The sequence below is a fragment of the Camelus dromedarius genome, chromosome 4, assembly GCF_036321535.1.
Source record: "Camelus dromedarius isolate mCamDro1 chromosome 4, mCamDro1.pat, whole genome shotgun sequence".
Lineage (NCBI taxonomy): Eukaryota > Metazoa > Chordata > Mammalia > Artiodactyla > Camelidae > Camelus > Camelus dromedarius.
This window is the reverse complement of record NC_087439.1, coordinates 35,329,586-36,443,106: the sequence shown is the minus strand read 5'-3', so window position 1 is coordinate 36,443,106 and position 1,113,521 is coordinate 35,329,586. Positions and strand designations below refer to the sequence as shown.

General features: G+C 39.5%; 7 protein-coding genes, 3 long non-coding RNA genes and 2 other non-coding genes across 34 annotated transcripts; 8 read left to right on the top strand and 4 right to left on the bottom strand.

The window, feature by feature from the left end:
• Positions 1 to 23,630: 23,630 nt before the first annotated feature.
• On the top strand, positions 23,631 to 23,818 carry LOC116153188 (U2 spliceosomal RNA). The gene has a single exon (XR_004136980.1). It is a non-coding gene; the product is annotated as a U2 spliceosomal RNA (small nuclear RNA).
• Positions 23,819 to 77,960: 54,142 nt separating this feature from the next.
• Positions 77,961 to 98,551, bottom strand: DAPL1 (death associated protein like 1). Its single transcript, XM_010985595.3, has 4 exons — positions 98,430 to 98,551; positions 89,701 to 89,788; positions 86,002 to 86,062; positions 77,961 to 78,246 (listed from the first exon to the last, which is right to left on the bottom strand). Exons 1-4 carry the CDS (start codon positions 98,485 to 98,487, stop codon positions 78,139 to 78,141), a joined length of 315 nt encoding a protein of 104 aa, XP_010983897.2. The 5' UTR covers positions 98,488 to 98,551; the 3' UTR covers positions 77,961 to 78,138.
• Positions 98,552 to 122,083: 23,532 nt separating this feature from the next.
• LOC116153022 (uncharacterized) lies at positions 122,084 to 129,077 on the top strand. The gene is made up of 3 exons (XR_004136684.2): positions 122,084 to 122,311; positions 123,040 to 123,156; positions 128,603 to 129,077. It is a non-coding gene; the product is annotated as an uncharacterized LOC116153022 (long non-coding RNA).
• A 53,885-nt stretch (positions 129,078 to 182,962) lies between these two features.
• LOC135321211 (uncharacterized) lies at positions 182,963 to 187,908 on the top strand. The gene is made up of 3 exons (XR_010380776.1): positions 182,963 to 183,058; positions 185,545 to 185,679; positions 187,852 to 187,908. It is a non-coding gene; the product is annotated as an uncharacterized LOC135321211 (long non-coding RNA).
• A 4,218-nt stretch (positions 187,909 to 192,126) lies between these two features.
• Positions 192,127 to 402,276, bottom strand: PKP4 (plakophilin 4). Of its 14 annotated transcripts, none has more exons than XM_064484801.1 (22): positions 402,155 to 402,276; positions 337,017 to 337,153; positions 290,788 to 290,900; positions 265,618 to 265,652; positions 247,525 to 247,656; positions 247,224 to 247,414; positions 243,900 to 244,452; positions 238,683 to 238,871; positions 236,821 to 237,044; positions 231,057 to 231,185; positions 229,749 to 229,962; positions 214,583 to 214,766; positions 211,745 to 211,862; positions 210,084 to 210,275; positions 209,710 to 209,883; positions 206,752 to 206,902; positions 203,399 to 203,594; positions 199,507 to 199,591; positions 199,268 to 199,385; positions 196,629 to 196,757; positions 194,874 to 194,947; positions 192,127 to 193,130 (listed from the first exon to the last, which is right to left on the bottom strand). In XM_064484801.1, exons 2-22 carry the CDS (start codon positions 337,146 to 337,148, stop codon positions 192,882 to 192,884), a joined length of 3,582 nt encoding a protein of 1,193 aa, XP_064340871.1. In that variant the 5' UTR covers positions 337,149 to 337,153; positions 402,155 to 402,276; the 3' UTR covers positions 192,127 to 192,881. The 14 variants fall into 14 exon arrangements, with proteins under 14 accessions (XP_064340871.1, XP_064340872.1, XP_064340873.1 ...); XM_064484802.1 differs by lacking the exon at positions 402,155 to 402,276 and adding an exon at positions 401,032 to 401,157; XM_064484803.1 differs by lacking the exon at positions 402,155 to 402,276 and adding an exon at positions 400,863 to 400,952.
• Positions 402,277 to 402,283: 7 nt separating this feature from the next.
• Positions 402,284 to 716,370, top strand: CCDC148 (coiled-coil domain containing 148). The gene is made up of 19 exons (XM_064484812.1): positions 402,284 to 402,681; positions 402,794 to 402,957; positions 454,844 to 454,906; positions 455,879 to 456,000; positions 462,295 to 462,398; positions 467,419 to 467,501; positions 470,276 to 470,427; positions 471,805 to 471,900; positions 471,982 to 472,163; positions 493,941 to 494,079; positions 496,281 to 496,487; positions 538,348 to 538,488; positions 559,105 to 559,223; positions 592,408 to 592,522; positions 594,589 to 594,729; positions 624,684 to 624,793; positions 702,427 to 702,627; positions 709,166 to 715,290; positions 715,384 to 716,370. The coding sequence occupies exons 2-17, from the start codon at positions 402,933 to 402,935 to the stop codon at positions 702,518 to 702,520; spliced, it is 1,893 nt and encodes a 630-aa protein (XP_064340882.1). The 5' UTR covers positions 402,284 to 402,681; positions 402,794 to 402,932; the 3' UTR covers positions 702,521 to 702,627; positions 709,166 to 715,290; positions 715,384 to 716,370.
• On the top strand, positions 420,286 to 421,351 carry LOC105093703 (thioredoxin-like). Its single transcript, XM_064485409.1, has one exon. It carries the CDS (start codon positions 420,502 to 420,504, stop codon positions 420,817 to 420,819), a length of 318 nt encoding a protein of 105 aa, XP_064341479.1. The 5' UTR covers positions 420,286 to 420,501; the 3' UTR covers positions 420,820 to 421,351.
• Positions 629,190 to 660,841, bottom strand: UPP2 (uridine phosphorylase 2). Of its 3 annotated transcripts, XR_837582.3 has the most exons (8): positions 660,509 to 660,841; positions 654,985 to 655,102; positions 648,940 to 649,098; positions 646,078 to 646,192; positions 642,158 to 642,367; positions 639,858 to 640,004; positions 630,762 to 630,888; positions 630,376 to 630,438 (listed from the first exon to the last, which is right to left on the bottom strand). XR_837582.3 is itself a non-coding variant. In XM_010985601.3 (7 exons), the coding sequence occupies exons 1-7, from the start codon at positions 660,568 to 660,570 to the stop codon at positions 630,287 to 630,289; spliced, it is 963 nt and encodes a 320-aa protein (XP_010983903.1). In that variant the 5' UTR covers positions 660,571 to 660,837; the 3' UTR covers positions 629,190 to 630,286. The 3 variants fall into 3 exon arrangements, 2 of the variants coding, with proteins under 2 accessions (XP_010983903.1, XP_031307327.1); XM_010985601.3 differs by lacking the exon at positions 630,762 to 630,888 and having other exon boundaries at positions 629,190 to 630,438; positions 660,509 to 660,837; XM_031451467.2 differs by lacking the exons at positions 630,762 to 630,888; positions 654,985 to 655,102; positions 660,509 to 660,841 and adding an exon at positions 652,547 to 652,654 and having other exon boundaries at positions 629,190 to 630,438.
• A 33,356-nt stretch (positions 716,371 to 749,726) lies between the features above and the next one.
• LOC116153219 (U6 spliceosomal RNA) lies at positions 749,727 to 749,833 on the top strand. Its single transcript, XR_004137002.1, has one exon. It is a non-coding gene; the product is annotated as a U6 spliceosomal RNA (small nuclear RNA).
• A 60,513-nt stretch (positions 749,834 to 810,346) lies between these two features.
• On the top strand, positions 810,347 to 928,178 carry ACVR1 (activin A receptor type 1). 4 transcript variants are annotated; one of them, XM_064484797.1, is made up of 11 exons: positions 810,347 to 810,425; positions 860,749 to 860,931; positions 878,517 to 878,590; positions 896,417 to 896,680; positions 898,877 to 899,088; positions 902,582 to 902,681; positions 906,288 to 906,434; positions 912,326 to 912,601; positions 915,655 to 915,852; positions 926,095 to 926,225; positions 926,958 to 928,178. In XM_064484797.1, the coding sequence occupies exons 3-11, from the start codon at positions 878,524 to 878,526 to the stop codon at positions 927,090 to 927,092; spliced, it is 1,530 nt and encodes a 509-aa protein (XP_064340867.1). In that variant the 5' UTR covers positions 810,347 to 810,425; positions 860,749 to 860,931; positions 878,517 to 878,523; the 3' UTR covers positions 927,093 to 928,178. The 4 variants fall into 4 exon arrangements, with proteins under 4 accessions (XP_064340867.1, XP_064340865.1, XP_064340866.1 ...); XM_064484795.1 differs by having other exon boundaries at positions 860,749 to 861,046; XM_064484796.1 differs by lacking the exon at positions 810,347 to 810,425 and adding an exon at positions 860,301 to 860,379 and having other exon boundaries at positions 860,749 to 861,046.
• On the bottom strand, positions 908,367 to 1,030,049 carry LOC135321132 (uncharacterized). 4 transcript variants are annotated; one of them, XR_010380585.1, is made up of 4 exons: positions 1,029,962 to 1,030,049; positions 1,026,233 to 1,026,328; positions 1,010,442 to 1,010,495; positions 908,367 to 909,040 (listed from the first exon to the last, which is right to left on the bottom strand). It is a non-coding gene; the product is annotated as an uncharacterized LOC135321132 (long non-coding RNA). The 4 variants fall into 4 exon arrangements; XR_010380584.1 differs by lacking the exon at positions 908,367 to 909,040 and adding an exon at positions 920,932 to 923,140; XR_010380586.1 differs by lacking the exon at positions 908,367 to 909,040 and adding an exon at positions 988,145 to 988,596.
• A 52-nt stretch (positions 1,030,050 to 1,030,101) lies between these two features.
• On the top strand, positions 1,030,102 to 1,091,002 carry ACVR1C (activin A receptor type 1C). Of its 2 annotated transcripts, XM_031451442.2 has the most exons (9): positions 1,030,102 to 1,030,401; positions 1,053,900 to 1,054,130; positions 1,069,629 to 1,069,868; positions 1,074,387 to 1,074,617; positions 1,077,211 to 1,077,378; positions 1,078,718 to 1,078,874; positions 1,080,398 to 1,080,522; positions 1,082,653 to 1,082,783; positions 1,089,227 to 1,091,002. In XM_031451442.2, exons 1-9 carry the CDS (start codon positions 1,030,341 to 1,030,343, stop codon positions 1,089,350 to 1,089,352), a joined length of 1,470 nt encoding a protein of 489 aa, XP_031307302.2. In that variant the 5' UTR covers positions 1,030,102 to 1,030,340; the 3' UTR covers positions 1,089,353 to 1,091,002. The 2 variants fall into 2 exon arrangements, with proteins under 2 accessions (XP_031307302.2, XP_064340864.1); XM_064484794.1 differs by lacking the exons at positions 1,030,102 to 1,030,401; positions 1,053,900 to 1,054,130 and adding an exon at positions 1,055,032 to 1,055,116.
• The last annotated feature ends 22,519 nt before the right edge of the window (positions 1,091,003 to 1,113,521 follow it).

Below are 1,113,521 nucleotides of genomic sequence, written 5' to 3'. Positions count from 1 at the left end.
AAGTTTTGGTGGATGCTTTAGGGTGACTTGTGTGGCTTTCTTGAATTTTCTCTGCCTCGCTTAACTACACACAAACACTCACTTTTCTGGGGCAAGAATGAGCTAAGGCGGATGGAAGGTGTAAGGGGCACCTCGCCTGCTGTGTCTTTTTCTTTCCCAAACGCGAATTAGGGACGCTTAGGGACCAAAGATTGCCCTGGGAGCCCCCGGGGCCCAGTCTCAGTAGCCTCCTCCGACCTCTCTGGGCTGGCCCTGGGTTGCCTGTGCTCCATCCACGGAGGGCCAACATCGTGCCTGTATCCGAGGGAGGAGCGGGGTATGGAGGTAGGAGAAACACAAGGCTGCTATTATTGTTTCGGTCGGTAGCGGTAAATTAAATTCCCGAATTCCAAAATGTCTGTTATTTCCCAGCAGAGCGAAAGCCGGGGTAGGGCCTACAGATTTGGGAGTCCTGGGTTCCCTGGCAGGCAGTTCAGGCCGGGGAGCTCAGCCCACTCCATACTCGAAGCCCGTTAGACCAGCCTTGGTCACAGAGGGGGTCAATTAGGACTGTTGCTGCCTTGTGTGGCCCGCGGGAATCGTGGACGGGTCACCCCAATGGTGTGTCTGGAGCAGGGAATACAGAAGTTGCTATAAATGGATTTATTGGCAACCCCTAACCTTGCTGTGTGGCAAACTCGCCTTTAAAGACAACTGTGTTTTAAACAAGTTTCCCCATAAAAACTTCAACCTCACACAGAACTTCCCAATATAAAGATACCCAGCAAGAGGAGAGTCCATATTTAAAGTTCCTGTGAAAAGGGACAGGAAGTAAAATGCCACACAATCTCATTACATAAATAAAAGATGACTGAAATTTACTGGATTTTTCACCCACGGTTTCAAAGGCCTGATTATTACTGTGCTGATATTTGAGCAGTAAACATATCAGCGGCCTTGAAGTCTTCCTAAAACAAAGCAGGATATGAATATTTAAAATAAAATATAAACTTACTAAACGAGGAAAGCTATTGATTTATTTCTTCATTCTGAAATGTCTCATTGCTGAATAATATGGTAATCTGTTTTATTTAATTTCTCTTGGAATGAAATGTATGAAAGTTACCAGTCTTTTCAATAACAGATGAAAAAGCAGGACAGCAAGCTTAATAATAAAAGAATGACACAAACAACAGAAAGAAAAAAAAAAAAAAACTTCAGGCTAGTCTAACTAACCTAAAATATTAAGATACAAAAGAAACAATCCTAGGGAAATAGACTGGTACAATCCCCTGCCCCAGGCTTCTTTATAATGGGTGAAATGTGTAATGGATGAAGTTTACAATTTGTATCACTTTCTTCTTGTCTTTGGCTCTTCTAAGTTGTGTCCTCCAGGTTTTTGATGAAATTCCTCAGTTACATGGGGCTTTGAAGACAATGAAATTCACTTTTTCCCTTCTATCCTCAAAGCTCCCCAAGTAGCAAGTAGAAAATCAGATAAAGTAAATATGGTAATTACCAGCATCATCTTTAAATTATTTTTAGTCGAAAATTTTTTGTCTTTATACCTTCGTAAGTCACAGTCACTAAAGAAGTAACTTCATCACTGCCTATTTAGGAGTGTTTAACATTCTGAACAGGCATACAGCTAGCAATCTGAAATCTGTACACAGAAGGGCCCTGTCTCCCCTTCTTCCTATACTGTTTATATAATCCAAGCTACATATGTTATTATGCACAGTCTGATCTCCAGCTTTAAACAGCTAACATTACATACAGTATGTCATGCTAAGAACATCAAAGCTATCTTAAGCTGTGAGTAAAAATGGTACATTTTATAGAGGATAAGGCCAAAAATACAGAGTAATAAAAATTCATGGGTGGGGGAAAAAAGGGAGCTCCATTAAGATCAAGTCTACAAGAAAAAATTTTGAACATTTCCTAAGCATCTAAATATGTGAAGTATTAGTGGAGCGTAGATTCAAAAAATGAATTTTAATGCTTTTTAAAAATCTTCTCCTTTCAAACAAATAAAGATGATTTTGGTTAGTTGTTAGGGAAGGGCTTGTTTGCATTTTTAGGGAAAGGGGAGAGCAAGAGTCACCTCTGGCTCTTCATAGGGTATTTCTGCTTATCCCATTCAGTTTCAAAAGCTCACTCATTACATCTCTGTTGAATCCAGCCAAAAAGAGAGAGAGAGAGAGAAATATAGATCACATGAATATTGTATATTGAACACGTTCACCAAACATACATACAGCATACTGGATTCCATTTTTAAATTTTCTCTCAGTTTGCCAGGAGTGTAGCTTTTCTCAGCAGAGTGGGAAAAAAAAAAAAACAGCAAATAATAAACTGGTTATTTTACCTTACAATTTACTGCCCAGGGCAATAGGCTGAGGAAGGCATGAGAAAAGAATGTGCCTTGTGAGTGTTAGTATGCTTTTTCCCCTGGCTCAGATTCTTAAGTACTTCTATTTTAAAGCAAGCCTAAGTTAGGATCATAGCCAGTGTTTATTATTGTATGTGTAGTATGGAATACATAGTGAGAAATGAAATGTTTAAAGCAGCGTAGTAATTAAATGCAAAAACTGAGACAGGACTGAAAAAAAAAATTAAGGCAAGGTAGGCAAACCAGACTCAAAAGAATTCAGCCCACAAACACTTTTTGCCTGCTTCGGAGTGTTGTTTTTTGTTTGTTTGTTTTTAATATTTATAGAATTCATTCTCCTTTGATCCATTCATTCTTCCTTTTCCTTTTAACATTTTGAGGAGGAAACAAAACTTTAAAGACCTGGGGAGTAATGAAATAAGTTGGGTTATTGTTAGGAATCAGTTGGGAAAAGCAATGAAATGACATACCCTGACACAGTGCCTGCATGTGTCATAACCCAGGGCCCCACACAGAGACAGCGCACAGTCAGATGTGGGCTAATGGCAGACATCCATCCAGGGAAATCAGAAGCCATAGTTGTACACAGTCAGCCAAGCAGTGAAATTAAAAGAGTCACCTAATGGGACATATAAACGCCTCCAAGGGTCTACACATGGCTTGCCAATATTGTAGAAACTCATCCAGTAGGGGCGAGGCAGTGAATTATTTAAACTGATAACGAATCCACTAAGGGAAGAAGGTAGGGAGATAGATTCAAGGGTTCACATTTCCTTATTAGAATACAGGAGTAACTAAAATCCTGGGAGAAACTGGTTTAAGATAGCATGCCATCTGACTAACATTTTAAATATAGATTTAGTCCAATCTTCTGATGGGGAAATGGCCTATAGGGGGAAATAGAAACTTCCTGTGTTCAGGAAGGGTGAGGTAATGCAATCAGGCAATAATCCCTCCAGTAAATGTTGTTGAGTCTGGTTAAGACAGATTAAAAAGAAATGAGAAATGTGCTGTTAACTTTGAGTAAAACAAATGCATTTTAATATTCCCCACCTCCGGAGGAGTGCTTTCCTTTTTTTAAAAAGAATGGACATTACAGTCATAATATCTAGACTCCAGTTCTGACTCTGGCAGTTACTGTTGGTGATTCCTGGCAATTCATTTCATTTCATTTTTTTTTTTTTCTTTTTTGCACCTTGGGTCCCTCATCTATAAAGTAAGGATGGTGGCAACAGAATTTCTGCCTCACGGGGTTGTTGAAAAGATTAAATGAAATCAGGCGGAAAGCAGAAATAAATCAGAAAATGCTCTACCAAAGCTAATTTTTATATAACATATAATGAGCAATATTTTTCCCTCCCCACTACCTGGGACCATGTTGGTTGGAATAACAACCTAAAGGCTAGATCAGAGCAGTCCAGAGTGCCCACATGTGCCCAGTGTGCAAGGAGGGGTGCCTTAAGGAGGATTTAGTAGTAGGTAAAAATGCCAATCAAACTCTCAGGGGCTCATCTAGAGGTAAATTGGCAGTTCCTGTCTCAAACAGTAGCACTCAGGAGACATTTACAGAGTTGTATTTTTTGGAGCCATTTACATTTTTCTTCTATGCTAGTGTTAAAAAGGAACAATTGTAGTCTATATACCATAAAGGTGGACCTCACTTTATGCAAATCAATATATAGAAATTCTTAATTACACAATATACTGATTAAAAGGAAATTTTTCCTTTTAAAAAATTCTTGCTGAGATTATTTGCAAGTGCCACTACCATCTTGTTTATGTTATTAATTACTAACCATCCTGTCAATTCTGTGAAATAGTACTGATACACTAATGAGATTATGAGCTTGAACCCCTTTAAGTATTTTTTGTGACACCAAGCACTAGTCAAACCTCCTTTGCAGTTGCATATTTATTTGAAGAAATATAAATCGGGGAATAGCACCTACCACAAGATTTGGTTTCAAGGGTGGAGAGCAGGGGGCATAAATATGGACAGTGTACCTAAAATGGAAACCTTGGTTTGGTTCAAAAATCAGTTTGTTGTTTCCCCTTTGATGATCAGGCAGCCTAGTCCAGAAACAGATGAGGTACACTGATACTATTGATGATGGTGGTAATCAATTTCCTAGAACTGAGAGAGGTTTCTCTGCTAAAGGACAATGCAGAATGGACAGAGACAACTTCCAAGCCAAAATGTGCATAAACCAGGACTCCTCCATTTAGAAAAACTATTTTTTAAACTAGTCTTGGTATTTTAATACAATAATTAGAAGTTCTGTCTAAAAACCTGCAGAGTGTGTGTGTCGGGTCTCAATGTTTCCATGGCTTTAACAGGAATCATCTCTGCCTGAGAGAAAATAGGGCATGATGCAATTATCACCGGGCTTCATTAGAGAAGTCACCCCTCACCTAGAGCATTTGCTCTGCAAACCAGCTACTTAGTAAAGACTGATTTGACTACCTAGTGAGCTGTAGCTAAAGCCCTGTTACCTCTCAGTGAATTCAAAGCTCTTTTAGCTTTTACAGCTCATCTATTGCTTCTCACTCTTCAAGGTTTTCTGTGCCTTTGAAAAGACCACCTGAAGGGAAAGAGATTACTGATACAATTACAATAGAAACAGGTTAAAACAAGACGTCAGGAACCCAAAATAAGTCAGCGATCACTGAGGGTTAAAATTAGATGATGCCCTGGTAGGCGCTTTGTGTTCTTTCTAATTCCCCACACCCTCAGCCTACCCCCAGAAGCCAACCAGAATGCTAGAGTTCTAAATCTTGTTGACAAAGAATTGGTACCTGCAATTAAAATAAAAACTGTCCTAATATTTATCTGGGAGGCTATATTTAATTTATTCAAAATCAGGTGGCATGCAGCGAAACTGGATCACTCGTACATTGCTGGTGGAAATATAAAATGGTACAGCCACCTGGAAAACGATTGGGCAGTTTCTTTAAAACAAACAAACAAACAACAACAACAAAAAAAACCCTAAATATGCAACTACCATATGACCCAGCAATTGCCCCCCTGTACATTTATCCCAGAGAAATGAAGACTTGTGTTCACATGAAAACCTATACATAAATGTTCATAGTAGCTTTATTCATAATAGCCAGAAAGTAGAAACAACCCCGACATCCTTCAACAGATGGATAGTCAAATAAACTGGTACATCCATGACATGGGCTACTTTGCCATAAAATGGAGTGAACTCCTGGTGCATATGACCTGGATGAATCTCCAGGGAATTATGCTAAATGAAAAAAGATAATCCTTAAAGGTTATGTACTGTATGATCCATTTACATAACATTCTTGAATGACAGAATTACAGAAATGGAGGACCGATTACTGGCTGCCAGGAGTCAGCATTGATGCGAAGGGGAGTGAGGGCAGAATGGCTATAAAAGAACAACAAAAGAGATCCTGGTAGTGATGGAAATGTACTGTTTCTTGTCTACATTGATGTCAATATCCTTGTGGTAACATAGTTTTGCAAGATTACTGTTTGGGATAAACTGGGTGAAGGGGACAGGAGAGCTCTATAATAGTTCTTACATCTGTTGTCAACAGTGATCTCAAACAAAAAGCTTTATTTTAAAAAATCAGATGGCAAGAAACTACTCAGGAAGATGAAAACCAGGAAATAGAAAAAATTGCCATTAAACAACCGGGCCTGTGTACCATCACTAAAAGTGACAAGTGTATCAAAAGCAAAGACTGTTCCCATGTGTTGATTAAAACCTAACATCCAGAGGCCCTTGAGAAGAGCGATCTGTACAATAAATAATGCTAATAACCAATTGGCAGAGTGACTTAACAGCTGTCATAGTGAGTCTGGCAGCTTTTTCCACTAGAACCTGAGCTCTGTAAGGACAAGGAACATGTTGCGTGATTGAGTGACTATAGGTTGTGCATTTTAGTCCTAGTTATCTATTGCTGTGTATTAAACCACCCCAAACTCGGTGTCTTTACATAATAGCGATCTTGGGTTTGACTGGGCTCAGCTAGGCAGTTCTCACTCAGGATCTGTTGGGCAGTTGCAGTTAGAATGTGGCTCTGGTGGGGTCTGGCGCCTGGACTAGGAAGACCCAGAAGGGCTGGGGCTCCTTAGGCATCTCCCATCTGTCTCCACGTGGTTTCTCCACACAGTGGCCCCAGCACAGCCCTTACATGGCAGCTGAGAGCTCCCAGAGCGAGTTCCCAAGAGCAACTGTGGCAGGTGCGTGGCCTTTACTAACCGAGACCCCGAAGTCCCACAGCACCTTTATTGCTCCTGTTGGAAGTCGCCAGGGCGTAATAAAAAGGCCTGGTGCTTCAGAGACAAGCAGACCTGCATTCATAGCCCAGTTCTCCCTTCTTAGTTCTGAGCCCTTGGCAAAGTGATTTAACCTCTTTGCAACCCAAGGTGAAACTGTTATCTTAATAACTGGCATCAGAGTTACCCTTTAGATGGTATTTACTGGGAAAACATTTCTTGGGTCAGGAGGTGAGACCTTTGCTCCTGAGTAGAAGTTAAGTGGCCAGGCATCACAGTCAAGGGCCAGATAGCTCCAAGTGTGACAAGGAGTGGAATTTGTGTTTGCTTCTGAGGAGAGGAGGTAAGAAGAGACTGCAAGACAGCAAAAGGTACAAGGCAATGTGAATGAATAAGCCCCCCTTCCCTGCCACTGCTCTGAGAAGTTCCCTACAAGGGAATGGCTAAAGGACATTATAACAATGAGAGGGTGCCTCTTACTAAAATGAAAATTGTTTATGGTAATGCATTGCTTCCGTGCATCCTTCTATGCCTTCTCCCTCCCTCCGCAGCTGACATAGGAATTACACTTTGATGACAATGATTGTAACTACTTTTCAGTTTAATGGTACATAGAATGATACTCAATAAATAGTAACAGATATTAGAGTTATTGGTCAAAAAATTCAGAATTCACATGTATTAATAAAAATAACTAATTAATTATTCTTGATATACCAGTTAAGGCCATCAGAGAAAGCTCAGCTTAAGAAAGGGCTTAACCAATAAGAGTGTATTATTGGCTCACTTAAGTGGCAAGGCCACAGGAAGAGTAAGCTTCAAAACAGGATGACCCAGCAACTCAACAAGGTCATCAGAGATTGATTTTCTTCCCACCCCCGGCTCAGCTACGTACCATGTGAGCTTCATCCTTCATCTTAAAGCTGATTCCCCTTGACTATGGAGCGTGGCTGCCAATGGACTGCGTGTTTCCCTGTTGGCATCTAGTAGAAGAGAACACACATTCCTGTCCCAACACTATGAGCAAGAATCCTGAAAATCACCCTTATTGGACCATCTGAGGTCCAATGTCCACTCTTAAGTCAATGACAGTGGACAGGACCGGGAACGTGCTGACTGGCCGGGGTCAGTTATGGCCTGTCTCTGGTGTCAGAAGCAGGGGTGGTTAGTTTGCCTTGAAGCATGTGGGCAACACCAGGAAAGGATAAGTTCCCAAAAGAATACCAGATTAGGGAGAAGCAAACCAACAAATATCCACCACAATTGGCAAATATTACAGACAAAAACTCTTCAAATTGTGAACTAAAGGGGGGGGGGGAATAATCAAGGAGAACTTTGGTCATTAAAAAACAAGTTTTATGGGCTTTTTTCCACCACAGTTAAAAAAAAAGGCCAGGTTGGGAGTCAAGATACAATAAAAAGCAGAATAAAGGGAAGAGAACAGAAATAATAGATGGAATGAAAATGATAAAATAAAGATTAGAAAGAAAAAACATAGGCAAAGATAAATTAATTGTAAGAGTTTTGGGTCGGGAAGAAGCTAATAGGTTTTTTTTTTCCTTGAACGTGAGTGACACAGAGGCCTAATTACAAGGTTTATTAGAATTATTAGCAAAATGGAACAAAAAAGAACAGAACAAGAACAACGTGTAACAAATCTCACCTAAAAAAGATGGGGACAAATACTAAATAAGAGATGGCTACAAGTAAAGAAGGATCTGAAACCTAATTATCTAAGGGCAATATTTATGTGAACTTTTCCCCTTTTAACTTACAAATTCTTTGAATACTACAAATGGAATAAAGAAAAAAAGAGTTATCAATAAATATTGAAATTGTATAATATTTGTATTAGCTTCCTATAGCTGCTGCCACAAATTACCACAACCTTGCTGGCTTAAAACAACAGAAATTAATTTTCCCATAGTTCTGGGGGCCAGAAGTTTAAAGTCAAGGTGTCAGCAGGATCGTGTGCTCTGCTCCCTCTGAAGGCTCTGGGGGAGAATCCAGTACTTACCTCTCCCTGCGCTGATGGCTCCAAGCATTTCTGGGCTGTAACTGCATCACTTCAGAGTCTGCCTTCATCTTCACATGGCCTTCTCCTCTGTGTCTGTGTCTTCTTCTTTTCTATCTCAGATCTCTCTCTGCCTTTCTCTTCTAAGGATGTTTGTCATTGGATTTAGGTCCCCTACCTAGATAATCCAGGATGATCTAATCCCAATATCCTTAATTGAATCACAGCCACAGAAACTCTTTTTCCAAATCAGGTGACATTCACAAGTTCCAAGTATTTGTACATAGACATCTCTTTTTGAGGGGCACCACTCAACTCACTACAACCCTTGTTAAAGCAGAAAAATAAGCTAACCAAATTGAATCAAGATCCTAGACTTAAATTTACAAATCAGTTGTATTTGCTAATGAAACGTTTAGTTTTAGTTTTTTCTGTTTCATACAAGTAATTTATTGTATTAAGATATATGTAACATATATGTATGCACATATATGTACTCACCTAGAAACTTTTATCATTATTCTTAAAGACATGAAGAGCAATTAGGTTGATGACAAACAGATGAAATCCATTTCCACCAGTAATTTTTTAAAGTGCAAAATAAGACTTTGGGGAGCCAGCATACACACACTACCTTAATCAAATATATATTAGAATTATAAAATCCAGCTTACAAGGGTCTAGTCAGGAGCTTGGTGTCTCAAAGAGAGAGCATTTCATATAGGAAGCTATATTGCTGGGAGAGCTGAAAGGTCAAAAAGGGAAAGGTAGGTAACCCTGAGGTTAGTAGGACAGAAGGACAGAAAGCAGGTGGGACAACAAAAAGGAGGAGGCAGCACTCTAACAGCACAAGACTGCACCTCTTACTGTGTTACTGGGAGAGCCAAACGGGATGCTGGAAACACCAGGGAGAGGGTATCCAGAGATGGAGTCACTTCTTCGGACACTGCCAGAAACAGAAAGAGAACTATGACTTCTCCCCTTTTCCTCTAATGCCTTTTAATTCTCTGCCGGCACCTTCTACTGGCAGCACTCAACAGGAAGCCAGCTAGAAACACAGCTAGAAACAAAGCCTGGGAAATGCACTTTCCAGGCTTCTAGTCCCAGCATTTCACAGCAGATTACAGGAGGGTTGATATGGCGCTAAGAGACAACAGGTAAATAGCCAGCACATCCAGTGATTTGGAAAAGCAGGTGCATTTCTCCATTGCTGATAACACTGTGAGTCAAAGCACAGTTAGAGATAAGAAACTTCATACTCATTGACTAAATAGTGCCATTTAGGAGAACATAATTGAAAGAAATAACCTAAAGATAAAAAAGAAATTAAAAATTTGTACAAAGATGTTGGAAGTGGCATCATTTTGTAACAGCAAAACCATGAGAACACCCCATATACTCAATAATAGATGATTAAGAAAACCATGGTAGATGGATGTAATAAAATACTCTAAACCTTACAAAAATGTATTTCATATAAGTATGAAAATGTTCACAGGAAATAAATGTAAGTGAAAAAGTAGAACCTAGGATTGTATGTGTACTATAATAATCACAGTTGTGTAAAAACGTACACAAGTATGTTAACAAAGATCAGGGGAGACTTGAAATAATGAAACTAGTTTAGAGTTTAATGTTTTTTAGGCTTCTTTTCTTCTATAAAGTTGCTTAAATTCTTAATTAAAAGAGAAAAGTAAATGGGTCTTTAATTGCATTTTTTGATTGCAAACCATCTGAAAGTTACATCTTTCATGTTAATCTGCTTTGAAGAAAAAAACCAACACACACACACACACACACACAAGCACAAAATACAACCTGGCTAACCATTCCCACCATAGCACTTTTTACAACTCTGGCATTAATCACTGCCATGGCCCAAGGCCAGTGTCCAATTGGTCTAGAGATTTTATTTTACAACCTGAGAACACTGGCTGGCTCCCAGTGCCTCTGCTCTCCTGCCCTGAGCTGAGCCTTTCTTCTCGTTGCTATACTTCATGTATTTTACTATAGGCCAGGAGCTGTTAAAGTTAACGTAATGAATAAAGATAACAGGGTGAGTACAAAAAAAAAAAAAAAAAACCTCACATCATGCTAATGACTATTTGGATTTTTGCAAATATTTATTGCTTCAAAATGATGTGTTCTTTCCCAAGCCTAAAGTGCCTTATACTGGTGCCTAAAACAAAAATCCCTAAACCCAGAGGGCAGAAAGGCCACACCTTTCATTCACCCCGCCCCCCAACTCATGCTGCTTCCCAGAACCTCGATGTGCCAAGTTTTCTGGACTCATGAACTCTGCCTCATTAACAAGCTCCTCCAGATGCTTGTGACAGCTGCCTCAAGACTATTTGGAGTCTGAGAGTATGTGGTTACAGCAGGGAAAGTATGACAGCATAACTGCCTCCCATAGGGACCTGCTGGCAGATTGCCCAAGAGACCTTGGCCATGCCCTGGGTTGGCCCTCTGTGTGATTGATTAAGCGGTTAGATAACCTCCAGGAGAACCATGCTCCACACTTGATCTGCTTGCCATTTTTGCCTTTTGTGATTACTTGGGCATCATCTTCCAGAGGGTGTCTGGTTTCCTCTTCCAGTTTCTCCCCCTACCATCTGTGTGACCCTAGGTAAGTTATTTTAGCCCTCTATGCCTCAGTTTCCTAATAGATACAATGGGGAAATGACAGGAAATAACAGTAGTCACTTCACAGATTTGTTGCAAAGATCTGGGATAATGCCCTAAAGGCCCTATGGAGGATATTACTAATTATCTACCCAAGATCCATTCTCCTTTTCTTTTTTATTAACAGAAACACAATTTTGTTTGAAGTGGCAATGTGCCTGGCTAAAATACTCACTCCACAGACTCTTTTATAGCTATGGTGACCATCTGATTCTGTTCTATAGGGAGAGGCTTCCAAGAAAGTGACAATGTCTCATTAAAAAAAAAAAAAAAAAAGGCCAGCTGGCATGCGTATTTTGCTATTTGCCCTTCCTTTTTCATTCTGTATAGAATGGAAATACCTGCAGGAAAGGCAGCCATCTTGTAACTAAGAGAACAAAAGCTACATGCTAAGGATGGTGGATCAGGAAGCCACGGGGAACCTGGGTCCTTGATGACTTTCTCAAGCAGCTATACCAGGAGTGGACTACCTACCTCCTAACTTCTTGTTAAGTGGGAAAAATGAACTCCATTTGGCTAAGCTACTGAGGTTGGGTTTCTGTTATATGCACCTGAATGCAATCCTGATCTAAGCACTCAGCATCCTGCCTGCCCAATAAAGGTTGGTTTTTATTTTTCTACAAAGCATCATGATTATAAGTCAGCTGTCATTGCAATGAGCACTAAGAGAGATTCACAATTATTGTTTTGGAATTCAGTTATGGTAAATAGTGCATAAAGCTTTCCATTATCAACTAGGACTGGTAAACATTCTCATTATTCAGAGACACTAGCTGTAATAACGTTTGTTACAATAGAATTTGACATTGTATTGTAGTTTTTTCTAATTACTACTAGATTATATTCAATTGGTCCTCTAAGGAGATGATTTTATTGATAAATCTAGAAAACTTATGAGGGGGAAGGGAATAGGACATTTAAGTATTTTGATGAATGTTTATTTTGTTTGGTGGAAAGAAATGTTTATTTTCAAGAGATGCTTTATTTTTATTTATTAATATATTAGATTAATTTCTTTGGAACGCAAGGACATTTTAATACTTCCTAAGTAAGACTGGTAGTGAGGGCAGAGAGAAAAGAATGTTGTTGATTCATCCAAGAGTAAATCTGAAATTTACTAAAAACTCAAAGAGATTTCTCAAAACTTTCCCAAGGGTCAGTATATAACACCATAAATAGCTTGTCCTCAAATCTCTGCTTCCTCAAGATTCTCTACTTGGACTGAAATATGGATTCACCACCCCCAACACCAGAAAATCTATTTCTAACTTCCATCTGGAAGTATAACCTCACCATATCGACCAGGGTGAAATCAGAGAACCAGTCAGACATCTCCTCAATCCAGTAATCAAATTGTGTCCCTCTTTTCTCCATTTTTATACTTGGTTGTTCAAGTAGAGGAAACCAACAGGAAAGGTTGGATTATGCTGCAGTAACAATACTAAAATTTTAGTGGCTGAAGATATCAAAATGTGTTTCTTGTTCATTCTCTTCAGCCTTCACCGGTCAGCAGGGACACTGTCCTCATTATGGTCATTGAACCCAAGCTGAGAGCAGCCACTATCTTGAATGTTTCCAGTCACCATGTCAAAGGAGGACACCTTGCACTGGCAGTTTCAAATATTATGTTGCTTTTGCTTGCAACTCATTAGCTAGAACCAGTCCCACGGCCCCACACAACCAATAGTGGGCCACGAAGTGCAAGCCTACCGTGTACTAGGAAGGGGAGCACCACAAAGAGCTGGCGAATTGCACTGACATTAGAGAACTAGCATCACTGAGCACCTGTTATATACCAGCTGCGTGTCATAGCACTGATGTTATCTAATGCTCATAACAAATTTTGATATTAACTTTAATCTCCAGGTGAAAAATCTGAGGCTTAGACAGGTCAAGTAACTTGTCCAAGAGTCCTGTCTCATATGTGGATTTGATTTAAGTTTCATTTGATTCCAAAATCTGTGCTTTTTCCATTATTTTCCCAAGCCTCCTAGTACATGTTCAGCTGCTCACAGCCTCACAAACTTGGGGCAGCAGGTAGAATAGAAGGATTGGGAAAGGAGAGAAGAGCTTATTGTTAAGAAATACTTCTCTCCACAAAGCCAGATGGTCCATATTTCTGGGGCGTCATTAGTGACATGAGAGGACAAACCAAACTAAACTAACCAAGGATCTGAAACTGAACCCCACCGGAACAGAAATTAAAAAATGATAAAACGAGATTGCGGAAAAGGAGATACTCAGGATGCCAAGTGAGTTGGATAGACAGTGCCATCAAATTAAGAGGCAGCGTTACGCTATTTCTGTTTCTCTAAAGCCTTCAAGTGATCCCTTCAGAATGCCTCCTATTACCCATGGCGATGCCCCGTTGCTATAAAGAGCTCTCTTGGCTTTTCCATAATTCTCACCCTTAATCCTCAAAGATTATTTGTAATTTTGGGAAGTTCATTAAAAGCATCATGTATATATTTTATGCTATTGCTCTGAATATACAAATTCTGAAAGGGATTCACATTTTGATTAGAAATACATACTCAAGCACTTTGGTGAGACAGATTCTATTCAGAAATCTCCGGTAGAGCCCGGTTGTGTACCATTGACCTGCTTTTATGAGAGATGTGGTTTTCAGCAAGGAGAGGATGGTCCTTTAAGCTTTTAAAATAGTTTTCTCACTGTCTCATTTCTACTACATAGCTAACAGTGACACCGTAAGTACTCAACGAAAGTTGAAGATGTGGATATAACATAGTTAATTTTGATTTCTCTAAGTACACTCTAAAAAGAAATTCTAAACTTGAAAGAATATAATTCTTTCTTTGTGAAGACTGTACCAAAAAATGCTTGTGATACAACACTACACATGAAAAGCGGTCCTTTCACTTCTGCGACGCGGTTGGTTCTAGAGCTGCTGGGCAGCCAGTTCTGACCAGCTTCCATATTACCAGCCTGGAGGTGCTGGGTGGGTCAATGCCCCACCTCCTCTCTGATTAGGTCTATTTTAGCAATAGACTTGTGTCTGAGTTATAGGTTACAGATGATTCTCACCCCAACCTCCGCCACTTCTAATGTTTCTTTAGTATTACTTTTATAACACTTTTATGACAAAATATTTTTTAAACTTGGAAAGAACATTTACAATCAGAGTTCAAACACTGCAGATTATACACTCCAATATTACTATTTTCTTTAATGGAAATCACTGTGAAGATAGAGTATCAAAGACTCAGATAGTACTCTTAAAATAATCAGTAAGGCATGGAAGTCAAAACTCAATTTTAAGAGGAATGTCCTAGAGTTGAGGGTCAACCCCTCCTTATAACAGCCAAAATTTAAGTCACCTGAATAAACAGAGAGACGAGAAGGAAAGGGCAACTGAACTCTGCAACCTCTCATATTTAAAAGAAGAAACAGAAGAGGTAATTCCAATTGACCCCTTGTGTTTTATGGGGTTTGCATCTCTGGGAGGGTTAAGATGACAGCCCATTCTAAACACACGTCCATTTACATTAGCAGCCTTTTCTATGGGTGACTTAAGTGCATATTTGAAACATTCCAACAGAGAAACAAAAAAGACATCAAAGGACCAAATAAATCCACACAAACATGGGAATTTGAGAGCCAGTTTATTTGGACTTTATCTCACTCTTATTTGCCCACCATAATCCAAATGAGACCATAAAACAGTACCCAAAAGGCCTGCTTCCATAGTCAAAACAGTATAGATCTGGACTTTTTTGGGGAATGTTACAGTGGATGCTTTGGCTGTGTTAGCAAAGGAGCCTAAGGGAGGATGTTGGGACAATTATTTTACTAACATATTTTAAATGAGTCAAATTGGTGTCAGGTTCTGTCTGAACGCTAATTAAGCCTGGATACTACAAATGAATAAGAACAGGTTGAGAGTAGTTTTTATACTACTTGGGTGGTTAGCCGAAATGGCCGTCACTGGAATGGGCCTGAACACCCCAACTCGGGTTGATGATGTAATTTAAGTTGAACAATTACTTTAGCTTTTCAGACAGATGGTCTAGGTCTAGCTAGATTCCTTTGTCTTAGCCTGACATTCTCTTTTTAATGCCTTTTCCCCTTCTTCTCTTACATTCCTTCCTCCCTTGATGGTATCATTGCATATGGAAAATTACAGATGTTTAGTTTACGTAACAGGCAAGATTAATATTTACTTTTTAAAAAAAGCTGGTACGTGGATAAAATCCCATATAACAGCACATACAATACTTACATAAAGAACTCTCGGGCCCATACCTTTTGTAAGCACTAAGGAATGTTTTTAAATGGAGAGGAAGAAATGATGGGAATAGTTGCTACAGGACGCAGACATCAGTCCCCTGGTGCCATTAGCTCAAGAGGAATTAAATGTAACTATGAACAGGAGAAGTCATTAAGTCAGTGGTATTTTTTCAGGAAGTTCTTACTTTGCAACCTGGCTAGACTGATTTTGATTTTCTGAGTTTGCACAAGGAGTGCAGAGATAAATAATTGGGTAGAAGAGAGGAAATGATGTGAACAAAAGACAAATAGTGACACTCTTCTGGGTACAACCCAGAGACTGTAGAGGTGATGAGGGAGAAGCAGATGTTAAAAACTTAACTTCTTTAACTGGTGTCTTAACTAGTGGCGTTACCATTCATCAAAACTGCAAATACAAGTACTCGTTCTTCAAGGAAAAAAATCAGAAAGGGGTTCTTTGTCCTTTGTTAACACAAACATAAATATTTGTACAACAGAGAGAAATGTTCTTCTGTGATTTTCTCCTTTGCAAGTCAGGGATGACTGGCTAATATTTAATCAGAAAAACATAATGATCAATGACTGGCAATGTCTTATGTTTTCTGTCACTGGGAGCAGATATTTTATGTTTCTGGCCTGTTTCTCTATATATGCAATCACCACTATCAGTCACTGAGTTTCTTACATGTTTTTTGAAATATGCATTATTCTTTCTAGGTCTAGCAAGTGACTGGCTTTTCCTTAAAGGTTGCCCTTTTCAACTTAATTTTTTTTGTTGTTTAAAAATCATAAGTGCTAATTATAAAAATGTAAAAAATGAAGAGTTAAATTTTTAAAGTGTTCTCTGCTACCCTTCTCTTCATACTCATTTTTGCTGCCTGTTGCTGCATAAAAAATTATCCCTAAAATGTAATGGTCTAAAACAATAAACATAGCTTATCTCACACAGCTTCTTCGGGGCAGAATCCAGAGTGGCTTAGCCGGGTGTTTCTGGGTTCAGAGTCTCTCACAAGTCACAGTCACGGTGCCAGCAGGGACCGCAGTCATCTGAAGGCTTGCCTGGGGCTGAGAGATCCACTGACAAGGCAGGACCCACTCACTCCTGACTAGTTAGTGCTGGTTGTTGGCAGAGGGCCTCAGTTCTTTACCACATGTAGCTCACCACAGGACTGCTGGGTATTTTCACGAGGTGGGAGTGCCCAGGGTGAGTGATCCAAAAGACAGAGCAAGGAGGAGGCTGAAAGTCATGTATGACCCAATCCCAGGAATCACACACAGACACACACTAAATCCAGCGCACACTCAAGAGGAGGGAAATTGGGCCTCACCTTTTGGAGAGAGGAGTACTGAAGTACTTATAGACGTTCTTTAAAACCACCATAGTGCTCTTATTCTTTACAGGGTAATCACCATTAATATATTGATCATAACTTTCTAGACCTTTTTCTATGCACAACAAATACACATATGAGGTACATGTGAGAGTATATCTATTACATACACGTTTTACATATATTTATAGTTGTTTTATGAAACTCTTAGAAAAATGCTATAAATATTATTTTGCAAAATTTTATTCTTTAAATCATGTATTAAGACAGGGGAGGGTATAGTTCAGTGGTCTAGCATGTGTTTAGCATGTATGAGGTCCTGGGTTGAATCCCCAATACCTCTTAATAAATCAGTCAATCAATCAATCAGCCTATTACCTCCCCCTCTGCCTAAAAAATGTTACAAAATAATGTATTAAGGACATCATTTCTCCTTACAACACATGGATCATTCTTTTTTAGCTACACAGCATTTCATTAGATACTTAAAATTTATTTAATCATTTCCCCAAAGATGTACATTTGGGTTGTCTACAGTTTTTTGTTACTATGAATAATGTTGCAGTATATATCCTGGTACATAAAACTTTGCCTGCTTATTTAAGTATTTCTGTATGATTCATTCTTATAAGTGGAATTGCTGTATCACAGCATTTCTGCTTCTACCATTTTGATAGGTCCTATCAAATTACCCTTCAAAAGTGCAATATTTGTTTAGTCATTGTATTAGGCTAGACTAAGCTGCAGTACTAGTTAAAAATGTCATATGGCTCAAAGACAGTAAGTATATTTCTCTCTTTTGTATTAATTCAAAGCAAAGTTCCCTGTGAGTAGCAGTGGGGCTGGGGGAACGGCAGATACATTTAAACATAGACACAGCTCATATCCACATAGTTCTTCAGGCATCCAGGATTGTAGTGTCTCCACCATCTTTATGATATTTCAAGATGACTCTGGTTGTCACCATCAATGTTCTAAGCAATTGAGAAGTGGGGAAGAGGATGAGATGAGCTTGGAGAATTTTACTGGCCAGCCCTGGAAGTGGCATTCATTGCTTCCACTCACATTTCACTGCAAAGGATGCTGGGAAATGTAGTGAAGTTGGGCAAATATATGCCCACCTAAATATATCTGCCACAGAGCTTTTAAAACACATAAAATTGATATGCCATGGATATCAAGCAACCAAAACAGATGCTAACTGTAAACAGCCAGAAGAACCAAGCAGTATATATCAGCTAAGTATTAACCCTGCTATACTGTAATGAAAAATTTACAATTAAAATCCAAATTATATTTTTTATAAACTCAAAAGTGGATTTTATTTTCTGAATTAAGTTGTTTTTAGCTTATCCAAAAGAGAAAATTTTGAAAAAGCAGGATAACGAGGATGTTCTTGCTAGCTACTAATTTCAGTACAGTAATTAAAACAATATAGTTGATTGGTATGAATCAATGAGACTCATTCTCATAAAGATATAAATTCTGCTAAACTCTCAAATGCATTCATCATCATTTTTCCTGGAGACCACCCTCTGCAAGCTGCCATTATCCTGTTTCAATGGGGGACATGTGAGAGTATATCTATTACATACATGTGTAATGCTCTCTTGGCTTCCTAAGCTGCCTGGGAGTCCCTTTTCAGCTTTCCTGTTTTCTTTGTTTTATGCTGCCTTTTTTCTTGGTTTACTCATTCATTTTGCTGGAGCCCAACTTTGAATGACTTCCTAGAAAGGGCACCTAAAAGGTAAATCTTTGGAGGCTTTCAATGACTAGAGATATTTATATTCTTTTAAGCTTGACTAACAGTTTAGCTGGCTGTTAATTATAAATATTTGTTTCCTCAAAATTGTCTTCTGACATCCAATGTTGCTGTTAAAAAGTCTAGTGTCATTCTCCTACCTATTCCTCTGTGTGTCATTTGTTTTTCCTTTCTTGAAGCTTTTTTAAAATTGAAGTATAGTTGATTTACAGTGTTGTGTTAGTTTCTGGTGTACAGCAAGTTATATATGTGTGTGTGTGTATATATATGTGCTTTTTGAAGCTTTTTTGTCTCATCCCTTTCTCTCTGGTGTTCTGGGATTATGTGACCCCAGATTATGTGGGATTGTGTGGGATCATGTGTTTCATACTTTTTGTTTGTTTGCTTGTCTCATCTGTGTCACTGAGCACTCAGTGGGACCTTACCCTCTGATAATTTATATCATCTAGTTGTGGGGATTTTTCTTCAATTTTTTTTTTATAATTTCCTCCATTCTATTCTTTTTTTTTTTTTTCTGTTCACTTTCCCCCCTTTATCTCTCTATTCTGTTAATCAGGATATAGACTTCTGGCAGGCGAAAATCCTACCACTGAACCACCAATGCAACCCAGGATATAGACTTCTGGATTGATTTTCTAACTTTCTTTTTTTCTCTCTCTGCTACTTTTCCATCAATACTTGGGGGAAAAAAAGGCTTTTCTCTTGTCATTAGACAAGATATAATATTCATTTCCTGGAGTCTTCCTTGATCATTGTCCTCATAACCCGGCCATCTTTTGAAACTTTAAAAAAAAGGCGGGTAGGAGAATGAAACTACAGAGGCTAGACTAAGCCCACTCAGCAGCAGGAGTGCTGCTCCCCTATTATTATGGGAACTTAGTCCCCTGAAATCTTTGCTTCCAGTGCTCCTGCCAATGCCATTTAAATAACTCACCTTCTATTTGTATCAAACAAGCCTATGTTTTCTGTGCGCAGTTACCTTACTTTTACTCATACTCTGTTTATTGATGATTCCTGTGTTATGGTATCTGTGCAAAACTTTCTCATCTCTGGTGTCTTGTAGCTTTTTCTGTTATAACAACAGCTAATTTGTATTTCTCATGAAATGTTTCTGAGATAATCTAATTAGCTACCTAATCACCATCATTCCTGTTTGGGCAGATCTGTTTTTCCAGGCCATCCCATATATCTCAGCCCGTTAGCTTGGCTGCCCTTGAGTCAAGTAACCATTTCTGAAAATCAGCTGTGGGCTCGGGGTGAGGAATGGGGGAAATACCATCAAACCCTGTCTGAGGAACCACCCAGGGCTACTTTTCTACCATGAGGCTATTGATACGGCAAATATTCAGAGATATGACGAGCCCTTTACAGCGATTTTCCCATAGACACTCAAAACTTAGAGTCTCACTCAATGACCAACTTGAAAAGTGGAAATAATTTGATATCTTCCACCTATTCCATAGGATTGTTATGAAAATGAAAGAAAATATTGTAAGTTACAAAGCACTACATGCTGTGAAACAACTAGCAAAACCCCTGGCTTATAACAGACGCTCCATCGACAGTGGTGTAACAGGATGCTGCAAAGTGCCCAGTACCAAAATGGGCGATTCAGCCCAGTGCTGAGAACTACAGCACGAAGCACCACTCGTCCTTAGTCCAGGGCACTGCTGGGCACTGGGGCTGCCAGCCGGGCGTGCTGACAGTGCCTGTCAGAAGAGCAAGCAAGTCTGCTGTCATTCCTGCCTGGAAGGCCTGAGAACAAGAAGTGGGGGACTTTTGGTGGCAGGATGCAGAGTTCCTAAGAAGAGACTGTTCCCTCTTCTCGCCAACCTGGGAAGAGGATCAAAGGTGCTTCCTCTTCCTGAAGCACAGGGAGGGAAGCTTCATGTATGTGTGTGTGTGTGTGTGTGTGTGTGTGCATGTAACCACATCCATTCCTGCTCACTGAGTCAGGGACATGTGAGAGTGTCTCTAGTGTGAAGCTGCCAGTGCTGGAACTAGCAGAGATCCTGCTGACACCCCGTATGGAGAAAGGGGTGGGAGAGGGATGATGGAGCTGAGAAAGAACAGATGGTCTTCTTTTAAAAAAAGTTTCCCCTGAAGCTAAAATTTTTAATTAAGAAGGCTATTATTTTTCCTTCTTAAAAACCCCTTTTTATGGTAAAATATAGCACACAGACAGAAAAAAATTAAATGTGTAGCTTAATGAGTTATCAAGGCAATGTATGTGTAACTATCACTAAGGTCAATAAAAAACACATTGTTAGCACCCCAGCAGTCTCCACCTGTGTCTTTTTAAAATCAGAAAACCCCACTCCCCCAAAAGATAACCATGACTTGACTTTTATAACAATTACACTCTTTCTCTTTTTAAAAGAAAAAACTTTTTTTCAACTAAGCATGCATCCCAAAGCACTATACTTCAATATCACTTGTTTGGGGAATTTATACAAAGGGAATCATACAGCATGAATATACATCATTTTGTCTATCCACGCTACTGTTGATGGACATTTGGTTTGTTTCCAGTTCAGGGCTATCACTAACATGCTGCTATAGCCATTCTTGTACATGATTCCTGGTGTGTGTGTGTACATCTCTCTGGGATGTATACCTAGGAGTGGAATTGTTGGGTGATAGAGTATGTGAATTCTCAAATTGACTATGGAATGTTTTCCATGTGGATTTCCAATGTACATTCTTACCAGCAGTTTAGGAGAATTCTCCATGTTCCACATCTACAATGATAATTCTTCATTTTTTAAAAAGTATTTGTTTTGGCAGGGGGTGGTAATTAGATTGATTTATTTACTTATTTTTAGAGGAGGCACTGGGGATTGAACCCAGGATCTTATGCATGCTAAGCATGCACCCTACCACTTGAGCTATATCCTCCTCCGATAATTCTTCATCCTGAGACAATGTCCGTCTGTATGAAAAAGCCCTTTTTAAAAAAATGATAAAAATGATAATGGTAGAATTAACAGATTACTCTTTTTTTAGTGACTTTACATGGCAAAATGAAGATCTAGTTGTTCTATTTAGGCCTTGTTTTTCCCCTTAAAATTCTATTGGACCATGACATCCCAAATGCTAGAAACCATTGTCTCACATAACATGATATAGATTATCCCTACTTGCTGTTTTAACATCAAAAACCACTTGATACGTGTAATAGCCAACCTCCAAGATGGCTCCCAGAAACCAACTCTCTTGGTATTGATACCTTTGTGTAGACTTTGCACAATGAATAATGGCTGATTTCGTGACCAATGGAAGTGTCAGTGTATGAATTCACAAGCTAGGTCATAAAAGACATTGCTGCTTCATTGTTGGTATTTTGGATCAATTACTCTGGGGAAGTCAGCCACCATGCTGTGAGGATGCTGAAGCAGCCCTGTGAACAGGCTCACACTGAAAAGACCATTTACCAAGACCAACTTGCTAACCAATGAGTGAGCCACCTTGAACAAACTTCAGCCTCAGTCAAGCCTTCAGATGATTTTAGTCCTTTAGACTGAATTTTCCAGCTAGACCTCAGAAAACATAGGGACAGGCAATTCCCCAGTGCCCTGTCTGAATTCCTGATGCACAGAAACCGTGAGATAACTAACACATGATTATTGTTGGTTTAAGCCACCAAATTTGGGGAGAATTTGTTACACAACAAGAGATAATTAACACATATGACCACCAAGAAAGTGTCCTTGCCAAAAATTTGAACCTGCATCTGATAATGCCTCTGTATTTAATGACAAGTTTAGAAGAAGTAGAAGTGACAAAGGAACATGTTAAATAGTGCACCACAGAGTTGCAATTAGCAAAATCCAGAATATAGGAAATTCTACAGCACACATGACCCAATTTCTTCAGCCAGTAAATTAGAAAAAAAAAAAAAAAAGATGAGAAGGGGAACCTATAAATCAAAAGGGATTTTCAAGGTATGGTCGATTGTATTACTCCCAGTATTTGCTGCCTTCTCCTGTGGGAGAATTATACATCTCTTTTCCCTTCTGACATCAGCTTTGGCCATGTGATTTTCTTTGACCAGTGAAATGTGATCAGATGTGATGGTTGCTACTTCTGAGCAGAAGTTTTAAAAGTCATTGTGTTTCAATCATTCCTCATTTCCATCTGCCAGGAAGTGGGTGTATCCCAAATAGGGACTGTTTCTTCAGCCCATGGCCAAGAATGAAGAGGATGCAGAGATGACTCACAATGGAAATTCACCTGAGCAGGAAATAAACCCAATTTGTCGTTAAACCATTGGGATTTTGGAGTTGGTTGCTACCACAGTATAACCTAATGTAATCTGATTCATGCAAGATACATTTCAATCAAATAGAAAACCTTGTTAGGATTCCAATTTATGAAAAAATTCTGGAAATTTGAATATGGACTAGATATTTAATGATAATTAAGCACTGCTATTTAGTTTTTAGGTGGGTTTATGGTACTGCAGTTATGTTTAAAACAACAAAGAGTTCTTTTATTTTAGACACATGGTCCGGGGGAAGGGAAGGTAGGTAGGAATGTAGATTGGTCATGAGTTGATCACTGCTGAGCTGGGGGGTGAGTACATGCCAGGTTTTCACTCTTCTTTCTACTTTTGTTAATGTTTGGAAATGTCCATAATAAAAAGTTTTTAAAAAGTAGTCTATTGAGTCCCAGAGTTTTCCCCTAACTCCCAAGGGGTTACAGAAAATATGGGAGCTGAGAGGATGGAGCTGATCAATTAAGGTTAGTGAGTAAGGACATAAGGGAGGTGTTTGGATTGGGTCTCAGGAATAAGACATCAGAGCTAATTTTCAGTAAGAAAGATGTTTCTTCAGGAGCATTATATCAGGTTAGAGCGATATCAGGGTAAGACCTAGAGCACTGGGGATGGGTGTGGACTTCTGGAGCTATTGGCTTCCACCTCAAGTGTAAAAGGGGACGGGTGTGGCTTAAGCAGAACTGTTATCTCTTCTCTATTAGCTCAAATCAAACGTAGTATCTGTCTTACAAAGTAAAGCACCTGATGTATTTTTTTATCTGTGTTCTGGGAATTAAATTAATGTTTGGAATTAGGAGATGGATTGGGTGCTTACTCTATCCGCTCCACGCCTCAACTTGGAATTGCACTACTTCCAGGAATAGTACACTCCTTCTGAGTTAATGACAGATTGTTTTCTATTGTTCCCCTTTTCTCCTACAAAGTGTTCTAATTCACTCTTTTTTTTTTTCCCCTCTAATTCACTCTTAATGAGGCTCCAGACTGCATTTCCACTGTTTGTACTGCAAGGATAGGATTTCCTGTAAGTGGAGTAGACAAAGTAGCTGAGCTTGAGCCATCCTGCCAGAATTTTGGACAAGAGGACCCCTTGGGCTGAGGGAGAGAAGAGGCTGAGCCTAAGATAGGCCCTGTGTCAGGAGACTGTGTGCTAGGGACATGTGACTCAGGGAGGGCCAACCTGGGCAGCTATAGAGGAGGAAGAAAATCTGTTGGTATTGGAGAGGCAGCAGCAACCTCGGTGGGAGCACCCACCCTGTCCAAAGGAGCCAAGTAAGGAGATCTCATTCCATCCTCCAAACCTAGGGTGGTCCCGTGTGGGAAAGAGAAGACGCAGGTGTGAGAGCAGACACATCTCCCACCCCCACTTCCACTAGATTGACACTGAAGTTTTGTATTGTTTTGTTTTTGATATTTAAGTTTAAAAATGAACAGGGCTGAGCACAGAGATGAGGCTGGGAAGTTGTGGAATTATAGAGATATCACTGAGTTAAGGCAGTTCACCGACCAGAGTAAAGAAAGGATTCTACCAGAGGAGGCTGGGTGCAGGTAAACAGCTTCATGTTTACACCCCAATGAATTGCTACACCTTAATAATCACAGGGTTCCTTCATTTCCCCTAACAACACAACAAAAAACAAAACCACAAAAGGTTCAGGCTTTTAGTGATACACCATCCACTTCAAACTAGACAAAGCTTGTCTTCCACAATTGCCCTTCTTAAACTTTCCTTCCTTCTGCCTTCTCTCCCTTACCCTGCAGAAAATCTGTGCCCTCCTGCTGCTCTCTGTGCAATTAACTAGAGCCGAATGTATGCACCATCAAGAACACTAAAAGTAAGTATCTGTATTTTCTTTTAATATTTTGCTTACTGTGACCAAATTTAAGTTCAATTTCAAAAGCAAGTGGGTGAGGTGTGGCCTAAATAAACATGTCAGTGAACTCTGTCCTATCATTTTTGGCTGCGTGGCTTTTGTACCGTAAACCAAAGTTTTCTACAGACAGCAAAGGTTGAAAAGATCTTCCGTGGTAATACACTGATATTTAAGTTCTGAAATTCTACTTGCTTCATCAAAAGTCTACCCACTGAAAACTGTTTCCCACTGATAATCCTGGAATTAAGGTCTAGTTAGTGCCTGAGTCGCACATAGGATCACTTCCAACCCACCCGCACAGCTGAAAACTCATTTTTCACCGATTATAAAATCCAGAGCTGTCAAAGTTCCTTGCAAAGAGAGTATTTTATCAGCTGATGTTATTTTAATTATTCATTTTTAATGAGGAATCTATGAATATCTTCACAAATCAAAATCAACAGGTAGACTGTCACCTAAAAAAAGGTTACTGTCTAAGGGTTTCACTGGCATTAGGCAATTATTGTCATAATTGAAATACTTCAGCTTAACAAGGTATATGTGTGTGCTTTAAAAGGTAGTTTTAATATTTGCCCTAACAGTCATTAATGAACACATTGAAGTGCTCTAATGGGGAATACACACTCTAGGGGGTGGTCTGTCAGCACTGAAGGGACCTAATCAGGACCTTGGACTTGGAAACAGTGGCTCCTGCAGCTCCTTCAACTATTTCAGTTTAGTCTGTATCTGCACTAGAGGATATATTCTTTAGCATAAGAGATGTTAGAAATAACCTAATAATGTATTAGTGAAGTGTAAGGTTATAGAGGTATGTGTACTACTTGGGCATCTTACCCTTAAATGAATGGGGCATGAATTTGAGCCCAGAATGATGTGCCGGGCCTGGGTGTTTTAGTCCTGTGCTTGCCACTTAGTGCAGAATTCTGTCACCTGATCGGACGAGAAGTGTGGCTGGATCCTGCTCTAGGACACTGTGGCATCTGGTCCAAGTGAACTTTTCATGAAGGGTTTTGATCGGGAGTCGCGAGCTCAGGGAACACACATGCCTGCCTCGTGTGCATGTCAGCTAATCTGTGTCCACCCGTGGAATTCGGTTGGAAACTGACTTTCATGAACTTTCAGCACCCAGTAGCCCTGTGCAGGGCGAGAAGTCTAAGGATACAAACTGGCAGAGGTCCCACCAAAATGCTAACAAACATGCACCACCAAACTGGCTGAAGCCAATGAACAACATTTGGTCCACAAGTAGTTCTCGTGAGATGTAGTTAATGAAAAAAAAAAAAAAAAAAAGAGGGTCAAATTGGGGGAAAAATATATGTACAATGACAAAAATTTGGGGAAGATTCATAGAAGTGTAGTTTTGTCTACATAACAATAATAACAAAAATTATATAGGGTTTACTATGTGTCTGGCATTGTTCTAAACTCTATGTATCTGAATATATATATTCATTTACTACTTACCACAACTCTATGAAGAGATACTATTATATTATTAACCCCATTTCACTGGTGAGGAATCTGGGGCACAAAGTGTGACTTGCCCTAGATCATAAGACCAAGTAAGTGGGGAAGCAGTGATTTGAACCTAGGCAGTCTGACTCCAGAATCCAGGCTCTTACTGTTTTAGACACATTTCCTTTCTGAAAAACAGCTGTCGGTATATGACCAGAAGCCACAGGAGTTTATAGAAATTAAAGAAAACTGGACTTGCTCTAAGAGCCCGGGGAAAACTAAGAATTCGGAGGTTTTCCTTGGCTTGGGAAAAGGCCCTTCCCAACGAGAGATTCTTCTGTCAGGCATCATTTTGGCAGTAGGGCTTCTGTGATGAATTAAAAATAAAGAACTGTCTCTTGGTTGATGATGTATATAACAGTTTTCCTAGATGCAGCAAAGCTGCCGAGTATTAGGAGACTTTGACGAGAAAGGCAGGCAGCAGACAAGCTGCTTCTCTTTCCCGTATCTGGCTCTGTTCCCTTTCTATCTCCCTATATCATCCTATACTAGAACAACCACTCACACGAGTGAGGTTACTCATCTAAATCATAGCAAAACATTCCTTTGTGAAGCCCTATTTTTCTCTGTTCCTTGCAGTCCCTCAGCTAGGGCAAGAGTTGGGATAATCTGATGACTAGCACAGTCATTTGGTGAACTCCTTACCTGTAGCTATAAATCTGATCTTACATCTTGCTTATGCAAGTTCCTTTCTGGGCATGGTTCTTAGAGAGACCAGAAACCTCCCCACCCACAGTCAGCATCCTCTGGCTGTCCTTGGCTGATTTACTCATTCTAATTCCAGCAACATAATTTTACCCACATATTGTATAAGCAAGTGTTTAGAGGTCCACTAGGGTCTTCTTCCATTTCCCTGTCACTGAGGGAACATGGTGTGCATCTCCCACAGTCCTCCTTTTCTCAGCCTAGCTCTGCACTTACTCAGGATGCTGGTAAACCACTCATTCAACCACATCACACAGAACTATAGGAGACTAAGCATAGTAGACTAACAAAATGGTTGAGTGGGCAGCCAGACTCTCAAACTTTTCAAGGTTCTAGGATTTTTAGTGTTCTCATAACTGTTACTTACTTGGTGCGCTGTTAATTCTTTTTAAAAAATCTCCAATACTTGCATATACCAAATTGCTTTTATGTAAAGATATAATAATTAATTGATGTATTCATTCAACCTGAATTGAGTACGCAGTGCTGGAAACTCTAGAGGAATAAGACATGGACCCTGCTGATGTGCTGGAGTTGTTTTGGTTGCTGGTGATAGGAATCCAACTTAAACTAGCTTAAACGAAGAGAAAATTTACTGACTCGGGTAATTGAAAATTCAGGCATGGCTGAATCAAGGGAGCTCAAATGATTTCATCAGAACTCCCTTTTCTCCATTCATCTCTGCTCATTTTTGCCTTTCTTTGTGTGCTGGCCTCATTTTCTCTTACTAAAGATGGCTTCCTCCAGTATGACCTGAACACAGGGCCTTCAGAAGCTCCAGCTAAGATCATTCTTAGAGCTCATAATAGCAAAACAGAGACCCCTTCTCCCCCAGAATCCATATATCAAAAATCAAGGAAGATTCTGATTATCTCCAGTTGATCACATGCCCATTTAACAGACCACTCTGGCCGGATGAATGTAATATTCAAATTGGCCAGGCTTAGGTTACATGCTTCCCCCTCAGATGTGGACAGTTCAATCCAGTTGGAAAACTTGAAATGTATTTCCCACATAGAGCAAAGGGTGATGGATAGAGAAAAAGAATAGATACTCTCTGTGGTAGTCAGCCTCAAAGACAACCCCAAATGAGCCTCACTTCCTGGTATTTAAATCCTTGCATGATTTTCTATACTGTATCATGGCTGTCCTCTGTGACAAACAGAATCCTACAGAAGTGATGGTGTGTGATCTTCAAGGCTAGGTCATTAAAGACATTATAGCCTTTATCTTGCTCTCTCTTAGAAGGAGCCAGCCACCATGTTGTGAGCATGCCCAAGCAGCCCTATGCAGAGCCACCTGAAGAGTAACTGAGGCCCTCTACCCAAGCTGTTACCAGCTTGCTAGCCACTGAAATGTGCCATCAGAGAAGTGGCTTTTCCAGCCCCCAAACAAGCCTTCAGATCACTACAGCCCTGGCCTACACCTTGACTGCGACTCAAACCTGAACTAGCTAGCTAAGCTTCTTTTGAATTCCCAAACTGCAGACATTATGAGATGGGTGAGATAATAAATGTTTATTGCTGTTTTAAGCCATTAAGCTTTGAGGAGTTTTCTTACACAAGAATAGGTAACTAATACATCCACTATACTTGCTCCCAAGTAGCTCATTGCCCAGCTTAAAGACATAGACATTTAAATTACTAACTGGGATTTGTGAGCAGGAAAGGAGAGAGGAGATGGACGAGAAGCCTCTGTGAAGTTTTACAGAGGAGGCCACCTTTGAGCTGGGCTTCAAGGATGAATGTGAGGAGGAACGGAAATCCAGGCCAAGGTAACAGCACAAACAAAGGCCCTGAGACTCGAAAGTGGGAAATGCCAACAGAATAATGTGGTTATAGGTAAGGCTATGGTTCATCAGAATCACAAGAAGGGCTTAAAAAATATACAGATACTCAGACCCCACCCCTAGAGAATCTGAGCTTACGAAACACTGGTTAGGGTTTCCAAAGTTGTTTTTGGTCTTCAGTTGGTGGGTAAGCTGGTTGTTGCAGAAGGGTGAGTCTGCAACAGTGTTTCTCAGTAGGATCTCTGGACCACTTGCTAGAGAAAGCAGGAAACGTAGGCTCTTGGGCCCAAACCAACCCTAATGAAGCAGAATATATGTGAGGGGTTAGAGTAGGGTCCAGGGATCTGCACTTTAACAAGCACTTTAGGAAAGTTTTGTGTATTAGTGTGCAAGTTTAAAAGATGAGTGAATTATGGAAGACCCAGGAAAGAACTGTTTTGTGGAAATGAGAGTTTCGAGAAAGAGGCTGTAAATTCCAAGCTGGACATACATTCATGCCATAATGATGTAAAAATATACTTAAGTGAAAAAACTAGCAGGAAATATACCAAAGTGGCCTTGATTGTACCATGGTGGTGACATTGTAGATGATGGGTTTTTGTTTTTGTTTCTTTGTAGTTCAGGTACACTACTTATATAATTGAAACAATGATTTTCAGAAAGTTTAAGAAGCTGTGTTAATGCTGTGGAGAAGTCAAACTGGACAAGGGTTGAAAAGAGGTCATTGGCCTTGGCAAGTGGGAGGCCACTGGAGACCTTTGGCTGAGGGGGTGGAAGCCAGATTACAATGGTTGGATTCAGTGGATGGGGAGGAAGTGGAGGGAGCCAGTATAGACCACTAGTTCAAGAAGTTTGGCAGCAAAGGCAAAATTTAAAATAAAATTGTTCTTTTTGAAAAATTGATTATAAAAGTAATACTTGCTTATTATTATATAAAATTGGGTAATACAGAATATTAAGAACAAAATAATGGTCCCATAATCTCACCACCCAATGCCAAGCCATGCTGAGTTTGGTATATTTTGGAATGATCATTTCTCCTTCACAACAGTGCTTTGAGGTAGAGGGAATGGTCAAAATCACCCACACTCTTCTCAGTTGAGGAGACCAAAGCTTGGAGAGTGACTTCCCTGGGGCGCTGAGTCCGTAATAAACTGTTCGGTTCCCACAGCACTTTGGCTTGCATTCCCTGTTGCTCTGCCCCACCCCGCGGCAGAGCCGGCCGCACAGTCCTTTCCTCGTGCCCTATGGGGTCCTGAGCAGATATTTCAGCTCCAGTGCCTCTACAAGTTCTTAAATCGCCCGTTTATGGATCTCTATGCTTAAATCACCCATTCGGCCTGTCCTCGTTGACAGTAGGACCTGGGTCTTATTCCTCACGATATTCCCAAATCCTAGCCCAGCGCTTGACACAGAATCCCTGCACAACACACGTTTCTAGAATGATAAGTAATGCTTGGTATAGTAATTGAGGCAGTTTTCATGCCCAGTATTTCCTGCTTCTCTGTATTATCTCCCCATGCTGGCAGCAGTCAGGGTGTTTTATGCACAGACTGCCTGAGGGTGAGACTAACACAGTAGAACCAGGGTCAAATTCTTGGCTTTTGACTTGCAAACACTCAGGTGGGGTATAAACAACAGTTTTGGAAGGCTGGCTGAAAAGCTGTGTTATCTACTCCCCAACTAAATATGGTCTAACTGGGAGGAGAAAGGAAAGTTGAGGAAAAGGAAACAAGTGAGATATGGGTAAGTGGTCCTGAGAGAGGGGCCCCAGCGCTACCTCCCACCCTGCTGAACCTCACTCCAGAATAGTTTGTGGAGTCAGTAAAACACCAGAATTGGTGGCACAGTAGGGAAGAAATGGCCACATGGAAAATGTAGACCAGCACCCTGTCCAGCAGAAATATAATTTGAGCTACACATGTAATTTTCCATGTTCTAGTAAGTAGCCATGTTAAACAAGGTAAAAAGAAACTGATGAAATTAATTTTAATAAAATATTTTATTTAGCCTAATATATTCAAATGTCATCATTTCAACTTGTAATGGATAGGGAAATTATTAATGAGACATTTTGCCCTTTTCTATACAAAGGTTTTGAAATCTAGTATGTATTTTATGGTCCCAGCACACCTGTTTGGAGTAGCCATATTTCAAGGAAGTGCTCAGCAGCCACCAATGGCTGGAGGCTACATCAGATAGCACAGGTCTAGACAATCAGACCAAAAATGGCCCCATGGAATGCCTAATCCCACAGCTGAAAATTGGAGCCGTTAAATGTTTCTTGTGTGCTCAAGACTACCAAAGACAAGGACCAAAGAGCCAGGTGACCTAAGGAGATCCTGTTTCCGGCTGAGGGGACACTGACCTAGCACTGATCTGTATTGGCTGAGTAGACAGAGGACCACGTAGCTGCTTCAGGGGACGCAAGGGAGAGATGGCAGTCCAGGCACACAAGACCCACTCCCCGACACGTGTCCACACTCTGTAAACCCCCAGGAGCTTGGATGCCACCCTGGGGAAAGATGAAATCCCAAGCTGATCATAATTAAGTTTCCACCATTTAGTAGAACAGGGCAGAGTTCAAAGTAGAAATTCTGCATAAGGAAAGAAAGTGACACTTATTTAGTGGACTGAGATTCAAACTCACTGCAAAAAGAGTGATGAACATGCTAGAATTGAGGCTATTATAAGCCCCGTCTGCTGCTTTCTCATAGGCTGCCTGAAGGTGATTTAAAAGAGGATGGTGGCTTTTCAACATGTCAATATCAGGGGAAAGGAGGGAGGTATAGCATTCTTCTACCTAAAATACACTCAACAGACAAAACAACCAAATGTAATACAGTAAATGGAAGTGTTGTACTGATTGGTTCCTGATTGGAGCAAACAAACCATAAAAGAGATTTAGAGGAAATATGAGAAATTTGTGTCTTGATTGGGTTATATTAGAGGATTGCTAATTTGGATGATATTGTGGTTATGTGAGAAAATGTTTCTATCTCAGAGATGAATATAAAAAAATTAAGGGTAAAATGTAAGGTTACTTGTAGACTGATGTTCATAGCAGCCTTATTCATAGTAGACAAAAAGTGAGAACAACCTAAGTGGGCATCAACCGATGAATGAATAAATAATACAGTGCGATATTATTCAGACATCAAATATTGACTCATGCCACAACATGGATGAACCTTAAAAATATTATGCCAGATGAAAGAAACCAGTCACAAAAGGCCACATATTGTAGGATTCTACTTACATAAACGTCTAGACCAGGCAAATGTATAATAGAGACAGAAAGTAGGTTAGTGGTTGCTGGGGAGGTGAAGGGAAGTGGGGTTAACAGCTTAAGGATTCAAGATTTCCTCTTGGGGTGATGAAAATGTTTTAATGATTGTGACGATGGATTGCACTTATCTGTGAATATACTAAAATTACTTGTGCACTTTAAATAGGTGAATTGTATGGTCTGTGACTTATCCCTCAAGAAAGCTGTACTTAAAAAAGAAGAAAAAAGGGAAAAAGTCATGCTCTCTAATTTTGTTTAAAACAATTAAGAGAAAAAAGGAGCAAATATGGCAAAGTTAACATTGTTGAGCCTAAGTGCTACATCTATGACAGTTGTTATATATTCTATCTCTTTTATATATTTGAAATTGTTTTAAAATAAAAAAAAATGGAGAGTGGTAGTTCTAGTTGAACATCCATGCCCTTAGGCATAAATTGGAGATGGCATTTTCCTAATTGCAAAATAAAATGGAGGAAGAGCATATTGTCCCCTCTTTGGGGACCTCCTGCAGGGTAGTAAATATTATTTCATTTCCTTGGCTATTGATAAGCTCTCTGGGGAGCACTCAGGTGATAACTGGAGAACTGAGTGATGGGGGCCACTGATGGAAATGACCCCTTACACTTCCAGACCATCACATAGCTGAATGCAGGACAGAATCATGGAAAAGAAATGCAAAAAAAGGAGATGGAGTGAGGGAGGGGCATTACAGTGGCATCTAACTGTAAGGTTTCATGTATAAAAATAAAATCCCAGAAAATAGATTATGAACAAATAACTATTTGCTCTATAAAAACGTAAGATTAAATTTTTTTCAGTCGGTAAATATATGCAAATACACATGATAATCAACGCCAATAGTTGTATAGCACTATGTTCAGTGTTCTGCTTTCCATATAATTAATTCATTTAATCCTTACTATAATCCTTATTTTACAACTGAGACCACTGAAGGTCGAAAACCCACGCAACCACTAAAGGACAGACCAAAGCTTCCAGGGTCATGCTCTTAACTGCTACACTTGACCGCCCCCCTCATAAGACACAAAAGGGCTGCTTTCCTCCCCAGAGGCCACCACAGTTACCAGCTTCCTGGAGATCCTTCCAGAAGATAGATAATTCAAGGAAACTTTTCTTTTGCAGGCTCATTCAAGCCCATTTTTCAATCAGCAGTTTGGAGAATGCCTTTGGATGCTCCTTTCCATCCACGGGGTTAGTTCTGACCCATAAACTCTGAAGTCCCTGAGGCGCCCGCAGAGAGGCACAGCCTGTTACTTTGCCACCTGTAAGCCACAGACCCACAAACAAGGGGCCTCTGATTTACTAGGCTTCTCCCCGCTGGTCCACGCAGCCGTTAATCTCCTGCCCTGGGGCAGAGTTTGACAGCTCCCAAAGGTCCCCATGAAGTACTCTTTTCAAAGTGAAATTCTCAATCAAATAAACTTGAAACAGAGTTGGTCAGGATCCAGGTACAGACCACCCCCCCCCACCAAGCCCCCAGGCAGTCGTTGGCTACACTCCACTTCCTGGGTTTTTTGAGTCCTCTGATGCAGGCTACATTTTCCCTATAATAAAACTGTGATTTAAAACCTTCATTCTTCCTGTTTTAAAACTGTGCCAGGGCATAATCATTCTTTCCTCACCAAAGAGCACACAAAACATCAACCAAGACTCTGCAGCCACCCCCACAGTAGATCGTCAGGGAAACATTTTATCAAATCCATCGATCTGCTTTTGGAAAAATTCCTTACTTTTATCCAATAAGAATTCTTCTGTCACTCCTCCTTTGTTTCCTCATTTAAAATTTTATTTTGATTCCTTCCAAGCATTCAGTTTTCCCTTTGACATTCTGATTATTCCTTTTCTTAGATTAGTGGCCCCAGGCTCTCCTCACCACTACCAGGGACCTCAGCTGGTGATAATAAAAAGGAAAGCGTTTTCTTCTTTTTCTGTAAACTCGAACTAAAAATGGTGATTTCTTGTGGGGCAGTGGCAATGGAGCATTTTTGTGAGGGAAGAAGGTGTAGAGTAGATAGCTAACATCTCCATGGTTTATATTAACAATATTATTAGAACTCTCCCCACATGAAAAAATGCTGAATATCAGTAATTATCAGAGAAATGCAAATCAAAACTACGATGAGGTATCACCTCACACCAGCCAGAATGGCCATCATTCAAAAGTCCACAAATGACAAATGCTGGAGAGGCTATGGAGAAAAGGGAACCCTCTACACTGCTGGTGGGAATACAGTTTGCTGCAGCCACTGTGGAGAACAGTATGGAGATTCCTCAAAAGACTAGGAATAGACTTACCACATGACCCAGTCATCCCACTCCTGGGCATAAATCCAGAGGAACCCTACTTCAAAAAGACACCTGCATCCCAGTGTTCATAGTAGCACTATTTACAATAGCCAAGACATGGAAACAGACTAAATGTCCATCAACAGATGACTGGATAAAGAAGATGTGGTATATTTATACAATGGAATACTATTCAGCCATAAAAAGACAACATAATGCCATTTGCAGCAACATGGATGTCCCTGGAGGATGTCATTCTAAGTGAAGTAATCCAGAAAGAGAAAGAAAAATACCATATGAGATCACTCATATGTGGAATCTTAAAAAAAAAGAAAAAAGAAAAAAAAAGAACATAAATACAAAACAGAAACAGATGCATAGACATAGAATACAAACTTGTGGTTGCCAAGGGGGTGGGAAGGGACAGACTGGGAGTCTGAAATTTGTAGATACTGACAGGCATATGCAGAATAGATAAACAAGATTATACTGTATAGCACAGGGAAATATATACAAGATCTTGTGGTAGCTCACAGCGAAAAAAATGCGACAATGAATACATGTATGTTCCTGTATGACTAAAAAATTGTGCTCTACACTGGAAATTGACACAACATTGTAAAATGAGTATAACTCGATAAAAAACGAAGTCTCCTCTGCTGGGCACCTCATCCTCCGTGTTCATTTTTTCTCTGCAGTGAAAGTTGAAAAGCCCGCATATGATGTGGCAGGCAGGTTCCCTTCCCACTGCTGCAGCGGTTGGAGAGGTAAATGTTAGCTTGGAGTCTCCGCAGCCTGGGTCCTTGGGTGACAACGATTAAAAGAGCCCCCTTGCTGCAGTGAATAGTGAGAAATCCACTTTTGCTAGGTTAAGCCACTGAGGTTTGGGAGCTATTTGTTACAACCTAGCCCCTCCAGACTGATAAAATTTGAAACAACCATAAACAAGTAAGGAGGAGCATTGTGGATCTTTGCCTCAGCCCGTGAGTACAAAAGCTGAAGTCTGTCTTTCCAACTGATTAGGCAATCTCAGATAAGTAACAATTCAATTGATTCATTTAGCAAATATTAATTAAGGACCTACTCTGTTCAAAGCATTATTAATAAGGGTAACAAAAACTTTATTTGATTATCAGGACTATTTATTTCAAAGACACTAAAATCCCAGATAATTCAAAACAGCCAGAATGACTTAGTATCTAAAATGCTGTGCTTAGTACTTTTATGACAATTTCCCATTGCCTCTGAGCATTTTCCAGCTATAAAATTGTTAAAGGGTAGATTTCCAAAAAACGTAAAATCCTGACTCTTATGCAGATATAAAATGAACAAATGTTAAAGATTTTACTTAACTCATTATTCAGTGAGCAAACTGGAAATCCACTATAATCGTTTCAAAGGAGAAGTCAAAAGAAACACAATTTTATATGGAATAAAGAAATGTTGAAATAAATTTACAAAGGGACACAAATCTGGCATTCCTCACTAGGATGGGTTTTTTTTTTAGGCATGTGGGGTCAATTTAAGCAACCACACCACAATTCCATCACAGAACTTATTTGTATGACACTGGATAAAACTTATAGTGCATTGCTGTCAAATATCTACAAATTCAGAATTATAAAATAGCTCGAAGTCAGTGAAAAGCTAGAAATCAGATAAAGGGTGTACTCTAAATGATACGGTTTTCCATTAGAGACATCCAGTCATCTCTTTTGTTTATGCTAAATTTCCTTACAAAGCGAAGTCTCAGCTAGACTCAGTGCTAGAAAACGTGCAAAGGCCTTTTTACACACCTTATCATTAGATGGCTACTATCATCACTGTTCTACAGATAGGATAACTGAGGCCTAATTTGCCCAATATCTCAAAATTTAAATGGAAGTCTGATTCAAAAGCTTTCAAGAGTTTTCCAAAAATATTTAAGATCCTGACAAAATTTTAAAATAATTAGCATATAGTAAAATTGACATTTTCTTGGTATACAGTTCTATGAGTTTTAACATATGTGTAGATTAACATCACCACAACCACAATCAGGATATGGAACTGTCCCATCACCCCCCAAAACTCCCTGTGCTACTCCTCTGGGGTCACATTCTTCCCCTTCTCTGGGAAACAGCTGATCTCCGTTGTTATTCTTTTGTCTTTTTCAGAATATCAAATAAATGGAATCACACAGTATATAAAATTTTAAAGACTTTTTGGAGGAAATAGTATATAGAGATTCCAGTACCCTTCACCCAGTTACCCCAATGCTGACATCTCACATAACGACAGTGTAATAACAAAACCAGGAGACTGACCTTGGTACAGGCCACAGCCCTCATCCCACGTTCATCAATTTTACATGCCCTCATTTGTAGGTGCCTGTACATTTCCACACAATTTTATTACATATGTAGTTTTATGTAACCATCACCACAGTCAAGATACAGAATTATTCCATCACTGCAAAAGCCCTTGTGTCAGCCTGTTATAGTCACATCTTGGAAAGCTTTCCTTATGTGTTCACCCTCCTTAAAACAAAAAACAAAAAACAAAACCCTACTTTAAGGTAATGAAACAGAATTAATTCAGTCCTTCTTTGGAACTGTAACATTTGTTTTTTACTGACACAGTTATATTTAGAAAGTTCCAAAAAATTCACTTTTTTTTGCTATTCTTTTTTTCATTTCAAAATTATTTACTGAAAGATAATTCTGGCACATAGGAAGAATGTGTTAAAAAGTGCTCCATCCCAGGTGTCTGTGCTGTGTAAGTCACGATTTGGAAACCAGAATCTTGGACTTTCCCAGGCGTCAAGGTGAAAATACTAGCCCATCACTTACAGTGAGTTTAAACTCTTTTTTAGTTGTTGAGCCAAAGGCAGAACCTTAATCATCAACCCACTTAAGTAGTTTTTTAAAAACAAATTTCCTCATAAAAAGTACAACATGTTAAACTGCTCAAAAAAATGTCATGTTTTGGTAGTAAATAGATGAAATATGGAAATAGAATAAGTCAAACTTATTTTATTAATTAAAAAAAAACTTTTTTTAGGGGAAAAGTAATGTTCAAACCTATAAAATCTCAATGCTTCCTCTGGGCCCTTTTTTCCCCAGTCATTTTTTGTTTTAAGGTAAGAATAGCTACAGATACTTCATCTCCAAGTTTTTTCTATTTGCTTATAAATTAAAATAAACTTTATTCTTAAAGAATATTGCTGCTTTGGAATTACCAGGAATACTATTTCACCACATTGATTTGTGGGAGACTCTGCTTTCTTATGGACCTCATCCATATTCTTCTTCGTATGTTGTTTCTGTCACTGGTTCATATTTATTATAAACAGAAGGATGGTTCCCATCCTTTGCTCAAGTTATTCCTCTTGCATCCTCTGGTGGGTTTAACCCCTAGCTGTGATGGAATTTTTCTCCTAGAGCCTGGACAGAGACATTCCACTCAGTACTGATGACATATCTTATTTTGCAGACCCCGAGCTGGAATAATAAAGAAACTAAACACTAATGAGAGGGGGTGGGCACGGGATGATTTTCTTTCCAAAGTTAATCTTTTAATTTTTTGGACTCTTCTTATATGTAGTCTCTTTCCTATATAATTGGAATTATAAGCTGATGTGTGGGTAATTTTCACTGCTGATGTAATTAATTCATTACTATGATTGGATAAATATATTGTCTGTTGTTCTTGGTGAACGGCTTTGCCCTGAGGTCCATGGATATAGCTATTAATGAGCAAAGTTAAGACACTAATGTACCTTCTTCATATAAGAGAATTAGTTTCCATTTGCCCCTCCGGACTGACTCTCTACTCTTCCCCACCTAGAGGTCCCCGATTTAGCAAACAAAAATACAAGACGAAGAGTGAGGTCAGGTGTTTCCCCCATCTCCTCCCTTTCCAGTTTCGGAAGGCTGGCTGTATCCCTCTGCCAAGCCACAGCTCCTATGGGTGGCCTCTCTTTCAGCTAGAGTTACTCTCTGGGCCCAGGAACTGCTTTCTTTCCTTGATCCCCAGGTGGTGATGGCGCTCTTTGCTGCAAGCCTCAGAACACTCACCGTGCATTTCTGGTTTCCCTTAACCCTGATATGCCACTGAAAGCGGTCCCTTCATTCAATTCTCCTCCCTTCCCCATTTGAAAGTCCCATCTGTTTCCTGTCAGGACTCTGATTGACACAAAGTTGTTCCAACTAGTGGAGACATGTTTTGTAAAAATATAAATTGTAAACTGGACCATGGAGTTATTGATTTACACAGCTTTATGTCTAGAGGCTTACATAGCTTCAGGGGTGCTTCAGCTTAATTACCGCACATCTTTAACTGAAGGTGAATCCTAATACCTCAGATTGTGGAGGCAATGGAGATGGCTCTTCCCATTCACTGTTACACATAACTCAACAGTGAAGATTTCTACATATATAGCATTGTCCTTTTGATCCCTCCCTTACATATATATGATTATTTGATATTTATGTAATTCTAGTCACTTAATTCACTTGACTTTTAAGAAGATATATATATGTGTATATGTGTATATGTATGTCTCTGTGTGTGTACAAAGTTTATAGAAGAGAGTGGTTAAATGGTTAAATAAATGATAAATTTATCCTATTAAATATTATATAGTCATTAAAAAGAATGAGATAGGCCTATAGGTACTAATATGGAAATAGCTCCAAAACATTTTGTTAAATGACAAAACTAAAACCAGAACAACAACAAAAAAGTAGAATCAAATAATCTATGTGTGTGTTATCATCAAGAATAGACTTGATGTGTAATAGGGTATGTGTATCAGACCACAGACAGGGACTGCCTTAGGAGAACGGAGGGCTTGGGAGAACGGTGCTTTCGCATTTTGCTCTCTATACTTAGGTATTGTAAGGATTCTTGTGTATCTATTACAATATGTGTTTTGTGTTCAACTATGCTTTCTCCTAAAATCTCACCAAAATGATAGTAGAGACATAAAGAGACAGTACAAGGCAAATAGACCAGAGACAGCAATAGAGGATTAGAGACATCAACAAAATTTTGGAAGGTTAAAAGTGGAGGGTAAGTGGTAACTGAATGATCAGAATAGTAAAACTGAAGCTTATGTTTCTGCAGAGGTGGTTGCCAATGAGAAGCAAACCGATTCATGGCCCAGAACACCTGAGAGCCTCAGAAATTAGAGATACCATGTACTCACAGGAAGGGTAAGATGTGAGATAAACAGGAAAATTAGTTACGAGTCTGTATGAAAAGCAATTAGACCCTTGAACTTCTACCTCACCCCATGACGTCCAGTGATTACATCCTCAACCTCAGCAGGAAATGGGAGTTTTGATCCATGGAGAGATTATGCCAAGAGACTCTGGACTCAGGGATGATGACAGGTGCAGCTGAGGGAGGGATGAGGCACCAGACAGAAACAGTGAGACTGAGTGAAAGGCTGCATGCTGCATGGCGACACCCCAGGCCTTCTCCTTTCCTCAGCTCCCAGAACACTGACAGGAAAGCTTATACCCCTCAGTCAGCACACTGGATAATCTTCTTTGGAGAAGTTCCAAGAAAAAAGACCTATTGACTTTTAGGGTTGTCCCGTAAAATGTCCAAGTTCCACTTGATTACCCTACAGTGAAACTCACCCATTCAACAAGCCCCATTCAAGTTCTTAGAGCTTCCAATCAGCCTTTTAGCACCTCACTTTTAATATGAACTAGCAGACTTTTGAAGAAAGCCTCTGACATGAAAAACTAGGAACAAAACAACAGAAAAAAAGGAACTCAGAAGAATCAAAGACAGTGAAAGAACCAAAGAAAAGTTCAAGCAAATGACTAACATCCTCTGAAAGAAAAGTGATGATATTACATCCTTAAAATAAAAATAGTATGATAAGACAATGGAATCATTAAAGAACAACAACAACAACAAAGCGTTAGAAGTTAAAAATATGTTGATTTAAGTAAAAAATTCAAAAGAAGGGTTAAAAGATAAATTTGAAAAATCTCTCAAAAGTAGAACAAAAAAGCTAGAAAAGGAAAGAAAAGCAAGGTGGGGCAGTTTAAAAGGTTCAATATCTGATTAATAAGGATTTCAGAGAGAAAATAAAAGAAAGAAGCAAAAATTGTCAGCTAGTGTATTAGTCTGGGTTCTCCAGAGAAACAGAACCAATGGTGTATATATTTACATTTATATAAATTAAACATATTTATTATAAGGAATTGACTCTCTTGATTATGGAGGCCAACAAGTCCCCAGATCTGCTGTCAGCAAGCTGGAGACCCAGGAGAGCCAATGGTATAATTCTAGTCCAAGCCTGAGTCCAAAGATTCTTCCATATGATGTCCCATATGGAAGAGTCAGGCAGAGAAAAGTGAATTCTCTCTTACTCAGCCTTTTTTCTTCTATTCAGGGTTTCAATGAATTGAATGAGGCCTACCCACATTGGAGGGCAATTTGCTTTACTCAGTCTACTGATTCAAATGTTAATCTCATCTAGAAATACTCACAGGCACACCCAGAATAATGTTTAACCAGCTATCTGGGCATCCTGTGGCCCAGTCAAGCTGACACATAAAATTAACCATCACAGACACGATACAGGAACATATCCCAGAATAAAGGATTAACGAGTCCCAATGAGAATGAGAAATGAAAAGGATCCATGCCGAGGCGCGTCACTGTAAAATCCTCCATCATTAGGGATAAAAAGAATCCACAATCTTCCAGAAAGAAAAAAAAGAAAGGTCACAGGGAAATAGAATGGCACTGGACTCTCAACAACACCAGCAGCTAAAAGCTAATGTCTTCAAAATTCTGAGAAAAAAATTCCAACCTGATTCTCCACTCAAACTACCCAATATGAGGATAGCAAAAAAGGGTTTTTTCAAGCCAGCAAATCTCAAAACCTTTGTTTTCTTTGGATCTTTCAAGAAGCTTCTGGAGCATGTGTGCTACCAAAGCAGAAAATAAATCAAAAAAGAAGATCTGAGTGGGAAAACAGGGATTCCAACAAAGCAGAGTGGCACGTTCAATTTCCACAGTGATGATGAAGAAATGTCAGACACTGACAAAATTTAGCAGTTCTAGACGTGAACCAATCCAGACAGAAATAAAAGGATGGAAGGATCCAGTAGAGATGTCTCCATTAAAAAAAAAAAAGAAAGAACTATTAGAATACTTGAGGAGCTTGACTACGTTACTGGGAAGAGAACTGGAGCAGTATAAGAAAAGTCTTCTCTCCCTCTCTCTATATATACCTACACACACACACACACACACACACACACACACACACACACACACACACAGCAAAACTAAACAAATAACAAAGCTGTATTTAACTCCACGAAAAACAAAAAATGCGTAAGAAAAGAAATGTAAATAAAATGTTGCTTACGGATGAGCAAGGTTTGCATTATAATTATGTTATAAAACCTGAATATTCATTTAGTACAAACTTACAATTAAAATACATAGAGAGGGAGAAGTTCGTGTGTGTGCATGTGTAGGAGTGGTAAAAGGATAGTAAGTTCTTATCTTTCATAGCAGGAAGTGAGTAGATAATGTCTAAAATTGTTTAATCAATATATAGTAGTGTAAAATTATTAGGAAAAATAAGGAGTTAAATATAAGAGGAGAGACAGCTAAGTGAATTCGATATTGCCTCTGCCTTTGGGGAATCTACTTCCGGGACTGAGTGCTGTTTTGTTGTTGTTGCTGCTGTTATTGTTTGATTTAAAATTCTGTAAGTATTAGTTGACCTTTGAAACCGCATCTGGGTGTTTTTTGATTGCCGAAAATATTTTTATGACCGAAAGATATAAGGTGATATAAAACATTTCTGTTAAAGGTTTTCTTAATCTCTCTGGAATAGGGTAGGTCTAGACAAACAAGATATTTTGATACTAATTACCTACTAGTTATGAATCACTATTTTCCCTTAATTCAAATGGCTAAATGCATTAAGGGCATATACTTATAAATTATATTATTTAGAAAGTGTTTCTAACAAAATAAAACATTTTCTATCATAGTGGGGGAAAAGTATTTTCCTTCTACCCTTCTGGGTTCTTGGTTGCAGGTCTGCAAGAAATGATGGATTAACAAGATAAAAGCATTCAAATGCATTTTAAGTGACACAAGAGCCTTCATAAGGAAATGAAGACCCCAGGAAATGGTTAAACCTGAACATTTTTATACTAGGTTTGATGAAGAATGGAAAGTTTCAGAAGAAACATGATAGGACAGAAGGGTATGAGCTGAGAGGACTAAACTGAAGGCAACTTTGGGAGGAGACCTGTTTGTTGTGATTCCTCTCAGTGTCCTGCCTTTTCTCTGGGTACACAGAAAGCAATTCTCACCTGAGGGGCTGGGACCTGCTTCCAGGAGAAGGGAAGATCAGAGCATCCTTTCCACATCTGCCACTTCTCACACTCCTTCAGCTTAAAACATTCAATACGCCAAGATGCCACATTTGGGGGCAGCATGTCCTTAACCCTGTCACTATCATACATTAAATGTATTAATTCTTTGTGAAGTATTGTTGCTAAGAATCTTTACATAGAATCAGATAATTCTCAGATAATTCCGTGATTTTATTTTATTCTATTTACATAAATTTTCAATCACATTCTCTTGATAACCATCAAAGGGAACAACCCTAGATTAATACTTTAAAAGTTAATAAATTATTTAGACATATCCTTTTGAGGTATTTGGGTATATCTTCTCATATAATTTCCTCCTCCTAATCAGGGTAAAGGTATTAATACCCAGTGTGTATATCTTGGCTTGAATTTCTTTAAATTCTCTTCGTATAAGCAATGTTTTTAAAGTAAACATGTAGTTCTATAGAAAACAATCTAGAGAAATATATAATGAAAAGCTAAGTGGATATCTGGAAAGCAGAATTGGGGAGGACTTTCTAAAATGTTTTACAGCCTCTGTGTGTTACTTTTATAATCAGAAAATACTTGTGTCTATGTATGCATATGTGTGTGTGTGTGTATGCGTGAGATAAAATGAGAGGTTGTACATGGTAGGTTTGGACTCTATTATTGCGATTCTTTATGGTGTTCACTTTCATCACAAAGGGCTTTCACCAGCACAAACCTGAAAGGATATCCTGTTGAACGTCACATGACATTGTAAGATCTGGTTGAGCTATTTTGACCAAATGACTTTGAACTGAGGTGACCAAAGGCAACTGCCTGGCTCTAGACTGTTAGATCCAAACTAGGGTGAGCACGTGTGGCGTGGCCAGGAACGTCCCAGCTAGGCTAATGGACAATCACTGGTCAGTCCAAAATCAGTCACAGAAAAAACATGTGCAAGCATCAGAAAGGAACTTTACAGACACAAGAACTAATACAAATAAATTACAATGATTTTTTATCAATTAATAAATGGAATACATTTCAGCTATTTTTTTTTCTCTTCTTTCCTTGTTAGGCCATTTTATGTTGGCCAGAAAATACAAGCAACAGTGTTTTATCTTTTTGCTGTTGCCCATCTGGAGTGGGGAGTATCTTCATTCAAGGAACCCTTCTTGAGAAGGCCTTGACTGGATTAGTTCTTTGTTTTTTATTTTCTAGGATAAACAGTGTAAAGCTTCTCAGTCTCATAGTCTCCAGTTTTTACATCATTATTCTAGCCCTTAGCCTGTGTGTATAGACTCTGTCGAGGTTCTGCAGGTGACTGATGGTAGAATTAGGGACGGAACTGTTTGATGGTCTTCGCCCTATGCCTGCCTCAAACGGGATACTCTACAGAGTGAACGTTTGTATCCCTGCAGTTTGTACGTTGAAATCTAATCCCCCATGTGATGGTATTTGGAAGTGAGACCTCTGGGAGGTGAGGTGATTGGGCCATGAGGGTGGAGCCCCCATGAATGGAATTAGCGCCCTTATAAAAGAGGCCCCAGAGAGCTCCCTGACCCCTTCCACGTTCACAGCAAGAGGACAGCCGTCCACATACAAGGAAGCAGACCCTCACAAGACATCCAGTCCTCCAGTGCCTTGATCTTGGACTTCCTAGACTTCAGAACTGTGAGAAATAAATTGTTGTTTAAGCCAGCCAATGGACAGTATTTTTGTTATAGCAGCCTGAACAGTGTAAGACATAGAGGAAGTTAAAACAGCTTTGGAGTCCCCTTTGACAACTGTAGGTCTCTCTTGACCCACATCCTGTGCATTAGCTAATCTTCCCAATTCCCACTCCAAAATACGTCTCTGATGGGCCTGCTTCTCTCCATCTTCACCATCACCACCCTGGTCCCAGGTATCAGGAGAGGTGACTGATGGAACCACTGCCACAGCTGCAAACTGGCTTTTACTCTTGCTCCCCCGAGTCTTTTCACCACATGGCAACACAGAATGACCTTTCCAAAGCAGAAACTTGACCATGTCGCCCTCCTACTTATTATTATAATTTTTAACAAAAGTCAGGTTTGTTAAGGTATAATTTACATACAGTAAAATGCACCCCTTTAAGGTATATAATTCTAGAAATTAACAAACACACACTGTTGTGTTAACTTCCACCAAAATCAAGAAATAGAACGATTCTATTCTCCTTAAGTTTCCCTGAAACTCCTTCGTAGGCAAACCTTCTTCCACCGACAGCCCCTGGCCACTGATCTGTTTTCTGTCTCTATGGCAGGACCTTTTTCACAGTGTCACATAAATGGAACTGCACAATATGTAGCCTTTTGATTCTGGTTTCCTTCACTTAACAGAATGCATTTGAAATTTATTCACGTTGCTCAATGTGTCAGTAGTCCACTCCTTTTTACTGCTAAGTGGTATTCCAGCAACATAACTATCTCTCCACCAGTTGGTAGACATTTGTGTTGTTTCCAGTTTTGGGTGACTATGATTAAAGCTATTACAAACATTTGTGTACAAGTGTGTTGGATTCTGGGGGGCTGCAGGGGGATACAAGTATCTAATTCTCTTGGCTAACGTAGGAGTGGGATTGCTGGATAACAACGGTAAATGTTTATTAAACACTATAAGAAACTGATGCTCCATTTTCCAAAGTGGCCGTACCATTTTAAGTTCCCACCAGCCATACATGAATTCCAGCTGCTTGCTCCACATTCCTTTCAGCACTTGGTATCATTGGGTTTTTTAATTTGAGCCATTCTGGCTTTTTCTTTTTTTTTTTTTAATTATGGTTCACCTTTATTCTGATAACGTGGCTGTTCAGCATCTCACCCCAAACTGCTGGTAAGGGGATTACCAAAGTTCCAACCTAATGGCCCTGCATCTAAACATTTGTCCCCCTTGCTTTGTGCATCTGTCACAATTGAAGGTCAGCCTCTCATCAACCTCTTCTGGATTCACAAAATCAATTCTGGCTTTAATTTGCATTTCTCTAATGACTAATTAGCATCTTTTTATGTGCTCAGTTACTATCCATATCTTTTCCTTGGTGAAGTGTCCAAATTTGTTGCCCATTTAAAAAAAATTGGGTTGTTTTATTATTGAGTTGTATTATTATCACTTTAAATAAAAATTTATGGATAGATAATACACTCACATAGTTGAAAAACCAAAAATCATTTAAAAAGTCATTCCCCAGGAGGAGCCCACCTCTGTGCACATTTGCCCGACTGTGCAACCTCAGTTGGAGAACTCTTCCATTAATTTATCTTTTCTTCCAGAGTTCCTTTCTGTAACTACAAATACATATTCCTGTGTCCTCTCCCTCCTTACACTAGAAATAATATAACATGCACACTGTTCAGCACCAATGTATCCTGGAGAGCATTCCCCGACAGCACTTTTCACAGTCACGTGGTTCTGCGGTGGGGTGGAGGGGCCACTTATTTAACCAGTTCCCTGTTGATGGGCACTGAGTTGTTTTCAACTATTTCTATATAAATAACACCACAATTGATAACCCTGCACACTGGCCCTTTGATATGTGTGCAGTAATTTTGGTGGGATGTATTCCAGAAGTGATTTTCAGATTTCTGTTTCTTAAAGCCTGGACCCGTAACTCCTATGTAAGCTCCCTCTGTTCATTTCAACTAAACTCAAGGGGCTTGTGTAAACCCTACTTACAAAAAAGAGAACTGGTGTGTGTGTGTGTGAGGTGCTGTGTGTGGGTGTTGTGTGTGTGGTGCTGTGTGTGATATAGGTGTTGTGCATGGTGCTGTTTGTGGGGATGGTGGAGTGTATGTAGGGTGTGTGTAGGAGTGGGGTGGGCATGGGGAGACTCCAACTCGGGAGCCCCCGGTGATTCAGGCTCTCCCTGCCAGGAGCGGTGCAGCACCAGAGTCCTCTCCTGACTGTGACCTCACCCGCTTTCTGTTTTCTTCCTGCTTATTTATAGCAGACATTGCATGCTTCTATCTGTGCCTTTTGCTTCTGATCTCTGACTAAAGACTTTTTCTGATCTGTGTTTCAGCCTCACCAGCGATGTATGGAGTTGGCTCTGGTAAGTTTTCCTTTTGATCATCGTTCACTCTCAGTTAATTTGCTCAAGTGAAGAGCAAAGCCTCCAGAGGAGATTGGCGAGGAGAAGAATCACATTTAGTTTTATCAAATGAAGTGTTTCTGAATCTGATCACTCACTTCTCACTCACGGGGAAACTTAGGAAGTAGTAGTAACCTCTTTGATATTTAACAATCTCATTGATGGTCTCAGTTATTTATGCCTTAAAGGGCCACACTGACTTTAAATACTGATTATTCATTTAAACCCTAGTCATAGGCTAAAAACAGAAGTTGAATGCAAAGCACAACCACTAACCAGGCTGCCTTCTGGTTCGTCCTAAATTTAACTCACATTTACCTTTACTATGAAAGAGACCTGCTAATTTTGGCTTTCTTATGGGTACACAGGTATTGCGGTAACTTGATTAGAAAGAGGCAACGGTGAAATGCTGGAGAGAGTGTGGAGAAAAGGGAACCCTCCTACACTATTGGTAGGAATGTAAATTGGTGCAGCCACTGTGGAGAACAGAACGGAGGTTCCTTAAAAAAACTAAGAACAGATTTACTATATAATCCAGCAATCCCACTCCTGGGCATATATCCAGAGGAAATTCTAATTTGAAAATACACATGCACCCCACTGTTCATAGTAGCACTATTTGCAATAGCCAAGACATGGAAACAACCTAAATGTCCATTGACAGATGACTGGATAAAGAAGTTGTGGTATATTTATACAATGGAATACTACTCAGCCACAAAAAGAATAAAATAATGCCATTTGCAGCAACATGGATGGACCTGGAGATTATCACACTAAGTGAAGTTAAGTCAGATTGAGAAAGACTATTATCATATGATATCACTTACATGTGGAATCTAAAAAGATGATACAAACGAACTTACAAAACAGAAACAGACTCACAGACGTGGAAAACAAACTTAAGGTTACTGCAGGGAGGATGGGAAGAGCCAGGGAGGGATAAATTGGGAGTTTGAGATTAGCAGATACTAACTACTATATACAAAATAGATGAACAACAAAATCCTACTGTTTAGCACAAGAACTACATTCAGTATCTTGCAATAATCTATAATGAAAAAGAATATGAAAACCAATGTATATATGTATAACTGAATCACTATGCTATACACCAGAAACTAATACAAGGTTCTAAATCAGCTAAACTACAAAAAAAAAAAAAAGAGGCAACTGTGAAAGTGATGTCAGAGAGCTTTGCTCGGGTATGTGCCACTAGTTCACCTCTCCTGCACAGCTATTTTCAGAACAAAATGCTGCAGAGACCACAATATTTTTCTTTCCACGTTGTTTATTTCAAGAGACATGGGAACCATCACGAAGAAGATTCATAGGCTTAAAATGTAAACCTTGCAGGGCTGCTTTGTTTGAGTTAATGAAGATGTGATTTTGGCATCTCTTCTTCCCCGATCTCACCTCTGCCCCAAGAAAACGGCAGGCCCCGAAATTTATGGGGATTCTGACCTGAAGGGCCAGGAAGTGCGGGGGACTGGGGAAGGTGGGTAGAAAGGAGATTGGCTCCCAGCGGGGCACATTTCCCAGAACAGAAAACAGTACTCCCTGTAGCTCTGGTTTCCGCAGCACTTGTTTTTAAACTCACAGAGATTTGGTACTCTTCTTAAAACTGCCGCAGGAACGTGGGGGACACTAGCCATCATTTAAGCGGCTTCCCTTCCTTCCCAAGTCTGAGGGCTGATAACCTGTCATTTTATTTGGGGGGAAAAAAATCTTGAAGCAATCAGAAAAATCCCTTGTCCTAACATTGGGAACATAAACTGCACATGCCTAGCCCAAACAAAGTTTTAGGGGATGATCAGTTTTAAGTGGAAATTTACTGTGAAAAATTTTATTTCAAAAAATGTAGGCAGTTCTGTTAGGCTCACAGGGACAGGGTTAAAGGCTGAAAGAAGCCTTAGAGTAACTCATGAACATTCCAGATTAAAAAATATTTTTTAAATGGTCTCATTGAGAAAATTTTCAAATGAGAGTCACACTTGAATGAATGAATGCTGTATCAAATTATCTGGAGACAAAGAAGAGAAACTATTCTACCAGAACAAATGCAGCCTGCTTTGTCTGGAGGACAAATCATTCTTGCAGCCCGTTTGGAAATGTCACTTTTAAGTCAATGAGAGTTGTGTTCAAATAAGAGGGGGATGCAAGACCCTATTATATTCACTAGGATGTAATGTTTTGCCTCTGAATGGTTTCCACAGTGCATGAAAATTCTTGTTTTTTATGGAGGGTGGTGTCTATCTTTTTAATGTCTGAAACTGTTTTCAGGTTTTACAAAGTGCTTCAGTTTTTGTATTGAAAGGGCAGACATGATCACACTGGAACACCAGTTGTCCAGCTACAGAAGTTCTGACTTTGGGGGCAAGTCTTTTGAACTTTTAACTTGATGAAAACAGATTCTTTGGTTTGTGTGGGGAAGTTGTCCTCTGGAAGTGATCCAGAGCTTAGAGTAGTTCTACCCAGCCATTTTCTTCGTCTTTCCAAGATATCACCACTGGAGCTCTGTCTGCAGCAGGGTTGATTTGAGCAGTGATGGCGTCCAGTTAAAGAGGAAGTTCAGAGCTGAGACTGAGCAAAACTAACAGGGAAGTCAATTCACTGCCAAAAACTGACCAGATTGGCTGGCAACTTCGGGATTTGTTAGGCTGGCCAAAGCAGTTTGGCCGTCTTGGTTCATTTTGACAACCTATAAATCCTCCAGTAACATTGGTAAGCTCATGAAATTAGTTCATTTTTGTTGCCAATATTAATAACATTTCTTTCTTTTTTTTTTTTTTTTTTTTGATTACTAAAAGAGACTATATGCTAAGCAACAGTCCAACACCATCAAACTGTTTTGGCAGACAAAACACTTAAAATGACTGATGATGTTTCCGTATTTTTCTGAAGTATGATTTCTTAAATGACAAATTTTTCCGTGGAAATAGGATGTAAGCTGGGCTGCCAATGCCAAGCCATCCCTGTTCAATGACGAGTATGAACCCCGGCAGATACCAGTGTAGGGAGAAAGCAGACACTCACTTTGATCTGTAAGAGTCTGTCTGGAAATACACAAGGGATGACACCTTGGGCACAGTCTTAGAGCAGAAACTCAAAGTTTTTGGATGATCCAAATAAAATGTCTCCTTTCAAAAAGAAAGCAAGTTTGAAAGGGACAAACACTGTACATATTATTGACAAAGATCAAATTCTCCACTTAATTGCACAAATTTCCATTTAGTTTTCTGGGAGAGGCAGAGCTTCAGAACAGGATGAGTAGTCCACGGTCAGGAGCCTGTCCAGCCTCAGCAAGAATCAGGAAGTGTATTCCATGTTGCTATTTCTCAAGTTCGCACAAATACCAGGGCCAAGTCTTTCATTACAAGTCTAAAAATAATACTGTTAGTAATCACAAAAGAATACTGACAGTAAGCACATATTACATTTTACTAAGTGCCAGGCTCTGTCCTAAGTGCTGATGTACATTTAGTCTTCAAGCAATTATCTTGGGGTTGGTATAGTTAGTCAAACATTTAGCAGATGAGGACACTGAGTCTAAGAAAAATCATTTGCCCAAGTTATTTGTTTAGCTTGGTAGATCCAGTATTTGAGTGCAGACAGCATCCCTGCAGAGCCTGAGTGCTTAACCTCTGAGAAAGCTAACACTAACGGAGTCGGCTCACTGTGTGCTAGGCAGGCACTGTTCTAATTGCGTTATTACCATCATTTTACAGATAAGGAAATCAAGAGGAAAAAACTTCCCCAAGGTCACCCTGTCATTAAGGGTGGAGGTCAAATTTAAATCCAGTCACTCTGACCCTAGACTCTGAGCACTTAATATCTAAGGTTGTCTAACTGGTTAGAATTTGCATATTCCTTATGGAAGTTAGTAAAAGTACTTTCATTTCGAATTGTTAAAAAATAGACCTGATTAACAGATACACACCATTATATATAAAACAGATAAACAACAAGGACCTACTGTATAGCACAGGGAACTATATTTCATTTCTTGTAATAACATAGGATGGAAAAGAACTGAAAAGAAAATACACACATGCATGTATATGTATAACTTAATTACTTTGCTGTACACCTGATACTAACATTGTAAATCAGCTACACTTCAATAAAAAATAAAATTTGTTTTAAAAAGGGACCTGAATTGTTTTGCCTAAATTGGTCATTCTAATGGAATAGCTGTTTGTCACTGCTTAGGTAGTCTGGGGACTACTCTGCAGCCAAATGGATGGTTGGACCTTTTGCTGGTTTATACTACCCTCTGGTGGTTGGTAGAAAATTTGGATGATAACGGATATTCGATGACAAAGAATAGAATAAAGAGGACTCCTTTGAAACATAAACGTAAACCATTAACCTGGATTAATAGTATTTGTACTTTTATTATCTTTTGACTGAGAAAAATACATAAAGACAAAAAGCTACTATGAATTTAGTACCTCTTTTATGTGGATATATTTTTATTAATGTCAAGAGTATACACATACATTGCAAACAAGATGATATGTATTTATACGTGTGTTTCCAATGTATATGTATGTATACATTCACATATTTATATTATACATATATGTGTTTGTGATTTATTTATAAGCCTTAGCTATAGACAATGCTTTGGGTACGGCGATGGATTTGAAAGCCCTCACAACAGACATCGAGCTCTTTGGCTGTAATTCCAACACTCAGGCCTAAATCAATCACAGGCAAGGGGGACTGAACACAAAATCTGATTAAATTAATCAGTATATTCTCCTGAATTGGGCATAGGGTCCCCTTCCCTGGTGTTCTGTTTATGAGAAGTCCTGCTACAGGAGTACATCACAGTCTTACTTAAGTCTCACTTGTCTCCCCGTCTCCATCCCTGGCTGACCGTAGGAGTTGGTGGCCTACGGATGGGAGGGCAATGGAAACAACCTTTCTCTTGCAGGTGTAAGAGGTGCATTGTCTAAAGGGAATTTAAAAACAACAATAAAACCTACCCAAAAGGCCTGTTTTTTATTATCACCATCAGCTGTCAATTCTAAACAATGCCAATGATAAAACAATTCCCCCTGAAAAACTTTTCTCTAGTCTCAATTCTAAAAACTACTTTGGTTTCTGTTCAGTTTTAATAACACATGTATCTTTCCAATTACACACAGTATTGTTACGTATCCTTTCATAAACACTGTGTTCTGTATTACGGAAGTTACTGTGGAGAACTTCCAGTCACACAGTTGGCCTATGACACATGCAGACTCAGATACAAGCATTTTTTTTCAGGAGTAAGTTCATGATAAAATTGGAATCACTAGACCTCAGTTTGGGCACAGTTGAACCACACATTCCTGAGTCTAAACCGTAGATTTGAAATAATCAATGATAACACAGTGATTATAAAGACAAATAGAATTCAAGTAACTTTAATTCTGTATTCCCTGTAGCCATACAAACATATTTGCCAACAGCCAGGATCAACCTAGAACAATGTACGGTGAAATGCTAAGCTTTAGAATTGGTCACTGAATATGGGCACATAGAAGTAGTAGGGAACACCATTCACTCTGCAAAAACAAAGCTTAAGGAAAACGGACATTTTGAAGAATATCAGGAGAAACAGAAGAAGATGCTGGTCTTTCACTGCCAGAAGTAACTAAAAAGACAATGTTTGAAGAGAAAGACACAAATATCATATGATATCACTTATATGTGAAATCTAAAAAATGATACAAATGAACTTATTTACAAAACAGAAACAGATTCACAGACATAGAGAACAAACTCACGGTTACCAAAGGGGAAGGGAGGGGGAGAGATAAATTAGGAGTTTGGGATTAGCAGATACAAACTACTATACATAAAACAGACAAATGCTGGAGAGGCTGTGGAGAAAAGGGAACCCTCCTACACTGCTGGTGGGAATGCAGTTTGGTACAGCCACTGTGGAGAACAGTATGAAGATTCCTCAAAAGACTAGGAATAGACTTACCATATGACCCAGGAATCCCACTCCTGGGCTTATATCCAGAAGGAACCCTACTTCAGGATGACACCTGCACCCCAATGTTCATAGCAGCACTATTTACAATAGCCAAGACATGGAAACAGCCTAAATGTCCATCAACAGGTGACTCGATAAAGAAAACGTGGTATATTTATACAATGGAATACTACTCAGCCATAAAAACCTACAACATAACGCTATTTGCAGCAACATGGATGCTCCTGGAGAATGTCATTCTAAGTGAAGTTAGCCAGAAAGAGAAAGAAAAATACCATATGAGATCGCTCATATTTGGAATCTAAAAAAAAAAAAAAAAAACAAAAAAACAAAGCATACAGAACAGAAATAGACTCATAGACATAGAATACAGACTTGTGGTTGCCAAGGGGGTGGGGGGTGGGAAGAGATAGATTGGGATTTCAAAATTGTAGGATAAACAAGATTATACTGTATAGCACAGGGAAATATATACAAGATCTTACAGTAGCTCACAGAGAAAGGAATGTGACAATGAATATATATATGTTCATGTATAACTGAAAAATTGTGCTCTACACTGGAATTTGACACACTGTAAAATGATTATAAATCAATAAAAAATGTTAAAAAAAAAAACCCAGAAAAACAACAAGGTCCTACTCTATACTACAGGGGAACTATATTCAATATCATGTAATAACCTATAATGAAAAAGAATATATATATATACGTATAACTGAATCACTATGCCGTACACCAGAAACTAATGTTGTAAACCCAACATTGTAAACCAATTATACTTCAGTAATACCAAAAAAAAGGACAATGTTTGAATGCTTCAATCATTTTCACCAAGAACTGGACCCTCGTTCTATAGTAAACGATCAAATACAATCAATGTTTACTATCATTCAGCTACTTTCTGTGACTTTTGCAAAAGAAAAATTGGGGAAATTTAAATCAAATATAGTAGAAATTTATGATGAATTTTTTGGTGAAGACATTTTAGGGGATTTGAGGTGGGGCGGAATGTTTGAAAACTGCTACTATTCATCCTGAGGAAACAAAGACATAAACAACATCGCGATCTCTGGGATTTATTGTGAAATAAGATTATGATAAATCTCTGCGAATCTCAGCCTCATGGCTAAGTTTTTCCCCTAACTCTGTATATGTATTGCCTCATTTGAAAGAAGACTTTCAAAATTAAAATAATTAAAAGTGTTCTTTGTTAGATATGGGTGGAGACAGTTCTGCTGTCTATTAAACATGTGAGAAGGTTGATTTTGACAATCATTGACAAATTTGCAGAAGTGAAGGCTCAAAAATAGAAACTGGTGCTGTTCATTTCTGCAACACACCAAATGTAGGTATAAGTTTTAGTTTCCTTTTCAAAAATCCATTACATGGGGGGTTTCTGTGTGTCCTATAATAGTTATTTTGGTTTTCATTAAAATTCTTGCTTATATGGATGATTGCTGATGCCCAGTGGAGGTCACTGCCTTGACAAAGTCTTAGTAGTGTCTCCAAAGAGGGAGACCAGACGTGGGATGTTTATAAGGTGTCTGGGGTCTGGTTTAAGGTGGGTCTTTCAATGTCAGGCTTGATTGAGGTTGGATGAAGTTCGTGATATAATAATTTAGTATTCGTTAATACAGTCAGGCGAGTATTTTGAAGTGAGTCTTCAAACAGTAAACCATCATTTGCTAAGCACAGCTGTATTCACTATTATTTTGAGAAGCAGCTAAGCAGCATTTCACCTACTGTTACGGACTGAGTATGTCCTCCCAAAATTCGTGTTAAAGTCCTAATCCCCAGTGTGATGGGATTTGGAGCTGGGGCTTTTGGGAAGTAATTAGGTTTAAATGAGGTCATGAGAGTAGAGCCCCCGTAATGGGATTCGTGTGCTTGTAAGAAGAGGAAAAGAAGTTACCTTTGTGCAAATAAGAAAAGGACACCTTTTCCTCAGATACCTTGCTGCCAGCTGCCAGGAAGTTACTTTAATGCAGGTACAAGTCCACAAGGATCTCAGCATGAAGGGCGCCCCCTTAGAATTGTGCAGCGTGCTACCTGCATAGTCCATCAAAGAACTGCTGACAGAAAGCTTTGCAAACTGCAAGAGCCCGGCCTCTCCACTGCTGAGAGGCTCTGCAAACAGTCCACAGTGTGCGTGGTGGCTTTTTTAAACTTCAGGAGATGGGAAAAATACAAGGAACTTTTGATGTGGACAGATTGGACTACACAGGATACAGCAGCTGCCAGTCCACATGAACAAGCCGATAATAAGGCTCCCAAGAGGCCCCGCTGGCAACGCAGGAGGCAGCCGTGAGTCAGAAGTGGTGGGCGGCGAGGTGCCAGGAAGGGAAGGCGCCATCAGAGTTGGCCTCATTCACAGATAAACACAGGGACAGACATTCTGTGGGACACTGAAAAGGCCCTCTGCACAGAAATAATGTTGCTGTTAGTTGGGAATGCCTAGAATTCCAATTACTTTCTTTATGCCTGACAGATTGTTGGAACTACGGATAACCTTAGGCATCACCTGGCTCACACCTCCCATTTCTCAGGTGCTGCCTAGAATGGTACAGGATTCGCCCACAGCAGCGCACTAATGGTGCTTGGCCATGCTCTCTCTCTGGGCATCTGGAGGAGGAGAGAGTTCTCAAAGAGGGTGGGAGGGAAGGCATCAGAAAAGAGCAGGTGGAAGGTTCCAGAGACATGCATGTCCCACTTCACAGCCATCTTAATTTCCCTTTTCTTATAACCCCTAAGCAAGGGTGAATGGGGAGGGAAAAGGGGGAGGCACAAGAGTATTGATAATATTGAGATGCCTCTTAAAGCCTAAGAAGAAACTATAAGTTCAGACTCTGAATTAGACTTTTTACAATTTATTTATTAAATATACCAAACATCAACTTATGACGAGGATTCTGTACTTGGGGACCTTACAGTCTAACGGGGGCAAGAGATATGTAAACAGATAAATTATAATAAAACCTGAAATACATGTTATTAGATGTAGGAATCCAGTGCTGGGGGAACTCTGAAGAGGCAACAACTGTCTTACCACAGAGGCCTTTGGGAAAGCTTTCCAGAGGAAGAAATATTAGAGTGGGTCTTGAAGGGTGAATAGGAGTTTGATAGGCAGGAAGAACGTGAGAGCAGGTCCTAGGAATTCTGGGTGGAAGAAATAGCCTGTGTCCTGGGGCAGAGGCTAGAGAGTGGCTGCAGGTGTAAAAACTTTAGGAGTGACAGGAAGGTCAGGAGACAGGAGCACTCTGTGACTAGTGGAGAATGGACCAAGCTGAGAGGTTGGCAGTCTATCCTGCAGCCTGCAGAATCAACAGACTGCAGAGCAGAGCTGAAGAGAAGGCTGGCTTCAGTGGAGGACGAGAGGCAGCAGGAGAGAGTGGAGGTGGCTGGTGCAGTACGCAGGCTGTGCTAGCCAGTGAATTTGCCAGGACAAGCCAGGCAGGGCAGCAGAGTGCGCTCAGCCCCACCCCACTGCAGCCATCTGTTCCTTCATACACAGGCTGTGCCTCCTCCCACTCCTGAGGCAACAGAACTTCTGCCAATGACATTTGAAACAGTGGGGAAGGCTCAGGAAAAGGGGGGCTTGTGGTGACTGTCCCCACCCCAACTCCCACCTTGGGTGGGATCTGCACGTGCATGAGATGTGATGTCTATGGCTCTCACATGCGGCACAGGATTCAAGCAGTAAGTATGTAAACCGGGAATGTCTCTTTATTCCTTCCAGGGAAACCAACAGCCTCTAATTCCTAGAAAAGCAGGATAGAGCAGGCATTTGGGTGCAAAGCAGAGAAGACTGCCAGTGGAAGAGAAATGCTTCAATCTGGACGTGGCTGGATGGATAAATACCAGGAGAACATACTGGGACCAGCCTTAAGGTTGTCGCCAACTGCTGTAGGAACAGGCAGATGGTCAGGGAGTTGGCCAAATCCCAGTGGCCGAGATGACCTACTGGGCCCTCAGTCTTTGGGCTTACTAGCCAGGGACACTTTCTAGCTGACGTTGGGGAAGAGTCCCTTGTTTGGTAGCCCCCAGCTCAGCATAGTGCTGGGGCTGGTAAATGACTGCTAAGTGGAATTAAACTCAAGTGATTAACTTAATGAGATTCTTTACTTATAACTGTATATCTCAATAGAGCCCCATGGCTTGTAGTGACATTTCTTACAGAGCTATACATTATTAATATTGGGAGAGGAAGTAGCAAAAGGGTGTCAGGGTTGGAACCAAGAGCCGAGGCTGGGAGCAGAGGGAGAGCTGTGCTGAGCAGGGTCTGGAAACTTTTCTGGAAGCCTGGGAAAGGTGTCTACCCTTTGGTTGCCTAACAGAAAATTAAGCGTCCCACGGGAGAGGCAGTGCGGCGGTGATAGGGTAATTGAGGCACATGTACACCTGGATGGACGTTTCTCAATATTTTAAATAATTATTTTGGCCAGGCTGGTGCACCTGGTTTCTGAGGGCAAGAGGTGAGGGGCAGGAGAAGACCAGGGCAGGTGCCTCAGAAGGACTTGCCAGGGTGTGTTCATGACCTCACAGATGCTGTAGGGTCTGGGCTAGAGAGAAGAGGGGCTCATGACGATAAGCATTTTCAGGCTCTTCACACTTACTCTTTTAATTCTCACAACAATTCCATGGGGTCAATACATTTATTATCCCTATTTTTGAAGTGAGGAAATCGAGAAGTACACTGGATCATAAACTTAACAGAATGAACACAATGAATAAAATACAGAAAGCATCCTACTGTCTCATAGGAATCTAAGAAACAGTAGACACGCCATCACCACCTGCTCTCATAGCCCAAGGTCTCCAACAGCTATGACTCACACCAAAACTATGCTTTGTGATTGATGGATCTGAAGGTAGGAGAGTAAAATAGATGAGGTGAGAAATTGCTTTAAAATTTTAGAAGTCAATCAGGAAGAACTGAAAAACAGAGTTCTCTGTCCCTGTGTTAACTAACGCTAAGACCAAGCAGAAATAAGTTAGTTGCTTGTTCCAAGAAACTCTTACGCTTGGAAGATAAGAGTATGAACCCACTAAGTATCTTCCCAATCAAGAATAACAGCTGCTCAGAAAGACACCCCTCAAGACCCTGGCCTCACTGAACCCATGAATGCAAAGCTCTTGTGTCATAAACTCTGCCTAATTCCAACCAGTTTCTCACCCTGCAAGAGCTGCCTGAAAAATTACTCAGTTCAGGTCCTAACAGCCTAAAAATATCCTGCTATACAAGATGATGTTTATCAACAGGTTTTTCTGGTGGTCTTTGGGATGTCAACAGTTGACAGTAAGCATGTATTTAACTATATGTTGTGGTAATGTTGTGACCTCGTCAGTAAGCTGACCAAGTCTTAGAGCAGACTTATGGGTGTAAAACACATGCAATTGGATCCTTCCTGTGGCAGTGATATGTGCTCCAAAACTACAACCAGGGACTTATAAACTGGGGGGCCAGGGACATTGCATGTGATAGAAAGTGGCCATTACAATGACTGGCTCAGGGACCTCCAAGTACCCACCACCCACAGCCCATTGAGTTCATGCCTTCCCACCCAAGTTGCCATGAATTGTGTCATGAGACCCTTCCAACCTAGCCATACAAATTGGACTAGAAATAAGGTTTTGACAAATAAAAACATTATGTTAAAAAAGTATCTCCATTCCCACATTCATAACAGCCTTATTTACAATGGCCAGGACACGGGAACAACCTAAGTGTCCATCAACAGATAAATGGATAAAGAATTCATGGTATATACACAATGGAATATTATTCAGCTGTAAAAAAAAAAAAAAAAAAAAAAAGGAAGGAAATCCCATTTGCAACAATGGAATATTATTCAGCTGTAAAAGAGAAGGAAATGCCATTTGCAACAACATGGATGAAACTTAAGAGCATTATACTAAGTGAAACAGGTCAGACAGAGAAAAACAAACAGTGTATGATCTCACTTATATGTGGAATCTAAAAAAACTGAATTTGTACAAATGGAGAGTAGAATGGTGTTTACTAGGGGCTAGCGTCAGAGGAATTGTGGAGATTTTGTTTAAGGGTAAAAACATGTACATGTAGAGTTAAAGAAACAAGACAAAAAACAATAAAGCCCCCAAAACTCATAGAAAAGGAGGTCAGATTTGTGGTTACCAGAGGTATGGGATGGGGAGTTGGATAAATGTCCTCAAAAGGTATAAACTTCCAGTTACAAGATAAAAAAATAATGGGGATGTAATGTACAGCATGGTGACTGTAGTTAACACTGCTGTGTGGTATATTTGAAAGTTGTTACGAGAGTAAATCTGAGTTCTTATCACACGGAAAAATACAACTTTCCTTTCTTTCTTCCTTCCTTCCTTCCTTCCTTCCTTCCTTCCTTCCTTCCTTCCTTCCTTCCTTCCTTCCTTGCTCTTGCTTGTTTGCTTTCTTTTGTATCTATGTGAGATGCTGGATGTGAAGTAAACTGACTGTGGTAATCATTCCATAATATACATAAGTCAAGTCATTGTGCTGTACACCTTAAACTTACACAATGCTGTATGTCAATTATATCTCAATAAAACTGGAAAAAGAAAAGAAATAGAGTTCTGACAAAAGCAACTCTGTATGTTATACATAAGGAGAGCGGAGGTTTCTGAGGTGGCCGGATATGAGAAATCACACCAACTAGATAGAATGCTAACTGACTCACCCAATCATTCTGCGGGTAAGAGAGGGGAGTAGGAAATATTAGAAGCCAAGAGAAGTAAAGATAGAGGAAGCAACAGAAACAGTTGGAGACTTGAGAGAAAATCTGAGTCACGAGAGTGCAGTCACCAGGGAAGTCCAGTCCAGTTCAGTTTGGATGGACCATAACGTGCTGGAGTCTTGGAGCTGCTGGTGCATCCTGGACAGCTGCAAAGCATGTTCCAGTACTGCTGCTGATGACATGATTTGTTGGAATAACAATAAAATAATAAGTAACATTCATTTATTTTTTTACTGGTGTAAAATTTTTTATTAAAGTATATTTGATTTGCGATGTTGTGTTAGTTTCAAGTGTACAGCATAGTGATTCAGCCATACATATACATATTCCTTTTCATATTCTTTTTCATTATAGGTTACTACAAGACATTGAACATGGTTCCCTGTGCTATACCATAGGACCTTGTTGTTTATTTTATATATAGTAGTTTGTATCTGCTAATTGCAAGATCTCTCCCCTGACCCTCTTTCCCCTTTGGTAACCATAAGTTTGTTTTCTCTGTCTGTGAGTCTGTTTCTATTCTGCAAATAAGTTCACTTGCCTCATTTTTTCAGATTCCACATATAAGTGATATCATGTGATATCTGTCTTTCTCTGTCTGACTTATTTCACTTAGTATGATAATCTCTAGGTCCATCCCAATTTAACACAGTACTATCCACAGATCTTAAATGTTCAGTTCCATGAATTTGGAAAACTGTTTACAGCCATGTCACCACCAATCAAAACTTGACAGAACATCTCACGACCCCGGAAAGTTCTCTTGTGTCCCTTTACGGTCAGCTCCTCTTGCACAACAGCACCATGGTCTCAAGTGCCTGCTCTTGCACTTCATACACAATGTCCTTTTTGTGTCCAGCTCCTTTCACTCATTCAGAGAGTCATCCATGTGGCTGCAAGTATCAGGAGTTGGCTTCTTTTCATGGCTAAGTAGAAATCCACCGGAGCAATGTGCTAAAGTTTATCTTTTCTCCTGCTGATGAGCATTTGGATTGTTCCCAGTTTGAGGCTATTAAGAATAAGGCTGCTACAAATATTCATACTCAGATCTTTTGGGGGATATATGTTTTAATTTTCTTGGGGAAATACCAAGGAATATAATTTTTGGGTCAGAGGATTCATGCATACTTACATTTATGAGAAACTGCGAGTCTGTTTCCCAAAATGATTGTACAGTTTGACACTCCTACCAGCCATATGCAAGATCCCTAGTTACTCTGTATCACTGTCAACATTTACTGTCATCAGTCTTTTTGATTTTTAATCCTACTGGTAGAAATGGTATCTCACTAAACTTAAATATGCATTTCTCTGAGGATTATGATGCTGAGTACATTTTCATGTGGTAATATCCACTTGTACATCTTCTTTTGTGAAGTGTCTGTCCAAGCTTTTTGCCCATTGAAAAAAATTTGGGTGATTCATCTATTTTTGATTTGTAGCAATTCTTTATATAATATCCTGGATATGATTACTTTTCCAGATAAATCTGCTGTATGTATTTTTCCAGTCTGTAGCTTACATATTTATTTTCTTTTTCTTGTTGTTTTGTTTTTTCCTACATAATTATTTATTTATTTATTTTTTATTATTATAGTTCAACACCTATTTACTTTCTTAATGGTCTTTTTTTTTTTTAATTTTTGATGAAAGAGCTCACATTGTTTTGAGTACCAGCCACAGTATTAAGTGCTTCATTGGCACTGTTTTATTTATTCTCAAAATTTTGTAAGTTAGATATTAATCTTCCCATTTTACAGATGACACAGGGGAGGGAGGTTAAATAATTTCCACATGGCTCAGGAATAAAAGAGCCGGTATTTGTATTAGTCAGCTGACTTCAGAGCCAGAGGTTCTAGCTACAAACCAGCCTTTGGGTCTTCACTCCTCTGTGTTAATCACAAACCATCATCATTACAGAGAACAGAGAAGTACTTAGGGGAAGGGAAGGGACGGGAGGGAGGGCAAAACGGGTAAAGGGGTCAACTGTGTGGTGATGGATGAAAACAATTTTTACTGGTGAGCACGTTGTAGGGTGTACAGAAGTAGAAATATGGTACATATCAAACTTACACAATAAAAAAGTAAAATAAATGATAAAGTTATGAAGCAAAATCTAAAATAGGAGAATGCAAAACAACATTGGAAGTTGGGAGCCTCAAAAGCTTGTAGAACTGACCTGGTTGTAATATAATATGGGGAGGGGGTTTAGGTCCAAGAGAATAATCAATAAAGAGATTATTATGAGTTCAGAAAAACCCCTCAAACCAAAAACCTATCACTGAAGGCAGGACATCTGAGCCTTTTCTCCTGACTCAGGCTGTAGTGAACTCTGTCCCTGGACAGTGCAGACCTGCTTCTGTAAACCCACAACCTGCTTTAACCACTTTGATGCTAGAAAGCTATGGATGAGTTCTTACCATGATCCTTTGGTGTTTTATTCCACCATCCATAGTTCTAAAGGCAAGAAGTTCATTATGCTCATACTGACTAGCTTTAGAATTACTGGCACCATAAAACTGCTTAGAAGTGAGGTTATAGAGTTCAGAGAAAAGAGGTTTCCTTCTGGGGTACCATTCAGATTTGAGACTTGCCTTGTCCTCTTCTTAAATGCCCCCCCCCATTATTTACATATACTAACCACCTCATCCTCCTCGGTGAAGTCCTGCCCACAGTGCTAGCTGGATTCTCCCATGCTGGGTGCTACTGTGCGCATAGACACATCATCCCTGCTAAATATTTATGCTCTGATCTCTTAAGAATCTCCTGTGTCCAGTAAAACATCAGCGTCTGAACTTGCATTACACAGATCTTTGCCACAACTCAATGATTTATAAAGGCTTGATCATAGTAATACTTGAGCATGCATAATGGCAACAAGGAAAACCACGCATTATGAAGTCCCACACTGAGCAGAAGAGTCAGCAAGAGTTCTACAACTGCAGGGAACAAGGGGCTCAGGAAAGCCTGAGTACTCAGGGCAGAACAGAACTCCGCAACAAAGGGAGGGAACGGGGCTTTCCCACAATGATAGGTAGAGAGAAAGCATGCGTAGAAGGCCCTGCCCAGCAGGAGGTCTGCAAAGGAAGGGTCCCCTTGGGCTGAGGAAGCTGTTTAATGTACAGTTGACAAAGGGCAGAGGAGGTCCTGGAAATGTTTACAGGGTGCTCCAGAATGTAACCGTCTATCACCGGTCCCCCGAGCTTTGTGCTCTGGGGTCCTAATGAGCAGTGTAGAAATGGGATTGTGTTTGTCTCACTTGAAATGATTCAGTGTTTGTCTTGGCTTGATTGGTCTCAAAGTAATCATTTTACAAAGATGTGAGATGCCTTGCACTGCTATTTCCTCAGATTCATGTTCCTTTCCATTCACTCTTAAATGCCAAAATCGGAAACCATAAAAGTCTACTCCTTTTGGCCATCTGGCTTTCTGCTGGCATTGGAATCCAATAAAACAGACAGACAAAATCACCCTGAGACCTTTTTTTATTCCTGGTATAGGGTGAATATCAAGGCATTTAGTGGGTAACTGATGACTTCTTAGTTCAAGAGGGCAGATTAAACATAAAGGTACTGGCTGTGTGACTTTGGGTAACGTACTTAATCTTTCTGAGCCTTTGTTTCTTGGGGACAATAATAATACCTATCTTATATTTTCACTATGGACATTAAATGAAATGATAAATGTGTAAAGAAAACCCACCTAGCATACAATAGTGCTTACTAAATAAATGTTAGTTCCCCTTCCTTTTCTGTCTGGGCTTCACTTATTTCACCTGTGAAATTGGCTTGCCTGGTCCTTGCCTCCTAAGGATCAAAGGGAACACCTACAACCAGACGCTTTGTGAGCTGTGACGTGCTACACGCAATAGCTGTTATTGGGAAATATGAAACAAGTCATTATCTTTTCATCATATTTGAAGCCATCACTCCCCTGTGTTCCAGATATTCCTTAAAGTTAAAAAATAAAAATAGAGAGAAAGAACAAGAATGAGAAGCTACCTATGGGTCCCCAAACCTCCATTTTGAAGGGACCAAAATATAAGGCATCAGGACTAAGAGCTTTAAGATTCAGTAGAAAAGAGAAGGACAGCATTTTAATGAGAGGGGAGAAAAGCTTCTTAAACACTCTTTCAGACAGAGGGCATTCTGACTATTGTGTTCGAAATTCAGCTTGAAAAGGTACTGGATCATAAAAATGAATTGTATGTACAATGTTGTAGAAACTCAGAGAACCAGAGTTTCTCTAGTCATTGAAGAATCAGCTCTAAATGATTTGTTTTGAAATAATTCTCTTAATTCCTTATCACAATAGGATTCTAAAACAAAGTGTCAACTAGGTATCTAGATGCTATAGAGGTGACATTTCAACTGGCGGCCCCATCACCCATCACCACTTGCAGAGTGGAGAAGCAGTTTCTTGACTCATGACCCTTTACCCAGAGGGAGGTGAGCCCTTGTCGGGGCAGGGCACTGCCAGGGCAGGGATGGAGGGGAAATGGCCTTGAGAATGGAATGTATTCCATAGTTCCTGAGAGTTCCCAATGATGGAATCTCTGAAAAACCCAAAATAGTCCCCCAAAAGAAAAGTCAGTTGTGATCAAGCCATCAGCAAGAAACTTGGAAGCTTCTCAGCCCTCTTTTCCATGATCTCTCCCCACTCAAGTTAGCAAGCTGGGGCCCTGACAGGGGACAAGGGAGAAGTCGACCACAACCCCCTCCCCTATAACAGATTTCCTCCAGCAGCAGCCCTCAGTCCATCAGAATTCTAATTTTTTTGTATTGCTCAAGCATCCTAATTACTGAATTGAGGCTGTGTGTGACCTAAAGGGACCATAAAACAATTGCTCCCTGAGGCCCTGCTGAGTTTGCGGGCAATGCCGCCCTCCCTGGGGACCATGAGGAAATGTGTGGGAGTGTGTTGACTGTCGCAGTGTGAGGGAGAGGGTGCTACTGGCATTTAGATGGCAAGGGCCTGGAATGCTAAATATTCCAAAATTTGTCCTGCTTGAAATGATAACAGTGCCGGCATGGAGACACTTGTGGAGGCAGGATCACCCTTTCCCTGAACAAATCTTTAAGAGATAGAGGGAGGCAAAAATACAAGTAGATTTTTATTGAATCATAATTCATCCTCATTGCTCTTATCTGTTTCATTTGGGTTGAAATGATTTTGTGGGTTCTCTGCACTGACTGGAGAGCTCTTCTCCATGGCTGTTCAACTATGTCCTGGTCGCTCAGATGAATTAGAGCAGAAGCAGATTCTGGAGTGGGAGAGAGACCTAGCAGAAGGTGCACTGGACTGTGGGTGTTAGGTAGGTAGATAAGTGGGAGCACTGGGCAGACAAGGTGGAGGATGGTCCGGAAGATGGCGTTATGCCCGCCTTCAGCATTAAGAGGCTTTACTTCCTCTAAACAATTGCCAGCAAGAAACTGGTTAGAACCCAACAGATGCAACTGCACGGTAGCGACAAGGACCTAACTGTACATGAACCAATGCCTGTTGTAATATAATTAGCATTGGGGTTTAGCCTCCCCTCCACCACACCGTGGGCTTTTCAGTGTGCATCATGGGTAAGGACATGCACAAACTGGGATGAGCATGACTAAGCACTCCAGGGGCAAAAGGCATCAATCAATCAAGAGACTATCTCTAAGCAAAGGTATAAGAGAAGGGGCAAAGACCATTGCTTTCCGCACTTGGATCAGCCCACCTTCTATTCTTGGAGGTGTACTTCCCTTTGCTAAATAAAACCTTTAAAATCTCTCACTACACAATGCTTCCACCTCCCATCTGAGTTCTTCTCTTTCAGGTGAGATAAGAACTGGGATCTTTTCCCTTCCCCTTCTGGGGTAACATGGGGTGTTCCAGAGCTCTGGCCCAAGTTCAACCTGCTGTGGTGACTGGAGACCAGGCTCAGTTCCAGGTCTGAGGGCACATGGACCGCCCCAGTGTGGAAGGCTGAACAATGTCCTCGTCCTAATCCCTGAAACCTGTGAGCATGCTACTTCACAAAGCAAAGGGGACTTTGCTGGTGCAATTCATTTAAGATTTCAAGATGCAAAGGTTAACCTGGATCACTTGGGTGGTCCCAGTGTATTCACAAGAGTTCTCATAAGAGGTAGGCAAGAAGACCAAAGTCTGAAAAAGGAGATCTGACGACAGAAGCAGAAGTTGGAGGGCTATGTTTTGAAGATAGAGGGAGGCAGGTGGCTTCTAGAAGCTGGAAAAGGCAAGAAAATGGATTCTCCTCCAGAGTCTCCAGAAAGGAATTCATTAGTTTAACGCATGAGACTGAATTGAATATCTGATCACCAAGACTTGAGAGTCAATCTGTGTTTTTTCAAAGACACTATGTTTGTGGTAATTTGTTACGGCATCAATAGGAAAATAATGCACCTGGTTTAAAGCGTAACAGAAACCTCCCTATTCAGGAGGCCCTAGTAGTTCTCAGAATTCTTCCTCAAGAGTCTCCACACACATCACATCCCTGTCTACCGGTTTTAAAAGATTCCAAGAAGATAGGAAAGCAAGTCTGGCAATATCTCCCTTCAGATCCTACGAGCAATTTGTGGTCATAAGCACGTTGTTGTATTATCTATCTGGACAAGAGTTCACATTAAATAAAAAGTATTTTTTTTAATTGAAGTACAGTTCACTTATAATGTGTTAGTTTCTGGTGAACAGCAAAGTGATTCAGTTTCATATATATATATATATATATATATATATATATATGTATACACATATATATCTTTCATATTCTTTTTCATTATAAATTATTCCAAGATATTGAATGAAGTTCCCTGTGCTATACAGTGGGAAATTATTTATTTTATATATAGTAGTTTGTATCTGCTAATCCCAAACTCCTAATTTATCCCTCCCCCAATCCCTTTCCCCTTTGACACCTTTAGTTTGTTTTGTCTTTGACTCGCTTTCTGTTTTGTTAGTAAGTTCACCTGTGTCATTTTTTTAGATACCACATATCAGTGATATACAATATTTGGTCTTCTCTGTTTGACTTACTTCACTTAGTATGATAAACTCTAGGTCCATCCATGTTGCTGCATTATTTCATTCTTTAAAGAAGGGCTTTTGTATTGGATAGCACATTGTTTTTTCTAACTATCCCCTTTCTATCCATGTGGATAACTGAGCATTTAATCTATCGCATCAAGGATATCAAACTGCTTGCTTTCACCTTCAGGACTCCCTGCACCCTACAAATTTCTAGGTTAGATCCAGCGCAGCCTCAGATCTTACAGAAGTCTTGATTAGCAAAGTAAAAATTAGAGAAAATGAAATGAACATTGTTGGGAAGACAAAAAGAATCCCCTTTACTCGGCAGACCCAAGCATTTAAAATGGCAGTAATTGAGTCACCATCTCACACATTTCTGATGATGTGTGCAGAAAGGCATTCCATCACAACCAAGTGGACCTTCCCCTCTTTCTCAGACCAGAGATAAATATTTAGCTACAAACTTCAGATAGAATAAAGCCAGACTTTTCATGTATTTGACAAGAAAGCTTAGTATCAGATACTTAAATCATCAAGGAGAAGAGACAGCCTAATGTGTTATAAAACTAAGGATTAACTAGGAGTCAACAAGTTTTCTTGTAGTCTATTTTCTAGTCATCTCAGCAAGAAAAATGTTAATTCACTCAGAGTTGCATATCAACGGCACTGAGTCTGGATTCTCTGAAAAGGTCTGGTTTCTCTCAGGGATACTTAGTCTGGCACAGGGAAAATGAAAGCAAGTTAAAAAAAATCATTCCTGGGTAGTAATTTTTCTCTAGAGACTTAAGGGGAAAAAAAAAGAGGCATTTCTGTTGAATAAGAAGCTCTCTCTGCAACCTCATTTTGAATGTCAAGTAAAAATGCACAGAACAATCTCCCCTGGCAGCTTGGGTTCAACTTTAACTGCATAAAAGCAAAATTTTCAGAAAATAACATATTTCCTTTTGTCAGCTGAAAAATTGGGAAGGAGTTTATGTACGTGTTTCATAGGAAACATAGTAAGTAGTAGTTAAAGAGTTAATCTTGCACACAGATCCTAATTTTGCTAAAATCTGACAAACGTGAGTGACAATCAATGTTATTAGTTAATGTGTAATTCTACGAGTATTCTGTGTAAACTATTACTCAATATAATTTGCCTTTGGGGCTGCATTAGGTGAAGGTCCATTTATGGTAACATGTGGGTCACAGGTTGTACTCAGCGAACTGACTGCATCTGACCACCGCTCAGCTTTGGGATGTTCTCTGGCTTTCACTGAGATTGGCACCTGACTCATGGTCCTCTTCTCCACCCTACGATCCTTTTTATCCCGGTGACCTCTGCAGTAACCTTGTTCCCTTCTCCAGCTGCACTTAGCCACCTCACCCCATGGCCACAGCCCAGAGCCTGCCCTCAAGTGGGCTCCGACCACACCTTTCCTTAGTCTCCCTCCCAGCATGCCAGCTCTCTGACCTGGAGCCCTTGGAGACCCTGAGTCCTTGAACCCTTTATTTTCTTCTTGTCAGCACCTTTTGTTCCTCAGCTTATCCAAATAGGATTGTACAGCTACTCGTCTGAAAATCAGGACCAGATTAGATGTCCTAGGTGCTGAAAAAATTATGGTGCCCTTGTCCTAGATGCAATTCAACAAGTACAAAGTAATCCAGTTTCTGATTTGTTTCTCATGGTGACTAATTTTGTTTGTTTCTTTGTTTTGGAGAGGAGGTAGGGAGGAAGTGGTGGGAGAATATAATACTCTTAAAACTTTTTTTTTTCATTTTTGTGCACCCCTACAGAGCTGATACCTCAGGTATGGATTTGGTCTGTTCATTGGGTAATTGGAGTCATTCTTTTACAAATACCCTCATCTCCACTGTACACTTTTCCTCCAGTGTCCGGCCAGGTAAAATGCAACATGAGTTCAATTGTGCTCTGACTTCAGTGTGCCTGAGAATCCCAGAAATGCTTGTTCTTATGGCTTGTTACAAATGAGGTGGGGTCACAGCCCACCTCAGCTCCCACTGGCCATGTGGCCCTCCCTGATGTCTGCTGGGAGTTGGACAGTCCGCCCCAAAGCCCTCAGCTACAGGGTAGTTTCATCCCTCACCATGGTGACCCTTTGCTTGCAGGCCAGCCCTCTCAGCTCACCTTCTCCATCTCCTCTGAGGCCTATGGGAAATTCTGGTACCATCCAGGCCTCCTGAGGGTCAGAGAGGTTTGTCAAAGGAGAGGTTAACTTGGTCCTTGTTTCTGTCTAGATTCAACCCACTGAGGTTGCTACTCAAATACAGCTGGTAATTGCTGGCAAGGGGCTTGAAAGAGGCTGTCTCCTCCCAGGGGTTCAAGAGGGAAACAGGTTATAAGTGCTCCCCCTTCCCCTCCAGACCCACTTGAAGGATTTAGGAGTCACTTTTCTGTGTAATACTATTCCTCTTGTCTCCGATTGCTCCTGCCAACCAAGTGGTCAAACTCTTACCTTGAGGGAATACTGCTCCTGTATCTTGCAGTATACTGTGGGCTCTCAGAGAGCCAGCCTCCTGTTATAGATTTTTCAGAGGAAGTTTTACAAAAGGGGAAAGGGGTGGGAAGGAGAGATAAATTAGGAGTTTGGGATTAACATACACAAACTATTATATATAAAATAGATAAACAACAAGGACCTACTGTTCAGCACAGGGAACTATATTCAATATCTTATAATAACCTATAATGGAAGAGAATATGAAAAAGTATATATATATATACATGTATATATAAGTATGTGTATATCTATCTATCTATCTATCTATCTATCTATCTATCTAACTGAATCACTTTACTGTACACCTGAAACTCACACACCATTGTAAATCAACTATACTTTAATTTAAAAACAGAAGTTTTTAGAATACAGAAAGCTCTTTTCACTCTCAAGAACATGACTCTTGGCAATAAAAGCTTGAATTTCAAAACTATTGTTCCTGTTATGTATTTTTTAAAAGGTCTGTTTTGAATATCACACTGAGAAATGCCTTTTTTGGCTGTTGTTCTGAACCGTATTTCACCTTCCCCTGAAACAAGCTGAGTTAAAAGATGCTGTGCTATAAAAAACATAGGGGAACAAAAAATACATCCACACACACATAAATATCCCATAGCCATGGGCTGGCAGGTTTTGTTTGGCTGGGACAGCATTTGAAGCAACACTGAACTAGTTGCCAATACTTTCAGTTGGATGATTTCATCTAAGACGGAAAATATAGGAAAGTATCACATCGAAGTCACAGAGCTGGAGAATCCAATAACAGAACTAAAAAATATCCTGAAGGGGTTCAAAAACAGACTAGATGAAGCAGAAGAAAGGATCAGTGAACTTGAGGACAAGGCAGTGGAATTCACTCAATCAGAGCAGCAAATAGGGTAAAACATTGTTTTAAAGTGAAGATAGCCCAGGGGATTTATTGGACAACATCCAATGGACTAACATCCACACTACAGGGCTCCCAGAAGAAGAAGAGAGAAAGGGGCAGAAAGTTTATTTGATGAAATAATGGCTGAAAAACTCCCTATCCTTCCCTGGGGAAGGAAACAGACATTCAGATCAAAGAAGCTCAGAGAGTTCCAAATAAGAAGAACCCAAAGAGACCTACACCAAGACACATTATCATTAAAATGTGAAAAGTTAAAGACAAGGAAAGAGCCTTAAAAGAATGAAGAGAAAAATAACTTGTATGTAAAAGGGAACTCCTATAAAACTATTAGCAGATTTTTCAGCAGAAATATAGGCCAGGGGAGTGGCACTATATATTCAAAGTGCTGGAAGAGAAAACCTTCTGATCAAGAATACTCTACCCAGCAAAGTTATCATTCAGAATTGAAGGAGAGAGAAAGTTTCAGACAAGCAAAAGCTAAAGGAATTCATCACCACTATAGCAGCCTTACAAGAAATGTTAAGAAAACGTCTTTAAGGCAAAAGAAAGGGCACTAATTAGTAACGAGAAAGCATACAAAAGAGTACATTTCACTGGAAAGGTAAATATATAGTAAACGTAGTAGATCAATCACTTATCAAGCTAGTATAGGGATTAAAAGACAGAAGTAGTAAAAATAACTTTGATTATAATAGTTAGTTAAGGGATACAGAGGATAAAAACATGTAGACTGTGACATCAAAAACATAAAATGTGATGATGGGGAGAATAAAAATGTTGAGCTTGAGAATGGAATCAAACTTAAGTTATCAGCTTGAAATAGACTGTTACAGGTAAAAGCTGTTATAAGCAAGCCTCATGGTAATCACAAAGCAAAAAACTTCTCCCCTATTTCTTCTCACACATGCCCTTCCTGAGCTCCACCATGACAAAGGGACGTCATGCCAAAACTAATAGTCCTCTGTGGATGGAAATATGCATTTTTCTTTTAAAAAGGGTGGCTTGGGGGCCTATTACTGTGTATATGACACCTTGATGAAAATCTTTATGTTTATATATATTATATATATCTTTGTTCACTTGTCCTGATTTCTGTAGAGTAAATTTCTAGAAGTGGAGTTGCTAGATCAAAAAGTATGTCTCTTTTTTTTATGACTTTGATCCATCCTGCCAAGTTATCTTCCAGGAGGTGAGGACTAACCGCAATCTCACTAACAGTGGACAGAGTGTGGTGTCCTACTCTTAGCAACCACCCCACCCCTGGAGTAAGAGTCCTGGAGGAGACATCAGGTCTAATGGGCTCAAACCCTGTCTCTGCAACATCCTTGCTTCTCTCTTTAGTAAGGATATAATCTCATAAATATTTCCTCTTCTTTCCAAGGGGAATGATAATAGTAATACCCTTCTTGCAGGGCTGTTGTGGAAGTGAGATACTCTATGTGATGCCTGCCACCTGTTACTGCTTCTAGCTCTGGTCCAAGTCCCAAGAATAGCTTCTCAGCCGCCCTGCCCCAGCAGTGAGGGCAGCGAGCCTGGCTGGGGATGGGGCCTCAGCTTTGGGTGGTGAGGGAGCTAGAATATAAAAACAGCGCTGACCCTTATTAACTTCTTTATGTGTTTTATGACACGTGACTGATGTTTCAAAACGAATTTTTCTTTTCCTTTTTTTGGGTAACAGCTTTTTTGAGACAATTTATGTATCATACAATTCACTTAAGAGTACAGTTCAATGGTTTTTGTTTTCAGAGCTGTGTGACCATAAATACAATTATAGAACATCTTCATTACTCCAAAAAGAGATCCCATACACTTAAGATCCTACCCCCAACCCTCTCCACACTCCAGCACCCCTAGCCCTAGGCAGCCCCTAATCTACTTTCTGTTTCCATAGATTTGCCTATTCCAGACACTTCTTCATATAAATGGAATTATACAATACGTGGTCCTTTGCAACTGGCTTCTTTCACTTAGTATAGTGTTTTCAAGATTCACCCAATTTAGCAGTACTTCAGTTGCCAAATAATATTCCAGTACGTGGATACACTGCATCTTGTTTACTCTTTATAAGTGGATGGGCATTTGGGTTGTTTCCAATTTTTTTTTACTATTTTAAGCCGGTTGGAACTAAGTGGCACGTTGGTTGGACACGGGAGTGCTTCCTGGCTTCAGAATCCAGCTCACTTAGAACCACTTGACCCCATGATGTCCACTATCAGAATGCCCGTTTCCTCATCAGCCCACAGCCAAGCGCATCACTCAATCTTTCCTTGCACTTGATATGTTTGGTTGAACCCTTCCATTATCTCTAGGATCTCTCTTGGCGCCTTGTTCTGCCCATTTTAATCTTGTGGCAATCCTGTCTCTTCTCATAGATGTTAGCTTTCGAAGGGAGTGTTTTGTTCTTCTGTGACCTGTTCCTGCTCTCTCATCGTCTCCATCCTGTTTCATCTGTTCTTTGATTTCACTATTTCTGCCCCAGTGTTTTCATCTTGGTTTTATCTGTCCGTGCTCTCCCTTAAATGCTTTTGTGACAATACCTATTTTATTCTTGAAAGCCTTTGGCTATATTTCTTTGGAGAGCTCTCTTTGTGTCATTTTTAAAAAATGTTTCATTTTTAGGAGAGCTTTAAAGGGGAGCACGACTTCGGTTCTTCCCTTCCTGCCCAATTCCCTGTGTTTTAAGAAATTCATTTCAATCTCTATGATCGCATGAGCAGAAGTGATAAACCCTTTCACTTTACATTTTATGACCTCTGGCATTTTTGCTTATGATACTCTCAATCCTAATATATTGAAACGGCTAGCCAGCATGAACAGCTAAGTAAATATCCCTCTCTCCGATCTAATGATTTTTAAACTTGAATAACTGATGGGCCCTTTTTTGGAAAAAAGGCAAAAAAATTCTTCTGGACCCACAGTGTTGGCCTAAATTATTTTATTCATAATAAATTGCTGTTTTAATATGGATGTGGTTCTGGCTAATATGGGCAGTTTCCCAACCCTGGCAAGCCTAGGAAGACTCAATTCTCTCACATTATTTTTTCTTTTCAAACTATACTGAAACTTTTGTTCACGAGGAGCATTTCTGTGTTGAGGCTTCCTTTTTTCTTTCCTCACAGGTCTCTGATAATTATAGTAGTGGTATGATTGACCCCAGTCATGCTGGGGTTGAAAACACTGGTGCAAGCATGGGTCTGATGTCTTGTCTCACATTTGCCCATAAAGTGGGCCTACTGGTCATCCAAACATGCTTTTGCAATTATTTAGATTGATTTGGAAAGCCTTTGTGGAAAACATTCACCTCTCTGTGTCTACATTTTACAGGCAGATGACAAACACTTCATTCAAGGGGTCCCCTTTTGTTTATCCACTGCCCCCAGCCTCATGCGTTTTGCAGCACACAAGAGAGGCGTCCTGTGCACGTTTTCCTTTTTTTAAGCTTTTATTCTTTCTTTTGAGGGTTCAGATCTAATCTGGTTCACTTCCACAATCTTTTCAAACTTTTAAACAAAAATCTGGAAATCTGAACTTTGGTGGCTCTTCTCCCATCGAGGAACGTGATTTGTCCCAAAGCAGTCCTTTCTTACACACATATTTCTCTTTGAATTCAGCTTCATTTCTTAACTTCAAGTTATATTCAGATACTCTCTTTTTAGAGATTTCTAAGCTTCAGCTCCAGCCTGTATTCTTATGGGGTGATGGAGACGGCTCTAGATTTGAGACTACGAGATTCCCAGAGAAGTTCCACCACATAACAAGCTACAAAACCTTGGGGAGTCACTCAACTTCTCTGAGGCTATTTTTTCTCATCTGTAACATGGGATGACAGCTACCATTTCTCACGATCCTGGTGAATTATTTCATGAAATACTGTGTGGAGAATCATTTAGTTAAAGCTCTACCTGCCTTAATTGTTTGTGTGTGTGTGTGTTTTCTTTCAGCCCTTCAATGCTTCCTTTACAAGTTCTCCCCTTTTTCCATTGACTCTTCATTTTTCTTGGCTCAGGTTCTCTGTCACTTTGCTTTTTCTAATTAACTAATTAATTGATTGATCGATCATTCATCCATCCTATTGTATTTGGATGAAAATGTTGACCTCCTGAGAGTTGGTGTCAGGCTTGCCAGACTCAGGGAGACTATTTTGGGATAAGGTGACTCCCTGAGGATGTGGTTTTCCAGGAGTCAAGAGAACTAGAGAAACTGTTGATTTGGAATGGAATAGAAATTAGGGGGAGGAGGAGGAGAGGAGAAAAGTGGAAAGCATCCAGCAAGATGGTGTGAGGATATGAGACTGCCAAGGGTGCAGTGAGCAATGAAAACAATGGTGGGGGAGGGGGGAGTGGGAATTGGGTGGGGGAAGGGATATCTAATACTCTATTGGAGGTTGTGTGGTTCCTGTGATGTAAACTCCCTGTCAAGTCTTCGGTAAATCTTGTCACCCTCTGGAGTAGGCATTTGAGAAAATCATGGACAAGGGCCAGGTCCCATGCCCAGAGCAGGGTGGTGGGATACAGGCAACAGCAAGTAATGAACAAATTCATTGGAAATCAGAGGTGACCATGGCAATGTAACCCCCTAGAGACTCAGAGATTCTGTGGGGAGGGCTTTGAACATCCAGTGGGGGCAGGATGGATGTTGAGCTAATCTTATCTCTTTGAAGGGAGTGGCGGCTCCAGCTGACATCTAGACATTCATTTTAAAGCACAATATGAACCAGTGCCACATATTGGACTTGGGTTCCATCTAAAGAAAGCCTCTCACATAGGCGGGATCTGATAAATGCTGAATAAATCCATTTTAGTTTTTACTGCCATTAACTTACCCTCCTTTATTCCTATCTTACCCCCTTTCTTCCTCTGAGTGACCTCAGAACCAGCTATTTTTAAGTGTTCTCTATATCCTTTCCTTCAACAAGGACTAACGTCCCTAGTGTTTTCATCCTGTACCTCTTGTTACCCCTTTTTCTTTCTTTCCACCTGAAAGTCGTCTTCATTTTCTACTTCCCCTCCAGCCAGAAGTTCTACTTCTCATTGCTTTCTCAAATTTCACAGAAGTCTTTTCTGTGGCTGTACTGCCTCAGCTCTGTGTGTGTGTGTATGCATGTGCGCACACATGCGTGTGTGGTTTTTGGTTTTGTTTTATTTTTGGTTTCTGGCTCTTGTATTGATTTAGCAGTGCCAGTCTCCTTTTTATGGTGAAAGATTCTTGGATGGTTTACATAAATACTTCCTTTTGCTCTATTCAATTTAGAAGAAAGAGAGACAGAGACAGAGTGCATGCACATGCGCATGCGTGCACACACACACACGAGCACTTATCTCTTGGTGAAAACATACCAAGAGACATACCAAGAAAACATATGTGAACATTTAAGGTTTGGGATTTGTTCTACAGTAATCCAGAAAAAGCGAGGGAAGGTGGAGCAGATGTGGGGGGAGGGAGGGCTGGTATTAGAGGTAAAACAAGATTGGCACATTGTTGAAGCACTGTGACGGGTACCTGAGGGTTCAGTATAATAATATTCACTCAACTATTTTTATGTTTGAATATTTCCATAATAAAAGTTCAATATTTATTAAAGATCTGCATGTGAGTCGTTGATTATTGATCTCCACAGCCAACACAGTTTTGTTGTTTTTTGTTTTAAACTGTACACGACCTCATCCCCTGCATGTCCCTCACCCCTCACCGAGCCATTTCTAAACTTTCCATATGGCTTTTTCAGCACGTGGATTTCCTGGTGGGCAGGACTAGTGTCTTACTCATCTTGGTCATGCCCAGCACAGAGCCTGCTGAACCTGAGCTCCAGTGTCTGTCAGTAAGCCCCCAGCCCTGCACCGACCGACGCGCCATCCCCCGTCGTCGTGGCGTTCCCTGGGCCCGTGACCACATCACAGGGACTGCGGGGGGCACCGCGCACCCCAGGGCCGCAATCCCCCCGGAAGGAGACGGAGCGGCCCTGGGCTTTCCACACTTGCGGCCCTATCGCCACAGATTGCTCTTCTCCGCCTTGTCCTCTTTCTTCTCCAAGATATTTCCATTCATTCCAAGACAGTCTCCGAGATAATCCCAATTTCCTTTCAGATCTGGAGTTCACATCAGACTTCTTAGTTCCTCGGATCTGGTGATTCCAGGGGCCGCAACTGTGGGCGTAAGTCCTCACGCCCACTCTCCCTTTGAGTGGCCTCTCTTCCCCTGCAATAGTCCCCCTGTCTCTAGACAGAGAGAATGGTGCCCCTTCTCTTCACCCTTCCTTCGGGTGGTTGGCCCTCGTGTCACCCTCAGAAAAGGCTGATGTGCCACCATCTTTGCTTCCCGAGTGTCCGATCATTCCCCACCCCCCACCCCCCCCAGTTTCCTCCCTGCTGTCATCTAGCCCAGATCTTCTTGAATTTCCTACTCTAGGTTCAGCTTGCTCCATCTCTTATAGCTCTCTCCTGCTACTGTAGTTCTGGTAGCTTCTAGAATAATCATCCTGGTACCACCTTGCTCTCAAAACCCTTTAAATGGCTTTTGACAAATCTCAGTGTCCACTTTGTCTTCTTCCCAGTACACCACTGGGAGGGCTCAGCTGAAGGGCTCAGATGTTCTTATGCCTGTATGAGAAGGATCAGAAAGGTTAAGTGGCTTTTGCAAGGTTTACCACCTAGTTAGGCTCAGGAGTAGAACCCCAGTCTCCTAATCTCAGTCCAGTGTTACATCCAGCACCCCGCCATCTGGATTCTCACACTTTGCTACTGTCCCCTGGGGAGATGGTGACTGACCTTGAACTTCTGTGCATTTATATGCCTTGCAACACTTCTCTTTCTGGAGTATTTCTGACAATAGTCCCAGAGGACTGAGAACTGAGCTAAGCTGATATGGGGTGATTAGGACTGTCTTACTGATTCATGCTGGCACTGACTGGAAGCTTGATATTGTCTCGAACAGTTCTCTTAATCCTGAAAAAGAGCCAAACAATGCAGGGCAGAAGGTGGATGCATCGTCATGACCGTGGGGCCTTAGCCAGGTGCCTTTGGATTTTCAGGAATCAGAGACAGTCCTGGCACCAGGTCATACTCCAAGGGTTGTCCACTTGTAAAGTGATGAACTGGAGTGCTGACTACTTCCTTGGGCAAAGAGCGATGCTGACTGTTGGGTAGCATTATTAATTAGAGATACAGAATGGTGGAACTATGAGTGGCAGCTAACTTCTGTGGAAAAAAATGTGGTGGTCCCCTAGTGACAGCTGAAGATGCCCTTGGCTACTCACATGAGTATATGTAGAGTGTGTGTGTGTGTGTGTGTGTGTGTGTGTGTGTGTGTTGGAAGGTAGGGAAGCTAGAGCAGGTTTAGCTACAAAACTTTCCCTCTCAGCTCCACCTCCAGTTAAAACCAACGTGTACACCCCAACCACAATGTCCTGTAGCATTAGGACCCACTCAGTTCTAGAGCATGAACTCTGTGGGAGGCCCTGAGCAAACCTCCCACTGTAACTAGAATCCTACCTTCTGACCTTGATTGCTTTGCAAAAGAGAATATGTCTATAGTAAATCCAATATTTTCATTTTTTCCTGACCAAACCTTCAAAACAAACTATATATTTATGTGGGAAACTGTAAAACACATTTCACCTCATGTGAAAACTCGAGCATCTTAAGACAAACACACCCAGAAGAACCATTCCTCATGTCTGCATAGGATGGTGGCCTTTGAAAACCTCAGTGTACTCCTTTTAACCTTTGTCTCCAGGGAGAGCTTGCTGTGGGTGGGGCAACTCAGGTCAGCATCCAGGAGAAAAGAGCTTATCCAGGAAGGTGGAGTGGAGTAGTCCCATGTTCTAGGTTCTCCACTTACCTAACAAAATTACACACATCAGCATCAATGTGAGCCTGACCAGGACCAAAATGAGGCCCCCAAATGCACTGGATTTACAACTTTGGATGCTTTATTACCTAAAGTCAAAAGAAAAGATACAAAAGCTGTTTTATTTATCAAGCAAGTTCACTAGGCCTATGGAATGTTTTGCTCCTTTTTTGCTAAGCTCTCAGATATTTGAGGCAGTTGGCTAGACGGCTGTGTTTTACGTTCCAGCTTAACATTTTCAAGGCTGTTGAATAATGTAGATCCTTTTCAGTGGAGTGACCTTCTGCAGAGCAGGTCTGGGTTTTTGATGTGCCATGTGCACTATTGCTGGAAATTTATGGCTGAGCTAAAGGTGAGAAGGAAAGAAAAAAATAAGCTTATTGGATCTTTTGGGTCATAAAGTATTAAAGTAGTAGAAAGCAATACAGTTGGTCAGGGGGAATTTCACAATTTTGTTTTCTTCTTTGACAGTATCTCTTTTTTCCATGCCACTTCCACCTCTGGACCCAAGGGTGTATGTGTTAACCCGAGTTTTCCTGCAGAGCATGTTTCTAACTTTTAAAATTATAAAATAGATTATATGTGATAATATATGTGAAAAATAAATGTGCATTTATATATGTTTTGAAGTGACATTTTAAAGGCAAAAATGGTTAACTGTACCCTCATCAGTCCTCTAATGTTAGCAGTTGTTCTCCCACTACTATGCATACGTGGAACAATACATGCTAAGAAGGAACGGGGACTCTGGAGAAGGTCCGGGGTGAGGAGGGGGAACCTCTCAGATGTCAAAAGATCCAAAGTAAAGAACCTCTGAAAGAAGTTAGAAAGAGTTAGGGTTATTTTTTAGGTTGAAGCATGTGAAATTGCTATTTTTGTAGGTAAAAAATGGTCTAATAGTGGCCATTTTTAATGGTTCAGTCTCAACAGCCTGGTAAAGAGAAGGCTGAGGATGACTTGTTAGCTTCAGGTAACAAAAGTTCTCACTAGCCATCTCTGCAGAAGACATCTATGAGGAAATAAGCTTAAGTAGATTTAAAATAACACAGATTTTGACAATAAGAGGAATTTCATATGGAACCAAGAGACCTTATGGAATTTACATTAAGGGCAGCTAAAGAAAGGCTGCCCAATGCCCTGAGTCTTTCAGATGGTTTTCCTAGGAGGAGAATTTGGACCCAGTGGTCTTTTGGGTCCATTCCAGTTCTGGGTTTTTAAGCCCATGGATTCAACATAAATGTATCTAAGGACATCTTTCTTGGCCAGCAAGGAGGGGATGCTTCAGCTCACTAGGAATTTAATTTATCACTGTTGAACTTAGATGCCCTTGCCCTGACACTCAAATCAAATAAAAGGGGAGATAAACTGTTCATGACCCCCAACATCACACTGTTTATGGTTTGTTTGGGCTCTTCTAAGCCAGGGAAAATATATGTGCCTTACATCTCTTCTCAAATGTCCCTGACCTCTAGGCACACAGCATTTTCTTTCATGTGAAACTTGACTCCAGAAAGTTCTTTCTTCTTGGTCTTAAAAAATTAAACATGCTCGAAGAACATACATTGATGTGTTAACGATTATCTCTAAGGAGTAGAAATATGAGCAATTCCTGGTCTTTTTCTTTACTTTGCTTTTGTTTTTCTAAAGGTTTTCTTTTACAGTGAGAAGGTGTAAAAGTTATATAATAATTAAACGCAAGGATGGTCTAAGCTGGTATTCTAGTAGAAAGGAAGAAACATAATTGAGGTATTGGTCATAAATGTTGCTTTAGAATCTAAAAAAAAAGAGCTAGTGATTTTTTTTGTCAGATCAATTATCATACCACATAACATGTGTTTTATAGTGTGGTCAGGGCAAAGTGTTTTGTTTTGCTTTTCTTTTAACATTAGAACCAGGAAGAATCTTAAGAGGTCACTGATTTCAGAAGTTTTCTTCCAGACCAGGTGTCTTTAGTGTCAACTAAAACACATGGATTATTTCAGGTTAGCTCTAAATCACATTCCAGAGATTACAGGTAGGAAGAACAACCTGGCAAGTTACTTAAAGTCAAATGTAAGGTAAAGGGGGTGGTGGTGAGAAAGGAAACAAACAAGTAATTCTTATGTAACAGAAATCTGGGCAATTAGCCAAGGTAGGATGGGGCAAGATGACAAGTTGAGACAGAGAGAGAGAAAGCCACAATGTTGACTGCTGTTCTTAAGAAGTCAGAGTGACGATGGGTGGAGGTGGGAAAGGAAAGGGGAGAGGAAAACTGTGAGGACATACATTGCTTAATTTGGCATTAACTCATTATTTGGTCATTTCCAAAGTTATCTCCACAATTCAGGGGCTACATTTTTCTTTTTAGTCATTTAAAAATTATAGTAAAATACATACAAAATTTACCATTTCAACCATTTTTAAGGATATAGTGGCATGAAGTACACCTACATTGTTGCACAGTCATCACTACCCTTCATCTCCAGAAACTTCTCATCATACCAAAATGAAGTTCTGTGCCCATTAAAGAATAACTCCTTGTTCCCTCCTCCCCCAGCCTCTGATAACTGCCATTCTACTTTATGTCCCCATGAATTTGACTACTCCAGGTACCTTATCATTGTGGAATCACGCAATATTTGTCCTTTTGTGTCTGGCCTATTTCATTCACCATAATATCTTTAAGGTTTATGCATGTTGTAGTATGTGTCAGAATTTCCTTCCTTTTTAAGGTTGAATAATATACCATTTTATATACAGAGTGAGAGACCGCATTTTGCATATCCATTCGTATGTTGATGGACACTTGGGTGGTGTCCGCCTTTTAACTGTTGTGAACAATGCTGCTATGACCACTGTTGCACAGAAATTGTTCAAGTCTCTACTTTCAGTAGTTTTGGGTATATATATGCAGAAGTTAAACTGTTACAACGAATGGTAATTCTATATATTTATTTTTTGAGGAACTACCATATTATTTTTCATAGTGGCTGCACCATTTTACATTCCCAGCAATAGTGCACAAGGGGTTCCAGTGGAACTAAAGGATTTAACTGAGGTTCTAAAAGGTCTGCTCAACTGCTTTTCAAGAGGGGAATGCCACAGATCAGAAAGAATGGGAGACTGTCCCTGGGAGTTGTTGGCCATCTGTGAACTGGTCCGGGAAAGTTTAGGGGGAAAAAAGAAAATCAGCAGGATTGAGAAAAAAGTGGAAATAATTCTAGCAAGGATAATAGCCTTAGAGAAACTGTCCATGATTATTACATTACAAGTGTACAGACTTTGGAGTGTCAAGGCTTCAAAGCAACTCATGAAAATACAACAAGAGAGCCAAGTTCTCTTTTTCATATACCCCACACCTTCAGTCAGGAGCATCCTAATGTAGAAGGACTTGGGGGCTGTGAGCAGAGAGTCTATAAAGGGTCTACCTTCAGAATCGATGAAACTATGAATAAAATAGTCAACCCTTAAATACCCTAATTTTTTTTTTGTAGATTTTGTATCATTGGAGACAGGAGTATTTTATTTTTAAGTCTGAACTAGAAATAAATAGGAACAGCTTTCCAGAGTCCAGCTTGCAACCAGGTGTGCTTTAGTCTGGCATTTTAACTTTGGGGACACTTTGCAGTTTTCATTATTCGTCTGTAAAATGACAGGGTTTGTAGAATGAAAGGTGTTTGTCTGACTCATTAGGAAAAGAATCTAGGGTAACCCCACAAAAAAAGAATTAGAGGCCAGCATATGTGTAAGGATTTTGCCTTGCTGTGGTTCCATCCCGAAAGGGGCAAAATATTGAACCTGAAAAGCAGATCAATAGAAACTTCCACATTGAGAATTTACCATCACCTTAGGTAGCTGTGACTTCAGAACCAACATTTTTAGTTTCAGAGAAAAAGTCAAAGAAGTATGATAAAAGTCTTTATGATTAGAGCTATGAAAGAAATTCTAGATGCAAGAAAATCAGCGGCAGGTTTTGTTTTAGTGCCTGAAGTTAGGTGGTGTTAGCAGACGGATAGCTCTTCCATTCATCTTCCAACTTGAATGCTGGCACTTAGATTTCCACACCCCTTTAAGCAAAGTGCTTAAAAACAAAACATTCAGCTTGAGTCAATGAAATTCACGGCTACTCCTACGGTGATGTTAATTTACAGAACAAGAGAAACCTTTTTAGATTTGCAGATGCTTTTGCTGGTTTCCTCTCCCCCAGGATCCAATTTCATTCACATCTCACTAACTTTGGCCATGGGGACACAGCTGGCAGCTTGAAAAGTGGCCCCAACCTAACTAGGCTTGAACACTCCACCCCACTCCACACCATAACCCAACCCCGTTACTAATGTTTGAACTATGCTTTTATGTTCAGAGACACTTACCAACTATTGCCAAATTTAACATCTGTAACTATCCACAGTGTTACGGAAATGACAGGCCAGTCAAGAAACAAGCACCACTCGGAGGGTTGGAGTACTCAGATGTATTACGCCAGCGGGCTCAGAGGGGCTTCTGCTCCGAAGCTCTGAGCACCTCCAAGATGTGCACATGAGGTTTTATAGGGTAAAGTACAAGCTTGGGGTATTCGGCCAATAGGCATGGAACAGCTTTAGCAGCATTATCATCACAAAGGTGGAGGCAGGGAGTCAGCAAACCAACATTCCAAAGCCAGATATGTACCTTTGAAAACCCAGCTGGCTAGCAAAAAACATGAACAGCAAACCAACACTAATTAACCTAGATTTACAAGTTAGTCTAGCAGAACTCAGATCAGTATTCCAATACTTAGATTTGTGAGTTATCTTGTTAGCCCAGCCCAGCCTCTCCTTCACATTCCTAGACTTGCGAGTTATCTTGTTAGACCAGCCCGGTTTTTCCTTCACAAGAGAATTAATATATTTGGCAGCATCATTCTTTCTCACTGCCTGCTATAAAAAAAAAAAAAAAAAACAAGTAAATGAGCAATCAGAAATCTCAGAGGAGCTACGTGACTTCTAAAAGGTCAAACAACCTCTAAGGAGTAGGTGGAACTCAGTCTAAGACCAGGTTTCCCAGATTTTTAGCTGAGAGAGCTTTGGGTTACATAACTCCTCTCTGCAGGAATAAACACATGCGGCCCATCACTGGGCAACAAGAATTCTCATTATTTGGGGCTGGAAGAGGAGGGTAGGGTAGGAGAAAGGGAGTCAGGAGCGAGGTCTGTGTGGGGAGGAGTGAGAGAGAGTGGGAGGGAAAATTTTAGGCTGCTTGCCACTTAGAGTTGTACAATCCCAACCTTTGGGGAATTGTTTTTCAATCTCCCAAATCTTAAACCCCAGGTTGGTTTTAAAGTAGGGAAACCAGACATAAATAGCAAATAGATAGAAATTTCTTGCCATGGTTCAATGGTTGATGAGGCCTTCTGACTAGGGCTGTCCTCTCTCTGTTTCTAAGTTCTTAAATTGGCATGAGAATTAACATGTGTTCTAGGAACTAGACATAATTCTAGCTGAGGGCATGAATGAATATTAATAAATGCAGAGGCTATGACCCTCATTTCTGCTACTGTATTTCTTTTAGCCAATCGTATATTGTTAGATCTTCATGACAATATATATTGTTGGGAGAATCATTTGTAATGCAGGTGAATGTTTATCAGCACATATGTATATCTCTATTTATATACATTAAAATTTTTTTGTATGAGGCTATATAGTTATCCTTTTTTTTTTCATTAAAAAATTAAGGTATAATCTATCTAGAGTAAAACATATGCCCTCTTTAGTGTTCAGTTCTATGGGTTTTCACACATGTGTGGTTTGTGGCCCCCCACCAGAATCAAGATAGAGAACTGTTCTTTCACCCCTCAAATTTCCCTCCTGTCACTTTGTGGTCACCTCCTCCTCCCAACCTGTGGCAACCACTGATCACAGCGGATCTATTTTTTAAAAGGCATTGGTCTTTCCACCCCAGGTTGACCTTTATTATGAAATCCTATTACACTTCAGGTAGAATTATAGATTCAGGGAGGATTTTTCTTAGCTGTAAGGAAACATGTGGATCCCACCAACTTCCATACTCAAGATAGTCACTTATGGTAACCTTGGGAATTGATTTTATTGCTGGCCACTTATCCTTTGCCTGGATTCCAAGAGATGCCCCTAGGATATCTCCCTGGGAATAGATGATAATGCTTACTGAAGGCTAATGTGGTCCGGTTCTGTGCTGAGTCCTTTGCACATGTTATATAACTTCACTTAATTTTCACAACATCTCTGTGAAGTGGATACTATAGTCACATTCCCATTTCCAGATGATGAAACAGAAGTACAGAAAAGTGAAGAGACCTGCCCAAGGACACACAGCTAGCAAATGACAGAGCCAGCATAGGACCCAAGCCCCCAACCTCTGATGCCGAAACCTGTTTGAGCCAGTTGTCTCTGCGGTCTTACCAACAGCCGTACACCAGTGGGCATTGAGCTAAGTGTTAAAGGGCTTTAAAACAGATATAATTGCTGTTAAAAATATTTGTAACAGCACATCAGCTCCATGTTTTCTAAATACAACTTATTATTGTTATTGTTATTTGATTCTTCTTTTTATCTTTGAAACCCAGAAGTGATATTTTTAACTGAAAGGGAAAGAACCCTTTTTGTCATAGACATATGCACATATGTCTATAAAATCAACACCGACTCTGGCACCATACCTAATGTACATAGTCAACCTTTACTGACCACTCTCTTTAAACATTTTAGTTCAGGTTAACACGTATTCTACAGGAATGTGTCTACCCCATTTAGTTCTACTTACAACCTTGCCCCCGAGGAAGGGGCATTTAGTGGAGGACCAAGAGAATGCGAGAAGCAGGAGGGAGCAGCCGGTGTTGCCCTGGCAGGTCATCATCCATCCCTGCCCTCCGTCTAAACCCAGAAGTCAAAGAGTCACATGCTGTCACCTCAAATCTATCTGATGAGAGAACAGAGCCCCCACAAGAGAAGGCTCTGTAGCTATTGTCTGTGGTCAACATCTCGCCTGGTTCTACCTGCCTTCTGGACTTCAGACATACCTTCTCATTTGGCTGCCGTAAAACCAACGCTACTAATCAGATCAGAGAGCTCAGACAGGTCACTCTGTGTTGGGCACTGTTCCAAGAGCGCCCTGTTTGAGAACCTTATTTGTTCCACACAACAATCATCTGAAGTACATACTCTTCCTTATCTTTATTTTACAAATGATGAATCTGAGGCACAAGCTAACTAACTTGCTCCAGGTCTTAGAGAAAGTGAGTGGAGACGCCAGTGCCAAATAGGGGTCCCAGAAGTCTAGCTGCAACACTTCTACTCTAATCTTTTTCAGACCTCTGATTTTGGCAATAACAGCAAGTCTTCCTTCTACCAAGGATGCCCAGTAACTGTCCCTTCAGTAAATGTGGGGGCAGCAGAAAGAGTGGTTCTTCAATGCCTGAATTCAACGTATCTGCCATCTAGAAGCAGAATAAGGACTCTCACTCAGCTCACTCAATTACATTGAAAAACAAACTACTGAATCCAAAACTAAACAATTGTGTATGCAGGAAGAACTTTCTGAGTTTCTTGAGCTACTTCAAAAGAATTCAAGATATAGAAATAAAAATAGCAACGGTCAACTACCTTTATAAATAGACTATTAGATAAAGCCAGCCAGTGCCCAGCCTTCCTCCAGCCCTAAACTGGGCAAACCTCCACCACCCATCCTGGCCTCAAATCAAACATTTCTTTGTGGGAATGCAGTGGTGGGGAGTGAGGTCAAAAAGTGCTGAATTCCCAATACACAGGCTGTCTTTCTTATAACAACATGCCAACATTCCCAAGAACTATTTGGGATGGCAAAGCAAAGTTCTGCCAATTTGGCATCATGATTCTTGCTTTATTTTCTGCCTTACTTTTTGGAAATGATTTGTTAGACATCAGGAATTTGGGAGAATCAGCTTTTCTCATTAAAACCACTTCATGTTCCTTGAACTGAGAGTAGATTCTTTTGCAAGGAGATCAAACCTCTGAGTTAGAAAAAACCTCAGTGGTCATCAGCTCAGTCACCCATGCAGTCGAATCCACTGAGCAAATACTGGCTGGGAGCATCAGTCACGTGACGTGCCTCACCCACAGCTCACCTTTTCCAGCGTGTCACTCAGGGCATCCATCGTCTGTATTTTGGCGACATTTGCAATGGCACTGTGAAGATGAAAAGAGACTTCATATAGAAACAGAAACTTTCCCACGAAAGAGACTAAATGATTTGTACAGAGTGTTTTCTAATTGGCCTTTAAGCTTTCACTCTGCTTGGCTACTCCTAGAAAACAAAAACAAACAAATAAAAATCTTGTTCTGTGTGCCCATGTGCTAGGCCAAACATAATTAATATTTTAAAACTTTTCATCGAAGTACAGTATCCATGTAGAAAAGTACACATATTACCAACATTAAGGTTGGTGAATATTCACAAACTTGTAACACTAGTTAAACTAGTTGCCCCCAAGGATAATTACTAACCTGTTATAGCTCCATACATTAGTTCTGACTTTATTTATACTTCATAAAATGCACTATCCAGTGTATACTTTCTTGTGCCTGGTTTCTTGTCTCAGGCCAAGTTATTTTGTAGGAGAGTTTCCATCAGGGCTGAGTCTACAGAGCAGTTTCTTGAAGGGAACTCTGCACTTGGCAGATTTTTTTTCTGGACGGTTTGTGTTGGTGAGCAGAAGTTATCAGGAAATGGACATAGATTGATGATGCTTAGAAATTTACTTTCTATGATATCTTTTTCAAAAGCTATTCTCCTAGAAGATATAAGGAGAGTTGTGTGTCCATGAAATCGAGGCAGTGATATCCACATAGACACAAAGCCAACGTAAAGAGCAGAGGTGGATTTATCAGGGCCTCTCACTGCACAGTCTCCTTCCAAGGCCCTGGGAGGGGCCATAGCCATTTCATATTTGTGATTTTTTTTTATTATTTTTCCTTAAAATAGCCCCATAATTCTATAAGCTTCAGGTCCCACATTTCTGTATCTGTCCCAGGTAAATAGGGCAGGAGTGAACTATTTCTTGCTATTTAAGGTCTGTAACAGTCCAACTCCCATCTTCAATAACTTTTAATTAGAAAACAATTGAATTTTTAAAGAGGATTCCAACTGCCAGTTTATGACTTTCCAGGCAACTCCTCTCCCCGCACTGTTCACCTGATATTAGAGTTAATAGTAAGTCCCAGTGGTAGAGGTGCAGGGAAATGAATGACTTGTCCCCTGGGGACCAAAGAGGAGGTCATTTCCAGCTATGAGTCTTTAGTTCCTGAGCCCTTGGTCCAGGGTTGTTAACTGGTGTCACAATAAACAGGCCTTATGCCGAGTCAGACTTTAGCAGTGAGATAACCAGCTGGCAATTCAGCGAAAGCCTGGTGTCACTTAGGGGTGCTTTCTCTACTCTAGGAACTGTCCTAGCCGCTGGGTCAGGAGAGATACATGTCACCCCTACCCTTGAGGACTTAAGAGCTTTGCTTTCAACATGTGATGATTATTTTCTGATTCAGAAGAAACAAAAACTTCACACCAAAGGGGCAAATTTTTTAAAATTGAGGTGTGATTGACTTATTACATTAGTTTCAGGTGTACAGCGTGATGACTTGATATTTGTATATATTGCAAAACGATCACAATAAGTCCAGTTAACATCCCTCACCGTACACAGTTACAAACCTTTTTTCTTGTAATGAGAAGTTCCAAAATTTATTCTCTTAGCAACTTACAAATATACAACACAGTATTATTAACTACCATCACCATGCTGTACATTACATCCCCAGGACTTACTTATTTTGTAACTGGAAGTCTGTATCTCTTGATCCTTTTCATCCATTTTATACCCCAGCCCCAAACCCCTCAGCCCAGCTTTGGCAGCCACCAATCGGCTCTGAGTCTATGAGCTCGAGTTGTTGTTGTTGTCGTTGTCCTGTTTTTTCTTTTTTAGATTCTACATGTAAGAGGGGTCATATAGTATCTGTCTTCCTCCGTCTGACTTATTTCACTTAGCATAATGCCCTCAGGTTCCATGCATGTTGTCACAAATGGCAGCATTTCCTTCTTTTTATGGCTGAACAATACTCCTCTGTGTGTGTGTGTGTGTATCACATTGTTTTATTCATTCATCTGTCGATGAACAATTGGGTTGCTTCTGTTATCTCGGCTACTACAATGATACTGCAGTGAAAGTGGAGATGCATATATCTTTTCAAGTTAGTATTTTCATTTTCTTTAGTTAAATACTCAGGAGTGGAACTGCTGAACCATATGGTAGTTCCATTTTTAATTTTTTGAAGAAACTCCATACTGTTTTCCACAGTGGCTGCACCAATTTATATTTGAAACCAACAGTGCACAAGGGTTCTCTTTTCTCTACATACTTGCCAGCATTTGTTATTTCTTAACTTTTTGATAATAGCCATTCTGAGAGGTGTACAGTGATATTTCATATAGTTTTGATTTGCATCTCCCTGATGATTAATAATGTTGAGCATCTTTTCATGTACCTGTTGGCCATCTGTATGTCCTACGTCTTCTTTGGAAAAATGTCTATTTAGATCTTCTGCCTCTTTTTAAATTGGCTTCTTTGCTTTTTTGCTACTGAATTGTATGAACTCTTTACATATAATGGTCAGAGTATTTCATTTCATTTATTTTATTTTACTTTTTTTTTTCAGGGAAGGTAGTTAGGTTTATTTATTTATTTTGATGGACGCACTGGGGATTGAACCCAGGATCTCATGCATGCTAGGTAGGCACTCTACCACTGAGCTATACCCTCCCCCAACATATTTCATTTTAAAGTAGAAAAATCCTCAAAAAATTTCCATCCCAGAAATCAGGATGAAAACTTTAAAAGTAATCTAAAAAGTAATTTTGTATGAAAAAAACAAAACAAAATATCAGAGAAATTCCACAGCCTGTTCTGTCCACATTTTCTTTCTGAGACTGTTACCATTTTAACTCACGGACATGCCTGCACATCCTCCAATTCACTCCTTTTGATCATTCATCAACTCATCTATGGAAACCATCCTGAAATTAATAGTCTCTGAAGTGCCCCTCATTACATCACTTGGAGGAGGCTCTTTCCCATGTTTATTTCTTTTTGAATGCACTGTTTCCCTTCCCAAGGCATAGAGTGGCATGGCCATTTGTGCGAGGGATCCAGCTCACAGCTCTCTGCTTAGCTCTGAGAGCAGCGCAATATATCAAGGTCATGGTGAAGGAGCTGGTTGAAAACAACCTCGGTATCTAGATGCCTTCCGGCTATGCCAAATATAGTGGCCATTATTTTCTAAATAATTAAGTGATGAATGTAAAAGAAACAAACAAAAAAGCATTTATTTTTAATTCAGGAGATTTGCTTCAGCAGAAAGTATGTTTTAAAAACAGGGCCAGCGTAGGGACAGTACTTTAAAGGCTAATGTGCAAGTTATAAGATACAGGGATGTGAGTCAGGTTCAGGGACATTCAGGACCGTGCTTTTTAAGTAGGAGGCAGCTGGGCTGGCTGCAGAGAGGAGGAGGATGGGCAGAGAGAGCCCTCCAGACTATAGTTTCCTTTCCCCTAAGGGTGCCTCTCACCTGCTGGCCACCACCCCCCTCCCCACCTCCCCTCCTCCATCATCATCCATCTTGTCCCCTCATCACTGCACCCTAACCATGCTGCTTCTGACTCTGGTTAGCAAATGCCTAGGGAGCCTTGGTTTGTCCTAGATACAGCAAAGCCTCTGATTCCTGGAAGTAGAGGCACTTGAAACTCCTCGAGAGGAAGAAGGCAAGCAATCCCTTACCTGGTTTTCTCTAATCCTGTTTTTTTGGTGTGTCTCTCCAAGATGCCAATTTCTTGTTTTTTGGAAATTCGCTTTCCTCCAGCTTTTACTGTAAACAAATAAGCATCAACAGGGAGTCATGGTTAGAGCAGCAAGAAGTTTGCTTTGTTATTCAAGGTATGAAGTTAGATTGGAAGAATTTCAGAACTTATTTTTTTGAAGAGCTAAACTTTTATCTATCTAAAACAACACAGTAAAAAGTTACCCTGCACTAGCATAATAGAAGAAAAAATATTTCAGGCAAACAAGGTGGGATGGAGAGAAGGACTGTGGTTTGCTTGTTTGTGTTCAGAGATGGGGAACTGAGGTTAAAAAAGCAAGGGAGTTTACACCTTTGATTTGGGGAGGAGATAACAACATATACCCTTAGGCATTTCACTGAAAAACATTTTTTCTTATTATCAAACCAATTACATTCTTCATGATAGCAACTGACAATTACAATATGACCCTCCTGTTTTCCCACAAGATTAAAGTTTGTGCAAGGCTTGCATTTTTTTATTTTCCCAACCAGAGCTTTCAAAAACTAGATTGGAGAATGAGCCAAAAGTCAGGGCATGCAGTGATAACAGGCATTTAATTCAGAAGAGATGCTCTGATCCCACCAGATACCCACCTTCCATCCCAGACCCCAAACCTCCGATGTTGGAGGAGCTCAGATGTCCTAATAAGTAATTAAATTGCATTAATAATCCTGCCATTCAAGAGATCAATTAGTGTTAATTAGGCTACAGATGACCTAACAGCAATTCAAGTGTTTAACAATGTCAGATGAAATCAACTTTTGAAAAGGAACAACCCATTTCAGAGTGCAAGTCAAAGCAAATACTCTTTTCTATTCCCAGGAAATTTGCACATCTGAAATCTGACAAACTCAAATGAGAAAAAGCTAAATGAACACTGGTTTGTCTGAACCTGTTAATTCTTTTTCTGGAAATATCAGATTGGCAATTTTCTAAAACTAGTTCCAATAAAGTGAAAAATAGGAAAACTTACTCTATTTCTCAATGCCCTTGTGAATTGTCTTCATCATTTTTTTTAAATTATGATTTAATTAATTTTTGATTACATAATAGTACATGCATAAAACACACAGTTCAAAAGGCATGAAAAGGTCCGCAGTCTCTCTTCTACCATTGTTTTTAAGCCTCCAGTTCATCTCCCTAGATACCACTAATGTTATGTTTCCTCTATATTTATCCACAGATACTCTATACATATATCTATGTATTATTACTATTATTATTTTAAATGGCAGCATAAGATGCACATTGTTCTACACCTTGTTTATATTTTTCATTCAGCCATGTATTTTGGAGTAATTTCTCAATGTATACAGAGAGAATACCTTTCTTTTTAACATCTACTTTAAAATCTCATTCTATGAACATTGTGTTTACTTAACCAATTCCCAAATGTTGGACATTTTAGACATTTCTATTCCATTACTATCACAAACAATGCTGCAATGAATATCTTTTTACATACATGATTTTGTATAAGCAGAAATACATCCATGGGATAAATTCCTAGTAGTGATCTTGTTTATTCTTAAGAGTACGTGCATTTGGAATTTTGTTAAATCTTGCCAACCTGAACTTCAGAGGTGGCACCGGTTTACAATCTTACCAGCTATAGTGACAGTGATTGTTTCCTTATCGCAGCAATGCGAGCTAAAGAAGGTTTTGGTTTTGTCAGACAATAAGTAAAAAAAAAAAAGGTAATTTCCATTTCTTACATTTTATTAAAAGTCGAGCCTGTTTCTGTGTTTCAGAAGCCAGTTGTATTTTCTTTTTATAAACTGTTCAAATTTTTGGCCCATTTTTCCTGTTGGACTTCTGTTCTCTCTTGTCTGTTTATACACTATTGCAACCCTACTGTAATGATTGTAGCATTACAATATATTTTAATTTCAATAGTCCTAGCTACATTTTCTGTGCAGAATTTTACTAACTGTTCTTACATATTTATTGTTCCACATGAACTTTAGAATTAGTTTGTCAATTCCTTCCAAAAAATCCTGTTGGTAGTTTTTTAAAGGTCTTGCTCTAGATTTACAGATTTTCTTTTTAAAAGGGAAAATTCATGTCTGTATATTCCTGGTGGCTCTCTATTCAAGAACATGGTATGCTTTTCCATTGTTTACATCTTCTTTTGGATCCCTCAGTAACTTGTTCATGTAACTCTTACACATTTATTATTAGGTTTATTCCCTAAGCACTTTATCTTTGTTGTTGCTGTTGAACTAGGATCTGTTCTTCCATTATAGCTCTAATAGACAGATGGTTGTTCTTATATAAATGTTATTAATTTTTATAACCAGATCTTAATTGAATTCTCTTATTTATAATATTTTTGTTGATTCTCTTAGGTTTTCCAGGTTAAAAAAAAAAGATACAATCTGCAAATAATTGTAATGTTACTTCCTCAGTGGTGATAGTGGACATCTTTGTCATCCTCATTTTTAAGGGATTGCTTTTAGTGTTTTTCCATAAAGTATGATGTATACTTAATTGGATGTATACACACATATTTATTTTCCATATATATATTCGTATATATTTCTTTCATCATGTTAAGGAAATATCCTTCCATTACTATTTCATTGGGTTTAAAAAATTACAAATACATGCTGAATTTTATCAAATCAATTTTAGCATTTGTATATATGATCATATGATTTTTCTCTTTAATGTGGTTAATTATATTAATAGATGTAAAAGGCTTAAAGATGTATTAATGGATATTTTACTATCAAACCATTCTTGTATTCATAGGATAAACTCTACTTGGTCATTTTGAATCACCAAGTTGTTTTTTTTTTTTATTGATTATAAAGGCATCTCACTAGAATTTTGTAAGATTAGATGCAGTCCAGGAAAAAAATGCTATTTTTCATACATAGGCTGTTTTAAACTCCCACATACACACACACACACACGGAAAAAAGGCATACAAAATAATCAGCAACAGAAGTGAAATGGTGTGGAAATATCTTCTGAACAGCCATGGAATACAGAAGTGAAACAAACCAAGGGATGGCTTTTTCTGGAAGGCTGCTTGAGGAGGGGGTGCCTCTGTTATAGGTGGGGGTGGTATTCAGAGCACTGTTAATCTTCTACCAAGAGGAATCAAGTCACAGTATCTCTGGACCGAGCTGGGGCCTCCAGGACCCTCCAGCAGCGTCTTTTGTCCTCCCCATGACAGAGCTTTTAGAACACGGAGTGCTGTGAGTGTTGTCTTGTTAGCGCTCCTTCCGTTGTCTCTGGTGCTATTGTTTTTACACATTTTTTTCCATGAAGTATTATCGCCTACTGTGGAAGCAAGCTTGTTAGAGTTAAAACAAGCAATAGTTAAAAACGAGAAGGACTTTGGGATGTTGAGTTCTGTGCTACTCATTTGAAAGGTCATGGACCATCTAGAGAATGTCCAGAGGAGGATGACCAGAGTGGAGAGGGAACCTTGTCACACTAGGAACTGGAGAATCTGGAAAGATCACTTCTGAGGAAGCAAAGACTCAAGGGAACGTGTGGGGCCACCTTCAAGAACCTGAGGGGCCATCATATGGAGGAGGAATGGTTTCCTGGTGAGGAAATGTTATGCAGGGTCAGAGAATTCTACCCCTCCTAAGCTCTGTGACCTTGGGCAAGATACTTAAACTCTTCTGAGGCTCAGTTTCTGCATCCTTCAAAAGGGAATAATGCTAAAAAGTTTCTTCTGTATAGCACAGGGAACTATGTTCAATATCTTGTAATAATCTTTAATGAAAAAGAAATGAAAACAAAGATGTGCATGTATATGCATGACTGGGACATTGTGCTGTACACCAGAAACTGACACATTATAATTGATTGTACTTCAATTAAAAATGTTAAAAAAATTTTTTAATTAAAAAAAAAGAAAATCTAAATGGATCTCAGGATAAGAAAGAACTTTGCAACACTCTGTCCAATCTAAATAAGTAAAGAGATATATCATGTTAAAAAAGGGAATAATACTGATTGTTTATGTTGTTCTTGAGAACAGAGGTGATGTAATCACCTGGTACATGGTAGGCACTTAATAATTAGTAGTTATTATTATTTATATTTCTGTTTTTCCAGAGGAGAGAATGAAAACCAAAGAATGAGAGTTCCAGAAAGGCAGAGTGTGGCTACATATAACTGTGTTACTCAAAGTGAAGTAGGTTGCCCAGTACAATAATATGTCCTTGGCCCCTCTGGTATTAAAGAAAAGAAGTCTATCTGCCATGAATATTTCAGAGGGGTTTTGGGGAATTTGGTAGAAGTTGACCTAGATGATTTTTATTATAAAGTCTTTGCTGTGATTCTGACTCTTTCCATCTACCTACTAAAGAAAATCCATCACTTCCCTCCTTTTCGAAAGAATATAGGGCACTTAGAGAAACAAATGCCAGGAGAAATTTTAACAGAATGCAAACATGGGAGTTCTTCATTCTTAAGAATAATAAAACAGAGACATCTGACAGGGAATTAAAAATCCTCCCATAAGATTCATACTTCCATCCAGGAGACCTTGAATCCACCCAGGGCTGTGGGCTCTGAGTGATTTAGGAAGCATAAGGAAACCATACCTCAGATTTTCAGAGCATAGTTCTTGTACCAAACTTGTTCTGGGAGTTAATCTCACTTGGTCAGCCATGTACAGTAGAAAGAATCAGAAGAGACTCTCCCCATACTACAGATGGATACACTGAGACAGAGATTAAGGCTCTCACTACACCGGGGTGATTGAACCAGATGGAACCAGTTTGTGGGAGGGTCATCTTCAAAGCTCTCTGGGTATACTGGTCACACTTATCTCCCTGGATCTAGACAACCCATTGTAAATAAACATTTGCAACCCAACACAATCGGATTCTTGCCCATTTTGCTTACACCAGACAGTCTGACTCATGGGATCTTTTCGGTTTCACAGTAACTAAATTAGTTCATTTAAATTTGTAATCATTTACATAATTCCATGTTTGAGACTATACTGCCTTTGACACTCTGTAGTAGGATCAACTGGAATTGGGCAAAGTACAAAATGAGCTGATTTATCTTTTTAACAGGACTTTGAATACAGATGCACATGGTAAGATTTTAGGTCCTTTCAATAAGCAAAATGAAATAGAAATTTTAAAAAATGTAAGAGAGAGGTGCTCTTTTAGATAATTTCATTAAAAAAACCTTAGTTGATGTGGTGAAAATGAAACTTTGCTTTCCTATGGCTGAGTAAGTGTTTCTAACTTTTCAAAAGTAGACCCTTGAGTTTAGAACACTGGATAGTAATTTTCCAGTTAAGATTTTCCAGGCATTTTGCACAGTGTTTGCTAGAGAGGAGTCAAGATAAAGAAAGACAAAGCCTGTAAGAACAACGGAGCGTCTTTCCTTCACTCATCAGTGGAAGATGTATGTGAAAAAGCTGAACTCCACAAAGTTTTGTGCAAACTCTGCCTGTGACTTCCAACTTCCATTTAAAGATTTTAATTAAAAGGTTAGCATGTTTGCAAAACACTTCCTTTGCATTTGCAGTTGATTTTGGGGGTACAAATTCTAAGCAGCCAGTCAAGACCCAAAAGACCCTCATCAGGAAAAACTAGGTTTTGTTTTGTTTTTAATAGAGGTACGGGAACTCCCAGGACCCAAGCCTCCGGCATGCTAAGCATGCTCTCTACTACCTGCCACCCCCACCTCCCCCCGGAAACATTTGTGAAGCAAGGAGAGAGGGCTTGGCAGGGGCACACTTCATTGTCAAATCTCTGCCCTACTGCTCACCAGCTATGTGGCATTGGGTAGGTCCATCAACCTTGCTGACTTTCAGTTTGCTCCTCTGTGAAACAAGGACGATGGTATATCATCAGTCTGCAGGGCTGTTGCCGTGTCTAGAAGGCTCTGTGCAGTGCCAGGCACACAGGGATGGGTGAAGAGCAGCCATTTTTGCAGTCATCAAATTTCTGCCCCTGTGATGTGTGGGGTAGTGGGTCTCGCAACCTCTCTTTTGGACCTCACTGATCGACTCCCATAAGGTGACATGAGCGGACTGGAGTTGAGAGAATTAAGCCTTTGGTGTTTGCTTTTTAACAAATGATACTGGTCCTTCTGCAACTATGGTTCCCGCCTTCATCACCATTTTCAGCATTAGTTCCACACTTAGGGATACACTCCCCCAGCTTCCCTCTCTTTAATGAGCCAGAAAACTGATTCTCTCTGGGGGTTCACTGGTGACCCCTCCAATGGCTCTGATTCATTTGCCTTGAACTAAATTAAAAAGTGCAATGAATATGGGAAATACTCACAAACCACTGCTCTTTCTGGTTCATAGTGTATGTGCTTAGCTTCCTTGGATTCCCTTCTAGTCACACGTTTTTGGTCGTTGATATAATGGAGCTCTTATAAAACTGAGAGCAAAGCAAATCAAAACTGCAGAAAACCCAAAGCTAAGCTTCCTAGAGCCCAGGCCTCCTCATGTTTAATGTAGTCCTGTTTCGCAGCATAAATTTATAACCACAGCTCACAGAGGTGCAATATATTATATAATATACATGAAAGATAAACCACTAAGCACTCCACCCATAGGTGGGAAAGAGTTACAGCCGGCTGACTTTTGAGTGGTTTCATTTTTAACTATGATGGGGCAGGCACATGGATCTACCGCAATTTCCTTCTGTTCTGACAACCGCAGGTACTGCCTCCTGCAACCCTCAAACATCCAGAGGTCTTGCAGTTGGGGAGAATAACTTCTTCTGACAGCTATGTGTTTTACGAGGCCTGCATTTTACAGGGATTAACATTCATGTGCTGGGTACCTTACATAGGCTATCTCCTTTCACAGTCATAACAACCTTACAATGTCGATGTTATTTATTGCCCCCTGTTTCATAAATGAGAAAACTGAGACTGGGAGACATGGGAGGGAAGCAGGGTTTAAATCTAGGTCTGTCTGATTCCAAAGGCCATGTCAGAACTTTCCCATCACATCATGTCTGCGTCCCATGTTCAGGGATCTGTCTATCGCCTGTAAAAATCAGGTGAAATTTAATGGAATTCTGGCCCTGAATTCTTTTTGTTCCATAAATAAAATTTGGTACTGTAGCAATCTGGTTTAGACTTAAAATATGTATCAAGGCAAGTTGAAGGATGAGGCTTCTTTGTTCCCTTATTCTCTGTGGGGAGGAAAAAGTCTGCCTTCATCTCCATTCTAATTATCCCAAACCTCTTATCTGTAGTGTCACAGTTCATAATAATTAATTGTCATGCCAGAGGCATTGTGACATGCCTGATGGAGTCCTGGTGTGCTGTGTACACAGAGTAATTAGCAATCATTAGTGGTGGGGACAGAAAGTTCCTGGTGGTTTCATTCAAACTTTCATTTGGTTAAGTTTATCTCTGTGTATAAATGTCATTTAGCAAATCAGGTGTTAGTGGAACTATTTAATGAGGGATTGGGGTGGAAGTGGCGGGAAGAGAACAGTGTTTTGTTTTGTCTTTATGTATAAACTTCTCTTCTAATAATTTGCATCGATGGTTCTTGATCATTAGTTAGCATCATTAACTTTATATATGGAGAACATTAAATATTACTAAATCCAGTTACAAATATAAAATGTCAGGAGCCTGCCACAGGAGATCAGGGCACCGTGCTGAGAACTGGAAACTCAGAATTAGTAGTAAAAATTCTGACTCTTTTCAGCTGGGCTGCCCACCAGAAAGCTACTGAAACTTTTGTCAGTTTCTGATGCTTTGTGAAGCTTACACCTGCCCATCACCCTCTGCAGCAAAGATGACTGAAATAACCTCAGCTTAGAGGAGCCAGAGAATTATACCAATAAATAAATTTTGATAATGGAGAAAGGCAAGAACAAAGCAGTCAAGCTTTTGAGATCTTTCTTAAAGAAAGAAGAAAGGCAGTTGAAAGAACATAAAACCGGCTAAAAATAGGCCTGCATGCCTCAGCCAATCTATATGAACATATGGTTAAGTACAATAAAACTAATTTCCATATTCCAGAAAGTTGATATAAATAGCATACGTTAAAAAAGAAAGAAAGAACTGTGGATGCTTTGCAAAGTACCTTGATAGCTACATTTTCTAGTCAGCCCCTCCCATGCTTGAATCCTTACTGGAAAGTGCTCCTCAGCCCTCAGCTTGGGGACAGGCAAAAGACATCACTGATAACACTGACCAACCCCAGTGCCTGAGGAGGGAGGGAGAAACTGGGTTGCTCTCCGTGTGGAGCTGGTTTGCCTGGGTACGAAGTCAGACGATGTACAGGCATTTTGGAGAGACTGAGTCTGAAAGCTGGAACCTCTAGGGAGGAATGTTTCCATGGCAATAAATCACCTTCCAGGTGAGGATGTGTCCCTGCTAACCTACAGCCAGGGAGGGAGGGTCCAAGCTCCTCACCTACTCTTCCCCACAAGCACGGAATCTCCGTACTCCCAGGTATAATTACGTTTTAATTCAACCGGAGCCTGACAAATTTCCGGGTGGTTTTTATACACAAGCGTAAAAGGATCAGAGATAAAGGAGGAAAGCAGGTTGCATGAAGTTAAAGTAACAATTAGAGGAGAGAGCCTCTGCTCTGCTGGGCGCCTCTGTCGAAGGAGTCAATGGAAGGAGGGGCGGCGGCAGCAGCAGCAGTGCGGCCTTGCTGTGCGCAGGACGGAGGGCAGGTGGGCAGCCTACCTGCGGGAGGATGCCCCCCTTTCAGTGCGGAGAGCGGGGCTTGCGCTCCATTTGCCATAGCGCGGGCCAGTGCGAGTGCGCGCCGGTGCTCGGGAGGCTGAGTGCCAGCTGCCGCTGCCCCATCGCACGGGCTTTATGGCTTCACACGGCCTGGGGGCGGGGCCCCTTCAGGGCTTTGCTGAGCAGCAGCAGGGCTTGTCATCGAGCTTTTCTGGGAACCTACATCTCCTTGGCAAGTTTTCTCTTAAAAGAAAACTTCTTATTCCCTTCATCTGGTAAGTCAAGGTAGACGGCTAAGGGAACTCTTTCACAGGAGGAAGGGGAAAGGATTAAGCTCAGTGGGATTCTTTTTCTCTCCAACCATTTACCCGTCAAGTATGTATGGTGCACCTTCAATGTGACAGGCTCTTTGTCATTTACAGGCATGACAATGAAGGCAAGATAAGATCTTTGCTTCAAGACATCAGTAATCTTTCTGAAGAGACAATTATGAAACAAAGTGTTATGCCTTTATTTCAGTCTTTGCAACTGTAAATATTTATACTAAGAAAATAATTGGGGATGTGTACAGAGATTTCTGCAAAGGATGGCAACTGTATATTTCTCTCTCTCTTTTTTTAAGTATGAATTGAAATAAAAATAAACATCCCCAAATAGAGAGGGATAGTTAAAGATAATTCTGAGAATACTATGAAAATATTACAAATTGTGTTTTGAAATAACACTTAATGATGTGGAAAATACTCATGATAAGATAGTGAAAAAGTAAGCTGTAAACCAACAGATGCCTATTTTGTTAAACAGAAAAGGTGCAAATTTATGCTTAGGTATTACTGTGTCTCCATTGCTGATCAAAGGTCAGCATATGGCAGGTACTCAGAATGTCTCTTTGTTCTTCAATACAATTAGAAAGTTCTGCATTGTTTAGAAAATGAAGACCAGCCCCCAGTTGGGAGAAAATATTGGTAGAACACATTTCTGACAAGTACTGGCATCTAGAATGTATAAAGAATCCTTACAACTCAGTAATAAGAAAACAAACAACCCAATTTAAAAAACTAAAAATGGGAAAAAGATTCAAACAGAAACTCCATAAATAGAGATATTGACAACAAATAAGTACATAAAAAGATACTCAACATCATTAACTATTAGGGAAATGCAAGTTAAAAACTTGAGATACACCACGTATGTATTAGACTTAAATAAAAAAAAGAAAAAAGGAAACTACAACATGCTGGTGAGGATTTGGAGCAACTGGAACTCTCATACATGGCTGGTGAAAATGCAAATTAGTAAAGCCACTCTGGACGTCAGTTTGGTGTTTCTTATAAAATTAAGCACATACTTACTACATGACTAACAATCCAATTCCTAGGAATTTTCCCAAGAGAAATGAAAACATATACACAAAAAAACCCATGTGCCAATGTTCATAACAGCTCTATTCTATGACTATTGTATCATTGCCCTAAGTTAGAACAACCCCAAAGTCCATCAGCTGTAGAATGGATAAACAGACAGCAGGTTACTCATATAATAGAACACTACTCAGCAATGAAAAGGAGTGAGCACATATTTGCAACAGCATGGGTGAATTGCAAAAGCATTATGCCGAATGAAAGAAATGAGACTAAAAAAGCCACTTACTATACAACTCTGTTTATATGACATCCTTGAAAAGTCAAAATTATAGAACAGAAATCAGACCAGTGACTGCCAGAGGAGGGGTTGGGGAGAGAAGTTTGACCATAAAGAAGCTGGAGAGGACTTTGAAGGTTGATAGAAATGTTCTATATCTTGACGGTAGTGGTGATTACATCATACATCATATGCATATCACATAAAAATGGTGAGTTTTACTGTAATTATAACTTAGTAAATAAAAATATCTATTTGTTAAAGAAATGAATGAAAATATTCCAGAATGTTGAGTGATTGTCTGTAGGTGAGAGTATTACCTGTTGATTTTTATTATCTTTTCTCAGCTTTTCTGTATTACTTTTTTAAACCAATAAAAGCCAATAATTTTTTTAGGAGGGGAGAGAAAATTGTGCTATAGTGTTGTGACCAAGGTAGGTACATGCTATGAGAACGAAGAGAAGGGGCCACCTGTATCATTGGCTAATATTTTGTGAGTGGTCTTTTCTGCAGTGCCCTGGACTGTGATCTGGGTTTCAGAGGTCACACAACCCCATCCTTGCTTTCAGAGAATCTCCCTGTCTCATGAGGGCTGTAGAAGATGAGATGAGAAGGTTAAGAGGATTCCTTCTATGATTGACAAAGTCTCTGGCAGCAAACTTCAATAGAAATACTTGTATCTGTTCTGACCAAAATGGTAGTCACAGGCACATGGGACTTGAGCACTTGAAATGTGGCTGGTGCAACTCAGGAACTGAATTTTGAATCTGAATTAACATTAAAGAATTTTAATTGATTGAAATATAAATAGCTACATGTGGCTTGTGGCTACCATTTAGAACGGCACAGGTCTGTAGCATAAAAAACCTAGACGTGAGATTGTTGCCCAGATCTCCTGGATTACCTCTGTATCCACAAGTTGCAGAAGGCAAGGGGGACATCGAAGGGCAACCGCTCCTTAGGAGAGTCTGTCCCAAGAACCGCCTAGCTGACTGGGCTAGAATATAATGCATGCCCAAGTGAGGAAGACTTCTGAGCAAATGCTGCCTTATTTTACCAGGAAGTCATAGTGAATAGGTTTCCTTTTCCCCACATTCACGTGCAAAGCCTTCAGTAGTGGTTGTATGTTGTGAACCTCCCTGGGGGAGTTAGTAGGCAACATTTTCAAAGCTGTTTTCATTATGAAACCTTTGTTCTTATGGCTCTGAATAAAACCCCTTAGAGTCTGTGCTCTTGAAATCCAAGTAGGAAAACTCTGATCTGTGGTGATGGGAGTTGAGGGTGTTCAGGAAGCGATGGTGAAAGAGAAATAACCAATGGAACATGAAAAATTACTTAAGACTCCACAGGGCATCTTCTTTAGCCTCCTCCCAACCCTACACATTTAACATGAGCCTCGTAGTAGAACAGGTGCCATGCTGACTTTTGTTTTTCCTTTTACCCCAACATGGAAAATATCTCTAAGTTAGTAACAGGACTATAAATGGGAATCTATAACAGAGCAGCAAGACCTACAACAAGACAACCTGTTTTACTGTAGAAGCATCAAGAGAGGAGGAGGAGAAGGAAAAATGAGGCCACTGCGTTTTTCCTTCTGGGAGGCCTCTTCCAGTATGTTCCTCCCCACGCTGTCATCACCTGCTTCCACAGGAACAAGAGGCCCGGAGTTCCAATTCTGACTCCCTTGGTGGGCGCGCACCTCTCGGGGTGGAGAGGTTTTCCCTGCTGTCTTCTATTACTCACTCAAAGCCAGGCCTGTTTTGCAAGCTGTGAGGTGAGTGGACCCCAGATTATTTACTTTGGGGCTATCCTAGAGCCTCCATCAGGATCAAAGTCTCATCCAAGGAAAGCAATATGTTATTACCCTTTAAATGGGCTTATAAGCCTCATTTTAAGAGAGACTTTTGTCTCGTTAACTGCAGGGAGAGTATAGTTCTCGCTAGGACCAAAGTACTGGGGAATGAGCTTAGTAATGCTAAAAGCCTAGTAAAATAGCTTCTCACGACATTGAGGTGGCCAGAGAGCTTTTTGTCTTTAAAATGAAAGGACAATGTAACATTAAAGACATTAATAACATTTTCAAATTATATGACTCTTTCATCATAGTACTTTCTTCTTTTAATGTGTGTGTGGGGAGCCATCATTACCTTCTTCATGCACCTGCAGGTGTGCAGTCTGTGTCTCATTTTTATACTTTACCTTTTCTCTTTTAATGTTAGTTACATCCTGCATTGAATCCCCAGTTCTGAAAGTGTGAGAATGCGATGTCAGGAGTGACGGGCCAGAAAGCTAACCAGGGGGCAGTGACTTTCACGTGGTGGTATGGTTTCAAGGGCAGCTCCCTTCCAGGGGCCCTGTCCTCTGTTTTGCAAGGTGTCTGAGATGCCAGTGCCCACCTGGGCTCACCAGCTTCCTTTGTCTGTCTTTAAGAAGTAGCAGGCCTTCCTCCCCCCTCTCTCTCCAAAACACTGGGCTTTTCCTTTTCTCTGGGGACATTTTTAATCCCTGGTGTTCTTCAGCAGCCAACTTGTGCTGGCGCCTCTCTCCATTTGCAGGACCCAAAACAAAGGCTCCGTTAATAATCCTGAGCTGTACGTAGGGATCTTTCTTCTGAGTTGTCACCCAGACACACACCTCTGCAGCCTGAGGATTTCCCCAGCAACCAAAACAAGTCTGGATGCTGGGTGCAGGATGGCAGAGAGACACAGTCTGGCTGTTAGTCAACCTTGCTAGTAAGGTAAACAGTGAAAGGGACACTTCCTCTTGCCTTGGACCTTGAAGTTTTGGTGCGGGGTGTTAGAGCAGAGAGGCAGGCAGTCTTCACTAGAAGATAATCAGTCACTTGTTCACAGAAGTTCACTTGAGATGGTAAGTGAAAACACCCATCTCTGCAACCCCTGATCTTTCCCAACTCCAAAAAGGTGAAAATGCAGTAAGCCCATCTGATAGGTGGGGAAAGGCCATGCAAGGAGAAAAGGAGAGGCAGCTGAGTTGTTAAACACGACACAGTGGCAGAGAAATGATTGGCAGCTGCTATTGATCTATTGTCGGCCTGGTCATTACTGTTGTCCTGGTGCTGGACACGACCAGCACGCCTCTGAAAAGTCCTGCTGGGAATCTGTTCCACACACTGACAAGAAAACAGCCCGAGAGCAGTATTACTCTCCCGGCAGCAGGTGCTGAGATGAGGTTATACGTCACAGGGATGAGTGGCCCTTCCACGTGTTAGAAAGCTCCAGGGACCAAAGATCCTGAGAGAAGTTCTAACCATGGCCAGACAGGCCGTGGGAAGGAGATACCTTGAAGGGTGGCCAGCCACCGGGCTTCTGTGGACCAGTGTTTGACTGTATCTGCTCTGCAGATGGCTTCCCTCTCCTCCTGCCTGAGGCCCTCCCTGCCTTTCCTGTCAGAGGGAAAAACCATAGCTGGAAATTCATAGACATCCATTGTAATTTTTTTCTTTAATCTGGATCAGTTTTAGTGCTTTGTTTTCTCTTTCAGTATTTCTCATTCAGTATTTTCTCTGCTGTTTCCCCATTAAATGTGTTCTAGGTGAGATGTGGGGTATGGGGGTGACTCTACAGAGAAAACGTACACTTGGTCCTTTGGCTTAAAGGGCTAAGACACACTTGCCTGTGGGGGTCTTCTCTTGGTGCCACATTGGGTAGGGAGTGGGTTTCTGAGCCTGGGGATCCCTTCACATGAATTCTGAGACCCTGCAGTCATGTGAGGACCCCCTTTGCTCTGTAAGTCCCATTCCACCATTAGGACAACCCACCAAGTATTTATTGTGTCTCTTTGCCGACAAAGCCCTGTCTTGGGTCTCCTACAAATTAGTCACCTAACTTAACATCTCCAAAGTCTTTTACATTTTACTTACTGAACAAATAACACATTCCTATAATTCAAAGCTCAAAAAATACAAAAGGGTATATAGTGAATCTATATGCTTTTCTGTCCCTGATCCCTGCCTCCCTTCTCCAACTTCCAGGTCTCTCTGTGGGCAACCAAGGTTATCAGTTTTCCTAAGATATTTCATACATTTAGAAGAAATTCATATATAATAGCTTTTAATACCACATATTGTTAATACATACATACATTATTGGGTACCTAACATTTTTCACTTACAGTATATCTTGAAGATAATTTCCTAATTAGACATAAAAGCTTTGTTATTATTTAGTGATTTTATAGCCTTCTACTTTTTGGATGGATCAGAATTTATTTTACTAGTACCTTGCTGCTGAAGATTTGTTTCTGTCCATATACTATGCCAAATAATATTACAGTGAATAATCTTGCACAAATGCACCCTTGCCTGTGTGTGCCAGTTTACCCGCAAGATAAATTCCTAGAAGTAGATTGCTGTATCAAAGGATACGTGCACTTGTAATACTGATATTGTCAAATTGCCCTCCATAAAGTTGGAGGGCGTTTTCCACCAGAAATACATGAGTGACTTCTCCCGCCACATCTTGCCAATATGCCAACTTTTGACCTTTATGAAGCTGAGGGGTGAAAAATAATATTTTATTTTATCTTTAATCATTAGCATGAGTGAGCTTGAACATCTTTTAATGTTTAAGACTGATTGGTGTTTTCTTTGTTGTGAATTGTTGATTCATAAATTATGCTGTGTCTTCTATTGGTTTGTTGGTATTTTGGTCATTTTTGTTATTGCTTTTTAGAAGTTTTTAGATGCTGTTGTCAGTATGACAAGCAACACTTTGATAATTTTCTTGTATAAATTAGAAAATACATGTAGATTATTAACATACATGTCAAAAGTCTCCTCTAGAGAAATTTTTTTTAATTTTTAAATATTCATTAAACAAACCCTTTTTCAAACATATATTTTCAAACATATGCAGAAGAAGCAAGAACAGCACAACAAAGGACCATGCTCCCGTTACCCAGCTTCAGCAATTATCCACACGGCCAATCTTGTCTGAACTGTAACCACCTCCCAGCTGCACCCTGCCCACCCCTCAACTCCCCAGCCCCTTGGACTACTTAGATACAAAATCTCTGGTGTTATATAATTTCACCATAATGATTCTGTTGTTTTAAAATATGACTATTATGTCACGCAAGCAAAATTAATAGTCATTCTTTAAAATCGTCAGATATTTGGTCAGTATTCACGTTTGCCTGATTGTCTCGTAAGTTTTTTGATACACATGGTTTGCTCACCCTGGAATCCAAACCACTGCACAGATTGCATTTGGTTGATGTGTGTCTGTTAAGTCTTTTTTAAATCTTGATTTTTTTTTTTCCTTTTTCTTATCTATTGAAGAATCTGGTCTGTAGCCCTGCAGGACTTGCCACACTCTGAGTTTTGTTGGCTTTGTCATATTGCTGTTTTCCTGCTGACTGTTATTTCCTGCAAACTGGTGTTTAGCTCTAGAGGCTTGATCCGATTCAGGTTTGATTTATTATTTTTTTTGGCAAGTATACTTCATGGGGGTTATTGTGCACGTCCTGCTGAATCATGTCAAGAGGCACATTGTTGTCCCTCTTTGTGTGATGCTGAGGTTGGCCCGTCAGTTTAGCTGACATTCTGCTTTTAAAGAACGTTATTAGACACTGAAAACAAAACTTGTCTCTCCATAGAAAATGAAGTGCCAAAGGAGAAACCTACATCTTCATCTGGGGAGGAGAGAATACATGATTTGGGGAGCAGACTTTCATGTTTAACACTGTGAAAGGCTCAGAACAAAACTGTTCTTTTGGTTCAAGTTCCCATTGGTCCTAAATTCCGATATTTGTGGGACGTATAGGCTGGCTTGCAGTGTTGAAATATGTTTGAGTTCCAGTCATTTTTCTACCTTCTTTTCTTTCTCATTTGACTTGGAATAAAAATGTCTTCATCTTACTTATTATGTCTAACTTTTAAGGATGCTTCTGCCAGCTGCCTCTAAAATGTTAGTGAAAGTTTAGGGGCCTTGGAAAATGTCTTTCCAGGAGCTCTCGATGGCAGAAGTCTCCGCTGTGGTCACAGTGCTGTTGGGTTTCTAAGTGCCTGCTGCTCACTCTGTCTTCCCCGCCCCTGAGCTTTCACTTCCCTCTCTCTCTACAGCCCCCTGCTGCGGTTGACCCCCAGCCTCCCGTGACCTCAGTCTGTGAGATACTCCTGCAATCATCCCACTCTCCCCATTCATAATGCTTTGTGGAGTTGATGAATGAAATTTCATAGTATCCTGGATTTGAACCAAAATATAGGTCCTCAGGAAGTACTTGTTTAAAGGCAATCAGGTTTCTTTGCTTTGTGCTACTTTTTAAAAAAAATTATTTTATTTTATTTATTTTTTATTTTTATTTAACTATAGTCAGTTTACAATGTTGTGTCAATTTCTGGTGTACAGCACAATACTTCAGTCATATAGGAACATGCATATGTTCATGTTCATATTCTTTTTCACCATAAGTTACTATAAGCTATTGAATATAGTTCCCTGTGCTATATGGTATAAACTTGTTGTATATCTATTTCATGTATATTAGTTAGTATCTGGAAATCTAGAACTCCCAATTTATCCCTTCCTACTCCCTCCCATCCCAGTAACCATAAGTTCGTTTTCTATGTCTATGAGTCTGTTTCTGTTTTATAAATAAGTCTGTCTGTCTTTTTTTAAAATTCCAGGTAAAGGGGTATCATATGGTATTTTTCTTTCTCTTTCTGGCTTATTTCACTTATAATGACCTTCTCCAGGTCCATCCATGTTTCTGCAAATGGTATTATTTTATTATTTTTTATGGCTGAGTAGTATTCCATTGTATAAATATACCACAGCTTCTTTATCCAGTCATCTGTCAATGGATATTTAAGTTGTTTCCATGTCTTGGCTATTGTAAATAGCGCTGCTATGAACATTGGTGTCTTTTTGAATTAAGATTTCCTCTGGATATATGCCCAGCAGTGGGATTCAGACAACACTACAGAGCTACAGTAATCAAAACAGCATGGTATTGGTACAAAAACAGACAAATGGATCAATGTAATGGAATAGAGAGCCCAGAAATAAACCCACAAATTTTTGGTCAATTAATCTTTGACAAAGGAGGCAAGAACATACAATGGAGTAAAGACAATCTCTTCAGCAAACGGTGCTGGGAAAACTGGACAGCTGCATGTAAATCAGTGAAGTTAGAACACTCCCTCACACCACATACACAAAAAAAGTCAAAATGGCTTAAAGACTTAAATATAAGACGAGACACTATAAACCTCCTAGAAGAAACCATAGGCAAAACTTATCCATCATATATCTCAGCAATGTTCTCCTAGGGCAGTCAACCCAAGCAATAGAAATAAAAGCAGAAATAAACAAATGGGACCTAATTAAACATATAAGCTTTTGCACAGCAAAGGAAACCATAAGAACAAAAAGACAACCTACAGAATGGGAGAAAATATTTGCAAAAGATGAGATAGACAGGGGCTTAATCTCCAGAATATATAAACAACTCATACAACTTAGCAAGAAAAAAACAAACAACCCAATCCAAAAATGGGCAGAAGACCTAAACAAGCGATTCTCTAATGATGACACACAAATGGCCAATAGACACATGAAAAAATGCTCAGTATCACTAATTATCAGAGAAATGCAAATCAAAACTACAATGAGGTACCACCTCACGCCAGTCAGAATGGCCATCATTCAAAAGTCCACAAACAATAAATGCTGGAGAGGCTGTGGAGAAAAGGGACCCCTCCTACACTGTTGGTGAGAATGTAGTTTGGTGCAGCTGTTATGAAAAACAGTATGGAGATTCCTCAAAAAACTAAAAATAGACTGTGCTACTTTTAAAACTGCATTTCGTCAAAGACAATTAGGCCATGTGGTTTCTCAATGGAAAATGACTTTTCCCAAGCCATTCTACAATATCTGCAACTTTTTTTTTTAAGTAAAGCTGATTTACAATGTTTCAAGTGTACAGCAAAGTGATTCAGTTATATGTATACACACACACACACATATTCTTTTTCAGATTCCTTTCCATTATAGGCTGTTATAAGATGTTGAATACAGTTCCCTGTGCTATACAGTAGGTCTTTGTTGTTTATCTATTTTATATAAAGTAGCATATATCTATTAATCCTAAATTCCCAATCATCTCTCCCCACCCTTTCCCCTTTGGTAGCTATAAGTTTGTTTTATATGTTTGTTAGTCTACTTCTGTTTTGTAAATAAGTTCATTTGTATCTTTTTTTTCAGATATTATGTTTCTAAATGCTCACAGGCTTTGGTGAAAGGAGTATCAACTTCATGGTTATCTTAGATAAGAGATAATTCTCTATCATTCAAATAAAGAAATAGAAACACAACAGTGAATAATCTTATTTTCTGAATGGTTTTATAGTTCTCTCAAACCTATTAGCTAATCCCATTTGAACCATAAAAAATGACTTTCCTAAACATATCTTATGGTAATCCTGTTATAAAACATGATAGAATGATGAAATTACAAGCAAAGTCTTTTTGAAAGATTTCCACAGATGCCCCTACATTGGGCCTTCCCTTCCCTATGGGTATGAGAGCAGCTGCAATAATCCATCTTCAGTAAGGATGTGTGCTGTGTGGGTCGGGGTGTGGGCAGGCTAGGAAAGGAGGCACATGTGCTCTGTTCTCTCTTACACTGTGCAGTGGGTGTATGTGCTGATTGATGTGCTTTAGAAGTTGAAAAATAAATGAAAATTTGAAGACACTGACAGGCCTTATAGAATTTGATTTCAACTGTTGCTGAAGACAAATTGTGAGAAAATACCCACTTTCTGAAAAATCATCTTCTCTTTAAGAGCTTTGGCTGGTGATTAAAACAATAAAACACATATGTACATACTAAACTTTTTATATTATATCATTAATAAGTTTAGTGAATTATATCAGCTAAAAATCTGATTTCTGAATAAAATATCTTTTCAAGGCAGATAACGACAAAAACAGTTCCTTTTTTCTTACATGACCACAATGAAACAGAGATTTTAAGAAAAGTTTCTTAGTTTGCTTTGCTTTGCTTGGATTATATACGATTTGAAATCCTGTATCTGAGTGTAGTTGTGAGAAATACAAAGTCATGGATTTTAAGATGCAGAACAGTTAGGACAAGAATCTTGACTTTGGATTCTGGGTCTCTTCAGCCCCTGGATGTATTTTAACACAGGCTAACTAGCAACATCAGCATTTTTATCTTTGCATGCGCATGCACTTGGAAGAGGGTGGGACAGGGATTAGGAGAATGGAGTCTGTTTGTTATGCAGATCTCCCGGCATGTGGTTGGCACAAAACAAATGCATGTTATTGATGCTCAACATATAGTAGTTCCTCCTTATCTGCAGTTTCACTTTCTGTGGTTTTAGTTACATGTAGTCAACCGTGGTCTGGAAATATTAAATAGAAAATTCCAGAAATAAACAGTTCATAGACTGGCATGATGAAATCTCACCCATCCCTCTCGGTTCCACCCAGGATCTCCAGCCACTGATGGGGTCAGGGCTTGCTGATACAGGATCACTGGAAGCAGATGATCCTCCTTCTGATGGATGGTCAGAAGGTCTTTAGTAGCCCAACACTACGTCACATCATCCACATCATCCCCGTCATTCACCTACTTCATCTCATCACACAGGCGGGTTATCATCTCGCATCATCACAAGAAGGGTGAGTACAGTGCAATAAGATATTTGAGAGAGAGAAACCGCATTCACATAACTTATTTTACAGTATATTGCTATAATTGTTCTATTTTATTATTGTTGTTAATCTCTTACTGTGCCCAATTTATCAATTAAACTTTATCATAAGTATGTACATATAGGAAAAAACATGGTATACATAGGGTTCAGTAATGTCTGTGGTTTCAGGCATCCACTGGAGGTCGTGGAAAGTCTCCCTGTGGATAAGGGGCATCTGCTATACCAGGAAGCACAATGGTGAGAGGTGTTTTGATCTTAATTGTGTGGTCCCAGTAACAGTCAGTAGGGAAGCTGGCTGCTCCAACTTCCAGAATTCCACTTCAGAAAGGGAGGGCCACCAGTCCAGGTCACCGAAGAATCTTACTGATGTACTTGGGAGACAATACAATAAACAGTTGTGATAAATAGTAACTTTTAGGGTGCTCCTCTGCAAGCACTGTGTATTCCATGGAAACAGAAATGACAAGAAGAGAATCTTAAGCCTGTGAACTGTGAAAAGGTCAGAAACAGCCAAGGTGGCAGGTGAAGAATGGAAATGTCAAGAATTGGGCAGAAGAAATGAATTTATTTACGAAACAGAAACAGACTCACAGATACAGAAAACAAACTGATGGTTACTGGGGGGATAGGTAGGGGGTGGAGGGATAAATTGGGAGTTTGGGATTTGCAGATGCTAACTACCATATATAAAATAAATAAACAACAAGGGCCTACTGTAGAGCACAGGGGACTATCATTCAATACCTTGTAGTAGCCTACAATGAAAAAGAACATGAAGAGGAGTATGTATGTAACTGAATCACTGTGCTGTACACCAGAAATTAACACAACATTGTAAACCGACTATACTTCAATAAAACATAAATGTTGACTCTCAAAAAAATTGGGCACAAGAGAGGGAAGAAAGTAAAAACAAAGACACAAAGAACACCTTGTAAAAAGCGGCAGTTGTGTGTTGGAGTCAGGAGGAGGAGGGGAGCTGGTTTCAAGAGCAAAGCCATGAAGATCACTGGGCCCTACTTACATGCCAGCATTCTGTGTTTTTAATGAGATCAGTTTATGGATAATAGTATGGGACAGACTAAGAAGGTGCAGGGCCTGTAGTGACGAGCTTCCCAGGAACAGATCGACAGACAGGAGTGACCAGACAGATGTACAGAGGGACAGGAAAATAAAGCCAAATGGGTAAAAGGCCCACAGCATCCTGTGTTGTTAACCCAGCAGGAAATGCTTCAGAAAAGCAGGACTAGGGCTGGACGCCACTCAGTTTGGCAGTGGAGATATCAGTAAGGTCTGTACGTGTGTGCTTCCCAAGCAGGGCATCTTCATGCTTTGTGTTGGGGCATAGAAAACAGAGCCCTTAGGTCTCAAAAAAGTATTTCTTTTAAAAATAAGCCTACTGAAAACAAATTTTATTAAATATTTATTCATAATCCAAATGCATTCTGGTTTCTTTCGGAGCACGCCAGATTCTGCTACATTTGGAGAGAAAACCAACTCCATTCTAAGCACCCTATTCATGGTTCTCTCTCTCATGGACTCCAGCTTCTGAGACATTTCATCAGTCAGACAGCATCTGATAAGCAAGTCACGTTCCTGCTTTATCAAATGTGTGGGCATTTTTTTATGGGCATTTCCTCACTGCCGCTGAAATTCCAGCAAACGGTGTCTGCGTAAGCCTGGGAGGCAGAGTTGCAGTCTGGCCCTCTGACTGCCCCCAGATAACTCAGGGTCTATTGGGGAAGTTCTACTAAAATTGAATTTGAGCATTTTTAGATGGGACAAGTGCTCTCTAGTCTGCCGAAGGCTACACCATTCCCCATGGTGTTGCTCCTGCTTCATGCATTTGGATGGGTGGTCCAGCTCTTGAAAGCCCCTGCTGGAAGAGTGTGTAATTTGCCTTCACTGAAAATAGCTCTGAACCCTGACTCCTCATCTTTACAGTCCCTAAGCAGCCTGGAGATCCCAGAATGGGATCCATAATTGTTCCTACAAGCTAATCTGAGTGACCATGGCCTGAGGGTACCTTAATCACCAGCTACCTCTTAGAAGAATGAGTTGATTTATCAACTTTTTCATACCTTGCTTAACCTCTTTGCAAATGCTCACTCAGGCAATATAGAAGAAACTCTGTTATCACAGATCTTTTGTTCTCTGTTGGCTTATTTGTTTCTTTTCATCTTTCTTTGATCTTTAGAGGGCAGTAGAGAGGAGCACCAGTGTTACACAGAAAGGAAATCAAAATAACCTTTTAAAACATACAGTAATATCCTCCCCTGCTAGCACCTCGGGTTAACAAAAAGAAAAAGGAAATTTGATCTGAATCTTAGAGAAAATAGTATGCTTTAAACTCTGCCTAAAAAGAGTCACACCTATATGATACTGTGGTTACCATTGTACAATTAATGAAAACTTGTTTTTTTAAAAAAAGTGAAAGCCTGAGTTGTAATCTTCTTTGCTTTTCTTTGTATAACGGAACTTGTTTTTTAATTACTCTGGTATCAAAACATACACTGCAGCTTATTGGCTGAAATTCTGCCTGGATTCAAGATGAGGCAGAAGAATATACTTTCATATTAAGTATTCATCACAAGGAGAGGAAAGAAAATAGCAGGTAGTAAGAATGTGGAAGGAGAATCACAGACTCTCAGGGCAGGAAGAGCCCTGGAAGTCAAGTAGTGTCAAGTAGCTTAACCAACTCATTTAACTTTATTTTGGATTACAGTGTCATTTCTGCAATACCCCCAAATTTCTATTCCACAAGTTCATACAAGATTGAAAATATCATGTATTTTTTTTTTTAAATGTGACTAAGAGTTCCAAGCCTCAACTGAAAGAAAAGCTCACTCTCTTTTGACCTTAACTCTGTAGATCTGAGCATGATAATTTAGGAGCAGGATAGCACGTGGGCTTTGACATCTGAAGAACTTGGATTTGAACATTGTATTCCCCACTTAACAGCTGTAGGAGTTGGGAAATAGTTCGCTAGTCTCTCACATTTCTGTACATTGTTACAGCTTTTGTATCAGATAATCTTTTCAAAGTCATTTGTATAGTGAACAGTCTTAGAAGATATAGAAGTGCCCTCTGGGGCACTGGACAGATTTGTTTGCTATCCAAGATAATAAAAATAATGTCACGTTTGGGGGCAAAATTTGGGCAAGTTTATTAGCAACTTCCTTATAAAAGTGGGGGTCTCCTAAGTTTGGGGTTCCTCAGCTGTGTGGTCACCACATCTGGGCTGCTCCCCAGTCCCTTTGTAAGACTCAGAGGACAATGGGAACTAGAGTGACCAAGTGCCCTGATTTGCCCAGGACTTTCGGTGCTCAGACTGAAACAGTCCTGGGGAAAGTGGGATGGCTGGCCACTTGAACTAGGAAATCCACACGTATAGGAAGCTTATGTTGTCCACCACGCCAGGAAAGTAAAGTCCTTTGTCTCCGACTCGGTAGTTTCGTGTCTTTCCACCAGCATGCATGAAAAGGGGGCAGGCTAAGTCATTAGCTGGCAAGTAGGGTAAAATCTCAAAATCTTTCATGGTTCTTGACAGTGAGATGTTTGGAAAGTATTTCCCTATGCCTCAGTTTTCTTTCCTCTCCTCTTAAAATGGAGAGAAAAACTTCTGCTTCAAAGAGTTATGAGGATAAAGGAAACAGTACAGGTGGATCCTAAGCACCACCCCCAGGACGTAATAGACCCCCCGAGAGAGAGTGACAGTTGCCACTTTACTACTGCAATTCCTATTACAGCAAATGATTCGAGCGCAATCATTTCACTGGTTAGGTTGTGTGGTTTGCATGTGTGTATCTTTCAGTGTCTTCATACAATAGAACACAGCAGATTAAAAAATGCTCAATTAAGTATTCTTGATCATTTTTATCACTAAGATTAGACTGATTCATGGTTGAGTTTAGTTACTGATTAAAGTGTTCCCCAACTGGATAAACTTATATAATTATTACATTTTTTATAAAGCTCTATTTAATCTGGTAAAATTGTATCTAATGGTATCTAATAAATGACCTTTGACTCCCTCAAAGATCTCCTCAAAGATAACAAAATTAAAGTTCCAGGTAGCACTTTCAGAGATTATTTGCTTGGCATCACACGGAAGCATCTCACTGCTGTCATATGATGTGAAGTAAATGCCACATACATACATGTTAATCTCAGCTGCTCTGGCAAACAAAGCCGAAAAACAGCTTTCCTATCATTATTTGTATTCCCAAAGATTTTTATAGATATGTTTTGTTGTGAATATGTGATATACTTATGGTCCTATCTTCTAAAAGTTGGAGCTAGTTTTTTTTTTTTATTATTGAAATATAGTCCTTTTACAATGTTATGTTAATTTCTGGTGTACAGCATGGTGATTCATTTATACACATATATTTATATTCCTTTTCCTATTCTTTTTCATTATAGTCTATTACAAGATATTGAATATAGTTTCCTGTGCTATAAAGCAGGACATTGTTGTTCATCTATTTTATATATAGTAGTTAGTATCTGCAAATCCCAAACTCCCAATATATCCCCCTTTCCCCTAAGTAACCATAAGTTTGTTTTCTATGAGACAGTTTTCTTTAGAAGAAAAAAGGTTCCCAGGCCTTCTCTGAATTGAAGGACTCTGGATAACAAACATCTGGGCAGTCTTTCGCTCATTTGGAGATGTGGAAAATGTTCATATTTTGTGTGGCAGAGGAATGTGACATCCCTTTTATGGGTTGCAAGGAAAGCAGATTTAAACTGAATGTGGTTATGAAATGGTTTGAGACCGTCTAGGAAAATGGACCCATTTGGGACAGTATGATTTGACCTCAGGGAGGTAGTTACTCATGTGTGAGTGAGACAAGAACGGCGAACAGAAAGGAAACCCAGCGCCTCTGCCTCCCTCAGATGTGGTCAAGAGTGCGTGGAGTTCATGCATTATTCTATTTTTGTTCCGAAACACTGACTTGCCTTTTCCTTGAAGGCTCAGTTCAGTTCCAGGTGTTTTGCAAATGTAACGTGAGACTCAGTAAATTGCCTCCTAGGCCATCAGACTTTATCCTTTCTCAACTGGCAACTGCTTTAGTATTTCCCTTGGATCAAACCTGTGATTTATGGTTTGATGTTTATCTGTGGGAAATAGAAAACACTCAGAAATGTGGCCTAAAGGAGCCAATTACATTTTTGGTGTGATGTAATCATCCTGACGAGGCGTATCCGTCTCTGGCCAGAGCTGAAAATCCCCCAGTAACCTTCAGTGTCCTCTTGGTTTCTGTGCGTATTAAGGAAAATAGACCGACCAATAATGAATAATTCACACACTTTTATTTTGTATCTTTTTGTTTATTTTTATGGAAGTGAAATCAACATATCATTAACACGTTTTTATTTTTGAAGAACTGTTTGTTCCTGTTTTCCTTCAGCCCAGTTGCTTTGACTCTGGTCAGGAACTTCTTTCTTCATCCCCAAATGGCTCAAGCCTCTTGGCTTCAAATTTGCTTTTCTGACCTCACAGCCTTATCTTTATTCTGCAGACTTGAGGCTCGACCCTTCTGTCTGTGCAGTCCCTGTGCTACTGGCGAGACATCTGCTGGACGTTCTCCCCAGGGGCCCCCAGTGCAGCCCTGACTCCGACCAGGCTTGCGTTGCCCCCTCCATCTTCCTCCAGAGTCGGCCTTCCTCCCTCCCCTGTAGTTTGCAATTCCACATCCCATCCTGAGTCTCATTTTGGCCTCAGCTCCATGGTTTTCACACCCCTGGGAGACAATTGGGTGAGTGGTGGGCTCAGATGAATCCAGACCTCTTGGTCCAGGCCACACTCGGAGGCTTTGCTTTCTTACTGTTGGTTTCTATATGGTTCCTAGTCTTGCTATAACAAGGTGCCACACACTTGATGGCTTAAACAACAGAGATTTATCATGTCACAATGCCCGTGGCCAGAAGTCCAAAGTCAAGATGTCAGAAGGGCCATGCTCTGCCTCTCTGAAGGTAAGAGCGGATGACCTGCTCTGGGCCTCTCTCCTAGATGTGGTAGCCTCGGACGTTCGTGGCATGTAGATGACCTTCTCTTCCAGTGTCTTCACGTTGGTTTCCCTCTAGGTGTCTGTCTCTGTGTCCAAATTTCCCCCGTTTAATAAGGATACAGTCACATTGGACAGAGGCCCACCCCAATGACTTTATGTTTACTTGATTTTTGGTAAAGACTCTATTTTCAAATAAGGTCACATTCACAGGTACTGGGGGTTAGAATGTCTACATCTTTTGCAGGATGAGACATAACTCAACCCATTATAGTTCTATTGCCTTTATACCTCCACACTCTGCTTTTAGTGCAAGATCAGAAGGACCCATCAAGAAACTGACCCGAACCTGAGGCTCTGGGATGACCCTCACCGAGTCCCACCAGGACCTCCCCTGCACCAGGCACCCTGGTGTGCCTTCTTTTGCCTCATTGCACAGCCATGTTCCCCAAGGTTTCAACCCCCCAAAAGGAGCTGCCTTTTTCTAACTTGCACAAGTTGCTCTACAAGCTAGCCGAAGTCCCATGAGGTCAGCTTCTGACTTATTCATGGACATTATCTATTCTGAACATAGATTTTATTTTTTTCCAATTCATTCTGTACTCATTCACAAATAAACTATGTTGTCTGTTTTGATCTTAAAAATAGGCTTAGCCTTTCTTTTAGCAGAAATAGCCTCACTGTCATCATTTTTATGATCAGCCCCAAATCGATTTTCTGTAAAATTTCAAGGTTCAGAGGAAGGAAACATAACAAACCTACACCACGTCTCAGATGAATTAGGATCCAGATAGGTGACTGAGCTGGGCTTCCTGCCTTCCTGTCCTTTCTGGTTTCACGAGCACCTCAGAGGCTCAGCATATGAAAATCTGGAAGCAACAGTGATTACCCTATTTTCTCACAGCATCCAGTTGTAAAATCCAAGTTGAGACCTGGACTCGCTTATTATTTGCAAAATTTCAAATAGAGTTCACTAGTGATTTGTAATTAAAACAGAAAATTCTGTCTACCACAGTGAGAACGTCCTCTCCCAAGAGCATGACTGAGTGCTGAACACATCTGAATCACCTTCAGATCTCGTCACTGTCCATTAGTCTCGTTGGACGACAGCAGCCAGGCTGAGCTCTCTAATGTGGAGGTTGGCAAGCACGGACAGTATTTCGGTTGCTGGCTGGGGATGGGAATGCCAGCTTCGGAGACACCAGCCTGCACAGCATCTGCCTCTCCGTTTAGTGCCGACTCTGTGCTCTGTCTTCCCATAGATTCGTCTGCCTGGGTGTCTTTGCCAGACCGGGAGGGTTAATGTGACTGGGCCTAGAGAGCGTTTCCCTGCCCGTGACCTCTCCAAAGAGCTCAAAGGCACAGGACTCTGAGACAACGACCTGCTGATGTAGCAAGGTCAGTGGCTCTCGTGTAAATCCCAGGTTGGGCATTGTCCTGAGGAGCTGGACAGTATCTGTAAAAAATTGCTCATTATGAGCCATAAAAAAGCCAAGGTATTGCAGAGCCTACTGTGGGGATAGGTTTAGGGGTAGATGAATGATTTTTTTTTTTGTCAGTATGTACTGCCTTTCTCCATAAAGTCTGAGCATGTCCCTCTAATAATTCTAGATTAAACAGAGGATTTTTACATGACCCTTTTCTTCTCTATCTATAGTGATGGTCTATAGCTTTACAGAACAGCCTGTTTCGTGCTCACTCACTTATATGTTCATACAAACATCGGAATAGAATATTCCCAGATAGTAAAATCAGAGACCCAGGGGCTCCAACGTAGATGAGACTCCACAGGAGCAAAGCCAAAGTGAATATTCAAGAGGTATGTGCACATGACCTAAAGGAGGGGTCACCTGGAGCTCCACTGGGTGACCATCCTGCCATCTGAAGACACAGGGCGTGGAGAGCCCTCTCAGGGCAGTGCCGTCTGCAGCAAGGTCACGTCCTAGGGCTTGCAGTGAGGCTAGCTGGCGGCGAGAGGATGCATCATGGTGCTCAAGGGCAGAGCAGCAGCTTCCCCTGCCAGACCACTTATGCTCTGGGATTTTGGATCTTGCTCCAAATGCCGGGCCTCTAAGCATGGCTCTCCAGCTTTTCTGGCAATGTTGGATGAGCCACCCCATAGCTAACAACCCTAACTGATTTGGGCACTCTGGTAAGGAAGCCAGAACATGATGGTTGGACCACAGAGCCCACATTCGTAAGCCCTCCAGGCACCCCCTCCGCTGCAGGCAGTCACTGCACTAGGCTCCAGGCTGTAGGTGCCTCCCCCAGGGTGACCATATGGAGTATTGTCCCAAACAGGACATTTTTGAAAATGAAAAGGGCTTCTATTTATAATTATGCCAGGACTGTCCTCGGCAAATGAAATGGTCTTCCTACCCATGTGCCCTGCTGAGGGATTATGCCTTTTGCTTATGCTACAGAGGTAAATCAATCTGCTGGGAAGTACGTCTAGTTTAAGGCCCAGAGCTAAGGGTCAGACTCAGAAAAACCTTGGTCCTATTTTGCATTTCTCAAGATAAAGTCAGTAATTCCCATTCTGCTAGATGTCCATTTAGTTTCCTTTCAAGCAAATACTGAAACCTAAGAGGAAGTACACTTCTAGAAGGACGATGCCTACCTGGCTTCCAGTGCCTGTGCGAAACGGCTCACCATGAACAGCAACTTTAAGAAAAAACAAAGCAAAAGGGAAAGGACTGCATTCTTTTCAATGAGACTATGCAATTGACAAACCATAAAATAAATTGGTAATTGAGGATATACCCAGATAAGATTAGTGGTTCCATGGAAATCCATAGGGCAGAAGCACATAAGAGGCGTTTTATTCTCTTAGCTGCTGTTAGATTTCCCCTTGAGAAGGGCATTATATTTGTTCGTTAGAAATACGCATGATAAGCTTGAGAGAAAAGGTGAGGCCCCAAGGGGCAAAGTCAGGTGACAAGAGGGAGTGGATAAACTGCCTTCCAAAGAGGGTTTCTGTCAACTGACAGGTCTTTGTTTGGTTAAGCACCTTGGAGAGTGTGAGTCTGCAGAGACAGGCTCTGCAAAAATGAGCTCAAAGCTGGAGCAGAGCTCAAATGCTCTAGAGAGAAAAAGGAGTAGGGAGCAGGGAAGGAGAATCAAGGAGGGAGAAGCCAGAGGGGTGGCAGCCGTACGTACGGGGAAACCCTGGAGAGAAAACCGCTCCAGTGCTCCTGGAGACGAGAAGTACCTCACGTGCTGCTTGGCTTGACCGCTCTCTGTGACCCACAAAGCTTCAGTACAGGCCAGGAACACCAAGTCAGCGTGCTCGGAGTCGTGGGGTTCCCGGGATACTCAGTGAAGAGTCTGCCTTCTGCCGCCACATTGACATGGGATCAAGATGTAGTTAGTACCCTTGGATGAAGGGAGGGCTGACCAGTGGGTGTTCTTTTCTGATAAAAATGTGTTTATTTCACATCTTAGCTGAGAGGCAGGAGATATGAGGAGTGAGGACGACCGTGACGCTGAGAGAATGAAGTTGATGACACGAGGAACAACAGAAGGGAAGGTTACAAGGGTGAGAATTCTAGAGAGGCTTTCAGGAGGGAGCTCTGTCGAGAGTCTAGCTCAAGTGCAGACACCGAGTGACAGAGGATGGCAAGGAAGGGGACAGGTAAAGCAGATACCCTGCATCACTGAAGACTGGTGGAGCTCACACCACGACGCCCAGAGAAACATGGTCAAGGGGCCCAGCTGAGCAAACAACCCGGGATGCCCGGGGGGACATCCCAGCGATGCTGGATATTCTCGACTGCCCTGCTGAGCTTTGGTGAAGCCACTTCCCTCCATGTGTTTTTATTTTTCTTTCTCCAGTTATGTCAAGCAGATTAACTGGGTGGACTTACAAAGTGGAAAAAGGCAGCTTGTGACTTGTCTTCTACTCCTGCTTCTTCCTCTAGATTAAAGAGGATTTTTTCCCCCAACTTCTCAACTTCAAGAGCAAAGTATCCTAACATTTTTGAGAATAAAGATTTTTTTTAACGTTTTTCTAAACAACATAAAAACCACAGCTTCCAATTCCCTTTTCCTCTGTGCACTAGTGTGAACTCGCAGGTAAAACTGGGGCCTAAAGATTTGCAGAAAGCTGATGCTCACCCTACTTAACACTATCTTTGAAATCCACAAAGGACAATTTAAAACTTGAACCTTCTTAGTGCCTTTAAGAAGGCCAGGTCTTTGTTTTAGATCACAAGAAAGAGGATGCACATAGACTACCACCTTAGATGATCCGTGTTAATTTCTGCTGAGAATTAGTAATAGATACTGAGTTTAGCCTCATTCACCTTTCTACAGAAATGAGTGTGGAGGCAACTCAACTCTGTGAAATCTCTTTGGCTGATTGATTGCTTCTAACATGGTGAAGTGAGGGACTCAGTCAGGGTTTCATCAGGGAAGCAGAACTAGGTGTATTAGGGAGGAAGGGATTCATCACACAAGCGTGGGAGATGCTGGAGAAGGGCGGGCATGGTAGGAGGAGCTGGGGGATCAGAGAAAGTCATGAATCTGCCCCTCAAGGATGGGTATGGTGAGCCATGAGGAACTTGCAGGGGAATCTCTCTGGGAAACCAGATACTCCAGTTGCCAGAGTAGGACCACGAAGGGGACCCAGTGAAAAGTGTGATTTCTACATGACTTGCTTCTGAAAGTCTGCAGCCAAGCTTCTGTTGAGGGGCATGGGGGCTGTTGGTCAGTAGTGCCTACAGTTGGGAAGAGCTGGACCCAGAGCAGGAGAGAGTGAGGAAAACTTGCCTGCACCTCTGTGTCCGTCACCAGCGGAGAACAACAGCTACTGCTCTCCTCCCGCCTTCCAAACCTTACACAGATTCCTCTTTTGGCCAATTCTATCTCTGAACCACAAGGGGATGCTGGAAAAAGCAGTTCTAGCTAAACCAACTTCACACAGTACACATCCCCGCAGTAAAAAAGTGGAAATTACAGTTTGTACGTCTCAAGAAAAGTTCTTGAAATTCTAATATTAAATTATAACGAGTTCCCAGTCCACTCATTCATATATTTACAAGTACAAAAAAAAAAAAAACCCACAAAGTTATGGAAAATTAACCAGTTATAAAACATCACATTTATGGTTGCAACAGCTCTAAATTTTGTCCTTAAAATTCCCACCATAGAGACAGTTTTGGTTTCCAGTAGCTACAGAGGAAGAATGTCTAGGAGAAATACTGAATGCTTTCCTGGATTTGATGGAGTATCAAGAACAGAGGGCTGTAGTCTGTGGACCACAAAGTATCCCAGGCCATTTAAAAAGGTGATTTATTCCAGCAACAATCCCACGTAATAGTTTCACACTTGGTGCTTATTAATACTCATTACAGAGTATTTCCCTTAGCTCCATTAAGCTTTAATCTCAGCTGTTTTCTGGCACATTAACAATATGGCAGCCCACCAAAGGCGGGCTGGTCACAGACTTAATGTTATGCACAAAATAATTTGGCCAATGAATTGGATGGACTAGAAAACTGGAGCAGGATCCCATTCTACTCAGAAGATTCCAAGGGGCTGTGGCATCTCAAAGTGTGACGGCCTTGTCCTCTTTGCAGAATGGATGGCTCAGAGAAGTGTTAGGCTGAGAGCCTCCAAAGAAGAGGCCTCTCCAGTCTTGGAACTGACATAGGATAGGAGGCCATGCTTGTGCCTTGGCACTCCCCCTCTGCTCCCTCCCAGGCAGAGGCTAGCTTGGGAGGCATCGAGAGGCAGCACCCCTTTTTCCACAGGCTTCCCTTAGCTCTGTTCAGGGCTGTCCAGGGCCAAACTGTGGAGAAGGCCACCCCATCTCTGGCGCCTCTCCTTCCACTTGTTTGCCTTCCCCTGATGCTAGGTCGTCCAAGGCCACTCAGCGTTGTTTGCTCCACAGGCCAGCCTTGATTGGTCAATGCTTTATGCTTCAGACTTTCCATTTTCTCTGCCCCCATAAAAATATACCCTCCAGTGTCCCTCTGAGACCTCTCAGCTAATATCACAATACTGCTAATAGGTCCAGAAAGAATCAACAAGAGTCTCTTTAATGGTAGCAATTAGGTGTGTCAGGCTTCTAGATTTCCCTGCAAGTTCCAAGTTAGGTGATCTGACAGAAAGATAATTTGGGCAAGCCTTTGGCAATTTCCACTGGCCACCTACTCCACCCACACGGAGGGTAAATCACAGATGTAAATGCCTGTTTGGTTAATTATTAATGTGATTAATGGTTACTGATTGCTCAAACTCAAGGTCATAAATGCTTTGCATCTATTTTGCTAAATGTCTTGCTAAATAGATGCTTGTTGGCTGAAATAGTCTTTGGCTAGAATTTGTCCAAAGATTTTTCTCTCTCTTAAATTACATGGACAGGTGGGACACCAATATTCCAGTAAAGACTGAGCAGTAATTCCAGAGGAAGAGGAGGAACTATGGACGGGTGTATGGAGGGCAGAATTGAGAGCAAGGACATCTGAGGCTCTAGCCCAGGTTTGTCAGCACACCTGAGATGGTGGCAAGATTTGGAAAAGGAGGTGAGTCACTGTTGGAGTCTATCATAGAAAAGGGTGGGAAAGTCCCAAGTCTAGTCATGCCAAACAAAACAATTGGCTGAGACCAGCTCAGTCAGTGTCTAATGGTTCAGACCATTCATAGGAGCTAATCCTTTTCTAGAGGGTCTTGGATTTCTCCAGCTCCTTTCACAGGTCCTGCCAGGTTGTCAGTCCTATACTGTGTAGGTCCTGCCTGCTCACATGGTACAAAGCATAGGACACTTTGCCTGCTGTATCTGCTGCCTGTAGGGTATAACTGGTGACTGGCACGTGCCACTTCGTACTAAATTCTGCCTTTCTCACTGAACTATCTATTGAGGGCCGGGACGCAGTTTTGGTACTCTAGGGTCAGCTCCAGATGCCACACACAATTGAAAGCTAAAATGGTGGCCACTGATGGTGTTCGGCTAATTGCCTGGACCACAGAGAGCAGGAGAACAAGGAGCAGACTTGGAGTGGATCTCGGTTTTCTTGATTGGTCACCTCTAACTCTGGGCCACACTCAATCTCTCTGGGCCTCAGTTTCTGCATTTATAACTTGGAGGCTTGATGATCCTGCCTGCCTCCTATGGTTCTTGGCAAGATCAAATCAGATTATGCTCATAAAAGTACATGGCCAACTCCAAAACACTATACAAATGAGGTGCATATATGCATATTTGTAACTATATGAAAATTTTTCATTTTAACTTTTCTTTACCAAAATATAGTTACAGTAAGTACTTATTTGAAAAGAACTTTCTGATAAGTCTGCTTGGGGAAGAAGTTGAAATTCCAAAGACTTCAGTATTTTAGAGAACGGAGTGAAAACACATACTCTACCTAAGGTAAGTCGTGTTTTGTTTGCTTGTCTTGTTTTGCACAGGGAGGGAGAAAACAGAGTGAAGAGGCGAGAGATGAAACAAAAAGATGAGAAATTACCATCTCTAGGTTCTATTTCTAAGTCCATTTGGGCTAGACTCCTTCCACTAAGAACTCTTAAAAACAAAACATGAGCAGTAAATTCTGCCCTCTGAAGCTCACCGTCACCCTTGGAACGCTGTCTGCCAGGACAGGGAAACAGGCCTTCTACTTGCTCTGTACAGAGCATGTTAGCATGCTTGAGGAGTTTTACATGACGGTAATAGTGAGTGTTGTTAAAACAAGAAGTCAGGATGGGCCTGTGAGGTTAAAATGAGGAGGGACGAGGTCAGTCAAAGATGGCCCGGCCGGAGCCAGCCAAGCAGAGGCTGCCGTGGGTACTGGCTGTGGTTCAGGGAGACCAGGGGAGGTGCCAGCTGCCACGAGACAAGGAGCGTAAGGCTCAAGATGGAAAATCATGAACCAGGTGATACCATCAGGGAAACTTAACAACTGATGTCATAGCCAGAAAAATTAGCCAAGTTCTGGAAGTAGAAACAGATGTACTTGAACATGGATCAGTGTGCCTTGAACTTACTGCTGCTCTTTGTGGCCTAAGAACAGTCTTAAAAATTACTGTAAAAAACTATTATTATTTTATTATAATTATTGACAATTTAAAATTTATCATTTTAGCCATCTTCAAGTATATAGTCTATTTGCATTAAGTATACCCGTATTGTCGTGCAACTGTCATCACCATCCATCTCCAGAACTTGTTCATCTTCTCAGACTAAAACCTGATATCCATTAAACACAAACTCCCCACTCCCTCCTTGCCCCAGGCCCTGGCCACCACACCCTCAACTTCTGCCAGTATGAACTTGACTACTTTAGCTATCTCATATAAATGGAATCATGCAATATTTATCTTTTTGTGACTGGTTTGTTTCACTTAGCGTAATGTCCTCAAGGCTCATTCATGTTGTAGTATGTGTCAGAATTTCCTTTCTTCTTCAGCTGATTAACATCCCATCGTATGCACGTAACACACTTTGTTTATCCAATCAACAACTTGGATTGTTCCTGCGTTTTGGTTATTCTGACTAATGCTGCCACAAACATGGGTATACAAATATCTGCTGGATTTCCACTTTCACTTCTTCTGGGTATAAATTCAGAAGTGGAATTACTGGACCATAATTGGTAACTGTATGTTTAATTTTTTGAGGAATCACCTACCGTTTTTCACAGTGGGTGCACCATTTTCTATTCCAACAATGCACATGGTTTCCATTATCTCCACATCCTCATAACAGTCTTTTAAATGTGGCATGGGTTAGAACAGCTGCCAGGTTACCCACGGCAGTGATCTCATTTTTGATGGTGCATGTATCCTACAAAGATTTTCTGTAATTTTACCTTTGGGTGCAGGTGATTTGAATTGTGGTCACTGCACTGCAGCAGTTGATCTTGTTTCTTGGTGGTCTGCTCTCTCCTTTCTTGGTTATACCTCTGAATGGTGGCTTTGTGGCCAGATATAACTCAGTCCTGTTCCCAGAGAAAGGAGTGGAATTCCTACTGGATGAGAATCTCTAAGCTCTCTTTAGAAGGGTGTTATTTTCACTTCACTCCAGACTGTGTTTGCAGCAGACCTTGGGTCCAGGCAACATAAACTACTCATAAAGCCCTTCTGTTACCTGAACCTGGCATAGGAATTTGCTGGTTTTAAGGAAATATGTACACAAAGATAGAACAGTTTAAAAAAGAGAGAGAGAGTGGAGAATGAGGACACTGTAGGTTGCAGTGGTGGGAGCAGTCGGGCCAGCCCTTTGATGGGTGGAGGTGATGATGAGGCGAGGGGGCAAAGAGGAAGCCTCTCAGGCTCCCTTCCTAACAGTCCCCCCCGCCCCACCGCCTTGGGCAGGTGGGGTTCTTGCAGCAGAGCTGTTGTCGCAGGATGTAAAGGAATTACCTTTCCTGTTTGGGCTGCCTATCACTGATGTTGACATTTTCAATTTCCTAATATTTAAAGAGCATCCAAAATTAATAGAGAGGACAGGCATACCTCGGTTTACTGTACTTCACAGATACTGCACTTTTTCACAAATGGCAGGTTTGTGGCAACCCTGCACTGAGCAAGTCTATAGGCGCCATTTTCCCAACAATTGCTCACTTCCTGTCTCTGTGTCACATTTTGGTAATTCTTGCAATATTTCAAACTTTTCAATATTATTATATTTGTCATGGTGATCTATGATCTGTGATCTTTGATATTACTATTGTAACTGTTTTTTGTTCTGTACATTTAAATTAAGGTATGTACATTGTTTTTTGACATAACCTTATTGCACACTTAATAGACTACAGAGTAGCAGAAGTTAACTTTTACATGTACTGAGAAACCAAAAAACTCATGTGACTCGCTTTATTGCTGTGGTCTGGAACCAAACCCGCAGTATCTCCAAAGAATGCCTGTTCATTGTTTTCCATTAAAACAATGGATTTTTATGTTTTTATGATTTTTATGTTTAATTTTTCTTAATTTCTTAATTCCCCAAATGAGAATTAAAAAAAAAAAATCTCTGCCTTTATGAAGTATTTCCTGAGCTAGTTATTCCTGATTCTTCCTGGTTTCTTCTGACTTTTCTAAGGAGGCTCTCAGGATTTATGCTCCCAGGAGCCTTTCCCCAGGCTGGCAGGAAGGGTACCTCAACTAGTCAGGAATCCAGCTCTTGCCAAGGGAAAGGAGTCAGCCCAGAACATGCACCCACCTGCCTTCAAGTCAGGGACAAGCCAGCTTTAGACTTGATCACTGACCTGGTTATGAACTTCATGTTAGCTTAGGTTGGGGATGATAAACTTGGGTTAGTCTGGGCAGAGAGTGTCAAATTCCCCATGAACCTGCTGTAAGTAATCCAGTGCCTGGTCTTGTTTCACAAGTGTCCGTGCAGCCAGTGACCCCCATGTTTACCACTGTGGTAACTCCCTTCTCCTACACATGCTCCCTAGACAAGTTCTTACCTGACCTGGGAGAGATGAAGGGAGACTGGCAGGCAGGGATTTTAGGGACAGGAAGCTGCCTTCTCGTTCAGCCAGTCATCAGAAACCTGTCCTGACTTGGTTAAGACCATCTACATGAAACCATGATATTCAGTGATGCATGCTCACACACACGCCTTGGAAATCTATTAAACATTGGGCTGTCCTTCTAGAATTGATTTTTTTTTTGTGGGGAGGGGTAATTAGGTTCATTCATTTATTTATTTTTGATGGAGATACTGGGGATTGAACCCAAGACCTCCTGCATGCTAGGCACAGACCCTACCACTGAGCTATACCCTCCCCCTCTTCTAGAATTGATTTAAATGTTCAATGCTTCTCGAAAAAAGTTTTACTTGAAAATTAATTTTTTTGAAAACAGCAAACTATATGGAGGCTAAAAAGGCAGAGCTCTGAATTCCCCCTTCCTCATCCTAGCTTCCAGGGTTGGCTGTACATCCTCTCAGGCGTATTCTAGACACACACACACACACACACACACACACACACAAACTTCGGTCATACTATAGTACAGTGATACAACCTACTTTATAGCAGAGATATCTTTCCATGTCAATTCATTTTTTTTTAAAGGAAAAGATACAACAATAAGAAAAGTAATCTTTCAGATAGGTTCATATTCCAACCTGGTTCTGAAGCTCAGCTGAACCAGAGGGCTTGGCTGAGAATCCCTGGTACAACCAGCCCTGGGCTGTTGGCTCTCACCGTGCCTGCCCCCTGCGCTCAGGTGTGTGTCCACCACAAGGACCGGGCATCCGGTCAAGCACCCATGGAGGTGCAGGGAGGGGCTCCGGGAGAGGGAGAGTGAGTGTGTGGCCAGTTTGGCAGGAAAATGGGAAGATGCAAAGGCGTCTGGGCTCCGTGGTCATCCAAGGATTGGCATGAGGACTTCAAACATTGTCTGGTTCCGCGGATTCTGGTGCTGTTTCTCATGCGTGGTCCAACATCGGCTGCTGCCAGAATCTCCAGAAGCTTACGGTTGGTTGGTTTGTGGCCCAGACATGCTGAGGGAGTCAGATTTCTGGAGTCTTCAGTTTTATGGGGGTGTGGGGCCTAGGGGAGCTTTGTTGTTCATGAGTATGACACATTCCTTTGGAGAATCACAATTTGAACAACTTCTGGCATTCCAGAGGCTAATTCCCTCGACTAGCACCTCTCTTGATGCACTCTCGTGATGATAACTTCCAGGCCCTCTCATCTTTTGCCCTGTCCTCTTTCTTGAGCTCCTGGTCTGTTAAGCCAACTTCCTTCCAGAAAATTCACTCTGCATTCCCAGGCCCCCATCTAATATGTTCAAAGCAAGGCCAATATTTTTACCTGAAAACCTCTGTCTAGTTCTTAATTCCCACTGGTCTGGTCACCCAAGGGAGAAACCACTTTAATCATTCTTAATTCCTTCCTTTTTTCCTAATTGTTTGATAAGTCCTATTGATTCTAACTCAAAAATGTCTTTCAAAATTGCTCCCTTTTTCCCTAGTCCCACTGCTTCTGCCTCCACTGAGTCTGTCATTGTCTCTGTTTCAATAAATATTAACTGCTACCATGTACCAGAACCGTTTCTGCCATCCAGGGGTTCATGGTTTAATGATCCTATTTAACCTACAGAGGGATGTTTCTAAATTACAAATCTGCTCATAGCTCTTCTCTGCTCAACGATCCACACTGGCTCTGTGTTGCCTCGAGATGAGATCCGATTCTATGGCTGCACAAGGTCTTTTCACAACGTCCTTGAACCCATCTCTACGGTCTCACCTCTCACCATCCCCTCAACCAGGGGACCCACAGGTGTTTCACAGATCCTTGTTTTTACACATGCTCATTTCTCATTCTCCATTTCAAACGCTTGGGACATCCTCACTTTTTGAGGTTCTGCTCAAATGTTAACTCCTTTGTCAAGCCTTCCTCTGTTCTTGGGTCTCTTGCACAGTTTCTCCCTCTGTCTTCTGCATTCACCTGCAGTTTTTCTCAGAGCTCCATGACAGAACCTAGCACTTTTAGTGCATGATTTCCTCCCATCTTTGAATCTCTATCAGTCTGGATTCCAGACTGTCAGCAACTTGAAGGCAGAGGCTATGCCTTCTTCACCTTGGTATCCCTGGCTCTCCACTTGATGCCTGGTGCACATGAAATATGTAGACACTAGATTGGACTCTGGACTCAATATTGCCTTATGGCAAACAGGGTTTGTGAGGGGAACTATGCTAATATACCTAAATGTATTGGGTGCAGAAACCCATCTCTACCAAGTTCAAGCACAAGTTGGCTTATAGAATTGGTAACTCCAATGGTACAGCTGGTTGGGGTGGGGTGGGGTGCCCAAACAATGCTGTCAGGGGTCTCTCACCATCTCATCTCCCATTTTCTTTGCAGGTTGGCCTCATTTTTTCCCTGCTGATGCAAGGAGGCTCTAAGCCTATTTCCTTACAGCTTATGATCCAAAGGAAAGAGACCTTCTCTATCTTGGCATCCACATATCAGATCTCAAGGGAGGCTGCTTGGACCTGTTTGGTCATATGCATATGAGTCGACCAGTCATAGTGGACAGACAGACGAGGTACCAGGACTGGCCAGCCCTGGGCCCTGTGTCCACCCCTGTGGACAGGCAGCTGATGGAGCTCCATGAATGACCAGCACTGTGGGAACCACAGGGGAGGTGCTAGTTCTCGAGCAGGAAAAGGAGCGCTGGGCAGATAAAATCATCAGATGTCCACTCCAGTTGCATGTTTTTGGCATAAAAAGCCATTTCAACTAATTTGTTTGTTAGCTCTCAGTATAGCTGAGGTTCATGAGTGCTACAATTTTTTTGTATCAAAAGCAGCATACAGTTTTAAGCCAATGCTTCTCAAACTGCAATTTGCTCATGAATGAACCTGTTAAATGCAGGTTCTCATTCAGCCAGTCTGGGGTGGGATGTGGGATTCTTCATGTCTTACAAGATTATACTAGTCTCCTCGGGCTGCCATAAAAACCGCAGATTGGGTGACTTAAACTACAGAAATTAGTTTTCTCACAGTTCTGGAGACTGGAAGTCCAAGATCAAGTCTGGCTTCTGGAGAAGACTCTCTTCCCGGCTTGCAGATGGCTCCTTCTTGCTGTGTCCTCACATGGCCTTTCCTCTGTGCATGAGCGGACAGAGTGAGACCTCTCCTGTCTCTTCCTCTTTTTATAAGGACACCAGTGCTGTTGGATTAGAGGCCCGCCCTCATGACCTTATTTAACCTTAATTACCTCCTTAAAGGCTCTATCTCCAAATATAGTTACATTGGGGATTAGGGCTTTAATATATGAATTTGATGTGTGTGGGGGGTATGACTCAGTCCATAACAAAACTTAGAGCTGAGTCTGGGTCCTGCAGCATCAGCACCACCTGCCTGGCCAGCAGTGCTACAGTTGGTCAGAGAAGGGCCTAGAACTGCACGGCAGCAAGAACCCACGGGTTGGAGAAGCTGCACTCCGAGCATCTGGAAGGACCAGACGCTGTGGTTGGTTCTCTCAAGATCCTCTGGATCCAAAGACCCCTCCTCTACTTGGAGGCCAAATTGAAGAGTGATGACATTTAGGCAGAGAGTACAGACGGATGGGAGGGGAGAAGAGGGTGGAGGTAGCCTGGGGCTGCACTGAGGATGCAGCTGCAGGGATGGGGGGACAGGAACCAGGACAGAGAGTAAGTCATGCATTTAATAGCCATTCCTTCCAAGTGCCCATGAGGTCCCTACAAGGGAAGGAGGGTCTTTAAAACAGGGGGCAGGCTTGCATTTTGGTTGTTGTGATAGAATGAGAGGCACGCTGCACTGAGCTGGGTTTCTCCCTCTTCCATCCTTTGTCTGATAAGAGCAATTTCTGGGGAGTTTTTTCTATACATGTTCTACCCCTAACCACACACACACACACACACACACACACACACACAAGTTGCTTGAGCAGAGATGTCATTACTAAACCCTGCTCAGTTGGTGGTACACAAACCTCCCTGAGCAGAACTTGCTTGACCAGTTCTACAGAGAGAAAAATGCAGACACCACTACACTCCCAGCCACCCAAGCAGGCAGGAAGCCCAAGTACCTAGATGTGTCCCTCCCGCTGACCATGCCCTTTGAAATCTCCCCCTCTCCAGTGCCCTCCCTCCTTCAACTCATCACCTCTCCCTTGCCTGCCGTCCAGCCTGGACGGGAACAGGCCCAGGCCAAGCCAGCCATGCACAATACTTCAGTTCTTTTTCTTACACACCAGTGATAGTGTGAGGGAGGAGCTGCTGCCCCATAACCTCCCTTCCAGGTTGTAACACAGGTGTTTTTAAGCTGGGGTCTGAGAAATGCATCTTCATTTTTGTTAGCCTCTAATGAAATTCAGCCTTTCCTCTAGCCATGAATAGAGGCAAAAACCACCACAATGTTTGCAACTCCTGTGACTTTGCAGCAGGAGAAATCATGGACTTTTTTGTATCACGTTATAGACATTGTGGATAGCTCAGAATGTCATTTATCCTTATCGCTACAGCATAAGTATTAGGACCGTCACTGGATTAGGTTATTGCACAATTTCTGTTAATGAAGAGGCACAGTAAAGGTTAAGGACCTCTGCTTTGGACTGTGACTTAAAGGTCCGAGAAGGTTCCCCAGCAAAGATGGCTGCAGCCCTGCCCTGTGGGTTCCGAGTCTGGGGCGTCAATCACTCACGTGTTCCAGCGGTGGCTTGAGACAGACCTAGAGTGGGTAGTTTCTGAGAAGAATCTTGTCTGGGCCTCAGGTGAGGCCTGGTCTGCTCTGCGTAGTGCTGGGGTGCCCCCTTCCCCTCTCCCCGAGTTGGGCCATCTCCAACCCTCCCTCAGTCTTTTGTCTAAGCATTGGGAAAGGCCTGTGACAGGACAGAAACTGAATGAAAATACGTCTGTGAACTATCTGCCGTCTAATTCTCTACTCCTGGGTAGATCCCTCTCCAAGCCTACCTCCCCCGTGGGCCCCCACCCAGCACAGGGGACCGTGTCAGCTGCCCAGACACACTGTGTGTGTCCTCTGTTCTGTCCTGCTTATCTCTTACACATGAGGCTCTGACTCAGATGCCCTCCTCCCAGCCATCTGTCAAGATCCGGCTGTCCTCCTGTGCCCAGTCACTTCTTGGCTCAAGATTTACTTTAAAAACAAATGATTAAGGTGAAGTTCATATCACACAAAACAAATCATTACAGAGTGAACAATTTCACGGCATCGAGTACATTTACAATGTCATGCAACCACCATCCCTATCTAGTTCCAAAACATTGCCGGCATTCCAAAATAAAACTTCTACTCATTAACACTCTCATTCAGCACTCTTCCAGCCCCTGGCAACCTCCAGTCTGCATTCAGTCTCTATGGATTTGCACATCCTGGATATTTCCTGTGAATGGAATCACACAGTATGTGACCTTTTGTGTCTGGCTTCCTTCACTTAGCATAATGTTTTCCAGGCCCACCTAGGTTGTTGTGTGTATCAGCACTTCAGTCCTTTTTGTGGCTAAATAATATTTCACCATATGGATGTACTGGAATTTGTTCATCTTTTCATCTGTCGAGGGACACCTGGGCTGTTTGCACGATTGTGGATACTGCCGCTATGTGGATACCACTGCTACGAACGTGCACACACAAGGATCTGTTTGAGTAGTGATTTCCAGTTCTTTTGGTTATAGATCTCAGAGTGGATTTACTGGGTCATATGGTAATTCTATGTCTAACTTCTCGAGGAACCGCCAAACTGTGTTCCCCGACAGCTGAACCATTTTATATTCGAACCAGCAATGCACAAGCGTTCCAACTTCTCCACATCCTCATTAACACTTGCTATTTGAAGCTTTACGTTTTTTGCAGAGGGAATATTTTTTCTATTTACTCTGTGATTATTAAGCACAGCACAGCTTAGTCCTTTTAGACAAATTTGCCAGTCAAGCAGAGAAAATGGGTAAGGCAGTCATTCTGGTGAGTGAAGTGTCTGATTTAATTAACTCAACTAATTAGAAAGAATTTAATACCATCTTTCCAGTTATTTCACTTACTACAACTTATGTTGAAGCTTTACTTTCTAAACCCTTCAGTAACTCCTTCCCTCTTATGCCCACCCAAGACTCTCCATAGTCATACCTGACCCAGGCCCGCAGCACTGCCCTTATCACACTATCTGGCAATTCTACACTGTAATTCTGTGTTCATGTGTCTCACTCCATTGTTAGACTTGGCAGGCTGGGGTTGCTTGTGGACAGAAATGCCCTTGTGCCTGCAGAGAAGTGCTGGCCCATCAGGTGAGCAGTAGGTGTCCATTGCCTGAATGTGTGACTGGAGGGCTCAAGGGCTCCTCCCTGTGGTGAATAAGGACATAAGACTACATATTTTCTCACCTGCCCTGGTCTGAACACTTGACTGACTTTATTGACTTCAAAGGAAAGTCTTCAAACAAAACAAATGAGACACCAGATGGGCAAGCATGCTGAGCTCTTTGGAGAAGAGAGGCTGTGTAAATCCACGTCTTTCTTTTATTGGAGAAACAAAGTAAATGACTCCAAATTGTCTTCACTGTATCGTGCCTGTCCAAGTCAGTCCGGAGGACGGAAATAGCGCTTGGAGGCAGCTGAATGAATCATCAGCAATGAATGTGAGGCTTCCGGGGAAACTGTGACTTGGCTAGTGATGAGGTGAGTGTGTGCCCCTGCACGACTAGCACTTTTTTCTTGTCCTCTCTTGCTGTAAAATTGGAAGAGCTTTAGAATTCCTCCGCCTGCCCACGTCGGAGCACTTGCCCACTTTCCATTTATCAAAAGGTGTCAAAAGGGGCTAGGCCCTCGGAAGGCAAAGAGAAGTACGATCTCATTCTGTTCTCAACGTGTCTGTGTGTAAGACGATGCATGTTAAGAAGCCACATACCTGGATTATTTGGGAGGAAAGAATTCTTGATGGAAAGGAATAAACTTTGTTTCCAGGCACACATGAACGATATGGGCAAAGGCAGTTATAGTTGCTATATTTTGGTTTTATTTGGTCAGTTGGGTCCCATCCTTAGACGAAGAGATAAGTATTTTTCAGGTGTGTTGGCAGTTTTAGGGCTGTTATAACTCTGATTTTTCTAGTACCAACAGAAAGGCAGTAGATTAGGTCAGAGAGAAGGATTTGACTACTGAGCTTTTCTCAGTTGAAGCTACTTCACCATAAAACATCAACACAACAATAAAAATGGGCTTTCTGTACGGGACGAGCAATGTAGGATAGGAAAGGAATGCGGGGTTTGCAGTGAAAGACTTGGATTTGAGTCCTAGATCTGCTGCTCATTTGTCATATTCTAACAGACAAGTCTCTGGACCTGGGGTGCTCACCCAGGTCTATCTTCCCTGACATCTCTCCCCCCAGTTTGGGGAAATTTAAATAACTAAATCTGAAGGCATTCCAGCAGCTTATTACATTGTTCTATGATCACAGGCCCTGTTTCTGAACCCTAATTCACATGCTTCCTTTCTGAGTTGGAATGGACAACCATCAAGGTATCTTGTTGTTAATATAATGCAAATTTTGGCATTCAGGACGGAGTTGTTGTTAAGTTGGGTAGCTGTCTCTGAAAACCCAAGCCTGAACATCTACTTTAACCAAGTTTAGGCTACTGCACAACTTTACCAGCTAAGGTTTTTCTCCCCCACAGAAAGCTGCTTAAACTCAGATAATTACAGTCCAGTTCCTTCCCACCGTACTGTGAGCTCATGGGGCTCACTCCCCTGCTTCTCAAGGCCACACCCCTCCTGTGCCCATGTGCTATTTTCACTTGTGCGCTGACTCCACTGCAGCGCTCAGCTCCCCTTCTGAGATGCCCCAAAGGACCCCCTGACTCATTAGTGGGCCGTAGAGACTAATTTGAAGGCTGGGTGGGGTCGTGGTGGGGCTGGCACTGGGACAGCTCACACATGGAGGAGCAGGCACCCTTCCCTCACCGGGCTCTTCCACTTTTTCATTCATCCTTTCCATCTTTCGCTTCTTCATCTGCAATAAACAGAACCGAACAGATCCCACCACCACCACCCGAGTCTAGCCAGAATGATTCTCTCCGCGCAAGAGTCAGCTTATCAAATGTTTTCCCACCCAAAACAGCCTTCCCTTCCCAGGAGGAATTCTGGCAAGTAGATTTCCTCCAGCTCTGCACCCTTGTTTCAGGAACACATCCAAGCCTTAGGGGCTCAGTGCTGGGAGGCCAATGCCAGGGCAACGTCAGTGAAACCTGCCAGATTTGTGGACGGCTTAGACGTCTGTTTTAACGCCCATAACCCGTACTCTGCATTTTAAATAAAACTCCAAGGCAAGCGGCTTTCCACCATTAAAGTTGATCATTAAAGTGTTCTGATGCATTCTGTCTTTTTCTCTCCCGCCACTCCCTGCTGATTTCCTGCAGAAAAGACCATCTGGCTGGGACTTCCTCCAGATGACCACTAGAGGGCACATGACTGTCGGTTCACAAGGCCCTCCTGACAGCCAATTCCTGGGGCTTTGCTGCAGAAAGGACAGTTTTTGTTTGTTTGTTTGCTTTTCCCTCAGAAACTTGAGGAAAGCACTTGACATTCCCCGGATGCAGCTAAGGCATTTTCTATGACATTCATCTGTGAAATGTTGGCTGCGAGAGGCAGACATTCTGGTGGGTGGAGGGAAAGACTGCATTCTCTGTTCCTTCACTTCTTCCCACCTCGGGACAAAAGGGCTGCAGAAAGCTGAACAAATGAGTGTTGTTTTTTCTAAGATTACTAGTAGAATATACTTGTAGGCTATCTGTGTCTATGCAGGCCTTGTGGAATAGTGAAAACAGTGTGTTTTGGAATTAGATATATATGGGGTTCATTTCCCATAGCCAGGCTTCCTGCCAAGCTGGCAGACTAGCGTGGGCTGCTGGCAACCCTGGAGAAAGTCCAGTATCAACTTGATGGGAGGTAGGAGAGGAGTTGGGGAGACCAAGTGACGTGGATTTGCCCTTGGGTAGGGTCCCTTGGGCACTCCCTTTCCGAGGAGGGGTGATACACACTACTCTGGAGGGGAACACAGAGGTAGTAATGGGATGGAGAAGTTAATTGGGGTAAATAAACCTGAGTATGGGTCAAAAGTCAGAAGTGACCCAGATGAGATCAAAATTGGATTGCTTAATCTCTAAACTAGCAGGCAAAAATTCAGATGTAAATGGAAATGAAAGAAGAAGGGGAAAAGAGGAAATTAAAAAAAACAAAAAAACAAAACACCCTGTGCTATCAATGAGAACTCTCAGCTCACATGCTGAACTGAGTCCTCATAAAACAGTAATTAAATGTTTCCCAGCTCCAGCTCTTACCAACTCTGTGACCTTGGACAGGAGTTACAATTTCTCTGAGCTTTAGTTTCCTCATCTCTAATATGCATAAAACTACCATAGTTACAAGTTTACCGCAAAGATTAAATAACATAGTTTGCATAAGAGTCCTCTCCTACGCGGCTCTTGGTAGCTGGGGAACTTTCTAGTTCTCTCCTCTCTTCTCCCCCTTTAATGTGTTTAGTGTATAAACACTTACTCATTCAAGAATATTTACTGAGTACCTGTATCAGGTTGCTTTCAGCTGTAAGTGATGGAAAACCTCACCTAAATGGTGGTAAAGAGTAAGGAAAAGGTATTACCTCATTACAAGAAGTCCAGAGACAGGGCAGTTCTAGGCAGGGTTACTGCAGAGTCAGCAAAATTATCAGGGACTTGATTCCTTCCACATTTTGGCACTGCCGTCCTCAGCATGCGAGCATCTGTCCTGGGGCCTCTTACCGTGGCTGCAGGACGGCTGCCCGTCTGCTCACCTGGGGGCAGGCATGGGCTCTTTCCTCTCACACGACACTTTTAGGATTCTCCTGGAACTATTTCCCAGAAATTGCCCCAGCAGACCACCCCTCAGGGCTCAGGGACCAGAAGTGGGTCGCTCGGCCCATCCCTAAATCAGTTCCTGGTGAGACGAATGGGTTTCTGTGATTGGAACAGACCAGTCATCACTCACCCTAAGAGGTCCCTTAGTCTTCCCGAGTCATTGATACCAGAACAAGATCAATTAGTAAAGACAAATGTTAGGCAACCAGGAGTATTTTCTGGGCACTGTCGCTGGTGGTGTGCACACAGTAGTTTTTAAGACAGATGCCATATTCCTGTGGAGCTGGTAGGGGAGGCTACAGACAAGTAAACTGACATTAATAATATAGTGTGTAGGTGCTATGCAGGAAGAACTTTATGAGAATCCATAATTGGTGGTCAGGGAAGACTTCCTGGAGGAGTTATTCTTGGAGAGTTAAAGTAGGATTTTTCCAGATAATTAGGGTTAGGAGTAGAATGAGAGCTTACATGAAAGCCCTGGGAGCCAGAGTGATCATGACATATTCAGATAACTGAAAGAAGTTCACCATGGGAAGGAAGACTGGCATAGAGGAGGCGGGGTGGTTAGCACGGGGCTCCATCAGGTAGACCACGGGAACCATGTGGGGAAGTTGAAATTCTATTCCAACAGCAATGGATCAGGTACATTTACAGCAATGAGCTTTAAAATGTAGGTGTGAAATCAATACAGTGGTTCATAACCAGCACATAAAAATAAAATAATAATGGTGAATTCTTAAGCAGCAATTAATACAGTCAGTCACAGCACTGTTCTGAGAGTATTATGCATTCACTGTGAACCCACTGATCCTCAGATCTTGGTACCACTGTTATCTCCATTCTGCAGGTGAGGAAACTGAAGTACTTGCCTCAGGTCTGTTACGGGATGATCTGCGACCCCCTCAAAACAGATACGCTGGCGTGCTAACCCTCACTACCTCAGACTGTGTCCTTATTTGGTGACAGGGTAGTTGCAGATGTCCTTAGGTAAGATGAGGTCACACTGGAGCAGGACAGGCCGCTAATCCAGCATGACCGGGGTCCTTGTAAGAAGGCAGCCACGTGAAGACAGAGACGTGGGGAGATCACCGTGTGAAGGTGGAGCGGGGCAAGAACAATGCACCTCCAAGCCAAGGACACCAAGGGTTCTGCCTGTCCCCAAAGCGAGGGGAGGGGGCATGAACATACTCTCCCTCACAGCTCTCAGAAGCAGCCTAACCTGCCAACACCCAGACTTTGGACTTCTAGCGTCCAGAGCTATAATGGAATATATTTCTGTTGTTCCAAGCCGCCCATTTGTGGTGCTTTGTTAACACAGCTAGTAAGTGAGGAACTGAGATCCAAAGCCAGAGTCTGGCTCCACAGTCCTACCGTCAACTGACGTGCCCTCCTCACCAGGAAGGAGAGCACAGGGGAAGGAGAAGAGGGGAGGGCTTTCGTTGTATGTGTGTGTGTGTACACACGTATATGCGTGCTGGGTCATAACGTAAGATGCCTTACACTGAAGTTTGAAAGCCACTGACTTAAAGGGGTTTGAACAGAGTGATAAGATTAGTTTGCATTTTAGAAAGAACAAAGACATGTCAAGATTTCAGAACTAGAAGTCAAGTAGGATAAACTCATCTTTACGGAAGAATTCAAAGGTCTCATCCCTTGGCAGGATGGGGTGGTAAGGTTTCTACACTGAGCAGATGGTGGTGGGCAGGGGTATCACCTAAGGTTGTGCCGGTCAAGGAAGGCCTGCTGTAAGCTAAGTACATGGTGCCCTGTGGCATTGTGCAGTGTACAGCCCGTGCGGCCGGCCTTGGTGTTCCTAGGACTGGATCAGAGATGTTCATTAAGGAAGAAATACAGGTAGACTGGGGAGCAGCGGTACCAATCACTCTTCCCAAGCATGTTCTTCAAAAAATGGTACCTTTGCAACAGATCCTTAAAGCTAACATGATAATATTCTATGTATAAAATCCATACTGAACAGGAGACAAAGGCAGCAAGACTGTGGGACCCAGGCATGAGAATACAGGCTCCTCCGGGTGGTTAGCTCCCCCACCAGAACGTAACTCTACAAGGATGAGGACTTCATCTATGATGCTCACTGCTGATCCCCAGTGCCTAGAATAAACACTCAGCAGGTGCTTAACAAACACTGCTGAATGAATATTAAAGGCAATACAGTGAGGAATATGCACAGAAGTGAATCACAGGGTGGTCATTTGTAATGTCCTTGCTGCCCCACCACCCCCTCCCCCCCGGTCACGCATCTCCTCTCTTGTCCCTTCCACCTCCACGACTCTACAATTCCACGTCTATGCCTCCTTCCCGTTACGCAACCAGAGGAAAAGGATGCTGGTGGCAGGTGGAATGGCTTCTGCTGAATCACGTCTCCTCTGACAACGAGCCCAACACGGTAACAGCTGCAGGGGCACCTGTGACATTTGTGGATGCCCGGAGCCCTGGTCCACAGCAAGGGATTATAGCAGCGCGCGCAAATCCTTGTCTGCTAAGACCGCGGTGCTGGCTCAGTGACTGACAGAATTAAACACGGTCTCAACTGATGGGAAGTCCAAGGGGGATTTATGGCCCAATACAAAGAGATGTAAATTTTGCTCTTATTCAGACCCCTCCTATGCTACCATCGATTTTGTTTCTCTCGAGGTGTTAGGATTAATTTAGTTTTCTGCATTAGGAGGTAGACTCAGTCGCAGGCAGCCCCCGGCCTAGCCAGGTTCCAAGTGGCCAGACGTCCTCGTTGCTTGGTGTGCTCTCTGGTGGGGGTTTGTGGCTCATGATGTGTCATGACATTCCAGTTGTCACCTGAGCTTTGTTCTGGGGAGACTGTCCCTGCATCCCTCTGATGCAGGGGACCATTTATGGCGACCGATTCTCCCAGCGTGCCCGAGACTTTCCCCAGGCACCAAAAGTCCTGTGTGTGAGGACACCTCTCAGACCTGGGTGCACTAGGATGGGTGGTTACCAGAGTTATGTCACTCTGAGAACGGAACAAGGGGCTTGGGCCCGCTTGTTGGCACAAGAGTTTAAGGGCTTGCCAAAATTAGGTCTTCCCCCTCCGGCAAGACCACATTTTATTCTTATTTCAACAAAATGGAAACACAAGACACCTAAAGAGAAATAGCCTCAGTGGTTTTACCCTTGACCCCGACCCCCTAGTCCAGCGGGTGTAAAGGGGGACCCAGACCACCTGCACTGGAGCCCGACCTGGGCACTTCCCAACTACAAGTTACTCAGCCACTCAACCACTCGGTGCCTCCGACTCCACCTCTCTTAAGATGACGATAAAAAAGGATGTCTTACGCAGTCATGCTCAGGATTAGAAGAGAAAACCTATGCAACACTCTTCCACCTGTAGCTAACTGGACAACGATTACCACCCTCCTCCCACTTTTTTAACCTTTTATATTAAATATAATATCAGTACAGAAAGTAGCATAAAACAAGTGTACAGCTTCATAAATGAGTACACAGTGAAAACTCTGCTAAGAAGGAGGAGCACTGTGCCAGCCGTCCCAGGCGTCCGCTCCATTGCTCTGTCCCACCCTACCCCGCCTTCCCCTGCCGAGAGTGTCCTAATGTTTATTGTATCACGAAACAACCCATTTTGGGGTTTGTTTATTTTCTTCAGGGCAAAAAAAGTGGCACTGTGGCACTATCCAATCACAACTCCCTTGTTTCATTTAGAATTCAGAAGGGCCAGGGTCTCTTCTTTTTATGGGGTGGGGGGGGGAGATAAAGCAGTGTGATTTCTAAAGGGTTTAAATAGGAATTTGCAAAGATTACCTTCTTTTTTGTGACTACGCATCCTATTGCCTAGAAGGGGCATGGAGATCTCAGTGTAAGTTGCTTAAAGGAAATAGACAATAGTCACAGTCCATTAAAATCCCATCTGCTTCCCATAAAATGGAAAAGTCATTACTGGCCGAGTCAGGGGGTCTTGGGCTCATGTCGAGGAAGCGATAGCCCCCCAGTTCTCCCCTTACAACCTTGCTTCTTGTAAAGGGCAGAGCCACCCCCTTATTTTTCTACCAGGTCAATGCTTTTTACACTAAACCATGCTTCTCCCCAAACGGTCATTAGTAGAAAACATTCCTAATACTATTTTGAATGATGCTGAAAAGAATGCAGGGCCAGATGTGGGTACGGTATTAACTGCTAGATTTAGAAAGGGAGAGGCTGTGCGGGTGTGGAAAAGGTCACTGGGACTTAGGACTTGACTCAGACAGGGAGGGAACATGCTTCCCTGGGGCATAGGGTGTGGAGGGAAACAGGGCTTCAGGGAGGAAATTATTCATTGATGGGCAGGCAGTTAAAAATTCAGACCAGGAAGCACAGTTTGAAATATGACTTGGTGTGTCTGTTAGGATTTCAAGTCACAGAACCGAAAGCCCAAATAACAATGGTTTAAATACAACGAAGGCTAATTTATCTCTGGTGGTGTGGAGTCGACAATGGATGTGTTGGTTCCAGGATCGGCAGGGACTTCTACCTTCCTGCTTTGTCATCCTTAGCAAGGGGAGGTCCATCCTCAAGGACACCTCATGGCCCAAGATGGCTGCTGAAACTCTAGCCATCACCTCCAAGTTTTAGGCAGGAGGAATCAGGAAGAGGTCCACAGGGTGCGTTTCAGCATGGTAGCCTTTTAAACAGCCTTCCCAGAAGTAACACCCAACAACTTCTGCTTACATGTCATGGAACAGGCTGGAAGGGAAGCTGGGAAATATGAAATAAAGGAAGATAGGGAGCATGATTAGGCAGGTGGGGCAACTAGCCATCTTGTCTGTAGGCGACGAGGCAGTAAATCCTCATGGTTCATTAAGCACAGAGCCTCCAAGGTCACTTGGCTTAACATCAGGCTCTATCACCTACTAGCTGTGATCAACAACAAGACACCTGACACTCCTAAGACACGGTTTCCTCATCTATAAAATGATGATGGTAATAAGATCTCTCCCAAAGGGTTGCTGTGAGAGTCAGGTGAAAACGCTGATGGAGAATGCTCAGGACAGCACTCGGCATCCTGAAAGCCCTCCAGAATGGCAGCAATAGTAACTATGATGCTGATTTAAGAGGCTGGGAAAGCAAATTCCAACAACTTTTATGCTTATCCACGCTGAAAGTTAAACCCCATTCAAATGAGTATGTCGTCCAAAAAGCATGCTTGAGGGGCTTCCCAGCCTGTGTTGAGGGCTCCTTTTAGGGGCGATCTCCATCGGACGAGATGATTTGAGGTGTCCTTGCATTCCTGCATGAGAGGGTTTGGCCAGTTTGAGGGACTCTCTGTGAACCTGAGGGGATGTGGGCTCTTCCTGAGGAAGCCCTTGCCAGCTGCTCTCCTCGGGGCTTCAGACCATCTTGCTTAGATCTTTAGCTGCCTTTACCTCTCTGCAGAGCTCTTTGGTTCCATTTTGTGGTGATCCTTGTCTCTCCCTGGACCAAGGGACCCACCTCTTTAGTCCGGACTTCCCAAGCTACATCCTGAGGAACATTCATTTCAAACACTTTTCCATGATAAAATATGTGTGAGACACATGATACACTAACCCCCATTTGGGAAGTCACAATACACACTAACACATTAGAGGCTCTAGAAGTCCTGCCAAGAAATGGTAATTTTTTGAGCTTTTTTTTTTTTTAAATTAAAGTATAGTCAGTTTACAGTGTTGTGTCAATTTCTGGTGTACAGCATAATGTTTCAGTCATACATGTACATACATATGTTCCTTTTCATATTCTCTTTCATTATAGATTACTATGAGGTATTGAACATAGTTCCCTCTGCTATACAGTATAAATTTGTTGTTTATCTATTTTATATACAGTACTTAGTATCTGCAAATCTTGAACTCCCAGTTTATGCCTTCCCACCTACTTTCCCCCCTGGTAACCATAAGTTTGTTTTCTATGCCTGTGAGTCTGTTTCTGTTTTGTAAATAAGTTTTTTTTTTTTTAGGTTCCACATATAAGTGATATCATATGGTATTTTTCTTTCTCTTTCTGACTTACTTCACTTAGACTGATGATCCCTAGGTCCATCCATGTTGCTGCAAATGGCATTGTTTTGTTCTTTTTTATGGCTGAGTAGTATTCCATTATATAAATATACAACTTCTTTCTCCAGTCATCTGTCGATGGACATTTAGGTTGTTTCCATGTCTTGGCTATTGTATACAGTGCTGCTATGAACATTGGGGTGCAGGTGTCTTTTTGAATTAGAGTTTCCTCTGGATATATGCCCAGGAGTGGGATTGCTGGACCATATGGTAAGTCTATTTTTAGTCTTTTGAGGACTCTGCATACTGTTTTCCATAATGACTGCACCAAACTACATTCCCACCAGCAGTGTAGGAGGGTTCCCTTTTCTCCACACCCTCTCCAGCATGAAATGGTATTATTTAACTCAACATTTTCTGTTGAGCATAGGAGCCATTTCAAATTTGCTATAATTCCCAGTCAAATATGCTTTTTTCTGAGGTCTCGTTTCCTGGTTCCTGGGGGAACCTCCTGTTGAGTCCCTCTTTTCAGCCAAGGAGCTCTCTCAGGGCGGAAGCCCATGGGCAAGTCTGAGATGACCATCATTAATCGATGCCAGTAAATGATGCATCCTTTTCTGGTGCCACTTATAAACTCTCCTTACCTCCTTCTGCTCTCTGGGATAAAAAATGAGATCACGCCAGTGAAGAGTGCTTTATAAGCCATTTAAATGCTGTGTGAATGTTAGTTGTTACTATTAACAATGACTCAATCCAGTGCTCCAATCCCCTGCTCCCTGGGAATTTCTGAAATACAGTTTCTTCACATAGAAAGAGTTGAAGCCGACACACATGGTCCTGGCCACTTCTACCAGAGGGTCCACTCTGTTAGTGCAATAAGATGACTGTAAGGTATGCGATCGGCTCTCCATGGAATGAGGAGGAAAGAAGTGGAGACCCTGGCCCCTCACCCTGAATCCTCAGGTCCTCCCCAGACACACAAACCCCAAAACCACTCCACCCACACATCCAAACCCTCAGAGCTGCCTCTTCCCATCTCCCCCAAACTTCCAGGGTTGGATCCTCCAGTTACCCATGGGCCTGGCAGCCCCTCGCGTCAGATTTCACAGGGACTGCCTTCTCAGGATGCCTGTAAAACCCGGCCAGGAAATGCCAGCCAAGACCTGATTCCCCTAAGCCCCGAAACAATAGACCCTTCCTTGTTTGTTTTGAGAGACCGGAGCTGTGGCTCCTCCTTTCCTCAATACCACAGCAGTTTTCAGAGGCACGCCCAGCCAGAGCGCATAACCAGGCTTGGCGGTGGCTCAAGGGTAAGGTTTAAGTTCATTCTGCTGACTTCTTTCCTATCTCGACTCCAGAGAAAACAGAAATGAAAGCCAGGTCTCTAGAGCCCAAGTACAACAGCCACAACTAAAAATATTTGACTAAGCCAGACACAGAATGACAAAAATGCCATGATTCCACTCACATAAGCTATCTAGCCTAGACAAATTCATAGAGACAGAAAGTAGAATAGAGGGGACCTGGGGCTAGCGGAGGGAGGGGGAGTCATTGTGCAGCGAACGTGGAGTTTTTTTGGTTGGGAATGACAAAAAAGCTCCGGAGACGGAAGTGGTGATCACTGGACAGCATTGTGCATATGTTTAACGCCAACGAATTGTACACTTGAAAGTGGTTAAAATGGTCTATGTTCTGTCATGCATATTTTGCCACAATAAAACAGCAATGACCCCAATAAAATATTTGGTATCAGTTCCCCGAACGTGGTGTCCATCCCTGGGCGCAGCTCGTGATCCGTGCTGTGCGGCACAGCCGTGGTCCCAGGAGGGGGATGTGGGGTGCCGGCTGGATCTTCAGTCCTGGGGGACTGAGTCCCACGCAGAGGGACCCAGCCAGAGTGCGGCTCAGATGGCCGCCAGCACTGAGATGGCTTGTGTAGGTCTGGGGCGTAAGCAGGAAGGATCTTTTCATCTTTCTTGAACATCTTTCTGAAGTCTCAAGACAGCCTGAAAAGTTCTTTCCTTCTGACAGAGGCCAGAAAGTCCTGGGAAGACGGCCAGGCCTCCCTTAGGCCGAGGGCTCCGTGAGAGGAGAGTCTGGGGTCACAGAGAGGCAACACTGAGGAGGCAGAAGCGAAATCGAGTTTACTCAGCAAAGACAGGTTTTCTGAGGTCTTTTGTTTGACACAGAAAAATGAGAAAGGGAAAAGAGAGGACAGGTTGGTGGCTGGAACTGGCTGAATTTAAGGCAGCGGCCTCTAGGTGGCGCACACACCGCAATAAATATCCTGAGAAGATGCGATTTCATCTGCAAATTGAGCTTCAGGGATCAGTTCAGAAGTGGGGGACTTTCTTTTTTTTTTTTTTTTTTTAAATAAAGAAGCTACTCCCCACTCCAGCAGAAAAACAACCCCCAAATCTAAATGCCTCTGGATCCAATTTAAAGATGGCATCATCTTGATGACCGGGGGTAAGGCACTGCATCTACTTGAGAATCACAGACCAAGAGCTGTGGCCTCTCCCTCGAGGAGAGCTAGGTAATGTGCGCCCCCGGAAACGCTCAGCTCGAGAAGAAAGGGCCCCGTTCACCAGGCTATTGTTACTCCCGAGAGAGTGTCAGCGGCAGAGTTTCAGGTACACAATGGTAGAAGGGGTGATTCAGCGGTCAAGCAAGAATGTATTCAGTCTGCTCAGCTCCTGCAGTAGGTTTTCTCCCCTCCCCTTTTCAAGCCTGTATCATCTCAGCAAGTGCCCAAGTGAGCAGGAGACCAGGACAAAGGCCATCAACTTGGAAGGCAGGCCAGGTGCCAGGAAGATCAGGAGGGGGCAGCTCCTCTCACCGTCCAGGGCCATTCTTATTTACACGATTAACAGGGCCGCATGCAAACCCAGCCAGGAAGAGACTTGATCATGACCCAGATAATCAAGCAAGCCACTGCTGCAGAGAATGGAGCAAGCAGCACATCACTCTCATGCCCAGGTTAATTTCACTTTCTGCACTCTGTCACACAGCTGTGGGGGGGCAGGCCTATTCATGATTCAGTGCCAAGTGGCATCACTTAAGTCTATCGGTCAAACGCACTGATGGAGGGCCCTCCGAGGGCTTGACTGAAGGCTGGGGTGAGATAGAGAGGAAGCAGAAACTCTGCCTCAGCGTTTAGGAAGCTAGAGTCTAGAGCTGCATTACCCATTACGGTAGCCACTAGCCACATGTGACTCTTTATATTAAAAATGCAAAGTAACTAAAATTGAAAGTTCAACTCCTAAGTTGTACTAGCCACATTTCAAGTGGCCAGTGGGTAAAGTATTGGACAGCACCAAAACCATTTCATCATTGCAGAAAGTTCTGTTAAACAACACTGTGGCGTTTGGGGCGCCTATGGGAACAGTGTGAGACCACTTACAAAGACGGCAATTACTAAGAGCAAATTAATGGGAGGAAAGGATGGCTCAGCCACATTGTGTCTTTCAGCCAGGAAAAGTACTCCAGAGTTTAGAAGCATCCTGAGGATGGTCCTAACTCTAAATACACTAAATGTTTGTGTTTGAGGGGTGGTGGGTGGTGGACTAATGTTGGGATAGAATTTCAAGCAATCTAGAAGCATGTTCTCTAACCTGTAGCCTCCAGATGTGAGGGAGTCATTTCTGCTTCACTCCATCCTCACTCCATTCTTCCCCACCTTCCACCTGGAGAAACTTCTACTGAGATTCACTCTGTGCCAGGGGTGGGGCTGAGTACTTTCACACACCTCCGTCAGTTCTTACATCTTCTGTGAAATGGTTAACATAACACTGCCTACCTAAGCATGGACACCCGTCCCTCTCTCCCAGCCCTTGGCGTTCCCAGGAGGTGGGCCCCACTCCCAGCATTAGCACTACAAGTGGGCCTGCATGATCCAAGAGGAATCATTTGCCATTGATAGGCTGAGGAACTCAGCTCTCTGCCAATCAGGGTATGACACCCTCCTCACCACAGCAATTAATTAAGAAATGGCACGTGACTTCTTTGGGCCAACAGGAAACAAGAGGACGTTAGCTAAGGGCTTCTGGGAAATCAATTTACTTTCTCCTGAGAGTTGCTGGAGGAGAGAGTCTTTTTCTCCTGAACCTGTGTGGGCAGGAAAGGCCGGGAACTTCTGCAGCCGTTTCTCTATTGCTGACCTGTGGTGGGGCAGAGAGCCCAGACACAGAGAGAGGGAGCAGGCTCCGCCGGCACCCGCTGCGGCTCCTCTGGTCCTCAGGGATGTCAGGCTCTCAGCCCCTCATTGTCTGAGCATTAAGAGTTAGACTTTCTGTGACTTGTGGCCCAAGAACCTCAACTGATAATCCCATTCTGCAGAAAATGAAACTTGGGCTAACAAACCTTAATAACTTGCCTGGTCACCTAGTTAGTAAAAGAGAGCCAGGGCACAAATACAGATATTCTTGATGCCAAAACAAAACACATGCTCTCTTGTTTTTATCATACCGTTTCTTCCTTACGTGAACTATGTCTATATTTCAAAGGGTCTTGGGGAGAAACCGACAAGATTACCAAGCAATGACATCTTTAAGGCCATAAGAAAAATATTTTTCCTTGGATATTACCTGAGCATGCTCTGATTGTCTGGGTTTTTGTAGGCACATGAAAACCAAATGCCGACTCTAAAAGCTCACTGGCAGCTGCACTTTGTGGTTCGTTCTATTTATTGCTCTTTCCAAAGGCCCTTAGGAATCACTTTGGGATTCTGGGGGTTTTGTTTTGTTTTGTTTTGTTTTTTTAAGAATGGGTGGGAAGCTTCTAGACAGAACCGCTGACGTTTATGCCTTTCACACCAGCTGAATAAAATTAAGTACACTGACTCCTCCCGAGAACACAGCAAAGTGAGTTCCGAGGAGCCAGGCCTCACTTCACCCTTTGCTTTTATTTACCGAGCGAGTACATGGGAGCTTGGTGGTGAGCCCTTGACTCTACAACCGTCAGTGTTGGGAAGCTGTAGTCATTGCCCCAGAGACATTTTTCAGTCTTTCTGGATTTATTCAACACTCTAGGGAAGAGGGGTTCTAACTCCTTTCTCTGTCTTCCTGTTACTCTTATGATGTTTCTTGGCTCCCTCCTCCAATGGTGCACTTGACCCTGCCATTTAATGAAGGTCATTCTCCCCACAAATATCACATTAAACGTATAGAGAACTGATCAGCTGAGAGAGTTCCCAGCAGAAAGGTCACAGCTGAAAAGCATCATTTTCCTCTGCTTCCCCTGGCAACAGCGCTGGAAGAGGGGCCTCAGGGGACACAGAAGGTGCTCACTGGTAAAGACGCGCTGTACCACGTGGGACAAGCCCACCTGCTGTTGCACTGAACAGAAGCACTGACTTAAACGACGCAGCCATCAAGAACTTTTGTCTGTGCTCTGGCAGAAGGAGCAGTTCACATTGAGAGCCAACAACCTGAAAAAATTGCTTCTTTTGATGGTTGAGCCTAATGACCGAGTTGTTTTGTTTGTAAGGTTGTTTTGACATGTAAGATTCCAATGAGTTTTTCTCTCTCATCCCTACTCTCCTTGAATTTGCTGTTCTGGAAACATTTACTGATCATGAAAGAACCACGTGGGTTTTATTTTCTCCAAATAGAAGACCAGGGGCTACCAGCCATATCCTAAGTGTGTGACAAGCCACTGGGATGGTTCTGAACAGGATGAATTGCCCCCAAAGACTTGAGGTGGGTTCTTGGTCCTCCTGTTTGCTCTCTTGGCACTTCCTTGTTCTCCAGCTTCGCGCATCTGGCACATCTTTACTTTCAGCCAAGGTCCTACTTTCATCACAAGCCCTGCCTGGCAGCATCTGGGCCAGTGGGGGATAGACCTCATCCTAAAGTTGTGCAAAGAAGAGATGGCTTGATCCCTAGAAGGGGTCTGGTAGAGAGTGCTTGCTGTGTGGTCCCTTGGAGGTGGGGCATGAGCGAGGTCCCTTGGATGAACTGGGGCACCTGGACGGGATGAGAGCAGCGGGGGGCGGAGAGGGAGAAAATGAGGGGATGTGTCTGCGTGTACATACACTGCAGTGAGACAGACCTGGGTTTAAAACCTGGCTCTGACACTCAAGGCACACGTGGGATTTGGTCCAGATCCTGAAACTCTCAGCAGCTTAGTTTACTCATCCTTCACAAAGTTGTTGTTTAGGATGATCTGAAAGAATGCCAAAGTAGATAAGGGGTTGCCCGGGGCTGGGGGAGACAGGAATCCAGAGCGATTGCTAAAGGGCATGGGGTGATGCACAGAGCATGGCTTTTTGAGTTGCACAACCTCGTGAATCTACTAAAACCCATGCAATTATACACTTTAAAAAAAGGTTGAAATTCATGGCATGTGGATTATATCTTGATTTTAAAAAGTGGAAAAGAAGAAAACACTTAGCACAATGTCCTGTCCAGAATTCCACTGTCAGTGAACGGTAGTGAAAGTTGTGTTATTATTCCAATTCCCATAGTAACGGAGAGAATAAGTCCACTCTTAGTGCACTAAGTCCAAGAGCAGGCATTTTCCTGGAGAGTCCATTTAATTAGAAGACTTATGGGTGAAAGTTATAATTTAGCTTGTGATTAATTCAAATATTTTTATATTGAACAAATAAATATAGACTAGAATGCAACATCTGCAAGAAGTAGGAAGACCTATAACTTTAAATAAATTCCTAGCTTGAGAAGAACCCTGAACTACACGTTTACACTTGTCTGCCATTAGGCTTCCTTCTTTGAACAATTTGGGTGGAACCTGCAAGGGCAGATCCTCCCCAGGGGGGATTTTCCATTAACTGCTGAGAATCTGAGACTCCAGGGATACTTGGCCCCGAGCATTGTGACATCTGTCCCCAAGAGTCTCACAGGGACTTCTTGGACCATGCACTCTGGTGAGGCTGCACTGCTCTCTGAAGCTACTGCAGCCCTCTTCTTCCTCACCTCAGGACTCTGAAGACTGAACAGAGGACTTGAGTAAGAAGACTGACAAACCCCAAAGGCCTCCCAGCTTTGGGCAACACCAACTCAGGGATCCAGGAGATGGGTGTTTGCAACAACAAAGTTCATCTGAAGCATTGGGTTCCTCCACCCCCAATCACAGATAAAAGGTGCACAGGGTACAGGATGGGGTCTGCTGGCCACGGAGACCTCCAGGCTTGTGTGCCTTTTCGTGACCGCTGAACTAGTGCGACTGGATTGTTGTTTCTCATTTCTCTTTACAAACACCCTAAGGGCCTGCCCCACATCCCAGGAAGAGAGTCCACCCTGCAAATACACCCCCCGTGGCCTCACTGTCTCCCACTATAAAGCAACTGCGATGTGAATGGGGGAGAGAATCTGAGAGAGAAATTGTATAGAATCTAAAATGAAGCGATTCCAACAAGTGATGCTTTAAATAACGATAAATAATAAGGAGCAGATTATGAGTCTGGTTCCAAACCATGATAATTATGCACCATTTCTACCTGAGAAGAACCTCATGACTCTGGGGTTGAGGTTGAGCCATGTCTCCCTTCCAGAATGACTAAAATGCAACTGTGATTATTGGGGGAGATTTAGGTGGTGACCTGCCTGTTTCCTCAAGCACTGAGTGGTCATCTGAGATGTTGTCTGTCTTTGTGGTTCTGCTCATCAGCCAGAAACCAACAGTGCCAGCATTCACTGGAGAACAGGATTTAGAATAAGGCGGCCTCACTGGACTTTATCTCAGAGGATACAGTCACTGCCATTCTAAAGTTCCTGGATGAGGTGGGGGCCCAGGTCCAGAACATGGCCCCAAGAATGGAGCTCCAAGATGGGGCCTGCTACCCTGGTGTGGGGCGTGAGTGTGTGTGGGGGCGTGTGTTTGTGGTGGTGCATGTGAGAGAGGAGAGAGAAAACGCTCAGCTGGTTGCACGTTCACTCACTGTATAAGTTGTATTGAGACTGGGAGCCTTTCCTTTGAGCCTCCATCTGGCACTGGGCCTCACAAATGTTGCCCTCCACCTTTTTCTCCTCTTCTTCTTCCTCAATAAATGCCAGGTGTCTGCCTCAGAGGACCAGTCTCACGCAGAGTAGCAGTTAAAGCCCCAGAGTGACAGGGACTACAGCTCTGTGAGCCCAGGACAGGGCTCTTCCTGGGAGTTCTGTCCCCGAGTTCTGGATTCCTTGTTCCCTTGGTCAAATCCACCTGTTTCCATCTCAGGTCCTTCTTGCCCTGGTTCTCACTGAATTCCTATTCTCCCACATCCACAGTGCAGCACCCACGGGCCAGGCAGCTTTCTTACCAGCCTCCCCGTCTCTGCATGCTCTCCGCCGCCCTGCACCTTCTGCTCCACCCACAGAGACATTCAGCATCTCCCGCTCGCCCACGCCCTGTGTAGGTAGGAACAGGGACTCCTCACAGTGCTTTCAGCTGATTTCCCTCTTCAGGGTCTGCAGGGGAGGGAGCTCCCAGGCAGACACACAGGAGGAGAGGGCAGGTGGCCTTTCTTTCCCTCGCATATGCCCGTGCTTGTGAATTACCCAGAGACAATGCCCGCTAGGGTTGTATGAGGCCAGCGTTCTGTGCTTCTATTCTGTGCCTCCAAAGCCTGGCACAGAGAGGGGCCCCCCTTCAGGCACCCACCTGAGGTGAGTGGGTCTCCTAGGACCACTCAGCTGCCTAGGATGGGATGTGGAGCTGGCTCTTTTGGAGCTTGTTCTGGTTTGTTTCTCCTTACCAATACTGGAACTTGTGTCTGGGGAAAGCAGAAGCTTGAGGTACCCCAGCCCTTCAGCTGTCCACGGTGGGTGGCTGGCTCTGCCTCACCAGCCACACCTGTCAGGAATGCTCTGATGGTGTGTGTATGTCACCCGTCACATAGATATGAGTCATGAAAACCTTGACCCCAAGTGCCCAGACTACACCAGTGCTAACCACCCTGCTGGGCAGAAGGTGCCTCTGTCACCACCTCTCTCTAATCAGATGGGTCCCTGAACATGGACCTGACAGAATTACAGACTCACTTTGTGCCCCATCCTCAGAGCCAAGCTATGGAGAACTCTGGAGGCAGAACACTGCATCCTTCCCAGCTCCTCCCCCCACTTGCCATGTGACCTCAGACAGGTTACTCAACCTTTCTGTGCCTCAGTTATCTATCAGGTAGGGTAATTTTAGTACCTACCTGATAAAGCTATAATGGGGATTAGTCAGTTAACAACAGGATGTGTTTAGAACAGTACTTAGAAAGTGCCAGCTGTTATCACTGACAGTAGAAACCGCATTGTGGCTGCACACTTCCCGGTCCAGCTGCGGAGACAGCCTACCACACACTGCCTTCTAGGGCAGAGATTACTGCTGCTTGCTTGGAGCCAGCTGACCGGGGTGAAATGTAATCCTTGCCACCAACAAATGCATGACTTGCTTCCTGCTGAACTATGGCCAGGCTCTCCCCAGGGATATCCATCCTGCCCCTGTCTCTGTCGGGATTGAGTGTGGCAACTCTTTAGGAGGGTGGAGCCCCACTGGCTTGGGGCGGCTCCCACTTGCCAGCCTCCCACTGAGGTCCTGGCTGGGATGAGCCGAGCACTGGGTGTGTGTAGACTGTCTCCACTGCCTGCCATGGGTTGCCCCATAGACACTGGCAGCTGTCTTTGTTCCCCCAGTAGTAAGAACTTGGCTGTCCTAGGGACAAATCAGGAGGAGATTCCTGTCAATGTCAGTGAAGGAGAGAATGAAGGCAGCGGAGAAAGTGCTGGTCACTGGCTCTATTCGGCTCTGCAGCACGTGACACCTGATCTTCAGCTGAAACCCACGAGCTGATGGTCTGCTATCGGAGGGGGCCGTCTTCCCTGTCAGCTGAGATCACCTCTCCAGGTTCCTTGGATCTTCAGAACTTTCCTTTCTGTCAACAGAATTCAAGGCTTTGGGAGAAGAGGTGTGGAGAAACGTGTGTATCGGTCCTGTCCCAGACTGTTGACCACAGATGTCCGCAGGCAGAGCCCAGGTCCCCCTCCCTGATTCTGACGCACCTCCCTGCTGGAAGACCATGAATTTATGGGAATCATCCAACCCTTAGGGGTCTGGAGCCAGATGGCCATTTAGTACAGCCCTAGTGGGTTCTGTCCAAAGACAGACAAAACCGGGCATTTTTCTGTCCAGACTAGTTTTCTGGGAACTGCCTGAGGAAGTCAAAATTGCTTTCCCCTCTTTACTCACTGAATTGGACTCCATACTGGGTAGTTTCCCAGCCCCTCTCCTGTAGGGCCGTATGTTGAGATGGGGGCCACCCCTCAGATGCGGGATCTTCGAGTGTCCAGCCTGAGGTATGTCCTGGTCGGAGTGGCAGAGAAGACTGATGCGGGGGAGAAACCCACCAGCCTGGCTGGGAGGCAGAGTGGGAGCCACAGAAGATCCTTATTCCAGACCCAGGAGAGGCTCCTGGTGGGCTATTGTGCATGCTGCCACGGATGGATGGTGACAGCTCCCAGGGATGAATGAGACCCCCAGGGAGTGCCTGTGGGTGTTGCAGGGGAGCCCAGGACACCACCTCCAGCGCAAAGCTCACTCAACACTGCGTGGCAGCCTGGGGCGGACGTGGGAAGTGTGGCCGAGATGTTTCCCTGCAGGCTCCTTCCTGAGCAGCCCCTGGGCTGTCGGCGGGAAGGTGCTAGAAAGACCTCAGGCCTAGGAGGTGGGCTCGAGATTGACACAGTGTGAGCCCAGCTCTGAGAAATGAAGCTCACCCTAGGGCAGGTGGCCAGGCCCGTGGGAAAAGCCCAGCAAAAGCATCCTCAGCGGCTCTCACAGGAGAGGAGCCGGTGGGGGCCAAAGGCCACTGTTTGCTACTCTAAAACATAAGAACTTCCTATCTCACACCGTTGGAGGGGCCGACGGACAACGAGGATTTAACAGCTGTGAAGGGCCATGTCACTTCGCCAGCCCAATCACAGATGCGCGCGTGGCTAATCCAGGCTCTGTCGGCTGGACGTCTGTTGGTGTCTAATGCCGAAGCACAGCTGTGGTCATCATCTGACTAGTCTCCTCTAGTCTTGCTGCAGATATTTGTAATAGTTGCAAAAGCAGGTGGGGTGCTTTGAAGAAAAGCCAGGGATAAACAGAAAGAACACAAACAGCAGGTGGCTCTGCCTTGAGGCCAAGCCGACCCCACCCCGCCAGGTGCTGGGTTAGCACAGCCGCCGTCAGTCCCAGAGAAGGGCCCTAGGAGGCTGTGCGGAGGACACCAGCATGACACAGCGGTCAGAAGACCTGAAACTGAGCCCTAATCTGACCTTGTGACCTTGCCTAGGTCACTCAACATTTTTTCTTCCCCTGAGCCTTGCTTTGACGTCTGGGGGATGTGGGAGAAGCAGAGCTACTTTGCTTATGAAATGCACCGGCTCATGTTGGTTGAAAAGCATGTAGAAAGTTCCAGCTTCAGGCGTCACTTCATTCAGGGCCCTAAGGATGCCACCAGGTTTTGCCCCTTGGTCTTGTTTCCCCTGTGTTGGCCCTGGTTCCGGATCCATCTGGCAGCTCTGGCCTCAGCCTCACATCATTACCACCCTTAGGGCAGCAAAGGAGAATATGTCCCTGCAGTTTGTCGTCCTGGCAAAGTCTGGGGGTTCACTCTACCTAGACCCAGTTAAGTCACATGCCCACCCTGAATCAAGCAGCGTGGCCAGGACACTGAATGCGTGGATTGACCTCACTGCTCACTCACTCACTCACCTAGTGTTTACTGCACAGCAACTATGTGCCAGTCACTATTGTATATTCTGGGGACATAATAGGGACAAGACAGATCAGACCCCCACCCTTTTGGGACTTACCAGTAGGGAGAAAACAAACAAGGACATTGTATAAAATGACACAAAATTAGGAAATGACAAGAGCTATTAAGAAAAAACAAACAAAGATGAGGAAGGAGAGAGTGATGTGAGGTGGGGTGGAGTGCTGTTTTAAGTGAGATGGTCAGGGAAGGCCTCTCTTAGGAGGTGGCATTTGAGTAGAGATTCCAATGAAATGAGAATAGAGGCTGCGTGAACATCTAGGAATAGAATGTTCTGGGTGGAGGGAGCAAGTGCAAATGCTTTGAGGCAGAGCAAGCCAGGCTTACGAAGGAAGCGTCACACAGGCCAGGGTGGCCAGAGCAGCGTGGACCGAGCAGGGAGCGATGGGAGAGGAGGTGGGGAAGGGGCAGAGCCACGAGATGTGGGCCTTGCAGGCCAAGGGAAGGAGATGGACTTTTATTCTGACTGTGGTAAAGAGATTTCTATTTCAAAGGAAAGAGACATGACATGAGTTAGGTTTGAAAAAGCTCTCCAAGTACAAATGGCCAACAGGCACACGAAAAGTTGCTCAACATTACTAAGTCAGGGAGATATACATCAAATCCACAGTGGGCTATCACCTCACACCTGTTAGAATGGCTTTCATCAGAAACAAGAGATAACAAATGTTGGCGAGGATGTGGAGAAAAGGGAACACTTTATACACTCTTGGTGGGAATGCAAACTGGTGCAGCCATTATGGAAAACAGTATGGCATTTCCTTAAAAAATTACAAGTTGAACTAACATATGATTCAGCAATCCCACTCCCGGGTATGTATCTGAGGGCACTGAAATCAGTATCCAGAAGGGGAAGCTGTCCTCCCTTGTTCACTGCAGCATGATTCATAGTAGCCAAGCTATGGAAACAACATGTCCACCAATGGATGCATGGATAAAGAAAATGTAGTGTATATACACAATGGAATATTATTCAACTAAGAAAAAGAAGGAAGTCCTGCCATATGCAACAAGATGGACGGAACTTGAAGGCTTTATGCTCAATGAAATAAGTCAGACAGAAAAAGACAAAAAAAAAATGTGATTTCACTTACTTATATGTGAAACCTAAATAAAACTGAACTTATAAAACCAGAGAGTAAGTAGAATGATGGTTACCAGAAACTGGGGGTGGAAAAATTGGGGAGATGTTGTATAAGGGTATAAACTTACAGCTAGTAGATAAATAAGTTCTGGAGATTGAATATACAACCTAGTGATTATAGTCAACAATACTGTATGATTATAGTCAACAATACTGTATTATAAACTTCAAAGCTGTTATGAGAGTAAATCTTAACTGTTTTCAACACAAAAAGGAAATGATAAATAGGTGACATGATAAAGTATTAGTAAGGCTACTGTAATAATCATAGTGCAAGATATCAATGTATCAAACCAACATGTACAACTTAACTTACATGATGCTATACATCAATTATATCTCAGTAAAGAATATTTTTAAAAATAAAAGACACATATAAAACAGGTAACAGCAACAACCAAAGCTTTCCTTGCTCCTGTGCAGGGGGTCTGGGGCGAAACCGGCACAGACAACAGTGGCTGGGACAAGGGGGTGGTGGCAGAGCTGGTGAGAAGTGAGAGACACAGGATATCTTTTAGTTTATGGGTTCCATCCCTGGAAGAACCTGGTGACCTTCCCAAATGGAAATTAGGGGCTGTTGCCAGAAGTAGTGGTGACAGATGCCGGTGGATGGAAAGCAAGAACTTTCCATCATTCCCACCATTTGCAGTTTCATGCAGCTTTTCCTCTGCAGCTATATGTTCACCATCATTAGCTTTTTCTGGATTGGAGACTGTATCTGCAATTTCATTTCCTTCCTCCAAGGTCAAGGGACTCACTGCAAAGGATTTTTAGAGATGATGTGGTCCAACCCCAGTCTATCTACAGATGAGGATCCTAAGTCTCTGAAAAACTCTGGGATTGTACAAGCCTCCCCTCCCCCAATCAGAGCTGGAACAAGCCCTCAGCTCTCCTGATTCCCAGGGCTGGCTTCATTCACAGAACAAAGGCTTAATTTGGGGTGCTGCCAAGGACTGGTGGGGTTGATGGGAGAGTTTAACCCTCCCACAGTCTTCATCAGCATCCTTCAAATAAGCAGTGTGCTCAGTAAGCAGGGGCCCTGCCCTTGACCACAATGCCACCCCAAAGGCCCCCCATACAGAAATCCTGGAGCCACTCCTATGCTCAGTCACCAGCTTTTCATCAGCAACTCTAATGAGAGTCAAGCGTCCAGGCCATAAAAGGCAGGCACACAGATGGGAAACACCAGGGTAGCACCTTATTTTTATTATTTTGGGGGGGGGGAGGAACTGTATTTGAAGTACAGGCTTTTTCTCTTGCTGGGAGAGCTGCCAATAGACAGGTCATTTCTTCTGAGCCAGAGGGAGAGACGTTGGCCTCTGAGGCAGAGCCACAGTTCTGCAGTCTATAAAGCAAGATGCACGGCAGCTTTGCAGGGTGGAACAGCTCCAGAGGGAGGACCGCCTGAAATCCTCCCTGAGATGCTCAGAGCTGTGGGCCAGTCTCCCTGTGGGAGAGGGAGCCTGGGGACAACTCGCTTTGCCCTCGGGACCCAGCACAGTGCCTGACACTCAGGGGAAGTCGATATATGCTGGTGAGGGCAGGGCCAGAGGGGCAGCGCCCCCAAGATAGGCACATCTACTGGGCAGTATCCTGTCTCCTCGGGGACCGGGGGGCACCAGATGTCACCAGAGTGGAGACAGGTGGAGCCATCTGTGGTTCTCACCAAGAACATTGCCGTGGAGAGCCCCACCCCCACCCACCCTAGTCTCTCTGTGTGGTTTTAATTTTCTTCTAAGAAAAATAATCCAGCTTCTCTTTAATCAGCAACCACGATGGTTCGGGGAAGATGTCACAGAGCTAATGGGAGCAGTTACTGGGTTTAATCATGAGAATGGCTGGGATGTCCTCTCTGAGGGCAGGGAAGAAAGTCTTCGATGGCTTTCTGTCCTCACCCTGAGGCCGCCCTCATTTCGGTGGGGAATCAGCTGGCCACGCAGGCTGCTGGCTGTGGGTCTGTGCAGTGCAGGGGGATGCATGCGGAGGCAAATACTCAGCAGTGCAGGGAGTCTCTATGGAACCTCTTCCAAGATGATACAGGCAAGGAGAGAAGGATATTGGCCAGTTTTTGGACACCTTAAAACAAATAATTTCTAGTATCTCCTCTTGTATCACTGAGAAACCCCACGGGCACCACAGTGAAGTCTCACTCTAAAAAAGTGTTAAGCTGTTGGTGGGATTGTAAATTGGTGCAGCCACTATAGAGACAGTATGGAGGTTCCTTAAGAAACTAAAAATAGACTTAACATATGATCCAGCAATCCCACTCCTGGGCATATATCCGAAGAAAACTATAATTTGAAAAGACACATGCACCCCAATGTTCATAGCAGCACTATTTACAATAGCTAAGACATGGAAGCAACCTAAATGTCCATCAACAGATGACTGGATAAAGAAGACATAGGGTGCGTGCGTGCGTGCGTGCGTGCGTGTGTATACATACATATACACAATGGAATTCTACTCAGCCATAAAAAAGAATGAAGTAATGCCATTTGCAGCAACATGGATGGGCCCAGAGATCATCATACTAAGTGAAGTAAGTCAGACAGAGAAAGACAAAGATCATATGATGTCATTTATATGTGGAATCTAAAAACATTGATACAAATCTTATTTACAAACCAAAAATAGACTTATGGACATAGAAAACAAACTATGGTTACCAAAGGGGAAAGGGCAGGGGAGGGATAAATTAGGAGTTTGGGATTAACAGGTACACATTACTATAAATAAAATAAATAAAAAACTAGGATCTATTGTAAAACAAGGACCTACTGTATAGCACAGGGAACTATATTCAATTTCTCATAATAACATATAATGGAAAAGAATCTCAAAAAATACATGTATATATATGTGTAACTGAATTTCTTTGCTGGACACCTGAAAGTTACATTGTAAATCATTTATATTTCAATTAAATTTTTTAAAAATAAATAAAATAAAAAGGTGTTAAGTTCACGAAAGGCTTTTTGGAGAGCTGACTGAAATGTCTAGAGGTAACGGCACTCCATATCCAGAGCACAAAGGCCATCACTCCTGATGGAAGGCAGCTGCAATCATTTCGGTCTCACGTATGCAACATAAAAGTGCCCTTCCCTGGTGACCACTCCCATCAGAGGTACCTCTGCAGCCTTCCCCTCACAGGTCATTTTAATTACAGGCACGAATGCCCACTGGGGTGGGGGTGCAAACTGGGAGCCTTGGCTTTCAATAAAGTCCAAACTGCTTTGAAATCCAGATACAGCCAACCCTCAATTATCCACACTGAGGAAAGGGAGCGTGGATAATCCTGAACAGCAGATGATTAAAAATCATTTCTTTTGGCTTTTGGGAGGTACCATATGCTATTTGCAACAGAGCAGCACAATTTCCTCTCGAGCTGTGTTTTGCTTAGATGAACATTGCATTGAGCTTGCATTTCTCCTCATGCGCCAGCTGACAGCAGAGGGGGTATGACACAGGAGTCTGTGCAGAAGCGAGCTGCGTGGCAGGGGAAGCCAGCGCCAAGGGGAGAGGGGTATGGCCCATGGTACTGATGGAAAAGCAAAGGCTAGGGGTCTGCTCTCTCAATTTGAAATGAGACTAGAATGGAGGAGGAGGAGGAGGAGGAGGGAAAAAGAAAAGGAAATAATCATATTAAAAAAACTCTAAATGGAGAGACCAGATGCCTCTCCAGGAGCATCGCCTTATTCCCATCAAGCTTTGCAAGCTTGCACTTTGTGATTCTGTGACACAAACCATCTCCTTTGAACATATGGTCCACTGTCCATCTCTGGAAAAGGACTAGGGCTTTCTGCCTCCTTGCCTTTGCTTATCTGTGCCACTTGCCTGAAATGCCCTCTTCCTCTGCTCTCCAAACTTCATTCCCCTTTCAAGATCCAGCGTGTTTCCCACCTCTCCATAATGCCTTTTCCAGTCATATCCATTGGAAGCAACCTCCTCTTCCCTCCCTTCCACCCCACATCTGAATGCCCATGACACAGTCTTCTCTCTCTTAACCTATTTGGAGTGTAAGATCCGTGAGGATGGGGAGAAACACTGTCAGACCACGTGGTGCTCCCTGTAACACCTGGCAGTGTTTGGTAGATGGTAGGTGCCCCCACTTGGAGGTGGACAGACTGAATCCTGCAGCAAGGTATGAAGACACTAAACAAGTGGTTCTCAAATTTAGGCTGAGTTAGGCTCTCCCTGGGGGACCTGGTGAAAGAGCCCCCCAGGACCTGCTCCCAAAGATGCTGCTTCAGTGAGGGGGTGTAGTGTGTGCAGGGAATAGATTCAGGCATTTACTACAAGGTTCAGGTGATTTTGACCACCGAGAAGTCAGTTGTCAAACACATGTATCACCAACGCTCACACACTCAACTTCCATCCTCATGCTCCATTCACATAGGTGAAGCCAAAAGGTTGAAAAACACAGACGCTGAGAAACACTCGGGTTATTACTGTTATCTTTCATACTTCGTAAGGCTGATTGCAGCATTTTTTTAAGTAGGAAAAAAAAACTGTAGATATTAAAACAGAGACTTGCAACAGATTCTCCATGTTTCCTTGAGCTGAAGCTGCACTTTTTTGGCATCTTTGACATCAGAGTACAGCTTCCAATCAGCTCTGGAGGCCAGCGCTCACCGTCCATGCATTAACTTGGTCCTAGCTATTTACTCCACCATCACAACTATGAATTACATCCATTGCTGGTGCTACACGTGTTGAGTTTCACTGCCATTTAAGTAATTTCAAGGAGATTATAGTATAATTTGGTATTGAAATGAAAAATTGTTGTGTACACAGAAGGGCATGAAAACAGAGCAGCAGGGCAGAAATTTGATATTTGCAAAACAAGTACTTACTGGTGGAATAACCGTACTTCCTCATTTTCCCACAAAGAAGCAACTGAATGAACCAATTGCTTTATAGCTTTGCTACTCAAACTGTGGTACTGGGACCAGACGTGTTGGCCTCACCCAGTGATGTGTGAAAACTGCAGAATCTCAGACCTAGCTCAGACCTACTTTCTATCAGCTTTTGACAAGGTCCGCAGCTGACTTGTATGAACAAGAGAGTCTGAGAAGCACAGCGTTATAGCACGTAAGAAGGGAAGATATCCACAGGTAGATAAAGCTGAGTTATGGTTAGTTACTGAGATAGGCCCAGAAAGGCTGCTCATCACATGCTAGGCGAAAAAGCTTGCAAAGAGTTGTCAGTGGCTTAAGAAGAAGGTGTGGGAGGTAATGACAGCACGTATTACCAATTCACTTGAAAGCCCAGAGGACATTACAGGGTGGAAAAACACGTGTGTCAATGACTGAAAAGTGATTCAGGAGAATTAGACTGAACGTGAACAAGTTCTGCAGAACACCTAAGCAACTTTGCCACTGTTTTTTTCCTTAGATGTGCATGAGTGACAAACAGTAACAACAGATGTTTAACCTAAAATGGCTTTCAATAAGGAAATAAAATTGTATAAGGAAAGAAAGCACTGTGTCATAGCGTAATTAGGAACATTCTTTTTCCCTTCATAATACATAAAATGACGATGTATCTTACAACTAAAGGCATCTCGGATTTAATGAAACGTGAGAGTCCCACACACTTTACCACAATTGCCTTTTCTTTCAGAGTTTAAATTTCAGCAATCATTATTTCACTCTGATGATTCCCAACATCAAGTTTTGAGTTTGTTAACTCTGTGTTTTTTCTTTTTTTACACTTTTTAGGTCCGCCAACTCCACACTTTAAATCTCCTACTGAGAACAATGGAGTTTGCTCCAGCCGCTGTACTTTAGCATTCAGACAGTTACAGAATGGGGAAGCTATCAGGTGAGAGATGGAAATGAAGCAGGAAGACATGGATACAAACTGACTCCAACAGCTATTGTATCTCCTGTTCCTATTTCAAACATTGGCAAACACAAAACATCTTAAAAACCTATTAGCGGCTTTCACAATGTTATTGCATTTAATCCTGAGAAACCTGTCAAACAGGTTTTATCATCATCTTTTTCACAAGTGAAGAGAGCGAGGTCACAGAAATGAAATAACTCACCCAAGAAGAACGGGGGATCGTCAGCGATGGGGCCAGAATTCGAAAGAGACGTGACTGCAGCTCCACCGAACCAGCGTCTCTGGGAGCACAGCTCTGCCACGAGCACCGCAGCACGCAGCCTGGGGCAGACTGCGTGAAACCGCTCCTCAGCGTCGGTGAATACGATTCACACAGTCCCCTGTGCACTTGAAGGCCTTCAGCCGAGTTGCTGTCCTGACACGGCCTCTTGCTGAACGACCCAGAGTTCCGTGCCTTTAATATGGTACCAGCCTCCCCACCTGTTGACCACATGAAGGCCTCTGAAACTACAGAATTTCTTGCCACGTAAAATGCCCCCATTTCTTGCAGAGTTTCTCAGAGCTCCCCCCAGCCACCATCACTTTTTTTCCCAAAACATTAGAGTTAAGCTCACTTCACTTGGCTCTCATTTGAAAGCATCCTGTGTGGCTGGCCTCATGCCTGACCCAGGAGGCTCCTTGCTAGCTTTTGGCCCCTCCTCATAGCCTCGCCACAGTAACTTTCTCCTGGAGATTTACTCTTTTCCAGTTAACTCAAAATGCCGCTCTGAAGTGATCCCCTTACTTCTCGATAATGACTACATTGGTGGGTCTCCATCTTTGCTGATATTAGAATCACCTGTGAGCATTAAAAAAAAAAACTCTCCAGAGCTCAGGCCACACCTCCTGCCAATTAAACCGGAATCTCAGGAGGTGGGATCCAGGGTCAGTGTTGCATTGTGCAGGTGATCCCAATATGCAACCACATTTGTGACATGGTAAATCATGTCACTTATCTCCTCCAGCGTCCGCTAGCTGGGTTGTTGCTACCCTTTCCAATTAAGTGCTTCACTTTATTTAAAAGCCCTTTAATCATCTTCCCTCACCTACATAGCAACTTTTCAAAAATAACTTGTTTTTATTATTAAAAAAACACACATTTGTTTACAATCTTTAGCTTTGCAAATACAGCCACTCAAGGAGAAGGAAACACAAATCACCAGTAATCTCACTGCTGCTGACCTGGTCATGAAGATACCGCCAGTATCTTTTCTTTGCACATATTTTGTGTGTATTTTATTGTACATATGGTTTTTATAGCCTTCTTTTCTCATCTGAGTATCTTTTCTCTTGGACTTCCCAACCTCTTACCTTTTCCTCCTCTGCCCTGGCCTCCGTTGCTTCAATAACTCAATCTTTCCAGGCCTTCTGCTGTGAATTCTGAAGCCTCCTTTTATCCTAATGGGTGATTCAGTTCAGAAGCACTAAACATGCTCCTTCTGGAGTTTCTGCCGTTCCAAACGGCTCTACCATCTGGACGCCCAACTGCTCAAGCCAGACGTACCTGAGGTCATCGTTGGACACTCGGACACTTCACACTTCATTTCAAACCAATTATCAAAGCACATCCATTGTACCTTTTAATGTTTTTTGAATCCACATACATCTCTCCCTCCCAAGGCTGTCACTTCTTTCCACTGAGGCCACTGTCTTCTCCTAATGGGTCTTCTTATCCCTTGCTTCTCTCTAGTCCACTCCCCACACCATCTGGGTGGTTTCCTAAAGTCAGTCTCATTACCTTTAGGGTAGAGTTCACCATCCTCATTCAGACTTTCCAAACATCTGTGTCCAGCCCCTTCTTATGTCATGCCTTCTCCGTCCTCCTCCCAGAACCCAACACACACCTGGTCCACAGTGCTTCAGAAACCCTCAACTGTTTCCCTCTTTATTCTGCTTAAAACATGCTTCTCATTCCTTTTTCTGACAGATGCCTACTCATCTTGCAGGCCTCAGCTGGTTCCTCGCTCCCCAACATAAGTCTCCTGACTCCCGGAAGCTGGATTAGATGCCCTCTTTGTGCTCCTCTAACATGCTGTACCTCCTCGCTCAAAGCACACCTCACACTGCAGGCGGTCACCTCTGCTTGTCTGTATTCCTGTCAGCAGCCTTAAGTGAGTAGGCCATGGGGCCCAGGCCAAAGTTCACAATTGCTTACACCTCGTAAGACGTAAGTGTACGCATGCGCTGGTAGTGTGAGACGCATGCGCTGGTAGTGTGAGACGCATGCGCCAGTTCTGTAAACCTTATGAACAAAGAAAGTAAAGGTACGCATGCGCTAGCAGCATTATGTAAGCAGTATGAACAAAGAAATGAACAATGCGCATGTATGGGCAGAACAGGTAAAAGCAGGACAAGTGCGCCACGTGGGCGTGGCCCTCTTGTTGAACTAGAAGAAAGTGCTGAGCTCCGCTGCTGCCGCCACCCCCGCCGCACACCACCCGCTTGTACCGCGATAAAGTGTTGCTTCGTAGCCTGCTGGCTGCTCGCGCATTTTTTTCCAGCTGGGCAGCTTACTTCGAATCCCTCCTCAGCCCCCCTAGGCTGACAGTTACCCTCCTAACTGGAACAAGGGGCCGCATCTGTTTTGCTCACCATTATAAACCCAGCGTCTACTGACAAATACTTACACCGTTTGCTGAGTGAAAAACGAATGACTGAATCTCTTCATAACATTGTACCATCAGTCTTCTAGCACAGAGCGGGTCTTTGCTGGATGAGATCTCAGTTGCTACTTAAGAGTATTAGCAGGGGCAGGGTGACGTTCTCCCCTGTGCTGTAAGGGGACCCTGTGCGGAGGCTCTTTCCTTTGACCAGCCTCCATCTTTCCTTCATAGCCTTTTTTACCTAATTTTTCTCCTTCTCCTGGCTTACTCCTGCTTCGCAACCTTCACGTCAAATTAGGCAAGCTGAATTTTTTATGAACTTCGTTTTATTTTTCACTGTGGAAGTTCCTCATTAATAAGAGACACCATGGCAATCCAAAGCTCCGTGGCTTTTCAAATAGAATCATGTTTGTGAATGTCTGATGTTAGCTTGCTGTGGATACCGACATCACCAGCGTTTTAGTGGTGGAGGGAAAAAAGGAGCTAGTAAAAGCCAGAGACAGTCTCAGGGATTTGGGTTCTTTCCTCAAAATTTGACTCTTTAGCACCTCTGAACTGGCTACCTGATGCCATCTGGGGTTAGACGAAGTTTTAGAGGCTTAGGTGTATGTCATTTGGGGGCCTTTTTAAAGAAAGGAACGCAAATTATACATAGACTACTTATAAGCCTTGAAAAGTGCTTGTGCACGTAGGGGAGGAGTCCTGAAAAATCATCCTTCATTAGGTAAATCTGTTCTTCGTCTTCTATCTTAATGTCTGTAATTGGAGACATTGAGGTCCAGAGTACCTGCTCCACCTGCGAGTTGGCTGAGGCTGGATGGCGGACCCACTCCTCCCCCTGCTACTCGTCGTGGAACTAGACGGACTTTAAAAATTAGCTAAAGCCCTAGTGCCCTATCTTGTTCACACAGGCCAAGCGAGAAGGGTAAAAACATTGATAGATAAGAAATAAAAATATATTTTTTCCAACAACTTTAGGCTCTGCTTGAACAATGAGCTGCTTGGTCTGGTGGGAAGAGCCCTCCCTGGGCCCGGCGTCGGGAGGGTCCGCTCTGTGGGGTCTTGCTCATACTATGAAGCACCTACAAAAATCGACCTGCTTGCGCTGGTTTTGAAGCTGACTGTGAATTTGATGGAGTTGATAGTTCAGACAGCTGTCCAGTTTGTAAGAGCAGGTGGCAAGAGCTGCCGGACACCTTCATCACCTCGCCGATCGCTGCAGCCCTGGTAGGGAAGAGGGCTGCTTCTCTGCCCCACCTCCAGGCCTTGAAGCCAACCCAAGGCGTCGTACCTGGATCCCCTCTGTCTGCCCCACTTTCTTGAAGACACCTTGATCAGTCTGTGCCTGTTTATGACTGGGTTTTGCCTCCCAGCCCTCTCTGTGCATCACCCTGCTCACCCGGGCCCCTGAGTCAGTCCCGTAAACTCCCACTCATCTGGGACACAGGCTTAGATCCTGGTTTGGGGAGAGTTCTGGTAAGACTCCAGTTTCCAACCCTGTCATCCACGTTGTCATCCTGCCAACGGGAATGATGTCCTGGGGGGGGTGTCACACAATTTACACCTCCGGTCCCAGCTGTGTGCCTTGGAGGACGTCCTTGCTCCAGGTTCCTCCTTTGTAAAATGAAGTGCTGGACTTCATATCCTTCAAGGCCCTCTGCAGCTCCACAGTCTGCAAATGTTAAGTGAAGCTGTAATAAAAACAAAGGAGGGGGAGGGCATAGCTCCATGGTAGAGTGTGTGCTTAGCATGCAGGAGGTCCTGGGTTTAATCCTGAGTACCTCCATTAAAAAAATAAACAGATAAACCTAGTTACCTCCTCCCAAAAAGGAAATTTAAAAGAAATTGTTAAGATATTTTTAAAAAGGAAACAAAAAAATAAAAGACAAGGAATCTGCTCACATGTCAGGAAGGCTCTGCTTTAGGTCACTGATGTCACACGCAGGCCATGTGGGTCTTGCTGCTAGGCCTGCAGCGCTTCTCACTTTTAAGTTAAAGGAGGAGGTTTAAGGCATCAGATTTTGATCGGCGAGAGCCCTGGAGCCAGGGCATTGGCTGTGACGGACCAGACTGTGCTTGGCGGGCAACCAGCAGGGCGCTGAGTGAGCTCCGAGGGGGTAGATCTGAGGGACTGGGGCAGAGGCCAGTTATGGGCATTCGGGGCAGGAACCAGAGACAGCAGGTCGGAGCAGGTAGGTCCGGAACGGAGGGCAGGAGGTTCATTTGGGAAAAACTCACCAAGGCCTTAGGCCGAGCCTGGGGCCTTTTCATCAAGCACCAGCCCCTCTCCTAAGATGGGGAGGACGGGGTTCACAGACAATGGTGCTCAGTAATGAGCAGACTCCCTCCTTCCTGAACGAGTGTGAGGTGTGCCCAGAGCGAGGCCCGTGGGAATCACTCCCCTCCCCACCAGGCTGTGGGCGCTCAGCGGGGCCCCTGTGACTTCCCTGGGGCCCACCCCACCCTGGCTAGGTGACCTCCAGAAGCAACGTGACCTCCAGAAGCAACGTGAGTCAGGCTGTTGTGGGGCCAGCTGTGTTTGCTAAAACTCTTTAAGACAGCTTGGACAATCACAGGCCTGTCCTGCCACTGCTCCCGGCTCTGAGGGGGCTCTTGTGTGGGCAAAAGCCCCAGGAGACCTGAGCAGGGGGTGGGGTCAGCCCTGCTTTTCCAGCCTGGCTGCCGGCCCTGCGGTTGCAGCTAGCACTGGGAGAGAGGCTGGGCCCGCTGAGGGCCCCGAGCGAGCTGGACGAACAGTCCCTGATGCCATGGAGACCCGGGAGGGGGTGGTGGGGGTGGTGACCAGCAAGGGATTATCTCGAGGCTTCCCTGCCCTTCCTTTGCTGAGGGTTAGTAATGGGCTCGCTGGGGAGGCAGAGAAGAAGGGACCAGAAAGGTCCAGCTGCTGCGAGCCCGGGCGCTCCTCTGTGCAGAAACCCCCCTTCCCGCCCAGCCTGCCTTGGGCCCTCCTGCCGGGCGGGGGAGGGAGGAGCCTGGGCAGGGGCAGGCCTAGCTCTCTGTACCTGGGCTGGGCTGGGAATATTAATATCGGTTATCTGGGCATTTTCCCTTGTAACCAGAGCCAAACACCACGCTGAGCTTTACGCTTATGTTTGTAACAATGCACCCCGTGAGGTAGACACTTGCTGCAGCAGTCCCCCCCCGGTGGGGGACAGAGATGGGGGAGCGGGTGCAGACAGGTGTATTCAAGGCCCCATGGCCAGTAAGGACAGGGGCAGGATGTGAACCCAGGTCTGTCCAGCTGGAACTGGAGCCCTTCAGCTTGACGGGACACAGATCTGCTGTGTAACTATAAGCAAATCACTTTAGCTCTCTGAGCTGCAGGTGCCTCATCTGTGAAAGGGGCCTGACGGACCCCTCTCCTAGGGCTGAAGTAGGGATTTAATGAGATTATGGAGAGAGCCTGGCTCGATTCCTGGCATACAGCAGGAGCTCAACTTGGCTCTTTGTTCCTCCTATAGATGTCAGGTGTTCTTAGTGGGGTCTAAGGTGGGCACAAGGGAGGTTGTGGTCGCTTTCTGCTTCCCTTTTGGCTCCAGAGCACGTGACACTGGGAGTGCCTGAGTACCACCAGGTCAGCCACGGAGCATCTGTGAGGCTGGGCAGCGACTTGGCTCCTGGCTGCATCCCGGCCACCCCTTCCCTGACAGGTGGACCCATCTTGAGCTGGTTCCTCCCACTGGGTTGGGACGGCATCCCTGACACCAGAAAACTACAGAGTGGTGCCCTCGCCTGACCACGATGTTCATCGTTCCCCTGGACCTGCCTCCCTGTGGCCAAAATCCCAGCTCTGTACCCCTTCTTCTCCTCCCATCCTGGCCACATTCCTTGGAACACTGACAGACCGTGCGGCAGGCTGAAGAAGCCCCCCACAGATACCCATGTCTGGAACCTGTGGCAAAAGAAGGACTTTATAGGTGTGATTAAGTTAAGGATCTGAAGACGGGGAGATTATCTGGGCTCTAAATACAATCAAAGAGTCCTTCTAAGAGAGGGGCCGAGGGAGATTTCACACAGGGAAAGCGGAGAAGAGGGCAATACGAAGGTAGAGGCAGAGACTGCAGTGATGCGGCCACAGGCCAAGGGTGCCAGCAGCCTCAGAAGCTGGAAGAATCGAGGGCTACATCCTCCCCAGAGCTTTCGGAGAGGGCGTGGCCCGTGATGCTGATTTTCAACTTCTAGCCTCCAGGTTTATGAAAGGATAAACATCTAGGTTTTGTTTTTTTTAGCTTCTTAAAATTCTGCTAAAATATCCATAACATAAGATTTATTAATTTTAACTACTTTTAAGTGTATAGTTCCGTGCCATTAAGTACATTCACTTTGTTGTGCAACCATCACCACCATCCAGCTCCAGACCTTTTTGTCACCTCTCAAACAGAAACTCCATACCAGTTAAAAATTCCTCCTTCCCCTTCCCACCAACCCTAGCAAATAATCTATTTTCTGCCTCTATGAATATACCTCGTGTAAGTGGGACCATGCAACTTTCATCCTTTTGTGCCTGGCTTATTTCACTTAGTATAATGTCTCTGAGTTTCATCCATTGTCATAGCACGTATCAGAATTTCCTTCCCTTTTAAGGCTGAATAATATTCCAATGTATGTATACACATTTTGTTTCCCCATTTATCCATCAATGGACACTGGCTTGTTCTCACCTTTTGACTACTGTGAATAACACTGCAAATTAATGTTGTGGTAACTTGTCACAGCAGTCATAGGAAACTCAACACAGTGGGTAATGTGATCCTTGGCACCCCCACTTTCCTCTCCATAGGTCAAACAGAAAAGCAGTGTTTCTAAAGGTGTGATTGACTGATTGCCTGTTTCAGAATCACATGAGGGAGAGGTGGAGGTGAGATGCTTTTAAAGATTCAGCTTCCTAGGTTTCACCTCAGATCTTCAGAATCAGACTCTGACCAGATGGGACTAAGGAAGCTATGTTTTTAACCTGTGCACTGAAAGATTTTCATATACACTAAAGTTTGAGAACTTCTAGCTCAATGAGTTACTTCTTCCAAATAAAAAATTGAGTATGTGTGTCTTCTGGATATAATTCCTTAACCTGGAGGAATGAGCTTTCTGGTGGAGGCATCAGGCATGGAGGTGAGACAGCTCTCTGAGCTTTCAAGTTATGTGGCAGATAGAGTGGACCGATGGCAGAAGGCACCTGCTCTTTTAGAAGTTAACACAGCTCAACTGGAAGGAAGTCTGAGAGGAAGAATTGTTCTTACACAGAAGTGTACTTTTTTTGGGGAAAACAATTATAAGAACCTCCCAAGTGCTGAGAAAGGAGGTCCATGGGCCTGAGGTGGATGGGTAAAGATGAGACAAAATAACCTAAACAGCTCTTGGAAATCAAGAACCATTAAAGTTTTGTTGGCATGGAGGAGGAGATGAGAGGCTAGAAGACCAGGCCAGCAGAGAGGACACAGTGGTCTAGAAAGCACTCCGAGGAGAGCACGGAGCACAGTGATTTGGCATAAGCCAGCAGCACATGGAAGAGGGAGCTAGAGAGAAAGCCCCGCTGGTAAGTAGAAGCAATCAAAATTAGGAACAGCGATGTCTACCTGACAGTGAATTTACTTTCTACTTTGTGCTGTAATTACCCTTTTTGGCCACAAAACCTTCAGCAAAATTTGCTTATTTTGAGGCTATAGACAAAGAACTTCACAGAAAGGATGAAAGGGTTTTGCACCATTCCAGGACATCTTAAGAAGGGAGAGAGGCGGGCACTGCAGGAACTGGGATGACAGCGAGGAAGTAGGTAGCAGGAAGGAATGACAAGATGAATGTGGGCTCCTGGAAATTCACAGATACACTGGGGGATGACAGGCCTCCTGCAGTAGGCAGAGTGAGGACTTTCCTAATTCATTTTATTTGGTGTTGGTGAGAGTCTCTCTGATAGAAGCTGTGTGTGTGTGTGTGTGTGTGTGTGTGTGTGTGTGTGTAAAACAAAGGTTCATCAAATTGTTGAAAGGCTAATAAAAGATGTTCAAGAGGTGGAAATGAATGAAAAACCACAAACTTCTCTTTTCAGTATTTTTCCTTCTTTCTCCTAAGCCAAATGCTCAAGTATGTGGAATTTAAATAATTGTTTTTAAGTCAAATCAATTTTGGAACAGAGAGAGTTAGAGGTTTATAGACTCCTTTCGTTGTCAGCGGTTGCTGATTAATGATGCTAGAGTCTGTAATTATACTGCTGTCAGGAGGCCGAGTGTCCTCGATAAATCCGGGCTCATCTGCCTTCCCAAGACACCGGGAGAGGAGGTTCTTGATTTATCCCCCAATTGGCACATATTCTCTTTACTGTACCTTAGAGAACGCTTGACTATTTAATGGTTTGAGAGGTCAATTTTCATCTTACTTGTACTGAGCAACCTAGAATTTAAGTGTCCTTGCCTATGACTGTGAGGACTTAAATTTGACTTTTTTACTTACTGCTTTTTTGGTTCATTTTTCTCTCCCTAACTAATCTCATTCATTCAAAAAATTGGGTGTGGTAAATTGCAAACATGGCAATAACACCTCACTCCTCTCTGAATCCTGCCTTTTAAAAGGTGACTTTGCCACTCCTCCCATTAAGAGATGGAGTGATGGAATCTACTGTGCTTTCCTTTGAACCTGGCCTGGCCTTGTGACTTGCTTTGGCCAACAGAATGTGGTGGAAGTGATGATGGAAGTTTCCAGTCTGGTCCCCAAGAGGCCTTTCATTCTTCCACTCTGAGGGTTCTGCCAGCTGTCCAGTGAACAGGCCCAGGCTCAGTTTCTGTTTGATGAGAGACCATGGCTATCACCCTCCCCCATCCTCAGGGCAGAGACCACATGACCTGCAGCTGAGCCCAGCCCAGACATGAAGAACCACCCAGCTGAGCCTGGCTTAATCATGAGCTAAATGATTGTTTTAATTTTGGTTTGCTATGCAGCATTATTATGGCCACAGATAACCAATACCCTGGGTACTTACTATACCCCACCACTGCTCTGGAGTCTGGAGCTACAGGGAGTGAGAAATACAGAGACAGCTAAGCCATTGTTCTTACCCTGGAGGAGCTCAGTCTACTAAGGCACACAGGCTGACAAACTTATAATAGGAAGTGACAAGTGGATTAATTTTTATTGAGTATCACCTACGTGCCAGGCATAATGCTAAGCATTTTATCTACATTATCATCTCACTTAGTCTTTACTGCAAGCCTATGAGGCTGGCACTACTATTAGCCCATTTTAGAGATGAGGAATATTGAGACCTACAGATGTTAAGTCCTTACTCCAAAGCCCATGATTTTCCTGTCAGCCCCTAATGTTCCTCTATAATCTGAATAAGCCTTAAAGAATCAGAGGAAGGGGCTGCTGGCACTCAGAGCAGGAAAGCCTCAGTGGGGCCTGGCTGATGGGGCAGACAGGGAGCCTGGGGTCACAGGTCACTGAATCCGTCCAGGGGTAAGCTGCTGTGTTATGAATTGGAGAAGCCAGACAGCATGCATTTGGGCAGGGGGCCTGCTGGAAATGTCTTCAACTCATTTTTGGGTGGAGGCTGAAGAAGGCAGGATATAAGTCAGGGGAGGCAAGGGTATATGTGGACTTGATGGATTTTGTTTGTTCTCTGTGTCAGGAAGCATTTCTGCATTTCTCTGGGGCAGAGTATTCAGTGCCAGACAATGCCTGATTGGGAATTTCTGCATGGAATGGATTTTAAAAAACTCGTCACTAACCCTAACCCTAACCCTCTGTTGCTTTTTCCGGCAATGCCATTTTCAGATGCTTGTTTTTAAATGGATTGTCCAGCTTTCCTCTGAGGACTCATTTGGCTGAAGGGATTGCATCCTGTGACGTTGCGTGTGAGGCGTGCCGGTCCCGTGCAGCTCCTTACCTACTCTCTGCTCTCACCAGCATTTCCTTCTCTCTAAAATATCCACACAGAGGGGCATGGAACAGACACAATGTGGGTCCTGGCCTTTGCCTGGGCTGACTTTAGACTGTGAGCTCCTTGCAGGTAGCACCCAGGTCTGCTAAATTTACTGTTCCCTTATTACAGGTGGGGTCCTGCTGCAGGCAACTAGCCGGCAGGTACTGAGTGCTGTGCAGGAGGCACTGTTGGACTTAGACGTGTTAATTCACAGTAACAGGCAGACTCTTATCGTCCTAGTGGTACAGATCAGGATCAGGACAAAAGCAGGAGAGGACAGCTCAAGGCCCAAGGCTGGGAAGGAGCAGGGAATGGATTTGCACCAAGCCATGTGGTTCCAGAGCCCGGGGTCTTAAACTCTCTGCTTTCATTGTGTAGAAATGAAATTCCAGGGGCAATAACCTGGGGCCAGTAGGGCTGGGGAGGTGGGTGGGGTCTTTCGCTTTTTCTATTACACAGTTCTATCATTGGTTGAGGTGAATATGTAATAAAAATGCATGTCTGGGGAAATAAAATAAAATACCCCAGAATATTTTTTTAAATCATAGAATGTTATTGCTGAAAATGACCTTAGAGATGATCTACCCAAGGAGGAACTGTCCTGCAGGCGAGGTGGTGATAACAGGATCTAGGGGAGAACCCACGCCGTCCTGACTGTCCTTGCATCATGCTCCACCTGCGGGTGCAGGCGTGGTCTGAGGTGGGCTTGCGGCTCCTTCAGCTGACTCTCTACATTCCTCACGCAGCAGAATATGCTCCAGGTCCATCCATGGTGTGGTCAATGGCAGCATTTCTTTCTTTCTCATGACTGAATAATAGTCCATAACCACATCTTCTTCATCCATTTATCCTTTGGTGGACCCTTAGGTTGTTTCCAGATCTTGGCTATTGTGAATAATGCTGCAATGAACATGGGAGCGTAGATAGTTCTTCGGTACCGTTTTCATTTCCTTCAGATGTACATCCAGAAGTGGAGCTGATGGATCACATGGTAGTTCTATTTTTAACTTTTTGAGGAATCTCCATACTATTTTCCATAGTGGCTGCACCAATTTACATTCCCACCAACACTGTGTAAGGGTTCCCTTTTCTCCATATCCTCGCCAATAACTGTTATTTTGTCTTCTTGATAAGAGTCATTCTAACAGGTGTAAATCAGACAGAGAAAGACAAATACTCTATAATACTACTTATATGTGGAATCTAAAAAAAGCCAAACTCATAAAAACAGAGAGTAAAACAGTGGTTACCAGGGGCTGGGGGTGGGGAAACAGGAGACACGTTTAAGCGTACAACTTGCAATTAGTGGATTAAGTCCTGGAGATCTAATGTGCAATATACTGACAACAATATCATATTATAATAATCAAACCTGCTAAGAGACTAGGTCTTAATTATTCTCACCACAACAGAGAAGTGATGATGTGATACGACAGAGGTGCTAACTATTGCTACCATGGCAATCACATTACAGTGTACAAATGTATCCCACATCAACAGCGTTGTACACCTTAAATGTACACAACATTACATGTCAAATCTACTTCAAAAAAAGAAAAACAAATAAAGCACATCCTTCCCTCTTCCTCAGCATCTCTGAGGCTGCCTCAAGTGCACAGGGCTCTCATGCTGGCCCCAAGCTGCCCACACTGATTTATCTGGGCCCCTCGTGGGCCTATTGTTTGGACATGCTTCGTGTTTTTCTGACCTCCCTCCCAATCAAATCTGCCTTGTTTCCATGTCTGATTTCCTTGAGTCTATCTGGTCAAGCTGGAGAAACTAATCTAAGCGAATGAGTAAACGTCTGGCACTACTTTTCCCCTTACAGGTCATAGCTGGATTTTAACAGCAGTCACTAATGACTTCAAGGACTCCTGTAACCATTGCAGCAGCCTGGTCAGTGGGGGAACTCTTTAAGAATTTCATGCCTCAGTTAATGTTCTTCGTAGCAAGAAGCATTGTTAAGTAGGAAGGAAGAACTAATTGTAGGCAACGCTGAATTCCATTCTCTGGCGATGTTGACCACAAAATCCCTTGTCCTCTCTCATCTCTTCCCCACTAAAGAACTGCCCTCTTCTCTGACCATTTGCAGAGGAAAGGGGAGCTATGACATCACCAGGGAGGAAGGTAAATATTGAGGCTCTCAGACAGGAGCTCTTTTCTGGGACATTTAGTTTTTACAGCATCACCCAGCATCTCATTTTATTCAGTGATTTTTCCCTCATGCTGAACGTCCTTCAAAAGAGGAGAGTGGTCATTTCCTCCTCCTGATTCCCTGAAGGCAACGTGGCAGACAAATCACTATTGTGTTGTTCTGGGAGCAGGGGGCATGCCACTTGGATGTTATGCTTGCTGGGAACATTTCTTCTTAGGAAATCTGCTTTCGGAAGTCCCAGCCACTTCCCCTCTTGAGTCGCATGGTGGGCTGTGGTGGCTGGAGAGGAAATGGGGGTCAGGGAGCGCTTTGGAGCCTCATCCTGCATTTAGGATTCTAGCTTCCCCTCACCTCCCCGGAGGTTTTGTTCTGGAAAACAGCACTTGTTTTCCATGGAACAAAGGTTTCTGGAAAGCAGGAAGACCATCCTGGCAGAGGCCTGTGTGGAGCAGGGCGCAGGCAGTGAAGTTCTAGAAGCCTCATAGGTGTGCATCTGCTGGGGAGGCCCGAGGGGGCCCAGCACAGGATCCCGGGGGGCAGGCCCGGGACGTCAGACCCTACACGTGTCTGGCAGGACAGGGCCCTAGTCAGGAATTGCAGGGACTCACTAATTACGAACAGCCTTTGTGGCCCAAAGGCTACAGATCAGACCTGGCTCTTCTAGGAACACACATTTTTTTGGATGTCTGTTCATCATTTGCAAAATGGAACTAGTAATACTTTCCCCTCTTACCTTGTAGAGGTAGTGTACAGATAAAAATAAATCAGCAACTAAAAGAAGGTAAAAGCACAGGTTACCAGAGTTGGGAAAATACAAAAGATTACTCTGTTCCCTCCACTCCTCTACTGTGCATGTTCCATCAAGACAGAATGTCCACCCTCCAGAAGAACTGGGAGGGCAGTTCACACAGAGAGATGCCAGCCGCCTCCCTTGTAGAGCCTGGGTCCTGATGGAACTCCCTGGATTATGTGTGTGGCTCAGTATTTCCAAAGTGGACACTATTACAGGATATGGTCAGATATTCCAGAAAACATGTTTCAGGCTCAAATTAATCTGGAAGACACTGGATTAAAAAAATTAGGACATTCTTTACTGCAGGTCTTCTCAGAACCTTTAATTTACTAATTACATTGAGAATCCCAAAAGGAGGGACACAATATACAGCCTTTCCTAGGTATTTCTGATCTCAGAGAAGTATTTTTCTCATGGCACAACTATTAATGTGTCTCATTAATCCAGGGCGGTACATGTCAATGTTCATTCTTATGCCTTTGGCTATACAAAATATCTATAGTTTTTAATGATGTTAACGAGACAAGATTATGCTGTTCTTGATATCAACCTCATTAAAAAAGAAATCCACTGCTAAAAACCATTCTCTCAGAGTTCTGCTTCTGGGAAGGTGGAGCAGACATACTTTTCCCTATTCCTCCTGCTAATCACCACTGGAAACCATGAGCATTTGCATATAGCACAAACATAAGAAGACTTTAACAGGTGGAGAAAAGAAGGCAGCCTGACTAGGGAACGTGGGAACTGAGGAATGACACAGGAATGAGTTCTCTGGGTTTTCTTCTTGCCTCATCTATCAAAATTTAGAGCTAAAGAAGCTGGAAACAGAAACACAGACCAAAACAGAACAAAACAATCTCCTACAAAAGCCTGTTCTCTTGCCAAAGGGCCAGGAAAGGAGTCTTCTAATAAGAGAGAAGACTTTTAGACAATAACAAGTCCACTCCAGCCAGACACCACAGGAAATACTGTGGCCCCTGCCTCCTCTTTACTTGCAAAGGCCAAGTAGGGAGTCCACACTTGTATCCCTGCTGGCTGGTAATGATGCACCTCCTCCCCTGCAGTGTTACTGGAAACCACACAGGGAGCCTAGATTTCCACCACCACCCAAGAACAATGGCTCACCACCTCCTCCCCCAGCCCTGGCTGGGGTGGTATCCCAGAGACCTACTGGAGTGTCAGGATGTTCAGCCTTGCCCAGTGATAACAAGACCATCTCCACAATGGTGTTAGTGGAGACCATGGTGGGAGCCAGAACTCCCACCCAGCAGTAACAAGGGGCCACCTCATTCCTGTGTGTCAATGGAGGCTGAATGGAGAACCAAGAATTGCACCTCCATATGGCAATAATGAGGCAGCACAACTCCCGCTTCCCTTGCTTGAGCAATGTCAAAGAAAGGCAGCTAAAACAGAAAATAATATGAACATATCCACATTTCAGTTGGAAAACAGTCATCATACCAAAACCCAAGAATATCTCAAATGGAATTCAAAGACAGTTGATCAACACTGAAAAGATAAAGATGTTGGAATTATCTGATGTGATTTTAAAGTAGTTATGATAAAAATGCTTCAGTAAGCCATTATGAGGATACATGAAACAAGTAAAAAAGTAGAAAGCCTCAGCAAAGAAACAGAAAGTATCAGAACACCATAGTCCATATGAAGAAGAACCAAATGGAATTTCAAAGCTGAAAAACACAATAACCAAATTAAAAACCTGGATAGATGGGCCAAACAGCAGAACAGAGGGGACAAAGGAAAGAATCAGTGAGCTAGAAGACTGAACAATCGAGATTACCCTGTCTGACCAACAGAGAGAAAATAGACTGAAACAGACAGAACTACAGACACCTGTGGGACTATAACAAAAGATCTAACATTTGTATCATTGGTGTTCCGAAAAGAAAAAGAAGAAAGGAAAGAAAAGTATTTGAAGAAACAATCACTGACAAATTCCAAAATTTAACAATAGATGTAAAACTATGGATTCTAGAAGCTGAGTAAAATCCGAATAGGATAAACTTAAATCTACATCAAGACACATAATAACTAAATTTCTAGGGTGAGGCTACAGCTCAGTGGTAGAGTGCATCCTTAGCATGCACAAGGTCATGGGTTTGATCCCCAGTACCTCCATTAAATAAAAAAAGATAATAAATAAACCTAATTACCTCTCCTCCCTAAAATTAAAAAAAAATGATTTTTTTAAAAATTATAAGAACTAAAGACATAAAAAATCTTGAAAGCAACCAGAAAAAAACAACACCTGTACCTATAAGGAAAAACTAGTTTGACTGACAGTGGATTTCTCATCAGAAACCGTGGGGGCCAGAGGGAATCAGCGTAATTTTAAAGTGCTTAAAGAAAAGAACAGTCAGCATCCTATAGGCAATGAAAATATTCTTCAGAAATGAAGAGGAAGTCAAGATATTCTGAGACGGAGAACTAACAGAATTTGTTACAAGCAGAACTATCCTAAAAGAATAGCTAAAGGAATTTCTCTAAACAGAAGGAAAATGAAAAAAAGAAGGAACTTTCGAATATCAGAAAGGAAGAAAGAATATGGTAAACAAAAACATGGGTAATGATAGTAGACTTTACTTCTCTTAAATTTTCTAAATTATGTTTGATGGTTGGAGCAGAACTTACAACACTGCCTGATGTGGTTCTAAATGTATGTAGAGGAAATACTTAAGGTAGTTAGAAATAGAGGAGGGTAAAGGATATAAAGGGAGCTAAGTTTTCTGTATTTCACTCAAATTGACAAGATGATACCACCAGTAGACTGTAATACATTATGTACTACATAATATAATTATATGATATATTACATAATATAATACCTAGAGCAACCACCAGAAAGCTATGTAAAGAGATACACTAAAAAAATTATAGATAAATCCAAATGGAATTCTACCTGAGTAACCCAATAGGAGGTAGAAAAAATTAAAATTAAAATTAAAAGCAGAGAGAACAAATATAAAACAAAGATAAAATGGCAGACTTAAGCCTTAACATGTTAATAATTACTTTAACTGTAAATTGTCTAAAAAACACAAATTAAAAGACAGGGGTTGGCAGACTGGGTCAAAAAACATGACCCAACTCTATGCTGTCTATAAGAAATTCACTTTGAATAAGACATAGGCAAGTTAAAAGTAAAAGGACAGAACTGATTCACACCCCTTAGTATGGCTATTATTTAAAAAATAAAACAGAAAATAACAAGCATTGGGGAGGATGCAAGAAAATTGGAACTCTTGTCCATTGCTGATAGGAATGCAAAATGGTGCAGTCACATGGAAAACAGTATGGTGGTTCCTCAAAAAATTTAACACAGACTTACTATATGATACATTTCTGGGTATATACTTAAAAGTGGAGATATAAAGAGATATTTGTATATCCATGTTTATAGCAGCATTATTCACAATAACCAAATGATGGAAGCAACCCAAGTGTTCATCAATGCATGAATGGGTAAACAAAATGTAGTATATACAGACAATACAATATTATTTAGCCTTAAAAAGTAAGTAAATTCTGACACTTGTTAAGAAATGGATGAACTGTGGAGACATCATGCTAATGAAATAAGTCAGTCACAAAAAATATGTACTGTATGATTCCACTTATATGAGATACCCAGAGTAGTCAAATTTATAGAGGCAAAAAGTAGATTGGTGGTTTCCATGGGGGCTGGTGGGGGAGGGAAATGGGGAACTATGGTTTAATGGGTATGGAGTTTCAGTTCTGGAACATGAAAAAGTTCTGGATATGGGTAGTACAACAGTGTGAATGCCCTTAATGCCACTGAACTGTACATTTAAAGATGGTTAAACAGTAAAAAAAAAAAAAAAAAAAGTAAAGGATATATCTTGCAAACATTAACCAAAGGAAAGCAAGAGTGGCTATACTAATATTAGATAAACCAGATGTCAGAGCAAAGAAAAATACCAAAGACAAAAAAGGACATTATATCACGGTAAACCAAGAAAACAATTTAGCAGTGCTCAGTGTGTGTGCATCCAACAAGAGAGCTGCAAAATACATGATGCAAAACCAAACAGAAGAGGAAGGAGAAACAGGCAAATCCACAATTACAGTTGGAGACCTTAACTCCCCTCTCTCAACACTTGATATAAACAACATCCCTGCCGTAAGAGTCTGGTTCTGATACTTGCTCCATCTCTTCAAACTGTATTTTTTGCCTTGTAGCATACCTTGTAACTTTTGGTTGAAAGCTAGACATGACGTTCTGGGTAAAAGGAATTGGGGTGAATGGTGAGTGTTGCAGTGGTAAGGTGCAGAGGGAGAGCGGGTGTTCTACAGCCCTGCGTTAGGTCTCAGACTTGCAGTTTGCACTCCTGGGCTGTGACCTTCCCAAGTGCTTCTTGGGTTTTTTCCCACTTTAGGTGGAACAGGAAGTTGAGGGGAGTGGAATTGAAACTGTATCTGCCTCCCCCGAGGCTGGTTAGTTTCTAGTGAAGCTCAACAGGAAAGGTCTGGTAAAATCGTTTCTCTTGAGGGGAGGCCTTGTTACGAAGAACAAAATGCTCTGGTGTTCTTTCAAAATGATTGTCATTCTCTTCCTCCTGCTGGAAGCATGAGGGGATCTTCCTCCCATCTTCCCTGTGAGAACCTGGTAGGGCTCTGGAGGCAGAACTCACAAAAGTGTGCCCTCCGCCCACCCAAGACCGGGGCTCCGTAGAGTTTTTAGCTCTCAGAGCTGAGACTGGTGAATTTTTGAGCCTCCATGCGTTTGTTAATTACACTTTAGCTTTTCCTACCCCAGCACTTGTTCCCACAGAGGTTTCTGCTCTGATAAATTGTGATTCTCTGTATCTGCCTCTTTGTTTCTCCAACTTTTGGGGCAGTGGTTTTCTCTGTGACCTCAGTTCTCTGGTGAATCTAAGAAAAGGTGTTGCTTCTCAGCTTTTTATTTGTTGTTAGAACAGAGTGGCGACTTCCAAACTCCTTTCCTGGTGGACCAAAAACTGGAAGTCTAAAAGGTTGTGTAAAATAAATTAATATAAAGTTGTTTCTTCAACTCTCCACAAGTTACATGGTAAACAAGTTACTTTTATTTTCATTTTGGACATAATTTCTCAGGGGACATGAGGAGAAAACCCTAGGGCCTAGACTCGGAAGACCGGACCCCATCCCTTACAAGGTCTCTCATTGTCAAGAATATTTGCTGGGAGCTTAAAAGAAAAACATCCACACAAAAGAGCTAAATGAACATTAGTTTTGCCATCCTGGGGCAAAACATCCCCAGGGATGTTTTGATTCAATTAATCCTTCCTGAGATGCCGTGCCCTTTTCAACAGTGCTCTAATTTAGTTTTCTCAACACAAACTTCCAGAAAATTTAATTTGCCTGAAGAATGTGTAGGTACCCACTCCAGACATTCTGTGCTCCGAGGAAGACAGCGTACAGACTAGGAGCAAGAGCCACAGATTCAGAGGGGACTGGCTCCCAGGTCAGGCTCACTGGCTGTGGCTTTGAACTCCCCCCCCCCCCCGGCTCCACTGGACAAGTCTAACACAAGCTCACCCAGATGCAAGGGAAGGGGACTGCTACGGCTGAATGTTCGCGTCCCTCCAGAGTCGCATGTTGAAACCGAATCCCCGACACGTTGGTATTTGGAGATGAGGCCTTTAGGAGGCTGATTAGGTTATGGGGACGGAGCTCTCACTTTGTTAGCACCCTTAACAAAGAGACCCAGAGAACTCCCTGACCCCTTCTCCCACGTGAGGACACAGCAAAAAGATGGCCATCTATGAACCAGGAAGGGGCCCCTCATCAGTCACTGAACCTGCTGGTGTCTTGTTCTTGGACTTCCCAGCCAGGACTGTGGGAAATAGATTTCTTTTACTTATTAGCCGCCCAGCGTAAGTATTTTGTTATAGCAGCCTGAACTGATCAAGACAGGGAACTTTCAATGGGAGGAGTGCCAAAGGATTTGTGGCCAAGCTTTAAAACTGCCACCACAACCACGGACTCCATACAGTCCCTGTGGAGTTCATTTCCTGTGCTAGTCTGTTGGGGGAAAAAGCAAGACTTTGAGCAGAAGGAATACACAGAAGGGGATGGACCTACCTTTTTGGTGTCTAAAATTGGTAAGTTGATCATAGCTACGTCACTAATGATTTTGCCAAAATGAAGACAAGAAAGTATTTTGTGAAAAAATATTTCTAATAATGAATTATGTTTGTATTTATTATTTATTCAAATACTACCAGCCCCCAGATATGTATAATAATTACATTCAGTCATATTTGACATCTTGCAAACTTTCAGTCATATAAAAACCGTACCTTTGGGTGTGCTTTAAAATTTTTGCTGTTATGAAGAAATACTTGTTGGGATCAATATATGAAACATTTTGTATAACAGTATTAACTGACTTATATTTAAAAAATATCTGTGTATCTGTGTGGTATATATTCCCTGTGCTCTGCAAATGTTAAGGGTGAGCCTACACTTTTGTGCCTCTAATCATGTTAGAACATGTAAAATCATGGCTAGCAATTATGGAGTAATTATTGTGGGCCAGATACTGTGCTAAGTGCTCACTTGCACTATCTCAGCAAGTCCTATAATAACCCACTATACAGACGGTAAAACTGAGACTCAAATGACCCTTGTGCTTTGCTCGAGTCACCCTGCTAATGAGTGGGTGAGCTGGGACTATGTCCTATCCACCCAATTGCAAAACCAGAACTTCTAACTTGAGCTTCATAAACACAGGTTCGTGCAGAGGGAACAGGGGTACAGCTACTGCCGTGGTGTTCAGTGGGCTCTCAGAGTTGCATTTCCTCTCCTTTTGGCCCAAGGCAGAAAAATTGTTAATTGTGTCTGATCGTTCACCTGCGGGCTCTACAGAACAAGGACATACCTAGGTCCTACTCATCTAGACCCATCTCTCACTCAGTCTTGGGGGCTGACCCAAGGGAGGGGCTCCGGCAAGCAGGCAGCACGTGGCCTTGATGCTCAGATCTACCAAAGCAGGTGTCTTTCCCTCTGTTCTCTTCTGTGTCTGGGCTTCAAATTTCCCAGGGCCGAGATGAAACACTGTTTCATCCTCCTCCCATGTGTGAAGAAGAATAAAACACACATCTTTATAAAAGATAGCTGACTTATATCACAGACCCACTCAAAGCCTGCAGGAGAATAGCGCTTGGATTATAGATAGCGCTTAAACCCATCCTTGCAGGAATTTGGTGGCTTACAAATGAAGGCAATATCTGTGTTTGGACAATGGCTACCTTGGGGACCTTATGGTGTTAATGAAATTCTATACATCAAAGCCCTTTAAAAACCTCTGAGTCCAGAACATGCAAAATGACCCCTCCTCTACTGGGCTCCAGTAACCATGATGAAAAGTGGTGGGCAGGGGAGAGGAAGAAGCATCAGCCAGCCCAGAGCACCAGGGCCCACTGAGAAGTGGACACCTTGGTCATGGATGTGCTCATCTCAGGAGCCAGGGAGATGCATCCATCCCCCAACCCCTCTCCTGTATATGCAGAGGGAGAACGAACTGGGCTGATCATCTGAAGCAGTAGTTCTCCAAGTGTGGTCTAGGGACCCCGGGGTCCTAGAGACGCTTTCAGGGGGTCCACAAGGTCAAAACGATTACTGGCAAAGTACTATTATGTCTTTTCCCCTTTCTACTCTTATTCTCTCACCAGCATACAGTGGCATGTTATGAAGACCACACAACGTGTGATGTCGGAACAGACCGAAGGTAGAGGCAGGTATGAAATTACATCTGTCTTCCATTAAGCCAGATATTTAAGAAATTTGTAAAAATGTAAACAATGCCATTCTTCTTACTGATTTTTTTTTGTTCTGGAAAATGATAGTTATTGTTCCTAAAATGTGTAACTTATGTTAGCATGTATTGGGTTTATTTTTTAATGAAATATTAAAATATTTTAAACATTTCTAAATTTTAATTTCTAATATCATCAACATCAGTAGCTATAACCAACATACACAAAAGTTCTCTAGGATTCTCAATGTTTTTTAAGGCCATAAAGGGATCTTGAGACCAATAAGTTTGAGAACCACTGACATTATTGAGGGTAAAGAACACCCCTACGTGACTTAGCATCAGCGCCTCTGGGCCATGCTTTAGCCTACTCTCTAGCTCCACAGAATAAATAAATGGGTTCAGATTTTAATTAGGCTATCTTGAATTTAAGGTGATCTTACAGTCTATGAAGATCTAGTTTAATTATAAAAGTATAGACTGTGTAAGGAAAAAAGAACCTTCACCTATGACGAAGGAAAAATAGCTTTTATCTACTCTTATATTGCACGGAGGGTGTTTCACTGAACACTGTTTCTAGAAAAGGTGCCCATTCCCCAAAAGAAAAGGTTCTTGGGTCAAATAAACTTGAGATATACTGGACTTCTGAATCCAGTATTTATTTCTAGTCGTTTCAGAGCCTTCAAAATGAACATTAAAGGTATTGTGAATTTCCACCAGGGAGATAAGACACTCCATTTTCTGGACTTACCTGACCATAAAACTCTTCTTAGGGACAACTTGTGGAACTAATCTTCCAAGAACATGGGAAACTCTTTTACTCAGCAAAAGGATGAAGTGGTCTCCTGAGTGCGGAGAGCTGCTTAGTATCCTGAAATCCACTTGCTTGCTCCAGCGAGGAGGTGAGGGCTGGCTGCACGCTCACTCCAGGTGTGCAGGTGTGGGTTTGCTTGGGGGTGGCGACGGCTGGGAAGCATTCACCCCATCCGGTTGGATAGAGAGGTGACTGGAAGCCCAGGGCAGGCCCAGGGCGGGGGCTGGGGGGAGAAGCAGAAAAGGAGGCCTTCTAGAGCTAGTGGGGAACACCGGGTACTGAAGATGTCGCAGAGGGGGGCAGTGACACAGTGAGAGATGGGAAGAGAGGGCAGGTCTGAGCTGCCTTATCCTCCCAGTCACACGACGGAAGCTGGAATGGAGTTTACGCCTGGCCCACAAAGGGTGAGAGAGCTCCCGCCCCTCGTTCCCGGCTCTCCCGGCAGAGGGGCGGTCGCTAATCCCATAGGTGAGAGCCTAGTGTTCATTTTGGGAGGTGACTCCGGCGGCAGACAGTCGGCCATCATCACTTGGGGTGAGTTTCTTAACCTCTCTCCTCCTGGGCTTCCTCGTCTGTAAAATGGGGCCTTTCCCTACAATCTCCTAGTGAGAGAATGCACGAGAGGGATTTTGCGCAGTGCCTGAGACACAGCGTGAAACACCGCAGCGCTACCACTTCGTGCAGCCCCTGTCAGCCCGCGGCGCGGGCACCTGGCTAGGGGACGGGCCCCCGCACCCCGGCCCGGCCCCAGGTGTTTTGCTCCCACGCCCGCACGCCCTCCATCCTGCTTCTCTGGCCTGCCGGCCTCTGACTGGGGTGGGTAGGTAAGCTCAGACCTGCACTGTGGACTTGACTGTCTTAAATTCCACGTGGGGATGCGAGGGAAGAGGTGGGGCATCCAGCTTCAGCCCCAGGTTCGCGCCATGTTTTTGAAAACAGTCTCTTCAAGAGGGCAGCTGTGTTCCCGGGGTTTGGGGCGGTTGCCCGAATTAGCCAGGCGGGCTCCCGCTCTTGGGGCACGGTATCTGTACCCCAGGCACTGAAGACAAAACCTCTTATCTTTTCCCAGAGAGGGGTTCCTGGTTTCCATCCGGAGAATCAGTTAGGCCTCTGTGCGCTGAGGAGGCAGCCCTCTGGCTGGCGGCGCCAGACGCACGCCCCTCCCGCCTGACGGAGGGACCGCGGCGGGGCTCGCACAGGTGTCCGCGCTTTCACACACGTGCCAGCGTTCTCAACTGGGACGTGGATTTAGGACTTAGAGCCTGAGCCAGAGCAAAAGCAGGTTTCTCTAGTTAGCTGGGTGAGCGGAACTCACCCAACCAGGACTCGGGGCGTCCCCGAGCTCAGAGCTGCCAGGAGATTCCTTTGCGCTTACCTTGGATTTTCCTGGGCTCCTCAGGAGGTCCCTCCCCTGCCCTTGAAGAGGAGTGATGAGGAAACAGTGAGTGAAGAACGGAGACATAAAAAGGTTTCCTTCAGCATTTTCTAGAATGTCCAGAGTTCCCGTTTAAGATTTGCAGGGCTGCGAGTCAGCTGACATTGGGGAATGGTCTTCCTCCACAAAAGCTAGGGCAGAGGGTAGGGCCTTTCCCTGGCTGTGAGGCCGCAGCCCCTTCCCCAGGCTGCACTGCCGCGACCCCTGCCCCTCCTCCTTCCTGCCCAGACCTCAGACTGTCCAGCTGAGTTGCTCCTCTTGGCAGCGAGCTGGCGGAGCTGGGAAGGTGCTCTCTTGCGTTCATTTGATTCCATTAAGTCTTTTGCTGCAGATCTGCCGAAACTCAGAGTATAGTTTGTGAACAGGCCACTTTATGGTTTTCTATAGTTGTAAAAACTTCCAAGTTTGATTTGAGCCAATATGGCGTTTTCCTAGCTCTGCTAAGGCAAACGTCAGAGCTAGTTGGCATTATCTGAGTCTAATTTGGTTCAGAAGCTAGTAGGAAGCTGGAGAGGGATCCCTGGCTGGATCCCTGGAGAGGGCTTACTTGGCATAAATGTGGATTATGTGAAGGCTGGGGGTAACTGCTCTTCTGCTTCCTTGGGGAGACCAGGCTGGGCTCCTGGGGGCTCTAGAGCCTAACAGATCCAGGTTACTGAGGGATGTGACCTTGAGCCACTTACTCTCTGTTTCTGAGCACAATTTTCTCTTCTGCACGTTGTTTTAGGATTGTTATGAAGATGAAATGGGATAATGTGGGTAGAGCACTTAGACAGTCCTTGACACCCAGTATCCTAGTAAACACTCAGCAAAGAGTTATTAGGAGGTTTATTCATTATCCAAACTAGTTGAGAGGAACTCTTTGTTGCTTCTTTCTGCCTTTTGCACTTGACCTTCTTCCTGTCCTTGGGTTCAGCAGGTTTTCTCCTTCGCCCCATGCCGTTCTCATTTATTTCTTGATGCCTTTGCTTAGAGTTAACCTGAAGTTAATTAACCCAAAGATGAGTCCCTCTTACTCTGCAAGCTTTACCTTGACAGCCGAACTCAGGCTTGATGGCTGCTGTCTGCTCTGATGGGCTTGGGGGGCTGCAAGCTCTTGGGATGATGGCAGCCTCATCAGTTTTCTGCGTTTCATGCAGTGCCAAGGACATTGTCGGGGATGCTCCACAGACGCGCGGTGAATTGAGTGGGTAGCTGAGGGAGGCTGCTGCTGCTATGACTCCACCAGACTTGCCAGTCAGGAGCACACAGACCTCCAGGGAGCTGCTCACAAGGTCAGGCATTGGGCATGCAATGGCTATCATTACTTTTGTTTGTTTTCAGCTGTAGAAACTTTGCTAAAATAATCTTATGCGGCCATGTGATGTAGAAAGCTGCTGTTGGTGGGCTATTTCTGATGCAGTGGGGACAGGAGCCCAGACTCCCTCTCCTTGACTCCTGAGGCTCTTCTAAGGACTCCTATGGCTCTGCCCCTCAGAGATAGGAAGCCACCAGAGGGTGGGGTTTCTGACTATAGATTATTGATGGTAACTGACTTCCCATGTTTAACATCTAAACTACGAGATGGGGCAGTAAACAGAAACTGACCTTGTTTCTAGAACCACCTGAGCTTGAGAAATTTTATTCAGCTTTGTTTATCTTCCATGTCGAGGCACGAATGGGTACTGTGGCTTCTACCCAAGCACAGAATTAATACAACGTGGGTCTCTGGCTTGGTGCTTACATTCATAGGAACCCAAGTAATGGAAGTGGTGGGATCACCTCGTAGCATCATCTGGGCAGAGACTTACAGAGCTTTCCCCTTTTCCATTCCCTCATTTTCCTTTCTAACAGAACCCCCTACATGAGTGGAGGTGGCAATGAGTCCAGGTAAAACTGCTCTTCCAATGAGATGTATTGGTGGATTCTAGAAGTCTCTTTTTAGGAGGCTGACTTAATTGGCTGGTTCCATACTTCCGACTCCTCTCTCCTTGTTGATGAATGAGGATGTGATGGCGGAGTTCCTGCAGCCACCTGGGAAGCCATGAGGATAAGGGCTGTGGCCAGAGATTAGGATGGAGCCTGGGTGCCTGAGAACATTGTAGAACCACTGTGCTAGCATTGATCTGCCTTTCTTTGCTAGTTTCAGTATGTGAGGGAGGAAAAAATCCAAGACCTGCTGTAACTCATCTTGTTAAAGCCACAACTTTGGGGACTTTGTTATTATCATCCAAATAAAATTCCTCAGTGATGATATGTCACTACCACAACCCAGTGATGTGGCCTCAGAGGATAATATTAGCGGTTCCAGGTGGTGTTGGGCCAGCTTTTCTCTAATTAAGGTGTTATATAGTGACAGGCTCGATGATTTTCAGTATCACTGCACCTTTCCTGATAGCTTTTCTCCACAGAAGTGTTAATGATCAAAGAAGTGATTAGAAAGTAGGATGCATGCAGTAGAAGTGAAAAAACCAGCACCTAATTATTTGCAAACTGAATAAACACACCATGATCTTTTGACCACAGCTCTGAGACAAAAAGGAGACTTGTGGTCACTGAGGCCAACCATGATTGCAGGGGTGTTGGTGGATGTGTAAATATTTTAATCATTCAGCTCTAGAATGTGCTTCCTGGTTTGTTTTCACAAAATATTTTGTAAAAGCCTGACATGCATTCCTCACAGCACAACCATTCTATAATGGCCAGACCCCCTCCTGTTACAGTCATGCCCAACCTGGAGCCCATCTGGATTGAATCCTTTTCTCTAGGCGCCCAGGAGGCTGGGCACACCTCACTGCACTCATTCTCCCACCTGAAAAGAAAAGAGAGGGATTGGGATGGGATGGCCGCTGACTGCAGAACCCTGAAGAGAGGCCCTGGAAGGGCACCATCCTCCCTGAAGTCATTTTATTAGCTTAGTACTCAGTGGGTGGCAGCTCGGCAAGGCACTGGAGCCAAACACATGACAGGTCATCACCAGCAAATCAGGGCACACTTCAGGGGTGTTGCTTTTTGGGAAGTACATGAACAGTTCTAGGAGATTTCTGAAGGAAGAATTGGAGATTTTCCCACTGATCGTAGAATGACACCTTTGACTCAGAACAAGTTGTGTTTAATTTCTTTTGCAAGACGGTGCATTGGCCAGCTCTGGGAACCCTGGGGTGTGCATGGAGGGTGAAATAGCCCATCATGTCATGAAGTCTTTATCAAAGTTCCCCCAACCGTTGGATGGGGCTTAATGATGAAAGAGCTAGTTGTGGCTCACGCAGACGATTATGACAGCACCAAATGCTTCTTAGTGATTTCCAGTTAGAATTCGGCAACATCAGTGGGCACAAATAGCCACTTAGGGGACATGCCAGCTGCTTTCAGTGAAGCTGCTGACATAAAAATAGGGAAAAACACTAAAACAGATACAATTCAAGTCATAATTTGGTTGCTAATAATTTCCTTTTTTGTGTCTGTAGCCTTGAAGGATTGCCCTGAATAAGTGCATTCATAAAGACCACGAGCCAAGCCACCACACAGATGCCGAACGGCAAACTGTTATCATAAGGGTGAGTAAGGCTGCAGTCAAAAGTCAGGCTCTTCTAACGCGAGGCAGAATTGACAAGCACCAGCTGAGAAGTGTCTCTGTGCGGGTGGCGGCCTGTGGCTGCACCTGGTCTCCGAGGCCCGGTCCAGCCCCTGGCACAGGTCAGCAGAGGGCAGCTCTCTGTCAGGGTGGAGGCCCCCCATGGAATCCCAAACACGCTCTGCATCCTTTGTTCTCCTTCGTCTCCCTCACCGGTTGCACATTAATTAAGACGGCTTCCTCTCCTGCAAGGATTTCCTTGACCTCCAACAAAGATTCCCTTTGAATTCAGTCCACTCTGCATTTGTAGAGGTAAAGAAATCCCATTAGCTGCTCTGCCTCTGATTTCACTGACCTATTTGCTTTTCTGCGAACACCTCTCTGGTGCGTTGCTGAAAGGGCTCCTCTCCCACACTCCTTCCCCGCGGCTTGGGTAGCATCGAGGTGGGTGAGGTGGTTTATTTACACATCTCTTTGGATCATTAGATAAAAGGGACGACACGCTTTTCTCTCTTGGCAACATGTTTAAACATGAGCCTGAGTTTTACTTCTCAGGCTCATTTCTTGTCAACACACACACATAAATCTGTCCAGTCACAGCTCATTCAAAAGGACTCGCCCATATAGTGCTTTTCAAATATAAATTTTATAGGATTCTGTTTAACTTTGGTAAGCCGTCAGCTTCTAAGTAGACTGGTGTATCTAACTACAAAAATTTCTGTGCTCAAATCTTTTGTGTGAGAAACACTTTCTAAGTGGATGTTTTAAAAGGTTTGAAATATGTAAGTTGGATTTTTCTCAACTTGGGAGACTAGTAATGGTAACTTTGATTCTAGGTCATAAAACCAAGTCTCAGACAGTGTCATCACTCATTTCTTTAGTGACTTCTGAAGTAAGTGTTCTTTTTTTATTGGAGTAGATTTTGTATGTTATGAAATGTATAGATCTTATGTCTAGATTTTGATGAGTTTTGATAAATGCACACACCTGTGTAAGAGCCACCCCAGTCAAGATGTAGAGCATTTCCATCATCTCCTAAAGTCCTCTAGTCTATACTGGTACCTACTGGGCAATGGTGGTTCTGTTTTCTATCACCATAGATGATTTTTGCCTGCTCTTAGAACTATCCAGTATGCACTCTTTTGTGTCTGTTTCTTTTTGAGTATGTTTTTGAGATTCACCCATGTTATTATGAGTACCTGTGGGCTCATTCTTTTTTATTGCTGACTAATATTCCACCACACGAGTGTACTCCAATTTGTTTATCTATTCACCTATTGGAAATTTGGGTTGTTTCCAGTTTTTGGCTATTATAAATAATGCTATTATAAACAATTAAAAGAAAAAACCCTAAGTGAACAGCAATGGCCAAGTTTACAAATATTTTTTCTTTATAATCTGGTTTGATCATGGAAATAAAACCACCATCAGTGGATTTAGATACATGTTCCTCCAAAGGTATGGCTGAGGCCCCAAAGTGAGAGGGTCACCCAGTGGCAGATTTTGTTTTAATGGGCCTTGTGTTCATAGATGTGGTTCACAAGGTTTTTTTAAGGGGAGTTCTCAGCCCAGCCAAAATCATCATACACATCAGAATGATCAGGACCCTCATTTCCAAAAATGAAGTTCATATAACACCAGTGGTGGCAGACAGTAAATTTTGATGGTACATGGATACTTGTATGTTTAATAGTTAAATGTTCATTTTTATGGTTGCCTTTTATTTACAGCAAGTAATGATGGTTTTTTCTTTGTGATAAAGTTTCAGGAAAAGAATAGTTCAGTTGGAACTCGGATTACTGAATTTTAGAAACACTGGCATTGTAGTAAAGGTGGACTGTGATGCTAACTAACCTTGCCCTGGCCACTCACTGTGTCATCTTTTGCAAGTTCCTCTCCAGGTTTGCTTCAGGGTCTGTAAAATGGGCTATTAGTATAGATTTCGTACGTTTGCTGTTAGAGTTAAATGGTAATGTCTGTGATACTAGTAGTGCGTAGTGAGTGCTGGGTAAAGTGATCTAGTGGCGTTTCACTGCAAGAATCAGCAGTCGTGTGGACAACCAAGCACTGGCCAGGGACTGATGACCTGAAGAGTTAAGTGAGGTCATCATTTCTGACACTCATGAAACACCCCCGGGCTTTTATAAGTTAAAAAAAAAAAAAGTATGCATGGGCAAAAGATACATCCTCTGGCAAGAAGAAAAATCTCACTTCTGACATTCTAAGTTTAAGATCTCAATTTTAACACACCAAATCTCTATCACTCTCTTCCAGAAACTCCACATCCTAAATTCCAACCACATTTTCAGGTCACAGGGCAGGAAGGCAGTGAGATGAATGGTGTGCGGGCCAGGTGGCCTCTCACCTTGACTGCACATTGTAGTCTCAAGAACCCTGATGCCTGGACCCTACCTCCTGGGGTTCTGATTGGTCAGGGCAAGGCCCTCCTCGTTGTGAAAGCTGCCCAGGGGGTTCTGATGTGCGGTCAGGGTGAAGACACTGTGCGAGCTCACCAACATTGCCTCATTTCAGCCTTGACTCACCAGGAGGGGTGGAAAGATGCCAACCTCTGAGTGGAACCACAGCCCTCTTCACGAGGGCTGAATTCTGCATGTTACTTGGTGACACTTTGGGGCAGCAACAAAAAGGCAACTTTGTTTTAGCAGAGCTTTTTATTCCTATATCTTGGAGGGGTTATGGGCTCAGCTTTTTGCTCCGTGATGCAGTTCTGCGTCTTCCAGTCTCCATCTGCTGGTTCTTTCCTCCAGTCACAAGGAAGGAACCTTAGCGGGCATCTGATCTTCTGCCCAGTCCTCATTCACAGGCTTCTTTCTGGCCCCATCATGAGGTCTGGCTGGAGGCCCAAATGAGTTCTTTGCAACCCAAACTTGGATCCGTTCTTGAAATACTGCCTGTCATATGGGGGACCTGGGTCTACTAAGTTACCCCAAAGGCTAATGAGGTCACTAAAAGCAACAGCCACGGTCAGTTAGCTCAGGCCAGCTGCAGATTCCCTTGTATCCTGACTCCCCGGGGTCAGGCCCTTAACCCAGAGGCACAAAAATCAGATTCAGGGAAGTCAGTGATTCGAAACTCAGATGGATACCAGATATCTCCAAAGTCCTGATTCCAGTCCCTTGGGGGAAATCTGGCAGCCTCTGCCATCTAAAGAGAGCTGTTTCCAGGGCAGGTGAGGCCGGGGGCAGCTGGGCAAGCCTGATGGTGGGAGCTGGCTCATTTCAGAAAGCCTGCACATCAGACAGGCTCCCCACTGGCAGACTTAAGGAATCTTACTATACTTGCATTTCCATTTCACTTTGGAGCCTAACCTTGGGCTGTGGTCCATTCAGCAAGGGAAGGCTCTCTTCTCTTGGGCCTCTGTCCGTAAACTCACAAACATGAACGCACACGTTTTATCTAGGATTTGTGTCACATTTGCTGGACATGCTAAGTCAGCACCTCTGGGCTGGACTTGCCATACGCGTTGTCTTCCATATATGATCCAGGGTAGAAACTACCAAGACTTGGGAAGGCCTCAGACTTGGCCTCCTGGGGCTGGTGGTGCTTCTCCATATCTCCAAGGATAGAGAAAGACTTAGAAGTAACGCATCTTGGTGTTATCAGGACCCCTACCTACCAGGTATGCTGGGGCTTCCCCACCTTGTCTCTAAGCTAGGAATTACTGTGTCTCGTGGAATTATGCAGCAAAATAATTATTTAGAATTTGGTCTGGTTTATTACATTGGTACCAGCCAGTAAGTGCCCAGCAACTGTTCTTAGGTAGTTACTGAGTTCTTAAAATGATGCCAAAAGTAATTTAGGTAGGGCCAGGCTGCCAGATGTCATTTCCCTTTGATGAAGGGAAAATGTACAGCAGTCTGAAAAACCAAAAGCAAAAACAACAACAACAAAACACTGCAAAATGGCAATGGGCATTAAATTCAAAACAGATCCCAAGAAATAAAAATACTAAGCTAGGTAAAGAGGACGAAAGTCCACAGCTTCATTCTTCGGTATAATCCATCTCACAAAATGTATTAACTATAAAACTAGGAAAAGTCCAAAACAGTTGGATATATTAAAGCTGTCTCCAACATGTAATTGGATTTGCATTTATTCAATCTGCTTTTCTGTATCACACACAGAAAATAAAGCACAGGGAACAAACTTCCAAGGATGAAATCTCCACATTTATTTTTCTTCCATGTGCATAGAAAATGGCAGTGAAGTGTCCTATGAAAGAGGCAGGGAATGGACATGGCGCTGCTATTCCAGACTGGACTTTGTGCTTCAAAGGTATGCTGTTCATTTGGAAACAAAGCATGTTGTAGTTTGTCTTTAACTGCTGAGAGTTCCTTGGGTTTCCCATTTGTTTTTTAAGCTGTCAGTTTCTTAATTCTCTTTTCAAATGACACACTGCATTACAAATGATGGCACTTAACCAATGTGGCATTTCCATATTTACACCAACAAAAGAAATTTACAAGACATAATAGCATACAATCTTGACATTTAGTAATAGCAATAAAACAGGAAGGGCATCCATTTTATTTTATTTTTCTGTACAAACTATCAGAACGTAACTTTATTCACATTAAAAAAATCATCTTTAATTTGATTTGACCTACACATCCCCCATCTCATTTCACCCATTTCTCAAACCTCTCATCACATCGCCCACACCTTCACCGGACTACAGAATCTACAAGTAATTAGATCTAACACCTAAGTAGAGCTTAGAAAGTCCTCTCTCCCAAAGGTTGCCTTACTTCCCTGATAATTCCTCAAAAAAGAAAAAAAAATATGCTCTTCACTCATTCCTTCTGTGTCACTTCCACATTTCATCAGCAAATCAGCAAGACAGACTTCTCATCTCGATCCAAACAAGGTTAGAAAGAAAGAGTTCCACGGAGCATCTTGATGCTACACCCACGAGTCTGGGGACCCGGGGTACTGTTCTGCTCTGTAAGAAGGTCGTTTAGTGGCATAAAAGTCTACGTAATTTGTAGTTGATTTCAGTCCATACTGTGTGGAATAATCAGTAGAAGCTGGAAAGTGAACTCGGTCATCAAAATAAGGATCTTCATAGCTATGAGGAGACTGCAAATACAATCTGTATGCATCAAAGTTCTTTCTGTTGGAGTCATCTTGACTATAGTACAGCTGTTGATGCTGTTGACAAAATGAAAGAGCAAATAAATCAAGGCAATTTTTGGAAATACATGTTTAGGGAAAAGTAAGGTGGGCTTCCTTGCTTTGTATTTTTAAAGCAATATTCAGTACTTGTTAATTTATGGTTCAAAGTTGTTTCTGGTGCACACTGTATGTCTACTAGTTGACTGTGAGGATGTTAAGCTACGTTTACAGGTGGGCTGGCAGAGTTTGCTCAAGTCCTGTCCTAGGGCCGCTACAAGTGAGCCCTTCGGGAGAGCTTAAGACAGCCCCTGGCTACCTCCCTCCTCACTATGGGCCCAGTTCTGTGCTCTGCTGTGGAGGCCTGAGTGTGCCCAATGAAAAGATGGCTTTGAGTTTCGCTTTGACACAAGGGACCCATGAGCACATCATGAATTTAGTTAAAGGCTGGATTTTGGGCTTTGGATAGTTGTATAATTGCAGAACTATTTTTTAAAAAATATTTACCTCAGGGACGAAGATTGAGTCCATCCCTCAATTTTAAAAGAAATATGTAGTTTGGTGAACCGTTACCCTCTGGAAACTCTGCTATGCTTTGAAAGGAACAGCAATCTCCAGGCAGGGGAGTAGTGAAATTAGAAAAGACACACAAGCAAATACAATTCTAAAGGAAAAGACCCCTCCCCAACTGGGGCTAATAATCAAATCCATCGGTGAGGAAGCAAGGTGAAACACACGTGGGCACACACACCCAGCCCCATTTCCTTTTGTCTTATCTCTGACTTCATGTTAATTTCTTCACAGCTTTGGAACAAAACTGTAATGGTTCTAATGTCTTTCCTCTTGATCATCCCCAAGCCCCCCACTTCCTAAGATGGAACACAGGTATTAATACCATATTCTGGAACTAAATGCATTCTAACATTATAAGGATTTCAGAGCTAGATTTGTTAAGCTAGAGTTGATTCTGAGGCTATTTCTCCTGACTCAAAAATTATAGTCGAGATTAGGAATAACTTGAGTTTCCTTTTCTTCCGTCTACAGAGAAAAGATGATGAGATGGAAGGAGGTCTAAGAGCATCCGAATCTGCAGGCAGATTGCAGGCTTGTTTGGGAAACCCCTGGTGCTCATGTGTTACTAGAAGGTAGGAGGAGTGATCAGATGACCCAGGTGGACATGGCATTAGGAAGGACAGAAATGAATTTTAGGCACCCCATAAAAGCAGAGATTGAATATTACAATCACTCATCTGTGCTCTGATGGAGAGTGGGGTTCAACCCTGCAGGGCTGAGTCTGATGTGACCTCTGAGCCTAAGAGATCTGGCTGTGGACTCGGGTTTTCCAACCACAGTGGCTTGGATGAGAGGGAGCCATGAAGATGGAGAAAGGTGTATGTAAAAAAGAGAACAGTAAGATGAGAGAATGAAGTGTGCTTACCAACCTTTCCCCACCCAGAGGATGGAAGAGATTTTAGAGATTAACAGGAAAAAAAAAAAAAAAGGGTGAGAAAAGGAAATCGTTGGGCAAAGAAAAGGAGTTAGACTTCTCAGCTGGTTCCTGTCAGTGGCATGGTGGTACCAATACAGATAGTCCAGGACTTGAGGCTACTGTGGAAGTGATTGGCTTATACCCCAGATGAGCTTCCGAGGAGCGAGACCCCCAGGGAAAGCTCCTCGGCCCCTGCCGTGTCGGCCCAGCTCTGGTAAGTCAACCGGCGCGGACCCCTTACTGTGTTGATCCCTGCTAATCGGCCTTCTGTAAAAATGATATTGCAAATTCACCTGGAGCCGTCTATTTTGTTCTCTTGCTGGTGAGGAATAGGAACTGATGTAAATTGGTGAAGGTTTGCTGGAGCCTGTAAGAAAATATTTTATGAAATTAAAACTAGCGCTCATTACTCCGGTCCGTTAGGTTGTGCGGACTCCCTGCACTGGGCTGGTGCCACCCCTGCACAGACCGGGACAGTCGGCAGCCTGGGTTCCCTGGATCCAGCCCGCTTGCTGCTGAGCCGCTTGCTGTTAGGGGCTAATGAATACGGCAGACAGGCTTTGTGTGTTTCACCAAAAAGCCACGCCAGTGCAGAGCTCACCCCAAAAGGGTTTCTTCTCCACCACTGGTCACTGTGGGGAGCTGTTCCTGCTTGTGAAGACTTCCCTGGCTGGTTCCTTGCTCCCTGAGCCGAGGAACATGACTTTTCCACCAGGGCTCTGAGGACGAGCCCTGGGTCAAATGGGGGAAGGGAAACACAGCAGAACAAGCTCCATGCCTTGACAGCAGCTTTGATTCAAAGTCCCAGGTCCTGGAAGGAGCAGGCTGGCCACATGGAGGCACGTTCTTGTGTCTGCCATGTTTAAGTATGTTTTAAAACAAAAAGAACCTGGTAATCAGACAGCTGTTTTCAAGAGTCCACAGTGGACTCCCGATGATGTCACTGATTAACCTTCTAGTATTATTAAGGCTAGCAAAGATTTTTATTTTTGTTTAATGAGGAAAATGAAACATATTTGAGGCAAATTAGTTTATTGAAGCAAGCAAAGAAGATACAGAAGGGCGCGCATGCTAAGGAGGCGATCTTTAAAATAAAGCAGGCTGCTGCAAACCTGAAGCAACAATGCACTTCAGTTTGTATGTGCATTTCCTCTGCAAAGAGCTTGTGTCTCAAATGTAGCGTCTGCAATTTTCTGAGCTATTAATTGCCATAGTAACAACAGTCGATTAGTAAACAGTCTTGTGAAATCACAATTTCAAAGACAACAGCACAACTGAGACTGCTCCCCCAGCAGTTGTTAAATTGCCACCAGCTTTTATTTTTTCTTTTTAATAAATAGGTTTTGTGAGAAAGGACTCCCACTTTTTGGTAGCTCACACTGCCTTATTTGAGACCTCTAGAGTAGTTATAATCTGCAAGATAGTTGAGAATGGAGACAATATGAAATCTTGGTAACCCTTCAGGTTGGCATTCTTTGAATAAATTATATGCATACTTTCTGAATAGGACATAAAAATATTAATACTATGCAACATCATTTTTGTTATTAAAAAATAATCACTCTGAAGAGAATCACATCATATATGCTGTTATTCATTCAAACTCTCTTTCACGAAAATGTAAATGAAATTGATCTCCATCCACAGGTTTGAATTTAAGAGATGAGCCAGTCCAGGAGATGTGGCCCTGCCCAGGGTCACAGAGCTCAGGGTTCGGGAGCCCTGGAACACACAGGGGGAGACCGCTCGAGTGGGGAGAGGGCAGGACAAAGGGCCTGCGCTGCGGGGTGGCTGGAAATGATTTCTCATTTGGATGCAGTGCTCTTTTTATGTGTGGTCACCAGACCACCACCTTATCTTGTTTTGCTTAAAACAAGCGGAAAAGGCAACAACTGCCCCTGAAGCAGGAGGTGAAGAGACTGGACCATGGTTTGCTGCTGGGGGATCGTCTCAATGCAGGCACAGGTTACCTCCCGGGCCACCGGCCGAGTGCCTGGGGACACACGGCTTTTCGAGATACTCTATCACACACCCGACTGGCGTCTTACCAGGGTACAGGCCTCTATGTGTGGCATCCCCTTGGCTACTGTAATACTGCATAGGTGGCTGGGTCCTATCGTATTCAGAGCGAGGGTCTCTGATTCCTAACAGTGCTGGTGAGGAAGAGGTGCTGCCGACTGAAGGGAGAGGTGGGAGGAGGAGGGAGAGAAAAAGAGAAGAGAGAAATCAGACTGTCAGTGTCTCTAGAAAGTCCTCTTTGGAAAAACAAAGGTCAGTAATTTGAAGAGCATGCGGCTGGCACTCACGTCAGCTCTCAGAGGTGCTCTGAGTGGAAGGGCAGCCAGCCTGGGTCCCTGGAAGGCGACCTGCAGGCCGCCCACTGGAAGGACAGTGCCGTCACCTCCCAAGCTTGCTGGACTGCGGGGCGGGGACCGTGCAGTTTCCCCACGGAGACAGTGGGGCTCAGTGACCTGCCCGCTAAGAGCTCTGAACCCGAGCGAGTGATGGGAGCGTCCCAGTCATGCAAGAGTTGTATTTGCTACTTTATGAGCTCAGTTCAGTTGCCCGTAACACACCCATCTATTATCCTTTATGTATAGCTCTTCAGTAAATAGATGTTTTATGGCATATTTTGATTTCTGAAGATTTCAAAAATATCTGCATCTCTAAATGTGTTTGAATAAGAACACCCAGCCCATAAAATTTACAGTTCCTTCTATGGTGATCAGCTGTCAGGGAAATTACATAAACTCAGTAAGCCTGGCTCATAAGGAAGCTCATGGTGCTGGGAAGCCCCACCTCACAAAGGCCCAGCTCTTGTATCCCAGCTGGAGCCCAACGTTTAATAACAACTTATCTACCCATGGGTCTCCTGGTGGACATTTCTGCACAGAAGGAAAGCACTGCACATCTTTTTCTGATTAAAAAACTCATCTTGCCTGCACTGAAGTTAATTAGAAGTAAGAGTGGTCACTTATTCACTGGATCCACTTGAACGCAGCAGCCCCCAGCCCCTGCCACCAGTGGTTCTGCATGCACGGATGCTTTCAGGGAAAGACTGACATCGAAATATTTTCCCTAGAAAGTCACTTCCCTGTCACAGGGTGAGCATGCAAGGGCAGGCTCTATGTGCTTCTTATCCTGTTTACTTTCTAGAAGGCAGCAGGACAGAGCACGTCCCCTCCTGCCTCCCACAATTACATCAGCAAGGCAGGCGGTGTGCCCATTAAGTGGACACCACACTAGTGCCAAGGGATGGATGATCAACCCTATAATAACTGGAGAAGCAAGTGTGAATTATGTCCTGCCTTTGACGGGAATCCAGAGAGGGACCTAGGAACTTGGACGGCTCATCAGCACTGTCCAGTGTGTACATTTAAGAGGTCCTCAAAACAAGTTCATTGCTTGTAGTAACTATGTCCTAATTTGCCTGAAATTATTCTTTTGCTTGTACACATGCCCTCTGTGAAGCAGCTAAATCTCCTGCTTCCCCAGCACCCCTCTTCCTGAGTCCCCACAGATGGCTGTGCCTTTTTATCAAATAAGACGGGCTCAGGCCACCCCCGGGAGTACAGCAAGAATGTGTCAAAAACCAAGCAGAGGTCTCTCTGAAGAAAACAACTCGTAATTTAAAAACTCAGATATAAATATACACTGTATTCAGTAGGCATAGATAATTTTTTAAAATTCCTGGTATGAGCAAAGCTATCCACTTATGTGGTAGAACCACCAGTCATATGTTAGTCTTTTTGGCCACATTTGTCCACATGAGAAGTAAGACTGCCAGGAGGAGCAGAGTTGAATACAACAGATAATATTTATAATGTCAGAATTGGAAATGTAAAGCTAAATTAAAAAAAAAAGAAATTTATTGCTTTTCCTGTTTCATTTAATTAAGAATTAAATTTACAGGACTGACTTGACTTAGTAGTCTGTCCTCATATACAAAAAAAATTTAGTTTGTCTCAAAATATTCCTTCTACCAAATTAACCACCACCAATAAAAGTAGGTAATGTGGGTGCCAAGACTCCCAACTTACAAATCAAAGGGAATTCCTGTAAACCCACCTGGAGGGCCTGTTCCCATGAGCAGTGTATGCTGGGGGCCTGGGATGGAGGTTTAACTGGGGAGGAGGAAGGCACAGGTGGAAATCACGGCTCTCCCAGGCTGTGGGTCTTAAGCTCATGTCTAAAGGACTGTTTCTAAGAGTTTCCACCAAGAAAACTGAAAAATCATTTTGGAAGAGATGTCAAGCTTATGGCCAGCAGGCAGACAGGGGCAGCCAGGTTCAGGCACAACCTAGTGGCTCTCAAAGCGTGATCCTCCACTCTCCTGCATCTGCACCACCGGGCCAGCTTATTAAATGCACATTCCCAGGCCCCTCTGCAAACCCAGGGAAGCAGAATCTTGGGGGAATGGATACCACTGAGGACCATGGAATGCTTTTATGCACTGTGGTTGGTGTAAACATGGCATAAACTTTTAAAACGGAAGGAGGAAAGTGGGTGTGCTGTTTATAACGGCATGTAATTCCCAAAGAAGGCTTTCTACTTGAAGAGCAAATTCTCCTTCCCTCAGTGTTTGGAGGTGACAGGCTTCATCAGCATATGTTCATTCTTCTCTGGATGGGAAACAACATTCTGTCACACACGTGCTCTCGCCAAGAAGGGGAGGGTACCCACTGACCTGACTGAATGACGGGTGACATCTGTTGGTTGGTGGTAGACAAGGAAGGATGTGATTTGAATCGGTCTCGTTCTAACGTTGACACAGGTGTAATAAAATGGTTCTGATTCCACCCATCCTGTTAAGTTAAGAGAAAAAGAAACCTCTCAAAATGAATAACGACATTTCATTATAATAAATGATTACGAACGTGTGCTCCGATGAATGCTGATTATGCTGGAGCTATTCTTGCAAGTTACCTTTTTATAGATGCTCCGGAGGTCCCGATATTGCCATAATGTATTCAAGACCTGGGCTGCTGCCTTCACCACTTTCAGAGATGATCTGGGGAGAGAGCAAGGATGTTTATGAATGTGGGCCGCACAGCCTCCGGCTCCACCTCAAGAGACTGGCAGCAAGCCAACGGCCGAGAGACCATCTCCCCAGGGACCAGGGAGCAAGGAGGCACTGCCGGAAACCACCGTCGAGGAACCAGGTGTACCTGGGAGTTGATCAAGTTTGGGATGAGCTGGTGGCTTTTAACCATGACCGCCCATCCTGAGTGTCGAGCACCCTCCCAGGTTAACCTAAGTACCACCCCCATTATTAGGCCTTCGTATAAAACACCTTCGTTTTACTTCTCGTCAATTATACCTCTTTGCAAACAAATGTGCCTGTGTGCTCTAGTGTTTAATCCGGAAACCATGGCCAGTTGTTACTTCCCTTCTCTGAAGACATTCTGCCGAACGCCGGCTCGTGCTCTGAGTGCTGCTGTTCACTGGCCACTCGGGAGCTGCTCCTCTAAATCAGGGGCCCCACTGTTAAGTGAAGAGGGACTGCAGCTCCCCCTCAGCCAAGGCCTTCAGATTGCCAAGTGAGGGTGCATCAGAGCCCCAGGGGTAACCGCGCACCTCTGCCCTCAGAATTCTTTTTGACACTGAAAATTTGACTTCACATGTGTATTACAGGATCTCAAATCTGATTGCTTCTCCTTATCTTCCCAACTAAACTCTCCTGAAGGGAGGAAGAAGAGAGGTGAGCAGTCTGGAAGGCTTTCTCCGCCTGTAACGACAGAATTTGGGCTGTGATGATTCTGGGGGCTTCTGCAAGGGTAGGGTGCAGGCCAGTGTGAGGGCTTCACCGGCTCTGTTCCTGGAGGTGGAGCTCTGGGCACCTCTGCCTCCACCCCCGCCCCAGACTCACTCTTCTCGGTGACCCTGCCGAGTCAAGGGCAGAACCAGGTCAAACCAACCCACTGAAAGCCCTTTCCAATTTTGTATTACCAAAATGGACTACAGAGCAAGGAGATATACCTCCAAGAAGAGAAGAACACAGGGAATTTCAGCACTTGTGATAGCCCCGCAGGGTCTTCACACCTCATAGCTGGGCCGACGCTGCTGCTGGCTTTCCGTCCTTGAGGACTGGGCAGCTGGGAGGGAGGTGGGAAAGGCAGACCCCAGGCCTGGCCCCAGCGGCTACCCTGCCACACCTGACAAAGCAGGGACGTGCCAGGTCGGCACCGCGACGCCAACAGCAAGGCTAGACATTTTTAGAGATGAATTGTATGAGCAGACACCTGACTCCTGAGAAAGCAAGGCAGTTTCTCTGCTCCCGCTTTGCAGCACAACTCCTGGAAGGAGTAATAAATTTTTGTCTCTACTTCTCTCATCCTAGCTTCTCTTAAAACCTCCATATTGTTCAACTGGACATGTCTCTGTCCTGGTCCTACTGACTGAGCAGCAGGGGACATGTGCCCACCCCTGAAACGCCTCCTGAGTGGGGCGTCCGGGGCAGCCCGTGCGGCGGCTCTCCTGAGTGCTCTGCCTGCCCTTTCGTGGGCTCACCTGCTGGCTCCTTGTCTCCTTGACCTCGAACTATGACACCAGCCCTCGAGCCTCTCTTCCTCTCTACGTTTCTTGTTGCTCTCATCCCATCTCCCTCTTCTAAATGTGCCATTTATACCCTCGGACTCCCAAATGGATATCCAGCCTGGACCTCTATCCTGAACTTGACTTCTGACCAGACACTCCACGTGGACGTCATAGAGACATCTCAAGTGTATCACGTCCAGAACAAACTTCTGGTCTTCCCTGAACACCTGCTCCGCTGCAGGCTCCCCCATGTCTCGGGGTACGTCCACCCCGTGGCGGTCCTCCTCGACATCTTCCTCCTCTCATGCTGCTCAGCGGCTCCTTCAGCAAATTCCATCGACTCTGCCTTTCAACATGTCAGAATTGACTACTCCTTCACCACCTCAACTCCTGCCAACATTAGTCTCCACTAGGAGCTGGGGGAGGACAGTTTGTTAAGTCATTCTGATTCCTTTCAGGAAGTCAGATCGTGTCTCTCCTCTGCTGCACATGCTCCAACAGCATCCAGTTTTCCTTAGAGTGAAAGTCCTTACATTGACCCATGGGGTCCGGACTCTTCTCCTTTCTTCCCCCTTGACTTGCTCTGTTCCAGCCTTGCTGGCTTCCTGCTGCTTCTCTCTGGCGCGCACAGCTCCATCTCAGGGCCCTCCCACATGCTGTTCCCTCTGCCCCAAATGCTCTCCCCGCCCTCCTCCAGGTCTGTGCTCAAAAGGCACCATGTCCTCGAGGCCTTCCCTGACCAACCTGTCTGAAATGGTGAAGCCCCCTCCTTATCCAGGCATGCCCTATCACCATCCCTGCTTTTATTATCTGCCCCCACTCAGCACCATCCCACAGGCTAAGAAGTGTGCTTCTTACTCTGCCGGTCCCTCGTCTACTCTGCCCATGGGACATAAGCTACCCGAGGGCAGGTGTGACCTGCTCACTGCTGTAGCACGTGGCATATGGGTAGCAGACAGATACTTGGTGAATGAATCATAAGGAAAGTTCTTGTATGTTCAGAACATGTTTGATCCAGGACTTCTGAATCTCTTGTTTTGAAAGAAAGACTGGGTAGTAATTTAAAAAATATATATATACAAAGGTTTTGGCACTGGTTCAGCATTTCTCCAGCCTCTTATGCCTCTCACAAATAAAGGTTATCACAAAATTTTAGGAGCACTAAAAGTGACTTCAGTTACTCCTAGGGGAGAGGGGAGGGGAACAGGAGGGGCAGTTAGTGGAATGAGACCTTAGCCCTATCTGTAATGTTTCATTTCCTTTGAAATAAAAAATCGAGTGTGTGTGTGCACTTATTACTAATGAGATAAAAAGGTACATAAGTACTGAAAGGAGACATGGATAATGTTGGTAGCTGTGGTTTCTCAGAGGTGAGAATATGCTTTGTTCCGTTATTCTTATATTTTAGAAATTCCTTCAAAAGTATACAAAGTGTGTTCTAGTGATGCTCAGCCAATTAATATTTACTAGTATGGGCCAGGCTTTGTTCTAGAGACCAAGGATGCATCAGTAAACAAAAATAAAGTGCCCGCTCCTGGGGGCATCAGATGCCTGAGGGTGCCTTAAACCACCTGGGGAAGCCGGCGGCGCTGGGCCAGAGGAGGGGTAGGGAGAGCAGGACGGGCCACCTCACCACCATTGGGAAGCGACAAGCAGCTTGACACTTCCCTCCTCCTTGAAGGAGTCTCTGCTCTGATGCGAAGGCAAATTTACTCACTGCTCTAGATCCACAACAAGAAACCTTCTGTTTTTGCTACCAATCCTCTAAATCCTGCATCACTTGGGTGTCACCCAGAAGAGACATGAAAAGCCCAGGGCACATCCTTAGGCCACATGGCAGGCTCGCTGCACGCGGTGGTCTCCGTACTTTCCGGGCACCTATGGAGGATTCAGTCCCACAACTGAGGCTTCAAGATGTTCTGGTGGAACAGGCCCTGAGCCTGGAGTGGGGCCGAAGGGCAAGAGAGACAGTGCCTCTGGTCACGGCAAGTCTGGTTCATCCAGGGGTCAGCACGACCCAGTGTGGCTTTGGGGACAGGAAAGACAGTGGGGGTGAGGGGAGCTCCAAGAAAATAAAGCCCAGAAAAAGGGCCATGTGGCCGCAAATGCCTCTCCCAGTAAAACAGGTTTTAACTGCTGGAAACTGCTTTGCTTATTGGCACATAAGAAATGCGGAAAGAAACCCTTCCCCACAGCAAATGCATCCCTGACATGAAGGCCCCTGTCAGGACGATCCCAGGAGCAAGGGCCTAGTGCCAGCGTCTCCTTAGAGCGGACTTGCCTGTCTCCTCTGCCCTTGGTTATGTTCACCAGCTTCTCGATGCCCCCCGAGTCAGCCAGGGCCTTGGCGTTCTCCATGTTCTTGCTGGTGACCTCGTGCAGTGCGCAGCAGATGGCCGCCACGGTCTCGTCGGACAGCACACTGGGGCCTGCACCACCTGGGAGTCGGTTGACCAGGTCCCGCATGGCGTATTTACCTGCCCAAGGCAAGAGAGGTCATTCCGCTTTCGGGAGGGACCGGTTTGTGTGACTGCTGTCACTGAAGGCCTGTGCCTGGGCTGTCTCTCAAAAACATAGCCTCCAGTGAAGAAAAAAATTCATGCAAAGATGAAAACGACCAACGTTTTGAACTGTCAGGAAGGTTAACGTGGCTGCACTGCCACTCGGAGACATGACTGGTTTCTAAACCATACTGCAAGTTGCTGACAGAAAATGTAAATCAGCACAGAACTGGGTACACCGATCAAGTTGCTTCCGTTCAACTGTTTTCATTAACAGTGAGAATAAAGGAATGATGATAGCAAATTTTAGTCTCCACTGAATTCCTATGCATCACAATGACCTCAACTTCCTCTTAAAGCTTTTAAAAACTTTTCTTTGAATAAGTTTTAAAGCTGGACCAAGTAAGGCTGCCAAACAACACTTTTCATGAGATCTTTCTAGATCGCAACATGTGAACTGGCCACAGTTACACATTTTTTATCAAGTTGAAGGTTTGTATCAGTTGGTCTGACATCAGTAACAATGTGTTCATTTCTTGTAAAGACACAAGTAAAGTTTTGGTATTAGAACTGGGGCATGCTCTCTCCCGGGGGGAATGCAACAGCAAAGCCCTCTACAGGATGAGCCTGCGGAAGCCCTGCTCCTGAAGCATCTCTTTCCAGACCCGCAACTTCTCTTACTCCTTCCAAAGAGAGATGATCTCTAGCGTTTTCAATTTCAATTACTAACTGACAAACCGAAATAACTGCACCACAAAGAAATTAACTAAAGCTCAAGTAAATATCTTCTTTTGTTTCCCTATGCTAATAATTGAGTGGATTCTAAATGGGTTTTTTATTGAAGACTTATTTACATACAAGGGTAAGCAGTAAGAGACAGGGCCTGACTACATGCTGCATAATTTACAGCACATCAAAGGAAGATGCTGGCTTACTCACAGAGAATGTTGTTATGAAGAATGGAAAACAGTGATGACACTGTAAGCCAGGAGATAAATGTGGTTTTTAAGAACAGAAGACGATGTAGCACTGGTGATTCTGAATACTCATGAATGACCAAAAGGTCCATGACATGTAATCTGTCATTTTGCTAAGGCGCAATTTTCAACTGCTCTCCAGAGGCGTGGGATAAGGCAGCTTGCTCTGCCTGTGAGTGACCCTAGGGGTTCCCTCAGAGCCTGCAGCTCAGACAGCTGGGTTGGTCTGACTCTGCTGAATATGCAGTAACTTTTGTGAAGTGACAACACCTTGTTTCTTTGTGAAAAATGACTCTGGGGAGAAGAGTCCATCACTGGTGATGGATGTGGGGAGAGAGTGGAGGGGTCAGATGTTCTTAGGAACAGAAGTGCTGGGTGAATTAGACCAAATATCGAATGCTGGAGGGGCTCAGATCTCATAGGAAGGAAGAGAACAAGAAACAGTGACTCATGAAACAGCTCAAGAGTGCCCTGGCTGGGTAAAATAATGCTCATCAGTGGAGAGAGAAAACATTCATCAAAATTTAAAAGGGGGTTAGGATGTTCACAGAATATCCGGAGATGCACTGAGAGAAGGCCAGGCCTCTGAATACACATTTGTTCTTCCCAAAGGCCTTGGCACTCATGGAGTTGGCTGCGCCCTCTGCACTCCTGTGTATCCCCTCATTTGTGGGAGGTACAGGCCAGAAGATGGGTGTGGCCAACCCTTTATTTTTTAGCATTAAGATCTCTAAACTGTACGGGCTTCTTATAAGAAATACAAACAGTATACATTAACAGAAATAACTTTAAAAATATCTCTTCAGGGACCTAAAGAATTTCTCTCAAGGAAATTAGGGACTGAGAGATATAGCACATCTGTTGGAATCAGGCATGAGCTGGACCATGAGCAGGGCTTGGGAGAAGCTCCTTTCCTCTCCGTGGGGTACCATTTGACTCAGAGGAATGGTGTGTTTAGAGCAGGCTAAGCTAGGCAATAATTTAAAATAGCACTTCTGCAAGGCACTGGGTGAGGGGCTTCTGTGGAGGTGGCCACAGTGAGTCCCCACAGCCACTCTCTAAGGCAAACAGTACTGCCCTTGGTCTTTCTCTCTTTTCCTCTCTCCATCTCTGTCTCACTAGCTCTCATGGCAGGTGGATTTTAATATGCGCTCAATACATATTCACTAATCCACATAAGAGCTTGTCAAGTCCCCCTCCCTGTCCCCTGACCTGTCATCAGCTGTGGGCCTGGAGTAGAGCTGGGCAGTGTAGGAGGAGCTGCCCCTCACCCTGCCATCGCATTTTCACAGCAAGCCCATGATGAGGCGAACAGGCGTGGTCAGCTCCCTTTCCGAGACGGGGCCCAGGAAGAGTCTCCAGTTTAGATGAAGGAATGCAGCCAAGTGGGCTCAATACAAGACACGCCGGGTTACACAGCCAGTGAGCAGCAGATCCAGGGTTTAACCTCAGGTCTACTGGAGGGTCTCTAACCTGTTCTCTACCCCACACTCTGCTTGGGGTGCGGCCATGCCCCGGAGGCAAGCAAGCTGAGCTGCCTAGGGTGCAAACTTGGGAGAGGCTCTCATCCTCGAATTCATGTGAGTGCCAACCCGACACTGGGATGGACCCGAGGGTGCACGCCTCCTAGAATTCTGCACCCTGGGTACCTTGCTTGCCTTGTCCTCATCCTGATCTGCCCCAGGGCTCAGTCAGGCCTTGGGACAGCAGCTCTGTTTTAGAACAAGCATTTATACAGATCTGAGAGGGAAAAGCTACAAAACACTCATGTGATTTCTTTTTTAAAATTTAGAACATGGCAGTTTTGGTGAATAAAGCAAATGTAAGTATCAAAAATCAGAAAAGGGAGAATTAGGCCTTTTTCTGTTCAAGAAATGAATCTCTCTTGGGAAACAGAGACACCAAATCAATCATGTAATGTTGTAATGTGTGACTGAAACTGCTAGCTCTTCTGAAAAGTTACCTTCCTGATCAGTGATTACTGAGCCTGCCTCGTGCTGAAAAGGAATGGTCAGAAAGGATAGACAAGGGGGTACTAAGTATGCCAAGAAACCAGGGACAAGGACTCAGTGGCTAATCATTTTCAATGCCATGTTTTTTACAAACCAAAAGAAGAGTTTTATAAACACTGTGGTGTCCCTATAGTTTGGACATACCTATGAGCTCCTTGTTGCGAACATCTAAGGCCATATTCCTCAAGGCAGTTGCCACGGAAGAAACAACTCTATCATTGTCCATTCTCAGAAGTTCCACGAGGATGGGGAGGCCCTTCTCTTTGCGGACAGCTGCTCGGATGTATGCTGCAAACTAGGAAGCAAAACGAGGTAATAATATAAAACAGAGTTCAACTCTCAGCTGTTACCACTGCCTAAAAAAGATGTTTCCCAAAGAAGCAACTAATAGATTAAATGGTTTCTTTCCAATTGGAGATTAAATCTGTGATGCTGGTAACGAGAAAACCATAGTTTGGGAGAATGCTAAGCCACGATGACTGATTTAAAAAGAAATCCTAAAGCCTGAAAACCTCAAACCACCATCTGGCAGATATTTTTGTGCAGAAAAGAGAAGGCAGTGATTACTTTCTACTTCGATACATAAACATGATTAAGGACGGGGATGGCGTGTGTCTTCTCAGCAGTTGGCCCCATGCCAGGTCCAGAGGCTATAAATAGGATCGCAGAGATGGTAACTGATCAGGGCACATTAAGGGAGAACCTATCTCCATCAAGTCATATTCCCCCTGCATTCTCTGCAACAACATTTAGAGTAACCTTTCAAGCAAATTGCCTGGAAAAAATCCCTTGCCTCAGAAGAAAAGGAATTATCCAGAAACGTCAAGCATCATAATTCATACACACTGGGGAAAAAGTTCAGTGTATTTGTGTGCAAGATGCTTTCTCATTCAAGATTAGTTAGCTGCTGCTGCTGCTGCTTTTTTAATCTGCAGTCAGGAACTTCTTTTGTGATTACGAGGCAAGTCTGTCCAGTGAGTCAGTCTGTGCACTGCACCCACTGGAAATGAACACTAAGTCATCCGGAAACAAACAAACAAACAAAAGTAACATTTGAAAATGGGTCTTTAATCTTGTTTTGAGCTTCCATTGACATTTTTACCAATGCAAACTATCTTTCAAAATTGAGGATAATTGAAAAATGTTGCTCATAAACCATCTAATACGTGGCCATGAGGACGAAGATCTGCCAGCCCTTGGTATTATTCTAAACATTAAAACATGTGATGGATCACTCAGTTTCTCTAATACCAACAGAGATTATTTTAATAACACAAAATAAAAGGAAAAGATGCATTTCAAAGATCCCATTAGTTTTCTTTATATGAAATGAATACTCCTCTTTTCCAAATCAAAAGAAATCTGCAGGGGGAAAGAGAACACATGATTTGCTATCAGGGAAAGCACCTGGGTAGCCTGGCAGCTTCTCCCTCTGAAACCTGCAAGGACAGAAGCAACCCGTCTTACTGGGAGACCAACTAGCTCAGCCTAGCGCAGCTCCGAGCGCCTCCCTTCCACTTCTGGAGACCTGCGGCCGCACCGCTCCTGAAGTAGCTTCTGACTACATAACATCTGTGGCCATGATTATCGTGTTTTCTTAATGAGGGGCCGACAGTCTCAGTTACTATTTTAGATACTTTTGAAATCATTTCCATATAATGTTTACATTTTAAATGACCTTGCCATTTAACTTTTATTCACTCAGTGATCCCAGAAAATAAAATTCTACAACTCCAATCACATCTATTTTAATTACTGTGTTCTCTATTATCATCAAATGATTCTCAGGTCATAAGAAGCTAGAGATCACCAACATAAGTACCTATGAATACTTATGTGCTGGGTGCTGTTCTAGGCCCTCCAGACTTACTGTCTCATATAATCCTCACAACCACCTGATGAGGTAGGTATTATTTCCATTTTATAGATAATGAAACTAAGGACAGAGAACTCAGACCTCCAGCTAGCAAGTGGGGTGGGGTGGGCAGGATTCAAAGTCAAGGGGTCTGGCTCCTGAGCCAGTACTTAGATGCTAAGCTACTAGCCCTTTAATCAAGAAGAACAAAACCAAAATAATCATGGTGGCTTAGCGCTAGGCCACAGTTATCTGTGTGTATTCACTGGAGCAGCTGGCTGCGTGGAATGAACCCTTCCTAGGCCTAGCGATGCTTTTCACTCTCATGGAAAAAACGGTGGCCAGAAGACTGTCATTTTGGGAGGTGGTGGTGGTGGTAGAAGTAACCCAAAACAAGCATTGTAATAACCCTACTAAAATACACTTGTCAGGAAATTTCTAGAGGTTGAAAATGTTTCAGAGATAGTCTGGGAAGTTGCCAGATGACATTTAAAAAGTTTTGTGATCTTGCTTATAGTGGTAACAGGAGGAAATCTTCAGTTTTCATGAAGAAGTCTCACACATATCAGAGGATGTGGAAACTTTGCCACATGTACGGATGTATGGTCTGCAAATGTCTGAGGGAGGACTGGTGGCCCAACCTCAGCTCTAATTCAGGCCCTTGGCATCTGTCGCCTGGCTCCCCCAAAGAATTCCTGCCTCAACTTTCCTCTTCCTCAAATTCACCTCCCATGCTTCTGCCAAAGGGATCCAGCAAGGTCCACGTCAGCCTGACTATGTCGCTGGTCTGCTTAAACCCTTTCAGTGGCCCCTCTGGTAGTCTGCAGGTTGGGTTCCAGCTCCTGAAGCTCGGTGGTCAGGCCTGGTCATGATGCTCCAGCAATAGGCACTCCTCGTCCTTGTCCTGCCCCTGAGGTCCCAACAATCAGCCTGTAATCTCTGCCCACAATGTCCTCCCCATAAGGCCTTTCTCTTGGCCTTTTATCAGGGTTGCCTCCTCTACACCCCCGACCCCACCACACACATATCCAGTAGAGTCTACACTGTACTGACTCGGGTCTGTCTGTTTTTCTCACGGGGAAGGGCTATGTCAAATTCATCTCTGGATCTCCAGAGCTGACTGCTGTCTCCCCACTTTTTTCCTCCCACCCTTAACCCAACTCTAAACAAACGTGTCCCTTTCCATTCTCATTGCTGATCTGACCGCACAGGTGGAAAGAAGAGGGGACGAGTGGAAGCCATCCTACCTTCCAGTTTCCAGCAGAGAGGTTCTGGAGAGATCCGGCAGAGCCTTCCAAGGTGGCTGGGTTGGAACTTTCTGCTAGAAGAGTCAGATATGGTTTTACCACTGACGGATGCCACAGCATCTCAACCCCCTTGGGGGACTTTGACAGTCCTGGGATGGGACCAACTCCGTCCCACTGAAAGACAAAGAGCACACATTAGTGGAAGCAAAGTGAACACAGAACCCAACACTTGACAACAAGTGTTTCTGCTGGACTCAACTAAAGCTATGTAGAAAACCTGCATCATGAGAAAAAAATTTTATTCTGGCCACGTATGTGACTTCCTTACTCCCAGAAAAATGAAACTTTAGTTTCATGTCAAATAAAATGCTAACTTGATCCTCTTGTGGTGTTTTCTTTTTCTTCTTCTTCTTTTTCCCCCAGCAGCTTGGCTCCGAGTCTTTGCTGGGAGACTCTTTTCCTAGTAAGTCATCTAGTTCATTCAGCCCCAGCAGCCGGGCCTGAGGCACCTCCAGCTCCAGCCGATAGGACAGGTTCCTCAGGGTGCACACGCAGTTCTCCACGGTCTGAAACCCAACACGGCGCACGATTAGCACCATCAGAGCACATTAGCGCAAAGTGCTTCTGGACCGAGCCCCAGTGATACTAAATAAACTGGAATATGAAAGAACTGCTTTTCACATAGGGGAACCCAAAACAACCTAGAGTCAGAGTTGTGATTCCAGGTGTTTTTAATGGGATACCCAACTGACAGTGCAGAGCCATCCTCATTGCATCTGAGGATCTGATTTCCTGCTGAAATGTGTGAGGCTCTGGAAGAGAAAATGCCAAGTATTTTCGCTTCTGGGCTGCTGCCGTGGCAGACATGCACCCAAATTTCCAGAACCTCACTCCTTCTCACCACTGGAAATCATTCCTAATCATGACAGCACCTGTGACCAACCCCTCCCTGGGCACAGCAACCCCTGCCCCTACCCAAGTGTCATCTCTGTCTCCTTCCACTCCCAACTCTCCCCTCTCCCTGTGGAAGGTTCCATGGTCTCTTCTCTGTTGAAATCTTGTCTTCTGTATATGGTCATTTGCTCCTTAAAGTCTGAATCACACCTCTAATTGGGAGGCTGTCACCCCAACTAAGAGTGTCTAAAATCAAGTTCAGTTTTGCCCAGCAAGCTCCCCTTCCAACTTCTGATTACTCTTCTCAATTTCATCTGCAGATCTTTTGGGTCAATGAAGCTCAAATAAAAACTTCGCTGTCACTTTGAATTTCTCCTCCACCTCCTCCCAAGCCTAGCACTCTTCACTCTTGTCCCTCACAGACTGGTATTATTTATGACCTCAGGCCTACTTATGGCCTCTCTTTGTCCAGCCCATCCTGAACGAGTGCCCAGCCTGCCGTGGCGCTCCTAATACTTTGAGTCTCTCCTCTGTTTATACCACCTTCTCTAGCCCTTGTTGCTGGGGCAGAGCCTGGATAGCATCATAGCTGAAAAACGATGAGCAGAATGCCTTGTGTGAGCACGGGGATGGAGGAAATAGGAGGGGAGAAGAGCGCATGCTGGGAACAGACTGACCAGCAGGGCAACAGATGGAGGGGGTGAAAGGCCGAAACCTAGGATGCAGAAAGGGGCATCCAAAGCTGGTGCCGAGGCAAGAAGGGCAGAGACGCTGGAAGATTCCAGTGCCTCAACCAGGAACTTTCATTCAGCAGACACTCAGATACAGGTGGATCTGATCCTGGCAGCAGGGGATAGAGAATCGGAGGCGGCAGCAGTGGGGCAATCACCTTGACAATGAGCCCAGGAGAAACACAGAGAAGGTCTGGACCCTGCTAGGTCATTTACCACATGGAGCCACTGAGGTTTCATTGTTCTAAGGTTCTTTTCTTAAGTCCTCATGTCCCTGTTAACTTGTAATTTTTAGAGACACTCTGCCTTTAAGCTGGACTATAGCCTACTGAGGAGGAGAGGGTCAAGAATTGCAGAAAGAGTCAATGGCATGCAGATAGCGGTGCTCCCATGGCGGGGCGGGCCCTCACCTTGCTGTCATAATCGGACGTGTTCACGCACGTGTGGATCACGTACAAGAGCGAGTCCACCAGCCCCTCACAGGATCGCATTTGCTTCCGCGCCTCCTCCCCCGCAGAGCTGAGGTTCCTACACAGGCAGACACATGTGGGCTCATTAGCACGGAGTCTTAGCTTAATAATCTAAGAGGACAGACTGCAGCCACGTAGCCTGCGTTTTAGTATCGTGAGAGCTCACAACAACAGCCAGCTCCCCATTAGCCACACACATAGAAGGGAGCAGGGAGCTTCAACTTTGTATCCCTCCCCTTGCCCGCCTCTGCCATTTCAAATGACAGGCTACCTTCAAACCTCCGAAGATAATTATTTTTGGGGCTTATCCTCAGTTTCCTTGTATGTAAAAAAGGGGGAGGGGTAACAGTAACTATCTCATGGAGTTCCTGGGAAGGAGAGAGGAGTTGCTACGTATGAAGCAATTAGAAAAGTGCTCCCCATGTAAAAGCCATGGCTGTTAGTTTTAGGCGTGCTTTATTTTACCTCCCTCGTTAGGCCATAAGGTGTCTACAGTCCCCTGCACATATTAAAATGTTTTGCATGTAGTCAGTGATCATAAATGCTTCTTGAATTAACAGTGGAAACACACCATTTCTTGTAGAAACATTTCAAGTTAAATAGGAGCATTTGCTTATGCTATCATTTTTCTCATCTTTTAAATTATAAAAGCACTCTGAAAATTGTTTTAGGTCTCATCCATGTTGAAATTTGTGATATCAAGTCACCTTCGTGAATCAATACCAAACTATAAGAATCTATTTTATGTCCCATTAACAAGGGTTCTAGGCTAACACTGAGATTCTGCAAACAGACTAGATAAAGGGGATCTGGAATGACTTTTCTTTTCACCTCGCTTTTCTTGGGCCAGAGAGATACTATCACTCATGGTCCCTCTACTGTTCTCTGGAGTGACCTCTTAGCAGCTCTTAAGAGCTGCCCTCTTCTGTTCCTCTGCGAGCTCCTGGGACCCTGCACCCCTCTGGTTTTCCACCCAAGATTTTCTGCCAAGATCTGCTGCCTTCCCTTCTCAGCCTCTTCAGCCTGTGGGTCCCTCTTGAGTGCCCCAGAGCCTCTGCACTACCTGTTTTCTTGGCCTAAAACCTGCGTTCCCTCACCTCCCCCATCTACCCTCAAATGAGCAGCTCTTTGTGATATTTCAGACCTAGGCTTAAACTTTACCTTCTATGAGACGCCACCTGGACATCAAAGTAACCACCTAATGACTCTTATGTCACCCTATTTTTTTTAGTGGCTACTTGTTATTTTCCTGTTTGTTTATCTGTCTTTCTCAAGAAAAAATTGGTTCTATCAGGGAAGGGACCTAGTCTATTTTGTTCATCACTGAATTTACACTGAAGGCATTCACCAAATGCTAAGAGCCCTGAACCACTGGGGGAGCCCGAGCGTATGTCCTGCCCCTGGCCCTTCCTTAAAGCCTGGCAGAACAGTTAAGTGATCACTGTCTCTCCTGACGGGGAAAGGATAAGATGCTGCCTCACCAGTCATCAGTAGAGGCCATGCGACCCCCGCTGTGATGCAGGCATCTGAGTCAGGGAGCCTGCCTGTTTTCCAGGAGCCTGACTCTTGTCACCCCTGCCCCACTGTAGCAGAGGAGGATGACAGTCACCTGTCACAACAGTGGAAGGCTTCAATGCAGAAGCCCAGTCCCCTCTTCTCCTCCTCTCTCGAGCTCCCTGTTGTAGAGATGATCAGACATCTTAGTGTAAATGGTAAATAGCGCTCACTGTGTATTAAACACTACCTGAAGAACTTTATACAAGCTGATTCTTCACAACTCTGAGATGGTATTATTACCCCCATTCTAAAGATGAGGAAACTGAGGTTCAGAGTGGGACAGGAAGCCAGGTTGTCTGATGCCAGAACCCACTCTCCTTATCACCAGGCCACTTTGGCCCAAGGCTTCTGTTTCAAGTTCTCAGGGCATTTGTAAGCCTAGGAACCTGGGTGGAAATTGAGCTGATGAGAGTTAATGGCAAATAATGAGCAATACTGTGTACATTTAAAAGAGGCTTTATGGATTTTAAATGCCAAAGATAAGGACTGAAAATAGTATTTGGGCTCACTTTCATTTACTTATAAAACTCAAACCCAATGATTATTTAAAACCATATCTTTCTGCACCCTTTTAAAAGCAAAAAAATGTTTCAACCATCACATTTTAAAAACCTGAAGTATAATTAACAGACATTATATTAGTTTCAGGTGTACAACACAACGATTTGACGTTTGGACACATCTGTGGAATAATCACCACAGTAAGTCTAGCTACCATCTGTCACCATACAGAATTACCAAGTATTTTTTTCCCCTTTGTGATGAGAGCTTTAAAGGTTTACTTTCTTAGCCTCTTTCAACTTTACAACACAGTATTATTGACTACAGTCACCATGCTGTACATTTATCCCCATGACTTACTTATTTACTAATACATTTTGAATTTAAATAAAAACCAGGCTGCAGACACATTAGCAATCAGAATGTGGTAGCCAGAAAAATGTTGTTAAAGTGGAAAACACTGGAATTTTGGCAGTAATTTCAGTCTAAAAGGGTTTTTTGACTAATCTACAGAAGAGACATTTATAAGATAATGTCTTTCAAGCCACTAGTTCATGCTCATAATGTTTTCCTCACAGGATAACAAAGCCTAGTGGCCTAAATTTTGAAATAAACTTGGAAACTTAGATAGATGAAATGAAATAAATCATCCTCAAATCAACTTGCCTGTGACATATATTTAATCACAGACTTAAGCGGAAAAAGAAATAAAAAATTTACCTCAGGCAACCTGTTGTATTACGCAGAACAAGTGAAGTCTGAAATTTAATTTTATGATCATCATCAAAAGAAGAGTTATTCCATCCAGAATGTGGAACAATCACAGTGTTTGTTAAAGTTGAGAGAGCATCTCGGATGATTGTCATCTTTACGGCATCACAGGAGGATAAATTCCAAAGAACTCCTAAAAAACGAGATTTTAAAAATAAAATCATCAATTTGAAATCCTGCAGTTTTAGTAATGAAAGAAACACATTAGCTTTATTTGCTGCAAACTTAGCTTGTTCCAAACCTAATGTATGGCCTGAATTTACAACCAGACTGGGATGGACCACTAATAAATGTTGAGTGAATACATGTGAGTTTCTGGCAGCGTATTACCAAGTCGTCCTTAAGTTTTAGAGCCTATGTATCTATCAGGTGAGATGACTGTGGTCTTGCAAAGCAAATTAGTTACTCTGTGGGGGGGGGGGCACAATCCAATCGAGGATAAATATGATGCATTTGTGATGGTTGTAAAAATGTGGTTCGTTGTATCATCCCCTATATTCAGTGTTCTGTGTGACAAACAATTTCTTGAATTTAGTACTTGGAAAAAACTCTTTCTCCAAAGACTGACATTTTCTCATCACACTTCCTCTTCTTACTTTTGCTACTGGGAAGCTCAGGCTTAAATATTACACTTGCAGTAACTTTACTGGCACAGACTGTGGTTACATTTGCTTCATCTCCCTTACTGGTAAGGTCTAAACAGTTCTATTTCCATGTTAAGAGTTTTATTAGCATGTGCAAGTTACTACCATTCCTTTTTGGATGTAGGCAAGACTAACAATGAATGAAAAGCTACCCATATTGTAATTCACATCAAGACTGCTAGGACAACAGACCTTAAATGTAGCTTATTAGACTGCTATTTGAGTTCTCAGCAGACTAGAGGGTCTTCATGTCTGTGTCAACTATAAGAGGAGTAAATTATTGTTATAGCACACACATTTTCTAACAATTACTCTTTAAGAAATTAGAGCAAATTCAAGATTATACTTAATCCAATGTCATTTTCACGTCAATGCATTTTCCTAAGTATAGGGGAGTGGGTGGAGGGGACACGGTGCAGCTGGCTGACTCTGCACTGAAGCCCCCAGAGCCCTACACTCCTGATGTATCCTTGGTGAGCTGTTCAGTCAGTACAGTGTTTTTAGAATTATCAACACACAAAAACGCTTGAGGCCCTGTGGAAGGGAGGGAGTTGGCGAAATCAGCCCATGTCCATGGAAGCCTGTCAGGCTAGTGAACACGATTAATCAAGAGTGTTGGGCCAGAGACAAGACTGAAAACTGCTGCTCAGTGTGCGGTGACCCAGGAGCCAGCCTGGAAACTGTCTGCACAGCCTTCTCAGGGCCTGGAGAAATCGTAGGGCCCCTCACAAGGGAGGGAGGCAGGAGAGAGCTGACAGGAGCTTTATTTCTTTTTGGAGTAAGGAGGGATAGAAGCAAAAGGCTGAAACTGATGATGGCAAAACAATACTCTGAGGGTAAACCCGGAGGCCTGGCCCCGCCCCGCACACACTGTGGAGAATGGCTGGAGGCAGATGCCTGGGCTCATCCTGGGAAACTTCCGGGTCCCGGCTCTGCGGGAGCGGTGTTAGCTCCTCTTCTTCACTTGGCTTTGATTTCTCAGCCTCACTGATTGGGTTTCCCTTGTTCCCCAAGGACTTTCACCCTTTCTCTGCTCCTCCTCTGTGGGTGGGACAGTCCACCACGACCACAGCCTTTCGGGACCTCAGCCTCCACGGTGACCCATTTAGTTAGGCCTGGACTCCAGGGGGACTTGGCAGTTTACAGTCAGGAGAAGGAAAGACCCTGCTTTGCCTCTGCCAGCTTGTTCTGTCCACCAGGACAGACTTCTGCTCCCATAATCATCTTGTGGCCACAGCAGCCGGGTCCTGGGGAAAGGGCAGCACACCTGAAGGTGCTGACGACATGAACTTAGACACCACGGGTGGAAAGACTGCTCTGTGGATTCGGATGAAACTGGCTACGTCTACATGAATGGTTTCAAACCAGGCTCCCTGGATTCTGGGGGTCTCACTGGGCTCTCAGGGGCAGCTGTGTGAGAGGCGGGGAGAGAACAGGGGGTTGGCCTCCAGAGCCCTCCCCGGTTCACCTAGAGTGGTTCTGTTCCCAATACTGGGCTTCACTGTGAGTTTGTTTGAAAAAAAAAAAGGGGGGGGGGGCTTGTGTCTAAAAGACATTTAAAAAGTCCTGTTTTAGGGGGAAAGTATCAGAGGACTGATGACCACGGAAGGGACCTGGGAGATAAGGGTGAAATACGAGTCTCTGGAGGTCGGTTCTGACCCAAATGACGGGAGCGGGGAGAGGGGAGAGAGGACGGAAGGGGGAGCGGGTTGAGGCACAGAAGGTGGGGTGCTAGCGGCTGCTGTGAACAGGGCTTTACCATTTCCTGCTAACGAGGCCAACCACGCTCCACCCAGGGCTCGGAAGGGGCCTGAGCCAGCCACGGGGGCAGCCCACAGGGGCCAGTGGTGGGGACGGGCCATTTCCTAACCTCCCCAGCTGACAATTTTATAACGTACGATTCCTAAGGGCACTGGAACAAATTTCTGTGAAAGTCTTTCAAATTCCTCACTCCACAAAATTTAGCACATGGGAGAGTGCTGCATTTTCTAATAAGCTATGTTCTACTTCACAGAATAAGTGCATTCCAGAAAAGTTAATTTAAGGCAAGGTTTATGGAAAGCAAAGCCTATCATATTGGAGGCGACAGGTATAAAATTAGATACATCTCCACAGAAAACCCAAGTGTTGAGTCACAAACTTCAGGTGAAAACATGACTAAGAAGCGGGGTGCTTCTTCAGCACGTTGGGTCTTGGAGCTGATGCCTAGAAGTTCTCTGATCACTGGCAGAAAAGCTTGTTTTTCATGGTTCCTGCTTTCACTCCTGGCTACTTGTAAGACCTACTTCTGACAAGAGGATATTTTCCAAATTTGCGGGTTCACGTGATTTTCTGCACTGGAACTAGAATTTTGTCTGGCTCTTTCTTTTCCTTACCAGGCATTTAGAATGATCAGTGGAGTCATATAGCATTCTATAGTTTACTATTAGCCATGACATCTACACAGGATTGGACAGCATAAATGTTCCTAAATCAGCATAAACAATAGTAACATGACACTTCCTGTGGTTTTACTCTGTGCCAGGCACTGTGTACTTTACACATACCTAAGAGTCAAGATGCACAAAATGAATTAACTTCCTATTTAATTATTTTGTAGGACTGAAATTCTACATGTTGATGAGTATTTATTTTTCTAAATTTAATTTTGTAGGCAAGTATGAGTAACAGATTATCTATCACCCATTTATTTACATGTCTGATTACACATATGCAGGGCACATAATAGGTGCTCAGAAATATGTTGATGGATACAATTTAATAGCCTGTACTTGCTTTTAGATTTCCCTTTTATTTCTTGCCTGTCAGATTTAGCTGCTAAGTATTCACTCCCTTTTACACTTTTTCTTAAAACCGAGAGTCTTTACAGTCTGTAACTACGGGGAGAGGGTCAGAACAATGCTCTGGATCTTTAAGGGAATTCACCAGCATAGTTTTGCCTGCTTTTCACACGAAGACCAAAACAGATGGTTGCTGAAATCACCACCCTAGCTATGGAGAATCACGTTGCTGCCCCATGTCCCAGAACCAGAAGTAGAGTTATACCCCAATGCCCAAGTCCCCATCCCTCAAACTGCTAAATAGAAAGGACCAGGGTTGCCCCATTATAAAATATGAATTTAAAAATGCGTAGTCCTGCAGTAGACTGTAGACAGGCAGACTGGAGTATCTTCTGGTCAACTCAGATGACTTATTGATCATAAAACTAGCCTGCTATAGAAATTAAGGCTTTCTTTTTCTGCAACTTCAAAAAATGTTCAAAATTATTCTTGGTGAGAGAAAAGGAAAGATTCTATTTTTGCAAAGCTTATGGCATTTCAAGGGATCCACACAAAGACACCTCTCTAATCCCACGCTAAGAGTTATATTATCTCTCCAATCCCAGGTTTTATCATGTAACACGAAGGCCTACAACATTTGGTGTGGATTTAACTACCTATTCCAAATATCAAAGCAAGTCTCAAGACACTGGTTTTTCTTCCCATGTTCTATTTCAAACATAAAGGTTATGGAAAGTTAAAACAACTGGTTCTGATCAACCAATAAAGGATGAAGAAGGTTCAATTAAATTTAAAAGCCCCAGCTATGGAATGATTAATTTGGTTTTTCTACTCAAAGTAAAAAGCACCATTCTGGAGACCAACTAATAATACCTGTGTGCACCTGCTTCACTAAAGCAGTAATAAAACAATGTTCTCTCCACTTAGACTGTCTAGGGCTTCATTTAATGGGTCAGGAAGAATGTTCTTAGAGCAGTAAGTAATGAATAGAAAATAGACCAACTCCCACGTGTAGCAAGACTGATGAGAAATAGAGAGCTGAAGGATTAGCATTCTCCATCAACATGATCAACCTCCGTGATAGCCTAATGCAAAATTTGCTTCAAAAATACTCAGCAGCACTCTCCACCGTCTCTTGGTTCCCAAAGAGAAAGTTAAAAATAAACTATAATTCGGTTTAGGAAGCTTGAGGTTTTTCTTTAATTTAAAGCAATTAGCTATTTGTTGTGAGAACTAAGAATATATACACACAAACTAATTTAGAATATATTAGGGAATTTCATGCACACTATTGTAGAAAACACTGCTTATTCTCTACCACAGGAAAAAGTACACATAATTATGAGCAACCGATAGGCACAATGAAATACTGCCATAAGGGATGAAAGTTCATTTTCCCCACAAAGAATGAATGAAGTAATTAAAATACCATTTCACATAAATCCTAGGCTGCAGAATTTTCAAAGTGCTCACATTTAAAACTAGCTTTATAGCTATTCTAACAGCCAAATGATAATTTGATAGTTAAATTAGAGACTGATTTTACTTGATTAATTAAAATAATAGCACCATTTGAAAAATGTATTTCTTAAAGGACACTAAAAACCAACCAGACAATATTTGGAAAACGCTATTTCTCTTGTAGCATACATTACAGCCTATGCAATTGTTTTTCTTTCTGATATGAAAGAAATCTGAACTCACTAATTTTTATATAATGTTCAATGTATACTGTTTCCTAATTATCAAAAAAAAAAACACACAAAATAAAAAAACTCAACAACATAAATGTTCATGAACACTGCAAAAAAGGGAAAAAAAAACCCAACAGCCCCCAAAGTATTTTAGTTCTTCTTCAAATATCACCAATGGACATGCCCCTGCATTTTATTTCATGAGTTGGCCTCCTGCTCAGTGTCTGTTCTTGACGTTCTTGTTTCAGTCGTGCTCTTTTGTGAGATGTCCTCGAGGCACCCAAGCCTTCACGGTGTGAAGAGCATTAAATGGGAGGCGACGAGGTCTTGGCCCCACCGTCCCTGGCACAGAACAAGCATCCTGACAAGCCACTGTCATGCTTCAGCTCTCTGGGGGTCAGATCACCGCCTGGTATATATGTTCATCCCCTCCCAGCTCTTTTGCATCTTTGGGCTCCTTGCAACAGGCTGGTGTCCTGTATACCCACCCTGCAAGCATTCTTGAAAAATGGGGGTAGAAATATTGGACTAAAAATGAAAATATAAAACATCAAGGTGGCAGATTGCATACGAGGGTCCAAGTGTGTGTGTGCATCTCGTAAACCTGCAGTCTGTGGATAACAAGGCAGGAATGTGGGCCTCTGAACCCAGGGCGCCTGCCTGCTCCTTGCACAGGCCTCCAGAGCGGTTCCTGAGAAGGTCTCTGGCTGAAACACTCGGGAGCGAGTGAAAACGCATCTCTATTTCTTCTCTCTCCAGCTGCCCCCAAACTCTCCCCTAACCCAGCAGGGTTTTTACAAACCTCTGTGACTTTCTGTTGGGCAGAGAGCAATGACAAGATGCAATGGCTACTATACCCCTTTACAATATGGCCACCTTCATCTCTGCCCACTGTGGCCATTAAAGCTCTGTATCTCATGCTTTTTAGATATGTTACTTACAGCCAAGCACAGCCTAAGCCTGCACTGTCCGATATAGTAACCACCAACTGCATGTGGCTCCTGAGCACCTGAAATGCAGCTGGTCCAAACTGAGATATGCTGTAAGTGTAAAATACACACTGGATTACAAAGACCTGCTATGAAGAAAGTGAATGTAAAACATCTCACTAATAGTTTTCATATTGCTTACAAGTTGAAGTGATATTTTAGAACTACTGGCTTAAACAAACTACACTATTGAAATAGCCACCAATTTTTTTTTTCCTTTTTAATGTGGCTCCTAGGAAGTTTAGAATGACCCATGTACTGCATTTACACTTCCACTAGAAAGTGCTGGTAGAGACACTTGTTCATCTCACGCCACGAACTCCACAAAAACTCGGAGCAGCAGGCAGGTACTGTGCTGATCACTGGGGAGTTGGCACCCGGCGAGGGGATCTGCCTGGGGTCACAGAGCCGGGAGGAAGCAAGTTGATCTGACTCCAAAGCCCATACTCACTCCCGATACCATGCTGCCTCTCTAAGGATGTTTTTCTGAGCAGGGGAACCTCTGCCTCAGTGTAGAACTGGGGACCACAGCATTTGAGCTGGAAGGGAAGGGGCAGAGGCCAGGGAGAAGCGGGCAGGGGCAGGGGGCGCCCTCCCGGCTGGAAGGAGCAGGAGAAGAGGAAGCTTGAGGCTGCGGTGGGTCCAGAAGGGGAGGCAGGGACAGGGGCTGCAGGTCTGGACTGGTGGGTGGGAAGGTGTGGAATGCAGGAGGGACAGGAGTAATCCCAGGGATGCCGAAGAGGCTGACGGACCAGGAGAGGGGCACAGCCTATGTCCCAAGACGGCAGTTTAAGGAGCATGTGATGAGGACCTGAAGGAGTGTGGAGGGGATGCGAAGGCAAAGAGGAAAGAAGAGTGCCTGTGATGAGAATATGGAGCCTGATGCAAGCTGACGGGGACGTCAAAGATGAGCCAACAGCTTGGCCCATGTGAGAATATGGTGCCCTTAACAGATATGAGGAAATCATTGAAGAAGGGGTTGCATGCGAAAAAAGTAGCATGAGAAGAAGTGGCTATCATTTGTGGCTTTAGGTAAGTGACTCAAACTTTCCACCAGGACTGGAATGCTCTGAATAAATTATGAAACTGAAAAGAAATTGAAACAAAGAGAAAGCAATTATTGTGAGAGTGGGACAAAAGTACTGTCTTCAATTATAGGAATGCCTTTCTCTGGATAAGCTCCGAGGAAAACAAGCCATGGTGGTGTATAATCATTCCCAGGGTTCCCAAGACCCTACCATCTCATGCAGTCCTGGTCCTGGCCTACCGGCGCCCCTCCGGGCTTTCTTCTCTCTGCACCCCCGCCCCAGGCTAGGCTCTGCTACCCGCTGGCTGGCTGGCAGGGCTGGCCTCCTGAGTGGTGGGCAGCTGCCCCGAGGGCTGGGTCCCACAGGGAGGCCTGGTGGGCGTGCCTTGTTCACCTGCACAGCTGACGCATACTCCATGCCAGGCATGGGAACGCCAGCTCAGGCCCAGCTGTGGTCACTGTGCCCATGACCTCTGGTTTCCGCAGCAGCTGTGAATGAGGGCTCAGCTGATCTGCGGGAAGGAGGCTGCCCAGGAGGGGGCTGTGTGGGACTGAAGACCCGTGCTAGCTGCAGACGCTGCCCACGGTGGGGGCCCAGCCTACATATTCAATTTGAAGGGGGCTGCTCCTTCTGTTTAACCTTTTCCCCAGCCGAAGCACACAGATAGACCTTTAGAGTCTTTAAAGAACACAAGGGTTAGTCTGTGTTTCTGTGACTTTTCAGGTACAAAGGTGGATCACAGCATCTTTGAAAAGATCTATCAGTTTCTAAAGATCCACATTTGCATTTCACCATGTTCTTTCTTATCTAGGTAATTTCCCAACTTCATGGGTAGGTCTGGGGGAATTAATGACATCATGTAGGCATACAGTCCTACATTCCCTGGAAAGGTATTTCCACCAAAAATAAATCAGCTTACAGTTAAGAATGCTGACTGAGAACTGTCCAGAAGGGACGTAAAGGACGATTCTCTCTGTGAAGGCGAGGTTACAAATGTGAGCAGGTCACATGAGGGGACATCCTCCTGAGGGAACCACTCTGATGCAGAGGTGGCAGCGCGGGCAGTGGTCCGGCCATCCTGGCTGTTCATCAGGCCACTTCGGTCTCTGGGTCATTTACACTATCACAGAGATTTCCCTGGGAAACATCCTTGAAGCTGTAGGTTCCACAGCTGACTTTTGTGTGTTCCAGGCACGTGCTTCTTCATTTGTAACTGCATTAAAGCTCCCCCCGGCTGTCTGGGCCCAGCAGAAGCAGCTTAGAGACAGAAATGCCTCCAGCCCTAAGCCCCGGACATCAGACAGACTCAGAAACTGCAAAGTCCCTGAGGAACCTGGGCGAGGTCTCTTGGGCATCTTTTTTAAGAATTAAGTCATCTTTCTCACACTGACGTGCCCTGAGGGAGTGTTACTGTGGGGCCTGTCCTGTGCTGAGGAACCCCATCCTGCCCAGTCTGGGCACCTGAATTCTACAGGGAACTCGAAGTGCTCCCCATTCTACCACCTCATCTTGCTCAGCATTCAGAGGCCTGCACACAGAATAGGAAGTCACATTCCCCTGAAAAGGTCAAATCTTTTCACCCTCTGACTATAAATCTTGAAATATTCACAAGACTAAAATCACATTTCACGTGTAGTTTGCGGTTGCTGTGCTAATGACCAAGTTCAACAGTACTTTTCTATACTCCTAGGTGAAATTCTGGGAGTAAAGGAGATACTGTGGCAATTTTTTTCTTTTCCCTTTTTAGTGGTAATTTGAAAGAATAAGGGAAATGACAGGTGAAAACGGGCATTTGCACCCCCAGATCTCAGGGCTGCCTTGCACTTCTTGGTGGCCTGGAGCCGGGCCAGCATGAGCAGGGGCAAGGAAGGGAGGGCTGCAGCCTGCATGTCAGGAACCCAGCCTCGGGACTCAATCTCTCTGCACCCCAGTTTCTCATCTTGTAATATGGGGGGCAGAATAGAAGATTCTTTAAGGGCCTTTTCCAGCTCCAAGTTGTATGACTCTGAATTAAGTAGTTGTCTCATTTATCAAAAACTATTTTTGTCTTATTACCAATAAAACCTTTGTCATTTTATTTCTCATGACTAATTTTTACGGTTGGCGATGTTCAGTAAGTAAGAGTGCACGTTTCTGTTGCTATTATTTTACAAAGTGGGCCAGTGGTAAGGCTCCTACTGACTTGGGCTGGGAATTGGGAGGAGGTGTTGCTGGATTTCTGAAAACTACCCAGGCGGCTCCTGACAGCTCTGCGGGCCCACAAAAAGCAGGACAGAAAATAGTAGGCCAACTCCTCTCTGGACCAGAGAATAAATGACTGTTCTGAAGGCACAGTAATTAGGCCAAGGGGACATGTTTAGTAATTATTTCATCCTGTTGCGGCACGTAACAGTCCAAAAGGCTGAATGCGTGCCTGTTAAGCTCTGGCTCTTTACAGGACGTCCTGCTGTTTGCTAAACTTTCGCCTGGCCCATCTACCCTTCATTGGTGCACGACTATCATGTTCTTACTAATTTACTGTCTAATTAGAAATATGGAGCTAATGATCAGGAAGGCAATATGCCTAATTTCATGTCCTTCATAGTGTCTGGAAGCCATCACGGGCATCCAAAAATTTTAAAATAAACAATGTGGAAATATTTTACTTAGCCATATGGATGAATAATCACTTGCTAAACTGGAAGGAATGTGAATATAGCAGTCATTTAAACAAAGTCCATTATTATTCAAAGGCTACTTTCTGGTATTTAACACCAGTGTTAATGGGGGCAACAGAAGTGTGATAAATTTTGGGACATCTGGTACATTAAAAGGCATGCCTCTAGATTCGATGTGATATCTTCAATTTCTACAGTTTAAAAAAATGATGCTTTCAGGATGCTCAATAACTTGAAACTCATATATTGTAGCTTAGAAACACTATTTAATTATCTTGAACAAATGAGTTCAACATATCTTTTCTAGTGACAAGATGTTCCCGCTTTCCATCCATAGTTTGTGGTCTAGCAGACATTCGTTTTATAACCCAACTGGGGAACAACCATACTTCTTGCAGCTTTCAGGTTTCAGCACAATAAAGGCAGAAAGTATCTTGATAATAAAAAACCTCACCCAAGCACCTATACATATCAGCAATTACTGGAAGAAAAGCTCATTAGGTTTCAACCTGGAAAGTGTTCAACACAATGAAGAAAACACAAGAATCATGTTACACATTAGAGAACTATTTTAATTAACAATGACAGGCATACTGTCTTGGGAAAATATACTTGGCCAAAAGTATTTTTTCTTTTTTTCCCCCTGCAAATAAAGATGTGGCCAAAAATGCAGGCGCTGGGCAGTTATTACATTTAATGCATTTAAAGGCATCTTTTTAAAAGAATAGCTAAAATTTCTTCATTTAAGTACATTAAAAATGCCAAACTGAAACAAAGGAGACTAGAAGAAAAGGCTTTGGATTAATAACTAGGTTGAATTACTTAATATTAAGAACAACAGAATACCTAGTTTCAAGGGAAGTGTAACTTCTTCAAATAATACATTATTTTGAACACAACAGTTCATCATGCTCTAACGTTTCATGATCCTAAGCTGACTACAATTTACACAGAAGAACTCTTAGGCCAAACCTACCAAGGCCAAGCACCCTCAAGGTTGGCCAGGGCCGTAGTATTTTGTGGAGATGCTGGTAGAGCAATAAAATTTGGAAGGATAATGTTCTGTTTTTCAAAGGGGGTCTTCTAGGAGATGGGCAGCTGATAGGAAATGCTGGGTGACGTGGTCACCCAGCTCCCTGCTGCCCACGTGTGGAGCAGACATGGTTTGCTGAAAATGGTTCAGACTGGGACACACTTTACTGGTAAGATGTCTGGGAGGCTGGATTTAGGACTAATGGGGCTACCCCTAGGCAAAATGCGTTCCTGAGGGCCTATCTTCTTGCCTTCTGGATAACCCTGCTGCTCAGTCTTAACCCCATGAAGTAATGGGCTCCCCATCCCTGTGGATTCAAGCACATGGTGGGTGGGGTGGCTACTTGTGTGTGAAAGCTGTACAAGGGCTTCATAAATTGGATGGCTGATTGGGCAAAATGAATTCTGAGGTCCCCTCCAACCTTGTGATTCTACGATTTAAAGACAGCTTCTGAGTATTTGGTTTAAGTAACAATTAATGAAAGAACTCAGGGATTTCTTGATGTTGTCATTCTTTAAAACATATCAAGGGATTAGTTGCTCTTAAAATATTACTGGTATCAGTTAAAGCTGGTACCACTAAATTCTGGAATTCAGAAATGTGAATAATTTTTCATGTCTCCATAAATCTTAACCTATAAATATATGTATACATGTAATACACACCCCACCACCCCCGCCCCAAGCAACTCTGCTAGATTTGTATCATGACTTGGTAATTTCATATCAGGTAGGTAATGTTTATATACAAATCAAACTTGGGCTGACATTTAGCATTTTGAAACTGGAAACTCAATTCTGAAGTATTCTAGTCTAATTCCTTTATATATTTTTACAACTCCCATTCCAAAGCAAAGACTGGTTTTGGAGAGAGCATTTCATAAGCAATCAGTCCACATATCAGTGTAAATCGTTAGAGGTAAAAATACAGAGTTATAAAGCAGTTCTTAATATTCCCTACCCTGTAAGTATGGCCCACAAAATACTTCAAAAAAAGTCTAAAAGGTACTGGCAGCTGTTTCCAAAAAAGAAATATCAGAGTTTGTTGCTAGTTTTACACTGGAAGTGATACAATTAGGGGAGTAGCTTTTTCAATTAGGAAAACTCACATCCGCCTTTCAAGGTCAAGGTCCATGTCTTAAAACATCTTGTGCTCTCAGCAACTTAGTACTGTACCCACACAGAAAGGATGAAATATGGAGTAAAGCATCTAAATCAGCTCTCACATCCAGAGTATGCACCTGGTAAATAAGTGCATGAAAGCCCTTAGTATCAAGTCTGGCTCTACTTCTAATTAATTTGATTTATTCTAAAATGAAAAAGAAATCACCGAACTTTCATGTACTTTACTTCTTGTTTATTACTAAATCACACAAATTCCTTGAGCTCAATTCAGGAAAGGCACTGTAACAGTTTCTCCCAAGGATAAAACCTCAGAAACAAAAATCCAGCTAAGACTTACTCCTCCTTTGAGAAATTATGACAGAAGAAGCAAAAAAAGCTCACGGTAAGGATGTACGAAACAAGTCGTGATAGATCTGCCTAGTTAAACGAGAACCAAGTCTGAGGAGAGGCTGTGCTTCCAAGGTCAGGTTGTCCCTGGATTGCCGCAGACCCCTCGGGGAGCTGGCACACATCACTCTGCAGCCTTGCTGGCTGCACGGGTGTGTTACTGGGAGAAAACACTCCAATGTTACACAGGAAGTTCAAAGTGATGGGAAAGAAACATCAAGCGAGGGAAGAATGCGCTCATAGACTGTCTTCTCTGTGCCTCCCTAACAGGGAGCTTAAGACAAATGTTGGGGTGTAATCACAGGGATTGTGTTAACTTCCAGATCGGATATGTTTATAATCTTTTTTCCTTAATTCTATTTAGCTTTTTCTAATTTCATTTTATACACACACACAGAATACTTACGTATGTAAATGTAAATCATTTATTTTTTGGTGTGAGAGGGTCTGATGTCTTAAAAGCATTTTAGAAAGAGGGAGTACATACTAAGAAATCAATATGTAATTTAGATGTGTTAAAGCATTAATATTCAAACTACACTGGGGCAGACAATCCATTCTGGAGTTTAAGATTATACATAAAGTGTATTTACTTTTAGTATGTAAATTTCATACCTTATTTGAAGTATGGTGTACTTATTTCGAACATGAATACCTTATAAGAAAGCTGATTCCCCTTAAGGGAGGGTATAGCTCAAGTAGTAGAGTGCATGCTTAGCATGCACAAGGTCCTGGGTTCAATTCTCAGTACCTCCTCTAAAAACAAACCTAATTGCCTCCGCCGCTACCAAAATAAAATAAATACAACAATAAATAAATAAAATATTAAAAAAAAAAGAAAGCTGATTCCCCTTAATTAAATATTAGATTTGAGATGGTCTGCTACATTCCCAACTGTCACTGAATTACAGCTGACAGAACCACAGCTCTGATTTCACACTGGAAGCCAGTGGAGAACGGGATTAATTTTCACAAAATTGTTGTTAAAATTTTTAAAAATTAAGTATCTCAAGCATGAAAAATAGCATAGCAAATATAAAACAAACACCCAGGTGTCCACCACCCCTAGCTTTGCTAAATACAGTTGACCTTTGAGCAATAGGGGTTTGAAATGCACAGGCCCACTTACACACGGATTGTTTTCCATAGTAAATACACAGAACTGCACCCCTGGTGGTTGGCTGAACCCATGGATGTGGAACCAGGATACAGAGGAACTACCTAGACGGAGGGCTGGCACCCCCAACCCCCATGTTGTTCAAGGGTCAACTATATTAACATGCTGTCTTACTTGTTTCAGATTTATCTTTCTTTTTTAAAGAAACAGAGCTGAATTATAACCACCAATCCCCCTTTCTCCATCTGTACCTTGAAAAGGTAACCACCACCCTGAATCTGTCTTTTAGCATACCAGTGAAAAATTTTACCTTTATTGCATGTGCCTGTATCAAAAAATAAACTACGGCCTCAACCTGAATATTTAAAACTTACACCACAGTACCACACTGGGCTTATCATTCTCCAAATGTTTCTAGAGATTTATCTGTTGCTACAGATAACTCTAATGCACCTGTTTTAACCCTTACATGTGGCTTCACTGTGCAGACATACTGTCATTTATTTAACTGTTTTCCTAATGAACACTTGGTATTTCCCCCTAATTATAAAAAGGTCATTAATTCACCCTCCTGCAGAATAGTTCTTTCATCTTGACCTCAAGAAAAAGCATCATTTGGTTCCTCTGGGAATCTCACTCCCCACACTGAACCATCATGCTCTGGCTGTGAAATATTTCTCCCACAGCTCCCTCTTCTCCACTGCCCACCCTTCTTTCTACCGCTGGTAGAGTTCAAGCTGCTATCTCTAGACTCCTGACCTCCTTGTAGGCCTCCCAGTTGCCAGGCTCCTCTATTTCAAGTCAATCCCTGACCCGCTGCCTGCTGGAAGGGTGCATTTAAAAGACCAAACCGGCCATGCCATGTCCTGTAGCCACTCCCACTGCGCGTGGGGCACAACCCTCACACGAGTTCCCCAAACCAGGCCTGCGTTTCTATGTGGTCTTGTCTCCTTTAGCATCCTCCTCCTGCCGGTAGCTCCCACCCCGTATCCCATGCTGTCTCTGAGCCTCTGCGTGTGACTGCAAACGTTTCCCCTGTCTACCAGCTAATGCCTCATCCTTTAGGACAGCTTTGGTTTCACACTGATAGGGAACTTCCCTGCCCATCCGCCATGCTCCCAATGCAACATCTACTGAGTCCTGGCGCCTGCACTTTTCACTGACATTCACTGAACCACTTGTGTTCCTTCAGAGTCAAAGTGCTACTTGAGGGCAGGGACTGAGTTCTTTCATCTCTACGCCTCCAGTACCTAGAAAAGCATCTGAGTTACTAACAGGTATTCAGACTCTGGCTGAACAGAGGGGAAGGTAGCCAATCCACTACGTACAGTTTGTTTTCATAATGAAGGGGATCCAGTCTGTTTAAAACAAAGAATATGTAATAAAAAATGACATATTCAGCCGTCTGTGAACAAGACATCTGTTAGCTGATACTTACGCATTAGCAGATACAGTAAATGACACTAGTAGAGATGACTCTGCAGCACTACAAGACCTGAGTCATCAGATTAACTCACATGCAGCCTGTGTCAGTTGTGAGCGCTGTATCATCACTTCTTAGCTAGAACCTCCAAGTCCTTCATAACACCACTGTACAAGGGCAGAGTCTAGATAGATGGTTTTCAACATTTCCTTTGAGACAAGATCACATTTTTTACCCACCTGTGACCAGCTCCCTTACTTCTGCATCAACAGATTTTCTCAACAGTCGCAACAAGGCAGGTATCCCACCAACATTCTTCATTGCTATTTTATTTTCATCTGTAGACTTGCCAAAAACAAGGTTTCGGAGGGCACCACAAGCATTCTTCTGAACTTCTAAAACTCTGTGGTCCAAAAGGTCGACCAGATGCTTGATTCCCCCTAACCTGCACACCTAGAATAAAAAATTAGGGACCAGGACTAAGTGACACGTGATGAATCAAATCAGTGATCAAACAAATGTCTGTGAGGGAAAGATGATGGAAAACAGACAACTCCAGGTCATTTCAAAAGGTTACTTTTTATTCTAAATAACACATTTTATAAATTTTTAAGGACATGCTCCAAGATGAATCTCTTATCATGGGTTCATGGCTTAAAGAAGGGAAGGGAGATCGAGATGGATTAAAGGTCACGTGCAGGGAGCACGGCCATACTCCAACCCTCTGAGCGCACGCAGGGGTTATGCTGTCACCTCTGAGGGAAACCAACAAACACACAACAAAGCTGTATGCGGGGTCAAAGACAACACAGGAAGGTATTTTTACTGGAGCCATTTGGTTTTCAGAATTGTTTCTCCAGGCTACTCTCCCTCAATCTTCTTCTATGTGTCACTTTATTAGCACATTATGAGAATATTTCTGTGCTTTATTTCCTGCATCCACCTTTAGGTCTATAACTGTGTGTTGTTCTGAATATTAAAGTGATGAAAACCCCTAATGTTCTATGTGACACTGCAGAGGGAAAAAAGCCTAAAGTGTTAAATCAGTGACTGTGTTTCTACAAATGCCAAGAAACCTTAAAATCTGAAATAGAATATTCATACATGTTCAGTATTAGTAACAGTTATAAATCCTCTGTAACTTTACTTGTCTGTTGGCACCGATTTTGACCAGTATCTCATAAAATACATGTGTGTACACTAGTACACACAGTAATTTTTATGTAATAGAGTTTTAGAAAATACTTTAAAAATGCAAGTTAAGTTGATCTTGTTTTATGTTTTGTAATAAGCTAATGAAAGGACAAAAGATTTGAAAATGCTAAACGCACTCTAAGAAATATACTCCTCCTAGTTTTCCCTGAGAAATGCGGAAATGAATAAGTTCTTAACTAAAAAGAATAAAAGAGTAACTAGTATCAAAATACCCCTTTAAAGGGGTCTCTAGATTGCATCTGGTCATTTCTTAAGCACGCAGCGGCTAAAGGGAAAGGCACCGCTCTATCCCCACCCAGCCGACGCCGGCATCCCGGCCGCTGGTCCTGTACCTCCATCTTCACTTTGTTGTCGCCAAAGCACAGGTGCTGCAGGTAGGCTGCCGCGTTTGCCTGAACCGACGGGAACTGGTGCTGCAGCATGTGAATGACTTCAGGGAGCTCGGGATCACGCCAGGCAAACTCCCTGCATGAGGAAAACATGGCTTCATAAAGGAAGATTCCCGTTTTACCAATATACAGAATGAAACATTTGTCAGAAAAAAAAAAACCTCAGCTGAGGCCACAATTGGATGGTACAAAAATCCTACAATATACATACATACATAAATAATTTTTTTCTGCTGATGAATATATGCAGAGGCTCAGATGCTTAGGATCTTAAAGAAATCAGGGTACATAGAATGATTCAGGGGAACAAAGGAGGTTCTTAATGTGAGTAACTTTTCCATTCTTGTTTTCCTCCTCCTGATTCTAATTTTACGCCTTTCTACCTATGTAGAGCCTGCAGGTGCAGGGCTCACGTGAATTTCAGCTGGGGGAGATGGCAGGCCCGAGCAGGGAGGAAGAAAGGCTACTGGAAATGTGTGCCTGACAATTTTTAAGTAACTGAATATATATGGTTGCTCTTGATAAAAGAAACATAAAAATATATTATAAAAACTTTTTTTCAGTAATTCTATATCCAGAGAAAACCATTGCTGACATTTCCTGCTGGTCTTTTTTTCCTACACATGCAAGCAGATGTCAGATGTGCATTTGCATGTACAGAATTTTTTTTCAAAGATTTACATTATGAAATAGTACGTAATATATGAGCACCTATTCTGTGCCAGGCACTATTCTAGGTACTTTATGCCTATTAATTCATTTATTCTTATAGCTTACAGATGTGGACGTTGAAGCAGAAAGGCTAAGCAACTTGCCTAAAGTCACCCAGCTAGTCAACAGTAGATCAAGCATTTGCCTTCAGTCTGTGCTGCCACTCCCTATGCTACCCCATTTCACGTACAGTAAGTGTATAATCGTGCTACTAAATACATTTACATACTGTTATACTACCTTTTTTTAAGGTAACTTCACATTGTCAGAATTTTCTGATGTCATTTGACTGGCTCACTATTTGGAATCCTTATTAAATGTGAATTTATGCTTATGTTAGGTAAAGATCAGCTTCTTACAAATGGTTCCCAAAGCAACACATCTGCAGACTGTGGTAACAGGATAAAGTAAACCGTTAGTCAAAAATGAATTAATCCTGAATAAACCTTTTGCAAAAATCTTTGAATGACCCAGTGATACTTCTGTTGCCCAGTTTTCAAAGGTCCAGGGTTCCTCCTGGTCTGGGAAGGCTCCACGTAATCACTGGGTCGTCTACTACAAAGGCGAAGGCCTCTCCATACCTGAACACACACATTCAGATCACCACTAGTGCATTCTTACTCTGCTACAGGTGCCCCAGCAGGTGCCAGAGATAAAAACATGGAAAAAGACATGATTTTATGTACAGGGTCTTGTATGTCAAACTAAAAAAGTTTAGTTTTCATATCAATAACAGAGTTATTACTTACTGAGTTTATCTGTGTCAGGTGTTATGCCAAGACCTTTTTAGGTATTAACCTCATTTACCTGACTGCTGTCCCATGAGGTAGGCACTATCAGATAACATTAGATATCCACAGAAAGGAACCGAGGGCTAGTAACTAAGCAGTGGAGGTTAGTGGTCTATGTTTTCTCCACACACAAGGAACAGAAAGCTGATGGAGGTTTTAAAGCTGGAGAGTGAGAGAAAGCAACACGGTTACATTTCCGTGTAGGGAGATAACGGCTGGTGGCAAGGAGACTAGCCACTATCCTTAGATGTGGTCAAAATAAAATAGAACCATCCTTGATATTTCTCTTTCTCTTATCCTTCTCATCCAATCCATCAGCAAGCTCTGTTGACTATCTCTAAAATATTTAATACAAACCAAATCCATCCCTCTCTCCATTACGCCTCCTACACTTTCTCTCTGCTTCAAATATCACCCTCTCCCCTGTCTGCTCTGCATGGCAGCCAGATGATCTACTGAAAACTGAAGTCAAGTGAGATAGCAATTTCTGGCTTGGGGGACAGACTGGGTGATAATGTCATTAATGGGCATTGAGAAAACCACAAATGCCAAGAAAGGCGGGATAATGGAGCAGAAAAAGCACAGCATTTAGAGTTAGACTGCCTATGGTTAAGTTCCAAGTCCTTCAACTGCCATGTGATTCTGAAAACCAGTTGGTTATTTAGACCTTCAGGTTCCCCAACTGTAAAATAGGAATAAAAAAACTGTCATTTCTAACTTCCTCTTAGGCTGGCTCTGATGATTAAATTGTGATGATGTACATTACAGTGTTTTACATGCTTTGAATTACGATCAGATGTTTTAATATTCATCATCCCTGAAAAGTGAACTATACTAAGTAGGTGCATTCTCTGTAATAAGTGTAGATTTCCTTTTATGCACTGAAACCATGTTAACTACTTCTGATGAAAATCTGTCTAAAGCCTATTATATAAATCTACGATACAATCAACAGACTGCAAGGAGTATGATTTTATCTTTCCCTGATGACCCAATCATCACAAATACATATTTTTGTCATTTTTAAATGGCATTGGGATGGTCAAGATTTCCTGGCATCCTTGAGTGCCACTGGAGCCAGACAGCACGAAGGGGAGGCTCCAGCTGGAGATGGGCAGTTGGGCTTGGCTGGCATAACTCCAACCTTGATATTCAGCAAAAATTTATCCTGGAAAGACTGCTATCAATTCATGGGCTGGCCAAGTGGCATCAATGCCTGCCAAGATTTACTTCATCAAAACCTAAGCCCAGACTTCTGTTTTGAACCATAACACAGTAACTGGTACTGGACTTTGCCTTCCCACCATAAACAACCATTAAACTGGACTAAATGTATGAGGAAACAGTTTTCAGGCTCCAGACAATAAGTAACACAAAAATGTAATCCTTGAAGGGCAGGGCAGGGGGCATCACCCTGGGAACCTCATATTCACTTGGCTTTCTGCCTCAGTGCACTTTTTGGATCACAGCACAAGAAGCTGAGTCCAAATGGGCATAATGGTCTTAGTGAACTGAGGGGTAAAGACTGGACTTGGAGATGCCAAAGAGGTCAAAATTTGCAGAGCAGGATCCTGGAGAGGAGAGAGTTACGTAGAGGAGATTCTACCAGTACAAGGATCACTCACAAGTCCTGAGCTGAGCCCTGGGCTGTACATATGCAGGCACATGTAAGTCTGGGGAAAAGTGGCTGCTGCTGGAACGAGAGCTGAACATACACGAGGTGACACTGGATTTGCAGCCCAGTCACAGTGCAGACCTCACTGATAACCTCAGCATTTAGTGTCCACAAAGGCCATGTTTAGGAGTAAGAACCATGCCACAGAGTAAGGGCCATGTGTGAGTGAAATAAATGGGAAACAGATCTGTCCTAACAAAGAACAAAACCAACTGTGACAGGATCAAAAACACTTGTCAGTAATTTTGTTATTTGCCACATCCTGAATTTTATATCCAGCCAAACTATCCTTTAAAACTGAGTAAGATAAAAACATAGATAAATTAAAGCTGAGAGAATGTATTGCCAGCAGACATGCAACACAAGAAAGGCGAAAGAAAGTTCCTCAGGCTGAAGGGAAATGAATAGGGATAGAAACTAGAATTAATAGGAAGACATGAAGAGAATTATAAATAAGTATGTAGGTGAATATATAGACTATCTTTTTAACATAGCTTAATTTTGTTAAAAGACAACTGATTACAGTAAAAATAACAACACTGAATTATGGGTTTTGTAATCTATGTAGAAGTAAAATATTTGACAACATAAAGTCAAGGGGATGGTAAATGGAATTATTCTGTTCAATGTCAGAGCCGAAGCCCTGCTCAAAAAGAACACTGTGGATGCTGTCATTCTTTCAGACACTGCCACTTTTCATAGGAAGTACCTTGCTACTTGCTTCAGATGAATTATTTGTACTATTAATAAATTCTGCTTCCAAACCAAACAACTGTTAAAAAAAAACTCATACATTTCTTTTTATGTAGAAAACATCAATAACTTCTTCAGTCTTACAAGGATTTTCAGGCTAACTATAACACATAATTAATGATAAAGTAGGTTTAGATGTGAATAAAAATACTAAAATTGCTATTTTAAAACTAAAAATTAAGTAATTGTTACGAGCTTTTTATTTTGGCTTGAATATTCAAACTTTAAATTCACTTGGATTCCAGTTTCAACTAGAATAAATGCACCTGTTATTATAAGATAATCATTTATTCATCTTACAAAATGCATTATCAGTAAAGTTTTACATAATCAAAGCTGGCACTAACAATGTTATGCATTAGACTATGAAATTATCATACTATGAATAACTGAAGGATATTATCAGACATGAAATCCTTGTTTACTGTGAACAAGCTTCTGTGAGAGTGCAAAACTAAAGTCTCCAGGAATGCATATTAAATGCAAAGCTCTAATCGCGCTTCACTGCTTTTCTGGGTAGCTGTTCTTTTCTCTTCAGGATCAGTCTAGGTATGGTCTAAATTACCTACAATTCAAAACCCTTTTGAGAATTTCTGTATCTATAGGGACGCCCTAGGATTTTGTTATTTTGAGAATTTAAAAAAGCGGAATCATGTAAAAATACTTCTGATTTGGAGGTGCTATTAGAGAAATTATTTTTAAAAATCCTGAAAATGACAGAAGGGTAGCAAATAGGAATAGCAGAACCAAAAGTACATATAAACTGTAAAGAATTTAAGGCAAAAGAGTGAAGAAGTGGAGTGGTTTTAGCGGGGCACTGGACTTCGTAATCCACTCAAAAGTACCTTATTTTGTTTTAATAACCAAAGCCTCACTCATGCTTTTAAATCACATTCATTAGAGTAAGATGGTAGGTTGCTAAAAATGAATTGATAATAATAACAATTTTTCAGTGAAACTACTATTTGCGGGCGATGAGTGAATGAAATCTTGCTAATATATGCCTTAAAATAATTCTCAAGCTGCTTAAAATTTAACAATTTCATTCTTTCAGAAGCTGAAATTCTCTTAGTTTCTAAATTTATTTATTTCCTGAGTATTTCAAATGGCTTTCATTAAAGATGAGGCTAGTTTTTCCAAATCAATCAATTACTAAATGACTCATACTTGTCTTAATAAAATATGTTTTCTACAGGGCCAAATAAAATTAAAAGGAGAAATGTCTATTAATTGCCAAATATTTTTGGCTTATGAGACATGAGAATTGCTTGTGAACTATTTTCCCCTAAATGGCAGAAAGCTTTTCAAAGGACCTAGTTAATAAAAGCCCAACACAGCATTGACCAATATGATCAAAAACGTACATGGCATTAGTCTTTCCCAGTTTAAAACAACCATATGCATTTTCTGAAGCCATCATCTAAGAAGTCAGCCAGGATGAAGGAACAGGTATAAAATGAGCCTTTACAATCCTCTGTGTAGTTCAGACTAAGAGGCCGTCCCAGGTAGTTGCCTTGGTGAAGCATTTCAACGATGGATGCAGACACTCACACAGACCTGCATGTTCTCTAACTTTATTACTAAAGCCTGGAAAGAAGGAACCTATCTTTAAAATGAAATTAATCTCAGTGACCCACCGTGCTGGAAGACAACTGGAAATATGAGAAGTAAGGAGTTATCGGTATTGTAATACACACAGTGACTTGGACAAAGGTTGGAATGAAGGAAATGGTTGGCCCGGAGCTACGGCAGCACTCTGGAGACTTGTCGGCAGTACTTGCCTGGGGTCCTTCTGAATGCTGTCTATCGACGGGGATCTCGTGGTGCCATCGTCCGCCGGCGCTGCGGGCTGAAGCCTGTTGTAACTGCACTCCTGCACTCGGTACTGTATTGGCCTGTAGGGCTCCGCGTAGGTAGCTGTTGTGTTCAGAGCATAATTATTTCTTTGGTATGTAAGGGTACTTCGTTGGCTGGACGTCCTTTGCAGATTTCCAACACCTACTAGAAAGTCAACATTTTAAAAAAGATTAGAAGGTTCTCTGCCAGGTGATAACTTTCCAAAGTCAAAATATTTTCTATTTTAAGGATTATAGTTTTTAACAATGATACAAGTTGCTTACTTTTAGGTCCTACCAATCTAGCTCCTTAGTGACAGAATGGGTGCTGAAGTTTTTAACATACACAAATAATATTTATGTCAATTTTATTAGCAGGAAAAAACAAGAATGAAACAATAAATCTGCTAACATAGTAGTACAAGTAAGATCAACAACAAAACTGCAAGCAAAATATAGGAAATAATTAAACTAATCTTAGAAATAAATCGCAAAACTTCGTAATTTCATTTTAGCAACAACCAAAGAGATATTTATTCAAGTTTATACAAATTTATTCAAATGTGTAGATAACTGAAACCATCAAACTTTAGACAGTGTATATAGGTTACTTATTTTGATATACTTTTATTTATAAACCTATGGATTTTGATAACACTGGAAGATACATATCACAAGAAAGAAGACAGATATCAAATTCTTCTATAGCCACTCCCTAAAATTACTGTATAAAGGTACAGGTACACTGTATTTAACATTTCTTTCTGAACTATTGCAGGAGGTATTTTTCCAATGATTGTATACATATTCTTCCTGCAATTAAAATATTTTAACATTACTTCTTAATCCTATTAAAGAAATTCTTCAGTTTACAGAGCATAACAGGTGAAATATTTCTTCACTAACATCCATTAAAAATTGGTACATTCTATTAGGAAAAAAAAATACCTCAGTGGACAGAATTGTCAGTTTTTGGCAAGAAGCAATTCAAACTCAGCCTGCTCCCTTGTGGTATTCTGTGAGGTATGTCTCCTAGAGCTGTGCTACTTTAGGGGGTTATCACTGCTACCAGGAGTTCATTTATGGGCATGTTAATAAGCCTGTACTACCTCTTTTGCATCTGTTTTCTTTTTAAAGAGAGAGCACCTTGAGACTCCGTGCGCCAGACCTGCAGCACAGTCTGGCAGGTCCTGTGGCCACAGGCTACAGCTTCCGGGAGTGACAAGTACAAGGGAGAGACGCACTAGCTCCCGATGTTTATAAATGCCATCGCTGCGTTCTGTCCCAGACTGAGTCCATCACAAGGAATATTTATTTCGTACTCTATCACTTGAGTATTCAGAGGAAATCCACTATCTAAAAAAGAGTAATACCAAATACACCTGGGCTACACATGTGCTAAATCAAAGATAAGCCAAACAGCTCACGCAGGGATTTTTCCCTAAATTCATGTCCTAGGCAACAAAAATTATAAGGAAATATTCCAAAAGAGGCCTTCCTTTCTATATCTGATATGCGTCTAACCCAAGGAGTCAGATCTATAGCTCTACAAACTTACTAGTCAATTAAAGTATCATCACTATGTTCACTGATTAGACTGAACCAAGGTAAAGATATGTCGCCTATAATCAGGCACTAAATGAACTTCTGTTTTACTGCGTATTGATCTGCTTTCATATAGCTGCTTATCTGACAATCAAATGGGCAATATAAGCTCATTTTAAAAAGAAACCCAATCTCAATAAAATCCTCCTACTCTTGGGCCTGTGAAATTGGGAAACCAGCTAACAGCGCTGACGCCCACCTGAGCCTGCGTGGTACAGCGCTGTCTGTGATCCTTGGAGCTCCACGGTTCCGTGGTTTGGGCTGCGGTACACTGGGCTGTAATAGGTCCTCCCCTCATATATAGGAGTGATGTGCAAGTCGGGAGACACAGCTGAACGAAGGTCTTGTCCAAGCTGGCTGTGCTGACTAGCATAGGAACTCCGTAAGCCTAGAGGCAGGAAAATTACATCGTTAAGGAATTGCGGAAACTGTGGTGAGTTTAAAGGAATAACTCCTAATCAACAGGACCAGATCTGAGTCTAAACACCAAACCTCGTGAGTTATACAAGAGAAGGATGCCAGATATGAACAGGATGCTATATACATTCTAAAAATAAGACTTTCTCTTGGCAGCAAAATATAAGTAAATTAAAAAAAAAACACAAGAAATTATTAAACAATTCGATACTCTGAAATTCATTCCCAACTATAAGCTTTTTTATGATTGGGCCCCAAAAGAGAATGCCATCATGTCCCCTGCCTCTTAAAATCCCAGCACCTAACACAACACCTACATACCAGTGCCTAGAAAGCCTGATGTTCAAGAACTGCTCTGAACTTTGTCTCAATTAACTCATTCATGATTTTTACTGGATTTTATGCTACAAAATTTAAAATATTATTAGTGAACCAGTAAGATTTATGAAGTATTATTTTATTATTTGTTACCACAACTAAAACAAAACAGTTGTTTTCAAAGGAACACACATACCAGATTCTTGTTTACCTTCTTTCTAGCGTGAAGGAAAAGTACAAAGTTAGTGTATTAATATCAAATCATTTCAAATACTCTTTCATTCTAATTGTTAATAAATAATGCAGACTGCAAACCCAAAAGTTTTATTTTCTTTAAAAAAGTGAATCAGCATATTCTATATTGTGATGCTCAGAATTTGTGATTTGTCATCATTAGTAAGTAAATTTTGTCAATATCAGCTAAGGTTACACTCCAAATATGAGCAAGAAGAAGCACAAACTGAAGTTAGTCAGCATGTATCTGCTTTTAAAAACACTGCAAATAATCAACACAGTAAATAAAATTACAAAAAGATACACTCATTCACATCCTGTTAGTTCAGTTAATCATATCACAACTAAAAGCAAATGGGCCTGAATGCAAGTGGTAATTACATGTCGCTTAGTGAGCAGTAGCAAGAAAGTTAATACATAAAGCTTCTAAAATGAATGATTACTACCCACCCTGGACAGCAATGTGACATAGAGAGAAATTAAGTGAACAAATGTGGGCTTCAGCTACTGGCTTCCTATTTCCTAAAATGAAGACCACAGGTTTAAACAACTTTTTAATTGGGAGATTATTCAGCCAAATCTTCCCATTTCAAAATCGAGGAAACAGAGCCCTAAAGGAAATGTGATTCATCCCTCTCAGAGAGCTACTTCTTGGTAAGGCTGAGAGGAAACCCTCTGTGTGCTCTATCACTGAACACCCAACCCTGGACAAAGCTATTTCTCAAGGACCAATGAGACGTGGTAGGAGAAACCTTGAACTGGACAGAGCCCTCCACAAATACAAGGTTAAAGAGGGAGGTTAGCTCTCCAGGGGTCCAGGGAAGCCCATGTAACTCTAAAGACAATATTATGATTGCTATTGTAAGTTATCATTTGAAGATTTCAGCTTTTGATTTACTGGCAGATTTTTCATTTTTAGCATCGTATAAACTCCATTTCTTTACAGAGCCCATGACTATCCTGAACAAAAGTGTAGGCATTGTTTTTAACGGTGACATAAAGTGGGTGGATAAAAGCACCTCATCCCTGGTAATCTTCTCAGTATGAGGTGTCATTTTAACATTCAGCAGAGCCACAGACACTTGGTTCACTGTAAGACTCTGAAGATCACTCACACTTGGGCAGAGGCAAGCAGAACCCTGGATGCTCCTGAAGTTGGATGATCCCCCGAGGCCTCGTGCCCCGCCCTGTGCCCCTCGTCCCCACCCCACCTCCACTTGTGAAATGGGACCAAAGCCTTCTGTCCCATTCAGAATGTGAGATTCTTATTGTGCAAGGATCTGGCTGGAGTCTTCACTGGAATGCATTTTAATATGAAAACTTTCATGAACACTTACTATAATTTCACAAGAAAGGTTAACAAAATGAGCTTTACACCACTCAGAACTATAAAAAGTATCCAGTAAACAATTCACTGGTGATAGAATTAAGTGAGATAAAATTGCTGTATGTGACAGACTATAATGGGAAATAAAAAACTTAAGAATTATAGTGAGATGTAGCAATTTCTTGATATTAAAAATCCTTCTGAATAACGTAACAATGACTGTTACTATTTTTGTTTACCTACTCATGCATTAAAACAAAAACACACAGTCCTATAGATTAATATTTTAAAAATTACACAGCCCCTATAGATTAAGTTAAATGATTATTTGTAGAAAAGCTACTGTAAGCTAGTATTTTTTAAGCTGGAAGACAAGTGATATATGTTCTGTAATTGTTATCTGAAATAATCTTTCCAGAAGTATTTCCACAGATTTTTGATAACCTTACCTCCCTCCAAATAAATGGAAAACTCTGGTGTTCACAGTATTATTTATCCAACCACCAGTTTCTATTTGCAATCCCACAAATACATACTAGTTTACCTATTACAATGATATATTCCTTGTGATTTAAAACCTTTGTATTTTAAGATACTGAAATAAACATATATTTACCTTCCAAATATGAACTCTTTTTATTCTCCAAACTTTTCCTGATGTGCTATGGCTATACTCAAATGAGTATTTTAGGGCAGACATATCTTTTCTTTGGAAGGAAGTAATTCATACATATATTTTATCATCATTTAAATTATGGTCACCAAATAGCCAAGCATCTGAATCCACTAAAAACTACTGCTTTAGGCTTATCAATTAGCAGGTTATTATTCCTTTGAAATCAAGAACCACAGCAAACAAAATGACAAGCACATCACTTTCTGAAATAAGAATAAAAGAAAGGAATTCACAAATTAGGATCCACATTCAGAATAATTGGGCAGGTAGAGAGCTGATGGGAAACAAAGCTTCCCTAGAACATTTTTAAGAAATTCTTTTCTTCTTTTGAAGATTGCCGTTTTCTAGGGGGAAAAAATCCATAATATGCTAGGGGTAATTTTTTTCTCCCCGAAACATAAAAGTCTAACTGGCACCTGCATTGTCAGAGAGGCAGACTTTTTAAAATCAAAGGAGATGAGCCATCAGGGTTAATAAACATGGAGACAGTTCTGTATGTGCTTACTCTTTCCTGGGTTTCCTCTTTACACCACTGCAGGCGTAGATTTCTGCGTCGCTGGTGTACGCATATATGGGGATGCAGGTCGCAGGAACAGAAATTCTCAGAACTACTTATCTTTTAAGGTTTCCTCTGGAGGCAGAATGTCATAAATAATTCCTACCTCACTTTGCTGCATCCTTTCAGAGGCATGCCAGAAAACATCTAAGCTAGGGATACCCCTCTGATGGCTGAATGAGAAAGAGGTGGTTTCTCCACAAGGAAGTTTCTTGAGCTCAAAATCAAGTTCAGTACTAATTCTTAGTGCAAAAATATTCAATTAGAAAATCTCAGAAAGGCTTTTACCTTTCCCAGAAGCCATAAGGAAAGGATATTAATTTTACTACACAAAAACCTTAAAAGACTTCTGTAAATAAGAAATAGCAAAATCAAAGTCAAAGACAAAGTATTAAATGAGAAAAATCCTGGAGAAATGTATTACAAGGGGTTAATTTATTTCAAGTATAAAAAACTTTTACAAATTATAAAAACAGACAAAAGAACTTGCAGTTTGCAGAAAAGCAATAAATCGGCTGATAAACATATGAAATCATCAACCTCAGCCATAACTCAACAGAGGCTACTTACAACAATGAGGTATATAGCCTTTTAACTGCCATACTGGTGAAGATGAAGACACTTTGACAATATGCAGCGCCAGTGAAGGTGTAGGGAACAGGCACGCTCAAACTATGGGTGGCAAATGTAAATCTCTAAAGTCTTCCTGGGGGCAATTTGACAGTTTCTTTATGAAAAAATATGCCTATATTTTGATTCAGCAATTCAACTTCAAGAAATAGATCCCACAGTTTTCTTAGTATCTATGTGTAAATGTGCAGGGAGAATAATACATGTTGCATCCCTGTCTCTAATAGCTAAAAATAAGAAACTATTAAAAATGAGAAATGGACTAAGTGTCCATTAACAGAAGTGATTAAACAAACTATAATACATCTATAAAATGGGGTCCTGGGCATCTCTTGAGAGAATGAAGTGGAACTCTCAGACATGTTAAAAAAAAAAGAACAAGGAATATAGAAGATCTATATAACAGAATCCCCTCAGCATAAAAGAGAAAACACAATGTGTGCACATTTGTATGTAACATATGTACTTATATATAATCAAACATTCTGGAAGACACAAACTGGTGAGTGGGACGGGGGGAGAGGAGGTTGAGACTTTCACTTCTCATTTTATATTTTCCTGCATAGTTTTAATGTTTTACCATCATGCATGTTACATTTAAAATATAATTTAAAACACGAATGAATTTCATTTTAAAAGAAAGAAGTTAAAGATGAATTTCATTTTAATCAAAACAATACTACTTCTATATATCATGTGGGAAAACCACCATGGAAAATGCCCGAAGGAAATGGCTGTACCACCAGAGACCTTACTGGTGCAATCTGAAGGTAGTTCACAACAACTTTGTGCATTTCATATCGGGATGCTAAAAAGGCAGTAGGTGAGGAAATGCATATTCTAGTCTGTATTATTAAGGAATTACTTTTAAAATTTTGAAATATTGTGATACCACCTTTTAACATAGCTTACGGGTTTGGGTATGGGTAGTCCTAGCTAACGAAAAATATTTCATTACAAAAAACCTCCACAAACCGTTTAGAATTCCAACCAATTCTTCTAAAATGCAAAACAGAACCTTTTATACCGTAATATCGTGAGGAACAGGGGAAATGTATTCATTACAAAAGAGGTCTGATGATTTCAATGTATGTAATTTGATGCATTAAAAATTATAGAGCCTGAAAGACAAGTCAGCCTGAAGTCTCTAGTATAAATTTTCAGATAAATTTTTCCACCTTACATGCTCTGTTTCAGCAACGGCTGCACGGAAGATTTCCCCGCTGGGCTTTGTGTAGTGCTGTCGCCTTGTACTCACCTGTCAAGCTGTCTGGTCGAGGTGGAACCATCCTCTCATAAATTTCATACTGCTGCTGTCCGAATTGCTCCATGTCGTGAACAGTCCTTTGCAGTGAAGGTCCCAGATGCTGTGGTACGGCGGTCATCCCTGAGCGTTTGGGGGATGATGACCCCACCTGGCCTTGGGATGGGGAAGCTACTCGAGTCTGTGCATCCGTCAGGGTCAGTGGGGACCCCACTCTGGTGGTGGTTTGGTACTGAGGGGTTGGTCCATTGGGATTGGAGGTCTGCCGGGAGGTGACTGACCCAATCCGACGTACAGCTGATGGGGAGGCGGGTCTCTGTGCAGAGTACGGAGAGGCTGCCCGCTGAGCAGGTAATGTGGTGGAGGAGTATGCACTGGGGTTCAGTGGTCGGGAGTCGGTCACTGACGGAGAGCCAAATCCACCACCCAGAGAAGTTCTCAGTGACCCCCTTGAAGGAGACACGCCTGTGCTGATAACATAAGAAGGAGACTGTGCTCTAGATGGAACTGAACTAACTCTTCTCATGGCCCGATTGGCTACTGATGGCTGATGAAAGGGGGAGAAAAGAGAACGGGTTTATCCAGGGTTTTGTGTCCATTGTCATTACAGAAATAAAACGCACATAGCTCACTACAGAATGTGAATTCACTACTTATTCAGGCATCTAAGTTTCTTTTCCTTTTTATGCTTTCGAGCTGGATCTTAATTTTTCCTTATTCTGTTTTTCTTGTTCTACCTTTTTTTTCATGGTTTAATCTCCACCTTTCCCCTTCAGAATACTAACATCAACCAGTAAAGAGAGATCTAAAGCCATTCAATATTCCCTTTTCTTTTATCTTTACATTTTCTTTACCCTCTGCCTATGCATTTTTTCACCACACAGAAGATGTTATATTACAAGTGTGAAGGGTCACTGGAGCAGTGTACTTTTGTATCCTGTGAGTCAAAGTTTGGTCAAGGTAACGCATTTACGTAAAACCAAAAAAAATTTTTTTTCCAATACGTTAATGTAAATATAACTAGAGCAGTATCTATAATTGCCTTTATGGGCTGGCCCCATTAACAAATGGAATGCATTTTTTCAAAGTGGAATAAGTGAAAGTCTGGATAGGGCCTGGGGTCCAATGCAACACTCTCTTCTGTGGATTTAGTCTCAAGGGACAGCGTGATTGCACAGGTGCTTGAGTCAAATCTCTCTCTGCTTTTAGCTCAACTGTGGCTGTTGAGTGATTTCAGCCACTTCTTTCTACCTCCTTTGATTTATAAGTTCTTGTCTTTAGCTGGTGGATTTAATGAGATGCAAACAGAGGTACCCTCAAATCTGTTCCAGCAGAAGGAATGCTCAAAATCTCTGCTGGGTTCCTGGCCTAGCCAGCCGGACGAGAGCAGACAGGGAAATGAAGAGCATCGCTGCCATGGCTGGTTCTTCTATGAACCTGCAGACTCCTGCAAACAGAGTCTCCAACCCCTTCCTTGCTGCAGTACGATAATGAAGAAGAATGGTGGCTGGGCTGGGCCTCCAGCCTGAGGGAACAGGAGTGGGAAACACACGCCAGGGCCCTGGGTTACAAGCCCAGAAACAGGCTGCTCTATATCTCCTTAGTGACTCCCAGGGAAGAGTTGTCACCAAGCCCTTTCACTTTTTGTTGGGGCAATAAAGGAAGAAACAGGGATGATTTAAGGACTCTGTATAATCTCAGATGTCCTAAGAGGAAGCACGCTTTGTCTCCAGGTGTCATAAGCAACTGGCTGCCTGAAACACCTGCTCTGAGATCACTCGAATGCTCAAACTCAACAATTTTGGGAAGGTAACAGCTGTGGAGAGAAGATCTGAGGAGGGAAGGGGATTGTAAATAAACAACAAGGCACGAAAGAGGGGGTTTAAAAATTAGTAGACAGAGAATTAAAATCTATGCTTGAGGTTTAACAGCACTAAAGATAATTTTTAAAATCCCATGTATAAGCCGTTTACTTTTAAAATGGGATGACACTTGGCCCAGATACCTAGAAATTGTGTTGCCTAGACTACACACAAATTCAGTTTTAAAGACCCCCTTGCAATCTTCAGCTCCAGGAACAAAACGTACTGTAAGTTTAAAAAAAAAATTAAATAAAAAGGTAACACGACCATTTTTAGGGGAAAAACAGACCGTTCTGTAGCTAAGTATTATTCAGAAGTGTGACTTTAGACCTGCTGACACAGAAATTCACCTAAGCAGATAACCTATAAATATTTAGTCTGAAGCTGCCCAAACTCTCCCATCAGAGCATCCCTCACAGCAGAGGAGTAAACGTCTATCACCCGAGCAATGGAGGTGCCACTGGAAGTAGTTTGCTTCGGCAACAAGACTTCCTGTCTCAGCTTAAAAATTTATGCACCATATTTGTGTGAGTTTTACAGAAATATTTCTTAATACTTAAAAGTTTCCCTTAAATTGCTGAGCCAAGTCGTATTGTGTTTCTCCTTTGGCACCGGGAACCCTGGCCCGCTGCAAGAGTACCTTCAGGGCTTCCTGCGTTGCATTATGAGAAGTTTAGTCTTTGCCTAACTTCTTTGATCATCTTGCCATTATTCAGTTCCAGAGAAATCATGGGGAACTTGGAAGACAGCTATCCTCATTGGTTACTGCCACTCGGGACTCCTATTACTTCTAGCACATGCTGAAGGACTGATGTGAATAAAGCGGCGATGAGTGGCGAACTAAGGAGTTTTTATGAATACATATGCATCATCATTACTATTGTTGACTATCAAGTAAGAACACCCTAACTTAACACAACAGGTACGCTTCTATACATAGCTTTCTATAGGCAGGAATATCTCTATCCTAACAAAGGGAAGAAATGTGTTTTCAGAGAACAATTCCAGTGATGAAGGCAAAAGCTTTGGTTAGAATGGGCCAGTCCCATTTTTTGCAGGTATGGGAACTGCCTGCCCTCGAGGACTCTTTATAGCACGTTTTTAGCTCTAGTATTTTTAGGAACTCATAACCCCTCAGGGACTAGAACATTCCACCCAGTTCTCTCATACTTTCCCTGGACTACTCTCCTCATGCCAAACTTGCTGCTTTCAAAAAAATTAGTCTCCTATGCCTAGGATTAATCAGAATTCATTAATAGGAACTAATACATTTTCAGTTTCATGCCTAAAAATTCCTTATCACCATGGACTCATAGTGTAAAGCGATTTTGCTACTTTATCCATTCTATAACTTCAAAATGGTCGGTATTGGCTTTACTTTTAAGCAGGAATACTTATAACAGGTATTCAATTAGGGGGGCATGTCTTTAAGAGGATCTGGTTGTGTTTGGCTTACCTGAACCAGTGTTTGCCCTTCAGCTCTTGAATTCCTCACCAGCTGGCTATTAGTTGATCCTATGAAGGAATGCTGCGCTCTATTATCTGCCTTACTCAAGTTCTGGCTGTTGTGGAAACTCCCTGCTTCCTGGTATCCACTGTCGGAATAAGAATTCATTTGTGTTGAACTTCTTGAGTTACCCAATGATCCTGCAGGAATGAAACCAGCAGGAAATATCTTCATTTTATATTTCTGATGCTCATTTTCAAAAAGGAAATATGAAAAGCAAATCTAATACTTAAAAGATAACACAACAGACCCTCACTTTCATGGAGAGATGTTTGTTCTGGTGAATAGAGGGCCCCTTGTTCTGGCTCTGTCCTGATGAGATAGTTGTTTGGATGGACAGCGTCAGAAACTCTAGGTTTGTTTACAGCAGTATTTGGCACATCTGCAAGAAGATAAGTTTAATCAGCTAAACTGAGCGACATTACATAAAAACTTGCTAAAAAAGGTTCAGGTATTTGTCAGTAATATCTTATAATCTTAATACAAGACTGCAAACTCAAGACTTCACACAAGTTAAAATACAAGCCTATTTTCACCTTAGACTGCACAATCATTATGACCCTTTTCTAAATGAAAGTGTTCCATATACTCAGTTTATTAATATATTTTGCTGAATTTCAGGAATGTTGTTCACTCTGATTATCAGCTACAAATTAACTTATACACTATATTAAATCAAAATCTGAAAACCAACCTTGTTTTCTCTTGGAAAACTCACCTCTCAGACTCTGAGAATGGTGGTTGTTTTTTAAAAAGATCCTCCACATCTCAAACTTCTGAAATGAAAACCTGCATGATGTTCACATTATTAAGTCTGTGATGAAACCTCTAAAGGCAGGGCTAGCTTTTGATGTCATATTTCATATCATCTAAAGTCAACGCAACTCTAGACAGAGTTGTTAACAATGGAAACTCTCATTTCTTACCCAATTTCTTATTTTATACTTTTGGTCTTCTTCCAAATGAATACAGACAAATCTAACCACATTACTGTTTTCTCCAGCCAAATCTCTCTCTCCCATTATCTTGTTTCATTTTCAACTATACCATTTTGCCATCCTGAACTTAAAAAACAAAACAATTTATCTTCTTCTCTATTCCAACTTCTGTTTTTCATGCTGTGAATTTAGGTGGTGTAGATTATATTGCCTTTTCCAAACTCCATTCAGATATGTTCTCTTTTCTCTACTATCTTCAAAATACATTTGCCCATGTTCTGATTATCCTCATGACAAGTTCTTCTTTCCCAAATTTAACCCTCATGCTGCCAACAAACATTTTTCCAGGAATGCCACTTCACTCCCACCTTAGAAATTTAAAACGAGTCTGCTTCACATTCTGAGTTGTGTACACAATCCTAATAATTTCAATTATTTCGTCTTAATTTGCCTTTCTTTTCCGACTTTCTTCCTTTAACTATTTATTAAGGTCCTACTATACACTAGGCTCTAAGAATGCTGCTATGAGAAAAGATATGGTGTTTCCCTTCGTGTGTGTGTGTGTATGTGTGTGTGCATGCACATGCGCGCCTTTGTGTTACTGTCCACGGGGAAGGAGCTTAAGAAAAAATTTCCTAAAGGAAGTGATATCTAAGCAGTATTCACTTATCACAGGAGGCCAGCCTATCCTTTCTTTACAGCCCTTATCACCATCTCGTTTCATGAGAATATAAGCTCAGTGTGGGCAGGGATTTTTGTCTGCTTTGCTTCCTGTTGTATCCTCAAAGCTTAGCATAGGTGTAGAGCACTCAGTAGGTACTCAGTAAATATTTGTTGAACGAATTCCCAGTAAGAACAGCAGCTTCTCTTTATTGAGTGCTGATTCAAGCCTGGCACTGTGCTGTGGCTTTACTTTATTGCATTCAACAGGGTCTGTCCCTGGAAAGCAAAGTAAAACTCTTTAGGCATTGCTGATCAAGCTAGTATGGAGAGTGAATATGAGGTTTATGGGAGAACTGGGAATGCCACATTCTAAACCTTTAACTTGATGTCAGATTCAATCCAAGGTTTTGTTTCCTTGCCTCCAGAAAGATTTGCTGACATTCTTAATATAGGTTGTTAATAAACCTGTCTCCAGATTTATCATTTGACAGTATACTTCTAGGTCGCAGAGTTCTGTGAGCTCTGAATTCTAAAGTTTGGAATTTCAATACAGATTATAGATTGTATATGGTTTCTCCGGTACACACTGACACATGATCTAAGTATCGGCTAATAATACTGGAGAGTGACTTGCTTCAGTTTTAAGTCTTCTGTCTTTCCAGAGTTCTAAACATTTGTATTCAGCAATTTGTGAAGGAGTTTTATTAGGGACTAGGTAAAAGACACAGTTTGCTAGGTTATAAGAGTTTACAGGGAACGGGAATGCCTTGAAGAAGCTAAACAAGAGATGACCGGAAATCAGTTATGCAGCACTCCATCTTTATTTCATCCAGGAATGGAACACTGGAAAAAAATCATGTATGAAATGGCAACAAGCTATAGATATGGAATTATCACTATGGTAGCCTCAAGACTGCTCATACAGGGAAAAAGGTGCCATTTTAAAAAAGAAGATGTTTAGACAGTTCTTAGCTTCAGCTTTAGTACACGATAAAACCTAGGATACCAATACATCAAAGCTTTTGGCTTGGAAACACTAGGTGGCATGCAGTATTAGAATCTGAAAAATTATCACCATGGAAACCAAAACCATTAGCGTTCCATGTATGTCTCTCTTTTAACCATTAGGAGATACTATTTAAATAAGAAAAGAGAAACAGGCACCCTAAAAACCTCTACTTCAGCAATTTTACCCAATGGAACATTTTCTCACTAACCAGGTGACAGGCACTTGTGCTCATTTAAACTCTTTTTAAGAGAAGCTATTTAAAGTGAATAATCTTGGTAGAATCAAGATGGCAGAGTAGAGAAAGATCCTGAGCTCACCTCCTACACACAACTACAACTATGTATACAACAACTATGAGAATGACCTGAAGACTGGCAGAACAGAATTTATACAACTGAGGACATAAAGAAGAGACTGTGCTGAGATGGGTAGAAGGGAATGCGGTCTAGTCAGAACACACACCCTGAGTGCAGCAACTTACAAGTGGGAGAGATATTATAAACATGGAGGTCTCTGCTGAGAAGTGAGGGATCCAAGTCCCACATCTGGCTCCCCAGCCCAGGGCACCTGCACCAGGAAATGAGCCCCCATGACATCTGGCTTTGAAAAACAGTGATGCTTAAGTCTGGGAAAGCCAGAGGGCTGTGGGAAACTGAGAATCTGCCCATAAAGGGCTCACACACACTCACTTGCTCTAAGTCCCAGGGCCAAAGCAGCTTGAAAAGCATCAAGGTCATATGAGAAGGAGATTCACTAATTTGGGTGTGTGTGCCAGATGGCAGAGATCTGCTGGAACTCTCTCTGGGAACAGAAGCACTGGAAGATGCCAGTATTTTTTCTTTTTACTTTCCTTCCCTTACACTGGCAGGTGCCATTCCTGTCACTCTTTATTCAATCTAACATACACCATGCATTCTGCCCCAAGTGTTCCTGAGGACCTGCCCTGCTCAACCCACCCAGATCAGCTGGCCCCTTAAAAGTGGTCCTTACTCTGCCCCACCCAATGGTGGCCCCAGCTAATACTGGCACCCCTCCAAAGTGGCTACCACTCCAGGGAGCTAGTCCAGCATACCAGTGTGCCTGCAAAATCTTGCAGCCAGTCGAGCTGGGGCACAGCCCCACACAGAATGTCCATAGCAACTGTGGTCCAAACACAACAAGAGGGCACATGCAACTCACATAGGGGATACCCCTGGAGATCCTGGCTCTTGTGACCAGGAGAAATTGTGCCACTGGGTCTCACAGGAGACCTTCTATATAAGACCACCATTTCAGCATGAGGAGAAAAAGCTGATATACCTAACTCAGAGAAAAAAACAGAGACAACCAGACAAAAAGAAGAGAAAAAGGAATAGCTTCCAAATGAAAAAACAAGACAAAACCTCTGAAAAAGAAATAAACAAAATGGAGATAAGCAATTTACTAGATAGAGTTCAAAATAATGATCATAAAGATGCTTACCAAACTAGAAGAATGGATGAGCTAAGTGAGAACTTCAAAAAAGACAGAAAAAATATAAAAAAGAACCAATCAGACCTGAAGAATACAATAACTAAAGTTTAAAAAAAAATGCCCTAGAGGAAATCAACAGCAGATCAAAGAAAAGGTCAGTGATCTGGAACACAGGGTGGTGAAAAATCACCCAATAAGAACAACAAAAAAAAATTTTTAAAATGAGGATAATTTAAAGGATCTATACGACAACATCAAGTATACTAACATTCACATTACAGGGTTGCAGAAAGAGAAGAGAGAGAGAAAAGGAAAGAAATATACTTGAAGAAATAATGGCTGAAACTTTCCTAACCTGGGTAAGGGAAACAGATATCCAGGTACAGGAAGCATAAAGTCCCAAATGACAAGAACTCAAAGAGATCCACACCAAGACATATTATAATTAAATGGCAAAAGTTAAAGATAAAGAGAGAAAAAAAAAAGTCACATACACGGGAACCCACATAAGGCAATTATTAGCTAATTTTTCAGCAGAAATTTTACAGGCCAGAAAGGATTGGCATGATATATTCAAAGTTCTGAAAGGAAAAACTTACAACCATGAATATTCTACCTGGCAAGATTATCATTCAGAATTGAGAGATCAAAAGAGTTTCCCAAAAAAGAAAAGCCAAAGGAGTTCATCACACTAAACTGGCCTTATAAAACATGTTAAAGGGATTTTTTAAATGGAAAAGAAATGCTATAATTAGAATCAAGAAAATAATGACAGAAAAAAAATCTCACTTTAAAGAAAAACATAGTAAAGCTAATGGATAAATAACCTATAAAGCTAGTATGAAGGTTAAAGAACAAAAGTAGTAAAATCATTTATATCTAAAACAATTAGTTAAGTGACACACAAGATAAAAGATATAAAGTACGACCTCAAAAACATAAAAAGTTCTGGGAGGAGAGTAAAAACCCTTATCTTTTAGAATGTGCTTGAACTTAAGTGATCATCAACTTAAAATATATAGCTATATTCACCAGTTGTTATATACAAAACTCATGGGGACCACAAACCAAAAACCTTTAACAGATACACAAAAAATAAAGTCATCAAATCACAAGGGAGGAGAAAAAGAGAAGAAGAAAGGAACAGAGAAGAACTACAAAACAACCAGAAAACAACTAAAAAAATGACCATAAGTACGTACCTATCAATAATTACTTTAAATGCAAATGGACAAGATACTCCAATCAAAAGACACAGGGTAGCTGAATGGATTAAAAAAACAAGACCCATATATATGTTGCCTATAATAGACTTGCTTCGGATTCAAAGACACACAATTGAAGGCATGGGGAAATATATTTTATGCAAACAGAAATGAAAGAAAGTGGGGTAGCAATACATTTATCAGGCAAAATAGACTTTAAAATAAAGACTGTAACAAAAGACAAAGAAGGGCATTACAGAGTGATAAAGGGATTAATCCAACTAGAAGATATAGCACTTGAACACCTATGTACCCAGCAAAAGAGCACCTAAACACATAAAGGGAGATACTGATGGCAATACTATAATAGAGAACTTTAACATCTCACTTACATCAATGGGCAGATCAAACAGACAGAATATCAGTAAGGGAACATTGGCTTTAAACAACATGTTAGACCAGATAGACTTAATGGATATGTACAGAACATTCCACCCAAATATAGCAGAACACACATTCTTTTCTACAGCACATAGAATATTCTCCAGGATGAATCACAAGACTCAATAAATTTATGAAGACTGAAATTGTATCAAGCATCTTTTTGACCACAATAGTATGAAACTAGAAATCAATATAAGAAGAAAACTGGAAAAAAACACAAATACCTGGGGGCTAAACAACATGCATTTAAACAACCAATAGGTCTATGAAGAAATCAAAGAGGAAGTAAAAAAAATACTTTGAGACAAATCAAAGTGGAAACACAATATTCCAAAGTCTATGAAACTAGGCAAAATCAGTTCTAAGAGGGAATTTTATAGTGATACAGAACTACCTCAGGAAACAAAAACCCCATGCTTATATGGTCAACTAACTTACTACAAAGGAGCCAAGAATATGCAGTGGGGAAAAGGCAGTCACTTCAATAAATGGTGTCAGGAAAACTGGACAACTACATGCAAAGGAATGCAACATATACAAAAATAATGTGTACTGTTAATGATATTGTAAACTGGTGCAGCCACTACTGAAAACAGTATGGAGGTTCCTCAAAATATTAAAAATAGAAGTAATCATATGATCCAGCCATTCCACTTCTGGATATCTACCTGAAGGAAACAAAGATATTAATTTGAAAAAATATATGCATCCATATGTTTGCTGCACCATTATTTACAATAGCTAAGATAGGGAAGAAATCTAAGTGTCCACCACTGGATGAATGGATAAAGATGTGATATTCCATTGTGTGAATATTACTCAGCCAAAAAAAAAAGAGCAAAATCTTGCCATCTGCCACAACACAGATAGACCTAGAGGGTATTATGCTAAGTGAATAAATTACAGAAAGACAAATACCATGATTTCACTTATATGTGGAATCTAACAAACAAAACACAACAGAAACATACTCACAGGCAGAGGAAAAACAAATAGTTAAGGATGGGGGAATTTTTGGTGACACTGGTAAAGGGGCTTAAGAGATTCAAACTTTCTGTTATAAAATAAGTAAGTCATGGGAATGTAATGTGCAGCATAGAGAATATAATCAACAATGCTGTAATAACTCTGTACAGTGACATATGGTTATTAGATTTATCATGGTTAATTTGTAAGGCATATGAATGTTGAATCACACCCTCCAAACTAATGTAATATTGTATATCAACTATACAGTATTATATTGTACATTGTGGAGTCCAATAATAATGTATATCTGCAAAGATAAAGATACTGAAATCTCTTCTGATCATCCAAAGGAAATGAGATTGTTTTCAAAACAGTTTGACTACTTTTTTATTGTTTCTTTGAAAACTTGTAATTCACAAATTATACACACACATAAATTTATATACATATAGCCACTGTATGTCAGATAAGCAAAAGGGTCATTTCCTAATTAATGAATAAAGTATTCCTTATTGTAGTATGGTATGTCACAATTATTAATGATACGTTATTTATGCAATCTTTCTTTTAAAAACATCTGCTATGTGGAACAGAAAAAGATACTAGTCTAATTTACCAGAGAAACTCACAGAGATTTACTGGGTGGGGTTAATCATTTCATGATCAATGCTGTAAACTACAGTTAAATAGTTGGCATGTTGTGATTTAGCACAAGCAGAACATGAAAATGAGACACATTTTATGAGTAAAAATGGCAAACAGAATGTGAATGCTACCTCCTTAATCTGTGTATTGAAGAACATGTGTTACCTTTTCTAAAAAAAATCACAAACATGTTTTCTGGGACAGCAGAAATATACTATGGGACATTTTCAAACATCAAATTAGCATCTTCCAAAAAAGTGAATGTCTGAAAATAAAGAACCTGAACAAACTTCAAGGTATAATGAAATAATCTCCATCTGTGTTTAAGACAGGGATATTATTGAAAACATGGTCCTTCTTGCCTGTTATATTTCATCTGAGTGCCTGAATAGTATTTTTGAAAAAAGATGATTAATTAGAAAAAGTAGAAGGTTACAGCTAAGAAAAATATTAGTGGGTAAGGGACAATAATGTTGTAGGGCTATGAAAATGTTGTATTATCCATCCCATTAAGCTCATAGTAAAAGATGAAATACAAAGTGAATTGTTTTATCTTTTTTGCGATGTACCCTCTGAAATACATACCAAGTATGCACAAACATATGCTCAGTAAAAAGTCTAAGGTTTCTCTAAGGAAACTGAAATTATTAAAATGCCTCTGCTTTGGTAATCTATGTGTCTGTTATATGAAATGACAGTGGTCTGCACTGTGTGTAAAATCACCATGGAAACAGGAATAGAGATCAGTAAGGAAATTTTTAGTACATACAGTCCTGTAACTAGTCTTTTACAATCCAGCATGCTATAACCTTACACTAGAGTCTCCTTGTCTGGAGTTGCTACAGTGTTTAGGGGTCTGCTCCTGCATAAAAAGCAGTATAGTGTGGATTTTGGCAGGACTCTTGGGATGGTAACAGTCTGCCATGTTAAGGCAGATGATACTCCCTTTGACAGTTAAGGGAATTGAGTATGTCACATTTTTTCCAACTCCGACCTATGAGTTGAGACAATACTCTGAAAAATATGAGTATAAAATTTTGTCTTACAAGGACTCAGCTTCCTGTCTGGCCATGGGACTCTCACCTCCTGTAGGACCATAGGCTCGGGGGGCAGTCTACTTGGCATAGAGCCCCTGCAGAAATATTCCAGTGCCTTCAATGGCTAAGAAGTAAAGCTCTCAGCCTAATTCTGGAAGGGGACCTGGAAAACAGTCCCCAGAAGATCTGTCCTCTTCAGTAACTTCTCTGACGTACGAGACTCATTTCTATGGCAGGTAACCTTATTATTGGAGGCAATGAGATCATTGGGAAATCCTGTTTCAGGGTGAAAATGTGAACAGGGTGATGAAAGTATGGAGCATAAAAACACTCTTTAATCCACAGAAGACGTAGATGGATATTGACTGATACTTTAAGACTATCACAGATACTTGGAGTTTGTTGACTCAACTGAAAACTACTACATACCTATAATATCCTTTAAAAGTTGGGTTTTAATGAGAGTAAAGACTTAGGGAGAATGGGCAGAAGACCATGTTTCTTGAAACTTTTTCAAGTCTGGTTTTCTTGAGTACATCTAGGTTCTTGGATCTTATGCACACTTATACCATCTTTAAAAAATTATTAAGATAGTGGCTCTTAACTTTTACTCATCCAGAAAACATTGTGTGAAAAGCCTTGGAAAACAGAAACCCTTATTATTGAAGTACCTTCTAGTTCACTTTAAACCTTGCTCTAAACATCAATAGTCTGCCTTGAAATCCACTGCAACAGCTCATCTACCTGAATTTAATTTCACAATCTAAGCAAACTTCGTACCTGTATCAACTGCTATAAAGTGCTTTATTTGATTTCTACAATAACAATCTGAAAAGTATGTTAGGCTTGTATGTCACAGAGAGACCCCCTGGTCATAAATATTTTCAAATTTCTGAATTCTGGTCAGGGAATCAAAATGACTAGAAATACTTTATAGAAAAAAAATAGGAATTTTCACAGACATATTAAAATGAGTGTTGATTAAGTATTTTTAGTCTGGGTACTAATTAATATATAGGTGTTACACCTACCATAAAAAATTATACTCCATTATACCTATAAAGGAAAACTAGAAAAACAAGAAGTTTAGAAATATAAAGATGAAAAGAAATGGATCACACACATAAGTGTCCAACTTTAATAGGTGGCGGTCATAAAAGGCCATGGGGTGCTCACCTCCTAAAGAGTAAAGCAGAAAAAAGAATAAGGGATTTGCTGTGATGTAAAAAGTCTGAGGTCTACAGAAAATAAGTGTTCAAAAATCACTCAAATATTTTTTCAAAGACAAACTTCATTCCTTCTAGGGAAAAAAACGTTACCAAAGATAGAAATGAAAATACTTGATAGTGGGAGATATAAGACAGATTCTTGTAAAAAAAAAACCAAAAAAAAATCTTCTTTTAAAAAAATCCATACGTATTCCCTATCAAAAGAAATAAATGGGTCTTGTGAAACTAGGTTTTCCCGTATGTTTCTACTGGATTATCATTTTTGGTAAAGATTATCAAGATAAAGCTAAATGCAGGCTACCTTTGGCATAAAAATGAAATGTGGAGATTTATTTATAAATTGTAGCCTTTTTAATGTTCCCCAAAGTAACCATTGTAAACTGGGAAAGCTGGCTCTGTGTGGTGAGGTGGTGGTAGTGGAAAAAGAAGAGCATTCTGACTTGACAATTTCTGTTTTATTTTAGCTAGTTAATAGGATATTTCTTTGCATATCACTAAAAGCAGGAGATTTAAAATACTTATTTGACATGTTTGAATTAAGCATAAAATGTTAAAGGCTAAAGCAGGATATCTGATTTTTACACAAAGTACTAACTTACAATTTTAAGCTTTTGGGGGATGTGTTCATATATCGTGAATAACTGGCTTGGGAACATTCAGGTACACGTTGGCAAAAGCAGAATGCTAACATTCTTATTTGGTGGCTGCCACCCATGGACACACAGAGTGATAATGTGGGGTTCTCAGCTGATGCCCAGCATGTTACAGGTAATTTTGCTTAGTAAGAATTCATCTAACCAAATTCCATCTACGTGGAAACTCAAGTGAAATAATACCCACTGGCCGGGGAGCGCACACCATCATCTCTTGTTGGTTTCATTCCTGTTAGGATGAACCCTCATAGTGTGGTCAACAGTTTGCTGGCTTCTATGCATCAGGTCCCTCTGATGTACAATTTTAACCTCAATACTTTGAGTCCTTTGTTTAAAGAAGTGGTATGTAATTTTTAAAAATTAAGCTTTTTCAAACATACATAAAAACAGAAAAGCATAATTGACCACCCCAGATCTAATCATTACAACTGTATGCCACACTTCTAACACTCCATTTATCTTTTTCCTTTCTTCTGTTACAGTATTCTAAAACAGACCCCTCACATCGGATCATCAGAACTCTAAATACTTCCCTATGTAGCTCTATAAAATAAGGACTTCACAACACTACCATTATCCCATAATGCCATACAATGAGTTCATATTAAAAATTTTCCTGATGTCTCAAGAAATGTCTTTCTTCAGTGGCTTGTACTCGTCAGTCTGAAATAAGGTTCACCAATTGCATTTAACTGCGATGGTTACCTAAGTCCTTTAAATCTCAAAAAGATAGCCCATTTCCCCATTTTCATCTTCCTGGCTCACTGCTGGAACCACAGCAATAAACTCAAGAGGATGCGCCACATTCTGAATTTGTTTGATGGGTGTCTCGTAGTGGCATTTACATATCCTCTGGCCTCAATTTTGCTTATAAGGAGAAATTTAGAGCTAAAAGCTTTCAGGTCAAACTTCTGTAGTTATGCTGAATACTTTACGCATGGTGCTGTGTACTTCACATCATGTCACATCATAGCTTTTACATTTGCTCAGATCAATCAGCCAATTCCTGTGGTGTGGCAGGCTGATCTATTTTCAAGTTCACTATCTTCCTTTCTACTAATGTAATGATTCTCAACCTTGGTTGCACACTGCAACCCCCTGGGGTGGAAGTGGGTGGGTATGGGACTCAGTCAGCAGAATTGTCTAAAACACTCCCAAGGTGACTCTACTGTGAGGCTAAGATTAAGAACAGAGGTTATTTTTCATACACTGACAATCTTTGCTTGAATCAATGATTTCATTAGGAGCTGCAAACTGGTGGTTTTTCTAATTTTACTGTTCTTTCTACATTGATCAGTAGGAACTCTTTGGCATATTTTAGAAATCTTTAGATAGCTAGGAATGACTAGGGTTATTTGGCTATTCTGAAATAAAATCTGTACAGGACAGGGAGGATAAACTTTAATTCTTCTCTTTAATTACTAGTAATTAAACTGATTTAATTATGAGTAAGGCAGTAGTTCACACACTGCAGAGTGGAATCACCTAGGGGTCTTTAAAGATTATTGATTTCTGGTTTGTGCCCCAGACTTTTGGATTTAACTGTATGTGGGGGAGGCCTGGGAATAAAATTTTAACAGCTCCACAGGCAATTTTAATGTGCAGCAAAGTTTGGGAACCTCTGGAGTGAGGTGTTGAAGTGAGGCACCCAAATTGCCTCCAGTGGTGATAAAGAGTTTGGTTTTTGCTTATTTTGGCAGTGGTCATTGCATTTTTGTTGACAAAAAAATGTATCTGATCATTTTGAGGCAGATAAGAAGAAAGAAAGCAAAGCTGACAGGAAACATGACAATTTTATTAAATTCCAAGATCAGGCTGATCTCCAGTTTCCATAAGAATTAAATAATATAATGGTCAGTGGTATGCTGAAGTCGTCATGCAATATTCCCATTTAATGAATATTTAATAATTATTTTTTAAATAACTTTATTAATCTGTCCATAAAGCTTACGATACAGGGAAATTAGAAACAATTTTTTAAAAGCCTAATAACTTCTTAAAGTTTTAAACATTCATGAAGATTTATACTTCACATGTCACTATCCACTGTTAACACAGGAAGCACAGACAAGCATAACAGTTGGTACAGGTAGGGATACATACTATTGGGACCCTGAGAGTTGGCATGAAGATTATCTTAAACTATAGATACTGGAGATTCAGCAGATACAGAAAGAACTCCTTCTGGAGCTTCCCTTATTTCATGAAAAGCAGAAACTTCTGGGAGTGAGGCTGCCATGGATCCCTTCTGGGGGAGTTTTATGGAATGAAGGGGAGAAAAAAAAAAACAACATTTGTTTACCCACTCACACCTGGGTAAACAAATGTCATCACAAACTCTCGGCTCCTGTTTGCTCCCCAGAAACCCATGTGTTCTTCCTACAGAAGCCTGTCTGCCTGCCTCCTCTCCTCTATTTAGGTACATAATCCCCAACCTTAGCCATCTGGGGAGCTACTCCTTTGGTGAGCTCCAGATGTATATGAATAATTGTTTTTTTCCTCCTATTAATCTGTCTATTGTCAGTTAAATTCCAGTGACATAATCTAAGAGGATAGAGGAAAAGTCTTCCCATGTCCCACATGCTTTTGCTAAACATTTTTGGTGGGCAATCTGACACTAATGCCAAAATAAAAATGTACACACTTTTGCCCAGGCAGTCTCCTGTAAAAAATGTAATTGACAGAGACACTCAGACAGATGTGTAGAGAAAATTTTTACCATTGTTTGTTAAAGTGCAAAACTGAAAAAAAAAAAAGTTCACTAATAAGGGACTGGTTACTGAATTTTCTAAACAACAGACAGCCACTGAAAAGGAGGCAGATCTTTGTATATTGATACAGAAACACGTGCATGGTTTTACTATATTGTTAAGGAAAAAAACTAAGTCATAGAACAATGTATAATATATCCTCATTGTATTAAATACAAAACAAAACAAATGCAAATGTGTGTGGATATTTTACACACATACACACACAATCTCACACACTAATTTACCAGTTTGGTGCATCTTATTTCAGATTTTCTTCTACATTGTTGTGTATGGGGGAGCAGCAGGGACCATGGCCATGGTATGGGGAGATGTGGAAATGAAGAAAAATTTTACCTTTCACTTCAAATTCTTCTAGACAATTTTTTCTTTTAAATAAGCATGTCTTACTTTTGTAATAAAATCTTAAAAGTGTAATAAAACATTAAAAAGTTAAGCGAACTTTTATAGAGGTGATCACGAAGCTATGTTGCTAAAGGCCCAAAAAGGCTGATTTTAATAGAAATTTGTACTCCTCCAGGTATTCAGAAGAATAGAAATAAAATTCTGTCATTTGTAGGGTTTACAGCCATAATAAATCATAACATTCAAAATTCTCAGTAAAATAATAGTCCTTTATACATGATTGCTAATCTAGCATCCTATTTATGAATATGTATAATATAACTTCCTATTGTATCTCCTTTATAAATTCAGTACATTTCTACTGAGGCATAAAGTTTTCCCATTTAAGTTTGCGTCTTATCTCATGATGTGCTGATGCTTTTTTGTGTTGTAAATTACTTGCTCCAGACGGAGAAAAAAAGAAAGATAAATTGACTTAGGGCTAGTCTCTCGTTTATCTTTTATCCTCAGTATTTGTGTTTATTTGTTTTTAAAACCCATCCCAGTGGAAGAAACTCGTGCTCATACATTTTAGAAACAAAACTTAAATATATAAAGAAAATTTAAAACTTAACTTTTATAAAGCCTTAAGTTTAGTAGTATGTTAATAACTCACATCCGTGTATACCACACAGTGATGAGTGGCATGGAGAGCACGTTAAAATTATGGCATATCACACATTCTACTATAAATACATGTGGCACTGCTAAATTAAATAATCTGATCAGCTTAAAGTTTCTACTTTTCCACCATCTTTTTCCTTTCCTTTCACCTTTGTTGTCAAACATCAAATATTTGAATTGCATGGACTCATTAATATTTTCTCTCCTACTTATTGTGAAAGACTCACCCAAGTCTGCTAATCCCTTAGTGCCTTCTGGGTCAACCAGAAATTTTATGCTCCTATGTCTTTTGCTAACTTGTTCTTTACTAGCGACTCCAATCCTTTGGCCTCTTCAGTTTGATCAGGAGTAGTAACTCCCAATCACCTACTCAACATACATTAATATCTATTCCTGCAACTGTTTCTTGAGTACTTTCTTCAGATCAAAGTGAGCCTGATTCTCTGATCTGGTGGGAAAAGACACAGCACTCCAGCTCTGTAGAAGGTTCCTGGTCCTAATCTGTAGGAAAGAGGAGGGGAGGAATGGAGTCTCTCACTGATGCCACTCCCCCACCTCATGTTACACAGAAGCACTAAAACTGGCAACCATCTAGACTGGTAATTCTTCCCCCCAAACAGAAAAACTGAAATTGTGATTTGTGGCAAAATTCACTTGACAGGATGTGGCTGGAGGATTTAAGTAACAAGCCATGATCACTTTGACAAAAGGACTCAATTTATGGCTTCAACAGCTTCATCCTCGTGGGTAGCGTACACTGTGTATGGTTATTATTATTATTATTTAGGACTGAACTGGTGTGCTTTTTCTTGAAAGAGAAAGTTCAAGATTTTTTTCTTTAAAAGATATCCTCCATAATATGGTCCATCTTGAAGAAGTATAATTACATGTACATACATTTGCATTCTCACTTTCCTCAGGTCTTTACTTATTATTCTAATATATATTTTCTGTGATTCTGGAGTTTACTTTTCGATTTTATCATATGTATTCTTAAAAGCTACCTCAAATTTTGGTGAAACATAAGAGATTGTACAACTCCATATACTGGTAAGAGATATGAAGACGTGAACCATGGAAAAATGGCAGGCTAACAACAGAGGAAACAGAAAAAAACACTAAGACAACATTCTCCCTTCACTCCTTTTTAGCAGAATATACATAAAAACACACACAAAACCCAAGGTCATGGGAAATGCAAGGCTAAGGAAAACACAATGCCCAAACAGAAAATGATAAATTCCCCTCTTCATAAAAGACAAGAGGATGTGCACTTGTGTTTTTAGAGAGTAGGTATGTAATGATGGTAAGCTAGAAAATACAGAATAATGAAGAGAGAAGGCAACAAAAGGGCAAGATAATAACAGAGCATAAATGCTTCCAAACAACTTTATTATATCCAAGGAAGCTTCTCCTTAAGACACTTTCCCAATCAGCCGAGGAAGATAAAAATGTTCTCAAGAATGGATGGTTCTTCCCCATGCTTTGGGAAGTTACCTCTTTGAGTGTCCAAGGCTTTGGCTTTTTCTTTCCAATAGCCTATGATCCCGGGTACAAGTTAAAAATCAACCAACCAACCAATCAAAAAACAAGGAAGCTGATTCTCCCAAACTGAATCATAAACAGAAATCTTCTCCTCATAGGGCATCGAGCTCTTTCTTAGAAAGTAACTCTGCAGTAAGTTAGCTATTTAAAAACAAATTCAGCAGTTGGTCTCAATTTCTGGCATTTCAACAGAATATAACATCCTGAAAACACCTGAGTAGGCAGGGATCTCTCCCAGGTAGAGATCAAACCACTGCCTTGCTAACAAGCCCTATTGCTGAAAAGCTTTTCAAGTCAAATTTGTAATACAAAATAAGGAGGGGGAGAGTAGAGAAAGTGTCTTCAAGTAAATGTTAAAGAAGAATGAGGAACAATAACAGACCTTCAATTCTAAACCCTTTCATGTAATCTTTCTTTTTAAAGGAAACCAAGACAATCGAATAAAGTTGTTTTTTTTTTTTTTTCGGTCAAGACCTAGCCTAGGACAAAATAGACCAAAGACCTTTTCAATATTTTTTATATTTAATCCACCCCTACCTCATTCTGGGTAGGACCACTAAATTCTAAAAACAAGATTATTTTCAAATTATATCCGCTATCTCTGCATGCAAAGTGGTAAAGAGAAGACAAAGTTAAACTTTATAGTAGAAGTAGAAGCAAAACTGTCATTTTATCCTGTTTACTTACAATCAGACTTCTAAAGGGCATCTGTAACTGCTTAGAAAAAGGAACAGGAAACAAACCAGATTTGTCTCTTTCATTCCTACGATCAAACTTCAATTTTCTACCCTTATCATTATAGCTCATTGCCATGGTTACAACTTAAATGCCTTAAGTATGGCTGAAAAGTAGGGAAATTTAAGAAAACACACAAGAAACATTAATATAGTTAAAATAATAGAAAGTGGAGTAACTATTACTTGTATTTGCTGTGTTTGAAGATTAGTATACTTTCCCCTCCCTGCAAAAGGCAGGTAAATGTAACACCTCCCAGGTTCGAGTATGAATTTGGGCAAGAGTACTCTCTGACCAAAGTGAGGGGCGAAATATAGTTATTAGGTGTGAATTATGAATGTAGCCGTGGTGAGGACAGATGAATACTGGAGTTGTATTTCCCTAAGACTAAAGTATTTGAGGCACTATTTTGGAATATATATAAAAATATGAGTATACAGTGTTCATACATTAAATGAAATACATGAATATAATATTTTATCTATAATATTTTATTTATCTATCTATATTTTATGCATTAGTAAGTCATGAAGACGGCAGTCAAATGACTAAAGTTGAATAAATGCACTGGGGGGCGGGGGAGGTAGAAGGGACACCAAGAGCCCAGATACTCATTCCCTGTGATGTGTCTTCATCATTTAAGTTCGTTCTCTCTAGGTATAAATAGATACCATCATACAATGTGCCTGCCTGGCTTTTGGCAGTAAAAACCCACAACTTCTAGTGGCTCCCCATGACCTGCAGGAGAGCTCAAAGTCCCTGGTATTTACAGATCTCTTTAATTTGACCCAGTGTGGCTGTCTAAACTTCGCACATCTTATCTCTTCCCAAACCAGTTTTAAATGTTCCCACAAGACATTTCTGTCATCTCCTCTGCTGCCCAATGACAACACCCTTGCTACCTGTCAAGCCCCAGGCTACAGGCTCATCTTCTCTGCAAAACTATCTCAGAAGTGGATTGTCCATTTATAACAATGTTTCCCACACAATACTTACTTGGCAGTTAACCACATATTCCTTCATGGCATGTCTTTCCTTGTATTAAACTGCTGCTTGTAAGTCTTATTGTTAAGCAGCTTTTCACATGCCTCTGCCTAATCTATGGTTTGAGTAAAATACTACAGTTCTTGGGAACAGCTTCTTTATAAAATAGCAGAGGGCCTCGTTTGCACTATGAGTAACACCAGGTACCTGGTAACATCTTGGTACCGGTTCAGGTAAACTCAGATGCCAGGCATTTGGTGATTTGAGTTTTACTCCATTCAAGCCTTATTTAAAAATTGCCAAAGTATTTCAATTTCAAGGCCTATTCCAGCACTTATACATTGCTGGCACTGTCCTTTACGGGACAGTGAGGGGCACGGGAGGTGAGGGGCACGTGTATGTCGTGTCCATCACTGTCTGGCCAGCAACGTGGACAGTACTTGGTCTATGATGTGGCTGCTCAGCGAACTTTAATGAATGAGGACTAAGTATGAAGACATCAAATATCCGTAAAAATGGCAGGCACTGTCTTTAATGTAATTCATCCTTTAAAGGAGGTGAATTTAGGGTAAAAAGATAAATTGCATGAGAAACTTCCAGACTGTATTAGAAGATACCAGATAATCCACACTTGGATACATAAAGAAAATGAACACTTCAGGCAACTCTTGAGTGTGAGAAACACTGTGAAACGAAAGACCTTGACTTACACAACTGATTAGCCAACTTGCCCAGATTATATAAAAACCTTTGTGAGGGCATCCCTGTGCTTCTTAACAATAAAAAAAAATTCAGATATTGAGGTAATAATAAAAATGTTAACGTCCAATGCTTTAACTTCTCTACAGCTGATGTATACAAATCTACTCAAGTACTTAAAGAAAAATCAAGTGTATTAAGAAGTACTACTTCAAAGCAAAGTATCTCGATATTGTCACTATTAAAGGTTTTGCCTGGCTGGTTTCACCACGAGGTAGTGAATTAAGAAAGCAGGCTTTTTTTTTTTGGTCTGTGCAAAACATAAGAAAGATTTTTTATATGATTCAAAACTCGTACCTGTTGATCTCCAAGGAAATGACTTCTCAGTTGAGCTAGAGAAAAAGAAGGAAAAAAAGGTAACATTTACATCCTTTGTCATAAAACTTAACTGTGGATCTGTTTTGCATATAAACATTTAATTTTCATATTTAATTATATTAAAGTATAAAAACCACAAATGAAATTTAAAACTACTGTTCTAAGTTAATTTTTAGATAGTATTTAAGCTTCCACATCAATCTGGGACAAAACTGTATTACTACTTGGAAATTAATGCAAGTTATAAAGTGACATATGATTCTCGTTGGCTAAGATAAATAGAACACACAACTAACTGTGACATGGTGCTTTATGTGGGAAAATTAATATGAAAACTACATACAGATGAAAACAACATATTTATTATACATTGTACAACATATACACTGAAAAGAACCTAAAAGGCTGTCAAGAAGTTCATTCAATTTACTCATCTTCAAAAGAAGCCGTAGACGCTATAATACACACGTACATTAACGGGTTTAGTTTGAATAGGATGTTACCTTATCAAATTCAAATATCATAAGACTTTATATCAAAGTATAAGGTTTTACAAGCCAGGAGAAAATTTTAACTACATATTTTTCTTCATTTACAGAGTACTAATTAAATAAATTTGTGCATAAAAACATACCTGTACCTTCCTGCTCCCCCTCAAAAAATACAAGAAATACAAGATAGCATCATGCTGAGGGGACAGTGTGGTAGACACAGGAACAAGAGGCTGGATTATTAAGTATTTGTTAAATACTAGAGTAAGTACCTCACATGTATTATCTCCTTTATATTATTCGCAACAACCTTATGACAGATGTATCATTATCGTCTTTATTGTACAGATTAAAAAACTGGCCAAAGCCTTTTATGCTAGTAACTGGAAGAGCTGGGATTCAAACCTAGGATGGTTTGATTTCAAAGCCAGGGCTTCTCCCCACTGTGCTATATGGTAGAACAGCTTGTGATCCCATTTTTGCACCAAGTACACACACTTATACACATATACACATACACACATACAATATCCCCAGGAAGAAGTGGAGAAAAACAAAAACCAAAGTGCTACCAGCTATTTCTGTGGAGTACAACTAATAGGATTTTTTTTCTTTTCAAACATCTGTACTTGTTTTTTTGTTTTTTTTTTTTGGAAATCAAAACAAACCACATATTGAACATATTGAAGTATTTTGGGAGTGTTTATTCAATTTAAGGAAAAGGTATGTGACTTTGGGCTTAGAAACACTGTAAATTAAAGAAAGGAACAATCCTCTCAGTGCTGTAGTTGTCAGATTTTAACTTCTTGTTAACCCATTGATATTTTCCAAGTCAGTGAGTGGTTAATTAAATTCTGACTGCTTAAAAACTCCAGATTCAGTAGGAGCTCCCAAACTTTCAATTTTGTCTGTGATTTGCCTCTTTGTCACCAGAGGCACATCAGTTCACATTCCGGGACCTTGAAGGGGCTTGAGCTGCAAGCAGGGGGCAGGCTCCCGTGAATGGAGTCAATCAGTTAATGCTCATCCTCAGCACCCAGTGAGGTGATGTTCTTTACCTGATGTACCCCCAACTGGTTTCAAAATGACTGACTGAGGGGGGAGGAAAAAGATGAAAATTTGGTCAAATATCAACAAGGGCGCCTTTGTCTTGCTCCTGAAGGTATGCAGTCACATTCTTGTGACTTCAAAAGGGGTCCCCTGGACTGAATTTCTGTTTCTCTTGAATATGTTTTTATTATTTAGTTCTATTACCTCAGTTAATTTTCTAAGCACCGAGGGATTACCCAACTGTGTTCCTATCAACATGTTCATATTTTTGGTCAATATTAAAATACATGGTAAACCAAACTGCCAACCAGAAATATTTAATATACCTCAGGTTTGTTGGGAAGGATAAAGTCTATTATCTTCTGAGTTTGAAATTTACATAAACCTTAATGAAATACCGTTACAAGATTATTTACTCTTGAAATTATAGATCACAGAATACAATTCATGTTAAGTGCTCAAACTGAGTGAGGGCTGCAGCTGTTGTGTCCAACTCTCTAGGTCAAGTGCCCAACATATAGCTTGGCACACAGAGGATGCTTAATATATCTTGTTGTAACACAAATTGTGAAAAAGCAACACTGAGTTCTTTACTGTTCTGAAGATCAGCTGTATGTTAATTATTACTTACTACTTTGTTCAAACAGGTCAAATCATTCTCCGCCCACTCTAGGTAGGAAATTCCAGTAGCCTCATTGTATAACAATCAGGCAAACAGCATTTTGGCTATTGAAAAGACCTTCAGTCATCACAACACAATAAGGCATTCCTAGTTGAAAGCAAAGGGAAGCCTCAGTTAAAATTATTTTTCCCTACTCTATTGCAGGCGAACAATAAAAATCACTGGGAAAACAAGTTAATACTGAGCACTAAAAAGAAGCAACAAATTCCATGGTATATTTTAAAGACTATATATTCAGCCCAATTACCTTCACACTAATCCCACAATTCTGTGTAATAACTGGTCATTATATGTTATTCAGAACAGGTCTATTTCCTTTTGAACCACTTACTTTATATGATTCTCAAACTGTTCACCACTCTGGGATTCAGGGAGCAGACAGTAAATACATGCAGTTTGGAAAAGCTGTTTTAAGTCACTGAATGTTTTAAGTCACTTTTATTGGAACAATAAAATGAGAGGCAGCTCTACGTTAGACACGGGCATATTCCGTCTTCCCTCTCTCCCTCCAACCCTCTACTCCTAGAAAACACTGCCCCAACTTTCACTGAATGTCTACAACGTGTCCACAGGTCCTGTGCCCACGACTGGCTCCATCCCATCCACTTTCATGTCCCACCCAAAGATGCTTCCACTGGAATATGAAACATTTAAAAATACAAGAATGGAAAATCATCCATAACTCTGTTTCAGTGGGAAGATGCACTCACAATTTCCAATAACTTAATTATCAACAACCTTCTAGAATGAAATCCATTCATCAATTTGGGACTGTCTGATTAGACAGTGAACAATTAAAAGCAAGTTCACTAGCAAATTAATAAATCAAGGCAATTCATTTTAATGTGAAAGATATTAGTTTTGTTTTAAGGAAGATATCAGGCCTTCATCATAATAGTACATCAAAAATGCAGTAAAATCATTGTAAAATTCTATTCACTTAAGAAATTACATTCTTTTTCATGCACAGACGTAAATGGAGGCAAAAATATCTTTGTTGAATAGTTATGACTGTCTTTGAAACCCCCCCTTATTTTGATATTTTCCCATATTATGAGTGAGAAAACTAGCCAGTTCACACTCCTCTGCAGCCAGGGAGCCGGCCAGTGACCAAGGGTCTACCAGAAGGCAGATGAGGGGTGACAGTGGCATAGAGGGGGACATTTGTGGGAGACCCGGCAGTGGCAGCCGGCACTGTTCCTGGAGACCCCTACTCAGAATGTGGCTCTCTGACCTTCCTAGAGATTTTGCAAGTTGATACCAAAAAGCTTCTGATAAGTTCCTTTTCTACTTACACAAGTCAGAGAGGATTCTGTTTGTAGTTAAAGTCCTGACTGATGTTTTATGACCGAAAACAAATAAAAACAGGCCTTCTGAAAAAAGCTAAAACCTCACTCCTTAACTCTTTCTTGGGGGGAAGGTGGGATTAGGTTTATTTATTTATTTGTAATTGCACTTATTTATTTATTTATTTATTTATTTGAGGTACTGGGGACCACTAAGCTATATGCTCCCCACCCTCACTCCTTAACTCTTGACCCGTATTTCCAAGTGCATACTGGATAGAACACATTTTGTACTCAACACGCTGAAACTCTTTTTTTCCCCAAATGACCTCCCATTTAATCTTTACCACTGAGTCACTCAATTTGAAGAACATGGAGATATTTTATTGTCTACCCCACCGCCCCCCACACTAGTGTGTAAGCTCCATGAGGGCAGGAAAGTCTGTCTTATTCACAGAGACACCCCCAGAAACCACACAGTATCTGGCATGTGGCAGTCACTCAAAACACACCTTCTGGATTCATCCTGATGACCAAGGACATAGCTCAGGCCTTCGTCTTCTCAGCGTCTTCTGGCTGAATTAATCCTTCAGTCCCTCTCCTAACTTGTCTGCCTGGCTTTGAATTCTCATCCCTTCAGGCTCCCTCCCAGGCTGCTGTTACAGTGATGCTTCAAACACTCAGAGCTGAAAATCATTCTCCTGATGCTAACGCACAACAGATCCACACAGAGTAAGTTTCCAGCACCTTCAGTAGTAAGGCACAGGTTCAAACATCTCAGTATGGCACAGAAGGCCCTCCACCACCTGGCTCCTCCTGGCTCACCCTTTCCCACACAAACCTACATTCAAGGCACTTCTAATTACTCGCAGTTTCCTCACATACCAGGCTGTTTCACGCTTCCAGTGCTATTTTGAGGGGAGAACGTGTAGGAACACAGTATGGAAACTCAGAATTACACAAATCCCAGAAAGGTCTATGTGGCACCATGTTAACAATACAGATGGTATATATCCATGAAATGGAACACTCTAACAGTGTTTACCTTCACTTTCTGTCACTTAATAATAGGAGTATCTTTCAAAAATAGTCTACTTAATCAAGTCAGTACTCAAACTCCTCCTGATTCTACTGTGTCTGATGTGCTCCAGTCTGCTTTAGCGGACGGCAGGAGGGAAACAGCAGGCGAGGCGCAGTGGAGAATCTGATGGAGCTACGTGGTAACTTCACCATGTCATTTCCCTTACCTTCTCCTGGTCTAGATGGGGTTCTTTCTATCACTAGTAAGTCCAGGTTACTGTCATTATTCCACTTTGTTTTATTTTTAATAAAATCACTGTGTTAAGAAATTCTATACACACATATATGTACACACATACACACACGTGTATATAGATATAGAAACCTTAATAGTTAAAACAATTAAGCATGGTCAATAGCAAACTGAATTTCACTTAGTATTAATGGACAGGTATCACTGGAACAAAGTATTCTAGAAACTTTTATTTATGAATAGAGCATGAACACTTACCACTGTCTAGACTACACACCCTGTACAGTGTTCTCTCTGATGAACATCAATCATCCTTCAAGAATTAGCTTGATGAAAGTTGATCACTTCTTCCTTTCTGTCAAGAATGAATCCAATAATCTATCTCGATTTTTGTTTTTCATATGACTGTAACTACAGTTATTTGTTTACCTGTTTCCACTACCAGACTATAGCCTTCTTGGGGGTAAAGGCAGCATCTCAATTCTATCTGCGTCCAACCAGCACTGAGCAGGATGCTAAGTAAATGATAGCTGAACTTAACTGTGGGTTGTTCTTTATTAAGGCTAATCCTACGTTATTTTATAAACTGTTTCAATCATTCTATGAAGGAGTCAGATTCCCCACCTTGTTTTTAGCTCTTTGAACATTTTATAGAAAAGATGTTTATTGTACATATTACATGACTCCATTCAAAAAATATGTGTTGATCAACCACTGAGTGCCAGACAGTGTTAGAGGCTGGCATATAATGGGGAGAAGAGGCAAAGTGCTCACAGTTGTCTTGCAATTACTCATTACACTGTGTGAACCCCCCCCCCATTGGATCACGTGTCCTTCCATGGCAAGAAGATGTCAAGAAACTTTTGAAAGTTTGATCTGAAAGCCAGAAGCCTGTAAGAGAGTACTCGCTCTGCTGGATCCAGCAGTGTTGTGACTGAAGAAGCATTCAAGACTCTCTAGCAACCCAAAACAGCTGTTTTCCAAAACAAAACACAAGACCAAGCTCTCCTACTCTCCTATTAAATTGGTATTGGGACAACCCAGGTGGAATTTGGAACCGCAGCCTCTGGGGGAAGAAGTACACAGCAATATGAAATGTATTGTTATATTCTAGAGTTTGCTTCAACTCCTACAGCTCAAAAATTGTGAAGTGCTAGGAATCAGCCAGTTGAGAGACCATCAACATCACAGTCATACACGTGCAAGTACACCTGACATATCATGTCTCCCCTTTGTATGATGACAGTCTCTTCCAGTGGTTGTTTAAACCACTCCAATTTAGTAGCATTACATAATCTATGTATTTTCACTGTTACAGCATAGTGTTTCATAATTTGTTAAATGATTCTTAGGTGATCTTCCTTTCCTGAACAGAAGTAATTAACAGATGAATTCTCATTGATTATATGTGCATTAGTCTTATTAATATTTTTAAAGATGCATTGGTACTTTGCTGGTCTGACTTTTTACTCTTGATCTTCTCATTAGTTTTGCTATTTTGAGCTCTGATCATAAGTTCTGAGTTACACACAAAAGTTCTGGTATTTCTTCTGCACATGTTAACTCTTGAATTCAAGAACAACCACATGCTTATAGATGAAATCTCAGTAACTTAAAGAAATAGCAAACTACATTTTCCCCCTTCTCTACAAATTCATTACTGTCTTATTTTCAATTTGTGGTTGCCTCAGTTTAAAAATTACCTTTCAACATCTCCATCTGTTATTGGTGGGCTTTATTATTCTACTAATTGAAGTTATTCCATTAGCAAAGGTGTAGGTATTCTGGACTCTAAATCCATTGGGAGAAAACTTCTGACAACTCTTTTGTTAAAATTTCCTTTGTAACCCATTGCTCTAATATTGATAAATCAGCTTTTAAAATTGATTACAAGGTCCATCTCTTAGTTAAAAAAGAAAAAGGAACATTGGTTTGTTTGGGTTTTTATTTTGAGGCAATTAAGTCATATCGAAATTACCTAACACCTTGTTATCCTCTAGGTATTACAAATTGCTTTTTAATGAACTGCTTCAGAATCTTCTTCCGTATGAAAGCTGGGCTCCACAGCTGCCAGTCACTCTAGATTCCCTCTTATGCACCTAGGATTTTCTCCACCAGGAATCTGGCAAAATAATTAATGATTCTCAAGTTTTAGTCTCTTTTTGGAGTGCTACCAGATAAATTAAAATAAAAATTCCCTTAGCTGACTAGTCCATTCTACCTAACACTTAAATTTCTACATCTTCATTAATTATAATTAAATCTTCAATTATGATACAGCAATAACATTATACAAATCAAATAAGACTTAAAGTATGGTATCTAGTATTGCTATGACGTCCCTTTTAATTAGTACACTGAGCACTTTGTTCAGTTTCTCTTAATGCGTTTGTAAAATATTCCATTAGTTTTTTGTGAGTTCTCAGCTAGGGAAAGTTCATTCTGGGCCTTACTGTTCTTGAGTGCTCTTGAATTTATGCTTGAGAAGGCCATTTTTTGAAGATAAAACCTGTGGAAGCTGCAGATCTTAAAACATTCACCATGTAAGCAGGTCAAATTTCCCCTCAACCTGATCTCAACAAGACTGCCCTTGAGCTCATTTTATACTCATCATCAGCATGGTGAGAAGTGGGGTCTAGCAGCCTGAGATGGAATCGAGGGCTCTCTAATGCCATAAACCATTTTCTGATGTTTCAGGAACTCAGACCACCTTCTAGTAGGTAACTGTTAGGTTAAAACTAGTTTTGTTTTTCCTGTGTTTGAGAAACAAGGACCTGATCTCTCACTTTCAGTTAGATAAGAATTTAGAGGGGGAGAGTGGTAGAGCACATGCTTACCATGCACAAGGTCCTGGGTTCAGTCCCCTCTACCTCCTCTAAAAAAAGTAAATAAATAAATAAACCTAACTACCTCCCCCTCAACAACAACAAAACCCTAAAAAAAAAAAAAAGATAAGAATTAACCAGGAAATAAATCCTTTACATTAAAGAGAGATCCGACCTCTGTCTTACTGCCAGAACTAGGGCAATTAGACAAAAATTAGACAATACATCACGATTATTCTTCCCAGGCCAAGTATGGATAGCTATTTTCCCACGCAGCTATTTCAGTAAGGCAGAGACAAGAAGGCAAACATGTAGAACAGACAGTGAAGGTAACTGCTTTGCCCGGCTGGGGCAGAGGAGAGCAGCTGGACGGCAGACAGCTATCCCCACCCACCACATTAGCATCCCTAAGGGGCTCTGAGAACGCCAGTCTGAAAAAGCACTAGCCTACAGACTATAAGGATATCTTGGCAGTAACACTCAGAAAGCAATCCTTTGTAGTACTCAGCTACATTTTGGGGAGCCTCTCCCAAATCTACTTATTGTCTATTCACAATTAATCTCAACAAAACCAAAACCAAAAGCTCTTCATTCAAATTCGCAATTTTTCAAGACTGAGGCTCCCTTCTGTGTTCTCTTTATCATGCTAGCAGACCACAGAACATTTTCTATTGGATGGAGATTGATTTCCTTCCTACCAAAGGGCCACTGGATATCAGCAGTCAGGAAAAGTGAAACCACGACAACATGCTCATAATTGTAGTTTACTATTCTTTCTGTGTGTTATGGTTTTAAATTGCCCCTGAAATTGGTATATGCGTATAATCAGAACTAAGCAAGGCACAACAAATGAGACAGGGCAAAGGATCTCTTCTTACAATTATTTATATGATTTGACGGTGATACTGAGATTAGGGGAAAGAGAGGGCACTTGAGTTAAAAGTGATGTCCTTAACGTAGGATGCAGCTGCTCCTGACCCATCAGCAACGGGACATGAGCCCGAATCCCCTTCCACTTGTGGGGTAGATTTGTGCCGATCCACCTGTGCCTATGGGGCAAACACCTGGGTGACCAACAGAAGGAGCAGGCATGAGGGCTGCAGGAAGGCAGGTCTGCTGCTCCATGGAACACGGGAACTTACAGTCTGACCCACATATCTCCTCTCAGCAACACTTTACGTGAAAAAACTGGCCATGCTCTCAGAATGTGCCTTTACAATTTCAGTCTTTAAAATGTCTACCTGAGCACGGTGGGGGCCATTTTTGGTCTCATTACCGACTCTATTTGGTTCTTATCCTTGCTTCCTCAATTCTTCATTCCAGTTTTCCCTCATGCTACTTTACCATATTTTTGGACCCTTTTAACATCTGCTTAAAATGAATTCCAGGAAAAGGTAAGATAAAAAGACATAATATTACAACCAGTCTCTTCAAGAGAAAATTATGGCTTTCTGCACAGCAAAAACATTAAAGGCACAGGGCATACCAAATTAGCCCTTTAAACAACTCCAGCAACTTTCACAGGGACTAGAGGTGAACACATTTCAGAAGATGTTAAATATTCCTTGACAAAAGCATTTTGTGTAAGTGCTCTGCATCTATGAATAAAAGATCCAGAGGACCACAGGGGAAGGGGAAGATCAAAAAGAATGTAGTACTAGACAAAAAGGAGACAAACAGTTCCCTCTGGTGTTTCCATAAATTATACAAGAAGCATGACTTCTGTTTAAGACCACTCCACAACAGGTGTTCCAACCAGTAAAAGCAGAAATCAGAAGAGAAGGTTTTCTAACATTTCAGCTGACATTTGAAAGAGTGAAAGCAACTGAGATGAAAATAGTAAAATGGCTAAAAACACCGAACTCTCTTTCCTAAGTATTCTGCTATAACGAAGGATCCTATTTAGGCAAAGAGTCAAGCTTTGAAATGGATGGGCTACTATGAATTATTTGTGTTGATGGTCTACAAAATGCTACTGTTTCTCTCCTTTCTGTTCTCTCAAATTCCTTCAGAGGCAAGGAAACAGAAAGGGGGAAAATTTTTTTTAATTTAAAGTGAGAAAAGAAAGAGCATTCACAAATACATTCTTTTGAGAAATGTATAAAACAAATCGAATCTTACATTTTTAAGGAAAGCTGGCACTGGTAAGGAGCAGAGCAAGGGCCTGTTTTTCTACTTGTGCTACGTGAGACTGAGCACAGAGTTAACGTGGGACTAGGCCGTAAACATGTGCAGAGATACACTGGCTAGAATCCCAAACCTTTAAAATCTGTCATTACACATAGCTTTGTTTATGATATATACAATTTCATTCTGAATATGTAGAATTTAAAATGCTTTAAAAAGCCTATATAAAAATTTACCTAAAAGGAATTTTAAGGTGTTATAAAACTAAATGTTAAATTAAACTTGTACCACCCTGATTATTTATCCTGTTTAGGCACTCAAAAGCAGATGATTTATTCACATACCATTCTCTGATACTCATGCAAAGACACTATCAAATTTGGTGTGTGTCTAAAGAATGATACTCACTTTCTGCCCACTGATGACCTAGAAGAAAACTGCATTTTAAAATTTTTATAAATAATTAACTTTCTTTATTTCTAAGGAAACTTTTTTTTTTCATTATGAGTGTAAAAAGGAAGAACATGATATACTTCTTAAACTTCTGCTTTGCTTTGGAAAAAATTATGCTTCTCACTGGAACAGCATTGTCAGCTCTCGATTCGTGGACAAGCACCATAAACAGCTGTTTCAGTGCTGAAGGAGGAATGGATTCACATACGTGGGACAGAGTACTGACCCAGCATCATCAATAACTGCCCAGGAAGAAGAATGGACACAAAAGGACACAGCCAACATCTGGCAGAGCATATGCTGGGCTTCTAGGTAGTAAGACTTACAGGACCCAGCAAAGCAGTTCTAGAACACTCCAAATCTCCCCTGAAAGCTCTCTCGGATCCCTAATTTGTCCCACAACCCCCTACTTAACCTCTTCTCTCTTATCCCTCACACATAAGTGTACACGGTTTCCAAACTACTGAATAGGGGAATAAAACAGAAAACCGCCTGTTAGAATGAATGAGAATGAAAGACAATGATGACACCGGAAAACAGAGTCTCTTAGGACAGCATTCTTGGTACCTAATGGGTGACCCATAAGCACTGCTCAGTATGGAGCAGGCCCTCCACGGCACACAGACAAGGGAAATGGCTGGACCAGCCTGTGTTAAATTCCTTGTTTCAATATCCAGCACTCTCCTTTTAAGAAATATGAATGAAAAGAGGAATGATGGTTCACATCATGACAGATGAAGTGGCTGACCTGCTTTATCTTTCTTTCCCCTTTGCTCCCTATCCCATTAATTGCCACAATGAGCCAACATTATTGATAGAAAAGGCAGTATGAAGTATACGGCACATATTGTGTAGATTCATAGTCTAATTTAACTTACATACTCTTCATTTAAACTAATGAAGAAAACATCCATCACTAAAATTTTAAGAATTATGACTATCCTAAAAATGAAGCAATTAAGTTTTAACCATAATTTCAGTCAGAAAATTAAGAGCCCAATCACTTAACATTTAAACTTTTTGCTATGCAACATTTAAAACACACATGCTTACATACATATAAAACAAAATAGTGTAACGAACCCCATATGTTTTCATTACCAGCTCCAACAATAAAAAAAAAGGGAACATGTGGTGGTCACACTTATTTCATCTATAAATTTGCCCACTATTTTCTCTGCATTACTAGATAATTTTGAAGCAAGTCTCAGATATCTTATCACTTCAGTAATAAATACTTTAGATGTCTCTCTAAAATACATACTTTTAAAAGCCCATAACCACAATAACATTATCACACCTAAAAAAATTACCAGTAAAATTCTACAGATCAACAAATATCCAGCCAGCACTCAAAGTTCCTGTCTGAATTTTTTAAAATAATTATTTGAATCAAGACCAAAACAAGGTCTACACATTGCATTTGGTTGCTGTGTCTTTAAAAAATTCTTTTTATGCCTAGTTTTGCCCTCCCTTATTTTTTTTTTTCCTGTTTGAAATGATTTCACTTGCCCTGCAGAATTCTCAACAGACTAGATCTAACTAACAGATGAGCACAATGTCATTTAACATGTTCCTCTGTCTCTGATCTCCTATGAACTGGTACTTTTAGCTAGATGGTTGAGCAATTTAGGGGCAAGAATCTGTCATAGGTGATGGTTTGCAATTCCCATTGCATCACATCCGAAAGCTGTAATTTCTGTCTTCTGTAGAACATAAGATGGATCAGTGAGTTCAGGTGCTGTCAGCATGATCCATTCACTGTAAAGTTTCCCATCATCTTTTCAGCTAATAATTTGCGCAGCCACTGATGATCATTGATCTAGGTACATTATTTTGTCAGTGGTTGCAAGAAAACCCCCAAAATCCAAAAACTCAGCCAAGATTTTAACTTCTAAACTTGTTCTTAATGTACTATTCTGGTCAATAGTACAGTTTCTACCTCTGTATTTATGTTCATAAAGAATACAATATTACTATTTGCAAATAGTCTTTACTGAAAAGTATTTTGCTAATATTGCTCAGGAAATAGATATAAATTTGTAGTTTGTACTTCCTAAGCCCCAGTTCTTATATGATGGTTGATAATTTTACCTGAATTTTCTCTATGGCTCAAAGAGCCTTGCTACTGATAATGTAACTAAAGTTGGGGGTAGAACAGCCTTTAACTGACTTATTTTGAAGCAGAAACAACAGATCATAGGATCCTAGAATAACTGGCTGATATTTGTTCTTTTCCAATTAAAAAAAAAAGGCTAAAGGCTAGAAGAAATGAACACATATACCCTGAAGACATTGCTCCCTGGCTTATAAGCAGTCCAATAATGCAAACCGAATAAACTATTTGACAGTGGTTAGAATGTATAATTGTTTAATACAAGATTTTTAGCTGTGAAAATCTGTAGCCTACAGGCTTTTTCCCTCTTCAGTTTTAGCGTGTTTTACCCCCTATTTAATTGTGGAGTAAGACAACAGCAGAGCAGAAAAAAATCTATGTAAAAAACAGATTAGATTGATTTGTTATTAAACAGATTGTGAAGCCTCAGGGAGGAGAGCTATAATAACAATTCAGTCACCACAAAGTCTGGCAAACTTGTCAGTTGTGTTTCCTCCACTTGGCAGACATGCCATGTTCATTTTTATGGCAAGCTGATTAACTGCTGAAAATGCACTAATGGACAATTTTCACTTTTAGGTAGATAATCACATTTCCAATTTCCTTTTCTATACATCATTGGCTTAGAGCTGTATACAGCAGCAGGTCTCTGAAGGGCTGAGGAAACATCTCATCACCCACATCTTTCACTGTGTCCTTAACCTGCCAAATGGTAATGAGAATGTGAACTTAACACCAACTTTCCTTTATTTCATCATAATGATTAAAGTCATTAGATGAAGGAATGGTAAATCGCCCCTACCCCAAATAATGAACTGCAGAAAGTACATCAATGGCAAAGTTTTTCAAGACTGTTTTCTAGAATCTTTGAATTAATATCTACATGACTTCTTGTAATGTCTCTGATCAACCAAGAATAGAGATAGCTGTCACTCCAAAGTTTCCATTAAGGAGAGACAAAATAGTGGTAGTGGAGTAGGGCTGGGGGGTAAGGGTTTTATAGTTGCCTTTATATAGCAAGCAGTTTCTACATAGACTGTGTCTATCTGCGGTGGTAGCGTGGAGGTAAATGGAGTGCCTAAGTCTTTCCAGATCAATTTCCAGACACCCCAGTGGAAAAACCAATAGAACAACACTATCCTTTGGAGAAAATATCTTAATGTTAAATTCATGTGTACTGTAATAATGAAAACCAAAGCAAAGTAAAACACAAAACAAACCAAAAAGGAAAACCTACTGAATAGTAAGTAGATAATGGGTACCAGAGCACTGATCAGCATAAGTGTGTATTATGTAATAGGTGCTCAATAGCTATTGTTTTCTCCTGTCTAAGAGAGTTACAAAGTATTTTTACCTAAGGATATGAGAGTCAAAGACCTCCCTTGATAGAGCCAGGACAGACAATGTAATCTGATCAATACAGCACTCTTCAAAAATTAAAAATAATAAAATATAGACATATATTTTATGCTGATATTTGGGTGCTTCATCATAGTTACACACTAGCAAGGTCCCTTCTACTAAATTGGAAATTCCAGGCTTTTGTATCTTTGTATTTCTACAAGATAGCAAAGGCAGAAATATTTACTGAGTGAATTTAGAGAAGACATCATAAACATCTGCAGAAAAAAATAAATGCAGAGTTACTAAAGGAAATGTGGAAAGAGAAAGAGAAAGGAATGTCAGCATCATTTGTTTGGTCAGATTAGGAGAATTTGGGGACCACTATCATATATCATGTAAGAGGTTGTTTCTCCTACATATCTGTCATAATACTAAAGATTTTCATTCTAAAAATAGATTAACAGAGTGTACTTTTGTGTTGTGATGTACTAAGGCCTGTACTGTTTTAAGATATATATCCCAGAGTTATTTCAGCACAATAAAACTAATGACAGAACCAAAAAGAGTAAGCCAAATTACCCATTAGAAAAATGGGCAAAGGATATGAATAAAAGAGGAAATGCAAGTGGATCATTAGGCTATGAAAAGCTACTCAATCTCACTAGTCATCAAGAAAATATAAAGTAAAATGAGATAACGTTAGACTGGTAAAATTCAAAGAGCCTGCCTAATATTAAGTGTTGGTCAAGAAAGAGAGAATGAGAGCCAGAGAGAGACAAAAAACCTGGAGCTTTTCCACACACTGCTTAGAGTGTGCAATTGTTGAGGTACCTGAGAAAGTAATTCAGCAAGATCTAGAAAAACTGAAAATGTGCATTCATTATGCCCCAAATATTCTACTTCTAATGATGCCTTTTCTAGAATCTTACTCATGTAAACCAGGAGATAAGTCCCAAGATGGTCACTACTGCTTTAATTAAAATATTTAAAAGTGGAACTTAAATGTTCTTCAATAGGGGAATGGACAGTTTACTTTTCTATGGCATAAATATATAACAGCAGTTAAAAAGCTAAACTAGATCTACATATATCAATATGAATAGAGCTCAAACATTGAGCAGAGGAATCAAGATGCATATTGACACATGGATTATACCACTTGTGTATGTTAAAAAAGCAACACAAAACATGGGCCACGGGTATATGTGATGTATACATATTATATAAAAGTATACAAAGTAAGACTATATACTACCTAATACCTACTAGGAAGGGAGAATGGGGCAAAGAGGTCTTGAATTATATGTTTAACATATTTTTTATATAAAAAAGTCAAAATAATGAATTATCAACACTTTTCAATTCTGAGATGTAAGTACCTGAATTTTTCTCATATTATTCTCTGTACTTTTTAGTATTTTTGGCATTTCTCAAGACAAAGACTAAAAAACACAAAATAATTGTAATAGGAAAATATAGGATGGGGGGAGAGTATAGCTCAGTAATATAATACACGCTTAGCATGCACGAGGTCCTGGGTTCAATCCTCAGGACCCCCATGAAAAAATAATAATAAAGAAATAAGTTAAAAATAAATAAATAAACCTAATTACCCTCCCCCCAAAAGAAAAAAAAAAAAAAAAAAAGAAAATACAGAGTTAAAGCAGTTATTAATTTCTATAAAGCAGTAAAGGTAAATTTTCCTAAAACTATCATGAAATAAACTATATGGCCTATTTAAATTATAATTTATCAATATATACACATGGTTAAAAAAAAACCTAATGACTAAGAGCAGGGGCTAGTAATATAATCCTTGTATTGATTTAGTAATTCATCACTGTTAAATATTTTAGGAATAGTAATTATAGGATGTGAACTATGAAAAATGAAAGAAAATGAAATAATATTATTTAAATTAAAACAGTTCTTTAAAAGTTAATTAAATAATGGCATGGTACATATATTTTAGATGCATGGGCTTCTGAATTTTTAAAACTATTTTCCTCTTCATTAGTTAGGAAAATTAATACAGTGGGCTGCCTCTATATTTAACCAAATATATTAAAATAGTCTTAATCTGAAACTTTGATTAAGTATGAACTTGATCTCTTTTTATTGTTCTTCCTAACCATATCACCAACTTAACATTTTAAAATGCTCAGTTAAAGAAATAGTTAATTCATTTTGAAATATTTATTCACTATGATTAAAACATTTTGTTTGCATAATGTTCTAGGTCTAGTATTTATGAAAACTACTTGGCCTCTTCTTAGGTTAAAATAATTTAGCTTACTGGGATACTGGTTGAATTACCTTGGGCTCACGCCCTACAGAAGGCTTAGTTTATGTAAGTTTAATTCAAAAGTGTAGAGACAGTTGCTACTTGGAATTGTATGTCCCAGATGAAACTGGCTTATGACTGGAATGGCAATGAGAAGTAACAATTAAAATGCCTTTTGGAAGAACTGTGCTTGAGTAAACTGCTCCAGAAAGTGACTTGTGTAGAGCTGCAGGTCAGCCACAGACTCATTTGTATCTTTCAGATGTGTTACTCCTTACTGTGTTAACACAGGAGAGTTGTATCATAAAAATTCAGTGTTACTAAACTTGCTCAGAAGTGCACCCATTTATTAAATATTTGCTGTAGAGATCCCAAAGAGGGTTTCTGATAATCACATTCAAATATCAAATAGTTTATTCTTCATTTAGTCTGAATTTCAAATGAACTCAAGACAGCTTTTGTTTGTTTGACTACTAAGAGTCACTAGTGACCAAATACAACACTAAGAAAGGAAATTTGCTGAACTATATTCTGATGAACATCAGAGGGCTCCCAAATAGCTTACCTACTATGCACTTAAAACTAATTCAACTAGCTCAGCAATATACAAGGACTTGCCGTAACAGAAAGCAAAGGAGACAAAAAAGAAAGCAAGCCCTTGTAAGGAATATGAGGAAGAACAGAGAGGCTAAGGGGAATCTTTACAACTCCCAGTGCCTCTCCATACCTCTAAACTAAGAATGCCTGAAACAGAACCCTTGGGATTTTCCCTTCTTAAAACCTGAGACACAGTAGCACGATTCTCAATTGCCAAAAAGTGGAAACAACCCAAATGTCCATCAAGTGATAAAGGAATAAGCAAAATGTGGTATATCCATACAATGGAATATTATTTGGATATAAAAAGGGATGAAGTACTGATACATGCTATATAACATGGATGAACCTTGAAATTATCATGCTAAGTGAAAGAAGCCAGTCACAAAAGGCTACACACTGTATGATGCCATGTACAGGAAATGTCCAGAAGGGGCAAATCCACAGAGACAGAAAATAGATTAGTGGTTTTGGGGGGCTGGAGGGAGGGAAGAATGGGGAAGGAGTGCTAATGGATTGAAGGCTTCTTTTTGGGGTGGTGAAAATATTCTAAAATGAGAGTGGTGATGACTGTACAGCTCTATGAATATACTGAAAAATCCTGAATCATACCCTTTAAAAGTATGAATTTTATGGTGTGTAAACTTTATCTCAGTAAAACTATTATTTAAAAACCTCAGGTTTTGGCTGGTGAGAACACTGAAGGTCAAAGGGACAGAACTTTATCAAGCATCTTCCTGAAGTGGTACATTAAATAAGCAATAAGATGTCAAGTCACAAACATTCCATCTTTTCAAAGACTTCATTTTTAAAGGATGTACCATTTGAGGAAGTGTATTTCACAATGACTTAAAAATATGTGCTGAAGAAAAGACCTGACCCATGAAAATGCCTTTTTTGCTACTGTCAGCCCTAAGCCATTTTCAGAGTTTTTAATAGTATCAATGGGAGCCTGATGGGTACTACCAGATGATCCTATAAAGCAAAAGCAAAAAAAAAAAAAAAAAAAAAAAAAAAAGCCTGAATGGTAGTGGGGAATCAAATCTTTTCATTAAAAAATAACAATTCTTTTCTTAAATGGAGATAAGAAGACTATTTGTCAAGATGGTATGGCCTTTTTGAAACCATAAAGAATTCTATTTTAGCAGAATTTCAAACTAACTGAAAACAAAGAGATAATCTCAGGAAGAGTGTGAAGTCATTTAATTTCAATATTGCCACCCATTCCCTGCCCCCACATTCAGTGGATACATATGGACAGGGTATTTCTCAGGGTCTAGAGTAACTTCCTAACACCCATGGCAATCCTTTAAAGGACAGACAATGTGAAGGGGCCAACTGCTTCCAACTGGCATAAACAAATTTTAAAACAATGTGCAAAAAATCAAAACAAAAAATTTAAACTATACTTTAATTCCAAAACTTGCCACCGGTGTTTTTCTACAATTATTAAAAGGTCCACCTTTTAGGTACCTCTTTTTGACTTCAATATAAATGAAAATTTAGTGCTTCATCTTAAGGAGCAGACGAGCCACGTTATTTACAAGATAAAATATGTAGACCCACTTTATGTGTCCCAAGGAAATACTTTCTCTTTACCAACCACTGTTTATCTAGAAGTAAATGAGAAGTGAAGTTTCTGTTTCTGGGCAATGGTCAGACTCTAAGCCTGCTATCAGAAACAGTTTTAAACTTCTGTACTATAAAATTTCAGAGATAATTTCTTGAATTCTGAGATGATCAAATTTATATTTACTGACTCTTCAATTTGAAGTATATTTTCTTCTCCTTCCACAGTTTTGTTACCCAACAAGCTGAACCACTGGTGTAATTTGTCTGCTCGGATGAAACACACAGCACAGGCCATACCCTGTACACTTGACAGCCGAGCTGGCCTTGTAGTAAGTAGTTCCCCTGGCCAAGGCCTCCACTCACAGAGTGCAGGTTGCCACTGGCGGCCTGTACTGATTCCCAGCCACTACTAAATTAACATCCCTTGGGTGCAGCTCCAAGCTACTTATCTCCCTGAGAATTCCTCAGGCAGGTGAGAGCCATTAGAAGTTAGAACAAGCATATCAAAGTGGGAATTTAGGAATAAGATAAAAAGTTAGCTGGAGGGAATTATCTCAAACTTAAATTTAAAAAAATCTTTTTTGAAGATCATGAAATGCAGCAAACTTTTAAAAGTGGTTGTCTCTTTCTGGGGGCTAATGGAAACGTTCTATATGTCAATCATGATGGTGGTTAGGTAACTAAATGTCCAAATGCCAGAAATCATAAAACTGTATGCCACAAAGGGTGAATTTTACTGTTAAGTAAATTATACTTCAATAAACCGGACCTAAAAATAAAGTGGTTATCTCTGAATGGTAGAACTATGGATTTTTCTCTTTATACTTTCTTGAACTTTACAAATTGTCTAAATGAGCATTCTGTAGCTCCACAGTTAAAAAACAAGTTAGAATGCTGCTTTGGCCACCCCTGTCCCCTTCCATGCCCTTGGGAGTATAGATGGGCAGGGGTGGTCCCAGGGTGAGGGTAAGTCCCCTCGCTGTAGCCCCATCCAGAGAAATATAAAGTAGACTAGGGTGAAAACAATACCCCACTGATGATACTACAAAGAGAAAAAGAATAAATTCTATATTCATCAAAATTTGGACTTGAAGGTTGTTGCTTAGCCCAAGGGAATGAAGAGATTTAAAGGGCATTATTGTCCTGTGAGGTGCCTGTGCTATGAGATTCTCCTGGGATGTGCTGTACCTACGTCAGTGTCCCCTGAGGACCATTTCTGTTGCTAAGGCATGCGCACTGGCACAGTGACCTGCAACACAGGACCTGTCACATCTCAGTACCCACTGCCACCCATGCTCTAAAGGCTCTGTGGACAGAAACAGTCATCATGGTATGCTGCTTGCCTGGAAAACTGAAATTGATCCATCTATACATATGCTAAATATTATCCTCCAGCCAAACTGGAGAGACAGAGTGGGCCTCCGGGGGAATTTTAGCTAAGCTGTTTTTCCATCCATTTATGTTTCATTCAGTAATCAAAGAAAGCACACTATGAGCCTGATTTTGTAAGTTAGAGAGAGACTACTGGGACACTGTTTGCCTCATCTTGCAGTGGTCTCTCAATGACAGCTCACAAGAGAAACCACTCAAGTCTCAGCCCCAGGAACAGTGAATCCTCCTGAGCAACCTGGTTTGTTTTCGTCTTCTAGACACTGAATCATGTAATTCATTACTGTTTCTTTCTTTAGCATGGGTACTAGGACACTCAGAGCCAGAGTGGCTCCCTACTCGCAGGTAATGCATGGAATATTAATAACATACATTTTGTAAACTATTTAAACCTTGGCTCCATCTTATTTTTCTAGTCTTCCCTTTGCCCTAATTCCCTCACTCCACTGTTGGTTTCTGTATTTTCTAAAGATGTTTCAAATACATTTGGAGAGGTAAAATAGTACATAGATAACTACAGTGTACTCTGTAAAATGCAGAAAGGTTGTAACTTTTCAGTAAACTGACTCCACAGCCTATTTTCTATGAGATGAAATATTAAATGCAGAGAAACTATAGTATACTCAAAAAATGCAAAAGTCAGTATCTTCTCTATTGACTGATCCCATAGCCTATTTTAAATAAGGTAAAAATTAAATATATATAACCATACTGTACTCAGTATAAATGCAGAAAAGAAATAATTTACTAATTATTTCCACAGTGTACCTTTAATCAGGTCAAGTACTAAAACATAACTATTAAATGCACAGATAACTATAGCATACTTGGTACAAAGGCAGAAAGTCTGTGAATTTGCTATTAACTCATCCCACAGCTCATCTTCAGGATTTCTCAAAGTTGGAGTGATTATTTTTGGTCTAATATATCATTTTTGGATACAAGCACCATCAATTCCAGATTAAGGATCATTATATATTTATATTGCTTATGCTATTACTTGTGTTAGTAATGCTTTTCTGCAGTCAATAAAACAAACGAACAATCATATTACACATGGGTTTTTATTACATCTTGTTTAGAAGAGTACGGCTTCCAAAGGGTCATTAATAGAAAGCCTAGCAATCATTTTAATCACTAAGATTTTTAAAGCTCTCAGGAAGGCACACTGTAAGGGAACTGCCAATGGTAATTGTGCAGCTCACTTTTTAGGACACTTCCTAAATAACTACATGCAGAAGCCCAGTTTTTCTACTATAAAATGGGAACACCTCATGGCACGGGTTAAAAAAAATCCATCTTTGGTACTCCAAGTGTGAGGAAACCGAATTTTAGAGCCATTTGGGAGAGGGCTCTACAGTATACTATTTAGCACAATATTAGAATCACGTATTAAACAGGACCTCATGCCACTGCCTCCTCCTTATTCACAGGGTGAAGCCAACATGGCAAAAACTTCGGACAACTGAAAAAGTAAATCAAAGCATTCATTATCGCTTGAGATTATATTTGGACTGGGAAAAATAAGAAAATCTTGCCGATCACCTTACCAACTCTGACACAGAATCTAAATCAAGCAATATGGAAGATAACTCGTTTTCAAATCCCCTATCCTGCTGACTAAACTCACTTCCACATAAGAAGGACCTGAATCAAAAGGAAGCTTCCTGGCAGTAAGTAGTGACCATACTTTTCATTTCCTTTGAGCTAATCAGACATGGCTGACAGGAAAGAGGGCTTGAGTCTGGGAGCTATTTTCTCTTTTTCTCTATTTTTAGATTTTGGTTCCAAGACTGATGGTGGAGACTGACAGACACTAGGGGGATCTCTAAAGTGACAGAATAAAAACCTATGCTCCTTTCACTAACACCATTTTCTAATGGGCTCCTGGCAGTGTGCAAACCTCGTGGTCACAGAACAGAGTAAATGTGTCAACAGTCTTTTTAAGGTTCACTGAAAATCACACTGAAAGGTGTGAAGAAGGCAGATACGAGAGAGGGCGAATAGAAACCCGGAGATAAAAGTAGATCACCTAATGGTAAAGCATCCTTATTTGAGAAACTCAGATCACACGGGGCTTAATTATGTTTCAATACTCACTCAATGAACACTGTGCCAGGGCTGTGGGGGTGGGTGAGCCTTACCACCTCAAAGGAGGGACAGAGGGACAATCATGAAAGTTCAGAAGAAGAGAGATGACTTTCCTGGAGAAATCTGGGAAAGGCTGTAAGAAAGGATTAGCACTTAGAGGTATGAAGAATACATGAGAATCCATAAATTTGTTTTCAGTGTTTGTGAGAAAGGGTGGAGGGCGGTATAAATTGGGAGTCTGGGACTAGCAGATACAAACTACTATTTACAGAACAGATAAACAAGGTCCTACTATATAGCACAGGGAACTAATTTCAATAATTTGTAACAACCTAGACTGAAAAAGAATATGAAAAATATAGATATATGTATAACTGAATCACTATGCTGTACAACAGAAACTAACACAACATTGTAAATCAATCATAATCCAACTTTTAAAAAGTAAAAATTAAAGTAAGATAAAGAATACATAAGAACCTAACGTGAGACGAGAGGAGGGCAACAAAAGTGGATCAATTACCATTCCAACTGGAGTTCACCGAATAGACACATCCTTACTCCAGTTATGGCTCCATTCCATACTAGACTCCTGTCCTGCTGCCTGGCCTCTCTTCACTCTGACCCACATCCTACACTATCAGGACTGCCTCCAACAACAAGTTTCAACGGATCTCCTTTATAGACCTAATGAGGGTGAAGCTTAGCATTCCCTAGTTCCCCACAATCCAATACCAGCTTTCCCTTTCCAATTTCATAAGCCTCTAGGTTCTTTTAGGACACATCCGAGACACTACAAGCCTCTTGGGGCTCTAGTACAGCCACAGTGGGGATCACACATGCCCCTGCAAACACTTTCCTTCCTTCTTGGGTCAGCCTGGCTCCCATTTCTACAGGACCCACTCATTCACCGGATGCTCACTGACTGAGCCCCAGTGCACGTCGGGCACCAAGCCAGGCACTGAGATCCAGACACAAAACCCTAAATCACTGATAGTAAGTATTACTCACAATATGTATTTTACTAGCAGATTTTTAACAAAGTTATAGAGTTAGCTAATTCAGACTATATAACCATAAAATTATTCAACATATTAAAACTTAAAAGTATAGAAAAATAAGCTAACAGTCATGCATGTTATCAATAACCCCCTCACTTAACAGATGTTAACATTTTTTGTCATGTTTGCTCCAAATGGTAATCTTAAATAAAATGTTACAGATTTGGCCAAAGCCTAATTCCTGATAGCTTCCTCCTCCCCTTCCTTTCTAGAAGTACCACTATCTTAAATTGACGTCATTCCAAAACAGTTTTTATACTTTTATTAGACATGTACTGAATCATAAATAATTTCACACACTGTTTAAATTCAGTATTGTGTATATTTTGAAATGTTCATAATGATAACCACCTATCTATCCTTTTGTAACATAGTTTTCACTTGTCTATTTTGCAAAGGTGTCCATGTTGACACATGTAGTTATTTAACTGCTCTTGAGTTTACTTATCCACAGTTCATTTCCCATTTCTATACTGATTCTAGTTTTTTACTTTTGTAAATAATGGTACAATAAGCATCTTTGTACCTCTCTTCCTGTGCACACCTGTCAGACTTTCTCCAATGACATCAAGTTCTTAAAGTTTTAAATTCTACTCTCCTGCTTGCTGATTCTCACTCATCGTTGAGTTTTTTCAACTTGAGTTTTTTATTATCTGATTGTGAGTTCATCTTTGGTGATGTTAGTTTCTCAGCTGGGGATTCCTGAATAATGCACAGTTACATTTGGGCTCCAGACCCACACGTGGTGCACACAGAGGGTTGTCCTTTGAGGGTCATGGCTTAACGCGGTGTTCCTAAGTCCAAGTGTACCACCATGAACACATAAAGCCTCATACTTTGGTCCCTGCAGGTGTATTAAACCTAAGACTAGTGCTTTTTGGGGCTTCGACTGGGTCAGGGCCTCCAGCCCTGGCAGCTCAAATGCTTCTGGCTCCAGCTTTCGGTTCTCTATCTCTAGTATCTAGGGATTTTCCTTTCTCCTTTGCCATTTCCTCCAAGTACTGACTTGAATTATTGATATATCAAGTACTTCTAGGAGTTTATTAAGAAAAGTTTTATGTTAGTTTAGTTGGCTAAACTGCCAGAATGAAAGAAAGTCCTAACTGAAATCTTTAAACCTTGATTTAATTTTTCTAATAATACAAAATTATATTTGAAAAAAATCTTTTGGTCCATACTTTTTGGAAATATACAATACTGCATTAAGTTTGTGAATTGCTTTTTATGGTGCTAAAGATATCAATAACCTTTAAAAAATACTGAATAAAAGTAAACTAAATTTTTGTTTTGACAATTTTAACATCCTTGATAATTATATAATTGAGTAGCACAAAGCTAGAGTTAGAAATTTTTGATTTATAATTTTACAGATTGCTTATAATTTCTCTTCCTATAAAAAAAACCTGCCTGGATATTTTTTAAATGATCACATAATTTGATATCTGTGTTTAAAATGTTTCTTGATCTTATTTGTATGTTTTATGCCTTACTAAACATACAAAACTAAAATATGCACAACTGTTAAGAGTCAGAGATAAAAAAAATTCATGAGAATACAACTTATCTGTCTCCTATTTTAAATGCATAGCAACCAGCTGGGAAAGAGAAACTACAGAAAGCATTCTATTCACCAAGAAGGACTTTTTGGCTACAAGTAACAGAAGATACTGAGAAGCAGAACAATTATGATGTTAGGAACAAAGGAGAGACAAGTTAACTATGGGCACATACCTACTCAGGAGTAAACAAACCAGGCTTAAAAGTGCAAGCAACAGAAGTATTTTATGGTAGGCTTCACCAGAATATGTAAATACTAAGAAAGGAGCCTCCAGATTGGATAAGCAGTGATTTCACCATTTGGAGCTTGTGGCAATAATTTATGTAGTAATGATGTTTTAAAACAGCATAAGAGGCTATTTAAATATAAAACAATCCTTGTGATTAAATGTGTGTTTTCAGTAATATACTAGCTTTGTATTTACTACATTTGACTGTACAATTATCTCACATAGTATTTTGTATAGTACTTTTACAGAGCTCTGGAAACACCCAAGGTAAATTGAAGGTATTTTTAGAAGCTGGCTAAATGTTTTCACATAGAAATATCTCTTAGTTAAAAAAAAAAAAAAAAATATATATATATACACACATATACCAGGTTTTCAAAGCCAATCAGCTTTACCAAATAACTAGCAATAACTAGCAATTAATTGTGAAAAACATCCATTAACCATGTCTACATGTAAGAAATCAAATCTCTAAAGGCAGTATAGGAGCTTTTGCTAGAGAAGCTTACCAGTGCCATCCATACAGAACGTTTCTGGCACAGGATTGAAGGTTAATATCACAAGAGGTTTCTCAAAATTAGAATAAATTGACATTTTTGTCAAATTCAGGAAGGCAGGTTAACAGTGACAACACTAAAAGGATCATTCACTGCATCTAGGACAACTTAATATGGCCTGTGACTGCAAGACCTGTAAGAAGATCGAGCCATTGGCCCTGTACCTGGTGCTGGCGATGCTGGGTGATTCTGCTCCAAGCCTACATCTTTCTAGCTGACTGGCCACAATCTGCCTTTCCACCTCCAGTTCTCGGGTGAGTCGCTGAAACTGAAGCTCCTGTGAGTCAAGGAAATAAAAGGCATATAAGGCACCAAGTTTGCTCAGGCAGATGCATAATTCATGTACGTCACAGGAAACACAGGAACATACCCATAACACAACGTTATAGTGTGGCCTTATGAAATTGGGGTTTTGGGTAGAATTGCGGGCCAAAACAACCTACTAATTTGTAGCTTTTACAAACTCAGAGGCACTAGAATATGTGCCTTTGTTTGGAGCTGGAAACATGTAGATCTTTATTTGGCCTTTTTTGGGGGGTGGGGTTCGAATTGAACCTTCAAACGGTACTTTTGCTAGTGACGTAGTAAATGTAAGGTTTGCAGAGTCCTTACTTGCTGTGCCTGCATTAGAGGCACACCAGCCAATACAAGCTCTTCACCTTCAGCAGCTGATTTTTAAATCCCTCATGCTGTGCATTAGCACAGCATTAAAAACAACTGCCACAACAAGACTCACTTGGCCGTGTTTGATACAGAGCCTTTTAATTGTTATGAAAAAAAAGCACAATCCCACAGAAAAAGTCTTGCTATATTTATCTACAATACAAATTTTTTCTACTGTCACAAATGCATTCATGTGTCACTGTATGAAGGGAAAGGAGAAAAAAATAATGAAAAAGTCTGAGCCATAAAACAGAATTTAAAATTGTATTAAAAAGCTAGAAAGACTGTCTAAGGAAATTATATTCTTCATTCTATGATGCACTATGAAGGCAAAGAAGTTTTATTCTAGGAGATGTTTTAACATTATTTGTACTTATCTCGTTGATACCTTGACAGGATTTTAACAGGAAGTATGCGATGCTACAAAATATCTACAAATCAAATCAAGTATACTCTGAAGGTGCTAAGCCACAAGTGACATCCCCAGTAACACCCCCAGCTCCCTGGTGCCGTAGGAACTCCTCACAAGTCTACTCAGAGGAAATGCTGAACTGTAAGCAGTTTAACTGGACAATGGCTGCGAGTTCAAAATACCCAGCAGATGAACCCTATGCCTAGAAACTACCCTTAGAAAAGTTTTCAGAAATAAAACGACCTTAGTTTTGTTTATAATTATAATATTATTGACAATATATTTATGACAATGTCTATTTGCTTGCCATGGAAAAATAAAAACAATTCAAAAGTGTACTAACTCCCTGTGGAATCAGGCAAATGTGCAATTACTTGACAGCACTGGCTGTGCAAATTCTACAAACTATTTTCAGAATAATTCTTAAGAAATAGTCCCTGAAGTCCTTACTGCTTCCTGATATTGAGAGTCCTTTTCTAGAGAGCCCAACTGGAGTGAGTGTAGAGGGCAGGGCCTGAATCAAAAACAGCTGGCTCAATAACACTGCACAACAGGACCACAATCTGTGAGTGGGATGTTGCCTACCTCTGCTTAACAATTCCTAGGCTTTTAATAAATGTTCAACAACAAAAGATGAGATCAGTTATAACTGTGCAACACTTGGTAACAGGGTAAGATAATTATTTTAAGGACAAATAGTATGGTTACTTCACATTTAGTCTTTCTTTGCCCTTAAACAGTATCATATTTTTTGTGATACAGTTCTATTCTTTCCATTATTTTGCTCAATTGTTTTCCCAGAAGAATGGCTGCTTGTATCAAGCTAGCCCAGGAAAGGATCTGTGAGTCTCAAAATATTCCCCAAGCCATCAAGTTACTTTTCTCAGTTCAGTGGCTATTAGGGATTGAGGGCTCAAGTGTTTTCTTCATTTTGGGATGGCCAAAATTTACCAGTGTAGGATTAAGGCACATTTCAAGTTAGAACATGAAAAAAATTTCCAATAATAGAAAAAAAATTCTATTTTAGTGGATTTTTATCATGCTTATAGCTGCCTATGGCCTTTTGAGCATCCTTACAAAGAAATGGGGGATTTCCTGCTTGAAGGCAGAAGCCAATATTTACTGTCCCACAATTTCTTCCCTCAGAAGAAGAGACAGGTGACTGGCTCCACCAAGAAGATGCTCGACAGTGACTCAGATGCTGAATCCAAGACGCGGACATCAGAAAACATGAAGCTCGTTTTCTCTCTTTCTTCTCCCTTTCTTCTACTCCCCTACAGTAGGATTCAAGGTCAAGTTTCTAACATGGAAAGGACCTGCACACAAATGATGTTTATGCTTGGTGGCAGTGGCAGTGGCAGTGGCAGTGTTTTCTTTACTTGATCTGACACAGTTCCTGGAAGCCTGGTCTCGAGTCTTGTTCTCCAGTTCTTGCAACAATTGTGGGAATTCACCTATAATCACTTAATAAACACTTTTCTTCTTTCATCATGATCCATCTGTTTCTTGCAACTAGAAACGTTGACCAAAACGTGTAGAAACCGTTTATGGTTGTTAAGTTGCTAGAAGAGCCTATGTACCCACGATGCAGCTACATTTTCTTAGAAGTTGGACTATTCCTTCCACATTCATGTGGACGAGTAAAGGCCACACTGTATCCCTCCTGGCTGTGGAGCCCATAATACTGAACATCACCGGCTGCTTTTATCAAACCATTCTACCCTTTGTTCGCCCACACTTTCCACAAGTAGGACATCATCAAAGCCCTCAAAGCAGACGGTCAGGAAGCTAATTTGTAATGGTTACATAATACCTGTGAATATTTACAAGTAACATATATGTATGCTTTGTTGTAAAATTATGAATATTACATCTACAGAATATAATTTGAACTCCCACATGTGACTGGCACCAAGATGGATGAGTAAGATATAAAGATTTAACAATTCTGTCTCTACTGTTTTCTTCGATGTGGAAGATAGCATTACACAGTCATATAAAAACACATGTAATGATTTCCAAAATCACACTCATTAAGATGATTATGCTGAGATACCACCTATAAATTTTACATTTCAATATTTTATCCTCTAAACATAGAGTGTGAAGGCTGATTCTTACATAGGTATCTAAAACTGGACATCTAAATTATAGGGGAGTCCTTTGAGAAGAACAAGGAAATCATGCTAAAACTGCCCATGATTTGGTAGCTGACAATTTCCTCCTAAATTCTGTCCAACAAGACCATAAAGAAACTTAGAAAGCCAAAGCTACTAACACGCCATAGAAATGGAGTCAGTTTGGGGGGACAGTATGCTCAATGGTAGAGCACGTGCTTAGCATGCACGAGATTCTGGGTTCAATCCCCAGCACCTCCATTAAAAAAAAAATCTAATTATCCACCTAAATAAAAACTAAATTAAAAAAAAATGGAGTCAGTTCACATGTGTTTGGAAGCTTTTCTTTATATTGACCTCATCTCTCTCAGGTAAGTATACTGATAAATACTCTCTGAAAGTCAAGGTAACAGAAGAACACAAAGATTCACTTTCATGAACTTGGATGGCAACCAGAGCTGCATGGTCTGAGACGGCCCAAAGAAGGACTTGCCGCCCCAGTAGTCAGTGCCTTCAGGGGCGCTCCAGTGGCAGAGAAGCTCCTTGCCCAAGGGCATGCCCTTCTGGGTGTACTGCATCCAGCTACCGATTGAGAGGTGCCCAGATTTGCTCCAGAGCTTCCCGTGGGCTTGATTGGCCTACATGGTATTCAGACTTCTCCCCTGCCCAGGCCTGCCTCTCCCTACCCTCTCCTCCACACATGCTGGTCTGTAATAAACACCCTGAATGCAAGACTCTCCTTCCATGAGAACTCACCCTTAGACAGTACTGGTTTTTTGGCTTCCTTTTATATGACAGAATTCTTTTCTCACTCCCATATCGTGAGATTCTTTAAATGTACAGAAAAAGTACAGATAGTAACATAATGAGTTTTGCTGAACCCCACCCAGCTCGAGCAAATCTTACTATTTTGCTACATTTGCTTCAGGTTTTTTGAGAGAGAGAACACAGATACAATGAATCCCGTGGTTCTCTTTCCTGGGTTCTATTCTTCTCTCTTCCTCCCTCCCCAGATGAAACCATTACCCTGAATTTGGTGTTTAATACTCACATGAATATTTTATATTACTACTACTCCATATATACAGATTCATACATAATATATATATTGCTTTGCATATTCATACAATTTATATTAACAGTATACTATACCCAGTCTTCTGCAGATTGCTTTTATTGTAATATGATTTTGAGATTTAGCAATACCAGGACACATAGATCTAGTTCATTTCCATTGCTCAATAGTATGCTATTGTATGACTCCAGCACAATATATCTGTATATTCTCATCATGATGAGCCCTTGAGTTGTTTACAATTTTGTGCAATTATAAGAATGCCGCAAAATAAGCAGCCTGTATAAATCACTTTGTGCACATGTGCCAGACCTCTCCAATAGAGATGGAGAAGTGGAACTATTGGATTGAAGGCTATGCTCATCGTCAACTTGGTAACGGTTCTCAAACTACTTTCCAAAGTAGTTGTACCAATTTATAGTCCAGTCAGTAGCGCACGTGAGTTTCAGTTTCTGTATATTTTCACTGATATTGACTTGCATTTTGGTGCTTAAATTTCTTCCTTCCCTCCTTCCTTCTCCCTTTCCTCCTTCCTTCTTTCCTTCCTGTAATCAGATAGGCATGGGATGCTATCTTGCATTCATTTTATTTTGTATTTCCCTGCTAACCAGTATCTTTTTATGTTTATTGGCCATTTAGGTTTTTAATCTCATAGATATGATAAACTCTCAGGGGCAGACGCTTCCCCTAGGGCTACTAGCACCCAACCCTGTCCTCTTCTGTGGGACAGGTTTCCCAATATCCTTACACTAATGTTGTAGCTTTGCAACCTTTGAGGTTTAGGCAAGGGATCTCGCAGAGAGTCCTCGCCTTGGGCAGCCCTCAGAGGGCATGCAGCATGTGCTGGCAGACGGCCCCTCTGCGTCCCCTAGGCCTGACACGTACCTTCAAGGTGGAAGCCAGCTTTACTGCTTGCTTAGCTTAGGAGACTCTCTTGTTGGTTTTTGTTTCTGTGAATACTTTCTTGCCAGCTCAGCCTTGGTTCTAAAAAAACGACTTAAATACTTTATTCAGCATATTTAATTTCTTTCAGAGGAAAGACTGGTTAGGGTATTGAATATGCCAGCAATGGGGCATCTCCCCAGCTTTTTCATATTTTCTCTTAATTTCTCTGAGCTACATTCAGGGAGAGTTTCTCAGTATTTCCTTCGGTTCACTATTTCTCTGTTTGCCTCCTTAAGGGTTTACCTCATCTATTTTACTTTTCTCCAATGACAGTATTTTCTGAGACTTCTAGTTGGTCCTTTTTCACATCCATCTGTTCCTGCTGCTCATCTGGAGTGAAACCTCTTATTTCTCCCTTCCTATTTAGGTTTACCTTTACCTCAACTCCAGGTACCTCAGCCCTAAATGAGGCTTTAAATTGGTGACTCAGTGTTCCTTTCAAACAGAAATAATACTACATACACATCAAGTCACGAGGTGCCTGTCTCCTGCCGCTGGCTTCCAGAAGCCCTGGGAAGCTTTAAGCAGGAAGAGCACCACTCCAGACCCCGGCTTCAAGGACTCTGGGGTAGCACTGAAAACAGGGTAGACTTCACTTCACCCTCTTGTGGCCTAGTCTCTCTCACCCTCATTAAATCCTCACTGACGGCCAGCAGTGACCTATCTCCTGACCCTTTCCAACTGTGCCCAATTAAAGCCTCATTCTGGTTTCCAAATTCTCAGAATATTCTCCATCTCTGGGTTACTAAGACGACTCTCCACCTACAGGCTTTAATTGTAATGTAGTTCTTTCCTGAAAATACTGCTTTTTCTGACTGCACTCTGGTAAGGACTATGCATTCTGCACACAACACACCTGGGATGCCACAGAGCAGGGAGCTGGCCTTCTCCTGGCTCCTCAGAACCTCTACTTATGAGTGGGAAGTTGTGTACAATATTTTTCATTCTTCTCCTGTCAGTACAATCTGTAATCATACTGCCTCCTACGTCTTTGACATTAATAAGCCGTGTTCTTTTTTTCCTAATTGGTAGAGACCATTACTCTTCCAAACACGTGCAAAAGCTCCTTGTGCTTTGGGGCTCATGCCAGCCAACCATAGGTGCCCACCTGTATCACTAGCATCTGTTTACTCCAAGTTGTTCTAACTGATTCACTAACTCAGGAGTGGCTACAAGAGTCACCACCGCCATGATGGTAGCCATTAAGAAAGAGCAGTAGGCATTCCTATCAGGCCATCAGCAATGACACACTCAGCCTCCTGTCCCCACATTCTCACTAATTCTCAGTTCCCTTCCAGACGTGGTGGAGGCAGTGTTCCTTCTGGTCTAAGGTCAGCCCCTCCACGCTGTCTTGTCTCTTCCAGGATCTTGCTTCTCTTTCTTGAATTGTCAGCTTCTGCTCAGTTTAATGCTCAAATCTTTCTCATCAGGATCTCAGGACTTCTTGATCTCAGTACTCCTCAATCTCTGTTTTCTTCCCTAGTTGACCTATACTACCTTCTATTAAATATTTATCTTTAAATTGACTCCTTTTTAAGATAGTGTCTTCCCAGTATTAAAATCATTGAAATCCTGGCTTCTAAGGCTTCTGTATAATTTTCTTACTATAAATTGAAATACATAGTTTTTAAAGACGTTCTTCTGTGTACTACAAGTCAATTTACATCAGCAGTACATGACACCAGGCGTCAGCATACCTTTCCCTGCCTATTCATCTCAGCAGGAAAGTTCTGAGTACTGGTTATACCGAAGGAAATAAACTGACATGGTCATTATTTGATGCAATCAGCACTTAACTAAGGAAGCATTCTTACTTCAATCATTGTTGCTTAACAATCTTCCAATAAATAATTCACATTTCAAATTTAGTATGGTGAAAGAGTTTCATATCACTAAAAGATCAAATATCACTGAATGATAATGTCAGATTTTTAAGGTTCAGAAGATTTGACAGCATATGTCCTATCTAAGGACGTACTACAGCATTTTTTTTCTCTTTCCCATGTTTAAAAGATGAATAAATTATGGCCATGATCATATCTTTGAAGCTCTTAAATCAGGCCTAGGGAACTATTTTAAAAATGAATATTTAAGAGCTAATAAGAAATCCACAAAACATCTCAAATACCATTCCTTAATTTAGGCTGATACCAAAACCAAAGCAGTCATATTTTCAAAGCAACCTTGAAAATTCTCAACCTTAAAATAACCACCCAATAGTGCAGAGGTGATCAAATGTCCTGATCGTCTACCACAGTTTACTCAATAACTGACAAGTCATTATTAAGTCTCCTTGGTAGTTGATAAAAATCAAGCACAATTAATTATGGAAATGCTAAGCATATGATGTCTATCCCCTTTGTAATGACTAGATCCCTTTGTTAAAAACAAACACTGCCTTTCTCAACCAAACCACATTCTGAGAACATCAGTGTCCCCACTGTCCCCCACGTCTGCCCTTAAAGGAAAGGGTTCAAATCTTCAAGTCAGTTTGAAAAATGCTGCCCAGACAATTCCAAGTCTTGGGGGTTCACAGTGACACTAGCATATTAAAAGTTCTGAGCTGTCTACCAGTAGGAAATTGGCTCACTTTGCATAACCTAGCAATTCTTTGACTTCTTGAAACCACACACACTTTTCCTTTTCCAAGAAGTAACTATTAACATCTCAAGAAATAATATTGTCTTGCAGAACACAACTTAGGCAACACTGAAAAATTCAGCTCATTCTTACTGTATTTAGGGATGCTTGAACTAAGAGGTACTATCCTGTATTGCAAATTAAAAATATCTTACACTGGGAAACAAAATTTTAATTCCTTTTAACCAGGATGAATATTTACAAAGGGAAGGTCACCACAAAGGGTTAACCCTCAAATGGAAACTCCTGACTTCATGCCACTCTGAAGACAGGAAGGGGACACATCATTAGGATGCTTCTGCTGGATTAGTTGCCCCTCACTGCTTCTTATGTTTAGATTGTCTTTAAGATAAAAGAAAAATACAAGACACAACCACCAATCTGATTTTTTGTTATACTAGCTAACATTCTAACAGGAGATGAGATGATCAACATTCAGATCTTTGGTGTTTTATCCTACTATCAAACCACACAGGAATATACCAAGTTCTAGCTTTGATATCTATCCTCCAGTTTTAATGAAGCAGAAAGAAAATAGCAGAGCTTACCAGATGCTCTAAATTTATATTCTGAAGCCCAAGTTCTTATCTGTAACTCTGTCACCAAAGCTCCTTTATGAGGACATCAAAATAAAGGAAGAGAGGTTTACATTAAAGCGCACTAATGAGTTTTGCTTAGAGGCTAAGAAGACTAAGGCATTGAGGTAAAAGCCCTTCCCATGGCACCACTGACGGCTTCATAAAGCCTTATCTACTCAACAGTAACTCATTGCCGTGGCTCTTTAATCTCTCCCCCGGTGATCTCTGACCACTGCACGGGTCTATGTACACCAGTGATGTCCAAATCCACCATCTTGAGTCAGACTCAAACTGATGTTTTCAATGGTGATGAGCTAACAGCTCTTCCTGCAGGATGAGCCAAGCCCACACCCACCTCTCCGGCCTCCTGTGTTTTCTATTTCTCCACTGCAGTGGTTCTCACAGTACCGGCCCTGAGCCAGCAGGATCAGCATCACCTGGAAACTTCTCTGAATCAGGAGTCGGGTCCAGCCACTTGTGCTTGAACAGGTCCTCCAGGAGAGTCTCATGCATACAAAAGTTCCAGAAGCACAGACTTAATGGAACCACCATTCCTCTTTTACTCAGGCTCAAACTCCAGGTGTTTTAACCTTTCCACCATTTCCTCCCTTTCTCTTACTTAATTCCCCAGTCCTCATATATTAAATGGCTTCCCGAATCCTGTCACTCAACCTACCACTGTTGAATCCATTTCCTCCCTCGCCATTCCTGCCAGTGCTACCTGTGGATGACTGCAGTAACCCCACGCTGTCTTCTCCACACCATGGTGGTGAGGGGCCTTGCCTCTGCTTTTCACGTTTCTTCCAGATAAATCTGTTGAGGGCATAATACTACTCATCAATAATCTCTATCCTTTACTGCATGTTTACTGGGTTCCTGGCTCACTGCTAACTGCTTGATATGCTTTACTTTGTTAACTCCCTAGTCAGCCTGCAAGGTATCAAGGTTTACCCTCATTCGTAGAGGGCTGATTTCCCTGAATTCATTCAAAACTAGGATTTGAAATCACAACAGTCAGACTCCTAACTCCATGGTATTGACACTGTGTACCACGCCCTTTCCATCCAACCTGTAATACAACTTATAAACAGCCAACTGCAGTCTGCCCCCCAAGTACCTTTTTTCGGTCTCCTGCCACTCCTCTTCATGACCCTGGATAGAACAATTCAGGATTTCCTACACACACCACTCAAAGCATCTTCTCACACTGCTCCATCCACCTGAAATACAACCCTCCTGTGGGCCTACAGTCCTCTACCGAGCCCTTGGGTCAAGTACTTGGCCATCACACCTGCTTGATTTACTAGGCTGAATTCTTCTTATAGGAAAGAGAAGTCTGTATTTCATCCATCAAGCTCCCTGCAAAATCTAAACAAGAAAACCCTGCTAATTCATTCAGGGTGAATTTTACGTGGCCCATTTTACTTAGTATGTTATAATTGATTACATACATTCTTAAATTTATTGATTATTGAGTATTTTTATATAAAGACAGGTATAATATATTATGGCTGATCCTTTATGAAACTCTTAGAGCACTTCAAACATAATAATAATCATATCCTTATAATGTAGATAAAAGAAATTAGAAAAACCAGTGGTACAGAAGAGTTTTCTACTTTTATTTAAAGTCACAGAGAGATATCAAGGCAGGGCTAGAATAAGAACCTAGGTTTCCCCAAATTTTGTTCTTTTAACAAGTTAGCTCTATCAGGAATTTCATATTCATGGTGGCAGGGATAAATAAGTTTTTTTTTTAAAGAAAAATAATACTGTGCATAATTTCAGTGGCAGAGTGGCTTCATGCTGTTAACATGACTTACTCCAAGCCACTGCATCCCCTCCCCTCAACTGCGTATACCTGTTTCCATCTGCCAAGTTCCCTGCTCTCTCAGGCACTGTAACCCGCCTCTCAGAAAATCAGGAGTTCCCCAGCCTTGGTATGCTGTTCTTGAAAACCTGTCCACCAGTCCACTGACACTTTAAATTATTAAACTAGAAATGTCTTCTTTTATTTTCATTTACCTTCTTCTCTCCTAAGCATTGAATATGTGTGTGTATGAATAAGTGTGTGTAAATGAAAATAATGCTAGTTAAGTCTTCTATTAGTTGACGTTTTACTAATTTATGTTTACTAGTAGTCAAATAAATATTCAGTAAAAGAGCCACAACATGAAAAATGGATTCTGGGAGCCAGGGCTAGTTATAGTTGTCAGCGACAAGTCTTGCTGTCATTTTCCAACAAAGCAGGTATTTGGTAAAATTAATGTCAAAAACACAAGGTGGTTTTCCTTAAAATGTAATGTCTTAAATACCTGATTAGGCATTACTTTAAAATTCATTAAGATATTACGAAAAATAATAATGAGTTAACATTAACAATTTATCTGGTTTTAGTGTACATAAATATTTCAAAATTAGCAAGAGCACTGATGTGTATCACCTAATGTTAGATGCTTATTTGAGAGCTAATTGACTGCACAAATGATAATAATGCATATAGATCATTATTTGCTAAAACGGAAAAGTGAGAGAAATAAATGACCAATCTCCCATTTCCTCTAAGTGGACTAGTTACTGCAAACACAGCAAAGAATATGAAAATGATAAGAGAAACAAAACAAGGCTAAATTTAATCTCCCTTTCTTCAGTAGGTCTAATAAATAGCACTAGGGAATAAGAGGCTAATTTTTTAAATGATTAATTTAAGGTTTGGTTAGCAACTTAATGAAATGTAATGGGGAAAGAAAACAAATACTGTCTAGTGCAGGTAGATCTTTTATGATTATACTTTACAAATTACTAGGCTTCCTTCTACAGTTGTTCTTTCTGCTTTGCAGCTATTTTAAGGCTAAAGTGTGTGTGTGTCAGGGGGAAGTTACTGGTATAAGAATATATATTTATTAGTTGCGCTCTAGTCAATTAAATGGCTCCTTGGGAAGGCTTGTTACTTGGTTCAAGAGGTATAAGAGGTATTCAACTGTTTTGTTTTTTTAACTTTTTAATTTTACATTCTATCTATATGGCTTCACTAACATCATTTGTTTCTAAACCTCTGGAAACCGTCCTGGGAATCTTGAGAAATAAGGTTAAGGAAAAGCAATGTATTATTGATAACCATAGGACGTATCTAACGTAGAAGAAACATTAAAGTCTTAGGACAGAAATGGGGCACGTCAATGCGCCTGCATTCAGACTCATGCCCACCCCACTCTTCAAGTCCACAAGTCCTTCCATACTCAGTGTCCCTGTTTTTCTCTGATTCTCTTGCTTTCTCCCCTAACATCCAACTCCTTCTACTGTTTATGTATATAGAAAAGCAATTTAAATTTACTCTCTGTTACTCTTATTTAATAGCTGTATTTTTCCTACTTAGCTAAAAAAAAAAAAAGAAAAAAGCATACAAGTTAAATAATGCTGTTTTACTAGTGTTAGGTCTATGTGGCTCTCAGCAGAAAACAAAGAAAAAGAAAAAGAGAAAAAGTTCTTAGAAAAAAGTACCAGATTTCATTATGTTATTTTCATTGTTCAGACTAAATTACTTGTCTGAAAGAATCTTTAAATTATCATATTTTGGATTCTTTTTCTCTTGCACACAACATATACTCATGAAATAATACATCTGCCCCCTGATGTTTGGAACAGGTATAATTTGTTATTGAAAGTCCTCTTATTAATACTAAGTACCACCAAATGAATGCCAACTGTGGGCCAAGCACTCTGCATATTTTTTTCTCTAATCCTTACAAAAGTACAGGCACTAGTGAGTTAAGCAATCACAGGGTGGGAAAGGCAAAATAAATGACTTGCTCAAGGTCACATAATTCATAAGCGAAGAGCTGGGAAAGGAATTCTAAATTCTCGCTCTTTCCGTTATAGGAAGCTGCAAAAATTAAGGTTGTCTCATTTTCTATTCCTGAAGGTTATATTTAGAACTGTAATTGACTTTACTGCTTCAAAACATTTTCTCAAATCAAATAAAGCCCTGGAATGTAATAAGAATTAAAGAGCCAGATGCTAGTAAATATGGGAACTTACTAATTATGACAAAGGTAGAATTTCATTCAATGGGAAACTGCTGGTATAATTAGAGAAAACAGAGCTAGATGACTACCTCAACCACACACACACACACACACACACACACACACACACACGTTCTATAAAAAATGTAGGGGGTGGAAAAACCACTGTATGAAAAGATGACCTAGGAATGTTTATAACCTTGGGCTGACAGAGACCTCCTTGAAGAAGATTAAAAAAATACCCAACATCATAAGGGATAAAATAAGCATATTTGACTACATAAAAATATAACTTCATAACCCAAAAGATCATGCAAACAAAGTCAAATGCCAAAAGAGAGAAATGAATATTTGTAACAAAACTTAACGTAACGGAAATTTTAAATCTCATACAAACAAATTTACAGAAACATAGTAAAAATAGGCAGAGTATCAACAAGCAATTCATCTAAGATGAAATGTAAATGCTAATTATAATAACAGAAAAAATGTTCAGTTTCATTCATAAGGAGAAAGAAAACCAAATAACAAGATGGTCAGTTTTCATCATACTGGCAAACATTTCCAAAGCATCCCATCCAGGGCTGGGGGGAGGGGAACACATGAGGAGAAGGACACATCCACATATTATTCACATTAGTGTGATTTGCTATTATAATCTGGTAACATCTATTAAAATTGAAAATGCATATTCCTCATGACTGTGCAATTCCACTTTTGGACATCTACTCTGCAGAAATAAAAGCACCCGCATGCATAAAATATTAATTGCAGCATTGTTACGAACACTTTGAACCTCTGTCTACATGCCAATATTTTAACAGACTATGGAATCTCCACATTACATGTAATAACTACTATGCACGTGGTTATTAAAAAGAATGAGCTGAACCTTTATCTATTGCCTCAGAAGGACTGTTATATGCAATTAAGTGAAAAAAGGCAGTTGAAGAGCTGAGTAAAATACAAAAAGATAATAAAGTAAAAAAACCTCTATATGGGTTGGTTTGAGCATGGAGAAAACTGTGACAGGAAGGCAGCAGATCAGTAAGACTGGTTACCCAGAAGACGGTGGGAATGAGAAAAGGATCAAATTATTGCTTAAATTTTTATATTATCTCTTTATATTGTTTCACTTGTTACAACTAGCATACGACTTAATTAAAGTCTAACTAAAAAAACTAAGAAGCAAGAAAAGAATAAAAGGTCTAATTAAAAAAAAAAGTATTGTTTAAATACTATCAGGACAGAACCTGCTCAGGAACCAATCCAATCCCTGGAAAATGGCATTTTGTTTGAGAGGAGAATAGACGTTTTTGGCTTTTGAAGTTATTAAAGTACTCTAAAGGGGTTCAATAATACTCTACCGACCTTCAAACAATGAGCAGCAACACTTAGATTTACAAGTTCCAGGCACTGGTAAGGTGCAGAGAAAAGGCGCTACGGGAATGTAAACTGGTGCCAACTCTTGGGAGGGGAATGTAATAAAACAAAACAAAAACAAAAACAAAAAACGTATATATATACCTACCTATTGCCCCATCAGTTCTAATGCTGAGACTCTGGATACACTTGGAAAAGTACCCCACGCTAACCAATCAAATAAAACTGGAAACAACCTAACATCCATCAATATTACATCTATAAGTGAGGACTGCATGCAATTGCCCGAAAGGGTTGAAGTAATTTGGACTGTAGACAGATGTCCTGGATTGTATTTTTACTAATAAGCTCTTGGTATTGTACAAGGTTATACCACTTAGTTAATGATTTACTTCTTTCATCTTTTGATCATATTCTGTTCTCAATAGCTCTCCTGTGTCATTTTTTGTTCTCCCCTCTTAATCCTCATATAAAGAGGATCCAATTTTACACGTCAAATCACAGGAAGAAAGCAGTGGCTGAAGTACCACTCGTGACAAATGACTAAGGGAAGAGTGGTTACTTCTTGCTACTATCACATGCTCTGCTTTCTACTTACTGAGTTTCAAAACAAGTAATTTCAGCAGATTTAGTGACCCTCACAAAGTTAAAATGTGAGATTTCTTTATATAGTCAGCTTGATGACATCAAAATATCAATGCTGATGAACAGTACTGGGATGGTGGATAAATATATTAAGGTGTTGTTTATTATTCAGACACTGATTTAATGTAATCCAAAATCTGTATTCAATATTTCTCACCATCTTACTCTATTAAGAAATTCCTTAACTAGGCATTATGTTGTAACATTGAAACTAACATATGTCAATTATATATCAATTTAAAAAATTAGGGCGAGGGTATGGCTCAGTGGTAGAGTGTGTGCTTAGCACATGTGAGGTCCTGGGTTCAATCCCCAGTCCCTCCATTAAAAATAAATAAACTTAATTCCCTACTAAAAAATTCCTTCTTTGTGTCTATTTTATGAAAATATCCAAAAACAGCCTTTTCCTCATTTTTATAAGATATTCAGGCCAGTCAGTTTTACACCAACAACTCATACCTCCAGTTAACAGACATAAAAAGATCAAGCTAAATTCTGTGACTGTCTTCTCTCCTTCTAGACGCAGGAAGTTAACATGGTGAGAGGATGCCACCCTTAAGCCAAATGCTTTGGTGCAGATGGTCCTCAGAACATCAGGTTCAGTTGGTGTTCCTGTCCAGGCCTGAGGCACTGGTAAGCGGAGGCTAGTACACTAGTCAATACCTGCCTTAGAGTGGCACCAGTCTTAGCATCTGGGACCTTGCCTGCCTGCCTGAGTGTGCAAGCCAGGATGAGGAGACTGGTCCCTTTGGGAAGGAAGGATGACAGAGGTTGCCACAGGAGACTTTCTGAGCCCATCAGCAGAGTGAATGAAAGGCCGGTGGAAGGGACCACCACACGGCAGGCTATGGGCTCTCTCCCACTCTCCTTGAAACTCAACCTAAAATGCCATTTACACTACACATCTGGGAGACCTATCTTTTAAAATAAGCTAATGGATTTCTAATTAAAATAAAGCATTTAAACATTACTGTGTAACGAATGTTAAGAATATCAAATGGTAGGTAAAAACACATAATTTAGCAAACCATCATTTTCTTGGCAGCACACACTAAGTTGGTTTGAACAGTACAGTGTTTTAGAGCAGCACATGTGCAGCTGGATCTAATTTAAGAATGACGACACTTTCACTGTAGTGGCTGCTGGGCTGATAACCCTAGCCTGGCAGCCTTGCAATCTAGGACAGTGTGCACAATGGCTGGGCTGTCTGCGGGCTCACTACCCCATCTCATCCATATGAGCACACTGTTTTATGACCAAATACATCCAATTTAACCATTCTCTTATATTTCCCTCCATGTTGTTAAAAGACTGTATCTAGCACAGATTCACTAAAGGAATTATAATACTAGTATTACTAGCTATTTACTAAGTGCTTACTATGAGCCAGACATTGTACTGAGGCTATTATAAATGGTGAGTACAATCAACACCCAGTGAATGACTTCCATGTGCTAAGCATCTCTTAGTTAATTGTTGTAAACACCCCATGAGGTACGTTATCATTATTCTCATTGAGATGTAGGTCGTAAGTGTCTAAGGTCACCCACTTGGCAAGCGGCAGAGTGGGGACATGAAGCTAAGAGGTGTCACTCTGGAGTTGGCGCTATCACTGTCTCTCAGCCTCACACCATGACCTACAGAGTGTAGCGATGAAACTGATTTCCAGGTGAAGAGAGGAAGATAATCATCTCTTAAAAACAATACAAGCCCAAGGAATCCATCAGAAGTCTCACTGCCTGGCTTGTTCTTTTCCTCTGATGTGTTCATCTCCTTCAATTTAATAACTGTGACTTGTAAGTCTTTCTTTGGCAGTATCTGAACAAGATGGCACTATTAAATAGTACGCTGATGGTCTCAAGTTCCAGGGAAGCAGCCTGGATGAAGAGAATCAAGTTTGCAGCTTTTTTAGAGATGCGCTTCTCCATGGTTTCCTATCCGATAAACAGGGCCTTCTGTCAGGTCCAGCTCACTTTACAGAGAGAGAAATGCCTTTGGTGGATCTTAAAACTCTTGGGACCACACATACGAACTCGTAAAGGCAAGCAGGAAAAGAAGAGCCCTACTGCTCTAACTGGATTTCTCCATTCTGAATTTTCTATGAGGATTTCTGTTTTTAAGCTCATTATTGTCAATATATCTGATTGAGAAAAATGCTAAACAAGTCCCAGGTGAGACTGCACCATAGCAACAGGCGTGCCATGAATTCTCTGGGGAGCAGAATTTCACAGAAGTATTTGATTGCCTATTCACACCCTTGATTACAACACAACGAGCTGTTAAACTAAACTGTATGCCATCAGTATACTGAATAATTTTAAAAATCCCTCTGTGAAGATATTTTTCACACACACGTTCAACATTGAGATGTGTTTAATTGTATGTAGCCCATTTCACTTTGATTTTGAAAACAAGATGGATTTTTAAACTATTTCAGAACTTGCCAATGTCACAAACTACTAATGTGACAAAAAAAGGCATTACCTTTTTTCACAGGTAAATATTGATTCCTTATTCTGATTCATAAATATTTGTTTAATTCTCCATTGTGATAATGACAGAATAAATGTACTGCCCTTAGAATTTGATCAGGAGTATTAAAGTACTATGTACCTTGAGCTAAATAAACAGTGGCCAAAGTAACTACAGAAACCCCCCCCTGAGGTTCAAACCTTCTCAGATTCGTGGTAGATTATATTTGGACGTGGCCTACTGATCAGCTGGGGTAGTATATTAATAACAAAAAACAGGCTACAGAGGAAAAAAAGTAGTTTATGTCTGAGGATTATCACAAAATGTCAATCATCCTACGGATTATGTCATAACCAAAAGTAGACCAGGTGAGAATACAGATGGCATGAGCAAAACCCAATCCATTCATCAGAAAATCAACGCAAAGCAAATCCATATTATTACCATCCATCTTCATGTTCAAATACAATACATTTAACCAACTTTCCCTCCATTTTGGCTGTAAATGATGCTGGAGACAGAGTGAAACATTTGGAAATATTCAAATCAAAGGACAGAGGAATGTTCACAAAGAGTTATTTTTATGCAACCGATTCTGTTATTTATGCTACTAGAAACACCCAACGGTGTGGATCTAATCCAAATTATTTACATTTGGTTTTGTGATGCATGGTACGAAGCTTCTGTAGCAGACTGGCCTTTCTAATTACGTTTTGCTCTATTATCAAAATCAGTTTACATGTCCTTAATATATACCTGCTGCAAGGGAAAGGCAGTGTTCCTGGAGCCTGCTGGGCAGGAGGACAGATGGCTCACATTTACAAATACACAAGACAGTATCCAGAGAAGAAAGAATTGACAGAACAATCTCAAACCTTAAATTACTTTCTAAGCACTTAAAGTTTACATAAGATCAGTAAAAGACACCTTGTTTACTTCCTTTTATTTTTGCTGATGTTGTATTTGGCCATCTTCTTAGAAGGCTGGGATGTTCCTTGAACTACCTAGAGCACAATTAGAAATTATCATTTCACTAAATAAACATGTACTTATATTTAATTGACTAGGCATGGTTTTGAGACAAATTCCTTAAAATCTATTCATACAATTAGAATATCCAGGACTATTTATTTCAAGCAAGCAAATAGAAAATAATCCTAATACAACAGAAATATGAAATGCTGAAAGCACTGTGTAACAGACACCTGTTGCTTTTGCCACCTAGCATCTTTTTACCTTTCTTCTAGATGTGCTATCCTGATTTTTCTGGTGGGGGGATCTCCCTTCCCTATTCTCGGACCATGTGAGTTAGTCTATCAAAAGTAGGGTTGCTGAAGATATAGAGAGAGTGGCAAGAACAACAAACAGGAGCTTTTAATAAAGATGAGGAATTATTTGGGGGCCAGTAAGAAGGAAGTGAGCTAAAGGACAGGGTTTTTTGGTCTAAGAATAGTGTTTAAGGGAAAGGTCACTTCAGATGAGGAAGCCCCAGACTGCTCTGCCAGAGACTGAATGGGCTGTCCGGTGGACACTGAAGTCACCCAGAGACTCCTGGTGGAAGAGCTGGACAAGTGGCCGTGAACTGGGGGCTGAGTGACCAGACAGCTGTCAAATGACAACAAAGAGGAGGAGGAGGAGGGGGTGGTACAGCCAGGCATGAGGGTCTCAAAGGAGCAGGGAGGAGTGCAGGGAGTACATATGTAAATGCCTGGGCAGCAAGGAGAATAAAGACTGTTTCCTGAGCTTAAGAAACCCAGTGGTGAAGAAAATAACCAGATGTCCCTAGAGTGAGTTTCACAGACTGTGGGGTCCCCTTGGGGGACAACCAGATTACTATTAAGGAAAGAAGTGGGGGAAGAAAGACATAAGAAGGTTGAAGATGTGGGATCAGTGGCTGCCCACAGAGCAGGAGTTCCAGAGGACGTGGGAGAAGAGTTCAGCATGGAGCACAGGGAGAATGAGGGTTAGACTGGACAAGGGGATAAACAGAGGATGGGAAAGGGACATTGGCAGCTAACAGGAAAACCAGACAGGCATGGACTTCTGGTGATGAACTAAGACAATGCAAGGTGTAAGACTGAGTGCTTAGGTCTCCAGAAGTAAGATAAAAACTTGTGGGTTGTCAGGGAGAAGGAGAGCCAGCTGAGCACAGGTGCTGGTGCAGTGGACCTTAGGTCTCAGCGGCGGGTCAGCAGTCCCCAGTCCCTTGGGGTGCCAGGTCTCATGCTCAGTGTGCAGGCAGTCACAGCCGGGCAGTTAGCGGGGGCTTGATCCACAGTGTGAGGAAGCAATGCCTACAAACTGCTGGACTCTGGAGCCAAAAGGAAACTCTATGCTTAATATTCCTGTATGGCAGCACTTTGCTTGGGAATCTCTTCAGCTAAATACCAAACTCATTGCTTACATGCTTCCCACACAACTGTGGGAGACAATTCAGTTTTCTCCCACTATGTAACAAGGATCAATTTTTCTCTAGTTTCCAGCTACATATTCCTCATTTCCTCTGAGCTCTCACTGGAAAAGCACCTTCCATGTCCATATTTTTACCAAGAGTCAGTTTATGGCAATCTAGGCATTCATTCCAGAGGCTGAAAGGAAGAATCTGTTCTTTGCCTCTTACGGCTTCTGGCGGTTGCTGGCATACCTAGGCTGGTGGCCACATCACTGCTGTTTCCATCTCCACCTTCACACTGCATTCTCCTCTGTGCATGTGTCACATCTCCCTCTGCCTCTCTCTTGCATGAAGGTCTGTGAAAGCATTCAGAGCTGACCTGAATAATCCAGGATAATCTCCTCCACTGAAGGCCCTTAATTTAATTACATCCATAAAGATTTCTTTTCCAAAGTAACACAGGCGAAGGTTTTAGGACCCTTTATCTTTGGAGAGGGGCGCATTACTCTACCCACCACGATCACAGTACAGAAGCACAGCATATGAATTTACTGCAAGTCTATTATGCCTACAAAAAAGTGTTGAAATTGAATTTGGCTCTTTCAAAGTGGCCATTTGTTACTTAATATTGCAATAAAAAGCTGCAAAATTACTTTCCTAGAGCTATTATGCTAATATGAAATACTTATTCTGATTTCTTCATTTACAGATAAGTGTAATTAACTTTGCAAACATAATTTAAAAGTGAGGTTGATAGTACAGCTAAATAGAGTAAGCACTGGTAAATTAGCAAATATAAATAGTTGCAAAGATTAAAAAAATTTTTCTGCAGAAAATCAAAAGGTTTTAGGAACAGATATGCCTATATTTTAAGAAACTACTCTTTAGGAAAATACTTTTTTCCCTTAGGAGCCAGGGTAAATAAGTGGCTGACATCTCTCTTTTAAAACTTAGTTACATTCAGTTTACACTTTCACTCTTTGTGATAAAGAAGGACCAAAGGTCATAAAATATCGGATGAGAGAATCCTGGCTGAGATGGTTTTAGAAGAGCAGCAGGCAAGCTAAGTGCCTGCCAATTTGATCAATTACGCTGGGAGTGGCTTCACAGCCAAGAAACTGGCTCACCCACTTGCATTTGCTGCTACAGTAAAGGGAAGCTGTAGAGAAGCACTAGTAGTGCTAAACAAATTAATGCATTTTCCGTAACCTAGAGGCAAACACTTTGGGGTTCTCTGTCTACAGCTGTAATGGCCAAATAAAAACTGTGTCCTTGTTAATAGCTTTAATTGCTTTGGTAAAGTTAACCCAAAGACCACAGGCCTGGTGGGAATTTTAACACTAAGAAAGGAAATTGTTCTTTTCCATTTAAGCCTAGCAGGCAAACCAGAGTTACATTAGAGAAATGATCATTAATACTTAATAGTGAAAAGAAAAAGTAATGACAACTAGGTAATTGTATTTGCAAAACGTTATTCTAAAAACAGTGAGTCATGTAAGTCACTTTGAATATATCGTTGTATTTTTGATATTAAAAAACATAAATAAGCAGCCTAACCTATTTTCTGTTATTCACATCTGTGAAAGGCTAGACTGCCTAGCCTGTGAATTCTTGGTAGGGTGCCCCATTTGTTTTCCAGAAGTATGTAAGTTTTCTCTTAAAGTATTCATTTTGCAAACCTAAACTAACAAAGTAACGATAAATGTTGAATACTTAAAACATAAATACCCAGTCCTGCATAAACTTAAAAACCCACAGCTATAGAATTTTAGTGATGAGAGCAGTTTTGAAGACTGTTTTTCATGAGAACATAGAGGGCCAGGGATTCTCCATTGGGACTGAGAAGCAGATGGACTCCACAAACCTGTCAAACTGGAAAAGAATTACATTAAAGCTACTGCCCTAGCAAACAGGGCAGCCAAAGAGGAGGACTGGGGATCACCACAAAAGGGAGTCACAGCCTCAGTGGCAAAGTGCTTGCTGTGTCATAATGTGTCTGTCCAAAGATTCACTGTCACCTTCACAAGACCCCAAGTAGCCAAAAAATCTTGAGAAAGATGAACAGAGCTGGAGGAATCATGTTCCCTGACTTCAGGCTATACTACAAAGCTACAGTAATCAAAACAGTATGGTACTGGCACAAAAAACAGGAACACAGATCAACCAAACAGGAGAGAAAGTCCAGAAATGAACCCATACACTTATGGTCAATTAATCTACAACAAAGGAGGCAGGAATACACAGTGTAGAAGACAGTCTCCTCAGTAAGTGATGCTGGGAAAATTGGACAGCTATGTGTAAAAGTGAAATTAGAGCATTTTCTAACACCATATAAAAAATAAACTCAAAATGGATTAAAGACCTAAATGTAAGACTGGATACTATAAACTCCTACAGGAAAACACAGGCAGAACACTCTATGATGTAAACTGCAGCAACATTTTTGGGGATCCATTTCCTAGAGTAATGGAAATAAAAGCACCTTTTGAAAAATCTTTTACAGAACATATTCTGGGAGTGATAGAAATGTTCTATACCTTGACCATGATAACATGACTGTATTCATTTGTCAAAACTCATAGAACTACTCACAAGGGTATCTTTTATTGTATGCAAATTACACCTCAATAAACTTGCTTTAAAAACATTAACACATTGCCGTATTTTCTTTATGTTAAGTTATGACATTTTCACCTACAGGTGCCTTTATCATAATAATGACAATTCTGCTATAGATTCACTCACTAATCCATCTTGATGCACATTACAAATAGACTTCCTGTTTCAGGAAAACATTTCTCCACATCAATAGATTGTCCAATTTAACTTCTCATTGGCAGTAGAATATATTTTGTTTCCTGAGAGATCTATAAATGTGACTTTGTTTGGAGCAGAGCCACAGAAAGGGCCAGTGGACAGTGAGGTTTTAAACCTCCACATGTCCTGACCCTTCTGGTGTTTTCTCCTCTAAGATGTTGCCATTTTGCTCTGAGGTAGAATGACATTCACATTAGGTTGAATCATTTTAGAACCCTTTTAAAAACCACAACCATACACATTAGGCATAACTGTAAATATTTTACACAATTTAGATGTTTTTATTTCTATAAGCCCATACAACTTTTAAGCAATAATTGAAAAAAAAAAGATTTATCAAAGAAAGCTACTACATCTTCAATAAAATCACTGTAATTAAATCAAAAACTTTTTTAATTTTAAATTTTGTTGATAAATGCAAAATACATGCATTGGAATATTAACAATCCTTTCCAAACTAGTCAACATGAAAGATTAAAATTTTGGGCTCAGAAGTTAAATCAATCTCTGCCTTCTCCCTCTGCTTATTAATAAATTATAAATGAGAAAAAAGTTGCCTGTTTTCAATTCCAAATTTGTCTATTTAAAACGAACTTTAATAGGAGGATAAAACATGTTCTCTACTCATAAAAAGGTAAGAGGTGTTTGAGCTTGTCTCTGGTGATGTGTCAGCATCTCATGTGGAGGGGAACCTTCACTCTTCTAGGAACAGTGAGCTTACAAACGGCAACTTCAGAATCACACTGAGCACTAGACCACTGAAAGCACTGACGTCTGCAGAGTAAATTCATCAAGGAGATGGATCAAGTGTTGGTGGTGAACAATATACCCCAAGAGACATGGAGGTCTCACAGCGATACATGGGTAGTTGCCAAGTAGCCATAACAAATCCTATGTAGGTCTATATGAGTATCTTTGAAGGATCTGTGTTCTTTCATAGACCCATCTGGGAAGCAAAAAAGCCATAATTTAAATTTAAATTTCAAAAATTTAAAACAGATATTTATACAGAGTCAAACAGCTAGACAAATGACCCAGCGAGGTAAGATCAAATGTATCAGTACATTGTAAAGGTACAGACATATACCAGTCAAAAAGTGCTGATATATTATGGTATATAGAATAATAAGAAAGGCAACCAAAGCTTTTGCTCCATCTTGGAAATCATGGTCCAGAGACACTGGTTAGGATATTTTATGCACGGAGAGGAGCAGAGGGAAGGAAATTTTATGTAAAATTTAGCTTATTCAAACTCATGGCTGCATGTTAAACTGGGGGGGGGGGGGGGGAGAAAGTGGGAAAAGGCAAATAATGATTTGTTCCATTACTGTTAGTTTTAAATTAGATCACTTGATTTAGATGGTCTGTACCAGATTTTTCCACTGTAAAGATACTTTTTTTTTCCTTTTGTAATTAATAATATCTTGTGGGGAGAAACCTTGAACTATGTAAGTGGATTATGTAAATATCCTATTCCTCATCATCCTTACCCACTAAGTTTTAGCAGCAATTGGTGATTCTTGCCCAAAACAATTATTACTATCGTGACTGCTAAATATGGGGTTTTCCTCTGCTATTTCTATTTTAGGGTTAAGTTTTCACAAGTAGACATACTGGATGACTCCGCGGAAGGCAGTCCACTCCCTACAGCCCAAGAAATCCTCATCTGTTGTCACTACCTGCAAGTAAGGCTGACCAATCCCATAAGACTCTCTACTGTAAGGAAGTGGTCCCATTGGCCAGAATAACCAGGTCTGGTATGTATCGATGAAGCACTAGCTAATTGAGAACATTCCACAAATGGGGGTCAACTTTCTTCTCTCTCCAAGGACGTGTCCATGTCCAGTTACAGGGACACAATGTAATTAAAAACACAAAGATGCATCTCCTGGATTCATGGCATCTTTTGATCCAAACAAGCCCATAAAACCAAATGCTTCACACTACGGCAAGGATGAGTCAATGAGTTATCAGGGTTAAAATAAACAGGGATGAAACATGGATGGACTGCAGAGAGGTGACTGCACCTAACTACTTGTAGCCCTAGCAGTTCCCAAAGGGTGCAGAAAGAAGTCAAAATCTGGGGACAATGGAGTGCATATTCAACCAAATCACTTCTCCCTTACAGGAATGTAACTGCAAAGCCACTAAGAATTTTCCCCCAAACTCTGAAATATATTGCAATAAAATCTTTAAAGGATTAAAAAGCAGAATACATTGACTCAGGTTTATTTTTGAGACGTGAAATAAAACATGATCCTTCCCTGTAAAAGTACCCTCTCGTAATACTGGAAACTTAACATTTAGGGAGTTTACAACCTAAAGCAATTTCTTCAGAGTTCACACAGAGAAGCCAGATAGAAATATTAAATTTTTCCACAGGGTTAAAGTTTGATTTATCCACCAATTCTGTTTCTTCTTAAGTAAATATGAATATAACTGTTTCAATCTTAAAATACTCCTGAAGCATAAGATGTTATTTCCATAATCCTGGTCTTCAAATAGATGAGTCAGGCTTGATTTTATTAAAACTACCAACATAGGCTCCTTACGTTATTTCAATAAAATTATTTCCTATATAAAATACTCCACCAACAGTTAATCGTCTGAATCCCTGTCTGCCATCCGAAAGACGTTATCTGTAATTTCAGCCGTGGTGGATTACATGATACACATTCCTCTCCCATAGAAAAATAAACGTTAGGATGAACAAATCTAAAACAAACTTTCATATATGACAGCTTCACCCAGCCTCAGCAGACTTGAACTCTGGCCTGTGAGCCTCGCTGGCTAAGCTCCAGGTAGCTTCCTTCTCCTACTCTCAGCCTATTACCTCACCTTGCTTCTATCCTTCACTCAAGGCATTTGCTCAAAAATATTGGGCGTCTAGTACCTAGCTAAATACTGGAGATAAAAAGGTCGCTACCACAGAGCCTGTGCTCTGCTGAAGCTCACAGTCTAGTTTAAGCCAAGCTGCATTAGGATTTGCAAAAACAAATAATGTTTTTATTATAAAGTCAGATATAACTTACATACCATAAAACAAACACATTTTAAAGACGCAGAGTTTGATGGGTTTTTACTAAACACACACAATGAACCACAACTCCAATCAGGTTTAGGGTATGTGTTACCCCCCCCCCCCCCCAAAACTGCCTTGCCTTCTTTTTCAGTACTGCCTCTCCCCTCACTCCTTGGCAACCATGGGTTTGCTTTGTGTTGTTATACGTGAATTTTGCCTTTTCTAAAATTTTATGTAAACAGAATAGTGTAGTGTGTACTCCTTGGTGTCTGACTTCTTTAATTCATCATAGTTTTGAGATGCATCCCCACTGTTGTGTGTACTAGTGGTTTCTTTTTTTGTGTTGAGTAGTATGAACATAATACAATTTGTTTACTCCTCTACCTACTGATAGAAAATTGCCTTTAATTTAGGAGTACTATAAATAATGGTGCTATAAATATCCATATACAAGTTTTTGTGCAGATGTATTTATTTCATTAATTCCTGGGTTATACCCAGGAGAAATGTTGGATCATAAGGTTAAGCATCTGATTAACTTTATAAGAAATTGCCAAGCTGTTTTCTAACATGTTTGTATCCATCTTACCCTGGAACAGGCAAAAAAAAAAAAAAAAAAAAAAAAAAGTAAAAACCATCTTAGGTCAGAGGTCATATAAAAATAGGTGATGACAGACCAAATTTGGCTGTAGTTTGCTGACTCCTGCTCTAGAGTTTTCTACATATAAAATCATGTCCTCTGTGTAAAAGGATAGTTTTAATTTTCCAATTTTTGTGGCCTTTATTTCTTTTTCTTGACTTACTGCAAAATCTTAGAGGCAATTTAGTCTTTCAACAATAAACATAATATTAGCTTTAGGTTTTTCATAAATGCCCTTTATCTGAGTATGCCAAGACACTCCATCATGAATGGGCATTGAATTTTTATCAAATGCTTTTTCTTTATCCACTGAGATAATAACAAGAGTATTTTCTTTTTTCTATTACTATGGTGAATTACATTGCTTAATTTTCAAATGCTAAGCCAACTTTGCATTCTTGGGGTAAACCATACTTGGTCATGGGGAGTTAACTTTTTATATATTGTTGAGTTGAACTTGGTAATATTTTGTAAAAGATTCTTGTATTTATATTTATGAGGGATAATGGTTTATAGTTTTCTTATCTTGTAATGTCTCTGCTGGCTTTGGTATAAGTGTAATGTTACATGTACTACTTAAAATTTAGATGTATTTCAGGCTCTTCTTTATTAGTATGCTTTTGTCTTTATAATATGCAAAAGAATACAAATTTGCATTTCACAAGTAGTTTTCTTGATAAAATTCTTGAAACATACTTGCCATGTATATTACTACCCTGATTTAATACTTAACATTTTAAAAATGAGTTCAAAAACCATTATGGAAAACAGTATGGAGATTCCCTAAAAAACTAAAAAATAGATTTACCATATGATCCTGCAATCCCAAATCTGGGTATATATCCAGAGGGAACTTCTAATTCAAAAAGATACATGCACCCCAATGTTACAGCAGCACTATTTACAACAGCCAAGACATGGAAACAACCTAATTGTCTATCAACAGATGACTAGATAAAGAAGTTGTGGTATATTTATACAATGGAATACTACTCAGCCACAAAAGTAATAAAATAATGCCATTTGCAGCAACATGGGTGAACCTGAAGATTGTCATTCTAAGTGAAGTAAGCCAGAAAGATAAAGAAAAATACCATATGATATCACTTACATGCAGAATCTAAAAAAAGGACACGAATGAACTTATTTACAAAACAGAAACAGACTCACAGACATAAACAAACTTATGGTTACCAGAGGGGAAAGGGGATAGGAAGGGATAAATTGGGAGTTCAAGATTTGCAGATCCTAGCTACTATATATAGAATAAACAACAGGGTTATACTGTATAGCACAGGGAACTATACTCACAGGGAATTATACTCAATATCTTGTAGTAACCCATAATGAGAAAGAACATGAAAGGGAATATATGTATGTATATGTATGACTGAAATATGCTGTACACCGGAAATTTATGCAACATTGTAAACTGACTATACTTGAATTAAAAAAAATGAGTTCAAAGTTCAAGCCAGATTGGTCAGACCCTAACTCTCTGAACAGCCACGCTATACCATCTCTGGTTACCATGTTAGTAGAAAAGTTGGAATGCTAAGAAGTCAAGTGCATTTTCTACAATCACCCACCATTCAGTGACAGAATAAACATTAAAAAAAAAAAAAAGGCTTTGACTTCCTGTTGCCTTGTGCTGTGTGATTCCAATTCATCTCTTACCTTTTGCCACCTGAACTTTGACATTTCAGGCACTTGTGCATATGCACCAGGCCTATTTTTCTCTCAAGCCATAAATCATACCTCACTTTTTCATTCATAATCTGTGCCTCAATGTTTCCATTTTTTTGTTTGTTTTGTTTTTTGTTGCTGTTTTTTTAATGCTTATCTTCTATCCATCAAGCTGAACTGCCTGAGAGGGAATCTTTTTCTCAAAAGTGAAATTAGGTTGAACTTGACACCTCACTTGGGCTGCTTACATTTTTTTGGCTCATGCCCTATGTTGCTATTCTCCCAACGGAAGTTTCAATTTTTTCCCCCTGTATACCAAGGTCAACTGAACTCCCAAACATCTTGTGACTACTTAGAAAAGGAACATTCAGAAAGCATCAGGTTTTAAATACCCAGTGCCTTTTGTTTCTGCTATCTAACCATCCTTACGTAAGCATCTTCTGTTTGCAGGTTTCTTTGAATGCAGTAATAGATGGTTTTCATCATCTTTCAAGGAAAGCGAAACAAAAATCTGAAGAAAAATGATGTCTGAACAAAACCCCCAGAAAACTATATGAAAAAATAAATTGGGGAAAGAACTTCACCAAGTTCTTTGGACAAAGGAATCTAAAGATTGATACTTGCAATCTTTTTCTTATTCATTTAATATTACTTAGAGCATGTCACATAGAATTCTCTACTTAAACAAAATTGAGTTTGAATAAATCACAGAATAGTGACACAAATTCAATATACATTTAAAAAATAATCTGACAGTCTACTGCCAAGGGTTTGATGGGTAGTATCCAAATATCAAAAGGTATTCCATGTATAAATGACTGAAGAGATACCACTTTAATCTAAATTTACAGTTTATCTTTTTTAAAGATTAAAACCAGCAAGAATAATCCAGTATCTACCTCAATCAAAAATATGCTTCTGATTTTGAAAAACTCTCAAAGGTATTGCATAGCAACCTTTTTTGACTGATCATGAGAGAAACCACATGCAGGAGAACTTGAGTCCTGGGAATTACATGGCGAAAGCAATCATAATTCTTTGTACTTAGGTAGAGCTCTTACCTTCAAAGAATTTGTATAAACGTTAAACTGATAAATCATACAATGCATTTGTGAGAATTTATCAACAGTTTACAGACAGGAAAAACTACTGTGCCAGGTTTGAAGCAAGTGTGACACCCACTAGGTGGTAAACATACAGAGATCTACGTACCTATGTATCTACTAATCAATCTATTGATTGATCTAAATTAATAGCTATAATTGTTGTTCTTGGATATGACGATGAATAACAACTTGAAGTAAGTTTAAATAAGTGTGATGATGAACTGAATGCAGGTATTAGGAAAATCCTAACTTCTGCACTTGCTTAAACTCCATTATAGTGGTATTTGTAACAAAGTACAAGTAAAAAGCATTACGTTTAGGAGATTTTATTAATGCTCTGCTATGAATAACACCAAGGGCACTTGCCCTCCAGCAGTTGACAACTTAAAAAACAGACTTATCCATACCTCAGACTTTCAAAACTCTTCTCCATCTCCCTTTCTTTGAACAAACAGGAGGCACTACTGCTGGTGGGCTTGGAGAGCAAAAAGGACAAAACTGAGCAAGCAGGAAGAGGAAACAGCTGTTAAAGCTGGAGTTGAGAGAAAGAGGAGAGAGAGAGAGAGAGAGAGCGTGCGCGCCAACCCAAGTGCCCAGTGAGGAAGCCATGCCCCCCAAAGGGAGAAGCAAAGGAAGCCTTCCTCCTGAGGTAACCAAGCAAACCAGAAGTCGTGCTCAACTGTCTGGTGCCCAGTAACTCCCAACGAAATGTGGAAGCCAGGCCTGCTCTCTGCCATGCTCTAGAGTCAAGACTACGGGTGTTGGGTCTCTGGGTGCCCAATGGCACTGTGCATTCATTGCAGAGGGTGGGCCTGTGAACGAGAGACCTTTGAGGGTCTCAGGAAACTTGGGGTGAGGAGGATGGGGTGAGGAGTGAAGTTTCATTTATTGAGCTCAGCTTCCTTAAATACCACTTCACCATGGCTACTCCCCATTTGCACCTGCAGGTAAAGAGGGCTCTCTCCTGACAGTCAGGTGCCATCCTAAAGTCCGGACAGGCAATGAATGTGAACTTATCCAGCAGTCAGTTATATGCAGATAACAGGTATGTACATGCAGAGATGCATGAGCCACAATCAGATGCCTTCTGGTGGCACGTTCCATTCAGACCACAGTCAATAATCACTGCAAAAGGAATCACCAAACAAAACAAATTCTTCATTATTGTCACTGTCCCCTGTATGCAGCTTATATACCAATGTAATGCAAGGAACACAATATAATCAGGACCTTTCCAGATAAGCTAGGAGGCGAGGTGAGGGAGTGAGGGGGATGGGGATGTGGACGAAGATAATATTTATGGCAGGGAGAATGAAAAACAGATTTCTAATCTGAAAACATTTGAGGCCCAAATCACCCTAATCCTATTCTTAGTGCACAAGGCTACTTAGTAATAATTCCTAAATGGATATAACTTTATCCTTATTTTGCTGATTATAAGAATATCATAACAATGACTTATAACAATTTTTACAAAGGAGAGGATTTCTAAGTGCTTTTTACTCTCACGAATCTCGCAATGCCTTTATGTGATAGGGAGTCAACCAATTACTTTTATTCCCATCACCCAAAAGACGGACTGAGGCTTTAGAATACCATGCCATGTGGCTGGCTTAGGGCCACACAACTAGGAAGTGGTCCTGCTTCAACTAAGCGTGGCTCCAGAAGCCTGGCAGGAGCATAGGCTCCACCACTGATGGCAGGAGGGGTTGGGGAGTGTGTGCTGGGGTAAGATTCCTGCTAATTGTTTATGAATTGTGGGAACCACAAAGAGCAACTTAACCCGTTTACACATCAGTCCCCTCACTTCAAATAAGCTAATCTGCATAATTACTAACTTACAAGGCGATGGAGAATTTAATCAGGTACACACACTGCCATCACCTGCACAGGGCCTGGCCCCAGTGCTCAGTAAACACTATTTATTATCCTACCAACAAAATTCTACCTGGCCTCCCTGATGAGGATAACTAGATGGGTAGCATCAGTCTAATCCCTCAGTGCTGCTCTCCCCAGCTGTAACCTTTCAGTGCATTTCTTTCTAAAATTGGCTACATGGATTCTTTGTACTATGTAATAATTTTCCCTTTCTCTGTCATCTTTGAGTAAAGAGCTGTTTCACAGGATTAAAATTTCTGGATATCCAAAGCTGATCCTTCAAACGCCAATTTACTTTCTGCTTTCTCCTGGCCTGTTAAATATACGGAACACACACACTTGTCTAAAAGGTGATAATAATAATTTCACTACAAACTATGCACAACCACAACCAAACGGAGGCATCGCTAATTCCTGGGGCTGGCCTTTCAAGTTGTTCTGTCTCCTTCCCTGACAGAAATGTCACCTGGCGCTGTCACAGTTTCTTCTAATTCTGATCTCCATGTTTTCTCTTTCCAGCCCTCTGGTTCCTCTCCTCACCTTGTCCCCCAACTCCTTAGCTATATTCACACATCTAAAACATATCCTACAAAAAATGCAAAGATAACCAAATTATGTGCTGCAAACTAGAGGCAACAGGGTGAGGGTGAGGACCTAAAGACATTTTTATGGTAAATTTTAGAATGTTTCAAAGGGCTGAAGTTGCCAGTGGCCTGACCTCCAAATAAATGCATGTGTGTACATGTGTGTGGGTGCACGTGCTGGATGTGAACATAGTGGGTGTTTGCGGGTAGTTGTGTAGTTGCTATTACCAAAATATTTTAAGTAAGTTATTTTGCAGTATTTTAATCTAAGCATACAGATAAAATAGGAAATTTTAAAAATTTAAATACAATTTAGTCAATAAATATTTGAATACTGTACTTCTCACATGCTGGGCATTATTCTAGATACTGGGAGTAAAAAGTCAAAAAATGATAGATGACTTTCCTATCTTACAGATCAAAATTTTTGAATTAGAAAACATCTTTTGTTTTCCTAAAATGGAGTGTTTTAGTTGAGATTACATTTTAAAATTTACTCATTTCCAATTATGCACTGTAAAGGAAAGTTTTCAGGTAATAGGGGGAAAATCTGTGTTCAACATGCTGACAGATGATATTATTCAAATACATTTACATTTAAGGTCCTGGGGGAGTATAATTTTTCCACATGCAGGAAGGCAGAAGTAAAGAAATGAAACATTTAGGATCTCACAGCAACATTACTCATACTAGGCACATGCAGCAACTTCCATTACTATTTTACAGGATGGCAATAGCATGAAAAGTTCAGTATCAGAATTTTTTTTTTAATTTAAGCAATATTATTAGGATTTCAAAAATTGGCATAGTTAGGGTTAAAGGGGAAACTGAGAAGCATTTAAAAACAGAAACTTTCTGAGAACACAAGGAAATCAAATTTTTCTACCCTCCAAAGCACCTCTTCAGTACACATGTTAAACAGAGAATATGGCATCAGTTAGTGTAACGACTCTGATTCTGGTCCTTTCTGGACCATGGACCATCCAGCATGGCTCAGCCTGGCCTCATCAACAGGAGGTGCAGTGACGCAGGGAGAACAGAGGGCAGAGGAGCAGCAAGGGCCCGGCGTCAGCACGCCCACATCCTCCCCGGTAGACTGTGGCCAAAACTGCTGCTTGTTGGTAATCATTTTAGCTGAACTCAAGGCTGCCCAGCTGGCGCCCGCATTCTGAACTTTTGGGGCAGCTTGCCATGGCCAAATGACCAGTCTGATGCCTGTGAGGAACAAGCCCCCTCAGAGAAGGCCCTCCAAAAGGACTGTGTCTATTCCCCTGGTTCTTTTACCCCTACCTGCTGGCAGGACCTACTGAGAGCTGGGAGCTGCCTCAGACCCAGGGACGGCAACCATGCAGCAAAGCTCTGGACCACTACTCTCTGGAATTTTTCGGGAGAAAGGAATATATTTCTATCTTTTTTAAGCCTTGATACTCTCATGTCTCGTCGTTATAGCAGCTAAACCTGAGCTGAATTAACACGTTTATGGCAGAGCTGACTGTTTTAGTGCCGAGTTGCCTCAACTACTATTCTGAAGCTTAGCAAGTATATTCTGAACACCTCTACTGGGCTGTAAGCATCTTTGTTGGATTATACATTTGGAGGGTGGGGATCATGTCTTCTCTTTCTCTGAAACTGTCTAATACAGGGCTGACTGAAGGAGGAGAGGGGCAAGAAAATGAAATAAGTTTAAGCTATAGGCTTTAGGGTCCGATGGTCCTCTGGAATTGAATCCTTTGCCAATCCCTGGATTCTCACCAGATGTGTCAATTTGAGAAAGTTCAGTCATCCAACAACTATCAGTTGCGTGTCTAGTATGCAGCAGCCCCCTGCATCCTGGTTCTAGGAACCAGGGCTTTTGCTGTGAATGACAGGATCTACATTCTGGTAGACTTAAGCTTCACAAATTCACTAACCCTCAGCTGCTTCATCTGTAAAATGGGGACAATGATAGCAACAGATTCCTAGAACTGTTGTGAGGGTTACATGAGGTGACATGTACAAAGTGCTCAGTTAGTCTCATGCACAGTGGCGCTCAATAAATGTTAACGATAAGCAAGGACTGTCAATAATTTGTGCTTGGGATATAGATACTCACTAACTGCCACAGCATCAGAGCACTGTTTCCTACCACCTAGTAGGAAAAACAAGTCAGGGATTGCTATTTCCAGAGTCTGGTACTCATTTCACTTGTAATGTATTTTTTCTCATCTATGCCATCTGTTTGCTAGGATTGTAGACACGTCTTACAGATAAATAAGGGCTTACTGAACACAAAATCTTGCATAGTACTTGGGGCCTAAGATTTAAAATTGAAAGTATTAAAACTTTAAAGAAATAATTCCTTTTCATAAATTTATTTTAAGGAAATGAGTAGATTCTTTGCAATATGATGATTTGGAAATCTCCTTTAAGGGGTTGGGGTTCACAACAGAGCACTCCCCACCCCTCAGGGATGGCTGCAGGACCGGAAGGACACCAGGTGGCTTCAGTGTCTCATCCTGCACCGGGAGTCAGAACCTGCTGCGTCCACCAGCCACGGTGCATATTCTTAAAACAGTTCATGGCTTCCAGCAGAGAGCTCTTTCAGAATAATCATACTACGTTATTTTAGACTGTGGAATGTTCAAACTCATTTCAGGTAAGGAAGAGACTTAAGGCAGGTTTTAACAAGAAAAAGGGGGTGGGGATGGGATTTTCTCAACTTACCAAACAAAACTGAAAGATTGGGAATTAAAGATTTCTGGTAGATGAAGATGAAAAATAAACTTTGCACTCTGCAGGAAATACAGAGCAACAGAAAAAACAACACTCCACACCGGGTGGGTAGTTTCATTTTGCTGTAGCAATTTCAGGGGCAATTAGATCTGAATGACAGCTTTATCACTAAAAATCCCAGAGACAGAGAAAACTTCAATATTCATGTAACAGCTGAGATAGCTCTGCTTCTAAATAGGGGCCCGACCACCTATTAAATAGCAAGTACTTTATCAGCATTTTAAATATATAATCTATACTTACACACTGGGCTTTATTTTAATTTTACAGAGGAGTTAGGCTACGAGAGGTTAAGGGGCTTGCCCAACAGCATAAAGTTATCTGCGGGGACCTGGATTTGAATCCATTCAATTTGACATCAATGTCTGCATTCATCATACCAAGAAACTACAAAATTCTTTACAAGAGTATTGTGAAACTGTAAGAGTTCACCGATGAGTCAGGATTATCAGATTACTACTACTGATAATAACAAGGCTAACACTAAAAATATTCGCTGTGGTACAGTGATGTCCTCAGGACAAATGGAGGCCCCCAGGGCCCTGTGAGATTCTTCAGGAGGGTCTCAGGGGCTGGGGGTTGGGCGTGACAGAGTCCTGACGGGCTGATCATGGTTCCCCTGCCCAGAGCCCCTCCAGAGAGTCCAGCTGAAGGGAAGGGAGAGAGCTGAGCTTCTTTGGCTCAGCTTTCCTTGTTGGTAGCCTCCCCAGCCTGGCGTTCAGGTGGCCATCTGACATTTTTCTGAGCTGTCCAGGTGCCTACCCTTCCAACTTGCCAGTACTTATCTGCTATGGGAATCAAAACCTGTACTGGGGAACACGGTGTTCTCAAGATGTTTAAAAACCTATTTAGGACAGTCAAAATGCTAGCTAAAAAGGCCAAAGACCAGCAGATCTTGTGTTTTGCAATATTTTGTGGCCAATCTACTCTATTTTGTTGTGCATTTCTAGTCTGCCTGGGGACTTTGAAGCTGGCATGTTATTTTCCAGGTACAAGAATTGTATTGGAAATGGCTCCATATTTTTTGCATGGTTCTAGTCATAAAATAAGACAATCGTAATTACCACATTTACCTTCTTCTGTGTAGGAATATATCATAAGGGAACATTTAGAGTCTACCGATGTGAGCTCTGCCAGTTCAAATAAATCAGTCAGAGTGATTACAATTGGGTTTGGAGTGAATCCAGGTTATGGAAGGCAAGAACAGATTAGACGTATGTGCCATCACAGCAGTGACAAACTCTCAAGTTCTTCATAAAAGCACCAGGATTTCTTCAGGCTTAGACATGACTCACTAAGGCTACATTTTCAGTGAAATATGAAATATTGCTGGAAGCATTTAAAAGCTAGAAAATACAATAATGTCAGTACAGATGCCTTGCTCCTCACCCCCAAATGAGTGACATCATTTTGAGAAGTAGTCAGCCTGCTGTCACTAGCTGTGGGACTAGAGAGGCTGATGTCTGCACAGGTAGAGGAAGCCAAAGTGCGTGGTCCTGGTCAAAATGCGAGGACCACCATTTCACTATAGAAACAAACATCCATTTTTGAACAAATCTCTTATGACTACCACTTTTGGGCAAAATTGATTTTTCTATAGGAAAAAGGAAAAGATGATCAGGTATAAACAATCATACACATGTCATGAGGAAAATTTACTTTTGATTAACTTTGTATACCGCCCCTCAACTGTGTTCTTGGGGAGGGGATTTCTGACTTCCTCCCTCACCTCTCCTAGGTAGTTAATGTGAGTTTGATGTGCACCTGTATGTTTGTGTTTTGTTCCCTCCCTATTTTCCATCAACACACAAACATTTTCAACAAGTACTGAGAGCTGATTAGTACCAGACATTATTCTAAGCTCTGGAATACAGTGGAAAGTGTCCTTGGAGTTTATATCCTGGAGTGTGGCATTACAAAAAAAAAAAAAATGTGTATTTTGTATACTTCTCTGCATCTTCCTTTTCTTATTTAACGATACTTTGTAGAAATTCCCTCCAAGGCAACTGACAAAGATATATCTGAGGAATCTCTGAATGAGATTTCTGAATATATTGTAAAGATACCTTCAAAGAGCTGGGTCTGCAGGATTGCTTTAAGGTGCCATGACACAACCCCTAACTCCATGGGTCCAGACAGGCACAGCCTCCTCAGATCAGCTTCAACAGCAGGATGCCATAAGGGCCCTCTTGCATATAACCTCTACCTGGTCCCCTGGCTGGAGCCCCTTCCCTGGGCCAAGTCTTAGCCTGGGCCTTTGCCTTTGAGCATTCTTCAGTTTGGATGCAGGTCCCTCCTAAGAGCCCTGTGCTAGAATGAGCTATTTCCACAACCTTTCTACATATCATCTCAAGGATAACAACTGCAGTGAATGTTTGAGGACTTACTATTTTGGTAAGATTGGAACCATTATCCTCATTTTACAAATGAGGACAGAGAAGCGTCCATCTGAAGTAACCTGATCAAAGCCGCAGGCACAGCCAGGGGTAGAAGCGGGGCTAAGCCTGCTCTGAACCACTGTGTCGCGATACCCTCTGGGTCTGAAGACTGCCGTCACAGTCCCGCTAAATTTTCCATTTCAACCATGATTCATCTGACAAGTTTTCCACATCCTGCAACCTATACAAACTTACTTCTTTTCTTTCTTTCTCTGTCAAAATCAGTCTATGGTAACTTCTTACCTTTTTGAAAACCTTACCCCTCAGTCATACTATTTAATGGCTTTAGAAATTTTAAATTATATTTAAGTATTGCTTCAGCTCTAGCTATTCTAAAATCTTTCTCAAGAACAACCGTAATGCTTATGTTAGATTTATTCTCTATGGCCTCCATGTCTAGTGACATCTATCATATCCTTTTTGTTCTTTCTTCCATATTCCAAGATAAGTTCTCTAATAATCTTACCATCACCAAGGATTCAATTTTCCTCTGTATCCATTTTGGTCTTTATTGACTCCACTCTAAATTTCAATTTTCAGTTTGAGTCTTTAGAGTGTAACTGCCTGGATGTGAATCCCAGATTCCCTGCTGACTGACTGTGTAAGCTTGGGCAAGCCACTCAACTTTCTTGAGTTTTAGTTTTTCCATCTGTAAATAGGGATAATAATAGTATCTATCTGCATAATTCAAGGTTTTTAGTTACAAGCAACACAAACCATTCTGGCTAAGGATTGAAAACAACTTCCTGAAACAATTTACTTGTACAGCTCAAGACTATATATTTTCCCATCAAGTCTATTAAGGTGGGAAAATGCATGGAACAAAGAAATTTGGCTCAGATATTCAGTGGCCAAAAAACAGACATTTTTGCAACAGTAACTCATAAAGTTGTGGTAAGTAATATAGGAGATCTTCCATGTAAAGCACTTAGCACAGTGCCTGGCACATAGTAAATAATTAGTCTCCTAATGTATTTCTATTCCACAGAGTTCATCGAGTCTTCTATCTTACTGACAATGATAAAATCTTAAAAACTTTTTTCATTTGTTTCCTGTAGTAGTGGTGGTGGTGGTAGAGAAAGAAGGGATAGCAGGTCGCTTGTATCAAAAAGCCAGCAGGCCCAATAAAGCAATTAGGGTCTTTGCCCTCACAATGGCAGACCTGGCATAGATGACCTACTGATGGTTCTCAGTCCTGTTCTATTGGCCTTAGAGTAGAACTCCTCTCCAACCTCTGACAATACAGTGATTGTCTTCATAGTTTTTAATGGGAAATCAAAAGAAGTTTTATCAAGGGTTAAGAAATTTAGCGGGTAAGTGTAATAGCTCAGTAGAAGAGCATGTGCTTAGCATTTACAAGGCCCTGGGTTCAATCCCCAGTACCTCCATTAAAAATAATAATAATTATTTAAAAAAAAGAGTTGAGAAATTTAAAAAAGAAATTCAACCAAATGAAAGTTTTGTATCAATAAAATGTTTTCCCCATCCTGTAGTGCAGATCAAATTAACTAAGTGAAATAGCATTTTGTTTAAAATCCATAGCTATACAAATATAGGTTTCCTATTTTTACCTACAGACCATCAAATCTCCTATCAATACGCTTAGAAGAATGCTAACAGCAGCAATTACTAAGATACATTTTTCCACAAAATCATTTAATAAGAATTCACTCTTTCATTATACTTTGCTAAATAAAAGAAAAATGAAGATCTTGTTCTTGTTAACTGTTTACATTGTAGGAAAAAAAATTCACCTTATTAAGAAACACATGAGAAATTGATGCAATGGGAAAACTCCAGTAAGCCTTCCTTCCAACAACTGTCACTTTAAAGCAAGAAACATATGAGGAAGCTAAGGTTATGAATGAAAAAAGGAGATGCCAATTTATTCCACATTGAGGTAAGACAGGTTTACTTTCTTATTAATAAAACAATTTATGAAAATACTTTGCAAAGGAGAGAAGTGATGGTTTATGTCAACTTTGGATAGAAGAGAATTTCTAAAGGAATAATAGAATGCAGAAATGCTAAATAGAGAGGAAATGGTAAGAACTGATTCCTTCAAAATAGCTTGTTAGAAACCCATATGCAGTGGCTAAGGACTTTTATCTTGATTTAGTCTTTAGGAATGATTTTAGGAAAAGTTATAAATCAGATATAAGTTTGTTAGGGTAGATGATACAACATGATGAATACTCTTCTGATGTTATGCTGCTTTATAGGAATTTTCATGTGTAAAAGTCTACAAAATACAAATTTAATAATCTATACATTTGAAATGCCAAGAACTCTAATTTTTAAAGGAAAATTAATTTTCTTTCAAGAGCCAAGAAATTTCAACTCTAAGAAAACTATTTGCCAATTTATGACAGCCATTTTCATGTCTGAAAAGTAATTTATATAGAATTTAATTTTATAACATGCATTTATCGTCATGTTTCAGTAATGTATTCTTTCAATTTGCCTGCAGAGTGTTTCTATTATTTTCAACCCCTATATTACTAAGGTTTCAGTGCATAAAAACTCTTAAGATTGTATGAGCTAAGACATACATGTCTTTGAACTACGTGAAAAGAACTTTACATTTTAAATGATTTTTCTTAGGAATGCTTAACATGAAATAATCAAAGCCCACATTACTTTGCTGAGGTACAAGCAGATCTGATCACTCTGGAAACAATACATGCATCAAATAAAAACACATGGAGCGAGACCGTATGGACCTCTTTTTGCAAAAGTAACAAAAACGACAATTGAGAAATTGAGAACATAAACATGAAAACAGACTATTTGGCTATAGCTATGGAGTAACTTTAGAGTTACACCTGAGGGCACAAGTATGTTTCTAAACTGTTTTTCTCTTCAAAAGTGATTCTAAAGAAGAAAAACAATCACGCAGCGCAGAGAATTCAATGCTAAATGATCCTGTCCCCCATTTAATCGCACCAACTCAGCAGTCACTCATTTTACATTTAATCGCATGAAGTGTGCATGTACAGGGGGAAAATTATTCTTTATGTTCATAATTTAACTCTGAACAGGAATTGTGAACTGAGCTATTCAACTGAAAAGGAAATTATCATTTCAAATATGTAAAGTCAGGGTTGACTTTAAGTGTTAATAAAAGGGAAAATGTTCTGTTACTTTCAAATGTAAGCCAAAGGTAAAGAGAATTCAATGGGAAAAATTAAAGTTAATAATGCCCAAGTTAACAAATTACATAAAACTGACAATACATATCTATAGCCTGCTTAACTAAAAAATGGGGCAAAAGTACATATTCTTGGATTTTTGTGGTTCCAATTAATGAATATTCAGTATGTGCCAATGACCACACATAAAAATACACAACATGGTATGTGACTCTGCATTCTTCTGAGGGGAGAAACTGTATGAAACAGCCCATTTTTATAAATCTCCTTACCACCCCTCCCTACTCTTTGTTGGACAGCCTTTGCCCACAGGAGGCTTTCAATCAGTATTTTTTTATTTAGTTAAAAGCAAGTATAAGCTGACTATACAGAGGGATAGTGAGCACTTTTACATTTTTAAGTTCATTAACTCAATAAACATTTAGGGGGCACCTACTATATAGTCCATGTCTGCAGGTGTGATCCAACTGTGTGTAATGAGCCAGACAAAATCTGTTCAAATTCCTGGAATTTAAGAGCTCTTCAAAAAAAAAAAAAAACAAAATAAAACAAAACAAAACAAAACAAAACAAAACAAAACCAAAACAAAACCACCTACAGTGTCAATACATCTAAAAAGATGTCTTCAATGGAATCAAATAGAACAAAAACTCAGTTATTCAAAATGTATGCCTGGGACAAGTAAAATTGAGGAACTTTACTCACAGGTCCAGCTAATCGTTCATCAGACTATTGTAAAATGTGGGCAGATGTAAAAAATGTATATGCTTGTTGTTAGCTAACTTGGCAATCCAAGGGCAAGTTTTTTGTACACTCAAATACTGAACAAACCTGTTGGTTGTACTCTTCTGTACTGTGTAACTACAGAGATACTTCAAGTGGGGAATATCCTACAGCATTAACACAAGGAAGAGAAATGTTAAATTTTGACCATGTCACATGAAACTTAAGAGGACTGATCTCCTGAGAATGAAGTATCAGGGTTCAAGAATTCTTGAATCCAGGCCAAATAGTATCACAAGAGCTCTACCGCTTGACCTCATTTTGAACCTTATTTCCCATAATATTAATGAGGTAGAGCTGTAAAATTTGATGATCCCACAGAAGTCACCAAGAAGAGATCCAGTCTTACCTTGTGTTTGATGACACAGTTCAGGCACAGAAGACTTCCCTGCACACTACACAATAATTACAATTGCCAGGATAGTTCAGTTACCAACAGGAAAAATTACTGAGTTACTAAGAGGAAAGCTGTGAAGTTTTGGGTATTGTACTTACAGCATAGTACTTTGAACTAAGCTACATACTATGCTTGTTTACAGCTGAAGTAAAAATTCCATCTTCTGCATGTGGCTGAGGTGTGTCAGAGAGAACTATTTCATTGTAAATAAACTTAGGGGCTAAAGAAAAGGAAGTTGCAAAGGCAGGTGTACAACAACTGAGTTGTTTCAGTTTCAGAGAAATAAAGTAAATAATTGTGCTGGAATCTGTTCAGTTCTGGGCATTCTGCCATACAGGAAAGGGTGTGTAATTACTGAAGCTAATAGATCCATGTAAAACTGAAGTATATCAATAGGCCACCACTGGGCTCCAAATTTTCCTATTTTATCTTCAAAAATTAAGGATCCCTAGTGACTTTCATTTCACTCCGTGATATTTAAATATCACTTAAATTAACATGGACACACTGAAAGCAGAATTATAATTTTCACAAAGTCAGAAAATATTACCTTGAAAGGTGGTATTCTCTTTGAAAGCCTCACAAGTAAAGAACATTGCAATTTTCACTCATCAAAGATAACAAGTGCACACAGTACCTAATTTAGGACTTCACTAGAGTTTAGAGGAGTACACATAAAATTAGCATGTTTTTACCAAATCTATTCTTGCTTATCATTTCATGCTATCTGGAGTGCCCTCAACCTTAAATGTGGATTCCAAACTTCTTAAATCATAAAGCAAAAATAAGAGAGTGTGGTTTGTGGGAGAACAGTGGAGGTTAGAGCACTTAGGGAGTAAGGCCAAGTTCAAATAGCGATCTCAATTATTCAAGAAATTTCATGACAGAAGATGAAAGAGTATAATAAATATTACATATGTGTTTTTACAGAATGCAAATCAACTTGCACCTTATGTAGTGCTATGAAATATACTTGTTAACCCTACCCAGGATTAGCCACACGGTCTTTTAAAGAATGTTTAAAGGATGACATTCTATCAATATAAAAACTACATCACTACTTTGTAATGGCCTATAATGAAAAAGAATATGAAAAGGAATATGTATGTGTGTATGTGTGTGTGTGTATGTGTATATATGTACATATGAATCACTATGCTATACATCAGAAACTCACACAACAGTGTAAATCAACTATACTTCAATTAAAAAAAAAAAAAGAAAAGAAAAGAGACTACAATACTCTCCAAACTGATAATAATAGCCAGCTCGTGGCCCTGGGCTCACTGATTCCTTGTGCCTGTGAAGCTAGCATGCTGACCCATCTAAGTTGCAGGAGGTGGCAGCAAATTTCTGGATGAGTCAACGTCTTATCAAATTCCAGTTTCTCTATATCCAAAGGCATGCTGTTCATTTTAAGGATGAATCAATCACTTTAGTCTTAAGTTTTCACAGAAGAAGGAAAGGCTCTTTGAGGGCACCGTATTTGGCCATATTTCTTTAACTCACTATGTGAAAGATATCAAACTAGGCACTAGATCATTCTCAAGTTTGCCTGAAAACTATCAGGATACAAAAAACATTGCTTCCAACGTCTGTATTCATCTTGACTGCTAGGTTCTCAATAGGAGTTGAGTTGAACAGCAGAAGCTGCCAAATGATGATCCTGATTACATCCAACAGCCAACTGGTGGCTTAAGTTCAACTGATACTTCCTATGATTTCAGACTCGAGTCCAAGGATCGCATTACTTTGTTATTCCCACGGACTGACGTTTTATTGCTCTTACAGCATGATCCTTAACTGAAAAACATTTCTTCTTTGGTTACCTGGTACATATGATACTGGTGGATATTTTGTGATATTACCAAAATAACCACATCCTTTCATTTCCTATACTTAATTTTCAGCTAAGTTGGACAGATGGAAGATGACATTTATAACACCTGTATCATTATTTGACCACCCACATGAAATGAAATTTTGGTTTGCTCCATGCAGAGATCAGATTTAATTCCTAGATCAGTATGAGTAGGGTGCAATTCAAATCGTCTTAAAAGACAAGAACATACAGCAGGGAACTAGTTTTCTAGGTGCCGTCTGTGAGATTCTCTTGCTTAGCGATGTTTCTGTAAATGTGATGACATATTCCATTATCCTCACAAAACAGTCAGTTGGTGACAAAGCAATCTGATAGCCAGCATTATTTATCCACTCTCTCCTTGAACAATCAGTCACTGCAGCTCTAAAACATTCAAGGGGCCAGGGGAGGCGTGGCCTGTAACACGTGTGTGAAACAACACATACACCATGGCTCTATCCTTAGGTAGCTTTTATTAGACGATCCAAGGGCACATATGTGGAGTCAGAGCAGTGGTATAAAGGGCTAAAGAAGGTCAGGAGAGAGATCTGTCTTCAGTCTGGGGTGAACTTGGCTTCATGAAAGAGGTAGCCTTTAAACAGAAGTAGATTCCTTCTTTCTATCTGCAAAAGAGTAAGAACTTTTTCTCTAACTGCACACGCATACATCTACATGACTGACATCAACGTGAAAGGTCATCACTTCGTAAGAGAGAGAGAATATGAATTTAATTATTTTGTCAAGAAATAAGGAACAGCTCAGACGCTAAGGATCCTTGGGAAAGAGTGGCCCAGAAGAGGAAGATTTCATTGTTTCTATGACACCCTAAATCCAATTTCAGATATTAATAGACTAGTGATTTGTTAACAAGACCACTACCAGTCGCTTGTCAGTTTCTTGCCTACTACTTACCATGAATTGCCCACAGGGAGTTCGTGTGAGGTATTTCAGTGGCTTGGATATAATTCACAAGAAGAACCCAGGCTCTTCCTCTCAAAATTCAGGTGCATGTTAAAAGATATTGCTTTCAGTCCTTTGATCCTTAGATCAAGTACCCTGACATTATGTTTGGCACTGCACTACATCAGCATGTTAATAAAACTTATTTTCACATCCTTAGTTTCTTATAATATATACATAGAGCTGTTCTAATTGGTGAGACAAGTATGGAGTTTTAAAAGTTTAACACCATGCAGAAGTAAAATAATGTCCCAGTATAAATATGGCTCACTATCCAGAAAGTTTTTTTGTCTTCAGATCAGCGTCCTGAAAGAAGTCTCACTGAATCCCTATATATACGTATTTAAAAGCAGGATCACCAACTCCTTTTAAGTAGGGCATTTTCTTCTTATGCAGAGACGATGATGATAATAGTAACATTAGCCTTTACTATGAACACTTACTAAGTGCCAGGCAGTGTTGTAAAATTTTTACATAGGCTATTTAATGTCTTCAATAACTATTATTATCCTCATTTTACAGATGAGAGACTGAGGCACAGAGAGGTTAATAATCTTCCCAAGATCACACAGTAAGTAGTGGAGGCAGGATGGGAACCCAGCCATTTCCCCAGTTGCACTGACGGGGGTCTTCACCCTAATGAAACACCATTCCTGAGACACAGCTGTCACCATACAAGGTCTGTTCTTTGAGATCAGCAGAGCTGATCCCATCACTCCATGTCTACGAAAGTGAGGTGTGTTTTTTCCCTATAATTTCACATCCCGTCCAGGAATACGGCTCTTTTGATACAAAACATGATCAAGGACATAATCTAAAATTAACTCTTCCATTTGAATTTAACATGACTAAGAATGCCACATACTGACTAGTATCTTAAAATCAAATATATAAGGTAAACAGTAGCCAACCTTCTTTTTCTTATTTAACTTTTCGGTGCTGTCTAATTTGGCAGACAAAAAAAAAAGCAAGTGACATATTTCAGAAAAAAGTCTATGAAACTCTTACTTCAACTACAGAGAAATTAGAGTGTCTTGCCTGGTGCCACAAAATCCTATGGGAACCAGAGTTAGCTATTTAAAATCAGGCAAGCATCTTGGAACAAGAGATAGATATGGTGTCTTGGGTTGAGTGATGGAAATACTGAGTACTGAGCATTGACAATCTTAAAAGAAATTAAGAATGAAACTGTAAAAGTATATTAATGGACTCAAATTCTTAGAACAGCAATAAGAGCAAAGAAGAGAGCATATCTTCCCACTAACTAAATACTCTGGGAGATATGTAAGAATTTTAATAAATAGCAAATAATCTGTATTTTTCTTTTTTTGGCTACCTTGAGAAACTAGACCCCTTTTGCTATCCCCTATAAAATACCCATTCAGAATAGTATTCATTTGCAAATGGTAAAATTTTGAAGTCATCTGAGGCCATCAAGGAATTAAGAGTGCTAAAATCATGACAGGTTTCCAATTTTCTTCAACATGCAGAGTTATCTGGTTTCAAGATATAAACACAAAGTTCCTGTCGTTATGTTTACTGAATACAGTTTCTGGTCTTCAGTCAGTTCTGAGCATTTTGATGAATTTACTGCCATGTTTCACCAAAACGCAGTGTACACTAAGAGCCCCAAATAAATCAGAGCCTTCTCATTTTACAGCTCCTTGGGACAAATCTTAACAACTATGAAGTGTTAAAAGAAAAAAGTTCTTTTTTCCCTCTCAGAGATGATAGAAGCTTGGATAATCCATAGTTTGGTGGAAATGAAAACAGTACTGACTAGAATTTCCTTGTATCTTCTCAAATTCTTAGTTTGTGAAATGTTTAAAAACTTCACATATCAGTGAGGAATGAAAAATATTTTGATATCTTGCTACTAGAATAAGTTGTGAAATCCTTGTTTCTAATGGCAGACCCATCTCCTCATTCTACAGCAGGCTTTTAGACACATATCTAGCTTTAAGTTACCCTAGCTTTAAGTTACAGCAAACAGTAAAATAATGAAGTATTAAACATTCCTTTACTCTTTGTCATCATTAGTCGCTTGAACTGCTGAATCTGATTTTTGAAAGAATATTCCAGCCTATATACAACATCTAAGTTTGTATCTCTCAAAGAAAAACAAATAAACAAAACCAGTGATTTAATCATAAGATTTAAAAAGGAAATTTTAGTATTAGATTATCTCCAACAAAATAACCCTCACAGAGGGCGTATCCTTTTTTGGTTTGTTTGTTTTGCTAGGGAGAGGGCAGAGTGTCCCTGGAGCTTTAAATTTACATTCACCTTATTAAGCTTTTAAATCTTAAGCAATTAAATTCAGGAATTCCAATTTCTCTACACACACCAGACAAAAATCTAATTTAGAAGGCTACTTGGGTTTGAAGGATAAATAGTATTAAGTGCCTTTAAAAAATCAACATAAACATGACATTTAACCAAACTAGCACAATTTGACATGTTTTAGAACATTAGCTCACGGAATGAGTATACTTTAATTCAGACAAACACAACAAATATAGCCTTTGATCCAAAACTCACAGAGACAACCCTACGTAATACCTGTGCTAAAATGTTCAACAGATCTAAGGATATCACAGGCCTCGAGCTGCCAGAGCCCTGACAGAAAAGTCAGCAATGTGCGGTACGTCTGATGAAGCTTTGCGTGCATGCACACACTGTGTGAGGAGGGCGAGACAGAGACACCAATCACCATCGATATTGTCCTTACTTGCAGACGCACAAGTATCCTGCATGTTCCGATTCTGACTGGCACCTGGAGCGGCTCTACCTGCCAGTCATCCCAATGTACTCAGGGATGTAAACACCTTATAATTAGAAAACGTGAAGGCGTCAAGGACGTTAGACAAATTTAAAACACATCCAAAGATTAATTTTTAAAGGCATTGAAGAAATCATGAATTGCAAATTCTAAAATAAGAGGCTGTACCTGCTCCTTCACGGAAGCTAGAATAGTGGTGGCGGTGGTCTCGGGTTCCATGCCGGGGCCAGTGGAGGCAGCGTCCTGGCGGGTCTGTGGTTGCCCCTCCTCCACCAGTGAGGCCTGCTCAGGAGCTGGCATTCCTCCTACAATCAAGCAGGCAAAGGGTTAACACTGTCTCCTAAGACCCTGAGCAGCAACAGGGCGGGCTGAGCGTTTGCAGATGGTTCCACCAGGAACTACCACAGACTTCCACACCGATGATGATCGATGAGCACAACTCCATACAGCTCTGCAATTCCTAATAGGCAGTATCTAGGGCCAAAAGTGCAGCTAGGGCTACCATGTACTAAGAAACAGCAATAAAACCATAATGATAATAATAAATACTAAGAAAATGTTCAAACAACATCACAGGAAAAAATGACATGACAAAGGGTTGGGGAGGAGGACTCAATGAAAAATATGCTGAAGACAATAAAGCTGTTAAGATGCTTATAAAATCGCTGAATTTTCTGAACAGCTAACCATTATGTTAATATGATTATCTTATCATGAACAAAATAATAATAAACACTCTAGACTGCTGTAAGGGTCAGTTTTCAAAGAAGTATACAAACAAGAAGACATCTACGAATGTGCTAATGCTTTAGATTACAGAAGAGGCTTATGCAATAGGAAAAAAGGGAGTTTAAAACTCATGGAAGACTTGAAAACAAGCAAAATTCTGCTGTATGTAAAAGAAGTGCAAGGCACTCACAACGAGCAACAAGGCTATCTTTGGTGGAGCGTTATAGCTAGCTTGGTTTCCTAGGAGGAATCTGATTATGCAAAGACGACAGTGGCTATGGAGACTGTGTTGAAAGGGAATTTACTTTTCCGGACCACAGCTTATGACAGAAGAATGGGTTCTTGGCATGAGATGAGGTGCCTCTCCTAAGATAACACTTACTGAGAGTGGTGTGTTTGCCGGGAAACTTACTGATTTGATGTGGACTTTTTACAAATTTGAAAAAGATTGGGGAAAGATGCTCACCTGAAATGTAAACATTTTAAAAACTTGTTTACCTGTCAGTCTTTCTGCCTGTCACCTCGAGAGCACAGTGTATCACATCATGAGACTGGCCCAGTGCCTGGCATACATAAGATATTCAATTAATGTTTGCCAAAGAATACATGAAGGAAGAACTGATTGTCTTTTTCATGTCTCATTACAGTTATTAGGCAAACCTCACCAAGTGCTATGATATCCTAAGACCATATTTGTTCAATCCATTACTCTGTATACTTGTATATGGGCATTCAAGGCCATAAATGACATTCCTCAGTTTTCTCCTAAAAATTAGTCTACTGCTGTATTCTGATTTCTTATCAATTTACACAATGTTCAGTTCTGTAGTATGATTTGGGGATTTTTTTCGCCCATTCCCTCAAATGTCAATATCACCTTGCTGTTTATTTCCAAACTCATAATCTGAAAGACAAGAAAAGATGAACATTATCACCTGAGCCTCCATCTCATTCCTTACTCTCCTGACTTCCACGTTAGTGAGGATTGGTTGGGTGCTAGGTTGCTTTATTCTTGCTATATTAATAGGCAGAAATGGACAATAGGACTGATGAGTTTATGCATTCTCCCCTAGTGGGACCTTCCATGAGGAGTCCTGGTGTTGGCTCTAGCAGCTAATTTCTCTGTTGCCCATCTGTGGTGCCCAAGGTGAGGATGCCCCCCCAACTGCCAGGAAGAGGGTCTCTTCAAGTATGCATGGGAGAAGGAGCTTCATATTTGCAATAAGTGGGCCCAGGATCAAAATCTAAGTGCCCCGGAACATGCCCTTTGCTGAACCACCCTTTCCTCACGAAATGACTTACTAATTCTTCATACAGCACAATGGAATGATTTTATGGTAACCTTTATTTTTTAGTATGTATGTTATGTTAAGATATAAAATAATATACTTAAAATATCATATCATCAACTGGATAAAATTAAGCATTTCTATATTTACCCGGTGCCCATTATGGACAAGAGATAAAGTCTGCGAAGAAAAAGAAGCCACACATAAAGATACTAGTTTAGCATTTAAGCCAAGTAAAGATATGAAAATATTCTATGCCATTGAAAAACTACACACCTTAAAATAAGCAGATGGTTGCAAAGAACAAAAATGTTACTATGCAACAGTGAAACAAAAATAAGAATGCCAAGAAACAAAAATTCTAAATATCAAGAGTATAATATGAAATAACCAATGTGTAAGAAAAAGAGAAGCAAAATGTCAGCGAACAAAGAGAATTTGAGAAAAGGAGAAATTGAAACGTCACTGGGGAAGTAATTATTAATTCTGTACTATAAACAGGAGAAGCCTTACTGTTTAAAGAAAGATATTGAATTATATTACTGTAATTATCTTACATCACCGTGAGTGCGCCACACTTAATTTCATAATATTTATTTTTTGATGACTGTCCAGATTTATGATATCAGACAGGCACTTTCTGAATACTACTTTGCCCACGTCATATGCCGGGGTGATAAAGGGGACACAGGTATAAAGCAAGGTCACTGACCATCAGTGGCTCATCATCTAGCTGAGTCAGCAAAATACAGATGAGATCAAGGCACAATAGCAAGACACAAATGATGGAATAACAACATGAAAATCAATAGGAGGAGGTTGGTGGAGAGTTCATAAATTTGTACAAGAAACTACTACTCAGCAGGAAAGGAGACTTTCATAGGCAGATATGTTTTTATTCCCAGATTCCACAAAAACTAGGAGACATTGCAGACGACTACTAACACCCACAGGATGGAGAACGATGACCATGGTACCCAGACATAACTGAGGGTGAGACACCTCTATGCCTCATCCTAGGAACAGCCCCCAAATACCATCACCAACATGGGACAGAGGAGGGACGCCATAATACTGACAAGTTATAAACCTCTTATTCTGTTGGATTTATTGTAGCTCGCATAACAATGTGAGGAGTTGGAAGGAATCAAACTAAGACTAAAGTCACAGAATATTATTACTTCTTCCCATCAGCAAAGAGAAAAAGCAATGAGTACTTATATAGCAAAGAGACTGAGAAATTAGGCTCTATGCATCCCTCGATGACCTCAACTTGCCCGATTTGGGCAATCCCATTTTAGGGACCTGAGGAAACTTACAAATAAGTTGCTGAACCATTTTGGCTCTTTGGAGAATCACAGAGAATGGAAGAGGTGCCAGAAAACTGGAAGCAGGAAAATGCCATGGCTGTTTTTGGAAAGGAGAAAGTAGACTCTCTTCACGTTACAAACTAGAGAGCTAGACATAGATCCTGGGTGAGATTCTTACAAGGATTTTATCCAAGAGATGATGTGTGAGAACCGAAAAGGAGCACGCCAAAGAAAAGTCACGTTAAGCTGGTCTAATTTCTCTTTGGCACTGTACCCATGGAAACGCAGTGTGTCTAGACTCCAGTGAGGCAGGTATGATGTCAGAAGTCCCCCGATAGTATCATCAGCAGAGAAATGGGGCGGGCCAAGGGCAACGGCTGACTTTCACAATCTGTAAATAGCTGAACAAAATACATCAACCTACAGAGGTTTCTAATGTAACGTCAGAGAGCTCGGATCTTGGCCCAGCCCTAACCAAAAACTTTAGCCATAAGGTACATCATAACATACAAGGTAGGCTCAAATTCTTCAATGACTAAGAATTCTGAACTTACAGGTGACAAAATTCAAATACAAAAACCACTGCTACACTGCAGTAATGAGTTGCCTCTGATGAGAGAAAAACACCAGGGATAAATAAACGTAGGGTCTTGTGTTTAGGCTAGCTCCGCAGCACCCGGGGGGAAGACTTAGGCACTTGAGGTTCAAGAGCAGAGTGAGTGAACTATGAAGGAGACGAGGCTGCGGTAAAGCCACGGTGATGCTGTGCTGCACTGATATCAGTATTTAAGGTGTTAGGAAGGGGGCAAGTGAGCATACGTCTCTCCTTCAGGCGCCCTGGGACATGTCCACTTGTGGTTACGGGGGGCACACTGACAGGAATGGACACAAGTATATCTATTCAAGAGAGGATGATGGGTTGGTAAAGGGCTTCGGTCATTATTTCCAGGCACAGGAACAAGAATGAAATGAATGACAGCTCCGGCTCCTTATGAGCTCAGCGCTCAGTCGAGAACACAGGAGGAACAGTTAATGGAACAGGAAGAGAGTCTGACCTGAAGATGAGAAGGACCATGCAGACAAGCACATGTCTGTAAATCTGTTCAGGACTGCCATGCACAAGCAATGCTAGACTTTTTGGTCCCAAGAGGTAGGCCAAAAACTAATGATTTTGTAACAAACTTATATTAAGCTAAATTATTACTGTCTTTATACTCTGAATCAAATTTCACTGATAGTTACATTTATAATATATTTTATTTATACTTAATGTATTATAAAATTAAAAGTTGGACCCCTGAGGGCAAGCTCAGGAAGGTCTTTCCTTTTGGAGTGAACAGTCGTATGTCCAAAATTTCAAGAATTGATTACTTCTAAAGGTGGTACATTTCCCATCACAAGAGATCCTGAACCACAGTTCAGATGACCAAGGAGCAGGGGTGGTATAGAAAGGGTCTTTGCATGTGTTAGAAACGGGAAACAAAGTTCCCTGAATCTTGAGGCTGACACTAAGATAGGACAGCTTCTATATTCTGAATTGATGTGAATGTTCCTCAGGAGTTTTCAGAATGCTGTTCACCACATCACACCTCTCTATAAAAAGGTACCTGCAGGCCAGGAAGCTGTGCTTGCCCTGAGGAGGGGATGGTACTGGGAATCTCAGTGCTGACAATTTTTGTTTGGCTATTCAAACAGCTCAGAGATGCATTTGTGACTAACTCTTACAAGTGTGTTCTCATCTTATCCCAACCTTTCCTTACTAAATTTCCTCTTTGCCCAGGTCTCTATTTTTATCACTCTACTGGACTGCATTTTTTTGAGTCTTGTAAAACACTTCTTGGAGAGCTGACTATGAACTGCTATGTGTTTTCACTATTAACTTTATTGAAGACAAGAAGCTTTTACATGAAAGTGTTAGGGTAATACTGTGTGTGTGTGTGTGTGTGTGTGTGTGTGTGTGTGTGTGTGTGTGTCTGTGTGTCTGTGTGTGTGTCTGTGTGTGTGTCTGTGTGTCTGTGTGTATCTTAGAGTAAACTCTCACGAATTAACAGGAAATTTTTTTGCTCAAGGATGCAAGCCATATACATTCCAGTGTGATCACTGAAGGCTTTCATTGCAAGCTATGGATGTAATCATACAGGCACTAGGACTCAAAAACTACAATCCCTTTTACCACCTCTGACACTGACCCACAAAATCACCGCTGCTAAATCTCTGAGCTAGAAGATCAACTAGATATTGGATTTCCCTCTATTTATGCATTTCTACTCTCCTTACTGATAGTTTTTGGTCCAAGTATAATAAGTATACTTTGTTTCATCTTATCCAGTGAAATAAACTGGACATTGTGTATTTATTCTCTGCTCTCTTGCATTAGTAATCTGGAGTCTAACACACATCTCATGAATTCATTTTTAACACTCAGAAAATGTTACGATGACTGTTAACAACCATTTCAAAATTGATAAGATAAAATAATGTCTAAAAATGAATTAAGAAAAATAATAAAGGACAGAAAATAAGCACAAATACTTAAATTTGACTCAAAGCAATACATTAATAATATAGAATAATAAAAGTTTGTTAAACAAGCATTAGATGAACAAAATATTTTAACAGTAAAATTTTAAAAAAATTGAGTATCCTACATAGCAAAGACAAGTTTCATTGCTTTACTTATAATGAAACTGGAACAGATATTACAGAAGAAAAGAATGGAGTACTAGGAATTAGGAATATGCCTCAAAAGTAAAACACCTTCAGTACCATATGGAGTCTATTCTAGAATTCTAAAAAGGAATACTAGATACTTTTCACAGTTATAGTTTTAAAATATCCTGGAAATAAGGAGCACCACAAAAATCTGCAACTGTTTAGGAACCTTAGAGATAGCTACATACTAAAGTCTAATCAGATAGTTCATCAAAAAAAAAAATTAAAATTTCTTGGCAAGAATTTATTTAGAAGAGAGCTATATGCCAAACAGCACAGTAATTCAAGAGAATGAATTATGTACAGCAGATAATTATTCTGACTTATAGATTTATTATTAGAATCAAAAGATCAATGCAAGATAGTCTGATATAAAAATAAGCCAAAAGTATGAATAGGTCATTCAGAAAAAAGGAAATTTAGATGGCCGACAGTGAGTTGCTCAACCTCTTCAGTAATTAGAAAAATGCAAATCTATACTACAATGAAATATCAACGCACAACCACCGAAATGGCAAAACATTTACTAATATCAAATTTTGGCAAAGATGTGGAACAATGGTGAAAAAATATCACAGGCTGCTGATGAGTAAGTAAACGGGAACCATCATCTTGGAATACATTTTGGCATTTATCTAGTTGAGCTGCTGATACATATATTACACAGTCCATTAATTCCATTCCTGATTATATAGAGACACTCCTGCACATCAACACCTGGAGAGACATGTAAGTATGGTCATGGCAGCGCTCTTTGGAAAAGCCAAGTACTGAAAATAACCCAGATGACAATTAACAATGGGATGAATGAATACATTGCGTACAGTCATGCAATACATTTCACTGATAGCAATAAAACAAATGAATGACAGCTCTATACAAGAGCGACTCACACAAGCATAATGCTGAATAAAAGAAGCAAGTCACAAATAAATACAAACAGTTGAATTCCACTTATGTAAAGTTTAAAAGTAGGCAAGATAAAACTGTTTATGAGGGATACATGTGTAGGTACCAAGGAAATGGTTATCACCAAAGTCAGAGGAATGGTTACCACTGTGGGGAAAGAGGCTGTGATCTCAGAGGGACACATGAAGAACTTTTGGGGTGCTGGCCTGGCATGGGCAGTAATTGATGGGTGTGTATGCTTTTTAATGTTTTCTAATTATATATTTTATTAACTATCCCAGTTATTTTTTCATGAAAAAGGAAAAATACTAATACAGTAGAATAAACATATGCTTAATCCTTACTAGATGTGATCTACAAATAGAATAACTTGAGTATAAGTAGAATAAGACAGTGTTTAACAGCTTAAATATTAAAGATTATCTATTTTTCAGAGAACTGAACTACTTCTATTTATGAAACTGTACTAAGTATAATTTTATGGTTCACAAATGTCTGGAATTCATTTCAATAAAAGGGGCTCACATTATAAAATAGAATGCCCTCAACCCTGTATACTATTCAATAATACTTTCTGAAAATGAAACACACAGTTAATATATAGCACCACTCACACCTCGAGGTGGCCACTCACACTGTGTTCTGTGTGAACAGTGCTCCCTGGAGTCAGGTGGAGGGCTGACATGGTCCCTATAACAGGTTTGCAGGTAACCCCTATAAACTGCTAACAAAAACAAAAAATCTATGTTGGATAAACACAGGCTGCACTTTGGTAATTATCAACCTTTCCAAAAAAACATTTCTTAAAGAGAGTCAAAAAGGGAATCTCTTTTGGAAAACACTACAGGTTCAGTTTTTTTTAGGATTTGGGATCCTTTATGGCATGTAGATGTCTGGCATGTTAAAGAGTGTAAAAAGGATGGGGATAACAGGATGAGAATGAAATTATCCCTGAGCTGGAGATGACTGGATCAAGAGGCAAGATGAGCACACATTTCCATTCTTTCCCAACTCACAACGTTATGAAATAATGGAAAAGGCATTTTCTCTTTTCTAAGATAAGAAAATTAGCCAGCCTAGAAATTTTAAAGATGCCATCAGTGTGCCAAAATATCAGAAAAAATAATGGCTGCAGATCTATGGCAAAATAACCAGAAGAAACTAAAACACAAAAGAAAACAAAGTCTGTTGAGGGGGGAAAAAAAAGTCTGCTGAGAGGCTGGAGCAGTTGGTGAGGGAGCTGTAGGTTCAGAGTGAGTAGAGTCCAGAATGTTAGGCTTAGGTTGGCCCAGATCAGATAATCAAGGGGAGAGAGACGATGCATCCAGGTAGTCAGCCCCTGCCCTGAACATGCTGAAGCAGCAGCCAAAGCATGAGGGATCAGATAGAGAGCAGGGCTTCAGTCAGCACTGGTGCCCAGAAGGGACCAAATTCCCAAAGTAAAAAAAAAAAAAAAAAAAAAAAAAAGGTAAAGTGGAATAGGTCGAACCAGCACCCTTGGTGTTTAAACTAAAAACTGCATGAAAGGGAAACAGCCAGAGACTTTATACTAAAAGAAGTAAGAAATGAAAATTTCTCAGAGCTGAAAACGAATACTTAAAATGGGCCAATAAGTGAATAAATGAATGAAGCAAACTACATCTAGACCCAATCCACTGACATGTCTTAGTTCCAGGGATAAAGGAAAGATTGTAAACGCTATCATGGAGGAAAAATAAACTGCTTACAAAGGAAGGAGAATCAGTTTGGCATGAGATCTCCTACCAACTACAGTGGATACAGCAATAACTCCTAAGTACTGACCAAAAATTATTATTCAAATATGAAGTCAAAATAGAGGCATGTTAGGACACACCAGGACTCAAGAGAATCTGGTTTCAATAATCTTTAAAGGAAGTCCTGCAACCAAATAACAAATACGATCAAGGAATGGTTAGTACACAAGAAACAGTGCTAAGCAAATAACTCGAAATTGAAGATTAAGTCTAAATAAACTTCACATGATATCAACAGGAGAGGTGTGAGGAGCTGAAGAAAGTAAAACTGTACGAATGTTCTATTTAACTCTGTGGGAAAAAGTGCACATGCAGCAACTCCAGGGGACTGCACCTTTGCTCTTTTCTCAGGAAGAGGTGGGCCCACTGAATGTGGAAGGTGGCTGAAGTGATCTTGTACAATATCTGAGGCTAAACCTTAAAAGGCGTTGCAGCTTTTTGGGAACCTTGAGATCACTATGCTGTGACAGAGCTCGGGATTGAAAGATGCCTTGGGAGACCTAGGCCCAGCGATCCCACCACTCCAGCCAAGACCCTGGAATGTGTAAGACAGGCCTCTAAGAAAGTCTGACCAAGTTGCCAGCTGACTGCAGTCACCTGAGCGAACCCAGGCAAGACCAGCAGAATCTCATTATCAAGCCTAGAACTGTGAGAAATTTTTAAATGGCTGTTTGAGCCACTGAGATTTAGGATGACTTGGTAGATGATGATGAATGAGTAATACTAACTGATACAATCACCAAGACAAGAAATGAGGAAAAAGAAAAAAAATTTTAACTTACATAATTTTTAAGTATCCTAAGACTGAAAAATTAAAATTTACATGCAGAATTATCTTCTAAAGATACAATTTACTTAATGTATTACTGATCTTCCACTTACAATGTACCACACTATAAACCAGGTATAATTGAAAGTATAAAGATGAATAAGACCCTGACCTCCAATCCAATTTATAGTCTAAAAGGAAAGAAAAGATAAATAAACAACTACGATAAAATGCAGCTCGAGATATCGAGGCAGTAAGAGCTCAAATACAGAAGGCAGGTGCTCAAGGAAGGGTTTCACTGGGCAGGGGTACATGGAGACACTGTACCAGGTACAGCAGAAGGATCCAGCTGGGGAAAAGCCCATCTATAATGTATTAATTAATTTTGTTAAGCTTTTATATTTAAAATTTTGCTTTAGGTTCATTAGATTTCTCAAAAATCTCCCTAGACTTTTGTTTTATATCATTTGCACCTAAGGGTATGGTAAGCCATATCAAATCTCAAGCCGTTTAAATAAAAGATTTGTTTTTATCATTAGTTTTCATATCAAATGTTAGTGTTAACGATTAAAGACTAATAAAGCCACTAGCATAGCACATATGGGGATTTAGAAATAAGGTAATTTATAAGTGAATTACCAGAGGCAATAAAAACAAAGTAAGATTGTTTAATTAAGGACTGGGGCATTTAATAATATTTACAAGGTCTGTTAAAACTAAGAAGTATACAATCTAGTAACAACCTGGTATCTCATACAGTGGTTGTCTTTTTAGTCCAAGATACTGATTTTTCTTTTTATGTGGACTAGATAAATGATCTTTCAGTGCCTTGGGATTTACACAGGCGGTCTAGCTGATAACCTACAAGTTCTGTATTAGACTTTTTAAAAGACTTCTATATAAATTATAAATTCATTTGTAACTTGAAAGATTCGATTTAAAATTTAAAATTCTCAAAGCATGCTCCATGGACTACTTTTAACATGTGAAAAACAATGTTTCTCTAGTTAATTCTGCCGAGCATGCTTCCTCTTGAAGACTCCTAAAAATCGTGCTATTTGAAGTGAGCCCTGTGGACCAGTTACACTGGCAACACTTTAGAACTTACAGGAAATGCAGAATTTCAAGCCCCACCCCAGACCTACTGAATCAATCATCATGTGAATAAGATCACCAGCGTTTTGTATATATCTTTAAGGTTGAGAAGCAGTGGTACAGAACATTTAAAGACTTTGAGAAATCTTAAAGTAAATGAACCTGTTTAATCTTACCTAATTCAGTATCTGACACTTATCTGATCCTCAATTTTTCTTTTTTTTTTTGAGGGGGGTGGGAGAAGGTAATAAGGTTTATTTATTTGTTTTAATGGAGGTACTGGGGATTGAACCTAGGACCTCATGCATGCCAAGCAGGCATTCTACCCCTGAGCTATCCTTCCCCCACTGATTCTCAATCTGAGGGCTACCTGTTAACATTCTGAGGAAAATGCTTTGGGAAATCCTACAATAAAATAATTACTATTAATGAGCAAATGTAACTAAAAGAGATATTGTTCTATCTTTTACAGTTAAAATTTGCTTTTCCAATGACATCAGCCTATTAAAAGAAAAACATTAATTAAGTACTTTTAAGAAAATGGTACAGAAAAATTTAAGCTCTTTTCAGTAAAGATTCCTGCCAACAAAATTAAGCACAAAATTGTGTTTTGGCTGTAAGCTGGGTACCAATTTCTTGGAAAACTTCACTTCTAAATGAAGTAATAAATGATTTTCCAGAAAAAGAACCCAGTCTGCTCCAGGCCAGGTGTGAGTTTTAATTATACTTTTCATGCTTGTCTCTTGAACATTCATGTGGAAATAGGCCATGTGTATGGTACATACTGGTACTTTGGTTGGGAAGACCAACTTCCCATCTGGGATATATAACAATCTGCCTAAAACATGTTCTGTTTAGGACAGATGTTAATCTATAAGGTGCTTTACTGAAAGCACAGGTGAAAAAGGAAATCATCAAAAACACTGATTTCACAGATGCTTAAAGTCACTTTTAACAATATCGATTTAAGCAATAATGCATCTAATGATTTCCAATTTCTTAAGTAGCTCTTTAGAGTAAAATGGAAAATTCTAGATTTAAAAAGGCATTAAAACTGAAAGTATGATAGATTAACAACTGCAATAACAAGCCTTTCGTTTTGTCCCTGTCTTCAGCAAGTTAAAATCAGAGAAATTGTGGTTATCTTTCAGTCTTTTTTAATCAGTTCAGATTCTGTACGCTTAATCCCGTATTTTGCTTTCAAGAAGACAAACACATTTTCACACTCAACATCTCCAAACAGCTTTTTGAAGAAAGCACATGAAAAAATCACAAAGCTTCTAGCATTTTGCTGAGCACAGATGGAGCATGCAGTGGACTATACTGAATTTCCTACTCACTGTTCTGCATCCCCCGAGCATACACTCTAGATCCAGTGAGAGCAGGGACTGTTTTCAGCTGAATCAGCACTGTAGTCTCAGCACCAAAAAAAAAGGGCCTAAAACCTAGTAGTGTGCAACAGAGTTTGTTCAGGGAAGGAATGAAACAAAGTGAGGGAAAGAATGACAATATATCAGCATTTTCATCAAAAAAACCATTTACATGCCAAGCAGCGTTAGATTTCAGAACCATCAAGATGCTGAAGGAGTTCACAGTCTAACAGGAAAGAAAGGAATAAAAACAGTGTGATAAATGCAACAGTGAAGATCATAAAACATGCCACAGTAGGAGGGATGTCAGGGAAGATGAGAGTTACTACAAAGACAGAGCTATAAAACATCACCATGTGTTGTGTTCAGAAAACGCCAACAGTCTAAAATTAGGTGGGGAGGAGGAGGAGAAGAAAGAGAGAGAGAGAACTCTGGAGATGAGAAGGTGAAGGAACCGTGAAGGCAGAAAAAGCATGGATTGTCTACCAGGCCTTACCGTTGCCTAATATGATGGTGAGAGTTGAGGCAGAGTGCAACTGAATCAGGTACCCCCAGCCGGTGAAGGTGGTTGTGTGACCTGGAGTTAGAAAACAGGGCTAAGGAAGAGGAGGAGAAGGTAAAAACTAAACGGTATCAGCTTAGAGTAGCCTTTGACAGGATGCTAGGTTCACCACTGCAACAGTTACCCAGATGCCAAAAGGGAGAAGCCTGTTGGGCAACCATGGACATTTCAGCGATTATGAATTAATGACCTAATAAATGAGTGCTCTGGTTTATAGACGAGCCCCAGCTCCTAGAATTGCAGAACTGAGGACAGGCTCAGGACTACAGGGACTTCAAAGCTCTTTGACGGGGTTTGGGGGAGACCTGGTCTCTACCCAAGACAACCACAGAGTTATTCACTTAACTTCAGAAATCTAAGAAGAGGTTAACACAGAACCCACAGAAATGAAAAGGTTAATCGCCATGAGTAACATGTCTATTAGTCACTCTAGAACATGATGAAAACAGCTCGTACTTACAGAGATGCCTGGGAAGGTTCTCCGTGTCCCCATCCACAGTCTCTACCACGGCTACACACCTGCCGTGCACGTGCGTGGTGCCACCACCATACACACGGCAACTAAACTCGATTCTTTCAACGTTCACTGGTTTATATCAACTTCTGCAGAACAATGCCTTAATTCTAGGCTATTATTTATGTCTAAAATCTGTTTTTAAAATTTTGCTTTCTAAAACCAGTGCATTTTATCATCTTAAGTGCAAACAATTTCAGAACCAAGAACCAGGAAAACGTGGTTCAGTATTCCACAGGTGACATACAGAAAGCACTTAGGCAATTATCCCTATTTCATACACTTTAAAATAAAGCCCATCCTCATCAAAATTCAAAGTATTTGTGTATTTCTAGTCTGGTCACCCCAGAAGCACAAATGCATACAAAAGTACAGAACTGTCTTCCAATTTGCAACAAGAAACCTGAAAAACTTCTCTCCAGACAAGGTATTATTATAACATTAAAAAAAAATTTAAGATATAATTCATGCCATACTATTTCTATTGACTTTAATACTACCCATTTTTATGACTAAATATGCTTGACTTGGGATTTCTTTATTAAACACCCAATGGGACTGATTCAGAGTAGGTATAGATTATGACTAGCTTGTGTTTACATATGTTATTTCATGTGTAAAATTTAAATGGCATGTCACAGAGGAAAGGTAAATGTTTTCTATAGGAAAGCTCGAACAAAACTAAAATTGGAAAACAGAAATGTTTCACCCTGAAAACATCTTCCTAACTGGTCTCAGTGTGTCCATCTGTCTATCTATACATATCTTCCTCTCTCAAATAAAACGTATCACTGCTTTCCAGAAGGAAATTCAGGTAACACAGTTAACCAAGCAAATGTTATTCATCAAATAAACAGATTAAATTTTTCTAAGTTACAGCAAAATCTCCTCTTCCAAATGGTAGAACATTTATTTGTTTTGAAGTACCTGGAAGTTTTAGCATTCAAATTTGTATGTCTCAAATTAACCAAAAAGCACACTTTTGATCAACGTTATACAACATGTATGGAAAATAAAAATCGTTAGTTTAAAGGATTTGAGAAAAGGCTCCATGAAGACTGGTATCACAGTTGTGGACTCTAACTGGGATTTCTAGACCTTTGTCCCCTCTCCTCTACATTTCTTTCCTTCCTCCATTCACTCAGGCTCATGGAAGTCTTCCTTGACCACTTTGGGAACAACAGGAGTTGAGCAGTCCTTTGAAGGATGAAGAATGGAGACATGGAAGCAGATAGAGCCACACAGATCACTCCAGAAACCAGAGGCAACAGTCAGGGGGAAATATGGAAGAAGCCCCTCTGTATCTGCTTGTCCCCAAACTGTGGGCATCCCTGTAAGCAGGAGTTCCCTCTCAACACAGCCTCTCTGAATGGTGCTGTTTCCATGCCTTCGATCTGCTGCTTGAGGCAGTATGAGTGGAATCAGCCCCTCCTCTCCCTCCCAGAGCTCCAGCCCTGTGCTTTCTGCTGCTCCCTGAGCGTAGCCACGACACCTCCTGTCATTTAAACTCCATGAGCAAGTGTAGAACCGGGCTCACTGCCTTCGCTTCACCAAGCCATTTCTTCCTGCTACACACATACTTTGTACGTGCCTGGAAATGTCTTTTTTTATTTTTTATTTTTGGATGACTCACCTCTCTGCTCCAACTAATCTAGTTAAAGTCTTACCCAGTACACAGTGCTCATTTCCACCCACTTGTATCTGCTCTATAAATGTTCCCTCATCTATTTAGACTTAAGTTTATTGAAACCAGGACTCTTGTCTTAGATGTCTGTGTTTTCTTTGGTGCCTAACACATGTGCTGAGGCAGTGCACACAGTGCCTGCTGAAAGAATAGATTTTGCTTTGTGAGGAGCTGAAAACAAAAACTGGCACTCTCCTGCTGCACTTACTGAAAAATGTTTAATATATTAGATGGCTCATAGTCAAAGAACTACTGAATAAACAGCTTCTCTAAAGAAGTCTTTTGTTCAGTAGTTGGCACTAAAAATGTCAGAAAGAGTCAGATTTCATTTTCAATTTTACTAGTTAAATAACTCATTTCTTTTAAGGTGAGGATTCTGACTTTCTTGAAGGAAGAACTTAGGAAAATAACCACAAGTCAAGGAAGCTACATTCCATTAGCAGGAGATAACAAAACCAATGTCACGATGTGGTCATGCTGGTATTTTGAAATCCTCCGTTACAGATCTACTGTATAATTAAAATGTACTTTTAATGAGGCTCTATAAATTAGAGCTATGAATCCCATAGTAATCTAGAAAGCTGTTATCAAAGTCTTGGTTATGTTTCAATATATTGAAACACCAACCTGTTCTGATTAAATGGGCAGGAAAATAAAAGGACTAGATGGATTATTCCATACTTTAAAGACACATTTTTATTGCTGCTAATAAAAATATAGATCTGTGTCTTGATTTAATGAACAGATCAAAAGCAGCATTTAGTGATTATGTTTACATCTCTCAAAATTTTTTCACTTTTAATTTTTAGCTTAATACGTCATTATTAACAGTATAAAGATAACCTCAGTCTATCAAAATGAATTGATTACAAATTCATGTATCTATCAGAATCTAAATTAATGTGACATAATCAGATCTCAAAAAATAAGCATGAAATTTTGAGTTTAAAATATTGTGCCCTGCATGCATTTTCATGTCATTTTAATTTTGGGGGGGAGGGAAGACTTGTTTTTATTAATTTTTATTAATCTGCCTTTATAAATTCACTGATAGGCTGACAGAGGTATGTTCAAGTCTCCTAGATACTGCAGAAAACCTACCTAATGCCCTCTGAAAGGTGGAACATTTACCAATAAAGTATGACATTACAGACTCTAAATAAGTAATGACTGATAAATATTTAGAACCCTGGCAGTACAAAGAGAACACATGTCAGACAACTTTCCACAGCCACCCCAGAATCTCTCTACAATTAAGGTAATAATGTGAATATAAAAATTTGATACCCATTCCAGCCCACTAAAGTTATAAAGGCTGTGTCGTAAGTACCATCTGTCCACATAGAAGTACATACCCTCAGAACTCATAAGAATGACAGCAACATACAGAATTTTGAACATTAGAGGCACCATGATAAATAAGACATTTAATTTAATGTTTTGGTGAAGGTAATGCAAACTGGCACTTTGATGGGATAGAAAAAGGCACTGAACAGGCAATCTGCTCATTTTATAGTTCAACAATTCTCTCATCTTTCTGAGTTACTTCCCTACTACTCTGAGAGCAGCTGGAGCTCTCAGTATCAATTTTCTACCTATATATCATTTATAAACTATTATAAAACACATGCAAGAATTGTCAGTGGGAATGAGGACTTGCCTAGGACACAAAGTGGTTTCTTACTTTCCCTCATTGGCATCTTCCTTTCTATTTTCAATGTCTTATATGGAATGTCTAAAGGATAAGATGCTCTTTGGGTGGGGAAAATTGGACACACCTATCAAAGGAGAAAGGGAGCAGCTACTCTGTGGCAGAGCCACAACAAGCAGAGGTAGAAGAAGTCTACTCCTGGGGATGGGTCCAGGAACATTTCATTGTGGACAAAAGCTCACCACGGAGGGCACTAGGTTCACATTACGCTGCATTCAACTGGCAACAAAGGTTTAGAGAGTTCTTCCTAGTGGCAGTCTACATTCAAGAAATTCTAAGGACCCCAACCCCAGACATCACTTTCTCAACAATGGCTTAACAGAATGTATTTCCACTACTCTTCTGCTATCTGTGAGAGAGACAAAAGAAGTCTGAGCAAGACATCAACGTTAACTTCAATAATCTGATGATCACAAAAGAACTGAAAAATACTGAACTAACCAAGAAGCCAAAAGTCTGTCCCCTGTCAAGACCAGCAACTCAACCCCCCAAGAAAGTAGCATTTTTCAAATGGAGCAGGTGAAGCAAGGGATGGAGCTGGGGAAGCGTCAGATGAAACACATTCGAGAGTTTGTTAGCTGGGATAGTCTCATGTTGCCATAACCAAGTCCCGGTTTCAAAGCACTCTCTTGATCTTCACCACGGAGATACCTAAACCAGCTGGCTTTCAATTTACGTTCGACTAACAGCTGCCATGAGCAGCTCCTGAAATTACATCACAACAAAGCCACTCCAGTAACAGTATAAACTCATCCTCCTGCCTTTACAATGATCAGTCACAGAGAAACACTGAGAAACACACGGGTCTCTCTCTAGACTTGAACTCATGCATTCCGACTCAGCATGGGATATCAGTCACTTATGGATCAATGTATCTGCACCACTGCAAAATATACAGATCGTGCTAAGTGTATAGAATACAGAACATCCCACGTCATGGACATGCCACCTTGGCCTTCAAAGCAACAGGAAGAACGAAACAGTCTATGGCTGGATGGAACAGGCTTTAGGCTAACCAGGGGAATCGCTCAGCTGTTTCCCACCCCTGACTTTCCAGAATTCCATACTGTTATCCATGAGAGACAAAGCAGTAGCAGCATCTCACAAGACTATGTCCTCCAAACATGAGTGCAGTCACGAAGGATGACCATAAACTAAATACGGCACTTTTAGAAGGCACTTAGCAGTTCTCTTATTAACCTAACCACTTTGGATTTATCTTTGCTAGTCAGAAATAAAATATTTTAACCAGCAGTTGACTGCTTCATCCCTCCTAAAAGTACACATGGTGAAATTACAGCTATAGGAACGTCCTGGCAACATTGCACATAAGCATTTTAGTCAGAGGAAATAGGGGAAAGTTCTACTCTAACTGTTTCCAATTTTCTTCAGCGTTTTAGAATATTCTAATTCATAAAGTTTCACCAAAAGATTAAAAATAAATAGACATAAGTAAAAATTCTGAAGAGAAAATTGTGTCAATTCTTAATCAGATTTCAAAAGTAATCACAAAACAAACAGTATTAAACACAGTAAAAACTCTTTATTGCTAAAGATGCTCTTGTACCAAGTACATTGCAAGGCAAGAAGCTCTTCTGTCATAAACGTCTAAGGTCACCAACACAAATCTCAACATTTTTGTGGCTAAATGATGTGGTAGCAAAATATACTTGAGGACTAATAAAAACAGTAGTTTCACAGAACTTGAGAAACAAGATGGGCCTTGATGATTATCTAGTTGAGTGGTTTTCCAAATTCCTTGTTTTAACCTTTTTTTCTAAATAAATTTGAGAGCAATACCAATACTTGAAAAAGAAAGAAAGAAAAAGAAAAGCAGGAGCTACTCCTCCAGGACCTTCTTCCTCTCCTGGACCACAAACAGCCAGAAGTTCCCTGAGGAAAATCACTTAACATAAAGGCTCAGGGCCGGGACACAACTTGCCCACAGTCTTGCTAATGGGTTTGCAAGGCAGCTTCCTTCAACTGCAGTGTGCAACCAAAGCAATACAATGCCAGAAGAAACACATGCCTGTTAGCATTCAACGCAAAAGTCCTTTCTTCATAATATACAACCTTTTTAAAATTCAACTCTCACAGTATAGCTTTGAGGAGAAAAGCTCAGGCTTGCTGTTTCCAAATGTTGTAATGTTTCATTATGAGGCCAGCTCTAACTCACAGGTGAAGGCTGTGCCCCCTGAGTACTGCAGAGGTAGGCCACAACCACGTTTCAGGGCCCCTGCCCGGCACGTGCACTGCAGGAACGGCGACACTGCCTCTTCCTCCAACTGGCCCTGGACTTGCTGGTCCAGGCCCTGACATTCCCCCCTTCTAGCTCTTTGTCCCTAACCTCACACCACTGAGTTACCTCATCTGAGACCTTCATGACCTTGAGCCTGACCTCACCACTCACCACCACCCTCTCCCAGGCATTCCAGGGCCCTCACTCCTTTCCCCTCACCTACCCAGCTTTTTTCATCTTAACACTTCTACCCACCTGATCTCATTCCCTCCTTGTCTCAAATCTAAGCTACATGAGTACAGACTTTGTTCACTAGTTTATCAACAGCAACAGCTGGCAGCAGGCAGCAGAGTGCAGAGGAAGAACCTGGGCCTCAGCGAAGCCTGGGTCATGACTCAAGTTCAATTTTCTGATTCCTGATTCATCCTAAGCTCCAGGAGTTCCTAAGGTGTCTGGCTTTCCTAGCAGATCTACGTGGTGGGGAGTGATATCTTAAGGCTCTGATGATCACTTCTAGGCTAACCACTAAAAATACGATTTTGGTGCCCTGAGCTCAGTTTCAATTCTCACGTTTCCTGGCCATCAACAGGGTGTCCTTGCAGACACTCAAAGACTCTGCACACGCCCACCGCTGAGTTCATCACCTTCCTAAGGCTGTCGCGTTTACAGAGTACCTTTCTTATATCCTCATGAAGTAAGCAGGAGCTGTACAGAAATGTCTCATAAGCTGGAGTCCATGAGATGATGGCATCAGAACCAGAACAGGATGGAAATTTCTCTTACTTTCCACCTGAAGACACCAGTAAGCTCCCCTGTCCGTTTTCCTGTATGGAAGCAGCATCTCTGTCAACCCTTGATATGAGCAGGTAGTTTGGCAGTCTACAGTGACTCAATCTGTCATAATCGACAGGAGAGTCATTAAAAACTAAGCTGAAACATCACTGAAATTGCACTGAAGTAATGTACTGGAAAATATAACATTATATGGATATTTAATGTATTCAACATTTTGGGAACTATCATAATAAACTTGGTTAGAATGTGATGATAAAGAATTGGAAATATGTAAGAGGCATGGAAAAATAATATCTAACTTGCCATATACTTACATTCCAGGTTAAGAAAATTTTTGAAAATATATATTTAGAAGATCAAAAGACCGGCCTGAATAATGAACCCAAATCATCACAAAGGAGCTTCTTTAAGAAGTTAATATTACCTATTCAAGTAAATAATTATTACTAACGAGTAAGAGAAAAGTGAAGGCTTGATTTTATGTTAAACTTGTTTCCCACTCTTGACAGTAGAATTTTGAGTGAGATAACCATCCCTCAGGAATACAAGCATGAGAATCAAAGATGGCAAAAACAGCGAAGTGACAAACCAGACAACTTTCAGTTATTCAAAGCTGGATCAGCCCAGTTTTCAAAGAGTAAGTCCAGGATGTTGGGGGAAGACAAACTGCTATGTTCATTTGCTCATTTCAACATTTATGGGACGTCCCCTTTATAGAAACCTGGCTCTGGACATGTGCTTTATAGAAACCTATCTATATTGAGGTCCTAACACTGATGCAAAGTTAACAGTATAAAAGTCATTGCAATGCTCCATTCACCGATTATTAACGAAAATTGGCAAACGTACATTTGGTCATTTACCAAGTAATACCAGCCACACTGTCAGTACTATATACATTTAAATCAAAATAAGGAAAATGCAATATCCTGAGAACAGCAAGAAAGGGCATATGGCTAAAAAGTAACTTAACTGTAACTCTGGGAGCCATAAAAACTCTAGTAAATTGTTCTTACCTTTCCTATGTTCTCCTGTTCCTCAAACTCATTATATTTGGAAATCCCAGTAGATGATTACTTACTAGAATTCCTACCCAGTGGTTGTGAAAGTGTGGTCCAGTAGGACCAGCAACACCACAGACCTGCTGAATCAGAGACTCTGGGAGTAGGGTACAGCAGTCTGTTCTCGACAAGCCCTCTGGATACACACTAAAGACTGAGAATCTCCAAAGCGACAGAATGAAACTGAGGGCATTCATGACTGTACACACAAAGATGAAGACAGAATTTGGGTTTATACTTACAGAAAAGTTTATAATAAAAATGTTAAAGATCACAATTTCTTAACTATAGGAATAATCCTGTACCTCTAGAATGTCAATAGTTAACTCAAAAATATTTCATTTATTGGGCTTGAAATGAAAAATCGTTCTGGGTAAAGGAATGGCATGGACTTTGCTCAGCTGCTAAAATTTCCAATTAAAAAATAGGAGGTGTTTAAAATATTTGGAATGTACCAAATTTCAAAGATATGTAAGATCTTAATTTTCCAAAGCATAATTTTAAAAATTAGAGGTGTATCCCTACTAAGAAAATATGATTTGATAAAATATTAAGTTTTATACAAGAATATAAATTCATTTTACAAAATTATGCTTCCCTTTATAAAACTACTTATGGGATTTCATTTTAATCACCAAGTTCCCTTAGTCGGCCAGTGAAATAGCTGTTTATAAGTTATCAAAATATTTTTGAACCCTCGGAGAGGGAGGAAATTAGAGGTAACAGGAGAATCAAGAGAATTTATGCTGCAGTCTTTCTTAATCAGCTACCAATTAAATTAAATATGAAACAAAGATAAAGCAGCACTGAAATTCCTTCCGACATATCTTCTACGTGAGTTGACATGCATCTATGAACTATCAGAAGCGCAGCAAGCACAGCTAACAATTTGGATATTGCTTCTATCATCTGACAAATGTCACTTATAGGAGCTCTTCCAATTCCTTCACATGTGTTACAGCTCAAAGTTTTAATTAGGCTAAAGAATTCCTACGAGGGAGGTTCTAACTGGATTTATGCAAAACAGATGTGGAAAGCAAAGCTAAGAGAGGTACAGGATGGGTCTCATGTCTTTAGCACATCTTACCAAGAATTCCCATAGCATTCTTAAATATATAAATAGAAGACACAGAGCCGAAAGTCTCAAGGATTTGTGCCAAAAGTTTATTTTAAAACAGAGGGAGCTTACTATTCTTTGCTTTATGAATGTCTAACTTTTATTCTTACCAAAACCGTCTCTAACACACTATGGAGGCTATAGCACATGTAAACAAACATTCTGTATCACAGGCAGCACCTATTAGCGTGTGAGCTAATTTTGCGAACTACCTTTTGTCTCCAACTGCACCAGGTTCATTTGGGTATTTCTCTAAAGAGTAGCAGTGCCTTGGAGATGCTTTCTGTTTGACAGGGGACTAGCTAGGCCAAGGGACCAGAGAGAAGTCCGGGGGTGGCAGGAGTTCTGCTAGAAACAACTGATACACAGGGAAGGTGAGGGATGATGAGAAGACACTTCAACTGCAGACCAGGTGGGACCAGGAGACAGGCGAGATGTCAGGGAAAGAGCAGCAGCAAGAATGAAGGTGAGGCAGAATTTTTTTTTTTATACAGAATTTTAAAGCTCAAAGGGACTTCAGAGATGACTGAAACTAAGGTTTCCAGCCCAGGGCACTGGTTTGAGAATGAGAGATCTAGCTTCTCTGAAAGCTTTTTCTGGGAGCCCCACAATAGGAAAGGAAGATAACAATCTCAGAAGAGACTAGAACCAGAGTTCTTATGGACCCTCAGCTACAAAGGCAGGAATCTGGGTTCTAATGGACCTGGAAGTCACTAATGTGTCCAGTACCTTATTTCCAGGAACTATCATCATGATATCTGCTAAGTTTACATCAACAGCCAACCTGGATTATTCCAGTTCCTAAAATATGCCTGCTCTTATGTACTCACTAAGGTCTTGAGGTTTCAGGATCATAGTCTTAAATCCATGTGGATAGTCATGAATGAAGTGAAGCAAAGTCAGATAATGGCTTCCCCTTTATTTTACTTCGCTGAGTGCTTCCAGCCCTCAGAAAACTGGAGTGAGACCGTAAGCATGATCCAACGTGCTTTACAAACATTTCCAGTAGCTGCCGAAGGCCAACGACCATGCTTCTGAAGTGCAGATCTGGGAAAGCCCCTGAGTGATGAGACATGACCGTGTAGTCTTAAAGATACCATGGACTGAAAAGTACAAGGGAAGATCAAGGTCACAACCTGCTTTGGGCAAGAAAACCTTCCCTAAGTAAACAACTGGGTGGTGACACTGTGCATGTGCTGAGAAGATAGTACGAAAATGAATCAAAACCAACACACTTTAGAGAGACTGAAATAATAATCATGCGCCTTTCACAGAGCTATGAAACTTGGTTCTGCTCTCACTGAAGTGTTTAAATCTGCCTTTTCAACAAAACACTTAACATCAGATGGTAAGACTGGAGTGGCAGAGTCCTGGAGCACAGCCAGTTCACGGGAACTGAAGCCATGCTCACTCCAGTTTAGCTCAGTTGGCTAGGCATGTGCTGTGGATAGATGTCGGCAGGGTGTGCAGGCAGCTGCTACCGAAGAACCTCAAGCAGGGAGGCTGTGTAGAGCACGGAGGGAGAAATCTGTGAAGATGTACTAAACCATAGCTTTGAGTAATGTGGCATCTGTGGAACGCTGAGAAGCAGAAGCACATAAAACAACCTGGCACGTAGCAATTAGAAATAAAATGGTTCCTTCAGGCGACATCAGTGGATACCCAAAAGGGCCAAAAAGGCAGAGTTGAAAGGCAACAATAAACATTAGGAATTCTGTTGTGGTTCTTTTTGTTATATTTTATTAAGTGAGAGGTTATCATTGGTAATGATAGCCTTTTTGGTAACACATCTCAGAAGTCAAACAGCCCAATTGAGGCCAGGGCCCAGGAGGCAGCAGAGTAGGGAAGCCTGCCCCAGGGAGAGCCACGGAGCCAGGGCCCTCCTTAGGAAGTTCTGAAGATGCTTGTTGTCCCTGCGCTCAATCTAAAACCCACCTGCGCCCAGGTTGAGCACTCATGGTCAATGTTCCTCGGTTTCTGAAGTCCCAGACAAAGTGAGAACTCTACAAGATGGCTCCTAGTTAAAAGCAGCCTTGTTGGGAGCTATCCCAACAGTTCAGGTAGGAGGAAAAATGAAGTGGGCATTGAGCTTAAAAGATAGGTTTGAGAAATATTACAGAAGTAAGTCAATCAAACATGTAAGTCAGTAAGACTTGGTAACTGACTGAACATGAGGGCAGAGGAAGGAAAGAAGTCAAAGACGAGCTATGGTTTGATGTCTGGTACCATTCATGAAACTTGGGAAAAGGAGAGGAAGAGCCAAGGATAGGAGCTCAGTTTGGACATATGGGGTTTGCAGACCTGGTGGGTCACTCTGATGGGGAAGACGAGCAGAAAAACAGCAAGGACCTAATCTGGAACCACAGCTTCATCAGCTACCAGAGGCTTTTGCTCAGTCCAGGTTCAAGCCCTAAAGTGGGCAACCCGACAAGAGCAGCTCCACAGTTCAGAGGGACCCTGGGCCAACAACACAGGAGAGCGGGCTCTATCTCACACCTGCCGTCACGGGCCCAGGGTTGAAGTTAAGCCTTGACTCTGATTCGGAGGTACCTCCGTGGAAAAAATAAAGGCCATTACCATCTGCAGGCTTATATTTTTCTCATAGCATTGCCATTGAGTTAAATAAGGACTGCACTTTCTGTTGCTCAGGGAGACAAAATATCTATAAAAAGGGAAGGCTTTTGTGTCTTTTCTTTATAGAACTCAAGTTTCAATAAGGATAAGTTATCTTTACTTTTTGCTATTACGCATGTTTACCAAAGAACAAAAACATACTTGTAAGGCAAAAACGAAAATTCCTGCATGCTTAATAATAGACTTTGGTGTAATCAACAAGGTTGTCATTACTGGCAGTTATCGGGATGATTGCTTTCTCTACGGAAGCCACTGAGCTGACTGGGGCCTTCGCACTTGCCACTGTGCTTGGGTGTGTGCGCTCCACTGTGATCTGCTGTTCCAGTGGAAAGAGAAATGATGGGAGTGCTAAAAATAGAGCAATTAGGAAACAAACATGCAAGATTAGTCTGCCCTGATTATCCATGAATCTAAAATATCCTAAAGTACCTTACAGACTGTCCATAAAGGTGCCAACAGCTTACTACTGAAGGTGATTTTCATGACTGCTTTCTCTAGTGTTAGTACAATAATCAGAGCTTTCTGACATTTCTGGGGGAGTCCCATCTCACTTTCTGATACATGTTACTGCATAATAATAAAATCAGAAATTGCAAATTCAAGTCTAGGGAGGTGAGACTTCGATCAATTCGTGTGTCCTGCTCTCTAAGCCCTGACTCCCTACACTTCTTTGTTCTCCAATATCCCTCATTTTATTCAAGTGTTAGACAAATCTATAGACAAGGGCATTTTTAAATTGGTGCAAGTATTACCAAGTTTTTTTTCCCAGAAATAATTGACCTCATTTTTAAGCAAGTGGATGAAGAAGTACTAAGACAACGGCAAGATTTAGAACGTGCTGTCATTGAGCCAGGCCACCCAGCTTTCAAACTGCAGTAGTGTCAGTGGTGCTCTGCTCAGCCACCACACAACCACAAATTTTTCTCCAAGCCAGTGGACGTGTGGCCAATTTACCTTTAGGATTATCAGAAAGCTGGCCTCTGCTATTCTGACTTAAATGCAGACAGATGCTAAATGTTACCCAGCCAAATCTCGGTGGTAGTACAGTTTCTCTAGAGCTGGAGACACAGTGGGTCACAAGGAGTAAGGACAAGCTGGGAAACTGAGTGCGGTGTGTGACTGGCACGCTTCACTGACAGCGGGTTCGGGCTGGGGCAGGGGCTCAGCAGAAAGGCTGCGGGTTCAGGTGGGGGCCCCACTGGAACACTGCCCACTGGGGTTGGCAGTTGTGCCCAAGGAGGAGATGTTCACATCTACAGTGCTGGTGCAAAAGGGGTCCATTTTTTAAATTAAATAAGAGCCCAATGGGTCATTTGGTCTTATGCATCTAGCCACCTTAGTAAACAGCTCAAATATGCAGGGAATCCAAAGTAATTGCTATTTTGGACCCCTGGGGGCACCGTGACGGCAGCCTTTTTCATGTGGGGTGTTTTACTGTTCTTACTGCGCAAGCTTCCACACTTATTTTGGATTCAGGAGTACTGAAAGCTTGGGTGAGGCAGGGAACTCTGCTCTCTTCTGTGGCCACAGGCTATGATGTCACTGTCACCAGCAGTGCCGGAGAAAGCCACGCCTGGTCAGGAGAAGCACAGAATCCCCCAAAATCTCCCAACGTCAAAGGAAAAAACCACTCACAACCTTCCCACTGATGTTACAGAAGCAACAGCACTGTCTGAACAAAAGGAGCAGGAATGCATAGAGGAGCAGAGCAGAGAGGAGGAATTCTGGAACAACCTCAGGCTGTGTGCCCTCCCAACTTCCGTCCATGGCTCAACACTGCAGAATCCCCAGATATTAGAAGAAACATCCTAGGGAAGATGGCTACATACCAACATCAGCACAATAAACTAGATTCCCAGTGATTTTTACTACTAAAGTGATGCTGAAAGAAGCCCAAGAAACAAAATTGCTTTTCACAACACAATTAACATTTCTGAACACTACGTGAAACTAACAATACGCTAGAGTTCTGAGACAAAGTACCAATGTACAGAGTCCATCATGAGAATGTCGACGACAGTAAAAGTGTTTTTGTATCTGGATAGGTTTTTTCTGTCCATTTCAAATCATCTTCATATCCACATTCACTTAAGATGTGCAGAACTGTACAGTTTAGCATCCCCTCCCCCTTTGCTGCCCATCCTCCAATTGCCTCAAGGCAGTCGTCTATTCATCATTTATATTTTTCATTTACTTAGGAGCTAAGACTTGTTTTTTCCACCCTCCCATAATCCTTTCCTCATCCTCTTTCTGCCACACTCTGTACTGAAGTTTATAATACTTCCCAAATATCAGATAAAACTTTTGAGTTCTATCCCACATTTCTGTTTTGTTGATTTGTTTTGTTTTTTTGGTTTTTGATGATACACTGAGTAGGCAACATTTACTGGGATTTTAAACACTGACAGTATTTGAAATAAGGTCTGGCCTCTACCTCATCATTGAAAAGTTGATGCAATCATCTACTGAATACTTCTTATGAGTCAGTGCTGAGCACTTTACAAACATTATATCACTTAATCTTCAAGGCAAAATTGAGTTACACATTATCCCTGTTTCACTGTTGAGAATACAGAAGCCAGTGAAGTTAAATAACTTGCGTAAGGTCACACAGCAAACAGGTGACAGCCTGGATTCAAGCCCAGGTCTACCTGACTCCTAAGCTCTTAACCACCACCCAGTAAGTTTCCACGAAAAAATGGTAGACCATTTTCTACAGCCACACTTTATAAAGAACTGAAAGATGATTTTTTTTTAAAGATAACTTCTCAACCAGTATTTATTTTCTCCACGTGATTTATATCCAGCTCTGGGCAAACAAAAGCAAAGGAACGAAAGAGTAGGAAAAGAGGCAAAAGGGAAGAGAATTCAGAGCTATAAACTAGGCCATAAGCCAAAAAGAAAGGGCTCTCAAAAATGTATAAACGCAAATGTAACCCAGAATAGCAAAAGTTAGCATATCACTATAATCATTAAAAAAAAATGTTTAAACTGCTATCCACTTACCAAAAGGTCAAAAATACGTACATACACCTCTTTTTTTAACATGAGTACCTTTATTGGCTACATAGAAGTATATTGTATGAAATATTAGCTTAATGTTTAGACATTAAGTGATTTTTAATACACTAAACAACTCAGCAGGAAACAGTCTTTGTCCACTTGAGTGATTATCTTATAGTACATTAGAAGTCATGGACCAACCAGAAACTAACACAACACTGTAAATCAAAAAAATAGTTGTGAACCAAATCTACCTTCTGGATTTTTTACAGCTGTTGATGCCTAGGGCCAACTTCCTCTCTAGAAGAGTTGTGGCACTGTGAGCTGGTCTCACTGGCCTTCATCTGTACGAGGCTCTCTTTTTTTCCAGTCTTTGTCAGAAAACGAAAAAGTGGCTCCATGTTGTTTCAATAGTTTCATTACTAAAAAGGCAGAACTTAAAAAAAAACAGAATGGCCATTGAATTAAAAAAAAAATCTAGAGGTAGGAATTATCCTGACTTCATTGATAAGGAAATAGAGGAAATAAGTTCAAAGTAGTTGAAGTATTTGCTCAAATTTACAGGACAAGCAAATAGCAAAACTAAAACTTTAAATTGGTTTTAAAATATCATAACTCTTATGAATTAAAAGAAATATTAAATGCATTTTTAGTACCTCAGAAGTCTTTGCAGTTTGTTTAGAAATTTTCATATTAAAAATCTAAATAAAAATAATAATGAAAGTAATTTACGATCATATTTTAAAGTGTTTATACTATCTGTGATTACCTCATTCAAATATTTTATTCCAAAATAAATCATTCTTAATGTTAACTTAAGACATATCAGGTTCATAATTTGCTCATCTACTTTTAAATAACTAAGGTATTTTTAAGTTACTTATTCACACTATTGCAAGTAACTTCCTAGTTCACAGCATATCTTGGGCACAGTTGATATTTCAACTGAACTTCAGGTAAGACTGCATAAAGGTCATTTTTTTTTTTTTTTGCTACTATGAAGTCTTTTTTTGTTTTGTTTTAAACAGAACTCATTTCCCACTCCACAATCTAAAAAAACAATTTTAGTGCTGCAGTGACATGATTTTCAGAATGCACATAAAGAGAACATATAACCTCTTGTCCCAGAGTGCTGAAAACAGAGCAAAATGCCACAGTAATGTAACAGATGACTATCTGGAGTTGTATAATGAGAAATATGCTAAGTGCAGACAGCTTTTCCCTCTTCATCAGTGAAACATCTGAAGTTCCTAAATTTTAAAAAGAAAATGATCCAATTTTTATACTGGTAAGAGTCTGCCTACTTCCTGAAGTTGGAAAATGTCAGTCTTGTTTTAAATGGATCCTGCACCCCTGGATTCCATTCCCTTCTTCCCAAAAGACCAAAAAAAAAAAAAAAAAAAAAAAAAAGTTAGCAGTGCAATCAACAATCACACAGGAGAGTAAAAGATTGAGAGAAGGGATCTACATAGGGCTGGAGAGGAAAGAGAGGAAACCAATGGTCAGACCTAGATCAATATTCCTAAGACAGAGTGTCAACAAATGAGCAGGCACACACAGACTAGGATGCCAAGCTCATCCTGCTCAGTCAGCAGCAAGTGCGTGACACCAGCAGGGACTAGAGACTCTCTGAGACCTTCTCAAATGCCCAAATTTGCTAGCATCACTGTATCATTGAATTTATCTCCTGACATGCCAGAGGCATCAGGGATTCCTTCAGTCTCTTGATGAGGGTTAGTCAGGAGCAATGACATTACGAAGCAGCCCTAGAGAGCAACCAGCCCCATCTAGAGCAAGAAGGCAGAGGGCTGGTCCCGGGAGGGCGAGTCATAAGAAAACAACAAAATGCTATTATCTGCTAGATTGACCATTACATGGAAAATGGTACTAAGAGGCTGAAAGAGGGTGTGGGAAGATTCAGCCATAGATCAAAACAAAATTAGGAAATGGGAAAATGAGGTAAGTATTTCCACTGGAGGATAAATACAAAAAGAAAGACAAAAGACTACTTGGCTCATTGGTGAATGATATTTACATAGTCAAAATAATGCAAACAATTAATAGTAATTTCATTTTTAAAGACTGTGAAAATCCATACTAGGAAAATGGAAAGAAAGGAAAGAGATTCAAGGCAAAAATTTTCACTTACAAAATAATAAGAAGTAAATATATAATGTCTAATATTGATGACTTAAGAAATATTACAACCATGTTACTGAGAAATAAAGAGATAAATATCAGAAAAAACAGCTAACATAATTAAAACTGTATGCCTCTGGGGGAAAAATGAGACAAGGGTACAACTGTAATTTATTACATGCCTTTTAGTATTATTTGACTTCATATGCATATTAATTTAAAAGAATTTTTAAAAGCTGAAACTAACCAATACTGAAATAGTTTGGAAAAGATGTTATGACTGGGAAGGGAGGAAATGAAGGCTATGTGTAAAGACTGCATATGTAGCACGATCTCATTTTTCATAAAAAATCAAAACATCCAAAATGCTGTTTCTAAGTGATGATACTTTGGACAGTCTATCTTTTTTTTTTTATTATTCCACATTTTCTACCATGAACACATATAACACTTTTATAAGAAAGAAAAATGGTAACTTAAAGAAAGCATGAAGAAAGTGTCCGTTGGAAATGAAACCTAAGAAACAGAAGTCAGATAAAAGGAGACAGAAAAAGACAGTATCTTAACAGTCAAGGAGGAAAAGAAATTTCACTAAGGAGTCAGTGGACCAAATGCTGCTGGGAAGACATCAAGAGTATGTTCCCCAGCAGAGCAAGCGTGGTGTGGGGAGGAAAAGCAGGGCTGGGGGAGCTGAGCAGGGACAGCGGAAGAGGAGGCAGCATCACTGTAGCATCACTGTATCGGGTACTGGACTGAAAGGCAGCAGGGAGCGCAGGCCAGCTCTCAGGAGGTGAAGGTTTCTGGCTGTTGTTAACATCTGGGGAGAAAGATGTTTAAGGAGAAGAAAGCCAGAGGAGAGGAAGTGATTGAAGATTAGAAATGAGATGATTTCCCGGGTGAAAATAAAAAAGGCAGTTTTACTTTGAGTAAATTCATTTTTTTGACTTCTAATTTTTACAAACCTTGGTTACAAAAGAATAAATACTTGACTATATTCTGTCATTTGGCACAATGAAAACAAAGTACCCATGAGGACTCTGGTCGAATGAATATTATGGATTTTGACAAACCTTGAATCCTAATATAAACAGGGAAGAACTTTATACTATCACTAACATGTAAGTCAAAAGTTACCATTATTTCCAAGAATACTTAACCACTTTAATTAAATTATTCTATAATGCTAATCAAGTTGCTTAACAGAGCTGGCATGCTGGATATTTTCAAAATAAATAGAGTTTTTCATTATAGTTGAACTTTAAATCAAAGGTAGGCTTTTTAAATCTCACATAGCAAGTACTTGGGGAAAAAAGCAAGACGCTGGACAATACGTTTGATATGACCCATTTTTTATTTTTTAAGGCATTGTAAGACTTAGTATTTCTAACATTGGTTGCCTATTAGAATCACTTAGGGAGCTATTAAAAATCCCAGTACCTAGGTCTCAGCCCTCAGTGATTCTGGTTTACCTGGTCCAGAACATGGCCTGGGCATTGGGATTTCTGACATCCCTCTCCAAGCCTCTACTCAAATAATTATATGTACAATAAGGAGGAAAAAAATAGTATGAAAGGGTTGGAGTTTAAAATTTTTCATTTCCTATTTTGCACATTTCTACTGTTTGACTTTTGAAGCAATGAGAAGGCACTACCTATGCCATTTAAACAGAAGTACTTCTATTAAAAAATTAGTAAAAGGACTACCTCTTTCTAGGCTTTAAAATGATTTACGTTGGAAAAATACCTTTTCAATTATGTCACAATGCTCACTTTTCTGTCGGGGGTGTTTTTAGACAACATCAAATTCTGTGCACCTGGAATACCAAGGTGAGTAAGGTGCACACTGCAGGCACATCTAACAGGAGGAAAGGTGTGAGACAGACCTTGAGGGGCTTCACATGCCTCTGGATGCTCCAGCATCACCCTGTAGGCAACTTAGGCCACTTGAAGACTTTGAATCAGGGCAGTATGACACCAAGGGAACTCCAGATGGAAGAAAGCCAGACTGTGAAAAGTAAAACTATTAAAATTAAAAGAAGAAAACATTGGAAAAACATCTTTAAAACCTAGGGACAGGGAAGGACTTAAACACCTACAAGCCATAAGGCAAAAACAAAACAAAACAAACTTTCTGAAAGCATATTTTAAGGGTGTCTTTTCCAAGGATAAAGTTTATAGGCAGATGAGAGATCAGAAGATTTTTTGCAACGCCCAATAAAGGCATTTATCCAGAACATGAGAGTATGAGAATGCCCCTCAAATCAACATAAGATGGGAATCCCAACAGAAAGATGGGCAAAAGCTGTATGCAAAAAATTTACAGAAGAGGAAACTCTCTCCAAAAACAGTAACAAGCAGATGAAGAAATGGTGAAGTTCACATGTAGTCAGAGAAATACAAGGTAAGATATTTTATACCTGACACCCTGGCAAAAATTAGAAAGCTGTACCAGCTAAGTGTTGGTGGGGTGTTGGGGCTACATAGGTGGATGTAGCCATTCTAGAAACCACCGTGTATCACATATGCAAATTGAATGCACTCACAGTCTATGACCCAACAACTGTAGTCCTAGATGTAGTTCCCAAAAAACTGTCACACAAATTCCAAGGGACATGCAGCCCACTTTGTGATGGTGGGGAGGTAGAAGCAATCTGGACCCACATCACAGGACTGGAGAGGCAAAATTGGATGAACGTGCATCATAAAAACTCAGCTGTAGTCAGTATCAACAAGCTAATATTCACATGGGACCAGGGACAGATCTTTAAACTGCTGAGTGAAAATATTAACTGATGGAGAATACTACCATTTATGTAACAATTTACATAATACAAAATATACATTACACGAATGTACATACAAACAAAGAAACACACTAACCACATTAGAATAGTGCCCATGGTAATGGGCGAGGGTATATGAAGGGGATGGTGACAAGGAATTAATAAATAAACACGGGCCTGACCCAGACCAATGATGAAAAAGTGCCACCAACCGAGATGGACAAACAACTCAACCCTAACTGAAGTCCAACTAGAAACTTTCTACAAAATAAAGATTAGCAATGTGAACAAAGTAGGGAGAAAAAACAGAAGTGAGAACAGCAGTTTTGTCAGTCTTCTAGAGTGTTCACTGCTGAAAACCTCCTCAAGACAGTTTAGACGGATGTTTAAAGCTGTGCCCTGCACCGCCTTCTAAAGGAGCACTGCTATCTGCACTTCCTCCTCCAGAAAAGGACCTCCTTACTCCAACTTGCTACTTCCCACTTCCAAACTTCATCCATGACGAATCAGCTATTATCACCATTTAAACCGAAAAGCAATTTTTAAAAACAGCTATTATAAGTGGAAATTTGTTATAGGATTTTTTGAAAGTACACAAAAATTCATAGACTTCACTTATGTATGTTTTAACCCCCTCAAAAACTTCTAGTAAACATTTTTCGTTGCAGATATCACATTTGCTTTCCCTCCAAAGAGTTTTTTTAATTGATTAGGTAACTAGATCTGTTATCACAGAGGTACCAGAGGCCTAGCAGGAAAAACAGGTGGACAGCTGATTCCCTAGGTCCCCTTGCACTGGTGTGTGCACAGTGCACCAGCCAATCTGGAGGCACAATAACTGCTCATAAGCTAAATTCACACATTTTGGCTACAAATATCCCAGTTCCACTCTCCACAAACCCTAAGTGGGTGCCATCTTGTATGCGTGATTTGCGCACCCTTAAGCTGACAGAAAATATTTTAAGTAAACCCAAATGTTTGATCTAGTATTTCTAATGCATCTATTTAAAAACACAATTTGAGACTTCTCCTAATTGTTAATCCTTAATAAAGACCAACAGTTGAAGAAAAACGATTCCCACTATTAGGTACTTTCTCAAAGGAGGCGGGAGTGGGGTGCGGGAGAGCTGTGACAGTGATTTAGAGCTCCTCTGCGTGCAAGCCAAACCTGAGGAACCCAGGCGCCCCTCACCTTAATGTCCTCCTACTTCATCTTGTTAATGTTCTGCTGGACATAATTATATTTTTACAATATATATGTTTGTCTTATTTGACAAACACAGCCTTAAAAATTATTTCCACTGATTCCCAATGGCAAGAAAATTTTGTCAACCAAATGGGCTTAAATGCAGTGAGTAGAATTTAGTTTCTGATACTCTGACACTGAAAAGAAAGGGTTAATAAGTCTTGAAGACCTGAGTGGGAAGGGGCTGGGAAAAGAGAACTCATGGCAAAAAACCATCTGCCTGCATCCAGCTAAGGCAGGAGGCCACAGGGTCAGCAGAACCCCCATCAGTATTCTGAGTGCCATTATTAGATACCAGGAACATTTCAGAGCACAGAAGATGGTTTCAGGCCAACTCCACAGGAGGAACAAAACACATGCAGTGTAGAGAAAGGGACACATATCGTTTTCCCCTAGCAAGTAACGTTTGGACCTTTTTGATTTGTCAGGAACACAAACTCAAAAAGATTAAGATAGTGTGGGACCACATTAAAACTACCTTTATAACTATAAAAAGTATAAGTCTAGGAAGCTACTGTAAATAGTAACTCAGAAAAGAGAAGCCCAGATAAGCTAACATCCAGTGAAATAATATCAGAAGATTTAAGATGGTACTGCAATTTCATACCTACAGCATGAGGTTCCTGAAGGAAAAACTTAACTTCACTCTACCTGGATGGGATTTTTTTGTTTTTGTTGTAAATTAAACATCCTTATCAAAAAGCAAAACATTAGATTCCTGGATGTAGAGAGTGTGAACTGAAGAGATTTATCAAAATCCTCAAGTCCAACCCCAGCCATTGCAGAGAGGAGAAAATAAGGGCTCAGAGAGATACATAATGCCTTCTCCAAAGCCACACACACAGTCAACAGGAGACAAGCTATCTTTTGAAGGATAGTGCCTGGCTTACCTGTTCCTGTTTCCACATCCCTTCTGAACAGCTCTTTTTAAACAGCACAGGCCTCATCCTTTCCCCTAGAAGCAGATTCTAAGTTTTTTCACCACAAAGCTATCAAGAGTCACAATACTGTTAATACTGCTATTCTTAGAAGTGACATTCCACCATCTTAAGGAATATTTTATTAATTAGAAGCAAACAGTGAATTCAGACCATGTTTGAGGGAAAGGACTGGCACAAAAGGTATGAATTCCAGGAAGGAGGGACCACTGGAGGGTCTCTGAAAAGCTGTCTACCATATTCCACCATATATGGGAAACCTGGATACCTGGATGTGAGACAGTGAGCATCAGAGTCAAGACAGGGTCAGGGATGATCCCTTCTCTGTGAAGTCTTCCTCATATTATTCAGAAGTGGTGGAACAATATAAGTGGTGCAGATAACAAAAATTAAGGAAAGAGCACGTGGTACATACTCGAATTTAGCAAGGCACCATCTCTGGAAAAGCATCGGTTGTCAGAATAAGACTAAATGAAGAGCCATCTCTGAAGGAGATGAAGGAAGTGCTGAGGAGGTAAAGGAAGTCTAGTAGGGCTGAAGAGGAGGATGTCCAGAGCACTAGTAAGTTCAACAAGCATGTGTTAAATTAAGCTTTTAGACATTTTGCAAGTTTATACTCTATCTGTATCTTATACCTCTCCCTCAAAAATATTTTTATAATCTGGTTTCACGAGCACGTGAAATCTGACTTGTAATGATGCTTGTAGAAATCTGCTACTATACACAGACAACAGTTAGGAATGACTTAGTAGGTGGCAGGCATAAATTTGTGGGAATAGAGGGTAGAAACTGAAAAAAAGTGGAGGGCCTACCTAGATCTCATCCTGTGGAATGAATTCAGAAGTGAATAACTCCCTAACTGAAGAAACAAATCAACCTTTTCATTTATGATTTAGGCACGTCTCAGGAGTTTTCTACTTAATTTATTTCACACGTTACATTTCATCACTACATTTACAAGACACAAACATCTGCCAAATCTTTGTTTTCCACTCATTCATTCAACAACACTGAGTCCCTGTGAGCCAAGATTGTGCCTGGCAGTGGGTCGGTCATACAATGCCCTTACCTGGCAATCAAAATGCATACAGAAAAGAAGTGCAGAACAGTATTTGCAGAAACTATTCTAATGTTCAAGTTCTTTCAGCACAAGCCTATCAAACTTTAACTTGAATAATTATATAAACATAATACCTGCACAAACCAAAACTCTAAATCCATGGGTACCTTGTACATAGGACATTGCCCACATTAACTCAGAAGTAGCACGATCAAACAGAGGCCCTTTCTTTTCACATCAGAAAATTAGGGTTTGAATTTCGATTTTACTACTTACTAGTTGCAGGATCCTAGGCAAGTCACAGATTTTTTTTAGTCTTTCCTGGTGAGTAAAACATACGCAATGATAAAGAGTGTATACTTTGAAAGATTATGGTGAAGACAACTAGTAAAAGAGAAAATATACAGACCCACTGTATGCTTTATACAAATGCAATTTTTAAAAAGGCCCTGTGCAGGTTTAAAATGTCCTATTTATGGCCTGAAGGCACCACTATGTCACTTGCAATTGTTTTTAATGTTTACACAAAGCTGCCAGGCTAATGCTGGAACCACCACTACTGGCTGAATCACTGTGTGATATAAGTTCTGGCCAATTCTCTGTGCTCTCTGTCCCACCCCTGTTTACAGTTACACCGAATATAAGAATGTTGCTGTAACATTTCCTAAGGAATGTATCATAGGGCTGGAAACAGGTATATGACTATGGAGTTACATACAAGTTATATGGAAGATATTTTTGTGTTTAAAATATTACCACCATTCTGACAATAAACCATTCTTTGCATGCAGAGCTATGACTGAAATGATCAGTGTCCAAATAGCCTTACTCAACCTACAAAGATTGTCAATGCACTCACACATTGTCTATGATCCAGCCTCGAGTTTTTCACACTCAGGAGGGACCATCTAAAGCAAAACAGAATGACTTTCAATCACCGTTATTCCATACTTCAGGACGATGGTATGCTGTCAGTGATACAAACGGTACATCTTTTCAAGTATCTTTCTAGATTGCTTCCCAAATTCAGTTTGCCATGCAGCAGATACTAATTCATTATGCTTTATTCTCTGCCTTATGGTTTAGCCGAGAAAGGCTGGATTTGGAATATGGCCCACTTTGTTCTAAACCCCATCCTTTACCTGACCCCCCCGCCCCCGGTAACTCTCAGTGAGCTGAACCACTGCTCGAAAAGCTGGGCAAGGCCTGTAGGTCCTATGGATCTCAGTCATTCAAACCTTTTTGCTTTAAGTCTTCAGTTTCACCTAAAACTCAGCTCTACATGGCCACTAAACTACTAGCTTTCAAAAAAACTCCATTAGGACAATAGAAAATGTTCAGTCACATTCTGTTAAAATTTCTTGATTTCACCATAATTTATTACTTTAATAAAAACCACAAGGGAAAAAACATTCTACTTTTTATGACACAATTAATAATGTCTCCATACTTCACACAACTTAATATAATAAAATTTTCTTATATCTAACATATTTAAATAGGAAGAAACTAGCTTAATTATAGCCCATGACAAAAGTAAAAATTTAGAAACTGAGCTGCCAAGTATCTCCAAAATAACTTTACTATGACTACAAATTAGAAGCCAAAAAATACAATTATTCTTATCAAATTCCATTTTTGTAATGCTTTTAGTTTAAATTCCACCATTAATGATTACAGATTTAATTAGATATAAAAACAATTCAATGTGGCTCAAATCAGTATTTTCCTTTTGTAACAAAATATAAATGCTGTTTAAAAGTTTTAAATAAATCAACAAGCTACTAACCTTAATCAGACTACATATGCTAATGTATTTTAATTATTGACATTATGGATGGGTATTACTGAAAATAAGCAAATTAATACCTATTCTCACACTCTGATCAAAACAAAACTACAAAAACAAATTTTTGGCCATTATAAAGTTACACATTTTTTTGCATTAGAATCCAACATGCTTTATAGAAATTTCAGTATCATTCCTTTATTTTATAGAAGATAATGAATTAAAGGATTAAATATTTTCGCTTATAAAAGATCCTGGTCTCACGTCCAACCTTAGTGATGGGTCACATCAAATCACTTTCATTTATTCCCTCAACAAATATATACTGACCACCAAGCACACATCAGATGCTTGGAATGAGCTCTAAAAAGAAAACGGTCAAGGGGGAAAGGACACATATCTCCTTCATAGAACCCAAACAGCAGAGCAAGTTGTTCTGAGCATGGGGTCTAGGATTAAACGTCCTGGACTGAAACCCCATCTCTGTCACTTCTTAGCTGTGTATTCCTAGATGACATAGTTCACTGCTAAGTATTTCTATGTTCTCTTCTGTAAAGTAGAGCTAATAATTAATACCTAGCTTTTTGGGTTGCTGTGAGAATTAAATGAACTAATTCACATAAAATGCATAGAATAGTTCCTTCCATGTAGTAAGCACTGAATAAACAATGACTATTATTTTAAGAGAAGCTAGAAATCTGGACTTCTGTACAGGCCAGGGTGCCAGTTTAGAACTTCTGCTTAGAGAAGAAGGCACGTCACACAAGGCCTTGCAGATCATGGTCAGGCTTTGAGTCTATCTCAGAATAATGGCAGGTCATGTAAGTACGGAAGCAACTAATTAAATGGCACTTTTTTTTTTTTCTCTTTTTAAAGATCTGGCACTTGAGGACAACTGAACAAAGTAATTCTAGGCCAGCACCACCCAATCAAACTTCCAGTGACAATGGAAATGTTGTACATTTGTGCTGTCCTGTGTGTGGCCAACGAGGACTTAAAATGTGGCAAGTGTGACTGAAGAACTGAGTTTTTAATTTTAATTAATTTAAATTTAAACTTACACAGCTAAATGTGGCTCATAGATAGATAGACAATTAAGGCATGACAGACCCTAGTTAACAAATCTACAAACTTGATCAATCTTACTCTAAGTAGAATAGAATAAAACATCATATTTTTAAACATTTTCTAATATTTATTTTTTTCACCTGCAAACTATAGCAAAATATGATCAGCTTTATTATGCAGACAGGTACCCCTCTACATTTTTAAAGAATTTAGGCATGTATAAAGAGAAGAGGTCTTTAGAAGGGAAAAATTCAAGAATGAATAAAAGCTTCCAATTCTAATAATAATGTTTTAAAATCTGACACTAAAGCTATAAACCAATTTGACGCCACTTCAATAATACAAGTGAGTGGGTAATGTTCATTTGTATAATCAAATGTTTTTAATGTGTTATGTGGTAGTCAATTCTCCACATGTATTTTCCTCAGACATCATCATTCATTCCTACAAAATTTTCTTTTCCCCAGAAGTAATCATAATACTTGTAATAAAAGCATTTGAAATAAGCCAATCAAAAAATGGGCAAGGACATGCATAGATGTTTTTCCAAAGATATACAAATTACCAATAAGCACATGAAAATATGCTCAGATGTCTTTAATCATTAGGGAAATGTAAATCAAAACTATAATGAGCTATCACTCTATACCCATCAGGAAAGCCTAAATTAAAGACAGACAATACCAGGAGTCTATGAGACTATAGAGCATCACACCCTCACCCACTGCTGGTGGGAAAGTAAAACACTACAGCGGCTTTAGACACAGTTTGGAAGTTTCTCAAAAAACTAAACATAGAGTTATCGTACGACTCAGCAATTCCACTCTTAGGTCTTACCCAGAACTGAAAACTTTAGTTTACATAAAAACACACATGAATGTTCAAAGCAGCATTTTCTTGATAGCCAAAAAATAAAAACAACCCAAATGTCCATCAGCTGATGAACAGATAAGCAAAAAAAGGTCTGTCCAAACAACAAAATATTATTCAGTCATAAAAAGGAATGAAATACTGATTTGTGCTACAATTTGGGTGAATCTTAAAAACACTATGCTACGTAAAAGATGCCTGATACAGAAGTATACATATTGTGTGATTCTATGTATATGAAATGTTCAGAATAGGCAAATCCATAGAGAGAGTAAAGTAGTGGTTCCCAGGGGCTGGGGGAAAAGGAAATGGGGAATGACTGCTTAACAGGTATGGGGTTTATTTGGAGGGTGATGAAAATGTTTTGGAATTAGATGTGATGGTGATTGCCTAACTCTGTAAATGTACTAAAATCCACTGAATTGGTGTGTAAACTATATATCAATTTTTAAAAGCACTTCATTATTTGGTTTTAAAATTATGTTAATTTCCTGTTTATATAATTGTTCTTTAAATATCTTGGGTGTGTTTTGTTCTTTCTCTAATTCAACATCCATTTATGACAAAAACTCACCAGAAGGTGGGCAGGGAGGGAACACACCTCAAGATAATAAAGGCCATATATGACAAACCCACAGCTAACATACTCAATGGTGAAAAGCTGAAAGCATTTCCTCTAACATCAAGAACAAGACAAAGATGCCCACTCTCACCACTTCTACTCAATATAGTTTTGGAAGTCCTAGCCACAGTGATCAGGGAAGAAAAAGAAATAAAAAGAATCCAAATTGGAAAAAAAGAAGAAAAACTGTCACTATTTACAGATGACATGATACTGTACATAGAAAATCCAAAAGACACTACTAGAAAAATGCTAGAGCTCATCATTAACTCGGTAAAGTTGCAGGATGCAAACTTAATACACAGAAATCTGTTGCATTTCCATACACTAACAAGGAAATATCAGAGAAAGAAATTAAGGAAACAATCCTACATACCATCACACCAACAATAATAAAATACTTAGAAATAAACCTACCTCAGGAGACAAAAGAAAAATATACTTGGAAAACTGTAAGACACTGATGAAAGAAACTGAAGACAACACAAACACATGGACAGATATACTATGTTATTGAATTGGAAGAATCAATATTGTTAAAATGGCCATACTACCCAAGGCAATATACAGATTCAATGCAATCCCTATCAAATTACCAATGGCATTTTTCACAGAACTGGTACAAAATTTGTTAAAACTTGTAGGGAAACACAAAAGACCCCAAATAACCAAAACAATGCAGGGGGCGGGGGTGGACAGAGCTGGAAGAATCATGCTCCCTGACTTCAGACTATACTACAAAGCTACAGTAATCAAAACAGTATGGTACAGGCACAAAAAAACAGACACATGGATGAATGGAACAGGACAGAAAGCCCAGAAATAAACCCACACACTTGTGGTCAATTAATCTAGGACAAAGGAGGTAAGAATACATGATGGAGAAAAGACAGTCTCTTCAATAAGTGATGCTAGGAAAACTGGACAGCTACATATAAAAGAATGAAATTAAAACATTCTCTAACACCATATACAAAAATAAACCCAAAATGGATTAAAAACTTAAATGTAAGGCTGGATACTATAAAATTCCTCAAGGAAAACATAGGCAGAGTACTCTTTGACATAAATTGTAGCAATATTTTCTGGATCTGTCTCCTACAATAATGGAAATAAAACCAAATATAAACAAATGGCACCTAATTAAACTTAGAAGCTTTTGCACAGCAAAGAAAACCATAAACAAAATGAAAAGACAACCTACAGAATAGGAGATACATTTGCAAACAATATGACCAACAAGGGATTAATTTCCAAAATGTACGAACAGCTCATGCAATTTAATATCAAAAAACAAACAACCCAATCAAAAAATAGGCAGAAGTGGGGGAGGGGTATAGCTCAGTGGTAACGCACATGCTTAGCATGCACAAGGTACTGGTTTCAATCCGCAGTACCTCCATTAAAAAAAAAAATCACTAATTATTCAAGAAATAAAAATCAAAACTACAATGAAGTACTGCCTCACACCAGTCATAATGGCCATCATCAAGAAACTCTACAAATAATAAATGCTGGAGAGGGTGTAGAGAAAAAGGAACCCTCCCACACTGTTGGTGGGAATGCAAATTGGTGTAGCCACTATGAAGAACAGTACAGAGTTTCCTCAAAAAACTAAAATTAGATTTATCATATGATCCAGCAATCCCACTCCTGGGCATATATCCTGAGAAGACCCTAATTAAAAAGATACACGCACCCTCAATGTTCATAGCAGCACTATTTACAATAGTCAAGACATGGAAGCAACCTAAATGTCCATTGACAGATGAATGGATAAAGAAAATGTGGTATATAAATACAACAGAATACTGTATTCCATTTTCAGCCATACAAATAATGAAATAATGTCACTAGAAGCCATGGACATAGAGATTATCATATGAAGTGAAGTCAGAGAAAGATAAATATCATATGATATTACTTATATGTGGGATTTAAAAATATTATACAAATGAACTGATTTACAAACCAGAAACAGGCTCACAGACATAGAAACAATTAAACAATAGAAACAGAATTCTCCTGTATCTCTAGATTCTTTTCTACTCAGAAGTCAGCGTCAGCTCAGAGGTTTAACTGATTTCTGGTGAATGAAGGAGAATTCTGCATTTGGCTGTCCCCATGAAGCAACAGCAGTTTCTGAGCTAAAGTTTAAGACTGGGTTCCTCTTCTCTTTCTGACATCCTCCTGAGATGACAAAGAGATCTGAGAGAAGAAGATTTAAGCAACATGGGCAGCCCTAGCTGTTGCTTAGAGCCAAAGCAAAACTGAGTAGCAAAGTTATAGGCAAACCTTGGATTTAAATATTAAGTCATGTAAACATGAAAAATGAGCTGAAATTTCTCTCCCTGAAAATACAAACAGAAACTGGGGTAGAATAAGGCAAGTAAGAAAGCAACTCAAGTATCCACCAACAGATGAGTGGATAAAGGTGCAGTGTGTATGTATGTGTATACGTACGTACGTATGTATGTACACACTATGGAATATTACTCAGGCATAAAAAAGAAATTCCATCATTTGTGACAACATGTATGGACCTAGAGGGTATTATGCTTAGTGAAATAAGATACAGAAGACAATTTTTTTCCCTTAATATGGTTGCTACTAGTTTAGTACTTTCCTAAAGTGATAGATATATCAGGATTCTCATTTTAAGTACAAAAATGTCAAACTACCTATGGAAGCTTAAATAGGAATATATCAAGGAAAGATAAAATTTAAAATTTATGCTGCATTTAAAAGTTGGTTAATATTTAACATCTACATTGTCTGAGAGCTAAAAAGGCTGAAAAAAATAATAATGCTGCTTAAGTAACTCCCATTAACAGAAAAAAACAAGAAAAACCTGGAGAATGCTAATGTAGCAGCCCAGCCTAGAAAAGAAACAGGAACGAATCCCCTTCCTTCAAAGTACTTCAGGGGTGGAATTTACAAACTCATAAGTGCAGTGGGCTGCGGGGGTGTGTGGGGGGGGAATGACAGGAAATCATACAACCATAACAAAGATTTTCAGTATAAAAGCCCACATTTATATAAATTTACATATGTAGTAAAATAAACACATAAGAAAAAGGATAAACACCAACTTCAGAAACCTTAAGCAAATGTGGCAAAACAAGGTTTCTTAAGTTTGAAGGATAGTTTCATGGGTGTGCATTACATTATTCTCTGTACGTTTCTACCTTTAAAATAGTCCATAAAAACCCTAAACAAAGTTTCATCATCATTAGTGATCACCAGCTTCTATTTACCCCAAAAGTTCAGATTATGTTTTTTTATTGAGGTATAATTGACATACAACATTATATTAGTTTCAGGCGTGAGGCAGTATTTGTACTTACTGAGATATGACCACCACAAGAAGTCTAATTAACATCCATCACCACACATGGTTAAAATTTTTTCTTGTGATAAGAACTTTTAGAAGTTCTACACTTTCAGCAACTTTCAAATATGCAGTATGGCATTAACTACAGTTACCATGCTGTACACTACATGCTCATGACTCATTTCTCTTATAACTAGAAATTTGGCCTTCTTGACACCCTTTGCCATTATACTTCAGATTATGTTTTTGGACAACTACCAAAATATTATGTAGCTAATTAATATTTTGTTTGTACTTCACCATGTTGATCCTGGTTTAAGCCATTACTAATAAGCTAGGTGATTCAATCAAACATATTTATAAAGCTATTTAATAGAAAAATGACATACTGCCAAGGTGGACAGTAGGCAGATGAAAATGCTTGCTGACGAGTCCATCTATCTTGATTAGCACTTAGTACAACACTTCTAAATTGTGCATCTTCCAGCACAAAGAACTAAAAAGCCACATATACTGTCAGCATAGTCCAAAGTGTTTATTAAACTTTGAAAATCAAAATCATAGCAAGTCATCTACTTGTGCGCATCTCATCTTACAATATTCTAACTCACTGAATGGGAGAAACAAAACATACAACATAATGGGATTACTTTTAAGGCACAGAAATTTACTGAATGCTTCCTTAAGTAAAAAAGAAAATAATAAATAACCTAAGTAACAATTATGTCTTTATGATATGAGACAATGCTAAAATTCCTCTTTATTTAACAACCTCACATCTTGTAGCTAACATGAGGTTAAACTTCAAACCACACCCTTTCAAAAACAAAACTGCATATTTAAGATCTCTAACCTTTGCCAGTCTATTTTAGAATACGAAAAATGTTTTTAGCCTGAACCAGAAATTTCTCCCTAGAATACAAGAGCTGAGAATATAAACTTTGTCCTTGGCTTATCAGTTACATATATACGACGTATTATTATAGTTATCAATGCATTTGTTTGCAAACCTCAGAAGCCACTCCCTACAGCTTACCCGGCATGGGGCTTTAGCCATTTGTTTCTCAAGTGAAATGTTTTATACACACAGCAAGCCATCTTATTATCCATTATCTGTCACTATTCTTTTTGTTTAGTATTTTGGTTTTCCTTTTTAAAAATGTCTAATACATCAGACACGAAAAAGGGAGCTTAATATATTTGTAGAATTTAAAAATCAATATTACAATAAAATGAATATTTATATCCCTACCACTCACAATTAAAAATAAAATATTACTAGCACCTCATAAATCTTCTGTGTGCCCTTTGGTAGAATTTCGCAAGTTTTTGTGCTTTGCATAACAGAATTATATTTTTAGCCATCTTTAAAATCAGGGAATTGTTACCAGAAAATTGAACTTCAGCCTAATCCCAGTTGATCAATGTGGTAGAATTCAAGGAAACCTTGCTGTAAGACTGATACTTCACTTCTCTTTACAGGGTTTGTCCCTTGTCGCTTGGCTTCCAGAGAAATGAGGCCATAATTAATATTTCAGGTGACACAGGAGCTGATACTTCTGCTGCAGTGAAGTAGTTCATTCACTTTGGCAAGGTTTTCTTCCAATTCCTTATTTATAAAAAGCACACCTCCAGCTGAGCTGGCCTAGATCATTTCCTCTTTTTAAATATTTTTGCAGGGGAGGGAGGGGATTATAAAGTCCTGAATTCTCATCTAAATTAGCTAATGGGAAACATGATACCCTGCCCAGGATGCTGACATGCAATCCTACTGGACCTGCAGTTCTGAGAAAGTTTCCTTAGCCTTGAAACAGTTGGGCCACCATCTACTGCTGTCGGCAAGTTTTCTTCCTGTCCTCGGTGCACACAATGGAGGTAAACTGTGGATGAAGAGCTTACAGAATACACTGAGCTCCCGGATGTCTTCCCCATCAGGCACAGCAACGTGCACGCAGACACTGAAGGGTCTGAAGCAGTTTCTGGCTAAACCAAGAGGTCAGGTTCAGACTCCAGACATAAGATTTGGTGGCCATTGCCAGTGTTCTCATATCAGAGATACCTAATCAGCACTTAACGATTTCTGTTCATTACTGATGATGGTTTTACTGCTTTACTTTGATGAAATGACTAAAGGATACCAACTGGTTCCTATCCTGGATTTGTTTCTAGTCACCAACAAATTCAGGAGAGGAACAAGTCTGGTACTGATGAAGGAAAGGCTTTATGTATTGAACAAATTACAGCAAAAAGTGCCTCACAGCTACACAAATTTGGATAATGTGAATTCACACACAAAAAATTCAAAACATACTCACAGTCAAACTCTGGAGCTGGTGGCTGGCGAACTTTGTAGGCAGACTTGGTTTGGTGATGTCACTAACCTTGCAGTGATTCACCTCCGCCTTCCACAGGACTGCATTTTTTGTATCCCACTAACACTATCACGGCAGGGTGTGACTGTGCCTCTAAAGAGATTATTTTCAAACTGACCAGCTAGGTAGCATGAATAGGCCTTCTCCACCCCTTCCAAGTTTCCTAGATTTAAATTAAAGGACCATAGGACATGATACTTGAAGCAAGAAACAAACTGGACTATATCAATAGAAGACCAATCCTGATGCAAATTTCTTTAGTGTGTCACCCATGGCCACTGCACCAATTTCTTTCAGGGCCTAAGATTTTGTTCAATAGTATCCTTGGTTTAGCTTCTCATATTTACTTGTCAACATCACAACGCACCACTAGACCAAAGCTTCAAGTACCGAGGCCAGCTATTTAACATGAAACAGAAAGATTTTCCTGGGCTAGGCCATTTCATCAAGATACTAAATCCAAGAATAGATAGCGGGGGCCATTGGAATGTCTTGGTGACACAGTGAGAATGAGTGATTCAGGGATCAATGATTTGACTCATCTCACATTGAACATTTGAGTCATTCAGGAAAAGTGTGTACCTTGTATTTACTTTTTAGAAAAAGGTACATTTTGAATGTGCAGAAGTTTGATTCCATTTTTTGGAAAACACTTGAATGTCAAATCTGGGGCTATATCTGGATTCCATAGCGTGTGTGTGTGTGTGTGTGTGTGTTAGCACTTCCTCAAATTTAAAACCATAAAGCAGCAACTACTATACAAAGATTAAAAAGAACTCATACAACCTAAAACCTAAATTCAAACACAAAATCTGTGAAATGACAGAAAAAGATGTTATCTCTCAGTGAGATCAACATATACTTTACGATCTGGCTGATAATTTGGGAATATGAACATGGTATCTACTTTAAGCCTCAGCCTATAACTTAGGTCTCACTGTTTTTCAGCTTCAAGACTTAAATCTACCTTGGAGACTGGATGACAAAAATGATATCAGTAACAGACTCTAAAGTTGCTGCACACCTGTCACTCTTTCCTGCCACCCAGCCAGAAGTCAAGTCTCCCACGTAACTCCTCCACAGTGACCTAAGTCAAGGTGACCACTGGAGCAACAAACTGACTACCTTAAAGTGAAGCAGAGGTGAACGCTGCAGAGAACAATCTGGCATCCATCAAAGGAGGGACCCACTGGGATCCGGAAGGCCCAGCCTGCAAAGAATATTTCCACGAAGGATGAGCAGGCTGCAGATACACACAGACACAACCATGGAGGAAACACTACACCTCCTGAGCCAGGCATGCACATGGGCCTGGGAGATCACCTCTCCAGACCTCAGGTTCTCACCTGTAAAAGGAAGGGGCTACATTTAGTGATTCTATAAACATAAACTTCATCAGCAGTGTTATCCTCGAATAAGTGTGATCATGATATCTGTGGCTTAGCCTTAACATAGTCATACATTTAAAAAGAAAATTGACTATTTACAACAAAATACTAACAGCAGTTCACCTCTGGACACAGGTAAATATAGGTAGGTTTCTTCTTTTGTGGTTTTCTGCATTTAAAGATTTTTCTATAACAGTATGTATCACATTCATAACTGGGAAAAAAAACTATTTTAAAAGTGAATTTTCCTATATTTAAAACAGCGGTTCTCTAACCCAAAACTAATGCTATTTTAACTCAAACCCTCAGATGAGCTCCCAATTCAAAATGAGGGAAGGCATGGTATAATGTGACACCACAGTACATTTTTGCTGTGCATGTGGATGATAATCAGTAACATAAAGTTAAACCTGAAGTCCTATCTTTAAAATCCAGTTAGTGAGATATGACCTCATGTGTATCTACAATGCCCCAGTGATTTCCTGATCACATCTAAAAAGACTCAGTTAAAAAGTCCTCTGAAAGGGAAAGAACTGCTCTAAAGTCTTAAGCTAAAAGAGGGGAAAGGAGGTGTTTCTTTCCCTTTATTGGAATTATCTTCTTTGGAGGGGAGAAGCAAAGAACTGTTTGAAAAATCTGTTGAAAGCTATAAATCTTCTCAAACAAAAAACAAAAAACAAACCAAAAAAGACCCAACTGCATACACTCAAATCTCCCTGATTTTGTAGGCTGTTCCTAATGCATAGAACAACTTCAAATGTCTCAATATTTATGTGAATTTTAACTGTTTTGAGTTGCAATTTCCCAGAAGCAGACCCAAGACAAGGACTGGAGTGTAAGTAACTGACCCAGGAGGTAGACACTAAGGTCGGCCAGGGAAGGAAGTGAACAGCGGTGCATTAGTGAGTATGTCACTGCTCTGAGCAAAAGGACCTCCTGCCGCTGGGGGCCTGAGGAGCTTGCAGAGGACAGGCCTCAGGGATGCCTCAACTAAGGGGCCAAGAAGCTGGGCTACTGGTCTAGCTCCTATGAGTTAAAGGCTGGGGGCTGTTCCTAAGGGTGATTACCTCCTGGAACTTCTGACCTGACCCAACTGGTGGCAGAGAAAGCCTTCAGGCTGAAACTCCCAGGGGCCTGCAGTAGGACGCTGTTGGGTCAGAAGACAATGAGCTGACAGAGTGCCACAGGATGCGGGCAAGGCGCAAACAGAATACGCTGCTGCCACATTAAGTATCGTAAGAAAGCGCCCTCACTCAGATCAAAATGCCAACTACAATGCCTACAAGCACTGAGCACTTGCTCTGTGCCAGGCAGTTTCATGACTTCCAATGTATAGTCTAGTGGGGTGACAGCACATAGACAGGTTATTGAAAAATAAAAAAGCGCTAATAAAAAGATTTTAAAAGTTCTTGACTTTTGAAGTGGAAAGATTAGCGTCTTCAAAGCAGCTGTAAATGCATATAACATTTCTTTCCAGGACAAAGGAAGAAAGAGCAGAGATCTCACCCTGATGACAGCCACAATAACACCACACAATCTGCCAACTCACAATTTTTTTCAACTCATCAGAGAGCCGAAACCTCTGTATAACCAAATGACCTGAAATTAAGAAAAGAGAGGCACCTCCAAGGATGGGCTTGCTTACCTGGGGCAATTATGCTGAATGCTGGTAAGAAGAAATGAGCTAGAGTTTTTAGCAAATTGGTAAAGGCTGAATGTGGACAAGCAAGAGAATGAAGAACCCTGCAGGGCCACAGACAGGAGGTGAACCCACAATCAGGTTTTTCTACATGGACACCCCACCACCACCACCAGGTGCCACCATTAAAGACTGGCCAGAGGTGGAGATTGCCTCCCACGAGGTGCAGGCCTTGGGGAAGGGAACAGCAGCTGCTCTGGGAAAGGCAGGAAATCCCACCTGGATCTCTCCTGTCTCCACTATAGAACAAAAGCTTTAAAGCCTGCTGAGGGCACGGCAAAAACCCCTGTCTTCCTTAGGACACTGGTGAAAGCCCCCTGTAGCTGGAAATCTGTCAGTATAATGAAGTCGCTATTTTCTGAGCAGTCTAACTTAAAAGTAGCATCCTTGTCATAAACACAGCTTCAAGCCCCTGGTCCCACCTCCAGCCAGGCCACCTTCTCAACAAACACTATGGAGTCACCCAGCGTAGAGACTCTTTCAGGGCCTTGGAGGTGAAGGAGAGAAAATCTTCGCCCAAGTGGGGACTTTGGTGGAAGGAAAGTTTTAAAGATGAAGACGCGAACATGATTATGGACGGAGTGAGGAAAGTCAAATTACAGGATTAATAATGATCAGGGAGTAAGGAGGCTGGGTTATAAGTCACTTAGCATGAATTTTCTTCTGAATGTTACATCAATGTAGTTGCTTAGACATGCAAGTTTAATTTTTGTTTGAAATAAGGGGGAAAATCCTACATGAATAGATTCCTGGATTAAATTTAGTATCAGATTTAATTTTTACAGTCAAGAACAATTAAATTGTCTGCTCGAATTTTCTGGATCATGAGAGCTATTCACAGTGAAATGTCTAACATTTTGCTCATTGTCAAAAAAAAAAAAAAAAAGCATTCAAGTGCTGACACGAAAAACTGTGCTTTATTTTAAATTGTGCACATCACTGCAGTAACAGAAGCCCGTCACACATATGAGAAGACACAACCGAAAGTAAGATTCATCTCTTCTAGGTGATTTGACATAAGCAGTAGTTTCCAACCTAAATATCAGTGAATACCTGTTTTAATATTTCTCCAATCTTATTCACAGTTACAAAATCAGGATAATTCCCTTCTTCTATTAACTGCCATTTATTGAAGTAAGCATTATTTCGAAGAAAAGCAGCTCTAGTCATTGAAAAGTAATTCCATTTTATTATTGCATTAAACTTAACAAAGGCATTTAAACATTTCTGATTATTGAAAAATTAAACATGCTTAAGTTACTCAGTCTCATTCTACAGATAGCCCAGGCTTCAACAGGGTGAAGATGTATTCTTCCCCAGCTCTTTCTCTGCTCCAGAAAGCTTTAAGAAGCTCAGCACACAACTGAAAATTAAAGTGAATCCAAAAAGGGTGAATGAAAAAGTGTCTTCAGACCGACTACCAGTTCTAATGTATCTACAGCAAAGTGAGGCAGAGGCAGAGAAGGGGCCTGCACACTGGGTACAGACTGAACTTCCCCTATGAGGAGGGTCAACCACCAGCTTCTCAAGCAGTGAAAAATAAGACCATAGGACACAGCAGAGATTTGTAGCATGTTAAATATTAAAAATAAGAAATGTTAAGCTATCTCCATTTAAAGTAACTCAAATTGTATGTCAGGATTTTTTTTTTTTTTTGCTCTGAAGCTAGTTTACGGAAATTTAAAAATCAGATGAAATCTCTGTGTCATAGACTGGCATTAAAAGAAAAACTAAGGGGAGGGAGGGGACTGTGCTTTGGTTTTCCTGGGATTACAAAGAAAAGTGACACTCTCTATACATACTCAGTGAATTCTATTTTGCACATGGTTTAACTTACTTTGCACACCCACGCCTCTATGTGTTTCAAGTGATTTTTTAAATTAATTTTCAAAGTAAAATGACAAACCAAAGGTTTTCAAAGCAATCATTTTCCTTCTGTTATCCCAGAATCATGGAAAAGCGTTAATACAAGCTTTCTGAGGACAAGCACTCTGCCTTTTACTCCTCTGCCTCCCCTACAGGCCTGAGCAGGTAGACGGAACACGGGAGAGGAAAAGGCTCTGGTGAACATGAGGCTGCTACACCCACGAAGGCAACTGAGCCTTTCTGCAGTCAGGTAAGATACTTCTGGGATCTCTGAGGCTCAACTGCTACTATAACATCACTTCCAAGAGGGAATGTCCTGAGTGTTGGCCATGACAAAGGGAGTAGGCCTTCTCCGCATCATTTCCACAGCCCTTCCCACACCTGGCGCTGGGCATCCATAATAAATGGTATGGGCCACAATTCCCTGAATTCCATTGAAAATTTCAAAAGATAAGCCCAACAGAATTTTTTTTAAACTTGGTATTCTAAGTGAAGAAAAAAGTAAGATCACACATTCACGTGCATCAAACACTTTCCATACTTCAGTAATTAAATATTAACAAAGTACTAAATAACTATTATGTTTCAGTGTGAAGAAGTGAACCACAGATTGAACTTACAGTTTAATACCCTTTAAGAGTAACTGACTCTTACTCCTGAGACTCTCTTACACTTTGCTTGCTAGTGAAATGAAGGTAGCATATCAACTATTTTTACAGTTATTATGAATACTAATAGAAGTGCTTTGGAAATTGTAAACTATTTAATTTTGTTTTGTTACTCTAAAAGCATTTACAATTTTATTATTTTACTTATAACTGGTCCCAGCTACTCTCTATGCCAGATCCAAAAGAACTTCCTACAATGACAAAAATGTTCTGTATCTGCCTATTACTATAGCCACTTGCCCCATGTGGCTATTCAGTACTTAAAATGTAACCAGTGAGGATAAGAAACTGAATTTTTAATTTAAAAATATAAATAGCCATGTGGTCAGTGGCTACCAGATTGGACATCACAATTCTGCAGTTTCAGAAACATATAATCTTTTCATTGTTAAAATAAAAATTTCAAGATATACAATTTTCTTTGTTTTCTCAGCCTCAGGGTTCACTCTTTTCAACATGGGACAGTATTACATAAAAATAAAAGACAATACTTAAAGAATCAAAACCTCACTTATTACAGCTTACTTGGCAAAGGGGGTCTTTAAAACCAAACCATCAAAACTTCATTTTGATGTAGCTTATTTTAAAACTGAGGTCTCCAAAATACCTGAACATATACCAAAGACTGGCACAAACTAGGTGCTTCGCAAATAACTACTAATGAAAGACGCAAGAGGCTGTCTTTTCGTACATATCTCAGTATACCTAAATTAGAGCCTTACCCTGCCTGACAACACTACCAACAGAGACGACCTCTACTTGAAATGTGTCACCTGGCAGATAGCAAAGGTACATACAAGGACTCTTCCTCAAGATCTACAATCAACTTGGAGGAAAGAGACAAGAGAAAAGTTAACCAGTAGACATTAACAGCCCAACACAACAACAGAAAGACCACCACGGGAAGGTTATCATTAAAAGGCAGAGAACAAGTAAAGACATTTGGAGAAGGAGAGATGACTGTCAGCCAGTGTTCCTGGAGGATCACACACACGAGGAGGGACGTGAACTAGGTCTTGGAGGACTGTGAAGAGTTAAACAGAGAGCGCAGGGAGGTAGGCAACAGTGAGTAGAAACTGGTTTTTCTGATGTGGAAGGTTCAGGAAGGAGAGTAATTAGGGTCGCTTGTGAAGGGCCTTCAATGGTAGGCAGGCTGGAGTCTGAAGCCATCCTGCAGGGTAAATAATCGGGAGTCATCGAGGGTTAGAGGGGAGAGGGACGACTGTGGTTATAAACCAAGTATTTCATTATTCATTCACCCAAAGCAGGCATCTGGTGCTTAATGCATGTCAGGCACATCGCTAGATGAGAGTTACAGTGATAGCTGTGACGCAGTTCTCACCTGGACAGCACTCACAACTTAGCCAGAAACATAGACACAGAAACAATTCAAACACAGTGTGACATATATTTGTGGCAGAGTTACATGCAAAGTGCTAAGAAGCAGAGGTGGGAAGGTTTACATCCAGAGAGAAGGGCAAAGAAGGCTTCACCATGGAAGGGTTGTTAAGTCAGACTTTGAAGAAAAAACCCCACAGGATTGCCAGGCAGAGAAGGGAATACTAGTGCACAGAAAAGCCTTGAGGAATATACAATCTGTTGGGAAGATCACATTTCTGTGAAACTAAAGGGTGCTGATTATATCATTCAAATATAGAGAAAGGATCAAATCCTTAAAAACACAGCACTGAAGAAGAATGTTACCGTATAAGCTACGTTTTGGAATAATTATAGTCATCACTTGTCTTCTCAGCTATGATTTCAGAAGACTGTGAATGCTAAAAGCATCGATAAAAATCTTAGAATAAATATAAGCAATACAGGAAAAAGTAAAAAACTAGTTAAATGACCTGATGCCATTTTAACTATGAAAAGAAACATCTGACATTCAAGGTAGAAAGGGTATTATTAAAAATAAATCAAATTATCAATCGTGATAATTTTATGTAGACCAGATACAATTCCACCATTTTTCTCTGGCTTAAATTGCATGGAACAATCATGCAAAAAGCAGGGGGAAAATTGAGGATGGAGGATGAGAAAATTGTGCTTTGGAAAATGTCTTCTCTTCTAGGAAAGAAAGAAGACTCCTTGCCTTTAAAAGTTTCAGGTATGCTTGTTGGCTTCCACCTGACAACTGGATCGATTCCAATGGCATACAAGGATACTGTCTTTATTTTACATCCCCAGTTTGCCTGTTAGCATGGTACCCAATAAACATTTTTTTTTGCAAGAATATTACCTACAATTGTTTACATCATACAGAGGTGAAATTCTGAAAGAACAAATATTAAAAATCACATTTTAAAACACAGTATTGTTACTGGAAATTAAATACATCTGCTGTCTAAAACAAAACAGAACAGAAAAAAACAAACCCTGAACTCAAGCTACAAAGCAACTTAATGAATTCCATTTAAAATCAATGATGGGCTTAAAATTCAAAACAGCATCATTTACAACTGCTAAGGATATAGAAGCAACCTAAGTGTCTATCAACAGATGAATGGATAAAGAAGCTATGGTGTGCGTGTATATGTAATATGTGTGTATATATATGGAATACTACTCAGCCATAAAAGAAAAGAATGAGATTTTGCTATCTGTAGCAATGTGAATGGAGGGCATTATGCTAAGTGAAATGAGTCAGACAGAGAGAGACAAAAACTATATGGTATCACTTATATGTGGAAACTAAAAAACACAACTAGTGAATGTAACATAAAAGCAGCAGACTCACAGATATAGAACAAACTAGTTCTCCAGAGCCAGTGGGAAGGGGCGATATAGGGCTGGGGACAAAGAGGGACAAAGTAATTATTATGTATAAAATAAGCTACAATGATATATTATGTAACACAAGGAATATTGACAATATTTTGTAATAACTAAATGGAGTATAACCTTTAAAAATTGGGAATCACTATATTGTTTACTTGTAATGTATATAATATTGTCCATTTGCTATACTTAAATAAAAAAATAAAATCAATGATAAAGCTTTGTGAAAAACAAGATAAACTCATAGGAGGCAGTATTTGTAAAACACTTGGTAATAAAAGATACAAGACTTGATTTTACAGGCAAGTTTTTGTAGTTTACCAAAGCTATATACCTAACTTTTAAATTACTGAGGTCATATGTATTTCACTGTATAATATAGAAAGGGAGCTTTAAAAATTATAATTTAACCAAGTAATTAATTGCATTCCTGGACATTTCCCCCAGACAAATGTAAACTTATGATAACACAAAAACATGTACACAGATATTTCTAGTAGCTTTGTAAATTGAAAATAATTCAGATATCCTTCAAAGTGCGAATGGCTAAACAAACTATGGTATGTCTTTATTATGAAATACTACTCAGCAATAAAACAGATGAGGACACTGATACATGTAACAACCTGCATGAATTGCTAAAAAATTACACGAATAGAAGCAACAAAAAACTCCAAAGTTACACACTGTATTACATTTATATAAATTCTTAAAATGACAAAATTATAGAATTTATAGAACTGGATATAATTCTTTAATATATAATATATAGAAAGAGGACAACTAGTGGTTGCTAGAGATTAAGGAGGGGTGAGATAGAAGAGAAGTGGGGGGGGGTGACTGTAAAAGGGCAACACGAGGGACCCTTGGAGTGACGGAAATACTCTGTATCGTGATCACATCAATGTCAATATCCAGGTGGTGATACTGTACTATAGTTCTGCAAGATGTTACCATTGTGGGGAAATGGGTAAAGGGTACACAGGATTGTGTATTATTTCTTACAACTGCATGTGACTTTATAATTACCTCATAATTAAAAATTTAATTGTTTATTCACTCCAATGTTCATAGCAGCACTATAGACACTATACACAATAGCCAAGACTTGGAAGCAACCTAAATGTCCATCGACAGATGACTGCATAAAAAAGTCATGGTATATTTATACAATGGAATACTACTCAGCCATAAAAAAGAATAAAAGAATGCCATTTGCAGCAACATGGATTGACCTGGAGATGTCATTCTAAGTGAAGTAAGCCAGAAAGAGAAAGAAAAATACTGTACGCTATCACTCATATGTGGAATCTAAAAAAAGAAAAAAGAGGACACTAATGAACTCATCTAGAAAACAGAAACATACTTGCAGACATAGTAAACAATTTTATGGCTACCAGGGGAAAAGGGATAAATTTGGGAGTTTGAGATTTGCAAATGCTAATGACTATATATAAAAAATAGATAAAAAACCAATTTCTTCTGTATAGCACAGGAAACTATATTCAGTATCTTATAATAACCTTTAATGAAAAAGAATATGAAAATGAATATATGTGTATATATATGAATGACTGCGACATTATGCTGTATATCAGAAATTAACACGTAACTGACTATACTTCAATTAAAATTTTAACTGTTTAAAATTATAATTTATTTAAATTTTATCACAGTGATTACTTGAGGTTGGGGGATGAACCACCAAAATGTTTAAGAGTATTTCTAATAACACTGTTAAAACCAAATTAAAGGTCTGCTGCACACATTAGGTCAAAACAAGGTGTGAAACTTTGTTTTATGACTTTTAATGTTTATGTAATTTTATAGTGCTAATTATACTTGTATTATTTTAGTAACTTTTTCCTTTAAAAAACTTCATGTGCTTAAAATTGCATCTACTTTTTACCCCAATTTATTAGCTGAATATACCAAAGATACTACTAATTCACAAAAGGCAAGGACACAAAGTTTGCTCAGTGTCATACTGCTAAAGCCTGGTTAAGCTGGTCTTGGTGCTTCATAGCTACATATTAATAGTTTCAGAAACAGTACCCTATGTAAACTCATCTTACCATAGTTATAATCCAGGCAATAATGAATATGAATCAATCTCTTTAAAAATTTCTAATTCATGCTTTTAATAAGGAATTTGATATAAAGAATTATTTATCTAGCAAGTTGTATTACAAAGGTAGTAAGGCAGAATGCAGTTTTTCCATTGAAACATGCATGATAAGTAGTTTTGAGGGTCTAAGATCAAACAGTTTAAAAGTAGTTTACAAAATGAGAGAGGGCTGGCATTAGGTAGAGAGAAGTTTATCCAAGAGTAGCAGGTGAAAGTATTCCAAGATTGGAATTAGAAACCCATTCATTCAACTAAGGTACTAGAAAGACTAAGAGGTCAAGATTAAGACATGCAAAAAGACAAGGTCTCTGCTGTCAAGTAGCTCAGGGAAGTAGGAGGACCATGGGAACACGGAACTGATATACTCCAATTACATCTTAGGATGGTGGATTTATGGATTAATGCTGCTTCTATGGAATATTGTATTTAGACATCTGATCAAGTGACTCAGAAACAATATTTTGGAAGACTGACACCTGCCAACGTACTGGCCAAAGATTTCAGACTGACACATATTTTTCATCTGTGGACAGTCTGAGTTAGACTTTAACAGTTGAGTTGCTTATCACAGATCTCAAAATAATAGCAGTTCTTGTGAAAGTCCAATTTGGCTGATTCCTTTTCTGGTGGTTTTTTAAAAAGTGACTTTACTGCTTATTCAGTCATTGACAAATTGACAATAAGCGGAAAATTCCCATTAGTGCATCAGTCTGAGATTCAAGGTAAGATTCAATGAGACCATTTATTCTAGCAGATGTCACAAGAGATTTTCAAAACATCCTTCTGTTTATTCATAACAACAAATGGGAATATTTTCAATAATAGATAATAAGCTTGGACCTATAAAGGGACACAAATTTCACAAAGAATAAAGAAAAACACAATAAACCAAAGTACTGCTATGTGAAAATGAAAATAAGAAGGTACTCAAAATGGCAGGTCTTAAGGCATAAATTATGGTTCTTGATAAATAATGCATTTTCATTGTGATCAATTATTCCACATGGGCTATGAGATAAAGTATTTCAAGAAACATAAACATAATAATCAAGTTTATGATTAAAATCTTTTCTGAAATCACTATCTCATTATTGGTGGAGAACACTGTTTTGGATGCAGGCTTTTTCCAAAGCAAGCCAGACAGTGGTTAATGTGGCTGTCTATCCAGATTCTAGTAATGAATCACATAACACACAGCCAGAAAGTAGGTTTAGCTAAAACCTAGCTAATACAAAATCATTTTGCAGCTCATCCTTTACACTTACAGAACAATTTAGTATGTTTCTTTATATACCAAAGTTTTCTAGGACAGTTTTTTCCAGTTCATGTGTCTTATCTTTCCCAACTCGATTGTAAAATTAATCACAGGTTCCTCAAAGATGAAGACTCTGAATATTGAACCGAACACAGACTATTAAACTCCCTAGGGAAAAAGCACTTTTTGGCCATGAGGCCTAGCACAGAGTATGATACAGAGCAGGGGACAAATGAACGTTGACTAAATGCAAACAACATGAATCATGTATCTTTTTAAATAAGAGGGATCTAAAGCAGAACACAAGTCTTCACTAACAGTAGGACTCCAGCAAATATCTGAAGCACTACTTGTATTCAGTCCCCTCACCTGGACCCCTGGTGGTACTTGGGAGTAAGAAGTTACCTCTCACTAGATCAGCCCTTGTTTCCCATTCAATCCAGGGTGCAGGTGTCAGACAATATGATGCACTTCACTGCAAAGTGGTTAATATTGGTGTCCATTTTATATGAGTGTTTATAATTCTCTTGAAGGTATAGAAACTTAAGAGCCTGTTCCAAGTATTTACTCTGATCATGACACCAAGAATTCAATCAATACTGCATACATTAGTTGTATAACTGATTCTCCTTTTTGAAAATAATGTACCTTTTGAATTAGCATAGGGACACAGCCGGTCTCAATTATTTTAAAACTACTGTATATGGAAGTATACACATGTAAGTTCTATAAGGATTTTTCCCCTTTTGTGGAAGAGAGCAAGGAGAAAATCTCTTCACTGGATTTTTTTAATTGTTTTTTTTTTAAAGCACAGATCCAAGAGCACTAATCTAAGTAAAATATCATCCTGCTGAAAAACACCATGACTTCTGAACACTGATAGGCTGTCTATATGCAAAAATTTACAGTTAAATAAAAGTACCTGTATTCTATAACAAGATACGGATCAGTGAGATTCTATGAACATAGAGTGTTTATGGAAATTAGTTTCCAGAAGAATAACTCTGTCTCAATTGTTTAATTTCTTTGAGGACAGATCAAACCTTTGAGGACAAATCAAACCAAAGCAAACGGTATGCGGGTCTTTCTCATTTTAACAAGACTAGTCTCATCTAACCACATCCTAAATTAAATTCTCCTTCAATTTCTATCCAACTACTGGAAAATTTAGTTTCAACAAAATTTAGTTTCAACAAGGCACATTTAAGCCTCAAATGTGCACAGCAGACTGACTGTTAACAAATGAGTCCAAGAAGGTAGCCACTAACTCAGCCAATATGGGGCCAAATATTTGGCTGCAACAGCCATGTTTTTAGGAGCTGAGCATTTCAGGTGTACAACTTCAATTTTCTCCCCTTACCCCAGAGGGTAAATTGTAATAAGTTCTTAAGGAGAGGCCAGTACATTCTTGCTAAGGAAAAAAAATATAACAGGATGAGAACACTTGCTGTGCTAAGAGTTGTGAAATATAAGTACTAGAAGGACTCTAGAGAGCATCTAGCCCAACCCCTTCATTTTGTAAGATGAGAAAACCAGAGCCCAGAGGAGTTAAGGGACTTGCTCATGGGACACACACCTGCTTAGCTGAACGGTCAGGTCTAGGACTACAGACTCTATATCTATTAAACCACTGTCTGTTGGTTTACATCAAGTATCTTCTGAACTTTTATTCTAGTCTTGCTTTGGCAGTGTCCTGCCAATTTCAAGTGTGAATTTCAGACAGAAAAGGCAGCCTAAAGAGTTCATTTACAAGGTGCATTTTAGTTCATAAGTGACTAACACTAACACTTCCTTTGTGTATTGACTAGCAAAGACACAGCCGCTTAGAATGACAAATACAATGGCTGTATACATATTTAAAAGGTATGTTTTACATTTTGCAAGTGTCTCTACTTTGGCTCCTGTAATATAATACTATTAGTCTTTATCTTTTAAACATAACAGTTCATTAAGATGTGTTTACCCAAACCTCCTATACATGTTGGTCAGTGTTGTTTACATGCTCTAAGTATCGCCTGCCTAAGGAAGGTCTAACTTCCCTATTTTGAAAAGGCCCGTAGTTGATTTATTCTGCTGGATTATCTTCTTTAAAGGCAACCTCTTACAAACTATCAAGGTCACAGCAATTTTTCATCAGTAGTTCATTTCTTCCCTGAAATATCCTACTTAGATTCATAATCATACTGACTAGGATCACAGAAAACAAACCAAAAATTTGCCTGGCATATAGAAGATACTACAGAAAGCATCATTAAGTACCACAATGTAAGAATAAAAATGACTTAAATGTATTAAGTGCTGGCCCTAAGCCAGGCCCCATTGTAAGTGCTTTACATGTAGTAATTCATTTAGTCTTCACAACAACCATACAAAATGAACACTTTTGTCATTCTCTTTTACAGATGAGCACAATGACATCCAGAGAGATTATATAATTTACCAAGTTACATGCCTAGTGAATAGAAGAGCCAGAACTGAACCATGACACTCTGGCTGATAACTATGACACATCACTGCCTTGTAATGACACTTCTCATGGGCTTCACTCAGTATGAACGTGAAATCCCAAAGACTTTCCCTGGCCTAAACTACCACGGTTCACCTTGAACTGGGGTGAGAATAGGCAGAGATCTTAAACACACTGCATGCTTTATTCCCCTCCTCCAACTTCCCAAAATTATACTGTTAAAGAAAACAAACAAACAAAAACACCTAAGATGAACATGAGGGAGATTCAAAAGTCTCAAAAGAGAAACTTAACTTCCTTGTTGCTATGATTTGGGGTAGGAGGGAAAACGGGCCTGACTATATACACAAATGCTTATGAAACTTTCTTATTCCTTAAACAAACAAACAACTACCCCCCCCCAAAAAAACCAGAAGGACTCTCAGAACTTTGGGAACCTTGGGCGAAAATACATCTTAGATCAATGCAATCCAAACCCTGCAACTTTAAAAGGAAGAAGCTGTAACCCAAATACCAAATGGTCTGTCAAGGTCATAAGGTTTAATGGCAGATCTCCTAATTTCTAGTTTAGGGTGCTTTTTACCTCCTTCTCATGTTTTCAATTTAAGAGACAGCTTATAGAGGACCAGAATTTCAGACACCACCTATCCAGTGTTTTAAAAGTTTATTTGTAAATGGGTTGTGGGTGTCCATGAAAAACTGTATGCTAAGAGCTGGCCAGGCCCCCAAAGTCTGCACAGTACCCTGAGAGCCCCTCTTCAACCTCACATTTACCTAACTTTCATATACAACATCATTTTTATGATGAAACCTCACATCCACTCTAAATTCAATCTGGAACACTAGGCACCAACTTCTATATTCTAGGCAAATAGCCCCTCAAAAGGGGCTTTCTCTGCCTCTCCAAGTCGACAGACACAGCAGTGGTGGTGGTGGTGTGTGCTGCGGGTTGGGGTGAGGAAAGGGGAAGAAATTCAGATTAAGGAAGAGTAGAATAAATGCTGTTGGATATCTGGAACTCACCAAATTCATATTTAATATTACATTAACCGTAAAGTTAAACATGCCTTGGCTGATGAAGAAAAAGGGCCATTGGTTCCCCTGGCCCCCTCCCTCCCCACCCTTTATTTGTGGGTTCTGGACTTTGTGAGGGCCATATGATATAATATCTGCCCACAGGGACTAGCATCTAACCAATCAGCAGGCATCACCCAGTTCATAAAAAATGTTTCACAATGACATGACAAAATAATTCAAACTTTCATATTTTAATTTATATATTTTATAGTATTAAAAATTTATTATCCAATCTCCAATGACATTTTATCACCTGCAATGAATCACTATATATGAGTCATAATAAACTGTAATATTATCAAGACTATGAATAATGAAATCAGCGATGCAGCCAACGTTTATCGGTACCTCAAAGAAAAGTAAATTTAAATTACAAAAGGAAAAAAACAACTTAGACCAATGACAAATGGAATATCTATAGCATTCTAAGTTGAATTAAAGTTCACCATCATGTAACATACCCAAGTTAATTATGGTAACATAGCCTCCAAATGGTGAAGATAATTCCATTGAATTACTGAAGTGACAATGGGAGCAACTTTTGAATGCTGTACAACTTCTCAAGTGAAACCAGCAAGCATACGAATTACTGCTGTTTGTGACTTAGGGTCTTGATCCCCTTACCCTAAAAGAAGCCTGTTATTTTTTATTGCAGGGCATCAAACTGACTTGCTGACTGTTATCATCACTTGCTGGCAGTATAAAAGCTTTATATCCAGGTATACTTAAAGTTTTACTTTGTCTACCTCTGTCTCTCTGTTTGCAGCTATTTGTAGTTATAATCCGGGCATGAAACAGTTACTTAACTTTCCTAACTTACCCAGTCCTTTGGTGTTATGAATCAGATTCCTCTTCCCCCTTCAGTGCAGGAAAGGCACTATAAAACCATTTAACACATTGAGGAATTATCTCCCAGTACACTGAAGGTGTGAAGGCAGCTTCCCCAAGTGACATACAATGCCATGAATGTTTAAGCTCTAGAATAACCTCCACTTCATCTTCCAGTTAAAAACGAAGGAATAATGTCCATTTCAGAATTAAGCAAATTAGGGACATACCTCTTGATTGAAATAGAAAAAACCATTAGATTACACAGCATTCTCAAAATACTTTCATATTTCAAAGCAGTAATTTGAGGCATTGGACTTAACAAATGATCAGCATCATCCAGGGTATGAAAATTCTCTATTTAAATCAACCCCTGTCAACAGCAAAGAAATAACTCAGTCTGAAAACTGGCAATAATTGGACTTTTTAAAATTAAGTGAATTTAAAAGTTTTAAATTAATTACTTTCCCATTTCGTATAGAAAAGAAAACTGCAATTCTGACTTAACATAGACAATCCAAATACTCAAGGTCATACAATTGCTAAAGTTTTTATTAAACTGAGTTTGGTAGTAGTTTCTTTAAATTCAAATTATATCAGAACTACTCACAGAATCAGTTTTGGTTTATTCGGTTTGTAAATGCAGCAAGATCCTTTTTTTCCTTCTTCCCCTCTTGGATGAATGCCAGCTGCTCCTACTTTCTGCTTACCTTCTCTTATGCTTTCCATCACTACCCTGCTCCTCTATCTCCCTCCAAAAGCAGTATAGGTAAGAATTAAGATAAATGGACACTCGCCATCCAATTTAGAATCTTCCATATAACATAGTAAGACATGAAATGCAGCACCTCCTTATATAATAACGGAGGTTGGGGGAGGGAATGTACTTTAGTCAAAACAGTTTATTTTATTGTGAACAATCACTAGTTTTAAAACTTCCTCTCTTCAAATATCTATAACAAACAGAGTATTTTTCCAACTGAAAGCCAACTTTTACTTGAAGCACAAAAAACTGCACAGCCAGTCACACACACACACACATATATACATTCTCTATATACTTGAATGGGTTATCTCAATTTCTAATGTAGCAAACTAAATGTGCTTTTACTTTCTAATCTTCACATCAAATCAAATAAGCACGTGTTAAATTCTGCTGTGAGAATAGTGTTACATAATGTTTCCTGTTGGCATCTCCAAACACTTCCCAATATCTAACACAGTGTTACTAACTCTAATTTAGAGCTAAAATCTCTAAATTGGAAGGTCTACTTATTATGAACATGAAAAAGAATGCAGCAGCAAAAGATACAACCTTTCCCAGCACAAAGTTTTTCCCTTTTCTATTTTTCCTTTCCTTCGAGTCCTTAACTAAGTAAAAGGCTCTCATTTTATACTTTTCAATGCCCTTGATCCCTACCCAGTAAGTGTTGAAAGACAGCTGGACAATCAACTTATTATCTTTCTGAATCTGATACAAAATATCCAAGTACGGAGAGGCTTATAGTAAATTCAACCTCCAAAGCAAATTGTTTCAAATAAATGTACACACAGTATGCTTTTCCACAACCAGAAACACATATTTTGGATATCAGTTGTTCTCATTTTCACATTACCATTTCCACTGTTTCACAGACAACAGAAATGAAGATACTTTCTATAGTAATACATTGCATTCAAAAGAAGCAGTCTTCTGCTTCACCTTTTAAAATAAGAGAATCTAAGGCCCAATTCTAGAAAAGAACCTTCTGTCAAAAATTTGCTTTCCTGCGTTAAGGAAAATAAAATTTGACCAAAAATGTATACTAATCATTTTTTATTTTATACATAATTACCATTCTTTAAAAGTTGTAGGGCTATATTTTTATTTCCTAGTCAAACTCAGTAACAACAACAACAACAAAAGAACCGGGACCTCAACTAATAAATTACATCGTGAAATATAAATGATCTTGTAGTACCCATGTAACTTCCAATGGTAACTGACACGCCCCGAATTTAACTGTACCAGACAGTTCTATCTGTCCCATCGCTGACCAAACACTGCTTCTCTGTTTCTATTCATTATGTATTATAAGAGGTCTAAACACAGCCCAGTATGCGAGAAAAAAAAATTACAATTCTTACGACAGCAAAGTGATGCATTCAAGTTCTCTCTTGCAGTATATCCCCGTATATGAGCATTAACAGGCATTTTTTTTTTTTTTGATAGAGCTAAAATACGCTGGTTGCAAGCTCATTACTCTAAGAACCTTCGGCACCCTTTCTTGCAGGTTTTCAGAAAACCATAGTAAAAACCAGGCACCATTCAAACCTCGCGAACCAAACTTGCCAAGAACCTTGTGCAATGATCAATAACCTTGGCTACACCGCCATCGGTCCGAAATTCACGGTCCTGGAGACCAATGCAGCAAAATCCCAGACGAAAGGCTAGCTGAAACCCGACAGAACTGCCGCGCTTCCCCTCCGCCGCCCTCTCTGCCGCATGGAGAAATGCAAAGGGAGGAGACGAGTGGAGCTAGGCTCACCAGCTCCGAAGATGCTCCGGTGACCTCTGGCAGCGCGGCGAGAGCTGGGCCGGGAAGGCGCTAGTTCTGCCGCGGCGGGCCGTGTGGACTATGCCCCTGGTGCATTCCTCGCATTCCTGCACAATCTGTCGCCAGCCGAGGAGCCCGCGGTGCGCGTCCCCCGCGGACACACACACCTGCTTATTGCTGCGCCCCGCGAGGCCACGGCCGCGGCGGCGCCTCCACTGCCCGCGCTCTCTGTCGCACTCAGCCAACACGCAGCCAAATCTCGGCCCAGCCGCTCACCCCCTCGCTTCCCGGGTAGGGGGAAAAGGAGAGAGTCCTGGGCAGCCCCCAGCGGTGGGCAGGGACACCCAATTCGCCTGGGGAGTGCCGCAGCTCCTCTTCAACTCCTGGCAGGGAGAGAAGGAAGCGGCAGCGCAAGAGGGCGGCCAGGGAAGCTTGGGGCTGGAGAGCCAGTGGGGTGGAGCGTGAGGATACGCCGCGAGGAGAGGGGCGCACTGGACAGAGGAGGATGGGCACGACCGGCACCAAGCGCGGGACTCAGAGGGCAAACGCAAGACAGTATAGACAGAAGGAACGTGGGAGGAAGGGGAGGGGGACAAGATGCAGGAGTTGGGGCTGGAGGGACGGACGGACGGACAGCCCCGAGGGCTGGGGAAGGCGGGCGCCAAGTGGTGTTGGGGGCGCGAGGCTGCGTGCCAAGGCGGGCAGGAGCAGGGAAGCCTCCGAGCAGACCTCCAGGAGGGCTCGGAGTGGCGCCTAAGTTTGGGGCTTGGGGCCCTGGATCCGAAAAGGCCAACGTGGGGAGGGGTCGTGCGCGGCATGAAGGGGAGACTTGGGGAGAGTAATCGTCGGGAAAAGCAAATGGAGGGTGAAACTTGTGCGCCTGCCGGGGGGGAGGGGAGCAGGCAGGCGAGTGCGGGCAGGAACACGAGGCGGGGCAGGAAAGCCGAGGCGGCCGCGAGGCGGTGGGGACCGGGTAACGGGAGAGAGGCGCCTGTCCCCCACCCCTCACCCCCGCCCCCCTCACAGGCATGTCCCGGCTCCGGCACGACGGGGTGACGGCCCGGGGTCTCGAGGGCAGGAGTCTCCGCGCCCTCCCGCTAGCCCGCATACTTACTTTCCAGGTTAGGCAGCGGCCGTCGTCGCTCCGGGGATCAGGAACATAGGCGCCGAGGGGTCGCCGCTGCGACACTCGAAAAAATTAAAAAAGTGCCGCGGCCGAGCAGCTGCCCGCCCCTCCCTCCCCCACCCGCCCCCTACCCCGAAGCGGCTCTCCCACCACCCCCGGCGGCGGCGGTGGCCAACTTGCCCCTCTACCCCTTGCCCATGGTGCCGCCTCCGCGGCCAGCGTCAACGCGGACTCAGCCCCGGAGCCCCCTCTACTGCCCAGAGGCCGCCGCCGCCGCCCGCCCAGCCGCCAGCCCTCCTGCCCAGTCAGCCCCGGGCTCCCGGGAACGTCAGCACGCCGCCGTCTCCGGACCTGCTCCCTGCCAACCCCATTGGTCGAAAGGAGAAGGCTGGCCCTCCCCATTGGCCCGGCCCTCATATTGAACGGACCAATGGGAACTGAGGTTTCAGGTCGCCATAGAGACCGATGCTGTTAAGCGGGAGAGGGCCTGAAGAAGGTGGGGAATGAGGTAGAAGGTATCTCTGGCTTTGGGAGCGGGAGGAGTGGGGGAAAGAACAACTAGGGGATTCCCGAGGGCTGGCTCTGAAATCTGAGGCAGCTTTTGCTCTGCCTTCCTGTCAACCCCAGCTATGCATGATAGGGTTTGTTCCTCGCGTCAAAGGCAGAACAGCTGAGCCCTTATACGAATCCTTGAGAGCCTGGGAGTGGGCGTTTCACTTTTCCTGCGACTGAGGAGTCCCTGAGCCTCTGCCCTTTGACCTCTGACATGTGTGCAGCTTCTGCTTCTTCAGGTGAGTTTACACCCATCCCTTAAATCATTGCTTCTTTCTGACGTCAGTGATCCATATGAATTCTGCTTGTTCTTCTCAACCACTCCCCCTTCCCTGAGGCGAATTTTGCCTCAAAAATTTGAGTCTAAAGACTTAAAGGAGTTAAAGGAGACTCAAAGACGATTTCCTTCGGATGATATTTTAGTGGGGAAACAGGTTAACGTATTGTTTGATGATGTCATCGAGTCAATACATGAGATAACGTGTTTCCTGCTTCCCAAAGCAAACCTCTAGTCTCTCCATTGAGGGATTTATTAAACAGCCATCTGTGTGTGCATTCTGCGCTGTGATTTTGACAGGTGCATGTTCTTTCCCCTAAGAGTTTACAAGGTGGGGAAGACACAGGTGATAGAGCTGATCCTTCATGTCTTCTGGGACTTAAGAAGAGAGTAAGGAAATAGATTACAGTTGAAGGATTTTGTTTTCTGGATATTTTCTAGTTTATCTCTAAGTCTGATAAAGAAATGAACTGAGGCATGGAATCAATACACGCAGAAATCTTGAGCTTTAATTACAAGTGCTTTGCTTTAATTTAAAGTCACTTTGTGCTAGTTTGTCAGTACCAATTTTGTGTAAATAACTTTCGTATTTAGATACTAGCTATTAAAGCAGGACTTAATGAAAATATTCAGCTTTTAAACCTTATATTGCTCTTATGATATAGCCACTGATACTCTTTGTTCCTTCTTTTTGGTGATTTTGCCATCTTTATACTAATCCCTTTAGTAGGAAGACTATTTTTATGTTACTGCCCTTCAAGTTGGAGGAACCATATTGTGTGAAAAAGTTAATAGGATTTTGGAAATTAGAAGTATTTTTTTGAGAAAAACAAGTTAATGCATGTGCAAGCTACATATGTCTAACTACTATGTCCTGAATTTTGAGTTGGATAATATTTGCTATTGATTTTTACCTTACTGTAATTGAAAATTACAAAAATAAGTAAGAATTGTTAATATGGTATCTTGATTAGAAAAACATCTCTACAATTTGTGGTAACTTTTGAACTTAGTTGATAATTCTATGCAGGGTTGGACTGTGGAACAAAACGGCTGAACAAATGAGTGTTCCCCTAAATACTTCCATAACTGGGGAGAAATCAGCAGGGGCCCTGGAGTGCTGTTTCATGCCTTGCCATCATGGAAGTTAGCTCATCATGCTTTCAATTTCTGCCCTCTTCCTCTCCTTTGTGTTTGTTTATAGGAGAACAGAAAAGGTAAAATGCAAATTTTTGTAAATAAGACTCATTTTTAATGTACTAACAAAATACCAATGACAGTTTAAAAAAAATTTTGTAACAATAATAAATGGAAGATGTGCCCAATGGAAAGTAAAACATTGATACTTCTTTTTTCTTTTCTTAGGCTAGCATGGTAAGAACAAGAACTAATTGATTTTTTTTTTTTTTACCCAGGAATCTTTTCTTTTTGCATTTTTCTCAGATCACGATTGAGGAGTATTTTAACATTGTGTATTTCATGTTTGTAATGATTAAAATGTTACTAAGATCCACTAAGAATAATGTCCTTTAAAATGTCATTCAATATTATTATTATTATTATTTATTATTATTATTATTATTATTATTATTATTATTATTATTATTATTATTATTGTAATTCCTATATTCCGTTGAAACGTTTCTTTTGAACTTGCTCCTGCACAACTCTAAGCGTTGCTGGATAAAGAAATCACTTTGTTCCACTAGAAGTTTATGCTGTCCAGGCTTGGCTAGGTCTTCACTGATTCTCTAAATTCCTTTCTTCCTCAGGAGGGTAATTATCCAGGACACTTATCCAAGGACACTATTGATGGCACTTCTCCCAAATCTGTCCTGTTTCTGCTCTCTTCCAGCCTTCACTGTACTTGGTCTTCTTCCTATTTTGCAAATGATCTTGCCTACCAGACTGAGGCATCCACCATAAGGCTTCTCAACTTAACTTTCCTAAACCTCAGTCTCACTTTTCACACTTCATCACTTCCTTCAGTCCTGGCTGAGAAGGGTGCCAGCCTTCTGTTCTAAGCTCACACTCCACTTGTGCTCCTAAACACTGGCCATCCTCCCACTCCAGAATTTTCCTCCTTTGATTATAATTGCTCTTTTAGATCATGTGTTACATCCTTTCCTCCAAATTTTTTTTCCTACATCTTACAAATATCTGACCTTTGGCAAAAACCACCTTCCTTCTATTCTAACTCCATCTCCATCTATTGGCTTTTCTTTTCACCAAGAGACAATATGAAGGGAATTTCTTGAGGTTTCTATTTTTTCACCTCCAATGTTCTGGCCCTTAAATACAAATGAAATGAATCTGAGGCTCTCTCTCCTCAAAATTCTAACTCATTTTGCCAATAAAATTCTCCTCTACCAAAGTGCCCTTTACTCATAAATTTCAATGCCTCCATTCCAGATTTCCTGAGGAGGGTAGAAACCATTGTCTCCCACCTTGAGGGTCCATAGAAATGCAAATGACTTACTTGAGAAAAGGAAGCATTTAACCTGTTAACCATACCACCTTGGTGGGTGTAACTCCTGGGAAAAAGAGGAAGAAGGGCCTCTGCTTCAGCTGACTGTGGGTCCTAGGACAAGGATAGAAAATTTGTTGAACGCCATCCTCCAGCACAAAACTAAACTGCAGAAATCCAAGGGACCTTTTAAATGACCAACTCAGAAATAAGTCAACCTGAACCTTTCATGATTATGAAAACTTTGTAACTTTCCAATGTTTGTCATTTTCATCTTAGTCCACAATGACTAACAGTTAATTCCTCATAAAGAATAGCAGAGATAGCAAGGAAAAGGGAGAAGCAGGAACACTGTCTCTTTTGCCATTCTTGAATGCCCATGCAGAAAGCAGGCGCAGTGAAGATAAGAATTTCACAAAGCACACTAACTGATAGTGTGTGGAGGCCAGAGGAGGTGGGGAAGGCGTTGTTTTTGTTTGTTTGTTTGTTTGTGTGTCTGTTTTAAAGGAATGTTAAGACAGAGGCAGGTGGCAAATGAGGGAAAGACAGCAATGGAATAAATTTGTCCTGAGAGAGCATGCTAGGGATTAATAATAGTTCTACTCAGGATTGCTGAATTGGCTGTATCCCATCTCCAGCCCATTCTCTGAATATGCAAATCCTCCCCTGTCTTTAGAGGCAAAGCCAAATAGTTACCTGTAAAGCCTTTTCTGAAAATTTCCTGATCCTTCCTCTGAAGAGGATGATTTCTGCTTTAGCGTATTATTGTGGACTTAACACTTTCCACCCCTGTGGCATAGCTATTTGTGTCTGAGCCTTCTCTCCTAGAGGATCAGGTACATGTCATGGTCCTGACTGTAGCCTCCATAGTGCCTTGGACTACTCAAGGGCCTTACACACTAAGAACAGCCAACATTTATTAATCCTTCTTTTAGTCTTTGGAAGAATTTGACTTCTAACAATGAAAAATTGGAATCAGTAATGTTGGGAGATAATTGGAAAAAGATGGGACTAGAGGCTCAGTGTGGAAAGTGAGGTAATGTATGGCAGAGCAGAGGAGAGGTTTCTGCCAGGTAGCCTCCTAAGAGAAAGGCCTCAGATCTCCTCTCCAGCAGGACCCATCTCTGCTCCTCGGAGAGAGGGAACGTGGGTGAGAACTGGCTGCATGTGCTTTGGCATGAAGTTATCAATTCAGAGGTAACGCCGTACAATTCAGTATATTGGGGAAAGCATTTGAAACTCAGTTTTGTCAAGCAGTTTAAGTATGGGTTGCCTACATTTTTTCCGTCTGAAGCATCCAGGTTGCTCTTTCTTTTGGAACACGGTAGAATCATGCAGATTTATCCATTTCATAAAATCAGAAAGGCATCAAACATCTGGTAGGTACATGTTTCTAAGTATTTGTATCCACAGCCCTTGAAGTAAGCAGTCCTGCATGCCTCATGACCTTGCATCTGGCCATGGAATCAGCCCTGGTGGGGACCTGATTCAAAAGTAGTCAATCCATTGGCTGACTGTTGACCCATAATCTGTGATACTGCCAATCAGATTTTTTCCCCTGGAAATTTGGAATTGAGAGAACAAGTGAGCCAGAGAGAACACTGCCTTGGTCCTCATGTTTTCTGGGTTCTTATTCTACCCATGATGACAGAATATCCTTCATTTTTTATTGTTCCATGAGATTTTTTTAATTAAATATATTTGACATATAATATTGTGTTAATTTAAGGTATACAATGTGTTACTCTGATACATTTATGTATTGTAATACATTTGCCATTGCAGCAATAGTTATCACATTACATAATTATAGTACAATATTGCTGTCTCTTTTAATTATGCTGTATGTTAGAGCTCTATGGCTTATTTGCCACCTGTTGCAAATTTATAGCCTTAAACAACATCAGTCATATTTCTCTACCCCTCCCTTTGTAACCACCATTTGACCCTGATTTTCACGTTTGACCTTTTTAGATCCCACGTATAAGTGACATCGTATAGTACTCGTCTTTCTTTCTCTGACTTATCTCACTTAGCAAAATTTGTTTAAGGTCCATCTGTGATATTACAAATGGCAGGCTATCTACCTTTCTCATGGTTGAATAATATCTCATTGTATGTATATACAACATCTTTTTTATCCATTCATCTGCTGATGGACTTTCAGGTTATTTCCAGATCTTGGTTATTGGGAATAATGCTTCAGCAAACATGGGAGTGCAGATATCCCTCTCTTCAAGAGCTCCATTACAGGGGGAGGGTATAGCTCAAGTGGTAGAGCACACACTTAGCATGCATACGGTTCTGGGTTCAATCCCCAGTACCTCCTCCGAAAAATAAATAAATAAACTTAATTACCTACCCCCAAAAAGTTTTTTTAAAAATGATCCATTACTTGTATTCACTCTAACCCATCCTTTCCCTGGTTTGCCTTTAGGGAGTCTTTGTTCCTTACAATCAAAAGGTTACACTAAAATAGTATGCAATTATTTCCAATAAAACAAAACATATATTATGACCATTTTATTGGTCTATGAAGAGCAACAGTCTAAAAATTTCTAAAGAACAAAGACAGAAAATGAATGATCTGTCTACTTCGAAATATTGCCAGCCTAGTTTGAGTAAAGGAACTTTATTTACTACGATGTCTATTACTACCCACTCCCCAACCTCAAAGCCTTATACTCCCAACGAGTCATTTTACCACACCATTGGTATAGGAAGAAAATACTCAAATTTATATTTATTTTATACATTTATTTATACTACTTTCAAGAAACATTTATACTAATTTTTTAGGAACCAGGCTAAATAATAAAAATGTGATAGGAAAATTTATCAGAGACATCAGTAGCCCCATTACTCAGGAGAAACAAGTTCTGAAGTTTAAGTTCTAGTAATTATTGTTTTAATGAAACATCTCAGAAGGAAAACCAGACTCCATCCAAAATTGTTAGTGTTTTATGTAAAATCCCTAGTGTTCAACAAAAAATTGAAATATGCACAAAAAAAAAAAAAAAAAAAACCGGAAAAGTGTGACCCAAATTCAGGAAAATATGCAGCCAGTAGACATGCTGAGTGGGCCCACTTGTTGAATGTAGTCGACAGCTAATCCAAAATAGCTCCTATAAATATGCTTAGAAACTTAAAGAAAAAATGACTCAACAAATGGGGACTCTCAATAGAGAAACAGACATTGTGAAAAAAGAACCAAATGGAAATTTTAGAGCATCAAAAAATATCCAATCTGAAAAACAGAAATTTTAAAAGATTGAGAAAAAAAAAAATGAACTGAGCCTCAGAAACTTATGTGACAGCTGTGAGTAAAAGAAGAAAAGGAAGGATAGAAGGATATATAAAAAATATTTGAAGAAGCAATGGCCTAAAACTTCCCAAATTTTGTAAAAATTTTAATCTACAGTCCAAGAAACATATTAAATCCCTAGTAAACATAAGGAGAGCCATGCTAGGTACTAATCATAGATTGCTGAAAGATAAAGAAAAGAAAGTTTTAAATGTGCAGTATACTGAATATATGTATTTACATGCAATATAGTGTGTATATGCAGTCAAACTGTAATAATTCTACGTAATAAAACTGAAAAAGGAGAAAAAAAGAAAAAGTTTTGAAGCAAAAAGAAAATAACAACTCATCACATACAAGGGAACCACAATAAAATTAATAGCTGACTTCTCATCAGAAACAAGGGAAACCAGAGGGCAAGGGAAAGACGTATTCAAGATTCTGAAAGAAAAAAAAACCTATAAATCAAGATTTCTTTATCTAGTAAAACTCTCTGTCAAAAATGAATGTGGCAGTCCTCATAAATGAACCTATATTGGAAGCATGCTACTTACTGACAGAACCCATATGGCCACCACCATTGAATGAAGCCCAAAGCAAGAGAAGGCTGTCAGACAGATGCAGGGACCTGGCAAGTCAGCAATCTCTACTTGAAAAGCAGTTCTTGACTCAGTGCCAACCCTAGAACATCAAACGATCATCACACTGAAATGCTGTTTAAAATATTAGATTTGAAGTTCTCCTAAATTAAATTCTGGGGAAATAATGACCTCAATATTTTTCTTAACTCCAGAGCTCTTTGCTTCACAGAGGTGGCAATAAGCTGATCAGAGCAGCAGGGGAGAAAAAAATAAGAGCAAGAGCTCTCCCCCTATCCTGTTCTCTGACCGTGGCAGCCAGTCTTTTCCATCTCGGGCCACTGTTTCCTTTACACAGTAAGTCAGCTAACTGTCATCACAGGGCTTCTACAGTTGGTTACAGCTTCTGGGCATCCCTGGAATTGACCTGGGGGAGCAAGTCAATAGCACCTGCTAGTCTATCATCTTGTCAGGGACCAGAAGTCAAGAACTGTCGTATTTTTTTCTGTAGCTTAATAAATTTTTTAAGTAAGAAAAAAATAAAGATGAAAATGGATGCAAAAAAGCAGTTAACAAGATCCAACACCCATTCGTAATAAAAATGCTTAAAAACTAGCAGTAAAAGGAAGCTTCCTCAATGTGATAAAGTACATCTATGAAAAATCTACAGCTAACGTCCTATTTATGGTAAAAGGTTGAATGATTTCCCCCTGAGATTTAGAATAAAATGATGCCCACTCTCATCTCTTCTGTTCAACATTTTACTGGAGGTTTTAGCCATTGTAATAGGAAAGAAAAATGATTTAAAATCATGTAAATTGGAAAGGAAAAGTTAAAGCTGTCTTTATTCATAGATGACATGATCCTATACATGAAAATCCTAAAGAATATACCAAAAAAAAGTAATACTAGAAGTGATTATTTAGCAAAGTCATAATATGTAAGACAAAAACAAATTTAATATTTTATGCTAAGAACTAGCAAATTGAAAATGAAAATGAGAATGAACTTAAAACAATTCCCTTTAAGATAACATGAAAAAGAATATAATACTTAGGAATAAATTTTTAAAAAGAAATATAAGACCTCTGATTATAGATTCAATGTGATCCCTATTAAAATCCCAGCTAACACTTTTTGCAGAAATTACAAACCAGTCTTAAAATGAACAAACATAGGAAAAAGAACATCAAATTAGACATTCACGTGCAAAATAATGAACTTATACTCTTACTTCATACCATATGTAAAAATAACTAAATATACATCATAGACCTAAGAACTAAAATTATAAAACTTCTATAAAAATTGTTAGTTCTTTAAGAACTAAAATTATAAGACTTCTCGAAGAAAACTTAGTGCAAAATCTCTGTGACCCTGCTTTAGGCAAGAATTTCTTAGATATGACACTGCATCATGGTCCATAAAAGAAATTAATAAAATGGACTTCATAAAAAATAGTTTTGTTCTTCAAGAGACATCAATAAGAAAATGAAAAGTCAAGCCCCAGTCTAGGAAAAAATATTTGTAAAGCATAATCTGGTAAAGGACTTACGTCTAGAATATATAAAGAACTTCTAAACAGCAAAAATAAGAAAGCAAACAAATACATTTTAAAACTGGGTGAAATATTTGAATAGCTACTTCACCAAAAAGTTATATAAATGGTTAATTATCAAATGAAAAGATGCTCAACACCATTAATCATTAGGGAAACTCACATTAAAACCACAATATGATACCACTACTCAACTACTGGAAAAAGTATAAGGCAAAAGATTGACATTACCAAGTGATGATGACAAGGATGTGTATAAACTGTACCTGTCATAAATTGCTGGTTGGTATAACCACTTTGGAAAACTGTTTGACCATTTCTTAAAAATATAAATATAAACTTACTATATGACCCGGAAATTATAATTCTAGAACTCTACTCAAAAGAGATAAAAAGTCCAAAGATTTTTATATGAATTATTAAAGTATCATTTGTAATAGGAAAAAAACTGAAATAATCCAAATGTCTATCAACTAGTGATTAGATAAAATGCTGCACAATGGAATACTACTTAACAGTAAAAATAATGAACTACTGATATATGTTACAACATGGATAAACCTCTGACATATTATGCTAAGAGGATAAAAGCTGGCCACAAAAAGCCATTATGTTGTATGATACTATCTACATGAAACTTCAAAAAAAGGGGGAAAAAAATAGAGACAGAAAGCAGATCAGTGATTACCTTGGGCTGGGCTGCGATGGGAAGACTGAATGCAAGTGGTTATGACAAAACTTTTCCAGGTGATGGAAATGTTCTAGAACTACAAGGTGGTGATGATTGCACAATTATACATTTAATAAAAATAATTGCATTTTACATTTATAATGGATGTATTTTTATTAAATGTCAACTAGATCTCAATAAAGCTATTAAAAATACAAACTTTTTAAAATGGCATAAGTACATCACTTTTAAAGTCTCATATATGAACACTTAGTAAATTTGGAAACATTTTTTAAGATGATTGAAAATCTTCCAAATGGCATTTTGGTGAATTTAGATCTCATTTGTTAAACATTAAAGGAGGGAAAAAAAAAAGCTTTGCAAGGAAAGCTGATTGATACCAGAGAAGTCAGAAAATTACTAGAGAAAAATACTAAGTTACAACCTTTGTACAATAAGTGGATAAAGCTGAAATTTGAGTATCATAATTGAGTACATGAGGCCAATTTTGCACTCCTTCCATATCTCTTTGTGGTGTCTATTTAACTATTATAGTCCTTGAAGCCAAGTATGGGAATTAACTGACAGACATTGAGCCCACTATGATCAGCTATGAAACCACCATTTTCAAGTAATGCAACATTTTCTATCACATAACTCTCAGTAAAATTTACTAAAATTATCAATACTATACCTTATTTGTATTTATGGATTTCTCTATATTTGTGTTTTACAATTTACAACATTTTAGTACAACTTTATACTTGAAGAATCTATAACAATTTTACAAGTATGTGCTAAAAAATGCTTAGTTACAAAAGAAATGCTTAGTAATAGTGGTGTGTGATAGAGAATGTTTGGAGACTTCAGCTTTAATAGAATATCTTTAAAGTATACATTTTTTCCCTTCCTATTTCCCTTCCCTTCCTGTTTTGTTTTTTGTTGTTGTTGTTGGTTTTTTTTGGTTTTGGATTTTTTGTTTGTTTGTTTTTCTTTTCTGTCTCCCCCCCAGTAGTAGAAATAAGTTTTTGGAAGGCTGTGTTCTCATCTAAATTTTTTTTTTCCTTTGGTCTGGAAGATCACTTAGATCATTTGTCTCCAATAAATCTCATTTAAGTGTCCAACTTCATCAGAGATGCTAATCATTATTGTGATCTGACTTGAGAGAGGTCAGTGAGGTCTTCAGCAGTATTGAGATGAGTATTCTCTTGATACATCCAAGTGGTGTGACAGTGAGACATAAATAACAGCACAATGGGAAGAAAGCAAAGGAAATTGCTGTAGATAATTTGAGAAAAGAAAAAAATTCCACCCACACAGAATTAATACATTTGTATGCTCAAGAGAAAACCTGATTTCAAAATCCTAGGTTTGCAGTGATTTATTGGCCTTGGAAATGTTACTTATTTTTCCACTGCCTCTGCCCCACATCTATGAAAATGAGGCTTAATATACTTCTCCATTCTCACAAACAGTAATAACTAACTTTTAAACTTAAAAAATATAAAATGTGTGGACTTCTGAACTTTTAGTATGAGTATGCTATTATACCTACGTCTGACCATAAACACAAGGGTCTTTGGCATCTGAGAGTTTATCTCAGAAAAAGCCTCCTCATTTCTACTTTACATCAACTTTCCTTTGTGCATCCTTCCTTCTGTTTGTTAACATTAACACTTGTTAACATTTCTTTATTAACTAAAATAGTCTAAAATACCATAGATAGCATAATCATTAGCATTTTATGAACTTGCTATATATTTCTTTTTTTTTCTTTTCTTTGTGGAGGGGGAGGTAATTAGCTTTATTTATTTGATTTTTTTTTTAATGGAGGTACTAGGTATTGAACCCAGGACCTCATGCATGCCAAGCATGCACTGTGTCACTGAGCTATACCCTGTCCCCCAAATCTCTTTTTTGACGTAACTATAAACAATTTTCTTATAGGCTTATGTTTGGTGGTATATCCTAATTTCATTGGTCAAATCTTAAATTTAATATTTTAATCCACTGTTTATTTCAATTATCAGTTTTCTAAAATTATAGAATTTTAGAGCTGGAAAGAACCTTAGAAATTACAAGCTAGCATTAAAACTGGCTGTATAACTCCTAGCCTAAGATTCCTCTGAATTCCAACCATAACAGTCTCTAATAAAGAAGAAATTAATACGATTTAGACTTTTTACTGTGTTTACTATATACTATTTGTCTGTGACTAATTTTCCAAAACAAAAATAATGTCAATTTTAAAATGTTTATAGGGAAAGACGATTAGAGAAAAAAAATGTGCATTTATACCAAGAGTTCTTTCTTGCATTTATAAATGACTACTTTATCTGTACTATTCCCTTATAATATTATTTGACTATTGAGAAGATAACTTAAGGGATTTTGTATTTAATCTCTAATATGTATACACTGTAATTATTTTTATGTTCTTGAAATTGAGTCAAAACCTACTGACAACCACTTTTGTGTTTTAAAAGCTGACAAGTTGTGTTTGATATAGTTGGTGGAAGAGCACTGAGCTCAAAGTCAGGAGATCTGGTTGGGTTCTAGCCTTGCCTGTGCAACCTGCTTCTTTAAGGCTTGGACAAAGCATTTAATCTCTCTGGCCCTGTGTTTACTGATCTGTAAAATGTATTAGTCAGACTAATATCTTTTCCGGGCTTATGTTAATTCATGTATAAAAAGACATACTGTATGATCTCATTCTAAATCATGGCTGTGTTTTCTTTTGAAATAAATTTACTGAAAATGTTTATCACTTTGCTGTAGCCCTTAGGTCTATTTCCACCACCCTCTTTTTCTTTTTTTCCATGAACTATTTTTGAATAGACTTCTTTTTCCTTGTTCAGATCCATCTCTTCCCTTAACTCCCACTTCTATCTTGCTTTCCTTTCTTTCCATCTGAGACCTTACTCTTACCTTAACAAGGGAGCCTTTTACTAAACAAAGCATTTATCGTTCGTGGACTTTTCAATGATGGCCATTCTGACCGGTGTGAAGTGATGCCTCATTGTAGTTTTGATTTGCAGCTGATAAGGAGAGATATTGAGCATCTTTTCATGTGTCTATTGGCCATCTGTATGTCTTCATTGGAGAAATGAGTGTTTAGGTCTTCTGCTCAGTTTTTGATTGGGTTGTTGAGCACACGAAGCTATATTCAATCATTTATAATAATCTATAATGAAAAACAAAATGAACAAGAATGTATATAAATGAATCATTTTGCTGTACACCAGAAACCAACACAACATTGTAAGTTAACTATACTTCAATTTAAAAAAGCATGACAGAGGTCCACTTGTCTGAGTGCAGAGGAGCACCACCACCCGGGAGTGGTCTCCATTCACTGAGAGGGAGCAGAACAGAGAGGTTAGGTCCATGGGCTCTGGAGCCAGACTGCCTGGATCTGCGTCTGGTCTCTGCCACTCAGCAGCTGTATGACGTTCGACCTCAGTTTCCAACTCTGCAATATAGGAACAATGGTGTTACTGAGCATTATTTTGAGGATTTAACGAATCAAAACAGATAAAGCTCTCAGGGTAGTGCCTGGCTAGGAGAAATTGCTCAATAAATGTTGGTGATTATTGCGTCCCACTACACAGACCCTCATAAAATGGTAATGATGTCAGCATAGGGTGCAAGAGGAAAGGGTAAATCTGAGGCAGGGGAAGAGCCCCGGGTGAGTGGAATGGTGTGTCCTTATAGTTCTTGGCCTTTTGCAACGACTCTGTATTCTCTGCTTCCATCCTCCTGGAATGTAAATGTTGGACAACAGCATGATGAAAAGGAGGACTGGCATGATTTGTGGGGGAGTACCTCTCATTTAATTTGCAGGAATGGCTACCTATGGCAAGTAAATTATCTGTTTGAAATGTGATTTTTTTGTTTTCTCCCATAATTCAGAACAGGCATGCCATAATTATTGTACTCTTCAGACATCAAAGAAAAAAGCCCAGGAATTGTCCTTTGGGTACACCTATTTATTGTAATACTGTATTTGAGAAATAGCACTGGAAAAAACTGTTCTTAGCAAAGAGTGTTAATTGATGAAAACATTTCTTTGCTAACAGTCTAAGGGAAGCAATCTGTGCTTAGCTCTTTCAAACCACAAAATAGATTTAGCCATTCATTGAATAAAAGCTAATTATTTATTTTTGATACTACCTTTAACAAGTCTTTGTTTTTGATAATGGGTTTTTTTTTTCTATTCTTCATCAAAGCAGGTTTTTAATATATAACAACTCTTTTAATAAGGAAAAGGCAGCCAAATCTAACAAGGTTCTAATTTCTGTGCAAAGCATATTTTACACCTCAGTATTTAACCCTATGATTTTTTTAAAGGGGGAGGGCGTGCTAATTTAGGTTGATTTAGGAGTCTCATTATACCGAATGTTCTATAGAGCAAGCATAACAAATGTCACATAAACACTAAAAGCACAAGAAAAGATTTTGACTGTTAAGAAGCCAAAATTCTATAGTGTTTAGAAAATTATAATATTGTAAATACCTGGTGAATGTAGGAGATATTGAATCTGGATAAATCAATGAATATTTTACTCTTCCTCACACTCTTCTAGGATGAAAAGAAAATACAATATTAAACAATATTGACAAACGGTTTCTTACTACATGTACTTTTGCAGATCATAAATAGTGTGTTTGAAGCTCAAAAAGAAATGTATCAACAAAAGAGGGAATAAAAATTCCCAATCCATAGGATGTTACATAGCAAATAATTTGCTTTTTAATAAAACATCTTCTGCATATTTTATTTCAATTACTAACGTAAGAGAAAAAGTCACATATTGCATGATTATGTAAGAAATTGATATATAACTCAATAACAAAGAAACAATGGTCCAATTAAAAAATGGGCAGATGAATGGAATCGACATTTTTCCAAAGAAGACATACATATGGCCAACAGGTACATGAAAAGATGCTCAACATCACTAATCATGAGGAAAATGCAAATCAAAACCACAATGAGCCATCATCTCACACCTGTTAGGAAGGCTATGATCAGTATTCTGCTTCTAGAGTCCACCCTTATAAGCTTCATATTCACGAGAGACTTAGAATTGAATTTCTAATTTCCAAATTATCCAGTTTCCTGATAAGTGTTTATCTTTTTTCCTATTTACTATTTTCTCTATCTTTTAATATTGAACATTAGGATGGAAATGAGCTGTTATTTTAAAAGCAACGTCATTGAATTATAACTTACATAAAACGTATACCTATTTTAAGAGAATAGTTTGATGAGTATTGACAGATCAATCACCCATGTAAGCATGAACAGAATCATTTCCATCACTTCAGAAATTTCCCTCACTGCCCCTTTCCAGGCAACTCTTGATCTGCTTTTTGTCATTTTAGATTTATTTCACATGAATGAAATCATACAACATGTAGTCTTTTGTGTCTGACTACTTTCATTCAGTAGAGTGGAGATTCAGACATATTGTGTGTATCATTTGTTCACTTTTACTGTTGAATAGTATTCTATTATATGTATATACTATAATTTGTGTATTCATCTATCTGTTGATAGACATTTGAATTATTTCAGTTTTTGGTTATTTTGAGTAAGCTGCTATGAACATTTGTATAGAAGTCTTTGTAGAAGCATGTTTTGTTTCTCTTGAAGTTGCTGGGGCCCTTTGATAGTTTCACGTTTAGCTATTTAAGAAAATGCCAGTTTTCCAAAGTAGCTATACCATTTTCCACTTCCAACAGCAATGTATCAAGTTCCAGTTGCTCCACATTCCTGTCAATACTTGGTATTGTCAATACAGTTGACGATTGAACAGCACAGGTTTTAAAAGGAACCACCTGTACATGGATTTTTTTCAACAGTATGTACTACAGTACTATACTATCTACAGTTGGATAAATCTGCAGATGGGAAAACTTGCAGGGCCAGCTCTAAGTTACACGTGAATTTTCAACCACACGGAGGGTTGGTGCCCCTAACTCCTGTGTTGTTCAAGGTTCAACTGTATTTTAATTTTTGCCATTCTAATGTGTATGTGGTGGTATTTTAGTATGGTTTAAATTAGAATTTCCCTGGTAACTAAAGATGTTAAACATTTTTTCATGTGCTTATTGGATATGTGTATATCTTTTGTAAAGCATCTGTTCAAATAATTTGCCTTTTTAAATTGGGTTGTTTTCTCACTATTGACATCTAACTTCTTTATGTATTCTGGATATAAGTTCTTTGTCAGATGAATGTATCACATATTTTCTCCTAGTGTTTTGTTTACATTTAAGTTTCTGAAAGTGTCTTTTGAAGAGCAAAAGTTTTCATTTTGATAAAGTTCACTGTGTCAATTTTTTTTTAGAATTTGTGTTTTACTGTCTTATCTGAGAAATCTTTACATACTCCAGATTGACGAAGATTTTTCTCCAGTGTTTTCTTCTAGAAGGTTTATAATTTTACTTGTCATGTTAATTTTTATGTATGGTATGAGATAAGTTTTGACATTTGTTTATTTACAATAGGTAACTAGCATCGTTTCTTAAAAAGACCAGCCTTTCCTCATTGAATTGTCGGCGTGTATTTGTGAATATCAGCATACAGTTGTCAAAATCAACCTAACATAAAAACACAGTGACTGAAGTATTGTGCTGTATGCCAGCAATTGAGACAACATTGTAAGCTGACTATACTTCAATTAAAAAAGTAAAAAAAAATCACTTCACATCCATGAGAATAGCTATTATTAAAAACACAACAAAACAAAGCAAAAAACAAACACATCAGAAAGTAGCAAGTGTTGACAAGGATGTGGAGAAGTTGGAATCCTTATGCACTACTGGTGGGAATATAAAATAGTGCAGGTGCTGTGGAAAACAGTATGTCACTTTCTCAAAAAATTAAATATAGAATTACCATATATATGATCCAGCAATTCTGTTTCTGGGTATATGCCCCAAAGAGTTGAAAACAGAGAGCCAAACATATTTGTACACCTATTTTCACAGAAGCATTATTTATAATAGCCAAAGGTAGGAGCAACCCGAGTGTTCATTGATAAATGAATAAACAAAATGTGGTATATACACACAGTGGAATATTATTCAGCCTTGAAAAGGAGGGAAATGCTGATAAATATTACAACATGGATTAAGTTTAAAGACATGCTAAGTGAAATGTATCAGTCACAAAAGAACAAATTCCACTTATATAAGGTACCTAGAATAGTTAAATTTAAAGAAATGGGAAGTAGAATGGTGTTTTCTAAAGGCTGGGAGCAGAGGACAATGAGGAGTTAGTGTTTAATGGGTACAGTGTTACAGTTTGGGAAGATGGAAAAGTTATGAAGATGGATAGTGGTGATAGTTGTGCCACAATGTGAATCTACTTAATGCCACTGAACTATACACCTAAGCATGGCTAAAATGGTAAATTTTATGTTATGTATATTTAACTACAGTTTAAACAATTGACCATATTTGTGCATTCTATTTCTAGACTCTGTTCTGTTTCTTTGATTATATGTCTATCCTTACATAATACTATATTGTCTTGATAACTACACCTTTTATAGTAAGTCTTGAAATGAGATAGTGTAAGTTCTTTAACTCTGTTATTCTTTTTCAAAAGTATTTTGGGACACAACATTGTAAACTGACTATACTTCAATTAAAGAGAAAAAAGAAAACGCTGATGAGAAAAAAAAGTATTTTGGCTATTATAAGCCTTTTGCCTTTCTGGATAAATTTTAAAACCAGCTTGTCAATTTTTGTTAAAAAAAAAATTGGGAAGTTGATTGGATATTTTGTAGTTTTTAATGTAGAGATCTTGAATGTATATTGTTATGATCCCTAAGGATTTCATAGTTTTCATGCTATTGTAAATGAGGTATTTCTTATTTCTTTTTCCAAATGTTCATTGCCAGCGGGTAGAAATACAATAGAATATTATGTATTGTCCTGGTATCCTGTGACTCTGCTAAACTCTCATATTATTTTCAGTAACTTTAAAAAAATTTTTAGAGATCCGTTAGTATTTTTTATGGGCACACACAGTTTGCTGTCTTTGAATAAATACAGTGTTAGTTCTCCTTTCCAAACGCTGCATTTTATTTTTCTCTCCTTATTTATACGTGTGAAGATACCAGAACAATGCTGATTTGGAATTGTCAAAGCTGAGTAGTTGCCACAGAGGCCCTGTGGTCTGCAAACCATATTTACTCCCTGGCCTTTTAAGGAACATATTTGCTACTCCTGTTCTATTCATTAATTTCTTCTCTTATTTTTAAATTTTTTCTATACTTGCTCCAGGTTTAATTTGCTCTTTTGTTTTCTAGCTTGTTAAAGTAAAAGTTTATACAGTTGATTTTATTTATATGGTTATATAGTTGACTCCTCTCTTTTTTTCTGTTTCCTGAATATGAGAAGTTCATGCTATCGCTTTTCCTGTGAAAGCACTGCTTGAACTGTATCCCACAAATTGTGATGTATTTTCATTTTCATTTCATTCATTTCATTTCAGTTCAAAATATTTCCTAATTTCCTTTGTGATTTCTACTTTGACCCATGGGTCACCTAAAAGTATCTTGTTTGTGTTAACAACCCCAAAATTTATCAACAGTTGAATATATAAACAGATAGATGTATATACGTACGATGGAGTTCCACCTAGTGAAACGAAGAAGGAATTATTGATAAACACATCTACATAGATGAAAACCAATATAACTATCCTGAATGAAAGAGATACATTCTAAACAATACATGCCATATGATTGTATTTACATAAATCGCTAGAAAAATGCAAACTAATCTATGTTGACAGAAAGGAGATCAGAAGTGCAGAGACAGAAGGGAGTGATGAAAAAGTACATGAGAGAGAGCTCTGTGAAGCGCCTCAGATCCGCTTCTGTCGTTTCGTCAGACCCCAGCAGCCAAAATGGTGAAGCAGGTCAAGAGCAAGTATGCTTTTCAGGAATCCTTGAACAGTGCAGGAGATAAACTGGTAGTAGTCGACTTCTCAACTACATGGTGTGGGCTTTGCAAAATGATCAAGCCTTTCTTTCATTCTCTCTCTGAAAACTATTCCACAGTGGTGTTCCTTAAAGTAGATGTCTATGACTATCAGGACGTTACTTCAGAGTGTGAAGTCAAATGCATGCCAGCCTTCCAGTTTTTTAAAAAGGGGCAAAAGGTGGATGAATTTTCTGGAGCTAATAAGGAAAAACATGAAGCCACCATTAATGAATTAATCTGATCATGTTTTCTGAAGACATGACCAGCCATTGGCTATTTAAAACTTGTAGTTTTTTAAAAATTATTATTTACAAAAAGGAAAGATCAAGTATGAAAACTATATACCTGACTGCCATCTGATAAGTGACAATAAAATATTAACTGTACCCTTAAAAAAAAAGTACATGAGAAAAGTTTTAGGGGTCATGTTTATGTTCAGTGTTTTGATTGTGTGCAGTGATGGTTTCATGAATATTTACATAAGTCAAAACTAACATGTATTACTAATCCTATGTTACAGATTAAAAATTGAGGCCCACAGAAATTACATGAATTACCCAAAGCCATAGTTAGTAAGTACCAGAGCCAGGATTTATGAAGTTCCAGAAACTTTACCCTTTCTACTACAATCCTGATTCTACCATGGAAAACTGAGAGTTCACTTCAAATCTGTCTGTTCCTTGGACTTTATGGCATCAAATTAAGTGAAGGGAAAAAATGGTTTCTTTAAATGTCTATGACTCATTCTTAATGTAACCTTTCTACAGTAATTAAATTTTCTTAGAGCTATTTCATGACTTTATTATTAGGCCTTGTGACTTTCAATTCTTTGAGAATCAATAGAATTATTTTGATACTTGCTTGTTTCCAAATATTAAAAGCTAAATGATTTAAGCCTTTTTGCTCAATGAGTTAGAACATGATCTTGGTATTGATCACCATACAATTCTATTGACCTTCCCCAGAAAAACCCAGCCCAAAGCTAAAACTAATGCTGCTTGTAGCTTACATTTGGGTTATTATGTTCTTTAATTGTGAAAAACAATACAAGTTTATAGTCTGGTTCTATGGAACCCTGAAAAAAATTGAATAGGAAAAATTTTTATAGCTCCTTTCACTCGTCTAAAAGTTAAGATGTTATGTTTTCTCATAGGGTACATCTATTCATTTGCTAACTCCTTTTTTCACGTCACAAGCATTTATTAAATGCTTCCTCCATGCCAGGCATCATTCTAGGGAGACAGTGATACACAAGACAGATGAAATGTTTGCCCCATAGAGATTCTATTCTAGTGGGGAGGAATGGACAACCAAACAATGAAACAGTAATAACTGCTGATGAGAAGATATACAGGATATCCTGATAGAGGGTTGGGGAATGTTGGAGGGGGTAGTAATTTGGACAGAATGAACATTAGGTCTTTCGGTGGAGGTGATGTCTCAGCCAGGACCTGAACTATGAGAAGGAGCCAGCCATTTGAAAAGCTCTAAGAACTACTTTCCAGACAGATGCAACAGAGCTAGAGGCAGGAATGACCTTGGGAGGTACCAGGAACAGAAAGAAGATGTTGCTAGAACATAGTGTGTATGTCCAGAAAAGGAGGCAAGGGTCAGATCTTGAGGATTTTAAATATACTTAAAGTTATGATCAGTTTCCTCTGAAAAAACATTAGTGATATTACTATATTTGCTTTAGAAATAGCTTTATTTCCCTAGCACCACAGAGAGAAACATATATTATCATGAAATTTTAAGAATTTAAAAGTTCCTTGAAAATTACCTAGTTCAACCCCTTCATTTTACAGATAAGGGAATTTTAGCTCAGAAAAGTTGAGTGACTTGTAGGAGGTAACTCAGCAAGCTTGGACAAGGGTTGGATTTGAGCTCAGGTTTCAGTATTGCATGGTCTAATGCTCTTTCCAGAAAACAGTTTTTAAGAAAACATTAAAAATTTTTTTAAATTTATGGCATTTCTATGGCTCTCCTATTTTCCATTAGATTTTTTAAGAAAAATAAGTAACTATGATTCATTGTTACCAATAATATATACCAGTGTTTAGATGTAGTTAATTGATTTAGATTTGGATTATACATGTTTTTTAAATCATTGACCAAATTCTTATAACTATTAAAGCAGAATTATAAAGATGTTGGCTTAGTATCTTTCATTTCACTTTCATTGTACCATCTGCTTAGGTTCTTAACCTGGTGTTCTTATATCCTAAGGGATCCGCAAATGGACTTTGAGGTTCTGCCAACCCTCTGAAAGGTGCACAGCATTGTACATACTTGTGAATATCTTTTTGGGTCAAGAAACAGACATCCAGACAGGATTAGATAAGCTCAATTTATGGAGAAATCCCCGTGGAAAATAAAAGAGAGGGAGCAGGAATAAACAGCAATGAGCCCACAATGCAAGACTGACATCTGTGAAGGGAGAAAGGGAAAGAAGGATTGGGTAGAAAGTCTCAGAATGCAGAGCAGTTCCAAGAAAGGCTCAGCCCGGCTGGTGGGGAGTCCCCAGGACAAGTTGCTCATTGGAAGCATTCTGTGTCGGGCAGAAAAGCACTGGCACTAGTATCCCTGCTATGCTCAGTTACCGGTTCGAAGCAGCCCCAGGGGAAGTGAGGTTTTGCTGTGAACACTGGCCTAGATCCAAGGGTGCAGTAGCTGGGGCTGTCCATCAACTCTGCTCCTAGCAGGAGTTCTCTGGATGGCGATTAGAGAAGGGTACTTCCAGGGCCATCACACCATACTTGTGTGCATTCCTTTGGGGAAAGTTTCTGTGGCTTTTGTCATATTTGCAACAGCTTTGAGTCCCCCTCAAAGTTCAGAACCACTGACTGTTCTAATGCCTGAGTGGTTAAATTGTAGCCCTCAGAAACCAAAGTCTTTCACTAACAAATTCATTACCGAAAGGTAATAAAAGGACTTATTCACCAAACCATTGAAAATTGTGGCATTGTTTCCATTATTTCTTCATAAGTGGTAGAAACATTCATTTTTTTTTTATATTTACATTTACCACAGTGAAAGCAAGTAGTGTCAGAATACTGATGGCAGAGTAACCTGATCGGGTGTTCACACACTTATTTTTCTTAGGGGAAGCACTGAAGGTTCAGAGCGCAGATGATGGAGACAGAATTCCTGGGTTCTTACTTTGATTCTACCACTGATTGGCTGCTTGAGCACCCATTAATTTCCCTGTCTGTACCTCAGATTCCTCATCTCTAACATGGACAGAATAATAGTACCTGCCTCCTGGGGTGGATTCAGTGAGATGGTCTCCAGAAAGCTCCTCACATAGTGCCTGGCACACGCTGTCCCTGCGGTGGCAGACTCTTGGGCTCTGATCACTGCAGCCATCGAAAATGTGAACTTAGAACGTGAATGAATGGATGTAGCTCTGATCCTTCAAGCTGCAGGACCCTTGGAAGAGTCAGCTATTTTCACACATTTGAAAATTATTCAGTGAAAAAGCAGTGTCTCTGGGTTGGTAGTATTTGAGGCGATAATTTTTTTCTTTATGCTTATTTGTATTTTTCATTAAAAAAATGTTTTTACATTACATTTTGATTTTATGTTCAATTCTTAGACACATCTGCTTTTTAAAGCAAGTTAGAGCTATAAAGGTGATTTTGCATGGAAGTAAATTATTCTACAGTATATTGTTATTACTGCTATTGTTGCACAAAGGTTTTAAAGTTTTCAGAGTTGCTCTATAGAGCTTGACCGCTCTTGATAAACCACTTTCTGTTTGGGTGATGCTGCCTTTCTTCCTCTAACAACTTCCTTAATTTCTTTCAGCCTATTTTTTCCCTGTAATTCTTTAATTCCCTATTTCCTTAGTATACCTACTTTTAATTATTCCTGGTATTCCTGGTCCTATCAATCATTTTTAGTAAAGCAGATATGAGAAACTTTTCAAATGAACATTTAAAAAGTTAAATAAGCATTCACAAATTATTTAGTCCAGTGGTTGGCAAACTGTAGCCTAAGAACCAAATCTGACTGTGTAAATAAAGTTATATTGTAACCATGCTTTTTACATTAAATATTGTCTGTGGTGACTTTCATGCTACACAGTGGAATTGAATAGTTATAACAGAGACTGTATGATTCACAAAACAGAATATTTATTATCTGACTTCTTATAGAAAGTTTGACAACCCTTGATTTAATTTACCCCAAATTTTTAAAATCAGGGGAAAATATTTTTAAAAATTTAAAACAGGATGGCTTCTTAAGGGGAGGAATTGTGCCTTACTCATTGCTTACTTTATCCTTAGAAGCTAGCCTAGAGCCAGGCTTATAGTAGATACTAAACAAATATTTGTGGGATTGAATTGATTACATTAATTAAAAAATTAAATACTTAAAATTAAAAAGAAATTTCCTCCCAGTATGTTTTTATTAAAGTTGATGCTGTGGAGTAAGCTAGCTGGGCTAGCCCATTAGAATGACCATTCTAAATAATCTCCCTGGGGTGATTTTTAATACATTAGAAAATCATTCCTTTTGTGAAAAAGCTATTAGTTTAATGGAATCATGTGTCTGAGAGAGAATACTTGACCCCCCTGCTGCTGCTTTTAACATATTGCTTTTTATGCTAAGATTCCTTGAATAATTTCTTAATACTTTAGGCATAATAATTCATCAGATTCCTAGACTCACATGCGTGAAGCTCTCCAAATATTTTCAGTAGGTGTATTGTACCTGGTTTGAAAAAATTGTTTGAATAGAAAAATCTTTGTACCTACCTGGCTACAGATGTATTACAAAATTAATTTTAATACTTGTTGCATTGCTATAAAGGCCAAAATGTTTTTAAAGTATAGTTTATTAATCATTTCTTTGTATTCAAAATTTTGCAAGAAACGGACTCTAATTTTAAGAGATGATACTTTCTTAAAAATTAGGGCATGGGTTTCTGGCTTTCCTTTTGTTAGTCCATTCATTTTTTGTGTGATGAACAAGGGTATTAATTAATAGCAACTTGGGGAAATTTTTCATAAAATGCTTCCTACTGGTAAGACTCATCAGTGACACTTGTTTCTAGGGGCAAAGGGTGAATAGGTGGACCACAGAGGTTTTAGTGGGCAGTGAAACTACTCTGTTTGATACTATAATGATAGATACATGTCATTATACATTTGTCCAGACCCGTAGAATGTACAACACCAAGAGTGAATCTTAATATAAACTATGGACTTTGGGTGATAATCATCAATGTGGTTTTAGTAATAGTAACGAAGGGACCACTCTGGTGGGGGATGTTAATAATGGCTATCTATGCATGTGTGGTGCAGGGCGGGTATATGGGGGATCTTTGTGCTTTTCTCTTAAGTTTGCTCTGAACCTAACACTAACACTGCTCTAAAAAAAAAAAAAATCTTAAACAAAAAGTAGTAAAAAAATTTCTCATTCGGTATTTGTGGAGTGGGAGCCAGGACTCTTTCTTTTTAGAATATCAGCATCCCAAGTGATTCACATCATCAGAGAAGCATTTAGGAAATGCTACTTTAAAGAATAGCTTCACATTTTCTGGATCGTGTATGAAGCGATTTAAGTGGTCTGGAAAAACTTACCTGATCCCATAATATACTCCCAGCAATGATGAGATCATTTTAATATTTACACATAGAATTTAATATTTGCACTTAAAAAGGCTAAATATTAGATGACTTTTATCAATTACTTACAGTGAGTTTCTTTTGATATTTCAGTCACTGACTCTTCTTCAATTTTTAAGCTTATCTGGGTCAAAGATTCCCCCTGAGAAGTTGATGAAATCTGTGTAATTTCTCACCAGGAAGGTTAACACAAAAATTTTTTGCATATAATTACAAGTTTTCTACTAACCCTGACATATGATAATGGACTCCAACCATGGGCCAGTTTGAGAAACATTCTTCAGTTGGAGCCCCTTTTATTTTTAATTTGGCTCTATATGTAGATGTCATTATCCTTAATTTTTTTTTCTATCAGATGCTATACAACCAAAAGTTTAATAACTGTGTCAGTATCCTGACTCTATGTATCTCTCTTTCCAGTTGAATAGGACATATATTGTCATTGTACTTTTTTTGCTTAATATATCTTAAAAAAAAAAAAAGAAAACACGTGTATTTTGATACAACTATGGATGTGGGGGATGCTATTTATGAAAAGAGCAGAAAGTTGACAGTTTGTTGGTGGAATAACAGAGGGACCATGGCCTTGAGCCTGGATGACTCCTGACAGAGATGTAATGAAAGAAAGAAGATGCCTCAGGAAGGAGCCAAGGGAACCGGAGCTGGTGATAAGAAACAGGGGGCAGCCTGGAGTCAGAGGGGTGAATACAGATGAAGCTTCCTTGATTCCTCCCATGTTTTAGAAATGGGAATTCAGGGAAGGATGCAAACAGCTTGGGTGGCAGATGGCTTCAAAGAGAACTGTTTCAAGCCAAATTTGAGCATTGTATCAAAAACTCGGGCAGAAAGAATCTTGTTTACTTCAAGGTCTTAGGGATGAGTTCGGGGGATGGGAAGAGTTGAATGAGAAATATCCAGTGAGGAAGAGAGGGAAGAGAGAAATGAGACAGAGAAGAAAACAGAGACAGAAGAGAGAGAAATTCAGGAAAGAAAGCACACTTGTGGTAATCTAGACCAAACTGGGCTCATTGGTAACACTGGAAACGTTATCTGCCTACCCAACTGTAATGTCGAGAGTGTTGTCCTTTAAAATGATTTCCTGAGAGTGTATATTGTACTGTTTCCTGCCTCACTGTGAGGGGAAGAATATCAGAGAATGCAGAAGGGCCAGTCTCTTACCTGTAGGCCAAACGTGACTCAGGGTTCACACTAGCCCCCCGGACACTGTGTGAATTAGAAACAGACAGATGCAACCCCACACCACGGCATGTGGCTTAGCAAGCAGAGCACAGTTGAGATTTCAGCCCCATCTCTCTCCACTGCCAGACCTCCTTGTGCAGTGAACTCCCTGCCTAACCCTATGTGTTAGCTCCATTGCGAAGAATTCAATTTCTGCTTAGGCTCCATCCAGGGTAGTAGAGAGGTTAGGGAGAGCCTTTGGATCTGTGTAAAGATTTTGAAGGTCTCTTACAAGCCAGAGCTTCTAAATTATTGTAACTTTTTTTTTTTTTTGTAGGATTCAAACTATCCAAGTAGATGTGAATCTGGGCAGCAAGGTCACAGAGCAGGCAGGTTTCAGGGAGACGGAGATTGAGATGATGGAGGAAGGAGTGCTGGTCCAGCAGCCACATCACAGAGACCCATCCTGGCAGTCAGCAAGGAGGCAGATGTTTCAGCCAGATTGTTCTCACATCCATAAGCTAGCTATAATTTTCATGTTTTCACAAATAATCACAGAAATAGTTTTAGAAGTCACCATATTCATACATATATTACCATTTTTTGGTAAATTCTTATTATTCTTTTCTATGTTTCTTGATGAAAATACAAGAAAACAAACAGGCATTTTTGGCTTTTGCCCTTTCTTTCAGAAAAAAGGAAAAAATTTAAAATTCTATCCATAAGCTCCCCCCCTTAATTGAAGTATAGTCAGTTTACAATGTTGTGTCAATGTCTGGTGTACAGCATAATGTTTCAGTCATACGTATACATATATATATATTCGTTTTCATATTCTTTTTCATTATAGGTTACTGTAAGATATTGCATAGAGTTCCCAGTGCTATACAGTATAAACTCACTGTTCATCTATTTTATGTTCAGTATGTAGTATCTGCAACTCTTGAACACCCAATTTATCCCTTCCTATCCCCTTGCCTGCCTGGTAACTGTAAGTTTGTTTACTATGTCTGTGAGTCTGTTTTGTAAATAAGTTCATTTGTGTCCCTTTTTTTTGTTTTTAGATTACAGATATAAGTGAAATCATATGGTATTTTTATTTCTATTTGTGGCTCACTTCATTTAGAATGATGATCTCAGGTCCATCCATGTTGCTGTAATTGTTTTTATTTTATTATTTTATTTGGCATTATTTTATTTTTTATGGATGAGTATTATTCCATTGTGGGTATATATGTATACCACAACTTATCAAGTCATCTGTCAATGGACATTTAGGTTTTTTCCATGTCTTGGCTATTGTAAATAGTGCTGCTATGATCATTGGGGTACATATATCTTTTCTAATTAGAGTTCCCTCCAGATATATTCCCCAAAATGCCCTTTTAATCTTACTACTGATTCATTTGTCAGTTAGTAACTTACCTTATCTTTGCAAAGAGGATTGATGAAATTATCTATATACACATTCACAAGATCTCCATAGAGTTATCAAAGTTAACAAGATGATTTTAAATAAGTGTTCATTGATTGCATGTTTACAATTTTCAGGATTGGTTAATTTGCTGGAGACACAATGCTTGAGTTATGGATGTCAGAGAGGAAGGCTGATCCCCTTTAGTGACTGGAATATTCTGACGCACTGTCCCGGTTACTGCCTTCCTGGTTTGATGATTTAGATAACTACTGTGCTATTTCTTACATAATTTTAAAATTAGTTGAATTTCTAGCTAAAAGCTATACTGAAAACACCACATGGGAAAGTGTATATATATCTAAGAAATGGTTAAGGATGTTTTATGATAAATGTAGATTTTTAAAACTCTTAATTTCAAGGTCTTGTGTAAAGTGATGCAAATGAGCTTGACATGTTTAAATTTAGAATGCTGAAACAATTTTGACGTTAACAGTTGTTTCTGGTGTGATCATATCAACTAATTGATTTCAAAACTAGAAATTTTCAATTAACTTGAGCTCTTCCTCATTGCTAATATTTCCATTCAAGGGTAGCTTGGCATCCTTGTTTGCTAATACGATTTGTATTTCATTTTGCTTATCACTAAAACCTTGTTCTTGGTCCCCAGTGTATTATGCTTCACAGACAATGATTAGATTGACCTTCCATCCCTGCCACCATATTGCTAATAGAACTCCCTTTCAACCTCAAAAGTGCCTTTGATTGGATAAGAAATTATGTGGTCACTCTTACTAGAGTATAAGTTCTTGTCTCCTGAAGGAAAGAATTCAAGGCATGGTAAAGTGAAAGCAAGTTTATTCAGGGAGATACACACTCCATAGACAGAGGGCGGTCCATCTCACTCAGAAGGGAGAACCACCACGAGGTGGGGGAATGGTTAGTTTTTATGAGCTCGGTAATTTCATATGCTAACAAGTGGGAAGATTATTCCAACTGTGTTAGGGAAGGGGCAAGGACTTCCAGGAATTGGGTCACTGACCACTTTTTGTCCTTTATGGTCTGCCTTGGAACTGTCGTGGCACCAGTGGGTGTGCCATGAGGCTCAAGGTCTACTGGAAGTGAAATCTGTCATCTTGGGCCTAGTTGCATCATTCTTTTAATGGTTGTGCCCTGCCCCCTTCCCTCCTGTCTCAACTGTAACTATGAGATTTCTTGATGATAATATTGACTAACTTTTGGGGGTATCTGCTCTATACTGGGCACTGTACTAAACTCTTTACATATAATTTCATTTATAACTGCATACAGCCTAACTTCTCTTAGGCGACTAGCATTATAATATTTATATTACAAAAGAGACTGGAAGCTTAGAGGTTAAGTAATTTACCCATGCTCATGCAACTAGTAACTGAGGAACTAAGACTTGAATTCAGGTCTGTTGGATCCACACAGGGACTGTTTGTTACTAAGACTGTGTTACTAGAACCTGTTTGTGGCCACCAGTGCCCAGGGTAGCTTGGCAGCAGCTCGGGGAGCTGGGTACCACTGAGTTTCTTTTGATTGCCTTTAATTTATTCAGTCCATTCCTCTGATAAATAAATAAATCATTTATTTATTTTGGTTTTGTTTTTTTACATAAATGCCAAAGCAAAAAAATGATTTTTTTTCTTGAGACAGGACCAATAATCCTGATGTTGTCATATTACAATGGCTTTATAAATTTTTTGCTAGATGCCATTTTAATTGTTTAGTGTGACGGGTTCATTAGGGACAGCGGTTCATTGTTTCAGTTTGGAAAAGCTGCTCTGTGCCAGGTTTGTGAACAGCTTTATTGTTTAGTCCACATAAAGGTCAGTAGCTCTAAAAATACACACTTTAATGGATGATATAAGAGATACTTTATATGTTTTGCAGGGGCTTTCCCCAATGGTTGAAATGAGTACCTTTGTGCCTTCTGGAGAAAAGGTGTGCGTATGTCTATATGTGCGTACGTGTGTGTGTCTGTGCATGCACACTTGTTTGAGAGCCCAGTCTTACAGACTTACACACTAGATTCTTAAATCTCTATCTTATGAAATACCAACATCCCCTGTGAATCTTTTATATGTCATTGGGTTTGATAGGCATTTTGTCTGTATAACTTCAAAACACAGACTCTCGGTCAGATAAAAAGGAAAAAGATTTGTGGTGGGTTTTGTTTGATTAAAAAAATTGAATCAAAAAAATTGAATCAATTGATTCAGTTTACTCTGGCAGCCTTCCAAGTAACTTCAGCTTCTGTATCTTCAAACCTATCTCAGTTTTTTCCTGGCCAAAGAGACTATTTCTTTCCTTTTGTTTCTTTTCTTAGCTTAATGAGGTGTTAAGATTTATTCATTTCAAAACAGACCATTTTAAAAATGAAGAAGCTACATTGTTTAGTTCATTGGACTGTGAGCCTTATAGATATGTTCTATTCTCAGCTCTGGAAAAATGTCTGAAAGCAGAATCACAGAACTGAAAAAAAAATTCCTCTAGTTTGAGATAGTCCATTTTACTTTCTAATCAGTGTTGAAAGCTTAGTATTAACTGGAAAGTTCTTGGCAAAGTCTTACTATCTAAACAGGCAAGTTCCAAATCCTGGCAGAGAATATTCCTTTGAGTTACATTTTTCTACAACTTTTCACAGTCTCTTCTTGACTATAATCCTTCATTCTACTAGAATAATACAAGATTAAACTATCCATTGGGAGGATGAAGACATTTTGGATGAAGTTACTATAAGTCCCCGATGGAAATGTTACCACATCATAATCCCCGACTCTAGTGGTCCGAGGGTTAAGGTAGTGATGGGGAAATTGGGTTACTCTGGTCTGTAGGTGGGACTATTGGGGACACCATGCTTGACACCCCAAGGAAACTAATTTCTTTAGCTATACTGTTCCAGGATTTGACATATATTTTCCTTGATCTTTTTCTTCTGTGTTCAACCAAGGCTTATCTGCATTAAAAACAAGAAACAAACAAGGACCTCCTGTATAGCACAGGGAACTATGTTCAATTTCTTGTAATAACATATAATGGAAAAGATTCTGAAAAGAAAAAAATACATGTATGTCTGTATAACTGAATTGCTTTGCTGTATACCTGAAACTAACATTGTAAATCAACTATACTTTAATAAAAAATAAAATTAAAAAATAAAATTGCTTAAATTAAAAAAAAAAAACCAAGAAACAAACAATAAAAAAGAACTTCCTGAAACCAAGCAGGAAAATTATAAAGGGAAAAAACAAACTTGGAAACCACATGGTGAATAAAATGGTTTCTGAAGACGGTGCAGTGAGTAGTGCAAAGTAATGGGTTTCAAAAGAATTAAGCTCTAGCAATCTTCACCATTTACTGGGTTTGTGCCTCTAAGCAATTGATTTAATCTCTTCTCTATTCATCTGTAAAATAGGAGAATTTCACTTAGTAGAGCTAGTCTGGGATCAAATGATAAACAGGAAAATACTTTGTAAAAGATGGATGTTAGTTGTTGTGTTGGTGATGAACCTTCTGCCTTGGGGCTGCTGAGTGCATTCGGTGCACAACCCGGCTGTGTTCCTCCACTTTGTGGGAGCCCGAAGGAGAAATCACTTCAGACCGAGTGCCGTCACACTTGGTGGAATTCTCCCTGTCTGCGTGATCTCCCTTCCCTTCTGGTCTTGTCTTGGGTTTTCTAGCGGAGGTCGGGGCTTGTCTACTCTGACCGCAGTTTGTACTCCATTTCCTCCATCCTGCCCGCATTCCCGCCCTCTCCCTACTTGTTCTGCCAGCACCTCATTCCCAGAGAGAAAGGCTTGTCTTCCCTGCATGACTATTAACTTGTTGGATATCTCCTTTGTCCCTCTGAAGTTTTCTAGCTTCAAGTCTTTAGAGAGCCTGTCTTCTCCCCACTGTGGTTCTTTCGGCTGGGTCGGTTTATCTAAAACATGTTTCCTGCTGGGATTTTGAGACAGAGTCCTGCCTTCTACACCTGGATTTGAGTGTGGGTCTGGCTTACCAGTGGTCTTGCTGCCTTTGAGATTGGAAACTTTCACTTCATCCTGCAGCCGATCTCACTGGGCTCCTGTGCAGCCGCAGATAGAAACTGCTCTTTCCCACTATTAAAAAGCTCCGAGTTCCCTAGGGCTTTTCAAATGAATTTCCATTTCCTGCTTGAGAAAGCAGAAATGAGAATGAAGGAAGCCCATAAATGTTTTTATCCTTCTCCACTACATAACAGTAGTAAGTAATGGTGCTGGTACTACTCAGAGTAGTGGTAGTGACAGTTGCAGCAGCAGCAGCAATCACTGCCATCATCCTCCTCCCCTTCGTTGTAGTGGTTAACGTTTACTGCCCCTGGCTGGGTATGATGAAAAGTTCTTTATGTGCATTACATCATTCAGACCTCACCACAACCCTGGGAGATGAATCAGTTACTATTTCTCTGGTAGGATTGAAGAAACTGAGACTCTGAGAGGTGAAGTACTTTGCCTGAGGTCCCCAAACTAGTAATCTGGAGAATCAGTATTCAAACCCAAATTATCTGATTTCAGAACTGAAACATACTGCTGTATATTGTGAAATGTATTAATTTGCCCTTGTGGCAGAGGTCACTGACTCAAATGACCATGGGAGCCAGGCTGGAAATGAAAAGTAGTAGAGAGAGCCCTGAGGTAGCAAGTCGACAACAATGCAAGCTGGTTGCTGAACGGTAAGTGATGGTCTTCCCCAGTGTTGGGGGACTTTAGGGCACGGTGAGGACTGTGGCCTCCTGGAGATCTTATGTTCTCCCCCACAAAAGCTAGCTGTGGCTTACTCCTGCAGTTGCTCTCGTGAGGGAATACACTTCTTTAAAAGATTATGGAAATAGGGATTTGATGTCATATTTCTAATTATAAATGCTGACTAACTCCAATTAGAAAAAATAAATTAAGCACTGTGAAGGGTAAAGTAATTCTGTCTGGGTACCAAATTTTGCCTGGTTTCGAACCTCTCTCAGGAAAACATTTTACAGCATTCTAACCATTCCAGTAACGACACCGTGGGAGAGGTGTATTGGTCCCCATCAGCCAGTAGTAGAACCATCCTTCACCACTCCATTAACTGTTGCTTAACAGAAGACTGCAGAAATCTGAAAGAAACAATACCTCCTATTCTTGAGTACCTATTGTGTGTCATGCACTTCATATATGCTATTGTATTCATTTAAATTCCCGTAGTGACCCTGCTTAATGGGTGAGGAAAGCCATTTGAGAGGCTGAATGACAAAAACAGCAACAGGGCAGGGAGGGTATAGCTCAAGTGCTGGAGCACACACTTAGCATGCACTGGGTTCAATCCCCAGTACCTCCTCTAAATAAATAAACTTAATTACCTCCCCCCCAAAAATAAATAAAAAAAAAATTTAAAAACCCACCAAAACATCTGGTCAAAGGCACTCCTCTGGTAAGGGGCAGGGCTGAATTCACAGGTGCATTATTCCAACGCCCATGGTCTTCCTCCTCCAGTCTCCTGCCTTTATACAGTGTAATATTGCAATGAGATTAGCATTATGCTAGAACTCTCGTAGGCGGGGACAGGCTTTCCACGTTTTTGTGATTTTCAGTTTCAATGGGGGATAGTTCCTCTAATCAAAATGATCTTCAGACACTAGCAGAAATTCTCCCATTTCACTTTATCACCCAGACTGAAATTCTAGCCTTTTGAGTTGCTTTTGCTTTAACAAACATACTCCTGGAAAGGTCCCTGCTTAAGCAATCTTTTCTTCATTCGCACATTAACCTGAAGTGAATCAGATTACATCTTTCCAACAACTAGCTGAGATCATGGGAATTTCCCTAGGGCGGCAAGGAAGAAGGGGCCATTTGGAAGTATGGGCCACCATCAGGCCACCCCCCAGGTCACAGGCAGCTTTCTGGTTGTCTCAGAAGCAGGACAGTAGATACACAAGTCTGTCAGCCACTTCTACTTTTTGGCTAGAGCTATCCCCTCAAATAGGCAAGGCTATATTATTGCTTGGTGCTTTGTATCCTATTATATTTATAATACAAGAATGCAGCATTTGTGCTTTGAATAGATTTTGAACATCTTATATACTTCTAAGATAAAAATAAAATCTTTTAAAAAATTAATTTTTTTGTTGTTCAGAATTAAGGAACAGACCCAATGAATAATGAAAGAAAGCTGAAGAAATCACCACAAAAAGGCTGTTTCCAAGGGATAGGATTATGATGGACTTTTTATGTATTGTTGAATTTTTTATAATGAGATAACACATTGTAGAAGGAGAACAAACAACAGAGTTTTGTTATTGAAGCAGAATGAATGAAAAAATTCTTAGCTGTCAGGGTCTGGTAAGAATACAGTGGGCAAGTTTTACTGCTTTTGTGAGGTAAAATCTAGAATTGCCTCAAGCAGAGAGGCCCTACTGAGGGCATAGGGCACATGAAAGGGAGCAGTGGAGGGGGTGAAGTCCTCTTTGGTCTTTCTCTCCCACTTCTGAAGCCCAAGAGTGTGGGCTTCCCTCAGATCTCTTTTTTTGCCTTCTGCAAGTGAGAGTGAGAAGAGGTTGGAAGAATTCAGGGAGATTCCATGCTAAGAGTTCCCTGGCATCTCCTAAGCCTTAGCACTGATTCTTATTTATTAAACAACTTTGCCCCAAACATCCCCTTAATGTTTAGTGCACCAGCCCTTGTAGAATTTGCTCAGGCTTCCTTGCAACGTGAATCCTCTTTCTCTCAACTTTTTGGCAATCCCAGAATAGTTCTACTTTCTTCCCGTTTTCTTTCATTTTGGAAAGCAGTTATGAACAGTTTTTATTCTTTCATTGTGGGTCAGATGCAACTCGAGGTCCTTGACTCAGTTCCCTAATTATTTGTCAGTGGTAATGTTGTGCTGCCTTAAGTATAGTATATTGTCTTTCTGCAAAAGTTTGGATTTTCCAGGAGTAGAGGAGTAGTATTTTTTCCAGCTTTATCAAGGCATAATTAACAAATAAAATTGTAAGATATTTAAGGTGTACAGTGTAATGATTTGGTATAAGAGGGGTAGTGTTTGAATGTATGCATATATTAATGTAGAGTAGCCAAGCTTCATTTTTGGCAGATAAACTCAAAACCAGTGGCCAGTGATTGTAAGTGGGATAAGGTTCAATGACATGGACTCAGCTCTTTGAACCTACACTTTTCTTACGGGTCCATCTCCAGAGTCCCTTAGAAGTATTGAAGAGTAAGAGGTTACAAATAACAGAATATCAGAGGCTAGGAATTTAGAAAGATCTTTGGCCATTAAGCAAAATGGTCATTGTATTCTTTAAAATCTGATTTGGGATGTAATTATTCCATTCGTCTAAGCCACAGATATCTGGTACTAGGAAAGACTTTTATGGGTAACTGCTCCATTCTCTGTGATATTCTTAGCATTAAGAGCCATTTATTTAGCTCCCAAGAAAGCTGCTCTACAGCAGTGTCTTTTAATATGACATGCTCCTCAATGATTTCTCTTTAAAAATCTATCCACCTCTGTGATCTGCTCTCCCGTCAGCTCATCTCTTTAATTTTGGCTTTCCTTTTCTAAATTGAAGCCATCACTGCTCTTGGCACCAGCAGATTTCTGCCAGTCTCCTTCTCATCTATTATTTCTCTGTCTGTATCTAAGGCTGCCCACTTGGCCCCCTAAACTTCCACCACCCTGAATGGCTTGCTCGTGCTACTCCAAACACGTTCTGCTTCTGTGCCCCACTAGCTTAAATAGCTGCGTCTTCTAAAACCTTCTCTTCCCCTACACGTAATGAAATCAGCCTACTGTAAGCCTCGCCTTGCACATCACCTGCCCGCCCTTTCTCCACCTCTGCCTCCCACCTCTAGAGAAACGAGGCTGTGTGCCCTCTGTGCTCTGATACCTCTAATGTCAGGCTCTTTGTCTTACTCTGCAGACTAGTGTTTTTCTAAATGGAGCACAGGTCAATCCTATACAGGAAGGTACAGGAAGGCAGTGTTAGATATTCTACTTCAAATCTAAGGAAATAAAGTAAGTGGTTCTAATCTTTAATGCATGGCACTTCCTTCACTCAGTCCCCCATTGTACCAAGTTTGCTCTCATTCATTTGTCATACTCAGCACATTATGAAACCTTATAATTACTTTTTTTCTAGTTTTAAGAGGATCGACTGATTACATTAACTTTTTTCTTAACCAAAGCTAACCTTCATAAAATGGACAAGTGCCTTAAATGTGTTTCTGCAAACATCCCTGGATTCTAGATGAGATTTGTAATTTAGGCACAATGAATGATGAGAAAAAGCCAGAAGTGACTCCTCCATCCCTCTGTGAGGGCTTACTCAGCAGCGGGACAGCACAGGGTTGTGTGCAGTAATACCTGGAGATCCCGCCATCAGACCCACTGTAGGTAAAGACAATAGCAATAGCAAACTGATTGCATTTTACAGAAGATTTAAAATAATTAAGATCATTTAAAGTATAGATTTACATCAACTCTTGCTACCTAGGAACATTATCCTAAGGGTTTATTTTGCCCTGAGGTATGAGATGAAAGGAATACAAGAATAGAAGTCTATAATGATTATAATAAGTTGCAAATAGTAAATATCCATTACTGACAGAACACACTAAAACACTTACTAGAAGTATGTAATACAACAGTTTAGAGACCACTTCCGTGAGTTTAGACACGATATGCTTAGCGCTTTTGGAGGATGGAGACTGTGTCATCTTCATCTTTGCAGTTCCAGCACCTAGTACAGTGACTGGAATGTAGTATGTGCTCAGTAAATACTGAGTGAGTGGATAAATCAATGGAAGAACCACTGTAGAAAAGTGAATGCTCTGCAGAGAAATGGAAGTAATTTTTTTTTTTTCTGTTTTAAGCTGGTACCCGATGCAACCCAAAACTAGGGGTGATGAACCAAAATGAAAGAATCATCTTGACTCAGATGCAGGAAGTGGATTTATGTCTGATTACATGATGATCCTGCATTGTGAATCTGTCTGGTGAGGTCATTGCTTCCTGTCTGATGGAGAGAGTTCAGGGAAGAACTGGGGATCCACCTCCCTATGATTTCACCCTAAAACTGCATCCCCCGGCTCAGATCCTCACCCAGCTCTTGTCCTCTCACACCTTCCATAGTGCCTCTGTTACTGTGGAAACTTTGTGGAACCTTGAAATGCTCACCTGAATCCCTAGTGTGGTCACAGCCCCAGTGGTATTTCTGGTAAATGCTTACAGGTGTACTTCCATAACCCTGCAAGCCCAGGCCGCCTCCTTTGGCGTAGCAGCGAAAGTCTTACAAATCATGTCATGCTACTGCAGCTACAGGTCTCACTTTTGGATTCCGTTGTTTTACTGTCTAAGGATTGGTTATCCTTGGAAGGTCTGGCTTCCTAATAGAGGGATCCTTTAATCATTTCTATTCATAAATAATTACATTAAACGCTAAGGAAAGGCATATGGGCTAACAATTACCTTTCAGAAGTAAAAGAAAGACATCATTTGCCCCAATATTTTAAAGGAGCCAAACAAGATCAATAACTAGTAGTATAAAACAAAGCCTCATTACTTTGGTAGCAAATGCTTAATTCATCCATGTCATCTTGATTAAATGTTCTCTAAGATTTTATGGTAGGTATAAGCTGACCTAGTATCTCTTAGGACTCGTGATTTAGGCATTTCACAAATGATATTGATTGTTTAATTAAATGTTCATGATAAATATAGAATGTTCATTTTAAGCACTAACATTTTTCATTGCGTTATTATGAAAGAGTAGCAGCCATCAATAACAAGGAGAGGTGGCCTTCTGTCGTCACTGCCCGTGAGCACAGCAGGCCATTGGACAGCATGCGCCATGAAGACAGGGAGCATGTCTCTTATATCCACTGTTGTAGCCCTGTGTCTAGTGCCGTGCCTAGCACATGATAAGAGTCTGATGTGTCAAGTGAATGAATGAAGTAGGTGTAAATTCATCTCTGACCCCAGCACACATCTGCTCATAAAGACAAGTCTCAAATAATAGCTATTAGTTAGGGTAGTAGCTTTCAGTCTCTCATCTGGGGAACCTTGGTGCTTTGTGGAGATGCTCAGGGGCTCTGCAAACAGTAAGTGACTTCCTGCCAAATCTTTACGTTGCTTGAATGTATTTGTTCAGGATTCATAGTTACAATGCAATCTAGCTTAAGTAAAATTAAAAATTATAGGCTCAGGAATACCAACTAAGGTGGGACAAATGAAGCTGAGGGAAAGGCAGGATTCAGCCTTGGCCTCAGAAAAATTCACACCCTCCATCTCTCAGCACGCTGGCTTCATGCATGCTCACCGCAGACCAGTTTCTTTTAGTGGGAAACATGGTTTGTGACAGCTGTTAAGCTTTATATCTTAGAACTTTAGTCACTGGGTAAAGACTGACTGCAAGCTTCCTTTGGCCTTCAGTTTAAAATCTTGGAGAAGGAATTTTGTTTATGAAAGAATTTGGCTATTGAAAAGATTTTGAACATTTTTTTTACTCTAAGTAATTAATTTGCAATTCCACTCCTCTCTTCTTACACTCCTGCTTTTAGCCTCATTTGCTTTTCTTCAGCTTCATTTCCCTCATTCTGAACTTGGGTCTCCCTGCCCAGTCTTTCCCCATTAATAACTCTCCTCCAGGCACATCTGGCCCTTAGATTCCCTGTTCCGTGTGCTTGATATGCCTTTTGGTTCTTCTCTCCTCTTGTCTTGAGTGAAAACTCCCTGCCCAGGGAGTCAGTCCCCTTCCAACCTTCTGTCTGGGAGGAATTAAGGCATGTAATGTGTGAATTTCAAAATGACATAAACCATAGCTGTATTAAATCTTTCTGGTGCTTTTAAAACGTTTTTCACTTAAGGACAAAAGGCAGTTATTTTATGTCTACTATAGTCCCAAGCAGCGTGTAAATAGGATAGAAGTTCTTAAAATAACTTTTTAAAAAAAATAAAATGGGACACCTTAAATCATCAGACAACTAGAATTTTCTCTGAAATAAGTGCTAAGAAATGACCTTGGTTAGTAACAAGGTACATACATATGAAAGCATGATCAATGTAGTCTTTCTGCTCTCTTTCTGAATAGTCAATTAAGGCTCCTTCTCTACCAACAGGACCTTAACCCGGGTCATGTTTGACAATGACATTATTTCTCTATGACCAAAGGAGGTGCCAGCCCATTTTTAGAGCAGAACATTTCATCTTCCCTATTCTACTTAAACTTATGTGCTGAATTCAGAAAATGTGAGAAACTTGTCTTGGAAACTTGTTAAATCTTGAGAAAATAATTACCAATTGAGTCAGAGGGCAGGATGGATCTAAACAGGTAAAGTGGTGGTCCTACAGAGCATTCTTCATTTAGCTGTATGGTGAAATTATTTAAAAATGAAGAAAAAGGAAGTTTTACTTTAATTAGTTTATGAAGATGTGGATAAGAGCTTTTGAAAGAGTACTGATCTAGCCCTTAGGGGAATGTGGGTTGAAAACTGGAGTTGATCTAGGATCTACTCAGTTAACTTTATCATAATCTTCTCATGATCTGCAGTTGATGAACATGAATTCCATCATGAATAAACTTTCTTTTCTTCCAGGTTATTCTTTTTGCTGTTGTTGTTGTTCTAGGTTATTCTTATTTAGAATAATTGAAAGAAAGCATGCCTATTTAAGCTAAAATCAAATTCAGTAAAAGACTGTTTAGTCTTTCTTTATACTACCTCAAGTTGTAGAGAGAATGAAAATATATTATTGTGTTATAAGGAGTTATTCTCACTCTGGAGACTGCTAACACATGCTAGGAGATTTGTAAGTTCTCTATGAGAATTTACATTTTATGTTTTTATTTCAAACACAATTTTAAGGAAGAATATAAACATATCCTCTTAAATCCATTCATATAATTTTGGTACCTAGTTTTGTGTTCATGGATTTATGATGACATTAGTGCCAAGTGATCACCTAAGTGACAGAGTCTACATTTTAATATATTGTTTCTCAAATCAGGGTCTAAGAATCACAGTCTATGGACACAATTTCTGGCATCTGTGAGAAACTGGTCATAACATTAATAACTAATATTTCCTGATGATATTTTTGATGTTAGATCCTCTTCTAAGAAATCTTTGTAAATTATCTCCTCATGACTCTAAGAAGTACCATTATTATCTTCATTTTACAAATGGGAAGATTGAGGCACAAAGACGTTAAGGAACTTAGCAAAGGCCTCAAAGCTGAGTTTGGAACCTAACATTCCAGCCCCAGGGCTCGCGAGCTTGAGTGGTATGATATTTTTCTTCCCTGGTTGGCATACTGGGTACTGTTCCCTTCCTTTATCACTGGTTACCCATATTTATGATCATTAAAAAGTAATCAATTTCAAATTTAATGGACATAGATATCAATTTCTTAGACTAAAAAGGTTTCAGGAAATATTGACTGGTCCCTATTTTAAGAGTATGTCTACTTATAGATGAAATTAACTTATGTATCAAATATTTTGAGAGTCTTCAACAGAAAACAGTTAAATCATGATAGCAATAAAATAGAGAATTTCTGTTGAGGTGCATTATCTGTTTAGGAGGAAGACAATGTATCTTCTACCCAGTTTTCTCTTCTTTCTCTTTCCTTCTTGAACAATCAGTCCTAAAGCCATTAGATGGGGCAGAACAGGGCTGCTCTTTCCACTGGAAGGGAGAGGGAAACATGGTGGCCCAGAGCCTGGTACTGGAACCCAAAAAGAAAGGAGAGGATTCATTTGGGAGGGTTGACTTGCACTAGAGTCAGAGACCAACCAGGGTAAGACCTGCACCCACATGGAGGAGCAGCCTGAGATGGGTGTCAGAACTCAAATGAAATGGTGGGGGAGGCACCTATGACTGGGAGTGACCCAGCACAGTGTGCCAGAGCCCAACCAGGATGAGGAGAGTGTGAATATACATGGAGGGACAGCCTGATATGAGGTTTTGAAACTCAGCTGGAGGGGGAGGCGTGTCTATGCAGTGGCACAGAGGGCAGCATGGGGAAGGAGTCTGGGAAGGATAGGAGAGAAAGTCCTTGAAGAAGAAATGGATAGTTGGTGACTTTGGGGGCCTAGGCATTCACTTTTCTCAAGAATTGTGTCAGGGAATAGCAAGAGAAAGAAGAAATTATCCTTGGTTTTTGAATCTATGGAAAAGTGCTATTCCAAAAACTATAGAATGTCTCTCCCTGAGTTGAAAGAACAGTGAGAAGAATTGTTTCAACCTGAACCTGTGGTGATGTCTGGATCTTCCGGTTAAAAGCACATCGGTTAATTTGAAAGTTGAAGTCTGAAAGGCTGAAATGAAAATAGCTTAGGAGAAAAAAATCAATCTGCTCTGTAATCACATAGCTTGTAGCTAATTTGCCTTCATGTATAGGAAAGCAGGCATGTGCACTGCTGTAGGTCTTAAGTTAGGCTAATTATTAAGATCTATTGGGACACTTTTGAAATTTTTTTGTATATATATAATCTCACTGGTATCATAAAAAGGGTAAAACCAATTGCTTCAAAACCTATTTTTACTACTTCCTAAGTGTACATCCTTAACCTATTTTTACCACTTCCTAAATGTGCATCCTTGTACAAGTCATTTAACCCGTCTGAACTTCAGTTCTCCCACCTGTAAAAGGGACAAATAGTAGCTATTTTAAAGTGCACTATAGGTGCTCTCAATGATTGTTAACGTCTGTCATCCCCCTTCTCAATTAATACATATATTTTACCCTGGGATACCTCTCATTATAGCTAAAACCAACCGAAAACCATAGTCTAAAATCTTAAGTGAAAGTGTAATTTAAGCAGTTTAGCATAAAGCGGGGCTACGCGTTAGAGATGAAAGGCCAGGCCACACTTTCTGCACTTGCAGGAAGGCCTTGGGGAAGACGGCAGCACAGAGCGCCAGGGGAGAGGACGCAGAGCCTTCCTCTGCAGGACGCCCTTGTTTTGGCAAACGGCACGACTAGACAAGTGGTGTCAGGGAGTGCTTTCTCCCCTTTCACGTGACCCTCATACTCTGGGGAGGATGCCGGGGCTCCCCTAGGGAGTTGCCAGAAGCCTTGTTTAACTAACAGCAATGTGAGAAGGCTAAGATCTATCTTGCCATGCCAAACTTAACTGTTACCCAGCTCAGGAGACAAAGAGAAAAGTAGGAGTCCATTTGGTGTTTGGATGAAAACTGGGTAAGGCTACACAGGCAATTTGGTAACCTGTAATTCTTTCACTTGTAACATGAATATGCCTCCTTATATTTTTATGTTTATTTATTATTTTTGTTTTTAAGACTACATAGTATTCCATTGAATAGCTATGCCATATTATTTAATCAAACCCTTAAAAGGAGATTTTGGTTTCTTTTTACATATTTATTATTGTAAACATACTATAATTAATGCCTTCTTTCATATATCTTTGGGTATGCCTCTGACTGTGTCCTTAGGATGAATTCCTAGAAGTGTGAATACTAAGCTTTCGATACACGTTGCCAAACCAATCTCCAGAAGCTTTTATAAATTTGTATTTCTTTGATGGTACATGGAAGTGTCATTTCACTACACTCTCATCATTCCTGTGTCATTGCTATTTTTTAAATTTCTGTGAATTTGCCAGATGAGCAATAATCATAATAGCTAATGCATGTATAGTGTTTATAATGTGCCAGGCACGGTTCTAGCACTTTACGTATGCATAGGCAGAATTCTAAAATGGCCCATGAGAAGCCCTGCTCCCCAGCAAAAGCACCTTATGTAGTTCCCAAGTGTATGTCAGGAGATAGTGCTTCTGTGACTGTGTTATTTTATATGGCAGGAGGAATTCTGCAGAGGTAATTAAAGTCCCAGATCAGTTGATCTTATAATTGGGAGAATATCTAGTGGGCCTGATCTTCCCACATAAGATCTTCAAATTTGAGTTGAGAGGTCAGAGACAGAGGAAGTCAAAGAGACTCAAAGCACGGGAGGGATTTAACATGAGAGTGATTATCTCTGGTGGTCTTGAAAATGGAGGGCATCCCATGGCAAGGAATGCAAGCGTTAAGTTGCTGAGAGTGGCCCCTGGCTGACAACAAGTCAAGGAATGGGGACCTCAGTCCTATAGCTGCAAGCATATGAATTCAGCCAATGATAAGAATGATCTTGCAAGCAGATTTTCCCCCAAAGCCTCTTTAGAAAAATTCAGCATGGTTGATGTGTTGATTTCAGGCTTGTCATGCCCTGAGCAAAGAATCCAGCCATGCCATGCAGACTTCTGACCTACAGAACTGTGAGCTAAAAGATAGGAATGGTTGGTTTTTTTGTTTTCTTTAAGTAGGACACAAAAGCCAGCTTGAAGAGGTTTCTACTGCCAAAGTGAGGATAATTGGAGTATCAAAATAAATAATTATAATAGCAGATTGTAACCCACTGAATAAAATGAATCTCCACAGATAGTATAAACAAATACATATACACATGAATTAATTGTTTAATGAGGAATGAGCTATCTACAGCATTTCGAAGCAACTGTCCGCAAAATACTTACAAATTACAAGTGGGGGAAAAAAGTAACTCTAAGGGAGAAACTTGGCAGATGCTTCCTTAATTAAGTGTTCAGAGTGAACATCATCAGTAATGGACAGATGGAAATCAAGTGATAGGATGCAGTGAGTAGAACACGAATCACTTCTGTGATATTCCTGCCAAAGTTGCAAAACCTGAGTCTAATCATGAAGAAAATGAGACAAACCCAGGTAGAGGGACATTGGACAAAATAACTGGCCTGTAATCTTCAAAAGTGTCACAATCATGAAAACCAAGAAAAGACTGAGAAAATGTTCCAGACAGAAGGACCACAATTTATTTATTCACCCCCTGGTAGACATTCAGGCAGCTTCTAGTTTGGGGCTACCAGGAATGGTGCTGCTATGAACATTCTCATAGGTATCTCCTGGTGAATAAATCCGTGTGCATTTCTGTCGGATATATGTAGGAGTAGATTGTCTGTGTCATATAACTGAACTGCTGGTAAGTTTTCTAAAGCAGTTGTACCAATTTACTCTCCTACTAGCTGTGTATGAATGCTCTGGTTGCTCCATCTTCTTACCAATATTTGGTATTTTCTGTCTTTTTCATTTTAGCCACCCTAGTGTGTTTATAGAGATACTGCATTTTGGTTTTAAAGGATTTTCCTGATGAATAAAGTTGAGCCTTTTTAGAATGTATGTTGGCCTTTTAGTTATCGTTTTTGTGTGTGTGGAGTGTCTATTCAGGTCTTCTGCCCCGTTTTCTATTGTGTTGTCTGTCTCTGACTTATTAATTTCTATGTGTTTTAAAATAGATGTATATCCTGAATACCAATCTTTGTTGAATGTATGTATTGCAGATATATTTTCCTACTTTTGGGGTTGCCTTTTAACTCCCTGAGTGGAGTCTTTGGATGAGCAGAAGTTCTTAATTTTAGTATTTCCCAACTTAATACGTTTTCCACTTATGATTAGCTATTTTTGCTGAATTGTTTAAGAAATCTTTGCCAATTCCAAGGTCACAAGTATGTTCTCCTATGTGTTCTGTTAAAAGCCTCATTTTTTATCTTTCGCATTTAGATCTTTAATACATCTGGAGTTGATTTTTGTGACTGTTGGGAGGCGGTCAAGATTCATTTTTTCCATATGGACATCCAATTGACCCAGGACCATTTATTGAAGACTGTATTTTTGCACACTGCACAGCAGTGTGACTCACCTCTGTCATAAATCAGCTGACCATAATGTGTGGATCTGTTTCTTGACTCTATATTGTTCATTGCCTTGTTTATCCATTCTTGCTCCAATAACATGCTGTCTTAATTACTACAACTTCATAGTGGATCTTATTATACCATGCTGTAAATCCTCCAGCTCTGTCCAGCTTTGTTCTCTTCTTCAAGATTCCTTGGCTATTCTTTGTCCTTTGCATTTCTATACACATTAATAAATCAGCTTGCCAATTTTCATATACACACAAAAAAATCTAGGATTGCAACTGAGAGTGTATAAATCAATTTCGAGGAGTTGACATCCTTACAGTATTACATCTTTTCCACCATTTAAATAATTCGCTGAGAATCCTATGGTTTGTAAGTGGTAGCATTGGAAGTCAGTCTACTGTAGCCTTACTCCAAAGCCCAACACTGCTCTGGAGTTAAGGTACACCTTAGTTTTGAGGATGTGCAGTTTTGATTTCAATTGTATTTTAAACGAACCAATTTTGTTGGTCTAATATAGTGTTCTCTTTAGTACTACCTTTTTAAAACCTCCCATTGCATGGGTATCTTATGTATCTCGTGTTTTTGATGACCACTGATAAATAGTAGTCAACTATTTCATATATTATTGACCATTATATTTTGAAACAATGTATTTTGATAGTACTGTTAGAGCCAAGTGGAAAATCCTATACAGCATAATTCTTACTGTTTGTCCTTGTGTTACACCATCAGCTTGTTTCTCTCACCACCTCCCGCCACTGACCCCCCAGAACTCTTCCTTCCCTCTTTCTCTAAGGGAAAGAAACTTAAAAAAGAATTTTTTTTTTTTTGCCTCCCCAGCTTTCGTAGGATATTCTTGAGATTTTTCCGTATAAGGAATTTCCAGTTATTGTTCAGAGAATAGGATCCCTGTGGAAAGAGAACATGAACTAAGGGATAGTAGAGAATTTCCCTTTCCTTTTCTGTGTGAAGGACTGGGTTGAAACAGAAATTGACACAGGAAAAGGCTGTTTGACATCTCTCTCTACACCCTCCCCATCCAGCCCCTCTCCCCACATCAGAAACTCCTCCCTCTTTTCCAGAGCAGAGCTGCTCAGCCTGTTAGTTCTGTGTCTTGTCAATGGAAATCTCACCCAGACATGCCTTAGGGCCCACCTTTGATGGTTCAGAATTGCCTGCCCTGCTGCCTCTGCAGTAAGGCTTGTAGCCACTTCAGTGCAGCTGATCTAAACTGTGAGTTTGTGGCCTTTCTGGGAGGGAGGATGTCTTTTTCTTGGACCCAAATCTGAAGGAAGTGGAAAGAGGAAGTAAGAAGTAAATAAACACAATCTTCTTTTTTATCTCTTTTGTTCTGTCAGATTTTCTTTGTCCTCACTCTTTCTATCCTTTCCTCTAAACTTTATCTTAACTCCTTTAATCCTTTAATGCTTTGTTTCTTCACAGCTTAGCCTAGAGATCTTTAACTGGCAATAACACAAAAATGAATGAATATTTCTTACCCTGTATTACTTCATTTATTCAAAGTGTATTAGTGCTACCACATTCCAGGCGCCGTCATTTAACAGTTTTATAGTCTTTGTGGTTAAAGAGTGGTGGATTGCTATTTTTCTTTAAAATTTTTTAAAGTGCTTTTGTGTAGCATTTAAAAGAAAATTTCTCACATAATTCATCCTTTGTGCAAAAACGATTTATTTTGGAGTGTTGAAAACCCACAGACACATTTGTCTGTTTTACTTTTTGATAGTGGAATTAAGTTTTCAAGGACTTTTTTCTTTCCCCCTCCAGAACCACCTACACATCTTTTTACCTAGTCTCACTCAGCTATGTTGAAACTGCAAAAGAAACTCTACTGGGGATTTAAAATAGGAAGTTTTGCTAACTGTAATTTTCCCATGCTACCATTGAAGAGCAACGGCAGCAATAGTTTTTAGTATTTTATCCTGTGCTTGTATTGATGGGTGCTTTTCTAGAAGGATTTTTATACTGTACCCGCTGTGGATGACTTGTCTGCTTTTCTCATACCATGTCTAGAGAGACGTCATCCACAGCAGGTACAGCAGATTCTTGATATCAACAGTGTCCCAGGCTCCCTTTGGCTTTGCTTTCTGCAATAGTTAGTGTGTATCTTTCATCGTGATACTCACTACACAGTCATAGATGGCCGCCCCATACCTCGTTTCACATCCACATTCCAGGCAGGAATAAAGGAGGAAGGACAGGGGAGAAGGGGCAGTGCCCATAGGAAAAAGCAGATCTTGTCCTCAAATTCCCAGCAGACTTGGGCTTGTATCTCATTGACTAGAACTTCGTCACATGGTCACTTGGGTAGCCTCAGGGGTATCAAGGAAAGCCAGTGCTTTAACCCTGAACAAAATTGGGTTCTATTAGGAAGGAAAACAGGGAGAGTGGATATTGGCACCTAGCTGTGTCTGCCACACTTCTAAATGTCAGACAATAGCATTTCCTCAGCAGTAATAGTGAAAAGCCACCTCAAAATTCCATTTAGTTGTTGGAATTTTGTAACCTGTAACCTGGCTTGTGAGCTTGATGTTGGCACTTTTCTCTTAATGAACAAGCTTAGGATCAGAAGAAAGAGCAATGCATTTGTGATCATTAATCAAGAGAAAGAGTGCTGTGTTTCACCTTGTTAAAGAAGATGTCAAAAGAAATTTCTTATACAAGGCACAACAAATTTGTGTAACAATTATTGAATTATATCCAAAACTACAGATAATGTTAACTGGATATTTCAGGCTGGGTGCCACTGGGTTGTTGCAAGTTGGTAGGGTCGAGGTGCTCCAGGACTTGTCCAAGTGTGGCAGGCTCAGAGGTGAGTGTGATCTGGTGGCCAGGCTGTGGGGTTCTCACCAACAGAACCCACAGGATAATCACTTAGAAACTTGAATATAATCACATTAATTCTATAATAGGTAATATAATTATTTAGGGAGTAAGACCTTTTGGGGTAATATTTATTACTCTTAATTATTACTCTTAACATACACATGTGTATGTTCTTTTTGTGAAAAAACAAAAAAACAAAAAAAACACACAAACCAAGATTTCATTACGGATGGAACTAAAGTCCCCTTTAAAACTAACTGATAGCTACAGTATCCTCTTTAGTTTGGTCTGTTTTTATAACCTGTAGATTTTTCCCTTTGGAAAGAGAAAGAGAGCTGGCAGGGCGGTTGTACAGCATTCTTTTGTGTCTGAGCTTGTTTATGTAGTGGTATCATATGGTATGTATCATAGTGCAACTTGCTTTTTTCACTTAATATATGTTGGAGGTAAGAAAGACCAGATAATGTGTGTCTACTATGCAAAGAATGTCCTTCTTACCCTCAAGCTCTTGGATACCAAAATGGCAGAGACATCCTTTGATTACTAGTAAATAGAGACATTGCCCAGGTTTCTGCGTGTTGGGGATGGGGGTTGTATGCTGTGACTGGCAGCTGAATAGCTGGTCAAGGGGCACCTGCAACTGTAGTTAACATGAATTTGCAGTCAGTGCTGAGATTCACTGGGATAACATGGGAGTTTTTCTTTTTCCTTACTTCTTGATGTATACCTCAATCCACTGCCCATTTTGGTTTGGAGTTTGTTCTTTATAATAATTTATCTCATACAGGTGAGCCTAGATTTTTTTAAAAATTGGAGAAGAGGAGGTGAAAACTATGTGTTTGCCTCAAACACCAAGCTTTAGGGACAGGACTATGATCTGAAAATAAAATCACTTGATGCTTTTTCAGCAAATATATATTGAGTGTCTAATATGTCAGCACTATTTTAGGCACTTTGGAGAAACTGAGATGATCAGCCAAAGGCCTTGCTTTCATACATCCTAGTTGTAGAATTGAGCAATAAGTAAATAAACTAATAAATACATAGTGCCTTATAGTGAGAAGTGCTATGAAGGAAAAGAATTCGAATGAGAGGATAAAGAGTGATTGAGGGGGGAAGGGGCTACTTCAGATGAAGTAGAAACTGAGTAAATCTATATCCCTTAGTCTGTGATAGATGTTCAGTAACCATTGGACAAATGAATAACTGCATCAGAAGGGATATACACAAAGTACAATAGCAACACAAGAGAGGAAAAAAATCGTCACCTGGATTAGGTGAGGCTCCTGTGGGATGCTTAAAATGAGACTGAAAAATAGGTAGGCATTGGCCAGAAGAAGCCAGGGCTGGGAAGGCATCCCCCACACAGGTAACAGCATGTGCAAAGGCAGGGAAGTGTGAAAAAGCATTGTCAGTTTCCCACTGCTAAATAACCAATTGCAAATAAAAAATTCATGGCTTAAATAACACAGATTTATTGTCTTACAATTCCAGAGGTTGGATGTCCCTAATAGGTCTCATTGGGTTGAAATCAAGTTTTCAACAGGGCTGCATACCTTCTAGAGGCTCTATGGGAGAATTTATTTCCTTGCCTTTTCCAGCTTCTAGAGATAGCCTGCATTCCTTGGGTCGTGGTCCCAGCCCTCCCCTTTCAAAGCCAGCAGGGTAGCATCTTCAAATCTTTCTTCTCTCTGACCTCTGCTTCTGTCCTCACATCTCCTTCTCTATGACTCTTCTGCCTTCCTCTTAAAAGGAAGATTTGTGGTTACATCAGGCCCACCTGGGTAATCCCAAGTACTTTCCACAGATAAAATCAGCTGATTAGCTGCAACCTTAATTCTCCCTCACCATATAATGTATTCAAAGGTTTTGTGGATTGGGATGTGGCAATCTTCGGGGAGCCATTGTTCTGCCCTCCACACATATTGTGTGGTCAGGGATTTGCAAGTGGTTTGGGAATGCAGAGTAGTGTGCTTATGGTATAATGGGGAAAGAATGGGCTAAATAGGCAAGAGCTGTAAAAGGTCCTTGTCAACTATGCAGAGTTTGAACCTTGTCCTGGAAAGCAATAGGAAACCATTTGTTAGATCAGAAATACGTAGGATTCTGAGACATCACTCATCCTGGGTCTAGGAAAACAAATAAAAGGGTATTGTGAAAATCTGTACAAATGATTTGCAGGGGTGAATTATATGATACCTGTCTATGAATGAAGAGTTTAGCAGTAAAAGGGGCCAGGAGGAAGCAGAGAAGCCTCTAACTTCAACTCCAGGTGTGTAGGATGAGAAAGTGGGTTCCCAAATTGTGTCAGAAGAAAGCTGATAAAGTCTTCAGTTTCAGCAGGTCCAAAATGGCAACTCAAGTAAGCAGGACAAGTGGTGAGTCTTTTCCTAGCAGAGGATCACTTTTATCTCTTATGGGTTCCACATTTGGAAGAACATTGGGGACAGAATAGTATTTCTTTATAAATAATTACTAAATTTCCCCAGTTGTTTTGCCAAAACTTGGAATTGCCAGTCACAGCTTCTGGTCAGATTTCTGAGACTATCATTGTGAGCTGTGTGAATTCATCTAATCCCCACCCCACCACCTCAGTGTCTGGAAATTCCACCCCACACCCCCTACTTTTTTTTTTTTTAAACTATGTACTGCTTTAAACTAGGTATATATGCATTTTCTTCTGGGCTTTTAAAATGATTGAAATAGATTTGAGGACATAGCGGGAGTAAGGGCGTGAGAGGCTCCACTGAATTCACCTCCACTCTCTGTGGAATTCTCAAGTCCCCAGAAACTTCTAGGTCCCTTGCCTTGGTTAATTCTTTTCTTTCTGCTTGAGTCTGCTCCCCAGACTGAAATGCATATGGGATTAGTAGATTTGTATTTGAATCCTTTTCAATAGTGAGATTGATTTAAACTGTCCTTTTTGAGCTATTATGGATTTTTATAAATAGCAAAATTCATAAAGGTGGACTGTGTAGAATTTGCTTCATTAAAAAATTTATAAGAATTACGAAAACGGCAGGGATTTTAAAGATTTTGTTTTGCAATAAAAGGGCAGAATATTTTTGGAATTTTCTTTTTCGGATTCTTGTACTGGTTAAATAATATATATTAATAATGATAATAACATATATATCATATACATATGTGTCATTTAGCAACCACTAAAGATACACGTATATATAAACATGGGCACACAAAATGATATAGAAAGAGAAGTTATTAAATGAAAAGCAGCTTGTAGAACTGTACATATATCATGATTGCATTTGCATAAAAATTGGATATGCACTTGTATGTGCATAAAAAATCTTCAGAAGAATATAAAATAAAACATTAAAAATGACTACCAGGGCTAAATCCAAGTGGAGTATTAGGGCCAAGTAGCCTGGAAATTCTGATTTTTACCTCATAGTTGTCTATACATTTTGATATTATTTAACCAGTACTTTCATAATTGAAAAAAATAGTTTAATATATTTATTCCCCAGAGAGAATTAAAAAATGACCTTGTAAATATTTTAATGCTAGCTTTTCCAACTTTTATAAAATTCTACAAATGTACTTAGTATATCCTGTCTTTTAATAAGAAAAGAGTAGTAAGAAATGTTAATTCAATGTTAGAGTGGAAAATTTTACTCCTGTGTACAAGTTCACATTTTAAAGGATCCTTGGTGTGATGAAATTCAGTTTCTTTTTTAACTGGTAGAATATGAAAACTGTGGTAGCATTTATCCCAATATATAGTGAAATAACTATTGCCCCTGCTTAGTATTTTTTTAATATGTTTTCCTTTTTCTTATAAAAAAACAAAAATTTAGAAAATATGCTCAAGTAACAAAAAGAAATCAAAATCAAATATAATCCTCCTACCCTCAAATTGCCACTATTAAATATTTGGTACACAGAATTGTTTCTCTCTCTATTCAAGCTCTGTTTCCTTTACCAAATTGTTGTACTCTTTTAGAAAATGAATCCTACAAACTTCTTGTACAGTTTATGCTTATATATTTTGTTTATGTTTATTTTGTTTTGGTTGCTCTGTTGAATGAGAACTTACCCCATTATGTTAGAATTGATTATGAGATGTTTATTATGTAACTGAGCACTTTATGTAGCTGTTTTTATTAGCTCTAATAGTTTATCTTTTGGTTCCATTTATTTTTCCAGAACAATAATTTTCCCCTATGCTAACAACAGTGCATAAAGTTTCAAAATGGAAGTAAATGTGCCATTGTACTTAGAATTTGAAAGAGAATACGGCAGGTTGGAAAAATACTGTGTAAGTGGGACATTGGGCATAGTGGTTTAACTAATGCTTAAAATGTCATGAGATCTTTCATTTGAAAAAAGCTATAATTTGATGCTACATCCAAGATATTTCTTCAGATTCAGTATTGTTCTCACACTGTGTGGTCTAGCAGAATCCTCATCGTCTTTTAAAATCTACCCTCATGAGGTAATTGGCTAATCTATACATCTACACAGTTAAGCAATTTAGAATTAACAAACTATTAATATGTTGTGCAATTTTAAGCCTAAGTAAACTGACATTTTCTGTTTTTATTTATTTATTTTTTTAATTTTTTGGAGGGAGGTAATTAGGTTTATTTACTTATTATTATTGTTTTTTAATGGGGATTGAACCCAGGAACTCGGGCATGCTAAGCGCGCACTCTACCACTGAGCTATACCCTCCTCCCCAACATTTTCTTCTTTGGTGTATTAAAAGAGATTTTCTTAGGAAGGAGAAGAATACAAACTTTTAACACTGTAAAAAGATTGCCTTGTTACATAAATGATCTCTTTGCTGTTTTTTCTCATCTCTAGAGAAGTCTTGATTGTTTACCTACCCCAAAGAGACTAGTTGAGGTTATGAATTTTTTAAAGTTTAGATTCTCTATCACATATGTTAAAATTAACTTTATATTTAAATGTTTTTTCAGCCTTATTCACCTGAAAAGGCTTCTGGGAACCTAAGGTTTCCAGTCTCTGGAGGGATCAGGTAGAGAGAAAAGATAAATGTTTCAACTCTATTTATGAAGGTATAGTTTACCAAACTACTATAAGTCATAGTTAGCTTGAGGGAAAGGGTTTCCTTATGTCTGGAACATACAAATTAAAAACCCAGTAATATTTCAGACAAAAAAACTAAAAAAAATTATAACCATGTTCCATGTTCCATCTTCTGAGTCCTAATAGGTGACAAATCCTTGATCTTAATCTTCCGTTAATAGCTTCATGAAGTCGTCAGGATTTCCATTTTACTTCTTTAATTTCCTACCCAGTTCAGTGGTATGATCTAAAATTTATGACACCTGTACTTGTCAAAAAGTCCTTTCTATGAGTCTTGAAGATGAAGCATTTTTTGCAAAAGCATTGGATCAAAACAATAACTGTCTATAAATGACAAAAGATTTAAAAAGTCATGGTTAGGGGGTGGAGGGATAAATTGGGAGTTCAGGATTTACAGCTACTAACTACTGTATATAAGATAGATTAAATAATACGGTCTAACTATATAGCACAGGGAACTATACTCAATTCCTTGTAATAGCCTATAATGAAGAAGAATATGAAAAGGAATGTATAACTGAATCACTGTGCTGTACACTAGAAATTAACACAACATTGTAAACTGACTATACTTCAATTTAAAAGAAAAGGGATAATTAAAAATCTGATTACAATGCAATTGACAAACTTGGTTATTGCTATGGCATACATTTTAAGATAATTACTACAATTGTAACTGATAACATTTTTGCAGGATATATTCAACTTTTAGAAATTTCATATAATTTCTAGAACATTTATATTAATAACATTTCCCATACAATATAACCTAGGAAGATTTATTACCACTCATTTGACAATGCTTCCCATATCATTTAACATACTGAATAGGTGTAATTAGTTTAATACTTCTGTCTCTGAGATATCTCAGGAGCCTTTAGAAAACCTCAAAGTTAGCTAGCAGTCAAACAGACTTCAATTAGAATTTGAAATCTTTGGGAAATTTGTCAAAAATATCAAAAATGTTTTAAAACACTTGGTCAAATAGGATCAGAGGTCACTATGGAACAAAACTTATACACTTAACCAAAGTGACAATAAAAGATTTCAAAAGAAAATACAGAAAGTTATAATATATTACTTAAAAAGTAAAAAAAAAACCTTTATAATTGGTTATCACAAGAAAGGAGGACCAAGAGGTAAGAGATGGAAGAAGAGACCAAGACCAGGAAAAGCACAAAGGGAAAAAACTAACAGAAGGAGGCTTCTACGAGCAAGGAGAAACACATTTTAATAAAATACAAAGAGTTATGGCACCTAGACCTGGGCTTTATTTTAAAAACCACTACAATGAACATATCTTTAAAACAGTTTTAAGGATAACATTATGAAATTTTAGCTGTCTTTGTTTCTTTGATAGATACGGAAAACATGAATAAAACAGACCGACCCTTCATGACAATTCAGAGGAATGACAGCTCAGGTATTTTTCTACTTCTAAGCCTGTTTTATGATTTATAGTGGATTATGCATGATATAAAATTGAAATGTTGATTTTCAAAGTTTTAATAATAGAAGGTTCATCTTTTGGTCACATTGAAGATTTCTCCAGTTCCCTTACAATGGTCAGGACAATCATTCTTTCCTTCATTGCGCTCGTCCTAAAATTGTTTGGAACCTTCTTATAGTCATGTGACCCATGATATACTTACTAAATCTCAATTGCTTTACAGGGCACAGGTTAATTTTTCATGGAGGCAAAAGTACATTTTTTGCTTGTTGCACTTGGGTTATTGTATTTCATGCTTCTTGGCTTTATAGTATCCTCTATTTTATTTTGTCAAAATAGTTAATATCATGTTACTTTATCAAAATAGTTCCTATCAAGTTAATATCATGTTAAGGACATTTTATATATTTGGATGGAGAATGCCTGCCCAAACATTTTATATCATTTTAATGTTATTTGGCCTATTAAATTTTTTAGCTTTAAGTCTCAACCTTTTAAAAAATTTATTTGAAAACTATTTCAGTTTTTCTAAGTTAAAAATGTAGCTATGATTTTAAAAATTCTATTTATTTCTCTTGATTTATAATAGTGTGATACTTAAATATTCACATTTGATGACTAACACTTTTTAAATAAAAAGAATGGTCACACTTTGTATCTTGATAATATATTTTCTAAAATTCTCAATATACTAACTTAAAATAGAAGTATTTCCTTTCATGCCCTTTTAGAAGTAATTTTTGCAAGAATATAGTGATAATATTTTTTAAATTTCCAGAGATAGAGGTTCAAATATACTATGAATGTCATAATATGTTACTTCTCATATTTGTTTAAAAATCTTTAAAAATAAGACAGGCAGTCAGTATGTTGCCATAACTCTATTTTGACTTTCAATAACACAATACTGTTTCTTCATCATTTTCTGTTTTTAATGAAAAACAGATAATCTGGTATTCCATATGAAAAATGGAATAAGAAGCATCAAGTATAAACCAGTAGATTATCAACAATTGTATGCATTAACTGAAGCAAAAAAATTAGCTTCTGCCTCTACAGAGCTAAAGGTTAGTAGCTCTGTGTGTGTGTGTGTGTGTGTGTGTGTGTGTGTGTGTTTTCTGGGAAATTTTATGAGAAAATCACTTATATAATTATCATAATAAAACTATTTTCATATTTCTGACTTCTATGCTGATCCATTGTATATACACGATCTATACATGCATAGACATATAACAAATATTTATTATGTGCCTTGAAGATACAATGGTGAGCAAACTATAGCACTTACTCTCATGGGGTGTACTGTTTGCAGGAGATGGGGAGGGAAGTCAGTGTTTATCAAATAAGCCCTGAAATACAATTATATTAAGTATAAGCTCCAATTTAAAAATAGTGTCTCATGTACAGTAACAGGACTTGATCCTAATTGGGTGGGAAGCTTTTTCTGACAAAGTGACATTAGAATTGGGATCCCAAGGCCAATAATAATTAGCCAAACAAAAACAGGAGTGATGAGTACTCTAAATAGAAAAAGATGTATACCTTATCCCGTCCTGATTTTTGCATATTTAGATTTTTTCCAATCTTGTAATATTGGAAATCATGCTTCCATAAATATGTTTATGCATAGACACCTTTTGCAAATAAATTCTCATGATTGGGATGTCTGGGCTAAAAAATATAAATGTTTTTTAGATCTTTCTTAAAGTATCATTGTGATAAAAATATCACCACAAACATTTTGTCTACACCCTTTCCAGCACTGGAATATGTACAGTTGACTCTTGAACAATGTTGGGGGTTAGAGTGCAGACCATCTGCTGGAAGAAAATCTGTGTATAACTTACAGTCAGCCCTCCTAATTGGCCCTTTGAACCCGAGGTTCCTCCATACCTGCGGTTCTGCAACCTCAGATTCAACCAACTGTGGATCATGCAGTACCGCAGTATTTAGTGAAAAAAAAAATGCATGTATTAAGTGGACCCATGCAGTTCAAACCCGTGTGTTCAGGAGTCCACTGTGTGTATATATTCATATATGTATATTGCTAATATTGTCTCTCTCTATGTATCTTTTTGTTCAGCTGTCTGTCTTTCTGTCCATCCATCTATTCATCTATCCAAATGCATATTTTGGATGAGTATGGAATCACTGAATGTTAAAATCAGTATTTGGTCAAAGTGAATTTCTCTTTGATGATAGAATTGCTATCAAAGAATAAACATTTAAGATTTTAAATTATTAATGTGGTTTTTAAAGTTTGACATTAAATGCAGGAATGATAATTTCTCAGCACTGTCAGCTACTATATTGCTTCTCTGGTCACTGTGTGATACATTTGTGAGGTTAAACAGATGATCATTCTCAACTGACATTTTAAATAACATCAATAACCTTTTTGTTCATGGAGTATAATTCATGAAGAAGCTTTTTCATTGTATATTTTCTGGAAATAACTTGGTACCTGGGATTCATAGCATGGCAAATCTCAAAAAATGTCTAGCGTTCAACTACTGAAAGTGGTTTACAGTCTATAGCAATCATTTTGACAAGCTTTTTGCTTCCGTTTTTAGTCTCCATTGGTTCATAATAATAAAGGATTGTACTTTTAAAGCATTTTTGTAGTATCTGTTGTTTTGAATTTCAGTCAGTGAGAACGAAACGTGTCCTGGATACCTCATCATTTTCTTTCAATGTCTTTTCTTTATACAATTTTCATTTTTTACTGTATCTGGATTAAGGAAGATGTTTTGGGAATGTTGCTTTCATGAATTTTGGAGGCTTCCTTTCTCATTTAATTTATTTATATTTTATTTATTTATTTATTTTTAATGGAGGTGCTGGGGATTGAACCCAGGACTTTGTGCATGCTAGGCATGCACTATACCACTGAGCTACACCCTCCCCTCATTTAATTTAAAGATAGTAAGTTGACATTTCACTTTTAAATTATTCTTGTAAGATATGAACAATTCTCAAATAGGACTTTTTCTTGAAAGACTCATGGCTTAAATGGGATTAGATAGCTGAAAATTAAATATTCTTATAGTTCATTTTGTTTAATATTAGGAATTCTAATATATCAAACAGCCTATACCAACTAGAATTATGATAATTTTGTCTCTATTATCCTTTCTTATATTACTGTTTACCTTTTTATAAAATATGTGCTGGCTAAAAATAGTATTTTAGTCTTCTTAATGCTATATAGTTAACACATTCTCTCAATATTTGTATGAATTATCAATCAATTCCCTATTTATTTTACTAACTAAATGTGCTCATTTTTTGCACATGAAATTAACAGCTTTAACAGTCATTGTTAATTATTATAGCATATATTGTGGCAATATTAAATGTAAACATAGCTAAGCTGAATGATAGAATGTTAACATTTAAAGCACATAAGAAGATTTTTGCTTCAAATTATATCTAGAATACTTAGCTCTATTTGAAAAGAAATTCACAAGTATTTTTAATAAACAATACATTCAGAAGACTTGTCTGATTTTTATTACTGGTATTGTTATACTAATTAAATGTGATGGTCACCTGTGTAATTGCTGTGTTATTGATCATGCACAAGTTCTGGGATGTCAGATAAGATAACTGATGTGAGCATTGAATGATCTAGTCCTTCAGAGGCTAAGATTGAACCTGAAGCCAGATAGTAGATTCGAACTGAAAACTGAGACCAATTTTTGGTACATTATATGTTAACTGTTCATTACCAATTAAAGTATAAAAGAGATCTTTACAATTATTTTTATTTGAATTTCTTTACTTAGCAAGAATGATTATTTCTTCTTGTCCAACTCAAGTATTCCATGTACTAATTCTTTTTTTTAAATGTTATATTATGGAAAATTGCAAGAATATGCAAAATTAGAGTGATGGTATCATTAATCTCCATGTAACATTATCCAGTTTTAACCATGAACAGCTCTTGGCCATTGTTTCCTCTGTACTCCCACCTACAATTTCCTTCTGCACCAGATTATTTGGAAGCAAATCTCAGACATCATAATATTCACCATAAATATTTCAGCATGTATCTCTAAAACACTAGGGCTACAAAACCCCGAACCCTATAATGCCATTACTATCAAAATGTTAATAATTTCTTAATAATCAGTCATTGTTAAATTTCTCTGATTGTCTCCAAAGTGTTTCTTACAATTTATTCAAATTGGTATCTAAATAATATTCATATACTACAATTGATTTTTATTTTTTAGGTTTCCTCCTCCATCCTCTTATATTCTTATAATTTGTTTTTTGAATTGTAGTATTTGTCCTTTACAGTTTCTTACAGTTTGGATTTTGCTGATGACATCCTGGTGATGTCATTTAACATGTTTTTCTGTTTCTTGTATTTCCAGTAAATTGGTAGTTATATCCAGAGACTTGATAAGATTCAAGTTCAATTTATTTTGGCAAGAACACTTATTGAAGGAATTCGTGTGCTTGTCTTTTTCTAGTACAAATAGTGCTGCAGTGAATAGCTTTGTTCATTTATCTTTTTATACTTTTGCCAATATAGTTTTCAGATAGATTTCATTTTGCTTATTTGTTTTGTTTTGTTTTGTTTTGGTGGAGGGGAGGTAATTAGGTATTTATTTATTCCTAATGGAGGTACCAGGGATTAAACCCACGACTTCATGCATGCTAAGCACACACTCTACCACTGAGCTATACCCTCTCACTAGATAGATTTCTATAAGTAAGTTTGCTAGGTTGGGGGGGTGTTGCATCATTTTGTATTTCCACTAACAACATAAAAAAAGAGCGTATTTCCCTATAGCCTTACACAGTGTCTTGTTAAACATTTGAGTTTTTACCAACCTGATAGATGAGGAATTGCATCTTAGTGTAATTAAAAAAAACCTTTATGTTGACAGTTCTTTACTGAGGTATAACTTACACATAGTAAAGCACATAAATCTTAAGTGTACATCTCAATAATTTTGACATGTGTACATGTAACCAACACTTAAATTGTCTATTAATTGTTGTTGTTTATATCTAAAGATGGATTATCTGGTCCAAAAGGCTTTCATGGCATTTCAAGGCACCTCATAATAAATCATCATAATAAACTTCATAGGAAACCTCCAGTTTCTGATTCTTCTATGAATGTATTATTTTTGTTATTTTTAATTCATCAGTATTCTGCATAAATGGTCATCCACCTTAAATACTGATTTCAAATGTCTATTGTTAAGCAAAATGAACTGGAATCACCTAGAAATCACTCTATTGATAAAGATACAACTTTAAATCTTCTTGTTCTTTTAAGATTATTTTTCTTTATTTTTGGCCTGAGGGTAGAAGGAGGGTCAACGAGGGAATTTACAAAAAATCACTATGTTCTGCAAAATATAGGAAGTATCTAGTGAGAAACAGTAGTTTTATTTTGACTTTCGTTGTCTACTTAATTGGTCTTTCCCTGGGCCCAAAGGCAGAAGCATTGATTTTCTTTTTTTAAGCTATAAAAATGTGTCTACATCTTTCACCAATATGTTTTAATTTTTTTGTACAATATAAACCAAATATATCAAAAAAATCTAATTTTAAAAGTTGTGCCTGCTGCAACAAACTTCAGAGACTGTCAATGGCAAATAGGATGAGTTTTGTGCATTCTTAAAGCAAACACTAGAGTGTCTTTTTTTAGAAACACTTTGTATGTACTTTTTTTTTTAGTGAAACATAGATTGCTGAATGTTTTCCTGCAGTGTCCTGTTCTGATTTAAATGTACTTTTCTCCTAAATTTCATAATTGAAGCACTCTTAAGCAAAGATTTGACTTTGACTTTGTGCTTTTTTAAAGTAATGTTTAGGTTATTTTGTTTTCTTACACCTCTAATTCTGAATCAGTAACCAGCACAGCAGAAAGATAAACTCAAGGTTAAAGTAATCAGTGAATGACAGCTAGAAATAGCATGCATTGTAAAGAGTCTTTTTAGGACTTCTGAAGTTTTTACATCTTCGGTATTGATCTGTTAAAGCTTTCAGGGTACTAAGTATTCTAGTAGCAGAGAAAATATAAAATATGCGTATTTCATCAAGTTTCTGATTTGGGTTTAGCACTTTTATAGATGTTTAAAAGTATGAATGTGTAATACACAAGTTCAGCATACACATGAGTGTCCGTCAGAGTCTAACCAGGAGACAGACGCCACTTAGGGATTTAGAGCAGAAGGGTCTTTAATACAGGAAATAGTTATACAGATGATGGAGCTGAGAAGCCAGAGGACTATGGACCAATACAGGAATTATAATAGCAGGGAGTCATTGCTATGCCTGGGTAAGAGGGACATTTAGGAGGAGCAAGGGTGTAGCACATCCCATAGGCTGAGGTTACCTAGGGATAGTTGGAACCATAGTAGAATTGTCAAGAAATGGAGCGATAGAGAGGATGCAGACACTGGTGGAGACCTCTCTGACAGTAGAGAAGGTGGGAGGAGTACTCTTTTGGCTTCTTCCCTCCTTCCCCTCCATCTCCCACTACCAGTGTCTCCGTCTGGCTGAACCCAGCTGGAAGCTGGTTGATAGGGGTGTCTGAGAAATACAGGCTAGTCTCCCATGTGGAGCAGATCAGGGAGCTGACCAAGATTGGATCTTATGGCAAACAGACCTAGGCCTGACACAGCTTATCAGTAAACCCCGAAAATATGAATTATGTACTATATTTTTTAAAAGTCATAAAATTGAGAGAAAATTTAAATTTAGTTGTAAATTTGGGTTTCAGAGTTACTTGATTTTTGCACTATTTCTTTGCTTAGTACCTTCATATAAATATTTGCCTAAAATAAAAAAAATTCATTTACAGAGTCGTGGAGTTGAAAGATTAAAATTGTACGCACTGTTTAAGGTCACATTTCTAGCAGGTGCTGAAGTGGGACTAAAGCCAGGCTTCCTAATAACTTATCTAATGACCTTTCCCCACCCTGTGCTGAAGGATCACATAAAACCAACCTGAACACCAAGGTTCTGTGTGATTCTGATGTTTGTGAGCTTGATGATCGTCACCAAGTCTTTTAACCTCTCTTAACTTCAGGGTCCTCATAAAATGGAAATAATGATGCCTGGCAGGGAAGATGCATAAAAAGGCAAGAAAATATGTGGAACACTCTTGCAAAATTTTCTGGGGCTGGATGAATTAAGGTGTTATTTATTGTATGTATGGAAAATAGAATTACTTCACCTTTCCCTAGAAAGGTGTTAGTGTTAAAACATGCAGTAATAGGGTGGAAAAAAATAGGTTTTTAACTTAGAAAATACAGACTAAACATTTCTATTGAGAAAAATACATGTAAAAACATTGAAATTGCTCCTTTTCATTCCCCTAAATCTAGATCAGAAAAGCAGTGCAGACTTCAAAGATATCTAAAGAACAAACACTAATAAAGCAACACAAGCAAGTGTGGTGGCAGGAACACCAAAGACTAAATGAAGTCAGGTAAGAAGTGATGGAAATCTCAGTAAGAACACGTACAAGTTTCACTTATCTAAGTAGATATTCTGTAACTTTCCCTGTGAATTAAGCCATGATAATCAAAATTTAAAGTTACAGTTGAATGCCAGTCAAATTAAAATCCTTTCATTTCCTCAATTTAATCTGGAATCCAGTGAATATATTAACATGGCTTTTCCCTTCCTTAGGGAAAAGAAGAGATAATCTTCTCTATCTGTGAATCACTCACTCTTCTACCCTCCCATTCATACTTGTATTTGTTTATATTGTACTTAGCACATTGGATTATGGTGTTTTATCTGTATATTTGTCTTCCCTATGAAGTGATAAACTTCTCAGGGGCAAGCACCCCATCATATTCATCTTTATGTAGGATACATGGAAATAGGTAGGTGCTTTCAGCAAACGAATGAACAAATGAACGAAGGGACTCAAGTTGAAGGATTTCTAGATGCAGCTGTATCATGACTAACTTGTTCAACTTGGATTTTTGACTTTTTCTGTTGTTTCCATCAGTCACTTCAAGATGAATTAAGACAGGAATAATGATTCTACACTTGATTTCAACTGTAATCTTTGAGATATAAATTTCTTTTCAAAGGTCGAGACAGAAAGAGAAGGCAGATATGTTTCCTTGAGGCAAATATATTACTTTAATGATGGTGGTATTTATAGAGTACTCTTTTTGAAATGTACATTTGTAAGCTGTATTTTATATAAACTAGACAGTTTTTTGGTCTCATTCCAAATTAAATTTCTAAATACCATTAACCTTACTTTTGGCATTGGTGCTTTTCATATTGATAGGAGTTTCCTGTTCTGGCAAGGGACGCCTACTTGTGATGTAAAAGGCCAATGATTGGAAATGGTTTTACATCATTGTATAACTTAAAGAAAAAATAAAATTTTAGACTTTGTCATTCCTACTGCTGTTATAAAAACAAATCAGGCCCATCTTCTCCCTCAAAATGTCACATTTTACAGAGAGAATGTTGAAAAAATCTTTTTGAAAATTTGTGTAACTTGAAACATGAGAAAAAGGAAAGCCATTAGGAAGTTTTAATTAACTTGCTCACTGATGCAGCTTAAATGTAAAGACACTGGGGGAAGTTTTTTATCTTGCCTGTTGCACACATCTCTTACCATGTGTATAAGCTGTTCTTGGGCTAGATAGAAGAGGCACATACATATCATTATAGAAAGTAGTTCTTTTGGCTGACCTGGAATGGCACAAAGACGATGGAAGTAAGGGACATTCAAGTAGGAAGAACCTTCATGTCTTGAAACCTGTACGGCTGAAAATTGGGCAAAAAAAGGATTCCAAGATAATTTTCTGTGTTATTCTAGAATGTAGGCTAATTCCAACGTGTGTTCAGTAAAGTAAAAACTATTCATGATAGGAAAGTTCGAGAAATGGCTAGATTTTTGAAGAATTTAGGGACCACCATAAAATCAGTTTAAGCTCTATCAGTGTCTCTCAACCTTTAAAATCTACATTCCCTTTTAATAAAAGAATAAAAGTAAAATATTCCATAAGAGACTTCATTTGAGAATCTCAGGTCCCAGAAGGTAAGGGCCCACAGTGACATCTGACTTTTGCTAGGCAATTTACTATATGCTGGGGAATATGTTACGTACTTTACATGCTTAATTTCATTTAATCCTTACAACAACCCTACAGGGTAGGTTTCATCATTAGCCCCATTTTACACATGAGAATTTTGAGGTTCAGATGATTAAATTTATTTGCATATGGTAAATAAGCTAGTTTATGTGGCGGTGGTATTGAATCACTTGCCTTTACCTCCTGTGCTCTTTGACCTCGGAGCCGAGCAGTTTCTTTTTTTTTTTCCACAGAGTTCCATTCACATTACCTGAGATCTACTTGGTCTAGCCCGCTAGGAAAAAAAAAAAAATTTGTCAAACTTCAATTCTTGGAAATCTATACTAAGAAGACTAGACAATTGACATCAAAATATAAAATTACATTTTATATTTAAATTTATAGAATTTAATATTTAAATTTATAAAATTATATTTACTATTAATATACTTGCACAAACTACACCCCTTGAAGACCTTGATATACTTTCCCAGGAACACTTGCTCCCTTGTTTCAGAATAATTGTTTTCGAGGTTAAGGAGGAAGTTATTTATATTGGCCATGTGGTAAAGAATTACAATTACTATTTTAATAAGAACCTTTGAATAATAAAGTATGAGTTGTCTATTTGTAAGCCTTACGACTTTTACTATAGTTTCTGTTAGAAATATATGTGATCTCTTGCTCACAATTTTAGTTCTAAAGCATTATTTTGAAAGTATCACCTTCACAGAGAGGATATCATGGGGTTTTACCAACAACAATTAAATGTTGTCTGAAAAGTTGTCTTTAAAGATGAATTTGAGACCAGTATTCATACTGTGTGACTCAGGCCACCTGAGAATTCCCTCTAAGTTCATTTCTTAGCCAACAGTTGTGAGATTTCCTTCTCTGCCCTCTGTGGTGCATAGCTTGGGATACACTTTCAAGAGAGATGTGGATCCAAATTCCGGGGAGGGGGTGGGTTGTAGGGAGAAGCAGATCAGATCAAATAGCTGAAGCTGCGTCTGAGTTACCAAGCTGTCTGATCTGCTGAGTTCCTTCCTTGTTGGAAGGATGGTTTGGACTTAAGCCAGCTCCAGTGCCCTAATTTTCTGCAGATCTGGCTGTTAGTTCCACTGAAGAAACTTTAACATCCTCTCTTGTTCTTCCTTTCATGATCCATGGCCCTTTGCGTATTGTTTCTATAAATGGATTCTGACATTCCATTCTCCAGCACCCCATGTTTCACCTGTTCTTCCAAAATCGGTAACAAAGTGGTTACCCTAGAGATCACAGGAAGCTCTGGGTAATTTTTGATTTTCTGAGGAGACTGATTCTACTACACCTAGAACTTTGGCAGCATCCTGGAAGGATGAGGACCTGTCCTGGAAATAGACTCCTGAGAGCTCAAAATGGTCCTCACCAGGCTGGTTTACCTTGTAGGTGATTGCATTGCAACTGGGCATATCTAGGAAGTAGATTAATATGTCATCTAGGCAAACGATCACACAAAAACTCAGGAGGGTTTTTGTAGTACTGTCATATTCGGTGGTACCAGAGGACAGGCTAAATAGCATTAGGAGGGACTTAAATTGGCAGATTTGGACTTGGAAATTTGGCTTACCTGTGGCCCTTCTTCAGATGTGGAGCAGCTGTATGTGCTGCAGAGTTCCAACTTGGTGAACACCTGGAACCAAGTCTAGCGTGTCAGTGGTGAACAGGCAGAGTTCTCTTCCCCAAAGTTATCAACTTAATGCTCTTGAGTCCACCGAGTTTTTATCTATATTACCTAAATTATATCCTAAAAAAATCCGGAAATATTCTTCAAGATACTCCATGGAGAATAATGAATTTCATGGTCCTATAAATTAGGAAAATACTTTAAATTTCATCTCCTTGTTGGAGAACCTCAATGCACTTTGGCATAATCAAGTTTCTGAGAAATCTTGCTCTATGGAAACGTGTCTGATTTTGTTTAAGTCACCATTTTCCACTTTTTCCTAGTATCTTATTGACATTTCTGTTTTGTAGAAAACAACTTGGGAAATGTTAGCCTGCATTTACAGGCTAGTCCCAGAGTCTTGTAGTACTTGCTTCTGGATTTTGTTAGGCAATTAGGACAATTAGAGAAAGGGGCTGGTCTTGTCTGATGGCTCAGGTTGTTAACCTAGGAAGCCAGGATGGAACTTACTAGAATTATCACCTGCACAGTAGCAGGTTGATCTCCTATATGAACAAAACCACTTCTCCTGTTGGAGGAAATATAAGGGGGCTGAGCTAGATGGTTTGTAAGTGCTATGTTTTTGTTTAGAATAGCCCATTATGAAATAGCTTCTGGATTTACTCGACTATTATGCACCCGTTCTCCATGTAACAGTTTCAAATGTGATCCTAAAAATACTTCTGACAAAAACTATATGCTAGAAAAATTGACAGTGAAGTGTCATCTACTACAGCACCCCTCCTTTATACATAACAAAACCCTGTCCCATGGATGTAAATTGTCCTAGAAGATGATGGCACATATATAAAATAGAATATTCTGCAGCCACTGAAATAAATAATTATGAAAATTATTTAGAACTATCTTAAAATATTATTTACAAAGACCCAATATAAGATGGTAAATATGCCATAATTACAACTATTTAAAATATTCACGCATGTAGACAAGGGCTAGAAACATGCAGAAATGAAAATAATCATTGTGTTAAAGTGTGGTAATTGTTGCTATTTTCTTATTTTATACCATTTTTAACATTGTATTTTAACAATTATAATATCAAAACTCTTTCATGACTTCATTAACTCTGCCATAAATCAGGGATAGACTACAATATTTTTAGATGTCCATTGAGCGTTGGTTATAGTTTTACTCAAAAATGACTATATTTAAATGATATAGGAAAGGATTATTGAGATTTATCACTTTTTTGGTGTATACAAATATATGCTTTTACTCCCATTTTCCTGGTTCAGGACCTCATTGTATCTGAACTTTATAAATAGCCTCCTTATCGGTCCAGGTTTGCCTATCCCCTCCTCTTCATCTTCCATCTTTGTTGGTCACCCCTCCTTCCAGCCCATCCTCTATCCTGCTGCCCTAGAAATCTTTCTGAAATGGTCAGCTTAATTAAAGCCCTCAGTGGCTTCCCAAAGCTATGAGCTCACTCCACCTGATACGATGTGATAATGTACCACACTATTGCCTTGCACAGACTATTACTTTTCCTGGAGTATTCACCCAAGCTTCTGTCTCAGTGTCCTGCATGCACCTAATCCATGTTAGGAATTTAGTATATGATCTGAATTAATGAACAGGTGAAAAAATATTTAATTGAGTGTTTCTACTGCTAGTTATTTTTTAAACCTATATATATGTTTATGATGTAGAAGAACTGATTGAGATGTCTATTTCAGATGTAAAATGGAATGTGAAATAAAATCCTTTCTCAATGAAGAGAACATTGGAAATGAATGTCTTTCTGACCTTTTGAATTTTGGTAAGTTTTTTTTTAATCCTATATTTAAAGGCGAGTTTCATTTTGAAGCTAAAAGTAGGCCACTTGGGACCATGCCAAAATGTCAAAATAGAGAGACTCAGAGCTCACCCTCTCCCACAAATACACCAAGAATTACATCTACAAACCCAATGAATCGCACAGAACACCTACTGAACTCTGGCAGAGTGCCTCTTGCTTTGAAATACAGGAGGATTCTCACAAAATCCGCTAAGAGAAAAAAAGAAAAAATTAAAAATCAGTGTGGGATGGGTCCTGCAGGGAGGGAGCGGCAAAGAAAGAAAGGCACCCTCATGCTGGGACGTCCTCTCCAGCTGGGAGATCAGTGGGGACAGAAGCAGAGCTTCTGAGGCTCAGAGGAGAAAGTGGCAGCCACTTGGCAGACAGAACGGAAACTGGCACAGAAGGTCTCTGCGATCCCCAGCCCTAGACGCGAGCTGTCAGGGACGAGCCAGGGCTGGCTCCTGGAGATCTGTCATGAGCCCAGGGAGAGGGCTGGGGCCCACTGCACAGAGGCAGCCTCAGGGGACTAGAGGGCGGTATGAGCTCTGGCTGGGCATGTGTGTGGAACAGAACTGCCTGGGACCCCCATAAAAAAACCTCCACTGCTGGTGTGCGTGGTGGGGGGAGGGGGTGCAACGCAGCCGCGCCGCAGCCCCGCCACAGCCGCTTTCTCTGTTTGGTACCATCCTTGGTGTGTTCTCGCGAGAAGAGAGGTGCGGGTCAGTCAGAGCTGCGGTGGAGCTAAAAGCTGAATCCATACCCAGCGGCCCTGCAGCTTCACAGGCTGGACTGAGAGGGTGAATTTACTCTCTCTGGCCCTTTGTGGACCTGTGCCCCTGGGAGGAACAGGCAGTGAGCGGAGTTCTGGCGCACAGCCGGGGTGAGTAAAGGTTTTTACAGCAGGCCAGTGTACCTTGCCTTACGTAGAGGCGGGGCTGGGGTCTGCGCCGACACTGTGGCACACCACGGACTCAGGTGTGTGACTGCACGCTCGCCACAGCTGGCCCTAGCACCCAACATTGGCAGGTATGTGCTGGTGGTTCCTGGGGCCCAGAACCTGGGGGACACCAGAGCGGGTGGCCAACATTCCCACAGCTCAGGCGGGGACAACAGCAGTGTCAGCAGAGTACTGTGTAAGCCCACATAACAAGTGACAGACAATACCACAGAGGGCACCTCCCAGTGGACATCTCCTGCAGAGGTATGCTTAGCGATTCTTCTCAGCTAAAGCTCTCCAACCCTGCCTACCACACACCAAAGCTCAGAAGTGGGTCTAGAAGCCTCTATTCCAGCAACGGGGGAGCAGACCTGGCCCCTGTCAAGGCTGTGACAACCACAGAACAAAAAAAGAGGTCCCACTCCACAACAACAATTAGGGCAGGCTCTGATCATCACACCAACCACACCCTCAGTCAAAGGGATAACAGCCAAGACACAGGGCCAAAGTTAAAGATAAAGAAATGATTCTAAAGACAGTAAGAGAAAAACAAAGAGTTAGTTACAAGGGACCCCCCCAGCTGATTTCTCTACACAAACACTGCTAGCCAGAAGGAAGTGGCAAGATATTTTCAGTCCTGAATTAGAAAAAGCTTTAGCCTATGGTACTCTTATCTGGCAAGACTATCCTTTAGAGTAGGAGAGGTAAAGAATTTCACAGACAACCAAGAACTAAAAGAATCAAGCAATACTAAACCTATCCTAAAAGAAATATTGAAAGATCTACTCTAAATAGAAAAGAAGCAGGAAACTATTAACACAAGAAAACCATAACTGGAAATGCGATAACTACAATGAGTTGCAAGAGAATAAACATGAAGATGTTTAAAAAAAAAAAAAGGACATCAAAATCATAAAAGGTAGGAGATGGGAGCAAGAAAATACAGATTTTTTGGTCGCTCTCTTCTTTTTTTTCTTTTTCCTTCATTCTTTTTGGGATGTGTTTGAGCCTACATGACTACCAGTCTAAAGCAAACAGATATAGTAAGGGGTTGATACACCTGAAAAATAGGGTAACCACAAATCAAAAACATGCAATAAAGTCACAAAAATCAAAAGAAGCCAAGCTAATACAAAGGAAAATGATCAAACCAGAAAAATACCATAGATATCACTTATATGGAATCAAAAAAAAAAGAGACAAATGAACTTGTTTACAAAACAGAAACAGACTCACAGACAAAGAAAACAAACTTAAGGTTATCAGGGGAGTAAAGGGGGTGGGCAGGGATAAATTGGGAGTTCAAGATTTGTAGATACTAACTACTGTATATAAAATAGGTAAATAACAAGTTCATACTGTATAGCACAGGGAACTATATTCAATATCTTGTGGTAACTTATGGTGGAAAAGAGTATGAAAATGAATAAATGTATGTTCATGTATGACTGAAGCATTATGCAGTACATCAGAAATTGAAACAAATTGTAAACTGACTATTCTTCAGTAAAAATATATATTAAGAGAAAAAAAAAAGTGGGTCACTCATTTCATGGTGGTTTGTGTGTGTGTGTGTGTGTGTGTTAATGAAGTTTATTCGTCTTTAGAGGAGTCCTGGGGATTGAACCCAGGTCCTTGTGTATGCTAAGCATGCACTCTACCATTTGACCTATACCCTCCCACTTCATGTTTTTTTAATATTAACTGCTGTTTGTCTTTTTTCTAAAGGAATCCCAAAATAAATCTGCATCCCGATGACCTGTTCTTGAAGAAGCTTAATAATGTGTTGCTTTGATTTAATTTTGTTTCACCATAGAACGAGAGTTAGCAGAACAATGGTGCATATATCTTGAAAATGTGATACATCCTATTCAGCAATTGAGAGAAGATCTAAAATACAGACTGCATCCCATTTCACAGTGTTCACACTCACAGAGTGAGTTTAACTCTGTGAAAGTACTAGAAGAGGTCAGTGTATTACCTTTACTTTGTATTTTGGGGGATAGTGGAGATAATTAGGTATTTATTTATTTATCTGGAGGTACTGGGGGTTGAACCCAGGACCTTGTGCATGCTAAGCATGCACTCTACCACTTAGCTATATCCTCACCCCCTTACCTTTACTTTTAATAATGTAATATTTTATTTTTATCCCCATTGGAACAATTTGAGATAAGAAACACATATGTCTGTTGTGCTCTAGACTGGAATTTGAAACAACAGTGTAAAATAATTATAAATCAATAAAAAATGTTAAAAAAAAAAAAGAAAAAAAGAAACACATATGTCTGGTGTATTGAAATAGAAGATACAGCAAATTCTGTCTACTTGGTATCTGAAACATATCCCTGAATCTGCAAGCATGCTCACTTCTCACCTGGAATGTTACAGTGACCTTATAACTTGTCTCTCTGCTTTCATTCTTGCCCCTCCATCCACCAGTGTATTTTGAGATCCAGCCTTAGGGGAGGGGGATCAGGTCATCTCCCTGGTAAATCTCTGGGCTCCTGCTCACCCACAATTCCTCCCTGTACATCCAGCCCCCTCTCTACCTCTTCAGTCTCATCCCCTAACTGACACTCTCCTTTTCCTACTCAACCTTGTCTCACTGCTGCTGGCCTTCTTCCAGTTCCTCATATAAACCCGACTCCTTCCTGTCTCAAGGCTTTTGCACTGGCTGTCCCACTGATGGCTCTTTTTATCATTCAGGTCTTAGCTTAAATGTCCTCTTTTCTGAGAGGCCTGTCCTGATCAGCCACATGAGAGAAGCCACAGTCACTCGCCATTACCTCCCCCAGTTTTTACATCACTTACCTCCTCTGGATACTTTCTTACTTTTAAAATTAGTTTATTGACTACCTCCCTCAACTAGAGCATAAGCTTCGTTATCATAGTTTCACTAGGTGTAGAGTTTTAGGTGATTTTTCTTACTCTATTTTTTCAGTTATTCTGTAGTGTTGTCATATTGCTTTCACGAATAATTAAAAATCCTTGCACAGCTGGGGATTAGAGGCAAGGATGCAAAGAAAGGAGGGGGTGATTGAAGTACAGGCAATCTGATAAGCTCTCTGTCTGATCACAGACAAAATCCAAATGTGGGTGCAGAGTGGCTATGACTGAGCCCATTCTTGGGTTATGTGTCTGGAAGCCCCTTTAAGGCTCCTTTGATGATAACTGCCTGGTTAAGGCATCTCTTGAACCCTCTTTCATAGGTCCTCAAAGGGGCTTTCCCTTATCTAATTTGTCATCACTTATTGGCTTTTGTGAAAAATTCCTGTGACATTAAATATAAATATTGGCTAAATCAGAATAATTTGCATACTACTTGTTCTAAATGTCCTCTAGGTTGACTCCGTGAAGAAACAATTAAAAGCTGTCTTTGAAAGACTCAGTCTAGAGCAACAGAAAATAGAAAATAATCTTTCAGAATGGAGTGTGCAAGTAAGTGTGATACAGATAGTAATTTATCAGTTTGTCATTTACAGTAAATAGAACAATCATATATATATATATTTTTTTCAGATACTAGATCATTCTTCAGAAGAAGGAATTAACCTACTTAGTGAACTGCCCATGGAATTTGAAACTTTGGAGTGTCCATACTCAGATTTGAAATCTTCAATCCTTAATGAGTTCTGTAGCTTCACAGAGAAATATCAAAAGAAACTTCAAGATTTTGATCTGCAGTTAGAAGACGTATACAGGTAAGATAAAGCTACTAGAATTATATAGATTTTTGCCACCACATTTTAATTTTTGTTAGGGGTCACTATAATTCTGACTTACCGTTTTTATAGGTACTATGTCATTGGAATACAATCTATCAATAAATGTTTAGATTGACTATTTATTGAATGGAGAGGGGTTTTTTTTCCTCCGAAGTAGTTACCCTGAAATAATGTTTTTAAAGGTTTTTATAAGGTTGAAACTTGATAAAAATACTCCTTATTTATCTCTTTACTGCACAAGTAAGAAATAGTTTTCAAACATGAATTTTTGATAACTATGAATTTTCACTTCAAGATTGATGCTCCTCTCCAGTGGGAATTCACAAATCAGTGCTAATAATTGATTACAATGGAAATTGTACCCATGGAATTATGTTACTTATAATCTACTGTGATTTTGTCCTATACTGAACACAAAGTATGTTGTATAAATTCTTTCTAGAACGTGCACTTTTAAAAAATTGAAGTCTAGTTGATTTACAATATTGCATTAGTTTCAGTTGTACAGCAACGCAACAAAGTGATTCAGTTGTATATTATATATATATATATATATGTATTTCAGATTATATTTTGTTACAGGGTATTATAAGATATTGAATATCATTGTTCCCTGTGCTATATAGTAAATCCTTATTGTTTATTTTATGTACAGCAGTTTGTATCTGTTAATCTCACACTCCTAATTTATCCCTCCCCCTTTCTCTTTCCCCTTTTGTAACCATAAGTTTGTTTTCTATGTGTGTGAGTCTGTCTCTTTTTCATGTATAGATTCATTTGTATTAGCTTTTAGATTCCACTTATCAGTGATACTATGTAATATTTGCCTTTTTCTCCCTGACTTACTTCACTTAGTATGATATTCTCTGAGTCCATCCATGTTGCTGCAAATAGCAGTAAGAAAAATGTACTTTTGATTGAATCCTGAGAATAACAGTCTTCTTCTGAATGAGAACTATAGTGTTAAGTGATTTAGAATTTAGTTTTGGCAGGGTCATATTCTCTAGTGTAAATTCTATATTAAAATTTATTTAATGAACAAACCCAAAGATGCCACCCTGGGTCAGATCAACTGGCTACTTCATGTAGTCTTCTATATATGAAGTTTCTGGGGAACATTTTCTAGGAAAACATGCCTTTTACTCTATTATATTGACTTTAAGGTTTTTCCTAAAGAATGTATATTTAAAAGACAGGAAAACTATTGAAGGGACACATTTATAGTAAATTAGAAGTTAAAGGCTCTTCCTTTGAAGTCAGAGAAGATAAATGTGATGAGTATTAGTATGTCTTATATTTCTTAATGAATTGCTTGTGAATGAAGCTCCTCTATGTGAAATTACTAGTGTTAAGAAATGAATAACAAGGAAAATCTTAAATCCTACCAAGTGTAATTCTTTTCTTTGGTAGCTTCTTGAGCTGAACTCTTCAGTGACAGCTTCTACTTGTCTCAGCACACTTGGAAAGGCAATCTCGGGTAAAGTCTGCGACTTTCCTGACCTAAGCTGCTTTCTTACTGCTCTGTGGGAATGGTCATGTGTTCCTCCTGGGCAGACACGTTTTTGGTCTCCTAAGAGCCTCCTCCTTCTCTGCCTCTCTGTCTTCCTTTCTTTCTATCTTATAATAAAGTGGAGAAAAACATTAATATATCATTTATAGTTGACTGTTGAATTAATTACACTTTAATTGAAACTCAGTCACAGTGAAATATTAACCATGCACTTAGTTTGTTTCTAACTGTAAAATAAACATCCTCTCTCCCTCCCCATCCCAACCTTGTTAAAGAAATTTTAAAATTCTTCAAGCAAGAAAGAGAGGGTTTTTGTTTGTTTTGTTTTGTTTTGTTTTTTTAGTAATTAGACTGATTGTGGCTGTGAGGAAAATAAATCTGACTCTGTCCTATTAAAGCAAGTTGGCTGCCCCGTGACCTCTCCTCCCAGATGGTATCTTGTTCTCTAGGAAAGCTAGCTGAGACTGTGGTGTTTCTAGGCTAACAGCTCCTTAACGTGGAGGAGTTTGCCTTAGCAGCCTATGGTGGCTCCCTTCAAGTCGGATCTATTCTTTAGAGCCAGTTATCTTGTCTTTATTTTAATCTAAACTCTGTTTCTGCTCCTCCTTTGTGCAACCCTGTGCCACTCAGAAGAAGTTGAGAGTCATAGCTCCATTGCCATTACTGAAGATTAAATAGTGAATAAGAGGAATACACATCACATACTAAGATTTCTGCAGAGAGAAGAAATACTGAAGAAAAAAATAGCTTAGAAAGCCTTGATGGAGGAAGTAAAATTCACTACGGAGTTTGAGGAATGGGTAGGATTAGATAAGGCAGGAAGGTGGTAATGAGGACATTCTAAGAAGGGATATTAAATGACTAGGCTGTAAACCCCTTGAAGTCAAAGTAATTTATTAGCATTATTTGTATCCTTAGCACCTAGCACATCCTGGCACATAGCAGCTTCTAAATAAATGATTGTGCAAATTGAGTTGAATTAAAGGTGAAAACAATGAAGGTGAGAGTGGTGAGGCTTGTTATGGGAGAGGTAGGAGTCTACTTCGGAGAAATATAGTTTCATAAATTCTAGTTTAATAGTCTGCTGGCCATGTATAATTATCCAGAGTAAATTTTATGTAGTTAATGATATGTTTCACTTGATGAATATTTATTGGGTAATCCTTAATATACAGTGGTCTCTGCTAAGCTCCTTGGTAGAGGGTTCAACAGACAGGCTAGACTAGAATATGACCTTGCCTTTGAGAAAGCTTCAAATATTGCGGGGAAGCAACATATACGTGTGTACCCTGACCAAATGAAAATTACATGCAAACAACCGCTGAAGAGACTATTTTATAAACATGCTGGCAGGGAATGATGAAGCATCGATAAAATTGAATGAGATTTCAGAAGCAGTTTTATTGAAGAGGAAGAGAGTAAATGGGCTATTTTGAATAAATACACTGCTATTAAATAATATAACAATGCATAAATAGAATAGTAAATACACTGTTCCAATGAGCACAATGAATTGTATGTTCAATTGTAATATTAATTGGACTCTCGTTTGCCAATGTCTGCCTTTATTTTGATTTCTGTTTTTGATTCTAGTTATTTGGCCTTGTGAGAATTCACATAGGTTATGTACCTGTATGTGCACCCCTGCACAAGTGAGCAGGTGCCCACTGCTAAACCATAAGAAGGATGAACAATCTGGGACATTTTAATTTTATTTTTTCAATTGTTTTAATGGAGGTACTGAGGATTGAACCCAGGACCTCGTGCATGCTAAGCATGCACTCTACCATTGAGCTATTACCCTCCCCCTGACATTTTTAAATTATAAGAAATTTTCACTGGGCTAAAGGCAGTGGACACCATAGTTAATCCCAGTATTATTTTAATTCCCCCTATTTTGTAGCAGCTTGCCAGTTTAGGTTGGAATGACTGCATCCCCAGATCCAAAGTTACGCCTGGTTGGGAGCATTCACCAGTCAGCAACCTCATTCCCCCAGGCTACAGCAACTAGCTTAGGGTGGTCCAGATCAGAGTAAAGCTCAGAACTTTTGTCAGATCCTTGTGAGGGGTAGTGCCTTTTCTCCCCTGTGGATCTATCAAGAACGTCCATAGCTGTGCGAATGGGCCGCTGGCAGCTAACTTGTGAATGAAGGAAACAGTGCACAAGGAAAGGACAGAGCCCAGATAATCATGGGGAAACTGAGCTGGGAACCCTGTTTGACTGCATGGGAAGCCAACCTCACTGCTAGATTTTCAAGGGCAATTAGTCCATATTAATGCCTTAAACCAGTGTGAGTATAAAATTCCTAATTTTATACAGTAGTTGATTTGATTTCAAAATATCCATGACTCACGAAATTAATCTGTCAATCTAATACAGTCACAATTGAAGAATTATTAAACATTATTCCAAAAATCCATTAGGGTGATTAAGCTTGTAAAGTCACCCAAAGTTTCAAAATGAAGAATAATTGGGGTTAGGGGAGTGGTGAAACTTACACAGCCAAATATAAGCATATATTTTAATATTAAAATACGTTAGAAAGTTTTATATATCTCTGTAATATGTAGCAGATCAGTGGAATAAAATAGAAATACAGAAAACAGAAAATATCTGTAAGAATTTAATTTATTATAAAGGTAAAAATTTTTAACTGAGGGGAAGATTGGATTATATTTATATGATAGCATTAAAAACAGGCAATTAGAAAATAAGGTCAGATCTCTTTCTTATTCCATGTGACTCAGTAAACCCCAGGCACATTAAAATGTGAAGAAGAAAAAAATCATGAAAGAATTAGACTAAAAATAAAAACAAGTATTAAGTAATCTTGAAGATGGCTTTTTAAAACATGTTACCTGCAGTGAAAATCATAAAGAAAAAATTTAAATAAATTCAGTGACATAAACATTTAAAAAAATCTAACAGGGTATTTTTCTCAGGTGAGTTTTAAATCTTTAAAGAATCAATATGGACTTCCAGTCTTTGGTTCAGCATATAAGGAGCTTAGAATTTGTCACTTTGCTCTAACAAGGAGTAGAAAGTTGAACAAACTGGAAAATCAACAACTGTCCTTAACTACATCAGAGAGGTAATGTCACAGGGCAAACCACTGCCCCCAAAATTGGAGACGTAGGTGATACAGAGAATCACAAATTGCCTGAGAAGAAACCCATCAGCAGAAACCTTCACAGGAATCAAGGTTGGGGTAGGGAAACCTAAACAGTAACTGACAAATTGCTGGAAGCTGTGTGCTGACAACTCTGAAAGTTAAAAACTCTAGGGGGCCTGAGTCATGTGGGTCCCATGACTTTTGTTTTACCTCAAGGAGTTCTACCAGGTTCTCACAGTGAATATCTGAGAAAAATCCTCTCTTGCCTCTGGCCAGGGAAGAGGAAAGTGAACTATTTTGAAATACTCCAGAGCTTTATGTTCTCAACAAAGGCTGCCCTCAGGGAAACTATTTTATCAGAGCCTAAACTGCTAGCTTTATCAGACCCTAACCTATCTGGGGGCAGGAAAATCCCCAAGTCCAACAGCTCTAGCTTTCCATGTGAGAGAAGGGAACTACCCTCCTCCAGCCCTCTCCAGCCATCCTGTCCCACCAAAGAGAGGGAAAATCCTGAGGATTGGTGAAGTTCACAGTCCAGGGACACAGGCTCCCTAAAAGCCCGAGATCTAATCATAGGACTATAGAAGGCTTCTCCTCTCCCCACATCTTACCACTGTATTACTAAAGGCCTATTTACCATAGTTCCTTTTACCCAGTACATCATGTGTGCCTTTAAACGACTACAGAAAATTACAAAGCATACTGAAAGGCAAAAAGTACTATTTGATGAGACTAAGCAAGCATCAAAACCAGTGTCAGATATGGCAGGAATGTTGGAATTATCAGACCAGGAATTTTTAAAAAACTATGATTATTAATATGCTAAGGGATTTGTAGGAAAAATTAGACATGCAAGGACAAAGGAATAATGTAAGCAGAGAGATGCAAATTCTAAGAAATAATCAAAGAAATGCTGGTGATCAAACACACTATGGCAGAAATGAAGAATACCTTATTTGGCATTGGACTCATTAGTTTACAGAACATGGCTGAGGAAAGAATCTCTCAGCCTGTGCATACGGCAATGGAATTTTCCAAAACTGAAAAGCAAGGAGAAAAAAGACTGAAAAAAAATGTCCAAGAACTGTGAGACAGCTACTAAAGGTATAAGATATATGTGTAGTGGGAATACAAGAAGGAGAAGAAAGAAGAGAACAGAAGAAATACTTTAAGTATCAGAGACTGAGAATTTCCCCAAATTACTATCAGCACCAAACCACAAATCCAGGAAGTTCAGAGAACAGGAAGCAAGACAAACACCAAACAAAAATAAAAACAAAAACAAAACCCTACATCTAAGCAAATCATATTCAGTTTTCAGCAACTGTACTCCTTGATAATTACCCAAAGTAATTGAAAACTTTTGTCCACACAAAAACCTGCACGTGGATTTTATAGCAGCTTTATCAATTATTGCCAATACTTGGAAGCAACCAAGATGCCCTTCAGCGGGTAAATGGATAAAACAAACCATGGTACATTCAGACAATGGAATATTACTCAACACCAAAAAGAAATGAGCTATTAAGTGATGAAAAGACATGGAGAAAACTTAAATGCATATTACTAAGCAAAAGAATCTGAAAAGGCTACATTCTGTATGATTCCAACTCTATGACATTCCAGAAAAGGCAAAACTATGGAGACAGCGAGAAAATTAGTTGTTGCCACAAGTTAGGGAGAGGGAGGTATGGATAGGCAGAGCACAGAAGGTTTTTAGAGCAGAGAAACCATCTGTAAAATATTACAGTGGTGGATACATACTATACTTTTATCAAAACCTATAGGATGTACAAAGCCAGGAATAAATCACAATGGGAACTATAGACTTTGCATGATAATCACATGTCGATTTAGGTTTATTGATTGCAACAAATACACCACTCTGGTCCAGGATGTTGACAGTGGAGAAATTTTACATGTGTGGGGACGGGGGTGTATGGGAACTCTGTACTTTCTGTTCAAATCTGTTGTATATCTAAAACTACTCTAAACAATAAAGTTGGTTAATTTTAAAAATAAATAAAGAAGAATAAATAATTCCATTGCTATTTAACTGTTCCAGAGCATAGAAGAAGAAAAACTTCTAAGTTATGTTTATGAAGCAGACATAACATTGGTAGAAAACTTGATAACTATTGCACAGAAAATTATTGCCCAGTGTCATTTATATCTATTGACACAAAAATATGAAATAAAATATTTTAGTGAATCTCCAGTGTTGATATTCATATACATTGAAATAATGAATCTAAGGAGATCCAATGCAGCTTATGTTTATGGACACTAAAATGCCACTAAAGGTTTTAGCATCTATTCTTAATGTAAAAATGTTAAAATTAATAGATGAATACTTTTTACCATTATAAAATATGTAAACCTTTCAAAATTTAATGGGGAAACAATAGAAGGAAACACCTTTGTAAGTGATGAGTATCTGCAATTACCTCCATTAATTAATGTTATCCTGTAAATACTAGGCAACAAAATGAGATGAGAAATATATTAGAGTTATAAGACGTAGAAGGAAAGGGGAGGGAAATAGCTCAGTGGTAGAGCGTATTAGCATGCACAAGGTCCAGGGTTCAATCCCCAGTACCGCCATTAAAGAATAAACAAACAAACAAACCATATATTAAAAAAACATAGAACAAAGTAGGTAAAATTATCTTATTTTTGGATAATGGGATTTTATTTGGAAAATCCAAGGCATTCACCAGAAAAATCTATACAAGTAATAAGATAATTTAGTAAGATGGCTGGATATAAAATTATAAATACAACCAAACATGTTTTTATATATGCAAACAATGGCTATCTAGAAGATATAACCAATGAGGAAACATAGTTTGCAACAGCAACAATAAATATAGAATATCTCAGAGCTCATTTAGCAAGAAATGTGAAAGATCTATACTGTAGGAAGAAAACTTTAAAACATTACTTGAGAACATAAAACTTGAACCAGCCGTATCTTGATTTTAGAATAGAAGTTTCAACAATTCTAGATATTTACCTCTAGTCTATAAATTTAATCTGATTCCAATAAAATTATTTACAAGATTAAAAAAATACTAATCTGAATTTTAGTTTTACATGGGAAAAAAAATAAGCAAAAATAGCCCAGAAAGCCTGGAGGTGGGGAAACCAATCATGAAGGAGGACTCTTGCTATCTTATATTAAATATTTTGTAAATGATATCATGTTGTCATAAGAGATTAGTCAATGGATGTGATTTAGGTTCTAACAATCAAGAATGTTTGCATAATACGATTTGGATTTGGAATTAAGGGAGATAGAGACAGGGAGTGGGGCGCTCATTAAGCTCCTGTGGATCTTGGTCTGCAGTTGCAGCTTCCTGAGGTGGTAGGTGGGGCTTTTCCTAAGCACAACAGAGGCACTGTGATTTTCTGGGTGTTGGAAATTGCTCCTCCAGCCCTTCCAATTATAATGTAAATCAGTTACTATCTAGCCACCATACATTCTTTATGCTGAAAGAATTTAAGGGGTGTCTGCCATGTGCAACTAAACCTAACAGATGTACAGGTGTAAGAAGACAGGTGTTTCATATTCTGCTGAAAGGGAGTCTAAATTAATGTTAACTTTTCTGCAGAGAGAAGTTTGGTAGGATTTATCAAATCTCAAAGCACATATACACCTTGTCCCAATAGTTTCCATATCTTAATAAGGTATACAAATACCGTTAACCTTTGAACAATACGAGTTTGAACTGAGAGGGTCCACTTACACATTTTTTTTTCCAATAGTAAATGCTATAGTAACTATGATCCATGGTTGGTTGAATCTGCAGACACAGAACCTCAGATACAGAAGAGCCAAGTACTAGAAGGACCAACTATAAGTTATAATCAGATTTTTGATTGCAGGGAAATTTCAGTGCCCCCAACCCTCCCCTCCTCACACCACCCTGCCATATTGTTAAAGGATCAACTATATACTTGAATATATAGTAATTTATTTTTAGTTACTCATTGTAGTAGCTAAAGGTTGATGAAAGAATCTCAATATCAATAGGGACTAGTTTTATACATTATTGTGCAACCATACAATGTATTATTTTCCAGATTTTAAAAAAATGTAAATACTTAACATTCATTGACACAGAACACTCTCCAAGGGTAGGGGTTAGGGTGTGATATAAGGTTAAGCAAATCTTGTACACAATGAACAGTAAACATTGTGTAAAAGAGGAAAACTTAAATGTGTACTTGCTCATACACATACACACATGCATATATATGCTTAATTACATCTCAGAAATATGCAAAAATTGATAACATTTGTTGCCTTTGGGGAGGGAAGCTAGATGCCTGGGGGGGGTGAGTGTGAGGGAGAATTTTTATCATAACCCCCCTTTTATTATAGCTTTTGAATTTTAAAACCTGCAAATATATAACCTAGTCTAAAAACAAAGAATGTTTCTAAGGAAAAAAATAATAATAAGGTTAAAAATTAAATGACAAATGGGAAGTATTGGCAAATACCAGGCACAGGAAATTAAAATCTCTAATATATAAAGACACTGCAAATTAATAGATTGGTGAACAGCAAGAAGAGAAAAGTGACCAAAAGAGGTGAAGAAGTGATTTGTCATTTATATTTTCAACAAATATTTTTTGAGCAATTACTGGCATAAAATAGACGAAACTCCCTGTACTCATGAAGCAACTTGGAGACACACAACAAACTATAAACACAATATGTAAGTAAATTACACAGAATAGTGTATTAGAAGGTGATAAGTGCTATGAAGAAAATAGAGATTAGAGTGGAAGGGAAGTTGCTGGGGTTGTGGGGGTGTGGGCAGATGGCAATTTTGAAGAGAATTTTGGGTGTAGTCCTGGTTGAGAGAGTGACATTGTTATCAGAAAAGGGAAATAAGAATAACCTGGGTTCCTAGTCACCTAAAAAAAAAGAATTTTTGACAAGAGACAGAAAACGTGTTATAAGGAAGATTTTTATTAGTGAAGTAAAAAAGATAGTGGAAGTACGCTCTGAGAATTGGGAGCAGGCCAATCCAAGAGAGGAAAAATGGTGCTGCTCCTTTGTTTTTCCTGTTTTTATATCCTGGTTTTGTGATTGATTGATTGACCACTCAGGTTCCCTGCGCTCTGGCATGCCCATCCCCTTTTGGGCAGGTTCATTGGGTCAAGTTATACCACGGCCCTCTCCCATGCTCAGCTGCAGCGCTTTGATTTTAACTGGCTTCTTTTACTGGCCTTATTTAGAGAAAGTAAAAATTTCTGGGGTCCCTTTTCCTGAATGCAGACACTCTGCCATTTTCTGGGTTGTTCCTTTCCCCTTCCCCTACCCCTGCCCAGTGCTCATTTCTATCTAAACTGCCTAACAACATTGAAGGAAAGTCATGAAGCGGGTGAGAGGACTAACCGTGCAGAAATTTGAGATCTAAGTGTGCTAGCCAGTGTTTACTGCATGGGCATATTTCTGGCAAGTGGCTGGCATGGCAGGAACAGAGTGATAGATGGGGAGAGGAGTCGAAGTCGTGGTCAAAGAAGTGAGGGTGAGGGTGGGTCATTTAGAGCCTGGTAGCCATTTTTAAAACTTCTGATTTAATTCCAAGTGAAACAGGAAACTACTGGAAGCAGAAGTGTGAGAGAAGTGTGCAGAGTAAGAAGACCTAACGTACATTTTAGCAGGATCACTTAAGCAGTTGTTGTGCTTAAGATGGAGGAAAGGCGGGGCAAGAAAAGATTGAGCCCTTAGGAAGTTATTGGAATAATCCAGGTGGAAGATAATGGTGGCCTGGATCAGGAGGTGGAGGTGTGTGAACTAGTCAGCTTTTGGACACATTTTAAAGGGAGAACCAATAGCATCTGCTGACAGATTTCATATGATGTGTGAAAAAAAGAGCAAGAAAAGAAGAGTCCAAAGTTTTGAGGCTGAGCAACTGGAAGGATGAAGTTACCATCAACTGAGATGGGGAAGATTGTAAGCAAAGCAAGTCTGGCTGTGGGGAAAATCAGGTGTTTGGGTTTAGACCGGTTGAGTTTGATACTATAAGACGTCCAAGTAGAGATTTTGTGAAGACAGTCAGTTCTGTGAGTTTGGAGTTTGGGAGAGAGATCTGAGTTGCAGATACATGTTTGTGAGTCATCATCACGAAACTGGATGTGATCACCAAAATAGTGTGTGAAGGGACAAAGGAGAAGGTACAGACTGATTCCTTGGATCTGCTGGCCTTACAGTGTCAGCAAGAAGAGGGGTAATAACAAAGAACACTGAGAAAAGTTCTGTGAGATATGACAAGGAAACCAAGAGAGTGCTATCCTGGAAGGCAAGGGAAGAGGGAGTGGTCAGCACTGCGAGCTGAGGAGGGGCGATTCACTGAATAGATGCTGCTAAGTCAAATAAAATAGGATGGATAGTTGACTGCTGTCTCTACATGGAGGTCATCGGTGACCATTTTCATGGAAGTAGTAAGAGCAAATGCCTGGCTGGGTTGGATTTGTGTGGATGGGAGGAAAGCGTTGAAGGCAAGTGAGCATAGATAACTATTTTGAGAAGTTCTTTTGCAAAGGTTAGCAAGGAAGTAGGGCCAGACTTTTGTATTGTTGCTTTGTCTTTTGTTTTGCCTAAAATGGGACAAACATTATTAAGTTTGAGGCTGATGAGAATGATCCAGTCAGTAATGGGATTTAGCACACAAGTAGAGGAATAAGCACAGATGGTTCATCTACTGCAGTCACAGGTGGGGATGCAGAGTGCATGGTGCCAATGCGGGAGGCGAGCTGATGTCATGGTGGCCGTCTGTGGAACTCTGGGTGGTAATTCTGAATACAAATGACAGAGATTTATGAAAACCTTGCTATTCATCAGAGCAATGAAAAATTTAAAGATACTTACATTTTTACCTATAAAATGATAAAAACACAAAAGAAATTTATCAAAGTGGGAGAAATGGGCGTTTTTATACATAATTAGCATATAAACTCCTTTGGAAGGCACTCTGGCAATATGTCATGAAATATCTTTATAAATGTAAATAATCTTTGTCACTTTAGAAATAATCTTAAAGGAAATAATCATAGAAATGACATAAATAGTTGGCTTCAAAGGTTCTCAATATTGTTTTTCTTTCTTTAGTGATAGCAACATCTTCAAAATGAGTAAACAGCCAACAGAGGATTCGTCTGATCAATTATGATATATCCACACAGTGGAATACCACACTGTCATTAATAATTAATGAACTTTTAATGACACAGGTAGTTGCAATCAGTTGCTATGCAAATAAAAATCAGGCCACAAAATAGTTTGCATAACATGGATTCTCTTTTTTTTTTTCCCTCTGAAAATATTACACCCATTTAGCTACAGAAAAGAAGACTGGAAGGTTATATACCCAAATAAACAATAATTATCCCCAGTTGGTAACATTATAAATAATGTTGGCATATATATGGCACTGTTTCTATTTTATAAAGCAAAAAAATACAGATTTAAAAAAATCTAAGTTCAAGGGGGAAAAGGAGCCCATTGATATTTATTGACACCTATTAGGTGACATGACAAGTACATTTCATCTGAATCCTCAATATACCCCATTTTAAAAGCTCTGTTTTACAGATTTATTTGACAGCTGTTGCTATAGGTAAGCAATTTCCCCAGTTTCTGAACTACTAGACAACTGAGCAGGAATGAGTTTCTTGTGCTACCTGAATAGAAAGGTTTTCCCTCACACCACACCACTTCAAGCATGTCTATGTACCAGGATGTTGGTAAACTGAGTTGACTACTTACTATAGCAGTGCTGTTGAAAAACAGTGTGATGCGAGCCGCAGGTGTGAGCCACATATATAATTTAAAATTTTTAATTAGCCATATTAAAATATTTTAAAAGATAAAATGCCATAGTGTATTTTAACTTAATAGTTCCAAAATATTATTTCAACATATAATCAATATTTAAAATGTATTAATGAGATATATTACATTCTGCCTGTCACACTACAGCACACCTGAATTGGGACTGACCACATTTCAAGTGCTGAGTAGTCACATGTGGCCAGTGGCTACTATCTTGGACAACAAAACTTTGAAAGATACTGGTTTTTACTAAAACATATGTTTTTAAAAAGTTGACTGCAGTTGAACCTGTTTATTCAGCACATTTTTGATGCTATTTAGATTCTCTTTGGACTGTATTTCATTAGTAACATGAAGACAAGTTTAATTGCTTGTTTTAGACTCATGAGATGGTGGCTTTAATTTCCTAACATTTGGATGAATTAATCATATAGATGAGACATAATTGTCTGATCTGAAGCCAATATGTGACAAAAGCTCTACAGTGATAACAAGTGATTTCTACTTCATTGTCGGATAAGTATATTAAATTTTATAATGTTGATTCATAATTTATCATTCTACTATTTTATGAGTTACAGATCTGAACTGAAATCCACGATGAATTTAACAGCTTTGTCCCTCTGTGTATACATTGCCAAGGCCCAATAGTTTTATATTTTTTCAACTGAATTATTTTGATTTACCCTAATTATTAGTAACTTACAAGATGTCTAGATATTATCCTTATATTTTTTCTTTTATTTTTTTCTCATAATACAGAAACAATGACATTTATTAGAGAAAGTTTTTTATAAATTAAGGCAAGCAAAGAGAAAAACAAAGTTTGTCTAAGTTTACAGTACCTAGAGATATCCTTTGGTAACATTTTGTGTATTTGTGTTTATAAAAATGAAAAAATACTCTACACATATCTGTTGTTTTTCCTGTTTATGAGTCAGATCCAATATTATTTATTTTTTCAATACATGTATACTAACCTATGTTTTAGGTCACTGTATTAAATATTCTTTTATAGCTTATTGTTTATTATGTGCATGATACTACAAAGTATGATTGTAATTCGACTACACAAATTCAACCCATTTCCTGGCTTGGGACAATTATTTATTACATATTTTGATATTTGTTGTAAAAAACTTTGGAACAAATAACTTTGTCACTGTGTTTTGAGTAATCCCATGATTACTCCTTTAAGAGAAACTCCTAGAAATGAAATTCCTGAGTCAAAAGGCTTGAAAAATTTAAGGCTTCTGAGGATATTGCCTTATTCCCTTCCAGAAAAGTAGAAACAATTTATATTTTCACCAACGGACTTTATATCATTTGGTTCATCTTTTGGACTTGTTGATAAGGGCATTGGCTATTGCTGTGTTGTGTATCACCAGGGTCTTGTTCATATTCTCTTTCTCTCTCTTTTTCAATATTGATCTACATAGCATATCTCTATCACAGTCCTTATGTGAGTTTTGCCAACAGAATTGGCAAAAAGGTAAAAAAGATAAAAAATGAAATAGATAAACACCAGAATCAGAAGCCCGCATTCAAGACACAGAGCGTGGCCTCACATGATTTTCTTTAAAAAAGTAGTTGAACAAACCTGTACTTACATGTGTGACTGTGGCTTGATTAACACGAGATAGAAGAAAGAGAAGGGGGCATAAGAAACAGCTGACATTTGCTTACCTAATGAAGTCATAACAAGTTAAAACGTCGACGCCTTAATTACCAGGTGGCATTTTTTCTCTGAGAATGTAGTCTCAGAACTTTCAGGAACTTTTAGTGCCTGGGCATGTCCAGTCTCGGGTTCTACATTTCTTGTCTGGGCTGGTTGTGTGTCAAGGGTGGTTAATAAGGGGAGACGTGCTCAGAAATAGGAGCATAATTATTTGAAAACTGACGTGTTTGCTTAGTCACATGGGTTACATGACCCACTCAAGCAACATCCTGGGTCACTGCAACTCCCATTTTCTCTTGGCATAGTCCCACATGGATTGTCCAACCTTACCTTGGAATTTATATTTCTTGTGGGGAGGTAATAATTGCAGACTGTGATTTTATTTGTTTGTCATGTGCATTTCATAGCTTTCTCTTTAAATACATCCTTTAAAATACTTAATTACTTTAAGATCTTGAATGAAAAGCTACATTTGGTGATTGTTCAACCTACTTGGGGTTTGTTGTGAGAATAATGTATATTTTAAATTCTCTTGGCTATGGTGGAATGCATTTTATCAAGAGAAAAAAATAGGTCCAATTTCTGCAGGATATCCCCAAAATCCATCTTAGATTTTGCTTTTGCTTAATTAATAATTCTGTCTGTATATTTACTTACATGTTATGTTTGTTTAAATGTATTTATGAAAAGTATATTTAAGAATAGTGGCTATAAATTTCTAATTCAGCAGTCGCATTGTTAGTATCACTGCAGCCCCCATCTGCCTTCTTGATATAATTGTTTCAACTAAAAACTACACAGTGTAACAGTGCACGAGGTTTCATTTTTTAATACTTCAGGAGACTGAAAAATCAGGATTTTACAGGATGGAGTGAGAGTCATTTACAAGAGGTTTGTTCTTTGCTGGGTGTGAAATCAAATTAAGCTTGAGTGAATCAGATTGGAGAAAGTGGAAACATAGCAGCTTGACAGATTTGAGTACAGGACAATTGATACATGTTATTTTTTAACCTTGATAATACCTATAGAACTTGTTATTAAAATAATAAAATGTGTCGCTATAAGCAGAGACAAGATTAAAATTTCTATGGACAGGATTGTCAAATTTTGACACGGGAGAAATTATAACGCCTATTTTGTAGATCAGATCAATCGTTAATAACAAGTTTTCCCTACTCTTTATATGTTGAAGTCTGACTGTGGGTAAATAGAATCCTTTGAGGAAACCTATCATTACAACTGAGACTGTGGGGAACCAGTAATGTAAGAAATAATAATCACCACACTCACAGGTTTATGTTTATTTGCCACACTAGTGCCTCTAAAAGAACATAAAATTAAACATTATTAATGTCTAAAAAAATTAACAGACTGAGAGGGAACCATCACTCTTCTATTTTCAGTCTTAACAATTTCTTAATCATTACTGGTAGTTGGTTTGAGTTGATAAGTGATTTTACGTGACAATTAAAATTTCAGAAGTCCTCATGACGGTTAATTAAATTTTTCCTCATCTCATCTCAAAGAAGTAGCCCAGTTCTACTCTTCTTGCTTTTGAACCTGGAAAATTGAGTCACAGTATCTATATAAAATAACTCCATTCACTTCAACTTTATTGCACTTAAAAATGTTCTTGTACCCCTAAAGTGAAGAATACAATTGTAATGTGGAGGCAGATTTTGGCTCAATCGAAGGATTTTTTAATTTTAATTAGAGCAAATAATGTGTTTGCAGATTATATTGTCTTAACTGATTTTGTTCTTTTGAGTTTGAGCTATTTTTGTTTAGTTTTGGATTTTGCTCTTACAAACAGTCTTTGGTGTTTTCCCAGTCAGCTGAGTTTTACTATAGATGCTGGTCTCTGGCCACATTATGTTTCTATCTTTTTAATCTCTACATCCTTCATAGTCCTTTCCTTCCAAAGCAATATCAGGATGCTACATTCAAAAATGTTATTTTTCTCCCCTTCAGTGAGCTATCAAATAGGATATCTTTGGACAAAAGTAAGAGAATACCCACCTCCGGTCAAAGTAACATAAGTAATAAGGTGATTTCTTATTTCACACAAAGTGCAAGTCCAAGAGAGAAGTCCAAGTACAGTGAGGTCTACTTTTCTGCATTCTCTTGCCCTGCCTTCCTGCAGGGTGGATGACGTCTGCCAGACAACTGCAGCAGTTCCACACCTCAGCACTCAGAAGCAGAAAGGGACCTCGTCTTCTTTGACTTGTTTAGAGCTAGGAAACCTTTGCCCCAGATGTCTCACATTTCATTGGGCGGAATTGGGTCTTTTGTCCATGACTCTATCAAACACTGGCCAGAGGAATGGGAGACTTGAGAATGGATGTTTGTGAATGGCTTAAGATCAATCAGGATTCACCCCTGGGGCTGGAATGGGGCTCACCTTCCCTGAAGTGGGGGGCCTTTGGAGGGAAGTAGATCTGATATAAAATCAGGATTCTGATGAGCAGGAGCAAGAGTACGGGAAATGTCTGCTACAATTGCCTTTTCCTTAAATTTCTTATGATGAATATAATTCTTTAAAACCTAGCATTTGGGATGACTGAGCCATTATATTTTACTTTTAACAGGCTGGTTTATCTTGATCACATTATCTCAAAACTTCCACTAGGAATTGTATTGCCTCTTAAAATAGTAGCATATGTTGGTAGGGACGAAGGACAGTTTAGATGTATTGCCACCATCCTAGCTACTCCACTGTCAGAAAATATACATTCTAAGTAAAAAATTGAGCTTTCTATGCAAACTACTTTAAAAATACCTAAATAAAAACTATACTTGCTATGAACATAGCAATTGCAGCTTCCAAATAAATGACAGCCTCCTCTTCTGATCAGATCCCATCCCTAAACTCTCTTGTAAGAAATTCTGGAGTCATCACTTACAGAACTCTGCCGTATTTTCACTTTCCTGTCACCCCTTAGAAGGGGGCTTTGGATGCTGGTGCAAGTTCTGACTTTGACGTATGGGCCCCTAGTTGTTGTTGTTAATTCTTCACTTCAGTGGATTTTGACCATACTCCTGGGAGCCCACTTTATCCTGGCTGTCAGCTCCCACCTAGTAGCCAGACTGAGCAGAGCCAGGGGAGTCTGGAGGTGAGGACTGCACAGTGGGAATGCATCTCCCAGAAAGACAATGCACATACCCAGACAAGATCTAAGGAGCAGATTCGGTTGGTCAGATATGAGTCTGAGGCCAGGGAACCCTCTGTAAACCAGGCTGAAAATCAAAGATAGATTTATATTTGGATGATAGGCTTGGGGTGGGGTGATGGGTAGCCAGCCGAGAAGACAGTTTCAGGAAACAGGCTAATTAGATTCAGTGTTTGGAAGAGTCTGATTTAAAAAGACAGCTTTGAAAAGTGATATCAAGTTGTATTTTCTAGAGGGTCAGACTTACTGCAGCCAAACAAGCAGATTGTGTCAGAGCATCTTTTATCCACGTTAATCCACTGGTGGCTCACTGCAGTCCTGTTTCTCAGTGGAGGAAAACTATGTGTCCCCCTGACACTTACACTTGAAGAGATAAGAGTTTCTCTTTGGGGCAGATTCACTGTGGACAGTCAAGGCAGTCATCAGATGCTGATAGTGGCATCAGCTAGCTTCCAGAGGCACTAATTACCACTTTGCTGGAAAGCCCCTTTCACTCTGAGAAAGTATAAAACGACTTTCAGCCAGGTTGACTACACAGTGTTTAGTTTCATAGACTTGTTTCAGCTGTTAAAGGACCTGTTACTCTAAATGTCTTATTTGCCACCGTTGGTTGCCCACCCCCTCCCTCTCCAGTGTATTTTGATGTCATGGAACCAGAATCCTAGAGAAGTGATTTAAACTATGGTGAAAATCGGTAGCTAAATTAATTGTGAGTCAGTTTCAGATTTTTGTAATGAGTCAAACAGGTAGAATTAGGGAGACAGTTGGCCTTGGTCTGGATGAATTCTCACAGCCTTGTCAGCCTCCTTTTCTGAATTACATGTTTTGCTTCATATCCTGGGAAATCATGATGAAATGATATTGGTGGACTTCAGTATTTGGCAGTAGGAGATGGTGGGTGAGGACTGAGTGGTAAATAGCTCCCACTCCTGTAGGCTAAAATTTCTTTCTCTCGTGTCCAATAAACCCAGAAACTGTAAAATCTTATTATATTATAAAGATGTTCTATTATAAAGATGAAAATTATGAAACATTTTAAACTAGGCATTTTGGATGGGCCAAAAAAACCCCAGAAATTGCAGAGACCTACCAAAGATCTTTTGTCTAAAGATATTTTTAAAAATGCAAAAGTTTAGGATAATTTTAAAGTCTTTAAATTTTTAAAAAAATTACAGTCACTTTTCAAATTCAGAAAGTAGATGCGTAATCAGGTTATTTTTCAACATCTCTGTAATTTAGCTCGTTCTATCATCATAAACACCAGCAAAGCAGTTAAACAAGAACTTTGGAAGGTAAAAGCTAACCTTAGTTATTTTCTATAATTATGCTATTCTATATAGGTTTTTTTTTTTACTATGAAAAAAGGTGAAAGTTTGACTAGAAAAGATAAATATTCAAATTTGAATTTAAAAATTCAGATATATTAAAGTTGATTTTATTTTAGATGCTAAATAGGAGATGGCTACTTCGTTATTGTGAAGAGGCTATCACGTATGAATAGTCCTCTCAGATCCATCCAGATCCATCCAGACCCACCCAGAAGGCTCGGTGTGTGTAGTGGTGGGTGTTTTCTCCCTCACAAACAGCACCCTGATGGAGGTGTCTGACTCTGCCACTACGATGGCCAATGTGAATGTTTGCTTCAGAATTTAAGCCGGAGGCTCTGGAAACTGCTATAAATACTCTAAAAATAATAATATTGTGAGTATTTATATATATATCATTTCTTATAAGTATGTTTTTCATTTTTATCCTACGTATACTAGAAAAATACCTTACAATTTGGGTAATTGTGGTAATTGGAAAAAGCTGTTGAGATGCGAGGTTTCTAAAATCAGTAAGAGCAAAGTGGATGTGATCATTGTTCATGGCACACTTGGCTTGAAATATCTAGTTTTAATGTTATATTATCATTTCATATGTTTAAGTGGTTTTAATGTTGTCACTAAAATGTGACCGAATTAATACATTCATGCAAAGTATAAACATGCACTGAGTGCCACAAATTCTCCTGCTGCTATATTTATTTATAGCAATGTACACTACTTAATGTGTGCATTTATTTAAAAAGCATTTTTGTAAATATTTGCAACTTGCATTTCTCTTTGAGGATAGCCACAATCTTATACTACAATTCAGTATGAGAGATCATCAAAGCAATTAACTTAGAAGTACTTCACCATTTACCAAAGGATTTAAACTATTTCTGAAAATTATGAGTAAAATGGCTCATAGATTGTCTCAGGTCAGGTTCTGTAAAAGCAAATCTGAGGCAAGGATCGCAAGAACAAGTGATTTATTGGACAGTGCTCTCAGGAGAAGGATGATGAGAGAAACAGGATGGAGGAGGGGAAATGTCTGTGCAGAAGACCTCAATAGAAACAGACTACAGTTTGCTCTCCCAGTGAAAGGCTGGAGCACAAATGGCATCAGAGCTGGTTTCATCTTGAGGCAGGTGGGCTGGCCTTCTGTACCCCCATGTCAGCCAATCATTGGCTGGTGTTGGCTCTCAAAAGTGGGTGGGAAAGTAGCCTCCTGCATGAGGCAGGTCCCATTTGGCCCAGGACAATTCTCTGGAGGAGGGAAGTGTATCTCTGTATTATCATCCTCTCGATGACGGCAATTCTAGCTTATCAATGTGATCTAGCACGGCACCAACAGCATCCTTTAGATGACAATTTAAAGGAATAGAGAACTTATTGGACCTAGATTCTGTCACTTCCTCCTCCCCAGCACATAACACTCCAACACATTTGTATTTGTAATCAAATAAAGATGGAAATTCAAACCATATTCAAGTCCCTTTGATTACAGAATGTTTAAAAGCATTACTGAGGACATGGACTTTGGGTCTATTTTTTTTTTTTGCGGGGGGGGAGGGTTGCTTGCTGTGTAGTAACAGAGAATTTCTGTAGCTAACTCTGTTGTTAAAATGCATTTATGTTATCATGAATGAACAAGTTCCTTGAGGGAAGGACCTGAGATCCTGTCCATGAAGACTTGAGGGTGTTTTAAAATCCAAGTACACTCAGGCAAGCCTTTCTCTAGGCTTAAGAGTCCTATTTGAAATGCTTTATTTTCAGAAGCCTTTGGCTGTCTCTACATACATAACTGATTTAGACAGAACCCAAACACGCGGTGTGTTCAATGAATGAACTCATCTCAAATTCTTTCTCTGCGCTCGATCATTATGTCACATGGAAGAACTGTAGAGTTTGCTTCTTCCTGATGGAACACTTCCAGCCCACTTTTTCTTCCTATTATAGAGCTGTTGAATCAGGTTATCTTCTTTGAAAAAGAATTTTTTTTCTTTCTTGCTCCTTATCAGAATAATGAGATACTTTACAGAAACGGTAACTTGGATGATGACAGTACAAGTCCCATTAGTATCATTGGTTTACAGAGGTTTTTATTATTTTAAATTGTCAAGTACTTTTCAAGGGCATAGAAGACTTTGTAAAAAAATTCTTTAAATTACAGAATTAACTTTACACAAGACCATTGACATCGCAGAAATAAACAATAGCAAGTCTCCATTTTAGACCAAAGAAATATTTGTTGCTAATAATATCCCCTCTGATTGCATCTGTATCTGATTATCCCAACAGGAATAATAATATGCAAATAAACTTAGAATAATAAAGAGACATTAATTCAGCCTAGCGTTCAAGCTGACATTGCAACTTTTTCACTCTGTATAGGGCTTTGCTAGTAGTTTGTACAGAACACAAACCAGGCCAGTGCCTAGGAGTGTTCTGAACTAAAAAGGCATTTTGGAGCATGGTGGACATGTTATTGGGAAGGATCCTATTTACAAATGACTCCGTTAGTGATCTGAAATTGAATGTCATTGGTTATCTTTCTACTACTACTATCTAGGCTTATCCCCACAAATCAAGAAGTTTAGAGGGGAAAGTAAAAGATAATTTTAGACACTTTAAAAGTCAAACCTTAAATCAGTGCCTTCCTCAGGCCGTCATTTCTTTTGTGTACTTGTTCATTTTACTATCTGCATTTGTATTTTTCTCCTGTCCAGAAATAGGAACTTTGTTGAATTAGCAAAATTCCTTTTTAATATGTATGCTTAATAATTTATTTCCCAATCTCTGTTTATTTCATTCATTGGTCATGATTTTTAAAATGTTGTTAGAGGCAAGACAGAATAAATATTTTAAAAATATGTTTCGTTGTCAAACTTCAAATTATGCCTAGAGCTCATGGCAAGACCAAATAAAGGACTGAAAAAACCCACTGTGTTAGAATTTAGAAACTCTTCTATAGCAGACATTTAATTTGGATAATGTATTCTTTTTTAAAAAAAAAAAGACTTCATTTTATGTAATCATTATCACTGCTAACAGCTTAAACAGTTTGAAGTCCCTCAAACTCCATGATTGCTTCACAGTATGTTATGACATTTTTGTCATTTCTAGAAACTTCCAGTTAAGTGATGAAGACCACTGGATTTTCCAAGCTGTTTTGGATCAGTATCCTGGGGATCTCTGTGGCAGAAGGACTCTGTATCTGGACATGTTACAAAGATATTTTCCTCGCAAATCGAGGCATGATTTAGTGAGTGCTGGACCCTATATACTAACATGTTAAATTGTTTTAGTGGTTGATAATTATTAAGTGATACACACACACATATGCACACACACTTTAAATGGTGCTCTAAAATTATCTTTTTCCTGCACTCTAGAAAATAATAAGTCTGAAAAATGAAAGTCTGCCATTTTTCAAGTCTATATGGTGCATAATAAGGTGTGACAGAGACCCCTTTAGCAACATTTACTCTTCTGTAGTTTACTTGCCTCAGAGAGCTTCAGCATGGCCCCCTGGGTTGCTCTGCTAGTGTTTGACCTCCAGGTGTCTGTATATTCACCTACCCACTTCAGATGTTCTGCCATCTCTGGGTCTTGCCTGTAAGTGTGGTACCTGATCCACCATTCACATAGCCTGCAACACCTTAGCCCTTCTAGTCATGGGGAAGCCAACACTTGCCTTAGGAGCTGGTGCTTACCTATACCATCTCCTCCACAATTCCACTTGGTCCCCCTAGATGGGCTTGAAACACAAGCGCTCCAAATTCAGAACTCGGAGTCAAGGCTGAAATTTCCCTGAGCAGGGCCTGGGAAATGATGGTTTCATTCTTTAATGGACAAGACCACAAAGACAGGGAAACAAAAGTTACTATGTCACCAGTGAATTTCACAGTAACTCACTTTAAAATGTATATATAAATAAATATGCAGAGACTCTTGACTTTTAAAAGAGCCATGCTATAAAATATTATCACACACTCTTCATGTTTGTAATTGCTTTAAATCAAGCAAGTGACAATACTGACATGTGTATAGAACTTATGTCAGTCATGTGTGAACTCCTGTAACACACGTAACAGTGGATGATAGAAGGATGATATCCTTATTCTTCGGATAAAGAAACTGATGCGAAGGTCACAAAGCTAGTATGACCAGTCTCTCCTGTCCTCTCCCTCCCACCCCACCACCCAACAGTTATTTGTTTTAATTCTGACCTTTATTTCATAGCAAATGCCTGTTATGTAAAAAACATGTTATATAAAAACTCATTCTAGATTATACAAGTCTTGATTTATTAAATTAAATCTTAAAAAAAATTCCTATTGATTCTATTTGCTTCTGTGACCAGCTGTCATTTTTAACTATACAGATCTTTGTATTTACCTCCTATTAATGTGATAAAGATTTTTACATTTACTTCTTGCTTTGGGTTGATTGACATCATTTCTGCATGGCATATACTTCCTTTCTTAATGTTTGACAGGTTTGAAGCATATTCTTGGCTTTGGGGAATAAAGCTAAGAAGTTTAGAGATTTTAGTATCTGGTATTTGGTTTAAGTGAAGCCATAGCCTGTTTCATTATGCAGTTAATTAACCATACCTAGATTATCATTTTAGGTAGGACCAATCTTATTCTGCTTGCTAGCTTCTTTTCTCATACCACTTAGGGGTTAAATAATGTGTCAAATTCAGAGATGAGGCCTATACTGGCAAAATAAAGAATTATTTAGGTCACTGACTCTCAATTTCAGGAGACACACCTTTATATAAAAAGTATTTCAGGATTACTGACAGAGATTTTTCAAACTTCTCAGGCTCTCTCCCTTTCTGTTCTTTTCCTCAAGACTCTGAGATCTCCTGGGGTTGGGATTGATTGCCAGCAGTTACTGTTGGTACCTGTGTTAGAATGTCATCCCCTCAGGAGTGAGGGATGGGAAGGGTTAATGTCATTGCAGTAGTTACTTCAAGTTAGATGTCCTGACATCTGATTGTTTCAGTAATCAAGGGCAAATGGAGTTTTCAGGATTATTGTAGCAATTTTTAATGTTCATTAGCACGTCTAATTGAAGAACTTGAAGTCATTGTTAATATGCCAAATCCGATTTAGAAATGGAACATTTTTGAAATTATATGTGAGGGAGATAATGTTTTCTGCTCATAGAATCATTGCCATACAGAGGCAGAAGTTGTTTTAGGGCTGCCTGGCCTGACTCCATCCTATATAAGGACTTAAACATGTTAAATGACTAGTCCTCAGTCACCAGTTAGCCTGGGGCTCAGAACCCTGGGACTGGTACCTGGTCCTGATGGCTGCATTTGCTATTACGATGTTTGTCCCCCATTTTACAAAATCATTGGTTATAATTCATTTTATTCATTTTGGTAACAATGACATAAATCATAGGCTCACTGTCATAGTAAGTTTTTACCAACTGTTGTCTTTTCAGGTCGAACATGAGAAATATTGTGACCAGTATCGCTTTGCCAAGGAGCAGCGAAGGATCCTGATAGCAAGTTGGAATAAGAATAGGAGAGACTTTATACAGAAGGCTGTGCTGACACTCGCCGAGGCCTGTGCAGCTCATGAAATGGAAAGCACGATGGCTAAGGACAGGAAAAAGCAACAGGAAGTGTGTGCTGATCTGAAAGCCAAGGTGAGACGCTTTGCAGAATGCATTTCAGTATTTGCCTGGGTATTCTTTTAAGAGTCCACTCTTCCCTTTCGTTCAATTCCAACCTAAAGTCTCATTTCTCTAAAAAGCCTATTTTGAATAAAATTGTTAGTTTGAACCATACGAAGTTGTAATTGTTTAGGTCAAAAATTGTGAACAATCAACAATTTCATATGGTTCAACCTGAAGTAACTATAGCAGGAAGTTAATTATTGACATTTTGATTGAGGGTACCCAATACCAACCACAAATGCTGAACACCAGAGTGAGGTGCTGGATGAAGGTGCAGAGTATGATTATAAAGTAAATGTCTGATGCTGGTTCAGACCCATGGACCTCTCATTCACATTAAAGATGAATAAAAGGGGGTCAAGTTCACAAATGAACTTATTTACAAAACCGAAGCAGACTCAGACACAGAAAATAAACTTACGGTTACCGGGGGGAAAGGGGAGGGTGGGAGTTCAGGATTTGCAGATACTAACTACTATATATAAAATAGATAAACTACAAAGACCTACTGCATAGCATGGGGAGCTATATTTGATATCTTGTAAAAGCCTATAATGAAAAAGAATATGAAAAGGATATATATATATATATATATATATATGTATAACTGAATCCCTATGCTATACAGCAGAAATTAACACAGCATTGTAAACTGACTATACTTCAATTTTTAAAATTTTTTTTAAATTTTAAAAGGGTCAAGTTATGAAGAAGAGAGAGGATTTGTGAAGAAGTACATTGGGGAGAGCTTGATGGATTATGTGTGAGCCCTTAACAGAGTGAGAGGGGGAGCAGGTGGGATTTTCTTCCTCAGAGGCTCAGCAAGGGGCTCCCTGTCGTTGGAGGCTTGATGACTGGTGTCTGACGCTCACAGGGAAATACTGAGGGACTGACTGCCTCAGTGGCAGAACTGAAAATAAGAGTGGCTGCTGCATTGGGAGTAACTGCATCCCCCAGACAAGTCACGGGTGCCTGAGTCCTGAGGTCCCACGTGGGTCTGGCCTCCCTGGGAGTGTTGGCCAGGCCATCAAAAAAATTGTATCAAGGTACAGCATACATACTGTAAAGTGCACAAATCTTGATTTATTGATAAATAACATGGTAGAAGGATGATGGTGCAATGAGAAATTTTATTCTCTTGATGGAAAAAAATAACCTGGTGGATGTCGCATTATAGCAATTAATAGTATGTAAAAACAAATGTCTCTTTTCCTGTAGTGAAAAATGCCTACAGGAAAAATGTCTGCTCTGCATTTTTTTTACACAAAAAGATATTTCTTTTGACACTGCATGAGTTAGGGACCCAAAAGCAATAGAACCCACATCAAACCTGATCTACCACAGGCTACAGAACTAATGCATGTTTCTTCTCCATCTGTGGCTGATAAGAAACACTCAGGGGTCAGGGGCCATGATAAGTCCTTATATACTCCAGTCTGTTTATACTTACTTTGCTCATGTGATCATTAACCCTTGAGCTACGCTATAGGTGATACTTTCTTTTTATTGTATTACATTGAGGTAAACATATATGCAGTAGAGTGCATAGAACATAAGTGTGCTATTGAATAAAGTTTTACAAATGTATGCCACCCCATAGAAATACCACTGAGATCAAGATACAGAACATCTCAGAACGCTCCCTCATGCCTCTTCTTAGTACATACCAGCCCCACCCATAACCACTAATCTGAATTCATCACCATAGATTAGTTTTGCTTCTTCATGAATTTCTATGAATTGAACCATACAGTATATACTTCTTTGTACTTCTTTCACTCATCATATCTGTGAGTTTCACCCTTGTTGCGTGTTGCAATTATTTGTTCTTCTTGAAGCTGGGTAGTATTTCATTATATATATACACACCACAGTTTATTTATATGTTCTCCTGTTGATAGAAATTTGAGCTGCTTCCAGGCTTTTGCTGTTATGATAATGGTGCTATGAAAATTCTTGAACATGTCTTATAATGGACTTATGCACTTGTATGTATTGGATAAATACTTGGGTGTGGTATTGCTGGATCATAAGGCTCATGTGTGTTTTGCTGTAGTAAAAACTGCCAAATAGTTTTCCAAAGAGGTTATACAAATTTGCAACCAGTGTCAGTTACTTCACATCCTCACCAACACTGGTATTGCCAATCTTTGATTTCAGCTGATCTGGTGGATGTGTATAGGCACCTCACTATGATTTTCACTTGCGTTTAAAATCAAGCTGTTGAGCAGCTTTTCTTACGTGTATTGGGCATTTGAATATCCTCTCTTGTGAAATGTTCACTTATGTCTTTTGCCCATTTTTCTATTCCATTGTCTGCTTTTTTCCTTATTCATTTGTATGTTCTTTATATATTCTATATAGAAGTTGTACTTTTCCCCTAGTCTGTAACTTGTCTCTTCACTCTCTTAATGTTGTTTTTTGATGAACAAAACTTCTTAATTTTAATGCAATTCTGTTTTTTTTTTAATTTTTAAATGTCTTGGAGATATAAGTTATATACAGTGAAATCACCTTTTTTAGTGTACAGTTCTGTGAGTTTTGACAAATGCCTGACATGTAACCACCACCACAATCAGGATATAGAACTGGTCTGTCACCTTTAACAATCCTTCAGGCCTCTTTGTGGTAAACACCTCACCCACCTTCAGCCTTTGGCAAGTGCTGATCTCTGTCCCTATGTTTTGCCTGTTCTAGAATGCCATTTAAATGTAACCATGTCATATGTGCTCTTTAGAGTCTGGCTTTTTTCACGTATCATAATGCCTTTGAGACCTAGCTGTGTTGTTGTATAGGTCAATGGTTTTTTCTTTTTATTGCTGAGTAGTATTCCATGATATGGATTTATCACAGTCCATCCATTCACCAGTTTTGGCATTTAGTGTGACTTTGCTTCTGGCAGGATAGGCTTGAGGCTTTCTCTGGGAGCCTGTGCCCCAGAGAGAAACTTGCCACTCTCACTCCTTTCCCTGCATGAGTTTTTACTAGCCACTTGCTAGCCTGGCAGGGGAAGAGGCATTCTGCCTTCCTGGGGCAGCCTCAGGCTTAGGCAGGACTTATGTCCCTGGGTCTTGAGGCTAGAACCTACCCAGTGACTGTGCCCTCCTCCCCATGGCAGACAAACTCCAAACTCTCAGGTCCTGATGGTTCTTGTGAGGGAGAGAACTCTCTGCTCTTACCCCAGGAGAGGAGGATTTCTTTGCTCCCTTTCCCCAGCGGTAAAGGGTCTACGCTTAGTTCTGGTGGATTTGCTGCTCTGCATCCCTCCCTGCCCACAGTGGCTTTTGTTCTGTAGGGCTTTGTTCCTCTCCCCTAGACTTGCACAACCATAGGAGGCTTCCTCTGCTTGCTTACCCTGACCTCAATCTTTCTTAGGAGCATTCAGTGAGATTTGTGGAGAAAAGCGAATTCCCCTTGCATCTGTGGCTTCCAGGAGTTCTACACATAAGCTCACACTCTCCTGCAGCGGCAAATTGTTAAAATGTAACTATCACATCATCACAAAGTTTTACCTGCAACCTTCTTTCCCCTTCTATAATGGTCTGATCTTTCCCAGGGGCTCTGCCTCTGGTAAGCCAGTTCTCACGTTGCCTCTCTTCTTAGAGGCATCGACCTTTCTTTAAATCTCAGGCTAGTTTATTGCCCTGTGACCTCTGCTCTAGGATGGGTTCAAGAAAAGTTTTGATGTTGCAGGCTATTCAGTTTTTCTCTTGTGGTTAATGGGAAAGCGACCTTCTTTCCAGCTTTCCAGAAGGTCCTAATGAAATACTATCTATCAATCTTTTATGTGCCGTATTTAAGAAATCATTGGCTAGTGGCATGGGGTCATTTTCAAAATCATCCTGCCTAAGGATTTTTGCCCAACAGGGCTCCTGCCAGAGGTTTGGGCTCCACCCAAAACAGTGGGGTGGAACAGCAATAAATGGGAAACTGAAAGGTGGAAGAGAAGTAGCTAAAGGAAAATGCGTATGGTCCATATCAGGGGACTTTTCCTAGGAGCAGTCCAGAGAACAAAACTGATAAGAAGCCAAGAATTGGCATTAAGCACCTGCCAGGTTTACTAGGGTGTCAGTCAGCAGTCTAATGGGAACCCTGCTGTCGTCCCCTTTACTTCTCCCCACCTTTTCCCTTCCACTCCTGGACTCTGATGGTGTAGGCATCTAGGGGATGAAGGAAATGTCATCTTTTGAATAAAGAGGGAAGAGTTGATTAATCTCTTGGAACTGGACAATTTAATTTTGAATCAGGACTGTATTTTTCGACTTAAAGTGACTCTGGCACAGACACAGAAAACAAACTAATGGTTATCGGGGGGAAGTGGGTGGGAAGGGATAAATTGGGAGTTAGAGATTTGCAGATACTAACTACTGTATATAAAATAGATAAACAACAGGTTTCTTCTGTGTAGCACAGGGAACTATATTCAATATCTTGTAGTAAGCTGTAATGAAAAGGAATATATGTATGTTTGTATATGTATGCCTGAAATATTATGCTGTATACCAGAAACTGACACATTGTAAACTGACTATACTTCAATTAAAAAAAAAACACCAAAAAACAATAACAAAAATAAAATGACTATGGGACATTCACCCAAGAGTAAGCCATGGGTTCTGCTTAGTTTTCATCTAGTGACAGGAGAAACATCTGAATAGAGGACAGAAATAATGCTGTGTTTTGATTATTTCCCACACATCATGCTGCCCAATATCTCAGGCATACTCTGCAGAGTGAATTTAACATCTCAGGCATTCGAATAGATGCTTTGTAGCCATTTTCTGATACTACCCTTAGTGACAAATCTCAGTTAAGATGGGCAGGGGGTGCAGTAGAGCACCCACCCATGAAATCAGGGTCTGGGTTCAGTGGAGGCAATGTAATATGGCATCTCCTTAGAGACCCATGGTCACAAGATGGTGAACAGCTATCTCTGAACGTCTGGAGATGAAACCTCCAAAGAGCAAATGTACACAGAGAGTGGAGAAATTGGAACATAAAATGAATTATGGTAAAATGGATTCTGTTTCCTACTGAGACAGTGTTATCATTGGAGTCTGTGTTCCCAATCAAGAACTGAGGCTCAATAAATTAGCCAGGACCGAAAATAAATAGCTAGGATCAAAAATATAAAAGAAAAGGAGTAACCCTATTGATTGTGTAGTAATTAAAAATATTAAATTATGCTCATGTTTTTTTTTTTTTCAAACCTGGAAGGAAACTTGGAGATTTTATCCCTATTCTTCATTTTACAAATCGGAAAGCTGTAGCCCTGAAAGATTGACCTGCCTAGGGTTCATGCCAGCTCGTTTGACTCGAAATTCAATATTATCTCAGCCTGACACAGCTTTGCCTACAAGGATCTTACAAAATAACAGAAGATATTTATTATACTATGGGCCCCAATGTGCTATAAAATAGACCCACAGAATGTGAAAAATATTACTTCATTGTATCATAAATTTGACCTTTCTAGAACCAACATGCTAGCTATAATAAACATTAGTTAAACATTTAACCATAATTTTGTTCTGTCTTGGAATTTAAAAGGGCTTTGGGGGGATGATTTAGATGATTTGTGCCTTGAAGGATAGAGTTAAAGGAATTTTGAAATAATGAATTCTCTTTCTCTCTGTCTGTTTTATTTTATTTTTCTATCAGTAATGGTTGCCGTAGCAAGTAGAGGCTCTTAGGCATCTCACAAGAGGGGCAAGAGGCACACAGGAAAGCAGAGTTCTCATTCTCCTGCTCCAACTAAACCTGCTCTTTGGTCCCCTAAATTTTCCTAGACTAGGAGCCCCTCCCCAGCATCCAGCCTAGACCACTCTGTTAGCTGTGCACTTGATTCCTTAACATCCTTACCTATCTACGGAATGGCTGGGAACCTCATTCTCAGATCTGTCTCACGGTAGACTTTCTCTGTGTCCTTCCTGGGTAGCCAAGTGCTGCTAAGGAAACGACATCTTCATCTGGACTCACAATGAAATGTCCACGTGAGACTCCTCAGTCTTGTCCTTAGTTCACTCATTCTCTCTATTCCTCTTATCAGTGTTTCAAGGGGTCACCAGTCCTCACAAGACTCTTCCCTAACACCAGAAACCCTCCCCACCAAACTCCCAGGAGACAACCCACTTCTTTCTTCATCAAAAAAATGAAGTTTTGGAGGTGTGACATGGACCTCTAATTCCTGCCTCCCTCACCCTGTGTCTTTCTGACTCCTGCTAGTCCCTTGCTTTCCTGCAGATGCAGGATGTGATATCTCCTACATGTTTATATCCAGTCCTTCCCTTTAATGTTTGGGACTCTGACCCATCGAACCACTTTAGAAACTGGGTTCTACTGATTATCCCCTTTCCTTATTTTTTCTCTCTCTTACTCTTTGGAGTATTCCTCTCAGTCATCCTCTAGCTCCTGAGAAGTCCCTATTCTCTACCCTTTCATTTGAAGTCATCCTTTTGAAAGACTAATCTAGATTATTTTTCCTCCAGGACTTCTGACCTCTTCATTTCACTAAAATCCTCTCTTCTTTCCAAGATGAGCAGTAACCTCCATATTAACTTGTCCAGTCACCACTCTTCCCTCCTGATACTACCGAACCTCTCTGCCTCTTTCCTCACTGTTGACTACTCACTGTGGACATTCTTCACCCTTCAGCTTCTAAAAAATTATTCACTTTGTCATATCTTACAGCAATTCTCAGTCTGCCTGTGAATTTGTCATTGTCAGCCCCTCCTACTCCCCTGGGGTCCTCCAGGTTTCTGTCCTTGCTCTTTGCTCTTCTCTCCCTCTAGTTCACTGACTCCCAATCCCTCTTATGATTTTCCCTACCTTTAGATGCTAGTTACCCTCAAATCTTTTTTCCCATCTCTGAACAGCTCTCTTCTGAGCCTCATTTATCCAGCTGTATACTGGTTATACCAACATAGAAGCCTACAGATGCCTCAAACTCAGTGTCCAAAGTAGAAATCTGTTTTCCCCTAGTAAATTTGTACTTCTTTCTTGAAATTTATCTTAGCTTCCTCTTTTTCCACCCTCAAGTGGCCTACCAGCTTGGGAAAATTTTCTCTCAACTATTTCCCCCTTCCTTTCTATCACGGGACCCTGGCCATTGTTCCTGAAGCACTGCAGCAGCCTTCTAATGGCTTTGCTTTACACCCTGAATTTCTCTGTTTCCCCTAAACTGCAGGGGAGTTACTCCACCCTCTGATGACAACTCCTCAGTGGCACCCCTTTGCTTACAATAATGGCAAACTTCCTAGCCTGATTTTCCAGGTCCTCAGTAACACACACCCCAGCTCCCTTCCCAGCCTCTTTTCCTAACACACTCCACCTCCCACTTTATGATCTAAAAATACCAAACTCCTTGTAATCCGCTCTCCAGCTTCCTCTGCTGCTGCATTGTGCGAGGTTTTGTTTCCTTGCCCTGTGCCTTTGCCCCTGCCGTTGCTGGCGTTGTCTGGAAGGCCTCTCCTACCTTCCTTTGTCTGGTTAAGTCTCACTCATCTTCAAGATTCAGCCCAAGTATCTGCTGCAGGAAGACTTCCTTGAGTCTCTGGCTAGGTTCAATCCACACTTGGTTCTCTCTAGTCCGTTATAAATAACGCTGACATGCCAGTGACTCTAGAACACTGAAAAAAACTATGTCCCCTCCACGACTGCAAGCAGCAACCCCATCTTATTCGTCTTGGTATAACATACACCTGCTCCTTCTGTAATCCCCTTTCTCCACAGATTTTAGCCTCCTTTGCTGTTGGAGAACAGATTTAGGTTTCACAAATCAGATAGTATATGGTACTTTAATTCAAAATAGAGTTTTTTGAGTTTCAATTCCAGTGATAATGAATAACTGATATCATGGTAAACAACTATAAAAACTAAACAAAATATTATTTTAAAAAATGTTTTCAGCCATTGGAAAACCAGTGCATGGATAAGATGCTTGAAATAAGATAAGCTTTGAAAGTGAGCCCTCTATTCAGTCTGGATTTCTTCCTGACGTCGTGTTTTAATATAAAATGGAGAGAGATGTAACCTCAGCAGAAAATTACAGTCTTGACAGGTGAAGAAATCAGATATTGGATTTTGGGTTGCAAAGGCACCTAAGATTTGGGGGATAAGGTACCAGAGATGAAGGAACAGCAGATGAAGAGCCTCTAAAACACATATAAGGATATCTCATGAGTCCTTTGCCAGCTTATAAGCTCTGAATGCACAGAAGGAGACATCAGAAGGCCAAGAGAGAACAACTGCTGGAAGACTGAGAACTTAATAGAGATTTTGGAAGCCACACAGTTTTTGGGAGGTGTAGGTATTGGAATCCTAGCCCAGCCAATGTGGGGAAATCTTGGTGAACACTATGGACAGTTAAAACTCCCAAGAGGTCATGCCTTAGGGGTGTGGGCTGCACTCGAGGATTATGGACAAAACTGAAACAGACTTACCCTAAACAAAAGTAAAAATAAAACTTCAACACAATCCAGGAGATTTTCTGGCAATTTAACTACCTTCCAGACTAAAGACCCAACACCATTTAGAGAAAAAAAATTTAACCTAGAGCCTGTACAATAGATCCGTCACAACATTCAGCCCAAAATAAAAATTACCAAACAGTCAAAGAAACAGGAAAAGGTGACTGATAGATAATAAAGAAATAAAACAGCATCAAAAATGATCTAGATATTGTAGTTAAAAGATAAAAACTATAAAATAATTATGATTAATACATGAAAGAAAGTGGTAGAAAAGATGGACAAAATGTATGCAAATATGGAACAGCAAATTAGAATATAAAAATGAATCAAGTGGGCATTCTAGAAATGCAAGATATAATACCTGAAATTAAGAGCCCATTGGATGTGCCTTAAGAGCATACCAGACATATCAGAAGGCAGAATTAATGAACTTAAAGATAGAGCAATAAAAAATATTCAAACTGAAGCATCTAAAGAGAAAAATATTAATGTGAAAAGCAGACTAGAGAAGAGACCATAAAAGACATGAAACATAATAAAAAGGTTTAATGGACATATAATTAAAGTCCCAGAAAGAGGAGAGAGAAAATGAGATAGAGGTAACATTGAAGAAATAACAGACAAGAGCTTACCAAATTTGATGAATGACGTCAATCTATATTTTCAAGAAATTCAGCAAACTCTTAAGATGGATAAATACAAAGAAAATTATTCCGAGGCACATCATAATCAAACTACTGGAATGAAAAATAAGGAGAAGCAGTTATGTGAAGAGACAGATGTGGCAAGGGGATCCCCCTCGCTGGTGTGATTACAAGCAAAGACAGTGTGTTCTGGGGTCAGTGGTGATGGCAGCAACTTCCCAGTTGTGCCAGAGCCAGTGTGACCTTTACCAGACCAGGTCTGTGATGTGTGGTTCTGGATGTTATTCCTGGAAACTTAGTCTAGTGCTTGCTTCTCAGACCCTTCTGAAGACTTGGAGAACTTTCTAAAGCCCTGTAATTAATACTTTCCTTCTTGAAAGAGAAAGAAAAATACCATATGATATCACTTATATGTGGAATCTAAGGGGAAAAAGGGACACAAATGAACTTATATACAAAACAGAGACAGACTCACAGACATAGGAAACAAACTTATAGTTACCGGGGGGGAAAGGGGAGGCAGTGGGGATAGTTTGAGATTTGTAGATACTAGTTACTATATATAAAATAGACAATAAGCACCTACTGTATAGCACAGGGAACTATATTCAATATCTTGTCATAGCCTATAATGAAAAAGAATATGAAAAGGAATATATCTATGTATAACTGAATCACTATGCTGTACACCAGAAATTAACACAACGTTGTATATCAGCTATATTTCAATTAAAAAAAATGCTTTCCTTCTTTAACTAGGGTAGATTCTGCCATGCACAACTAATAACTCTGATGCAGATGATGTCTGGATTCTGTTATGCTTTTCTAACTTGCCCGCGTGCAGACTGCAGGTTAAGATGAGCAGGACTCAGAACCAGTGATGACCCACCACTTACCTGATTCAAGCTGTGATTGTTGCTATAGGTACACAGGACTTCCCGTTACAAGATCAGCTCAAAGGGAGAGGTGACCACAAAACCTTACCCATCAGTCACATGGCCTGTGGGACTAGACGGAGCGGAAAGGATGCTTTTACCACATAGTAACAATCTTTCAATGTCCATAGTGTCATTTATTTCTGTTTATATTTCTGGCATCATCTCAGGGGAGTTTTCCTTGGTAATGAGAGACATTGCAGGTTTCTTCTTAGGAATTCACAGTCCACACATTATCTGCTTCCTTGATCAAAAAAGAAAAAAAAGCAATGTAATTGAAAAAATTTGTATGTTTAGTTTACCAAGGCAGGGATTCAGTAGTTTATGCCAATTTAGGACATCTGTCCGTGAATGTCTTGATGTGGTCAACTGTGCCGTGCACCATCCACACACTCAGAGTTACCAATGAATCTCATGCAGTACTGGATGGGCCCAGGGGCCCTACAGTCTCTGCAGCTGGAGACGTTCACAGAGACGTTCTCTGTGGTTAACCGTGGGTGTAATATCTGCAGAATCAAGAGAGCTTTGAGGAATCATAGGCATTGGTACTAGAGTGATGTTTGGTCACAGAGGCAGGTGGCATTCCTCTGTACAGCTATATGATGCTGCCTGTGGCTCTCGGCAGGTAGCTAATTGAAATTGCACAGGGCTTGGGGACCTGATGAATTTACATTAGTTCCAAGTAATATATTCAAAGTAGCCCCACTCTTCAAATGTCTTAGTTGGGGTCTATTTTATAAAGTCTAAAAAAGACTGCACTTCTTGATGTTCTTTACAATAAGAGCCTGTATTTCAGTGGCAAGTCATAACAATATCTCACAAGATGTTTTGCAAATGAGAATACTTCGTGTAAGATGTGTTGTATGGGATGTTCGTATTTTATGGTGAATTTGTGCAGGAAATGATAATTTCAAGGACTGGGTAATTTAAGAGAGGAAGCCACAACTTGGAGTTAGGAAGCTAGTATTTTTAAAAATTCTTATCAAAAATAAATACATAGCTACAAAAAACAAAAGTGTGTGTCTTGATTAACAGAATAGGGAATCCAGAAATAGACCCACACACTGATGGTCAGTTGATTTTCAATAAAGATACAAAGTCAATTTTGTGGAGAAAGGGTAGTTTTATGAACAAATGGTATGAGAACCATTGAATATCCAGATGCAAAAATAAATGAGCCTCGATACATACCTTATGACCTATACAAAAATTAACTCAAAATGGATCATTGACCTAAATGTAAACTGAACACTATGAAAAACAGGGAAAGACAACGTAGGAGAAAATCTCTATGACTTAGGGTTGGGCAAAAAATTCTTAAACACGACACCAAAAGCACTACCCCTAAAAGAGAAAAAAAGTGGCAATTTTGACTTTCTCAAAATTAAGAACTTCTGCTTATTGAAAGACAGCGTGAAGACAATTAATGATAAGTAAACAAATAACCTAATAAAAAAGGAGTAAAATATTTGAAAAGTCCCCAAAGAAGTTATATGGCAAATAAAACAGGAAAAGATGCTCAATATCATTAGTCATCAGTGAAATGCAAATTAAAACTACAATAGGATAGAAGTAGATACCTATTAGAAAGTCTAAAAAAAAAAATCTGACCATGCCAAATATTGACAAAGATGTGGAACAACTTGAATTGTCACACACTGCTGGTGGGAATGGGAGAATGACACAGTCACTTTGTAAAACATTGCAGTTTCTTATACTAATAAACACACACTTTCCACATGATACAGCAATGCGACTTCTGGATGTTTACTCATTTAAAATGAAAATACGTGTGCACACAGAAAACTGTAAGTCAACCTGTATAGCAGCTTTATTTGTAATTGCTAAACCTGAAAACAAGCCAAATGCCCTCAACTGGGGAAGAGATAAACAAACTATGATACTTGTATACAGTGGATGATTACTTAGCAAAAAAAGTAATGAACTATTGATACATGCCATAGCATGGACATATCTCAAAGGTATTATCCTAAGTGGAAAATGGCAGGCACAAAAAAGGCTGCATACTATATTTCATTCATAGGATCCTCTTGCAAAGACAAAACTGTAGGAAGTGGAGGAACTTCCCCAGGCAGCAGGAAGAAGGGAATGAGAAGGTTATGGGACTGCCCTGTAGGAATCACACCATCTGGTCCACTTGACTTCCCGTGAACTAATACTTAGTCTTAGCTGCCGTACCTGAATGATGGAGTATATTTTAGGTAGTTGATGTCCAGCCAAGATTAAGCGGTCGTTACTACAAAAGAAGAAGAGAATGAATGAGGGGCACAATTAGCCTACTGTGACTGTGAGTTACCAGCAAGGGATTTGGGGGTAGCTATTTCCCTAAGACCCCATCTCTGCTCCAGACAGTCCCACAGAGGGTCTCTATGGCCTCTTTCCTACAAGAACAAACCCAGGGTCCTTCATGCTGCACAGCTCTCCAGGAGGGCTGAGTCTATGGTGTGCTTTAGGGGAGACTCGGGGAAGAAAGGATTTGGTTAAGTGGTGACTGTAGCCCGTAGCCTCTCCTAGTCCCCACCGGTGCCGTCTGCTCTTCCTTCTCTTCGTTCCTCTTCTACCTGCACTCGCTCTTTGATGACCAAATATTTGTGGAATAAACAAATGAAATTTTGCTTTGAAACTCATAGGTTAAAATGTGTCAAATGACTGTTTTTGTATGTCAGAAACGGCTATCAGCACTTTCCTATGGCACAACTGAGTCTACAGATAAGGGTAAGGTGTATTGGCCCCTCTTACATTATAAATATCATTATATTAACAGTGTGACTTTCTCTAGAGAGCTGATTTTTACATATAATGCAGTTGGTAAGTGTGTCGTTCCCCCCACCCCACATTTCTCTCCCTGTACTTACCTCCCATATTACACTTACTACAACTGATGTACATGTTTGTTTATATGTCTATTTCCAGGCTCTAAACATATGAAGAGGAGGGTCCATTTTTATTCATTTGTATCATAATGCTTACCACCAGTTAAAATCCATAATAGATGCTCAATAAGCACCAGTATTAACTTCGTATGCCCTTGAATAGGTTGTATTTGTATGAGATTTATTTTATTAAAACAAAGTGTTATGGAAAGAATCTTGGTTACCCATCTATGTTGTCTGGTAGTTTACCTGTGTTTCAAATTGTTCACATCTGGCTTTGATGTTCCTCATGGTTTAAAAAAATTTGCGTTTTAAAATCAGCTCATGGTGTTAACTCATCTAAGTCTGTTTAAGGCCAGCCCCGTAGTTTTCATCACAACGGAGCTTATTCTGGTTTCTATATATACTTTTCTCCCACTGGAAGCTCAGAGGGCAGCCCTGCTTTTGTAGTTGGCCCTCTCACCCCGGCTTTGTTTGACTGGGGAAGCTTTATACAGTGAATGAGAGGATAATTGGGTAGAAAAACTCTAGTCCTGATTCATTGCTCTTACGCAGACAGCTCAGGAGATCTTTTGTCAAAAGAATTTCAAGGGTAGAATTCACAGGTCACAAATGGGCGGATCAGGTCATCTTTTTGATGTGTCGTGTATTTTCACAGAATTTTCTGGGTGATAATGGGGAAATTAAATATGTTAATTATTGAAGGAAATCTCTCTTTCCATATGTATGGTATTTGAGTGCATTTCTACATAGTGGAGCATTTAGTACTCTGAGCACAACGACCGCTTCGTACTTGTTACCAGGCTGATTCTAACACAGTAAATTCCCAATAGTGTTTTTTCACTGCAGACCACTTGAGAAAATCCCCATTTTGTAAATGTCTAAAATAAGATGTATTGAATTTCTCCTATATTGTCTCATTATAATGAATGTTACATTTGGTATGGTGGTTTGCTGGAAGTTCTTTATTGTGGATGAGAGAGGCAGACTAGTGAAGGGATAAAGCTGAACAAAAAATGAGAAAAATGATCTGTTAGTGCCCGAGGCATTTATAATAAAGAGAATCAAATTTCTGGGCATGAAAGGACCATAAGAGACATGTTAAAAGTGATTCTTCTGGGCTCTGTGCCTATTTTTTACTTGCATCAAAGATGGAATTTGTAAAAGACATATGTTGAATGCCTGAGTGTTTGCAAGTGACGTAAGGGTTTGCGTGTTACTGATTTACTTAGTGATTGTTATAAAAATTATTTTTCTCTGTATGTAGCATAACTCATTCATTTACTCAGTCACCAAATCTTTTTTGAGCACAGTGCCAAGCACTGTGATAGGCACCAGGCATACAGAGATGAATGAGATACCCTCAAGGATCCCAGGTCCCAATAGAAGAGACAGGCATACAAATACATAGTTGTTATGGAGTGTGGTGAGTGCCACAGAGGAGGTGTGTGTGAAACTTATCGGAGCACAGAGGAGGGTACACAGCCTACAGGAGGAGGCAGCAGTAATAAGCACTGGGAGAGGCAACCATTTGGACTAAATCCTAAAGGATGGCATTTGTTAGCTTGGTCAAGTGAGAAGTGGGAACACACTCCAGACATGGGATAGATGAGCTCGTTTCCCACAGATCAGAAACAACCTGTCAGGGCACAAAAGCATTTTGGTGTTTCCTCTTCACACATTGTGGACAGGGAGTAATGAGAGGAGGGCTAAACGACAGGAAGGTGTGTGCTGGATCTAGCAGGGCCTTGAGTGCAGTGTCAAGGAGCTGGTGTGTGATGAGGGGTCATCGAAGGATTTTAATAGGAGACTGACGTGTAAGATCAGTCTGATAGCTGTAAAATTTCCTGCTCAGATGATTTGTCCTTTTTTCCCCCTAGTTGGTTGTCTGCCTTTTTCTTATCAATTTGTACTCATTCATTAAATATTTTGCGTATAAGCTCATTGTGGGTTATGAGTTTCAGGTACGCTTTCTCATTCTGTATCTTTTATTTTCACTTTCTTTGTAGTACCTTTCCATTAAGAAAAGTTTAAAATTTTTCAATAATGAATTTATCAGTTAGCGCTTTTGTATTTTGGGTAATAAATCTTTCCTTTCCACTGAAATCAGAAATATATTTTCCTTTTAACTTTCTAAAGCCTTTATTGTTTTTGCCTCTGATACTTAGGTCTGTGATCCACCTGGAATTTTTTTTTTTAATGTCATGAAACAAAGTTCCAATTTTATTTTTTATCCTATAAATAAGTGTTGATTCATGATAGGGTATTTCCTCCTACCTTGTTCTTCTTCATAAATGTCTTAGTAATTCTTGGACCTTTGCATTGCCATAGACATTTAAAAAAAGTTTACCACCATCTAAAAACAATCCTGTTGAGGGTTGTTTAAGATTGTAATGAATATATAGATAAATCTGGCAATAATGGAGAGCATTACAAAATAAGGAACATGGTGTGTGTTTTAATTTACTTAGGTCTTCCTTAATTTTAATTTCTCTCCTAAAGTTATATAGTTTCTTTGCAGAGATCCTATACATTCTTTTACTAAATGACTGCCAGGTACTTGGTGTTTTTGATGCTATTGAAAATAGTATCTTTAAAAATATTATATCTAATGCTTATTACTAGAACATCAGAATATAATTTATATTAACTATGAACAACTAGAGCATTTTAATATTAATACATAAAGTGTTATTCTAATAATTTATCTCTATATTATGTTCTGTTGTCTATGCGTCAAATATTACTATTTATAAATGGCAGTTTTGCTTCTTCTTTTCCATTGCTTATACCTTGTATTTATTTTTCTTGCCTTACTGCACTGGTTAGAATCTCCAATACACTATTGAATAGAGGTGTTGATAAGGGCCATTTTTGTCTTGTTCCTGATCTCAAAGAGAAAGATTTAAGACTAAGGAAGTTCTCTATTCCTAGTTTGCTAAAGGGTAGTATGTATTTATGTGTATGTAAATATAGTATTATTATTATTATTATTATTAAATGCTTTTTCTGTTTCTGAGTTTACCTTCTTTTCTATATATCCCCTCTATTTTGTATTCTGTATTTTATTCTGGATGGTTTCTTCTAACTTGTCTTTTGGGTTATAAATTGTTTTTTTAGCTATTACTAATCTGCAATTAAACCCACCACTGAATTCTTAATTTTGTTTATTCTGATTTTCAGTTCTAGAATTTCTATTTGCTTCTTTTTCAAAATTTGGAATGTCAATATTCATAGTTTGTAGATGTTCATAGTTAAATTCATAGAGCTTAAAATTTTAAGCTCAGCTTTTTATCTCTATAAACATAGGAAGCATAGTTGTTTTACAGTCTGTTTCTGATGATTTTTGCAGAATTTCAAATGCCTTTTGATTTTACTGGTTCTTACTCAGACAGGCTCCCACTGGTGCAGGCCTTCAAAACCCATGTTTTCTCTATGATCTTTCCAAAGCACTGCTCTTCCTCCCCCAGCTGGATATTTGCTAGGTCTTGAATTTAAAATGCTGATAGAAATAATTTGATGCCTGGGTGATATTATTCCCATCTAGAAAACATGCTCCATCCTTCTGGCATATATGTGAAAGCATTAAAACCCCAGGATCGAGGCTTGAAGATTTTTTGAGTCACTCAAATTATCCAGGATCCCAGCCCTGAGCAGAGGCTGTTTCACTCAGATCTCTGCTCTTGGTGAATGCTAGGCTCCACTCTGTTCCTCCAGCCCTAAAAATCTATAGCTGCTTCTAGTCCCATGCCCCTAGAGCACAAGCAGGCTCCCACTAGTACAGCCCTTCAGAATCCATGTTTCCTCCATTATCTTTTCAAAGCATGTTCTTCCTCCCCCATTGGCTAATGCCCCCCAAATGCTCACCTCCCAGTTTTTCAAAAAAGAATGGGTGATTTTGAGTAGCTTTCCAAATTCCCCAAAGGAAATCCTCACTTGATCCATTAATTTTTTTCAATCTTTAAGAAGGTTTCCTAACTCTTTAAGAAGTTACTATCATTATTAAAAAAAATTTTTTTTTGGCTAGTTATTCTTTTTGTTGTACATCCAAAAGTTTAGTCTGAAGTACCTAGTCTGTTGATTCTTTTTTTTTATAGTCAGTCAAATAACTTTAATAAGTTTTTAAAAAGTGAGTCAACTTAAAGAAAAATACTAATATCCACAGATTATCTGTGAATCTGATTATGAGGGGACACTTTAGTAACTGAGGTTTGTCAAACACTGGTGTGGTGGATAGGGCCAGAGGTACTAGGCAGATTGTTATGGTTTATGTCTCATCTAGATCGGTTATGAGCTCATTAACTTTGAACAAGTTACTCAACCCTTCTGAGCCTCTGTTTCCTCATTTACAAAACAGAGGAAATAAAAGACCTAACTCACTGTGCTCTAGTGAGTATGAATGAGGCCACGTGTGTAAATCACGTGGCACAGTCCCTGGCATTTAATGAACATTTCCATAAACATTAGTTATCATTTTCCTTACTTGTTAGAGAGAAGAATAGTAATGATATATGTAGGTCACTCATTATTCTCCTTGATTATGACAAATTGTCAGCCTAATTTGGAGCATTTCTTAGTAGGTATGAAGTGTTAAGTATCAAGAATGTTGATCCTTACCTCAAAGAAATGTAGGCCACTTTAGAGTAGCTCCTCAAATCCTCCAAAGGGCTTTTTGCATGAAATAAGCAGCAAACCCTGCTGTGAACAGTCGTTCAGGTTGTGTACTATCTAACTTTAATTTCTGCAGATGGCACCACTCCCCCAAGGTGTATTCTGCATCCACCATGCACAACCACATGCAGTAGCCCTGGGAATATTCTTCAATAAAAATGATCAAAAATAATGAATATTCTTCAATAATGATATATTCTTAACACATTTGCAATATTAACTTGAAAACCACAATCTGTTGTAATTACTCCAAATTTTATTTCTTAAGAGAACTTCTTGAATTCCAGTTTCTGCCCTGGCACTACCTGTGCGGACTTGGACAAATTACTTAATATTCCCCAGGCCTCAATTTCTTTGTCTGTAAAAGTGTTAAACTAAATTATCTCCCTCTAAAATTCTACTATTCACTTGTAAGATGCAATTTTAGTATCTCTGTAGTGAATTTGCATCGTTAGTGAATTTCTGGTATTAGCTGGACAGCTTGGAATCTGTGTTTATAGTCTGATAAGGAACATGAGGCATCCTACTTTTTCCATTTGTCATATTAACAAAGCATGCATATTCCAGAAAACAATGTGTGACATTTATAATAATAGGGCTTAGTCTGACCTAAGAGGCCTGTTCAAGGTCGGTTCCAACACCATGACTATCTGTGTATAACTGACCATGTTGGATACCTTCTTAGTTCACAGTATTTCATATGGCTGAGAGACGTACTTATGAGTGATCATGGAAATGCCGTTTTGTGTGTCTGGATGGGGTTCCAGCTCACCTAGCGTAAAATGTTATGCTCAGTCTTAAAGTTAACTCAATGGCAGAATGAGGCAGTTTTGAATGCAAACTTAGTAAACTTCTAGTGTCCCACCCTGGCCTGATAAGACTCTTGTTAGAGTAGTAAGTCTGATAGATAATTTATAACTAAATATCACCATTTTATACCTTTTAGTTAACTAAATCAATTTACTTTTTTTTTTTTTTAAAGAGAAATTAGACATTTATTTCTAAAAAAAAAAAAAGGTGGGGGGAGCCTGTCAGGAAATCTATAGGTATAATGGTAATTCTTTGATTTTGAATTGAATAGATGCTCGGGTCATAAACCTCTTCGGGTACTGACAAGTACTGCTCATGATACACATGGATGATTCTGTCTGAAACTTCCACTGCCAGCAAAATGCTCACCATAAGATGTGTCTTTCCAGAGTTGTCATGACTACTTACACTTTTCTAAAGCAATAATCATTTCTCCAGAGATTTTTTTTCAATTTAAAATTTCCCCATCAAGACTCTTTTACAGAATACTTTGAATAAATATAACCAATTGTAACTCTGACTTCCAGCTGTCACCAAAGGTCTCCAAAGAATATACTTTGATTATAAAACGAGATTGACAGGGGTTTGAGAAAAGAGACTTCAAAAGTCAAAGAATTATTAGGCCCCTTTGTCACATAAATTCCCTAGTATGAAGCCGTAGAGAAGTGTTAATATCAGAAAGTTCTTTCTTTTTTGAGAAAGGAAAAACCTAATTACTACCTAGAAGTGAGTGGTGTGACTCCCACTTGTGCATACAGATGCTCAGAATGGAAACGTATTATATCGTCTAAATCAAAACAATGCAACAATCACAATTTAGTTATTGTCCTTAACTTTCAAAATATTTTGACATATATTTTTCTGTCACCAAAGTTATCTTATGAGAGAGGACAAATTACTGTCTCTATGCCACAGATAAGGATGTTGAGTCACAGACAATTGGCCTGCCAGAAGTGATGTATTTGGCATTTGATTTAGGATGAGAGTTCATTCTGCAATTTTATTAGCCATGCCATTTCCTACAGATTACAGGATCGTTTGCAGGGACGTAGGAATAAATGGGAAAATGCTGCTCAGAGAAAAGCAATAAAACATTTCTTGCTCTTTCTTCTTTCCATGTTCAGTTCCTTCCAACACCCATGCCAAGGCAAAGAGAATTGGCTTTGTTTGTTCCCAGCTGTGCATGCTTTTGGGGGCCACCTACCTACTAATTTACATAATTCCTCTAAGTCCATTTGACTTTGTTGACTTGCCCCTTTCTTCTTGAAATCCTCTCATCCTTGCTTTTCAGAATCCTCTCTGCCCAGTATTTCTTCTGGTCTGTGACCACTCCTGACACTCACCTGGACTACAGCCACATCAGTTCCTCCGACAGCAGCCGTGTAACCCTAAATCTGTATTCCAAACAGACACCAGAATAATCTACCTGAAACAAAGCCTCTGACCCTGTTACTCCTCTGCTTAAAATCAATATTTCGATATCTCGTAGTAGCTTACGGTGACAAAGAATGTGAAAACAAATATATGTATGTTCATATATGACTGAAGCATTATGCTGTACACCAGAAATTGACACAACATTGTAAACTGACTATACTTCAATAGAAAAAAGTAAAAAGAAAATCCATGAATGGGTTCCCATGACTTTTAGCACTAGTTGTCGTTGTCCTCAGACCAAAGTCCCCTATTTGTAACAAATATTCTACAGTATCTCATTTACTCTCCCAAAATGAAATCCATAGAAACTACAATCAACCCACATGTGCCTTGAAAATAAAGTCAATGTAATACTGTAAGAATAATATAAAAAGGAAGTAAAATAAAATAATATGTATTTCAGTGTGCCCACATTTGGGTGTGGCACCACCAAAGACACAGTGATCAGACACTTGCATGTAGGTGTAGAATCACAGTGACCGTGATGAGAGCAGATGCAAGTGGATACATCTGTGTGCATTCACAACTCAGATCCATTAACAGTGTTGCTGTCAGTGATGTCATTTTCTAAAATGGCAAAGTTTAGGACACAGTTTATAATATTATCTTCTCATACTCCGTATAAACATGCATCACTTGGAGATCTCCTTAATCTGCACATTCTGGGGTAGAATCTGAGATTATACTTTCCTTCTAATGAGCTCCCAGGTGATGCCTTTGCTTCTGGTCCATGGATTCCATGTTGAATGGTCAGATCCTAGACTTCATTTGTAGCGAGAGGCTAGTGACATCTAGGGATATTCCAGTAAAATCTTAACATCTCATGTAAGACTGCATAAATTCTAGCATGGGGTCTTCTGTAACTGCTGTCCTGGAACATGACTATGGAGGCCAGCGACCTTAGGCTTGGAGCCCATAGCAAGGTCCAGGGAGCTGCAGAAAAGACACTATTTTCTTCTCTGAGAAAGAGTCAGTGGCTGAGGTTGAAATCTCTCCAGTAGACCTGTAATATTTTTCAGGAGGTACAGTGGAGCAATGTAGATCCTGCCGAACCTAAATTGTTCCTCAAATTTTGTGCCATGTATCTATTCAGGTATTCAGGTGCCTGAGACAAATGAGAGATAATGATGGAGGGATGGTACTGCATCTGAGTCCTTTGAAACAGGCAGTGACGAGCATGACTCACTTTTATGAGGAACCCAGAATCACTAAGGACTGGAGGGAATGCAGGACTGCTTAGCACCTCTAGAGTTTGGTAGCTTTGCAAGCACCAGTGACGACATTCAAGCAGGGTCCCTGTAAGAGCTGCAGACTTAGTGGATACAAAGTAAAGGTACAAGCTCCTCCCCTCTTGTCTAAGAAAGATATAAATACCCATCAGACATGTGGTTGTTAGTATACCCTCTGTTAATCCCTAGAACACTCACGGGCTACAGTGGGACTGAGGAGGCAGTCACAAATGCTAATGTGACTTCATTTGTAGTTGCAGGTTAAAGAGATATGAGGACATTGGGGATCTCCTGTTATTTATTACGATAATCATCAAATGTCTTCTTCACTGTTGTTCTCTCTAGATGATGCCTGTTGTCAACATAATGTACACTTTTTTACTCATCTTCATCTGCTTTTCGTTTGGCATCTTCTATGTCAGATCTGTATGACCCTTACCAACATTTTCTTCCCGATCTTTGTAAAATGCTCCTCTAGGAGTTCACTGATCTAGAATCGTAGCTTATGGTGCAGAAACCAAATCTTCTTAATGCATTGTTTGGAGCCAGCTACTTCCTTCTCACATTCTGCAGCCTCTTCCAAAGTCATAACCTTTAATTAGAAGAAAAATTAATCTATCTTTTGTGTCTCCAGGGCTTCAGATAATGAGACAAGTTTTTAAGGTCCAAAAGATACACTCTGGATTTTATTGTTTCATTCTGTCCCAGTGAATGAGAGGAAATACGTGTGTGGAGGGAAGGGGGATGTTGGTATGCTTGATTCTAGGCAAGCTGTCCTTGAACCTTGACTGGATACTCCAGCAAGATTAATTTCCACATCAGACTTGCATTCAGCTGCCCCATCCTCTGCAGTAAGCGCCACACATCCATTCCGGCACAAGCACTGCACGTCCTACTCTCTGGGGTGGGGCTTCTACAGCCTCATCAGAAGGTTTGAGTCCACCTGCCCGGGGAGAGTTTCATGCCTGATGTACGGTTAAGGCATTATAGTTTCCCTTTTCTCTTGTCTATGACAAAGATAAGAATTGCTGAAGAATTGGCAGTAGTTGTGCTCTTTTTCTTTTTGACTTTTGTTTAAAGGTACTTTATTTCATTCATCCAAGAACTATACTTCACCTTCCATAAACCAGAGGTGTAGAGAGCAATTACCAAAGCCTTCTCCTCCATCAGGGAGACCAACTTGCATTGAGGACCCATTTGCATTTGTCTCTACCTCTAGCATGTGCTCTTCTTGTCCCTGTGATTGTTCCAAGATCATTCCTAAGTCTGAAGTGGAGCTACAGCTCTTTGTGCTGTAGAAATTCCCCTTATTAATCTTATGAAAACCTTTTGGAATGCTATTTTTTTTTTAAATGGAGGTACTGAGGATTGAATCCATGACCTCATGCATGCTAAGCATGTGCTCTAGCACTGAGCTATGCCCCCCGCCCCCGGAATGCCATATTTAAGCTTGTCAGGTAATGTTCATGTCTTCTCAGAGCTCACTTACAATTGATCCCAATATTAAACAGCTGAGCATCAGCCTAGCCTTTTGAACTTGGATAGGAGGAGAGGAAATAGAGAAGAAAAATCAAATAAAACAAATAATGAATTAATATAACTTAATTTACTATAGGGAGGCAAAGAGGATGTAAGATGTTGAAGATTTCCAACATGAAGTGTTTAGGGGAACAGAGAAATGAGAAGAGCAATTTACATTCATGACAAAATCACTATGTTTGGTTTTAAGGCATGTTCTTTAAATAATAGTTTTACCCCTAAATGGAAATAGTCAGCAGACAACATTTTATCTGTTTTCAGTATAATAAAATGGATGTATTGCAAGCTACTCAAATGCTGATGAATTACCATCTGAGAGATTTAGAAGAGTACACAGAAAACCCTCAGAATAGCTTATTAACTTTAAAAATCTGCATCATTAATTCCAGTAGTTGGTAAAAGGGAAGGTGGTGATGATTATGCTGAAACAGGATAGATCTGTTTCACAAAGGCAGTATGTTGTAAATGTTTACAGTGCTTGATTATTGTAAATACTAAGCAATTATTTGTATAATTTTCTCTTGAACATTTTTGTCTGAAGTCACATCCAATGTGAACTGCTCATTTTTCCCAGGAGCTTTTTCTCTACCATTCATCTATGAAGCCTATAAACTGTGAATAAAACCCAGGGTTATCCTCTAGGAGTTCACATAAGTGGCTTCTGTTTACCATCATGTCAGCTTTTACCTTTTATGAAAATACTAAGGATGCTTCGACAGTAAGAAAAGAAACCCCACACAAAGAGTCCCCGAAGATATCATCAAAACATACATGTAATGTATACATGCCAGAATGATCTATGCTAAAAAGAGTCAAGTTAGACTTGCATTGTCATCAAGAAAATTGAGACATCTATCCTTCTGAATAGACTAGCTTTCTCCTGCTTGCTGACAAAAGCTACTTTTGCATGGACAACTGAAAAAGTGGTATCCGTTGCCAAATGAGATAATAATAATATAAACCTTTTCAAGATCCCAAGTTTGCCTACAAATTATTCTCTCTATGGACATTTCCTAGAGGTAAGTTTTATCGGACCCAGTTGAGTGTAGCTTTAGTAGCCAGAGTTGTCAGGATCAAGGACTCTGTTCCTCATATAAAATAATGTAGCCCTTTCCTTTGTTATTTGCTTCTGTCCTAAATGACACAAGAGTCACTGTCACTCATGTCCTCTCTCCTGACCTGGTGTGAGCCCTTGTACAGAGTTGACACCCCCTTTCCATAGAAGACTACACCTAGGCAAGCCACCCCCGTTGTTTTTCATATTACTCACATGAGGCTCTGTGACAAGATGTGCAAGTAAAATAAGGTAATACAAATTTACAAATTACTTTCGTGGGGAATAAAATTTAAATATTAATGTTTAGCAAGTTGACATTAATATTTTATAATTTTCAATAAATCTTAAAATACTATCTTAATATATCTCCTTAAGGTTCTAATTGAAGACATGTATTTAAGTATTAAAGGTCCAACAGCTTAGTCATATAACTTTGCAATCTTCTATCTTGTGCTTGCAGACATGCCTAAATATAGCAGTCATCAAAGAGGGAAGAAGATGTGTTGTGTCCCTACAGCGAGTATCAGCATAGATTCTGCTTTGTTCTGTTATTTACCTCCCCTTTGAGCTGAGATACTTCCCAAAGGTGACTTAGCCTGGATACCACCTAAAGTAGGGCCCAAGACAAGGGCTTTGGAAAGTGACTTCAAGGAAGAAAAGTAGGGGCTTTGAAAGAGTCAAACAAGGAAGAAGGGAATAATACCCACCCCCAGGATATATTATTTTGCTGATCACTGCTGTGGGCAACATAATGTTTGGTCTGTGTTCATTCCCTCTGGGGATCCCATGAGCAGCCATAGAGAAAATGCCTTAGAACTATTCTCCCAAAGGATGGAACTATTCTTCCAAGGGAAGGAGTATGTATTCACCAGCTTCAATCCACCATTGGTCAAGAGTTGCCCATTAGGGTGTAAACATTTTTTGTATTTCTAGGTTTACACATGTATCAGAAATGAGAAGGTTTTGGTTTTTTTTAACAAATACTTCACATGTTGGGTGGGGACAGAGAAGCCATGGGACAGAAAGTGATAGATACATGGTGAAAATGAGGTGAGGTTGAGTTGCTTTCAGGTCCTACCTGTGAGCAGCTGGTTGCCACAACAACAGCTGCGGTCAGAAGATTGGCCAGGGGGACATAAGGTGGGACACAGAGATGTCTGGTCCACCAACTACTAAGGAAGGGTGAAGGAAAAGTGATTTAGAAGAGGTCAGGCAAACTGAAACCACAATGATATACTGCTACACTTTGTCAGAATGGCTTCAGTCACTCCTATTCTCTGTAAAAACTAACTAAACAAAAATCTTACAATATCAAATTCTGGTGAGAATGTGAAACAACAGGAAATGCTGATGGAAATGCAGAATGGAACAGCCATTTTGGAAAAACAGTTTGACAATTTCTTATAAAGTTAAACTTACACTTAACCATATGACTCACCAATCCTACTGGCTACGTATCCAAGTGAAATGAAAGCTTACGTTGACACAAAAACCTGCAGCAAGTGTTTATAAACAGACTAATTGTAATCACCAAAAACTGGAAACAACCCAAATGTCCTACAGCTAGTGAGTGGATAAACCATCTGTGGTGCATCCATACAACAGAATATTTCTAACAACGCAAGAGTCAGCTTCTGTACAGGCAACAACGTGGATGCTTCTCAGGTGTGTTACACTAAGTGAAAGAAGCCAAACTCAAAGACTGCATGTGGTATAATCCCTTTTATATAAAATTGTGGAAAAAGGAAAACTATAGGGTTGAGAGACAGTAATCAGGGCTGAAGCCACGGCATAACACATCAAGGACTGACCAGCCTAGAAGAGGCAGGTTACGAGCACTTTTCAGTTGAAGCTGAAGTTGTTATCTTAATGTGAAAGCAAAGTTAAATTCCTTCAGACATCAATGAAGATCTCTGTCTGTTTTCCTCTTGTTAATACTTTGCTATAAACTGGGGGAAATGGTGCAGTCACTTACCTCCAATTCAGTTCTAATACTATTATGTGTAGACTAATAGGCTATGGGCTGAGAATAGAAGTGAAAAGCTGAAGTAAGTCTTTGCCCTGAAAGAGGTCCATTGTCTGATAGGGGAGGCAACTTTAAAATAAATAATTTCAATTCAGTGAGATTAATGCTATAAGAAGTATATGTCCTAGATATGGTGGTTACACCAAAGATAATTGTCTTAATTATTGTGGCTGGATCCGGGAAGGCTTTACAGAGAAAGAGATGCTTGAGTCTTAACTGGAGAAGTGAGTAACAATTTTCTACTAAAACAAGAAGCGGGTAGGGAAGCAGGGTGTTCCAGAAATAGGAAAGACTGTTCAAAGCCATGGGGACCTAAAACGGCAGACATGTTTGAAAAACTGCAAGTAGTTTGCCAAAGGTACAGGGAATATGGTTTGGTACAGAGAGGGCAAATAAAGACTATTCTTTGACAGATGATGCGGACCTTGTAGGCATGAGTTGGAATTTTATCTGGTAGATGAGAAGTTGAAAACTGATGGCCTATATATGAAATTAGGGCATCATATTTTTTTTAAGAATGTGAATGTATTTTCAATGTTAAAATTTTGGAAAATGTGCATACATATCCAGACTTCCAGCATCTCTTGAAAAACTGGAATATCTGGTGACTCAGAGCCTACATTTCTGTATGACAACAGCTGGCTAGGGTCAAAAGCAACTGCCTCCCTTAGGTGCCTTGAGGTGGAGTGTGTGCCTGTCCACCTGGGTCCACGCCCAGCCACCACCTGGGTGTCTTACTCTCCTCACTTTTGCTACTTGCCTGCCCCCAGCAGACATTTGAACTTATGCCAGTGGGGAGCCACTGAAAGGCTTGAGGCCATGGAGTAATAGGATCAGACTGTTCATTATAAAAGGATAAGTCAGGCATAATATAAAGGATGGATTGACATGGGGTAAATCTGAAAGTGGGGAGTCCAAGGTCTACTGCTTCTCAAGGCCTAGGAAAAGGATGATGAAAGTTTAACTTAACTTAGTAGCTTTAGAGCCAGAGGTGATAGAAAGGAGTCTAGACATCTTAAGGAGAATTTTGTGACAGAATGTGAAAGGTAATGGAGAGAAAGGAGCCTAGAGTGGCTCTTGGCTTGGTGAGCTGGGGGATATATGATGTCATCAACCTAGACAGGGAGTACAGGTTCTGAGGGAAAGATGCTGATTCTGTCTTTGAATGTGTTGCTTTTATGTGGCTGTGGGTTCCTCACTAGGCGGTTGAAAATACGAATCTGGAGCCATCGATTTGGGAGCTGTGAGCACATTCATGGTACTGGGGGCCCAATAGGCTGAGTAAAAGGAAAAGAACCAAAAAGGAAACCCTGGGAACACTGGAAGGTACAAACAGGAGGTGAATCCAGCTAGCCGATGAAGATGTACAATGGGTGTTGTTAATTCTGACATGTCACCAACTCTTAAATATGATTTTATTCAATTATAAATTAGAGATACTTTCTTACTAATTTCACAGACTATGTCTCAATTTACATGCTAACAACAGTATTATTCAAGGACTAGAGCCTCTCCCTATGTGATCCATGAAATATATATGACAGAGGAACCACACATATGAGAAACCTGGAATGCCGTAACTCATCTGACTCCTGTGAAAAGACAAAATAGTTTTAAATGTAAGAAATCCCCAAGGCATTCACACATAATGATGTGTAGAATCATTGGTCAGTTACGTTAGCTCTGTTGTGACAGATAGGGTCTTTTTCCTAGCTAGGAGTAATTATCCTTAAGCAGGAAACTTGGAGTAGAACATAGACTTAAAAGATCAAATTCAAATTTCTAAATTTCCTAGCATAAGTGGCAATTAGATTCACACCATCATGCTTTATATCTTCTACTTAATATGTTTTTATGGATTAGGACAGAGTTGTCTCCTTGGCTGAATAGTATAGAACTTTATGTAGGGGGTCATAGCTATTCCTTTGAGAACCATATGCAGAGTACGTGCTTAGAAGATCGGGGAAGTTGGAGGAATGTATAAATGAGCTTCAGCAGAGTTGTCATTTAGAAGCAAAACCAGTTAAATCTTGAACATAAAGCAAATGAATTCAAAATAATGCACACTGTTCTACTGTTCATCTGCTCAGAACATTCATTTCAGAGATCTACCAAGACTTTATGGAAAAGAGTAAGATTCTCCATCTCCACAAACATAATTGTAATACCAGCATCCTGCCTCTTTCTTAGTATCTATTTGGAAAAAGTTCAAGATAATGGGATTTGTCATCTTGTGAATGCTCAGGGGATTGATGTGTGTGACCTCCACTAGCATTTTGGGGGGTAATCTGGGTGAGGTCCCTTTGCATGGATGTAATGGCCCCTTAATTTTTCATTTTACCTTTTCCCTTCCCCTCCTCCCTTTTTTCCTATTGCTTTCTTTTTCCCCCTAAGAAGATACTGCCTGTTCTCTTTTCTGATATGTTCCGACTGTTCTTTCTGCAGGAAGGCATTCAGGCAATACGTATATAGCAACATGTACCATATCTAGTTTGAAATATTTATTGCTGAATAACATCTTAAGTGAAGGGAGTTATGCTGGTGATAATGGAAATCACTTTCTTTTATGATTTTTTCCAGTTAATCTTGTGATCTCTGCTTGAATTCTCTTCTTGGCCCCCCTATATAGGTAAGATGTAATGAGTTTGTGTGAAGAGATAAAAAGTACTGCCAAGTTCTTTAAGTTATCTGTTGTTGATTCTGTACTCTATCTGGAAAGAACTGAGTTGATGGGAAGAAAAATATTCTCATTGAAGGCTTCCTGTTTGGGTCCTAGGAGTTAGGAAATCCATAGACTGTAATCACTTTTTATCACACTCAATAATCACTTTCCTTAATTTTTGTTCTCAGCAGTTGTCTCCATTTCATAGCTCCAAAATTGCCTTATTCTCATAAAAAGAAAAAACTGTTCCAGTGGTTACTGATCTATGAACACTTCTCTTGAAGTTCTGTTCATTAAAATAATAACTCTAAGGGAAAAATACCAGAACTTTGAGATGTCTGGTTATGCTAGAGTAAATTTGTAAACTTAAGAATAGTTTACTAATACTTATTTGCATTATGTAATGTACATCTCCCACTTTCTCCCTTTAGACATCTTACCATTGTAATTACAGGAAAAGATTCTAGATAACTCATTCTCTTCTCTGTAATCTATTTCACTTGCATTAATTAGACAAATGCCTTGTTAGGCAAATGTGCTAGATATTTTATTTGTATTTTATTTTTAACCACAGCCCAAGATAAGAATGCTCAGAACTGCAGAATCAAAAGTGAAGTAATTTCTGGGGTTGGTGGCTTTATAGAAAATCTCTGATACTGAAATTAAACTTAGGGCTCAGCAGAAAGTGTCTCAGCTTTCTTAAAGGATGTTCATGAGATCAAAGGTGTTTTTTTTTTAATAAGATTTGATTTAATGTATTTATTTGGGGGGGGTAATTAGGTTTATTTATTTTTAGAGGAGGTACTGGGGATTGAACCCAGGACCTTATGCATGCTAAGCATGCACTCTACCTCTGGAGCTATACCCTCTCCCCTAGATCATAGGTATCTTTAATAAAGACCTTTATAGAGTACTTTCTTTGAATTCAGCATTGTAGTAGATTTTATGGATTATAAAAATTGTGTAAACCTTGACTTTAGAATATAAGAAGTATATAATCTAGTTGGGAAGTGGGATATGCGTGGAAATGGCTAATAACAAAACCATTTTTTCCTTTAAAAAAATTGAGGTATAATCGACATGTAATTTTGTATTAGTTTTAGCTATACAACATAATGATTTGAAATATGTGTATATTGTGTGAAATGATTACCACAGTAAGTTTAGTTAACTTTTATCACCACACATAATTACTATTTTTTCTCTTGTGATGAGAACTTTTAAGATTTACTCTCTTGCAACTTTCAGATATACAACAGAGTACTGTTAACTATAGTCACTATGCTGTGCACTACATCCCTGGGACTTATTTATCTTATACCTAGAAGTTTGGACCTTTTGACCCCCTTTACCCATTTTGATCACCCAGCACCCCTCTGTCTCTGGCAACCAATCTATTCTCTGTATCTAAGAGTTCATGTTTTTGGTTTGTTTTTGTTTTAGATTCTCCATATAAGAGATCATACAGTATTTGTCCTTGTCTGACTTATTTCACAGAGTATAATTTCCTCAAGGTCTACCCATGTTGTTGCAAATGGTAGGATTTCCTTCTTTTTATGGCTGAATAATATTCTATTATGTGTGTCCTTTTTGGTTATATATATATATATAACAATCACATTTTCTTTATCCATTCAGCTGTTGATGGATACTTAGGTTGTTTCCATGTCTTGGCTATTATAAATAATTGTGCGATGAAATTGGGGGTGCAGATGTCTTTTCAAGATAGTGATTTCATTTCCTTTGGATAAATACCCTGCAGTGAAATCGCTGGAGCATATGGTAGTTCTATTTTTTCTTTTTAGGAGCCTCCGTACTGTTTTCCATAGTGGCTGTACCAATACACATTCCCACCAACAGTGCACAAGAGCTCCCTTTTCTCCATGTCCTTGCCAACACTTGTCAATTCTTGTCTTTTTGATGATAATCATTCTAACAGGTGTAAGGTGACATCTCATCATAGTTTAGATTTGCATTTTTCTGATGATTAGTGATATTAAGCACCTTTTTATGTACCTGTTGGCCATTTGTATGTCTTCTTTGGAAAAATGTTTATTCAGATCCTCTGCCCTTTTAAAATTAGGTTGTTTTTTCTATTGAGCTGTATGAATTCTTTATATATTTTGGATATTAACCCCTTATCAGATCTATAATTTGCAAATATTTTCTTCCGCTTAGTAGGTTGCCTTTTTATTTCATTGATAGTTTCCTTTGCTGTGCAGAAGCTTTTTAGTTTATTGTAGTTCTGCTTATTTATTTTTGCTTTTGTTGCCTTTGCTTTGGGGTCAAATCCAAAAAATCATCACCAGGACTGATGTCTAAGACCTTACATGCTATGTTTTCTTCCAGGAATTTTATGAGTTCATAAATAAAATCTTTTTATAAAGATAATAAAGTGCTAAATATGTTTAACACACACTTAACATTTACTGTGTGTCAGGCACTGAGATAATTTCTATGGGAGATAAAAAGGTGAATAAGTCAGTACCTTCTGTCCACTGGGGGAAGACAGCTATATGCATATATAAACCTAATTTTTTTCAAGACCCTCATTCACAGGGTATGTACTCTAGAGTCTTAATGTTTCCTGAACTCTTCTGTTCTCTTACAGTCTAACTCCTCCTCCTTTCTTATGAACAGTTTAAAGCTGAGTTCAGGACCTACTAGCTATGTGAAACTTTAATGACTTTAGCCTATCTTGTTGATAAAAGGCCAAAGAGGCAGAGACGGAGAGGGGAGAGATGGAAGGAAGTACGATGTGTGTGTAAGGATTGGGCAGTTTAAAGTTTCCTGTTGAAATTATGGAATCTCAGGAGTGACATGCTAAATGGTAGTCTTCTGTACCCAAGGTTTAGAGACTAAACAGGTATATAGTTGCTAATCTGGGTTTTAGATACTTGTTCATCCACCCAAGAAATAGTCATTGAATGCCTGCTTTGGGTGAGGCCCTGTTCCAGGTGTGGGGTTAGAACAGTGAGTGAGGCCAAGTCCCTGCTATCATGGAGTTTAAAGTCTAGTGAGAAACTCTGATAAGAAAATAAATCAGTTGATCAAAAATATACATTTTTTTGTTTTATTGAGAAATAATTAACATACATCACTGTATAAGTTTAAGGTGTACAGCATGATGGTTTGATTTATACATATTGGAAATGATTACCACAAAATAGGTTTAGTTAACCTCCATCATTTCATATAGATACAATAAAAAGAAAAAAATTTTCCCTCTGATGAGAACTGTTAGGGTAATAATATAATTTAATATAGTGATAAGTGAAATGAAAATAAAGCAAGGTAGGTTAAAGAGTGACTGGATAGCATCTATTTTAGACACTGTCCATGGATGCAGGCCAGAGGTGGGATTGACAAATGGTGAAAGAATTCATTAGGAAGGGTCCCTGCATGACCTTGAAGGACAGATGAAAAGGAGTGAGGGCTTCCCAGGCAAAGTCCTAGGACAGAGATAAGCATGAATGTAGAGCAGTGGGGAGGACAGGAAGAGGCGGAGGAGGAAGATGAAGGGCTGGTCTGTTTGCTCTGGAGAATAATAGGAAATTCATATGTGTGAAAAAGTTCATATGTGTGGAGTAAAGTTCACATATGCCTTAAAAGATTAAGTCTTCCTTTGAACAAGGTGATGTCCAGATAAGTAAATAGCTATAAAAGCCACTTGAAATGGTGGCCATGCAAAGCCATTATTATTAGAATCATCTGCAGGAGAGCAAAAATACGTGAAAACTAATCCAATAGACAGATATCTACCAAATGGGTTGAATCAAAGTGACACTGGAGTCAAGAAAGTCAACTGGAAAGCAATCGCAGCAATCCAGGAATGTAGTAAACGTTTGTGTAGCACTTATGCTTTCTTATCTCATTTATTCACCCATTCAAACATATTAATTGAGCATCTGTAAGTGTCAGGTGGTGTGTAAGGCACTGAAGATACAGTGGTGAGCCAATTAGATATGGTCCCTGTCCCTATGGAGATCACTGTCTAGTGGGGAAACAGACACTGGTCATGTAATCACAAGACTGAATGTCTAATTTCAAACTATGATAAGTACCTTGAACACAAAGTAAACAATGTTATGGGAGCATGCAACTGGGGTGGGGTTTACCTCATATAAGGCTTTCCTGACAGACACTAGAGCTGAAATTTGGAACTGAGTAAGTATTGATTGGAAGAGTGTATGAGGGAGGCAGAAAGGAGGGGAGGAGAATTCCAAGCAAAGGAAATAGCATGGACAACATCCATGTGGCTTGAGGAAATGTGGCTTGTTTAGGGATCTGTAAGATAGCCAGGGCTCCTGGAGCACAGAGGGTGAGTCTGTGATTGGCACGGGGTTATGAGTTGGTGCTGCAGACAGAGGCAGGGCTGAGTCCTGGAGGTGCTGTTGTCCATGGTTGGGAGTTTAGACTTCACCCCAAGAGTGGTGGAAGTAGGATGGGGATGTGGGTAGTCTACAGGACATGGCAATGGGTTAAATATGGAGTGTCAGGGAGAGGCAGTGTCCAGATGAGTCCTGAGTTTCTGGTTTGTGCACATTGATGGTATTTGCACAGCAATCCTGTAAGATATGCGACATTGTTACCCATTTTACATTAATCCTAAGTTATAGGCGGTTAAACAGTGTACCCCAGGGAATACCTTGAGTACATCTCAGAGGTAGGACTCAAGCTCTGGTTTCTGATTTCAAAACCTGGGTTCTCTCATCATGGTTCTGTGTTGATTGCAGGAGGAATATGGATTGTGGCTTAATGACAGCAGCACAATAGCTTTGGTCTTTATATCACAAAGCCATAGAATCTCAGCATTGGGAGCTATTACAGAGAACTTCCTGCTGTGGTTTTCAAGCTTCTTTCACTGTGACCTACAGTGAGACATGTATTTTATATTTTATATCACAAATGAATACACACACACACACACACACACACACACACACATGCATACACACACAGAAAACAAAATTTCTTGAAACAGCATTATTGTAATGACATGAGATGTACTCTGATATTTTCTGTTGTTTTCGTCCATAAAAAATGCTAGTTCCCATCCAAAAAATTTATTTCATTATCCACTAATGAGTGTAACCCTTTGTTTGAAAAACTGGTTAAGTCCTCTTCATTTTTCAAAGAGGATTGGAGGCCCAGAAATGGGAAATGAGTTCCCTAGATCTCATAGCCAGCAGGCAAGTGATTTCCTGGCTGTTAGCCCCATTTTCTGACTATTATACAATTTGGCTTTGTCAACTTCATAAATAAAATAGACTGATAGGTTTATAAATTTTGTCCTTTAGGAAAAAAAAATCTGTTGATAGTTTTCTGCTTATTAACATTTAGTTTGTTTCTTCCTCTACAAATCTTGTTTTACACTAAGGTGAAGACCCAATTAGATGAAACTTTGCAAGATTTTATTCAAAAAGACATGAAACAGTCAAGATAATAGTGCATAATCATTGATATTCTGAAAAAGACTAATAAAAAAAGTCCAGAAAATGGAAAGCACTTATCAAAGAGAGGTGATTAAAAAAATGCACTTAGGAAGTCACCCAAGAAACCAAAGGACAATTGTGAAACCAAGAGGAAAAAACAAATCTTTCTGCTAAGCAAAAATGCCAAGGAGAGAATAGAAGGCTTTAATAACGTATGCAAAATCACAGGTACTGTATTTCATGAGTGAGGTTTAAACATAAATGGAACACATAAGATAAAAAAAAAAAGCTTAGTTAGGTAATACTGAAAAATGGTGGGACATTTGGAAAGAATTTAATGGAACTATCAGGCTGTTAAAGATTTAATAAAATGGAAATTTGAAGTTTACTCAGCTGAACTGAATTTAGGAGCTGATAGGAACATTTAAGGAGAAGACAGAAAGGGATTTGCTTGACACCTTTTTGCACACATCCTCTAACATTGCTAGAAATATGAGTTTGTTGTTGAAATCCTGATGAGATTTTCTAGATATTTTCCCTGTCAGGCAAGCAGAGGTGGAGTTTAGGAATCCTGGAAATAGTTTGGACGGGGAAAGCAATGATCACGAGTCCTGATGGAGGAGTCGGAAAATGGTAGCATGTGTGTCTGGTGAGGGTACCTTTCTTTTTAAGGACCAATCCAGTGGGGAGATGGGGAAACGTTGTAGATCTAACTTCCAAGCATAGCTTCAGAGCTTTATCTCTGCATTTACCAACAAGTAGTTCTTGAAGCCTACTCACACCATGCTAGGCAGTGGAGAGAGCCTATGAATAAGACAAATTTTGTTCCTGCCCCTAAGAAGTTTATAGCCAAGTACAGGCAAATCCAAAAGGTTCGATGTCAATGCGTGCTGTAATAGAAGAGAGAGACACGGTACTCGGAAAGCAGGGAATAGGCACTCAACCTGGACATGGTGAATTAGGGGAGGCTTCCTGGAGCAAAGGATGTCTAAGCTTAGGCTTGTGTAAGATAAGCAGAAGTCAGCCAGGTGAAGTGTGTTTAATGCCTTTACAGAGCATAAGCCTGGTGCACAACAAGCCTTCATAAATGCATTTTTAATGTTTTATTATTGTTAGTTACAGGCACTGGTCAGATGGTACTTTTTCTATATGAAACAACACACATGATATAATGTTTCTGTAAATATGGCTGATGGAATTCACAGTTAATGTTTAATTGCCTATTAGTATTTAACAGGCCTATAAAATCCTGATGCTCCTCATTGCAATTCATTTTGCTCACAGAAGACAATTGCAGAGCATGCCGTGTTGCAGTCTCTCTATCTAAGGAAAATATAAAATAGATCAGAGTATTAGAACTTATAGGGTATCATTTACAATTAGTAATGAAATTGACAGTAATAAAATCGATTACTTAAGCTAAAAAAAAACCTTAAAGAAACTATAGAAGTCACTTGATCCAGTCGTACACTTTAACATGTGAGAAAACTAGGTTAGCCATTGCTCTAAGTAACAATGTAGTGGAAGAGATAAGACAAAAAAGCTGGTGTTCTGACCAAGTTCAATATTCATTCCCTTTATACTGCATTACTACTTACAATTATTTTCAAACCTCTCAACTTTGATGTAAAATTGTTACCTTGATCTTAATTTCCATTATTGCCTTTGAAGTTTTCATGGGTTTCATTTTTTGGTTTTCTAGTGCTTTATTCACTCTGATAATATGTATTTTTTTAATTTCACTTGAACCATTTTACTTTTACATTAAGAGCAAAGAGCAATGGTTACATGCAATGCTAGTAACCATTTTCAGTATAAATCCTTAATTTATTATTTGCAACAGATGAACATATTTTAAACTTCATTTGTTCTCTGTTAGGTTAAGATTTCATTCAAAGACAGTACCTTTGGCAGGAATATTAAACAAAGTATTAACTAAAGAACTGGAAAAATGTCCTGTAGTTAATAATCTGAATAATGTTTTCCTTATAATGCACTCCTGACAGCCACTCTAGTAATGTTCTTTCATGGTTATTATTGTTACACAGTTATGTTCACATGCTCTGTTTAAAGCTACATAATTACCAAACCTTTTAAAATAAAGCCACTAAAATGTTCTTCTGGGCTATTCTTCCTTTTGCTCACTGTTCACTCAGAAGTCTTCTGTACTCTAGCCTATTGTGCTAATACTGATTTCTCTGCCCACCTGCCAGCTTTCTTGTTCTTGGGCATCTTGAAAATATCATAATCGTTTGTCATTCTCTCCACATGGGAGTCATCCACATCCTTTGGCTGCCACTGTGGGAATCCACTGGATACAGACTTTTTCAATGGCCCTCTTTTCCCAGCAGTCTTTGACGCGTCCATTGTGCATTCCAAAAAGTGCCGGGACCTTCCTGCCTGGATACTGATTGCTGCGGAGCCTGTGTCTTTTTGTCAAGATCTCACAAGTCTAGCTACTTAGATTATAATGCTGGCTTCGGCAACCTTCTCTCCTTCACTTTTCACCTTTTTTGAGGTATAGATACAATTACAGATGATATTGTGACATTGATTCCAGGCAATCTTCTAAAGTTTCCTGACCATTTTCATGATTCCAATATGAAGTGGAAGCAACATAGTTTCTAAAGGCTGATGCTGACTTGCTCAAGAATATTTTTTGTCCTAGCATTTCTCATATATGTGTGTGTGTGTGTGTGTGTGTGTGTATAGTTTAGCATCTATTACCCATTGGCTTTTGGTTGCCGAACTTAGATTTGTTTCATGATTTATGGTGTGTGTGCCCTGTTTAAAAACATATAACAATCTTATCTTTTCTGGAGAACAGGAGAAACATCATTTAGACTTGGAAATGACTAGGACAGTAAACTGGGTAAATTGGTGAATAAACTGGGTTAGCCTAGTTTTATTGGTCTGGTTATTTTCTTGCTATCCTTGCCTTTGAAAACAGAAAATCTTCTCCCATTATAGATCTTTGCTCATATATGGCTTCTTTAAATCATATGACATCAGATTTGCAAAGGTCATTCAATGATAATTCCCATAAATTAGTCTTAAATCGAAAGATGAGAAGAGTAACTCCAAACCCCAAACTTCTTTCTATTGTAACTTTGAGAAATGGTGCTCCAAAAGGCTGAATGTATACTATTTTTCTTTTTATTAGTTCAGTGCGTCTCAAGTCTCATTGTCTGAGAATCTTGAGACTACAATATTTTATTATATAAGTCTTTTTGGATGTACACTATATTTTATGGTTTATTTTTATGTTTTTACAGAATTTTTGGTGTGGAAAAATTTGAACATATACAACAGTCTATCATCACTCAGCTTCAACAATTATCAATGCGTTAGTCAAATTTGTTTCTTCTATACCCTTGCCTGCTTCCCCATGCCCATTGCACATGCCCAGTAGCAAATCCAAACATCATATCTTTCCATATATATTTCAGTCGGTACCTCTAAAAGTAAAAGGACTCTTAAAAAAGCATAACCATACTGTGATCATAGCTAAAGACTTTAACAGTATTTCTTTAATAGCATCAACTAACTAATCAATATTGAAATATCTCTAATTGTTTCATGATTTTTAAAATATTTGGCTTATTCAAATCAAAAACCAAATATTGCTACATACTGCATTTGGCTGATGTTTCTTGAGTCTCTTTTAATGCATATGTCTCCTTTCTTCTTTTTTCCTTGTAATAGGTTAGATCCTTGAAAGTTTTTCGGATTTGTCTTGCTGATGGTATTCCTATAGAGTTCTTGGAATATGTTTCTCCATTGACTGAATTTTCTGTAACCTGACAGACAGGTCTAGAGATTTCATCAATTCTTTTTTATTTTTTGGCAAACATAGCTCATGGGAATGATGTATACTTACATCAAGAGGTCAAAATGTCTGCTTGTTTTCTACAGATATTGTTTCTCAATGTTTAAGATTATTCAGTGTTTTCAACTGTTGCCAGCCTGATCTATCCATTATAACATTTCCTATCAGCTGTTAAATGAAGTTTTTAGTAGCAACTGATGACCATGAACAAGGACTCATTATATCATTAGGTGTTGCAAAATGGTATACTCTAATGCTATCTTTTTGTTTTCATTTATTATGTTTCATTAAAAATATTTATTTTGGTAAATTAAATGGGAGCTTTTAATTAAGTACCTATGATGTGCTAGCACAGTGCTAGACAGTACAAGGGGAAGATAAAATACATATATTATCATGGACTCTGCTTTAAATAAAAACTTTATGCTCAAAATGACTAGAAAGCAGTTATGATATGATAAGTGAAATAAGAAAAGGGAGATGAATGTGGGTTGGAGAATGTTTCATGGAAGATGTGGGACATGTGCTGGGCCAAGAAGCATTTTATGAAATAGGGGGAAATTGAGGGGATTTCAGTTGGGGGAATAGTTTGGATCATACATGAGGCTAAGAACAAGAATGGTCAAGAAAAGTCACAAGAGAAAAACCTACCTAGAGATTACACACTAGGTAGGTTAAAGTGGGGCATTGGTTGGATGTGAGAAAGCTAAATTTTTAGGTCCTATTCAGAGCACTTGACATCACCCCATGAGTGTTCTAGAATTGTTCTAACTACATTTGGCACATAGACTTTGGGTGGTCTAGGGAATTACAGCAAAGTGGCCTAGGGAAATTCAGTAGTCTAGAAATTGATTTGTCCTAAGTAAAAGCTCATCTGAGCTTGAGAAATATAAGATTGTCCAAGTCAGAGGTAAAATTTAAAGAATTAGTCATATTGACTGACCCCTATCAAATTGCTCAGGATATTTTTCACAGAACTACAACAAATGATCGTAAAATTTATATGAAATCGCAAAAGACCAAGAATTGCCAAAGCAGTACTGAAGAAAAAGAATGAAACTGGTGGAAAAACCCTCCCAGACTTCAGACAATACTACAGAGCTACAGTAATCAAAACAGCATGGTATTGGCACAAAAACAAACATATGGATTAATGGAACAGAATAGAGAGCCCAGAAATAAATCCACTCACCTATGGTCAGTTAAATTTTGACAAAGGAGGCAAGAATATACAATGGAGAAAAGACAATCTCTTTGACAAGCGGTATTGGGAAAACTGGACAGTTGTGTGTAAATCAATGAAGTTAGAACACTCCCTCACACCATACACAAAAATAAACTCAAAATGACATAAAGACTTAAACATAAAACAAGACACCTTAAGCCTCCTGGAAGAGAACATAGGCAAAACATTCTATGATATAAATGGTAGCAGTGTTCTCCTAAGGCAGTCTACCCAGGCAATAGAAATAAAAGCGAAAATAAACAAATGGGACCCAGTTAAACTTACAAGCTTTTACATAGCAAAAGAAACTATAAATAAAATGAAAAGACAGTCTACAGAATGGAGAAAATGTTTGCAAATGATGTAACTGACAAGAGCTTGATTTCCAGAACAGCTCCTACAACTCAATAACAAAAAAAAAACCCAGTCCAAAAATGGGCAGAAGACCTAAACAAACATTTCTCCAATGAAGACATACAGATGGCCAATAGGCCCATGAAAACATGCTCAATATTGCTAATTATCAGAGAAACACAAAGCAAAACTACAATAGGTGTCACCTCACACCAATAAGAATGGCCGTGATTAAAAAGTTCACATACGATAAATCCTTGTATGGCACAGGGAGCTATGTTCAATACCTTATAATAGCCTATAATAAAAAAGAATATGAAAAGGAATCTATATATATATGTATATATATAACTGAATCACTATGCTGTACACCAGAAATCAACACAACATTGTAAACCAGATATACTTCAATAAAAAAAGAATTAGTCATATTGATAGATGTACATAGTCAAAAAAATGTAAACTACAGAGATACTTGTAGTTTCTTAGACCAAACCAGGATGCTTGAAAGAAGAGGCAGATATACAGGGCTTGATGTGAGGCTGTGGCATAGTTAAAGATGCTGAGTTTAATTTTGGAAATGTGTTTTGAGTGCACATGCATACAGCAAAACCTTGAAGCATTTGTTAGGATGGGGTTGCAGACAGAAATACCGAGCTGATACTGTACATTTTAGAGACAGACCAACAGAAGTGATAGGCTAACTCATACGAGAGGACGAGCGCATCAAATAATGAACAGAGAGAGGAGAGGTTGAAGAGAAAGGATAACAGTTGGGTTAGGGGTATAGGGTGGGCACAGGAAGCTGGAGGAAGAGAGTAGTATCCGCAGGTGGAGAAGCGGGAGAGAACGGTGTATGGCCTAGGAAGGAAAGAGTTTTAAACGTGAAGAGATGGTCGACAGGGTTAAGAACTAACGTGAGGTTAAGGAAAGGGGGACTGAGAACTATCTTTTGGGTAGTCAGGAGGGCGATCACTGGCAACACTTGATAGGACACGATTTTGATATAGTGTATTATAGATGGAAGATGGGTTACAGGAAGGAACAGTTTGGAAACTGAAGATTGGGACAGAAGGCACAGATGATCTTATTCTAGGAATGGAATTCCAAAGAAGAAGGTAAATATGGCCAAGACAAGGAGCAGATGGGGAAGCCTAATTATGTTTGAAAACCGAGAGTCTGAATTTCCTTGGTTATTTTGATAAATATTTTAGAAAACAAAGTTTAAATAATAAAAGTGCAAAAAGAACTTAACTAATCAATTCATCATATTTTAAGGATATTTTAAATATTCAGTTTTCATTTTATACAGTACTATAATGAGTCAAGCTTATATCAAATATATAAGACAATGAGGCATCAAACTGAGAATGCTAGTTTCGTCCTTTTCTAAAAAGAATTCTTCATATCCCTCCGTCTCTCTCCTCTGTGCTTTGTTAGCTACATGTCTACATGGAACATATAAAGATATGTTTTTATTTTGTTAGTTTCATTGGTTTAACTGCTTACAAAGATAATGCATATTTATTGTAAAAATATCAATCGGCACAAAAATTCTTAAAAATAAATTTTTTATATCCCGTGAAATGATACTATTCAGAGATAAACAATGTTATTGTTTCAGTAAGCCTCCTTCTAAATTGCTTTCTATGTGCAGTACACAGATGATATTTTATATTAATGAGATCATACTATAAATGTGGTTTTACACCTGCTATTTTGCATCTAATAATACAGTGTGAACATTTTCTGTGTTGGTGAATATGGAAATATAGATCCTTTTTGATGACAGTCATTGTATGAAGGTACCATAATTAATTTAAGTCATCTCCTGCTGCCAAACGTTTAGACTCTTCCAATTTTTTTCTGTTTAAGCAGCATGGCAGTGAAGATTCCCTTGGGTACATTTTTGTGCACTTGTCCAGTTGATTATCTTCTTTGAATAACTTCCCCAAAGTGGGGTTGTGGGTCAAATATTATGCATATTTCATAGTGTTATACATATTTACTTATTGCCCAGTGTCCTCTAGACTGCTGTACCAATTATACTTCTACCAGTAATACCTCTCAGTACTCAGAAAGTTCTTTTAAATGTCTTTAATTTTTTTTTTTATCTTCATTCAGGCTCGTTTTATAAAATCAGGATGAACTATATCAGAGGTTCTTAAACCCCTGATTTTAGGAACTTAGGATCATTGGGAAAAATTTGAAAACTGTTGACCAGAAACTGGAACTGTTGTTCCAGAAAAACACGCCTGTGCAAAAACACAAAAACTTTTACACAGTATTTGTGAGAATTCACAGATCCTTTGAAATCAGTTCACAGTCCCTTTAGGATTTCACTCGAGGAATCCAAGTGAAGAATCTCTGAATAAGGTGATTCTCAAGTTTTTTTTTTCTTTCAACACTTTTTCCTTTTCAGTGCTTTTCTCCTAACACAGATACATCTGTTGCACACATCACAAACATATCACACAGTCATGTGCACGCAGAATTTTAATGTGTACATGGAAAATCTTTGACATCTGCTTGATACAGAACCTATTCTCATTGTGATCTGTGAAATCACTTGAGTGTGTACATTCACTGGAATGAATTTCTATTTATTTCAGGTTCTTCAATGGCGAGCCCATCAGGAAGAGGTAGCAAGACTGGAAATGGAAATTTCTGTCAGAAGAAGAGAAAAGGAAGAAGAGAAAGAGAAACTGTGGAAGAAGAAGGAATTGTTACAAAGAGAAGAGAAGAAAAAAAAGGTATAAAATCTGCAGTTGCTGTAAATGTGTGAATGGATGCTTAATTGCCTGAGTGAGCTTTGACTGATCTTCGTGTTTGGCATGGAATTCTCATAGGCAGTTGTTGGAAAGATTCAAAAGGTGCTGGTGGAGTCTTGCTTCCGTTTATTTGAGCTTCAAAAGATTTTTGGACATGGAGGAAAATCCACTTTATTGACCTGCACAAGCACAAGTACTTGTGATTAGGAGAGATGCTGTAGATAAGGACAAGACAGGGTTTGTGACTGTTGTTAAGCCTTGTACTAAGTAGGAGCATGGCAAAACCAGAGGTACTGGGGTAGCATTTTGATTGACTGCTGTGCAGCAAATGACTATCAAAAGATGTCCTTATAGGGAAAATACATTATATCAGGGTCAGTGCAATTCATGGAATACCAAAAGGCCCTTTACAGAATTTACTTCTTGGTTTATTATTTGTTAGATTGTTTGATTTTTTTCATACTGATAAAAATTCCTCTTTCTACGTTTGAATGAACATTTGTTTCTCAGTCTTCAAAATATTAATCGGAACACTTCTTAACAGCTTTAAAATGGTTGCTGGCAACCTGTGGAAGAGGGGGTTTTTAAAATATACATAGGACATTTATTTAGATATTTTGTTTCTTCGCACCACAAAAATGATAGAATTTACAGTAAAAAATATTTTTCTTTAAGGTTTTTTTGACTTCTGGGGAAATAATACACCAAAGGCAATTCATGATCAATTCCATCATATAATGAAAGGAACTTCCATTAACCTTTACAGCTGTATTGACTTGATCTGCATGATATAAAAAATGTTTTCTTTTTGAGCTGCTTAAACTCCTAAGAATGACTGACTAATTCATAGTCCTCGATGAATACGTTTTTGCTTTTGTGAACACAATTGATACTTTAAGCTATGACCAACCATATAGCTATGAGCCAGTTTTTCTGCATGTTATTATACTTCAGTTGTCATTGTCTTTGCTTACTTTGTGTGTTTATGTCAGCAAGTTGGTATAGAGTCAGCATGTGCGAAAAAACAACACATACCCAAGTTATACGATTTTTAAGCTGTAAAGAAGATGTAATTTATGGTTTAACTTCTAAGTAAGTTGGGTGGTTTCATCAAGTCCCCATCAAGAGAGACACATAGAAATATCAATCATGTTTCAAATGACGCATGTGAACGATATATCTCTATGGGAAAATTTGCCAATTATTTTCTGTTGTGAAGTGGAAAACATGTATTTAGGGTTTTGTCATCTACCTGGGCCCCTTTCATAGTACTTCCTCTCTTCTAATTAGTACGACCATGAAAAACAAAGCAATGTATTTTTAAGCACTTGTATGCATGTGGTATTTAAAGTGCCATCTGAAGAGATTTAGATACAGTTCTGCTTTCTGGGAACTTACAAAGACAGCGAAAATATGCATACGTTTCAAGTACTGAGAACTGAAGTAAGTGCATTTAATTGTTAAATTTGAGTTGGAGAATTGGCCTGGTTATACAGGAAAGGATAGAGAGACATTGCTAGCTGTTTTCTCTGCAATCTGTAAGATTTCTGGAAATGGGAGAAAGGCATCTTGAAAGATGAGAGACCTTCATGACTTGCAGATAAGCTGTTGACATTTGGCTTGACCTGATACCAAAACAACAACAACAAAACAAACAGTAATAGAAGGAATAATAAAGCTCTAAGCCAAATTCATGGTCAACCTCCTGCAGTTGTATGGGATCAAGGCATATGTTTTACTTTATTTATTTTCTTTTAAAAAATAATTCTTACATTTGGAAAAAAAATTTTAAGTACAGGGATTGATAATAACCACATCAGTACTCATCACCTAGCATTGAAACGTAACATTTTACATTCTGTTTCAGATTCATTTTATTTTATAGATAAAGTTGAAGTCGTCTTTGGAGGACTTTCTCAGTACAATTTCCCTTCTTACCGCCCCAAAGGCAATCTCAAGCATAAATTTTATTGCTATCTTTCAGGCCATCTATTGCTTTTTTAACATATTTAAATACATATTTTATGTCTTTTATTTTTTTCATGAATATTATCACACGGTATCATTCTGTAGCATCTAGTTCTTCATTTAGCCTTACTTTTTGAGACATAGCCATGTTCATGCACAGAGACCTAGTTTACTCCTTTTAATGTCTACATAGTGTTCCACTGTGGAACTAGGCTACCATTTATCCCATCTGTTAGTGGTTGACATTTAAGTTTCTTAAATTTTGTTCTTGAAACTGTGCTGCAGCAGCCACCTTGTACATATTGACTGGGGCATGAACGCACAGCGTTCTCTAGGGTGTGCCTGGGATGGGAACCACTCAGTTGTAGGATTTGTATGTTTCCAACTTTATAGGATTTTTTTGACTTTAAAAGATATTAAAACTATTCTATTTGACTTTTGCCCATCTAATAAATGAGAACGGTCTCTCAGTGTTTTAAATTAGATTCTCCTGGTCACTTGTGAGATTGAAAATCTCATGTTTATTGGACAGTTTTCTTCATCTCTGAATTGCTTATTCATGTTTCCTGTGTCCATTTGTCTATGCCTTCTTTATTTAATCTCTAGATGTTCTTCATAAGCTCTGGATATTATTTTTTTGTTGTTGATCAGGAAGGAAGTTTATTTCATTTTATTTTTAAAATTTTATTCATTTTGGCAGGGAGAAGGTAATTAGGTATGTAAGTATGCATGTATTTAAAGGACTGCGGATTGAACCCAGGACTTCTTATATGCTAAGCACTCACTCTATCACTGAGCTACACTCTCCCCCACTGGATACTATTTCTTTTTGTCAGTTATGTGAGTTGCAGATGTTTTCTTTCATTGGTCATTTGCCTTTACATTTTGCCTGTAGTGTCTGTAGTTTTGTGGAAATTTTTGTGAATTCTGCTTTTCTTTATGAACTATGACCTGGTAGTAAGAACATCTCCACAGAGAGCTTTTATGTTTGCCTCTGGTCAGGGGCCTATGCATGTTACTGGCCTGCAACTAGTTTGTATATTAACTTGGAGACTTGGGACCCATGCTGTGAGCTTGGAGTGGGTGCTGACTCAGCACTCATACCCAGCACCTGGGTTCTGCACTTGAACTTGTCCTCCTCTGGTCCCAAGCAGAAAATTGACACCATGTCACTCCCTGGGGGGGTGGTCATGATGTATCTAGTTCCCATTTGGGGTATGGACAAGCCCTACATAATGTCTTACTCTTTGTAGGTAGCTTTGTTCCTGCTTCTCTGTGCACAGGTCCCACAGCTAATGTTAAAGGTCCGGCCACCAGCCCCTCAGGCCTTATCTCAGGTCCACTTCTCCCCAGGAGCCACTTGGCCTTGGCTCCCCCTCACTACTCTGATTTTGAGTCCATCTTTATTTTCAGCACTGGGGCAGTGTGTGTGTGTAGTTGTTGTTGGGATAGCTTGTCCAAAATTTAAAGTGGGAAAGGAAATTTCTATGTCAACTCAGACATACTGACCAAAGTTCTGACTACCTTTATATATGCTAACCACAAATCTAGATTCTCTGTATTTTCTATGTTGGAGATGAATTTTAGTTCTTCAGCGTTTAATAGAAGCTTAACCCCCAACAGGCAACCTCCCCTGACTTGAGACTGGTTGCTGTGTTAACTGGTGTTCTGTTTCTCTCCATTTGCTGTTTCACTTGCCTGACTCTCTTCTCATAAGAGAGCAGCAACAGAGATAGAGAAACTATGCCATGTGTAAACCTTGCCGCCCAGGATTTCTGAACAAGAGATCAGCTTTATCCTAATTCTTCTTCCCAGGAATTTATTTTTTAGGAAATAATATTGGCTTTTTGCTGGAGTGACCTTTTAATTTGTATCCAGTGTCAAAGTTTATTCTGGCATCCTGGCCAGCTCCCTGCAAATATAAATTTATTAGCTCACTTTTTCCTTCTGTGCTTTAAAACTCTAGTTGAATATAATATTCAGTTTTCATAGTTTTATCTCAAGACTCAAGGAAAGTTTTGATTCATAAGCTGTTAGGTGATAATGGTAATATTTAAGAAGCATCTCTCCTCTTTTGAAAGTGTCATGATAAAATCAAGAAATGGTGCCTTTCCATAAACTCTCCCTAGGAGCTATTGTAAGAAAGACAATTACTGTGCCAGATGAACCTCAAAATGCCTGATAAGTAATATTGGTCCCAGAACCACCCTTTCACTAGATGTGGCTCTTCGGATGGCCTGAATAGCAAACAAATTGCTCTGCATCACAGCATTTTAGCAGGTTTTGTTTGCTGCATGATGTCTAGCATTCTGTGGGCTCCAAGGGAAGGGTGGTTTCAGCCTCTCTCCCAAAATGGAGATTTTAAGCGAGGATCTCATAGAAAGGAGACATATCTGTTCCTTGATTTAGCATGTCACAGTTATCTCCCAATTTTCCCCAATTCTGAATCCAGCATTGAAGCCACTTCATATTATACAAATGAGAGGTGGGGGACATTATCAGAAGTCAGGATAACTCCATTGGCCGTGTGACCTTCAGCCTTACCTCAGAGATGTTTCTGGGGAGGAATTAATCATTTTGTGATGTCTTAGCCTCAAAGGACATCACACCAGTAAATACCAATAGACTCAGGCTTCAGTAGAACCTTGGCACTTGGGTGCTTCCCCTTGTCCTCAGATGACCTGGCAAATACTCAGAATTATATTCATCCAACAGATAACCATGGAAGAGGGGAACGAGTCTAAAACAAAAGAGGGTAGTCTCTCATAAACAGAATGCAGGCTAGAGGGCTGGAACAGTGCTGCTTCTCAGAAGAAACAAAAAGCTCTCTGCTTTCCCAATTCAGATCAAAACCTTTCTCTCAGTGTGGCAACTTATGGGTTATCAGGGTAATTTATCGTGATATTATGAAATCTCTTCTCCAATATTTCTTAGTCTAGTAATATACTGATCTTAAGAGCCAAGAGTGAAAAAAAAGTAAACACAGAATACTAATTTTAAAAGAATTCCCAGACTTTAAACTCTGCTTCTTCAGGACTGTTGGGACTCAAAGGGGCCAGTGAATAACACCTGTGATAGAGAGGCTTCTATGATGGACCCTGAGATTTCCTGCCCTCCTGGGATACGTACCCCATATACTCACCAGGACTATAAATACCAAACTAGGTTGTATGGCATGCACACACCCTTAGAAAGGGAGATTACTTGAATGGGCTTGACATAAGCACGTGAGCCCTGTAAAAGCAGAGAGTTTTCTCTGGCTGGTCACAGGAGGGTAGGCAGAGATTAGAAGCATGAAAGGTACGTGACTCATATAATTTTTGGCTTGGAGATTGAAGAGGTCACATGGCAGGGAATGTGGGTAGCCCCTAGGAGATAAGAATGGCTCTGGCTGACAGCCAGAAGGGGAAAAGGACCCTATAACCTATAGTCCTGTAACTGTAAGGAACTGAATTTTGCCAATAAAAGGAATGAGCTTGGAAGCAACTTTTTTCTATAGCTTCCAGATGAGAATTCAGTTTTGTCAACAAATTGATTTCAGCCTCATAATGTCATGAGCAGAGAGGCCAGCCATGCCTTGCCGGACTTCTGACTTATAAGATGCTGAGCTAGTAAGTGAGTATTTTTTTAAACTGCTAAATTTGTGGTAATTTGTGACACAGCAAGTTTAAAAAAAACTAATACAAATTTTGGTATCTGGAAGTGAAATACTGCTATAACTAATACGTAAAAATATGGAAGTGTCTTTGGAATTGGGAAGTAGGAGAAGCTGGAAGAATTTTGAGGAGCATCATAGAAAAAAGACTAGAATGGCTTGAACAGACCGTTAATACAAGTATGGAGGTTTAAGGTGTGGCTGTTGAGGGCTCAGAAAGAAGCAATGGGCATATTGGTGGAAACTGGAGAAAGGAGGATCACTGTTATGTGATGGCAGAAAGCCTCAGGCAGTTCTGTCCTGCAGTTAGATGGGAAACATTCCTAAGTAAAAAACTTTGTATGTCATGAACTGAGAAGACTTCCAAGGTTTTGAAGATGCCACCTGGGTTTGGTTTGGTTTGGTTTGCTACTTATAGCAAAAAGGAGAGAGGGAAATTGAGGAAAGAACTGTTACACAGAAAGGAACCAGGACTTGATGCTTTGGGAAACTCTGAACCTATCATATGGCAAAAGACTCTAGAGTTAAGAGGTTATTAATGACAGCATGGCATAGAGAAAAGGCTGAGAGTATGAAAAGATCAAAAGGTCAGAGTATCCATTCGTATAATGGACCCTTCCATGAGATAAGGGGTGTTTCTGATAGATATTCTCAAAGTAGAGGGCCTCTGGGAAGTTTAAGGGCAATTTCTCTCAGCCACATCAACAGGAGACCGAGAGAGAAGGACTTATTTCAAAAGGACCTGTGCATATTGCTTTTGTCTAATGGAGTGAATCCCATAAAATCCACAAAGACCATTTGGTTCTTGAGAAAATTTTGTCAGAAACACTGCCAGATTAGACTGAAATGGACAGAGGGGGAATAAATTGAAAGAAGGCTAATACCTCCCCCATCTCTCCCCCGCCAAAAAATTCTGTCAACAGGAAGCAGGCTGATAACACTACTCGGCACCTGGTACGCCTACTACCCCGACCATGGAATCAGAGCACCCAGGTGGGCTCAGGAAGAGCTCTGTTCACTCCCCACCACCTCACACATAGAATGATTGTGTCAGCTCCTAGTAAGGGAGCGGTATTAACAGTAAGATTGTGTATAATCCCAAAGGGCTCACTGAAGTTCCAAATAAGCTGACCAGTCATTCATTTTTTCACTTATTCAATAAGTATGTATCAAGTGCCTTTAATGTGACACATACAATGCCCTGTCCCTTCCTGTGATTTTAAGAGGTCACCTCTCTCAAACAGAAATTGCCCTTTTCTAGTATATTTTTAAAGGGATGTATTTAATCCCTGCTCTGCCCCAAATATATAATTCTTGGTTAAGTTACTAGAAGCTCTTACTGAGAGGGGACATTATAGCTCAGTGGTAGAGTGCCTGTTTAGCATGCACAAGGTCCTGGGTTCAATCTCCAGTACCTCCATTAATAATAAAGAAATAAACCTAATTACACCCCTGAAATAAAAAAAAAAATAGATGCTCTTACTAACAATACAGAAGCATTTCTTTTAACTTCAAACTTTAGGTAGAATAAAAGTGTTAATAGAGAAAAACTGAAAATATAAAATGGAATGAATATGGAGTTTGTAATTAGTTAAATTAAGCCTGACTGTAGACAGTAGTAAGTTAAATATGTATGCACATATACATAGAACATACAAATGTGTATATTTGTGTACATACACATGTACAATTATGGGGTGACTTGCCTGCCCATCTCAGTGGGTATTGATGGTGGTCTAAGCTTGAGGTGGTGGGTAGTACCTTTGCCCTTATATGTGCCTAGACCTTCTCTTCTCTTATTTCCTGGTCCTATATCATCCAGCCATCGTTTGCGCATCTATCCTCACACTAGCCCATGCTGGTCTGATTGCTTCCCAGTGTGAATGCTCTTGTGCCAATAAAAATTATTAGTTTGCCATAATTGGTCAAAGTTCAGGCCTTAGAGTATAAACTTTCTGCCCTGACTGACTCCAGTAGGGTTCATCAACTCTCTATTAATTTTTTCCTTTTGTTTAGGCCTTTAATTGCTCTTGTATGCGTTTGTGCCCCATAGGAACTGCAGGATATGGAACTGTCCTCTGCAATTTCCTTTAAATGCTTGTGACTGATTGCCTTTCATTTCCAGTGAATGCTCTGCTGTTACAGAGGGAGGGTGATATAGATCTTGGGGATTTAGGTAGTGGGGAGAAGAACCTTTAAAATCAGATCACTGCCTGGAAAGCATCTCCTGGTAGAGACACTTCCTGGTCCAGCTCCTCTGTTTCTTCCAGGTCCTTTTCCCTCATGCTGCTCCTTCTCAACCTTGAGGTGCAGTAAATGTGGTGGTGGGGGGAGGGAGGGAGGGAGGCGGAAGGAGGGAGAGAGAAATTGATTGATCTAACTGGATCCCACTTAGACTAAAATGACTTCAGATATAAATATTGTCAGTTTATGTAATATATCACTGGGGACCAACTGAATTGTGAACACAAACAGAAAGCACTGTAGCAGTGCTCAGTAATGCAGTGACATTCAGATGATCTAAAATTGGTTGATAGTGCTTTTTTATATTTTTATAGAATGGAGAACATGGAATATAAAAACTCATAGGTTCTTTGGACCCTAAAAACATGTCTTGAACCTCTGAACACGAGTTTGACCTCTGCTCTAACATCTGCCCACTCACAACTCTCACTACAAACATCTTTGCAAAGGAACCACCTGCCACTAGAGCTGAAGTAGTCCTGTCTGGCTGAGGACCAATCCGCTGAACAACTTCCCACCCTCAGTTTTGTGGTTCTTTCATTTACTAATTCCTAGAAATGTGATCTGGCAAAGTTAGACTGGGTGTTTTTCTTTTGATTGGTCTTTTTGTTTGGGAATCTGATGAAACACCCCCAAAAGTTGGAGCTATGAAACCTAGTAGCTAAATTAATGATCAGGATATTCAGGTGGTCAAAAGGAGAAGATACTTAATGTGTATTTTATGTAGAAATGACTCCAGAATAAACTGAAGGTTCAGACTTTTATATTCGGAATACTTAATACCAATCCTCTAGTTTTGAATGAGTAAAGAAATGAATGTGGTATGGGAGAAAAGAAAAGAAATCAAGGATCATATAATTTAAAAATATCCATAATGTTCCTTATTTTGTTATTAAAATTTAAAAGTGAACATTAACATAGCTTATTAACTGATTACGACCTTCTAATGTGAGTCTAAACGTAGTCTGCACTCGGTGTGTGAGTCAGTAGGTGACAGAGCAGTAGGTTGGTAGTCTAAGAAGCTCACTCTTCTGGTTTCCACTGTCCTTTAAAAGTGAAAATTTCCACTAGAACTTCTTTTTTTAAAAGTGGCAAAACTGATGATGGAATCTTCCTACTCTTTGTCAGGATCCAGTTTTAAGAAAAAGTCAGATGGAGAAAATAAAAACACCCTGGATGATCAAGAGCCAGATGTATTTGTTTTTCTGTAAAAGATTTCCCAGCAGGCAGTTTTAAAAGAAAAGTCTTAAAAATTAACTCCAGGTGTCAATTTTTGGCTGTATTTTCTGGCGAGGTCTTGATTATTATTCATGGCGATTTGATTTAATTAACAGAACCCATACAATGCTTGCTATGTGCAAGGCACTGCTCTATGTTCATTTAATCTTCTTAATAACCCTAAGGGGTGGGTACTAATATGATCTTCATTTTATAAATGAAGTAACAGAGACACATAGAGAGAACATAATTTCCCCAAAGTCATATAGCCATTAAGAGGTGCAGTTCAGATTTGAACCTGGGAGGTCTAACTCCATCATCCATGATTTTAAACACTGTGCTGTACTGTCCATCACTGGGCTTGCTGTTTGCTGTTAATTTTGTGATTAATTGATTCTGAGAAACCTCCGTTTCGAACTATTTGCTTTAGGGTCTTTGTCAGGGCTTTGGTCCTGTCCTAGTTTACTCAGCGCTATTAAACAGATAGGTCACTGATCACTTAAAATCTCTTTAATAGTCTGCTTACTAGGAGTATTTCTTTTCTGTTCTACATGTGCACACAGTCTGTCTTCTTCTAAATCTTCTCTTAGGATTTCTCTCCTTGGGTTAATGAACCATTACGGCTTTACAAGAAACTAGACCAATATAGTTTGATTACTGTCGAAGTTTCAAGTACAGACATGCGTTATGAACAGATTAACACACACACACACACACACACACACACACACACACACACACACACACACACACACACACACACACACAATGGCTTCATTGCTTCCTTGGTGGTGTTCTTTTGCTAAGTTGACTGAAGAAAATATTCATGATTTTGATGTGATTTTTTTTTAACCTATTGACATCTTAAGTCACAGGAAGAGAATTTCCAGTCTCCCAATTCCCCATCTACCAACCTGTCAGAGTCTGTACCCCTTCCCCACCTTCCCTCCTTTTACGGTGCTCCTATCTAGGCCAGCCCCTTCATTTAAACATAGAATCTTATTTCCTCTCTCCTACTCAATCTCACTCCCACCACCGTTTCCCCCTTTTCTTCTAGACCTTTCCTATTAACCTACAAATATACCATTATGACTTATATTTTTAAAAATACTCTCCCTTGACCTCACACCACCCACCTTAAGAAAATCTCACCATTCTGTAGCCTATATACACTGTTTCCATGTCTTTCCACCCATTGTCTTGAGCCATTTTGTCCCTCAACTCTAGCAAAACTGTGCTTTTTTCAAGGTCATCAGTGATCTCCATGTTGCTAATTCCAGGGGTCAGATCTCAGTCCTCACTTTATTTGAACTATTAAGATGGAAGTGATTGCTGCCTCCTGTTTGGAAAACTTGTTATTTGGCTTCTAGGAAGACGTTCTCTTTGTTCTTTTATCTCACTGGTTTCTCCTCAGTAAGCTTGGACAGATCCTCCTCATCATTCTTCCTTCTAAGTTGTGAAGTGCCCTGGGGCCTCAGTGCTCTAAGTATGTGTACTTTCTAGGCCATCTCAACCGATCCAATATACTTTTATGCCATTTATATGCTGACTAAAATTACCAATTAATGTCTCTGGTCAGATTTCTCTCTTGAACTCCAAACTCACACATCCCAGTGCCTCAAATCTAATATACCCCAAATGTAATCTTGTTATCCCCTCCAGACCTCTTTCCTCCATATTCCTTTCCTCCACAAATGGAAATCTGTTCTTCCAGTGCTTGATCTAAAAAGCCTTGGTATTATCTTTGACACCTATTTTTCCCTCCTCACACCCTATATCCCCACCTTTACCTATTGTCATAAGTAGAAGGCTATACCTTTCAAATTAGAGCTATTATATTAACCTCTTATTCTCCTAATTAATTTCTCTGCCTCCTCCTTTTCCATGCCCACTCTCCCCTTCCAGTCTGTTTTCCACACAGTAGTCAGAGTGATGCTTTTAAAAGTCACATCAGATTATGTCATTCCCTGCATCACACTCAATATCTGTTGGATCTCATATCCTACCACTTTCCCCCTCACTCACCTTGCTCCAAACAACCCTAGCACATGTCCCCTTAGCCTTTCACACTGGCTGTTCCCTCTGCCTGGAAGGTTCCTCTCCCAGATGGCTGCATAACTCCCTTTCTCACTTCATTCAGGGTCCCACTCAGATGTCGTCTTATCAGAGAAAACATCCATCCTCAGTGACCAGACTTCAAATATCATCCTCCTTTCCTGTCACTGTCCATTTACTCTACTTAATTTTTTTCTTAGCATTTATCATTCCTCTGACATCTATTCATTTATTTATTGACTGTCTTCTCTTTCTCTTCTAGAATGTAAGCCCCACAAAAAGGGGGCATTTGTCCATTTTCTTCATTACCTGCAGTGCCTGATATAAGGCATTTGATAAATATTAGTTGAATGAATGAATTTAGTGAACAAGCAAAATACAACTGTACTTTGATTTTGAGATATAGAGGGAAATATGCCAAACAAGGAAGCCCTAACAAGGTGGGTGACCTTGGGTAAGATATGTAGGCTCTGGGGGATTTTGCCTCCTCAATTGTAAAATGAGGTGTTTGAATTAAATGATTGCTTAAGTCACCTCAGCTCTAGGAAGTCATGATTGAATGACTCTGAGGTTTGATTACTTTTCACTTTTCACTCTCCCTGACACTTCAGGCTTTGAAATACAACCTCCTCAGGATATATACTCCCTTCTTAATGAATAGTGAAAAGAGAGAAATTAAACAAGATTACAGACAAATTCATTTTAGCAATATCAACATATGACATGATCATTATGTAATATTTCAATGCCCCTACTGAAAATAGACCTTCCTCCTAAAGAAGACATCACAGTTATTTTTAAATCCACCTGGCATTTCAATTAAGAGGGAGATAACGAATGTGTTTACCCCAGAATACTTTCTTGGCTCATCATGTTCTAAGGACGTAAGACTGCATCACAGCAGAAAATAGCTATTGCCAATTCGAGTAGGCAGCTCTGCTATGGAAGAAAAAAAAACTCTCACATAAGTGACCAAAGCAAACATCACCTAAAAGATTCATGTTATTTATTTACACTATAGACATCACTTACTTCAGAACAGCTTCTAATAAAGGCACTAATGTTACTGAGCTAGATATCTACCCGTTGGGTCATATCTACTGTCCATCCTGCTCTGTGAACAGGGAGTTGTCCTGTATAAAGCTCCTTTGTCCTCTGGCTTCTGATTGGGTTCAGTCAAAGTGGAAGACTAGAGATGAGGATGACAGAGGACAGAGAGGTTGGGAGAGCTGTTCCCCAGGTCCCAGCCCTGCAGAGTTGTGTTGCCTGGCTGTGTCCTCCACCAAAGGTCCCAGCTCCTGACAGGTGGCCCTCCCCACACAGCCTTCTCTGGCTCTGGTCTCGGGGGGTGAAGCAGCCCAGCTACTGCCTGTTCCCTCGTGATTGTCGGCATTCCAACCTTCTTTGTCATTGTCCCCTTGTTACATTCTTCTGGATTTATCCTAATTCTGAGTGTGCCATCTGTTTCCTATTAGGAATCATTAAAATAGAAAATTAGTAAGAGAATAAGAGACAAAAAATTAAGAGGATGGGAATACAGTTATGTCAGCAAACTGGGACTAAAAAGGGGTGCTGTAATTGAACATGGTTAAAGTTAAAAGGAAGCATTTAGCTCTTATTTGCTAATAATAGACAATATCCAGCACATCAGGAGCTGGTGGGGGGAGGGAGGCAAACCACCCAGGGGAAAGGATTTTCCGTAGAAGTTTTACTGAGTCTAAATCAACCCTCATAGGATATTGCATTACTGCAAAATTAAGTCATAGTTCTCTGAAATTCTTCTATAGAAAGTGAATGTGATGCTTCATGCAAGGTGATAAAAAATGAAAATGTTATACACAAGGATATACAGTATTTTTGTTATCTGACTTGATATGGGAAAAGGATTGAAAAACTTCCAGAATGAATAATAATATTTGTGTCCCTTAGATATTTCTTCTAAATTTTGACTTTTTTTTGGCCAGACTTTTAAAATAAATACTTTTGTAATTATAAAGTATTTTATGTCCATTGTAGATAGTTTAGAAAGTACAAAACAAGCACACAAAATACAATAAAAATCACCCTAAACCACTAACAAAAGATTAATAACAATGGCCTTATATTCTTTTTTCTGTATACACAAGTATTTTAATTTAACTAGACTCATACTACATATATTATTTTTTCCGTCTATCAATATATCTTTTATATTTTCCTATCACATAATTTTTAGTGTTTGCATGGTATCTCATGTGAAATATTGCATTTAACTGATTTCTTATTTGGGGGTGTTATATTACTTTCCATTTTTTTACCTTTTTAAGGTTGTAATGAACATCCCTATACCTAAATCTTTGCATAGGTGCCTGCTTATTAATTCTTAAACTTTATTTCTTAATTTCTTAAGGCTTTTGCTAGTTATTTTCTTATTTATTCTTCAGAAAGAGTCTGACAATTTACCTTGTTGCCAGCGGTGGGTGTGCTTGTTTATCAGACTGGAGAGTTGTGGCAAAAATGTTCAAGTTTAGAACACTGATAAGCAGCTGAAATACAAATAGTCTAAATTGTGGACTGAAAGGAGATCCATTAAATTCAAATAACCAGGCAGGATGGTGGGAAAACTTGCTTTCTATTTTAAAAACCAAAGAGCTAGCTTTGGATTTTTTACCCACGTAGAGAGTTTTTCCATCTTTGCCTAAAGAATGACCTGCAAAGTAATTATTCTGGAGCCAAATTTTTATTCAGAAGCTTCAGCAAGTCCTGGATTAAAGTCCACAGATATCTCTATTCCATAATGTATAGAAGACATTACATTGGCTGAAAGATTTTGAGGATGGAAGTGACCAAGTGTCCATCTTTACACAAAAAACCTTTAATCTGGCTTCTGTGGACAGTTTATTTTAGGGAAGTACCATGTCACCGTGCTCTGTTGGGATTACATGTACCTCCATACTCCATGTGACTAAATGAGTGGGTCCACTGATTGCCTGTGGTCTGTCATTATTGTCGATTTGGATGCTTATTCATTGTGTTGGATTTATATGAGTTGATATAAGAAAAGTACTATGTGTAATGTTGCTTTTCCATATTGTTTTCCACTGGATTAGTTTAGCGAGTATGTATTTTGTACCTCTCATCTGCAAGGTGAAATATGCTAGACACAAATAAATGCTACAGCATAAGGCCTATTACTTGCCTTTCAGTTCAAACAAATGTGTGAAAATTTATCTGGCAAAATATAGATGATTGTCAAATTGATTGCATAGGAAGAAGAGTCATACCTCAATTGGTGATTTTATGTGCTACAGGCTCATCTAAATGAAACAAGTGGGGAAAATTTAAAGTGAAAAAAAACTTTTTAAATAAAGAGATCTTGTTATATTTTCATATGTAGCAATATTACTTTTTTGTGGGGGTGGATATTCCCGGCCAAAGTAGAAAAGATGTAAGATGCAAGGAATTCACTAAATAAATTAGAATCTAGAAAATGGAATAAAAATTGCTCTATCTAAGTGGTTTATGAGGAATCAAACTGGATATTTTGAACTCCATAGTTCATATAATTTGTTTATCTGGTTAAGAATTATGACTTCTTCCTGAATGAGTCATTAAAGCTTTAGGAAAAATGACTGAGGAGCAAGGTACAGAAGTCTGTTTGTTCAGAGATTCAACATCACATAGATTGCTTGAAATCAGAGACCAAACTATCTTCCTACTATAATATTTTAGCCCTAACTTTCTGGTTTCTATGTGTAAACAAGAAATTATTATTTCATGTTGGACTGAAGGAGTGAAAAAATATAATTTAATGGTTGTGTAATAGTAGTCCAAGTTTTAAAAAATTAATCTCTGTTGTACTTGAATATCATAAGCATCATGTTTACTAATGGAGCTTTTACTAGGAAACAAATTGTTTGCAAGATTACAAAAGTAAGGTGGGATATAAAAACGATCTTACACCCTCTGAAAAGATAGCATAGCATTACTTTGGCCCATAAATCTTATAGAGAATAGTTTTTTCAGTTTGTTTATACTTTTACTAGCTTAACTTTACAAAAATGAACAAAATGTGGGACTATGAATGAGGACTATTCAGTACATATGAGCAATAACAAGAGGAGATGGGGGACAATGAGGGCCCGTTTTATTTTTCAGAAAAGCAAGACTTTTCTAGAAACCTCATCTGGAAGTCAAGAGACAGGGTTTAAATTCAACTCTTATCACGTGTGCTTTGTTTCCCCTGTCATTAGAATGTTATAAGGATCCCTCAAAAAAAGGAGTCTAAAAGCAGTGTGTTTAAAATCTGTGTCTCAACAGATGTCCCAAAGGTCTAGTTAAATACCCTTAAACTTAACTTTAGTTTTAGGCTTGCCAAGCCAATATTTCATGACACACACTTCCTGCTCTTATTAATTGATGGAGAGTGAATGGAACTGTCCTTAGGGAAGTGTTTAGTTCAGACTTTACCATTCTGCAAATAAAACTGCTGGCCTGGTTCCCATCCACAACTTTGTTATTCTTGGACCAGAGACCAAAAGATACTTCCACTCACCCAATTTTGTGCTAGGAATACAAAATAGTGCCTTAGAAGGTACACTATGTCTGGAGGAGAGGGAGAAGGAGGAAGGCTGAGAAAGCAATGCTAAAATTGGGTCTTAAATGATGGACAGGAGGGCTTTAGCAGGCAACAAGGCAGGGCAGAGCATGCCAGACAGAAATGCCCAAATGTATCAGTAACAATCCAGTGGCAGACCTTCCTGCAGATGAACCAAGGAGTACAAGGCAGAACAAAGAAGAGAGGGTAATAAGCCTGAATTAAGGACCCCTGGTGTACCAAAGATGGAGTTAACATTTTTCCTAGAGGGTTCAGGGGAATATTCAAGGAGATGCCATTTGTTCTGGTCTTAATGGTAGAGTAAAATCAACAGGTGGAGGAGGAAAATGCAGTTAGGCTAATTGAGAAAACTGCAAAAGGCAGATAAACATGAAAGTGCACGACCACCTTCTCTATTTGACTTATGTTTTCACTCTACAGATCTCCTCCGGTCCTGTGGCATCAAAGACCATTTTAAGTGAATAGCTTCTTAATTTAGACCTCCAGCCCTGAATTCTTCATTGAGCCACCCATCTGTACCTCCAGATGTTTACTTGGAATCTCTACTTAAATGTCTTACAGTCATTTCAACTCTTTAATATTCAACACTGAACTCCTGTCTTTTCCAAACCAGTTATGCTTTGAATTTTCCATCTCAGTTGTTAGTCGCATCATCCCACCAGTCGCTCTAGTGAAAACCTAGGAATTACCCTTGACTTCTTTTTCCTTCAATCTCCATATCTAATCCTTGACTGAGCACTCTGACTCCGCTTGAAAGCACATCTCAGATCTGAATACTTTACTTAATTTCCTGAATCCAGGTGATCATTTTTACCTTATTCTATTTGGTCTCCCTGTTTCTCCTTTGCTCCTGTACCATCCATTATTCACTCAGTAGCCTGAGCTGTATTTTTAAAATGTAAGTCACATCATATCACTCCTTGCTTTAAACTCATCAGTACCTTTTCCTCGTTCTAGAACTAAATCCTTGCGTAATCATCTAGCCCCCATCTAGCTTGCCAAACACACCTCCAGGCCTAACTCACACCACCTGCTCCAGCTGCACTGGCCTGGCCCCAACTCTGAACACGTGCAAGGTCTTCCCCACTCAGTGCTATTGCACCTGAAGCTCACAGACCCCGCAGTCGTCTCCCTCATCTCTTCTCATGGTTGTCTCACTCGCATGTTTCAAAGTGTAATTCACATGTCATTTAAAAATATGCCATCTAATAGTTCTACCTCAATTTTTCTAAATCATCACCATACTTATTTCCTTCGTAGAATTTCACAGGTAATCTGTTCTTTTACTTCCTTGTTTATCATCTCTCTCCCTCTCTCTTTCTAGAAACCCCCAGCTCCATGAGGTAGAGACCTTATTTCTCATTAAGCACCATATCCAAGCACATAGCAGAATATCTGGCTTAAAGCAGATGCTTCATAAATATTTGTTGAACAAATGAATGCCAAAGTCAGTAGTGTCTTAAGACTATAGATAAGGGTGGATAGAATCAAATACACAGAGACATCACATAAAATAAGGGTTGGAAAGGATGACTTGATTTGATCATTTGGAAGTCACTGGTGAGAGTAGTGAATTGGAGTTGGGGCAGAGGTAGGGGTGCCATGGGTGAGGAGTAAAATAGGAAATTGGAGAACAGTAAGTTTTCTTGACTGAAAGGGAACACTGATGGGTGTGGTACTACAGTCTTGGGGGTCTAAAGAAAGTTCTTAAAAATTTTTCTTGATGACTGAGATTTGTGTAGATTTTCATGTGAGGAGAAGGAAGCAGCAAAGACCAAGAGGTTGAAAGGACAGGGGAAAGAAGGGTAGAAGATGGAGTAAGATTATGGAGATGGAATTGGGGAATAGGATCTGGAGCCCAGGTGAGGGATAAGTCTTGGACAGCATGAAGGACACCTCTTCCTCTGACAAGCAGGACATCAAGGAAGGTATCTTTTAGGGGCTCCATTTCCTCTGCTAAAATGAAGAGATAGAGACAAATGTGGAGCTTAACATAGTGAACAGGTTTAGGAATACCACCGTGAGCAATGGAGAGGCACCGACCAAGAATTCATAAAAGGAAAGCTGATTGTCAATAAAGATTCAGCTGAAACCATCAGTTTGGTACCAGCTTCTACAGTCGTATAATTCTTTCATCAATTACATGTTTATTAGATGTATTCTATGTTCTAGACACCTTAGTTGCTGTTGGAAGTGCCGAGATAAATAAATCAGTTTCTACAGTCTAGTGGGAGAGAGGAACTAGTATACTAATTAGCAAAGCCTTGTGGTGAAGGCTACACTAGATGAATAAAATTATGTGACCAGAACACAGAGGATGATGGGGAAGGGACCGTAGGTTCTGGTCATAAGCTCGATGGCTATAATTGAAGCTTTCAGAGCTGGAGCCGTTCTCCGTGATAGTAGAATCCTGGGGGTGGAGGTGGAGGTGGTTCATTGGAATGGAGGGAGTCATGGAACTGGGAGGTTAGCAGGTTGTGGGGCTTCAGACTGAAGTCACCTAGGAAGGTGGAAGTTGTTCTGGACAGGTCTTGTGTGGCTGTGACTCACATATTTGAATTCTTTTTTTTAAAATTGAAGTATAGTCAGTTTACAATGTTGTGTCAATTTCTGGTGTACAGCATAGTGTTTCAGTCATAACCATATATTCGTTTTCATATTCTTTTTCATTATAGGTTATTACAAGATATTGAATATAGTTCCCTGTGCTATACAGAAACTGTTGTTTATCTGTTTTATATATAGTAGTATCTTCAAATCTCAAACTCCCAGTTTATCCTTTCCCACCCCCTTACCCCCATATCTGAATTCTTGATGACTATTTGAGAGTGACCTGGAAGTCCACACATGCCAGTGATAAGGACAGGCAGAGGGTGATATAGGCTAGATGATGTAAACATCAAAGGAAGAAGGCATTATACATGAGAGGGATCGCATCATGGTCTTAAAGTAGCCATTAACAAGGAGGAAGATGTCCAAACCATTCCCCAGCCTCTTGGCACATGGGGCATCAGAAGAAAAGCATCCTTCACTAAGGAGAATTTCAGTCAAAACAATGGGGAGAGAGAGAGAGAGAGAGAGAGGGAGAGAGAGAGAGAGAGATTGATTTTTATGCTACAGCAATGGCCAAGGATATCAGAATCAAAATGGAAATAATTGGTCCTGAGATGCCAAAAAGCCTCAGGGATGACATACTTCTAGGGCCAGCACAGAACACTGCACCAAATGGTGTCAGTGATCTGATGATACCAGCAACCTGGGGTTGGTCTGTTTGTAATCAAGGGATTGTTGGCAAAAAGACCACTGACTTCCCTCCAAGGTCAAGGTCAGTGCTGGGAGTGAGCAACGTTACTGGTCTTTCGGAATCCAGAGAAAAATGCTCTTTCATCCAATACCTGTTCTTTCTCAAACTTTAGTTTTGAAGTAGCTTTATTTTCTCGGATTATGAAAGAAATGTATATTCATTGCAAAAAGCAAAGTAACACAGAGAAGTATAAAGAATAAAATAAAGATCACTTACTAACTAACCCAGAGGGAGATGATGCAATGACTGTTAACATTTCTGTACCTGGCACTAATAGAATGCCCTGGCATTTATCAGTCAGGACTCTGAACTATCAGTTAGTGTTTCCTCTTTTCCCTCTCTTACCATCTCTCTCACTTTCCATCTTTGGGCTGCTACCTTTCTGGTTCCATCTCTATTCTCTCTAAATGTAGGTCTCAGTCGTCTCTGGAGTGGAATCACACCCGTGGATCATCCAGTTATTTACTCAGCGTTGAATGGATGTCACTACTGTGGCTGTTGGTGTGGCAGGCCCCACGGCAGGGTTGCTGTGGCTGTGGCCCTGGTGCTTGGGATGCCTCTCTTGGTTCCCCCAGTGGGCAGAGACCATATTGCTGGGCAAGTTTGGAAACCACTTAGCTTTTCTTATTCATTTCTCAAAAGGGAAAATGCCACCTTGGGGTGAGGCTAACCCATCCTCTGCTGCAGCCCCTCTGCTGGTGGTCACTCACCACCATTCACCACTGAGGTACTGTTTTTTACCAGCAAGATCTAGTTCTTGACCCAGACACAACATGGCGGATCACAGTAGTTGAATGGTCCTCTGTCAATTATACATGAATTTCAGCTGCCTCATCATGAAGTGAACCCTGAATAATGGTTTCAGCCCCCTGAAAATAGCTTATGTGTGCTTCAGATTTTCTCATTCTGTCTCCATTCCAAGAGAAGGGAAGGAAAACATGCCTAGTGAGAATAATGCTTTCACCTTTTCAAGCTTGATAAATTTGTCCTTCATTTTACCACATAAGTCAGAACTACTATTTATCACAACTCTGCTAATTTTTTCTTTTCCTCCTTCCTCCCACCTATCTCCTGCCACTTCCCCAGATGCATAAAGATTTCAACATCCTGCTGTCCATTAGCATGAATAAACCCATGCTTTTAAAGTAAAAATAGGTTTAATGCTATATTTGTTAAAGACTACATTACCATAAGAGGATAAAAATATTTTTGAGTAACAGGTAGATCATATACTTTAGAGACAATCACATGCTTTTATTGTGGTTCCCTGAAAGTCGATTATTTTAGCCATAGATGAAAACCTTAGGTCTCAGCACAAGTTATATTTCCACTTCAGAAACTGTTAAACCATGCAGTTTCTCAGGACATGTACTTTCGTGTTTTGCTTTATTTTTTCTCTTGCCGATATATTGTAAGCGGATCTAAGAGACAAAAAAGATGGAAGTGCCATTCAAATTGAATCTTTGCTATATGAACCAATGGATAATGTCATAACTTGGTTCCTTGCTTTTGCATATCTATTGTTAATTTAAATTTTATGTAACATTTATACAATAGATAAGAAAATACTGGGCTGAGAAAGAACAGAAATGGCAAGAAATGGAAATGAGAGATCTTCGGCGTCTGGAAGAACTGAAGAAATTAATGGCAGAACAGTCAGTAAAAGACAGAGAAAGGTAAAAGAAAAAATTGAAATTGTGTGGTAATGAAGGTCTTCTGTAATGTGTTAGGTGAATGGAGTTTTCTGTAATGTATTAGGACAAACAATATCTATACTTAATATGTCCTTATAATATTTATATTCACTAATGGATAAACTGATATTTGTAGTGTATTTCAGACTCTCATATTCATACAGGAATCTCTGGTTTTCCATTTTGTTCCTTAGACAGCTTCCTAGTTAGAACCCTCACAGAGGATTTCATAGTATTTGATTGCTCACTGTGTGCATGAAATAATATTGGCTGCTGCTGTGACTCAGTATTTTGACCCAGAAGGAGGAAACCATTATTCAGATAAGATGGGAGACCCATTTATTATGACTGAGGCTGAGGAAGACAATACCCAATAATACTGTGCGATATGGTATTCATTCTAGTATACTTCAGATCGACTCAATATTGGAAAAACCCTGAGTTCCCTAGCACAATGTAATTTTAATGGTGGAAAGGGCATCTGAGATCAGCTTACCAGGTTTCTCCATTTTATGAATGCATGCACCAAAAAATTAAAGTTATTTTTCCCAAGGTTATTGTACCAATTAGGGTTAGTGAGGAGACAGAGACAACATAGTAATTTGAATAGGGAAAGTTTAAGATAAAGAATATTAATTCTAACCAAAAAATTATGTCATATAAAGGGGTAGAGAGAACTTTAAAGAACAGGGCTGGCTGAAGGAGGATTCTCGTGGAAGACACAAATTTGGAAGTGGGGTCCCCTTCTCCATGGTTGGGATTCAGATCTCCCTGTAGAAGGTGTGGTTGTGGCCTGCTCCAAGGTGGGGAAGTTCCTGGATGGGCTCAGCCAGGACTTGTGTGCACTCACTGGACAAGCAGGAAACGCCCTACGTGGGTGCAGGAGGCCAAAGCTACAAGTCAGCCATTGCGATGCTCATGCTTGCAAGACTCAGTGGAAATCTGACCATGGGATTACCTCTGGAATTTGATGGGAAGCTAACCATGTGGTGCCAGTGAACTCCATGGGCACAAGCACCACTGGGTGTCCTCCACACATGCTACTGGTGGCCATGAAGCAGGAGTAAGAAGGAGTAAACACTGGAACTAGGAAGGAAAGCCCCTTATGTCTTCAGCATCTCTCCAGCACCCTTTTCTGACATGGCTAATCACTGTGCCGGCTGCAAAGCAGAAATAGTTACAGGGTCCATCTCTATTTTCAAAGAGCAGACAGTGAAGGATGGATTTGGAGCTTAGAGTCAATAAATTGGTAACTGGCATAGTTATCTAGTTTAGCTAGCTCCTGAGTAGATTTTCCACAGAAGATAAATTAAAAATAGATCTTTTATTTCATAACATAAATCACAATAAGTTTTCTTTACAGTTAGCCAATGTAAAAAAATTGCCTGGAATTCTTTGTACTTTCTGCTCAGTTTCGCTGTGAACCTAAAACTTCTCTGAAAAATGAAGTCTTCTAAACTAATCAAAATCTCATTTTTGACTTTTACATAACTTAGGGTGACATAACCATTTTATACAGCAAGATTCACTTATATCTAGGAAGCTTCTTTTGTGACCCATGGGAGTTATTTCAAACTCCAGTCACCAAGCCTGCAGAGTGAATCTGGGGTCCACACAGATGCCAAGCAATTCCCAAGGATTTTCTGGATGAAATTCACATGATTTTCCAGGTATCTCAGGACTTAAAATTGAGTTTAATCTGCTATGAAGAAAAAATATAGCAAAGGTATGGCTCAAGGCTAAAAGGTGAAACAACCAATGAGAAACCAGTTAAACAAGCACAGACCAAGATATAAGAGGATACCAGAAGGCAGGCCAGGCCACAGGTCAGGGACAGAAACCCATGTGCAGCTAAAAACTAAAGGCAAGGCACAGGTTGGGGTCAAAAGGCTAGTTGGACAGTCTGAAACTATGCTGGGGAAACAAAAGAGAGCCTCAGGAATTAAAGGGGGTGGAAAAAAGGAACAGATGTGAAGTCTAAGCATGTAGGAGACATGCTTCTAATAAAATCTCCCCTCATAGTCAGGGAGTTTCTTTGATTACAGAGCCATTTCAGCCTTTTGCTTCTTGTCCCAGTAGTTAGCAAGATTAGCTGACTCAGAACTCCAGATGAAAAGAGGAAAAGGAAAATCAGATTGGCCTGCATTACATAACAGGGAGAAAAGGCATATTATAACACAGTGAAAAGTGTACTAAGGACTAGGAACCAGGAGACCAGGGCTTCAGCATGAAATCTTCTTTCAGTAAGTGTATGTCATTGATTTACCTCTCCGAGGCTCTGTTTTGTCCTTTGTGAAACTGAACTGGATAACTTCTGCGGGCTAAGTGAACTATCAACTTTTAAGGGTCTATGATCTGCATATTTGACTCATGTGAAAGGTTGTAGATTCAGATAATTATGAATCCATCCAATCCTTGCATGCCAGTGGGACATCAGTGAGGAAGGCCATTAAAATATCCAGATAATATATCAGAAAATAATTCTTAGAAGATTTTGGATGATATTATAGATAAAAGCAAAGTCCTCATTTTGTGATTTAGAGAGACGGAATTCAACATGTAACAAATGCTGGTAGCTTTTGCTTCTGACAAGAACCAGAAGTGATGTTCTTTTGTAACCATCCTGACACAAAAATGTGGTTGATTGGTTAAAAGCTTTTTCTCTACTACTGAAATACAATTCACAAATCTCATGTTTATTTTAACTGTAGGTGCATTTTTCTCATATCAGAATAAGAAGGCTTGAAGCAATTTCCAACTCTGTTAAAAACACACATCCACATAGCCTTGGAGGTTTGAAAACTTCTGTTGTTTATTTCCTTTTTCTATTTTTTAATTCTAAGATTAAGTTTCTTGAAAACCATACTCATAAATTAGCACATATATTAAGTTGAGCAATAAGAAAATTCCATTTTCCTGGGTCAAAAATGGTTAAGTATTGGCAATTTCATACAGTTCAACTTAAAAAAGAGATACAGCAATTCATTTCATGTATTAATTATATTTCCCCTCTCAATCTATTACAAGCTGTATTTTGTCCTCATCACTTTTTTTTAATTGAAGTACAGTCAGTTACAGTGTGTCAACCTCTGGTGTACAGCACAATGTCCTAGTCATGCATATACATAACATATATTTGTTTTCATATTCTTTTTCATTATAGATTACAACAAGATATTGAATATAGTTCCTTGTGCTATATAGAAATTTATTTTTTATCTATTTTATATATGGTAGTTAGTATTTGCAAATCTTGAACTCCCAATTTATTCTCACCCCATTTCCCGCTAGTAACCATAAGTTTCTTTGCTATGTCTATGAGTCTGTTTCTGTTTTGTAGGTAAGTTCATTTGTGTCTTCTTTCTTCTTCTTCTTCTTCTTTTTTTTTTTTAAGATTTCACATATGAGTGATATCATATGGTATTTTTCTTTCTCTTTCTGGCTTACTTCACTTAGAATGACAATCTCCAGATCCATCCATGTTACTGAAAATGGCATTATTTTATTCTTTTTTATGGCTGAGTAGTATTCCATTGTAAAATATATCACAACTTCTTTATCCAGTCATCTGTTGATGGATTTTTAGGCTGCTTCCATATCTTGGCTATTGTAGATAGTGTTGCTGTGAACATTTGGGTGCATGTATCTTTTTGAATTTGAGCCCCCTCTGGATATATGCCCAGGAGTGGGATTGCTGGATCATATGGTAAGTCTATTTTTAGTTTTTTGAGGAATCTTTGTACTGTTTCCCATAATTTATTGAGTATCTTTTATGTTAGATACATACAGGGAGGAGTGGAAAGTAAGGACTTGTAATGGTCATAGCTCATTTTTTTTTTTTTTGGTCTTTTTAAATGTCATTGCTTTCTATTACCACTGAAAGTTGCAGAGTAAACAAACAGAAATTAGATCACCCTTCCATGCATGGGGGCCTTTTTCCCACCGTGTCGTTAGGACATTTTGCAAATCCTTATTCAAATGTTCAGTGCCTAACTTTTCTGAAGTTCAGTTGTCTTGCAGCTAACACATACTCCCCTTCTGTATTTGCCAATTATTGTTTCTACAAGGATGGATATAATTGTGGGCTTTCACTTATAGTCATTGCTATTTCTTCTAATTTAACAAATAGCCTGCCTTTTCCATTTACCTCCTTTGTAATAATTTTAATGTATTAAAATGTTTTAAACTATATCCTCTAGGAAGTGACTTTACAGATTTCTAAAAGCAGATGAACGTGGCTAAGCCATTCTTCTGCATATAATTTTATAACTAGAAAACTGAAGCTGGGCACAGCCAACAAGTGGAAGGTATGGGCTCTGAGCACTTCCTTTGCCAATGCTAATGGAACACTAGAGCAGGATTTCCATTCTTGGCTGCCATAGAATCACCTGGGAAGCATTCGAAAGTCCTTATGTCCAGATCAAGCCCTAGACCAATATATCAGAATCTCTGGCAATGAGATTTCTGCCCCAGCAGTTTTTGAAAATCCTCAGGGATTCAGAAGTGCAGCAGCATTTGAGAACCAGTGTCCTAGAGTTCCTTCCATACTTTCTCAAGTATGGGCCTTGAGTCATCTGTTGGGTTCTTGAGAAGATTCCACTTTTTGTTGATGTGCTCCTGATTTCTCTTTTCCCAGCGCTACACCCTCACTGAAATAGTTCAGGGAAGTCATGTAGGTGAAACTATATTCACGGAGTAGTTGATTGATTCTAGGCATCCTCTGCAAGCAAAAATCTTGCATGTTTCTCTCCAAGCAGGAGAGTGTGTGTGTGTGTGTGTGTGTGTGTGTGTGTGTGTGTGTTTGCTCACAAACATGTTTAACAGCAACAAACCCTAGTTTTTAGTTATTGTTTCCAAAAGAAGAGAGTTTTCCTATGTCATAAAACAAATACCTGAAGTTTAAGATGGCGGTGACTGTTTGGAAGGAAGAAACTAGAGCCAGCTGCCTTCCTAACACTAGATTGGCTTTCTTAATCTAGTGTGTGTTTTGGGGTCTTGCCAACAGTGGGGAATTGACAGTTATTGCATTTTCAGAGTCTTAAAACCAGCTGTTTCTCTCTATTTTCCATGTCTTGTCTTAATAATATGCAAAACTCAGCATGTTGTATTAGAAGACATTAAGGGCATTTAAAGTGGGTCTAGAGTCTAATCTGAGATTCCTAAAGAATATGTTTAGTAAAGTGACTTCAACAGAAATTTTACAAACATTTGTTGTTTTTGCTTCTCAACACAAGATTCCCCTAAATTAATGTAATGCTCTTGTTCATTAAATCTCTGTCAACCCAATCCCCATTCCAAGTGGTTGTGCCAAATGATGTCAACCAATGAGCACCGTGAGACAGCAAGCAAATATAGTTCTTAGTAAGACTGTCTATTTTGTGTTTTAAATGATGCTATAAGTTTCACAAATTAGAGTTAATTTAAAAGACTGAAAGAGACCCCATTGATAGCCAACATGCTATCTTCCAACCTATAGAGGTAATTTTGTCTAAAGAAAAATAGTAACATGTAGAACCTGTTCATCGGTTTAGCATAACTGACTATGACATGTGTGTCTGTATTTTCATATACTGGGGCATTGATGCACAGATTATTTGCACATAATTGTAGCAGTCCTTGAATGGATCTTAGCTGAGCAAGCATGATTGAGAGAGACTAAGAAATTTATGGATAAAGCAATGTAGAGTCATTTTAATGTGAAAATGAACAAGGAAACCTGTGCCAGTGGGCAGACGGAGCACCAGCTAGACAGGGATGGCACAGCTGGGGTCATTCTAGAGGTCTTGGATAGTGATTCATCTCCCGAGTTACACGAGTCCAGCTTCAGATCTGTGGCCCTTTCCAGACCACAGGCAACTGGAGAGTGCCTTTTGTATAGTATTTGGGGCTGCTTTTACTTAAATGTTTACAACTTTGGTTTTAAAAATCTTTGCTCATTAAAAAGCTACTGGATTTCTACTAGATGCCAAGTTGGTCTGTCTGTTGCATATAGTTGTTTAGGACATAAAATGAAATGTCAGCAGGTATGTTTGGTAGAGAACAGACAATATTCTGAAACCCTTTATGATGCATTTTTATGCAAAATGAGCATGACTGCACCCTTCAGTGCCCACTGTGATTTTTTTTCTTTCATATGTATGTGTCAGTGAAATGCTCGCAGATGCTGTAACTCCAAACAGAACAGCTAGGTGCTACGGTATTTTCAAGATTAAGTTATCTCATACTCTCTTCCCCAGGAATACAGACTTTTATCTCAGTCCACAGATATTTGAAAGCTTCTCTTCGGGCATTGAGTTGTTTTGAAACTGCATTACCTTTCTCCCATTCAACATTTACACTAATACAGAGAGGTAGATGGTTTACTGTCCCTCTTCTGCAGCACAGGGACCCTGTGTCCTCCAGTGCCCCACATAGTATTTGGGAATGAAGTGGAGCACCACTCTGTCTGGTATTGATGTCTTTTTCACCAACCCCTTTGCTAGGGAGCTTTATTCAGTACTTTCAGGTAATGAAATATCTTTTAGGCATAAACTTTAAAGAAGATTTTATAAAGCTGCAGGGCTGGGTAGATAGAAATTTAGCAGCTATGGATGGAAGTGATAGAAATATAAAGCCACAGATTGAAAGAAATGTAGTGGCAGCTTTCACAAAATGCTGCCATCATGGTGGATACAATATAGCTTCAAGCACTTGGTGTTTACCCTTTGGAACTACGCCTACAAAAAAATATATGTGTACACACACACAGAGCTATCAGGTGATATTAAACTAATTGTTTTGTTAGTGAAAGGAGCATGTTTACAATCTGGGTTTTCTTACTTTATATATTTTAATATGAGTTTTATAGAGTCATAATTTTAGAGCTGGGAGGAATCTTGGAAAGCATCTAGCCTAGCCCCCCGGTATTAACTAGAGTTCTAGTTTGCAAACAACAGAGATCATTTCTTGTCAAATTCTGTGGTAAAAAGAGTTTATTGAAAGATATTTGGGTAGCCTACAGCTCATTGTCATCAGATGTCTTAAAGTCAAAAATCCAATTGATACCAACTCTCATCTATAAAATGAAGATTTAAAAAATAATACCTGGTTGTTGAGAGGAATAAAGGAGTTAAAACATAGAAGCACTTAACTTCAGTGCCTATTACATTGCACCTGCTTAACAGATCATAGTTATCCTAATAATGACGAGGGTCCAATTGCAAGCCAAGAGCTGTTTCTTTAGAGAAAAAGCATAACTTGCAAGAAAGCATGTGTGCGCTGCCAAATCCTGAGGGTCTCTACTAGAGGAAAACTTATAAATGTTTCTGGCAGGCTGTTAAGAACATCCTGGCCATCCATAATACACCAGTGCACCAGTGAATCCCCAGTGTCATAGGGCCAAGTAGCATTGCTGTCTTCACTGTGGCTTAGACTAGCTGGATAGTTTCTTTTGTTCTGGCCCCTGTTCAAAACTGCGAGCTTTTCAAGTCACCCACTAACCTGACTGGAGAAGCATTCCCAAAGGCCGATTTTGCTGCCTTCAAAATCCAAAGAGTATCGCCTGGCATTGTGATTTTTTTCCATTGGAAGTGTACCATGTGTCTTTCACTTTGAACATGGAGTAAGAGGATCTGTGTTGAAATCCCTACCTTACCACTTCCTGTGTCTGTGACCTTAGGCAGGTTACTTACCTCTCAGAACACTCCCACGTGGCTGTTAGCATAATGAATGGAAATAACATCTAAAAAGCCTCATATTAAAATACACACTCGGTATTGCAGTTCCTCGCCATATCCTCCTCCTTATCAGTAATGTTTAGCCAGCTGTCTCCTGGCTTTGCACACGGATGTTTCTCTGGCACTTCTAATTCCCCATGCCCCAGATGGAGCTATTCATCACCCCGCCCACCTGTTCTTCCTCCTGTGTTTCCATTTCGTAAATGACTCACGCCACTCACCCCACTGCCCAATCAGAAGCCCAGGTGACTCCTCCCTCTCTCACTCCCCACCCCCACCGCCAAGGGCTTAGTAAGTTTCATGAATTCACCTTTTACATATGGATCCCCCTTGCTATCCTGGGCAGTCTACTACTACCTCACACCTGAGTTAAGGCTACAGCTTCTCACTGCTTCAGTCTCACCTGCTTTGCAAATACATCCAGTCAGGCCATTCTGGTACTGAAGAGCCTTCGGTGGTTGACTTTCACACTTCTGATCAAGTTCAGATGCTTTAATGTTGCTTGTGAGACAAGCCATGTCAGACTCTGCTTCATCTCTTATCTCCCACCTGACGCTTGCCGTTCCCACTCCTCTGCAGACTGTTACACTCTGTCAATTCCTGCGGGCTCAGGGCTTTTGTCACCTCCATTGGCTCTTCAGACTGTTTCTTTTACCCAGAATATTCTTGTGGCTAACTCCTTCTTCTTATTCTCTGTCTCTGCTCAGATGTGACTTCCTCAGAGAGATCTTCTCTGATTCTTAGACAGGCTTAGGTCTTGATAAATCTTCTCATGGTGCCTGTTGCAGTGAACTACTACAAACCACCCTATAACTGATTGGCATGAAACAACAACAATATAATTATTATATGTGTGGATCCATTGGCTCAGGAATTTGGACAGGACCCAGAGAGGATGGCTGGTCTCTGTTCCATGATGTCTCTAGTCTCAGCTGGGAAGAATTGAATGGATGAGTGTGACTTGAATGACTGGGGCTGGAATAATCTGGTGACTTCTTTCAGACTTCTAGTTCTGGGATATCTAGAAAGCTAGGAGTAGCTGGGAACTGTCAACTGGAGCTCTGCATATTTTCTCCATGAGACTTGACTTCTTCAAAGCACAGTGGGCTCAGGGGAGCTGGACTTCCTGCACAGTACCTCCAGGCTCCCGAAGCTCATCTCCCATCAAACAAGGCAGAAGGCTTATGACCTTTCATGACCCAGTCCTGGAAATCTCAAAGACCCATCAAGGGAATTTAGGGACCCAAACTCCTCCCAAAATAGGAGGAGTATTAATGGATTTGTAATCATGTTTATAGACCATCACTGTGCCCTATATCTGCACAATCTCAACATCTTTTTTTTTTTGTAATTACTTGTTACATTTTTCATCTTTTCTGGAAAATTATTGATTTTATGAGAGTGAAATCTGTATCTCTTCACCAAGGTAGCCTCATATTTGGCACATTGAGGGTAACTTCATCTCAATAAATATTCATTTAAGTGAAAGAATGAATATAACTAGAATAAACAAATACTATGCAAATAAGGGGGATTTGATTCATTGCAGGAGAATGAGCCACACTTGTCCTTGTTATAATTAAACTAGAAAAATAAGGAATGGCTTCATTCTTTTGGTTATTTATGTTTGTCTTTTTTTCCCCTAAACAAAGAATGCCATCTCAAAATTGTCAAGCCTAAGGTATTAAAGGTCCTAAGTCAAAAGTAATCTAGTTCAATGATTTTAATTTTAAAATCTCTTCTAATACCTCTCCACCAAGTGGTCATATATCTTAGTCATGTTTGTATCTCCTGATATTAAACTTGCTATATTCCAGGGCAGTCTATTTCGTCTTTGGACAGATATTGGGATTTTTTTTTCTTTTCCTCTATTTCTTTATTTTTAGTCATAAACTCAGATCTGTCCTACCAGCTTCCACACATTCATCCTCCTTCTAGTGCTTGAGACCATGTGGAACAAGTCTGAACCTTCTTTCCCTTGACAATCATTTGAACATTAAAGATAGTTATGTTTGTCTCTTCCCACATATTCATTCCCATCCCTGTAAGTCCTTCCTTTTATAAGCTGTTTTTCGAAGGGGTATGCTTTCCACTCATTGTCATTTATGGTAGAGGAAGGCTTAGGGGAAAACCCTCACTGGTCAAAGGAGCCCACCAGCATGGTTCACCACACATCACGGTTCAGGGTCACTATGGAAGGGTCATAATAATAAAAGGATATAAATTATTGTAAACAAAGGTTATTACTTAAGAAGTTATTTGTATCAGTATCTAATATACATTTGTTTAAATAAGACAAGTTCATATCTGGAAGCAAACTAGTTTGATTACACAGAGGTATTAGCATGACATGGATCTGTCAAGACAAAGGCCCCAGAGTACAAAGACAGTGGGGTGGCTTCACTTGCAAAAGAAGCAAGTGAGACTCTCTCTCTAGGTCCTGGGCTGATAGTTCAAGGTTCTAGTTATGATTACTTACATTATGACTCCTCCCAACTACACTGATGACAAATTTGAAACAAGCCTTCCTATTTAGAACAGTTCTTGGACTTAGTTAGTCTTAAGATCTGGGCGGAGACTCCAATGGCTGGCTTCGTGGCTTAAGAGCATTGATGTGCTTTTGACCTGTCACATCATCTAAAGGAGCCCCTTTCCTTCACGAAAGCCGAGGAGGGTGGCTAAAAGGCAGCGGACACAAAGGTACAATTGTAAGTTTCCCCCTTTTCCCTCTGAATTGAGCCATATCTAGCCTTATGTCTACGTTTTGCATCGCCTACAAGCTAAGAAGTTTGTTTGTTTGTTTGTTTTACATGTTTAAGTGGTTGAAAAAAAAAGAAAGAAGACATCATGTTGTGTGGAAACCACATGAAATTTAAATTTCTGTGTCCATAAACAAAGTTTTACTGGAACACACCACGTCCAGTCATTTGTCTATGGCTGCTTTTGTGTGCCACAGTGACACCTAAGTTTTAACACAAACAGAAACTCTATGGCCCACAATGACATGGTGACAGTGACAATATGACATATACATTGACCATATGACCTGTAGACCTAAAATATTTATCTGGCCCTTTACAGAAAATGTTTGCTAACCCCAGGTCTAATGGGATGGTGAAGGGGGGGGGCATTAATGCCGTTGCTTAAAAAAGCAAAATATTCATATATACTTGATTTCCACCCTTAACCAGCCTCTAGATAGACCAAACTAGAATGAAAGAAAGCTAAGAAAACTTGACAGTCTCTCCTCTCATTGCATTCTTTTTTGTCTATTCCCTTTCACAGTAAAGCACATAGAGCTCTGGGTATGGTCTGACCCTCCTCCAAGAGCAGAGCAGAATTAAAAGCTTCTTCCCCAAGATATACACATTAATTAATTTTGCCCAAGGTGGCAGAATATTGGTGCATGTGTAAATGATTCATTTTTTAAAATCCATTTAGAACTAATAATCATCTTTCTCTTTTTTCTCCACTTTTTTCTTTAACTTTTAATTTCAATAAAATTCTAAGCTTAAAGAGTTGCAGGAATGGTACAAAAATTTCTACCTAGATGTATGGATTTTTAGTATTTTGCTTTCTCATTTGTAATCTCTCTCTCTCTCTAAACACACATACACACACACACACACACACACACACACACCCACTGTGTTTTACCATATTATTTAAAAGAAGGTTGCAGACATCATGACACCTCACCACTAGATACTCTAGTGTGAATTTGGTAAGAACAAAGACAATTATAATAACTAAGAAAATGAACAATAATTCCATTATATCATCTAGCATCCAGTCCATATTCAACTTTTCCTAATTGTCATAAGAATTTTTATAGCCTCCCCAACTGAGGTAATTATAGTCACATGAAGAAAAAAAATTATTTCAAGTGATTTTTGAAAATAATACTCTGTACATCCTTATTTGGATGTATTCTAAGTGAAAAAGAATAGAAATCCTAAACTTCACTCAGTGGGTCTAAGATTAGTGGTAATATTGGTATTGTGACCTTGAAATATTTTACCTTTTTTTTGTGGTAGGATAAAACATATAAATGAACATTATAGTGTTAACAGGACTAGGACTCAGTGTATGAAAAAGATTAAATAACATTTTTAAGACACTATAATATTAAATGTAAAATGACAATATCAATAAGAACTTGTGATTTTTTTCTTTTTTAAATAAACCTTTCTCCCTCTGGAAAAGGTCACTGAAAGTGCCACTAGAAACAATGACACTTTAGTAGCAATGAGCATACCTACTACCATTTAAATGTGTAGTGCCCCTTCCTTCTGTCATCCCACTAGACCTGGTATGAGTAAACTTTTCCTGTAAAGGGCCAGATAATAAAAATTCAGGCCTATAGGTCATTCATTCTGTGTACTAAATCATACAGTCTAGTATCTAAATCAATTTAGATATTGATTCCTAGATACTATTTTCACCTAAAGGAACCAGGGCTAACTGAAAAAAAGAAAATGGCTGATTTGAAATTATAAGGTGAGTTTAGGCTGTTTTATTGTGTCAGCTGATAAATGTTGACAAAATAATAGATTTAGAAAGTGACCTTTTTCAATCCCTAATGTAATGATTATTTCAGGCAAAGATCATCAACGGACAGTAAAACCTTTAGATGGAAGATTTTTGAGTAATAGATTTACATAAAGCCAAAATATCACTCCATGAATTACTTACTAAATGAAAAGAGGGGGAAAAAATTTACCTTTGCAATGAGGCAATCTGGCCATCACCAACTTAACCAAATGAACTAACTTAGCATCACTAGTAGCTGGGTAGCCTGATGATGTGCCTCGTGAGATGATGAATAGGAAATATGTCACCTTTGTGCCAAAAGTATTTTGCCTCAATCTAACCAGTTTTCTAGCCTAAGAATTGACAAATATTTTTTAGAAAGAGATAGATTGTAATTATTTTAGGTTTTGTGGGCCATATGGTCTCTGTCACAGCTACTCGACCCTGTTCTTATATAAAGCAGAAAGCAGCCATAAACAATATACGAACAATTGGTTGTGTGCCAATAAAACTTTATTTAAAAAACAAGCCAAGGGTGGGCTTTAGCCTGTGAGTTGTAGTTCGTCGACCCCTGTTTGAGACCTAACTTATGGGAAATTCAGGGGGAAGAAGAATAAAAAGAAATAATTAGATACCAAGAGGAAATAATGAAACAAATCCAAAAAGAGAGACATTCTACAAAACAACTTCTTTAAGTGCTTCAAAAAAGTCAGTGTCCTGGGAAAAAAAGTGATGGGACTGTTCAGACTAAAATAAACTGTGAGACATGAAAACCAGTTTCAATGTGTGAACCTGGATAAAGGCCATCTTTTTCCTACATGGTACCACTAACCCCTGTCTCCCCACCCCTGTCTTGTGCAGCTAATTTTTTGGACCAAAGTGTAGAATCTTTTCATTTTCCTTCTCCCTCCATCAGAGTGATTTATAGCCACTAGTAGAATGACTAGTTTGAGAGTGTCTCAACCTTCTCGGGCTGCTTTTCAAAGCCTTGTGACAGAAAAATCAATTCTAGTTTTCTTTGAGCTTTTGATTAAAATCATTAAGAAAGCAAATTTATGAAGAGAGGGAGAGACAGAGAAGAAATGTTTATACTTTAAATGCCAGTCTTTAATTGTCTTCAGTCACAAGCTGGAGGTTGTATCATTTGACCCTTTTCTTCTCAAATGACAAAAAAAAAATGTACTTGTTCTGAATAACAACCTAAGCAGATAACTATATTTTTACTAATAATTATAATAAAATGATAGTCCTTACTCACCTGCAATTTTCCTATGACAGAAAGAACTTAGAGTTAAAAATCTTGATTTATTTCAGAAAATATCATCTAGAAGCATCTAAGATCTAGTCTAGAAAATAATTTAAAATAACATATAAACGGAAAACTTGTCTTAATATCAACATATTTCTTTATTTAAACCATTTACAAGAGAGTTATTTTCTAAGCTTAAGGTATCATATACCTTACAGCAAACTAATAAAGCTAAGTAGGATCTCTTCTAGACCAAGATATTTTTAAAAATTCATACCTTGCTACATGAGCCTCTTCTATTCTCCCCATAAAGCCTACACACAACTTTAGAGCAGACTTCTTTACATTTGAGTAATCTTTACAAGTCTGATAGTCCCTGCCTGTATTTTTCCACTCTAGTTTTGGTTTCCTCCCTTAAGAAGTCATCTTTGTGAGGACAAAGCTGTTTCAAAATCAAGATTTGTTTGATTTCCCTCATCACGATGAAAGTTTCTCCTGCTTCTGTTCCTTGGGGGAGGAGATGTTCTTGAACTTTACAGTGGCTTTTTAGTTCTGCTGAACAGAGGGCTAAACTTTGTGCTCCCAGTAACACAGAGAATCAAACAAGATAAATTTAAACTCAGTTCACCATTTCTGCTGCTTCCATCCTACAAATCACACTTACAGGATGATAGTTCTGAATGGTTCTTTCCAACCTGTAAAAAAGATCTTGAGGCCACTACATGTATTGCTTGAAGATATCAGCCAAAAAGTCCGATGAAATCCCAGGCACCACTAGGAAAGAATGCAGAAGCATGAACTGGCATGTGTATAAGATCATCATAAATTTGCATTTGAGGGACTGCATGATGCCTAGTGGGATTCAGACAACAATAACTATAATGGCCATGAAGTTGTGCCATTCTTGTAGAGGCCAGAGTTGATGGACTGAACCTCTAGTGTATGAACACAGTGGGGGTATTATTTTAAACCCATTGAACTACTTATTTTATAAATTTAACCATTATTATTGAATGCCTACCATCTTGGCATAGAGGGGTGAACAAAAAAGACACAGTCCCTGTTTTCAAGGACCTGACAGTCTAATGGGGAACTCGGATATTCTTTGTGAGGGCCAGCACCCATAGATGGGAACGTCTGGGAGCAGCACCTAAACCAGGCAGAGGGTGAAAGGCAGAGTCAGGAAGTGGTGGAAAGAAAACATCCCAGAAATAAGAAGTGTTACTGCCACATCTCCATGGCAATTTTCAGGAACTGAAAATGATTTAGAACCATTGAAGCATGAAATTTGCAGCAGGTTGGGGAAAGTTTGTGGGGAAAGGATAAGTAGAGGCCAATCTAAGACCTTGGAAAACTTAAATCTGGTAGGATCTGAGTCACGTAAATTCTGTTTTACTCACTTGATTAATTATAAATAATTGTATTAAACAATTAATGAATACATTTGGTGGTTTATACCCTTTCTGTTTCCAAAAGGATTTTAATGCATGCATAAAGATTTTAAAAATTCCAGGATACTAGAAGAACCTCATTTAGAAACTATATCTGCCATGAGAGTGGTAGTGAAAACTAGGAAAGTAATTACCTTATGAGGTTGCACATATTAATACATAAATTAGTTCAAAATGGAATTAGACACACAAATGGACTTAGTGGATTATTAAGGGAAGTTTTTGATTTGAGCCCCTCACTTGCCTTCCCACAAAAGGACCTCATTGACATGATCAGAAACTGAGTTTCAGACATAATGTTTCTTTGGTCTGGTTCGGTATTGCATGTCTTAGGTACTTATGTCCTTGTCCTTTAATTATACATCCCTATCTATTTGGGTTAGCCTTAGTAAATATGATCTTCAGTTAAGCTTAGAACTCTGAAAAATATTTAGAAAGCTAAAGCCTGTATCTACCTGGGGGGAAAATCCAGACATCCCATCTTCCATTGAGTTCATTTCTGGGTGACTTTTTAGTAATAAGACTCTACCTTCAATTTAAGCTTCCGTGGGATCATTGATTAAAATGGCTGATTAAAAACAACCTTAGGTGAAAGCAACCTTAAGATAATTTTCTCTTACTGAATTCTTGTAAAGTTCTCTCTATAAAGCACTGTAAGTTGAATCCTTCTTGACTTACCCTGAGTGGAAACAGAGAACAATGACTCCTCTGTATGAAATTCCCAATCACTCTCTAATATCACTTTCAGTTTCCCATTAGCCTTATCATCGCCATATAAGGAGTCTTACTTTCCTTGGATTTTTCCTGAGTCAGTTTCCTGATCCTTTAATAATGTTTGCTGACCTCCTAAATTCCCTCTTAAGAATCCAAGTATTGATTTTAAGACATTAAATGATCTCCCTTCCTAGTGTTTTAGTAGATACAAAGCTGGGCTTAAATTGTAGTTATTTTAAGTTAAAATTAGCCAGTCAGAAGGAACAATACGGCTGTTACATAGTGTATACAGATATGCACAAGCAAACGCTGATGCAGACACACGTGTGCAGGGGAAGATCTAAGAGACAATGCAGGTAAAAGAGCAGGGATTTTAAGCAGGAAAATTTTTAGATATAAAATCTCTGTAGAATTTCTGACTTCATCTTAGGAGAGCCAATAAGTAAAGTAACAACTCAGACTGCACATTATTCAGATCAGTTATCTGGCAGAGGTTCTGCTTCCAAAGACCTTGACTTGGGAGACGTTAGACCACATTGAAAGGAAAGCAGATTGGAGGAAATAGTCAAGCTGGGAAATGTCAAGTAACTATATTGTACTTTTGTGTTTTTCCATCTTAATACTAACTGAGTTCAGAGCAATGAAGTACTGGTAAATATTTAACAACTGGCTGGGGGTGGGAGGAGAAGATGGGAGTAAGCCCTGATTTGTTGCATTTGTTGATTTCTAGGGTGTAGATCCTCCCCCCATGGCTTATTTCAAACGACCAACTTGATGTCACTGGACAGAATTGGGAAGAATTACGCCATTGCACACCATTTTATATTATTTCTACCATACAGATACAATAGATGTAAATAACCTCACGAGCCTAGATAATAGCAATTAAAAAATGATGAGTTTTGAGCATTTGTTATCTTTGTTTTTAAATATAGTCTATTTCGCCTTCAGTTTATGTAATGTAATGTTTATTAACAGTTATGTTCAACAACTAGTTTGCAAAGGTCCTAAAAGTGTAGTGTTTGGCTCCCTCCAGCTGGTCTGAGGCAGCTCTGGCACTTGACTAGGGTTCTTAAGCACTCCAGCAGAGGGGGGACATCATACGGCTAAGTCCCATGAAAAGATCATTGTGAGTCCCTACCAGCTGCTATGGAATCTCCTGTGAGCAGACCCGCTGTGCCCTATGAGCTGTTCTGCCTGCGCTGTGAACGCTCCCAAAATTCAGAAGTGAGGTCCTAGCCTCATGCATCCACCAGACACTCTACACTTGTTCTGGATAGGTTGCTGAGTTTGAAGAAAAGTGTCCAGAAACGTTGATGTCTTGAGTAGAAGACTGAGGAGCTAGGTGTGGAGGTAGTGTTTCTATCTGATCATCCTGTTAATACTGGCAGCTTTGGAAGCAAAGTCAAATACAGAGAATTCTGAGGATGTGCTGTCCATAATCTTTTAAAAATGATTTCCTGGGTGGCCTATGATCATAAAAAGAGGCTCTGAGCTAGGCATATGGGGCCCTCCAAAGTAAAACATCAAGTGAGCAGTGGGCAAAGCATTTGAAAGTGTGACAAGCCCAGGCAAAAACAGGAAGGCATACAGCAGCATCCAAGAGACTGATCACTGAACAGTTTTCTACCTTCTTGGTGCTGGGTTTTCTATAGTTTCTGTGCAACAGGCACCAGTCCCAGCAAAGCAGGATTGCCAAGCTTTAAAGAGCAAAAATACCACCTGGTGGGTATATGAAAATATAATCCCCAGAACCCTACCACCAGCCATCCTAGGTCAGGTCCATGAAGCTGCATTTAAAAAATAAGCACCATTGACGATTCCCATACAGTTGGTTTACCAGCCACTTTCTGAGAAATGCAGCAGCATGATTAATCCAGGGACCCTGCTGGCGAGACAGGTCTGGAAACATACTCTTACACAGGCCCAGAGGTTCTGCATTCCCACCTGGTGAGCAAATGCTGACTCCTGTGAGAGGCAAGGTCACAGCCCAGCTGTGACAGTTTGCTGCAGGTGCTTAGGGACATCTCCTTTTACCTGGGTGTGTATCCTCTTTGATTTTTAATGTTGCAGTTTTACCATGGGTTTAATATTATAGGTCATTTCAAATCTTGTTTGGAAACAGGTAGGGTATACATCCTAATTAAATTAAAAAATTCTAATACCCTCTCTCATATAATCAGGAGAAGTGGAGGAAGTGAGTAATGAATTCTGTTTAAATAAGAGTTGAATAATAAGATTTTTTTGGTACTGAATCTGTCTTGCTAATATATGTGAGAGTACCTTGAAAACTATAAAGCTTTATGCAAAAAGATGATTTTTAAAACTCTCAACACTTTATACATACCAAAGAAGTAGGTATATTTATCAATTGTATTCCTGTAAAGTCTTCATATACTCAAATGTTCTTATATTTATAACATTTTATTAATTGAAGGGAGGAAAGTCCAAAAGTTTCTATCAAATACACCTGGAGAGAAGAATGTATCACTTAGTCAAAATATTGTGGCTCTTTATAGTTTGTAGCTCTTCCAAATCCCACAAACAGAGAGAGGATTAATCAGTACTATCTGAATGTGTGTGGGCTTGAAAGCTCTAAATGTTTCTAAAAAAGCAAAGCTTTTTGATGCCTTTTTTTTTTTTTTTTTTTTTTTTAATACCGGGAGCTTTTGGTGCAAGTTAATCCTTACGATCTGTCAGAGTATTGCTCCACAAGCCATACCTTCCCAGGCTTCCATGGAAAGGACATAACTGATTTTATGCTGGACCAGGCTCAGATAGGGTCTTCCTGTGGCCCATGTGTGGTAACTGGCCTATTTGCAAAAAAGCTTGTCTCCATGTACAGTTATGCCAAGTTCTGCATATGAATGCTTTTATGCACAGAAATGGAACAGACCAAGCAAGACTTTCTGCCTGAAGAATATGTATAAGAGAGAAATGTTGGCTGTGCCTGGCTAAGGTGATAAAATTATTTTCAAAATCAAGGATCCAGGCAGAAGATAGATTTATCAATGTGACAGTCTTCAGGGAAACCAGAGACATGATCTCAGAAAGATGTATATTCAGAAGGAGGCCTCAGGGAATATTCTTGTCTCTTGAAATAATGGGGAATCTGGCAGAAAGGAGTTGTGACATCTGGGAGAGGACAATAAAGATTAAAATTTAGAGTCACTTGGAGAGAAAAATGTGAGTTGCCTTACATATATGTGACAAGGTTGGCTGTATCTCTTAGACATTAGAATTGTGTAGACATTCAGCTAATAGCTTTTAGAGGACCTAAAATAGACTTCTTTTTGCTTTCCAGGCCATTAGATGGCCCAGTAGCTTGGATTAGAGCAAATAATCTACCATCGAGGAGCAAGATTCACGCCCCTTTTGTCATTTTAACGTGGGCTAAGTGGATTTTCCTGCGGTGTACTGTTTGGGCATCAGGATCAGTCCCCATGGGAGAGCCCACTCTGCCTATTTTCTGGGCTCAATTATTGTGAAGTTCTTGTGACAGGAGAACACTCTTCTTCCTAAGGAGCCTCTCATGTAGTAACTTTACTCTGTATGCAAAATGTGAATATGAGACACAACCACTTCTCAGTGTCCTTGTTAGCTGTGTCCAGTTGGGCCAACACTTGGCCATTGTAATGTTTATCAAAATAAAATTTCATAGAAGTTAATTATCTCACTTAAGAAACTTCCTTAGGAAACTACCCTACTTCTCTTCAGCCTGTCCACCCTTTCCCCACATTTGGCATTTAATTGTAATTCTGATATATTGTTAAATTGTACAAATTGTGCATCTTTTGTCTGTTTATTATACTATGGCCCATGACCTCCTCTAGGAATTTCTCCATTTCCTTTGAAAGCCTTCCAAAGAGAAGTCCCATGGAATATGGGTGTGGACATCTTTAATTCAACTTAGGAAAGGAAGACAGGGCTTTTGGAGATTTATTTCCGCCCATACCTAAATAATGCTTTTGAGAAAATATAGGTCTCCTTTAAAAAGAAGGCTGAGGGTCAGGGACCTCAGGGTATTATTTGTAAACTTATCTGAATCTCCTTCCAGTTTGTTTGATCTTTTCCAATAAAGTCAGTTCCCTATCAATTTAGTCAGTAATACTATTTTCAACTTTTATGTGCTCAGGCTCTGGAGAAAACCACACATCTCTCTCTTGACCTCAAGTAACATCCTTTTGAGAACATGAGCTTTTGCCTCTCGCCTGAAGACACTGCCCCAATGGGCAACAGAGCTCACTGAGGCACACTGGGGACAGCTGCCTACCCCGAGATCCAAACACCAGTGTGCACTTGGTGGGACACTAGGGTGCACCGCTTTGAGGAGGTGTCTGTCTCTAAAGGGAAATGGAACAAAGATTCTAGAGCTCACTCCCAAAGGCTGGATTCTGAAAGGAGATTGCTAGGGAGGCAAGGCTGGGCAGGAAGTCACTGGAGAAGCTAGGTGAAACTTGAAAGAGGAAACTCCAACTGCAGTGGGAGTAAGTCAGCATTTAAAGGAGTGAAGGAAATGAGGCACTAGAAAAGTCACATCCCAAACTAAATATATTTTACCATTTGTGTTTGTTTGTTTTTTTTTTTAAGTATACTTAAAATGCCTAACCTCAAAGTTCTGGTAAAGAAAATACTTTATAATGTTTGTATGGGGAGGGGGTGCAAATTAGAAGAGTTACTTTGAAAAAGAAGCAAAGAGAAAGGAAACAAAATCCCCAAAGGTATTTATGAAAGTAACCTTTCTGCCACAGTGATTTTTTTTTTTTTTAACCTCAAAAGTTAAGAGGCTGTTTGTGAAGCCTCTTTGCTGATCTTTTCCTAGGCTGAAGGAAAATCAGGGTTTACTTCATTGCTGTGGGCGGCTGAATCATTATAAAATCTTTGGTTTTTTTGATGTTTGCTGTCTACAGAAGTTCTGAGACCTGGGAAGGAAGAAAGAGAGTGTAAGGGGGATTTTCAGACAGTATTAGAGACGACAAGCTTTATTCATCTTATTTACATAAATCGTTTGTTTGAGGGAGAGGACTGGGTTTCTTTTGTTGTCTCAGTGCTATCCCATCACAACTCCTGAAGAAGAGAAAGCAGTTCCGTCCTCATGATACAGGTGTCTGTCCCTGGATAAATGAGGACCAATTAAAATCAGAAGTTAAAAAGAGATAAAGCCAGACTGAATATGATTTGTTAACCCAGTGGCATATTTTATTAGCATGGTTTTTCAAAGTTCTAATGAAAGAAGCAATACTTCTTTCAGTATTTGTGATTCTGAGACACTCATTGAAATTAGGGTTGTCAGAAATTATATATACCTTCTAAGAATTCTTCAGAGGGGAAAAATAAAAGCTCCAATGAAACTAATCACTCATGCCTGTCATTTTCTTGCATTTAAATCATGTCTTTTTCTTTACAAACCGAAGTGGAGAGAATTTAAAGACAGCTTCTAATATTGTGAGGTAAACCCTCAACACGAGCTCCCTTCTTATACAACGGATAAAATGATTATGTAGCATCTTAAAGATTTTTAAAATGTGATAAATATTGTGATGTTAAACTTTACCATAAGCCATTTGTGAGTTCAAGAGTCACCGTGCAAATTACCCAGTTAGTGTCAAATAACAGATGCCTTTTCCTAGTGAACTCATACAATGGCAAGCAGCAAGCTCCTATAAATATTCAGAAATCCAGTTATAGCCTCTGCCCTTGTACTTGATGAGAGGTGTTTCCAGTTGCTCTGGGCTTTTCCTATGTTTTTCAGAATATAATTTTAAACATTCATATCTGGGGCACTTAATATAAATACATTGAATTAATAAACATAAGGAGGCAGTTAGGCAAATAAATGCTGATCTGCCTGGATTGCCTTTTAAATTTCAATTCATTCTTTCCTGTGCTGCCCCTTCAAAATCACAGTTTGCTCCATGGATGTCACTTTGAGTTTGCCTTTTAGCATCAATGGTTCCTGATTGTCCAAAGGAACTGGACACCTGATTTGTTCTCCAGTGACTGGACTTCTCTTTCACCCCTCAAATAATTAAATATCTTACAAAGGAATAGCCACTGACTAATTAGAGAGGCTTAATAGAGAAGTGTATATTCAATTTATTCTTAACTTTTAATTTTGTCAACTCCTATGTCCTGTTATTTACCTACAACTTAGGAAATTCAATTGAGTGCTTTCCATACCTTATAAAATTCATTCATCTTTCACTATGTCTTTCATGTATTGGTGCATGCCTTCTGTTTTAGGCATTATGCTAGTTCTTGGGGATATAAAGGCAGTTAAGACATAGCCAATGTAGCCAGGAGATGCAGTCTAACAGAAGCAACACGTGAAAACAAATAACTATAATACAAATCAATAAGCGTATATGTGTTTATGGCCATTAGTTTGTTTACTTGAATGTCCCTGCTTGTTCATGGAAAGGCAAGTAACATTTCCCAGACTGGGTTCTATTGTAGAAGGTTTCTAACATCAGACAATTTTGGAAAATAAGCAAACTAAATCCTCCTTCTGGAGATTTGTCATGCATACCATATCATAATAAATATTTTGAGAGATCCTACTGTAAAGAAATCTATTTCACTTTGTTTCTCTTAGTTTTCTGCCAACCTACTAGAACATTCAACACATTTTTCACAGCACATGTGTTAACATCCTGTGGGATATTAACATTCCATGGGCCATGAATTTGGGAAATGAACTGATTACCACCTGAAACAGCTCTGATGTGCTCTCCTGTTATAGAGAGTAAAAAGATAAGTATTCCCTTATAAATAGAAGATATGTTTATTAGTCAGGATTCCTGAGAAGCAACTGAGAGAAACCTAAGTCAAACTAGCTTAGGCAAAAAAGGTAATGAATTGACTCACATGCACAGGAAGCCAGGAGTGGGTCTTGCCTCAGCTACTCCAATGGCATCTTCAGGTTCTGCTCACTCTCTTTCTACTTATTCACTCTGTACCTGTTTATGCATTGACATGGACTTCCTCACGTGCCTGGGCTGGGGGAGGCAGAAGGAAAAGGAGGCATAGCTACAGGCAGCTCCAGGGTTAAGCATATCATTCAAGCTTAGTGACCTCAGAGAGAAGAGAAGGCTTTTCTTCTTCAATATTCATATACAAATCCCCAGGGAAAGATTCTGATTGGCTCAGCTGAATTCATGTGCTCACTGAAGGCCAATCACATGGTCATATTTGTAATGTCCTACTATTACCCTTATCTGGTCACATGTAAACCACTAATATCAGGAAATGTGGAGGGATTCTCTGATTAAAGGCTTCAATAGACCTCCATGGAATGAGGAGAGCAGTGTGAAGGGGATTGATGTTACTAGGTTGATGCTAGATGGTAAAAAAAAAAAAAAAAAAAAAAAAAAAAGATATCTACCACAATGTGGTTTAATTTTTAAAATCTAGATTTGCCTATAATAGGTGGTATACAATAGGCCCTATACAATTACTATCAGAAAGCAGGAATAAAAAAATATCAACTCTTCTACTATCAAAGTCATTATTTTTGGAAGATATCTCCCAATTTATAAAGTGGTTTATAGCTAATAATCCCGAATGTGCCACCAGTCAATTGTTTAAACACATAAGAGAGTTTCTTGGCTCCAAGAAGTTGTGTTGCTCAAAGTTAGACATTCTGTGATTTTTAAGTAGCTGAGTGACTAACTATACTGTAAATATTTAAGGCTAAAATTGCTGCAGCCATGTTATAAGGTATTAAACATTGGGAACTTAATTCTCTGCCTTTGGATTAGAAGGGACCCAAAATAATTGACTAGGCAGAATCTTGGCCCTGTCCATGGTACCTATGGTACCATGGTGGCTCATTTCTAAGAGGTTGTGGGGAGGAATTCCAGACTTCTACTTAGGTGTGTATCATTAGGTTTGTTCTTAAGTTTTGATGAAAGGATGTCAACATTATACCAAGTTCAGATGCCCATTAAAGCAGAAGCTCTGCATTTAACTATCACTGTAATACAGTTACATTTGAAGGATTTATTTGAAGCCAATCCTGAAATTACACAGATGAAAAATAAAAGATCAAAGGACTTGGGGCTTTGAAGGAGGTGGAGGCTGCAGCTATTCATGCTTTGATTGTAGCTGAAATCATATTTCCCAGACAATATTTTTAAGTTGTGGAAAGAGGGTTCATGTTGGAACCAGTAAAAGACAAGGAAGAAAATCAATAAGAGACAGAACGTGCACTTCATGAAGGAGGTGGTCATTGGTACCAGGCATCGTAGAAAGGTCAAGTCAGTGGAGCTCTAAGAGAAGGCTCTGAGTTTACAGTCTGGGGTGGAAAGGTCAGAGGTCAGACTGCATGGAGTTTGTACTAAATAAGAAGCAAAGAACTGGAGGCAGGAAGTATAGCTTTTTCATTTAAGAAAGTTTGCAGTGATGGGGAAATGAGGGTGGTAGCTGAAAAGAGAGAGTTGAGAGATACAGGTTTTACCCATTTGAAGAATTTTGTATGCAGAGGAAAAAGAACTGTGGAGGGGAGAGAGAGAGACTGAAGAAGTAGGAAAGGAAGAGACTCACTTCTGGAGCAAGATCCTAGAGACAACTAGGTTTATGAGATTAAGAGCCCAGGTTTAGGGAGCGAAGGATGAATAAAGATGAGTCCTGACAACTGCAAGTGGGCAAGGTATGGTGGGGAAAGTGAATGCTTATGGCCCTTTTATTTTCAGTAAAGTAGGAGGTGAGGTTCTCTCCTAAGAGGGAGAGTTTTAAGCAGCTGGAGTAAATAAAATCATTCTGGAGGAGTGTTAAATGTCCAGATAAGGTTCAAACCTCACAAATATGTAATAAATTCAATAAAGAGTTAGGGCTGGAAATCGGTAGAGCAGATGTGGAAAGAAAAGAAGACAATAAAAAGATCCTAGTGATAATGCCTTTGAAGAGATAAGCCCATGGATCCAAAGCTGGAGAGAGAATGAAGTAAAATCTGATTGTGTCTCATAGCCTGGGAGAAAAGGAAGAGGTAGATAGTGAAGTTCATGAGGGAAGACCTGGCCCAGTGCCTGGCATATAGTTCACAGTTAATAAATATCATTGAAAAAATGGAGAGCCTGATAAGCTAAGGTAGTAGCAGGCTGAGTAAGGTTAAATGAGTGAGAACATCAAAAGGGTAGGAGACTGGAAGGCAATCCATTCCTAGAGTCACACAATGTGCAACCTTAATCCGAATATGTGGTGATCCTAGAGACTGGAGTCAGAACAGAATCCCTCCTTTTAAAAATTTAGCAGGAAAATAGTGTCCCCAAACCAGGTTCATTTTGCCTGAGAGGCATCAAGCCAAAACTCTGAGAAGCCTGAGGTTTGCAGCAAAGAGAGAGTTTATTAGCAAAGCAGGAGACAGGAGAACAAATCTCAGACCTGCCTCCCCAAAGGCAAGGGGCTTCCAGTACTTGTAGGATAAAGAATAAAGCAGCGGGGCAGTCTGAGGAATGGGGAGTGTGGGGGGAAAGGGGAAAGTTAATTGGAAAAAGGTGCAGTAAGCATGGTTCTGCTCAGGCATAATAAAACTACTGCACGTTAAAAAATGGAGCTGCTTAGCATAATCTGAGGATCTGGAGTGTGGAGCCCTCTGAAATCAAAAGGTCGCTTAGCAGACACTCAAGCATGCCCAGTTGGAGGGCCTGTGGTCCTGTCAAGTTACAACCAGCTCAGCTCGAATTAGATACAGTTCCTGGAAAACAACTAGGGCAAACATCTTACTCTTTGGGATACGTGCAGCTTGGAGAATGGGCAAGTCTTAAAATGACCTTTTGGTGAAGGCAGGTGAAATGGATTTGACTAATTATGCATGATTTCAAAAGTTCTAGGTAATGCCAAGCTCCAAGTTTGGTCTAAGGAGTGGGCTGTTGAAGTGGAGGAGAGGTGAATGCTGTTGGGGGTTAAGGGACTGTAAGGGAGGAGTATTGAATAATCCTCAGTAAATGTCAGGCAGTGACCTGGGCAGTCAGTATTTGATCCCAAGAACCCTATTAGAAAGAGGATGGGGTAAGCCCAAGTCAATAGGTAAAACTTTTCTGAAATTGTTGGAAAGTCACGAAAATGCTAGCTTTCTTCCTCCACTATTGTAAAGGGTAGCAATGGAAGGAGTGTCACCTGAGAAGCTCTGGTTTTCAATTAAGGAAAACATTTGAAAGAAGCAACCAAGAGACAGTGAGATGGCCTTGTATGCGCCAATGGAGGGAATTTTTTTTTAAATCACTAACTTTGTTTAGATCTGCTAGTGCATAGTGATTAAAAAGAAAAAAAAAAAGACAGGCTTTTATTATTGTTTTAAACTCCCCATAGACAATGCATCTTTTATTTCCTGTACCCTACTTGAAATGCTTTTGGAAAGGACTATTCTAGGAAAATTTTGAGACTATGTGAGAATATAAAAGGATTACTGAAAACTAGATGGAAAGGGGTAGGAACAGTTCAAGAAGTAGAGGATAAATGTGGCAGAAATGTCTTTCTGCACTAACTTGGGAAAAGGGCTAAAATGATATCTGCAATGTTCTTTCTCTCAAAACCCTCTCCTCACATCTTGTCCTGTATTTAACTCTGGATTCCCTGGTTTAAGTCCTTTTTTCACAGCTGTTTATATCTCTGCATTTCTAACTCAAGTGAACTCAGATGGCCAGATTGGAACTGATTACAACCAACAGGAAAACGTTTATCACTCTCATTTATGGGTTTTCATTCCAGTATGAAAAATATTTACCCACCCTGGAGCTGCAAGAACTCTTCCCAAGAGAAGTAGCTCACAGGTCTCTTTTAAGGCTGAAATGCTTTTAAGTTGTTTCTTCCCTTTTTGATTTTACTGAATAGACCCTTTAAATATCACCAGGAGCCTGAGATTTTCAACTGTCACCAGGATACACCAGTGTTTTGTCCATTGGGAGGAAAGAAGGAGGTTCAGTAACAGCCATTGTTGCAAATGCCCATCACTAATAGTAACCCAAGCCTGGAGGACCATTGTCACTGAGGGAAACTGTCATCCATGTGTGTTAGGGCCATGGGGGTGGGGTGGGGTTGCAAGATTCTACTCTTGAATGTTGTAGCACTAAAGCAAGAGCTTCTAGTCTGGATCAGTCCTGAGGCATTGTGATATCTGGCACATGCAACCAGAAAGAAGAAGCTCTGTCTAGTAGTAATTTGTACCTGGTTTTGTCTGGGTAACAGGAGTCAGGCAGAGTCCCTCTAATCTAAATATTTATCTTTGCTGTAGTTCTCAAAGTGTGGTCCCCAGACCAGCAGAATCAGCGTCACCTGGAAGCTTCTTAGAAATGCAGATTTTCAGGTGTCACTTCACTACTGAATCAGGAGCCCTCTGGGTGACCCTGATGTTGGTGCAAATTAGGGACCCCCAGGTCCAGGCAGTGCTGTTGTCAGCCTGGGCTGCACATTAGAATCATCTGGAAAACTTTAACAAAACACCAGTGCTTGAGCTCCAACACTAAATTCTGATGTAATGAGTGTGGTGCAGGACCCTGGCATCAGAAGTTTTCATAAGCTCCATTGAGCCTAATGACAGTCACAGTTAAAACCCATCACTCTAAAGCAATATAAGAAGGAGCTGTGTAATTTAGCACTTTGTGATAAATTCAAAAATAATTTATTAAAACCATTTTATATATTTTACTAGGATGTTAATTTAGGCATGCTTATGTAGAACAAACCACAAATGATGTAAGATTTAAGAGGTGGAGGGACTCTTTTTTTTGTCTAGTTTTTATTTTTCACTACTGTATCCTGAGCATCTGGGACAGGGCTTGGCACATGGTAGGTGCCCAAAGAGCTATATGTTGACTAATTTAATTAATCCTTAAAGATAGAGTTCCAATAGGAGCTTGCCTTTACACCTTGTAGAGGAACCAGTAAGCATTCTGAGCAAGAAGAATGGTCTCTGTTTGGGGCTGGCGTGGGTTCATCTCCTTCTGGTTCCGCGAGTTCTCTGTGAATCCTCTTTGTTTTTGTCCCATGCTGATCTGTAGCAGGATGTCACTGCCTTGTATCAAGATTCACATTGCATTTGCAGAAACTGGTCTCTGCTTATGCCCTTAGCCAGAACCCGACTGCGTAGAGTCTTGCCGCCCATACTGTTAGGCGGGCGATGCCCCCGATGTGAGCACCGGTTATGTTGTCTCCCTTCTCCTCCCTGGGCTGGCCCCTCCATCTGCTCCCCCCCAGCCCTCCACCTTTGGACAGGCACTGCCACCGGCCTGCCTGTGTTTGGGTCTGCATACTCTCCCCTGTTGGAGTCCCCTGGTGCTAAGGAGGGGTGCTCTGTGCTCTGTGCTCAGTGGGAAGAACAACTTTCTGAGTGAGGTGTAGGCCCAAGCTGGATTTCCCAGTTGGCAAAAACAGGTTCACCACAATGCTGCCACTGAAACCCCTCTGGCAATAATACGTCCAGCATGTGCCTGTTTAAAGATTTCTTGTTCAATGGTGAGTGAGCCACATCACTTAAAAATGAAGTAGCAAATTTGTTTAAAAACTGCCTTTCATTCAGTCGGGCCAATTACTTTCTGGAAACATATTTGGTGTGAGTTCCAGGCTGGTTAGAGTAACCTAATTAAGATATGTGGTTAATGCTGTTTTATTTACTGCTGAAGCTTTAAAAAAGACAAAGAAAAAAAAAAAAAAAAAAAAAAAGGAGAACCTGCCACGATCAGCAATTACTTAGAAGTCTTTTTTCCCCTCTTGGTTGCTGTAGCTTCTTTTTGGACTGAAGTTACCCGTGTCTCCAGATAGGAAGGAGGTCAAGATTTTGTACTTATTGTTTTGCCCAGTTCTTACTGAAGTTTCACCAAAGCAAACGGAGGCTGTTACTAAAGTTCGTGGTGTTTCCAAACCATCTGCATTTGTATACTCATCTCTTAGAGTGCAGTACACACATGAAAAGTCTTCAACATGATACATAAATTCTCCATTTCTATGTGACAGCTTCTCGTCCCTTCATCTACACTCAGGCCCGGAGGCTTAAACAAAATCCTTTTCAGATTATTGTTAATGCTGCGCCTGATTCTGCAGCAGCTGTTGCTTTTGAACAATATGATGCTTCTCCCCAAACAGGAATCCAAAAGGCCTCCTCCGCAGCGCCCTCAGCCTTTGTAGACTCAGGGAGCATGAAGCAGACTGAGAGATGAAGCTAGGATTCCTGTTTGGGAATTCAGTGCACAGCTTAAAGACTGTTGAGTTTTGCCACTTCCTGACATTGACTTTCATAGCAACAGTTTAATTTGGAGAAAATCTGCTCCCTCAAATGGCTAAAGGTATTTATGTGGAAAATTTTCCAAATGATTGACTTTACTGGGTTGCTATTTTCTTTCCCTATGAATATGTGAGTATCTGGCTTTCTCCCAGGGGCTTTTCTGCATCACTTCTCTTTAGGCAAAGACATTTTTCTATCCAGACTGGGAAAAGAAAGAGGCATCAAGAGTTTCCCCCTTGAAAGTAAATTATTATTTGAGCTTAAACTAGAGCATCTCTAAGTGTGAGGACTTTGATTGTATCCGTGTCCCTAAATTTTCCACGGCAAATCTTCACGGTAGTCAAAGCTGTACTGATCATCACTTTGGAGCCAATGCAACTGTGATCAGCTCTGCACTGCCTCCAGCACTACCCTGCTTCTCTCCTCCCCATGGGGACCAGTCTTACTGAAGAGCTTGTCTCTACTCCCTTTTTATTTCCTTATCTCCTGCCAATCCTTCAGCTGCCTGTCTACTGCCAAGATCACCAGTGGCTCCCTGTTACTTAATCCAATGATTATCTTGGATTATAACTCATCTTCTGTAACCTGTAACATTGCTGATCCCACTTTCCTTAGCTGCTTTGGCACCATTTCTCCTCATTCTCCTTGATAGTTTCCTCCTCTTCTATCCTTTTCTTAGAAGTTGCTTCCTTGGGTTGCAGCAAAGTGGATAAATTAAACTGATAATTCCCCCTTCCTTTCTTTTAAATACATCAAGAAATATATATGTCTAGAATTGAAACACTATGAGAGCAGGAGCTTTTTGTTTGTTTTTTTATTGAAAAATAGTTGATTTACAATGTTGTGTTAGTTTCTGGTGTACAGCATAGTGATTTAGTTATATATATATATATTATATATATAATATATATATATATATCCTTTTCATATTCTTTTTCATTATAGGTTATTATAAGATATTAAGTGTAGTTCCCTGTGCTATACAGTAGAACCTTGTTGTTTATCTATTTTATACACAGTAGTTAGCATCTGCAAATCCCAAACTCCCAATGTATCCCTTCCCTCCTTTTCCCCCTGGTAACCATAAGTTTGTTTTCTATGTGAATCTGTTTCTGTTTTTTAAACAAATTCATTTGTCTCATTTTTTTAGATTCCACATTTAAGTGATATCATATGATATTTGCTGTCTTTTGGACTTACTTCACTTAGTATGATAATCTCTATGTCCATCCATGTTGCTGCAAATGACGAGAGCAGGTTTTTTTAATCAGTGCAATCACCCAACCTGTAACAGCCGGTGGCACAGAGTGGGTACTCAGTAGTCAATGAATGAATGGTAAAAAATTATAAATACTAAAATATATAAAGAAAAAAGTTGTTTCCTTGGGAATCAACCCTAGGCCTACCTCTCTTCTTACTCTACAGTCTCTTTCTGATTGATGCCATCTGTCCCATGGTCTTAATCCCATGCCATTGATAAAGACCTACATCCACTTCTCCAGCCCAGATCTTATGACAGCAGGTCTATGTCTAAACTGAACTTAATTCCTTCTTTTCCCTCTGTCTCTCTAAGATCCCAGTTTTAGTGAGGGACACCACTGTTCACCATGCAAAACAGAAACCTTAACTTCTCTCTTCCCCTCTCTCATAAAATAAAGTAACAATTCCTATTTATTCTATTTTCTACAAAAATAAACCCATGTCTTCTTCTTAACTCCTACCAGTACTCTTCCTGCTGCCTTGGTTCAGGAAACCATCAACTTGCCTCTGGAGAATTCTCTCTGGCCTTGCAAGCCATCCTCCTCCATATTACAGGAGAGAGTTTTCTGATCGCATTTCCCTGATCAAAGCACTCATGCTTGCAAAGCCCTCACAATCTCACCTCTCCTGCCTCTCCAGCCTCAGTTCTTGGCACTCCTCACCTTACATTTTTCATTTTTGGTCATTTCAAACATTTTTCAGTTCCTCAGAAATATTATGTCCTCTCACTTATGGGCTTTCATATGCTTTTTTTTTTTTTTTTCTGCCTGGAACATTCTTTCTATTCTCTTCCCCTCTGGTGAATTCCTGCTCATTTTTTTAGGTCTGCAATTTAGAGCACTTCCTGTTGGATGCTCCCCTGAATGTCCCAAAGGTGCCTGTCCCATGGCCTCTGTCCTACTGTCCCATCAGAGCAAGAGCCACCTTGTGTCTTAATTCCTAGGTCTCTGTATCCACATTAGATTGTCAATTCTATGAGGGCAGGAGCATGTCTCCCTGTTGAAATCTATCTCCAGTGATTGATGCAGGGCACAAATTTTTGTTGAATGAATGAGCCTCAAAGTAAAGTGTGAGCCAGCCTTCTTTAGCACACAGGTTCAGATGCCTCATTTGCAATCTTGTCCTCACTAGGCAAGCTCCTCTAAGTAAAACAACTACTACTTTTCCACAAAGTAACCAAAACTCTGTTGCAGACAAAGCAACCTATGCATCCCAAAGGAAGAGAAACTTTTCAGAGGTTCTGAGAATTAACATGTGGTAATTATCAAATCCCAAGGTGTCTTTTAACTGTACCTTCACAGTAGCTCACTTAGTTTGTCCTCAGTGCTTAAATTGAGTAGAACCTCACTAGGGAGGTTGTGTCATGCCTTAGTGAAAATGGAGGGAATGAGAAATAAAGCTTTCCATGCATGATAGGGAGGCATTGAAGAAAGGGAGCAGTCTGGACTCAGATTCTTTAATCTGTATATCTGACTGTACTGAGTCCTGAAATAGAGGGTGATGGGGAGAATGCCCAACAGCCATCAAAGGAGCTTAGGAGCTCCCATCCAGACCCCACTCTGTGTTCTGTACTCTGCAAGGATCTACTGCCCGCTTCCCTCCTCTCCTCTCCCAGTGTGGCTGCTGCTTTAATGCCAGCCTCAGGAGCAACCTGGTTTTAAAGAGTTTTCCTCCCCAGGAGCAAATCACTGAGGGAACCAGGTGACAACCAGGCTCAGCCTCCCAGCATTTTCCTGGGCATCTCCTTCTCTGTTATTGGTCACCCACTTGCTCTGTTCCAGCCCCTCTGAACCCTTCCCTGCTCAGGGCTGTGACTAGGTGGGGCAAAATTGAAGAAGTCACCCACTCTCAGATGCCAACCCTGATCTCAGGCTCTGCCACTCTCTGGGTGTGAGAACTTGGACAAGTCACGTCACCTGTCTATGCCTCCAGTTCTTTATCTTTAAAATGGGCTCAATAATAGTGCCCCGATGTAGGGTTGTTGTGAAATCTAAGTGAGCTACAACAGGTAAAGCCCTTAGCACAAGACTTGGTGCACAGTGAACACCTCAGCAAATGTCAAGATCCAGAACAAGAAGGTCTAGTGAAGGGACACCCATGGAAAATACAGGTGGGCACACTAAGGGCAAAGCACATTTGTGACCAATGCCATAGAGGAAGTTAAATCTACACTGCCAGTGATTGAAGGCCTCCTACTCCCTCAAGAACCCAAGTGCCCACTTTTTTGAGAAGACAAATCTTATCTCTACAATTCAATAGAAGAATACCTTGGGCAAAAGGAAGTTTAGGAAGGCTGCCCCAAAAAAGGCAGCAGAGGAGGGCGAAATGAACTTGGAAGTATTAAAAAGGTATTTAAATATACCCTGTTCTAATATCTGCTGATTTTAAGGAGGATGGAAACCGAATGCTAAGGGAAAGTCATGTTTTTGCTGCCATCTACAGTCAAAGTGCAATTTTCAAAGTTATCTAACAAGCACACATGTCCACCCAGAAAGGGCATTCTTGACAAAATGAGTGACAATATAGATGAACTTTGTTTTACGTTCTAGTAATTGAGATACTTTGGGAGTACTGTTATAGTATTTTATTTACTAGTCTTTCTAAAATTATGTGTATTTCATCAGTAACATAGCCTTTTAACATCTCAAATTGTGTGAAAACATATCAGAAGACTGCTGTAATAGCTCCAGCGGGACTGTCATCTGTTGGGTTGGATCAGCTGCAGCTGTGGCAGCTGACAGTCTGAGTGTTAATACGATGATTTCAATGAAGAAAGAGAAGATTGGATTTTACCCCAGGTTTTCTGCCCCATGACAGGCAGTTCTCTGACTGTTGTTAGAATTATTGTAAACTGTACTTTATGCACGTGTCCTTTATTGTTTTGCTATGAGAAATCAACCAAAAGCAAGTAAGAACAAAATGACTATGATGCAATTTCTGGGATGCCTTCTGCCCCTACACTCTTAACCGTACAATATCCAGCATTGTCATGATGTGTTCCCCATTTCCCTGTGCATTATTTTTAAAGGGTTAAATACAGACAAGAATTATTGGAAAAGCGTTTGATGGAGAAAAAAGAAGTGGCCCTTCAAGAAGCACTTGAAGAAGAGAGAGAGAGGCGGCTAGCAGCCCTTAGGAAACAGGTGTTTTTAATTTGGAAATTTTCATGGGTGGTTTAAAAGAATGTTCCTAAGTGCTCTTAATAACATTATTACTAGGGCTTAGTTCATGACATCTGCTATATAAAATGTAACTTTTCCAAATTGGGACACTGACCTTCATTCCTGGGAGCAATCAGATTTATGCTGAACCATTTCCAGTTTCTTAGTATATTAAAGGAACTTTATCAGCGCCTTTTAAAAAGCTCTCCCAAGATTTAAATGCATCCATATTATTTCTAGTTTATAAGCTAAATAGTATCCATTTACAGCAGTGAAACTCTGCTTCTAGCCAAAAGATATTACTCTCCTCAAAAAACTGTGCTGAGGCTTGAGCAAGATAATCCTCTACAGGGTAGAAACCTCTGCTTGGATGTATCCAGGTTAAAACTCACTTTTTAACAATACTGTTTTTGTGGAGAAATAAGAGCCTCCCATTGTTTTGGCTCATAAAAGGCAAAAGTTTTGATAGACGTAGACGGCAAGAGCAGGAATTTAGGAACTTGGGAAATGGGATAAAAGAGTTTTACTTGGTAATTTTTCAGAGTTTTTAACCTGAAAGTGATTAGCTCCACTCATAAGCTGTACTCTGACACCATTTCCCAGCTGATGGGAAATGACTGTCTGGTTTCCCATCCATGTTGGTGGAGGCAGCGTTGGACCTGGGATAAGAACTTGGCCTCTGGTGTTTTTCAAACCTGGTATCACCCAGTTCACTACTTACTGGCAGAGGAAACTTAGGTCTTTTACTTTATCCCTCTAAGTGTCCTCCTCTGAAAAACGGGAATAATAATAATAGTACCAGCCTCATAGGTTTGTAGTGATGTGAATTCACATTTTTTGAGTATTTACTATGTATAAAACCCTCTTCTAAATGCTCTTAGGTTTTACCCCCATTTAATCTCTACCACAACCCTATGATGTAGATATTATTAATATTCTTATTTTATAGAAGAGGAAACCAAGGAAGCCCAGAGGTTTTCCAAAGTCACATAACTAGTAAATGTCAAACTGTATTCAAACCAAGGATGTCTAGTTAAATGAGATAGCAAAGAGGAAGTGTAAATGCATTCAACTATTATATCATCTTTAATCAAATAAAATAGATTATAGAAATAAATTCAGAGCATAGGAATGTAAGTCCTGGTCATCTTAGGTTCAACAAAATTTAAATTATTCAATCATTAGCAAATAATAATATGGCATCCTGGGGACAAAACTTAATGTCACTATTACTAAACACATTCTTGTCCAAAATGTGATTTTGATTACTGCAGAGCCCATATGACTGGGATTCTTTCCATCTCTGAGCCCTTTGAAAGAGGAAATATTTGTGCCTGTGATCTGTAATCAGGGTTTAGAACTATAGTATAAGACATTTTGGCTAGGAGACCTATAATAAAGCAGTTCAACCCCCAGACATGCCATTATAATTTCTAAATGGTATTAAAAGTGCCATTTTCTTAATGCTAATTCTTGATTTTAGGAATTAACAGGCAGGTGTTATTAATAGTGCACATAATTTACAAAATTAGTGGCTTCTTTCCATTAGGATGAGGGTTTGAATGATTTCAATTATCCTAAAGGACAAGGGCATTTGGGTTAAAATGACTCTGCAGTTTTTCAGTAAAAGAGAGAACAATGGTTTATAACAGTCCCTGGAAATCTAGCTGCCTGCTGCAGTGGAAACTCACGCATCGTGCTCACTAATGCCAACACACCCGACTTTACCATAAATGATATGCTTTAGATTCAGCTCAATCAGATTAAACTTTCTAGAAAGCTTCATGGGGTTGTTACTGTGGCCATAGATTGCTACTGGCTAAAAATTAATGTGTTTTACTTTTGGTTACTATCAAGGTGGTTGAATATGTGGGTTTTCTATACAAAATTTCCCTTGATTTTGCAGCAGAAAGAAAAGTAATCATAGCTATAATTATGAAATTTTTAATAAAATTTCTTAACTTTAATGGACATTAAGCATTAATAATGTTGCCCAGAAGTATTTAGCTTGTTTCTTGTTCCAAGTAACCATGCTTGCTTTCTCATAGGTTACTATTGTCGCTCAATTTGATCCTGTTAGAATGATGTCAGATACAATGGCATCAAAAGCAAGGATGGGTATTGGAATTGAAGAAGAATTTATTCTTCAAAAGCCACTCTTCACATTGAATACATACAATGAACAGCAGGTAATTACGGAAATTAGCACTATTGATGCAAAAGCCATGATGATGATAAGAACTGTAGAAGTGTGTGTTTTGGGTTACAAATTATTTTCAGTATTTACATTTAAATACCATGCATATTAGTGTAATTTTTATTTCTAAGTGATAGTGCATAATTATTGAACAATTCTTAATATTCTAAAATAGTTGATAACGTGACTATAGAACAAAACAGTTTATCTGAGAATGTTATGAATCTGTCACTGAAAATTATTTTAATCCAAAGAAATTTATAAAATTTTACTTTGAAGTTGTGTTAATATTGCATTTTGTTGTATAAATATTAATTATATTCAGAATTTATTTAAGTGAGTAACCTAAATCCTATTAAAGAAACAACTGATGGTGCTGATAAGACAAAGCAGAGGGAAGCTTTTTGAAAGCCCAGTGAACAGAAGATAATATATCAGAACTAATGATAAAATAAAACATTTTCTGTGGCAAAAGGTAATAAGAGGTTATTTATATCTAGGACCTCCTGAATCATTTTAGTCTGTTTCTATAACTGAGAAGAGATTTTTAAAAGATTTTTTAGATGGATGGATTGAAGACAGGGGGCAAGGACAAACGAATGAATAGTTATCACTGAAATTAAAGGAGAAAGTACTTAACTTTACAAATCTAAGAAAAGCTAAATGGTTACTTAATTACTTAAAAAGCAGGAAAATCCATCCATTCACCCGCTGACAAATTTATCATAAATTTATCGAGTGTCCCTCTACCATGTGCTTCATACTTTGCTAGGGGATAAAAAGATGAACAATTCACATATTAACTGGACAGATATTTATGGGACATATACTGTATCTGGCACTGTGGCAGGTGCCAGGGCTGCATCCTGAACAAGATAAACTTGTCCTGTGTGGAGGAAGTGAGCAGGGGAGTTGGTTTGGGAGGGAAAGCAGCCCGCATGAGAATAACAGTGAGGTCACCTTCCTAATGGAGAGCGAAGGGCTGCAGCAGCAGGAGGAAGGGAGTGAACGGGCAACCCTGAATGCCAAGTCAGAGAAAGTGAGAAGGGGAAACTAAGCTCCACCTTAGCTGAGGATTTTTGGCAGCAGTAACAGAGTTCATTCCAGATGATTTAAGTTAAAAATGAACAACAGCGAAAACAGATTGGGGGGCGGTATGGGCGCAGGGAGAGGGATTAATTAGAAGAGGCACGGGTATCTCCACAAGCCAAAGCAGGGAGGGCAGCTGGGTATGCAAAGAATTGAAGTCGGAAGCTGGGAAGCTTTCAGGTACCTGGGCTGAGGAAACAAGGGTTTCACCAAGCAGAAGAGAGTGGAAAGAGGTCCTTACTGATGTGTCTTCAGTGTAAGGTACAGGGCAAGGGTGGGTCCTGGGAGCTGAGACTGGAAACATAGGTTCCCTTCAGACTGTGAAAAATATAGTAGAGCTTACTTGCTAAGACATTTGACCTTTATCCTGTGAGCAGAGGTGAGACTTTGAAGCAGGTGAATGGTATAATCAGGTTTATGTTACAGTGGCGTGTCTCGAATGAAAAACTGGTGGGGGTGGGGCTGGGGGGTGAGGGACAGGGGTAGAGGGTGGGGTCAGATCCTTTTAAGATGGTAGAGCCCTCCTAGAAGTGGTTTGGCGTGGCTGCCTCTGGCTGAGAGCAAGACGGCATAATGAAAGGAGAGCGTGATTCTAAACTAGGCAGCCAGTGATGCTAAGAGCCTGAATTTTGGATTCAAATCCACATCCACTATTCACTGGCAGTGTGAACTTGTGTAAGCTATTAACACCTTCCTGTCTTGTTTACTTCACCTGTAAAACAATAATTTGCAAGGTTTCTGTGAGGATTAGGATAATAAATGTCTGTTGCCTAGAATATTGTGTGGCACCTAGTAGTAATTCAGTAAATTATAGTCATTAGGTGGGGCTGCTGTTAACCTTACAAGAATACAGAAATAAAAACAGACTTAGGGAGAGAGAATGTGTTTTGTTCGTGTCAGGTTTAGGGTGAAGATGTCTAACACACTCTTACAGGAAACTGAGGGGCTTCCTCTGGGGACAAGAATTGGGGAAAAGGAGGTCAACAGGTGAGGGAGATCTTCATTTCACCTGATATGTGTTGAAAAAATAGAATTATGAAAACATTTCAAAACTCACCATTCTGGAGCTGGGGAAAAAGGTAAATCCTGGAGTTCATTAGGGCATCAGCACACAGGTGGCACGTGGATCCTTGGGTATGGATGAGAGTGAGCAGGGAGACTCCTGGAGCAGAGGGGGAGAAACCTAGGTCTAAGGCTCCAATATTTGCTTTTCAGATACAAATATCTCTATTATTCTTGACATCCTTGTCCCTGGTCCCTGTATCTGATCAGTTGCCAAGTTCCATCGATCCTTCCCTTCATAGTGTTTTGGACAGTTATCTCCTGCTTGCTACCAGCCAATTTTAGGTACTTATTACTTCATGTCTAGACAGTTGCAGTAGACTGTGAGCACTCTGTCTCCATCTCTTCTTTTTCTGCCCCCTTAGTTTATCCTGAACTTACAATCAGATGCATCTTCTTGTGCAACAACAATGGTTATGTTAGTTCCAAGCTGAAAACAGAAACACAACCTTAGTAGCTCCCTGGACTCCTTGGCATAGCCTTCAAGCCTTTAAAATTCCAGCCCCAGTCTTTGAAGTGCCCTTTTTCAGTGTTCCCCAATGGTACCAGGTACTCTACTCAAACTACCCTGATTCCAAACCGACCAATTTCATCTCTAAGTTTGCAAAATGTGCCTTCCTTTCTGGCTTGATCTCTCTTCCTCTCCCTACCCCTGGCATTATAGAAGAATAAGCTGGACATTACAGTTAGCTCAAGTGGTCCTCCTTACCTGAGACCATCCTAGTCTCGTCGGCACCAGGAGATGTACCTCCGTGTTCTGCTACTCTTGGAGCATCTGTCACATCTTACCACGGACTGTAGTTATCTGTGTACATTCTTATCATCTCTGTTAGTTTACCAGCTCCTTGAAGGAGGGGCTGCTTTCAACAGCTCACTGTCCCATCCTCTAGAGGGACTTCAGTTTCCTGCAAAATGCTTCATTAGCTGAAATCCATATGTGGTACCTTCTTATCATTGCAGACAGTGTTTGTTGACATTAATATTCATAGAAGGAGGAATAAGATCCAATCAGCTATAAATGAAAACAAATTGAACTACTCATATGTCTATTCCCACTTAGGATCAGATTGATGGAACCATTTTCTAGTTCTGCTTTGAAATAGAAATCCAGCCTTGGAAGACAAGTTCTATTGATTTTGTTTCTCAAATAGTGGCCATGTGTTTGAACTTCATTTACATATTGCCAAACGATAGAGAAATTAAAATGTCTGTTTTAAAGACGCATGTACAAGTTGTGGTTTAGGTTTAATCAATGATTGTTTACGTTTTATAACCCCAGCTATTAATAAATAACAAATCAATGATAGTACTGAAGTTGCTTCTTTTATCTCATCTTTTAATAATTTTAATGTGTTTTATTTTGACTAATCTAGTATACAATATTCTATATATCTTGTATTGGAAACCACTGATATACTAGAAACTGATAATGTCAAAAAAGGTTTGGATATTTTCAGTAAAAATAACCAGGATATAGTCACTGTAAATACACAATTTATTGTCACCTAGTTATCTGTCCAGCAAAAGCAAATTATACAGTTTGGGATAATACAGGACTAAGTGATAAAATTTACTTCAGTGAATTGCTATTTATTTAAACTGTGTTTTATTTCTACAGATAATTTCTGACCCTAGACTTCGTTTTGAGTTAGCACTTCGAGAAGCTGGACTTCATAAAACATTTTATGCCAAAGCGATATTACCAAAAATCAGTCCTCAAAAACCTCCAAGAAAGGATATGAAGTCTACTGTATTTAAAATCTAGAGTTCATCCCCAAATTGTATTACACATAAAGAAGATTTTTCTTTAAATACATTTATATGGGTAACAATAATTACTACCTTCTGAAATTTTAAAATATCAGACATAGAAGTCATAGCATCTATTAAAACAACTTTGTCTTTTATGATTTTTAGAATTTTATGCATTATTTCCAATACCTTTGTTTTTTTATTCAAGTATAGTCAGTTTACAATGATTTGTCAATTTCTGGTGTACAGCATAATGGTTCAGTCATACATATACATACATATTTTTGTTTTCATATTTTTCATTATAGGTTACTAGAAGATATTGAATATAGTTCCTGTGCTATACAGTATAAACTTGTTTATCTATTTTATATGTAGTAGTTACTATCTGCAAATATTGAACTACCATTTTATCCCTTCCCCCACTTCCCCCACTGGTAACCATAGTTTGTTTTCTATGTCTGTGAGTCTGTTTCTGTTTTGTTAATTAGTTCATTTGTCTTTTTTTTTTAAGATTCCACATGTAAGTGATATCATATGGTATTTTTCTTTCTCTTTCTGCCTTACTTCACTTAGAATGACGATCTCCAGTAAACTGTTACGTTTAATAGTACTAAATTCTCCAAAGACTATGGCACTTAATGATGACACGTATGGTACATATATTATCATTTAGTAAGTTGCATTTTCCCATAAAAAGAGTTCAAAATAACTATTTGCAAGAATTACAGTTTATGTTGCTGCTACCTACTAATGTTCATTTCTTCTTGTTATTTCAGAATGTGACTTTTTAATTATGGAAGTTTCATTATCATTAATACTGCTATTATTTCTTGATTATAAGAAGAGACTCAACCTTTCTCTAAATTTAGAAACCAATTTGGTATACCATGTTTACTGCAAACCAATCATGCAAACAATTTCATTTTGCAAATTAGCCTGTAAGAATAAATTAGAAATTAGAAGTAGCATTTCAAGCATAGGAATATCTCTTCTGGCTTGGAAAAATGTATTTGTATGGGTTTTTGGAAGGAATGTTTTAAAATGTGGAATGCTATTGAAATTTCCACGTTATCTACTAAGTATCTAGATGATTTTATAGAAAAGAAGTGTTTCAAATAAAACTTAAGCATAAATTTTTTACTGTTTCTAAACAATCACACAAATACAAGTATTCAAACATATTTTTTTTTTACTATTTCCAAACACACAAATACCAGTAGCTGCTGACACACAGCAGGAGGTAGTGCCACCATTTTGAGAACCGTAGAGTAGGTACTTGTGGTTGTGATGAAAATACTAGTTGAGACCTGGGCAGCAGCCTAGATGTTGGCTATGCCCAAACTTATTAATTTTATTTGTTTTTAAAAATAGTGTTAGTAATAGTTACCAATCATTAAACACAAACTGTGTGCTCAGCACCATATATGTACTTTACATGCAATGTCTTGTTTGACCATTGTAACAACCTTATGAGGTTGTCACCCCCATTTTACAGATAAGAAAATAGATTCAGAAAAGTGAAATATATCCTTGGTCAGTTGTTTTTCAAACTGTGGGTCATTAAATCAATCTAGTGAGTCCTGACCAGTGTTTTTTTAGATGACACAAAATAAAAGCAATCTGAAATCCAGAAGGCTAATAAACATATGAAAAGATGGAAATGCCAATTAAAACCCCCAATAAAATACCAATGTGTGCCCACCGTTTGGTAATAATACCCCCCCAAATCTGACAATATCAAGAAACAATGACACAGAACAGCAGGAAGTTTCCATTGGTGACAGAATGTAAACTGCACATTTGGACTTACCTGGTAAGGTTGAGGCTATTCATACACCTTGATCCAGCTGTTCTACTCCTGGTTACATGCCCTTGAGAAGCCCCTTCATATGTGTATAAGGAGACGTAGACTGGCATTCCCAAATGAAAACAAGCCAAATGCTCATCAACAGTAGAATGGATATCAGCATTATGGTATATATTCATAATATGAAATTGCACATAGCAATGAAAATGAAAAAAAATGAACAGGGACATAATATTTAGTGAAAAGAGCCAGATGTAGAAGTATACACACTGGGTTGTGTTTAATTTATCTAAAGTACAAAAACAGGCCAAACTAACCTATATTGTTTAGGGATACATACGTAGGTGGTGAAACAATTGGGGAAAACAAGAATATGCTGAACACTGAAATCAAGGTAATGATCACCTCTCAGGGGTAGGGAGATAGATGGAGGTGGGAAATTCCAAGTTACTGGAAATATTTTTGCTTAACTAGGATAGTGATTGTATGATTCTAATTATTCTTTAAAGTGTACACAAGTGTTTTATATATTATATGTCAATGCTATAAATTCCCAGCAAACTGAACAAAGAACGTTAAGAAAGCAAATTATTAAAAGTTTAATTTCTTAGTATATGAATACATCAGAAATAAGTCAGAGACTGGCTAAAAAGTTTAATATCTCTAATTTACAGGAATTTCTGAGATAGCAGGCACAGTCACTGTCTGGGAGTCATATTTACCCTGGCACAGAATAGGTATCTTCCCCCCGCAACCCTTGTGCTCTGCTTTACTTAGGCTCTTGCCAATCCAGTTTGTCAAGTGGCATTAAAAAGGAGGAAAAAAAGTACTTACCCAATAGGAATAAGCACTGTGGCATGAAATTTGATTTCACTTATCCATGTCTGTGTATATAGTTGTTTACAACAAAAAATATATTTCTTAATGGGTAATGATCCAAAAAAAAAAAAAATTGGAAACCACTACCTTGAATCCCATGGTTAATAAATGGTATAGCCTGATTCAACTCCACATCTTTGAGGGTGATGGGATTGCTTCAAAATAAACGGAAAGAAAGTAATCCATCTGGTAGGAGGTCCCTCACATCCGCACCACCAAATCTACAGATAAACTCAAGTCTGCATTTAACCTTTTGCTTCCTCTAGCAGAGGGCGCAACTCTCTTTCAAACACCAATCCTTGCGATTTGGATTTCATTCCCTTGTGGTTCCACAACAATTTCTCTTATTGGCTATGCTCTTTCTCTCCCATATCCTCAAGTTCTCCCTTAGCATACACATATGCTGGAATAAATCGCACTTTAAAAGTCAATCTCCGTTAACCCCGTGTTTTCTTCTAGCTACCAGGCTATTTCTCTGCTCCTCTTCTTAGGTAAACTTCTTGGAAGAGTTGCTGGTAGATATTTGGTGTCTTCTCGCTTTCTAGCTACTGTCACTCATTCTGTGTTAGCTTTGCCTCACCCTCCACTGACACTGTTTTTAGCAAGGTCACCCGTGAACTCCATGTCGACAAATTTGATGACCATTTTCAGTCTTCATCTTACTGACTTCAAGGCAGCATTTAACTCTGTTGACAACTACCCTACCTTGAACATGTTCTCCCCATGGCTTCTGTGACACCCATCTGCTTTACCTCCTACTCCTTTAGTCATTCTTCATTCTTTTTGCTGATTCCTCCATCTCCAGTGATCTCTGTGTTGGAGAGCTCCAGGATTAGACCTTTTAGCTGTCTTCTCTTCATTATTGAATCACGCAAGGGAAGATCCTTAAATACTATATTTTAGTTTCAGCTTTTAAATTATATCTGAATGTCTTTTAATCTATAGGCCTCCCTCTCCATCCTTGTTTTTTCTCTTGAAATGTATTCGTTTGAATAAATAAGTGTAAATTGTTGTCGAATCTCCTATGTTGGATTTTTTTACTGTGTCCTCCTTGTGCAGTGTAATGTGTTCCTCTGTCCTCTGTTCTTTGCGTGTGCTATAAATTGGTAATTGAATTTAGAGGCTATATCAGATTCAGATTCAGGTTTTTTTTTTCCCCAAGACCCCTTAATTGTGGTTTTATGTTCTTTTATCAGGAGATATATATATATTATATATATATAAAATCTGTTTGAGCCTTTTTTTCCTGAAGTATATTTGATTTGCAATGTTGTGTTATTTTATGTGTTTTTTTAAATTGAAGTATAATTGAGTCTTTTTTTTGGAAATTTTAGCTGCCACTAATTTTCAATGCTTAGATTCACCAATTATAGATTACATGATAGAAATGCTATAATTCAATCTCTCCTTCCTTTATTAATTGGAAACCTTATATAAAGAAAAAATTTCCTCTTCTGATATTTGGTAGTATGAAAAAAGTAAGCTAAGTGATTGAGTCCTTTTTTTCCATATCACTTTTCAAAATAATGAGTTGGCTTTCCAACATCATCCAAGGTGATAATTTTTGTTGCATCTGTATGAAGTCATGGATTTAAAGTTATTTGATGTTTCAGTCTGTTGAAGTATTATCCTTATGGCTGCTCAGATGATCCCCTCCTTACCCAGTGGAAGTCTTTTCAGTTTGGCTCATGGATTCTTTAAAGACAACCTAATAGACTTGATAAATTCCTTACTATTCCAGTTATTTATTGCTTTTTAACAAAATTTAGTGGTTCAAAACTACAATTTTTTTTTACTGGCTCTCATGGTTTTGTGGGTTGACTGGGCCTGTATGGTTCTTGGTTGGAGTTTGTTAATTTTACATTGCTGTTGTAATAAATTATCACAAATCTAGTGGCTTAAACAATACAAATTTATTATCTTATTGTTCTGAAGGTCAGAAGTCTGACTTGGGTCTCACTGGGCTAAAATCAAGATGTCAACAGAGCTGCATTCCCATCTGGAGACTCTAGTGAAATATCTGTTTCTTGGCCTTTTCCAACTTTTAGAGGCTGCTCACATTCCTTGGCAACAATGTTAGAATTAGAATATGATGTCAATAATTCAGTAACTTCATTATCTCACATTTTACACACAACAGTCTTAGAATAAAAATACCAACTTGATAAAAACAAATAATAAAAATGTTTATGCAATTTCTATTCTTTTTCCTTTTGTTATAGTTGTCCTATATGTATATTGTCAAAGATTATACAAATATTATATTCTCTCCCTTTTAGCCCTAATTTAATCTTCGTTCTATAAATAAACATATATTTACTGATTGCCACCAGTCTTTCAGTTTTTCTTGTCATTTAGGTTGTCTGTTTTCTAGAATACTCTTTAGGAATTATTCATGGAAATAATAATTTCTGAATTCTTGAATGTTGATAAATTTGTCAGATGTCTTTGTAGATGGAAGTCAGTTTTGCCTGGATATGAAATATCTTATTTAAAATAATACAATTTGCGGCAGCATGGATGGACCTGGAGATCGTCATTCTAAGTGAAATAAGCCAGAAAGAGAATGAGGTATCACCAAATGTGTAATCTAAAAAAACAAAAAATCAAAAAAGCACAAACTTATTCACAAAACAGAAACAGACTCACAGACATAGAAAACAAACTTACGGTTAACAGGAGCGAAAAGGATGTGACAGGATAAATTGGGAGTTCGAGATTTACAGATATTAACTACTATATATAAAATAGATAAACAAGTTTCTTCTGTACAGCTCAGGGAACTATATTCAGTAGCTTGTAGTAACTTATACTGAAAAAGATTATGAAAACCAATATATATATGTGTATATGTATGACTGAAACATCATGCTGTACACCAGAAATTGATAGAACATTGTAAACTGACTATACTTCAATAACAATTAAAAAGAAGAGAAATACCTTATTTGCATATTCTTTCCTTAGCATAAAATGTCAAAAGGCTATTTAAAATGCTGGTTATAATCTGATTTTAATTTCCCTGATGATCACTTGATCCTTTGCCTGATTACACCAAGGAAATTTTTTTCTTATTATACAGTAGTTGTACTGGACTTTATCTTGATGTTGGCCATTCTGGATCAGTATAACCATTGTACTATTCCCTTTCACAATATAAATTTGATATCATTTTAGGATGTTTTTTAAATTATAATTTTTAGTATTTGTTATGCTCCCTTTTTATTTTTGCCCCCAGGAACTCCTGTTCTGCTGTTATACTGTATTGAATCTGCTTTGTTCATAGTCTTTATCACTTTCTCTTGAATCCTCTTGATCTCTTTATTTTTCTTAGGTTTTTAAAAAACTTTTTATTTGAAAATAATTTCAGACATTCACGTTATTATGTGACCATAACCCCTATCCGTCTTCCTAACCATTTCATTACCACAAAATAAAATTCTTTAAACAAAAACTCTTCCCTCCCCCAGCCACTAGTAACCACTATTCACTTTCTGTTTCTATGAGTTTGCCTATTTTAGGTACTTCATATAAGTCAAATTATGTAGTATTTGTTCTTTTGTGAATGGTTTATTTCACTTACCATCATGCTCTCAAGGTTTATCCATGTTGTTGCATGTGTCAAAATTTCATTCTTTTTTAAGGCTGAATAATATTCCACTGTTTGTATATACCACTTTTTAAAACCACATTTTGTTCATGTCTCAGTGAACATGCAGTTTGTTTCCACCTTTTGGCTATCATGAATAAGGCTGCTGTGAATATTGGTGTACAAATATCTGTTCATGCTCCTGCTTTCAGTTCTTTTGAATATATACCCAAAAGTGGGAACCACTGGATGATATGGTAATTCTGTATTTAATTTTTTGAGGAACAAACTGTTTTGTACACAGCAGCTATACCTTTTTACATTCCCAACAGCAGTGCACAAGGGTTCCAAATTCTCCATGTCCTCTCCAGCTCTATATGCTTGTTATTTTTTTTTAATTGAAGTATGGTTGATTTACAGTGTTAATTTCAAGTGTACAGCAAAATGATTCATATATGTGTGTGTGTATATACATATATATATATATTCTTTTTCAGGTTCTTTTCCACTATAGATTATTACAAGATATTGAATATAGTTCCCTATGGTATACAGTAGGTCCTTGTTGTTTATCTATTTTATATATAGTAGTGTATATCTTTTAATCCCAAACTCCTAATTTATCCCTCTCTCCTCTTTCACTTGTGGTAACTGTAAGTTCATTTTCCATGTCTGTGAGTCTATTTCTGCTTTTTAAGTAAGTTCATTTGTATCACTTTTTAGATTCCACATATAAGTGATACCATATTATATTTGCCTCTGTCTGTCTGACTTACTTCACTTAGTATGATCATCTCTAGGTCCATCCATGTTGCTGCAAATGGCATTATTTTATTCTTTTTATGGCTGAGTAATACTCCATATACATATATACACACACCACATCTTCTTTATCCATTCTTCTGTCAGTGGACATTTAGGTAGCTTTCAGATCTTGGCTATTGTAAATAGTGCTGTGAACATTGGGTTGCATATATCTTTTCAACTTAAGAGTTTTTGTCTTTTCCAGATATGCCCAGGAGTGGGATTGCTAGATCATATGGTAATTCTACTTTTAGTTTTTAAGGAACCTCCATGCTGTTTTCCATACTGGCTGTACCAATTTACATTCCCAGCAATAGTGCAGGAGGGTTCCCCTTTCTCCACACCCTCTCCAGTATTTATTATTTGTAGACTTTTTGATGATTGCCATTCTGCCTAGTGTGAAGTGATACCTCATTGTAGTTTTGATTTGCATTTCTCTAATGATTAGTGTTATTTTTTAGCAGCCATCCTAATGGATATGAATTGATATCTTGTGGTTTTGATTCATGTTTACCTAATGATTAGTGATGTTGAGAATCTTTGTGCTTATTGACCATTTGTAGATCTTTGGAGAAATGCCCATTCAAATCCTTTGGCCTTTTTTGAATTATTCCCTGTAGTTAACCTCATTCTGAAATGTTTTTCTTTTGCTTATAATTTTTCCTGAGGCTGTATCATCTAATTTTGAGTTTTCCTAATTCTGATTAATGTTCTTTCATATTTTGTACCATTTTCATATTTTGTTAACTTTTAGGTTATAATTTTACTTTTAGGTTATAATTTTCTCTCTGGTGTTCATTTATCTGTAGGGATGTTATTCTGCTTCTTTATCTCTTTTTTTCATGTTAATGTTAAGATCTGATTTTTTCTTTACTCATTTATACTTGAACTTTTCTTAACTTTCAGAAGTGGTTGTGACTTAAGATATTTCTTCTAACTTCACAGTGAGAGTTTTTTCTCTTGTTGTATTTGCACAATGTTCAAAAAATTTGGCAGCTTATTTTCTGGAGATATGTCTTCCTCTACTTTTATCTGGACCTGCTATTTCCTTTGATTCTGTTGTTCCTGTGCTGCTTACTTTGTATTCTCTTTGCTGAAGTTTCATTATTGTGGGGTTTTGTCCTAGAAGTAAGTTTTGACTTATAGTCTAGGAATTCATGGGGCCCAGATTTTTGAGTTCCTTCAGACTTTACTATAAACGCCTATACTCATTTATTATTAAAGAGTGCAAAACTCCTCTCAGTTTTAGCTGAAGTTCTCAGTGAATATTTCTTGGCTCTTTTAGGGTTCTTAGGTCCATCTGATACTCCTTGATTTCCTCTGTCCTGCAAAGAAGGTACATTCAGGTCTTGTAACTGTCAGTGATTACTCCTTACCCATTCATATTTTTCAGTGGCAATATCTTGTCACCTACTATTGAAGATTATCTCCATGGTTTTGGGCTTTATGTCCTGTTTATCTTTGTTTCTTTTTACAGGCTAATTTGAAAAGATTAAAAAACTCTGCCACTTCTGCTGTCATCTTCCCAGTGTCCCTCAAACTAAACTCTTAATCCTACTTGCCTTTCTTACACTAAACATCTTCCTCCCTCAAGCCCACCCTATCAAAGTTATGGTACCACCATCCATCATATTATGCAAATCTAAAATCTGATTGTCACTCATGATACCATGCTCCCCTCTCTCACTTGTAATACCTAATCTGTCAAGAGCTGTTGCCTTTCTAGCTGTTGCCTAGCTCCAACACTGGACCCATACTGCCAATGGAGGATATTTGCCATGATTTGTGGCTTCCTAGTCACACCATTCTTACAGTTGGGCAATATCTCACATTATGCATCAATCTCCCAGAGTAGAAGGTAGGTTCTCAATTTCTCCAGCCTCTCATGCTATATTATTTGGCAATAAAATGCACCCATTTGCAACTTCATTCATAAGAGCGCTATGGGAGAAAGCAAGAATCCATTTCCTGTCAAGGGTAGTAGTGGAGGCTTTCAGCTGGAGGTATAATGGCTGCATAGCTTTTATTTACTTATTTAAATTACAGGCATACCTCATTTCACTGTGCTTTGCTTTATTGCACTTCACAGGTATTGCATTTTTTTTTTAACAAATTGAAAGTTTGCAGCAACACTGCGTCAAGCAAGTCTGTTATTTAGCACTATATGTGCAATATTTGCTCACTTTGTGTCTTTGTCACATTTCTATAATACAATGTTTCAAATTTTTTATTATTATATTTGTTATGGAGATCTGTGATCAGTGATCTTTGATGTTACTATTGTAATTATTTTGAAGCACCACTAGCCTTACCCTTATAAGACAGCAAACTTGATAAGCGTTATGTGTGTTCTGACTGCTCCACCAACCAGTCATTCCCTATCTCTCTTCCTCTTCTTGGGCCTCCCTATTCCCCATGACACAATATTGAATTAGGCCAGTTAATAACCCTACAGTGGTTTCTAAGTGTTCAAGTGAAGGGAAGACTTACATGTCTCCCACTTTAAATCATAAGCTAGAAATGATCAAGCTTAGTGAGGAAGACATGTCAAAAGCTGAGAAAGGTCAAAAGCTGATCTCTTATGCCAAGTAGTTAGCCAAGTTGTGAATGCAAAGGAAAAGTTCTTGAAGGAAATTAAAAGTGCTACTCCTAGCTCGGCCGGTTAGCTCAGTGGGTTAGAGTGTGGTGCTAAAAATGCTACTCCAGTGAACATACACGTTATAAAGCAAAACAGCCTTATTGCTGATATAGAGCAAGTTTTGGTGGTCTGGATAGAAGATCAAAACTGTCACAACATTCCGTTAAGCCGAAGCCTAATCCAGAGCCAGGCCCTAGCTTTCTTCAATTCTGTTAAGGCTGAGAGAGGTGAGGAAGCCACAGAAGGAAAGTTTGAAGCTAGCAAAGGTTGGTTCATGAGGTTTAAGGAAAGAGGCTGTCTCCATAAATGCAAGGTGAGGCAGCCAGTGCTGATGTAGAAGCTGTGGCAAGTTTTCCAGGAGGCCTAGCTAATTAATAAAGGTGGTGGTATCAAACCAGGTCCATTTGCCAGATGTACTGCAAGTCAAAGGCTGAGATGCTGAGGTTTACGGCAGAGAATTTATTCACAAGGCAGCCAAGTGAGTTCGGAGAGCAAGGCTCAGATCTGCTGGGGGAATTGGAGTATTTATGGGATAAGCAGGGTGGTCTCAGGCATGGGGAAAGGTGAATGGAGGTAGGGAAGACAGTGAGGTAATCGGTGTTCTGTGCAGGCACGTCTGGGTTACGTTTCTGCATGATCAAAATGGAGGCACTTAGCATGACCTGAGGGTGGAGTTTTCCAGCTTTCTGATGTCAAAAGACCATTTATGGGACACCTGTCCAGGTCCTGTTTTAGGGTCAGTGGTCCCATCCAGCCCCCAGCCAGCTCTCACTGGGCAGGGGCTGACTCCAAGTTCCTGTAAAACAACTGGGCTGGTGAAGTCAGAATGGTATGCAATTTAAGAAAAGGACAAAGGAAAAAAAAAACAAAACTAAAGTGAACTTAATCATTGAGGATAGTTTCAAGCAAAGGGGTTTTAACAAACTGTTCCTTTATCTGTTATTCTTTAAGACAATTTCTATTAGTTATTAGCTTCTGTTAACTCTATGGGGCACAGTTTTAGTGGCTCCACTAAAGAGATTTTCAGTGTAGGCGAAATAGCCTTCTGTTGGAAGAAGATGCCATCTAGGACTTTCATAGCTATAGAGGAAAAAGTAATGCCTAGCTTCCAAGGACAGGCTGACTCTCTTGTTAGGGACTAATGCAGCTGATGACTTTAAGTTGAAGCCAGTGCTCACTTACCATTTTGAATATTCTTGGATCCTAAGAGTTATGTTCAATCTACTCTGCTGTGCTCTATGTATGGAACAACAAAGCCTGGATGACAGCACATCTGTTTACAACACGCTTTTCTGAATACTTGAGCCCACTGTTGAGATCTACTGCTCAGAAAAAAAATGATTCCTTTCAAAATATTACCCCTCATTGATAATGCATCTGGTCACCCAAGGGCTCTGATGGAGATGTACAAGAAGATTCATGTTGTTTTCATGCCTGCAAACACAATATCCATTCTGCAACTCATGGATCAAGGAGTAATTTCACCTTTCAAGTCTTATTATTTAAGAAATACATTTGGTAAGGCTGTAACTGCCATAGCTAGTGATTCCTCTGATGGATCCAGGCAAAGTAAATTGAAAATCTTCTGGAAAAGATTCACCATTCTAGATGCCATGAAGGACATTTGTGATTCATGGAGGAGGTAGAAATAACCAACTTTAGCAGGAGTTTGGAAGAAGTTGATCTCCGCCCTCATAAATGACTTTTAGGGGTTTAAAACTCAGTGAAAATGTAACTATAGATGTGGTAGAGATAGCAAGAAGACAGGAATTGAAAGTGGAGCCTGAAGATGTATCTGAGTTGCTTCTTAGGGATGAGCAAAGAAAGTGGTTTCTTGAGATGGAAACTACTGTTGGTGAAGATGCTCTGAAGACAGTTGAAATAACCACAAAGGATCTAGAATATTACATAAACTTAGTTGGTAAAGAGGTAGCATATTTTGGGAGGACCGACTCCAATGTTGAAAGAAGTTCTGTATGTAAACTGGCATCAAACAGCATTGCATGCTACAGACAAATTCTTTGTGAAAGGAAGAGTCAGTAGATGCAGCAAACTTCATTGTCTTATTTTAAGAAATTGCCACAGCCACCCCAATCTTCAGCAACCACCCTGATCAGTCAACAGCCATCAACTTTGAGGCAAGACCCTCCACCAGCAGAAAGATTATGACTCACTGAAGGCCCAGATGATGGTTAGCCTTTTTTTTTTTTAAGCAAGAAAGTATTTTACAATTAAGGTATGAACATTTTTTTAGACATAATGCTATTGCACACTTAAATAGACTACAGTATAGTACAAACATAACTTGTATATGCATTGGGAAACCAAAAAATTTGTGCAACTCGCTTTATTTCCATATTTGTTTTCTTGTGGTGGTCTGGAACCAAATGCACAATATCTCCAAGGTCTGCCTGTGTGTATTATTTTTTTCCAGCTAGTTCTGCCAGCCAGCATGTCTTCATCATCCCCTCCTCTGCCTTCTTTTTCTTCCTTTTAAAATTAAGGTATAATAGATATATAACATTATATTAGTTTCAGGTGTACAACATAATGTTTTAATATTTGTATGCATTGTGAAATGAGCACCACAATAATTCTGGGTAACATGCATTACCATACTGCATAGCTTCTAGCATCCAGCACTCCGGGTAGGTGATGTGAGCAAAGCTTCATGGGACTAGCAGAGCTGCAGCGGGTCCTCAGGGAAGCAGTGTCCTGGTGACGGTTGAGCCTTTTCCCTCATTGGATAGCCTCAAACACTGCTGTTTTGACCCTCCCAGAAATTCTAGGAACTACCTAACACCCTTTAATAGATCGCTTTCCTTCTTAAACTAGGAAAGTGGGTTTTGTTGTTTGCTGCTATGGATACAGTGATACACGGTTCTTTTTTTCAATTCCTCTAATGCACCAACCACAGTCTCACGCCCTCTGTAGGTAATCCCTCCATCTCTGTAGTCTGTCCTCTCGAGTATCATTTCCTCTGTCTCCAAAAAGTAGGAAGAAGAGAACATTTCAGGTTTGTTTGTTTTTTTTTTTAACATCACCCTAATTGCTGAGTACTGTTTTTCATAACAATGATTTCCACTCTATGGAAGGAAGAACTGAAAATTATTTTCTCTCTTCTCAGAGTTCAGCCCACATATCCAAAGTTCTATGTAGTATTTTTATTTTTTAAAAGCATGAAGAGGGTGGAGATTCCTACATCTGACATATTTTTGGTTATTTTTAATGGGAACTGTATTTTCTTGGGTTTTATTTTGTCCCCACTTAAACAACTCCACCATCTCCTTAGATGTGCTAGATTTTAAATCCAGGACACTGAGGTGAAGTATGAAGTCATTTTATTTCTTTATTTTATTTTTTTGGTAGGGGAGGTAATTAGGTTTATTTACTTATTTATTCTTGGAGGAGGTGCTGGAGATTGAACCCAGAACCTCATGCATGCTAAGCATGCACTCTACCACTTGAGATATACCCTCCCCCCAAAGTATGAAGTCATTTTGAAGGTAAAAGACATTTTTAAGGAAACCTGGGAAAATGGCATACCTTTTAAGACCAAGACTTTGCCTGGAGAAATTAGGAGGAGAATCTAAGATACAGATTTTTAAGATCTCAGTCAAATCCCAGAAATGAGGAAGTTTGATCTAAGAAGAAAAGAAGATCTGAGAATTCTACTGTTTCTGACATCTGTTCAATTCAGAAAAATGGTTGTATGTTGGCTGATCATTTGAGGATGAACACTTGACAGATTACTGCCGAGTGCTAGATGGGTCCTGAGTGGGAAAGGTTTCAGGAACTTAGACGTTGAACATTTAGAAACACTGGATATTTCACTTTGAGACTCACTGTGGGACTGGATTGTAACAACAGAATGCACAAGCTGCATGACCTTATGGAATCAAGTCTCAGCCCTTAGGGAGGAATGTGGCATCAAATCTGTCCTGTTATCATATTTTTCAAAAGGAGGGGACAGAAAAAAACTTATTTACAGAACAGAGACTGACTCACAGGCATAGAAAACAAACTTATGGTTTTCAGAGGGGAAAGGCGGGGGAGGGTTAAATTAGGAGCTTGAGATTTGTAGATACTAACTACTATATATAAAATAGATAAACAAGTTTATACTGTATAGCACAGGGAACTATATTCAATATCTTGTAATGACCTACAATGAAAAAGAATATGAAAAGGAATATATATGCATAAATGAATCACTACGCTGTACACCAGAAATTAACATAACATTGTGAATCAACTATACTTCAGTTAAAAAAAAAATCTATAGAAAGATGTTTTCCAACCTCTACAGTAATTCCTCTTTTTATACTAACAAGTGCCTGTGGTTCTTTTCTTTCCTGCCTTCCATAGTATTTGAGTCTAACTCTGTTTTCCTGCCTAACCTGATTCAGGTTCATTTATTTAAATTATTTAAATATGTGTTTCTGATGTCACTATAGGCCTTACTAATATTACCAAATATCTTTTTTTGTCCCTCAGAGAATTTGTTATGTGGAAATGTAAGTATGGGGAAAGAGTAGTTGCGTTATTTTCCTTCTATTTTGCACATTTGCCCAGACATGTCAGTATTACTTAACACCACATATGCTTAAAATCCCTAATATTTATAAACAATTTCAAAAACAATTTGCTTACATTTCTTTAGACATTTTATAAATATTGTGTTAATCTGAAATACTTACCTTTGCATTATATTTAAAACAAATGCTGCAAGAAAAAAAGTCATGTTACTATTGAAATATTATAAGCTATCTTAGTTTGGGAGGATTATTAAAGATAATTTTTTTAACTTACTAAAATGAAATAAAGCTTTACTTGGCAGTGAAGATAAGTGACTTCTAAAGGAAATCCAGCACAATGCAATAGGAATTTCTGTCCACATGGATTATTAGGGCCCTGCTATTTGGAAAGAAAAGATCCAGATAATGTGGAGAGAATATTTTCCCAACCATGTTTCATATCAATATAACAGAGTTACTTAAAATTGACTTAAAAAAGCAGTGGAAGCCTCAAAGCATCTTTATTTTTATGCTTCTAGACAATTTGCTTTTTTCCCCTACTTTCTCATTCCCAATCTATAGCTTAATTCAGTTTACCAAATACTGAAATTATGGCATAGGATAAAACAAAGGCTCTGCAACCATTAAAAAGAATGAGGATGTGGTGACGGCTGCACAGCCCTATGAATATTCCAAAAGCCACAGAGTTATACACCTTAAATAGGTGACTTATATGGTGTGTGGATTATACCTCAGTAAAACTGTTACCAAAAAAAGAAAAAGCAAGGAGAGTTACTTGGACTAATATGAAAAGAGAACAAAGATACACCATATAGGTGAGGGATGGGGATCAACAATGGAAAAATAGATATAGAATGATCTCACTTATGTAAAAATAATAATGCTCATTTCTGGAAGGAAATAAAAGAAACTGTCAGCAACTGTTGCTTTTGAGTAATTGGAATAGAAAATTTTGGTGGAGTGGTGACCAGGAGAGTTTTGCTTTTCCCTTTATGCCCTTTTATACTGTTTTAATGTTTGCTGTGAGCCTGTATTACTTTTATAATAATGATTTTTAAAGCTGAGTGTTTTATAGGGTGCTGTGTATTAGATGAAGGGGAGTCTAAGCGTTCTGGAACTGCATAAACCATGCGCTGTGATGAGCAACCCCCTAGCAGGGCTGCAAGGTGAATAAGGGTCAGCCAGTAAATGTTCTTTGACTCATTAAATGGGGTTGATTGATGGATGGCTGGGTGAACTGTATGAACTTTGCCTTTAATTGGGATACTCAACCAAGAAATAGTTATCTATAGCTTCTCTGGGTAAAGATAAATATACATGGTAGAAAAAGTTTAAAATAAATCCCTTCTCTTCCTAAAGCATGCTCAGAATTTGAGGAGATAGAATATCTCACATATTTAAGGAAAAATATGAGTAAAAGGCAGTAGAGGTGAGAGAACTACAGGGCAAGACACTTCTTGTCCCACATGCTTCCCTAATGGTTTGTGATCCAGCTCCTCAGCTTCTTGGGACATTGGAACAACTCATGTCTTCTCCATTCCTTCTTTATCATCTTTTTCCACCTTATGCATTGAGACAAAGAAGTAGGAAGTAAAAGGAACAGAAAGAATCGACCAGTTTGGATGAGTCCAAAGGTTTATGTCAAGGAAGAGGGGGAGTTTTGAAGTAGACTTATTATTGTGTGGCATTTAAGTTTAAACTTGAAATTGGGACACCATTACAGAGGACTTCTGTGGTCCACCGTGGCCAAGACGGCCCTCAGAAAACCTCTGCGGAGAAATGGGAAATCTCCTAGCCCTCTACACAGGTGTAGATAAAGGGAACTGCAAAACTTGTGATGCAGGCAGAGAAAGAAAGACTGTAGAATATTATGCAGCAAGAACATGGGGACCCAGAACTCAAACATTAGGCATGGATGATTATTTTAAGTGATGTAGCTTGAGTGGCTTTACAAAGTAGCAGAAGTTGATCATGCTACCCATCTAGCAGGAAAGAAAATAAGTTTTTGTGAGCCCTTTTGTTCAGCAGATTTTTCATCCCTGCAGGCTTCTGACCATTGTCGCCTCCTTGGTCTGTTCCTATAATGAAAGAAATTATACAGCATTCAGATGTTTCCTTTGTGCTGTTGGTATACCTTTAGAGGCTCAATAGAGCTAGAAAGCGGTACCTGTTGGTATCTGTGAGTTTCCCTTCTGTCATCCTCCAACCTAACCCTATCCTTCTCAGACACAGTCCTATGGACCCTTGAATAACAGCCTAAGGTGTTTGAACATTATCATGTTGACAGTATTAATAGTTCAAGCTTTGTTGGGTACCAAAACAAAGACAGTGTTTTTGGAAGGTTAATATGAGGGCAGGATATAAGTTGGATAGAAGCAAGGAGAAGACTGGGTTGGGGGAACCATTTATGATTGGTTAGACTAAATCAGGTTTGGGGTGATGTAAAGTGAGGATCAGTGGAGTCTCTGATTCTTATCACTGCAGGAGAAAACTGAATTCTAAGTTTGTTTATTCTGAGCTCTGGAGGATGAGAAGCTCTGTGGAAAGAGCTGCTATGTCCTAGAGCACTGAAACACCAGATGCAGGAGAGAAGGAGTCATCTGGAACATTCCACTATAGTCAGGCCGCCACATGACTCCAGCTCCAGCCACCACATGACTACAACCACATGAGAGACCCTCAGTGAGACAAGCAGAAAGACTACCCATATGATCCCAGTCAACCAATGAAATTATGAGAAACTGTAATGCATTATTGCTTTAAGGTGGTTTGTTGTGAGAAGCAGATATCTGAATCAAAACCCTCGAATGACAGATCCTTGACTACATCCAGTCCTTTGCCTGAACTTCCAGTAGGAACATCCAGCATTTATTGAGCACTAACTACACACCAGACACTGTTCTAGGCGCTTTGCATGTATGAAATAATTCAATCTGCAGCAACAACCCTGTGAGGTGTGCACTTTTGTTAGCTGTATTGTGTAACTGGGGAACCAAGGCACAGGGAAGTGACTTGCCTTGCCCAGTATTACACAGCTCATAAGAACCTAGTTTTAAAGCCAGATAACCTGGCTTCTGAGCCCTGAACTCTACTGTCTCCTTGTCTTAGGATTTGCCAGTCTGGTCATCCTTCTTTTGTCACAAATATCTAGAACTATGCTGGGAATCTATAGGAAGTGATAGGACAAAGCCACCAGTCAGGCATGAGGACTCACTCTAGATTTTTACCTGGGTGTGAGCTCAAATGTATCATAATGGTGTGATTTGAGAAGGCCCCCTAGCTATCCCCAATATCTGGAATAGACGCTAAGTTCCTATCAATAGTTGAAGCACTTACAATAATGTGAATCCTCAGGAGGGTTATTCCCTTAAGCCATTGTTTCCAAGGTCTAGTCCATAGAACTTTCCCCAGATCTGTTCATGCACCAAATACCAGGAGTCCCAGATAGTGAATCTGAAAATAAAGCCTCACTTCTTTTTATATATAAATGGCTTTGTCATAACCACCATTCAGTATTTTTACCTGTTTCTCTTCCACACGTGTTTTTGGAAATGCCTACGTGTTACACAAAAGTGTCCTGGTTGAAGCTTTCATCACAGGCAGCCCCGTGGCTCCATCTGCAGCCCCACTGCCCAGCAGATCATCTTTAGCCATCTCATATCTGGCCTCACATAGGCAGTTGCTGTCCTCCCTCCCAGCTTTGCTCCAAGCATGAAAACAGAATTTCCTTACTTTCACATGCTAGTAGCCTGTGGCAATCCACAGGATTTATTGAAGTCTTAGAGACTGAAGGGGGATTATAACCAGAGAAATATAGAACTAATACACTCGATGTGATCATAGGCCAGCACTTCTCCAGGAGGTCTCCCACCAGCCACCAATTCTCCCTGGCATCACCTGCCATGATGTGGTTGTGGCTGGCCAGCCTGCATCCAGGAGAGAAGCCATGTGCCTTCTCCAGCTGGAGGCGAGGCTCCAACAATCTCAGTTCCCAAGGGGTGAAACTATTCTCCTTTAGAGTCTTCCCAGGACTATTGATGGGGGGAAGGAAAAGGGGTGTCAGGGAGGTGGTCCAGGGGAAAATGAAAAATCCATCCCCTCCCAATGGGGTTGGCTTGCCCCAAGTTCTCACCAAGTACCCATGAGAAGCTAGCAATCAGTACCTTCTTCAAGGAATTATTCATTATTGAACAACACTGTGCTGGGTACATCAAGAATTCACAGCACCAAACCCAGCCTATTGTTTTTTCAGTCTCTTCTCCAGCATGAAGTGAACACTGGTCCAATCCCATACCTTCTGGTCATGGTTCAGTCACTGCCCCAAATCTCCTATAATCTTACCTAGGCAAGGACAGAGCTCTCAGAAACAAGGACAGTGTTCCTTGTTATGGTAATCTAAATATAGATTTAGAAAAAAATTACTTCTTAGTGTTATCATTCTGCTAAAAAACAAACCAAAACACATTGCTAAATGAAGCACTTAATATTTCAATTTGAAGCATCTACATTTAGGTGTTTCTACTGCATTCAGGTCTTCCAAAAAGAATAGTGGTATGTGTGTGTGTGTGTGTATATAAAACATATATATATATGTTTTAACCCTGCATGCTGTAATATTGTGCATTAAAAGTAACAGAATGCAAGCAAGCAAGAAAGCAAGCAAGCAAGCAAGCTGGGGACAGATGACTCCAAACATGCAACTTTGTAACCAGAAGAGTAACGTCAATGATAAATGTTACCTGGGGAGTTAACTGGGGCCACACAGGTGTCAACCATAGTGAGTGAAATAATGAACAGAAACAAGAGAAGAAAGGCTGCTAACACCTCATTTAGAGTATAGCTGGAGGGTGCTGAGAGATGCCCTTGGAAGTGGACCTCTGAGCTGGCAGGCTGCTTTTAGGTGGGCATGAGTCCAGGCAGTGGCCACTAAACTCAGTAATCCCAGTAGCAGTGGCAGGCTGCCAGCTAGCTTTCCTCATCTGAGCCCTTTGCAGAGAGTCAGATTTTCCCTCAACCCATTATTTTTCATAGAGTAATGTAGTTTCAAGTATCCTATTTTGAGGGAGTTTCCATTTCACCTCATTCACTGTATACAGAGCAAAGGCCTTTGGATTTCTATGCCTCACTCCATGTTACCTCACCCTGGGCCCCTGGAACAGGGGTCAGTGAACTTTTTCTGTAAAGAGCTAGATATAAATATTTTCACGTTTGCCAGTCATGCAACAGAGATGTTGAAATTACTCAGTTGTGCTGTTGTAATGCCAAAGGAGCCAGAGACAGTATGTAAACACTGGGCTTGGCTGGGTTCCAGCAGAACTTTAGGAAAACAGGAGAGGCGGGCTTGGCTTCCAGGCCATAGTTTGCTGACCCCTGACTCAGGGCGGCTCCACTTTCTGTGTTTGTGTTTATCTCCTTCTGTGATATGGGCTTCCTCTTTGCTTTTCCTCTCTCTTAAGGATTTCCCCTAATTTCTTATGGGCTTAATAAGACATTTTACAGTGTCTCTGGGTGATTTTTCCAGATCTGGGTGTTTGGGGTGACAGTTCTCCATCCTATTAGAAATCTAAGTCTGGTATGCCTTTTTCTATCTCTTCAATGTCAATCTTCAGTATCGTGTTTTAGAAGTTCTCCCATTAATAGGATATAGTTGGATTTTGTTTTACTTTTCAGGCTGATAATCTCTGCCTGTTAACTGAGGAGTCAAGTCAGTTTACAATCACTGTGGTTACTGGTACATTTAGATCTATTTCTGTCACCTGGTATTCTATTCCTTATTTATCATGCTATTTCTAATCTTTTTTGTTCTGTCTCTTTCTTTATTATACAACTTTGATCAAGTTTTCCTTTATTTTGTCATTTCCCCCCTAATTGATAATTCAGCATTCGACTCCCATTCTTTGGATGGTAGCCCTTATATTTTAATACTTGCGAGTAACTTAACAAAGTCTAATGTCATTCCAAGCTCTACTCTCCTCCCAGTGATTGTGGGCCCGCAGGACCCTTCCACAGATCACACTTCAGTTTTCCATTTTAATTTTCTCTAGTACTGGTTTTTAATCCCCCAAATGGATTTTTCAGTGTTTACCAACTTCATTACTCAGCATTGTTTCTTGCCTCCTACACATTCTTCTGAGTTCATTTTCTTCTACCTGAAGCACATCTTTCAATTTGTTGTTCTTGCAGCAAATATCTAAATGTAGGGGACTCTCTCCATCTTTGTTGTTAAAAAAAGTTTTTATTTTGTCCTCATTCCTGAATGATATTCTACCTGGGTGTAAAATTTAGGTTGACACTGTTTTTCCTCAGGACTCTAAATATATAATCTTCTCAATAATCTAGAGTCTTCTAGATTCTACGGCTGCTATTGGGGTATGTGTCATCAGTCAAGCTGTTATTTGCAGAGAACCCCTCTCTTTCCTTTTATTGCTTATTTTGAATATTTACCCTTCATTTTCTTAGGTAATTTCACTATGATATTCCCATGTATGGTTTACCTTTATTTATATCGTGCTTCTTGAATATTTATATCTTTTACCAATTCTGGGTATTTCTTAGTATTATGTTTTTGAATACTGTCTCTTAATTGTTCTGTCTATTCTCTCCTTCTGAAACTTCTTTTAGCAATATGTTGGGTCTCATTTTATTCTCTATGCTTCTTACTCTTGCTTCTATACTTTTATTTCTTTTTCTTCCTGTGCTGTATTCTCACTTTTTTTTTTTTGGTTCTCTTTTAAAGGTCACTAAATCGTTCTTCAACTATGCCTAATCTACTATTTAACTCATCCACTGAATTTTCTTTATAATTTCAATTTTTTTCATTTTTGTAATTTTCAAATTTTGAAATATTTGAGATTCTAAATTTTATTTGGATATAAAAGGGTCTTGGTTCACTGTAGTGGTTAAGATCCTATACTCTGATGCTATAGACTGAAAGTTTGTGTTTCCCCCCTAATTCATGTGTTGAAACCCTAAACACTGTCTGATGCCTCCAATGTGATGGTCTTAGGAGATGGGGCTTCTGGGAGGTGATTAGGTCATGAAGGTAGAGCCCAACTGAATGAGACTAGAGCCCTTGTAAGAGAGACCCCAAGGATCCCTTACCCCCTTGTCCAAGTGAGATCACAGTAGGAAGACAGCCATCTATGAACCAGGAAATGGCTTCTCACCAGACACCAAATATGCCAGCAGTGAACTTGATCTTTCCAGCCTCCAGAACTGTAGAATAAGTTTCTGTTGTTTATAAGCTACCCAGCTTATGCTATCTTTGTTTCATATATAGCAGCTCAAATGACTGAGACATTTGGGTAAAGATTGTTTTTGTGCAAACTTCACCTCTGTCACTTATTAGATGTGTGGCCTGGAGCAAGTCAGTTAACCTCTCTGTGTGCCAGTTTTCTCATCTATAAAATGGGAAAATAATAATACCTCATAATACAATCTAACAGTGTTGTGAGGATTAAATGTATTAATATTTGCAAAGCATTTAGAAAAGTGCCTAGCAGGTGGTCAGTGCTGCACTATTATTATTATCATCATCAATGTCATTCATAGCAGCCTTGTCTTTTTCCATTTCTCATTCCTGTGTTTTAATTACTTCTGTTATAACTTTAATAATTTAAAATAATAATTTTCTTTGATAGTCACTTTCTAAGTCCCAGTCTGGTAACTCAAGTTCTTGAATTTAATCCTCCTGTATTTTGTGACCATTGACTGTGCCTTACACAAAATTGTGACTTGCTTATTCTGTGATTTTTTATGGTGAGCTCATATTAAATGAGGCTGAATATTTTGTGAGAATCCCTCTCCACCCAGGTGTGTCTGTGTTTCCACACATAGTTTTGCATTTATATATACCAGGAGTGACAAGGGCATCTCTGTTCCACAACCTAATTTTCTGTTTATATTTCGAACTGGGGTTTCCAGGGATTCAGTATAAATTTCAACTGCAAGCCTGAGTAAGGATCAAGCATGGAGTTTGGACTTTTCAGGAAATTACATGTTTTTCCCTGCTGGTTGCCTAAATAGAGACAGACAAGATTCACTAGGGTCTCCTGGGTGGGTGGTCAGATTGTTTTTTCTGTTGGGTCTTAGTCCCAACCCCTCACCCAAAATGTGTCTACATGAACTTTAAGTCCAAGCCTCCAGGTTATCAAGTATCTGCTCAGGTCACTACTCTGGCTTTAAATTTCTTCCTTTTTAGTACCATGTTTTATGTGTGTGTGGTTTTTTCACCCCCAGATATTTTTTTATTGACATATAGTCAGTTTCCAATGTTGTGTCAATTTCTGGTATGATGTTTCAGTCATACATATACATACATATCCTTTTCATGTTCTTTTTCATTATATGTTACTACAAGATATTGAATATAGTTCCCTGTGCTATACAGTAGAAACTTGTTGTTTATTAGTGTGTTTTTATTCTCTTCCAGAAATGTTTTATGCAGCTTTGTCGCTATTTCCAGTGCTTTGGGATATATATGTTAGCTCTCCATCTCATGGAGACTTCTTTCTTCTCACAACAGTATTTCACAACTATCTTCCTTCCTTATTTGTCTCCCTTCCTTCTCAATATTTCCTTTTTCTTCTTATCTTTCCCCCACTTCATACCAGTTTCTTTCCTTCCCTAGTAGCATGTTTCAATCCTAGAGAGTCTCATATGTGCCATGACAACCTGAAAAGGTAAACAGCCTTATTAATTGGTCTTCTACTGTCATCAAGATGCCAGAGCATTTCTATGTAGGACAATGAATGTTGGGTTTAAAATTTTCATCTTAAAATCACAAAATTTGATCCTATAAGAATATTTCCTGATCCTGCTCTTCTTCTCTCTACTGAGGACTTTAGATTTCATCACTTTTTCTAATAGCTATTGATGTGTTAGTCATATTTTCTTGCTGCCTTCCTGACTCTGATAAACTGCTTTGAAAAATAACCTTGACTGGTGACACTGTCTTGAGGAAGAGTGCTCGGACTGACTGATGCAAAGATTCAGGCTTCCTTGGCAGATATATTCCTATATTGAGGATGAGAACATTAGGCAAAATCATCTCTCCACTGGTAACCATCACCAGACCCAGCTCCTTGCTCTGACTCCTCATTCGTCAAGCAAGCTTCTTAGAGCCACGTGACTTCTCCAGTAGACCAGAGAAGCCCTGTAGATTGCCAGTCAGCGGGCATGATTCCACCAGACCATATAGCATGAACTTTGTTTCTAAAAATTAGTAAATTAGAATTTGGTGTTATAATCACAATACAGACTTCAATGAGGCTTTTTTTTTTCACTGTAGTAAAATATACTCACCACAATTACCATTTTAACCTTTTACAAGTGTACAAATCAGCAGCATTAAGTACATTCACATTATTGTGCAATCATCACCACATTCCATCTCCAGACCTTTTTCACCACCCCAAACTGAAATTCTGTACCCATTAAACAGTAACTCCTTTTGCCTCTTTCCCTCAGCCCCTGGTTACCAGTATTCTACCTTCTTTCTCTTTGAATTTGACTGTTCTTGGTACAATCATTGTCCTTATGTGTCTGCCTTTTTTCACCTAGCATAATGTCCTCAGGGTTCATTCATGTTGTAGCATGTGCCAGCATTTCACAGAGCCTTTATTTTTTAATGTATTGAATTTTATACACATAGCCTTTGGGGGAAGTTAATTTTTTATTAGCCACAAAGCCGTAAGGAGTTTTATCTAAATAGATGCTGAGATCACCACTGACATCACTCACTCATCAGTCTTTTAAACGCCATTCTCTCCTACAGCTATTGCTCTGGCTCCGTCAGCTTTGAACTTTCTTTAGCCATTTTAGCAAAAGAGAGAATTTGGAAACACATCATCTTCTCAGGAGAAGGGAATTTTTATTCTGAAATATGTAAGCTGTTTAACTTATTAGGTGAAAATTTGAAGGCACTGACCTTCAGAAGTAGGGGAGCTGACTAGTCGAACAAGAAAATAATGTCTTTGGCAGCCCCATCTTATCTTTACTCCATCTCTGCCCTCCCCCAAATGTGGGGCTATTTTGAGAGGAGCCAGTCAAGTCTTGCTTTTTGTGCAAGCTTCAGGTGCAGCTTCTTGTCACTGGTAATTATCTCAGCCTCCCTCCTCCTCCTTACACTCATCCCTAACAGACTTCGGATCAATCCTGCTCTATGCGTTTCAGCTCCTTCCCTTTGCCTAGGAATAAGGTCCCATCTCCTCACTCTGACTTATAGGACCCCATGTAATAGAGCCCCAAATTGCCTTTCCAATCCAGGCAAGCAGGATTCTTCACTATTCTTATATATGTCCTGTATTTTCCTCCTTTGTCTTATTTCATGCTTTTTTCTTTGATGGCCACACCCTCCTGAGAGTCTTTCTCAAAATTATGGCCCTTTAAAAAAAAGCTCATCCTGAATAGCCACCATTTTTTCAGCTCTACATGATCATTACCCCAGTAACTCCTTAAAACACATTTATTCCCACATCTCTTTTCAAGTCTGTCAGATTATCTTTGAATTGTAGTGATCCACAGTTTGTCTTAGTGCTTCCAACTTAGTAGGCTGTAAATTGTTTAAAGGAGGTAACTGTCCTGCTCTCCCTCAACACCTCGCGCTGTGACTTGCACAAAGTAGATCCTCTGTAAATACATCTGTTCTATCATTTGCATGTTTACGTAGACCAGGTCCATGGCATTGCAACATTAAATCAGTCGTGGAACCAGCTCTAGCGCAGGTGAGACCTCTGGAGTCCAAGGGGAAGAAAGGAGAAGATGGGGCCAGGGAGGGTAGGAGACAGACCTGGGTGGTGGACTGGTGTCCACTGTTGGTTATTTACCCAGAGTAAGTGGAACATGGGTAACACTTTGCCGCATCATTGGTTTTTGTTGGTTACAGTGTTGGGAGGAAATGCAAAGGGCCTTAAATGCAGATGAAAAAATAAAGTGATATGAAAGTGAAAAGAAGAATCTAGATTTTTAAAGATCTGTACTTCCTTTTCCAACAGAGGAAGGGGCAAAATCAGATTACTCAGATGATTTCTGTAACTCTGGAATGTCCTCAGTGCTTCACAATGATAACGATTATGCTATTGTAGAGGGTAACAGATTTTCTGAGAAATTTTAGAAATTTAGGAAAAAATAGACACAATCTTAAGTTACTACCTTTTGGAGGATAATTTTTTCTAATCCTGTACAGACTATATGACATTGATTTCTAGACTAGTTGCCTGATGATTTTTTAAACTATGTTATACTTTTAAAAATAATGTTGAAATCATATTTAAGGTTTCTGGGGGAAGTGGTTTAATGGTGGGCTTTTGTTCTCAAGTGAAAATTGCTACACTCAGTTTTTAGAAAAACAAATGTTAAGTTGATTCTAGATTGAGTGACACCTGTTTGGGAGGAGTGAAAAAGCACCTCAGAAATTGAGAAAACCCTTGAGGAGTGAATAATGAAGCAGGTTGCAAATTATAAGTATTTTCAGTTATTCATCTTAGAAGACTTGGATGGTAGAGCCACTGGCTATTATTTTAGGATTCTTAAAAGATAGAGAAAGTTCAGGAGGATTGAGAAAGAAAAGTTTACATAGTTTATTTTTCAAAAGGGACAAAGAGAGACCCTAGTCATCAAGGATTCTTGGACTTAAGCGCTAATCCTGAGATGAAGATTGTAGCTTGGATCCTCACAAAAGACTCCTTGTGGTGTAGATATCTAGAGGCACACAGGATCCTGGAGAGAATAGTGTGATTTTATGAAGCTCAGTGTGTCAGACAATTTTAATTTCCTTCCCTGACAGGATGACGGAACATGTAGCTTGGAGGCAAGGAATAGAGGCCATTTATCTGTCTCTTACTCAAGCTTTCAGTCCTCTCATACGTGGGATGCCCAGCAGCCAGCTAGGAAAATGTAAGTCGAACACTGTGTTTCCCAAGCTCCCAGCCCTGGAGAGCTTCAGGAGAATTTTCAATACAAGCATACATTCTTGAATAGAGGGTTTTTTTTTTTTTTTAAAGTATTCTACCAGTTAAGAAGAAAAATACTAACTTGTTTTGCAGTAAAAAAAAAAAAAATTGTAATTGAAAGATCTGCTTATAGAATGACTTTAGTTTCTTAGGTTTTTCCAAATGGTTTTGAGTCCCCAGATGTATTTTGGAGGCTGTATTCATGGGTCCCAGCAGGAACCAGGTGGCACAATTAAACTGGGGAACTGAGAGAATTTACTGAAAGGACCATTTACAAAGGGATGGGCAGAATTTAAGGAACAACAAAGGATGGTGTAGCTGGAATAAATGTTACCAGCCCTCATGTGAGGGATCCAGAGGGGAGCAGTAACCACAGCCTAGAGAGGACAGTGGTGTGACTAGGGCCACCCAGAGGAGCGGTGGCCTGTGATAGGGGACACAGGTCTCCTGTCATGACTCAGCGGGTCCATTGATTGTATCAATGGTCTCCCAAATGAATCCCAAATGTTAAGAGCTATGTTTTTAAACGAAGGAAATAAAATTCAAACTCACTTGTTACATTTCTGAAGTTGATAGTTTGTAGTCCTTGTTAAGTACCTATAGGGTGCAAAGCACTAAATAACATTCTATAACTAGGTAAGAATAAGCCAGAAGTTATCGGGTGCATTTTGGACCAGAGACTCAGTTTTACTAAGCAGTTGTTGTGTGTCAATTGTCTGGTGTGTTTGGGGCTGAAACATGGAGCAGAAGAGCTGATCATGGCTGTTCATGAGCCCACATAGCAAATTACACTGACACATGGTTGTCAAACAAGGTTGGTCAAGGGATGATATTTTGACAAAATTAACTTGACAGGCAGTCAGCTATGCATTTGCTTTAATTGATTGATTGATTGTGCCTTTGTTTTGGGGGGGGTTCTTTTATATGTATTATCTACACTATACACACACACACACACACACACACACACACACGCATATATAATTCATATATATGACATATGTTTTAGTTAGCTGTGGATGTCGTAACAAAATACCAGACTGGGTGGGTTAGACAATAGAAATTTATTTTCTTACAGTTCTGGAAACTAAAAGTCCCAGATCAAGAGTCCAGCTGATTCTGTATCTGTTGAGGGCTCTCTTCCTGGCTTGCAGATGGCCACCTTCTCACTATGTCCTCACATGGCCTTTTCTCAGTACATGTGTACATAGAGAGAAAGAGGGTGAGTTCTCTGGTGTCTCTTCTGATAAGGACACTATTTCTATCAGATCAGGGCCCCATCCTATGACTTCATTTAACCTAATTCCTTATAGGCCCCCATCTCTAAATATAACCACACTGAGGGTTAGCATTTCAACATATGAATTTGGTGGGAGAGGGGAGTGGAATGACACAAAAATTTAATCCATAACAATATATATAAATACAAAAATGAATTGTATATATTTATATAAATATATAAAAATAAAATATGTATAATTAATTCACTTTTACTATGTGTCAGATACTATGCAAGTTGCTGGGGATCTAAAATTATTAAGGTATTGTTCCTTTTTTGGTGAGAATGCTAAAAATCTACTCTTTAAGGAAATCAAGTATACAATACAATATTATTAGCTATAGTAACCATACTGTATATCAGTTCCTCAAAACTTATTCATCTTATAACTAGAAATTTGTACCCTTTGACCACGTAGAGCAACATCTCCCCATCTCCTGTCCCCAGCCCTTGGTAACCATTTTACTGTTTCTATGTGTTTGGCTCTTTTTGATTCCACATATAATTAATGTTATACAGTATTTGTTTTATCCTGTCTGGCTTATTTTACTTGGCACAATGCCCTCCAGTTTCATCCATATTGTCACAAATGGCAGGATTCCCTTCCTTTTTATGGCTAAATAATATTCCATTATGTATATAGAACACATTTTCTTTATCCATTCATCCATCAACAGATACTTATGTTGTTTCCATATCTTGGCAATTGATGATGGATGTGTTATTTACTTGATGTAGTAGTCATTTCACAATGTCTGGGTTGTAAAATCATCACACTGTACACTTCAAAAAATATATACAATTTTATTTGTCAATTATACCTCAATTGGAAAAAAAAAAAAAAAGGATACTGTTCTTGACATCAAGGAGTGAGAGTCAACTAGAAAATCTTGACCTTTATATAACTGTTCCAATGGAGATATCATCAAAAGACTTCCAGAAATTTGGCTGGAGGGGTGCCTGCCAGATTCACAGACTGTTCATTCTTTTAAATCATGGCTTTTGACCCAGGCTGAAAATCACTAGGGGAAATTTTTAAAATAGGGCTACCCAGTCCCACTCCCAGAGTTGATCATTTAACTGGTCTGAGATGAGGCCCCAAACAGTGTTTCTGAAGGCCTCCCTGGTGATGCTGACATGCATCAGTCTTGAGAGTGACATAGAGCAAATGCACTGACACACCCCCTCGCCCGCCCCACCTCCCGCACTCACACTGCACTACACCGTGGCCTCGTAGAACCAGGACTAGTTGTTCTTCTTCTGGTCATTAGTTCACATTTTATCTTGGAGATGCTGTAAATGTTTTCTCTTTATGAAGCAACTGCTAGGCAGCCTGGAGCCAATTTAGGGCCTGTTGTCTCCCAGTGAGTGGGCTGTAGCGGATGCATAATGGTGTTAGCTTCAGACTTTGTGCCAACGACACCCCTTCCCTTCCTTTTTCCTTTTTCTTTCCCACTTAGGTCTAATTTATACTATCGTGATGTGCTTTTATTTATCCTTGTAAGCTGCCTCTGATTCTTTGGGGGAAGAAGGAGGGATATGGATTTATAATGAATGAATGTACAAAGGAAAAAATATTAAAAATGCACATAAACACTGGTACATAGAAATAATCGGATGAGTTTTTGCAAGCCTATTTATTTCTTGAATGGAGTTCTAGGAGAGCAAGGCTGAATGAGTGGGGATGGTGGGGTGAGAGGTGAGGTGAAGAGCTTGTTCCCTGATGTGCGGCAAGCAGAGGTGAGTAGTGGCTGAATGCCTGCAGTGGGCAACTCTCCATGGCAGTCGAAGGGGAGAAAGGAGACACGAGGCTCCAAAGACCAGCTGGGCAGCCATTACCCAAGTTCATGAAAAAGGATGAGTGTTCTCAATGCAGCATATGCATGAGGACACATTGATATCTTCCTAGTGCAACTCTAGTTCTAAAGGAACTAAGTATGATGCACTGAGGGGGGATTGAACTTGGAGACCTTCCTGAAGGAAGTGAATCTGGATTTGGGTTTTGACAGAGGGGAAAGCCCCATGCTCTAGGAGGAAACAAGAAGTTCTAGACATCACTGCAACGCTATACTGATGGTACAGGGGACTTTCCACCCGACAAAATGAGATGTGGGAGGGACGGCCAAGGAGAGCTGAGCTGACAAAGGACTGAATAAAGAAAGGATGAGTCTTGCAAAGACTAGAGGCATTTTAGTGAGAGTTTATAGGGGAAACATATGAAAGGATTCATTCTTCCTTCATTTATCAAACACTTATTGAGCACCTAGAATGAGGCAGACACTGTTTGGGTGCTTGGGGTTCAGCAATAAATAAAATAAATGCAGTCTTTGTCCTCATGAACCTGATAGTCTAAGCACATTAATTAAAATAAAGACCCAAGCCATGCCATAATTGCAAGCTGTGATGAGTACTTTTAAGAGGCTGTAGAGGGCGCTGTGGAAGGCTGTGGCAGAGGCTGGGAGGACTCTGGTTTGAGGACCAGGAAGGCTTTCCATTTGTGGACAGGTTGGAGAAATCAGTTAACAGGACTTGGCAACTGGATGTGGGAATGAAGGAGACAGAATCATCAAAGAGGTTTCCCAGTTTCTGGCTTGTGCGGCTGATACCATTTACTGAGACAGGAAATACTCATGCAGAAAACATGCATACACAAGTGCATATGCCCCACCCCCCACAGCCTTAGACAGGAGCTGAGAGGAGGATTAACTGTGATTATTTAGTTGTTCTCCCAATCATAATCTCCTCTTCTCTCAATAAAGAAGATTTTCCAGGAGTAGATAGATGAAAGTTCAAATTGAAGGCTTATGAAGAACACTCTGAAGTACTTTCCACTTGGTCTAAAAAAATATGAAACAGTGAAAACCCCACTAATGACTGCAGTGTTATTCTACCTTACTTTGAGTTCTGATTCTGGTATTTGACGGTCAATTATTGGGATATCTTTAAAAATTGCACATCAAGCACACCCATTGCCATAAAAAGTCCCAAAACTGACTTACCTCTTAGGGGATTGTTTATTGTCATTGATTACAGGGAGGCAAAAAAAAAAAAAAAAACTCTATCATGGTTAGAATTAAACTTTATTTGAGCCACAACAAAAAAAATATTTGTACACAACATTACATACCATTCAAGATTGGTAAGCCATCCTCCACTCATCCCCCATCCATGCTTCCCAACTCCTAAGTGTATCAGCTTTCAAAAAACCTCCTCCAGGTGGCATCCACTCATATAGAGCGTAGGGTACCCCCTAAGTCACACCATGCCTCCCAGAGGGTTGACCTGAACAGGGGTACAGGCAAGGTGCAGACAAGATCCAAATTCACCCAAAGGACGACTTGAACTTCTTGAACTCAAGTCTAAATTCAGCTGATATTAACTCCTCAGCCTATGAGGTTAATGTTAAAATGAAATTTTAAAATTCAGCTTCTTCAAACACATTTCCGTAAAAAAAAAAAAGGTTGCTAGAAGGTGATTTAATCATTTGTGATTTCTGGAGAAAAACGAAAATCTTTCTTTGCATTTCCAAAGGTTTTCATTTGAAAAATCAATGTGTGATATAGAGTTTTTATATTTTATGATAAAAATCACAAACATGGGCAAACCTAAGCTGCTAATCCTGTTCGATGGTGCACTGAAATCTTGCAAGGGGAAAAAAAAGTATGGTCATATTTCCCCAAGGGTAGCTTTTTCATGTAGACCTATATTACACTGACACTTTTTTCTGTAAATATTTTGAATGTGCATGATCAATTTCTGTCACTTGTCCAGCACCTAGAAGTGCCTGACAACATTCTAACATGAATTTCTGGACTGGTTTCAGAAACAGAGTGATGGGTAACTATCTACAAGTGGCTGATCTATTTTGATGTGAGCTTAATTAATGCTGCATATGAAACTCCAAATGTCACAATACAGGAGTTTTACAATTTTAATTATTAGACTGACTTAGTTAACTTGTTCTAAAATGAAATTTGAATCTGAGTTATTAAATTCTTTTACAAGAAAATCCATTTTTTAAGAGAAAGAGTTTTATTAAATCATTCAATTATGATTTTAGCATGTGGATGAGAACTATATTAAAATGCCACAAATTATATAAGACTTCAACATTACGACTGGAACTATAGACTTGTAGGGAAGGACTGGGTTGCCCAGCTATGATGTCTGGTCACGAAGCCCGAGCCGCTGTTTGATGAATTTGGAGATGAGGCGCTGAGGCCGTTTCTGGTACTCCACCAGAACATCATGGGGAAAGTTGATTTGGTCACATTCAAGTCTGTCAAGAAGTGTCACGCAGACCACAGCAGCTAGAAGAGTAAATAACACCATTATTGAACAAATGAGTCTATCTCATGTATGGAAGCATTAGCTGAACACCCCCATGTCCCTAACACACATAATTTGTATTGTTTTCCCTGTCATGTAGATGCGACCCACTGAACCCCTTAGCCTTCCATATGAATTATAATTCATATTTCTGTGGACTCTCACCAGACACTTTATCTAACTGAAATAATTTTCAAAACTCTCCCTTCTCCTTTTCCTTACAATTGGCTAGATCAAGTCTCGGGAAAGCTTTGTGTTCAAGGTAACAATAAAGAGAGATCTTCACCACCCAAAATGCACAAACCTCCAGCTTTCTATTCCATTTCCAATTCTTAGAGAAGGCTTTTCTCACTTGGGGATATAACTGGAGAGCTAGGCATTTTTCCTCAGATGACATTTTACTCCTTTGATGCAACGTTTGAGTTTGCCTGCTGGAGAGTGAAGTAAATAGAGAAGAGATATGAACTCTAATCCCAAGAAATAACAATAAAGGAGAGTACTGATCCTTATGAAATTTGAGGAAAAACCAAAGTGAAATGCTAAAACTTATAAGAATCAACTCCAGGAAGGAGCAAATTTATTAGCATTTAGTTTCTAAAGAATGAGAATAAAACCTCATGATAGTTAGAAAACGAGGGGAAAAGAACAAACATCTTTCTCTTAAAAAAAATGAAACTCTCATTTTTGAGAAAGCATCATAAAGGCAGCATCTCTGGATTGTTCCAACAGATCTAGAGAGAAACACTGAGTCCCCTACAAATGCTTTCTTGTCAGTTTCTCATGCAATCTTTGATTTCTACGAATGTGGCTACACATACTGAAATCAGTGTCAACCACTTTGAATGGATAGCAGTATAATAATATATATCTTCATCTGCACCATTTTAAAAAGGATTCAGTGTATCTGGGATTAGATATGGCTACATATACAAGCTTTGAGGTCATGAAGATAAAGTTGGGTATGAGTATATATGTTTCTTTGACTTCTCCACAATTTTAGTCTTCTTTATAAGCTCTAGATTTGAGAAGGTGAGATGGACTGTAATTATAATCGATGCTATCTCTTTTGTTTGGTTTAGCTCTTGCCATGTGCTGGGTACTTAAGATACCATTTAGACCTTGTAGCTGTTCCATGAGCTGGCTATTATTTTTATCCCTTTTTGACAGATGATGAAATGAGAGACTAGGGAGGTCAAACAAATGGCCCAGGAGGACATAGCTAGTAAACAGCCAATCAATTCCTCGCTTCCTAAACTGCTGAGAAGAGTTGTGTACCTCCCATCCCTCCTCCTCCCCAGAGCTGGAATGTGGTGAACCATTAGGGAGACCTCCCCTGACCTAGCAGTCAGATGGACCCTCCTGTCCAGTGAAGTGAAAAGCAATGAAAATATCCAACCTGAGCTAAGTCAAATATTCCACAGCCTAGGACCCTATTTATTCAAAACCCATTCGGTCGTAAAGCAACTTGGCTGAACAGGTAAACAGGCAAAGGGAAGGGCCAGAAACTTCCCCAGCTTTTTCAAGTTAATAATCAGCAAGTCTGCGAAGGCCGACATGGGCTGGTGGTAGCAGGGAAAAGATGAAAGTCCTTCTCTAATCCTCCACTTGGCAGAAGGATGAAAAGAAATTCATGCTCGGTACATGTCACGGAGAGGGAGCTGACTTAACTAAGCGTCTTCTCTGGTGTTTTTAAGAGTAACACCAAAGAGTGACAGGAACAGGGCATGGCAATCTCAGTGGTGTTTTCTTGATGCTGGAGGACCCATTAACAAGCAGCATATAATAATCTTGTCGCCTAAAATGACTATTTCCACAAGCAATTAAAAGGGACTAATTACCCAAAACAATTTGTCAAAACTAAGCCTGACAGCTTTACCACCATAATCCTCAAATTGGGCAGGGAGGGTTGCTCCTGTGAAGGGACATTTAGTGACCTAGCTGTCACCAAGGCAGTTGCCAGCTCACTGACCACAGGCTGCAATGTGATGGGAACAGACCAGTATGAACATGGACCTCAGTGCACCCTCAGCCGCACCAGGAACTCCCAGGGTTCTCAACTCTTTGGGATCTTTTTTTTTTTCGGTCCCTTTGCAAATCTGATGAAAGTTGCAACTGGAACCTCTTTTCACACAAAATAATTTTATATTATTTCAAGGGGTTTGGGGCCCCTGAAGCCCACCTTGATTAAAATATGTGAAAACCAGCAAAGCAAGAAGTCATTTTTTAAAAACTTGTCTTTATGAAATTAATAAATGAATTCCTTACCACTGATGTCTGATTTCCCAAATACCCTGACTGATATTCTTGGTGAAAGAATGACTGTGCATACTACTGAATAAGTATCAATGCAACACTGCATTTGATCCCAGCACTAGCCATCCTGGTATGTGGTTAGCCCTTAGGGTTTGCTTGCTAAAGTGGCGTGCCTATCTGCTCACAACTTTTAAAATAGAAAGCTCTGCATTTTGTTGTTGTTGTTGCTGTTGTTCCTCTGAACAGAGACCCTGAACCTTGTGCATCCGTGACAGGCTGTGGAGAAGCAGCAGCAGAGTATGGGCCTCAAGTCAGACATCACTGGGCTCAAATTCCAGTTCAGCTACTTCTTATTAAGTGTGAGAACCTGGGAAAGTTATTTAACCTCTCTGAGCCTCAGTATCACTGATGAGCTACCATGAGGGTGAAGAGCTACAATTGGTTGCCTTTTGCCTTCGGGTAATAATATTTCAAAACCCCAATTTTCCCCCATTTTTGAGTTAAGAAATGTTCTAGCTCCAGACTGAATATAATCTTTAGACCTTGTTCTAATATCTTTTTCACTTTATCGGTGATCACCCTGCAGTTCCCGGAGCCCAGCAGCCTCCATTGCTGGGACCAGCAGGAGAATATAAAATGGAATTAAAGCCAGGATTCTGCTCTCTTTCATTGAACTGTAATAAAGTAATTTTATGAAGACTGAATATATCCCCAAAGTTCCCAGTATCTGTCAAAGGAAATAACACTGAATTCTTCCTTTACACAAAGAAAAACCATGTGAGTGCTGCCAACAACTAAAGACAAAGAAGATTTAAGTGAACCTAATCTTGGATAAATATTAGGTTTTATGTATTGCCATGCAAGCAAGTGGGCATCAAAACACAGCTAGACTGAAACAAAAGGAAGCCGGCACTGTCTTTTAAAGATGGATAAAAACTGAACAAACTTATCACGAGTTCACAGTGCAAAAGGATTATCATCTTTAATCAGAATGTTAGGGATTTAATTAAAGTAGATTTTGCTTAAGAGAGGGACGTATGTATGCATATTATAAAACCATAGATGAATGCATTTACACAGCATTGTACACTGGGTTTATATTGTTCTGAAGGTTCAGCCTTTGTGAAGGCCACTACTTCCCTCACCTGAATCTTTGTTAAAGCAACAGTGGATTCCCACTATTCTCTTTCAGGATAATGAGCTCAGGATAACAACAGTGAGTGGTTGTCCGTGGCCCCATTTCACGCAGTCTGTCCACCTATCAAATATCAGGAGCTCCACAGGCTGCAGATTTAGCAGAAGTATAGTATGAACCTTATAGCAAAGGGAGGCTTAACCTTACAGCTTTGCTTCCTATTGGGACAATTACTAGGCACTCCAAAGTCCTTTAGACCATTCCCAGCCATAAATGTAGCTGGGGAATGAAGGAACCAGTTGAACTTGTTATAGCTATCTTCCATGGTCATAAGGGTGGCGTGGTCATTCTGCTCACTCATCTGTTCATTCATTTAGCAAATATTTATTGAATGTCATATTGCAGATATTATTCTAAGTGCTAGAGATATAGCAAGAAAATGATTTTTTTAAAAAGGTCCCTGTTCTCACGCTACTTATATTATAATGAAAAGAGATGCTGAATACATACTTTCATGCATTAATATATGTAAAATAATATATGAGTTAAGATACAAAGAAACGAAGTTTGGTCTGGTATAATGGTAAATATGATGCAGAGCAATGAAGTAGAATGAGTGAGTGAGTCAGTGAGTGAATGAATGTGCGTGAGTTTAGTTTAGGTTGGCAGGCAAAACTTCTCTGATGAAGCGAGATCATATATGAATCACAAAGACAAGAAGTGGTAGTCCATGTGGACCCCAAACCTCCTTGCCCAGGTGCGTGTAGAAAGATCTGTTTCTGCACCAGTTCAAACTCAGTGAGTGACTCCTCTGAGTCAGGACACTGAGTCGCTAGAAGACCCTTGTTTAATAAATAAAACATTGTTCTTTATAAGCTGAAACCATCAGCCATCATCACCTTAGTATGAGGACAGGTGGGTTATCTAGTCATCTGGTAGTACCAAAGGGACATAAAAAGCCATTAGAGAAGGCTGTCTGGAGAGGCTGGGTGGAGGGTCATACTGACCATGGAAGTAGGATAGAGGGGGAGGGGCAACAGGCTTGGGATCCTGGAGCTTTTGGTGTCAGGCAAAACATATTTTCAAGTGTTGCTTACTATTGATATATGACCTCCCTAATGTCCTCTATGTTAAGACAGCTGCTTGTGAAGCCTCTCTCAGCCTTCCCCCAAGCAAGCTTTTCTAGCTCATACAAAGCTTTTCCAAGCTTCACTGCTGTCAGGGAAGGATGTGATGAAGTGGGGATGAAAGATGGGAACATGGTAGCATCATATGCATGGGATTTTTGTCTGTGTCCTTGGTGGTTGATCTTCCTGTACCAGAAATTGACCTTTGAAAACAGTGGTGTCTGAAGGACATAAAGAGTCCCTTTCCTCACCAAGGAATTCAGACAGAAATACTCCCAAGAACTAGAGTTACAGACACAACCTTTAGCATAAGTGTTGGCAGCCTGGAGGGGATCTGTTCAACACAAAGGCTGCAACAGTGGCCTGGAAAAGAGCTACTGGCAGACTGAGATCAACTCCCAGCAGCTTCAGCAACAGGAGAAAAGGAAAATGCAGCAGGAAGCAAGAAGTACAGCAGGCTAGAGAGGAGAGAGTCCAGGAGGGTACCCACAGGTGGCAGAGAGAGCAAGGGCACAAGGGTTTGCAGCAAGGACAAAAAAAAAAAAAAATCCCTCCTAACAAGATAACTTCTGTGAGGGTTTGACAACATCCTCAAAGGGAGAAATACTCAGGTCCAGGGTTCACAAGCCTAGAGAACCCTTTCTGGCTGCCTCTTAAGAAAGAACTGATGGTCATCCCCAGACATACATCAGGGCAGCAGTTCGTGACTTGGTGTTTTATGTTTGACTAAACTGGTTACCAAATTCTACTCCGTTTGCATATCACGGGGAGCCATGAATCAGGTGACCACTGGATGTTTCCATAAGAAAGAAATGTAAGGAGACATTTCCTGGAGCAGAAATATCTGAATCCAGGTGTTCCTGCAGATCATGTGCAGGGTGGGCTGCCGCTCAGGCAAGGTCAAGCTGCCCCTAGCTGAGGCTCCAGCTTTCATTAGCTTGTGACAAGAAAAGCAGATGCTATCATTCCCCTGAAAGGGGGTGTTAATGATGACCTTCTAAAGATGACAAGGATGTATTTGCATCCTTCACCCATACGTTACGAGTGTTTACATGTCCATGCATTCCGAGAGATGGGAGTAGTTAAGAATAGTGGTTCTGCAATGAATCTCTTCTTATGGCCGAGAACTTCTTTCTAAAATGTGCTTTTAGCAATGTTACCGCGTTCATTTTGTCTCTAGTTTTGTATGTTAAAATTGATTGACAATAAAGACAAACATTGGAATTAAAATTGCACTTGCAATCAAATAAGCACTATCGTGCTGTAATTCTTTACTTCTTTGGTGCCAGGACACTGACTCTGCAGGCATAGTGCATTGCACTGGCCACTCCTTAGTTTCTGCTAGGTCCCCCCTGCCACCCCCAGCTTTTTCGCCTGTTTCTACCTCATTCGCTTTGTCATCGGATTCGTGGCTTGGCTTTAAATGCCATCTATATGCTGTCAATTGATGATTTTACTTCCCCAGTCCAAACTTGTCACCTAAACTCCAGGTTCAGAAATCCATCTGCTCACTTGGCCTCCATCTGATGTCTGCTACTCCCAAATCCTCACCCACTTTTCTCTATTCCAATCCCGGTAACTCCATCCTTTCAGCTGTTCAGGCCAAAAACCTGGGAGTCGTTCTTCACTCTTGCCTTTCTCTCCAAATTCACATCAAACTGTCAACAAATCTTGTTGGATTTGCCTTCAGAAGGTATCTAGATTGTGACTACTGCTTGCTTCCTCCGCTGTTGTTGCACTGGTCTATCCTCTCTCCCTAGACTGCTGCACCAGCCCTCTTCCTTCTCTCCCTGCTCCTGCCCTTGACCCCAGTAGGCTCTCTTCCCAGAGCAGCAGCCAGTGTTCTCCTGTTCAAACACAAGCCAGATCTCCTTACTTCTCTATCCAATAGCTTCTCATTTTGCTCTGATTGAAAGTCACAGTTCTCAGAGTGACCACATCATCTGCACTTCCTCCCTCTGCTCCCCTCTCCACTGCTGTCACTCCCCTCCAGCCACCCTGGTCTCCTTGTTTCTCCAGCACACTCCATATGCTCCTTCCTGGTGGCCTTAGATTTGCATTCCCCAGACTGCTTTTGCTCGAATACCCACACGGCATTTTCCTAAATGGCACCCTCTCTGTGCATCCTTCCCAGACCAGGCTGTTTTAATTTATGGTTTTCCTCCCTATCTTGGGTGTCCCTGTGCCCTTTCCCTGCCTTATTTTTCTTTAATTGAAGTACAGTCAGTTTACAATGTGTCAATTTCTGGTGTCCAGCATAATGTTTCAGTCATACATACACATACATATACTTGTTTCCATGCTCCTTTTCCTTATTGGTTACTACAAGATATTGTACATAGTCCCCTGGGCTATACAGAAGCAACTTGTTGTTTATCTGTTCCTGCCTTATTTTTCACCACTGCACTCCTCAGCATCTAAGTACCATAGTACCATGATATTATAGATTACTCTTTGCAGTTTTCTGTCTCTTCTCTAGGCTCCATAAGGGTGGAGACTCTGTGACATTTACTGCTGTATCCCTAGTGCCTGGGCACTCAGGCCACTACCTGATGCACAGAAAAAAATCCTTTCCTTAGGAAGATAATGATTGAGACAAATCTTATCAACCAAAGATCTGATTTGAAAACCTGGCTTCTTAGTATTGTACCAGGCACTCAGTAGGCATTCTATAAAACATGTTTGAAGAGATGATATATTTTATGAACTTTTTCCTGAAAAAAGATAACTGCTATGTGAAATGCAAAACTATGAATTCTGGGAACAGTTGCTCCAACATTTTCTGGGACATCATTATTGATATTTGGAGACTGCTTCCCACTCAAAAACATTATATTAGATGGTGCTGTCTTGCTTTAGATTGAAGGTTTCATAGTCAATAATGAATAATTAATTTTGCAGCTTTATAATCTTACATCAATAAAGAATAATTAATTTTGCAGCTTTATACTCTTACATCAATAAAACTTACAGTTTTTTTTAGTTCTAGAGGATGACTATGAAAATAATTTAAAATCACAGAGAATAGTTATACCAATAAGCCCTTGTGAAAATTATGTTTTACTTCAATAGGTTTTCTCAGTTCTGGCTAAAAGGTTAGTGGTTCTACTGTAATAGTTTCACTGAAAATAAAAATACATATCACACTCATATCTGGTTTATTAATACCATTCTCCACCCAAAGGAACCAGAGCTTCTTGGAGAAATGGCTGGTCCCAGATCTGAGGCAAAGTGTAAGGGATGCCTGAGAATCCTGTTGTGCCTAAAAGCAAGACAATTCTCAAGAGCTAAGAGGATTATGTCAAAAGGATAAAAGAGTGTGCTAGAAAGGGGTCTTCCTGGCCAAATTTGGGATAACTTAAGTATCAAGAAGAATAATAACAGAAACCGTGTATAACACACTGCTTTGAACAATATCCACAAAACAATAATGACTCCCTGACACCAAAAAGAAAAAGAGAGAGAGAGAAAGAGAAAGAGAGAGAGGCTCCCCTTAAAGAAGAATTGCAGCTAATAAATGATGGAACTAGAAAATCATCATTTTGCAGCCCATGCTAAAATCCCTAGGAAAAGACAGTAGGGTTACAGGATATTCACTCACACGATGCCAAGTTATCATCCCAGAGTTTACTGGTTACTTACAAAGAGAAAACTTTAACATTTCAATGGAGAGAGACAGCAGTGACCACTTGAACCAAGTGATCCAATTCAAAATTACTAGTAGTGGGATATCGTCACATTACCTCTCCCTGATTGGGGCAATGGAAAGTTTACATTGCTGTAAAGTGTTCTTGCCACATAGCTGAGTCTGGTCAAGCCGTCAGACTTCACCTCCACTTCATAGGAAATACGCGGTGTGGATGCACAAGGGAAACCCTGTGATGATGCGTACAGACAAATCTAGAACATGGGATGTTCTACAAGATCACAGTCCAGACTCTTCAAAACATCCATTGTCCCCAGAAAAAAAGAAAATTAGGGAGACTGTTCTAGATGTAAAAGTCCAAAGATATAACCAAGCAATATGATGTGTGAAGTTAATTCAATATTGCATGAGAAAAAAATCTTTAAAGATATTTTTAGGAAAATTCGAAAATTTAAATATGGAATGGATGTTGAGTGATGTTATGAAACCAATGTTACTTTCCTTAGCTTTCTCTTTCGGTTTCATAATGGTATTGCAGTCATTAGGAGAATGTCTTTATTCTTAGGAAATGATGCTGAAGTACAAGAGTTAAGTGGTGTGACATTTGCATTTCATTCACAATGATTCAGGGGAAAAAAGCAAACAGGTGTGTGTGTGCACATATTTATGCATACACATAATACATACACATACATATGCGTGTATATATGTATTTAGAGAGTATGCATAGATATGGCAAAATATTAAAATTTGTTGAATCTTGGTAAAGGGTTCCATAAGTATTTATTATACTATTCTTTCAATTTTTCTGTATTATTGATTTTTTTTCAAAATAAAAAGTTGGAAACAGCAAAAATGCATGTAAACTAACTTTAAAAAAACACTCCACTAATGTTTTGTCCTTTGCTGGACTACTGTAGGAATATTTTGTGTCAATAAATTCAATTGTGCTAGAAAACAGCAGCCACTAGCAGGGTGAAGAAAGCAGAACTTGCTGTCAGGTCTTGGCTACATAGCCCACTAGCCAGTGACCTTGGGCAACTCACTTTTGACCCCTGAGGCTTGGTTTCCTCGTTTGCATAATGGGAATAATGTTCCGTATGCTCACAAGATATTATGAGATAATCATGCACTCAACCCCAAGTAATATACAGCTGGATTCCTTTTTCTTCTCCTGCAGAGTGAAAATAACTTCATGAGAGAGGGGAATTTGACCTTAGACATTCATGAACATCTTACCTTTTAGACCACAAAGTCTACACATGGCCGCAAACACTGTAGATTCCATTTCGATATTCCTGACGCCGGCATTGTATGCTCTCTTCAAGTAATCTAACCCCTTTTCTCTGGAAAAGGAGCACAGCGCTCCATCTAGTCGACCTTGGCCTGAAAAAAGAATGGAAACTGTTTAGCGACGTGATGTCCTACCATGGTGGCAGTGGTATCACCAAGGGGCTTGCTGTCAGCCCAAGTGCTCTGTGGCTGACTCTAACTGGTGGGCCTGCACCTCAATAGCATAAACCCAGCCAACTGAATCGTCCTATCAGATGACCTGGAGCAAGGCTGTTCTCACATTAAGAGGAGTCTCTATGGCACTGAGCACCCCAGCTCTGGGGCACGTGACCACTGAGTGGCCACAGCAGCCAACACTATGCCCAGGGACAGCATGATCCAGAGAGACACTGTGACATCTGCCCTTTGAGGAAAATCTCAGGTTTCTCCTATGGGTGGATGGCCCAGGGACAGATGCTAGGGAAGGAGAAAAAGGCTTGAAGCCCTAGTGACGATCATGAGCTATTTGGGGATGGGGATGGTGGTTGGATGTTGCAACCCCACCTGCCCATCAGGACCGATGGTAGGCAAATACAGACAGTTGATTCACCCACCTTCTTCTCTGCCACACACCTTTTAGGCTGCATGCCACCCTTTTGTGGTCACTTTTCCCCTTCCAGGCTGTTCTCAGTGTTCACTTATCACTTAATTCCACCCATACCAATTAGTTGGGCCAGAAGGAGGTGGAGAAAAGATGCTGATGCTGTCACTCCTCCTCCACCCAACATGTGCTGGGAACAGACTTCACCATGCCCCACTCCCAAGGGCAGCCGACTTGAAGCTGGGAGGCCAGTAAACTCTGTCACCACCCATTATCTTAACAGTCCCCTTTGCCTCCCTTTCCTCTCTCTTTCATGCAACTTCCATCCTCCCTGTCTGCTTCTCCTGGGTCCTCCTTAGAACTGCCGGCTAACACCACTAATGCAGTGTTATTTAAGCCGCTTCAAATCAGATGTCCCAGAAGCCAAGCAGGTAACGTCCCTGAGGTCCGCCTGGTTGGCAGGGAGCAGCCTCGCCTCCTCTTCAGTGAATATAGCCCCAGATGTAGGCCGAGGCTTGCCAGGGCCGCCATGCATAAATTACCTTATTTTTTTTTATGTTACGTAATTTCAATAAGCCCAAAGTATGGATTTTCACATGAAATCTCCAGAAATGATAAATGTTGGCAAAATAAATTCATGTATTTAAAAATACTGTGCAGCCCAAAGAAAACATTGACTCCAACAGGCCACCATTTGCATTTGCCATAGCTTAAAGCCATTGGTAACCCTCCTGACAGAGGGGCCAGTGGCCTGTGACAGGGTCTCAACACGACCAGACCCAAAGTGCCTCCCACTTTACAACATGTATGTGGGGACAACACCTCATCTAACCTGAAGGAACATTCATCAGTAATACAATCTATCTCCACACGTAACTGTTTAGGATTCAATGTAATACCTTAAGTTTGATCCAAAGGGAAAAGAAAAGAAAAATAATTTTAAGTGTAATAATATGTAGCTTGATGAACACGCTCAAACACAACTACACAAAGTTTCTAGTATGCCCTCCAAGGATAGGCACCAAGACTGGTTAGCGTCTTTCTTGTGAAACGAGCAGGGTCTATCCAGGAGGGTTTTTCCTGCTGGCCCCTCACACCCTGTAGCAAGAGCTGTTACTTGGCAGTTACCTTCAGTTTGTTCCTAAACTTGATTTGGGGAGCCTTTACTCATAAAGATAAAGGAGAGATAAAAGAACTGCTCTGAGACTACCCCATCCCTTTGGGATTTCCTCCCCTTAAGATTTCTCCCTGTTTCCTGGCTCCCACTCTTTCCTGAGTACAGATCCCTGCCTAGGTACAGATGAATGTACCTCAAAGTGGCAGAAACACAGAATCAACACAGCCCCCTTCTCCTAGAGTCACCAATTTAAATTAAAGGCATAAACAGAGATAAGATTTTGCTAACATCACTAATTGCATTCGAGTATCCAATTTGTTCTTGGAGGATTAAACCCACTCTCGAAATAAATTCATTATGTATGTGTCGCTGCGTCTTATTACATCCTAACATTCCTGTGCTTTAGGAAGTTGAAAAGGCTGTTTCAGTTCCTTTTTTTAATCCCCGACTATTCTCTAAAGTGGAGTTTTTAATATAAATTATGGGTTTGAATAACACAGAGTTGCTAGCAATTTTTGGTTGCTTTCACAATTTATAAAATCTTCTCACCTTCATAAAAATCATAGGTACACATCGTATGTCCAGTGAGGGTTGGGAAGTCAGAAATGTCTTTGCTACAGTTGAGTAGTTCCTCAGCCAATTCTTTGTCAAGTTCGGTACTTCTGGTGACGATGTTGTCCAAGATTATCTGTTCAAACTGGGGCTTAAAGAAGGAGTCTACGGCCTCATCTGTTATTACAACAGACCCAGGTGCAATCCCTGCCGTGTGGGAACAGATAAGTGGTTACGGAAGAATGTCACCTAGGGTTTACTTTCGACACATAGTTTGTAATCTCTTCTGCCAACATTAATTAATGCTGGTTGCTAACGATTCTCGCCATTTTCATCATTTAAATGATTTTCTTTTCCAAATGCAATTAAATGGTAACATTCAGAACAGGCATTTACATTTGCTGTCTTTCCAGATTCACATTTACAATGTGATGGTGCTTAGATTTCAAGGCAAACATGACTCTTGGACATGCAAATTAGTACCGGCCTTCGGGCTCAAATTTGAATAAATTAGGTCTGGAATAAACTAAATGAGCCTGCCAGCAAGTAGCTTTCATAAAGTGATGTGACTACTTGATATTTAATCTTCTCTGCAACTCCTTGATTACTATTATTTCTTTGCATCTCTGTCCCCCCCTCTTCTTTCTGATTCTTGTCACATCTATTCCCTCCCTCCTTCTCTGACCCCTTGTAAATTAGTTCTCATGGCTGACTTTCCTTTGCTACAAAGACTGGCTTGCTCCTGGGACTCTGGAACTCAAGTCTCAGGGATTCGAGAAACCGTTTTCTGCCAAGTCTTACTCCCTTGGCTTGGCATGCTCTCTCCTCCCCCCACCCCCACCGCCCCTACACACACTTTCATCCGACTAACACCAGCTCATTCCTTAGGTGTCAGCTTGAGTCACTTCCTTCAAAAGGTCTTAATCCACAGAGGGGAAAGGAATTAAAAGGCAATGCAGATAGATTACATCAAATTTCCGCAGGCCCAGCTTTTGACCTAGTTTTTGACCCATTCTGATTTCTGTTTAGAGCCTGGATGAGAGGATATTGATAGTGCCCTAGACTGTCTCTGTCCTAACATTCATCGCACTTTCTGTAATTACTCATTTGTTTGTCTATTGCCCTGATAAAACATAAGCTCTGTAAAGGCAAGAGCAGTGTCTGTCCACAATTGTCTCCCCAGGTCTAGCATTATGTCTGTCACATTATAGGTACTCAATAAAAATTTGTTGAATGAGTTAATGCCTCCATAGAGATGCAGTAGACGGAGATCTGCATGGGCCAAATCCACCCATCTTTGTAAATGGAGTTTTATTGGAACACAGCCACATTCATTCATTTGCATATTTTCTATGATTGCTTCCACATTCTAATGGCGAAGTTGAGAAGCTGCAACAGAAACCATATGACCTGTAAAGCCTAAAATATTTACTGTCTGGCCCTGCACAGAAAATGTTTATCAACTCCTGCCATATCCTTCTGGGTTCTTAATAAATTCTAACATTGCTCAACATGGGGTTCATTTAGAAGATCCAGCTAGAGACCCAAGGTGGGCTCTGATGATAGAGCCTTTGCAGGTCAGATACTTTTAAAATAAGTCAAATAGGTGGCTTCTTGAATTATTTACAAGACATTAGAAATAGGAAAATGACTGAGAATGAAGTTGAAAATGTGGGCATCAAAATGAAGTCATTCACATGCCATCCTAATATTTGGATGTATTAGAACATTTATATCCTGGTTAAAGTCTTTCAAAGGCCAAAATACTATTTAATCGAGTATTTTATCATCATCAAGTTTTGTTGGCTCATCTAAGGAGTAGTAGGATCAGCAAAAACAAAAAGAAAAACTCAAGCTATATCTCAAGATATATATATCTTTCATATTCTTTTTCATTATAGTCTATTACAAGATATTGAATATAGTTCCCTGTGCTGTACAGTAGGACCTTGCTGTTTATCTATTTCATATATAGTAGTGTGTATCTGCAAATCCTGAACTCCCAATTTATCCCTCCCCCCACCCCCTTCCCCCTCTGGTAACCATAAGTTTGTTTTCTGTGTCTGTGAATCTGTTTGTTTTGCAAATAAGTTCATTTGTCTCATTTTTTAGATTCCACATGACTTCTCTCTTGTTATGTATGAACTGTCCTCATTTCTTTCCCAGTCTAATTGCACTTTTGCACTAATTCCTATCCCCTCTTGCCTATTTAGGAACATAATTCCAGCAGTCTTCCTCTCGTCCCTACATCAATAGTTTTTCCTTTCTATTAGGTAATTCCAAATGACTTTTCGAAAGTGATACAACATCTCTTATTGTGAAAACACCTTCTCTTGACTCATATTCTTCTCTAGCTACTGCCTTGTTTCTTTGCTCCCCATAATAGAAAACTTACTGAAAAATTGCAGATCAGTATTTCTTAAAACAAGCAAACACATCTTGTCGATAAGCTGAGAGTTTTTAATGAGAACAGAACTTCAAAATGGAGGTATCCCCAATAGCACAGCGCTTTAGTTTCCCACAGTTCATAGACCCTCACTGCGATACATGGGCTGTGTGTATCCTGTTGCCCTGAAACAAAACCATGACCGTGAGCTGGACGCTCAGCAGTCTTGCCCATGCTGGGCACTTGTTAATATCAAGGGGCAGCCACAGCAGTCAGGATGGTACATGGCATGGGCTATGCAGACAGATCCTTGTAACCCACCCCCCAAGAATTATAAGCAATCCTAATAACAATGTTATCCACTGCATCCTCAGACTCGTCGCTCCCTACTATTGCTTGTTTGGGATAACATTGGATAAACAACAGTTCAGAAGGATGCTTGATGTAACAATGATTTCTAACACTTCCCTTCTCTTTCTGGGTGGACGTCCATAGATGTCCTTCTTTAATCCACCTGGGAGGGCCTTGGCTGGAAGTTATTCCTGTACTGCAGCTGTGGAAAGGGCGTGATCATTTTGAACATCTTTGTTTCTAGTGAAGCACGACTCAGCCACCTGAGGCTCTGTAATATTGGACAAGCCGCTTCTCTAGTTCTTTGCTTGAGGATTTCTGAGGTCCTGTCTTGCTCCAAAAATGTGTAATTCTAAGGCCAAAATCTCAATGTTATTTACAGTTCCCATTTGGTCCTGTCATTCTGCCAACCAAACCTTTCCAGTTACAATGCCCATGCTCTGAACCTGCATTTGGTGACGTAGTAAAATCAACCCCTCACAAGACCTGCTCCTGAAGAAAGGTTGAAAAAGGAAGAGATCTCCTCAGAACCTTACCACAGCCCGGGGGGGAGGCCTAAACAAGGCTTCTGAACAGCTGCCTGACCAGCCAAGAAAAAATGGGGGAGGGGGGCTCTGAGAGAACCTTAGGGAGCATCACCTGTCTCTTCCCTAAAAGCCCAGCCTGATCTCTCCTGGTGTATTGATGAGGAAAATATCCCGCCAGAAAAAGGCTGTCACTGACATGAGCTAAAAGCAATGTTTTCCTAAAGCTATTAAAGTCTGCTTACTTAGCTGACAAACAAGGCAAATCTTAGTGATTTTTTTTAACTTGAAAGCACTTCTTTCTGTCACTTATAAAATTCATAAGCTTCAAAATTTATTCTAACCCTCGAAGTTTATTCTTATCCTCAAAACTTATTTCCTAGCAATTCTTCCCCTTAAGAACACCTAAGTCCATCTGGGCCAGAGACAGGGGCATCGCTCACTCCAGGTTTCCATGCAGGAAAAAAAGAGAAATGTGTCTTTACATTTCTTTCATTTTCTTTAAGTTTAAATTTCTAAATTTCCTCAAGCCCAGCCTCCTGACACTTTTAGTCCATCTGGGTTTCTGCTGGGCTCTGAGTATGTTGCTGTGTTTTGGCAATTGCCCTGTATGGGACACGCATTTGGATTTAACAGTGTAAATCAGTACATCTCACCTATTCCCCCCGATGTACCAATTCTGATAATGGTAACGTCACAGCACCGGGCATGGTACAGTAGTTTAATGAGTTCATGAAGCATAATAGAAATGGAGGGGATGCCCATGCCATGCTGTGAAGAGAAAAGAGAAAGTCATTATACATCTCGCAGACTGATAACACACACAGGACATATTTTCTTCCTTCATTACAAGTTAACAGCCCTCAGATAAATTTACATAATCATTATGACTTTGCCAAAGCTGAGGAAAATGTAAGTCAGCTCTAACTGACGCCTACATGACATGCTGATAGATGGGTCCATCTGTGACGATCAGAGAGAGGTGCCTCCCTGCCAGTTAAACTGAGTTCAGCCCTCCTCACCAAGAGCAGAAGGTGGGGACGGCGGGGCATACTGGTGTGTCGGGGCAGCGCCATTTCTCCTCTCCCTACTGGGCTCTTCACAGTGAGCCTTTGAAAAAGAGCTTTTGCAGGATTGACTCGATTTCGAGGAACTAGAGATTTGGCTGCCATGTATTTAGTCCTTTTCCACCATACTAAATGAAAGAGTGAACCCATTTCATTGCTCCTAGGTAGCTTTGATTGTTTCCTGGTACTTCTGTGTGAGCTTTGAAAGGTACAAGGGTAGAGATGTGGGTTAAATCTCTACCTACCAATCTGGAGCATATACTGAATGTGTAGGTGAGGTTAAGTTGATGGAAATCATGACCATAAGACTGGTTTTCCTCAACATTTGGAAGAGTAGAATCAATGTCACAGAAGACGAGTCAACACAGGTTAGGGGACTTAGCTACTCCTGTTGGTTACAATATGTTCTAAACATGCTCTAGAAAGATTCTCCATGCTGGAATTTGTAGTGGCTGGAGCTAAGTTTAGAATTGATGTCTATTTCATTCCTAACACCAGAGAGTCAAATGTGTTCTTCAGTATTCTACTCTTGGCCACAAAGACTTTGTGTGCAGAAAAGCACCAGGGGCAACATGGAAGATTAGGTAATGGCTGCCACTAATTCTCTCATTAACAAATCTGGAAAAGCCTTGCAGCCATAACTATAATGTTTACACCTGAGCTTCCTTCCACTCACCATCAAGAATGTTAAACTATGGAAACTCTGAACCTCTGGGTTCCCCATTTTCGGTTCCCCTGGAACACGTCCTGACTTCCAAATGCATTCTAAGTCTCCTGAAGGCATGAATCAAACCTATAATAATTGTATGTCCAAGATTAACAAGTCTGGGCTCTGCCACTAATGAGTAAACTCTCTAAGTCTCATCTCCTCAACTGTAAATTAAGAGAATGAACCATTATGTGATCTATTAGGTTCCTTCTAAATCAGATATTTGATAGGTTTATGATTATCATTTATTATGCAGCCTGGTGATAAAATGACAAATGGGCTTTGTGTTTCTGCTAGACTCTCTCTCTCTCTCTCTCACACACACACACACACACACACACACACACACTCACACACACACACACTCACACACACACGCATCTCAGCAGCTGCTGGAGAGGAAGGATTTTTAAAGAAGAGGTCTCAATTGGAAACCCTCTTTCTGCCGAGTGAGGCTCATTTCTCACTGGCTGACCCCTCTGGACATGATGCTTATTTTAGTTCTTTCTCCCCTGGCAGGACAGCAGGATCAGTCTACTGCAGTTTTTATATCTTACTCTGAAGTTTTACTACTTGTTTATGATAGTTTCACATTTTCACAAATTTTACGTTTTTGCCTTTATCCAGTTACTGTGCAAAAAAAAAAAAAAGGACAAAGAGCTGTAGTCTCAAAGTCAAGCAAAAGTTAGTAAGACAAAATTCACAAAGAGCAGAGGATATTCAGTTTCTTTCTCAAGTAGATATGCTCTTATTGCTGAATGAGCAAATATATAAATGAATGGATTTTCTCATTTGAGTCCAAAGCCAGTTTCAGGTATTCTAGCCCAGAGAGGACATCAACCTAGCTGTCCCATTGGTGTTGCACAGTCTTCCCTTCTTCATTCAGGCTTTCAGCCACCATCATCCATCCTTCCATCTCCAGGTACTATAGAGCAATTGAGGGAGAGCAGCTATTCCCTGGCGCAGTTGTCACAGACAATTCAACTCCTTAGAATTGTCACACCTCTACAGTGGATTCTTCCCTTGTCACCTGGCATGCTCAGCTGCACCCCTTATGGGGCTGCCATGTCCAGGTGCGTGACAGACTTAGAGCTATTGTTTCAGAATACAGCCCTGTGGCAGAGAGACCAACTTAGAAGGTAAGCTGGGTGCACACGGATCTACACTCTCCTAAGTGTATGCAATCCTGAGTCCAAGAGAGAAAGGGTCTCTGCGTTCCCTAAAATTACAAATCATTCCACTTTCATATTGTCTCAGGACACTGTGTGTCCAGAGCTATTAACATATTCTAAATACAGGAGAGCAATTCGCAAGAGCTCTGTGTAAGTGCATTAGCAGCTTTTCAGAGAGCTTACAATGTTGAATGGCACCACCTTGGCAATCCTGAAAATTGGCCCCTGTGTACTAAAATCCCAACATTCCCAAAGCTGGATAAAGGATAGAGGAGAAAAAATTGCTGATGGCTTATTAATCAGTTACCAACTGAAGACAAGTGTGCTTTGAGGCTTTTTTCTCTAACTTGCATAGCTAAGAGGTAACTAATAAACTAAACCAAAGTAGCACTGAATGCTATTTTCTGCCCCTAGGACTTTTTCCAACAATGAATGTCACACCTGGACACTGAATTTAATTGTGTGAAAATGCATAGCAGGAGGGGAAAAAAATATCCCTCCTGTATTTGGAAATTTCCACTTTCTTCTAACTTGTGATGACTACCTGACACGCAGCCACTGAGCACTTACACTGATGGAGAGCACGGGACCAATTTTGTACATGCAATATCTGTCTGTCCCGGCACAGATGTCCTTCATGTCCTCTTCAGCATCCTCCAGTCTGAGCTCCTTATGCATGAACAGGGCAAATGCTTTCATTCTGTTGGGGCTCCCGCCAATGCAGACAAACTGTTAATAAAAATAAACAATTACCTGCCTTAGTACCTGAAATTAAAAGGCAAGGGTCACCTTTCAACTTTAATGGTTTTATTTTATTTTTCAGTAATAAACTTAAGAGTATATGTAGATATTATGGGTTATGTTCAGGAGTTCACTAATTTGCATCATTAACCTGTAAATAAGGCAACCAGAAACAAAGTTTGAGGTACTTAGTAAAGAAAAAGATAATCACAAAATCAAAGTAAGTTGATTTTGTTTGAGTGGGTGTTTCCTGGTGTTTTTGTTTATAGTGAATATCAACCAGCATTTTCAGTTGATACCGGTAGCACGTTGTTGGGCTTTAAGCTTCACATGTAAATACCAAGAACATAGAAAGTAAGTAACACGAGAACAAAAGGAGAACTACAAATTTAGAGATATGTTTTCTGATTCCATATTCCCAATCATACATTTTTATTGTAAAACATACTATGTTACCCTAAGGTTTTAAAGAAATCACATCAAGACTTTCTAACTTCTCATTCAGAAGAAATTCTCATGAAACAAGCCTTATCATTGTAGACTGGAATTCTCATTACGATATTTCATCAGTTCCAATGATTTGGTTTTATTTTTGCCTTATTCACATTTTAACATCGCTGCAATTACAATACGCGTCACGGTCAAGGGTGTCAAAGCTAATAAAGTATGGTGTAAAATATAGTGATAAAATTGTCTGGTAGCTGTTTGTGCAAGTGCCTATTAGGGGTACATCAGCACCAGGGATGGGAGAGGAGGATGCCGGAGAGAGGATGGGAGTGGCCTAAGAGCAGCATGCATGAGAGCCCACCTGGCAGGAACCAGGGCTCAGCAGCGGGGAGGAGGAGTGGCAGCAGATGTCAGAGACCCGAGGAGGCACAGACCACAGAAGCGTGCCAGGTGCAGAGTCATTCTGCAATCCAAGCTGAGCAGTGAGGTGCCCAGAGTCTAAAGATCCAAATCAGAGAGCTAAGGCAACACAGTGCTTAAAGGAGTGCCTTTTGAAGCTAGGTTAAACCTGGCTTTGCACCCCAACCCCATCTCTGATTAAGATGTTCCAGATCATATAGCACTTTCCTGGCCCTACTTTTGAGCTTGCTTATTGTCTCTGTATTTGTGGAATTTAGTATACATGAAGCTAATTCAAAGCTAGTAAGGAAAAGGCAGCTGGTGGTGCCTGACTGATGTGAGCAGTGTTAGGCAGAGCATCAGAAGGACTGCCGGTGAGGTCCCTCACAGGAATAAAGAGCATCTGCCCACAGAAGTACCTATCTGAGGTTGTAGAGTCAGTGCCTGGTTCACATGCGATTTACTGCGAATATTGGGTGGTCTCATGACATGATGCATTCTGTTTCCATTTAGCAATAATTGCTGTGCCACCCTCACTCCCAGTTATGGGATGTAATTATCCTTTTATCCAGACCTCTGATTCTCTTCTACCCTCATTATTGTCTTTTCTGTGCCCTCTTATGAGTTTCTCTGTCGGGGCTAGAGTTGGTAATGAACGGCAATGAAAGTTAGCCATCAGGGCTGAATAACAAAGAGTTATCTTTAGACCATGGTCTAAGGTGAGTTTTTAAATTATTATTGATTATTTGGGAAACCTTCCCCTCTGTTGGTATAGATAGGTAAGACTTGGCTCAAGATCTAAGTATAAGGAGGTCGTTTTTATTGTTGTTTCCTTTTTGCAAAATACAGTAGTTTGAAAATAACCTCATTTGTGTGGTGCCAGTAAATGTAAATTACAACTATTCAGATTGACCATAAAACCAAAACAGATGTTGGAATAGCTTGCGGTTGGAATCCTTCTTTGAACTGTAGATATTGCTGTAATCAACTGGAATTTCTGAATGTTTCTGGAGACATAAAGATGATAAGTATGGACAGAAGCATTTTTGTTCTCAAAGCCCTACTTCTAAATCAGACTTAACTAAATATCACCTCTAGACACAGTTTTCAGTCTGGCTGCTTTAATGAAAAGTAAAATATGGCTGAAGACCACCAGCCAACACTGGCCTTAAGTGACAACTTCTGTGATTTATGTCCCCCCCCCAAATTATCAGTTGTCCTGGTTTTATCAAAGATAGGAATGTATTGGGAAGGAGCCTTTGAAGCATTACAAAAATATGTTAAGGACCTTCCTAATGACTGCCAGGATGAACTCACGTTCAGATATGCCTAGCGTCTTGAAAGACTCAGCTTCGCCACATTGTATTAATCTGGTCCTACTGCAGAATAGGTATTTTGTATGTCAACAAAGGAGTGTAGAGACTTTTAAAATGTATATGACAGAGTGTTATAAGATAATGCTTTCCCATGTTACTTGAAATTTCTAGGGAGAGATTAGAGGGTACTAGTTAGTGATTTTATAAAAGACATACTTGGAGATTGAGTTTGAATAGATAAACTTTAAAGACCCTCCACTATATTTTTCAACTGATTTCAATTTTGTTCAACCATTTTTGTGGAATAGCATAACAGATACACTTAAATTTATATAGATTATATCCTTCTAACTTTTGGAGAACCAAAAATATCCTTTCTCCTGTGAACTGATAGAGATTTTTTAAAAAATTATTTCACCTGAAAATATGTTGTATTATTTATCTTTCATTGACATAAATTGCTATTATTTAAATAAAATAGGACTAGTTAACAGTGACAGTTAGTACTAATAGGACTAATTAAGTAAAATATGAAACATAAAATAATATTTTTATGTGTTCCCCTCTGATACAGCAATTAACTTTTTTAAACAGTTGAACATTTAAATTTTGTAGGCTATATTATTCTGTATTCTTAAGATATAAAAATATAAGAATTTTAAAAGGAAAATGTAAATTCAATAGGATTAACTAAACAAACATTGCTATATTTTTTTCAACAACAGAAAATGAATATGACATTCAAGTCAATATGACAAAAGACATTCATTAGCTGTTCACCAAAGCTCTTTCCCCTTCTTTCTGGGCACACTATGAAGTGCAACTTCCCAGCCTCCTTTGCAGTTAGATGAGACCATATGCCTGAGTTCCAACTACTGGAATATCAGCAGAAGTAAAGAGTGTCACTTCCAGTCCGTGCCCAGAGAACTCTCCCACTGGTGACGCTGCAGACTGTCTTCTGTCTGTCTGCAGACTGTCTTCTGTCTGTCTGCTGAATGGGTGTTGACACCCAAGGAGACTTTGACTCTGTCTTGAAGGTGACAGAGCAACACGATGAAAGGAGCCAGAGTCTCTCATCACCAGTGGGAGGAAAGCCACCCATTGACCAGGGACACCCTCTTTGTACTCAGTGTGAATGAGAAACAAACTTACATTGTGTTAAGCCACTGATATTTTGAAGCAGCAGCTAACAAAACTTTTAAAAATATAGTAGGTAAGGAAATGAAGGAAACAGGAATGATTATCAGACTCTTTAAGATTTAAAATGTACACACCCAAAGTTCTCCTTTCCTTTGAAGATTGGCTATGAGTAATGATTATCATCTTCGTGAAGACAAGGTTGTTTTCAGGTACTGATGGATTATGTCCTCTCTTCTTAGCTAAAACTGCTGCCCTGGGATTTAAGGGGGTCAAGAAATTGAACCTAGCATGTTCTTACTCACAGATAAGAATGGGACTGGAAGAGGGCAGGTTTCTGAGAAGAGCATCTGTAAATATAAGTCAGACTTTACCTGTTGCCTTTAAAGAAAGGTTAAACAGCCATCGTTTGGAACTATGTCACCTGCTCCCCAATCTACACATAGACACACACACACACACGCACGCACGCACGCACTTTTGCCTCCTATCAAAATGACCCAGTCAATAGAGTTGCTCTCTAGTAGAATAAAATGGGTTCTAAACCAGGGCGTATATTTTTCACCCAGAAGAGAACCTACAAAAAGGGTCCACAACCAGGTGGGTTGTGAGCTTATAAGGTTGGATAGTGGTTTTGACAGATAGAGTATAAATGCTGATAAAAATCAAGTCAGGTAGAGGACAGACTAATACCTAGATGTGTAGATAATAGATCACCTTCTGTCTCAAAAACACAAGTCTTTTAGTTACTAATTAGAAATTACGATGGGTCTTTAAATTAATCAGAGTTATTTTTATGTAAGTATTCTGGGAAAATCATTGTGAGGCATGAACCTCAAACCTAACGTTTGAATTCAGATGAAGTCTGGTTAATGAGTACCAAAGACAGCCTTGATCAATTACTCTTGGAGCAGGAACATCAGAATCAGCAGGAGGGAGAGAGGTTACATTGAGAAGATGAAGCAGAAGATGGAGGGAGGCCAAGAAAAGCTGACTGGAGGGGAATAGGGAAATCCGTGGGTCAGATCAGATCAGCCCACGTCTTCACACCTCATTCCCTAGGGGAGATGGCGGGGGGAGGAAGCAATTTAGCACCTACTGTTGATGAACGTCATAGATTTATTTCTTCTCTCCTCCCTCTCTTTCTCTTTTCCTTGCTTCTCCTCCTCCTTCCTCTAGCTGACATCCTCCTCTTCTTCCTCCCCTTTCTTCAATGTCCCCTGACAATTGATGGACTACTCTCAGTTATGGTTACTCTAAGAGTCCACCTAGTGCAGTGGGACTTTCTCAAGTCCCTGGAAATTGTACTTGGAAGAATTTGATCCAAGTCCTAGCTCAGCCACTATATGGTATATCCTGTTAACCACCTTTGACCACTCTGAAATCAATTTTGTTGTTTTATGGAGGAAATGACTATCTGTTAAATCCACTAAAAGAGAGAATGTGAAGATTTGAGACAGTGGATGTGCGAATTTTATTTTTGTTCTTGCAATTGCTAAAGGAGTGGATAAAATCAAATGAAAACTACATAGTTCTCTACTGGTGGGATTGTAAATAGGTGTAGGCCATTTGGAAAACAATATTTTTTAAAGTTCATTTCCCTTGACCATTTCCATACATTATCTTAAGCAAATAGACTTAAATGTGAAAAAAATGTAGGTACAAAAATATCCACCTGAGTGCTGTTTATAACAGAAAATACTTCAACATTAAAGTCAGTAGTAGACTACATAGTGTATGGCAGAGACCAATGTCAAATTCTTGGCATCCAAAAATTATGTGTTTCAAAGAGAATATAATGTGGAGAAATGTTAATGACATAAAGTTACATGAAAAACACAGTGGGTAAAGTTATGTGACTACAACTATTTTAAAATCTATTTATTAAAAAGCATTGAAAGAAAAGAAAACAGGCTGATGGTTTCTGTGTCTAGATGGTAGGGTTTTTTTAGATGTGTTTTTAAAAATCATTGTTCTTTTTTTTATTTTTCCAATTTCAAATAATGAACATAAGCTACTTTTATAATTAACATATATATTTAAGATAAAATAAATAATACAAAAGTATAATTTTCCTAGCAGCATTCCATAAACAATGTTCTCATATTTCATATGAAATAACAAAAATCTTAATACTATGACATATTGGATAATGGTTATTTTTAAGAAATAGAATACGATAGTATTGTTAGTTTTACTGAGTAATTTCATAAAATGAGAATTAGTGAGTTTCTTCTAGAAATGTAGATGTTAAACAGTGAACTGAATCAGAATGAATTCTGAACACCCAGCAGTATTGCCAGTAAAATTGTATTTATCTCTAGGGACCAGAGGAGTCCAATACCATGACTGAATTAGATTTAGTTTGGGAAACTTTATATGTTGTTGAGGTGGAAATGATTATTCATCATGTACACATTCTTAATTGTTTCAGAGAATCGAGTGTGGCTTTGGTTCCTATTGGGACCTCCGACATTTCTCTAGCTAAATGTGTAAAGTTTATGTTACGAAGATAAGGAGAAATATCACCAGAAGAAACAATTGTTTTTCCTAAACAGGAAAGAAATACTTTTACCTTTACATCTCCAAACATTGCTGGTAGGTTGTGTGTTTTTGTTCCTAAATCCAAGTGATAGAGAACATCTTCATCCATAGAATCCAGGTAAGGATTTTCAACATGAACAAAACATTTTCTGAAAAAAATAATACAAAAATGGTGTAAAGGAATTTGAAGAGCTAGTACACAAAAGGGAAATATTAGTCTACGCTTATAAGAAGTGGCTTTTGCTATACCAAATATTGGACACAAACCTTCACTTAGGATTAATTGATTTGTAAGGAAGCAATGTGGTATAATAATGATAATAATGGTTAATATTCGCTGTGCATTTACTGTGTGCCAGCCATAGCATTAAGCATGAAAATTCCACAATGTCATGAAGGCAGCATATAATAAATACATTACCTCATTTAATCCCGTAACATTCTATTGGGTAAGTAATACTAATAATTCAATATACAAATGAAGAAGCCAAGGCTTATAGAAGTTGAGAAACGTGTGCAAGATTATACAACCAGTAGATTACAGAACAGTCATTTCTATCCATTTCTGTCCAGCCCTGATGGTCACTTTCTTTGCATGAGAGTCTGTGTAACATAAGCCACCGACCTCTGGAACTGACTGCCCTGATTCCACTACCAGTTCAATTACATATATACTAATTGTGCAACCTTGGGTGAATTATTGTATCTTTGTTCTTTACTTTCCTCATCTGTAAAATTGGTACAGTGAAAATAATAGCTACTTTACAAGATTGCCCTGAGGCCTGAATGAGCTAATGTGTGTAGCATTCCCGATGTACACTCAGCATAGAATAACTCGCTCTCCTTATTACACCTCCCAACATGGAGGACCTGACAGGTACTAGCTTTAGTGGGGCTGACATGAGAAAGTAGGGTGTGGCAAAGAAAGCGGTGCATTCATCAGAGTCCCAGTCTTTTCCCACCGGGGCACATTGCTGGACCATATTCCCAGCTCCCCCTGCAGTAAGATGAGGCCATATAACTGAGTTCTGGCCAATGGAATGTGGCTGGGAGTGATGCGTCTACTTCTAGGCCTGGCTCCTAAAAAATAATAGTATCTCCTCAAATAAATTTTTCCCTCTCTCTGTCTGAATGGCTATGCAGAGCAGACACCCTCGTTTACTCCATCAGCCTGTTTTGGATTGAGCGAGAAGCCACTGACATTTTAAACAGCATGAGCCTACCTGACCAATAAGAAGTTCTTTGTCAACATACTTAGAAATGATCTTTTTTCATTAGAAGATAAGAAATAAATGAAGCAGGATGATGGGGTGGAGGCAGAGAGCTGAGTACGAACCTGGAGAGACTGAATGACAGTATAATAGGTAAAAAGAAAGAATAAATGGGCACAGAGTTCTGGAGAAATAGGATTTAGAGCTTATAAAAAAATGAGATGCTCAAGAGAAAGCATGAAGGAGAAGAAGTGAGACTGAAGAGCTTGGAGAAAGGGGAAGTGGTGCAGTGAAATTCTTAATGTCAGTAAGCATGTGAAACCATAAGAATATAAAATTATTGTAATAAGGAAAGTAAGACTTAAAAACAGAAGCTAAGATAAGAAGGAGGACACTTCAGTGTAGAGACTCAGTGTTCCAGCAGCCTTCTTCCACCAGATGCCCGGAAGAGAAAGTGTAGATTTACTAAGAAGCCAATGGAAAGACAAACTTACCAAAAAGAAAAGACTACAGCTAGAAAGCCTTAAAGCCATTTTTTTTTAATTGAAGTTTAGGTGATTTACAATGTTGTGTTACTTTCTGGTGTACAGCATAGTGATTCCGTTATACATATATATTCTTTTTCATAATCTTTATCATTATAGGTTATTATAAGATGTTGAATATAGTTCCCTGTGCTAAACAGTAGGACCTTGTTTATCTATTTTATATACAATAGTTAGTATCTGCAAATCCCAGACTCCTAATTTACCCCTCCCTCCCCATTTTACCCACTGGTTACCATAAGTTTGTTTCTATGTCTGTGAGTCTGTTTCTGTTTTCTAAATAAGTTAATTTGTGCCATATTTTAGATTCTACATATAAGTGATACTTGTCTTTCTCTGCCTGACTTACTTCACTTTGTATGATAATCTCTATGTCCATCCATGCTGCTGCAAATGGCATTATTTCACTTTTTTTATGGCTGAGTTTTCTCTCTCTCTATATATATATATATATACACACACACATATAAATATATATACACATATATACACATATAAATAAATATATATGTGTGTGTGTATGTGTATATATACATATATATTTATATATATATATATATATATACACCACAGCTTCTAAAACCATTCTTTTAAAATTTATTTTATTACTTTTTAGGGGGAGGTAATTAGTTTTATTTATTTATTTATTTATTTATTTATTTACTTTTAATGGAGGTACTGGAGATTGAACCTTGGACCTCATGCATACTGAGCATGCACTGTGCCACTGAGCTGTACCCTCCCCACTAAAGCCATTCTTGATGTCAGCCCATCACATCATTACCCAGGGCAGTTCTGTGGCCACCTGTTCACTCCCACTCATCTCAGGTGTGACATCCCAGCACAGCCTGGGCATACCATCCAGTCTAGCGACGCCGTGGCTGCCAGGCCTCCTGCCGCTTTCCCCACTGCATGAGCGCTGCATCCTGCACCAGTGGCCTTTGGCTCCCGTGGCGATCCTTCCATATACCCTGCTGAGGAAATATTTCTCACTGCTGTCTCTTCATCTCTGCACACTTCTTTGTCTCCTCAACTTTCCACGGGGTGGTATGTATGCCCGTGTCTGAGTGTAGGTGGGCATGTCATCTCTGAGTCCCATAGAAGCTCTCAATTCTATAGGCCAGTGCGTCTCAAAGTTTAACAAGCATGAGAATCACTGGACATTTCAAGGGCTCCTCTTCCAGAAATTCTGACTCAACAGGTTAGGGGTGTGTGTGTGTGTCAGAATTTGCTTTTCTAGAAAGCTTTTCATTGGTGCTGCTGTTGCTGGCTCAAGGATCGCATTCTTTTGTTTTGTTTTTTTTTAAGGATCACATTCTTAACATCTTAACAGAAAACTTGCATCTTTCTATACCTCCAGTTATACTCAGCCTGACTGTGCACTAATATCACCAGGGAACTGTGCGGAAAACAACGGTGCTCAGGCCCCAATTAATTTAGACTTAGAAATTCTTTTGTAAATCTTCCCGGATGATCTGATGTGCAAAGTTAAGAACCCCAGCTTTAGGCCTTTGTTCCTGAAGCATCCTTCCCCTTTCCCTCCATTTTCCCCCTATTATAATCCTACTCGTTCTTCAAGGTCAAATTCAAATATCACCTCCTGGGTGAAGGCTTTTCCAAGCATCTTTCCTCTCTGGTCAGTACGATTTCCACCCTGCACTGTGCTCCTAAAACATTTATTTAACATTTCACATGTGAATTTTCTGTCTCCCCAGGAAGATGATGAATTCCCTCGTGCAGGCTGTCACATATATCCTTCTTAGTCCCTAAATCTTAACAGATTCTATTTGTTGAATTAAATTTAACTGTTCAGGAAGTAGAACAGAAATATTATTAATTTCAAAAACATTTAGGGTAACAAATTCTTAATTAGTTAGTGGATCATAGCTAGTTTCAAAAATAAAGCACTCCGTGACGTTAGTATACTTTCTACTTCAGAGGAAGCCTGGAAGCCTCAAATCCTCAAAGCATTGGACAAAAAGACATCTCCTTTCTTCTCTTGGTGAAGGGCAAGAGGACGTTACCCACTATCTCTTGCTACACAAATTGTAGTCAGTGACCCAGCAGCAGCTGCAGCTTTACCTGGACAGCTTGTTAGAAATGCGAAATCTCAGGCCCTACCCTAGACCTACTGAATTAAAGTCTGCATTTTAACTAATTCTTATTTAATCCCTATGCACTTTAAATTTAAGAAACACTGCCATCCACTTTCTGTTCCAACTTGTATTACACTTTCTGTCTTACTCTCCCCAAACTGCTTTCACTATCTGGAGATTTCCCTTCTGATTCCCAACTGAATCCATGAATCATTATTCTATAAAAGAGTGTCATTCATCTACTCAAGTGAGTCAGACTCTATATATCAGAATCACCTGGGGTGCTCTAAAAAGTACCACTACCTGGGCCCAACTCCTAGAAATTCTAATTCAGTTGGTCAAGGAGATCTGTGGGCCTTTGTATTTGTAAAATCATCAATCTACTCCACCTCTCCTATCTTCAAGAAGGAATTCTCAAACTAGCATAACCATTAATTATATTCTCTTGCATTAATTATAATATTCCTCTTAATTCATTCTTTAGTTTTCCTTGATGTCTATCCCAATGTCTAATGATCCCTTGGTCAAAACATAGGGGCAAGAGGATGTCTGTAGAAGATTTTTATTCCATTGGGCTCACCAAGAAGCACTCCATCAGTGACCAAAGGAAAGACCAATTTGGGATATCATGCCAAATTCAACCCAGTGTGAATCAGATAATTGCAATACTTCAGCCTTTCCAAAACATATAATTTCTATTAAATAGACTTGCATTTACTGTTTTCTACCTTGTTTTGCATTTTTGCCCCTAAAACATGAGCCAAAAATAGGGTTGAGAATAAAGTCTTTTAGCAAAACTTGACAAGCTACATAGCATGGTCAGTATTAAAATAACAGTAACCAAAGTAACATGCTGGCTGAGAAGTCTTTCCATTTTACCATTACCTTCACCTTCATAATGTTTCCTTTTCTCTCTCCTTGGCTTCCCTGAAGAAATGAACACAGTAGTAAGCTACCTCTTTTTGGGATGGGTAAGTGGAGCATTTTCTGAAATGCTGACCTGATGGAGGCTCTAAGCCAGACATTTCACACAACTCGCAGAAAACCAGAGGGAACTTGGAAAAATTCTTTAAGCCTCATGAAGATTAATGCTCTATTATGTTCTGTGAACCTGGGGCAAGAATTGGAGCTAAATTTGCAGATAGCTTCAGCAGATTTATGTCTACCCCTGAGATGAATAACCTACACGGTACTTTAGAAGTGAATTCTATGTAAAGTCCATCACAAAGCATATGAAATCACTTTGTAATATGCTGCAACACAGTTAAATCTCTCTTAGACACTGGGAGGGCCCTTTAATTATTTCTCAGATACAGCCCATGGTCTTGGAATTAAAGGCTGAGCTCCAGGCTGAATTCTAGGTTGAACTGTGAATCTGTTCATTCATGCAGATTGATTAAACTTTTACCTATTTTTAGTGACTTCCTTTGTGACACTTTTTTCCCTTTTACTGAGATATAATTGACATATCGCCCTACTTTCTTAGATGAGCCAACCCCTCCCAAGAACTAAGGAATGAAAATACCATTGAGAAGAAAATTTGCATTGTTTTTATTTTGTTTTGCATTCTGAGCTGTGTTCCAAGTATATCATCTTTAAACTTAAGAAACACATAACTGTAGAGGTCCGTCTTCTGAACATTTAATATAAAATCCAAAGAACCTCCATGTCATCAAAGCCAATGAAAAATCAAAATTACTCACCCAACATATGTATTCCTGTCAGATCTCATGGGTGTACTGGAAGCAGGGAAAATTGAAGCCATACTTTGTTTTATGAGGATAGTCACTCTTAAGTTGATGTCAGGAAAGAAAAAACACTGTGATATGGTATTAAATCATAGATCAAATCATAGTCGAATGACAAGGCTGAATGATAATCTCTCTTAAAACTTAAGTTTTCTTCCGAAGTTGCTGAAGGAACTTTCCCCTTAGCATTCTAAACTCTCTTATCAATTCAAAAATATTCTCCCTGACATGGCCTTTTATACTGCAGCTCAGCTGTCAGAGCAACACTTCCCCAAGAAGATAGGTTCCCTTGAAGGTGTGGCATCCTACCTCTTTAATAGGATAGGTTGTTTGGCTTGTTAACTTTTGACCAGGGCACCCTTTCCTTACATCTGGCCTTGGTCCCAGCATGGGTCTGGGGTAGCACACAGACTTATTTACTTTGAGACAACTCTATGTGGTTGCAAGTCCTCTATTGATTTCCATAACAAATCTACCAGGTGGTCTCAAAGTGTGTCCAGTACATGTGAAAACTTTCAGTTCCGAAATATTTCATTTTCTCACCTCATCCTACCTGTCACCAACTTGTTTTCATTCTTTGTGATCACAAGTGAGAAAAAAACACGTCAGGACCTCAGAACACCCCTTCATCTGAACTTTGACCATCAAATTCACACAGAAAGTCTGATAATTAAACAAAACTTGTTTCCTGGGGCCTCTTTATTTGGCTAAACCCAAGGCTGCCTGCAAAATCCAATGAAGCAGCTGTCAGAGATCAACCTAGGTAGAATAACAAAATACATACTAGTACTTTCAGAAAACAGGGTCTCTGTTAAGAAATCCAGGAATTTACTATGTTTGCTGTTGCTTCTCACTTCGCACTTCTAGGAACAGAAAAATCTAAAAGACTTTAGAGGAACTTCACCCTGTTTCTCTTTTGCCCCAGCTCCAAAGGCAATCAACCAAAGTTCTATGCTGGTGAGAGCATCAAGAATATTAGCCTCATGGCTTTCAGGGAAATCAGAGCATTAAATGTCCATAAATGCCCAAACAGCAGCAGATAAAGGCATTTCATAACATGCATGAATTTCTTTGTAAGAATGTGCATAACAGTGAAGAATCAAATGCCCATGTCTTAATTGGGGTCTCCATGGTGGAAGAGACTCGTCTTCCTGGTGACAGTCATTGTGGACAAACCCCTTGAAATCTATGCCAGCTTCCTTCAGTTCATCTTGATCAGCTAGCAAAGATTATAGATCAAGAAGGAAAGAGAATAAATATGGAACCCAGGTAGCAGCCTAAATCTTGCCATTGCTACCAACAAATGGACATTTGTCACCTTGCCCTAGGTATCCAAAAATCTCCAAGGAAACTGAACTTGGGAAAGGCAATGACGACTTTGAGACAGAATAAGACTGAACATGTGTGTGTTGCTTGTAACTTGGGACAGTAGCTCCTGTTTATAGTTTATCACAAGACATGTGTCTCTTACCTAAAAGTGACCCACCTTTGAGCCACCTCAAAGTGGGCCACCTGCTGCTCCTTCCCAACAACTGCTGACAGTTCTGAGATTCATTATGCCCGCTTACCACTGCTGGGACCTTCACACTTTTATTTGGCATTCCATGCTGTGTCTCTCTATTTATTGTTAGGGTATAATGAAGAGGACCACCCAATGCCAATCTGGCATTGACCTGTAGCTCTGACAGGTGACAGTGTTAGCTAATTAGATCAGTGTTAGACAATTATTTCCTCCAGTGAATTAATTAGACTAATTGACATGTTGCTTTCCAGTGCAAATTCTGTCAGCAATAATCTTGATCTCTAGAAGTGCCAGGGAGTGCCAGCAAAGATTTGTGGACCCGGTATGACAAAGCCCAGGATGTTATGAAAGGTGGTCATTGACAGGGTGGAATGCAGAGTAGTCTTGTAGAATCTATGAAAGCAGAGGACTAATTCATGTCTTCTGGGAAGTCTTAGATTATTTTCCCTAGTTTTCAGTCTTTTTAAGACTCAGTCCTACTCTTAATGAGAGGTAGTTCCTCAATCATTGTTTTTTTCATTGATTGTATTGCAAAAGGCCAGTCACTTGAACAAGAAGAGGAAAAGTTTTCATTTTAGAAAGCACTCACAAAGCAAACTCGTGCCATTGCTGGGTGTTTTGTAGTCAAAGGCCGAGTGCCAGGAAGAGCCTATGACTCAGCACTGCTTTGAGATCAGCGGGGTTGCAGCAGCTCCACCAAATCCATGCCCTGCAGTGTCTGGCCTGAGACAAAACATTTCACTTCCTAACGTCTTCCTCCACAGTGCCAGCATTTTCATACTCTTGCGCTCATAAAAAAATTTCTCTCTGCCTTAATTTTGCCCCTGAACCTCTAATATTGGAAAAAAAGAAATCAGAGTCCCAGTGCGTAACTGGGTGGCATTTGGGTCTCTCTCCTGTTGATACTCTTTCTCCCAAATCTGTGATAATTACTCATGTAGACTTAGGACCATACCCACCCCCTACAACAGTGGTCCCATCACACTGGGGAGAGGGGCATAACTAGGGATTTGGGGCTCCCATAATCGTGCTGTAAGGACCTTGCATCTGCCCAGTGCCTGGCTCTGTGTCAAATGCTGAGAACACAAAGAGGATGAGATAGGTGATGTCTTCCCTAAAGGAATTTCACTATAGTGGGGAAGAGAGATGGGTGGTAAAGAACATGGCAGGAGCTATGAAAACTCAAAGAAGAGGCCCCGGACCGAGGCTGGGAGTTGCAGGGCCTTCTGGGAGGATATGATACCTGGGTTGACTCTTGAAGAAAGATGTAGTCAGTTCTCCAAAATATTGCTGAGGGTGGAAGCGGGGTGAACGTGAGAAGACTGTGCTCCCTACCCAGGGAACGACGTGTAAAATGCACAGAGGTGACCAAAAAAAGCATCACATTGAGAGAACCTCTATGTGGTTTAACTTGTATGTATTTGCACCAGGTCATCTCAGACAGGGCCTTGGTGGCTTTCAGTTTTTTAGATTCTGGTATTTTGAAAAATAAAGAAAGATCAAACAGGCTTATACAAATTGGAATGCACTTTAAACATTGACATTTTATGAACTGGCATCTTAACTCTTTTAATAAACAATAGTCAAGTTGTGTTAGTCACAAGACATTGTAGGGCCTATTAAAACATTGCTTAATACATCACACACTGTAAGTTTAATGGAACCCAGTTCAAAGGTAACTAACATTCTTCCCTTTCTTCCAGTGCAATCAGCAAGTTACGGGTATATGTGTGTAAAGTCTAATTTGAGATCAAATGGCCTCCAGGCCCACTGGACTAGGCCTGCCTCCCAGAGGCCGTGCTGTTCCTTCCTCCCAGACCAAGCCCTTCTGCCCTGGCCCAGAGCCTCTGCTCTTAGGGGGCCTCTACATGAGGTACCCACTATAGGTCATATCAGTTTACCTGAGGTACAGCAATCACCTCTGCCCAAGAAACAATCTCGCGCACATGCACGTACACACACACACACACACACACACACACACACCGCGGCACCAACCTCATAGCCTGGGAGATAGGGATGACAACACACAGCAAAGTTCCCGCATCCACTCCCTTCTGTTTCCCCTCTTTCTGCACAGGTCTCTCAGGATGGGAATAGGGTAACAGAGAGTCCCTTCCTCCTGCCGTGCCAGATCCTCCGCTCCACCATTTGGCCCATAGCACCATCGATGGCTTGAAAGAGCTCAAAAATGTCTTGTTATCCATTCTGATGCTAAGCAGTTTATTTTTTCTTTTATTCATTCAGCAAATATTTACTGAACATACACTCTGCTCTGGGAAGTCTAGGAAGTGCTAGAGTTGCAGCTGTGACTAGGACCGTTCTTGCTTCTCTGATTTCGTCCCTAAAAATATTGACATTCCATGAACAGAGAAGGTGCAACTTATCATCCGTCTCATACTAACCTTCTATAGGTTGAAACACGTGTATTAAGTGAATCTTCATCATTCTACTCTTATGCCTAACAACTAAAACTTACTGAATCTTTGGATCTTTCCTTTAGTGTTTATTTTCCAATACATAGATTGTAGTTGCTTCAGATCTTTTTTGGAAGGGAGGTATTAAAAAATACACAACTGTTCCCTTTAGAGTGTAGATGTGTTGCAGCTTAACATTTTTACACATATGTGCAAAGATAATGTACCTTATTTTCCACTATCCATCTAATCTTTCTCATGGTGCCCATTGGCCTGGAAGTTGGGGCAGAGGGTGGTGACTTTAAACTTGCCAGTCAACAGCATCTTCATGACTTTGGTTTAAATCTTCTCATTTAGACGACCTGTTCTCCTTCAGACGTATGCTCAGTCTCTCTTACTTCCTGCCTCTGCCCACTGCTTCTATCTGAAATGATATCTACTGGATGGAGTGGGTGGGAGGGACTGACTTGATTTCTTGGCAGTGGGAAAGAGGAGGGCTCCTGGATTGGTGTGCTCAGTTCCTTGTCCTTTGGCAGTGGCAAGTGAGGCATTGTCCGCCTTGTCCTTGTGAGGAAACTGTGGCTACCTGGGTTGGTCTGTAAGTCCCTGAATGGGGCCCCTGAGATGCAGCTAGTTCCATCTGGTGCTAATGGAACATCATGTACCCATCTCTGAAGCCTGTTGCCTCTACTCTTTGTCCCCAGCCTCAAAGACCCCTCCCCTTGTGGCCTTGCTGTTCAGTCTCCCCGCCTCTGACAGCTCACCAGCATCTGAGAACCTCTGGATCCCTTGTGAGAGCACTCAGGAACTTTCAGGAGCCCCTGTGTGCCAGACCTAGGCTTTGGGGAGCCACTGATGTGGTCTCTGGCTGTCTCTCCTGATTCCTTTCTCTCCATCTTTGCTGTATTAATTGCCCCACCCAGCATTGGATTCGGGCCCATACTGAGTATGGAATTTCTCCTAGAGACTTGCAACCTCCCCTGGGTTAGCTGCATTGAAGGATGCGGGCCTTGGGTTTCAATGTTCTCAGGCTGACCTGTGTCTAGTTGGATATTTATATAGCACTCTCTCCCTTCAATTTTATCCCCAAGGAGGTGGATGGTGACCAGGGACCCTTGTCTGACCTTCTTGCCCTACTCTCTTGCCCTCTCATTCTCATAACTAGAAGGCGAGGCCTTCTTTGTACCTCTCCTCCCTGTCTGATGTGAAATACCCTTATACTCTGAATTCTCCCTGACTTCTAGCAATCTCCGTGTTCAAATTCCGCAGACCTAGCTTTTGGTATGTTACTAGAAACATAAACATTTAAAAAATATTTTTCTTTTTTCCACATTGCCTGACTAGGAACTCAAAATTCCTAATCAAAGCATCAGAATTTCCTACTCCGATTCCCATCCCCCAGCAGGTAGGTGGGAACATCGACTGTGAAAATAGCCGTGCACCCAGAACGGAGAAGAGAGCTCAGCAGTCTGTTTCACAAGGACTAGCTCCACTACAATTAGAAGAAGTAAGAATCGACCTCCTAGCACAAACGCCAGCAGCACCACAGTGTTTGTGTTTCTCTTTTTTAGACCACTTCTCCCTCCACAGTTTTGTTAGAACACTATACTCGGTCTGCGTGAGACTCTTCCAGACAGGACCACGTGGAGGGGCAGCAGATGAAGCCTTTGCTGTGAGCAGGGCCCCGTGCAGGGGACTCTGGTGAAGGCTGAACCATGCTGAGACCACGGGCAGGATGACAGCATCCCCCAGTCCCCGCACAGGACTGCAGCCTCCTGCTTTCAGTCCCGGGGGGGTGCTAGAGTTACTGCGGTCCTGTTTTTAAAGTTCAGTCATTGTGTATGAGATTACAAATACAAAACAATGACATATTTTCCAGGACCCACAGAGCACTGACATCTGGAATCTTTATAAAGTTGAAATTCTCTCTAGGAAAATAACTTCTCTTGATTTACAAAATTGCATTGATCTGTTTTTTCCTTACAGAATCATATTTTCTCATATTTAAAGTATATTTAGCCAGGAATTTCTCTTTGGGCCGTGATTATAAAGAATAAATAAAAGAACACCATTCGTGTGGTATGGACATTTATTTTTAGGGCTTTTTTTAGGGGAGATGGAGGATTTGACTGTCATCAGCCCTCCTTGATAGGGTCTGTTTTTCAGTCTGTTCAGAGTGCTACAACAGAATACCCCAGACTAACTTAGAAAACAAACATTTATTTCTCACAGTTCTGGAGGCTGGGAAGTCCAAGGTCAAGGTGTCTGCAGATCAGTGCCTGGTGAAAGACTGCTTCCTGGTTCATAGACCACATCTTCTCCCTGCGTCCTAGCCTGGTGGAAAGAGGCAAAGAGCTCTCTGGGGTCTCTTTAATAAGGGCACTAAGCCCGTTCATAAGGGCTCCACCCTTGTGACTGACTTACCCCAATACCATCACCTTGCTGTTTAGGATTTTAACATGAATTTTGAGGAGACACATTTAGTCCGTAACAGTCTGTTTTGAGGTGACTCTCTCTATGGGAGGTGTCACACTGATCACTCAGCAAGTGACTAGCAAGCACGTACTATGTCCAAAGCTTGTTCATGGGTGAAGTTGCATAAAAGACATTAAAGAATGGTCCTTGTTCTCAGGCTCCTTCTTCCGGCAATCTCCAAATGGAGAGGACTTAGCTTACAACTGCCCTGGCTGCTTCATTGGCCTTTCTTTCTGGGAACACAACTCCCACAGTGTGACAAAAGCTTAAATTTCCTCTTCCCCAGTGGCTGATCTTGACACCAACACCAGCGCCTCCGTGAATTAACAGCCCGCAAAGGGGAGCAGTCCCTCAAGTGGCTTGATCAACAGAGGCACTTAAGACGGAAACCACGTGACTTCTGAACGTGCTTGACTTCAACTTTTAGACTGTTTCTGTTCTTAATGTTGTTTGAGGAAAGGAAATGTGAGGCACAGAATACCAAGTGAAAAATTCAAAAAAAGCTATTTTATTGGAAATGATGCATGATATTTTGAATCAATAGCAGACAGGAATAAAATGAAAATGCTTTTCTCTGAATTCAAAATAATCACTCTTGGAATGGAAATCTGAAGGACAAGGGAAAATCACAGAGAGAACAATGAGAAGAGGAAGTTGGTAACAACAGTAATTGATTCACCGTTATGCCAGGCCAGACTCTGGGCTCTCTCATTCAGTCCTCACCACAAGCCTCTGAAATGGGTCTTATTATTGTCCCAATTTTCAGATGAGGAAATTGAAGCTCAGGGAGGTTAAATGAGGTGCCTGAGATCCTATAATGAGTCATCCGAGACTGGAATTCACACCTAGGTCTGCCCAGCAACAAAGCTGTGAGAACTCACTCTGTTTCACCACTATTTTTAAATGCTGCAGTCCTTTAAAGAAGACAAGAGTCCAAGGAGAATGGCATCAACAAGAGAAGGGAATTTGATACGTGTCTTAAAGATGACAGAGGATTGGGATGTGAAGAGCATCTCTCTACAACATCTTATCCTGTTTTGGGAAAGGAGCTCAAAGCTAAGCTATCGTGGGTGTGTGTACTGTGGATGCCTCTGAAGAAAATAGCCCCGTTAAAATGGTAATCAAAGTGGGGAGGGTTTAGCTTAGTGGTAAAGCGTGTTCTTAGCATGTTGAATCCCCAGTACCTCCATTAAAATAAAAATAAATAAATAAATATACCTAATTACCCCCCCAAAAGCGGTAGTCAAGTCATCAAGCTGATTTTAAAATCATCTCATTGCCAAAATTTTAATTGACTTTCAAAATGTGCCTCAAACCCACTGTAATTTATAGTTGAACTCATCTCAGGCTTCCCTATGATTTTACCCCCAAAGCTGGGTCCAGTTCAACACCCTGCCTGCAGCAAGTTCTGTCTGCTCCAGAGCCATCCCTGAAAAGGGAGTTAAAAGGCATAGGGCTGAGAGGCTCCTCATCATTCCAGTGACTTTGGGCCTCGGAGATCAAAGCCCGCATTTGTTTCTCAGCAGCAGACGAAAGTGCCCCGTGAAGAACGTGAAGAACGTTGGGAGATGAGACTCTCAGTTAGAAGGAAGCTCTGTGAGTTTCACAAATCTCACACTGAAATGGGAGAGGGGCTGTTTCCCTTGGAACTCCAGGAATGTTCAGTCCTAGCCTCTCACAAAAAACCAAAGTTATTCCTGCTGCAGCCCAAGAGGGCTCAGATGGGAAAATAATGCTAATACATCACGGAGGTGGTGAAGTCCATGCCCAGGAAGTCATGAAATTTCAAAGCTGACTGACTCTAATTTGGGTTTAGCTCAGGGACAGAGAATGGCATGTTTTACAGTGCTCTCCTAACACTGCTAAGTGCAGTCCATTGAGTTAAACATTAATTTTTTTCTACAGAAACAGGAAATCTTGAGTACATAATCATGATTACAGTTACATTTCTGTTAATGCCTCACCTGAGGAATGTCATGACTTTCCAAAAGTGCAGTTCCTGCGACCACATCACCTGGCTTTGTGTTTCATTCTCTGCTGGACGCCTGTGGGTGTTCCTCTATTTTATGTTAGTCAGTATTCCTTGAATTTTTAATCGTGAAATATTTCGAACAAGTAGAAATGTGCAGCTGGAACAAATGCCCATGTAGCTGCCACACAGATTTTACAGCCGCTAACAGTTTGCCATATTTAATACAGATTTTTAAAAAATGAGTCCATTACAACCCCCCCCACACACACACACCTTCCTTATCTTTAGGTGACTTTTGCTTTCTCCGCAGAGGTGGTGGATGTCCTTCTAGGGCACGTTTTATAACTTCCGCTTATAAGTATGTGCTTATAACTGCTTTAAAACTACATGAGCAGATTATATGTACATACTATAAACCTGCTTGTGTGTGTGTGTGTGTGCTTGTGTAGTAATTACATAGATAGATAGATAGATAGATAGATAGATAGATAGATAGATAGATAGATCGATCGATCGATCGATCTAGAGGGGAGGGGAGAATACTGTATATGCTCTTTACAACTCGCTTTTTTTTAGGTTGCCTTATACCTTACATTTTTAGGTTGCTTCCAGTCTTTCCCTGTGAGCATCTGTCTGTATATCTCCTTGTGTATGCACATGAGAGTTTCTCTATTATCAGGACATACGTCCACTTGTATTCACTTTTACTAGGTATTTTTACACTGCCTTATAAAGTACCAAGTTACACTTGTGCCAACAGTGTATGATGTGCCCTAACTTCCCATATCCTCGGCAATAAATCTGGTGTCATTAGCTGTATAATTCTTTTGACCATGTGATGCTCTTAAGATGGTATCTCTTTGTTGCATTTTGCATTTCCCTGATTATTAGTGAGGTTCCAGCTGCACATTTCTACTTGTTTGAAATACTTCATGATTAAAACTTCAAGCATTTTTTGAGTTTAATACTTCGACAAATATTGTGAGGACTGGTGTGTTTTTATTCGCTTCCAGGTTATTTTGTGTTTCTAATTACATACATAGAGAGACAGAGAGATAGTGGCTCTTTTCACCTCTCTCCTGCCTTCTGCAGAGTGAGTAGACTCTATCTCCCTCTGTTGATTTTGAAGTTATGCATTCTATTTCTCTTCTTTTAATGGTTAACCTTACATTTTAACAAGCATACTTGACTTAACAAAATGTATGGTTAATTAATACCTCGACTCCTCTCCCAAATAACACAAGGAACTTGTAATTCTTTAACTCCAGTTACTACTTCACATTTTCCATGTGAAGTAGCTTAATCTACCCTGTTTTCAGGCCTTCCCTCACCCCCATTAGTCATTGTTATGATTATTGTGGTATTTTCAGTTAATAATCATTTAAATTATCCACATCTGCCAATGTCTTTGATCACTGTTGCTTCTCAGACCTTATTCCTTCCTTCCGTGTTTAAGTTCTTTCTTTCTAAAGCACATTACATAATAGTTCTTCAGCGTGGGCTTTTGTCTGAAGACTGCCTTGATTGTGCCTGCATGTTGTAGTGATGTGTAGTATGGAATACAATTCCAGATTGCTGGTTACTTTCTCTCCATCCTCACAGGATATTAGTTCATTGTCTTATGGAACCTACTGATGCTGGTGAAAAGTTTGCTTTCATTTACGAGTTGTATTTTAGCAAGTAATCAGTCTACTCTACCTTGTGGCTTTGAGATTTTCTCTATATTCTCAAGTTTTACTAAAGGGCGTTTCTGTATGACTTTTTAAAAAATAAAGTTCTTCTCAGGGCTCATTGTGCTTCCAAATTATGAGAAAGTAGGTCTGTTATAAACTCAGGGAATTCTATTTCTTCCTTGAATATACTGTCCTTTCTGGCGCTGCTGTTAGATCCACAGCAGGCCATCTCAGTCTGTCCTCCTAATGTCTTAACTTTTTCTTATATCCTATCTCTTTGCTTCTCTGCTACAAACAGAGGCATTTTCTCAGGTTTTTCTTCTTCGCTCATTGTCTGTGTAGGTGTGTTTAACCAGCTCTTTCACTCATCTGCAGTCTGTTGCAGTAACATCCTCACTTCTTCACATCTCCCAGCCTATGTACCCTATTCCACATGACTGTGCAGTGCAGTGCCCTCTCACCATGAATGCGGTTATCCGCCCTGCCCTTGACTCTGGGCTTGGTCATGTCACTGTTCTGATCAAGAAAACAGGGCAGAAGTGACAGCATGTCAGTGGTTCATGCTCTTGCTCTATCATTGTTGTAAGAATATGCCCACTAATCTGCTGGAGGATGAGAAACATGGAAAATAGAGCCTAGTCACGCCCATGAGGCCAGCTGAGGCCAGCTTAGATCAGCCAATAGCCAGCTGACCCCGGGAGCAAACGCAGCCAAGGGCAGCAGCACCACCTAACCCGCCCCCGCTGACCCCAGGCATGTAAGGAATAAATATTCCTTGTTGCTTACCTCTCAGTCCAAGGCAATAGCATTACTGCAGCAACAGATGACTGATACACTATCCACTGAGATTTTTTTTCAAGGACTGTTTTTTCATTTGTAGATATTCTAATTGTTACCTTTTCAAATTGGCCTATTCTTTGTAAATTGTTTCCTATTGTTTCTATATATTCCTACTCCATCTTTTGTCTACTTAATCATTTTAAACATAACCATTTTATAACTTCTTTCAGACTGTTAAATTATCTCAAGTTCCTGGGGGTGATTCCTGATTTCCCTCAGGAGGGATTGTTTGCTCATTTTATCTGTAATTTTAATTTTTGAGCCCATACTTGTATTTTCTATGTGTGTCCAGTCTAGATTGATTAGGCAAGTGTCCCTAAGGTGGTGGTATTGTGTTTGCTTCTGCCAGGAGCTTCAAGAGTATCCCCAGTCTAGGACCAGAATTACATTAATTTCCTGTCCTGATAACTTCAGCACCAGGTGACTAGCATGAATTGTTATTCTTTGACTGCATGTCATACTTTGTCTCAGTTTCTCACTAGGAACTGTTTTTCTATCCACATATGCCAACAAGCACAAACTCCCTCTGCATTTCAAGACTGGTCATCTAAGTGTTTAATCCTCTTTCACTGAAGTTACCGAATTTCCAATGTCCCAGCCTAACGCAGGAATTTGAGGTCCAAGTCCTCCCTCCTGCCGGCTGGGACCCTGTGTGTGTGTCCTGTGAAACCCCAGCACCTTGGCATGAGGGTCTGGTCCTCACTGGGCCATGATGATGTCAATTCATGCACTGACATTCTTCATTTCTGAAACTTCAGGTTATCTTCGTTCCTTAAAGTTCACCCAGTGTTGACTTTTGCACAGTATTCCTTTTGTTTACTTTAGGAGATATGTCCATGTCACTCAGTTTACCATGTTGCCTGCACATGCTTTGTTTAGTAAGCACAGATAATTGACTGTGAAAATTAGATTTTTTTGAACTGACCCAGTCCTCAGACAAAAGAAAAACATGGTTCATTACAAAGAATATGGCTCAGGACAAAAGTTTGTTGTTTGTTTGTTTAAAAGCCTTGCTTTTCATTAAGCACTAAAAATAGCCTCCATCTCTGTTAGGCACTAAAGAATTGACATAAGCAGTTTTTGGACTTATGATCATGTTTTTTTCCGATATCAGCATTTCACACAATTCTGTTATGTTCTGTGAGTTACTTTATGAGAATGTGTCTGTTCCTTTATTTTCCTGGTAACACTTGATTCTTACATCTCTAACTCGTTTGTGATGTAACAACCCTGCAAATCAACATTTAGAATAGGACAAAGTCATGGCACACCGAATATTACTATTATTCATAGTAAATTTTACTTGAAAATATTTTAAAGTAAATGCCTTTTAGTGAAAACTTAAAAAAAATACCAAAGCATGTGGTTTTCTAGCAAATAGTCTGGGTTACTGGGCATCTCCCTCTCTTCTAGTCGGAGCCTGGTCTTTCGCCTTTCTCGGGGTGAGGAACGGGGCAGGGGAACAAGGACCGGAGACATTCCGCCTGATTCTAATCCTCTAAGTCTTTGCTTTAATCATTTCTTCATTCAAACACCAATGAGGTCATAGTCTGGCAAACAAAATGCAGAGGCTGGGATTTTGGTAAGTGTCACAGTTCTGTTTCAAAGTAGAGAAAAAAAAAATTGCAAAGTTTGGCAAGTTTTGACTTGAGCTAGCCAGGAAAGAAAACTATAGGCTTTAATAAGCTTGAAGAAAGAGAGCATCAAGATTTATAAAATAGACAAACAATATACCAAATGATGCATTGTCCTTGAGTATAATCAGTGTGTGGATAAACGGAAAGTCATTGAATTCAGAGAAAAGCCTTACTCTTGGCTCTGGAAGCAAAAGTAAACAGTAAGCAGAATTCTATCATAGTCTGTGGATGCTGTTCTGTTTCAAAATGGTAGACTAAAAACATTGCACCTACAGAGGCAAATAAGGTAGACTGCATCTACAAGTAAAGAGGCAATGACGAGATCATTCTTTTTAAGCCAAATAGACTCAAGTATTGTTGGGCAAGCTCATAATCTCTCCAAACTTTAGGGGTTTTTTTTTTGTTGTTGTTGTTGTTTCCTATAAAGTGGAAATGATAGTAATTACAATAATGGAGTGCTGGAAAGATAAAATGAGAAAATATATATTAAATAACTGGTTCATTAGCACATAATAAAGGATGGCAATTATCTTAATACCATTTATTATCTTATCTCATCTTAACACACTCTTTTAAATAAATTATGAAACATGCAAATAAAGAAATGTGAAATGATGTGTGGTTCATGGAATTCAAATCTCTCAGTCAAATAAGAAGGCTCAGAAAGAGGGATTCCTGGAGAGCTAAGGCCAGGCATGTTTATGTGGCTGTATTACATCTAAGCAAGGCTCTGCCCCAGAGAGACTTCAAACACAAATGGTGATTGCACTGAATGACCTCAATGTCTCTGTGCAAACGGTGCCTGACAGACCGGAAAGTGGTACCTGTGATACCTTTCTCTGACTGCAGTTAACTTTCCATTTATCCACGCTGATTATGTGAAAGAACAATGAATCAGGCAGCATGTGTGCACCCCTCTCTCAATGACTACCTCATTCCAACTCATTTAGCCTTTCTCTGCTAGAGGCACACTCATCACTGGAGAGCAGAAAAAGTGGCAGGTAAGGATGCAAGTCTCTCCTGCAATTCTTTTTCTTAAAATATATGTGGGATTCTGAGTTTATATCTAAAGGAAATAGAACCAGGATCGGGAAAAGATACAGAGGGATATCGGCACTCTCATGTTCATTGCAGCATGACTCTCAGTAGCCAAGAGATGGAAACAATCTACGTGGCCAGTAACAGATGAATGGAGAAAGAAAATGTGGTGTACATGTACAACGGAATATTATTCAGTCTTAAAAAAGAAAGAAATCCTACCACTTGTGTCAGTGTGAATGAACCTTAAAGACATTGTGCTAAGTGAAATACACCAGGCACAGAAAGACAAATATTACAGGATCTCACTTACATGTGGAATATAAAATAGTCAAACTCAAAGAAGAAGAATGGTGACTGCCAGGGGCTGGGGGAGGAGTAATGGGAAGGTGTTGGTAAAAGGGTTCAAAGTTTCAGTTATGCAAGATGAGTAAGTTTCAGATATCTAACCTACAGCAATGTGACTGCAGTTAACAATACTGGATTATATACTTGAAATTTGCTAAGATGGTAAATCTTGTATTCTTACCACACCTAGAGAAAAAGGGAAGGAAGGAAGGAAGGGAAAGTTAATTATGTGAAGTTATGAATATTTTAATTAGTTTGATTATGGTGATTATTTCCCAACGTATACATATATCAAAACAATATATACAGTCCTTATTTGTCAATTACACCTCAAAGCTAAGGGGGTAAAAATGAAGCCTTATAAACATGTACATGTGCCCAAAGTGCCCTCTTTCTTGAAGATGTGTAGTATCTCCAATTTTATCTTAGTGTAAAATTACATAATTGTGTCCGTGCCCTTTCATCATCTTAGAAAAATACACATGGGAGAAATGTGCAAATGGGAAACATAATTGAGTGAAATGAAATGAATTCAGCATAATTTAATTGCCTTTTTATTTGTCTGCTTCCCCTAAATGTGTCTAATGATGGCAAGTGCTTCATGTGTGTGATCTTGTTTCCTCTTGACAACACTCTAATGTAGATATTTCCATTTTACAACAATGTTCGTCTGTTTGCCCCAGGTCCCTCAGGTGATGACCAGCCCATTCCTCTCTGATCCCAAATTCCACACTCTTTCCCCAGTCCCTGCTCACTCTGCCTGGGAAGCATAACTAGGATCAAATTTTTATAATTTGTGTATCTTATAGGGCCCTATGCAAATAGTTGCTTAATTAATATTTTTGGTGAAAAAAGGTCAGCATGGCAGAAAGGAAGGAACAAAGGATTGAGAGTCAGAATACTACAGTTCTTGTCCCAGCTCTGTAATTAACTGACTTCGTGACTATAAAAAAAAAATCGTATAACTTTTCTTGTTCTCTGGTATCTCATCTGTTCAGTGGGATTGGATTCTTTACTCAGGGCAAGAGATCTGAGCATATATTCAAGGCACGTCTGATGTCTAGGTAGGAATGCCTTATCTGGAGTGGGTAGGGATGTCCTATCTGAATGACACCAACACAAATGGGAGAGCTGCTGAGAGCTCCAGGGTAGTTCAACTTGGGTCCATTCATGAAACCAAAACCACACAGTAATTTGAACAAATTCTTTATATTACAATATAAAGAACTGCTAACTCTAAGAAGAGACTAGAGTAACAAGAGATTAACTAGTAAGAAGTGAAGAGAACCCTAAAGAATATAGAAACAGCAGCTGTAAGGATCAGCCACTGCCCTTAGGGCTGAGATAGAGCAGCCAAGAAAGAGTCCCCCCACCAAGGCTGAGACCCAGACCTTGTTGGAGGGCATGGCTGTGGCTCGCGGCATGCCAGAGAAGTCACTGTAGTGCCACACCAGTGGAACTTGCTAGGCTGTTAGAGAAAGCTGTTCACCGGGAGGTGTCTCAGTGAGGTACTACACTACAGAAATGCCCAAAGGCTTTCAGGAGAAATTGCTGGCCCCAGTGCACTGCAGGATCCAGGCAATAGAGAAGCTGAGTGCACTGCAGTAGACAGATGCTTAAGAAGCCATCCATGCTGCAGGAGCTGGGTGCTAGAGAAGCTGCACATCCTGCCAAAACTGGACACTGGAGAAGCTGCCAGGCTGCAGGAGCCATATGCTTGAGAAGTCACCCTCAGTGCTGCCCTGGGCACAGAAGCAATCACTGCACTGCAGTAGCTGGCAGTGGAGATGTTGCATGCAGTGTGGGAGCCAAATGCTTGAGGAGTCACCTGTCCTGCAGGAGCAAGGTGCTGGAGAAGCTGCACTTGCAGGAACTGGACACTGCCCACAGTGCAAGAGCTCCCAAGCGAGCTCACTGGAATCAGGAAGCAAACTTCTTCCTCCTGCAGTGTCTCTCCAGCACCACATACTGACACAGCTGAACCTTGTGCCAGCTGGCATAGGAAAACTCTCTGAAGGTCCCACCTCCATTTTCACCGAGCAAGCAAAAAGGGCAAATTTGGAGCTGAGATGCAGTCATACTTGCACAGGTGAACGTCAAAAGCAGTTTCCTAGAAGAAAAGACACAGGTTCATGGAATACAATTTTTCACTCCAGAGGCAGCCAGCCAGAGGCCTGCCAATGAAACCCAGGCCCTAGGGACAGTGAGGTTTTAAACATTTTGAATGTGACAGCTTTAAGGAAGGATGTACATGATCTGGATAACCACGGTTCTCAATAATACCCTATTATCTTAACCCTCCAGGCAAGCTTCACACAAATACATGCCAGGTCCCTGTGATCATTGGAGTTTGTGATCTTTGACCATCTGTCTGCTTCATTTGACAGCTGAGAAAACCGAGGCTCAGAGAAATGAAATGGCATGCTTACCCTAGCTACTCCTGCCCCTGCTCCGATCTGTGTCATATTCAAACAAAATGCAGAGGGGAGGCAACAAACAAAGTGAACTTCAATGTTGATTTGTCTCAAACATCAGCACTGAACTTGGGCTGTTTGTGTTGCATCGACTTTGTTCATTTACATAAAATCAGGAGATTGTTGGATGAAACATGTTTAAGTAATGTTCTGTGGCAAGAAAATACCAGGAACTTATCAAGACTTGTTTCTCCTCAGGTTAGCTACCCTGATATTCAGTTTGCCCTCATGTAAAATCCCCACTCAAAATTTCTTAAAACCACATCAGCACTTCACCATCTGTAATTACTACTGCAAAGACAATTCCATTGATTCCCCCTTTATCCCTTCTCCTGCATTTTCAGAGCCATTACTTTCCATCTGATGAGGTTGTAGAGGTTCCTATCACTTCACCAGAATGGGAAATCTATGCTATTTCATTAAATAACTAAACATTAGGCGATTTCCAAATCTTATATAATCTCACACTCTTGGCAGGGTGAGAAAGAAAACTTTACTGCAAAGTTTTTTGAGGATTGCTGATTATGGTAACAGTAGCAACGCCTCACTAGCACAGAATACATCATGGCTTAGGATTTGTTTTCTATGCATTATTTCATTTGAAATAAATCTTCAGAAATTTTATTTGCCAGTTTTATTTTCTAAGGAAAAAAACCTAATTTAAGATACTGTGCAGCTTAAAGGTGCTAGGGCGAGACATACTTAAGGAAAGATTCCAGTTAATTCCAAACAAAAACTTAAGTAATTTCCACAACTGAATTATTTTACTTGAAAAAATAAAGACACCTCTAGAAGTTGATAACTTAAAATTTTAGGTCAATTAATGAGTTTCAGAAATTAATCTTGGTTGCAGTAGTTATAATCAAGAAAAGAATGGGTGAAAACCTGGAATTTGGAAAACAGGGCATATGGGCTTATGTACTTCTCTGCCAGCAATGGGTCATCATCTAACTTCTCAAAGTTTTGGTTTTTTGAATCTATGATGCAGGTGGGATTCTATGTTCTTTTACAACTTTGTCCCCTCATTCTCCTCACGAAGGCAGTTAAGAGGGTGCCTCTACAGCCTTCATCTCCTTTGAACTTCTCTATCTTCACCCCTGGGAGGCAAGGAGTTTTGTTTGTTTTTTAAGCATCAAAGTCATACTGTGAGGTATAATTCACATGTTTTTTCATTCAAAAATATTTGAGTATCTACCTTCTGTCAGGGGCAATTCTGTGTCCTAAGAATACAGCAGTGAGCCAGATAATTTCTGCTCTCAAGTAGACTATATTCTGAAGGGGAAGACAGGAAACTAAATAGGTAATCATGAAGTTTGATGGGTGATAAGTGTTATATACAATTAATAGTTTAGAAAAATGTAAGTTATTCAAGAAAGGACTGCTTCTGTTGCAAGTATTTCCTCTAAAACTACTGAAGTAGATTCAATGGGGTGATTGGGAAACTATGTTTTTCAGCTTGGGGAGGGGACAAGAAAAGGGAGAGAAACAGATTGGGTCCTTTCTAGCAATGGGTGGAGGGCTTGAAAATTTAGGTGCTCAACAAATGTGCACTGACTAGGAGCATAGTCAAGCCTCTAACCTTTATGACAGGTTAATGCAGCAGTCCTCAGAAGGACAATGTTTTGGAATGTTGGTATGATGACCTTGACCTTCCCTTACAGTTAATCTAGTTTCTGTCTCTGCACCCCATCCAACTGATGGTGTTGGAAAGGGAAAAGAATGAATATGAGCGCAGGGAGGAGAGGGATGCAGCATCTTGTAAGGGAAGTTGCAGCCACATAAGGAAGAAAGAAGTACCTGCCCTCCCCGACCCAGTAGACTATGGAAGAAGAATGTTCCAGAGTTTCCTCTTTGCAGCCTATCCCTGGGTCAAAACCTGAGGTACCAGTGGGTGGTGCTGGATAGTAAAATCTCATAGATATGGAGGGGTCTAGAACATCGGGGACTGCTGGCGTGTCCCCGAAGAGATAATGGGAAGCCGAGGGAAGTGGCCAGAGGAGATCCTGAGGCAGAACTCCTGGCTCCTGGAGGCCTGATCAGAGCATCTACAGCTGCACTGCTCAATATGGTAGCCACTAGACACATGAGGCTATTTAAATTGAATTTTAAAGTTATCAAAACTAAATAAAATTTTAAATTTGGTTCCTTAATTGCACTAACCACATTTCCAGTGCTCTACTGAGTATGTGGTTGGTGACTAATATATTGAAAGGCAGATATGAAACATTTCCATCACAGCAGAAATTTCTGTTAGACAGCACCGGTCTAGAGCAGTGAGCAACAAACTGCTTCTCTAAAGAGTCTGATAGTAAATATTTTTGGCGTTGCAGACCAGTTCCCTTTGCAACTACTCAGGACTGTATTTGTAGCATGAAAGCAGCCATAGTCCGTGTAAATAAACAAGCATGGCCATGTTCCAATAAAACTTTATTTACAAAAACAAACTTTGGCCCTAGGGTCACAGTGTGTCCATCTCTGGTCTGGAGGATCAGAAAGTTCCCACCTTCCGAGGGACAGCAGCCACTGAAAGAATCAGTGGACTAGTGGAGTCCCGGACTAGGACCGAATTAATTGCTTTTGCACCCAAAGATGATGCAAGTCCAGGTGCAACTAAGCAAATACCAGCCAAGGACCAGACTTAACAGCACAGAATAGCACACAAACTTGTACACAAAGAGTCAAGGTCATCTTGAGAGAAAGCAGGGCGAGAGGGAAGAAACCTGCAAGACCAACCCCATATAAGCCAAATGAGCTAAAAGGGACTGTTTATGTTGAAAAGACAGTGATGTGTTTGTTGGCAAAAGCAGATGTTACCACCCACTGTCCCAACCCCACCACTTCGTGGACCCCCACCTCCCACATTGACGGGATAGGCTGGAATTCAGGAGAAACTTCAGCTTGATTCTAGAAAACAAAGAAGCCGTAATTTCTTCACCTTTCTGAGTTAGAGTAGTTAAAAGGTTAACACTGCTACACAACATTTTCTCACATGCACGTGAAGCTTAGGGAATTTTTGCACTCTTTCTAGGCACTCTGGTTTGAGCTAAATCTCTGCAGCCCCTCCAGAGCCTCCCTGAGACTGATGATCTGCACTGAGGTGTTGTGGGAAGAGGACACAGGCCTTGGAGGGAGAGAACCTGGGCTCCAGCTGTGTGGCTTCCGCTAAGCCTCTTAGCCAGTCTAGGCCCCAGCGACCTCATCTGCCACACGGTGATGTGAATCAGATGACTCCAGAGGTCTTATCCATCTCAGAGAACAATTTCAGGATTCATCTAAACGACATCTGGCTGGGGTTGTAGCCTGAGATTATAATTAACATAGTGAACTTGGTCACATGTTAATGAATAAAGTCTTAGCTTTATTAGTAAGTTTCTACCAGGTCACTGAGGAGTTCTGATGTTTTATACTTGGGTGGTTGTAGGACCATCGCGGCACTCAGACTGTGTTAGTCAGCCTGGCCTGCCATAACAAAATACCACAGACCAGGTGGCTTAAACAACAGAGATTTATTTTCTCACAGTTCTGTAGGCTGCAAGGCCAACATCAGAGTACCAGCATGGTCGATTCCTGGTAAGAACCCTCCTCCTGTTTGCAAATAGCCACCTTCTTGCTGTGTCCTTACATGGCAGAAAGAAAGAGAGACAGATAGACAGACAGAGGGAGACAGACAAACAGAGAGCTGGTGTCTTTTCTTACAAGGGCACTTACATCACAAGGCCCGCTCTCATAACCGCATCTAAATCTAATTACCCCCAAAGGCCCCTTGTCCAAATACCATCACATTGTGGGTAAGAGCATCAGCATAGGAACTTGGACGTAGTTCAGTCCATAGCACAAATCTTGAAATGACTTTATGCTTGGATGCTGAGTTCTTGGAATTTTTCTCTCTAGTTATGAACAAAACAAAAGGAAATGTTCTTCTCATCAGTAGGAAACTTTTGAGGAAGAAATACGAAATTGAGTTCCACCTTTCCTGAGATTCAAAGCAGAGCTAGGATAGGGGGATGACTGCCTTGGTTATCAGCTAACACGATAGCTAACTTTCACCGGGAAGCTTATTTCCACAAGGCAATCTTCCGAGTAGGTTCCATAAAGCACCTCATTTCGCCCTACAGCGCCCTTACTAGAGCTGCCTAGAGACGGAGACACTAGTGTGTGGAAAGCCTGAGTAACTCACGTAAAGTCCCATAGCTAGTATGAGATCAAATCTGGATGTGAAACCCAGCAGACTAATTCCAGAGCCTGCCCTCCTAATAACCATGGATACAGGTTACAGGGAGAGTCCACACACATGCATACACCAGAGAATGTGCTCGAACAAAGTAACACATATTCATGTACTAGTAACAAGCATTAATTAATATAGTAATGCCCTTAAGCTATTTACACTTTATGATGGACTTTAATCAACTCAGCAAAATGCTTTCTCTTAACATCTGGCTGAGATCAGAATTTCAGGAAATGGGAATTTTGATGAGTGGTGAAGAGAGAGAAGCTATTTTGGTTTGGGACAACTGTGGGATGAGAGGCCTGCATAGAAGGCTGAATTTAGGAGCCATGAACCACTACGGTATGAGACAAAGGCTTCAGTGCTCGAAGGGAAGGAAAGGGTGGGAGAGGAAAAGGAGGCCTTACTGAGGAGGGGAGTACAGAAAGCGGGGTGTATCCTCTCCAGGGCTCTGTGTACCAGACACTGTTCTCAGAACATTACAAATGCATTATCTCATTTCCACCCACAAGAATCTTTTGAAGTAGATTTTATTACTTCCATTGTGTAGGGATTGAATCCTGGGGATATTAAAACATATCTAAAGTTACATAGCTAGTAAATAGCCAGTGTTTCAACTAAAGAACCTGTACTCTGTGTACAGCCTTCCTAGGACAGACAAAGTTTATTTACCTTTGCCCTTTTGCCCAACATAGCCAACGTCAGTCACTAAAGCCTGTCTTTGTGCCAGCCAGGTGCTCAAGGCTGGTCATGCCTTGACATCACGATGTAATACTTGGCCTAGGTTAAAGTATGACTTCACATGGGACGGCACTCAGGAGAGGCTCAAATTGTTCAACAGTCCAGTTCAACGAACAGCCAGTTATCCTACCCATCAATTCAGATAGCCTCATAAGTGAAATGCTAGTAGGCGTTCGTGTCCAAAATGAAGCTGGCCGAGAGTAGCAGCTTGGATTCCTGATGGTCAAGTTCACTAAATGGCTAGAGATAGGAAACGAAGTCTGTAAGTGCAGAGAATCCCTATCATGTGTTTCTCTGTCTTGCTTGGCTTTTTGAAAGGGTCTATGATCTTACAAAACCCTGAAGTTATAACCAAGTAGATAGTTATTTTTAGGGGTTGGGACAGGAATGGAATATTGCTGTCTTCAATCAGTTATTGAAGATCTCCTCAGTGACTGACAATCAGCCGCTCAGGTAATAACAAGGTCATTTGCTTTGACATCTGTTGGCTGACTTTGGGGCCGTCTGCACTTGTCCTCTTCACTTACGTCCCTCCACTCATGTCTCTCCTCCTTAACCGTTCTGAACTCTAATCAGGAAATCTTTGCTTGGCCTGGGCGATTCCCTTGTGCCTACAACTTTCTTCTCCCCCTCAGCTTCCTGAGTCAGTCGCTTCCCTTATCCAAAACCCTTTTCATTGCCCAGATCCTTGGTTTCTCATATGATTCTCCAATAAAAGAAATCAGGACTCCTTGGAGAATTGGCTGATATTGGAGCAGGAAACATATAAGATGACCCTGGAGCATCTTACAGTGCCAGAAAATAAAGACCTGCTTTAAAAATTGATTGGATTTATGTCAAAGGGACACAAGACCTAATGAAAAGAGTTCCCAATGGCAAACCTGGAACAATTTGAGCAACAAAATAAATACAGTAATATTGAATTATGACCCAAAGTAGAAAATAACTATCCACAAGTTTATACTGAAATAAATAAATGACTGAATAAGTTAATAAATGGCCAGAAGAGACAAATATCCCATGGAGATAAATTTCCAATAACTTATGTGTGTATTCCACACTAAATGAACAGGGGCATAACCCTCTACTCCTTAGGGGCTGTGCTCAGTGACTTCCTTCCAAAATGTACAATGTGAAAATGTGAAAAGGGTGGGAAAAAGCAACTTCACAGTGGAGAAACCTGATAAAAATGCCCTCAGACAAGTGCTCAAGGTGAACATCAATAGTGATAAATCATGGTCACAGTATGCACCTTGGATATTATGTGATGACTTTATCTCTGTGGTTTTCTGACTACAAGTAACACATGATCCTGCTCTTATCATGAGAAAAACATCAGACACATTTCAACAGTAGGGCATCTTACAAAGTACTGGAGAAGTATTCATCAAAACTCAAGGTCATCAAAAACAAGGAACGTTAAAGAAACTATCACGACCAAGAGGAGCCTAAGGAGACACAGCAACTAAACATAATGTGGTGTCTTGGATGAGGTCTGTTATAGATTGAATTGTATCATCCCCCAAAAACATATGTTGCAGTCCTAATCCCCAGTGTCTTAGAATGTGACCATTTTTGGAAATAGGGTGATTGCAATGTAATTAGCTCAGATGAGAGCATACTGGAGTAGGATAGGTCCCTAAGCCGGTACAACTGGTGCCTTTATAGGAAGATGGCCAAGTGAAGAGAGAGAAGGAGAAGGCCCTTGATGACAAAGGCAGGGATGGGAGTTCTGCACCTGCAAGCTGAGGACACCAAAGATCACCAGCAAACCACCAGAAGCTAGGAAGAGGTAGGGAAGAATTTTCCTACAGGTTTTAGAGGAAGCATGGGCCCGACTGACATCTGATTTCAGATGTCTAGTCTCCAGAACTGTGAGACAATAAATTTCTGCTGTTTCATGCCACCCAGTTTGTGGAATAATTTATGGCAACCTTAGGAAACTAATACAGTATCCTGGAACAGAAAAAAAAAAAAAAAGACAGTATGTTAAAAACTAAGTCTGAATAAATGCTTAATTATAACTAATAATAATGCATTGATATTAGTTCATTAATTGTAGCAAGTGTACCATACTAATGTAAGATGTCACTAATGGTGGAAGCTGGGTGTGGATATATGGGTCCTCTGTACTCTCCTCAATTATTCAGCAATCATCTTTTAACGATGTAAAAGTGCTCTAATATATATATGTGTGTGTGTGTGTGTGTATAAATTTTTTTTAAAAACTTCATATTACAGTAATTCTTCTTAGGCCTCTTATTTCCTCCAAGTTTTGGTTTTGAAACCATCTGCTTCTATATTGATTGTATCAACTTCATTCTAATTTTAAAGAATCAGGAATCGCCCCACAGAAAACCATCCTGAAGGCATCACACTCCTGATTTAGTCTTATCTCCTTCCTCTCCTTTCCTCATCCCCATTTTAGGGCTAGTTATCCACCCATTTCTCCACTCTGTGCCAGGATATGTGCCAAGTACATAGGGTGCCCTTGCCATCCAGGGAAAGAGACAGACATTAGAAACTTAATTGGACAAACAAATGTCGAATTGCCCTGTGAGATTTTAAACTGGGACCACTGGCTGTGAGGACAACATAATCTTTGTCATGGGCAGATAGTTTAGCAGAGAAAGAAGCCAACATAGGGGACAGCAGAGGGGAGGTCCTGGGACATTATTAGAGCCTCTGGAGTTGGTTATACCTGAACTTGCTGCTCTCCTTTGACTTAATAGCTATATGGCCACTAAATACCCATTTTAACTTAAAATCACAGTTTTTGTAGATTCTACAAAAGAGAAGGTCTTAGTCTATGAGAGCATTTTTAGATATCAGTTTATCAAGGAAAACAGCTCTGAGGGTGTAAAACCTGATGTGAGATTTAAAGAATGTATATTAACTAGGCGAAGAATGAGGGAGACAGGATCCCAGGTGGAGGGAACAGCAGGGGCAAAGCCCTTGTGCTGAGAAGGAGCGTGTGGAGTACAAGGAACTGAACTGTTATTGCTTCTGGTGCAGAATGAGGGAGGGTGAGTTGAATATGACGTGCGAAGGTGCTGGAAAGAGAAACAGGGGGACTAGACCCCACAGGACATTGAAGCCAAGCCAAGGATTTTGTCTTTCCCTGATGGCAATGGTAAACTATTAGAGATATTAAGAGTTTGTGGGGAGGAAGACATGACATCATTAGATTTGTATTTTTGAAAGCTCACTCTGGCTGCAGTGAGGAGGGTGGGTTGACAGGGTTGGGGTGGATCTGGAATACTAGCTACACAGCTATTGCAGGGATCCAGGTGGAGGCTGATGGTAGCACAGACCAGGGTGGTGCTGGAGATGGAGGAGATGGGGAGACGTAGACAGACTGGAAAGATGCAGAAGGTAAAACCAATGGAATTTGATGATTTGGTCATGAAGCTAAGGAAAAGCAGAGGATGATTTCTAGATTGCTGGCTTGACCAACTGGATGGGTCTCACTTATTGAGACAGAGGAACGTGAGAAGCCTAGAATAAGACCAGCTATGCCAGAGTCCTTACCACTTCTGAAATGCACCACATTATTTCATGCCTCAGTGCCTTCCAACATTCTGTCCTTGGCACATGGAAACCTGGTTTCTCTCTTCCTTTGTTTTGAGGGAGCTCTATTGTATTTAATGGCACTGGGACTGGTGATACGGTATTGAAGTCAAGCATCCAGATGCTGGAGGCAGATTGCTTGAATTCAAATTCTGGATGATTGTGTGATCATGTGAGTTTTTCCAAATCCCAGTTTCCTTATCTGTGAAGTGGGGATAGTAAAGTAATAGTACCTGTTCTTTGGGAGTCTGGACTGTACAGAATGAGATAATATATATAAAGTGCTTATCACAGCAGCCAGCACACAATAAACACATAGTATATATTAGATATTATTATAAAAATGCATAAAAGTCGACTTTTGTCCTTGGAGTTTTGATAGAAGATCTACATCTTTCATACTTATTCCTGTAGGTCAGGGCTTCCCAAAAGGCAGGTGTACCAGGAGATAACATTTGCAGAAAACACATCTGATAAAGGGCTGTTATCCAAAATATACAAAGAACACTTAAAACTCAACAAAAAGAAAATAAACACACAGTTAAGAAACAGACCAAAGACTTTAACAGACACATCCCCAAAGAAGATACACAAATGGCAAAACAGCATATGAAAAGATGTTCCATATCATATGTCATCAGAGAAATGGAAACTTAAATGACAATGTGATACCAGTACACACCTATTAGAATGGCCAAAATCCAGAATACTGGACAACACCAAATGCTGGCAAGGATGTGGAACAACAGAAACTTTCATTCATTGACAGTAGAAATGCAAAGTGTTACAGCCACTTTGGAAGAAAGTTTGGTGATTTCTTGCAAAATGTACTCTTACCATGCAATCCAGCAACTGGGTATTTACCCAAAGAAGTTGAAAACTTATGTTCATACAGAAACCTGCACACAGATGTTTATAGCAGCTTTCATTAAAAATTTTGGCAATTTCATAATTAACAAAACTTAGAAGCAATGAAGATGTCCTTCAGTTGGTGAATGGATAAGTAAACTCGTATATTCAGACAATGGAATATTATCCAGTGGCAAAAAGAAATGAACTATCAAGCCGTGAAAAGACATGAAGGAATCTTAAATGCATATTACTCGCTGAAAGAAGCAAATCTAAAAAGGCAGCATACTGTATGATTCCAACTATATGCCATTCTGGAAAAGGTAAAACTATGAAGGCAGTAAAAAGATCAGCAGTTGTCAAGGGTTGACAGGAGCAGGATAAATAACTGGAGCACAGAGGGTTTTTAGGGCAGTGAGAATACTCTGTGTGATACCATAATGGTGGGTACGTGTCATTATACCACGGCATATACATACATATCCAAACCCACAGAACGTATAACAACAAAAGTGAGTCCTAATGTAAACCATGGACTTTGGGTGATTATGATTTATCAGTGGAGATTCATCAGTTGTAGCAAATGTTCCACTCTGGTAATGAGGGAGGCCATGCACATGTAGGTACAGAAGGTATATGAGAATTCTCTGTACCTTCCTCTAAATTTTTCTGTGGACCTAAAACTGCTCTAAAAATAAAGTATTAAAAAAAATGAGGCAGGTGCTATTCACCACATACAATTGGTACCCAGTCAGAGATAAATTCCTGCTAATTCACCAGGTCCAGCAGCCCCTCCTTCCTTCTTTCCCCATCCTTTCCCCATGATGATGAGATGTGGGAAGAGACTGGGGAGCCCTGCTTTAAATCAGGGATTGGTATGCTACAGCCCTCAGGCCAAATCCGACCAAGGCGTCTTTTGTAAATGAGGTTTCGTTGAACACAGCCATTTCTGCACGTTGTTTGTGGCTGCTTTCTCACTAGAATGGCAGGATTGAGTAGTTGTGACAGAGCCATTATGGCCCATCAAACTGAAAATATTTGCTATTTGGGAAAATGTTTACCAGTTCCTACTCTAGATTATGATGAGGAGGAAGAGGAAGAAAATAAGCCACTCCTGCCATTTATTGAGTAAAATAGTTCTTAAAGAGAGTAATATCAACTCTATTGTACAAATAAAGGCAATGAAGCTCGAAGACATGATGTGACCTGCTCAAAATGACAGAGCTAACACGTGGCAGCTAATATCACTCCAAAGTGTGTGCTTTTAATTCAGTGACTCAGGACCTGCATAAGGAGTGGCTGCTGTTGGTGTCCAGGGCACCTGCCATTAGAGATCTAACAGTAAGCACAAACATCCTTTCTGGATAATACTAACCCAGTGCTGTCTCTATTCATTGAACATTTGCCTCAAGCGTACTTCCTCTCAGTTTACACACATCCTGACATCTCCACCATCATCCTTTTTTCTGCAGCTTCATGTGAAAATAAAGTAAGTCAGATGCATCTTTTTCCTTAGGAAGGTTCCTCACTGTTGATTGGATCCTACAGTTATTGTTGGGTTCCAACTTCTTACCTGCTTTTTCCTTCAGGTTCCTCCCTTTCAGCAAGAGCCCATAGCCCCCATCTAGGACTGCCAGATAAAATGCAGGACAGCAGTCAAATTTGAATTTCAGATAAACAGTGAATAATTTCTTAGAAGTATGTCCCATACAGTATTTGAGACATATACAGGGTGTCCTACATTTTTATTTGGTAAATCTGAAAACCTTAACCCCATCCCTATATTTTTGTAGCTGGAAGATGAATTATCTACCACAGAGTGGCAGGGCATTTACTTGGAAGGACTTTGGGTTAGGAAAAAGAGTGCATGATTTGTTGTTGGAAGATGTGTGTGCAGGATGGCCAGGAAAATTACCTACATTTTAAAACACCCATATTTCACCCCCATGAAATGGGAATCATACATCCTACTAGCAGGGTTTTGTGAAAACTCAGTGAAATGTTGTCTGTGAATAGCACTGTACTCGGTAAAATTTAGTGATTGTTGTCTTTTATTCAAGTAACATTTCTAAATTCTTTTTCGTTATCTCCTCTGATAGTCTGGATTCTGAAAAACAGATACTTCTTCATATGCCCTCAGCACAGCTTTGTTAGCTTTCGTTCCCTGGAACCCCTTCCTTTCTCAACATCTGACTGAGGAATTTAAATGATGATGAAAGTTGATTTAATCATAAAGTGTACAAAATCCTCCCCTGGTTTATAAATTTCATAGGAAAAAATTAAATTAAACAAATTCAGATGTTGCAAAATTAAGACTATTCCATATGGGTATTCCTTAGCGTGTCCCTCAGTGAATTTGAATAGCTCATAACCAGTTATATTACTGCTTCTGAGGGCCAGCCAGTTTCAGATTCCATATTCACATTTGATTGCAGCAAATAAAAACTCATTTTTGAAAGTTCCTTGAATCATAGCATTTTCATCCTCTTTGTTCCCTCAGTAAACACCAGATCCTTCTGATTTCAAGGTCTCTTGTAGAGACTGGAATTTTCCAGGAGTTAATGCAGTTTTTCATCTCTTACCCCATCAGGGAAAAAGGACAGGATATAGGAGTGCATGAAAAAAAAAAAAAAAAAAAGAACCTAAGCCAAGTAATCCATGTGAACAAATTGGAGCCAAACTGTTTACTTCTCAGTCTTCACTTAGAGTCTTTGCCTCTATGCTTTTAGCAGATAGTTGCTAACGGCCCTCACAGGTTCTTAAAAATGCAAAAGAAAGAAAATAATATGTTACCTGTCTCCAGGAGATGGTCTTTTCCAGAATACACTCATGGAAAGCCTTAGCCCATAAAGGTGCTTATTTATTTCTCATGAATCTCTTTAGCTAAGCTCTTCTCTGATAAATTTCTGTGTCAGGAACAAAGCATAAAACCCTCCACTTTCCGTTGTTGCCTATTATTCTTAATATTTCCACTTCTCCACTCAGGAAAAACACAAAAGAAAAATAAAACTGAGGAAATCAAGGAGATTGACTATTAGAAATAAAAAATGAATCACCATTGTGAAGGAAGAACCCTGGAGCCAAGGAGATTTTTATTTCAAATTGCAATGAGGCTTGTTGGTCCAAATAAATAATATCATCTAAGAGCCATTTTGCTCAAATCTCTTTCAAGTGAAAACTGTCAACAGGGTTTCAGCCTTAAACAAATATGTTTGAATGCTAATGTATGATCATAAGAAACTAATGGAAAGCATTTACACACTTCTTCTCTGCGGGTAATATTCCCCACTTCACTTTAGAATCCCAGATGAAAGCTGACGACCATTCTACTACAGACTTAGACCTTTGAAATGGTCTTAGATGCCAAATGCAAGAGGCAGTTTAAGTGTGGGGCTTCCACTTCCCACAGAGTATGTGAAAGTCTGATGTATGGCTACAGCCTGTTCCCCCTGACTATGATTTCCATGCACCTGTTGTTCACGGTAGGAAAAAAACTCACTGATGTATCACCTCCTAAAATGAAAGAGGCTGAAAAACCATTCTCTGCTATGAAATGCTGGGCCACACACAGATGAGGAAATTTCAAAAGGAAAATAGGGGTAAAAACACATAAGACTTGATGTCCTCTGGTTTGCATTGATCCTGAAAACAACTTGGAACTTAACTGATGGGCTAAAAGAAGAGAGAAGGGTTGTGGCATGGAAGGGGTTGCTTTTATCCACACCCCCCCCCACCAGCTGCTGTGATTTGGAGGGTGTCACTGTCAGATGCACGACCCCCCAAATCACTCTCCGTCTATCCCAGAGCCTGTGACAGCTGCATGTCTTTGAAATAGTTATTTATTTCTCATGCTTTGCTTTTAATTTCTATCTTTCTATGGAGACATTAGATGTGGGTCCATGGCCAACCATTACTTTAGAATGTGGTACTTTAGTGAAAGTCACCTAGTGGGACCAGGGATCAGACACATCACAATTAAATTGTGTACACAGCTGGGCATGCAGAGTGTCTGGATCCACACTGGGGAGACCTCAATTGTCAGGGCTCATCCCAACAGCAGTGGTACCCAGAGGAGGTGAGGTACTGCAGTGGAAAAGGAGAGATGGCCAAGGACACTGTCACTCACATCACATCTTTCAAGATCCTGCTCTGCCTAGCTAGGAGAGGGAAACAGGTAGAAACTGGGTGGGTCTTCACCTCTATTTCTGGACACCCTTCAGGTCCTCGAGAGGCTTTCTGACTTCCTCCTTTTCAAGCCACTGAAATGGTAGTTCCAAAAGGAACAAGAATATGGTTAAACATGGAAGCAGGAATCTTGGATAACTAATAATTTGCAACTCTTTAAATCAATATTTTAAAATATCTGTTTGACTTAGAGAAGAGATAATGTGCTACATCAAGGGAAACTGAGAAGGAAGGGTTAATGGGGGGGCCTTCAGTTTCATCTGTTTTCCTGAGCAGTTCAGTTCAGCCCTGACTATGACTACACGGAGGAGCAGCAAAACAAAACAAAACAAAAAACACTTAAACATTCATTGTTCCGAAAGTCTGCCCAGTGGGCAGTCTGAGACTGCCCCGGCCCCGGCTCACTTGTCTTGTCCAAGTATTTCTTCCAACCACAGAGAGTACAAAATATGTAAAGAGTTCATGCAAAGTCCTGGGTTCTTTCCTATTCTGTAACCAGTAATACTTAGTGTACCCAATTAGGTGTTTGGCTGAGAGGCCAGCAACTTGACACCTTAATCCATCTTTGGTTGGACAGCCAGCTGTGGATTCTCAGAGGCCCCCACCCTTCACTCACCCTCCACTGAACGCTGCTCAAGACCGTTCACCCTACATACCTCTTCTCTCTTCAGATTTTGAATTGTCCAGAGAGTAAAAATCCAACAAAACAAGCAAATATCCTCATATATCAGGGCTGAAGTAGGAGAAAAGCTAGCTGAGAAAACTTGTGCCCCAGCAACTTCCAAGAGTCTGGCACACAGTAAATGTTCACTAAATACTGGTTGAATAAAAATATATTAATGGATGAGCCACAGGGCCGTGGGATAAGGGTGATGAGCTGTCCCCTTGCAAATATAATTAAAGGTACATTCATTTATAATTTGCCTCGAGCTTAAATTATTTTTCAACAATTACAGCTGATATTGAAATGAATATTGTCTTCACATATGACATTAAGGAATGGCACTGAATTAGAAGAAAAAACACTTTTTTGTACTTTCCCATTTCTTTTGGTCTCTTGGTTTGGCCTTGGGCAAGCCCATGTAATGTCTCTGAGGAGACCCTAATAACCAGGTTTAAAACTGATGTCAGCTACCAAATCCTAATGTCAGCATGTTCTTTTTGCCACCGACATACAAACTTGAAGAAAAGGCAGGTTTAAGCATATGCCGATGTTAGACGAATGAGTAACCAGCACCCCTCAAGTCAGCCCGTGGCTTCCCCATTGGCTCCGCACCTCCTCACTCATGCTAAAGTGTGGATCACCTGGGATGGGCTTTACGACTGGTTCCCCTTAAGTGAATCTCAACACCCCTGCTGAGTGAACATGTGGAGTTCCTGACAAAGATGTTTATGAGGTAGGAAATACACCACAGGACACCTCAGAGTTGCTTTTGGATGGAGTGAAACTTGGAATAAATGCAATGTGGGATAAAATTATAAACTGACTGAGGCTATTAACCATAACTCTCTCAGAAGCACATGTAAAGAAAATGATCACTCATTTTCATAATCACAGCCCAGAGAGGCTGCAAAACACTGAGCTACCTTCTGAATTTTAAAATGAGGATACTGTGTAGTGTGATTTTATTATCTGTGTCAATATACATATTTGAATTCTTTGAAAAATCACGTTCCACTATAACATATAATGCCAACACTTTATTAACTGTAATATCTGAGTAGGTAGAATATGTAAATGAAATTCTGCATAAGAAAGAATTGACTGATTCCTGATTCTTCATATGGGAAAAGGAGGTGAAATTTACAGAACTCCTTCAGCTTATTTCTGATAGTGGAGAAACTCAGTCACAATTACGTAAGTCTAGCGGAGAGACTCAGAGGAAAGAATGTGTCATCAAGATTCAACATTTTTATACATTTGTGGGGCACATTCCCTAGTTTTTCTTTGGTCATGACTTTAAGCATAGCTGAAAGAGTAGAGAATTGACTTCTATTAATTTACCTACCTCGGACACTTGCCTAGAACTTCTCTTGTGTACGTCTGGGTTTCCTATTTCCTAACCCAAGAGTCAGGTCCCAATCCATGCATCCTGGCTCAGAAAGGTGATCTGAGCCCAGCAGATTCTCTGACTGCAGAGTCCCTGAACTAACACACTGTGTGCAAAGTGGACATTTAACACTGAGAAATGAAAGTGCAGGTAATGATTTAGAGAGCAATTGAGAAGTTGGCTGGGAAGTCGTGATGGACCATGTTCAAGTGAGGTTTTGAGGGAGTGGAAACTATGGGCAAGCAGACACTTTCATGGTAGGGTTATGAATTCATTTAAACTACAGATCCACTATGCAGAGACAATATAGCTTCCTCATTTCATTTCTAACTCCTTTAATCTTCTTCATGAATCCCCATCCACTGAGTAACAAAAGGAACAGGGCAAAAGAAAACACCTTAGTCTAGTTCTTAGCTTGAGGTAATAATTTCGATATTTTGTTTGTATTACTCAGTTTTTTTAGAATTTTGTGTCTTTCCTTTCCCTATTTCAATATGGTGTCTGGGTCTATGTGGCAAGTGGGGCTTAAGTGACATCGTGGCTCCGAATGGGAAGAGGCCTAAAGGCCATGTGATATCCTGTCTCCTCTAATCGCCACAGCCTTGAATACCTGGTTGCAGCTGGCCCTGACGGCACTCAAAACAGCCGTTGGCAGGTGGTAGCACTTGTGATCTGGTCTCTCGAAGTGTGGAACGTGGCTGGTGGCCCTTCCCTGGCTCATGTGGCCTCACTCTGCTCTTGTTGATACTAAAGGGCTGTGACTCCTTCTCATTCATCCACTGTGGCATCAAAACACTCTTGCTAAGAACTTGAGCTCCCCAGATTCTCAGTTTCTTTTATCACTGGAGCACCAAAGGCAGACCAAATACACTGAAACATCAGAAAGCTCATCTTACCGAGTTGACTTTGATGAAGCTATTGCAGAGCTGCAGAGGGCGACGGGGGAGGTGACTGCCTTCCAGAGTCCCAGGTGTGGAGAACAGCAGAATATCATGCTATTCAAGTACCTTAGATTACCTCAGAATTTCCTAAGGCTACCCACTTCCTTTGACAGTTGACCTTAAGGTGGTGGGAGGAGATAAGAGGAAGAGAAAAATAGGTGTCTGATGTCTCCTTGCCTCCACCTCTGCCTCTCTCCTTTCTCCCACAGTTCTTCAGGCTAGAAAGGATGAGGTTTTCTATAGCTTCCCCTGCATCACATTATCTTCCACCACTACTAGTCAAGCCTCAGGACTTGGCTAGATTAGATGGAAAGGGTATCATCCCCATTCCCTGGGAGAAAGTCTATGATCTGACCCATCTAGGTTAGTTCCTAAAATTTGAAAGGGATTTAGAAAATCCTCTCTCTCACCCAAGCCTGGTTTTCAAACTGTTCCTTCCTCATAGGACAAGGGATTTTATGGCTAGAGCTTCAGAGGTGGAAAGCTACAAAGACTATGACTTAAGGGGGAAGAAGATAAAATGTATTACTTTAATATTTTGCAAATAGTATCCCTATTGCACTATAGAGAATAGGAAATATATTTATAAAGGGTGAGGGAGTTGGTCAGAAGTAAGAAAACTGAAATGCAACATGTAGAGCAAAATTAAGTCTGTTATTGGTAGAGCACTAAAATGAAACCCACAAACATCTTACTAGAGCCATTTGTGTTATGGAAGACCCTCCAGTTACTGCCTCCCTGAGGCCTCCTTTTGTTAGTTTTTTTGTTTAGCTTTTCCTGAGTCCCCACGCTTGTGTACAAATCTTTAATTGCTTGATTTAACTTGAGGGCATTTCTGTTCCCTAAAGCCAAAATATCCAAATGAACAAAAGCTTTCAATTAAAGCCTTCATATGCCACAATGTACACTTTGTGCATGTGCGTGTCACCAAGTGTTATTTCATGTTTCCTGTAAAAGTCGTCTTAATCCATTCCTCGACCCTACCCCAGATCCCAGCTGTCTCAACCCCAGATCACCTCCATGTCACCATAGCTGGCTGGCCTGACTGTAGACTTTCTGTGGTCTCTGCTCCCTGTTATCTTGACATTCTTGCCCCTGTAGTCTTCCTGAAACTCCACCTTCTCCACATACTCTTCGGTTCAGAGACTTACACGTCCGACTTCTCCCTCCTCCCCATCACATTGACTTGGATTTGCCTCCGTGCAGCTTTCATTCTCTGCTCTTGTCAACTAAGATGAATCCCCACCACGCTCAGCATCCTCTCCTCCAGGCAGGCCGACGTCCAAACTGGCCCAGGAGGAGACACACTGTTGTCGGTGCCCTCTCTTACTTTTTTGGCATGCTTTGAAATGATTTTTGCCCTTCTCCACGGCTAATGTAAATTCAACCCATTTTTCCAAGCCCACCTCAAAAGCAACTTATTTTCTGTTTCTCAGAACCGTTGGTTACTCTCAGCCATACCACCCTACCTTAGAGCTTCATTATATTCCATCTCTGAATAACACTTAATATCAGTAGCTAATATTTACTGAGCACCTTTTATGGGCTATGTGCTTCACAGGGGATGCTCATTCGATCTCTGTGCCAACCCTGTGGGGCAGGCACTAAGATACGAACATTTGAAGGTGAGGAAACTGGGCCTCCTGGCAGTTCAGAAGCTTTCTCAAACTTTGAGAGCTGGTAAGTTGATGGAGGCACAATTCACGCAAAGAAAGCAAATGCCAGAGGCTACACTTTCCATTAATATGGCGCATCAGCCCCAGAGAACTGCTCCTTCTAATGTCAGGTTTCCTGGCCTTATCTCCCCACCTGGACTATAAGCACCTCTATGGGCAGGATCTTGGCTTCTGCACTCTCTGGGTCTTCCTGAGCAAGCATGTAATAGACCCTTGAATGACACTGCTTATTGCCGCATGACTGGCCCTCCTACTGAATCATGATTTTTCAGACACAGAGCAACGCGACCTTTCCATTCAAGGCTTCCTCAGACACTGCTGAGCGCCTGCATGCAGGTGACAGCCGCCGAAGGTGGGCGGCATCTGATGCCTCTGTGGAGGCTCCAGTTCTCTCTGCCCATCTGCCAGGCATGACTTCTGATGTCCCAGGACCTGACCACCACCTGACACTGTTTTGCAATGCCAGGGTTGCCCAATGTTCCTGAACCCACCTTCCAGACACTCCAGTCCCAAAGGATTTTATGAACAGGTCTGCAAGGTGGTCTCAGACCAGTTCCCCTGAGGCTGGGCTTTTTGAGCAGAGTTTTCAAGGAGACCCCAAAGATCTCTCATTAAAATACTCAGCAGCCCTGGGGTTTCTTTGGAGAGTAACCAGCTGTCCCAGTGAGTGGAGAAATGTGTGGTTTGCTAACAGATTTTTAAACAGTAAAGCTTAGTGTTTCAAAGGGATTTTCCCAAGAGGATTTCTCTTCCCTTTCCTAAATGAGAAGCTACAAGCATTTAGAACTGTCTTCAGATATAATGAAGTGAGGCTTCAAGACTGTGAGCATTGGGCTTGGGTCTTTGTGGATGGGACATGGCAGCTTCTGCAGGCCTAGACCTGGCAGGAGGAGGTTGGGCAGTGGGCCCTCGGTCCTGAGAAGATTTGGGGTGATGGGAGGGGTGGAAGTCGCTCATTTCCTCAAAAGGCCTCCTCCCTAACATGGCACCTCCCTTCCTCTCCAGCCAGTGTAGCAGTCTCTTCAGAGCCGCCCCCCCTCTCTCCTCCCCTTCCCCTTCCCATCCACTGTCCTTCTTTGGAGGAAGAAGAAAACCAAGCACACTCAAAAGGGTCTTCCCAGTTTCTCAGAGCACAGGCTTCTTTTCATACTGGGGTCAGACTGTGGAAACAGAGCTATAAGGTCAACGGCGACAAGATTATTTCAGGAGCCCCTTAAAAGGCCTGTTGTTTGTTTAAATTTCTGCCCACAGCTGCCTGCTTAGGAAATCTGACAAAAGCACCATGAAATCCTGTTTGATCTCAGCTGTATTCACTGCTAATCCCATTGGAGAGGAAAGTGGAGCTTGGTTCAAGATGGGGGAAGGATGGCTTTTGTGATGGTGACAGACATCAGACAGACATGTCAGGGGATGTTATGGGTAATGGGCGGTGCTCAGGAAGAGATGGGGTTGTTCTTTCCTGGCCTGCTTATGTCTTTAATCATCAACTCTTCTTGCCTACAGAGGACAGCGAGGAAAGAAGTCCACAGGCCTGTATTAGTCAGGGCAGCAGGGAAAGGGAGTGGGTCACCACATAAGAATTCACTATTTCCCTGCAAGTGAGGGACTTATTCTATACCTGCCCCATCCGTGCCTACTGCAAAATGGTTTTAGACCTGGCCCCTTGCCTGCAGGGACAAAAGTGAGACAACATCACTGGCCCCCAACTCGCCAAAGAAATGTGGATGTTCCCTGCTCTAAGAAAATCTGATTCCTGGAAATCCAGATTTAGGAGAGTAAGATTAAGTCAGAGATTAGGTAGGTTTTCATTTTACTTGAGAAACATAAAAAGATGTCTTAAAATAGTGTCTCCCATCCAAGGGCATTTGAAATACAATCTGGTTCTGAAAAATTTGATCCCAAATCAATGTCTTGGGAATTGGACCACAGTTTTAATAGGAGTAAGGGGACTCATTAACTACATGTCTGCGGTCCCAAGATTAGGTGGGAAAGCAAAAATTATCAGGACAGAAAAAGATTCACTAATCAACTGACCACTTTGACAGTTAGTTCCCATTTAATCATAACTCCCCATTATACTGGTGTCAGCCCTCACACATGGCACCAGGATCTTTGTTGGATACTCCCATGTGGTCAATAATACAATGCAAATCAAATGCAAATTTATTGCAACAAAGTGAAATTGCATATCCTGCAAAAGATGCAGGCTTTCATCCAATTGGACAAGGAAACAATTTGAGCTTCATAAGAGAGTGATTTAAATATCAGAGAATTAAAAGAGACCCTTGGGAGAATAAGTCCTTTAATATTTTTGCAAAAAATGACCCTTTCAATAACTGTGTGGCAAAGGTCAAACATGAAGTAAAGGGGGTCTTAAAATTTTGTCAGTCAAACTTTCTCACACCATATACAAAAATAAACTCAAAATGGATTAACAACTTAAATGTAAGACCTGAAACCATAAAACTCCTAGAAGAAACATAGACATTACATTCTTAGACATTGATCTTAGCAATATTTTTTAGGATCTGTCTCCTCAGGCAAGGGAAACAAAAGCAAAAATAAACAAATGGGACTATATCAAACTAAAAAGCCTTTATACAGTGAAGAAAACTATCAACAAAATGAAAAGGCAGCCTACTGAATGGGAGAAAATACTTGCAAACAGTATATCTGATAAGGGGTTAATATCCAAAATATATAAAGAACTCATACAACTCAATACCAAAAAAAACCACAAAAAACACAAATAACTTGATTAAAAAATGGGCAGAGAACCTGAATAGACATTTTCCCAAAGAAGACAAACAGATGAAAAGGCACATGACAAGGTGCTCAGCAACACTCATCATCAGGGAAGTGCAAATCAAACCAAGTGAGCTGTCACTTCACACCTGTCAGAGTGGCTATTATCCAAAAGAAACAAATAACAAGTGTTGGAGAGGCTGTGGAGAAAAGGGAACCCTGTGCACTTTGGTGGGAAAGTAAATTAGTGCAGCTACTATGGAAAATAGTATGGAGGCTCCTCAATAAATTAAAAACAAAACTACCATACGATCCAGCAATTCTACTTCTGGACATTTTTTCTAAGAGAACAAAAACACTGATTTGAAAAGCAATATGCACCCCCATCTTCATTACAGCAATTGCAGCATTATTTACAATAACCAAGATATGGAAGCAAGTTAAGTGACCATCAACAGATGAATGGATTAAAAGATGTGAGAATATATGTGTGTGTGTACACACACACACACACAATGGAATATCACTCAGCCATTTAAAAAAAAAGGAAATCTTGTCATTTGCAACAACATGAATGGACCTAGAGAGTATTATTCATATGAAATAAGTCAGAGAAAGAAAAATATCATGTTTTCACCTATGTATGGAATCTAAAAAACAAAGCAAATGAACAAACTTAACAAAACAGAAAGCATCATAGATGCAGAGAATAAACGGATGGTTGCCTGAGAGGGGAGGAGTGGGGGAATGCAAAAATTAGGTGAGGGAGATTAAGAAGTATAAGCTTCCAGTTACAAAATAAATGCCACAGGATGAAATGTACAACCTGAAGAATATAGTCAATAATACTGTAATAACTTCCCATGGTGGACAGATGGTAGACTTACCGTGGTGATCATTTTGTAATGTATAAAATTAGTGAATCGCTATGTTGTGCACCAGGAACTGAGTGTTGTAGGTATTGTACTCCAAAAATAAACAAACTCACAGAAAAAGAGATCAGATTTGTGGTTACCAGAGGTGGGGGGTGAGAGGAGAAGGAATTGGATGAAGGCGGCCAAAAGTTAAAAGCTTCCAGTTATAAGATAAATAAGAACTAGGGATGCCTCGTACAGCAGAATAAATATAATTAACACTGCTGTATGTCAAATATGAAAGTTGTTAAGAGAATAAATCCTAAGAGTTCTAATCACAAGGAAAAAATTTTTTTCTATTTCTTTTACTTTGTATCTATATGAGAGTTTGGATATTCACTAAACTGATTGTGGTAATCATTGCATGATGGATAGAAGTCAAATCATTATGCTGTACATCTTAAGCTTCTATGGTGCTGTATGTCAATTATATCTCAATAAAGCTAGAAGAAAAAATTTTAATTAAAAAACTTGTCAGTCCAATTAGGCAAAAAAATCAACACTTTATTTTCCAATTCTAATAATTCACAAATAATTACAATTATGATATGAGTCTAGTGAATATAAGATAGATAACTGTTATATTGTTAATACTAAAATTCAATCAGTTATTAAAAATGCCATGTATGGTGAGATTCTGGTTCCAGTTTTAAGTGATTTCTCCTTTAATTTTTTAAACATCAAATATCAATTGTCCTCAATTAATGAGGATATCTGTGGTTCCTTATCATTTCATCTATATTAATTCATTAATACTCAAAGCCACCTTCTCTCTTAGACTAAGCAGCTATTAGCACCATTTTATAGGTAAGAAAATTGAAGCCCTGGGAAGGTGATTTAAATAGCACCACGAGGTTAGTAAATATTATCTTCAATTATGTGTAGGCAATGCATGGATTCTTACTATGTGAATGAGGAAATCATGTCTCTAAGTTTAGTGACTAACCCTTGACCACTTGGTTAGGAATATTAGTCAGATTTGAACCCAGGCCTTCTGAATTCCAGATCAGGCCTTATTCTACTGTACCACCAGATTTTATTACATATAAAAATAGCAAATCATGATATAACCAACATTTTGAGCACTTACTACCCACCAGGTACCATCCTATGTGTCTTAGGTGTTCCTCTCATTGAACCCTTGCAATCATCCTGTGAGACAAGTACTGAGATTTACCTCTTTCTCATTTTACAAACAAGGAAATTGAGGCTCAGAGAGTTTAAGTAAATTGCCCAATATCATGCAGCTGGTAAATGACACCAGCTGGAATTAGAATATCTGTGTGTTTGTCTTTGTGCTCTTTTTGGACACATGCCTGTGTCCCTTTTCAGGAACAGATGTATTGCACAGAGTGCTACTCAGGGTCTTTGCCCTTAACAGTTATGCTACAACTTTGCATCGTGAAATACATTATATTGCCTGGAACTCTCCTCACCTGGTTTTTTGGAAAGGAGAAGCCTGAAGGAGTGGGGCACAGGACAGTTAAATTTTACGGAGCAGTTTGAGAGCAGGGATGACCGATAGGCTTCCTCCATGTCAGAAATCGGTACTTTACTACTGATGAGTTTACTGCTGATAGGTACAGGCTGTTCTAATGTGACCAAAGGCCGAATCTGGGCTCCGTGACAAAGAATGGCAAGAGATTTGAACAAAGCTGCCTCTGGAAGGGGGACTGGCCCTCACAGGAGCCATGTATTTCCTATTTTACCCTAGGGTAGAGTGCCAAAATATGGGCACTTTAAGATTCAAGGGACTCGTAAAAATTCTCTCTCCCAATATTTCACACCAGGATGAGCGTACAGGCTCCCTGAGACGGCTGGGGTGGGGTAGGGTGTAGTGGGGATAGGGGGACGGGAAGGTGGGGGGAGATGAACATAAAAAGTGCCAATACTTCCAATTCAAGAAAGAAAGACTGAATGCCCTTTGATCGTAGTAACAAGTAACTACCAAATTCAGGTTTAAACCCTTCCCAACCAATTAATGATAATTTTGAATTTGTAACTATGCTTTTTTGAAAGCCAACCAATCAGCAACAGTCATACACTTGTGAAAGTCAGCCAATCAGCAGCAGCCACACTTCAGTAACTGATTTCCATGGCAGCAGGTCGGCCAATCCCTAACCACGCCCCCTTCTAAAAGACCACCAATCCCTGAGCGCCAGGCATCCCCAAACCTCCTATAAGAGCACACATCTGCTTTCTTTAGAGTCTTACAAGCACAGCTCTCACTTGTTTAGCAAGTAATGCATTCAGTTCTGTTTCCGGTATTAAGTGGTAGCTTCTTCCTCGTCCAGGGGAAGAGCAGAGAAGGAAAAACATTGGGAAAAAAGCCATTATTATCATATATCTGAAAAAGAGGAAAAGAAATCCCCATCGCACATAACGGAAACAAACAAACAAAATCCTTAGAATCCTTACACACGCGCGCGCGCACGTACTATCTCTACTTTCCCCCCCCCCCCCTAAAATGTCAAAGGGGAAGCTCTAGAGCATTCAGGAAACAGGGTTCTGTTGCCATCTCTAGTGCGACGGAGGGATAATCACTACTAGATTAAAGTACATGTTTAATTCATTTTAGATTGAGTTAAATTGGCACTTTAGTTGTGAATACAGGCTATATTTTTCTTCGGTGACCCACTTGCCAAAAGTACCACAATGATTAAACACTAAGCAAATACATACATAGCTAAGATAAAAAAAATAGCACCTAAATTTACCCAGTGCATTTAAGCCTAGTGCAGCAAGGCTATGTGGTATCTGTTTTTATTAATGGATTTCTATTTCTAGCTGCTTTTTCCCTTCCTGCTTTGGTAATCCTAGATGTAGGTACAAAAATCTAGACATTTATTAAGAAATTGGTACTTAACTACTGATGAGTTGATAAAACAATATAACTAGGGCCATTATAATGTTAAGTGAGTTCTGAACAAATAGAGTTAGAAATCCAATTATCTTTCCATAGAAAGCTTTTGTGTAGCATCATTGTTATATAAAGGAGAAGAGCCAGTGGGAGAGTTAGAACAGCATTTTCTCCTGCCTGGAAAAGGACATTGGAGAATTTCATCCTGCACATACATTAATCTGTTCATAATGGCCTCCCCCGCTGCGGTTAGCCGACAAAGAGCTCTTCTGGCTACTGGAAGATTCCTTTTGGAAGTGGAGCAGAGAGTCAAACGCAGATGATTTGGGAAAGAAATTAAAAAATGAAACACATATTCTTGGCACTGTGCAAATGGCTTAAAACTAACTTCTGGAAAGAAGGCACCCCTCTCCTGGCACTTCGGCCTAGGGCCTTCAGAGCTTACCAGAAGTGACAGAAAACAGAAATCCCCTGCAGTGGTTCCAATTTGACTGACCAAGAGCCAGCCTTAGATCAGTGCCTCTCAATCTTTAAAAAGCATCCAGTTGAAAATACTGGTTCTGATTAATACATTTGAAGGAGGATCTGATATTCCAAATTTCCAGAAAGATTGCAGGTGATACCCATGCTGTTAATCCACAGATTTGGAATAGCAAGAATCTAAATTAATTTAAGCCTTAATTGAAACACAGAGTCTTCCTTCCACTTGACTCTCAGCAATGGCTGTCAAAATCACCTTTGGAAAGGACCTGAGAGGAGGGACTGTCAAGAAGGCAGGAGAGAAGGATGCGGAGCTCACCCTCTCCCATGAATCAAAAGTACATCTACATGTGGAACAATTCTCACAGAATACCTACTGAACGTCAAGAGGCTGAGAGATTCTCTGGTCTTTGAAAATTACTGGCTGTGTGACCTTGGGTAAGTTACTTATCCTCTCTGTGTCTTGCTTGTCCTAGAAGTTTGGTTATGAGGTTTAAATGAAATAATGCTCACTACAATGCCTGATATTCAGCATTTGCTTTGTAAATACTGACAAAAACCATCTGGCTTGCCTCCTGCATTTTACAGAAGTGAAAATAAGTCATTCTGAAGAGAAGACTTGTGTTCAATGTGATACAGCTCTCTAGTGCCAGAGGTTGAACAGGAACACTGTCTCCTAACTTCTAGGTGAAAGCACTGTCTGCCATTTAGTTGAAGTCCATTGCTAATTGAGAAAGTTGGCCCCAGTGTGCAGTCGGCCCCCTTCCCTGCCTGAGCCTCAGACACCCACAGAGCAACTGTGGCTTAACCCACACACCCAAATATTTTTGCTCCAGCCAGTCCTGACAGCTCAAGTCTTCTACCGTTAATTATGAAGATTACTCAGATAATTGATTTAATTGGGAACAGAGAGTATCTCAGTGTAATCAGCCGAAATGGATTAGATTTTCTCAGTGCAGCATACAGAACCCTGTGGCTCTCAAGGAAAGGCATTTCCTCCCTGGAGAAAATTATGCGTGTCCCAATGGGACCTATGGTATAGACTGCGTATCATTAGTCTTGGTGGCCTAGTCCACAGGGATAAGATTAATCTAGTCCAAATGCTGGGCACCTACAGCCTTCCCTTCTTCCCTACCATCTTTGTAGAAACCCTCAATAGAGCTTTTAATGCCCGCACTTGACAGTGATGTCTTTGGGGAGGTCAGAAAGCAGAGAGAGTAAAAAATTCTCTCCCAATGTGGTTTTGCAAATGGGCATTAGCCACAGGCTGTTCCAGCTCAACGGTGAAGAGTAGCACAAACTCTTTCCTTTCTCTGCAGTAAAAGGAATGAAATGACATCTTTCTACAACAGTGTTGAGCTATGAATAACTCAACTGGAAAAAAATATTAGCTGTCTGTCTAGTGTTGCTGCATAAGACAAAATATATCATTCCAGCATCTGCCCAGTGAAAAATTATAAACACACTAGCAAATGAATGACACAAAGTATCATCACTTTGTTCTCATTATTGGTGCAACCAAAACGGGGTGATCAGTCTACTTCTTTGAAATTGAGTATTTTAATACCCACTTATCCTAAAGACACAACCCTGTTAACGACTCAGCCTCACATCACTTTAACCTCTGTGGAATATTTTTTTTTCTATTTCTACATGCACTGAAGCTGTGTGGAAAATCTGGTAGGTGGAAAGCCCTGGGGAGAAAAGGCATCTTAACAAGATACAGAAAGCTGGTGCTACTGATACAAATACTGAACGGTGTGTTCCTGACATCTTCAAATTTGAGAAACTGAAAATAAGGTGGCTCTGGAAATTGGTGATGAGATATGGAGCCTTTATCTTTTAGGTGACTGTTGACATTCTAATCAGAGTTGAGATGGAAAAATAAGAGAACAGGAACATTTCTGTCCTTTGTGAATACATTATTGGATGTCTTAGTTTCTTTCAAAAGCCCCATGAACCTGCTGTCGCAAATCAAACCTCTCTAAGATGTTACCTTACATGCTTTGGCAAGATTAATTATTTGGCAGAGTCTGAAAATTTCTCATCCCCGATTATGGATTGATTGTGTTCTCCACCCCCTCACCAAATATGTCAAAGTCCTAAGTCTCAGCACCCTGAGAATGTGACCTTATTTGGAAATAGAATCATTGCCAATGTAATTAATTAAGATGAAGTCATACTGGAGTGAAGTGGGCTCCTAGTCCATTACTGCTGTCCTTATAAAAAGATGGCCATATGAAGACAGACACTATGATGAACACCATGTGAGGATGGAGGCAGAGACTGGAGAGATGTATGTCCAAGTCAAGGAATGCTAGGGATTGCCAGCCGTCAATCCCTGAATGTCACTAGAAGCTAGGAGACAGGCAGTGAACAAATTCTCCAGAGCCCTCAGGAGGAACCAACCCTGCTGACACCTTGATTTTGAACTTCTAGTCTTTAGAACTGTGAGAGAATAAATTTCTGTTGTTTTAAGCCACTCCTTTTGCAGTACTTAATTATAAAAGCTCTAGGAAACTAATATATCCTTTTTATATGGATTGTTACATTTCTGTCCTCTATGTCAAGTTCTCAGAGGGTTGGCCCTCTGAGATAAGAATGAATCTGAGATTCCAGGAAATAAATGAGCTTGAAAATAGAAAACTTTCTCAGCCCAGTGCAGGCTTCAGACTGAGCCAGCGTTTTGTTGGAGATACGTCACTTTTTTTTTTCAAAGTACCTACAGACTACCTTGGGTCTCCTTGACTGTCTGTCTAGAACCAGTCAGTGTGAAGCAAAACACATTTGGAAATGTGAAATTTTGACCCTATCCCTTTCAACTGATCACCACTCTTTGATTCATTCAATGAATATTTATCTTCTGCCCACAAGGACAGGAGACTGACATATTGAGTACTTCAAAGTTACTGGTCTTATCTTCATATGCCTTTCCATAGACATTTATATTCACAGTATCAGTGTCACAATCTACAGTTGATTGATTTTGAAGTTGTGTGTTTCTCTAAGCCTTACACCAGCATAGGAACAGATAAGAGCTAGCAAAATTCCTGCGGGGTCTTTACATAAACCTGCACCACTGGCTATAGTGTTTGCTGGAAAACAGCTTTCATCTTCTGTACCATATAGTAGGCCACCACTAATGGGTTGGCAATGAATGCCAAGGCCAAGAGCTTTGTGTTAAGGCCAGTTGTGAGACCAGCAGGAACACGTTATGTCTCTGCTTAGCACATGGGGGTACAGCAGTGGTGAAAGGGCTGAGTGCCTTCTCCCTCTGCTCTTCAGGCTCAAGTGAAAACACTTTAGGCTCGACTCTGAAAAAGAAAACTGCAAAACACAAAATATAGCTTTACTAATAGAATGTGTAACGCTATGAGTCTTGGAGAATGGTTTACAATACTCAGCAAGCACTTTTCCTAGCCCTTCTCTAATGACAGTGTATCCTTCTCCCACCGTGCAGGGGACTGGCATGTCAGCACAGCATCTCCAAGTGCTTGGAAACTGCTGGCCAGCTATTTGACACAATCCTCGTCCTTCAAAACTCCTGAATCTAGGTAGAATGTGAAACTCAACTTTCTAGGGTGATGAGAGTAGCTGCTAATCAGAAGAAAGCCAGTTTCAACACGTGTGTATTTGACCAAGTGCATCCCATGTTAAATAAGAACATCACTGGATCCGTCCCTTCCCAGGAGAATTTCATGCTGGTTGCTGTATAGTGTGAAACAGTGTGGCAGGTCAAATATCAATTGATGGGCTGGTTTCACTCCTTTGGCCGTAGGAAACAGAATATAAGGATGCCGGTGTAGACAGATTAGCCATCCTAGGTCACAGTCCCATATCCGGAGCAGTAGTGGGTGATGATCGATTGAGAGACTTAACCAAGATCCTACAGCATGGGGGAGGAATTCCTCTGCCTGGAATCAGCACACTGCAGATGGGACAGTGTGCTGGTCAGCAGCAGCTGTGGACACCAGAGTCGGCTTCAAGATCCTGAGCCCCGTAAACTCAGGCACCCCACATTAGATCTCTGTATACCCTCCAAAGTTTCTAGCCCCACACTTGGAAATAGCAGTCTTTAAATAAATACTGATCAGACAAAAAGGATGCAGTGAAGTGAAGAGCTCTTTTTCACACCTCTGCCTCACCTCTTCTAGAATTCGGTCTGATGTGAAGCCAGAAGCAGGGCCCAGGCCAAGCCATAGTGGCTCTAGGGATCCTAGTTTGCACAACTTTATGGGGTGAAGGGTCCCTTTAGTGAAGAACGGAGTCCTCTAGGCTGGGCTGATGGTGCCTGCGCTCTTTGCTGTCAGCCAAGTCCTCATTCAGGCTGGATGAGGAACCTCAGTCTGGTTTGAACAGGCTGCCCCTAGGCAAGGACAGACCGGATTGTACCTGGTGGCAGTGAAATAGGCAGAATGAACTGCTGTCTGGTGCTTCACAATCTCTGCCTTGCCTTTCACCAAGCATTTCTCAGCCTGGGCTCAGTAGCACAGACTTCCTGGAACCCTCAAACACATGACAAATCTCCGTTCTTCTCTGCAAGGACAAGAACTTCTATTTCCCCTCCTTGCTGTCCTCTTCAGGAGCTCCACTACTAAAGGCCTTCTGGTCAGTCACATGCCCTCTGAGTTCTTTGAATGCTGAGCTGGCTTGGAAAAGAGCACCGTTGACTGTCAAGCAAGGCTCCCGGCACATCCTGGAACTTACTGACATCTGCTGGACAGTTTCTCTCTCTCTGAAAAGCATCTGAGCAGAAGCTTTTGCTCTGTGTGTGATGGTCCCAGAACATGGGCTTCTGGACCAGGATAGAGATGGAGAACTTCCCACACCTGCAGAGTGCTATGTCTGCTCAGAGAAAACGGGTTTCCTCCTCACAGAGAACAGACTTGAGAATCTCCAGCCAACTCCAGACGAAAGCCGGGTGCTGAAAATGAATGCAAGAACTCCAGGCAATGCAGGGCAAGGTTGGAAGGGTGGAAGTGGTGATCATGGTCAAACTCTAGATTCCTGTGTTTTCTCCTCCTGGAGAGACTGAACTTAAAACTGGGTTCAGAAGTATCTATTTCAGAGCACAGAACCTTATCCTGGGCTCTGGGTCCCCAGAGCCAGAAGATGCTGCTTGACTGGGTCTGTGTTGGGCCGGGGCAAGTCCTAAAGGAAGTGAATGTGGCCCCTGGTACTCTCTGCTCTCTGAAGTCAAAACATCTAGTTGTCTTCGGCTGCCTTCTCCAAATCCTCATGCCTTCAGGGCAGTACGCTCCTCCTGTCAGGGAGGAATGAGCCAATAGACTAATTTATTCTATCCTGGTGAAACTGCTTCTTTAAAGAGAACTTCAGAGTGAGATTTATGCTGCAAGCCAATGAATCCATCCTGATGGTAGCATCTTAAACCTCAGAGTAGGCTACTGTGGGGCTTCTGGGACCCCTCAAATGAGACCGGGGGGCAACTGTCTGCAGGCAGCTCCTGTACGGAGCAGGGCAATTATTGCCGCCGTCTTGGCCAGGAAATCACCCTGCATGAAACTAAACTGTTGGACTGCCCACTTCCCAGCTTCTCCTCGTTCTCTTAGGAAACAGGAGAGGCACTGGCTGACTGGCTGGTTGGCTGCTTATAGTCTCACTGGAAGGTCCCTTCTGGAAAATCTGCCTTTCAGCACTCCCTGTCTGAGTCAACTCTCCCATCTGGGGAAGTGAGTCACACAGGAGCCCTAGGTCTCACCTGGGCTTCCTTCCCAAGATGCCTAGCTAAATACAGAAGCGGGGGGAGGTATGTGCCAAGGGGAGGGGGCCCCCTGAGAGTGGAGCTACACCCCTCCCAACAGGCACACAGCCTGCCCAGGCCAACCTCACAAACCGGACACAGGAAATACCAACCTCAAAGGCCCCCCCACCTTTGGGGCCCCTCCCATTTGGAAAATGCTTCAGGCTGGAGTTTAGGGAGAGCTCTGAAATTTGAAGTCTAATAGCTGGGTGTTGCCTGCACTTGCTCTAAATGACCTCTGGCCTCCTGGGGGTAATTATACAGTGGGCTTTGAGGGTTTGGGGTGGGTAGGCTGATACTGGCAAATGCCAAAAGAATGTACTATTTCCCTTAAGAGCCTGTTAGGACGAGATCCTCCAGTGATGAAAGAGGTCAGAACAATGCCATGATATTACGTGGCGTCTACCATAGCATTTGGCCTCTCTGAAGTACTGCACGAAGAGGCCAGCACTGCATGTCAAACATAAAAGGCACTGCTATTTAGCAATTTAATTACCAGCAGAGGACTTATTGCAACAACCTGGAGTTTGAGAATTTCCCGGATCTGGCCTTTATAGTGGTCTCTAATCTCAATGAGCCCTGTCCTCACAAACACTGCTCTGTGTCCTAGGCACATCCATTGTTCTAGCACAAGGGTTTGTTCACAGTGTTCCCTGCAGCCCCAGCTGCACCTCCAGATTCTCCCTCACCACTAACCTGAGTCCCGGTCACATTTCAGCAGCCACCCCACATCCTACCTCCTAATGAAGCCTTTCACATCCACCGCTACACTCCCCACCCACAGCTCTCCCCTAGTCTTGTTACTTACATATTTATTTAGGCATCATTCCTTGTGAAAGACAGTAGGTCCTCAGAAGGCAGGCGCTTTGTTGTACATCTTTTTATATCCTTAGTTCAAACACAGAGTCTTTCCCTGCAAGTTACCCTGGGAGAAGTCCCTCATACTGCATCGCTGAAAGATGCTCATCCCGTCTCTCCATGAGCATTTCTGGGGACAGGATGCTCATGACTTCATCCCAGCCCATTCCAATACTGAACAGCTCTATGTTTTATTAAGTTCTTTTTTTTTTTTTTTACAAAAGTCAAAATAAGCTATAACTGGTCCCTTCTGCATTATGGGCAGCTCGTAACTCTCAGTTTTAAAATTAGGATTCTCTTCTCCAGGCCAGAGATGTTCTGTAATTTTGCCTGTTCTTCGTTTATTGTGGTTTCCAGATCCTGCACCATCCCGGCAACTCTCTCCTGGGAACTTCCTGATTTCCAATATCCTTCATGACATGTGCTGCCCAAAACTGAATGCAATATTCAGCTGTTGACGATGTGCATTCTGGGTGATGAGCACAAAGCACAGAGCGGGAAGGACACAAGGGAAGCACTCTGATGATAATTGTGATGATTATGATCATGACTGGCATCCAATGATCTTTGCTTAAAACAAGCGGGAAATCGTTTCCAAGAAAGAAAGCAAATGTTTTAAAGTTTTAAAGAAAACCACAAGTGTAGGAATTAGAACCACCTGGATTGCTGCAGACCTGGAATCTATTTTCTCTTTTATTTCATAACTTTTAAAAAAGGTTTTTTAGGAGAGGAGGGGTGGGTACTTAGGTTTGTTTACTTATTTATTTATAATGGAGGTACTGGGGATTGAACCCAGGACCTCATGCATGCTAAGCACATGCTCTACCACTGAGCTATACCCTCCCCCAGTTGTATCTCATAGCTTTCTGATGGCGTGCTTGTGGTCCATGTGAGTTCTACAAAGAAGTTCATGTAACTGTTTCCCCAGCTGTAAATGGTGCCAACCAAATAGGGAACTGGAGCAAACTGGAGAATGAAGGGTGTCAGAGCTGTAAGCCCCCCAACCTGGCACTGGCTGACTCCTCAGATCTTCATTAGAAAGCAGTTGGGTCAACCAAGTGACCTCAGTGGTCCTGGTGATGCTCCCACACTCTTGTGTCCCCATTCCTGCACTCCTCACCCATCCCTAAGCCGGCCCCTAGCACCTCAAAATCTCTGATGTTCCTTTAAAGGACCAACTCAGGGGAACTGAGTCATCCAATTTAAGAGCAAGGCCACCAGGAACACAACTACCTTTTTCTCAAGTCGCTCCACATACCAAGTCACGCCTTACTTTCGAGTTTGGGAGACCGGATGATTTTCTTTGGTTCCTAAGGCCCTTTTATGTATATGTATGGCCTTAAGTACGTGGGTGCTCCTCCCCTGACCTTCAGTTTACTTCCTACTCCAAAATCTATGAAACTAAAAGTCCACAGCGAATGGAGGAGGGGAGCCTAATTTTCTTTTGCCAAGAAAGCCTGATTGCTTCAGCCGCCCTGATCCTTGTTTCTTTTTACTTCTTAGGTGTTCATTTTCTGTACCTTTATGTTAAGTTTCCACTGTCCTTTTACTTTTATTTTCCCAGATAAAAGGAATAGTCAGCTCTGGAAGGAAACTCATCTCACTCCCTCAGTGAGTTTAAGGGACTGGCGTACAGGCGCAGAGCTGGTCAGGACAGGGGCCTGCCTTGCCCACCTCCAACTAGACGGTAAGCTTCCAAGAGGCCGAAAGAGACCAGGCCGACACAGCCTTCTTTCCAGACCCACCCAGTGTCTGGCTTTTGGTAAATGTGCCCCAGACCATCTTGACACCAAACCGGGTCGGGGCTTGGGTCTGTATTGAGGTGGAGATGGAGCGCCCCACGGCAGTGAGGGCAGCGCGGAGAGAGTTCTGGTTGCAGAGAACCTGGTGGTCATCTTCCGTTTCCCCTGCATGGTGGGGTTTTGAACGACAGCAGCTGGGCTTCGGATAAAGAAGACAGAGCTCACAGGCTTAATGGCTTGCTCTGTCACTTGGGGTCCTGACGACGCTTCTGCCCAGACAGGGAGTCAGGGGGACCCCTCATTCTCCCAGCCCGAATCTTAGAAGCCTACCACTACAAAACTGCACTGAACAGAACCCCATATGGTGATTACAACATATGCCTGGATATAAGCCGACCCCAAATACAGGGTGATTCCTTATAAGAAGAGCCAAAGGACAGTTTCTGGCTGATTTAAATATATAAACTTTCACAGGGGGAGGGTATAGTTCAAGTGGTAGAGTGCCTGCTTAGCATGCACAAGGTCCTGGGTTCAATCCCCAGTATCTCCTCTAAAATTAGGAAAATAAGTAAACCTAATTAACCCTTCCAAGAAATATATAAGTAAATATATAAACTTTCAAGGAGATGGATGAAATATTTGAGTGTCTACTCATAATAATTTGTTAAAGTATTTATTGATACTAAAAACCATGTATTACACAAAATAATGCTTAATTTAGAATTTTTTCCACACCCATATTCAGTCTCCATCTACACAGTCCATCTTCATTGTCTCCTTCAACACAATGGCCAATTTTTGTTACCTTTTACTAAGTTGTCCAGAGCACTTGTCTTCATGCTTCTCATTGTTTGACTATGAGAAATCATGTCTGATGATGTCTCTGAAAAATGCCTTTCAAACCATGAGCTGTCGTAACAATAGGAGCTTCCATTCATCCTAAAGTTGACAGCACAACCACTTACCTTTTCTGCTTTTTTAAATGCTTGCAAAATCCAACAAGTGAAATTTTGAGGGACTGTCCCCAAGAATAATTACTAAATCTGTGCCAAGTTTTTATGCCTCCTTTTAAACAACTCCTTTCCATTAGCTGACCTCTATTAAAAGGAAAAACTTGAAGTGACTGAATCATTTCAGGATCTTTTAAAAATAGTATTTTATTGTTAAAATAAAAAGAAGTTTGAAATGACCTGGAATATGAGAAACTTCATGAGAACTTGAATAATATCTATATTTATGTCTGTATCTCTCTCCTTTCCGTAAAATACCATGGAAGAAGAAACCTTGCCTAAAAGTAAGGAAGTCCCAGGTTATAGCTGTTTTCCTGGAGTAATTATTAATAGTGCCTCCTTTTAGTTTCAGAAGTTGGAAATAAATCGTATAGTCACTCTACTTAGAGCAAGGAGTATATATTACTAAATACTGTAATTCTGTGGCCTTGCCAAGGCATTCAACATATTGGCGGTTCAGCAAGTTTTCTGTGATACTAGCATCTACATGGCTGCCAGACAGAACTCAAAGACACAGTTGTTGGAAATTAACACAGCGCAGCTAATTATCTAAAGTGAGATCAAAATGTCTAAGATTCTAGTAATTTGACTACCAGTCACACAAAGGAAATGTTATTTTTTTAAATAATTCTTTTTAAAAAATCTAATTACAATTATTTGAAAGGGCTGTTTCAATCTGAGAATAGTGCATTTAGCTTATTATTAGTTCAAATTAAATATTTAGTTTAATATTTCTAAATAGTTGGAGGGAAATTGTCTTGACTTCTAATTTTATGTTTTGACCATTCATACTTTCAAAATTGTCTCATTTAAGGCAGCATTCATTTCCAACTGACTGTCTTGCACGTGAGTGTGATGTGTGTAATGAGGGGTGTAGAAACAGGCAGAGCAGCTGCCAAGGGCTCTGGGCCCACCAGGCTCATTTCAGAATTCCAGCCCCTGTGCAAGCCGGTCAGCTTTCCTCACTTTCCTTGGGTTGGGCTACTGCCTGCAGAAGGCTGGCAGTTATGCAGAGACCAAAGGGGAGAATGTGGACAAATCCATGCAAATCCACGCCTACTCATCAGAAAATCCCTCTGAGCACCCCTCCCTGCCGCCTTCTGGATCAGAAATTTCATCTTCAAATATGAAGTCTGCCATGCAAGGTAAAAATCAACAAACAAAAACTCAGAAAGTTGCTTCTTAAAACTGACCTCCTCTACGCTTCTCCATTCCTGCCTCAGAGTTGACCACCCGAGTGTAAGAAAATCAGCCCAGGTCAGTGAGACATGTACCCCAAAGATAAGGCATTCGTCACACTGGGTGTGGGATAGGGTTTTCATTTAGAGGGCTAGCAAATAAACTGATTGCCTTTATATCACTGACAGTGTTTTACATTAAACATGGCCCCAGGTCTCACAACCGCTTGGCAAGATTTGATCTCTTTCTGTGTGCCTAGCTTTGAGCAGCCCATCTCCCTGGATCCCTGTATAATGCCATGGAAGAGGGTCTTGCCAAGGAGGCTGTCTCTTAGGTATCTTCTCTCCTCAGCCATATAAGCATCTCCTCCAGCTGTCTAACAGCACACGGAAGGCTCTCATGGGCTACAGTCCTGGAGACACACCTGCTATGTGTCAAGAACCTCTATCCTTTCTGCCAGAGCTCTCATCTGATTTCCCCGAACCAAAGGGCAGCTGTCCCTCAAAACAACCAGGACCTTGAGTCTTTGCCCTGGCCCCACGCTGGAGGATAAGAGAAAGGAGAAAGGTTTTCTTTCTCTCCCACATTCTCCAGATTTCTAAGACAACAGCCCCCTCAGCTCTTTCTTCTTGAAGGAGTTTTCTTCCTTCTACCATTTCCTATCCTGACCAAGAGCACAATGGGAGAAACAAGGAAAAGTGAGGGTGGGATGTGAAGCCAGCTTTCCCCTGTGCCCTTAGAAAGGATGTGATTTTTATCCCTCTACACCCCCTCCTACTAACCTCCCTAGACACATTGATCCTACATTCAAATGTATGACCCCAGTGTGAGGCTCTGGCCAACAGCCACTCCCCCTACTGAATGTGCACAGATATGTACGTATATCTGGCCCGAGGCCTTTGCTGTCTTTTGCAGCCTGTCCCTCGGAATGATGCCTTGACCTTACTGTAAGCCCAACCAATGGCCTCTCTGTCCCTGAGGTCCCAGGCCTGCAGTGACCTTGACAATGACTTGGCCTTCCAGTGGTCCGAGGCTGTGTTGCTCACTTGAAGTTGTGCTGTGGTGATCCTCAAGTTCTCCTCTCTCTGCTCCCAGCCCGCTGGCTTCCTCACCTGCTCCTGCCCTCCCGGGGAGCTGAGTAGAGGAGAAACAGCTCCGGTCTACACCAGCCAAGCCTCAGCTCGGCTGTCATTTTTGGTCCAGGACTACCCTGGTGTTATTAAGTTTATCCAGAACTCTTTTCTTTTATTTCTTTCTTCCTGCCCCCCTTTCATTTTCTGATCCTGACTACAGACTAATAAAAAGGAAATCTTACCAGATGATGTTTTTTTAATGACCAAATTGCATCTGCTAGTACTCCAAAAAACCAACTTCTCAGAAAGCTTCCAAGACACTTTTTTTTGAGTGACATTTTTCATTTTGCAAAGTCCACAGCCTTTTCTCAAACAGATTTTTATCTTTTTTCTGGGATCTGATGTGGAAATCACACTAAATTCCTCCATCTAGAGCAGGTCAGTATTTAACTGAAACGTGAGCTTGAAGGCTCTCCTGTTACACCATTTCTTCTTGCATCCTTTTAAAATTAATGCACACTTTTAAAATTAATGATGTATTTAATATTGAATATAAGCTAAAACTAGATGATAACGCACAGAGCGTTTCAAATAGGTGCAGAATATCGCCACCTTGTGGCCACTGTGGAATCTGCCACTAAGACTTTTGCTGGTTTTTCCCAAGGTTGGGGCCCTACTCTTAATTAAAAGACTACCAGTATCTTTTCCTATGCGGTTCACAACCCAATCCTGCTTCTTCACAGGTCAACTTGTGGAGATTTCCTGGCAGTCTGGGTAAAGGACGCTTTTTGAAGTGGCTTCCGTGGTTTAGTTGGAGGAAGCCTCTTGAGGCCTTAAACTTGTTTTAGTCAAGAGAAGAAACAACTTGCTGGGAGCCCAGGTCTTTGTTTTACTCACACTCAGTGTGCTCTTACTCCTGTATTTTTCAAAATGTGCTTCAAGGGGATACATATACCAGTGTCTTTAAGAAAGAGATTAAAAAGCCAGGTTTCTGGGCTTCCCTTCCCTAAGAGCTAAGACTTGGAATGCCTGGGGATGGATTCTGGGATTTATGTTTTTTAAAAGTTCTTTATCTGATTTCTTCTGCACATTAAATTTGTAAGTGTTCTGCATTTTAGTGTACCAAAGGAAGAAATTAGAGGCCAACAAATCGAATGGGTTTGACCCTAAGGAGTCTCCCCAGGCACTGGGAGGGAGGGGATCCGGAGCGGGAGAGAGAGAGCGCAAGGGACCGATGCAGCGAGTTTCAGAAGCTCCTGCCAACTGGAATGTTTGCCGCTAGAACAAAGGAGAGTCCACTAGAGACTGAAGCGGCCTGCTGACTTCAGCTGAACTCTGAGAAGCCATCATCCACCAAAAGAGTGACCCGGTTGTGCAGGGCGCCGCCCTCCGGCCCGCAGTGGGGGTGGCACGCTGGCCCGTGCTCGAGGCAGATGACCAACTTCCGGGGTCTCCCACTGACACCAGTGTGGACTTGGGTAGGTCGTCCTCGTCTGTAATATGAGAGCAGGTGGATGACCGTTACTGAATTTCCTCCCAGCTCTAACATTCTGTGATCTTGTAATTTTGAGCTTTCAGACGGAGAAGAGACTCTTCCTGAGAAGCGATCTTGGGAGCCCTATGTTCATTCCAAATTCAGGATTAAGTCTTTGGTGTTTGGAGGAATTAATTCTTGGGAAGTGTCACAATGAAGCACAAGATCTTCTGTCAACATGAAAATAACACACTTTCGCAATGTCAAATCTCCGCGGGAGGAAAACTGAGCGCTGGGCCCAGAGCCCTTCAAATCTCCCACAACCCCATGACCTCGTCACTTCCTCTCCTCTCCCTCCACTACTCTCCAAAGACTTCAGCTCACCTGTCTGTGATGACAGGTGCCCTCCCCATGCCCTGCCCAGCCCCTAGGCCCCTGGTCCACGGACCCACCTGCTACCCAGGAGCCTATTTTGGAGGGCACCAAGATGCCTGCACGAGATTGTCTAGTCAGAGGCCTCCTCCGGCCCATTCTCCTTACTGTTTCAAGCTCATTGCCACCAGGTGCCACTCCTCTGTGACCCCCCCATCGCTACCTGGGCATACCCAGCTCAGTTCTTAACATGTGACGTTATCTGTTTATATGCCTGTAGCCCTAGAGGTAAGACCTGTATCTGCCACATAGTGAGTATTCGATAAATATTTCACTGAATAAATGAAACTAGGAATGAAAAAATGAGTGAATAAAGAAATCAAATAATTAAGGGGATAGAAGCTGATTATTGCCCAGAACCTCCACACCTAGTCTTTGAATAAGCCTGGATGAAGAAAGAAGGACCTGGTCCAGACTTGAGGGGCCTTGCAGTTTTTGGAGAGAACCTGGGAATGGGGGGCTCTGCCTTGGGTTGAAGAACCATGCCTTAACGTTGTTTGTCATAGTGCAAATCACAGCCCATTAGAGCGTCGTGCATCAATTTAGTGGGTTCAGACCAACATTTTAAAATGAAATAGAACAGGGTAGAATAAATTTAGACAACACGTCTCTTAATAAGGGTAAGTGCTATTTCATGGAACTTTTATCTTTATAAAATATGAATATATGTTATGTCATGCATAAATATATATCATATAAATATATAAATATATCGTATAAATAAATGTATGTCATGATGTAAAATATACTTCTCTTCACGTGGTGGTCAAAAATTTTAGAAGCCACTGATCTAGGAAGCTACACACTTCACTGACTCCATTTGAAAAAGTAACTTCCGGGCCTTATGGTGTGGCTTCCGTTTATTGGAATGTGGGCACCCTTTTGTAAGTAAGTGTGTATGGATCCCATGACTCTTTGGAGAAATCAATATATTTTCTAATTGTATAAAATGACAATTATCTGATCTTACCTTATTTCAATTATGTTCAGAACAGATAAAAATCTTTTCTAGAGATTATTTTAAGAAATTTTAAGTAGAAATTGAAGTAGAGACTTCACCCTCTCTTTTTCCTTTTGTGACTTCCCATATATTACCTTTCTATGCTGATAGCATGACACCAGCTCTCTCCTTTTTTCTATTCCGTGGGGGAGAAAAATCTATTTTCTAAGAGTAAGTAGAAATAAGTGATAAAAGCAAATTAAAAACCTTAAATCCCAAAGTCAAACTTTAAAAAATCTATCGAAATATCTCAGTGGGAAATCATGTGAAAGATGAGATGTTAAAATTGAGATCGCAAAAGAAGGGAAATAATTACTGACCTTGCTGTGTACTTGAATCCAAGCACACAGGATACATACATCCACTCTGCCATGTCTTGTCCTCTTCTATCAGACAAATGGCCATTCGTTAGGCTTTCCCTGGTTTGGTCATGACACTGTCCCCAGTCTTTTCTGTTGACATCATGTGAGATCTTCACCCTTGTTTACAAGGAGTCTCCTATAGTCTCTAATAAGAAGGTATCAAAGGGGTGACCAGCAGCCATACCCAACTCAGATGTGTGCTTAAGTAGACTGGCTCAATTAAAAAAAAAAATGTTGACCCTTAAAAATCAGAAAATTTGGAACTTGGCTTCTCTTAGAAAATCAAACTATTTGGCACTACAAAGCCCATACTGCTGTACTGAGACAAATGTCTTTAATCTAGATCTATGGATCTCTGTAGTTTGACATAGTTTCCTTTGTAGTCCTATGTGTTTTATTTCATTTAAAAACATCATCCTGAGACGGGATCCAGAGACTTCACTGGGCTGCCAAAGGGGCCCAATAAATGTTAAGAACCCCTAGTCTGTAGTCAAGTAGCATCTGTCCCCTTTACCCACGTAAGTGGCCACCATTCTCACCATTCTTTGCTTGCTCTGAAGCTGGGCATCCATTTCCATTTTCCATGACACTGAAATATCTCCCTGTAATCACATATCTTTCAAAAGTTGGAAAAAGAGAAATGAGTCAAAAGAATCTCAGAGTTCTTACACTAAGCAGTCCCATTTAGTTATGCTGCCTCAATGGTCTCTGGCCACAGGGGTTACTTTCAACACCACGGAACGTCGGTGGAGCACTTTGTTCCCAGCTGCAAATAGACAATTTCAGCATGTGCCATCTGAACTTCGGCCTGCGCCTGGAGTCCTTCTCATCCCTGCTCTGCCGGGCTTCTCCAGCTCCCTGGACGTTACTCCCGCTGCATCCTCCTTTCTTCCTGGGGCATCAGGCTGTGCGAGTGAGGGCTTTTTAGAGAGTGCTTGGGAGTCTCAACACTTACAGTCTCCTGGGGAATAAGAGAAGACCAATTCCGTTTCTGTTTCTCCTTTTCAGCAAAGGAGCAGAAATGCCCCCCCCCCCCCACCCCCGAGCCTGCTGTTGGATCTTTGGACTTGAGGGAACACAGAGCTGGTTCTATTAATGCCTGTACTTACCCGTGGGGCAGTTTACATCGCTCTCTCCCCAGACCTCATCTGAGGGGATCCTCATACCAACCTGGCTGAAGAACCCGGAAAGGAATGAGCCCTGCTTTGCAAAGCAGGACCACTGAGGTTCAAGGAAAGTGAGATGCAAAGTCGAGAAGAGGGCACAGACCTCCTGAATTTCGGTCTATTTGAACACCCAGAGGGGAAAACAGAACACACCTACTCCTCAAGGAAAGTGACTCTGGGGGACTCTCACAGTGTTTAACAAGTGTTGTTTCACTGGGGGCATTATTGTTTTAGTAGAGTAGGTCTGAACCTTTCAAGCACATCTATTCCTTTCCAAACAGCCACCTTAGCCTTCATGCTAATTACAGAGAGAGAGACCTTGGATCTTACAAGGGAGTTGGGCTTTTTTTTTCTTCTTGTGGCAATGAAATGTTGTATTTTATTTTACTTTTAAAAATACAGTGAAATTGACTTTTTTCAGTATATAGTTATATGAATTTTAACATGTGTATACATTTGTGTAACTACCTTCAGGATACAGATCCATCACTCCAAAAAGTGCCTTAATGCTAGTCCTTTGAAATAGTTCAAGAATAGTTACACTATAGGGATATTTGTAAAATAAGGTACGCATTTTGTTTGTAAGTCAAAATTTCTATGTGTGTATATTTTAGAGGATTTGAATTCCTTCCACTTTGGAGGATATAAAAATTATTGAGAAACATCCTGCACAGGCCATGGTGGAAGAGCTTTTCAATTTTTTTTTTTTTTTTAAAGCAAAACGATGGTTGGATTACTTTTTCTTTTTCTTTTAACACCTTTATTGTGGTTTGGTTCCTGTACAGTAAACCACACATATTTCAAATGTACAATTTGATGAATTTTGATAGATGTACGGATTATTTTCAAATTGTGACAGAAGACATTAGAGGTGTCCTGTGAATGATGGGGTGAAGCCTAAAGAAAGCGGTGGCGTGAAAGAGGCCGCGCGCGCGTCCCCGGTCCCCCGCAGCCCCACCAACCAGCGCGCCTTCTCCTCCCCTCGGCCCCGCCCCTCGGGGGCTGCCGCGTCTGCACTGGATCCTGGAGTCTCTCCGGCTTCCTCCGCCTTGTGCATCTCACCGCCTTGCCTGTTCCTTCCTTCTCGTCGCCACTCTTCTCTGATTTTCTCTCTCCTACTCCTCCGGTGAGTATGATAGGAGTGGAAGAGTCTATTGACAAAACAGAAAGGATTTCCTTTTTCCCTCGCACTGAAACTTGACTGTTCACCTAACATTGCCTGAAATGAAATGCGTGTGTCTGCACTGCACACCGGCTCTCCAGCCGGGGGGACTAAGTAGCACATTTCTGCTAAAGGCACATGGGAAACAACCCGGCCGAAACCTTCCAGTCTCGCAGCCTCTGAACCCAGTGGGCTGGATTCCGCCTTGGCTTCTGCCCTTCGCAACAAACCGAGGCTGCGAATTGAGGGAGAAAAGAGATGGCAGGAGCAGTGGAGTACTGAAAAAAGGAAACTAATGCTCACACAGTAGAGTCCGATTGAGGAAAAAAGACACAGTGCCACGTTCCCTGCCCTCTATAAATTCTGAAGCAGAGGGTGTTAGTCTTAACAAGACCCCCGAATTGGGGAAACAGTTGCAGTCTTAGTAAATGTTTTGGGGAGTAGCTATTTCATGAGAGTTCGCAGAAAGCAGAACTTTTTAGTCAGTGGCTAAAACTAGTGTTCTTTGGATAATGCTTAATATGGCATCACATTAAAAAAAACTTAACTGAATGCTTTTCATCGGTTATGATACAGTCTAGTTATTGTAGGTAACTTCAGTGGGAAAGAGAAGAAATAAACAGACGACTCGTTTTCTCATTTTTAAAGCACTGTTGTCATAACATCCAAACGAGGTTGCACATACCGTGTTAAGCTGGAGGCCACATTGTGTGTATACACTTTATATACATAAAATATTTTATACACATTATATATAGATAGATAGATATACAGTGCCTTTGTTTTTTAAAATACCTCAAGAATGAAGTTTACTCAAAATGTCACGCTTTGCCAGCAGCACATTATACCCATAGAATACACTTACATACACACTATATGTATTTAATAGACTAGAGCTATTTTCAAAGAATGTACACTTGAAAAGAAGAAACAAAGAAAGGTAGAAAGTAAATTGTACTTCACCAAGAAATATACAGGAGTTTGATATAATCAGAGAATCACAACTCAGTGATGAGACTAAATAAAAATTGAGTATCCTAATTAGTTTTTTAACTTAAAATTAGTTCTCCTTATACGGGCGTGAACTCATCCCAAAGGCCTAAATCAGCCTTCTCACATCCAAAAACAACAACTCCAAGCCAGGACTTGGGAGTATGAACTCTTCACAATTTCAACACTCAGGTATACAAATATTTGACTTTCTCTAAGTTTCTACAAGTCGTGTTAGCTTTTGAATCCTCATTTCAACTTGGCAGCAAAAAAATGCCCCCCCCGGTATCATATGTTATTTTATTTATTATTGAAGTACAGTCAGTTACAACGTGCCTATCTCTGGTGTACAGCACAATGTCCTTGTCGTGCATTTACATACATATATTCATCTTCATATCAGAAATTTTAAGTTTGCCCATCTGAAGTACAACCCAGTCACTTCTGGAGTTAAAATCAGTAGGTTTTGGGTAAATGGTCAATTCCAGGTTCTTCCCTATTCCCACTTCCATCCGGGAGAGATGTCCATACCAGAAAGGCTTATATATATATTGGCTAGAGAGGTGAATTTAATAGCTTAAATATGTTGTTTTATTGTTCACAATGTACTTCTGGGTCACCTTTACTAAAAACGTGGAGAATATTTAAAAAATAAAGTTAGGGTACACTCCATTAAAGTTTTACAACTCACTTAAAATCGTAGAAGAGCTGTATATTTCAAGATGAAGATTTAAACTCTGGTTATTTAGCAGCGTCTTGGGAGGCAGGAATTGCTGTGTCAACTAATGTTGTGCTCCATATTTCATTACTGCCTTTATGTTTTTTTAAATACCTCAAGAATAAAGTTTATTCAAAATGTCACACTTTGCCAGCAGCACATAATATCCATAGAATATACTGGTAGCACTGCTGTTACTCTTATTTATTACGGTAGATTAGTTATGGACCCTCTGCCGTAATATCTTGGCTTATTAACATACTGCATGCACAGAAGCGAGTGCACGGCACCCTAATGAGCATTTACAGTCTAGTCACTCTTCCCTGGCTCTCCTTTTTGTGCAGAGGGGAGGACTGAAGAGGATTGGACTTATGCCTAAAACAGCAACCACCTGATGCAGCTTGTGAGGTGAGGAGGGAAGGGGACCATCTCAACACTTAATTATTGAGAAACCCCTGGTCTCCCTCCAAGATTAGAGATGAAGGCTAGCAATCATCAAGGTTGCCTGAGCTAATCTCAAGTTCAAATTCCACAGGAAGAGGGTACGGCCTTGGGTAATCAAAACTACGCCCACAGCGCTTGTTTCTTGAACTCATTTTTTTAAAAAAAATGAAGTAGCAGAAATACACCAGTGGTGTAGAACTTCATGGGGCTATCTAGCTCACAGAGTATTTTTTGCTAACATAGACTGCCCATCAACTTCTGTACAAGGTGGCACATTGAAGAGTTCCTTGCAAAAAAATAAATAAATAAAGAGTTCCCTGCAAGGTACTCAGTAAATACCCAGGAGACTAAAAGAGGGTCTTAATGGAAAGGACTGATAAAAATCTTTTCTCAACTGACATTTTAAAAAAGACATCTCTCAAGATACAAATTTATTTACAAATCAAAAGTAGACTCACGGACATAGAAAACAAACTGTGGTTACCAGGGGAAGGAGGTAGAGAAGGCTAGATTAGGAGTTTGGGATTAACAGATACACATTATCATATACAAAATAGATAAACAACAAGGACCTACTCTACAGCACAGGGAACTATTTTCAATTTCTTATAATGAGCTGTAATGGAAAAAAATCTGTAAAAAAAAATATATATGTAGATGTATAACTGAATCAAGTTGCTGTACACCTGAAACTAACATTTTTAAGTAGACTACTCTTCAACAAAAAAAAGAATAAAAAAAGAGATCTCTCATTTAAAAAAAAAAACGTTGTTGTTGTTTTATGACCATAAGCAAGATAAATGAAATGATGTGCAAAAGATTCCTTACGAGATAGGAATATGGGTAATTTTATTATCTTTACTGTTGCCAAACCGAGTTCTCTGCCTCCTACAGATCAGCTTGGCCAAGCATCCAAGGTACTCTATCACCATATAACCCAAGGGCTCTTGGAATGTAAGCATAATTTGCAAAAGAATTTGTGACCCAGCTGTTACCTGGAAACTCAGTGGTTTGGTTGTTTTGTTGTGTTGGGGTGGAAGGTGTGATAGAATTTGGTATGATTCTGCTTGGGGGGCTGCTTCTGTGTTCTGATAATAGGGAACAACTGTGTCCACCAGTAGCAAAATAAACAGGGTGCGTGTCTTATGTTTCATTGCTTTGTTTTATGCTATGCGGCAGCAATTTGCCAACCACAGTCCTGATGAAATATAGTTGTGCAGCAAAAGGATCATTGATTATCAGAAACACATTTCTTTTCTGACATTAAGGGGTGGGGGGAGGTCCAGATTAACTGTACTTTTACTGAGATGGGGAGTACTATTGGAAAACTGTGTTAAGGAGACCGTGGCTTTTGCTTGGATTTTGGGACGCCCATAACTCAGCTTTACTACCTTCCAGCTTAAAACTGGAGCAAGGCCCATGCTCCAGAGCCCAGCACTGCTTGAATAACTCTGGGGAGTATTGCTAGATGGGGTTGTTCTAGGAGAGGCAATCATCCACTGAGAGGCTCCCCCGCTTCACTTTGCTAATTGATTGCACCAGACCCTCCTAGTGGGCTCGCTGCTACCCGTACCCAGCGCAGCTGTAGTCCGGCTCCTAATGCCGGCAGTCTTCAGGGACCACTTCAGGAGCTGGGCCTCAGAGCTGCAGTTCAACCTCGTCAAGCAGATGCGTAGTAAAGGCTGCAGCCAAGTGCACAGCACATTTTCCTACGTGGAAAGACTCTGTTGGAGACAGAACATTACTTAACAGTAGGTGGGTAGTTCATTCCTAAATAGCTCAGTTCCTCCCCGTCTGGGACCCTGCCGAAGCAGGCTTCTGCCGCCTCTGGGCCCAAAAGGCAGCTCTCGGAACTGTTCAGAGCAGACAGTGGCTACAGAAGACTGTCTCTTGGGAAGCCCCTGTCTGTGACTTTACTGTGTGAACAACATAAAACCAAACCCCTGAGCTTGCCTTTTGTACAAACAAGTGGTACAAAACGTTCCTTCCCCGGCATGTGCTCATTTGCTGCTCTCTCTTCACAGCCCCCTGTCTTGCTGCATGAAGGGGTTTTTATCCCAATATGTAAAGGTGCCTGGAAGACCCGTAGGTAAGCACCCTTCTTCTCAGCAAAAAGAACTAATAAGATTGAGTTCCTGTTGCCAGCCAGGGACTCTGCACCCATAATGTCTCTTCCTCACCAAACACATCTATTCCTAGTGAGTTGCCCCAAAGCACACTGCTGGCTTCCCAACTCGAGGTTATGCTTCAGTTTTCATTTTACCATTCTGGGAGGGAGAGAAGGTCATGAACGATGTGCTGTCCTCTCACCTTACTAAGCCCCTCCCTGCCCAGGCCTTTCCACATCTGGGAGTAAATATCTGATCCTTGTCATCCAGACCCACCCCTAACATCCTGAGGCCCAGGCAAGAGTGCAAACAGAGGTCCATGTACCATAGGTCTAAATCTTTAGAAGTTATAACATACCTCTAAACGTGGGCACTTCATGCCTGCATCGGATATGTGCACCAAGATTTTGTATAAGAATTAATTAAAATAGAATAAATTGAAATCTAAAGTTTCAACAATGGGGAACTTGTTAGTTACAATATGCATCCACATAATAGGATAGCTGTGTGCCATTAAAATGTCCATAACACAGAAAAATGTGAATTATTGTTAAGTAAATAAAAATGGCCAACAGGCATCAGAAATCTTGCCTTTTGCAACAACATTGATGGACCTAGAGGGTATTATGCTAAGTGAAATAAGTTAAACATACAAAGACAATACTGTATGAGTTCACTTATCTGTGGAATCTAAAAAACAAATGAGCAAGCATAAAGCAGAAACAGTGAGAGATACAGGGAACAAACAGCTGGTTGCCAGAGGGGAGGGGAATGGGGGAATGAGTGAAATAGGTGAGGGAGATTAAGAAGTACAACTTGCAGTTACAAAATAAATGAGTCACAGTTATGAAATGTACAGTGTGGGGAACAGTCAATAACTATATAGTATCTTTGTATGATAGTAGATGGTAGATTTATTGTGGTAATCACTTTGAAATGTATAGAAATATCAAATCACTGTGTTTTGCACCAGGAACTAGCACAGTGTTGTTGGTCAAGTATACTTCAAAAACAAACAAACTCATAGAAAAAGAGATCAGATTTGTGGTTACCAGAGACAGGGGGTGAGGGGAAGGAGAATTGGATGAAGGCAGTCAAAAGGCACAAACTTTCAGTTATAAAGTAAATAAGTACTAGGGATGTGATGTGCAGAGTGAGTAATACAATTAACACTGCTGTGTGTTATATATGAAAGTTGTCAAGAGAATAAATCCTGAGTCCTCATCCCAAAAGGGATAAATTTTTTTCCATTTCTTTTATTTTGTATCATTACGAGATAATGGATATTCATTAAACTGTTGTGATCATCTCATGCTGTATATAAGGCAAATCATTATGCTGTACACCTTAAACTTACACAGTGCTGTTTGTCAGTTATATCTCAATAACACTTAAAGAAAAAAGAGGAAAAACTCAAATAAGTATAACTCTACATCACCATTTTAATAGCTGTATAATGTTCCACTCAATGATTCTATCATGATTTATTTAAACCCTAACTGTCAAAGTGTATGTTATTCTAAATGTTTCACTATTATGATCAATACTACATTGAACATTCTTGTACATGTATCTTTGTGAAGCTGACTAAATTTCTGTGATCAAGAATTACAAAAAGGTTATGATGAGGGGAAAATGGAATACATTTATAAAAAGATTCATATGCTTTAATATAATAATCCTGTTTTCAAGATATCTTTTTTAGGGAAAATCAAAGATATGATAAAAGATCACAAGGGAATTCATCACAATGTTATTTATAATAATAAAAATTATAAATATTATAAATATTATAAATATTTATAATAATAAAAATTATAAATAACCAAAATTCCAAGAACATGGTTATGGAAAGATACATAGTTATGGAAAAAATACAATGAAATATTATAAAGACTCAAAATCATGTTTACAAGATCTAAGAAAACAAATGCTCAAAATGAAATTTTACATTGAAAAGCAAAAGTGAACTTAAATTATTTTAGCAACCTGAGTTGCTTAGGTATTTAAATAAAATCAAAGCAATGTTATGGAGGGAAAACTTCCTTTGGATTTTGTGCATCTTTCTAATATCTTAAAAGGGAAATTCAGTAAGATTATCAAACCTTTGAAACTTCCTCGTGGTTGTTATTTTTTATTATTCTCAGGAAGGCGTGACCAACACCAAAGTCAGAACTGAGGAGGAGAAAATACCCAAAGAATGAAGAATGTATTTTTCTGAGTCAAGTAGAGAAAAACCAGAATTCTTGGTTTAAGCTATAATGAAGAAAGAAGAACATACATGACCATATCCAGGGAGGGGGAAAGGCCCCAGAGTTTCCTAAAGGAAGGGAATTTGTGATGTCACCAGCTCCAGAAAATAGCCAACACCCCAACCCCCATCTCAGTACCACTTACACCTACCCTGGGATCTCCTACTCATCTAGAAAATCTTTCATTTATCAAGCAGATATTTACTGGGTGATGTGATGGACATAGACAGGAGAGGGAAGGAGGGAATCTATTTCAGATGGGTGTGTCGATCTTTTCATCTCCTTCTCTAGAGGAACTGCACCTTCTCTCCCTCCTCTGGACAGATATTCTGTCCTTTATACAACCCTGCATCCTGTCCACAGTGATTGGCTGACCAGTGGCCAACTCAAGCTTAGCCAATCAATGTATCTCACTCCTTTGGCCATTGCAGTTGCTCAAAGGGTAGTCATGTGGCCCCAAACAGGCCAATCAGACTTCTTCTCTGGCTTTTCTCAAAGCTTGGCTGGGAAAGAGATCGTCTTCCCTCCAGATAGAGAGCTGGGAAGATATGAGTCTGGGAGCAGCCAAGCACCAGTTAAGAAGCAGAGGAGAAAACTGAGGCAACAAGCAGAGATACTCAGACACTCAGGATGGTGGAATCCTGCTGGCATTCACATCCCTGCTTCAGCTCTCTCTGCGTTGACCACTTCTGTACCTCTGGCTAATTTGGTTATCTTCCTGGAAGCTAGTTCCAGCTGTGTTTCTGCCAGGTGAAACCAGAGTCCTCTCCAGGGGCCTGGCATTGCAAAGCTCCATGTTAAGAGGTAGGGATGCAGAGATGGAAAGCCTCCGAGGCCTGGTGGTGCAGACAGGCACAAGGTGCAGCGCTTTTGCAGGGTAGCAAGGGAGCTGGCAATGCTCCCTTGGAGGGACTTTATCGGACTCCCTCTCAGCCTTGAGCCCAACTCTCCCTTCAAGCAACGTTAATTCAACCCACATGTACTGAATCCCTGCCATGTATTCCCCTCTCTGGTCTGTGGCCTTTTAAACTGAACTGATGCATGCTCTTTCCTCTTTCTTGCTCAACTTCCTCCCGCCTACAGAGAAAATGAAAACAGAGGATCCCACTTCTGCCCATGACTGTGAAAATGCAACGTATCTTTAGTGGAAAGTTTACAAATAACCACCAGGTGGGGCTGCTCTGCAATGAAAGTAAAATTTTACGAGGCGCCAGGCAAGGATGCAATAGTCTCCAGCATCCAGAACTGAATATTGAAATCTTTCCTCAGTAAAAACTGAGGAAAATATATTTTATGGATGTATATGCTTCTAAACTTTTCACAAAATCAAAGCACTGCTAATAACAAATTTAGAAAATACTTGTTTTAAAAACCAAGTGATTCCTTTTGGGGGGAAAAATGCATGCTTATTATGTTAGGTATTTTCCCCTAAGATTCTGCTCACACCAAGGTTGCTGGCTTGTCTTTCTCTCTGATCCTTTCATCTTCATTACTCTGCCTCTTCCAGTGAAAGGCCATAATATGAAATGGAAATGCATTGATTTATTTTTTTGTTACAGACTTCTATGTGCTCTGTATTCAATTTCAAAAATAAATGAATGGTATTTGACTTTTTTTTTCAACATGCTCTTGTTTCCTGGTCTCTTCCATCTCAATCTAAATTAAATCACTTTGACCTCACTGCTTTTGCCTTCAGGTTGACAGTTTGAAGAGCAGGACAACTCTTGATTAATAACCATAACATAAGGTCACCACTCTCTCAGACAATCCAAAAAGGACAAAAGGAAGAAGAGCCCCGAGTATGCCATTGCCATCTCAGAGACCACCCTGCTTAATGCGGCAGGGTGACCACAGGGGGCGGGCAAGTGGGAGAGTGACAACCCGTCCCTGGGATGCATGAAACAGGAAGTCTACAGACAGAAGCAGGGAAAGCCACAGAGAGGAGGCGTCCCTCTTCTTTCTGCAGCACGATGCAGTCTGTGTCACACTAACTCAAAACCAGGAGCTTCCTGTTGAGAAATGGAAAACCTAAAAATAGACCTGCAGAAAGGACTTTGACCTTGGCTTGAAAGTCAGCTCAGTGCTGTGACAAGAAAGACCTTTTCCATGAAGATTATATTCTTAAAAGCCATATTTCATCTACATGCGGACTCTCAGTAAAAACCACACTCAGAAAATGTGCGTCTTGGCTATCCTTCAACTGTAAAATCATTATATTTGGCTCTGGTTATTTTGGATATTAGATGTCTGCGTAAGGTTTTCTTTCTGAAATTCCTCGTGGAAAATGTTAGAGGCTATAAACTGGATTAATAGTGACATTTTAAGCATATCTGCTATTACTGTATGTATCCAGTACTTAATGATTTTTGGAAAGAATTCAAAGACAAAGCAGGAAAATGTTTCATCCAAGGAATATAGAGTGTATATGCTTTAGAATTAACTACAATAAATTAATAACTTCTCTTGAAGAAATTTATCCAGAGTACCAAAAGTATATGTGTGTGTGTGTGTGTGTGTGTATATATATTAAGTTTTAGTAACTAAATCCAAAATTAAAGGGTACTGTCCTATAATTTCTTGCATACATGTGAGTTATAATATTTGAAATTTTCAATATCAAAGAACTTCAGGGGATCTTTGTGTACTCCATATATATGTCAAGGATAACTTAAACTGTGATTTTTTTTTAAAGCTATTAAACAGGGTAAAAAGCACTTTTATGTACTTAGGTAACTTTCTAAGGAACAGCTGCCACCAATTAAATAACACATACTCTTTAAAGACCCTTGGGGGTTCAGTATGCTTTCAGTGGCCTGCAAAATCTGGGGAAAAAATGGACTTCATTAGCTACTACAAAATTATTGAAAGGATATTTGAAATGGCGTTTAATACCTGCAAAGACAAGAATAATCACTGGTGTAGGGTTTCCCCGTAAAGATTGGTAAATACCACTGATTGCAGGTCTTATTCAAACAGAAAAGAATGAATATGTGATGAAAGGAGAATAACGATCCAAATTGCTCTTAATCTTGGAATTGTTCCTATTGATTGGCCTAGAAATAATGGTGCTAATCGTATGGTAAGAAAGCCAAATGCTTGAGAAAGTCATTAACTTTGGGGAAACGGGATACCCACTACTTCATTGTACCAGTACAGTATTTTATTGAGTAAAGCCTTCAAACAACTGTGTATTTAGGAAAAAGTCCAGTGTTAACCCAAGTCAAATAACATTCCTTTCCACTTCTCTGGACCTTGTAAAAGCTATTTAGGTATTCCTTAGAATTCATCAAACATTGACTGCACACCTACTCTATGCCTTGCACACAACAGAATCAAACAAGTAATTAAGCATTCCAAAAGAGAATTACTAATCTCACATTGGCTTATTTCTAATAAGCTGAAAAGGTAATGACCTTCTCAAAATAGTACGTTTACACTTTAGAATGGCATTCCTGCAACGCTCCAGCTGTCCTCTCTTATCCAAGGTTTTGCTTTCCATCATTTCAGTTACTCAAGGTCAACTAAGGTCCGAACATGATAGGTGGAAAATTCCAGAAATAAAGAATTTACAAACTTTAAATTGTGGGCCGTTCTGTGCAGCGTGATGAAATCTCGCGATATCCTGCCCGGGATTTGAATCTTCCCCTTGTCCCGCTTATTTTCCGTTAGTCGCTCGGAAGCCCTCGCAGTTACTAGGTCTGCGTTGGGGTTTCACAGTGCTTGGGTTCAAGTAACCCTTATTTTACTTAATAATGACCCCAAAGCCGAGGAGTTGTGATGCTGGTAATTAAGATACGCCAAAGGGAAGCTGTTAAGTGCGTCCTTTAATTGCAAAGGTGAAAGTTCGTAACTTAAGGAAAGGGAGATAGCGTTTGCTGAAGTGGCTAAGATCTACGGTGAGAAGGAATCTTCTCTCCATGAAGCTGTGAAGAAGGAAAACGAAATTCGTGATAGTCTTGCTGTCGTACCTCAGAATGGAAAAGCTATGGCCACAGCGCGTGGTAAGTGCTTAGTTAAGTCGGAAAAGGCATTACGTTTGTTCAAGATACTTTGAGAAAGACGCCACATTCACTTAACTTTTATTACAGTGTATTGTTAAAACTGTTCTGTTTTATTATTAGTTATTGTTGTTAATCTCTTACTGTGCATAATTTACAAATTAAGCTTTGTCATAGGTGTGTGCATATAGGAAAAAGCGTAGTACATGTAGGGCTCGGTACTATTTGTGGTTTCCCGCGTCCACTGGGGAGTCTTGGAATTTATCTGCTGCAAATATGGGAGGACTACTGTATAAGCGAGAAATCACGTTAAAGAGACACAAAATCTTTTTAAAAATCATAATTTCTCGTCTCTAGGAAAAGCCTCAAAGGATTTTTGTTTGTTTGTTTTTTGGTTTTTTCCCATAATGCTTGAACATTTAAAAAGTCTGTGCCTAAAGTTCTCCTTGTGGAAAGTTTGTTGTTTTTGATAGTTGGTTAATTTTTTTATTCCATTTATTTCTTAAATAAGCAGTCTTTCTATATTTTTTGTTATTTTTGTCATAGTTTCCCTAAGTTAGTTTTTTTTTAAATTATATCTTTAATTGTATTTTTTAGTAACTTGATAATCTTGATAAACTTGGGGGGGAGGTAACTGGGTTTATTTATTTGTTAATTTTTTGATGGTAGTACTGGGGATTGAATCGGGACTTCGTGCATCCTAAGCACGTGTTCTACCACTAAGTTAGACCCTACCCCCCAAAAAGATTTTGAATTTGAAATACTTCCCATTAACTTTTCTTGAGGATCCATGTATCCAATTACAGGTTAAATTTAAATTCTCTTTAATCCACTTTTGAGACCTTAAATGTATTCTTAGATCCTGGTCTTGATGATGTATCACTATTATTTTAATTTAAACAGTAGTACATAAGCATCCGAATCAGAGAAAAAGAAGTATTTTAAAAAGTCATGCTACCCTTAGCAAGTGTGTGTTGACCAAGGAACTAAGCAGTGTTAAGGCTTGCCAGGTGGGGGCAGCAGAGAGCACTTGGAAAGTCACTGCTTTTGGGAGAACCTCAAGGTTTGGGGGTTGCCAGGGAACCCTCTCTGAGTGCTGGAGAACTGGACAAGATCAATCTGTTGTGGGAAGTTAGCTGAATGGAGAACTGGTAACAGGAAGCACTGGCCAGGAGAAACAAGGAAAGGGAACTAGAAAGGGCTGAATGCAAAGAGGAAAGAGCTTGGGCGACTGAAATCACAAAAGCCTGACTTCTGACACCAACTGTGTCATATCAGGCAAAGGGCTTAATCTCAGGGTTGGTCGGTGATTCTATGTACAAAATGAGTATCATGATACTCTATTATTACTTCAAATACTTACTACAGGGTTACAAAACGATTCATGTAAAGTGCTTGTCACATTACCTACCAGTATACAGAAAGGGCTTAATCAGTGTTGTGAGCTATCATCATTATTTATTGCTGCTGAGGCTGGCAACGTGGAGCTGAGTACCAACCTCAGAGAAGGAAATGAAAGGGTACCTCACAGCCAGGCAAAGGGAGCCGGGATGGTGAGGACTCTCCTAACTACACTTGAGTTGAGTTGCTGGCTTATTTGGACTCTTACATCTTTCTTCTAGGGGTGTCCACCTCTCCCCACCCTGTCTTAAAGATACCTTTTGAATCCAGTCATTGGTAGTAGCTGCTCTGGAAAGCAGATCTGCTGTCATTTCTGATCAAGACCCCGCTATCTGACACGTGTGTTTATTAAATCAGAACGAGAATGAGAAGCTTGTTCCACAGAAAGGCTTCTTTGTGTACACATGGTAGGATGTCCACTGGAGACTGTTTGTTAGTTTGTTCGCCCAGAAAACTGATTCCTGGAAGTTGGTTTTATTTTTTATTTATGTAAATGGCCCCTTTATTTGCAAAAATGTGAAGCATGGACCTCTCTCTTATTCTTGGAAAAGGTGGTGAGGTTTCCATATATCTGAATATAGACACCACAGTCCATGACATGTGAAATGTTCTGCTTTGTAATGGGAATTATGGACGTCTTTAATTGGACTGTGCTCTTGCATCTTCAGGCCAGAATTTTTCTGGCCATAAAATGTTTGTAACCTGGACTATCCTCTACTTACTGTGGTTTCAGACTGAAGAGCTCAGACTTTGGGAAATGTAATTTAGGGTGTTTTGCTGGTCACCTTGGCTAGGCAGTGTAGCTAAAGCCATCCTCTCCATGGGGGATGATTTTTCCCATCCTTAACCATCCTAAAGTGGAAAATAAGCATGCCTCAGTGTAGAAAAGGAGAGAAACTGCTTTGCTCTAAGGGGACTGATGGGTTAGGTATGGGACTGAGGCTTGCAGAGCCCAAGACATTTTACAGGTGGGTTTGAGCTGGTTCTGGCCACCCAGAGGCCTCCAGGGGCTAGCCTGGGACCCTGAGGTTTGTTGTGGGCCAGCTGTAAGCCCCATGAGTACGCACTGGTCATTGCAATGTCAAGCACCCAACTTGAGATTCCTTTAGCACTCAGTCGAGTTTTTATTAAACATCATGGTTTTACCCATTTTTAATAAATGGTACAGTCATATAAATTCACCCAAATGTGTAAGCTGAAAACTTCCCTATTCCTTCCCACTCCTACATCAAATCCATCAGCAGGACTGTAGTACTGCCTCCAAAGTGGCTAAATTATCTCAAGCCTGTGCGGTTTCCCTTTCCTCTCTGCCCCTCTGATCCAGTGTCCATCTCCCACCTGGGGTCCAGCAGGAACACCCACTCTCCCTGCTTCTTCTCTTTACTCTTATTCCCCATTCCTTACAGAGCAATCTGAGGATTCTTTTCAAAGTATAAACTAAGCCAAGTCATCCCCTTCTTAAAACCTTCCAGTTTTCCTCTGTGTTTTCAGGATAAAGACCCAGAGACTCAGCCTATTCTGCAAGGCCAAGTATGGACTTGGTGTGCTTTGGAGAGTTTAGTGGGAGCCATGGCCTTGGAGGAGAGTTCCCTGGAACCCAAGTACAGGGCGGGGCAAAGAGACTGTTCAAAGTATGGGCTGCTGGGTAGGTGACAAGAGACCATGACAGGCTTCTTAGGACTCTTTGTGGCAGGCAACCCAGTAGAAGAATGGACTTCCCACTCCTGTGGGTGGGAGGTGTGATAGGACAGTCAAGGAAGTGTGACTAATCAGGAACAGGTTAGTGAGGTCTGGAGACATATCAGTGACACACCCAACCTGGGAAAGGAAACAGCTTCACTGAGAATGAAAGCCACCCTCTTTCTCTTAGTCTCAAAAACAAGAACCAAAAATTGTACAGCTTACAGATAGTGATGGTGTCTGCTCATCAAGTACCTGCTAAGGGGCTCTTGTTATGCTGGGCACTCAACATATTTGATTACAACAACCTTATGAGATAATTTTTATCATCTCCGTTTTTGATGTATAGAAACCCAGGCTCAAAAGGTTAGTAAAAGTTAAATGATTGATAAGGCATAAACTTTTAAAAATTACCAAATTACCTTTCTTCATGAAGGGAAGGGACAGATCTAATGTTTAATTTATCACCAACTGATGTATCACACAAGACTTGGTGGTTATTCTTACCTATCTCCCACTAGGAGAGAGCCCCAAGAGGCAGGGGCTCTGTTTAGTTCACTGCTGCCTTCAGTGTCTGGTCATAGCAGTCCTTAAATAAGGATTTGTCCACAAATGGAAGAAATGATTGAAGGAATGAATTTTGCCAGCTGCTCTCGTTACCCAATGCTTTTGATTCTGAGCTTTACAAAAGTAGGGATAATTAGCGAGAACATCTATGTGTCCATAGATTTGGTGTTGGATATTTTTTTCTTATACTCTCCACTAAAGAGCTGCTATTAAAATACAACTCTGCCTATTCAACCAGAGGTTTCCATTAGCAACAGGAATTAATTAAATTATGAGTCATCAGCCAATGACATGCTAAGGCAGATTATCCCCCCACAATCATTGTTGTTTTGTTTTTCTAATTATAACAGTAATATAATAAAGAATGCAAGCTAGCTTTATTAATTTTAAAAAACAAGGTATGAACTGTTATGAAAAGATTTCCAAGATACATTTTTGGTGGGAAAAAACCGAGGTACAGAATAATGTTCACAGTATGCTTCTATCCTAGGAGATAAGAAGAATAGATACTGAGAGCTAATGATGTGCCAGACACTGTATTGTACCTCTGCGTGAATTATGTCATTTAATTCTTTTAACACCACTATGTTGTTAGTCCTATGCCTCCATCTTAAATAGTACTATTATACCAGTATAAACATTTTTTTCACTTTTTATTTTTGAACGATCCCAAACTTAGAAAAAGGTTGCAACATACAAAATATACAGAAACTCATGTATGTACATTTTACATATATTTACTTCTGTATCTCCATATGCTAAAAACCATGAGATCATACTAATATATGTCATTCAGTTCTTATATCAAGTTTTAATTTTCTCTCTTTCTATATGTTGTTTCTCATTTCCAATAATGAGAATCCTGACTTCAATTGTCCTCAGTTATTTTTCTTATGGAATTAATCCCCTGCATGTAACCAACTTCCTGTCACTCCCACTGCCCCCATCCCTGGCAAGGACATCTTTCTCCTTCACCAGCCCCCCACAATCCACAGCAGCCCCTCCTATGCTCCCTTCCCTCCCATCAGGGAGCAGTCACCCCTCCCACCCAGGCTCCCATGCCAGCACAGAGCTCAGAGACCCTCCGTGTGCTGGGCTCTCCCTACTCCACTCAGCAGCCCACGCCAGCGCAGCAGGCACAGCTCCCTTGCCCGTTCAGGGATAGCCATAAAAAAGTGGCTCCTGGAGGCCAAAGTTTGGGAACTAGGGCAGGCAAAATATGTGTTAGCATTTTTGATATCCCATTCTCAAAAAGGCCAGAAGCAGGCATGGCCATTTAGCCGGTTATCTGCATGAGGATGAAACACGGAAGGTGGAAGAAGAAAAAGAAAAGAAAAAAAATTGCACCAGGGAGGAAGATATTTCATGAGCTGAATCCCAAGCAGCAGAGTCACCACTGATGTCACAACAGTGTTGCTAGCTAATAATGGGCTGCTTCTTCACTGTCGGGAAATGCAAACAGCACAACATTAAAATGGTTCTATTTTTTCCATCCTGACAATAGCAACACAGCAACAGAGCACTGATCTCTGAAAGACCAAGGCTGTGAGAATCAACGTGCACGTCAGCCAAGGGGCACTTGGGTTGTGAGTTTTCTTTTGATATATTAGGTAATGTATCCAAAATATTCAAACCACCCCTGGGACCATCTCTTGAGGTAACCAGTCTGAGATTACCACCCATCTCAAGTGGCTCAGCAAAGCTCTGGGTCAGTGCAGGCCTGCCAGACAGCTGGGCCTCCTCTTTTCCTTACTTGCCTTGCTGAGTTGCTTCCAAGGTGTTTCTGAGAGCAAAATGCGGGCTTGGAAACAAAGAGCAGACACGCGGGCCAGGCCTGCATTTCCCTCTAACTGCGTTAATTGGCAGCTGCTTGGCCTCTGGTTCATCTGCCACGGCCAAAGCAGGACTCAGTCCTTCTCTTCCTCTGTAATTACAGGATTGCTTGTGGTTCCTGAGTTGAAAGTTGATCTTTAGTACTTCTCCTTTTCCATTTTGTCATCACTTCACCCATTCCTTTGACTTCTGTATATTTTTCCAACAACTTATTTTTACCTCATCTTCCTCTCTTTATTATATTATATTATATTATTATTATTATTAATCTTTTATTACCTATGCTCCACATCCCTGGCTTCCTTTCTAAGGACTTTGGGAAATGAGGTGAACTTTGTGTCCATGGAAGATGCTGAGAGGGTGGTCTTTAAAGCTAACCCCAGTCGTCTCCTCCCACTTGAGTCCACATAAGGTGACAACTCTCCTTTCTTGATGCAAATTCTCTCCAGTCCATGGATAAAGCCGCCTCTTTCAAGAAATGGCTTGATTAAGGATGCACTCAAGGTTCACAACTGAAGAACAAAACCTCCTGTTATGAGACTGCAGATTTCCAGGCACTTGTGACCAGTCTTTCACTGTCATAAATACAGACCGTCTAGCCATGCTTTTCCCCCATTCCAGGTTATAGATGTTCAGAGTTCCCTACCTTAGGACCAGGGAAATCCTGAACAGACATAAGTTTTGTGAACATAACCCAAAATAGATTGTTTTGAGAATAGGAACAAAATTACGAGTCCAAAGGGACTGGGAAATCAACCAATAAGATCAAACAGGTGTGATATGTACACCCAGGGAGAAGTGTCTAAAGTAAGGCCATGACCTAGGGCTTGCTGGACATTTTCCATTTGTTCCTCTAGTCTCCTCTTTTCCCTTTGCCACCCTTCTCTGTGCCCTAGGCAGCAAGCTGGCCTTCCACTGGAATGACAGACTTCTATGCCCTTTGGCTTCCTGTCAGATCCACCCAGTGGGGAACGTAGGAGATCAGAGAGAGGAGAGGTCAAGGTGTTTATTCACTGGCTCCCTCACCATGGGTCACTGTGGGCCAGCTGAATGTCTCCTGTCAGGTGTCTTCTTTCTCAGGTTCCAGTCACCATTCTATCCCTTGTCCTTTCAGGCCTTGAAGAATAGCAGTACTCTTCTACTAGCCAAAGGCAGTGCACTGCCCCTTGTGATTTCTCCATAACCTGCCAGCACCTTTGTTAATAATCCCTTTATTAAACCCTCTTCAAATTACCCAATTCAAGTGGGCCATCTGTTTCCTGCTACTGATTTGATGCTTAGACAAGATCTCTGCTTAGGCAACGTAGAAACAGGGATTTTTTGGAAATTGCAATGGGAGATGATCAGGAACCCAGCTACCTGGGAACTGAGGCCCCATAGTTAGGAATTTAAGTCACTCTTGACACAGAGGGACAAAGGAGAAACTTCTTTACTGAAGGTTAGTGATGCAGAGAAGTGAATAAATTTACTGACACCTGGAGGTACCAAGCTCGGATTATTGATAGTAACATAAAATTTATTGTGATTTCATCATAGGCCAGGTATTATGCTAAGCTCTTAAGACATTATCACATTTTAGAATATTTCATACACTTTACAGATGAGGAAACTGAGTGCAGTGGTCATTGCCATTTTGTCTACTCAACATTTCTCCCTCAACATCTCCCAGTAACAAAACTGTTCTTTCCTGCAAAGAACTCATTTTATATATTTTAGGTAGGGCTAACTCTGGTTTTGCCCATCAGAGCAGTACACATCCCATGTGTGATGTATGGTTCAGTGATGAACCTGTAGCCCAAACAGGCCACTAAGTCTTCCTTGAATTTTGATACATGAACTTAGGGAGAGCTAGAAGGATAAGCTGCCACTGCCTGGGGCCACCTTTCCCTCCGCTTAGAAGGAGCCATTTCCAGTAAGAACTTACACAATATTATGCAAAGAGAACCAGAGAGAAGAGAGAGCTGGAGAAAGAGCAAGAGCAAGAGCAAGCCCACAAGAGATGACCTCATTTGCTCCTATATCAGGGTCTTCAAGGAGATTCTAGCCCTGGATTTTTCTTACGAGCCAACAAATAACTTTTTACTTAATGTAAATTGGATTTCTGTTATTTATCATCAAAAATATCCTGTAAATATATTAAGGCTTACTTAGAGTTTCTTTAGCTGAGCAGTGACCAAGATGTGTGTGAGGAAACCACCTAAGGTTGGGGAAAGACACTCAAATGGAGCAGATGAAACAGTCCTCGGAGCCCAGATAGATCCAGAAATAGTTGGCGATCCCACAAGCTAGAATGGAAAACCTTCTGATACTGGGACACTAGGGTCGAGCACTCAGAAATATATTACAAGATTAGTATGGAAAAAACATCAGTCCTGAGCTTTGTTAGTCCTACACAACAAACCTTAAAAACAAGCCTTATAAGGCTCAAACTGTCTCCAAGTAAATTGAGTATATCCTAGTACAAAGCTCAAGAATACATACAGAAATACAAGAATATGCAGCATCTAAAAATATGAAGGTAATGCTTGCTCGCATCCCATCAGAAACCACCAGATGTTCAAAGAAGTAGGAAAATGTCATAGGATGAAGAAAAGTTAATTAAAACTGACCTAGAATGACACAGATAATAAAACTAAGTAGTCCAAGGCAGGATAACCACATGTTCAAGGAAGTAGAGGAAACCATAAGTGTGTTAGGGAATAAAAAATAGACAATGGTATGAAAAAGACTCAAGTCAAACTTCTAGAGTTGAAAAATACAACATCTAAGATGAAAAACACACTGAATGGAATTAAGTGCAGATAAGACACTGCAGAATAAAGCACTAGTGAATTCAAAGACATGTCAATAGAAACTATTTAAAATGAAACACAGAGAGAAAAATGACTAAAAAATATCAGCAGAGGATCAGCGAGCTGTGGGACAATCCCAGGCAGCCTCCTGCATGCAATTGTAGACCCCAAAGAAAAGGAGAGGGAACAGGGGACAGAAAAAAATGTTTGAAGAAATAACGGCTGAAATTTTTCCAAATTTGTTGAAAAATGTAAACATCCAGATCTAAGAAACTCAATAACCCCTAATTAAAAGAAACATGAAGAACCCATACCAAGGCACAGCATAATCAAGGGAGCCTCTGTCAGCAGCAGTATTCCTGATCGTCATACCTGGCTTTCCAATGAGGGCAACCACAGAGTGTTTTAATGATAAAGATACTCTGTTTGCTAATGTACTTCCCAATGGCTTAATGAAGGAAATGCATTTGGGGCCATCTAGTGGAACAGAGGTGTGGGGATGGATATGCAAGTTGTACATGATCAGTTCAGTCCAACATCCTTATCTCCTTAAGCTTGTGGACTCCCTCCACCACACCATGCCAGGGAATCACTGGCATGTCATCTCATTAAATACAGGCCACTGCTGAGTCCAAGTTTTGGTCAGTCAACCAAGGAAGATGTTAGAGCCACCTCCTACTGCACAAGTTGACACATTAAATCCAAAATCTCTAGGAAGTTCACCCATATCAGTGAATTCAGCCCAACCTACCGTTATATCTTCTTTGGACAAATGCCCTTAAAATGCACCTCTACGGAAGTTTCCAGGCTTCTGTGGATACACATTATTAGTAAGGCCTTGAAATTCTTTGGGGGTATAAGTTAATTCCTCCTAGATCATAATGTGTACCCATTCCCTGGAACGTGCTGGGTTTGACCCAATCCACAGATTCAGTGGTAAGAGGGAAGGGTTGTAGGTAGTCTTATGAAGAATAGACATCCCCTTTCAAGGTATTTACTCCAGGTAAAGTTATCACAGGGTTTTCCCAGCAAAAGAAGTACAACAATGGACTAGATGCTCATGGAAATACATGGTCTTACCACAGACCCATTTCTCAGAAAAAGCTAGGCTGTTGAAAGCTGGAATGGCTTACTGAAGACTCACTTATGGTGGCAGTTGAGAGACAACAACCTGAAAAGATGGAGTTCAGGATGTGCTTTGAATCAGAGACCGTTACATGATGGCATCTCCCCCACAGCCAACATACATAGATCTGGAAATTAAGGAGCAGATGTAAAGGAAAATTCTTTTCCTGAAAAGAAAATTCAAAAATTTCTCTTTTGAGAAACCAGGATTTGCTAATAATTTAAAAATAATTTCAATCCCTCATCCTGCCTTCTCTCCATTACTAGTAAGCAACAGGGTTCTAAAAAATATTGAACTCCAATTTTAGCTTCCTAAAAATATAAGGGATCATTATACATGTTCAATATTATAGATTGTAAAAATGATAACCTTATAATAAAAAAATGAGCAAAGATTCCCCAAATGAGCAATAGAGTAATGGTAGCAAAACAAACAAATAGGAGAGCCAGAAGCAAAATATTATGTGGCATTCCAAATATGTTTTAATGATTCCCTAATAAGCTTTCTAGTTCATCCTCCTATTTGATCTAATAAGCAAACAGAGAAGCAGCCCCCTGATGTTATAGGCAGACAAATTACCCTTCGTGTTTAGGGCACTATTCCAAAGAAATGTTATAAGAAAACAATAGGGAGGGATCCTGCATGTAGCCCTCTCTTCAGCCCACACCACTCTGCTACGACTGTGATGTGAGGATGCACTGCTGAGACTAAAAGTTAAAAGTCAAGTTGATGTTGTTAATCAAGTTGATGTTACTAATCTCTTGGTCCTTTAGTTGACTAAAAATATTTGCTGAGATGGAAGCAGTTAATGAAAAGAATTATGGTTACTTTATTAGTATCACTGAATAAATGTCTCTTCAGAATGCAGCTTATCACTCAAAGCATATCATATTGTCCTCAACTTACTTATTCAATTTCTGGCCAGAGAAGGTTTCAGTATAATAATTCCCTACTAACCGTCTCATTGGATACGGGCCCTGGTCAGTATGGCCTCCAGTGAAGCAAACCTAGGACTTGGAAAAGTGTCTGAACTCCTGAGAGTACTACCTAAGCTTACCCAAAACGTTGATTTGCAGGCTGCTCCTTCTCTACTGAATTCTGGAAAGCTCTAGAAGGATTTGATAGCCGTGAAAATCCTCAAAGAACACCACTCAAGAGTAGAAGTGGCTTTCAAAGGTTTAGAATTAATTGAAAGAATTGTTTTCTTTAGATCTAATTCTTATTTACAAGTCATTTTTAGGGGCTTGGACTTAGGTAATAATATGCAACAATGTGACTAACTCTGAATTCAGATTGGAAACCATTTATTTGATCAAGGGTAAACAAGTTCTAAAGCAATAGGTGAGGGAATACATTAATCATAAAATCATTTAGCAAGAAAAGAAGAGATCAGAGAAAATCCAAAACTAGATTTTTTTTAAAAGTATGTTTAGGGAATAGTCATGTCTCCAAACAAGAGCTATGGTAAATAAAGATATAGCCAAAGCTCTGGCAAACCATGAAGAAAAGCTCTTCTCTTCAAAGGAGAGAGAATTTACTGTCTCCACAATCACGTGGACAGAGTGGATGAGATGTCAGGCATCTTCTGCTCTCCCAAGATACACAGTGTGCACCTTGGTTTGACAAGCAGTTAAAAGGAAAAAACTAAATAGATTTAGATCCAAACTTTAAAAGAGTTCATGCAAACAGGCATTCTCACACTGAACTGGGACTGTATTTTGTTAAACCATATCTGTAGGGCAATTGAGCAATATATATCAAGGGCCTTAAAAATGTTCATGTCCTTTGAGTAAGATATTTCACTTTAGCCTAAGGAAAAAATTTTTTTTTATTTACAATGGTCTTCATAAGAAAGAAAGAAAGAAGAGAAAAAAGAAAGAAAGAAAAAATTAAAAGGCCAAGAAAACTATCAAAGTTTTTAAAAATTATTAATCCTTAGTACATCAAGTGGAAAAAAAAAAACAGGTTACAAACTGTGTGCCCATTATTTTCCATTTTGTAACTGTGTGTGTGTGTGTGTGTGTGTGTATTTATGAAAAAAATATGGAAGGACTTAGAATAATTTTTCTAGAATTTTTCTTTTTGTATTTTCAAATCTTTAATGGGAAAAAAGTCTTTAGAAGAGATTTCGAGTAGCCTCTTACTTCAAAGAATATTATGAATTCATGATTAAAGATGGTGATTAAAAGTAAGGGACCCATGCAATGCTGCTCACATAGCATTCTTTTCTAAAATACTCTCCTCCATCTTCTGTAATAGCTGCCTGTCTTTCAGGGACCTATAGCCTCAAAGAAGTTGTGAGATTGTGCCAATGTGTATTCCATCATCCCTTAATTATTTGTGCCAACTGATGGGAGCTGAAATATGGAAAGCATCAAAAAGATAATCCTAAATTAATTTGTATTTGGACTTGGAATATGACCAAACACATGTGTTTAGACATGAATGTATTTACCCCCCAATAAACTTCATACCATGTCCTCACCACTTCTGGCCTGGCTCCCACTTACAGCACTGGGGAGGTCCTGGGAACCAAAGAAATCTGCGAAAGGATTGTTTGGTGATGGAGATTTGGCTTGAATGGTGGATATTTATACGTATAAATGTAAAAACATCCATATATAATTGTCAACATATTTATATTCCACCTACAGTAGTTAATTTTTCATGGTTCTTTGATTAAAAGGAGATTTTTATTTGTGCAGAATTCTCCAGATTTGGTGAAAGCGGTGACTGGAGTAACGGGGAGAAAAGATATCTTGGCAGGACTGGCTACATAATTTAAGGAGCCCAGTGCAAAACAGAAATGTGGGCCCTCTTATTCTAAAATTACTAAGAATTTCAAGATGGCAACAACAGAGTATTAAATCAGGAAGAGGACCTTTCTAAGCATGAAGCCTGTTGTGAATGCACAAGTCACAGGCTCATGAAGACAGTCCTGAGTCTTGGAACCAGGGAGACATGAGATCAAACTGCAGGTTTTTCATTTATAAGCTGAGTATCTTGAGTAAGTCACTTAAACTTTTAAAGCTTCCGTTTTCTCATCTGTAAAATCGTAATAATGATTGTGTATAATTGTCAAGATTATTGTGGTGATTGAGAGAGAGCACTATACTAAGGGCATAGCATAGTGTCTGGCTTGTGGACTCTTTTTCGTCCTATATACTGCAGTTAGAGTTCATGTTCTAAAATGTAAACTTGAGGGTCTCTCCTCAACTTAAAATTACTTTTGGTTACCCACTGTCTACAAAATAAAGTGGAAGTTCATCTTACAGACCACGAAGATCTTTGCTATTCAGATTCCAGCCTCTTCTCTAGACTTGCCACCTACCACTCTCCCACATGTATCAAGGTCCCAAAACTAATTTGTGAGTTTTTCACTTTTCCTTAAGGGTCAGTAATTATAATAGCATAAGTGACATATGTTAACAAGACAACAAGTTCCAAATGGAGTCACTTATGCTACGTTCCAGATTACCAAACCAAGACTTAATTACAGTTTGTGCTCTCCCAAAAGTGGAATCCTAAACCAGTCAATCAGGAATCTCCTGATAATCACTAGTTGAGTAATCTGTCCGACAGACCCCTGTCATCCCCTAAAGGAAAGTAACCTTGCAATAACCAACCCACTTTTTTGCCTAGTAAAAAATTGCCACTCCCTCCTGCCTATAAAAGCCTTTCATTTAGTACAGCTCCTCGGAGCGCCTTTCTGTCTGTTAGAATGGATGGTGCCTGATTCAAATAATTTTTTGCTCAAATAAACTCTTAAAAATTGTAATATATCTCAGTTTATGTTCTAACGCATATAATAAATGTTTCTCTGTGCCAGGCACTGTGCTAAACACTCTACTGGAGGGAGCACTGATTCTTCACTCCTGATGCTTTCTCCCATGAGAGGGAGCTCCAGGAGCTGTAACCCTCCTGGATACTTCCACCTCCTCACTTACCCTCCCTGGGGGAAGAGTGATTTATTTCATTGATAAGCTTGGAAGAAACTGGGTATTTATCATCCAGCCTCTTCCTCTCTCTGTAGCAAATCTCCTCACAGGGAGATTGCGCTCCCAGCTGATCTCAGGCAAGCTGTAAGATTAGTAGCAAAGACCTTTGCCCAGTGGGGGACCCATTGTCTAGGACTATGACCAGGTGGTAAATCTATTTCTGGTGTTCCGGATCTGGAAGCTTATGCTCTCCAATGTCGGTGTTACTGATTATAATGTCTCCTGTTGGCCTTACTCTTTTGTCTCTTTCTTAATTTGTTCAGGACTTGAGTGAGGAGACTAGGTATTATTTATCGAAGCTATGCAAATACCTCAATACAAACTAAATCCATTAGCTCCTTTCAGTCTCATAACTGCCATAGACAAGCATTTTTCTCATCCAATTTTTACAGATAAGTGAGGAATACTGATCAAGTGGCATAGTCAAGATCTGAACTAGGTCTCTCTAATGCCAAAGATTATGCTCTTAAAATTTCCCATTTTGTTTTTGCGTACAAGTTTAATAATAAACGATAAGAACATTCAAATTTTGGGTTGAAAAGAAAGCTAATGCAGTATTATATCCAGTATGCTTATATTCTGTTTGGCAGAAAAGTAAGCCAAGCTAAACTTAAATTCAGCAAATGCTGAATTTTATTTTAGGAAGAGCAAGCTGCAACCATAATAAAGGACTGTATTTACAGCTAACAGCAATAACCATGTTACTCCATAGGTCTTACACTACAAACTGAAACTATATTTCATGATTTACAAGGTCTGAGATGTAAACAGTAAAAGGTATTTTTTTTTTTTTTTGGAGATTTCTCATTAACAACCACAAAACTAGCAATTTTGTGAGGAATTACGTTGTCTATCCTTTCTCAAAAAACACACAAGACATTTCTTTGATGGTGAACCCATTCTGATTCCAACATCCAACTATTTTCAACATTCTGGGAACTCCTCCACACCCCACCTATCTCTGGGAAGGTTTGACTCCCTACCTACTCTGTGAAAAGAAGGGAATTTAGAACATTTCAGGTAGGAGACTGCCTACTTCTGACCACCTGAAGAATGAGCTCTGTCTGCTCCAGTTCCTTCGTGCAGGTACATGAGTGAGACGTCAAAAATCCACTAATACTTCAGTCATTTATGCTGATGGCAGTTGTGCTAATAAGAGATGACAAAAGGATGCAGTGCCTAAGAATTTAGATCTGGCAGATTTAATGCATCCACTTGTATTTATAACTCCACCCCTCCTCCATGTGATCCTGTTATTGTTCCATAAGAATTCCTACCAAGACTCCACCCCAGGGCACCCCCTTCGCTTGCGGTCATAGGAATGGCAGCACTGTCCGGTATTTTCCTCTTTATCGTGTCTGTATCCTTCCATACTTTACTCACCAACATGTATTTTTCTGTCTGTCATGTTTGTCTAATCCTATTGATTCAATGCATTATATTTCTACCAAGAAAGCAAACTAATAAAATATGTAGTTTGACACACAAAAAGTACTCCCAAGCATATACACACCTTTTGTATGTATAGATCTTCCTGTCTTTCCCTTATATATTGCCTGACTTGACACTTCTGCTTTTCAATACAATGCTTGCCACTCCTAAGTATCTCTTTAACATTCTATCCAAAATTGCAAAAAGAAAGCAGAAGGTGAAGGAGTATAAATTGTGTTTCTTGTAACCTTCATTATTTATTGAATACACTTTTTTTTTTATAACCACCTTTGTAGCACTTCAAGACACACCTAACCACCAGTGTTCACTTTGACAGGCCCAGTGAACAGTGGGACTCCGGGAGGATCCTGGCTTGGGAAGGCAATCAGTGAGGTTAGTTTGCGCTCCTCTCTGTTGCAGGAATTGTCTTTTGTGTGAGAGAGAAGGTGATTACAGCAACCTGCAGAGGCTCTGGATACTCAGAGCGTGGAGTCTGGTCTCCGTGGGCGTGGCACCCTGTTTGCAAAAAGGTTTCACTTTGTTGCCTCACTGACATTCATATAATCTGACGACATAGGGAATATTTTGCCTTTTCAAATTGATAATTTGAGGCACAGACAGCTAAATGGCTCCAGAACATGCAAATGTGATCAAGTAAGTTTCAAGTTATAAACTTGGAATTCACACTCTCCTTAGTAACCTGGTGGTGGAAAGAACTTCCAGTTCCCATATTTCCTAAACTGCGTGATATAGAGAATTCAGGAGCAGGACACTGGCCTGCTTCCTCCTGTTGCACAGAAGGCTGTCCAGCTCAAGGCTGAGAACCCCACCCCCACGTCAGAGGCTTGGGGCCTTTTCCTCTGCGCAGTAGTCTGGAGTTGCCTGCCTTCAGTCTCCCGCCCATGTGACCCTTACCTCTCTGGTTTCAGCAGGCAGGTCTCAGTAGTTGTTGGTGGTCACCGTGGTAACAGATGCCTAGGTTTCAGCTTCAAATGCCCCTTTTAACAAGGCAGTTTCAAGAATATTTGTGATAAATTACCAGACCACAAACTTAAGTGTGGGAAATTTTGCTTTGAAAAATCTAATAAAAAGAAGGCAGAAAGAATGAGCAGCAGATGCAATGGAGAGAATGGGGCCAGACCTGGAGGGGCAGATGGAAGGGAAGCCAGGCCTGACTACTGAAAGCCAGATCAGAATCCATTCAGACCAAAGCTTTAAACTATAAATGGTCCCTGAAGGGCTACTTGCTGGATGGAGCCAGAATTCCTCAGGAGGAAGGATGGTGGTGTGAGAGGCAGAGAAGGCAGGGGTTGAGTAGGTCCTGCAGAAGGCTGTGTATTTTAAAGAGCTCAGTTTCCTGTTTTATTGCTGACTCTGGTGGCTAGACGTCAGCAACAATTTTCCTCTTGTTTCTCGATGTATGAAACCAAGAGTCACTGTGACCTGGAGAGGACACACTCAACTAAACTGTGGAATTTGGCATGCGTGAATTTCATCAGCGACCTAAGCTATCCACAAATCCCAAAGACATAGCAGACTTGATCATGTTCCAGGATTCTGTTATTAATCTCTTATCTCTTCTACCCACTGAAAATCTCACAGAAAGATAAAATAACTGTAATACATTGCTACACTGTTACATGGAAAAAAAATCATAGTCACTCAAAGGAGGACATGTCAATACTCCTTTGATATCTTAATATATAAGCACGCCTTGTCTATCTAGGGGAGTTTAAACGTATACCTGGTTGAAGGCAAGAGGATAGCCTAAAAGAGCTTTCACAGACATTTTTAATTTCTGGCCAAGCTCCTTAGGTCCCTACAGGACCGTCTTACTCTTGCTGCTCATGGAAAGCACCAGAGAACAGATGCATTACAGTTTGTGACAGGAGAACAGCCTGTGGATTCCGCCTACTCCCTCCAGTCCATCTGGGAGGTGGGTGAGAGAGGAGCTCATAGAGAGAGAGGCTCTTCTGGGAATCCCTGGGGGGACCATGGCTATTGGTGCTCTATTTTCAGTAGATGGCACTGTGTCTATTGAGATAAGCAAAAGGAGCATGTAGATGGGAAATCTTAATTGTTGCTAGAGAAAGCATATTGCATTTGAGAATGCATGGTATATATACATATATATCTTTTTTACTTAGTAACATGTAACACAAATACTTATTTAGTATTCATGTTAGCACGCTCTTTGGAGCTCAAAGAACTTTATAATCTATTATTCTGGCTCAGACTCAGGCCTGTGGTGGAGCCCAGGCTATTTTATGAGGGGTATTGTTGGGATAAGCGTAAATCACTGAATGTTCACCCCCTTTATCACCCAAACACGTACCTCACATCTGTACTCTACTGTGCCTGGATTCCCCTTTACCTGAGATGGAAACCTCTGACACCTTGGTTCCCGCCCAGCACACAGGGATCCTCACACCCCCAGAGGCAAGGCAACCAGGTCAGTTCCTTACACGTTACTGGTCCGACGGAGCAGATACTGTTAGTTGTCCATCCACACTTTTTCCTTTATAATAGACATCTACTTATTTTTTTTCCTCTTCTGAGTGTTTGCAGGAAAGTAGACCCCAGCACCAGAAGATGAATCAAATTTATTTTAAGCTGGTTGTGGGCTCCCATTTGAAAATGGAAAAAGAATCTCAATTTTGCTTTTTAGAAAATGAAACTCTTAACCCAGTATGGAGGATGGCATGGATGAGAAGAGGCTCTGTGAGGCAAGCGCTGTGCTATGCACTTACTAGAATAGTGTCTTTTATTCCTTATTATAATCTTGAGATAGGTACTAGGCTACCTGTTTTACAGATGAGAAAACTGAGGCTTACCAAGTTTAAACAACCTACCTAAAATCACCCTTGCTGTTGACTGAATACATGATGAGATTCTAACCATTAGAGAAGTCTGCTGTGGGACTTATGGAAAATGGACATGCAAGGAGAAACCTCCTATTTCTGTCCCTTGACATGACCTTCTGTATATGACCCCTTGGACTGCAGCATTTATCTTGAGATAATTACAGGAGCCCATCTAAGAGAGTAAGGCAAAAGTCTGAGGATGACAGAGCAGAATGATGGAAAGAACCTGGGACCCTGATGATGCTGTAGAGCTGCTGAATTAACCAACCCTCAAACTTCAGATTTATGTGTCAGTCTCTTTGAAATATATCTTCTGTCACTTATAGCCCCCCAAATCCTAACTAATACAACCTAAGAGCCTAGCCACAGATAACTAGAAAAACAATTAGTGCCTAAGCCAAGAGCAGCTATCCACAGGGTAACTGCCGAGAAGTCAGGATATGCCTATCCACCCATCAGGGCCTCTCTGTGGATCACATCTAATGAGACCAGTCAGATCCTTTCGGGGGGAGGCTGAATAACATTTTCTTCCAGCTCTTCAGGAACCTCCCTCCATCACTTAACTCATCTCTCTTCTGTATCGTCACTTTATTCTGTTTATACTAACACCATCTTAAAGATCATTTCAGTTTTTTTGTATTTAAATACTAACATAACACCTTTGTCAAATACAAACCTTCTTACATATAACACTCTAAATAGCTTTTCTCTTTCACACTCAGCTTATTAAAATAATTGTCTTCAGTTCCTATCCTTCAAGTCACTTTTCAGCCTATGGCAGTTCATACCTACTATGCCCCAAGAGGACGTTGTTTCTTATAGGTGTTACAAAATAGTAATAAAATAAGGTATCAATTGCTGTGTAACAAACGGTCCCATTAAAAACAGCAGCCACCATTTATCGTCTTTCATGATTTTCTGCGGGTTGACTAGGCACAAGTGGTAATTCTGTTCTGCATGGCATTGTCTGCACCTGTGGTCATCTGAAGACTTGACTGGACTAGAACATCCACTATGGCTCATTCGCATAGCCAGCAGGTGATGTTGGCTCTTGGCTGGGAGCTTAGATAGAAGTCAGTTCTTCTCCTCATGGCACCTCCATATGTGGGCTTCCCACAGCATGAACACTGGTTTTAAGGGGAAATGTTTCAAGCCTGTGAAAGCAGAAGCTGCCCAGACTCAGAAATGAGCAGTCTCACTTCTGCCACATTTTATTGGTTGATAAAACACCATCCAGTCAAGATTCAAGGGGAGGGAAATAGATTTCTCCTCTTGATGGGAGGAATAGAAAAAATGTGCAGCAAACTTTAATATGGCACTGTTATTAATGGTCTTCCTTAGTGATAATTCCAGTGAAAATAATACAGTTTTTATTTTATGTGGCATCTCAATTCTTGAAATATTTCATTCTTTCAACTTCCATGACAACACACTCTTCTGGTTTTCTTGATACTTGTAGAGCCACTCTCACTTTCTTGTGAAGAATCCTCTTCTTTTCCTCAAACTCAAAATATTATTATTCCTTGGGATTCCACCCTTCATCCTCTTCTATTATCAGTTTCTATTTTTCTGTCTATCTTACTGGACATTCTAATAAACTCTCAAGACTTCCATTATTATCTACATATTAATCATTCTCAAATCTTTATTCATAGCTCTTATTTCTCACTTAAGTTCCAAACCTAAATATCCCATCTTCACTAAACAACTCCTATTTCCATTTAAGTATCTTATAAGCATCACAAAATCAGAATGTCTAAAATTGAGCTCATTGTATTTTCTCCCAAAGCTTCAATTTCAAAGTTATCTCTCTCTGTGAATATCACCATAATTCCCTCAGTTACATGATACAGAGAATTAATCATTTTAGACTCTTTTATTTTGCTGACCCCTATATCTAGTCACAGAGCTGGCTAATATTATCTCTTTATTATCTTTCAAATTAGTTAGGTTGCCTACACCTCTTCTCCAGCACTCCAGTACTGAACTCTATCATCTTTTACCTGACACATTGCAGCGTCTTTTATGTAGTCTTCTCTTCCACACTGGCCTCCTCTTTAATTCATCATCCACACTGAAGCCAGAGTAGTTTTTAATGGCAATATTACATCATGTTTTGCTCTATTTGGCAGCATATATACTAAAATTGGAACACTAGGGAGAAGACTAGCATGGCCCCTGTGCAAAAGTGACTTACAAATTTCTAAAGCATTCCTTATTTTTTTCTTTATTGATGGGCACACAGTCTAAAGGTGTAATTTGTATGACAACAGCAGCACAAATGAAGGGAGAGAAGATGAAGCCATGTAGGAGTAAACTATTGTAATTAAGCTGGTGTTAATCTGAACTAGATTCTTATAAATTAAGATGTTAGTTGTAATCCTCATAGCAGCCACCAAGAAAATAACTGAAAAAATATAGTAAGAGAATCAATAAGGGAATTAAAGTCAAAAATATTCTTTTAACACAAAGGTAACAGAGGAAGGACCCCTCCAAAAAAAACATAAGATGTATAGAAAACAAATAGAAAAATAGCAAATATAAACACGACTTTATCAGTAATTTCATTAAATGAAAAGATATTGAATTGAAAGGTAGAGATTAGCAGAATGGAGAGAAAAATAAAATCCAACTGTATGCTGTCTATAGGAGGCACACTTTAGATTCAAAGACACAAAGAAGTTGAAGTATAGGAAGAGATATACTAGGTAAACAATAACCAGACGAGCTGGGAGTGGCTGTACTAATATCAGACAAAGTAGACTTTAGGAGTAGAATTATTACTACAGACTAAGAAGAACATTTGGTGATAACAGACTTAATCCATTAAGAAGATAGAACAGTTACAAATATACATACACCTAACAACCCCAAACTCTTGAAGCAAAAATTAACAGAATTGGAGGAGAAAATAGGCAATTCAAGAGTAACGGTTGGAGATTTCTACATCTCGCTTTCAATATGGGTAGAACAACTAGATATAAAATCATCAAACAAGTAGGAGATTTGAACAACATTGTAATTCTATTCACAGAGACTTACAGAGCACTCCATTCAACAACTGCAGAATACACATTCTTCTCAAGTACATGTGGAACATTTACCACGGTAGAACATATGTTAGGCCATATAACGAGTGTAAATAAATTTCAAAAGATTGAAATCATATGAAGTATGCTCCCCAACCACAGTAGAATAAAATTAGGAATTAATAACAGAAGGAAATTTGGCAAATTCACAAATACGTGGAAATTAAACACAATCAAATAATCAGAGAGTCAAAAGGAAATTAGAAAATACTTTGAGGTGAATAAAAATGAAAACACAACATACCAAATCTTATGGGATGCAATGAAAATAGTGCCTAGAGGGAAATTTATAGCTGTATGTGCCTATATTTAAAAAGAAGACAGACCTGATATAGGTGTGTTATACTAGAGACTCAAACACCATATGCAGCATGGCTCTCGTGATGTTATAATGGGAAAGAATCAAACTTCATATTTTAAAGATACAACATCTCCCCAGATTAATCAATTTAGTGCGGTTCATCAAAATTCTAGTTGGATTTTGTGAGAAATTTATACTTCAGAGTTCATATGGAAAAGCAATATCCTCAGATACCTAGATTGCCTTTTAAAAGGAGAATAAAACTTTATAATATTAAAATATATTTGAAGCAATAGTAATAAAGAACAGGATATATTTACATGAATGAAGAATTCAAGAGAAATGGAGAGCCTCTGGTATTGGTACGGAACAATGATTTATCACTGTGTTAGATGCCATGCAGTTGTGGGAGCTGGTAGAGGACAGCTGTTTGACCTGCATCTTAGGTTGAGCTTGAAGTCTTTATAGGTCAGACAGACCAGCAGTTGGAAAGGAAAGTTAGATGTGGATGAGAGGACAAACACATTGGAACCAGTGAGGACAAACTGAGACCCACAGGACAAAGTAGAATTAACATCTGTCTCTCATCACCTTCCATCTCAATGCTATGAGTGACCAGCGAGGGAAGGTAGCACCTTTCACCACGGAGGTGCCCACACACTTGGGGCAGAACTTGGAGAAGATCTGTCAGGAGCTGGAGGAGCTGAATGTCTGGGTTGACAGAACAAGATGAGCCAGTAGATCAGTGACAGCTGTGTAAGAGGTCACTGTACCACTGACCTTCAGAGCATTAAAAAGAAAGAAAAAGAAAAGCTGCCCTTTCATTTTCTACTTTTCAAATATCACACAAAACGTCTCTCGTGGCCAACACTAAGTCAGAACCATACAGAAAAGAGAATTGTAGGAGATGTGCTTCCAGCATAGCTAATGTGACACAGTACAAAGCCACCACGGTAAGGCTGGTTTGGTTCAAGAACAGGGACAAAAAGGAACAGAAATGAGTGCCAGGGACATATTCATGTGCGAACTGAGTAGACACTAAAGAACAGCTGGCTGTGGGCACACGAATAAGACTGGGCCTCTACACAACACAACAAAAACCATGGAGTCCACACGGATTTAAGAATAAATATAAAAGTTACAACTATTAATTAATAGCGTAAAATAGAACAGAACATCTTTGTGGCTTAGGTATGAGGACAAATTGCTTAACACGAAACTTCAGAAGCATAAATCATTAAAAAAAAAAAAAGAATTTTATTGTATGTAATTTGAGGCTTTCTGTTGTTGAAAATTAGTAGATAGATGACCAAGTAGGAAGTCTGAAAATTATAAGAACTCAATATCCAGTATATCTAGTAGATAAAGATCAACTACAAATCAAAATGGAAATACTGTACTCCCAGGGGAAAATAGGACAATGGCTGTCATCGTAGCATGGGTTCCCCCCAAAATAGAATCGGAGGCCAAAGTTTATGAGCTACTGCGTTGTTAAGGAGTTAAATCCCAGGACTGAGGGAAAGGCATGTAAAGAAGAAAACCGGAGAGAAAGAGAGACTATTTATTTATTTATACATATATAGAGTCATAGTTTACTATTTTATTCAATGGGTTATTTTTCTTTACACTAATTGATTATTCTCATGCTCAGATTTTTCCTAATCTAGCCAATGAGCACCCCTTCAAGCTGGCTTCTGTGTCCTTGTTTTGTTTTGTTCTGCTCTTTATTTTTTACTTTTTAAATAGAATTTTGAAAGGTTACTTTCCATTTATAGTTATTACAAAATATTGGCTATACTCCCCATGTTGGACAATACATCCTTGAGTCTCTTACACCCAGTAGTTTGTATTTCCCACTCCCCCACCCCTATGTTGCCCTCCCACTGGTAACCACTAATTTGTTCTCTATGTCTGTGAGTCTGCTTCTATTTTGCTATATTCACTAGTTTGTTGTCTTTTTTAGATTCCACATATAAATGGAATATAAGTCCAGTATTTGTCTTTCTCTGACCTATTTCACTAAACATAATGCCCTCCCAGTTCATCCATGTTGCTACAGATGACAAAATTTCATTCATTTTTGTAGTTGAATAGTATTCCATTTTATGTATGTATATATACTTGGTTTTCTTCCATATCTTTTCAGATATACACCCAGGAATGGAATTGCTGGGTCACATTTTTAGTTTTTTGAGAAAATTCCTTTTGATATGTCTTTATCATTCTTTGGGCAGAGTTGGAAGATAACCTTCCATGGGTCTCTCATATTTCTGGCCATCTTGTGAGCAGTAGTCATAGGCTCACTCCCATATCTCCTTTGCAGTAAAGTGGGCTCCCCTCTCTGACACAATGTTGTATAGGATTCTTGCCCAGAGGAAAAATATTCTGTAAGTTCTTGGACAGTTATGGTGGCAGAGGCCTCGTAGGCAGGAAAAGCAAACCCAGTCCCAGAATATGTGTTTATTCTTGTTAGAACAAGCCTCTGGCCTTTCCAGGATAGAAGAGGCTCAATGTAGTTAACTTGACACCAAGTGGTCTTCTTGAGGAAGGGTCTTATATATCAGGGACTCAGGATTGGTGTCTGCTGCCGGCATACTGGGCATTAGATGGAGCAGCAACTAAATCAGCCTTGGTAGGTGGGAACCCATGCTGTTGGACCCAAGCGTTCATCTCTCCTGCCATGGCCACTACATTCATGTACCCACTGAGCCAGCACTGAAATAGCTGGTGACAGGGACTGGCGGAGTAATCTTGTCTACTTGGCTGTTTAGATCTTCCTCCGTAGTTGACGCTCTCTGCTGGGCTTTAACATACAATACAAAGATTTTCACGCTTTGTTCCCACTCCCATATGTTCATCCACCTCCTTGTTCCATTCTTTCAATCTTACTCTCTCATGGGTGCCTGCCCATGAGTCTGGATATATTGTAGCCTCAGGCCACCTCTTTCACATAAGGTGGATAAACAGGTGCATTACCCAAAACTCTGCCCACTAGGAGAATTTTCCCTCGCCACTGTCTTTCAAAGCCACTTTAGAATGAGGCTGCAGTGCAGCTGCTCCCATTTTTAAGCACCCACATACTAAGCTGTTCTGTTTGTAAATCAAATTTGGAGGTTTTGCTCTCCCGTCAGCTGGTGATAAGAGATTCCCGATTTGATCGTAGTGAAGTGAGGGAGAGGTGCTGGTGCGCAGTGGTGAAGGTCGTGGGAGTCTGGGCCAGTGCTTCTGCAGCTTGTTTCCACTCTCTAGTGCTGCTCAGACTTGGGGTTCATGCTCATCTTACAGCAAACTGCTACAGGGCTCGAGCGGTTTGCCTTTCGGACTCTTATGCAAACTGGCTATGACTTGAGGGCTCTCTGTGAACCGAGCTCTTGACAGGCAGTTCTGGAGGCACAGCCATTTGGTGTCTCATGATCAGGCACTCCGTCTATATCAGTGCCCAATAGCATGCGTACGGTGCTGTTTGTTTGTTTGTTTTTTTAATACGTAATTCTTTTTGTGCCAGAATCTCAGGAGTCTGTACTCTTATTCTCCCACTGGGGTTTGCCGTAGTCCCTGCTACCACATTGAATCCTTTCCTGCCAGTGACATCTCTAATACCATAGGACCTGCAGGGTCTTGGGGCCCAAGCAGCAGGGTGCTGCTTGGATTAGCTACAGAACTCTTTTTTGCACTGGGACCTACTCAAAGCTGGCAATGTTTCTTGTCACTTGGTTTATGGGCTGGAGAGCCATGCTCTGGTGTGGAAGATGTGCTCTCTAGAGCTGAGATCAACTTACCAGGCATAGGAATTCCTTCCTTGTATTGGAGGTGCAAGATACAATGATTTGGCTTCTACTTTGGAGGGTGTGCCCTGGCACACCCCTGACTACAAAACTACAAAATTTTACTTATGCACCAGGGATACGATTCTTTTTAGGGTTTATTTCACATGGAGCAGGTATGTCTTACTAAGTCCTCCAGTATGCTGGCCACCCCTTATTCCTTAGCCCAACTTAATATAATATCATTGAAATAACGGATCAGTGTGAAGTTCTATAAAATGTCCAGATGGCCCAGATCTCTTTGGACTATATTCTTACACAAAGCAGAGAATTAACACAGCTTTGGGAATAAAGTGTAAATATGTATTATTACCCACTCTGTGTAAATGCTAACTATTCCTGAGGCTATTTTCTGATCATAATGTAAAAGAATGCACTTGCCAAGCCAAAGGCCATGTGTTGTGTACCTGAAACCATGTTCATCTGCTCTAGTAAAGATATTAGTCATACCTAGTACTGTGGCTGCAATGAGGGGGACAATTTAAGTTTGCAGTAAACTGTCATTTTCCAAGATTCATCTGGTTTCTTCTGGGAGCCAAACTGGCAAATTAAATAGAGCCCACCATCCCTGCATGTTTTTATATCCTTAGAGATGGCACTAATTTTTTCTGTCTCCCTACCCTGGGATTGTGATATTGGTGTTGGTCTTGCATGGGACTTCGGGAGTGATGGAGTATTTTCAGAGGCTTCTCCTTGGACTTCCCACTATGAGAACTCTTACCCCCAAAGGCCAAGAACGCAGAGTCAGATCTCCGTTAACTGCTACATAGTTCAATCCCAATTGTACATTCCCGGATCATGCAAATGACTGCTGGGTGGATCTGTAGATCCCATAGGTCCTGTAAGCAGGACCTTGAGCAAGACTTGACAAGCCTCCATTCTAACACAGAGACTGTGATGATACTTCAGGTCTCAGAATATCAACATCAGTTTAATCCTTTGTTTCCCACAGTGTTCAAAATGATTGAGATACCTAACTATAGGTGACTACTCAGTCAGTGGGTTTTGTACCTAAAAACTAATTCAGATCTAGGAGCTGATCAAGTGCTCGTAACATTTAACTGTCCTCAATCTAGTGGTCATTCTTCTTCTAACAGTACAAGCTGAGTTGTATCCTTGTTGGGTGCACATCTATTTTGCCCATAGGAATACTGTGTTCTTGTAACCATCTCCATTACTCTCTGCAGGTCAGGCCCCCTTGGCTATCCTGTGACTCTGCCACTTATTAAGAAAGGTACATCCCCCTTGCTTCTGGCAGTTAAATGCCACTACCTACTGTCTATTGATCTGGGGCCCTAACATCCCCACTGCTACCATTGAGCCTAATTCTGTAATGACCTCTCTCATTTAATCCTGTCTTATAAACTTTTGAGTGACGCTGGTTCTCCTCTCACCAGTGCACTACCTATGGCCTTGGCATTGATGAGTCTAGTAGTCCTTCCCATGGTACATATCATCTGCTGTCTCTTCCAGCCTTGCAGGGATATCCACTTCAGCATGTCTATTTCCCTAAACCTTTTAGTTCCGTTCTCCACTGTCTACCATAGTAATTCTGGCATTTCAGCTTCATTTATTATGAGCCATCATTTTTTTCTATGCTTCTAAGATCTGTATTAGTCACGAGTTCACACCATCTCCTCAGATCCTTAACAGGGTATTAAATCTTATATTTTGATTGTCCACAAATCAATAAACTCTCCTGTATCCAATATATTGTTCCAGTCTGCTTGATGAAGTAGCCTCAGAATCCAGTCCCAGCTCCTACCAATACATTCTAGTTAGGTCTTGCAACTCCTTTGGGTAGGAGTCCCTTCCCTTCCTTATCAGGCCCATTGTGTCCCCAGCTATGTTATGTTGGAACTTAACCCTAGTTATAGGCCTTCGTGGCCAGGAAGGGAAATGGGGGCAAATCATGAGGAAGGAGCATGTGGCCTTGCAGGGAAAGGCCTCTGCATGATTTTCAAACAAGGAAAGAGTGCCAGCTCTTAATGGAGAGGGATGGTCACTTCTGCAGGTCAGAAGGATTCAGGGAAGTCTGGGGCTCAAAATCTTAAATAACATCTACCCAGATGTCCCCAGCTCAAGTATAGTTTTCTGTTTCTCCTAACCATAGCTCTAATCTTGGCATAACAGAGTTGCTTTGATTCAGCATTTAACCTTTCCCATTATTGTTTCCAATTTAAAACAAAAAAAGTCTCTGTGTCTGTTTGTGTACAAGTGGACACCCAGGCATGTACATGCCAATGGAGTTTGTGAGCATTTAAAGAAATTTCTGCAAGGAAACATCAAACTTTTAACAGTGGTTAAATATATGGAAGGGAGTAAAATGGGAAGATGTGGAGAGAGGAACTTGAGCTATTTACTGTATATTTTTTCACATTGTCTAAATTTTTTCTACAAACATTTGTATGAGAAAAATTTAAATGATCATTACCTTAGGGGAGAGAAGGAAAGAAAGAAAACTTTAGCAGTGTTCTTTATTTCCTCCCAGAGGTTTGACCTCACATGACCCCATCCCAAGGGGAGGGGAGGGATGGGTGAAGGCCACTGTGCTGTGAACCAGTCTCCTGCTCCTGGAGAAGGTTGAAATGTGGGGGAAAGGCTTATTATCTCGGACAGAGGGGCATTAAGGGCTTCTGCAGAAACTGCATCAGAAGCAGGTCAATCTGTTACAGAAGAGTGGTCTGTGAGCCACACCATAGGAGTGGTTGAAACAGTGCAGTAACAACTCTTCTCAGGTGTTTGGCAAGTTAGCAGGAGAGAAAAGGTCCCCCCAAAACCTATATAAATAGAATGAAGTTTCCATTTCTTACAGCTTTTGGTTAGACAGATTTTCAATACATTTGACAAATGTATTTAGGGTGGTGTATTAGTTTCCTGCAGCTGCTGTAACAAATTACTACAAACTTGATGGCTTCAAACAACAGAAATTTATTCTCTCACAGTCCGCTAGGCCAGGAATCCAAAGTCAGTTTTGCTTAGCAAAGGTCAAAGCATTAGTAGGGCCGTGCTCCCTCTGGAAGCCCTGGAGGGGCAGAAAATCCTTTCCTCACCTCTTCCAGTTTCTGGTGGCTGCATCATTCTGATCCTCCTCTGTCTTCATGTTGCCTTCTGCTCTGTGTGTGGATATAATCTCCCTCTGCCTTTCTCTTATGAGGACACTTGTGGCATTTGGGGCCCACCCAGGATATCTCCCCCCTCTCAAGATCCTTCACTTAATTACATCTGCAAACCCTTTATTTCCTTAACATTTACAGGTTCCAGGGATTAGAACCAGATATCTTTGGAGGTCATTATTCAGCCTACTACAGACAGACAGATTTTTTTTTAAAGAACTTTCTTTCTTTTTCTTTAGTTTTTATATCTTTTGTCTTTACTTTTATTTTTAAAATTTTGTTCTTTCTTTCTTAATTTTTTTTTACAAATCCTTGTGTCGAGGGCTGACTTTCAATAGATCCCAGCAAGGGAGCTGCTCTGCTACATACGAAACCCTGACCCAGAAGCTGGTCGTCTACGAATGGTTTAGCACCAGGTTCCCCAGGAACGTGCGGTGCATGATGGGCGAGGGGGCGGCCGCCTTTCCGGCTGCGCCCCGTGTCCCAGGACGAAGGGCTCTCTGCCCCGGACCCTGGTCCTGAGGCGTTGCGCCACGCAAGCACACAGGCAACGGCCTGCCGGCGGGGACAGCAGGGGACTGGCGATCTGGGGCCAACAGACAGACTGATTTAAAACACGTAATACATATGAAATCAATGTTGGGGGCGCTGGCTTTTCAAAGAGCAATCAATCTGCTCCTATAGCCCAAAACTGAAAAATAACGGGAGTTTCACATATCTGCCAATCAGAAGGGATTAAGACACCACGGAGAGAGAAAATAATCGGTAGTTTCAAACTTGGGCTCTAGACACCCCCTCCCCACCCCTGACCTATTGAATCAGAATCTCTCCGTCTGATTCTTACCCTCCCCAAAGACATAGGAGTAGACATTGGTGTATAGACTCCAGTTCACAGTCAAGCTGTTTCTCACATGGGCAACTCCATATAGCTGACTTCCGGACAAGCAGCCAGGATTCATTTGTTTAACCACATAGGGTCCACCAAATAAGAAATCAAATTGGAGTAAAAAATATAGCATTACTGAGCATTTATTTTATCCCTAGCATGAGCAGATTACCTCACATGTATCTTATTTAATTATCAAAGCTAACTTGTGAGGTACATTGATTTTGCTGAGGATCTTTTGTTGTATCCTTTATAAACTAACAAAAAAGATGTATCGAAAGGCCTCTGGACCAGCTCCCAGACCAGGAGGGCTGCCCAAGCAGGGTTAGGAAACACAGAAATGACAGCGGCTCTGAGGAGCTCAGTCTCAGCTTTTCTCAGTCTGTGGTGTTGTCATCGGATGACCGTCTCAACCGCTTCTGTGGATTTTCACGAGCAATTCGAATTCCAAGCAGAGTTAGTCCGACCTTGCTGGGACACAGGTGCTCTCATTGGCCCTGCCTGGGACAGATGCCCATGCTGGGCCAGAAGACCAGGTTTAGTTATGAAAAAAGAGTGAAGAGGATGAATGGAGCAGATCAAAGTGATAATTGCTTCATAAATAACATGACCCTCATTTTGCAGGTAAAAACAAACAACCAAACACAGCCTATGCCTCAGAGGTGTTAAAGCAGCAGCAAGTTGTAAGGGCATAATCCGAACCCAGTTCTGCTGAAGCCAGAGTCTGGGTCCTTAATCACTGTTCTCTCCCCAGAATCTGCTCCAGCCTAGGAATCAAAACAGAGAGAGTCTGAAGCAGTTTCCACATGAAGTTACCCGGAAGAGCTGTGGTATTTTAGTGAATTTTGAGCCCCAGAAAAGGATTTGTGCAGTGAGATCTCGCTCTGTTCATGCGTTTGCTGAGTATTTTGTGAGCACGTATTGATTACTAAGCACCGGGGATGCAGTGTTGAACAAGGTGGGCATGTTTCATAACTTGAGTCTCATTGCCAAAAGCAAAAACTCAACTCAAACAAGATTAAACCAAACAGTATCTATTGACTGAAGGGAATGGGCAATCCAAGGGAGAAACAGGCTTCAGCAAAACTAGATGCAAGGCTTCTCTCTTCCTCTCCACCTGCAGGTTCTATTCCCCTGTGTTAGCTTCATTCCCCTCAATAGGTTCCCTCCATGTGAGGACAAAGATGACCACCAGCATCACCAGGTCTGCAGCATCCCAGCAGCTAGTAACAGAAGAGGGAAAAAACCCACCTCTTTTCTCCTAGCATTTATGGCAATTCTGAAAAAAAAATCTAACTGGCCCTTTGTGGATCATGTGCTGAACAAGTTAGATTTCAATCACTGTGACCAGGGAAGTGGTGTACACATTCTGACCCCTATGTCCTTTCCTATGGTGGAATTTGTGGGGCCACATGATCGACAGACCCACCAGGATCACACAGTGTAAGCTAAAAGCACTCCCCCAAAGTAAAAGAGAAGGGCTGTTGTGGCAAAAAGGGGAAGGGGATGGCAGAAAAAAATATCCCATTGTGTACAAACCATAGTGTCCTGCCCTCATGACCTAGAGAGTCTACCTTCTCAAAGCTTTTTCTGTCTGTGCCCATCATAGTCGTAGGAACTGGAAGTAAAAGCTGATCTTCCCTCTTGAGGAGAAAGTGAAAAAACATATGAAACCCTTCCTACAGATCAGCTAGTTAGAAAGGCTGAAAAGTGCATCTATGCTAGCACGTTCCAAGTGGCCTCTACCAACCAATGGCAGCACCATCACCTGCCTGCTCCTTTGAATGCAGATCCTTTGTCCCACCTCACCTAGTCAATCAGAATATTTCCATATGATTCTTACACATGCTGAAGTCTGGTCTCTACTGGAGTCTGTAAAATGAAAGGAATTCCAGAAAAGACGCTGAGGAAAAATAAGGTCACGTGGGAGAGAAGTAAATCAAAAGTAGGATAAAGCATGAATAATAAAAGTATGAAATAAAGGGAAGAAAGAAAAGAAAGACACCCTCAGTAGCAGAAGCAGCATTTGGATGGACGGGGCATGTTCTCAGGAGGCAGACACAGCTTTCAAGCCTAGAGGCAACCTCACCCTCCTGTATCCGAGGGTTTCGTGTAGAAGGGATGACTGCGGCACGATGGTGGAGAGAGCTCGGGCTCGGGAGGCAGAAAGGCCTGGGTGTGAATTTTCATTTTGCCACATTCAGTCTTATGAATTTAGATCGATTACTCATCCTCTCTGATATCAGTCGTCTGATCTGTAAATTGGAGATAATGATATCTTCCTCACAGTAGCCTCCTGAATGAGAATTATGAGAATGTATGTGAAATACCTAGCAAAATGGTTGTTCATTGTGTTAGTTGCCTCCTGTTTCTCTGAACCCTTTCTGCAGGATGAAGACTAACAGGTAGAAAGAATTTGGAAAGAGATAGTTTGGGGCCTAATATGAAACAGAGGTTCCTAACAATTTGAGTCACACTATACCACTCAGTGAGTTCTGACTTCCTTGTTATGGACTGAATGTTTGTGTCCCCCCACCCTGCAAACTTGTTGTTGAAACCCCAACCCACAATGTGACTGTATTTGCAGATTATGGCCTTTACAGAGGTAATTAAACTGAAATGAGGTTATAAGGGTGCAACCCCGATCCAATGGGATTAGTGTCCTTATAAGAACTGAGACCAGAGAGCGTATTCCCTCTCCGCCATGTGAGAACACAGAAAAGAGCGCTCTCCCCAGGCCCTGATCCCAGCTGGAAGCTTGATATTGGACTTTGCAGCTTCCACAATATGAGAAAGTACATCTCTGTTGTTTAAGTCACTCAGCCTATGGTGTTTTACTACTGCAGCTGGAGCAAACTAAGATACTCCCCCTCCTGGCATCATTGAAACAAGCTGACAGTCACCTCTCAAAATGCAGAGAAACTTCCTGCAGGATGACAGTGCCTGAGAGCAGACTATCCCTAGAAGCCTGTGCCAGGGCTTCTCCATCGTGGCTGCACATTAGAATAACCTGGGGAACTTTAAAAATATACTGATGCCCAAGCGCTCCCTCCCAGGCCAATTAAATCAGGATCTCTGGATGTGTGCATTTTTAAATAGTGTCCCAGGTGATTTTAATGTGCAGCCAAAGCAAGGTTGAGAATCACTCCCTTAAGAGGTCTGAGACCCTTTCCAGCTCTGAGTAATTATTAATTTATGGAGACTGACATCTGATGATATAAGAAAGGAATGTGTCATGAACATCATTTTACAGGTATGGAAGAGGGAAGAGATGAAATTATGAAGGGAAGCTCCCCATGTCATAAGTGAGCTGATAGTGAAGTTATAATAGCATATCTTTCTGTCTGTGACTGTTCAAACTCTCTAAGAAGATGCAAGCTACCTTTTGCTGCATGGTAGACATCTGTTGTTTTGCTAGGCCAGCATCCCCACCCTTGTTTTGGAAGAAGCTTATTTTGGGGGAGACTACAGCTTCCCAATTCTATGTAGTCTTATTAGGACTGTCAATCACAGGGTCCCCCATATGACCCAAACTAAGCCAATTAGACTCTTTCTTCAGGGAGAATGACAGTGGGAAGCTAGGTTGGTGGATTGGATTGTTCCCATGACATAACCTAAAGAAACAGAATGTACTCCGTGCTAAGAGGATGTAGCTTCCTGCTTTCCTTTCTTTCCAAGACCTGGCTTTCAGCATTTCCTCTAATTTTGTGAACTATAGAGTCTGCTTCCAATAAATTCCTTTCTCCACTTGGTGAGTCAAACCTTTCAGTTCCTTGCAGAACTGGTTCAAAAATTGGTACCTGGAAGTGGACACTGCAAGAACAGACTTTCAGCTGTGTAAATAGCAAAGGTAGGTAGGTGCAAGGCGATGAGAATTCCCCAATTCAGTTGAGAAAATTGAAGCCAGTTCTTTTCCCTGAAATTCCCAATTTTCACATACACCAATAAATTCTCCTTCTTGCTCAGTCTAGTCCTAATTAATATAACTTACTTATTGAAGATGCAAGGACTTAGACTAGTAAAGTGTTCTTTGTGGTTATTTGGGGGACTGGTGGGCTGGGGCTGCACACTGGGTGTGCCTGGTAGCAGGTTTTTGGTTTTTTTTTTTTAGCCCATTCAGGTAGCATCAGAGCACATCAAGACCTTGGCCCAAACCCAGCCTTTTGCTTTCATAGCCCTCAAACCAATAAATGAGAATTGGAAATGTAGGTACAGAGAGACACACCCAACCAAACACCTCATCTTTCTAAGATTACTGGAAAGAACCTATGGAAAGCAAAAAGGCAGAGCACAGCAGGCGAGCACCCTAACAATGATGACGGCCACCATTTGTTAAGTCCTTACTATATGCTAGACACTGGGCTATCATGTCATTTAATCCTAGAAGACCGATACTCGTGTTTTGTTTTGTTTTATTTTGTTACTAAGGTTGAGCCGCAGATGCCCAGAATTGAATTGATTCAATCAGTCTCTCCTTTCCGTTGCTGGCATTATATAATCATCTGTCTAGACATGACCCCTCTTTTTTCTTATCTCCTTTATCCCTCATCCCCAAGTGTATCTGATGTGTGTCCTTCCAATCTATTTTCCATAGACTTACAGATCCACAAAAATATGTAGTGTAGTGTCTGCTTTTAAAATGTATATAAATGGATCATACAGCACGTCTCACTCTGCAATTTGCTTTTTTAATTCAGCATTACGTTTCTGAGATCCATCCATGTTGATATATATAGAGAGCTAGTTCATCTGTTTAAACTGCTCCACTGTATACTGTCACATTGATATACTCTACCTTACCTATGAATTTTTTCCTGATGGATATCTAGACTATCGCTAATTCTTTCCTATTGCACGAAGTGCCTGGATGGATACTCTTGTACATGTCTCTGGATGCACTGTGCAAGAGTCTCTCTGAGATTTACCTAGAAGTGAATTGCTGCACCTTAAGCTTCATGGATTTTCAGTTTTAGTAAATCCTGCCAAATTATTTCACAAAGTAGCTTTACTAATTTATACTCCCACCAACAGTATATGAAAGTTCTTGGAATAGATACTATTATTATCTCCATTTTGCAGATGAGGAAACATACAGCATATCCAAAGCTGAGCACTGTATCTATCTGTGCTATGTCTGTCTAGCTCCAGAAGTGCATTGTACAATATACTCTAAGTAACAGCTGGAAATGCAAGTGACAGAACTCCCTGACAGTGGCTTAAGCAGTAGGGGCATTTGTCACCTCGCTTGACAAAGACACTAGAGGGAGGTGGTTCCAGAGCAGGTCAGCAGCTCAGCTGTGTCATCAGCACTTTTTAGTTTTTAATTTCACCATGCTTAAGTGTTGAATTTTCACTCTATCTCCCCTCTGTCCTAGGATGGCGGACATTGCTCTATGTCATGTCTGAGTTCAGAGCAGGGACAAGGGGGAAGCAGTGACACTATGAAGCCCTTTTCTTATTCTTATCCTTTTTATGGGAAAGAAAAATGCCTTCCTGAATCCCCACTCACCCCAGCCTACTTCCTTTTTTCCCCGAGCCTGCTATTGGATCAATCTTCAGGCCAAGTGGAATGAGATTATTATGTCTAGATTAAATCAACCATGACTCAGTCATTGGGGCTATAGGGGGAGTTTATCTTCCTGGATTTCAAACCATCCCTACGTCTAAAACCTGTTCTGTCAGCAAGAAAGGCAATGACTGTTGGTTAACAACTTGATTTTTCTTCCGCCTCTCTGGCCTTTTCTTTTCAGACTTTTTTTTTTTTTGCTGGCTTCTCCTGACTGATGCAGGAAAACGGATGTGGGGCATGATAAGGGCCATGTCCCAGGCTTCAGTTGAGCCCCTGGGACGTGCCCCACCAAGTGTGGGTCCTTGGCTTCCTGCAGGAAAGGATTCAAGTGCGAGCCACCATAGAGTAAAGGTAGATTTATTTAAAGAGAAGTGTACTGCACAGAGTGTAAGGGAAGGGAAAGGCAAGGAAAGAGGTGTGGGAATTGGGTGCTCAGGTTAAAGTAAAAGTAGATACACACTCCATAGACAGAGCGTGGGTCTTCCAAAGTGGGGAGAGAGCATAAAAGCTCCACTAGGCATGGTGTTGCCATGTTTTATGGGCTCAGTAGCTTCACACGCCTACAGGTGGGATCATTCCAACTGCCCTGGGGAGGGGGCTGGGATTCCCAGGGATTGGGCCACGGCCCATTCTTTGGCCTTTTGTAGTTAGCCTTGGGGCTGTCATGGCGCCTGCGGGCATGTTATTTGATCTCGCTGATACAATGAGCATATAATGACACTCAAGGTCTACTAGAAGTTAAACCTCTTAATCCTCAAGGCCAAGTAGGAGGTGAATCTTCCACCATTTTGGTGTTAAATTGCTGTAATTCCTTGATTGGCTGTGCCCTGCCCCCTTCCATCCTGTCTCATGACCACTCAGATGTTAAATACATGCTTTGTCTTGAACCTTTTCTCTTCCCAGCATACTTACAAGAAGACCAATACATGGTCAATAGGCCAAATTTGAGTTTCTGACCCCTGCTCTATACTCTCTCCCTACACTGACAGCATCCATTCTCATAGCTTCAGTTACCACTTACAGACTGGTAACTCCAGCTTCCTCCTCATTCCTGAGCTTCAGATCCATATGTACCATTGCCTCCTTAGATATTCCTAAGACACATCAAACTCAACATCTACAAAACTGAGCTTTTTGTCTCCCATGCAAAGTTGCTCTTTCTTTTCTGGTGTGTCCTGTGTCAATAAATGCCACCTCCTTCCACCAAGTTGTCCAAGTCAGAGTCTTTTGAGACTTCCCACACAAGAGCTCTCAAATTTGTCTGCTTTTCTTCATCTCCATTGCAAACACTTTGATCTAAAATTCTGTTACTAAATTGTTTGTGGTATGGACTAGAGAACTGGGTAGCTGGGTTATAAATGCAAATCTCAAGCCCTCCCCTAGACCTCCTGAATCAGAATTTGCATTCTCAAGACCCCCAGGGAATTCATTAAAATGAGAACTCTTACCTATCTTGACTTTTGACAACACTTATTATATGGTCTCCCCTCATCAATCTCTTGCCCTCTAAAACTCTTTCTCTATCCTGCAAAGCACATAAGTCACTTCCCTCATTAACTACCATAACGAGCTCCCTATCATTTTGGAGATAAAAGGCAAAAGCCTACAAAATACAAAGTGCTGCGGAAGTTCCCCTCCAGCCCCATTCTGGCTAGTCCTCTGAGCTCCAGCCACATTTGTATTCTCCTCGTTCCTGTGCCAGGCTGTCTTTTTCCCCAGTCAGGGCCATTTTGCCTGCTACTGCTTGTATCAGCATGATCTCAACCAACCCTGCACAGAGTTAACTCCTACTCCTTCACTTTGTCAAAGAGTGTGAGGTCTTTGTAGTGACCCATGTGAGGTCACTACTCTCCAGTGAAGCTCTCTTTGCACACTGTGCTCCTTCAAACATTTATCACCGTTGTACTTAAATAACAGAGTGTGTTTCATTGTTTAATGCCGGTCTCCCCCCCCCCCCCCCCATTGAATTGAAGCTCTCAGGCGACTGCCTGGGCTCTTGCATTATTACATCCTTCCAGCGCCTAGCACAGTGCTTGATACGTATTACACATCAATGAGTAGCTGTTGACTTGATGAATGTGAATGAATAATCATCCCCAGGGAGTTGTCCTGGCTCAGGATGGCCCTGCTTTCTTAGTTCAATTGGAATCAACTGAAAAAGACTGAGGAGGGCCAAGGAAGTATAATTTGGCCACCAGTGAGCAAATCAGGATGAAAATGTCCAATTTTGACAGATGTACCCCGTGCACGTGCTGAAAGGAAAACAGAAGCAGTCTGCCTCAGAGTGATGGTAAACATTTTGTTCCGTGGCCAGTGCCCTCCTCCTCGATACACTCCCAAGCTGACCTTTAGAAGGACTTGTGTATAGTGGGAGGTCTCTTTCAACTTCCAGTGAATAAGGGTGTGAAGTGGTGTTTGCTTTTTTCCCTTTGTTCTCTGGCTGAGAAAAGTCTGGAGGCGGTTGAGTGAGGCTTAGTAATACAATTGCCTTCCCTTTCAGATGCTAAAAAGGGGTTTTGCTCCTGGTTTAGTATAATCTGAGCCTTGTAGAGGTCTGGAAGGGATCCACTCCCCTTCCTTTTGGCATCTCATTTCCTACAGACTAGGGACAACTACACAATTAATCAAAAAACCAAAGCTGTGAAAATATAGTCAACATTGCCCTTCCAGCTTCTCTGTGTGGTGAGCCAGCACAGGAGAATTGATTGCTAAATTGACAGAGGAGGCCTCCAGGAGAAATGTAGGGTGTATACAATCACACTGTCCTGGATCTGGCCAGAGATCCTGGCATCCATGGCATTCTCCTCGCTCAGGAGAGAGCTGGAGTCAGGGGCTGACTTGCTCAAGATGGCTGCTGTCACGCCTTTTGACTCCCATCCAGATGTGGATCTGGGTTTGGGGGAGCATGGTGTTTACACAGTTTGGAGGGCTCTCTTTAAGAAAGAGAACACAAACTATGAATAAAGTCAGATTCGAGGCTTACAACTGAGGGTCATCACTGGCTTCATGATACTGTTACCCCAAAATAGGGTTTGCCTCTTGCTGGGTGTCAAGCCAAAAGACACAGCCAAGCCAAAGATCAGGAGAAGGAGGGATTTATTAATTACAGCAAATAAGGAGAACACTGAGGCCTTTCCCAAAGCAGTCTCTCCCAACAGCAAAATGGGGGAAGTTTCAAGCTAAGGGTGCATGGATATCCATGAAGGGGCTTGGGCAGCACATGCATATTCATAAAGGGGCTTGCACAGAGGAAAATCCAGCATAGAATGGAGCAAAGGTCAACAATGAAGTCACAGGGGTCAGAAAAAGTCAACATTATTTTTCTGTAAGTTCTGACTAGTGTGGGATTCAGCATGTCCCTGGGGTGGGGGCCTCGGTTCCTGCAGAACTCAAGAATATGTACCAGGTTTGATGTGTATCCCCTGAAGAGGGCCGAGGACTCTGCTTTATTGCTTAACTATTGTTTTTTGCCTACTTTTTCTTTGTTCCTGCATTCCATCACTTCCCCTAAAATCATTAATTGCTAAGATCTGTTCAAAAGCAAAGCATCATGGCCAGGCTTGGATCACAAAATGGCTTAGGCAAAAAACGTCTTCTCTTTGTTTTTTAAATACTTTTTGTGGGCGAAGGGGGAGGTAATGAGGTTTATTTATTTATTTTAACAGAGGTTCTGGGGGTTGAACTGAGGACCTCATGCAGGCTAAGTAAGCACATGACACTGAGCTATACTCTCCCCCTGAAAAATGGCTTCTCTTATGTCAAGAAAGCCATTCCTAGTTCTCTTTCTCCAGGGACCCCCAACCCTATCTGCTTACACCACCTCTGCTTCTGCCCCCTAGCCATGTGTACTAGAAAAGCTGAGGCTTGGGGAACCTTGAGCAAGTTACTCCCCCTCTTGAGCCTTAATTGTGTTATCTGTAAAATGGAACCCCCTGGCCACAGAAATGATGTGAGGAAAAGACATAGGAGAGAAAAGAAAGTACCTAGTGTTTGTTTGATAGGTGGTACTCAATAAAAGCACCATTTTGGAGACCTCCTCTCTGGGAAGCTATGGATCCATCCTGGGTTAACTTCTCCTCTTCCCTGTCTCCTTTAGCTTTATTGAAGTTTTTTCAAGTATTGCTGTAATCCATCTGGAATATATATTATTACTGGAGACTTAACAGAAGTTCCCAAACTAATAGGTGAAGTCAATAATGTTTTGAGGAAATTGCAAGGATTTCTAGTAAGTTTAATTCGCTTTACTTTTTAAGACCCAGTCCAGGGTTGTGGTTGCTGCTGTTTTCTCTTTCGGCTTGTTTAATTTGATGTGTTGTTTAATTTTTTTGCCACTGTGCAAAAGGTAATCCAAAGGTCAGTCTGGTGAGGGGGGGTGTGTGTGTGCGCACACGTGTACAGACTGAGAATCATGTTGTTTACCATTCCTAATGTCTGCCATCCCTCACCAGTTCCACGTTTATAATCCTGAAGGCATCTAGTTTATCATAAATCAAAGTCAGCTAGTAAACCTGTAGAGGAATGGGAAAAGAAGAAGGAAAATAAAAGGACAGTGATGCTAAATCACAGGACACAAGTAGGTCAATAGTGTTGGGGTTACTGGGGAGTCCCTGGCTTTGTATTACCTTGTTCAATCTCCAGCCTTGCCACTTACTAGTTATTACCTATAGCTGTATTCATTCAAACTTTTAAAATCTCATTTTGCTCATCTATAAAACTGGGGTATTTAGAGGACTTTCCTTAGAGGTTCACTGTGAGGATTAAATGAGAAAATCCTCTCAATGTGCAAAGAAGAGTGACTGGAATGGGGCAAACTCAAACGCTGAGAGCACCTCCTGGGTAGCCGGTACTGGGCATCACATATGTCACCTCATGTTCACAACCCTGGGATCTCCAATGGCCTGCCCAAGATGGAGAAATGCAGGAGTTTAGACAAGAATCTAGTTTTAACGAGTCCCCATTTACTGCTCTTTACCAAATCAAAGACCCATAGATTTGTATGATGAATGCCTATTTCCAGGTATTAAAATGTGGGGGAAAGTATGTTTCTCAGAAATGAAATATAGTAGTGCTTTTTCCACTTTGCTATATCTTGCATCTCTCTCTGAAATTTCTCTTCTTTAGAACTGTTAAAAGATAAACTGAGGCATATTAAAAATTTTAAGAGCTTATTTGAGCAAAAATCGATCTGAATCTGGCAGCATCTAATATAGCAGATAGAAAGGAGTTTTGAGGAGCTGTACTAAATGAAAGACTTTTATAGACAGAAGGGAGCAGGAAGAAGGAAGTTATACTAGGCAAAAAATGGGTTCGTTGCACGATGACTTTCTTTAGGGAATGGCAGGGATTTGGCAGGCAGATTACCTAACTAGTGATGATCAGGAGATTCTTTGTTTTTTTCCTTTAGTTTTTTATTTATTTTTTTTTTAATTTTTCAGGGAGGAGATAATTAGGTTTCTCAGTTTATTTACTTGTTAGTTTGTTTGTTTATTTATCATGGAGTTACTGGGGATGAACCCAGGACCTCATGCATACTAAGCACGTGCTCTACCACTGGGCTATTCCCTACCTCTGGAGATTCTTGATTGACTGGTTTAAGACTCCATTTCTGGGAGAGCTGAAACTGTAATGAAGTTAAATCTCAGTTTGGTGACTTGGGACTTAGCATAAGGGACTCCATTTTGGGCCAGTTGTCCTGTGTTTTTTAACAGCACTTTTTTCAGTAGTAGATGTGCCCATTGCAAAATTATTTATTAGCTGGATTACACACAGAGATGTCAGTGTTACATGTAGAGACATTAGTGCAGGGTTCTCTAGAGTTTTTATTGTACGTTCCATTGTCATCACTATAAGATGTAATCCAGATCCTTGGCAGGTCAAGCTGGCAAGGCCACCTTTTTCCCATCTCAAGAAAACTACCAGGCAACTGCATGGTGACATTCAGATGTGTATCCTAATCCAAATTTTGAACTGACACACTCTATAGAACATTTTAGCTGAGGCTGGGGGGACCTGGATGTGGAAATCCCCCTGTGGGAAACAGCATAATGTAGGAAATGAACCTGTTGTTTGGGATGGAGGACCCAAGTCCGGATGCAGCTTCTTCAGCACAATAGCTTTGAGACTTGAGACAAATGACATTGTCTATCAAATGACACCAACAATCCCACCCTGCCTACTTCTGAACGTGAGAGTGAGGATCTAGGAGATAATGCATGTGAAATATAATGTGTGTGAATGTGCTATACAAATATAACCTTTATTAGTGTAATTGCTCATTGCTATAGCTTGTTATTTTTAGGGGAAATGAGATGGTAGAAGTCAGACAAATTACATATAGAAAATGTCTATGCATATATGATTGTGTATGTATTCTGAAGAGCCTAAAAGGGTGTATACCAATTTGTTTATTATGGTGGGGTTTTCAAAGTTACGTCTATGTTTGTGGATTGTTTGAATTATTCTTACAATAAGCATGTATTTTTATAATATTTTTATTTCAATGAATTTCTCCAAAGACAACAAAGAACTCCTGTGCTAAACAGAAGTTCTTTCAGAAGCTGTGATCTGGACAAATTGAACCCATCTTAACATATCTTATCCTAGCTCCCCACCCCACCCCCAATATGTTGTCAGATCATGTGAAAACAGACCCCTGCTAATGCACTTCTCTTTAAATTCTACAGCCTAATATTTTGTCGTTGTTGGTTTTAGTTAGATATCCTCATACAAGATTGGAATACTTCTTTTGAAAGAAAAATGACTAATTTTCACACCACTGAGTATCAAGATTTATAATCAAAACTGACCCAATTTGAGCAGAGAATCAGCAGTTTCCTCAAGTCAGAAGCACAATATCTCAGAAATGGAAAGTTTCCCAGAAAAGCTTAAGGACAAAAAAAAAAAAAAAAGAAAGAAAGAAAGAAAGAAAGAAAAAAACTCTTAGGAAAACTAAAATGTGTAATTTCACCAGTGGCCAGTCTTTGGCTCTTTTGCTAGTCGAACTTCTTCCTCTCATTTTAGAAATTGGTAACACGTTCATAGCTCTGTCCTCAGACCAGCCTTGTCTCTAAGAGACTTTTCTCTGGACACATCCTCTCTTCCTTGATTCTCTACGCATCTTGTACTATCTCTTTGCGTGTAATTTCCAAATATTTTCCTCTAGCCTAACCACTCTATTTCTGTAAGGCTTTAAAATTATCAGCTTGATTTGGGTTCATTGCTGGTATCTCAACCCAAACATACTCAAAGCCAAAAAAAAATTTTTTTTTTTAGCACACTCTAATTTTCCCCAGGCAACAAGGACTGGCCAAGACTGTCATTTTATCTTTAACTTCTCTTGTCTCTGTGTCTCTCTTCCCAACAATGCTTTGCTTAGATTTTGTGACATCCTTTGCTTCTTCCCATGCCTACTCCCACCTCCCTGGTTCAGGCTCTGGCTTTCAGAAAAAGCAACATGAGTGAAGACAGACAAGCAACAGGAGGTCAGAGAAGCCCTCACAATGGGACTAGCACGTGACTCAGAACTTGAAAGATATTCTCCCTAAGTGGAAAAAATTATTGCAAAATAATGGAAGAGCAGCAATAGAGGCACCCCAGGCATAGAAATGCCTGGCATCATTAAAGAAAGGCAGGGGAGCTGGCAGGGCTCTCAGCTTGAGTAGGTATAGATATTCTTGGGGAGCAGACTGGACAGGTATGTTCATTCCTGGAAGACACTGAATTTCACTCTGTAAGCAGTGGAAAAATACAGACTTCTGTGGCAAGGAAACCTGTTATAAAACTGTGTAATAGTTAAGGGAACAAATCATGCAAGCATTGATTATGGCAATAGGATCGATACACCGCATACTTAGCTCTTAGAATCAATTATTTTAGTGACTTGTTGCTCGTAGGAGCAGAAGGGTGGGAGATGAAGGTGCCAGATATGACTGAGTTCAGTAGCCTGGGTGTTTAAAAGCAAGACTAACCTTGAGGAGAAATGCAAATTACGCTTCGTGCTCATGAGTGACAGCAGAGCTCAGTGGTGGGCATGTAGAGTGTGATGTGTCAGTGGGATATACAGGTGGAGGTGTCCAAAACACACTATTACCTCCGTGAGGATGATCACCTAGGAAATCTATTCCTAGCTCTCTGTTGGATATATGGCTTTTATTTATCTATACCATCAACACAAAGACAACCTGTCTAGCCCTGAACCCATCATGATCCCCTTCCCAAAAGCCACTCTCACCTCCCCACTGGCCCATGTTAGTTAATGACATTTCCCAAACTTCCTTGTCTACTACCTATGGATTCTCTTCATTTCCCTTCTCCTTTGCTGCTCATATTTACTTAGGCACCAAATTGTATTGACTTTTCCTCTACAGTGGCTCTCATTTCCATGTATCTTCTGCCTCTTCTTCAAATTGCCTAATTCTGGTCCTTTTTAAAAAATTTTATTTATTTATTTATGTATGTATGTATGTATGTATGTATGTATGTATGTATGTATGTATGTATGTATGTTGTGGGGGAGGTCATTAGATTTGTTTGTTTATTTTTAATGGAGGTACTGGGGATTGAACCCAGGATCTTGTGCATGCTAGGAATGCACTCTACCACTGAGCTATACCCTCCCCTGGCCCTTATTTTTTATAGCACAGTAACCACCCTCTGAAGGGACACTTGCCTCCAGTCTGTCTCCTAACCAATCATTCTGTCTACTACAACAAAGTTACTCTTCCGAAAACCCCAAATTGATCTTATTCCCTTTCTCACAAACTTTCATTGATTTTCTGTCATCAACAAGAGAAAATTTGAATTCCTTAATATTATAAAATTCGTAATGCATCTACTCTAGCATTCTCTTCAGCCAAACTGATCTATTTACCATCTGGGAACTTATTTTTCTCTTTCCCAGCTTTGCTTTATTGCCTGCAATTTTAATGGAGTATATGGAGAGTGAAAGATAAGTTTATAGAAATACCTTGAACTATAAGAAGGGAGGGTCTTAGTATCCTGGCAAAGTCTCAGATGGGGCTCCATTGAATACACCTGGCTACCCTGCCCTGCTGGTGGGTTCCAATCACAGACCTAAAGTCCAGGGAGGGGAAGGAAAGAGAAAAGAAGAGGAAATAGGGAAAGAAAGGAAAGGAGAGGAGATACTAGAAAGAGGGCATAGGAGTTCGCCAGGAATGACACAAATATCAGAGTTCTACACAATAGTCTTTATAAACTGAAAAGTGATTATCCTCTTGTCTCTGAGCTTCTTGAGAACCAGGTCTGACTTTCTTGGTCTCCCAGCACCTAGCTCAAAGACTGGCACACAGATGCCACTCTGTCAACAATTCTTACGTGAATTGTCAGCACTTACTGCCGTCTTCATTGAAAAGATCTCAGTTCCTTCACTATCCTCTCAAGTTGGATTTTGCAATCATAAAGATTTCTTTTGCTTTCCATGTGCCTTTTCCAAAATGTCCAGGACAAGGTTGAAATAAAACCCCACAGCACTGGAAAAAAAAGAGTTTTAAAAATATGGCATATAATGGGAAAATTGATTTACCCCAACCTAGGTCTTATTTTTTCATACATTTCCGGAATCATATGTGACATTCTGTCTCATTTGCAGCAGCTTAGGAGCAACTTTATCCCCTCACTCTTTCCAGCAATGGTCCTTCATTGCTAGGCACTGCCCTTGCTGTGCCGGTGTGTAATGTTTCCCCTCTTAATAAACATATTACACTGTGTTAGCTGCTAATGAAGTTCATTCTTTCTGCCTCCACCTCTTCTCCATCTTGCCAGGCCATTTGGAATTCTAATCCTGTCCTGGATGCCCGCCTTCCGAACTGACGATGGGTGTCATCTGCTAACAGCATGTATCATCTGTCAGCTCTAGGAGCTTATTTTCTGTTCTATCCATGCAAATCATTGATGAAATATTAAAGAACCAGTCCCAGAAGAGAGTCTGGGATATGATTTCTAATACCCCTTGGTTTGACATGAGTGCCATTGATAAGGAACTCAGAAGACTACCTACCACAGAACCACACCCCCGCAATATGTTGATTGAATGCAATCTTGGGGAAGATAATTAGAAGTATTTCTGGGGCCAAATAGTTATAGAGAAATTTAAGGAGAAATTTAACACACTGGCTGCCCACTTTTCTGCTAGGCACTTTATGAATGTTGATTCCATCAATCCTTTCACAACTCTGTAAGGCGGCATAGGATTGTGGTTAATACCGTGGAGTCTCAGGTTGAACTGCCTGCGGTTTAGTATTCTCTCCATCACTTTCTAGCTCCCTGACTTGACAAGATACTGAAATTCTCTGTGCTGTAGTTCTGTCATCTGAAAAAATAAGGAGAATCGAGTTCACCTCAGAGGATTGTCTTGAGGATTCCATTGCACATAAAGCACTTAAACAGTGCCTGGCACACAGAGCATCTTCTACAAATCTTAGCTATTATTATTATCCCAGATTAAAGTTGAGGAAACTGAAGTGGCGTGGAGCAGAGCCAAAATTTGAGGCCCAGGGGTATCTGACTCCAATTCTTAAAGCTCTTTCTCCTCTCATGTGTAGACTTTTAAATTTATATCCCACATAATTCCAAAAGAGACTTCAGATGAAAATGGCCCTAGCAATCAGAAATGCATTCAATTATACCAAAACCTCATAATTGAAGCCAATATTTTTTTGGCAGGGAGGTGTTTATATTTGATTAAAATGGTTTTAAAAGGCAAATATTGTATAGGAGACAAAGATCAACCTAAGTTTAAAATCAAAATGGTAAGATATTAGGTTTGAAAAATTATCAGGATCCTCTAGTTCAAACTACTAGTTAATAAGACTCTTTGGGAGTTTTTTTTTTTCTTTTTACTTTTTTCCCCTCAATTTTGTAAGTGGTAAGTGCAAGAAGTAGAAAATTTGGAAAACCCTGGGAAGCTCAGAGGAGGAAAATCACCTGTAATTCAAACCCTCGTGGTAATCACTATTAATGTTTTCATGTATGCACTCTTTAGAGTTATTTTTCTGTTCAAAAAATTTTTTTACACAATGGTATCACAATATACATCCTATTTTAGTAGCCTGTTTTTTCACTTAGTAATAGACTATAAGCATTACCCATGTCATTATTTTACTGATTTTTAACATCTGTAAAAATCTGTAAATAATAAATCATGTGAGAGTACCATAAACAGTTTAGCTAATCCCCTATCACTGGACATGTAGGTTGATTCTATTTTCTTTCCTGCTATTATAAATAAAACTGTCATGAAGAATCTTGTATTATGTTGTTGCATAATTCTCTCATTATGCACAAATCCTTTTTATACTTAACAGATGGTTAGCCAGCCTCTGTTTGATCACTTCCAGTAACAGGGAGCTCACTTCTTTGCCAGACAGCTCATTCCATTTATGGACAACTCTAATTGTTAGAAAGTTCTTTATTTTTAACCAAAATCTGTTCCCTTTAACTTACACTCATTGATTCTAGTTTTGTGGTCTGGAATTACCCAAAGCAATCTTTCCTTATTGTACTTGGCAGCCCATCAAATACACGAAGAAGACCATAATGAAACTCCCTAAGTATTCTCTTCCTGAAGATAAATATCCTTGCTTATGAGTCTTATGATAAAAAAGGATGAGGAACTGGTAGCAGTAGGGGGTTCCTTATGAAAGATATAAATTTGGTAACACCATATTTCCCTTTTTGCTTTGGCCTCTCGGAAGCTCAGAGCATTTTCGGTTGCCCTGTCTTTGTAACAGTTTAACCTTATCACCTCCGTATATGTGCACTCTTTTCCCTTAGGTCTATTCATCCTATTTTTGCCTATATTTTTTCTAAGAGGATTTTTAAATAATTATATATCTGTAAACTCTATACCTCTATAGTACAAGGTACATCATAATCAAATAACTTTCTCTATCTGTATATCATTTAGCCATTCTTTGTATAAAAATAGTTGATCATTTTTGTTCCCTTTCACTATGTTAGGGTATATGCAAGTCTTTTACTCCCCAAAGCTACCAGAACAATAAAATAGTTTTAATTCCCTGACCTTTTTCTCTGGTGGAGAAGCTTAAAGAAATGGGAAGATAGAAAACATAATCTCAACCCTCCCAAATCATTAATAGTTTCTATCCAATTGACAGTATCTCCTCTGTCATCCAGCAGCACCATTTTCTGCTCTTGAAAGAAATCTGAGTGCCTATCTCACCAGCCTTCAGATCAATGATTAACATGTGTGTAACACCACAGGGTTGACAAACCTTTCCATACCCACATGAGGGTGGATAATCCTCCGCACAGCACCTCTGAGAGGGCAGTGGTATTATCCTCAATTTACCCCAAGGGAACAGAGGCTCTAAGAGGGGAGACTTGAACCCAGGTCCTCTAGATCTGAATCCAAGAGCCCAGTCCCACCCTTAAAGTGTACTGACTTTAGAAGAGCTCTGGCCTGCCCCGGGCCACAAGGATTCCACTACTGTTGGATGGGAGGCAGGCGACTCTGCGTGCTCCCCCTTTCATTCGGAATCCGGCTCTGATTATCCTCTTCCCGCAGAGAGAAGCGTGGTGGCTGCCAGTTGCATATGGCTTGACAAAGATAGGAGAGGACATAAAGGCGGCCCCCCTCCTCCCTGTGCTCCCGGATGAGAATCAAGCAGATTGTTTCCTATTTGGAGGAAGTGGATGTGAGAAACCTAAGGCAGCAGGCAAACCTCAAGTGGGTGAGAATGAAAAATACTCCCCCGACCCCCTTGCGAGGTTTTGCCTGGAGGAGCCAGGTATGCAGGCACCAGGGCTGTCTGTGGGCCAGAGAGCTAGTGTGCTTCTGCCCCAGGAGCTTCCTTCCTGAGTATCCCCTCCTGAAGGGAGGCTGTCATTGCCTTCGGCCTCCCCGGAAGACCTCTGTGGCTGGCAGGCTGGCCTGGTGTAACAGCTCAGAGTTGAAACCCTCTTAAAAATAGCTCTGTTCCCTTCTGGGTTTAGCAACTCACACTTGAAAAGCTCTTTATTCTTTATAATGAAAAGAGAGCAGGGACTTTTCATTGAAAAAGAAGAGCTATAACACAAAATAAAGGCAGGGTGAGGGTAGTCATTCTTTTGAAGCGGTGGACAGAGAGGGCCTTAGCACTCAGCTTTCACAGGTATCAACCCTCTCCTTGGATTATTCCTGGAATAGAGGCGTGGAGAGGCTTTTGAGCGGCTCTCGCTGTCAAAAGCGCGTGTGTGGTGGGCAGTATTTCAGGAGACAGCATTAGCTAGAGACCAGCCAGGCAGCCTGAAGTTGAAGTTTCAATCTAATTAATCGACTGAAGAAGCGAAGAACCTGAAAGAAAAGTTTAACTCTTTGCTAACCAGACCACTAAGGCTCGTTTCCATACCCTGGAAGGACGAGAAGAGCTGAAGATAAAAAGGTGGGAATGGAAGGTCAGGAAGCTGAAGCTGACTTCGGTGGGAAGCATTACTGTTAGGCATTTGTTGGGGCATCTTGTCTGTCAGAGGCCGGTTTCCTTAGTTCTGTCTCTTCCAGAAAGAAAAAGGAGTTCAGATGGAGAAATGAGATAAAGCTCTGAGTCTACAATGTCAAGTCTTGTTTCCAAGTAATGTATTTTCTTTACGTCAAATGAAATGCAACTCTTAGGATCCCATTGAGCTGATGAGAAAGTCAATCTCAGCTATTTGTGTCTCCGCCTCTGCTTCAGATAGCGGTATCTGGGAGGCATGTGTGTGATGTGGGAAAGGGGTAAGACGTGTGCATTAGGCAGGGCAATCAAAGCCAGTTACCAGGCAAAGACTCCAGACCACAGTGTCTGGAGATGAGAAGTTTATTTCTTACTCAGGCCAACATGGATGTTCCTTTGTCAGGAAGCCATCCCAGGCAGCTGTCCTCAGGCAGGAATGCAGGGATCCAGACTCCTTCCATCATGGGTTCTTCCAGTCACTGTCTAGGCTTTGCAGTCCTTTGCTTTCTGCCTCTTAGATGAGAAATGTCACCTTGGAGGTGACAGTGGAGAGATCACGAGGACATCTTTAAGGGCCAGGTCTAAAAGTGATGTAGGCTACTTCAGCCCACATTCCATCAGCCAGTCTCAGTCACTTGGCTCCACTTAGATGAAAGGTGGCTGGCAGAGAAATAGAGTTGACCTGTGTGCCCGGGAAGGAGAGGCAAAGTAGATACTGACGAAATTTAGCAATCTCTACTAAAATGTCTAATCTTCAGGCCACACAGTTCTTTCTGTTATTCTCTCTCTTCACCCCACATGGTCCCTGGAATCCTGGTGCTCTCTGTGCGATTGTGGTCTTGCCACTTCTCCTGGTAAGTGGCATCACGGACCCAGCAAATTCTAACTCTTCCCTCTCTAAGGAAAAGCTCTTTCTACTTCTCTCTGACCTTCCTGTAGAACTCCTAGTACCACCTCTTCTACATACTCAGCCTTTCACAGAAGATAAGAAGCAAAAGTACCCTGAAACAGCTTCAGGTTCAGCCAACCAACGACCTAACCACCTTCCTGGAATGAAGGGAGGAGAAAAATACAGAGAACACGATGTAAGTCTGTGTTTCCATAGGTTATCATGCCACCAAAGTGCATGAGCCCCGGCATTCATGAAGCATCTGACTTAAGGTCTTCACAACTTCTAAATTCAAGAATGTCATCTTTATTTTAGCCTTTTTTACTTCCATCACAGCAATAGGTGATAGCTTTCTGTTCAGCCTCATTTTCATAAAGACAGAGAAGTTGCAGTCATCGTGATGGGTAAAGAGTAAGAACACAGAACACACAGTTGAGATGGGGATGTGGGGCAACTGACGAGGCTGTCATTAGCTAGTCACACTGGTGCCACTTACCATTACAAGAGTGGGCTAGAGCCAAGTGCCTCAGCAAAGTTACAGATTGTTGCCAACCGTGGATCTCTGAATCCCTCATAGATAGTTGAAAATAGGGAGTGATAGTTGCCATAGTTTGTTTTAATTTTCTCAAGAGATAAGATTTGGTGGGAGTTCACCTGGTGGTTTGTATGAGTTCAAGTCTCTGGATCTTTGGAATTCCACTCCGTGGGACCAAAGGAAACTCTAGTTCTATTTGACAGCCATAGAAACCTCAGAGGAATGGTGGTTCGCGGGAGTGGCTTCAAAAGACAAGATACGGAGGAAGTAGTCTGATTTCCAGGAAGGGGAAAAATGGGGATCATAGGAACGGCAAATGTGTAAATTAAAGGCTGATTTGCTTTAATATTGCCCCCAAAAGATGCATATTACTGTATACAAACACACTTTTGCATATAATTTCTGGGTTTTCAGGACAACTTGGAGTCCATCTGTGGACTCTTGGAGAGTTGGGCCACATATATTCAAGGTTGTGTCCACTAAGCAACAGATGATTTATAACTTTTTAAAAGAACATAGTAATGGCTATAGACGGAATGTTTGTGGTTCCCCCCTCCCAAATCCATATGTTAAAACCCTAATCCTCAGTGTGATAATATTTGGAGATGGGGCCTCCGGGCACTAAATAGATCATGACAGTGCAGCCCGCATGGTGGAATTAATGCCCTTGTAAGAAGAGACAGCAGAGAGCTTCCCCTCTCCCTCCCCACCACGCCCCCGCCCCGCCCCCCACCATGTGAAAACATGAGGAGAAGATGGCAAACCAGGAAGAAAATTCTCACCAGAACCTGACCATGCTGGCACTGTGATCTTCAACTTCTCAGTGTCTAGAACTACGAGAAGTAAATTTCTGTTGTTTAAGCCACTCAGTCTATGGTAATTCATTATAGCAATCGGAACTATGAAAGTAATCATTTCAAATTATGATGGGTTTACTCGAAATAAGTCATACCAATTTCATTTCTTTTCCCTTTTTAGTTGGTCTATTAAGTTGTCAGATTAGGGGAGTGTCATCAACCTGCTTTAATCTTGGTTAGGTTGAAAGCCTCAGTAACTATACATATTTTTTGATAGATTTGAAGCCATTGAAAAATCAAGCATAGAATGTTGTGTAAGATTAAGCTTTGGTAGTAGTTTATTAATAATAAATTGCTCCTACCTGTCTAAATTCTGAAGTAATGGATAAATAAAGATAGATGTCATCCTGGTAGAGAAAAAACCCTCAGCTTTGTGTTTTGGTGAAACTGAAAAGAGAACATGGCTGGTTATGTGCCCACAATCTATCCCCTAATCATTCCTGACATTCCATCGCTCACACAGTTAAACTAGTTGTGGGCTTAGCCAGACCACTGTGGGTTTCCCACTAGCAGGCAGCTCAGGGCTTGGTGGAGGAGGAGATTTTGCATGTCCTTAGCAGAGGCAACTTCAGAGAACTCACAGAGGACTCAGTCAGGCATTTTCAGTAACTTCTTCAAAATTCACCACTCGCCAAGCATGGTTGGAAGTAGAGGGAGTGGACTAGAAGTGGTAGGTGTCATGATCCTGACCGTTCTGGAAGGGCACAAGTTCTTATTTTCCCAGCCAATTTAGGGATGCATGAAGAGAAATTGAGTGGTTACTTCTGGCAAAGAGGAGCTTAAGTCGGTCCTCTCTTCTTGCTGCTGTTTCAGTCCACATTTTGCTATTTGACTCATAAGAAGATGTAGAACGAATGTATTCTCTCTTCAAGTTGTTACCAAAATAGGAAGACTAGCTGCTGTAACAAATGATGGGACCCCAGTTAAAAATCATCTCAATTGAGTGTGTGACCCAGGCTAGACCCTCCTAGAAGCACTTGAATAGCAGTAAATATCAAGGCCTTTATTTAGGTTAAATTTTTTTCAAAAGAAAACTCCATACACAATGCAACTGCTCAGATACAAGGTGGAGACAGACAGCTTTGACATAAATTTATATAAAAATGTTCTAAGGGTTTTAGTTCATTGGAACTTAATATGACAACTATTATGTGTCTGCTAGAAATGTTAATGCAGTCTCCAGCTGCATGTGTTCAATAAATGATTGCTTAGTGTGTATTCCATGGCAGGTACTGTGCTGGGTCCTGGGAGCTGATGGTAGTACAATGTCTGGAATTATCTGTCAGCTAAGGGCACATATTTTAAAAGCATCATTAATGAATTAAAATGGAGCATTGATGGGTAGAGACTGAGTCCTATGCCTTTAGGATTCCTTGAGGAAACTTCTAAACCACGGGAATAATATTTGGATATTTTATTAAGAATTATTTTACCTAAAAATGACAGAAACACTGACATAACTAACTCAAACAATAAGGAAATTTAGAGTTTTATAATAATAATAATAATAACAACAATAAATTCGAAGGTAGAGCAAACATATTCTAATTGGAGCCAGGAATCAACTTCTCTGCTCTTCTTTGAACTCTTCCAGCCTCTAGGTGGAGGCTTTTTCTCCAGACTTCCTCCACCTGTGGTTAGAAGATGGCTACCATCAGTCCTGGTACAAAATGCTTCCTTATTAGAAATGCTCTCCTCCAGTCAGTGAATAAAAGTTCTCACCTTTAGACTAATTAAGCTAGTTTGTGTCATGCACCCATCCCTGGTTCAACAGCAGGCTTGAGAATAATGCCATGCATTGATTGCCTTAAACCTGCACTCTGGAACCAGTCCCTTGCGAAGGGTTGGAGTTACTACGACTGCCTTGAGTTGAAAATAGGATCAGCTTCCTGGGACATTTAGGCAACATGAAAGAGGAGGGCTCTTGTAAATAACATCAGGGTTCTTTTTGAAAGGGGGAAGACAGTGGAAATGAATGCCAAATAGATGCTAAACCTGGTTAGAGGAGAAGGAAGATCTTATTGGATGGGTGTGTTTGGGGGAAGAGAAGGTAGGTAGCTTTCCTTTCCCTCTTCCAGGGAAACCTGTCCTCTCCTAATGGTGGTGCCTTTATGTGGTAGTAGCTGTAACTCTTACCCTCAAAACCCTGCACAGTAGTGTAGATTGTCACCCTGCTTCTCTCTGACTGTGTCAGATGAATTCAGTTAGGTGGAGGCTTAGTAGGAAGGCTGATTATGGTCAAGGCCCAGGTTCTACTCTCCAGTGTATGTTTACCAGAAATAAAGCTGATCATTTGATCTTCATCTGTTGGATTCCTGTGTCTATTTTGAATTAATTCATAACCAACTGGAGGCATGATTATCACCCTTAAAAATTGCAACAAATGTGCCCTCAGAAGCAAGCCAGAATCTAGAGGATTCTGAGAACTCTGTCACACAGAGGAAGTGTAGAGTTCAATATTGAGACATTCAGCTGCCATCAGATATCTAGATCCATCTAGATAGAGCAGATATTCAGAAAGTTCAAGGGTGTGAATTTTCACAGGCAGAGCTGAGGAGAAGGCTGTTCTGCTAGTGATGAGAACCCTGTCACTGGAAGTATTCATGCACAGGCTGGATGACAATCTTTCAAGTATGCTTTAAAATGGAATTCTGCACATTTGGGAAGTTGAATAGTTATCACTATAACATAATCTAACTTTTAGTTCTATGCAGTCCTTTTTGTAGGTGTTTTAGAAAAACCTGTGGTTTCTAAAGTGTGGTCCATTGAGCAGCATCAGCCTCACCTGGCAAGTTGTTAGAAATGCATATTATCAGGTTCTACCCTAGACTCCCCCCCCCCCGCCTTATGGGTTGAATTATGTTCCCCCACAAAGATAGGCTGAAGTCTTAGCCCCCTAGCACATCAAAATGTAAAATAGAGTCCTTACAGATATAATTAGCTAAGTTAAGATGAGGTCATACTGGAGTAGGACGGGCCCTTAATGCAATATGACTGGCGTCCTTAGAATAAGACGAGACAGACACAGAGAGGAGAATGCCATATGATGATGGAGGTGGAGACTAGAGTTCTGCAGCTTCAAGCCGAGAATCACCAAAGATGGCCAGCATACCACTGGAAGCTAGGAAGAGGCAAGGGAGATTCTTCCTACCTGAGGAAGCTTTCAAAGGGAGCGTAGCCCTGCCAACACTGACTTCAGGCTACTAGCCTCCAGAATGAGAAAGAGAATATGTTTCTCTTGTTTTAAACCATCCAATTTGTAGTCATTTGTTACAGCCACCCTAAGAAACTAATACACCAGCTGAATCAGAAACTCACATTGATGTCCAGCAATCTGTGTTTCCTCAGCTTTCTAGATGATTCCAATGCACACTAAAATCTGAGAACCACTGACTTCTATTCTAGATGTATTCTAGAGGCCAACGACTCTCACTCTAATATGAATGTGAGTGAATTGGGGATTTTGTTAAAATACTGATGCAGTGAACCTGGGGTAGGGCTCAAGATTCTGCATTTCCAGTTAGCTCCCCGGTGATGCCTTACTAGTGGTCCAAGGACCACACTTTGCGGAGCAAGGATCTAGACCAGTGTCGTCTAATAGAACTTTCTGTGATGATGGACATGTTCTCTATCTGTGCTGCCCAATAAGCAAGTCATAAGCCACATGTAGCTACTACACTCTTGAAATGTGGCTATTCTGAGAACTGAACTTGAAGATTTACATTTAATTAACTTGAATTTCTGTAGCCATGTGTGTTCCACGGTGCAGGTCTCCATCTCCTTGTTCTAGACTTCACTGCCATGCTTTGCAGAGCTTGCAGAGCTGCTGACTTCTGTTCATCTGCATCATCCCTAATGTACTAGGCAGGACTGGTGGTGGTGTGCACTGCACAAGACTATGTGTGCTCAATAGTCTATTGGGAGCCACCGGAGAACATAAAATAAATAGATTAAGGAGTCTTTGCCTTTAAGGAACTTCCTGTTTAGGACTCAACTCTTGTTGTATTTCTACCAGTTTCTGCCAAGCCTGAAAGTATTAGTTCAATGCTAAAGTGGGGGTGGGGGGTGGGGGGAAATTAAGCAATAATTAGAAGAGATGATGCTTGGCAGAGGCTTTTTTATCTCAAGGCTACCAGATTTTGTTCATGGAATTTGAGAACATGAGTGATTTGCATATGTTGCATAAATTTGCATCTTGTATTCAAGAGACCTGACTCCAAGTCTATGAAGTACAATTTAATTAATTAGTGGAACCTACTAGCGTTGTATTCAGAACAGAATTCAGGGCATAACACATATGAAATAGCTGCCTGTTGACAACAATTCAGGAGATTCCAGGCCAGGTCAGGAGACACAAAAACAGAGCAGAAGAGGTTCACAGGTGAAGGGAAAGGGGTGGTACCAGGAGTTTGTTATCCTCCCTGCACCCCTGCCTTCTGTGCACCTTTGTGTCTTGGCTGGTTTATCTGCCACAAACTGCACTAGAGCAAGTGAAGTTCCACAAATGAATGGATTATGACTTTGTGCCAACTAGTGTCCGTTTCCTTGTCTTTGGCATATTTGACCCCTCTTACCTTGCTTCTTTGCCTACAACTGAAGTCTGCATAGGTGTTAGCAGACAGTTTTAAACAGTCTTTTTTTTTTTTTTTTTTTTTAATGGAGGTCCTGGGGATTGAACTCAGGACCTCGTGCATGCTAAGCATGTGCTCTACCACTGAGCTATACCCACCCCCCAGCAGACAGTTTTAAAGAGAAAAGATAGAGTAAGAGAGAAGGATGCTAGGCTCTAGGGATAGAAAGTTAAATAACACAGGATCCTTGTCAGGAAGGCACTCAACACTACAGCAGAGGAGATGGGTGTTTGAACAGCAGCGACTACATGCTGTGTGAAGAGAGAAATGATGAAGGCAGGCCCTAGGAAGAGGAGGGCCCAGAGGAGACAGAGAGAAACTCTGCTCACGTGGAGGGGTGGGAGGAAAGTTTTCACACAGGAGTGGCTTAAAGAAAGAGAAGGACTGTGGGTGGGGTTGGGGGTTCCAGGCAGAGAGAACAGCATGTGCAGAAACATTATGGTGTGTTTAGCAAGCTGTAAGCATCACTAAATGGGAAGGAGAGGAGGGAGGTCAGGGGGAGATACAATGTCCAGATCAGCCTATAAATGCTTTATTAACTTGCTTTCAAGAGCGAGGGGAATGGAACTCACCTAGGAATGAAAACATGCCAGAAGTCCAAACAGAAAGGCTGGGAGATCGTCCCCTAGTGACAGTCACCCCTTCCTAGTAGCTCCTGACCTGTGTTTGCTGTAAATCTGCCCTTACCATTTCCCACACGTGACCCTTTCTAGAAGAATTCTTCTATGACCCAAGCTGACTAGAAACAAGCACTGAAACAACATAAGCTCTGTTTGCTGCCTGTAACCAAATACTGCCCCCGTCTGCTTGGTGGCCTGTAGTGGTCAGTTAGAGCTGAAAGTCCTCCAGAAAAGATCGTGCTAACCATCTAAAAGATTCCCCTCAGATCATCCCATCTCTCCATTGTGTTATTTACTCCCTCTTTCCTTTGAAACCTCAAAATCAAATGTGGCCCCTGCCTGCAGCCTCAGAGATACTGCAGATTCATCTGGTCCATCCACTCACTCGCCTGAGAGTCACAGACTCCCCATCGCTGTCAAGCTAGCAGGATGGCACCAGGATAGAGATTGGTCCATCCACTCACCCAGCCTGAGAGTCACAGACTCCCCATCGCTGTCAAGCTAGCAGGATGGCACCAGGATAGAGACCAAGTGTAGTGCCTCCCCCTGCCTTGTCCACATAACTGTACTGTGTGGGAATGCTGGTTTCCATATCTCATTGAAAATATTCCAGAAAAACACCAAGTATAAAGTATGAAAGAACTAAATCTCATGGACCTGCTCCTCAGTTTAAGAAATAGACATTTCAAGATCAGTGGAACCCTCCCATCACATTCCTTTCCTTCCTCTTAAGAAATAATCATTATCCTGAATGTGATGTTTATCACACCAAATACCTGTCTTTATATGGTTACTATGGTATATTGTGTTTAAATATTTTAATATTTATAAAAATATTATTAAATAGTATCCCAGTAAATATTTAACAGCATTTACCATGGAGGCTCTCCAAAGAGGAAAAAAAAAAAAAGAAAAAAAAGACCTTTAAAGCGGCTGCCGGTTTCTGTGGTGTAAACATTCCCACCATGGCCAATTTCAAGCTACCGCATGATGTCAGGGCATGGAGAGAGGGGAGGAGATGAGCCACTAAGTGTGAGCCAGCTCCAGCACCCCACTGATCTGTTATCCTGCTCCACATGTCCTTCCATAACTTGAATTTTTTTAACAGGAGAAATCAAACCAATGTTTAATAACATGTACACATGGGAAAAAGCCAGGGAAACTGAGTAATTTTCCAAAATGGCTGAAGCCCTCACCTTCAATACCATCTTCAGCTAAAGACTAGTATCTTGGGAGGGATTTTTGATTGGCCTGCCTTGCATCAAGTGCCGTTCCCTTGTTCAGTCATGCCAGCTAGGAGGATGGGCTACTGTGGAGCCAAGCCTGGGGCCTGGGCTCTCATTTGTAGCCAGAGTTGCTCCCGAGGAGGTTTGCATTGTGCTATATTCACATAATGGGTTTGGGACTGGCAAACCCGCTAAAACCACTTGGAGGGTGGAAGATCAAATCCTCCAGAGAAGGAATCTTGATACACACAAACGATAGAATCTCCCGTGAAGCCACCCCTACTTCTCTAGCCCTCCTCATTCCTCTCCACTTCTGAAACGATACTGTATCTAAAGCATCTTCGCTTCATTATCAGGGATCTTGTGTTTCCTGCTAAATTATGTTCTTAAAGTTAAGGATTATGTCTTCACTTTCTGTGTATCCTTTGTAACCCCTAGCAGAGAACTGAGCTTATAGGAGGCATCTGATAAACACTTACTGAATCTTAGAACCTGTGGCCTGCTGTGCCTGATGGGAGCAGATCTTTTAAATCCACTTCTACTGACTTCAACGATAGTTTTAACTCAGATTTGAACTTTGACATCATGAGATTCTGGAGATAATAACACTACCAAAAATGTGTATAGTGCATTGCAATTTAGGAAACACTCTCACATTCTTTGATCCTTGCAACTGGACTGAAGGCACGTGCTATCTCTGTTTTATAGATGAAGAAACTAGGGCTCAGTGTGGTTCAATGTCTTGCCCAAAGTAGACTGGCTGTTAAGTGGCAGGAATAGATTAGCCACATTCTGACTGGGCTCTGGGAACAAAGTTTTCTACCACAGCCCCAAGAGAGGGCTGAGTGTTGTGGGAGGTGTGAGGGGCTCTTCTGGAAACACCCCTCCTGGGAGGCTTCCCCCAAGAAGCTGCAATCACCTCTCCATCACGTGAAGGGTCGTGAATGGGCTGGCCTATGGAAACTCTACCTATATTTGGGCAGTTGCCACCAGGAGCATGTGTTCAATGCCTGGAACTAAAGCATCTCCGTGGCCCCGGACGTTACTGAGGAGAGATTCAGCCCACGTTTAAATGCCAGATGATAGAAGCAAGTGGCCAAGCCGTGCAGGCATTTTTGCCAAGTTGGAATGGGAGCAAGTGTGACTAAGCCAATGGGACTAGAGGTGGCAAACAATTTGTGTCTGGTTGGAACCGAGCACCGTGTTGGCGATAACACTTCCAGAACAAGCAAGGGTGACCATACATCCGTGTTCCAAGGAGCCCTGTAAAGGAATGAGCTGCACACACTTCTGTTACTCCTCAGAAATTCACCAGGGGGGCCCGTCTTTTAACCTCAGCGAGAACAGAAATGTCAGCAGTGTCGTCCTCAGGCCTTCCCAGCCTGCTGCCAGCCTGGCAGAAGCTTGTAAAGGCAGAACTCTGGGGCCCAGACGTCTTGTTTCTGTTGCTTTTGCCAGAGAGTTGCTCCAGAGGAGGTCTGCATTGTGTTATAATCACATGGTTTGCAAAATGATAGTTAAGAGTCTGTTAGCATTTCCACCCCAAACCTCATATTTTCAGCTGCTCACAGTGACTCAAATATAAGAATTCTCTTTAGGCTGAAATTTGGCACACAGGGTCTCAGGCCCAGCTGGGGAGCAATTTCAACCTTTTTTGGGACCGGATTTCAATAACATCCATTTGGCTGTTTTTGAATAACAGCAGAAGCACAACAGAAGAGAAGTTAGCATTTTCATAGCAAAACGTTGCCATTAATGTGACTCAAAAACTGGTGTTGGGGTTGGGGGTGGGGAACCCACCCTAGCAACTCTCAGTAAACCCTGATAGACGATTAGCCTTTGAGTGGACTAGGCATGTGTACTATTTTCTTAAATCTAAATTAAAAAAAAAAACAAAACAAAAAAACAAACCGCTAGTCTGTTGTTCAGAATAGAAGAGAGATTTTGTTTAATAACATATTGTGTTTTTGAAAAGCAGAGTTGACTCAGGAACAATGACACATACCAGTGGAGACTGAATTTCTCCTACACCCACTCCTCAGTGCAGCTGGGGCAGTGGCAAATTGAACCCAACTGAGTTCCCAAATGTAAAGGGGAAAAATTGCCGGGGAGCAGGGTACAGGGGAGAGGAAGTCAGCACTGTGGCCACAAAGATACGAGGAATGTCGCTGATGATCTAAGATCAGGGACCCAAGATCTGGTCCCTCCTGGAAGGAGGGAGACCTCAGAACTCAAATCCTCTTCCCCACCTCTCTGCTCACTAAGGGCAACTCATCAAATTACAAATGACAGATTCCCAACAAGCAAAACGATACTAAATTTGTTCTTATTAATGGAATATCTCAGAAAAAATAAAGGAAGGCCCAGAGAATAACACATACCTGTCTACCCGCTGCTCAGTAGATGAAATAAAACATTGCACATATGATTGAGTCTCCTCTGCATATTTATCAGCTTTTGTGATGATTTCCTTGTCTCTTAATATGAAGGTTTATTGTTGTTCTAAATATATGCCTCCAGTTTGTATCTCATAGAAGTATCTATGATTCCTCCTCCTCTTCCTCCTACATTATTTTATCTAAATTCTGTAAATTGTTGCTTTTTCCCCCTCAGAAGTTCCTAGGTTCTACCACTGCATAGTAATCACCTAAATCAAGGTTGGGAACTTGAGATTCAAAAGCACCTTTCTTGGTTAAAGAAAATGAAGATAATTTTCCTCAACCTCTGCCAAAATGATGCCTCAACATACCTTAAGGACTTTCTGATTGTTCCACTGTAGGGACTTATGCCCAGAGCCTCTAAATTCTTCTTTGTACGCTTTCTGCCGTATCAAACTTCTTCTGGTTTTTTGGAAAACTGCCTGTTGACAGGCCATCAGCCACCCCCTCTTCTGTGCTGGTCAACACCTTTGCAAATAGGAACCTTGACTTACAGGCACCTTGATTCTGTGTGAGCTACCCCCAGGTTCTCTCCTGACCGTGACCTCCAGGACTGCATCTAACCAATAAATAAACGGTCAGTTTTAAGATCTGGAAATACAGTTGTCCCAAGAAGTCCCAATGAAACAGCCTGTAGAAATCATGGTAGTTCCCTCTGTAGAAGAACCCCTCCTACACCTGTTCCTGGCTCATAGATCCTTGATTTTATTCAGGTATCAGACAACCACATGCGTCAGGCAGGCTTGGCCCCTCCAGCCCCAGAGCAAGAGGCAGCACCACACACCAGGTAAGAATCTGGGCTCACAATTCCTCCATTAGTAGCTGCGAGACTGTAGGAAAATTACTAAAACTTATGTGTCTCAGTTCAGTTCCTCATGTCAGAGATTGTTACAGCTGACATGCTGGGTTTGGCAGAGTTAAAAATAAACAAAAACAAAAACCCTGAGAACTTTTTAATGTTGTTGTGTCCCTGAATTAACCGACCACAGAGCATAAGCTCCCTGAAGGCAGGGACTGTTGTCTGCTGTGCTCACTCAAACGTCTCCAGCACATAAAGCAGCACTGGCATACAGTGGGTGCTCAGTAAATACTGGCTGAATTGAATTGATCTGAATCTGAGACTCACCAAATTTCAGACAAGTCTTTCTGTTATGTGAGGTAATAAATACCCTCTTACTTACAGCCCAAAGCATCTGGGTACACAGATACCATTTGTCTAGACAGTAGCATCCTTTCCAGGACTGTCCCTTGTACTAAACAAACCGGGTCATGATGAGAGCTAAGATAATATAGTGTGACTATCGGGGCACAGTTAGTTCATTCAGGGGTGGGTGCCTGACCCAAACTGGGCCAATCATAGTCCTTCCCCAGGAGTTTGGAGTTAGACTAAGAGATTCAAGCTCAGTCTTACTGCTTTTTAAAGTGGAAGAAAGGTGAACTTGTGCCTGTTGGCAGTTGTATTTCCCGTGTGCACTTGTCAGCACCCCAGACAGGTTGGCAGTCAGCAAGGGAAGAGAGTGGAGCAGACGGATGGAGAGACACAGACAGAAGATAGAGAATGCTCATGGTATTTGTGTGGTTCCAGTTGTTTTTGAGACCAGCAATATTTCCATTCTTGGGATATGGAAAAAACATGAATTTTTTCTTCATACAATCTCCTTTTTCCTTGGGCTGTTTTGAGTTGAGTTCCTGCTACTTGCAGAGAAAAACCCTAAGAGTTTTTTGTTTAGGATTATAGCTATGAATTCTGAGCAAACAGCACCTTACTTCCTATAACTGATATGCACCCAAGAAAAGTAAAAATTTTATATAGGTAGAAACACCGAGGGACAAATATAACCCAAAACATAACTATAAACTTTGGGAAACTTGCCTTAAGAACAAACTGTAGGAGGCTGGTTGTGTCAAGTCTACCTGTAAGCCATCTTTTAGAACCCTTTCAATCCAGCCCTCTGTTGTTGTCCATATAGACACGGTGACCAGCCTGAGATTCTTCAAGGTTTTCAGTGCTGTGCTCCACTACCATGGGGTGCACGCCGTAACTGGAAACCCTTTCTACCCTGGCTGTTTGGTACTTGACTCCTGTAGTTCTCTTTTTTGGGGGATTAGCTTCAAATATTTTAATGGTTTTCCTTGTATTTTTCTCTGAGGCTTCAGTGTACAATTCTAAGACTATCTCTGTCAACCTGAAATGATTGCTGGTTTCCACGTCGATAAGTTTTTGCTAGATCACAGGGACCATCCATCTGGTCTAAGGCCGTGACTCTGTTTGCCATTCGTGCAGCTGCCTGCACATCTGTATGTTCTGTTGCATCCTTTTATTATTTTCTGCTTTCTCTTGCATGTTGTCAAAGGCCTGGGGACTGCATCTGTTTGAATTTCGTCTGTAGGGCTCTCAGCATAGAGCAGTGTGTGGCTTGGAAAACAAAATACTACTCTCGGCAAACTGGATTCATGGAGTCATGATAAATGGAAATGAGAGAGAACTGAATCCAGGACCAGGACTGGATTCCATACTCAGCTCCTAGCTAAGGATTCTTATTTTGAATGTTTCCACACTGAACCGTCTTTTCAATGCTTTGAGCTGAGACCTACTCACACAGTGGTTATTTCCTTGTAAGTGCTTGTTATTAGTTGAGTTAGCTATTTAAATATTAAGAGTTTTTATTTTGGCTTTTTAGAATTGCTCACCATACATTCTTACTGTTTACCATGTATTCCCCTGTTCCCTCCCTCTCTCCTTTCTCTTTTTACACACACACACACACACACACACACACACACACACACACACACACAGGTGTTCATTTGAGAAATCAGGCCTTAAGGCTGGATCTATACTTGGCCAACATCTTCAAGGTCAATGATTTTACTTCTTGCCTCTGCTGTGTGGGAGCCAAAGAGAATGAGTCATCAGGGTGAATAATACCTCTGTAATACTACCAGATTGTGTTTGTCTCCACTTCAAAGCTCTTAGTTTTAACAGAATAGTATTTCTCCATCCCGCCCACCCAAACAGCAGTCTGGATGGCTGAGAGGCAACAGTTAGATGAACAGTAGCATCCTTTCCATAGGATGGACTGTGTCCACCACCCCCACCCCAACATATAGCAGCACCTCTTACGGAAGTTCTCAGGCCAAATTCTAGTCAGGTTTTGGCTGACCTGTGATCACATATCATCACTGCTTTTCTCTTCTTTTTCCTTCTCTCTTCCCTCTCCTCCTTCCCTTCCTCCCTTCCTCCCTCCCTCCCTCCCTCCTTTCTTTCTTTCCTTTCATATCTTCTCTCTTTCTTCCTTTGCTTTCACCTCACCTAGGACTATAAAAGTGCCTTTCTTGATCAGTCTTGAGTCACAGTTTTCCCTTTGTCCCTTTACTTTCTTTTCCTTCCAAAAAAAGTTTGTGATTTTGAGTTTGTCATGAAAGAAAGAAAAAAAGAAGGGGGGGGGGAGGGAGGGAAAGAAGGAACGAAGAAAGGAAGGAAGAATGTTTTCCTGCCTACAGTCTATTCCCATTCTCACAGCACCCTCGTGACTCCTCTTACAAGTCTCTTTATTTTAAATGTCACATCTCTTTGGTGGAACCACAGTGCGAAGTGGCCATGATGGAAAGAATAATGGCCAAACTAACGTTACTAAGAACCCAGTCATGGCACCAGGTGCTTTGTACACATGTTTCATTAAATCCTCACAATTGAAGTTCAGCTTTATTATCACTTATACACATGAATAAAGTGAGGATCAAGGATATTGAATAACTTAACCAAGGTCACAGCCAGTAAGTTGAAAGGTAGATAATATCTAACTCTATGTGGTGCCAAGATCTGTGCTTTTTTTCTGTTCAGCTGCTTCGGTGAGAGGGGAGATAGTAACCAGTCTAGAATCCTAATTTTTCCATGCCCTTCTTTTCTTAATGCCAATTTATGGAATAACTTGAAATAAAACAATTTTCTTTGGTCACTCCCATGTCACTTCAGCCAACACACCTCCTCATTGTTGCTGACGGTGTTTAGGAGTGTCTTACCTGTGCTGGTGATTAACAGATCTTAGATATTTTTCCAGCCCTCATTCATATCCTAAATGTGCTTATCCAGGTTCCTCTAGAACTGGGGTAATGATGTAAGTCATCACCCAAACTGGGACACTTTTGATAATGAAAACAAGTGCTTTAATAACTATATGGGGCACTCCAGGGCTGCCCCAGGCAAGCTGGGAGGCATGGCCACTCTCTTCTGATGAACTATAACCACACGGGTGTCTCCTATGGACAAAGAGAGTGTTGATAATGCAGCCTTAACTAAACACCATGCAAAGCCAGAGGACCATGCTGTGGGGAAGGAAGCTCGGATGGCCAGACCCAAACCTCTGTCTCAATAGCAGCTGTTGCATTTCTGGGCCTGCCTGTGTGTGGTGAGAAAGGGGAGGTAGCTTGAAATGGCTCAGAATTACAATTATCATTGTCTCTGTACCTTTAGGAAGTGGTTCTCCAACTTCCAACATGCTTGAGAGTCTCCATCATTTTTATTTAAAATGAGGATCCCTCAACTCCATAGCTTAGAGATGTTGCAATGTTAACACCCTCCCATAGAGATTCTGATCTAGGTAGTTTTATTAAACAGCCTGGGAAGGAAAACAGGGTTCTCTATATAAAGTCTTTGCACATTTACTCTACAAAGATGGGCCCAATTTCAGAGGAAGTCCCTGCGGGACTTCATAACACGACTATTTACAACATGAAGATTTGCTCACAGATACCATCTGTGTGACCTGAATCACCATTTGAAGCAAATAATTTAAACTGTGTTAACCTTATAATTGCTTTCAACAGAGATTCTCAGGGATTCTTAGCCAATATCTTTATACTGAATTCAAAGAAAAGAGAGAACAACGTGTTCCACGCTTTCTGATGATCACCGTAATTACAGTTGCTGTATATTGAGCTATGCTCTTGTGCCAGGCATTTTTATACATCACCTCGAATACAGACACCCTCGGAAGGAAGTCATGTTAGCTGTTTTTTCAATGATGGACCCCGTCCCCCCGACCCAGCTCAGAGAAGGTGACTTGCCTGAGGTCTCACAGCTAGTGGCTGCCATTGGAAACCAGATCGGCTGCCTCGCCCCCTGAAATATTTGGTGAACTCACCAGCACCTTGTGTGTCCTGAGAAAAATCCTGCTTTCATCAAGCATGGAAGCCAGGACGACCTTTCTGGAAGAATTCCTAGACGGCACAAAGACCTGAATGGTGACTGAAAAATGCTGAGGCATGGCTTTGCTATAAAAAGGCAGGAGAAAGCCAATTCTCAGTTAGCATGTGGGAACCTTGAGGGTACAGCTCACTGTTTTCCAGGCTGGCCTCTGGATTGATTTCTCTTTTGTTGGCTGTGCTGCTGCTATGCTCGTTATTCATATTTTCAAGGAAACACAAGTAAAGCGACTGTTCTTTCATCGCGCTCCCTTCCTGCAGTCAGCCTGCTCCTCCGAGTACCGGGCTGGTTCCATACGCAGCGTGTCGTGTGGAAGGGCTGGTGGCAGCTGCAGGTTGGTGTGTGACACATTGAGTAGTCATATTTCTCTTCTCTGTGGCCCTCCAAAGCCCTTTCCAACATAACTTTTCCCCATCTGTTCTCGTTTGCACTGCATAATAGGGGACAGGTTTTGGAACTTGGGATTCAAAAAAAACATTAAGAGAAAATAAAAATGAGATGGAATTTGAGTAGAAAGAAACTCACTGGCTCCTCCCTCCCCCTCCTTGGGGACTGGGATCATTACCAGAGTATTAAATCGATCAAGGTTTTCCTCTAGTCTAGTTGATTCTCTTTATGTGGTAGTGGGGAAATGTGAGAGCATTTAAAAATCTCTTTAAACTGTCTGCATAGCAATGAGAAACAGCGTGGCCGAGTCATTAGCAGATACAGCATTGCCGGGTACCTGACTTAAAGTTTTCCCCCATTTGCTTAAAATCTCTGTTAAGTTGCGTTAATTGCCTCCTGCCTCAGATTCCTTCCCTATGAAGTGGAATGCATGATGTGAATTTTAGAATACCTAGAGTCAGGGTTTTCTAAAGTGCCCTAAGCCCAACTCTGTGCATGCAAGAAATGATTTTGGAAATGATACAAACATCTTTAAATTTTAAAAGTAATAAATGTCTTCTGGGGAGGAGGCTATAGCTCAGTGGTAGAATGAGTGCTCAGCATGCAGGAGGTCCTGGGTTCAATCCCCAGTACTGCCATCAAAATAAATAAATAAATACATAAACCTAGTTTACCACCCCCCTCCAAAAATACTTGTCTTCTACCGTACATTAGGAAACAAACTGCAAGTGGCACAACATATCCATGATGTCTCAGATGTTTTTGCATAGGATGAGGCTAAACTAGGCATTTAAGTTTAAAAACTGAACAAACATAAAGAAGATTCAGCAAATAATAATTAAAGCGAATATGGCAAAACAAAAGTCCAAGGCCGACAGCTTAGGAAGCAGCTATAGCAGACATGTAGTTCTTTTATTCTTTCCTTCTGTTTTTTGGGAAAAGATTTATTGTATGCACCTCCGGCTCCCGATGCTGGATGACACACTATTATCAGTTTAGTGGGGGCTTCTAATCCTTCTGAGATCACAGCCCTCTTTGACAATCTGATGAAAGTTATAAATTTCCCCTCAAAATGCATATTACTGTATACAAACACACTTTTGCATATAATTTCTGGGTTTTCAGGACAACTTGGAGTCCATCTGTGGACTCTTGGAGAGCTGGGCCACATACATTCAAGGTTGTGTCCACTTGCTTGACAACCTCATTCTCTGCTTTCCTAAGTTCACAGGTCAGTTGAACCTTTAAGCCAGACCTTCTATACTTCTGCAAGGAACACCATCTTCCTTCACTGCTGGCCCAGGGCAGAGCCACCCAGGCTGCTTCCTGCAATCATGTTGGTAGTACAGAAATATCCACTCTCTTCCTTCCCTCCCCATCTTTTTTTTTTTTTTTTTTATCAGAAAGCATAGTAAGTTTTGCAGTTGGGACCTGTTTTTGTTTGCCCCAAGCCAGACACCAATCAGTGTCTTTCCATTTTCCATCAGAACTTGGAAAAAGAGGTGCATGATAGGAAACTCAGGAGAGGGTCTGTCCTTGTCAGTTCTGCAGAGGAGAGTGCCAATGTAGAGAGGTGATCTATAAATGCTTTTGATGATGTCGATCCCTTCAGCAAACTCTTTTGGAGCTGGAAACGCTCTGTTTTAGTTGATCACTTCCATAACCCGTTTCCCACCCTCTTCCCCCAAATACCTAGTTATTTGTGAGAAAGCTCATGGTGATGGTAATTAAGAAGAGTAATGGTGACCACCCGCACTTAATGAACATATCCCAGGCACCGTCCCACCTCCACTCCAGGTTATATGTGTCCCTGATTTAATGTCCTCAACTCCCTCATGCGGCAAGTCGTATCATCTTCTCCATTTCACAGATAAGGAAACTGCGGTTACAGAGTCAGAAAGTGCTAGAATCGGTAACCAGAGCTGGGACTGCCTCCCTCCAGACCTGGCAATTTTTCCTCGGAACTTTTTCCTGTTCCAAGTAGTGAAACATCTTACCCTGTCCTTGCCTTTCTGTTGTTTTCATCCCCCCAACCCAGCCATCTCCAAGAATTTTTGTCCACTTGTACTTGTCAATATAGACGTATGGCTTTCCTTCTTTTTAAACTCGAATGGTAGCATGTGATCCAATTTCCTGAACTTTGCTGTTTCCTTCCAGTTACTGCTATATTGAGGGGTACAGTTCATATCAATACATTAAGAACTTCCTTATTATTACTTTCTTTTTTAATACTTCATAGTATTTCATTGTAAGGATGTATCATAATTTAAGGACTCAGTATCCTATTAACAGACATTTAGGTTGTTTTCAACCTTTTACATATAGCACTGCAAAGAAAACCTTGTACATACATCACTTCACAGTGGATGAGGATATGTGGGGGAGATATTCCTAAAATGGAATTGCAAGGTCGAAGGGTGTGTGCATTTGTAACTTTGCAGTATACTACTGTCAAATAGTTCTCCACAAATCTTGGATGAACTTCCAGTTTGACCATAATGCATGAGAGTAACTTGTAGTATTCTTGATGATTTCAAGTTCTTTTTCTACTTTCATATCTGTAAGTTTCATCTTCTCTAAGATGTCTCAAATTGTTTTAGTAAAAAGAAAAACATAAGGCTTACACTCAGTTTCTGCCCCCTGGTCACATACACACATACGCAGAATTTTTCCTGTTATGCATTTTCACCTACTTTGCTTCGAGCTCCCCTGAACTTCCAAAGGAAGCTCAGAGGATAAAGGGTTTAAGGACTGACTCTCAGCAGGTCAGTCCCAGTGGGACCACCAACCAGCAGATGGTTGATCTCTGGGCCACTTACCACTAAGCCTTTCCATGGAATTTCCAGTAACATTTTCCTCTTCCCTATCCCCAATCCTCCCTCCCCTCAGTCCAAACTATTAGGAAGTCAAACCATTAGAAAGGTTGGAGGCAGGCATGTTCACCACAAAGACCCCTTGCCTCCAACCTTCCTAATGGTTTGCACAATTCCGCCCACTAATCTTTGGGAGGTTAATGACTTTGTGGAAATCTAAAACAGCTCCACCTCAGGAAGTGGTAAAAGTCTCTTGGAATAACAGAAACCAGTCTTGAAAGAGCTTTTGAATTCATCAGCATTTCCAATTCATTAAAAACCCCAAAGGAGTAATGATATGCATACAAGTTCAAGATGGTAGAATGAGCAGTGACCAAAACCTGGTAAATTAATATGGATACTGTAACGTTTAAGTATGAATAAAAAAAAAATATCTAAAGGAGGAACAGAAGCACCCACCCCCCCATCTCTCTTGACAAATTCACATCCCTTCTCCTCCTTTAAATTATCTTTAGCAAAGAGGAGGAACCAGAAGCAGAAGAGACAGAACTCTGCTCTTTGCCGTACTAAGGCTGTGTCTTCATAGGAACTCAAGCTCAGTTCAGAAACTTTCAAACGTGGTTTTAAAGGCTTTTGTGAGTCAGCTGTTACTGAATCACACAAAGGGGGCTTTATTAATAAGCATATTCTGTTCATTATAAAGAAATGAAAGCCTCAGAATAATTCGCCAAATGTTTAAAGAGAAAACAAAAAACAATGTGGTAAACATATCAGGACTTGATGAGCTGTCTAGGTAATTGGTTGTTTCTGTGCACCTGGTTCCAAAGACAATATTTAATATGTAATCTGTTTCATTTTGCTTGGGGAAGTAAGTGTAACCCTACCCCCTGGTTCACATCTGCATTAAAATTAGGGGAGGCAGTCTTGTTTCAGTGAGTGGAAATTTATGCACATGAGTTGTCTTTTACATGGAGACAGCAATTATACCCCTAGAAATGCAGTCTGTGGGAGAAAATGACATATTCAAGGCTGGGGAACAAAAGCCTAATGGGAAGGGGACATTAACAAGGTTGGGAACCCCTTCCCAACAATTAACATGATCATTTACAAAATCTGCACTCCATAAAATTATTTTAAAAACATGTTTTTCAAAACAATGAGTTTTTTCCTCCTTTCTCAAAAGAAAGATTCAGCAGCAACCATGCAGAATCTATTCCACTGTAACAAATATTTTAAAATCTCTTCAGATATATTTAAGGACTGAAATAAACAAAGTCCAGAGAGTGGTAGGTGACCCCTGGTTTAACAGCCTTATAAGGACTAAGAGGAAAATGCAGCCAAGAATTTTTCATTTTTATGCAAGGAAGTTGTGTTTGAAAGCAACAATTCCTAATCAGAATTCTTGAACACAGGAAGATCGCATATAGCATATGCAAATAAAAGTCTCTATTAGTAAAAACTGGTTTTAAAAAATGATTTCTTGGTTGACTTGTTAAAAAGGACAAAGCAGGAGCCATTAAAATGGATTTGAGTTTTGGTTTCCTCTCTCCATCTGCTCTGGAGACTGTAGAAATGGATGAGGGAAGACGTCTTTTCGGCCCTCATTTGTCCTGTGTCCTCTCTACCTTCACGCTTTCTGGGAACATATAAACTACTAGCAATCACAATTTATTTCTTGTACTAACTGTATCACTAATAGAAAAAAATATAAGCCCTGCTTAGCTGAATAGATTTCAGTAAATCAATTTGTTTTTGAGGTTTTCTAAATTTCTAATGCTTGATCTTAATTTTTGGTGCATTTTTGTTTGATTAATATTGCTTCAAATGTAAAGCTCTAGTACTTTTTATTGATCTGCTATGAGATTTTGTTTCATTTTGGTTTTTGAAAACTTGAGTTTTTCAACTACTTTTGGTATACTTTCAGAAAGCAGCACTTATAGAGTAACTTCAGTGGGCCAGGCTCTGGGGAAGAGCAAGCTGTAAATTCTAAATCCGACTAACTTTTGGAAAATAGTAGAAATTTTAAATGTAAACAAACATGGAAGAAGTAAAGTTCAAAATGTTTCTAATATTTTCTGAGTCACTAGAACACTAAAATCATCGACAGTATAAAACAACATGACTACATGATATATGGGAAAACGGGCAAGATAGAACAGGATTAGGAGATCTGAATTTTACTCTGTTGATTAACTACCTCTTCTAGGGGAATTCACTCAAGTTCTTTAAGCCTCTATTTCTTCTACAGTTAAAAGGCAAAATGGAGGTGGAGCCCAGTGACCTGGTCTCATTAACAAACCAATGGCATCAGCATCACCACCACCATCACCAATGACAACACTAACAAAAATGCATGGGGTTGGGGGAAGGAGAGGGTACTAAGTGATCTCAAAATGAAAAGAGACTTAATCAAAGGCCAAATAACCAAATGAGACAAGCAGGTATTGTCTGGATCCTGATTTAATGAAAGACCTTTCTGAGAAAATCTAGATGATTAGAATTTAAACTGGGGATTGGACATACCAAGTAGTCATTCATTTTGTTAGGTATGATAGTGGCATTATGGTTAAGAAAATGTCCATATGTTTTAGTGATGCTTGCTGAAATGTGTACAAATGGAATGACATGATGGCTAAAGTTTACTGTTAAATAATATCTTCCCCCTCACAAAAAAGGGGTGAGAAAGAGGGAATGGGAAATAGATGAATCAAGTCTGGCCTAATCTTTTTTTTTTTTTAAATGAAGTATAATTGATTTACAATGTTGTGTTAGTTTCTGGTATCATATCATAGTGTTCAGTTACACATATATATATTCTTTTTCATTATAGGTTATTACAAGGTATTGAATATAGTTCCTTGTGCTATACAGTAGAAGCTTGTTGTTTGTCTACTTTATATGTAGTAGTTTGTATCTGCTAATCCCAATTCCTAATTTATCCCTCCCTGCCCATTTCCCCTTTGGTAACTGTAAGTTTGTTTTCTATGTCTGTGAGTTTGTTTTTGTTTTGTAAATAAGTACATTTGTGTCTTTTTTTTCTTTCTTTTTTTTTTTTGAGATTCCACATACGAGTGATATCATATGGTGTTTTTCTTTCTCTTTCTGGCTTACTTCACTTAGAGTGATGATCTCCAGGTCCATCCATGTTGCTGCAAATGGCATTATTTTATTCTTTTTTATGGCTGAGTAGTATTCCATTGTGTGTGTGTGTGTGTGTGTGTGTGTGTGTGTGTGTATACACCAAAACTTCTTTATCCAGTCGTCTGTCGATGGACATTTAGGTTGCCTGCATGTCTTGGCTATTGTCAGTAGTGCTACTGTGAACGCTGGGGTGCATGTATCTTTTTGAATTAGAGTTTCCTCCTGATATATGCCTAGGAGTGGGATTGCTGGATCATATGGTAACTCTATTTTTAGTTTTTTAAGGAACTTCCCAACTGTTTTCCATAGTGGCTTCACCAATTTACATTCCCAACAGTAGAGGAGGGTTCCCTTTTCTCCACAGCCTCTCCAGCATTTATCATTTGTGGACTTTTGAATGATGGCCATTCTGACTGGTGTGAGGTGATATCTCATTATAGTTTTGATTTGCATTTCTCTGATAATTAGCGATATTGAGCATCTTTTCATGTACCTATTGGCCATTTGTATGTCTTCACTGGAGAAATGTCTGTTTAGGTCTTCTGAAGTCTGGCCTAATCTTGATCATTGTTTAACCTGGTGATAGGTACATGGGGCTCATTACTCTACTTTTTTTCTTTTATGTTTATGTTTGAACGTTTTCCTTAAAAAGAAACCATAACATTATGAAATCCTCAAAGGAAAAGTAAAGCAGACAATTCATGGTAGAGGAACTTCTGATGAACATTTGATTTGTCAACAAATCTACACTTGATTTGTCAACAGGGAACCACGACCTTTAGCAGCCATAGACTAAGCTTTCCTAAATCGAAAGCTCATCTCAGCTCTGTGAGAGGCTGTGTGGAATGGCCTTTGCTGTGTATTTGCTCAGATCAATAAATTGCCTTTTTCCTCTCTCTTCGCCAAATGGGTTATGTGGCAGTTTTCTATCCAGGAATAATCACTGTCATCAATACTTTTTCCTTGCTGTTTGTGGATTTTTTTTTCCCCTTTCAAGTTCCTCAAGAGATTCAAATGTTTTCACATTTCACATGTTGAAACTCCAGTTTCTTAGATGTGATCAGTATAACATCTTTAGCTGCTTAAGAGTAATAAGTTTACTTCCTTCATTCCAAATTGGATCTCTGTGTTAGAAATTGGAGGATCTGGTAACCTTTTGTACTCTGGTGAAGCACTAGAAGGAACTGAGTCATAGTTAAACTTTAGACTGTTCATTGGCTTAAAAGCTCATGTTTGTCAAAGAGAAAAATGAAGTGAGACTTGGGTGCATTTTATATACCCTCATATATTTGGCCCAGCATTGATGTTACCTTTTATAGCGATGGATGTACTTGGCTGAACACAACTTTCTCAGCTACTCAGGAAAATGAAACCTTATTAAAACAGTTTTATGTTATTGGTAGTAAATACAGTATTATTTGGGGAGGTTTAGAATGAAATTGGTGAACTACTGTTTTATCAAACTCTAAAAACTTTGCAGACTGCCCCACGCCTCATCCTTAGCAATTTCTTTAATAAAAGAGAAATGAAAAGAGTCCCCTTAAAGAAAGGCAGCAAGTCCCACTGCAAAAATGTGGGAAATAATAAGTGGAAACCAAGTTTATCTTTAAAACTTGTTTATAGATTGAAATTTCTACCTGGTCAGTGCTTAGTAGGAAAGAAACATAGAAAGCTCTTTATACTCTTATCAATAAAAAATAACACTAACATTCCAATGGAATAATGGGTAAAGGGCATTCACTGCAAAGAAAATTAGAAATATACAAACAGTGGGTATATTTACGAGTAAGGTACAACCTCATTAACAATCAAAAAATGCAAATTAAAACGAATGTTTTAAACGTCCAAATTGGCAAGGATAATAGAGGGTGTGGTGACAAAGACAGCAAAGGGCGTGGTGAGATGGACAAGCTACTGGAAGCAGTTCAAATTACTTAGCAACTGGAAATATGATCTAGAGTCCTACTTTGAGGAATCTATCCCAAGGAAATAATGAGATGCTGTCAAGGTTGTGGTATAGCCATAGGTTTAAATCAGTCAAAAGATCATACTCGCAGAAAATACCTAGTTACCTGGGAAAATGCTCATAATATAATCAAGATGAGTAAGAGAAAACTATGTTTATTTCTATAAAATACATAAATATATGCACAGAAAAGACTAAGAGAAAATTATCTAAAATATTGTATCTGTTTATCAGAAAGAGTAAAATTAAGTGATTTTACTTTCTTTGAAATACCTTTTTCTATTTTCTCTGTATCTTTTCATAGTGAATATTGCATTATTTTAATCTTGTGCCTAATAGGTTTACTTTTATTGTAACAGTACAACTTACTGCAAAATTGTTAGGAAATACATAAGAATAAGAAGTGTAAATATGGTGAGCTAATGTGTACAGGGTGTCTTTTGAGGGTGATGAAAATGTTTTAAAATTGATTGTAATGATGACTGAAACTCTGAATGTACTAAAAATCATTGAATTATACACTTCAAATGGGTTAAATGGCAGGGCTGGGACTAGGTGAGATTTTGGTCCCCTCCGACTTCAGACTTCTGTGAGTCTCTGCTTCCTTGAAGGGGGGCCCCAAAATAGTATTAAAAATGTGTTGTAATTACTTCATTGTAATAGCAAAGACTGTATATCACTAGGACTGGTACTACTGATATGTTGATAAATTAAGAAAGCAAAGGACAGAGAGTGCAGAGCATGCTACCCTGTGTGTTAAAGCAAAAGAGAACACGTGTATGGCTGCACAGGTCTACAACATTTCTGTGGGTGAATGCAGAAGTGGAGTTAGGGAGAGGGTAGGTGGCAGGGAAACTGATGATCCTGAAATTTACTTTTCATTATATGATATATCCTTTTGTTCTTGCATACTTTGTATCTTTTTTAAAAACAAATAATTATTAGGGAAAAAAATGTTGCTAATAAGGAATATAGATGTCTTGGGTTTGATGATAAATGAGGTTAAGCAAACTTGTCACTTACTCCCTTGCTTAAACCACTTTGATCACTTCCCTTGCCTCGTTCTTGTGAGACCTGCGTGAAGGAACTGGACCACCTCAGTCCTCTGTGGTCATTTCACCACATGCTCCTTTCACTCCAGTCACAGTGGCCTTTTGTCAGTTCCTAGATCTTAAGCTCTTCGTCCCCCCAAATGGCAAACACAGCATCAGCAACTTCAGATAATAAGCTTCTTAGGAACTCTAACTCAAGTCGTGCAATTTTGAAACTGAGAGACCTCGGAAATGCAACTCACCCCTCACTTTACACCGTAGGAGAAGCTAGGCTGAAGTTAGGCTCTACAATCTGAAGTCACCTGCCTAAGGTCACACGGCTAGCTCCCAGCTATATGTAATTAACCTTAGTTGCTGATCTCTGGAGTTTCATTAAACCAAAGTAGGTTAATAAAAAGGAAGTCTTTGGATTTTAGATATTGGTAGAGTAGGACTACATGAAGACTTGGGAAATTAATTTGATTTCTTATCCATGAAAATATCTTCATGATGCCAATGTTCAGAGGGACCAATCAGGGAAAAGAATGTTCCTTCAAAAATGGAAACCCGCTGTAATGCTGGATCCTACCAAGAACTGCACAATTATATTCAAAATATATTAGTTTAATTTGAGGAAGAAATTAATTTGGTCATCCTGAGGGCATTCATCCATGGGAGTAGCTTTTAAAAATCTCCATCTCTACGATGTAGCTAAATTAACCATAGTTAAGAGAATTAGAAACTCACGCAACTTCAGAATGTGAGCAAGAACTAGACAGGGTCAAGCCTGCAAGGAAATGGGTCACAAAGAAACAGATGATGAGAAATAAAGAGATAAGGTTCTGAGTCCTCTGGGAAATTTTCTTCTGAAAGAAATGGACCTATCAGGAGAGCACAAAAATGTGCAATTTGAATTCTGTTCTCCACATCCTCACTCCCTCTTCACACATATAAATCCATATACTTTCTTCACCAGATAGGTTTTGTTCTATGATTGTCAGACCCTGTTACAATATATGTATTTCTATTTTTATAACAATCATTTCTGCTTGTGAAAGTAATATAGAAAAGTTGGAACATACAGACATGTGTAAAGAATAAAAGTCAATCCTATCCATGATTCAAAGATAATTACTACACATCCTGAAATATTTTCTTCTAGTCTTTCATCTTTGTATATATGTGTGAAGGATTCATGCATTTGTAAGAGTCATGGAGTTGGAATATTATCTTTGTATCTCATTTTTTCAACTTATGCCTTATTGTTGGCATGTCCAAAATTATTAGATGATGATCATCCTTTTATACAAGTTTTTGTGTGATTGATGATTCTTTTCATAAATTCCTGAAATGAGGTTAAAGTATCAAAGGGTATAAATATTTTAAGATCTATATCACTTAGTTCTCTTTAAGAAACTGTTCTCCAGTTTACACTCTCCACAGCAACTGAATGTTCTTTATAAAGTCAATCTTACCAATACAGAATATGTTCAATTGCTGACAAATTGTGTAAAATATTTTATCTCAGTTTTGACTTCATTACCTTTTCTTCAATTTTTAGAGTAAACTTTTTTCCTAATGTTCATTTGTAAAATTTTATTTTTGCTTGTCCATTCATGACATCTGCCCAACTTTCTATTAAAAGGTACAGTTTGTTGCTTTGTAAGAGTTTTTAAAAGATAGAGTAAAGATTTTAACACTTTGAGTATATATTGTAAGTAGTTTCACTACTTGACTCTTTTCCCTTCTTCTTTTGTTTGATTGTTCCCTAAAATATTTTAGGGAAAAAAATTTAGAGTTAAGCCAACCAATCTTTTTTCTTTCTTCCATCACTTTTGTTTAGAAAATCTACCATACAAAGGTCTCTACCTATATTTGCTTTGAGTTAATTTATAATTTTTAAAATGTTTAACCCTTTATTCCTTCTGGAAATATTTTCAGGAATGGTGTGGAAGGAAGCACTAACAAGATTTTTGTCCAAGTGCCTCACTATCATGTAATGAATAATTTTCCCTTTTTGCACTGGTCTTGTGATGCCTCTTATCACACGGTTGGCTCATAGCCGCACACTGGTTTGCATGTAACCTGCTGTGCCAGGAGTGACTGGATGAACTATCCCAAGTGGGGAGTGACTGCAGGCAGGTTGAGGAGTCCTGTGTAGCTCCCACAGGTCTTTGAATATGGTAGATGGCTTATAAAGTCTTGTATGTAATGAGCAACTAATGAGTCATTCATACACCCGGAAAAGTTTAACTGTAAGATAAACAAGGGTCTGACCTGACTGGTTACATGTTTACTTTTTGAAGAAGAGTGCCATTCCTGATAGCATTTTTAGTGATCCTTTCAGGTTATGATTTTCCCTTCCACTCCTTACTATTCTGATCCAGTCATTTCAATCTTTGGAACATAACATTGGTTTCTTATGGGTCTCAGGATTAGGACCAAATTCCAGATCTCAAGCTCTTTTAAATCATCATTCTCCAAGAATAGTTATGATGCAGCAGGGTCAGTATTTCTCACACTTGAGAAATAGACACTTTTAAAAGGAAAAAAACTCCATGGACCTTCAGTGATGCCTTATTTTTTTAAAATAAAATTTCATTTCAAATAAACTGCATGTTCTTATAGGTACATAGCAGAAAAGGGTAGTGGAATAATGGTTGCATGGTAGGCATTCATCTGACCCAGAATATGCATCATATTTGTTACTTTAATATGATATTAATTTCTTTTGAAAATATTGTAACTGAAGCAAAAACATAAATTCCATGGATTTCATAGAGAACTTGGAGATCCCCTAAGAGTATGTGTCCTAGTTCTAGTCTAACGAAATAGAAATAGGAGAATCACTTTACCATACACCACATCTGCCCTCAAACTTTGCCCTTTTTCTAAGCAGTCTGGATGCCTATCGAGTCTTCATGCTCAAGTTAAATGTGAACAATCACTAAATGAGATGTAAACTAATCTCCATATGCTTGTAACCATTACACAACTATAAAACCAAAACTAAATATGAACAAAACTATAAAGCCAATGCTTCAAATAACTGTTTAATGAGACAGATGATACTGTCTTGCTGAACAAAAATGTCTGCCCACATTTTAATCACTATTGCCTGCTGGGTGCAGGTTTTTTTTTTGTTGTTGTTGTTCCACATGCTTAAATCAAATGAACAGACTTCTCAGAATTTGTTTGTTTTGTTTGTTCATTCCTTCAACCCTTTATCTTTTCTTCCAGAAATTTCTAGAAATTGAAATGCAGCACATCAATCCATCAAGATTCTCAACACTAGCTCTCAAATATCTCACCAATATTCTTCTTAAGAATTTGCTTCTGAAAGTTGATATATATAACTGAGCTGATTTTTGCTTTATAGGTTTTAATCAACCATGTTCTTTTATACCATTATGAAAGGAAAACTCTCTTGGAGCCAAAAAGAAATGGCTTCAAGATGAGTGAAAATCACTCAATGTAGTTACTTAGATATTTTAAATGAAATACTTTAGGGAGGGTATAGCTTGAGTGGTAGAGTACATGCCTAGCATTCATGAGGTCCTGGGTTCAATCCCTAGTACCTCCAAGAAAAAAATAAATAAGTAAACCTAGTTAACTGCCTCTTCCCAGCCAAAAAAAAAAAAAAAAAAAAAAAAAAAAAGCAGGGGGGGATAAGATTAAATGAAATACTTTATAAAAAGTACAACTTACATCTGTATCACTTACAATCTGCAAAATTTTATGGAATAAATTCCCTCAATTTTATAAGAAAATATTGTACAGGACTCTCCGGTTGCTCAAGACCCTGTTTCCTAATAGTTTTTGAAAGCTGTTGACTTTTAGAAATGAACATGTTGATCTGGGCGTAAAGGAGGAGGATATGCAGAAAACAGAAGAGTTGCCAATTCACAATGCAGCAGGCAATTAATTAGCAAGAGTCGTGCTCCTTGAAACATACGATGGAGGAGATCTGTGAATCTTAGAATAACAGAAGATGTGTTTCCTTCAAGTTACTTTGGTAGTGTGATTTTCCACCAGTTAAATCAATGGATTAGATGTAAAGCAGTGGCTCTCAACCAGCACAGTAATTCTGCTCCCCCCACCCCACCCCTAAAAGACATTTGGCAATGTCTGGAGACTTTTGGTTGTGATGACTGTGGAGGGAGTCCTCTTTGCATCTAACGGATGGAGGTCAAGGATGCAGCAAAACCTCTTACACTGCACAGGATAGTACCCCACAATTATCCAACCAAAAATGTCTATAGAACCACAGCTGAGAAACCTTGGATTAAGGGATCCAGGCCAAAGGACTGTATTTGGGCTGTTTCCTTGTATAGGTGGGGTGTGTGGAGGGCCGTATCCTTGTGTATCCTGTTTTATACACACACACACACACACACACTCTCTCTCTCTCTCTCTCTCTCTCAATTTATCTATGTTACAAGGCCACAGAACTATCCAGAATCCTCCCAGAGTCTCCTGGAATACAGGAGTAGTCACAGGCGAGTTGAGTTAGAGGGTTCTGCATTGAGCCATTCACACAATAAGACCACTACTAAGGAAAAGATAAAAGGAACAGTTACAAGCACAACAGGATTCATTAGTTTGTTTATTCACTTATTCAGCAGATCTTTATTGAGCACTCACACGTGCCACTCTGCTAAGCATGATGATACATGGTTGGCATACCAAAGCCTGGTCCCTGCCTTCATAAAGCTTACAGCCCAGCAGAGTCTACAATGGAGGTTACCAATAAGAGCCCAGTAACATGAGGACTCCGTAAATGGACCTGATTGAGGAATATTTACAAAGCAGCTTGAGAAGCTCCCACATTGAACCCCGCAACAAACCTCGTAAGACAGGCTCTTTTCCCTTCTTAAAGAGGCTAAAAATGTGCCCAAGGTCAAACAGTTTGTAAGTGGCAGGGGCTGCTGCTTCAGCCAAGTGATACTGAGGTCCCTGCTACATTGTTCTACAGAGTGAGGACACGTACAGACACTCTTGCTCGACTGACCTGAAATTTCCTCTCCTGATGCTTACCAATCATACAGGTACAAAGCCCTTCAAATGGAAAGATATCCCTAGCCTTCTGCATCTTCTTGCTTATATGATACCTGGGGATTCTTTTCTAGGGGTTTCGTGTGTATTTGCCTTGTGTTTCTAATTAGATTTTAAACTCCTGACCTGCAGGGACTAGATCTTCCATTTTCTTTGCAACCTTTTGCAGTACTGCAGACAGTCATCCAGTAAATGCCTGCTGCATGAATGAATCTGTAGAGATAAAAATACTTAATGGTATTCACATTTATTGGTTTCACGCTCTTATTTGGCTTTGTGATAGGACTGTACGTTCTAATTTCTAGAAGGAAGAGAAAATGGCTTGGTGCTTTCCTTACACTCAGCAGGCACCATGCAAAATTTGATCCTCGCATGCCTTTTTGATGCTCTGGATAATATTAGCACACTGGAGTGTTTTTGTGTATCTAAGGACCGAGGTTGTCAGCCTCTCTTTGGCGGGGAATGTTCCTTCCTTTCCACCGTAAGCTCCCATGGCGCCTAGGACAGGGCTAGATTACCGCAGAAGCACCCCCTCAACCCCGCTCTGTCCCCAGTGCATTTTTATTACTAAGGAGGCCCACTGCGAAAATGGCAAGCTCTTGCATGACCGCAGACCTTGCGAGGAAACGAGCAAAGTGGAAGGGGATATGCAGGCCGGTCAGAAATGGCCTGAATGAGAATGCCGAGGCGTCTCTCTGAGAATCCAGCCTAAGTCGGCCATGCAGGACTCCAGCCGCGCGCCGCCCGCAGTCCCGGGGCCCGCGAGGCGGTCCGCCCGCCGGCCCGCCGGCCCGCCGGCCCGCCCGCCCCGCGCGCCCCTGGAGCTGTCCAGACAGCCCCGCCCGCGCCTACCTGGGCACTCGCCCCGCCGCGCGGCCTCTCCGCCTCCCACCCCGGCCGTGGGAGCCCAGCTTGGCCTGCCCCGCCGCCTCCCTGCCTGCGAGGAGCCCCGCGGGTCGCGCGCCCGCAGCCTCCTCCGGGCCGGCCAGACAGCACGGGGAGCGCCGGGGGCGGCTCGGCGGAGCTCGGCGGGGCTCGGCGGGCTCGCCCCCGGCCCGGCGCCTGCAGGGGGCGCGGGGACGGCCCCGCCCCGCCGCCTTCCGTCTCCCTCCCGGCTCCCTGGATCCGCGCCGGGAGGAAATGATGTGTTGCTGCCTGGTTAATCACAGCTCCAGACACTCATTGGCCGAGCGCTCCGCAGCCACTTCCTTCTCCTCCTCCCCCCGCTCCTCCCGCTCCGGCTCCTGCTCTTTGCAGCCGCCGCCGCCGCCGCAGCCTCCCCTTCGGCGCTGGGGAACTTTTCTACTCTCAGTGACCGTCTCCCCCGCTACCCCCCCGGCCAGCCCCAACCCGGCCCTCCCGCCCCGCCCGCGGCCGTCCTCCCAACCCGTGCCGCGGCGCCTCGGGAAGTTTATTCCGCCCGCCCTCCTCCCCTTCCTTCTCCTCCGCCTCCTCTTCACCCCGCCTCCCCTCCCTCCCCCGGCTCTTTCCCCGGGGTGGCTGCCGCTGCTGCCGCTGCCACCACCAGGCTGCTCCAAGGCCAGCCACGCCGGCCCGAGGGCTGGAAAGCCCCTGGCCCCCCGCACCGGCCCGCCGCACCCGCCGCCGCCGCCGCTCGGGGCCGGCTGCCGGCCCTCGGCCCCCGGCCCCGCGGAGTTCCGGGCTCCCTCGCCGGCTGCACCGCCCCGCCCCGCCCCGCGCCGCGCCGCGCCGCGCCGACCTGCAGCGCCCGGCTGGCTCGCACTCCGCCTCCCCCGGCTCAGCCCCCCGCCGCCGCGGGACCAGAGGTGAGGGCGGGTCGCCGGCCGAGCCTGCCGGAGTCGGCAGGACCGAGGGAGGAGGAAGCCTAACGGGAGAAGGGGCAGGGATTGGAGGTGGGAGGGTAGGCGTCTGCGGTGCCTCCCCCTCGCTTTCATTCCTTTCTCCCCCTTGCCGATCCACTCTCGGTGGGGGAAGCAGTCGCGGAACGAAACTGTCTTGCTTTGGGCCTGAACTGCTGGTGGGATATGGGAGAGGGCAGAGGGATGGAGTCGGGTGGTCTCTGGTTTGCAGTGCGCGTGTGTCTATGCATGTGGTGAACTCCTTCAGGGTGTGCGCCTCTGACTTGTAAATCGATCTGGTCGCCTGGCCACGGGGCTCACCTTCCTCGCTGAGCTTGGTCGAGAGTAAAGGGATGGGCGAATCGCCCCCACCCTCAAAATATCCGTCTCTTCCAAGAGGAATTTTCTGCTGGAGAGACAGCCAATAAACTCTGCTCTACGCCCTCCCTCCCTCCCTCCGTTCTTCCTAGCTGCAGTTTCTAAAAGCTTCAAAGCCAGGAATGTGGGATTCATCTTCCGATCCCCAGAAGGCAAATGTGGTTACAGATGTTGCACGGTACTTTGCCAAGTTTAAAACCCTTCCTTCAACACTGTAACCAAAACAGTGAGGCTAGAACCTTGGGCGCGCTGGGGAGAGATGTGGGCCTCTGGAGCTCCTGGACTCTCTAACTTCCGTCGGGTTCTAGACTGGCTCAGCTCTGTCCAGTTTGTGCCAGATATGTCTCCCACTCTCCCCCGACCCCCCCCCCCCTTTTCCCCTGGAGTTTTGAACGCTCCTTGCATAGGAGAGAAGCTATAGAGGAAGCTACTAGGGGAAGAAAACATTCCCCTTAGTAGCAGAAGAAAAGTCTCCGTTAAAAAGTTGTGCTTACTGTGGCTTTGGGAGAGAGGTAACAAAGTAATACAAAGGATTTGTTCATTTTATTGAGCTTTCTTTTCTTTCTTTTTTGAGGTGTGTGTTATGGGAATAAGATGATGAGAAAAGGGACTGATCTCATACATAATTTGTATATTTTTGAAAAGAGGCCCTCGGATTTAGACACAGACTAACCCAGTGGTTTTAAAGAATCCTGTCCCAGAGATGCAGACTGCTCTGACAGCTCAAGGAAAGGCGGTGGCAAAAAATAGACACCACCTCCCTTTTCCTCCAAAAAAATTCTTCCTGGAAAGGTGGTGGTAAGAAATTTCAAGAGATGGGTTGATCCAAGTGGCGGGCCTTAAATGGAAACACTATAGTATGTCCTGGCACTTGTCTCTGGAGGTGGGTGGCTGGCTGGGGGCCCGGGCTTGGGCAGCCAGCAGACACTAGACTAGTGCTGACCTCAGACCCTGGCCTTGCCATCCAGTTTTACAGTGTGCTGAAGTATGAAATATGGGCCTTACCCATTTCACTGATGGGGACACAGGGGTCAGGCCTAGACAGGACTTGAATCACTTGCCTAAGACCAGATTGCTTTTTTTGTGATTCAGTTGTTTTTGCTTTCTGTCCTGGGATTAAAAAGCAGAAGTCTTTTGAGGCCAAGATGTGTAGGCCTTAAATCGACGGAATTGTGTGTTGGATAATCACGTTTCTCCTGTCCCACTTCATGAAAATATCAAGGGTGGTGAATGGTGTTGCAGTCAGTTCTGGATAGATGGCAAAAAATCAAGGGCCAGGATGGGTTCATTTTCTCCTTTTCTAGCAGTATTGGTGACTTTTATTTGACATGGAAAGAGTGATTTTAAATTAAATTGATATAGGTAGTAGTTTTACAACTTTTGTACCTTGGAAGAAAGAGAGTGATCATTTGAATCCAAATAACATTTCTTGTTACCTATAAGTAATTTAAAAGAATGCTAAGGTTGTGGAGTAAGGATGGAGTTGTATGCCGTATTCAAGAATGTAATTAATTAATTTCAGAAGTGAGGAACTCAGTGCCATTAATAGTATTTTAATGATTTTTTTTTTCAGAGTAGTAATTTGCCAAATTTTGTACATCTGTCACAGAACAGATAACAGTGATTAAATCAGCAAACAGAGACTGTGCCTCTGTCTTACCCTCAGTTGCACTGAACTAGTCCTGTGATGATTGTGCTAGGCTTCTAGGTAAGGTAGGACTGAGTAGTCCGGCCTTCTAGAGGAGGGAGGGATGTGGCAGAATGAGTAGATTTGAAAAATGATCCAGCTATTCAAGGTCATGAGGTGTAGATGGAATCAATGCGTATATACTGTACTTTAGGCAAACAGGAGCCGGGACTGGGAACTGTCCTCTGTGCTTGTTCTGCTGTTGGATTCCCTGCCTCTTGATTTATTTTTACGTGTTAGGAATTAAGGAGAAGTAAACTACTGATGGTGGCAAAAGTCCTCTGATATGTTTTGAGTGAGTTTAATGACAGACATGATGGTTTGGGGAGGAGAGGGACTGGATACATGCCAGGCACCATGCTCAGCTCTTTACATGCACTTGTTTATTATATTTTCACAACCACTGTATGTTTTGTTATTATTTCATTCCTTTACAATAAGAAATTGAGGCTTGGTAAAATTAAGTGAGTAGCCCAAAGTTGAAGAGCTAGTCAAAGTCAATGGTGGAGCAGGGATTAGAACCAGGAGTTTCTGGGACTCTTGAACGCGTGTTCTCAGCCACTCTTGCCAGCATTTGCTAATTTCATTCATTCGTACACTGTCTTTATGAGTTTACCATAGCTAAATCTGTCTTACTTAGTCTATTAATTAGTATTTTTGTTTAAAGCAATGATTCACCTTTGAAAAAAAACCTTAAAGTCATCATCTTTTAAAAAGAAATAATATATTACTGCTGTGGTTGGAAAGCCAACTCACCTGTTAATGGTTAGGAGATAATCCTAAAGATGTGTTCATACTTATATTGAAACCCAGATTCAGGGTAATGAATACCTGGTGTGTGTGTGTGTTTCAGGGACCTGGGGATGGGTGGGCTGGAGGAGGTAGGTAGATTGTACAGTATTGGTTGATATTCTGGCTTTTAGATTGAGTGATGGGTTCATGGGTGCTGATTTTATTTTTAGCCGTTATAACCTACATACACGATACATACATTTTAGTAAAAAGATAAAGAAAATTAAACACATAACCATTAACATAATGATTACTTGGGGAATATTTCATGGCACTATTCTGACTACAGGCTTAGCTTGGTGCCTGTGTGTAGTAGGCATGCAAGAGCTATTGGCTGATTGACAAGACCCCAGGTGATCATTTTAAAGCAAGCTGATTGTTGTCACACCTGAGTAAGATTGAAGTATGTCTACCCCCCTCCCCCGTCCCCATTTTCTCCTTTCAATATTGTGACTAAAGCATGGGCTGCAGCGTAGTTTCTCGTGATTGCAGTTGTGGGAGACCCGGGCTGGGCTGAAGCTGGCGCTTCTCAGCATCACCCTGTCTTGTACATCCAGCGCTCAGGATGGGGCAGAGAATGCTGTCATGAAGTGTTAAACCGCTTTTGTTTTTACCCAGTGGTAAGTGTGACCGTTCAGACCAGGAAGCCAGTATTTAAATTAAAGCAATGCCTGGCTAAAATGTTCACTGGTGAGGCTGGGAAATAAAGCCATCAGAGATTTTAATTGGAGTCCACAGAGTCTCCTGTTTTATTTTCCCAAGCAAATATTGGGCACTGTGGCTTTATTCCTGGAAATGAGGATTTGAATTGGGTTTCCTGGTACAAAATGCCTTCTTTGATCTTTCAGAGTGAAAACTTTGTGTTTCTTTCTGTGGCCAACTCCAACTCTTAGAAGAACCAAGTGGAAGATTTACCTCTTCTTTTTCGGCACTTGGCTGTAGACTGCTCTTGCTGGCCGTGCTAGTTTAAGAATCAGAAGTTCCAAACCAGTATTTGTCTGTTGAGAAGGGCCTTCCAATTAAAGACCCCTTATGAAAGAGCTTCATCAAGTTGGTGTGGTTGGCATATAACGGCCTTTGGTTCGGATGGAAGGTAGTTTTACTTGAACTTAGCCTTCCAAAATTAATGAGACCCAGTGGCTTCCTTTTCGAAGTTAAAACAAATATTACCCCCATCCCCAGTATTCAAACCGGCTGCACAATCGAATAATATTTTCGTGCCCTTATATGCATTTCTGGAAACCCAAGCTTGTTTTTGTGTCTAAAGACTCGTCCGTGATCCATGAGAGCTTTGTTTTCCAAAGCCACCGCTACTCACTCGTTTGATTTTTGGGTTTCAGTCCCTGACCAGCATCCCACTTTGCCCAGGAGGGTTGCTTCATTGTTTGCTCTCGGTATTTGACCTTTATTTCTGTGACTAGGAAAGTAACTTTAAGTTTTAGTCTTTCCCAATTTTGTGGAGGTTCACGTAGTAGGTGAAGTTTGTTTTCTGGAGGAGGAGTGAGATCAGAGGGTCCTATTTAGCACAGGTGTCCTGATGGGTTTGTAGGAGTTCAGCTGTCTCATCTTCAGGCTAAGCTTTGGCTGTTCTGTCCCTCTTGTCCTCACTTTTGAGGAGAGCCAGGTCCTTCAGGGCTCAGAGTGGTCTCACTGCAAGCACGAGTGGTCTTGCCTTTTGATGTTCTCCTAGTGTTTTGTCATCTTCACTGCTCATTCTGGGGCTTAATTGATCTCTTAGATGGAAAGGAATTCAAGTTATTCAACCCTCCATTTTTTTTTTTTTAATTCTACACAGTTCATTCCCCATCACCAATTTAAAACTTTTCATATTCTCTCCCTGGGCTCCTTGAGGGTAAGACTGTGTCTTACTCCTCTCTTGTATATCTCCTGTTCCCAATATAATACCTATCCCAGACCACACTGTCAGTAATTTTCTTTTTTTAATTGCTGAGGGGGTGAATGGATGATTGCACATAGGGGAGCAAAGGAACCCAGGACTTTAGACAATCAGAGAGGGAGTCTCAGAGAAGATGATGCCAGACACAGTGGTCCTTAAGGATGAATTTGGGAACCAGGGACAAAAGACACTCTAGGTAGAAGGAACTGTTTTTGATATCCCTTTATTATGCTTGATATTGTAACTTGTACTTAGTGAATTCAACAAACATCTGTTGTATTCTTTTCAGTATATGTTTCCTTTCCTGATTGTTTTTGGATTTCAGGATGACACCTCTTTTGGGGAGAAGAATATCTCAACTAATTTTTCCTATCCCTCAGAGCAAGAAATCCTGCAGTACCTTGTGTTTGTGTGTCTGGGACTCAAACCCTTGGTGAATTGACTCCCTGACACTGACTTTCTCCTGTTGCATGTGTCCTCAAACAGTTGCCAGGGAACATAGTGTGGGAGGCAGTGCTCATGTGAGAGGTGGAAGGTAGATGACCTCTTGGGAAAATGGATGGAATCCAAAGTAAACTCCTCTTTCGGTAGGTTTTTAAGGGCTGAACTGAATGCGTATCCCGTGTAGACCTTTTCTGCTTGTATGCTTGACGGCTGGGTCCCTTGCTTGTCTATGAAAGCCAGGCTGGGTCTTTGTGGCCACCAAGCAGCATGGATGCCATTGAAAATAAGACAATGCTAGTTTTTGTTTCTTTTTCTTTTTGAGCCAATTACAGAAGAATTATTAACTAAACTAAAAAATAACCTTGAGTTTGATGAGAAACATGCAGAGGGGATAAAGGAAGGTAGGAGTGATCTTGGACAACCCTGGGTCTTAGATGTGGGATGATACTTGGAGTTTGGAGAGCAGGTACTGAGAAAAATGTGCCATAAAAAGAACTCAAGAAAAGGCATTTCTAGTGTAGAGGGGATGGGTTGAGGAGATATTTTAAACCAAGGTCTGACTCTTCACTTTTGCATCCATTGATGAGTGATGTTGCACCCCGGGTGAAAATCCAATACACTTGTTCACTTCCCTTAAGTGGTAGGTGAATGTGGATAAGCAGATACCACCAAGAGAGCCAGAGTTTTTGGGCTTGTAACTTAATGTCAGGGACTTACATGAGAGAGAAATGTGTGGCGGAACAACCAGTAGGAAGAAAAAGTGTAGGAGGTTTTCTAGAGTGACCCTTAGCTCCCTTTTTGAGAATAAGGAAAATGGGAAGGGAAAAGTGTGCCAAATGATATTTTTATATGCTTCTTTGAACTTGAAGAACTGAACTATTGTGCTCAACAGGTGGCAAGAACAAACATTCTCTTACTTTACAAGTATGGCCTAGTAAAAAAAATGGAAAATCTTAGTCCCCAGAGATTATGTAAACACAAACGTTCTATTTCAGTGTTTTAAAAACATTTTTGACTCTCGGCAGTTCATTTTGCATCATGACTGAGTACACGCACACACACATCCATGTTAAAAATAAAGCCGAATTACACATTTTACAAAACAATGTTGCAGTGCTTTCTAATTTCTATTCAAGTTTCGTTACAAAAAATTCTGGTCTCTATCTGCTACATTGATTTCACAAGTTGCTAATGGGTTCTAAACAGCAGTTTGAAAAAACCTATTCTAGGTATTGTGACAATCAACCTTAATTTGTTTATTTGCTAATCTGGATGAGAATTTTGTTTTTCATTTTGTATTGAGTCTCAGTAGTTCTACAGATAGCCCTCTCCCACTATACCCCCACTTCATTGTTCTTTTCTCTGTGTAGGGGTCTTTGCTTCTCCAGATCAGATTAAAGAGACTAGTATGTTTTGGACCAGCTTCAAGAGTGCATCTTTGTCTTGATCCCACTCAGCATTGAAGGTAGGGCTAATTAATTAAAACTGGTGGCAGGAGCCACTTGGCTCCCTGTTTATTAGATGATCTTTGAATGGGATGGTGACTTCCAGTAATACGGGGACAGTAGGAGTGCCTGTGCAAGTCACGTGTCCTGAACGGATGAGAGGGAGGTGGGGAAGATGACCCCATACATTTAGTGTTCAGATGTGCACTATGGTTACTTAGTTAACTATATAGCATGTGGTTAGTAGGGGACAGCTCTTTGTATTCAGAGATGTAAGTAAGCGCATAATCCAGTGGCAGCAACCACTGTTGTCACTGTCCTTATCATTAACATTTCCCTGCCTTGCTGCTTGCTGCTTGCTGCTCCATCATCATTTCCCCTCTTTGTCCTTCATTTATTAAGCATTTATCAAGTTCAGTAAAATGAAGTTGATCTTAAGGTGTACCTGAATAAGGGGTTGAAGAATTGCACATGTAACTATAAAGGGCAGAACGAGTACCTTGGTCACAAGAAACAGATGGATAAGGATCAGACAACACCTTTGAGGAAGTGGCTGTTAGGCTGGCCTTGGAGGGAAGTACCAGTTTGACGTTATCCTTTGGCGAAGTATCTATATGTGTGTAGGTTGTGGAATAGGCAACATTCCAAACCCAGGGAATGGGGCAAGTAAATGAGGTAGTTGGCTTTTGTTTCAGAGCCAAGTTGTTAAAAAAAAAAAAAAAAAAAAAAGAGCTGTACGTATTTTCAGTCACCAGAGTCAGACTGAGTCTTGAGGTGCAGCTTCTTAGAGAGGCATCAAGATGTGAGACATCTAAAAGGAAGAGCAGACTCATGTCTCCAGGTTTACACTCATTCCAGGGCCAAGGGGTCCCGAGTAGAATGGCCAGTGCTATTTAAATGGTTATATTGCATACCCTCCCCCACCTTTCTTTTCCTTTTTTCTTTTTTTTGTCCTTTCCTTTTCTACTTTTTTGGCCAAGCATATATGGTAACTCCCGGAAGTTAAAAAAGTTAAAAGCTCTTTGTGATGTGACTGGAGTACCTTAAGGTGAGCACTTTAGAAGAAAACTTCGAAAGGGAGATTTAGAGCCAAACTGTGGTTTACTTTGAATGCCAGGCTAGATAGAGGTTTTTGACTTGATTTTAAATAGCAACAATAAAGTGATCCCTGTAAAAGAGGGGCTGATCAAGCCCCTTACTTGCATTCTCTCATTAAGGCTCACACTTACTCCATGAGGTACTTCCTTTTATAATCCCCCATATACAGAAGGGGAAACTGAGACTCAGAGGGGTGATGGAAGATGTCCAGGGTCACACATCTGAGCTTTACCCAGGCTGTGAATCCCCAGGTCACCATGCTCTATAGCAGAAGTTGAAAACTGATGGTCTCAGAGCTGAATGCTCCTCAGAGTTCTGTCCTGTTTGATATTGCATTTAAAACATTTTAAAAAATGGTTCCCAACATTTAAATATGGGAAAATTTCCCATAAAAAGTCCAGATTTCCACCTGCTTCTGCAAATCTGAATGCTCTGGCAACACTCAGCCTGTGTTCCTGCAGGAACCTGTGACCGTGTCTGTCCAAGGGGGTGTGTGTGCTGTGTTCACCGCAGCCTGGGCTCACCCTGTTTTCCCCCACACACTGAGGCCCAGCGTCAGTTGCTGTTTATTGTTTATTTCTTCATACTCCTGGCCTGCCTCACTCCTGTCTGCTGCCTGCATCGTCCCTGTAGGCAGATGAGTTTGAGAGCCCATTTGATAGCCTTCTGTTGTCCATCATGATTAGTCTAGTGGTGAGGTGAGATGGCTGACAGCTAAGGGGAAATCGGAGTGGGTAGAATTAGGGTTTTGGTGTTGGGCTGGAGAAGCCATAGACTGAATAAACCATTTTTGTGACAAGAGAGAGGGTTGGGTGGTGGGCAAGCATATCTGACTTTTGGAGACTAGGTGACTGGCAAGATGGTGTTGATCTTAACAGAAAAGGGGAGATTGATAAGAGGAGCTGGTTTGAGATAGGGCACGGTGTTGGGACTGAGGCTCTGGTGGGACAAGGGCATGGAAGAGGGCTTACTTGAGTCTTGTGAGGAGTTGGAAACATGGTACTGGAACCCTGGAGGTGAGGGCTTGGAGCTGTGGGAGAGGATGGAAATGCCGTCTGGAAATGAAAGTGGACTAAGGTCTGAATGATAAAGGGAAGCAGCTACAAACAGTCCAGAGTCTCTTACTGACTTTTTTGGGTCAAATGCCTTGTCTTGCAAATAAACCACATGTTTTTCCTAGCAAAGGAGTACAATAACAATCTTCAACTTTGGAACATGGGAACTGGTGAACATCTGCTCACAGAATTGAAGGCAGATACACTTTTTGATGAGTGACACCTGTAATTTATGTTTAAGCCTATTTTACTGAGCCTTATTAAGGTGAGAGATTAAAACAATGACTTTTTTTTTTTTTTTTTTTGGATTGCAGGTGATGGAAAAAAGTTGCTATAATCCTGAATGGGGAAAGATTGTCCAAAGAGAATGGCTCAGTTTGGGACTTACTCTTGACTTTAGCCAGTTTAGAATGGAATGTCCTTTTCAAATGCAGATGAGCTTTTCCCCTTATCTTGGCTTGTTTGTTTAGGATTCCCTCCGACTCATTGTTACTTAAGCAGCCAGGTCCTCTCTCCTCCCTGGTTCCCGTGTGATCCCTAAAGGTTGTATTGTTCGAGGACATTCAAGCACGGGTGGAGTGAATCTTTTTCAGATGTTCAGATGTGGGTATTGAACATGGAAATCTTCCAGGAGGGCATTGCTTTGGTTCTCATAGAGACTTTTATCTTACATGTTTCAGTCTCCTTTTTGTGTCATCCTACTCTTTTTTTTTTTTTTTTAAATTTCAAATTGGCTTTTTATTTCTAATACCTACAGAGCTTTATTTCATTACATGTACATGTTCATATGGGTTCCTATATATTTTTTCTTAAAAATCATGTTTTTTTATTCATTGTAATATTATGATTGTTATTGTGGTATTGTGTTTTACAAATGAAATGCATGTTATGTTACATATGCTCAAGGGAAGATTTGAGGTGTAGGAAGGGCATATCATGAACGGTAACTTATGTCGTCCAGCCTTCTACTTTTTTCTGGAGAAAAACCATGATTAAAACTCAGTGTATCTTACCAGTGCTAGTCTTTCCATATATGGACACATACTAATGTGTTTTTCATATATATATTGTATCATATTGTGCACCTTTCAGTTCTATACCTGGCTTTTTTCATTTAATTTATCTTGGAAATGTTTCACTTATCCATACCACAGGGTTTTCTCATTCTTTTGAAAGGTATTTCATTGTATGGATGTATCACAATTTATTTAGCCAGTCTTTTACTTGTTATTTTAGGTAACATGTGTTGCAGTGACTATCTTTACATTTACTACGATATCTACATATTGATTTATATATAGATGGAAATGGAGATCCATCTGGCTTTCTATCTTCTGTATATCTGGGGGTAAATCTTTAGGATTGGAATTGCCGAAGTAAAGGTTTTTTACATTTTGACATTACAGTATAGGTTGTATCATGAGTTGGATTTTGGGTGTGTCAGTGAGGCAAAACGGGCACAGGGGAGATGAGAAAGCAACGTAAGACCCAAGCGCTAGTCCATTCTCTGGTGTAAACCGATTTTGTGGCCCAGGAAAGTCACTTTCTTAACCTTTTTCTTTGTGGTACTTTTTCCTCCTCATCTGTCAAGAAGGGCATAGACTGAGCTATTTCTAAAGTTTGCTAATTTGTTGCTTCTCTTTCAGTCTCCCTCCTTTTTGGTCCTTGCAGTGAATGAAGCTGGATGATTTTTTTTCCCCCTGTGTGAGTTTGAATCTGTGAAGAACCCTGGGCTTTGGGAGCCTTGCTAATAACCACAGCTTTACTTTGATTGTTTTAAAGCACTGTATCTGTTTTGTGCTTTATGTTAAAAGCAAAGCTTATATGGTTAGTTTTCTCTCTCTTTTTTTTTAATATGGTGGATGGTAAGGCATTTTAGTGACCAAGAAACTCATATAGTCAGCTTTTTATTATTGATCAAGATTAGAGGCAATGGATTTTACACTTAGGGAAAAATGTTTTATTTTCATAATAGCTTTTTAAAAAAAGCAATAGGCCTATGATAGACAGCCTTTAAGAAACAGCAAAATTTTATTTATGACTTCGCAGCAGACCAGAGTGGGTTGCTTTAGCTCCTTCAAACTGTTTTGTAATATGAAGTAGGTAAAATAGGGGATTATTTAAAATTTTGAAATATTTAGCTGGTGTAGTTTAATAAGATGGTTAGATTTCCTGGTGGTTACCAAATTAGATGTATTTAAAAATTCAAACCCAAGTAAATAAAATGTAATATAAAATTCATGTTTATTCCCTGTACTGCATTTTTTTTCTTTAGAATTGGCTCCCCTGAAATTAAGCAGCATGCTTGGATTTTTCATTTGAAAGACTTAGAAATTTTAGGTTGCTAATATAAATGTAATTATTCTAGGAAAGATTTTGAGCCCTTGCTTACTCATCAAAAAAAAAAAAACACTAAAGCTCTTTATACAAATTTATTCTACTCTCTGTAGAGTAGCAAAAAAGAAAAAGAAAAAAATAGAAATGACTTAAATGTTCTACAATAACCTATAAAGGTTAGATATATACATACAGGCTATATATAAAAAAATATATGACTAATACAGAAATTATATAATCACAAATATTATTTTAGATGACTTTTCAGGGACAGATTCCACCTTAAAAGTACCTTCTCAAAGAGGTTTCTCTTGGCTATTCCATCTAGTTAGAGCCTTCTTTTCTGTACCTTGCACTTAACTATTTTAAATACATACATACATATATATTTATACACACTGCCAGCCTATCTGTAGGGTAAATACCAAGAACAGGGACTGTGTCTGGTACTCTGTATTGTGTGTGTATGTGTGTATCCTGGTCCCTAGCCTTGTCCATTGTAGGCACACAGAAGATTTTTGTAATGAATAGAATGACCATGGAGATGATACAAGACAACATTAAACAGAAAAAGACAGACACTAAAATAGTACAATCCCATAGACATAAGTTATGTACAATTCCATAAACATAAACAAATGTAAAATATAGTACAATTCAGGTTTGTAGTTATATTCATATGGATATAGAGAAAAAAAGATTAATAGGAAGTAAGCCAGAATATTAATAGTTATCATCTCGAGGCTGTATGGGTCATACATCATTTTGAGGAGAAAAACTTTAAATACAAACAGGTGAAGTAAATATTGGAAGATTTTGTCACCTCAGTAATGTATTTTACCCTTTCAGCATTAAAGGTGGTCACCTTACCTAAAATGATATATTACAATACTGTGGCCTTTTATCCTCTTCAGTAAAATGTACTGTATCTCTCTAGTGTGACAGGTTTTATATCTACTTCAGAATTAAATTACGATCTGAGAGTTGCATGTTTAAGAAACTGGTTTTAATTTTACATCAGTTGAAGTTAAAGGATAATGAAAGTATATTAGATCTGGTACAAGTGTCTAGTTATAATTATTGACACATTTTCAAATGCTCTCTTAAGTGTGATACATTGCCCATGCTTTTGACAGCTGTAACTGCGTTAAACCTGCTGGAGTAGTCTTTTCACAAAGTTTGTTTAAACTTAGACTTGTCAGAAGGCTTCTTCGTAAAGTAAATGAACGCATACTTAGAGGTCAAATGGTGTTTCCTGTTGCACTGTGCCTGGTGATTTCAGTCTGTTGAATGTTAATCAGAAGATTATCTGGATTTAGATTTCATTTCAAGAAAACTGGGAATTTTATTATTTTGTATGGAGCAAAAAAATAGGCGATGGTATTCCTTTGTGATTTGACTCTCTACAATGATAGCGTGAATTCTACTTGTTTCTCTTTGCTGAAGATCCTCAACCACAAAACTCCAGACTGATAATTTGTGTATAACAACCCCATTTTCTAAAAGTCTTCCCTAGACCAAGTTCGTGCATCTTTCTTGTGTGACCACCCCTTCCTTCTGTATAGATTTGCTGACTAGCTGTTGTATGCCCAGCACTGGGCATACACAGATGATGAAAAGGCTGTTAGCTCAGCGGGAGAGAGGCAGAAAAATAAATAGCCAAGTCACACCACAACGAAGCACCTGAATGGAGCTGTAAACGTAAGATAAGGCTGAGATGTGTGGTTCTGTCTGAGAAGGCAACAAGGTCATATTCTTAAGGCAGTGATGTTCTCGAGCATCTTGAAGGTTGAGAAGGAAAGTATCAGGTGGGAAAAGGGCCTTCACAGCACAGAGGCTTACAGGAAGGACAGCGCCCTTAGAACTGAGTGTGACCAGAGCCCTGCTATCAAGTGTGGTCCTTGGATCAGCAGTAGTGGCCCCATTTGGGAGTTGGCATCTCTAGAAATGCAGAGTCTCAGGCCCACCCCAGCCCTACTGAATCAGAATCGGCATTGCAGCAGTAGCTCTAGATCATCTGGATGCTTCTGAACATTTGAAATTCATTAGATCAGGACACAGGAAGGGGTAGGATGGGAGAGCTGGGAAGACAGAGACCACTGCTAAGGAGTTGGGACTTTTTTTTAAAAAAGCACGAGTTTTCTAATAAAGAAATGACATTATCAGATTTACTTTTTTCTGAAAATTGTCTGGAAGTACGAGTGAGGTAACATTTAACAAGAAGTTTCTTGGAACCCTCAATCACAAAGTGCTCCACAAAAAAGGTCCTCAAATGAGCTTGAGAAATGCAGTACGTGTCCTTCTTTCAGACAATATAAATGACCAGAGTACAGTATTGGAAGTTCTGAGAAGCCAGCATTGAGGACAACCATTAATTTAATCATCTATTCTGGGATATCCCTGGGGTCTTTCAAGTTTATTCCACAGTGGAACCCTTTCCAGCCGCATAGCTGTCAACATGCCAGGGAGAGTGGATAGTGTTTTGCTGAACACAGTCTTGTCCCCAAACTGCAGATACTACCTTATCTGAATGCGGTGCCCAACTCTCCTGCTTTGTCTGGGACGGAGAGCTATCCCGGGATCCTGGACTTTCAGTGCTAAAGTCCTGGGTAAACCATGGTGAGTTGGGCACCTTTCCTATCTGTTTACCATGCCTTTGACTGATTACTTCATTTTCTTTTGATAGGTTCGGTCTTTTCCTTTAAATGTCTGGTTCAGGCCCATTCTAATGGAATTTTCCCAAATTTGTCTTCACGTTGGAAGCACCTAGGGAGTTTCCAAACTGATGCCCTTCTCCCCACCCCCCATTGTGATTTAATTGGTTTGGAATGTACCCAGAATTTTTAAAGGTCCCCAGGTTGTTCTAATGTGGATGATTGTTCAAAGCAACTGTACCTGTGAAAATGTGGTCTTGATGTACACCTTAAGAATTTATTTTAACATATAATGAGAAAAACAACCCCTGAAAAGAGAAGTTTAAGAACCTCTGAGCATCATGTTGGGGGACCACCAGTAGAACATGTTGCATACTTTGGGGAACACTCATGTGGAGGCAGGGAGAACAGCAGTGTGGCCAAGAAACAGTGACAAATGTGGCTGGAGGGGATGATGGAGATTTCAGGGCTGTTTAGGAGGTCGAGCTGGCTGGTCTGATCTGGGTAGTGAGATAAGAGAATTTCAGGCCGCTCTGGGGATAGATGGTGATTACAGAACAGAGGAGGGAGGCCTGGCGAATGCTGGCAGGTGACAGGCTCAGTTTGACAAGTCCTGTTTGAGAGGCCCTGGGACATCCAAGGGGAGCTGTCCTTTGGGTTGCCAGAAGGAAAGCACTAGCTCAGGAGAAAGGGCTGGGCTGGAGATGGATGAGAGTCTCTTCCGGGTTCCAGTGGCCTGAAGTTCAAGGTGGGGATCCATCTACTTGGGAGAAGGGTTGAGGGGGTGATCCACACCAGGGTCCATGGAATGAGTGCAGGAAGAAGGGACCCTGAGCGAAGAGTGTGGGCCAAGGTGTGGGAGGGATACCAAGGGGAGTGTCTTCTCACTCACTTGGGGGCAGGGAAGGCTCCCCAGGGTAGTCCTGTGATCCAAATGGGTAAGAGTTCTCCAGGGAAGTTTGATTTTTGGTAATTTAGGATGGCAAAAGCCGTGTTTGTGTAAGTTTAGCGTGAGGGAGGAAGCAAGATTACAGTGGATTGAGAGGAGACTTGTTAGAGCAAATGACTAGAAGTTTTAACTGCCAAAAAAGCCTAAGATAGTATGGGACCTTAGGGAATAAATCTCGGTTTGTTTGGGGAGTAGTCATCTTTGTGGTTATTCATGGAAGTTATTTCAACAAGGAATAACGATTACAAGGAATATTTAGATATTCACGGGAAAATTGCCAGGGCTCTCCGGGGCCCCATAAAACTGCTTTACTTTTAGATCATAGCCACACACCTTTTCTTCCCGTCTTTCTCTTATTATTCCCTGGACACAACAATGCCAAGTTCAGAATTTATGTGTTTATAAATGTCATTAACTTTCTTTTACAGCGATGATAAGGCAGCATGTGATTAAGTTTTCACCCTTTGTTCTTACGGAGCTCACGTTCGTGGAGGGCTTTGCAGTTGACCAAAACAGCACCACATCTTAGGTGAGCCTCTCAATAACTTTTGTACAAAAGGCAGCACCAAAAATTGTATTATTCCATTTTACAGGAGAAAAAAATAAAAACACTGAAGTTTAAATCTATTGAGGAGGACTTGCTCATGGTTAATGACTTAGTGATGGATCACTGATGGATCTGGGATGGAATCCTGGGCTCCTGGTGCAATATTTCTTCCATTATATTGGTAGGGGGTGGGGAATGAGGTTGGAGAGTGTGTCTTTTTTTTTTTTTTTTTTTTTCCAATTAGTTTGTAAATTCCTTGAGGGCAGAGACCTTGTGTCACTGTTGTTTACTGACTCCTCCACTCACTACTCTGTAGAGACCTTGCTTCATGCTGGTCTTGACACTATTTTTGAATGATAGTACCCCCCAAACACACCAACAGGATAGAAAGAAGGTATCCTGGATCCTGCAACTTTGAACTTGTGTCTCATTACTGGACCATGTCATTATCTTGAGACCAGCCCAATAATATTGCCTGGAATGTTTTGTAACTATTTAAAATACAGTTTTTGTCCCTCTCTTTTGACATTTCCTTGTATTTTTAATACCAGAAGTCATCACAGTGGAAGAGGCCCAAACATCTCTGGACTTCAGAGGTGCCCTCCTTGGTGTATGGGGTAGTCTGATGAGTTGAGTGGAGGGACGTGCAGGTGGATCAGCCCTCCTCACAAAGCTCGCAGCTTTACTGAAAGCTGATCTTGTTTCATAGCCCCTATATGGCACACAGTGGGCACTCAATAAATACTGGTTACTTTGAAACAAGGGAGATGTTATTTTGTATTACGTATTGTCTGTTCTATCACAATGGGCCATTGTCAATTTTTTTTTTAAAATGATCTTTCCCAGGAGTTGTTAAATGTCCGGTGTTAGGATTTGGGGGAGGGGAATGATGAAAGAGAGTAAAGAAATGGAATCAGCAAGTTTCAGGACAAGAGAGGAGAGGCTTTGAGTGAGCGGTGAAAAGTTGAAAGCAGGAAGGAGTGACTCAGGGGAAACTGGAAAGATGTGGAGACACTTTTAAAAGAGCACACTGAGGAGAGATGAGGAGACAGGAGCAATTCAAATCTGACGATGTCTTAGAGGGGAAAACTGAAGACCTTTATCAAACTTAATTAGAGCCACAGGACAGAGGCATATTAGAGCACCTTTTTTTCTACCTCTGCTAAGGGCTAATAGTGGATAATCTTAGAGTCATGTCTAAAAATCTGCACTTCAGATTACATTAAAAATTTTTATTATTTTTTAGGGTGTCATGGGTTGAGGAAGAGGAATACATTTTGACTCTCTCATATTTACACTAAAATTTCAAGCTGCTGCCTCATTACAAAGTGAGGAACTTTTTAGTCATTGAGGAGAGTTCAGCAGATGAGTTAATGTTTGGTCATCAGAAAATGTATCATTAGAGCTTGTTTCTCTTGAGAGGAGAAAAAGGCAAAATATGAGTCATGAGCATAAAGTCATTTTCCTCTGCTTAATTCAGCCCCCTCCTGCTGAAGGACCAGCAGCCGGCATGGGTAATTCAGACAGTAATGACCGCTGGCGTTTGTAGTGGACTTTCCATTTTATAAAGCCTTTTCCCCAAGACCACTCACAGGTTTGCTCTGACTTCTGTATATAAAGTTGGTACTACTGACGAGGGAGACACAGGTGAGTTGTTTTTCTAGGGAAGGTGCTTTTTAAAAAAAATTTATTATTTTTTTTGAAGTATAGTTAGTTTACAGTATGTCAATTTCTGGTGTGCAGCATAATGTTTGAGTCATCTGTGAACATACATATATTTGTTTTCGTATTCTTTTTTGTTATAGGTTACTACAAGATATTGAATATAGTTGCCTGTGCTATACAGTAAAAACTTGTTTATCTATTTTATATTTAGTAGCCAGTATCTGCAAATCTCAAGTTCCCAATTTATCTCTTCCCACCTCCTTCCCCTGTAGTAACCATAAGTTAGTTTTGTTTTCTATGTCTGTGAGTCTGTTTCTGTTTTGTAAATAAGTTCATTTGTGCCTTTTTTTTTTTTTAGGCTTCACGTATAAGTGATAAATGGTATTTTTCTTTCTCTTTCTGGCTTACTTCACTTAGAATGATGATCTCCAGGTCCATCCATGTTGCTGCAAATGGCATTATTTCATTCTTTTTTATAACTGACTAGTATTCCTTTGTATAAATATACCACAACTTCTTTATCCCATCATCTGTCAATGGACATTTAGGTTGTTTCCATGTCTTGGCTGCTGTAAATAGTGCTGCTCTGAACAGTGGGGTGCGTGTGTCTTTTCGAATTAGCGTTTTCTTCAGATATATGCCCAGGAGTGGGATTGCTGGATTATATGGTAAGTCTGTTTTTAGTTTTTGGCAATTTATAACCTAAAAGTGCCACGGCAAGTCTGATTGAGACGTTTTCTTTTGTGAGGGGCCCACCAGTTGTTCATTGGCTTGTATGAAAAATGTTAAAAGGTAGTCAACTAACCTGTGACGTTGGAAGAGTGTAAAGTGTGTCTTATGGACACGCTGCTGTGAGTTCCGTGCTTGCCAGTCCTAGCCATTCTTTTCCTTTCTCTTTGCTCTTGATCCTTCAGTGATTTCTGTGTTGTGTTCCATTTTGCTGGGGATTGAGATAATTGCCAGAACTTTGTCCAGATTTCTGACTAACTAGAAATATGTCTATGGGAGATGGATGTGAAGTGTTAGGATTAAAAAATGCTTCCATCTTCTTTCTTTTTTCCAATTCTTTTATGATCTATTTGATTCATGCTTTTACTGTATTCTTCTACTTTTTACTTTTTTGAAATAGTGACTATGTTATAGGCTCTGTGCTGATATGTGTTGGTGACACCGGGACCAAAGGTGCTATTCCTGGCCCCAGGGGAATTCACAGCTTAGTAAGGGAGACTCATGAATCAGCAGTTCAGGTACAGCTTGGCAAGTGCTGCCTGCCACAGAGGTGTGTGGAGGATGCTGCAGCGAGTCCAGGGGAGAAACACCTAACTCACTTTTGGGGAAAGGGTGTACAGAAGGTTCTGGGTCAAGGAGATTAAGTGCACAGTTAAGAATAAATGGAAGTGAGCCTGGTGATGTCAGGGCAGGGTGTTCTAGCGTAGAGACATTCGGTGTAAAGGAGGAAGGCGTAAGGAGCGCATGGTGCACGCTGGGGGTAGCAGGTAGTTTGGTTTAACTATAGCTTAGGGGAACGTGTGGAAATTGATGTGACATAAAACCGGAGAGGCGGGTGAAGGCTACATTGTGAGGACTCCTTACTCTGTGCTGAACAATAACTATTGGGGAATTTTAGGTAAGAAAGGATCTGATTAGATTTGGATTTTGGAGCCACCACTGGCAACAGTTTTGAGGATGATCTTTAAAAATGTTATCTGTCTATCTATGCTATGAACTGAATTGTGTGTTTCCCCCAGATTCCTATGTTGAAGCTCTAACCGCCTCACAATGTGATGGTATTTGAAGATGGGTCTTTGGGAGGTAATTAACTGTAGATGATCATGAGGTGGGACCTTCCTGGTGGGATGAGTGCCCTTATAAGAAGCCACACCACAGGGCTTGCTGTCTCTCCACCATGTGAGGACACAGCAAGGAGGTGGTCATCTGCCACCAGGAAGAGAGTCCTCCTCAGGGACTGACTTGGCCAGCACCTTGAGCTTGGACTTCCCAGCCTCCAGAACTGTGAGAAATAAATTTCTGTTGTCTAAACCACCCAGCATATGGTATTTTATTATGACATTCTGAGCAGACTAATATAATTTATTTTATACATTTGGGTAATTGTGAGACTCTGATCAGGAAGGATATTACAGTAATTCAAGTAAGTAACAATCATTTGGCTACTAGTCTGTTCTGAAAAATATTTGAGCCTGGAACTATTCATTTTAACTTAAAAAATCTTGTTTTGAGATATTATTGTTATGATATCACTGCTAAGTCTTATGAGAGAATTTTATTAAATATCTTGGCATACTACCTTTCATTAAAGTAATCTGCTAATGTCTTGAATTTTTATTTTGTTTTATTTTGCATATTGGTATAGCCCAATTATCAGTACCTAATGTCTTGACGGTTAAATCTGTTGGACAGTCCTCCCCTGCTTTGTGTAATTTTGATACCATGACATATAAATTGTTTTAAAGGAATCTTGATGTTTGTATGGTTTTAGGAACTCCATGCAAGCTATATTTGCTGGGAATTAATACCATTTAGAAGATTGCAGAACTATGGCAGACCGTGATATTTGTTGTAAAATTGGTACCTATCTTGGGTGTGTTTGCATAACTATTTAAAAGAGAACAATTTTAAATACTTTAGTTTGTACATGTGAAAATGTGTCTTAAGCATATTATCCAGCACTTACTCTGGGCCAGACATTTTCAGGTTGAGTCTGGTCTCCTTTCCCAAGGTCTTGCTCTTTATTCTTTCTCTCTGTCCTTTTCTCCCCAACCTCCTCCAATTTGTCCTCTTTGTTGGCTTTTCCCCTTGAGCTTAGAAATAGCTTACATCTTTCCTGTCATTAAACGAAATGTTTTAAACCCTATGACTTTCACAAGCTATTTCCTGAGGAAGCATTTCAGAAAACGAGTCTGTGTTCATTGCTGCAGCCCCCTCTCTAGCCCCCACTCGCCTTCTCTGAAACATCATATTCTTTCTCTCCCCATATTCTTATGAAGTTGTTCCCATTCATTAAATATTCACAAACTGCCTGGTCAGGACCAGATGCGAGTACCTCAGGGGTGTCCATCACTTCCTCAGTGGCCTCTTCTTAGTGGTCGCGTCACAAGGTTGGGAGGAGTTATTTAGTCCAACCATCCACGGTCTGCAGTGCTTTGCATCATATCCTCCGAGTGAATCCCTAGGCCGCACTGAAATTCTGCAAGTTGGGGGATGCAGTTTCTACTACAAGCCCTCTGTGTCTTTGGACAATGCTGACCATCAGAAGGTTGATTTTAGGTTGTTTTTTTTTTTTTGTCTATGGTAAATGCAGCTTCTGTTTATCCTTTGGTCATAGCTCCTCTTTTTTCAGCTCTAAGGAATAGAGTACAGTACTCTATTTCCAGGATTAGACCCATTGTATTCACCCCGATATTCTTTTATCTGAGCAGAGTGTCTTCAGAGGCTCTGCGTGGTCACCACCATTCTGCCCACCTTGTTGCTCATGCTTCTGTTTGTTTGAAAGCCTTTAAAAATTGGTATTTAGAACTGATTACAATATTCTTGAGTAGATTTTCTCTCCTATTTTTGTTTGGCTCCCATGCTTGTATTATGCAGCCAAAACGGCTGCGTTTCTGAGAGCCACGTTGTCCTACTTATGAGTTGACTACCCACCAAAATCTCAAAATTTCTCGTATCGCATCGGTCTCATGTCAGGATGCTGCTAAGGCCTGTTTCTCTTGAATTCTTCTTGTCTCCTTGTGCCCTTGTCTTTTGTTTCCTTTACTTAAAGTTACCTTGACTAATTTCTAGTTTGTCAGGGCTCACCCACAGTACTAGCCTGTTGAATATGTTGGATTCCACTTCTGTTACTTTGGGAAGACATGAGTTCTCCTGCCCCACCCTTTAAATGCAGTAACTTGTGGATATATCTGCTTACCTTTTGTCCATCTTGTCCACAGATATTTCATAAGATACTTTGTTAGACGTCTTGCTAAAATCTGTGTTTCCTTGAACTTCTAGTTTTAGAATCTTAGTAGAAAAGAAAGTTAGGTTAACCTTGTATGACCTGCTCTTAGTGCTAGGGTCCCTAGGGATTATCACTCACTCAGTATTTAAAATCCATTCTCAGATTTGCCTGGGACTTTGGTCTGTGTCTACAGACTGGCATTTCCCCCTCATTTTTATTTTTCCAAAGCCTCTATTGATCACTTGATCCTCTCTGACTTGGTTTTTGCTGACTTCCTTTCTTTTTCCCCTAAATTTCAGAATTTTCTGAGATAGCTTATTCCTCTTTTTCCCAATTTCCATCCTCTAAGATTCTTGATACTTGGATTGTCCAGTAAGGTAGCCACTAGCCACAGTCCACATGGAGATGTTATTGGCCCTAAGGAAACTACTGACTTCAAGTGGAAAGCCAGAGCAGGAAACGCTGACACATGGAGTAGAAGGTTAAGGTTGACTATTCTGGGAATCAGGAGAAGAGCACGAAGGAGAGAAGTGGTCACGATTTAATCAGCAGACTTGCGTGTTGCTGTTGCCAAGTTATGCTTGTATAGTGTGTTCGTGGCCGTGTCTGCTGTTAACAGTGAGTCATTTTGCAAATAAACATTAATACGTTTATGTGTAGAGTATTTTTAAAGTAAAACCCTATGTGTAGTGTGCCAAGAGATAATAAGTTTTGGAAGCAAAATAAGTCCTTAAATTGGCTATTTTGACATGTGATTCTGCGTGGTGCTGCTAACCTTGCTAAGTTATTCAAATACTATGCAGTTATGTTTGTTGCCGTTTTCCACTGTTTGAATGTTTTCTATACACTTCAGTTCTTGTAAATACTTCCAGACTTTAACATTCTTAATTATTAAACAATTTTTAAAAGATACTCCTAATAGTAAAGAGTGCAGAATGTTGGTAGTACTTTAAAAATAATTTGTGACTTAAAGTATTCTCAGGAATCCTATTTTCTCACTTCCAAATCCCAAAGATTGAGGTCTGTAGGGAATTTGGAAACCATAGCCCATAGGGCTTGTCCCAAGACAGGTGATAATGTGATAGGTACAGAAAGTGAGATTATGTGTTTAGAAGCTGTTATGGCAGTTTCACATTGGCATGACTTAACATGTGGTGAGGGGACCCAACTCACTGAATAGGGTATTCTGCAGAGTTATTCACCTATTATGAATGGCAAGTTTAGTTGGATAATCAGTGGTCTAGCTGGGAGATAGTAATGGCTTGGACCAGGCTTGGAGCTATGAGAAGTTGACTGGAATCAGGATGTATTTTGATGACAGAGCCAATGAGTTTTTGCTACTGAATTAGATGTCAGATTATTCTAGATGATCTTTACCTCTTAAGCACTTCATTTGGAAAATGGGGACAGTTATGAGATCTACACTTAAGATTATTGTATCTACGTTGTGTTTCTCTGAGCTTGCTGGAACGCCTCCCTGTATGCTGCTGCTAATATAATCTTCCTAATCCAGTTATATAATTTTCTTGACCTTCAACCCATCAACTGCTCACCATGGCATAGAGAAGAAATTTTAAATTGTTCAGATTGACTTGAAGATGTGTGACATCTTCTTTCAAACTCTTTTCCATGGTTATCTTCTACCATGCCCTCTTATGCTCTTGCCTATGCTGTTCCGTCAATCTATTGCTGCACAGTAAATCACCTCAGATGTCGTGGCATAAAACAAAAGTCGTTTTATTGTACTCACAGTTTAGTGAAGCAGGGATTTGGAAAGTGCACAGCAAGGACAGCTTGCCTCTGTTCCACAATGTCTGGGGCCTCAGCTTGGAATGCTTGAAGGCTGGGGGCTGGAATCATCTGAAGGCTCATTCAGTCACAGGTCTGGCTTGTGATGCTGGCTGTCAGCTGACACACCTACATGTGGTCTGTCTATATGGGCGATTTTGAGCTTCCTTAGAGCATGGCGGCTGAGTTCCAAGAGCACGTGTTGCAGGAGACAGGAAATGGAAGCTGCTAGTTTCTGAAGGTGTGGTCCCGGAAACTGGTACCATGTCACTTCTGTATTCTATTGGTCAAGCAGTCACAGAACCCAGATTCAAGGCATGGGGTGAGGGCTATACAGATTCCACTTTTTTTTTTTTAATTTAAGTATAGTTAATTTACAATGTTGTGTTAATTTCAGGTATGCAGCAAAGTGATTCAGTTCTCTCTATATATATGTTTTTTCTTTTTCAGATTTTTTTCCATTATTGATTATTACAAGATATTGAATATAGTTTCCTGTGCTATACAGTAGGTCATTGTTGTTTATCTATTTTATGTATACTAATGTGTATCTGTTAATCCCAAACTCTATAATTTATCCTTCTCCCCTTTCCCCTTTGGTATCTATGTCAACGAATCTGTTTCTGTTCTATAAAGAAGTTTATTTGTCATTTTTTTAGATTCCACATATCAGAGATATCATGATATTTGTCTTTCTCTGTCCAACTTACTTCACTTAGTATGATAATCTCTAGGTCCATTCATGTTGCTGCAAATGGCCTTACTTCATTTTCTTTTATGACAAAGTAATATTCCTGTGTGTGTGTGTGTGTGTGTGTGTGTGTGTGTGTGTGTGTGTGTGTGTGACATCTTTATCCAGTCATCTGTTGATGGACATTTAGGTTGCTTCCATGTCTTGGCCATTGTCAATAGTATTATATGAACATTGGAGTGCATGTATCTTTTCAAATTAGAGTTTTCTCCAGATATATGCTCAGTAGTAGGATTGCTGAATCATATAGTAAGTCTATTTTTAGTTTTTTAAGCAACCTCCATACGTAGTTCTTCACAGTGGCTGCACAAATTTACATTCCCACCAACAATGCGGGAGGGTTCCCCTTTCTCCACACCCTCTCCAGGATTTATTATTTGTAGACTTTTTGATGGTAGCCATTCTGACCAGTGTAGGGTGGTTCCTTATTGTCGTTTTGATTTGTATTCCTCTAATAATTAGCATAGATCCCATCTCTTGATGGAAACAGGGCCAAAGAATTTGACGGCCATGTTTTAAATCTGCCACAGCCACTTATTTATTTGCCAACCTCTATCCTCTGCTGTGTCTACGTCCCTCTATATGTAAACTGCTTTCCCCTCTGTTCTACCCCCTCCTCAGTTCAAATGCCATTTCTTTCTCCATACAGCTTTTGTCATAGTTCATCTTCTGGCTAAAACCAGTTCCTCCTTCCTCAGTGTTCCCACAACATTATTGTTCATAATTGTTCTGTGTTTTTCATTTTTTTCTTTATTGGTAGGTTATAAATTCTTTGAAGGTAAGGATTATATCTTGTTTACCTTTGCATATGTCATAGCATATAGATTCCTTGAATTGAAGATTCAGTATCAAACTGAGTCTCAAAATTGAGATCCTGCTGGGTTGTTGGGAGTTGGCAGTGGTTAAGAAGAAAATTTTAATGAGAATATTAAAAACTTTCCTTTTAATACAGATCATTTCCTTTTAATACAAATTGTTTCAAAGATTTTTTAAAAATTGACTCTCTGTTGCAAAGTAAAACTTTTTTAAACTTTTCTCCCCTGTAGCCATAAAATTAGAGGAGAGTTGCCTTTTGAAATTATCTTCTTCCTCCTGTCCAGTTTAGTCCCTACTACCCCGGCTTTATTGTTTTTGCAAACTAGGTTTCGATCTATTACTGAATCAATTTAGTGAGTTAGACTCAGCGTTAGAAATAAAAGTTTTAAATAAAAAGTCATGTGTTGCAAGGGAAGAATTGCTTCATGAATTTTTTTTCCCGGGAAGAATTGCTTCATGAATTTTTTTTCCCTGATGATGACTTTTTTTTTATTGAAGTCTAGTCAGTTTACAATGTTACATCAATTTCTCGTGTACAGCACAATGCTTCAGTCAGTCATACATATATATATACATATATTCCTTTTCATATTCTTTTTCATTATGGGTTACTACAAGATATGCTTCATGAATTGTTTCTTTAGTTTTATATCTGTAGGCATGTAATAAGTTGAAATGTAATGTTTATTACAGCTGGGGTCAAATTTTTTTGGAAGGCACTCTTATGTAAGTTCTTTTTGTCTTTTTTTTTTTTTTTGCTTTTAAGGCCACTATTTATTTATTTTTTTAACTGAAGTACAGTCAGTTATAATGTGTCAATTTCTGATGTACAGCATATGTCCAAGTCATGCATATACATACATATATTTGTTTTCATAATCTTTCATTAAAGGTTATTATAAGATATTGAACATAGTTCTCTGTACTATACAGAAGAAACTTTTTTTAAAAATCTATTTTTATATATAGTGCTAACATCTATAAATCTCAAACTCCCAAATTTATCCCTTCCCACCCCCTTTCCCCAGTAACCATAAGATTGTTCACTATGTCTGTGTAGATCCTGCATATGAGTGATATCATATGGCATTTTTCTTTCTTTCTGACTTACTTCACTTAGAATGATGATCTCTAGGGCCATCTATGTTACTGCAAATGGCATTATTTTATTCTTTTTTTATGGCTGAGTAGTATTCCATTGTATAAATATACCAAAACTCCTTTATCCAGTCATCTGTCAGTGGACATTTAGGTTGTTTCCACATCTTGGCTATTGTAAATAGTGGAAACAGCTTCTTCTTAATCCTTTCTGGAACAAAGTGGGTGGGTGAGTAGATTAGCAGATTCTCTCCACCCCCCCCCCACCTTGGATGGCATATATTGGTGATAATGTTGAGTTTTGAGCACAGAAGTCTAAAGAAACTCAGGAAGTGTTTGAAAACAGAGGACACTGCACGTGAATGTTGGAAGCATGAAACGGGACTGGCTTGGGTGAGCCAAGGGGAAAAGCAAGAAAGAACACTTTTGGAAAGAGTTCAGGAGAGGGGAGATTTATCATAATTTCAGAGGAGGAAACATAAAACTTAGTCTTCTACTGCTACTATAACAGATCGTGATAAGTGTAGTGTCTTGAAACAACACAAATGTATCCTCTTCCAGTTCAGGAGGTGTTGAGAGGAGAGGCCCTTTTCTTGGGCTTGTTTCTCCTCCCTCCAGATTCCAAGCACATCCCTCCAGTGTTTCCCTTGTCACTTTGTCTTCTCTCTGCTGTGAACCTCCCCATCTGCAGAGCTCCTTTGTCACATTGGGTAACATTCACAGATTCTGGGGATTAGAACGTGGACACTTGATTTCTGTTCTTCAAGAATCTTTCTTCACAGAAGGAAAGTCTGCTGGATATTTGTTTCTAGTTCAGCCTTCTTTTTAATATTAGATTACTTTTCCTAAAACATGACGTTGTACATTTTATTTCCTTACTCAGACATCTTTGGTGACTCCCCTATTAGCTAATAAAATAATGTGACCTAGATAGACATTCAAGTTGCTGTGTCACCCCAAGTACATTTCAGGCTCCTCTCCCTCCCTCTCTTTCTGTCTCTCTGTCTCTGTCTTTCAGTCTCTCAAGCAGCAGCATTCATTTCCTCATTGTTCCTCTATGACCAGATTGTCTCTTTCCTTGTGGTCTCTTGTTCCTGCCTTTGGTTCCTTGCACTCGCCCTTTAAGGCCTTCCCAGCAGCATTTTCTCCACCATCTGTATGCGATTCCTAGGGCTCCCATAACAAATTACCACAAACTTGGTGGCTTAAAACAGCAGAAATGTATTCTTTCATGGTTGCGGAGAGCAGAGTCTGAAATCAAGATGTCGGTCCTGGCCATGTCCTCTCTGAGGGCCTCTTCCAGCTTCTGGTGGCTCCAGGCATTTCTTGGTTTGTGGCTGCATTACTCCAGTCTCTGCCTCCATCTTCACATCTTTTCCTGTTCTCTCTGTGAATGATTCCTTTGTGTGTCTTATCAGGACACTTGTCATTGTATTTAGGAGTCACCCAGATAATCTACGACAGTCTCCTCTTAAGATCCTTAATTTAATTTTATCTGCAAAGACCCCTTTTCCAAATAAAGTCACACTCACAGGTTCTGGGAGTTTAGATGTGGATGTATCTCTTGAGGCTGGGGGTGGGGAGAGGGCACCATTCAACCTATTACAACACCTCAGCCAGCAGTCGTGGTTTCTTTCTTTGACCTCTTGACATCACTGGCATAATTACATGATTTGGAACCCCTCATCTCTGTCCTGTTATTTTGCATGGCCAGACTATAAGGGCTCGAGGGCAAGAAGGCTTCTTTTGCTATGTAACCCTTAGCTCATGGCAGGGTGTTTAAGAAAGTGATAAAGGTTTTTTTTTTTTTTTAATAAAATAAAAAGTGGCAAGGTAAAATCCTGGCATAGTGATTACCAGGGTGCTGTGTTGAAATAGAGCAAGTGATCTTTCTCACTGCAGTTTTTTGTTTATTTTTGGCACTCTTTTTTTGGGGGGGAGCTTTTTATTTTTCAGGAAACTTAGGTGAGTACCTGAGAGAGAGCAGAGTTGGCAGCGGAGCTGCAGATCTGAAACAGAGCAGAGAAACACAAGGGCAAACGTAGTGGGGACAGTGGGTTTGGAGGTCGCACCGATTGGCAGATCCGTCGCTGTTAGTTGGGTCTACCTGGTCTCTTGGAAGTGTTGATCTTCGCTGGAATCCTTTCTGGTGGATTTTATAAACCTTGAGGACAGTTCTTATCGGCACTGGAGCTTAATCTCCCTCAGCACCGTGGAGAGTCGTGCTGGGGGCAGCCCCCAACCTCACTTTTCCTCAGGAGGTGGCTTCACAGGGTCACCTGCCCTACAGTCTCATTCTCCTTGGCCTCACCCGGCCCCACAGCTGCTCTTGAAAGCTCAGCAGTGAGCACAGGTCTCAGGCAGTTTTCCCAACTATTTTCTTCATTTGGCTTAATTTCAAGGTTATCTGATAATACCTTATTTTTTCCTTTTTCTTTGGTCTCTCTTACATTGAATGGATGCAGGTGTTCTGATTTGTTTTGTGCTAAACATTTGAAGGTGACTGATTTTTAGCCTTTCTAATATCTTCAAGCTGGTGATACCTTGATTTGGAGTTTTGTTATATCCATGAATCCTGATATAACTGCTTGAGTCTGTGAAATCTAACCATTGCTCATGGTGACGGCGTTCTGTGGCAGGATTGCTCCAAAAGGTGCATGTTCACTCTCTGCCGTGACATCATGGGTGGAGACTTTATGGGTAAGAATGGCTGATCGTGTCAGGCAAGTGTGGGTTTCAATTTCATTTTGCCGCTTTCCCAGCTTTGTGTCATTAGGAAAGCTACTTAACCTCTCTGAGCTTCAGTTTTATCATAGCAAAATGGAGATAATAGTTCTTATTGTATTGCCATGCCCTCTGGGAGAATTAAGTGTGGTAATGTGCATGCATATCTCTAGCATAGTAGTCTCTGGTGCCTGAGAAATGTTAAAAAATAATTGTGGCTCCTGTTATTTATTTTTCAGGGAGAATCAAGACACTGGTGATATTGAGGGATGTTTCCAAGTCACCCATAGGAAGCAAATAAGCTTCTAATTCGCAGGATTTAGTAACAGTCTTGTGTGTGTTGGGTAGTGTGTGTTGAATACGTTAGCCATTGCAGCCTGGCTGTATGGTGTTTATTTGGCTGGTTTGTAGTAAGATAGAAAAATGATATGAGTAAAAACACACTTAGTGACTATATTCCTGAGCTGAAGCATTTATCATGCTGGCTCTGTGAAGCTACACTTCTCATTAGTTCAAGGCCTTTACCTGCAGACTCAATGGAGGGATAGAGTTTAGAGTATAGTTTAATTAGTGTTCAATTTGTATTGTTAGCAATAATTTTGTGACTGTTAAAGTATGAGAGGTTTATTCTGTATCTCTTGGCTTTTATAATAAAGGTGTGATTAAATGCATTGTTCTTTGCACTAGGAAGCCTTGAATTCATCTGCTGCCTTGCTGGTTTTCAGACTGAAGAGCCTTAGAACAGTTTCCTGCCCAGAGACAATATTTTGGATTAAAATTACTTTCCCTAAACCCCTGTGTGTGCCAGACCATTCTGGGGCTGGGGGGAAGATAGGGCACAGAGTGCTAGCAATTGAGTAAACTGGGCCGTCACCTGCCATTGGATATTGGTTCTGTGACTGGATGTTGAAGGCTTTCGCCAGAGTTAGTGGGTCCATGAGTGAGAGTAATCCTTATGTAGGGGCATGCGGTGTTCTTAATAATGGAGGCAGGGGGAGGGTAGAGCTCAGTGGTAGAGTATGTGCTTAGCGTGCACAAGGTCCTGGGCTCAATCCCTAGTACCTCCATTTAAAAAAATAAATAACCTAATTGCCCCCCATCCCAAATAAATTAATTAATTAAAAAATAACGGAGGGAATCGTCTCAGATTTAGGACCTTAGAGCAGGAGACATAAGGTCAGATGCATGAAAGAACTTCCATGTGGCGTTTTCTGCCTGAATGTGATCTGCACGAGGGTAGGAACTTGGTCTCTCCTTTACCTCCAGTGCCCAGAACCGCGCCTGGCTCCTGGTAGGTGCTCAGTACATGCTGGTCAAGTGAGTGAATGGCTGCGGGGAGAAAAGGCAGTAGGCTTGGTAGGGTTCAGAATACCCTCTCTACTCTATGCAGTTTGTTTCTAAATTGGCCTTTCCCAAGGGTCAAGAAGTTGTCTGGAGGAGAGACCCATCCACACTGGGACACCGACTGTGCGACAGCGCTGTGCCAGGAACGGGACAGGAAATGGTTCAAAAGACTGTATCCCGGGCCTTCTTCAGGACTTGAATCATGATGGTTTGTTTTTCAGCAGGGGCTGTAACAAGGGGCGTTTCCCTGGGACGACTTACTGCAGCACTGGGGTGATCTTTGGGGTCAAGGGATTGGATGGATCTTTAACCATTAAGCCTAAGTCAGTCCTGAGAATTTTGGTCCATTTTTTTTAATCCCTGAGAAGCAGCTGGGTAAATGCAGTCGTTTGTTTATTTATTTACATGATTTTCCTATCCCAGTGACCATCTTGTGCTTCCTTCTGCTCTCCACCACCTCAAGTGAGGAGTCAGGGCAAGGTCACCCCTCACCCCCACCCTGCCCCCTCATATCCTCAGATAAAAGAATGAATACAAGGGTTTGGAATTCCTTAATGACTGTCTTGATGAAAAGGGGTTGAGAGCAAGCTGGTTTTATTCCTTTCTTCCCTCCCTTTCTCTCTCACAATTTTGAGCCCTTGTGTTTTTCAGTTTTTTTGCTAAGCACCACACTGAGATCTTGTATGATTTTCAACTTTAAAGTCTCCTGTTTTTGATCTTTGTGGATCAGAAGCCAAGTACAGACAAGAAGGGGGTGAGAAACAGGCTTGCCAGGGCATTGAGTCAGCTCATGTGCACATTTCATCGTCTTCACCATACCTGGTGGGCTGTGCCGAATTTCTTGGGGGAAAAGGCCTGCAGCTCTGTTACCAACAAGGGAGCAGGAATTGTGGTTGCTGTCGGGCGGGCAGCCAGGAGGATATTTATAGTCCTAGTGAGTGGCTGTGGGCCCACCGCAGTTGTGGATATGCCTCCTGCCTTAAAGTTCCTGGTGTTCTTGAACCGAACCCTGCCCTTGCTGGCCAGACAGTGGTTAATGATAAAACGGATGGCTGCAGGACATGGTGCACGCGAGGGCCGTGGCGGCTCACAGCCTGCAGGTGCTGACACTTTGGCCGACCTGAGCGCTTAGCGCAGGGCAGGTGTCCCCCTCCCCCTTCTGGTCAGGACTGCATAGGTTTCCTGGCCTTTCCCTGCATTGGCTTCATTGACATGGCGTGGATGGACAACTCACTAACTAGTGTCCACTTTCTCTGTGCCACACGGGCCGGGCCGTGTGAAGATTTATGACCCCAAAAGAAAACATGGATCGTGATTTTAGCTTCCTCATCTCTCCTTGAATTCGGGTCAGATATTTATACTTGCCATGCAGAGGAGTTCAGGACCAGATGATGTGTTGTGTATGTTAGCTCATGTTAGGGTATAAAGTCTAGAGGAGAGAAGAGAAAGAGTAAGTTCTCATAGGAAGTGACCAAAAATGCAGAAATTTTCCTTGTTTACATGCTAAGGCATCGCATGAGCTTTTGTGTTCACCAGTGGGTGTTCTTAGGATGGAATGATGTGGTTCATCTGTTAGTTTGCATTTGCAAGGGACAGAAAACACAATCCAGGTTAGCCTTAGTAAGAGGAGAATCACACGGCTGCCATACTAGGGAGTCTAGGGTGAGGCAGGTTTTAGATCCAGGCTGACCCAGGACTCCACCAGTGTCCCTCGGACCCAGGTATTTTTCCCCCTAATTCCTTTTTGTTTTTTGGCTCCGTTCTCCAGCGGGCTCCCCTGTCGAGTTAGCAAAATGGCTGTGGCATATTCTCTGAGGTTTAAGTACAGTGAGAAAACCTAACTTTCTTTTCTAGCAATTCCTATAAAATCCCAAGAATCACTGATTGGACCAGTGTGGGCCACGTCCCAACCTCAGTGGAATCCAGCGTGCTGATTAGCCTGGTCCCCTTACCCTGGCATCCACTCAGAACAGGGGGACTGTACCCCAGCCCAGAGTCAGGGGTGGTTGCTGGAAGGGGGGTGGTGTGGACCGAAGCCAGGGAGGCAGTTTCTCCAAAATTATTCTATAAATCACATATTGGGGACCTTTTTTTTTTTTTTATCATCGTGAAAGAGTATTGTTTTTCCACCTCCTGGATTGTTGCTTGATGGTTACCGCCTTCTAAGTTCTGGGTGTTTTCTAGGTAAGTCTGACATCCCCTGGAAGCACAGGGCCAGTGATTTTGCTGATGCCTCAGGGATGCTCACTGCGGGGTATCAAATTACAGTAGGTCTTAATGGATGCCATACTACGTAGCTCTTTGGTGGGACATTAGCTCAATTAGCTTTCACTGTATGCCTTTACATCAAAGGTTGTAGCTGGACAGCTCGACTTGACATATATTTTGTTTGTACCTGAAAGCATGTGTTCTGTTTCTCTCTGGCCATTCAGATTCATTTTTGGGTGACAGTCTTGTCAGCTTGGAGCTGGGGAGAAGGGAGGAGAGGCTGCATTTTGGCCATGCTTCCAGCCCGGAGCAGCATCCTGCAGCCAGCACCATAAGCTGGATAATTTGTCCGCAGAGGCCTATGCATTATAGAAATGAAAATTCCTTCTCTGACAGCATTCACCGCTTAGCACGCAGCAATTTGGCTGTCAGAAACAGCTGGCCCTGCAGGGTGGGACAATGGAAAGGCGAGACCGGAGAGAGGCCAGTGCTTACTCAAGTCTCCCACTGTGAGAGGATCAGGTTACTGAGACTGTCATTAACAGCAGACTGAGGGGCTCTAAGGCAAAGCTTCCAGGGAGCGGGAGCCTGTGGCTCAGACAGTCAGTGATTTCCTCCTCTTTTTGCTGAATGGAACAAAAAGAGAAATTAAAAATAAACTATTAAACCTTTGCTGACACTCACATTTTGGCTTTCCTTAAATGCTCAGTTCTGATTGTGTCTTCTACGTGGTGATGAGCATTTCTGGGGAAGTAAATCCCTTCCAGTCTGAGAATAGTTGCTCTTGGTGCATTCTAGAAAACTCAGAAAGGAGTAGGGGGGAGGGGCATGATGGATTGCTGGACATCTGCATATTTGAGGTCTGTAACTTTTAGGTTCTGCTTATGTAAAAGCAATGCTGAAAGGACCAACGTTAGGGCCCCCACGAGGCATGCTCAAGTGTGAAGTGGAAAGCGGGTGTGCGCTCTCCCCAGGTGCGTGTGCCTGGGACCGGAAAGGGACAGCGGAGCTGTGTGGCTTGAACCTGCTCTGCTGTGTGAAGCTGCAGCGTGGCCGGCTCTGTGCATTTCCCAGTATTGATTCCATGACTCGTGGAGCATGATCTAAGCAAAAAGCACACTTAAAGGACAGAGGAGACAGCTGTCTGTTACAGGAGGGCATATTTTCTGGGTTTAATGGCGCCAGCTTTTTCCTGCTAGTGTGTACACTGGAGATGTACTCACTAGTGACATCTCATACAGAGTCATTCTTTTTTTTCTTTTTTGAAAAAAATCATTCTTTAATAAGTTAAATATTATTCTTTTATTTCACAAGTGAACTTCCCCTCTAGGAAAGCAGCAATACAATTTTCATTTTCCTTTTTTTTTTTTTAAAGCTACATGTCAAAATGAGATTTTTTTCCCCCTCCCATATTGTGAAGGTCTAGAGGAAGTTTAAAGCAATGTGGTGAAAAGTACCTCGCCTTTTGAAGTGAACAGTGTTTCAGTGATATTAGGTGACTCCAGATAAGTTTGGCTGTGGGATTTGGTTGTTCAGTGTGGCTGGAACTGTATCCCCCACCCCCCCTTTCCCTCTAAATCTGTTTCCCTTTTATATGATAGAGGCTGAAGTTCCCAGATGTTGTTTGGATTAAAGAGTGTGTGTGGGGAGGGGGAAAAAAAGCTTTCTTAATGATAATAACAGAGTCAGACTGGCTGGTTCTGTACTGACAGGAAAATGGAGAGATAAAAACTCCATTAATGGTGTGTGCACTGCCTAAGTAGCCAATAAAACAATGCTGTCCTCACTGGAAGCTGGTCCCAGACTGGCAGCGCTCTGTGCCAACTGCAGGAGACAACAGCTGCAAAGAGGGGCAGAAGTGTTCAGTCAGAAGTCTGTGCTACAAGGCTGGCTTGGGGGCGGTTCTTTTGTTCTGTTCCTCATCCTCCTCCTCCCCCTTCCCTCCTCCTCCTCTTCCCACTTCTGCCCACTTTCCTTGATGAGTCCTTCTTAGTGCTCACTGTTCCAGAAACTGAACCACGTCTGATTAAAACTTAATGGTTCCTCACAGAATGAAGTTGGCTGGTAGTTTCCAGACCTATTTATGCTAGTTTGTGACAATAGAAATCGTTGATTTATGCAAAATGTATCTAAGTGTTACAATCCTTAAAGTTTGATAGTTCTATTTAAGAACCAGGAGAAGTTGTTGGTCACGGATGTAATGCTTTAGTTTCCCCCCAAGTATCTTTGAATTTCCAGTGTTCAAACTTAGCACACGCACACACACACACACACACACACACACACACAAAATCTCATTTTGGAGAGTGGCGCAGACTTAGTTTAGTTACATTCATTCTCTGTGTGCTTTCTGATCGCATTCTCTGAGCTTGTCCTCTGCTTGGACCCTGGGCCAGGCAGGGCTGCATGTGGGAGACCTCATCTGGGTCCTTTCCCATTTCACAGCCACGTAAGCACTGGGGTCTCCAGAGAAGGGAAGGAAAGAAGTGCTATTTGAGTGGTGTAGAAAGCAGTTACGAAAATTCAAAAGAGAGGTGTTCCGATGCCCTTGTCCTACCTGTTTTCTGTGAGTTTGAAATCTAAATTACTTTGGGTTTTTAATTTGTGGTATATGGGGGGAGGGAACAGATATTTGGATTTTACTTTTGTGCCAAGTCTTATGCCACAGACTATATATATTAGGAAGTTGGTATCTGTAGCCTCATTTTACAGGTGAAAGAAACATAAAGCTTGAGGAATTAACTTCCTTAAGGCTGCAGAGTCTGTTCCTGCTGTTCTTGGGTGTAGCTGGAATGAAACAAATTGTATGAACCAATGGTGTGGTATTTTTTGCCCATAATTGTAGCGTGCATCCCGAAGAGGTGGTGAGGTGTTCTTTATCTAGACCTGTCATAATGCTGGCAGGGAGGGCTGGGAGTAGACACTGGTTTTAAATCCTGGAAGGCTCTGTGGAGGAGGAGAGACAGTTATTTTCAGCAGACTGCCCTGAGTCAGGCACCAGGGCCTGGGGACTCAGAGCTAAAGGAAAGTCCTGCTGTCAGAGGGTGGCCGTCACTTCCTACGGGGCAAAGCCAGGGCAGGGGATGTGTGTCCAAGCACCCAGAAGGAAGTGAATCTTGACAAAAATAGCTGGTGGTGGCTTGGCTGGGAGTGAAGCTTGCCCAGGTTACTTTCTTGAAATAGAGGGTTTTGACCGCAGAGGGAAGATGTTGGATAAAATGTGTAGGGAAGAGCAGTGAGTCAAGATTGTAGGTGCTGCCTGTGTTTCCCTATGGAAATGTCTGTGGATTGTGAGTGGCCTCAAGGGTCCTGGCTGCAGACCTCTCCCTCCCAGGCCACTTCTGGCCACATCCAGTGGCAGTGGCCATAATGTCTTAAGCATAGTTTCTTCTCTTGTGACTAAGGACAGCAAAGTAGGTCTACGGGCAGACTGTGTTCTTCTAGATAAAGCCTTTATTTTAGTCATTTTTGAAAAGTATGTGGCCTTTCCTAGGATAGTATTTCTTTAGCTGGCAAACTAGAGAGACCATTCTGAGGAAATAAATTCCTCAGTGATTAGTACTAGATATTAAATGGCCTTTATTTAACATATGCTTGCACTACTGTGCTAGCTTGTCTTTTTCTAAATGTTGGGGTATCACTGTATTTATTTTATATGTTTGAAGGACTTGGGTGAGTTCCAGATGTGACACTTCGGGCTTCAGTTTTAGATTTTATAGTGTGAATGGCTCCCTAGTGTCCTTGATAGATGTTCGTATGTGCATCCCTACTGATGAAGAGGAGTATGTGTATTACATTAAAGGCGGCAGGTGGCGGGCTGGGTGGTGGTGACTAGCTCTTAGTGCCTCCTCACTAGGTAGCCTTGGGGGATGGAGTCTGCATACTTGCTATCAGTGTGTGGGCTTTCCTGTGGTCCATCAATAAACTACCGGTTGAGGGATCCTCGGACTTACCAGTGGTTTTCAGTCCTGCCCTGTGGCAGAGCTAGAGTTGCTGTTCATCGTGAGCTCTGCGAGTCATTTCTTGCTCACTGTTGAGGTCGGGAGGTTCTGACGAGCGTTAGAGCTGGTTCAGCACCACCCTCTCCTTTGCGTTCTTCCAGAGAGGAGGGAGTTCGGAGACGAGTCTAAGTAACTATTTTTAAGTCATTAAAAGATAAGAACTATTAAGAAAAGCAAGGAAATGAATATCACAAAAGTCAAGATTCTGATTCCAACAATAACAACAACGTCAGTCTCAGTACCAGCTTGCCCTTTTGCTGTGCTCATCTGTCAGGTTCTGCTCTGAGTGCTTGGCCTGTAGTCACTCATTTTGCCCTGATGATTATTACTCCGTGAAGCAGGTCCAATTCTTTTTAATCTTAATTTTGCAGATGAAGGAAACGAGGCACATTAAGTTATGTGCCTGAGGCACTAAAGGTGGCAAATGACTGGGCTGAAGGGCAGTCCAGACTCTGTTCTGGGGTTTAGCCACCGTGTAGGGGAGGAAGAAGACAGTGTTGGAGGACACCCAGGGGTGGGCTAGGGCGTGGAGTGCTGGTAATCTCCTAAAAATAAAAATAATAATTAGAGCCTTCACTAAAGGTTGTAGTTCCATTTTCATTGTGTATATATTTATTGTATATAAACTGATTATATTCATATCATATATGTTACATGGATATATATCTTTCTCCAGGAATTCATAGTTATTTGAGAAATGACAGTAAATGTATGTGAGATACTAGTTTCCTTACCAATCTTGATGTTTGGTGTATAATAAGCCCCACAGTTGGGAACCACTTCTCTCTCTCCAGAGAGAACATGTTCACATATGGAAGCAGTGGAAGATTTTCCCAACCCTGACAGGCCCCTGCTTCTGTGGAATATTTCTATCTTTGCCTTTTTTCCCCTAAACTATCTTACTTACTGGGTCTTGTCTTTGCAAAGGCATTGGGTGTTGACTGAAACTCTAAAGTCGAAGTTAAAACATTTTTTGTTGTGTGTATGTTGGGAAAGTTCACCATACAAAATTATATTTAAAATAAAACAGCTTCTAGACATGGATCTGACCGACTCTTCAGATGTCCAGCGTGAGCAGCCATGGAAGGGCACCTGCCGGGTGTGGGAAGCCAGTCTAAGTCTAAATTTGGCTGTTAAGTTCTGGGAGACTCAGTTGAATTTATGCTAGAATGTGTCGCCTTAAAATAAACCTGACTGCACAGCAGTGCTGGTAGAACCAACAGAAACGCACACGAGACAACTAAGATGTAAAAAAAAAAAAAAAAAGTTATTATCTGAGAGGTCCCTCCCCCAATACTTAATGCTTTCAAAATTAGAACTAACAGAAGCTAGCCTTTCCTTCCTGCCAATTTTAGAAACTAAGCCACTCTAACACTTATAGGACATTATCATTTCCCTCTGGGATTTAAAAAGTAAAAAAGCAAAATCAGTAGACAAATATTTATGAAGTGGACCAGGGTTTAGTGACCTGAAATTCAGTGGAATTTTTCTCAGAATTGTTGACAGTGTGAATGGTAAACAGAGACAATTGCTAATGTTTTGTTTTCTTTATTCATTCTGATCTCCCGGGCACTTTAACATGCTGCTGAGGAAGACTGATTTGTTAACCCGTTGGTGTCTTGAGCAACTTGGAGTGAGAGAATTTAGTCGGCTGTGGTGTGGCCTCTAACTTGGGGGAGGACAGTTTGCTCCTCTCTTTAGCTCTTCTTGAATTACTTTTCAAGGGTAGAAACATGTGGCATAAAGTTTATATGTTTCTTTTGGCGGGTGGAGGTAATTAGTTTTATTTGTTTATTTTCTTAATAGAGGTACTGGGGATTGTACCCAGGACCTTGAGCATGCTAAGCATGTACTTTACCACCTGAGCTGTACCCTCCCCTGAAAGTTTATATGTTTTTAAAAAATAAATATGTATATGTGTGTACATAACATACAAATTATATATATATATACATTATATATATATATAATTTGTTTTTCTTCTTTTAATTGTTGCTTGACAAGTAGTGCACATTTTAAATGAGAATGATGCTAAAGCCATGATAAAGACATTCACATTAGAAATTCTGGCCCAATTGGGAATTTGGGTTATTGATGGTAAATATAGATTGTTTGTATTAATTGTCAGGTAAGTTGCTTCTGAAGAGTTACAATATTGCAAATGATGGAAAAGCTGAAGTTTCAGCTTGTGCTGATGTAAATTAATCACAGATATGGAATCTTGAGGCTTGTGATGAAAAGACTGCTCATACAATCAACTTCAGGCATGTTTTATTATATAAAACTAATCTATAAAAAATGAATTCTGGTGCAAAACTATGTGTTCTAATTAAAAGCAACCTAAATCAAGAGGCTATAATTCCATTAGTGGACTGATTGCTTAATGACACTTGAGGAGGTTAAAAGTTTAGAAAATGTCTCTGCTTTGGGGTTACTCACATAAAACTACTTGAGTAAGGATCCAGAGATGTAAATGTCATAGATAACCTAGTCTGATCACAGTACTTGCTCTGGGAACAGCCCTCTCCCCACCCTCCCACTCCAAGCACCCCCACTCCAGAGCATCACTGAAACCATAAAGAGGATTCCAGAGGGGTTTGCCCTGATTCTAGGTAAGCTGGCTGTGGCCCTGACTCTGCATTTGCCATATCCTTCCTGCTTTTGCATCTTCCCTTTTTCTTTCTCTTCACCCCTCATATGTCCTTTCTTAGAGTGCACCCCATTTTAATTTTCTGCCAGTTACCATCAGCCTGAGTGGTGGTGATTTGCAGATCCTCGGTTTCCTCGTTTGACAGGTAGGTAGTGTCTGCTGGTTTTATAGCTGGGGACTGGGGCTCAGACAGTAATGTGCTCAAGTTCCCAGGGCCTTGGAAGTGGCAGACCTTGGTTCAGTTCCCAAACTGTGTGATTCCAAAGTTTGGGCTCTTTCCACAAAATGGAATGAGAGACAAAGTATGTCCATGCCATTAACAGGCAAAGCACACATTCGAGGTCTAAGTTGTACAGAAAAAGGAGTAGGAGCTTTCAGACTGATTTTTTTAAAGATAATCTTTTTATTGAGTTAGTTCATCTACCAAAGATTCACCCTTTTGTGATGTACAATTCAGTAGCTTTTAGTAAATCCACAGAATTGTGCAACTGTCAACACTATCCAACATTAGAGCATTTTCATCGTCCCCCAAAGAAACCATCAGCATGTAAGACTGATTTTCAATCTAAGACCATTGAAATAGAAGTTGAAGTTTGGGCTCCCAGTTATCCTGTGAACTAAGTGAGGGTAGAAGCCAAGTTCCTGGACCAACCTACCCCATCCCCACCTCCACTGACACTAGTGTTCCTTTCCTGTCACAGAATCCTCCAGAAAAATAAATCCTCAACCTTTTTTTTTTTTAAACCTATGCTCAATTTTGATAAACTAAGAAATCTCACATTTTCCTGCCCATTTGTAATGAGAAAACAAGATTTTAATTTTTATTTATTAAAGAATTATTTTTAAGTGTAAGTAGATTTATTCAGGGAGACACACACTCCATAGAGTGAGGTCCATCTCACTCAGAAGGGAGAGAGACTTAGGAGGTAAACATTCCATAAGCAGAATGTGGGCCGTCTCAGAGGAAGAGAGGCCAAGAGGTGTGGGGTGTTTAGTTTAAAGTAAAAGTAGATACTCCATAGACAGAGTGTGGGCCATCTCAGAAGGAGAGAGAGAGGGAGAGAGGGAGAGAGGGAGAGAGAGGGAGAGAGAGAGAGAGAGAGAGAGAGAGAGAGAGAGGAGGGGGAGGGGGCGCGAGAGCGCGCGCGCTTGCGCGCATGCGTGACCATGAGGTGTGGGGTAATGACAGGATTTTTAAAAATTTATAAACTTTATTTATGGTTTTGATTTTTCAAATGTCTGCCACCTCTCCACCCCTCCTTACTTTGATTGGAGAATCATTCGCATCTCAAGACTTCTAGGTCATCTTCATTGCAGGTTTGCGTGAACACATTAAGTGAATCAATACAGTCGTGATTTGAAATGACTCATGCATTAAGCAATTTCATGTGTAAACTTAAAGTGATCCCAGCCAGAAAGTGCTAATAAGAGGCGCGCTCATTCCTTGGATCTTCCTTCTGTTTTCCTTAACGCTCAATTTTGGCCCTGGCCTCCTTTCTCTTACCTTCTCTATGCTTATTATATTATATAACAATTTATGTATTTTTTCTTTTCTTCCCACTATGTGGTATAAAAAGGTTGGGGTTGGGAAATTGGGTTGAGGGGGAGAACCATTAAAAAGATAGCGTTTGTCATGGTAAGAAGAAGTCATCTTTTCCCCACTCCGGCCCCCAGCACCTGGACTGAAGATGTCTGGAAGGAGGCCAGAGAGTGAGAGCCAAGCCTCGGGGATCGTGTGGGGGCCTGGCTCCACTGAGGGAATAGTTTTCTCGGAAAATTAACATTATTCTCATGAGATGAAGCATTTCGCTTCTTACACTTTACTGACAACATCTTAGTTTCCAGTAATATTACAGTGTGAGCATCGTATTTGAGTGTTGCTCTCAAGCTACTTTTCTATATATATGTAACTTAGAAAAAGATTATGGTCTAATATGTTGGGGTAGGGAATACTTCCTTCTTATCATATGTAAATCAGTAGGAAGCTATGCCTTAGTGTGTACATTTAATTTACATATTATCTTTTTGTATGAAGTAAACACTTTAGCTCTCTCTCAGACTCTGTAACTTGGGATTTGGGGGAGGGTTTTTTTTTTTTTTTTTCCCTTTGAATTAAAAGCCATGACAACACTAAAAGTGGATTCTGGTAGGCCTACCTCCTTTTTTCCATTAGCATAATTACTTCTCAATTTTTATTGTTCATCCTTCTTTTGGAGGGTTGTGCTTCTGTTTTGAATCCATTTATCAGGCTTTATCACCCATCAACATTTACTAAGGACCTATTGTTTATAATCCCTGATGTTTGAGAAATGAAAAATATTACTTATCTTCTAGGAAATCAGACTCACTAGACAGTGAAATTTAAAAAATAAATTGAAGTGCACTTTTTAGGTGCCGTGATAATTAAGTTTGGAAACAGCAAATGAGGATGCATGCATCTTAGGGTGTGGGCTTGGGGGTTTCAGGGACGATTTCCATTGAGAGGTGATTCTTGAGCTGATCCTGAAGCTTAGGAATTGACAGATGGAAAAAGACATCTCAGGCGGACAAGTACAGAGGCAGATGGTGAACAAGATCGAGGATAGAGGTGCCCTCAGGGAGCTGTAAGGTGCAGTGAGGGTCACAGTACCTGTGGGGTGATGACTGGATGAGGTTGGAGAGGTCTCGGGCTAGGTCCTGGAAATTAGGGATCTGCACATGCTCAGGAGAGGAAGAGGCAGCACTGTTGGCAGGTACTTAGGGGAAATCATGGAGGAGGCAGTTGGAGTGCTGCTGGTGGGAGACAGGAAGGGCTGGGACAAAGACAGTGGTGGGATTTTTAAAGGCAACTCCTCAGTTTCCAACTTGCTCATCAGTGTTCATTGGTGGTTCCATTGCATGAGGCTGGACGTAAAGAAAGATGAGCAGATTTGGTGTGATGGGTGAGGTGGACACCTTGACTTTAGTTTTGTTAATCCGGGCTCCTTGTCTTGGGAACTGGATGCATTCTCATGCCCCTTGAGAGACTGTTCTTGATAGACCCCCTCCCCTGCAACCCGCACTGTTATTCTACTCCCTTTTGTGCATTTTCTTACCCAGTTATCCTTTGTTTGGCCAATAAATTATTGGTAGGCAAATTAAATTAAAAGCAAACCTCTGCAAATTAAGAATGAAATTGCTAAATTAAATGAAAGATGTTATTTTTTTTTTTAATGAGTGGGTTGGTTGCCATCTCAGTACAGGAGTAGATTGGAAAACCGTCTTTAAGTAAAGGGGTAACCTTTCCTGTTAACGTAATTTTTGACGAATCCTGCTAGCAGTGGTAAAAGAAGTATCTAAACAGAGAATCTTTGAGGAAGAAGGAAACTCTGCAGCTTGGGCCACCACTCTCCATTTCTAGTTAGGAAAAACGGATGCCAGAGGACACAGGTGCCTCCCGGTGTCAGGGGTGCAGGGGTGTGTCTTGCTCATCAGGGCGGTGTTTTCTCCGCTGCGCCTGATGATTCCCTGCAATGATCCCATGGAGATGATAGAGCAGAGTTTGAAATCTAATGTTCAAGGCTTCTCAGTCACCGGTAGACCCAGAGTTCCCTGGATTCTTGACTTTAATCTTACTTTAGGTTAATCTCATTGTTCATCAGTCAGCAAATATTTGTTGACTGTGTAGTGTGGAAGGGATGGTACCCAATTATTATAAAGTTAAGTGATAAATAAGAGGCTATTTTTCTCTTCAGTAAGCTTGCATGTTAGTTTTTCAGATAACTTACTACAGGTCTGGCAACTACTTATAATATGCATAGCTTGTTTGGCATAATTATGGAAATGTAATACATGTACACACAGCACACTATAACAGCATTAAGAAAACAAAGCCATGAAAAATATTGTTTACTTTTAATATTTTTTAAACTATACTGGGTCTTTTTTTGTTTATTTCCTTGTTCTGTCCACACAGGGGCAAGCAGTTTCCCACCTAGCCTTAGACATGCCTATATGCCTGTGGACAAACAATACACTAAACTTAACAATTAGAAAAAGAATGTTGGTTGCCTTTTATTCAGTTTATTCTTGTTGAACCTTAATTAGGGAGAATGATCTGGTGAAAACTTCATTTAGGTTGATAACTGATGTGAATATTTGCAAGAGGGCACTGAAAGAATGGTTTTTAAAAGCGTTAGTTCTCTGTTCATTTATTTGGGTACCTCTCTATTGGAAAAGCTGCCCCCCACAATGTTTCTAGAAATTTCTATAGATATGGTTCTGAAAAACTTAACCTTAATTTGGAGTAGTTGTTTGGTTAATAAATGTACTAGGAAAACTTACTGCCATTCTAAAATGAAGACTGCTTTTACAAAACAGTAATTTTTCTATAATTTTTATTAAAGTATAGTTGATTTACAATATTTTTTTCAGTTGTACAGCAAAGTGATTCAGTTATACATATATATATGTATATATATATATATATATATATGTATCTGTTTTTTAAAAAAAATCTTCTCCATTATAGTTTTTTACAGTACAATTCATTATAAGTTTCTTTATGTTTGTGTTAACCTGTTCCTGTCAAATAAGAGTTTGGTACATTTTGCGCTGTTTTGAATTTATGTCTAGGGTAGAAACTTAGCCATTTAGTGCTTGAGACATTTTACTTAGCAAGTTTATGAGCTTGAAATTGTTAAAACTTCTCACTTTTCTATAATTTTAAGCTTCATTCATTTCACAGATAATTAAATAAGCCTGGTGTGATACTGGACCAGGCATTGGAGATACAGCAGGAGGTTGGATATACAGAGTCCCTACTTTCAAGAAGCTCCCTGTTGAAGCTTTGCTAATATCTGTCTAGTAAAGGTATACAGACAAGGAACCCCAGAGTGAAGCTTTGGAGAAACAAACACCCCATTAGAAAACTAGAAAATCTGGTTCCGGCCCAGGTGGGTGGCATCCTGCAAACTCTTGTAAAAAGGGCTTTGAGGTCATCCACTGATGAAAGCCTCCGTAGCATCACATATAGGGGTAATCATCAAGGATTACCACGTTACAGCAGATAAAACGCGTATGTCTCATGGAAATGGGGAGCACGGAAGTTCTGCAAGAATGGGGTTTACATATGCAAAAGCGGGGCCCAACAGAGAAAGATGATCTGATTACCAGTGAAGTCTGGCCCTGTTTAGAGAGTAGTGCATTGAGGGGATGGAAGAAAGACAAGTTCCTTCTTTTACCTCTGCCTATTCTTAATCCCTGTCTACTCAGGGTGCTCTGATTCCTCACTCAGCCCTTTTTGGAGACTTAGACATTGCTGGAATAGAGCTGCTTGGGATTGGACGAGTTCGGTGTCTTGAAACTCAGATATCATCCAGGAATTGACATGACTCTGTGAATCAACCACAGAACCATTAACTAGGGGAAGACTAACAGAATTTGAGAAAACTAACACCTGTAGTATGAAGGGAAGATAGAAAAATGAGGGGGGAAATGTGATGGATCCAGTGGATTTCTTACTGAGCTACCAGCTGCTCTCCAGGGCCTGCAGAAAGGCTTGCCATGCAGTTGGTAACATCAGTGGACCAAAAATGCTGCTTCTGTTCCCTTCCCAAAATAGTTAACAAGCCAGCTTTGGGCCTTGTGTGGGGAAATAAATGAGGAGAGAAAAGCAGAGAGTAGGGATAGAGAAGGAAGAGGGAGAACGAGTGAGTTACTGGGCTACCTATGAGTGAGGTGTGTGTGTATACGTGTGTGTTTGTGTTTCTTTGTCTTTCTGTCTCTGTTGAATCTTCTCTTCCCTGAAGTCACACCTCCTGTCTAGTGAGGAGTTGATGAAGGTGTATTCTATTTTAGTCTGTAGCCTTCTCGTCTGGTGTCTGGGTTTCTTCTAAGCTGCCACCAGTAGGGGAATGAGTACGGGATATTAGTCTTTCATGTTCTTTCCTTTCAGGCTTTCTTTATAATATTTATTTTAAAATTACAGTTTTTTATGGGTCAAAATGGTCAAATCTTGGCACTTTGATATGATTCAACCGATTAATTCAACCCTTGTGAGTCTCAGTCTTACTCACTGTTTCCTCTTCTTACACCTGCTCCTTAAGTATTAAATTTATAATAATAGCTATCATTTATTACCACCCACCATATGCCGTGTATGTCCCATATGGCAACTCGGCAAGGAAGTCATGACGCCCATTTTGCCTGTGAGAGACTGCGGCTCAGACAGCTGGCCCAGGATTACCTGTGTGGTGATGGGCAGGGCTGGGCTTCAACCCAGGACCCTCTTGCTGCTACTACTTCCCACTGCCTTTGTTCTCTTGAGTTTTATCATGATCCTTGTGCTTCATATTTCTGGCACAAATAAGCCTTTGGCTGGACAGAGAACTGGGAATTTGATGGGCCCCAAACCATTTTGGATGAGGGTGTTTGAGGTTATAAGTTACAATCAGGTTATCTTCAGAACTATGGTCTGGTACTTAATTGCACTCACTCATGTCATAGTCCACAGTGGATACCTCTCATCTTAGCCAAATTATAATTTAAATTCTGGAGCAGAAAGATACTCTCATATTTGGACCTTTAATCCATATCAGGTGCCAAAGCATAGGAAATCTTGCCTTCACCCTGTCGCCACTTTGGTTGGTCTTCTCCCATGGCTTTGAAACAGACCTTAATCTTTTCCTTAAAACATCCTGGAGACTTGATCCCCATGCCTGCCTCTTCTCCTCATCTCTTTTTCTAGTGAGTTTGAGCCCTGTGTAGTATCTAAATATACACAGGAAGAGACTAGTGTTTTCCTGGCAGAATTCCTGCCCAGGATTTCTTGGGAAATTTATGTTTTTCCAAATCCCTCCCCACCCACCCCCCAAAATCAGTTAAGAAAAAAGGTAAATGGGGAAAAGTGTTAATTCTTCTGTGAGAATTAAAACAATGAACAGAAACGTTAGTTGATGGAAGGAATCTGCTGATGTCAAGTTGAAAGCTAACCTGTGGAGTTGAAGGGTAAGATTGACATTTCCCAGAACCAGGACAGGATAGGAGCGCAGAGGAGAGAACTGGTCATGATTGCTGGTAGCTGCTGCTGTGTTATAAATGTGTGTCCATGGCCCTGTCTGCTGCTACTGGTGAGTCATCCTTGTAGATAAAATAAATATAAATGTATATGCGTGGCATACTGTATACAAATCCTGTGAGTGGTATTCCAAGAAATACATTTTCAAAGCAAAATCAGCCTTAAAAATGGCAGTTTCAACATGGCAGTTTCTATGTAGTGCCGTTAACCTTCCTCATAGATCCAAATGCAGGTTACTAGAGGGATCAACAAACTTTTTCTTCAAAGGGCCAGACAGTAAATATTTCAGGCTTTGCAAGCTATTTGGACTCTGTCGCAACTATCAACTCTGCTGTTTAGTGTGAAAGCAGCCATAGACTATATATAAAATGAACAAGTGGGGCTTGTTCCAATAAAACTTTTATTTACCAAAACAGACCGTGGCCTGGATTTGGCTTGCTATTGGAATACTACCCAATAATGCTCACTGATATTCTCCAGCATTTGAATGTTTGTTATCGGCTACAATTCTTTGTAAATACTATTAAGTTTATTTCTTACTTAACACTTTTTTAGATGTCCATAATAATGAGTAGAGGATGTCTGAAGTATTTTTTTTAATAACTTTTAATTTGGAAAATTTTGGAGAAATTCTTGGAAATTCCCATTTCTCATTCCCACATTCCAAAGCTTGCGATCTACAGAGAATTTGGAAATAGCTGGAGAAGGGAACTTGCTGTATCCTTGTACACTTTGTGCTTCCTGATTCAGCCAGCATTTGTCTTTCCTCACCTTATGAGGGCCTCCTTGTTCTTTGAGCTCTGTGGTGTCCCCGAGCTTATCAGTTGTCTAGGGCATGTGACCTATTTTTTCCCCACTGGGAGACTGGGAATCTTGGCAACCAGTTGATACCTCTATTACCTGTCTTCAGAATTACTAGTAGGTAATACCTGTCTTGTCCAGGTGTTCAAATGTCTAGAGTAGATTATTTTTCAAGGATACTTGACATTTATACACTTGGTTATAGAGATGTTACTTTAGAGCCAAAACAAGAGGACAGTTGTAGTGTGATGTGGATGATTTGTGTTGTTTTCTGGGATGGACTTGCTTTATGTCTTTCTACCATGCTGCTTTAGCATTTCTATTATTTTAAGGGGTAGGAGACAGGAAAGGATACTAAGAATATCTACTATAAGCATTCAATTCAGTTCTTACAAATAGTCAGGATACAATTATACTTACTGGTAATTAAAAACAGATTTTGGAGTCAGCGGAACTTGGGTTGACTGGTTTTGTCATGTATTATAGAAGTATGATCTTGGACAGTTTTACTTAACCTCTCTAACACTGTTCTCTTATCTTTCAAATGGGAATCCTAATGTCCACCTCTCCATTTTTGTGTTATTAGGATTAAATTAGATAATGCAGGTATGTGGTTAGCACAGTTTTGGAACTAAGGGCTCACTAAATGACAAGGTGGCATTATTATTAACTCTTAAAGATGTGAGATATTAACCTTGTTTCATGGCAAAGGAAACTGAAATGAACAAGGATTAAATGATTTGTGTAAGATCACATTTAGCAGATTGGAAAACCGGGTTTAGCTTTTTCCTAAGTCCATGATCTTGCTACCATATGCTGCTTAAAGTAATTTCAGCTAACAGTAATTCTAAAGCAAGATACAGCATGGTTTATTTGGGTTAGGAGGCTGGGTAGGTAGATGGGGAGGATATGGGATGATGTCTTTTTTCTTTTTTTGTTTTTTAAATTCAGGTATAATTGACATTTAACATTATATTAGTTTCAGGTAAACAATGTAGTGATTCAGTATTTGTGTATATTGCAAAATGATCACCACAGTAAGTCTGTTTAACATCCACCACTATACAAGGGATGATGTCTTGAAAAGGTGAGCATTTGTAATGTTTAGAAGCCACAGTTTCTAGAAGCCAAGGATATAGTTATAATTAAAAAGTTGAGAAAACTTGCCCTGATTTTTTTCCCTGTTGCTTGGCTGCTGTATTGACTGCTAAGAACATGTTTGATTTTAAGTACCTTTTATGCTTGCCTGTCACTCAGTCCCATCTTATTACAACGGCCTTTAAGGAACTATGCATATTCTCTTAAATTGAATTAAAGAAAAAGATATTGCTATGATAAGCCTGCAGTTGCAGTTAGAACATTTTTTTGGATTTCTCGTTTTCCACTTCCTCACACTCTCTTGCCACCACTTCACAGAAGTGTGCTTCTGACCTTTAAGGGCAAGATTTTCACGTGGCGAGATAGTTGCCAATAATTAAGCCTCCATAGCTGAACAAATAAACTGGCTCAGGTTTTGGAAAAAACTCAGCTCAATGAAAGTTTTGTGACATGTTGCCACAGTTCGCCATATGCACATGGTCTCTGACTTACACAAGATGGGGCAAAAGGGATATGCATTCAGTAGAAACTGGACTTTGAATTGTGAATTTTGATCTTTTCCCAGGTTAACAACATGCAGTACGATCCTCTCTCATGAGGCTGGGCAGCGGCGGCTCCCAGTTGACCACTTGATCACAAGGGTCAATAACAGTACACTTACAGCCATGCTGTTTTTTGCTTTCTGTACAGTATTCAGTAAAGTACATGAGACAGTCAGCACTGTGTTATAAATTAGGCTTTGTGTTAGATGGCTTTGCCCAACTCTAGGCTGATATAAGTGTTCTGAGCAAGTTTAAGGTAGGCTGGGCTCAGCTATAATGTTCGGTAGGTAAGGCGTAGTGCATGCATTTTTCAGCTTAATGATAATTTCAATTTACGATGTGTTTATTGGGGTGTAACTGCATCATAATTCGAAGAAGACCTGTGTAGGAATTTATCTTACAGCACTGATTTTAATTGGTGCACATGCCTCTTTTTGTTTGTTTTCACTTTTTAAATCACTCTTGGGGTTTTGAGCACAGCTCCTTTCCACTGCCTTTCAGGATCTGTCAGCCTTGCTTATTGGCATGAAGTGTGTTTGTGCGGAGATGGGTCCTGGGTAGAACGTGGGAAGAATTAAGTATTTGGAATTTGCTTTCTATCTTTGCTCTCATTTTACTGACCTGCTCTTCTTTATAGTACACCACAGTTTTGACTTCAGTTCATGAATTACTGAGAGCCTGATGAATTTTAAAACAAGTACTAAGTTATCTTTAATTTGAAGACTTGATTTTTATCCAGTAACTCTTGAGCACCAACTATATGCTAGGTACAATGAAAAAAGGCTATTGCAGAAGCATAGTATTTGATCCTTACCTACTTAAAAAAAATTTTTTTTTTAAGACAAACTCAGTTTAAATTTAAGGCAGATGATTAAGTGCCAGGTCCTATAGAATTGAGTCATATAGGTTATAACTACCAGAGGAATTAGAATGGAAAGATCTGGAAAGTGTGAGAGTCATTAGGGCAGGCTGAACCGAGGCAGGAGAGTCTGAGCACAGTCTTGAAGGAATTCCCTGCAGGAACGGTGATAGGGCTGAGAAGTTGGAAGGGAAATTAGAAGTACCTTTGTAATTTAAAAAAATCTCTCATTTTAAAAAAGAATCATTTTAAAAGAACTATGCACTAGCATTTCTCTATTTTCTTGCTATCTAAAGCTCCCCCCTAAACAGTCCCTAAAACTTGAAGACACAGCTGGCCCTACACAGGGCGCCGAGTGCTGGCCCCCTTTTAAAACGCAGTCAATCTTTGGCAAACAGGAAGGCACTTCAGTGTGAAACTGCCAAACTTCCCTGGCCCCAGCATCTTGGAAAATTTCAGTATTTCAACTGTTTGTTCTGAAACTCAAGGTTTGTGCATGCCGCTTAGCCAAAGAGTTTGTTTTTAAGGATGTCCATTCTAGAAATGGATCATTACTCTTTATCTTCACTAAATGATTGCTGAAAATGTCAAATTTCTGGTTGACCTTTCTACGGGGGGATATTTTTGTGTGTCTTATTTTTAGTGTCTTATTTTTACATTCTTGATTCTCTTTTCAAATTGGTTGACAGCCTCAACTTAAACTGAAGTGAGGTAAGTTTTGATATTATTTGTAAAGCATTTCCCTTGAATTTCAAGGTTGATGTGATTTTCCTTCCAAATAATTATTGAGGAATGCTGTATTTTGGGTTTATTTTCAGCTTAGATTTATTTACATGAAAGTTTTCTTGGTAAAGTGTTCCTTGAAATTAAAACAAAAAAAAAAAAAGAGGTGCTATTTTCTGAAAGTAATAAATTTTTCAATGTTTGTATTACTTAACTATTTGAATGGGAAAGTTTGGTTCTAATAAAAATTTCCTCTTCCTTTGGCAAATGTTGATGTTTCTAAAGTCTTCCTAAAGGAAAAGGGAGCTTGGGTGGTTTTTTGTTTTTTTGATAGTTATCTTGAGCCCCCTTGCCTTCCGCTCTGTGTTCCAAACCCCACCATTGTTTTATGAGTCTTTGAACTAGATCTCTATTGCTGAGAATGGTGGTTGCAAATGGACCCAAACCAGATTATATCTGGGTAGTTACACAAGAACCTGGTTACTCTGGTACATGCATGTCTCTGGGAGCAGCTGGGAGTCTGGAGTGAAACTTTCGTTCTATACTTGTGGACTGCTTGAACTTCGTTTTTCCCAGGTACATGTAATAATTAATGTAGGCAAAGCCATTTTTTTGTTGTTTGTTTTGTTTTGTTTTTGTAATGGGCTCGAGTACCTGGTATATGAACTTGAAAGGAACTTGATTTTGAAATTTACCAACTGCAGATTCTACTGGGTTTTGTGTCATTTAGAACAATATTTAAAGACCAGTGTGGACCTATGACTTCAGCATCCTGCGTGTCTGTTTCCAACCCTTTCCACCCTGGGTTCGATTGATGTAAATCCGCCGTCGTTTCGTGGTCCCAGTTGAGAGGCTCGTCAAGTGTGCTCTGCCTTTAGCCAGCCCATTCACAACTGCAGGATTTTCTTCTGCTTAGCTGGTTTTCTTTCTCCTTTCCTTCTGCAGCCCTGAGCCACTTGTGAGCGTCCCGCCGCCAGCGAGAGCTACTGGAGAACGTCCCGTTCCCGGAGACCCCGGGCGCCAGCGCTCTCCCACCGCCGAGGCTCCAGCCAGCGAGTGAGCGGAGCCCCGGGGCAGAGCGACTGCTGGCAGGACAGCTGGGAGAGATGCCCCGGAGCCAGCGCTAAGGTAGCCGAGTCAGCCTTTACCCGGGAGCGCTCAGAGCGGCGTTGCCGGAGCCGGCAGTAGAGCCCTCGCAACAAACCGCCTCTTTTAGTGCTTTGGCAGAGACCAAACCTACACGGTAAATTCTTAGCCACAGTGATCATTTTGTCGGTTTATATGAATCCAATATAAGAAAGTTAGGATCGAGCCATAAAGTTCCTTTATTCTTGCATTACCTCCAAGGTAGGCTTTTTTTTTTTTTTTTTGGTGGAACTGCTCAGTTATCTTTTAACTCTGGCTAAGTTGTTTAGATACTACCCGCATTTCCCTACATATTAAATACTTCTGCCATTCTTTTCACTTTATAGTGTCACTACATATTTTTTTTCTTTCTTTTTAAATTGACTGTGTTTTAGAACAGCTTTACGTTCACAGCAAAACTGAGCAGAAAGTACAGAGAATTCTTCTCATAGATTCCCTCCCCTCCGCAACCTGTCCCAGACTCTCGGTCTCCCCCAGCAGAGTGGTCCAGTTGTTACAGTAGTGGAACCCACAGTGACACATCATTATCAGCCAAAGCCCATAGTTTACACTAGGATTTGCTCTTGTCCTTGTACTTTCCATGGGTTTGGACAAATGTATAATATATGCAGCATTATAGTTTCCTACAGAAAAGTTTCGCTGCCCTAAAAATCCTCTGTGCTCTACCTGGTAATCCCCCCCCCCCCCTCCCTGGCAACCCCTTATCTTTTTATTGTCTCCATACTTTTACCTTTCCCAGAACTACATTTTCATAGTATGCTTCCTTGGAGTACTTTGAAACCTATGTAAGAAGTCTCACTCTCAGGATGAAATGCTATTAAAGTTGTGTTAAGCTATGCTGGTAATACAAAAGCCAGCTTTAGAATAGAGCCTGTTTCTATGAGGGGGGGCCTGAAATGCTCAATGTTGTTGGTGAGTGTGTCTCTGTGTTAAATGTCCAGATTGCCCGGATGTGCTTTGAAACTTGTCCATAGACACAGAAGCAGGAGGTCTCTGCCGCTTCTTAGGTTCAGAACTTTTGGAGGAAGTCTCTAGTACTTGTCAACTGCTTTCTTTTTTAAGAAAAGTCTAATTTATTCTTTTAAAAACTTTATTCTTTTATGTAAAAGTTTATTTTTGATTGTTTGGTTTCAAATAGTACAAAACAGTATAAAGATGAATTTTCCACCTTTCCTTTTTTTACCTATAGCTAATAATTTGGAACACACAATTTTTCACATACAAATCTTTTCATGGACACACAAAATATGGATATTAATTATGTTTAAAAAATTGATGGAATGTGACTGCACATTGAGTTTTACAGCTTGCTTTTTCCTTCTGCTGCTGTGTTGTGGACGTTTTTCTGTTTAAGCAGAGTTTTCCCTTTTAAGCAGAATCTCGGTGTAAGTAATGACTGCTCAGTGTTCCTTATATGGCTGTAATGTAATAACAGCCAGTCCTCAAGTGAGGGGTTAGCCTGTAATTTAAAGGGGGATGCGGGGATGAGGGCGGGGAGACCTTCACATTAGGGAAGAAACAGAAGCTATGACTGTTGACATTGGACTTTTATTCGGATGTGAGTTATTTTCCAAGGCAGATGCTGCACAGCTTTGGGCTGTTGACAAGGTGTCAGTTATGTCAAGTTCTCATCTTCTGGGGGCCTAGAAGGAACTTCCTTGGCGCTCAGTTGTGTTAATAGATGAGCATAGTTGTTAGTTCTGGCTAGCATCCTTGGAGCATTTTGAGATATTTTCATGCCCACTTAAGGTAGGATGAGGTTGAATGAGTTTCAAGAGGAAGTAATGAATAACAGGGATGGAATTAAGAGAATGACTATGTTTTGCATATATAGTTGAGGGAAGAGGAGGAGATGATGATGTTAGTTAATTGCTAACCTTGTGATTCTTAATTATGAAACAGGGTTAAAATTGTTCAGCTTGATAGCTTCCTAGTGTACTTGACAGTGAGAATCATCAGACAAGTTTTCAGATATCTGGGGCTGAGAATGAATATTTGTATTGTTGTTATTTTATAAAATATTTGTTTTTTAAAAGAGAATGCTGTAATCAATGTTTGTAAGATTGAAAAGCTACAAAAGAGTGAAAAGTAAGTCTTCCTCCTCCCTCCGTCTCCCAAGTGCCCAGTTAGCCTCCCTAGGGACAACCATTGTTATCAACTTCTTATGTATTCTTTCAGAGATTTCAGGCATATGTAACATGCCAGCACGTAATCCAAAGATTATTGCCATTTCTATTTTTTCCCCCAGATGGTAACAACATACACTCTTCTGTGCTTTTTTTCATTGAAATAATGTTTCTTGGAAGTTTTTCATATTAATATTGCATTGTTTTTTAATGGATGCCTACCATTCTACTGTAGAGATGGGCTGTAATTTATTTAACCCGTACTATACTTACGGCCATACAGATCATTTCCAGTTTTATTATCATGAACAAGGCTGTAGGGAATAACCTTATACATATATCATTTTATACATGTTTGTGAGCATATCTGTAGGATCCATTTCTAATAGTGGAATTGCAGGGTCAAAGGATATCACATTTTAATTTGGATAAAAATTTATTGCCAACGTGCTCTGTCCATAGAGCTTGCAAAGTTTTAGATTCCACCAGCAATGGGTGAGAACCCTGCTTCCTCATACCCTTGCCAATCACAGTATAATTGTCAGACTAATAGGTTTTCTTCTTTGCCAAATCAATAAGTGAAAAATGACAGTTTAATGTAGCGTTAATTTGTGTTTTTGCTTATTTCGATTGACATTCAGCATCTTTTTATAAGTTTAAAGGCCATTTGTATTTCCTGTTCTGTTCTTTGTTACTGTTCTTTGTTTTCCTATTGGGTTATTGATTTTCTTATTATCTGTTCATAGGCACTCCTTTGCATTAACAAAATTAGCACACACACCCCCTTCTTGTGATACATGATATTTATATTTGGTCATTTGTATAAAAATAATTATTTTGCTGTGTACATTATTTAAGATTTTATATACTTAAATTTACCAATTTACTCAGCAAATATTTATTGCCTACCCCTTCTGCATTAAGCGTTTGTTCTAGGCAGTAGGTTTGTACAGATAGTGAAAAAAGCAGATCACAATTCTTGCTCCATGGAGCTTGTATTCTGGTGGCAGAGATGGTCAATGAAAGATGTTTTAAAATATAGAGAGAAATATATAACCAAACTTTTTGTGGCTTCAGGATTTTGTATCACAGTTAAAAGACCTTTTCCATTCTTAGAGTTAAAAACTTACCGCATGGTTCCTGGTAGTGTCATGTGGTTCTTTTTTCAGACTTAAATCTTTGATCCATCTGGAATGTTGGGTATGAATCCAACTTAATTTTTCTCTAGGTGCTCTATTAATTAGGGTAAGGCTGAGCTGCTGTAACCAAGGGACTGAAATATGCTATGGTTCAAAGAACAGAGATGTTGATTTTTTCCTCACCTAACAGTTCCACTGTGAGCACAGCAGGTCAGCAGACCTGCCCGTGTCCTATGGTCTTTGAGACTCAGGTTCCTTCTGCCCCGTTGCTCCAGTAATTGTCACTGTAGTTGTCTGGGTGGTCGTCGCTGGGTTGCTACCGTATCTGTGTTCCCTCAATGTGAAGGATGAAGGAGAAAGTCCAGAGCAAGTGATCACATGTCAGTTCTACTTCCATTCGTGATAACTTAGTCATGTGGCCACATCTGGTTGTGAAGGAGGGTGGGGAATGCAGTGCTGGTCAGCATGTGCCCAGGAAGAAGCCAAGAAGGAGCTTTAGTGGAAAATAAGCTGTGTCCATCACATTGACTAGTCATTTCAATTTTACTGAATAGTTCCAAATTTTCTTTTTTGATTTATTTTGTATTATAAATTCCATATACACTGTGCTCTATTTCTAGGATATCCATTTAGTTTCATTGATCTCTCTGCCTATGTGTGTACCAGGATCACACTGTTTGTTTTAAACTCTTGGCACTTAATATGTTTTTTTTTCCTCTTTTGGGGTAGTTTCATTTAACTAAATTTTCATACTTATTTTAAGTTCCCCTTTACAGAACTTTAAAGTTCCAGTTTACTGAATTTTCATATTAATTTGTGTGTGTGGTTTTTAAAAAATATATCAACTTTCAAATGATCATATCTTGTTACCACTCCCTCCCCCCTAAGAAGAAAACCTGTTAATATGATTATTAGGATTGTGTTAAATGTACAGATAAATTTTATGAGGAAAGCTTCACATCTTTGTGATGTTAATTTTTCTTATTTGATGAGAATGTTGCATGGTGTTTGGAAAACATTCATCTGGACTCTACAATCTTTCTATTTCCTTGACTCATAAAACTTATATAATTGAAGTAGGAGAGAGGAAGGAACAGTTTATCATAAGCTGTTGTATTACTTTTATTTTAATACCAGATTTCTGATAATGGTTAGGCAATATGCCTATTTCTCTATGAAAATTAGTTAACTTAGAGCTTGAAAAAACAATTTTCTTGTTAGAAGGTAAAAAACATTTGACATTTCAGAGGGTTATTATGTAAACTTACTTGTAACACAAACCTGGGCAAATTTTTGCATGTCTATGAGATATGCAATGTTGTAACTTCCTCAAAGAATGTGTGTGTGTGTGTGTTAGTCTGCACCTTTTTTAGAACAACACATTCCTCTTTAGTTTTCTCCTTTTTACCTTTTTATTGTGAAATAAAACACAGATATGGCTATCACACAATGTATACATAGGTTAGTTCATTTTTAGAAGGTGAATATTTTTTGTGACCACCACACAGGTAAAGAGACTGAATATTAGCGGTCTCCCTCGAGCCCCTTGCCTTGTCCCATGCCTGTCATAGTCCCTGTCTTTCTCCAGAGGTAACCACTTTCCTCACTTCTATAGTAATTGCTTCACTGCAGTTTTATCACCTGCATGTGTACAACTAGGCACCACAGTTCATTCTTGCACATCTTTTTATGTCTTTGAAGTCTCTTAACCCTCAGGTTCCCCCTCCAACCCTTTCCTTTCTTTGCCATTTATCTGTTGAAGAATGCAGCTGTTTGATGTCTAATTTTCCACTGGCTAGATTTGGTGATGGCATCCTCATGGTTCAATTCAAATTGTTCTTTTTCTTTTACTGGGAAATGGTAGTTTTACCCCAAGTCTGGGCATTGGGAATGCTCACTGCTTTTGGGTAGGTCATAGTTTCAAGGCCTTTTTAGTGGACAGAGAATAATAGATACTCCATGAGTTCATCAGTTTGTAAGGTTCTTACTTAACCTTTTCTATATCACATCTCTAACTCCTTTAGTCCACACAGAGAGTTCTGGCTCTCTGCAATAGCAGGGGACGGTAGAATTTGAATACACCGTAGTTACTCATTTGCTGTCTTCCATGGGATTCACACAGCATTCTCAACACCGCCACAATCCTAACACTGTGCCACTAACTATGATAACTGAAAAGCGATAAAAACCATTCCTTTTTGATATGCTATCCCCATTCTCCTCTTAATTTTGGGGGGGAGAAGTAGGGGATGTTTATAGTTGTTGAAAATTGGCAGATTTAGACACTGATTAGCTTTTAGATGATATTTGGAGGAGGAATACTTTTAATTTTGTTAGATGAGACGTTGATTTTATAGTTATGTTTAGAGAAGGTCCTTATCTGTCAGAGAATTTGTGGGTGAAATGCTGTGACTTCTGGGATTCTCATTAAAATACCACACCCCAGGAGGAAAATGGGGAGAAAAGAGGAAATAAGATTGTTTATTTTTGAAACTGGGTGGTAGGATGTTGCTTACTTTTGAAACTGGGAGGTTAAAAATAGGGTTTATTATCTTTTTTCTCTCTATATAACTTGAAATGCCTATTATAAAATTTTTTTTTTAATGAAAATTTTATATACAGTGAAAAGACAAGGACATATGATAGGGGAAGAAGGTGATAAGGAAGGAATGAAGAACATGAGTAAAGACTCTTAACCTGGTGGTTTGGTTCAGTGGCCTTGAAGCTGGGTAGCATCTTGATTGAGAAGAAGGGACGGCTGCAATGTGAGGCCTCAAGGGAAACCAGACGAGTTAAGAGACGAGTGACTAGCAGGAGAGGGAACTCCCATCCATGGAAACTGAGAAGGTCCAAACCATAAGAGTAAAGACACCAGCGAGATGGAGCCACCGAATCCCCACTAGGGAAGAACCTAGGGGTGGAAGGAGGTCTCCAGCACCACCACGCTGCACAGTGGACCAGTGACGCCACCCTCAGCATTCTCTGCCTCACCTGAGTTGCTGAAGGCGGGGAGCTGGGGGCTTCCTAGACCTCATCTCAGGTCAGTGAAATCAAAATCTCTGTGGGTAAAGCTTCAGAATCTGAGTTTTGAGGAAGCCCCCCTTCAAATTAGAAGGATCAGGTGATGTCTACAAAGGGTTAGAACCTTAGTCAGAGGGTGTTTCAGTGATGGACTGGATGGAGGAGAGGGAGGATGTGGAAGAAGCTTTGTAGAGTGCTCTTTCTAGAAAGTTGTCTGCAAGATGATGAAGAGGGTAGAAATGCGCGGACTTGGGGCTGAGGGAAGTGGCGGCGGCTGCTGAAATAGTTGTTGCTTCTAATAACGTAAGAGAGGTTTGCCTGTCCGTGTGGAGGACATGAATGGTTCTTCATGCAGGATGATGACTGAGTGGTCAGGCCAAGCATGAGGTTGAGCCCCTCCCCCCCACTACTGAGAACTTGATTTTTGACGTTCAAGGAAAGCTTGGAAATCGTTGTCATGGATTAGATGTTCTTTCTATTTGCTAATATTTGAATTACATATTAAAATAGGAGAGGTACCCAGGTCTTTTCAGTATCTCTGCTTCTCAAGTTCCGAGTGGGCCTTCTGCCCATGCCCTAGGAAGGAGGGAGTGGGGTCTGCGTGTCTGACGGCCCTCTTTTCTTATTCAGCGCCCCTCCTGCCCCTTCACATTCTGTTTTCTCTTTCTTGACTCCCTTCTCTTCGTGTCCAGGTGGCACTCTCATACGTGCAGAACCTCCGAGAGGGGCTGCCGGGTACAGGATGGTATGTTTCAGTTCTTTGCTTTGGGACTGACTACTGGAGGGGCTCCCACGTTTTCCAGGTTTCCTAATGTCAGTCTTGGAAGGCAATGGGGAGAGGACTGAGGTGAGTACCCGGATCCCCCTCCCCTGTTTTTCTCTGCCTCGGGGTCTTTGTTTTTCATCGCAGATTGGCTTCATCACTTCTGCTCCGTAGGCTTTCTGCCGCTGTGTACTTGGGAGCATCCTCTATTTCCTAGATTTCGTTTCCTTCTCCTCACTTAGTAGAATGCGTTTATTTTTTACCTTTAACTTACCATTAATTTCTTATTTAGGTCAATGAGTGGGTTGGGTGGGTGGTTTCTCGGTTACCCCAGCTTTCCGGTCACTTTACCTGGTGTCAGAGCCTCTCCTTCTCTGCCTCATCTCCTTTCCTCCTTGTTTTCTGTTGTGGTTACTTCAATGCTAACTTGTTCAACTTGTACACTGACCCTGTGTACACGGCTCATTTTCTTTCTCATGATCATATTTATACTTTTGATGGATATATTTAAATGAACAGCTGTGCATTTGTTGAGTCATACCACAATTATCTGATTCTGCTTTAGCTGCTCGACTGGCAAAAGCACATTTCAAGCTAAGTTGTGAGAGAATTCCATTAATCACATTCTGACCGGGGGAGGGGAGAGGAGAAAGACCACTAAGAAGTCTTTTTAAAGATTAATGTTAATTAGTTGTTCCATTATTTTAGAATAGATTGATTTGGTTGCTATTTAAGGTGTCACCTGGAGAAACATTATGAAGATGTAAGTAACTATAATCAGCCTTGTAGGCTAAATTCCCTGGAATTGTTGATGTGGGGATGAAGTGAGTAGCTGGCCTATTTAAATAGATACAGGGTCTTTGAAAGTGTTTCTTTCTGTCAAGACTGGTATTCTTGACTCAGCATTCCTTGAATTCATTGGCTAAATATTTTGTTTTAAGCCTGAAGAGATAATACATGATTCAGAAGATGTTACAACTTTTCTTTTTCTTCAAATGTATTAATTGCTAATTGTAACCTCTGATTGTGTCTTTGGCTTTCATCAGCCAGATCTATTTTTCTCTTGACACTTCCTCAGGGTTCTTTCTGAATGTTATTAATAGGCATGGAAGCATGGCTTTCCAAATAGCGTCAATAACTGTTAGAAGACTGGCAGGAGGCGGAGGGTGGGGGGAAGATAATGTCAATTTCTGACTTGTAGGAGATGTATTTTCAGGCTGCAGAAGCTGTCTCAGAGGTCACTGGGGATGGGTCTGGGCAGATCAGCTGGTGTCTGCAACTGGAGAGCCAAGCAGTCCTGTCCAAATGGGATATTGTCCACCAGGGAGTTGTCTGGTATACCCGGAGTCTGCCAGCCGTCTTTTTGTTTGGCTGCTTCTCTTGGATGACACCCTTGAAAACTGAAGTCCAAATAACAAATGATATCTTTTAATTTATCTCAAATACCTGGTTACAACTATATTGCATTGAGGATGAGGAGCAGCCCCCTGTCCCAGTCATTTCCTTGCCGGGCTGTATAAAATTCCTTAAACTTCACCTGCCTCTCCCCACCCAAACCAAAGCATGGGGTAGACTAAGAAGTTAAAATAAATGTGTTGTAATTTATAGTGAGTGCCTAGTATGTGCCCGGCACAGGGATTTAGCCGTGAGCCAGACAGAGTTCTTACCCTCATACTGCTTAAATTTTGGTATGTGGAGTAAGGAGGGATGGGAGAGGGTGAAACATAATAAAAAAACAATGAACTAATACACAAGTGACAAATTTCACACCGTGTTGTTAAGTGCTGTGAAGAAGAGGCCCAGAGGTGAAATGCAGGGCCGAGGGTGGGAAGGTCTGAGGCAGGAATGGGCTTGAGTGTGTGGGGGGCGTGGGGGTGAGAAGGGCTCTGGTCAGGCTGGTTTATAAAGGGTGGCTTTTCTCACCACCACAAAAGTATGCTCCAGCATCTCCCTTTTTTTTGTTTTGTTTTGTTTTGTTTTGTTTTAAAGAGAGAAGTATACGTCCCTGGTGCTGACATCTCTTTTATTTAATCCCTGCCCATGCCCTCAGATTATTACAGGTTAGTCATCTGAGCCTTAGAGTTGGGACAGTTGTGTCAGGGGGCCAGTGCCTGAGACACCATGTCTGGTAATGGGAGGGCAGAAGGTCTGCAGCCTTAGGCTAACGGGGGAGCTGCAGGCAGAATTAGACATGAGGCTGAGGGCTGAGAAGGCACCTAGCTGAGGACTTTGGGAGGAAGTGAGATTTTAGATGGACTTCACAGTTTTGTTGGGGAATGGGTAGGGATACCAGGGTCTTTCCTACCAGTAGGTTTGAAAAAAAAAAAAAAAAAAAAGGTCCCAGTCAGTTTGTGGACTGGTAGGAGAGGAGCCCTGAGCTGCCTAGGAGAAGAGAACAAAACAGCTGGGAGATGATGGGGTCCTATCAGTTGAAACAAAGCAGGAGAGCCATGGCTATTTGATACAGAGGGAATGAAGTGGAAAATGAGGGACAGTTTCCATGTAGTCAAGCATGTCAAAATAAAACCAAGTCTCAAGATACCAGCAAGGCAGGCGGTGGGCGGTCTAAACATTGGACTCCCAGAAGCTTAGCTTCGTTAATTACCTGTATATCTGGTAGGGTGTAACAGAGTCAATTTCATCCTGTATATAATTAAAATAAATTTACTGGGGATTCTTGGGTTCTTCTATGGTAGCTTAATGTCAACCTTTTATTTATTTTCGTTCAATTAAGCCTCATTTCCCTGCCTCTTGCCTTTTTTTTTTTTTAAACAGATTATATTATTCTTTCCTGTTCTTTCCAAACCGTATCTTGGGTCCATCTGTCACAGCTGGAATGTTTGTAGTGTAACTCTTTCAGTCAAAACCCTTTCTTTCCTGAAATAATCTGTAATTATTTCCTCTAACTACAGGATGAACTGATCCAGGGGCTGGGTTTCAGTTCTATAGGACTTGTCCAAGAAGCTATTTGTATTCATCTATCTCGAAAGATCAAATTACATGCTAATATTCTGAAAGTAACACCCCACCAGCAACCCTCCGGCAGCACTGGGGTCTATATAAAACCGCGCCCTGGCAACTTGCACATTGTCAGTTCAGACAGAGTGTGGTGTTAAAAATATTTCACAGGTCATTGGTGAACTAGAGAAAAGACCCTGACTTAACTTACATGGTATGATGGCTTTGGTTGAGCCTTTCTTTGCAGCTGTAACTGACAGCCCAGGTCTCTCTTCACCCTTTCCAAAGGCCCAGGTAGTTTGGAGCAAGCTGCCCTTGAGTTCTCTCTCTGTTTGTTGAGCAGAGAAGAGACATAGCTGTTGTCACATAATGGCTGATTTTTGTCCCACTTGGCGGTAGTTGTTGTAAGTATACCTTCCCTCAAAGTTTTATGTCTAGAATTTGTCTGACTGGGTCTAACTTTGCCCCTCAAGTGTGCCTGACTTACACTAATTCCTGCTTTTATTTTGAGATATGAGTCACAAGAGAACTGAAGAATGAAGGGAGGTGGGAGGTAGGGACCACATGTGCACTGGCAAAGTGGCTTGTTTCTCCTTTCACATCAAGTTTTTTTTTTCAGGGGTAAGGGGATAATCTGAGGTTACAGAGTATATGACGTTAATTTTGAGGTTAGAGAAATTGAAAGAGGGCATGATTGAAAGGTGGCCCAAATAACCATGAGTAAAGATTGTTCTCCAAGAGGAAAATCAGGATGGTTAAAGCTCACAACGTGTTGAAACTTGGATAAAATGTTAAGGGCAACAGAAGCAGACTGTGGCTGGCTAGTTTAATGAAGGTTGTGAGTGGTGGCTGATTAGGAGCTGAACTCCGGTCAGAAGGCCTTGTGTTTGACTTTGTGTCCTTGAGCAACTTACTTCTACGAACACATTTTCTTAGCTGTAAAATGGGATTAATGTGAGTATTTATTTTAGAGTGTTTTGGGGAGGGGTTGAATGAGATAACACGTATAATCCCTAAGCACGTGCCTGGTTGCTTAGTGAGCCCCACTGCAGGTACTGCAATAGTGGTGGAATGTTGACGATAACTAAGAGCAAAGCAGAGTCACTCTAATTCTTCTTCTGTTTGCCTCTACTTTTTATATTTAAGAGAGTGATTTTTTTTTCCTTATGGAAGGCATAGCATAGGCCAGCAAAAGATATAAAGAAAAAACTACTGTGGAACAGTCATGAGAGCCGTCACCAATGGTGAGTGAATGACTTTACATGGATGGTGAAAAAGTCACTCAAAATAGGGGTGGGTGAATGTACAACTTATCTTTCAAGATTCTTTGTAACTTGGGGATTATTAGAAGTTGAACGGAGAAAGTAACAAGAAAGTCCGTGTTGAATGAGTAGGTGCTCAGTAAATTATGTGCTGAATAAATGGATAAACCAAAAGAGTCTAGGCCACCAGGCCAGGCAGATGAACACTTTCTAGAATTTTCCAATGGGAAAGAATCTGAGAGTAGATCTTACAGCTTTCCCTTCATCCTCAACATACAGATAACAAGTTGTGTATTGTTCAAAGTCTAGGTTTCAGAAATATCTTTTATTCTTATAGTAGATTATCAAGTCGACTGCTTAATTTGAGTTCTAAAGGTTGAAGATAGAGTATATTATACCCTTGATTATTCTGTGACTGACATCAAGATGCTTTGTGACTTTGGGGGGAATAATGTATTGCAGTATATGTGTGGCTTTATCCAGCTATAAAATTGTGATGAGCAAAAGAAGTGCCAAGCTTGGTCTCAAGCCCGCACATGTTAAAAATTGAGCTTAACACTAGCTCCTTAACCGAATATCAGTCTGCTCTATAAATGGAGTTTGAAAAGTCCCATGGGATTTAGAGAGCAGCTCTGTTTTGCCCTGTGGTCTTGTTTTTAGTAAAATATCATGGAACTGTTCTGTCTCCCAAGAGAATAGTCTTGAGACATTGTGAGAGGTGGTACTGATTTAAAGAGGGTATCTCACTTAAGACAGGAGGTCCCTAACCTTTTTCTAAATAGCTCCTTGCCTTGGTCTGAAATAGTAAGATCAGTTACCAGGGATAGAGGGTCCCATCCAAGAACAGAAAGGAGGTGGTATATACTAGGGGCAGAATTCATACTATGAACCTTTCAGATAATATTCTGTAATCCCTAGTAGCCTATGCATTTTTTCAGTTAGGGATTTTGGCCTTAGAACATTGCAAAAGGATTTGGTTAGACCTAAAAGAGATGGGACACTGGAGTACCTTCTTATCAGAGTTTTATGTCTCATTCAAAAATATTTAGTTCTGTACATAAAGTATTATTCCTACATGAAATACATATCTAATGCCTTCTTCCTTGACCATTAGACTTGTTGACTTCCTTGATGTTAGAGAGTTTAATGAGATTTCTAAACCTATGGAGCAGTAACATTTTTGTCAGGTATTGAGCACATGCTCAGCCTAAAATACCTGGTACCATCTGGTTACCTGGTATTGTAGAAGGACTGATCATGTAAGAGTAAGGCAGTGCATCTCAAAGTGTGGTCCAGGATTCTCTGGAGTTTCCAAAACTTTCTCAGGGGTCCCACAAGGTCCTTCTTCTGGTGACATATATGCTTCATGTGTGATGCTGGATTCTCCATATATACTTAATCAATACAACATTCAGTCAGTCATAACGGGTTGAATGCAGAGACATATATGAGAATCCAGTGCTTTCTACTAAGCCAAACATTATAGCAATTTGCAAAAATGCAAACTAATGCCACTTTCCTCACTATATACATATTTTGGGGGGAGAAAATGTAGTTCTTTTTTAATTTAAATATATAAGGTAATATATTTATTGTTATTTTAAAACAAATACAGTATTTAAAACATTCTCCATTTTAATTTCTAATAGAGTATGTATTGATAGAAATAGCCCACATAGGCAAGTTCCTTAGAGTCCTCAATAACTTTTTTTTTGTATTGACTTGTTTTAAAATATATTTTTATTGAAGTTTATAGTCAGTTTACAATGTTGTGTCAATTTCTGGTGCACAGCACAATACTTCAGTCATATAGGAATATACATATATTTGTTTTCATATTCTTTTTCACCATAAGTTATTACAAGATACTGAATACAGTTCCCTGTGCTATACAGTATAAACTTGTTTATCTATTTTATATATAGTAGTTAGTATCTGCAAATCTTGAACTCCCAATTTATTCCCCCCCCCCCCCCCAATAACGTTTAAGAGTATAGATTCTGAGACCAAAAGTTTGGAAACCACTGGAGTAAAACATCCCTGAACTCTTGAAGCATTACCACTCCCTTTTCCACCACCAGTTCCACTTTTTTGCCAACCTACATCTGAAACTCCTTAGCCAAAAATACTTGAGAGTAAAGGGGTTGAAAATTACTTTCAAAAACAATATGTTCTTTTTAGGATATTTTGAAATTAGACATCGATCCTTGGGGCTTCCAGTTGGGACTTAAGCATATTGATTTTTTTTTTATGATTAAAATATGATCAGGAAATTTATTTCAGAACATTCTCCTTTCTACATTCCCCTCCCACACCTTTCCTTTTGAAAGTATCATTTTTAATAGCCGAATTAACTGGTCGGCAGAGACACTGCAGACAATGAACAAAATGGCGACCAAGTGATGCTGACATTGTTACATTGTTTTCCCCAAAGACTTCTGGCAGATTTTGAGCTAGCTATCTAGAAATAGCAGATTAGTTTGGAAGCCTGAATTTATAACTTTTTTCCCCCTATTTTCCATTTAGGAGCCTAAATTACTGTGTTTTAATTTTGCTTGTACAATAATAATCTGTTAAAAGATGTTTGGGGGCATGGGCTCTTGTTGGCTTTATGACAGAAAAAATTGCCAATGATGATTGTCTTTTAGAATTATTTTTAAATAGGAAAGGATTCTTGATTTTGAAGCTTGAAGCTTGTTACCTGCTGGCTTTATTTATCACCTGAACTAAGTTCTAGAGATTAAAGTTACAGAGACGATAAATGTCTTAATCGTGCTACTCCTTTGCAGGCGTGTGTGTGCTTGTGTGTTAGGAGTGGGGCGGGGGGGTAGTTTCTAATTCTTTGGGATTTAGAGTTAAATTGAGCTGATTAATTCTTGGAAAATTTGAATTCAACAGGTGTTAAATGTGCACCTACTTGGCTCTGGTAGTGATGAACAGAATAGACTAGATTTTGCTACCATGACGTTTACAGTGTAGTGAGGGAGACAGATGTTCATAAGCATCACCCAAGTATGAATATATAATTATTAATCATGATAAGTGCTGTGAATGAAAATTAACGAAGTGGTATATGAGAGTGTAATGAGGGCATATGAGGGTTCAGGCAAGCTTCTAGAAGGAAGTGACATTTAAGTTGAGACTTGAAGGATAAGTAGAAACTTGTCAGGTGGGTCCTGAAAGAAGGGCCCAGTCACCGGGAGCATCACATATACAAAGGTCCAGAGAGGGGCCGGAAGCCAGCTGGTTGGGGTGCCTGAGAGAATGGGGTGGGGAGGGGCCTCGGCAAGGAATGAAGAGAGGTGAGTAGCGGGCTTGCTAGGGCTTACCATGTTCCACCTGGGTTCTGACCGGGGGCTACCGCTCCAGCCTTTTTGGGTTTCCTCTCCTTGTAACTCCTGTCTAGGCTCTCGGTGTCCTAGCCTGGTTATTTTTTCACGTGTGAAATATGCCTTCAGTCTTTAGGACACACCATGCTCCCCCGGCCACAGGGCCTGTAGAGAAGCTGAGAAGCTGTGCCTTTATCCTTAAACGCTCTCCTGTCTCCGCCCCAGCTGGCTACCCACCCCATCACGCGCACGCGCACGCACACGTGCTGGCTCACGGACGCTTAGCCTTTTTATAGGACTTCCTGCTCATCCTTCTGGCTCCTTCTTAGATGTGACCTCCCCAGGGAAACTCCTCCACCCTCCAGAATATCTCTAGTTGTTTTTTGGTTTAGCCTTGTTTCTTCCTAACACTTAGTTCAGTTTTTAATTGTGCATCTTCTAGGTGATTATTTGATTACCACCATAGATAGATCATGTAAGGTCCATGATAGTAAGAACCATATTTTTATACCTTTATCATTTTATGTTTCTAGTTTCTAGTATGTAGTAGGCTCTCCATAGTTGTAGAAGTAAGGGAAGATAGACTCGGGCTTCAGAGATAAGACTGAGATAGTATAGTAGTTTTCAAAGGCTTTTAATGGTATGTCCTATCAGTTAAAACGTTTTTTGAGCATGCACTCTCAATATGTATGTTGGTTATAAGTTTTATATAAAGTAAAAGTAGGTATTATAAAACATATAGAATAGAATTTTAGAAAGATTTAAGATGAAATATTTAACGTATTGCTAATGGTAATGACATTGTATTATGGACTAAAATCTCAAGTCACTCAGGATAAAGTTTATTGTTTAGGATACTGGAGGCAAATGAGTTTTTCAGGTATTTTTAAATTTTGATTTTGGGGAGCCTGCTTCATGTCTGGATTGCACTGAGTGTTAATTGCTTTTCTCTAGTAAAGTGATTAAGAAAGAACGACTAGGAATAGAGATACCAGCTCCATCATTTTCTTAACTCTTCTCTGGTGCTTTCATTAATAACATTCAATTTGTAGTTTCTTTAATGTTTTTGAATACTTGCAATTTGGGGAGGGCTCATTTCATTATAACTAGACATTACAACCTGTAATTCCACTTAAATGGACCCTCCAAAGTATAGCACATGGCTGTATTCTATAAGCAAACCATGTCCATTCTTTCACATTAGGTAACTCCCACTTTTTCTGCAGGATACCTCTTGTACTAGACTGTCACAAGGAACTGAGACAGAGACCAAATAAAGGCTCAGGTTAATTATTGCTGTATTAGATTCAAACATTTTTTGTAAGATGCAAATGTTAGCATCTTCATCCCATAATTTAATGAATAGTCTTGTGTGATCCTTGGATGCTTGTACCCCTTTTGGAGGCAAGTGGGCTAGTGGTGGAGACTGACATAGACACATGATTGATTCCGAGTGGCATTAGACCAGTGCTGGGGGATTGAAATCACTGCTGTTAAAGAGTTGTTGCACCAAGCGTTTGCCTTTTGAGCTAGATCATGAATGACGGGAGGAGGGAATTGGGTAGGAGAGGGGTGGAGGAGGAGACGCCGGGCATTTGAGGTGGAAGGAACCAACAGTGTGTTCCTGTTCCAAGGCATGGAGGTGAGATGGTGATGGAGGAGCCAATGTCTGGTTGTGAGGGCCCCAAGGTCAAGTGAGGCATTTGTATGTCACAAATAAGAGCTTGCTGCAGAAAAGATCTATGTGAACATGGAAATGACAACAACAACGACAACAGTAAAAGGGGATCACTCAGGTTCCATGTGCTTTCAAAAATATAAAAGCCAGGTCCATTAAACTCTCCTTTACCCCCTCCCTCACCTTGCTATTAGAGAAGGCATAGTCTGAAATACAATTATGGACAAACTGAAGTATGGTAAGATAGGATAGGGGCATGCGGAATGAACAATCAGACTAGTAACCAAAAAGTGTGATTTTAAGCTGATGAGTCAAAAGGTGTCGGACATTCTAGACCCCTTCAATAGCAGGGCTTCTACTCTTTGCTCTAAAGCTGTAGGAGTAAGATAGCACACTAACCTAGTCATTAAAGGACTTTACCGGCTTCCTCTTCATTTTACCATCCAGAAAATTGCAACTAGCTAAATGTTTAATTTCTTAAAATTATTCCGTGTAATAAAGAATTCATATAACCAAACTCGCATCATATTTCCAAAATTTTGCAGGAATTATTCAAATGGAAAATTTGTTGTAGTCCTTTGACTCAGAAAATTGAGCTTCTGCCAGTGTAGTCTTAGGGCAATATCAACTTGAAATTTATATAATGTATCTTATGTTTTCTCCATTATAGTTTGATATGTTAAAATTTTATATGATTTCTTCCTGTCCTGTGTCTGTGCTTTGTCAAGTTTGAGATTCATGTAAGAATGCATTGCTTTGCCATAGATGAGGGATAAGTTACAGTTTCTGTTTTGTTTTATCTTTGATGTAGTTGCTCTACCTCTAATCCTTTTGAAAGAAAAGTAAGACTCAAACATAGGCTTGGATTATTCAGTGACTTAATCTTTAACATCATACTAGAACAGTGTATTCATGCTTCTCAGAGGGTTTAACCTGATGCCAATTTTGCATCTGATAGGATAAGACAAAATTCAAACCTCAGGTCCTTCAGGAATGCCTGGCCCAGCTGAGAATTTTTCATGTCCCTTTTGAGTTCTTTGTAAGACTCAGAGAAAGTTGCCTGAGAGGGGCCACCCGTGGGAAGTAAATCTGATTACCTCTTTAAGATGATTTGTTTAGATCCGTGTAAAAGGGTATATGTTTAAATGTACTAAGAAATAAGGCAACATATGTGAGGGGGATTTGTAAGAAAGGCCTTGAATGGCAATTTGAAGATGGTGTGCTTAATTTAAGTTGTCATCCTACAGTTTCATTTTTTAATTTTCCTGATGTCTCTTTTTTCCCTCCACAGTTGTACAATGGTAGATGGAGTGATGATTCTTCCTGTGCTAGTGATGATTGCTTTCCCTTCCCCTAGTATGGAAGGTAAGTGGCTCACAGCTATTTGGGGTAGGATAAGATACTATTCTGTTTACACTAGTTCATTCTTAATCCTATCAGATTTAACAATCCTCCCTTCCCTCCGATTTTGAGAGTTTATTTTTTTAAAGCTGTTTTTTAGGTTCACAGCAAAATTGAGAGGAAGGTCCAGAGATTTCTCATATACCCCCTGCCCCTACACATGCATAGCCTCCCCCATCTTCAAGATCCCCCACCAAAGTGGCATATTTGTTATAGTTAACGAGCCTACATTGACACATCATAATCACCCCAGTCCATGGATTACATTAGGATTCGTTCACTCTTGTGAACTCTCTGTGGGTTTGGACAAATGTGTAATGACATTTATCCATCATTATAGTATCATGGAGTATTTCACTGCCCTAAAAATCCTTTGTGCTCCACTTGTTCATCCCTTCCGACCTCCGCAACCCCTGCCAACCGCTGATTCTTCTTCCACTTAATATGGATTTAACTTCCCTCCATGTCTCTTGATGGCTTAATAGTTCATTTCTTTTTAGTGCTGAATAATGTTTCATTGTCTGGATGTACCATAGTTGATTTATCCATTCATCTACTGAAGAACATCTTGGTCGCTTCCAAGTTTTGGCAATAATGGATAAAGCTGCCATAAACATCCATGTGCAGGTTTTTGTGTGGATGTAAGTTTTTAAATCCTTTGAGTAAATATCTCAGAGCACAATTGTTGGTTTGTATGGTAAGAGTATGTTTAGTTTTGTAAGAAACTGCCAAACTGTTTTCCTAAGAGGCCGTTCCATTTTGCATTCCCATCAGTGATGAATGAGAGTTCCTGTTGCTCCACAGTCTTGCCAGCATGGGGTGTTATCAGTGTTCTGGGTTTTGGCCATTCTAATAGGTGTGTGGTGGTATCTCGTCGTTTTAATTTGCATTTCTCTGATGACATCTGATGTGGAGCATCTTTTCATATGCCTGTTTGCCATCTGCATATCTTGAGTGAGGTATCTTTGAGGTCTTTGGCCCATTTTTTAACTGCATTGTTTGTTTTCTCATTGTTGAGTTTTCAGAGTTCTTTGTGTATTTTTGATAACAGACTTTTATCAGATATGTCTTTTGCCTATATTTTCTCCCAGTCTGTGGCTTGTCTTCTCATTCTTCTGACATTGTCTTTCATAGAGCAGAAGTTTTTAATTTTAATAGAGTCCAGCTTATTAATTAATTCTTTTATGGATCGTGCCTCTGAAAAGTTATTCCCATACTCAGTGAGGTCATCTAGGTTTTTCCTATGTTATCTAATAATAGTTTTATGGTGATATGTTTTACAGTTAGGTCTGTGATTTACTTTGAATTAATTTTTCTGAAAGATATATGGTCTGTGTCTAGATTTCATTTTTTTTAATGTGAACACTTTTTATGATATATATTTGATAATGCCCTTTGATTTTCTTGAAGTGTAATTCTTATACACACTACATCATTCTTATAAACATAAATTTTAAAAATTCAGTATAATTCCCTATCTGAAATAGAGAAAATTCTTTTAAAATATTATGTAATTAAATATGTCATGTCATATAATTAAAATGATATGTAAAACAAATGTAATATAGTCTAGTGTAGTTGGGTTTGAGTGCACTAGAAGATATAATGAAGTAATAATATATGTATAAACACACACACACGTACATGATAATCTTTGATGTCTTAGAAAACAGAAAACAGGTTGGTACTAGCGGATTGTATTGGTGACTTAATTATCTCACGCGGTCTTGCCTTCAGTTATTGAATTTTCCCATTTGATGAACAAATTTTTGTAGTGTCCCAACAGAACAGAGAACTGTTGTCCCTTGATTTTCACAGTAGTTATATTTTGGGACAATTCTGTATATGTTAAGACAGTGATAAGACCTACTTTGTATTTTTATGTATGACAGAGTTAGGTATTAATCTCAATTAATTATACAAAGGTTTTTCATGTAAATGAATGTTCAGTGGGACAGTCAGACCCTGTGGGGGCACAGGGTAACTCTGAGCTGTGTGGGACCACACAGGCATTTGAGAGCCTTTGGCATCTCAGGCTCTTCCTCATACTTGCAATCCTCCCTTCTCCCCATTTGCCAAAAGCTACTTAGGGATGGTACTGCCCCTATCAGAGTCCACAAAAGAGATAATCAAGAGATAAAGAAAATAAAAGTTGTCTATAATTCCCTGAACTTACATGTAACTGCTTTTAGCATTAGCATGTTGGTATACATCTTTCTAGATATATAAACAAACTCTATTTTACTGTTCACTGAGCAGTTCACACTATCTTTTACAAAGGTTGCTCCATGAAGAGTGGTACGTATAGTGTGACTCCCAGCCTTGTGATCAGATGAGACAGTAAGACTGATGGTCCTAGTACAGGCTTTTGTGGGTGTGGTGATCAGCTTTATATACTTGGTAAGTTTCCAAGGAGACATATAATATTAGTGTAGCCAACACTGTGGAGAAATCAGTGCTTAACATACTAGAACTCTATTTTGTTACATATTCAGTTTATAATACTTGATCTGCTCCTCCCTCCATCCCGCGTTCATTGACGTGCATCGTGGACCTCCATCGTCCTGTCTGGTCGCCACAGGTAGCTGTTGAGCGGTCAGAGTGTGGCTAAGGCAAGTTGAGATATGCTGTATGTGTAAAGTACCCACTGGGTTTTGAAGACAATTAAAAAAGTGAATTTTACCTGTTCCCTTTTCACTACTATGAAAATTTACATTTGCATAAGGTATATGACATAAAGTTTGTGTTGGAAAGTGCTGATGTAAACCAATTTAGGTATCTATAGTTTATGTCCTTTTCTAAGCAGTGTTGTTTGATACATTCTAATAAGATCACAATCATTTTAATTAGTACCAAAAAGATATGAAATAAGGATTCTACGTGGCAAGTTTAAAGGAATAGGAAGTGTTTTAACTAGAAGAGAGGTTGGCTCCTAGGTTGAAGGAATTAAGAAGAAGTGGGCTGGAAAGATTTGCTGGGTTAACTGTAGTTCTCAGCTGAGGGGTGAATTTTATACAAGGACACTTGACAGTGTCTGGAAACTATTATAATAGGCAAGTTGTTAGGATTTTTCCTTTTTTAATTGCTACACAATATTATCATTATTAAAAAAAAACCTGAAGAATGTTGTGACATGAAGTCCCCCCAAATTCCATGCGCCCCCCCACCTCCTCCCCCACGTACTGTGTCAGTTCTGGGTGATGGTGCCGTCTTTAAGTTTTTGTCTCCTCTCCTGGTGGACCCATGGTGTGGGCAGGATGGGAAAAAAAGAGTGGAAATGGAGTATGAATAGAGAAGGAGAAGTGGAGAAAGAATGGGGAAGAGAGGTGAAAAGGGCATTTATGGAACAATATTAGCAACCAAGCCATGGGTTGTTTTTTCCTGCTTTAAGCTCTTAAGCTGCCCAAAGAATCCAGCAAGTGACCTCTTAATGCCACAGTGAAGATCTGTAATGAAACACATTAGTCTGGCTGAAAAGGAAATGGAAGCCACTAAGGTTTTGCTATTTAATATAACACCACCACTAGGACGTTTACAAATATGGAAGAACACAGCATCCTTCAGTTGCAATAGCTTTTTTTTCTTTTTCTTTTTTTCTTTTTTGAGTAGGATATCCAGTGAGTGCTACATCTAGAGTGCTCTAATCACAACGGCGCTTGCCTTAGTCTTATCTTCCCTCTGTGACTCAACTCCTTGTTAACTGTCAACAGCATAGTCTATGAAAAGGCTCTTTGTTTTTGCATATTTACTAGGAATTTTTAAAAAAGACCACTGAGAACCCCTCACTGTGTGTAGTACACTCTAATACACTCAACATTAGTCATAAAGCAAATGTTCAGTACAAAATACTTAACCAGAAGAGGGAGATAATAGGGCAGATAACTAAAAGCTTTATATTGGCCTCATGGACTGTCCAGTGCCGGGCTTTAGACCACCACGTTTGGAAGGAAGCAGACCCATGTTTGATGTTTGGAAGCAGCCACAGCACCTTATTAATTGGGCTTCCGTGGAGCTAGATGGCATTCTTGGTGCATAAATGAGAAAGTCATAGAGATTTTGTTCTAATATATTTTGTTGGGTATCGTAGTCCTCTTAGTCTGTTAAAAACAAACCTTCTTTCCCTTTGTCTCCCAAATTATTTCCAAATGTCTCCTAAGTATTGATTAGGTATAGTGTTAACACTTCAAATAATAGGTCACAAACAGCGATTTTTGGCAAGGTTTGACTAGTGTAAGTGAGAGAAATAGAATTTCTCTATTTCTATGTTATCCTAAATGCTCTGGGACCAGAAAGACCCCGTAAGTTTGGAAAATACTGTTTCCTGTGACTACCTCTTTGATGGCTTGTAGGCAACACTTACTGAGTGGGTAATACGTGCCAGACGCTGGGCTCTTTCATCTGCGTTATTTCCCGTGTTCCTCATGATTGTCCCAGTGAGATCGGTTAGTGGGAGTGTGCTTTTGAATTGGTTAAAACTCTTGCTGAAGGTTACACAGCCAGTAAAAGGTGTGATACGCTTTTGAGGAATGGTGTTCAAGAGTTTCAGTCACTATCTGTCTTCAGAATTTTGCATTTTTTAGGACCCTAAATTAACCACATGCACATTCACATTATATTTGGTATGTGCTAGAATCCAGCTCAATCCGATCTACTTCAGAGATGGAGGTGAGAGCTTATAATAGTAAATGGTGAATCCCTTTTAACTGGGTTTGTGTTTTTTATTTCTCATCTCTCCTACCAGTATTCATTTTTCTTGTTCATTATGTATACAACTTCAGCTGCAGGAAGAGTTTTATTTGCTCTCACCAAGAAGAGCACTTGAGCCCTAATTACCTGTATATCCTTCCTTTCCTTCCCATTAGCAAGACTACTCATGCTGTAATACTGCTGTCGTGCCGCCCGGCAGAAGTCCATTTTTGTTCCAGAACCTCCACGTTTGGTTTTACAGGGATAATGATCCCTGTGAGCATTTGCAGGGACAACCATGACACAAGTAACTTGAAGCAGAATGCTGCTTCAGAAATATTTCAAAGCTAAGATGACATGCATTTTATTAAATTTGCAAGCCATGGTTAGATTTTATTGCAGCAAGAAAGACTGGACTTTTGCAGAGTTTGTCACAAGACATGTTGGCCTGTCCTAGAGAAGATTGCTAAGTACTAAATTATTTTCTGGGTTAACTTGATTTTAGTATTTCTGAAGCCATCACTACTCAGACTTTCCAGCCCAATTACCCAATGAGGGAAGGGAGGAGATCACTTCAATAGACTTTTTGTCAGGGTCCACAAAGGTGCCCCTCTTTTGCCACCAAGGATGAAGAATAGAATAAGCCTTTCTTTGAATTTCTCATTATTGAGAATTCAGGAAGTTCGTGAAGGGGTGAATGAATGTAAGAGAAACGTCTCAGTATTCAGTTTGTTGCTCTCATTTCTTGTTACTATAATTTATCCCTGTCATTCAGAATAAAATCTTTTTCATTGACACATCATCATACCAGGGGTTTGTTAGGGAGAGAAACAAGATGTACTGAGTTATCTGCCACTATGAGGACCTCAAATGTAAATCTCTGATGGAGCTGCACACTTTGGAGATACTGCTTCTTCATCGTCAAACTTCTCACCTCAGCAGAACATTGGTGTGTTAGTTGAGGCAAAGTGAGCTGTGACAGAACTGCCTTTCAGCCTTTCCTTCCTGCGGGATGTTTGTTTCAGCTGTGGGCAGTTAAACTAAAGCCACGTCCAATTTTTTTTCCAGTGAACATTATAAAGTGTTCACATTCAATGCATTTATATGACAGGAGTTAGCAGTAGGGTGTGGAGAGGACTCTAAAAAATTCGAAGTCAAGTATGGAACAGATGGGAAAACAAATCCAAGACCCTAGCTCATTAAATGGTTTCCTTGTGGTCAACAGTGAGTGGGCGTGCAACAGCTTCGAAGCTTCTCTTTCATAGAGAGAGGTCTGAAGAGGGAGAAGACGGATGCTGCCTCCTCTTTATGGAAAAACTGGTGAAGCAGGGGATTTGGAGGAATGTGCAACTTTTGCTCTTGAAAAGTAAACACGAAGGAAAACAAAGCACATTTAAAAATTAATTTATCCCTCCCCAAACACAGCTGACCATCCTCCAGAACTTTCCTCTGCAGCCCAGCATGACCTCAGGCAAGCTTCCATAGATAATGGTTATATGAAATAGTCATACTTACTCAGATATCGACTCATGTCGATTCCAAGATAGTGTTAAGACACGGGGCGGGGTGGCCTTCAAAATTTTCACTGTGACTCACAGTAAGAGACATTTTAGAGCTGGACCTAGTACATCTACATTTGGAAACATTTTGGAGAAGGACCCGCACACGTCTGAAAAGAAAATTTCGTGAAAGAGTGATTACTCTTACTGTGTTTAATGTACTCTTGTTTCTTCTCTTTTTTTATTCTACTTGGTTTTAGTTCATTTAAAAAGAAAGAGAGAAACCTTGTCTTGAACCGCTAAATCGATTTCACTACCCACAAATGGGTCATAACCCACAGTTAAAAAAAGACAACTCCAGCCTGCTCCCAGCAGCTGGCTGCCCGGAAGTCCCCGCCGCCTTCAGGTGGAAGCTCTGGCAGCTCACCCACGGAGTCTCCGACAGTGCTGGCCCCGAACCTTTTACTTTTTTTTTTTTCTTTTTTTATAACAACTTCATGTAGCCTGACCGTCCCCTCTCTCCAAGCCAGTGATTTGACAGGAAGAGGGAAGTTTACGTTTGTGCCTTCTCAGCCGTGGTCATAACACTGGAACAGCTGCTGCCTGATTCTAATCAGCTGAATCTGAGCTCTGCAGAGCGGGGTGTTTCCTAGATCCACGGTAATGCTGCATCTAATTCTTTGTTATGGGTCAGAGTGGAGCATGGACTTTCTGAGGATATGTATCTTTGGGGGATGTGGGAAGAAGAGAAGGAAAGGAGGAAGAATGAGAAATTCCTCTTGGAAGTGGTTGGTGAAATTCACCTTTTAAAAAGAAAAACAAACCCAAACCTCTGCCTGTATTTTTTTTTTAATTCAAACAGTGATTTGGAGGGGGAGATTTCCCTCTTTATTCTTTGCTGGCTTTGTTTGACTTTCTGAATTCTGGTACTTACACTAAGCCAGTTTGAATTAAAAACAAAAAAACAATCTCCACCGCCCAAAACCCAGTCCCATTCAGGAAAGTTGTGAAGAGTAGATAGAAAAAAAAAAAAAAAAAACAAAACCGAACCACAGTCCAGTTTACAGTTTGACTCCTGTGATGTATATAATGCTGCAGTCATGGCTTTTGTTTATCTTTAACATCATGTCCTAGTTCATATGTGTCACATTTGCAGAGGGTTAGGGTAATTTTTGATACAGATAATGTTGCCAATGAGTATCTTCTGAAGGGAAGGCTCTTGACCATGCATAGGAACCAGTAGAGTCAAACACCGTCGGGAGCCACCTTCTTCCTTGTTCCTGTGTCTCTCTGTGTGTGGTTTACTGCACCTCTCAGCACCGTTACCACAGCACCGTGCTGGCCAGTAATGGGATGGTGGTGAGGAGCCATCCGTGCAAAGTGAGCCCTAGATTGAGAGAGACTGGGACTTGGTGGTGTTCATCGTTTTATCCCTAGTGTCTATGACATTGCCTGGTGTGTTGTCGGTGCTGAATGAATAAAGTACTGCTGGCTACAATAATAATTACCACAATATCAAAAAGATAATATTATAAGAGACTGAGGAACTGATCTGGGCTGAGGATATGGTAAGAAAGCACATCCTTTCGAAGAATTTATTCTGAGTTTGGGAAAGAGAATCAGTTATAAGACAGCCTTACATCCTTCCAGTTGATAAGTAAGCCTGAGCACACAGGTAGGCACTGGTGATGTCAGCACACCTAGAAGGGGTTCCTGCTGTCAGGAAGTCGCAGTCTAGTTAGAGGAAACCAAGTTTACAGCACTGCCCTGGGGGTGTGGACAGGAAGGGCCCTTGTGGCACACTGGGCTAGGATTGAGGACAGCGGTCCAGGGAGGTCGGGTTTGGAGGGATGAACAGGCATTATACCAGCAAAGGAAGGACTGAGGGAGACTTTTTAGAGAGAAGAAGGGCCCAGCCCAGAGACGTGGAGGGTATAGAGGACACCGCTCGGGTGGACCAGCATGGCCGGAGCAGCCTCCGGAAGGCACTTTGGTTGAGTTGAGATCCTACTACCCCGGCAGGGCCATGTGCCTAAGGTGTTTGTCTTGTATCCTGAGGGCAGTGAGAGCTATTGAAGTATTAATGAGACGTAACTTGTGTGCTTTGAAAGGGTTGTGTGGTGGAGGTGGATCATAGGCTCCGGCAAGACAAGAGGTGAAGGGATGGGAAAAACTATTCCCCCTGCAGGGTTGGGGCAGACAGGCCCACATGCTGCATTTTCAAAGGCATCCCAACTATAGCAACTTGGTGGTGGCCAACAAAACAAAAACAAAACAAAAACAAAACCTTAGGGTCAGGAGTAGACCTTTGTTCCAGGTAGCTCACAAATAATCACAACAGCAGCAAACAACGATGATCTAACAGTAATTCCACTGCTACTTTATTATGAAGACTGAAGGCTGAGCTGCTGACTTTTCTAGCAACTTTTGCAAGACGTGTAAATCCCTCTAGCTGGCCCTTTGTTCCCATGTTGCCATGGAGTGTCAATAAGCCCAGCTCAGAATAACCCAGGCAGTGAAATGAGAGGTGCGGCTTGCTCGCTGGCGTGGTGGCCGGCCAGGTTACACTGTTTTCATTGCTCCCGTCTTGGGAGGAGCACTGGGCAGCTGGTTGCCCTGGCAGCTGTGAAAGGTGGATGTCTCTTGGCTGCCCAGAGTTTGAAATGCAATCAGAACTTGCCTGCCTACTGAGCATGTGCAGCTCGCGCTTGAGCTGATAGCGACTGAAAATAGCCCACTGAGCACCTGTCCCTTGTACACCAGCCCCTGGCTGACTGCCATTTAGGACAGTGAGGGCTCACTTGGTGGATAGGTGAGGGGCTGAGCAGATTATAGTGGTTCTTAGGAAGATCTTGGGAACTCTGGCCCCGGCTTAAAAGGAAACAAAAAAGCAGCAGGCTCTTCTGAGTGGTTCCACTGGGCACTTTTGTGGTTGGTTGGCAGCTGCATCGGCTGCGTGTGTACAGTGTGTGCTGAAGGCTCCACACTGTTCTCCTTGCTCAGCCAAAGTGTGGTCCAGCAAACAGACTAAGAGGTACAAGTTTTCTCATGGATGGAAAGGCTTTCCTAAAAAACTCCTGGATTAGGGGCAGAGGGTATAGCTTAGTGGTAGAGAGGTCCTGAGTTTGATCCCCAGTATTATTAAAAAAAATATATATATATATATATATATATATATATATATATATCCCCGCCCCCCCCCAAAAAGAAAACCTGGATGGTAGCCATCCTAGTTTATCCTGCTTCAGTTTTAGAAAGAGGAGACATTGAGATAAATTGTTTTGTTTAATTTTCTACCTGCTCTTTAATCTCCAGTGATTATCAGTAGATCACTTCTACAAGGTATCTCTTTGCTAAATTATTCTTTCCCAGCAGTCCAAGTGTAGGCATGGAATAGAATCCCAGCACGTTAGGAGTTGTCTGTTTCCCTTTGGGACTGTTCCACTTCCTTCTGGGCTTTCGTCTCTCCAGCGGGCTTGCCATCGTTGGGCAGGCTTGGCACGCCATCGTGGATGGAAGCAGGCTCTGGAAGGAAATACTTCTGAAATGACTGGTGGTATTAAAACTACTATTTAAAAGTGACCCTTCTGAGAGCCTGGGGTTATCTTTAGGCTGTCAGGGCTCTGTAGCCACAGGAGCCAAAAGGGACTCTGCAGAAACCCTGGCCTATTGCTCTCGCCTTGGTTTGTGTTTAGATATTCTTGCTCCCCAGCCAGTGGCCTCGTGACACAGCTCAGATTTAGCTGCCTGTCTTCTGCCAAGGTCCAAGATTATTGTGGAAGCTGGGGATAGTGGGCTCAGCCACAGAGACTCGGTGGGGGCGGGGGTTGGGGGGCAGGGGACGGGTGTTTAAAAAGCCGGTTCTGGTTTGTAGCACTCTGAAGAAATTCTTTCTGTTTCTACCTGGAGTATAGGCACCTGGAGCCTTTCTGTGGGCTCAGGGGTAAAAAAAGAATAAACTCAAAATGACCCGCATTCAGCTGTCTCGTGGTGACTGGTGGGTCTTTCATCTAGGATGAAGGAGCCAGTCTTCCTAAGTGTGCTGGATCTGGGAGTTAATAAATTCTTGTGGACCAAATTAACTAGACTGATGGGGTAAAGAAGATAGGCAAAGCGAAGATCAAGTTATAAAGGCTGGAATAAAGACGCACACAGCATATATTCATGGGATTGAAGACATGGGATTCTTCTCTCCCCTAACCTTTCATGGAGTTCTGGACCTGGCAGGGCCTTGGGACATGATGGGAAATCGGAGGATAAGGAAGTAGCAATATCAGAGGCTTGGGCTCTGCCCCAGTATTTCACCTTTGAATATCTTCATCTCTTTGGCTTCATTTGGGCTGGAAAGAAACTGGTCTAGACATTACCTTGTTTCCTCTGTGCTTTTCTCTGGGGTTGGGTATGGTAGGGAGCTGGAGAGGAGGAATTGAGCTGAATTTCACTAATTCTATATCTTTTCACCTTTAGCTTTGGGTGCCACGATGCCTAGAGGCTGGCATTCTACGACTGCTGTTAACAAATTGGAGCCCTGCCCATCTTTTGAAGGGTTTATCTCTGTGGTTTGAAAGCTTCCGGAAAGGATGTGAGGGTGTGGTGGCGGCTTGCTGCTGGTAAGCAGAGCAAAGATCTGCAGCCTTGGAGGCTCTGTCCCTGATTCCCAGAGAAGAAGGTCAAGCAGGGCACTGGAGGGAAACAGAGGTGGGAGCTGGGCGCTGAAGCGCCCCATGGCGCCTTCTCTGCTGTCCAGTTCCACGTACAGCCCTCGCTTAAGGTTTCCTGTAAAATCAGAATTGTCAGTATAGAGCCTGGTAGGAAACCCTCACTGGAACAGTGTGCACTCCCCAGATGTCCTGGGGGTAAGGGGGAGCCAACCCAAATGAGTCAGGAGCATGTCTTCCCATCCTGTGAACAGAGCGTCTAGCCTCAGACTTTCTATAGGTGGTACCGCATCACTGTGTCTTCTGAATCAAAACAAAAAATGACTTCTGTGAAATGTTTGTAATTCCCCAGCTCTTTTTACCCCCTGCCTTCAGTCTGTGGTACCCCGTCGCTCTTCCAATAAATGGAGCTTCACTCAGACTCAAGAATTGTCAATGTGTGGGGGTGGGGTGAAGTCGGGGTGTATTGTGGCGGCTGAAAGAATTCCTTAGTAGGTACTTTTCATTGGACCTTGTAATCATTTGTTTCTCTAAAGCAACGATGCAAAAGTTTGAAGACAAAATGAAGAAGTCCTTATTTTCCCGCACTTGAAGGAGTGGCTTCATGGACACAGCACACATGTTAAAGCTAAGTCTGTGCTACATTCAGGGAATCTTAAAAAGCATGGAAAAGACAGACCAGTATTGTCTTGGGTTAGCACCCCACAATGCTCTTTAACTTATTAGTCATTTAAACACAGACTGGGTTTTTGGCTTTGAAATAGATGTGGCTGCTGCAATAGGCTTAACTTACATGGATTATTTCAGAGACAAGGAGTCAGCCCATACACAAAATAAACAGATGGAGCTCTTTTTTTTCCCCCCTTTCAGCTTCAGCAGTTCAAATGCAGGGTGAGTTAGGAATCCTTATCACCTTCAGCAAAGCAAGAAGGGGAAAATGATGTAATTCACTCTTCCTCACTCCCTGCTGAAAACGCCATTATTTTCATTGATAGGAGGAAAGTGGCAGCGGAGACCAGGGGCATCTGTTTCCCTGCTGAGCAGGCAAGTCCTGCATGACCTCCCTCCACTGGCTAGAGTGCTTTGATCGTCCTGATCACCGTAGCATCAGAGTAGCCAAAAGTCCTCAAATCAGTCATCCACGGAAGGAGCAGGAGGTAAAAGCCCTGCTGTTCTGTTAATGTATTAAATAACTCCTTGTTGTAGGAACCCTTGTGTTTTGCCTCTTTCTTCTAGCACGCAAACAAGCAAACACAAAACCTAGCACACCACAGAAAGTGCTAATTTTCCACCCTTGCAAGCCCGAGTAGGTGAACAGATGTGACGCCGTGGCGAGCTCCTGTGGAAAGAAGAGGTTTGCACAGACATGCTGGCTCGGTGACTAAGCCGTGCCTGAAGATCTCTGCTGACATTTAAAGACTTTATGGGCTCAGGCTGCTCTGAAAGCCAGCGTCATGTCTCTTCCCACCTCTAAATCCTTTCTGTGGAGAGAAAATTCATTCTGAAGCAAATGTTCATCGGGCTTGCCCTCCTGCCAACGCTGAGGCAGGTGTGGGGTGTGCAACGGTGAGCGCGTAGGCCCGGTCCCTTCCCTCAGGGTGCGCGTAGTCTAGAGGGAGGCTGGGGTGCTCAGCAGCCAGCAGACTCACATATGCAAGTGTAGACGTATGCGAGTGTAGACGGGTGGCTCCAGCTTTACATTTGGGTGTGTGAACAAAGGCTTCTCTGAGGAAACAGCAAGTGAGGTGAGCTCTGTGGGGAGCATGGGCACTGACTGGGTGGGTGGGGGTGTTGGCAGGGAGGGAGCCAAGTGTTCCGTGTGGAGGGAATTCCATACCTCGCGGGCCTGAGGTCCTGAAGCAGGAAGAGGCAGTCCCAGAACGGAGGGGATCTGAGGGGAGGAGGAGGAGAAGGCAGAGATCATGGGAACCACAGTGTCTCCATTTTGAGGCTCATGGAATCAGGCTTGTACATCTGAAGAGGGGAGCCATTACTCTGTGAGGGAACAAACACTTGGAGGAAGAACACATGTGGACTAGAGGACAGATGAGTTTAAGACCGTGGAAACCCTAAAATTATTTGTTGTTATTGTTCTAATGTATTGGTGATCTTGTTCGGATGTCTGTATTCTCTCTCTTTAATTCCTGGAACATACTTCCTTCTTGGCTTTTACAGCTTTACCAAGTATCAGTTTCTCTGATCAGAAAAAAAAAATGTGATTTGGGTTCCCTAAGTGGGCGTTGTACAATGAGAGCCTTTAGGCACTTGGCGTCTTTTTTTCCTGAGCATATAGCCTGCCTTCTTGCCAGACCATCAAATGCCCTTCACTAGGCATTCCGGATGGACCTTTGTGTTTCTGTCTTAGGAGCAGGCTTGCTGGCTGTGATACCTGGCATTGCAAAATCCATCCATAAGCCTTTGTTTAATGCCAGAGATCTCAAATGCTTTCAGATTCTGGAGAGGTGCCCACCACACTCTCGGATTAGGAATGATGGAAGGACTCCCGTGTCAGTGAGCCTAATATAAGCTGTCATTTCAAATGAATGAATCGTTTATACTGTTGGAAAGAGTCCAGGGATGTTTGGGGTTCCTATTTTAGCCTATAAAGTTCCGAGCTGTTGGACTTTATAACAATAGTCTAATAGCTGCATTGTTGTTTAGGCTCCTTTGAGGTGAGCCTGTAAGAAATTCAGCCTGTTCCTTTTGCTGACTCCTGGGATCAGCTACAGGCTGGTTTACTTGGAGCATTTTCCCATTTGTCTTTTGTGTCAAAGACTTTAGTGGGAAACGTGGGGTTTGGTGCACCATTTAGAATGATAATCAGTTTAAATGCCTTAAAGCCTTCTGGAGTGCATGACTGGGCAGGTGGGCGGGAGAACGGGGAGATCCGTTCCTCGTGCTGTGCCCAGATTGCTCAAGTCCCACTTAAGACATAAATGTGGATACTCTTACTACGAGGCATGAGATTATCCCGAACTGGGGACAGTCTTAAAACGTCCGCGATGCTCTTTGCTCTGCCTCTTCCTCTGCCAGTCGAGGATTAGGCTCTGAGAGGAGGTGTGTCCAGATGGTGAGCTGAGTATCTCTCGGAACCAGAAAAATCTTTTCAAAGATTTGGCCACAGTGAGCCCCTGGGATTCCGAGCCTGTGCCTCTGATTGACGAGCCAGCCCTGCATCCTCCCAGGGGTGTCGAGTGTTGTAAACTCGTTGCCGCTCCCAGCCAGACGCGGGTTGCGAGTGTGTTCACACAGGCCTGGTTCTTGGGATACAAAGGGCACACGGTGCCAGCCATAACACTGAGTAATGCCAGGAGGTGCCTTTAGAACAAACAGTGTGGGTGAGCTCCGCAGAGAGGGAATACCTCTGGCTTGACGTTTCAATTACTGAATTATTTAAATGAGTGTCAATTAGGAAGAGTAGACTTGCTGCCTTCTGCCAGGACACTTCCGAGTTCTTTGCACAGGCAAGTGTAAAATGTTTCATGTCAGAGAGGGTGCTTCCTGGCCAGACTGTAGAAAATCGGCCGCAGAAGGTGATTATCCTTCCTTAGTGTTCCCTGATGTGTAGTGTATTTATGCCACGGTCTGAGAGATTAGAGGTGCACGGACCCTTGCCTGTGGCCCTAAAAAAGGTTTTGTGATAGTTCTCACACCTCCCTGCCCCACAAGCCCATCCCAAATAAGATATCACAGGCCCACACATGTTATGGTTATTCCTAAATTTTAACAAGACTAAAACAGTGAGTCATAGGCATTTTGGGGCCTGCTGTATTCCTTTGAATTGTGAATATTAAGATCTGAAAATGTTACTACCTTGCTTTTAACCTTCTTTGTTGAATTGGTAATCCTAGCCCAGAAAATCCTTTTGGCATCTCTTCAACTAATCCACTCCGTTGGATGAAATTGCCAAAGTGGCATTTAACTAACAAGTGTGCTTATGTGCATATGTGTGTGTGGGTGCATGTGGTCATTCTTATATTTTGTGAATTTAGGGTCTTTATTTATATTTGACTCTATGTAAAAAAAAATCGATTCATCAAGGATTCTGCTAATTAGTTATATGGGAATATACAAATTAAGAAGATTGAACATTGGTGAGAAGCAAAATAGGAAGCAAAGTTGGTGAAGGTTTTGTACTTTGCTTTTGCTAACTGCTGAACTGAGCTCACGGTCCCTCCGTATCAGAGATTGAGTTAATTATTACAGATAATTAAGAACTGTCTTGCTTCCCGTTTTTTTCTTTTTTCTGATTGGGACAGGGAAGAAATGAAAAACCTGGGTCTGGACTTAGTTTATGACCCGACAGGGTAAGATCTGATTAAGATCTATAGTCTGTTATGCCTGTATGCATTGCACAGTTGGATAGAGTGGGTTGAATCTTACTAAAGATGGTATTTACTGAAGGCTGCCCAATTCTGGCAAAATTCTTTAGGTTATAGTTTAAACATCTGTCAGACCGCCCCCTGGGGAACTTGGAAAGGCAGTGTGCATCTTGCATCTGTGGACCTAGAGTTCAGTTTGGGGTGAAACTTTAAAGCACAGTTTACTCTGAGAGCGTATCAGAGAAATTATTATTGTTGTTATTTTATATTTTTAAAAATTGACATTTTTTTATTAGGATCACGGAGTGTCAGTAATTCTTTGGTACCCGGGACCATCCATTTCCGTAGGATCAGTGATGAGTGCGCCTTCTGTAGTCTGCAGTTGCTTGTTTATTGTTCCTGGTGGACTTAGGTGCAGCGAGTTGAATGATGCATACCCCTCAATTCATTATCAGTCCATGAGCAGCTCCTCTCCTATATTGTTTTCATTTTACCCCTTCATCCCAACTCTAACCCCTCATCCCCAGCCTGGCACCAACAGATACAACCTCCTTAATGTGTTAAGTATGTATTTTTGGATATTACTGACCTCTAAAAATTATTTAGGGTTATAAAATACGTGTTTGTGTTGCAAATTTGTGTACATTGAACTATCGCACGGTTTTTAAAGTTTGTTTTTTACAAAAAATTCTCTGCTGTGATCACAAACAAATCAATATGACACCATTAACCCTCCCCTTCCCCTCATCTATTTCCCTCCGAAGAATCCTCACCTGTTGGGCAGCATAGTTGGCAACCCTCAGTCCAGCTCTGTGCCATTTGACAGTGGCAAGCATGTCTAGACTCCTTAGAAATATTATCTTTCCACTTGCGTTTGGCAAGTGTAAACTTTTTGCCGGATTATGTCAACAGATGTATATGTTTCTCATCCTCATAGAAAAGAATTGGTGGTGGAACTTCTCTTGGATTTCTCTAGGCAGGGAAAATAAAGACTATCTCTTGGCTCATTAAAATTTTTGCTCATTAAAAATGTCTGAGAGAGAGCTCTTGATTCTCGGGGGTGAGACTGGTGACATACATACACTGTCAGCGGCTATTTTAGATTTTCTGCTTTCAGGCCAAGTCTTTGCTCTTGGATGAGCCCCTTGTGGTTTTCAAAAGACCTAGCAAGTCAATTATAAATAGAAGGCCTGTGTCTGTGTGTCCGCATGCACTTTACTCTGTGGGCCGAGGCACCCACACTGCAGTGGGCAGTGAACTATTTTTCACTTCTTTGAAGAGGGAAGAAGAAAGCCTAAGAATGCTTTTCTCTTTTTGAGATAACCCACACCTCTACACACACCCACATAAATCCGTGTAAATGAGCTTGACATTTCCAAAGACCTTACCTGAAGGTCTCCTCTTGGAAGCACGGCCACCTGACCTGTTATTTTAAGAGAGAAGCAGGTATTTTGCAGACCTGCTGCAGGGGGTTCCAGGATTAGGAGGCGGCCTGTCTGTGCTGTAGACCTTCGGAGGGAACTATGAGAGCAGACTTTCCATATATGAACTTGGGTGAGAGTGGCCTCATCTGACTAAATCTGTGGCCTCCAGGACTTGGCTGTTTACATTCCGTTTTCACTTCCCTTCCCCACTAGTGGAAGCTGTTGGGACCAGCAGGTCTGAACTAATTATCCTAACAAGGGAGGGGAAAAGAAAGAGAGTGACTTGAAAGATGAAACTGCACGTGAGTGTTTTGGAAAGAGACAGGAGGTCTGATTAGGTGAGCTTCGCTGACCATCCATCTTGCACCTTGGACCCATCTGGTATGGGCTGCTTCGTTGGGCCCTCTGGTTACCGTATTGTTCAGGCATCGTTCTGTTCCCTTTGTCTTTCTGTGCCCTCATCCTCAGTAATTGGTTCCAATTTTTTTTTCCTACCAGTTGAAGTAAACAGCAATGAGATCCCATTGTATTCAATGTAAAAACTTCAGTGTTACTGCTGTTGAAAAATGATCTAGACATCTAGCTGAAAATATTGATAATATGGATTTGTAGTCAGAGACTGTGCATCCTCGTACACTGTCACTATGCTGGTATATTTCTGACGCAGACAGCTGATGGCAGGAACGTCAGCAGTCCTCGTGTTGCTAGTTGGTGGAGATTTACCTGGAGCTAGCAAGAGCTGGTATTAACAGATAACCATCTATAGGAGCCTTTAAAAAAAAAAATTAAGGTAATGAGTGTTATGTTCCGGTAACACATTTTATTTTGATTCAAGTATTGGGATAGGAGAACCCATGAGACCAATGATAACGTGAACCACAGTGGAAGAAATTCATTTTCAGAAGCCTGTGGACAGATGATAACCAACCATTCTTTGGCCGAGTAGGTCCTGAAAGAACACCCAACTTACATGAACACGTTTGTATCTTGAGAGGTGGTTATTATTTGGTGGTTGGTCAGGTGAGGGATACAAAATAACAGAATATGGACATCACGGTCAGTGGGGTTGCTTCACCTGACTTGCTGTTTGGTTAGTGTGTTTGCTGTAATGGTCTTGGCGAAACTATCATTCCCCCAATGGGGGCAAAACCCATGCAGTGATTTTTGTTTGTTTGTGTTCCTTCCTCTCTCTCCTTTGCAGATGAGAAGCCCAAGGTAAACCCCAAACTTTACATGTGTGTGTGTGAAGGCCTCTCCTGTGGGAATGAGGACCACTGTGAAGGCCAGCAGTGCTTTTCCTCGCTGAGCATAAACGATGGCTTCCACGTCTACCAGAAAGGCTGCTTCCAGGTCTATGAGCAAGGGAAGATGACCTGTAAGACCCCGCCGTCACCTGGCCAAGCTGTGGAGTGCTGCCAAGGGGACTGGTGTAACAGGAACATCACGGCCCAGCTGCCCACTAAAGGTTCCCATGGGCTTTTCTATTTCTAGATCAAGGGTTTTTGTTAGTATTTTCCTGACTCTGTGTGGGTTAAAGATGTAAGTAGCCACAAGGCTTTCCTCCTACTCTTTGAACAGTGGGTGGCAAGGTGGGTAGCTGTAGGGAGGAAGAGAAAGGCATGGCCTTTTGGAATCTACAAGGAGGATGGATGTTTGGGGGAAAGTGAGCAAGGTGATGTCTACCTTGGGGACCGTTTGGCTGCCCAGATCTCTCTTGGTTGTCATGAGAGGTGAACAGTTCCTGGCACCCTTTTCTGTTAAGGAGCTATGATGTCATAATTCGTGAAACAATTTTGCTTGGTAAATAGTCATCTATGTTGAGTGTGTAGGGAGGAAAATGAAACATAAGGCTTCAGTGCCCGAGTGGAATACCTTCCCTTCTTTATGAGAAAGGAGACAAAGACAGTCTCCCATATCTGATGCCCAGTGATCTATCACTGAAACTTGAAGCTGGGTGAGATTTCATATCAACCTTGTGGTTTTTGTGGAATCTTCTCTGTATAATAATCACAATGGATTTCAGTCCTCCTCTGAAACTGTTTCCCCATAAAATGAGCACTAAATTGTGATGCCAAAGTCCCTACAAGTATTAATTAATTAAAAAATTGTCTTTGTGGACTCAGTTGAAGCCGAATTTATTCTCTTAGTATATGGTACATTTTTAATAGACGTAAATAGTCAATTTTGTACTCACAAAAGAAGAAATAAACTGTAGGAGAGGCTACTAAGAATATCCACGGCCAGAAATGTCAGCCAGTAAGGGAGGAGGCAGAAAAATGAAAAAAAGCTGATACAAGATCATATAATTTTTGAAGTTATGGTGAGGACCTTAAGGCATATGGGAAAGGTAAATTCTGATAAGCAAATAGGGTTGAATAATGAAGGAGATTTTTGAAAGAGAGTTCAAGTATTTAAATGGTTACAACTAAAAGGGTGCTAGATGGAATAAACTTTACTCTTAAACTTTGTGAGTTAAATTGTTATCAACAGAGTGGAGACACCACAGAGAAATGTCTGCATTTATACAAAAATTTTATCTACAGTATGAGAAGTTTCTAATCTGCAGAATACTCTGCCAGATAAGAGTTGTAATAGAAAATTTATTTTCTTTACTTAAAGAATTCCTAATTTAATTAGGGAGGGCCAATATTTATAATTTAATGTTGTATATAATTAGTTTTACACTTTATCGTACAAATGACATGTATGATGGAGTATTATGTGCCAACTTGTTGATTAATTTGATTTGGAAAGTTAAAAGAAATATCAAAAGGAAGTTAGGATTGCGATTGGATGGCTGAAGGGGCCAGGGATGTGGAAACGAGTAAAGCATACTTTGGGGCAAACAGGGCTTGGTGACATAATGTCACGAAGGGACCTGAGATTCATAGGTGATTATGGCTTTGGGATCTTTTAATCTTGGCCCTTACCATCTAACTAAGAAATTTTGATTTAACTCACTAGGCAAGATGAAAGTCTTTCTGAATATTTGCTTGAGTGACCTGGGAGTGTTGGGTGCACGCATGCATGTTTGAAAGGTAATGAACAATGTCTGAGCCAGGGAGTGAATGAGCGATTCAGCAAATGAATGAGTAAGTGAATGACTGTTTTGAGCGAATGAATGAATGTTGAGTAAGTGAGTTATAGATCAGATGAATGAATAGATTCCTTGGCAAAAATCATGATGTAAAAAGAGCAACGAGAATTCAGCAATGTATGTCCAAGGTACACTGAAGAGCGAGACCACAGATTGGGTAATTTGGTCTTAACTCAGGTAACACTTTCTCATAGGAATATCTCAGTGTAATGTCCGTCTGTCAGGGCTTGATGATAAAATATCCTTACAGATCCAATCTACGTTAATAAGGACAGTATCAGAGATTTGTATAGTACCTTATATTTTAAAAATACTTTTCACATAGATGCATTAATACAGTTGGTTCTCAGTGGAATTTTTTCAAACTCCAGTTGTGTCTAAATGAATAAGGACTAAATGACTGGGCTGTTGGCCAGGTGTTAGGAAGTGTTTTAGTTTTAACACTATGCGGCTTGTAAGACAGTGTGGTCAGGAGCAGGAGCTACTCGTTAGGTATCAGTTATGCTAAATACTAAGTCAACAATGATCCTTACAGCCAATTACCCTTTCCTCTCCCATCTCCAGGGAAATCCTTTCCTGGAACACAGAATTTCCACTTGGAGGTTGGCCTCATTATCCTGTCTGTAGTGTTTGCAGTTTGCCTTCTAGCCTGCCTACTGGGAGTTGCTTTCCGAAAATTTAAAAGGCGCAACCAAGAACGCCTCAATCCCAGAGATGTGGAGTACGGCACCATCGAAGGGCTCATCACCACCAATGTTGGAGACAGCACTTTAGCAGTGAGTTTGTGGCCCCAGGGGACCCCAAACATAACAAAGATGGCTGAAGATGCTTTCTTATTTCAAGCATGAATGCTAACCAGTAACTGGTGACTAGACAGTGTGTATACATGCCGTTGGTCAATTATGTCCTAAGCAAGCATATGCTGATACTCTGTGTAAGTTTAGTCTCCTCTATGTGAGAACATTTATCTTAGACATTTACATTAAATGAGGGAGTGGATTTATTTTTGCTGACTCTTGGTAGTTATTTTTCTTTTGAGAGTAAAGGAAGAGGGACAGACAGTGGTTGCCTATAATTTGGGGGGGGGCTTGGAGTTTATGCTACTTAGTAACACTATTTTTAGCAATAAAAGTGCTTTCAAAAACAGCATCTTTTGCTTAATATTAAAAATCCCTTCTAGATTATTTCAACACTATAATTTAAGACTTTAAAACCCGACATCCAAAAAAGTGGCTATCAAATTTTTCATGTTCCTGTGCTGCCCCCTTGTGGAGTGCAGTCATTTGGTTAGACCAGGGCAGTCCAATAGAAATGTGCGGCACATGTAATTTAAATTTTGCTAGTAGCCATTTTTAAAAAAGTTAAAAAAGAAAACCACAGGTGATACTAATTTTAAGACTATATTTAACCTACTGTATATAATTATTATCATTTCAACATATAATCATAAATAATTATTAATGAGATATTTTTGCACCCCCCCCCTTTTTTTTGGGAACTGAGTTTTCAAAATCTGCTGTGTTTTTTACATATACAGCACGTATCGGTTCAGATCAGCCACCTTTCTCTGACTGGGTGTCAACATGTGTCTAGTAGCTACCCTAGCAGACAGCACAGGGCTAGAAACCATTGTTTTTATTTGTTTTAGAGTTACTCTTTTGCACATTTTTAAATGATGAAATGACATTAAAAAGTGACTGTCTTTCTTTTTTCACTTTTTAAAACAACTTTAAACTTTAAGTGAGGAAAGGGAATCACGTTCTGTGGATGGGGTGCCATCAAGTGCCAAAGGGAAAAGCAATAACATTCTACAGGGATACTGTGCTGAGCCGGTGCTCCTCTGAAAAAGGCAAAGCTTTGTGACTGTTAGTGAGATGTTAAAGACATGCTGTTACCCAGTTGAGACTCTTCTTGTCATAACCTGATGAACTGAAAGATGGTCAAGGGGAGAGGGGTGTAGATCAGTACTAAGCATGCACGAGGTCCTGGGTTCAATCCCAGTACCTCCATTAAAGAAAAAGAAAGAAAGAAAGGTGATCAAGGTGGTAGCTTTTATGTTATTCAGTGTTATTTAATGCCATGACCATGTATCACCTAAGATCATCTTGTATTAAGTCTTGTTCTCCTCGACGACAAACTTAAAAGTGTCTGGGAGTCCTGCAGTTAAGCCTGCCCTGCGACTGCTTTTTTTGCTGGAGAAGACTTGACCTCACCAGTCTTCCTAGCTCAGTTGGTACAGCTGGACTACAACCCTTGGCGAGTTGTTAAAACATCTGATGATGGCTGATCCAGGCTGAGAAATATCCCATCCTACTGCCTTCCCCATCACTGGACCACAGTCAGACGTACTTTTTTGTATGAAAAAAGGGGGAGGCAATCTTGTTTGGCTCCTTTAACTTACCTATTTAAATCGTGGTAGTACAGCGAAACTGGGAAAAGAAGAAATAAGGATGTTTCATTTAAAAAGTGTAGAAATACAGGTTTTCATTAGAAAGGTACTTGGAATTTTCTTTCAAGTTTTAAGGCAAATTAAATGAGTTCATTGACTTAGTAGCAAGGAAGATACAAGGCTCTGCATCCCGACAAAGCTTTTAGCAAAGCAAGATTCTGAGACAGTCAGAACTTAGCTCCTCAGAGCTACTAATGTAACTGATCACGTTGGGCAATGATTGGGATTTCCAGTGTAAATTACTGTTTCAGTGGCTTCTATAATTTTGAAAGCGGAACAGAAGTATATGTTAAAATAGTCTCAACCCAACCATGTTAGATGACTATCATGATACAATGACACCGTAAGGAACACTGTTTAAAACAAGTTGTCATTATCGGTCTACATACTAGCTTATTTAAGTGAGATGCTCATTTATGTGATACAGCAATGCATACCTTACTAAACAGCTCCCCTACATTGAAAAAGAAGCCTTGGGATCCAAGAGTTGAAGTAGATGTTTGTTAGTTAGTCTTTGATTGATACCACCCCCTCCCTGAAGTCTGTGAACTAGGTTTAGAACCAGGATTATACATTATGATGAAACGAAACAACACATTAGTTTAATTTTCAGAATTATTCTCTCAAAAAAATTGAATGAATAAAGAGAAAAAAAGAACAGCCAAAGAGAGGGTTAAGGAGATATGAAACTCTGCTTCATCTACATTCAGTTTCTTGTTGATTATCCATTTTGTGGCTTTTAAGGATTCTAAATTTCTTCCTTTGGATGTTCAGATTTTGGTAATTTTGCTGATCAACAGTACTTCACAGTGATGCTCAGAGTAAGTAAAAGATGATGAAATTCAAACAAAGAATGTATTACTTTAACAGGCCAGCTAAAATGTTTGGGAAAGGACAAGCTTTGGGGGGGAGCGTTAGCTCAACGTCACTGCACCCTTACCACAATCACCATGGGCACAATATTGCTTATTATAGAGAATCCATTCCTGATTGAGAAGGCTTCTGCTTCTTGGCTTGCACTGAGAGTAAGAAGGGAAAATTTATGAATGAACTAATTGGGAATCTTTTTTGTACTGTGTTCATTTTTAGAAGTAGATTTGGGGTATGGTTTTATGTTTTAATGAAAGACTTTTTCTCTCCCTGCTTTGTGGGAAATTGACATCAAGAAATGACATAGAGGAGTTAATTTTGTGATTCTTTTGTTCCTCACCTACCTACAAGGTAACCTCCATCCATGTACCCTCTCCTCTTGAGTGTACCAGTTTAAAGGACCTCACATGGCCACTGGAGTCTTTCCAAGACAAACAGCATTAGAGTTGCTTGTTCGTTATTCCCAGTTTGTTTGTTCCTTATTAGAGTCCCTTAGTCGGCATGTCAACTAAAGTGGATCCTTCGGTAGATACCTATGAGCAGAGCAGAACACAGTCAGCTTTGCCCAGCTCTTGGATTTGCGTGCCCTTTCTCCTCTTTTTGCTCCACTCGCTTTTCTGTCTACTGCTTCCCCTTGAGCTCAGCTCTGCCTGCATCTTGGACTTTCCAGTTTCATCTTTGACTTTGTCCACTCAGCTTCTTTTTTGTGTATTTTATTCTAAAACTCTAGATACAAGAAAGAACTACTTATCCCTCTAAAAAACCTATCATATATTAGGGAGAATGCTAGCTTCTGAAATAAAAGCAGGCCTTCCTCCGGTGGGGCTTTCCACGCACACGAACAGTCCAGGATTGCTGCCCCTGTGCAAGTTACACCCACGTGCATGCTCATTCTCTAACCTGGGAGCTGTTCCTCAATAGCTTCTCTTTCTCCTTGTTTTGAACCACAGGATTTATTGGATCACTCGTGTACATCGGGAAGCGGCTCTGGTCTTCCTTTTCTGGTACAAAGAACAGTGGCTCGTCAGATCACACTGCTGGAGTGTGTCGGTAATTGTTTTCCCTTTCCTTTGCGGGTTATGTGCGGTGATAGCTGTGGTTCTAGGAACAGAATGGACCTTGGAAAATCTGCTTCTTGTTGCCTGTTGCTTGTTAAAGGTCAAATGTGAGGTAGCTGTGTGGTGTGGCTATGCCTCTAATCTCTGTGACTTGTGTTGGAGCACTAGAACTTGGTGAAGCTCTTGTCAAAGTAGTCTGCCACTAGTTAGGACAGAGAATGCCTCGTCAAAACCTTTTAGTTTAAATTAGACCCTTCAGGATGATGGGATTGCTTAAAAATAAATTAACATGGCTGCTCCTGACATTGGCATTGGAGGAGCTGAGGTAAGTCGGCTTTTGGACAATTAACTTGGTGATTGCAATTCTCTCACTCTTCCCCTGCCTTAACCAAAAAAGAAAGAAATGTAGCAAAGCTACATCTATAACTGCTTTATTTAAGCAAGAGCTATGTACATTTCTCTATGGCCTCACATTTTTTCCCATATTGGAACCTATTTGTGTAGAGATGTAATCATAGTGTGTATATAATAATCTGTGCTCCTTTTTTTCAGTTTTAAGCTCACATACATTTCCATGTATTTGTACACATCACAGAAATTTGAAAGATTGTGTAATTGTCTGTTGAATGATAACTTTAATAATACTGCTTGAAAAAGTTTTTGCGCCCATTGCTTCTTTGAGTGCACAGAATACATTCCCAGGAATTGGGGTTCCTGGGTCAAAATTTGCGATTTTTTTATGGCTTGTCTTATTTACTGTCGGATTGCCCTCTAGGAAGATGGTGCAAAATGCTTTTTTTCCCCGTAAGTCCTGAGTTGTATTAGTTGTAGTATTGTGAGGTGGTCATTTGCAAGTCACATGATAGTTTTCATTCACATCCCCTTAGATGGCGTTCGGGGTTGGCCACAGTAGCAATGATGGACTAGAAACATCTCCACGCTCTCCTCCTACTTCTCCTGGTTTCTCTGGGCTGGCTTTGCAGCTCCTGCTGGGGAGGTGGCTGGCCATCATAAGCTGTCTTTACCACTTGTCTGCTATCCTCCAACTTTTCTTCTTGTTTTCCTGGAAACCAGGACACCCTCAAATGCAGGAGTGGAAGAGGGTGGGCAGAGGTAGTCAAAGCAGCGACTGCCACCTTCAGGCACACAGGCGGCCAGCAGGGGCCTGTCGCCTTTTCTCTGGATCTGTAGCTACTGTGGCTATTTCTGAACCCCTGCTTCCTGCTGCTTCTCCACGGTGGACTGGGAGTAGAAAAGTGAGAATGGAGAGCCCCCAGTGTGCCACTGTTTACAGCTAGGGTTGTCCTCTTGTGCCAGATGACATCCTGGTTTTTTTTTGTTTTTCGTTTTTGTTTTTGATGAACAAGGGTACCTGGGTAGGTAGAAGGCGGTGAAGGGGGACATGACTCCCTCCCCTCCTGTCCCAGGGCCTCTCACCCTTCACAGAGCAGCAGCCCTCAAGGTCAGTCCTCAGAGATGGACTCCAGAGTCCAAAGGGCAAAATAACACTGCACCTTTAAAAATATGTACTAAAAAAAAATGCATACTATTTCCTGTTGTATAGATATTCTTCAGCATTTTTTGAAAGAGTGTAAGTTCAGTCAGAGCATTTTGTTGGTTTAGTGCTGAAGACTTTAATAAAAACACTGCCTTTTCAGTAGCTTCTAGTTAGTGCTCATGTGGTACAGCCTTGTATAAAAATATATGTAATGAATTACTTGGATAATATGTTACCATTTTTGGTTCAGATACATGGGAAGTTGGACTCGATCAGTCGGTACAGATGGTGATCAGTGAACCCTCAAATTTCAGGTACCTTAGGAATCCCCTTTTGGGTTTTCATGGCCTGGACTTTGGGGCAGCTCTGCTTCTGTTTTTAGGGACTTCTGCATTAGATTGCATTTGTAAAAAGCATTTGACAACTTGAAAGTGTTTGAAAACCATTGAAGTAGGTTTCTGGTTCAATTCTGCTTGCACTGACGTCTATCTTTTTTTTCTTGAAAAAAAAAAAAAGGATTTAAGGCAACTTTATAGTAATGTCCACAATGCTCTGGGATATTTTCCCTTCTTTCCTAATGAGAATATGAGGACAAAGGGCAAATAAAGATACAGAACGGAACCAAAGGCAGAAAGAGATTAGTGTACCATTTTCTAGGAGCTGATTTTGTAGATCTTAGCAGTAGCCTTCATCTTAAACTACAAATGCTGGGCAATTGCTAGGGCTTTATTAAAATTAATCCTGCACTAAATACTATTTTTGTGACCTGACAGTGGCCAACAAAGACCACCTACTGGCTACATTTAAGACCTCTTTGGATTAGTCATTAGTATTTAATAGGGACCTTGCTTATCATAAGGGAATCTAGATTGGGCGGTTTTGATTATATTTTAGGACATAATCGCCTGGACAGACATGCTTTTCTCTCCATGTTTGGGTTTTCAGTGCCTTAGTTTTTCAGCAAAGCTCTGTATTCCTGTACGTGCGGGCGGTGCTTATCACAAGCCATGATTCCCAGCAGCCACTTGCCTTGGTAGAAAGCCCCGTTGCCCTGCCAGTTACATCTCCTGCTGCATCATTTTCTAGGTGCCGAATCTGTCTTTCCCCTCAATTATACCCTGGGTTGATCCCTGTAGTCTCGTGGTAATTACCTCCTCCTCCCATCTTCCCTGATCACCCCTACCTGTAATTAAGGAGAATAGAAGCGGGGGCGTGGAGTTGACAACCTGACAGTTGTGCTGCGGTTGCAGGAAGGGACATGCACGCAGTGGATCAGATCATGACTACTCACTGTGGTTTTGAAAATGTCTTCTCCACGTGGCCTTTTCGAAGTCACTGCCTTTTGGCGTCATGGGGGCTGTCTCACAAGCGAACCCCTATGATCAATGTCAGAAATCAGGACTGTCCTGTCCTGGCATTATGTGTTTAAGACTTTGCTAATTCTCTCTTGAAATATATCCCCCACCAAGAAACCCTTTATGGATGGCAGTGGCTGCCTGTCAATCTCCTACACAGCATTGTGTGTGTGTGTGTGTGTGTGTGTGTGTGTGTGTGTGTGTGTGTGTGTGTGTGTGTTATCTTTAATCCCTCAAAAGACACATCTCAAACTTAATAGTCTCCTTTGTGAAAAATACAAATGCATATGTAAATTCACAAATTTGGACTCTTAGAAAATGCCTATGTTGATCTTTTATGAAGGGAAGGAATCAAGGAAGCTATTCAGTTTAGCCACATACACTTTTTGGCTTTCATCAACATTAAAATCTAATAATCTACCATTTTCTAAATTTTACTTCCACATGCTTTTGCAAACCATATGCATTTCTTACATTTTAATAGAGGAATGTAAATGTAACCTTGTAATTAGCAGCTGATTGTACAAATGCACATTCTGAGAGGATTTAATTTGATAGCACAGTGGGGTGGGTGGGAGGGACATGTTTCACCTTATTTTTGGATGTCTTTACAGGCAAAAGGTTATGGTATTTATTTCCCCAAATTGTGTTTTTCCGTGGGAGGAGTTAAGAGTTGCAGGCACAAAGTTTATTGGCTGCCTGTCCTGTCCTCCTGTCCAATGTCCCCCCGTGTTGCTTTCCACAGGGAAAGGCAGGTATGGTGAGGTGTGGAGGGGCAGCTGGCAAGGGGAGAATGTCGCTGTGAAGATCTTCTCCTCCCGGGATGAGAAGTCGTGGTTCAGGGAAACAGAATTGTACAACACTGTGATGCTGAGGCATGAAAATATTTTAGGTGAGTACAGAAGTAATTCTCTCATTAATTTTTATCTAGAAAGAAATAATTGCCTTCCTTTGCCCTCTCTGACTTGGTGTACATGAATTTGCAGATCTCTCTTAAAAAGTGGCATAGGGGATTATCAGCATTTATACACTGTCTAATTATCTCTTAACACAAATTTCTTGTTTAAATCTGCAGAGAAGCTAAGTTTGAAGATTTTCTGGATGATGAAAAGGAAATTGTTATTGCTGAGTTCTTACTCTGCAGGTTGTTATTTAAATAACAAAAATTTGCCCCATATTGTTCACTTCAAGGCTTCCTCCATAGTTCTGCCTACCCCACCCTTTTTGAATATTTATTACTTGAATCAAACGAAGAAAGATCTTTGGACGATTTCCTAGAGATTCATAGAGATTCATAGCTCCCAGGGACGTCGTAATTAAATGCACATTCCTTCAAACAAGGCATCGTTTTTAAAGCCCAGATTTAGAGAGGGATTTAGCATACATTTTAATTTGGAAACTAAAGCTTGGAAACATTTGTGAAGTGTGTGACGAGCCCATTGAAATACTGAAGTAGAAAGGGTTAGAAAATTCCTTTAGCCCGTGTGACTTCTCTGTTTTTGAAAAGCTTCTCTAAATGTGTTTACACTAATACATGTATGATGAAGGCTGCCTGGAATGCTTCTCTAATAGTGGATACAGAGTTTCCACAGAATTTGACTCTTTGTAGGATAATGTTGGCCACTGTGTAGCTATTGGATTAGGTTTGGCTTGTAGAAAGGCCATTGCCAGAATTTATTTCTCTTCCAGTACTGCCAATTTAGTATTAAACCTGAGTCAGGTTGTCTGCAAATAATGGTTTGACAGTTGTCCAAAGCTTTGCTTTAACAGTTTGGTGGTATGTTCCGTGTCAGAATTCTCAGTTCCTGCTGTCATTCTCTCTCCTTCCCTTACCCCCTGGGCCCTTGCCATCACCTAATCCTCCTCTCTAGTATTGCTGTTGTTGGTCTTCCCTTTCCAGTCCATCTTGCTGCAGTGACTTATCTTCCACTGGGGAGCTGAGACACTTTGGCTCAGAATATCTTTGGTGACTTCCACGTTGCTTGCAACATTTGTGACTTCCAAGCCTGGCATTCCAGATTCCCTATTTTGGGGTCTCAGAGAGGCTCACTCTGAAGCTTCCTCTATGAATATGTCCACGTGCAGCCACTTCCAGTACTTGCCATTCCTTGGGATCGCCATCAACGTTCACATGTCTGTGCCTTTGTTCATGTTACTCCTGATCACTCATTAACCCTGTCCCCTCTCCAACCGCCGTCCCCTTTCCAACCGCCCCTTCCTCCATCACAACTTCTCAGTTCCCTTCCAGACTCTCCCATGGGATTTGATTGTGCTTTTCTGTACTCCTGCACTTTGCACATCTGCTGTCATAGACTGCCCTATATTGCAGTTAGATGTGAATGTAACGACAGTAGGATGTTAAGTACATCATATGATGTATGTATGTAACAGTATGATGTATCTAACAGTGTGATGTTATATACATCAGTTTGATGATGCAGTTAGATATGTATATAACAACAGTAATGACCAGTTACTATGCAGTGGGCACTGCTTTAAGTGTTTTATTGCCTTTTCCCATTTAATCTTCACCATGACTGTAAGAAGTTAGGTACACGTGTTTTCTTAGTTGTTACTGATGAGGTTTTGAGGTACAGAAAGGTTAACATCACCCAGCAAGTTAAATAATGGAGCTGAGAATCACACCAGATGGTCTGATTCTTAACCACATGGTAGTTAGCTCGTGGAATAGCTTCTTAGATTCTAGAGTCAAGAGTGTGAGGTGAAAATTCATCTACAGTCAAAATTATCTTTAAATGCCCCAGTTTTTCTCTCTGACACTGGAGCAGACTGAGACTGAGTAACAGCTAAAGCCCTGGTTGTGTTAGAAGCCGTGATGTATAAGAAGTACTTACCTTTGAACAGCAGAATTACTCTTAGTGGGCAGGTGCACGTACGCTGAGAAGAACATGGGCTCGGAGACTCACTGAAGAAAGGGTGTGTTCAGGCAGCCCCACTCATTCCCCTGGGGCTCACAGGCTCATTGAGCAAAACGCTCTACATAGTGCTGTGCTCTGCAAATAGTCACTTTATCCATGCTCTTGAGTTAAATGACCTGTGATGCCACTCCATTGTACACCAAGGACACGAATTATTTCCATTGTTTTGGCTTTTACACCCAGTACTGAGGACAGTTCCCTGCATATGGTAGGTGCCCAGTAAGTATTTATTAAATTGGATTTGATCACAAGGAAAATTTGAAAGTTACCTTTGCAATAGGATCCCTGTAAGAGAAGTTAGGTTCCCTTAGTGTGATCACAGAGGGCAAAACATTGCCCACTTCTTATTACCTAATGACCCATGGAAATTCTGGATTCATGAGCTCTTTTCTACCCTCATCATAATTATAGCTATATGGATTAATCTTACTGTGTAGTCAGTCCTTTTAGCAGAGAAAGCTTGTAGAAATGCACTATCCTTTTTGATTAAACTTCTTTCACTGCTTTAACGGTATTTTGGATGTAGAGACTTGAAGGTTTTCTGTGATCATTTTCTTTTCTGTCAAAAGAGCATATTATTTTGAATATCAGATTATGAGTTCCCTCCACCCTTGAGTATTGCTAACTCTGGCCCCTGCAAAATACACAATTAAATTACTCTAGCCCACACTGAATTATAGTTAAATTACCTACACACAGACACACACACACAAACTCTTGGGTCCTCATTGTTTATCCCCCCAGAATGATATTTTCCCAGTGGATTTCATCTCATCCTTCTGCTATATCGGGTGTAAAAGCCAACAAATAAATGAATAATGGGAGGCTGTGTTGTAGTGGCTGGGACAGTGTCTGGGAGTTTGAGAAGCTGGTTTCTGCTCTAGCATCTTTAGGGACCAAAGTTGTGTGTTTCTGAGCATGCTTTTCCTCACAAAAACCAGGGAGGTTAAGTTAATTAGACTTTCATGCCAAAGTCTCATCTAATACTCCTTTTTTTTTTTTTTAATTATGGTACAGTATCCATTAAGTTTACCATTTTAATCGTATAAGTGACAGTTAAGTATATTCACATTGTGCCATCACCACCCTCCCTCTCCAGAACTGGCCCATGCTCTTAAAAGGTACTCCTAACCATTTAATCAGTCAGACTTTCTTGAGATCAGTTGGAAGTGAAGGAAACTACCTGAAAAAGATATTAAATTACAAAATTGTTGTGGTTTTAATTGAACCCTGAGCTATTTTAAACTATAATAATAACCAGTTTTCTTCAAAACTTACTGTGTGTTAGGCATCCTCTGAAGCATTTTATCTGTAATAACATTTATCTTTACAATAACCCTTTGAGATACAGGGTGATGCTATCTGTATCTTATAAACGAGAAACCAACGAAGCCATTTCATGTGGGGTTTTGGGGTTTTATTGTAGTTCTTGAGGAGCCTGGGAGGATGACTGTGACTGTTAATATAAGAGGTTTTTGCCCTGATCACTTTCTCTCCATGTTATGAACACATCCAGTGGCTGTGCCAGAGTTCCAACTTATAGGCACCTGTTCAGTCTCCACTAGGAGCAAAGTTCTTTGACTCAGAATGCGAAAGTCCCATAAAAATGCTCTAGCATGTTGAAGCAAATGTAGCTATATAATTCATGCAAGAGAGAAAGGTTTTTTTTTTTTTTTAACCCTGCTTATTTAAAACTCATTTTTCTTGAAGGTCTAGAGCATAATTAATGGGACAGACAAAATCCTTCTCTAAGAACCTGGGGACTTAGGGAAGGTGAGAGAATAAACATTTATTTAATCACTTAGTCAGTTAGATGCTGCTCTCTCTTGGGCAGAGAAATCAGTAAAGGCTACCCAAATATACAGCAGTAATTTAATTTCTTTTGAGTGGTGCTTTTATAGTTTATGATATTTATTTTTGAGAAAGTCATTAAAGATGAATATCATTTGGTTTAAAATGATAAAGCAGAAACATTTTCTTTAGCAAGAATAACTAATGTCTAAGTGCGCATTTTGACTGATATTATGGCCAGCTGAGGGCTCCAAGAGAATCAGCTCTGGGAGACAAAGACAGACTGGAGAACAGGGAAGAGTGAGAGACTAAGCTGGCTGTGAGGACCAGCTCAGGAAGAGGGAGAAAGAGATAGGGGACCAAGGTGCGGAAGTGTCATTCATTTCACTTTACAGATGTCCCATGGATACAGATGACAAATTGTCTTTCTGTGATTTGAAATCAGCTTGTTTGGGGGGTAGTATGGCAGGTAAGAGTATGGGTTCCAGAGCAGGCTGCTGGGGACCATCACTGACCTTAATGTGCGTGATGTACTCTGCCTCCTTTGTGTGGTTGTTGGAGGATGGCTTGTGGGGTGTTTAGAACTGTGCCTGGCCCATTGCTAGTTCTCACTAATTATTGACTGTTTCCATTGTTGTCAATGATGATGATGATCAAATAGGGAACCTTTCTTTCTCCCCAGAGCTTTCCTAGGCAAGGTATGGTGCACCAGATCAGCTAGCACCCAACTTGGAGTTGGTAGCAACTTAATAGCTGTGTGATCCTTGGCACCTCCCAGCAGCAACTTCATTATTTGGAAAACGAATATAATGATACTTATCTTACTGACCTATTGAGAAAAATCCCATGAGAAAATATTTGTGAAAGTGATAAATTAAATTATAAATCATGTTATTATATAAATTATTAAATTATAAATCGAATTTTATATAAAGTACTTTATAAAAAGTAAGGAATTTTTACATATTTGCCTTTTCCTTTACACTTGCATAAGTCATTTAATTCTTCATATCATATGCATCTTTTTTTTTTCCCCCCAAATCCTCTCATATTTCTAAGTCCTAAACTTCACTGTCTGTGTGTCCCTAAAGTATATCCCTCATGCTGGGACAGTGCCTCTGTAGCAGAAAAGACAGGCACACATATCACAATTTATTTCATAGATTAGGAAGTGCCTCCGACTTCAAGTTCTTTCAGTGTGCTGAAAAATCCCTTCAGAATGGCCAGAAAAATGTCTGCCTTCCTCTTTATCTATATCTTTCATTATATCACTTCTTTTCAGGACCACTTCAGCTGTCACTTCTTGATGGTAGCTTGTGGTACTATCTAGTCTGAATTATTATGATTCCCTGCTCTGGGCTCCTCTTGCCCTGTGCAGATATGTACTACAGGATTTTTCACATTATATCACAATTTTTCCTTTTCAAATCTGTCTTCTTTTCTAACCAGCAAACACCATCATCTTGGTTTTTCTGTGTGACTGACAAGAAAACATCCCAGGTGCTTGTTTTACTTGATGGGTTCCTTTGTTTATTTGATGAATCAGTCAGATATTTAATACAAACCCACCCCTTGATTTTACAGCAGAGACAATCCAAAGAGCCCAAATGAGTTGCCTGATATTACACAGCAGATCACAAGCAGAGCAAGGCTAGATCACAAGTGTTAGATTCCGGGTTTTAGTGTTCTTCCTGGGTGGTTGCTGAATGATCTGTGCTTTGAATATCAATGTGATAAAGGGTTTGACACTATCATTATGAGTAAGCACAAAGATATTATTCCTTTCTGAATCTTAATGCAATGTAAAATATTTTAAAGGATTATTTAAAGGATTAGTTACAATGAATATAAGAATTTCCCATTCACTAGCAGTGCCTTTTTAAGGAATAAATATATTATTTTTCTCTATTGATGTCTCTGTAAACCTCTCATGGTAGTTGGTGAGTTTATTTTTTGTTTTAGGTGATCTCTACTGTATGGTCACTATTTCTGTATACTAAAAGCTATGAGATGGAATTCTCATGTCTCTTAATTTTGTTTTTGCTTTCTTTAGGTTTCATTGCTTCTGACATGACATCAAGACACTCCAGTACACAGTTGTGGTTAATCACGCATTATCATGAAATGGGGTCGTTGTATGACTATCTTCAGCTTACTACCCTGGATACAGTTAGCTGCCTGCGAATAGTGCTGTCCATAGCTAGTGGCCTCGCACATTTGCACATAGAGATATTTGGGACCCAAGGGAAACCAGCCATCGCTCACCGAGACTTAAAAAGCAAAAACATCCTGGTTAAGAAGAATGGACAGTGTTGCATAGCAGATTTGGGTAAATTTTTAAAAATATATTTAAATTACTGTTTTTACTTTTGTTGTATTCCATTGTTTAGCCAGGTTGCATCTTTTTCCCCTTCTAACATTTTGTTATGAAAAATTTCAAGCATGCAGATTGAAAGGACTCCACACAGAACATCTGTATATCTACCACCTAGATGTTCCCATGAACATTTTACTGTTACTGCATATCTCTCCATCCTCCATTTATCAATACATCTTAATCTTTGATACATTTCAAAGTAAACTGCAGACAAAAGAGCCCTTCCCTCCAGAGTCTTCAGCATACACACCTTTGTATAAAATGCACGTCTTAATATACATTCTCAGAGTTTTGACAAATGCTGTAAAATCCAAATCTATATCAAGATACAGACCTTCTCATTTTCCTATAAGTCACCTCATGCTTGTTCAGTCAGTCCCTACTCCAGCCCACCCTCAGAGGCAGCCAGTAGGGTTGCATTCTGATTTTACAAGTCTCTACACAAAGTAGGTACACAATTAAATAACCTATGGAATGAGTTTGTCTTAAAAACTGGGTTCTAAGTTGTTCTTCTGTAACCAAGGCAAAATGATCAACCAAGAAAGAAGAAAAAGTCCCCAAACCACTTTACCATTTGCCCTGCTTGGATAGCTCCTTCTTACAGTGTTAGGGTAGTGCTTAATGTAGCTTTAATTGCATTATAAATAAGATTATTTTCATTTCTAGTGGCACTCTATATAAAACCTATTCATTCTAGACCCCTAGAATATTGGCTGAGTATTTATGCTAATGAGAACTGAGTTGTAATGTTGGTTATGCATTTCAGTGGACTACTGAGGATCCTCACTCTAGTTGAATAAAAAAATGGTTTTCTCTTATATTCGTATAATTGTAGTTACTGTTAAACTGATCAAAGTTTAGGCAGTATTAACTCTAATTTATGTAGTTGATAAAATCTATTGTTTGTTTTTAAACACAAGGGAGGCAGGAAAATTTATTTCTTTTGAAGCCCTTTAAAGTCTTTGCATTTACACTGAAGAATTATTTTAGTGTTTTCCTGGTATGAACAGGCGTGGCCCTAAAGTTTTTGTGGGCAGTTTGAGTTGTAGTATAGAAGACTTTTATGGCTCTGCCATGGCTTATGGAGCTAAAGTGATTTGAGTTTCCCAATTATTGGCTCTTACTTTTGTGCAGGTCTTTTCATCTATTTACCTGCCCTAAGTGCTTGGCCTGCTTATACTCAGGGCAAGGATGGGGGCTCAGCACGGGGGACGTCAGGGTTTGACACTCTGTGTGATACTTCTGTGCTGTTTGAAACTTTCATAGTAGTGTGTTTATGTATATTCATGTTACTAAAAATCAGTTATGCCCACCTCACACAATTCTTACAAGATTCCAAAATTATTATAAATGCTTGGCGAACAATCATTCAGAGATGATTATGCTGTTATAGTCCAGAGGCCTAGGGAAGATGAACAAATTGAGACAGCTGTTGGTTTTGGTTTATGGGACTTAGGAGTTTTGTACAAATCCAACTAATTAATTAATTCTTTAACTGCATTTGTTTTGGCCTATAGTGTTCCAATTGGATATGTGGTTTCGTACAGAAATCTATGTTAAGGGGTCATTATTTAGGGGAGTAGATTCGTAGTACAGGAGACAGCTCCTATAGGACCATAATTTGTAATTTTTTACTTTATACTCAGAAATTAAGGACCACTTGTTAGAAATTATGTATTATTAATACTGCAAAACTACCAGTATTTTAGCATAAATGCCAGTATTCTAAACAGAAAGGTTTAAAAAATAGTATAGTGGTCATTTATATCCATAACACCTAGATTCAATAGTTATTAAAATTTTGCTGTTTTTGCTTTATCTGTATGTGGCTGTGTGTATATATATTTGCAAATTGGTTTGAAAATAATTTGCAGCTCTTTACTCAGAAATATTTCAAAATGCATCCCTTAAAATACCTCAAAATACATCTCTTGCATAATCACAGTTTATCGCATCTAAAAGTTATCAATTGTTTTTTAATATCATTGCCATAGACTCTTGGGGTTTATAAAAGGGAAAGAGGCACCAGTTTGACTTAGTCAAATGTGGTTGCCAATATCTTTGGTAATTATTAAGGCTGAGACGACATATGTGTTATCTCCTTGGCTTTATATAGTCATCATCCCACACTTTCAGAGCCATAGAGTGGGAGGAGAAGCATCTCCATCGATAACTTAGATCCCCGTAGTGTTGCCAAGGTTTACATGGCCTTCTTGCCCCATGTTGGCAATTTTCGTTATTTTGCATGTTACAGGAATCGTTTTCAGTTGGTCTGCATATGCCTCAAAAAGTAATTCCATTCCTGAACAAACCATGCATGTACCTGTCTGTTCCCTCCGATCTGTGAAGAATGCCAAGTCTCTCTAATTGGCTGAGGAATCCTGAAATGAGTCATGAGTTAAGCAGGTGCTTCAAAACCATTTAATGTGAGAGTTGTGCTTTGAATTGAGATCCAGTTTAAGGTTCTCTGGACCCAAGGGTGTAGAGAAAAGCCAGCGGGTGTGAGTGGTGTTACTGTACTGATGAGCAGTCCTCCATCAGGGACGGAGCAGTGCCCCGCACACCCGGCCCTTCTGTGGTGAGGAATTACCTCAGCATCTCTGCAGTTTGTGCCTGCAGCCTCACTGGAGCTGTGGTGGAGCTTGAGAGCTTAATTAGCTTCTCATTAGGCCACTTTGAGGCTCCCATTTAACTTGTGAGCCTGCTTTCCCGTGGATTTTGGACACCAGCCTCACGTTGGTTTGGTACATTAGTTTATCTCCCCAAAACTTTCTGTCTCCGAGGTTCATGTATTAACCTGATAGCCTCAGAATGTGCCTGGCCTGTCATTTCTGCTCTCACACAAGTCATCACAGTGGCCTCCAGAGATGACTCTGGGTGCAGTGTGGCAGTGACCATAGACACCACAAGACGGCGCTTTTGACTGGGGTTGGTTACAAATCCTTCGGCAACCCTCCGTGAGGAAGGCGGCGAGTGGTCTGACACTGTCATCTTCTTCCCTTCAGGCCTGGCAGTCATGCATTCCCAGAGCACCAATCAGCTGGACGTGGGGAACAACCCTCGTGTGGGCACCAAGCGCTACATGGCCCCCGAAGTTCTCGATGAGACCATTCAGGTGGATTGTTTCGATTCTTATAAGAGAGTTGACATTTGGGCCTTTGGACTTGTCTTGTGGGAAGTGGCCAGGCGGATGGTGAGCAATGGTAAGTATCTGATGTGATGCAATACTGCCCTTGTCCCAGTCCTGCTGATGCTGCTGCCTTTAAGTCCATGGTGCTCCGTGAATTACACTTGCCAAGCTGTCGGCATTTTTATCTGATTTACGGCTGGTCGAAGGCACATGAGGGATGTCTGTTCTAACTGTGGAATTTCTGGAAGAGACTATGTATTCCCTCTTTGTATGTTTGTTTTTCGTTATTTTGACCAGTCCATTTTTAAATCCTTCCTTCCTCCATCTTCCTTATGCTGCCTTCCTTCCCACCCTTCTTTGCGCTTCTCACAAGGGAGGTTTAGTGCGAGGAGACTGCTCAAGGGAATCTAAGGGTGAAGTCGGCTACTGTAGATTTTTTTTTTTACTTAAGTTTGGATTACTGAGAAGAGACTCAGGTTGTCCACTCAGAATTCACACCTTTGTAAGCAGCAGGCTGTATGTGCTGAGTAAGTGAAGTTTAAATTCAGGAAACCTTGAGTGGGAGGCTCAGTGCTGGTCCTCTTGTAAGTGTAAGAAATGGTCTTACCTCAGCAGTTAGGGAGGCGTGTGTGTATCATTTTTAACCCATTACCCGACATAGTAAACTCTCACCTCCATCTTTCAAATCCGCCACAAATACACTGTTGAACTTTAAGTACACTGTACTCTGGAATCTGGGTAATGTAACATAGTTTTAGTGTGCAAAAATTAAAATTGATAAGTTTTTGTGGTAGGTTTCTTTTCCCCCTAAGAGCACAGTATGTTTGCTTTTAACAAACTGTCTAAGGGTATCAAAGCCCATGTTTCAGATTATGCATAAACATACATACATTGTAACCTGACAGTTCTTTTGAAGTACTTTTTTTTGGATGGAGTCACGAACATTTCTTGGTAATTGTTTCTCAATTGTCAGGAGCTACTGACTTGGCATTTTGTGCCATTCCAGTGCCTTGAGAATTGTTTGCAACAGAGAGATTGTTTTGCTGATTTATAAAGCTCTGAACTTTGCCTGAAATTTTGCACAGTGATTTCAGTTCCCCATCCCCCACCCTAATTCTTGAGTACCTTAGGACTTAAAATCAAATTCTAATTAGTCAGTCTTAAAAACACTTTAGGGAAGAATTGGTGTTATAATAAACCGTGTGGTGGGGAACTTGCCCCACATGAAGAGGAGGCTAATATTCCATGGCCAGGATGGTAGCAGTCCAGCTGTGGGTGTGCTGGAGCCCCGCCAAGCTAGCCTGCGTGATGAAAGCCAAACTTGGCAGAAACTTGGGATTTCGGCTTTGTAAAAACTCATGTTGCAAATTTGTTCCCTGTGTCACAAGCTTAAACTCAAATGGCTTCTGAAGATCAGCTGTGATGAATAGGAGTCTGTTGGAAATTAAAGCCATCAGTTGAAAATGTAGCTCAGCAAATAGTAGTTTTCTTGATGTTGTGTTTAACGTTATTTTTGAAAAAAATAGGGAAGGGTAGAGGCAGAGAGACTATGATGGGGGCTTTCTGATCTGATTTCCCTGACACCGTGATTTAGGTTGTACTCTAGTTCCTAGCACTTTGTGGGCTGAGTTTCTGTGGTGTGGTGTGGTGTGATTTTTAGAGGGCGGTTAAGGGGATGTCATGTCTCATTTTAAATCAGCTACTGTCCCTCGGCAGTGACTGATTTGATACTTTCTCTTCTCTCTCTAGTCCCCCTTCTCCCATGAATATTCACATGGCCATGTGCACACAACACACACAGAAATCAGTTTAAACTCAAACTTGAAAGTGTTCAGAGCTGCTTGCAAACTAATTTTATTAATATTATAGTTATTACTACCCCCAAACCAAAAAATGAGTAGAGAGAAAAACAAGAAAAATTTGCTTTTACCTTCCAACATTCATCTTTCTTTCCCCTCTTTCTCTATGCAACTATGTACATATTTGTTTACTTAGTTGTAATCATAGTATAGATACAATTTTGTGTCACCTTTTTCTTTTTTTAACATTTTTTATTGATTTATAATCATTTTACAATGTTGTGTCAAATTCCAGTGTTCAGCACAATTTTTCAGTTATTCATGGACATATACACACTCATTGTCACATTTTTTTCTTTGTGAGTTATCATAACATTTTGTGTATATTTCCCTGTGCTATACAGTGTAGTCTATTCTACAATTTTGAAATCCCAGTCTATCCCTTCCCACCCTCCACCCCCCTGGTAACCACAAGTCTGTATTCTCTGTCTGTGAGTCTATTTCTGTCCTGTATTTACGCTTTGATTTTTTTTGTTTGTTTGTTTTTGTTTTTGTTTTTTAGATTCCACATATGAGCGATCTCATATGGTATTTTTCTTTCTCTTTCTGGCTTACTTCACTTAGAATGACATTCTCCAGGAGCATCCATGTTGCTGCAAATGGCATTATGTTGTCGGTTTTTATGGCTGAGTAGTATTCCATTGTATAAATATACCACCTCTTCTTTATCCAGTCACCTGTTGATGGACATTTAGGCTGTTTCCATGTTTTGGCTATTGTAAATAGTGCTGCTATGAACATTGGGGTGCAGGTGTCATCCTGAAGTAGATTTCCTTCTGGATACAAGCCCAGGAGTGGGATTCCTGGGTCATATGGTAAGTCTATTCCTAGTCTTTTGAGGAATCTCCACACAGTTTGCCATAGTGGCTGCACCAAACTGCATTCCCACCAGCAGTGTAGGAGGGTTCCCCTTTCTCCACAGCCTCTCCAGCATTTGTCATTTGTGGATTTTTGAATGACGGCCATTCTGACCGATGTGAGGTGATACCTCATTGTAGTTTTGATTTGCATTTCTCTGATAATTAGTGATATTGAGCATTTTTTCATGTGCTTTTTGATCATTTGTATGTCTTCCTTGGAGAATTGCTTGTTTAGGTCTTCTGCCCATTTTTGGATTGGGTTGTTTATTTTTTTCTTATTGAGTCGTATAAGCTGCTTATATATTCTGGAGATCAAGCCTTTGTCGGTTTCACCTGCAAAAATTTTCTCCCATTCCGTAGGTTTTCTTCTTGTTTTACTTCTGGTTTCCTTTGCTGTGCAGAAGCTTGTAAGTTTCATTAGGTCCCATTTGTTTATTCTTGCTTTTATTTCTTCTAGGAGAAAATTTTTTAAATGTATGTCAGATAATGTTTTGCCTATGTTTTCCTCTAGTAGGTTATTGTATCTTGTCTTATGTTTAAGTCTTTAATCCATTTTGAGTTGATTTTTGTATATGGTGTAAGGGAGTGTTCTAGCTTCATTATTTTACATGCTGCTGTCCAGTTTTCCCAACACCATTTGCTGAAGAGACTGTCTTTATTCCAATGTATATTCTTGCCTCCTTTGTCAAAGGTGAGTTGACCAAAAGTTTGTGGGTTCATTTCTGGGCTCTCTATTCTGTTCCATTGGCCTATATGTCTGTTTTGGTACCAATACCATGCTGTCTTGATGACTGTAGCTCTATAGTATTGTCTAAAGTCTGGGAGAGTTATTCCTCCTGCCTCTTTCTTTCTCTGCAGTAATGCTTTGGCAATTCTAGGTCTTTGATGGTTCCATATGAATTTTATTATGATTTGTTCTAGTTCTGTGAAATATGTCCTGGGTAATTGGATAGGGATTGCATTAAATCTGTAGATTGCCTTGGGCAGTGTGACCATTTTAACAATATTGATTCTTCCAATCCAAGAGCATGGAATATCTTTCCATTTTTTAAAGTCTTCTTTAATTTCCTTCATCAATGGTTTATAGTTTTCTGTGTATAATTCTTTCACCTCCTTGGTTAGATTTATTCCCAGATATTTTATTACTTTGGGTGCTATTTTAAAGGGGATTGTTTCTTTACTTTCTTCTTCTGTTGATTTATCGTTAGTGTAAAGAAATGCAACTGATTTTTGAACGTTAATTTTGTAACCTGCTACCTTGCTGAATTCTTCAATCAGCTCTAGTAGCTTTTGTGTGGACCTTTTAGGGTTTTCTATATATAGTAACATGTCATCAGCATATAATGACACTTTTACCTCTTCTTTTCCAATTTGGATCCCTTTTATTTCTTTCTCTTGCCTGACTGCTGTGGCTAGGACTTCCAGGACTATGTTGAATAGGAGTGGTAATAGTGGGCATCCTTGTCTTGTCCCAGATTTTAGTGGGAAGCTTTTGAGTTTTTCACCGTTGAGTACTATGCTGGCTGTAGGTTTGTCATATATAGCTTTTATTGTATCACCTTTTTCATTTGTGTTTTTTTAATGTTGTTAAAAAGTCTGTTTTTATTTTAAATGGTCACATGAGATTTCATTAATTTAACCATTTTCATATTGTTGGACATCCTGTCTCCTCCACCTGGGGCCAGTACTAGACATCTTTTCATATAACTTTTTCATTTGGGGAATTATTGTTAATCTGAAAAAAAATAGACCCATTAGGTCAAAGACTATGGAGGGAGTTTTTAAGACTTGACACATATTACCAAGTTCCTTTCCATAAGAGTTGTTCTAATTTACAATATCCTGTTCACCCCAGGGTGTGATAAACCTATTTCACTTCCTTACCAGCTTTAAGAAGTGTCATTAAAAGAATATATATTTTTGAAATTATTGCATATAAAATGTACCTCATTTAAATATATGAATATCTTATCATAGGCGGTCATTATAATTATGCATCCTTTGAGTTTCTGAGTCCATTATAAAAATTGATGACCAGATAGTTCTCTTGGAGCAATATGATCCTCAAGTGAACCATGAGTATAAAAATATGTTGCATTTTATATTTTCATAGGAATTTTATATTTATTTGCTACTAATAATAAACTTCATGCTGTGTCTGTACAGGAAATGAGAGCTAAGTCCATTTTCACAGCTGAAAATTTCTCAGTAGTGTCTTTTGGAATTTATTGTTTGTGTTTAGACTGACACTGAGTTTGGAATTGGTAGGAAGGAAAACCATTTTCTCACCCTTTTGGGGTGAAATTTCTGTATGAATTTAAAGCAGGGGTTTGCTTGGATCCATAGTTCTTACACTGGAGAGTGTGCAACAGAATGACCTAGAAACAGAGTGCTGAACCCACGCCCAGGATTTCTGATTTCATACGTGTAGGGTTGGACTGAGAACCTCCCTTTCTTACAGGGCCCCAGGTGATGTTGATGTGGCTGGGTTAGGGACCGAACTCTGGAGCTCTCATGTAAGACAGAACATGTTACCTCAGTCTCACCCAGGGCAGGGAATAAAGACTGCCCCTGGGGCGCAGACAGAGCCTCAGACTTTGTGTGGAGCTTCTCTCAGGTTTGGGAGTGTGAGGTATCAGGCATCTGGTCACAGCTCATCAGAGCAGGGCTCTGCATCTCTCCTTGGCCCTTTGGCCTCCCCTCTGACAACTGTAATATTAGTAAATGATTAATAAATATTTTTAATAGTGCCTAACTATAGTCTGTAAACTATTTACTTTGGCTATTCCATTACCGAGAATCCTAGTAACAGAAGTTACTTTTAACAGGATTTCAGAGAATGCAGTTGTCTTGACTTCGAATGATGTGCATGGTCCCATGTGCCCATGAATGCAGTTGGGGTGAAGGATGAGGTCAAAGCTGCCGCACATGTATGTTACTTAGCAGGGAACAGAGCTGTCTTTCCATCTCCGCTCCCTGGGGTAAGGCAGGGCTTCCCAGCCCGTGTTCACTGTAGACTTACAGGAATGCCTGAGGTGCTGATTCTCTGCAGTCTCTGGCAGGGAGGCAGGGTCAGGGGGTACCAGAAACCCCTGGGCTGTCATCACCTCTACTCTGAGCAGCCTCTTCTATTTGTTTATTGGTCATTTTTGACTTTTGAAGTCCTCCTGTGAGGAATGTCAAGCAAAGCAAAGCATATGGTAGATATACCTTTACGAATCCTATTCTTACCAGGAAAAAAATGCCTCTCTGCAAACAGTGTTTCCCAAGATTCATTCATACATGTACTACCTTTATGATTTTTCATACCCGAGTACCACTTGTACCATTATTTTCTTAATCAGTTCCTCTAAATCAGCTTTTTCAATCTTAGTTTCTTTTTAAAAGGAAATTAATGTCAGTCCTGGGAGTGGGAAAACTAGTATCACATGGCATTAAATGGAAGGTGATGTTAAAAATACATATGCGGTTATTGAATATGATGAAAAAGTTTTGTCCATGAACCGCATCCAATTTTGTCACATGCCATCCCTGAAGGAAACACCATATTAACTTAGAGTCCTCTCAGAAGCTAAACATGAACCATTCTAATTCTCTCTAAAGTGGCTTTAGTTGTAATGTTCTGATCTCTGAAGGATTTCATAATTTGTGTAGGAGTTAACCCTTAGCAGTAGCTCTCTGCGTGGAGGTGGATGCTGGGTATAGTGGAGCCGCACAGGTTGGAGGGCCGTGGAGAGGGAGTAACATGCGCTGCTGAGTGAGATCAGCTCATTTCCCTGCCTCTGGCTTGTTTAGAAGAATTCTAGGATACAAACGGAGAACTGGATTCTGGTTAATTTTTGTCATCAGTTAGTTGTGAATTTGGACAAGTAAGTTTTCCCTGGATGGTTCTGTTTCTTCTTCTGAAGGAAAGGATGGCTGTGAGCTACACCTTCGGATTATTCAAATTGTAACCAAATCCACAATCCCTCATCTGCAATTGAGAAATCCCTACAGCTTTGAAAGCCCAAAACCTTTGGTCTTGGATAGGGAGGATCGCGAGGAAGCCTTGTTTCCAGAGACTTGCATTTTAGAAAGAGCCTTCTGGTGTTTTCTGCTGTTTGAAGCACCGTCTGGGGCGTCCTTGATCTGTACATCAGCTTTGGGGTTTGTGCTTTAAAGATGTTGGAACCAGAAACAGGTGATTAAGAGGTTTACTCAGAATCATGCAGCAAATTAATGATATGGGGTTTTGGTTGGTAAAGATGTACTTGCTGCAAAAAAAACTTCAGACATGTGTCCAAGAAAAAAAAATGTATGGATCAGATACATGTGTCAAAAGTTGTGGGAGAGGAGGTTATAAATAATTTCTGATTCTTTCCTTGGCCCTTTGAATCACACCCTCTTATGTGCAAAAGCAAGACCTGGGGGGTTGGCCCCTCCTTGACCATTGTTTAAGAGCTCCTCTTCCGCTGCATTCCTGGGTCCTTTGTTGCTTGTACCACTCCTTTGGCACTCGAAGTATTTTGTATTTTAGTCACTTTTCCTGAATTCTTGCCGTCATTTGCTGGCTTACAATTTGGCAGTTGCTCACTGGATGCTGTCATAAAAGGACTGAGGTGAGAGTCCACTTTTTCCTGCTATCCAGATTGCTTGTCACTTTCTGGCAGAAGTGAGGAACGATTGTAGTAAGTAACTTTCTACCTTGACAATACAAGTAATTTCACAGTCCAACCTTGACCTCTCACTCTTCCCACCACCATGTGCATTGATTTCAGCCAGAGGGAACTTAATTTCCCTTTGTCTCTCCAACATAGAAGGATCATTTGCAAGTCTTTGTCGTTGCCCCATCCCTGCCCACCCTGCCTTCCTGGAATGCAATGACCCATCTCCGTGGTGTATTCTTGTCCCATCATCTTCTCTGTCTTGCAAATTCATCTTTCCGTGTTCACCCAAGCCCTAGCTCCTGGAAAGCTTACTTGAGCTTCCACGGCACCTGCTTCGTATCTGGTACTTAACAAACCTGCTCAGTACCATGCCCTCCACCTCTTCTTTCTGCTCATAGATTGTAATTTATTTTTTCGTGTCTTCCTTTCCCGTTAGTCTCATCACTAACATTGCATCTTTTTAATTTTTATGCCCCTAGTGCCAGGGACAACCTCCGGGTAACACAGTTCGAGACATCAAAATGGTTTTTGAGCCAGTTTGGGAACTAGCAAGTAAAACATAAGTGAGAATTTCTAATCTCTCTTTTCTTTCAAGATATAAAGTAAGCATACAAAGGGATAAAAAAAATGTTTGAGGGTTTTTTTTTAAAAACAAGATTTCCATTATCTAAGGAAAAAAGAGGCTTGTCCTCATCTTCCACTAGATTTTGAGTTCACTGAAGACCAAGAGCATGTCTTATACTTTTATCATCCTCAACATTTAGTATGGTGTTCCACACATTGTAGGTATATCGTGTACTTTATATTGATTGAAATAATTACTTTCCTTGACCAGAGGGGAGTTCTATGTGACTGCTGGAGCTTAATCCCAGGTTTATTTTATTCTGAGGAATTATGACCAACATCAGATGGAAACAGTCAACAGTTTGACCAATTGTTGAAGAAAGAGAGGTGTGACAAAATCCCATGCATAATCAACTAAATGGTCTTTTAAAACTTCATTCCTTTTGTTAAAACATGGTGGAATTTAGTAAGATTAAAATATGGAAAATGTAAACCCAAGGGAAAACTTGATTTTTGTATAGTGAAGTTTAATATCCCTAGATTCTGTGTATTAAAAATCCAGCCATGTTCTTTTGCATTTAGAGGAAAATTCAATGTAGTATTACTATTTACATTCACAGAACCCTTCCCAAGCTAGCCAGGCAACTACTCCAAATATTGTCTATTATGCTAGATTTTAAAAGAATGAAACCAGGCTTTTAGATAAGTTAAGAGATGATGCAGGGCACAATTCTATTGTTCCTTATAAATTCATGTGGCCTTTATAAAGGTATAAATTATCTTGCAGGTCTAGGTCCAGCTCTATTTTATGTGATGTCTCCTAGTAGTACATGTACTGAAAAGAAAATAGTTTTTGAAGGCTTCCTAGGGCCCTTACAAGAGACGTAGATAGGGCCTCTGAGATGAGGCATCCCAGGTCTTCTGAAAGTTTTGATTTGCCGAGAAAGGTTTTAATCCATTGACCAACACAGGCAAGCAAAGTGGGTAAGTTACTTAGACTTAACAGCAAGTAGAATTTTTAAAAATATAATTTAGACTCTGTCCTATTTAAAAAATAAACTTAGCTGAATCTATGAAGTTTAACAAAAAAAAAAATCTGTAGTTGTTTAATAGATGTTCCTTATGATGGCTAATTTTTTGCATAACTGGTTTGTATTTATATGGAATTTCTGAGAACAGCTTCTTACTGTTAATTTCTTTGATAAATGAAAGAGAGACTGAAGCTTTTCAGGTGGCTTGTAGGAACTAGAAAAACTTAATAATGGTTTTAATTATTAAAACAGCCTCCTTCTGTCTGCACCAACAATCTGGTAGGTATTTATAAATAGGAGAAAGTTGCATGGAGGAAGGAAAAAAGGCACTACACCAAGTAATCCATTGTCCTCTTCATTGAAGCCTTTGATGGTGGAAGAAAGATAATGGATTTTGTGGGTTTCTTTCCTTTCTTTCCTTTCTTTTCTTTTCTTTCTTTCCTTTCTTTCCTTTCATCAATTTTCTAATTCCAAATTACTGCTTTAACTTTTTCGGTTTGTGGAACTACTTTTCTCTGTGAAAAGTAAGGAACCAAGGTAATTTTGCTGGGGAAAAAGGTTTCTAAGGCAGTGGAAACCACACAGGGGCAGATGCTGAAATCAGCCACTTTCATATTTGCTTGGGAGTAAGGGGAGTGTTTATTCTTTTCAGCCATTCTTCTCCTTCCCAAATGACTGTCCTCTACATTTTGTGCCTTTGCTCTGAGAAGAAATAATAGAGCCATCAAACAGACAGCTGTGTCTGACAGTGGGTACTCAGAACACATGGAATGAGGAATGAATGAGGAAATGAGTATTTCATAGAACATTATTTGCATCCTCCCAATGGGAGGGATTATTTTATAGCAATGATTTTGCCTAACCATATCATAACAAAAAAAGGGTATTTTAGATGATGGTCTTGGGTTATTTGTTTACCTCTAGCTTTAGTTTGTGGACAACTTTTTGTTGAAGTTTATGGTTTGAAACCACTAGATTCATGTGCCTTCTTTAGGTGTCTTGTCCCTTTTTAATCACTGAAGGAGTTCTTGTTCTGTCTCCTATGCCCTGCTGGGCATTGAAGAGTTGTTTCTATACACTCTCGGGAGCGTTTTGTTAATAATTATAATTGCTTGAGAAGTAGTCACTTTTTTTCTAATAATTACTTTCCTCCATTTCTCTGAAGGGCTTCGATTTATTGCTTTGTTCTCCACTTATTTTAAGACCTACCTGTAGCTTTCAGCATTACCTTGAATTTTGAGGAAGATGATTAGTACGTTTTCCTGTCACATGGTGACTTGGGACGCCCATCACTAAAACCCTGGGGAGCCTCTGCCCTTTCACTAACCCGACACCATTCCTGTCTGTGTGTGCAGGTATCGTGGAGGATTACAAGCCACCATTTTATGATGTGGTTCCCAACGACCCAAGTTTTGAAGACATGAGGAAGGTAGTCTGTGTGGATCAGCAGAGGCCCAACATACCTAACAGATGGTTCTCAGACCCGGTAAGAGTGCTGCTTTCTTAGTTTCAGAGCTGTTTTCATCTGTTCGCTTGTTGCAGGTGCTTGAGTTTCAGCTGGTCTAGTTCTTGAATGCTCTGCCCTAGCTGTTGCTGTGTCTCCCGATTTTACACAGAAGGGCCTAATAGGTTCACAAAATGCTCTCATTCTTGAAGGAGCTACACATCCAATAAATTTTGCTAATGAATGACAACATTCACAAAAATTTCTCCTATGGCCTAGCTCCTACTATGCCACTAGCCCTAGGACTGCAGTTTCACCTGTAAAGCAAGAGACCCGAGTGGTGCTTTTACCCCCCTTTCATCTCTGCATACTTAAAATTCCAAACATAAGCTGTTTAATGCTGAAGATCCTTATTGCCGCTCTTTAGTAGTAGCAAATTTACGACACTGAGAAATGACCTTATCTATACATTCCAGTATTAACTCTGGTTTAGTATTACTGCTTTTAGCACCCATAAAACCATCAAGGGGTCCAGTCTGGTCTAAGTAATTGGCTTGATAAAGTCAGTTCCAACTGACTTCAGCATGAGGAGTCCAAAGGACAGAGTTTAAGAAACTCAAGAGTGGCTTCTCTATCAGTGGTCAAGGCTTTCTTTAAGGAAGATGGCAGTATTGTCACTCTAACTTCACAAGACCTGCAGAGTCCTGCAAAATGGTTGACAGAAACACCTGCCCAGCTACTTTTCACTGTGCTGTTGGTTCTTTCTCTCCTCAGACATTAACCTCTCTGGCCAAGCTGATGAAAGAATGCTGGTATCAAAATCCATCCGCAAGACTCACAGCCCTGCGTATCAAAAAGACTTTGACCAAAATTGATAATTCCCTAGACAAATTGAAAACTGACTGTTGACATTTTCATGGTGTCAAGAAGGAAGGTCTGACATTGTTGTCGTCCAGCTGGGACCTAAGGCTGGCCTGACTGGCTGTCAGAACAGAGTCCGTCTGTCTGCCTCCCCAAATGGCTGCTTGGACAAGGCAGACATCTTACCCAGCCGCATGCTGGGGAGACACCAAAACCACCCTAACCTCGCTCAATGACTGTGAACTGGGCATTTCACAAACTGTTCACACTGCAGAGACTAATGTTGGACAGACACTGTTGCAAAGGTAGGGAACTGGAGGAACACAGAGAAATCCTGAAAGAGATCTGGGCATTAAGACAGTGGCTTTGCATATCTTCACAGGTCTCCTAGACACTCCCCACGGGAAACTCAAGGAGGTGGTGAATTTTTAATCAGCAATATTGCCTGTGCTTCTCTTCTTTATTGCACTAGGAATTCTTTGCATTCCTTACTTGCACTGTTACTCTTAATTTTAAAGACCCAACTTGCCAAAACGTTGGCTGCGTACTCCACTGGTCTGTCTTTGGATAATAGGAATTCAATTTGGCAAAACAAAATGTAATGTCAGACTTTGCTGCATTTTACACATGTGCTGATGTTTACAATGATGCTGAACATTAGGAATTGTTTATACACAACTTTGCAAATTATTTATTACTTGTGCACTTAGCAGTTTTTACAAAACTACTTCGTGCATATGTTAAAGCTTATTTTTATGTGGTCTTTATGATTTTATTACCGAAATGTTTTTAACACTATACTCTGAAATGGACATTTTCTTTTATTATCAGTTAAATTCACACTTTAAGTGCTTCACATTTTATATGTGTGTAGACTATAATTTTTTTCAGTTCATATGCAGAACGTATTTAGCCATTACCCATGTGACACCACCGAATATATTACTGATTTAGAAGCAAAGATTTCAGTAGAATTTTAGTCCTGAACGCTGTGGGGAAAATGCATTTTCTTCGGAATTATCCATTATGTGCATTTAAACTCTGCCAGAAAAAAAAATAACTATTTTGTTTTAATCTACTTTTTGTATTTAGTAGTTATTTGTATAAATTAAATAAAATGTTTTCAAGTCAAAAGTGAATTTTTCCAGCATACAAAAAAGACCTACACAATATAAAGCATTTTCTTACAGAAACAACTGGAGCAAAAAACTAGTTTGTAAATCAAATTTGCTTTTTAAGTCTATTAATGAACTTGAGGGTTCTATGAGGATGCCTTCCAGCTTGAATTTGGTATCAGAAAGCTTAAATTTTGGGCTTTTTTGGCTGTGATTTTTTTCTTGGTCAGTTTCCCCAACTTTGAAATGAGAGTAACAGACCTGTCTGACCTGCTTTCCTTACAAGGGAGTTGTGAGTTTAAGTGAAAGGAAGTCAAAGCATTTTGTTTGGTATAAGGTACTGTGTGATGGGAAAGTGGTTTCATGCATCTCACCTTGCTGCTTGGGGAGAAAAGTCCATTGTTGGCTTTTTTCACTGCTTTTGTTCAGCAGGGTTGAAAATGTAGTTTAGAGTAGCCCAATAAGGGTAGAGGTGTTACAATTTTGCAGTATTCACCAGAGGTAAGTTAATAACGTCATTAATATATACCCTCCAACTAAATGAATGCTAAAGTCACATTTAACTTTTTTTTAAGTTGTGGTAAGACACACAGAACAAATTTTACCATCTTAACCATTTTTTGGTGTACAGTTCAGTGGTATCAAGTACATTCACCTTGTGCTGCCATCTCCACCATCTGTCCAGTGAGCTCTTTTTCATCGTGTAAAACTACAACTCTGTATCAGTTACCGAACAAACAGCTCCTCATTCCTCACTCCTTCCAGGCCCTGGCAACCATCATTCTACTCTCTGTCTCTGAGTTTGACTAAGTACCTTTTATGAGTGGAATCATACAATATTTGTCCTTTGTGAGATTTGCTTATTTCACTTAACATAATATCCTCAAGGTTCATCTTTGTAATAGCACACAGCAGAATTTTCTTCCTTCTTATAGCTGATAATATTCCATTGTGTGTATATATACAACATTCTGTTTATCCATTCATCTGTTGATGAACACTTGGGTTGCTTCTACCTTTGGGCTATTGTGAATAATGCTGCCATGAACGTAGGTGTATAAATATCTCTGAGTCCTTCTTTTCAATCATTTTGGCTAAATACCCACCAGAAGTAGAATGGAGTCACATTTAACATCTGTTGAAGTTGTATATACATATATAAAAGTATATGGCTTGATGCATTTTGAGACATTTTTATACAGTGGTTGTATCCATGGAAACAGCCCTAGATCATGAAGCAGAACACTGACTTCTCTGGAGTGAAGTTAGGATCATGGCAGCATGAATTGTTCTTTTTCTTTCCCCTTTGGTTGTTAACTAATTAGACATCCATAACAGACCAAAAGTGCCTCTGTACATTGTACCAGGACATCTGAGAGTAGGTGCATCTGAAAATAGGTACAAATGACCTCAGAGAGGGCTGTGGATCCAAGGGAGTCATTGAGCCTACCCTACCTGTCCCTGCCATGATCAGGAAAGGGGGAATCTGGAGAGTACAAAACTGAGTGGACACTCATGGGAGTTAGAGAATTTGTAGAGATCCAGCAAACCTGATGGGAGATCCCAGCACACCACTGGAGCTGGATAGAGATGACTTTGAAAGCGGAGGAGAAAGAGGAACCTCCTTGCCATGGTGACATTGCAGTACTCTAGGCTTTTGTTGGCATCAGTGGCTGCCTCTCTGCCAGAGGAGGTGGAAAGTGCAAGTGATGAGTGACAGGCTGCCCACCTTCATGAGTTGCAGCTGGAGGGACCCATTTGTCTCCAGCAGCACTTGGATTTCTGAGGAGGGATTTCTTTTCTTTGAGGGGGAGGAAGAGGAAAGGGAAGGAGGCAGACAGGAATGCCAGAGGGCACTGAAAAATTGAGTTTCCTGCTATCTGATTTGAGATTTAAGCAGAAGGTCCACTCACAGATACCTGGATCTCCCTGTCAGATCATGGGTACCTCCAAAGTCCCAGATGCTAAGCCCACACATCCCAACTCTTTGTACGCTCCTGAATGCAGCCTTGAGAGCCAACTCCAGTAGGAAAAACCAAAAACTTGAGCTATAGTGTCACCTTCTGGAACACAAAAGAAAGGTTTTTAACTACCAGCCTCTTGACCTGTAACAGCCAAAGTAAACAAATCCTTCACTAAGTGTTTGCTGTTTCAAATGCAAGAGCAGAGGTGCATAACCTCAAACATGAAAAAAATCAAAGAAATACAGTACCACAAAAAGAAAATGATAATTCTTCAGCAACTGAACTCAGAGGCATGGAATATTGTGATCTAACTGATAAAGAATGCAAAATAGCTATTACAAAGAAATTCAACAAGCCTTAAGAAAACTGAGAAAGGCAATTCAATAAACTCGGTAAATTTAATGATCATACTTTCTTTATACTAGAGACTGAAGTTTTAAAAAGAACTAAACAAATCCTAGAGCAGAAGAATTCAGTGAATAAGCTGAAGACTGCAATAGCAGCTAGCATAGGTAACAGATCTGATGGAAGAATGAATGACTCAAAGGATAGGGATCTAGAAATGATTCAGTTAGAAGAGAGAACTAAGATTTTTAAAAAGGGCAGAAACTTTATGAGAGCTATCAGATTCTAATCTACCAGAAAAGCAAATACAAGATTAATTGTACCAGAAGGAGAAGAGAGAGAAGGGGGCAAAGAATTTATTTAGAGAAATAATAGCTGAGAACTTCCTCAACCTGAGCAAGGAATTGGATGTACAGGTCCATGAAACTGATCAAACACCCTATTATCCCAATGCAGAAAGACTCTCCAAGGCACATTCTAATGAAACTGTCAGAAATCAATAATAAGAAAAAATCTCAAAGGCAACCAGGGAAACAAAATAATCTACAAAGGAATATCCATTAGGCTATCACTGAGTTTCTCTGCACAAACTCAACAGGCCATTAAAGAGGGGAATGACATATTCAAAGTGTTGAAGCATAAACATTGCCAACCAAAAATTCTTTACCCAGCAAAGCTATTCTTCAGATATGAAGGAGAAATACTTTCCCAGACAAAGGAAAACAGGAAGTTCAACCCCACAGACTTGCCTTGTAAGAAATTCTGAAAGAGTTCTTCAAGCTAAAATGAAAAGATACTAATTAGTGTTACAAAAATATATGAAAGTACATAATACTCTGGTAAAGGTGAAATTAGAATGAGAAAACTAACTTTACACTAGAATGGTGTATTATCCACTTACTTGTAGTATAAAGGTTAAAGAAAAAAATTAAACTATAGCTACTATAATGTGTTAATTTATGGCATAAAAAGTGGTGAATTTTGACATAAAAATATAAAAGGGGAAGAGTAAAAGTGTAGAACCTTTATAGGTGAACGAAGATAAGTTGCTATCAGAATAAAAAAGACTGTTTTATCTATAAGAAGTTTTATGTAAGCTTGTGGTAACCACAAAGCAAAAATCTATAATAGAGACATGAAACATAGAAAAAATAGGGGAGATTGAGCAAATCATTGAAAACCACAGATTTACCAAGGTATGCAGAAACAGAAGAAAAAAGACAATAAACAAGCAGAAGGCAAATGATAAGATGGCAGTAGTAAGTCCTTACATAATCTTTCTAAATGTAAATGGACTGAATTCACCAGCTGAAAGGCACAGAATGGCTAGATGGATTAAAAAGAAAACTAAGACCTCACTGTATGCTACCTACAGGAGACTCACTTCAGCCCTAAAGGCACACCAAAGCTCAAAGTGAAGGGATGGAAGAGGATATTTCATGCTAGTGGAAACCAAAAGAAAGCAAGTAGCCATAATTTTACCAGAAGAAGTATACTTCAAGCCAAAAAAATGGTAGAAAGAGACAAAGAAGGTCATTATATAATGATAAAAGGGTCAATACATCAAGATAAAGCAATCATAAATATATGCACACCCAACTGATATATATATACTGAAAAATTAAGCAAATACTAAAAGCTGTAAAAGAAATAGATAACAGGATAGTAACAGGGGATTTCAATACCCTACTGTCAGCAGTGGATAGGTCATCCAGACAAAAAATTAACAAGGGAACATTGGAATTGAACCATACTTTAGAACAAAAGGACTCGACATTTATAGAACATTCTATCCAACAGCAGCAGAATGCACATTCTTCTTGAATGCACACAGAACATTCTCCAGGATAGACTGTATGATAGGACACAAAACAAACTTTAACAAATTTAAGAAGACTGAAATCAAACCAACTATCTTTTCTGACCACAATGGTATGAAACTAGAAATCAACAAGGGGAAAGCTGGAAAATCTACAAATATGTGGACTGACACATTTCTTAACAACCAATGGGTCAAAAATGGAATTAAAATGGAAATAAGTTATCTCAAAACAAATGAAAATGGAAATGCACCAAAACTTATGGACTGCAGCAAAACTGGTTCTGAAAATTTGTAGTGATAAAAATGCATGTATTAAAAAGTTAGAAGGAGCTCAGATAAACCACCTAACTAGAAAAAGCAGAACACATTAAGCCCAAATTTACCAGAAGGAAGGAAATAATAAGGATCAGGGAAGAAATAAATGAAATAGAAAAGATCAGCAAAGCCAAGAGCTGATTCTTCAAAAAGATTAAAAAACAGACAAACCTTTAGCTTGACTAAGAATAAAAGAAGACTCAAATAAAATTAGAAATGAAAGAGAACACGTTACAGCTGATACTATAGAAATGCATATGGTCATAAAAAGACTTACGAATAATTATTGCCAACAAATTAGATAATCTAGAAGTTAAGTTTCTAGAAACACAACATACTAGACTGAATCAGGAAGAATTAGTAAATCTGAACAGATCAATAACATGTAAAGGGATTGAAACAGTAATCAAAACCCTCCCAACATGGAAAACCCCAGGACCAGATGGTTTCACTGGTGAATTCTGCCAAACATTAAAAAAATTAACACCAGCCCTCCTCAAACTCTTCCAAAAAATTGAGAGAGACGGAACACTTTCAAATTTATTCTACAAGGCCAGCATTACCATGATACCAAAGCCAGACAAGGACACCACAAGAAAATAAAACTGTAGACTAATATCCCTGATAAATATAGGTGCAAAATTCTCAACAAAATGTTAGCAAACTGAATTCAAGAACACATTAAAAAGGTTTATACACCATGACCAAGTAGGATATATCCCTAGAGTACAAGGATGGTTTGCCATATGAGAAACAAAAAAGAAGGTAATACATCATACCAAAAAAAAGGTAAAAATCATATTTTCGTGATCATCTCAGTAGATGAAAAGCATTTGACAAAATACAATATCCTTTCATAATGAAAATCCTCAACAAAAGATGTATAGAAGGATCATACTTCAACATAATAAAGGCCATATGTGACAACCCACAATAAATCATACTTAATGGTGAAAGATTGAAAGCTTTCCCTCTAAGATCAAGAACAACACAAGGATGCCCACACTCACCATTCTTACCCAGTATAGTATTGGAAGTCCTAGCTAAGGCAATTAGGTAAGACAGAGAAAGAAATGGCATCCAAATTGAGAAGGAATAAATAAAACTGTTGCTATATGCAGATGATATAATTTTGTATATAGAAAATATTGAATCAACCAAAAAATTGAAACTAACCAACAATTTCGTTAAAGTGCAGGATACAAAGTCAACATAGAAAAAACAGTTTCTTTTCTATACACTAATGATGAAACATTTGGAAAATAAAATGATCTCATTCACTATAGCTTCAAAAACAATACTTAAAAATAAATTTAACTATGGAACTGAACAATCTATACAATAAAAACTACAAGACATTGCTGAAAGAAATCAAAGACATCTACAAATGGAAAGACATCATGTGTACTTGGATCAGAAGAATTAATATTGTTATAATATCCATACTACCCAAAGACATCTATAGATTCAATACAGTCCCCATCAAAACAGTAATGTCATTCTTCACAGAAATAGAGAAAACAACCTAAAATTTGTATGAAAACACAGAAGACTCCAAATAGCTGAAGCAATACTAAAGAAAGAGAACAAAACCAGAGGCATCACACTTCCTGATTTCAAATTGTACTACAAAGCAATATAGTAATAAAAATAGTTTGATATTGGTACAAAAATAGACCAATGGAACAAAATAGAGAGCTCAGAATTAAACCCCTTCATATATGGTCATTTAATATTTGACAAAGGAGCCAGGAAACACAATGGAGAAAGGGTAGTCTCTTCAACAAATGGTGTTGTGAAAACTGGATCAACATATGCAGAACCGTGAAAGTGAACCACTGCTTACACCATTTACAAAAATTAACTTGAAATGGATCAGACTTAAACATAAGACTGGTACTATAAAACTCCTAGAAGAAAATGTAGAAAAGCTTCTCAACATTGGTCTTAGCAATTAATTTTTGGGTATGACACCAAAAGCACAAACAACAAAAGCGAAAGTCAACAAATGGGGGCATGACACACTTAAAAACTTCTGCACAGCAAAAGAAACAATTAACAATGAAAAGGCAACCTACAGAACTGAAAAAAAATTTTTGCAAACCATATATTGGACAGAGGACTAACATAAAAAATATATAAAGAATTCAACTCAGTAACAAATTAAAATTTGATTTTAAAATGTGCAGAAGAACTAAATCGACAGTTTTCCAAAGACATCCAAATGGCTGATAGGTACATGAAAAATGTTCAACATCACTAATCAGAAATGCAAATCAAAACCATAATGAGCTGTCACCTCACATCTGTTAGAATGGCTATCGACAAGAACACAAGAGGTAAGCACCAGTGAGGATGTGGAGGAAAGGGAACACTTGCACACTGTTGGTGATAATGCAAAGTTGTTCAACCATTACAGAAATCAACAAGGAAGTTCCTGAAAAAATTAAAAATAGATCTACAGAAGAAAAATAAGAAGGAGGGGGATCTAGATGGAGTAGGAGGAGGACATGGAGCTCACGAACACATTAAAAATACAGCTACAAATGGAATAATTCTCACAAAAAAAACTAACTGGAAAGTGGCAGAAAGATTCCTATATAACCAAAGCTGTAAGAAATATCTCCATGCAAGCAGGTAGGATGGGGAAACAAGGTATCAGGTTAGCACTTGCACCCCTGGGAGAGATCTGTTATGAAGTTTGTGGGTGGACCTTCCCTGCGAGTGAGCAGGTCAAGCCACAATCTGTAAATCCCAGTCCCAGGATCCTGGCACAGAGGGAAAAAGCCCCTTTGCCTGCTGGGGAATGGGCTGAAACAGAACGAAGGGCTGGAGAAGCCTATACTCAAGAGGAGTACATGTGTGCTGGCTTGCTAATAATCAGGGCAGAGAGAACCTTGCACTGGCAGCTGCCACCTCACTGCACTTCCCAGTCCAAAAGGGCAAACACCCTCGCCCTACTCACTCTACACCACAGCCTGGTGTGGGATTTGGGCAAAGATTCAGTCTAGCTATGGAGAGAGAGAGCTGAGTGCCTGGGTTTTGATCTAGGTGGAGCTATGGAATCTATTGTTAGCATGGGCACAGGGCAGCAGGTAAAGCTGCAGCAAATACTGTCAGAGCGTACATCAGGTGGCACCACAAGAGTTCTCAGTGGCTAAATGCTGCACCTTGGGCAGACAGATCCTGGGCAGGAGTACACAGCCATTTGTTTCTCAGCAAGAGTGACCTTGCTCCATCCATCCCACACTGCAGCTTAGCACTAGATATGGGGCAGACAGATCTTGGGAGAAGTCTGCCACAGAGGCAGCCCAGATCTAAGGTAGCACAGTCACCTCAATTCCTGCAGCCACGACACCCCAACCCCTAACACACTCCATACCACAAACTTGCACTAGATCTGGACAAACAGAGAAGGGGACATGACCTTGGGATGCCTCTCAACAGAACTGCAGGCATCTATACAGGTGGCACATAAGTCCTCTGTAACTGCAGAGACCTCACTTGCTTCAGCAATTGCCTCCTTTGGGGCATGGCACACATTCAAGGGCGACAGAGCTGATAGAACCCAACCCTCAGGGCTTCTACTCCAACAACTGGGGAGCAGACCCTGTCCCCAACAGGGTGGTGACCGCCAAGTAGCAAAGATGAAGCCCTGCCTCAAATCCAGCACAGGCTTTAGATACTACAACACCAACCACACCACTATCAAGTGGATAATGGCCAGCCTACCCTGAGGAAAGATGCGGCTGGTGTCCTTACCAAAACCACCCCTTGCAACAAAAATACTGGATTCACACAGTGTACACGGGTGTGCTTCCACATAAAAGCACCTCTTCAAGCCCACAGTAGATAACTGCTTCTTCTAAATTCATAGTTAGACAAGGTTAAGTAAAATGAAAAGGCAGAGAAACTACTCCAATTAGAAGAACAAGAGAAATCCCCTGAAATAACAAATAACGAAACAGACCTCACCAGTCTTAAAAAACTCACCAGTCTACCAGAACTTGAGTTCAAAAAGGAGGTAACAATGCATGACTGGGACATTGTATTGTACACCAGAATTGACACATTGTAACTGACTATACTTAAAAAACAACAACAAAGAAGTAATAAACATGTTAAAGTAATTAAGAAATTTTATCCATAGAAATAAAGATGACTATAACAGGGAACTAGAAAGTATAAAGAGGAGCCAATCAAAAAGAGACAGTTCACTTGCTGAGATAAAAACCAATCAAGAAGCAATGAACACCATAATAAATGACACAGAAGAACAAATCAATGATCTGGAAGATAGAATAATGGAAATCACACAATCAGAACATCAGGCAGGAAGACAAATGAAAAAAATTGAAAGTAACATATGAGATATAAGGATAATATATAGCATGCAAACCTATGCATGATAGTGGTCCCAGAAGGTGAGGAGAGAGAAACAAGGGGATTAAGAAAGTATCTGAAGATTTTACAGTTGAAAACTTCCCAAACCTAAAGAAAATAGATATCCAGGTATAGGAAGTACAGAAAGTCCCAAACAAGATGAACCAAAACAGACTCACACCAAGACATTTCATAATTAAAATGGCAAAAGTTAAAGACAAGGAGGATTCTAAAGGCAGCAAGAGAAAAACAAAAAGTCAGTTACCAGGAAACCCCCATAAGACTATCATCTGATTTCTCTGCGGAAACTTTGTAGGTCAAAAGGAAGTGGCATGATGTATTCAAAGTCCTGAAAGGGAAAAGACTGTAACCCAGGATACTCTTGCTGGGGCAAGATTATCAATGGACTAGAAGGAGAGATAAAGAATTTCTCAGGAAAGCAAAAACTAAAAGAATTCAGCAATACTAAACCTACTGTAAAAGAAATATTGAAGGGTTTTCTCTAAATGGAAAAGAAGAATCTATAAGAAAGGGAAAAATCATAATAGGAAAGGCAAATATATAAAACTATTGAAGATCACTTAAATAAGCCAGGACATGGATTAAAAAAGTTGTAAAAGTGATTACAGCTATAATAAACAAGAGAAGTATAGGCATGAAGATTTAAATTAGGGCATCAAAAGCACAGAATGTGGGGAAGGGGAGTACAAAAATATAAATCTTCTAGAATGTGTTAGAACCTGAATGACTATCAGTTTAAAGCTAGTACATACAGTTTTAGGTCAACATACTAAAATTCCATGGTAACTACATTGCAAAAATATACAGTAGATTTACAAAAACCAAAAAGAAAGGAACTCAAGCATACTACAGAAGAAAAGTTTCAAACCAAAAAAGTAAAAACAAAAAGAAGAAACAAAGAAGAACTACAAAAACAACTGGAAAAGATTAGAATGGCAATAAGTGCATACCTATCAATAATCACTTCAACTGTCAATGGACTAAATGCTCCAATCAAATGACAGAGAGTGACAAATTGGATTAAAAAAAAAAAACAAAACCCTAAAACTTACAATATGCTGCCTACAGGAGGCTGACTTTAAGGTAAAAAACACAGATTTAAAGCGAAGGAATGGAAAAAGAGATTTCATGCAAAACAACAAGAAAGCAGAGGTAGCAATACTCATATCAGACAAAATAGACTTTAAAACCAAGGCCATAAAGAAAGGCAAAGAAGGGCATTGTATAATGATAAAGGAATCAAAAAAGCAATATTACACTCTTTAACATATACACACCCAATATAGGAGCACCTAAAATGTGTAAAACAAATACTAATAGACCTCTAAGGAGAAAAGACAGTAACAGTGGGAGACTTTAACACCCCTCTGACATCAATGGACAGATCATCTATATAGAAAATCAATAAGGTAATAGAGGTCCAAAATGACACAACAGACCAGTTGAACTTAACTGATATCTACGGGACACTCTATCCAAAAAAAACCCCAGAACACATTCTTTTCTTATGTGCATGAGTCATTCACTAGGATAAACCAAAGACTAGGTCACAAAACAAGCCTCAATAAATTTAAGAGGACAGAAACCATTTCAAGCATCTTTCCTGACCACCACAGTCTGAAACTAGAAATAAACCACAGAAAGAAAAATGAGGGAAAAACGAACACATGGAGATTAAACAATATGCTACTTAAAAACCAATGGGTCAATGATGAAATCAAAGAAGAAATCAGAAAATACCTTAAGACAAATGAAAATGAAAACACAAAATCTATGGGATGCAGCAAGAGCAGTTCTAAGAGGGAAGTTCATAGTGATATGTGCCTCCCCTCAAGAAACAAAAATCTGAAATAAGCAATCTAACTAACCACCTAAAAGAATTAGAAAAAGAACAAACAAAACCCAAAGTCAGCAGATGGAAGGAATAAAGATCAGAGAGGAAATAAAGATTTAAAAAAATAGAAAAGATCAATGAAACCAAGAGCTGTTTTTTTTTGTTTTGTTTTGTTTTGTTTAAGTTTTTTAAAAAATTGGTAAATCTCTAGCCAGGCTCACCAAGAAGAAAACAGAGGGGACCCTCATAAACAAAATAGGAACTGAAAGAGGAGGAACAACAACTGATTAACACAGAAATATAAAAAATCATAAGGGACTACTATGAACAGTTGTATGCCAACAGATTGCACAACCTAGAAGAAATGGACAAGTTTCTAGAAACGTACAGCCTGCCAAAAGTGATTCAAGAAGAAACACAATTTGAAAAGACTGGTCACTAGAAGTGAAATAGAATCTGTAATTAAAAAACAAAAACTCCCTGCAAACAAAAACCCAGGACTGGACAGCTTTATTGGGGAATTCCACCAAGTATACAAAGAAGAACTTATACCTATCCTTCTCAAAATATTCCCAAAGACTGAAGAGGAGGGAACACTGTCAAAGTCATTCTATGAAGCTCACATCACCCTGATACCAAAACCAGACAAAGACACTACCAAAAAGGAAAGTTACAAGCCAATATCTTTGATGAATATAGATGCAAAAATCCTCAACAAAATATTAGCAAACTGAATTCAACAATACACAAAAAGGATCATACACCATGATCAAGATGGATTCACTCTGGAGTCACAAGGATAGTTCAACATATGCAATCAAACAAAATGATATACCACATTAACTAAAGGAGAGACAAAAACCATATGATCTTCTCAATAGATGCCCCCCCCCCAAATTGACAAAATTCAACATCCATTCATTATAAAGTGGGTATAAAGGGAATATATCTGAACATAACAAAAGCCATTTATGACAAACCCACAGCCTACATAATACTCAATGGCAAGAAGCTGAAAGCCATTCTGCTAAATTCAGGAACAAGACAAGAATGCCCACCACTTCTATTCAACATAGTGTGTTGGCAGTCTAGCCACAGCAATCAGGCAAGGGAAAAAAAAAGGTATCCAAATTGGAAAGGAAGAAGTAAAACTGTCATTGTTAGAACCCTAAAGTGTCCATACAAAAACTATTAGAACTAGTAAATGAATTCAGCAAGTAGCAGGATATAAGACTAATACGGAGACATCTGTCACATTTACTTACACTAATAATGAAATATCAGAAAGAGACAAATAATCCCATTTAAAATCACATCAAAAAATACCACAAATAAACTGAGAAGATGAATGACCTATATGCTGAAAACTATAGAATTTGATAAAGGGAACTGAAGAGGATTCAAAGAAATGGTAAGATATTTAATGCTCCTGGGTTGGAAGAATTAATATTGTATTTTAACAATACTACATAAAGCAATCTAGAGACTTAATGCAATCCCTATCAAAATACCCATGACAGTTTTCACAGAATTAGAATAATCCTAAAATTTATATGGAACCACAAAAAGCCCAGAATTGCCAAAGCAATCCTGAGGAAAAAGAACGAAGCTGGAGGTGTAGTCCTCTAAGGCTTCAGGCTATACTACAGAGTTACGGTAATCAGAACAGCATGGTTTTGGCATGAAAACAGACATATAGATCAGTAGAAATGAAGTGAGAGCCCAGAAATAAACCCACATGCTTATGGTCAATTAATCTTTGACAAAAGAGTCAAAAACATACAATGAAGAAGACAGTCTCTTCATCAAGTGGTGTTGGGAAAGCTGGACAGCTACACATAAAATAATGAAATTAGAATACTCCCTCACACCATATATGAAAATAAACTCAAAGTGGTTTAAAGAGCTAAATATAAGACACGACACCATTAAACTCTTCGAGGGAAAACATAGGCAAAACCTACTCTAACATATATCGTAGCAACATTTTCTTAGTTCAGTCTTCTAAGGCAAAAGAAATAAAAACAAAAATAAACAAATGGAACCCAATGAAACTTAAAAGCTTTTGCACAGCAAATGAAACCATCAACAAAATGAAAAGACAACCTATGGAATTGGAGAAAATATTTGCAAATGATGCCAACTGACAAGGTGTTAATATCCAAAATATACAAACAGGTCATATAACTCAGTATGGAAAAAAAAAAAACCTAATAAAAAACATGGGCAGAAGATCTAAATAGACATTTTCCCAAAGACAACATACAGATGGCCAATAGACACATGAAAAGATGTTAATCATGACTAATTATTAGGGAAATGCAAATCAAAACCACCATGAAGTATCACCTTACAGAATGGTCAAAATGACTGTCATCAAAACGTCTGCAAATAATAAATGCTGGAGAGGATGTGGAGAAAAGGGAATTCTCTTACACTGTTGGTGGGAATGTAAATTGGTACAGTCACTACGGAGAATAGTATTCTTAAAAATAAATTAAAAGTTCTTTTAAAAATAAAAATAGAGCTACCATATGATCCAGTAATCCCCCTTCACAGCATATGTCCAGAGAAGATGAAAACTCTAATTCGAAAAGTTACATGAACCCTAGTGTTCATAGCAGTACTATTTTACAATAGCCAAATCATCGAAACAACCCAAGTGCCCATCAACAGGGACTGGCTTAAGAAGATTGATTATTTTATAATTTTATATAGCTAGCTAGCTATCTATCTAGATAGATAATAAAGATTGAAATATTGCCATTTGTGGTATTTATACCTAGAGGTTTTTAATGCTTAGTGAAATAATTCAGAGAAAGGCAAATATTGTGACATCACTTATATGTGGAATCCAAAAAATACTACAAAAAAAAGTATATACAAAACAGAAACAGAATCATAGAGAAAACAAACTTATGGTTACGAAAGGATGGGGGACAAATTAGGAGTGTAGGATTCACAGATACAAACCACTATACATAAAATAGATAAGCAACAAGGATTTACTGTATAGCACAGGGAGTTATATTCAATATCTTGTAATAACCTATAATGGAATATAATCTGAAAAAATATATCCCGATCACTTTGTGGTACACCTGAAACTAACAATATTGTAAACCAACCATTCTTCAATAAAAATAAGAATAAAGAGGGAGATGAAGAATAAAGAATTGTTAGTAGTTTTAACAAAAAAAAAATAGATCTACTATATGATTCAGCAAATCCACTTCTGGGTATATACTCAAAGGAAATGAAGAAAGGATTTAAAGGAGACATATGTACTCCCATGTTTATTGCAGCATTATTCACAATAGCCAAAATATGGAAGCAACTTAAGTGCCCACAAGAGATGAATGGATAAGGATGATATGGAATATGTATGCAATGGAGTATTTTTCAGCCATGAAAAAGGAGGCCGTCTTGCCATTTGTGACACCATGCATGGACTTTGTGCACATCATGCTATCACTTACTGTGAAATCTAAAAAAGCCAAACTAGTAAAAACAGAGTAATAGGTAATTACAAGGGGATGGAGGTGGGGGGATAGGAGAGATGTTTAAGGGTAAAAACTTACAAGTAGTAAGTAAGTCCTGGAGCTCTAATGTCCAGAATAGTGGATATAGACAATGATATTGTATTGTAATCAACAAACTTTCTAAAAGATTAGGACTTTATTCTACACCACTTAAGAAGAGGATCATTATGTAGTGTGAGAGAGGTGCTAATTATTGCAACAATGGCAATCAAATTATAATATGTAAATGTGACAAATTAACATGCTATACACATTACATTTATATTAAATTTAATATATGCAACATTATATGTCAAGTATATTTCAATTTAAGAAAAAGAAGCAGAACATTACTAGTACTCTAGAAGCCTCTCTTCTCCAGTCTCACTCTAGACCCCAAGACTAACTGCTATCCAGACTCCTAACAGCATAGATTGCATCCACTTATTACTGAGCATTGTATAAAATCATACCATATGGATGGTGGTGGGTACGTATGCCGGAGTGGAATCCTGGTTATATGGTTTGGCATATGTTCCCACTTTCCAAAATGGGTTGTTCAGTTTATATTCGAGCCATGTGTAAGAGTTCTGGTTGTTCTTTATCTTCAACAACACTTAGACTTTTTTTCATTTTAGTCATTCTGCTGGGTGTTGTACACATAATTCAACAAAACAAAGAAACAAAAGGCCTAGAGTAGTAAATGATACTGTTCAAACATCTCTTACCATTCTTAGTGACTCCTTGGTGGCTCCAGAACTCATATGGGAGCAAGTTCTAAGACATAAATGTATAGATTTGAGTTCAATTCCATGTACTGGCTGAGTGTAGTCTAACCATTTAGTGACAGTATGTTTTGTACAACATGGCCCTTTCAGCAATCTAACGATTTCATCTGGTACTCACTCACTGAAAGAGATGTTCTAATTCTAGAGGATAATCTGGCTGTGTAGATGGATAGGTTCTATGTGGGCCTCAAAATGGCATATTTCTAAGCAATTCTGACCACAGCTCACCTCCCCCTTATTTGCTGACCTTGGAACCTAACCTCACTTAAGGTTTATGTATTTGAATGGGCCAGGGAATGGGTGAACTAAGAAAACAGCCCCTGGGAAAAGCCAGGTTTACACAGAATCATACTATCTTGGTGCCCAGTAAGGAAACTGAGGCTCAAAGAGGTTTACTGATGTGTCAGGACTAGACTTTTTGATTCCAAAAACAGTGTCAACTTTTCTAGGCCACACATCAGTCTTCAAAGTTAACCTTTTCTACCTTCATTGCACTGGGTCACATCCTCTGAGCTGCACGGCCACTACTGAAAAGTGCTGGGGCGAGCGAGCACACGTTTAGTTTGCACAGTTCCTTGAAGCAGCCCCTAGTTGTTCTCTAATATATTAGAGATGCCCTATTTTGAAGCACCTATAAGATAAGACAGGAGCTCTCACAATCTCTCGTGGGCATTGTACCAGTCCTGAAGCTACTGTCTCCCAGTTGAAAACCCTCTCTCTTATATGCTACTTTGTGATGCTTGGGCTAAGAGCACACCAGCCTGGCACTGCCATAATGGCTGGGATGGGGGGTGGGAGGTATTAGAGGGAGACTGGAGGCAAGAGAAGAAAGAGACTTGCTCCTTGCAGCCTGCTTCCTGTTCTCTCAGCTTCACTCCAGCACTAGCAGTGCCTTCCATTAGCAGCAGGTGGATCCCAGTTTGCAGCTACTCTAAAATTTGCAGAAGTAGCTTTCTTGTGCTCCCACCTCCAGATACCAGCACCAACTGATGAGTGTTCACTCCTCAGAGGGCAGACCCCAGCTATGTGGGGCCCCATCTCTAAACTCAGAGCCACCAGTACCAGCCCCTCAGGACCTTCTCTTCTGAGATCTGAATGTCAGCTCTGTGGTCCTCTGCTTTCAGCCTCTAAGTTCTAATAATTCCACCCTCTTCCCTTTGTTGCTCAACCCTTAGGGCTGTAAGCTGCTTCTGGTACTTTCTTCCTTCACCATATCTTAATGTGTCTTTTGGCCTTTTCAGTTACCCTATTAAATAATTTTTTTTTTATCCTTACTACTAAAAAGTGACAAAAATCTGGTGCGGTCTCTCTGTCCCCTGACTGAACTCTGACTGATGGAAGCACTTTCTCTTTCCTGATCCTTTCTGAGGTAGAACAGATGTTATACCCCCAATTTACTGGTCAGAAAACTGAGGCAATAGTGAAGTTAACTTCAGTTAATTAGTAGCAGAACTAAAATCAGATTCTTAAGTTTTGGGGATTTCAGCTACCTTGTGACTCCTCCTGGCCTTTTCCCACCCTCTATCCCAGTTTGTGTATCTCCCTAAGAGAAGGGCTAAGAAAATGAAGATCATTTGATCTGGCATTTGTTTTCTTTCTTACTGTGTTTGTACTCCAGAGTGACACATGTCCTGGACTCATCTTCTAGAATATTAGATTCTCCACAGAGGAGCTATTCTCCCTTTCTCTCTCCACCTGTGTCCCTAAATAAATGACATTTTCTCCACTTAAATTAGAATGCCCTGAAGGATTCCCTTAATTACTAGAGGTCTCTATTATCTTTGGCTCCTAATCTCTCTTTCCAAAGCATCCTGCCTCACACTGTCCCTCCATCAGGGACCCAAGGCACAGTTTTTCCAAACCTAATTAATTCACATGTTTCAGGTTTCCTGCTATGCAAAGCCTACACTGAGTTTACGGCTGCAGTGTGATTTTGACAGTTTGCACCAGCTGAATCACCCTAAGTAGCTATTACCTAAACCCCCACCCCCATAAAATCTTTTCTTTATACCCAAATCTGATGTTGCCAAAGTCACTCCAAAACTCTTTAGATTTTCTGTTAAATAGATGAATTGTGGATGCACTTTAACAAATAAATATTAAGGGTCTGTTAAGCCTCTCCAGAGAGGAGAGGCTTCCCTCCCATCCTTCCTCTCACACTGGCGACCTTTGTGTTTGGTGTGGTTACAGCCCCTTCTTCATCTTATCTGGTATTATATATTTTTGTGGTGTAAATTTTATCCACTAGATAGTTGTTAATAATAAAAATAATAATAATGTTTACTGAATGTTCACTACCTGCCAGGCACTGTGCTCACTGTTCTACAGGTACTCCTCATAGCAATAGTAGTGGGTGGGCACTATTATTATTATTTGACAGAGAAACTGACACTCAAGGTGATTTTGACAATGTCCAACCTACAACAAAAAGCAGTAGAGCTGAGATTTGAACCCAGGCACACTGATTCTAGCACCTGTGCTCTTAATATACCATGTATTGCCACTTGTTAAAAGACATTACTCATTTTTCTACTTTCTTTTTTGGATGAGAATGATGTCATTGACTTTCTTTTCAGTAGAATATGCATAGTAAGTTGCTGTACTATGAGAATGAGAGATTGGCTTTTTTTCCCCCAACAAATGATCTTCTCTTATATAGCTGCAACATTTTTAGATATGAATATAGGACACAAGTGTACTTGCCAGATATGAACTGAGTTGTTTAAAAAAAAAAGTCTAGAAAAAACTCAGACTATACAAAATATTTAACCATTATCTTTGAGTGGTATTACTCTGGGTTATTTTTTCATATTTACTGTATTTCCCATCTTTCTATAGTGAGAATGTATTATGGAATGTTGAAGGAATGGCACTTTTGTGCTAGTTTGGGAAGTCAGATTGGTCTAATTACGAAGAGACTCAGTGGTTGACTAATAATTATCTTAGTGAATTTGTAATTTCATTTTTTTCTAAGTTATACATATCACTGTTTAAAATGATTAATAGTTCTTCAAGGTTTATAATAAAAAGTAGCAGTCCAGAGTATGTCACCAAGATGAAGAAAATCCTGTGGTCCCATCTGGATTCAGTGCACAGTGTTGCCTGATTTACATCCCCAAAATGGGCTGTACAGGTCCTGGGGCACATCATGATGCTTGGCCAAGGCAGGGAAGTTAATTCGTAGTCTGTTACTGCTGAGGATTGTATTCAGTTCCAACTGTCTAGGAAGCCTGATCAAAGAATCTGGAGACTCCTAAAGACTCCACTTGGGCCAGCCAGTGGCTCTCCCTACCCCCTGACCTCAGAGCTGAAGGAGTGGCCTAGCTCAAAACATCAGGCTGATAGCAAGCCAGCCTGATCTGCCCTAGGACATTATCAGCAGTCATATCTGGATACTCATATTGAACTATAGTGAAGAAATGTCTTTGCCAAAGTCAGCATGTAATGTCTGGAAGTGGAAGCTGCTTACTCAAATGCACAGATACTAACATAAGGAATAAAGGATAACAGAAAATTAGGTAAACATGACACCACCAAAGGAAACTAATAAAGCTCCAATAACTGGTCCTAAAGAAGTGGAGATCGATGAATTGTCAGACAAAAAGTTCAGAATGGCCATTTTAAAGTAGTGAAGTCCAAGAACACACAGACAACTAAATAAAATTAGGAACACAATGCACTAGCAAAAAAGAAGTTCAAAAAAATAGAAACCATCAAAACAAATTTTACAGTTGAAAAATACAATGACTAAACTGAAAAAAAAAATCAATAGAGCTTTAAGAACAAACTCAATCACACAGAAGAAAGTACTAGTGACCTAGAATACAGGACATTTGAAATTATATGGTCAGAGGAGCAAAAAGAATGAAAGAATGACTACAGGAATTATAGAACACAATCAAAAGAAACAAAATCCACATTATGAAAGTTCCAGAAAGAGAAAAGAGAAAGGGACCAAAAATATATTTAAAGCAATAATAGTTGAGAACTTTTTAAGTCTAGGAAGAGAAATAGACACTCACATCCATAAGGCCCAGAGAATTCCAAAAGGTTAAACCTGAAAGAGCCTACCAAGACACAATAATTGTCAAAAGTCAAGGACAAAGAATTTTAAGAGTAACAAGAGAAAAAATAAATTATACAGGTGAACATCAGCAGATTACTTAACAGAAAATTTTCAGGCCGGGAGAGAATGTTATGATTTATTTAAAAATATTGAAAGAATGGAAATTCAACCACGAATTCTATATTTGGCAAAGCTGTCCTTCAGAAATGAAAGGGAGATAAAGACCTTCCCACACAAAAGTTCAAGGAGTCCATCACAACTAGACCTGCCTTACAAAATATACTAAAGGGAGCTCTTTGAGTGGAAGGAAAAGGATGCTAATTAACATCATAAAAATATAAGTAGGTAGCATAAAACTCGCTGAAATGATAAAGTCAAAGTTCTATTCTATAATATGGTAAAATGATGTGTAATTCAGTTACAATTTTAGTTTAAAAGTTTTTTTAAAAGCATGGTAAAAGTAACCATAACAATAATAATCTATAATTGGTTATATAATTATAAAATATCTAAACTGTAACACTAATAACCTAAAATGTGAATGGTAGGAGTAGTAAAAGTGTAAAGTATAGCAATTCTACTGAAGTTGTTATCAGTTCAAAAGGATGTTATAATTTTAACATACTTTATGGAAGACTCATGGAAGCACAAGGGAAAAGCCTATAGTAATTATACAAAATAACATAAAGAAGTCAAATCTTACTGATACCAAAAGATATCAAAAGACAACAAAAGCAGCAGGATAAGAAAGAAACAGTGGATCTTTGAAACAGATAGATGCAGCAACAGGGATAGATGTAGAGATTATCATTCTAATTGAAGTTAGCCAGAAAGTGAAAGAAAAATACCATATGATATCACTCATATGTGGAATCTAAAAAAAAAAAAGAAGAGGACACTAATGAACTCATCTACAAAACAGAAACAGACTTGTAGACAGAGTAAGAAATCTTATGGTTACCAGGGAAAAGGGGGTGGAAAGGGATAAACTTGAGAGTTTGAGACTTGCAAATGTTAGCCACTATATATAAAAATAGATTAAAAAGTTTCTTCTGTATAGCACAGGGAACTATATTCAATATCTTGTAATAACCTTTAATGAAAAAGAATATGGAAATGTACATATGTATGTATGTATATGCATGACTGGGACATTGTGCTGTACACCAGAAATTGACAACATTATAACTGACTGTACTTCAATGAAAAAAATTAAAAAATAAATAAAACAGATAGAAAACAACTAACAAAATGGCAACAGTAAGTTCTCGACTATCAGTAATTACTTCAAATATAAGTGGATTAAATTCTCCAATCAAAAAACATAGAATGGCTGAATGGATTTTAAAAAATCCCAAAAAAGAAGATCCAACAAAATGCTGCTTGCAAGAGACTCACATTTGCCTGAAAGACATACATAGACTGAGTGAAGGGATGGAAAAATTTCAAGCAAATGGTAACCCCCAAAAGCAGGGGTAGGTACACATCTACCATACAAAATAAACAAACTAAAAATGGTTTTAAAAAAAAAGATTTAAAAGTCAATATATAATGATAAAGGGCATCAACCATCAAGAAGCAATAATAATTGTAAATATTTATGCACCCAACATTGGAGCAGCCAAATATATAAAGTAAAAACTAATAGCTAAAGGAAGAAATAAACATCAATACAATAATAATTGAGGACTTTAATACCAATGTCTTAACAATGGATAGATCATCCAGAGAATCAAGAAGGAAACAGCAGATTTGAACAACACTATAGACCAAATGAACTTAGTAAATATATACAGAACCTCCACCTGACAACATCGTATTCTTCTCAAATGCACATTATACATTTTCTAGGATAGACCATATGTTAGGACACAAAATAAGCCTTAGCAAGTTTAAGAAAATTGAAATATACCAAGTATTTTTCTCTGACCCACAATGGTATGACCTACACTAGAAATCAATAACAGAAGGAAAACTCATTAACACATGGAAACGAACTTTCTTGAACAACAAATGGATCAAAGAAGAAATTAAAGAGAAAACTTTAAAAATACCTTGGGACAAATGAAAATGGAAACACAACATACTGAAAACTATGAGATGCAGCAAAAACATCTAAGGGGAAGTTCATAGCAATAAACACCTATAATATAAGAAACAAAAGAACTCAAACAACCTAACTCTATACCCTAAGGATCTAGAAAAAGAAGAGCACACAGAGCCCAAAGTTAGCAGAAAGAAGGAAATAAAGATTAGAGCAGAAATAAATAAAATAAAGAACAGGGAAACAAAGAAAAGATTAACAAAGCTATGAGTGGTTCTTTGAAAAGATAAGCAAAATTGACAAAACTTATCTAGACTAAGGGAAAAAAAGGACACAACCCAACAAAATTATAAATTAAATAGGAGACTGACCACTGACACTACAGAAATACAAAGGATTATAAGAAGCTACTATGAACAACTATACACCAATGAACTGGACAACCTAGAAGAAATGGGAAAATTCTTATTAGAAACATAAAATCTACTAAGACTACATCAATTAGAAATAGAAAATGTGAAGAAAACAATTACTAGTAAGGAGATTGAATCAGTACTCAGAAGTCTCCCAGCAAAGTAAAGCCCAGGACCAGATGGCTTTACTAGTGAGATTTACCAACATTAAAAGAAGAATTAACACCAGTCCATCTTAATCTCTTTCAAAACAAAAAACAAAAAACAAACAAAAAAAAAAAATTGAAGAGAGGTGGAAACACTTCAAGCTCATTTTACAAGGCCAGCATTGCCCTGATACCAAAGCCAGAAAAGGACACCACAAAAAAAGAAAGCTACGGGCCAACATCCATGATGAATGTAAGTGCAAAATTTTTCAAGAGAACACCAGCAAACTGAATTTGGTAGCACATTATAAAAGATCATTCACTATGATCAAGTGTGATTTACCTCTGGGTTGCAAGGATGAATCAACATATGCAGATCAATGTGGTACATCACATTAACAGAATGAAAGAAAAAAACCATATGATCACCTCAATAGATACAGAAATATCATTTGACAAAGTTCAACATTTGTTTATGGTAACACTCTTAACAATTAAAGTACAGAAGGAATGTACCTCACACAATAAAGGCCATACACAGCAAGCCCACAGCAAACATCATACACAATGGTGAAAGACTGAAAACTTTCCTTTCAAGATCAAAAAGAAGAGGAGGGTACTCGCTATCACAACTTTTATTCAACATAGTACTAGAAGTCCTAGCCAGAGAATCAGGCAAAGAAAAAAAAAACATTCAATTGGAAAGAAAGAAGTAAAACTATCTCTATATACAGATGATATGATTTTATACATAGACAATTGTAAATACCCTACCAAAAAAGCTATTAAATCTAATAGACAAATACTGTATGATTTCACTTATATGTGGACTCTGAAAAACAAAATGAACAAACGTGATGAAACATCTATCAAAATTCATCAAACTGTACATCTGAAATATGTGTAGTTTACTGTACAGGAATTATACCACAATAAAGGTGTTAAAAATATTTAACAAAACAGAAGCAGTTGTAGATACAGAGAACAAATAGGTGGTTACAAGAGGGGAGGGGATCTAGGAAGGAAAGAAATAGGTGAGGGAGATTAAAAGGTACAAACCTCCAGTTGCAAAATAAGTCACAGGTATGAAATGCATAGTGTTGGGAATATATAGACAATAACTATGTAATATTTTTGTGTAGTGACATATCATAACTAGATTATGGTGATTATTTTGAAATGTATAGAAATATCGAATTATTATGTTATGTAACAGGAACTAACTGTTGTAGGTCAATTATACTTCAAAAACAAACAAACTCATAGGAAAAAGAGATCAGATTTGTGGTTACTACATGCAGGGGTTGTGGGGAGGGGGAATTGAATGAAGGCAGTCAAAAGGTACAAATTTTCAGTTATAAGATAAATAAGTACTAGGAATGTAATTTACAACACATTACATATAATTAATATTGATGTATATGAGAGAGAGTAAATCCTAAGAGTTCTCATCACAAGGGAAAAAATTTCCATTTCTTTAATTTTCTGTCTATATGTGATGATGGATATTCACTAAACTTATTGTGATAATCACTTCATGATATGTGTAAGTCAAATCATTATGCTGTATACCTTAAACTTATACAGTGCTATATATCTTATATCTCAATAAAACTGTAAGAAAAAGAGCTAATCAAAAAATCCAGTAAACATGTCTATACAAAATTACATATGAAAATCAGTAGTTTTTCTATATACACTAACAATAAATTACCTGAAAAAGAAAGAAGTAAAACTGTCTCATTTATAATAGCATCAAAACAATAAAATATTTAGAAATAAATTTAAGGAAGAAGGTAAAATATCTCTACAGCAAAAACTGTAAGATATTAATGAAAGGAATCAAAGAAAACACAAATAAATAGAGAGGTATCTTGTGTTTATGGACCAGAAGAATTAATACTGTTAGAACTTCCATACTACCCAAAGCCATCTATAGAGTCAGCGCTATACCTATCAAGATCTAATGGCATTTTTTACAGTAGTAGAAAAAACAAACCTAAAATTTATAGGGAACCACAAAAGATCTTTAATAGCCAAAGCACTCCTGGGAAAGAACAAAGTGGGAGGCATCACACTTCCTGATTCCAAGCACTATTGTAGAGCTAAAGTAATCAAAAAGTATGATATTTGACAGAAACCCGACACACAGACCCATGAGAAAGAACTGATAGTGCAAAAATAAACCTATGCATTTGCAGTCAACTAATATTTGCCAAGGGAGCCAAGAATCCTCAATGGAGAAAAGACAGTCTCTTCAATACACAGTGCTGGGAAAACTGGATATTCATATATAAAAGAATAAAACTAGATCCCTATTTTACACCAATCACAAAAAGTTATTCGAAGTATATTAAGGACTTAAATATATAACTGGAAGCCACAAAACTCCTAGGAAAAAAAATAGGGGAAAAAACTCCATGACATGGGTCTTGGCAATGATTTTTTTTAATATAATACCTAAAGCATAAGCAACAAAATCAAAGATAAACAAAGCGGAACTACATCAAACTAGAAATCTTCTGCACAGCAAAGAAACCAACAAAATGAAAAGGCAACTTAATGAGTGGGAAGAATATTTGCAAACCATATGTCTGATAAGGAGTTTATATCCAAAATATATCAATACTCATACAAATCAATAGCAAAAAAAAAAAAAAAATCCAATCAAAAATGGGCAAAGGACTTGAATAGATGCTTTTCCGAAAAAGATACACAGATGGCCAATAGGCACAAGAAGAGATGCTCAACATCATTAATCATCGAGGAAATGCAAATCAAAACTGCAATGAGATATCACCTCACACATGTTAGAATGGCTAGCATCAAAAAGACAAGAGATAACTAATTTTACCAAGACTGTGGAGAAAAGGGAATCCCACCCTGTTGGTGGAATTTTAAATTGGTACAGCCACTATTGAAAACAGTATGGAGGTTTCTCAAAAACTTTAAAATAGAACTACTATATGATCCAGAAATTACACATCTTTTTTCTTTTTTTGGTATAACTATTTCTCCTTTTTTTTTTAATATTAAAGTATAGTTGATTACAATGTCGTATTAGTTTCTGGTGTACAGCAAAGTGATTCAGTTATACATATACATAGATATAATCCCAAACTCCTAATTTATCCCTCTCCCACCTGCTTTCCCCTTTGGTAACCATAAATTTGTTTTCTATGTTTGTGAGCCTTTTTCTGTTTTGTAAATAAGTTCCTTTGTATCATATTTTAGATTCCACATATAAGTGATATCATATGGTATTTGTCTCTCTCTGACTTACTTCACTTAGTGTGATCATCTCTAGGTCCATCCATTTTGTTGCAAATGGCATTATTTCATTCCTTTTTGTGGCTGAGTAGTATTCCATTGTATGTATGTGTGTGTATATATATGTATATACATATATATATACATACACATCTTCTTTATCCATTCATCTGTCAATGGACATTTAGTTTGCTTCTGTGTCTTGGCTATTGTAAATAGTGCTGCTATGAATATTAAGGTGCATATATCTTTTTGAATTAGAGTTTTCTTTGGATATATGCCCAGGAGTGGGATTATTGTATCATGTAATTTTTTTAGTTTCTTAAGGAACCTCCATATTGTTTTCCATAGTGGCTACACCAATTTACATTCCACCAACAGTGTAGGAGGGTTCCCTTTCTCCACACCCTCTCCAGGATTTATTTGTAGACTTTTTAATGATGGCCGTTCTGACTGGTGTAAGGTGATGCCTCACTGTAGTTTTGATTTGCATTTCTCTGATAGTTAGCAATGCTGAGCATGTTTTCATGTGCCTGTTGGCCATCTGTATGTCTTCTTTGGAGAAATGTCTATTTAGGTCTTCTGCCTATTTTTTGATTGGCTTGTTTGGGTTTTTTTGTTATTGAGTTGTATGAGCTATTTGTACATTTTGGGAATTAATCCGTTGTTAGTCATATCTTATGCAAATATTTTCTCCAATTCCATAGGTTGTCTTTTTGTTTTGTTTATAGTTTCCTTTTCTGTGCAAAAGTTTGTAAGTTTGCTTCGATCCCATTTGTTTAATTTTGCTTTCACTTCTGTTGCCTTGGGAGCCTAACCTAAAAAAACTGCTACGATTTATGTCAGAGAATGTTTTGCCGCCATTCTCTTCTAGAAGTTTTATGGTGTCATGTCTTACATAAGAGGCTATCTTTTCTCCATTGTATATTTTTGCCTCCTTTGTTGATGATTTTTTTTTGCATCCCAAAGTGACTTTCTTTAAACATCACTAAGAAAAATAAGGCTTGAAACTCAAGCTTTATAGGAAAAAAAATTGTTTCCCTATATTTTAACCATTCCTTTTATGTTTCAAGTATCAAGGGTATCAGATTTCTATACTACATAATATATTATAACAAACTTAGTGGCTTAAAATAATGTCCACTTATTAACTCACAGTTTTTATGTATCAGGATCTTGGCAAGGCTTAACTGGGGCCTGTATTCGGGGTCTGCTGGGCTACTACCAAGGTCTTATAAAAATCAGATTCTCCTGTGGAGACTTGACAGGGAATGACTGGAAGAATCTCCTTCCAAGTTCATTCAGGTTGACGACAAGATTTATTTCCTTTCAGCTGTAAGATGGATTGCTCAGGCTTCTTACTGGTTGTTGTTAATGATTAATTGACCTCGATGTGCGGGTTTATTTCTGGGCTCTCTCCTCTGTTCCATTGATCCATATGTCTGTTTTTGTGCCAATACTATGCTGTTTGGATTACTATAAATTCATAGTATTGTCTGAAGTCTGGGATGGTTATGCCTCCAGCTTTGTTCTTTTTTCCTCAATTCCTCATCTTGATATTTTTCAAAGAAAACAAAAGTACTAATTTGAAAAAATAAATACACCACTTTGTTCATGCATCATTCTTTACAATACCTAAGTGTCCAATAACAGATGAATGGGTAAAGAAAATGTACATATATATGACGGAATATTATTCAGTTTAAAAAGAAGGAAACCCTGTCATTTGCAGCAACATGGATGGATTTTGATGGCATTACACTAAGGAAAACAAATTAGATAGAAAACAAATATAGTATGATCTCACTTATATGTAGAATCTTAAAAAAAAAAAAAAACCCTCAAAGAAAAAGAGATTTGTGGTTATTATATGCCAGGAGGCTGGGGGAGAAAGAATTGACTGAAGTCAGTCAAAAGGTACAAGATTCCAGTTATAACATAAATAAGTACTAGGAATATTTATTCTAAGAATTCTCACAAGGAATTTTTTTCTTTTCTGTTGTTTTTTATATGTATATGAGATGATGGATGCTAACTAATTGTGATAATTACTTCATAAAAATTACATAAGTCAAACCATTATGATGTTCACTTTAAACTTATACAGTGCTGTATGTCAATTATTTCTCAATAAAATGGAAAAAAAATAGCAATTTTCAGCCATTTCCTGCTTCTGTTTTCCCATTCCACAGCAACAACCACTTTCTCCTTTTAAAATGGTCTCTACTGATCTTTTGCCTTTGTTTTTCTGGATAGCATAATTATATTTGCTTAAGTTGTAGATATCTATCAACTTCTAGAGAAGATGAACATTTAGCTCTCTCTCAGTTTCTCCTCACCCTCATCTTACTTCTGACTACCAAGAAAAGCAGCAGTGATAAAAAAAAAACCAACTCTTCCTTCATAGATTTTTACAGAGTATAATTTTAGGTTGTCAGTATCCACTGTTTATTACCATCAGTTAAACATTCACCAATGATTACATTTCCTTTCCTATAAATTTATTTTCTCTGATGATTTTATTCTCTAGGCATTGGCTTAGTTTTCAATATCCAACCTTTAATTCCTAATCAAACACACTGCCAGTGTGTTAATCCCTTAATCCATCCACACAAAGTAATTTACCAATATTTTCTCTTAAAGATATCCCTTCCTGGAGCCCTCTATCTTCTTGCTCCAGTTTTAACTGGTTTCTGTCTAGACCCACTACTGTTGTCCTGGGGTCTCCCTTCACAATTATGTTTCCCTTACTTTGTTCCTGTGTAAGAATCCTGGTTCCTAATATCTTCCTTACCATTTACTCCCTTGTTCTGTTGAAGCACATCTTCCAGGAAATTCCTGAGAAAGAGTATGTTAAGTAATTTTTTGAGGACCTTCAGGTCTGAAGTGTCTTTATTATATTATATCACCAAATTAAGAATTTGGCTTGGTAAAGAATTCTAAGTTAGACTTTTCCCCTAGAATCATCTAGCTTTGTGTGTTGATATTGAAAATCTCATGTAATCTGATTATCAGTCTTTGTTTAAGTGACATTTTTTTTCTCAGCAAAATTTTTAGGATTTGTACCCTTGTCCTTATAGTTCTCTATCAGGATTGCCTATTATTTGGATGTTGAACCTTCTGGGCTGGTCTTCCAATTAAAAACAATAAACTTTTTATCTCCTATTTTCCAGATCTTTGTCTTTGTCATAGCATGAAGATTAAGAACATTGTCTCTACAAACAGCTGCATCAATGTTTATCTTAGTCCTGCTACTTAGTAGCTGTCTGACTCTGGGCAAGCCACTTTACTTCTTGGTGCTTTAGTTTCTTCTGTAAAATGAAGATAACACTACCCATCTCATAGGTTTTTTGGTAAAAATTAAATGAGTTAATATTCGTAAAGTGCTTAGAATAGTGCCTGACACAGTAAATTTAGATATTAATATTTTTGCAGTTTTACCTTCCAATATTTATACTGAAGTTTTCATTTCTCATCAATATTTCATTATATATTTCACAAAGTATTGTTTCACATTATTTCACTTCTTGACAATATTTTAATTTCCAAAAGTTGTTTAAAAACCATTTTATAGACTTCTTATTTTAGGATGCAGAATTTTCTCATATCACTTAGAATGTTACACATTTTTTTAAAGTTTTTTTGGTATACTTTTTTTAAGTTTTTTTAACTCCTTTGTTTCTGTTTCTTAAAAGTTTTTTTTTTTTCTTCTAAGTTTCTGTGTTTCCCTTTAAAGGAATTCCTAATTGATTGAAGATCCTTGGCTGTCCAGAGTAAGACACTAAAAAGCTGACTGAAATAAAGTTATGTTTATAATTAAAATAATATTTTTATTATGTTATATTATTAAAAGTACTGTTTATTATCAATAATAATGTCTGTCAATCCAAATTTAAAAGTCTTCTTGATAATTTTTTCTTCTTTTGGCCTACTTGTTTAAACTTATTTGGTAATATTGCTGATGCATTAACTCATACTAAGAATAGGAAAAGTTTGAGATCAGCCAAGATGGTAAAGCAGAGAAACCCTGAGATCCCCTCCTCTCACAGGCACACCAAAATCACAACTATTTGCAGAACAACTATGAATGAAAAAGACTGGAACATACCAGCAAATATCTATAAATAAAGATATAAAGAAGGAACCACAATGAGACAGGTGGGAGGGGCAGAGTCATGATATAGTCAAGTCCCATACCCCACTAGGCAACCCACAATTTGCAGAGGTTCCACCAAAGGAGTGAAGGTCCAAGCCCCACATTGGCTCCCCAGCCCAGGGGTCCTATAACCAGGAAGACAAGCCCCCAGAGAGCATTTGGCTTTAAAGGCCAGAGAAATAGAGAATAGAGACTTCACTCTTAAAGGGCACACACAGAATCTCACATGCTCCAGGACCCATGGAAAAAGCAGTAGTTTGATAGGAGCCTGGGTCAGACCTACCTGTTGATCATAGGGTATCCTGATGAGGCAAGAGGCAACTACAGCTTACCCAGGGGACATAGACGTTGGCGGCAGTCATTTTTGGAGCTTCTTCTGCCATGTAGACACTAGTGCTGGCAAGCACCATTTTGGAATCCGCCCTCTAGTTTACTAGCCCTAGGACTCAGCCCTGTCCCTGCCCACTAGCCTGTAGGGTTTAGTACTGGTATGCCTCAGGCCAAGCAACTAACTGGGTATGGACGGAGCCCCATCCACCAGCAGACAAACTGCCTGAAGACCCCATGAGTCCACAGCAGCCTTTGGACATGGCCCTGCCCACCAGAGGCCCCAAGACTGGACCCTATGCAGCAATGTACAGGTGTACTAGACTCAAGACCTCTAGAACCCTCCAGCCAGAGACCCTAGGATCCAGTTCCACCCACCAGCAGGTCAAACCATGCCTTCAGACTGGCTGGACCCCCACCCCACCTGACAGTGAGCCTGCTCTAGCCTCGGGCCTAGCATCACCAGCCAACTGGTAGACACCAGCATATGGCACAGCAGAAGCTTCGGTTAGGTATAGGGATGGGTAGAGATGGTTAACTGTACGATGGATGTAGGGATGTTAATGAAGTCAAAAGGTGGAAGAGGGTAGCAAACAGGTAGCATTTGAAAAGAAGGTCAAATCAGCAGACCCTGTCCTGGGATCAGCAGGGCCCTGGTCTTGCCCACCAGTGAGCCTGCTCTAGCCTCAGGCTCAGCTTCACCCATCAGTGTGCAGACACCAGCCACAAAAACCTGCAGAACTATAGCTTGCAGACCTTACCCACTCACTAGCAGTTCAGACTCTGCCCTGTGACTGGCTCATCCTTGGCTCTGCCTACCAATGAGCCTGGTCTAGCCTCTGGACCATCCTTACAAACCAGTAGGCAGACACCAGCTGCAAGAAAACCACAAATGATGGTCCCAGCTCACCCACTAGCAGGCCAGATACTGCCACGGGACCTGCTGGGCCCTAGTTCCCCTCACTAGCAGGCCAACACAAACTTCAAGCCACCACAGGTCCAGTAGCCAACTGTGTCAGAAATTGGCCACATCCACCAATGATGCAACACCAGCTCTGGGACCCTTGGACCTTCCATCCAGATCCCACAACCTGACTCTGCTGGCCAGTAGTCCAGCACTAGCCCCAGTCTGACAGAGAAAGACAAATATCATAGGATATCACATATGTAGAATCATAAAAACACGTGAACATATATACAGAACAGAAAGAGTCACAGACATAGAAAACAAACTTATGGTTACCAAGGGGGGAAGGGAGGAAGAGGAATAATTAGGAATATGGGATTAACAGATGCAAACTTCTATACATAAAATAGTTAAGGATTAAAGATTTACTGTATACCCCAGGGAACTATATTCAATATCTTGTAATAACCTATAATGGAAAACAATCTGAAAATTATGTGTAACTGAATGACTTGCTGTCCACCTGAAAGTAGCATTGTATTGTAAATCAACTAAACTTCAATTAAAAGAGAAAATATTGGCCTTAAATGGCACATTAGAGTAGATAAACTAAATAGATGTGTATAGAACATTCCATCCAAAAGCAGCAGAATACTCATTCAAGTACACATGGAACACTCTCGAGGATAAATCACATGTGCCACAAAATAAGCCTCAGAAAATTTAAGAAAATTGAAATCATATCAAGCATCTTTTCTGACTACTATGTTATGAGACTAGAAATCAACTACAAGGAAAAAAAGTCCAAAGAGAAAAAAACAACAAGAACAAACCAGCAGGTGGAGGCTAAACAGCATGCTACTGAAAAAACAATGGATCACTACAGAAATCAAAGAGGAAATTAAAAAATCCTAGAGACAAATGAATACAAAAACATGACAATCCAAAACCTATAGGACACAGCAAAAGCAGTTCCAAGAGGGAAATCTACAGCAATACAAGTTTACCTCCAAAATAAGAAAAATTGCAAATAAACAATGAAGCCAACACCTAAAGGAACTAGAGAAAGAACAAACAAAACCCAAAGTTAGTAGAAGGAAAGAAATCATAGTGATCAAAGCAGAAATAAATGAAATAGGGACTAAAAATAAAAAAAAAAAATAGAAAAGGCCAATGAAACTAAAAGCTAGTTCTTTGAAAAGATGAACAAAATTCATAAACCTTTAGCCAGACTCATCAAAAAAAAGAAGAGGGCCAAATCAATAAAATCAGAAATGAAAAAGGAGACATTAAAACTGATACCACAAAAATATAAAAGATCATAAGAGACTATTATGAGCAACTATATGCCAATAAAATGGGCAATGTGGAAGAAATAGACAAATTCTTAGAAAGGCACAATCTCTCGAGACTGAAGGAAGAAACAGAAAATATGAACAGGCCAGTTATCAGTAATAAAGTTGAATCAATAATTTTAAAACTCCCAGCAAAGTCTAGGACCAGATGCCTTCACAAGTGAATTCTACCAGATATTTAGAGAAGAGTTAATACCTATCCTTCCAAAACTATTCCAAAAAATTTCAGAGGAAGTAATACTTCTCAACTCATTCTATGAGGCCACCATCACTCTGATACTAAAACAAAGATATTACAAAAAGAAAATTACAGGCCAATATCACTGACGAACATATATGCAAAAATCCTCAACAAAATATTAGTAAACCAAATCCAACAATGCATTAAAAGGACATATACCATGATCAAGTGGGATTTATCCCAGGGATGCAAGAATTTGTCAATATCTGCAAGTCAGTGCGATACACCATATTAACAAATTAAAGAATAAAAACCATATGATCATCTTAATAGATGCAGAAAAAGCTTTTGATAAAATTCAACATCCATTTATGATAAAACTCTCCAGAAAGTGGGCATAAATGGAATGCATCTCTACATAGTAAAGGTCATATATGACAAACCCACAGCTAATATCATACTTAGTGATGAAAAGCTGAAAGCTTGATTACCTCTAAGATGAGGAACAAGATAAGGATGCCCACTCTCACCACTTCTATTCAACATAGTTTGGAAGTCATAGCCACAGCAGAGAATAAAAAGATGTAAAAGGAATCCAAATTGGAAAAGAAGTCTTAAAACTGTCACTGTTTGCAGATGACATGATACTATATATATATATATATATACTTATATATATATAAGCTTGGCAAAATTGCAGGATTCAAAATTAATATACAGAAATCTGCTGCATTTCTATACACAATGAAATATCAGAAAGAGAAATTAAGGAAACAGTCCCATTTACTATCACATCAAAATGAATAAAATACCTACAAATAAAACTACTGAAGGAAGCAAAAGACCTATACTCCAAAAGTATAAGACACTATAAGACAAAAGAAAGAAATTGAAGATGATACAACCAGATGGAAAGATACACTGTGTCCTTGAATTGAAAGAATCAAACATTTCTTGTAATGCATATCTGCTGGTGATGAATTCTCTCAGCTTTTTATGTCTGAAAAAGTATTTCACCTTCAGTTTTCACTGAGCATAGAATTCTCAGTAGACACTTTTCTTGTTCCACTATCTTGTTTGCATTTTCCCTATGGGAAATTTGACACCATCCTCATCTCTGTTCTCTCTAGAATAATGTGGGTTTTTACCCTTCTGATTGGTTTTAAGATTGTGTTTTTATTACTGCTTTTGAGTATTTGATTATAATGCACCTTTGTGTAGGTTTTTTCTTTTTTTGTGTTTGGTGTTTGAACTTTTTGAATCCGTGAATATATTATTTTCATCAAATTTGAGTATTTTTCACTACTTCTTCAAAATTTCTTTTTAGTTCACCATGCTCTTCTCCTTTCATCTGGGGGCTTCAATTACATACATATTAGGCCACCTGAAGTTATCACTATTCACTATGCTCTGTGCATTTTTTTTTTGTAATTCTCTTTTTGTTTTATTTTTGAGGGTTTCTATTTCTCCATCTTCAAGTTCAGTAATCTTTTTCTCTGTAATGTCCAATCTGCCATTAATCCCATTTAATATATTTTTCATCTCACATAGATTTTTTTTACCTCTAGAATTTTAGTTCAAAATGAGTATTTTAAAAAAATCTTCCATGTTTCAAAGTTTTCTCCATAGGGAATACAGGTAAACTAGCTGCTTTAATGTCCTTGTCTGCTAATTCTAATATGTGTCAATCCTGGGATACTTTAAATTCACTGATTTTTCTTATTAATAGGTTGTATTTTCTTTTATTTGTTTATATTTTATTGAGCTATAGTCAGTTTACAATATTGTGTCAATTTCTGGTGTAGAGCACAATTTTTCAGTCATACATGAATATACATATATTCATTTTCATCTTCTTTTTCACTGTTAGCTACTACAAGATCTTGAATATATTTCCCTGTGCTATACACTATAAACTTGTTTATCTATTCTATATATACCTGTCAGTATCTACAGATCTTGAACTCCCAGTCTATCCCTGCCCACCCCTCTCCCCCCGGCAACCACAAGTTTGTATTCTATGTCTGTGAGTCTGTTTCTGTTTTATATTTATATTTATAAAGAGTGACTATATATATAGATGCTCATTTGTCTTTTTTTTTTTTTTTTAAGATTCCACATATGAGTGGTGTCATATGGTATTTTTCTTTCTCTTTCTGGCTTACTTCACTTAGAATGACACTCTCCAGTGGTATCCACATTGCTGCAAATGGCATTATGTTGTCATTTTTTATGGCTGAGTATTATTCCATTATATAAATATACTACAACTTCTTTATCCAGGCATGTGGATGGACATTTAGGTTGTTTCCATGTCTTGGCTATTGTAAATAGTGCTGCTATGAACACTGGGGTGCAGGTGCCTTTTTGAAGTAGGGTTCCTTCTGGATATATGCCCAGAAGTGGGATTGCTGGGTCATATGGTAAGTCTATTTTCAGTCTTTTGAGGAATCTCCATACTGTTTTCCACAGTGGCTCCACCAAACTGCATTCCCATCAACAGTGTAGGAGGGTTCCCTTTTCTCCACACCCTCTACAGCATTTATCATTTGTGGAGTTTTGAATGACGGCCATTCTGACTGGTGTGGGGTGATACCTCACTGTAGTTTTGATTTGCATTTCTCTGATAATTAGTGATATTGAGCACTTTTTCATGTGCCCATTGGTCATTTGTATGTCTTCATTAGAGAATTGCTTGTTTAGGTCTTCTGCCCATTTTTGGATTGGGTTGTTTGCTTTTTTCTTAAGTCATAAGAGCTGTTTATATATTCTGGAGATCAAGCCCTTGTCAGTTTCATCTTTTGCAAGTATTTTCTCCCATTCCATAGGTTGTCATTTTGTTTTTCTTACGGTTTCCTTTGCTGTGCAAAAGCTTATAAGTTTAATTAGGTCCCAATTTGTCTATTTCGCTTTTATTTCTATTGCTTGGGTACACTGCCCTAGGAGAACATTGTTGAGATGTATGTGAGATAATGTTTTGCCTACGTTTTCTTCTAGGAGGTTTATTGTGTCTTGTCTTATGTTTAAGTCTTTAATAGGTCCTACTTTTTTGTTCCTTTATAATCCTGGCAATTTTTTATTGGGTGTCACACACTCAGAGTTTTACCTACTGGATGCCAGCTATTTTTGTATTCTTTTAAATATTTATAAACTTTGTTCTAGGTTGTAGTTGTTATTTGGGAACATTTTAGCACTTTTGGTTCTTGCTTTTAAAATTTGTTAGGTGGGTCTGGAATTTTGCCCTGCCTGGAGACAGTTATCCCCCACTACTGAGGCAAGACTTTTCCATGTACTTTACCCAATGGCCCATGAATGATCATTTTCAACCTTAGAAATAGGCATTATTTCTGGCCCTGTGTGAAGACCAAGGGGAGTTGCCTTTCATCCTTTCAGGTTGTTTTTTCTCCAGCTTTGGGTAGTTTCCTCACTTCCATGCACTGACCCGAACACAGGTGAATACTCTTCTTGTAATATAGGACTTTGCTTCCAGATCTCACTTGAAATCTTTTATATTGTTTTACATAGTATGTTTTGTCTCTAGTTTTTACTGATTAAGTTTTTAGACTGAATTGATACCTTATGACAATGGTTCTCAACATGTGGTCCCTAGACCTATGATATCAGTATCACCTGGTAACTTCTTAGAAATGAAATTAGGTTGCATCTCAGACATACAGAATTGGAAACTGTGGATGGGGAGGCTTTTTGTGGACCTAGAAATCTAGGTTTTAACAAGCCCTCCGTATAGTTCTGATGGGTGCTAAACTTGAGAACCAATGCCTTAGAACCCACAGTTTTAATAAAGAGGGAAGGAGTCTTAGGTAACATTTCAAATGCCATTGAATCCTTGTAACCAGGCAGCTGCCAATCTCACTTGCATACAAGTCATCCCTAATCATGAAGAGAATTAAAGACGATGGGGTTATTCAAGATGTAGAGAATATAGGAAGCAGAAAACAGTCTTTCTTCTTGGAAAGTTTCTCGTTTAGGAAAATTCTTTCCAAATTTCCTCTTCTCTTAGAGCAGAGGGAGGAGTTTGGGAGATGAGAGGGTTGTAGAGAGCTGAGCACTGGCAGTAACTAATCGTAGTATGTACATAAGGCTTTCAAGGGAAACAAACTAAGGAACTGTGTTCAGGGACCATGCCCCCAGCTTTTGGGATTTCTTGGTCCCTAATGCTATGCCTGGTAAACAGGCTATTGGCTCCAGAGGGGACGTTGGCAACATCAAAAAAGAGGAGAGAAGTTCATGACATAGGGCAGCATGCTTTAGACAGGAGTTGCAACAATATCGGGCAAAAGAACTTATCTTGAAAAAATTGGCCTTTTGACAGCAGTGGGCCAGTTTTCCAGGCAGGCAAGGTTTGTTTGTCCAAAAGGCTTCACTCCGTTTCTCTTGGCTACACAGTGGCCCTTCTTATCCTCTTTGCCAGTCAAAAATGGGACAAGGACTGAAAAGAAACAAAAGTTGCTACTCTGTTTCAGTAAGTGGCTTGCTTCTTCCTTGCCAAAGAGTAAATTTATTCATACTTAAATAGGCTCTTCCTGAACAGACCCTAATTTAGGAAGGAAAGATTGTAGCCTGAGGAACACCTTGGGTAGTATGAAAGAGTGACTATATATAGAGAAAAAGAAGTTGATTTTGTTAATTGCTGGACAACATACACAGCTGAATACAATTGCCCAAAAGTTGTGAGTACTCAGGAATTGTACCACATATTCTTTGCCCACAGAATTGTTGAGGTCCCCAGCTGGAGCCCCCATACCCTCATCTCTGTGCTTCACCCTGCCATACCCAAGGCTCTGGTAACAATCTAGTTTCAGATTTCCTCAAATGTTCATATACTTTTCTCAACAACCACTTATGGGTAATTTACTAAGAGCTAAGCTTGTAGCAGATCCTAGGAAACATAAAAAACAATTGCCATCCTGCTTTTAAAGAAGACGGTCATACAAAAAATGGAAAGGGTACTCTCAGGGTAACAGGAGTCCAGGGCCAGGAGCTCTTTATTGCTACAAGGTCTACACTGTCTCTTTTGTCTGGGTACACTCAGTGACCTCTGTCCATGTTCTCTGTGACCAAGTGTTGTATCCCCTCACTGCCTCACCTCACCACTGCCACCATTATCAAGTTCCTACCTTAGAGCCCTGTCTTAAAGTTATTATATAATCATTAATAGCTAGCATTTATAAGCCATTTGATATGTGCAAACATTTTCTAAGGCTTAACATTATCTAATACATTAACTCATTTAATTTTTACAGCAATTTAGTGAGAGACTACTTTAGGTCATTATTATTCCCATTTACAGATGAGAAAATCGAGGTATGGAGAATTTAGGTACTCCTCATTCCTGCCTTGTAATGATAATCTCACCTAGTTTTTGAAGCTCTGTCCTAAATGCAGATTCTGATGACTGAGTTTATATTTGCTGCTGGAATCATGCTCTGTCAGTGCCTGCCTAGAGGAATACTGGTTGCAAGCAAGAACCTGTTTCTTCCCTGCCTGGCTCTTAGCACGCATCGTATTGTACTTGGGCTGTTTGTTTCCTTGGCTGTCTCTCCTTCTACAGCATGAGCCTTTTGATAGCTGGGATCACTTGGCACATACTTGATATCTAGTAAATATTCTTTCCCCGCCTCCCTTTGTAGTAGATGCTGAATGAATGTATCTTAAATGCTGCTGGACCTTCCTATAGTACCTGCTTTCCTTGACAGCTGTGTCTAATCTAGGGCTCTTACATATAAATAAATCAGGTAGCCTGAGGGTAATATAAGAGGGAAAGAGTGGGGAATGAGACACACTGAAGAGTATGTGGCCAATCAAAGGAGGCAACTGTTACTCATTTCCAGCTGATTGCTGCCCTACAAAACGATGACCTCAGGCTGCCAAATTTTCCAATTTTTAAGATAAGTCAGAACTATAGATTGTTACATAAAATCTGCCAAATTTAAAAACATTGCAAAACCAAGAGGATCTAAGGTCCAAATTTTCTACATGCATTCTATGTATTTTACTTTTTAAAAAGAGCTAAATAATAGTTGTCTTTTAGATGATTTGTTTAGCATGTAGAGACAAAGACACACAAAAAAAGGTAGTTCATGATAACATGCAGTAACAGAGCCAGACCAAATGAATCATGAGGCTAGTAGATAGAAGCAAAGATTTCAAAAGGAGAGAGAACAAAGGTGGGGAAAGAGATGAAGGGAGAAGTGTAGAATATCTAACTGCTAGCTCAAATAAGGCATTCATTAAATCTCTTCTCTCACTAATGTCTGTTCATAGGCTGCAGCTAAGGGGTTGTAATGCCTTGCTGTTGTGGTGTCAAAGTGACAGGGTGGCAGACTCATCTGTTTGGAGTTTGGGGGAATGTTTTTCTGGGTTGCTTACTTGGGAAAATCTACCTTGTGGAAGTGTTTTCTAGGAACTCCTTTTGCCTACCATCTACAAATCTTTATTAATGTTTCTTATGAGCAAGGCCCACACCTCATACAAGGATATTTTTTTTTCACAAAAAGATGATTTTGAAATACCATAGGTTCATATAGAATGCGTTTAAAATTTCTTAAAATTTTTAGAAATCAGAATTTATAGAAAATCTTGAAAGATGGCATCATCTTCAGGAGATTGAGAAACATTTTCTAATATTTATGAATGTTTGCTCAACACCTTTTATGCACCATGTATAGTTGTAAGCAACTTTCACCGAGCAATGGTAGGTAAGAAAAGCTGTGATATCTACATTTTCAGAAATGTACAATTGGCTTGGGTAGAAAATAAAGCCAGCTGAAGGGGAGTGTGTTGCAAAATAAGACTGAGGAAAGGAGAGAAATCAGAAGAAAACATGCATTCTGACTTTTGGCTGAGAGTTTCTTTGCCAATTTCTCTTCACACATGAAGGCTTATTCTTTGCACACTCTTGAGATCTGTAATATTACAAAACACAGTCAGCTTTTTCTCTACTATTTTAATACTCAACAAGGCCTAGGCCTCATTAGCTTTTGTTACTTGCTGCAAAAACTTAATTGGCCTCTGAATAACATCATTCTCAAGCATGTTCCTAATTGCAATTATGGTACCCAAGGTCACGTTAGATGTTGACATACATGAAAAATGAGAAAGATTAACTGAATAAAACCAGGGTGACATCACCAAGACAGCAATATAGGTCATTCCTGACTTTACTCCCCCTCATAAGAATAACAACTACTCATGGACAAGACACTACTGAGAAAATCCTAGAACATGTGGGTGAGTTTGAGCACCCCCTGCACAACAGAAATCAGAACAGACCACATTAGAAGGGTAAGAAGAATGGCTATACACTACATTGCTCTTCCGTACGCTAGCATAGCACAACATTTGAAAGGTCTCGCTGACCCTCCAGATCCTCCAATGGGAAAAGAGAGCCCAGAGTGGACATTCAGCTTTCCTAGCACTGTGGGTCATTTCTTGGAAATCTTGGCTCTAGTCTCACCCCACATAAATTGCAGGGAAGTCTGCTTGTGGACTTGACCACTGGGATTCTGTTTGTGAATAAGAAGGGTATAGGGGCTTGCAACAACTGGCACTTGGTTCTTGGCAGACCATGTTCCTACCTGCAGTGCCCAAGCAGTAATCCCAATCAGCAGCTCTGCTCATCTGCAAAACCAAGTCAGTGGTGCCGTTTGATCAGGGAATGTGGTGGGGTGCGGGAATGCCTGATTTGAGTTTTTAATGAAGAGTCATGCCAGCCCTGGACATTGCTCTGCCCCTGCCCGGGTAGGGGAGCTGAGTCATAGCCTGACATACTGCTGAGTATAGGTCTTGACTACACCTGACCGAAAAGGCTGGCCAGAACACCTGGAAAGCGTGTAGCCCAGCAGTGCTAGAGTAGAAAGTAGGGCAGGTAGAGCTGATTGTCCACAGAGCAAAGCCATTTGCCAGGGAACTTGAGGAGTGGGTTGGCTTGACTCAAGACCACAGACAAGAGCCTTGCTAGGCTTGGAGTTGATTCCCCTATTCCACCCAGGGAAGAGAACTAATTCGTAACCCTTTCTGTTGCTGAGAAAGCCTGGTCAGGAACACCTGGGAAGCTGCTTGAAATTGGCCCTCCTGTTCCACCTAGGCAGGGGAGCTAATTCATAGCCTCACCCACTGCTAATAAAACTATCATCCCTGCCTGACCATAAAGACTGACCAGAGCACTCAAAGAGTTGTCTAGCCTAGCAATGCTAGAACAAAGTCCAGCAGGCAGAGCTGATTATCTGCAGAGTAAGGCCAACCACCCTGTTTGGCCAGGAAACTTGGGGCATGGGTCAGCTAAGAGTTAAGACCACAAACAAAGAGCCTTACTGACTTTGGAGCTGCTTCTCCTGCTCTGCCTGGGTAGGGAAACTAATTCATAGCCCCATCTATTACTAAATACAGCCCTCGGCATTCCCCACCCAGGGAACCTACCCAGAGAACAAGGAAACCTGTATAGCTCATCCAGTAGCCCTGCTTACAGTGAAACTTGAGCAGACAGCATAGTCCATGATTTTCCCCATCTATAGAAAAAAACCAAGGTCCCCATCTAGCCAGGAAATTCAGCACATAGTTTGCTTCACTTGGGTTCCCAAAGAGCAAGACATGTGGACCCTCAAGTCAGTTCTACTGTTCTATCGGGACATGAAAGCTAATTCATAGCTCCACCTATTATGAGTATAGTATCATCCCTATCATCTAGGAAGTCAGACCAAAGCACCCAGGCAACTGGGGAACCCATCCTACACAGGGATCAAGCCAGCGGTCCTGTTAATTTCTTCTCAGTGGCAACTCCCCAAACTGGGAGCTTGCGCAGTGGCCATGACCAACAATAGACAATGCTAGTAAGCCCCATCTACCCAAGAATGTTATCAGTTGACATATCCAGAAATACAAATTGAGCTGACAGGTGAAGAACCGTCCCCATCAAAGGGAATCCATAAAGTCTGGAAGAAGATATCGCTCACTAAAATGCACAGATACCAATGTAAGGAATCAGAAAACATAAAAAAAAATCTGGTAAACATGACACCAAGGTAAATTAAGTTCCAGTAACTGACCCTAAAGAAATGAAGATCTATGAAATGTCAGAAAAGGAATTTAAAAAATTCTCTTAAATGTAGTGAAGAGAATATATAAAGGCAACAAATGACATTAGGAAAACAATGCATGAACAAAATGAGAGGTTCAAAGAAATAAAAGCCATTAAAAACCCCAGAATTTCTAGAACTGAAAAATACAACAAATGAACTGAAGAACTCAATAGAGAGCTTCAAAAGCAAACTTGACCATAAAGAAAACAAACAGTGACCCAGAAGACAGGACATTTGAAATTACCCAGTCAAAAGAGAAAAAATAAAGAATGAAGAGTGAAGAAAGCCTGCAGGACTTATGGGACACAATAAAACCCCCATAACTGCATTACAGAAATTCAAGAAGGAGTAGAGAAAGGGACCAAAAGGATATTTAAAGAAATAATGGCTGAAAACTTCCCAAACTTGGGAGAGAAATGGACACCCAGATTCATGAGGCTCCGACTCCAAATAGGTTGAAACTCAATAGGGCTACACTAAGATATATTATAATCAAATTGTCAAAAACAACAAATTTTAAGAGCAGCAAGAGAAAAGAGAAGTTACATATAAGTAAACCCCATAAGACAATCAGATTTCTCAACAGAAACTTTTCAAGCTAGAATGGTATGAGATATCCAAAATACTAAAAGAAAAAAACTCAACCAAGAATTCTATACTTGACAAAGCTGATCTTCACAAGGAGACTTTCCCAGATAAACAAAAGTTCAGGGATTTTATCACCACGGGACCTGTCTTACAAAATACGCTAAAAGGAATCCTCTGAGTGGAAGAAAAAGGACACTAATTATCACCATAAAAACATAAGACAGTAGCATGAAATTCACTGGTAACGGTAAACATATAGTAAAGGTCTGAATCTGTATAATGATAATAATGGTGTGTAACTTACAACTCTAGTTTAAAAGTAAAAGATAGCCTTGATAAAAATAACCATAATAACAATGTGTTATTGGATATACAACATAAAAATATATATAAACTATAACATAGTAACATAAAATGTGAGGGAAGAAGAAATAAAAGTGTAACAGTTAGGAATTCTATTGATGTTAAGTTGTTATCAGTTTTAAATAGGGTGTTATAAATTTTAATATATTTTATGTAAGCCTCATGATTTCCAAAAGGGAAAAAACCTGTAGTTATTACACAAAAGAACATGATAAGAAAAAAAAGTTAGAGCATCCTGCTAATAAAAAGCTTCAAAACAAAAAACAGCAGGATAAGAAAAAAGAACTGTGGACCAAAGCAGCCAGAAAACAATGAACAAAATGGCAGTAGTAAGTCTTTATCGATCAATAATCACTTAAAACACAAATGGATTTCTTTAAACATAAATTCACCAGTCAAGAGACATAGAACAGATGAATGGAGGAAAAAAACAAGATCCAACAAAATGCTGCCTGCAAAAGACTCATTTTAGCCATAAAGACACATACAGAACTAAAGAATGGAAAAAAACTTCAAGCAATTTACATAATTGAAATGATCAAGTTAAAGAGGATTCTGAAGGCAGCAAAAGAATCAGTTACAAGGGAGCCCCCATAAGACTATCAGCTGATTTATCTGCAGAAGCTTTGCAGGCTAGAAAGGAGTGGCATGGTATATTCAAAGTCCTGAGAGGGGAAAACCTGTAACCTAGGATATACACAAAGCAAGATTATCAATAGGAGAGAAGAAAGAATCTTCAGACAAGCAAAAACTACAGTAATTTAGCAGTACTAAACATACCCTAAAGGCAGTGTTAAAGGGTCTCTCTAAATAGAAAAGGAGGAATAATCTATAGGAAAGTGAAAAATCCAATAGGAAAGGCAAATATATAAAAGGATTGAAGATTACTTAAATAAACTAGTATAAAGATTAAAAAAACAAAATAATAAAAAAGATTATAAATACAGCACACAGTGAAAGGATACAAAGAAAGATGTAAGATAGGACATCAAAATCACAAAATGTAGGGGAGAGGAGTATAACAACCTAGATATCTTATAATGTTTTCATACTGCTATGACTATCAATTTAAAGCAAGTAGAGACAGTTATGGGTCAACAAACTTGACCTCCATGGTAACCACAAATCAAAAAACATACAGTAGATCCACAAAAACCAAAATAAAATAAAATAAAAGGGACTTAAGCATGCTACTAAAGGAAATCAAATCACAAAAGGAAAAACAAAAAAGTGAACAAAGAACTACAGAAACTACTAGAAAACAAGGATTAAAGTGGCAACAAGTACAGACCTGTCAATAATTTCTTAAAATGTTAGAGGACTAAATGCTCCGATCAGAAGAGTGGTAGATTGGATTAACAACAAGAACCCAAAATATACTGCCTATAAGAGACTTACTTCAAGGTAAAAGACATACAGATTGAAAGCAAGGTAATGGAAAAAGATACTCCATGCAAATGGAAATGTGAGGTAATGGAAAAAGATATTCCATGCAAATGGAAACAAAAAAGCAAGGTAGCAATACACTTATCAGACAAAATACACTTTAAAACAAAGGCCATAAATAAAAACTAAGAAGGGCATTATGTAATGATAAAGGAATCAATACAAGAGGAGGAGATTACACTTGTTTACATGTATGTACCCAATATAGGAGCACCTAAATACATAAAACAGATACTAACAGAACATAAAGAGAGAAATTGACTATAACACAGTAATAGTAGGAAGCTAACACCTTACTGACATCAATGGACAGATCATCCAGACAGAAAATAAAGCAACAGAGGTCTTAAATGACATAATAGATCAGATGGAATCAACGGATATCAACAGGACACTACATAAAAACAAAACAAAACAAAACAAAACAAAACCAGAATATACATTCAAGCTTGCATGGAACATTCTCTAGGATAGACCACATACTAGGTCACAAGCCTCAAAAGGTCTCAAACAAGCCTCAACAAATTTGGGAGGATAGAAATTATTGCAAGTAACTTTTCTGACCACAATAGTTGTAACTATATTCCAACCACAGAAAGAATAAATACATGGAATGTAAACAACATGCTACTAAAAAATAAAAAATCAATGGCTCAATGAAAAAATCAAAAGAGAAATCAGAAAAGATCTTGAAAAAATAAAAGTATAAACACAACTTTACAAAATCTATGGGATGCAGCAAAAGTAGTTCTAACATCAAGGTTCATAGTGATACAGAACCTCCTTAAGACACATGACAAATCTCAAGTAAACAATCTAACCTACCACCTAAAAGAATTAGAAAAAGAACAAACAAAACCCAGCAGAAGGAAGGAAATAAAGATCAGAGAGAAAATAAATAAAATGGAGAAAAATAAAACTAGAAAAGATCAATAAAACCAAGAGCTGGTGTATTGAAAAGACAAAAATCAACAAACCCAAACCAAAAGAAAAAAAGAAAAAAGAAAAAGATATGATACAAAAGAGGAAAAATAACTGATACCACAGAAATACAAAGAATCATAAGAGAATACTACAAACACTTAGATGCCGACTAATTGGACAAAAGAAATGGACCAGTTTCTAGAAACATACAGCCTGCCAAAACTGAATTGAGAAGAAACAACTTGAACAAACCGATCACTAGGAGTGAAATAGAATTTGTAATTAAAACAAAACAAAACAAAAAAAAAAACTGTCCTACAAATAGAATTTGTAATAAAAAAAAATCCCTGCAAAGACCCCAGGACTCAGCTTCACCAGGGAATTCTATCAATCATAAAAAGAAATTATACCTATCCTTCTCTATTTAAAAAAATTGAAGAGGAGGCACCACCACCAAATGCATTCTATGAGGCCACCACCACCCTGATACCAAAACTAGACAAAGACACTGCAAAAAGGAAAATTACAGGTCAGTATCTTTGATGAATATAGATACAAAATTCTGCAAAAATTCTGCAACAAAATATTAGCAAACTGAATCCAACAATACATAAAAAGGATCATACACCATGAGTAAGTGGGATTTGTTCCAGGGTTGCAAGTATGGTTCAACAGACCCAAATCAATCAGTGTGATCCACCACATTAACAAAAGGAAAGACAAACCACATAGTCTTGTCAAAAGATGCAGAAAAAGCATCTGACAAAATTCAACATCCATTCATCATAAAACCTCTCATCAAAGCAGGTATAGATGGAATATATCTCAATATAATAAAAACCATTTATGACAAATCCATAGCCAACATAATACTCAATGGTGAAAGGCTGAAAGCCTTTCCACTAAATTTAGGAACAAGACAAGGATGCCTACTCTCACCATTTCTATGTTCAACATAGTACTGGAAGTCCTAGCCACAGTAATCAGACAAGAAATAAAAGGTATCTAAATTGGAAGTGAAGAGGTATAACTGCCACTATTTGTAGATGACATAATACTCTATCAAAAGCCATAAAGCCACTCAAAATATTAGAACCTGTACATGAATTCAGTAAGGTAGCCAGATACAATTAACATACAGAAATCTGTTGTATTTTTTTTCACTAAAAATGTAGTATAAGAAAAAAGTAGAAAAACAATCTCACTTGAAATAACATCAAATAAGTAAAATACCTAGGAATACAATTAAGCAAGGCAGTGAATGACCTGTATGCTGAGAACTATAGAACACTGACAAAGGAAACTGAAGATGCAAAGAAATGGAAAGATACCCCATGCTCTTGCACTGGAAGAATACTGTTAAAATGGCCATACTACCCGAAGCAATCTCTATCAAAATACCCAGGACATTTTTCACAGAACTAAAACAAACAATCCTAAAATGTATATGGAATTACAAAAGACCCAGAATTGCCAAAGCAACCCTGAGGAAAAAGAACAAAGCTGGAGGTATAACTTTTCCAGACTTCAGAGGTAGAGTAAACATAACAGCATGGTATTGGCACAAAAACTGACATATAGATCAATGAAACAGAATAGACAGCCCAGAAATAAACCCATGCACTTATGGCCAATTAATCTATGACAAAGGAGGCAAGATCATTCAATGGAGAAAAGACAATCTCTTCAACAAGTGGTGTTGGGAAAGCTGGACAGTTAGTTACATGTAAATCAATGATATTAGAACACTCCTGCACACCATATACCAAAATAAATCCGTAATGGTTTAAAGAGTTGAATGTAAGACATGAAACCACAAAACTCCTAGAAGAGAACATAGGCAAAATATTCTGACATAATCTGTAGCAATATTTTCTTAGATCTGTCTCTCAAGGCAAAAGAAATAAAAGCAAAAATAAATAAATGGAACCTAATCAAACTTAAAAGCTTTTACACAGCAAAGGAAGCCATCAACAAAATAAAAAGAACCTACAAAATGGGATAAAATATTTTAAATGATGAAACTGACAAGAGGATAATGTCCAAAATTTCAAACAGCTTATATAACTCAACAATAAAGAAAAAAGAAATCAATTGAAAAATTGGCAGAAGACCTAAATGGACATTTTTTTTTTCCAAAGAAGACATACAGATGGTCAACAGGCACATGAAAAGATGTTCAACACTACCAATTATTAGAGAAATTCACATCAATACCACAAAGAGGTATCAACTCATACCTGTCAGAATGGCTATAATCAAAAAGTTTACAAATAATAAATGCTGGAGAGAGTGTGGAGAAAAGGGAACTTCCTACATTGTTGTGGGAATGTAAATTGGTGTAGCCACTATGGGAACAGTACAAAAGTTCCTTAAAAAAATAAAAATAGAACTCACATATGATCCAGTAATTCCACTCCTGGGTATATATCTGAAAAAAACCCTCTAATTCGAAAAGATAACATGCACTCTAAAGTTCATAGCATCACTATTTACAATAGCCAAAACATGGAAACAACCCAAATGCATATCAACAGATGATTAGCTTAAGATAGGGTATTTATATACAATGGATTACTACTCAGACATAAAAAAGAATGAATTACTGACATTTGCAGCAATGTGGATGGACCTAGAAAATACTATAGTTAGTAGAGTTAAGTCAGATAGAGAAAGATAAATTTTACATGATGTCACTTCTATGTGGAATCATAAAAATACAAGTGAATCTATATACAAAATTCTAACAGACTCACAGACATAGAAAATAAACTTATGTTTACCAGAAGGGGATGAGGGACAAATTAGGAGTATGGGATTAACAGATACAAACTACTATACATAAAATAGTAAGCAACAAGGATTTACTTTATAGCTCAGAGAACTATATTCAATATTTTCTAATAACCTATAATAGAATATAATCAGAAAAAACATTTCTGGGAATGTAATGGCAATAAATACAATTAACAATATTGTGTGTGTATTTGAAAGTTGCTAAAAGAGTAATCTTAAGTTCTTATCACAAAAAATGTATAAAAATGTGAGGTGATGAATGTTAACTATATTAATTGTAATCATTTCACAAGATAATATGAAATCATTATCCTGTACACCTTAAATTAATATGATGTTATATGTTAATTATTTTTCACTAAAACTAGGGGATAGATAATAGAAATTGAATCCAGCAACATATACTTTGCATCCAGCCACAAATGAAAAATGAGGTGTTTATTTCAAGAATGCAAGTTTGGGTTATCATTCAAAAATTCATGCATTTCATTATATATTAAAAGGATGAAAAATACCATATGATAAGATTAGTAGATGTACAAAATGAATTTGACAAAACTTAATTCCTAACATGATTAAAAAATAAAAAAAAGCTCTCAGTGATAGAAACAGAAGGGAATTTCTTCAACCTGATAAATGGCAGCCATGAAGAACCTACAGCTAACATCACGTTTAATGGTAAAATATTAAGTTTCTTTCCCTCTAAGACTAGAAACCAGACAAGAACATACCTTCTTTTTAACCCTGTATAAAAGATTCCAGCCAGGCAATAAGGCAAGAAAAAGTAAAAAGCACATAGATTAGAAAGGAAGTAGTAAAACTATATTCCTAGACAACACGATCATGTAGATAGAAAATCCTAAGGATATAGCCACTAGAATAAATGTGGTTAGCAAGATCAATTTATAATAATCAATTGTACTTTTACATACTAGCAGCCAACAATTGGGAACAGAAACGAAAAACAGTGTGTATCACTTACAATAGCATCAAGTAGCATCACATCTGAATATTGCAGGTGGGAATGTCATTAGTCACCAGTTCCACTCTCAGGTATTTGCACAAAAGAACTGAAAACATATTTCCACATGCAAATAAGGTAAAAGACATTTATACTTTTGTTAGTGAATTAAAAATAAAACCTATTTCTATAAAAATAGAAAGTGATAATATTGCCTCCTTCCCCAATCCCATTTTCTAGATATATTCACTATTAATAGTTTATCATATCATTCTAGACTTCAATGCAAAAATAAACACTTAAAGCTATAAATACTGTTACACAGTGTTTTATCACAGCATAATGTAGCATGGCTATTATTTGTGTTAATAACTTGGTATTTCCAAACAGCTGTTGATGGTGCCCCACTGCAATTTGCTTAATAGATTTCTTATTAGGCAATGAGATTATTAGTGTTTTACAAAGCAGAAGGTGTTCGTATGTTTTTATATACTTGTGCAAATTATCCTTTAGAATTCTTAGAAATGAAATTTTAAATTCTAATAGCTACTGGCAAATTGCCCTTTAATATTTTGCCAAGTACACAACTACAAACAGCTTCTTTAAAAAGTTACTTTAAAATTGGATAATGCATAAGCAAATGTGTTTATTTTTTCTTCACTGCTCAACTTTGAGAAAGTGTCTCTGTTTTGCTTATAGCTGGGTTAGTTAGGGAAAGCTAAGGGACCATACAATCAACTTCTTTGTAGCTTCAAGTTCAAGATACCAATCTTAGAACACTAAATATCATTCATAGGTGTTATTTATTGAGCATTTCTTATTCCAAATATTTAGAAACATCTAGGGGCCCATATTTTTAAATGGTGAAAATCAAGTGTAAGACTAGTAGAATTCATTTTCTTGATTTTGATTTTGATTTTACCCTTATTGTTTCTTTTAAGACGTGTTCTCTTTTATCTACTGATAAACTTCATACTAATGTAGTTTTTCCATTACGCACTTAATTCACTGAGAATGGAATTTCCTTTTCTACATCTAACACTGCTAAGATCTAAAGCAAGCACTCAAAATACTTTGGGTGGAAGGGTAAGATTTTCAAGCAGATGGGAGTGGTATTTAAAAAAAAAAAAACCCCCACAACTAATTAACTTTTATATTAATGGATGCTAATGGGCACTTATAATGATAAGAAATTGGTTAAAAATCACTCTCCATCACTTAGTAAAACTGTAAAACCCTACTGTGTGTAGAACATTGACAGGATTTAAACAGACTGTGTACTTTATCACTCTATTAAGCATTTGATAAGTGAGATCAGAATCTTTAGTAAACTGAAGCCCTGGAAAAAAAAATCACTTATATGAGCTCTTTCACCTTAGGAGAAGGTAATTACTCAAAGCTATTGCTCCACAGGTGGTCAGTACAGGAGTCCTGTCTATCTTCCTCTGAGGGTGCAAGCCCTTTATTGGGTAGGGAAATGAACTTGCTTTTGCTTGAGCAAAACTATAAGGCTGCTTGAAATGTAAGTTGGGCTACTTAAGCACAGTTTTTATTACATGGTCTAAACTCTTTGAGCCCATACTCACGCATCTATTCGATTATAATATTAAATGATGGTAACACACGAGGTGTGAATGTAAAGTAATATATCTTTGGGATTTTTTTCATACCCTTTCTCCCTCCTGACAACCTCACAGCCCAGGAGGACCTGATGCCCAGCTTCTTTAAGGCAAAGCACTGTGTTTGAATTTGAAGAACACTTAATATTAAGGGGGACTGAAGACCACTCAAACATCATTGATTTTGACTGGGGAGAAGTGAGAGCTCCTTGATAGAATGAGGTTTGAGGGAACACAACTTTCTCAGTGCCTGACGTGACACAGTAAATTTAGTGTTGGTGCCCGCAAAGTAGGATTTGTTGGTAATGCCTCAAGGCTTCATATATCCCGCGCTGTACCGCTTGATAAGCCTCTGAAAGAAAAGACTCCAGGTAGTGGTGTGTAGGGGTAGGTATAGTGGAGGAGGGGCAAGTGGGGGGTGGGGGTGGGGTTCCCTGCTCTCTACAGACACTGAAATACAGAATAGACCGTGGGCTGTGCTCTCATAGAGCTTAGAATCTCATACTGGAGACAGATCTCTTTATATTTACAAATGGAAGTAAGTCCTATGAAAGAAAGGAATTCAATCTATAAAGCAAAGGATAAGCTCCCTGGAGGAAGTAATATTTGAGGGAGCTCTGAAGGAAGAAATAGGGTTTAATCGTGTACATGGAGAGCTGGAGGGGGAGGGGAGGAATTGAAACATGAACAACAGCCAGTGTAGCTGGGAGTGAGTGCTGAGGGCTGGAGGCTGGGCTAGCTCAGTGGGCACGAGTCTGGCCATGCAGGCCTCGCAGGCCTTGTAGCCGTGGTAAGGCTTATGTTTATTTTAAGAGAATGGACAACCACTGAAAGGCTTTAAGTAGTGAGAGTATGAGATCAGGTTTAGCTGCACTGTAGGAGAATGGATCACCACAGCATTCACTCATTTCTTCCCCAAACCTTTATGACAAACCTACTAGAAAGGCACTGCAGTCAACCAAATTATAGAGAATATAGTGTCATCCTTTTGAAATGCTCAGCCTGATTGGGAGACAGGCATATGTTTTGGGTTCTTAACAAATTACCACGCATTTAAGGCTTAAAACAACAAAATTTGTTATCTTACAGTTCTGGAGGTCGGAAGTCTGAAATGGGTTTCACTGAGCTGAAATCAAGGTGTTAGCAGGATCATGGCTGTTCTGGCAGAGAATTGTCGTTTTTCCGCGTTCACTTTCTAGAGGCCCCCTGCCCCTGCCCGGGCCTCTGCCATCATAGCTCCTCTGACTCTCCTGCCTTCCTCTTTCCCGTTTAAGACCTTGTGACTTCATTGGGCAACACCTGGATACTCTCCCAGCTCAAGATCCTTAATTAATTCCATCTGTGAAGTTCCCTTTGCCATGGAAGGTTACGTATCGACAGGTTTTAGGGATTAGGCCATGGCCATCTTGGGGGAGGGGCACTATTCTTTCTATCACAGCATGTAATTAAATAACAAACATAAGGCTGAAGGGGAAGATTTGAACCAAGACAAGACCATCTCTCCAATTTACCTTATTTTTGGTAGTTACCTAAGAGTTTACTGCCATGATTCTGCAAAGGACAGTTTTCTTCTGTGTTTAAAATCAGACTAATTCTGGAATTGTATTTTATGTCTTAAGTGAAGAAAAATCTACATAGAATTTTTCAAAACATCATTATATAGAGACGAGACTGATTATTATTTTCGTGGTCTGGTAAATAGCAAATTTCATCAAGGTTTATGTCTAGCTCCTAAGTGTAAATTGAACGAAGCACAGAGCAGATCTTTCCAAACTTTAATGCACATTCAGATCTCGTTAAAGAGCTGATTCATTAGATCAGGAGTACAACCTGAAACTTTGCTTTCTAAAATGCTCTCAGGTGAAGTGGTGCTGCTTATCTGAGGACTGTATTTCAAATAAGCAAGGACCAAAAGTTCCGTCAAAAATCCTCCTAATATGTACAAAGAACATACAGAGCGCATAACTTGGGGGAGAAAGCAGACATTAGCTCATGAAGAACGTAGTGAGGTTTGTGTGTGTGTGTGTGTGTGTGTGTATAGATGGAATAATTTGCTAACTAGTTATACTATTTCATTCAGAGGAAGAGCTTAGTATCTATGCATTTTCTTAGGACCAAGGATGAAGAAATGGAGAAAATGTTCTGCCTGTAAACTTACCTGGTCTGAGTTAGAAAACTGAAGGGCTTTCACTCCTCTAAGGATTATTACAGGTAAACTGTTTTATTTTACCTAATCTGCCTGTTAGTTGAAACTGTGGATCCAGGGAGGTGTCAGTGCTAGTGATTGTGAAAGAGTTAACAATTCTATGAGCTGGTTGCTAATCCATTGGTAGCCTGATATCACCCCTGGTGGAGTATTTACACCATGGAAATTGAGAAGTGCTACAAACAGGGCTGGCTTGCTTTCCTGCTTTCCCCTAGGGAGCTGGTTTACTAGCACACCACTGCCACAAACCCACTATTTCTTTTAATTTGTACATTTTAGCAACTGGCACAGGTATGCTGGGTCTAGACTCAGTCTTTCTCCCTAGCCCACCTGCCTATCTACGCTGTCAATGGCTTCCCCTCTGTAAATGCGACTCTATGTGGGCAAGTGGTTTCACACAGCATCCTCTAACCCTGAACTTCTCCTAGTTTCCCAGAGTTTGTTGTTTTGGGCTATAAGTGAATTTCTCAAAAGTAATTTTATATACTTAGAATCATAAACTCCATTTGATTTTTTAGTCTCTTCTTGTAAGATGCTCCAAGGGCATTTTGGAACAAGCTATTTATCCACAAATCACCCCTTGTAGGAAGAAAGTTGGGCCAGTCATGATATGTACTCTGTAGTTGGTGGTCTAATCTGAAGAGGAACAATCAAGCCTGGTGGGTGTGAGTGGGAAAAGGCGGCCCCAGGGTGCAGATGGAGCAGGTGAGAACAGAGTTCTAGTGGTGTGGTATTTGTGTGTGTATGTGTGTGTTTGAGGCATTATGAACAGGGATTAACAGGTAGGGAATGGGGTGGAGGGAGAGAAAAAAAGAAAACAAAGGTGGTAGTTTTCCAGGAGACCCAATATTAGTTGGTTAAGCCTCCATGTTTATGTATTGTTATTAACTAATTACTCTGGCATTAAGCATTTTATAAAGTGATTTTATGAAAATTGTCTAATCTGATCCTTTCTTCTCATATTTATATGTTAGCTGAGATGGTAGCAACATCCTCATTCACTGATGAAGAAAAAAAACTTTAAGTGACTTCCCCCAAGGTCACAGAGCTGTTATTTATACAGGAAGGGGGCAGAGCCCACCCATTCAAGGAATGCTACAGCAATTAACATCAAAATGGTGAAAGATTCAACCCCCAGTAGGCCTTGAGGCTCAAGATTGTGGGAGATTTAACTTCTAATAGACCTTGAGTTTCATTATACGCCCATTGTAATATATTGGCTTGGTATATAACATGCCCACAGGCACCATGACAGCCCCAAGGCTAGCCACAAAAGGTCAAAGAGTGGGAAATGGCCAACTTCCTGGGAATCCCAGCCCCTTCCGCAGGCTAGTTTGACTGGTCCTTCCACTTATTAACATATGAAGCTACTGAGCCCACGGGCAACACTGCCCCTCACAGCTGCCGCCCTCTCTCTCTCCCTCTTCGGAGACGGGCTCACACTCTTGTCTATGGAGTGTACCTACTTTTAATCTGGTCACCCAACCCCCACACCTCGTGGCCTTTCTCTTGCCTTTCAATGTATCTCTCTACATAAATCTACCTTTACGCAACTGTGGCTGGCTCTTGAATTCTTTCCTGCACAAAACCAAGGACCCACACTTAGCGGGGCACGTCCCAGGGGCTCAACCGAAGCCTGGGACACGGCCGTCCTCACGCCCCACATCCGTTTTTCCTGCATAGTTATCAGGCCAAGCTCAGACAAGGGGTGGGCAGACTGCAGTGAGTGCCTGTTTTTATGAGCAAAGTTTTATTGGAACACAGCTACACCCTACTTTAGACTCCTGCCTGTGGTAGCTTTTGCCCTAGAACAGCAGTTGATGAGTTATGACAGAGAAGTCTTGACAGAAACTCTATAGCACACAAAACCAAAAAAGCTCTATAGTCTGGCCCTTCACAGAAAAAAATCTGCTGACCCCACCTTTAGATTCCTGATTGCACTGTGCCAGCTGAATCAGTCAGACTGATGCCAGCGGTGTATATGACCACAAAGTTGACGTAGCTTTAGGAGTATGACAGACCTCTGGTGCAAAAACAATACCAAAACAATACCATGGTAATTAAAATTCCTACCATTAATCATTTCTGCAAATTAAAGCATAGAAGGTTTTATTTAAAATATTATCTAAGGAAAAATGATAACTTAAGTATTAGTTTTTAACATTGTATGAAATAAACCTTATTTATTTATCAGCCAAAAGGCACGTATGTCCTAAGTGAAAGGGCCATGAGGTAGAAAGTTTTGATGAGACAGCAGATGTCATCTAAAGCAGCATGGTGTGCATCTTAAGATGAAAACTAAGAGAAAACAAGCTCCTTGGTGGCCAGGCAATCAGTGTTCTAAAAACACCAGTTAAGGGTGGCCTTGGAACTTTCTAGGGTTATAGAAATATTCAATATCTTGACCTGGGTGATGGTTACATGGGTACACCCATATGTAAAAAAACCCCCATCAAGCTGCATACTTAAGAGCTGTGCATTTTGCTATATGTTAATTAGACCTAAATTTTTTTTTAAAAAAAGAATAAAAATGAGAGAAGATTGCCATTGGTGGTCAAAAACAGCATCTGGTGGTTTAAGAAAGCATTTAAATTAGGTTTTCTTTATGGATAAAATAAGCAAATCTCATCATCAGTGATATACCAATGTTCCCACTCAGATCTCACATCTGATTAACCAGGATGCCTAAACCTGCAAGGGTCTGGAAATTTATGACACCTGATAAAATAGAGCCTGAATAAAGATCTTAATACAGCCTAGTTATTGGTCTTCAAAAAAGAGTAATAATATTAGCTAACATTTATTGAGTGTTATGTGCCAAGGAATATTGAATTCAGCATGCATTAACTCATTTAATATTCCCAATAACCCTGGTATGTAGGTAATATTATTATCCCATATTACAGATGAAGAAACTGAGACACAGTAAATTGTCTAAGAAATCTAGGCAGATTGGCTCCAGAATTGCACTTTTTACCACTTGGCTACATAGCTTCAAAATAAAGATTGCCATTTCCTTTGGAATTCAATTTTACGTAAGGACTATGATACTTTTTACTGAGAAACATGGGTTTGCTTCTACCACCTCCAGGTCTTTATTTGGATCTCTGGATTATGCTTAGTAAATATGCAATAAATATTTGGCAATTAAATTAAAGCACATGCAGGCCATGACCAAAAGCACAAGCAACAAAAGCAAAAATAGACAAGTGGGACTACATTAAACCAAAAATCCTTGTGATTAAAGGAATTAATTAACAGAGTAAAAATGCATCCCACAGAATGGGAGGAAATAATTGCAAACCATATATTCATAAAGAATTAATATCCAAAATATATAATGAACTCCTACAACTCAATAGCAAAAACAAACAAAAAACAAATATCTCAATCAAAAAATGTGCAAAAGAATTTGAATAGACATTTCTCCAAAGAAGACATACAAATGGCCAACAAGGATCTGAAAAGATTCTCAGCATCACTAATCAACAGGGAGATGATCAAAACCATAATGAGATACTACCTCACATCAATTAGGATGGCTATTATCAAAAAAAAAAAAAAATTAAGCACTGGTGGTGATGTGGAAAAGTTGAAACCTTGTATACTGTTGGTGGGATGGCAAAATGGTGCAGCCACTTTGAAAAACAGTAGGGAGGTTTCTCAAGAAATTAAAAAGAACTATCATGAGATCCAGCAATTTCATTCAAAAGAATTAAAATCAGGATCTGGAAGAGATATCTATACTCTCATGTTCACTGCACCATTATTCACAATAGCCAAGCTAGGAAAACATCTTAAAAGTTCATTAGTGGATGAATGGATAAAGAAAATGTGGTATATACATACAATAGAACATCACTTGGCCTTAAAAAAAGGCTGCGATCCTGCTGTATGCAACAACATGGGTTTGCCTGGAGGACATTTTGCTAAGTGAAATAAATTAATCACAGATGGACAAATATCACATGATTTCATTTATATGAGGTGTCTAAAATAGTTAAACTCCAAGAAACAGAGAGTAGAATAGGGATTGCCAAGGTCTGGAGGGAGAGGGAAATGGAGAGTTACTTTACAAAGGGTATAAGGTTTTCGATGTGCAAAATGAGTAAATACTAGAGACCTGCTGTACAACATTGTGCCTATAGTTAACAATACTGTATTGTACACTTAAAAATGTGTGAAAAGGATCGATCTCATATTGTGTTCTTACTACAATAATAATAAAAAAGGAAGAGAAGCTGGCACCACGCAATATATAATTAGATCATTCCATTTACTCAAAGCTTTTTGTCTCTTCCTTTGATGTTCTCCACTCAGCTAAACTAAGTAAACTCTTTTTTATCCCAGTCTTCCTTTGTTTAGCTCTTTGTTATACCTTATCTATAAAGGAGCTCAAAAAATTTTTTTAATGATAAAGCACATAGGTGAAGCCAACAACATTTAGTCAACCCTTAAAAGCCTGTCTCAAATGTTACCTCCTTTGTGAAGTGTTCCCTAAATTTTGAGGCAGGATGAATCTCTCCTTTCTCTCTGTTCTTATAGCTCTGTGGCTGTTGGGTTATTTTGGCATTTATTACATGTGTAACTCCATATAGAGAAGAAGTGTATCATAAACAGTTTTATATCCCAGAGCCTAGCACACCTGGCTTATAGTAGATGTTCTATAAATATTTGATTGCTGAATGAAGGACAGCCCTTTTAGAGGTGCTTGGAAACTTTGTGTTATTTCATATATAAAGTAGCATCCTTAAGTTGATTGAGTGGCAACTGAAACTGACAAGCACACTAACATTAGGCAATGACTGATTGCTAATTAGTAGTCTGCTCCAATCGTCCTTGCATTTGTCTGGTTACTAAGCACAAATTCTTACCCCAAAACTCACAGGTGATTTTTGAAGCTATTGACATAATCTTTTCAATGTGTTTCTCCTGGGTTTCCCCAAGCCCCATCTCTAACCAACCATCTTTAGGAGTCCACTAATGTGTTTCTCAGTTTAATTCTTAAAGTATTTGACAGATTAAAGCATTTTGTAATTCTGATTTCCTGTTTCATGCAGCAGTCTAAATATTTGTGTTTAGGTTTGAGCTTTGGGTATTTACTTAGACTATTCTACCAAGTGGCCTAGAAAGAATAATTGGGCCTGTACATCTCCTACCATGCTCAAGCCCCTGGCTGATCTTTTGAACTAATTATAGCCTTCCTCCCTGCAGCTTCTGAAACTTTCTTAACATATTGCTCAAGACATTTGCTACTAAACAGCAAGATGAGGCCTAGGCAGTATTTATGATGCCCAACATTTATCTACCCATACCATTGGTCTACCTTCCATGATTTCCCAATCATTGCCTCTCTCTCTCTCTCTTGCTTTCTCTCTTTCTCTCATTCTCATTCTTTCATATGTGCCTAAACTACCTAAAAACCCAAATCTGAAAAGCTACAACAGTTATCAAGGTTTTCCTTGTCCTGGGGCCTTGAAGTTTTCCCTACTCTTTCAATTCTTGGATGTCTCAAGGCCTCAGTATTTTGCCTGGACTTCAAACAACTAGCATTCCTCTCTCCATGAGTATTTCTTTCCTTCTCACATGGGATTAAGAAGATTTGGTTCTTCCTCTCAGTCTACCAAGGTCTTACAGATGGGACTTTAGTAAGTACAATTCCCTATGCTTCTGAATCCACTGAAAAAGAAAAGAAGTGTGAAGACTACTAGGAACCATGAGCAAAAGAACCTAAAAAGAATCTTGAGGTCCTATTGAACATGCATAGTCTTCATAATCTTCAAAAGCACATTATCATTGTGAGTGCCAGATGTGTTAATGGTCATGATAGGAGCTGGGTCCCCAAGGAATAACATATTCTCAAGAGTGGGATCTTTGATGATTGGAAATACCTGAAAGATGGGATAATTCATATCTAACATATGTGACATCCCCAGCTGCAACTGTCCATTCTTTCACCTATGTCTAAAGTCAGTGACTCTTGCTATATACAACCTGAAACTCAAGGAATAGCCATGTTTAACAGTTGATTGGCATAAATTAAGCTAAAATGAGTAATTTCAGGTCTGTAACAACACTTCTTGACTCCCCCTTTCCAGTGCTCCTTTCCACTGAGAAACTGCTCTTTCGTTATCCCAGGTGATTAAGACAAAGGGTGTCAGGTTGACCAAATGGTCTAAGGTACCAGACTCAAGCTCTGCTTCCCATGTAATTAATATTCAGTCAGTCATCCTCTGTCCATCATGACTGGTCCACAAAGCAGGCCAGTAGAGTTCCTCCCAGACACTTCCTAAATATGGGTGCTAAGAAGGAAAGTTCTCTAATCTGAAATGGAAAGCTATACCAGCCACATAAGACTCAAGTTGATGCTCATAACTCACAGCATGTGGAGAAAACCACCAAAAATCAAGCCAACATAGAGTAAAGCAGAACCAAGAGACAGAGAGAAATAAATTCCTCATGACATTACCTGAGCATCTAGATCTATTCATACCCGATCCATTTTATCACTGACCTTGTCAATCACATTGATCAGTAGAATGTTTTTTGGCTTAAAGTAGTTTACAATGTGTTTCTGTCACCAGAAGAAACCTGATTAATACACAAACATATATGAAATATCTATTATTATATTATATTATATATTTTATATATATATGTATATATATATATTATATATGATATTCCAACTTGCTTCATCAAAATGACTCCCCTGAGTTCCTACCACCCAAGACCTAAGGATGAGCTCAGAAACAAAAGCAAGAACCATCTTGACTAATTTCACCTCTGGTTAAGTGGATCCACCTGCCCCTTGAATGCAGTTTTCCTACCTCCTTTATATTACATCTAAAGCCATTAACATCCCTACCACTAACATGGCATGTACTCTCTTACTTTATAGTAATACTTATGTATGATGTCTTTCTCCTTGACTAAATTGTAACACCCTCAGTGACAAAAACTTTGTTTCACACTAGTTTGAATCCATCAGAGCTCAGAGATTAAAGTCTAACTGTCTCAAAAATGTTTTCTCGGTTTTTTGTTTTGTTTTGTTTTGTTTTTTAATTGACATGTGAAGCACTGATTTTCCACAGAAGACTGCTTCGGTTATTCATTGTGATTCTGCAAGTTTCATTAGAGGCAACAACTGTAAAGCAATTACTAAAACAGATTCTTAGTGGAAAAGTTTGCTACTGTTGAATGTGGGCTCAAGCCTACAATTCTATAGACTCAGGTTCTTTAATCCCTAAGTTAAATAGTCTGAACAATTGTTAGTTTATTTACTTCTTTGAGGGAATCTAGCATTCTGGTGAATTGCAGTTAACCTGAAATCTCTTCACATTCCACTATTATTGTTAAAAACTTTTCTGAAATGTTTAAGATTCCATCTCATAAAGATAAAACATAATTTTTATTTCATAGAGGTATTAAAATGTCTTAAGGTTATCATTTGGAACATCAATTCTCTTTATCATTTAGATATAAAAGTGTATAGAATGTGGCCCCACATCTCTTCAGCCTCAAGATAGATACCAGAATGTTAATTTTTATTTTATCTAAATTCCTGTCAGGAACTTGTTTCTCTAATCTAGAAACTGAGTGCAGAGGAATAAAATCAAATAAATTGAAGCATTTGCAGATCTACTATATTGTACTTGAATGGTGTAAAAATTCATGAATGAGGTGTTATATAATGTACTAATTGTGTAGCCTTTTGTAAACCCCCAAAAAGCCAGAATTGACACATTAAGAGACACAAATTCTATTATGCTACAAACACACTGAGACCTAAATTTTTCAAGACATAAGGAACAGTAGAATTGCCTCATACGTAATTTAGTCAGCATCTCTATTTGTTAGAGTTGGGGGAAGAGAAGACCTTCAAGTGTATGTTTACTTTCCACTAGAAAGAGATTTGGGAAAGAATTCCACAGTAAGAACAGTAGAAGAGATTTCAGTCACAAATTTTTGGAAGCTGGAAAACAGATGACTTAGCAGACCCCACAAGCTAAATCCTAAATTGATAGTGAGGAGAGCTAAGAAGTAACTCATTTTATAATGTAGAACCTCCAAAGGCTCAGAAATTACTCACACTAGGTATCTCTAGAGATGGTGTGAAGGTGGGATTAAAATTAGAGTGGTTGGTTCCAACTGTGTTTAAGAAAAAGTTAGCTTCCAAGATTCCCTCTCCCTCTTGTGAAAAGATCAGAGTTACTCTCTAGAGAAGGTAAAATATAGAGTCTGTGGCTGAGGACCCCAAACCCAGTTGACAATGGGTTCTTAACCTGAAAAAGAAGATGTATAAGAGTTTGCATATTAAATGTCCTGCTCTCAGCCGTTTGCCCCATTTGGATTCCAATGCAGCCTAGCATATACCCTCTGGGTCAAAGATTATAAGAGTCTCTAAGGAATCTGACCAGCCAAGAGGAAAAGTCTTTGAGACAATGACATTGGAAGCTCTTTAATTAAATGTTTCACCCATGCACAGACAGAGTTCAATCAACTTTTCAGAGTCCCACTCTTACAGATAATCAGCAACACCTGGGGAACAACTCCAACAGGAATACAGAGATCAAAACTGTCAAGAAAAAGATAAAACATAGATAAAACAAAGAATTTATTTTTATGAAGAAGCAAACCTAGAAAACAACACATGAATTATAATTAATATTCAGAAAATTCGAAGACAAATGCTGTAAGCATTGAATAAGATCAGAAATGTGTGTTTGTGTGCGTTTCTGTGTGTGTGTCTGTGTGTACATACATATATTTGGAAACAACAACAATAAAAATTCTTTAGAAATTTAAGTGAGAGTAGAAATGAAGAAATACAAAGAATTAAAAGGTGGGGCTGAGAAAATCTCTTCAAAAGTCAGGCAGTATGACATAGTATGGAAATAACAGAAAACAGAAGATTTCAGGAAGAATCTAGGTAGTCTAAAATCTGATTAAGAGGTGTTCCAGAAAGTGAAAACAGAAAATGAAGACAGGTAGTTGTCAAAAAGCAATTTGAGAAAATTTTCCAAAACTCAACATAATTTTGTAGACTAAAGGGGCTCGTGAAAAGCTCAGTATGATGGAAGCAAAAAGACCCACACTGTATCAGACACCTCTTAGTAACACATCAGATCCTCCTGATCTCTTGTTTCAGTCACTGCTATGGCAACCAGATCTGCCGGCTCCAACAAGGTTCACATACATCTCACCTCAAATCAATACTGCATGCCTCTTGATCCTTGCTCTGAGGCTTTTCTGTTGGCACTAAAGAGTGGAATGTCCCAGAAATCTATTTGAAGCTCACACAATTTTAACATTTCCTTACCTAGGAAACCAATGTTAAAACACATGAAGCTATATCGTTATGAAATTTTGGAACATTAGGGATTAAAAAAATCCTAAAAGCTTCTGGAGAGAAAAAAAAAATACATTACATACAGATCAAATATCACAACACCAGAAAGCTAGAAAAAAAATGAAGTCAAGCTTTTCAAGTTCTGAGAGCAAAAATTTTTCTATAACCAGAGTCGTAGATAAGGCATTTGATAAATTTCAACATCTCTTCATGGCCCGTGTGTCTGGGTGGTGGAGTGGTCGCTCGCGGTCACCTCTGCAAATGGGCTCCGTGGCCTAGCATCCTGGTCCCCGCCACCTGTGATCGTGCACCGAGGTCCACGAGGGGTCGCCACCGAGGTTTCCACCAGCGCACAAGCAAAACCACGGCAGCCACCCGCTCCAGCGGCTCGCTCGTGGCCACCCACGACTACTGCCGGCGCCGCCCGGGCTCCACTTCCAGTAACAGGTGCTGCGGAAGTGCGGGGTACCCTGGGGAAGCCATCCCCCCAACCCGGTCTCCCCAAAGCCGACCCGGGTCACTGGTGGGCTAGCTTCTTTTTCAGGAAGTCCACTCTCCCATTCATGGCCACAGTGTTGGAGTCCCCAGAGCACCCGGAATCGCCCGAGACCTCCACCAGCACGATCACCTGTGACCTGGGTCAGGAAGACATGGGGAGGCAGCAGCCTGGCGGCAGCCTGGCAAAACCAACTCCTGGTCTCATCCTGAGTGGCCGCCATAAGCTTCCAGGCTTCCTCCCAAGGCGCTAGGCTCATAAGAGCCCTCCCCGTTCTCTTCCCTCCCCTCCCTGAGACGAAGCAGGCTACAGCCAGCAGAAACAGTTGGGTTCTTTAATATCAAAACAGCGAAACACCAAAAAGAAGGTTGAGAGAACCCCCTCTTTACTACCCAAGCCACATGAGAGCCTTCCTGACACCTTATAACCCTGTGCCTTGCATCAAGTAGAAAATAAACTCCAAGCAGCAATCAAAAAGAAAGAAACCCCAACCCCCTCAAAACCCACCTATTTATGAAAAAATTCTTAGCAAACAAGGAAAAGAGGAAATATTTTTAATCAAATAAAAACTGTTTATAAAAATATAACCTGCAAAACTGTCGACCAAATATGCAGGTAAAATAAAGGCATACAACTTCACAAAAAGCAAATAAATAACATAACGAAACAAAAATATTTTCATGTATCTTTTCTCACGTAGTTACCAGAGGATTTGATCCACCAAAAAATGAAGTGGTAAACCAAGAAGAAAGAAAACAAGGGATACAGGAAACAGGCAGTCTAAATCAATAGACAGGCAAAGGGAATCCCTAGGATGATGGTAAAGGGAGATGTCAGGGAAAATGTACAAAGGATCTGGATGACAAGGAGACCAAGTCAGAGAAGGTCCAAAGGCTCTAGGCTCTAGAAACTTCTTCAGTAAGATGACAGAGCTAGAAGGGACAGAGCTAGAAGGGACAGATGGTATTGGGAAGGAATGAGGGCCAAGTTTTATGTATGGAGTAAGGGTGAAAAATGTGACAAAAAGCCAAATCTCTGTGTTCTCTGGCAGAAAGTCAATGTTTAAAAACAAAAGACTCAAGAAACAGCAACATAAGCAAAATTGAAGTAAATATGAAAACAATCAACAGAAACATTTGAAACTGATGGCCTTTGTGAGTGAGTATTGGGGTCAAGAACAGGGGACTGATATTTTTGTTTTGTTTTATTTTATGAAAATACTGGAAAATTGACTCTTTAATCTCTATCCATGTATAACCTTGGATAATAATTAAAATTAGGATTTCTGCTTCTAGCCATTAGGAAGAAATAAAGTTTGGACTTACTGTCAGGCCATAATCAATTAGAAAGTTGAGCAAAATATATGAAACAACAATTCTCAGATATTAACAACAGGTAGCACGGGACTGTGATAGCTGACATATGGGAAACTAACAAGGTACACCCTGTGACTGCCAGGAGTTCTGCCTGGAGGTACTTTCTCAAACTCAGTGCAGAAAGAGGGAACCAAAAGGACTCTAGCAACCTCACTGGGTAGAGGAGACAATTCAGAGTCCAAGGAGTCTGGGGGAGCCAGAGTATACAGGGATGAGTAAGGGAGAGAAAAAATATCCATAGGGTTTCCTTTAGTGTTTGATTAAATATCAATCTGCACATTCTACAAATACACAAAGAATAACTTCTAAGGCGAGAACAATTGCCAGGAAGTTGGAAGCAGAACAACCACAGAGTTCATACATCACTGGAAATATATTGAGTTCCCAATAGTCAGGGTGAAAGTCTTTATTAAACAGAAAAACTATTTGGTAGAGACCACAGAAGAGTGATTAATTTGCCATAAAGTGACGTGTATAGTAGACATGCCCTAATAAAGTCTTTTAAAAATACCCTGGAAAGAATCAAACTGATCTGACAAAAACCTAAATGACTATCGGAACAAAGCTCAAAAAACACTTTTTGAAGGACTACAACAACATTCAGCACTCTGATAACATAAAATTTACAATGATCAGAATCTAATAAAGAATTACTACATATGTATAAAAAGAGAACATATAACCAATAACAAGGAGGAAAATCAGTCTGTAGTAACGAATCTAGAAATTACAGTGATGCGGAGTTAGTACAGAAACTTTAAGACAGCTGTGATCATTATGCTTTAGAATTCAGGGGGAAAGTGAATACAAAGGAGGAGGGACATAGAAAATATAGAAAGAATCAAAAAGTGACTCCAACATATGGAAACTATAAATCTAAAATAAAAACTTCACTGGATAGAATTAACAGCAGATTAGAAATTGGAAGGAAAAAAAAAAAAAGAAAAGAAAAGATAGTGGACTAGAAGAAAATTCTATGTAAATTCTCTGAAATGAAGCATAGAGAAGAACAGCAACTACAACTAAAACTACAACTCCAACTCCAACAACTCCAACAACAACATGCGTATGACTGGAATCCCAGAAAAAGAAAAAAAGAAAAAGAAAAAGAAACAAGGGGCAGGGGTGGGCACAGAGACATGTGAACGTGTAATGGCCAAAATTTTTTTCAAATTTGAAGAAGACTGTAAACCAAGACTCAAGAAGCTTGATGATCCCCAAGCAGGACAAGTATAAGGAAAACCACAGTGCATCATAATCAAATTGCTTTAAAAAAAAAAAAGAAAGAAAGAAAACAGTGATAAAGGAGAAACCATTTGAGTCAGCCCGAGATAAAAATGTCATTATACAGAGTGAACAAAGATAAGAATCACAGCAAGTTTTTCATCAAAAACTATGAAATTCAGGAGACAATATAACAATGTATCTAAGTTCTGGGGGGAAATGTCGATCTAAACTCTATACTCAGAGAAAATATCTTTCAAAAATGAAATATTTTCATATAAATAAAAGTTGTGTGACTGCATTGCCGGCAGAACAAGAAAAAAATTTATATCAGATGCCAGCTTAAATAAGGAGGACCAGCAATGATAAATGCGTAGATAAATAGAAAAGGTATCATTTTTTCATTTAAAAAATTTTAAAAATAGCTATTTAAAGTAATAATGAAAACAATGTATTTGGAGGCTTATAATGTAAAATGCATAACAATTATGCCACAAAAGAGAGAAGAAAGGATGTTAGTTATACTGTTGTAAAGTTCTTACATTTTATATGTGAAGTTTTGTGATGTAGTTTGAAGATAGACTGTGTTAAGTTTAAAATGCATATTGTAAAGCTTACAGCAAACACTTTAAAAGACAAAACACATGGGTATACCTAATAAACCGCTAGTGGAAATAGAATGAAAGGGAAAAAATTGGGAACTAATTGAAAAGAAGGCAGGAAAAGAAGAAATAGACAATGAACAGATAGGACAGATAAAAAACAAATTGTTAGATTTAACCTCAAACATATCAATAAATACATGAAATGTAAAGAGCTTATACTCTACAATTAAATGTCAGAGATTGTTGGGCTGAGTAAAAAAATGCAAGATGTATACCAGCTTTCAACAAATCCTTAAATATAAAGACACCAGTAAGTTTTTTAAAAAGCATGGAAAAGGTATATATTGCAAATAGTAACCAAAACAAAGCTGGAATGGCTAAATTAAAACAAGACAATGTAGACTTCAAGACAAGGCTCACTGCAATGGGTCAAGAGGTTTATGTAGAAACTGACAAGCTGATTCTAAAATTTATATGGAAGGCAAAGGACCTAACATAGCCAAAAGACTATACTCAAAAAAGAAAAACAAAGTTTGAGGGCTTATATACATCTTATTTTAAGGCTTATTAAAAAGCCACAACAATCAAGAGTGTTTGTTGCTGGCATAAGGATAGATATATAGATAATGAAATGGAAATAAATTACATATTTATAGTCATATAATTTTGGACAAGATGCCAAGTAATTCAATGGAGGGAAAAAAAGACTTTTCAACAGGTAGTACTAGACCTGGGTATCTATATGGAAAGCAGTGAGATCTGTACCTTACATCATGTGAAAAAAGTAACTTGAAATGGACCATCAGCCTAAATATGAAAGCTAAAAAATGTAAAACCTGTACCACTTCTTGGGAAAAATGTATGAGAAAGTCTTTGCAACCTCGGAGTAGACAAAGATTTCTTAAATAGTACACAAAGACCATGATAAAAAAAAAAAATAAACTGGCCTCCATCAAAACTTAAAATTTCTCTTTGAAAAAATGATCTACAGAAAATGACAAGCCAAAAATTGGGGAAAATATTCATAATACATATATCTAAGAAATAATTTACACAGAAAATAACATGCCAAAATTATACAACCCAATAATTAAGAGGAAAAAAATTAAAAATTAGTAAAATATTTAACAGAACCATCACAAAAAATATACAAAAGGTCATTAAAGCGTGAAACAATGTTTACCATTGTTAGTCATCAGGGAAATGCAAATTAAATCATGAGATACATTCACTTCACACCTAGGATGGCTAAGTTAAAATGACAGAGAATGCCATGTGCTGAAGAGAATGTGGGGCAATGGAAGCTTGCCTACTTTTTTAGGTGGAATGCAACATGATATCAGCATTTTTTATGAAGTTAAATATACACCTAACATATGACTTGGCAATTCTACAAAAGAAATGAGGATATGTATCCTCACAAAGACTTATAAGTGTTCATGGCAGACTTATTCCTGATAGCCAAAATTTGGAAACAACCAAATGCCCAATATCTGGCAAATGATGAAACAAACTGTAATACATTCATAATAAATAGACTACTTCACAGCAGGGAAAAGGAACAAACCCTGGTGCACACGCAACATGGGTAATCTCAGAGACATTATGTCGTGAGAAAAGAAGCCAGACAGAAAAGAGTACATACTATAAGATTACATTCATATGAAACTCTAGAAGAGACAGATCCAATCTATGCTGATAGAACGTAGATCAATGACTACCTATGCTGGGATTGTGAGGTGAGGATTGACTGGGAAGATGTACAAGGCTACCTTTTGCAGTGATGGAAATGTTCTATATCTTGATTGTGGTGGTGGATTTACCTTTGTACACATCTTTCAAAACTCTTCACCTGCACAGCTAAAATGTCTGCATTTCATTGTACATAAAGTGGACCTCAATAACATTGATTAAAGGACTAAATTAAAAGGGGATGAAAAATGAAGAGACAGCAAAGGGAGAGGAAAAAGAATATGTGAAATAAGAGGAAAACTATGACTGGGTTAGGAAAAGGAAGAGCAAAAAGTAAGTTGAAGAAAACAAAAGGGTAAAATGGTGGGGGGGTTTCAAATTAACTCTTACAGTGTACACTACTATGGGCTTGGTCCTTTACTCTTTCCCTTAATCCTCACAACACCTTGCAAGTTAAAGATAATTACCCTCATTTTATTGATATGGAAACCGAGAACCTGAGAGTTCAAATGTTTTTCCATATTTTTACTTTTTGTCATTGGCTCCCAAACTCTTTCTGCTACATGTTACTCACTTCCTTTGGAAGTCGATGTTCATTGAGTGGGTTCTCTAGATGCTGAGATGGAGTTTGCATACAGAGTAATAATCAGGGATCAACCTCTGAGGGAGTCAGGAGGAAGAAGTAGGATTGGACAGCAGCAGAAATCAAACTACAATGCAGGCTCAACAAAGCATCTGCCAACACAAGGGGGAGCACTGAAGAGTATATGGACCCTCAGAGTGTCCCATGTGGCATCTGCTGTGGGGGGGAGTCTTTTCCGAGAGATCATCCACCTTCCACTGAAGTGTTTCCAAGACAAGAAAGGAAGGTAAAAGGAATTATATCAATAACTATAATAACAAAAACTGTAGTAAATATGTTTTATGTGCCAGGCATGGTTCAAAGCATGTTTTAACTCATTGAAAACTCACAACCCTCCCAGGTGAACACCATGTTTAATCTCCACTTTATCATAAAAACTGAGGCTGAGAGAGAGGCTAGCCTAAGGCTACACAACAGAGAGAGGAGAGGCAAGGACAGGATACCATAGTCTGGCATCAGACTGTGCTGTCCCAGGGTCAAAAAGATGCCTAGCCCCTTTTAGTGACATACTCCAGATATACTTCATTAAGTGCCACCTGGAATCTCATAGCTCCTCCAAAAAAAGCCACTCATCAATATCCTCAGGTTGCTCTCCATTTGAAATAAGAACCTTCTAATTAAATACATCTTCCTCCTCAGGCAATTGGTTCTGACCCACATGGCCTTGAAGTTGTTGAGCTTTGCCCATAAGAGTAAGGCTTTCAGATGTGAGGGGAAAGTTCTAGCTAAAGCAAAGAGCCACCCTGAGGAAAACTGGAGTGAATTTACTTTTAATTTGAAATGCAGGGTTTTTGGGTGCCGTTACCCTGCCTCCACCAAGCCCAGATTGGTCTGTAACACAATCTGACTCTTGAATACTTAAAAATAGAGATAATTGAACACCCCACGCTGTGATGTGGGGCCTTGAAATTCAGTGCTGAATTCAGCGGTGGGAGTGCTGATTTGCATTAACTTAGTCATGCCCACCTCATCAACTTAGGTAACTGATGTTAGGTTCCTAGGAAAACACTAGACAAGGAAGCAGACCTAGATTGTATTCCTAGTTCTGCATTTAAGTAATTCTGTGACCTTAGACAACTCACTCTCACTCAGTTTCTCTAGGTTTCAGTTCCTTTATCCACAGACTTTGGGGCTTGGATTGGATAAGGTCCCTTACTGTTAATTCTGCAAGTCTCAGAGATCAAACAGGGAACTTAAAGAAGACTTGAGTATAGGAGCTAAAAGGCTTTAATTGGAAAACCGTCCTTCCATAAAATGTTTTCCTGGGACTTGCTTAATAACTGCAGGAGCATATTTCCTTCTTTTATCCCACAGTAAACCTCTTAAAGCAAACACTGTCCCCAACATTCTTATGTTTAGATAAATGAGGTAACAGACAAGACCTAAAGGGGTCAACACATTGTCAAGAAGCAGTATGATCTGTGTGAAGAGTCAGGACTGGGAGAGGACTCTGGCATAGCTCTGCCATAACTCAACTTACCTTCCTCACTGTCAGACAGGCTTCATGATAACTGTGTCCTCCCAGCAGAAAGAATCAGAGAACAAAAAGAACTCTTAGGAAATAAATTTTGCCTGTAAGTGATTTGAGCTCAAGAACAAAGAACACAGAGCTTACTTCAATGAGTATGTAGGATGTACTTTGAGTTCACTAGATTTCATTCATCTAAACAGAAGGCATGTATTGAGTATGGCTACCTTCAACTCCACAGAAAATCAAAGGGCTAGAAGGGAAAGCTGAATGGGGCCTCGTATAGACCAGCTTCCCCGTTTTACTGTTAGGGACAGCTAGCAAGAAAAAGTGACTTGCCCAAGTTTATACAGAAAATTAGCTTACAGGTCTATTACTAGGACCCAGATCTGCATTCATTTATTTATTCAACAAATATTTGTATTGGCACCTAGATGGAAAAGACACCATCTTACTCTTATGGGGAGACAATCAAATAATCCCATCAATAAATGTAGAATTAGAGCAGTGGCAAGTGATCCAAAGTAAGGCACACAATGCTAGGAGAACACATAATAGAATGTGGTCTGCCCGTAGACCTGAGGAACTCTTCTCTGAGGTTTAAGCAGGAAGGAAGGGAAAGTATGTTCCTAGTAGGCACAATAGCATGCATAAAAGGCCCTGGCACAGGAAGGAACAGGGCAAGTTTTAGAAGTTTAGGGAAAAAAAAAAAAAAAAAAGACTGGAACACAGAGAAGGAGGGGCAGGGTGGTAAGAGAGAAGACTGGAGGGGGACTTTGAAGGTAGACCATGAAACTGTGAAGGTCATGTTCATTCATTCATTCATTTACTTATTCATTCTTACATCACTGATTTATTCATTCAACACATTTTTTGAGCATCCATCAAGAAACAGGTATTGTTCTGAGCACCAAAGTTTGAACAATGAACACAGTAAATTCCCTGCCATCATGGGGATTATATGGGGAGGGAGACAAAGATAACAAATAGATAAACAAAAAATACAATGTGTCAGGTGGTGATAGGTGCCGTGAGAATTAATGTAGCAGGGAAAGAGGAACAAAGAATGGTGGTATGAAGTACTATTTTACAAAGGGTGACAAGGAAAGATTTCTTGTTAAAATAAATTTTTAGCAAAGACAGAAGTAAAGGAGGGAGCCATTTTGCTATAAGAAGAGTGTTCCAAGTAAAGGGAACAGCTCAGGCAAATGTCCTGAGATAAGAACATGTTTAGACTGTTTAAGAAACAGCAGAGAAACCAGTGTTCTTAGAACCTAGCCAGCGAAAGGAAGATTGAGGGTCTGGGAAGAGATCTTAGAGGGAATCTTAGAACATTGGAGCTAAAGTTCTCAACTTTGTATGGGATATGAAACCTTGGAGCATTTTGAGCATAAAAATAAGATAATATGACTTATGTTTCAGAAGGATCACCCTGGCTTCCATGTGGACATAGACTGTAAGAGGGTAAATGTAGAAATAAATGAAACAGTTGGGGATCTATAGTAATAATCCAGGTGAAAAATGATGGTGGCTTGGATGAGGGTGGTAGCAAGAGTGGTGAGGAGTAGTCAGATTCTGGATGCATTTCAAAGATAGACACTACATGATATACAGATAAATTGGATGAAGGATGTTAGAAAAAGAAAAGGAGTCAAGGATGACTCCAAGGGCTTGACCTGAACTGAAGGCTGAATGGAGTTGCCATTCACTGAATGAGGAGAGGCCACTAGGCATTTAAGTTGAAGAAGGAGGACAGCACGACCACATCTGTGTGTCTAAAAGATCACTTGGCTGCAATATGGAAAATGGGTTGGGGATGGTCAAGGCTGGATCTGAGGTGACTAGTTTGGAGACTGACTAGGTAGTCCAGACAAGAGATTCATTAGTGGACCATCCATGAAATTTTTTTCCTATTTTAACAGTTTAATTTAGTAGTTATAGATGTATATTAATGTACATTAGAAAAAACACACCAACCCTGTGACTTCAGAAAATTGCTTAGGAACAGGGAAATATAGTACCTTAAATTTGATCTAAGAAGTATATTTAGTAAATAATAGGGTAGTTGGTTCTTGAAAATGGAAAAAAATTATATTGGTGGTATGCAGATACTAAAATTTGCGAAAGCATACTATATTACACTGTCTGTTTGATAAGTCTCATTGGTTAAGTGAGATTTTTTTGAGTGAGTCACACTTTGGGGTATACACCCAGCACACAGACTAAATTATCCCACACTGTCTTGAGAAATTTTCTTTACTTGAACTGCAGCCATGTTTATTTGGTGTGACTCAGTCACCTGGGTATGGCAAATGGGACCAAGCAAGAACCAATCAGAATGCAGATTTATGACAATGGAATGCAGACTTATGACAATAACATCAAGCTAGTTTCTGTGTACAGACTAAATGATAATTTGTAAACTCAGGAACTTGGGGTGGTTGTTGTCTGATCTGTAGTCTGGAGAGACAAAGGGAGCTGGCTGCAAAGAGAAAGCAGAGTGAAGTAGATGCGTAGAGAGATGCTGAGGTAAGAGAGAAAGAGGATTGAAAGATTTTCAGTAACTAGTTCTGGTCTTTTCCTGTGGCTCAGTAGCCTTTCTGCATTTGATGCCTGAGACATTCTATAGCAATAAGAAATACAACTGTTAATTTAGCTCCTTTGATAGTTTTTCATATTTGCTACCAAAGGGTTATACCTAATGGCTACTTCCACAATTAAGAAATGGAAGATAAAATTTTTTCTTTAAAATAAAGAACCACTTAGGGAATTCCTGGGGTTCCTGTATCTAAACTCACAACTCCAACAAAAAAAAGTTCTAAGTTGTCCAATAGTGGGATAGAGGATTCATATGGCTTTGAACAAGCTTATAGAAGCAGTAAAAAGAGTGAGTCTAATGGATGGAGGAAGTAAGCCAACACTGGTTGAGAGAAAAATTAAGAGAAGATGCAGCAGTAATTCCATTTAGGAGGAAGAAAGAATCAGAGATATTTTTCAACGACGAAGTTGCAAAGGAATTGTTTTAAATGAGAAATTTTATTAAAATAAGTTTTAAAATTATTTTCAAACATTAAAAATATTAGAAGATGTCACATAAAAAAATCACCATTTGAATTTCCATATTGTGTAAGACTAAGGGAAATCATATCAAACTGAGAAGTCTATTCCCAGGTGAAGCAATGTTTTGATGTTTTTGCTTAAAAAATATTATAAATCATTGTATACTAGGTTTCTTCACCTCATCCCTAACACTATCTCATCCCCCTCTGCCATGACCATTTTCTCTCTTCTCCCCAAAAATCTGAAAGGGAAAAAAAAACGTGTGGCTGACAGAAATATTATAGAGCGTGCCAGAATAAAAGAAAATGCACACAGAGAGATCACGACGGTGGAGTAGGAGGACATGGATCTCACCTCCCCCCAAAACACTTCAAAACTGCATCTACATATGGAACAATTCTCACTGAAAATTAACTGGAGACTGGCCGAAAGACTCTCGTGCAACCAAGGCTGTAAGAAAAATCCACACGGAATCTGGTAGGCAGGAAAGAGAAGTGATCAAGTCAAGACCTGTGGCCTTTGGAGGGGGCTCAGAGAAAAAGAGAAATTATACAGGCAGAGGTTCTCCCTGAGGAGTGACTAGTTTTAAGCCACATACTGGGTGTGCCAGTCCTGGGGTCCAATACGGAAAGACATGCCCCCTTGGCTGGACTGGAGGGCCAGTAGGACGAACAGGAGGGCCGTGGGAAGCCTGGACCCTGCTCCTGAGGAGCACTTACACACTTGCTGGCTCCTGAATCAGGACAGAGAGGATGGAATGAAAACTGCCTGGGTGGCTGATCAGTTTCCCACAACTGCCTTGAAGCACACGCCAGCCTCAGCCAAGCAAATGCTCCAGTCCTCCTTGCTTTACAACACAGCTCCACACTCGTGCGAGGGTTTAGCTGTGAGACACAGAGGCGGCAAAGATGTAAAGCGGCATCTGAGCAGGACAGGGGCAGCCACTACTGGTGCTTAGACTGGCAGTGCATCAGAGTATAGATTATACTCCATTTAAAGTTATTACAAAATAATGCCTATATTTCCCTGTGCTGTATAATATGTCCTTGTTGTTTATCTATTTAATACCTAGTAGTTTGTATCTCTGAATCCCATACCCTATCTTGTTCCTCTCCCCTTCCCTCTCCCCACTGGTATCCACTAGTTTGTTCTTTATATCTGTGAGTCTGTTTCTGTTTTGTTACATAGATTCCTTTGTTTTATTTTTTAGCTTCCTCATATAAGTGGTATTATACAGTATTTGTCTTTCTCTGATTTATTTCACTAAGCATAATACCCTCTAGGTCTATCCACATTGTTGCAAATGGCAGAATTTTATTCTTTTTATGGCTGAGCAATATTCTATAGTATATATACATATACATTGTGTGTGTGTGTGTGTGTGTGTATATCCATTGGCATTTAAAGTAATTATTGACAGGTATATACTTATTGTCATTTTATTACTTGGCTTCTGGTTGCTTTTGTAGTTCTTCTCTATTCTTTTCTTCTTTTTGTTTCTTCCCTTGTGGTTTGATGATTGTCTTTACTGGTATGCTGTATTCTTTTCTCTCTAGTTTTTATATATCTATTGTAGGTTTTTGATTTGCTGTTACCAGTTCATATATGTTGATCTATAACTATATCTACTTGTTTTAAATAGGTAGTCCTTTAAGTTCAAACACATTCTAAAATTTCTGCATTTACTTCCTTCCCCCACATTTTGTTTTTAATGTCATATTTTACACCTTCATGTTTATTCCTTTAGTCATAGTTGATTTTATAATTTTTTTGTCTTTTAATCTTTATACTAGCTTATTTAAATGGATGATCCTCAACCTTTATTATTGCCATTATTAGTCAGATTTTTCCTTTTCTATAGATTCTTACTTCTTGTTATATAGTCTTATAGTCTTTTCTCCTTAGAGAAGACCCTTTAACACTTCTTTCAGGGTAGGTTTGGCATTGATGAACTCTTTTAGTTCATCTCAGTGTCTGAATAAATTCTTTCTCCTTATTTTTTATTTTTTTTAATTGAAGTATAGTTGATTTACAATATTGTGTAGTTTCAGGTGTACAACAAAGTGATTCAGTTATATATTTTTTCAGATTATTTTCCATTTTAGGTTACTACAAGATATTGAATATAGTTTCCTGTGTTATACAGTAAATCCTTGTTGCTTATCTATTTTACACATAATAGTTTGTATCTGTTAACCCCATATTCCTAATTTATTCTCCCCCACTTTCCTTTCCCCTTTGGTGACCATAGGTTTGTTTTCTGTGTCTGTGAGTCTTCTGTTTCAGTTTTGTATATAGATTCATTTGTATTATTTTTTAGATTCCACATGTAAGTGATAACATACAGTATTTGTCTTTCTCTGCCTGACTTACTTTACTTAGGATATTCTCTAGGTTCACTCATGTTGCTGCAGGTGACAATATTTTATTTTTTTAAGGCTGAGTAATATTCCATTGTGTATATATTTATCACATCTTCTTTATTCATCTGTTGAGCGACATTTGGGTTGCTTCCATGGCTTGGCTATTGTAAATAGTGCTGTTATGAACTTTGGGGTGCATGTATCTTTTTGAATTAAAGTTTTCATCTTTCCCAGATATATGCCCAGGAGTGGGATTGCTGGATCACATGGTAGCTCTTGTCCTTCAATTCTAAATGATAATCATGCTAGGTAGACTATCCTAGGTTGCAAGTTGTCCCTTTTCAGTACTTTGAAAATGTCATGCCACTCCCTTCTGGTCTGCAATGTTTCTGCCTAGAAATCAGCTGATTGCCTCATGGAGGGTCCTTTTGTATGTGATTCTTTGTTTTCTCTTGCTGTCTTTAGAATTCTCTCTTTATCTTTAACTTTTGCCATTTTAATTATGATATCTCTTGGCGTAGGTTCATTTTGTTTGGGACCCTCTGTGCATCCTGTACCTGAATATCTTTTTTCTTCTTTAGGTTTGGAAAGTTTTCAGCCATAAGTTCATCACATGCATTTTTGATCCCCTTCTTTCTCACTTTTCCTTCTGGGACTCCTATAATGCAAATATTGTTATGTTGATGTTGTCTCAGAGATCCCTTAAACTGTTTTCATTTTTCATTTTGTTTTTCTTTTTGCTGTTCTGATTGGGTGATTTCCATTATTCTATCATTTATGTGTTCTGTATCACCTAGTCTGATGTTAATTCCTTCTAATATGTTTTTTATTTCAGTTATTGTATTCTTCAGTTCTGTTTCTTTTTAGAATTTTTAGTTCCTTGTTAAAATTCTCACTATGTTCACCTATTTTCCCAAATTAAGTTAGCATTCTTACTATGAATGCTTTGAGCTCTTTATCTGGTAAAGTGTTTATTTCTGTTTCATTACTTGCTTTTTCAGGTTTTTTAATCTTGCTCTTTCAATTGAGAAAAATTCTTCTCCCTTCTAATTTTGATTAACTTTCTCTGTCTCTATGAAGTTAGATGAAATAGTTGCTAATTGCAGTGTTCAAGGTATTCCTTATGGCTGTCCCTATTCAGTCTGTGTGTGCCCAGAAAGCACCTAAGGATGGGGCAGATTTCCAGTGGAGCTAATCATGTGATTAGAAAGTTGGAACTTTCAGTCCAATCTGCCCCTTTCCCCACACATGTTCCATCACCCCCATGGGGGTTCCATGGGGCGAAGGGCTGGAGATAGAGGTCAATCACCAATGTACAATGATTAAATAAATCATGCCTATGTAGCCTCCATAAAAACCCAAAAGTACAGGTCAGGAGAGCTTCTGGGTTGGGGAACATGTGGAGATGCAGAGAAGTGGCACCCCAGAGAGAGCATGGAATCTCTACACCCTTTCTCCATAACTTGTCTTCCATCTGTCCTGATGTGTATCCTTTTATAATAAGCCAGTAATCTAGTGAGTGAAATGTTTTTCTGAGTAAATTAATCAAAACCAAAGAGGATCATTGGAACCACTAATCTACAGCCAGTGGGTCAGAAACACAGGTGACAACCTGGATTTAGGATTGTGTTTGAAGCAGGGTGGCCTTATAGGATTGAGTCCTTAACCTGTGGGATCTGATGCTATCTCCAGTAGATAGTGTCAGAATTGGGTTGATGTAGGACATCTAGCTGGTGTCTGAGAATTTCTTGGTGATGGGGAGAAAAAAAACCCTAGACATCTGAATGTAATTGATGAATGCATATGGTAGTTAGTAATTAGTAAAAATGGGACTGAAATACAAGGCTGTTGGAGATTGCTGCATTTGAGTGTCAGGATTGATCTTTACAAAGTGGTAGCTGTCTCTCACTCAGGACTGAGACCCTAGAATCTTAGAATATTCTCCTAGCACATGGGCACATTAAAATTAATACAATCACTTTCAAAGTCAGGCTTCACTCTCCTTGAGTGGACTGCCACAGCATTTGAAATTTGAACCTTGGTAGAGATTAAAATAGGAGAACATCAGTCTCAGTTTCTTTGAGAAAACAGTCTACAATCAACTAAGTTTGGATAATATGTTGTTTCTTCCCTCTTGGGGTTCCTCTTGCAAGTTAGTGTATTAAAGGGACTAAGAAGTAAAGAAACCTTTAACTAAATGTTACCTAAAAGAATTCAATCCCAGAATGCTTTTTATCATTTCTAAAACTTTATCTCCAGCTTAACATTTAGAAAATTGAACTCATTACTTCGTTACAAAAACTAGATGTCCTTCTTTCCTAACTTTCCCAATTTGATAAAATTACGTTCTTGGATATAAGGCAAGATGGCAGAGTAGAAGGACCCTGAACTCACCTCCTCTCAGGAGCACACCAAAATTACGACTATTTAGAGAATAAGTATTGATGAAAATGTCTGGAATGTACCAGGAAAATTCTTTTATAGGTAACAATATAAAGAAGAAACTACAACAAGGTGGGTGGGAGGAGTGAAGTCATTGTATAGTCAAGTCCCATATCCCCAGGAAGGGAGAATAATTACAACTGCAGAGATTCCCCCCAAAGTGAGGCATCTGAGCTCTGCATTAGGCTTTCCAGCCCAGCGGTCCTGCACTGGGAAGATGAGCCCCCAGAACGTTTGGCTTTGGAGGCCAATGGGACTTATTTGGATAGTTTCAGAGACTTGTGGGAAATAGAGACTCCACTCTTCAAGGGCACACACAAAATCTCACATACTTTGGGACCCAGGGCAGAAGCAGTAAACTGAAAGGAGCATGTGTCCGACCTACTTGCTGATCCTGGAGGATCACCTGGAGAGGCAGGAGGCAACTGGAGCTCACAGACACTGGCAGCAGCCCATTCTACCACATGGACACTGGTGCTGGCAAGCACCTATTACCTTAATAGCCTCAACACACAGACCCACCCTGTCCAACAGCCAATAGAAAAGACTGATGAAAAAACTGATGAAAGAGCTGGCTCTTTGAAAATATAAACAAAATCGATAAGCCATTAGCCAGAATCATCAAGAAAAAAAGAGAGAGGTCCCAAATAAATAAAATCACAAATGAAAAAGAAGTTACAACCAACACCACAGAAATATAAAGGCTCATAAGAGACTATTACAAACAACTGCTTGCCAATAAAATAAACAATGTAGGAGAAATGGAAAAATTCTTAGGAAGGTACGGTCTCCCAAGATTGAACAAGGAAGAAATAGAAAATACTAAAAGACCAATTACCAATACTGAAACTGAATCAGTAATTAAAATATTCCCAATAGACGCCAAAGCACATTATGGATAGCAAATAACTTTTAAAAAGTTCAGTCAGCCTCTCCCCTCTCAAAGCCATCAGTACCAACTACAGCCACAGAGGAAAAGAAATCAGAAACAGTGAGATGGACACAGAGAGAGTGGGCATTTTTGTCATTGCAATAAAATGGAGCACTGAGGCATGTAATAAAACAGCAGTTGCTTCTGACCAGCACCATGATCCTTCAGAGTCGCTCTGGGATTCAACAAATGCTCAGATTTGTTCTCCTTCAGAGTCCAAGTATGTGGCTTCTTAATAGTGCAATTTGAGGACTGCTTGGAGTTTCTCTGGCCCCTAGAATAGTCACCTAGTCAGTTTCCATAGTTTTAAGATTCCATTGTTAAGGTTCTGTTCCTTGAGGTTATAAAGTATGGCTTGTTAGCATAATGATACTCCTGAAACCCATAAACATAGGCCACCGTGAGACAGCCTGATAGTATTTGTTCGAGTGCAAGAAATAAGTTGATTGCCATCAAACAATGCTTCCATGTGAATACCAGTAAAAGCTGTAGAATATTCTGTAAGTTACTTAGAGGCAAGGCAGTGAATGTCTCCAGTAGCACATGGTGTTCCTTCTTAGAGCAGGAGATTTGTTTTCCCTCCCCAAACAATCTGAAATAAAATCTGGAGTCATGGACACAGAGTGCTCTCTTGTTGTGGCAAATAAGTGGTTCCAGTGTGTCAACTGGGAAATTTCATAAATCTCATCAGCTTCTTCACTGTAACATTTAGTCACAGGGAGGAACACATGAGAAGTTGGTTTGTCTGCCTGCTTTGGTTGCTGTTGCTTTGCCCAAGATTTTTATTTCACTAACCTTGGGCTCAGATCCTTTTGTCAAAGAGAAAAGAACACTCTAAATCTATTAGCTTATTAATTTGGATAAAGCACACTTTGTATATTTTGGACCCTGAGAAGAGTAGTTCTAATCACTCTCAGTTCACCACTGTACCTGGGGACAGGGTTTGTTTAGAAACCGTGGTTTTGATGTCATTTTTCCTGCCCTTACTACATCCATTTTTATAGCTAGTAACTAATAAATTCAATTGATTTTAATATATTTTTCTTTATCTCACTTTACATTTCCCTGATGCAAATTCAAATGAATCAGTTAAAATAAAAATTATGTCTAAAAGAGAGAGAAACAGAAGAGATCTGGATACTCCAAAATGGATACTCAGGCCTTTGAAACATGTAGCTGGTTCTATAGATTTGCTGAAGCAGGCTCTCAGCTGGGCAGGGTGGGGGACGCTGGCCCAAGGGGGTTGACAGACCTAAATATCGGCGGTGCTCCCTACTACCCTGCACAACACAGTGCCCCGGAGCTCAGGGAGCATTTATACGGATTTAAAATTCTGGACTATGGCAAGTTGTTCTCATCAAATCCTTTGCAGTTATAAATGCAGCCTCCACATCTAGGGAATGAGGACCCCATACAAATGATCCCCACATCAAGGGTGAAGTCTACCTCCTCTTCTTGAAGCAGGCTGTTTCAACCCAAATAAACTCTGCGAATAAGTGGAATCCACGTCTTTTCCTGCTGATTAACTGATTTAAAAGTTTCTAAGATTCTAGTTCAGCAAATATTACCTGCTCTGGGCCAGGTCCTATGTCTGCACATGCTCTTTCACTCACTCTTTACAAATTACCTTGTAGGATAAAATACTATCATTTCTTTGACAGAGGAGGAAACAAGTATTCTAGCCACTTCACCATGCCACACTGGGTTATGAGTGGGTTAAAAAGACCTCCTTTATTAATTCATTGTCAACAAGTAATGATTAAGGCAACCGACATACATCGTGCTAGCCACTGTGCTCAGTGTTGGGAATACAGCGGTAAATGAGTCACTGTTTTTGCCCTTATGGGGACCTATGCCAAATGGGAAGACATGAATTTCATTTTTCATTACAAACTTGAGTTGCTGCTTTTGTTGTTTCAAATCTCTTGTAGTGCTTTTACTTGGCTTTAAGAGTATACTTGCTATACGGCCCGTGCTGAGTAGAAACAGTACAAAACGGCTTAGGCAGAGCCTCTGCTCTGAACATTTGCACCTCATGACAGACATCACAGACATGGAGATGACTGAACAAAACTGTAAGGCAACGACAAGTGTGCTCATTAACTACAACAGCTCACTAACTTAAGAATCTCAAATTTTGAAAGATAACGTTCATCCAATAAGTAAAAAATAAACCTCTGAGTACCCAAAATAGAAGTCACTGAGTCTATTTAAAGCTCATGTACTTTATTTGCAGGGAGACAATTCAGGCCCTCACTTTCAACCATGTTACTCTTACCTCACAGAACTTTAACACAATTGGATATCTGCTTGCAGCTTACAGTAAATTAAAAAAGAAACTTGCTTATCCTTGGGCATTGGATGAAAAAAAGAAGAGATTAGATTACCCCCAAAAAACTTATTAATAATTTTGCTGAAGGCTGATTTTCTCCACTGGAACTGGGAGATAGTGCGGAAAATTTATTTAAAAGAGTTTAAAACAAACACATTTGATTTGGCTTTCCTATGAAGCGTATGATTGAGTTTGTCATTTTCAAAACCACAATACCTTTTTCTGAAAGCAACTGCATCCTTTACCCTTTTGCTGCATCCCTTCTCATCTCTCATTGGTTGGTGAGCATGGCTCTCATGTGTTGATAATAGCTCCTGTCAGTCATTACCTGCAGAGTTTCTGCAAACCTGAAATGAGTGGTTTTCAGTTTTGCACCCCCAGTTTCCCAGGGACATGGACTTGAGGTGGAGAACATTAACCTAGATTTTCACCATCTTTTGGCAAAACAGTGCTTCCTGGAGGCTTGCCTAAGGTGTTTCATGTTGTCATTCACTAGACTAGGCTTCTTCAGGAAACAGCTACTCTGATAAGAGAGGAGTCCTTATGAAGCAGAGGAGAACCAATGGGCACACTAAATTCAGGGACGAAATTCTAGCTATCTTGGCAGTGGGATTATGGATCTTGGCTTAAGAACTTCCATTTTTAGGTGGTATACAGGTTACTTTGTTGACTTGTGAAGAGTCTTTTTTTTCTTCTTAGGAGTATGTGACTAATTATTTCTTAAAATGGATTTATAAACTAGTATCCAGTGGTGGCTCTGTTCTTGAGGGAGAAAAAGAGGAAGTGAAAAAGGGTACCAGAGGGCTCCATTTTGATATTTTGAAGAATTGTTCTATGTCAGTCACCTAAGGAAAGGTGAATCTTTGAATCTGAGAGTGAATTATCAACTATAAGTTCCTGTTTTTCTTTGAATGATGCAGGGAAGTGTAATGTTCTTTCCACTTCTAAAAATTACATATGTGGACACAGAGTAACGCAGAATTTTGACCAAGGGTAGCAGAGTAAGACAAAATGGGGAGAGCCAGAAATACATCACAGATCCCTTCACTCAAACGTTTACATGTTCTAGTCTCATGTTTTTAGAACTCATTTTGATAAATTGCCCACTCTTCCAGGGTTAACATTTTATGACCAAGTGACTGAGAGACATTTGTCTCCAAGTCAGGATGGTGAGAGAAGCATGGTGTGGGGGATACTGTGGGATGAGAACAAAGTAAAGAATAATAGACTTGATATCACTCTCAAAGAATCTCTATGTCTAATGAAAAACTTACATTTGACTCTTTTTCAGTGCCTATAACTTGAAGTCAAATGTTTAAGTTTAATGTGATTGTGTATTTAAAATAATTAATAGAATTGGGGATTTATTTATTCAATGATTAAGTGTCTAAGGTAAAAGTTGGCTTAAAAATGATAAACATAGACAAGACTTAACATTACAAAGTTTCTTAACTGAGTTTCTCTTTGATCATTATGTATAATCACATTTTGTATTTTCTAGAATTTTATACAGCTTGTAGATGATCCAAATATTTTTACCTTACTTTTTCCTCTCATAAGGCTCAGTTCATAAAATCACCATCATCAATACCACCACCACCACCACCACCTTCATCACTGCCATCATTATTATTGAGAATGCTATGCTCTTGACACATATTAACTCATTGATAACTCCCAATAATCAAATGAGGTAGATATTATTGCCCTGATTTTCGTGATGAGGCAACTGAGGCACAGAAAATTAATAATCTGCCCCAATATATATACTTAGTATATATCATTGAGGATAGTCTTTTAAACATTATTCTATATTGCCTTAGGCCTGGCAAGACCTTAGGGAAATTTTAATTTTAGCCTTTTATTTTTCAAAATGAGGAGCTAAGGAGCACTGAGAACTGGCTTTCCTTTGGCCAATTCTTGGCAGAACTTTGAGTGCAATTCACATTTTCTGATTTCCAGGACAGTGATCTTTCTAATATTATACTTTGCCTTTTTTTTCTAGGTAATACAATCTTCACCAGAATGTCCACTTTATAAGGGAAAAAAATGCAGAAACCAAAGCCCTTTACTCTTCCGTAAGTAAAATGTTTGGTAAGGATGGAGACAGCCTATTGATCAAAATAGGATTCTTGGAATATTTTTACATATCTCCCTGGCCCTGTTAGCATGGACATTTCATGGAAGGCATAGAATATCAACCATCTTTAGCTTTTTAGGGAAGTCATTTTACCACCAATGTCCTTAATTATGAAGGATTGTATAGGTCAGTATTCTTACTCATTCTCTTTAATATCATTCAGAAGTGCTTCAAATTGAGTTATACTGTAAAAACACATAGTATACATTTCTCATATCTAAAACGATAAAGTTAAACATCCACATTCTTGGAATAAAGTTAAACTGTACTTGGGTAACTCTGAACAGGACTTGACTTACCTTCTTCAGTTCTTGGAGATTTCATAACCATCCCAGGTCTAGTTCGTTAGGCATCTGCAAGATAAGTGACTTCTTTTGAAAATGCAAAACTCATTGTTGGTTAATATCTGTTAAATACAATTAAAGATTCAAGTACGCTAAAGAACATGTGGAAAACATGCTTTCTCTCCAATAAGAGTTGACATTCTAAAAAATCTGAAAGTAAAGTTCTTCTAGTACTTTGGGGAGTGCTCTAGGGTTTTTAAGTGTGAAAACTATAGAACATGATTCTTATAAACTGTGTTAACTACAGAATAGAATTTCTGTATGAAACTGAATTAATTTTAATCCTTCTTTGTGGTGAGGAATTTAGATTATGAAGTACCCAAAGGACTTCATTATGAGGCAGCTTCACTTACAAGCAGAGCAACAAACTACCTATTTTGCTTTTGAGCAAGATTCTAACTTATGGGTAAAATATTCCCTTGAGGTAAAGCATATGCCTTGAGAAGCTGCATTAATAACTATTTGCAGTAACTATTTATGATTCATGAGCTAACTGGGTTATTTTCCTATGGCTCACCAGACCATCTGTAAATTGGCCTGACACAGGGCTTCAAAAGGATAAATACATAGTAAAAAATTTAGAGTTAGAATTGAGGCTGTTTTCTTTTTTTTTCTTTTCTGGGGGGGAGGGATAATTAGATAGATTTATTTATTTATTTATTTATTTATTAATTATTATTATTATTTTTTAAATGGAGGCACTGAGGACTGAACCCAAGAACTTGTGCATGCTTGGCACACACTCAACCACTGAGCTATACTCTCCCCTTCATTTTCTAACTTAATGTGAAATCCCAGTTGTTGTTTTAACCTAATCAAGCACTTTTTCTTTTCATTGAGGTCTAAATGTTGACTGTAGGTTAATTTCAGCATATAAACTTTAACATATGGTAAACAAGTAAATATTTCTCATTTATTTTACATACATTTCCTAATGTTTGAGTATATTGCATATACTGGATAGAAAATATGCATGTCTGTGAAACTCAGAGAAAAATAATAAAGTAATAATAAAATAATAATTAAAAATCACAAGGTAGTAATGCTATATAATCACCAGGTCTCTGACTTCTCCATTCTCCAAATACAAATAAGGTCTCAGTGACTTTAATTACATGGATAATATATTTAATGATAAATGTAATACATTATCTTGTACAATTCAAACAACACAGAGGTGAATAAAAAATGAGAGTGATTACCTACCACTACCCTGTTTTTCAAGTATCCATAGAGTGTAAAATTCCAGGCCCGGTTTCACAAACACTCCTAGATATGTGCATATACATATACATACGTAGTCTTTGTTATATAAACATTGGGACTAGATTATACTTACTGTATGGTGACATGTTTTTTAATCTTAAAACTGAACAACCATGTATAAACACAAGTTTAATTTTTTAACAACTACACATTATTCCAGGTAACTTTAAAAAGTTATGTCTTTGTTGATAGACATTGAGGTTGCCTTCAACATTTTTTTCTATAAAAAAAAGTGCTTCCTGTTGAAGATATCCTTATAAATTTCCATAACATTAATCACTACTATTTTAATAAGTAAAATTTATACTTGATTCAAAATTCAAAAGGTGCACAGGAGTATATGATGAAAATGAAAAATCAACCTCTCTCACACTCCTATTTTTTCAACCACTCTATCTCCTTCCTTTTCTTGTGAATTCTTCCAGAGATTTTCTGTGTGTGTGTGTGTGTTTGTGTATGTGTATACAAAAATTTCCCTCATATATGCTGCCATAATCTATACACCCCTCTATGCCTTGCTTTTTAACTTCATAATAGTAGTCTATTTGAGCTGCTATTTCTTTTTGTTGACTCTGAAGTATTCCCTTGTATGGATTAGTGTAATTTATTCACCTTATTAAATATTAAATAGTCCCATATTAAGTTCTACATGATTTAGGGAATTAATTGCCACATCATAGAGAAAACATAGAAACAATCTCAATATCCATCAATAGAGGAATGGTTGATATGAAATGCTATATAACGGTTAAAAATCACGTGGTAAATTCTGAGAAAAGGTTTCCCAAGCATATTATTATAAGAAAAATGCAAGTTGCAGGATGAAATGTATGGTGTGATTCCAGAGTAATAAGAAATCCTCCAGAGAAAAGTACATACGGTGTATGTAACTATGTAGAAGAATGTCTGGGAAAACGCATACCTAAATATTAGGGTGCTTCTGATGAGGAGGGTGGGATCCTTTGGGGTGAGGGAAGTGGGAGGTAGGAGAGAGAGTTTGGGAGATTTTCACTTTTTATTCTCTACACCTTTTGTTGTTTAAAGGTTTCTCACTAGAATGTAGTCAACACTTGTGTGACTAAAACTTAACAAAAATGACATCATGGTTATCCTTACACAGTACTCCTTACCATGAAGTTTAATGGAAGAGTTACTTCTAAAATCTCACCTAAGGTTATTTATATTTTCAGAATACAATTGGAAAACCAATTATGAGATCACAAATAATCAGGGCGTATAACAAGATTGCCACAAACCACTACATTTTGGACTGGCTTCGGCCCAGCACATGTTTAGAAAATGCCGAGGTCCTCATTAGAGCTGGTGCCAGGTTATAATGAGGTGATTTTGCTGACAAACTGCATGAGCCCCATCATACTAAATTCTGCACTGCAGCAAGTAGTGTCACATTCTGGGACGGACTTTCTTTCTCTGCTGCAATCCTACTGAACTTTTACTCTTTAACATATAAGAAAAACAGTGGCAGAATGAAACTTCCCTGGTATCATTAAAATTGTGAAACTGACTTAACAGTTGTTTGGCAAAGCCATTGCACAAGAACATCATTAATCTTTCTTGAAATTTCATGAGAAAGGGATTGATGCTCTAATATTCATGAATTTTCTGCCTCTAAGAATGGCCTTTTATGGTCTGTCATTTGCTTTCCTGCTTTTGACAAAGACAAGGGTCCAAAAAATATTTCACTTTCTTCTTGTCTGTAGACACTACATGCATAAGCAAAGCAAGAGTGAAAGCATAATGTTAAGCAGCAGTGATATTCATCTGCAGTAGCAGGGAGGCATCAGGGAATGAAGAGGACTGTGACAAAATAGTAAGTGCATGCCCCATCCAAAGAGGTGGCTTTGTTCAGTTCTAGCTGGTTGTTACTATGTTGGAATGGAAGTTCAGTGTTACAGGTTTTCTAATTTTTAAGGAGAAGCAAAAAGAATAAATCCTAATTTTATGTGATTTTCCCTGATTTTTACATATTGGGAAATATAAAATATAAATGCAAAATATAATATATAAAAATCACTTAGCCCTATAAAACATATGAAAGAAATTTAGCTTATGGGCCTACCACTTTGCAACTTTGGATCTATGTCATTCCTTTTGTCCTGAATGCTCTGCATCATAGGTTCCCAAACATGGCAGTGCAAAAGGATTATCTGTGGAAGTTATTAAAAATACAGGCTATCACTAAGACCCATTATCATATGATAACACTTATATGTGATATCTTAAAAAAATGATGAATTTATTCACAAAACAGAAATAGACTCACAGACATAGAAAACAAGCTTACGGTTACCAAAGGGGGAAAGGGGAGAGGGATAAATTAGGAATTTGGGATTAACAGATACTACTATATATAAAATAGATAACCAACAAAATAGATAATCGTAAGGAACTATATTCAATATCTTGTAATAACCTATTTTGGAAAAGAATCTAAAAAAGAATAGATATATATGTATAAGTGAATCATTTTGTTGCACACCTGAAACCTAGTAAATCAACTATACTTCAGTTTTTAAAAAAAGAAAAAGAAGTACATAAAGCTGTAAAACTTACTGTGGTGGTTGGCAACGGTTATATCATAAAATAATGTGAAAGAGCTGAACAGTGTTTTAAAAACATACAAAGTATCAGGGTCCACTCAGTGTACTATATTTACAACTGTATTTTTAACAAGTTCCTCTATTGACTGTATACAGCTAGCCTGACAAGAGCTTCTGGATAGCAGCCCATCAGCTACAATTGGAATGGCAGATGGGATCCATCCTGAATGCAAAATGCAGTCCATTAGTGGTAGTTGCCCTGAGCACTGATTTGAGGAGGGCTGTCTGACTGCAACCAGGTTCAGTGAGGAAAGACTGGTGATCTGTTAGTGACATCTCCCTTGGGCAAAGACAGGGATAAAGGTGGTCTGTGTATAGTTTCTTTGCTGATCATCATCAATTTGTTATAATCTGTGCTTTTAAAAATAATAAATCACTTCATGTCATGGCCCCACCTACTCCTCTAGTCTCATCATCCACTCTATCCTGCCTCATATGTGAAGCTCCAATGACAGTAAAGTATTTGTTGTTTCCCACATGTGTAGTTCTGGTCCGCTGCTATGTGGCTTTGCTCCTACACTTTCCATCCCTTACCCTCTCCCTTTCTGGCCAGTTCTGCTCTCTGGTTGGGGCTCAGCTTGGACATCTTCTTCCAGAGGAGGAGATTTCTGACCTCACCTCCTTCTCCCTTTATTTCAGGAGGAATTGCCTTGTGCTTCCTTGTATTGAGTGTCCTAAGAATCTCTCTATTATGGCATTTCTTTCATATTATTAAAATGATCAGTTCACACTTGCCATTTCCTCCCCAAACTTGAAGTTTCCCATCTTGAATATTTATATGTATAAATGCACAATGCATGATCAATTAAATAATTGAACTACATCTGGTACATCTGCAGTGCTGAATTAATATTTATGAAATTGAACTTTACCATTTTTACCATGGATAGCCTTGCAGTATATATATTTGTATTGCAGACTTATCTTTCTTGGTGAATTACAGCTTGCTTAAGGGCAAGGTACATGGAAACAGATATTAAAAAATACTGAAGTGTAAAAGAGCCTTAGAAATTATCTTATTAATATATTTCTCTTGCAATTATATACAAGAGGAAAATGAGGTTAGGAGAGGAGGGAAGACTATGTGGTTAAGCTTAGTTTATGGAATCACACTGTCAGGGTTCAAATCCTGGCTTCACCACTTCCTAGCTGTGTGAACTTACCTGTAAATTCTAGGCTTCAGTTTTCTGATATGAGAATGTAGCCAATAATATTAAGTCCCTACGAGGGATAATAAGTTGTTTAAATGAGAAAACCCCCTTTTTATGCTTGGTAAAATTCCTATCATGTTGCAAGGACTAAATACATGTTGGTTGTCATAATAGGTTAAATAGGTTTGCCCTAAAACACATACTAGTTAGTGGAAGACCCAGAGAAAGACCTCAAGTTTTCTGACCTGCATTCTAGTTACTCCAGCAGTTTACCTGATCCTCTTTTATGGCAGACTAGACGTTTCCTAGTTTTGTCATTGACCTCGCCCCTGAACACCTAAAACTTAGCATGCTTTCTCAGATGAGGGCTTTTTGCTGGAGCCTTTAAAAGTAAATGCTAGCAAAGAGAAAGCATTCTTAAGCAAAAACAAGACAAAATGAGAACAATGACAAAAAATTTGGACTACATGAATAATCCTAGATAGAAAATTCTTTTTCTCACATGTAATATGTTATGTAAAGCATTTACATAAGCTACTGAATACATTTCAAGTCAAGTTTGCTCACAGTGGTTTAAAAAAATCATCCAAGGTGAATTGAAGGGAAACATGACTGGCTGTGTCCTCTCAATGACATCCTGGTTATCAAATGGTGAGCTCTTGCGAGCCCTTACTAAAATCATAACATTTATTTGAGCCATGATCACTTTGAATAGTATGAATAAATTGTGCTGTTAAACATTGTCTGTAGCACTTCATAATGTTGAAGTTCTTGTTTTTAAATCAATTTGGCAGGGATTCTCACAATCTGAAGAAACCAAGGAATATTTTACCATTGCAGTGGGGCAACCGATTATGCGTCTCTTCAGCTTCATATAGACTCTTCTGTCCAGTGTAACCCTGGCATCCATTTCCTTGCCTTGCCTACAATATCCTCTTCAAGACAATTTTGTTAGCCATGCTCACTGGAAACTGATTACTTTGATCATTTATATAATCAAATTAATCAGTTTTTACTAGATATTATTTTTAAATTTATCTATTTTAATAGATATTATCAAATGTCTTTGGATAATTCCAGCTTTGATGCTGACAGAAATCATTCTGTTTTTACTGAGAACAATAATGCTTAACTATAGATTTAGATCAATGTGTGGTAAGAACCTAAGTTCTTTTTCAAAAAAGTAGGGTATACATCATTCATGCAGAGTTGAGACTTGCATGGAACCTTGGTTCTTTATGACAATGTGACCTACCAAACCAATGCTGAGACTGCCCACTTTCAATTTTTTTGTTAACGAGTAAGAACTGTGTCATATGCCTATTACAAGACCAATCACTGGCAAAGGGAGTGACTTGGACCAATGATAATTTATTACAGGGGGCCGGAAACATTGCAACCAACAAATCAGAAGGAAGGAGATAATGAGTGATGGGGCAGTAATCAATAGTATGTGCTCATTCACATCGAGGAATCAATTTGAAGAATAGACTCTAGAGATAGGATGATGAGTGTTATCTCACACTAAAATGGCACTCCTAATGATCAGGCATTTATGTTCATAACGAAAGGTGTACAAAAGCAATAACTATCACGAATTTAGACATACACTGTTTAAAAACGTCTGTAGCATCTATGCATATATGAGATGTATTTAGGGAAATTTTAGTATTTCAGGCCACCAATGGGTGCTAGTTAGTAAAGAGGTATTAGTTAATAACTAGGATTAGTGTTACACAAAGAGTTTCAGTAAATACTAGTTGTTCCCAAACCTGGCTGTGAATCTGAATCACATGGACTTTTGAAATTCCAAGAGGCTGTGGGATAGATGAAGAAGCATTAGTATGAAAAATGGAGTGGTCCAGAGGTGTTTGTAATTTGGGATATTTTGTGACCTATACAGTTGAGAGTAACAATATATGAAATAAACACACCTACCCTGAGCACATTGGTATTCTTAAAAGACAAATAAAGTGTAGTCAGGTGTGAATAGAAACCTTCATTTAAAAAATGGAACAAACCCGCTTGTGTTTGCCCCTATCCAGCGGTTCTTAACTTTCTTGGATCAAGGGCCTCATTGAGAATCTGAACAAGGTTATGGAATGCTTCCCAGTGAGATGCACATTTGCATATTCACACAATGCTTTGAATATTAATACATCCTTCTCTGTTCTTGGTCTTATTAGAAAAACTGAAGCAGCATAACTAATAATTAACAATAGATACCATTAATCAAGTCCTTACCAGTTTCCCAAGTTCCACTTAGATCTACTGAACTAGAAGCTTCAGGCTCAAAAATACACAGTTTTATAAAGTTCCTTTCATTGTTTCTGATGAAATTAATTGTATCCCTCTTGACTAGTCAGAGAAACAAGGGCTTTAGAGTTAGGCAAACTCGAGTTAAAAATCAAAGCTTCACACTCAATGTGCAAGTCACTTAAAATCTGTGTCCACCTCACCTCTAAAATGAGAAGGGTAACTGTCCTTATAAAAGTGTGGTAAAAATAATGTGGGCTAATGTATGACAGCATCAGAGCACACCCCTAGCGTACAGTTAGCACTATATGCATCTTTTCTTTATTGTAGGTAGTCATAAGGGGTCTGATATTTCTGCAGTGAGGATATTGTCCAATTATTAAATAATTACTTGAGCTAAGAAATCCATGGCCATAATATTTAAATTGTTAAAAACAGAATCATGATACTAAAACAAAGATAAAGTAGCAATGGCAAGAGCTGGAGATGGTTTTTATTTGACCCACATAATGTAAAAACGTATTAGCAAGGCAGAGCTTCAGAAACAAAGCTCACTAACCCCTAGATCCACAGCTCTCATCTTTAACCTTAATTTTGCAAGGCTCCAATTCCTAAAACTTTAAAATTTTCATATCAATATAGTGAATTCTTGGGTGTGTGAAAGGAGACTCAAGTGTTCAGAATGGTTCTGAATTGGTAAAAGGATGAACAAATCATGTCTTATGTCTAGCAACAAACAAAAAGATCTTTGAGCATGATGCAATAAACACTGAGGAGAAGGGTCAAAAACCTAGACACTCACTATCCCATATTCCAACCTGGGCTCTAAATACAGTGATTAGTGAACCTTCTAAATTTATATACTACAGTGTGTGTGTGTGTGTGTGTGTGTGTGTGTGTGTGTGTGTGTGTGCGCGCGCGCACGCGCACTGTCTGTTTTTCTGGAGACCCACAGCTTTAAGCAGATTCCCTTCGGATACCTAATCTAAAAACATACAGAGTCAGTCATCTGGTGATGTCAGAGAGTAGCTGTGGATTAAGTTAGGCCATCAGAGCCAGATATTTAGGCCACGCTGACTATCTTCCCTCCACTTCTCTCACCTCACAGAATTGCTGTTATTAAGTTGTTTTTGGAATAATGTCCTAGTCTTGAACTGAAGAATACTGCCAGGAAGGCCTGTATAAAATCTACTACTGCATTTACTTTAGGAATATTTTTGAGTATGTTTAAAAATATATCTTTCAGTGTCTTCTAAACAAAACACCAAGCAATAAATTACTTTTAGAAGAGAGAAAATACGTTCCTTATGTATAGTAAAGAAAGTAATGATGTATCCCTTTACTCAAAAGCCAAATTTTCAGACTCAAATCTGCAATCCAACTTTAGTACCTATGTAGGAGTCTTTGGCGTGCATATTTCCATTTTACCTCAATCTCAGTTACAGCCATCTACTCCAGTTTGTATTTTCCCTTGTTTTGTATGTGTGCGTGTGTGTATAAATAAATAGATATATTTCATTCCATGAATTTTGGTAAGGCATTTCAAATTTCTTATGGAACACAGAGGAATATAAATTAAAAATTTAACTTTTTCTCCTTCTCCTTTTATTTTAAACCACTCCTTGCCTAAAAAGAGGCAGAGATTTAACCTAGCAAATATTTTTTCTTTAATGCCTTAACTTTCAAAGATACAAGCAAATGATCTCCAGTTAAGGCAATATAGCAGATTGAAATAACACAAATGCCTTCAGTGACAAACACTTTTCCTACTGATTAACTTAGTAGAGGACTATATCTTGCTTCTCTCCTCCCCAACAAATATTTTCTCAGACAAAAATGGATTTCTTTCATTCATGATTGGATTTTCTGAGAAGTATCTGCATTGTAGCTATTTTGTGTTGTGAATTAAATGAACGCTATACTCAGATTTGAAGGGCGAAGTTCTCTTCCAATTGTGTACACTTGAGTACATGAATGTGAAGTCCATCCCAGTCAAAAAATCAACACACCAGTGCAGGAGTTAGCCAATATGCTGGTATTTATGCATACAGTCAACATTTTTCTCAGGAAATAACTCTGGATTTTCTTAATCAGCTACAATAAGTAATTGGTTAAGAGTCTAAACCTTGATGCCATAGAGTATGACTCTTGAAAACATTATAAGTCAGATTGAACCAATTGTGCACTCTGTTGGGAGACTATAAAAAATCGAGAAAAACCCTAAGACAGCTACAGTGCATGTCTGCTCTGAAAAACTGTGTGTAGAAAATCTTATCCACAGCCTTGGCTTTAATTACCTCCTGCATACCTAGAGAACTCTCCAATTTTTGCTTCTAGCCAAGACCAATCTTATAAACCCTACACTTTCATATCTCACTGGCTCCTCAGCCTTTACGCATGTCTCGAAGTCACTTCTAACTCAGTATCTGAAGTGAAATGCATACACATCCAGACTGACTCTTCTCAGGGTTCCCTCTTTGAGTGAATGGCCCACCCAGGCCAGGCATCAGAATCCTAGGGGGTACCTTGAATCATTCCTCTCCTTTCCTGTCCCCTCCATCTCCTTCAACACAGTTCTCTCTCTCTTTTTTTTTCTGTCTCCTTTGCCAAAATTGGTTCCTGCCAAAAGTCTTTTTTCAGGCAGATGACTGAGTAATCCTCCCAGCCAGCGACCTAGATTCACTCTGGCCTAGGCACAGCCCCTTGCCCACATTGGAAGCTGGAGTGATATTTTAACATTTCAATCTGATCGTGTCATTACCTTTATTGAAAAATTTCAGTGACTTTCCACTGCTTTCAAAATTAGGATCCAAATTCTTAACGTGGCCTAAAAGGCACCCACCCGACCTAAACACTTCACACTCATCTCTGACACTCTCCACATCTTGCCACATTGGCCTTACTCAGATTCCTCTAAAACCAAGTCTCTTCTTGCCTTGAGTCCTTCATACACACACACACACACACACACACACACACACACACACACACACACACAACACCTAACTAATTTCTATCCTACTTTCAAGCTCTGCTCAACAGAAACTTTCCTTGCTGTCTCTGACAGATCCACCCCATTGTAATTTCTAAAATACCCTATATTTGCCATTTCTAATACTTATCACAATTTAACTAATTATGCAACTAGTTGTTTAAGATCTTTTTCTTTTGTTTGACATACATTTCATAAAAAGTAGAGGACATTTTTCTTTTTCACACTGTCTACCCAGGGTTTGGCATAGTGCATTGCACAAAGTACATATTGGCTGAAGTAAGTAACAATTGAATCACCTGCCTGAGTTAGGTGCAAAATGCCACTTTAAACAGTTATATGATTTTACCTTGTGGAAATTATTAAACATTAATGTTACTAACTATTCCTATTTCACTTAGGGAGAGGTTAATTTTAAACACATTTTAATAAAAACTGGGAAAGAAGAGGATGGGGATTTGCATGTACTAAGTGCTTACAATGTAGAAGGGCTCTAGGTCATTAAGTAATACCAATTCTAGTATAAGTCTCATAACTTCCCAGTGAGAATTCTTGATAAAGGAATGGAGATCTAAGGAGTAGCTTGCCCATAGTCCACAGTTATCAAAAGGCAGAGATGGTAATCATTCAAAGGTCGCAACAAAATAAGTCCACATTTTGAAAACAGCATGATCAAATTTATCTTCTTATGTATTATGGGATTATGAAATAGTACCTTTTATATTATAGGCATTCAATATTTGACAACAACTATGTCAATTATTTAGATTTTTATTAACAAAGAGATGCTGGGATCTAGTTTTGTTTAACTCAAGTGTCAAGAAACCATTTCCATCATATAATGGTCACTCCGTTTATGGAATGAACGACGAAAAGAAGGCTATTAGCAGTAGTGCTTTGATATATACACTGAAGATGTATTAATTGCCCACAAAACTTAAAAGTAAAGTGAAACTTTGGGGCTTTGTGGGAGCCCTCTTAATTAAATCAAGATAGAAAATAGCACATTTTCCATCTGCTTCTATGCCATGTGCTATCAGATACTTTGACCTTTTAGATTTATGGAAGACTCTGAAAAATATCCTTGTTCTCCATTTTGTTTATCCTAAGGACATAAGAACTTGCTAATGTGTCTTCCACGACCTTAAGGAAGCAGATGACAACTGGTTGTCCACTTCTCTGCCTCTATCTTGTATTCTGGGCTTGGTCTCTTAAGAGATAGCTGCAGCAGAGTAACGAGACAGGCGCCCCCTTCAGCAAAACTCATCTTTGGTGCTTTCAATTGCAGACTTGACTGTCAGTCATCCACAAAGAGATACATCTAATGCTGAATTAGGTCCCTTGCTACTGTGCGTGTGTGTGTGTGTGTGTGTGTGTACACACATGAGTGTGTGTCTCTTTTGGTGCTTTGGATTCTGATATGCTTCTCCTATGAAGCGGTAAGGCCACACCTAGGTGGGTGGGGAAAAAAGTAAGGGGCCTCACTTTAAAATGGTGCATATTCCTGGAATCAATGATGCAGTGAAGAGGAGGATCCTCAGAAAAGAATGAGCATTTAGAAGGTGGGCTTTAGAAAGGGAAGTGGGAATGGTGGTTGTTCTGTGGGGTCAGCTTCCCCCTCAGTAAAGATGGTGAGAGTTCACAGAGAAAGGAGCCTAGAGCTGGTGGGGAAGTGCCTCCTTAGGAGACCACAAGATAAAACACAAATGAATGATAATTTATGAACTATGTTGCCTGATTGTATGTTCCTATCTGGTTTTGTTTCCCTTTCTATTACATCTGAGCTTCAAGCGAAGTTTGTTTAAATCCTCCAGCTCTGCATCAATTCTAGTACTTGGAATTTAGAGAACAGTTGTGTTCCACATTTAAGCCGTACTATCATGGGTGAACATTGTCTTCTATTTATGTCCCTCATGTCCCCACTCTCTAGGCCCATGTGCTGGTGGCCAACTTGGTTTTCAGTGATGGACCATGTATTGGGTGACTTTCTCCCCAAATCACAGCAGAGTTTCTTAAGAAGAATCTGATTCCCAGAGAATTCATAAGCAGAAATATCAGTGTATTTTACATCTCTATACAACAGATAAGGAGAAGGGGCACACCGAGAAAATAATGTACCCCATCTTCCAAAATGTCATGGTTTGCTGTATAGTTAATAATCTAACGTAGGAGTCACCTCAAAGGAAATGAGTGGGTTGATAGACTTGTTATGAGCCTCTAAGAGCAGAGGCACGTGTGGGGGCCCTTATCGCAAGACAAGTACCCGACTTGGTCCCAGGACAGTAAAAGCTGTTGGGCCACGTGGACAATCCAACAAGAAGTCGTTGAGTGTGGATTTTGTGAGATCTCTCAGCATCCTTTGCATCACTCTCAAATTTGCTACTCTGGAGATTTGAGCAGTAATGCTTTCTACCATTGTTCTTTTTAGTTTCTCATCCTGTTAGGTTGTGAAAGAATCCTTGACTTCTGAGTTTAGGGACAAGTGGCTTACTCTCAGTGGATAGAAAGTAAGTATTTTTGATAAATATTTTTAGGGCTTTTGTCATTTGCAATCTTTTTTATTTTGTACTTTTATGTTTTACATTTTGTTTTGAAAATCATAGAGAAGTAGGGCTCTGCCAGACAAATACAAAAAACAGGCAAATAGAAAGGAACAAACACAATTATGTGGTCCCTTTCATGTGGAAACAGGTCACTCATGGCAATGAACATCTGTACATAAATTTCATTTATTATCATAACAGAAAAGAAAAACAAACATCCAGTATTTTTTAAAGAATTTCACCAACAACAATACTTGTAAATTTTAATTACATTTAAGTATTCTTTTCCTTCTCAGACAAGCGATTAAAAGTTTGTTCCTTGTATTTGTCCAACTTTTTTTTTTAAATTCAAAAAGCCTTCCAGGTAATTTTTATCTCATTATCAAAAATTTTGTGCATGGGAAAGTAGTATTATTCCAAATTTGTGATAATGATAGTATTAACACATATTTGCATAATAATCCAAAAGTACTGCATTCACAAAATAAACCTTGGAGGTACATTTCCCCATTTTATAGATGAAGAATGTAAAAGGTGGTAAAGTTGTGGGTAAATAGGGCTTACCGGAGGTCTGAAACCTTAATTTCTGGCTGTAATTTTGTAAGGATTAAGTAACTTCCCTAAATTCCGGAAAAGGGGGATTAGAACGGGCTTCCCAGATTGTCATTCCATTTGGACCACCAGTACCTTTGAACATTTCATCCTTTTGAGGGATTTCGAGGGAATTCCCTACTTTATGCATCCTTACCGCTCTCTATCAAAACCTGATGTTCAGTCCCCAAGCCTCCCTTGAAGCTCCAGTTAGGGAGAAGGAAGCCACAGCTAGTGTTCAGGTGCAGCAGGAGGAGAGGTCCTAGCACAATCACTCACTGTCCAGCCTCAGGGTGTTGATGGAGCCAGTTGCACTGTCTGTGCCCAGTGCGGGGACAGACCAGAGCATCTCTAGTTCTGTAGCAGGATGTGGCATATTGTCCCTGCCTGTGTTACTTCCAAGCTTAATTCGTGGGCTTTTCCAGAGAATCTATGAGCAACTTAATATTCTCTAACAAATGTAATTCCTGCTTAAACTTATTAAGGTAAGTTTCTTTTATTTCAACTAAAAAACTCCACTGATACAGAGCTCAAATTTCTTTTACTAGGATGACTTAGCCCTCAAGCCAGAGAGTTCTTTAATGAACATTCTTTGGTCCCTTTTAAGGTTTACTCACTCAGTTTTAACATTTGCTCTCATTATGTGGACTGACCCAAACTACCATCTCTGGTTTGGCAATGTGAATACAAAGAGGGAAAAACTTTAGTTACAAAAATGTTGCTGTAGTTGAGTTAACTCATTTATTTAACAAATACAGTGTTAGTGTTGGGGGAGAGCAAGGGAAAGATGAACATACAGTTGGAAAAGCAGGTTTGGAGCAATATGGTTGAGGGTCTTAAATGTCATTTACTTATTCATTCAATCAGTATTTATTGAGTGCTTATTATGTGCCAAGTTAATTTCAGCTGCCAATGTCAAAACTGCCAGTGTTAGAACTAGCAACATGTATTAGGTAGCTTTCAGTGATATGATCACATTTGTGCTATAAAAATATGCCTCTAGCTGAAGAGTCTGTGAGAATAGAGTGAAGAGGAGTGAACCTCAAGGAAGGAAGACCAGATAGGAGGCATTTTTGACATTGTAAGTAAAACAAATGATGATCTAAAGCAGGATGGGCAGTGAGGTGGCAAGAAGTGAAAAAAAAATTTAAGAGATTTTTATAAAAGTTAGAATCCATAGAAACTGCTGATTAATTGGATGCAGAAGATGAGACAGAGGGAAGAGATAAGAGGGAAAAAACAAGGCATTTGTCAGGGGTTAAAAATAACTGTAATTTGAGTGATTTACCCAGGAAGGAATGGAGCTATCCTGAGTCATCTAACTCTCCTACCTAGCTGTGACCTTACTTTGGCAGAGTATAATTATGGGCCCATTCTAAGGAAATGATCTAAGTGGTGGTGGCTTGCTTACTTGGAACTGAATCTCTGACCTGCCTTTCACAGATAAAACCTGTGCTGAATGCAGCCAATCAGCTCAGCACACTATTAGTCATCGGAAGGGGAAACAGACAAAGTTTGAGTTTGTGGAAAGACCATATAAATAGTATTAGAAGCACATGAAAATCAGTGAAGGGGTGCAGGCATTTTCAGAAGGTGGTGAAAACAGATAGTGGGAATACTTAGAAAAGACTTTAAGCTTCAGGCAGTGGCAGTCGAGCTAAGAAACTGATATTTCCCCCATTATCATGTCCACAGAGGAGGGGGGTCATTATTTTTCTTCTTTATAAGACCTGAGCTGTCCTTTGGGGTAGACACTTTGAAGGTACAAATTGTGGAATCTCAACAAAGGTCCTAAAACAGATGACTATTTTCATGGAATGGAATTAACAACAGAAGAAGAAGGTGAAGAACAGAAGTGAAACCAAGATTCCCCAGTGCAAGATTTCTAGGATTAAGAGATGAGAAGAGTGGAGATGAATGTGTCATGCACTTCTTTAGAGAGACTGTGAGTTTAGGGAAGGAAAAATGAAGTAAAGTGAGAAAAAAATTAGACCTTGATAGTATATAGGAAAGGATCGTAGTATGCCTCCTCACCATATGCTTGTTTCATGACAAGTTCATGTTCCAAGATGAAATGAGAAATTAAGATGCATGGCGTTGATGCTTCTGAAAAGGACAGTAATAATAATACAAGAAACCTGTATGATAAGAATATCCTAAACAACCACACCCACCCAATAGTCATTTTCAAAGTCCAGTTATTACACACATTTATTTCCCTTATTAATTTGGAATATTATTCTGCAAATGTATCAAATCTTTACAATTTAAAGTCCCTTTACAATTTAAAGTCCCTGCTTCTTTTGGTTATGTAAGATTTACTCACCCAAAGTCTGTTTTGCTGATGGGTTGAACTCCTCAATTATTGATTGTTTCTGTTTTCCTTTGATGATGAGAATCCAGGAGTCATGATGTAATGTTGCTATGGTAATGAATATGTACAAACAGATGATTAAGGGTGGGGGTAAGGTTAAATCTTGAGAAACATATTTGCATGCAAATTTCTTTCCAGTGAAATAAAAGAAAATGGCTCACATAAATTTTTTCCAGTTATGTACAAAAATATGAAAAATGTACTATATTATATTACATCTTGAACAATGCATTTGTGCTGCTTATATTAAATAATGAGAGTCACTCACTATGCTCCAAAGAGTACTTTCTTAATAATAGTTCATTAAAAAAGATGTTGATCATCTGTTGATGGACATTAATGTTGCTTCCATGTCTTGGCTATTGTGGATAGTGATGTTATGAACATCGAGGTGCATGTATCTTTTCAAATTAGTTTCCTCCAGATATATGCCCAGGATCATGTGGTAAATCTATATTTAGTTTTTTTGAGGAGTCTCCATACTGTTTTCCATAATGGCTGCACCAAACTACATTCCCACCAACAGTGTAGGAGGGTTCTCTTTTCTCCACACCCTCTTCAGCATTTATCATTTGTGGAGTTTTTAATGATGACTGGATAAAGAAGTTGTGATATATATACACACACAAACACACACACATATACACAAAATGGAATACTACTCAGCTGTAAAAAAGAATAAAACAATGCCATTTGCAGCAACATGGATGGACCTAGAGATCATCATTCTAAGTGAAGTAAGCCAGAAAGAGAAAGAAAAATACCATATGATGTAACTTATATGTGGAATCTAAAAAAAAATGACACAAAAGAACTTATTTACAAAACAGAAACTGACTCACAGACAGAAAACAAACTTATGGTTACCAGACGTAAAGGTGGAGTGTGGAGGGATAAAATGGGAGTTTGGAATTTGCAGATGCTAACTACTATATATAAAATAGATAAACAATAAGGTCCTATTGTATAGCATGGGTAACTATATTCAATAGCATATAATAGCCTATAATGAAAAAGAATATGAAAAGGAATATATATATGTATAACTGAATTACTATGCTATATACCAGAAATTAATACAACATTGTATACCGACTATACTTCAATAAAAAAAATTTTTTTAAAGATATTGGATTAAGACTGGATTGATTTCCATAGGCGTGTTTATGTGTATGTGCATAAAGCAAATAAAGTACACTTTCTTAAGTAAAAATGGGGACAAATTATAAGGATGAAGCTCTTTTCTTGGTTGCTTCAAAAGGTAGCATTAAGGATTCAAGCATATCAGAAACATTTGTAATTGTCTAAGAGTATACTTTGCCAGCCATTGGAATTCAATACATTAAGAGTGATTAACTCCTTACTTCAAAGTTTCCATAGTACTAATGTTGGAAGAACATGCACTTAGGACAGAGGAAAATGGCATCTAAAGATGTGGTTTAAAATAATTCTACAAATTAAGTATTTAGATTTGACATGTTAAACTTTTTGTTGTTGTTGTTGTATCACAGAACTTTGCACCAAGAATTCAAAAGTTCCCGCATCCTTCATTGGCTGGCCACGTGTTGACTGGCAAGGCACCTAACAACTCTTGGCTTTTTTATACTGTGCTTAAGACAAAGGTAATGATCCTTCCCATCTGAGAAGGAGTCATTAGACTAGCACTGACTAATACAGATTGAACGCAAGCCATATATGTGATTTAAAATTTTTCAATAGCCATATTAAAAAGTAGAAAGAAATAGGTGAAACTAATTCTAGTAATATATTTTATTTAACCAAATATGTTCAAAATATTATCATTTCAACATGTAAGCAATATAAATATTATTAATGATATACTTTACATTCCTATTTTGTAGTAAGTTTTTGAAATCCAGTGTGTATTTTATACTTACAGCACACGTCAATGTGGACTAGACACAGTTCAAGTGCTCACTGTTCACATGTGGCTACGGATACCATAGTAGACAGTGCACCTTTAGACTAAGGGGAAATTGCTGTGTTTAGAATATTGAGGTTATTCAATACCAGACTTCTTGAGATAATAGCCTTGCTTTCTTAGAAGATGAGCGCTTTCCAACTTGCAGGGACATTGCTTATTGTATTCAAGAGACACAATAAAATGTGGAGGGTGAATAACTGACTTTAATTTAATGCCTTAAGGTTTAATGCCTTATGTTCATGTTCACTACCCCTTTTAATCCTATCGTGCTTCTGAGAAAAAGGGAGGAATGAAATGTCATTGACTTTTAGGGAAGCAGGCACAGAGAGGATGATAAATTCCCATCTTTAGGCTCCAAGTCACATGATCCAATGGTGGATACAGTCTAGGGTATAGTTACCAAATAATGAGCAAGCCAAGTCAGCCAAAATATAATGCAGCCTAGCATTTTCTTGCCTTTTTTTTTTTTTTTTAAAAAAAGCATCTGTTTTGTAGGTGTCTGGAAGGGCTCAGGCTTGTCCCACATCTCCATTTTCTGTTTGTTTTGTTTTGTTTTGTTTGCTTGCTAGCTTGGATCCAGAATGAAATGAGAACAAATTCTTTTTATAATTATTAACGTTTTGATTCATTCACGGTGGTGGTGGGGGGGGGGGGGGATGAGATCCTCAGGATGGATACCACTGTGTCTTGGAGTCCGACAAACAACCCAACCCCAATACTGGGCTTCTATGACGAAGCCAATTGTATACTTCATTTCACCATAGATCTTTCATAGACCTCAGTAAGAATACACATTATTTAGGGTTAGGTGAAAAAGCAAGTAATATGTTTTATACTAAAGCAATTAATTTATATGACAATCACTTTTCAAGGATCTCCCTAACAGCAGCAATATCAACACTACTGGATTCTTGGCTTTTTGTATTGTTCAGTTTAAAATAATCCCATTCACTTTAATGTCTAGGCTACATGCATTGAATTCAGGCCAATGTCTATTAATTGGTAACTCTGCCCTTATATTTTCAAACACAGTCCACCTGGGAAGCACGCCCATTTGATAACAAGCCCCAGGGATTTAATCAACACACAAAACAAGTTTCTAATGTATTACTTTAAATTATTCTTCACCTCGTTTTAAACCGCCCCTCAGTTTATCAGTCGCTGAAATTGTAGTTGCTGAGGTATCTCGCGAGGACGGGCTCTCTACTCCCAAACCTGGATTACACATTGCGGATGACCACAACACCTGACGCAGGTAGTCCAGCTTCGGCCGCCATTCCTGGAGGGAGGGTCTCCTGAAGGCCTCAGACTAGAGCTGAAGTTTTTGTTAAACCAAACTATAGGTAGCCGGGGCAGTGGGGCAATTGGGTTGTTTCCAGAGCTGGACAGAGAGGGCGCCGTCCACAGTCGCGCGCAGAGCGGCGACGCGGCGGCGTGACGAGCGCGGCGGGAATATCCTGGGTGTCTCAGAGCTCAGTCTACTCAGAAAACCCTTAGGGCACTGGACGAAAACGAACGTCAAGAGTCCTGGACGCTTGGACCTTCTGTGGAGACTACAGAGCCGACCACCAGGAAGCAACTGCTGCGGGGTTTAAGTTTTCCTAAAGTCTCAGGAGGGCCTTCCCTCCTGTCCCGACCCCTGTCCCAGCGTATCCAGCCTTGGGGGCTCCGCGCCACCCCACCCCGACTCTTCCACCCCCACCACCCCCACCACCCCCACCACCCACCTCACCCACCTGTCTGGGCGGTCTCACTGCCTCGTTAGCGGGCTGCCTTTGCCCGCCTGCCGGGCAGCGCCAGGCCCCAGGCGGCTGCCAGGGAGCCCTGGGCGCGGAGGCGCGGCAGGGGCGGGCACTGTCGCCCCCCCGCCCCCCTCGCCAGCCCGGCTGACTGGGCCGGTGGCAGGAGCGCCGCGCGCCGCCAGCCGCGGGGGGCGGGGGATGGGGGAGGCAGGAGAGGTGGGCGCCCGCGCGGATTAGAGCCAACCGCACACTTTGAAAGGGTGTCGAGCTGTGCATCGCTCCTGCGCCCCGGGAACTTCAAAGCGGCCCGCGGTGCCCCGGCCGCCTCGCTCCGCTCTGGGGCCTCGCAGCCCGCGCACGGCGCCTGGTGGCCATGACCCGAGCGCTCCGCCAGGCTCTCCTGCTGCTCACCGCGGCCGCCGCTCTCTCCACAGGTACGGCGGGCGCTCCTTGCTCCACGCCCGCGAGGGTGGGAGTCGGGGGCGGTCTGCGTGTGGGCACCAGGGCTGAGGGGGGAAGGTGCTACGAGCAAACTGACCTTCCTCGGGGCGGAGTGGGAAGCGCCAATTGGACTGAGGGGGCACCGGATAAGGCGCAGCGTGGGCACCTGACGTCTGGCAGTCGTAGGAGTAGACAGGTGTATTGGGGATGAAGCCACCAGGAGGAGGGAAAAAGCGACAGAGACGTGGGGGTATGGGATTAGGGGTGAGGTGGGTGACAAATTTGGGGCAGTTTGCAGCGGAGGGAGTAGGAGAGTGTTTGTGGGTGTGCGCCGGACTGGCAGTTGGGTGGCACCGTGAGTTCACTCTGCAGGGGCTTTGGGGACGCTCTGTGCTGAGCTGTGGAGAGCTGAGCAAGGATGATGGCACAGTGGTGGTGGTGGGAGGGTGGGAAGTGGTGGTGGCGGGAGGGTGGGGAGTGGTGGTGGCGATTCAGTCTGAGTTTTAGGAGATGCGGGATACGTCAAAAACCGCTGCTGCCAAGCTCTGTAGGCGGGAGTGGGAGCTTAAATCTGCGTGGTTTGCAAGGCACAGTGCTTTCGAGGTATGATCTTTACCAAGAATTGCAGGGAAAAAAATTTCTGGCGAACGTCCCAGCTTTTATAACAGGTCTGTTCTTTGATAGGCTAAATAGAGCCCTCGTCCCAGTTAGAAATTAAGCATTTCTTTATAATGTTTACTAGAAACTGGGGCAAATGCATCTTTGGTAAAATCATACTGTGCTATGATGAAAAACCCTTTAACTCAAAAACTCTTTTCATTACAACATTGTTCTAGGTTAAGGAGAGAGACCAAGAGCAGATTCCTTCCTAACTCATTCTTCAAACATTTTAGACACTTAAGACGTTTGCACATAAAAACCTTGTGTTTTCCATAGGGCTGTACTTTGTCCGAAGCTGATTTTGATGCACTTTTGTTTTCTCAGATGACAATCTGTTTGACATTAATAGCTATACTCCAGGGTGGGTAGTTTTCCTCTTAGTGACATTTGGGGGAGAATGTTTTGAATAGTATGACTGCTGTCATGTGCAGATTCCAGTGTTTCAGATGGCCTGAGAGAATCACTAACTACAATATTCAAGGGAAAATTTGATTATTGGAAGCAATCAACTGATACAATATGAAGATTAAAGCATTTTGGTTATCTTTGAAAAAGCACAGCCTTTCAGGAAAGCAGTTACCCAAAGGCTTGTCAGAAAGATGACAGGATAAAGGGAAATATTTGAATTCGGAGTTAGTATATTCATCAATGGGAAGAAAAATGACTATGGAAAAGTCTTTAAAAGAAATGGGTGGAAACTCTGCTAACTTGGAATATCCAAAGTGCTCTTGATGATTTAATAGAATTTACACACATGCACAAAGTTTTCTGGAGATCACAGTTTTGTATGTGTGTGTGTGTGTATATATACATGTATATTTTTTAATTGAAGTATAGTCAGTTTACAATGTTGTGTCAACTTCTGGTGCACAGCACCATGCTTCAGTCATACATGAACATACATATATTTATTTTCATATTCTTTTTCAACATAAGTTATTACAATGTATTGAATATAGTTCCCTGTGCTATGTGGTATGAACCTGTTTATCTATTGGAGATCACAGTTTTGACTCAGCACCTGTGAAATTTCCTCTAAAGGCCATCTGTACAACCCTTTTTTATTTTAGGGAGCTAATGGCATTGTTGCAGACATTTTAAAAAGTAGACACAGTTATTTGCCATCCAGCTTGAAAGGTGTGTTTTGTTATATGACAAAATCTTTAGAAAATTTCAGAGACCTTGGGCATAACAACATAAGAAAACATGCCCTACTATGTCCTTAAAAAGTCATGGAAGCATTAGACATTGTAATGTATAAAAAAGAAGAAAAAAATAGATCATCCATTCAAATTTATTTCCTTAAAATTTGAAGGCTAAGAAAAATTCCTGATATGGAGATAAAGTATCAATATAGTAGAGAAATACTTATCAAAATTGAACTTTTACAATGAACCTTTCTATGTCAAATGCAGTCATTTTGAAATCTCTTTAAGAAACTTTACTCCTCTTTGTGTCCCACAGAAAAAAATGTCTATTGCAGTCTACACTTTTGATTCTTAAGTTTTATACAAATCTTTGATTATTTAATAGAGGGATTCAAGGTAATTTGTTTATTTCATCTTTTAAATTGTTTTTCTTATGTGGTTACCTTTATTATTATTATTTTCTTTTTTTACATTTTTTTATTGAGTAATAGTCATTCCACAACGCTGTGTCAAATTTACCTTTATTATTTTTAACCTGGTCAATTTTACAAATTTCATTCTTAATCATATTGACCATTTTTGTAAATGTACTTGCCATTGTTGACATGTTATATGAGAAGTGCTGGTGACACAGTGACATAGCAAAACCCCATGACAGAAAACACCACTTTCCACTTTGGCTCTGCTGAGTACCAGGCCTAGGACCCTAAAAATCTGAAGACTTTGATAAACCAATAAACCTTTTTGCTTTGGCTGTTCTTCCCCAGCATTTCTGTCACCTGAGGCCTGTTAAGCATTAACAGAAGAGTAGAAATCATTGCTCCTTGAAGAGAATCTCAGAGGGTAACCGCTGATCTGGTGGAAACTTAGAGAAAATATTCATTGATCTGGACAGGTTAAAAAAATTAGACTGCTCTGAGTTGCTCTAATTATCCAGTTTCTGGGTTCCTTGATGTTTGATAAGAAAGATCTGACATGACCTCACAACATTTATCATATGTACTAAACAAAGAATTGCCAGAAAATGTCCTGGAGTTCTCAAATTTGAAGCAATGACTTGGATATTATATAGATGTACACATTGTGCATTCTCTACTAATTTCATGAAACTCCTTTATCTTCTGGTTAGAAAAGATTGTTAAGAGTCTGGAAAGCTAGATGCTGTTACTCTAAAAGTAAAAAAAGAACTGTTTTATTTAATAACCAGGGTGGGGGTGGGGTTTCAAGTAATGAATTTTTTTTTTAACCCACTTAACAGCAGTTAGCAGTTCCTACTATAAATTTTAAGCTGTGCTGAAAGTGAAAGCAAAAGCCTTGGATTGACTGAGTTTATAATGCAGAAGATGTCACCTTTGCCCTTCTTTAAGCACAGCTGCTTGTTGCTTGATTGACACAAATGGGGCAAGAGGTTCCCTGGTTCCAAGGAAGAGACATCTCTGGCCTAGGAGAAACTCTGTGCACAAGTTAATGACTTGTTAATGCCCCTAACGTTAGGGGCATATTTCTTCATCGACTGTATTGCCTGAACCTGTTTTCTAGCCAAAACTTACAGAAGTAAAAAATAGCGAGTTCTTCCGATTTGCTACAATCATGCAAAAATAAAGGATTTGAGGTGTGAGAATGAGAGAAGAGCAAAAGATGATACCAAATTTTGACTGAAACAATGGAAGAACAGACTGCTAAGTGGGATGAGGCAGACTGCAGGAGGAGCAGGGCTGGGGAGAGGTGGGATATGGTGGCCGACACCTGGAGCTCAGTTTTAGATGGGCTGAGTTTTAAATGTCTATCAGACACTGGAGTGATGTCAGGTAGTCAATGGGTTTTATGAGCCTGGAGTTCAGTGGATAAATCTGGCTTGAAGATAAAGAGTCTAGATAGAGCCAAGGGCATTTCCAGGTAATTTTTAAAGACACATAAAATGGGGCCCCAGATCTAGCAAATCACAGAACACCCTGTTAAATTGACTTTCAGATTAAAGAAACCAAATGATTTAACTATATGACAAATATGACATGGAGCATATGTATATTAAAAAATCAATTGATGTTTAATTCCAGTTTAGCTGGGCATTCTGTACTTTTATCCAGCAACCCAGCATTAAAGAAATACTCTGGTGAGATGAACTGATTCTGATACATAAATTCCCAGCTATTTTCTAGCCTGACTTCTGTTCTAGCTGTGTTGCTGTCCCCATGTGCTATCTCTGAATGGGTCACTTTCAGCTCTTTGCACTGGATGTCTCTACTGCTTCTGAGTAAACAGAGAGGGGTACCCGGCCTTTCCAAATCTTACATAAGTATCTTAACATGAAAGGATGTGTGAAAAAGAATAACTCTCTAGACTTTGCAAATGATTTATTGTTATGTGAAAGCAGTTGGGTTTTGCCCAAAGTTATGGTCTTTTGAATGTGATTGTTATTTTCAAATGCATTTTAGAGTACAGAGGGACCCTTGGGATACCACAATTCAAGTCCCTTGTGTAAAACATTGTAGTATTTGCATATAATCTACGGACATCTCTAGATTACTTGCAATACCTAATACAATGTATGCAATGTGAATAGTTATAAATACAATGTAAAAACTACATGAAGAGTTGCCAGTGCATGGCAAATTCAACTTTTGATTTTTGGAACTTTCTGGGGTTGGTTAGTTGAATTTGCAAATGTGGAATGTTGGATACGGAGGACCACTGATATTTTCCTTTTGAATAAATGTCCATGTGTTTCTCTTTAGGAGAAAAACTTCTAGCAGTAGCTGACATCCAGTTTGTTACATTTTTCTTGGCAGTACTTGGCATCTCTTATTGTAAATAAGAAAGGGCTAAGAGTAGAGGAGAATGAATACAGTCATACAGGACCTGATAATCTGACCCAATTTGAGGTTCCAGAGCAGGTTCCTAGGAGAATGATGCCGAGTCCTTCAGGAGAAGGCCAGGGATACAGAAATATCAGCCAGAGGCTGCTTAGTTCCTGCTCTAGCTAAGTCTTGACCTGCTACCAAATTATGAGTATTGGCTTCCTTTTGAGATTTGTAGGGAAAATGCTTATAAATGAACTGTAGGCACAGATCATTAAAAAGCCCAAAAAGATATATTCACATGTATATAAAGAGTTTAATTTTAATAAATAATAAAACAAGAGGGTTAATTTTCAAATATAAAATAGAAAACAGAACCAAACAGGAAAAAAGGGGAAAAATTCTAAGCACAAATTATGTATGTATTATCTATCATTCCTTATCATTTATATCTGTGAGACTTTTTCTGGATTTTTCATTGTTTAGGACTTTTATGTTTATTATTTTTTAGAGCTAACAGTAAAAATCTCAAGGTTTATCTTTACATTGTTTAAGAAATTGGTATAATGTTGGCTTGTGTTTCTAAGTGGTAAGTATCATTTTTGCTAAGGGACCTAGGAATACCTAAATACTGTCTTGGTTCAGCTGTGCCTCTCCAGCCTAAGAGGGGTGACCCTAAGGGGGGCATCTAGAAAAGGGAGGCAAAATAAGGCAAAGAAACTTTTTTTTTTTGTTACTTGATACTTTGGCCACAAATTGCATGGCAGAACTCTAATATACTCTCTTTTTCTAAACTTTTAACAGTTAAATAGCCTAGGAAAAAGAAAGAGGGTTGTGATAAATCAGAGTCCTGGATCCTGACACTGTGATACCATCAACAGGTCTTACAGTGCTTAGGTGAAGCTAGAGTGACCTCTGTCTCCAATAGCTCACATTGGTTCAGCTTTCATGGCAGCTGTAACAGGAGTTCCAGGCCATAATCTCAGGGGTGACTGCTAAGTGAGGAAAAGGCAGAGAGTCTATGGAGAAAGATGTCTGGTTCTCTTCTATGAGGAAGCAGTCCCTGCCTTCCCACACTTGCTATGAAAAGAAGACAGAGCCATGACTAGGAGCCCTGTGCCTTTCGTGTTCTTTGAAAGCTGGGTCCCTGAAACATGTAGGCCTCTTGGTTCCCTGGAATCTGAACAATACAGATCACTACTCCTCTCACTGAGGGATCCAGCAAAAAGTAAAAGAGAAGGAGGAGGTGAGTGGGAGTGTGAAAGAGACAAGGAAGACTTTATTTCCACAGAAGCCAACACTCCATTATTTTTCAGGGGACACTCAAGCCGTTGCTTTATCATGCGGCTTTTGAATTCATTTGCTCTGATTGGCCAACCAGGCTAACAAGGTTCTGTTCTGTCCTGATGCATCCCTTTTTCACCTCTAGAATAACTTCCCTTTTCTGTTGTTTTCTTCTGTTTTTTTTAGAGTAGGTATGTGACGATACTGTTTCTTTGGAACTGTTTTAAATTAATCCCCTCAAGAATTCATGGGTGAATCATTCAGTATGACTCAAGAGCTTGGCTTATTATTTTTTTTTTAAACAATTTAAATTTGCCAGTGACTTAAGCATCCCAAATTAGATCAATGTACTTTTTCATTAAACTTTTCACATCGAGAAAATGATTAGGATGCTCTAATTTTGAAATCGAAACACATGCATTTTCCCTAATCTGTGTTATCATCCTTGTCTCATGCAAAGGTAAAATGACAGAGATAGATGCCACATCTCTGCATGTTGATTAAGTTCCTTATAAATTTTTCATTCAGTACCATGATTGAACTGATACTCTGTGGTCAAAAATGGGATTAGAAACAAAAATCCAATCCATCAGGAACTGGACAATGATCATTTTAATGCAAAATGTTTAGCTTCATAAATGCATGCTTATCCTAGAGATGCTAACTCAGACAATGGTAATCCAGATTAACAAAGCTTTAAGGAAACAGATTGTTTTAAAACAGAGCCAAAATTAATTAAAGAATATTAACTCATCACATCTCACAATTTAATATGATGGCATTTTCCTGGCCTGATCCCCTAGAAATGTGTTTTTCTCTTGTCTTCTCTCCATTCCCATTACTGCTCTTCAGGAGTAAAGATCTACTCTGTCAGCACTTGCCTCTCTAAAATCATAGCGAGACTGCGTTCTCACTCAAATCCAGTTGGAATCAAGAGTGTGTATTTCCTGGAAAGACAATACACTCTAAATTTGATACACTGAATAAAGAATAATTATATGATTAGCAGAATATTCATTACAGAATAATAAATGCATAGTTGAACGAACCTCCCCCTCTTTTTAAATTGTTCTTTCCTACAGCCGTTCTCTAGATATCCTAGCTATATTATATTAAAAGGTGCTGCTTTTTGACGCATAGAAAAAAGTTGACTTTGTTAAAACAGCCAGACCTCTTTAAAAGGATTGACAGTTATTGTGACAAATCAGGATGAAGATACTCCTTTAGAATTTTACTGAACTCTCCTTTGGGTATTGTCATTATCATAAAGTTTTTCACAATACTTCTTTATTATCTTTTAAATATCTATAGTATCAGTACTGCTGTGCCCTCTTATATTCCTGATTTGAGACTTTTTATTTTCTTTCTTTTTACCTTGATCAGTCTAATTGGAGGTTTATCAATTTTATTGATTTCTTTCAAATAAATAACTTTTGGTTTTATTGATTTTTCTCTATTTTTTCCTTCAATTGTTTTCTGCTCTTATTGTCATCATTTCCTTCCTCTAATTACTTTGACTTTAATTTATCCTTTTGTATTTTAGCTTCTTAAGTTGGTACCTTAGATCAAGAGTCAGCAAACTTTTTCTTAAAGGGTCAGATAGTATATATTTTAGTCTTAGTGGCCATACAGCCTCTTAATTCTGCCATCATAATATAAAGTTGGGCATAGACAATACACAAATAGGTGTTGTTGTGTTTCAATAAAACTTTATTTATAAGTGGGACAGCCAATGGGCCATAGTTTGCTGATAGTTTGAAGTCTGTTCTCTCTGATATTAATATAACCATACCAACTTTCTTATGCTTTATATTTACATTTATTTTTTTCTCCATCCTTGTACTTGCAACCTATCTGTATCTTTATATTAGAAATGTACCCTTTGTATATAACATGTAATTGGTTCTTGATTTTTATCCTTTAACTATTTGACAATGTCAGCCTATTTGAGTGGTTATCCAATTAATATTTAAAGAAATTATTGATACAGATTTAAGCCTACCATCTTACTATTTCTCTCCTCTTTCTGTTGTTCCTCTGTTTCTTCCCTTTTGCCCTTTTTGTTTAATCATTTTTTGGGTATTCACTTATTTCACTTATTGATTTATTTACTCTCACTTTTAATTATTATTTTTTAGTGGTTAGTCTAGACCTAACTACATTCTTTCTTAACTTAATGTTTATTTTGAGTCAATGCAGTACTATTTCATACACCGCTCTTTACAGCTGATACTGCATTCTTCCTACTTTACTCCCCTCTATCCTGTGACACCTCCCACTTTAATATAAAGTCCATATAACAATATGATTGCATTTACCAAGAGTATGATTATATTAATATTAACAGAAATTTACTAGAAACACAAAAAATCAAATAAAAAACCTTACTGCCCAGAGACAGAGCACTCAATAGAATCTGATTTAGATACAATGCAGACATTAGAACTATCATACGTGGGATTAAAAATAACTAGATTAGAAGCTGTGGTGGAAAAGGTGAAAAATATGCATAAACAGATGTGGTATTTTAGCAGAAATATAGAATGTAGGAAGATGTCAAATGGAAATGCTAGATATGAAAACATGAAAATAAGAATGCTCGTGATGTGCTTATCAGTAGACTCAACACAGCCAAGGAAAGAATTATGAACTTGAAGACAGAACAATAAAATTACCTTATAATTACATAATTATACTATTATAAAGTCATTACACTAAAATGGAAGATGTCAGGAGGTAAAGAGGAAATAATGAAAACAAAAACAGAGCATCCAAGAGCTGTAATACAGTATCAAGTGGTATAACACATGTGTAAATGGAATCCTAGATGGAAAAGAGAATGGGATAGAAAAAATGTCTGATGAGACTGGTTAATAACTTTCCAAATATTAATGAAAGTCATCAAGTCACCAACCACAGAGGCTCAAAGAAGCCCAAGCAAGAGAAATACCTCTCTTCCCAAATTCCACACTGTTAGATATATCATACAAACTGATGAGATTCAAAGATAAAGAGTAAATCTTGAAGGAAGCCCTATAAAGGAAGCCCTTGAAAATAGACCTATAACATACAAAGGAACAAAGTTAAGAATTACAGTGGACTTCATTATCCCAGGAATGCAGATTTTTCAATATCTGCAAATCAGTCAAAAGTGATATACCACATTAAGAAATTGAAGAACAAAAACCATATGATTATCCTAATAGATGCAGAAAAACTTTTAAAAAATTCAACATCCATTTATGATAAAAATGCTTCAGAACATGGGCATGGAGGGATCATGCCTCAACATAATAAAGGCCATATATGGCAAACCCACAGCCAACATCATATTCAATGGTGCAAAGCTGAGAACATTTCCTCTAAGATCAGGAACAAGACAAGGATGCCCACTCTCACCACTTTTATCCAACATGGTTTTGGAAGTCCTAACCACAGCAATCAGAGAAGAAAAAGGAAATAAAAAGAACCCAAATTGGAAAGGAAGAAGTAAAACTGTCACTGTTTGCAAACAATATGATACACAGAAATTCCTAAAGATGCCACCAGAAAACTACTAGAGTTCATCAGTGAATTCTGTACTGTTGCAGGATCCAAAATTAATATACAGAAGCCTGTTGCATTTCAATACACTAACAGGGAAACATCAGAAAGAGAAATTAAGGAAACAATCCCACTTACCATCGCATCAAAAAGAATAAAATACCTAGGAATAAACCTACCTAAGGAGACAAAAAACCTGTACTCCAAAAACTAAGACACTGATGAAAGAAATTGAAGATGACACAAACATATGGAAAGATATACTATGTTCTTGGATTGGAAGAATGAATATTGTTAAAGTGACCATATTACCCACGACAATCTACAAATTCAATGCAATCCCTATCAAATTACCAATGGCATTTTTCACATAACTGGAGCAAAAAATGTTAAAATTTGTATTTTAACAAATAAACATAAAAGACCCTGACTAGCCAAAACAATGTTGAGAAAGAAGAAGAGAGCTGGAGTTTTCAATGAACAATGCTGGAATAATAGGCAAAAAAAAAAAAAAAAAAAAAGAAGAAGGAACAAAAGAACTTCAAAACGTGCCTTGTAAGCTGTAATTGTTAAGTCAGAATGGATCATGGACTTAAAAATAAAACCCAAAACTATAAAAACTTCTAATAGAAAACATAGAAGAAAACCTTCTGACCTTGGGTTAGGCAACATTTCTTAGATAAGAGTATCAAAAGTATGATCCATTAAAGGAAATATTAATAAACTAGACTTTATCAAAATTAAAAACTTCTATTCCTTGAAAGATGCTAAAAGAATGAAAAGATAAGTCAAAAGCTGGGAGATAATATTTTCAAGACACATATTTGATAAAACACTTGAGTCAGAATATATGAAGACTTAGGACTCAGTAACAAGGAAACAAAGAACCCAATAAGAAGTGGGCAAAAGATTTGAACAGATATAAGGAAGAGATTTGGACAGAAATAAGCACACCAAAAATGAGGAAATGCTTATTGAAATCACAATGACATACCCCTGCACACCTATGGCTGAAACAAACACATAACAGTAACAAACAAAACAAAACAAAACCAAAGACTGCAACTTTCATACATTATTGGTGGAAATGTAAAATCTTACAGCCACTTTGAAAAACACTGGTAACTTTCTATAAAGTTAAACACACACTTTCTATAAAACTTAGTAATCCCACTCCTGGATATTTAGAGAAGGGAAATGAAATTTATCTCATATAAAATATATATATTAATGTTTATTACAGGCTTACTCCTAATCAGCAAAAACTGGGGGGGGGGGGGGAATGTCCTTTAGTGAATGGATCAACAAACTCTGGAAACTTCATTCAATGCACTATTAATATATACAACAACAGGAATGAATTTCAAATACCATAAAGCAAATGACAAGAACCAGAATCAAAAGGCCACCTTCATTTGACATTCTAAAAAAGGTAAATGTATAAGAACAAAAAAACATTGCTTGCCATGGGCTAGGGCAGCAGGAGGAGTTGTCTAAAAGGGTGTATGAGGAAATCTGGTGGGGTGGGGTGATTGAACTGCAGTTGTCAAAACTCATGAGACTGTATACTAAAAAGGGTGAATGTTCCCTATGTAAAATACATGTCAATAAACTTGACCCTCCTCCCCAAATTGTAGGGCATGTATAAGAAGTCTTATATAAATTAGGAAGTCAGCAGATAAATGTTCAAATTGGTTAATCAAGAATAGCACTATATTTTTAGAGTTAATGTCCTAAAATAATGTTCTAGAAGCAAGAACAAAAATAGTTAAAAGTGGGTGCATCTGGGAAGTTTGACTGGAGAGAAAAGGGTCACTAGACAGATTCTTTTCATTTTAATTCTTTTTTTTTTTTACCACTTGCATTTATAACATTGATTAAACCAACAAGAAAATTTTAAATTGCAAATAATTGATTTACTTTTGTTATATCTTCCACGTAAGTAAGGGATTTCTGTATGTATTAAAATGTTTTTTTTGTGTGTATCATCTTCAGTGTGTAAAATGGCATAAGGTAGATAGAAATGAAATCAAATTAGTATAAATAAGGCTGTGTTTCATCCATTAGCATGGAGTAAGTGATTTCTTCTGTTAGCAAAGGAAATTACAACTGAGGGACATTATCCATACATAGATAAAGCCTGTTGTAAATGTGGCATTGCTCACCTGCTGTTTTAGGTGAAAGCGTTTGATTCAACTTGAAAGGTCATTTGTCACCTACAAGAGAGCACTTATGGGCTGCTTTGGCTCTTTCTGTTGGTTTACTATAGCATTAAGCTTGCTTATGGAGAATTTTGCTTACATCTGCAGTCTATACACAGACCCATTAATGCATTAACACACCTTATTTTGCTGAGTCAGGATAGAGGTACCCCTTGTTTAGTACAGTGTCATGCACACAGTGGGCAGTCAGCATTTTCTTGGTTGTCTTCTACACGGTCAGGGAAAGTTACATGCCTATTTTGATCACCTTCTAAGACAAATTAAAAGATGAGAGGAAAAGTCATAGAAAGATAATCAGGCTAGACTAGTCTGTTGGTTTATGTCCCTGAGATCAGCAAAGTTTCTGGTGTAGAGTGGGAGTCATTATGTGGTATTTATGTATCTGAATTTTCAGGGATAACCCTGCTTTCAAATATGCTAGCCTGTTTTCAGAGCACAAATTACAGTTCTTGGACTTGAAAATAGAGTGGCTATAAGCAGTGGGGTGACATGGCAGCATGCATGTGGGTGAATACCAGACTCCACCATCAGTGTTACTTTAAAGGCACATGCAGAAGAGCCGACTGAAGATCTCCCTGTGATATCCTCAGTGGCTCCTATGAACTAAATATTTTGACAGAGCAAGAATTGATGTTAACAAAATCTTGTTAATTTCTGATTATAGCATTAATATATGTTCATTATAGGAAATTAGGAGAAAGTGTTGAAAAATGTGAAAATCATCTCTAGTTTGACACCTCAGAGATAACCACTATTAATATTTTGATGTATTTCCTTCTAGTCTTTATTATATATGCAAATTAAGATCATATTCTATATGTTTTATCATTCTACATTTCATTTAATATTTATAGTGAGCTATTTCTACTCTAAATACTATTAAAACAGAATATTATGCCATCATACTTATTATCAAAATTTATTTAAGCATTTTGATTTGGTGTTATTTAGATTGTTTCTATTTTTTATTTTTGTATATAATAACTCTGCAATGGAAATTTTAAATAAAATTTTGTTTTTCTGATTATTTCATATAGAGAAAGTGGAAATACAAGCACAAAGATCATTAACATTTTTAAGACTCTTGAGACAAATATGTCAGATTGTACTCCCAAAAGTTTGTACCAAATGGTACTTCAGCAACTGTGCACAAAGATGAAATTTAATTGATCCCCTGTCATCATTTCTGGGTGTTATAATTTATAAAATAATTTTAAATAAAATAATTGTCTGTTTTGATTATTGATGAGATTAAACCTTTTGATGTTTATTGATGGTTTTTATTTCTCTGTTCATCTACTTTGTTCATTCTTCTATTGACATATTTGTCTTTTCCAAATTTATTTTTCAAATTCAAGAAATCTTTGATTGAGAAAGGGGGAAAATTAGTGTAATAACCAGTATGAGACTTAATATTCTAGATACTTTTACTCTTTGATCATGCTCAGATGCCAAAGTTTGGGTTTTTGTTTTTTTTTTTTAAACAAAAAGAATATTATGCCATCATATTTATTATATATTGTCTGTTTAGTTTTGGAGCTGCTGATTATATCACCATAGTGGGACAGTTTCTCTACCAAAGAAGAAGTTAATGAAAGCCAGAAAATTTTGTCAGAAACACTCAAAGTTGTTTACAAGGAGTGTGACTTGGGCTTTGAATGTTGAATTCCGATCCGCCCATAACTTATAATAGCAGGAACTTAATTTTTAGGTTTTTGTTTTAACATCTGCTGTGTGTCAAACGTTTTACATAAAATACCTCTTTCAAACATAAAAACCTCTTGGGCTTGAAATTATTATCCTTGCTTCACCAGTGCATAGTCACATGCAGAGAGGTGGAGAGACTTCTGGGCCAAGCTGGCCTAGCCGTGGCTCAGGATTTCAGCTTCCGATGTATAGTCTTCTGAAGCACGGGGTCTTTTCACTACACCTCGCTGAATTCCCCCAATGTTTAACTCTAATGAACAGAGCTACAAAGAAAGGGTTTTTGTGGTTTTTTGTGGTTTTTTTTTTGTTTTTTTTTTTTTGCTGTACCTTTTTGTTTTTGTATTGTTTTATACTGGCTTATCACAGCAGAAGCAGCAAAACTCGGGATGGCTGCCTTAGACTTTCCTTTTTTTCTGGCTTAATATGAATTCTCTGAGACTTCTCTGAGCTCCTTTAATTTCTTTCTTGTATTTCTTCACTTTTCTGTCTTGAAGTAGATTTGTGTAGCTGACAAAAGTAAGCAATTATTTTCATCAATAATGCTTTGATAAACAAAAGGAAAATACAATTCCAGGGAAAGCCATGTAACCACTTTCTAGAGCAGCTATGATAAATCCCTAGAAGTCTGAGAATTACATATAATTTTTAAATTATAGATTTAAAAATTCTGTCTCCCACTCCTCAGCTCCCATTCCTTCCCCATCTTCTTTGAACAGAGGAGCAGTTAATGCTGCCCATTTTATGCCTGTACAATATGAGTTCTTCATAGTACCCAAGCTAAACCTTTGAATTTGGGGGTCAGTGTTAGGAAGAGGCCCAGTTGGGATCAGCCTTAAAGAAAACTTTCCTGTTAAAGCATTTGCCCTCCTCTTCCCCTTTCAACTCTTCACTTGCCAGTCTATTTTTAGTTAGAGCAGCTTCTTACTTTGGATCATTTCTTTTTATTTCTAGATTGAGAATTAACTATTCCTTACCATATCTGATCATAGAAATGAATAACTGTGGATAGTGATAAAAACTTCTGACAAGTGAGTCCTTGAGAACTCTGAGGACTTTAATTTTTCAATTTTCTTTGCTACTTTCTTTCTAAACTTGAGACAATTTTGTCTCTTTTTCTATCTGCGTATTCTTTTAGCCCTGTAGTTTGACTATTCATTATTACTTTTTTTCTTTATTGATTGTTTTTCATTGCTACCTTTAAATAAGTCAGAGCTTCCTTAGGTTTTAAGACTTTACCTTTTATCAACATTTTGTATTTTATTTCATCTTTCACAAATAGATTAAATATGTCACTTGCTCCTGTTCTCCTTTCACCACCAAATTCTCTGTAATCCTCTCCCATTTGATTTCTACTCCACTTCATGGAGATTGAAAACACAAAACTAGGTTTCTGTGACTCAGTGAATTTCCACAGTATGAATTCCATGATAATACACTTCAGTCTTTATCAGACTGATAAAATAGTCTCCTGAATAAGTTTCTTTGTGAACTATGATTCTGGGACAATGACTTCTTTGTTCTCTTGGTGTGGAGTCACTCCTATTGCTCTTTCTGATATTGCATGGTGGCCATTGATGCATTCACCTCTTAGAGTCATAGAACTTTAGAACTGGGGGGTACACTGGAGATCATCTAATTGATTTCTTTCTTGGATGGATCAGTTGAGATCAGAGAAGTCTCAAACACCAGGTTAATATAACTAGGATCAACCCCTACCCCCAATCTCCTAACTTGGGTCCAAAATACACTGGACTGAATCAGAACTCCTGGGCCATTCTTTTCTTTATGTAGGTTCATTTCTCCATGCAACAGAGTAGGAATCTCTGCTTATCACTACAAGATGTTGCTGGAATTCATATCCTTCAAGAGTTGGTTATAATTGGTAATAATTTCTCATGGAAACAATATTAAACTTACATGATGTGTTCCTGATCAGGAGTTCATCATCAAGTAAATCATAGATTTGAGAAGGAGTATATTGAACACAGATCAGTAATAATTCAAAAATCACCATGTCCAAGAAAATAGACCTAAATATGCAGGTTGATCAAATACAGGGTTAATATCTGTGCCCCAATACTGGTTGAAGCATTACAAAGTCAGTCTCTGGCAGGTGGACATTTGCCTAGAGTCAGCTCGCCGAGTTGAGTCCACAAGGCCCAACAGTCCATTTCCTGAGCAAGGAAATCCCTTCTTAGCCAAACACTGGTCTCTCACTCTTAGTTTTCTTTGTAGCTTGGGGTGGGCAGCCATTATTATTCAGCTTTACTCAGTTTTCTGAAACAGTCCATATTGAAGAAAATTAGCACTATGGAATTTTGCCTCATCCATTTAAGAGAACATTCCTATGTGGATTGTGGCCATGGATCATGGATTTTGGAACAAATACAGGAACAGGTTGAACACTCCAGTTCTACTTTCTGATGCACAGTTCCCCCTCAGATTAACAATTTGTATCAGGAAAAGACAAAAGAAATGTAACACTATAAAATATGATTATACTTTTCAACATTTGAAAATTTAAAAAGATATGCTTGATCTTGGTAAGATTCATTCTTAAATCTGTGGTTTGTATCCTCCTTTACTTGGTTGGTATTATAGTTCCTTTTCTTTTTTGGAAATGATGGTAATAGAAGGTGCTTCCCCCCACCCCCACCCACCACCACCCCAGTATTCTTCCTTGGGAAAGTAGAAATTTAGTTCAACCCTTGATTAAGTCCCAAAATTATTTTTGAAATTTTATAGGTGGGTGATATCCCCAAATCTGGTAACCACTACTATCAAGTATGATTGTATGTTCACATCAACGTAATAGCTCTATGGCCAACAGGATCTAAATGCAAATAGTAATAAGTATTAAAGACTTAGTTACCAATTTTTGTTTTCTTATAATTTGGAAAGACTTCACTAGTAATATTTGGATAGCTGGAATCTTTTGGTGCAAGCAAGAGATTTCTCTTAATAAATTCCTATGTAGCAAGCAGTTTTCAAAGCCTTTCCCCTAGGATAGAGCCATGATATTCAAGGAAGTTAGAGAGCAGAGGACCACTTTTCCAATGGAGAAGCACATTCACATCACCACTGTGTTGATTTGTTTCTAGGTGAGCTATGTGTTTTATTTCAAATAATAGAAAACTAAGAGTGTCTGATTTCTATGTTAAATTAAAAAAGATACGAGTTTTTAAAATGCTTGAAAAACGCTACTCCAGAATTGAGGTCATTCTGTAAAAAGTAGCCCACATCCTTTCTCTGTTGCTACTAGATGGTACCCGGGATCACCAGGAAAGTGTCCCAGGAGTAAGGCTCTCTCTGAGGGCGGGGGGTGAAGCCAGCCAGAGGTGACAGGGTCTGGGATTCACTTACGCCAATGCCTGTCTGAGCACTTAAAATTGTGTTTATAGCTAGAATTCAACTATGAAGAGTTATTACAGAAAAAAGACTAGAAGAAAATATACCACAATGAGAATATTATGGGGTTTTGAGTCTTTTTATGAGTTCAGCTATCCTACATTCTTCTGTACTTTGCAGTTTTTTATAATGTTTAATTTAATGTATGTTTATTGGGCTTTTCTCATATGCCATACCCACTTCTAGATATTGGGGATATGATGGTAGATAAGGTAGGAAAAGATCCCTGTTTTCATGGAATTTTCATTCTACTGAAAGTAGTATAATAATTTCAGTTAGTACCAGATTAAATTGCAGTTAGTACCAGAAAGGATGGAGAGCAGATCATTTGTCAAGAGGAGTCTGTGAAGACTTCTTTGAGGTGGTGATGTTCAAGCTGAGATCTGAAGAATTAAAAGGAAAGAAAGAACATGACAAGCAAAGCAACAGTCTGAGCAAAGGCCATGAAGTGGGAAATAACTTGTTATTTAGAGCTACAAAAAGGAGACCAGTGTGTTTGGGGGGGCTTAGTTGTAAGAAATGAGGTTCAAAGATTGAGAAGAATCCAGACCTACTAGCCTATTAAATCATAGTAATGATTGTGGATTTTAGTTTGTAAAATGCAATTGGAATCCATTGAGAATCACTCGTCTCCTAAGCAGAAGGCAATACAAAATCTGAAGACTTGAAGGAACAACTTGATAAGGAACCACTTAGGCTGCCAAGACAAAAAAATAACTTCTCAAATTCAGCAAAGATTATGGGAGGGTAGCAGAAGAAATATATCGTGCGATTAAGAACAGCCTTTTTTTTTTTTTTTTTGATATGATGATTTGAAATGGAAGACCCCAAATAAGGTCAGTCCTTTTCTTCTTTACATTGCTACAATCAAAGTCTAAAGTTGTGGTTATGTCTGTACTGGGATTGAGGAATTAGTCAAGAGTCTGGCTGTCTAGCCCAACTCAGAAAGGCTGTGAACTCTCCCTCTACTTCCCAAAAATATCATGCTGATATTGGAAAGAACTTTAGGTTCTCAGATGATAAATATAAAGCAAGATAAATCATCTTTAATATTGACTGGAGAAATTTTGTTGGATTATAAACCACTAGGATCCACCAATCCACTGAAATATCAGTGTGTGAATTTGGGGATGCAAAGCAGTCTTTCACTGGGTGTTCATATTTCTAACTTCAGCTGTCTCTTTATCTATCATAAATAAGATAACCCTAAAGTTACTTATATTGAGAAATGTGACCTGAGCTCAGAGCAACAGAGGGCTGTAAAACCAGAGGAGTCTTCAGAAATCCTCTAATCTACTACCTGACCTTATGATATTTCAGATGAGGAGTTTAAGATGTGGAGAAATTGAGAAACTTGTCTGAAGTCTTAGGTGGTTTATGGTAGAGATGGGCTGAAACCTGTGTTCATTTAGTGCTGCTTTTAGATTGAGGACATTCAAAATGGCTAGTACTAAAATTCAGCATGTGCTGAACTCTTCCTAAATTGAACCCTGCAGCTGGAGGTGAAAGTAGTTCTTCTGGACAGAATCCCTTCTGTTCAGATGGTTCCATTCCTTCTCAGCTGGGAGGATGAGGCCTTCTTGAATAGGGAACATAACTGCCACTTGCACAAAGGAACAATTTTCCTTCATGCTGAATATATAGGCCTATATTGTAGGAATTCTGAATTTCTTTGGGTACATCTAGGCAAATAGAATTTATAGAAGTTGAATTTGGCCAAAAGCTGGAAAGTTGAATTTATTGAAAGCTCATTTGGCCAAAAAGTTTGCATTTATATTACTCATATTTTATTAATGCTACTTTCTTTATTTATTCTATTTTTCCTTACCATGAGGAGAGACAAATGCTTTGAAATGACCACATGACAAAAAAATAAAGTTTTGAAAAGGAATAGAAAGGGAAGACAAATCTTTGCCTGGTTTCCCTTGACCCCGTCTGGCTTTACTTCACAGACAGTAGTGTTAGTTGTCCTGGCTCCTTTTCTGTTGCTGTACTTTCATACTCAGCATACTGATGAGCTTGAATTGTTTCTTTGTTAACTCTGGAGTCTGAAATTGATGTAAGGCAGGAGGTCAAATTTGGGACATTTTTCTGAATTAAAAAATATTTTGTGTTTAATGTCTTGCTCCAAAATTGAAATTGAATCAGCTAATGTCTGGAAAAGAGGAAAGAGTATGTGTCAGAAATTAATGTGAAGCACTGGCTAGTAGATATTATAGCATATAGATCCAAAATGTAGGAAACCAGCTTATTGAAAATAGTATCTAATTCGAAACAACTAATATTTCCCAGCCAACTATTAGTAAGGATGGCACGCAAATGCAAGTGATGCATTTGGCTCTTTTTTGTACTCTGATAGTTTTACGGCTCTAAACACCAGGGTGTGCTTGCCATCACATGTAAATATGGATGAACATTTATTTTCTGGTTGATTAGGAATGTGCACATCCTTTGGTTTCATGTGGGTAACAGATGTCTTGTGGGTAACAGATGTCTTGGCTCTTACAGACTAATTGGCAAAAAGGGGGAAGGGGAGGATAATTAAAAGGGTGGAAGGAGACACAAGAAAAGTACAATCTTCCTTGTAGGGAAAAATCTAATAGACCTCCTTATTACGGATAATTACCTTCTTCTTCAACTTTCCACATGACTCAAGTACAGTATAATGGGAAAGTATAAAATGAAAAAAACTAAGTCTGACCTGTTGTCTGCTAACAACCAGATTTTTCCTGTTATGGGATATTCTAGTATAATTGACTCAACATCATTTAAAAAATATATGAACACAAGCCTCGTCACTAATGGTAACCTATCCTTTAATTGACAACACTGAGGTTCTACATTCAACCTTGCATTTTCCATTTCCCACCAATCCACTGTGTGCAAGACTGAATATGTTGTAGGTTATGTGTTAGATATACATCATAGGTTCCTTTTGGTTTGCTGTTTCTTCTCTGTCAGTCTACAGTACAGCCAATTGACCTGAAATAATGAGAACATTTAGCAATTGTTGGAAGCCATTATCGTCAACAAATTCTCAATTTTGTCAGTGTTTGCCATCGTGCAAAATTTAAAGTAAGGTGTCATTTACTGTGTCTTAACTATATCACCTCGGTGTGTATTATTATTCTTCTGACTGGTACCTTTTACTTTAAACTGAAGGAAATTTTTATAGCCTGCTAAACCTTCAGTGAGTATACACGTTACTCCTTGATAAGAACTGTTATGTAATCATTTTTATAAGGAGTTAATAGTGCTTCCAAGAGAAAGCATCAGATTAGGTACTTAGAAGCTTATACTTAATACAAAACTTAAACAGAAAGATAAGATTATTTAAACTACATGTAAGACATATGATACAAATTTTTATTTGACCATCTGTCTCACAAAATAGTAGGTAGAATTTGTTTAAAAAGGTAATCAAGACAATAAAGATCAAAATCTCAATTGCCAATCATTAAGTAATTATTAATTTCTTTTTGCTGTATTAGGATTATTTTTTATTCTAAAAATAGAATATTTTATTGTATATAAAATATGAATTTTATGAGTTATATTTTATTCACAGTTTCTAGAAACTGGTGAGGTGGGAGAATGGGTTTTGTATGCATCTTTTTTAAAAATGTCAGCTTTGGTAGGATAGAAACAACATTGTTTGAGTAGTCTAATGATTGCCACATAAATTCAATCACTTAATCTTTTTGAGCCTCATTTCATTAACTGTAAAATGAAGAAAGTGACAGCCAACTCCTATAGTTGTATCAGGAATTATAAGCAATGATACGCACACGTGAAACTAACATATGTTTAGTTGTTGAGTGCTTTTATGGTTGTCTTCATTCAGTGGATCCATATTACTTAGTTACTTGCCTCGATTTCCATGCCAGGCTTATTTATTTATTTACTGAAGTAGAGTCAGTTTACAATATGTCAATTTCTGGTGTACAGCATAATGTTTCAGTCATGCATATACATACATACATTCCTTTTCATATTATTTTTCATTATAGGTTACTACAAGATATTGAATATAATTCCCTGTGCTATGTAGTAGAAACTTGTTGTTTATCTATTTTATATATAGTATTTAGTATTTGCAAATTTCGAACTCCCAAATTATCCCTTCCCACCCCCTTTCTTTGGAAAATAGAAAATCCAAGGAGACTCTGATGAGGAGTCTGGTAACAAATGATTTGAGATTATGTGTCAGGAGAGCTATTCTTCCCAACTTCAGCCTCTTAAAATATGAGACTGAAGAATAACCACAATGGGGTAAGTTTGTTAGTTGTAAAAGAGTTTTCCGTATTTTGTAATTGCAAATTTCAACAAGTTTTAAATTCATAAAGTCATAAAACATTTGCATTCTATGAGACTTTAAGATTTCTGGACCCACTGCCCCTCCCCTGTTTCATTTCCTATTTTCAGAGGAAGGCACTAAAGCCCTGTAAGGTTAAATATCTTCTCCAAAGTCAGTCAGCAAATGAGTGACAGAGCTAGGACTGAAAACTTTGTCTTTTCCTGAATTCTTTATCTGTACTATCACCAGACAACCCTGCTGTCTGACTGGGATCTAGCGGGGACCATTAAAAGAATGAGAGCATCCAACTTACTCGGCAGTGAAGAAACAGATGCATTTCTTTGTTACGCTTTTTAAATGGTCTGTGTACCTTAGTTCATTCAGCCATTCCTCTGTGGATTACAAATATATTTTGATTCATAGGACAACTAGCTTTAACTCCTCCAGTAAAAGACGACATAGTCAGTAATATTTACATAGTACTTCCTATGTGCCAGGCATTCTTCTAAGGACTTTTTATATATTAACTATTTTATTCTCCACAACAGCACTATGAGGAGGTATATCTTATTTTTCATATAAGGAAGTGGAGGCACAGAGAAGCCAAGTAACGTCCAAGATTATAAGCAGAATTTGAAGGCTTTTGTCAGATTGGAATCAGAAGATGCTGGAGAGACATTTTGCTGTCAGAAAATGCCTCAGTGAATGGATCTTTATTATATGAGCTCTCTTTCATAAGACATTTTCAAATCACCTAGATTTTATATATCTAGCTCTACTGAATCAAAATCAATCTAGATTAAAAGGTCCTACTATAGCACATCAATATCAACAAAAGATTATATTTGTTTATATTGATAATCACTGGAATAAATAGAAGAATAAGACCAAGAAGAATTTGGTCTAATGTTGATAACAAAATGGTATTTCATTTCATGATTGTAATTCCCTTAGCACACAGTAATAAAAATATTTAAAGGGATGATATTTTACTGACCAAGAAAAATTATTAAAAGTAAGGTAATTTCTACTGATCCATATGTGGTTTGTTCTTTCTTACACATGCAGTCATATAGGAATACTATCCATATTGCTTACATTGATATTTAAAGTTGAGTATAAAAATGGCCACTTATGTATCAGGTATTTTACAGGTATAAATTCAGCTCCAATTTGAATAATTAGCAATTTAAAGGCTTTGAGTAAAAATTATTGTATGGAAAAACTTTGGACATTCAGAAATTTTAGGGGGCTGTTGTGATTTAACAAAAAGTTCATTAAAATATAATACAAAAAGCTTATTCAGCACTGTTCTATTTTAAAATAATTTAATTAAATAAAATTTGAATAAATTGCAACCACTGGACTTTTCATGATGATGGATATTTTATATCAGAAGTACTCTACCACTTTGAACTTGCAAGTTAATGTGTGTATGTGGTTAGTAAGTGAAGAATGTTGAGGAAACTTGTGAAGGGAATAGATTAATATAGTAAAGTCTAGTTTTTGAAAGTTTTATTGATACAGATATATTATTCTACGATTGATGTGTTTTGCTCTATTGAATAGATGTGTTCGTTAAAAAAACATTACCAGAAGATCATGGTCTATGTTCAAATGACTCTCATTCTAAGATGTATTCTTTAGTGAAGAGGGGGAAGTATAATGGCTCATCAGTGCCTTAAAGGTACTATGACAATAACAATATTGTTAAAATGCCACAGAATATAAATGTAAATAATCACACTATTTTTAAAGCCATAAATATCTATAGTTAGGTTTGTGTTTGGCACATTCACTTTGAAGTTTAAAGGAGAAAGAGTAAATGTACAGAATACACAGGATTGTTTGGTTACTCAGGTCCTGTAACAACACTTTAATATAAGTGATCACTGTAAGTGATGCTGGACAGTGCCCCTACGTTGCTGAGTTACCATGTCCTAGCATTTAATAGCAGCTACTGATGTAGGAATGAGCTGATTGAGCTTAAAAAAGGAGGAATTTAGACAACAGATGAGGAAACTGGTTTAAAATATAGCAGCAACTGAATAAATTACTTGTAAAAATATAAACAATAGTAAATGATGATTGGGCAACCTTTTTGATAAAACACATGACAGAGAGGGAGTAACAGCATTAGCAGTTGTGTTTATCCAGTGCTATTTACTTGTTTGTTTGTTTTCGTGGGGGGCAAGGTAATTAGGTTTGTTTACTTATTTTTAATGGAGGTACTGGGGATTGAATCCAGGACTTCATGCATGCTAGGCATGCACTCTACCACTGAGCTATATACCCTCCCCTGCCCAGTGTTATTTAAATCCTCTTTCAATTTTTGTTAAGATTGAATTTCTCTATTCAAGTATTATGAAATAAATTTGCATGATGTCTTTTGTATCTGAAAGCTTTTTTCCTTACCTTTTCCAGGTTTGAAGTGTGTTTGTCTTTTGTGTGACTCTTCAAATTTTACCTGCCAAACAGAAGGAGCATGTTGGGCTTCCGTCATGCTAACCAATGGAAAGGAACAGGTGATCAAATCCTGTGTCTCTCTCCCAGAATTAAATGCACAAGTCTTCTGTCATAGTTCCAACAATGTTACCAAAACGGAATGCTGCTTCACAGATTTTTGCAACAACATAACACTGCACCTTCCAACAGGTAAGTGGTTTGTCTTTGTTCATTCCAAATTTAATTTTACTCTTGAGAAATTATAAGCATGATAGAAATCAAAATGTTTTGTTTCTTTAAATAAGAAAATCTGCTTTACAGTTCTCTCTTTCTTTGACTGGTAAAATTCTCTAGAGCCTAGCTGAGGTTGATTTTTTTTTTAATTGCACAAGACTATCAAAACACTGACAACAGCATAACAATTTTGAAGAAATTTGTCCATGTGAATTGTATTTTTTGAAGTGATTAATGGACCTAAGATAAAATGTAAATTTTTATAGATTCCTTTAAAAGGAAGAAATTTAAATGTATATCAAGAGAAAAGAAAGAAAAAAGAGCAAAACTAAAAATAGTAGATTGCCAACTTCTATGAAGACAGAATCTTTTTTTCATGGGTAACTTCTGCATATCTTCTTTGCCCACACTCAAGTGAGAGCACTCATTAGCAGAAAGACAGATAGAATGGAATTTGATCTTTATTGTACAGATATATTCCCGCCTTTCCCTCAATTTCATTGAGTTTTATCCTAATTTACAAAATACAAAATCTTAATCTCACCTTTTATCAGTAATCTGGTATCTGAAACTTTGGGTGTTATTAAGATGCAAGTAATTAAAATTAAAAATAATTTATAACATGAAAATATCCTGCTCATACATTTTTTAAAATTTTATTAATACAGTAATAATTCAGTGCTTATTGATATGTTAATACTATATACAGATACATATTCTTTCTTACAAATTAACATTTTAAGGTACTGTTATCCAATCTCAATTATTACTATATCAGTATTCTACTATAGTATTTTTAACCTATTTTTTTTTTAGTAAATTAACTGCTCTTCCCCCCCTCCTTTTTTTTTTTTTAACTGAAAAACATTTAGTTTATGCAGAAACTTGGCATTATTACCACAAATGAAAAACCAGTTTGCTTGCCATAAAGAGAAGATAACTACACAAATAAATAAACAAAGGTACCAACTACATTACTATTAGCTATTTTGTATTTTCTTTTTGTTTAAAAGAGAGAATAAAGTGGTGTTAAAGTCATAGTAGCATGAAATGATACATAATGATACATAATCAGAAAAACTAAGAGAACTAGAGAAGAAATCCTTGTGTGATTCAATGTTATTTAGTATTGTGTTTGTTTACCACTCCAGTTTATGTTAAGAACCCTTAAAATCATTTCATGTACCACCTCTAATACATGTCCCACTCTTTGAGGGTATTCTAAGGCATTATCCTATATGTAACAACCTCAGAAGTCATACTTGGCATATTTCATTCCCCAAAGCTACTTTCAGTCTTGGATTTTAGACCATACTTATTCTGTCTCAGGTTGTATTGACTTCTTTGGTTTGGTTGTGACCTGGTAGCTATTCTGATACAAGAATTTTACTTTCCTTTTAGAATCAGTTTGATACTTTTCACAATTTTGATTAGATTGAGTTAAATATAGATTATCTGGGGTGAAAAAGTCATGTTAGTAATATTAACTCTTTTGATCCACGAACATAGTATGTTTTTCCATTTATTTAGTTTTTCTCCGGTTACTCTTAGTGTTTTGTAGTTATCAGAAAACAGGTCTTATACATATTTCCTTGAGTTTATTTCTAAGAATTTCATGCTTTTAGATGCTACTGTAAATGGTGTTTTTAATGTCTCAATTTCTAAATGTTAATTGCTAGTATATGAAAATAAAGTTAATTTTGTATATTGACCTTATATCCTATAAGCTTGTGAAAATAACTTATATTAGTTCTAGTAGCTTTTTAAAAGATTCTTTGGCATTTTCTACATACATAATCATCTTATCTGTGAGTATAGACAACTTTATATCTTCCATTCTGATCTCTGTGCATTTTATTTCTTTTTCTTGCCTTTTTTTGCACTAGCTAGGGCCAGTATGATGATGAATGGGAGTGCTTAGAGTAAAGATCCTTGCCTTTTTCCCGGTTCTGGGAGGCACACACTCTTTATTATTAAGTATGAAGGTTTTTTTTTTTTGTAGATCCTTGATATCAACTGAGGAAATTTGCTGTTATTCCTAGTTTGGGGAAATTGTAAATAAATATTAACATTTCAAGTATTTTCATGATTTTTTTGAGATTATAGCATGATTTTTCATCTTTGGTCTGTTGATATGATGGATTAATTTAATTGGTTTTCAAATATTTCTTAAACAAGAAGATATGTTTTATCTAGCCAGTAATTAATATGGCTACAAAAAATGCTTCATGACATTTAGTTGATAACAAGTTTCTTTACATAAACTAAGAATTTGTTTCTTTTAGTGACTTGTTATGGTAAATTGACATTGAATTGAATAGGATTATATGTGCAGCCATCTTGTGTTGGGTTGTTCTCTGTGAGTCAGCATTGAGTGGTTATTAGCTGTATTTGAAACAGCAGCTTTTGGAGAGGAGTTGGGAACCTCCAGACTGAGCAGTGACACAACCAGTGCCAAGAACTCTGCTGTTTTTGTGTTATCAGTGAGTGTGATTGATACCTCTTACTCTGCCTAGTAGGAATTTATCAATTTCAAATGTGATTTATATATATATATAAAATATATAAGCACTCTGAAAAGTAGATAGTGTGACATTTCTATAGTGCTTAATACTCTGTGTCACCTTCATGAGCAATACAGTAGGAAAAAAGGTCAGGAGGTAAGCAGAAGAGGTTAGAGAAAATCTAGGATTTACCTTTTCAGTTCCAGCTGAAAGCCAAGTGAAACTTGCCCCTTGGCTCTTTCATTCATCACCCCAGATCGTGGGGTCATTTCTGGATAGTTGACTTGATGTAGGCACAGTAACCCACTCTTGTCATATTTCAGCTGGTCCTTTTCTGTCCTTAGGTCCTGTTTATGATGATGGGGCTCTTGCTTTGTTTCTTTGTGACAAAATTTGTATCTTGAATACAGCTTGTGACATTTTTCTCCCCACTTCCTCCCCCTACTGATGTAGTAACTCAGCAATTAGAGATCTGTAGGCACAAAATGTTGCCCTCCTAAAAATCCTTTTAAGTGTTTAACTCTAATTCTTAGAACCTTAGGCTAGTGGCTTTCATACGGGTTTCCATTATGATATATAGAAATACATTTTATATAATTTCTCTCAATCTGCATCCATACATATCTGAAACAAGAAATTTACAAAACATTCTTATCCTTAAAATGTGTGAGTTACTCTGTGCTCTTCTATTAAGTAAAAATGCTGGTCAAACTCCACTAATAGGTTGTTGATACATTTACAGTTTAAGAAACATCACTTTAGTTGATATTTAAAATGTGTTAGTTTAAAATAAAGCAGACACTTATTATTTTAATTTACTAGTTCAAAAATCTATTAAGGATCTACTTACTATTTTAATTTGCAATATTTTCCCTTTAAGTGGCCATTAGAAACCTTCTTAACCATTCATTTTTAATACTAAATTGGATTAAAGTTGAATTAATTCAGGTCATTGTAAGCAAGATTTGATTTAGATCACATTAAATTCAATCTCTTGTCCTTAAAAATACTTTCTTGTTTGACTTTGCATGTGGGTTTAATTTTAAGGAGTCAGTTTTTCTTGATAGAAGTAATTTTATGGTTTGGTAGAAATATAGCATTAGAAAAATTACTCCTTTCCCTGAAGCTTATTGAAGTAGGTATCTTTGGTGTCACTGGAGTGATCTTCCAAGTTCAACTACTATCACAAATATTTAGATGATTTTTTTCCATGTAGAACTTTAAAGGCAGCAACCATTTCCAAAAACAGCACTTTGAGTTCATGTCTGTACTAACAGTAAATATGTTATTATTTTCATAAAACATGCATAGTACTGAATACTTAAAAATTAAAATTAAATATAGGCTATGCAAATCAGTTAAACAAGAGAAACGTATATATTTTTTGTAGTGTAACCTATCTAATTCTTACTACTGTTTATTTTTAGACTAGGTAAGAATAGCTTTTTCAACTCCAAAAGTATTTACCCACCTTTCTGGTTGCTACTTGTATTGCTTTGATTCCAGTGACCTTTGATTTAGTACTCCCAGACTTTATTAAATTTCCTGCACAGTAACTCAAGCAGATTGTTTACTCACAGCTTCCTCTGAAATTAGGAGAGAAGCCACTTTGGTAGGAAAAATTCACCTTCAAAAGTTAATGATATATTCTTAACTCTTCAAGAGTATTTCCATTTCAAAAAAAGGACTTATTTATGCAAATTTGTGGATCCTTTCAGGGATGGAGGATGGGAAGGGGGATTTTTGGTAGGGTAAACAAACACCTAATAGGTGACAAAGTTCCATTCACATTTGGAGATGTTTTGGATGTGTGTCCCTGTAATGGGTGTATCTGTGAACCCTCTAAGTTCTCACAGTTCCTTCATTGATTTTGTGTATGTTGGGCCTTCTGTATCTATTCTCCAAGCTTCTTAAACTCTTTTCCCTATATTTTCTAATATTTAAATCTCAGATAATTTTAATATCTATAGGTTCTGTGTTTGAATCTGCTATTTTTGATTCTGCTGACTCATATTCTTGGTGGCTACTTTCTTTCTGTGTTTCGTAATTTTGGGTTGTGAGCTCATGTTTTGAAAACCGTATCTGGAGGAAACCTTTGAAGCCTATATTTAAAATATGCTCCTCCAGAGGAGATTTATATTAGCTTCTGCCAGATATCTGGGGCTGCTACCAACTGAAACCCATTCAGTGTTATGATTAGGTTTTTTGGCCAACATATGTCATGAATTCTGGCTCTAAGCCTACCTATATGGATGCACACTTGTGAAGAACTCTTAAAGATAATTTTTTTCTGCTTTACCTAAAGTCAAGACTTGAGACAGACAAATAGATGACTATACACTCTGTCTCTGCAGAACATGTTCTGGTTTATTTTATTCTCAATATAATGTCATTTATATTTGCCTGATTTATAGAAGGATCTCTGATCTGACCTTTCACAATTTCAGGAACCATGTTTTATCTCCTGATCTTGTGATACAGTCTGATAAACTAAGCACTTAACCATCAAGAACCAGCAGATGCCTCAAGGATAAATGGCAGCCCCAGTGCTCAGATATCTCCTTGGATTTACATTTTAATTTTGGCTGCTGAACAATTCATTTATTTTCCCACCAGCTTAATCATGTAATAGAAAAAAGAATTTTTCACTTATATTTTATTCAGCATTTGTGTGTGTGCTGTACCAAGAAGGGCTTCTGTGGACATCTAAAGTGTAAATTGGCAGAAGTGGAAATTCCAGGACAGTTTATTTTTGAAATGATGCTGGCATAATTATCTATCCATCTGGAAGAAAACAGGGCTGTACCACAGTGTCATACCATATACAAAAATAAATTACAGCTTGATTAAATATCTAATTGTGAAACATAAAACAAATTAAATGTCAGAGGAAAATTTAGAAAAAAAGATTTTTATGACTTTGTAGTATGGAAGCTGTTGTTAAATAAGACAGGAACTCCAACTACTATAAAAGGAAAAGATGAATATAATTGACTACATGCAAACTAAAATAAAAATAAGTAATAAAAGACAAATAAACCAAAGATAAATTAAATATGGGTTAGAAATATTTATAGCGCATATAACCGGAAATAAAGGTAACTATTTAAAAGATAAAGAGCCTCTGTGTGTGTGTATGTGCATATATGTGTGTGTGTGTGTGTGGTGAGAGAAAGAGTGGAAAGAAAGAGAAAAAGGGAGATTGCTAAATGAAAAATAGGCAAAAAATACACATGAAAATTTTACAGAAGATGATGTTGAAAGTGGTCAAGTGTTGAAAAGATGTTCAACAGCACTAATAGCTGGAAAGATGCAAATTAAAACAACATATCATTTTTTCCACTCATTAGATTTTCAAAATTTAAAAGAGTAATGTATCAGTCAGGATGTTTTCAACTAAAAGTATCAGAAACTTAGATAATAATATCTTATCCAATAAGGGAGTTAACAGCCTCAACATAAGAAATTAGGAAATAGTTTCATTCTATGATTTGTTAACAAAGAGACTCAACAATGTCACCAGCCTACTTCCAGTTTTCTTTTTATGTGAATTGGTGAACACCATTATTGTTTAAGACACAATTATATAACTTTCTGATACTTTAATCTGATATTTTTTTCCTCATATGTGTCTGCTTTTTCTAACAAGAAAAATGTTAGGTTCTGCTATTAGTAATTTCAAGATTCAGGGAAGAAAAAAGTAAAAAAACATGGTTTGCTCAAATTGGATATTCTAATAGAAACTGCCATGTTTAGCAGAGGTATCAAAGGTCTCTTTCCTTATTGCAAGTTTAAACCAGATATAGTCCCATCTCCTTCTAACCCCAGGGTGGAGGCTTGGGCTTGTTACTAAGCAGAGCAGGAAGCAGGGGGAGAAAAGAAACAAGGAAAAACAATAGCAACCTAAACACAAACCAAAAACCTAACTCCAGAGAAGCTTTGGATATAACCTGGCTATCACATGCATTTTAAGCCTGAGTTCCCATTGCCTGAGTGGCACTCTCCAGAAGAAAAAAATTTTTTAAGTAGTCCCAGACTAATAGTGCTCTCAGTTGCCTACCGGAAGAAAGTTCAAACTCTCTGGAGAAAGGCACTGTAATATTAGGCCTCAAAGAGACGCAACAAACACTTTTGCAAGGACTTGAGCAGTACATAATGAAAAACAAGTACCCCAAGTGTTCAAAACAGCATGAACATGAGCCTGTAGAAGACAACACAGTAGAAACAGATCACAAAGGTTTCATATATTTGAATTAGCAGATGATAATTATAGACCAACTATTCCAAGTTTAAAGAAACAAAAGGCAAATTTGAAAACATTTTTTAGAGACTAGAAAATTGTAAAAAAGTGACCTAGCAGATTTGAACAATAAAGAAGGAAACTTTTTAAGGATACAGATATAATAACAAAAAATAGAAAATTAATGGATAGGTGTAACAATTGGTATAACAACACTGAAGAGAGAATTAGGGATCTGAAATACAGGTCAGAAGAAATTATTTTGTATGTAGTAATATATAGAGAGAATATGTAATGGGAAATATGGAAGAGCAAATGACAAGCAGAGGAAAGTATAAGAAGGTTTGATATATATTTTTACATATACCATGCACATACTAAATTGTTGACATTTATATTAATAGGCAAAATTAACATCAATACAAAATTTTACTAGAGTTAAAAAAGTTTACTCTATAATGATTAAATTTTCAACTTACCAGGGATTCTTAATAAATTTAAATTTCTGTGTACTTAAGAATATAGTCTCAAAAATGAAGAAAATAGTTACAAATCTATAAGAAAAAGTAGAGAAATCCATGATCTCAGAAGGAGATTTTAATATATAACTGCTTTGGTAATTGATATATATAGATAAAAAATCAGTCAGACTATATAAGGTTTAAACAACATGATTTATGAGCCTCATTTTTAGAAAAGTATAATGTAAATTATATTAGTCTTATGACATATCTGTAAGGAAAATTTCAAAGCCCAAGAGGTTCTACCAGAAAATTTGGCTAAACTTCCAGGAATGGATAATTTTTACACAAACTCTTCCAAAACATGGACAAAGAGGAAACACTGCTTAACTCATTTTATACATAACCTTGAAATCAAAACCCAACAGAGACAGTATGAAAAAAGAAATTACAAGCCATTCTCATTTATGAATATACATGCAAGTATCCTAACTTTAATCTGTAACCATACAGGAAAAGGGGTTCTGGGAAGCACAGTATAAGCACAAATAAATGATTATTCCCTAAATCAGGATAATGGTTACCCTGGAAGATGGGACAAGGTTCATGTAGGGGTATCTCTAAGTAGGCGAACAGGTAAGGGATAAGGGGGCTGGTGATGGATGGAGGCTTATAGTTACTTTTAAACTCAACCTATATACTGTATGCACATTTCTTTATATTTATTAGCTCTCACAACAAAAGAAGAACCAAACATCAAATTTCAAAATAATTTTTGAGTAGGGTAAATATATGGAAATTAAAAAAATTTTATACTGTATGATTTGGTTTTTTTGCACATATTCTCTCTCTAATGAAAAAAATCTAACGGATCAAAGTTTACTAAGAATATAAATGTGTTTCAGAGACATCTAGTTTCCTCCAATACCCATTTAGTAGCAAACCCTAGACTTAGCTCGTTGTATGGCTGTCCACTTAACAGACAGTATTTTCAGCTACTCTACAGGTAAGTGTGGCCATGTGACTACATTTTGGCTAATAAGATGACTGGCAGTGTTTTAGAGAACATCTGAAAAGACTCATTTAAAACAGAATTGGCACCTTATTATGCCATCCTCCATCATGCTGCCTGGATATAAAGGATGGAGTTTAGCACTTGCCTTGGACCATGAGGATAATGACTACATGATAGGGATGGAAACAAGGGAAATGAAAGGAGCCTGACCAAAAACTTCATGGAGCCACCCTGCTGACATTGGACTACCCATCTTCAAATTTCTTTCACATGAAAGAGAAAAGGAAACTTCTATATAGTTTCCTCTGTTATTACTAGCTAAACCCATTCCTAATGAATATAGAAACAGCAAAGCAAGTCATCCAGAGTCCTACCTGCTTACAGATTGTATCTGACCCACAGATAGGTTTTGTTTTACCTATGTAGTTTCTGGAGGGAAAAAATGAATTTCTGTACAATGTTAAAAATTAAGAGTCTTAATATAAAAATCCAGATGTCTGGTTTGTCTTGAAAAAATCCAAAGATTTGGCATCCTAGAAGTCTCCTTGCTGTCAATTGGCTGAAGCAGAAGTGACTGACTCCCTTGTTGGGCATGGGCTTTTGCTGTTCATTCGTTCATTCATTCGTTCATTCACTAACTATGTATTGAGCTTATATACACTGGTCTAGAGTTCCGACTATCAGTAATTTAGTATATTTTCTATTTTAATATAGTTGAGTTATTCTGTTTAATACAATTTTATATCTGACTTTTCTTTCTTATTATTAAAGCATGTCTTTTCCCATGTGAAGTAATCACATTTTGTTGCTTGTTTCTCTCCTAGCTGGGTTGCATTTCGATTTGTAACAGAAGTGATTTCTGGTGACTCTAGGTGACATCAGAGACATGCTCAGAAAAATAGTAATGATGTCAAGTAGTATCAAGAGCACTCTAAAATTGTCAATGAAAATTGATTCAGGATAAGGTTAGGAAACCTGGGCTGGAGAAGCTGGTTATTTATAGGGTTAATTTTTATAGGAATTGCTATTAGTTTATGCATGCACTAATTACCACCCTTCATATGGAAATAGACTGTTCAACAAAAACATTCAAATTCTGGGTATCTTTGTTCCCATTTTGCTACCAAAACACACAGTGCTTGAAATGGTAAGTGTAATAATAATTTCTTATTTTTTCCTTTCAGAGTTCAATACACTATTTTAATAATGCTATTGTATTTTTGACTAATTCAAATAATTATTTTCAATAAAGAAAGTACACGCACAACATTAAAATGTGGGTGCTTTATTAACCTCAGTAAAATTTTCACCTTCTTGTTCTCTTCTCAGCTGTGTAAAGAAAAAAGAACAATTTATGATTTATATCAGCTAGGATAAATGAACAATGCATATTGATTAGGCGCATGTCTAAATTAGACTTTAGTTTAAACCAAACTGAAGCATTGCATTTGAAGGAAGATGAACTGCCAAAACATTAGAAGTAATTTATCAAAAATTAGTAATTTTAAAGTGTGCTATAATTATAAAAATTTGCAGACTCAGATAGTAGTATTCTTTGGGAGGTTGGGAAGTCTTGTTATTTTAATTCCTTTAAAAATCCATTGTATCTTAACTTTTATAGTTTTCTATTTTAAACATATAAATTCATTGCTCTGGTCAGCGTAAGGTGACATCAGCATGCTGAGAAATACTCATGGGACCCCTTGTGGAATTGTTCTGCCATCACATGAACAAATCCATTTATAGCTCATTCTCTGAGGATTCAGTGCACACCTGACAGGTGTGCCAGAAAGGATTTTTTTCCCCCTGTAAACAGAAAGATGCTATGATTTTTACATTTTGGAAAGCCTATGCAATATAAGCATTCAAGAAAGTCAAACTTGTGCTTTAAAAGTTTGATATAGGAAGCATTTCTTGTCTTAGGAAACAAGTACGCTGATTTCAATGATGAAATTTTTGTTCATAGGGATGTAATATGAAATTGAAAGTAAAATTTATAACCAATTCTAAACTGAGGATTTTACACTATGTAAGCCCTACTCTTCTCAGTTATGTAAATACTGTTACCTGTTTACTCAAATATTTTTGGGGTGATTATCACATACAGGATGTTGAGCTGGGTCAAAATATTATTATCTCATGTTGATCTTTCCAAGTGAACAAAGTGCTTTGTGTGAATGTATTAGCTGTGGGAGAATTTATATGAGCATGAACTTTAGGACAGAGGGGTGTAACTTTCCCTTTGTCATCAATGTTTTTGAGTGCCTTGTCTGAAGAACATGCTCTCTGCTGTGGGATAGGGTGCTGCTTCCAAGGAACTATCCTTTTTCTTATGTAAAGAGTTAGCTTAAGAAAAGAAAAACTAAAACATTCCTTGTATAATTATGATCTAATTTCTTTACAGATATGTATCATTTGAGAATATGTGTTTTGATGGTGGATTAAGAAGGCAATCTCTGGGTGCATGCCCTGAAATTAAGAAAACCTGTGGAGCTGATTTGAGTTTTTCCTTCATTGTATTAATCTCACGCCTGCTTGAGTCAAAGTTCTTTCTTCCCCTTATTCCAAAGACGATATTCTTCAATCTAACATTCCTATTTCCTTAAAATATAAAAACATTATTTTTCTTAAATTCAGTTGCTAGTGGACAAAGATTGGAAGCTTCTCAGTGTTCTTCATGTATTCCCAGAAAACCAGCAGCACAAGGAGAACTAGCCAGGAAATATTTTAATGCATAGTGCTTCCTGTCTGTTACGCACTCATGAAATCAGGCCAGATGAAGACAGTGTTTATAGACTGAACACCAGAGGATGGATGGCCCATCAGTATACCATCTGATTGAGTTAAAAGGCACAAATAAATTCTTATGTTATTTCTGTCACCGTCATGGCTCTCGAGTTACGGTGACTCTCTAGATTAGAATAGAAAATATTCTGCTGTTTTTCAGTACTTGAGGTTCATGTTGATTAGAAACAACCCGTTGGACATGATTATTCTCGCTTTGTGAAGAAGAGAGACCATTTGTTGTTCCCTATAGTGAAGCATGTTGGAGGGATCTAACCGAATTAACTTCTAACTGCGTTTTTCCTGATAACTTTTATAAGGATCACTGTGAAAAAGTAGGAGACTAGGACAAACTCCAGTGGGTGGCAGTCGGGGGGCTTCTTGTAATCAGTGAGTGAAAAATTACATGAAAGTGTTAGACAAATAGAACTGGTGTTTGTGACTTAACTCTTCAGACCCATTCTACTTCCCCTGTGTGTACTTCACACATACAAGTGTAGTTGCATATTCTTTATTGCTGGACTGATTCATCACAAATGAAACTCTTCATGATGATTTTTTTCTTATCTCCCATATTCCTTGCTTCTTATATACTTGCAAAGTTGCTTTGGAATTGTACCCTACCTAGGTCATGTATTCCTTAGTAGATTTTAAATTCCACAAAGATGTGAACTGTTCCTCAGTCTCTGGCATCTTCCTCCCTGCCGCCCCCACCATGAGAGTTGTTCTCAGTTATACACACCAAGCCATTTAGTTTCAGTCTCTGAACCAATTTAAGTAAAGCAACAAGAAGCCAATTAGAAATGTATTTTCATTACATCAAGCAAATGTTTGAAATTATGGTGCCCATATTTAAGGATGCTTTGAAATGGCAGGTGAAGAAAGTTCATCTTGAAGATTTGGGAGATTTCTCATTGCTTGGCATGTCACTCTTTTTTTGACAAAATAAATTATTCTTGTTGAGCTAATTAACAAGGTAGCTTTGAATATCTTAGAGGTAATGTATTTCTGTCTTCTTTTTCAGCTGCACTTATTATTTCCACATTCTCCCCTCCACCCAGAAACCTGTGAACTAAACAAAAAGTCCTTTAATTGAAGTCATAAGTCATAAAGGTTTATGGGGTAGACAGATGGACACTACATCACCGTGTCATTCAGTTGGTCCCAGTGTAAGGACAGAAACAGACCCATCAGAAAGAGTCTCAGACAACATCGTCTTTTTGATTGGTTTATTCTGAGAACATTTCAAAGCCACAAACTGGAAAAAGAGATACTTCCCTTTTCTAGGAGTGAGGGGACAGTGGGGAGGCAGCAGAAGGCCTTATATTTATACGTTTATGGGTTCAACCTTGAAAAATAATATCTTTTCACTTGGGCAGAATCTTTAATAAAAGGAAGAGAAGTGGTTTTAATGCTAAATTAGCCTGTGGTTTCTTTAGGGGTGTTTTGGACCCTTTTAAATTTATGTAGCTAACTTACTATAGCAACTTTTGGGAGGGAAGCATTAACCTTGAAATGTTTCATAAAAATTCACTTTGTCTGGATGAAGACTCTATTTTCTTTACTCAGACTTGTTTTTAAATAGCGGTGCAGCCAGTACATAATTCTTCAGTCACTCTAACCTCTTTCTATACATTGCTTTGTTGTAATATCTTAGTTCCTAGTCATCCAAATGTCATTCAAATACAGTGAAAAAATGTGCCTTTAAGTTGAACATTAATATTATACTACAAGATTTTTGTGACAGTGGTCAATATGAGTTATTTGAAGTCATTGATGAAGTCCACACCTCCACTTAGTTCTAAGGCATCTCCTCCTAATTGTAAATTAATATAAAGGTCATTAAATCTCATAAACATCAACAATTTTTCATACTTTTAATAAAGAAAGAGAAGCAGTCCGCAGGGGAGGAAACATGGAGCTCATGCCCACATTTTCTCATCTTTTTCTTTTCATTTTGAAGAGTTTGCCTCCATAAAGCCAGAAATAGGAGGTGGCAAGGAGGTAATGGGGACTGTCCTGGGGAAAATGGAGGCATTTAAACTGGTTCTGAACTTGATTTGGAACCACTGACTTTCACCATCACCAGTTCCACTGAGGTCTCTAGGAAAAATTGCAGATTCATAGAAATAGATTTAAAACATTTCTCCTTTCTTCTTTTTTCCCTTCTTCCCTCCCTCCCTCCTTCCTTCTTTCCTTCCTTCCTTTATCCTCTCCTCTTTTTTTTTTTTTTTTTTTTACAGTCTTTTTGCCTGCCGCATGATTTCCTCCAGCTGCCCAGAATCTGCCACCTCACACGTTCCCTTCTTCCCACCTTGTTAATACTTCCTTCCCCTGTGCTGTCTTGGTTTAACATGTAGAATTTATAAAGGGGAGATTTTTGTAAACTAGGATCTCATTCCTTTGGGCTAGTGCTTTCTCTTTTTTTCCATCCTCTTCTATTTAATTTACTAGGGAGTGAAATAACTAGAATTAGCAATGCAGCGCTCCCCAGACCTCACTTTTGGGATTAGCGTATGCCCCCATGGAGAAAGCATCTCAGTTAACACAGTCTCAAAAATTGGAAATTATCAAACAATAAGAGTTCTTCTATGATCAAGAATGTAAAACCTGCTAGAAAAATTGATACATGCATCAGAGACAATCTATTAAAATGTATTCTTAACTGCACTATTGTCTTTTTCTACCATGACTCATTGGGTGTAGACTACAGTTTTTCTTCATTTGTCTCCTGTAGAGAGTACAATCAACATTTGGTTTAGAAGATAGTCTTACAAATGTTTGCTTTAAAAATTGCTCAGTGCTTAAGGAGCTCTTTCTGGATGGTGTTGCTAGCCTTTTTCTAGCCGAGTCATCTTTTTTTTTCTTACTAACTTGTATCAGTAAATTTGTTCACAAAAGTAGAAACATTGCCCATCTGTAATAAACATCCCTGAGTGCTGTAGCCATCACTAGAGCAGTGTACTTTTATAGATATTATTCCATTTTCAGGGTTGCTGACCTTTTGCCTCTTTATTGGTTGCCATAGTAATGATCTGAGCTCTGCTTAATAGAGCTTTACTAAAATGATGTATAGAGGCTTTCACAATGCAGTACAAAGCTCACTTAAAAATAAGCATCCTGGTGCTTGGAACTGATACCTCTCAGTGAAGGAAAGAATTTTAGGGAAAAAGAAAAGGTACAGTGCCAAGTGGGACAAATCAACCAAAAAAAAAAAAAAAGTATATAAAATCCTGTGAATGAAAGACTTGGAAGACAAGTGCTTAGGTACAATCTACAAAATAAAACTATTATCCCCATGAGTCTACTCACATTTTAAATGTATTTAGATATTTTGTGTTTAGCAGTATAGTCTTTTTAATTTTGTTATTATTCATTTTTCATGTTTCATTTTGTCCTTTTTAATGTCCCTTTTTATTTTTTATTTATCTTTTCCAGCAAAATTGCCTTATGTCCAATTAGTTATTTAGCAAAAACATTTTTGGCAAAAATGCTGATAGTGAAAATACTGGACACATTGTAATTGGTCTCTTAGCTTTTATTCTTGCATCCCTAGTGTCTATTCACACAGTGGCCACTCAGAATATAAGTTAGATCTTGTCTTTCATCTGTGCAAAACCCTACCACAGCTTCTACTTGGAAAAAAACTCACAGTCCTTTTAACCTGAGACCCCACATGATCTTTCTCTTTTTCACTTTCCTTACCCCATTTTCACCTACCTTCTCCTTGTTTACTGCACTCTAGGCACAGGTTGCTCCTGAACACGCCAAGTAGGTCTCCACCTCAGGGCCCCTTACACTTGCTTTCCTTCTGCTGGGAACATACTTCCCTGAGAGACTCCCCTTGTTGCTCCCTGATACCTCCCTGGAGCAGCCTTCCATGACCCATCTCTCTAAAATGGCATCCCACCATCATTGTCTCTTTGCTCTGCTTCATTTTTCTTCATAGCTCTTATGATTTCTTGCTGTTGTATTACATGTCCATCTGTGGTATATGAGAACATAAGCCCCACAAGAGCAAGGATTTGGGCTTTCTCACTGACTGCTCTCTCTCCAGCACCTGCAACAGTTGCAGCCTATTGCAAGAGCTTAGTAATTATTTGTGGCATAAATGAATGAATGTATTTAAAGATGGATTGATTAAAAAAATGGGAAGAAAATAGTAGCAAATACCAAGTTGTTTGGAGGTTTTGAAAAGGAACTCAGGTGCTGGTGCTTTCCGTGAGTCTAATTCTGTCTCCCATTGTCAACCTGGCATAACCTAAGCTCTACTGCATCCTAACCTCAACTCCTATTCCCCATCTTTGCTTTTACTACAGAGTCTTTACCAACCAATATGAGTGCATACTGTGTAGCTGCACGTTATAGATTCACATTATAAATGTGAAATATTGGTGATTGCATTTCCAATTTCTAAAATACTTAAAATGGGTTGACTCATGGTCATGTTCTTTCTTTTTTTAATTAAAGCATCACCAAATGCCCCAAAACTTGGACCCATGGAGCTGACCATCATTATTACTGTGCCAGTGTGCCTCCTGTCCATAGCTGCAGTGCTGACAGTATGGGCATGCCAAGCTCGACAGTGCACCTACAGAAAGAAAAAGAGGCCGAATGTGGAGGAACCCCTCTCTGAGTGCAATCTGGTAAATGCTGGAAAAACTCTAAAAGACCTGATTTATGATGTGACTGCCTCTGGATCTGGCTCTGGTATGTGCCTGTCGTTCATTATTCAGTAAGAAAAACTCTTACTTAAAGATAAAAACTATTTTTAACAAGAAAGGGCCCAAACATTATTAATTCCGTTGTTTAAAAAGCTTGATATGGTACATGACAAATTCTGGCATAGAAACTCTTTCAGGATTTGATCAAGAGAAAAAACTGTCTTGGCCTAAAGAATTAAATCTTCTCAGTTGCTTTTTGGGCCTTTAGGCACTCATAGTCTCATTTTCACATTTCAGAATTTATTTCTAAGCAAGAAAGAATCTCTTTTCTCTGCCCTCTCCCCCATTATGTGTAGGAATAATTGTTGTTGCTGTCTTGGTTATGTTTCATGGGCACAAAACTGTTACGGGGTTTAAGCAGTTGAGTTCTGGGGGAAAGATGTTAGTTATGCAAAGTAGTGTTCTTTGCTTGTGATTATGAAGGTCTTTAGAATCTGTAAGCAACCCCTGGGATATGTGTGTGTGAAGTTAATAGGGAGCGGACCTGAAATTAAAATCAAGAATGTGATCCTAAAGCATCAAAACGGAAGATGAAAGGGAGCAGCATAGCGTTCCTATGCTGGCTTTTGCTGCTAAGGTTCTGTGATAAGCCTCTCCCCTTTTAATGGAGCTCCAGAACCCCTGCTGAAGCAGTTCAAAGTGCCAGGCTGTATTATGGCTTCAATGAGTCTTTCTCATAGCACAGAGCATCTGAGGGCTTTTTGGGTTTCAGATGACAGAGCAGAGCTTCCCCTGTATTAAAAAATCTCTCTGAAAGGACAGAGGGCTCCTGGCTCTTATGTTCCACGATTCCTGTCAGCATGTGGCATTGCAGAAACACGAGCTGGGGTAATTCTAGGTGAGCCTCTTTAGAAGTGCCTGCATCCCCTCTTGCTTTGGAAAGATCATTAAGGATGATTACCCCAAACAGAATTGGAGGAACTCCCTTGCCCATGGCCTTTGGGAGCGTCCAGGCAGGCACCATTAACAGGGGCAGACCAGACGACAGAGAGGCGGTAGCGTCTATATGAGCATCCGTATTTAACATGAAGCAGCTTTGGAAGTGTTTTTCAGAAAAGAGAGGCCTAATTATGTCACCCAGAAACCCCAGATAGTCTGCTGTTTCTGGGGACAAGATTGCCTGTCTCTGCCACTGACCAAAGCCTGCCTCAGTGTTTATACCATTATTGCATAAATAGATGGCATGTTTTCAAAGGAGGAATATTGGAAAGAATATCTCCAAACTGCAAACTGAAATCCAAATTAAATTATTGAATGGAAAGTTGGCATTTTTCCTTTAAAAGTAAAATTTGTTAGGGTTTAATACTCCTTCCTTCCTTAGTGTTACATTTTGGGGGCCACTGTGCTATGTTTTCTTAAGCACTGGAAGCATTTTAGGCATAGAGAGCTCTGATTTGTGCCAAGTTCCTTGAAACCTTATGTAATTTGTTAAAAGGTTCAAGCGATTAAATAACCATGTATTTAATCCCCTCCAAAACATTTTAGTTCCTCTAAAGATATAATGCATAAATGTGTGTTTAGGAGCTACTCCTTAAGTATGTTTAAGATGTATAAGGATTTCCCTTTCAAATAAAAGTAATGGAGATTTTTTTTTTTGTAGCTAGAGACTGGATATTTAGTTTAAGAAAGTGATCATGAGCCAGAGCATAAAATGAAAAATTAACATTATCTTTTTTTGGTGTTTTGGCCCATCTTGAAACCTAAATTGACTTATTGACCACCAGCCCTCTTCTCTTTAGATTAGTTTAAGTTCTCTCTTAAAAGAAAGCTGTAAATATACCCAAGCACAGATGACTTCTTTAATGACCAACTTAAAAGAATTCTAGACACCTTTCCCCAAAGCCAGTTGCATATGTTTGGCAGTGGCCATTAGCTAATAGTAATGGATGGCTGTACTGCCTTTGATCATCAGAGAGAAAGGGTCCATGTGCAGCAAGGCTTCTATCCCAAAGCTCACCCATAGGAAAGAAATAGGGTGTTCTCTTTCCCCTCTGCTTCTCTTCCTTGGCTGGTGACCTTATGCAAGAATTGGCTTTGTCAGATGTTGAGAGACAAAAATTGTGAAGCATATTCCAACCTGGTCAGGGACAAATTTCAAAGAGATGCAATGCCTATGAGAGGAAATGGACTGATGTTTTACTGGACTGTCTTTGAGATATAATGGTGTCTCAGGTGGCTTCCAAGAGACCGGGTAAGTTGCTGATTTCCTGTCATGATATAACACTTCTGAGGGATGGCGGCATTTCCGTCAGATAAGCATCAACTTCTACAGCCCCTGGTGAAAAAGAGTAACATAGACCTGCAGGGAGAGTGCAAGTCCATTTCTCTTTAAATAAAATCTTTAAGTGTGTAGCACAAAAATCACTCAGATTATTTGTGGTGGTTGCTTTGAAAGATATTGAAGCAACTTTCATTGAGTTTTACTGTCTCAACTTAATTGCTGTGCTGATACCTTATATGATACCTTACTTTGTCCCTGGGCTGCAGCATTGATCATATGCTTAATCAATTTGCAGTTTGAAAACATTGGCTTATCTTGTTCTTTAACCACTTGTCTTTGTGTTGTTGTTGGTAATAATTGGTGGTGGGGATGTTTCTGTCAGTGTGTGTGCACGACGAGCGGAGGGAGGAGAGAGATTGAGATTGTAATTTGGCTTGATAATTGTTAGTACAACTTCTGTTGTTTGGTCAGGTAGTATAACGGAGTGTAGGTTTCAAAAATAGCCTGTATAGTTTGCTGCTTGAAATCTTTCCAGCAGGGGAGTAGCCATATCCACTGAATGGTGAGAGAGCAGGAATTTGGACTGAAAATCAGTGTTTTAGTTATAGGTCTGCCTTCCACTTACTGATTACCACAGGGCCTCAATTTTCTCATCTCTAAAATGATCGAGTTGAATCAGATAATCTCAGAAGAACTTTCTGCTCGTGGAGCTTTAGGACTAATTGCTGAGACCCGTAATAGCAAACGTATAGTCTGTGCCTATTTAGCCAGAGTGGGTGGTTCTCATGAAGATGAGAGCACCTGAATAAACTGTGGCTCATTTCAGGAGTAGAGGTTGAAGCCTGCAGGAGCTTACTATAAAGGCTGCTGTTACCATAAAGGTTTCCCAGCCATCTGAGTACAGTGGCAACAACTAAACATGACTTTCTTGTCTAAATTATACTGTGACCTCTTTAGCTATTTTCCCTCTAATTATGAGAGTAATAAGTACTGGTGGGATATTATGGAAAAATTAAGAAAATGTACAACATTAGAAAGAAAAATATCACAATTCACTTCACTCTGATTCCACTAAATAGAAATCACCATCATAGCATTTAGCATATTTTCTTTTCAGTCTTCTTCCTGTGCATATTTTGAATAGCTAGATATATTTATTTAGATGGATAGAATTTGCTATGCTGTTTTTACATTTAACAAAAGTATTCGTTCATTTAACAAAAGTACTGCTTTTATTATAGCAAAAGTATTTTCCCATGTCATTAAGAAATACCTTCTTCATCATTATTTCCAGCTCTGGATAATCTATCCTAAGACATAATGTTAAGGGCAAACCATTATTGAACACATCATATGCCAGATACCAGGCTAGAGTCTTTACATGCATATCAATTCTCACAGTATTCCTAGGAGACAGGTAATATTATTACCTGCAGTTTTTCAGACAAGGAAGCCAAAGCTCAAAGAAGTTCGATAACTTGCCCGTGGCTACCAGCTGGCACACCCAAGTCTTTCTTATCTGTGGTCTCAACCTCTGTACTATACTTAACAATTTCTCTATTGTCACACTTTTCCTTTGTTTTCCTATGAATAATAATAATAATATATTAAACATTTAAACACAAATTTTCCACATTTTGAATTAAATCTTTAGAATTCTGGAGGTAAAGCTGTTGGTTCAAAAGAATCTAAACAATTTATGTACACTCAGAATGTATTTTCTTTGACTTTCTTTTGTTCCACAGAAAATATCATTTTGATATTTTCTATGACTGTACCTTGCTTTTAGTGTAACATGACTGCCTCACTTGACATTGAATTTGGTTCTTTACTTTCCCGTTTTAATTTGGCTTTTTAAAAAAATTCATAAAGAATTCTTCTGCATTCTCAGTTGTACCAGGAACCATATATTTTATTTTAGAGGCTAACAACAACATATATTTTTTTAACCTTTGTGTATTTAGTAACCTGACTGGCTTTAATATTCAAATCAGGGAGATTTGTAACAATTCTGGAAAATTAGATATCTGCAATGACAGGCTATGTTCAAGAAATTTTTATTTGTGAATATGAGAAGAGAAAGTCACAGTAAGAATTTGGATTATGTTTTAGGCATGCTTTGACATTATATTAAAGTTTGGTATAATGGTGCTTATTTCTTCAAAAGCAGTAAAATTATTAAAGTGGTGAAACGCTTTTTATGTGAAAATCATGGTCATTATGACAGTTATTTTCTGGCAGTTACTTGTTTTTAATGATCAATTTTGTCTTTTCTTTGGTTAGGTCTACCTCTGTTGGTTCAGAGAACAATTGCGAGGACGATTGTACTTCAGGAAATAGTAGGAAAAGGTAGATTTGGTGAGGTCTGGCATGGAAGATGGTGTGGGGAAGATGTGGCTGTGAAAATATTCTCCTCCAGAGATGAAAGATCTTGGTTTCGAGAGGCAGAAATTTATCAGACGGTTATGCTGAGACATGAAAACATCCTTGGTTTCATTGCTGCTGACAACAAAGGTATTTTCAATCTAATTGGGTTCAGCAAATAATATGTTATGTCTATTATCAGATAAGAATAACTAATCTGTTTGTTTTAATAAAACCTGCATGAAAGTCTGATTTCTTCTTTGAGGAAAGAAAATGCTTTCCTCTTCTTCACAGGTAAATGTGCATAACCATACAATAAAGCAGGGCAAATGAGTGATATGAAATTATGGTGACACTATAGCCAGCTTGATATTGAAAATATTTGATGAATGGTATGGCACAGGAACTAACCAATCAGAACAGCAGCTTCAACTGGAACAAAGTCCTGGGAGAACACTGCCATGCTGGGTTTTAACCCTTTACTTGCTGGGTCATGAAAAGATCTGGAGGTATTTTGTGGTTTTGGGAGTTGCTTTGGGTATCTAGGCAAAGGAATACCATTGGAAGTTTCGAATATCAGCTGTTAACAATTGGCACAGAAATATTTCAATATTTTGATAACTAGTACAAACATACCAACGAATGCTAGCCAAATATTCATCTCTGTTAGGACTGTATTTTTCATCTGTACAACAAACTTTAAGTTTAGGACTCAAATTTTCTAAGACATTATCAGAATGGTAATGAGCAAGATAATTTTAGTGAAATTTTCTATTAATGTGCTGTGAATATGGTTTATATCTTGAGGTTTAACGTTAACAACCCCAAATGGTACTACTTTCTGAGATTTGTGTAACAAGACAGGCCATCAACTTTTTGGTATTTAAGTCAATAGTCATAAAGTATTTTATGTATGTCCACTAATCAGGGACCAGATATAGAGTTTGTGAATTACCTATGCTCTCTTTCTTCTTTTTGCATTGCTTTTACTCATTTAACTGTGCAGTACTTCCTTTAAAGGGAATCAGGGAACAAAGGTGAGCAAAACTTGATCCAGTCAATTTTTTTTTTATTTGAATCAGTAATACTCATGAAGAACTTTGGAGAGGTAGATATTGTAACCTTTACATAAAGAACAAATTATCTGTGGATATCAGATACCTACCATTACCTATGAAAATTAAGAATCTATGGTTATTTCTATTTAATATAGATTATGAAAGTATTCATTATTAATTAGATGGCCAAAGAGACACATTGTTATACATTCTGGCCATAGTTAACATTTGCTAATGATTTATCTTTTCTGATTTGTCAGGGAGAAACTGAGTAAAGCCAAGTAAAGCCAGGGACAAACTGAGCTTAAAGAAAAAGTTTCTTTCCAAATTCTTAACTGTAGTATTCAAAATGAAACATTTCTTATTAAGCTGTTAAGAACTTTTACTTTTCCTTCGTAACATGGAACTAAACTACCTACCAGTTAGCTTAATTTACAGTGTTGTGAAAGCAGAGATGACTGTAGTTATATGGATCATCTTGATGAGGCTAATTTAATCATGACATTTATTGGGTTATAAAACATTGTGTGCAAGAAAGAGCACCCTCGATTTTCTCTTCTTCTGTTTAACTGGTCTTTCTCTGTTAATGATTTGTCACTGGCTTTGATTCCAAATGCTCTCTAATATCACTTTCTTCATGCATTTCTGTATCTCTTGCAACATTTACAGTTTCACTTTTTAGTCATCTGCCTGATAAACACATTGACAAAGACATTGAAGTGGGAGGGCAAAGATAGCCACTGGTGTTAAGCAGGGAGAGAGGTATGAGTAAGAATTGGTTTGATATGTGGTCAGTTTATTAGTGAACTTAATCATGTTATGTTGACTTTTGCACTCCCAGGAAATTTTATCACTACCCGGATTTGGAAATTAAATATTTGGATAACCAAGAGCTCTTGAACATAAAGCACTAGGTAGAAAAAGTCCTTAGCAAATGTTCATTAATTATAATTTCCTTTCTCTGAACATCAGAACTGGTCAGGACTGCCCAGGGCTACTGTAGACATTTGATTCCGAGAGTTAAAGCTAACTGTAGGGACACTGATAATACCTAGAGAAATTTTAGCATAATTTTTCTTCTGATAAAAATCTATTGTAAGCTGGATTAGCTTTTGGTTAAATGAGGTAAATTATTTGAAAATGTCTAGTAATTGTGTTTGGCACCTAATATAAGCTTTGAGGGAAATCATAAACTTCCTATTTTGAAAGGTGAATAACATGAACATTCTTAGAATGTTGGAGCTTTTATGATAGTAATAATGCTTTGTGTGAATTTGTTATATTTCTGTTTTTTATTGGTATAATCTTTCTTAAAAGCTCAAGAATAATTTATAACACAACAGTGAGCCTAAATGCATCTCTCAGTAGTTTCTCCTATAATGTGGTTGCTATTACCAGCAGGTACTGATATAGAGGGAATAAGAAAGGAGTTGTTCAGTTGTTAGAATCACTGCCTCACAGCTCCCTGTAGCTATGGTGGGTACATATAACAGGTTCTAATACATCAATAGGAACTCATGGAGAATTTTCACTCTACTAACTTGGACTGTGAGTATTATCACTGAAGGAATTAACTTTGCTTTGTTAACAATACAGATTTACTTTAAACACTGACATTTGTTAAAAGCTTCTGGCTTCTTTCTCAACATATATTTATAGCAATAAAATAATTTTTTTCCTGTTAGATAATGGAACTTGGACTCAACTTTGGCTTGTCTCTGAATATCATGAACAGGGCTCCTTATATGACTATTTGAACAGAAACATAGTGACAGTGGCTGGAATGATCAAACTGGCACTTTCGATAGCTAGTGGTCTGGCCCACCTTCATATGGAGATTGTTGGTACACAAGGTGTGTATTTTCTTTCTGACTTTTTTCTCCTTGAATAAGAGGGTAGAAACACTAAGTTGTATTTCTTTGTTCAATTGTGTATTAGTTTATTACAAACTATTATCAAATGTAAAAAACCACTGAAGGTATCTTATAAAGCTGAAAGTTTTGTCATGATATAGCCAGCTCTCACCTACATACTTGTCATTTATCCATAATAATATTTTTATTCCTAGTGGCTCTGTCTTTGCCATTTAGCATATATACCTGGAAGATCTTGCTCTGGTAGCAAATGCTCTGTTTTCAGAGAATGCAAATAATTTAACTGTTTACCTTTGATAATTAAAATAATTGGAAAAGGTAATGGGATCTTGAAAAAATATTTATATATCATGTACTTAACGCCAAATAATACCCACTGTGTTTTCTATTTATTGAGATAATAGTGAAATGGCTCTAGAAAGTCATTAGTCTAGTCAGGGTAGTGCTTCTCAGATTTGGATCCCTTTAAACGCTGAAAAATTACTGAGGACCCCAAAAGTTTCTGTGTATGTGGATTATATCTATTAACATTTACTATATTAGAAACTGAAATTGAGAAATTTAAAATATGTATTAATTTACTTAAAATATAATAATTAACCAATTAAATATTAAAATAAATAACATAGTTTTAAAATTTTACATATTTTATAATACAAAAACCAATCTAGTGAGAATAATGGTTTTGTTTTACATTTATGCAAATCTCCTTCATGTCTGGTTAAATGTCTGGATTTTCATACCTGTTTAGTCTGTCCCAGATTGTTGTTTTGGTTGAACTATATGAGGAAAAGGTGATATTACACAGATATGTAGTTAGAAAAGAGCCTCAAGTACCCCCAGGGGATCTTTGGGCCACATCTGAAAACTGCTGGTCTAGGGTAATACAGGTTTGAAACTTGTTTTGTAAGAGAATATTTGCTATGTTCTTATGTGGATATAGCAATGTTAATTCTTTCCCTATTTATTCAGCAAATATTTATTAGTGGTTACTAAATGTTACCTAGTGTTCTAAGCATTGGAGGCATGGTGATGAGGAAGGCATAGCCACTGCCCTTATGTAGCTTACAGTCTAGTTGGGAGGGATAGATACTTATACATGCATGTGAATAAATAAAATAACTTAGATAGTGGTAAGGACTATGAAGAAGGCAAAATGAGAGACTGTGATGGAGAATGACTTGGGATGTAGAATGAGGCTTGGGGAAGACCTTTCTTAGAAGGTGACATTTGAGCCAAGTCTTCAAAATGACTCCTTTTGGAGAGATTCGATCTTCAGTAATGAAAAAAGTTAATATATTTATCTCATGCTTCATAGGTAAACCTGCTATCGCTCATCGAGATATAAAATCAAAAAATATCTTAGTGAAAAAATGTGAAACTTGTGCCATAGCAGACTTAGGGTTGGCTGTGAAGCATGATTCAATACTGAACACTATTGATATACCTCAGAATCCTAAAGTGGGAACCAAAAGGTAAGATAACTTACTTTGGTAGCATACTAAGACTTATGACTGCCTTATGAATGGGACATGAATGACTGGGATATGTGTATAGGGAGAGGGTGGTGGATTCAAGTGGGAAATCATTAGGCCCAAGACAACAAGAAGTCTTCTCTGGGTGACTGAGAAATCAGTGGCACAATGGTAATAAAGCAAGGAAAGTTGGCATTTTGATCATATTGAAAGTAGCGATTTGGGTAGGGAGTCCAGTGGAGATGAAGGGTGGAAGTGATGGTGCTATATTATTTTTAGTGTGCCACATTCTGAGAATACATTTTTTCACAAAGAGGGGGAAAATGTTAGTAGTGTGTATCTCCTCCAAACCCTTTATACGTTGCAAATGAAGGTGTAGTTCTACACATTCAGGTTAAAAACAACAGATACAGAATCAGCATATGGGACTAGATAGGTGAGGGACTCTATATAATAAATATATTTATGTGCTATTGTATTCTCTCAATATTTAAAAATATTATGTAACATATTCACCTATAGTTGTACTCAACCTTAAATCTCCCAAATTGATGTACATTAAGATAATATGAGTTTGGATACAAGTCCCACTTTCAAAGAACAGAATCTCCGAGAGTTAAGAACAAGTATGACATAAATAGAGCATATCACACACGTCAGGACAGGCTCATTAGTAATGAGATTTCTGGTGTTTTCTTGTTATAGCTAGACTGTGGCCATATGGCCAACATACTTCCATTTCTTTTCATTTGAAATTCATGCTCTGTGCTACTTTGGCATAATTCCAGGTTTCTTGACCTTGAAATCAGAAACAACCAAAACTCCCTGGAGTTGTTAAAGGCCCTTAAGAGTAGAGAATTTCTAAGCTGGTATAGTTAGCCTCCAAGCCATATTTGACATTCCAGGCCAGTCACTCTGAGTCCTTCACTTGGTTCCCTGGGAGACTTTAGTGGGACCCCAGAAACACTTCAGGATAGTTTATTCAGACTGGGCAGCCCTAAGGGATCTCTTCTCTTTTCCCTTTATAAAACGAGATTTAACTTGTCCATCAGGGAAGCCTTGAAGGCTGGATTCCTTCAGAGGATCTAAAACTTTTAAAAGATTTGTGAGAGTATTGCATCTTCACTTCAATATTCTGAGAAATCCTTGAAATATCCCTAGGACATCTAAGCTCAGTTGGGTCCTACGGACTTCTCTGATTGAGTCCTATTCAAACAAGGATGTGGTTTTCTTGGAGCCAATATAATATCTATATATCTATATATCTTAGAACCAATGTATAATAAAATTGTTCATTGACAGCAAATATTTGTGGAATGCTGCTGACCTCCAGTTCTATTTAAAATGTTTTTTAATTAGTTGAATAAATGTATTATTTAATTTTATTCTATTATAGTGGTACAGAGCTACCTGTAAAAATGATGTAAACTATCTTATATTATGTATCAGAATTTATTAAGATTGTGTTTTACTGGATTGCTATAAAGTCATACATAGAATCTGAAATGTGTATGTTTTTGAAGGTACATGGCCCCTGAAATGCTTGATGATACAATGAATGTGAATATCTTTGAGTCCTTCAAACGAGCTGACATCTATTCTGTTGGTCTGGTTTACTGGGAAATAGCCCGGAGGTGTTCAGTTGGAGGTAAGATTTTGGAAATATTCTTTGTGTCTGCCTTTCCTTGATGCTCTAATTCAATGTACTATATTGAATCATTTCTAAATATTTAGAAGATTAACTTTTGGTGATATCTTTCCAGTGGCAGAACTGTAGCATCTTGAACATAATGGAGATTTTAGGTTGTGATTACTGCTTAGTTCTCCTAATAATTCTGACTTCTATAATAATACTTTGCAAAGCACTTGAGAGTTTTCTTCTTCGAGCTTGTATTCAGTTAGCTGTATCCTTACTTTATACCAGAAATGAAACTCAAAGAGGTTAAGTGACTTGCCAAAGCCACAGGATTTAAACTGATGTCTCCTGGTGCTCACTCTTTTCCTGTTCCTTTCTTTCCTGTGATGATGGGGGGTGGGGTTAAAGTGCAGGGTGGAGGTGAGCGAAGACTTAACTTTCTGACTCTACTGCTCCCAGCAGTTTATAAATTAATAATGAGAGGAAGAATTTGGGCAGATGAAACCCTACAAACGCAGTCTGATTTAATTATTGAATCAGTGGAGAAGAGTTAAATCCTGGTAGAAAATGATTCAGAGTTTTCAGTTTCAAGTGAGACAGACTTGTGCCTAAGCTTGGTTTAGCAACTTCCTGAATGTCTGACTTTGGGTGAGTTAAGTGGTCTCACTTTCTTCATCTGTAAAATGAAGATAATCAAACTGACTCTTTGGGCTTTAAGGGTTTAATGGATTAATTCAGTTAATTCATGTGACACTTTTAGTACAAAGCCTACTTATAGTCAACATTCAATGGAAGAATCGTCATTATTAAACCACTGTCAGTTTTTGGATTTTGTGCCTTACAGCAATCTTATTTTTTTTAAATGAAAAGCTTACAAGGTTAAAATTACATTTTAATGAGAAAATATGCTTTTCCCCTTTGATTCTTAGATAAGATAGATAATAAAGCATTTAGGAAGATGAAACTATACATAGAAGTAATAGAATTTTAGTGGTGCAGAAACAACAGGAACACTTGAATCCCCAAGTCTGGGGTTAAGTTGCAGATCTACCACTTATTAGCTGTGTACCTTGAGCAAACTCACGACACTCTTTGTGCCTCAGTTTCCTAATTCTGTAAAATGGGGTAACATGGTACTTTCTTTAGTCAGTGGTTTTGAGGGATAATTAGTTAAAACACATAAAGGGCTTAGGATAGTGCTTGGTAAATGGCAAGATTCAAACAAGTTTGTTATTATTTTTTTAAATTTCATACTGATATTTGTCTAGATTTGCTTTTAGGATTTTGTCTTTAAATTTCCTTCAACAGTTGAAATAGTAATTTATTTAATATGATTTGAAGTTCATTTTCCAAATTATGGCACATCTTAAATATTTTAAATAAAAGAACTATAATTAATTCAACTGATTATGTAAGGAAATTCTTGAATTCAAGTAATATTCTGATAAGTAAGGTCAAATCTTTGTCTATTATTTGTGACTCTTTAAATGTTAACCTTCATGTTGAACTATCCAACTTTAAATTTTTTTGGCCATTTCTTTGGAACATTGTCAGATGTAGTAGTTCTAAAATCCAAATGTAAAAACTCAGCTTTTAAAAGATTGCCTAATAATTTTCAAAAAGAGAAAGCTAATTTGTTTTGAAAAGGAGAAATATACTTTTTCATGGAGAAATATATTTCATTCCCAAAGCAATGGGACCATGATATAAATTTTGCAATTAAGCATTACTTTTGAATTTCACAATGGCATTTTATGTAAATCAAAATTTATGTAATTTTCATAATATAAAATTATATTTTATAATTATTAACAGTTATATACATGTAATATATTTTATATAAAATTATATATAACTATAACTATATAGTTATGTATTTGATAAAATAATTATATATACTTTTGTTTTATATTATATGAATTATTTAATTATCACATTATATAAATTTTCATAAACTTACATAACTGTTCAACTGAGTGTTTTAAACTTACTTGGTTTTACACTGATACATAATTTTAATAAGCCTGATTTTCCAGTTTTCCAGGGTGCCATTTGTGCCTAGAAAACTTAATTGATATTATTTTGAGATAAACATTTTATTTATTATTCATACTGGGAAATTTATTATGCAAATTTTTACAGGAATTGTGGAGGAGTACCAGTTGCCTTATTACGACATGGTGCCTTCAGATCCCTCAATAGAGGAAATGAGGAAAGTTGTTTGTGACCAGAAGTTCCGACCGAGTATCCCAAACCAGTGGCAAAGCTGTGAGGTAAGGCTATGTTCTTATGTATATTTTTCCTATTATAATCTGGAAGTAAGTATCAGGGAGGATTTTCAGTGACCATATAGTTCTCTCTTAATCTCGGCATCTAATTCACTTCATATATGTAGGTATATGTCTTTGTATAAGACTTCAGAAGGATTTTGTTCCTTTTACAGTATCTCTCATGATGCTGTTAGGTGGCAGGAACAACCCTAACGTTCCAGTGACTTTACATAAGACTTTATTGCTTGCTATGCCACGTGCCCTACAGGTTAGGCAACTTCCAACAGCATCTGTGCTCTCTGTGGTGATTCAGTAATCCAGGTGACTTTGATCTTGGAACTCTGCTATCTCAACACATAGCTTCCAGAAGTTTGGGTCAGGAGAAGAAAGGAGCTGGAAGGTCACACACTGGCTCTCTAATGCATTGGCTCAAGTGACACATATCACTTCCACTCATGGTTCATAGTCCAGAACCAGCCACACAGTCCCATATAACTGCAAGGGGGCTGGAAACGTCAGGAGCACAGCACGTCAGCAGGTTGTCAATGTCTGTGCTACACAGGGTATCACAGTTTCAGTTACCCTTACATTCCATCAATTTTTCCTAATCCCTAACTTGCTGGAGTTTGAGTTTATTCTCTTTCATCAGAAAAGCTTCCCCAGGGCAGGGACCATTTTGTTTATCTCCTCTTCCTGAACCACACATACAGTGACCATCATAGAGCAGGCATAATGCAAGGCTTGTTCTGCCTACGTGGAGAGAGACTTTTGTAGCTTTCACAAGGAGGTAGAAGGGAAGGTGAGGAAAAAGACTATAAACCATCTAACTAGTTCTAGAACTATTTTAATGCTTTAATCTCCCCCACTCCGGTTATGACCGTTTATCTTCTGCCATATTTAAACGTGATGCTTGAGGTCTTTTTTTAAGTAACATCTTTTAGTTTGGCTTTGTCATAGGGATTATTTTATATGGTTGCTTTTTTCCCTCATTTTTTTCTTCTTCTTCATGTTTCACTCAACTCGTTTTCTATTTAGGGCAAGATATATGTCCTGGTATTTCTGTTTTGTGTAGATATCTTACCTACATACTTATTTGAAAAGCAGAATTTGAGGCATTTAAAATCAAATTGAAATTAATTTTTTTCTAATATTAACCATTTCATGCATATGAGAGAATATGTAACATATATGTAAAATTTGAAGGATAATAATAGAATTCATGACCAAGTTTAAAAAATGAGAACACTTCCAATACCTTTGAAGATTCCTTACCCCTCTGAGAGTTTACTGTTGTAACTAACCATTTTATTGCTGCCTGCTTTTCTTTAGAATCTAGCCATATGGCTTACTTTTGTGTATTTGTGAAACTTTTTGAAACTTACTATATTCTTCTTATTTTTACTTTATCTTACATATGTGTAGCTATAATCTGTTTATTCTCATATCTGTGTAGTACTCCATTGTATGGATATAGCACAATTTGGTTTTTTCATTGTTCTGTTGATTGTCACATGTTTGATTTTTAGTTGTTTTTTTTTAAACAATACTGCTGTGTGTGTGTGTGTGTGTGTGTGTGCATAAAAATTTTTTTTAGGGTGAAAAATATAGATTCTTTTGGGGTGTCCATCTAGATGGTCACATCACCAGATAATAGGAGTTCTGGAACCAGTCCTCATGCCTTTCTTTCCTATTGCAGTTTCTAGGACTTCCAGTATAATGTTGCCTGAAAGTGATGATAGTTTTGCTCCTTAAAACTTTGCATGTTTCACCTTTGAGTGTGATATTTACTGTGGGTTTTGTTTGTAAAAACTCTAGTTTAAATATAAGCTGACTTTAGTTTAATGAAAGCTTTCTTCCTGTCTTTGAGGTGATGATATGGCATTTATGCTTTTGTGTATTAGTCTGATAGGTTGCATTTATATTTTGTTCACTGTTAAACCAATCATGCATTCCTGGAGTAGGCCTAACATAGTAATTTTTTATGTGATCAATTTTCTATATTGCTGATATGTGCAATCTTTGTCCATTTTTGCCCAGTATTTCAGTTCTATTTTGTTTTGTATTAATCTCATGTATTAGATAATGGTGTGATTTTATACCATCATTGTTTTTTAGAATTATGACATTTTCTTTGTTCAATATTCCTTCTTGGCTTTCAGAGCTTCCTTTTAAGATTATTTTCTGACTTCCTGATGTGCCAGTTTTGGTATTTTATTTAAATTGCTTTTTAGTTAGGATGAAATGGTTGTAAGTTCTTTCAGTGTTTGAGCATCTGAAAATGTCTTTATTTTGTCCTCACTTTTGAACGAGTAGTTTATCTGGGCTTAAAAATGTAGGTTCAGTTATTTTCTCTAAACACTTTAAAAGTAGTATCCCACTGGCTTCTGACTTCCATTATTGCTGCTGAGAAGTCAAATTATTTTAGATTCTTTTAAATTAATTTATCTTTTCTTCCAGACTCCTTTAAGAATTTCTCCATGTCTTTAGTATTCTGTAATTTCTCTATGATGTATTTGGTATAGATATCTCTTGATTAATCTTGCCGGGAATTTTCAGACTTTCCTCAGTTCTCCAAAATTCTGAGCCATTATCTTTTCAAATAATTCTTCCTTTCATTGTCTTTATTGCTCACTTTTTGAGAACTCATTGTATGTATGTTAGACCTTTCATTTTACTTCTCTTGTCTCTTATTCTTCCCTGTTTTCCATATTTCTCAGCTCCATATGAGCTCAGTTTTACTGCAACATTTTAAGGCTAAGTCTTGATTTTTTTCTTTACCAAGAGCCAAGATTTAGACAGTTTTCTTTACAAAGTTCTTTCTAAAACCATTTCATCCTTACAGTCTGGACTTTGTAAACATCTTGATCTGATACCTCTGTGTGCTTTGAGCTATGTTACCTGTCTTTCACATGTGGTCCATCAATTCTGAAATTCTAAACTGTGAGATCAGCAGATGCCACCAGAGCAGCCCCTTGCTTCAATGATTTCTTACGCTTTTCTGGGTTCATGCATTCTCATTGTTTTACCCTCTGAGTATTTATTTTATTTATTTACCAGCTCACTTATACTCGCTTATATTTTTTAATTTAAAATGTTTGATATTTGTACTTAGATAATTATTTTATTGTGGCACAATTCACATATGATAAAATGCACAAATCTTAGTATACAGTTTAATGACTTAAAAAAAAGTGTACATGTGTATACTTACCATCCAGATCAATATACAGGGAATTTCCAACCCATCCCGTATCCATTTTTGTCTTTCATGTCCCTTCTTAGAATATTTTTTTGAAGTATAATGTTGTATTAGTTTCCGGTGTACAGCATAGTGATTCAGTTATACATATGTATGTTCTTCTTCATATTCTTTTTCATTATAGTTATTATAAGATATTGAATATAGTTCCCTGTGCTATACAGTAGGACCTTGCTGCTTATCTGCTTTATATATAGTAGTATCTTCAAATCTTAAAACTCTTAGTTTATCCTTTTCCCCTCCTTTCCCCCCGGTAAACATAGTTTTTTGTCTATGTCTGTGAGTCTGTTTTGCATAAGTTCATATATGTCATTTTATTTTTAGATTCCACATATAAGCGATATCATATGATATTTATCTAGATATTTTAAAATAGTCATTCTACCATATTCCTGGAATTTTCAATTAAAATAGGATTAATAGCCTCCACAGGATTAGTATCTGTGTTTTGACAGGAATTTTAAAAAATATTTTAATTCCACTCATAGATTTTTAAGAAAGTTTATATAGTCTGAAAGCCCAGGGGCAAAATTTGTTAGTTTTATGCATAATATATATAATTTGTTAATTGAAAGAATACTATTTTCATGCAGTTTGAAGGAAGAGAAAAATTTTATAAAACATATAAATAAAATGCATAAAAAGAATAACTATATTTCCATGATTATTGATCATCTCAAGAAGATGAAGCTATTCAATTGATTTCACTTATTCTAACAGGATGTAGTGTAAAGCAGCCATATTCTCTTTCCTAAAATTACATTCAACATAGTACGTGAAATACGAGTGAACAACTTATCACCATACAGAAAAAAACAAATGAAATCGGTCCATTATTTCACATTATGCCAAACTAATATGCCCTTAAAATACTAGTATAATTCCATTAACGAAAATACCAGTGAGCAAAGGCTCCCTGTCATCTCCTATAGCCAACTTCAAGGTACACAAATGATGGCTTCAAAGCAGCTAGCAGAGCAATGGACCTCGTGCCTCTGCCTAAAGCCAGAGGAGACCACGTGGTGTCTTTCTGAGAGGAGACTCCATGGTCTCTGTCTGACTGGAGACGCCCTGATCCCTGGCTGAGGGGAGAAGCACTGGTCGCTGTCTGAGGAGAAATGATCTCGTCTCTGTCTGAGGGGAGATGCCTTGGTTTTTTTTAATGAAAGAAGCAGCTCTGGTACCTCTCTGAGGGGAGACACACGTTTCTCTATCAGCGGGGAGCGCCGTGGTCTCTGTCGGAGGAAAGATGCTTGGTCTGTTTCTCAGAGAAGTCGCCCTAGTCTCTGTCTAAGAAGAGGAGCCTTGGTCTCTTTCTGAAGGGAGATGCACTGTTCTCTGTTGGAGGGGCAGCACTCTGGTCTTTTCCTGAGATAAGTCGCTCTGGTCTCAGTTGGAGGGGAGATGTCCTGGTCTCTGTCTGAGGTAAGATGCCCTGGTCATTTTCTGAGAGAAGTCACCCTGGTCTGTCTCTAAGGGGAGATGCTCTGGTCTCCATCTGAGAGGGGAGAAACTAGTCTCTGTCTGAGGGGAGATGCCCTGGTTTTCTGAAACAAACTGCCCTGGTGCCTGTCAGGGGGAAGACACCTATTCTCTGTTAGAGGAGAAGCTCTGGTCTCAGTCTGAGGGAAGACGCCCTGGTCTTTTTCTGAGAGGAGTCACCCTGGTCTCCGTCTGAGAAGGGACAGCCTGGTGTCTGTTTGAGGGGAGTCACCTTGGTCTTTTCTGGGGAGAAACTGCCTTGGTAACTGAGAAGAGATGCCCTGGTCTCTCTTTGAAGGAAGACGCCCTTTCCTTTTAGAAATTGTGAGAATATAGAATTTCTGTGTCAGAAGATAAGCTCTCGTCTCAGTCTGAGAGGAGAGAGCTGTTTCTCTGTCGGAGGAGAAGCCCTCGCCTCAGTCTTAGGGGAGACCCTGGTCTTTTTCTGGGAGAAGTCTGTCTCCCTGGCATCTTTCTCATAAGAGACTCCCAGGTCTCCAACTGAGGGGACCCAGCCTCATCTCTGTCTGATAGGAGAAGCTCTGGTCTCAGTCTTAGGGAAGAATCCCTGGTCTTTTTCTCAGAGAAGTCGCCCTGGTCCCTGTCTGAGAAGGGACGCCCTGTTTTCTGTCTGAGGGAAGACATCCATTTCTCTGTCAGAGGGGAGATCTCTGTTCTATGTCTGAGGGGGTGAGTCTCTGGCGTTCTTCTGAGAGAAGCTGCTCTGGTCTCATTCTGCAGAGAGACACCGTGGTCTTTGAGAGAAGCCCTGATCTGAGTCAGAGTGGAAATGTTCTGGCCCCTTTGAGCATAGATGCTCTGGTATTTTTCTGAGAGAAGTCACCCTGGTCTCCATTTGAGGGGGATCCCTTGTCGTTTTCTGAGAAAATTTGTCCCAGGCTCTTTCTGAGGGGCCACACCCTAGTCTCTTTCTGAGAGTAGAAGCCTTGATCTCAGTCTCAGAGGAGACGTGCTACTGTCTGAGGGGAGAATCGCTAGTTCTCTGAGAGAAATTGCCTTGGTCCCTGTCTGATAGGAGATGGCGTGGTGTCTATCTGAGGGAAGACACCCTTTTATGTCAGGGGGGGAGAACCCTTTTCTCTGTGTTAGGGGAGATGCTCTGGCCTTCTCTGAGAGAATTTGCCCTGGTCACTGAGAGGTGAAGCTCTGGTCTTTTGCTGAGAGAACCCTGGTCTCAGTCTGAGTGGAGATGCCCTGTTCTCTTTCTGCAAGTGGTCCTAATCACAGTCTGAGGGGAAAAACCCTGTCTGAGGGGCAACACCTGGTCTGGCTGAGATGAGCTGCCCTGGTCTCTGTCTAAGGGAAGGGGTTTTCTTCTCTGTCAGAGGGGAGAGCCCTGGTCTTTTTAGGAGAGTCGTTGCCCTGGTTTTTGTTTGAGGACAAACGTCCTCATCTCTTTTTGAGAGGATAAGCCCTGGTCTGTGTCTGAGAGGAGACACCTTGGTCTCAGTCTGAGGCGAGATGCTCTGGTCTCTCAGAGAGCTGGGAGGAGAAGCCCTGGTGGCTGTCTGAGAGGGGAGTTGTCCTTGACAGGATTTTTGAAGGGGTTTGGCCTTGATATTCTCATATTGTTTTAAGTTGACTATTTTTATATCAGAGCTTTGTATCAATTCCTGGGTTTGTGGTTTTGCTTCTCTTGCACTGTGTTTTGTGCTAAAGTCTTTGATATCTTCCTCTTTTAAAGGCACTCCGAGTCATGGGGAGAATAATGCGTGAGTGTTGGTATGCCAATGGGGCAGCCCGCCTAACCGCCCTTCGGATTAAGAAGACTATTTCTCAACTTTGTGTCAAAGAAGACTGCAAAGCCTGATGATGAGAATCATGTTAAAAAGAAATCTCTTACAGCTTTCTTTCTCATTTTTCCTTTTCATGTGATTTTTTTGCCTTTGTGTTGTCGTTGTTGTTCTACCTCAGAGATAATACAGTACAGTATTCAAGTGCCCAAAGGCACCATGAAAAAGATAACTCTAAAGTCAAGCATGAGAGGGAGTTGACTTCATCCGCTCCCCATGTTGTCCTTATTATTATTATTTTTTTTGAGAAGCAACACATCTATTCATCTCTTTATTTAAGGAAGATATTGCAAAAGTGTAAAATAAGCTATATAAAATAATAAAAGTTATTAGGTTTTACTTTACTTGAATCAGGAGCACATGAATGAATCGAAAAGAAAATGTAAAAGCCCATTTATTTTCCTGAGATGAAAACATGTTCATAAAAAATGTGAACTGGAACATGTTATATCTAAACAAAGCTTTAGATCATATAATCTATGGTTTTCTCTATTTAAAAAAATTGAACAGGATCTTTAAAAAAATTAAATATTACTCTGAACCTTAGCATACAAAACATGTAAAAGTGGAGCTGCTTATTGGAAGATGGAAGTGAGGTCAGATCACTTACTTGGTTTCTCCTCCCATGTTCTACTCTTCATAGTTCACTGACATAGCAGCTCCTGAGGCAAACAGTTTGAAAATCACTAAGGGTGTTACTTTCTCATATTTACAAATGAGACACCTGACATCTTGAAACACTGAGAAATGTCCCAAAGTCACATAGCTAGTGATAGAATTGGCACTAGTTCCAAATCTTGTGATAATCCACACTGTAAAGTTAGCTAGATCCCTACTTTTCCTTTAATTCCCATAGTATTTTTCTCCCTATGCAGAAACATCTTTCATGATGATATTTATGGTTTAGTCAAACAGAAGACAAATTAAGTTATTTTGCAGAATCATAGTGGACCTGTATGAACTCTCAGGACAATATCCACCCACATTTTCCTCATAGAAATTCCCTAGTCACCCTATTTGTTAGATGAGTATTAATATTTTCTGAATACTTTCAGAGGTTAATCAGCCATAAAAATCATTGTCAGAGATGTCTTTAGGATGAATTTCAGTGATCCCTACTATTTTGCACATACACATTTAGAAAGAAAAGAACAGAAAAGGAAGAGGCTACTAGGAGATATTTTGGGGGGAAATGAAGAAAACTCTTATTAAATGAAGTATAATAGCCATACCTGACAGAGGATATCAGTAACTGTGAGGAGATAATCTTTCTCTACCCTTTCAAAATGGGCAGTGGGTACTGAAGAAGTCTCATGATAATTTTGCCTTTATTCTACTTGCTGTGCAGACAGAAGTGATGAATTCTGAATAAAATAAGGAATTCCCTTAAAATCTATAATTCTGCTTCGTTGAAGGAAGATTTATCATGGTATCTTTTATTTTTCTAAAATATTATTTCCTAAACTCAGTTTCTTAGAACCCTTTTCTGAGATGATCCAAGACCAAAAGTGTTCTTTGGTAGATTCTTAGAAAGTGATAGAGCATATTAGCATATCATGTGCTTTGTGGAGTCTAGCAGTAAAGAAATGTTGCTTGAATTTCTTTAAAATGGATTTCCCAATTTTTTTGACCATGGAACTGTTTCATTAAAAATATGGGAAAACTTTCATTTGCCTACATTGTAGTTTCTACAAAGCATGACTTGGATAACAGTGTTCTAAAGGATATACCTATGGATTATCATATAGAGCACAATCTAGGGATTATACTTCATTCTACTATGGAAATATGTTACTGAACCCATCTTTATTTGCCTGAGATGAGACATCAAAAGCAAAAACCTGACACCTTTGTTCTGCATTTACTTTCACTCTCATTCATTCAGTTATCCATTAATTTAAAAATATGAACACTCCAGATCTTCCTTGCTATAATTATGGGTCCAAAAGGGAAATTAAAAGATAGGTAGATTCTGCCCTCAGAGATTTTGCAGTCTAATTTGGGAATGGGAACAGGGATGTGACTGTGTGGGGGAAGTAAATTGAGAAATAGATGTAATATAATACAAAGTAGGATGTCTTGAATTCTATATGATGGTGGGTTTCAAAAACTACTCTCAATTTTCAACACATTTAGAAAGTATCTTTATCAGGTTATTCTAGACAATCTAAATAATATAATAAATTTTTTAAAGTGCATATGGGAAGGGATCTTAAAAAGAGCTTATGTGATGGGCTAATCTTGCTTGTGCTTGTTACCTTGGTTTTTCATAGATTGTTTCTGCATATATGAGAATGAAATTATTTATTTACTATAATTGCACTATAATTTCAAATAAACAAAAATAATATTTCCTCTTTTATTTACTTAAGTTGGATGAGTACATTTATTTAATTTTTAAGAGAGGAGGTTTTAAAATCTCCATTTTCCTTGACATTATGTTTTATAATCTATTTGAAAGTGACCAAATATAATTCCATATTTGTATTAATTCAACTTCATTCTAATTCATTTAATATCACAAATATCATTCAACTTCTATCTATACATTTAGAGATATTTTTTCTTGTTTTTGTGTTGGTTAACTATAACTCCTAACTGAATAGTCTTATGTTTCAATTTCCAAATATATTTTTAAAGAAAGGGATAGGTTAACAAAAATGATAAGGAATAGTTAAAAGTTCTAATTTTTCCTTAAGTCTCAGCATGATTATAAATAGAAAATGCTCACTTACAAAAATAGGATACAGTTTAGAGCATAAGGCAAATTTACTGTATATACCTATGCTGTTAAACTTCATAGTGTTTCTTTTTGATGGAGTCTTATTGTGTAATATTTATTTCTTTTCAATTGTGTTTTAAGCAAAAATTATTCTTCTTAGACTCAAAGTGTCAGTGTTCTTTGCTCCATTCAAATATTTCAGCTTTGGGTATAATATAAAGCTTGGAAAATGCTATTTATGAAATTTCAGTACTGTATAAAGTGGTGATGGGATTTATATGCAGCATCATTTCCTTAAACTAAGGGAAACATCATTTGTTGTCAATATTCCAGCATGAACTTGTTGCCTTGTGAGCTAAGCGTTTAAGTGTGTAATTGGTACAGATTCCGTTGTGTGCTTCCTTCTGTCTAAAATATTTGGCATGTCATATCGAGAATTCTTAATTTGTATTCTGACTTGAAAGTTAAGTGAAACATGGCTGTGTCGTGCACTATTTTAGGTGTACCACTTGCTTCTCATCTTTGTACTTTCAATTAACTTTGCATTTTAAATTTCCATGATAATATGAAAATAGTAACCTGATTGCAGTGTCTGAAGACTTCAAAATCAGCTTTATTTTTAAATGAAAATCTACAATAGATTCATTAGATTTAGACATTCCATAATAATTTATTATTTGTAATACTTCTGCTTTAGTAGAATTACTAAACAAAACAAAACAGAACTACTTATACTATGCTGGAATTTTGCCACCATGTGACTTACTGGGGCAGAGAAAACTCAGGGCTGTCTTAGAGTTTACGAAAAAGTACCAGGGAACCTACTTAGCAAGTCATCTGAAGGCAGGGAGCCCATGTTTGCCATTATACAAAGTTCAACTCAAAATTACTTAGCAGGGAATCGTTTTTGACTAAGTATTTAAAATAAATATGGAAATGTATTTTGTTTAAATAAATTTATTTAAAGTATGGACTTTTTATTTCCCATCAGGAAATTAAGAAAGTAACAGTAGTAAATCAGTGAAGTTGATGGTAGTTGATGTCTTCAATAATTGTTCCTTTAAATAAATTTACAAGTACAACATTTTAAGTTACTTGGCAATGATTAAGAATTAGTATCTTAAAATGGTGTCGTTGTGGTTTTTGAAGATATTCTGAATTTCTTTTGTGGAACATACTACTTCAGTATTTGCTAATGCTTTGTGTTAGCTCCCTCCATAAGCTAATACCTACGTGGACTTGATGCACTATTTAGTGAAGACAGTAATTCCTTCGCTTCTGAAGGCTTCCTCTAAACAGAAAAAAAAAAATGTCAATTGGAATATTAAAATTTCATTAAAATGTTAATATTAAGTAGAAGTCTATAATCTAGGCAGTTTTTCAAAGTGTTTTAATGCAAATTTTCAGATATTTGGCTATTTTTTTACCTCTAGCTTTTCCTTTATGTTTCATTATTTTTCTCACCTCTTTTTAAAATATTTCCTTACTGTCTCCCAAAATTATCTTTAGTTTCTAATTTTAAAAAATTACTAGCTACTATTTAACTTGATCATTAGCCTTTTAATGAAGGAGAATCCCTTGGTGGTCTAAATTATTTCAGAGATGTCACAGACAAAAACCAAAACCAGAATTTTAAAATTGTAAAGAATGTAAGAGATTTCATAACTCAATTTCCATATTTTATAGATGAAGAAACCAAGGATCCAAGATTAAATGACTGCTAGTTATTAGCAGAACTGGTGTGAGGACCGAGTTGTGGCATCTACCACAGTGTCCTGCTGTATCCAACATATATTAATTAAAAGATAATTAGCATCCATCTAAGCCTACCTGGAATGTACACTAACATGACATTTAATGGTGATAATCAAATCCCACTTCTCTTTTTATTTCTGCTAAAATCATTTGTTCATTCATGGTGAGATCAGTGAGAAAAACAAATAGGATGAGGAAAAATTGTAAAATAGTTGTCAAGCTAGGTAGGCAACCACTGGAGGACTGAACAAAATTTAGAAATTGTGAGAATATAGATTTCTTAGTGCAAGTAATGGTAAGAGATGGATGCCTCATGATTCCTCTCCTTTTTGTAAAGGTTGTTCTTTCTCTTTATGCTTTGGAACAGGAGTGAAAGATGATTTGGTAGTTAAATATGGGACCATGTCTGGTAGCACATTCTCTTTTCTCTTTACTTAGTTTCTCATTAATTCATCTTTGGCATACACATTCTCTCAGTACATTAAAAAGTATCTTTACTGGATTTCATCAGTTCTGGTCACTGTATAATTCCTGTTCTTCTAGTATTCTAGCCCCTGTCCAGATTGCTACACACTCACCCCCTTAACAAGATTTTAATTTCCCGTATCCACATATGAGAGCTTTCATCTCATGCCTTCTCTAGTAATTTTTCATTTAGTGTGGTGAAGAGGATATTTGTTAATAGCAAAGAAGACTTTCATTTAAATTTTTAAAAGGCTAGTGGTTTAGTTATATTCTAGCTTTTAGCTAACATACAAAGAATGTCCACTTTTGCCTTAATGCTAAATTCCACTTAAGAGATGGTGACTTAGATAGGGAACGTGAAATATATGTCCCATAACATGACTGCTAAATTTATTTCTGCTATGTTTCATGCTGTTGCTTTGTTTTGCTTAGACTATCTTTTAAAATTATTATGTCATATGGTTTGGAATATAATATTGAATTAAAATTAAGTAATAATTCTCATTTTAAAATCTCACTATTAAGAACTGCCAGGATGCTTCTTAATTCAGTTATAGAGTAATACAACATTTGGAAGAATATGAACACTATCTCATCCTAGATTTTAATATTCTCAGATATGAGTATATTTTCTTGCCAGTGGTCCATGTTATCCTACAAGAAGTTTTTCTCTCCATATCTAACAGTTTTAACTGCAAGATTTCTACTCTGGGCTACATGAATGTTAGCATAGCCACTAAGAATCTGAATGTGTTAGGAAGTTAGCCTTATGCCAGGTGTCACCAGATCCATCTGGGAATGTGCTTTATACGAATCGTCTCAGCTGAGAGGCAGGTAGGGGCTGAAATCCAAACTGCAATTGGATCCTGAACTCAGAAATATTTTTATATTTTGCAGGAAATTACCTTATTAGTTTATGTATCTTCAGAAAATGAGAATTAAATTTTTAAATGGTTCCTGACATCTGGAAACTGAATAGAGAACAAAGGGAAAAATACTTTAGATTTCCATCCTACATTCCCAAGACAACAAAAGAGATTGTATCTTTTTGATTTAACTTTCAATCCAGACAATCTGTAGCAAGATTCATGGACCCTAGTTTCTATATCTCCACTGAGTTTTTATTCTATGCCCAAACCTTTCATTAACTTTGCCTTTAAAAAGGTAATTATATGCCCATGTTCTGTCTATCCAATGCAGGATTAGAATGGGGTTTACCAATATCTCCATTTCCTCCAACAGGCTAAATACAAGTAAGTAAACATTTTTACAAATCCAACTCTTTTTCTCTCTTTATATAAAGTAAGTTTATCTTAGCCAAAATATTAGATTCTACTTCATTTCCACAATGCCTAGTGTCAAGCTCTTGTAGTCTTCTGTTCCTAGACTGGAAAAAATTATTCAAACTTCATCTGTGTTTCAGGTTTCAAAATGTCCTAAAAACAGAAAATGATTCAGATCTCAAAAAAAGGAAATTTGGATTGACTTTCAAAGTACTAATACTAATTATACTTTTCTTTTGGTAGTGTGACTTTTCTTATACCTAAGAACATATTACAAATGTCAAAACCATTGCATTTTGACATTGCAAAACATGCCTTGAACTCTTGAACTACTGTGAAAAAGAATCACTGTTGTAAAGGCTTATTATGAGGTAGCTGAAATTCTTAAGAATGTAAAAAGATATTGCCTTTCCACAGACAGGTTACAAATGAATGTATATAGGAAATATGAAGAAATAGATTAGGTCTTAAAATGAAAATTAGGCAATAAATTATATCAAAAAATATGCAGATGGAAATTTTAGTAGTTGCAATTTAATCATTGAAGCTGAAGAGAATTCCAAATTTCAAAGAGAAATGAATAATATCCAGATGTTTTATTAATTTTTAGCCTGTGTAAATATGCATTTTATAGTAATATATGTATGCTTATTTTGTTTAGAAATAAGACTATTTTAGAATTTAGTAAGAACTCAGTGATAGCCTTCATACCAAAATGTTTAACTTTATCAACAAGTCATAAAAGTATTTATTTTAAAGCTTTTTAATATTATTGCATAACTTTTAGCTGCCTTCAGATGTAAATAGTTATCTGCCTAAATGTTATATTTTTATGTATGCATTTTCCAAAAATGTATTGTTTTGTAAAATGGCAAAGATAATAAATTAAGCACTCCTTGCACTTGTTTCTGTGAAGCATATAGAGCTCTATTTTAAATAAAAAGTGTCATATTTCAGTTTCTATACAATTATGTTCTATTATTTTAAAAATGTATTTATATTTGCATTCACTAGATGGAGGGGATTTTGGAAATTTAAATGCTGGTTCCAGTGGGCTCTGGAATTTTCCTTCCTTCCTTCTTGGAAGAGACACTTGCTTCTTCAACAGCTATTTCTCTACATGACACTTAGGACAATAGTCTTTGTTTTATTTTTCCTGTAGAGTAACAGGAAAAATATTTGAGCATTTATTGAACGACGACTGGGTTGGCCTGCTCTCACTAACAAAGTCTACAGGTGCCCTGGAGATATGGACCCTGACAAAGTTTTTGCCTTCATTTCTGGTATCTTCTTACCTCCAGCCTCAGCTTTCTCTAAACTCCTGCTTCTTGCTGTTCCTTGAACTTGCCATCCACACACCTGTCCAGGGGATTTGCTCTAAGTCCTCTGCCTGGAATGTTATTCCTCAGATATTTGTATGGTTAAGGTTTCTGTTCAAAAACGGTCACACCAAGCAGGCCTTTCTTGCCACTCTTTCTAGAGTGGCACCCTTTGACATTCACCATCCACTCAGCCTGTTTTATTTTTCTTTATGGCACTATGCATTAACTGGCATTATATTACATCATATATCTTGTAGTATGTAGTATCACAGTGCCTAATCCTTGAGCACTAGAATTAGGGGTCATTTCAGGTAAGTTTGAAGATGTAGTTTTAAAACATTAAGAGGAAAATATTGTTTTGCACAGTGAGAAATACTCTGAGGAATGCATTAACCTTCCCCACCCCCTGCAAATGTCTGTAATAAAATTTAAGGGATAGATATAAACCAAATCAAGAATAGTTTAGCTAAATTCATAGTAGCTGTTCCAGACAGACATTATGAGAATATGAGAAAATTCATTTGTTTGGTTTATAGTTCCAACCCTACAAAGACTTTTCTAGGACTCAGCATAAGAGAAGCAGAACCCTGCATTGGTTTTATTTCTGGTATGGGTTCTGTAGCTCTTTTGCTTCCTCATTTTTTTCCATTTGAAGGGCAGTTTTTTTAATGCATCCTCATTATCTTGCATTGAATGGGTACTTAATCAGATTCACAAGCCAGATATTCTTGCTCAACCATCATTAAGTCAGGCTTCATCCTTAGTTTCTTCTTGGAGTTGAGGAGATAGGCAAAATATATTTATTTTATGTAAATCTAGATTATGAACTTATACAATAAATAAAACAAATTGTTTATTTTCAGCAATACTAGTAATAGTATTTTTTCTTCAGTTCTACTTTTGTAATAACTTTTCAACGTTTGATTTTTTTTAACACTAATGTACACAAAAGTTGGTAAACATTCACACTGATGAAATAATGTACCTAATAAGTGAAGTTAAAATTGAATATTTACCTTTTTTTCCCTTAGGATGGATTCCTGGAGATGAAGAGATTACTAAATCCAGGCTGTTTAATGGGATGTTCTAGAGGTGAGATTTTAAAGAAATGCTGTATGACTTTTAGAGGAAATATACATATGTTCAGTTAAGGAGAGTTATTAAAACTTCAGTTTGAATAGTTTCTTTAAAATTATTTAATGAGAAACATTTTTTCTATAGAGGTTTTTTTTTTTTTTTTTTTTGGTTAATGCTGTATCTAACGAAATTGTAATTACAATCATTTCTATAATTCAAGTAGGTTGCAATTCTTTTCCTCTCATACATTAGTCAACAAATCTTTATCAAATATTGCTGCTAAGTGCATAGTATTGTAACAGTCATTTTAGGTGGTGCTAAGAAAACAGTAAGTTCTTGCATTTAAAAAAATAATCTATTAAGGAAGACAAAGCATGCACAGGAATTGCTATCTAACCTTAGAAGCTAGTAATACAAGAGATGTCATAGGAAGAAAATTATTAAGACTGAGTGTGAGTACAGATATTAAATGACAACAAAGACATGGAAATGACATATGAGTTAAGTTGGAAGAGTCAAGAAAATTAATAAGCTGATGCTGTAAGATGGGAAAGATCTGTATAAGTGGAATAGACTGAGAAGTCCCTGGTAGGAAAAATAACCGAAACCAAGTCAGGGAAGCTCATGGCAGTGAGTAACCACAGAACTAGAATGCACGGTTTGTATAAAGTTCTAATTACAGCATTTAAATTTGATCCTGTCGTTGAGAGAGACTGAAGGTTTCAAAGTAGCAATGGTGATGTGAAGTTGGTATTTAATAAAGGCAGTAAAAGAGTTACCTTCTTAGGAAATTTATCAAAGAAACCTGAAAACCCCACTATTACATTTCTTCCCTAATTGGTGAATATTTAGAGATAGCAGACAAGTGAAGAATTTCAAGATAAGCTATACAGTTGGTGTCTTGTAGGTGTCTTTATATGGTGCTTTTCCCCTACTTTTTAATGTGTCTTAAAAGAAAAGCAAAATTTATTCACAAGGAAGAGAATAATTAAATGAAAAATTATTAAAGATTATTAGATTTTATCTTTAGTAATTTAGTTTTATCACAGATATGACCTAGGGTATTTTAAAACACACACAGAAACAATCATTTTTAAAAGTTTTTCTTGTAATTTTATCTCTGCATGAAGAAATTTCCAGGTACCAGTGAACTGTGTGCAGTAAATTTCAAATATAATCAAATTCAGTTTAAAAATACAATAGTGATTTCATAGAAGAACCCTTGCTTCAGCAACTTAGGAAATTACACTTGATTTTCTTTTGAGTGTTACTCAATTGTGTTTGAAAGTGTTCATTTGAACTCTTCTAAACAAGAAGCAGGTGTTTAAATGTGGGCACTGTTTAACATTTGCACAAAACATTCCAAACAAAATGCACTTTTGCCATTTGAATGTCAACCAGCTCTCTCTTCTCTCTCTTTGCCTGTCCTTCCTGGGCCATTTGATTTGACCTCAATATACCCCTGAAAGGAGAATTGGTTCAAAAGTAGTTACCTGCTAGGAAGCATTAGACTATTTTTATAATCTTCCAGCTAAAGCTTTTAATGTGGCAACTGCTGGTTACTGAAGCAGTTTAAGAAAAAAGGAATTGCTGAGTTTGCCTTTTATTTTTAAATGGAGAAACACAAGGTGACACAATCACATGAGATATAAGTGAACCAGAACAGGGAAATCCAGCCTCGTTTTCTACATAGAGCAAAAACAAGACTTTGCAAAAACACATTTCAATTCTATACTGCAATCTGGATCTTTGCTTTTATATAATACATGAACTAGTTCATAAAATGTGCTTTTCTCTAAGTCAGCTTTTCCTTTATCAGAAGTAATGGGTGATATCATGAACCTCTTACTGAGAATCCATTTGCTGAAAGGTATTTATTAAATAGCCCAAATTTATAATCAGGTAGGAAGAAGATATTCATAGAAATTCATAGAAATACACAGACTTGGCTATTTCTTTATTTCTTCTTTCCTTTATGAAACAAACTTTTGTAGATGTAGGGTACATTCTCTGTCCCCATCCTCTCTCTGCTCATCCACTCCTCGGCCCACTGCAATAGAACTTTTGTTCTCATTGCTCTTCTAAAATTGCCTTTATGCTCACGAATGACCGTATGTAGCCTAGGGCATAGAACACTTTACCCTTTTTTTCTTAGTCCTTCTAGGATCTTTGACACAGAATATCTTTTCCCAGAATTATTTTCCAAAATATCACTTTCTTCTGGTTCTCTTCCTCCTACCTCGTTTTCTCTTTCTCAGTGTTCTTCACATATTTTCCTTTCTCTGTGTATCCCTAAAATGCTAACATTTACCCAAGTTTCTGCTTTAGCTCTTTCCATCCTTTTCATTTTGGTGATATCATCTACTATTTGTCTTTAACAACATTCCTGTCACAATAAACATATTCAAATATCAATAGAAAAAGAGATATCAATAGAAATATCAATAGAAATATCAATAGAAAAAGAGATCTCTTTTAGTTGCTTCCTGATATGTTCACTCTGATGTGCTTATAGTTACTTCAGACTCGAATGTTAAAATGTCCTTTTTTGTGTCTGAACTCCTTTGCTTAGCATAATGTTTTTGAGATTCATTCACATTGTTAGATATATCCGCAGCTTTTTCTTTGGTATTGCTGGGTACAGTCTGTTGTATTAACATATCAAAATTTGTTTATCCAGTCACCTTTGGACATTTGGCTTTTCCAGTTTGGAGCTATTATGAATAAATCTGCTATGAACATGGATGTATAAGTTTTATTGTGGATATGTATTTTTATTTCTCTTGAGTGAATACCCAGGAGTGTAATTTCTGGATCAAATGGTAAATGAAAACTATTGTCCAAAGTATTTGCATCATTTTACACTCTGACTGTGGATGTATGAGAGTAATAGTTGCTCCAGATTTTTTTATTTTAGCACTTCTAGTGACAATGCAGTAGTATCTCCTTGCTATTGTAAATTATACTTTTGTGATGGCTAATGATATTTAGCTTCTTCCTGTGAATACTGATTCTATACTGGGAGGTATGTTAAAATACTTCACCCATTTTTAATTGGTTGTTTATTTTCTTATTATTGAGCTGTGAGTGTTCTTTATATAGACTAGATACAAATATTTTGTCACAGTGAACTCACTTTCTTCATGACAAACCTATAATCTTGCCTATGATCCACCCAATAACCACGTCCTATTACTTCTACTACCTTAGTATAACTATCTTTCCTCTCCATCTTTATGCTGCTACTGTTTTAGTTCATTTCTACTCCTGTAAGTTTCCTCCCTTTCAGATCATTAGCAATTGTTCTAAATAATAAGTATGGTGGCTCTAAATCATAAAAAATACAGGGTATAGGAGGGAGCAAAGTCCCGTTCTCCTTTCTACTTAGCAATTAGGAACAAGCAAGTTCTGTATACTTTGACCAACAGATCCCTGGGGAAAAAGAACGTCTTTCCAGAAGCTGGCAGTATGTCCCCTGTGCAGATGACATGTTCTGGCTACCAGAATCAGTCTCCTGAGCGCAAATCTAGTTCTATTTACTGATAGTTTTGTCCTAAGTTGTCCATACTCCAAATGGTTTCTTCCCTTTTTAACTGATTAAGATTTGTTTTATGGTCCAGAATACGGTTTATCTTGATGAGTATTCTGGGTGTACTTGAAAAGGATATGTATTCTGTAGTTTTGTGTATAGTCCTCTATAAATGTAAATAAAGTCAAGTTGCTTGATAAAGTTTTAAAATCTTTTTATACTATCTGATTTCTCTATTCTACCAGTTACTGAAAGAAAGATGTTGAAAACTTCAACTGTAATTGTGGATTTGTTGGTTTCTCCTTTCACTTAGTTGTTTTTTGTTTATATATTTGGAAGCTATTTTTAAGTGCATTCACATTTAGATTATGTGGATAATCTTGAAAATGTATCATTTTACTAGTATAAGATGTCTCTTTTTATGTCTCATAATCTTATTCTGAAGTCTGTGTTGTATAATAGTAATATAGCCACTGTAGCTTTCTTATGAGTAGTATTTTCATGGTATGTATTTTTACATCATTTTACTTTAATATATCTTTGTATTTATATTTAAAGTGGATTTCTTGTAGACAGTGTAGACAGGATACCGTTTATATATATGATGTAGGAATTTTACAAAATATATTTCCATTTTCTCCTTCCTCTATTCATTTGTTGTCATACAATTTACTTTTACATAAGCTGTAATTTCACAATATATTGACTTACTTTTTGCTTTAAACCGTCAATAACATTTTAAGTATATGAAATTAAAAATTCTTAAATGAGCACTATTGTTCATCATATTTACTATAGCTCTTCATCTCTGTGTGTAGATTTAAGCTTTAATCTGATATTATTTTCTTCAGTCAGATTTTTCTTTAATATTTCTTGTACAGCACCAAATTCAGCTTTTGTTAATATGAAAATTACCTCTCATTTTTGAACAATATTTTGGCTGGACATAGAAATGTAAATTAACAGGGTTTGTTTTTAGTTTGTTTTGGGGTTTGCTTGTTTGTTGGTTGATTGGTCATCACTTTAAAGGTGTTGTTTCATTATCTTCTAGTTTGCATTGTTTCTGATAAAATGGACAATGATAATTCTTGTCTTCCTCTGTATTGTGCCCTTTATTTGCTGTCCTAAGATTTTCTCTTTTCACAGGTTTTCAGCAATGTGACTATGATGGGCCTAGATGTGGTTTTCTTTGTTTTTATTCTACTTTTGTTTCATTGAAGTTTTGAGATGTGTGTATAGTTTTCATTATATCTGGAAAGTTTCTGGCCCCTACAATTTCTTCAGATTTTTTTCTTCCCCATGCACTTTCCTATCTTTTATAGAGGACTTCAAATACGTGTATATTAGACAACCTGATATTTTCCTCTGGTAACTTAGGTTTTATTAATTTTTTCTGCTGCTGCTTTTCTCTCTGTGCTTTAGTTTGATCTATCTCTATAGCTTATGACTTAAAGTTTATTGCCTCTTTCTTTTGTATTTTCCAATCTGCTGATAAACATCTCTAGTGAAATATTCATTTCAAATATTACATTTTTCAGCTCTAAAAGTAATGTTTGGATCTTTTTTATACTATTTCTTTTCTCACTATTTTCATGTGTACTTTTAGTCCTTGAACATATTTATGATAAGTATTTTAAAGTCTCTGTCTTCCTCTGGGTCTGTTTCTTTTAACTGATTTTTCTCTTGTTTATGGATCAGATTTTTCCTCTTATTTGCATGTCTAGTAATCTTTATTAGAAGCTAGACAATGTAAAGATTACATTATTGAGTGTCTTGATTTTATGATCGTCCTATCTGGAGAGTTGAAGTTTGATTTAGAAGGCAGTTAAGAGGCTTGGAGGATAGTTTCATCCTTTGAAATCTTGTTTTTAAACTTTTATTAAGCTAAGTCTAGAGTAGCCTAACTTTAGGGCTAGTTTAACCCTATTACAAAGGTTTGGCCCTCCTAAGGTTTCAACTGAATGCCCCAGGCTTCAATAAGCTCTATACATGCTGCCTGGTCAGTACTCAAACATTTCCAAGTCCTGTGTGAGCTTTGAGAATTGTTGGGTTTACAACTTCTCAGTAAATGTCCTTTGCCTTGTCTGATGACAATTCACCTAAGTATGCACTACACTGTATTTAGCAAAAGACTCAAGGGTACTTCATTGCAGACTTTTGAAGCTATTTCTCTGTGAAGCTCTCTCCTGTTCTACAAAAACAAGTTGTCTTAGCAGTCTCAAACTCCAAACTCTGCCTCCTCAATTCAGTGAGGTTGTTTTCACCTGTCTCCTTAAAATCCCCCAGGAAGCACCATCAGGAAAAGATCATGGGTAATGGTGGGGTTACTTGTTTCATGTGTTTCCCTCAATTTAGTGATTAAAACCCTGTGCTTCTTACTGTTGAATGTCTGAAATATATATGTGTCACTGTGTTATATATAGTAGAAAACATATAATATTCCATGTATAATTGACCTTTGAACAACACTGGAACTAGGGGCACCAATCCTCCATGCAGTTGAAAATTCCATTAAAATTATAAACAGCTTTCCATATATGTGGTTCCTCCCCATCTGCCCATCCTACCTATCTGCAGTTTGGCATTTGGGAATTCAACCAACCGTGGATGGTGTAGTACTGTATTATTTACTAGTGAAAAAATCCTCATATAGGTGGACCCGCACAATTTAAACCAGTGTTGTTCAAGTATCAACTGCATATTTCACAAGTTTATTTTACATATTTATTACACACATACACTGTTCATGTATTTCATTAATTTCATATTTTTAGCTGTTTATGACAGGAAGATGATTATAGCACCAGATAGCCTGTAATACATGGAAGCAGAAGTACCTGCTTTTATTTTTAAAGTTTCTAATGTATTATATTTGTTTTTCCAATAACTTATCAAAAAGCTTTTCCATTCTATGGGCTAGGTCTTTTGAGACTGAATCAAGTCAAGTACCTAAAATAAAATTTTGGATGTGTCCAAATGTGCTTATACTATAAAGGGGGCAGGGACAGGGAATGAGAAAGAAAGATCAAAAGAGCTTCACAGTCATTTGTTCATATTGAGGGATGGGTATAGACAGATGGCAGGAAGTGGTGAGTGATAATAACTCCTGAGGGACAGACTACTTGTAAGCAGGCAAATATCTCCAAAGCTTGTCCCTGCAGTGTTCAATTTCTTTGTAGGAAAAGCTTGAATATTTTGTATAGTGCCTATATTACTTGGATCTTTAGTGTTAATTCTCTATGAAATTTGCAATTTTTACAGAACTCTAGAACAAAACCATTGATGAATATTCTAAATGAATGTAGGTAATTATATATACTTTTGACACTTCCATCTTATTTCTGACAGTTACAGTTTTCTCTTCTCTGGAATTGGAGTGGCAAGTGCCTGACATTCTTCCTAATGTAGCACTTACGTCTTTTTTTCTTACTACCACTTTTTCTTTTTCTGATTATGTGTATTCTTCCATTTTCCACTCTAGTTACTCAAGAAGCAGTAGACAATGGGAATTTTAGTGATAAGGCCTAGGTTAGAAGGGGAAAATAATTTTGCTTTGTTACTTTTCCTTCACAAGGCTTGGTAACCTCTGAATCATGACCCATGTGAATCTAGCTTAATGTCTTTTGAAGCTAGATTCATGAAACCAGAGCTTGTTATCAAAATTTGAGAACAAACAACTCTAGGGACAGGTTGACACAGTCCCCAGTGGCTTTCAATACTATCATAATGTACCTTCTTTGATGCCTACTCTAAAGAAATAGGAAAGCTGAATTACTGCAAATTGATTCTGGTTTCAATTGAGAGAGCTTATTTAAGGGCAGAATAGAGCAGAGAGACAATATATGTTTGCTTGAGACTTTATAATACATATTGATTAGATTATAAAAATGATGAGAAATTTAACTGTTTTGTACCAATGCTCCTTTTTCCTCCTGTTAATTTCTTTGAAGGAAATTTCTGCAAAATTGACTTTCAGCATTACAGGAAATATGCCCCTTTTCCAAAAATATATTTTAAAAATATTGTACTCTGTAGTACAGATCACAGCAATGGTTCTTAACTGTATTTGTTTCTGGTCAATGATATTTTAAGAATGGGATGTATTCTCCCACATAAAAATTATACACACATATATATACCCACAAGATTTTACATTCAATCCAAGGTGTCTTTAAAGACCATGAATATACCCAATGTTAAGGCAGTATTTTGGACGAAGTTAGAAAAATAATGTTTGTTTTGCTTGAGACATAAAACTGAAATGTGTTATTTACTTTTTTAATGTAAATTATTTAACTCTTTAGAGGCAGACTATATTTTCCAAAAATGTCAATAACATTTTTTGGTCTCATGTACCCTTCCAGAATCTAGTGCATATCCCATCTGTGGAAGGTATTTCTCTTCCACTTGAACTTACGGGGCCTGTGTGACTATCTCAATGAAAAAATGCAGCAGAAGTGACATCCATGACTTCTAAGGGTAAGTCATAAAAGGTAATACATCTTCTTATTGGCTGATTTTTTTCTCTCAAAGTGTTTGCTCTTGCAATCCAATCACCATGTTGTAAGAAAGCTCAGAACATGTGGAAAGATTACATGTAGGTATTCTGGCCAACAGCCCTAGTAAAGGTCTCAGCCAATAGCCAATATCAACCATCAGGCATGTAAGTTAACAAGCCCTCAGGTGATTCTAGGCCCCAGCCTACAAGTCATTTGTAAGCTTTAAGTCTACCAGCTGATGTCCAAAACATCACAGAACAGAGATAAAAAGTTAATTAAGTCATCAGCCTTTAAGCTGCCCCTGCTAAGGCTTGGTTGAGCAGAGATGAGCAATCGCCACAGAGTTTTTCTCAAATTACAGACTTCTGAGCAAAATAAATGTTCTTTTAGGCCATGAGTTTTAGGATGGTTTTATAAGCAGGGGTAAACAGCTGGAACACATTTTGGTTTCAGGAAGTAAAGTACAGGCAAAACTAAACCAAATATATGTGGAAGTAGCTTTAGGAGTAGGAGGCAGGCAGAAATGGGAAGCATCTTTAAGACAGTGTTAGTGAAATCTTAAAGGGGTCAAGGGAACAAGTAAAGGAAGCCTCAGGGGCCTTAAAAAGGCTTTAAGTGAAGACTTAAAGAAAAGAGGGAAATGTAGGAAGCTAGAGGAAAGGGTACTCTTGTTATGTAGTGACAGAAAGTTTAGCAACAATGTCTCCTGCAATAAGGTGGAAAATAAGAAATATACCTATTTTCCAGTGAAGAAAAATTGCTGAAAGAGGGTTGAATGTGCTTTGTCTCTTATCTGCTTCTAGCTGCCTGTAGTAAAATGCAAGGAAGAAAGATGAGCTAAAGAAAGAACTGTTATATATAAAGTCTTTAGGACTTGCTGGATTGGAAAAGAAAACTGTTTCTCATTCCCAGCCTCTCCAGATGGCAAATGATGCTAAAATTAAGATGTGGTTTCTGAGCAGAGATCGAATCCAGGGTGCTGTCAGGAAAATGGTCTAAATAAAAAACCTTTTGTTAAAACCTCATAAATTTTTTAGATAGTGCCTTATAGACCATTTCAAACAGACAAAAGGCCCTCTAGGGATTTTAATAGATGCCTCAAAGATTCTTTCTGTTAAACAATAAGTTTTCTAAGAATCTTAAAGGAGATGTCCTTAAAGAGAGCTCAAGTCAAAAAAAATGTTTATCCCAATGAGATTTGGACATATTTCTTTTGTCTAATGGGGTGGATTATAAATTGATTTGTAAGAAACCCACAAAATGTTTAAAGGAATTTAATCTCCTTGTACTGAAGAGTATAGCAATAGTACAACATTAAAAGATACATTTGGACCTTTCAAAATCTATGGGCAGGAAGCAGACTAAAAAAACCACTCAACTGTTACTCAAAGGTGACATTCATTTTATGGAATAGAAAAGATAAATAAGTGGTTGAAAAAAACCCAAAAAGCAAAGCAAAGAGCCACAGAGATCTCCTGGTAGTAGGACTGAGCACTTATCAAGGAACTGGTAACGTGTACCTGGCTGTATTTCAGAACTGTTAATAACCAGTGACTGCTGTGTTTCATCTGTTTTACCTCTTTTTTGAGTATGAGTACATGTAGTAGTTCTCCATCTAACACATCATTGTATGTCAAGTGAATGTGGAGTGGGTGAATCATCTCTTTAGTTCAGAGACATGCAGATCAAGAGGAATGGCACTCAAGCTACTAAACCCAAGGGACTGCACCCAAAAACTTTCATCTGATTTAGATGACAAGATCCTAGACCTCAAGTCTAAGCCTGATGAGCTTCAGAGAGAGGTCTTGGGGAAGAAAGTGAGTGTATTTTGCATGTGTAAGAGGTGTGAAATGGTGTGGCCTGAAAGTTGATCGTGGCAGATTTCAGTTTACAAGAACAGCATCCACATGACTTTTGGCCCCCAGTGCTCTTCTAGAGCACTGCCACTCCCTCATTAATGGAATATATGTCCCATTCCCTAAAAGTTGGGCAGACCTTAGTGATTACCTCAAAGAATAGAATGCTACAAAGAGTGATGCCATGTAGTTTCTGAGGCTAGAGCATAATAAGGAATAGAGCTTCCACCTAACAGCTCTTTCTCTTAGAATGCTTATATTTGGGAACCCATGTTGCGAGGAAGCTTGAGCTAAAGAGAAAGGCCCTGTGTGGATGTTCCGGCACCAGCTAAGGTATTAGACCACAGCTAGAATCAGTTGTCAGAGTCGTGAGTAACTAAGCCTTTACATGATTCTGGCCCTCGCCTTCAAGCTGCCCAGCTGATACTAAGTACAACAGAGATGAGCTGTCCCTACCAGACTCTGATCAGATCACAGAATTATTAGCAGAATAAATATCAATTTTTTAAGTCACTAAATTATAAGATGGTTTGTTATGCAGCAATAGATAATTCAAATAACCACCAATAATACTGTAAGCTAGGTATGATCACCTATTTTACAGACAAGGAAATATGCTGACAGCCACTTAGCACATAAGAGGCAGAGATGAATTGTGGATCCCAGGGTGTCTGAATCTACAGTTTGAATTCTTTCCACTCTTTGACACCCTTCTCTAAGAGGGCATAGGTTGACCAGAAAGACATTGAGACGAACTAGAAAGTCCAATAAGCTGTAGACCGAGAAAATTGAGCCGAAATGAAGGAAGATGAGATTTGTAGCCTGCCGAATGTAGAAGCCTTCCTTGAAGATAAGGGACATTTTTCAGTCAAAAAAAATTTTTTTTTGGAAACTGTAGTCAAATTCTGCCCTTACATTTATGTAGTTTGGTGTGACCTCGAGCAAGCTATGTAATTTTTCTGTGTGCAAGTTTCCTCAATCAGGAAATGATGATATAGTATCTGTATTGCAAAATTGTTGTAGGAATTATAATTTTTGTATGAAAATAAGAGAAATTATTATTATTAGTCTGACTATCTTACTGTAGTCATCTGAAAGTCCTGCTGGAATATGAGTTGCCCACATCCCTTGTTCTTTGCCTCTGATCAAAATGTCAACACTGAACTTGGCCATTGCCCCTTTCTCTTTTGAAACCCTGCCATCTCTTTTCCTAGTTTCAGATGCTCACTGCCTTTTGGGTCTCTAGCTATGAGGAGTCTACCACTTCCCCTAATCCTCAGAAAGTTTCTTCACATCTCCTTCCCCTACCACAAACCTTTCTGCCTTACTTGAATTTTAGCTAAAATGGATTATTTGTTTAATGACATTCTGGTGCAAATGAGGCTTAACCCTATAAGACTTTTGCACTTTAAAAGAACAGCTCATTAAGTACTATGAATCTTTAACTGATAGAATTAGTGGGAGAGACAATTTTGTTCCCAGAGCTCTTTGCCTACTCTCTCTTTCCTCCCACAATAAGCAAAAAATATTCTTGAAAGCTACTTTGTAACCTCTTTGCACCCCTTTTGTAAAACACTCTATATCCCAATTGGGCCCAATAGAAATGAATTTTTTGCCTGAAGAGAGAACTGAGGTTGGTAGCAAAAACACAAGTGAACTTTATTTTAAAATTGCAACAATTTCTTTTTTACCTCTCACCCTCCTCAAATAGTGGATGAAATCATTTGGGGGAGAAGAGGCTACCATTTATTGACCACCTTAAAGTGTTTGATGTAGCTCTTATTTTATGCCATAATTTGCTTGTGTATTTACTGTCTGAATTAGCCAAACTTTATTTTCTTAAAAATATGTTCACTATTAGTGATCATCTGAACCCTAAGAGAGAGAGAGGTAATTATGTTGTTCCTATGACTATGGAAGTGTGACTTCACTCCCTTTTGTTTGACACTGAACACAAAGCACTATTCTATGCTGTGCTGTGGAGGTTCATGAGGACGAAATGATAAAGAATACCGTGTATAACTGGAAAGTCTTTGGAACAGGCATTTGATTCATTCTCTCTCTTTTTTAAAATTGAAGTATAGTCAGTTACAGTGTGTCAATTTCTGGTGTACAGCATAATGTTTCAGTCACACATACACATACATATGTTGACTCATTCTTTAGGAAATATGCAAGAGATTTTAAGCTCAGGCTAACTAGAAAGATGAAGAAAGGGAGTAAGAGTAGATAGTTTCAAAGCCTTACATTGACAACATTAAAGAAAAAAAACCTCTTATAATTCAATTATAAAAAAGATAAATGCTACCCTCCCTACTGGGCCAAAGACTGGGACATCTTCCAAAAGAAGACTGACAAATAGTCAAAAAGCACACAAGAATTTGCTCAGTATTAGAAATCTAAGTTAAAACCACAATGAGATACTACTATACACTCAGTAAAATGGCTAAAAATATAAAAACCATAGAACAACCCCAAATATTGTGAAAACATGGCGCAATTGGAGCCGTCCTACATTACTTATGGAATATAAAATTATTCAATCACTTTGAAAACCTATATGGCAATTTCGTACAAAGTTAACATAGGTTTTCCTTATGACTCACCAATTCTACTCCTCTTTAATTATCTAAGGAAAATGAAAACATATACCCACAAAAAGATTGTAGAGGAATACTCATAATATCATTGTGTATAAAAGTCAATAACTAGAAACCACTTACATGTCTTTACATGGGAGATGAGATCAATTGTAGTGTATTCATGCAGTGGAATAACACAGTGAAAAGAGACATAATACACATACATCTCATAGCTGTGATGCTGAGAGCAAAAAGCAAGACACAAAAGAATAAAAACTAATTTAATTTACAGAAGTTTAAAATAAGTAAAAGTCATGTATGGGAATAGAAATCTGAATAGTACTTACCTTGGCAGACAGTGTACAGACTGGAAAGGGTCATGAGAAAACTTTCTGGTATGATGGAAATGTTATATATCTTAATTGGAATGTGGGATTTTCAGGTGTATACATTTGTCAGAATTGATTGGCTCATGTGCATTTCATTGTCAATTATACTTCAGTAATAAATGTAAAACAAAAGTTGTGGATATAGTGCAGTCAAACTACAAGGACATGCAGGAACCCAAGTCTACTAGCAGTAGAGCTACTAACATCTCTAGATGGAAGCCCTGGGTGAAAGGAGAGATTTCTAAAATTCAGAAGGAGAATGAATCCCCTACAACAAGCCAGTGAACTGACTTCGGTTAGGGACACAGACAGCCTTTGATGAACTTGCAATGAAACTAGTGAAATAAATAACCAGAACTGTATTATCCTCTATCCCTTCTATTTCGTGCTAGTGTTTTCCATTGGTTGAACTATTTGAAAGCCAGAGGGCATGAGGACACTATATATATTTAGTCCTTACAGGTCAGCTTCCCAGGGCTTCTAGTGGGGAGTAGAAGAAAAGAGAATCGATCTTAAGGGGAAAACAATACATCAGCATATGCCTTATTTTTACACAACTTCAAAGGGCATCATTTATTATCATTGTGGTGGCTTGGCCAAGTGATTATACAGATTGAGAGGGACCTAAGTGAGGTGTGAGTACATGAGAGAGAGTGATAACAATGACTAATTCTGGAATTTAAGATGTTTAATAATGAAAGTGAGCATATGATGAAATGAGGGACAGTCCAGAATCAGTGGAATACAGGACCCAGTAGGGTCAAAAAATATTGGCGTTGCAGTAATACCAAAAGGAGGTTTTTGTTTGTTTGTTTTGGGGTTTTGTTGTTGTTGTTGTTTTGCAAATGAGACTATGGAAGGATTTCAGTTAATAGTAGTGTAAGGTCAAGTATATGTCCATGGGAATCAGTGGCTAAGGTAACATAGAATACAGGATGATTGAAGGAGAGGAAATCAAGGAGCTAAGCACCCAGGATAATGGAAGGATTTTCTACCTATATATTGAAATGATCAAGAATTATCACAAGATAGAGAGAATGACAGAGAGCTAGAGCTAAAAGTTTAAAAAGAATGACGAGGAAGGCCATAGAGGACTGAGATAAGAAGGAGAAGCGGGTGGTACAGTCTGTTAACTTGAGTCATCCGTGTTGCCTTTCTCACTCTCAGCCCCCAGAGTCAACCAATCATTAAGTCCTGTCTGTCTATTGTGTTTCTCAGTATTAGCATCATTGCAGTCACCCACTGGGTTTTTTTTTTTTTTTTAATCATTTCTCCCTGTTTCAAAGCATTAGATTTCTAGCTGATTTTCCACTAGCTACTTTTGCCAGTCTGTTTTCTTTGCTTCAGTCACAGTGAACTTTTCTCAGTAAATATTTTCATGTCATGTAATCCCCCCATCTTCCTCTAATCCAGCATTTAAATTTTTTCAGTGAGACTCCATTGCTTTTAAGATTAGGAGCAAAATCCTTCAGTTCTCTTAAGAACCTGGATGATCTGGCCTCAGGTCTGTTTGTCGAGTCTTATCTAGTAACATATTTCCCATTATCTCTCTGTGCACTGGTCACACTAGCCTTCCTGTTCTATCCTCCTGCGGGGTCTTTGCATATGCTGCTTGCTTTGCCTGGGATGTGCCCTCCCTCACCTCTCTGTGTTGCACCAAGTTTATTAGTAGACATCAGTTAAAGCTCTGTTCAAGTATCACCTGCCTAAGGAAACCATTTCAACATCTCCCAGACTGAGTCCCTGTTAGCCACACCCTTTATATGTAGAACAGTAAGAGTGCTTCTCAAGGGAGATATTCAAAGGAGTATCTCATATTGGAGATATTTAAACTTTACGTTGGCTTTTCCTTTGTTTACGGTTATGCTCAGCTGGTTGCTGAGGTAGACAGAACCAACTGACATGAAAAAGAGAATGCTCTTTAAAAAGTCACAAATGAAGTCTGGTTTAGTGACATGCACAAGAGTCTAGTGGAGAACTGGTTTGGACAAGTGTGTAACTTTTTCTGGAGGCTGCCTCAAATGTAGCTCAGGGATTTTGATTGAACTTTGGAGAATGAAGACTGATTTTGAGCTGCAATTTATTTAATGCGAAACAGGTTCCACTGGATCTAAACCAGAAGGGGCGCTGCAGTATAGGAGAAGCCCAGTGTTTCCAAGTAGCAGATGGGCCTCTAATAGTGACACCCTGTGGTAGCAAAAAGCACCAACAATTGTGGGCCAGTTTAGTGGTCTTAAACTCTTGACTGTCATTAGAATCACTTAGGAAGCTTTGAAAAGACACTAATTGTGGTGATGTTTGAACAAATATGCAAATTTACTTTAAAATTATTGAGTTGTACATTTAGAATATGGGGATTTATGGTGTAAGTTACACATCAATAAAGTGATAAAAAGTGAAAAAAAATGATACTAATGCTTGGCTACACTCTTTAGTCAATTATATAGTTCCTTGCTTTGTTCACTTAGAAAGACCAGAAGCAATGAGACCCAGCAGCAATGAGTATACCTATAACCCAGAAGTTGGTTTCTAAGTACTATTTTTCAATAAAATGACTGAATCAAGGACTGGGTTCAGAAAGTACAAGATAAGCCTGGATCACCTTGTGGTGCTAGAAAGTAAGTGTTCAATAAATGATGGGAACATATTGAAAACCTTAGACACCAACCTGAATTAGCTCTTAATTGTCAAAGCTGTGATAATTAGG

What these genes read in the sequence shown, in the direction of transcription:
- DAPL1 (XM_010985595.3), bottom strand. Translation starts at nt 98,487, where the DNA reads ATGGCAAATGGAGCGCAAGCCCCGCTCTCCGCACTGAAAGGGGGGCAT. An exon ending in AGGGGGGCATCCTCCCGCAG is followed by an intron (nt 89,789 to 98,429) that starts GTAGGCTGCCCA and finishes ATTTGTTTACAG; the next exon opens with TAAAAGCTGGAGGAAAGCGA. An exon ending in ACAGGATTAGAGAAAACCAG is followed by an intron (nt 86,063 to 89,700) that starts GTAAGGGATTGC and finishes TCATCTTCACAG; the next exon opens with TGCCATTGCAAATGTCGCCA.
- PKP4 (XM_064484801.1), bottom strand. Translation starts at nt 337,148, where the DNA reads ATGCCAGCTCCTGAGCAGGCCTCACTGGTGGAGGAGGGGCAACCACAG. An exon ending in GCTGTACCACGCAGGCTCAG is followed by an intron (nt 237,045 to 238,682) that starts GTGGGCGTCAGC and finishes TTGACTTTCTAG; the next exon opens with TAGGTGTTGGAAATCTGCAA. An exon ending in TCGCAACAAGGAGCTCATAG is followed by an intron (nt 203,595 to 206,751) that starts GTATGTCCAAAC and finishes TGCCTTGGGCAG; the next exon opens with GTAAATACGCCATGCGGGAC.
- CCDC148 (XM_064484812.1), top strand. Translation starts at nt 402,933, where the DNA reads ATGTGTGCAGCTTCTGCTTCTTCAG. An exon ending in TGCAGCTTCTGCTTCTTCAG is followed by an intron (nt 402,958 to 454,843) that starts GTGAGTTTACAC and finishes TTTCTTTGATAG; the next exon opens with ATACGGAAAACATGAATAAA. An exon ending in CAAAGACTAAATGAAGTCAG is followed by an intron (nt 462,399 to 467,418) that starts GTAAGAAGTGAT and finishes TGTCTATTTCAG; the next exon opens with ATGTAAAATGGAATGTGAAA.
- LOC105093703 (XM_064485409.1), top strand. Translation starts at nt 420,502, where the DNA reads ATGGTGAAGCAGGTCAAGAGCAAGTATGCTTTTCAGGAATCCTTGAAC.
- UPP2 (XM_010985601.3), bottom strand. Translation starts at nt 660,570, where the DNA reads ATGGCTTCAATTTTCCCTGCTTCCAGTACACCCATGAGATCTGACAGG. An exon ending in GACAGGAATACATATGTTGG is followed by an intron (nt 655,103 to 660,508) that starts GTGAGTAATTTT and finishes TATTTTTTTCAG; the next exon opens with AAAATGTTTTGTTCATGTTG. An exon ending in GTCCCGTGCTCTCCATCAGT is followed by an intron (nt 646,193 to 648,939) that starts GTAAGTGCTCAG and finishes TTCTCTTCACAG; the next exon opens with CATGGCATGGGCATCCCCTC.
- ACVR1 (XM_064484797.1), top strand. Translation starts at nt 878,524, where the DNA reads ATGGTAGATGGAGTGATGATTCTTCCTGTGCTAGTGATGATTGCTTTC. An exon ending in GGCCCAGCTGCCCACTAAAG is followed by an intron (nt 896,681 to 898,876) that starts GTTCCCATGGGC and finishes TCCCATCTCCAG; the next exon opens with GGAAATCCTTTCCTGGAACA. An exon ending in CACACTGCTGGAGTGTGTCG is followed by an intron (nt 902,682 to 906,287) that starts GTAATTGTTTTC and finishes TGCTTTCCACAG; the next exon opens with GGAAAGGCAGGTATGGTGAG.
- ACVR1C (XM_031451442.2), top strand. Translation starts at nt 1,030,341, where the DNA reads ATGACCCGAGCGCTCCGCCAGGCTCTCCTGCTGCTCACCGCGGCCGCC. An exon ending in TGCCTCTGGATCTGGCTCTG is followed by an intron (nt 1,069,869 to 1,074,386) that starts GTATGTGCCTGT and finishes TTCTTTGGTTAG; the next exon opens with GTCTACCTCTGTTGGTTCAG. An exon ending in CCTAAAGTGGGAACCAAAAG is followed by an intron (nt 1,078,875 to 1,080,397) that starts GTAAGATAACTT and finishes ATGTTTTTGAAG; the next exon opens with GTACATGGCCCCTGAAATGC.